At 50.9% G+C, this 1,125,457-nt stretch overlaps 18 protein-coding genes and 2 long non-coding RNA genes across 65 annotated transcripts in view; 13 read left to right on the forward strand and 7 right to left on the reverse strand.

Annotated features, from left to right (window-relative positions):
- Nucleotides 1-583: 583 nt before the first annotated feature.
- On the forward strand, nt 584-65,914 carry LOC129128793 (discoidin domain-containing receptor 2-like). 3 transcript variants are annotated; one of them, XM_077189103.1, is made up of 18 exons: nt 584-697; nt 28,675-28,806; nt 32,909-33,011; nt 35,458-35,686; nt 40,015-40,162; nt 40,764-40,869; nt 42,447-42,633; nt 46,140-46,386; nt 49,122-49,214; nt 49,696-49,853; nt 50,093-50,288; nt 51,890-52,134; nt 55,017-55,138; nt 55,471-55,668; nt 58,811-59,045; nt 61,975-62,124; nt 63,364-63,401; nt 63,740-65,914. In XM_077189103.1, exons 2-18 carry the CDS (start codon nt 28,743-28,745, stop codon nt 63,786-63,788), a joined length of 2,568 nt encoding a protein of 855 aa, XP_077045218.1. In that variant the 5' UTR covers nt 584-697; nt 28,675-28,742; the 3' UTR covers nt 63,789-65,914. The 3 variants fall into 3 exon arrangements, with proteins under 3 accessions (XP_077045218.1, XP_054502301.1, XP_077045217.1); XM_054646326.2 differs by lacking the exon at nt 63,364-63,401; XM_077189102.1 differs by lacking the exons at nt 584-697; nt 63,364-63,401 and adding an exon at nt 16,648-16,799.
- A 3,867-nt stretch (nt 65,915-69,781) lies between these two features.
- CIMIP2A (ciliary microtubule inner protein 2A) lies at nt 69,782-85,283 on the forward strand. The gene is made up of 7 exons (XM_077188927.1): nt 69,782-69,837; nt 73,113-73,282; nt 76,874-77,223; nt 78,848-78,953; nt 80,383-80,477; nt 83,470-83,587; nt 85,195-85,283. The coding sequence occupies exons 1-7, from the start codon at nt 69,782-69,784 to the stop codon at nt 85,281-85,283; spliced, it is 984 nt and encodes a 327-aa protein (XP_077045042.1).
- TUBB4B (tubulin beta 4B class IVb) lies at nt 85,273-87,428 on the reverse strand. The gene is made up of 4 exons (XM_054646256.2): nt 87,271-87,428; nt 87,076-87,184; nt 86,889-86,999; nt 85,273-86,480 (listed from the first exon to the last, which is right to left on the reverse strand). The coding sequence occupies exons 1-4, from the start codon at nt 87,325-87,327 to the stop codon at nt 85,420-85,422; spliced, it is 1,338 nt and encodes a 445-aa protein (XP_054502231.1). The 5' UTR covers nt 87,328-87,428; the 3' UTR covers nt 85,273-85,419.
- Nucleotides 87,429-94,820: 7,392 nt separating this feature from the next.
- Nucleotides 94,821-109,425, reverse strand: LOC129128898 (ectonucleoside triphosphate diphosphohydrolase 2-like). Its single transcript, XM_054646500.2, has 9 exons — nt 109,297-109,425; nt 107,159-107,276; nt 105,510-105,660; nt 104,621-104,780; nt 102,563-102,790; nt 100,572-100,835; nt 98,903-98,998; nt 97,765-97,896; nt 94,821-96,529 (listed from the first exon to the last, which is right to left on the reverse strand). Exons 1-9 carry the CDS (start codon nt 109,408-109,410, stop codon nt 96,302-96,304), a joined length of 1,491 nt encoding a protein of 496 aa, XP_054502475.2. The 5' UTR covers nt 109,411-109,425; the 3' UTR covers nt 94,821-96,301.
- A 1,755-nt stretch (nt 109,426-111,180) lies between these two features.
- On the forward strand, nt 111,181-122,451 carry NELFB (negative elongation factor complex member B). Its single transcript, XM_054646401.2, has 13 exons — nt 111,181-111,397; nt 111,546-111,709; nt 111,881-111,980; nt 113,204-113,434; nt 114,337-114,522; nt 115,535-115,647; nt 116,455-116,557; nt 117,481-117,576; nt 118,805-118,947; nt 119,833-119,939; nt 120,797-120,938; nt 121,680-121,788; nt 122,034-122,451. Exons 1-13 carry the CDS (start codon nt 111,296-111,298, stop codon nt 122,169-122,171), a joined length of 1,734 nt encoding a protein of 577 aa, XP_054502376.2. The 5' UTR covers nt 111,181-111,295; the 3' UTR covers nt 122,172-122,451.
- Nucleotides 122,452-132,666: 10,215 nt separating this feature from the next.
- Nucleotides 132,667-143,647, forward strand: LOC143695571 (uncharacterized). 2 transcript variants are annotated; one of them, XR_013184934.1, is made up of 3 exons: nt 132,667-133,659; nt 134,401-134,735; nt 141,768-143,647. It is a non-coding gene; the product is annotated as an uncharacterized LOC143695571 (long non-coding RNA). The 2 variants fall into 2 exon arrangements; XR_013184933.1 differs by having other exon boundaries at nt 132,796-133,659; nt 134,507-134,735.
- Nucleotides 143,648-145,659: 2,012 nt separating this feature from the next.
- Nucleotides 145,660-171,440, forward strand: LOC129128746 (glutamine synthetase). 2 transcript variants are annotated; one of them, XM_077189229.1, is made up of 7 exons: nt 145,660-145,924; nt 165,186-165,361; nt 165,935-166,096; nt 167,705-167,851; nt 168,693-168,820; nt 169,833-170,032; nt 170,685-171,440. In XM_077189229.1, the coding sequence occupies exons 2-7, from the start codon at nt 165,196-165,198 to the stop codon at nt 171,004-171,006; spliced, it is 1,125 nt and encodes a 374-aa protein (XP_077045344.1). In that variant the 5' UTR covers nt 145,660-145,924; nt 165,186-165,195; the 3' UTR covers nt 171,007-171,440. The 2 variants fall into 2 exon arrangements, with proteins under 2 accessions (XP_077045344.1, XP_054502219.1); XM_054646244.2 differs by lacking the exon at nt 145,660-145,924 and having other exon boundaries at nt 165,157-165,361.
- A 16,719-nt stretch (nt 171,441-188,159) lies between these two features.
- Nucleotides 188,160-226,527, forward strand: ARRDC1 (arrestin domain containing 1). Its single transcript, XM_054646567.2, has 8 exons — nt 188,160-188,374; nt 206,134-206,244; nt 218,884-218,934; nt 219,055-219,209; nt 219,711-219,893; nt 220,220-220,396; nt 220,545-220,956; nt 221,923-226,527. The coding sequence occupies exons 1-8, from the start codon at nt 188,257-188,259 to the stop codon at nt 221,985-221,987; spliced, it is 1,272 nt and encodes a 423-aa protein (XP_054502542.1). The 5' UTR covers nt 188,160-188,256; the 3' UTR covers nt 221,988-226,527.
- A 3,689-nt stretch (nt 226,528-230,216) lies between these two features.
- On the forward strand, nt 230,217-354,999 carry LOC129128747 (histone-lysine N-methyltransferase EHMT1). Of its 14 annotated transcripts, none has more exons than XM_054646245.2 (28): nt 230,217-230,337; nt 288,375-288,462; nt 299,577-300,124; nt 303,006-303,047; nt 309,328-309,505; nt 311,216-311,352; nt 312,177-312,365; nt 313,007-313,087; nt 315,078-315,198; nt 316,919-317,050; nt 319,712-319,857; nt 322,716-322,859; nt 324,591-324,817; nt 325,440-325,604; nt 326,675-326,757; nt 327,973-328,079; nt 329,955-330,077; nt 332,282-332,383; nt 333,013-333,117; nt 335,910-336,064; nt 336,769-336,936; nt 337,275-337,419; nt 338,408-338,485; nt 340,424-340,539; nt 342,748-342,834; nt 349,976-350,054; nt 352,122-352,297; nt 353,076-354,999. In XM_054646245.2, the coding sequence occupies exons 1-28, from the start codon at nt 230,317-230,319 to the stop codon at nt 353,260-353,262; spliced, it is 3,930 nt and encodes a 1,309-aa protein (XP_054502220.1). In that variant the 5' UTR covers nt 230,217-230,316; the 3' UTR covers nt 353,263-354,999. The 14 variants fall into 14 exon arrangements, with proteins under 14 accessions (XP_054502220.1, XP_077045102.1, XP_077045095.1 ...); XM_077188987.1 differs by lacking the exon at nt 230,217-230,337 and adding an exon at nt 237,137-237,160; XM_077188980.1 differs by lacking the exon at nt 230,217-230,337 and adding an exon at nt 250,098-250,194.
- A 28,860-nt stretch (nt 355,000-383,859) lies between these two features.
- CACNA1B (calcium voltage-gated channel subunit alpha1 B) lies at nt 383,860-721,066 on the forward strand. Of its 10 annotated transcripts, none has more exons than XM_077189241.1 (48): nt 383,860-384,623; nt 388,311-388,417; nt 396,002-396,141; nt 505,060-505,151; nt 508,127-508,279; nt 513,697-513,884; nt 541,966-542,069; nt 557,690-557,805; nt 565,689-565,745; nt 566,375-566,449; nt 568,282-568,371; nt 571,914-572,123; nt 585,504-585,616; nt 593,232-593,344; nt 596,146-596,277; nt 597,702-597,774; nt 603,123-603,240; nt 609,557-609,624; nt 618,611-618,717; nt 627,512-627,574; nt 635,222-636,046; nt 638,334-638,560; nt 640,271-640,391; nt 643,951-644,080; nt 645,933-645,992; nt 646,710-646,816; nt 655,295-655,391; nt 658,145-658,305; nt 659,349-659,486; nt 660,290-660,491; nt 662,071-662,235; nt 663,237-663,347; nt 663,508-663,591; nt 673,861-673,977; nt 677,403-677,468; nt 678,057-678,148; nt 679,785-679,935; nt 681,173-681,300; nt 688,704-688,800; nt 697,142-697,250; nt 701,237-701,344; nt 703,082-703,191; nt 704,188-704,315; nt 705,531-705,657; nt 707,269-707,379; nt 712,410-712,617; nt 715,149-715,360; nt 717,029-721,066. In XM_077189241.1, the coding sequence occupies exons 1-48, from the start codon at nt 384,365-384,367 to the stop codon at nt 717,557-717,559; spliced, it is 7,101 nt and encodes a 2,366-aa protein (XP_077045356.1). In that variant the 5' UTR covers nt 383,860-384,364; the 3' UTR covers nt 717,560-721,066. The 10 variants fall into 10 exon arrangements, with proteins under 10 accessions (XP_077045356.1, XP_077045357.1, XP_077045358.1 ...); XM_077189242.1 differs by having other exon boundaries at nt 715,152-715,360; XM_077189243.1 differs by having other exon boundaries at nt 568,282-568,338.
- Nucleotides 721,067-726,205: 5,139 nt separating this feature from the next.
- LOC129129018 (uncharacterized) lies at nt 726,206-825,281 on the forward strand. Of its 9 annotated transcripts, XM_077189337.1 has the most exons (69): nt 726,206-726,354; nt 760,726-760,873; nt 761,854-762,012; nt 763,161-763,356; nt 763,997-764,134; nt 766,001-766,042; nt 777,060-777,309; nt 777,380-777,702; nt 781,573-781,617; nt 782,938-783,057; nt 789,257-789,295; nt 789,416-789,469; nt 790,105-790,158; nt 791,656-791,763; nt 792,889-792,942; nt 793,559-793,612; nt 793,726-793,770; nt 793,991-794,044; nt 794,556-794,600; nt 794,857-794,910; nt 795,007-795,051; nt 796,387-796,440; nt 796,739-796,783; nt 797,256-797,309; nt 798,572-798,616; nt 799,230-799,283; nt 800,359-800,466; nt 801,485-801,538; nt 801,724-801,777; nt 801,964-802,008; nt 802,533-802,586; nt 803,276-803,320; nt 803,876-803,929; nt 804,762-804,815; nt 805,004-805,057; nt 805,220-805,273; nt 805,579-805,632; nt 806,156-806,200; nt 806,955-806,999; nt 807,873-807,980; nt 808,235-808,288; nt 808,489-808,542; nt 808,704-808,757; nt 809,717-809,824; nt 810,171-810,224; nt 810,889-810,996; nt 811,296-811,349; nt 812,280-812,333; nt 812,546-812,599; nt 813,003-813,056; nt 814,169-814,276; nt 814,390-814,443; nt 814,580-814,633; nt 814,938-814,991; nt 815,366-815,419; nt 815,603-815,656; nt 815,885-815,938; nt 816,624-816,677; nt 817,741-817,794; nt 817,870-817,923; nt 818,262-818,315; nt 818,425-818,442; nt 818,587-818,640; nt 818,827-818,889; nt 819,676-819,841; nt 820,073-820,179; nt 821,062-821,142; nt 822,378-822,566; nt 824,427-825,280. In XM_077189337.1, the coding sequence occupies exons 1-69, from the start codon at nt 726,237-726,239 to the stop codon at nt 824,574-824,576; spliced, it is 5,349 nt and encodes a 1,782-aa protein (XP_077045452.1). In that variant the 5' UTR covers nt 726,206-726,236; the 3' UTR covers nt 824,577-825,280. The 9 variants fall into 9 exon arrangements, with proteins under 9 accessions (XP_077045452.1, XP_077045456.1, XP_077045460.1 ...); XM_077189341.1 differs by lacking the exon at nt 812,546-812,599 and having other exon boundaries at nt 824,427-825,281; XM_077189345.1 differs by lacking the exon at nt 822,378-822,566.
- A 650-nt stretch (nt 825,282-825,931) lies between these two features.
- Nucleotides 825,932-832,548, forward strand: SLC31A2 (solute carrier family 31 member 2). The gene is made up of 4 exons (XM_054646554.2): nt 825,932-826,118; nt 828,866-828,932; nt 830,617-830,788; nt 831,681-832,548. The coding sequence occupies exons 1-4, from the start codon at nt 826,113-826,115 to the stop codon at nt 831,847-831,849; spliced, it is 414 nt and encodes a 137-aa protein (XP_054502529.1). The 5' UTR covers nt 825,932-826,112; the 3' UTR covers nt 831,850-832,548.
- Nucleotides 832,518-871,407, reverse strand: NIBAN2 (niban apoptosis regulator 2). 3 transcript variants are annotated; one of them, XM_077189347.1, is made up of 15 exons: nt 870,804-871,407; nt 853,676-853,806; nt 848,529-848,657; nt 848,341-848,446; nt 846,558-846,725; nt 842,027-842,142; nt 841,842-841,946; nt 840,194-840,356; nt 839,199-839,386; nt 838,865-839,020; nt 838,170-838,286; nt 837,217-837,324; nt 836,997-837,108; nt 834,420-835,696; nt 832,518-834,344 (listed from the first exon to the last, which is right to left on the reverse strand). In XM_077189347.1, the coding sequence occupies exons 1-15, from the start codon at nt 870,856-870,858 to the stop codon at nt 834,078-834,080; spliced, it is 3,198 nt and encodes a 1,065-aa protein (XP_077045462.1). In that variant the 5' UTR covers nt 870,859-871,407; the 3' UTR covers nt 832,518-834,077. The 3 variants fall into 3 exon arrangements, with proteins under 3 accessions (XP_077045462.1, XP_077045463.1, XP_077045461.1); XM_077189348.1 differs by having other exon boundaries at nt 832,518-834,992; nt 835,182-835,696; nt 870,804-871,406; XM_077189346.1 differs by having other exon boundaries at nt 832,518-835,696; nt 870,804-871,406.
- Nucleotides 871,408-882,891: 11,484 nt separating this feature from the next.
- STXBP1 (syntaxin binding protein 1) lies at nt 882,892-906,301 on the forward strand. Of its 2 annotated transcripts, XM_077189422.1 has the most exons (20): nt 882,892-883,069; nt 893,362-893,411; nt 893,541-893,622; nt 894,302-894,378; nt 895,307-895,385; nt 895,485-895,588; nt 896,256-896,404; nt 897,219-897,303; nt 897,471-897,601; nt 898,586-898,693; nt 898,809-898,869; nt 899,833-899,898; nt 900,032-900,112; nt 900,205-900,343; nt 900,495-900,604; nt 900,705-900,806; nt 902,164-902,249; nt 903,360-903,514; nt 904,328-904,451; nt 905,504-906,301. In XM_077189422.1, exons 1-19 carry the CDS (start codon nt 883,033-883,035, stop codon nt 904,435-904,437), a joined length of 1,812 nt encoding a protein of 603 aa, XP_077045537.1. In that variant the 5' UTR covers nt 882,892-883,032; the 3' UTR covers nt 904,438-904,451; nt 905,504-906,301. The 2 variants fall into 2 exon arrangements, with proteins under 2 accessions (XP_077045537.1, XP_054502391.1); XM_054646416.2 differs by lacking the exon at nt 904,328-904,451 and having other exon boundaries at nt 882,894-883,069.
- Nucleotides 906,302-907,350: 1,049 nt separating this feature from the next.
- Nucleotides 907,351-924,560, reverse strand: AKNA (AT-hook transcription factor). Of its 3 annotated transcripts, XR_013184970.1 has the most exons (23): nt 924,371-924,560; nt 918,080-918,344; nt 917,026-917,963; nt 916,488-916,562; nt 915,849-916,008; nt 915,361-915,518; nt 914,832-914,891; nt 914,640-914,740; nt 914,357-914,543; nt 914,152-914,279; nt 913,893-914,066; nt 913,517-913,718; nt 913,320-913,429; nt 912,726-912,940; nt 912,365-912,551; nt 911,966-912,139; nt 911,716-911,819; nt 911,426-911,575; nt 911,246-911,347; nt 910,645-910,755; nt 910,262-910,412; nt 907,661-910,014; nt 907,351-907,620 (listed from the first exon to the last, which is right to left on the reverse strand). XR_013184970.1 is itself a non-coding variant. In XM_077189421.1 (22 exons), exons 2-22 carry the CDS (start codon nt 918,246-918,248, stop codon nt 909,756-909,758), a joined length of 3,912 nt encoding a protein of 1,303 aa, XP_077045536.1. In that variant the 5' UTR covers nt 918,249-918,344; nt 924,371-924,560; the 3' UTR covers nt 907,351-909,755. The 3 variants fall into 3 exon arrangements, 2 of the variants coding, with proteins under 2 accessions (XP_077045536.1, XP_077045535.1); XM_077189421.1 differs by having other exon boundaries at nt 907,351-910,014; nt 910,262-910,409; XM_077189420.1 differs by having other exon boundaries at nt 907,351-910,014.
- A 538-nt stretch (nt 924,561-925,098) lies between these two features.
- On the reverse strand, nt 925,099-985,142 carry WHRN (whirlin). Of its 2 annotated transcripts, XM_054646406.2 has the most exons (13): nt 984,336-985,140; nt 967,463-967,678; nt 952,732-952,857; nt 943,826-944,028; nt 942,483-942,519; nt 940,813-941,025; nt 939,724-939,930; nt 937,417-937,449; nt 934,050-934,121; nt 931,375-931,951; nt 927,484-927,662; nt 926,748-926,870; nt 925,099-925,779 (listed from the first exon to the last, which is right to left on the reverse strand). In XM_054646406.2, exons 1-13 carry the CDS (start codon nt 984,933-984,935, stop codon nt 925,597-925,599), a joined length of 2,769 nt encoding a protein of 922 aa, XP_054502381.2. In that variant the 5' UTR covers nt 984,936-985,140; the 3' UTR covers nt 925,099-925,596. The 2 variants fall into 2 exon arrangements, with proteins under 2 accessions (XP_054502381.2, XP_077045464.1); XM_077189349.1 differs by lacking the exon at nt 952,732-952,857 and having other exon boundaries at nt 984,336-985,142.
- Nucleotides 985,143-1,010,967: 25,825 nt separating this feature from the next.
- On the forward strand, nt 1,010,968-1,014,452 carry ATP6V1G1 (ATPase H+ transporting V1 subunit G1). Its single transcript, XM_054646142.2, has 3 exons — nt 1,010,968-1,011,126; nt 1,012,798-1,012,898; nt 1,013,712-1,014,452. The coding sequence occupies exons 1-3, from the start codon at nt 1,011,045-1,011,047 to the stop codon at nt 1,013,883-1,013,885; spliced, it is 357 nt and encodes a 118-aa protein (XP_054502117.1). The 5' UTR covers nt 1,010,968-1,011,044; the 3' UTR covers nt 1,013,886-1,014,452.
- Nucleotides 1,014,453-1,014,473: 21 nt separating this feature from the next.
- TMEM268 (transmembrane protein 268) lies at nt 1,014,474-1,039,476 on the forward strand. Of its 6 annotated transcripts, XM_054646140.2 has the most exons (10): nt 1,014,519-1,014,606; nt 1,019,573-1,020,894; nt 1,023,431-1,023,739; nt 1,025,793-1,025,902; nt 1,029,763-1,029,870; nt 1,031,619-1,031,768; nt 1,033,012-1,033,122; nt 1,035,371-1,035,448; nt 1,036,575-1,036,760; nt 1,039,215-1,039,476. In XM_054646140.2, the coding sequence occupies exons 3-10, from the start codon at nt 1,023,640-1,023,642 to the stop codon at nt 1,039,368-1,039,370; spliced, it is 999 nt and encodes a 332-aa protein (XP_054502115.1). In that variant the 5' UTR covers nt 1,014,519-1,014,606; nt 1,019,573-1,020,894; nt 1,023,431-1,023,639; the 3' UTR covers nt 1,039,371-1,039,476. The 6 variants fall into 6 exon arrangements, with proteins under 6 accessions (XP_077045190.1, XP_077045191.1, XP_054502115.1 ...); XM_077189075.1 differs by lacking the exon at nt 1,039,215-1,039,476 and having other exon boundaries at nt 1,014,474-1,014,606; nt 1,020,042-1,020,894; nt 1,036,575-1,039,068; XM_077189073.1 differs by lacking the exon at nt 1,039,215-1,039,476 and having other exon boundaries at nt 1,036,575-1,039,068.
- Nucleotides 1,039,477-1,041,686: 2,210 nt separating this feature from the next.
- On the reverse strand, nt 1,041,687-1,045,404 carry LOC129128932 (uncharacterized). The gene is made up of 3 exons (XR_008535352.2): nt 1,045,264-1,045,404; nt 1,044,892-1,044,993; nt 1,041,687-1,042,503 (listed from the first exon to the last, which is right to left on the reverse strand). It is a non-coding gene; the product is annotated as an uncharacterized LOC129128932 (long non-coding RNA).
- Nucleotides 1,045,405-1,113,691: 68,287 nt separating this feature from the next.
- TNFSF15 (TNF superfamily member 15) overlaps nt 1,113,692-1,125,457 on the reverse strand; it is a 24,914-nt gene continuing 13,148 nt past the window's right edge. Inside the window, exon 4 of the mRNA XM_054646593.2 lies at nt 1,113,692-1,121,375. Coding sequence (XP_054502568.1) covers nt 1,120,948-1,121,375 — 428 coding nt within the window. The 3' untranslated portion in view covers nt 1,113,692-1,120,947. The remainder of the gene's footprint in view (nt 1,121,376-1,125,457) is intronic.

The raw sequence follows: 1,125,457 nt of genomic DNA on the forward strand, positions 1-1,125,457 counted from the left end.
TCAGCCCTGAGGCACAGGGGATGCAGAGAGGCTGTGAGGCACATGGAGGGGGACATGGAGGAGCTGTGAGGCACATGAGGGGACAGTGAGGCACACGGGGGGGACAGTGAGGCACACGGGGGGACAGCCATCCCACAGGGTGCATGGGGGCGTGAGTGCACAGCCATGATGCACAGGGCACATGGAGGGACTGCGATGCACAAGGGCCACGGATGCACAGCCCCAGTGCTTGGGGGACCTGAAAGGACTCTGGGGCACAGGGGACATGGCTGCGCAGCCCTAGGGCACAGGGACATGGAAGGACTCTGGGACACAGGGGACATGGACGCTCAGTCCTGCAGCACAGGGCACATGGGTGGCAGTGCTGGTAGCTCACAGTCCTGGCACTCGGGGGACATGGAAGGACTCTGATGCACAGGGGAGATGAAAGGACTCTGATGCACAAGGACACACGCGGGTGCCCAGCCCGGCGCTCGGGGCACACGGAAGGGCTCCAAGGCCCAAGGCACCGGCGGGTGCCTGGCCCGGCCCCGCCGCGCTCCCGCCCCGCTGTCCCGTTGCCGTAGCGACGCCTCCCGGCGGCCCCGGCCCGGCGCGGCCGCTTTAAGAGCGCGGCGCCCGCGGCCGCCCCCGCCCGCCCGCCCGCCGGAAGGGGCCGCGAGCCCGCGCCGCCGCCGCCCGGCCTGCCCTGCCCCAGGTAAGCGCCGGGGCCGCCCCGCCCTGCCCGGCTCCCAGCGCGGCTCCCGGCCCGGCTTCCCGCGGGACGGAGCGGGGGCGGCGCGGCCGCTGCGGTCCCGCCGCGGTCGGAGCGCGGGGCCGCCCCCGGGGCGCCGCTCGCTGGAGCCCCGCGGGGCTCCCGGTGTGCCGAGGGTACCGCGGAGCCGCTGCGGGGCTCGGTGGGTGCCGGGGCGGTGCCCCCGCAGGGCCGGGAGGGGCCGGGCCGAGCTCCCCGGGTGCCCCGGGCTGTGGGCGGCCGCGCCGGGCTCGGTCCCCGCGGAGCCCCCGAAGCTGTGGGGGCGCTGCCCGGGACCGCGCGGGGCTCAGGCGGGGATGTGCCCGGGAGCCCCGCGAAGAAAAGCGAGAGCCGGGGCTTTGTTCGGCCTCTCCGCCCCGGCCGGGGGTTCCCGGCGGGGTGCGGGTCCCCCCGGCCCTCTGCGGCCCTTCCCGCCGGTGCTTTCGGGTCCCGCAGCCGGAGCCGCGCCCGGGCCGGTTCCGCTGCCCCGCCGGCGGTGCTGGGGCCGTGCGCGGTGCGATGGAACCGCGGTGCGGGCGGGTTTGTTCGGCTCGGGTCCCGCGATCTGCCTCTTCCTCACAACTTTGAGAGTTGGGCACTCGTGCTGCCTCATGGCTCGTTTGCCTGGGGTTTTGCTCCCTGTGAGAAAAAGAGCTTTCCATTTTTCTATTCCTTAAGCAGACCTCTGTGTGGAAACTTTGGTTTAAAAACTTTATTGTAGCCTTTTGTTGGTTTATGCCACTGCTTGTTCCTTGGTGTGTTTCCCCATCCATTTTTTTTGTGTGGGATGTGCTGCTCCTTTGGCTGCTCTGCCTTCTAAATACTCTTTAATGGAGATGTAAGATGGGGAAAAGATAAAATATGAGAATCCGGGACTGTTTTGTGTCAGCTTCTCTAATTGAAATGTTGTAAGCCAAAGGGGAAAGAAAAGAAAAAGTGATCAAGTGGAGCTCAGGGCACTGTGCTTTGTTGGAGGCAGAGAGGAAAACTTAAGAGGGAATGACTGAGATTTTGTTTCACTTTATTTCTCTTCTTTTGAGGCTGAAAGATAAACAAGCATTTTGAAATGCTTTGGTTTAAAATGCCGAGCTCTTCATTTTCTCTTCAGCTGACTCCATTAAAAAAAAAATCTTTTAAAAAAAAAGTAGAAGCAGCTCTGCAGTTGCAGAGCCAGCAGCAGTGGTGTGTGTGGGCAGAGGCCTTGCTGCTCTTCCATCAGCCGTCCCTGCCTTGTCTCTGTGGACTATAAAATTAGAAAGGCTCCGATGTCCATTCAGTCTGATGTCTGGGTAATGTGGGCTGTGGAAATCAAGAGGAGCTCTCTGTGAATTAACTGCTGTGCTGCTCATGGCTTGCTCAGCCTGTGGGTTCTGGCCTCTGGTGTATAATTAGGAAAGTAATTGTATTTTAAGAAGCCCTAAATCTATTATCCAGGTGTGTGCTTGTCCCCTGGGCAGGTATCAGGTGGTGTGAGCTTTCTTTTGCTGCTGATCTCTATCCTTCTGATGGTCACAAGCTGCAGGCTGACATTTGCAGCATCTTAGAACCACTGAGTTTGAGTTGGAAAGGATCTTTGAAGCTCTTCTAGTCCAACCCTCCTGCAGTGAGTAGGAATATATTCAACAGTCCCAGGTTGCTCCAAGCCCTGTCCAGCCTGGCCTTGGACAATTCCAGGGATGGGGCAGCCACAGCTTCTCTGGGCAACCAGGGCTCCTCCACCCTCATTTCAAAAAACCTGATTTCTCATATCTAGTGTACATTAGAATCTTTACCCCATGTCCCACTTAACTTAAAAACTTCAAAACTTCCAAGAGCGAGACCTGAGGCTCCCTGTGCTTTTCCTCCCCTGGAAATGGCCCAGGTCATCTCCTCTTTCCCCAGAGCTGTCTCCTTGCCTGTCCTAGGAGTTTTTGCCTTTCCAATTCCAGTCACTGTCCGGGAAGGCTTTTATTTGCTGCATCTTTCCTGAATTTGCTTTATGTGCACACTGAGAAGCCTGGCCATGGAGAGCACAGGTCTGTGGTGAGGGATGGAGAGCCAAGAACAACTCCAACTGGCTGTAATTGAAAACTGTCAGCTCTGCAGCAAAGGAGGATGTTCAAAGCATGTGGCTCCTCGGATAACACCGAGTGGGGAATTGGATCTTCAGTTCTAAAGAAAGTCAGAATGCCCAAATCCTGGGGAGTTCTGCTGGGGAGCTCAAAGGTGAGATGTCATAGGGCTCTGGATGGATTTCCTTCAGAGGTGCTCCTGTGGTTGCTGTTCTGGAGATGTCCTAAAGTGACTTAGAATATCCAAGCCATGGTGTCTTGGAGAAGTCTGCTTGTTCCAGGTGTCTTGCCCTTCCTTCCCTTCAGGGTGGCTGTTTCCTGGGGAGGTTGGGTGCAGTGGGGGTCTGTGCCCTGCAGCGGCCAGCAGGAGGTTTTTTGGGGCGGCCAGCAGGAGGTTTTTTGGGGCGGCCAGCAGGAGGTTTTTTGGGGCGGCCAGCGGGAGGTTTTTGGGGCGGCCAGCAGAAGGTTTTTGGGGCGGCCAGCAGGAGGTTTTTTGGGGCGGCCAGCAGGAGGTTTTTTGGGGCGGCCAGCAGGAGGTTTTTTGGGGCGGCCAGCAGGAGGTTTTTGGGGTGGCCAGCAGAAGGTTTTTGGGTCACAGGACAGCAGTGTGCCTGCCCAGGTGTCAGGTGTTTAAGGAAACTCCTGGCTGGGCTGAGGCAGCACAGGGCAGGTGGGGCATAGGGGAGAAGCCAGGAGGAGGTTGGAATTTGGGAGAGAGGCAGTTCTAACAGGGAGCAAACGCTCCCCATGGCAGTAAACAGCACAGAATAGCTGATTCTGCCCAGTGTGGGTGAACTTTGTGCAGTTCCTCCAAGAGCTTGTGGGTGAAATTCCCTGTTTCATCCCCCAGTGTGCTGCCATCCTCCTGGGCTGTTGTATCTGCTGGTGTTTGCCAGACATTGCCTAAACTGCTCTTAAACTGCAGCTGTTTTTGCAGGTTCCCAGTTACTGCACAGTTGTTCTTACTGTGTTTATTTTAGTGGTTATAAACTGATTTTTAAAAAGGACTTGGAACTTGAGCTGGAAAGTCTCCTTTTTCTTCTTCTTTCATGATTTGGTTGAGGAGCTGCACCAGAGGAGCCAGCAGCTGAGCCCTTCAGTATTACCCCCCTCCCTTTATACTTTGCATTTTCTGAGCTGTGTTTTTCTAGGAATTGGGGGCAGTTGTCCTGTACCTTGATTTTAGTAGTGGACATCAGGTTGGGGTTGGGGTGAGGGGAATGTCTGCTCTTAATTTGGTAAAATTAGAAATTTGGCTGGGGAGTAAAAGGCTTGAAGGAGACTTTTTTTCCTCATAACATTTTGTTTAGCCTGAATGTTTGCAGTCAGAGCGATGCATTTCTTAAAGACACAGAAAGCATAAAGCTTTTTCAAAGCAGTTATTTTAAATTGCTGTGAGCTTCACAGTGTCATTTGGAGCTAGAAGGTGCCACCATTGACCAAAAAAGTTGCAGCATCACTGTGATCCTGCATTGTCCAGGGCTAAATCTCTCACCCTGATTTGCACAGCAGCTTCAACAACTACATGCTGAGGTGTTCCTAATTCTTATATACAGTAAATTCTTTGCAGAAGTTACTTTATGTATATAAAGTAGCTTTTGTAAGGATGCAAAGTGAGGGAGAACCCAGTGTGATTAACTTTTCCCTCTGCTCTCATGTTAATAAATATGTGTTGCCTGATCTTTGTTGCCTTCTGTTTGTTTCAGAGCAGTTACTTCTGCAAGTGTAATTGAAAATAGGTGCTGCAAGTGGTGAATAATCATTTCACTTGGAATAATCCCCAGCTGCAAAGAGCCAGGGGCTCAGTGCTTCAGATCTCCTTTGTTAGACACAGGCTGCCTTTCCCCCCTTCCTCCTGTGTTCGTGCTGAACACTAAACAGTGATTTCTATGCAAGAATTTTAAGGAAAGTCTTTCAAAGCACTTGAATGACCAGCGAGGGGCAGCTGGGACAGGGTTGCCTGGGAGATGCTGCTGGGAGCAGCTGAGGCAGGGTGTGACAGCCTGGAAGGAAGTGAAGAAGGCAGGATGCTGCTCTGATCTTCCCTCCCTCCCTGCTGAGTGTGAGAGAGTGCTGGTCCTGCTTCTGGGAGCTCAGGGGATGCAAATGTGACCGAGTGTGTGAGCACAGGACTCATTCTGCTCACCACAGGGCCCTGGAGAGCCAAACTGGGAGTGCAGCTGGGAATCTGATGCTGTGCTTTGTCCTACACTCTGCAGTGCTGCTTCCTCAGGGCTTTCACTGGGCAGGAAAAGGTGTTGCCAGCTGGGCATGTTGTAGCACAGGGAGCATGGAGGGCTCCTGCAGCATCTCCAGAAACTCTGGTAAAATTCTGTTACATCACTTTGAGCAATCTCAGGACAAAGCTGGCATTCCAGGGAGTTTACTGCTTGTTCCTTACTCCTCTGCAGAGCTCACACTGTACTGGTTATTCCTGTCGTCTGGTGCATGTCTTGGGTCCCTGTGAGGACTGTGAGGAAATGCTGAAATACACGTCCAGAAATTCAGAAGATATTCTGGTTTACACATTGAGATGATCACTGTTGCATGTTTAATGAATTGCTTTTCTGGATGCTGCTCAGCTTGCAGCTCTGAGTTTGTCCTTGCACTCTTTCAGTGCCTGCTTGAGATGAGTTTTGCTTGAAAATGTGAGTGTTTTCAGGCTGTGGACAATGCAAATAGGATGCTGCAGTTAGGTGTTGGCTAACTGTCCTGTCTGGAGTTGTGTGGGAGGAGAAATGGTTTCTTGGTTGTCTGACCCCAATGGGGAGAAGAGCAGCTGGGGTTTAACAAAGTGGTTAAAATCATATAGGCCCCCAAATCCTCCAGAGGCTTCTCTCCTTTCCTAGAAGCTTCCTTTAACAAGCTGATTTCTCAGGCTGATTGCTTGCAGATGAGATCATGCAGTGTGTTTTGCAGGGAAAGAATCTGAACTTCGACTGGTGAGCCAGAAAGTTTTAACACGCGAGTCACATGCCCGGTGTCCTCATGGCACACACGGAGCCCCAGAGGCTGTGACAGGGCCAGCTCAGGGTGGCTTTGTGCTGCAACAGGAGCTTTCTGAGCACACACAATACCCAGGGATGCTCCCAAGTGCTGGGGCTTGCTGCTTGGACAGCAACAGGAGATGATGGCAAGGAAGTATTTCATCTTTCCTGAGCTCTGTTTCTCTCTTTAGTGTGTGTGGGGTTGGGATAAGCCCAAGTGAGGGAAGGCTTTCATCTGCCTTAATTCCACAGACGTTTTGCTGCTGGCTTCAGCAAAGGAATTTATGTAGAATTGATGGTGTTTTTTCTGTTAATGCATGAGAACATTCTGAACAGGGAAGACTTGATGGTGGTGTTCTGCTGCAGAGGATCCCAGCAATCTCTGCTCTCACTCTCAGAAGGGATGCTGGTTTCCATTCCTCTTGATGGCAACTGGGTTACTCTTCCAAAATAATCACAGCCATCATTTGAGAGTATTGAAAGTTAAGCTAAGCTGTTCTGAGGTGGTGTTGGGTGGTGTTCCCAGCATAGGGAACTTTTGTTGCCAGTAGCTTTAAAGTACAACCTGTTCTCACAGGCAAGGTAGGAAGGTGCCTTTCTGATGCCAGTGCCTCTTTGTGCCTAAAATAATTTCTTGCCAATCACAAAGGCATTAATTATGCAAAAATGGATTGGGGGTGGGTGGAGTTTTTATTGGCTGCAGAAGTAGGAGCCAAAGAGCCACTTGATCCCAATCTCTAAAAAAAATTAACAATGGAGTCAGACTGGGAGGGGAAAGCTTCAAATCCCAAACTTTAAATCTATCAGCGTTTTATGCAACTTGAAGACAGGAATGCATAAGGCAAGATGCAGTGTTAAAACCTCTTACTACTCCATAGCCATGTTGTGCCTGTAGTCTCCTCTCAGTCACTCCTGTGAGCTTTCTTTTTGAAACAAATAATTGAAAGTAGAATTTACAGATCAGCATAGGCTTCCTGGTATTTTTCCCCCTGTTGCTTAAGCATGTTTGTTCCATAGGAGTTTATCAGGAGCTTCTTCCAATGTTTAATTTCACACAGGTAGAAAGTCAAGCATGTGAAAGTGAAAAACTCCTGTATGTAGATTATCAAACTTCATTTGTCTTACTTGAGAGTGTGTACTAATGCACGTACTACATACACTAAAGATCTGCTTTTTATGAGGTATTATTTTATTCTTTAGCTAAAATAGTTGTGAACACAAGTTGCTTTGGTTCCATGCCCTTACTAGCTACCTTCCTTTTTTTGATGGAAAGGACTGGTAGAACATTTGTTGCTCTGATGGATGGCAGTGAGGTTGTATATTTTTTGTAGCAGCTCAACCATTTCACCCTTCACTCTGCTCCTGGATGGGATCCTGCTGGGTCTGTCCTCCTGCAGCCTGGCTGATGGTCATCCCAGACCTGGCAGGGTACATGTGGGAGGTGATGATCTGTACTCTGAAAAGTGCTGCCTAAACCTTGTTTTGTCCATGAAGCTTCAAGTGTGGAGCTGTTAGAACCCCAGCCCACTCAGAGCTAATGCTTGCAGAATGCATGACCAAGGAATTAAACTGGGTGGAGTCATTCCAAAGTTTGGATTTGGGGCCTGTCTTCTCCTAATGCAGCAGCTTTGGGTGTTTGCTTGGAAGTGCTCCCAGCGTGGATGATGCTCTCCTGACCTGATGTGACTTTTCTTTCTTGATGTTTGGGTGCTCTGCCCAAATCTGTCTGCATAGCTCTGCAGTGCAGAGCTGTGGTGAGCAATGAACCTGGAACAAGTCAGCTCCTGTCAGGAGATGGCACGGGGCTGATCAGCTCCTGTGTGCCCGGGGGGAAGGGGGGAGGAGGGACAGACAAACACAGTAAACAGTTGTGTTTCTTCCCCAGGACTGTCCTGTGTCCCGAGGCTGCCAGCTGCAGTTTGGAGGCCAGAGGAATAGGGCGGGGTATTTTCTTCCAACCAGATGAATTCAGTGCTGTGAAAATGAGGAATTAGTTCAGTTTCTCTGGGAATAGCATTTAAGGTGTTAAAATGTCCCACCCATCAGTAACGAAGAGCTGCTCAAGAACAAGCAAATACAGAGATGGAGCCTGCAGAGCACACTGCCTTTGCAGCTCTTATTTTCCCTTGAAGAATGAGAGTCTGGGCATGATTTTGTTGCAGTTATCGTTTAGTCGTGGTGTCCCTCATTTGTGTTACCCTCCCATGGGGAAGGCTAAAGTAGCAAAGTGTCAGGTTTTGTTGTCCATCTCAATTACTGTTATGTTATTTCACTTGTGCTTGTTTGTTTCTGCCTATCAAAAGGTAAAAAAAAAAAAAATTAAATAATTAAATACTGTAGCAGAAATAGCTGGAGTATCAGTATTCTCCAATAGGAAGATGTCAGCCTATGATGACTCCTTCCACTGAGCTCAGCCTGTTTCTGCTGCTCCTGACAAGCTGTCATCTCTTCATGCTGGGTAATGTGATCTTCCAGGAATGTTTATCTTTCATTTCTGCATTTGTAGTGGAGATGAGCTGGGGGTGCTGGGAATGTGCCTCCAATGCCCTGTTGCTGTTTGTGCTGAGGTGCTGCCCCTGTGCTGCTGAGGGCAACAGATCAGACCAGCAGAGCTGCCATACAGAGCTCCCTCACTTTTCCCTGAGTGAAGGTCCCAATGCTGTGAATTCATCCTGTGGACTTTTTGTTTTTAAGTATTTTAAGTGTTTTGCATTTCTCTGGATTGTGATGGATATTACTCCAATAACTTCACAAAGTGTCCTTCTTCTTTCCATGGGTTTGATGCCTTCTGTCTGCATACTTGGCTAGCAGCAGTCTTATGTTTCTTTTATGTTCTGGGGCAACCTGGACAGGGCTTTTTACATTTAGAAAATGAGCTTTGCTGGCCAGTGTCATGTGTGGATACCATGGGTGAACATCTGGAAGGAGCAGCACTGATGGCAGTTCCTCTGCTGACCAGCAACCCTCTTTCATCTCAGTGCCAGCAGCTGCTTCCCCATCACCCTCCAGACTGCACTTCATGTAGACACTCTGCCTTCTTCCCAAGGACTGAACCCACCCATCAGTGTGGTTCAGCCTCTGCTACGGCATTTTTTGGCCTTCTCCCAGCACTGGAAGGACACCAAATAGCAGCAGTACTGTTGAGACCTCCCTAGAGTAAAGACTTATAGTGGGAAATGAATTTTCTAGTTGTTTCTAATGTCTTGAGAGCTATTGGCTGTCTGGCTTTTAATCTGTATTCCTGGATTATTGCAGACTATTATGTTTCAATGCATGGCTGCAGTTAAATTTCCAAAAAGGCCTCTCTTGTGGTGGATGTTAATTGGTGCAAGGGCAGTGACGCAGTGTGCTGACCCTGTTTGAGACCCATGCAGTACATCAAGGCTCAGATCCTGGCACTCAGTACTCCTGCCAGGACAGAATTAGCCCTCATTGTGTCAGTGCTGACATCTCTGCTAACCAAGCTTTTAATATTATCTAGAAGGATTACTCCAGAGAAACTCGATGCAAGCCTTCCTTGCTGGCAGTAATTACTCTGCCTCTTCTCATTTGCTGCCACAGAATGATGGAAGCACTGGATGAAAGGATATCTGGAGGGCTCTGGCCTGACCTCCTGCTTGAAGTGGGACTGTCTCCAGCATGTGAGTGATCAGCTCAGCCATGGCTTTGTCTGGCCAAGTCTTGAACATGTTGGGGATGGAGCAGGGTATCACACCAGATTAGCTTTTGTTTGCTTTTGCTTGGAAATTATACCTAGTGAACCACCTTGGAGAGTGGGTTATGCATTTAGGTTGGAATGACCTCATCCTGCAGGTTTGAAAACATTTGAGTGAGCTGTGGGAAATGTCCCAGTAGGGTTAATGTAATGTGTAATGGATCTGAATCCTGTTCTGTGCCAACATGGGGAACATGAGCAGACCCTCGTGCTGTTTCTGAGGAAAAGGCAGGGATGCTGTCAGCTGGTTTTCCTGTGTTTGCATGGGGAATTGCAGGTAGAACAGTGCCTGTAGGACATGTCCTGTTGCTGCAATGAGCTCATGGGTGTTTTCCCATTGGAATTCTGTTTGTCAGGAAGCACAGGATGAGCACCCCTGAGCATCCCTTGCCCCAGGGCCGAGTGTGGGATCAATGCTGCCCACACTGAGACCACACATGCACAAGGCACACAGTTGCCTTTTATCCACCCTCCTCAGCCCCTTGCCATTGGAGGGAGAGGATTTTCCCCAGAGTCTGCTGCATTTATTTCAGAAAAGCTCCCATGAGATGAGTGTGTGCACATCTGAGTTACCCATCGTGGTCCTGCCTGTTAAAGGGAGCAGAACAGCTATCTACATCTGAGGAGCAGCATGCCTTCCAACTGGGCACGAGCTTCTGGACACAGTGGGTGTCCAGGGATGGCACATAGGCCAGACCAGGCCTGCTGCTGTGGCTGGGCTGGATTTCTTCAGACAGAACTGTGGATTGCAACACCCGTCGTGCTTGCTCGGGCCAGGAAGCCTTGCTTGGAAGGGAAATGGCTGAGGTGGAAATTGCTGCTGAGGAGGTGGAAGCTTCCCTAGCCAAGGCCTCTTTGTTAGGCTCAGCTCTGGATCCCTGGGCTATGCATCCCCTTTTGCAACAGGAATTATATGAATGCTTCATGGGCACTGAAAAGGAGAGCTCCTGTGGTCTGGTCCTGATGTTGGCACTGCCATCTGCTCTGCAGATTTGTGTTGTGTTCCTGTTGGAGTGCAAACCAGTCCTTGTGTAGGATGAATCTGGTATTGTGAGTGAGCAGCAGTGTCCTTGGGTGGGTTACAAATCCTCACTTGCTATGGGGCCCTTTGGTATCTTGCACGTCTGAACTGCTCCTGTCTTTTGTTTCCATGCCAGAAAGGGCAGCCAGAAAGGCTGGGAGCACGGGCTTGTGCATGCTCTGGTTATTTGAAGATGAGGGTCCTTGCTGAGGAATCACAGACATGTGGGGATCACTGTTGTCAGCTGCTCTCCATGTGCTCACTCTGTCCAAAGTGCAGAGGTCAGGTTTGGGGTTGTGTGGCCAGAGGGTCCTGGAGCAGCAGCTGTAAAGGGCTGCAGGGGGGTCAGTGACAGGCTGATGCTGGCTGGCAGCTCTTTTGTTACCACCAGTTTTTCCATGCACCACTTGTTTTTGCAGAGCTGTGTGTGCTGCAGGGCAGGAGCTGGAGTGGCATTGCTGCCATGAGCTGAGCTCTGCCTGTTCCATGGTTCAGTTGGGTTGGTGTCCCTTGCTGGAAAATCACATGGCTGATGCTGCATCTCTCCCTTCCCTCGTGCTGTTCCTCCTTGATGAAGCTTACAGCCAGTGCTTATGGTTTGCTTTGGTTTTTCTGCTGTTTTCCACGTGTCTGCAATAAAACCTCTGGTGAAGGATGCTGATTAGCTTTTCTCTTGAGCTGGATGTGCAATCACTACTCAGACATTGGCCTCCTCAGATCCCCATAGCTTGTAGTTTTGAGATGTGATATAACAATACAGATTTATCTGGGAAACTTCTGGGAGAGAGATGTGGGGAAGTATCACTGTAAAAGAGACAGCTGGACTTTGTCCCCAGCAGTCCCAGGACCTGTGTAGCTCTGCTTGTCCGAACACCCTACACCATGTCCTTGCTCCAAACTCCTGACAGGGATGATGGGCAGCAAGAGCTGCCTGCTGCCCTGGTGGGGAAGAACATGTGAAGGATAACACTCAGGATGTTAGATACTAGTGCTTCAAGAAGAAAGGCCAGCTTTGAAAGAGGCCATGCTGAATATACCAGCTGCTTCCAGGGATTAGGGGTCAAAACCCCAGAGCTTTTTTATGGGAGTTGAGCCCTTCCTTGGTGTGGCAGTGATCCTCATCTGCTGCAGGACGCCAGAGGGGTTTTGGCTCAACAAGCAGACAAGAGAAAGGCTGGAGATGTCCTGCTTGGGCTGGTCCTGGTGTCCAGGGATAGGGAGGGATGTCTGTTTGCACATAATGGTTTTCTCTGCCCCTTTCCCGTGGTTGCATCAGCGGTGATGGCCAGGGGGTGTTTACAAGTGCTGAGCACTGCTCTGTGCCAGCAGCTCTGTGCTCTGGGTGACGTGTGCTCTGGGCCTTTGTCACTGCAGCAACTGAGGCTGAGCTGAGCTCACTGTCCTGCTTCTGACCTGGGCTTACCCCTCCTCACCCTCACCTTTGGGGCAGCCCATGATGGGGACCCTGTTGTTTAAACAGGGCAAATGGGAGGCTGCTCCTGTTTGGAGCTTTCCTGGTAATGTTGAACTCTGAGAGAGATTTTTGGAGCTGGGGAAGAGTTGTTGTTCCTCTGTTGCCAACTCCCCAGCCCTTCTGGCTCCTGGGAGAGGGAGCTGTGGTGGCATGAGGCCTCTGCTTCTGAGTCCCAGCAGGACAGGCCCTTGCTGAGCAGCTGCCTGTGTGCCCAGAGAGAGAGAGAGAGCTTGGCACAGCTGCAGAACTTCGTCAGCTGGGGACATGGCAAGGTATCTGTCCCATGGCTGGGCCAGAGGTTGTCCTGGTGATTTGGGAAGTGACTGAGAGGTAAAGAAGTTCTGCTCTGGTACTTGCCCTCTTGAGGACCCTGATCATCTCCCTTCAGAGCAAGAAATCTCCCTTGGCATGGGGTGGGTGGAATGTGGTGGAAGGTAAGTGCTCCCCTTGGAGCCCTTGTTTTGCACCCCTTGGGAAGGGTGTGTCCCACATCAGGTGTCTGTAATGTCACCACATGCTCTGTCTTGTCAGCTCTGAGCCTCCTGGTACCCTGCAGAGCAGCTCTAGTCAGCACCTGGTGTGTGGAGGTGGTTTGTCAGTATTTCTTGGAAGATGTCATATCTTAAACTTGCCTTCCTCATCATGCCAAGCTCTGCCCCACTTCTCTCTTTCCCAGGTTTATGGCTGGAAGTGGGTTTCTTTGCAGTGGGAGGATGATTGCAGCAGAGCTGGGCTGAGCAGATATTTCATGGGGTAGTGGGAGTGAACACATTCACTCTGGGTAAAGACAGGACAGGGCTGCAGGGTGTAAACAGAGCACTTTCACAGCAGGCTTCTGTGTTCCATCAAAAGTTCCTGGAAAGGTGAAGGCAGGAGTTGGCTTTCACCACCTCTCACTGAAAGAATAAAAACCTTTAACACTGTGCAGGTCCAGCCTTTGTAGTGGGGCTGTCCTGTGTTCCTCAGCTGTGTCTGTGTTTAGCCCAAGGCCACTTGGGTGCTGTCCTGGTGCTGTGTGACAGGAGCTGTTGGTGCTCACAGCATCACCAGCTCCTGCTGGAGCCCGCCTGGGATAAGGCAGGTGCAGGTCCTGCCACAGCTGGGCTGGGTGGGAGGCAGGGAGTGTAAGGCCCATGGAGCAGAGCCCCTGGGCAGGGACAGGAGGTTTTGTGGACCTGTTGTGCTGCTGCTGCAGGGGAGACCTGCCAGAAGAAGCTCTTGGGTGCTGTTTGACGTTCCTTATTCTTGCTTGGATGTGTGTTCCCATATCACTGTTGGTAACTGGGAAGTTGTCTGGTGCAGGTCTCCTGTGCATCTCCACAGTGGGATTTTGTCCCTTTTCCTCTGCAGGAGCCTTGTGCTGGGAGCAGAGGAGGGATCTCCTCAGGTGTTCAAGGCCATCAGTGTGGCTTGAGCTCTTGGTGTAGCTGCCTTCACCTCAGTGTTAACATAATTACAGGTGGTGGTCACTCATTTCTCCCAGTGCCACCTGACTGGGGGTGGCTGGGGGTCAGCAAAAGGCAACTTCCCCATCCCAATGTGATCAGCTCACCAGTTCATCACCCACAAATTCCTAATTCCTGCTTTGCTGCTCAGCATAGCAGGTTATTTTTAAGCACTGGGAGGAAAAAAAAAAAGGAGGCCCTTTCAAGTCATTATTTCATGTTTTGTCAATTCACCTCTTATCTCTTGGAATGTGTTTGGAATACTTCTGGGATTTATATTATCATATAGATGCCTTAAACCCAACAAATTTGGCCTGCACTGGGATAAACAAGCTTTTGTGTCTAAATTTGTATGTGGAATTTAGTATGTGCTAATGGGTCTTCATCTGTTAATTGGATGGATCTTTTCCAAGGCCAAACAGAATCTGTTGGAGAAACAATCACGATGCCAGCTCTGGCCTGAGCTGAGTCCTGCTCCTTTCTGCTCCCTCACTGTTCAGGAACCTGCTTGTGCTGAGGAAAGCTGTCCTGTGCACAACCAAAACAGGGTCTGCTGATGTTATTCCTGGTCCTTTGAGAAGATGACTTAGTGGTCACATGTGCTGCTATGAGGTCGTTAGGAAGTCTCTCAAATACCCAATTTGAGAAGCAATGATGCTATTGCAGAAATATGCTCCCTCTGCGATGTGAGATGCAAAACTCTCCCAAGCACTTGAGTTTGTAATAGCTCTGAGTGGGATCTGTTATTGTGCATATTTGGGCTCATTCCAGTTAAAAAAAAAAGACTGTTTTCTGCTTTGCTTTATCCCTCGATTGATTAGTGGATGTGTACTGTGGGATCGAGTTACATCTCAGAGGGCATCCAGCAGAGAGCCTTTTTCTGTGCTGAACTGCTCAAGTGAGTCTGACTGCAAGCTCAGCAGTTTTCCAGCAGCGTTTTGTGCCTCCACAGCAATGTCCTTCCCCTGGGAAAGGAGCTCCTCAGATCTGTTTGTGAGTTGAGCCGTTGCTCTTCCCAGCACCACAGGGAAATTGGGAGCTTTTTCTAAGCCCTTGATGTTTGTGTGATATGCATCTGCTTTGATGCTTTTATTGATGCCACTCCTGGACTCCCTGTTTCTGGATGTCCAGCATTTCCTGCTGCCACAATCTGCCCTGTATCCTGCAAAGGGAATTGTTTGGTCCCAGTTTACCCCAGGGGCCTGTATCCAGCTTGGTTCCCATGTCCCACTGTGTCCTCAGGGCAGCCATCCTTGTTTTGGGAGGAGAGTGCCTTGGAGGGCATTATCAGAATGAGTAACACCCCTTTGGAGCAGGCAGAAAGGGATCTGATATCTTCCCACATGCACCCTACTGCTGCTCATGTCCCAGCCATCCAGGAGCCTTAGGGACTGTCCCATCCCTCTGTGCTAATTAACTCACTGATGCATGGAAAAATTACCACGGGGGAAAAGGAAAAGAGTTTTCTGTTCTCAGACCAGAGGTGGGTTGTGTGGTTGGGATGAGCTAGGGAGGAAAATGGGAGCAAGGTGGCACCTGACTGCATCTTCCAGTTGGGACTTAGTGTGGGCACAGTTGTGCTTCATGTCTGCTTCCTTTCTTGCTTTGGGATACCAAAATACCTGCTGCTCTGTTGAGGTCCTTTCTTGCTTTGGGATACCAAAATACCTGCTGCTCTGTTGAGGTCCTTTCTTGCTTTGGGATACCCAAAATACCTGCTGCTCTGTTGAGGTCCTTTCTTGCTTTGGGATACCCAAAATACCTGCTGCTCTGTTGAGGTCCTTTCTTGCTTTGGGATACCCAAAATACCTGCTGCTCTGTTGAGGTCCTTTCTTGCTTTGGGGTACCCAAATACCTGCTGCTCTGTTGAGGCTTTGCTGGGGTTCCTGCTGGAAGCTGACGGAGCCTGTGGGGTCCTGCAGGATGGCTGCTGTCCCCTCTTCACCCTCCTGCTGTGGAGTCCCTGTGAGTGCTGTGCAGTTCTGGCATCACTTCCCAGCCCTGCCCTGCTGGCCCTGGGAGGAGTCCTACCCCTGCCAGGTGTGAGAGAGAGACATTGCAGCCCTTCCCTTGCTGAGCAGCTCCCTCTCTGCAGGCAGGCTGGCACCTGCATTTCCCAGCTGGCAGGGTCAGCACATTCCTGCTGCTCTCTGCTCTCCTGTGCTGCTGTGCTTCCTGCTGGGGTTGTACCCAGTGCCCTCAGAGGTTCCTCTCAAGCCCCAGTGCCCTTCTCAGCCATGTCAGCGTGTCCCCATCCTGCTGTGCCCCCATGGCTCTCCAGTGGCCGGGGCAGTGCCCATGTGGGCAGGGATGGCTGGGGGTGGAAGGGCTGTGCAGCCCAGGAGCAGCTCTGTAGCAGCTCTGTAGCCCCTGTGCTGGGTTTGGGTGGTCTCACAGGGACCTGCTGACCCTGTTTCCAGCTGCAGTCCTGCTTGTCCTGTCACCACAGAACCACCTGCTCATGACAATCCCACTGTCACCCTTAGTAATTATCTCCCCTGAAATGCCACAGCCTGGTTTGAGTTCTTTATTTTGCCTAATTTTCTGTATTTTTAGAGAAGGGGTACTGAATGTGATGTGCTGTTCTCAGACAGCTGCATTGGTGACCTCCACTGCTGTGGGGCCCTGACCTGAGGACAGCAATGGGGTGAGCAGTTGTGATGAGCACAGACAGCCCTGGTGTCACAGCTGGGCTCTCCCTCTTCCAGGAAAGGCTTTGGAAGCAGAAGTCTGAGAAGTGCCTGGGGTTATAATAATTCTGTTGGCTGGACTTGCTAGTAAGTGACTAGTTCTGTCTCTTTTTACCTTTCCTTGTGGATGGCACAGGATGAGGATGAGCAGTGCTGATGTTCCTGCCGGGATCCTCCTGCCCAGCACGGGCAGCTGTGCTTGACCAGAAGGTGCAGGCTGGCTCTGCCCCTGGGACTACACGGGCCCTGCTTCCTGAGCAGGAGAGCTGCTTTATGTTGTGGTTTTACTAAATGAATTCAAAGCTTGGCCTTCCTCCAGGCAAAGTCTGGGCCAGGTGCCAGCGGAGCAGCCCCCAGGGAGAGCACTGGAGCAAGGAGGGGCCAACAGCAGGGAAGAGCAGAGGAATCCAAGAAGGCAGATTTGCCTAGAAAACAGCTCTGTTTCCATCTGCTGGGTCAGGAGTTGCTATAGGAACTGGGATGACAGAGGCAGGGCCATCTCCTGGGCCTGTCTGTGTGTGCAGAGGGAGGGAGGAGGGAGGAGTCACTCAAGTTTGAACATATCATGTGTGTGCTGGTGGAAAGTTGCAAGGAATGTCGAAACTACAGCCTGGCTCAACCTGTGGAGCTCCAAAGAGCCATAGCAGTTGTTCCCTGTGCTCAGCAGGCCCTGGCAGAGGCAGGTAGGGTCCTTGCAGCTTAACCTGGCTCTCAGCTTGGTGTCAGCTCTCTCCCTTCTCTCCCCTCCTGTTTCTGTCCTTGGATAAAGCCTTTGGAGGCTTGCTGGGAGTGGTGGAGGGGGTTTGTGCTGGGAGGTGAAGGCTTTTCTGCCTGGGAGGGAGAGGGTGGCTCTTTGCAGCCTGTTTTCCCTCCCACAGCTCCGGGAGGGTTCCCAAATCATGGCCATTCCCTCGGGGTTGTGCCTGGGCACCCTAGGGCACGCAGGGTGTTCTGTGGGCACAAGGGTGCTGCTGGCCGGGTTCTGGGCACCAGTGGGCTCTGAGGGGGTTCCCAAATCGTGGCCATTCCCTCAGGGATGTGCCTCCACCTCCAGGGCACACAGGGTGTTCTGTGGGCACAAGGGTGCTGCTGGCTGGGTTCTGGGCAGCATTTCTGGGGCTCTGGGGGGTTCCCAAATCGTGGCCATTCCCTCGGGGTTGTGCCTGGGCACCCCAGGGCACGCAGGCTGTTCTGTGGGCACAAAACTGCTGCTGCTGGGTTCTGGGCAGCATTTCTGGGGCTCTGGGGGGTGTGGGCAGTGTGCCAGCTCTGAGGGGTGCCAGGGCTGAGGCTGGGACAGATGTGCAAAGCTGGAGCTGGCAGCGAGTTCTTGTGGGAAAGTGAGGGAATGTGTTCCTGTGCCCTGAGCCCAGCAGCTCCTGTTCTGTGGGGGAGCACTGCTGTGTTCTCGCCTCTTCTCCCACAGAGAGGCAGACCCTGTCCCCTCCTGAAGCACCTACTGCAGTTTTGGTCACTGTTCCCATTTTGGTCACAGGCTCCCATTTACCCTGAAACACAGGAGTATGAATGTGCAGGAAGGTGCTCCTGAGAATCCTCATTGTTAGGGTTAGCCATAGGGCTCTCTGGTAGCAGCCCCTCCAGATAAAATCTTATTTATTTCCTCAGTAAACCCATTTCTTCAGGCGCTGAGAACTTTCCAAAATAGTTGTGTTTCCACTTAGAGTGTTCAGGGTTGCTCACTGCTCCACAGGTATTTCTTTAATAGGTTTGGCTGAAATTTCATCTGTTCTTTTTGTGTCACAGAGGATAATCTCTTTAAAAAAAAAAAAAAAAAGGTGGGTACTGTTGTTTCTCTTTTTGAGAAGCTGCACAATAAGCTGCTGAAAACTGAAATGTGATCTCTATCCAGAGAGGCAGAGCTTGCCAAACTGGCTGGGACCACAGCCCACCTACTCAGGCACCCATCTTATCACAGGCCCAGGAAAGCCCCAGAGCCTGAGTGCAGCCAGCTGTGGAAGAACCTGCCCGTGCAGGAGATAACCCCTGCTCACATCACTAACTGCTTTGCTTATGCCTGGCTAGAGCAAAAATTATCTCCAGTGTGCTCTCTTTCACTCTGTTAATGGAATTGCAGATGTTCTTATTATGGAGATCTACTTCCAATATTTTATTGAATTACTCCCACATTGCTCTGTGGCAATATGTCCCAGAGGCTCAATGCACATGGTATGCTGTGGAATTTCATTTCCTCTGTTTTAATTTGTTGTTTTTTAATTTCAGTTCATTTTCAATATGGAAAAGAGGTAAATGGGGACCTTTTTTTTTGGTTTAGGCATCATTGTTTTACAAATTTCTTTTTTCCTTCTCATCTCTCCTGTTTCTCTTGCCTTTACCTCAAACAATACCATGATTTTCCTACTGCTACCTGCCTTATGCGTAATTGCTAAATCTTATTACATCTCTGTGGGCTTCTGTTTTTTGTTGTCTCGAGAAAATTTAATCAGAATTGGTCATTCTGCCTTGCCAAAGCTGTGAAATGCTGCTCAAGATTTTTTCTGTGTTCTTGGCTTTTCCTTTGTTTATAAGCAGAACATTTGCTTTGGTTGCTTGAAATACATTGTGGTAAGCAAAGATCTTCTCTGAACTGTCTCCAATCATGGCAGATATTTTGCTGGAATGTTTAATTAATGGTACCTTCATCTCTGTGCATGGGAAGTTAAATTTTATCTTGCAGAGCTGTACCAGTAAATAGCAAACCCAGTGCAACGTGGTTGGAGCTGCCTGGAAATCCTCCCTGGAGTCTCCAGGCTTGGTGCTGTGTTTCAGGTGATGTGTGAGTGTTGCCACTCACTGCTCCCATCTCTGCCAGGCACTTCATAAATTAAACTTTAAAACCACTTTGGGTCGTAAACAAAGTTTGCTGAAGCCAAATGCAACAGCTGTGTGTACCCAGACAGGGCTGCCTTGGCTGGAGTTGTGCTCAGCCTCTGGAGGAATGGTGCCCACTGAGGTCACAGCCAGAATTGTCCCCTCTGGCTGCTGGGGTGCTGTGGGGGGCCTGGAGCACTTCCCACTCACTGCATTTTGGTATTTGCAGTTATTGCAGTCTGTGGAATGCAGGGAAGGCTGGTAAGTTATGCTTCTTTCTGATATTGGGAAAGCTTCTTCAAGTCTGGTATCTTCCTGTGGCTGTAGGGCATGGCTCTCCATTTTTATTAACATTTTTTGGTGCCACTGGAGCAAAGCCCACAGTGCTCCTCAGGCAAAGGGCAGGGGCTTTTTGCCAGCTACAGGTGCTCTGAGTTTTGTTTTTACAAATATGAAGAGAAATTGCAAAACTCATAAAATGTAGCTTTTGATAATATCATCAACATTTGTGGTGGTGTGAGGGAGACTGGAAGGGCAGCTCAATTAGTAGATGTTCCAAAATCCTGTTTCTGGTTTGATTTTCATTGAACTGTCTCAGAATTTGGCTTCCACCCTTGCAAAAATCAGCAGTTCTCAGGCACTATGTGCAGCTCTGTGCAAGGGTTTGCTTCTCTTCTGGTTTTGCAAAGAGCTTCCCGCAGTAATCATGTTTTAGCTTTTAAATAGGCTCAACTGTGAGCAATTTGCAAAACAAAGGTTGTAGATAAGGGCCTGTTACTGGTATTTTTGAAGGTAGGCAGTTGATAAGGAAAGCTAAAGATGACTAAAAAGCACAGCAAATATATCATGGCGCAGTGAGAAATATTTTAATATCTGTAAAACAAAATAAATTTCATCAGCCGTGCTTATATTGTTGGGAAAGGTTAAACCCAACTGACTGCTGATAACAATGCAGAGAAGTGAAACATTTCTTTTCCATTTTTGTGGAGAAGCAGGATGATGTTCTCTCAGAATACCTCCCATTGCACTGGTAACCAGGGAGGGTGTTAAACCCAAGATAACATTTCAGAGTATTTTGAAACTTGAGCAACACTGGAACCTGTTTGTTTAAAACAAATTGCCAAAGCAGCTTTCTGAATCCTGGCTGCCAATTTGTAATAAATCTGGGAAGACCAAAGGAGTTCCAGAAGTTTGGGAAAACAAATGTTGTAGCAGTGTTTTAAGATGGAGAAGGGAGCAGGTAACCAGCGGGCAGTGCAGACCAGCCTCTGCCACGCTGAAGAAGGAGCATGCTCAGCAATCCTTGTGCTCTGATGGAAAGCAGATCATGTCCAAAAAAATCAAAAAAACCACCTCAAACTGTGGGTTTAATGAGATTCTTGCACTGGTTGCCAAGAGTAGCTGCATTGGCACCATAAACCTGGATCCTCAGGGATGCAACCCTGCTGTGGAGCAGAGGCTGCTGCTCCCAGGAGGCAGAGGGGGCTTTGCTTTGGGAGCAGGACTGTGTTGGATCCCCTGGGCAGGAACTGATCCCTGGCATGTCCTTCATGCTTTCCTGCTTGCCTCAGCACTGCTGGTGGGCTCTGAGCTGAGAAACACCCACTGGGCATTGTGGGGGGCTCTGATCCTCATCCCAGCCCTGCCCTGTGCCAGGGTGGCAGAGCCTCAGTGTCCCTGTTGCTGGTCAGTGCTGGGTTCAATGAGCTGATTTAGAAAGTGCCACCTGATACCCCTCAAAAATAGTCAGCAGTGGGAATGTGATCCCTGCACTCTGTAAGCAGAGGGTGAGGAGCTGTGCTCTGACACCAGTGTGGGACAAACTCAGCTACTCCCTGGTTTCCCTGTGAACAAGCCAGTGGGAGTCAGGGCAAAATCTGCCTGGAGGGAGCCTCTGTCTCACCAGGGAGAAGCTTGGGAGAAACTATTAAGTAAATTAATACTGAATCTTGGTTCCCTGAGCAAGCTGGTGGAGTCAGGGGGGTTCAGCTGGGACAAGAGGCAGCTCTGCAATACCCAGGAGCAGATTATCAAGGAGTGTGTAGCAGGAGGATTGATTGTCAATGAGATAACAGGAGTTTCTGCTTTGGGATAAAGAGGGATAAAGTTTTCCTTCTTCAGACAGCTGAGCAGTGGGGAGGTTGTCCAGAGAGGTGGGGGGAGCCTCCATCCCTGGGGGATTTTAAGACACAGCTGGACAAAGCCCCATGCAGGCTGCTCTGAAATTGGTGCTAACCCTGCTTGGAGTAGGAGCTGGGATTAGATGCTCTCTTGGGGAATCTCCTCCAGCCCAAATAATTCTGCAGCTCAGCAACCTGATCTCCTTCTGAGTGCAAGTTAGAGCACAGTTAAGTAAAAGGTTATGGTGGAGCCCCCTGAGAACAGGGAGGGAGGAAGGTGGTTTAGATTGAGTGCTCTTAATACCCCATCTGTCATCTCTGTGGTTAACATGTCCTGGGGATGGTTGCTATGTGAGACTTTGCAGTGGAAGATTGCAGGTCTTGAGAGAACTATTGCTGACTTTTAGTTGATGTATTTTAAGGATTGTTAAAAAAAAAAAGAAAAAAGCTGGAGAGAGATGCCAGTGTTCAGGAACATTGAAAAATGTCATTGTGCTGAGTGCTCTTTGGGCCTGTCAGGGTGGGAAGGAAGCTCTGGAAAGGGACAGTAAGGGCCACTGCTGCTTGGGCAGGGACAAGGGAGGTCCTTGGAACTGCTGGATTGTGCCCAATCTTTTTATTCTCCTGCCACTTCTGCGCTACAGAAACAGCGGCACTGGAGCTGGGAACTGGAGCCTCTGCAGTTGAGGGGATGTGTATTTTGGAGGGGGTGCTGGAGGCTCCCCTGCCTCTGCTGCTGGCTGGGGGCTCCTGGGGAATGGCCCTGTCCTGAGCAGGGCCCTGGCTGGGTCATGGGAAGCACTTCCAGGTTCCTTGGTTGAGATGAGCACAGAGTTCCTGCGCCCTGGGTTGGGGGGAAAGCTTTGGTTTTGGTTTAGCTGAGCTAAAACCCACCTTGTGGTGCAGTGAATTTTTAATTTCCTTATCTTTGGCTTTATCTTTCTAATGGTTTCTAATTTTGACTTGTTACTTGGATGGATTAAATTACATTTAAAGCACGTTCATTTATCCCCAAGTCTGGTTGTGTGACAGAAGTGCTCTGGGCAGTTTCACAACCTGAGGACACCCCACTCCTGTAGGACTGGCTGACAGGCAGTGGGAAAAAGCTGGAGGATTTACTGGCCTTGTGCAGAAACAGCAGCATCTCTCTGGGCTGTGGGTGAGGCACTCCCTCATGGCAGTCCCTGGGCTCTTCCCCGTGTCACGTGCTGTGGTGTGGGTGACTGAAATGCTGTTTTTCTCCTAAAATCTAGCAGGAGTGAGGTGCCACTTTCTTCATAACCCCATTAAGATGTTTGGCTACAACGTGGGAAACAAGGCTCAGACTGTCCTCAGCCTCAGGGCAGGCCTGTCTCCACCTCTCCAGAGGGTGTCCATGAGGTACACCCAGTCCTTGGTGTTCCCATTCCTCTGCCACTGCCTCAGACTCAGCTCTGTGGTGTCCCTGTCCCACCCCAAGTGCCACTCCTGAATGTTGTCCTTTTGATCCCACATTTGTGTCTCTTGTGACAGGTCTCCCAATGCCTCCTCAAAGATGATGCTGGAGCCTATTCCTATCTCAATTTCCCTGTTCTGTGGCTTACTTCTCACATGTATTTTGATTAACCCAACCCTTTCCCCTAAAATCTGTTTGCTTTTATCTGTCCAGCCTTGTTGCTGCTCTGGACATGACTTAGAGTTGTCACTATTTCTGCCCAATGTCCCCCACCATGTTCCAAACATTGCAATGGGTTTTTCCTCTTTCTGACCATCTCTTGCTGCCTAAATCCCAAATCTTCTGTTGCAGCCTTGCACTTCATGCCAGGATCTTGCTGGCCCTGCCCAGCTCCCCTGTTATTCTGACACAATGAATTTTGGTGTCACTGTTGGCACTTGGTTTGTCCAGGTGCCATCCACGTGTCACATAGAGACCTCTCCACTGCTGCCTGGTTGATTGAATCCAGAGAGGGAGACACCACTCTGAGCTCACCTGAGGGGAAATTTGTTGCCTGTTTTCACAGGGCTCCTGCACAAGCAGCATGGCTTGCTCCATCCTTCACCCTGCAGCAGCTCTGCTGGAGGGGGTGGCCATGTTCTCTGGCCAGCAGCCCTGCTCTGTTTTGTCAGTCTTGTGCCAGCATTTGAATTGTAAACTAAGCAGAACATTTTAAAAAGTGATCAGAATTCTTTCTGCTAAGCGTTTTCATCACCAAATTCTGTTTGGTCCAAACCAGAGCTGCATGTGCTCCTGGGGAAGGCTGCTGGGGCTGAGGTCTCTCAGATTAACTCTGAGGCAAAGAGAAATGCTCTACCATTGTTTTGGAGCCAGAAAACTGGAAATCATATTTCCCAGCCTCTTATTTCTTCAAGCATCAGATATTGCCCCAATTACTGGCTTTGCTTCTTGCCCATGGAGTTCCTTGAGGAATGCTAGGAGATGCCATCCACTCCTCCTGCTTGTTCCTGGACCTCTCCTGAGGATGCTTTGATTCAGGATAGCCTCTCCTGCTGTACACAGAGCTCTGTGTGTGATACTCTCTGTGTCTTGTGGAGTTTCTTGGTGTGGCTCTGGGCATCTGGAGTGGGATTCCTGCAGCAAACCCTCAGGTCCCACTCCGGGATAATGATCTGCAAAGGAACCAGTTAAAACAAATGCCTGTTTCAGTTGGGATCTAGAGAGGCTTGCAAACATGCCAGACCTCTGTAATGGATCTCTGGAGGGAGAACAGGGCCTGGAGGAGCTCCAAGTCCCACCTTCCTCATGCACATCACTGAAGAACAGCTCCCTCCTGTGCTCGCTGAGCCTTTGCTGTGCCCTGGGTCACAGCCAGCTGCTCCTCTGTGGAGGCATGGACTGGCTTTTCAGGCATGCTAGCTGCTGGGTTTATTGGGGAAAAGTGCCCTCTTTTGCATTTCTTGGTGAGTTTTTCAACAAGTAGATTTTTTTTTCCATTCTCCCAATGATTGTAACAGGATTTTATTCTCCTGCAGCCAGCTGTTAGCAATTAGCAACTTGATCCAGTCGGGCCTGGGAACAGAGTTTAACACTTTCTTGCCTCTCAGAGGATGTTGCTAATCCTGTTTTTACTGGTTTCAGGCTTGTGCTGTAGTTTTGGCACTTGGTGTGTATGTGTGGGCAGGGTGGGAAGATAGGCATGAGTACAGCAAAGGACTAATGGAGCTGAAAGGAAAGTATTGAGCCATTTACACAGGAAAAGTCCTTAGTAAGATGATTCCCAGGCAGTCTGTACAGAGGGTTGTATTTAGTAATAATGCCAGGGTGCCCTAGCTCTGGGAAGTGTGCAACTTGGGAATCCAATCTATTCCTGGATGAGATTGAGACTCAGCACCAAAAAACATCAGTAATTCTTCAAACAGTGATTTCTGCAGCTGGAGCTCCTGAGTGGGGCTGAACCTCCTTCAAAATGTTTCACCTTCTGGAGGGTGAAAACCACTCTTGCTGCCCCTGCTTGGCACTGCAGCAGCTGTGAGCGAGCTGAGAAATGGCAATGTTTGCTCCCTCTGTCCATCAACTCTCCCAGGACTCACTGACAGGCACTTTGGTGATCCAGCACTGGGAACCAAATGTGGTGGGAAACCAAATCCAGCAGAGCCTGAACCAGCTGCTGAGGTGCCTGGGCTGGGCTGTACTGCTGGAAATGTTCACCTCTGCCACACACAAAGGTGAGAATTCATGGTACCAAACTGGGGAAAACAGGACTAGTCCAGACCAGCCTTTTCTTCTGTCAGCAATGGAGACACCTCCAGAGAGGATTCATCCTGCTTGTCTTGGACACCCTTTAGGCAAGGGCCCAATTCAAAGCCAGCTTTTGTAGGCACAGAGCTGCTGACAGGTGAGCTCTGGATCAGCTCTGGAGCTTTCCTTTCCTCTCCTGGAGGCCAGACTGGCCTCTATGGCTGCATATTCCAATTCTGGCTTGCAGTTCCCCCAAGCCATGCTATTTCTGTGGACCTGCAGAGGTCCATGTGCCCATCAAGTCCTGGGAAGCCCCTGGTTCTCAGGTGGCACCTACACCTGTCAGTGCCCCCCAGTTTGTACCTTTTCTCCAGTGCTGGCTGGGTGGCAGGAGCTGAAATGGTGCTTGGGCATTGCTGTGGCACTTCCCTTGTCCCCACACCTCATTCCTTCCTTCCTCCTGATATTTTACATCCTTATTTAACCACCTGAATGTGGTGATGATGAGACTGGCTCTGTGGCAGTACAAAAGGTGTCATAAAACAAATGGGCACTTAGCTTATGGTGCTTGTTCAGGTGAGATAAGGGAGATGTTTGTGGTGTATTTATTCAGTTGCTGTGACACTGGTGTTTGTTGTCATTTTGATAGGACAGGGCTACAGCACAGCTAGTGTTATCAAAGGAGAGTGCTCATGTTAAGTGTCAAGGTGAGCCCCAGCTGGGCTGTGAGGGCTGTGCTGATGCAGAGGGTGGATGATGCCCTGCTCTTGATCCTTCTTTGCTGGGCTTTTGGACCAGATGGGAAATGGAGGCATTTGAACATTTACTGCTGTCTGGGGCTGCTTTCATTTCTTTCTTGTTCCAGCAGTGGGGCTTGGGCCCTCAGCCTAACCACAGTCCCTGTTTCAGTGCTGTCCAGGCATCCTTCCCCTTATTCCTGGACAGGTTAGAGAGAAATCCCTGTGTGCTTTGGTGGAGCTCACACAGTTTGCCAGGCTCTGCAGGGAGGATGGGGGTGTGCAGTCTGTGTGTGGTGTCATTGGCCATTTGAGGGCTCCTTGTTGGGAAATTCTAAATGCAGCTGAGAAGTCACCTGTGACACATCTCCAGGCTGCTCTTCTCCTTCCAGGGCCTCCTCAACAAGCTGCAGCTCTGGTCAGTGGCTGTGGGAAATGAATTTGTAGAAAATTCTTAAAACCTGATAGAAAGTTGACATAGTATGTAGACTTTGAGATAAGAAATATTAATATAAAAATACTATAGACTAAGATACTGTTGAGAGAGAAATGGAACTAGAAACAAGTTTCAAAGGGTGGCTTTGTAAATAAGACTAGATACTTTAGAGAAATAGAATTATGAAAGATATTGTAGGACTCACTAGTAGGGGTAATTTTAGATGGTTGGTTTTAAGGTATTTATAGCATAGTGTGATTAAAACTGATAGGTTAAGAAATGTTTGTAATATACTATAATTACGAAATAATTAACTTCTGATTGTTATAGCGTGACTTATAACATCTGTATTGTATCACCCTTCACATGAGACTAACAACAGAATAAAAGTTTTTAAAACACCTCTCGGTTGCCCCATCTCTAGGTCAAAAAACCCCTTAATCCAGCAAGTGGCTGGTGCAGCTTGGGCACCCAAGGAAGGATCTATGCCAGACTTGACCCCTGGGCTGCAGCTGATGTGGGTCATGGCCAGGGCACCCCCAGACAGGTCTCTGCTGAGCTCCCATCACCTCCTGCACGAAGGTGGCTCAAGCCAAAGCCTTGGTGTTGGTGACAGGTCCCTTTCTCAGGTCCTGCCACAGGACTGTCTCCTCCCCCAGGGCTGAATTCTCTGCAGTTCCCTTGCAGGTCCTGCTTTGGGAGCTCCCAGCACACCTTAGAAAATCACCTGCATAAATTAACACCCACCAAGTCTGTCTTCAAGCTCTGCCCCAAACCTTCTCTACAAAGTCTCCCTCCAGTTGAGTACACAAAGTCTCCTCTCTGTGGGGGTTGCAGTCTGCCCTGGGATAGTAGGAGTCTGTGTTTTCAGCAGCAATCCTTTCTGCTAAGTGTTTTCATCACCAAATTCTGTTTGGTCCAAACCAGAGCTGCATGTGCTCCTGGGGAAGGCTGCTGGGGCTGAGGTCTCTCAGATTAACTCTGAGGCAAAGAGAAATGCTCTACCATTGTTTTGGAGCCAGAAAACTGGAAATCCCATTTCCCAGCCTCTTATTTCTTCAAGCATCAGATATTGCCCCAATTACTGGCTTTGCTTCTTGCCCATGGAATTCCTTGAGGAGTGCTAGGAGATGCCATCCACTCCTCCTGCTTGTTCCTGGACCTCTCCTGAGGATGCTTTGATTCACTTTGATTCACCTCCTTCATTCCAGGAGGAAAGGATGGCCTGGCATGAACAAACAGCTGCAGAGTTTGGTCAAAACCTCATCTGTGGTCACCAGACCCTCCTGCTGGGCTCTGGGCTTGTGCTTTGCTTTTGCAGGCTCACCCACAGGGGATATCAGAGCCCCTTCCCAGCCTGGCCAGGGGGCTTGTGCAGGGAGCCAGCAGGAGGCTGGGGCAGGAGGGACCTGGTGATTTTAAGGAGTTTTTTGGTTGCCTGGCTGGGCACAGCCACCCAGCACGAGCTCCCCCTCCTGCCTGCGTGTTTGGCTCCCTTCCCAAGAGGGCCCTCAGTTGTTTTTCAGGCTCAGAGCCATCTTTTCTGATGGAATCCAGCAGGGACAATGGCCAGTAGCAAATCCTTAGGAAAGAGAATAAAAACAGGGCAAGCTCCAGTGATTCTAACCCCGATTTAGCTTCTGGATGTCCAGCAATCTGCAGCTGGGGGATTTCCCAAGCCAAAGGTTTTACCTTTGGGTTTAAGGAGCTGTGTTCCTTGGGTATCCAGGGCAGCTCAGGGCTATGGCTTGTACAGTTTAATTATGTTGGGTGGAAAAAGAGCCTTTTGTTACCAATCTCTGAGCTAATGGCATCTGATGCTCCTGCATGCATGCATGCACTGCCACAATGGTGGGCCCTTTTATAGCCTCTCCTCCTTCACTAACAAATCCCAACATTCAGTGTTGCCTTTTTACTGAAACTCTGAGGATTCTTGAGCAAACAGCTTTGGGTCCTGGCAACTTTACATTTATTGATTTGTTCTGTTTTCTTTTCTCCTGGCATTCCATTATGAGACAGAGCCTCTAACCTGTCTTCTGTAAAATTATCCTCCAGGATGGAGCCTCCCAAGGCTTTTTGTAGTGAATGTGGGCACAAAGAATTCACAAAACTGCTGATCTGACCTGTTCCTTTAGGTGTCATCATGGCTTTCCAATGAAATTGCCAATTTAGGCCTTTGCTATTTTCCTTGTTTCCAAACAAGAAATGAAGTGTGCTCACCTGTGTGAATGCACATGCACTTTTGGCAGCAGTGTGGATGTGCAGGGAGAGATTATTTTACCCTGCTCTGGACCTTTAAGTTGCATGGCAAGTTCCAAGGTGCCTGCTTGGCTACTTGGTGCCAATGTTTAGGTGGATAAAGCCTGATTGGACTGCCCAGGTTCATTTGTAGCTGCAGTTTCACTGTTTGTTCATTTAGTAAGGGAGGTGAAGTACTGGTGAGGGAGAGATTACTTTGAGGGAGAGATTGCTTTGCACTGGAGTTGTTTAATTGCAGTTAAAAGGGTGCATCCATCCACCCAGGAGCCATGGCAGCTGAGGGCCTGGCAGATGGATTGCACTGGGAGCTTTAGGGGTGGTGTGGACAGTCAAGTGATCATTGGTTCCTCTCTAAGCCTCTGATCTGGTGATGAGCAGAGCAGGGCTGAGGTCAAAGGCACTCTTGAAGGCAGGGAAGATTGCCCAGCCCATCACGAGGCAATGACACAGAGCAGTCCTGTCTCTGGAGGACTCATCCTCTCTCTTTGCTTTGTCTTTCAGAGATGTAGATGGCAGCTGCTGCCCTTGAAGGACTCGTCTGACCCTGTGCAGCACCTCCAGTTGCTACCATGATCTTCTGCATGCTGCTGCTGGCCTCCCTGCCCGAGCCCTCTGGCACCGAAGTCAACCCTGGTAGGAGCTGCCAGGCTGGGAGGGGACTCCCCTCCCACCTTCTGTGTGCTCCTCCTCTCCTTTCTTTGCCTCTCCTGGGGATTGAGTGTGAGGGCTGCATGTAGGCATAATCACTGATGCAGCTCCCAAATATCCTCTGCACTGAGACATTCCTGGGCAGCTGTGCTGGGGTGGGACACTCCTGCCCATCCCTGGAAGGCCCAGGCACATGGACATTGTCCTTTCTCTGCCACCCAGGCCTGTCTTGGGCTCTGAATTTCCCTGCAGCACTTTGGCTGTGTGTCCTGCAGAACAAACCTCACTCCAGAGTGGCTCAGAGGTTCTGTGCTTGCTGTGGAAAACAAATTTCCAAATTTCCAGTTAGCAAAGCATCAGCACCAGCTGTCCAGCCAGCAAGGGGCATTCTGGAGAGACAAGTGTGGAAGGACAGATGTAAAACTTGCCTGGCACAAAGATAGGGTGGAGACAAGGATATGAGCCTGAGTCCCTGTGGAGGGCAGGACCTCTTATCCTACACCAGTTGACAGGATACAGCATGATGGAGATAAGTAAGATAATGGTCTGCAATGTGTTGCAAAAATTCCTGTGATGAGGTGTTTTGAGCTGGAGACAGTCTGTGAAACAAATGAGTTTAATCCTTTTCCAGCTTGGCTGAAGGTGTGGTGAGGCAGCAGGGCTACCCTGAGGGCCTGGGCTGGCCCTGCTGGGGCTGGCTCTGTTTGTCTGGAGCCCTTTGTGGCTGGCTCTGACCCTGCTCTGGCCTGTGGATGTTTGCAGAGGTTTGAGGTTGTGCTGCAAGCAGCCAGAAGTGAAGTGAGGGTTGTGTGGGAGCTCAGCAGCATTCCTGTGCTCCCTGTTGCACAGCATTCCCTGCACCACACACACAGCCCAGCCTGGGCCTGGGGCTGCCATCTGTTTCAAACCTCACAGAGGAGAGGCAGGGCAGCAGGGCCAGCCCTGTGCAGGTTCCTTTGGATGGTGGTTGCTGCAGGAACAGCTCTTCCACACCAGCTCCAGGGAGGTGGCTGGGCTCTGAGCACAGCTCTGTGATTGCTGCAAGAGTCTTCCACCAAGAAATAACCCCTCACCCCTCTCAGCTCTGCCTGTGACATCCTCAGGCAGGCTTTGCTTCCTCAGCTCCCCCAGCTGCTCTGGTGCCTCTGCCTGGGGCTGGCCCTGCTCTTCCCAGACAGATTCCAGCACCTGGCCCAGCTGGTGCTCCTGGCTCTGATGCCACAGGCTCCATGGCTTATCCTGTCCCCTCAGCCTGAAGTTTGTCCTCATTGCCTTTGGGGTTGATTTCAGACCTGTGCAGCAGGGTCCTGCTGAGTCTCTTGTCTTGCTTCCCTGACAGACAGGCTGGGCCCTAAGCTCTCCTGAGTGCCCAGCCAAGGGTCCTGGTGGCACCTGGACAGAACCCAAGGATGGCTTTGCTCAAAACAGGTGCATTTGGTGAGAGCCTCATGCTGCTGGTGTTGGTGAGAGCTGTGGCCACCCTCAGAGTGCATCCCTCAATGGCAAGGACACACTGGGTTCTGCTGCCAGCCCTGGGGTTGTGACCAAATGGGTTTTGTGCAGGGTTGCACAAAGACTCAGTCCCCCAGAGTCCTTCCTAAGCAGCTCTCCATGGCATTGCTGGCCAGTGTGTGTCTGACCTTTAAATAAGGTGTGAGCACACAGGACTGCCTCTGCAGCAGCACAAAAAGCACTTTCTGCTCTCAGATGCTGACCCCACCCTTTTGGAACGTCTCTGTGCATTTACCCACAGCTCAGCAGCAGGTCAGGGTGTGCTGGGCTGTGCTGGGACAGGTGAGATGAAGACAGCCAGGGCTGGTTTGGCTCCCCAGATAACCTGGTTGTGCAGGGTGGGAGCTGTGCCTGGGGCTCCTGGCTGGGTCACAGCAGGCACCATTGTTCTGGATCCCAGCAGGCACCAGTTTCCTGTGGGGAGTTCAGGCCCCCTGACCAAGGCCAGGCTGAATGTTGGTTTGTCCAGGTGCCATCCATGTGTCAGTCACATAGAGAGCTCTCCACTGCTGCCTGGTTGATTGAATCCAAGGAGAGAGACACCACACACTGAGTTCACCTGAGGGGAAGCTGCTATCATATCACTCTGTGGTGGTACCAGGCCCCTCTGGCTCTGGCTGGGCTGGCACACAGCAGAGTTTTACCCCAGGGATCCCCTCAGCTCACTGCAGCCTCCAGAGCCACTGCTTGGGTATTTATTTGCTTGTGGTGGCTGTGAGTTTCTTCAGCTGGTTTGTTGAACTCATGGGAAACTGGCACTGGAGTGTTTAATAGGTTAAGGATTTATATTCTATTTTTGAACTCTCCTACCTCACCTTTTGATGCATCCTGGTTCTGGTGTTCTGAGAGACAGCAACGATATCTGTTGTTCAATGTAAATTATCTTTGTCATATTTCAGTAATCCCTTTTGTAAAGATGAGGCTGCAGGTCTTTCCTTCATCATCTGTGTTGCCTTCTCTGCCTTTTGATGGAAGGAAAGAGCAAGAGCTCTATTCCTTATCTGCCTGGCATCTGACCATGAATAGAGGCAGTGCTGTAATGCTAATTCTAGTTTGTTTTATAGGTATTCCCATGATTAAAAAAAAATTAAATGGATATTAAAGCATTTAAATATACTATTTTTAATATTTACCATTTAACAATATTAAGTATTTAATTTATTAAATAATTATTTAACATTTATTACTATTTAAATATTGAATTTTTAAAATATTGAATATTTTAAATATTAAATAACCTGGTATCATTAGTGAACGTTGTCACCTCACCAGCCATCTCCTTTACCCCATGATTTAGGACTGCTTAGCACATCACACATTCACTGATCTAGTGCCTAACAGCTGCAGGCAAACCCTGTTGAAGCCCCACCCTCTGTTTGCAAACATTTCTACATCAGATCTGTCAGGCCGTGATGCAGCCTGAGGTGCTTTATTCTGTGTAGTGATAACAGCATTCAGGTTTTCATGCCTCTGTCCTGTCTTGTAGCTTCTGAGCCTGCTGAATGGATTTCATGGAATGCCAGAATCTCCTGACTTGGAAGGGACCCAGGAGGACCCTTGAAGTGCAGTTCCTGTTGAGCTGTGTCCAGGCTTGGTTCAAGGGTAGCAGGAGATCATCTCCAGGGTCCCTTCCAACCCAGCCCATCTGGGATTTTGGGAACCCAGGAGGACACCCAGGGCAGTCCTGCCTGAGGGAGAGGCAGCCAGAACTGCTCCTGTGGCTGGCAGTGAATACATTCAGATTTAGAGTTTGCCCAAACATCTCTGATATTCCAGGGCATGTTTAGAGACTGGCAGGAGAGAGAGAACCTTGAGGCCAGCTGGGATTCATCAGCTGCTTCTGCAGGGAACTGTGTGGGGAGCTTTTGGAGATGCATGGCTTGAGCCAGGTGTGTCTGTGCTCCATGGAGGCACCAGGTGTGAGAGCATTCCCAAGTGGGTGAAATGCTGGCTCCAGTTGAGGCAGGAGCAGGCTGGGATGAGGCAGGATGGATGGACAGGGGCCCAGGGTCAGAGGGAGCTGCAGCCTGCAGTGGCAGGACAGAGCAGATGCTTCCATGACTTATCTCTAATAGATGTTTAACTTCTCCCCTGTATCTGAACTGCTGAAGGTAATAACTGTTCCCATCTGAGCACAAGTCAAGCATCCAGTTTGTTCCAGGAGAAGAAAAATCTTGGACAAAAGCTTCCTTTTTATGTCACATCATTATTGATGAATAATTTGCCATTGTAAAATGGGCCTATTCAATAGTAACAATAATATAATTTGGAATTTCATGCTCTTAAAATGTTTCTTTCTAAAGTTTTTGCCTTGCTGAGCTCTGCTGAATGATACTACTAATGATACTCTAATGTATTACTTATAATTTTAATTTGTGATAATTATGATGTATTTAATCAATTTTTTTTTGCATTCTTTTGCATTCAATATTTTTTTTTTTTGCATTTTTCTTGAATTTAGCATGACCATGTTTATTCTCAGGGCATGACAGCCTTTTAATTAAACTTGCCTGGTGGTTTGAAAAGGGATGAGTGCTGACCTTTGTTGTTTGCTTGCCTGTGTTGCCCTTTGCAGCCATCTGTCGTTACCCCCTGGGGATGCACGAGGGCACCATCAGGGATGAGGACATCACTGCTTCCAGCCAGTGGTACGACTCCACAGGGCCCCAGTATGCACGGTGGGTTCACCTCTCACTCCTCATTTCATCCTTTTTTGATATAAGGGTCTCCTTGAGCCAGCTCTTAGAAGCTTTTGGAGATCTATTTCACACCCAAGATAGCTCAGCTGCTTTAGAAGGCTTCAAATTAGCAGGATGGTTTTTGTGGTAGTGTTAGAAACAGAAAGGTTTTAATAAAAGGCAAAATAACAAAACTCTGTAAAGAGAAAAAACTGAGCTAGGTGCAAGAGGTTTTTTTTCCTAGTAAAACACTTCACAAAAGTGATTATTTTTAGTTTTATTGTTCTCTCTTTTTTTTTCCTAGTAAATTGCTCAGGCAAAACTTTTTAGCTCCTGTCTAATTAGCTATCCTGAAGTTTAAAGTGAAGTCCCTTAAGTCCTATGAGGTGTCTTTTTCACTAATTAAAGAAAAAAACTTTTGAGCTTTTTTCCTTTTTAAGAAGACAAAAGATAGTTTTGTCACTCTGTCAACAAAGAGCACATTCTTACACTTTTTTTCCCTTAGGTACCCAATATGTGGTGGAGGAAGAAGATCCCCCACCCTTAAAACCTTGTTTGCTGCTTTTTGTATTCAGACAAAATATCTGGGTAGTGCACAGTGAAAGGCCAGGAGGCCATGGCAACGGTCACAGCTGTGATACAGGAAATTCTGGTTAAATATTAAGAGGAAAAATCCTTCTCCATGAGGATGAAGTGGTGGGAGGAGGACCCAGAGAGGTGGTGGTGTCCCAGTGTTTGGGGACTTGGCTGTACCAGGCCTTGAGGAACACAGGGCAGCCTTGGAGCTGGCTCTGCTGTGAGCAGGGGATGGGACTGCAGGCTCAGGCTTGCCTCTGAGCCCATCTTTCAGTCACTCTGAATAAATCTCCAAAGGATTTGTGACTTACAGGCCAGCCAGGGACAGGGCCCCTGGGATTCTCGTGGAGTGCTTTAAACTAAATCATAGGAAATCCTTTACAAGGATGAACTTTTCAACAGCATCCTATTGAGGAAATGGGCTGTGCTCACTCTGCCTCAAAAACCTTGGAAATGCAGAGTTAAGCAATTGTTAAGCAAGCAGCTAAATTATTTTCTTCACTCTCAAGGAGGCCTACAGTTTTTATCATAAGCTTTGCTTTTAATTTTTTTTGGGTCATTTTATTTCTCTCAAAGCTGTTAACTGATGTTTCATAAAAGAGTTGTAAATGTGAGTTTCCTTGGAATGGCTTGTAGTGGTGATATCAAACACCCTACAGCTTTGGTGCAAGTCAGACTGAAATTTCAGGTTGATTTTGATACATATATTTTTTAATGAATTCAGGCACTCCAAAACCATAAAATTCTCCTAATGCTCAAATATTATTTTTTCTCAGTCTGTGGTAGAGCAGTGATGCTGTGTTTTTAATGGTGTTTGAGCAGGCCTGTGGGTCTGAAGCCTGGGAGATTTTTCCTCTGAGTGTGGCTTATTTCCAGTGCTGCAAACACTTTGGGCACCACTTGCCATCTGTCACCATCTTCTCCTTGCTGGATGTCCACAGGGTGAAGGCATGAAGCTGACCTCGATGTGCTGAGAGGTCAGAGCTGTCCCATGCAGATGTCTGTCCCTGTCACTGCAGTCACCCTTCCTGCCTTTTTTAGAGCTTTACTTGTTATTCCAGTGTAAGAAAGGCTTGCACAAACAGCTGACCAGCCAGAGATTAAAATCTTCTCTGGCCTGAGCCTTGACCCTCTGTGTCTCCTCCTGGGTACCACCTTCCCTGATGCCCTCACTGATCCCATCAGTTGGAGATGGGGTCACTGTCTGAAAGCCAAGGGTGCTTCAAGGGCTTGCTGTTGGCTAAGAAATCCCTGTTGCTAAAAAACCCACCCATTTTTGGTGTGCAGATAAATTTGTCACAACTACAGCTCTCACTATGTTCAGCTTAGGAGCAGAGACCTTCCTGTCACTCTCCTAGCAGCATCCTACACCAGCAGCTCTGATGACTGCAGGAAATGTGAAATATGCATTGAAATTACCCAGAATAATTTCAAACAGATCTTTTCTTTCTAAAATGTATTTTTAGGATGGCTCATCTTTGAGCTTTGTAGAGCTGCAGGAGGTGGTCAAGTTCAGGCCTTACCATGTGGGATTTAGGAGCAGTGAGGATGCACTTGAGCAGCAAGGTACTACAGAGCAGCCAGCAGCTCCCTACCGAGCAGCAGGGTTGTTTCTGATCCATGTGGAAATTCATGTCTGGGGGAAAAATTACTGCAGGTAGTTAATGTAAGGTGTCTGGGACTGAGGAGCTGTTCTGTATAGGGCAAACCTGTAGGATTTGAGTCTCAGCTGACCTCATCCCAAAGGGCAGAGGTATTTGGTAGCCATTGCTGGTTTTGTTGCTTCCTCCCAGTCCTCAAAGTTCCGCGTGTCCCCTCAATTAATAATTGGAAATCTGACTCCTTTGAACACGTGTGATTTTCCCCTCAGGTTACAGAGGGAAGAGGGGGATGGAGCCTGGTGCCCAGCTGGTTTGCTGGAGCCTGAAGATGTGCAGTTCCTGCAGATTGACCTGCACAAGCTGTTCTTCATCACCCTGGTGGGCACCCAGGGCCGGCACGCCCGCGCCACGGGCAAGGAGTTTGCGCGCGCGTACCGGATCGACTACAGCCGCAACGGGGAGCGCTGGATCTCCTGGAGGAACCGCCAGGGAGGGAGGGTGAGTGAGCCTGGGCTGCAGGCACATCCTCCTCATCCTGCTTAACTGGCTGGTTTGGAAAGCCAGCTGTCTGCTAGGGAAGGCAGGAGCCTCCCCTGAAATGGCAAATGTAAACCCCCTCCTTCTGAATTATTATCATTTTGAAATTAAGGGGCTCTCAAGCAAAGGTATGGGAGTAGGAATAACAGTTCTTTACTAGGAAAATTAAAATACAAATGCAGTAATACAAAACAGCAGAAACCTCCCCACTGCCAGAGTCAGAACATGCCCTGACACCCTTTGTCAGGGTTCAGTCCCATCCCATGGGGGCTCAGCCCTCCTGCAGTGCCAGCTGTGGCTCTGCTGGAGCAGGGATCCTGCACAAGGGGGGAGTTTTCCTCTGCAGCTCCAGGGCTGCTGGAGATGGGCCTGGGCTCCCTCTGGCAATGCAGGGCAGCAGAAGCTGCTCCTCTGGCAATGCACTGGGCAAAGGCTGCTGTGCTGTGCCAGGCTCAGATTGGATCCAGGTAGGAATGCTTGGCTCCTGCCCTGGGCAATGCAGCATCTCCCCATGGGATGCTGGAATTGGATCAGCCCTGCAGGGACACTCAGTGGCCATGGACAGCGGAGATCTCCTGGAGGGAGGATTGGCTGGGGGAGAGATCAAGAAAAAACTGCCCATGGACAGCAGAGAACTGCCCCAGCTCTGACAGATGGGGATAGAACACACACCCAGCTACACCTTGTAACCTGGGACATTAGTGCATCCTGCTCCATCCTGGCTCTGCTCAGTTCTGTGCCTGCTGTGCATCATCTGGTCTCATCCAGCAGCACTGCGTTGTTCCTGACGTGGGGAGCACTGGGCTCAGCAGTGGCCAGGACTGGAAACTCCTGCTGGGTTTGTCTCTCACACAGTTTGGGTTTTTTGGCCCTGAGTCAGGGGATGCTCAGGAGCAGCAGCTGCAGGATGTGGAGATGCTACACAAGGTGCATCACCCCCTTTGCTCCTCTCAGAAGATGGGTGGGATTCTCTGCTCTTCTACTGTGGAGCTGGTGCAAGGGTGCTTTTTTTCTGAGGGGTTGTTTGAAGTTTTCTTGCTTTGTCCATGTCCCCTGACCTGATCCCCCAAATCAGGAGAACTGTGGCTCTTCACTACCAGTCTGTACAAGTCCCAGACATCACATGGGTGTCCTTCTCTTAGATACTTGTTTCTAAATTGGCAGCTGCCAAGCAGATGCCTGTTTGGGATTTAAAATTGGAGTGGGTGGCAGGGAATTAAGGAGTTTCTGGGTGTCTGATGGCAGTGTTTGGTGTGTGGATGTTGAGGAGGAAAGAGTTTAGAGAGTAGGAAATGTGCTGAGCCGCACTCAGAGGCTTCCCTGCTCACCACAGTTACCTCATGCTGTCTCCAGACCTGAGCACAGAGCTGGGGCTGTGTTCATAAGCTTTGTTAAACTTCCCCTGGGACTTTCACCTGCAGCTGTCTGACCTGGCCACCCTGCCTCAGGCTGCCTTGTGGAGTCTGAAGACCTAAGCCAGACTAGAGAGGTACTGGGTGTGGTGTTTCCTTGCACTGAGGGTGCTTTGGAAGTCCCATCAGGATCTGCAGTGCAGTATTTGGTGACAGCTTTTATCTTGTTAATGAATTATTTGCTCACCCAGACCTTTGATCAGCTGTTTGCCATTCCCGTTATGTTGCCCATCCCTCACATTTTGGTGCGTGCTACAAAAGCTGTTTGTGGGGTGGGAGGGGAAGTCAAAATAAACAGTGGAGACTTCCCAGGACAATGGTGGCACTGAGGGGAAGGCTGAGGGTCCCTGCCTGTCACTGCACTGCAGCATGGGGTGGGTGAGGTGGTGCTGAACACCTCAGTCCAAGATTGCTCCTGTGCAGCACCGACCACTGCAGCACCTCTGGAACTGTGTTGGCTTGTGGAGAAAGGACATCAGGACCCTCCACCAGGGGATGAGGGCAAGCTCTGCTCCTGTTGCTGGAACCCATGGATCCCTTGAAGGAAGGGCATTCATCCAGTAACTGGAACTATCTCCAACATCCACTCACACCTTCACCCCCAGCTGCCTCTCTCTTCTCCCTCAGTGCTGCCTGGGAGGGTCTGCAGTGGGCAGGAGGTGAAATGGCAGCACCCCTCACACCCCAGCAGCCACAGGAGCAGCAGCAGCTCCCCCCTGCAGATCCCACCTGGCAACTCCCCAGTCCCAAACAAGGGGCCACAGAAGCACCACTCTGCTGCCCAGCACCACAACAAGGGAGTGTGGGAAATGGAAAGATAGAAACTCCCACAGGCACTGAAGGGTTTGATCCGCAGCCTTGGAAGAAGCTTGGATTGATGTAAAAATAAAATACACAGACGTTAAGTAGAGAAATCATAAACTTATGTTTTTATAGTCACAACTACAAAGTTATAGTAAGTAAGAATGTGCCTGAAGTAAGTGAGAAACTATTGATAAGATGGTGAAGGGTTTATAAGGTAGGAAACTGTATTGATAAGATGGTGAAGGGTTTATAAGGTAGGAAACTGTATTGATAAGGTGGTGAAGGGTTTATAAGGTAGGAAACTATTGATAAGGTGGTGAAGGGTTTATAATGTAGGGGTGTAACTGTATAGAGTAAGCTAAGAATTTAGATGTTAGAATAGAAGCATATCTGTCTACATGTGATAATAGCCCACTGGATAAAAGTATCCACAGTCCAGTTGAAGTAAGTAAAGGTGATAGGTTAGAAAAGCAAAATAAACTTTGTGGCAGCTGTCCATTGGATTAGAAAGTTACATATTGTCTTGTAATGAAGAACTTGTGACTACTCTTGAGCTATGGCCAATTGCTTGCTCTTGTGAGTCTCACAGCCTCTGAGACTGAAGTTTATCTGAGCAATAAATCGTTCTTAGCCTGACTGTGGTGCCATCCCTTCAATAATAAAAGGGAGAGGTCTCAAAGTCTCTGGTGTTGAGATGACCCCAAAGTGTTATAAAGTCTCTTTTTCCCAGCCCCACAATTGAAGAAGGAGTCAGAATTCCTCGGCTGTGGTTTTCAAGATTGTTTGTTTTCTGTTATCTATACAGAAAATAAACATAATAAAATAAATATTCTTTTTCTGACCTGCTGAGGTCTGTCTAGCAAGTCAGTCCGTGGCACACTGACCACCTTCAGGGTGGTGTTAGTTTTTTATACTAAGAACTATGTGTACTTTATTTACAATCATTTTCCAATACCTACCACCTATGTTAGACAGTCTGTTTCTACTCTAAACCAATCCAAAAGTGCCACCATCACACAGAAGATGGAGGCTAAGAAAAAGAGAGAGGAAGGACAAGGCACACCCAGATTCCTCCATCTTGGCTTCTGAACCCCCATTCTAAAAACCCCAAAATTCTACTTTTCCATCCTGTGACAAACTGTTACTGGAATAATTACCAATACAGCCAGACAGGATCTGCCTGAGTTTGTCTGGCCCTTGCTGCTTGACCAAAAAGTGGCAACTGTGGTGTTTTCACCCCACAGACACTTTAGGCTGGCTGGGTGTGTGGTGTTTCACCCCACAGACACTTTGGGCTGCCTGGGTGTGTGGTGTTTCACCCCACAGACACTTTTGCCTGGCTGGGTGCTGCAGCTGGGCACTGGAGACAAGTCCAGGCCTGCAGGAGCTCTGGTGGTGGTGGGATGGAGCTTCCCCCCATAACAGGGGCTGCTCCTCAGGTTTCCCTCTGTGGAGAAGCTTTAAGGTGATGGTGAAGGAAAGGAGTCGGTTCTGATGGAGGGTTTGGATCCAGAGCTTTATTCTGGCCCACAGCCTCTGAATGCAGCACCAGCTCCAACAGAACTGCCTGAACTGCGTGGTTCTGTTCCTTTTAACCCCGGGGAGAGAGGAAGGGAAGGAAGATGGGAGACCACCAACCCAGGGGGGGAAGTCTCAAGGGACAGAGGACACCTGGATGGCCCAATGTCCCTCCAGGGTAGAGGGCATCTTTTGAACTCAGCCCAATCACTTGAAGCCCTTCTGGAATTCCAGGATTGACAGACAGTGCTGGGAGGGGTCAGGGTGTGGGAAGGAGAGATGGGGAAGAAATCTTCAGGGAGAAGCCCAGGCTATCTGAGGCAAACCATGACATCACACTGTAACAAACTATCATTCTACTTAAACTCTCCTGGCTTGTAAATCTTCTCACAAAGTTGGTGATTTTCTCCATGGGTTAAAATCCAAGCATTGGTGTCTTTAGCTCTGTGCCAAGGTCTCTGAGCCCACTGACAGGGCCTCGAGCCATCCAGGGCAGCCAGAAGGATGTGCTGGGTTCCAACACAGAGGTTGCAGCTAAGGCTCTGTGTCCTGCAGGTGATAGAAGGGAACACTGACACCTACGACGTGGTGCTGAAGGACCTGCGGCCGCCCATCATCGCGCGCTTCGTGCGCCTCATCCCCGTCACCAAGGCGCCCATGACCGTGTGCATGAGGGTGGAGCTCTATGGCTGCGTCTGGCACGGTGAGCCCCTCCCTGCTGCCACCTTTCTCTCCACAGAGAAAAGCAAGGCACAATTCTTTCCAAGGATTTCTGAGAGTCATATTCTCTGAACCTCGGAGAAAGGGAAAGCACAATTCTTATTGCTTCCTGTGCCTGTGTTGTGTCAAAGTAGAATGAAATATGGAAATTGTTTATCCAAAGTGAAGATGTTTTGTTTCCTTGGCCTGTCAGGGCCAGGTGTGTGCGTGTGTTGGGACTGTGGGGTGACAGCCACGAGATTCAGTGCAGTGTGAGCAGGTGTGTGCAGAGCGAGTGCTTGGCAGATTCAGTTTAGATGAAATGTATATAGTATAGTATAATAAGTAATTAATTAGCTTTCTGATATCCACAGAGTCCTCCTCATCATTTTCTCCCCTTCATCAGAGTTGCCTTTGATTTACAATCCCCTCCCAGCCTGGCACTGCACAGCAGCCCTGCCTGGGGCTCTCCTGCCCCCCGAGGCGTGCGGAGGGGATCCCTGGCATTGCTGCTGTTGGTCTGTGTCACATACAGAAATGTCACACACACACAGATGGGAGGCTGCTGCTGCTGCATTTCTGAGGTGCATGGCCTTCTTTTTCAGATGGTTTGGCATCCTACAGCATCCCTGAAGGAGGGACAATAGCAGCTCCTGGCTTCCCCATTGTTTATCTGAATGACTCGACCTACGATGGCTACCAGGAACGCAGGTGGGAGAAGCTGTCCTGTTCTCTCTCTGCCACAGTGCAAATTGTTTCCTATTCACCCTGTCACTGGTACCTTGTATCCCAAATATTGGAATGAATCATTTGGGACTCCATGTTTTTCATGTTGGAAAAAGCCCATTCTTTATTCACAGAACTCCTTTTTATGCAGTTTTGCAGACCTCGTGTGTGACTCCCATTGGCCAGGAGCTTTCTTGCCAGTTACTCTATTGGTTATTAACAAGTTGTTTTTCTGTATGGATTGGTCACTCAAACCCCTGGTGTGTATGTGCAGGAAAAGTTCTTTGTGAGAGATAGTTTCCATTTTTCTATCTAACAGTGTAAAAACAGTTTATACAGGTGTAAGTTGTTTCTCACCCAGGAATAGATTGTTATGCTAATGAGCTGGTCTCACTAAGATTGCTCTCACATAGGGACTTACAAAGGGCTAGCCTGACAAGGAGTGCAGGTCTGATTTTATGAAGCCTTTCTTTATGGTTTTCCTACCTTATGGCAAGACCCAAACAAACACTTCTTCATGCTTGTAGGACGTTGGAAAATGCTGGTAACAATGTTTTGATATATAAATATCTGTTGGTTTCAAGCTGGGTTGACACAGTAGAGCTTGGATGTTTTTAAAAAAAAGGTTTTTATGTACAGAATAGGTGTTGAATGTTCAGCACTAACTTAGGAACCTGGGCCTGGTGGACAGCTGGTCCCTGGGAGTGTCAGGGAGCTGCAGATGCAAGCACAAAACCCAACCTGCTAAGCCAGGACTCTTTGAAACTACTTTAACCTCTAGTTCATGTGCCTGACTGGTAGGAATGTGCCTCTTCCAGCTGTTAATCCTGGCTTGGAGTTCAAAGGCACCTGTACCTGTGGTCTAGTGACAGGAGGGCTCAGCAGGGGTGGACTTGCAGAGCCAAGGACTTGCAGAGGGGTCAGAATTGTGCCGCACTGGCATCTTCTACTCTGGAACAGTGCTGGGAAACTCTGAGGGGCTCTGCACCCTCACACAGGAGTGGGGTGAGGCAGGGTCCTGGCAAAGAGTCCAGTCAGCCTTGGAAAGATCCAGTAACATTCTTCTCTTAGGAACAATGCCAGAAATGATCTGGTTAGGCCTGGCTGTGGCTCATGAGCTGCCCATGGTGTCACTTCCCACTTTCCTGCCTTTCTGTGCCTGCCTGCAGGATGTTCCCCACAAGTTCCCCCAGCAGAGGATGGAGCAGTGTTCCTGCCATGCCTGGTGAGATGCTGCAGCTCCAGCTCTGTTGGCAGAACACACAGTGTCATTTTCCACAGTGCCTGTTTTTGTTCTCCAAGGCTCTGCCTGTAGCTCAGCTTTGCTGTTGGTCCTTCACAGCAGTGCAAAAACTTCTGCCTTTTCCCAAGCTGGGAATGATGCTACAATCTGAGCCCAAACAACATCCAGGTGCTGCTGCATAAGAACAGTGAGAGAGTTCCTGCCCAGGATGGGTCTAGAGCAGGAAAATGGAAGTTTTGGAAATTCCAGTGGAACCAGTTGAAAGATGCATGTGGTTTCCCACTGGAGCTCTGGCTGACTGTTGGTTCTCCCTGGCCAGGCACCTGTATGGAGGGCTGGGCCAGCTCACAGATGGAGTGCTGGGGCTGGATGACTTCACCCAGAGCCACCAGTACCGCGTGTGGCCGGGCTATGACTACGTGGGCTGGAGGAACGAGAGCTTCAGCACGGGCGCCGTGCAGATGGAGTTCCAGTTTGACCGCCCAAGGAACTTCACCTCCATGAAGGTAACTCAGCCTGCTCCCTCTCCAGGGGACAGCCTGTGGGTCTGGGGGCTCCCAGCTTGCCCCTTTGGAGCATTGAATGGGTTGGAAGGGACTTTGAAGCATCACCCTCTTCCACAGGCAGGGACACCTTTCCCTAGACCAGGTTGCTCCAAGCCCCATCCAACCTGGCCTTGAGAACTCTTCCCAAAGCAGAAGAGGACTTTGAAGCTCCACCCTCTTCCACAGGCAGGGACACCTCCCCCTAGACCAGGTTGCTCCAAGCCCCATCCAACCTGGCCTTGAGAACTCTTCCCTGTATTCTCCTGAATCCAGAATCTGAGCAGGACATATCCCAAGTTTTCCAGTGCAGACAGGTGAAGCAGATGAGCACTTGCTTCTTCAGAGCTCAGGCTCTCCTCCCAGTATTTGGCTTGAAGGAATAAAAAGCAGACACCTGAAAAAGTTTTTAGGCAGCTGGGATGGATTTAGGATGTAGGATTTACTGACCCTTGAGGTAAAGGAACGTGGCTGTGCTTCCATTTTCACCAAACATTTCTCTGGATGCCTCAGCCTGTGCTTGTGCTGTGGGAAATTACTTAAACACACAGGAAAAGCACGAGTTGAACTTTGAGTCTGTAGTAAACAGCAGGATCTTTTAAAAAGGATTGGTGGCTTTTCTTGTAGAGATTTCAAATGAAGGAGAACCCACCACATCCTTAAGTAAATTGTTTTGGTGGTTACTTACTCTGGTTTTATTTTGTCTATTTTTAACTTGCAACCCTTGGCTGTTTGCCTGCTTTTGCTGGCAAAAAAAGAGTCCTGCCTTCTCAGGAACCTTCTGCTTCTAAACCATGATTAAAACACTCTTTTAATCTTTGCTTCAGTAAACTAAGTTGGCAGATTTCTCAGTGCCTTCCTGGTGAGCCCAAGGGTCATTTTTGGAGCAGCCACCCAATCCTTTCTTTCTTTGCTGATTACTCTTTTTGGTACAGAATCTGGATCTGGATGCAGGCTTTCCATCAAATTGCATAAAAGAATGGTACCAATTTCCTGCTTTTGGACGATTCCTCTTTGTTTGTGAATCTTGTGATGATATTAATCCTCCAAGCCAAGACAGAGGGAGCCAGTGGTCATTAAGGCTTTGGGATCATGCTAAAAATCAGTTCCAAGTTATTAGTGTCCAGGATAAAAGTCCAGTGTGGAAAGCATCACTTAGATTTTGTTCCTGAGTTCACTACCCTGACATGAGTCAGTCCTTGAGATTATTTTAGGAAACTCCCTCCCTCCTATTTAGTTTATTTTATTGCTGGTGATTCTGCTGTCTCCCTCAGGCCATTGAAAAAAGCAGCAAATAATGTTGATTTAGGAATGCATTCCTCTTAGAAAAACAGAGAAGAATTTCTGCCTTAAAATTTGTAAGACTTACTAGTTGATAATGTTTAATCAAATTAATATAATACACAAGCCCACACTATGCTAATTGGAGACAGATGCCTTCCAAAAATCTGTCTCATAAACACAACCATCTTTATAAAACAAACACATCAGATCATAAGAACAGCTACTTCATCTACCATCTAATTAAAAAGCTGTTTGATTAGCATAAATTAATCTTCATTATTTATTGAATGTTGCCTCCTTCAGCTTTGCATTTCTTTTGTACAGGCCAAGTGGTCTGTGGATAATTTTTGCATCTTCTTATCTGATAGCTTTATCCCAGTCCTCTGAGCTTTCCTAGTATTCAAGAAACTATTAAAAATTAATGTCAGTAACATTGCAACTGCATTGCATAGGCTTGCAGGCTGTAAAATTGGACTTTAGTAGGAGATGTTTGCAATAGAAAATGTCTCTGTATCAGTCCAGGATGGAAACAGATCCAACTCCTGTCCAAATATGGCACAAATTGTATATTCCAGGCATCAGGCTTTCCTGCCTGCTTATGAATGACTGTTTCTCCTTATTGAATAATGTTGTCTAAGCTTCATCTGGTCTTAATTATATGCAAATACCCTCCTTTTGTCTTTTTGCTACTCATCAGGCCTCTTGTCCTCATTAGTGCTTCACTGCAGGACCTTGCAGAGGCCAAGCAATTAATAGGGTTCAGGGCTGTAGGGGATTTGGGAACTGCTGCTGTCACAGTGGCAAATGCTCCACAGTCACCAGGAAATCATTCCTGGGGTCTCTGGGAGGGGTTGGATCACTGTGGCTGTGGGAATGGAGCAGGCTGAGGGATACTGAAGGCTTTGAGTCACCTTATTTCTTCTGGTTGCTGGTCAGTGGCCACAGTGCTGAGATGTTGTGGCCCTGAGCTTAACAGATCTCAACCTGATGCTGAGCCACTAGGAGAATGGGATAGATGATGATTTCCCTAAAACTGAGACCCTTTAGTTGTCTTCAAGGTGTGCAACCAGAGCAGGGGTGTTTCAGGGGAATATCTGCTTGGGTTTGTCCTGGTTTGTGGCTTTTGGAAGGAATTAACTTAGGCTGCAGCTGCTAAAAGTTTCTAAATGCAAAGAAATTTGGGACACAATTCTCATAATGGCAGAGGTCAATTGTGATAGGTCATACCTTGAGCTGGTATCTCAAAAGAGGGACCAAGGACAAAGAAATGCCTGGGACCCCTCTTGCCAGGAGGGACAGAAGAAGAATCCAAGGGCAGTATCAGGGTCTGGATTCCCCATGCTCTTCTCTGTTTCATTACCAAATGGCTGCTGTGCCATTGTTTGCACACTGGCCTCTCAGACTGGTTTCTGTGGGGAATGTGGTGGGTTCAGTAGTTGATTTTTTTAACATGGTTGTTCCAGTTCACAGACCAGGATCTATGGGCTGTTCACTCCAGCTATTGATCTTTGAGTAATATTTAAGCTGCAGCTTTGTCTATTCTAACTATTATTAATGATCAGATTATTACATGCAAGTTTCACTACAATCCATCTTTACTTTTATTAATGATCAGATTATTAGCTCCAGGGCTCATTCCAATCCATTTTTGACTTGAAGAACAGAGCCATGTAGTTCAAATAAAGTTCAGCTTGTGGCCTAACAATTCCAGCTAGTTATGTCAAGCAATTCAAATGATACCAGCATTTTAACACTGTGTTTTTTCCTTCCCTTAGGTTAAATGTTCAAAGAGAATTGGTCTGCAAGGCTTTAGATTAGTACAATTAATCAACTTTGGGTAACCCTTGATTAAGGGGTGATTGGGTACCCAAGATTGATTATTCATACTAATCTAAAGTTAACCATTGAATAATCACTCAAAGGTTTGCTTGATTGATTTTTATATGGGCCTTTTGAAGAGCCTGCCAGGATCTGACCATTAATGTAGCTTTTGCAGGTAAAATTCAGAGCTGTTTCAGAACAGCTTTTTGCCCAGAGTGCTCATTGCACACTGGAAGAAGTCACTCATTCTGCATTCATACAGGGACATACTGGGAATGGAAAATTTTCCTGAGTGGAACACCCTTGGGGCTTGATTTAGGTGCCAGTAAATCTCCTCTCTGATGGATCCCTGCTCTTCTTCCCAGGTGCACTGCAACAACATGTTCTCCAAGGGGGTGAAGATCTTCCAGAGGGTGGAGTGTCTGTTCAAGCCCAGGCTGATCGCAGACTGGGAGCCCGAGCCCGTGGGGGTGGCCACGGTGCTGGATGACAAAAACCCCAGTGCCAGGTTTGTCACCGTGCCCCTGCAGCAGCGCGTGGGCAAGGCCATCCTGTGCCGCTTCTACTTCGCCGACACCTGGATGATGATGAGCGAGATTTCCTTCCAGTCAGGTGAGAGCTCCCTCAGCCAGGCACTCCTGGAGTGCACAGGGAGCAGAGGAGCTGCTGTGCATGCAGGATGTGTGGGCTTGGTGGGACAGTGGCTGCACAGGGGCAGGAGGAGGTTGTATCCGGGCTCTCTAGCTGCTCAGGGTGACCTCTGAGGGTACTCAGCAGTAGTTAATATTCAGCAATGAGTGTAAACTTGACTTAGCCATAGCAAATCTAGGGTTGGTAAATCCTGTGCCTGACCCAAATTAACCTTATAACAACCTAAAGAGTGGTCACGTTATCCAAGTAGCTAAGATTAAAAAGCAACTGTGCTGTCACAAGCCCAAGATGCCAATAAGGCCTCCCCATCAAAGAAGATCTTAGAACAATGATTAATTGAACTCCCTGAAAGCCAGGGCCCAAACTGGGGTTAGATACCCCACTATGCCTGGCCCTAAATCTTGATGCTTACCCCTACTAAAGCATCTGCCCGAGAAAAGTTAAAAAGTCTCTTTTCCCAGCCTGGTGCTTGAAGAAGGAGTCAGAGCTCTTCAGTTCTTGGTCTCAAGGTTGTTTATTGTTCCTTATCTATAAAATATTTTCTCCTGTCCAGCTGAGGTCCATCCAGCAGGACAGTTCCAGGCACTCTGCCTGCCCCTGGGGTGGTGTTATGTCTTTATATTAAAATCTACATTTACATTGTTTACAATTATTTTCCAATACCTATCACCCATGTTAGAGAGTGAGCTTCTACTCTAAACCAATCTAAAAGTGCCAAGATCACAGCAGAAGATGGAGGCCAAGAAGGAGAAGGAGAAGGGCAGGACATGCCCAGATTCCTCCATCTTGCCCCCTGAACCCCCATTCTAAAACCCCCAAAATCTACTTTTCCACCCCATGATAAATTCACTGTCATTCTACTTAAACTGTTGTGGCTTCTAATCCTTCATATAAAGGTTGGTAATTGTTTTTTCCAAGGGCTAAATCAAAGGCACAGGGGTCTTGGGCTCTGTGCCAAGGTCTCTGAGCCCCCTGACAAGGGTCTCCAGTCCTCCAGGGCAGCCAGAGGAATTTCCTGGGTTCCCACAGTTGTACAGGCACTGAAGGGGCTGAAAGGTGCAATGGGTGCTTTCCAGGCTGATGCTGATGCATGTGAGGAGAAGCACGACCAGGGCAACCAAAACTTGGACTGTAGAGCAGTTGTTTTATTTGAAACAGATCATAGAATCATGTGGAATTTGCAGGTAACTGCAACAAGGGAAGAGATGAGAATCTTGACTCTATGTTTCAAAAGGCTGATTTATTATTTTATGATATATATTGTATTAAAGGAAAATAATATATTAAAGCTATTCTAAAGGAAGAGAAAGGAGACATCAGAAAGCCAGAAAGGAAGGAATAATAAAATCTTGTGACTGCTCACAGCCTCGACACAGCTGGCTGTCACTGGTCATCAAGTAAAAACAATTCACGTGCTGGGTAAACAATTCTCTAAATCACATTCTAAAGTAGCAAAACATGGAGAAGCTGAAGCTTCCCACCTTCTCAGGAGAAAAGATCCTAGCAAAAGGTTTCTTCAGAAAATGTCTGTGACAGAATCAGAGAGTATCCTGAACTGGAAGGGACCCACCAGGATCATCCAGTCCAGGCCCTGTCTCCCATAAACCAGGAAAGGAACAAAGGAAAAGGAAACTGGGCTTGTTCTGTACCTGAGAAATCCATGTGAGCTCCTTTTTATCACCCTGGGGTTTGCAAACTGATTGATTCTGAAAGGCTGCACAGTGAAGCATGAAATGAAATGCCAGGAGAGCACAGAGCTTCTGATTTGAGGAAATATCCACATTTCCAGCTCAGGTTCCTGGGGAGTGGCTGCCTGCACAATTGGCCTGTGCCAGCACCAGTTGCAGCATGGATGATGGATAATCCAGCACATCCCTGGCTGATCTCATGGAATCACAGAATCTCCTGAGCTGGAAGGGACCCACCAGGATCCCCCAGCCCAGCCCCTGTCCCTGCCCAGCCCCTGTCCCAGCAACCCCAGCCTGGGCATCCCTGGCAGCGCTGCCCAAAGGCTCCTGGAGCTCTGGCAGCCTCGGGGCCGTGCCCATTCCCTGGGGAGCCTGGGCAGTGCCAGCACCCTCTGGGGGAAGAACCTTGCCCTGAGCTCAGCCTGAGCTGACACAGCTCCAGCTGTGCCCCTGAGTGCTGTCACTGGTCACCAGAGGGAAGAGACCAGTACCTGCCTCCACTTCCCCAGCTGCCTGCTGGCTATGACATTGATTTTTGCTTCTTTTTACCAAATATTTTGTTAGGAATAATTCAAGTATATCTAGAGATTATGAGACCAAATTTAGCAGATTAAAAAGTTATTTTTAAAAAATTACTATTAAAAAATAGAGGCTGACTTTTTTTTTTCCTTAAGTCTTAACTGTGATGCAGAAGTCAGTGCCATGAGGTGCTTTAAAAGTCTCTGGAGGGAAAAGGACAAAAATTTTGGAGAAAACCACCAGGACTGACAGGGAAAGGTGTGGCTGTAGCTTTCTACTCCTAAGTCTCTAATCAGCTGTAGTGAGGGGACATTCCTGAGGGAGGAATTCCCTGGGTGCTGCTTGTGCTTACCTTGCAGACAGCAGCCCCTCCTGTTCCTGCTCTGCTGCCTGAACACCAGCTCCCTCCTGCTGGGGCTGGGATTGCAGGGGCTGCTGGCAGGAGTTGGGAGGGCTTGTTGGGCTGACACTCTGCCCTTCCTTCCACAGACATGGAGAGTGTGAATCCCAGTTTTGTCACGGCAGCCACAAGCACCACGGAGCTCCTGGAAACAGAGCACAACGCTACTGAGGGCACCTGGGGTAAGGGCTTCTGCCCCTTGGCCATGCCAAGGGCTCTGGTGTTGGGGAATTCCACAGGAGCATCCCAGTTAATTTGGTATTTCCTTCCATTTCTGGAGGTCTGGGGATGGCCTAATCAGTGCCTGGTGCACAGAGCAGCATGTGACAGTCCCCTGAGCCTCAGCTGGCCAGGGCTGCCCCAGAACATGGGCTGGGGACTTGTGTGGAGCCAGTGAAACTCTGAGCACTGTCTGCTCTAGGATGGATCCATTGCAGGAATCTTCTGCTCACAGCAATCTTTGATTGCAGAAGTTCTCTGCACAATTCTTAGCTCTTTGAGCCTCCAAAATGAGAATTTCTGCTAAGAGCAAAATGTGAACACAGCTGGTGTTAATGTTCAGGGAGCTGCCCAGGATCTTTTCTCTACCAGGCTGTAGGGAGTTGCCTGGCACAGAAAACCTCTGGTGCATTAACCCCAGATTCTCCTTCTCTGTGATTGCAGGAACCACATCTTCTGTAACCAGCACCTGGATAGGGGAGAAGGCAGATGACTCCAACACCTCCATCCTCGTGGGCTGCCTTGTGGCTATAATTCTGCTGCTCCTGATGATTATAATCATCATTCTTTGGAAGCAATATGTTCAAAAAAGGTTGGAAAAGGTAATACAATGGGGCTATTTTGTAGACACAAGCTCAGAACTAATCATTAACCCTAATGAGCTCAGAACTATGTGAAAAACACAGCTCCATGGAGTGGCTAAAGCTGCTGTCACAGCAGGGGAGGATGCCAGCCCTGTCCAAGATGTTACTGGAAGTTGCTGTGGTTGCAGCCAAGGCATTACTTAACAGCTGAACATTGCCTCAGTGTTTTGGTTTGGTTTTTCCCCTCTCCTCTGCAGGCCCCACGGCGAATCCTGGAGGAGGATGCCACTGTTCGCCTCTCCTTCTACAGCTACACCATTGCCAACAACCAGACCCAGATCCACCAGTCAAATCCCACCTATGAACGTGCTTTCCCTCTGGATTTGGAATACCACCAGCCAGCTACACTGCTGCAAAAGCTTCCAGAGCTCTCCCAAAGTGCAGAGGATTCAGGTAACATCATCAGTCTCTGAAAGCTGCATGTGTCTTCTTTTATAATTTCTGTCAGATTGTAAAATGTGCCACTTGCCAGTGTCCAAGTTGCCATCTTTGGTTCCTGTGCAGTGCAATAACCCAGGGAGCTCAGGCAGTGCTGTGGAACACTGGCACTTCTTGGCATGGAACTGTGACAGCTGGAGCAGCAGTGGGTCTGGCCTTTTATTGTTTTATTTGAAGACTGTTTATTTATTACCCAGGTCATCTTTGAGCAGCTGGTTTGGGCAGTCAGAGCAATCACACATCATTTGTAGAGATGCTGCCTGCAGCATTCTTGGGAGAAGACCTTTAACACCTTTTCCTGCAGCCAGAGCTCTGAAATTCCTGTAGAAACACCAGAAGGAAATAGAGCAGGGAATTGTCTGTGGTGTCCTGGCTTCCAGCCCTGGGGAGCTTTTGGACCCCCACAGAAGGGAATGTTTCCAACAATGTTTAGTACTCAGTGAATGGAAGGGCAGTGCTGCATTCCTCACACTGACAAGTTGCTAAGATCCAGCATTATTCTACCCAGGGAGACTGATTGGATTGAGCCAGGGTGTGAATTTGAAGCAGAACAAATGTTCTGGGTAATACTGACCTTGCAGGGGTTAATTCTAAAGCATTGCCCCATATTTATGTGAATAAGCTGTAAGAGAAAGGGCAGTTTGCTACCAGGGGTCCTGGGAAATGGAAGCCTCCATCAGTTCTTGTTACAGGAGGGAATCCAGAGCAAGTTTGACATTGCAAACAACATCCCTGCACCAGGTAATGGGAACTGATTGTACTTAGGATAAATCAGAAACAGAAAATCACTTCAGACTCGCCTCCCTGTCTGGGCTGGCTAGAACAGGCTGTGTTGAGCAGGAATTTGCTGGCAGCTTGCAGGTAGTGTTCTTGTAAAACAGAGCAGTGTGTCCCTGTTGGATTAAGCCCTTTTTTGACTAGAGATGGGACAACTGAGAGGTGTTTTAAAAACTCTTATTTTATTTTTAGTTTTATGTGAAGGGTGAGACAATATAGATGCTATAATTATAATTAGAAGGTAACTATTCCCTAACTACAATACATTTTAAGTGTATTTTGTTTATTAGCTTTTGCTATACTATGTTGTAAATGCTTTAAAGCTAATAATTTAAAATTACTCTTGGTGGGTCTTAGTACAATGTATCTTTTTAATTTTTTTAAAGTAACTAGTTTTATTTCTTTATTATATATTTCTTTATTATTTTTATTTCTTTATTATATTTCTTTATTTTTTTTATTTCTTTGTTATATATTTCTTTATTTCTTTAATATATATTCTGAAACTTGTTTCTAGTTCTATTTCTCTTTTAATAATATCTGTTTTATTTTATGGTATTTTTAATTAGTATCTTTTATTTCAAAGTTTGCATACAGATGCATATTATGTGAGTCTTCTGTTAGGATTCTCTACAAATTTATTTCCCACATGTCCCATGTAGGTGTCCCTCAGCACAAGGCAGCAAATTCCCAGAGCTGTGGGGTTGGGAGGAGCGGGAACTGGGCCCCACTGGCTCTGAGGGAGTGGGGTGTGACTCCCCTGTCTCTGCTCCCCTCAGTGTGCAGCGGGGACTACGCTGAGCCCGACCTGACCAAGTCCACTCCTCACCAAGGCTTCCAGAACAACGTGCCCCACTACGCTGAGACCGACATCGTGCACCTGCAGGGGGTCACTGGCAACAACATGTACGCAGTGCCTGCCCTGACCGTGGACTCCCTGACCAAGAAGGACATTTCTGTGGGGGAGTTCCCCCGGCAGCAGCTGCGCCTCAAGGAGAAGCTGGGGGAAGGACAGTTTGGAGAGGTACAGCCACTGTGCTGCTCGTCCTCCTGCAGGGAGGAGGTGCCTGGCACACAGGAGTCTTCTGAGGTGTTGCTCAGTGGGACTTGAGGGTTCTGCATTCCAGTGTTTCAGTTAAAATTATAATGGGTGTTTGCCTGTTGTTGTCTTATTGCAGGGGTTCCATGCTGTTGACTCCTTATTGCAAAAGTTTCACACCTTCTTGGTGTTTCTTGTGGGCAGCCCCTCAGAGCACTGACTCTTTCTTCTTCACAAAGCAGCCACTGACTCCAGCCCCCTTCTCACCCAGCCACCCCACTCTTTTACAGCACTCTTCTTCTCATTGCTTACAGTGTGGCCTGTTAAAGTCAGGCCTATTCCTAATCTTTGATAATTGGCCCAGCTGCAACTCCTTAGGGGTGAGATTACTTTCTACACTATCTTTATTTTCTTATATTCTATCCCCCTACATACAGCCACTCTGCTGCTTGTCCTCCAGCAGGAAGGAGGTGCTTGGCACAGAGGAGTCTTCTGAGGTGTTGCTCAGTGGGACTTGAGGGTTCTGCATTCCAGTGTTTTAGTTAAAATTAAAATGTGTGTTTGCCCTTTTAGTTAAAATTCTAATCACCCTTGGGGAAAGCTGATATCCCCCAGGCCAAGCCACTGAGCACCTGTGAGGCTCTGCTTGATACCACTGGGGTCTTCATCAATAGAGGAACTGCTCTTGCAAACTTTTTCTGTTTGCTATCTATATCTCTGTAAATTCCCACCTAGGGTTGGGAATTCAGACTTTCACATCTTCCATGGACATCTCAAATGTGATGGTTGCCACCCACCTTTAGCCATGTGGGTTTGGAAACTCTCCACAGTCCAGCTAACACTGATCCTGGCTGCTAGAACAGCTCTCCCAGTCACAGATGGAGGTTCTGGGGTGTTCTGCACACTGACCCAAGCAAAGACAGACATTTCCAAGCACTGTGGCACCCTCATATTTTCTGGCATTGCTGCTTGTCAAGCCCAGTTTGTCAGCAGCCTCAGGCAGAATGATGCACACATCTGTCATCTGCCAAACTTTCCCTTGGCTCCTTGAGCTCCTTTCAAGCTGTTAACGTTTTCACCTCGCTTTTTCTTCTCTCTCTGCTTCATTTTCACACCAGCTGTAGCTCCATCCTGAGCAGGTCTTTCCCTCTCCTGCTCTCACTTTTCCACTGTCTTTTTTTCTTTCCAGCTTTTGTTCACTCACAGCCCTAAATTTTGCTTCTCTATTACATTTTGGCAAGCACAGCCCTTCTCTGACTGCTTCCTGCTCTGTGATGTGCCCATCTTTGTGGTTCCTCCATTCTGACTCCCCACCTTCCCTACCCCACCCTCTTTCCTGTCCCCTCAATTCTTCCTGGCTCACTGTTTTCTGGGGAGGTGCTGACATCTTCATCCTCCTCACCTGGTTGTCAGTGCAGCCTTTCTGCTGTTGCCTGCATCCTGCTCTGTGCTCCAAAAGTGGGACAGAGAGGATTTTCTCATTGGTTTGTGTCTGGTTTCTCCTTCCCTCTCACGCTGTCCTTCTAAAAACTGTAATAACTCTCCTCTGTGTTGACTGGACATGGCTCTCCCATTTCCATTTTCCTTGAGGATGGATTCAGAGCTTGTTCCTTTCCATGTATCACAGGCTCTTTTGCAAATGTTCTGCACCACATTTCCCTGTCTCTTCTCCTTATTCTTTCCCAAACTGGCCATCATGTGCTCTGCTCCACTGCTCTGGCTCTGTGTGCTCCTACAAACAGGGCTCACTGCTTTTTTCAGGTCTCCACTTTTCCTTCCTCTCAATCTTTTGTTTTCCCTGCTCCCAAGGTAACAGCACCACCCCTCCCTGGTGACACATCACCTTGGAATTACCTGTGCTTAGTCCTGTGGCTCTGACCTGTCCCAGATCTCATGATTGTGCTTTCCCACAGCAGATTCATTCTCTGTGGGACTGCAGCAGCATCTTTGTACCCTCATTCCTGTTCTGCAGGTTTGTCCCATTTTCTCTGCTGGCTCAGTTTCCCCCTCACCATGCTTGTGACATCAGTTCTTGCTGCTCTCTTCATACAAAATTCATCATGCTCCCATTACATTCCCCTCACTGCTGCAAGTCTCTGACTGACACATCCAGTCTGCTCCTCTTTTCCAATGCTTTTTCCTATCCACACCCTCAGGTCTGTCTGCTTTCCCCACCCAGTTCTCCATTTGGATGCACATTCTGGTAACTTCTTAAGAAAGTGTCTTGTCACCCCTTTTTGTACAACACTGCCAGTAATTTTATATCACTAACCATTAATGTACTGAAAGAAATTTGGAATTGTGTGTAGTCATTGGAGTATTTATCTATTTATCTCTGGGTATACCTACAGGTGAGGTGCTCATATCAGAGACACATATGCACACACTTTTCTCCTTTTTTGTTTTTTTTTCCTCTGGAATTTGAGGATTTTGGATAACTGGCTGTAGTTCTTGGACGCTCCTCAGTGAAGTCTGAGCAATGCCTCAAGCCAGGCCATGGTTTGATGGTTCTGGGGTTGTGTGAGATGCTTTAGTGCAGAGCAGACACATCCAGGCTCAGGAGCCTTCCTGCACATCCCCAGTGGGTGCTGGGTGAGCTGGGCTGGCCCAGGCTGCTGCAGGAATGCAGAAAACCCAGTGTGTGGGGACTCACCTGGTTTGGTCCCTGTGGGCTCCTAGGCCATGGGTGATGCTATGTCAGGATCTAGGGCCAGCCCTTGGGTCATTCCTGATCACAGCTGTGTCACCATCACTGGATCATTCCCTGGTTCATTCTGCCAGCAGTGACCACCAGTGACCTTGCTGTGATGTTGTTTTCCTCTGGTTTTCTGCCTGTGTGTGCTCTTACAGCTGCCTCTGCCCTGCAGGTGCACCTCTGTGAAGCTGATGGCCTGCTGGAGTTCCTGGGAGTCTCATCCTCAGAATTCACTCACCAACCTGTTCTTGTGGCAGTGAAAATGCTGAGATCAGATGTCAACAAAACAGCCAGGTGAGTGCACCTGCAGTGCCAACAGCTGGGGGGGAAACAAACACCCCCCAAGCACAGGGCAACTGCTGTGGGAGGGTGTCTGGGGTGTGTGTTCCATGTGTTCCTGGAGGAGCAGGACACAGAAGGGATGGGGGGTAGGGGAAGCTGCAGTGTCAGCCTGAAATGCTGCATTAATTCTGTTTGCTGAACACGAGCTCAGAACCAGTTTCACAGTCATGCGTGCAGAGTGTAAATCACTCTGAACTCAGAACACAGCCCTTGTGCTGTCCTCAGACAAAGGAGCAGCTTCAGGTGTTTTCAAGGTCATTCAAAGATGTTTTCTGTTTTACAAGGAATGATTTCCTGAAGGAGATCAAGATCATGTCGAGGCTGAAGAACCCCAACATCATCCGGCTGCTGGGCGTGTGCGTGCGGGAGGACCCGCTGTGCATGATCACAGAGTACATGGAGAACGGGGACCTCAACCAGTTCCTGTCCCACAGGGAGATCTACAGCAAGTTTGCCATTTCCAACAACATCCCCTGTGTCACGTAAGAGAAGCTGCTTGGCTTGTTGGGATGAATCAGCAAAACAGAGCTGCCAGTTTTACCTGCTGTGCCTTGCCAGCAGGGACCCTCCTGCAGCCTGGCCCTTGCTGTGGTGTGGGGTTGTTCCTGAGGCCTCTGGAGCTCTGTGTTCCCCTGAAGTGCCCCTGACAGAGCTGTTCTGGTCACAGAGACCACCTTAGATATATTTATTGAGGTGACCATTTCTATGTTAGTGGATATTTCATTGATAGGAAAATCAGTTGCATTACAACAAGAATTTGGGAATGAAAATCAGGAATCTCTCTTAGGTTTTTAAGAAGGTTCATATGTTCTCTGGTGTTCAAAAAATATTGCATGAGAGGAGCTGAGTGTGGAGCTTCAGTAAGGAGAAGATTTCACCAGCCAACAAAAGGAGAATATTTGGCAAAGAAAACCACATTTTGTCAGCAGTGGCACTTGTCTCCCTCCTCAATGGAAGGATTAAATCTGCCATAAAAACATCTCTGCTCTTGCAGAAATGCTTTTCCCAGAGGAGAGTCATGTAGATTAATATATTCTGCTTGATAAGGAGCCCTGCACTGAGCAGGAGCTGCAGCATTGCTGAGCCTTTGGTGTGCTCCTCCCCAAAGGAGGTTCAGGCACAAGGCAGGCACAGCCAGCTCTGATGTGCTGGGCCGGAGCTGGCTGGGTTTTACCCTGGCCAGACAGCACCAGCCTTGCTGCCAGGACCTGTCAGTGGTCCTGTCAGGAGTGTTAACCTGGTGTCCTGCAGGCAGGACATGCAGGAGCTGTAGGAGGAGAGAGGATTTGTGTCTGAGAAGAAATAGATTCTGGCTCTCTCCAGTCTCCTGCTGCTTCTGCCCATCTGAAACCTCATTCACCTTTACATTTGTGGCTTTTTTCCCTGGCCAAAACCTCAGAATGTTCTTTCTTTATCTCCTCTTTGCTTCTCATTTGACTTCAGCACTGTCACCCACATTGCTCTTCCTTGCTTTCCATTACCTGGCTCTACCTCTAGTTTTTCATTGTCTCGCACTGATCCTCCACTCTCCTTTTGTCCCTGCCAGGCAGACAGTGTCACAGACACAGCTCTGAAGGGGTTGTGTCCTGGCAGTGACAGGAATGCCCCTGCCCCACCAGCAGCTTGGCTCTGCTGGTGCTGAGGGCATCTGATGGATGTGACAAGTGCAGCCACCCCAGCCAGCTGCAGACCCAGGGTTTGGTGCATCCCTGGTGGGAGCAGCCCTTTCATGCACAGGGATCACACATTCTTCAGTCCTTATGGCTCTCTGGTACTTGAAATGCATCTCCCTGCTGTCTCTGGCTGGCTGCTCACAGAATCATTTAGGTTAGAAAGATCATTGATGTTCTAAGATCAAGAGATACACTCTAAGGTCATTGATGTTCTCTCAGCACTGCTAAAGCCACCATGTCCCCAAAGTGCCACATCTACATGGCTTCTAAATGGTGAATGCTGAGTCCAGCACTGTCTGGGCAGCCTGTGCTAAGACCTGACAACATTTTGGTGAAGAAATTTACCCCAGTATCCAACCCAAACCTCCCCTGGCCCAGCCTGAGGCCGTTCCCTCTGCTCCTGTCCCTGTTCCCTGGAGCACAGCCTGACCCCCCTGGCTGTCCCCTCCTGTCAGGAGCTGTGCAGAGCCACAAGGGCCCCCCTGAGCCTCCTCTGCTCCAGGCTGAGCCCCCTCAGCTTCTTCTCCATCAGCTTCACTGCTCTTCCAAAGGCAGCTCTGCCCCTCTGCCTCTGGGGTGCTGCCCTGAGGCACCACCATGACTCTGCTGAGGGCTCTGGCCCATCCAGGCCCATCCAGCCCCATCCCCTCCTGGCCCTCTGCTCATGGAGCTGCTTGTGTGGAGCCTTGGGAACTGCAGGAGCCAGGAGGAAGCTGCTGATGGGACCCTGCCAGGGTTCAGGTGGGACAGGGAGGATGGGGAGAGCAGCCCCAGGCAGGGAGGGAGCCACAGCTGAGCAGGGGAAGGGAAAACCTGGGATCTTGGAGGCCATTGCTGTGCCACAGGCCAACAACCAGGTTATCAGGGTACAGGGGAGTGGTTACTGCTCTGCAGCCTATAAAAAGTAGGAAAAAGGACTTTTTTATACAGACAGATAGTTACAGGATAGGGAGAATGGGTTTACAGTGCCAGAGGACAGGGTTAGATTAGATTTTAGGAAGAAAGTCTTTACTCAGAGGATGGTGAGGCCCTGGCACTGGGTGCCCAGAGAAGCTGTGGCTGTCCCAACCCTGAGAGTGTCCAAAGCCAGGCTGGGAAGGTCTTGGAGTAACCTGGAATAGTGGAAGGTGTCCCTGCCCAAAGCAGGGGGTGGAACAAAATGATCTTTAAAGTCCTTTCCAACTCAAACCATTCCATGATTCTGTGATAGTCTCCTTTATCTTTGTATTCTGGTGGCAAAGACCTTTTTTTTCTGACCTTTACTGAAAAATACAAACTGTGAGCAGTTTATCAGATGTGTTCTTGGTCGTGTGAAGCATTTGAGCATCAGCGGTGGGAAACAGGCTGAGAGCAGCACAGAGCAATAGTGTGGGAAGAATGCTGAGAGTCTGATGGTCCAAACTCTGTCTGTGTGTCCTGCAGCTTTATTAATCCTATCTTCATTTAGCTAATGGAGGGATTAAAATTAAATTAGATGGAAAATGCATCTGTTTCTATTTTCAGTAATGCTTAGCATATTTAAAACCAAGTCAACTCTCTTTAATGTGAAGTGACACACTTATGTTAATATAAGCATTCGAGAGTGGTGGTGTTTGAAATACCAGGCTAAGTGGTTTTTAAGATATGAGATTCTGAGCTCAATTTTTCATGTCTCTCTGCAAAAAGTTGGTGCTTTGATGCACAAACTCTTTGAAAATCTTGAGATTAATGTTTGATATTGAAAAAAAAAAAAACAAATCTGAAGGATGTCAGGTTGTGAAGGCCTGAATTTCAGGGAGAGCCTGTCTGTTCCTGCTTACTCAGCTCAGGATCTTGGCTGGAATGAGACAGTTTCGTTCCACTGTTATAGCAGAAAATAAAACAACAGGTCACTAACACATCAAATACAATGAAGTCCTGAGTGTGGGGGAACTCCAGTGATTTTTCTTTGTTGTGTTTCCCTTTGCTGCAGCCACTCCAACCTGCTGTACATGGCCACCCAGATTGCCTCAGGGATGAAGTACCTGGCATCCCTGAACTTTGTGCACAGGGACCTGGCCACTCGCAACTGCCTGGTGGGGAACAACCACACCATCAAGATTGCAGACTTTGGCATGAGCAGGAACCTCTACAGTGGGGATTACTACAGGATCCAGGGCAGAGCTGTGCTGCCCATCCGTTGGATGGCCTGGGAGAGCATCCTGCTGGTAGGCACTGCACAAAGCTCCCTTCCCTTCCCTTCCCTTCCCTTCCCTTCCCTTCCCTTCCCTTCCCTTCCCTTCCCTTCCCTTCCCTTCCCTTCCCTTCCCTTCCCTTCCCTTCCCTTCCCTTCCCTTCCCTTCCCTTCCCTTCCCTTCCCTTCCCTTCCCTTCCCTTCCCTTCCCTTCCCTTCCCTTCCCTTCCCTTCCCTTCCCTTCCCTTCCCTTCCCTTCCCTTCCCTTCCCTTCCCTTCCCTTCCCTTCCCTTCCCTTCCCTTCCCTTCCCTTCCCTTCCCTTCCCTTCCCTTCCCTTCCCTTCCCTTCCCTTCCCTTCCCTTCCCTTCCCTTGTAGTTGGCACAGCTGTGCCAGGCAATCACCAATATCTGGGAATATCAATATCTGTGCTGCCCATGGTGAGGAATCCATAGGGTTGTGTTGGACATAACTCAGATCCTGGGAAAGGAGCCTGGCCTTGGAAATACAGAATGTCATGGAATAGTTTGGGTTGGAAGGAGCTTAAAGCCCATCCAGTGCCAGCCCTGCCATGGCAGGGACACCTCCCACTGTCCCAGGCTGCTCCCAGCCCTGTCCAGCCTGGCCTTGGGCACTGCCAGGGATCCAGGGGCAGCCCCAGCTGCTCTGGGCACCCTGTGCCAGGGCCTGCCCACCCTGCCAGGGAACAATTCCTAATTCCCAATATCCCATCCAGCCCTGCCCTCTGGCACTGGGAGCCATTCCCTGGGTCCTGGCACTCCAGACCCCTGTAAATTGTCTCTCCATGTTTCCTGTCAGCCCCTCCAGGCCCTGCAAGGCCACACTGAGGTCCCCCCAAAGCTTCTCCTGTCCAGGTGAACAATCCCAGCTGTCCCAGCCTCTCCTCCCAGCAGAGCTGCTCCATCCCCTGATCCCCCTGGTGCCTCCTCTGGGTCTCTGCAGCAGCTCCAGCTCCTGCCTGTGCTGGGCCAGGGCTGGGGCAGCTCTGCAGGTGGGGTCTCACCTGAGCACAGGGCACAGGGCACAATCCCCCCTGCCCTGCTGCCCACGCTGGGCTCAGCCCAGGGCAGGGGCTCAGGGCTGGGGCAGCTCCAGCTCTCAGCCCCAGCACCCCCAGCTCCCTCTCAGGGCTGCTCCAGCTGCTCATCCCAGCCTGGATTGGTCCTGGGGGTCCTCCTGACCCAGGGGCAGCTCCAGCACTGCTGGAACCTCCTGAGGTTGCTGTGGGCCACTGCTTGAGCTTGTCCAGAATCTCTCTGGATGGCATCCCATCCCTAAGGCCTCATCTGGGCATGAGTGCCTGACATTCCTGCTGGAATTTTGAGGAAGTTGCCTTGTTCTGCTTATCCCCCCAGCTGGGAAACTGAGAGGGGCAGGGACAAAATTTCCTGGGTTTCAAGTGTCTGGTTTGAGGCTATGGGGTTTTTTCACATCCAAGGGTCCTGCTCTCTCCCCGCAGGAGATTGTTCCACAGCCCAAACACATCCAGTCTGGAGAATATTTAACTTTTTTTTTTCCCTTGTAGTAGTTGCTGAGTTACTTTCTTACAACAGCTACCCAGAAAAATTGTAATTACCTCTGCTCTACAGGCTGCCAGGCCCAAGCTCTCTGAAATCCACCCTCTTTTCCTGCTTATGGCTGCATCTAAACCATAAATCACTCCCACCCCCCCGTGTGAACATCCTCCAAACCTCGACAGACTGCAGGGGTTGCCAGATAAGCCTGGCTGAAGTGGGGCTGGGATGTTTTCTGCCCAGACAGGCCCTCCAGCCCCTCAAGTGTTTTGTGTTATTTTCTGAGCAATCTTCTTTTTACTTCTCCAGAAACACATTGTTCCAAACACAGCCAGTTTGGGCACATTTTTTGAAGACAGAAAACAGGGACAGCAAGAAGATTGTCACTGGCTTCTTACATGTGCAAAAATTAAAATGATCTCAGGCCTTTCTCTAAGAGTCTGTAGTCTGCTCTGGCTCTGCTTTCACCCTGAGGGCTTTGCTTCCCTTTCAAAGGCCTTTCTGTGAGCTCTGCTCTTCTGGGTGGAGGGAGGCAGTGACTGTCCCCCTCCCTCAGTTTATTTTACTCTGCTGCAAACAGACTGTCACAGGAGAGACAGAAATCCCTGTCCTTCTCTGGGACCTGCTCCCTGTTACAGAGCTTTGCCTCTGTGAAAGCTGCACCTCCTTGGGGCTTGTGGGGCCCCCAGGTGCTGCTGCTGCCCTATGAGGAGCCCTGGCATGCCCATGGGTGTGGGTGGGGGCAGCTCAGCTGCTGTGCTGGCTCTGCTTGGAGCATCTCCCCAGGTGCACCCAGGTGTGGGCTGCACAGAGTGCAGGCTGGGAGGGTTTTATAAAATGGGTTTTGCTAGGCTGAGCAGATCCTCTCTGGCCAGCAGGAGCAGGGAGGTCCTTGTGCCCCTGTGCTTGGCACTGGTGAGGGCACACCCTGAGTGCTGTGCCCAGCTCTGGCCCCTCAGCTTGGGAAGGACATTGAGATGAGAGCATCCAGAGGAGGCAATGAGGCTGGAGAGGGGCTGGGAAACACAAACCCTGTGAGGAATGTTTGAAGGAGCTGGGGTTGTTTAGCCTGGAGAAGAGGAGGCTCAGGGGTGCCCTTATTGCTCTCCACACCTTCTGAAGGGAGGCTGAGGACAGGTGGGGTTGGTCTCTTCCACAGGGCAGCACTGACAGAACCAGAGGGCACAGTGTCCAGCTACAGCAGGGAAGGGATAGGCTGGATATTAGGAAGAAATTTTTCACTAAAAGAATAATAAAGGACTGGAATGCTCTTCCCAGGGAGGTGGTAGAATCACCATCTCTGGGTGTGTTTAAAAACAGACTGGCCATGGCACTGGGTGCTACGGTCTGGTTGGGTGTCAGGGCACTGATGGACTTGATGACCTCAGAGGTCTCTTCCAACCTCATGATTCTGTGATTCTGTCCACAGGGCAAGTTCACCACAGCCAGTGACGTGTGGGCCTTTGGGGTGACCCTGTGGGAGATGTTTGTGCTGTGCAAGGAGCAGCCCTACAGCCTCCTGACGGACGAGCAGGTCATCGAGAACACGGGCGAGTTCTTCCGCAGCCAGGGCAGGCAGGTGAGCAGCAAACACAACAAACAGCCCTTCCTTCCTTTCCTTCCTTTCCTTCCTTTCCTTCCTTTCCTTCCTTCCTTCCTTCCTTCCTTCCTTCCTTCCTTCCTTCCTTCCTTCCTTCCTTCCTTCCTTCCTTCCTTCCTTCCTTCCTTCCTTCCTTCCTTCCTTCCTTCCTTCCTTCCTTCCTTCCTTCCTTCCTTCCTTCCTTCCTTCCTTCCTTCCTTCCTTCCTTCCTTCCTTCCTTCCTTCCTTCCTTCCTTCCTCCCTCCCTCCCTCCCTCCCTCCCTCCCTCCCTCCCTCCCTCCCTCCCTCCCTCCCTCCCTCCTTCCCTCCCTCCTTCCTTCCCTCCCTCAGCCTCCCCCTCCCTGCTGCATGTTCCTCCCTGCTGCCCTCACCTCAGCTGCAGCAGTCTCTGCTTCTTCTCTCCTGTGTTCCACTCAGTTTCTCACTTGGGTTCTATTCAGCTTCTCACCTGTGTCCTACTCTGCTTCTCACTTGTGTCCTGTGCTCTACTCTGCTTCTACTCACCAGTGTCCTGTGTTCCACTCAGCTTCTCACTTGTGTCCTACTCAGCTTCTCACCTGTCTTCCCTCTCCTCTCCCCTTTTCTGGGCTCACTGCTCTCCAAGTTTTCCTCTCTTGGAGTCCCACTGGAAGAACCCCTTGGCCCTGTCCTGTTTATTTCCTGTTCTAAACCACTTCACTCTGCCCTGTCTTCAGCTTTTCCAGGCTCTCCCACACAGTCCTGTTGCTCCTTTCCTCTGTCAGCACTCTCCCACCAGCATTGCCTCTGCAAGATGAGGGAGCAGGAGGGATTTGTGGTGGGAAGGAGCAGTTGGTGGTTCCCAGGGATTAGATTCTCCCTGTAGTATCTCCAAGAAGCCTTTGGCCATCTCCAGCTGCTGAAAGGCTATTGTGTCACTTTGTCCCCACTGCTGCTGCCCTCAATAGATACCAGTGATGGTGCAGGACACTCCATCTCCTCAGTACCCAAAGCTGTGGAGAACAGTTCTCCCCAAAATTCACCTTTAGCACCACAGAATTAAGGGAAATAAAGGGAATTAAGCAGAGAATTAAGGGAAATAAAATGATCTGGGGTTTATTCACCATCTCCCAATACTAATGATTAGCCAAGAGCCTACAAGAAGTGAGCCTAAAAAATGAGAGGGAGAAATAAAATGCTTCTGCCAAGCTGTGCTGTAGATAAGCTCTAAAAGGTGTTTTTTCTGTCTCTGCTAACAAGCTGTCACGATGCTTAGAAAGCCTCATGGGCTGTCTACGGTGAGTTGCAAGTGCTTGGATTTTATTGTGGTAAATTTGGGTTTGGTTTGTGTTTTGCTGTCTCTTGGAGGACAAATGCCCCAGAAGCATTCATGTTTTCTGGGGGACAAAGGCCTGTTTTGTGAGCAGCTCATCAGACAAGTTGGCAAAGTGTCCGTGGTGCTGTTTGAGAGGCTCTGTCCAGACTCCACTGCCAGCCTGGAGCTGGAGGGATTCCAAACACTGCATGGTGGCTGTGTCTTGTAACCCTGGAATGAAACTGTCTCTTGGTGTTACTTGAGTAAAGGTTCATTTCCTTTGTGAGAACCCCCCTGAAACATTGTGACTCTTCCTTTCAGATCTATCTGTCCCAGACTCCTCTGTGCCCTAACCCTGTGTTCGACCTGATGCTGAAATGCTGGAGCAGGGATATCAAAGATCGTCCCACTTTTGACATGATCCACCAGTTCCTGCTAGAACAAATGGAATCAAATATTTGAGTCCAGGAAGAGGCAAGCTCGAGCACAGAGTGACTTTGGGTCTCTTTGCCTGTCCCTCTCAGTCAGGCTCCCCTCCCTGACTGTTGCAGTTGGGACGTCCATGGCAGCTGCTCATTCTCTTGGCCATGGTCTGACACACAGGACCAGAGGATCTCATTTGGTTGAAAAATCATCTCCTCTTCTGAATCATTTCCTGGGAATACTGTGAGAGGGGTTTTATTGGATACCCATACAGCTTTGGGCAGAAGGAATGAGTAAAACTTGGAGGGACTTGGAGCTCTCTCCTGGCTGGAAGAGAAGGTGAGAGTGCTGCCACTTGAGAACAAGGCTTCTGGAAGGAAAGGCTGCAGCCTTCCAGAGCTCTTCCATGGAATCTGATGGAAGTCTTGTGCACATGAGCAAGTGTTTCTGTGTGCTCTTGCTACAGACAATGGTGAGAGGCCAGAAACATCTGGAGCTGGGAAATGGTTTAATGGACTTGGGAACTGACGGAGCATTGAGGATCCCTTTGGGAGTGACACTGCCAGGGTCCACAGAAGATGCTGAAACAAGAGTCCAAGATGATGTTCTGTTTTCCTGTGGTTGTTAAGCACTGCTTTGGTTATATATGTGCGTTTTCCCCACACTGGATTTTTTTTTTTGTTTTGTTTTCTAGAAAAAATGATTTTAAAATGAATGTTAAAGGTTATTGGGAGGTCACTGTGTTAGAAGGTCTTCCTCTGACCTACAAATTAAGGTTAGGGTAGGGAGTTTGTATTGAGAAGTAGCTGATACTGTACTACTGTCACTATGTAGAGTTATTAACCTAATGAACTTGTAGCCACAATGGACTGATGTGCAATTAATCCTGTATAATTACCCATCAATATGAGATCTCTAGATCAATGCTGTTACATGTGAGAGGGAACTGAGATGGGCTGGGGGCGGATGGCTGAGAGCAGAGCCCTCTTTGTCACTTGTCACAGCTGCCAGGAGGAGCACACAGCTCCCACCTGTGTGTGCCTGGAGCCAGGGGTTCCTCTCCAGGTGTGCAGCAGTGGTGCCATGGCCAGGCTGTCACTGCCCTGTCACAGGGGCTGGGCTGGCACGTCCCCTGTCCTTTTTCCTCAGTCACTCATTGAACTTGGGGTTGCTTTTCGTGTGTCCTGTCACAAACAGCTCATTCTCTGGAGGGTTTTAGAGGGCTCTGAAATCCATTTGGAGCGAGTTAGAGAGTTTAGTGTGTTTCTACAATAAATCCATTGTGGATTTACCAGGTGCCTGGGGAATACTCTGCTATTCCCTCTCTAATCATTTAGCAAGATACTTAGGACCAAACCAAATATTTCATAAGCTGGGAGAAGATGAAAGCTCAGCACTTGGCTTTTTTTTTTTTTTTTTTTTAAGTAGAATCCAGCATAAAATGTATTTCCAGTAAAGATTATAAAGATAATTTTCATCATAGCATGGATGACAGGCTGGCTGTGCTGTGAGAGGGCACTGCTGAGAGGGGAATGTCTGAGTGGTTACAACACAGGGATGGTTGTGCTAAAAGAGAAACCCTGCTTCTGACTGGGCAGATGCCAGGCTGGAGCGTGGCATGGCTGTGCTGCTCCTTGGGAAGGCTCCAGCCATGCTGGGCTGCCCTGCTGGGGATGTGGCCCCACCCCAGCTGCTCCTCTGAGGAGCCACAGGGCCCAAGTGCTCTCATCTCCCTGAAGGGATTCCTGGAAGCTCACCCCCCTCCATTAGGTTTTCTTTTTTCCCCCTGTGACTGGAGGGGCTTGGAGTGAGCTGCCTTTCCCTGGGTCCCTGCTGGGTGCTGCATTCTGCCAAATCAGCCAGCCAAGGTATCCAAGGTATTTCTGGAGCATTCCTGCCCCAGGAAATGTCCCCAGTGCCCCCCAGCTGGGGGTGTGTGGTCTCCTGTGCTCCCAGGGCAGGGAGAGTCCCTGCATGGGCTCTGTGACATCTGGACATGCTGTTCCTCCATTGACATGGTGACATACAAAGTTTGTCTCATATCAATAAATTCTAATGATAACCTTGACTAAAGTGAATTTCCCCTTCTTTTTCTGTACCCAGGTGTCTGCCCTGAGAGCTGACACTTTGGTGGGGTTGCTCAGTAGCTCTTTGGGGAGGATGTGACCCCTGGGGTTGGAGGGAGCAGCCACAGACCATTAAATGAAGAGAGTTTTGAAGGGAGTTTCTGGAAATGCTGGAAAGGTGCTGGCCCAAATCCCCTTGTGCTGGTGGCACCTCAGTGGGCCTGGGGTTGTTGGTTGGTGCTGCATTTCAATGAACAGCTTCTTCATCTCAGTGTTAAAATCTGATGCTTTAGGCTGGGAGGAGCCTGTAGAGGTCCCTTACCAACCTGATCACTTAAAGCTGAGCTGATTTCAAAGTTCCCTTGGGGTGCTCTGGGCTTTGAAAATTTCCAAGGTTGGAAATGCCATCCCTGACCCTGTCCCAGAGCTGTTCTGTGCCCATGAAGAACTTTTTCCTTGTGCCTGGTGGGCCCTTCCCTTGCATCCTGTGCCTTTGCCTCTGGGTTTGTCACTGCCCCTCTGAGCTGAGCCCTGCAGCCCTGGCCAGAGCTCGGGTATTTGGGCAGAGTCAAATACAGATTAGGCTGACAATAACCAGATCTCTCAGTTTAGGCACCAAGGGCAGGAGTCAAAGCAGCATTTTGATCTTCTCAGACCTAAGTTTGAGGGAAATTAGGCACCTTAACAGGTAAGAACAACCCTCAAATATTCAACAGGTGGCCCAGAGAATCTGTGGATGCCCCATCCCTGGAAGTGTCCCCAAGGCCAGGTTGGATGGGGCTTGGAGCAATCTGGGATGATCTTTAAGGTCACTTCCAACCCAAACCAGTCTGGGATTCTGGGATATTTAATCAATTCCATACAGGAGTTAGATATTCATTGATTTATTCCTGCCTTCACTGGCTGCAAATATTTTTCAAAGAGGAAAGGTCTGGCCAGAAAGAGAAGCTGCTGCTGCTCCACCAGCAATGCAGTCAGAACTGCAGGAGAGCTGAAACATCCACAGCATCCCAGTGACATTTACAGGCTGGAGGCCCTGGGCCAGGCTCTGCCAGTGAAGTGTTGCAAACTTTACACCTCTCAACTTTACACTGGATTTCACCAGGTGCCCTCACCTTCCTCATGATCTTCCTCCCGTAGAACATCACTTTGTCCCTCTTGCGGAACCTGTACTGAGGCACGTGGGGCTGAAGTTGCTCTGGAACAGAAGCATCACATCAGAAACCCCCTGCAGCAGCTGGGAGAACACCTGAGCACAGCTTGGGCACTTTGCTGCCTCCAGAACAGCTCCTGTGGGCAGGGTTTGGGGTTTAAACCACCCTGGGATCCCTCATTGCCCAGCCCTGGCCAAGCCAGACCCAGGCAGGGCTGCCTTGAGGCTCCACCTCAGCCCCAGAGGAGATGAAGGGCTCTCTAAACACACTGAAGGCTTGGGCAGTTTGAATCTCCTCAAGGAAACCTCTAATTCAATCATTTCTCCATCTGTGACAGTGAATTCACAGCTGGTCCTGAGGCTGACACTGCTCACACCCCAAAGAAATGAAACCTGCAGGTGCTGCCTGTGACAGTTCTGGGCTCACATCTGGGGAAGGGAACCAACACAAGTTCTCCATCCTTTAAAGCTGCTGTCCTGCAAGAACCACACCTCTGCAGCAAACAACTACCACTGAAAATTACAAAAAGACTCAAGATTTATGGAAAAATTGGGTTTAAAACTTACATGGTAAGTACTTGATAATTAGTCTCCTTATCCCATACATGACAAACAGAAAAACTACTTCAAGTAGCAGCATGGCTGCAGCTCCAATTGCAATTCCAGTCACCTGGAAGGGAATTTAGGGAGAAAGAAGTTAATGATTTTCAACTTCAGAAGTTACTACATACTTTTTGAAGGGCTGAAGAACACTCAGCTCAGTGAGATGTCTAAAAGTCAAGCACATTCATAAATACTTAATTTTTAATTCAAACATCTCATATGCAAGAAGTTTAAACTGCACCAATGACCAGTCCTAAGATCACATGGAAAATATTCCATGTTTTCCTTCCCAAAGATCTGGGAGCTGATCAACTCAATGTACAGGGGGTGTGTGAGGGCATGGAGGGACAGGAAAAGGGGGAATGGCCTCAAGATGAAGGAGGGCAGGGCTGGATGGGATATTGGGAATTAGGAATTGTTCCCTGTGAGGGTGGGCAGGCCCTGGCACAGGGTGCCCAGAGCAGCTGGGGCTGCCCCTGGATCCCTGGCAGTGCCCAAGGCCAGGCTGGGCAGGGCTGGGAGCACCTGGGACAGTGGGAGGTGTCCCTGCCATGGCAGGGGTGGCACTGGGTGATTTTTAAGGTCCCTTCCAGCCCAAACCACCCCTGGGCTGTTCAGCAAACAGGAGCTCCTGTCCTGGGCCTGCCTCCAGCTGGGCAGGGACAGACCCAGCAAGGCACCAGGGCCATGAGGTGCTGGGAATGGGAACAACCTTCACCCTGCAGGAACCAGCAGGGAATCCTCAAACAGCCAGGGCAGAGGGGAGCAGGCACAGGAGGGGGGGCTGAGCCCCCACTGCAGCCCAGGGAGCCCTGAGCCCCTGCCTCGATGTCCCTGATGGCCTGGGGGAGAGGCAGCCAGGCCCTGGGGGATGTGAGCATGGAGGTGTGTGTGAGCATGGAGCTGTGTGTGAACATGGAGCTGTGAGTGTGAACAGGGAGCTGCGAGTGTGAACAGGGACCTGTGTGTGAACATGGAGCTGTGTGTGAACATGGAGCTGTGAGTGTGAACAGGGACCTGTGAGTGTGAACATGGAGCTGTGAGTGTGACCATGGAGCTGTGAGTGAACATGGAGCTGTGTGTGAACATGGAGCTGTGAGTGTGAACAGGGAGCTGTGAGTGTGAGCATGGAGCTGTGAGTGTGAACATGGAGCTGTGAGTGTGAGCATGGAGCTGTGAGTGAACATGGAGCTGTGAGTGTGAACAGGGACCTGTGAGTGTGAACATGAGCTGTGTGTGAACATGGAGCTGTGAGTGTGAACATGGAGCTGTGAGTGTGAACATGAGCTGTGTGTGAACATGGAGCTGAGTGTGAACATGAGCTGTGTGTGAACAGGGAGCTGTGTGTGAACAGGGAGCTGTGAGTGTGACCATGGAGCTGTGTGTGTGAACATGGAGCTGTGAGTGTGAGCATGGAGCTGTGAGTGTGAACAGGGAGCTGTGAGTGTGAACAGGGACCTGTGTGTGAACATGGAGCTGTGAGTGTGAACAGGGACCTGTGAGTGTGAACATGGAGCTGTCAGTGTGACCATGGAGCTGTGAGTGTGAACATGGAGCTGTGAGTGTGAACAGGGACCTGTGAGTGTGAACAGGGACCTGTGTGTGAACATGAGCTGTGTGTGACCATGGAGCTGTGTGTGAACATGGAGCTGTGAGTGTGAACAGGGAGCTGTGAGTGTGAACATGGAGCTGTGAGTGTGAACAGGGACCTGTGAGTGTGAACATGGAGCTGTGAGTGTGACCATGGAGCTATGAGTGTGAACAGGGTCCTGTGTTTGTTTGTGAACAGAGATCTGTGGGTGTGAACAGGGTCCTGTGTTTGTTTGTGAACAGGGTCCTGTGTTTGTTTGTGAACATGGAGCTGTGTTTGTGCTGGGGCCACTCCCTGGCACTGCTGGGTCCAGGGCTGGGGGCCCTCAGGAATCCTGACAAATGCTGTAAAATTCCTGTGCTCCTCCCAAACGCCCGTGTGGGGAAGGACAGAGCTGTGTCCAGGAGAAGCTGAGGGGTTTTGTGCTGCAGGTGGAACTGTTGGGGCTGACATCACAGAGGCTCCCTGGTGATTGCACTGAGCTGGGTCTCCTCTCCCCCCTGGCCAGCACGAGCTGTAACATCATCATGGCAGGCTCCAGGGGAAAGAGCATCTTCCCTGAAAACCCCTACCACATCCCTGGGTGAGTTCATCCAAAACATCCATTTCCAATGCACATGGCTCTGCTTGGGGTCAGGGAGTGTTTATGACTCAGGATGTTTTGGGGTTTTTTTAAGACACTATTCAATATTCCATGTATCCATGGTCTGAAGGAGACACAGCTCCAGGGGAAGCAGCACCTTACACAGGGGCAGAGCCACAGACCATGCCATGGCACATGGACAGCAAAGCCAACGTGGTTCTTTTCCTCCCTTTCTCCCCATTTCTTTTAAGCTGCCAAATGCCAGCAGTGCCACTGTGCAGGGCTTGGCTTCCAAATTGTCTTAATATTTGCATCAAGGATTTCTGGAAGTCTTCTTTGACTAAGGGGTTGTACAGATGTGACACCCTCTGATCACTGGGCTGGAGCCCTGTCCTGCTGCTGGGTCAGAGACTGGGAAGTTTTGTCATCTCCTCCATAAGTTGGATTTCTTCCCAAAGCTCTTTGTGACACTCTCCTCTAAAGGCTTGGAAGGAAGAAAGCCTGGATATGAGGCAGGGGGAGAAGGCAAGATGTGAATGGCAGGAATTTGGGATTTGCTGGGAATTTGTGTGTGGGGTCCTGTGGTGAGACCTGGGCTGGGATGTGCAAAGGGGGTGGGAAGGGCTGGGTGGCCCCAGGGGAAAAGCAGGTGAAGCCCCTGGGGATAGCCCAGGCTGGGGTGAGCCCTGGCACAGGGAATGCCAGGTGGGTGTGGGGAGGCAGAGCCCGGGCTCAGGGCAGGGTGGAGCACTTTCCTTAGGGCTGCTCCTGCTGGTGACCCAACCAGCCCTTCCCCTTGCAGTGACAGGCAGGAGTTCCATTTCCATCTCTCCACCTTCCCGCTTGCATAAGCTCGGAGCCTGGGGGTTTTGTACTCATTTTTGCATTGCTGTGGCCATCTGATGTGACATTCCCTGTGTGCCATCAGAGCTGTGCTGGGGCACAGACCAGGGACAGCAAGGAGGGAGCTGTGGCTGGAATTGCAGCCCCAAGATCCCCAACTCCTTGCCTTGCTCAGCCCTGCCTGCCTGCAGCTCCATCAGGAGCAGCTCCAAGCCCCGGGATGGACACAGCAGCTGGGGCTGCTCCTCTCTGGAGCTGGAGGAGGAGGAGGAGGAGGCAAACCCTGCTGCTGTTCCTGTTGGTGCTGTGCAGGCTCGGGGCAGCCCCTGAGCCCCCGTGGGTGCTGAGGATGAGGAGGAGCTGCCTGGAGGGCATCCCCAGCAGAGCCTGCACTGGGGTGTCACAGAGGAGCGTTTGTGTCCAGGATGTCCCCGGGTGTCCCATGTGCTGCACCCCCCTGTGCAGCAAAGCTACAACACCCCAAAGAGAGCCCCAGAGCCAGGCAATGGTCCCAGCAGGGGTCTGGAAAGGCACCACGGTGCTCCAGGAGACTGGGAAGCCTAAACCCAGTGAGAGGGATGGCTTGGGAGCGTCTGGGTGGGCAGAGAGGGGTCAGTCCATGAATCCTGGGCACAGCCTGGCTCTGCAGAGCTGGGGAGGTTTGGAGACAAGCGAGGATGGCCCAGGGCCAAGGCTCTGCTTGGCAGGGAGGCAGAGCAGGTTTGGGAGTGGTGATGGAGGAGATAGGGCTGAGCAGGGGGGGGTGAGAGGGCTCAGCCTTGGGCCAGAGGGGTTTCACTGCTCACCAGCCTGAGCCCAAACAGGGTTCCCCAAAAGGGGGTCCCTCATCAGCCCCAGCACAGGGCACAACCAGGGCACAGGATTTACCTGTGACTCCTTCCATGGCAGATCCCCACTGGCTCAGTGACCTCTGTTTAACTGCAGGGGAGCAGAGCCCTTTCTCAGCCCAGCCATTATTTTGTCCAGGATCAAAATCCCTCCAGCCATCCTGTAATTATTTGGGCTGTGTCATTTGTGCCCTTGCTCAGTTTATCATCCGTGTTGCAAAACTCATTGAGAACCCCCGGGGATGAGGCACCAGGAGGAATCCTGCATGCAGAGTGGGGAAACCTGCCCAGAGTAAATGCACAGCTCTGCTGGCTGCTGTTTAAGCTATTTGGAAGGGAAAGGACTTACTCATCATCTTATGATCCTCATGCATCATCTGGCTTTAGCCCCGGATCCACGCTGGGCTCATTGATGGAATATTTCTGTCCATTGCAACTGGCTGCTCTTCCTTCCTTCAGTGCTGGAATAGCATCAGCATTAGGAAATGTGAGACTGGGACAGCTCGAGTGTCTGATGGTGTCCCAGAGCTCCAGCACCTGCCCTGCCCTTGGCCACAAGTCACAGTGTCCATCCCAGGGACTGGGCACTGGAGAGATCCCAAAAACCTGAGCTGTGTTTGTTCCTGGGACTCACCACCCTCCCTGTGCCCCCCTGGGCCTGGGTGGGCTCATCTGCTGTGGGCAGAGAGAGGGGGGTGCAAGAGGGGAATTGTTCTGATTTCTGAGTTTCAATACTGAACAAGAGACACTGGGATTTTCTCAGTTACTCACAGTGTGTCAGAGCAGAGAGGCATTGCAAAGTTTAAACTGGGGCACATTGGACTGGAAATGGTATTTTAACTGTGGGATTGTGGATCTTGGTGCTGCCAAAGCCCAGGCTGGGCTGGGAGTTTTCCCATCCACATCCACAGGTGCTGCTTCCTGACCTCACCCATGTTTCTCCATGAACCAAGGGCCTGTGCCTGTACATGCCTGAGAACTGATGAGCAGTTTGTGCTGCCAGAGGAGAACATGCATGTGAAACACAGACACTCCCTGCTGGCTCCTGTGACCACACCTGTGGTCCCAGTTCTCCCCCTGTGCTGCTCCCCCCGAGCTCATCCCATCCTCCCTTCCCTGGGCTTATCCCATCCTCCCTTCCCTGGGCTCATCCCATCCTCCCTTCCCTGGGCTCATCCCATCCTCCCTTCCCTGGGCTCATCCCATCCTTCCCCTTCCCTGGGCTCTGGACAGGGCCTGCCCAAGGTACAGACACTCTGCAGCAGATCTGCACTGCCAGAGGGCAGGGCTGGATGGGATATTGGGAATTGGGAATTGTTCCCTGTGAGGGTGGGCAGGCCCTGGCACAGGGTGCCCAGAGCAGCTGGGGCTGCCCCTGGATCCCTGGCAGTGCCCAAGGCCAGGCTGGACAGGGCTGGGAGCAGCCTGGGACAGTGGGAGGTGTCCCTGCCATGGCAGGGGTGGCACTGGATGGGATTTAAGGTCACTTCCAGTCCAAACCAGTCTGGGATTCCACAATTAACCCAGCAGTGGACATCCCCCACTGCCATCTCACTGATGGCTCCTTTCTGGTTTCCTCCTCAGCTATGGGGGCTATGTTCCTCAGTTCACCTTCACGTTTGGGGACACCTATGGCAGAACCACCCACGAGCTGCTGACAGATCCCAACGTCAGGAAGAGCCCTCGGTCCCTGCTGGCACCACTGGACCCCAGGGAAAACCTCCTCCAGTACCATTATCACATTGACCACCCAGGTGAGCAAATGGACCCTGCTAATGAGCACTGTGTTAATTACCAGCAGTGGGCTCTGTCCCTGGATGAAATGGGATCTTTTCCTGGGAGCAGTCACAGCTCTGACAGCTGGAGAGCAGCAGAGTGAGGTGCTGCAGCTCTTGGCCTCAGCTGATGAGGATGGGGACTCTGGTGCTGTGGAGAGTTTCAGTTCCCAGGTTATCTTCAGTTTGATGAAGATAAGCCATTTTATGGCATATCATTAATTCACTCCCCAATTCTTCCAGAATTCCTGCTGTGGTTTAAACCTGGCTGGCAACTAAACCCCCTACAGGTGCCTGCTCACAAATCCAAACCATGGCCTGTATTAGCTTCTACAAAGAAAATTACCTCTATCCCAATCAAACCCAGCACATTCCACAGGCTAAAATCCATCTTTCTGGGGAAGGTCTGGTTTCCTAAATCAGATTCTTTTCTGGCTCACCTGCCTGGTGCACAGCTCACTTTGCTCCAGCTCTGACAGCTTGGCCTTGATTCTGCCTCTTGCTGCTCCTCCTCAGCTCAGCAGAAGGGCTCCTGTGCTTTCCCTTTTCCCTCTTTTCCCTTTCCCCCCTCCCCTTTTCCATCATTTTTCCCCCTATTTCCTTTTTTTTTTTTCTCTTTTCCCTTTTCCCCCCCTCTTTCCCCTCTTTTTTCCCCCCCTCCTTTCCCTCTTTTCCCTTTTCACTTTGCTAACAGGCCCCACCTCCTCCATCAAGCACAGACAGGCTCATGTGGATTCCCAACCCTGGGAATTTGCAGGAATTTCTTTCCAAGTCCCAGCCCTTTGTGCAGAGTGCTGTGTCCCTGCTGAGCAGCCCCAGGCAGGCACTCAGGGCTGCCCTGGGCAGGCCCTGGGGATGTGCCACCCTTTGGGGACACATTTGCACATCCCATGGCTGTTTGGATGCCCTGGACAGTGGCAATGAGTTTCCTCCATGCTGAACACAGGGATAATGTGCCCCTGTGGGATCTGGGTCTTTATTTCCCTGGGGATGGCCACACCCCAGTGTTGCTCTCTCAGTTCTCACTGGGAATTTGTGTCGTGCAGCTTCTTGCAAACCTGGGGCCTCTCTGCTGCTCCTGGCCCTGTTCTCCAGGATCCAGGCCTGCACCACACAGGTGGTGTTTACAGGCTTCATTCCTGGAGATCTGAATTTGCATTTCCTTGCTCCAAAATACACCTTGGACAGACCCAACTAACCAGTTGACCGAGTTGCTCTCTCATTATTTTGGTTCCCTCCTGGTTGCCAGTGCTGGTGCTCGTGTTTGCTGCTCCTCAGTGAGGTCCTGAAGAACCAGCCCTGGTTGTGCTGACAAGGTCACCACAGCTCCTGCTGCCCAGCTGGCTCTGAGCAATCCCTTAACCCTGCCCAGGTGCTGCCTGGTGTCCTCCTGGGTGTTTTATGTGATTGTTTTGTGTGATGGTGATCAATGAGCTCGTGGCAGTGTGGGGCCTGTGGCTCCTTTAGCAAACTCAAGATTTTTTCTCAAGGCCTGGCTTTGATAAACTCTCATTGATGGGCACCCAATACTTTGATAGTTTCTATCAGTTGAACCCCATTTGTTTTCTTGCTGGCAGTGCAATCAGGCTCTGCTGTTGGGGATCTCTTCCCTCTGGTGACCAGGGAAGGGTTGGGCCAGGGCAGCTCAGGCTGAGCTCAGGGCAAGGTTCTTCCCCCAGAGGGTGCTGGCACTGCCCAGGCTCCCCAGGGAATGGGCACGGCCCCGAGGCTGCCAGAGCTCCAGGAGCCTTTGGGCAGCGCTGCCAGGGATGCCCAGGCTGGGGTTGCTGGGACAGGGGCTGGGCAGGGACAGGGGCTGGGTTTGATGATCCTTGGGGTCCCTCCCAGCTCAGGACATTCTGTGATTCCATGAGATCAGCCAGGGATGTGCTGAATTATCCATCATCCATGCTGCAACTGGAACCTGAGCTGGAAATGTGGATATTTCCTCAAATCAGAAGCTCTGTGCTCTCCTGGCTTTTCATTTTGTGCTTCACTGTGCAGCCTCTCAGAATCAATCAGTTTGCAAACCCCAGGGTGATAAAAAGGAGCTCACATGGATTTCTGAAGCACAGAACAACCTCAGTTTCCTTTTCCTTTGGTTTGTGGGAGAAAGAGAGTAGATTCAACATTCTTCTTAATAATGAAGTAAAAAATTAAACCTGCTTTAAAATTTGCACATTGGATTGAAAAATCATTTTAATCAAGGATTTTTCTTCATTTTGGTGCCAGCCTGGATACTTGATAATTCATTGCATAGAGCATATTATATATATTTCACAAAGCTGTATACAGAATATATACACATTATTATGTAATTATGGGCAGATTGCACACCTAAATGCCCACCAGAAGTTTATACTCATGCAGAAAAGGGCAGATTGTGCTGATTTCTGCAGATTTACAGAAATCATGGAATCATTCAGCTTGGACAAAACCTCTAAGAGTGAGTCCAGCACTAATCCAGCACTGCAGAGGGATGGGCTGTGTGCAGATGGAGCCTCTGCTGGAAGGGAGCTCCTCATTCCCTGGGCTGATGCAGATGTGCTCTCAAGGGGAGCTCACAGGAAGGCTGTAATGACCTGGGAAAAAATGGCCTGAGAGCACAAAAATGGGAGGAATTTGGTTTGTTTGAAAAAGGCAAGGCTGACACAGTAACAGTTGTCCAAGAAGGAAAAGGTGGATTCTCCTCTGGAACTACAGAGGAGGGGAAAATGGGTTTCACTGCTGGCACAGAGAAAGTGCCTGAGCCAGGGGGGCTGGGGAGCCACGTCAGGGGTGATTTTTAAAGGGAAATAAGAGAAAAGTTGCCAAGCTCAGCTGTCCCTGCAGAATCTCAAATGACAGGGCTCTGTCCCTGGTTCACAGTGGAGATATTTAGCATTTGCTGGATGTGAGATAATGTTTTTCCAGCCAGTGTTACAGCAGATCCTTTCCTCGAGGAGCAGCAATGGTGCCAGAGCAAGAATTCCTTGGAGGGGGCTCTGTTTGGGGTGGGCTGACACAGCCACGTGGAGTTAAGGATTGAGGGTTTTCCCCCCTTTTCTACTTTTTAACTTGGTGATATTTTACTGTTTCAGTGACAGCTGGAATAAATGTTATTTAACTGGGATTTGTGCTGGATTTCTGTGCAGGCTGGATTATTGATGGGGCTGATGAGGATCAGAGGAAAAATGGAAACAAAACTTGTGAAAAAAGAACTCAGCAGGCATAAGTATACTGTTCCCAGGATTTGGAAATTGAAGAACCAAGAGGGCTACAAGGAATAATGATGCATCCTAATCATTGTAGGAATAATATGGAAGCCTGTACAAAGCACAAATTCCATATCTCATTGTTTCCTGCAGTACATTCTTTAGGTATTGCAGCTTCCCTTTGGTTTTAGTTATTTACATTTAATTTAGATAGAGTTCATAGTTCATAGCTATTCTGGGATGTGCATGGAGTGGATCCTTGTGGTCTCTATCAAATTGATCTGTTCTGGTTCTACCCCGCTGACCTCCAGGCTCCATCCCACGGCATGGGGATGACAGGAATGCCTCATCCTCTAACTCAGTGTCTGTCCCTCAGGTTATGTCACCTACCAGAGCATCAGGAGCCCTCCCGAGATCCCCCTGGGGCCGCAGCCTGTGCCCACGGTGCTGGAGGAGCCAGTGCAGGCCCCCGTGGATGGGCAGAGCCCCCCGGCCATGCCCGGAGCCCAGCAGGGCTGGCAGAGCCCCCTGGCCATGCCCGGAGCCCAGCAGGGCTGGCAGAGCCCCCTGGCCATGCCCAGTGCCCAGCAGGGCTGGCAGCCCCCGGGGCTGGCCCCACACCCTGAGGCTGAGCAGCTGCACAGGGAGCTGGCCCTGGCACCCCTGGCACAGCTCCTGGGCAAAGGGACAGGGACCTGCCAGTGCCACTGTGCAGGGACAAAAACGGTGAGTGGGGCTGGGGGGTGAGGGGCAAGGAGGGGATTTCACACGGGTGTGAGTGCCTGTTGGATCATGGCCTTTTCTGACCCACAAAATGCCCTTTTCTGACCCAGAGATAGGGTAACTGAGATGTGCTTAAAACACTTTTATTCTATTTTCAGTCTCCTGTGAAGGGTTAGATAATACAGATGTTATAATTTACGCTGCTACAATTAGAAGCGATTTCTTAATTACAATGCACTATAAGTGTTTTTGGGTTATTAGCTTTAGCCACACTATGCTGTAAATGCTTTAAAGCTTCTGATTTATGCTATTATGATTAGAAGCTAACTATTTCTTAATTACAATACACTATGAGTGTTTTTTGGCTTATTAGCTTTAATAATATTAGCTTTAATTAGCTTTTTACATTATGCTGTAAATGCTTTAAAGCTTCTGATTGTGATGATGTGAATTATAACATCTGTATTGTCTCACCCTTCACATGTGACTGAAAATAGAATAAAAGCTTTTAAAACACCTCTCAGTTGCCCCATGTCTGGGTCAGAGCAGGGCTTAATCCAACAAATGGCAAGGGCACAAAGTTAGGAGTTTGTGTGGAGAAAGATCAGACACACAAATGCTTCCAGCAGCAGCAAATCCACTCCATCTTCAGGAGATGGTTTTGATCATTAATTACACTTTCCAATCAAAAACGCTTAATTTCTCCTTTGGCTGGGTTTGGCTTCAATCCCAGTCCCTAAAGTTGTGTTATGCTGTGCTGGGCAGCCAGGCTTGTGCTCCCTTAGGGTGTCCTTGGAGCCCTGATGCTGCCTTCCTCCTCCTCCTCCTCCTCCTCCCAAAACCAGAGCAGTCCCAGCACCTTTGGTTGGGTTTCTGCCCCTGTATCTGCCCCACCTGAATTTCCCACCATCATTGCCTCTCCTTTGAACACCAGTGCTGGGATTTGCCTGTTGAGCTGGGGGCTGTTGAGCACAGCACAGCCAAATATCCCTCCAGACCAACATGTTTCATGGTGTTCTTTTTGTTTGATTGGGGTTTTTTTGGTTTTTTGGGGGTTTTTTTGGTTGGTTGGGGGTTTTTTGGTTTTTTTTTGGGGGGGTGGGGAGATTTTTTTGGGGTTTTGTTTGTTTGTTTTGGGTTTTTGTTTGTTTTGGTTTTGGGTTTTAAAAAATTATTATGATGTTTATTATTTTTTAATAAAACATATATTTTCTCTGGAGCCAGCAACAGCCTCTGTCACGTTCCTGCAGAAATCCCAGGATTTCTGAAATCCTCTGAAGGCAGAGATTAGAGGTTTGACGTATGGAGTCAAAAGCTGGCTTGGATGTAAATCCCAAGAAGGGGCATTCCTGCTCCTTGCCCTCAGAAACAGATTTACCCAGGAGCTCAGTGCCCAAAGCTCCCCCTGTTCTCCATGGGGGTTTTGCAAAACCCTTCTAGGGCTGCTACTGGCTCATCTCATAATTTGGCTGTCCCAGAAATGGCTGGGGTGGCTCTTGGAGTGAAGCTGGGAAGAACTGGAAATGGCAGCTGCCATTCCCAGTCCTGGCAGTGATCTAAGCAGTGCAGCTGAGGGGAGAAGCAGGTTTTACTGGTGTTTGATTTGATTTCTCTTTTTTGTTTTGAGCAGCTGGAAAGCGGAGGTGTGGCACTGCCAGGAGGGGTTGCAACAGCAGATTCCACATTGCCAGTGCTGCCAGTGCCCAACGCCATCCGACAGAAAGTCACCTTAGGTAAAGCACAGCCAGGGCACCTGCAGCACTCTGAGGAAATGATGTGACCCTTCTGCCCAGGGGAACCTCAGTGGCATTGCCCATGGCTCCACCTTGTTTGGGATGGAAAATATCCCTGCTGCACTCCCTGAAAGGGCATTTATTTGGGATGCTGTCACCCTTTGGGATTGTCCTGGTTAAGGCAAATTTGGGAGAAAACCTCCAAAGGGGGCCCCTCCAGAAAGCAAACCCACACAGCCGCTCCCCCCCAACTGGTTTGGGAAGGATTCCTTGGAGAGAAGTGGAAAGAACCTGTTTATTTAACAGGCACAGCACCCCAGCACACAAAATGAACAATACCAGGTGACACCACTCTGTCACCACTCTGAAAAAGGTGACAAATTCAGAAAGTCTCTCTTGGGGGTGGTCACTCTGCTCTCAGTCCCTCCTGTGCTGGGGCAGCTGCTGCAGCCACAAGGGGCAAACTCTCGGTGTTTCCCAGGTCCCAGCCTGGAGCAGGTTCGAGTAGGTCCAAAAAAGGGAAAGGAGAAACAGTCCAGGAAGAAATTTGGACTGCTTAGCTAAACTAACTAATGAGCAGAAGCAAGAGTGAGAGCAAAAGCAAAAAGCCAAGCAAAAAGCAAAAGCAGCACCATGCACTGCCCTGTCTGTGTGTCCCACCAGCTGTGGGGGAGCAGCTGAGAGCAAAACCAAAACAAAACTTTCACTCTTCAGAGCCAGTCTTGAAGGCACAGAACATGATATCCAGCATAAACAGAACACAGGAATGGGGATACAAACATCATAACATCACCCTAGGACAGGGATGCTGTCACCTTTAAGATGCTCTGTCACCTTTTGGGATGCTGTCACCCCTTAAGATGCTGTCACAGGATCACAGGGATCACAATATCCCAGTTCAAATGAGAAAGTGTCCAGGCTTTAGGGTGCAGAAGACAAATTTCCTTCTCCAAAACATTCCTTTGGAAAGGGGGAGTTTGGCCTCCTTTTAGGTTCTACCTTGCTAGATTTTGTGTAGTTTCAGACTTTATAACATTTCTCTTGTGAGAATTTGTTGGATGGGCAGAGGAGATGAGGAAAAAGGGTTGGACATGCCATTGTTAGCCCTGAATGTGTATTAAATTGGGAGAAAACATGAAAGAGCTGTAGATGTAAAAAAAAAAAAACCAAAAAAAACCCCAAAAAAACCCAACAAAAATCAGTTCAGGCCATTGTGTTCTCCTTGGGAATGATAAGGCAAAAAACCTCTTTCAGAGAAGATACCTCACATATAAGAGTCAATTTTACAATTTAAACAGGTTCATTTTTCCTTCCTATACTTTAAGGTTTTATATTCTTCCCAGTTTCCTCTACTCTTAGAGTGGTTGATCTTTAAATGCTCTCTGTATGTTCTCAAGCAGAAAATGTTCTCTTTTGCCTCCTCCCAAAGGGTACACTGGCTACATCCCCTGCTCCCTGGACAACATTGGCATGACCTACCTGTTGGGTGTGAAGAAGGCCATGAAGGAATTTGACCGTCGCCTGGTAAATTATAGATTATTGAAATGAGAGTGTGCATAATGCTGGTGCTGAAATTTCAGGAGTAGGATTAGAACTGGGGTACAAGTACGAGCAAAATCAAATGCTGTTAACATTGAAAAAAACCAGCAGCAATTAAATTCTGTTTCCTTGAGACATTAAAGGATGGTAAATGAGTTCATAAAAGGATTAAGGAAATATAGTGAGGGCTGGGTCAAGAGTGGCTGTTAAAAACGTTGCTTTGGGTGCAGAAATACAGGATGCAACCATCTGCACTTCCTTTATAGAATACATCTCTGTCTGGTTGGCAGTGCTAGTGACTTCCTGTGATATATCTTTTATTTGGTTGTAAGGTTTTTTCCTTTCCTAACACAATTTATCTTCAAGGGATCTCGACCTCCTTTCTCCTCCTTTTGGGAAGGATGCAGAAATATCCCTCCTGAAAAGCTGTTATCCCCTTGCTGTAAGAACTCCCATACAATGACACAAAAACCTCGGGCACTGAAAACGAGATCCCTCCCGCAGCAGCTGAGAGTTTGCATTCAGAGCCACACGCCCCTCCCTGCCCCCAGCACGGCGTGAGACCCGGGGATGCAGAGAGATCCTTGCATGCAGCGGGATCCCTGGGATGCAGAGTGATTCCTGGGATGCAGAGTGATTCCCGGGATGCAGGGTGATTCCCGGGGTGCAGAGGGATCCCCAGGGTGCAGTGAGATCTCTGGGATGCAGTGTCATTCCCGGGGTGCAGCGGGATCCCCGTGATGCAGTGTCATTCTCTGGGATGCAGTGTGATTTCCGGGATGCAGAGGGATCCCCAGGGTGCAGAGGGATCTCTGGGATGCAGTGTGATCTCTGTGGTGCAGTGTGATTCCTGGGATGCAGGGTGATTCCCAGGGTGCAGAGGGATCTCTGGGATGCAGTGTCATTCCCGGGGTGCAGAGGAATCCCTGGAGTGCAGAAGGATCCTCAGGATGCAGAGGGATCCCCAGGATGCAGAGGGATCTCTGGAGTGCAGTGAGATCCCTGGGATGCAGTGAGATCCCCGTGGTGCAGTGTCATTCCCGGGGTGCAGAGGGATCTCTGGGGTGCAGAGGGATCCCCATGATGCAGTGAGATCCCTGTGGTGCAGAGGGATCCCTGGGATGCAGAGGGATCCCCGGGGTGCAGTGAGATCCCTGGGATGCAGTGTGATTCCCGGGATGCAGGGTGATCCCCAGGGTGCGGAGGGATCTCTGGGATGCAGTGTCATTCCCGGGATGCAGAGGGATCCCCGGGGTGCAGAGGGATCTCTGGGGTGCAGTGAGATCCCTGGGATGCAGTGAGATCCCCGTGGTGCAGTGTCATTCCCGGGGCGCAGAGGGATCTCTGGGGTGCAGAGGGATCCCCATGATACAGTGAGATCCCTGGGATGCAGTGGGATCCCCGGGATGCAGTGAGATCCCTGGGATGCAGTGAGATCCCCGGGATGCAGTGAGATCCCTGGGATGCAGTGAGATCCCCGGGATGCAGTGAGATCCCTGGGATGCAGTGAGATCCCTGGAGTGCAGTGAGATCCCTGGGATGCAGTGTCATTCCCGGGATGCAGAGGGATCCCCAGGATGCAGTGAGATCCCTGGGATGCAGTGAGATCCCTGGGATGCAGTGAGATCCCTGGGATGCAGTGAGATCCCCGGGATGCAGTGAGATCCCCGGGATGCAGTGAGATACCCGGGATGCAGTGAGATCCCTGGGATGCAGTGAGATCCCCGGGATGCAGTGAGATCCCCGGGGTGCAGAGGGATCCAGCAGGATCCCCAGGGTGCCGCAGCCTCTCTGGTCCAGCAGATCAGCGCATTAAGCACAGGCTGAGCCCCCCGGGCCACAGGGCCGTGCCTCCATCCCCGAGCACATGGGGCTGATGTAGGAAAAGCGTCCCCAGCCCAGGGAAATCATCCGGGCAGAACTGAGCGGGGAGCGCCGGGCAGCGCCGAGCTTGGCATGAGCGGCATTTCCCAGCGCCGGCTGCCGTGAAACGGAGCAAACGGAACAGAACCCGGCCATTTATCCCTGAATGTGCTGTGTGTCACCCTTCCCGCCCCGGTGCCCTCGGACACGCCTGCCATGCCCTGGATCAGCCGGGGTGGGTCCGTCCGTCCGTCCGTCCGTCCGTCCGTGCGGGATTCAGCGCTCCGGCTGCGGGGCTCGGCGGACGCGCTGCAGGGACAATCACACCACAGTTCCAGCTAAGATGGCTTCTGACTTCAAGCCACTAATCTGCTGCCCTAAATCTTTGTTGTCCTCGGTTACAGATGTGCCATGGATCGCTGCTCGCTGCCGGCAGCAGGCACGGCAGAAACGCCCTGGAGGAGCCGCAGCCTGGGCTCCATCCCAGCACAAAGGGCTCGGTGTGCTGGGCTCCGTGACCCACATCCCCGCTCCACATCCCAAACACAGCTCCAGGGACACCTTCAGGGCTTCTGTGACACCCATCCTGCTGCCCAGCCTCAGAGGGCAGGAGATGATTTGCACTCTTCCTTCAGTTAATGCTCCCTAAGCCTTCCTGTTCCTCCTGGCCTGGGAATTCCCAGCCATTCCTGCTGGTGGGACTCATGGAAACACAAAGGGGGTGAAGCCCAAACACAGCCACAGCACAGGAACACCAGCTCCAGGAACAGCAGAGCAGGAGCTTTGGGACTTGGGGATGGCCCCCAAGGGAATAAATCTCTGCAGCCTGGATCAGGATGCCAAGGACAGCACCTGAGCCATGCTGTGGGCATGGGGGACGAGCTGGCAGGGACTGCTGCCAGCATCTGCCAGGAGAAAAATTTATGGAGTGGAAAAAGGACAATGCAATGTAGCTCTTAATTAGAAAAAAGCAGGACTGGAAGGAGAATTGCTTTATGTTGGCTTAAATATTTTATATAATGCAGAGTTAAAGCACATGACTTTGGTAAAAATAGTGTGTTTTAAAATAAACCATTCCATGTTGTTGTGGGGTCTTTTTTGTTTTGTTTTCCAGCTTTTGGAGAGAAATCCACCTTACACGTTGGGCAGGAGATTCCCCCTGACACACTGGCCAGACACCAAAATTTACAACCGTGCTGGGCTCATCCCCAACTACATGGGCTTTGTACCACGTAAGTTCATCAGCTGAGCAAAAATGAAAGTCACTAATGCTAATTACTGGGTTAAGTAGTGCTGCTACTGGCTGGAGTGGCATAGCAGTGAACAATCACTGAGGTGTTCCACATGGGTTTTTTCTGTTCTGTGCTGAGGTGCTGGGACTCTGCCTTGCCCTGGCTGCAGGAGAGCCCAGCATTCCCACTGCCAGCCGCTCCCAGGCTTCACATTTCCAGCCACCATCCCCTGCTGAGCTCAGTGACATCCCACCTGCCACGTGCCAGGAAAGGGGTTTGCTCTAAAAAGCTTGAAGTCTGATAAAAAGGAAAAGGTAGATGGTGTGGAGGGGTTGAGAAAGCACAGAAAGTGCAGGGAAATGGTATCTGCCATCAGGACAGGTCCCTGCCTGAGCCCTGTCTTGGGCTGCCTGGAAGGAGAGGTCTGGAGGAATTTTGTGTATAAGTGGAAGGTGTGTCCATGCACCTGAAAGCATTCATGTACCAGGCTAAAAAATCTCAACAAATCAGCAACGAATGCCTTGCTGTGTTTGCTCACAGCTCAGTAATGTGGGTGGGAATCATGGAGCTCAGCTGGGAAGAACTGGACTTGCTGCTCATCCTTGCTGCAGTGCAGAGGGGGAAAATGGGAGAGAAGATATGAAATATGGCAGGATTGACAGCAGAGTGGGAAAACAACTCTCCAGGCAGGGCTGTGGCTGATGGGGAGGCTGAGTCCAGAGAGGAGAATGTTGAGTGCAGGTCTGACACTGGGCCCTGTTCTGCAGACATTCCCACTTCCCTGCCTCTGGAGCCACCAGTCAGCACAGCCTTAACTGCTCCAACCAGTCCGGCTCTGGGTGGAGAAAATTAATTAAGGCAGAAAACCCTTTTAAACAAAAGCAGTTATAATTTAGAACACTGAACAGAATTTTTTTAGCAGGGAAGGAGCCTGCTCCCTCCTGTCCAGCTCCTCAGTGACAGCTTTGTCAGTTGAAGTGACACCAAACATGAATCGGTTCCATTGTAAAAACCTGCTGTTAATACAGGGTTTTCATGAGACAAACCAGTGCCAGACCCTTGTCAGGTGTTCAGCTCACCCAAAGAGCAGAGGCTGCATCAACACCTGATTATCCAAACCTCTGCTGTGATTTCTGAAATCACTGCAGCAGGGCTGTGTGCACGGGACAGCTTTGGTGTCCCTTGTGACAGTGCAGCCAGCACCCTTGGGCCAGCCCAGGCTCCCTGCTGGGTTTGCAGTGCTGAGGAGCTGCAGTGGAGCAGCTCAGCTGCTGCAGGAACACCCAGTGCTGGGTGCAGCTCTGTGGCACCATTTTGTGCCCAGGCAGCTCAAAGCTCCTGTGACCCCTGCTCAGCTCCTGCCAGGCCAGGCTGCACCAGGCTACAGGCAGGTGCCTAAATTTAGACACAGCCTGGAGTTAATTCCACCCTCCCTGTTAAATGTGCCCCCCTCCAGCAGTACCTGAGTGTAAGAGAACACCAGACTGACACCATGGCAGTGACACAGCAGAGGCACCTGGCTGAGGGCAGGGACAGAAGGGGGGTTACCATGGGCAGGGTGACAGTGCTCGTGCTAAGGCCAATGTTTTATTGGTTTTGTGTTGCAGACCTGCAGGACATCTGCGGGCTCACCTATGGGGACGGCACGCGGGAATCGTACCGGTGGGAACAGAGGAGACGGGGACTTGCACTGTGAAAACTGCTTTAATGGTGCCTGTACAGCATTGGGAGTGACTCGGAAACAGCAATAATAACACAACACAAACAGAACTTTTGAATGAGAGAGTTCATACAACTTTAAACAAAATTTACAGGTGTTCAACTGCATAGCTTTACTCTGCCTCCTCCTCAGCCTCCTCCTCGAACTCTCCCTCCTCCTCAGCTGTGGCATCCTGGTACTGCTGGTACTCAGACACCAGGTCGTTCATGTTGCTCTCAGCCTCTGTGAACTCCATCTCGTCCATGCCCTCGCCCGTGTACCAGTGCAGGAAAGCCTTTCTGCGGAACATCGCAGTGAACTGCTCAGAAATGCGTTTGAACAGCTCCTGGATGGCCGTGCTGTTGCCAATGAAGGTGGCAGACATTTTGAGGCCGCGAGGTGGAATGTCACAGACTGCTGTCTTAACGTTATTAGGGATCCATTCAACAAAATAGCTGCTATTTTTGTTCTGAACGTTTAGCATCTGCTCATCCACCTCTTTCATGGACATGCGGCCCCTAAAGACAGCGGCCACCGTCAGATAGCGGCCGTGACGAGGGTCACACGCCGCCATCATGTTCTTGGCATCGAACATCTGCTGGGTGAGCTCTGGCACGGTTAGAGCCCGGTACTGCTGGCTCCCACGGCTGGTGAGCGGGGCAAAACCGGGCATGAAAAAGTGCAGACGTGGGAAGGGAACCATGTTCACTGCCAGCTTCCGCAGGTCAGCGTTGAGCTGGCCCGGGAACCGCAGGCAGGTGGTGACACCGCTCATGGTGGCTGACACGAGGTGGTTCAGATCACCGTAGGTGGGGGTCGTTAACTTCAGTGTTCTGAAGCAAATGTCGTACAGCGCCTCGTTATCGATACAGTACGTCTCGTCCGTGTTCTCCACCAGCTGGTGCACCGACAGCGTGGCGTTGTAGGGCTCTACTACAGTATCTGACACTTTAGGGGAGGGCACCACACTGAAAGTATTCATAATTCGGTCTGGGTACTCCTCACGGATTTTGCTGATGAGAAGGGTACCCATGCCAGAGCCTGTGCCACCACCCAGGGAGTGAGTAAGCTGAAAGCCCTGGAGACAATCACAGCTTTCTGCCTCCTTCCTTACAACATCTAACACTGAATCGACTAATTCAGCACCTTCCGTATAATGGCCCTTTGCCCAGTTGTTTCCTGCTCCGCTCTGACCTGGAAAAGAGCCATTTTCGTATTAGATTACGGTCACTGCTTCCTGCTTATTGCTTGCAAGCAAAGCCTAAGAGCATCAGGCTCCATGAAAGCTTTCATCTTATCGAGCGCAGGGCTGTGGTTTCACACAGGCACCTCTGCAGTGGCTCGCCAGACACAGGCGAACATTAATTATCAATGATACAGCAGCCACTCCATTTCTCCCGGTGGCACGCACGGAGGCGGTAACGAAAAACCGAAAAGCAACGACCTCTGGTGCCACCTCGGAGCTGCTCCCAGCCGCAATCCCGGTATTCCACGCCAGGATTAGCCCCGTCCGGGCTGGTCCCTCAGAGCATGTGCGGCGGGGCAGCCCCGCAGTGCCCTGCCCGCCCCACCCCGCGATTCCTCCCGCCCCCGCGCACTCACCGAACACGAAGTTGTCTGGCCTGAATATCTGCCCAAAAGGCCCGGAGCGCACCGAGTCCATGGTGCCGGGCTCCAGGTCCACCAGCACGGCGCGGGGCACGTACTTGCCGCCTGCAACACAGGGAGAGCCATGACTACCGCGCCGGGGGGGCCGGGGGGAGCACGGCGGGGCGGGTCCGGGCCCTACCTGTGGCCTCATTGTAGTAGACATTGATGCGCTCCAGCTGCAGGTCGCTGTCCCCGTGGTAGGTGCCGGTGGGGTCGATACCATGTTCGTCGCTGATCACCTCCCAGAACTGCCGAAGAGAAGCGCGTCAGCGGCGGCCGCGCCGGACCGGGCGCGCTCCCCTCCCGCCCCCGCGCCCTCTTTCCCCGCCCGGACCTTGGCTCCGATCTGGTTTCCGCATTGCCCGGCCTGCAGGTGCACAATCTCTCTCATGATGGCGGCAGCTCCGAGCGCTCACTACAGCCCCAGATTTTCCCCAACCGACTCTGGCTGCGAGAAGCAACCGCCAGCCCTTATATAGCAGCGGAGTGCGCGCGCAGCCTTCTTCTCCCCGCCCAGGCGGCCCTTCGCAGCAACGATTGGATGCTTATAGCGAGGCTCTAAAAATGACAGAATATAATTGGCTGCGTCGCTGTCACTCAAACTGACGGCTCCCATTCGCCCCGCCCCCCTGTCTGTTGGCTTTACAGTTAGGCAACCGGGAGCCGCGAGTGCCCGCCTCAGCTCGCTCACCGCGTTTCTTATTGGCTCAATTGAATGATTGATGTCGAAGCCGATTGGCTGCCGGCCGTGGGGGATGAGCTAACGCCGTTTGATTGGCGGACAACGAAGTGCCCTGGTAACCGTCGCAGTGACTCCGCAGCGGGCCCTGGGCGGTGGCCGCCGCAGCCGCCCATTCACGGAGCCGAGTGCGCGCTTTGCGCAGCGGAGGCGCGGCTCCTCCTCACTGCGGGACAGGGCGGGTTCCCCGCGGGTCCCTAGCGCTTTCCCCCCGCCCCTCAGCCCCGCTCCTCTAGCCAGGTCTTCCTCCTTTCCCCGGTCGTCCCCCCCGTCCCGCTCCAGCCGCCGCCGCAGCGCCGCGGCGGGTGGGGGAAGGATCCCGCCGCGCACGCGCGGGCTGCAGCGACATTCCAGCACTTTCTGGCGCGCGGCCCTGGCCCGAGGGTGGCGGGGCCGCGCGCGGCCGTTGCCATGGCGACATGGCGCGCGGGTGGCGGGAAGGGCTGGGGCGGGCGGTGTGAGGGCAGGATGAGGCGGGGAGGGGCTCTGAGGGAGCCTGGCTCCTGTGGCGACTCGGGGGACCCTAAAGGCTCAGGGGGTCTGGCAGCTGTGAGAAGACTGGGGGGCTGGAGGATCTGTGAGGGCTTGGGAGCGCTGTAAGGGCTGTGAGGGAATTGTGAGGGCTTGAGGGCTTTGGGGGCATGGGGAGCAGTGAGAGGGCTGTGAGGGCAGTGGGGGGTCTGGCTGCTGTGAGGGGCTTTGAGGGCTTAGAGCTGCTCTGAGCCCTGCAGTGGCAGCTCTGTAGGGGCCCCTGTGATGTGAGGGGATGGCCCCAGTGAGGGCCTCCTTCCTGCGAGGGGATCTGAGGTAGACATTGCTTATTTATCAAGGCCTCCCCACATGGGCGCCTCCATCCTGGGCTATGTGTGGGTGCTGCAGCCCTGTCATGAGGCAGCCAGACACCCCGTGCTGGATAAATACCACCCTCGCCTTTCCTTGTCCCTTATTCTACCTCCCAGCTTTGTGAGCACATTCTTGCCCAGACAGTGCATCCATTGGTCACAGTTTTATTAAGCATATTTGATTATTGTTTCAGCAGAATCTTTTTATGGTTGTGTCTATTCATTGTGATGCCAGCTTGGTCTACAAGTCCCAGCATCTCTTCTTGTTTCATACTGGAATAAAAATTTGGAAGAGGCTCCACTCCAAGGCAGGGAGTCTGGTCCTGCTGCCTTGCCGTGGGGTGGGCTGAGGCAAACGCAGCCATGACCTCGATTCTGCTGACACAGGCCAGCTCTGTGTGACACACAAACGGCTCGTACACATCCTGGAATCCGTGCCTGGATAACAATAATCCAATCCTGTGCCGGGGTCAGGTGAGGAGGAGGTAGCAGGATATAGAAGCCCCGTGAAGGCTTTGGCTGGAGGCTGAATGGCCTCTGGTAGTCGGCTTAATACAAAGATTATGATGGTCGATATTTCTGGCATGTAAACAACATATTCCTGCAGAGGTGCTGGGAGGAGTCCAGGAACAGTTGGAGCAGCCCCAGGGCATCAGGAGTGACCGAGAGGGTCCTGGGAAAGGCCTGTGTCTGCTTCTGAGGTGTCTGTGAGACACACACAGCTCATCCCTCACATCCACAGCCGGAATGCAGGAGGTTCATGCAGCTCCCTTTGCCTCAGATAGCTGAGTAATGCAGAGCCATTAGGGTCCAGATTTATCCTGCTAATTACAGGCATTGATTAAATAGTGTTCACACTGGAATCAGTGGAAAGGGATATCTCAGCTCACTCCAGCTCAGTGGAGTCCTCTGACATCACCTTTCTGTTCTCTGTGATGGTGTTTGAGGTGACCAATTCCAAAAACTGCAGCATCATTTAGGTACTAAAGGCAGCCAGGATGAATCTGGATAAGACTTGCTCAAGGTTTCACACAAGGCTGTGCTAATCAGTCAAGACAGCTTTTTCTGCAGGATGTGATGCCATCTCTTCAGAGTACAAAAAGAATCCTGGCTTCTTTCTGATTAAAACAAGGGAATGTGGAGTGTGCCGCCTGTGTGGTGCTGTCTGGGGAGGCACATTCAGCATCAATTCTCTTCAGGTGTGCTCAGCACAGCGTTCAGAGGCACGTGTGCTTGGGAAACCCTGGAAAACCTGCCCTGAGATGGACTGGGGGAGCCACTGCAGGGCTTGGGGGAGGTTTTCTGCCACAAGTGCTGCTGTATTTAATGCAGGTACAGGTTTGGGGTTTTTTCAGCCAGGGCCAGAAAGCCAAGGCCTGTGCATTAGTGCCATGCATGCCCTCACTGTATGAGCAATCCTGAGCCTTTGTGCTTCCCACAGCCTCTACTCCAGCCTGCACTGCCTTTCATGTTTGGGAAGCTGCTCTGTAATGTGTGCAGTGAGCAATTGTTGCCACCCCCAGCATTCCCAGAGGGAGTGTGAGAGTGGAAATGCTCTGCTTGGTTAAGGCTCCCATACCTGTCTGCAGAACCCAGTGGAGCAGGGCTAGGACCCTATGGAGCAGCTCAGCTTTGCTCTCTGAGCTTCTAGAAGTTTCCCCAGGAGATTCAGCCACCTGAATGTCTAAGGAGGAGGAACTTCAAATTATTTGTGCAATGTTAATTTTTGCTAATTCTAGCCCAGTCAGTGAATATTTTGGTTCTTAGCTACCTGCACATCCACAGGAAAGGACAATTCTATCTTAAATATTTTTCCATTTTTTAAATTAAATTAAAATGCCAGTACTTTTCTCAGAGAAGGAGCACAGTGAGGAATCTCCATGGAGAGCTGCTGGAGCTGCTGACCATGTCAGCCCTGGTATTTCTAAGGCTGTGGCAGGCCAGCATTAATTAGTGTGTGCCAGGGGGTGAGCTGGCAAATGCCACAGCAGCTCTGTGCCAGAACCCTGGCTCACATGGAGCATTCCTCCAGGGTGAACCTCTGCATGGAATACTGAGTGTGAGGCAAATTCTGGGACAAAAAGCAACAAATTCCATGGTCCTGCTTGAGCCAAATGCTGAAGTGCATTTCTTGGTTTAGTGGAGAGGCTGCACTTGCCAGAGTAGGGAATGCTGGAAGGCAGCTGGGAGGGCAGAGAAAGGAGCAGCACTGAGGTGGGATGTTTGTGGCTCCCACGTTGTGTTTTCATTGCAGACATCTGTCTCGGCTGGTATTTGATTACTATGAAAGCTCTCCTCAAACTCTGCTGCAAGTGACAAGCAGGGAGGTGGAGGTTTCACCTCATTTAGGGGCAGATCCCATCTGTAAGTGCTGCATAAATTAATGCTGTAAGAGGGGTCCTAGAAAACAGCAAGGCAGTGTTACATGGTCAGAGACCCTGGGTATAGCCCAAAGAGACACACAGGGAAGTTAAAACAAGTTGGAAATCGCATTTCTGTTTTGCTGAATTAGGTATTAGAGTTTTTAAAAACTTTTTATTGCAATTGTTTTGGTTTTGTAACCACCTGTATTGCCTTTTGCTTGGAAACAGATTTTACTGTAAACACAACTGGTTTGGCCAGAGTGGGGAGGGACTTTCTTTTCTCTTTTGCATATTACCTTCCCCTTCTACTGAACAAGTGTTGTGTGTGTGTGTGTACAGAGCTGATCCCTCCCCTCAGCAGGCAGGCATGTCATCCTCTCTGGGTGCTTAACCAGTGAGATTGCAGCCTTGTCTGAAGCAGGGTCTGAACTGAGCCTCCACCTGGGGCTGGCAGCAGCCCAGACAGGAATCACAGATTCTGTTTCTGTAGGTAAAAACCTGAAGCCCTGAGTTAAGGGAGGGACGCTGGAGGATGAGTGTGGGTGGGAGCTGCCTCCAGAACCAGAGGGTTTTTGGTGTTGGGGTCGTTCCAGGTTTGTGGTAACACTGAAGTGAGACGTGGGTATGTGCAGGTGTTTTCTTATTCTCGTCTGATTGTTACTTCTAAGGATAAACAGTCTTGTTTTCCAGAAGTTACTGCTCCTGTGCTATTGAAGTTATGGAGGTGAGAGGCTGCTTCCAGAGACCAGCGAGTGAGAGGTGCAGCTGTGGGATTTGTGCCAAAGGGAAATCAGAATACCTGAATGGGATCAAGCCACAGACCCACCCAGGCCAGCGTCTTGTCTCTAATGCTCTGCAGCAGTTACCAAAGAGGAACAGGGCAAACAGATATGGATGTGGCAGGTGGTTGGGGCAATTCTTTAGCCACAAGCAAGTAACTTTTTGTTTAATAGCCCCAATGGGTTATTATGAATTTATCCAACCACCTTTTGCAGCTATGTAAACTTATGGCATGAACAGCCTCCTGTCCTGATGAGTCCTGTGGTTTGACTATGATTGGTGTGGAAGAAGAGCTCCTTCCACTTGGTTTGATAATTTCCACTGAGTAACTCCATTCACAGGGCTGTGAGTCTGTCCCTTCAGAGCTTTCACTCTAGGACTGTTTAACATTTTCTGTCATAGTGTGAGACAAGGTAATGCTAAACCAGCTTTTACTTTGTGTAGTGTTCAGCATTAATTGGCCATTTACATCTCCTTCGTGTTTGAAACCTGTGAACTTTGAACATTGTTCCCATGAAGGCTCCACAGCTCTGCTGCTGCTCCCTGTCCAGTGATAAGCCTGATAGCTGTTGCCTTCTTCCACGTGGAGGATCTGTTTCCCCTGAGCCTTTCCACCAAGAAGTGGTGACTAATTCGGTCATGAGGTGCACATATGGTGACACCCCTGCTGTGAACAAAAATAAGCTTTCCTTCACACAAAAGTTGATTTTGTCATTCCTCTGTCTCTCTCAAACCTCCTCTTCATTCTCAGGGCACTTCTCTTCCTGGTAGGGATTATTCTTTCTCCCTCTTGTTTCCAAAACAGCCTTCATCCATATTCCATGCTAGTGCTTGTCTCCCTGCACACAGGACTTCTTCCACTGCCATGACTTCTTAAATCCCTGGTCAGAGTGGCTTTCACATCCCACACAGAGTTCCCATACTGCAGTGGCTTTCCCCTGCATCCCCGAGGTGTTCCCAGAGCAGCCTCCTTGCTAAGTGATGTCATTTGTGGGAGAAGCTGCTGGCTGTGTCAGAGATTTCCTCAGGCTTTTAGGGGTGCTGTGCCAGCCTCCCTCTCGTGCCTGATCCCTGGCATTGCACACCACTGCTGCAGCAGTTCCTGCTCTGTGTCTGTGTGACCTGAACAGGGATCTGGCAGCATCCCACTGCAGGAGGGCTGGGAGTATCTCACATGGGGGGAACCTGGTCACCTCAGTGTGCACTGATGTCTGCACTCAGAAAACACCAAAACACTGGGACTTGCCTGGGTTTGATGGCATTGGGAGAGGACTTTTATATTAAGAAAGCTGTGGCAAAAATTGCAGGTTTTCTGATCCCAGTATTCCTTCAGGCCTGTTTTTCTTCAGTGTGTTCAGAATTAGCTCTTGAAGTAGGAGTGACAGTCCATGAGGTAGGATATAAACATCATATGGCTGCCTGCTTCTCTGGAGAGACACTCAGAGACAGGATCAGAGGCAGGGTAGAAGAACAACATGAAAATTTACTAAATCCAGCCATGAAAGGCATTCCTCTCATCTTCTGCTGGGTTTTCTCCATAAGAGTTGTGGATTCCAAGGCCTCAGCTTGGGTCTCTCCTACCACAGGGAGCCTGGGTATGTCAGAATGGGAAGAAAGAAACAACTCAGGCCCTGTGGGTGCTGCAGAGGGGAACTGCAGGCAACAAATTATTTCCCTCAATATTCATGGGAATTGATTGGGACAACTCAGATGGGATGTACTGGTGAGAATCCATGGTGCTTTGGGATGCCTAAATGAGAGTTAAGCCCTAATAGCCAGGGGCAGATCAGTCACCCTGTTGTGTATCTGAAGCTAAAATAGAGAAAGTGCTTTCTGGTGTCAATTTTTTTTAATCTAATACTTTTATTTCCTTCTTATTGGTATTTGCTGACAGCAGCAGAACTGCAGTTGCCCATGAGCAGACTTTATTATCTACCAGAAGATCTCTGCCATGGTTCAGCCTGAGTGAGAAGTGAGGGCCCTGTATATAAACATAAAGAATTTACAGACAGTTAGAAAATCCTCATTATTTATCATTTCCAAGGTTGAATTGTAACCAAAGGCCTGCAAGCATCTTTGTTTCAAAGTGAGTGAGTTCATCTAGAATCTCCTTTTAAGTAGATTTTGGCTGTCCAGGCAACCTGGAGATTTATTCTGCAAACTTATTGTGGGGCTGACATGAACAAGCTGCTCTACAGAGAGCAGGGAGGAAGGAATATGTTACCAGTATTAATCTCCTTTCTTCTGATGGGTTCCCCATTTTATTATTTTATGCCTTTCTTTATTACCAAAACACCAGTTTAAAAATCCCAATCTATCTTATAATCTAGTAAAAACATCTATAAATGTTTATATCTGTCAGAAAAAGAAGTGGTTGTGGTTTTCTTCATGGCAGACAGTGTTCATTGTCAAGGTGGCTCAAGGGGCAGGGATTTAATTCAGTGGCATGTGCAAGGCAAAAGTGAAGTGTCAGGAGGCCACGCTGAGCTCATTGCCTAATTACTCACTTATTACCTGTGTGGAAGTCCCAAAGCTTCTAAACAAGAGCTTGGGGAAGGTCTGGCTGCCATCCTTTCCTCTTGGACCCTGTGATCTATTCCAATTCAAGAAGGTGCCGTGGCTGACAGGCCAGAGCACCTGGAGTCCAGGAGTTCCTGGCATCTCACTGGCTTCTTTCCATTTCTGACAGTGCTGGGATTCTTCCTTGGCATGTTCCAAATGTGAGCCAGGAATCCCAGAGCTCACCCCTATGCTGTCAGGTCACAGAGGCAGAGCTCTGTTAAAGGATTGCATTTCCAGGTGCAGGATGAGTGAAGTCTCAGGAATTTCCCTGATATTGCTGACTCCATGATAACCTCTTTATTTTTTCTCTGCCACCTTGCCTGGATGCCTCCTACCTTCTTCAGATGGTTTGAGCAAAGAACACATCAAAAGGTGTAGGCATGTCTCTCATCAGCTAAATCCCAGCAGTCAGGTTATCTGAAATCTTTGTCTTTCACTGGAAAGTGCCTTCAGGGGTTCTCATTGTGTACCCCAAAAGTACACAGCAAAACAGCTCTCGAGAAGAGGCAGCAGCAGCACCCCCATCCTGCTCCCTGTTTCACTCTGTGTTCACAGTAACCCCCCTGCTTTGATCTCTTGCCAAGAATAACACAGACAGTCTATTAAAACATCTTTAATGACATGATACATTTAAAAATATCTAACGTGCAACTCAAAGAAATGAATATGAAGCTTAAGTCTGTTTCCACAGCCCTCTAAACTTGACTGGCAGGTTCCAAGCCTTCATTAATTGGCCTGAAAATGCATGAATACCCCAATATTATGGGGTGTGTGTGTCCTATATTATCAGTTGGGAGCACAAGGGACGAATAATCAGATTTGAAAGGATTTAGGTGCCATGGTAGCTTTAAAAATCCTGCAAGGCTCACCACTGCATCTGTGAGCATTTACATTTCTGTTTAAAGTGGTCTGAAAAGCCTTGGAGACACTTGTCCCCGAGGCTCTTAACAGTCTGTGTGTTTTAAGTCTCTGAAGCAGTTGAGAAGAGAGCTCTAAATGCCTTAGTCAAAGGACAGTGCTTGTGAATCGATCCCTTTTCTTCACAGTAACTCAGAATTTGTACAGCACCTCATCTTTCAGACGTGCAGAACAGAGCAGAGGAGCTGGAATGACTGCCAGGTCCCAGGGGAATGCTGATTATTAGATCATAAAGTAACTCTGGTCATGGTGAAATATGAAAGTGACAATTCAGAAAGCTTCTGTTCCTGAGTCTGCTCTGCTCTAAAGGGCAGTGTCAGCTGAGACACTTCCAGAGTCAGCAAGAGAAGCAGGTCAGTGCAAATGAACAAACAGGTGAGCCTCAGCCCAGCAGGAGCCCAGCTTTAGTAAATGTGAAATTAAATGTGTTCATTTGAGTCCTTATTAAAGAGTTTAAATTGGCAATTTTAACCCTGTGTGGCCGTGACTCAGCTGAGAGACAAAAACTCAGCTTTGTGTCTGTGCCCTTTGTTTCTCCTTTGATCCTCTGCACATTTCGTAGAGCCAAGACTAAGAAGGATTGGTTTTGAAGGATTCCTGGTCAGCAAGGAGTGTTCATTGGAAGGGACACATGGCCACCATCACTGACATGGAAGCACAGACAGATCAGACAGAACATACCTGCATTTTCCCTAGAACAGGGAAGCAGTTGGCTCTTATATTCTGACTCTGTTTTAATGCCCCTCCAGTCTTCACTAATGGCAATACTGCAGGTATCATCTCTTGAGAGGCAACAGAAGAGGACAGAGCACATTTTTCAGACACCACCTCTTCTGATTTGACAGGATTATACAGTATTGGCTTCACAGCAGCTCAGGGCCTGCCTGCTCACAGGCAGCATTTCATGTCTGACATGAGTAATCCCAGCTGTAGCCCAAGGAAGAGCCATGCAGGCTGTTCTTGTTTGGAGAATGAGTAGCTTGCCATCCACCAGGAATCACAGACTTCCTGTGGAGCAGGCTCCATTGTCTCAAAGTACAGCAGTGCAAGTACCAGCAAGTTGCTGGGAGCCCTGCAGGAAACTCACTTACATCCTCCAGTGTGATTTCTGTCTGGACCCTGTTAACTGTGCTCTGCCAAGTCCTGAGTCACAGAGAACCCTCAGTCATCGAAAACGCTGCTGTTCCTGTGGCTGGGGCTGCTCTCCTTGGCCATCACTTGGTACGAGATGCGCAGGAAGGAGCCCACGAGCAGCACCACGAAGAGGACCAGGAGCAAGGACCAGACCCCCGGCTCGATGCCCTTGAGGGAGCTGGGGCTGTCCTGGGGGATGCTGCTGGTCAGACTCAGCAGGTAGCCAAGAGTCCAGCCAGATGATCTGTCACCCATCTATTGAAATAAAAAGGAGAGGTCAGAAGAGAAGGAGCATGGCCTGGACCCCAGCTGTGGTTGTGTGCATGGGCCCAAGGCTTTGGATGTATTATCTGAGACTGATGCAAGGATTTGGCTTGCAGAGAGGAGCTCTCCCACTCTGAGTGCCCCTGAGAACACCAACAGGCCTTAATGGTACTTCCACCCACACCTCTGCCCGTGGGCATGGGCACTCCATGTCAGCTCTGGCCTGGGCAGCCCCCTCTCTCCTGAGCTGTGCTGCAGGGAGGGCTGTTCTCTGCTTACTGATGGGTTGTTCTAGTGGATCTCAAGTCTGCATTGTGGATAGTTGTCTCTCTGGCCCTGGGTGAACCTCAGACCTATGGTTTAGGTTGCTTGTTTCTGTCTTTCCAGGCTGGGCTCCCTGGGGATCCTGGACCTACCTCATTACCTGGCCTTTTCTGATGGTCACTACTTGGCCCTGCTCAGTGGGACCATGGCTGTGATTGTCAGTTCTGAAGAGGTCTAGGAACAGGCTTTCTTTTCTTTTGTGAAGGGGATGACCTGAATCTAATTCCCCTGTCCTTAGGGCCTCCAGATCCTGGGGCAATTTCAGATCTTATTACAGATTAGGTTAGATTATTAGATATTAGGAAGAAATTCTTCTCTGGGAGGGTGATGAGGCCCTGGCACAGAGTGCCCAGAGAAGCTGTGGCTGCCCCTGGATCTCTGGAAGTGTCCAAGGCCAGGTTGGATGGGGATTGGAGATAGTGGAAGGTGTCCCTGCCCATGGCAGAGGTGGAATGAGAGGAGCTTTAAGTTTCCTTCCAATCCAAAAGCAGTCTAGGATTCTATGATGATAAGGTATTTATCAACCCTCATGAGTATGAAGATGGTTGCAGAAAGGTAGGGAAGCACCTTTTGGCTCAGGAAATGTTACCAGCAGCTTGTCCTTAGCATTAAGTGGAGGTCAAGCTGTACTTCCTTCCCTGTCAACACAGATTTCTAAAGATAGTGCTGATCCACAGAAGATTTTTGAAATTTTTTTTTAACCCATGTGTTTTTCAGAGAGGACAAGTCTAATCCCTGGCTCTTTGACACTGGTTTTCTTGTTTATCACAGCTGTGAATCCATTTTACAAAAGTGTCCTGCTGGAGAAGCCCAGCTGGTTAGGGCCTGTCTGTGTGGGAGCAGGCTGGCTGTGCTGGGAGCAGCCTCCTGCTCACTGGGAGCACTGTGCTCTAGGGACTGACCTTCTGGAATGCAGTCCAGGCAGGCTGGTCAAAGTCAAGTGTGTATCCTCTTGTACTGAGATGGAAGATGAAGGCAGACACAGTGCAGTAATCAACAAGTGTATCCAGGCTTGCTTGGGACTCCCTAATCAGCTGGTGCCATTTCCAGAACAACAACAACAAAAAAAAGAAGATGGGGGAGAAAAAGAAGAGAAGTAAATAACAGCTGAATTTCAGGCCTGCTACAGCCTCTCCTTTCCTATTGTGAAACTGGCTGTGGGACTGGAGGAGGGGTTTGTGTCCTGTGCAGACTGAAGCCACGTTTCCTGCACTCCCTGGGCTGTGGGCAGAAATCCATGTCATCTGTTACTGTGTTCCCATCTGACTAAGGCAGATCCAAGAGCAGCAGGACTGACAGCCAGGTTGCCTTGCTGGTGACTTGCTTGGTAGGATTGATTCCCTGCTCTCTAATTAGGTTGAGCTGATGCTGCAGCCTTTCTCCCAGCTGGAACATTGGGATCTTTCTCCTCCTTCCAGAAGAGAATGCTTTAGGGGACTGCTTATGGCTCATTAACAAACCTGGAGAAATTGCCCCATTTGAATGTTACTGGGGATGCTCCATCAGTGGAAATGCAAATGAGGGTGACCTCATAACCACCAACTCAGGGAAAGAAGTGACAAACTCCCTCTGGCTTGGGCTCCACGGGCCCAGGTGAAATGGGAGCAACCCTGGAGTCTGAGTGGACGTGTCCCTTGCACTTAAGGACAGAAGGACAACAGAAAGACCAAGGTGATGTGCAGGAGTGAGTAGACAACCTTTCTGTTTACTCCTTAAAATACTGTAAAAGGTATTTGTGGACTTTTCATTGAATTAGGTCTAGGTGTTACCAGCAGCAGCTGGGATTTGAGAGGAAGGAAAATAAGTGGAGCTTGTTTCTTCAAAGTAAAAAAAAAACCAAACCAACCAACCAAACAAACAAAAAAACAAACCCAAAGAAAAGCCCCACAAAAAACCAAAATCCACATAATCCAGACAAATCCAAAATTTTCCCTGAGGGAGCTGGTAAGTTACAGCTCTCAGTCTGAGCCCTGAGGGCTTTTGCAGCAAATTGTTCCTTGCTTCCCTCCCTCCCTGCACACAGAGTTACTCCACAGTTACCTCTTTGACAGACATCCCACACAGCCTCTGGACAGCCTGGCCCAAGTCAGGAGAAGGTGCAGTTCCTCTCATGAAGTCCATGGCCTCAGAAACCACCTACAACAGCAGAAATAATCAATCAGGTGGGACTGTGCCCTGTGTCCTTGCCCTGCACACAAGAAATTGCCCCTAGGCAAGTGAGGGGCAGTGGCTGAGCGTTGCCAGGGTGCCCTTGGTGTGCAGGGTTGGTTCCAGTGCCCTGGAAGGGCTCAAGGGACATGAACAGAGCTGTTGTGTGTGGAGATGGAAACAGATCTGCTCCCAGCATGCATCCTGCAGCCTTCCTGGCCCTGCCTGGATAAGTAGACTGGTCATAGAATCAAAAACTCATATTGGTTGCAGAAGATGTCTAAAATCAAGTTCAGCCATTAACCCAGAACTGCCAAGCCCACCACTAAACAATGTCCCCAAGTGCCACATCCTACACTAAAAAATCCCACCAGGGATGGTGATTCCACCACTGCCCTGGGCAGCCCATGCCAGGGCTTGACAACCCTTGGGTGAAGAAATTTTCCCTAATATCCAGTCTAAACCTCTTCTAGCACAGCTTGAGGCCATTCCCTCTCCTGTCCCTGTTCCCTGGGAGCAGAGCCCGGCCCCCCCTGGCTGTGCCCTCCTGTCAGGAGCTGTGCAGAGCCACAAGGGCCCCCTGAGTCTCCTTTGCTCCAGGCTGAGCCCCTGCCCAGCTCCCTCAGCCTCTCCTGGGGCTCCAGCCCCTTCCCCAGCTCCGTTCCCTTCCCTGGACATGCTCCAGCCCCTCAGTGTCCTTCTTGCCTAAAACTGAGCACAATATTCATGGTGTAACCTCACCAGGGCTGAGGACTAGGAGATGATCCCAATGCTCCTCAGCACCATGTCCATGGCTTCCCTCAGGAGCAGGGAGCTGGGGAAATTTCCATAGTTACCCTCCCTGGAAATGCCCTCAGCTTGTCCTAGGATCTTGAGCTACTCCTGGCTAAACAATCCAATGACTTTGGCCACTAAGCCCAGGTTCTCAGGCAGAAAGGTGCTTGTGGGGCAGCATGACCAGAAGTTGGTAAGAGAGGGGCAGAGGATCTCCAGCTTTACCACAGGCCTGGTGTGGGAAGAGCTGCTCAGCACACAGCTCCTGACTGTCCCATCCCTGCTGGCTCCTGCTCAGCACTCAACTCCTGATTGTCCCATCCCTGCTGGCTCCTGCTCAGCACACAGCTCCTGACTGTCCCATCCCTGCTGGCTCCTGCTCAGCACACAGCTCCTGACTGTCCCATCCCTGCTGGCTCCTGCTCAGCACTCAACTCCTGACTGTCCCATCCCTGCTGGCTCCTGCTCAGCACACAGCTCCTGACTGTCCCATCCCTGCTGGCTCCTGCTCAGCACACAGCTCCTGACTGTCCCATCCTTGCTGGCTCCATGGAGCCCTAGAGCTGGTCTCAGCAGCAACATTGAGGAGACATAGATGAAAAAAGCTCCCCCACAGTCCCTGTGGGAAGCCAGTGGTCCATGTTTGAACAGCTGTGTGGCAGTGAGGGGGAGAGGGAGGAGTGTCATGGTCTGGATGCATTCCCACTGTATTGATTAATGGTCAAACTGGTCCCATTTCATGGGTTCCTCATGCCAGTTGCTTACCCCAGTGTAAATGAGAACTCACCAGAAGCCTGGTCTGAAGGGGCTTGAGACCACTGCTGAAGAAGCTGCAGGAGGAGGAGGAAGAGTTGAGCAGGTTTTGCACGAGGTTCATGCAGGCTGTAGGGTTGCTGGAGCCTGTGATGTTGAAGACCTCCCTGGGGCCAGGGATGTCCCAGGTGTCATCACTGGCAGCACAAGGCCCAGCATGCACCGATTGCCACTGCACCTCCTGGGAGTAGCTGAGGGGCCAGCAGGGATTGGACACGGTTTTAGCACTTCTCTGATCCTGGAGGCAGAGTAAAACAAGGAGCAAGAGAGGACATTGGCATCCCAGGGCTTCACACAGGAAGACAAAATGTAACAAGGTTAGGAACAGCTTTCCCTAAACACCCAGTGCTGAGATTGAGCAGGGAGGCTGTGAAAGCTTTGCCAAATTTTATGGCAAATCTTGAGTCAACCACGAAGCCCAGCCAGGTCCCAGCTGAGCTCAGGGTCAGTGCAGTGACTGGACCTGCTGAGAGGTGATGAGTCCCAGCCCTACCACCCTCCCTTTGAGCACAAATACAATCTCATGCATCCTGTGCTCTTTCTAGTTGCAAGAGGAAGGCTGTTCTGATCTGCCTTCCACATGGTTCAGCCCCACAAGAATCAGTGGTTCTTATCTCTAGCATGGTTCAACCCTGCAAGAATCAGTGGTTTTTATCTCTAGCATGGTTCAACCCTGCAAGAATCAGTGGTTCTTATCTCTAGCAATTTAGCACTATAACTGTGGTGAAATTGGTGTCCAATGTGTGATGGATAAATAAAGACAAGTGGGGTTTATAGGGAAGAAAGTGAAGGGGCAGGGAGCAGTTATTTCCTGAAAAAAATAATATTGATGAGGACTGCGGTGATTCTTGAGTTTGTACCATCCTATACTACTCTTTTCCTCCCCCCCAATCCCCAAGTGAAATAAAGTTTGGAAGCACCAAAACACTGGCATGTTTTCAAAATGAAATATTGCTCTTTTAAAGATGCTTCAGGGTTAAAGTCAGCAAAGGAACTATCCCAAATGGAAGGTCCCAGTTGGTTCCTGGGTGCTCCCATTCTAGGATGGAGGAGCAGTTCCTGGGAGCCAAGGCAAGCCTTGCCTCTCCTCACCCTGAAGGTGATGTTGACACCTCTGAAGAGCAATTTTTGCTTGTGTGTGTTAAGTAGGAGCCAAACAGAACCTGTAAGTAGGAAACCCTTGAATTGGTGCCTGTGTGTCTGCTTTACAAATGCACTGGGTTTTTCTAATGTATGGAAACAGCCTCTACTAAAGAGGGACTGACTTTCCAGTGATCGACACTTGGCTCATTTCCACACCTCGTGCAGCTGCCATTTGGTGGCGTTGTGCCCCTGAGCAGGCACTGGATGAGCACAGAGAGCAGACACTCACACTCACACTCACCTGGATGAGCACAGAGAGAGCAGAGACTCACACTCACCCTCACCCTCCCACTCCCCCTCACCTGCAGGAGCACAGAGAGCAGACACTCACACTCACACTCAGCTGGATGAGCAGAGAGAGCAGACACTCACACTCACACTCACCCTCACCCTCCCACTCCCCCTCACCTGGATGAGCAGAAAGAGCAGACACTCACACTCACACTCAGCTGGATGAGCAGAGAGAGCAGACACACTCACACTCACCTGGATGAGCAGAGAGAGCAGACACTCACACTCACACTCACCTGCAGGAGCACAGAGAGCAGACACTCACCCTCACACTCACCCTCCCACTCTCCCTCACCTGCAGGAGCACAGAGAGCAGACACTCCCACTCCCCCTCACCTGCAGGAGCACAGAGAGCAGACACTCCCCCTCACACTCACACTCCCACTCACCCTCACCTGCAGGAGCACAGACAGCAGACACTCCCCCTCACCCTCACCCTCACACTCACCCTCACACTCACCTGCAGGAGCACAGAGAGCAGACACTCACCCTCACACTCACCCTCACCCTCCCACTCCCCCTCACCCTCACCTGCAGGAGCACAGACACCAGGCTGCTGCGGAGCTGCTCCGTGCCGTGGCAGGGGCAGTGCCGGGTGTGCACCCTGCGTGTCTGCCCGTAGAGCTGCAGCCTCACTGCCTCCTCTGGCGCCTGCTGCTGCTCTTCCAGCTCAGAAGTGAGCAGTGCTGAGGTTCTTCCCACGGCCAGGACTCCTGCCATGCCCTTCCTGGAGGGCACCAACTGCCCTTGCCAGTTGTACTGACCCAAAAAGAACAAGAGAGGTCAATCCTTGAGACTTCTGCATCTCGGTCACAGCCAAGTGGCACCAATAGTGCACAGGGAGGGAAAGCAGCTCCATGGTGCCCACAGCCCAACTCTTTTTTGCCCACAGGACATAAGGATGCTGAAGCAGTGGCTTTGGAGGGAACAGTGCCAGTGTACAGGCACTGCCACCTGCACAGAGCCTTCCCCCAGCCTGTGGGGGCAAACAGGGCTGCCCAGGCTGGATGGCTGCACTGGCAGTGGTCCCAGCAGGCAGGAGAAGGGGACAGTGAGAGGGTGCTGGGGAGTGGCAGGGACATTTCCAAGAGGGCAGATATGGGTTTCAAGTGCTGCCTTGGTACTAAAGTGACCCTTCTGTCAGAGGAACCCTGTGGTATCATCTCCTGGAGTCCTGCAGAACTGACTTTGGCAATGCTGATGTTTGCAGCACAGGCAGGAGAGTCTACATGGGGCAAACACTCTGTGCCTGGCTGGAGGAGGCTGCCAACAGGTCTGACAATCCCCTAACCAGTGAGTGCTTGCTGCTGGTTATCAGAATTACTTTTCACATCCCTGATGAGGAATAACTCAGTCTAACCCACTTTCTCTTGCCCTCTGAGTTATTTTTGAGATCCTTTGGCTTGAGAAGTGATGGGTGAAACAAGGAAACTGAAATTATTTTCTTTTTGTTTAGCAATTGCCTTCTAAATACAGAGCAGGCCTCCCTGGTGTCTCACTGAGAGAGGCTTTTGCTTTGGCAGCAACAGAATCTGCTTCTCTGCCATCCACAAGACTCCCCATGGGCCAGCTGGACTCCAGTGGGAATCCCACAGCACTCCTCAAACACCAGCAACTCCTGTTTGACAGAGGCACTGAGCTACAGCTGCACTGGAGCTCTTGGGGATGCCCCATGGCCAGGCTGTGTAAGGTCACCCACATGAGCATCCTGGATGTGCTGGCCAGGGAGCCCCATGTCTGCTAGGGAACTATCATGGATAGTTCATGGAAGGATGCATGGATAGGTCATGGAAGGATGTGTCCTATGCATGGATAGGTCATGGAAGGATGCATGGATAGGTCATGGAAGGATGCATGGATAGGTCATGGAAGGATGTGTCCTATGCATGGATAGTTCATGGAAGGATGCATGGATAGGTCATGGAAGGATGTGTCCTATGCATGGATAGTTCATGGAAGGATGCATGGATAGGTCATGGAAGGATGTGTCCTATGCATGGATAGTTCATGGGAGGATGCATGGATAGGTCATGGAAGGATGTGTCCTGTGCATGGATAGTTCATGGAAGGATGTGTCCCATGCATGGATAGTTCATGGGAGGATGCATGGATAGTTCATGGGAGGATGCATGGATAGGTCATGGAAGGATGTGTCCTATGCATGGATAGTTCATGGAAGGCCAGAGCAGAGATTTGGTTCTTCAGCCTAGTAATGGCCATGGAACCACAGAATGGTTTGGGTTGGGAGGAATATTAAAGCTCACCTCATTCCAACCCCCTGCCATGGGCAGGGACACCTTCCACTGTCCCAGGCTGCTCCAAGCCCTGTCCAACCTGGCCTTGGGGACTGCCAGGGGTGGGGGGATCCAGGGGCAGCCCCAGCTGCTCTGGGCACCCTGTGCCAGGGCCTCACCTCCTCACCTCAACCAGCTGGTGCTGGATCTAAGCTGTCTCCTCTGAAAGGCAGTGGAAGTTGTGCTGAAGCATTGTTTTAAGTACAGGGGTTTACCCATCCCACCACTTGTGTCTGTCTCTTAACAGGAGCTGCTCAGCCCAGCTCTGTGTGCCCCAGGGAGAATCATCCTTTACCTTGAAGAAGTTCTCCAGGACGTAGTTAACAGCAACCCAATTGAATGCTTCTTCCTCTGGGCTGGACAGGATCTGTGCCCCTTGAAAGCTGAAGGGGGATGACTTCAGGGTGTCAGTCAGAGCTGCAAGGAGACTGGCAGAGAGGATGGGATGGGTGAGGCTAAACACAAAAGAAAAAGAAGGCACATTTGATGTTACAGGACCCTGCCAGGAGCTGCCTGCAGTGGGGCCACACTGCAGGGCTTCTGCTGTGCTCCCTGCTTTGGGAATAGCCCAGAGACACAGTGACAATCCCACTCCTGCTGCTGCTTCCCTCTCCCCTCACATGGCACTGGGGGCAAGAACAGCAGAGGGCTGGTTTGAACAATTGTGCCACTGTTTAAGAATTTAGGACCTCAGTACCCTCTGTCACTGAGGAAATCCTCTGGCCCTATCCCACTGGCCTGCTCCCCTCCAGACCTCACTTTTCCCCAGTGTCTAAAAGGAGATAAAGGTCCCAGTAATGTGGTGACTGAGAAGAGGTCCACAAGAGTGTGTGGGATAAGGGGAACCTTCTCACCACCATTTCCAATGTGCTGACAAGAAGCCCTTGGGCTGTCACACAAACTGAAACCACTTGAGCTTCCACACTGATGGGTGTTTTCCCAAGTACTAATTGTGAAAGTGTCATTGTGAAGGAGACACTGCCAGCCTGGCAGCAGTTGCAGGACTGTCATCTTCATGGCTGCCTGGGGCAGCACATGGAGACACAGCCATGCCATGCTCCTCTCCTCAGGGCCTGGGGAAGCTTTACCTGGCTAGCACATTAGGGGTGGCTCACCCTGCCTGTTACAGAATGATCCCGTGATGTGTGCTGGTCTCTGGGTGTGGGTTTGCAACATTCACTCACTTCAGCTGCCTCATGCTGGCAGTGGCTCCCAGGTACAGGGGGGTTTGGCTGTGCTGCTCTGCTGGGATCTCGTTCTGGGCCCAGTTCAAACATGGCTCCAAGCTCTTCCCAGCTTCCTGAGGAGAATCTGAGTAGCTGGAGACTCCTGGACCTGAGGACCATGGAACAGAATGGAATTTCAAGGGAAGTTATGGGGGAACTGTGAGAGCTGTTACCCCAAAGATTGCTATCCTAGGACATGGTTAAGACAGAACCTGTCACAGGTGGAATGAAGGAGGTCTTCCAGGTATCCATCCTGCTAAAATATGGAACTGGGACCAAAATGTGCATAGAAATCCCAAATTACACTAAGACTACTGTAGCTCTGCAGCTGAGACATCTATACCAGCCACATGACTGCTGCAACAGCTGAGGCTGTCTCAGCCCACAGAGGAAGAAGTGTGGCTTTAGTTGCTATAGAAATAAGCAAAGGACACAGAGGCTGATGTGTCACCTCTGTCCTCCAGCCACTGAGCCCCTGCTGGCAAGCAAGACACCCCTGCCCTGGAGGAAGCCAGTGCTCTGCAGAGGGAAGCTGTGTGCCAGCCTTGACTCATTTTTCCAGCAAGTCATGGGGTCTTAAATGTTGGTTTTGAACTACTACCCAGGAAGAGTCTCCCTTCCCCACCCTCCTGATTCCCTCAGCAGGTGCTTTGCTCTCTGTGGCTGTGCTGCCATGCAGGCAGGGCCACTCACACCTGGGCTCCAGCCCTGCCTGGGCCTCTTGTGCTGCTGCTGGCAGCAAACTGCCTCACAGAGCTGCTGCTTAACCCAGCCTCTGAATGAGGGACATGAACAAGGTTTCAGGGAGCCCTTCTTGCATCTTCTGTGTGTGATTTGTGTTGTTTACAGCCTGCAAGGGCACAAACCCTGTTCCCTGCTTGCTGTGCAGCTGCCCTCCCACAGCACACTGCTGCTGAGGGCTCAGTCCTTCCCAGCATCCCACTACAACCAGGCTTCAACATCAAAGCAAGATTAGGAGATAGGGAAGGAAAACCCCATGCATTAATGCATGAAACCCTCTCAGCTGGCATTGGCAGGGCCAAACTGATTCAAATTTGTGAGGAAAACCCCCAAATTCTCTGAAATTGGACACCTAAAGGCAAGCTGAACTCATGCTTGTGCTGTCAAATGCCATGTAGGGGATTGGAGTCTTTTCAGTTCTGTTGTCCTGGAGCTACCCCACTCACTGCCCATGGCACAGTCAGGAGGAGGCAGAAGACACCAGGAGTCATCCTGCAGTCAGATTTGTCTCCACTGCTGTTCACTGCCTCTCCTGGGTGAGAAGCTCCAGCAGCCTTGGTCCTACCACTGATCCATGTGGACATCAGGACAAGCACATCCCCTCTGCATGCTTCCCTGCCTGCAGCAGCCCCAAAATCCTGACACTGCTACTGCCAAGTGCCTGATGTCCAGCTGTGTGTGGCTAAATCTGCCCAGTGGAGAAGAGCCATGCTGAAAAGAAGCAACTTGTGCTTCACCATTTCTGTGCACAGCTGGGTGGTGCAGGAGCCAAGGAATTTATGGCACTGGTCCATGCACAGGTCTCTGTTTTTCCATCCATCCCATGGCAGTCTCACAGACCACTGAGCAGGAAATGGGCACCTTACCTTGCACAGGACAGGAACTGCATCCTCTGATCACCCCGGTCTCATTTGCCTTGCTGGTTGTCCACTGGTAGATGAAGAGGATGGTGTGGGATGGGCCAGCATCCAGAACAATGCCATACTGGAAAAACCCCAGAACATTCTACTGGAAACCACTACTGAATGCATGCTGATTGATATTGTAGGGTTACCCAGCATATACAGTATTCTGGGTGACCCCTGAGCCTGCACTGCAGTGTTTGAGTTTGCTTGTTACATTCAAAGAGCAGCCAAAGCCAGAAGATGATGAGGATTTGCAGGGAACCATCTGCATTTCTGAATATATATGAGGAACAGCAGGAGTGGAGAAATGCCCAGAAATACATCAGCCCTACAGTGGCATGTGCTGGAGCTGCTCCTGAAACCAGGCAGAGGGCTGATCCTGAGAGCTGAGCCACCTGGAGCTCAGGAAAAACAGGTCCTAAAGCAGTGGGAGATGGCACTGTACGAGTTCTCCACGGATTCTGGGACTCAAACTGCTGCTGATTGGTTTGCTCAGGCTCAAATCCCTGCTCTGGGTTTTGTGCAGGGATTGGAGGGCTGCAGCTCACTTGTCCCAAGGAGCCCTGTGTCTCTTTGATGTCCCACTGCAGTGATGGTGTGACACAGGCTAGGTTTGCCCTGATGTGTGCAGAGCTGTGGGAGCTGCAGCAACCAGCACAGACACTGTACAGCATAGCAGCCCTCAGAGACAGAGATGATGTCTTGGCAGGAAGAGCAGCAGCAGTGGACGTGAGCAGCTCAGCCCCTTGTCCCCTGGCAGCTCTCTGTCTCTTTGTCCCCAGTGTTTGTCTGTTTGCTGCTGACCCAGCCTTGCTGCTCTCGGTATATGATGAGCAAGTGGAGGCCACTGGACTACCCTGCAGCACAGCTCTGGATGTCCCCACATCCAAAATAGCTCCAGAGCTAGCCTGGGGCTCCTCTGCTCCTATTACATGACCCTAGTTTGGGATATCTCCTACCCAGAGAGGAAGGAAACCCATGAGCTGCATGGCAGTGTGTGGTCAAAGCTGGATCTCACACACAAATGGAGCTGTGACTGAGTGGGAGGAGAAACCTCCTGAGAGGTTGATGTTAATGCCACCAGAAGGGTTTCAGCACCAGACTGAGCTGGCTGCAGGCTCTCAGTGAGGCTGGCTGCCTGCTGCCCTCCTGGAGCTCCCAGTTGCACCAGTCCAGGCACCCAGGCCAGGGGCTGGGGCTGGGCTGGAGCAGCAATGCGGAAGGGAAGGAGCTGGAGCTCCCTGCCCGAGCCTGCTGGCACCCTCCCACACCAGTGACAGCTCGGGTTTCTAGCAGGGACATGTTGGCTGCTGCAGAAGAGGAAGAAAGGAATGGCATTGGTGGAGAAATATGGATTTTTTTTTCCTCCTTCAGAAAATTAGAGGCTGCTGCTGGGAGCGCAAGAGAGAAGGGGAGGGATCACCACATTTATGTCCAGCTCAACACCAGGAAAGGACAGAACAAGGAGCAATAAAGGGTTTTTATTGCAGACTTGTTTCTGAGAGGAACATGGAGGAGGGCTGCTATCTCTAAATACACAGGATAGCCTCCTTCTGTTGGGTTACACCATGGTGTGCCACTGAGCTCACCTCAGCAACGGGAGCATCAAGAGACAGAGCAGGTGGGCATTAACCCCCCCAGCCTGACCCAGCTGTGAGGAGCACACTGGCTCTTTGATTGAAATCAAGATAGGACCAAAGAGAAGAAGGCATGAAAGACAATTTGTTTTTAGGACAGAAGCAGCAGTTCAGGGGCACGTTCCTACTGACTTTGGAGCGGGACCTAGCACTTCCCTGCACTGACACCACTGGTTCTTTGTTGCTCTGGGTCAGCTCCTGCCATGGGCTGCCTCCCCTCAGCCTGCCCTGAGCATCTCCACAGATCCATGGACCATATCCAGCCTGTATTCCCTGACCAATCAAAGTGGTGGGTTTGTTTCTGGTTTGAAAACCTACAGCATGTTAAAAGATGCCAACCTGTCCTGACAGTCTTGTCCCAGTTCCCTCCTCGGTTTGTAAGCAGCTCAATAATAAAATAATGTCAAAAGCAACAAATCAGCCCAGCTTAGCTGCCTATCTCCTCCCTTGGAGAGCCCTTACCTTGGTCCTGAGAGGGGCCACAGGCACATCTTTGGTGGAGACACAGAGCAGCACGATGCCCGTCAGCCCCGCCACGATCACCAGCCAGGGGGGCAGCAGCTCTCGCCAGGACATGAAGAGCGCTCTCCTCTCCCCACAGAGGAAGCAGGGCACAGCAACCCGGCTCTTCTACACCCTTTAAAAAGAGCAGAAAGGCGTGGCCGGGGCCAGGCTCTGAGTTCAGCCCAGCCCCAAGCCACAGGGACCACAGGGAGCGTGGGCCTGGCTGTGATGTGTCAGGCTGCTCTGCTTTCCCTTCCATCCCTGCTGCCCAGACATAACAGGAGGGCTCCGTGCCCGTCCCAGGGCGAGCTGTGCAACGGCACCGCTGCAACCTCGAAACTGCCCCAGGCAGCGGGGCTGAGGTAAACACAAACGTGGGCTTAACTCAGCTGGGTAATGAGCAGAAAGCAGCCAAAACTCATCCCTTTGGTATTCCACGTCTGGCAGTGTGAGCTTCCACATTAGAAGCGGGGAAACTGCTTGTCATTGGATTTACTTTATTCCTGAGGGCTTGAGCCCCACTTCCTGACAGCCTCCCTGTGGAAAATAACCAAGGCTCAGGCTTCATGAAATACATGCCTGCTTTCTCCTGACAGTGCCACAAAGTCTCATCTCTGCAAATGGAAATTGTGAAGAAAACTCTGTGGCTGCTCACACTGAGGCATTTGGCTGATTGCTCATGTCCACAGACTGGTCATGGATCTGAAAATCAAATCAGGAATGGAAAAAGGCCACTTCTCTCTTTTTGGTGATGTTTCCTCTTTTCATTGCTGTATGCCCATGATGAGGGAAGCCTCAGACACCCCCAGGAACCCTGAGTTTTGCTGCATAGGAACATGGAATCACAGAATCTCCCAGGTTGGAAGTGACCCACAAGGATTGAGTCCAGCCCCTGGCCCTTCATACGGACATGGAATCACAGAATCTCCCAGGCTGGAAGTGACCCACAAGGACTGAGGCCAACCCCAGGCTGGAAGTGACCCACAAGGACTGAGTCCAACCCCTGGCCCTGCACAGGAACATGGAATCACAGAATCTCTCGGGTTGGAAGTGACCCACAAGGATTGAGTCCAACCCCTGGCCCTGCACAGGAACATGGAATCACAGAATCTCTTGGGTTGGAAGTGACCCACAAGGACCAAGTCCAACCCCTGGCCCTGCATAGGACACCCCACAAGTCCCACCATGTGGAAGCTCCTGGAGCAGGTCCTGCAGAGAGCTGCTGAGTTGGTCAAGGCTCTGGAACATTTCTCTTGTGAGGAAAGGCTGAGGGAGCTGGGCCTGTTCAGCCTGGAGAAGTGACAGCCCAGAGGGGAGCTCATCGATGTGTATGAGTGTCTAAGGGCAGTGTCAGAGCATGGACCAGACTCTGCTGGTGCCCAGCAGTGGACAAGAGGCAGCACTGACACCCAGGGAGTTCCACCCAAACACGGGGAAGAATTTCTTTCCTGTGTGGGTGACCAAGCACTGAACAGACAGCCCAGACAGGGTGTGGAGTCTCCCTCGCCGGAGATATTCCAGAACTGTCTGGACACGATCCTGTGCCCTGTGCTCTGGGATGGCCCTGCTTGGAAAGGAAGGTGGGCCCGGATGACCCTCTGTGGTCCCTTCCAACCCGAACAATTCCATCATTCTGTGATTCCATGTGCCTGACAGCGCTGTCCAAAGGCTCCTTGAGCCCCGTCCGCCCTGCCCGGCGCTCAGCCAGCCGCACCGAGCTCCTCGGGCCGGAGGGAGCCCGGGAACAGCCAGGGCAGCGCCCGCGGAACCTTGGTGCGGCGGAACCTTGGTGCTGCGGCGCGGGGCCCGCGCGCGGCGGGGGCGGGCTGGGGCGGACCGCGCGGAGCCGGGGCGGGAGCTGAGGCGGGACCGGGGCCGGGATCGGGAGCGGGATCTGAGCCGGGATCGGGAGCGGGATCTGAGCCAGGAGCGGCCCCGCGGGCCCGGCCAGGCCGACATGTACGCGGGGCTGCAGGAGCTGGGAGTGGCCAACGGCGAGGATCTCAAGGAGACCCTCACGAACTGCACGGAGCCGCTGAAGGCCATCGAGCAATTCCAGGTGCGTTAGAGGCTGTGTGGGGCCGGGCTGAGCGGAGACAGGGAGCAGGGCACGGCCCCCAGTGCTGTCTGGGCTTTTCCTGGCTTTATTTGCTATCCCGAGTGCCGCTGTCAGTTCCCTCTGTCAGTTCTCTCTGGCTGTGTTGCAGACGGAGAACGGGGTGCTGCTGCCCTCGCTGCAGTATGCCCTGCCCTTCCTGGACCTGCACGGCACCCCCCGGCTCGAGTTCCACCAGTCCGTGTTCGATGAGCTGCGGGAGAAGCTGCTGGAGAGAGTGTCTGCCATCGCTTTGGAGGGGAAGGTCGAGGAGAGGTTTGTCAGCAGCGTCCTTGGTTCCTTGGAGTGAGCTGGGAGTTCTGTGTGAAAGTGCCGTGCATGGGTGACTTCTCTAAAGGTTCCTCAGGGCTCCAGTGGCTTTCAGGTGGCCACTTTGTTCCTTTACTGCTGCATGGTACCTAGTGTGGTGTTTTTCCATGATTTCAGATACAAGAAGCTGGAAGATCTCCTAGAGAAGAGCTTTTCCCTGGTCAAGATGCCCTCGATACAGCCCGTGGTCATGTGTGTCATGAAGCACTTGCCCAAGGTGGGAGCACTGCTCTGCTTGGCCTGGTGTGATGTGGTGTGGCACTGGTGTGACATCTCTGGTGTGCCTCTGGCAGGTGGGCTCTGCTCCCTCTGCACCTTCTGCACATGTGTTGTTCAGTGTCAGGGACTGACTGAGGATTCAGTACATTCTTGTGTCTGCTAATAGCTCAGTGGACTAATTCAAAAAACATTTCACATTTTCATAATCAGACAAGACTATTTCCCTATTTCCTTCAATCCATGCAGCTTCCTAAAAAGCCAAGTTTGCTGATAGGTGAATTTTTCCACTGCTGTTTTACAAATCTCTGACAAGTGGAAGGTAAGACTTGAAGAGTGCAATTAAAAGTAGGCAGGAGGGAGAATCAGATCTGTGAAACAAAAATCTCTAGGAGTGTCCTTACTAAAAGCATCATGTTGCACTCAAGGTAATGGACTCAAAATGCTGCTGGAACTTCAGTAAATTACTGAGTTTGAATATCACCTCAAATCTCAGCACTGGAGATTTAAAGTAGATCTTTTTTTCTTCCTTGAAAGAATTAATGGTTTGTGATTTGGTTGTTGAAGTCTCTTAGGGCTGCTCTACTGCTACACCAGGTGGGTGAATGCCCAGGCTGCCTGAGGTGGGGATCAGGGCATGGAGAGGATTGTCCTGCTCTGCTCTGTGCTGGGGCAGCCTCACCTTGAGTCCTGGGGCTGCTTGGGCACAAGACAAAAAAACATCCAAAGCTATTGGAAAATGCTAAAAGGATGGGGAAGGTCTGGAGGGGCTGTGAGGAGCAGCTGAGGGCTCTGGGGTTGTTCAGCTGGAGCAGAGTGAGGGCAGAGCTCCCCGGGGCTGCAGCTCCTCCCGAGGGGCAGCTCCCATCTCTGCTCTGGGCCAGGGACAGGAGCCAGGGCACGGCTGGGGCTGGGCCAGGGCAGCTCAGGCTGAGCTCAGGGCAAGGTTCTTCCCCCAGAGGGTGCTGGCACTGCCCAGGCTCCCCAGGGAATGGGCACGGCCCCGAGGCTGCCAGAGCTCCAGGAGCCTTTGGGCAGCGCTGCCAGGGATGCCCAGGCTGGGGCTGCTGGGACAGGGGCTGGGCAGGGACAGGGGCTGGGCTGGGGGATCCCTGTGGGTCCCTCCCAGCTCAGGACATTCTGTGATTCCATGGTTTGGATGGTTACATGGGCAGGCAGGCAGGTGAGGTGCTGCTCACTGTGTAACTGCTCTGGGCATTGCAGGTCCCTGAGAAGAAGCTGAAGCTGGTGATGGCTGATAAGGACCTGTACAAGGCCTGTGCTGTGGAGGTGAAGAGACAGATCTGGCAGGACAACCAGGCTCTCTTTGGGGATGAGGTGTCACCCCTGCTGAAGCAATACATCCTGGAGAAGGAGAACATTCTCTTCAGCAATGATATTTCCTTCTTGCAAAATTTCTTCAGTCCATCTCCCAAAACAAGACGTCAAGGAGAGGTAAGGACAAGGAAACCCTGACAGTGTGTGTGAGGGGAATTTATCAGCTTTCAATCAATCATCACATAACCTGGGCTGGTTTCTTCTGCCCACCTTCACTGCTGAAGTTGTTTAGCTGGACAAACTCTTTGCAAGGAACACCAGGCCATTTTCTCCTACACATCTTGATGAAAACAGCAGGAATTATTTTAGTTGTTGTGTAATAAATGATGAGTATTCTAAGCTGTTTATGCACTTCAAAAAAAGAAAGAGCAGATTTTTTTCTCTGTTGGTCAGTCTGGTTTTAATTCACTTCAGCTGTTCTTAAGGCTGAACATCTTTTATCACATCAGTTTGAGTATGCTGATATGTTAAATTTGCTTTCTTGGGAACTTTTTAAGTGGACATAGCTTAACTGAAGTTGCCTTTATTTTTTTTAAGGATGTAGAAAGTTGTAGTTAATTGGCATCCAGAAAAGTTAAATTAAATTAAGGCAGTATAAAGCTTTAATTTCAGAGGGGGCAGCACATCTGTTACATGAGGGGTTGTTTTAGGCCTGTTTTGCTTTCAGAATCATTTGGTGTAGGTGCCCTGGTGCAATTTACTCCAGGTTTGCACTGCAGAGCAGGACACTCAGCACCACACCTCCACTTGGTCACTCCCCTGAGGGATGGGGGGAGAATCAGAAGGGTAGAAAAAAGAAATTAGTTGAGACAAAACCAGGTTGTGGTTGTTGAAGATTTGGTGAATGTCTCAAACAAATGCTCTTGGAAAACTTGGGGTAAACAGTTCCTCTTCAGGACCTCATGTCCCTGCAGATGTTTCAATCTTGGTAAATCACCTTAGATAATGAATTTACATTTGTGTGTGTGTAGAATGAGAGCACCTCGTGGTGCTGAGCCCACGTTTCCCCCTGAGCTCAGGTGGTGCAGAAGCTGACGCAGATGATCGGGAAGAACGTGAAGCTCTATGACATGGTGCTGCAGTTCCTCAGGACGCTGTTCCTGCGCACCAGGAACGTCCACTACTGCACGCTCAGGGCCGAGCTCCTCATGTCCCTGCACGACCTGGAGATCAGTGAGATCTGCACTGTTGATCCCTGCCACAAGGTACCAGTCGTGTGGGGCACATGGGGGTATTTGTGGAGAATTTGCTGGAAAAAGCCCTGAGAAGATGAGTCCTTTCTGTAAAGAGAGTTCAGACCTTGGACATAAATGTCATCTTATATTCCTCAGACCTTTGGGTGAAAACTTCATCTTGGTTAACCAGCAGTTTGCTTTCATTTCATAGTCCATGCATCATTCAAATTTAGGGTACTTTGGCAGTGTTAAAAGCGATGTCTAATCTGACATCTATTCTATGTGGATACTGCAAAAATAATAAAAAACATCAGCTGGCCCCAGGTTCTTACTCCAGGCTTCCCTCCCAGTTGTAGATTTGCTCTGTCTGTCAGTAAACTGTGTGTGTAACAGTAAATACTTTGAATATTAAATGAAAACAGGAAACATGAATGAAAACATGAAAATGAAAGCATGAAACTATTCAAATATTGGGAAGTGACAGATGTGGTAATGTCACAGCAGGATCTTGTTACTGGCCCCTTGTTTGTGGTAGCATCACTCTGACCTGGAACAAGGCCTTTTCTCTGACGTAGTTCTTAAGTTTTACATGTATTCTGCTTAAAATATAGTTCAGTAATACAGCTCTAAAGAAGGAGTACCTCCACTGACAATATTCCTTTATTTAGAGAGTGGGAGTGCTATTGCAATGGCCAAAATAAACCACATTTTTTGTTTCTAAGTAATGCTGCTTCTTTCTCAGTCTCCTGCTTGTGTAAATCTACAGGTGTGCAGGGCACTGGTGGATTTAGTAAATGCCTGCTCCTTAATTGCCAGGGAATGCCTTCCCTGGAAGTGGAGAAAGTGACCCCAGGTTAACTTCCCTGGGCATTCCTAATGTGCTTTTGGGGTGTTTGTCACGAGTGTGGTGCTGTGCCTAGGTGCTCTAATGAAGCATCTCAACTGCAGATATTTTGAGGTCATTCTGAGCCTGTTTTCTCTGACATCATGTGTTCTGTTGCTGGTTGAATGAGTTCATAAAGCTCCCTGCATTTGCTGGCAGTTCACCTGGTGCCTCGATGCCTGCATTCGGGAGAAGTTCGTGGACAACAAGAGAGCTCGGGAATTGCAAGGATTCCTGGATGGGGTGAAGAAAGGACAAGAACAAGTGTTGGGGTAAGGCACTTGGGCTGTTCATTGGGAAAGTGACACTGGCTTCCTGGCACTCACAGCATCTGACAGCTGTTCATTCTTCCCTAAAGCCAGCAAACCTCCACAGCCCCTCTGTGCAGTCACATCCCAAACATCCCTCATGTGCTGGGGCACAGCCAAGCACATCCTGGTGGCAGAGCTTGCACTGCTTCACTTGCCACCCTTGAGTCTCCCCTGTGGCCTCATAACAAAATTCATTAGCCTTTCTTAAGGAGTCAAAATAACTTATGATGAATGACTTCTCTGGCTTTAAACCCAGAGAAAATGGGCTGCTGATGTTTGTCAGTTGAAGTACTTCATTAGCTTCAAATGACAACCCTGCTGTGATCTGGTACACTTACATTTTTGCAAGGTTGCCCTCACAGTATTTTATTTAGCTGGTACTTTCAGATTTTGTCAATTGGTATTTTAAACTATTTAAGAATTCACTTTTACTTGTTGTTTTTCAAAAGCCTCTGAGACCTTTCTGTCCTCAGCACTCTGGAGATGGCTAAAACCTGCCAGCTCAAAGAGCTGGGGCCACCAGAGCTCCACTGTCTGTGGGCTGTCTCCCAGCTGACCTTCAGCTGGCTGTGGGGGATTTTGTGCTTGATCTCAGTGCAGAAGACTTTCAGCAGTTGTTATTTGTGCTCTTTCACATCAAAACCACCATAAGTGTTTTTTCTTTACAAGGCAGGACAAGGTTCTTCAGGTGCACACAGCTGGGTTTGGACCTGTACAACGGGGTTGTTGGTTGTGTATGACAAGTGTTTGCTTTTTACTTCTTCCCAGGGACTTGTCAATGATCCTGTGTGATCCCTTTGCCATTAACACCTTAGCCTTGAGCACCATAAGGCACCTGCAAGACCTGGTTGGGCAGGACACCTTACCCAGGGTAAGCATTGCAGCTTGTGTAGCTAACCTGGGCTGTGCTCTGGGCTGACTGACAGCCCTCAGGGAAGGACTGGCACCATCCAAGTCTCATTAAGTTCTCAAATGTGGCAATTGGAACAAGGGAAACACGACTCCTGTCCATTTGCAGCACCTGCTGCAGAGCTCTGCAGGAGCTCTTTGGACATGGTGGGCATGTTGGAACTCTCCAAACTGACCATGAATTCTTTGCATGGCTCATTCTGGCTGGCAGCTGTGCAAATACAGAATAATGTGTAGAATCTGTGCCTCCCTGCTTTGTCCCTCCATCAGTTTGTCTGACAGCAGCACCTTCCTCCTGCCACAGTGAATGCCATGGGTTTGTTTGCACAGCTCTGGTCTGGTGCCTGAGATAAAACACAGCTCCTGCAAGTGCAGTCTGCAGGAGGTGCTGAAGGGTTAAAGAAGGGCACCCTGACAGGTGTCTGAGCAATGGGAGCCACTTGCTGTTTTATCCCTGAGCTGTTAAATGTTCTTGCATGGAGCAACTTCCTTGTGACAGTTTAAGACTGAAAGTCGTTTGGGTTTCAGGACACAAACAATCCATTCTTACACACCCTTTCTCTCCTTTCTTCTGCTGAGATGACTTGGGTTATCCTCTCACACATTATATTCCAGTGCACTAATTGGCCTGGACACATTTTAAAAAGATATGTTCAAACTTCCTGGTGCATTATAAATTTACAAACCCTCCCCAAACCCTGAGGTGTGGCAGTTATTTGATGCCCATTTGAGGATCAGTTTTCAATTAACTTGAACTGAATGCCTTTAGCAGTCTTGGACAAAGCTGCTAACCCAGAACAGCTTTGAATATAAACCACTTCTTCCAAATAAATATCTCATGTGAAGATCAAAATAGCTGTTGTTCTTCTTCCCTTAAAATTGGAGGAAAGCCCGGATCTGCTGCTGCTCCTTAGGATGCTGTCTCTGGGACAGGGGGCCTGGGACATGATTGACAGCCAAGTCTTCAAGGAACCAAAAATGGTGAGCCCTTTTGATGTTAAGAATTTAACACAATTAATCAAATTTAGACTTGTTTATTATTTTATTGCATTTCTGATTAAACATTTGTTCTCCAAATGTCTCATCAAAGCTTTCTTGGGGAAAAACAGTGGTCACAGAGCAGCTGATCTGGACATGCTGAGAGCTTCCATTACCCACCTTTTTATTTCCATGGGTGCCTGGTCCTTACTGTTGTAAAATCAGCCTGTACCTCTGTTAAATACTCCACTGGTTGCTCGTTGCTCTCTCATTTTTCCTGGAGTCTTGCACTCAACTGATGTGTTTGTAGAACATGTCTTGCACGAGGAAAGCAGGATTTCCAGGACTGGTCTCAAACTCTGGGGGCAGTTCAGAAGCTTTTCATTGACAAGAAGAATGTTTTTTCCCTCCCAGCTCTCTGTTACAGCAGTTTAATGTAATGCCACATTGAGCTGTAATCTTTCCATGCTTTGGAAATCCTTTCCCAGTGTTACAGGAATCCCTGGTGTAGCTCAGCTGAGGGCAGGAGGGCCAACCCTGGTGTTGCACAGCAGGGCTGTTCCTCAGGAGGAATTTGCTGTTTCTGTTCTGAACTATAAAGCAGTAAATGTTTTATAAACATCTAGGGGCACATTTGAGGTCTCTAAAATGCATCCACTTCTGGCTGCTTGGATGTTTAAATTCACCCAGGGAGGGTGTGCATAACACTGGGACTGTAGCAGTGAGAGGGACCAGTAATTCTGAAGGTAGTGCTGTCATTTGTGCTCTCTCATGAACCTATAAGGGAAAATGCTCAGTTTCTTTCCAAAGGGAGTCTCTGAATCAGGCTTTAAAATCTGATTTCTTTGTGGTTGTGTTACCACAAATAAGCCTGGGCCATGCTGGGAGTCAGTGATTGTTGACATCAGCAGTTTGATGTCATCCTGAACACATCCCATGCCTGAGCAATGCTGGGAAGGGCCTCTCAGAAGAAATGGAACACAATTGTCCAAAGAAAGGGTTTGAGCAGGAGTGTTCCTATAGTGAGATGAAGCAGAGTTTTCCTAGTTACCATGGAACATGTTGAAGTGAATTATTCAGGAATTTTGACTGGAACTGGATGTCTGTAAGCTGGTTTTCCTCACAGTAGGATGAGGCTCCTCACACTGCCTTGCACTTCAGGACCATCAGGTGGCATGAAGTAACTGATGATGGCTTTGTTCTCTTCCCTTTGTCCTTCCCTCCCTCGCAGGAAGCCGAGCTGATCACCAGGTTCCTGCCGCTGCTGATGTCCTTTGTGGTGGATGACCACACCTTCACAGTGGATCAGAAGCTGCCCTCGGAGGAGAAGGGACCAATCCCCTACCCCAGCGCCATTCCCGAGGCTTTCACCAAGTACGTGCCTGGCCCCACCCCCTGCAGGGTCTGGCACCGAGGCAGCAGGGAGCCAGCCAGACCCGGCAGGGGAAAACTGCCTGTGCTAAAGGCAGGGCTTCCTGGGATGAGATTCAGTGCTAATTCATCGAGTTTGAACCTGCCCTTTAACAAACCAGCTTTCCCTTGTGCTCCCTCAAATAAAATTTATCTACATGAAGTACTATTTCCTCTAATGGACCATTCTGTCATTGAATATCAGAGTATTTGGTGTTTCTGTTCAGCTTCCCAGGCAGTGGATGCTGAGTTTGGGGGGATATTTGGGTACAGCTGGATGAGTGCTCATGTTGAAGAGCACTATTGGAAATCATAAAGTTTTGGCATTTTTGACACCCACACTCTCTCCGTTGATAACCTGTCACTCCAGGGACATCAGAAAGATAATTAAAACCTCTGTGTGCTCTGCTGTGTTCAGATCTTCCACTGATTTCTAGCACAACTCTTGTCTGTGTGCCAGAATCTGGGATACTGGGTCCTGGTAGTTGTGCTCTCCTCTGTCACAGTGTTATGTTTGACTTTTGGGAGACTAAAACATTGGATTTTGTATAATTTTTGAGTATTTGAGCTTCTTCTAAAGCCCATTTTGAACAGCACTTTAATCAGGAATGCATTATAAATGTTGACAGTTCAACACAGCTGTTTGCTGAATGTTCAGTTTTCCTGGAGTGTGGTAGTGAACACAGGGATGATCCATCTGCTCACTCACTGAGTAGCTGCTCTTCAGTGGGTTTGAGATTAGCCACTGCTGTACCTGCTTGATAACCATCCCAAAAGTACTTTAAACCTCTTAAAAATTAAAAAAAATACTGCTTGATTGAGGAATAAACTTTGCTTGTGCCATAACAGGTTCCTGCAGGAGAACAGAATAGCTTGTGAGATTGGGCTCTATTACATCCTTCACATCACCAAACAGAGGAACAAGAATGCTTTTCTGAGGCTCCTGCCAGCACTTGGTAAGTTTTTGTCTCATTTTCTGTTTGCCTTGTATTGGACACCCAGGAGGCCACTAAACCTGGAGTGACAGGGATGTCACACCAGGGACATGATGTTCTTCTGCCTTTGGTTCTTCTGTGACTTAATTGTGAGTCCTTGCAGGAGTGTTTGGGTTCTGCTGATGTGAGAGTTTAGGGGCAGTGCTGAGATCAGTGGTTCCTTACATCAAGGCCTCCATTAACAATGAGATCATTTGAGAATGAATCTGAAGGATAACAGAGCAGGTGCCCCAATTCTCCTGCTGCCCACAGTGACTGCAGGTGGCCAGAAGTTGCTGGGACTTGCCTTTGTGTGGTGGAAAAACTGGTAACAAAATAAGACTGAACACAGCCTTAATTTTTTCACCAGTATTATCTTGTTCACTGACTCCTCTGGGATGAGTTGCAGGAGAGCTCTGGAGCAATCTGCTCCTAATCTTGTATGTCTGAAGGATCAAAGCCACCTGCCTGGGCTGCCTGTTACCAAAGGAAATAAGAAAAAAATGGCTGAAAGGAAGTAGACTTACATTAGATACTGGGAAGAAATTCTTCCCTGTGAGAATGGTGAGGCCCTGGCACAGGGTGCCCAGAGCAGCTGGGGCTGCCCCTGGATCCCTGGCAGTGCCCAAGGCCAGGCTGGACATGGCTGGGAGCACCTGGGACAGTGGGAGGTGTCCCTGACAATGCCTGGGGGTAGCACTGGATGGGTTTTAAGGTCCTTTCCAACCCAAACCATTCCATGATGAAACCTCACTGCAGGATTTTCAGCATGAACAGGAGCTGTGTGGACAGGTGTTGGCACATCCTTGTCACTCTGTGTCTCTTGCCATGTTTTGTAGTTGAGACATTCAGTGACTTGGCCTTCAGTGACATTTTCCTGCACCTGCTCACTGGTAACCTCACCCTGCTCAGTGATGAATTTGCACTTGAGGAGTTCTGCACCAGTCTCTTTGATGGCTTCTTCCTCACTGCCTGCTCCAGGTAAAGCAGATTTTTCTCACTGGAGAGAGGGAGTTTACAGAATGCCTGACAGAGCTTTTACTGCTCTGAGCAATAGTTTAGTAGTTCATCAAATTCTTCTTCACAGGCAGCAGAAATATCAGCCTGATGCTGTTTTCCTTTAAGGAAAGGTGCATGTTTTGGGATGAAGTTTTTATCAGCCAAATGGATATGTCTTGACTGTGAATTATTATCTGAACTGCTATTCACTATCCCTAAGGTGGAGTTGCAAAGGAGAATATCCTTCAGGCTTTGCAGTAATTCTGGCTATGCAGAGTTAACTTCAGCTCTTTGCAGTATCAGCAGTGTGCAAAAATCTGTTGTTACCTCTGGTCACTCACTCTGGTTTAGCTGGTGGCCTGCAGGCAAGTTCAGCCTCCAGAAAGCTTCCCTAAAAGTGGCTGAAATTCCTGCTGGAGCATAGCAGCATCTGCTGCTGCTTCTGCTGCTCCCTCCACACTCCCTGTGCTTAAAATCTCCCCCTCCCTCCTCATGGTTCTGCAGGTAATCCACTGCTGTTGAACAATTCCTTGAATCCTTGAAGGACTAAGGCAGTGGTAGTGCTTACACTAAGTTAGCCCCTTCCAGAAGCTCCAATTTTCAGGGGTTTTTGGATAATTATAATAAAGTCTGTGGTGGGTTGAATTATTCTGTTGCTCTGGCTTCCTTGTTCTCAAGATGTTTGTTTGTCTTGGTTACTGTGCTTTCAAATGGCTCTTGCAGGAAGGAGAACGTGCACAGACATGTGCTCAGGCTGCTGCTGCATCTGCATCACAAAGTGGCCCCAGCCAAACTGGAGTCTCTGCAGAAAGCTTTGGAGCCCACCAAGCAGGTAGGAAGGGAAGCAGGAGAAGGGGAATTCTGATTGCAAGTGAGAGCAGCTGCCTTGCCAGCACTGTTTAATGGAACACCAGCTCTGCTTTCCAAGGCTACTGAGCTGTGGCCTAATTAATTACCTTGTGGCTTCCTCCTGCTGTGTTGGTTTGTGTTAAACACACAGGGTGAAGCACACTTGGTGCCCTGGCTAGAATGGAGTGTGACTGTCCTGTTTCCCTGTCCCTGATTCTCACCCTGCAGAGTGGGGAAGCTGTGAAGGAGCTTTACAACCAGCTCAGTGAGAAACTGGAGCTGTGCAAGCCCAGCCCAGCTGAAGTGACTGAGACTCCCTCCATGGAGCTGCCCCTGCCCACCGTGCCCACCCCAGCCTCACGCTGAGCTGGGCTGCAGGGCAGGCCTGAGGGGAGAGGAGCTGAGCCTCTGCTGCCTTCTGGGTGTCTGTGCCCACGTGGTGGAGACAAAAACAAAGCCACTGAAGCTCCTTCAGGATTCGCTGCAGTTCACCCAACTCACTGACTCTGGCTGGTTAGAAAACTGTATGCAGTGCATTGCAAGGTTTACTTTTCTTAAAGATAGCTGAGTGTCTTCTTGTAGATCCACTTGAAATCTGACTGTACATTTTTAAAAGAAAAAAAGAAAATGCATATTTTTAAGCTTAGCATCCTGTGTTTTTAACCTCTGCTCAGTGAGTGTGGAGCCCCGTGTGGCTGAGCAGGTGGTGTGGGCTCTTGGGGCTGATCATGGCTTCCTTTGGCCTTGGTCTGCCCCTTGGGGGTCTCTGGACAAGATGCTGAAGAGGAGGAAGACTCAGAGGAGATGAGCTCCACTGAAGCCAGTTCCTGTTTGAGGTTCCAGCTCGTGTGGCACATGGTGAGATGTGCTGCACTCTGAGAGGTGTCCAGTGCTGCCACCAACCTGGGCAGCAGTCAACAGCCTCTTCTCAGATGGATTTCCACAAAGAGAGCCAGAAATTGAACCAGTCTCTCCCCTTTCCTCCCAACTTTTCTCCAAAGGAGTAGCTTGAGGTGAGTCCTGGAGCCAGTTACAAAGAGCAAGGCTGGGATGTTCTCAGTGACAGTAGGGCTTGAGTGTAGGTGCAGTGAGATTCAGTTTGTGAAAAAACAGAATCATAGAAATTTCCTGGGTTGGAAGGGACCTTTCACATCACCCAGTGCCACCCCTGCCATGGCAGGGACACCTCCCACTGTCCCAGGTGCTCCCAGCCCTGTCCAGCCTGGCCTTGGGCACTGCCAGGGATCCAGGGGCAGCCCCAGCTGCTCTGGGCACCCTGTGCCAGGGCCTGCCCACCCTCAGAAGGAACAATTCCTTCCCAATATCCCATCAAGCACTGCTCTCTGGCAGTGGGAGCCATTCCCTGGGTCCTGGCACTCCAGGCCTTGTAAAGAGTCTCTCCACCTTCCTTGAAGGCTCCCTGCAGGCCCTGGAAGGTTGCAGTTGGGTCACCCAGAGCTTCCCTCCTCCAGGCTGGCAGGCCTGTCCTTCAAGGCTCACTTGTGTCACTGTTTCTGTTCCACTTCTGCTTTTGTTTCTGCCTCAGCTGGAGTGTGCAGGGACCTGTTCAGTGCCCAACCACCCTCTGAGGAAAGAACCTTGTCCTGATACCCAGCCTAAACCCTCCTTCCTTCTTTCCCCCCCCATGAGCTCTTGTTTCCTGGGACTCGAGCTCTCTGAGTGCCAAGTCATGCTCAGGAGACTCCTGTGTTTCCTGAAGCTGTGTCCAAAACACCCAAACAAACACAGGAGTTAAGTGGAGGGGTGGAGCTCCCTCCCCAGTGCTGCTCCCTCCTGCTCTGGGTGTTTTTCTTCCTCCTGAGCTCGGAAATGCTGTGTGAGGGCAGTGACACCCTCCCTTCACCACCTTGGTGCTTTATTTCTGCTTTGGTGCAGGAAGGAGATACCCTGTGGGGGAGCAGGAAAGGTGGGAGATGTTTGTGGTTGACACAGGGGCACTGTCCTGTACCCCACATTTCCTGTGTTCCTCTTGTCTCCACTGCAGCTCCCGGGGTCAGAGCTGCCTTTGGGAGCCTCTCAGCAGTTCTGGTACTGGATTTGTTGGAAACAGCACCTGTGGAACAATTTCCTGATACTGGATTTGTTGGAAACAGCACCTGTGGAACAATTTCCTGATACTGGATTTGTTGGAAACCGCACCTGGGTGTAACAATTGGGTCTTTCCTGCAGAGTTTTGGTTTCAAACTGTTTAAACTGTCCTGGTAACTTAGACCAAATAACATCCCACCCTGCTGCCAAACCTTGGCCATGAACCTGCTCAGGCCTGTGCTCTGCTCAGACTTTGAGGTTATTTTAGGATTGTTTTGGGGATTCTCTTGGTCACTTCAGGTTTCCCATATTTCCCATATCCCAAGGCTGATGTGGTGCTCCCTTGCAGCAGGAATTTCTCATCCAGGATGATGATTTTTTTTACTGCTTGGTACAAAGGCCTGTACCTGCAGAACTGTCACACACACAATGGTGATTTTTCCCAGTTTTTTATATCCATGAAGAAATTCAAGCCCAGAATATGAACTGGCCATTCCCAGTGCTGGTGGCAAGTTTGGCTGAGGAGGGGGGAGCTGGGCAGCTGAGAGGGGGTGGCTGCCAGTCCGTGCTCTCCTGGCCTGGTGCTGCTCAAGGAGACACAATTCCAGAAATTTCACATCAAGTGAACATCTCCTCCTGCTTGCACGTTTTGGTAGTGAAAATCTTCCATGTTTTGAGATGAGAAAGGTTTCACTCCTGTGCCAGGAATTACAGAGACCCCTGTTGTGCAGGTAAACCCTGCATGGCAGGAGCTGAGCTGGCTGCACTGGGCTGCAGGGGCTGGGGTGCCAGGGGTACAGGGGTGTGGGGTGCAGGGTCTGGGATTCCAGAGATCCAGGGATATAGGCTGCAGGGGCTGGGATTCCAGGGGTACAGGGGTGTGGGGTGCAGGGTCTGGGATTCCAGGGGTACAGGGATATGGGGTGCAGGATCTGGGATTCCAGGGGTACAGGGGTGTGGGGGGCAGGATCTGGGATTCCAGGGGTACAGGATATGGGGTGCAGGATCTGGGATTCTAGGGGTACAGGATATGGGGTGCAGGATCTGGGATTCCAGGGGTACAGGGGTGTGGGGTGCAGGGGCTGGGATTCCAGGGATACAGGATATGGGGTGCAGGATCTGGGATTCCAGGGATACAGGATATGGGGTGCAGGATCTGGGATTCCAGGGGTACAGGGATATGGGGTGCAGGGGCTGGGATTCCAGGGGTGCAGGATATGGGGTGCAGGGGCTGGGATTCCAGGGGTACAGGGATATGGGGTGCAGGATCTGGGATTCCAGGGGTACAGGGGTGTGGAGTGCAGGATCTGGGATTCCAGGGGTACAGGGGTGTGGGGTGCAGGATCTGGGATTCCAGGGGTACAGGATATGGGGTGCAGGATCTGGGATTCCAGGGATACAGGGATATGGGGTGCAGGATCTGGGATTCCAGGCATCTGGGCTGCTAGGGATCCAGGAGTGTGGGGTGCTGGATGTCCAGAATCTGGAATTTGGGGATACAGGGATGTGGGGGGCAGGATCTGGGATTCTAGGGATCTGGGCTGCCAGGGGTCCTGGAGTCTGGGGTGCTGGATATGTAGGGTCTGGAATTCCAGGGATACAGGTATATGGGTTGCAGGGCCTGGGATTCCAGGGATCTGAGCTGCCAGGATCCAGGAATGTGGGGTGTGAGGTGCAGGGTGCTGGGGTGCCAGGGATGCAGGTTACAGGGATCCCAGGGGTGCAGGCTGCTGGATGTGCAGGGCCTGGGATTCCAGGGATCTGAGGGTGTGGGGTCTGGGATTGCAGGGATCTGGGGTCCCAGGGATCTGGGGTGCAGGGTGTGCACAGTGCTGGGTGCAGGGCAGTGTTTTTTCCCTGTGCCAAGGCCAGGATGCCCCTTGTTCTGCTCTGGGGTTCCCTCTCAGAGCTCTCTCCCTTTGCTCCCAGCTGCTGTTGCAGGGCTGGTGCCAGCCCAGCTCGGGGGAGGCTCAGCCGGGCTGGATTAGGGAATTTTCCCCAGCCTTTCAGCACAGGCACTGCTGTGGGTGTGCACTAGAGGGTGGTGCAGCCTTGCCTGCCCCGAGATCCTCCCGGACTGGCACATGGGGAGCTGGAATCGCTCCCTGCTCACACTTGGAGGTCACAGTTTGTCTTTACAGCACGGGTGGGATCCCTGTGACATGAACAAACCATGAATTCTCTCCAAACCCACTGAGCCTGACTGCAGAGAGAATTTTCACAAAGAATTCAGGTCTGTGAGCTTTCCTGAGGCATCGGAGGAACTCAGTGAGGCTCAGCTGGGCAGTGATTTACAGGATAACAAGAGGTGGACAACTGAACCATTGTCAGGTGTCCTCACACCTCTGAATGCTGCAGAGCATCTGCTCCTGGGCAGAACCCCCTGTCCTGGTGCTGTGGGCACTGCACCCACTGGAAAATGCTTGGGAACAATGAATGGGAATGGTGCAGGTGGCTGGAGGGAAGGTGGACATTGAAAGCAGTGTCTGGTAAAGGAGACAGCAAAGCCTGAATCCTGCAGCAGCTCTGCCAGAAAAGTCCCTTGGAGAGAGGTCACTGTTCTCTGCTGTGCAGGTGCTCTCTCCAAAAGCAGTGAAAACAGTCATCTTTCTCCAAGGGGCTTTTCTGGCAGTGCTGCTGCAGGATTCAGGCTTTGCAGTCTCCTTTAGGTTAATTCTGATGAGTTGTGTGTGGTGGGGAATTTGGTTTGTGACTTCCCCTGTAAAGGAGGAGAAGTTCCCCTTATCCAGCTCCTTGGGATGAATGTCTGTCTTCAGCTTTGGAGGAGTTGCATCTAGCCCAGAAAATGAAGTGACATGAAAAATCTTGTTAAGTCCTGTCCCAGTTTCAGCTGGGAGAGAGGTAATTTTTTCTTAGTTATTTAATTACTTTTTCAGTATAATTCAGCCATTTGAGGGTAGAGAACATCCCTGATTTTGCCTGTAGGTGCATTAAAGGTGTTTCTATCTGCTCTCAATGCTATTTGAGCTCTCCTCAGGCTGGGGCTGTCTCAGGAGGGGTGTTTGGAGGTGCCCAGCAGCAGAGCTCTGTGGGGCAGGGCTGTGCCACACCTGGGCCTGGCTGCTCTGGGTCTCTCTGGAGGCAGAGGCAGAGCACACGGGGCTCTCCAGCCTTTATCTCAGTTTTGGTGGGTGACACACAGGTGTCAGAACTCTATGTTCCCTTTTGGACAGCAGTGAGAAGCCTGTCCTGGCACACAAGTGCCCCTGTTCCTCCAGATGTGTCTGTGCATGGGAGCCTTGCTGGAGCAGCTTTGCAGGAGGATGAAGTATTTCTGCACTTTCTGTCCTTGCAGCTCTGGCAGATCCTTCTGTGACCTCTCTGCTCTCTCCACTTGCCTTTCTCACCTTAATTTGCCCTCCAGGCTGTTTTGTTAACAAGGACCAAGCTCCTTCCCCATGGCTCTGAATCCCAGGCATGCTCTGGGTGTCCTTGCCAGCACTCCCCTTCCACCAGGGCCAGGCTCAGCATTAAAAACAAGGGGCAAATCAGCACCTCAGAGCTTCAGGTGGGTGTAAAACCTGGATTGAGGGCAGCTCCCCCCAGGGCCACTCAGTGCTGAGACACATCACACAGTTCATGGGCATCCTCTGCATTCCCTGCTCTTTCCCAAGTCCCTTCCCTGTTCTTGCCCTCTGTGGTGCAAAAATGACCATCAGCAAATGGAGGAGAGTGCAGCAGCACAGGGAGCCCACAGCAAAGATAACAAGGTCAGTCCAGCTGGAAGGAGAATTCACCAAAGCAGCTGAACTATCTGAGTGGGTGGATTTCAGCCTGCTGGACCTGCCAGGGGAGTTTGAGGAGAAGGACGAGGGTGAACAACTGGAGGCAGTGAAACCTGCTTCCTTTTCTAGCAAAACAATTGCACAAGGGGCAAAGGTGTCTCAGCTGGGCTGCCAGAGCTGCCTTGGGCTGAGTCTGAGCTCTGCTTCTCCTCATCAGCAGGGCCTGGGCCCAGGGAAGGGGAAAAACATCCCTGGGAGATCCTCACATCTCACAGCCTCACATCTGCTGGGCTGGAGAGAGCAGCCCAGGAGTGAGAACTGGGGTCTGTCCTTCAACAGTGAGTGCCATTCTGTGGCAAGAAAGGGAGAAAGAATCAGCAGGGTTTGGGTTAAAAGGGACCTTAAAGCCCATCCAGTGCCACCCCTGCCATGGCAGGGACACCTCCCACTGTCCCAGGTGCTCCCAGCCCTGTCCAGCCTGGCCTTGGGCACTGCCAGGGATCCAGGGGCAGCCCCAGCTGCTCTGGGCACCCTGTGCCAGGGCCTCCCTGCCCTCAAATATTCCTGTAATATTTGTAATTCCTATAACCAGCCCTCCAGCCTGAGCCAGAATAAACCGTGCTGGTTCTTGTGCTATTGTCATAAAAAACCAGTCCAGGACTCAGGAGACAATTGTTATTGTAGTTTTAATATTAATTTTTTCCCCTCAGGCCAGCATCAATTTGCTGTGCCAAAGCTGAGTTGCCTGATGAGGGTTAACAGAACAAAGAAGTGGTGAAATGTGTACAAAATGCTGGTAATGAATCATTACCAATCTGATACAAAGCAAGCCAGTGATTAGGAATGCAGTTTCATATTACCACTTTTTCAGGCACAGTTGTAGGTAGAAGCAAGTAAATACCCTCAGAAGAAATGTGTCTCATAGCATCTGTTCTTTCTTCTGTTAATTATTGACTCATGTGAGCCTGTGGAAGGAGCTGACACATTCTGCAAAGCTCATTGTTCTTTGAAACTCAGAAACTCCATTTTCCTCTCTGCTCTGCAGGCTGAGAGCTGCTCTGGCAGGTTGTGTCCACTCTCCTCTCTGTTCCATGGAAGGAAGGGAGCCCTGGTGTGCTGAGAGAGCAGAGAGAGGGCTGTGCCTGCTGTGCTTTATTCCCCTGAGCTCACACCGTGGTCAAGGTGTCACCAGGGACTTGTGAAACCAAGCCTGGGTGCCAGGAACAACAAAACACCTGCTCCAGTGGGTCACAGGTTTGTTCCCAGCCACCTTCTCCAAACCAGCACCAAGGTCTCTGCTCAGTGTCCACTGAATAATCCCAGAATTCCAGAGGGATTTTTACAGGTTCCTTCCTTGAAGGGCAGCCAAAGGGCAGGGAAGGGAATCAGTTTTCCATCTCACCTACACTCAGCAGGACAACATTCATGGGCTTGGCTATGGAGGTGCAGGAAAGAACCCTGAAAGCAACAGAGCCCTGCTGGGGGATTTGGGGACACCAGGACCTCCATGCACCTTGGCCAGTGCTGTGTCTGAGCAGAGGCACTTGCACTTGCAGGTGTTTGTGGCCTGGCTCTGCCTGGGGGGGGGTCACTGGACCTTTTGGATGCCACAGGGATTTTGGTCTCCTCTTGCAAGAGCTCCTTGCCCTGATGTTTCAGTTTGACCTCTGTGTGGGAGGTTTGGTGACTCCAGAACTTGTCTGCCCTGGTAGCTGCAGGGATCCTGCAGCCTTTGGGCCCCAAAAGGGAAATGCAGATCATTGTCCTTGCAGTGAAACTCAGGAATTCCTTCTAAAGAGCCAAAAATTGCAGCAAGGTTTAGGTCAATCTGATTTGCTGTAATAAACCAGTTCTTGCTGCCTTTTTGTGATGCACCTTGGGGGCTGTGAGAGTTCTGGGGCAATGGTGAGCCTCAGGAGGGTGGGTTTTCCCTTTGTTACTCAGCCACACCACATTCCAGGAGGAAGATTGGGATGCTGGCTGCTGAAGGAATGTGATTGTTGGTGCTGCAGGTGCCCTTGGGGCTGCAATGAATAGAAATATTAACTGGCACCTCCACCTCTGGTTCTTAAAATCTCTTCAGGAATAAAGAGGCTTGGATTGACAGCCAGACTGAGGGAAATGGGCCCTGGGGAGCAGAGGGACTGCTGAAGATTGCAATGCAAGATGTTTTCCATTGCCATCTGTGTGGCAGATTATCTTTGTCCAGTGGGCAGTTTGCCTGATCTCTCTCTTTGAGTGACCACATTCACTCCTCCCTTGGGAGGGGACATCTGCTGATAACAGCCATTGAATGTCCCTGCATGGCTGATAAGAACTACAGCATCCCATTGGGAGATGTGAGCCCAGAGGGAGGAGCCAAGCATTGCTACCCAGATATAATCCAGAGGTTTGGAGACACCAGCACGGCTTCTCCACTGGATTCCCCAGAGGAACAGCAGCTGCCTCTCCTTCCCCTGGATCTTCAGAGGCAGAATCCATCCTTCTCTACAGGATCTCTGCTCCAGCAGAGCCAGCCCTGGCACTGCAGGAGGGCTGAGCCACATTTCCAATGGGACTGTGCCAGCACCCTGACCCACAGGGTGTCAGGCTGGGTTCTGACTCTGGCAGTGTTGTTCTAGTGCACTGCATTGTTTATTTCATCCTTTTTTTCCAGTGCACTGCATTGTTTATTTCATCCTTTTTTTCCTTTTCCCTATTAAAGAACTGTTATTGCCTTCTCCCATATTTTTGCCTGAGAGCCCCTTAATTTAAAATTTATAGCAATTGGGAGGGGTGGGGAGGGTTTACATTCTCCATTTCAGGGGAGGCTCCTGCCTTCCTTAGCACACTCCTGTCTTTCCAAACCAAGACAGGGACACAGTCCTGTTCCTCAGGGCCTTTGTCACAGCAATGCCCAGCCCAAACAGTGGGAATGCTGCAGCAGCTGGGCTTGCAAGGGGTGAAGGGCTGGTGAATTATTCTGGGTTTTAATTCCAGCCCAACCAGCTGAACTGAGCCTTGGACAAAGCAGCTTGGCCTCATGTCCAGCCTGGTTTTACAGAGCAATTTCCAACCTGCCCTTGCTGCTGCTTAGGAATGAGGTGTTGTCATTGCTCAGGGCTCAGCTGCATCCCTTCTGTGCCTGCTTCCAGCTCCTCTGCTTGGCTTTGTGTCCCACCAGAGCTGGGCACTCTGCTTTGTCTCCCCAGGTTTGGTTTCATTCCCTGCTCTCCACAGCCTGCCTGAGTTCCAGCCCCTCTGATGTAGGAATGTGCCCCTTGTTGAGGGAGTGACAAAACTCTCCTTTGTCCCCTTAAAGAGGAAAGAAGCCCAGAAGTTTCTCTCCTCGATTAGGTGAAAATGCCTCATATTTCAAATCTCATAGGACCTGGAAGATTTCACCTCAAACTTAAGGATGGCAAATTGGACAAGAGCCCAAAAGTCCCACCTGGGCAATTTACTAAAAAAAGAAGAGAACAAAGAAACCAATGGCTTTTGTGAGGTGTTTTACCAAAGGCAGGAGGGCCTCTTGCACCTAAATGAGTTTTTCTTGGTAAAGAGTTTGTTATTTTGTCTTTTATTAAAACCTCTTTGTTTCCCACACTGCAACAGAAGCCATCCTGCTGATTTTATGCCTTCTAAAGTAGCTAAACAATCTTAAGTGTAAAATAGACCTCCAAAAGCTTATGAGACCTGGCTCCTATTTCACTCTGACACCAGCCCAGGTCCTGCTTCCCTCTCCTTCAAGCTGGGGAGTTTTCTCCTGTCCCACAGCCTCTCCCAGGGGCTGTCATTGCTGAGGGCTGTGTGAAAGCAGCAGGGACAGGGTGAGGAGTGCTGGCTCTCCATCGGAGCCCTTTGCAGAGCTGGGGAGCAGCTCCAGGCTCTGTTCTGTTTGGTGCCTGTGCTGTGTGATAATGCTGAATACACATTTTATTGCCTTATCTCTGGGTACTGATGATTATCAAACAGGGCAAGAGCCCAGCTGCTAATGGCTCCCAGCCCTGCAGGCACCTGCTGGGCTCTGCTGCCAGTGCTTGGACACATGAAGGGTCCTCACAGGTTCTGCTCCCACCAGACTGCAGGGGAGCACTGAGGCTCTGCCCTTGGGCTGAACTTGTGGAATCACAGAATCCCAGACTGGTTTGGGTTAAAAGGGACCTTAAAGCCCATCCAGTGCCACCCCTGCCATGGCAGGGACACCTCCCACTGTCCCAGGTGCTCCCAGCCCTGTCCAGCCTGGCCTTGGGCACTGCCAGGGATCCAGGGGCAGCCCCAGCTGCTCTGGGCACCCTGTGCCAGGGCCTGCCCACCCTCACAGGGAACAATTCCTAATTCCCAATATCTCATCTAAATCTACCTTCAGGCTGAGGGCAGAGAGGAAACACCAACATGCCAGGGCTCCCCACTGCTGTGAGGGGGGGCCTGTACCCCCTGAACCCCGTGGCCACCACAGGGGTCCCTCAGCAGCACCCTGCCCTGCCAAACTGGGCTTCAATCACTCTAAAATCGAAATATTTTTTACTCATTTGTCACAGAACTTACTGCTCATGGCTAGTCTCAGTTTGGGAATCAGCTGCTGTGCTCTCAGCTCATGAATTGTTGGCTTTTCTACCTTATGTAGTATTAAGTATTATTTTTGTTCAGCTGTTGGAGCATCTCTTACAGAGCTGAGTGAGTTGTTAGGAGTTATTCTGCTGCTCCTGCCCTGGTAATGTCTCTCCCTGTGGGAGAAGCTTCTCTCCCCTGGAACAAAGGAGTCACGTTGGGTTTACTCATCAAAAATTGCACATGTATAAAATATCAGTGTTGTCCTTGGTGTCCCCCCTCCCCACGTCTGACTCTGCCATACACTGGAACCCATCACCCACAGCCTGGCAACTCTCTCTGTTGCCATGGGAGCAGCTCCACTATCCCTTCATGGAGAACCTCAAATATTCCCATTTTCAGAGCTGCTAGGACACCTCCAGTCCTGGCTGCTTTCATTCACTTGCTCACTCCCTCCCTGAGCTCCTCTCCTCCCAGTTTAGAGTTACTCAGCACTTCTGGGCTCCTCAGGAGCTGCCTGAGGGAAAGTCCCACAGCACCTGGAGGTGTTTGTCTGGGGACCCTGGGGTTGATTTCATGTGCAGACCTAGCATGGAATTAGCATTCCCTAATGTGTGTTAAATTGGTACTTAATAGAAAATTATCAGAGCCCTGGCTGCTGCACCCTTGTCTGTGCTTTCACACCCAAGGGTTGAAAGTTTCTGAGGAGCCTCTGGCTCAGGTGGGTGAGGTGAGCTGGGCTGGGTGGGCAGCGCCTTCCCTGAGCTGAGTTTATGGTGGGAGGGTTGTGATGTGTTTGTCACACCTGGACTGCACTGCCCAGCTCTCCCTGTCTGTGCAGGAGCTGTGGGAAGGAGGATCCTGGGGCTCCCTGGGTTTGCCCCTCCTCTGGGTCCCTTTCTGCAGCTCCACAGCTCCATTGGGCACAGGTCTGGTTCTGGATAACCATAAATAGTTATTGAGGGCTTATTGTTTCACTTATGGAAATATTGCACTGGAAGAAGGTGAATTTTGACTAAGATGGTTTTAAAAACAATTATTAGGGGAGCTTTTTTTTTTTTTTGGGCTCATACAAGTGTCATAGCAAGACACTTTGTGTTTTTATCCTGCTAGAAACTCCAGGCACAAGTACTGCATTGTGTCCATGGAGAAAAAAAGGAGAGGCTGAAGGCATCTCAGGGTGTTCAGACCCTGGCACAGGGTGCCCAGAGCAGCTGGGGCTGCCCCTGGATCCCTGGCAGTGCCCAAGGCCAGGCTGGAGCCACCTGGGATGGTGGGAGGTGTCCCTGCCCATGGCAGGGGTGGAATGAGATGAGTTTTAAGGTCTCTTCCAATCCAAACCATTCTGGGATTCTGTGATCTGGTGACACAACCAGATCTCAGCTGGATCCTCCACGCTAAGGGAAGGAGGTCGAGGGGCTGGGAGAGGAGCTGTGCTTTGGGGAGCCCGGATGCTGTGGCCACAGCTTTCCTGCACATCAGGAGCCTGTCAGAGCCTCACACCGGGAAAACAGCAGCTGAACCTTCAGGTAAGGGATAACAGCAAGGAAAACAAAATAAGAGAGTGAGAGAACAACAGGAGAAAAAATTCTCAGCTGCGAAATACTCAGTAACACTCCTGAACAATATCGGCTCGGTGCAGCCCCAAATCCTGAGGCACTGGGAAGAGCCAGCTCGGAGGATCCCCAGGCACTGCCCGGGGTTTGATTTGTTCCTGGCAGCAGCAGCAGCGCTCCGTGCCTGTGCCGCTGCTTGGGCACGGCAGCCCCGGCTCCCCTGCAGCCCCCGAGGGGCAGCTGCTGCTCCTGCGGCTCTGCTCCAGCTCCTGCTCTGCTCCAGCTCCTTCTGCTGCTCTGCTCCTGCTCTGCTCCAGCTCCTGCTCCTTCTCCTGCTCTGCTCCTGCTGCTGCTCCTGCTCTGCTCCTTCTTCTCCTGCTGCTCTGCTCCTTCTCCTTCTCCTGCCCCTGCTCTGCTCCTGCCCCTGCCCCTGTTCTACTCCTGCTCTTGCTTCTGCACCTTCTCCTGCTCCTTCTCCTGCCGCTGCTGCTCCTGCTCTGCCCCTGCCCCTGCTCTGCTCCTCTCCTTCTCCTGCTGCCCCTGCCCCTGCTCTGCTCCTCTCCTTCTCCTGCTGTTGCTGCTCCTGCCCCTGCTCTGCTCCTCTCCTTCTCCTGCTGTTGCTGCCCCTGCTCTGCTCCTCTCCTTCTCCTGCTGCTCCTGCCCCTGCTCTGCTCCTCTCCTTCTCCTGCTGTTGCTGCTCCTCTCCTCCTCCAGCGGAGCGCTGCGGACCCAGCGGGCAGCCAGGGGGGCTCCGGGGGCTGGATGTGACCCAGCGCAGGCACCGGGCTGTGATCCCCGGGGATTTCCTCGCTCCGCACAGAGCCCAGCCCGCTCCCGCATCCCGCGGCTCCCGCAGCAGCGGCCGCTGCCCCCGAGCCGATGCCACCCGTGCCCAATGAAGCAGACCCCGAGGTGCCGCGGATGGATCCCAGGATTCTCATTTTCCTCCTCTACGTGATGATCCTGCACGAGCTGGTGAGCGGCTGGATGGAGTACCAGAAGCAGATGGCCAAGCCCAAGAAGCAGGCGGGTCCCGTGTGGTCCTCCAGGTGAGCCCGTGCTGCTCCCAAGGGGGATGTTTGCATGGGGACATTGTTTTTGTGTGCATCCACCGGTCCCGATGGATGTGTCTGTGTCTGTCTGTGTCTGTCTCATCTGCTGGGCATTATGCACTGAGGGGGATTAAGGTCTGTTAATCCTCTGAGCCTGCATTGTCTGAGCATCCCGTGCATTTGACACACTTGCAGATAAACACCGCGCCTGTCGTTTGCCTGAGGTTTTTCCTGGGATTTTTTTTTTTTAGTGGAAATGTGCTGTAACTCAGCATATTTGCTGTGACTCAGGTTCCCAATCACCAGATCTGGAAGAGAAAAATGTGGGTAGCACAAGGAGCTACACTTCATGCATGATATTCATCAATGAGGCACAAAGCTCCAGAGACTGCAGAGTATTTCATGTTAAACCACTACCGTGCATGTCACTATCTCTCTGTCTCCTCCCACTCCGTGGGCTGTGCCCACTACACCAATCCCTTGTTTTCTGCCTAACAACAACAACAAAAATGAGCTGGAGAAATAAGGGAAATTAATGAAAAATGCTGCATATTTTTAAAATTCAGATCTGCTCCTGAAAACATTGTTTACGTGTTGTTCACATGTAACAGTGTTTGGGGTTGTAGTCAGCTTGGTTGGGGTCAGATATTCCTTATCTTCCACCAGCCCTGGGATTAGGGAATCACACCCCAAAATGCACCTCCTGCCAGATCTCAGGCCATGGCACTCCAACCCCTCAGAGCTTTGGACCTAAAAATGAGCCTGTGACCCAGTTTGCTGCAGGTCTGGCTGCTGCAGCTCGAGTGCACAGAGCTCAGCTCAGTGCTGATCCTAATCCTGTGATGTGCATCATTCCCAGCCCCAGTTCCAGCCCTGCTGTGCCTGTGCTGCACAAACACCCCCAGAGGTGGCTCCATCCATGAAACCCCAGAGAAAGAATGAGGTGAGAAAGAAAGGGTGAGGATGCACCCATGGCTGGCTGGAAATCAGCAGCTCCCAGCCCCTTCATCCACAGTTCAGGAACACCATCCCTGGCTGGATCTCCACAGCTCAGGAACACCATCCCTGGCTGGATCTCCAGACCAGCAGAGCTCAGCTGCACCTTGTGCAAGTGAAATGATCAGCACTGGGAACACTGCCATGGGTGGAGACAGCACAGAAATAGCTTGAAGGGGATGGGGCTGACTGGGTTCTGATCGAGGTCAGAGGCAGATTTCCTCGCTGTCTCCAAGGCAGAGTGCAGGGAGGAACTGGGACACAACTTGCACTGAGCTCAGGGACACCCTGATGCCAGAGAGAAAACCTAAGGGAGTTATTTGGGTTACTCAGAGCCACCAAACAACCTGGACCCAGCAGCCAGAACAATGTGCCAGGACTGGGGGTTTTTAAAGAGAATTAGGTACCCCATCAAAACCAAAAATCCCCAAGAGCTGCCAGCTCACCCAGCCTTGTTTTGGGATGTGGGACCAAGCTGGATGATCTGTGCAGGGCTCCACATCCTGGAGCCACCCCAGCCCTCTCCATCCCAGCTGGGTGTGCAGCCCACCCTGCTGCCACAGCCCTGCCCCCAGCCTGGAAAGCAGAGCCACCAGGCCTGTGTGGATCAAGGGATAATTCACAGGCTGCACCACAGGCAGGTGAAGCTCTGTGACCCAGAGAACTGCAGAGTCACAGGAGGAATTGAGATCCTTTTAGAGGAATTAAGATTGTCCCATGTCAGGCTGTCCTGGCTGGTTCTGGTGTAGCCTGGGCTCACGTTGCAGCTCACTCCTGCTGCAATAATGTGAGGTGCTCTTCACTGATGAGCCCAGAGTTTCCAGTGCCCAGAGAGCACAGCTGGAACCAGATGTTCATCCTTCAGTTTGATCCTGGGCTCAGAGGATGCTCAGAAACAGCTGCCAGCCACATCTCAAGCCTGTCCATGGAGTCCAAGCTGTGGCTCAGCAGTGGGGAAAAGCTTCCTCATGCCTTGCACCAGGCCAGGAGCAGCACAGCACCTGCTCCAGAGAGAGATCAGGGACTGGGACACCCAGCCCAGCCCAGCCCAGCCCTGTGGCAGTGGCAGTGTGTTGTTGTTGTTGGGGCTCTGTGTACAAATCACCATCAGGACAGGACTGCTGGGAAAGGCATCTTGAGCTGTTTGATTTTCCAGCATCTCTCATTACATGGGTATGACAATGGGAAGGTGCCAGCAGCTCACATCCCCAGCAACAGACAAAGAACTCAATGTTAATTCAAGTGTTAATACACAAACCATTATTTTATTTGTCCTTACTTTCTACTTTTTCATATAATATTTTACTAACAAATCTTATAGCTACTGCTTAACTCTAATTACAGTTCTGCTATTTCTAAAGCCTACCTTTTACAACTTTCCTAAAACCCTCTAATTGTAAAGGTTCCCACAGCAGTGCAGCCTCGGCAGGGCTGGTGCCATCTCCAGCCAGGAGCTGCTGTGCTCTGGGACTCGAGGGTTACAGGATTTTAGGAAGGATTTGCAGAGGCAGCCACCCAAAAACCTTCCTGTAAGAGCTTAACCCAGAGGTGAGAGCAAGGCAGAGCTCCCTGCATGAGCTGGGTGTGAGGGCACTGCTTCCCAGCACAGCCTGGAGCTGGGCCAGCGCTGAGGAGCTCAGCCTCCATCTCCTGCCACTGGTAAAGGTAATTAATATCCAAACCAATTAGGAAATTCAGTTCTAAACAGCCAGCTAATTAGGAATTAGGACAGGAGGGTGCTCTGTCTCGACTGTAGCCTCAGCCCAGGCAGATTTCAGGGCTCCCCTCCCTTGGTGGCTGTTGTATAGTAACAGGCTCTGTTGTGAGGCAGCTTCTTCTCACATTCACAGCTTTGCCACAGCTCGGCTTCCTCCGCTCCTGGTGCGGCTGGCGGCTCCCCCGCCCCGCTCCATTCACAGCCCCGGCCCTGAGCTCCCGCTCGCCTTTCCCCGGTGCTGTGGGCAGGGGGAGCCCAGGCCAGAACCCCGCACTGGGAGGGGACAGAAAGACAATTTCACTGCCCCCCCCAGGGTCACTCACTCGTGTCAGGAAAATTAATCCACAAACAGCAGAGCTTTATGTCCAAAAAGGAGACAGAGGAGTCCTTTTGCTTTATTCCAATAAAGGGAGAGGCTATGGGGCATTCCCCTGGGGTCTCTCGAATTTTTGGAGGATGCCCCCTCCTTTTTATCCCAGTTTCCCAGCTACAATTCCCTTCTCTCTTTCCCCACTGGCTCAGGTACTTGAGAGGTTCAGACTTCCCAAAACACCTGATACAAAGATTCCCCTCTAATATATAACCCTCCCTTTGAAGTTTTAATTCTTACAGAATTTAGGGGTTTTCCTTCCCCATTGTTTCTTTCATATCTCAATGTCCAATTTTGTTTATCAGTAAACCTAAAGTTTATTTGTAAAAGCAAATATCTTTTTCCATTCATCAATCAGTGGAATGCTTCCCAATGTTTCTTTTATCTCCCAGTGCTATTTATCTACCAGCAGACCCACAGCTGGTTTGGAAAGACAAATCCACCATTCCTCTCACTTGGACAGGTTTCTCCAAGCCCCAATGTCCAGCCTGGCCTTGGGCACTGCCAGGGATGGAGCAGCCACTGGACATTGAGGTTTTTGCCTGAAGGCCAAAGCACAAAAGTAAAATGCCACATTAAAATGCTGAAATCAGGCAATGTTGGGTCCCTTTTATTTATTATCTGTAGAGGTTTTTTTTGAAAAAGCTTTAGAACACAGAGCTTTTCCTGGGCACTGCCAGGGATCCAGGGGCAGCCCCAGCTGCTCTGGGCACCCTGTGCCAGGGCCTGCCCACCCTCACAGGGAACAATTCCTAATTCCCAATATCCCATCCATCCCTGCCCTCTGGCAGTGGGAGCCATTCCCTGTGTCCTGTCCCTCCATCCCTTGTCCCCAGTCCCTCTCCAGCTCTCCTGGAGCCCCTTTAGGCCCTGCAAGGGCTCTGAGCTCTCCCTGGAGCTTCTCCTCCCCAGGTGAGCACCCCCAGCCCTCCCAGCCTGGCTCCAGCCCTGGAGCAGCTCCATGGCTCCTCTGGACAATGTTTGTTGATGAAGCCACTGGGGATCACAAGACAAGTGACTGAGCAGGATCTAGAAAGGAGAGAGGTCTCTGATCACCAGAGATCGTGTCTCGGTTTGGAAAGACAGGAGCTTGCTAAGGAAGGCAGGAGCTTCCCCTGAAATGGAGAATGTAAACCCTCCCCACCCCTCCCAATTGCTATAAATTTTAAATTAAGGGGCTCTCGGGCAAAAATATGGGAGCAGGAAATAACAGTTCTTTAATAGGGAAAAGAAAAAAAAAAAAAGGATAAAATGAACAATGCAGGGCACTAGAACAACACTACCAGAGTCAGAACCCAGCCTGACACCCTGTGGGTCAGGGTGTTGGCACAGTCCCATTGGAAATGTGGCTCAGCCCTCCTGCAGTGTCAGGGCTGGTTCTGCTGGAGCAGGGATCCTGTAGAGAAGGATGGATTCTGCCTCTGAAGATCCAGGGGAAGGAGAGGCAGCTGCTGTTCCTCTGGGGAATCCAGTGGAGAAGCCGTGCTGGTGTCTCCAAACCTCTGGATTATATCTGGGTAGCAATGCTTGGCTCCTCCCTCTGGGCTCACATCTCCCAATGGGATGCTGTAGTTCTTATCAGCCATGCAGGGACATTCAATGGCTGTTACCAGCAGATGTCCCCTCCCAGGGAGGTGTGAATGTGGTCACTCAAAGAGAGAGATCAGGCAAACTGCCCACTTGACAGAGGTGATCTGCCACACAGATGGCAATGGAAAACATCTTGCATTGCAATCTGGAACAGATCACCATGAAGAGCCCTCTTGGCAGGGATGGGGAGGGGCTGTGCTTCACCCCGAGTGACTGTCACCCCAAATTCCTACAGAGCCTGCTGTGCCCACATCTCCCTCTGCCCTGGCAGCACAAGGTGCATGTTTGCTGTGCCAGCCTTTTGCCAGCTGTGCAAACCCAGTGTGAAAATGGGCCTGAATTAGGCAGGAGGAAGGGGAGAAAAGCCTGGACATGGAGCCCAGGGAGAGGAGAAATGTCCAGGGCAAGTGGGGCTGAGCTGTCCCAGAGGGGCTCCAGGTGAACACAACCCCACTGCTCCTGCAGCTGGGCCAGCTCTGGGGCACTGTCCCCTCTGCATGGGGTGTGCTTGGCCCATGGATCACCCCCAGGATCAGCCCCTGGGGGAACCCGGGGTGGCAAAAATCCCAAAGAAGTGCCAGGAGTGCATTGTGCGGTTTAGTGGTTTGCAGGAAAGCTGCTCAAAGATACTGGAGGCTTTGAAGGGGGCTGCTGTCAGTGGCCCCTGACCAGAGGGGAAGGTCCTGGGGGCTCTGGGGTTTATGGGGTTCTGTTTTATGGAGTTTATGGGGTTCAGTTTAGGGGGGGGTTGGGGGTTCTGTTTTGTGGAGTTTATGGGGTTCATTTTGTGGGGTTTATAGGATTCTATTTTGTGGGTTTTAAGGGGTTCTGTTTAGGGGGTTTATGAGGTTCTGTTTAGAGGGTTTATGTGGATCAGTTTAGGGGGTTTATGGGATTCTGTTTGTGGGGTTTATGGGGTTCTCTTTAGGGAATTCTGAGCTGCTCCTGTAGCTCAGCAGCTCTTTCCAAGCCCTCCAGCAGCTGGGGCAGGGCAGGTTCCCCTCACCCAGCAGGGGCACAGCCCTGGGACAGGCTCAGCCCTGACTCTGCCCCCCTGAGCACCAGGGCAGGATCCAGCTCTGCATCCCTTGGCAGCAGCGGTGCTGAACCAGAATTCCCTGTCTGTAGGAGCATCGGGGGGTAGGATGGTGGGGATGGATGGAGACCAGAGATCTCTGGAGCCAGGGCTGGAACTTGGGGTTTATTGCAAAGGGCCTGGGGGCAGGGCCCTGCTGGGAGCTGCCAGGCACAGCTCAGAGCAGGACTGAGAGAAGAGAGGGGGAGAGAGGATGAGAGGGTGAGAGAGCAAAAGGGGTAAGAGAGTAAAAAGGGGTAAGAGCTTGAAGTTTTTGTTACAATACAATAAATCTGTGTTGAATATTCTAATTCTCACTAACCAATCTAGTACAATACACAAATCCTACAGCATTTCCATACAGCCTATAAGAATCATTCCATTACCATCCTGTGTTACATTTTAAACCCTACAAACTCCTCTTTGGGCCCCTTCTGCCAAGCTGGCAGGGTCTGCTCTGCCCCTTGGGCCTGTCTGCAAGCAGAGGGTGTTGTTCCATCAAAAAGGGATCACCTTCAGCTGGCCACACCATTGTTTTCCAGCTGTTCAGTAACTAAGGGATCTCAAAGCTTCCTTACATTTCAATCTTGCTTATAGCTCTCAAAATCTTTTGCCAGACAATCATATTTATAAGGCTTTCCCATTTCATCTTCCACACACCTGTTCTTTAGGAACCCCACTGGGTGCAGCAGTGCCCCAGGCAGTACCCATGTGTTGTTGCTGTGTTCCTGAGCAGTACCCATGTGTTATTGCTGTGTTCCTGAGCAGTACCCATGTGTTCTGGCTGTGTTCCTGAGCAGTACCCGTGTGTTATTGCTGTGTTCCTGAGCAGTACCCATGTGTTGTTGCTGTGTTCCTGAGCAGTACCCATGTGTTGTTGCTGTGTTCCTGAGCAGTACCCATGTGTTCTTGCTGTGTTCCTGAGCAGTACCCATGCGTTGTTGCTGTGTTCCTGAGCAGTACCCATGTGTTGTTGCTGTGTTCCTGAGCAGTACCCATGTGTTCTGGCTGTGTTCCTCAGCAGTACCCGTGTGTTGTTGCTGTGTTCCTCAGCAGTACCCGTGTGTTCTGGCTGTGTTCCTGAGCAGTACCCATGTGTTCTTGCTGTGTTCCTCAGCAGTACCCATGTGTTCTTGCTGTGTTCCTGAGCAGTACCCGTGTGTTCTTGGCTGTTGTCCTGAGCAGTACCTGTGTGTTGTTGCTGTGTTCCTGAGCAGTACCCATGTGTTATTGCTGTGTTCCTCAGCAGTACTCACGTGTTCTCGCTGTGTTCCCGAGCAGCAGCAGCAGCCCCAGGACAGCCCCGTGCAGTTTCTCCCGGCCCCTGGTGCACTCTGCGCGCCGGGAGCGCTGCCGCGACTGGAGGAAGCCGGGCAGGATCATCCGCAAAGCCTGAGCGGGGTCCGGGGGCCGTGGGGAGGCTGCCGAGCCTCGGAGAGCGCCCTCAGGGGCTGCAGCACCTCCACACGGAGAGCATCCATCCACCCTGCAGGGACCTGCTGAAGGGAAGGAGCCCCTTCCTCAGGGAATCATCGCTGCCTAGGAGGAGCCACCAGGAGCAGGGGATGGCCCCAGGTGGGAGAAGGGTTCTGCCTCCCATCACCACCAAGTGACTTTTCTTTCTTCTTCCCCAAGGGCTGAGTGGATGGAGAGCAGATTTCCCAGGGGAAAAGTGGGATTTGCTCCTGCATGGGCAGCCCTGGGAAGGCTCCCAGTGGTTTCAGGCTCCTCTTCTCCCTCTCAGGACTGTGCAGCATTTCCCAAAGTGGCTGGAAAACCTTCAGTGTCCAGGTTGCCACCACTGCCAGGAGGAGCTGCCTCCCCTGGGACACCCAGAAGTCACAGCCCTGTGGGAATGCTCCCTGCTAGTGTCATGCACTAAGAGCCTGCCTGTTATTCTCTGCTTTTCCTCACCTTTGCTTAATGAGTTGCTCCAGGGAAGAGGAGGGAAAATGTCCTGAACCAGTGACTCAGAGTTATGTCATCAAATGCAATTTACTGCAATGGCCTTGTAATTAGCATTTTTGGAGCCTTCCCAGCAGCTGAGGCAAATAAATGTGAGAGCCACTTTCTAATGAGCAGATAGATAGGGAAGGAATACAATCATGCTCTTTAGACTCTGCTGTTCAGGCATAAAAATCAGATTTTCGAGGCAAAAGTCAGCAGTCCACAGAGCTGGAATCGTGGAGCATGGAGGGATTCTAAGATTCTGACACTGGGCTCCAACAGCAGCTGCCCATGGCAAAACTGCTCCTTATTTGCTGAACATAATGTTTGGCTCAAACACAGCCTGTTTTCCTCGTTGCCAGCCATTTGTGAGCCTGACTCAGGCTCCCAGACACATTATCCAGAAGCAGATAGGAAGGGGAATAGGAATAGATTATACATTCATTATCCAGAAGTAGCCACCAGATACATTTGCACATTTGTCTGCTGCTCAGTTGTTTGCAAATGGCTCCTGGTGGCTGATGCTGTGTTTGTTCAGTCACCCAGGGCTGGGAGTTCCCAATCCTCTCTCCCAGGCAGGCTGGATCAGTGACTTGGATGTAAATCTCTGCTTTCACCTACAGGAGATGAAATTTCCACCTTGAAGATCATGCCTTGTGTTGAGATGGCTTTGAAAAAGAAGGCAGAAATAGCTGTGAACAGTTCCTGCACATTTCAAAGCATAAACTCTGTGAAATTGTGAAATTGCATTAAAACAATTTGTGAAATCCAGCATAAAAACTGAAATTGTGCCTCAGCTCTGGAACACTGGGGCTGTTCCCCTGTCCTGACCCATGCAGGTACAAGTGACAGCAGCACATGGAGATGTCAGGAGGGAAAATGCTCAGGAAATGTTCTGTGTGCTGGGGGAGTTTGCTTTCCTGGAGCTGAGTGTGTTTGGGGAATGTTCTCCCTGCCCCTCTGCCAGAGCCTGGGTGAATTTGGGAGCTCTGGCTGTGGAAAGAGGGTTTGAATGAAATCCTGCAGTGGGACAGGGTAGGGCTGGGACCATGCTGGGCTCCAGCCTCAGCAGGACAGACAGACTGAGCAGAGACAGAGAGATGCACCTTTAAGGAAGGGTGAAGGGCCAGGACTGCCTTGCCCTGATGATCACATGCTGGATTTATCCCTGTAAATATAAGATTATTTACTGCCAATAAACTCTTTTGCATACACAGGACTCAGCCTGTCTCTGTTCCCATTCAGCCCTTGGGTCTCTCTGGTTTTGGTTTTCCCAGCCTGGGACCCAGGGGAGGTGTTGGCTGGAATCTGGGGGTGATCCAGCGTGGATAAAAGCTGCATTTACAGCACAAATGTTCATGTTCTCATCCTTTATGCAGAGGAACTCAGGACTGCCAACCAGAGCCTGGTTTGGGGTGAATGTGGGTTTGGTTTGGGATTTTTAATATTCAGGTCACTCTGCAGCTCTGTGGGAGAAAGTTCTGCCCAAGGAATGTACCCTGGGGTGGGAGCTGCTGATGGTGGAGGGCTCAGGACCCCCAGCCTGCAGTGCTGTGGACCCCAGAGCCCTGGGGAGTGGAACCCAGCCCGGGTGAAGCCCAAAGCTGCTCTAAGGACTCGCCCTGCCCTTGGCACCCGGGCTGAGCAATGCTCCAGGGTGAGGGGACACAGCCAGGGGTGGCCAATGGGCTCCTGTCTGTCCCCTCAGCCCCCCGAGGGCCTGGGCTCTGGCTCTGCACCCTCAGCAGCCCTGGACACACATTTGCCCCTGCAGGGACTCCTCTGCAGGGAGAGGCTGTGCTGTGGAATGCCTCTGGACAGGAATTCCCAAACTCCCCCTCATGGGCTGAAACCAGCAGTGCCTCTGACCCCAAACCAGCACAGCCACTGCACTGAGCTGGGATATTGCTCCAAAATACCCAAAAACCCAAGAACCAGCACCTCCTGGATGTGCAGGTCACGATGTGCAGCTGTCCCTGAGGGGAACAGGGGGGAGTCACCTCCTGTGGCTTCAGCTGGGGCACGAGGCTGTGGGGGCCGTTGGCTCTGCTCAAAATAGAATCTGTGGGCTGCACCCCAAGCCACACTTTTGTCAGAAACTTCCTTTTTACTTTGAATTTCAGTTTGCAGCCCTTTCACACTGAGTCAGTGAAAGCCCTGCTCACCCTGGGGCTGCTTAGGGAGGCTTTAAATCATCAAATCTGGGCCATCCATGGATTAACCTTCCTGCAGGGACTGTTTCCATCAGGATGGAGCATTGGGATTCCACTCTCTGGGCTCTCACCCTCAGCTGTGGATGTGTCCTGCCTTACAGAGCAGAGCTGGGCTCAGTGAAGATGGAGCAGTTTCACAGGCTGGGCTTGGATCTGCTGGAGTCCAGACACTGGAGATCATCTTCTGAACACCTCAGCCAAGCCCTCTCGGGATTTCCTTTGGCCTGGGGAGGCATTTTCAGAAATCTCCATTTTCTGACCCACCACACCTGCTGTTGGGGCATTTGGTGTCACCTGGAGACCCAACCCTGCACCCAGAGCTCATGGTGCCACTACTGCAGCTTGTCCTGGCCAAACTGCATCCACAGCTGCTGGGTTTCAGTGCTGCAGCTGAGGTCAAGCCAGGCAAGCCCCTGTTGGTGTCAGATTCTGCCCTGGAGGGCACAGCTGCTCACATCTGTTGGTGTCTGCAGCACCTGGCAGCCCTGAGTGCCCAGCTCAGCTGCTGTGAGCAGCACACCTGAAGGTGCTTCTGTGGAGGGGGATGGAATATAAGAAAATAAAGATAGTGTAGAAAGTGATCTCACCCCTAAGGAGTTGCAGCTGGGCCAATTAGCAGAGATTAGGAACAGGCCTGACTTTAACAGGCCACACTGTAAGCAATGAGAAGAAGATGCTGTAAAAGAGTGGGGTGGGGGTGAGAAGGGGGCTGGGGTCAGTGGCTGCTTTGTGAAGAAGAAAGAGTCAGTGCTCTGAGGAGCTGCCCACAAGAAACACCAAGAAGCTCTGTGTGTGCTTTATCCACATTCTGCCTTAACAGGAATTATTGCTAAAGGCAAAGCTTTCCATGGTGAAACTTTTGCAATAAGGAGACACCAGCATGGAACCCCTGCAATAAGAGAACAGCAATTCTGCACTTTGGGAAGTGATGTCACACCTGATGTCACCCCAGCATTTTGGGAAGTGATGTCACCCCAGCCCTGCTGAGCTCTGCCCTCCTCTGAGATGTTTCCTCTGTGGCTGGACCCTGCTCTCAGCAGTGCCAAACAACCCCTGCACCTCCATCCTCAGCTCATGGTGTCTCCAAGCCCAGAGGCTCCTGCTTTTGGGGCATTTTGAGCAAAACCCAGCTGCTGCTTTGGCTGCCTGCAGTTTGAGTGCTGAACTCTGCCAGCCACTGCTGAGCCAGGGGCCCCAGAGCCTCCTCCTGCCCATCCCTTCCTGCCTGGGGACTCTGAGGAGCTGCTCTGCCTCAGCCTGGCCCTCCTGGAGCACAGGGTAAGTGTCCCCTGGGGCTCTGTGTGTGCTTTAGCCACATTCTGCCTAAACAGGAATTATTGCTAAAGGCAAAGCTTTCCATGGTGTCACCCCAGCACTGCTGGGGTTTGTAAGGGCTGCAACAGGGGAAGGGATTTTTACATAAAGGGTGGGAAAATCTCTGTCCTGCTCAGAGCTGGAGGGCTGGGTGTGGGTCCTGATGCCTCCCCTTCACACCCAGATCAGCTCTGATTATAAAATCATAGAATTCCTGACTGGTTTGGGTTGGAAAGGACCTTAAAGCTCCTGTTCCACCCCTGCCATGGCAGGGACACCTCCCACTGTCCCAGGTGCTCCCAGCCCTGTCCAGCCTGGCCTGGGGCACTGCCAGGGATCCAGGGGCATTTCTACTGCTGCTCTCCAGGCAAGTTTGTGTCTAATGGTTTGGTGATTCCCCTCCCAGTTAAACAAAAAGTAACTTTTTTTTTTTTTTTTCTGCTTTGCCTTGTTCAGTTAAATCCCATTTCAAATTCTGTGGTAATTCCTCGGTGTTTTCACTTTACCACTCAAGATTTTTCCTCTCACTCAGAGTGCAGATCCTCTGCCCCTGGTATTAATAAATTATTGTATCTATTAAAGGTTGCTGTCTGCAGAGTAGGCATTGAAGCCATGCTATGGCTGTGGGAGGGAATTAAAGCCCATGGGGCTTTATTTGGGGATTTTTGTCCTCCTGAGCTGGTTGCTGTCACGGTTTTGGGTGGAAAAGCAAGGACCCACTTGTTGCCAGCTCTCTGCTGTGGGCTGGGGTTCTGCAGCTTTGTGGATGGTGGTGCCAGAAGGCAGCAACAAAATATTGTGAAAAACCCTTGATTTAGAAAAGTTCATTTCTGGGAAGGGCAGTGAAAGACAGAGGAAAACAAAGGGTTAAAGGCTGCCTGTGTTAGGAGCCACTGTCCTTGGCAATAATAATCAGCATTCCCTGAGCCTCTGGGACCCCAGATTTACCAGAGTGGGGTTAAAGCTGCACTGAGGAGATGCCCCCCTGCTCCAGCCAGGCTGCAGGAGCCCTGCTGGGGACAGAGGGGTCCTCAGCACCTCCTGGGCTGTCCCAGCCACATTCTGTCACCAAAACCAGGAGCACAAGGATGGGCAGGGTCATTTTGGGTACCTCTGGCTGCCCAAACCAGGAGAGAGCAAAGGTGTCTGTGTCTGAAAACACTGAGGGCAATGTGAGATGGCCTCAGGCTGGGAATGTGTCCCTCATCCCTGGGGATGTGCAGGGCAGGCTGAGAGCCCCAGTCCCACAGAACATTTTGGGAGGTGCTGGGATGTGCCACAGTGGGCACAGGGGCCAGGCTGTGAATCCAAGTGCTTAAACACAACCACAATGGGATTTCAGGACCAGCCACAGGTGAAGCTGAGGCTGCCAAGAGGCCAGGGAGGAGTTTCACAGCTGGGCTGAAAATCTGCCCCCCAAAGAGGGGCAGTGGGTCCCTGCCAGCAGTGCCAGCCTCACTCCTCACCCCTGCCCGCTGCCAGCCTGGCACAGCCTGAGTGTCCTCAGTGCAGAGAGAGCCTGGGGGATGCTGAGCCCCCAGCCAGCCCCCCCAGCTGTGGTGCAGACACTTCTGAGCCAAGATCAGCTCCTTGACCTCCTCCCTCAGCAGTGAGTGCCAGGGAGCAGCTCCTGTGCTGCCCTTTCTCCTTCCTTTGTGGCACAATTGTGCTCTGGGCTGGGGCAGCCTCACCTCCAGTGCTGGGGGCGGTTTGGGGCACCAAGAGACAGGAAAGATTTAAAAATGTTGTAAGAAAGATGTAGAACCATCAGAGAGTGCCCAAAGGAGGTGGTGAAGGGCATTGAGGGGAGCTCTGTGAGGAGCAGCTGAGGGCTCTTGAGAGCACTGAAGGGAGACTCAGCACAGTTGGAATTTCCTCATGAGAGGAAGAGGAGGAGCAGCTCCCATCTCTGCTCTGGGCCAGGGCAGCTCAGGCTGAGCTCAGGGCAAGGTTCTTCCCCCAGAGGGTGCTGGCACTGCCCAGGCTCCCCAGGGAATGGGCACGGCCCCGAGGCTGCCAGAGCTCCAGGAGCCTTTGGGCAGCGCTGCCAGGGATGCCCAGGCTGGGGCTGCTGGGACAGGGGCTGGATTTGATGATCCTTGGGGTCCCTCCCAGCTCAGGAGATTCTGTGATTCCATGAGATCAGCCAGGGATGTGCTGAATTATCCATCATCCATGCTGCAACTTGAACCTGAGCTGGAAATGTGGATATTTCCTCAAATCAGAAGCACTGTGCTCTCTTGGCTTTTCATTTTGTGCTTCACTGTGCAGCCTTTCAGAATCAATCAGTTTGCAAACCCCAGGGTGATAAAAAGGAGCTCACATGGATTTCTCAGGTACAGAACAAGCTCAGTTTCCTTTTCCTTTGGTTTGTGGGAGACAGGGCCTGGACTGGATGATCCTGGTGGGTCCCTCCCAGCTCAGGACATTCTGTGCTGCCCAGCTGAGCACAGCAGTTTTGACAGTGACTCCCAGCAGTTGTGTATCTGCACATGAAAAGCAAAATTCAAGATTTGGCCCCTGCAGCTGCCAGGAGTCCTGTGCAAGCTGAACACAGAGTGACCATCTTGGCCCCAGATCCTCAGGATCAGGGGTCTTTGGAAAGATGATGAAAGCATTCCTGGTGCTTCCTCCTGTCTGCTGTGGCCTCCTGCTGTCCTGGGGGTCCTGGGTCATGTCCTGGCCCCTCTGGCATGGATCCATTGCCTTCACCATGAGCAGGGTGCTCGCCCTGGCATTGCCCTCCCTGATCTCTGTGTGTGCTGGTGGCAGCTCTGAGCAGCTCTGCTGGCCCATTTCACACCTGCTGGGCTGTGGGAAAGGCCCAGGAGCAATCCCAGACACTCCTGGGAGATCTCATGGGGCACCTGATGGAGATCCAGACCCCGAGGTTCCTCCTCCTGCCCTGTGCCAGAGCTCCTGGCAGCAGCACTGCAGGACTTTGGGTTTCTCTGCTCCTCCAGGGCCACTGAGGGTGGCTCCTGTGGGCAGGGACTCCCTGGGCTGGAGGGAAGCTCTGAGCAGGCAGCTCTCCTGCCTGTTCTGGAGGCTGGATCTCCCACAGGTGGGACTTCTACACTGCTGAAGACCCAGACCTTGGTGGATGCAAGGGGAGAATTTGCAATTAAAGTCATAAATCATGGGAAAGCCCTGCAAAAATTACCATGGATCTCCTGCCCATGAATATTTTGTGGTTTTTTCTCTTCCCCCAGGATGAGGGTCTCTGAATCCAGCACCCCCCACAAGGGAAAATGCCCCACATTCAGATCCCAGTCTGTCCCTGGGCCACCAGAGCAGCTCAGGCTGTAGGGACCCAGACTGGGAGAGAAGGGGGTGAAATGAGGACTAGAGCAGGAGATGGAGAGAGGAAATGGTCCCCAGGCAAGGCAGCAGCTTGGAGATTGGGGTTGATTTTTAGGATTTGCTGTGAACTCAACCCATGAGCATGACACAGGGTCCACACTTCACTTCTCCACCCCTCAAATCTGTCTGAATGATCCTTCCCCTTCCCACCTTGCCTCTTTAATGGAGAACCTGCAGTTAACAGAGCAGCTGGGATTTGCTTTTTGCACCAGCAGAGCTGGGCATAGAGCCCTGGCTTTGCTCTGGGATTCTGTGGATGCTGTGGTGAGTGAGGGGATGGGAGGAAGCAATTCCACATCTCCCAAGAGGAGCTGGGCAATGTTGGGATTTTCATCAAGGTTTTTGTTCCCAGTGCCCCATTTTGGGTTTGGGGTCTGCTCTAATGTAACCCCACAAATAACCTGATTATCCTGGAGCTGGTGTGGAGGGCAGAAGTGACTGATGGCAGACTTGTTTTCTAACTTGGCTTCTCTGTACTAATTAATTCCTTGATTAATCCCCACCTGCCTGCCTCACTGGGGTTGCTGTGAAGCTGAATTGAATTTGTGTCTCTCATGCACCTGGCAGGCTCAGAGGTGCTGTTCCCTGTTGGATAAATCCTGTCCCCAGCAAGCTGCACCTTGGGTCTGGGCTCTTTCTGAGGTGAGGAAATACTTTTGGATTAGTGATTGATGGATAAATAAAAGGATATTTGTACATATCTGTGGGGAAAGTTTCTGTCCCTGTGGCCCCATTTGCCAAAGTGGCAGCAAACAAATGAAGCCTCAAATTTCAACATTCAGCTGAGCAAGAGATGGGGAGGAACTGAACCAGGATAATCCCTTTTTATTCCACCAGGGAGCATAACTCTAATGATTTTGGTACTAAACACTTCTGCAGGCCAGCAGTCACCATTTGATTCCTAACTGAATGTCCTTTAGGGATTCCCTTGGGCCAGGCAGCTCTGAAACCCAGAATTGCTCCCAGGCATGGCAAAGAACGAGGAATTAAAACAAATCTACAGTCCTGCAAGCAGTGCTAGCTCAGGCTACATTTAAACCCCAAATCTACCCCAAGCACCCTCCAGACCCTGTTGTTTCTCCTCAGCTGGAGCAGTAACTCCAGGAAAATCCTTCCATTCCAGACATGTTTGGTTTAAAGGAGCTTTTGGGAATATGGTCCTTATTAACTTAGAGGAAAATGGTTTTGAGCTTGTAGTATTTTAGGGTGATTTGCTTATGCCTTTCTGAGATGGATTTGTGCTTGTAAGGAGCATGACCAGCCCGTTCCTTGGTTAATCCAGATTCTCAGTGCTGGTGGGGAATTAGGAGCAGATCCCACAGCCAGAGCTCAGGGTTCCAGCAGGAAATTACAGCTGCAAACTCTTCCTCCTGCACATTCCCTGGCTTTCCCAGAACCCTTCCTGCCCAGAATCATCAGCTATTTGCATATTACACCGATAATGAGCCCTGGGAGGCTTTTCATGATGTCAGAGCCCGGCGGGCGCTGCGGGAGGAGGCTCTGGGCTGCTGCCCTGGGGCTGGGGATGCTCGGGGTCGGTCCCAGCCTGGCTGCGGGATGCCAGCGGTGCCAGCCTGGGGTGCGTGGGCAGCCCAGACGCTCCTGCCCAGCAGGAACCGTGGCCATTTACCCTCATTTTTAGGTGGTGACTTAGAGAGGAGCTTCCTGTTGCTGAGCTGGCAGAGGCTCGGCAGAGCAGGGATGGATGTGCCCTGGCCAAACCCACCCAGGGATGGATGTGCCCTGGCCAAAACCCACCCAGGGATGGATGTGCCCTGGCCAAAACCCACCCAGGGATGGATGTGCCCTGGCAAAACCCACCCAGGGATGGATGTGCCCTGGCAAAACCCACCCCAGGCTCTGGGGAATGAATCTGTAGAACATTTTTAAAGTTTGAATGGAGGTTTATATAGTGTGTATCTGTATGTAAACGTTGAGGTAAGAAATACTGACTTAGAAATGCCTCTCAGTTGCCCCATCTCTAGGTCAGAAAAGAGCATAATGTATATATCATTATGTGTATATATAACACCAGGCTGGCTGCACCCTCGGGATGCTGCTCTGCCTGGGGGCTCTTGGGAAAGATTTATTTTATTTTTTCATTTTATTTATTTTGTTTTGGTTTTTTTAAAATTTAATTTTTTTTTTTAAATTTTGTTTTTGTTTTTTTTTAATTTTGTTTTTGTTTTTTTTTTAATTTTGTGGGGTTTTTTAATTTTGTTTTTTTAAATTTTTTAAATTTTTTTTTTAATTTTTAATTTTTTTAATTTTGTTTTTTTAAATTTTGTTTATTTTGGGGTTTTTATTTTTTTATTTTATATTTTCTTTTATTTCTTTTTTTAAATTTTATTTAATTTCATTTTCTTTTTTCTTAATTTTTTTCTTAATTTTTAAATTTATTTTATTTTATTTTTATGCTGCCCTGCCTGGGGGCTCTTGGTAAAGTTTTATTCCTGCTCCACAGAGCTGTGGAGGTGGAAGAGACCTCATGAGGCCACCCAGTGCAAACTCCTGCACAAGCAGGGTCAGCCAGAGAGGATTGTCACGTCCAGGTGGCTTTTGAGCATCTCCAAGGATGGAACATCACCTCCCTCAGCCCCCAGGCAGCACCTGCCAGCTCAGGGTGCCATCATCACCTTTGTTGGTGGCTCATGTTCAGGGCAGTGTCCTCCAGGACCCCCAGGTTCTTTCCTGCCTTTCCCTGGTCCCTCTCTGAAGCAGAACTTTTTATTTCCTCACTGTTGAGCTTTTATAAAATTTCTGCCTCCCCCTTCCCAGCCTGTCCCTCTGGCACATTGCACATCCCTCCCAGTTTGGTGCCAACAGCAGAAAGTGTCAAAAGGGCATTCTGCCCCCTCAACCACACCACTAAACGTTAATGAGGAGTGGAGCCAGGATTCCCAGGATTATCCCTGGGGTACAGAATCAGCCACTGCCAACCAAATTTTGTGCCACCCATCACCACCCAACCACTCCCCAGTTTTCAATCCATTCACTCCCTGCTCCTCCAGCCCCAATAGCTCAGACCTCAAGAGCCAGGGCTCCAGATCACCAAATCAGTTCTGCAGTGTTGGAGGGGATGAGCTGCATTTTCAAAGTCATTTTGCACCCCAACCAGCTGGAAAATTGATGTGGGAAAATCTGCAGGTCAGTCAATCACCATGGATGACCTGCAGGAAGCAGAGGCTGGAAACTGAAAAGGCCACATCCCCTGTGACCTGCCAGCCAGGACCTTGGTGGCTTTTCCTGCTCTGAGCACAAACAAAAGCAATTTTTAAAGCTCCTGTCCTGGCATGAGGCCACTGGAGTCTGCCAGCACCTCCAGGGCAGCTCACTGATGGAACTGGGAGCAGGATAAATATTTACGGATGGATTTCTACGAAAAGGTGTCTTTGGATGCTCCAGGCATGAGTTTCAGTTAAAACCTTCCCTATTCATAGAAATCTGCCCCACTGGGCTGTGTTCAGCTCCATGCTGAGCTGACTTGTGGCCCCTGCTGGGCTCAGTCCCCCCAAAACCAGCAAAAACCATCCCAAATCCATTTCTGCTGGAAATGGGGTGACCAGTGGCTGCTTTGCACCTCAGTTTACCCCCAGAAGGTCACAATGTTCATTTCAGTACCTCCCTGCCCCAAGGGGGCACCGGCCTTTCCAAGCCCAGGAAACTAAAAGATGATGAGCCAAGAAAACCAGTGAGATTGTCACCCAGGGGATGCCAAAGAAACTCCTGCTGTCTCACAGAATCACTGGGTTGGAAGAGACCTTCAAGACCATCGAGTCCAACCCAGCCCCAACCCCTCACCTCAACCCTGGCACCCAGTGCCACATCCAGGCTTTGTTAAACACCCCCAGGGATGGGGACTCCACCACCTCCCTGGGCAGCCATTCCAGAACTTTATCTCTCTTTATCTCCTCCTGCACCTCCTCCAGCTGGCTGGCAAGGGCCCATCCTTGTGCCTCAGTTTCCCCCCAAACCTACCCCAAGCACCCTCCAAACCCTGTTGTTTCTCCTCAGCTGGAGCAGTAACTCCAGGAAAATCCTTCCATTCCAGACATGTTTGGTTTAAAGGAACTTTTGGGAATATGGTCCTTATTAACTTAGAGGAAAATGGTTTTGAGCTTGCAGTGTTTTAGGGTGATTTGCTTATGCCTTTCTGAGATGGATTTGTGCTTGTAAGGAGCATGACCAGCCCGTTCCTTGGTTAATCCAGATTCTCAGTGCTGGTGGGGAATTAGGAGCAGATCCTACAGCCAGAGCTCAGGGTTCCAGCAGGAAATTACAGCTGCAAACTCTTCCTCCTGCACATTCCCTGGCTTTCCCTGTGCCCTCTGCTGAAGCTCATCCCCATCCCGAGCAGGGGCAGCTGCCCTGGGGGTTTCTCCTCTGCTCAGGGCTGGGGGTGCTGATCCCCCCACAGAGGTGACCACAGCTGAGCTGGGAGCAGCCCTGGCAGCCCCAGGGTGCTGCTGGAGCCTTGCTGGGAGCACTGGGACCTGCCTGCTAAGGCCAAACTCGGGGCTGTTTTGCCTTTCTGCAGAGGGGAGTTGTCGGGTACCTGTTGCCCCTGTTGCTGATTTCCCAACTTCCAAGAGTTTGACTAAGCCCTCCCTGCCGGGGGAGACCCTCCTGGAGTGGTTTTGTGTCAGGAAAGAGAGATGCACTGGATCTTTTCAGTCTTCAGGTTCTTGTTTATTGTTATCTTGTCTAGAATTTTGCACGCTGTCCACACCAGGCTCAGCACGCTGGAAAAGCACCACAAAAATGGCCAACAATCTCTTCTTACAAAGTCTTTTAAAACTAAACTATCCAATTAAGAACTGACACCTAGATTATTTCCCTTTTTAACCCCATAACTGATCCCCAAAATCCTGCAATGTGGACTTTTCCACCCAATTACAAAATGCCACCCAAACCCATGAAGAAGAAGAAGAAAGAAGCAGCCCAGGATGACACCCTCTGCCCTCCATCTTGCTTCCATCCACAACATACTAAAAATCCCAAAACCTGAAGGGAGGGATGGGGACAGGGCTCAGCCAGCAGTGCCCCTGGGGACTGGCACTGTCCCAGCAGCAGCTCCAGGGCATTGCTGAGCTCCCCAGGCCCAGCACAGGCACTGCTCCCTGGCTCTGTTATTTCTCCAGATCCACTCCCAGGTGAGGCAGGTGGTGCCACCAGGGGTGGGAGTGGTGTTACAGATGGATAATGAGCTGATTGGTCTCACAATTCAAAGATAACTATTGTGTGAATATTAAGAGAAGCTTTAGTGATGTACAGTTATGTTATTGTAGTTTAGATGTCCTCTGTTCTCCCCACAGTTCCCTTTCCCCCTGTATTGTTGCCATCAGACAGCCTGGGCTGTCCAGGACAGGTACAAAGAAGCTGCACAGGTGTCCCTGGCATGGGGCAGCTGGGAATGGAGAAGCTTGGGGGTGCTCAGGGGCTGGGCATGGCAACACCTGATCTGCAATCCAGTTACAAGAAAGCAGTTTTCACTGATAAATGGCAAAGAAGAGCTGCCTGACAGACTCTGGGAGGGGCCAGGGCTGGCTGATGCAACCCCCAGGGGTATAAAAGACTGAGCATCCATCTTGAAGATGAACCAGCCTCATGGTATCCATGAGGGGCAGTTCCCAGTGCTGCAGCTTTTTCCTTGTGTAGTCCTTTGTTATGTTTTTGTTAAGGTTTAATGAACCTCTTTAAATTTCCAAAGTGAGCAGTGGTTTCTGACAGTATCATTGTAGGGGGCCCCCAGTGCAGGGAATTGTGTGCTCTGAGTCTATGGTTTAGAAAGTTGAACAATTGTTTTATTAAAACTATACTGGATTACACTAATACTGTATTAAAATTATACTAAAGAGATACTCTACTCTACTCTACTCTACCATACAAAAGATACTAAAGAAAAGCTTGTGACTACCTAAGACAACTTGACTTAATTAACTAAAGAAACAAAACAATCTTCACCAGTGCCCAATAACTAAATCACTTTGAATAAACAATCTTATAATGCTTTCCACAAGTGTAAAACAACAAGAGCAATGAATAGAAATAAAAATTGTTTTCTTTTGTTCTCTGAAGTTTCTCAGTACCTTTCCCAGGAAAAATCCTGGAAAGAGAATTTTGTCTCTCTCTGTTCAGAGAATGTGAACACCACAGAGTGGTGGCACCTGGGTGAGGGAGCAGGAGCAGGTTCCTGTCCAGGGCTCCCCTTCTGCCCAGAGGGTTGGGAGAGCCTGGGAACGGCTCCTCCCTGCTGTGCCCAGGTGTGGTGGCACCTGGGGATGGCCAGGGCTGTCCCTTCCCCATCAGGACCCCATGGGCAGTGCCACTGGGGCTGATGGAGGGATGCCATTCCTGCCTGGGGATCCCATGGTGGCACAGCTCAATTCCCTGGGTTCTGGCCCCTTTTCCTGGCCTCTCCCAGGGGGCTGCTCCGGCTCTGCTGCTTCCTGCCCCCATCCCTGTCCCTGCTGCCCAAAGCTGGCTCAGGTGTGAGCCAGGGGCACTGCCCAGAGCAGGCTCCTGCCCTGCCAGGCTGGGATGGGTGGCACAAACCCCAGACTGGGTATGGGGGGCCCAGGAACCTCCTCTGGCTCTGGGTGGGCCCCGAGTGCTGTCCCCTGCCTGCAGGCTGGGTTTGTGGTGTTCTGGGGGCTGAGTGGCCCCAGGGAGCCCATGGCACCTCTCTGTGGGGTGGGGGATGTTGGCTCCTCACCCATCCCCTGGGGCAGCCTCCTCTTCCTCCTGCCTGGCCCTGGGAGGATGAGGAGGGCCTGGGGCTGCACATGGGGCTGCAGTGGGGACCCTCTGTCCCCTCACTGCCACCACCCAGCCTGGTCACTGCAGCCAGGACAGCCTGAGCCCATCTTTACTGATTCAGTGAGGAGCTGTGTCCTTCTCCTGCCATGGGCAGGGCCAGGGGTGCTGGAGCCACCACAGCTGTCCCCAGGCCAAGAGGGACACAGCTGTGCCAGCTGGGGCTGTGTCAGGGCAGGGCTGTCCCCACAGCTGGCTGGGTGTTGGGTTTGGCTGCTGAGCCAGGGTAAACCCACAGGGTCAGTGATGTCCCTGCTCTTGCTGGGCAGCAAAGGAGGGGCAGGTGAGGATGAGGTGAGGATGAGGATGGGGGCCTGCAGCAGCAGCTCACCCCAGTCAGTGCTGGGAGAGCACCCCAGGATTTGGGCAGTGGCAGAAGCTGCATTTGGGGCTCGGTGTTGTCCAGAGGGAATCGTGCTGGGAGCTCAGGATGAGCATCCAGGGGGAGATAATTCTGCAATGGCTGCTGCTGTGGCAGGAAAACAAACCTGGGTCAGCTTAATCTCAGCTGGGAAAGGGATGGGAGCTGCATGGATGGGGATGCCCTGCTGGAGAGTAAAAGGAATTCCTTTTGGACAAATCTACACACAAAAGGAATTAAACAAGGCCAGGATGAAGTGCTTAGAGAGCATTTTCACCCAGAACAAGGGATTTTCTAGGGCTCTGGTTTGGTTTAAATTGACATTAAAGCCCCACCAAGGGGAGATTCTGGTTCTACCTGTGTAGGATCTGGATTGAGTTACAGCCCCTGAGTGCTGAAGCACATCTGGCTGCTTTGCTCTGCAGAAATCTGCCAGAATTTACCTTTGCTTTGGGAAGAGGCCTGTAGTAAGCTGGCAGCAAGGTGGTTTTCCCTAGAAAACAAACATTTTCCTCCCCAAATACCCACCCAGGCCTCAGACAGGGCCCCTCCTCAGGGCAGCCTTGTTCTGTGTAGCAAAGGCCAAACCCTGCAAGCTCTAAAGTTGCCTTAAAAGTGCTTCATTCACTTTTTGACCCTTTAAAAGTCCCAGCTCCTGAAATCATGTGATTGCAAGGAGATGACATTGCTGAGGAAAGCACAGGGTTTGGGTAAACACTGAGAAAACAAAAACCACCAGCGAGGAGCCTCCTCCTGTTTTCTTCAGAAAAATCCCCTCATGACTGGGACAAACACAGTGGGGCTGGCTTGGAGGCCCTGCTGGCAGCAGCCAGGCTCAGTGTGGGCAGGGAGGGAAGTGAAAAAGCTTTGCATTTGTGTAAGGCTGCAAAATGGGGTTGCCAAACAGGATACAGGCTGGGAAACCAGCTGGGCAAGGAGGCTGTGGCTGCCCCGGTGCACCAGTTGCTGATAATTGTATTTACTTTAAAAGGAGTTGATCTTTTTGGTGGCTCACTGCTTGTTTAGACTCTGCTCTGGGCACTCTGCTGCTGTGGGAGCTTTGGTGCACTGAGATTTTTGATATTCAGTTTGGCTGAAATAAATGCTGCTGGTTAAAATTTGCATCCCAGGGTTCTGGCTGGAGCCTGGGGAAGGATGTCACAGGGCAGCAATCACAGAATTATGGAATCATTCAGGCTGGAAAAGACCTTTAAGATCATCAAGTCCAACTGTGAGCTCAGCACCACCACTGCTCACCACTAAGCCTCCAGAGCAGATTCTCACATTTCTGTGGGCACTTCCAGGGATGGGTGACTCCATCAGCTCCTGGGGCAGCCTGTGCCAGTGCTTTCCAAGCTTTTACATTATTTTTTTTCTTGATATCCAACCTCAACCTCCCTTGTGCAACTTTCCTCTCCTTCTGTCTCTTGTCCTCTCCCTGAAGCCCAGAGCTGGGTGGGAGCCCCTGGGACAGAGCTGCTGCTCCCGTGTGGGGAGCTCAGGCTCATGGTTTCTGTCTCTGAAGAGATGGGAAGGAAGGGAGCTCCCCCTGTGAGTCAGAGCCAGCTGGGGCCTCCTCTGCAGAGATCCCAGGGAAATGGGTCCCTTAGGCTGCCCTGGGAGCTTTGTGCCTGCTTTGTGCCCTGCTTTGTGCCCTGCTTTGTGCCTGCTTTGTGCCTGCTTTGTGCCTGCTTTGTGCCCTGCTTTGTGCCTGCTTTGTGCCCTGCTTTGTGCCCTGCTTTGTGCCTGCTTTGTGCCCTGCTTTGTGCCTGCTTTGTGCCCTGCTTTGTGCCCTGCTTTGTGCCTGCTTTGTGCCCTGCTTTGTGCCTGCTTTGTGCCTGCTTTGTGCCTGCTTTGTGCCCTGCTTTGTGCCTGCTTTGTGCCCTGCTTTGTGCCCTGCTTTGTGCCCTGCTTTGTGCCCTGCTTTGTGCCTGCTTTGTGCCTGCTTTGTGCCTGCTTTGTGCCCTGCTTTGTGCCTGCTTTGTGCCCTGCTTTGTGCCCTGCTTGTCCTGCCTGGCTGTGGGTGATCCCGGGGGGATTTTGGGTGAAATTCAGCCCAGCTGCTCACCTACCAGTGGGTTTTGTGTTCCTGTGCTGCTTTTCCTGCTCTGGCAATCAGCTCTTTGGCTGGAGGTTGTCCCTGGCACTTTGGTTTCCTGGGGTCAGGCGTGTGCCACGTGCCCTCTCCTTTCCCCCCAGTTTCTTTTCCTGCAGCCTGAAGTGACTGTCACAGGATTAGAGAGTAAATTCAGATGGAAGCCTGTCAGGGGGAAGCTCTTTGGGGTTTATTCTGTCTGAGGGCAGCTCAGGGCAGCTCTGCTGAGCCCTTTCTGCTGCCTTGAAGCAGAAAAGCCTCACCCTTACAAATGTACACACACCCCCGAAGCTGAAAATAACCCCCAAAATGTTCAGCCTGGAGAAAAGGAGGCTCAGAGTCTTTTCCAACCTCACTGGTTCTGTGAGTCTGTGAAAATGATTTATAAGAGCTTTCTGCAAACGGCCCTAAAGCAGCTCTGTGCTGGAGGGAGCCTGGCCTGCTCTGGAGCTCACACAGACCTGAGGCTGCAGGGCAGGAGGGCTCCAACCCTGCCTGGGTTGAAGGATTTCAGCTTTACAGGGGTGGTGCTGGTGCTGCTTGGGCTGGGACTGTGGCTTTCCCAGGCATATTCAAATATGACATAAACAATGATGTGTATGTGCATATATATATGTATTTATGTGTCATATAGATGTGTATTTATATGCCATATATATGTATTTATACATCATATATATGCGTTTAAATGTCATATATATGTATTTATACATCATATATATATTTATATGTAATGTATATGTATTTGTCTTATGTATATGTATTTATATACCATATATATGTATTTAAATGTCATATATATATGTATTTATACATCATATATATGTATTTATAGGTCATATATATGTATTTATATGTAATGTATATGTATTTGTCATATGTATATGTATTTATATGCCATATATGTATTTATATGTCATATATATATACGTATTTATGTCATATATGTGTACTTATATTCATATATATGTATTTATATGCCATATGTATATGTATTTATACACCATAATATGTATTTAAATGTCATATATATATGTATTTACATGTGTGTGCACAGAAAAAGGTGTAGCAGCACTATTTGAATGAAGGCAAAGCAATTTGGGTGTAACTCTGAGCAGATTTGCTGTTCCCTAAATGTGTATTAATTGTAAAGGAAAACTGTTAGTTCAGCACTTTTGCAGGAAACTGTAGAAGTGGTTGGGTACTGGGGACAGGGGGATACCAGCACAGCCCCCCTGGCATTGGGTGGTCTCTGCTGGACCCCTCTGAGTGGCTCTGACCCACCTTGGCCACCCCCTGGACATTCCCAGACCCTGCCCCATCTGTGCCCCATCTCATCCCTGCCCCATCTGTGCCCCATCTCATCCCTGCCCCATCCCACCTCCTGCCCCGTCCCATCCCATCCCATCCCATCCCATCCCATCCCATCCCATCCCATCCCATCCCACCCCACCCTCTGCTCCATCCCATCCCATCCCATCCCATCCCGTCCCATCCCCTCCCATCCCATCCCATCCCATCCCATCCCATCCCATCCCATCCCATCCCATCCCATCCCATCCCGTCCCGTCCCGTCCCGTCCCGTCCCGTCCCGTCCCGTCCCGTCCCATCCCATCCCATCCCATCCCATCCCATCCCATCCCATCCCATCCCATCCCATCCCATCCCTGCCCCACCCCAGCCCTGCTGGGGCAGCACCTTCCCCCAGCCCCCGGGGTCCCCCAGCTGCAGGAGTCCCCCCCTGTCCCAGCACCGTGCACACAGCAGAATTCCCCCCCAGCCCCTCTAATCCCTTTATGGTGTTTTTGTGCCGGGCTCCTCCTGCCGATGCTGCTCTTTGCCTTCCCTCTAATCTCCCCACGGAGCTGTTTGGCGGGACAAGAACCAGCCCGGGCTGGTCCCACCGATCCCGGGGAGGGGAATGCTCTCCCCGGGGGCTCCAGGGCTCTGGGAGGTGCTGGGGGGGTTCAAGAACCAGGGAGGAATTCCCTCAGTTCTGAGCAGCGTCCTGAACCCTGGAGGGTGATTTAGAGTAAAACCCAAATTCTCCATCTCAAAATCCCTGCTTTGTGCCCAGGGATCTTCTTGGACAAGTGGATGGAGGGATCTGATAGCCAAGACCCAGCCCTCTGCTGCAGCAGCAGGGGAAGGTGTAAAAAGCCAGCCCAGGAAGTAAATTAGTCCGTGTTTAACCCCTTCGTGGTAAAACATATTGTGTTACTGAAGATTTTCAATCTGAGAAATGTCTTAATGATTTACTACTATCCTATCAAGGCAAGAAATATCTTTGGTGCATTTTGGCAAGGCTGGAAAATGCTCAGGCTGATAAAGCTGTACAAGAAGGAAATGTAGGAAGCAACTTCCTTAAAGCATTAGGAGTGCTTTCTGGAGAAAACTGGAAAGCAGGATCTTTGCAAATTTGGTTAAAAACCTACATGTGGTAGGTCAGCAAAATGCTATACAGAAGAGAAGGTTAGGGATAAATCTAGTTTGTTATAAGGCAAGGAGCAGAAAGGATTATGCACCCCTGAGGAAAGGTTCTTTTCAGTTTGATAAATGCAGTGTGAGTATCTCTCGAAGTCACAGAGATAAAAACTGGAGGAAGAATTTAGTGCTTGGCCAGGTCTAACTAGGCTGGATCTCCAGACTGATCCAAAAAAAGACACCGGGAAGGGGATCAGCCCTGCTGCATCCTGCATCCCTATGGGCACAAGGGTGACATTCCAGATGGCACCAGAGGTGATGGTGGATGGTTGGTCCGGGCTGGAGCAGCACAGCAGAATCAGCTTCTCTCCCTGCTGTGCTCCATTGGGGGAACCCCTCTGCTGCAGCTCTGAATGGGCTTCACAAAGTCCTCAGGAGATTTAATCTGTGACCTTTTACTTCTCCAAGGACACCCCTGCTCCCTTTGCTGCCCTGGCTCTGACCTTGGGCCGGTGGCTGATTCTGGGAGCCTGCTGGTGGTTAATATTTACTGTACCTGGCGAGGAGGGGAGCAGGCAGGAGCCCGCTGATTGCAGAGCCGGGGCTTGTTTGGGGGAAATGTCACTGCAGAGCCTCGGGAGCCAGGAGTGAATGGTGCTGCTGTTGTTGGTGTAACAGGGTTGTTGCTATGGAAATGGCTGGAATTAGGCTTGGGGAGATGAGGCTTGATCCCAGGAAAATCTGACTAAGCAGGTGCCCAACCTTACACGGCAGAAATGTTTTTTCCTGCTTGCCAAAATCCTTTTTGGTGTGAAATCATTGTGTATATTTGGTGAGCTGCCTCGGGGGTGGTGTTTGGGCAGGGATGGCACCGTAGCACTTGGGGACCTTGGCAGTGCTGGGTAACAGCTGGGCTCAGTGACCTTTTCCACCCTTAGGAATTCTGTGATTCCACTCCTGTACCCCCACAGGCTGCTGCTGTCCCAAACATCACAAACTCACCGTGTTTGCCCTCTTGGGGCAGGGGGCTCTGACCAGGTGAGGGATTATTGGTGTTTGTTCTGTCTTCCCCTTTTGGGTGTTTTGGTGCTCAGTGATTCCAGCTGCTCACAGAGGAGCTTCCCAATCCAGGTTACTGGGTTAACTCAGCCTGGATTTTGTTCCATTTCTCCCTGGGTTTCTGCCCAGGTGGGCACATCCAGGAGGGAAGCCAGAGGGATAAAATGAGCCTCTCCCCCACCCAGCTGAGTCAGGAAGGTGCAGGGGCTCGGCAGAACCCTCCTATCACACTGAGCACACCCCTGCTGCTCCTGCTGGCTCTGGAGGATGCAGTTCCCGTCCCTCGGTGGGGTTTGCCTTCCTTCCCAAGGGATGCAGATCCATCTCTGAGCTCTCTGCTCAGCATCAGCCGCTGCTTCTCCAGCCCTGAGGCCGGTCCCGGGGGCTCCAGCTCCCCAGGCGGGATGGAGATGGAGATGGAGATGGAGATGGAGGTGGAGATGGAGATGGAGATGGAGATGGAGATGGAGATGGAGATGGAGATGATGGAGGTGGAGATGGGGATGGGACAGGAGCCGAGGACCCGGCGGAGCCGCTGGCTCCTCCCCGGCTCGGTGCTGCTCGTTGTTGCTCGGTGTTGCAACGCCTCCGGGAAAGGGCTGCACAGCCAGGGGTGCATTTCCTCCCGCCCTGGGACGATTTCCAAACAAGAATGAGGAAATGCTGAGCTTTGCAGCCACGTTCGTGGATGTGTCCCTAAAATACCCCGCAGAGGGAGGCGGCTGCTTTCGAGCTGCACCCCAGCTGCAGTTGCAGGGGACCCTAAATGTCACCGGGGCAGCGCCAAGGACACGGGGCAGACCTGCAGGACTCCGGGACCCTGGGCACATGCCCGTGTATCAAAGCTCCTTCCCAGGCGCTCTGCTGGGGCAGCACCCACGAGCTGTGGGGTGGGTGACGTCTGGCCCGCCCGCAGCCCGCTGCCACTGATGTCACCGCCCGGTCACCCAAATTGCTAATTAAGTTTTGCTTCTGCCGCTGCCAATCTCATTTCCTGGTTCTTGTGCAATCCCAAGTGCTTTCAGGTTTCTTCCCGATTCTTTATCTGCCTGCGGGACCAAAACACCTTCAGAAGAAAAACAGAGCTGATGTCTTGGGTCAGTGCCCGGGGAGGAGATGTCCTGTGGGGGGCAATCAACCGTGAAGCAGGTTTTTTTTAGCTGCCCTGGTGTTTTGCAGCAAAAGCATTCCTGGCGGTGAGTCAGGCAGCCACAAACATGAGGCTGTCTTAAGAACCGGGGGAATTAGCAAAAACCCGACTGCTTTAGAGCCCAGTCATGCCTTAAAGCCTGTTCTCCTTTTGTAACATCGGAAAACTGCTTGAAACCCGAGGCTGGGGAGTCGAAGCGCGCTCAGCCCGCCGGGTTTGCTTGGGGGGGTTGTTTGGAATCTTGCCCTCCTCCCAGAAAGAAATCCTGGAGTATTTGAGATAAGCCCCGGAGGCGCCGGCACGGGCTGTGCCCACGTTGGTTGTGCCCACGTTGGTTGTGCCCATGTTGGCTGTGCCCTGGCACGTTTGGGGTCTGTCTGCCCCGACACGTGGGAGCCTCTCACGCAGGATCTATGGAAAACTGGGAAGGCAGCGATGCGTTTAATCCACCTAATTGGATCTGCGTTCGGCTCAATAGCTGGAAATTGCTGCTATATTGAAATAATCGACTCAAATTCACACCTGTTGGCTGAGGATTTTTAGCTGACTGTAAATCACGGCAGAGCCTGTGCTGAGCGTGGATAGTTTGGGGGTTTAAAGAGACTCTGCTACGCTCTGGTGCTTAAAAATTGTGCTTTAACTCGGCGGTTTATAGATGGGAAGGGCTGAAGTAGGAGATTGCGGTGTTTTCCCAGCAGCTCTCAGCCCTTCCTCCCGTCTTTTCCGAGGAATGCCTTGGGGGCAGACCCAGCCCTGCAGCCACGGGGGAGCTGAAGCTGGGTGGGAAGGGGTCGTTCCTGGGGTGGCCAGGGCAGGATGGGGGGAGAGACGTAATGGCAGGGGGAATCTGGCTGTCCCTGTCCCCATGGATTGAGCTGTCCCTGTCCCCATGGATTGAGCTGCCCCTGTGCCGGGAATCTGGCTGTCCCTGTCCCCATGGATTGAGCTGCCCCTGTCCCCATGGATTGGGCTGCCCCTGTGCCGGGAATCTGGCTGTCCCTGTCCCCATGGATTGGGCTGTCCCTGTCCCCATGGACTGAGCTGTCCCTGTCCCCATGGATTGGGCTGTCCCTGTCCCCATGGATTGGGCTGCCCCTGTGCCGGGAATCTGGCTGTCCCTGTCCCCATGGACTGAGCTGTTCCTGTCCCCATGGATTGGGCTGTCCCTGTCCCCATGGATTGGGCTGTCCCTGTCCCGGGAATCTGGCTGTCCCTGTCCCCATGGATTGGGCTGCCCCTGTCCCGGGAATCTGGCTGCCCCTGTCCCAGGGATCTCATTGCCATTGATATCCCCAGGACACCCAGGCACCCAGATCCGTTCCATCACACATCCACATGGTCCCAGCCAGGTTTTGGGGTGCTGGGGGAGCACAACCCAGCAGCCTCCCCAGCTCCCCCCCGGCAGCGATTTAGCAGCGCTGGGAGAAAAACACCTGCACGCGTGTACGAGGGCAACCCTACACAAACAAGGGGCCAAAACGGAAGACACACGCAGAGAGGGAACCGGAGGTGGTGAATAACATTTTCAATGAGTAATACCTGTTTCTTTAAATAAAAAGTTATTTAGCCAATAAGTCACTACTTTAAACAAATAAAGCGATGCTTTAGCCGTGAGATACCTGTTGTTTTTAATAAGTAATATTTTAATAAGAAAAGAAAACGATACTAAACGTCCTCAGTGGGTGTCCCGGAGGTGGGGGCCGGGGCCCGGCGCTGCCGCCCCGGGGCGGAGCCGCCTCCGCGCCGCCCCCGGATCACGGGCGCCTTTAAAGCGCGGGCGGAGCGGGCGCGGGCAGCGCTGGGGCCGGTGAGCGCGGGATCACGGGTTCGAATCCCGCCGGGGGAGGCAGCCGGGGGGAGCCGGGGTGGCTCGCTATGGGCTGGGAGCTTGGTTTGTAACATAGCCCTGGGGAGATGGGCCGGGGGGGATGTGGCACTCACCTGTGCGCCCCCGCAGGGCCGTCGCCATGTCGGTGTCGCACAGCTCCAGGCTGAACAAGCTGGTGCGGGAGCAGTACATGAGGCTGCCCCAGGATGGGAGGGTGCAGGTCACCTACGTCTGGATCGACGGCAGCGGCGAGGGCGTGCGCTGCAAGAGCAGGACCCTCGATAAGGAGCCCAAGAGCATCGAAGGTAACGCGGCTGCTCGTCCCTCGGGTGATGGGTGGTGTGGTGGAGGGCCCTGAACATCACCTGGGAAAAGTTCTGGAGTGCTTGGGGCGGTGGGAGCTGGGACGGGCTCTCCGTGGTCGTATGGCACCAGTGGTACCTGTTGCAGCTGTCTGGTGGGGTTGTACCAGGAGCAGGGTGAATATCCAACCTGTGTCCCTGCGGTTTGCTTAATCCGCTAATCTCTGCTATTAGTGCTGGGTGGGAAGGAGAAGATGAGCTCCTCGCCCCTTTCCTCCTGGCAAACAGGCATGGAGACGTGTCGGCATCTGGATGGGGTTTGGCAGAGATAGGTGGAGTGGCTGGGACTGATCCGGCCCGTGCCTGGTGGTGCTGGGGTGGGCTGAACACGCTGATGCTCAGGGAGCACCGAGGGGCTCCGGGGATGTGCAAGAAAACCTTTGTGGCTGACATCCCATGGAACTCGGCACCCCTTGGGGGCTCCATCCTGGATCTGAGCCACCAGCACTTGGCACAATCCGTATGTGGACCTTTTCCCAACCTCACTCCCACCTCCTTCCCCCTCCTGCCCCGCAGATGTCCCCGAGTGGAATTTCGATGGCTCCAGCACGGCACAGGCAGAGGGCTCCAACAGTGACATGTTCCTGGTGCCTGTCTGCATGTTCAGGGACCCTTTTTGCCTGGACCCCAACAAGCTGGTGCTCTGCGAAGTGCTGAAGTACAACAGGAAACCCGCAGGTGAGCACCCCGAACTCCCGAGGGTCACCCCCTTATTATTTAGGGTGCCACCTCCCCAGGGCCCCTGCTCGGGACCGCCGGCCCTGGGGCACAGCTGAGCGCCGAGCACTTGGCCCGAGGCTCCGAAATCCAAGCGCTGGTGGCGGTGGTTGTTTGCAGGAACCTGTTTTAGTGGCACGGGGCGAGGAGAAGAGCAGCGAGACGTGGAGTTCACCAAAGGCGTCTCCCGCCTCTTGAGCCCGAGCTCGCCCAGCCCCGGGGGGAGCGGGAGCTGCAAGTGCGGGGTTCTGACGTGCCCGGGTTATGGTGGCTCTTCTCGCTGGTGGGAGGCTGCAGAAAAGGAAGGGGAAGATGCTGAGCCGGCGAGTGCTCGCTCACAGTGACCTTTAGCAAACAGAACGGGAGGCTCTCGCGCTTATCGCCGAGGCTGCGCTCGCAGGAGCCTGCGGTCCGTCTTGTCCCTGTGATAAAGCCCCAGACACAGGAAAAGGAGCCTCTTTGCAGGGACGCGCCGAGGGGCTCCCGGAGGGGTTATTTGCCGGCAAACACCGGATATTTGCCACTGAAGCAGGGCTGAGCCCTATGGGTGTGCGGGGGAGGGAGAGGGCATCTGCGGGTGATGCAGCTCTGCCGGGAGAGCAGTGGGCAGGGATGGTGAAAGACGGGGCTGATTCCTCTTCTAGCAGCCTCCAGACAGGGTGGGGGAAGTGTCTTGGTTGAGATTCCTGCCCGGCAGCTCCTCCACTGGAGGAGTTGGTAAAGAGAGCCCCTGATCCTGGGGCTCCCGGGGCACACAGAGCTCAGCCCAGAGCCCCGATGGTGAGAGGGGTGCACCCTCCAGCCCTCCCCGGGCTGGGTTTCCATGGACCTTAAGGGCTCTGTGGGCTCAGGAGAAGAAATTCTCTTAGCCTTGCTCCCCATCTGCCACTGCTTCCCTCCAGCCCCACGCTCTGTTGTAGCTGCTCTGGGTTTTTATTGCAAGTTAGGGCAGAATGTGCAGCCTGGAGCCTGCCTATCCCTGTCACGGCAGTTTTTCAGCCTTTTTTGCTGATGTCTTGGTCCAAGATCTCATTCCCCTTGCCTGGCTCGTTCATGTCTGGACAGTTCTCTGCTATCTGTGTTTTCCTGGCAAAGCCCCAGATGCCTTGAGCACCTCGAAAGGCCAAGGCAGGGCCAGCCAGTCTGGATGCTAACCAAAACCATGGAGCTGCAGAAAGATAAGGATAATTAAGATGAGGCTGGTAGAAAGAGGATGGGGGTGAAGGAGTGATGGAAGCCCCTGTTCCCAGGTCTGCTGAGTGCCTGTAGGATGGGGCTGGGGTAAGGCTCCTTGTCTCTCAGTGAGTAAGAGGAGGAGGATGGACCATCAGCAGTGGTTTGGAGAACAGGATAATTAAACCCTCTTGACCTGTGGCCTGATGCTCCGGTGATGGAGTAACTGTGGGGAGGAATTTGATGAGCAGGAAGGGGGATTCACTCATGATTTCCTTAAGGCTTCTGTGGGAAACCCTTGGCAGTGGTGGAGCCTCAGTCTCAGGGTGGGATGGAGCAGAGAGTGGTGGGTGCTGGGTCACAGCACAGCTCTAATCCAGACCTCTCTGCCCCCAGAGACCAACCTGAGACACACGTGCAAGAAAGTCATGGACCTGGTGAAGGACAGCCGGCCCTGGTTCGGGATGGAGCAGGAGTACACCCTGCTGGGCATCAACGGCCACCCCTACGGCTGGCCCGACAACGGCTTCCCCGGCCCGCAGGGTAAGAGCCAAAAATCCAGCCCCAAATCCCCCTCAGCCCCCACGCTGCTGCTTGTGGGGTGCTGGGAGGGGGCAGTGAGGCCATCCCCAGCCCCGGTGCAGCTCTGCTGGCAGGGGTGACCCCAGGCAGGGGCTGTTTGCCGGGAGCACCTGGTGCCCCGTGGCTCACGTGAGCCGCTCCCGCCGGACCCTGCTTGCACAAACAGCTCAGCTGCACGACTTGTTTGGCAAGGGCTGGAGAACTGGGCTGGAAAAACCTCCTCCCCTTGGCTGTTGAGGAAAGGGCTTGGCATGGTGCGTTGTGCCCTCCTGCAGCAGCGAGCCGGCTCCTCAGCTGCCTCCTGGGACAGAGCCAGAGGTTTCCCAAGCTGATTTTTGTGTGGACCGGCTGCTTGCAACATCTCCCTTCCCCCAGGCGGGAGAAGATATTTGCCTTACCTGCTCGAATGAGGAAGATATCAAACCCCAGCGAATTGGATTTTCTAGCTGTGAACAATGGCAGCTGTTGTCAGAACAATCTCGGAAGCTTGATGTGCTCAGAGGGTGAGGGAGGTGCCCCGGGGCAGACCAAACTTTGCTTATCTCGAGGCCACCTCCCAGCTGATGTGTTACAAGTACTATTGAACTGCCCAGATAAGGCTGAGGTTGCACAGATGAACTGCTCACGCTGCTAATCCTGGAGCTGGGGTCGGTGGCTTGATGTCCTGTGGAGAGAAGCATCATTTTAATTCCCATAAATCCCCTGCCCATGGCAGCAGGTACCTGGGAGAGTGGGATTATGTTACAGAGCTGTTGTGGCTCCCCGAAGTTTTCCTTGGGTGGTGACTCCTTGTTCTTTCCAGGCCCCTATTACTGCGGGGTTGGAGCAGATAAGGTGTATGGGCGTGATATCGTGGAGTCCCACTACAAGGCCTGTCTCTATGCGGGGGTGAAGATCTGTGGCACCAATGCTGAGGTGATGCCCTCCCAGGTAGGTGTGGATGGCCCCAGGCAGCTCATTCCCAGTGATGGATACGATATTCCAGTGAGGCTGGAATAACCCAGCAACTCCCAGCTCCTCTGGAACCCTGAATCCAGGGACTCCTCACACTGGTTTTGCTTAGGGGGGAGCAGTTGCACTGCTGGAATGGAAATGTGCATTTGATTTTCTCCTAACTCACCCCAAGCTCCTTGCACAGCTCAGCCTGAGCTCTGGCTGCCAGAGCAGAGCTGGGAACTCCCCATGGGAGCTGGGATGGGCTGCAGGAGCACCATGTGGAGTGATGGGGTCTGAGCCCTGTTCTGGAACTGGGAACCAGGCAGCTCGGGTGGGACATGGCCTTAGGGAGCAGCTGAGAGGATTTGGGTTTATCTGGGAGTGAGCAGCAGGGAGCCCCTGATTGCATTAGGCAGGTGGCCAGACTGACTGGGACCTGCAGCCACTGACTGTCCTGCTGCTGATGTGGCAGTGATAAGCAGGGGCTTAGCAGCAGTGGAGCCGAGGCAGGACTTTTACCCACCCCACTGTTTGCCCCAAATTCTTCAGGGTCCTTCTTGGCTGCCTTCCACATCCTGGGCTCAGGCTCTTCCACGCCAGCAGCCACAAAGACGTCACTCTGTGCTTAGTAACCGTGGGTGGTGCAACCCTGGCTCCAGCCAGGCAGGGAGCAGCCTGGGAAGGACTAACAGGCTCCTTGCTAATCCTCTGCCCTGTTTGCAGTGTGGGCTGGGGGTCTTGCTCACACAGCTCCAGCCTCAGTCACATGTGGTGTTTATTTATCTCTGTTTTGATTAAAAACCCTTCTGATTTGCTCTACATAGCAATGAACAGTTTCTTCCCATTTTTTTGCATGCCAAAGTTGTCTTGTTGCTTGCCTCAATGCTCCCCATCCTTGTTGCTGATTCCCAAGGGTAACATTTGGCCTCAGTCCAGGCTGAGAGTGGCAGGGATGTGGAGGTGCCCATGTGCCCATCCTTACCTGTTCATCTGCTCCCCCTTGCAGTGGGAATTCCAGGTGGGCCCGTGTGAAGGCATTGAGATGGGGGATCACCTGTGGATGGCTCGGTTCATCCTGCACCGTGTCTGTGAGGACTTTGGGGTTGTGGCCACCCTGGACCCCAAACCGATGACCGGCAACTGGAACGGCGCCGGGTGTCACACCAACTACAGCACCGAGGAGATGCGCAGAGAGGGGGGCCTCAAGTGAGTCCTGGGGGGTCTCTAGGGGAGTCTCAGGACTCAAGAGAGTCCTTGGGGGCTCCCTGGGATGTGCCTGGGTGTGACCGTGTTCACAGGGGTTCGAGGATGAGGGAAGAGACGAGGATCTGACTCCATGTTTCAGAAGGCTAATTTATTATTTTATGATATATATTATATTAAAACTATACTAAAAGAATAGAAGAAAGGATTTCATCAGAAGGCAAGCTAAGACTTGAATAGGAAGGAATCATAACAAAAGCTTCTATCTTGGACAGAGAGTCCGTGATTGGCCATTAATTAGAAACAACCACATGAGGCCAATCCCAGATGCACCTGTTGCATTCCACAGCAGCAGATAACCATTGGTTACATATTGTTCCTGAGGCCTCTCAGCTTCTCAGGAGGAAAAATCCTAAGGAAAGGATTTTTCATAAAAGATGTCTGTGACACCTGGGAGCTTGGGGTTGTCCTGGGCCATATGGAAGCATCTCCCTACCTGTGTGGCTGCACCAGGCAGGGTTGGGGTTATCCCAGCTCATTATTTTAAGAGCAGCTGATTACATGAGGGATCCCCTGGGCTGTCCTTGTCCCTGCACAGGAGGAGGGGGTGACACCCCCCAAATGGACCTGCTGAACCCCCTGTGCTCTCCCACAGGCACATCGAAGCCGCCATCGAGAAGCTGAGCAAGCGGCACGATTACCACATCTGCGTGTACGACCCGCGGGGCGGCAGGGACAACTCCCGGCGCCTCACCGGCCACCACGAGACCTCCAACATCTTCGAGTTCTCAGCCGGCGTGGCCAACCGAGGCGCCAGCATCCGCATCCCGCGCCAGGTCGGCCAGGACGGCTACGGCTACTTCGAGGACCGGCGGCCGGCGGCCAACTGCGACCCCTACGCGGTCACCGAGGCCATCATGAGGACGACGGTGCTCAACGAGACCGGGGTGGAGACCAAGGACTACGCTGAGCACTGAGGCACCGGGGTGGGTGGAGGTTCTCGTGCCTACAGTAGCTTCTCACGTGGGATTTGTGCCTGTGCGGTGTCTTCAGCTGCACGCTCAGACTCTTTAGGAACCTCGCTTCTGGTCTTGTGAAACTTTGCCTTAGAAATATGTATTTTATAGCAAGAGGGAGGGGCCCAACCTATTTTCTCAACTACTTTGTTTGTTCTGGTTCCTGGTGTTAGGTCATGAGGTTTTTTTAAAAAAAACTTGGATTGAATTTTTTTTTTCCCTGATGGACTTTACACTGTGATGTACATAGATTCCAATGTGGATGCTGCAGCTGCTGCTGTTTGCACCTGTGGAGGGTGGGTGCTTTTTTTTTTTCCCATATCTCTGTTGCAAGGAATTGATAATAAATAATTTTCCTGGCTGCGTGGCAGCTGGGTTATGCTGTGGCGAGTGCATTTTCCTGTAGCTCCTAGAGCTCCGTGGAGTTTTTAATTTGGGTGGTGCTGGTGGGTTGCAGCTACTGAGTGCCTGGACAGGAGCAGGAGGAGCGGAGATGCTGGAGGATCCTTGAGGCAGGTGCCTGGAGCTGCCTTGCCTCATTTTCTGGACCAAAGGCCATCTCCTTCCATCGTGATCCCAAAGGCAAACAGAGCAGTGTGGGCTGAGCAAACAGCGGCCGGAGCAGCAGCTGGCGGGCGTTTACACAGGGTGTGTGCTGCTGAGTCAGCACAGCCAGCCCGGCCCAGGCACAGCCAGCACAGCCCTCCCCTCTGGGGACACCTCTGTGTGCAGCAGGGGACCCTGGGGACTTCCCCTCTGCTGCCTTGGTGAGCCACAGGGTCACGGTGCAGCTCCTTGGGTCGGAGTCTCTTCACAAGGTGGAGGATGTAGATTTATTGGTAGAATCACAGGAGGGTTTGGGTTGGAAGGGACCTTAAAGCCCATCCAGCTCCATTCCCTGCCCTGGGCAGGGACACCTCCCACTGTCCCAGGCTGCTCCCAGCCCTGTCCAGCCTGGCCTTGGGCACTGCCAGGGATCCAGGGGCAGCCCCAGCTGCTCTGGGCACCCTGTGCCAGGGCCTGTCCACCCTCACAGGGAAGGATTTCTTCCTAATATCTCATCTAAACCTCCTCTCCTTTAGTTTGAAGCCATTCATCCACACCCTATGAAATTCATGTAGTAAAACCCCCAGGAAGGGCATTTCCATGTAGATGGGATGTTAACAGCATCTCCAGTCCCAGACTCTTTGGTCCCTCTGCAATGCAGCTGTGGGGTGATGGATACAAGCACAGGGGACATCCCCCTAATGCCAGGGACACCTCAGACAGGTCAGGCCACCTGCAGGATGTGACCCAGCTGCAGTCACCAGCAGGGAGTCACTGTAGGTGAGAGGAAGCAGCAACACGGACAGAGGACATCCAGTGCAGTCATGTGGATTTTGAAACTGGATTTATGTTTATCCTTGAATCTGACACAGGTGACAAGCTGGGCTGGAGGGAGGCTCCTGAGTCCCTCCTGCAGGGCACAGTGCTGCCAGTGGCACAGGGAATAAGGGCCATGGGAGATGGTCAAGCCCCAGATCACAAGCAGCCAGGAGCCCTCAGTGCCTCTGAGCTGTTCAAGAATAAATGTAACCCAGTCCCCACCCTAAAAAGGAAGGGTTTTCCTTCCAGAAGTTGTTGTTTGGGATGTTTATCATTTTTCATCAAAACCACAAGCCTGTCTTGTTTTCCTCTCATTTCTATGGTATCTCTAATGGGTAATTTGAGCACTGGGACAATGACTGATGGATGCAGCTGGAAAATCAATAAAGAGCTAAATCTGGAGTGGGGAGACTCCTGTTTGCTTCCCTGGCTGTACCAGTGGCTGAAGTACTTTAGCTTTCATCATGCTGCTGTACAGACACTGTCAAGTTTGGGAATCATGTGAGTTCACATTTCCAGCATGGGAACGTCTGTGGCTGGACACAGCACTGTGGGACATCCAGACATTTGTGTCTCTGGCTCTCACCCTGGGCTTCCCCTGCAACCAAGCACCATCCTCTCCAGGGTGGGCTACTGAGGCTCCAGGGGCCAGCCAGGAGCTCTCCCAAAGCCACTTCTGGGGCTTTTCTCTGAGCTGGGATCAGTCCTGTCCCCACATGCCAGGAGCCACTGTGTGCTTGGAGGCATTCTTGCTATCTTCTGCCAAAACACAGATCTTCTCACTGGTGCTTTTTTGAGGTCAGACTGGGCCAGAAAACACATGTCAGGGTTTTGGTTTTTTCCTAAAGCAGAAGTGATTCCCACCCACAGGGCCCATAGCACAGGGGAAACAAGGACAACAACACATTCCCACAAGAATTTTTCCAGTAGTTTTGCTGTGTTTGCCACTGTTGGAGGTGGATTTTTGGGTTCAGTGAGGTGCTGGGGATGGAGCCAGCTATGGGGCTGTGACTTGAGGCCATGGCAGGGGTTATGGTGTCCCCATCCCCGTCCAAGGGTTGGACAATGCTGGCAGGAGACACAGCCAGCATCACCTGGTGCTCTGTGCTGGACTGCAATGGTGGGAGCAGTGCTGGGATCCCAGCTGGGATCCAGCCTGGAATGGGGCTGCTGAGGCTGGTCACTCTCACCCAGGGCTCCATGAAGGTCTGTCCTGGGTGGGTGGGTCACTGTCACCCAGGGCTCCATGAAGGTCTGTCCTGGGTGGCTGGGTCACTGTCACCCAGGGCTCCATGAAGGTCTGTCCTGGGTGGCTGGGTCACTGTCACCCAGGGCTCCATGAAGGTCTGTCCTGGGTGGGTGGGTCACTGTCACCCAGGGCTCCATGAAGGTCTGTCCCAGGTGGGTGGGTCACTGTCACCCAGGGCTCCATGAAGGTCTGTCCTGGGTGGGTGGGTCACTGTAACCCAGGGCTCTCCTGAAGCAGCATCCTGAAGTGGATAGGTCATTGTCACCCGGAGCATGCCCCAGGAACATCCCAAGGTGGCTAGATTGGTGTCACCAGAGCATTCCCCAGGAGCTTCCTGAGGTGGATGGGTCGGTGTCACCAGAGCATTCCCGAGGAACATCCCGGGATGGACGGGTCGGTGTCACCAGAGCATTCCCCAGACCATCCCAGCTGTCCCCGCTGTGTCACCAGAGCATTCCCCAGGAACATCCCGAGATGGACGGGTCGGTGTCACCCGGAGCTTTCCCCAGAGCATCCCGGGATGGATGGGTCGGTGTCACCAGAGCATTCCCCAGGAACATGCCGGGATGGACGGGTCGGTGTCACCCGGAGCATTCCCCAGAGCATCGCGGCTGTCCCCGCGGTGTCACCGCCCGGCCCGGGGGTGACAGGGACATTTGAGGGGCTGGTGCCCTCTGCAGACGCGGACAGGGATCGCAGGGAGCAGTGCCCGGTTTGTGCGGGGAAAATCCGCCCGGATCACCGAGTCCAGCGTCCCCCGGCACTGCCAAGGCCACCGCTGACCCATGTCCCAGGTCCCCACGTCCCCACATCCATAGGGCTTTAAAAACCCTCCAGGGACGGTGACGCCACCGCTGTCCTGGGCATGGCTGGACAATCCTTTTGGTGAGGGAATTTTCCCTAATATCTCTCCTGTCGTGACTTGAGGCTCTTTCCTGTCGTCCTTGTTATCTGGGAGAGGAGCCCGACCCCTGCGTGGCTCCACCCTCCTTTCAGGCTGTAGAAGGTGCTGTATAAAACATGGATCCCTGCCTCACATATTTTTACTCTAATAAAGATATTTGATAGCCAGAAATCCAGCAGCTGCCACAATGCCAAGAGCAGGGACTATGACTAAAAGACAATCTGATCCCAGATTTGATTTGGCTTTTGCACACCTTGCAGAACTACAGTGAAATACTAGGAGGGGAAGGAAGATAAATCTGCTTAATGCACTCCAAATAATTTCTTGCTGTTGTAAAGCAAAATTCAAGTTAGTCAGATGGGAGGAGATTGCAACAGAACCTTTGTCTGCATCAACCAGAATTGCCAGCAGTACTTTTAGGGGGAAAAGCACCACAGCAAACCAAAACATCAAGCTCCTTTGGTTTAGGCTCTGACCATGCCCACCTGCCCCCAGGACCACCTTCACCCACGGGGCAAAGACAAATCTTCTATTTCCACACAGATAGTGGCAAATAAAAACCCTGTGGGGCTGTACCCATTCCCCATGCTGCTGAGGGACCCCTCAGGAAGGGTTGTCCCCAGGGCTGTGACCCTGCAGGTGGACAAGAGACTCTGAGATGTGGCTCCAGTGGGTGACCAAGCTGGGACACATCCTCATACCCTCATCCAGGCATCCCTGGGGTCCCTTCCTTCACCAAGCACCCCAGGGAGGTGCTGCAGAGAGGCTGCCCAGGCTGGGTGAGCACCGTGGCCACCCCATGACAGGAGTAACAGCCCTGGGGTTTGCACATTTCTCCCCTTTCAAGTCTCTTTTTACCACTATAAATTCCATTACTTTGAATTTAGTGAAAGCCTTCAGGATTTATTTTTTTTCCAAGCCAGTTATAAAAAGGACATTGGAATTACAGTTCCAGTGCTAACAATAGCATTACTCAAAGCTGCTGCCGAGAAGCAGGGAGCTCTGGATAGAATAAAGACCTAAACTAAAATGTCAATAATAACTCCTTTTTTTCTCTCCCTGTCTTCCAGCCCACACAATCTGCTTGGGTCCCTCTATCTTAATGAGCATTAAAATGGTTTCAAATTAGATCTACAGAAAATTGAATTTTTTTCCCCTCAGAAGCTTAGTCTGGCCTTTAAAGGCCACTGATGATATTTTGGTTTTGTGTAAGAGCATCTTTGATCTCCAAGGCTCTCAGCTCACACAGAGACACAGCTCATTACCAGCAATTTGTTGCTGTTGAAGTGTGAGTGCAGGGGGACAAACACCATGGAGAGAGAGACAGGGAGAGGTGTGGCTGGGGGGTCCTTGGTCCCAGACCCCACCAGCCCCGTGTGGCTCTCCTGGACAGGTGGGTGGTCACCAGGCTGCTGCTGGGTTTGCAGCCAGTTGCTCTCAGCTTGGTTTTATCCCCAAAAATGTGGGATTAAAGAGCCCCTGAGCCCTGCCTGAGCTCCAGGTGGGCTGTCTGGGGAGTCCTTGGGGACACCCCAGGTGACAGCAGTGTCTTGTTGAGATGCAGCAACGACCTGGCAATGCACACTGGCTTTTCTTGTATTGCTTGTGCTGAATCCCTCTGCACATCCTTGGTCCCAGGGGCTCTGGGGAAGGGGTCAGGCTGCCTGAGACCTGCTGCTTCCTCACTGCTGGGAAGATGCAGCAATGAGACCTTCCAGGAAAGCCCGTTACCATGGCAGGGCCTGGCTGCTGCTGCTGCAGAAAGAATAAATCTAGATGGTGCAAAGCTGAGCAATCCTGAGCACTGCAGTGCCCTGGGGCAGCACTCACTGTCTGGGGGATGTTTGTAAGGCACAAATGGCCTCAGGGTGAGCAGCCTGGGTTAAGCTGGGGCTTGCACCTGTGTGTAAGAGGAGTGACCAGGCCTGTCCTCCTGCTCCTGGGAGAGAAGGCAGCAGAGGCTGTGACAGTGCAGAGCAGACCAGGCCCTGTCCCTGCTTGGCTCAGTCACTCTGGGATGGGCAGAGTTCCTGTGAGGTCACAGCAGCACTTGGTCATTGGTTTGAGAAAGTTCTGCAAAGAACAGAGCTGCCCCAGGTGTTCCTAGAGCAGCCTCATCAAAGGAGCACTTTCCTGGGGAAGATGAAACAGGAAAGCCTTATAAATATGATTGTCTGGCTAAAGATTTTGAGAATATGGAAACTATAAGTGAGACTGAAATGAAAGCAAGCTTTGAGATCCCTCAGTTACTGAACAACTGGAAAACAATGGTGTGGCCAGCTGAAGGTGATCCCCTTTTGATGGAACAACACCCTCTGCTTGCAGACAGGCCCAAGGGGCAGAGCAGACCCTGCCAGCTTGGCAGAAGGGGCCCAAAGAGGAGTTTGTAGGGTTTAAAATGTAACACAGGATGGTAATGGAATGATTCTTATAGGCTGTATGGAAATGCTATAGGATTTGTACATTGTACTAGATTGGTTAGTGAGAATCAGAATATTCAACACAGAAGAAAATTTATTGTATTGTAACAGGAACCTCTCTCTCTTACCCTTTTACTCTCTTACCCCTTTTATGCTCTTACCTTTTTTACTCCCTTACTCTCTCACTCTCTCATCCTCTCTCCCCTCTCTTCTCTCAGGCCTGCTCTGAGCTGTGCCTGGCAGCTCCCAGCAGGGCCCTGCCCCCAGGCCCTTTGCAATGAACCCCAAGTTCCAGCCCTGGCTGCAGAGATCTCTGGTCTCCGTTCGTTCTGTCCTACCCCCAATGCTCCTACAGCCCTTCATGACCTGCAGCAGCTCCCTCTGCTCACCCCAGCCCCTCCTGAGCCCTCAGTCCTGCTGCTGGGGCAACAGGGCCAGGAAAGCCAGGACAAGCACCCACCAGCTGCAGGCTGAGAGCTGCACGGGGTGTCAGGACCAGCAGGCATTGATGGCTGTGAGCAGCCTCACCTGGATCCCAGCCCATGGGTCCTGAGATGTTCATTTGAGCTCTGCCAGAGCCCTCACTCCCTGCTCCAGCTGAACTGGGAAGTGTGGGTCCCCTGTGTGGGTCCCCTGTGTGGGTCCCCTGTGTTGGCCCCCCAGACCTTCACCCACACACTGCAGATCCCCAGGCTGGCTCTCACCCTGGCTGCCCTCACAAAGCCTCACCCTGACCTGGCCTCATCCTTCTGGCTTCATTTCAGACCTGCCTTGTTGTAGGGCACTTCCCTGATGATCTGGACTCTTCAATGAACAATCCTCCCCTCCTGGATGGGTTCCTTGGGAACAGAGGGACAGGGCTTTGCTGGTGAGCTCTGCCCTGGAGCCGAGGGGTCTTTTCTGGTTTCCTGGACCTCTGGGAGCTCCTGGCCCTTGCTGTGCCCTGATGAGTGGGAGAGGGGGTTGTACAAAGGCCTACAGGAGAAAATCAAGTGTTGGGTGTAGGGAATTAAGTTTCTTCCTCACTCCTTACTTCATGCAGCTGCTGAGGAGCAATGCCAGTGAGGGAATGTGAGAGGATGATGAGATGCAATTGCCATAATGCCTTTCTCTTTTTTTTCTAAGCTTTTTGCAGCTTCTGCAGGTGCTTGGGTTGCAAGGGAGGCCAGCAGTGAAATTATGCCAGCAGAGCTGCCCAACAGAAGGAAGGAGAGGCTCCACACCAGCTGGGCTGTAGCTGCAGCCAGGCAGGTGTCTAGTGGAGAGATGATCCAAACCCAAATGAAGCTTTCTCCTGGTATTTATAGATGAAGCTATTTCTCCTGGTGCTGCTCTAGCCTGGTAACTGTAATAACAGAAATTGAATGCATTTGTTGGCCTTGACTCCCATCAGGGCAGGTGTTTTCAGAGGCTGCAATGTCAATGCAAGGCAGGTTTTAGAAGGACTCTGTACAAATAGCTGTAAGAGGACTGGGATTATGATATTTGCCCAGGGCAGGAGTGTGCAAAGGTGGTGGGTGCTGTTGGGAAGCAGCTGCTAGTAAAAGAATTGGTTTAATTCTAAACTATCTTCAGCTCCCAGCATAAAGGGAGGGTGGGAAAATAGAACTGTGATATTACAGTTCAGGGAAAGTAAAAGTTTGACAGATTTGGCAGCAGCTGATCTATAAGGAAACTCCAACCCTGAGGGATAAAATCAGTCTGGAGAGATGTAGCTGGGGTGATTGTCTTGTCCTGGAGTGAGCTCCATGGAGATGGACCCACGCTGTGCCTGGGATGTTTTCACCTCACCCACATGTTCTCAGGGAGCTGAAGCTGTTAACCGTGATTCTGGCTGTATTAATTCAGCCATACCAAGTTCTTTCTCCTCCTGGTCCTCAGACCAAGATCCCAAGGTTTATTAACCAGCCTTTCATTGCTCAGCACGTGTTTTCTCACTCACTGCCACAAAATTTGGAGAAAGGAGAGGCAGTTTGGGTTGTGTACCTCCCTCACTGCTGCTCTGTCCTCCTTTGCCTTCTGGCTCATGCTGTTGGAACAAGCTGATCTGCTCTTGGCTTTCAGTTTGATGGATGAACCCCTTGGATGTCTGTATGTGATCTGCAAGGCTCTGCCCTCCTGGCTGCACCCACTGGGTGTTTCTCTGCCAGGCTGCACCCTCCTACCTGCCCTGGGGTGATGGAGGCTCTCACTGCTGCCCCTGATGTGCTCCTTTGGGATCTTGTGTCAGGACAGGTCCCTGGGGCAGCCCAGTGACTTTGACTCCCACTTTCCAGTGGGGAAACTGCATGGTGGTGCCTTGGCAGGTTTCCCCAGAGGGGCAGAGTTGGGGGAGTGGACAGGGATGTGTAGAAGCTTATCCTGCCCTGCTCCCACCTGTGTGGGAGGAATGGAGGCTGGCAGAGTACTGGGGATGCCCTGGTGGCTCTTTCCATCACTGTCCCCATGGTGACAGGTGCTGGCTGCCTCCCCAGGGCCAGCCCTGGGCCACACCAAAATCACCTGCACACCAATTGTCACCACCCTGCAGCCCCAATGGACCTGTGGAGGTGGGATCAGCAGTTTTCCTCCATGCAGAGAGCTGGGGTTTGCTGGCAGGAGCAGTGTCCAGGGGCTGCTGCTAGAACCTGTCAGAGCTGCTCCATCCTCTGGGAATAGTGAGTTTGATTTTTGTGACCCTGTTCACAGGGGTCTTAGGATGTGGGAAGAGACTTCATGTTTCAGAAGGTTTATTATTTTATGATTTATTATTTTATGATTTTATATTATATTACAACTATACTAAAAGAATAGAAGAAAGGATTTCCTCAGAAGGCCAGCTAAGAATAGAAAGAATGATAACAAAGGCTTGTGTCTTGGACAGAAAGTCTGAGCCAGCTCACTGTGATTGGCCATTAATTAGAAACATCTAACATGAGCCAATCCCAGATGCACCTGTTGCATTCCACAGCAGCAGATAACCATTGGTTACATTTTGTTCCTGAGGCCTCTCAGCTTCTCAGGAGGAAAAATCCTAAGGAAAGGATCTTTCATAAAAGATGTCTGTGACACATTTTTGGCTATTGGCCCAGTATGAGGGCCACAGAGCAAGTGGCTGCACAGGTGTCATTGCTGCCTGGTCACTGTGTGAGAGCACATTGTAGAGCTCAGCTGGCTGTGCCACGGGCTGGGGGTTCTGGCATAGGCAGGGACTCACCTCATGCAAGCAGCGCTGTGCCAGGCTGTGCCAGGCTGTGCAAGGGGAAGGCATCGCCCCTGTCCTGGCAGTGGAGAGGTTTCAGTGCTGCCCCCTGCCCTGGCCAGGGCGGGTTTGCCAGGTGTGACTCACCTGCCGCGTGACGGCTCCGGCTGGCCCGCGGTGACCTTTGAGTCTGGCTATCAGCTCATGGAAACCCAAATTATGCCTTGGGAAAGGGAAATATCTGGTGAGGGACAATCCCCGGGCAGCCCCGATGAGCAGGGGTAGGAGCAGCAGGGTGTGGTGGGGGGAACACCTCTGCTCTCCCAGCTTTTTTCCCTCAGCATCCTTCCCTGATGCAGCCAGCCAGCAGAATTGGAGAGCATTACAGCACAAAGAGAAATGTGCCGTGGCTGACGGTGCCCTCGGGCAGAGCCACAGCGCTGCTTCAGCATTAACTCCTTCCCCTGCATGCCTGGCTCGGGGTGGTTTTCTGGTGCTTGTGTCAGCACTGCTGAGGTGCCATCCTGTCCCCTAGCCAGGCCCTGGGTGATGGGGAGGGCTCTGCATGTAGCCTAATGCCACAAAGGGGTGGTTTCCTTTGGAAGGGGACTCTTGGCTGTGTCACTGGATGTTGGTTGGGCTGTTCACTCCACTGGAGCCACTCACATCAGCAGGTGGAGGGGGATTAGTGTCACCCTGTGTACTGGGATAGAATATAAGAAAATAAAGATAGTGTAGAAAGTAATCTTACCCCTAAGGAGTTGCAGCTGGGCCAATTATCAAAGATTAGAAATAGGCCTGACTTTAACAGGCCATAGCTGTAAGCAATGAGAAGAAGAGTGCTGTAAAAGAGTGGGGTGGCTGGGTGAGAAGGGGCCTGGAGCCAGTGGCTGCTTTGTGAAGAAGAAAGACTCAGTGCTCTGAGGAGCTGCCTAGGAGCAACACCAAGAAGGTGTGAAACTTCTGTTATAAGGGGACAACGGTATGGAACCCTTGCAATGAGATGACAACAACCCTGAGCCGTGCTCCTCTGGGTGCATCTGCTCCTGCACCAAGCCATGGTTTGGCTCAGATATCCTGCTCCAGGATGTGCCAAGAGAGCTGCTCTCTGGATTCCTGCAGGAGCAGCTGCTGGGACGTGTTTCTCTGTGCTGGGGATTGCTGTATTTTCCTCTGCACATACAGAGTAGCTGGTGAGGAGATGGAAAATGAAGTGTTTTCCTCAACAGTGGGGTGAGGAGACGTCAGCTGAGAGAGGGCGTGGGATTGTCTATGAGCTGTCACAGGCAACCAGGTGTGGGAGAAGAAGAGGGGTGTTTGTGGGGACCCCACATCTCAGCTGTGTCACTTGGTGCACCATCTCCCGTCCCCAGACACCTCCTCCTGGGTTGTGTGGAGAGTTGAGGGATTTCTTGGTGACTTTTGTCCCTGGCATGTGGGTCAGGGGCCATGCCAAAGCTTTTTATCACCTAGAACTGGGACAGCCAGGCTGCTCAAGTGAATTAATCCTAGCAGGGGGCTGCTGAGCCACACAGAGATCCAATCCTCTGGCTGGCAGCAGTGGTGGCCTCGTGTCACCACTGTTGTCACTGGCTCTCTGCCACAGGATTCTCCCCTACAGCCAACAATGTGGGTGTATTCCTTGGCCATTTCTGGGAAGAATTTAGTGGATTTAGGTGAAAGTGCTGCAGGAAGTGTGATTGTGGACCTTGCCTGGGAGTGGCTAATGCGATGTCCCTTCCCTGTTTATGAGTCTGTGGTGGAGAAGTCAGCACCCCACTGGGAGGGATGGGATCAAACATCAGGAGTGTGGGAAGAGCTGTTGGCTGGGGCTGTAGTGGATCACTGCTCTGGGCAGCCATGCTGAGATATTGTTACAGGAGAAAAGGGAAGTAGAAAAACTGGGCAGTGAAGGGGAGGAAGGCATGAGAGCCAGGTCAAATACAGCATCCAAATGACTTGTACCTCAGGTGGTGTCAGTTATCTCATGCTGCTGGACCCTGTGCCTGCCCACGACATCTCTTGGGATGGCAGACAACTAGAGATGGGGCTGCCCTGCTCCCACAGCACAGCGTTTCCCCATGATCCGTTGACCTCAGCCTGCTCCTATGTGTGGAAAAGCAACTGCTGCTTTCCTTGGCCCTCATAAACTTGGTGTCATTCTTGGTGTGGTCCTGTGCAGGGCCAGGAGTTGGACTTTGATAGTCCTTGTAGATCCCTTCCAATTCAGGATATTCCATGAGTCTGTGAAATGTCTTTTTGCAGTGAGGGAGAAATTCAAAATCCTGAGTGGTGCTGGATTACGAGAGTTCAGCCTGTGGTTTCAGTTTTTCTCAGGCAAGGTCCCACTGGGATCACTGAGGTCGAGTGAATCCTCCTATTCCCACACCCTTTAAGTTGTGCAAACCATCTGCCATCCCTGCAGATGCTGAACCCCCCAGGGAAGGGAGGACAAGCATCCCTCCACCCAATCCTTCTCCCCAGGCTCACACTGAGCAACGGGAACTCTTCCAGCAAAGGAGAGCAGAAATCCAGGCAGTGCAATTAGAATTATAATAATAGTAATTAATGCCTTGTCTCTCTCTAAGGATTTGCTGGTGATGCTTGCCAGGTGCTGGCTGGGCATTAAGTGATCAAAGCCACAGCACCCATGTGAAGGGGATGGGTGCCAGCTGTGCCACGGGACCTCAGTGCCTCAGCTGGGGACTCTCTCTCCCTGCCCTCATCTTTCTGCATGGTTTGGAGGGGAAGATTAGGAGGAGCTGCTTTAAGAATCTCAGGGATGAGGGTTAATGGATGGGAGAGAAGAGCAGGTCAGGAGCACCCTGTGTGTTAGCCAGGGGTGCTCACCTGGCCCCAGTGATGTGAGCTGAAGGGCCTGTGTATGTCTCTCTGTGTGCAGGGGCACAAATGAGCTCTACTGCATCGACTCCTGTCTGTGCACGTGTCTGCATGTGGGAGGCTGCTCCTGCACACACGTTTCAGTCGACACACAAATGCCACTCCGTGGGCTTGCACAGACACAAGCCAGCAAATAACATGGGGGCTGAGAAAATGCTTTACAGAGAGAGGCTTGAAGAGCTCAAATTGCTCCGTTTACCACAGACATTGAGAGGTGTGTTTATTCCAGTGTGTAAACACTGCCACAAGGAGAAAGGATGTGGCACCAAAGGACTCTTTAACATCAGAGAGCAGCAGAACAAGAAGCAAGGGATGAAGCTGCAAAAGTTGGCCTGAAGAGCAGGTGTGCATGCTGGCACAAAGGGGATGAGCAGTGGAAACAAACTGCTGGGGGATGGCATGGCAGGGTTTCTCTCTCCTGGTGAAGGGCAGTCCCTCTGGTGGTGTCTCAGCCAAGTTACTCCATCATCAGGCTCTCAGTGTGAGGGTAAGCCAATGTTATTTGTTATGCTCTTAGAGCCACTCATGTTTCAGTCTCTTACTCTTTGGGTGAGGCCTGGGGCACGGTCTCAGGATACAGGTTGGTGAAGCATCTGTGGGATGGAGCCCAAAGCAGCTGCCTGGTCTCCCTGCAGAGCGTGGTGCCTCCTGGCTCTGGGTGCCTCCTGGCTCTGGGTGGTTTCTGGTTGCTTCCTGCTCTTCTCTCATCCTCCCAGGGGTTGGGCTGTGGTGGGCTGGTGGCCCTTGTGTCTGGAAGGCTTGGTGAGACCAATAGGCTGGTGGAGTTCCAGCAGCAGTGGGGAGCTGCTACAGAGTCCCAGGACATTGTGCCAGAGTTGCCCAGAGAAGCTGAGGCTGCCCCATCCCTGGAAGTGTCCAAGGCCAGGTTGAACAGGGTTTGGAGCATCCTGGTGTGGAGGAAAATGTCCCTGCCCGTGGCAAGGGAAGAAATGAGATGGTCTTTAAGGGCCCTCCCAAGCCAAACCTATAATTCTATATATGTTGATAACTCTATCACATGTTTAGCCCAGAGATTTGTACACCACTGCTGGGACATCCAACTCCACCCTTGGGGAAGCTGCCTGGGAGTTGCCTTGCAGATGAACCCACAGAAGGGGGACAGGGGACTTTGGCTGTGGCCTCCTGATGAGCCCACAGAAGGGGGACAGGATCCCTGATGAACCCACGGAAGGGGGACAGAGGATTTTGGCTGTCGCCTCCTGTGAGGAGAGGTTCGCAGGGAGGTGTGGCTGAACGGTACCACCTCTGCCTGAACCTGCTGGAAGGTGTCAGCCTGAGACAAATGAGTAATTGTTGTTGCTGTTGGTATCAGATGACGTAGTTTACCCTCCAGCAAATCAGCTGAGAAGCGGTGAGGCACTGAGTGAAGCAGGGAAATAATTTAGAAAGGTAATAAACCTAAGTGTAATGTAAATATATTAGGGTAATGGATTTTATGTACACAGGAATACAGAATGGCTGTCAGTGGCGTAGGTAGTACAGGGCGCCCTCCATGGCAGTTCACATCTGTGTATTTTAGTTCAAGGGAAAGAAATAAGAAACCTAAAGTTCAACTTCCACAAAGCTCTGCTGCTTTACTCCCCCTTCCATCGCAGCCGCTCGGTGCCTGCCCTAATGGGGTGTGGTGGGCTCCCTCGAGTCACGCCCTCGCCAAACCCAGTAGGAGAAGGGGGAGAGGCTGGAGACGCAAAAGCAAGAGAATTTGAGGGCGGAGAGACAGAGTGGTCTTGTAACAAGGGAGCAGGAGAGGCTCTGGGTGTCCCCGCGGTGCCGGGCAGCACCTGCCAGGCTCGCCCCTCTCCCCTGCAGCCACCGCGGAGCCTCGGGCAGGTGGAGATGACCCCGAGACACGAAGTGCCCCGGGTACCGCGCTGCTGCCTCACCCGCCGCGCTCCCGTGGTTAACACAGCATCAGTCACGGCCCGGCTATGCCCTGGCATTTCCGCTGCTCATTCCCTGAGCAGCGCCAGCGCAGGGGAAACTGAGGCACGGTCAGGTGGGGCTGTGCCTCCTCCGTGTCAGCAGGCACAGCTGGAAACTCCTGGAAAGACAAGAGGGGAACGAATTCAAGTCACAAGCCAATGTCTGTGATGTAATGATGGAGGCTTGTGTGGCTCGCACTTGCAGCCACAGCTGAGCCCTCCGTGGGCACATTTTTCCCACATGTGACACCACTCCCAGCTGCTCTCCCAGCTCCTGTGCTTCAAGCTCGTCTGTGCTGCTGGCAAAGCACAGCTCAGGTGCTCCTGAAGAGGGGTTTATTGATAATTTTTTCCTTTTAATAACTACTATGCTCTTTGTCAGAAAATTTCACGTTCCTTGAAGTTAGGGGAATGTGGTGACATCTGAAAGGAAAATTTTATTCTAGAGCTTGTCTTGACATTTTTCTTCTCTCTTTTAAATTTTCCCTTTTAATAAGGGGAAAAGGAGAAAGGGAGAGCACACAGAATGCAGAGGAAGTGAGATTTCCCACCACAACAACAAAACTCTTCAAAACATTTTTTTTTAAACCAAAACAATAGTCAAAAATATCAGAAAACAAACCGTGGCAGTTTACCAAACATCCTTAGCTTACTTTTTTTTTTTAATGCTCTGAGTTTTAACTCCAGTGACTCCTCACACAAGTAGATAAGAGGAGTGACTCTGGGGTGAGCAGGGAGGCAGGAATGTAAATACACATTTTGACTGCAATGAGTAAAATCCTCCTGAATCTGGCATCACTGGAGGAATGATGGGTGCCCTGGCACTGCAGGCATTGAATACATTGAATTATAGAATCACAGCCCGGTTTGGGAACTTAAAGATCATCTCATTCTACCCCCTGCCAGGGGCAGGGACACCTTCCACTATATCCTAGGATGCTCCAAGCCCTGTCCAGCCTGGCCTTGGACACTTCCAGGGATCCAGGAGCAGCTGCAGCTTCTCTGTGCCAGGGCATCACCTCCCTCTAAGTAAAGCTTTTTCTTCCTAACATCCAATCTAACCCTGCTCTCTGTCAGTTTAAACCACTGTCCCTTGTCTTGTCCCTATTTACCCATATAAAAAGTCCCTCTCTTTCCATTTTAAAGCCTCCTTAAGGTACTAGAAGGCTGTAATGGGGTCTCCCTGAAGCCTCCTCTTCTCCATGCTTCAATTATATCCATGCAGATACATTTTACAGGCTGTTCTGCCCAGTGTAGCTGTGATCCAGGGGATGGGTCAGTGCTGTGGCATCGCTGCTGGCCATGACATGACAAGGGACCCTGTGTATGTCAGCACAAACCCTTGCAGTACTGTAGCTGTGCCTGGCTGCTTTTGTTCAGCTCCTGGTGCAGGAATCCTTTTTACTCACGTCGTGACCTTGGGCGAGCAACTTTGCTGTGCTTAAAATTAACTTCTCTGCAAACAAGGCGCATAAATCTCTGTCAGGAGAAGCTGTGGCGTGGCACGAGGGGCTCAGGTTTGGTGAAGGGTTTTTCCACCCTGAGATGTCACATGTGTGGTGTCCCTCTGGGGCAAGGGTGCCAGTGCTGCCCCAGAGATGGGGTGGCTCCAATTGTGCCTCAAATCACAAACCTTTGGCCACTTTCCATGGGGGAAGAGGGTTCAGTAAAATCTGCTGTAGCTCAGGGTGTTTTCACCCGCCCCTCCCTTCTCCTAATTTGTTTGGTTTTGCTGGCAGAGCTAAATAGGGGCTGCGGAGACTGATGAAAGAGGCTACAGGCTCATCTTACAAAACAAAAAGGCTGGAGCAAATTGGCGTGCTTAGCCTGGGAAAACAGAAGCTAAGGGCAGCACAAGGAGAGCGGTGTGCGGACGGATCCCAGGGTACGCCCTGCGGGAGGAGATGAGCTGCAGAGAGCCTTGGCACAAGGCTGCTGTGTGTCTGTAGCCTGTGACTACACGCAGCCTGGAAACGAGAGGTAGCTCTTAAGCACTGAGGAGGGAGGGCCTGGAAAGGCTTCCCAGCAGGAGCCCTGTGTGCCCGGGGCACACCAACTCCTTTGGTGCCCTGTGAGGGGTTTCAGGCTGCCACAGCCACCATAAAGGAGCACAAAGGGTCCCACAGCCCCACGTGCCCAGGCTGGTGTCACTGCAGGGCTGTGGGAGGATGTCTGTCTGTCCAGCCAGGTCCGGGCTGGGTGTGCTCTGCAGATAAACAGCTCCTTTTACACTTATTCATTCTGCCTGTGTACACAGCCTGCTCGCCAGCGGCCGGGAGGTGCCTTTTCCCGGCGTTGCCTTTGGTGTGGGTTTTACAGATGGTTTTTATTCAATCGGGCAGAGATGAGGGGGGAACATGGCAAATGTATGAAGTGTGCTGGTCACTGCTGGCTTCCTGGGACACCCTGACCTTCACCCACTGATCCACAGAGAGTGTGGGGTCATCACTGACTCCTCAGTCCCAGGTTGCTGCCAGGTCCCTTGTATTTGCCTCTTACAGACACTTAAAGCGACTGGGGTTATAAAAACAGGAGCAGGGAGAGGTGACAGCTGGGCCTGGAGAATTACAGGGAGCAAATGAGATTAGAGGGAGCAAGGATCACCGGGAGGCAAGATGGCCCCATGCTGGGCAGTCAGCTCCTTCCCTCAGAGCCTGACCCCACAACCGCTCCTTTCTCTCAGAGCCTGACCCCACAAGTGGTTCCTTCCCTCACAGCCCGACCCCACAAGTGATTTCTTCCCTCACAACCTGCTCCTTCCCTCAAAGCAGTCAGGGATCCACCAGCTTCTCTTTCCCTCACAGCTCAGCCCCACAATCTGCTCCTTCCCTCCCAGCCTGACCCCACAAGCAATCCCTTCCCTCCTAGCCCAGCCCAAGCCCTGAAGCTGCCCTTTCCTCCCTTCCCTTATAGTAATCAGGGATACACCAGCTTTCCCTTACTTCACCGCCTGACCCTATAGCAGTGAGGGATCCATCAGCTACCCCTTCCCTCACAGCCCAGCCCCACAGCCTGCTCCTTTCCCTCAGCCTGGCCGCACAATTGCCCCTTTCCCTCGGCACTCAGGGACCCACCCGCAGCCCCCGGCCCGGCCGCCTCTGCCTCGGGCCCGCCCCGCTCCCTCAGCGCGGCCGGAGCGAGGCGGGGCGGGGCGGGCGCGGGGCGGTCCCGCCCGCCGGGGCAGGCACAGCGCGGGCCGCAGGTACGAGCGGAGCGGAGCGGAGGAGAGCGGCCGGGCCGGCGCGGCCATGGGGAAGGTGCAGCTCTTCGAGATCCGCCTGGGCGACAGCCGCGTCGTCTACAGCCCCGGCGAGCCGCTGGCCGGCACCGTCACCGTGCGGCTCTCGGGCTCGCTGCAGTACCGAGGTGAGCCCGCGGCCTGCCGTGCCCTGCCGTGCCCGCCGCCCGCGGGGCCGTACGGCGGGGCGGATATCCCGGGGAGGGGTTCACGGGCTGCCTTGGCCCGCAGGGCGCCCCGGGGATGGTGCCGGGGAGCGGCCGGGCTCCCTTCCCCGGCTCTGGGGACCGGCGGCTCCGGGGCTGCCCCATCGCTGCTGCCCCCGCTGCCATGCGGTGGCCGGGAGGGGCCGATGGGAGCAACCTGCTGGATTATTTCCTTCTCCGCTTCCTCCTCTTACTTTTTGCTCCTATCCCATAAATAAGAAAACATCCTCCCAACCCCCTTCCCAAAACAGCCCAGCGCGGGGCTGTGCCACAGCAACCTCCGGAGCTGGCGGGTGCCCAGGGTGGCAGCGGGAGGTGGTGGAGGGGCTCGCCCGTCTCGTTCTGCTCTCCCGGAGTCCTGCGGCTTCCCAGGGCTGCCGGCATCGCCCGAACCCCGAGCCTGGTGCCCCTGGGTCGGACGGAGCCCGAATGTGTTAGGGCAGGGGGATGGGAGGAGGTGGGCGATGCCGTGTCCCGGTGGGCAGCAGCCCTGCCTGGGCAGGAGAGGGGAGATGTGCGATGCTGTGTCCTGGCAGGAGCGGCACCCACCCAGGCTCGCAGGCACCGTCCGCAGCGAGCAGCCGTGTTGTAACATCTCGAATGAACTCGGGCATTTGAGTTGCGGCTCTGCTGGTGTGGGAGATGTCCGCGATGTGTACGAGGTGCTGTGAGTGCCAGGGCAGAGAGTGCCCGCTGGGCAGCAGTGGTCTGGAGCAGGACGTGTTGGGCTAGCGGGTTGTTGTTGCTCCACGCGAGGCTCAGACCGTGCTCGTGGCTGGTGCAGTCCGTCAGGGCAGAGCGATGGGGCTGGACTGCGGGGAAATGAGCGGCTGGGCTCGGATCATCCAAACTGGGAGCTTCCTCCCCCGCCTGAGAGAAGTCATTCGCATTTGCAAGTCAGCTTTGTGCTCAGCGCTGTGGAAATGTGAACCAATTTGCTGTTTTCCCTGAGGTCTTGCTTGCTTCTTGTGTGTGCATGCTGCTTCCTTTGTAACAAATTATTGGAGGGGGAAAAAAAGACCAAGTAATGTAAAATGCGAAGTCTCTGTTCAAGAGCTGTCAGCCTGGATGATGGTGCCTATGCTTGCCTGTGCCTTGCTTTTGAGAGCACCTCTCCCAGTTGTCTGCAATAGCTTTTGGAAGCTTCTTGTGGAAAAAAAAGTACCTAGGACAAGTGTAAACTTGTAGCCTGTTTAACTCCTGTCAGAGCAAAACAGTTGCAGATCCAGCATTTATCTTGGTGGAGAGTACTCCCAGATGCACTTCCAGCAAAGATGTTCTTAATGAAATCTGGCTGACTTCCCTCCTCAGCCCATCCCGTTGACTTCCACCCATTCCTGAAGGTGCTTCTTGGGAGGTACAGGAGTTTGGCCTTGCAGGGTTTGGTGTGCTGGCCCCTTGTGCTGCCAGCTGGCCAAAGCCACTTGCTGCTGCCTCTACAACTCCCATTTGGAGAGGACCTGCCAACAGGTTCTGCTCTACACCAGCTCTCCTCTGCTTCCTGGTGGTGTTGTAGAGAAGGAGAAAGGTGTATCTTCGTTCTAGACATTCTTTCTGCTTCCTTATTGCTTTGATTCTGAGAAGCATCAGGGTCTGCTTCTTGCAGGTCCTGAACTCAGGAGGGGTTTTGCTGTGGGATCTAGTGTTTGGGGCTAGTGCAGGGATTTTGGAAAGAGCTGGGGCAGCTGAGCTCTAGGAAAGCTGTCAGGAGCATTCAGCCAAAATCTGAGGTGGGCTCCATGTGGTTAATGCTTCTATTGTGCTTAGGTCACTGAGCAGCTCTTCTAAGCTGTTTCCTGTACAGTGGCTTCATGAGCTGGGGTAGAAACTTTCCATTACTGGTGTCAGAACTCACCCAGTTAAGTCACGTTTGGATGTGAAACCAACTTCTGCCAAGCACAAGGTGACTCTTTGTTGTGTGTTCTCCCTCCAGCTGTTATCTCATGGTCTCTGCCACACTTGATCTCTTGGGCACCCTCTCCTTCTTTCTGGGTGAAGGAAATGTCTGACCCTCAGAGGAAGAGGCTCATGTAGCTGCTCAAACATCCTTTTGGTGTTACAGCAGATGACTATCTGCTGTAAGAGATCTTAAAGGGACTTGTGAGCCCTGTTGAGCTCTCTGGGCTCAGAAAGCCTGACAGGCTCTGGCTTCCTCTGGGCTGTGGGGAGAGCTGGGTGGCATCAACTCATCTTACATTGTATATCCCCACCCCACACCTTCTGTGGCCAACTGTGACTTTCCAGGCTAATAAACTGCTTCTAGGAGTTTAGTCCTCACCCCTGGCAGGTCTGGCCCACAGCTCTATAACTTGGTGCTTTCCATTTCCTGAGCTGGGCGAGCCCGGCGCGGTGACTCCTCGGTGCTGTGCTGTGTGAGATCACAGCCGGAACCAGCCTGCAGGTGACTCCTCACACGGTGACTCCTGGCTCTTGAAAATTGCACCTCCTGAAAGGTGACAGTGCAAACAAACACAGCTCCTTGTACAGGAGAACTCTCGGGTCGTGGGACAGTGTAGCTGGGGACACACCTTTTGGGATCATTCATGTTCCCACTTAGACTGGCGTCAGTGCCAGCCCTGCTGACTGGCAACGAGGGCTCTTCAGGAGCACATCTTCTCCAGCTGACCTTGCAGCAGCATCACAAACACTGACTGCTCCTGGTGAGCCACGTGGACCTTCTGAGGAGTCACACTTCTTCCTGTGCCTGTGCCAGGGTGAAGGACCTGCCCAGAAAACTTCTGTGCCTCAGGGGAGAGCGCTGATGGAAATGGAGAATTCCTGATCATTGTGCCTGGTTTGCTGGGTAAATCATCAAACATGTGTGTACAAAGAATAATTAATCTTACAGGAAGCTTGTGCAGGGACAGCTGGAGATGGAGTTAATTTGTGGGGAAGGAGGAGGGAAGCCAGTTCATTTGGAGCAGGGCAGGCAGTCCTGGTTGCCGGCAGGAGCATGTGGGAACAAAGGCTTGTGCTGCCTGGAGATGCTGGAGCACTTTCCTCTCAACTCTGTGGCTTCCAGGGGCCATATGGATTATTTTGGTCCCGCCTGCCGTTCAGTGAGGCTTCAGCAAGTGTAATGTTAAAATAACAGCCCTCTCTGCCAGGTCACCAAGAGTAAAGAAACCAGCAAGTGCATTCTGGAACAGATTTCAGCACTTTGCTATTCTCCACTCTGTTATTTGACTGTCCAGGTTTATGCAAGGATGAGTTGACTTTAAAATCACTTCCTTGATCTACAGAGCTATAGACAGAAGTACTCATGTTTGTTCATGCTCTAGAAATACAGATACACAATTCCCATTTCCACAGAGTGGAGAGCCCATGAATCATAATTTTCTTCTCTGATCTTAAATATAGTAAATATTCTCACTTCTCATATGGAGAACAGAGAAAGCTGGTGGTGAAGGGGGATGAAGAGCAGGGCTCTGAAATCTTGGGTCAGGTGTCCAATCTAAAAGGTAACTTTTGTTCCCTAGAAGGGCAGTAGGGAGAAATTTGGGTTTGGTGGTTCTAACGTGTGTGTAACCTGTGCCCTTCCTGAGGGGAAGGGATGACACCAAAGGGCTTTGTTGGCCACAGTTCTCCTACCACTTGACCTCTGGTACAGTGGAAAACATTATTCCTGCAGGAAGGCTGTGGCTTGGGAAAGTGCTAGGGAAAAGGTGGATTCAGTCCCTGCATAGTGGTCTGGCTCTCTCCTGAGTCAGAAGTTTGTCTGTAAAGGAGGATTGGAAATTCCTGTGTGGGCAGCATGGGTCACCTGCTCACCATGGGGGCAGCAGGGACCTCAGGGCTGGTCCTGCTTTGGGGGGCAGTGTGGGGACAGCTGAGCTAGGCCTGGGAGGGCACTGTCCCTGCTGCTCCTGGCAATGTCCCACGAGGTCCTTGAACTGCCTGGTATCCACCAGCAGTGGTGGGTGCCAGGATGAGGCCAGGCTCAGGAATGCTCAGGGATGGCTCTGCAGCATCTCTCCCTCAGGCTGGATGGCTCCTGCTGGAGAGGAGCTGGATTAACTTTCTTTTCTCACTGTGTGAAGCGAGACAGCAGGGAGCTGTGTGGCCAAGTCTGTCTGAGGCTGGGGAACAAAAGAGGGATTTTTGCTCTCCTGGCTGGCTTGCTGTAGAGCTCCAACTCCTCTGGAGTCAATAACTGATCACGAGATGGGTTTGTGTCTCTGTCGCTGCAGTGAGCCGCTCCCCCGCCCGCGCTCCGCGTGTGCTCAGCTGAAAAACTGCTCGCTGCTTTCCTTGGCGAGGAGATGTGCCACGGCCTCCCATCCCTTGTTGAACAAAATGGGAGGACAAGGGCAGTGGAGTTCTGTCTGTCTGATTTGCTTCCAAGTGTGACAAACGGGGTGTGAGTGCTTATCCCTTCCCTGGAGCGGCACAGAGCTGTCAGAGATGCAGCTTGTCTTTCTGGGCTGGAGTCAGGTAGGTGGCAGGGAGGCTCCCTGGCTGGGAGGAAGGAGCCTGTGGGTTTCCATGCCTCTCATCCCAAGGCAGCTCCCTGTCCCTGGCTGTGCTGGGAGAGGAGGAGCAGCCAGGGAGTGCATGGATGGGCGTGCTCCACTCGGAGCGTGTTGTGGAATACTTTGTGCTCTAAGTCATCCCCAGGGAAGAAGTAGGTGTGTAGAAGACACAGAGCTGTCACTTGGCTTGGTGAAATCTTGCTAGAGGCTCTCATGGCCAGTAAGAGGAGGATGGACGTGTGGATCATCCTCTGCTATCCAGAGAGGGGTACTCAGGCCCTTCCAAGAGATGAAGGGAATGGGATGGTTGGGTTGTGCTGCAGAGCTGCTGCAGACCTGACCTGTGCCAGAGCATAGAGAAAGGTGCTCTGCAGGCATTGGGGAAGGTCTTTTCCTTCTCCTGCTCAGGGCAGCTCCTCCTGAAATGGCCTGGCAAACATGTCAGGGGCTGGGCTTTGGTTTGGTGCCTCTTTTCTTGAGGGCTGATTGCTGAGATAGCCAACGTACAGCCTTTAGGCTACTGCTGTGACCTCTGGAGTCTGGCAACAGGAATTGCTGTGGAAGTTAATTGCCTCTTTGTGCTGCTCTTAAAATCTGTCACTCTTCAAATCTCTCGTGCAGAAATGCAAAGTGCTTAGGAGTGGAGAAAATGAGCAAAGGACCAGACTGTTGCCAGTCAGCATGGTTTTGCCTTGTGCACAGTTGTGCCTGCATGTGCTCAGAGTCCCTGGGCTGTGCTCAGGATCCAAAACAGAGGTGAAATGGATCCATACCACAAAGGTGTTCAGGCTTCTGTCAGCTTGTGATGGCTTTTAAACAGCAAATCCCCATTCCCCACTCTCTCTATGGCAGATTAAAAGTAAGTGATGGGGTGCACAAGTCAGCTGGGAGTGAGGTGTTTTGCTGTCCCTAGGTCTGTGGGTAGAGGCCTTTCACCCCAGCGTGGGCACCCATGGCTGGGTGCTGCTCTGTGCAGAGGGGTGGCCAGTGCCATGGGTTTGAGTTGTATGGCTTGAGTAAATTCTCACAGGTGTGTTGGGAACTTGAGATGCTGCATGATGGCAGTGGAGAGGATATGGGGAGTCCTAAGGTAAATCTTGAGCTGCTTTTGACTCCCTTGACAAGAAGAGGGTGGCAAGCTAGTGCCAACCTGGAGTTATTTAGAGGTCTGGTTTAAAAACACCCTGATCTCTGAGCACCTTAAACTTCATTAAAAACCAGAGTTTGTCAGATATCTGTAGCAAAATCTGTTTCCAAGAAGCATGAATCATTTCTGGAGCACTTATGTTTATGACTTCCACTCCTTTGTTCTTGTTGACAGCACTCTGCTCTCTGACAGTCGTTCTGGCTCAGGCAGCTCAGACCAGAGGTAACAATGCTGCAGCAATTCACTGTTCATCCCTCCCCAAAACACCCTCCTGAATCCCAAATATTCCCTGCAATAAGAGTGGGATAAAACCGGCTTGGAAGGTAACAACTCTAGGGAGGAATGCTCAGTGTATGGGTAGAAATTGGAGCCTCCTCAATGGGGGTTATTAGCAGGGGTCTGAATGTCAGGGCCAGAGGTGCAGCTCAGGTCCCAGATGTTCCTTTTCTGTCTGTTTGAATTTCTGAGGAGCCCAGCCTGACCATGAGGACTGTCTTACCAACTTGTAGCACTCCCAGCACAGCAAGGATTTGTTATGTATCTGGTGCTCTGGTGATAACAAGAACATAAGTCATCTTTCCAAACTGATGATCTTGCTATAAATAGAGAATCCAGCTGCTTGTGTTGAATGGCATCAAAGAAAATCATAGGAGCAGCTCTTATGCTTAGTGGATTCTGGCTGTTTGCTCTGAAGATGCTGGGGTTGGGAGATTTCTTGACAACTGAGACGTGCAAAAGCAGTGCAGGAGAGCTCAATGGGGAATCTTCAGCAGGGAGCAGGTGAGGCTGGGATCTCTCATCCTGGGCTGGGATCTCTCATCCCATGCTGGGATCTTCAGCAGGGAGCAGATGGGGCTGGGATCTCTCATCCTGTGCTGGGATCTCTCATCCTGTGCTGGGATCTCTCATCGTGGGCTGGGATCTCTCATCCTGGGCTGGGATCTTCAGCAGGGAGCAGGTGAGGCTGGGATCTCTCATCCTGTGCTGGGATCTTCAGCAGGGAGCAGGTGAGGCTGGGATCTCTCATCCTGTGCTGGGATCTTCAGCAGGGAGCAGGTGAGGCTGGGATCTCTCATCCCCTGCTGTGCCTTCCTGCCTCCCCAGCAAGAACCTGCCTGTGCTGGTATCTGGCCAGGATGAGGAGGCACTAAATGCAAGCTTGCTTTGCTGCTTGTAAATAAGGCTCTTCAGGAAAAAGCCCTTGAAACCTCCCCTTCTAGGAGAAGGGGAGCTGGCTCCTGGCTCGTGCCTGGGAGCTGCAGCAGCACTAAATAATGTGGAGGTGTCTCAGCAGTTCTGTGTGCTGAGCAGTGAGTTCAGTGCCTGGAGTGGCAGCAGGACAGACCCTGATGTGGCTCCACGTGGTTGCCTGACTCCTTGCTCCTGCCTCCTCTCCCTGTAAGTGGGCTCCAACCTCTCCCACCAAAACTGCTGTTCCCAGGCTGGCTGAGCAGTCCTGAGTGTGCTGCTTTAGTCCTTCCCCTGCTGTGGAGGCAGGCTCACTCAGGACACTGGGTTGTGCCAATGTGCTCTGTGCTGAGTCCTTGCAGCCCCAGGGGTGTCCAGCCTGTGACAGACCTCCTGCCCACCAGGTGCTGGGCTGACTTTGCACGTGCTCCTCATCTGGGGAGTGGGTGATGGGGAATCTGTGCCCAGGAGCATCCCTTGAGCCCCAGGAGGGGATGGAGAAGTGTCATCTCTCCTGAACCTTACATCTGCAGGGCTGGCTGTTGCTGAGGCCAGGAGAGCTGTGTCTGGCTGTGTCGTGGGTGGCAGTGAGGGGCTCCCAAAATGAGCATCAGCCAACAGGATTTGTAGCCTTACCTCTTAGAGAAGGGTATCTGAGAGTCTCAGAAGAAAATGAGCGTGACTCAGTCCCACAGCAGAGCCTGGCCCACAGGAGCCCTGCTGCTCTGGAATTACAGTAAGCCTGTTAAGCATGAATTTCCAGAAGTCTTTGAAGCATTTATTTAGAAAGAGTCTGAAAAGGGAGTAGGCTCTGGTGAATCAACCTCTTTGTGGTGAGTAGGGAAACCTGATCAGTCGGCTCTTTATCTTCTGCACCCCGCGTGGAGGGAGATGCTCCCACGGCAGGGGCAGAGGGGCTGTCTGGGCACAGAGCTGCCAAACCTGCTCAGGCTGTGGGGAGAGTGGGGCAGGGCTCTGGGGGTCACAGGCAGAGCTGGTTCCCAGGACAGAGGTGTGTTCCCAGCACATCAGAGAGCTCAGCTGCTCCTTTTCCATGGGAATCACAGTTGTTCTGCCAGCAAGGTGGGGAAAGGTGCCAGGCTTTGCACTTGCTTGAAAGAACAGTTGAGTTTGTTAATGAGTTTAAAGGGGCATTTTCTTACACCAGCATCCAGCACATCCCCCCCAGACCTGCAGGGCTCTGTGGTAGGTTGTGATGGAGTTTCTTGCTCAGTTCTTCCTTTTTTTAGACAGCCAAGTCAATTGTACCAGAATATCTTAACTCCTCTGGCCTAAAGTAGTGTTAAGTGCTGGGTGGAAACCTATTTCACTTTGGGCAAGCTATAAAAAAATGACATTCCTCACTTCTGTTTTAGCACTGCTCAGTCTGAGGAAGGGTGGCTGTGGTCCCTGTCTGGCTGAAGTGCTGAGTGCTGGCAGGTCCTGGCATCCATCAGCATTCCTGTGAGCCAGGGTGAGCTGCTGATTCTGTTCCACTTGTCTGCCTGCATGTTGGGCATCTGGGACTTGCATTCCCTTCCCACGGGGCTGCTCTAGGGGCCAAGTGCTGAAGATTAAGATGCTCTGACTGCTTATGTATGTACAGCCTTATTTCACTTTGAAGAGGATAGCTTACTTAAATTCAGGGCTCACAAAATCCAGCTTATTACCTAGGTCCCCTGAGAAAGATGGAGTAAATTAAATCTACATTAAATTTATTAAAATAAATCTGTCTTGTGCAGGGGATCATGAGTAAAACTTTTCTGGGCCCTGCTGAGATTCTATATATGAGGTATTCCTGCAGCTGCAGGCCCTGCCTGGAGCTTGGTGCCATCCCAGTGCATCCCTGAGAGCAGCAGAGGCTGCTTCCTCATGGATGGCATGAACAGAAAGGAGCCTCAAATGCAGTTCTAGCAGGAGGGCAGGCACTGCAGTCTCAAACAGGTCACAGTTTCCCACTCTGAATTTCTGTCCAGAGTAGCAGAAAGGAAAGAAATCTTTTAAGATAAAAGTTGGCTTCACACCCTGGAGCAGTTGAAGCTCTACATGAAATGTTGCCTCCATCTCTCCTCCAGCCTTCTGCTCCTCTGCAACCTCCCTGCTTTTCCCCTCCAGTACTTGGAGGGATGGATGCTGGGAGAGGAGGAGGAGGCTGTGAGTGCTGGCAGCGTGGCTCAGGTGGGTGGCTGGCATGGAGATATTCCTGGGGAGATGTGAGATCTGCCTCTCTGTGCCAAGTAGTTTCTCACTGCTGTTTGATCTGGCTGTTCCCAGCATGTCAGGGTGCCTGTGGCTGCCAGCCTGGCCTGGGAGGAAGAGGATGGTCCCTCAGCATGCTGGGGTGGGGCACAGCTGCTCTCCTTGCAGGAGTACCCAAGGAATGGCATCGCTGACCTCTGCCCTGCGTGTGGCACTGTGTGGAGCAGCTCTGCTGGACTGTGCCACCTGTTTAGGATGGGATGAGAGTCTGGGCTCCCAAAACTGGTCTGACATGTCCAGACTCTGCCCTGCCTGGCTGTTATGGTACAACCACCTCTGCCACTGTGGACTCTCGAGCAGAACAAGCCCACTTCTCCCCTCCTCTTCGCAGTCTGTGTGCCTCAGCACTGGGGTCTACATCAGTCTGAAGCTTAAAAAAAGTCCCAAATTTGTCCTGGTTTTGCAAGAGGCAGTATTGGAGAAAGGATGACCCCAGCATCCCCTTCTGGAGCATGTTTGGGGAGCAGTGAGGAGGTTGTAGCAGCAGCAGCATGGTGGGATTGGGGTGAGGGGCTGCAAGGGGTGAAGCCCCTCAGTCAGGCCCTGATGCAGGTGCTGTGGTGTTCCATGGCTGTTGCTAAGGAGCTGCCTCTGGCACATCCAAGGCACAGCCTCTGTGGCACGTGTTCATCCCCCTGCCACAGCCTGTGTGGCCTTGTTCACTGGTGAGTTTTCCCCCTGCAGCCCGATGTGTGCAGGGCCAGGCTTGTTAAGTGTGTTCAGCTGAGGATTTCATTCCAGATGTTCGAGATGACCCCCTTCCTCTGAGGGCAGCCAGCATGCTGATAAAACACTGTGATGCTATAAATAAACCTGTCTGCTCCACAAGGGAGAAAAACCTTTGGTTTGAGCAGGAGTTTGTTCTAAACACGAGCCCAAGAGTTGGCTTTTTTGTCTCAGGATTTATGTTGACCCTTGGTTTTGGGGAGGAGCTGGAAAATGTAGGTTTCCCTGCTGCTCTCAGCCTGATGGAAGAAAGTGCTTGCAGTGGGGGGAAGGATTGACCTACCTGGGAAAGGACTTAGAAGATTTGTTCTCCTGGTTTTCTGCAGGTCCACACCTGCCCAGCCTCCCTTTGGAGGCTCCTGCACTGCTGGAATGAGGCCATCCTTGTGTGTCCATACTGCTGCCCCTCCTCGTGCTGGGCTGGACTCTGGCTGAAATAATTCATGCATAGCTGAAATAATGACTGTGGGTCATATTGCCCCTGTGGCAGAGCTGTCACGTCCCTGGGGCTGCTACAGGTGGAGTTTTCCAGGCTGTCTTGGGGAGCTGCCTCAGCCTTCCTACAGTGTGAGGTTCTTTTGGAGGGTCTGGGCTTCCTGCAGGTTGGGTGGGACAGTGGACACATACAGACAGCCCTGTGGCCACAGCCAGGGCACCAGGCACTGCTGGCTCTTGGGATCACATTTGCTGAGCTTGGATTTGCAGGGCTGGCTCTGGTGCCCTGGAAATGAGCACACTGAAAGGTCAGGGAGGGAGGGACTGTCCCTTGCATTGCTGTGAGGGGTTTGGCTGGCCCAGCCCCTGGTAGGTGCAGAGGGCAAGTGCCAGCCTGGGGAAGGAATGGCTGAACAGCAGAGGTTGCTCTTGCTCCTGGGGGCTAAATGATGCTCGAGTTTGTGCCTCTGCAGAGGGGCTGCAGCTGGGCTCGTGTGTGGCAGGAGCATTAGCACAGGGACAGAGAGGGGTCAGACACAGCAACCACTCAGAATTTCACTGGGAGCCTGTCTGAGCCTCTGAGCAGAGAGCTACACTGACTGTGAGCTTGTGATGGCTGTGGGAGGTGGGATGAGCCCCTGGGGCACGGGGAGCAGCAGCCAAGTCCTCCAGGAGCTGCTGGTGCTGTGGGAGATGCTGCTCCCTGTGTGCCAGCTCCAGACAAGTCACCTCCCAGGGCCTGGCTACAGGCTTGGATTTGATTTGAGATGGAAAGCACAGACTACTCTTCTAGACAACTCCTCTCCTTCCACATTAGAGGCCAGATCTCTTTCCTGGCCCTGTGCTGGGTTCTTGTAAGGAAGAAGATAAAAACCTCCCCAGACAATCCTTAACCTTGTGCCAGACCCACTGCTGCCTCCAGCACTTGTTGTAAGCTCTGCTCTTGCCTCACTGGCTTGTGAAATGCTCAAGACTATTTGTGTCTCAAGAACTGACAGGATGGACCCAGAAGGATGGGGACAGCTGAGATTTAATTAGGAGCTGTTGGTTTAATTAGTAGTGTCTCAATATATTCATGCATGAGGGACTTGTGTATCTTGTGAGTTTCCAGCCTTCCTGCTCAGTCCTTTCTGTCTGCAGCTGTATGGGTGTGTTCCTGTGTAAAGGCCATCAGTAGAAAAACCTCATCCTGCCCTTCTTGGTGTCCACTTCTCATGAAACTTTTCTAGGAATTACCCAGTCTCTACAAACTGAGAATAACTTGCTCTGCCTATGGGTCTTGCTCTCTCTCAGGCTTTCCATTTTCCCAGTGCTATCTGCTCCTGCTTTGCTCCCAGGGTGGGAACCTCAAACCCCTCATTTTCACACAGGTGCAGGGTTGGAGGATCTCAGGGTGAATCCAAATTTGTGATCTTTGCTGAACCCAGAGGTGTCACTGCAGGGTGGAGCTGTGGTGCTGTGTGTTGAGGTGACCTCCTGCTGCCCATGCTGTGACAGCCCATCCTTCTGCCAAAACCAGCTCCCTACTACCATGCCTTGGGGAGGGATTTGGGCTCAGGGGGATCCTTCACCTCCTTCTCCCAAGGCTGCTCCTGGTCTCTGGGATGGAAAATGGCTCATTCCCAGCTCATGGATGCTCTGAGTCCCTGCAGCTCTGGAGAGTCCCTGGCAGCTTGAGAGAATCAGTTAAAATGTGGTGATCACTGTCTGCCATGGCTCTGATGGAGAGGGGTGAGGGAAGGGGGCTCTGCCTTCCTGTGGCTGGTTTCCATGAAATGAACACTTCTCTGATGCACACTCACTTGACTCCCACAGCACTTTCTCCTCCTCTGCTCCCTTGTTAGCTGCATCCAGGCATGCAGGAGTTTTCCAGAGGGTATCTCAGTCCCTGGGTGCCCTCTGATTCTGTCACTAAAGCGTGCCCTGGTCCCTTGTGCTGTGTGGGGTCACTGCAGGCACAGGGGCTCTGCCATCCATCTCATCCCACGTGTGCAGGGCTGGGCCCCTCCTTCCCTGCAGCAGGGACAGCTGGAGCCTCTGGGTCCAGCAGACACGGCTGAGGCCACGTGGTGACCTGGGTAAGCTTCAGCTGGCAAAACCCCAGGCTGTTTGTAAGTGCCATTTCAGTGCCATTTCAGAGCTCAGTTGCCAGCTCTTCATCCGTCCTTGCGGGGGAAAGGGAATGACAGGAGGGTCTGTTTGTCCTGCCTGAGCTGGACATCCCCCCTCCAGCTGTGTCAGGTTGTGTCAGGGGCCAGGGCAGCTCAGGCTGGAGCTCAGGGCAAGGTTCTTCCCCCAGAGGGTGCTGGCACTGCCCAGGCTCCCCAGGGAATGGGCACGGCCCCGAGGCTGCCAGAGCTCCAGGAGCCTTTGGGCAGCGCTGCCAGGGATGCCCAGGCTGGGGTTGTTGTGGGGTCTGGGCAGGGACAGGGGCTGCACTGGATGATCCTGGTGTTCCATTCCAGCTCAGGAGATTCTGTGATTCTACAAACTGGTTTTGTTGCTTCCCCTGCCCAGCCTAGAAAATCCAAGCTGACCAAGATGCAACAGCCTCTTCCCTCCCCCTCTGCCCATACCTGTTGTAGCAGGTGTGTGACACAGGTGGGACTTGAAAGTTCACTTGGGACTGGGGCTGAGTGCAGGGTGACCATTGAGCCTCTGCTTGCTCAGCACGTGGCTGGATTTTGGAAGGAGGGATGTGCACACACAGCCTGCCCCTGGCAGAGGAGGGGTTGTGTGTGCTGTCCTTTCCTCATGCCTGAGGTGCCACACCAGCTCCCCCGAGGAGGGCAACTCACTGGGGGAGGAGAAAAAGCAGTTTGAAATCTATGGCTGCTCTCCTTAAATCACCTTGGAAGGAGGCAGACGTGCCCAGCTCCTGGCATCTCTATTTTTACTCTGTGCAGAGATGGATATGGCTGAGCTGTCTCCTTTTATTTCCAGCACTTGGCGCGTGCTGCAGCGCGTTGCTAAAGATGTGTCTGGCTGGATGTGGAGCTGCCCGCTTCCCTGAGTCCCTCAGGGACTCTGGGGTGAAGGGCTCTTGCCTTCTGCATGGCTTCATCATTCATTTCTTCTCTCTGCCTCCCCCTTCCCCTCCCTTTACAGTTTTGGGACTTTGTTTTTTTCCTGTATTTATTCAAATCAGCCTGGGTAAACAGGGAGCAGGAGGGAGGTGACTGGGGCCACTGGTAGCACTGGATTCCAGAGGCATTTTTAATGGGTCTCTAATAACTGGAACTGGCCTATTTTGATGCACAAACTATTTTTATTTCCTCTGTCTGCAGCTTGGCACTTCCAAGATTTCCTTGGAAAGGCTCAGACTGTGCATTTTTCTTCCTGACAGGCAGCCTGACAATCTCTGTGCTCAGGTGGCTCCATTGCAGCAGCTGTGATGGTGCTGGTTTTGCCAGGTCCATCCTGACAATGTCATTTTTGGGTTCCAGCTGCCCCCAGAGCCATGTGCATGAGCTGTGCTTGTCCCACATCCCTGTCCCTCCTCCTGCTTGTGGGCAGGAACCTGTACAAGAGTGAGCCAGGCAAGTCCCCAGTATCTCCCTCTGGCCATGGGATACTCATGGAGAGGCTGATTTTATGGTCCACTGTTCCAAAACCTGGTTAGGAGTGAGATGAATGGTTTGATCTATTGAACCAGGCACCTCTGAAACCTCCCAAATAACCTGGCCCTGTATCTTCCAGTCTTTTCTGCTCTGGCCATGAAACTGGGGGGCTCTCTGGCCGTCCTGGACCTGCTGCCCCCAGCATCACCCACCCTGCAGGGGCCTGGGGACCTGCTGGCTCCTCCAGGAGCCTGGGGGATGAGGTGGGTTATGCAATCCCTGTGTCCAGCCACCCTGGCAGCTGTGGGGCAATAGCTCAGAGCTACTGTCCACCCCATTTTTCCCCAGTGAGGTAAGGGGGTGCTCATGTGTCTGGAGCAGGTTGGAGAAGATGCTGTGTGACAAATCTCTGCCCCCTGAACTGCTCCAAGGCTTGTCCCAAGTGTGGTGACTTGGTGTGCCTGGTGAGGGGACACTGGGGACTTTGGGGAGCACAGAGGGAAGGGGAGAATGAAATTCCTTCAAACTTTTCAGCCTGAAATGCTGCTTTCTGTTGCTTGGGGTTGGAATGGCAACCCCAGGGTGAGTGATGGTCAGGGAATGTGGCTGGAGAGGGCTTGGTGGGGCTGAAGGACTGGAAGCCCTGAGAGCCCCAGAGCAATCCCTCCAGGGACTGTCCCTCCTCTCTAGGCTGGCTGTGACCATGCAGTTTGGGATGTCAGTGGTTAATGGGGAAGCCTTGGAGCTGACAGCTGACACACTCCTCAGCAACTGGAGAGGGAATTTTGGACATGGTCTGACTTTAGCCCTAGTGCTTGACCATGGCAGCAGGGCCCCAGGCAGGGCTGGCTCTGGGTGTCAGACTGCAAACCACTGCCTCTGTCTGCTGTGGGAAGGGAGCTGTGCACAGCCTGTGTTCCTGAGCATCCCCACCCACCTGCCTCCCTGGACCAGGAGAGCCTCCTCACCACAGTGCAGCATCAGCTGCAATCAGAGCCTGTGGGCCCCTTGTCTGGGCATTGAACAGATGGTGGTGATCTATAAACTCCTGCTGTGCAGGGAGGATGAGGAGGAGCCTGCTCAGGGGCTGTTGCTCCTGAAGGATGTGAATGTTCTCCAGTTTTTGGTTGGGTTTTTCTTGCTCACATCTCCTGTGTGAAAATGAGGGAATGGAGTGGGTGAGTCTGGGCTTGATTTGACTGGGTCCATCTGTGTTTTGTGGGCTGATTCAGAGTGGGACAGGCTTGTTGTGAGCACAGAGATGTGGCAGTATGTCCGAGGTGGGAGCTTGGCACCAATGTGCAGATACACAGGACACCACTCTGCTAAAACCCTTCCTGCTCCTGGTGCTGAGGCCCCTCTGTGGCTCTGGCTCTGCCATCTGCCAAAAGAGAGGATTGGATGTCACCTGGGGAGGTGGGGAGGGTTCATTGTGATGTTCCCCTCGGGAGGGCGCCTGGTGTGTGAGGCCACACCTTGAGTGCTGTGTCCAGTTCTGGGCCCCTCAGTTCAGGAGGGACATGGAGAGGCTTGAGCATGTCCAGAGGAGAGCAATGGGGCTGGAGAGGTGCTGGGAACACAAGCCCTGTGAAGAACGACTGAGGGAGCTGGGGGTGCTCAGCCTGGAGAAAAGGAGACTCAGAGCTGACCTTATCACTCTCTGCAACTTCGTGAAGGGTGACTGTGCTGAGGTGGGGTCGGTCTCTTTCTCTGGGCAGCAACAAGAGACAGAACAAGAGGACACAGTCTCAAGCTGCACCAAGGGAGATACAGGCTAGAATTAAGGAGGAAGTTTTTCACAGAAAGAGTGGTCAAATACTGGAATCATCTACCCAGGGAGGTGGTGGAGTCGCCATCCCTCGATGTGTTTACAAAATGATTGGATGTGGCACTTGGTGCCATGATCTAGCTGAGGTGTTAGAACATGGGTTGGACTCGATGATCTTAAAGGTCTCTTCCAACCTAGAAATTCTGTGATTCTGTATCAGCTCAGGTGTGCTCTGTGCTGTGCTGGGGGAGTTCCCATCCCAGGCCATGCTATCCTGATCTTTCCCTGCCTTGCACATCGCACACACAAGGCAGTGATGTGTCAGCCTTGCTGCTCTATTGATGTTTGGATAATGAGAGTTGGCATCTGGAGCTGCTTATCCTTTGTCCTTGAGTGTAGAACAACACTTGGACTGCAAGGGGCTCTTCATCTCACAGTCATGATCAGCTGGGGGGTATGGCAGGAGATCTGAGGGGGGAGGCTGTTCTTCCTTGTGGGATTACAGACTTTAAGCCCTGAGGAGCTCATTCCACCTGTCTGCATGACCCCCTGGCTGGGACTGGGGTATGAGCTATGTGCTGGCCCTGCAGAGAGGGCATTTCCACCCTGTCTCCAGTCAGTCACTTTGGCCAGGCAGGTGCTCTGGAGAGCTGTTTGAGGTGCTTGCAAGCAGCAATAAATGCAGCCCTCAGTGTTTGGGTAGATGGGTGGAGGTGTTGATACCAACAAGGCTGAGGACATCTGAGGAGGGGAGAGCTCCTAAGCCAAGACAAACTGGCCACCTGCTTCCCAGGGAGATGCTTCCTGTGGATGCAGCTGGAATGCAGGGGAGCAGATGGGTCAAACAGACAAAGTGTCTGTCTGGTGGATCCTGTCACCTTTCTGCCAGCAGAACTACTCACCTGGCCACTGGGGTAAGGGAGTTCTGTGGGCTCCAGCTCTTGCAAAACCTGATGGGATTCAGGTGGGAGATGTTCAGGCTGGGACAGCCCTGTAGGCTCTGTTTGTGCCACAATAGGTCTGCCTGTGTGCTCCCTGTGTGGGGGTAGCACTGCAGATCCTCTCTTGCTGTGCAGCAAGGCCAGTCTGTCATGTTTGTCTGTCTGTGCTCCAGTGTCCACATCAGAATCTAATTTCAACCTGCTGAGTATTGGCCAAGACTGACTGAAGATGTCTGTGGGGAGCTCCTCTGAGAGCCAGGCTGCAGGCTGAGCTCTTGGGGTGACTTTCTCCAGGCAAGGCACAAACATAGCTCAAATTACTGTCCTTGCTTTTGGGAGGGTCAGGTGGCACCTCTGATGCTTCCAGACCTTGCTGTGTGGCTTTGCTGAGCATTGTGTCTAACAAAGGAGGAAACCACTCCCTCAGAACTGCTGACTGGCTGGGAAGTGATGTGTGGATGGACATTTTGGAGGTCCTGGTGCAGGACAAGTGTTAATGGCAAAGTGTTTTGCTGCAAGACATTAAAGCTGAGGCTGAGCCCATGAGCAGGGGCTGGGAATGTCCTCTGAGGGTGACAGGGTTGTGAATTCAAGCAGCAGAGCTTGTCCAGGCTGCACTGGGGAGTCCAGCTCTCTGCTGCTGCTTCAGACAGGCTCTTTGAACCCCTTGTTCAGCTGCTGAATGGGCTTGTGCCAAACATGTCTCCCCTCCCAGGGATGGTGGGACACTCAGTGGGATGCCTGGCTCCTCGTGGGGTGGGAGCAGCAGAGTCCTTGGCTGCTCATCCCTGTCTGGACAGTGACACCCAAGGCTCTCAGCCAGAGTGCCAAGGCTGGTGCATGTTTTGGGAGGGAACACTGCTTCATTTGGGACAGAGGTTTGCCTGTCAGGGAGCTACAATCACTGCTGGTAAGGGCTTCCTCAGTGCAAGGAAACCAGCTTGAGGGTTTCAAAGGTGATAGTACCTAGGAATAGCACTGGGGTAGCAGGGAGTGCTCAGTTGTGCTGGGAGTGCTGGAAAACCCAATTTTGGAATGAAAGCATGACCTGATTCCTGTGCTCCATTTCCCCACCCTGTGTGTGTTTCCATGAGCACTGCTCCTGCACAGTACAGTACCTGAGGCAGGTCTGAACCTGAGCTTTTGCTTTCTCCCAGTGCTGATGTGTGTCCTGTCTCTCCACAGCCATCAAGGTGAGCTGCATTGGATCCTGTGGGGTGTCCAACAAGATCAATGACACAGCATGGACTGTGGAGGAGCAGTACTTCAACAGCACACTGTCCCTGGCAGACAAAGGTACAGTCCACAAAGGCCTGGTGCAGATCTGTGCTCAGAGAAGCTTTACAGAAACGTTTCACCAAGACTTCAGCATCCCCTCGATGTGAAATACCCCTCACAGGCTGCCTTGGCCTGTGCACAGAGGATGGGAGCCAGGATTAGAGACTACAAGAGCTTAGCAGGAGCTGTGCAGGGAAGGATCCTGAACAGAACTTGGCAGCCACCCTGCAAACACTGCTGGCATCCTGTGGCCCTGGTCTTTCTGAGGCAGAGCTGTCACAGGGACTGCTCCCTGTCTCAATACTCTGTGAATTCACCCTGCTCTGTTCCCCACGTGTGTTTATGGTGCTCACAAACACTGATCAAAGCTGGTCAGCAGAAGCCAGTGGTTTGCTGTGAAAGGGGGTGTGGATGTGTCACTTGTGCTCCAGTAGAAGCTCTGGGAGCGTGGCAGGATCAGCCTGGGGCAGTTACCCCTGCTCCCAGTGAGATGGACAGAGATAGTGATGGGCTTGGATTGTCCTGTGGGTAAAGTGACACCAGAGCCTCTGGGGGATCTGGGCCTGAATGAATGCTGTCTTTCTGCTGATAAATAGGTCAGCCTTACCACAAATAATTCATGCTGTGCCCTGGCTCCTGTTGAAATCAAGATGTGCCAGTATTCACCTGCTGAAGGCAGTGGCTGTAACAGGAACATGGCAAAAGCCCAGGGTAGCAGGAGCTCAGCCCTCTGATACTGTTTTGTCAAGTAACAGGAAATGGGTAAAACTGAAATGGCAGTTTCTGCTAGCTCAGCAATTTTCCAAGCAGAGCTTTTAGCAGTGAGGGGAGACTGAGCTCATTCTTGCAGCAACTGCTGAGAGGGCTGCTTGCTCTCAGGTCCCTGCCAGGGGAGACAGTTGGCTGGCTGGCTCTTGGCTCCCAGCCTGGGGGCTGCAGTCAGAGATAAACTGCCTGGGAGGGCAATGGGAACCATTCCTGCCTGATTCTGGGTGTGCTGAGCACAGAGAGCCCAGCTGTGGGTGTTGGGGTGGGGGCACAGTCACAGGGGGTCTGTAAGGTGCTGCACCCCATTGGACTTAGATGAGTTGGGAGTTGTAGGCTGCAACTGTGTGGACTTATGGAGAGGTTTAAACCTGCAACTGCACTGAAAAATGCTCCTTCCAACTTTTGTTTCTAATATTTAATGACTGGAGGGAGAGCTGTGATCTTGTGGTCAGATCTGAGTGCTGGGCAAGCTGGGCAGTGGCAAAAGCCAGGCAGGAAGGTGGAGTGGGAAGAGGTGGGTGTGCTGTTTGTTGGGTTTGCAGCCCTGGAAAACTTTGATAGCTGCTTTGGCAGTCAGTTCTTGTGAGGTTGCCCTTGGGAACCATCCCCTTGATAACCAGGACTAGAGTGAACTGGGAAGGATGGAAAGAAAAACCTTGTGCTGAAGTGTGCCCTTTGAAGGCCTGACATCCAAATGTGGCCAAAATTTGGTAGTCCCAGTTCTTGAAGTGTTTGTGGAAAACCCTGATCTTTTGGCTGTTGGTTTTCTGGGACCCAGACTCCTGTACACCTCCCATGGCAGTGCTGCTCTCTGTCACCCACTGGTATCACAGGCTCTGCCACCCTTGAGCAGGTGCCTGGGGCTGGCAGCAGGGCTGGGCTGCTGGCTCTGCACTGGAGCTGCTCACAGAGCCACGAGCCTGGGCTGTGAATGGGATGGAAGGGGCCAGCTGATGTCTCCAGAGCTGCCACAGCTGCAGGCAGGCGAGGCAAGAAACAGCAGTGCATGATTTACCTTAGGTGTAGGGAATTGAAGGGAAAATCTGTCCCTGTGGAGTGGTGTGTTTGGAAACTGAGGTGTGTTTGGAAACTGAGGAGTGTTGTGGTGTTGTTCCTGTCCTCTGCCTTGCAGAGCTGCAGTGAGATTATGAGGAAAGCCCAGCCCAGGTATCAGCAGCTGCTCTGGAGCAGTGTGCTGGGTACTCACAGTCACTCACCTCTGCTCTTCAGCTTTTTGTGTCCAAAACGTGTGGCCCCAACTGCTGGGAGCTCTCAGCCTGATTCCCAGCTGCAGGGAAGCAGAGGGGGCAGTCCCTGTGTGTGGGATTGCAGCCACGGGGGATTTGCCCTTCATGCTCAGGAATTATTGCCCTGGACTTGCAGATTTGTCCCATGTCTGCACTCAGACAGGACAGCTGGGCCCCTGGGAGGATGGAAGGGGAGCAGTGGGATGGAGATGGAACAGTGTCAGTGCTGCCTTTGGACCTGATTCCACCAGCAGAGATGGCTTTGAAGCTGACCCTTGCATTTGCTGTGCTGGCTTGCAGGGATGTGGAACAAAAGCCCTGGGGGCTGGCACTGCTCCAGCCTGCAGCACAGGGACAGAGAGAGCTGTCCCAGCCCTCCCTGTGACATTGATGCGTGTCTGGGCTGCTCCTCCACCTCCCTGCCTCTGTGTCTGCCTGTCTGTCTGTCTGTCTGCCTCCTCTGAGGGGCTGCTGGCAGCAGTGTCCTGGCACAGCTCAGCCCTGCAGGGCTGTGCTGGGGGAGCCCTCCATGGCCTGGTGCAGGCAGAGCCTCAGTGCTGACTCAGCTGTGGCATTTTTAGGCTTTCCAGGAATAGCTCTCAGCTGCCCTGGCCTTTCCTGAAAAAAGCATGAAGGAGCTCCAGACAGATGGAGTGTCCCATGTGGGTGTTCCCTGGGTGCCTCCCTGCAGGGCTCACCCAGATGGGAGGGGAAACTGAGGCAGACTGGGCTGTGGGGTGAGGAGGTCACTGATGGTGATGGCAGGAGCCCAGGGTGAGTTAGGGGAGTTGGAAGCATTTCCAAGCAAGGGCTCCTACAGGAGCTGCTGGCCCACACTGCCAGCACACAGTTCCTGCCCTGGCCAGCACCAGCATCCACCCAGGACAGAGCACCACAAGCAAAGGTTGCTGTGGTGGCATCTGGTGTGGTCCTGCAGAGGAATCAAAACCATGCAAGACCCCCAGGGTGAATCCCTGCCTGTTACTCCAGGTGTGGCTTGGCTGTGCCCACCTTCTCCCACCACAAAGCCAACAGCAGAAGGGAGGGTGGGACTGTGGGAGGCCCTGGTGTCAGGTGGAGGGGCTGCCTTCCTGCCATGCCCCCAGAGGCCTTGTCCACACTGGGGATGTCACTGCTGAAAATGAGTTGAGGAAGGCAGGAATTTGCTTCTGCCTCAGAGGACTCTTCTGCTCCTGCCTTGCCCCCACTACAGAAATGCTGTTACCTCTTCTTTTTGAACAAGTGCATTTAAAAAGAAGGTAAGGAGGAGCAGCATGTCCCTGCTGGGGGGAAACTGGCAGCCAGGCTGTGCCCTGGGGCAGAGGGTGGTTCCAGGCTGTCCTCTGACACATCCCCAGCTCTCTTGAAAGGGGCTCATCCAGTCTGATGGCATTGGCCTGGATTGAAGAAGGATCCCAGGTGTCCCCAAGGCCTTACAGGGAATGGGGCTCTGTCTTGCCCATCCCTGGTGAGTGGCTCAGCCCCAGTGGTGCCACTGCTGTGCTGGCACACAGGAGGTGGTGCAGGGAGGCAGGCTCAGCCTGGCAAACAGCCTGCCTCACTCTATCCCTTCCCACATCCTGAGCAGAAACTTTCACAAACACCGATCTGTGCTCTTTGAGGACACGTGGGGGGAAGGGGAGAGGAGGTTTGCAAAACTGTCGAGGCTCAGATTGCTCTGTAAGCCTCCAAGAGTGACTCGACACTTCTCCTCCCACACACCTCTGCATTGAAATAAGTGAGGGGGCAGCTCGTCCTCTGGCACCAGCTGCTGCTTGTATTACACACTGCTCTGGGGTTTTTTATTGTATGAAAAAGGAGGCAGGCCCTGAAATAACCCAGATGCCCACTTTGGCACTTATTTAAGGCACTTTCCTTTCTCTCCCCACCTTGGAGCAGGCTGTGCAGGACCTGGCTGTGCCACTGGAGCAGGTTGGTGATGAGTGCTGCTGCAGAGGACCCTGCTCCCCTCAGGGCTTGTCCCCACTCAAGCAGGGCATCCTCTGTGCTCTGGGCAAGCCTCTGGTGGGGCTGGGCAGGAGCTGCAGGCAGCTGTGAGGAGCAGGGGATTGTGCTGTAGCCTTGGCAATCCCACACAGGCCAACGGTTTAATGAACTCAGGCTCTTTACATCAAAGCTGCTGGGAAGTGTGGAGTGTGCCAGCTGCTGCAGAGCCTCTCACTGCTCTGTTTGCTGCTGTGCCACAGAGGTCACTCAGCCACCCAGGGCTCCCAGGGGGGGTTGGTTGTTACTTGCCTCCTGGAGGGGAGGCTAAGAGGGTATTTACTTATCCCACTTGGACTTTGATTGCTCACTGGTGTTGATTTTTCCTTTTGCAAAGAAAGGCAAGAGGGGTGGGGGCTGCTGGGTTTCTGTAGGTGTCAGCAGTGCAGGGCATCAAGTGGCAGCGAGCACAGAATGGCACTGCTTGTACCCAGCTCTGGGACACAGAGCTGCTTCTCTTGCTCCAGTATAATGGAGTGATTCACTCTGCAGAGCCTCCTGCTCCTCTCCCCCTCCTGCTGTGCCTCTGCCCTTGTTCAGCCAGAGAGGAGCAGGTCCATCATGTGCCTGTACCCCCATGGGGCTGTTCCCTCCCTGCATCTCCAGCTGCACACACAGTTCTTGCCCTGTGGAAGGGTTGTGCATGCAAAGGTAGATTTTTGGTTTTTTTTCATTCCCTCCTTGTACCTGAGTTGAACTCACGCAGGGAGCTGGCTGTAATTTCCAGCTGACCTTTCTTTTGGCAGCTTGTTAGTTAGCTAGAAGGCACTGCAGGGATTTCCTGGCAGCTCCACATGCTTCCTCTGCTGGCAGATTTCTTGCACAGAGCTAAAAAGGGGCAGCTGTGCATCACCTCTTCCCTAGGGTGGTTCTCTGCCGGCCTGGCACAACACCTTCATGGCCAGCAGTTGGCACAGGGTAACAATCCTGGCTCCCAGCTGAATTTAAAAATCCTGGTGACCTGTCTAAACAGAATTGTGAGACTTGTACAGCTTGTTCTGTGTGAGCAGGAGGTCTCAGAGCAGCAGGTGATGCTCCTGGACAGCCAGGTCAGAGCAGCAGGGTGTCCATGGGCAGTGGTGAGCCACTAAGGATGTTCTGGTGCCAGCTCCTGGCCACACTGTGCTGCTGGGTTCAGAGCAGGAGCTGCAGGTTCAGCCCAGGAAAGCCACACTGAGGGATCTGCAGTTGCCTTGGGTCACAGCAGCTTCCTCAGCACTTCCAAATTTCTTGCCTCAGTAGACCAGTTAATCCTCTGGGGTTTTTGCAGCATTGCCACACTGCCAGATCCTGCTAATTCATTGAGAATGTCTCTGGAAGCTGCTGACACAGAGGTTTGTGAGCAGTGGAGCCCTCACCTCAGTGCTGAGTGCTTTGCTGCACCTCCTGTGTTACAGAGAGGTTGATCTCAGCAGCATTACCCATGGGGGGGTTGTTCCTGCTGTGTGTTTGTGTGTTTGCAGAGCTGGAGCACGAGAGCTGCTGCCTTGAAAGGGAGCGTGGAGCCTGCTGGGGCTGTGCTCCATCACTGCCATCCAGGGCAGGAGAGCTCTCCTTGGAGCTCCACACCGGGGCTTTCCTGGCAGCTGTGCCTGTGCTTGCTGGCAGGTTCCTCTTCTGGCTCTTGGCTGCTCCCTCAGTGGCACCTGTGCCTGCTGATGGCACGAGCAAATGTGTGCATTTCCCTCCTTTGTTGCAGTTTGTAATCCCCTGAGTCGAGTCCTGTGCTAAAGCTGCAGTGGCTCAGCGTCACCTCAAGTGCCCTGGCACAGAATTAATGCTGATAGAGCCTCCTGAGAGCTAAAGAGCTCTGGCCCCTTGCTTATATCTAATATTCAGTGTTCTGGCTGCAAAAGTGGATGAGGAGAGAGGGCAGGACAGGGGTGAGCAGGGTGCTGCCTGCTGGGACTGCAGTGACACTGACATCTCTGCGTGTAGCTGGGGACTGGGGGTCCTGTGGCACAGTGCAGGGCTAGGGCTGCTCATTTCTCCTCCCCAAAGTGGAAAACACAAACCTACTGCTTTCCTGCTCTCTGCCTGGAGAGCCTGGACAGGAGAGGATTCAAGCTGTGCATCAGCAGCACCAGAATCAGTCTAACTCAGCACCTTAGCAGGAGCTTGCCTTCCCCAGGGCTGACTTCAGGCAGCAGGAGGAAAGAGCCACATTGCTGCAAGTGATGGCACAGGGGCCAGCAGGCAGCAGGTACCTTTCTGTACTCCTTGAATTGGCCAACACAGTCAATGCATCACTTGTTAAAGAGCCAGGGAGAAACTGCCATATGGTCTGGCCTGCTGTTCCTCTGCTAGAGGAACCAAAAAATCTGTGTGCTCCAAAGGTGCAGCCTGTTCCCATTCCAGCATCCAGGAGGGAGCAGAGCCTGGCAGGGACTGCTGGGGAGGGACAGGGCTTGGGGACAGGAGCCCCATTTCAGCCACTGCTGTCTCCTCTGCCTGGGGTGTGGGGGCACTTTCCAGGCTCCTAGTGGTGGCTACAGAGCTGATATCATCCTTCTCTTTGGAGGCTAGAGGGAGTGACAAACAGGATTATTCACCTCTTTTGCTGTGGGTAGCTGTGGGTGAAGCCTGGTGAGGCAGAGGTGTGTGCTGTGCCCCACGCCATGGCTCCTGGTCTGCAGCCTGCTGTGTGTCACACATCTGGGCTGGCTGTCCCAGCAGCCCTCAGTGTGAGCCTTCACAGGAGGGGAATGAGCCTCACCCGAGTCTGTTGTGTGACCAAGGCACCTCCTGGTCCCTTCTGCTACCCTGGAGGTCCTGTTTTGTCATGGTGGCTGTGACCGTTGTGCAGAGGTGGCTGTGACCACCTGTGACTTCCAGACAGGGACCCTGGGGCTGGGAGGAGGATTTGGCAAGTGTCCCCACAGTGGCCCTGGCTGGAACGTGCAGCCCAGCAGAGCTGGCCCAGCAGTGCTGTCAGACCGGGCTGTTTGCACAGAAAGCTGCCAGGCAGCCCTGGGAAGGTGGGTGGGACACAGCAGGTAGGGCTGTGGCCTTGTTCCTGTGGGGTTGGCTCCTCCTGAGCCCCAGCCCAGCCCTGCTCTTGTGCCAGGCAGAGGCTGCTGGAGGACATTTCCCAGCCCTTGGCCAGCTGCAGGCAGGGTAGGGTGTGGGCAGGGAGCTTCCCCTCAGTCTGGAGGGATGGTGGCTTTGGGGGCCTGGGGATGTCTCTGGCTGCCACCTCTGCCTGGGCAGCACCAGCCAGGGAGGGGTCACTGCTCAGAGCAGAGCCAGACACTTCCAGCAGCTGTGGAGGAGTGAACTCGACGTGGATCATTTGTTTCACAGTGTAAATACAGACATTGGTCATTTCAGCCCCAGTGGGGATGATGGTGGCAGCTTTCCCATGCAGTGCTGCAGCACTGTGCTGGTTTGCAGGGAGTGCAGGGAAACCTTTGGGTGGGGAGGGACCTTAAAGAGCACCTTATTCCACTCCATGCCATGGCAGGGACACCTCCCACTGTCCCAGGTGCTCCCAGCCCTGTCCAGCCTGGCCTTGGGCACTGCCAGGGATCCAGGGGCAGCCCCAGCTGCTCTGGGCACCCTGTGCCAGGGCCTGCCCACCCTCACAGGGAACAATTCCCAATTCCCAATATCCCATCCAGCCCTGCCCTCTGGCAGTGGGAGCCATTCCCTGTGTCCTGTCCCTCCATCCCTTGTCCCCAGTCCCTCTCCAGCTCTCCTGGAGCCCCTTTAGGCCCTGCAAGGGGCTCTGAGCTCTCCCTGGAGCTTCTCCTCTCCAGGTGAGCACCCCCAGCTCTCCCAGCCTGGCTCCAGCCCTTGGAGCATCCCAGGGGCCTCCTCTGGACTCATCCAGCAGCTCCAGCTCCTTCCTGTGCTGGGCCCCAAGGCTGGGGCAGCTCTGCAGGTGGGGTCTGAGCAGGGCAGAGGGGCTGAGCCCCCCCTTTCCTGCTGCCCACACTGGGATCAGCCCAGGCCAGGGGAGTTTCTGGGGCCAGCACACAGGGCTGGGGCACACTGAGCTTCTCATCCACCACCATTCCCAAGCCCTTCTCCTCAGGGCTTTTCTCCATCCATTCCCTGCCCAGCCTGTGTTTGTGCTGGGGATTGCTCTGACCCAGGACCTTGCACTTGGCCCTGTCAAACTTCCCAAGGTTCCACAGGCCCAGCCCCTTCAGCCTGGCAGGGTCTCTCTGGGTACAGCCCAGTGTCTCCAGGGGATCCAGAAGACTTGGCATCAGCCCTCTGGATCAAGGAATTTCTTTTCTGTGAATGAAATGCTCCAGGACTCCCCCACACCCAGTGGTACAAGTCAACAACCCCAGTCCCAGTGTGGAGCAGCTGAGCCATGAATGAGAGCCACCAGACCTATCTCTGCTGGAGTCAGGGGCATCTCCAAGGTTCTTCTGCACTATGAGTGTGTTGTTACTGCTCCTGCTATCTGCACTGGAGCTTTCTCCAGGCTGTCTGGGGCAGCAGCTTCTTTCCCTCCAGGGATTTTCTGGGAGGAAGTTCCCAAGGCTGTGTGGGGGTGGCCAATCTCTGCTGGTTTGACTCCTGTCAGGGGGACAGGCTGCTGCAGGTATGGCCTCACAGCAGAACCCTGCCAAGCCTGCTGCCTCTGCTGCCTAATGACTTTCTCAAGGTATTTTTAGCTGCACATAAACTTCAGGAAAAGCTTTTTTGCATCCTAGGACACTGTGGCCTTTGTTCTGGCTTCTGGGAATGGGGAGGTGCTGGCTCGGCGTGGCTGCAGTGGCTGGCACAGCCCTGTCCCCTCACAGGGTCTGTGAGCTGCCCCTGTTTGAGGGGTCTCAGTGCCCCCTGGAGCAGTGCTGAGCTCCTGCTGTGCCCTGCCCAGGCTGGGGAATGCTTTGGCAAAGCCTCTGGTGCTGGAGGAGCAGGGAAAGGGCAGCTGTTCCCAGGTGTTGGGATGGCCATGGGCCCCCAGCATGGCTGCAAACCAGCTCACCCCTGCCTGCTGCCAGCAGCAGGCTCTGATGCAAAGTCCACTTGCAGATGGAATTAGCACATGAAATGTCCTGGGTTGTTGCCTGAAGCTCTCTGGGCTGGAGGGACAAGGGGTGATGAGTGGCTCCCCATGGGCTGTGTGTTCCCCTCACTGCTGGGATGCTGGAATTGGACAGGGGATGTTGTGGGATGGCTCTGGACACTCTGCCTGATGCTGCATCTCCCCTGCTGTGATCTGGGGATCTGTTCAAGGTCTGGTGAGACACACATTGCCCTGTGTCACCAGCACAGTGGCTGTGCTGGACTGACACTGCAAGTGTCCCTTGCAGGGAGCTGAGTTTGCTCCTGTTTTCCATGGCAGAAGTACCTGGGTGTTGGTTCAAGGTCAGTCTGTGCCCTGCCCATGCTCACAGGGAAGCTGGGACAAGGGAAATTGCAGATTTCCCCTATTATAGCAAGATCAGTCAGCATTAGGAAATGGAAGCTCAGCCTTTTGGAGCAAAGTTGCCAGCTGGAGAGTTTAGAAGCAGTTGCCACCTCCCTTCCCATTGTAAGGGTGCTTGGTTTGGGATTTGCCAGCTTTCCACCAGGCAGAAGACAGAAATGGTTTTGTAATTCCAAGTTGCAAATGGAGCCTTTGCTGTGCCCATGCTGGAGGAGCCTCTGCCAGGAGAAGCAAGAAGGAGCCCAGATTGCTGCTGAGTATCTGCCTTTCCTCCTGTGCAGTGGGAGGCAGGCAGGACCCAGCTCACCTGTGGGCTCTGCTGCCCTGTCACTCTGCCAGGCACTCTGGATCATGCCTGTGCTTTCACAGGAGGCTCCTATCTCAGTCAGGACCACTGGCTTTTCTTCATCTTAATTTTGTTAACTCTTGTCTGTGAAATAGCCCTGGCACTGAACTCCTTTCTGCACCAGTGGGTGCCTTGGAATGCCCATTCCAGGATACTGAGGATGCCTAAAGATGCTTCTCCCTCTTGGGGGAAGGAGAGAGTGGGCTGGAAGGAGCAGGTCTGCAAACAAGAGTTCTTCTTGGTCACCTGCAGCATGTCCCTGCTCCATGGAGTGGAGAGCAGGGCTCACTGTGCTTCCCTGCTCAGCTCAGGACTGGGTCAGGGCTCTGTGGCCACGAGCCAGGTGCTGCTGTGATGCCCTTGGTCTGTGTGAGCTGTGGCAGGAACAGCTTCAGTCTGGGGTGGCTGCTCTGGGAGCTCCTCTCTGGCTGCAAAGAGCAGGAAGGGCATTTCCAGCCCTCGTGGGCAGCTTGCTACAGGCAGGAGCTGCAGGAGGGACTTGCAGGCTCTTCAGGGGGTCACAGCCAACAGGACATTGGGCATTTGGGCTTGGTCAGGACCGTCAGGCTGGTCTAGGCTGACCTGTGAGCAGTTCCCATCTTGGGCTACCTGTGCAGAAACTGCCTCAGTGCCAGTGAGCCACACAGTGGCTCTGAGAGCCAAACCACCTCCTCTGTGGGTGATGCTGCCCACACATGTTCCTGGGAGAGTTCCTGGCCTTGCTCAGTGATGCTGTGGGAGTTAGAAACTGTGAAAGTGCTCACAGGTTCACTTCCAGCCCAGCTTTCTGTTGGTGCACCTGAGCTGGGCAGGACTTGGACAGAAATGACTTCTTGGATGGTGCTGCCTGTTATAGGCAGTCCCTGTAGAATAGGGACTTTTACTTGGTGGAGTCTGTGAACTCATCCTAAGGGTCCTGGAAAGGCTGTGAACTTTCATGCTCCTAGTAGGAGACTCAGAATTCCTGCCTGCACCTTCATGTGGGGCTCTGCATGTCACACAGCTGGGAATTCTCTTGGTGGAAATCCTCGGTGGAGTTCTCTCAGTGACCACTGCCCTCTGGAGCTCCCACCTCCTCCCTTGTGCAGGGCAGGAACAGCACTTGCTCCCACTCCTTGTCAGGTGCAGAGTCCCTGTACTGCAATGCAGAAGCTGCACAGGACAGTCGATGTATTCCAGTGAGCCATTTGCTTTCTAAAACAGGGATAATGGGTGTAGGATCAATGCTGAGTGGTGCCTGTTAAAAGACAGAAACCCTCAGGGCAGTCATTCACATTAACCAGGCTTTATCCCGGACCCCAGCAGCCAAGGCACCTGCTGCACCTCACCTGGCACCTTTACTGAGCCGGGCTGCGCAGGAGGGAGCAGGAGAGGCTGTCCCGCAGCTGCCTCGGGCCTGCCCAGCTCTGAGCACCAGCCCTGGCAGCGAGGGCAGAGCCTGGCTTGGTGCCTCCACCTGGTGACAGCGCCGGGTGCTGCATTTTAGCCTACATAGCTCCTGTTTGGGGAACAGGAGGGGAATCTGCAGGGAGGTGATGGCAATGGGCAAATGCTGCTCCTCTCTGTGAGGCCACAGAGTACAAATAGCCACCTCTGCTGTTGTCCCTTTGCAGGGAGGTGTTGTCCCTTTGCAGGGATCCACAATGTGCGTGTGTTGGATTGTTTATCCCTCTGTCCCTGCACTGTGGGCAGGACACACTCACTGTGCCTCGTCCCCATGGGGTGGCTGAGTGAGCAGAGAGGCAGAGATCTAGCTTTTCATAGCATGAATGATGCACCAAGTCCTGCCTGGGCTGCTGTGTCAGTGGGGGGATTTACTCCTCTCCTCCCCACCTCCCCCTTGCATGTAATCCACTTAATCCCCTGACGACAGGACTCGATTTCTGTCAGCTCTGCAGAGCCAGCGTTGCTAACGGCCCAGCTGCCTCCCCCTGTCTTGCAACAACAAAAGCACCAGCCAGAGCTGGCCTTTGCTACCTCCAGCAATGATCCTGCAAAGCAGAACAAACACAGCTCGATTTACTGGGCATCCAGGTCTCCCTCTCAGCTCTGCCACTCTAAAAACAAAACCTCTTGTGTATGCATGGATTTAACAAATATGGATAAACCTCAGTGGTTTTCTTACTGAAGGCAACTTTAGGAGCTGCTGGATCACACTGTGGGTTCAGTTCAGCTGTCACACTGCCCTAGAGGGAATCTGGGAGTGTTGGAGGGTGGATGGAGTTGGGGAGTTGGAATCTGTTGTTTTAGCCATGCACTGGATCTTTTCTCTGCCCTGGGCCCTCGAGGCTGTTGCAGAGCAGTGGTTGAAGGAAACAAGTGCCAAGGTTTTAATGTTGCCTGTTGTCTCAGCAGCCAGGCTGAGGTATTGCAGGTCCCTTCTGGGGTCTGAGGGTGGGTGGACCTCTGGCTCCAGCTCCTGAACCCTGTGCAGTCTGTGAAGGGCTTGGTGTGTGGCTGAGGGTGGAGTGGCTTGATGCCCACCAGAACTCCCTACCAGCCTCAGACAGTGCCTGTGATTTCTCAGTTCCCCTATGTCAGGCAGTCAGGGGAAGACTTGAGGAAAAATAAACCCACAGCAGCCCTGCTCTGTGTCCTGTGTCAATAGCCTGGGATAACCACTTGCTGTGGCACTGGGATCACTTAGAGCCTGCCCTAAATGACCTCATTTACAGGGTATCTTCCTACAGAACCTCTCCTGTCCCAAGGAGGGGTGGCTGGCAGCAGGTGCTCCTGTTGGCTCAAGCACTGCCCATGGGATCTGGAGCTGTGCAGGGGCTGTAGGCAGCGGAGCAGGTGGTGTGTGATTCCCTGGTGGTGGCTTCTCTCCCCCACATCACACATTCCAAGGTAAGAGCCTCTCAGCCTGTCCCATGAACACTTCACTCTTGTTTCCACAGGGGTCCTGACAGCTGGAGAGCACAACTTTCCCTTCCAGTTCCTGCTGCCAGGTAAGATGCAGAAAAGTGGCTGAAGGCCCTTCCCTGTAAGCCTTGGATTTTGCATATACTTCCAGTTCAGAAACTGGCCTGGCTCAGCCTTATGACCTCTTCTTTCTCTCTCAACTCCAGCTTCTGCTCCTACATCATTTGAAGGCCCTTTTGGCAAGGTCCTGCATCAGGTGAAAGCTGTGATAGACACACCTCGCTTCTCCAAGGACTACAAATGCAACAAGATCTTCTACGTTCTCTGCCCTCTCAACCTGAATGACATCCCTGACATCGAGGTAAGAACGAGCAGGGGCATGGCTGGAAATGCCAACACTTCAGCACTGTCCTTGTCCTGGTCCTGCTGTCTGAGGAGTCACTCAGTGGCTGGACAGCTCTGACTGCGTGCTGTGACTATGCAAGAGCAGGACAAGGACTCCTCATCTCTCCTGCCTTGCTGTCAGTACCTACTCCAGGTGATTTCTGACCCTTGTGTGTGTTGCTTTGAAAGGTTTATCTGAATTTTCAGCATGCAGAGAGACATGTTGGCCAACAGCTTCAGGTGCTTGGAGACACTTGGGTTTGGAGAACTTGCTTTGGAGGGGAAAGCAACTAATAGGACAGTAGAGCTGTGGGGCTGGAGAAGTGAGACCTGTTGTCTGTGGCATTGCCATGTTGCTGGTTCTTTGCATCCTCTTAGAAGCAAATATTTCTGCTTGCTTGTTTTGAATCTCTTGAGTGTTTTCCCGGAGGCTCTCTGACTCTCTTGAGCCAACACCTCTGCCTGTGCCGTCCTGCAGCAGCCCAACACCATGTCCATCACCAAGAAGTTCAACTACAAGCTTGTGAAAAGTGGCAACATCATCCTGACAGCCACGTCTGACCTGAAGGGCTACATCGTGGGCCAGGCCATCCAGCTGCGCACGGACATTGAGAACAAGTCCGGCCGCGACACCGGCGCTGTGGTGGCCAGTCTGCTCCAGGTGGGTGCCAGTGGGGCCATCCTCTGCCTTGTGCTGCTGCTCCACCCCAGGGAGGCCTCTGTGCAACTGGGGCAGTGAGGAGCCAAATCTCCACCTCTGGTCCTCTCTACCTTCCTGGGGAAAGAGGACCTAGAACTCGTCTTGCTTATCCCCTCTCAGTCTGTCACACAGCAATGGGTATTCCTGCTCTGGAATATGCCCCTTATGTCTGTGCTTGTGCCTATTTGACAAAGCAGTTGGGTGGGGTTGTGTCCTGGTTTACATTTGTGGGAGACAGAAGAGCACCTGCAGCCTCTGAGCCAGCTGTGTTTCTCCTGTCTGTGCAGAAAGTGGCCTACAAATCCAAGCGCTGGATCTACGACCTGAGGACCATCGCCGAGGTGGAAGGCTCAGGGGTGAAAGCCTGGAAACATGCAGAATGGAAGGAGCAGATCCTGGTTCCAGCACTGCCCCAGTCCATTCTGCAGGGCTGCAGCCTCATCCACATTGACTACTACATCCAGGTGAGTTTATTTGGAGTATCCCTGGGCTGGGCCGTGGCTCTGTGCCCCCTCCCAGGCTGAGCAGTGTGGTCTGGGTGGTCCAGGCATCAGGTGAACCTTCCCACTGCCATGTATCATGATGATGCCACTGTTTGCTCTTCTCTTCCAGGTTTCCCTCAAGTCTCCAGAGGTTTCTGTCACTCTCCCCATCTACATTGGAAACATTGCTGTGAACAGGGTCCCGCTGAGCCCCTCCCGCTCCATCCAGCACATCCCATCTGTGGTGGTCCCCAGTGCCCCCCCAGAGGAAGAGGAGGCTGCCAGTGGCTACCACCCCATGGACAATGTCTCCATCCCCACCAAAAGCCATTCCCAGCAGCAGCCCTTTAGCTACGCCCCAGGACTGAGCTTCCAGGAGATTCGGGCGGACTCGGAGCAGACGGGCTCCCCAAACCACCCCACACTCTGCCTGTCCACGGGAGCCACTGTCCCCTACTATGCTGAGGGGAATGTGGTGCCTGTCCCCACAGCCAGCTCGCTCATCCTGCCCCCAGAGTACAGCACGTGGGGATACCCCTATGGTGAGCAGCACTCCTGGGATCTGCAGCTGGGGAGAAACAGCTCCTACCTCAGTCTCTGCTAGCTGTGAACTGCTGGGATTCTGGGGATTCAGTCAGTCTGCTGCAGGGTGCTGTCAGAGGGATTGTGACATCTCTCTGCCTGCTTTAGCCTCTGGAGGAGTCCCCTCTTCCAGCTGTAAAAGCCAGCTGTCCTTCCCACATCCACACCCAGGCCTGCCCTGGGCTCATCGTGAGAGAATCTCCCTGTTCTTAAAAGAGCTCTCAGCCTCCCACTGATGGAAAAACTACTTGGCTTGTGGTGAGGCTGGTGGGAGCATAGCCAGGAAAATGATGTCACTGAAATCTTCTGTCTGACTTGGAGTGGGCCTGCAGCTGGTCTGAAGCTGTGGGGGTGGGAGCTGAGAAAGTGTCCAGGGTGGAGCAGCTCAGGGAAATCCCAGCATGCTGGAATCCTGGAGCTGTGCTGGGGTGACAAGGCCAGCAGTGTGTGCTGGGTTCCTGCAGCCATGCTGGGGTGGCAGGGCCAGCAGTGTGTGCTGGGTTCCTGGAGGTGTGCAGGGGTGACAAGGCCAGCAGTGTGTGTTGGCACAGTTGTACCCAAGTCAGCCCCTCTCTTTGCACTGGGTAACAGAACACTCCGTGTGTTACTTCAGCCCTGGGTTGGGGCACACAGGGCATGAGTGATCTGGAGGTGCTGGAAGACAGGAGGATGCTTAGGAAAGAAAGGGAGGAACAGAACAGGACTGTGAGGTTGTGATTTTTAACCTCCATGGGCATCAAGGCAAGGATGAGACTGACTGGCTGAAATCCTACAAAGCCCCTGTACCTCAGCTGGGCAGGCTGTGGGGCCCTGGCAGGGAGTGTGTGTTGGTGGGTTGCTTCACTCTGCCCTGGGTTACACAGACTGGGGTGAAGGGAATCTCCCAAACCCACCATAACCTCTCTCATTCTTCCTTTCCCCCACAGAGGCACCTCCATCCTACGAGCAGAGCTGCAGCAGTGCCAACTCCAGCATCAGCAATGGCAATTAGCCCTCCCCTGCTCCGACCCCGCTGGCACTGCCCACCCTGGCACCACGGGGCACCTGCCTGTGGCACAGTCTGGTACAGCACAAGGCGTCTTCTTGTCTCTCTGGCTGCTTTTGGGGGGAACTGCCACATCCCAGCCTGGGCTTTTGAAGTCTCTTTCTAGGGAGGGGGTAAAAAAACCAAAAAGGGCAGCCAGAGCAGCCTGCATGCACGTGGGAGAGGTCAGGGAAACTGAACAGTCTCCTGCTGCTGCTGGAGAGCTGGATGTGGCCCTGGAGCTCCCCTTGGAGCTCCTGCAAGTGCTGGAGAGCTGGATGTGGCCCTGGTGCCCTGGGCAGCAGCCTGTTCCAGTACTGTAGTCAACACTAACTGCTTTACTATCAAAGCACCTGCGATGCCTTATCTGAAACGCTCCTGACTTGGCACAGCTCCGCTCTAAGGGAAGGCTGGGCTGTGTGGACTTGCTCTCCTCTTTTAGGGGCTGTGTGCTCTCCACAAATGGTTTTTGACAGCCCTTCCTCCTTGTCCTCAGAGGTCCCAAGGGTAGCAGGAGGTTTCCTGGAGTAAGCAGGTTCGGAAGGTCAGGGACTTTAAAAAAGCCAAAAGCACAAGCCCTGCTGTACCTGAGCTGTGGGGGGAGTGATGGCAGTGTGAGTGGCCATGGGCTCGTGGGGACACCTGCTGATAAGCTGATAAGCCCTGGTGAGCTCTGGGGAAGATCCTGGTGTGGGATGGGGTGTCCTTTTCCCCACAGAGCCCTGTGGGACACAGCCCACCCTTGCTCACTGCTGGGCCCTGGCACACAGGACAGCAGCACTGCTCACTCTGGAGCAGGGGGACCAGCCACACTCCATGTCCCTGCAGGGTGCCCTCTCCTCCCAGGCTGCAGTTAAGTGACCATCAATCACAAAAGTCTGTCTGATGCTACCTCTGAGTCTGCCCAGGGGCCCTGCCCGTGGGATCCCTCCCCTCTCCTTGGGGCTGTCCCTGGGAGTGGCTGTCCCTGTCTGGGCCAGGGGCCTGTGGTGGCACTCGTTTGCTGTGTGTCCCCTGGGCCTGAGCAGAATGTGACAATGAACACAACCCATGTGGGAGCTGCAGCCTCTGCTGCACCTGGCAGCTGGGGGAACAAGCTGGGTTTTCTTGCAATTTTTCTTTTGTGCTTTTTCCCCACACACACCTTGTTTAGCTTGTTTAGCATTGACTGCCCAAGCTGAGGAAACCACAAACCACATCCCTCAGAGCCACAGGTGCCCAGCCAGGCTGGAGTTGTGGCCTCCAGACCTTTGGAACCTCACAGCTGGTCCCCACATGGCCCCAGGCTGGGCAGGCAGTACCTGACAGACCTTTAGGAGCATTTCCAGCTGCTGCCTCCTTGCTCAGCCACCTCTGCACACCCTTCAGGCAGCTGGGACAGGCCCTGCTTTGCACTCTTTCTTTGCAAATGCTTTTTTATTTTATTTTTTTTTAAGCATTGAACTGCTTTAAGGGTAGTGTAGCAAAGGTGCCGTTCTGAGCAGTGCTGGCACAACATGCACCAATGATGATAGTGATTGTCATTGTCCCTGAATATATATAAATATATATATATATATGAGATGAAGTTGTTTTTAATGATTGAATTCAGAAATACAAATTTTAATGCTGTATTTAATAAATTATTCTATGAGAAATGCTGTGCTTTTTCATCCATTTCTGATGCTGATCCATGTGCCTGTTCATGCCAAATCAGGAATGCACCTTGCTGTTTTCTTACAAAATGAAGTTTTTTTGCTCTCACCAGGAAGGGTGGTGAACTCTGCCAAGGCAGCTTGGGGAAAACAAACACAGTGTGGCCTGACCACAGGGCCAGGCTCAAAATTCCTCATGGCTGGAGGGAATTTAGCACCACGTGGGCTTGGCTCTGGAGAGAGCAGCCACTGCAGTGCTGCTTCCCAGGCCCTGTGTCCTGAAGCCAGGATTTGTCCAAGTGGCCCAAGAGTCCTGGGCAGTGCTCACTGCTGGCAGGGGAGGAGGGGGAGAGCAGACTCTGCCTTTAGGAGGATGGAGATGGCATAGCCAAGGTCTGCCTGGAAGGGCTGGAGACCACCAGCCCCAGCTCCTAAGGAGCCATTTGGAATAAACTTACTGAGAGTGGAAGAAGGCTCCTCCCCACAACCCACTTTGGTCATCCCATGTCTGAAGCATGCAGGTGTTGCCTCAATGTTGTCACTGCAGGTAGCCTGGGGTGTGATCTGTGTCTCAGACACAAAGATCCTTACTCATTCTCTTCTCAGCTTATGCTTCTACCCAGTTTCCATGGTTCTCCTTTGTCGGGTGGTCCAGCCTGCCATGAGCAGCATTCTTCATCCACAGTGGGCCAAAGGCAGGTACAGCTCTTCCCCAGTGCTCTTCCTCTTCCTCCCACTTGGCTGAACCTGTCTTGCCTGGCTCAGTCTGCAGCTGCCATGGCCTTCCTTGCTGTTGGCTGTGCAAATCCTTGAACCCAAATCCCTTCCACACCCCTGGAGAAATTCCTATGAGCTGTCAATGCTTCTGGACCTGCTGGGTTGGGCTGCAAGCTCCTGACCCAGGCAGGCTCTGGGAGAGGCAGGAAGGGCTGGGAACAGGCCTGGTCTCCCAGCTCCTTCTCCATCTCTGGGGCTGAGCTGCTGCTGATGTGTCCAGCCCACGTTCCTTGGCTGGAAAATGGGATTGCTCTTTGGTTGCTGTGGCCAGAGCCACTGGGCTGTTTTTCCAGACTCCCAGCCAGCAGCTGTCCTCCTTGTTCCACCTTTGGGAATGTTCCACCTTTGTTTTGGGCATGTCCTTGTTCCACCTTTGTTTTGGGCATGGCCCATCCCTGGTGGAGGCTGTGGAGGAGGGAGCCCCCACCCAGCCCGTGCTGTGCCCTGTGTCTGCAGTGCTCCTGTGCACTCAGCTTGCTCTCCCCAATTTATATTTGCTACAAACTGGTCTTTGGGACCCCCTGCTGTAGCCTTGCAAAGCAGAGAGCAAATGGGGACACTCTTGTCTGGTGAGGAGTGTCCATCACCACCGGCTGCTGTGGGGGGAGCAGGAGGAGCTGGATCTGCACCTCAGGGTGGTCTTCATCCTTGTGGAGGCCAGGGCTGCTCCCCAGCCCAGCTGCTGTGCAGGGGCCCCTCTCAGCCCTGGGAGGTGCCTCTGGCCAGGGTGCAGCAGCCATCAGCCAGGGCTGTCTCTGAGCAGCCTGGTTGTGCAGGAGAATTGACATAACAAGTGACAATCAGTGCTTTGCCACCCTCCTGCCCTGCCTTGGCAGTGCAGGGAAGTGAAGCCTGACCCAAAGAGCCTGGCTGATGTTTTAGGGAGCCCTTTGAAATGGGCCAGGACTGCAGGATGGAGGGGTTGGTCCAGCTCTCCTTGCTCCCCCCTGCAGGGGTGGCCCCAGGGCACTTTCAGCAGGTCCTAGGGGAGGGCTTTGGATGAGCACAGTGAGGCAAACCCAGTATTTGGGTTGGATTTGGAGTTGAGTTTGGACTCGCCCTCTCCAGAGAGGATCAACCCCTCTGTCCTATCCTGTCCACAGCCTCTCTGGCTTCCACCTCTTGGGGAGCTCCTTTAGGCCTTTGATCATCCCTCCCTCCTCTTGCTGAACACTGAAATAAAGAGGAGAAAAGCCCATTTTTCTGATCACAGCTCTGGGGAAAGAACTTCAGCACAAAGGGATTCATTCTAATTCCTGGCTCAGATCTTTGAAGCACTTGTTTTTGAGTTTGTTTGAAATGGGGAGGGGGAGCAGTGGGGCACGAGAGAAGCTTGTGAGTTAATTGTTTCCAACTCAGTGTCCAATGGAAAACACCAAAAATATCATCAGCTCCTTTTTTTTTTTTTTTTTCCCTGCTGCTTTTATGTCCTTCATGGTTTTGTTCTTTTTCTGCTCTCCACATATTCCACCTCCATACCTTTGGCTTTTTCAGTGTTGTTTGTGTCCTAAACTAAACTCTGCTTTGGCATCTGCTGTCCCACTGCCTGCAGGAGATGGGGAAAGGGGAGTTGGGGGATGCAAAGGCTCCTCTTTCTTTTTGACAATGATTCTTTTTTAGCTTTCCACTGAACTTCCAGGAGTTTTGTAAAAATAAATATTTTCTGCTAGGATGTTTTCCTGTTGAGCCAGCACAAGACAGGAGATACAGGTTGTTCTAGGCTCCATTTGGGTTTTATTCTATATTTTAAAATATTTGCAACTATCTGCAACAGGAATGTCCCATCCCTGCTCCCCAAGAGAGACTGGCAGGGTAAAACCCACAAAACCTGTGCCCTTTCTTGTACCACTACTCGTGGCTGTAATTCTTTATTCCTGTGGTTCTCTTTACAGATTTTGGGGTTTTGTACAACTATTTGTGATGGCTCTGTACAACCTAAGACTTCTGTGCAATTTATAACTGGGTTTTGAAATGTAAACTCGCAGTTTTCCATGTTTACCACAGCTTCTGGGGAGTATTTTTGTCCTGGGTTTTAACCCCCCCAAATGTAAAGAACTGGAAAAATGTAAATAAAGATGATCTTTTTTAAGACCAAGGATGTTTTGCTCTGGGTATGTGATGATCATAAATGATATCTCAGCTGAGACCTGACGGTGAGAAGTGGCTCAGGGCTGTCAGTGGAGGATCCCCACTGGAGCTGGGGCTTGGAACCTGGTTTAGAGCTGAGGTTAAAGCAAAGCCACGGCTCCTGCAGCTCGGCAGGGGAAGGGCTGGGGTGGGAAGGCCCTGCTGGGCTGAAGGAGCTCCTGCTCACCCCATGGTGAATCACAGAATCATGGAATATCCTGAGCTGGAACGGACCCACAAAGATCATCCATCCCTGCCCTGCAACCCCAGCCTGGGCATCCCTGGCAGCGCTGCCCAAAGGCTCCTGGAGCTCTGGCAGCCTCGGGGCCGTGCCCATTCCCTGGGGAGCCTGGGCAGTGCCAGCACCCTCTGGGGGAAGAACCTTTCCTGATATCCACCCTAAAATCCCCCCGCCTCAGCTCCGTGGGCAGGTGCCGCTGGAAGGACGCGGCTGCGGCCGGAGGAAGCGCCGGGCGCTGGGGTTGAGCTCTTCCTGCTGCCCGGAATCCCAGGATGTGCAGCTGCGGCTCCGCTCGCCCGGCTCGGGCGGGAGAGGGCGATGTCCGCCCGGCTGGAGCTCGGCGAGGCTGCTCCGGCTGCCCGGCCCTGCCCCGGCCCTGCCCCGAGCCGAGCCCCCAGCCCTGTCCCGGCCCTGCCCTGGCTCCCAGCAGCCGCTCCAGGAACGCAGGGAGCGCTGGCACAGCACAGCCCGGCCTCGCCCCGCTGCCCTTCGCTCAGGATGGGTTTGAGGCTGGTGGTGATGGGCTGCAAAAACTCTGTGTGCTCCTGGTTATTTCGGCTTCTTTTGGGAGCCTCTCCCCTCCCTGATGGCTTGGGGAGGTTTGTCCCAGTGGCCGCTGCGTCCCTATGTCCATCTGGGAAAGACAGAACTGCAGCAAACGCTGGAGAGGAGCCACCAGAGCCCGTCCTGATGTGCGTCCGGCCTCATCCCTGTCCCGGTGCCACCCCGGCAGGCCGGGTCTGGTTTGTAGGAGCAGGGATGAAGGCAGGAGATACCCAACATCCCACGTGGGGCATCCCCACTACAGGATGGGACGATGTTGGCACCCCCAGTACAGGATGGGGCGATGTTGGCACCTCCAGTGCGGGATGGGGCGATGCTGGGTACCCCCAGTACAGGATGAGGCGATGTTGGGCATCCCCAGTACAAGATGGGGCGGTGCTGGGCACCTCCAGTACAGGATGGGGCGATGTTGGGCATCCCCAGTACAAGATGGGGCGGTGCTGGGCACCTCCAGTACAGGATGGGGCGATGTTGGCACCCCCAGTGCGGGGTGGGCGATGCTGGGCACCCCCAGTGCGGGGTGGGCGATGCTGGGCACCCCAGTACAGGATGGGGCGATGCTGGGCACCGCTGGTGCGGGGTGGGCAATGTCCAGGCTGCCCCCGGCCCCTGCCGGGGCAGAGCTTTCCAGAGGTGGCTCTTTGTGCGGGGAGCAGTTTCCCCATGCCGGGGGGATCCCAGGGGAAGGACACCCGCCCCGCCACCACCCTCCTCCTCCTCCTCCTCCTCAGCCCATCTCCCGGCAGCGCTGGGACCCCCGGGGCCCCTCCGTGTCCGCACCGAGCGGAGGCACCGCAGGGGCCGCGCCGGGGGCTCCGCGGGGACGCTGCCACGGCCCTGCCGGTGCGCAGGGGTTCTCCGGGGGTTGGTTGATTAATTAATTAATTAATTATTTAATGAGCTGCTGCTGCCAAACTGAGGGAGAGGCTGCTCGGAGGGGATGGGGCGGGCGGGGGGCGGGTCCCCAGGCCCGGGGACTCTTATTTTGACCGCGGCGCTACCGGGCGGGCGCTGCCGCCGCTGCCGGGCCGCGCTCTGGGGCCGCCGTCTCCTTCCCCCGCCGGGCCGGCAGCGCCCGCGGCGGCCCCGGGGCTGCTCACGGTGTCCTGGGGGCTCCCTGGGACTCTGAGCAGCTTTGGGAGCCTCTTGGGGTCCCTCACACACCCCCAAGTGGCTCCGCTTCCCGGCACCCGCGGGGGCTGAGGGGTCCGGCCCGGGGTGACGGGAGGGACACACAGCCCGGAATGGTCGGGAAGGACACAGAGTTCGGGGTGACCGGAGGGACACTCAGGGTGACCGGGAGGGACACACAGCCCGGGAGGGCCCTGCTGGGGACGCTCCGGTGGCGCTCCGCTGTCCCAGCCTGTCCCACAGCCTGGGGCACCGCGGTGTGAGGGCAGCGGAACCCCCGCCCCGGGACTGTCAGCGCATCGCGACAGCGACAGCCCCGGGGCTGGCACAGCTGTGCCAGGAGTGCCCGGGGGCTGCAGCTGTGGGACAGAGCGGGATAACCCCGGCTGTGCCCAGCGCCCGGCCAGGGCTCCCCGCGGAGCTGCCCCCGCCTGGAGCGCTGCAGGGCGAGAGATTCCCTGTAAACACAGGGAGAGGGGACACACCAGGATCCCCCAGCCCCTGTCCCTGCCCAGCCCCTGTCCCAGCAACCCCAGCCTGGGCATCCCTGGCAGCGCTGCCCAAAGGCTCCTGGAGCTCTGGCAGCCTCGGGGCCGTGCCCATTCCCTGGGGAGCCTGGGCAGTGCCAGCACCCTCTGGGGGAAGAACCTTGCCCTGAGCTCCAGCCTGAGCTGCCCTGGCCCAGCCCCAGCCGTGCCCTGGCTCCTGTCCCTGTCCCAGAGCAGAGATCAGAGCTGCCCCTCGGGAGGAGCTGGAACAGAAATGTCCATTTGCCCACTCAGAGGAGCGAGGTGCCAGCTGGTGCTGCAGGAGAGCGGTCTGAGGACCAAGGGATGGGGTCTGTTCCTCCAGAGAGCAGATAAGAAATGTGTAAATTGACTTCAGGGCACTCAAAGGCTCCTGTTTCCCCCAAGAAACACGGATTGTCCTGTCAAGGAAGCTGGTGCAGCAGTACCTGCCCATCCCTGTGTCTCCCTGGGGCAGGTGTCATTTCCTCAGGGTGGCATCTGATGCAGCTGTGGGGCCAAGGAACCCTTGCAGGCGTTTATCTCTCCCCTTGTGCTATTTTCTGCTTTACTAGAGAGCTGTAAAAGGGATAATTGTTTTACAATCATGGGTTTAGGGCCTGGGCACTGGGAGGGGCCGTGAGGGGTTTGGGAGGGTTGAAGCTGTTGTGGGTACTTGAGGTGTGGGAAAGGCAGTGAGGAGGCTGAAGGGACCCCTCGGTGGGGCAGAGCCAGGGCGAGCTCCTCCCTCTGCCCCATCCCTGTCTTTAGGTGACACCAAAAACCTTGCACAAACTGGCCTGAAATGACCCAAAGGTGGCAGAAGCTAAAAAAGGAGGTGATTTTCGACCTTTTGGCAGGAAAGACAGAGGGACTTTTTGACGCTTTCTGGGGTTTTTGCAGGGATTTTATTTTATGTAGGTTTCTGGGCAAGCTTGCTGCTGAAAGTTTGGGGAGCTCATGATGCGCTCAGCTGGGAACGGGGCCTCTGGGCGTCTGCGGGGCACTCGGGGGTCTGGGCGGGATCAGTGAGGAGCCGTGGTTTGTGGGAGCGGTGCCGGGAGCGCGGGGTCCGTCCCAGCCCAGCGCTGTCCCCGTGTCACCGCAGCGCCATCCCCGCTCCGCCCGTACGGCACTTCCCGGTGGGCGCCGCCATGACACCGTACGGCCAGCAGGGCCCCTGGGGGCCGCCATGCTGCCGCGCGCATGCGCCGTGCCCGGCCGAGAGTCTCCATTGAGAAGAATGAGGGGCAAGGGGCGGAGCCAAGGCGCGAGGAGCCGCCGGGGGGGCGGGGCTGCGCTCCGGGGCTCCGGCCATGGCCACAGTGGATGCCGAGGTGAGTGAGAGCGGCGGCGTCCATCTACCCGGGCGGGGGGAAGGAAGATGGGGGAGCGTGGAGTGGTATCGCCCAGGGCCAGGCGGGTTCTGTCGGAGGCCGGGAGGGGGGCCGTGCCCCCGCCGCCCCATGGTTCAGTCCAACTCCTCTGAGGGGAAGAATGTGGGAGCTGCTGCCATTGTGTGTAGGGGGGCCCGGGACTCTGTATAAGTTACACCCCTCCACGGTGAGTCAGTGGTATGTGCCATACAGATTCCGGGGCTCCCCCCAATGGGAGCGAGTGCGTGTGGCGGAGGCGGGAGGGGGGAGCGGCGGGGCCGCCATCCATGTTCCGGGGCCGCCCCATGCGGCGGGGCGGCGCTGGCGCGGCTCCATCCAGAGTCCGGGGCCCGGCCGGGCGCGGCGGCGGCGGCGGCGGGCGGGCCGGTGCTATGAGCCATGCAGGGTCCGGGGCGGCGGCGGGCGGGAGCCATGCAGGGTCCGGGGCCGCGGGCGGGAGGAGCCCCTGAGGGAGCCGGGGCTGCGCGTCCCGGGGGAGCCCGGCCCGGAGTTGGTGCTGCCGGCGCTGCCGCTGCGGTGACACGGGGACAGAACAGCCCTGCCGTGCCTCCCCGGAGCCGCGCCGAGCCGCCTGGGCGCTCCCGAGCATGTACAATCAGCCATGGAACGGTTCGGGTTGGAAGGGACCCGAGGATCCAGTGGCACCCCTGGCATGGCAGGGACACCTCCCGCTACCCCCGGCTGCTCCAAGCCCGTCCAGCCTGGCCCGGGACACTGCGGGGATCCCGGGGCAGCCGCAGCATCCCTGTGCCAGCCGGGCCGGCCCGGGGTGTCCGCAGAGCCCCCGTCACAGCCGGGCTCGGGGGAACACGGCCCCGCATCCCCGAGAGCGGGCACTGCCGTGGGGTGGCGGCAGCCGGGGCTGTGACCGTGCCCGGCAAGTGAGGGCACACGGGGCTGCAGCACCGCTCAGTGTGCCAGCCCCGGCTGTGCACAGAGGGTAACCTTGGCACAGTCTGTGCCCTCAGGTGAACGCTGCAGAGCGGCTGGGCTGGGCTGGCTGCTGAGCCTTCGTGCACTGGGAGAGCCACCAGGTAATGACACAGGTGTGCATCGTACACGGGCTGTGACACAGGTGTGCAGTTGTACAGAGGCTGTGACACAGGTGTGCATCATACACAGACTGTAATACAGGTGTGTATCATTGTCAGACTGTCATACAGGTGTACACTTGTGTATGGACTGTCATACAGGTGTGCAGCTGTACAGAGACTGGCATACAGGTGTGCTCTGTACATAGACTGTAATACAGGTGTACAGCTGTACAGAGACTGTCATTCAGGTGTGCACTGTGCATAGGTTATAACACAGCTGTACATTTGTACACAGACTATAATACAGGTGTGCATTGTACACAGACTGTGATCCAAGTGTGCATCATTGTCAGACTGTCATACAGGTGGGCACTGTACATAGACTGTCATACAGGTGTACAGCTGTACAGAGACTGTCACACAGGTGTGCATTGTGCACAGACTAATACAGGTGTACACTCATGTATGAACTGCCATACAAGTGTACAGTTGTACACAGGCTGCCATACAGGTGTACAGCTGTACAGAGACTGTCATTCAGGTGTGCATTGTGCACAGGTTATTACACAGCTGTGCATTTGTACACAGACTATAATACAGATGTGCACTGAACACAGTAATACAGGTGTACAGTTGTACATAGGCTGTCATACAGGTGTGCACATATGTGCAGGCTGTCATACAGGTGTGCATCATTGTCAGGCTGTCATACAGGTGTGCAGTGTACACAGACTGTGATCTAGCTGTGCATCATGCACAGACTGTGATCCAGGTGCACACTGGTGTACAGACCCACTGCAGCTTGTGCCCACAGCCAGGTGTGGTCACTGTCTGGGCCCCCCAGGTGTGCCAGGCTGGCTCTGCCTTTCCCAGCTCTCTCTCTGCAGTGCCTTGGTGGCAGGGCTGTGCTCTGGCCTGTGTGGGGTGAGGTCTGTGGGACAGCCACTCAGGTGACACCAGCAGTGCTTGGAAGTGCTGCAGACAGCTTGGATTTATTCTTCAGACAGGATTCCCATCATTGTTGGAAGAATGTCCAATGCTTCCTGTATGTTTTCTGTTCCATCCCAACTGGCCTGATCCTGCTGCCTTTCCCTGCTGCCTTTGCAGAGGATGAGTGTTAATTTTCCCCTGTGACAGAGAAATCAGCCCTTGAGTGCCTCTGTGACTCCATGGTCCAGTTTTGCTTCCAGGAGAGTGGCAGGGCTGTAACTGGGGCAGGAGTTGGCTCATAGCTCATCAACTCCTAAAGCACAGGTCAGTCCTAACCCTGCAGACACACAGGTTTTATTTTGGGAAGCATCTCCAGGGGCCCTGACTGGGTCTGCCCTGTGAGCAGAGCATTGAGAACCACTGCTCTCAGTCAGGCACAGTATCCCCAGATGTTGCTGTGGATTATGGGGAGGGAACAGTGACTCATTTGGAGTTTAATTCCTCCCCTCCCCCATGAACTCAGTTCTGTCTGAGGCCAGATCTTGCTTATACCCCTCTGAGGCCAGAGGGGAGGAAGTTGGTGTAAGTCAGGCTGGAATGTGGGGACTGGAGGAGAAGCTCTTTGCTTCCCTAGTGCTGGTGTGGGAGAGCAAGGAAAAACATCCCACATTCTGCCAAGTGCAAGATGGAATTGTTTCACTTGGTGCAGAGAGGTGCAGAGGTGTGTTTTTGGTGTGTTTTTGGGAGGAGATCCTTGCTCCCAGCAAAGAGCTGGGAGGGAGTGGGCAGGTTGGGAAGGTGATGTCTGTGTGTCTGCAGGGAGTGCCCAACCAACTCTGCTGGCAGCCACTGAACTCCAGACAAAATCTCCCAGTCTAGAACAGCTTCTTGCCAGATCTTAGTGTTGATGGCTGAGGGAGGATCTCTTTGAACACCAAGTTCTTGCTAAGTCCTGTGAACTTCAGTTGTTTTTCTTCTCTGTTACCTCTGTCCCAGGTGATCTCTGTGCTGGGGAATGGCTGTGCTGCAGTCCTTAGGTGCAGTAACCACGAGGCTGCAGAAAAATCTGATTTTGCTGTTGGATTTCTTTAGCAGATGTCTTATATCCAGTCCAGTTTGGGGTTGTTACGTGCTTCAGACCTACTGCACTAAAGTTCAAACTTGAAGGAATTGAGTTTTGAGGAATTGAAGCTCTCTCAGCCAGTATGTATGAGGTGCACGTTGATCAGATTTGATGCTGCTCCTCCAGTTTGCATCAGTTTGCTGGGGAGCTGCCCTTGTGTTTGTGTGCTTCCCAAAATACTCATTTGGTGCAAGTTTGAACTTCAGGCCGTGATGTTTTTCCTGGGGCTCGTGGTGACCTGGGGAGGCTGGTGCAGGAAGTGAGGAGTGTGTGTGTGGCTTTGAGTGAAGTGGTTCCCTTAGAAGTCACGCTGCATTTTTCATCTTTTTTTCCCCTTCTGTCTGTTCGGATCTGTAAAATCTCCTCTTCTGGAGGTGCAGCTTTGATCTCTAAAGTGACGAGCTGGCAGAGCAGGCAGAATTCCTGGCTGGGGATCTGGGATGGGCTCAGCCCCCAGCAGATCCTCACACTGGATCTGGGATTCTGGGATGGGTTCAGCACCCAGCAGCTCCCCAGGCTGGATCTGGGATTCTGGGATGGGCTTAGCACCCAGCAGCTCCTCACACTGGATCTGGGATTCTGGGATGAGTTCAGCACCCAGCAGCTCCCCAGGCTGGATCTGGGATTCTGGGATGGGCTCAGCACCCAGCATCTCCCTGGGCTGGATCTGGGATGGGTTCAGCACCCAGCAGCTCCCCAGGCTGGATCTGGGATTCTGGGATGGGTTCAGCACCCAGCAGCTCCCCAGGCTGGATCTGGGATTCTGGGATGGGCTCAGCACCCAGCAGCTCCCCACACTGGATCTGGGATTCTGGGATGGGCTCAGCACCCAGCAGCTCCCCACACTGGATCTGGGATTCTGGGATGGGCTCAGCACCCAGCATCTCCCCACACTGGATCTGGGATGGGCTCAGCACCCAGCAGCTCCCCAGGCTGGATCTGGGATGGGCTCAGCACCCAGCAGCTCCCCAGGCTGGATCTGGGATTTTGGGATGGGTTCAGCACCCAGCATCTCCCCACACTGGATCTGGGATGGGCTCAGCACCCAGCAGCTCCCCAGGCTGGATCTGGGATTCTGGGATGGGCTCAGCACCCAGCAGCTCCCCAGGCTGGGCTGAGCAGTTCTCAGGTCAGGGTGATGCTGAGGCCTCTCCCTGCCTTTGATTCTGCCTCTCACCCCCTGCAGGCAGTGCTGGGAGCTCCCTGAGCCCAGTGCCAGCTCAGTCACCTCCCCACAGCATCAAGGGCCAGCATTTCCCCAGCTGTGCCTGGAGAGAGGCTCCTGCAGCAGGTGCTGAGTGCAGGAGGGATCCCAGGAGCAGGGAGGGAAGAGCTGCAGACTGGCACTCTGTGTCTGCCAGGTGTCACCATCCAGCTCTGCTTCCAGGCCTTCCCTCCCTCATTCCCTCCTGCCAGCCAGGAGAGGCCTCTGTGCTTTTTAATTCACATTTCAGTCACTCAGCTCAGGAGGACCTGGTGTGTTTTAAACCCCAGCTCTCATCCTCAGAGCTGTGTCCTGCAGGGCAGCTGGATCCCTGAGGTGTGTTCACACCACACCTGTGCTCACTTGTGGTACATTTCTCCAGGGGCACCAGGTTAATGCATTTGAACTCTGTCTTTGGGCAGAAATAGAAGTGGTGTTGTGTTTTGTCTTTTTTTTTTTTTTTTTTTTAATTGTTTTGTTTTGTTTTGTTTTTTCCCTCTCTGATACTCATAAGGAGGTTTTAGAACTTTTCTGAAGTAGGGAGGTTACTCTGTTAACAAGATAATAATTAGACACAGCCCTGGCCCTGGTGAAGTCTTATCCTGTGTCAAATAGGTGCTAACTTTTATTTTTTTCCATGAATTCTCACATGTTGTGGGCTGGCAAAGGCCCGTGGGGAACTCATCCTTTTCTTCCATCTAGAGAAACTTTAAATAATAACAGAATGAGCAAATAGGACTTGTGAAGCTTTAAGAAAGCCTTAGAAGTGCCCTTCAGCTGTGCTAAGCTGATGTGACTGAGCCAATGTGACTGAGGAGAGCATCTGAAGAACATTTTGTCACTCAAGGCAGAATCAAAGGCCTGGGTTATACTTTAAATAAACTCTTCCAATATAATTATGCTGGCTGGAGAAAATGATTTTTCATTTCTTCTTGCTGAAATTGTAATAAAAGTCCTTGCTGTGGATGCAGCTTTATTAGTTTAGAGGTGATCCCCGACCAAGGGGGCTTATTTTTTGCTTTTCAAAGCAGAGCCTTGCTCTCCATTTGAGGAGTTTTGCCCACATAGTTCTCTGTCCATGAACACAAAGGAATTGCTCTCCCACTGCTGTGTCAGCAGAAACCCTGGGAGAGATGCAATTGCCAGCAGAGAGCCCAACAGCAATGGGGAGAAGAAGCAGCTCCTCCATGGGGGGAGCCTCTTGGAGTCTCCCTGCCCTGGGAGCAGCTGAGTGAGGAGGGCACGAGCATCCCTGGGCTGTCCCAGTGCCAGGGTGCACCAGGGCAGCTGCTCAGGGGCTGGTCTGGAGTGCCAGTCTGAGCCTTGCTCTTTCCCACCTTGCCTGGGCTCTGTCCCTTCCCCTCTCCACCCCAGAACTGCTCTTCCCTGTGGGGAATGGATTCATGGAAAATTCTCAAAGCCTGACACAGGGCTCACATAGTATGCAAACCTTAAGATAAGAAGTGCTGAAATTTGCTATAAATCCATTTCCCACACTTCCCCTCTTGCTTTTTCCTGGCAAAGTGCTGGTTTGGGCCACTGCACCCCAGAGAAGGAGGAGGTGAGAGGGGACTGTGTTTTGTGAGGGGTTCAAGGAGTCTGTTTGGGTGCTTCAAGACACATCTTGGAGAGTTCCCTCTTCCTGGCTGTTGAGGCAGCCAAAGGTCCCCACGGAGCTCAGGCAGCTGTGTGTGGAGCAGGAGGAGCAGGGAGCAGCCCTGTGAGTCTGTGCTCCCTTGATGTGGGGCTCTGTGGGCAGGGACATCCCATTGCTGATGGCTGGAGTCTGCTTGAAGTGGTGAAGTGAATCCAAGAGGGAATGAAGAGTTTGGTGTGGCCCTCCTGGCTCTGGAAAGTTCCTAAACCCAGAATAAACCATGCTTGGAAGAGCTCTCAGTGTGGTATTGCTGTGTCTAAAATAGAAAAGCTTCTCAAAGCTTTCCTGCTTTTAAGTAAAACTTTGTAGCATAGAAAGTATCAAGCACATCCAGCACATCCTCTTTTCAAGTAGGAAATGTTGCTCCAAGAGGATTCCTGTTTCCTTAATGCCCAGCACAATCCCCACCATTGTTTTGCCATTTGCTCCTGTCTCAGCCTGGATTTCTATTTGGGATGGTTCAGAGCTGCTGCCTGACTGATGGCCCAGGCAAATCCTGAGCCAGGTGAGCCCACCTGAGTGTCTGGGTGTACTAGGGGCTGGCTTGGGGGTGGGGATGGGCTATTCCATATTAATCCATCCTTTTCAGTGTCTCCTCCTGGCAGGAGAGCTCTCTGAGGCAGTGTCAGTTCAGGACAGGGAGATGCTGAGTGGCAGAGCAGAAAATTCAGGTCCACTTCTGTTTGCATAAGGCTGATCATCCTGCAGAGCCAGCACATGGACAAGGAGGAAATTTGCAGGTGGTGCAGCTGGGGAGGAAGTAAATATAGAGCAAGATAACCAGGCTGACATGGATAAACCCAAAATAAAGCCAGGTAAGTGACTGAGCGTTCCAGGGAAATGTGAAATTCTGTGAACAGGGATAAAAATAATGACAGTGATTATATCCTGGGGTCAGCTGGGCCAGAAACTGCTCCAGAAGCTGCTGTGAGCTCAGTGCAGCATTTGCAGCAGCAGCAGGACTGGGGAGCTGAGCTGGGTGGGGATCAGAGGTGCCCAAAGATGGCACAGATCCATTCCCTGTGCTGTGGGCACAGCCAGCCCAGGAGCCCTGGGAAGCTGCAGCAGCACTGCCTGCTCCTGCTGCCCTTGCTGGTGGCAATCAGAGGAATGAGGAGTTTATTGCTTCTGGGGGCAGCCAGGATGAGCCTGATGGGCTGAGCCATCCCCAGAGAAGGGAACATGAGGCACCTCTGTGCAGTGGGAATGGCACTGCAGGTGTCTGAGCTGCTGCAGGCTGTGCTGGGGCCTTGATTATGGTCAAAGTTGTTCAGAGTGCTGCTTCAGGCTTTTAATTAATGTGGAACTCAAGTGCAGATGTGGACAGAAGGATTTGAGCATGCTGTCCTGCAAAAGGGAGCCCTGATCTCCCCAGGCTCCTGGCCATGACCTGCAGGTGCATTTGAGTACAGCCCTGGGAGCAATGAAATGCATCTTTCCCTCCTTTTTTAATTTTTAAGCATCAGCTCCTGTTTTCTTGAGAATCTGAGCTACCTTCTTCCTCTCCAGTTGCACATTTCCAATCCTTGCAGTTTCAGAGGAAGTTTTAATAGGTAATTTCTCCCACAGGCTCAAAGCCAGAAGGCAAATTACCCCAATGCTTTATCCAGCTTCACTGGGAATTGGGGATGTTTCATACTGCTGACCCAGAGCATTCAGAAGCTCTGCTTCTCTCAAAAATCATAATATTGTTTCAAGAAGTGGGAAATTAAACATGCACATGGTAGAAGACTTAGAAAGGATTAATGGGTTTCAAAATTACATGCTTCATCCAGCTGCTGATTTGGGAATTGAAAGTATGCCTGTTGCAGAATTGGGAGGGAGGTACTGAAACGTGGTGTTCCTCAGCATCCAGTGAATGCAAATATCCCAAATCTGTGATTCCAAAGCCTTACCCAATTGCCAGACTGACTCCACGTTTGATGCTGGGTTGGCTCAGCCCAGGTGGGAGCAGCTGGGTGGAAAAACCCTCAGTACATTTTATTTTGTCTTCCCTGTAGTTTAATTTGTCCTCTCTTGATTAGCTCGAGAGTTAATGAAGAGCTCCTGGGGTGTCACCCAAGGCACATTTTTAGGCTGCTTTGACTGAAGTTCATTCCCTGTGTGTGAGTTTTGCTTGAGGCACATGGAGGGTGCTGGAGGCTCCTCTTGGCTCCTCCTGCCTTGTGAGGGGCATTTGGGATCTGATTTGGGGCAGCACCTCCAGCCTGGAGGTCACTGGGACCTGCACTAAATAGGAGATGGCTGTTGAAGTCACTTGCATTTTTGGGACCTGGGAAATGATCTTCATTTTTTGATGCATTTCATATGTCCACTGAGGCTGGCAGCAAATTTACAGCCTGTCAAGTGTGGGTTTGGAGGTGTAAAGTAGAGAATATTTGTATTTAGGAGATGAAAGCATTAACAATGGGCTGGGAGCTGGTTTGTGTGGTTCCATGTAGGATCCTGCCAGTTTGCACATAAACCTCCAGATTATGAGAATCTGAAACATGAGTCTGAATATTTTATTAATTGAAGAGTATCATTAATATTTCATGGCTTAAATCAACACCCAGAAGGCTCTGCAAAAAGCACCACTGCTGCACTGATAACCAAGACATGAGGTGCTTTTAATTGCAAACTTGTTTGTAATGGCTTTTGTTGGCTCTGTGTTTTAAGTGTTAAGGGTCTGTGAGTCCCATACATTTGAAATCCCTTTGTTCTTTGGATTAGGAAGGGTGTTCTTTAGTTGTGCTGGGCTGGATTCAGATTGGTGCTTTAATGCCTTCTTAATATGCAAAGGTGATTGTTTGTAAGGTGTCCTGTCGGGCCTGGAGGTGACATCTGGAATATTTAATCCTTTTTGCCACACTCTGAGGACAAACAAGGACTGTTCCTTTAAAGATGGCCCTGGGTGAGCTGCAATATTTCCTCTTGCTGTAGTGCCAGCTCCTGTAGCTCCAGGAGCATGTGTGGAGAGGTGAGGTGAAGGTCCTGCCTGTCCTTTAGTGACATCCCCCTGCAGCAGGGAGGTGCCACCAGTGAGCAGACAGACAAACTGCAGCTCTGCCTGCTTTGAATTTGGGAATTCACAGCGCCAGGAGCTGCCGGCGTGCAGCGTTGGGAAAGGCCAGCGAGGGGGGATCATATTCTGTCTTTTATTTCCACTCTGGTTTCTAGGAGCTGCAAGTTGTATTTCTCATGGGTTTTTCTCAAGATTTTTAAAAGATTTCTGCCACACACAGTGAGCTCCATGCCTATCTCGCACTTCTTCTGGGTTTTTATTGTGAGTTTTGTTGTTTCCTTCCCTGTAGAATGTGCCCTTTGTGCTGGTGATCTGGTTATGTTCTTGTGTTTCTAGGAGTTTGCCTTTCATAAGAGCATGTTGGTATTAATCATTTATGGCTTTTATTAAAACCTTACTGGTTTGATGTTTTCTCAGCCTTCCAGACTGCCCTCACAGAGGCTGCTTTATAGACATCATTTATCTCCTGCCCCTGGCTGACAGCAGCCCCAAATTTTCCCTCCTTCTGCAGATGCTGGTGCTTTGTGCAGGGAGGACGTGCACGTTGTGTGGCTGTTGCTGCTGGGATTGTGGCTCATGTGTGGGCTGGAATTGGGGTTTGAGGCTGCATCAGTGACATGGGACACATGGATTGTCCCCATCCCATCCCCATCCCCATCCTCATCCCATCCCATCCCCATCCCATCCCCATCCCCAGTGGCTCAGGTACTGACCCGGTGTGACCCCAGGGCTGTCACAGGAGGAGAGGAGGAGGAGAAGGGCAGGAGGTGATGAGGAATGAGGCTCATCTCTCAGCTCTGGGCCTTGGCCAGTGCTGGCAAGTTTCCCCAGCCAGTTTGCCTTTCTCCACCGGGCCTTTGTTCCCAGCCATGCTTCCCATGAAAGGCAGGAGCTGCTCCATTGGCTGCAGGGAACCTCCTCCCCACACTGCACAGCCCTGCAGGGGATGAGCCCCAGGGCTGCCTGGGGGCTGGGAGCCCCGGGCTGGCACCTGTGGGGCTCCCAGTCTCCTCCTGTGACAGGGAGGAGAACCAGCTGGGAGGGGGGATTTCCATTGTCTGCCTTGGGATGAGCCTCAGCACCCTGTGCCTCTTTAGGGTGGGCAAGCCCTAAGGACACAGCTTGGATATTCCCCAAGAGCAGGAGCTTTGGTCTGGTTCCCCTCACTCGTGACCCAGCAGCTCGAGGCTGGCGTGGGCAGAGCTGCAGAATTTGCAGACGTGGCCAAAGAGCTGCAGGAGGAGGAGGAGGCCCTGTGTCCGTGTGTGTTTATACTCTGCCTGCCCAGGATAGCCAAAACTCTTCTTTAAATGACCAAAGCTCCTCAAGTGGAAGTTGGAGTGGGGCTGCCAAGAGTAACTCCCGATGCAACAGTGTCTGCTCTACAGAGAGATGTGAATGTTCCCTGGTGTGTCCCGGTGACTCAGAGCCCTCCCTGCCCCATGGTGATGCTGATGCAGCTGCTGATCCCTGCCAAAGCAAGCAGTCCCCACAAGGAGATTAGACAGCACTCCCTGCCCCCCTGCTGGGTGCTCGTTAACATTTCCTTGCCCATGTATTATTAATTAAGCTAATTTTTATTGCCCTCTAAGTGTGGAGGATGCTTTGTAAGCTCGGAGTTTGTGTCCCAGGGTTCCTGCAGCGTGGTCCCATGTGTGAAATGAGGCTTGGACTGTGTGGTTGAGTGTTAAGGAAAGGTGAATCTATGGCTTTGGCTTTCTTTTTTCTCTCTTAGCAGCTGCCTGGCTGGTGAGTGTGCTGCTGTCTGAGCAGGGGCCTGAGGAAATGCTGTCTGTGCAGAATTAGTGCAGACAGACAATGGGACTTAAGTGCAAGCAGAATTTGCAGCATTGACCCTCCATAAGACAGAAGATTACCCAGACTGGAATATTATATTAAAAAGAGTTTTGGGACCTGATCCAAACCTACAGAAGTCAGGGAGGGATTTGCCATCAGCTGCAGTGAGAGCAGCCTCCCTGCAGTGTACCAGGCAATGGGGCAGGCAGCAGCTTAAACAAAAGAAGTTAAAGAAGTGTCCAGGCAAGGCTGGTTGAGGTTTTGCTGCCTGTGGTGCTTTTCCCAGCTGTAAAACAGAGGTAATTTTCTCCCCAAAGTTCAAAGGCTTGACTTGGTGTTGGAAGCCTTTAACTGGAATTGTTGAAGAAGTGCTGAATGTTAATTTTTAAATGTAGAGATTATCTTCATTAGGTAAGAGATGGTGAGTTACATAAGGGTCACTATTTTATATGCTCTGGGTTTTGGCTTTATTCCTTGACATCTGGCCAGGCCTGATGAAGGGAATAGAAAACTTCCAGAAGCCCTTTGTAAAGTATGAACTATTTGTGATCAAAGCCAGTGGGACTCTGAAGGTCCAGCTCATCCTCTCTGGACTTGTGCTAGCAGCCATGGATTCACCTTGAAAATGGGACCTGTGATCTTTCATATGTTCTTATTTTGTTCTTAAATTAGGCTAATGCATCCTGTTCCAACTGATGCAATTATTAACAAACCTGGGCAATTATGACATCTATTGTACAGACATTCTGTGCTCCTTGCTAGGAAAAAGACACTTTTAATAAACAAATCCACCTTGACAACCTGTCAAGGACTTTTCTAAAGCAAAATTGAAAGAGTCACCTCGGTGACCTTTCCTTTCAGTTCTGTTGTGTTTGGGTTTTTTACACTTGCAAGGGCACAGCAGCTGCAGCTGGAGGTTCAGGCCTGGTTTCAGAGGGCAGGGAGGTGCAGGAAGCAGGGAGGGAATCCCAAGGGCTGGGTCCCCCCACCAGCATCCCCTGCCCTGCTGTGCCCCAGTGCAGGATCCTCCCAGCCACAGCCTGCATCTGGCCTTGCAGAAACCCTGGGAAAAACTCTGCTCTCTTGGTTAGTTCAGCTGTTTTACTTTTTAATTTTATTTTTTTTTGAATGAGAAAAAGCCCTGAGTTTTTTGGCACAAATTCTCAATGCTTTCTTTTATTCCACATGTGACAAACTGATGTGGTTTCTCAGCCTGGGTAGGATCCACTCCATCGTGGGCTGCCACCAGGAGCTCAAGGCAGATCTTAAATCCTACTTAAACCTCCCTCTCCAGCAGATCAGCTTTGTTTGGCTCTGGGCACAGGAGTGGGAAGGAGTGTGTTATATTCAGTACTAGAAGTGAAATTGCATGGAAGGAAAATCAGCCAGGATTGTTTTCTCACTGCATTATCAGAACTGTGTGAAGGGTTGGCCAATGGAGAGTTGTGCTAACTGGAAATATCCCTGTGTGTCACATCACCCAGGGAGGAAAGGAGGAGGAAAGAGAGGGTTTCCTGCCTCTGCCAGACATTCCCTGCTCCTGGGTGTCCCAACAGATTGTTGTTCCCTTGCTGCCTGGGGACTGAGAGACACAGGCCACCTCTGCAGGGGAATTCCCAGGAAAATGGGCAACCACAGAATCACTGGATCAAGCAGGCTGGAAGGACCACAGTGGCTCATCAGACCCATTTCTTTCTGTGGGAATTCTTGAATCAGAATGTTTGTTAATCTCCATGTGAGTTGAGCAGTGAGTTTTCCCAAGCTGAGTTTCAGAGCTAATCCCCTGTAGCCACTGCCATTATCTGGGTGCTGTGTCCCCTCCCCTGAGCTCCCCAGCTGTGCTGTGGCACTGGGCACATCTGTCCCTCCCCACAGGAGGCTGTATCACCTCCCTGCCTGCTGGGCTGGGCAGCTGCTGGGGGGAGCAGTTAACATCTCTATCTTTTCTAGTGCATGCTCTGAGCTGCTGATGTGACTGCAGCAACTTCTCCAGGGGTATGGTGCCCAAAATCAGATTAGAATCCCTTTCCTTGCCCTGAGAGCCCCCAGGGGTGTGATGAGGGATCTCCCTGGGGCATGGGTTGTTTATATGAACACAGTTCCATGGGGGAATAGCCCATGGTCCAGGGCAGAGCCAAAGCAGCAGGAAGAGGAGCAGGGCAGTGCTGCTGAGGGCTCTGCTCTGGAATTACCCAACAAGGCCAGACTGGGGGGTTTGGGACTTGCAAACATTAATGCATCAGAGCAGTAATTACTAATTATGACAGTAATACTGTTCCAGAGCATTCAGCACTGCAGGGAGAGCTGTTTGTGGTGACACAGGGGCACAGACACTGGAGCAGGCTGCAGGTCCAGGCCCTGGCTGTGTGGGCAGGTGTGAGCCTTGCCTCCATCCAGGAATGCTGTGTGGGTGTCTTGGATGGCTTGAATGTGGCTGCAGCTTTTGCTGGCAAAATTAGCCTTCCTGAGTGAGTGAGCTGCTTCCATGGCATAAAGATCATTTTGGATGGGCTCCTGGGCTCCTCCCAGCCCTCCTCAGCAGAGCAGCAAGAAGCAGATGTGATGTGTTTTCCCCTCAGTTACAGGTTTATCCATTGGATTTGTAGAAATAGTTGACAGGATGATCATGGCAGCTCCTTTGCATGCTGAAAGCAATGACTGTTAATGAAGATTGTGTTTGTATGATGATGATACCCAGGCTGAAGCTCTGTGTGGGGAGTTTTGGGGCACAGCTGTGTGGGTATCAGCACATTCAGGCAGGAGAGCATTTCTGTTGGTCTAACTTTGACCTGTCACAACAGAACTGTCATGTATAGAGGTGCCTTTATCAGGAATGACTAAAAAGATGCCAAAATTGTGGTTGGACCAGTCTTCAGGTCCTTGGATTAATTGACTTCTTTTTTTACATTATACAGTTCCAGCATTTGTCATTCTGCCTGTGGGAATTTTTGTATTTTTCTGTGGTTTTTGTTGTAATGGGTCAAATGGGGAAGAAGCTATTTTGGAATTGGGGAGCTGGGCTGGAGGTGCCAGCTGAGGTGAGGCTGGAGCACATCCCAGTGCTCTGCTCTGTGTGCCATGGGCCAGGTGCATTGCTCAGCAGAGCTCAGAGGGGACAGAGATTCCCCAGAGCTGTGAGCAGGCACAAGGAGGCACCTGAGCATTGGCACTGGGCTGGTTTGGAAGCTCACAGCACAGCCATGGGTAGCAGGGCCTTGGGTCAGGCTGCAGCAAACCCTTCAGGTTTCCTCAGGTGTGGAGGCTCCCTGAGCAACCTTGGCCCTGTGTTCCCAGAACAGGCAGGCTCTGCTGCTGGCATCCTCACAGTTCATGGGACATCTCCACCTCTGAATTTTAATCCAGAGGGGGGAATAAATACTGTTCATCCTCTTTGCTGCTTGGTCTTTAACCTGTGCAGGTGGTCACAAGGAGCTGAGACCAGCTCTGAGCCAGGCTTTGAGCCTCACTTCCCTGGAGCTGGTCCTTCCTTTGCTCATTTTCATAATCCACCCTGAGGATTTTTGTGTCTTCATCAGCTTCACCCATGAAGGATTTGCTTAAGCTTTGAAAAAATTTTTTTTTTTTGCTTTTACTCTTCAAGCCAGACACCTCCAGGACTTCTCCTGCTGCTGCTGCTTAGTTTGTGTGAGTGGTTTGTGCTCTCATGTAGCAAATGTGGCTCCTGCAAGGAGCTCCCTTTCCTCTCAGAGCCTTCTGGAAGCTGTTGGCAGAGCCAGGGTTAAGGCCAGGTAAGAGGAAGACCAGGCACAGAGGGACAGTGTTTGTTACATAACAAAGGTTGCCTTTAAACTGTGTTTTTTATCATGGGCTACACATCAGAGTTAGCCACGTCCTTGTGACCAGTGTGGTGCAAAGGAATCCAAGTGTGTGTGGAGGATCTTCTGAGCTCTTGCAGAGTTCTCCAGGGTTAGGATTGGGCTGCAGACAGCCTGCTGCAGCAGACACAACCCTCCAAGGATGGATTTTGGCAGTGGGTTCCATCACACAGCAGCCTGGTGCTTGCTGTCTGTCCCTGCCCAGCTCCAGGGGTGACAATTCCAGCCAGGACACTCTCCCCACACCCTGTGCTGAACATGCCTGAAGGGACAAAGGGGATCCCTGAACCAGTCTGCTTTGAGGATTATTTCCTAAAGCATCCATGTTCCTTACAGCAAGGGCCCCTCTGCTAAGCCCTGTAAGGTGCAGTGGGATCCCCTGGTCTCAGTGAGCTGCTGGAATGTCACCTAACTTGGATTTGTCCAGTGAGGGTAATTCTGACCACATCTCCTGCTGCAAGGATGACCTGCTGGACATGCAAGCAGGGATTTACTCTGCCTTTACAGAAAAACACATCCCTAATTCCTGCAAAGTCAGCTGGGAATGGCAGCCTTGTGCTGGGCATGAAAGGATGGATATGGAGGGGAGCAGGGCTCTGGTCAGTCATGGGGCTCCTGAGGAGAAGCAGACATGGGGCTGAGCTTCTGGAATTCCTTACTGGGATGATCTACTTGCTAAATTATCATTCTGCCCAGCAGAGGATGGGAGATGGCAGTTCCCTGCTCTGAGGGAGGTCTCCTGGTCCCATTTTACATTGTTACTGTCTCCTTGATCCCATCCTCCGTGGGGCTCTGGAGTCCTTTTGTTCTCTGCTCTACTTTCCAGCATTTTTGTTGCTCTAGCAACACTTGCAGCCCCAAAGCAGCGGGATCCTGGTGCTAACACAATGCTGCATTTGAAAGAAGGAAGCAGAGCACGACAGGTGATCTCCAGCTTTTGTATGGAATGGCTGTGCCTTGAGATGGGAGGATGAATGGCAGGTTGTGATGTCTTATTGTCTTGCAACTGGCATTGCTTTTGTCATAAAAGGTGAGAAAGAGTTTTGTGTTGCTGCCACAGCTGTAGTTGTAAAGTTGCTGTGTTATTTTCCTTGTGTGGGGTAGGTCAGCACTGGTTGGAGAGGGGCTGTGGGAGCCAGGCCCATGGCAGGCAGCTCCTTCCTGAGCAAATAAAAAATGTTTTCCATGCCCAGCAACTCCAGCAGCTTTGCAGGCTCCTCCCCAGAGCTGGGCTGCCACTGGACTGTCCTTACAGCACGGATCCACTGACCTGCTGGCCATCTGCACTTCTGGAGGGGGATGGAAAAGGGTCCATTTTTATATCAGAAAACCTTTCCTGCAGAACTCAGGAGCCTCTGGTGCTCTGCACTGCGGTTTGTGGGATCCTGTCAGCTGCTCTGGCATTTTGTAGCTTCTCTATATATGGTGAGAGTGATACAGGAAGATGCATTTAACACCTTTTTTTTCCTCCTGAGTGCTCTCCCATGCTTTGCCACTGTGCTGCAGACAAGGCTGGCAGTGTAAAAGCCACCTGTAGGTGCTCTGTGGGTAAGAAGAGAAGAAATCTTTTTGAGATTTTGGGCACAGCTTCCCACAGCTTCCTGCTGGCCCAGCCACTGCTGCAAGGACCTGAGTGCACCCTGTGTAGATGGAAGGGAAAACCTCAGTAGGCTCCTCAAGAAGTTCTGTCCCAGCTGCCAAGTAAAGTTGAAATAATCCATTACCTGCTGCCTTTCACCCAACCTTCCCTCCCAGACCACTGAAAAGTGTTGAAGACTGTGATTATTTAGAATGTATCTTCAGACACCTGAATTTTGTGGCAAGTAGAGTGTGAAGAGTGAGTACCAGCTATGGGATTGATTGTGTTTCCATTGGGTCATCCCTTTTTATTTAGATTTTAGGCTCAAAATCTTGTTTTTTCAAGCTGGTATGGTTGTAGATACTCAGTCTGCAAGATTTGGTCATCATTATCAAACACTTCCCTTCCTGGGACCAATGGTAGGATATTCCCAAGTCATTCCTTTTCCTCTCTTGGGTGCTTTGCACTTTTTGGACCCCTGGCAGCCAGCCTAGATGGGATCACTGTGGTGTGGTGGTGGAGCTGCCCCAAATGTGATGAATCTGGGACATTTCTGTAGCACTGGAAGCCTCACAGGCTCCAAGGGGCTTGGATTTCCAGTGCTTGGGCAGCTTTTGGGTGTCTTGGTTACATCCTCCTGTGTCCCTGGTGAACTCCTGATGTGGAGGACAGAGCATCCTGCAGGCCACCACCCTCCTCAGCAGCACCAGCAGGATTATTGAAGTGGTGCTGTTCTTTTGGTCCTTTTGGGCTGTTGCTATGACTTGTGCAAGAACCCATGGACAAACAGGGAAGTTTCTAGAGTCTACAGAGCTAGACAGAAGATTGTGTTTGCCCTTGCAGTGATAGATAGATAGATAGATAGATAGATAGATAGATAGATAGATAGATAGATAGATGATATTGTCATTGCACTGGGCTGGCATTCCAGCTGCATGCTCAATCTTCTGCAAATTAAATGGGCAATTTTTATCTCTTTTCATATAGATGAGCCTGTAAAGGGAGCCTGCACTGAGGGCATGAAATGCCTCCCTGGGTTTTCAGCTGGTTTTCTTTGTTGCACTGTTGGCACTGCTGGGTTGAAAGTGTTGCCTCTGGGTCACACTGAAATGCTCATGAGGAGCCTTTGGCTCCTGTGCTTGTCTCATGTTTAGGCCATGAAAAGGTGAGGAAGTGCATTTCCTGGGATGAAATGATTAATTGTACACCCAGGGTACAGAGGTCACAGCAGGGGGATAAGAGAGGTGTTGTTAATTTGCTCTCTTGGGGGTGTTAAACATGTTTTTGTTGGGGTTTGAGGCTCCTGGTGAGCAGCAAGGTGTGTCCCAGGGACTGGGCAGTGCTTTGGGAAGGCTGCTTTTTCCCTACAAGTCATTGTTTGAAGGAGAAGGGTTTTGCTTCCTCCTCTCCCTCTCATCATCTTCATCCAGCTGCCACTCATGCTACTCCTGAGAGGTGAGGAGTGGCAGGGGTGGATTTCAGCACATCACCTTCTATCTCCTGAGCTGTAAATTAGTGATAGCCACCACACTGTTCTGCAGGAATCCCCCTGACCTGGCTGCTCTTCCAGCCAGTTTGAAGGCTGGGTGGGTTTTTAAATGATGATATTTTAAAATTTGAGAACAGCTTTGATTTATTGACCTGCTGCCTCCACAAATCGAGCTGTCTGGGCTGGCATCTGCAGATAAGAGGCTGTCGAGTAATTGCTTATTATTGACTGATTGCCAGCTTGGGCTGTTTGCTTGCAGAAGAATCAATAGTAGTCAATCTTCAAAGTCTAAACTCTCAGGGAGTATGACTGGTTTCCAAATGAGGAATGACAGGTCAGGATAACTCCATAGCTGCTATCCCACCTTCATGTGTGGGTGTAATCCTGCTGTGGAGGAGGAAGAGCGGGACACGATCTTCCTCCGTCGAGGCTTTTTCACCTCTGCCTTCTCCAAAGTCTGGGGTTTTCTTTGCTGGGGTTTTCAGGGTCAGATCCCACCTGGCTCCAGACCTTCCCTGGAGGAGCTGGGGCAGGCTCAGCAGCACCTGAGATCTGTGGGAGGCGAGGGGAGGATGAAGTGCTGCCATCAGTCATTAAGTCCCTGAAGGATGGAGCAGGGAGGGGTGGCTGAGCAGCCTGTGCTCTGACACATCCAAACCAACCAGTTTGGATACTTTATAAATAAAACAAAGCCTCTATTTTAATGCATGGTAACAGAGATTCCCTTTCTGGGGGTGATTCTATTTAGGTGGCAACAGAGCAAAATATCCAGTGTCACCATAGGTTTTATCATTTCTAGCGGGCACGGTCGCTATGGTGAGCGAGCATTGTCAAACGCAGCCATAGCCCTTCTTTAACACTCTCCTGGCATCCTGCCTTTTTGTGGATTCACTTCTGGGGCTTAAAACATTAAAGGGGCTTCATGGCATCAAAGACACTCAAGACTTTTCGAAAAATAAGTACATGTTTAGGTGGTTGTAATGGCTGGGCTGAAGCCTGGAGCTGGGTCTGGGAAGTGAGCTCAGACCTTGGGCTGCAGCCCCCTCTGGGATTTTTCTCCTTGGGCTCAGGGGTTGTGATTTTCCCTGGACTCAGGGGTTGCAGTCTGGTTTCTGCATGTCCTAGACTCAAGCTGGGTTTAAAACTTGAAATAAGAGCCTTTGGGGGGAGGGGGAGGCTTGGATCTCTTTCAGCTACAAAGAGCAATTAAGCAACAGGACATAAAATAGATAAATGGGAAGGGGAAGGGCAGAACCCTGGAATATGAGAAGATGAAAATGGAAGAAACTATTTCTGCAGTGTATTTGTCCTTAATGTTGGAGCTTTATTTTCACCAGGAAGGCTTTGAATTGAGGGTCATCCTTTGAGGTGAGGGAGAAATATCTCAAATAGAGCAGTTTAATCTATAGTGGTCTAGGAGAGAATGGACAAGATTACTTGAACAGCCTTGTTTAGATACTGGATTTGTTGTCTACCAGCAAATCCTCATTTGCATGGGTCCTTAATCTGTGGAGTTAAATGTGTCTCAGGATCTGTTACCAACTGTGATGCAGAGTTGAGAACTAGATTTTTAAAGCTGTTCCTTTTTATTAGAATGTTTCCCCTCCCCTCCCCCTCCCTGCACCCCAAATTATCTTCCTGATTTTTTCTGAGAAGCGAAGATGAGCCAACAAGTGATGCAAAAGGAAAAATGTGCCAGTGAGAAGAAGCTATTTTTGACTCCAGATTCAGTGGGTGAACTGTCCACCAGGCTGTAGAGAAAAGCCAAGGTCAGACATTTCAAACAGTGTCGCAGGGAAACCACCGCCCCCCTCCTTCCTGAAAGGGGCCATGGACCTGAAATCTTTGAACCTCCTTGGAGCTGGAGGCTTGGGCAGAGCTCCTTTGTGGAGCCCTGGGAAGGGCTTTAGCCCTTGGTTTGTGGGCTGCTCGCTCTGCCTGGAGCCCTGAAATGGCATTTCCTCATGTGTGCAGCAGCCCTCACTCATGAAATGGATGCAAGTGCTGAAAAAGCTCCCGCGTGAGCATGCTCACTGGAAGATTAATCCTTTAGAGGGAGTTGGAGAGTTAAGCTACTGTAATTTCTCTGCAGTTGGCTGCAGTAAACAACTGCTCTAAAGACACGAGGAAAAAAATTGACGGAGGTATATGGCATTAATGTACATATCTTTTTGTGTTTCTCCTTTCAGGTTGAGGGTTTGAGAAAGGTTTTTTCTCTATGAGCCGGGGAAGAGGGAGCTGTGTAATGATTTTATGGGTGACCTTCATGTTGTGGTTTCTTTTTTTCCTCCAGGCCAAAGTAATCCTATTTCCGTGCAAGGCCATCCTGAGGCTCGGGCTGGCTTTCTAGAGCTGGGGTAGAGCACCAGGGTGGCTTGGTGTTGAGTGAAATGATTAGAGGAGGTGAGGCCTTGCTGCTCGTTGAGCTGTGTTGGCAGAAGGGAGCTGCAAACACCTCGTCCTGTTTAGTTGTGAGCAGAACCCAGTGGGACTCGATCTATCATGCTTCTGTTGGGAAGAAAATGTGTGACAGGATTAGCTTTGCCTACAGAAGACTAGGCTTTTGCTTTTGTTTATTACTATTATTTTGCTCCCCCTCCTCCCCATGCCTGAGGAGCTGCAATCCCGTGTCAGATGGGGGAAGGAAAACAATCCTTGAGCTATTTTGGCTTTGCTTTGAAGGCTGATGACTCTCGGCGTGGTGAGGAGGGATGCCTTGGCAGCCAGGTAAGTGTTGCAGGCACAGGGATTGTGTCAAGGTGAAACTGAGCCCCTTCCTCCCCAATCCCTGCTTTGTGGGGACATCCCAGATGAAGGGAAACCTCGGATGGTTCCTAATGAGCGAAGAGTGTTTTCTCTACTCGCCTCCAGAAGCGTGGGTGAAGGAGGATGTGATTTACCATCCCTGGAGCTTTTGTCAGCTTCCTCTGAACGCAGCCCAAGCCATGGAGGGCCAACCTGGGGCTCCCAGGACATCAAGCAGAAATGCCTGGCTGGCTTGATTTCTGTCAGGCTGCTGGAGCTGCTGGAGTCAGTGCTCCCTGACCACGGCTGGTGCCTTTACCTCTTACAAGCATCGCTGTAATCCTTGGGGATGCTGAGGAAATGGAGGTGATGTGTCAGCAAAACCTGCCTGCCGTGGGGGCGGGGGTGGGGCAGGGCATTGTGCTGTTCTGTACCTGGTGAGTGGGAGCTGGAGGGGCTGCAGGTCACCTCTGGGCATCCCCCAGGACTCGTGTGGCTGCAAGGAGGGCACACCCTTCCTCCCTGAGGAGGGGATAATCCCAGGTGCAACTGCAGATCCAGGGATTGCCTGGCTCTGGGAGCACTCCTGGCGTGAAATTTATGTCCAACAGCTTTTATTGGAAAATGGCTTCGTGTTTCCTTGGAGTGGTGTGAAGAAGGGAATAATAATTCAATAATTTAGCAAATGTCAGTGGCTCCCACTAGGTTCGTCCTGAGGTTGCTGTCAGCTTCCATGTGATACCCAGGTGGATTCTAACACTGCTGGATGAGTTCACAAGGGCAGTTCTGTTACAGACTTGGCTGAGCTCGAGATGCTGCAGATTTGAAGAAAATTTTGCCACCCCAACGTTGAGGTTTTTTTGCTTAGTCCCTCCTTTTCCCCTCCTTTCCAGAAGCTCTGGCTAGCACAGACTGTCTGTTCTGTGGATGGTTTTAGGGAACATTGGTGGCTGTGTGCGTAGGGGGAATAATTAGCTACCAAATGCAAATAGATTGTTTCTTGCTGTTTCAAAATCATTGTAATTTCTATTGATGATGGGTTAATTATAACTTCATTTTGATGGGCGTGAGGGAAATGATAGAGATATAGCAATATAAATCTATATAGGGAAGGATGTTGTCAGAATATTGTTTTGGAGATGATTGTGAGAACAAAGACTCGTGTTGTGGAGGACCATGGTTGTGTCAGGATTCAGTGGTGCTGCTTGTTTCTCAGTGGTGGATGAGGATTTTCTCTTTCACATTTTTAACTGATGCCAGTGATGTATCTGTCACCATGACAAGGGGTTTTAGTTCAGAGAAAAATGATCAAGTTTTATTTAAAAGCACGTTTCGTGGAAGAACTGGGAAATAGTTTTTTGGAGAAGCCAAGTTGAAAGCAAGAAAGTTAAAGGAAACTGTAAAAATCTGTGATCAGGGTGTAACAAAAATGCATCTTCAGGCTGAGGTGTGTAGGTGGGAGCTGCTTCACCAGCACAGGGCCCAAGGTCCTGGGACAGCAGGACTGGTCCTTGGTCTGTAACAAGGTGCTGGGCCCGGCTGTCCCCCAGTGCAGGTCATTGCTGTCCTTCCCTTTTCCACAGTGTGATTTTAGGGAGCCTGGATCCATCATCTCATTCTTTATTTCACCCTCACTGGGAAGAGTAATCAGGTTCATCCCTGAAATGGTTTGGACCAGCTTTAAACCTTCTCCTGTTTCCAGTCCCAGAATGGTGGAAAGGCTCAGCAAAGGGACAAAAGTCACACTTTCCTTAGTGCCATGGGTTCTGGCTCCAAGCCAGAGGATAAAGCCCTCCCCCTCTTCTTGCTTTAGGGTAAAATGGGGGAAATGAGCTATTTTCAATGGCTGAGGAGAGTCCCCAGCACAGGGCACTGTTCTTCAGCCTTGCCAAGCCTTTGGTGGCCTGGGGACTTGGTGCCTTTGGATCAGAGCAGCTTTTGGGACACCCTCACCCCACAGCTGCTTCCCTGCTGGGCAGGGCTCCTCTCTTCCAGGGAGACATTCAGCTCCTTTCCAGCAAGCCCTGGAACCGATCACTTGGGAAGGAAAAAAGTAGCTACAACCCAATCTAATTTGAGTTTGTGGGTTTGTTCTTGGGCTCTGCCAGAGGGGTTCTGCAGGTCCCTGCTGGGGGTTCCCATGGAGGGGACGCCTCTCTCTCCCCTTGCAGACCCTGAGCACTCTGGTGTGGCTGAGCTGAGGGAGATCCTCCATCCCATGGAGCTGTGTCCTGTGCAGGCTGTTGGATTTGCAGGGCAGGGACTCCTGGATGCTTTCTTTGAGATGGGTGACTTTGGAGGAGGATTCATTGCTTGAATTTGCACATTCCTGTCTTTAGATTTGTGTGGAAAATTCTGCCTGTGTGGCCAGTTTGTCCCTTTCTCCACCAGCACAGCTTTGTTCAATGGAGGAACAGAAACCTGTGTTTGGGACTTGCTCACCTTTTTGGTATCCTCTCAGGCCAGGACTGTATTCAAACCAGAGAGAACAAGATGGAACTGAATCCTATGGGTGTATCTGAAAAACCCTCATGCAACCTTGGCAATCCCAGGGAGGGGGAGGTAACTGTGCTTGGGTAGACACAGCATGCAGGTTCCAGTCTTTAATAACCAAATGGTGACCACTTCAAAGCCTGGTGACTTCGTTTCTCTCCCTTCTAACTGCTTCAGCCAGCCTGGATTCAACTGGCAATGCCTTTAAGAGCAGATATTATGACAGGAGCCCTGTAATTATTTGCTGTGCTGAATCCTCTCTGTGGTGATGCTGTGTGGGAGGGTTTGCTGTCACGCACAGCATTTCTCCACCTTCAGAGGAGTTTTACCTCCTGCTCTCCTGCCTTCCTGGCCATTTTGAAATCCAATTTATGGCTGAATTTTGGCTTCCTTAACACCCTGGGCTCAGTCCTTGCTGCTGCATCCTTGTTTTGTGTCCTTTGGCAGTGCTGTCCCTGCCCAAAGGCTCCTGAGTGAAGCAGGGAAGGGTCTTGGGCCATCCTGTGCTCCTTGGAGCTGATGGAGCCCTGCATGGAGAGAGCACCTGAGGAAGCCTGATAGCACCAGCTGGCAAAGGGGACTCCTTACCCCCCTTTTCCCTGAGGATTAGTGAGTGAAGTTACAGACACAGGGGGAGGAACTGTGATTTTTAACCCAGATGTGGAATTGTAGAAGAGCTCCCTTCCCATGGTGGATGGGGTTTAATGCATTGACCAGCACAGAGGACATCCAGGGTTCTGAGGGTGAAAGAAACAGTGCAAGGGGTTCATCATGCTGGGAAAAATATGGTTGTGGGAAGGAGAAGATGGAAGGAAAATCCTGCTTTAAGGACCTGTAGAGGAGAGAGCAGAAAGGCAGGAGACAGGGCTATATGGAGAGGGGATGGATGGATGGATGGATGGATGGATGGATGGATGGATGGATGGATGGATGGATGGATGGATGGATGGGGTTTGAAGGTGGTGGTGAAGTGATTTGGTGGCTCCTAAAAACCCAAGAAGGCAGAGAAAGGGAGAGGAAACAAACTGCAGGTGATTCTTCAGGAGCTGTCTGGTCTGTGACCTACTTGGTGCCACAGTGCTCTGCAGCTGGAGGAGAAGCTGAGGAAATGGGAAATGGCTGCTCCCTGTGGGAAGCACAGGCTGCTGGGATGTGGCTGTGCCAGGGCACCAGGAGTTTGTGACTGGAGGAAGGACAGGGAGAGTTTGAGCCATTCCTGCTGGAGGGAGGCAGTGCTGGCTCCTGGAACCAGGCTCAGATCTGTGAGCTGCAGAAACACTCCTGGATGGGCTCCTGCTGCAGGAGATCCTTCCCTTGGGGCTGTGGAGCACTGCAGAACTGCCCTATGTGGGGACATGGCTCACCCACACCCTGGGCTGTGGGGATTATTCATCCCCCATCCTCATAATCCACTGCAAACTGGAAGTGCCTTCTCCTGCTTCTGCTCCTTCAGGAGCCCCCACTAACCTGATCATTCTTAATCTTGTGTTATTTTCCAGATCATCAATTTGATTTCTCAGTATTTCTGCAGTCCTTACTGTTCCTGGGAATCTGTGCCTCCATCTATTATCTCTGTTTCTTTTTGAGGCTGTAGCAACCTTGAACCACAGTTTCCATCCTATTTTTATAACTCCTTCTGCTTATTAGAGGAGTCCTGCAGAAAGAACTCTACAGTTCTTACCAACATACCCCAAATTTTTCTCAGTAAATAACTTCATCTCTTGCTAATATGAACTCGAATGCTCTTCTCTTTCATTTGTTCCCTTCTCCCTCTGGGGTTTGGGAGTGAAATACCTTTAACTTAATTCATATATGTAGGTGTACATGTATGTCACAGGGTGTCAGATCCCCCTTTAACCATATTAATTGTGGTGCTGCCAAAGGCCTGTGTCCAATAGTGGCTGCTTCAGATTTACCTCTGGTCCAAATGAGATTGGGAGGTGGTCTCTGTATCTTTTTAGGGGGCTGTTCTGATTTGCTGTATTAAATAAATATATAAAGTGGCTCTAAGAGTGAAATGCCAGCCTTCCTCCTGCTGAAGGCATGGAGGCAGTGATTTGTGAGTCAGCAGTCCAAGGTTAACTCCAAAACTTCTGCACTTCCCTTGCAACCTCCATTCCAGGAAATCATTTCTCTGGAAAGGAAAATGAAAGAAACCTGTCCTCTGTTTTTCAGAAGTTGTGAATTATGCTCTTGTTTAAGCTGATTATTTTATTTATTCCAATAATCCTATCTTCCAGAATAAAGGAAAATTAATTGTCTTCCTATTTCCATAATGGTTTGCCCTTCAGACAGTTGCCAGGCAAAGTGCTTAAAACTGGAATGAAAAGATGGTGAATGCTTAAAATCATTGAGCTACTGTAAGAACATGTTTGTATTTAATAGGGTGGTATCACACAGTCCCAGAGTGTTATTTGCTCTGGGTTCTGTAGGATTAGGAGGGTTTTTTTCCTTTTTTTTAGCTTCTGCATATGAAAACGGGGTCAAGCCTGCTGTGGTAGATAGTGCAAGTCTTAGGTAGGATTTTGCTAGAGAGATGGACTGCCTGTAGCTGAGACCCTAAAATTATCCAGCATTAATGGGGAGAGTTGTCATTGGGCTTGGTTGTGTTTGTCTGCAGGCACAGTGCCTGGAGATGGGCAAGGACTTCCTTCCTTCCTTCCAGGTGTGATGGGACAGGATTTTCCCTGCTGGAGCTTTTCACTGACACCTACCTGGATCTTGGTTATTTTTAATTCTGTCTGGCTATAAAAAAGTTACCTGATTAATGTGGGAAAGTGCTGGAATGTTTCCTTAAAAGGCTCCACAGTGATGCAATATTCAGTGATGAATCTCAGAGCTAAATGAGTGCCTTGGTGGGTGCATTGGGTGGGGAAGGGAGCTCTGTGTTTTATCACCCAACACATTTATTTTTCATCCAGGGCTGCTCTGGGGAAGGTGGTGTGGGAGCACTGACAGAGCTCCAGCTCCAGGTCAGCATGGGGCAGTGCTGGATCTCCTCTTTGCTTTCCTCTTTTATCCCAGCAAGCTTTGGGAAATAGGCAAAAACCATGAGCTGGGATGGTTGTGCTTCCAGTGGGGTTTACCCTGGGGTGGGTGAGGAGAAATGCCCAATGTGCCAAGCCCAGGGCCTTGTGCAGTGACCAGGGCGTTACCCAGTCCCTCATGTCCCCACAGGCATGTCCAGGTGGGGCTCCCAGGGACAGGGGAGGTGGAGCTCATGCCCTGTGAATCCAGGAGAAGCTGCTGGCACCACCCACACCGGGGCTTGTTGCTCACCTGGCAGCCTGGCTGAGGCACGAGGCGCTTCCAGGCCGGTGTGTCCACACAAGAAACCACCTGGGAATAAATTCCTCCTGTCTCTCCTGTGTTCCCCTCTCCCCTCATGTGACACTGCTGTGGAGGAGCAGAGTGTAATCCATCACAGGAGGGAGAAGGGCAGGAGTTAATTGGTTTTCATGATCTCTCCGTAGCACTTAGTGCAGCTAATGGTGAATTGTCGTGCTTGGCACTGCCTAATCTCATCAGGGACCCTCGGGGGAAGGCTGGGCAGGAAGGACCCGTGGCCCCTGGGCATTGACATTAGCTGAGGAGCACATGAGATCATCTGCTGCATTTCCAGCCACTTCTGAGCTGCCCTCCCAAGCAGGAGAATAGCAGGGGCATCTCAACATCACCCAGCACTGTGGCCCTGAGTGTCCCTGAGCCTCTCCTGCCTAGGGGGAGCTTAGGGAATAGGAAACCAGGTGTGTGAACAACTTCCCCAGGTCTCACCTGCTCTGCCCTGCATGCAGCAATCTTTTGTTTTCCTTTAAACATCCTAAGCCCAGCAGGGGAATTCATTAACACGAGTCCCCACAGACTTTGATTTTGCCAAACATTGATTTCAAATCACTCTCCCTCCTCTTAATAGGTGAGATATCTCTCCTCTCCCCGTTCAGACATCTTGGGAAGGTGTAGGAGTGGGCTGCAGTAGAAACTTGCCCAGATTTGTTCATTCTGTAGCTGATAGGGATTGGTTTTTTTGCTGTTGGTGCCTTTGGCTTGTGCATGGTGTGGAAGGCGTTATCCCAGACAGAAACACCCCTGTGGCCAGCTCCTGTCTGTCAAAAGCTGCTGTTGATTTCAGTATTTTAGGCTCAGTCTCTTCAATCCCAGATGGAGCTGTATTTCCAGCTAGTACACACCCATACAGTTTATTGAGGGAGGTGAAAATGCTCCAACTTACAGCACTCAGGGCCCTGATCCGTGGGCAGTGGCAGCTCCCTGTGCAGACGTGGGGAGGGGAGCCTGGATGGATCAGTCACGCACTGCTGTGAAATAGCTCCAAGCACTCTTGGAAAAGAGCTCCATGCACTCTGTGAAATGGAGAAAAAACTGTATTTTTTAATACAGTTTAATAATTAATAATTAATTTTTAATACAGTTAATAGCTCCATGCACACCTGGAAAAGAGCTCCATGCACTCCTGTGAAATGGAGAAAAAACTGTATTTTTTAATACAGTTTAATAATTAAGAATTAATTTTTAATACAGTTAATAGCTCCATGCACTCCTGTAAAAGAGCTCCATGCACTCCTGTGAAAGAGGTCCATGCACTGCTGGAAAAGAGCTCCATACACTCTGTGAAATAGCTCCATGCACTGCTGTGAAACAGCTCCATGCACTGCTCTGAAATGGAGAAAAACCTGTGTTTTTAATACAGTTTAATAATTAATAATTAATTTTTAATACAGTTAATAGCTCCATGCACTGCTGGAAAATAGCTCTGTGCACTGCTGGAAAAGAGCTCCATGCACTGCTGGAAATAGAGAAAAACCTGTATTTTTTAATACAGTTTAATAATTAATAATTAATTTTTTAATACAGTTAATAGCTCCATGCACTCCTGTGAAATAGCTCCATGCACTCTTGTAAAAGAGCTCCATGCACTGCTGGAAAAGAGCTCCATACACTCTGTGAAATAGCTCCATGCACTCCTGTGAAATAGCTCCATGCACTGCTCTGAAATGGAGAAAAAACTGTGTTTTTAATACAGTTTAATAATTAATAATTAATTTTTAATACAGTTAATAGCTCCATGCACTCCTGGAAAATAGCTCCATGCACTGCTGTGAAATGGAGAAAAAACTGTATTTTTAAAACAGTTTAATAATTAATAATTAATTTTTAATATAGTTAATAGCTCCATGCACTCCTGTGAAATAGCTCCATGCACTGTTGGAAAAGAGCTCCATGCACTCCTGTGAAATGGAGAAAAAACTGTATTTTTTAATACAGTTTAATAATTAATAATTAATCTTTAATACAGTTAATAGCTCCATGCACTCCTGTGAAATAGCTCCGTGCACTGCTGGAAAAGAGCTCCATACACTCTGTGAAATAGCTCCATGCACTGCTGTGAAATGGAGAAAAAACTGTATTTTTTAATACAGTTTAATAATTAATAATTAATTTTTAATACATTTAATAGCTCCTTGCACTGCTGTGAAATAGCTCCATGCTCACTGCTGTGGCTGCCAGAAGACTTTTGAAATGTTAAAGGTTGGGAAATCATGGCAGGAAGCACCAGAGGCCAGAGCTGAGCCAGAGGAGGAGCTGCCCCTTCCTAGGGCATGGCCAGGACTGGAACAGTGAGCACTCATGGCTTTGTGTTTGCAGGAGCCCTTCCTTGTGCTGCAGCCATGCCATGTGCCAGGCAGGCTGCTTTGAAATGCCAGGGGTTTCACAGATGCAGCCTTTGCTCCTGCTCTTGGATGGCTCTGTGCAGCAGGAGCTGTGGCTGGGACCTGGGGGCTGTTTCCCCTCCCAGGAGACAAAACAGCTTTTCAAATTTAATGACATTTTTCTAGTCCCACCACGGTACTGATGATCTTGGCCTTTTGTCTCCTGCTTCTCCCTGAGTGGGTTTTTGCCTTTTCTGGATCTCATCCTGATCCCTTCTTGCAATAATAAAACCTGGACTGGTGCTGAAATATGGTCTGATGTGCTGCACTGTCTGTGGCTGGGCAGGGCAGGGAGGAGCTGCTTCATGTTAAACATTTTGCTTTGGCCAAGGACACCCAGGCTGCCTTTCTGTGTGTCCTGTCCAGCTGAAGGAAGAGAAGCTGATCACATTTGGGCACTGGAAGGGGCTGCCCAGGGGAGTGGTGGAGTCTCCATCCCTGTAAGTGTTCCAAACCCATGTGGATGTGGCACTTGGGGACACGGATTGAACATGGGGGTGCTTGGACTTGATGATCTGGGAGGTGTTTCCCAGCCTTAATGATTCTGTGATTTTCTCTTGGTCCTGTGGTTAGGATTGATTATTGCACAGCATTTCCATCATCCTGTCCCCTCCCAGCACATCAGGGCAGTGTCACATCTGCACAGGAGGAGGAGGGAAGGGACTGATAGATCCCATCCCAGGAGTCTGTGAATGAATGTTCAGCACTGGCAGGATCACTGTGGGCTCTGCTTCCCATCCTCTGCAGCTCATGGATGAGGAAATCAGAGAATCCCTGACTGGTTTGGATTAAAAGGGACCTTAAAGCTCATCCAGTGTCATGGCAGGGACACCTGCCACTGTCCCAGGGTGCTCCAGCCTGGCCTTGGGCACTGCCAGGGATCCAGGGGCAGCCCCAGCTGCTCTGGGCACCCTGTGCCAGGGCCTGCCCACCCTCACAGGGAACAATTCCTAATTCCCAATATCCCATCTAACCCTGCTCTTTTTGGTTTTGAGGCAATTCCCCCTTGTCCTGTCACTAAATAACAAAAATGCTGAGGACCAGGTGTTGGTGGGTGCTCCCTGCTTGTGCAGCTCCCTCAGGAAACCCCTCCCAGTTCTGCCTTTGGGTGGGAGCAGCTTCTCCCCCTGTCCATGCCATGGCCAGCTCTGACTGGGGTTTTTTGGGCTCCTTTGCTGGTATCCCAGGGTGGCAGCTCCATCCTGGGTCTGTGGGGAACTTCAGGAGGAGAGGAATTCACAATCTAGGCTGCATCTGTATTAAAAAATACAGTTTTTTTCCCCAAGTTTTGCAAGATCATCACTGTTGTTTTCTCTGAATGCTGTATTGTGCCTCTTCATGGTTGTGGTTTCCTTGTCTGCTTGCACCTGTAATGTCACAGTGCTGAGCATGAGCTTTAAATATAAAATTTGAACCATCTGGGAGGTCTGGGACTGGGGGTGGGGAGGAAGGGGAGGAGTTATTTCCAAAAATTTGGTTAAAAATCAAACTGCTGGATTTTGAGTTACAGTTTAGTTGTAGCTGCTTCTCTCTGTTTACTTTTCCTTGGGATTTGGAAACTCCCACAGGGCCTGGATTCTGCAGTAGGAGATGAACACCTAAATTTGTGGTGTTGGCTATTGAGTCTTTCTTTAGAGAGAGATAATATATATTTATATACACACATTTTATATCTATTATAATATATATTTTTGTATAGATATATTTATATATACATTTTATACGTCAAATTGACTGAACAAACCCCTCTTACCAAGACACTGCTGCATTTTGAAGCAGGTGGAAGAGTTGCCATGGCTGCAGTGATGGTTACTGGACCTTTTTGAGGTTTCTAGGGCTCAAATAAGGGAAAAAAAAAAAAAAAAGAAAAAAAGATGATTTGGATTTAGGGAAACACCATCAACAAAACCCCCCAAAACAAACAAATCTTTATCACATTTCCAATCTTCCATCTCCCCCCAGTTCCAAATGTGCTGTTTAAAGAGTTACAAATGCTTGTTGGCATAGAAACTGCAGAATGGAAGTGAAGCATGCAAATGTAAAAGGAGCCATTCTGCTGAGCAACATGGCCTGAGCCTCTGCAAAGCTGACTGAAATCTTTTACGAGGCAAAGAAAATTGTCCAGATGTTGCTTGAATTATAATGGCACTAAATATTTCAGTTTTTCAATTTACATAAATCCAAAGAGGCTTGAAATGTAGGGAATGCAGCTCCATTACCAGTGGGCTTTCTTTTCTTATGAAAGAATTTGTAGTCCAAAAATATTGCTAAAATGTGTTTGGCTCCGAGTAGTGCCAAATCCTCATTAAAACATGTGGATATTTCTGTGGTTTAATCTGTTAGAAATGCATTCAGGATCCAGTTATGTTAAATTAAGCAACAATATTGGCCTGGATGTTGTTTGAAATATTAAATGTGGCAGTCGGAACACCAAGCAAAATGTTTGCACATTTTAATCGCTCGATGAACAATTTTTTTTTTTTAATATATTTTATTCCAAGGAATGATCAAGAGTGCTTAAAAACTCTCCTTGCTCTTCTCAAGCTGCTTCCCTGCCAGGTCTGTGGGCACCCTGGCTCCTCCATCCCACCATGGCATGGGGATGGCTTTGTGCTGGGCCAGGAGGATGCTGCTCCCTCTGAGCATCCTCCTCACCCCCTTCCACCTGTGAGCTCATGGACACACCCCTGCAGGCCTCCAAAATCCTTCTTGGGAATGTAAAAACCAGCCTGGCCACAGGGTTTGTCTCCCCACACTTGCCCTAAGAGGTTTTCCCTGCTGCTGCTTTGCTCTGTTGGGATTTCATGAGGATTTCCTAGGACAAAACACCTCTGAACTTGCCTGGCTGTGGTTATTTTATCCCTGTGCTGGTGGCTCTGGCAGGATGGAGCCTCTGTGCTCTAAAAGTGCTGTGGCAGGAGGGCTCCTTCCCAGCAGGGAAGGCCATGGATTGCAAGGACACTGTGGCTTGCTGAGGATTTATGTCCTATTTATTTGATCTATTATTTATTTTTAAATTTAATTACAATTTAATTATGTTTTAATTTTAAATCTTAAATTATTTTTAAATTTAATTATAATTTTATTGATTGATTTATTTATTTCCTATCTACTTCCTATTGATTTTTCCCCCCAGGTTGCTAATTGCCCCATGGTAAGGCAGGTCCTTCTCCCTGCTTTAATGCAGCCCTGCCAAGGAGGGAATTTGCAGTTGGGAATGTGGGAGTGGGTGGCACAGAGAGCCATGGAACTCTGCCTGTGCCCTGGGACACGTCCATAATACATGGGATCTAGAAAATATCCCTGTGGGAGGGTTTCTAATGGGCCAGGAGGAGCTGTTTGATTTGAAACCTGACACATTGCCAAAGCAATTCTACACTGGTGCTTTGTGACCCTCATTTCAAGTTAAAAATGAGGGGACTGGGGTGTATGGGCAGTTTTTTTCTAAAGTCTCTGGTTTTGGGGCTTTTTGAATTGCATGGCAGCTTGTGCTGCATCAACAGGAGCCCAGAGCAGGATGGTTCTGCCTGTACCTGTGTGAGATTTGATAGCATTCACACCTCTTTGTTGTCAGACATCAAAAGGGTAGGAGGTTGGTAGGCTCAAAATTCAACCAGGTTTGACTTTCCCTTTTTAGTATAAAGTTCTTACTTTTCTGTGGGATAGTTTTGCAGCTTTGTTAAAAAAAAAAAACAAACCAAAAAACAAACCAAAACTCCAAAGCCTAAAGTTCAGTGCAATTTTCTTTATTCTTTTAATTTCAAGCATATGCAAAGTTTTATATATATATATAAAATATATATATATATATAAAAGTCAAGCTATATATATATAAAACTATCTGATGATAAATTGGGATGGTTAATGATTCATGATGGAAGAAAGCAAGAGAAAGTAGGAGGCACAGTGGAATGGGGTCATTGCTGAAAATGTCTCTTTCTGCAAAAGCAAATAAATGGGAGCACTGGGGAGTGCAGGCAGAGCTCCAGAGTGGGGAGGGAACCAGCAGCAATCCCAGTTTTGGCTGGGATTTGTGGAATTCACCACTGGAGGGTCCCACCAACACTGAGGGATGGAGCTGGGAAGGGGCTGGAGCCCCAGGAGAGGCTGAGGGAGCTGGGCAGGGGCTCAGCCTGGAGCAGAGGAGGCTCAGGGGGCCCTTGTGGCTCTGCACAGCTCCTGACAGGAGGGGACAGCCAGGGGGGGACAGCCAGGGCTGTGCTCCAGGGAACAGGGACAGGAGCAGAGGGAACGGCCTCAGGCTGGGCCAGGGCAGCTCAGGGTGGACATCAGCAGGAATTTCCTCATGGAAATGTTTCTCCAGGGTTGCCAAGCATTGGAACAGGCTGCCCTAGAAGTGTTCAAAAACTTGTGTCCCCAAAAACTTGGGAATGTGGATTAGTGGTGGCCTTGACTGGGCTGGGGGAATGTTGGGACTTGATGATCTTAAAGGACTTTTCTGACCTTAATGATTCTTTGAACTTTGTGGGGGTTTTTGGAAGCAGTAAAACCTGGGGGCAGCTGGGGCACTCATTGGGCTGTGGGGAGCAAGGGGAGGTGTCAGTGCCACCCCCTGTTTTAGCCACCAGCTTTATTTTTATTGTTTGCTGCAAAGGGATCTTTGTCTTTAAGTTGGGTTCCTGGTTTTGCTGCACTAATACTTGCTTAACAGTTCATTCTCCATGTGGGACAGAGGCAACTGCTTCAAAATTCATTTCCTGACAGGATGCAATATGTGCTTGATAGAGAAGCATCATTAGCTGGGCAGGACATGTTAGGCCAAGCTTGCAGAAAAAATTTAAGTGTGAAATGAAGGCATTTAAGCCTTGTTGCTGCCTGTACCTCAAGGTAAGCAGCAGCAGGGTCCCCATTCTTAAACCTGCCCCGACAGGAGGGTATGAAAGAATTAGAGAGAAGGAAGTGGGATGGAGAGAATAAATTAGAAACAGAAGTGTGAGAAAATACAGGAGTTAAAAATATGGGAAGAGAGTTTTGAAACACAAGAGGAAACTTTGAGGGAATGGGCATCAGTGCAGTGAACAACTGCAAAGAGGCAAAACTTCCCCAAAACCTGTTCAAGGGAGGCACCTGGGGATGGAGGTGACAAGGTGGGAAACAGGTGGGGATGGCAAAGGGCTGGGAGGCAAATGCTGCTGCTTGTGTCTGCAGTGGCTGCAGATTTCCTTTATTTGTCCTCCAGGCCAAGGACTAAAAAGTGATCCAGGGGAGTTCCCTGAGGCCTGGATGGATGGGTGGGAAGGACTGACCCTTCCTTTCTCCCTGGGGAGCATCTCAGAGAGGCTGGGGAGGACAGGGCTCTACCAGGCTGAGAAACCTGGGTTTGAGGGTGTCCCACAAACCCTGAATGGTTAGAGGAGAGGAAATGAAGCTCAAGTGCCTGGATGAAGAACCTGTGTAAGTTGGTGTCCCACACTTGTTTTATGGTTTTGTCACAGCCTTGCACTGTGTCCAGTGCCCCAAGTGTTGTGTACAGGTGGCTATTCCAGCACTGCAGCCCAATGCAGATAAAACAAAGGATGCTTTCACCTTGAGAGCCAATTTGAATTAATTTCCAATTTGATCTTTCCTAGCAAATCAAGGTAATAGCATTTCAACCTTCCTGTAACCCATCTTCAGGTAGCCCTTTCAGCACAGACGTGGCTTTTCAGTGAAGACAGAGCCTCCATTTAATTCTCAATAATGTGTAAGAAAAAAATTAGTTGTGCTTGGGTCAATTATGTATCATGGTAAGTCTGGAAGGCTCCAGCTTGGTGGAATTTGGTTCTTTCCACAGAATTTGGCTTTCACCTCTAGAAAAACACATGACAAAATATTTGATGAAATTTTCAATGAGACACAGGCTGAGTTGACCTTAATTGTGGAGGGATCTTGTTGCAGTGCAGCTGTGCAAATCAGCACAGCTGGATCCACAGGGAAGTAGCTCTTTAAAACAAAATGATGGCAGCAACCTTCCTCCTTCCCAAGAAAACTGACTGAAGGTGAAGTCAACTGCTGAGTGCAAGGCAGCATTGCTGGGATTGAAATGAGGTGTAAGAACCTGGGAAAAACAAATGGATAGGAATCCCTTGAATCACTGCAGTGGCTTCCTTCCCTCCCTGCTGTATGAACACCTGGCAGTTATTTAGGCTGGTGTGTACAGATGATGCTGTTGCAGGAAGATTTGTGTGTACTTGTGGTTTTTTTGCTTGTGCATTGCAGTGGATGCAGCCTCCCAAGTTTGATTTATGATATCCATGTGTTCCCCTTGGGAATGGGGCATGTTTAGATTCACAGAGGGATATGCAGGGCTTTACAGGACCTTCTGCAATGCTTTTTTCTGTGTGGGGAGATGCAGTTTGAGATGACAGGCACTCTGGGCTGCTTTAGAGTTGATCCTTAACTCTGTTCCTTCTAAAAAGGACTTAAGAAAAAAATATTGGTTCTCCAGGCAGGTCACAGAATATTGACCTGTACATATCCAGCCTTGCAGGTTTTCCACGTGTCAGGAAAGGGGAATATCAGAGGTAGAGCAGTGATGGTGGCAGGATCTGATATTCCCTTTATATTCACCTGGCTGATGTTATCATGATCTGAGTGGGGCTTTCCCTCCTCCTTCCTTAAAGGAAAAATGGAAAAATGACACAGAGCAATTCTGCTAGGATGGGAATGTCGTGCTCAAGGCTTAGAAGCATTTGTGTTTGTCCCAGGTGCCTGCTGACAGACCTGACCCAGGAAGGAGGGGACAGGAGGGGACACAAGGGGACAGTAGAGCTGTCCCAGGGCTGGCTGGAGGGTCCCCTCTGTCCCCTTGGGTCTGCCAGTGCCTTGGGGGTGGGAGAAAGGGGCAGGGTGCACGTGGAGGGAAAGGATCATGAAAGATTTGAGTTCCTCAGTAGTTTTTGCCTTGAAACACTGTATCACTGAGCCTAAATGGGGGCATTTCTGTTCGGGGGCTTTCCCATGGGTGGGATTGTTCTGGAGGGGCCTGAGCAGGCCCTGTCCATGCCTGTGGCTCCCAGTGCTCTCCCAGTGCAGAGCACAGCTCCCATGGGGTGTGTGCTGGGAGCTGAGCACGGCAGGGAGGCACTCAAAGCTGAGGGATGTTTGCCAGCAGCTCTGGGCTCCCCTCTGAGTCTGGAGAGGGATCACCCACCCTGCAGGCTGTGCCCGTAGGGAATGAGCTGTGGTGGTCCCATGGAGATCCCCCCTCTGCTCCTGGGGCTGGGCTCTGGATCCCCAGCTGCTCATGGGCAGGGAATCCTGGAGGGATTCTTTGGAGAGCCGTGTTCTGCCCCCCTGGTGGCTTTTCTTGGCTTTTACATGAAAACCCTGCTGCAGCTCCATTGCCCAAGGCAGCAGAGTCATCATGGAAGCTGCCTTGGTGACTGCTCTGGGCCTGGCTCTGAGGTTATGATCCAGCTGCTGAAAAGTTTCATGAGCTTTCAGCCACCAAGTTAATGTCTTAAGAAACTGCTGGAGGAAGGGAAGCTGACTCCAGCAGTCCTTGAGTTTGTTTAACTGGAGCTCAGGAGTGATCAAGGCTGGTGTTTGGCTTCCTGTTGCAGGAGAGAAATAATCAGGATTTATTTTTTATCTTTATTTTATTATTTTATTTTATTGTACTGTATTGTATTGTATTTTATTGTATTGTATTTTATTGTATTGTGTTGTATTGTATTGTATTTTATTGTATTTATTATCACTGAACCAAAACCAATGACTTCTGCTTGTTTTTCCTCTGGGGTGAGGCTGTATGAGAGTGGAGGAGAAACTTCCAAAGGTCCATCATACTTTTGATTCACATTTGAATCCAGCAGATCAGCACTGACAGGGAGAGTCTGGGCCCTGTACAGCCTTTTCCTGTTTCTTGTATAACAAAAACAGTGCAAATGGTCTTTTTCTCAGTGTGCAGAGCTTCTCCCTGGTGGAATCCTACCTTCCCTTGCTTTGCTTCCCAAACAGCTTTTGGTTCCTGTGGCCAAGAGTGGGCAGAGGAGGAGAGGGGATGCTGGGCAGACGTTCTGCAAAGTTCATCTTTCCCAATCTCTGGTTCACAGCTCTGAGGGCTGCTTGTTATTGCAGCATTTTGTGGTTTATTTGGTTTTTTTCTTCCTAGTGTTTCACTGTATTTTGAGTCCTTCGGTTTAAAATGGTAACAAAGTGAAGCTCTGTGCCTCCTTGTGAGGCAAATGAATGGGTTTTATAGAGGGGGTGGGAAGGGGGGAGAATTGGAGGGAAGTTATTTTTGAAATAGTGGTTTAATTTTTGTTGTGAAACCACTGCCTGCTTTTAAAGTGTACTGACCATTTGCCTCTTGCTGTAATGCCTGTCCATGGGGAGGAGATGTTCTTCTAGAAGAATGGTGTGGAGCTGTGTCAGGAGGGGTTCAGGCTGGAGCTCAGGGCAAGGCTCTTCCCCAGAGGGTGCTGGCACTGCCCAGGCTCCCCAGGGAATGGGCCAGGAGTGGGATTGATGATCCCGGTGGGTCCCTTCAACTCAGGATATTCTGTCATTTTAAAAAAGATTTGAAAAAACTTTACCTGAACTGGCCACCCAAAATCAGTGGGTGACTCTTGATTTAAAATTATTTTTTTATTCTACAGAGCTTTCCTGTGGGGAAGCATCATAATGAGCTTGTCAGTCTTAGCCTGGAGCTCCACAGACTGTCCTTGTCTCTGTTCCCCAGAATACAGCAAGGCTGTAGTGTTGTGGCTCTGGGAGCCCAAGCAAATAGGATGGTTTAATGCTTTGGATATTAAAATAAATCCCATGAATGTCACCCCAAATTCAAACCTGAGTTCAGAGGTCTCCAGACACACCTGGGGCTCTCAGCATCCATCAGCTCATTGTCCCTCCCACTCCTGCAATAGTTACATTTGTTAGGAAGTGGTGTCATCTCCTTCTATTTCCACATTTCCTTTTGTGTGGTCCCATCTTTTCACCCAAGCCTTTGCCAGGTGTTTCAGGCATCTGCATTAAAACCCCATAACAGAGCTCATGCCCTTGCCCCAGGGGCTTTGACTTGCAGCCCAGTTATCTGACAAAACATTTCTAAGGAACTTCTCAGAATTTATGGCTCCTGTTGGTTGATTCCAACGTGTCTGACTCCTTTTATGAGTCTGGCCTGTGTCCTGGTGTCACAGATTCACCCACATGGCATCCACCCACTTTCAAACTTGGCAATGGGCATAAAGAGCTCCTTAGTGACTGCATGGTCACTGTTCTGCATAAATATTTCCCCTCCCCTCCAAAAACATGTTGGTTAAGGGAATATCAGAGAGAGGGAGAAAATACTGATGTGTTTGTTACGTCCATTATGTGGTTTGGGGTTTTCTGGTTGCTTTTAAATAATGGAGGGTTTTATTGAAGGGAGCTTGAGGTGCTCAGACTTCAGTGGAATTTAAATTTGACTCAGCTCTCATGGGCTGTCCAAACACATTCCTTACTGGCCCAGCTTGTTCAGTTGAGGTGACTCAGTAAATCAGCAGCTGAGCATGACTTCACATCCAGTTCTCCTGTACCCTGTTCCTCTGCTCCATACATATGTGGAAGGCTGCTCCAGAAATTTTTGGCAGTTAATTCTCCAAACCTTGACTTTCCCATCTGCAAAAGTGGATACATTTGCCTACTATTCCCATCTTTTATTATTAATTGCTTTTTAAAGTCCTAATTATTGTTACAGTATCTCTAAGCAATCACCATGTATCTATCAGGTTCTTTTTTACCTGGTGATGTTTGAAGGTTTTTCAGTATTTGCTCTGCTTTTCATGGTATTCCCCCAGAATTCATTCAACAGCCTCCAAAACTCCTTCAGACTGTGGCACTGGTTGGAATCAAATTTAGCAATTACAGTACTTGGGGAAGGTGCACATTGTTGGCAGTCTGAGGGATTTGTTTCCAGGATTCCTTGACAGCAGCAAGATTGGGACTTTGAGCTGGTGGTGCTGAGAGCTCTCCAAATGAATGTACTGAAAAAAACCTTAATTTTTCAAGCTTAAGGGTGAGACCCTCTGGGAATTCTGCTGGACTTTTGCAGGGTTTAGGGTTTTTATGGGTGCTTTTTGTTTACAGATTGCCCTCCAGGTGATTGGTGCTGCTGTGGGCTTGTTGAAGAGCAGAGCAAAGCTGCTGTGTCAGGAAAGTGGCCTTGCCAAGCTTGGTGCCCCTTTGGAATACCCGGAATGTTGGAGTCCCAGGCCTGAAGTGTGAAGCATCCACAGTTATATCAGATTTAGTGCTGGCCATTGGCTCCAGTAACAACACTGGAAATCTCCAGGGACAGGGGATGGTGAAGCTTTGTCCCTTGAGTGGAGGAAGGAGGCATTTCTTGCTCCTGTCACCTCCTGTTTGTGCAGCTCCCGTGGCTTTTTCTGTGCAGTGATCTGAACAGGAGCAGGAGAAGTTTGGAGCTCTGTTCCCTTGGATGTGAAGGTGACCTTCTCAGACAGAGGTTGTAAAGTGACCCAGGGAATGATCTGGGGATGACCCCTGTGCTGAGCAGGCCTCGGGGAGGGCGTGTTTGAGGAGCCATCATTTTATTTGCTGTTCTCACGTGTCCATTTTTTGTGCTGTGTCTGATGGATTTGTGAGGGTGCTGAGCTCCTGACAGAGGCTCTGGAGGCTGGGCCTCTGACTCCCTTTGTAAATGAGCCTGTGGATAACCCAGCTCTGACACTTTTGCCCTCCCTCCTGTTTCATGCCCTCACAGAGAGGTTGTGTGTCATTGCTTTAGGATTTACTGCCTCCCCTGGGAGGTGGGAGTGGGTCTGGGAGAAGAGTTATGGCTGCACAGAAGGTCTGGCTTCCCAACTTCCCTGCTGCGTGTTTTGGGGAGAAGTTGGGCTTAAAACTGCCAAAACATCTACAAGATGTTATCACTTTTGTTTTTTGTGAAGCTTGTGTTGACTCCTCAGCCTGTGCTGGAGGCAGGTGTGTTTGGGCTGGGTGTCCTTTGGAGTGGTGTGGCAGGAGCAGGACAGGATTTCCTGCTCCTCCACTGGGCCCACCATCCCTAGCCCAGGGTAAGGAAATTACTCTGGGTTTTGCTGTTTTTCTCTACCTGTCCCCAAGGAAACAATATAAATGCTATGCCTCGAGTGTGCATCCATTGAGGGAAAATGGGATTTTTAAATAGTAACATGCTCTGGTTTTCCCTTAGTGCAGCAAACCAATGGTTCATTAGTGAAATACATTAATAATTCTCTTATGAACCCTGTTGGTAGGTGAATCTGCTTTAATTCCTTTGTATCAGCAAGAGCTGCAGGTATGGATGTCTTCGTTACATAAAATAAAAAAAAGGGAAGAAAGCAATGCTTGCAAATTGGTCTTTGTTTCCAAGGAAACAAATTTGACATGCTTGAGCTGTGCGAGATGCAAACACCGCTCGATTCAGCAGACATGCCTCGGGATTTTATAGTCTGAATATTATTTTTAAACTACCTCCAATTTCCAGGCAAGGCAGAGGATGGGAATAGAATTTGTTGGCAGGGTTTATCAATCTGTGCTTAATGAAGGCGCTGGGCGGTGTCTGGGATTGCCCAGTGTGGCGTGGAGGGAATTGATCTGGGCCCCGATGGAGGGGACAGCCTGGGGCCAAATGGCCTTTGGTGACATCCTGCAGCAGGAGGAGAGGTCTGAGCAGAGCTCAGCACACTGAAGTAGTGTGGTTTATCCTGGGTCACTTTACCAAATGTTTTTGCTCTAAAAATATTTCAGTAAAAAGCAGCTCGCCAGCGCTTGGCGTGCCAGGCTGCCTGGCGCTCCCGAGGGCCCAAAGAATTTGCTAAAAAGCTGTGGCTTGGTGTTGAGGACTGGGCTGAATTTATCAGAGAAGGGATGAGGGAACAACATCATGAGTTGTTTGTGTAGTGCATCTGGCACAGATGTGCTGGGGCCTGATGAAAATCTTGGCTTGTGGCGTTGTACAGAGCGGCTGTGGCGTTATTGTGATTCCCTTGGAAGTTCTGTTCGGGAAAAAAGCTGCTTTGGTGCTCAGCTGCCACCCTGGTGTTTCCTGAAATGCTGGGTTGATAAAGTCACTGGTTTTATTTTTGAATTTTCCTGCAACTCCAGCTCTGGAGCAGACAGTGCTCATGTTCCACGGAAGCGAACATCGCTCGGCAGAGCACACACAATTCACGGATTTCAGCATCCAGAGTTGGTTTTGGCCTGGGCCCAACAAGGGGAACAGGATATATATGTTCCAACTTTGTTGGGATTGAATAGCCAATTTTTGCCCTGGCAGAGCTTTACTTTTACCAACTGTCTTTGCTTTCTGGGGTAGTTCAGTGAGCTGGTAGGGATCTGTAGGGGATATGCAAAGAATATGTGGGGAAATGCAAGTTTTTAAGGAATAGTCAAGCTCCATGTGCATATCATTCAGAACATGCAGGGCTTTATTCCCCAAGTGTGCTCCAACAATGTGTGTCTTTCATATTTTGTTGTTTGTAAACCTAGGAAGGATTTAAAAAAAAATCCTCTATTAATTCTTCATTGAAACAAACCTTTCTGCATTGAGGGGACAAGGCAATGATGGAGGAATTTCAGGGCTGATAAGTGAAAAACATACCTCTCTTAAAATTCAGGTCCTTAGGAGAGTGTAGAATGAAGTGTGTTACACTGCAGTCTCTTTCCTTCTCTTTCATCCTGCTGTTTAACTTCCTTGTAAATGGAGTTAAAATAACCTTCAAGGAGTTCAGGGTAGACTGGGGTAGGTTTAGCTTTAAGATGGCTGGGAAGCACTATTTGCATTGCCAGCTAAAAGCCTTGCTTGAAGCCCGTTGAGGGAAAAAATAATATTAATGGTATTTCATGAAAATATTGTAATTTGTGGAAGGCCCAGAGTGACAAATTGGCTGGTTTGAATGTCACTGGGAAATGCTCCTTTTGCACAAGGCTTGCCTGAGACAGGATTTTCCTTGCTTTTGTTCTAAAACGAGATGCTTGCTGCCTAAAAATGCCTGCGATCCTCACAGTGAGAGCTTTGCCTCCTTGACAAGAGGATGGCAAGAGGAAGGTTGGCTGGATCAGGATGAATCCTGCACCTTTTTTTTCCCCCCTTTTTTTTTTTTTTTTTTTTTGCTAATGACACTTCCTTATGCTTACATTTCATTAAAGCTCTGAAATGGCTGAAGATCAGCCCGTACTGAGCATGCTCCGGGGTGGAGGCTGCACCCATGGAGTGAGATGGATTTGTGGCTGGAGGAGGGATAGGCCTGGAGTCAGGACCAGGAGGGACCCGCAGCCAGGATGGAGGTAGGGCAAATCCATGGGTTCCTTGCCGTGCCCCTGGGCTGGGGCAGCCTGGAGACCGGCTGGAGTGCAAACTGTTGGAATTGATTCAAAAGCAGCGCAGTTAAACCACTGACACGAGATGGCTTCAAACGCTTCCTGCGGATCCGCGGGGAGGGGTTTGCAATCCTGACCTTTGCTGGCCGGCGTGGAGAAGGGACCTGTGCAATGTCAGGGTGGTGACATGAGGTGACAGCAGGCAGGGGCTGCAGCCAGGGCTGAGCCTTCATATTGGCAGGCACGTGATTGCGTCTCATCTCATCGCGGGCTCGGGCGCTAATTGTTATTAATGGGGAGCCTCACAGGGCTCAGACCTGCTCCAGATCCCTCTGGGACTGTGGGAGGGTGGAAGAATGTTAAACTCCAACTCCCCTCTTTCAGACTTATTTGCATTCCAGTGATGGCAAACAAGCCTTGCCACATCAGGTCCTCCAAAGTGGCATGGAGAGGAGGGAATATGCACGTTTATTCCTTTGGCTGAGAGATTTTTCTGTGCTTCTTGCAGGGGTTTAATGTGTTGGTGAGTGGGTTTGGGGGAAGGCAGTGTGAGTTGTGCTCGCTTGGGCTCTTGGATTTCACCCGTAGTTGCCAGCTTTTTACAAGGAATGTGTAAGCACCAGCAGGTATGTGCTGCATGAGCCGATTGACTCCAGTTGTTGTACAAGCACGCTGCGTGGTGAGGTGCCAATAAAACATTTACATTGGCTCTGGAGGTTTGTGTTAGAGAGGTGTAGGGGAGCTCTGGATTGGTGTGGAGCAGGGGGACATCAGCTCTCTCTGACTTGTCCCCTCACACATGCGGGGACCCTCCCATGTTCCAGCCTGGCTGTAGGTACAGGTAAGGTGAGGGGTTTGCTCTGTCAGCACTGGGAATCCTTGGGTGGTACAGAGTTATTGTGTTTGACTTTGTGAACAGAAATCTCTGTGATCACAGCTCTGTGCTGTGAGGTAGATCAGCTCTTCCTTCAGGGCACCTCTGGCCATTTTTCACAGCACGATTCAGGGGGTGACTGGCATAGATTTGATTTTATTGCTGTGTCCCAGGTGATGGGCATTCTGCATGATGAGTCACTTCATTACCTAAAGTAATTTGCCTGTTTATTGCCTGGTTCCATCTTTCTTGTGAACCCAACTCTTCCTTGGTGCTTTCTGGGCCTGTTTTGCTACATCAGCCCAGTGCTGAGCTGGTGACCAGCTTGCTTACTGGGCTGGCTTTTATGTTCCCTGCATAAAATCCTGCTGGAGCCCAGCTTGCTGGCCAGGCAGAACTTCTCCTACTCTTTAATGGTCACTGGCTTGTTTATGGCTGGATGAATGCACAAAGAGAAGCGTTTCTGTAAAACAAACAGCATTGTGATTGTACAGCGAGAGGGAAAAGGGGTTGATTTTCTTTGGCTCAGATGGGCGCTGCCTTTATGGCTTTGCAGAATTCACCCCCGTGGCTTTTCCTCCTTGTGTGACTCTGGCAGTGGAGGTGATCTCAGCCCCAAGTTTTCATGTAGGGCCTGCTTCCCTTGATGAGGAAATTTGACTTAATCAGTTTCAGCTGCTGGAAACCCACTGGTGTGCTCGTTCCTATTGTGCTGTGGGAAGGTGTAAGGTAGCCTTAAAGACCCACTGCCACCTTATGGCAGTTGCTGAGAAGCAGCGTCTGTGGAGCCAATTCCGTACACACATCATGCTCGCTCTATTTCTCCGCTCCTCTTAACTGGGGATATTTGCATGGAGGCAGGAGCTTTGTTTTTACAGAGTTCATCTGCTCCTTCTGTTCCTTGCAGAAATTTGATAAAGTCAGCAGGATGGCTGGGAGAGCCGTCAACAGGCGCTGTTCCACAGGAGCTCATGATCTGGGGAGAGACACAAAGGCTTCGTGGAGCACTGATTCTCCTCCAGTGAGGAGCTTGCTTATTTTCATGTCAGTGCCTTAATCCTTAAAAAAAATAGGTGTGAGGTCAAAGAACAGGGCCACGCTGAACACGTGAGGTTGGCTGGCAGGATCTCCAGCTCTTGTTGCAGCAGGAGGAGGATGGAATGTGCACAGCCATTCTCCCAGCCTGCTGCTGGCAGGGCACTGCAGGATGGCTTTGCACTGACAAATGGGGCCACTGTCCCCAAATAAACCAATAAAACATTGGTCTGTGGAGCAGTGAGTGTGCTGGAAGCCTGCTCGCTCTGCTGGGGGTAGAGAATGCTGGATTTAGGACCCTTCTCCAGCAAGGCTGTGTTTGTACTGTAGGAGCTCTTGATATGCCATAGCTGAAGGAAGGGGAGAAATGGTGGATTTAGAGCTCCAAAATAGAAGGAGCCGTGGTTACTGTAAGTTAAAGCTGAAGGAATTTATAATTGGGAGCTGTTAGGAATACAGTATGTTCTAAATTACAGCTGTCTGGCCAATATGCTGCTAAATAAAGTTCTAGGATTGCCCTGTAAATGAAATATTCAACGCATATTCTTATCAAAACAGCACCATCTCCCAGAGAGCTCACATCTCAATTGCTGTCCAAGAGGATCTTTTTTCTTTTCCTTTCTTTTCCTTTTTAGCATGTATGATTTACTCAATGCAGCATCTGAGGGAACATTTATTGTTTCCTATTAAGTAAAAACAGTTTTCAGCTCTGCTGGGGAAAAGGGGGGAGGAAGGGAGACGGCTTGAAAGCTTTAGGGACATAAACCAGGTTTTGAAAGATGAGGAAAGCTCTCATTCCAAAAGATGCATTAATGACTGCCTGTTCTTTCAAAGCTGTTACCTGAGCCTGGAGGTGGACATTGGAGGGTGCTGGGGATGGATACCCAAGGTGTCCTGGGACATTCTGATTAAGAAATGTTGTATATAACAGTTAAAGAGCAGAAGGAATGTTTGAATAGCTTATGGTGGAGCTGGAGAATGGTTTATAGCAGTGCAGAAACAATCAGGATCCCAGCAGAAATGCTCATCTCATACCCAAAGAACCTTCAGCTTTTGGGATCACTTCTGAGGAGGCTGAAAGGGAGCAGCAGATTTGATCAGCTGGAGGGTCTGCAAGAAGAGGAGCCTGATGGAAGAAAGGAAATAAGGAAAACCCTCTGTATTTTGCAGAGCTAAATATTGTTCTTCCTATAAAAAGAAAAACCTCCCTTTGCCTCCCACTTGGGCTTCCCCTGCAAGGGAGCTGTGAAAATGCTGGACTTAATGGTGTCACTAAGCAAGAGCCCTGAGGAACCTGGTGTCCTGTGTGAAGGAAGGTGTTTGTGCTGCTCCCTTCCTCCTGAAAATGTGGGATTTCTGAAAGGGGTGTTTGAGCCTTCAATCAGAGAAGGGTGGCTGGAGAGCTGTGGAGTGAAAATACCCTGTAATCTGTGGGCCCTGGCAGGAATGTTTGGAAAGGGGGGTGTTGGCTGTGGTGGGAAGGCTGCTGGAGGGTACTTGGGTTAAATAAAGGGCACAGCTTCTCGGGGCTTGGGCCTCTTCTCATCCTGCATCATCAGCAAAACCTCTTCTCCAGCCAGCCTGCAAAGAGGACTGTGACTGCTGGTGTGCAGATCCCTGCCAAGGGGGGACAGGGGGGTCCCAGGCAGGAGACACCTGTCCCACTGCCAGTGGCTGTGCCCTGGAAGCTTCCTGCTCCTTTTGGATGGCAGAAGTGTAAGGTTTCAGTGAGTGACAGCCAGGCATCCCCCGTGGCAGAGACGCTGCTACGATCGATCGATGCTTTGCTCAAGTTGGTTGTTGAAGCATCTGCAGTGCCCTGATGAGCTCTGCTTTCTCCTTTTTGTTTCTAAACAGTGTTTAGTGCTTTCAAGGATGGCCATGAGATGTGGAAAGTGTCTCTGGTAGCATCTGCTCTCAGTGTATATTTAACCTCAGCAGTGAAAACATGTCTGGTGTGGAGATGCAGTGAGGAGGCTGAGGCTGTGCCGCCGTTCTCTGGCATTATTTTATCTCAGAAAGGGAATGTTGACTGTGGTGGATCATTGACACTGCCTTTGTTAATATCTTCGTTTCTATTTCTGGGCTTTTAATGAAAGCTTGGTAATTTCATGCTGCAAGGAAGGGCAGCACATCAACTGTTTTAAAGCCATCTTTGGTTTGAAGTACAGTAATCTTTTGATGCGGTGGATAATGCAACTTCTGTCTGTATAGCTGGGGTTTGTTGCTTTTGTTTGGGGATTTTTGAATTTATCTTTAAATGAGTTACCTCTACACCTCTCAGCAACTGAGAGAAAGGCCAGGAAAATCTAATTTTGTGTATATTAAAACTTAAGATTCACATCAAATGAAAACCCGGTGGGTGAAAGAGCGATCCTTTCTTTATACTGTCACCTCAAATACTCCTTGCCTATGAATTTCAATCGTCTCAATTTAGCCTTGTGTGTTTTAACTGTTTAGTAGTGAAACTTCTCCAGAGTGTGGAGAGGAAAACAACATCCCCATAGCCAAGGGAGACCCGTAGCAGCTCTTTGCTGCTTTAATTATTGCAGCTCTGCAAACGTGCCTGGCCACGGTGGTGAAAGAGCTGCTGGGACTGGAGGAAACGTGGCTTGTGGATGTTCCCAGCCTGCAGAGCCATGGCTGCTGTGCTGTGCTGAGGCCTGGACTGGCCTGCTGCTGGGGCAGGGCAAACATCATCCCCAGGCTCCTCCAAAGCTCCCCCAGATTTGGATGGCTTGTTCCTCCCTACAGTGCAGGCTGCTCCCTGTCCTCCCCAGCTCACTGTCACACATTTCACTCCACTCATTTTCACTGTAGTTTCTACTCTTAAAGAGAACTCTCTCTTAAGGAGGACTCTCTCTGGTGCTCTCCTCCTCTGCAAAGCTGTTTTCCCTTTGGCCAGGAGCACTCGGGTGGTGCCACGGGGCCATGTCGGAGTTTCCTCTTCCTTCTGGCCTCTTCCCGAGGTTGCTGGCCGCCCTCCCCCTGCTCGGGGGGAGGTTCTCCAGCCTGACACCGGCTCCAGCAGCCTCCTGCTCCTGCCTCCCATAAATGCCAGTCTTCCTTGAATCCCTTCCAGCCGAGCTCTGCTTACAGATGTTCCTGCGAGCTGCTCTGGCAGTTTTACTGGGAGCCTGAGCAGATATGAAGGTTGCCAAGAGTTTATGCTTAATTGTGAAGTGGAACAGAGACAAACTACTTTTATTTTGAAGCTAAAATTTCTTCTGTTATCTTGCTGGCTGGGGCCAGCAGTATTGGAGGGTTTGACATAGGCAGAGCTTAGAGCTCCTGTGACTCGTAGTGAACTATCCCTTCATTAGGGTGAGGATGAGGATGGATCCATGAGGATGTCCCTTCATTCCATTGCCCCCCTGCTTTTCCACGACTGTGTTTGTGTTACCCTTTCAAAGTCAGTTGTACCAGGTCAGGTTATTAATCCTCAAAGTGAAAATGATCTCCCCTTCAGATCAGCAGTTTGGATCTCGAAGACACTGTCTTGGACACTGCTCACTGTGACAGTTTAACCCATGTGCCTTCATCCCAGCTCTCAGAGGTCGGGCACTTCGTTAAGCACAACAAAATCAGCCTGGGGACATCCCCAAGCCACTCAGATCCCTCCCTGTCCCTCCTGCCTCTCCTTTTCCCACGGGCAAGTGCTACTCTTGAAGGCCACAAGACAGCACTCTGGTTTAAAAAGCTTTCTCTTTTTTTCAGGCGAGTGATCAGTTTTGAGGCCTGGCGCCCTGTCAGAAAGTTGACAGATGATCTGCATTACCGGTGCGTCCCCGGGATGCCCGGGATAATCGCGCTCCAATGGACGCCCTGGAGCCGGCAGGTTCTCTGTGAAATGGCTGCAGTGGAGGGAGCAGTGAAATGGGCTCTTCTGGGCATGCTCACTCTGTAGAGGGAGCTTTATCACATGAGCAGAAACTGAATCACTGCTCATGAGGATCTGGAATATGCAACTCTTGGAGTCTTCACCAGAAGAAGACAACAGCTGCCCGCAGGTACCTCAGGGTCCGTCCACCTCCCGTGCCTGGCGAGGCCCTGGCAGGGCAGGCTGGGGAAGGAGAGGCCTTGGAGAGGACAGGAGAGGAGAGGAGAGGCCGGGGAAGCATGGCCGGGGTTGTTTGTTCATTTCTTTGGATATTCCTGTGCGTGGCTGGCCCGTGCAGGAGGGCTGGCATCACCCATCCTGCCAGGGTGCCCATCCTGCCGGGGTGCCCATCCTGATGGGATGGCTGCTCCATCCTGCCGGGGTGCCCATCCTGATGGGGTGCCCATCCTGCTGGGATGGCTGCTCCATCCTGCTGGGGTGCCCCATCCTGCCAGGGTGCCCATCCTGCTGGGGTGGCTGCTCCAACCTGCTGGGGTGCCCATCCTGCCAGGGTGCCCATCCTGATGGGGTGCCCATCCTGCTGGGATGGCTGCTCCATCCTGCTGGGATGGCTGCTCCATCCTGCTGGGGTGCCCCATCCTGCCAGGGTGCCCATCCTGATGGGGTACCCCATCCTGCTGGGGTGGCTGCTCCATCCTGCTGGGGTGCCCCATCCTGCTGGGGTGCCCCATCCTGCCGGGGTGCCCATCCTGATGGGGTACCCTATCCTGATGGGGTGCCCCATCCTGCTGGGGTGCCCATCCTGCTGGGTGCCCATCCTGCTGGGGTGCTCATCCTGCTGGCATCACCCATCCTGCTGGGATGGCTGCTCCATCCTGCCAGGGTGCCCATCATGCTGGGGTGCCCATCCTGCCAGGATGCCCATCCTGCTGGGGTGGCTGCTCCATCCTGCTGGGGTGCCCCATCCTGCCAGGGTGCCCATCCTGATGGGGTGCCCCATCCTGCTGGGGTGCCCATCCTGCTGGGGTGCCCATCCTGCTGGGGTGCTCATCCTGCTGGCATCACCCATCCTGCTGGGATGGCTGCTCCATCCTGCCAGGGTGCCCATCCTACTGGGTGCCCATCATGCTGGGGTGCCCATCCTGCCAGGGTGCCCATCCTGCTGGCATCACCCATCCTGCCAGGGTGCCCATCCTGCTGGGATGGCTGCTCCATGGGCTCCCAGGGGCCTCGGGCACCGCCAGCAAACCTCGGGCTTTGTTCCCTCATGCCTTTCCTTGGGCTCCTGGGGTGGGGAGGCTTGCTTGGGGTTGGTTTGGTTTTGGGGTTTTTTTTAGGATTTGTGTGTGATTTTTAAGTGTGAAGTTTCTGGAAAATTCTCCAAGGAGCCTTCCCTGCTTGTAGCTCTTAGAAGAAGAAGGTGCAAAGCCTGGGGTGCCCAAGCTGCATGAAGACTGAACTGCTGAAGGGAAAGGAGAGGGCCTGTGGCCACATGGTACCTCCTCACTGGGTCTCTTTTGACAACCTCTGCCTATGGCTCGCTTGGGTGGAGGCCAGAGCCAGCAGTATTTCACCAGGAAGAAGCAATCCTTTTTATTTTGGGGCGACTTCCTCCCCTCTCTCTTCTGCTTCTTTTTTTTTTTTCATAGTAGCAATCCAAGGAAACATCTGAGTAAAAGGAAACATCCCTGGTTGATTTCATAGCAGGAGGTCTGTGCCTGCAACATATTTAAAAACTCAGCCCCCTGGTTCTGCCCTTGGGAATTTTTTTTTTCTCTGTGATTCGTGTTACATGCAAGAACTCTGTTGGCTGCCACAGACCTTGGTGAGATTTGGGATGGACAGAGAAGGTCCCAGAGCCCTGGAAGGCACAGACATCCCTGCAGAACACCCTGGCCTGAGCTTGCTGTGCTCTGGGGAGACCCTCAAAGCTGCAATGCAGACACAATATTGAATTTTCAATCGAGGACCAAGATGTGAAGATGACATTTAAAAGATTAGAGAGCTTACACAGGACAATCTGTGATACCCAATCTAAATATCTATCATGTCTTCACTGGACTCTAAATGTGCTTGTTGTTCATCATCCAGAAGAAAAGGAAAAGGCATCAGAAATCACGAGGAGGGAGCAGAAATTTCTCTTCTCAGTGAAGAGCTGAGGCCTTGAGTTGCTGTCCGAGCAGCTCCACCCAGGGAGAAAATGGGCTTGATGAAGGCTGAGGAGACAACCAAAAACCCTCTGAGGTGTGGCAGATGTGCTCCTGTGTGGTGGTGACCACAGTGACACCGGTGTGGCACCAGCCGAAACGCTCTGTCCCTGCTGGCTGGGGCCCTTGGGAAGCGTCTGCAGACACAGAAAAGCCTGACCTACTTTGGAGGGAAGAGAGCTGCTGAGCTCTGAGCTTGGCACTGCTTCTCAGCAAGGGTTAAGAGCCCAAAGTGGGGCCTTTGGGTCTTGGTTTTGTTCCATTTCATGTATTTACCTGACTGTGCGGTGCCAGCACGAGCTCTCGCCCTTGTCCCAGAACATGTTTGGGTAGAAGTAGGCTCTGTGGCACACATGGGGCATATTCCTGCAGCTCAGCCTCTGTGAGACCCGCCCTGGGCAGGGGCAGAGGCAGCTCCATGACCTGGCTCCCGGGAGCTCTCCCAGGTGATGCCATCTCCTAAGGAAAGAGGATTGTGTGCACCTCATGCAATGGCAGTGAGTTGTTTTATTCAGGTAAAGAAGGAGTTTTAAGGAGCTTCACTCTCCTGGCCAGCTGGTTTGGGGGAGGGCTGGCTTTGTTCCTGCTGCTCCTCTTTGTTTTCCTTTTGCTGCTTTTCCCTGAAGTTTTTCCTTCTCACCTTCCCGCTCCTGGAGCTGAGAGTGGTCGAGGGATGGCCGCAGCGGGAGAGTGACCGTGTGTTGGGGTCAGCCCAAAGGCTCGGGGCACTGATGGCGTGTGCTCCCTGCTTGCAAGCCTTGGAGGACCATATGTTCCTGCAGTGACATGGAATGTCAGTGATTTGGAAACAAATCCCTGAGTTTATAATCCTCAACTCCCATTTTCAGCCAGTTATTTTTTCTGACTCCTCCGAATTCCGAGTTTTGACACCAACCCCTCTTTGCAGACCCTTCTGGCCCCTCATGTTTCCAGTGGGATTTGTCCCTCCTGTGCCCCTGTGAGCTCCTTGGTGTCTTGGGTGGAGGATACGTGTCTGGCTTTGCTGTAGGGTGCTGTTGGTCCTGGAGGGGGGCAGAGGAGGAGGGCAGCCTGCCAGCATTTACAGTAGTCAGGAAAGCAGCAGGAGCGAAGCTCTCAAACTGTACAAGCTAATTGGAAAGCCTCCATTAGAAAAAAAGAAAAAGAAAATATAGAAGAGGAGAAAATGTTGAGCAAGCTTTTACAAAATATCCTGGACTCCAACACAACAACTTGCATCCTCCAAACCAGGTGGTTTATTTGTGTTTTTCCTTCAGTCCCCATCAGGAGGGGGAAGAGGCAGTGGGGGTTAAGAAGGTCTGACGTGCAAGTGTCCTCCCTGCAACACTGCCATACTGTGCCTGAGCAGCACAGTGACTCTTGCAAAGGAAGCTTTTCACAACTTGTCCTTGTTCCAAGGATGAGGAAACCTCCAGCTCTTCTGGCATTTTCTCTCTGTCATAAGTCAGAGCTGCTTTCACCTGTGAAGTATGATCAGCACAGACAGGGAGAGGGCTGGAACGGAGCGGGGCTCTGAGCAACCTTGCAAGGCTTTTCATGGAGTTCTTGGTGTTAAATGAAGAACATTTCCCCTCCTCCTCTCCTCGTTTTCCTGTGTGCCTGCAAAAATACTCTGGTTTGCATTTAAAGGAGAAAACTGTATGTGCTGGGACTAAGCCAACTTGTTTATTTAAGGGAAATACCATATTTCCAACCCCTTCTCTCACAGAGGAAGGCTCGGCAGAGGATGGCAGACTGGGCTGGGGATTATATTTTTAGGTGTCATCGAAGCACAGTTGTGATTCGAAGAAGCTAAAAATCATGGCTGGCATTTTGCATCCAGCCCTGCGAGTTCCTCCTCCCCACAGCCCCCACAGGGGTTAACCTCTCCCTCCAAAGCACGTGGATTTTCACCTAAATCAAGGAGCAAAAAAGGAGAAAAAAGAAACAAAAACCATCAGAAAGAACAACAAACCCATCACCATCACCCCCCAGGCTTCCACTTTCCCATGCTTTCGCCGTTTGCCTGCCCCCAGGGGGGTGTTTGTGGCGGGGGCCGGGGCTCTGGGCAGGGACACGGGCCCTGTGTCCCTGTCAAAAGATGGCAGGTCCGTGTGTCCGTAAACAATGCGGTTATGAAATGGCAGCGCGGCCGCGCTGAGCATGCTCGGGAGCTGCCTGTAGGGGGAGGCGAGCCAGAAAGATGATCTAATTCCGTGCAATTCTTGGGATTGAAGGAAAAGACCAGGCTCCACTCTTAATGACAGAGCAGAAAAACCAGGCCCCACGCCGGGGACGAAGCCCGTAGGCCATGGAGGAGAGGGTGTGAGGATCTCCCACCTCCAGGACTTCGGGTGCTGGGCAGCGCTGTGTCGCTTTCTCGCCCTCCAGCAGAGTAAGGCCTTGGTGAGGTTTTGCTGTAGTTATTAGAGGGACAGGCCCGAGGGTGCAAGTTTTATGATTATGATTATTTTCATTATTATTTTGTCTTTTTTTTTCCCCCCTTCTCCCCGTCCGCTTTCCCGGCTCACAGGCACCGCTGTCTCGCTGCTTGGCCGCTCCATGGCCAGAGGTGACCCAGGTGGAGGTGCTCTGGGCAGCTCAGCCAGGCCCTCGTGGGCCCAGGGGAACCCACGAGGGGTTTTCCCTCCTCTGCTGCCCCATGTGCCCTTTGGCTGGGCACCATGGGCATGGGCAGGGGGACAGGGACCTGCTCCGCTGCCTGCGGTGCTTTGGGGTGGGAGGCAGAGGAGTGTGGAGGCTGAAGAGGTGCCTGAGCCCCGTTGATGGGGGTGAGCTGCCTCCCAGCTCCCCTGCCCTGGACTGCTGGAACCTGCTTGCTCCAGGCTCCTCTTGGTGCTCTGGTTTTGTCCTGGCTCAGCCAGTTCCTGGGGACTGGGTGTTTCTGAAATGGCTGGTTTGCTTTTCTTAGAGATAGTGATGAATCTTGGTCTCCATTTTAGGGTTTTCTTCCCCTCCTCCCCTCCCGGGGGCTAGGAGAAGGCAGGCAGCAGCTGGACTCCTTGCTACCCTCAGCCTGTGGAAGGAGGGGACGCCTTTGTCTGCTCTGGATTTACATTTGCCTGCACACACAAGTTGCACTGGCTTTAACTCTACTGGGATGCGGCTAGATGGGCCTGGAAGCAGTGAGGAAGTGTAAATCGATCTCCCCTTTCCAAGAGGGCACGGGCTCTGCAGACCCCCCTTGCCTGAAGCCTGCACGCCGTCGTGGAATGCCTTGTCTTGGGAGAAGTCGCTTTCAGTCCTGTTGTGTTTCATGCACGTGTCTCCGTGTTCCCAGCTCTTGCATGCAGGGACTTGCACCTCTTTCTGTGCTTCCCCCCTTCTCAGGGAGTGTGTGCTGGAATAGGAGAGAGGACATGGGGGTTGAGAAGGAAATGTTTCTTTTCTATGGAGAATAGTCTGGATGAAAGGATTTCGGAGACAAAAGAATTGCAAAGAATTTGATTTGGGAGCAAACTTCAGGCTGAGGGCAGTGCTTGTTGTGAGCTGCAGATAAAATTCCATGTTCACATGATTGCATGAGGCTTATAAGGAAGTGGCCTTAGCCTGAAAAGAAGGAGCTTTGAGACTGGTGACTGCTTTGTAGGCCAGGTATGCTGGTGGTTGTGTTTCCTTCCTTCTGCAGATCAAATGCTTCTGTTGTTTCTAATGACAGGCCCGTGGTCAGCGTCCCCACGAGCCTTGAGCCCAGGCCTTGCCCAAGCACAGAGCTGAGATCTGAAATGAGCAGCCTCCCCGTGCCTACAAAAGAAACACTGCCTTTCTACAAACATTCTCTTAATCATTACTTCCTATATAATTAACTACAAAATGTTTGTCTTCTCTTCAAGGCAAAGGTTATTATGAGCAGGCTGGCTTGGGTTGTGTTATTTCAATTTATATTTTTTTTAGGAGAAGGAGGGAAAAAATGAGTGAATAAGAATCTGCCTCTGCTGGGGTTGCATCATTTGTTGAGAGATTTGCCTCTGCCTTGCTCCAGCATTGCTGCAGCCCTCATTTTCCTGGCTGGTGGGATCTTTCCCTGGGGCTGTGTCCTGGGTGGGGTCTGGTGTCCCCTTGGAGGGGTTGGTGACCAGCTGGAGGCTGGATCCAGGCAGGATCAGTGCTGTCCATCCCACAGAGGTGTCGGTGCATGCACTGCCCCGCATGGGCACGGGCACTTGGAGGGGTCTCCTGCTCCCAGCCCTCTTCCAGATGGACCTGCTGTGTGTGCACAGCTCTGCTCCCAGCAACGCTGCTGCGAGCCTCGGGTTCCCAGACCGTTGATTTTTAAGACATAAAAAAAAAAAGAAAAAAAAAAAAAAAGACCCTGGTGAAGGTAGACATCTTGGCACCTCAGCCTGCGCTCCTTCCCGGGCTGCCGGGAGAGCAGAGAGCTGGGCTCATGATGTAACTCTGCTCCCTTGGGCTCGGTAAGCTGCAATATGTTGGAGTTTTGCTGTGCATGTGTTGTCTGTGCCTATAAAACCTGTTTGGACCTTTGCGAAGGGCACCCGGATGGCTGATGAAAATACCAAGGAGAGGAGGCTGAGAAAGCTCTTTCTGTGTTTCCCAGCTTTGTTCTTTTTCTTTTCTTTCTTTTCCCTTTTTCTTTTTTTTTTTTTTTTTTGATGGGCTTTTTTTAATTTTTTTGCTTTTTGGGTTTTTGGTTGGTTTTTTTTTTTTTTGGTTTGTTTTAAAGGCACCACTGTAGTTTGTAGTCATCATCTGTTTGGAAATGCTGCAGAGCCTTTCCTTGGCCGGTCTGACCTGTCTTCCATCCCCTCCAAAGACCTCATGGAGGAGAGGAAGCTTGTTTTCTTATAAACAGAGGCAGAGAGGAAAAAACTAAACCAGCAGTAGCTCCTCTGCTTGGCTCCTCATGGCTCTTAAAGCCCTTTCAAAGACCCAATCAGTCTTTCTTCAGATGCACTAATTTTTTCTACCCTTTGAAACCTAAAAATTAAGGGTTGGGGGGGGCAAGAACGCTTCGTGGCTGGTTGTGTGTGCTCTTTATGGAGGTTCTCCAGCCACGGATGGTTAATAATCAGTCTGGGGTGGGCGAGGGAATGGAGGCAGACGGCTGCGGGAAAGGGGGAAAGGAGGAAAAAAATAAATGGAGCGAGTGAGACTTTTATTGTGAAGCAGCGTGTGCTTGGCAGTTGGCTTTGTTGGGACTGCTGCAAGAGCAGACATTTCTCGGCGGGGAGGGTGGGTATAGGATTTCCCTGCCAATCGGGAGCGGACGGATGGGGCATGGGGAGGGTGAGCAGAAAGGGAAGTTTGCTCTGGATTTAAGGGAGGGGAGGGCAAAAAACCCAACACACACACACACACCCACACACACACACACACACACACACACACACACAAAGCTGGAGGTATTGACACTTGCGGTGAAGTTGGTGCTAAGTTGGCTGGGTGGAGCTGGGTGGGATGGATGGTGCTGGGTGCCCCATGGGTGCCCCATGGGTGCCCCTCGGTGCTGGGTGCTGATGGAGCAAGGACGGGAGAGCGCTGGCCTGGGGGGACGAGGCTTCGAGCGCTTTGCAGGGATTTCCTGTAGCTTCCTTCTGATCCAAATGCTTCAAAATTCACAGTTGGCTTTGTATTTTATTTTTATTTTTAATGATTCTTTGATTTTCTACCTTGATGCCGAGTTTTTGTTGGGAGGTTGTAACGTTGTCGCCTCTTAGTGAGGAGTTTGTCTCTGAGGTAGGAAGGAGAGCCTGGGAGATGCCACCTAAGGCAGCCTTGCCTTGGCACCCAGCTTTTGTACTCTCAAAGGACAAAAGTGATGGTTTCTCTCTTGGAGTTGGGAGTTCTGCTTTGAGAGCTGGGCAGGCAGCTCTGAGCTGCTGGTGACTGCAGTGAGCAGGGAGGGTGGTCAAGGTCTCATTGACTCCAGGGTTCCTGCAGTGGCTTTTCCTCATGGGTGAGCAGCAGCAATGCCTCTGTGGAAGGGAGAGCGTGGGCAATGTGTGGAGTGAGGTTACTGCTTAGGAAAGAGAGAAAAAAATCATGCTCAGATGGCAAAGAATGGCCCCTGGAAATCCTGGGGCTTCTTGTATGAGTCAGTGGAGGAGCAGGAATATCAGGACCTCTCCTTGTTGCAACAAAGGTTGGGAAAACAAACTGGTCCCTGTTAGACTGACTGAGGCTCTTTATTTGCTGCTGGTGCCTGTGGCCAGGGCCTGGGTGCCCCTGGCTGTAGTGGGAGCCAGGGGTGCCCTCGAGCACTCTGAGCTCTCTTTGCTCAGGTCTTGCTGCAGGATAATCCATGAGAAAAACTGAGGTTATTCCCAGTTTACAAGAGGTCTGACTAGAAGAGAGGTAGGGTTTACAAGCTCATGTTTGCAGCAAGGATATGAATTACTGGCTCAGCAAATGGATAAATAAAACAGCTGCTCTATGTTCAGAGTTTGGGCTGTGTTTTATGGTCATTTCTCAATGGAAGCTGTTGGCCAGTGTCTGCTGAAGGTAGATTCTGTGTCAGGCTGGGCTGACTGAGCTTTGCAGTGCTCACAGCAGCTTTTTGGTGTGTGACTGGAGATCTGAAGGTGCTGTCCTTGGAGCACAAGTCCCTGGTGCTGAGAGCACTGGGATGTGGCTGAGTTTGTGTCTCATTGTGCTCTGGGCAGGTTGGGGACAGGCAGGGACAGGCAGCCACCCACAGCCTCTGCCCTGTGCTGCAGGAGTCATCCTTGAAGTGCCCTTAGCTCTGGGCCTGGCAGGTGGTGGAGGCTTTCCCAGGAATCTGTCTCCCTCCTTCCTGTGGTGTGTGTCTCTGCCATGGTGGATTTGGGGGCAGGACAGGGCAATCCTGCAGGGATCTGGGGCTGGCTGAGCCCTGCATGGAGCTGGGGGCTGCTCTGCAGCACCTGCCAGCACAGGGCATTGCTGGGAGTCCCCCAGCCTGGCAGGGTGGCTGGTGACAGCAGCACCAGAGCCCATCTCCCCTGGCAGCTCTGGACAATCCCAGCCAGGATGGGAGAGCTGCTGGGAGGGCTGGGAGCTGCCACACCAGGCTCCATGCGTGTCTCATCCCCCTCGCTTGCTCTAAGGGAGGTGGGCAGGTTGTTTTTCTTTCTTTATCACCCAGTGAGCTTTAAACCCTGTGATTTGCATGGCTGCAGGCACCATCTGCTCCCCGTGCTGGCCTACAGCAGTTGGCTTGACCTGGGCTTATTCTCGTGCAGCGGCGCCGGCAGCGTGCGCTGAACCCGGCTCCGACCTCCAGCTCTGCAGGGCACTCCCAGCCCTGCCTCCACTCCAGCTCTCTCCTTAAACACAGCTCTGGCAAAGACCCCTTCTAGTTCATTTCTTTAAAATACCATTTTCCTTCTGGTTTATTTTGGTAGTCGGTTTTTGGTTTTGTTTTTTTGATTCGGTCTTGCTACTTCAAAGTAGAGAATGGGAAGGGATGAAGGCTGCAAACCTGAGCTAACAACGTGGTGCCAGGTGTGTGAAAGGCAGAGGAGATGAGCAGGTGTTCTCTTTTTTTACGTAATTTTTTTTTTTAAAGAGAAGGAAAAAGAAAAATTGCTTTCTATAGAATTAAAAATAGAGCTCATTAACTTTAATAAACATGGATGTTATGAATGAGGAGGTAGCTGTAGCTGACTGATGGTTTGCAATTTTGGATGTTCATTTGAATGAGCTGCAAAAAACCCAACCAAGGCACCAAAAGCACATGGGCTGGAACTGTTGATAAATGAGGTTGTAGTGAGAAGTCTGATAGATCTGCCTCCCCCACCCAAAGGCTAAAAAGTTTTGGGGGAGTCAGAGTCACCTCCTTGAGATGCCTTTCATGCAGATGGACTCAGCTGGATTCCCAGGCACGTTGCACTGGGAAAATCTGTCTGGCTGCATCCAACCCTGAGCTGGGAGGTGCCAGCCCTGGGCACAGCCTGGAGCCCCTGTGCTCCTGGGGCTGTCAGCCTGGGCCAGCCTTGCCGTGTTTTATCTGTGACCTGTGCCTTGGTGGCAGCTTCCTGGCAGCCTTTATTTTGCAGAGGTTTGGCTGTGCTGTAAACAGGATGTGTCCATGATTGTCTCTTCTTTTGAATGCACCGTGTGTCTGAGCACTGAGCTCAACCCTGATATTTCTGTTTTTTCTTCTCCCCCACCATAGCGAGCAGTGCTGAGTAAGGGAGAGCCAAGGAAAGACGGCTGCATGAAGACTGAGCTGCTGAAAGACATCACCAACAACAAAGAGGAAGGTGAGCACCTGCCCTGGCTGAGGGTCAGAGCTGCCTGGAGAGGTGGGCACGTGATGGGAACAAAACTGGGGGCTTGGAGATGTGCTCAGTGCCCCCAGCAGCTCAGGTGTGCTCCCACAAACACAGGCTCCCTTCTCCTGTGTTTGTTCTCGGCAGGGTTCTTCCACTGGAGATGCAGATTTGCTTTTCTGTCCATCCCTCACTGCTCCCCTGAAGAAGGAGATCTAATTTTCACTTCTGCATTGGTGTGAAGCTCACAGGAGTTACTTTGAACTTCCTGGTTTGAGCTGAACTCTGATCCCTCCCCACCATGACCTTTTCCTCCCTCTAGGAATGTTGACTTTCTGTTTTGCTCTGGGTTTCTCTGTTGCTGCAGAGCAGCTCCAAGGCTGGAGGGGTCAGACACCCCACACCTCGTGGCTCCTGTGGGGGTTCTGCAGCTCTTACTGTGCAAGATGCAGCACAGGTTCAATTGACAAAGTCTTTTCCTGCAGGGTTGTCTGTGAGTTACATGCACACAAATCTAAGGGCTTAATAAATGTGTCAGTGGGATTAGGGAAAAAACCCACCACCCTTTATCTTTCCCCCACCTCCCTCCTTTCTTTCCATTTTTTATTATTCCTGGACTAGTTACTTCTCATAGCTCTTCAGGGATTTGGTGTATTTTTGTTCTCCTTTCCATAATAGAGCATTATGAAAGCACTGAACTGGCCCCATCCAAATCCCTGCTCTTATCTAGAAGCAAAATTTTGGACTTAATTCAGTTGTGTGTGAGTACAGCATTACTTTTTCTTTCTTTTCTGTCCAGCACAATGTTTTGTCAAGTTGCTCTAGTTAGAAAGTAAAGCTCAGAACAGGCAGAAACCTGAATTCTGTGTCAGGTGCTTGGATATTAACTGGGAGCACAGGAATTCTGCTGCCAGCAGTGGTGGCACAGGGACCTCTGGTCTGGCAGAGCAGAGACAAAGTCTGAGGTGTCAGGAGGTGTTAATGGGAGGTTGTGTTACTTTGGAGGAACTCAATTTGATCCCTTGCCTTTCTTAGCTCAGGATTATGAAGGTTTTTTGTGTAGATCTTGGTTGATGTTAAGGTGTCAAGAATCTGTGGAGGTAAAAAATCCAAAAGGAGGATGGGAAGAGACATTTCTGTGCCTCTTGACTGACTTGGACTTGGAGCAAATGCTGTGTCAGGAGGAAGCTGAGAGCCCTCCCTGTGCAGGGACAGCCTCGAGGCTTCACAAGGGGCTGAAATTCCAACCACTCCAGTCTCTATTCCCAGGGAGAAGAGGCTCCTGAATGTGAGTTCTTCTGGAATGTTCAGCAGGTGTCCTTGCCTCCCCAGGCACAGCAGGAGTCTCACAGACCGTGGTGTGTGTGCTGCTGTGCTGGGACATTGTCCCTGCTGCCCCTGGCTCCCCAGCTGGGATCCTGGGAGGATCAGCACCACCAGAACCTTGGTTCACAGCCCAAAAGCCTGTTAATAACAGTGTTTAGTGCTGGCACAGAATGCACATTTTTGACTGTTGCATGAACATGAGATCATTCCAGCAGGCTTGCAGGATGGCATGGAATAGTTCCTTTGAGCCCAGTTTCCTGCCTCAGGGATTCAGCTGGGATGTGTGGACTAGAAAAGCACCCTGAAGCCTCAGCTTCCTCTCTTCAGGTTCTCTTGATCAGTCATTTCCCTTTAGTAAGGAGGAGGGTGCTGCTGAGTATCTTTGTCAGTGGCACAGACTGTGTTGGTTTGGGCTGCTCAGGGTGTGTTTGGTGGGAGCCATGGCCTGCAGTGTGTGACTGAGCCTGCTCTGGATCGTGTTCCCTTTGGGAAAACGCCCTGCCAGGTAACCTGTCAATGTTAAACCTGGCAGCTAAACCTCCAAAACTTGAAGCTGCACATCCAAAGGCTGACTAAAGGTGCTGCTTGGGCTAAAAGCTGACTGTGAATTGCTCTGTTTCCCCTCTTTTCACTGCCTCCTGCCTCAGAAAGGTGAGGATGCTGAGGGCAGGTCAGGACCCTGTTGGAATTGTGTTAGCACATCCCCGAGCTCCACTGCTGCCTCTGAATGGCCTTGCACCAGTTCCACCTCTGGACAAACTTGAGCCCTGCCTGAGCCCAAGGCAGGACAGGAAATTCAGGTATCTTGAAGCCTTGGCTGATTTTCAGGGGTCTGACCCCAAGCAAGGCCTGTCAGCTGCAGTGGTGCCTGTGAGCAGTGAAGAACATCATCCTGGTGCAGATCTCCACGAAAATCTCTTGCAGGGAAGGCTCCTGCTCTGCTGGGGCAGTAGCTGAGCTGCCCCAGTTGATAATCACAGAATCACAGACTGCTGTGGGCTGGAGGAGACCTCAAAGCTCACCTCATTCCACCTTGTGCCATGGACCAGGGTGCTCCAAGCCCCATCCAGCCTGGCCCTCCTTGATGTGCTGCTTTGAGGCAGTGGACCTTTCCTGCTGGTCCTCAGCCTTCATTTGGGACATCTCAGCAGCTGGGGTGGGTTCTTGGTGTTTGGGATGGGGTGGGTGCTCTCAGGGAACATCCTGAGGGTGGGAGGCCCTTGTGTGGGCAGTTGTGGTGCTCTGTTCTCTGTTCCTCAGCAGGGAGGTGTTGCAGAAATGCCCTGTGGTTCCCACCTGGGCTGTGCTCTTCTACCTTCATCCTGATAAAGAGAAATGATTGAGCTCTAAATTTAACATGTATTTGTAGGAGCAAGCTCTTTGCGTGTTCCAGCACTTTCATTTCCAGTTCCTGGGGTGAGTCCCAGCCTGTGGAAGTTGTTCACTGGGCTCAGTGTCCCTGTCTGTGTAAAATTGCTCAACACAGATAGAAAAAAGCTGTGGATGAGGCTGTTCTGTGGTCCTTGGGAAATGCTCCAGTTCAGTTTCCCATGTGGGTGTAAGCTTAGGTCCATACTTCCCTTTGACAGGGTGGGGAAGGGGGCAGGGAGATGGGAGATGAGTGGAAAAAAGCTTTTATTAGGCCATATTGTCTTTAGTCTGACTCAGAGAGAAACTATTAAAAAGTGGTTTCTTTGCAAGGATTGCAAGTGAATTCAGCTCCTCGTGTGCTTCACCCCCAGCTCTGCGTCTCCCTTGACCTTTCAAGGCAAACCACTCCTTTTCTGATTGCCCAAGCCCAGGGGTGGAAAGTTCTAGTAAAGCAGCAGCACAAAGGAGCAGGAATGGCTGTTGGGAATGAAATTCTCCATTTGCTCCAGTGTTTGTGAGCCTTCACCCAAGGCAGCTGCTTTACAAGAGCCACAGTGCTGTGTGAGACCTGCACAGTCACTGCTCTCAGATAAACTTCAGCCTGCTTTGAGACACTGTCAGGGGTTTAAACTCCTGGAGGGGCCTTTTTTTTTCCTTTTTTCCCTCTTATTGCAGGTAGGAAGCTGCTGTGAGCCCAGGAAGTGCTGTTTCCATTGAGCAGCTGCAGCCTTTGCATTCCCAGGTGCAGGGATGGCAGCTTGAAAGGAGGGAAGGACTGATCTGCTCTCCTCAGGTACTTGGCACTGGGATCCCTGCTGAGGCTGCCAGCAGGAGGCCAGGCAGAGCAAAGTGATGCTTCAGGATTTTCCATGTTCACCCAGCTGTGCACCAAGGCCTCCCTGGGCTTGGGACCCTTGCTGCAGGCAGGATGTGCCTGGGGCAGCCCTGGAGCAGGAGCTGGGCTGTGACACCAAACCATGGCACAGGGATGAAGGAGTTTCCTGAGGCTGTTATCCTGCTCTGAGTCATTGAACTGTTGAGACAATTTAACTGTTCATGTTCAGACTGTACCCTGAGGGCCAAGGGAAGGCTGGAGGGCATTTTTGGTGTGGCCAGCAGGTCAGGGGGGTTGGTCCTTCCCTTCTACTCAACCACATCTGGAGTTTTGGGTTCAATTCTGGTCTGCACGGTTCAAGTAACACAAGGAGCTGCTGGAGAGGACCAAAGGTGATGAGGGGTCTGGAGCATCTCTCATCTGAGGAGAGACTGCAGGAGCTGGGTCTGGTTAGTCTGGAGCAGAGGGGATCTGATCAGTGCACATAAATATCCCCAAGGGCTGTCAGAGGATGGTGCCAGACTCTGCTCAGTGGTGCCAGTGACAGGACAGGGAGCAATGGCCATAAAGTAAAACACAAGTTCCACCCCAACATGAGGAAGGGGAAAAGAGCCCTGGATCAGGTGCCTGGGGAGGGTGTGGAGTCTCCCTCTCTGGAGACATTCCAAACCCACCTGGACATGTTCCTGTGTCACCTGTTCCAGGTGACCCTGCCTTGGCAGGGACTTGGCCTGGGTGATCTCCAGAAATCCCTTCCAACCCTGTGATTGAGTCCCCAGCAGCATCCCCAGCCCCCTGGGCAATCCCAGTAACCCAACCTGTGGAACCTCAGTGCTGAGCACTCCCAGCAGAAGTTGATTCCTCCTGTTTTCTGGTTTGCTTTTCCTGTTTTGCATCTTGGTGTGCAGGGTCACAGTGCTCCAGGGAGGAGTGACATCTGAGTCTGGACATGCCTGGACACCAATCCATCTCCACAAGGGCTTGGGGGGGAAGAAGAGACCATCAATAACTCACCCCAGAGAGGAACTTGTACCTGAAAACACATTTGTCTGCATTTCTTGGCTTCAAAATGCTCTGCTTTTTGGCTTCACTCCCAGACTGGTTTGAGTTGGAAGGGACCTTAAAGATGATCCAGTTCCACCCCAGTGCCATGGGCAGAGATGCCCTCACTGGCTCAGGTTGCTCAGGTGGCTTCCAGCCTCCATGGATGGAGGGGGTGCTTCCCTTCCCAATGGATTCAGGGTCTCAGCTGCCCCCTCTCCCTCATCTGTGTGGTTTCAGCCCCAACATCTTCAGGCTCTTCTCTGCTTGGCAGTTTTCCTTTTTGTTGGAGTTAGAGGAGGAAGAGGGGAGGGAACTGCTGTAAGACAAAGATTAAAAGCAGGTGATTTTCTCACTTTTATCCAGCAGGACAGTTGGGTATTGAATCAAAGGCTGTGGGATCTGTGGTGTTTTAAGGATGGTTAAGGTAGAACATCTGTGAGATGTGAGTGTGTATAAATACAGCTGTATGCACTTCTTAGTCTGCACTTCCAAATCCTGAGCTTTTCCTTTAAGCTTTGTCTTTGCTTAGTTCATTTAAGCTAAGTTCATTTAAGCCTTGTCTTTGATTAAACATTTCTCTTGCAGCAGCTGAAGCCTCTTGGCTGTGCTGAGGGCTCTGGAAATGCATGGAAAATCCCACAGGCAGGGATTTCTCAGCACCAAGATGCTCAGAAAAATGTGTAAAAGTTCCAGATAAGACAGTAGTACACTTGTGGCAGAATATATTTTTATTTCTTTATTTCTTTATTTCTTTTATTTCTTTATTTTATTTATTTTTATCTTATATTGCTGCTCAATAAATAAATAAATAAATAAATAAATAAAATAAAGAAATAAAATAAAGAAATAAAATAAAATAATAATAAATAAATTTCTTTTCTTTTTCGCTTTCTTTTCCTTCAGACCTGGTGGCTGCTCTTTGGCCTGGAGTACAAGGGCTCATTTGCATAATTTTCTTATTTTATTTCACAGAACAGTGAACTCCAAGCTTTAAAAATACATTTAAGCCTTTGTTTTTTTCAGAGCATTGTCGAGGTAACACTGAGTTTTGAGTGTCAGCTGGTGTCCCTGAGATGGGAAGTTCCTGTGGGTGCCTGTGTCCCCTCAGGCTGTGCCCAGCATGGCTGCTGGGGACACTACCACATCTGTTAGACAGCCTCTGCCCACTGATAAGCTTTGGCAGGCTGGGCCCAGCTCTGGCAAGCTCCAGGGCAGGACTGGAGCCAGGTCTGGCTCTGCTGAAAGGGCTGGAAACCCCAGCAGGCAAAGAGGAACCAATGTCTGGGCTGGGAGAGCAGAGGTGGCTTTAATTTTGCCTAATTTGGAGGGTTTTTTGAAGTTACCATTCTAATTCTGAATTAATCCAGTTAATTTCTGCTTAGACATGGTGGCAGGCAGGTCAGACATGTCCAGGCTGGGGTGAGTTTGTCCCAAGATCACTTTTTAAAGTCAGCCTGTGCTGCTTTTGGGGGCTGTGTGTTGCTTTTTTTGTGGGTTCTCTCTGTTGTTTGCAGCAGTGGCTTAGGGGCCCCCAGTCTGAGATGCCTTTTAGACACCTAAAATTAGATGAGGTGGTCTCACCCTGCCTTAGCTTTTCTCCTTTCATCAGAGTCTGTTTTCTTTGGGAATTCTAATTCCATTTTGAACAACTGTGAGATTCTGAAATGAAAACTTGAGCCTGACCCTTGTGCCTGAGCCTGGGGAGGGCAGGGAGCTCTGCAGAGCTCTCAGGGAATTAATTCAGAGCAGGGATTTAAATTTATTATTGGCTGTTCTTTGCCACGTGGAGTCACAGGGATAGTGGAATAGCCCAACTTCCTGAGTCTTAAATTCCTTGTGTTACTAAAATGTACCCAGCCCCTAAATAATGTATTTTTATGATGTTTGTGCCAACTTGGTATCAAATTCAAATACATCAGTAAATCTCTTGGGTTTTAAATTACCTGGGTTTTAATGAATCCAAGCTCAGATGGGCATTCAGGCAGTGTTGGGGTCCATGGGAGAAGCTTTTCCTGCTGCATCTGACATGGGGGATGCCTAAAGGAGCTTTGAAAAAACTGGAATGCCTCTAATTAATAAGGTTACACTTCATGGATGCAGGGTAGAAATTCCCACCTTTTATTTCTTTTTAATTAAAGAAAGGATGGTTGTAGATTAAAGAGCTGTGAGTGAGTTGGAGAGAAAACTGAATGTGGAGAAAACCTTGTTTTGGCCTACTTAGAAGGGATGAATGCTGTAAAGTCACCAAGTTTGAGAGCAATAAAATCTTTGGGTTTATAATTCCTTTGCACTTGCAGCACAGGAGCAGAAAAGCTGCTGATCAGCATTTTCAAGGGGAGAACTCACTGCCACGAGGTGTATTTGAAATGAGGATTTTAGCAGGTTTTCAGTGAAGCTTTTTTTTTTTGGGAGTGAAAAAGGGAGGATGAAAAGGTCACGTCAGGAAGAAGTGTTTCTTCAGGTGTCTGGAGCTGTGGAAGGGCTCCTGTGGCCTGTTTGCTTCAGTATTGTCACTGGGAGGCTCCTGCTGGCTCTGGTTTGTGCTCCCATCCCTGCCTGTGTCAGAGTTCAGCAAGGCTGGGAAATATTTTGAGTTGTGCCTGTTCAGCAGTGCTGTGCAGGTGCCCTTGGTGAAGCTGGGATGGCAATTCCTGTTTTCCTGTCACCACATTCCTGTCCTGCTTGGGAAAACCCAGCCATACAAATTGTGAGGCAGCTCTTGACATGAACTGATCCTCCAAGGGCAAATCTTCAGTTTGGGTTTGAGGTGGGGGTGATGGGCTGGTGCTGCTTGCAGGAGCCCAGAGCTCAGTGTGCAGGGAACAATGCCATTCCCAACTGCTCATGGCTTTGGTTTGGTGCTGCCAGAAGAGGGAATGGGAGAATGGAGGGGTTTTACCCCAAAGAAAGGGAGGATCCTGGAGGCTGGAGGGAATTGTGGTTTCTCAGTCTCTGCTGTGAAGTTCCACATCTCTGTTTCTTCAAACCTCTGCTCACACAGGTTTGGAAGGCTGGTGCCACTTCCACAGTCAATCAGATTGCATTTCACAGTAAGGGAAATAAGTGTGTGTGTGTGTGTGTGTGTGTGTGTGTGTGTGATTTTAATTCCAGCCTCATGGATTTTTCATAAAGCCTGTGATGCTTTCTGGAGTAATGCAGTTACTTTTTCCCTAGGGCAGTGCTCTAATTCACATTGTTTTGGTTGCTTTCATGGCAGGTAGAGCAATTCTTGCCCTCTGCTTATTCAGTTTATCTCATAGTCAGCCACTGAAGTTACTTGACTGCTCTGGTGGGAGAGCACAGTGTTTAAATCAACAAATCTTGAAGGCTTCATTCAGCCAGGTGCCTAAAGCTGAGCTCTAGAAACCTCCAGCTGTGGTTAGAGAGCTTATTTTTTGTTGCTTTGCATTTTTTTCCTGGCACTGACTTTGCTGCAATAATTGCTTAAATGGCCTTTTAAAGACCCTGAATGCAGAAAGAGAAACAAGAATTGAAAGAATAAAGGCATAGTTGTGGCTCCCTCTGCCCACAGCTTTTCAAATAGTTAAATAAAACAGCGAAAAAAGGAGCACTTTATCTTCTCCCAGAGTTTTTGCTATCAAAAACAAACTTTGTGCCTCTTTCTGTGCTCAGGGAGGTCTGGGTGGTGTGAGAGGGAGCAGGTGGAGGTGATAACTTTGAATCCTGCTTGGGAACCCTCAGTCACTGCTCCTGCAGGTGAGGTTTGTGTCTCTGTGTGCTCCAGAGAGCCCTGGGGAGCAATTTTTGGATGTTGTGGGGCTCTCTCTGGAGGCTGTGAGCCAGCAGAGCCCACGTGGGAGGGAATCCCAGGCTGGGTTTCCTGGAATGAGGGGGATGGATCTCTTAGTGAAGTTTTTCCTCAGCAGGAAAAATGGCCAGAGCTCATCCCCAGGGCAGAGAGAGCACTCAGGGTTTGGAGAGACTTCCAGGTACACCTGCAAAGATGCTTTGTGTCCATCATCTGTGGCTTTCAGCTGGAAATCAGGAGCATCAGAGGGACTGTCCCCCTGTTAACTGATGGGCAGTGTGAGGCTCCAGGAGGCCTTTGAGACCCCCCTGGGCAGAGCCTGCTGTGAGTCCAGCACTGACCAGGTGTCCAGCCAGGGCTTGGATTGGATGCTTCACATGTATTGACCAGGCCTAAAAAGGCTTTCAGTTTGCTGGAAATATCTTTAAATCTCAGGTGAGCACCAAAACAGGAAGTTTAGGGAATAATAAGGTTGTTTGAGATACTGGAATGCATCACTTTTAGAATCTAGAGCTGCCAGTGCTGTTTGGGCTGGAGCTGTACCCAAATCTTTCAGGTCAACACCGTGGGAAGGAGATAACAAATACCAGGAAAGGTTCTTCCCCCAGAGGTGCTGGCACTGCCCAGGCTCCCCAGGGAATGGGCACGGCCCCGAGGCTGCCAGAGCTCCAGGAGCTGCCAGGGATGCCCAGGCTGGGGTTGTTGGAGGATCTGTGCAGGGGCTGGGCTGGATTGATGATCCTGGTGGTTCTTTCCAGCTCAGGATATTCTGTGATTCCATGATTAAGATGAACTAAACAAATGCATTAAAAAAGGGTAGAAAAAGTGGGATATATTTTTATTTTCCTAATGAAAATGGAAAGAGAATTTGGGTGGGTTTTGGGAAGAGCTGTTCTGGTGAGCTGAGTGGTGCTGGGTCTCCTCCCTGCTGGCCTTTGCAGGGAGCTGCCTGTGCTTGGAGCTGCTCCATGCACCCTGGACTTGTCATCCCAGGGTCCTGTGGTCCTTCATGAGTTAGCCTGGCACAGGGTTCTTGCCAGCTCAGAAGAGACATTTGTGAGGCAGCTGAGGGAGCTGGGCAGGGGCTCAGCCTGGAGCAGAGGAGGCTCAGGGGGCCCTTGTGGCTCTGCACAGCTCCTGACAGGAGGGGACAGCCAGGGGGGGACAGCCAGGGCTGTGCTCCAGGGAACAGGGACAGGAGCAGAGGGAACGGCCTCAGAGGGAGGCTCAGGGTGGAATTTCTTCATTGGAAGAGGCTGCTCAGGGAGGTTTGGAGTCCCCATCCCTGGAGGTGTCCAAGGAACACCTGGAGGTGGCCCTCAGGGCTCTGGGCTGGGTGATGAGGTGGGGATCAGGCACAGGTTGGACTTGGTGGTCTTGGGGGTTTTTCCAGTTTTGATTCTGGGATTCAGAATGTTGTTCAGAATGTTGTTCAGAATGTTGTTCAGAATGTTCTCCTTGCCTGTTTGTGCTCTGAGGGCAGTGTGAAATGAAGGGCTGATACCGAGTGGTCTGGCTGTTCCTCCAGTGTGACTCCAGGCTCTTTGGATCCTGTAGGTGAAAATTGCTTTGATGGGAGCTGGTTTGAACCAATCCCCCCTGCTCTGACAGAGCTCTCCCTGTACTTCTTGTGTTGCTTTTCATAACTGTCTGCTCTCTGGAAGGAAAACAAGCCAAGGAATCCCTAACAGCAGGTTGATGTAATCATTGCTCTGAGTGTGCCAGTGAATTGTTATCACTCCTGGTTGCCTGGGGAGCTGCTGGGTTGTCATCTCAGAAACTTTTTCTGCAAGTATGTGACATTCCTAGTTGGGTTTTTCAGCTTGGATTTGAAATCTTTGGTGGGACAAAGTCATTGATGGAGGAGCAGAGAAATGTTTGAAATGTTTATTTTATGTGGGCATTGTTGTGTGTGAGCTTTGTCAGGCTGCAAAAACCTTGCTGCATTTGAATAATGGAATTATTTTAGTCTAAAAATGCTTTACCACGCTTCACTCCTGTGTTTACTGCTGCTGTTACCTCTGAAATGACACCATGAATCCTGGTCCTGTTGTGCTTTGTTGTGCTGAAAGAGCCAATTCCCACTGAAGAACATTCCCAGGAGAGCTGGGCTAGCCGGGGAGTTATTCCTTGTGATGTTCCCTGTAGCAGCAGAGCCCTGATGGGATCTACATTTGGGGATGACATTTGGCTGCTGGGCTGTGTGTGGCCCATAAAAGCTCCCTGGGACAGCTCTACCAGCAAAGCTTTTCCACATCAGACTGGCTTTGGGAAGGGCTTTGCCAGAGATCCGGATGCAAGATGGGGCAGAGTTTTGTTTGCCAGGTGAGGTGTTGACATATGGTGCAATAAATGCAGTTATTGGAAGAGCCAGAGATAATATTTACCTTGAAAAATCCATTGTTGGGAATAAATGGCCACATCTGCAGCTGAGGCAAGTGGGAGTAAGTGCACTGCTGTCACCTGGGCCACCCACCCCAAATGTCACCATGTGAGGAGCCAGGAGGGCTGGGCAGGTGGGTGAGGGAGCAGCCTGGCACTCAGTGCTGAGCTTTAATTGATGTGGTGGTGGTTGATCCGTGGTTGGAGGTCTTTCCCAACCCTAAATATTCTGGGATTCTGTGATTTACATCAGGCAGGGTGCTGGACAGGACAGGGTGGCTCTTCCACTGTGAGCAGCTGTGCTTGGAGCACAGCTTGGGAGTTTCAACCAACACCACTTGTGACCCTTTTCTCCTCTCTTCCTCCCTCTCCCTCCAGGGTTTAATGCCATGGCTGCAGATGAAAGCGCTACAGAAAAGCAAGTGGGGGAACCAAAAATGGCAGTAGATGGTGAAACCAACGGTTCCTGTGAGCACAGCGAGGGTGGGGGCCACCCAAACCCAGCGAAAAACACTCAGGACAACACGAAAGTGAGCCAGCAGGACTCTTCTACTAAATTAAATAGGATAGCAGAAAATGGCATTTCGGACAGCGAGCCTGGGAAGCAAAACCATCTGAAAGCAAATGACTTCACACAGACTTCTGTCACAGGGAGCAATGGATATATCCTAACCAAGCAGATGGCACAGGAGCAGCCTCTAAGGACTACCAGCTTTGCTTCTCTCACTGGCCATGCTGCAAAAACCCTGCCTGGAGGAGCAGGCAAAGGCAGGACTGTGGGGTCCTTTGCCCAGCTCCAAGCCACGATGCCAAGCAAGCTCGGGGAGGGCAGCAAGGACACGGATGCTAAAAAAGGCCCTGCTGCTAATGCTGAAGTCAAGGTGCACAGAGCACGGAAGACAATGCCTAAACCCACCCCCAGCCTGGTAATGTACCTGCCCAGCACAGAGCTGCTGCTGCTGCTGCTGCTGCTGCTGCTGCTGCTGCTGGGCTTGCTCTTGGCTTTCTCTGGGCTCTGGGGGGTACCTGGCTGCATGGCAACATGTGGTGTTCAGAGCTTGCCTGCTGAGTAGATTGGTGGTTTTATTATTTTTGGTTTATTTTAATTTTAATTTTTATTTTTATTTTTACTTTTACATTTTTATTTTTATTTTTATTTTTATTTTTACTTTTACATTTTTATTTTTATTTTTATAAAGATATTTTATCTATATTTTTATATAGCTATATAAATATATATTTATATAGATACTTTTATTTCTATTTTTAATTTCTATATTTTATAAAAAATATATAATATATTTAATATGTATAATTTTATATCATAGATAAAATATAGAATTTTATATTTATATAAATAAATATATTTTATTTATTTATATATTATATATATATAAATCTATATTTATATTGACATTTTATCTATATTTTTATATAGATTTTTTATATCTATATCTATTTATTTATTTAGTTAGTTAGTTATTTTTATTTTATTTTTTCTCTTCCACCAGACATAAATGTTAAAGTAGTTGGTCACATGGCCACCACCAGCTCCCATCCCCAATGCATTTCTAAATATATAATTGATCAATTGCCTTCTCCAACAGATCTGTGTGAGACACTAAATGGCCTTTCTCTCATGGCTCTATTGCTTATCAGCCTCTGTTGACATCCAGAGCTGCTTGTGAAACAAATTAGATTTTTTCTGAGGTCAACCCAAAGGAAATTAAGCATAGAATGTAAACTTGAGGCTCCTCCCAAGCTCAGAAGCTGTCAAGGAGCTGATCTGTGAGGCAGCTTGATTGCTTTGCTGTAGGAATCATTATAAGGCTGAACCAGATGATGTTTTCTCTCCATGTCATTGGGAAGTGTTCTCTCCAGAATCCTTAGGGGTGGATTTACCATCACTTAATAAAGCAGAGCCCTGCTTTTTTTTGGAGGCATAAGGAAATGTCATTTGGTGCATTCATGTCATGGTGGGGAGGACAGAAATGGGCCTCTCTTTGTCGTGGTTATTGACAAGTTTGGTTACTTTTTTTGGTTCCTTGCCAGAGGTAGGGAATAGATCCTGCAACAGGCAGAGCTCCACTATAAGCAGTTGGTTTTCATCCCTGTGATGCTTTATATGACTACAGTGAGCTGGGTGCTCTCACTGTGCTGTGTCTGAGAGTGGAGGGAGTCAAGGGAAGGCTGAGCCATGGGATCATTCCCAGCCATGCATGGAAGGAGCTGCAGCCTTGTCAAGGTCGGTGCAATGCATTGGTGCTGTGATCCTGCAGATCCACAGGGCCCTCAGATGTCCCCTCATCTCAGCACAGCAATGTGAGGTGTGAAAGGCCCAAAGCTGGGAGTCTCTGTGGTCTGGAGGAAGGAAAGAGAGAGAAAAAAGGGAAAAGAGAGGGTGGCACCTTGAGAGCCCCAGCTGGGGGAAGGTGCCGTGGCTGTGGCACCACCTGTGCCTCTGGGAGCAGCTGGGAGTCCAAAGGGCACAGCAGGATCACAAACCTGTGGGCACCAGGCTCAGGAGAGGGGCAGAAGCCACAGCTGCCTGCCAGCATTTCCAGCCAGCCCCCTGAGCCCTCATTTCCCTCTGCCTTGCCCTGGCTGTGCTTGAGTTCTCTGCTCTCACTCTGCCTGTGTTTCCTGGCTTGCACAGGGAAGCCCAGCTGCCATCCAGCTCCCATCTGGGTGTCTGCTACCCAGGGAAGGCTTTGCAGCCTCCAGCCCCCAATTCTGCACTGGAATTAGGCTGGGCAAACCTCCAGACCCTGGTGGAATTTATCAGAGAGGGATCCCATGGGGCTGAGCAATTGAAAGAGGCAATTCCCTCCTAAAGGTGACTGCTGGGTTGGGAGGTTTTTTCCCTCATTCATATTCTATGATACATCAGAAGAATATTTACATTCAACCCCTTGGGCTTCAAGGTTTGTGTCTGGGAAGTGGGGTGTGGTGTTTGGGAGCTCTGGGAGTGCTGGGACACTGGGATGGAGCTGCTGGTCCTTCTTTGCTCACAGGACAAAAACAGCTTCACAAAACCAAAGCCTGCACTTGCTGGGCTGCTCTAGAAAGTACATAGCCTGTCCTCAGCTCCTCTGGGCATTTGCCTTGGGCTTAAAATAGGGAGAGAAGCAACATTCCCAGGAAGGGTGGTGAGAAGAGGCTGTTCCCATGTTCTCTGATCAAGCCTCTGCAGCTGAATGGGAACCCAAGATCTGATCTCAGTTCTGCAAGACAATAAAACATCTGTGTGTTCAGCCTTCCTGATAATTACTACCTCATTTTTCCCCATTGTCTCTGGGATTTACATGCTATTTTCTTTGGAGCAGCAGAGTCCTTGCTAGCTGTCATTTTTCTGTCCCAATTATTTCTTTGTTGAGCTGCTTAGAGGAGGCTCCTCAGCTCAGGAGCTTTTCCTGTACCAACCTTCACACCTTGTCCCCTTCAAAACCTCCATGAAATCAGGTGCTGTATCCCAGGAAATAAATTGTGGAAATCACCCAGGAACTGATATTACAGACCACAGTAGTTTGCTTGTATTTTTAGGGCATTGTTGTTTTCTTGGTGAAACTGTTCTTGCAGAACTGTTCTGCCTGGGAGGAGGAGGGGAGGAAGGTGTTTTGCTGCCTGCAAAGTGTGAACATTTGTTCCCCCTGGCTCCTGCAGAAACCCACTGGGGCCAAGAAATTGTTTTGTGTAATCCAATAGGTGTCAGGGGACCTTGGTAACCTTTTCCTGCACATGTGAATTGGTCTCTGAAAGGAAGAAGAGAATTTTCTCACCAGTTTAACCAGCTTTTTCTCTGTTTAGGAGTTGCTTCCTGAATTGGGATCGAAGCTGAATCTGAAACAGGTGACAATTTTAATTGATGTTGTTGCATGGTGGTTTTTGAGCAGAGAGCATCATTTCTGAACAGAGCAGTAACACAAGCACTGCCCTTTTGGAAGAATCTTTCACTGCTAATGCATTTTACAGCCCTCTTAAGAACCCAAAAGTTTTCAGGGCCAGGCAGCAGACTGAAAGGCAAATGTGATTCTGTCTGTGTGTGTGCTGTGCTTGGAGAAGGCTCCTCCTGCTTGGGAATCAGCTGCTGAGCTGAACTTCAGTCAAACACAAGGGATAAGGGATGAGAAAGGTGGTGAGAGCATCCCAGAGTTACCTTGGAGACAGGAGGAGCAGATGGATGAATTGGGAACCCCAAGTTGTGTCTCCTTTCCTTGGTGACCACAAGGCTGGAGTTTGGGGTGTGTGTCTCTGGTAGTTTTTTTTTTTTTTATGCTGTGCAGAGGACTGGGTCAGGAAATAGTGCAAAAATCCTTTAAATGAGTGTTTTGGCCTGATTCACAGTGTGTCTCCAAAATGCCAGGTGCCAGCTTAACTGGGGGAGAGGAGACAGTGTGGGCAGGGAGGAAGAGCTTGGAGCAGGAGATGCTTTGCTTATGAAGGTCTTAATACCAATATTCATCAAACTATTCCCTTAAGTAGCATTGCCATTAAATACCTGATCCCAGAGCTTTTAAACTGCCTCCTTTGTGGTGCTGCTGTGCTGGCCTGGGCTGGGGCTGCTCTGCAGGAGCCTCTGGCCTGGAGAACACCCTGTGGCCATCTCTTGGGGCAGGCAGGTGGCAGCCAGGGGATTGCAGGGGTCTGGGATTGCTCAGCAAGCCCTGGCCCTCCCATGTGCAGGAAACATAAAGCAAAAGGGCAGGGCCTAATGGGGGTAGTGATAATGGGGATATTGTGTCCTTGGGGAGGACTCAGAAGGTCCATCCAGGACCCAGGATACCAGAGGGGTATCCAGGTGTGCTCCATGGGACTGACAGAGTGAAGTCAGTGTGTGTGAGCTTGGGCAGAGTTAAATATCATGGAATCACAGAATGTCCTGAGCTGGGAGGGACCCCAAGGATCCCCCAGGCCAGCCCTTGTCCCTGCCCAGACCCCCAGCAACCCCAGCCTGGGCATCCCTGGCAGCGCTGCCCAAAGGCTCCTGGAGCTCTGGCAGCCTCGGGGCCGTGCCCATTCCCTGGGGAGCCTGGGCAGTGCCAGCACCCTCTGGGGGAAGAACCTTGCCCTGAGCTCAGCCTGAGCTGCCCTGGCCCAGCCCCAGCCGTGCCCTGGCTCCTGTCCCTGGCCCAGAGCAGAGATGGGAGCTGCCCCTCGGGAGGAGCTGCAGCCCCGGGGAGCTCTGCCCTCACTCTGCTCCAGCTGAACAACCCCAGAGCCCTCAGCTGCTCCTCACAGCCCCTGCAGGCCCTTCCCTGATAGGAAACCTCCTTCAGGAGTGACAGTGCTGCCATTGGGCTCCTTAAACAGAGGGGTTGCTGCAGAGGGAAGTGAGAGTGAGGCTGTTGTGCAGTGCTTTAACCTGATATTAAACTGCTGCTGCTGGCTGGAGGTGCTGCCCCAGCTCTGACCACAGCCCACAGAAATAACGGCCCTGGCCCCAGCAGAGGGGTTTGGTAGGGTCAGGAGCCCTGGTGGCACAGCTGCCCTGGGCTCCTCCCCTCTTTCGTTCTGACTGATGTGTGACACTCCCTTGCCCTGGGGCAGTTTGGTGCAGGAGGGGACAGGGATGAGATCCACACCCTGAGTGCTCTGCTTCAGAAACACCTCGAGTGCAGGTTTGAGGCCACATCTTCACTTCAGCTCAGTCTGCCTAAATCATGTTTTCATGTAGGAATGTGACTGCATTCAGATCAGTGCAATTGTAATCAAGTCACCATGGAATCCCCCCTCTAATGGGCACATATTAATCAGCAGATCATTAATCTGATCTAGACTAAGAGCAAAGCCTTGCAGGCTTGTTGCTCCAAGGTGAGGTTTGATCAGGCTGCTGAAATTCAGCAGTGAAAAACACAATCCTGCAGCAGCAAAGGCAGAGCAGCACCACTACAGCTCCTACAGGCACTATCATCTGCTTGTGATCAATTTTTTATAGCAGACTGATATTTCTTGCTTAACCACCACTCACCAGTTGTTAGAGGCAGATCCCCCTGGGAGCTGCTGCTTTGTGCTCTTCAAAGGCAGTGCCTTGGTACAAATCTCCTGACCCTGTTCCTGATGGATGGGGAGGCAGAGCTGCTCCCTGGCAGCTGCCCTGTGGCAGGGCTGCCCAGCTCACTCCTCCTGCCCTGTTGGCTCTGGTTTGTGTGCTGGGAATGAGAGTCCTGCAAGCACAGAGCTAAGGGAGCCCATCATCTCAGCCTGAGGTGGTTTCAGGCACCAAGAGCCCTTCTGCAGTGCTTAGAGCTGCCCTGCTCCCAGGCAGGACCTGTGCCTGTGTCCTTCCACCAACACTGGTTCTTCTCCCATCTTGCTGGTTTTAGTGATGGGAAGACCCTTTAAATACTGGGCAGTGGGAAAAATGTCCTGTGGAGTTTATAGAGCCAACATGAGGGTCCATTGCTGAGGTTGGTTTGTTCTGTAGTTTTGCTTTCAGGGAAAAGAACAGCTGAGGATATTCTGTCTTTTGCCATTTTAATAACTTCCCCCTGCTTCTGTCGGGGACTTCTGTGCCAATAATAGAAATGTGGTTGATCCCATTAAAATGTAGACAGCACTTGAGTTTAATTTTTGTAAACACATCAAATATCCTGTTCTTGCCCCAATCTAAGCAGTTTTCTTGGCTGTATTTCTCACAGTGAGGTTAGACATAGTGGTGGTCCCATTTTTGCTGTTTCTGGGCACAACCATTGCTAGAAATGTTGGAATATCTGCCCACCTTCTTCACTATTCCCTACACAAAGTTGTGACTTTCCAGTCCTTTGCATAGGATGAGCTGGTACCACATGAAAGGCTGCAAGAAATGAAGATGTTGGTGTTGCAGTTCCTTTTTCTGTCCCATTTATGGCCCTTTCTTGGCTTCCAGTACCTCCCAACATGTGAGCACAGGGAGCTCAAACTGCATCCTGGAGTTTCCTTTGCATGGCATTCTGCTCTCAGTGCCTCTCTCAAACTGTGGGTGAAACCTGTTTAATAAGAATAGCAAAGATGTGACTGTTTTATGTAGCTGAGAACCAGGAAAGGTGGTGAGAAAACTGACCTAAAAATTTGTGCTGATCCTTTTTATTACAATCCTTAGATGTCATATTTTTATAAACACAAGAAACCTCTTCACTCCTTTCTGGGAATTCTTGTTGTTTTCTTTTTTTACCATTGCTGCATATGCCTCCAAGTAAATCTTTAAGTATCTTCAAGCATCTCTCTTCCATGAGACTTAATTTGAGTTAAAAAAACTTTTTCATGGCAGAATTGCCATGAAAAAGCCACATTTAGCAGTTGTCATGCAGCCTGTTGAAGATTTTGTATTTATTTGTGTTGTAATTACAGAGGCAGAGAAAAACCCCAAGCTAATAACATAATACTTTTAAATTTAAAAATTGGATTGTATTCTTCCAAGCAGGCTGGCATGGCCTGAGTGTGAATTCCTGGTGTTTGGGAGTAACAGCACCTTTTGTTAGAGACCAGTTGCAAAAACCTGCACTTAAAGGACACAAAATGCAGCCCTTGTTCACACTTGTGTCAGATCTGCCTGTCCCAAGCTCATTTTTCTGATTTTAAGTTATAAATGGAAAGCATTGGATATATCAGGGGACTTGGGAATTCTCAGAATAATTGTGTAGCCAAGAGTTACTGTTAACCTTTAGATCTATAAACTCAGGACTTTTGAGAGGTATAAATAGTATTGTTGAGACTATTCCTGGCATCCTGTGCCCTGCACTCCTGACGTGCATTTTTTAAGGGGTAGAACAACTGGGAGCAGACTCAGGAGTGATCCAGAAAATGATTCTATGGCAAATTAATTTGCTCATTTTATTACAATTATTGAAGAGAAAGTTTAAAAAGAAAAAAAAAAAGAAGTTGGTCATACTCCATAAGTGTCTCCTGGGAGTGAGAGGTTCTGATGAGACAGGGCTTTTTAATTTAGTTGCAAAAACATAATGCATTTAATTATTTGACAGTGAGAGCAATTAAGCATTGGAACAACATATCAAAGGCTGTGGTGGATTTGTCATCTTTGAAATCCTTAATCCAAGACTTGCTGCCCTTTTAGAAAAGCTGTGGCAATTGAGCCATAAGTTATGGGCTTGATGCAGGAATCATTGGCACTTTGATGGCCTTTTGCTGTGGGTCATTTCTGATTATCATTAGGGCTTTGCTGGGCCTGCCTCTGCCAGCACCACACACGTGGCACAGCCTAATTAGGGGACTCAGCCTCTTCCCTGTTTGTTCCCAAGGTCACATTGCTGGAGAGCAGTGGCTGGGGCTGCCTGGCTCAACCTGAGTGCTTTTATTGCTTCCTGCTTTTTATTCCAGCCTTGCTTCTGCCTGCATTCCTCTTTCTGCTGGGGTTTTTCAGCTCTTGCTTCACAAGTTCTGTAAAGAAGAGTTCTCTGCAAGTGGGGCAGCACTTAAACCTTACACTCATGGAATGGTTTGGGCTGGAAGGGACCTTGAAGCCCACCCAGTGCCACCCCTGCCATGGCCGGGACACCTCCCACTGTCCCAGGTGCTCCCAGCCCTGTCCAGCCTGGCCTTGGGCACTGCCAGGGATCCAGGGGCAGCCCCAGCTGCTCTGGGCACCCTGTGCCAGGGCCTGCCCACCCTCACAGGGAACAATTCCTAATTCCAATATCCCATCCATCCCTGCTCTTTTTCAGTGTGAAGCCATTCCCTTGTCCTGGCACTCTGTGCCCTTGTGAGGAGTCTCTCTCTTTCTTGTAGCTCCTTCAGGTACTGGAAGGCCACAATGGGGTCTCCTCAGAGCCTTCTCTTTTCCAGGCTGAGCAATCCCAATTCTCCCAGTTTTTCCTCGTGTTCTGCTGCTTTTTCTCTTGTTTTGCTGGAGCAGCTCTGCCAGACCTGCTGGATGCAGTGGGATAAATCAGAGGGCAAATCCAGCAGCTGCCACTCCAATGTCTGCTGACCCTGTGGCAGAGAAGGACCAGCAGGGACTTTGTTTCCTGTTCCTCCATGTGTTTCCTTGTCTCACCAGGTACCTCCTTGCTGGGCTGGGACAGGAAAATGTTTCAGTGAGCTGGACTGAGGGGCCTTGCCCTGACCTTGGCTTCCCTTTGCCACACTTGACACAAAAGGCACAGGAATTAAAGCACCAAAGCACCAAGCCATGGCTGTTTAAAGAATAAACACAGATGCAAAAAGGAAACACAAACACAGTCTGGACCTCTCTGTCTGAGGCTTTTAGGGTACATAAAATGGAGTTAGACACACAGGAAGGGGATTGTTTCCTAAATTAGAGGAGGAAAACACTGAAGTAACATCAAAAGCTGAGAAATGGCACTCAGGGACATGGCTGAGTGGTGGACTTGGCACTGCTGGGTTTGTGGTTGGACTTGGTCACCTTAAAGGTCTTGTCCAACCTAAATGATTCTCTGTGGAGCTGTAGGAACCCTTCTTTCATAACCAGAGGTGCAGGATTTGACTTTGTCTTGGGTACAAGCTCACACAGAGCAGGTGTGAGTGGCTGTGGTGCCTGGGAGGAGCTGCAGGAACAACTACAAAATCCCTTTGGTTTGCAGCAGGAGCCTGGAGCCTGCCTGGGGCCTGGAACAGCAGCAGCTGGAGTGGGAGCAGGGGGTTCAGGGAAGCTTGGGCAGCTCTCTGTGGATGCCCCTCAGTGTCACAAGCGCTGCTTTGGCTGTGGTTGGTGTGTGCTGGGCTAGAGGGGGAGCCTTTGCTGAGGCTCAGTGCTGTCCAAAAGGAAAATCCATTTCCTTGGCTGCCTGCTCCTCTAGACCAGCTCTGCAGGAGTGTTGCTGGGCATGTTTGGTGTGACAGGCAATAAGTGCTGTGGTTGAGTTGGTTCCTCTCCTCCAGAGGCACCCAGAGCTGTGTGAACAGAGCCTTGCTCCTTGTCATTCCTTCTGTCACTACCTGTCACCTGCACAGCCTTCAGCCCTGGGGAGCCCCTCAGCCAGGCTGGCAGTGTTTGGGCAAAGCCCCCTGGTCTTTGTGCTCCTGCTGGGAATGTGCTCCTGCTGGGAATGTGCTCCTCCTGCCTTCAGATGAAAGAGATTTTGGTCGAGAGAAAGGAATTCCAATTAATTTCCGAATTTTTTTTTAATTACTTCTTCAATACAAAAACTCAATTTAACTGCCTTTTGTTTTCCAGCATGCAAGTAAAGACCCCAAAGATGGGAGAGACAGCAGAGATCAGAAGGAATCCAAGGAGAAGGAGTTTGAGAACATGCTGGACTTTGTGAAGCCGTTGGCGCTGCCCTCTCTCCCGGGCCTTCACCAGTCACTACCTCAGAACCAGAGCTATGTGGCCACCACCAAGTCACAGACAGGTAAAAAGGGAAGGGCTGGAATCTTGGAGTCCTGAGCAACTCCCAGCTCCCAAACCTGTCTGTGGGGCTGAGAGGGACATGAGGAGGTTAAAAGTCTGCTCGTACCTTTTTGCCACTCAGTCTCCTCCAGGGTTCCCTTCCTTTTTTTCTACTAAAAGCTTTTCTTAGAGGAAAAGCTTTGATCCTTTTTTCCTCTGGGATGTTCTGAGAGGTTTCTATCAGTTCTGTAGGGCTTTGAATATCTCCACAGCTGCTTACCAAGAATTACAGCTTTATAAATAAAATTAATTGGGTTCACAGAATTTTTTAGCGGTCTCTTCATAAATTTTGGTGAAATTTCATTACCGTGGAAGATGAAGAAATGCTTCCAAGGAACAGGCTGTGCAAGTGCAAACAATAACAGTGGTGCTGAAGCTGGCAGTTCCTAAAAGAGCCTGCACCAAGCATCCTTGTGCTGTGCACTCACCTAAGTCAGCAGCAGGCAGGGAGCTGTGATGTCTGGTTTGATTAGAAGGCCAAGAGGGAGACTTAACAAATTAAGACCCAATCAAAGGAGTGAAAGGAATCAAACAGACTTCCATAGTAGGTGTGAAATGAGATTAAATGGCAAACAGCTCTTTATGTAAGGTGCCTTTTCCCCGTGTGTTCTTCAGTTGCTGTCAGATTGCTTCCATTGTCAGTCGGTATTGTTGGCCTTGCAGTCTCAATTTGAGCAATTGGATTCCATTCAGCCTCCTACAACACCAGCAGCACTGCCAAATGCAGGATAATTTAAGGGTTTGATGCTGTGTGTGCTGATGGAGGGGCCAGAAGGAGCGTGCAGAGGGCACTCAGAGCTTGGGCAGGAAGCTGTCTGTGTGTCTGCACATCCGTGTGTCATCTTCTGCTTCACTTGTAAATAAATCTGTTGCACTGGGAAGTGCCCACAGGTGTGATTTCATGGAATCACAGAAGGTTTGGGTTGGAAGGGACCTCAAAGCCCATCCAGTGCTACCCCTGCCATGTCAGGGACACCTCCCACTGTCCCAGGCTGCTCCCAGCCCTGTCCAGCCAGTAGCCCACAACATGTGAGCACAGGGAGCTCAGACTGCATCCTGGAGTTTCCTTTGCATGGCATTCCTCTCTCAAACTGTGGGTGAAACCTGTTTAATAAGAATAGCAAAGATGTGACTGTTTTATGTAGCTGAGAACCAGGAAAGGTGGTGAGAAAACTGACCTAAAAATTTGTGCTGATCCTTTTTATTACAATCCTTAGATGTCATATTTTTATACACATGAGAGATCTTTTCACACCTTTCTGGGAATTCTTGTTTTTTTACCATTGCTGCATATGCCTCTAAATAAATCCTTACTTCACGAGATTTAATTTGATTAAAAAAAAAACTTTTAGCAGAATTGCCATGAAGAACTCACATTTAGCAGTTGTTTTGAAGCCTGTTGAAGATTTTAAATTTATTTCTGGCCTTGGGCACTGCCAGGGATCCAGGGGCAGCCACAGCTGCTCTGGGCACCCTGTGCCAGGGCCTGCCAGGGAACAATTCCTAATTCCCAATATCCCATCCAGCCCTGCCCTCTGGCAGTGGGAGCCATTCCTTGTGTCCTGTCCCTCCAGCCCTTTGTCCAAAGTCCCTCTGCAGTGCAGCCCCTGCTCTCTGTCCCTCCTTTTCATTCCTGAGCAAACTCTGTGTTCCTCCTGCTCCTCTCTTGCAGCTGCTGCAGTATCTCGGAAGAAAAAACGGAGAATGGGAACCTATAGCCTGGTTCCCAAGAAAAAGACCAAAGTGTTAAAACAGAGAACAATGATAGAGATGTTCAAGAGCATAACTCATTCCTCTGTGGGTGCCAAGGTAAGGGCAGCACTGAGCCCCTGCACGTGTTTGTTGTCAGAGGGGACAGTGAATAGTGGGGGTTTGTTGTTGGTTTTGGTTGGATTTTAGTGGGGTGGCTGTGTTACATCTCCCTTTTTTGGGACACCAAACCCATGTGGAGGTGCAGGGATGTCCTGGCTTGTTGGGATCAACATCTTCCCTTCTGAGTCTCCTCTTCCCTCTGGCAGCAGCTTCCTGCCCAGAGCAGCCTTGCTGCTTTGGGAATGACTGTTCCAGAGGGGCTGTTCAGGTGCCAGCTGCTAAACCAACCTTTTCCAATGAATGTTCCCCTTCTGTCCTGTGAATCCTGGGCAACTGCAGAGATTTCAGGCATACCCCTTTTTGCTTTGGTCCTCAAGATCTCATATTGCTGCCTGAGGCTGTACAGAAAAACACTTGGTTACTTATAAAAGTTTAGACATGGACTCACTCCTGATGAAATTCTGCTTTTGCTGTGACCTGTGCCCTGAAGTTTTGGGCTTAGAATTCAAGGAGAACAGTGCTGGGATTTCAAGGCGTGATAGAAAATCCCAATGTGATGTAACTTCCTTTTCCATTCCCTAGAAACCTTCCTGCATCCCTCCATGCTGGAATGGGGCTCTCCTCCCCTAACCATGTGAGTCTGCAATGACTCCTCGTGGTCCCCAGGTCCAACAGGCTGAGGTGACAATGGCAGGAGCTCTGCAGGGACACAGAGCCAGCTTTAGAGCTCCAAGCACAGAGGAGAATCTGGGATGGATGCAGCTGCTCTGTCCCAGGAATTGATGATGTCTTTGTGTCTCGTGTGCTTGGGTGACTTGCAGAGTGACAAGGAGCTGGGGGATGGCAGCCCCCACGTGAACGGGGAAAGCATAGATGTGGACTCTGAGGAGGAGGACTCGGATGATTTGGAAGAGGAAGATGATCATGGAGCAGATCAGGCAGCCATGTTCCCTGGGGATGACAACAGGACCTCCAAGGACAGCGCGTCCGACGCAGACAACGCCAGGAAGGTGATTCCTGTGCCCTGAGTGGGGCTGAGGGGCAGGGGGGGTAGCAGGGACAGGAGGGGCATGGATTGAAGCAATTTCTAGGGTTTTTTTCACCTGCAAGATGACAGAAGGATCAGCAATGGTAGAGAGGCCCTTTGTCACCATTTCCCATTGCACCTGTGAGGGTCTCCCCACCTCCCTCCAGTTCCAGCCCTACACAGTTCTGGGATCCACTCTGCAGAACCCCCACCATGTGTAGTTCTGGGATCCCCTGAACCAATAGGAGACATCTTCCCAATCTTGCTTGGGAAAGCACTAAAATAATCTAATTGCTTTTTTCCCCCCAAATTTTGATATACAGTACAGACATGAGGCTGGTTTGGGATTATCAAAGAAGTTGAAATTTAGTTGGAAGATTTTATTCTGGAGTGGAATTTCTTTTTTCTCTCTCTCTCTATCATCCCCATGGATGTTCCATGATGTGGTTGGAGCTCACTGGGCTCAGTGCATGTGCAGGTTGGGCTGGGGTGCTCTGGTGTGTGTGGGCACAGCAGGATGGTGGGGGATGCTCTGCTGGGATCACCAGGGGTGTGGGGGATGCTCTGTGTTGGGAGACCCGACCTGACTGACCCATTCTGTTCCTGGGCAAATGGTGGCTGCAGATCGATGATGGCGAGTCTGAGGAAGAGCAAGAGTCTGTAGAATCAGGGGAGGAGGAGGAGGATGGAGACGAGTCTGACTTGGTAAGCTGGGCTGCTAAATGTGTTTTTCAGCCCGTGGCCTGTTGATAATAATTTTTCCCCTTTGCACTGCTGCCAGAAAGAGAGAGAGCAAAGCCAAAGCGGTGCAGTTTCAAGTCTCCTTGACAAAACTCATTCTCTGAAACCACCCACACACAGAGTATTGTTTTCCACAAGGTGCTTAACCCTGATCCGTGGCACAATTAATTACATTCTGATGCTAACTAATGGGCTTTTGTTGTTTTCAATGAGGTGTTGACTGCTTTTAATCATTTGAATGTTAGCAGAGGTGTTTAAGGGTGCCTGAGTTCCTCAGATACACACTTGGCACCTGGTAGGAGCCAGCAGAGCTTTCTCACCAACCCCAGCTTCTGCTGGGGTGGGGTTGTTCCCAGATCCACTGGGCCAGCCCCTAAATTCACTGTTCCTGGTGAGCAGCTCTTACCAGGGAGACAAACAGCACTCAGACAGACAGACAGACAGACAGACACTCTCCCTGGGACCTTGGTCGTACAGCACCAGGTCAGGACTTTCAGCAGCTGCTGGGGATTTCTACTTTTTATTTTTAGACGGTTGGTGAAGAGAACCTGGTGATGTTTGAATTTAGATTGTTCGTTGAATGTCTCTGCCTGCCTCCTTCCCCTGTCCTTGAAAACTGTCCTTCCACAGCCTCTCAGGCTGAGGAGCCAACATTTCAGACACCCAACTCTTCAGAAAGAGTTGAGAAAATTCTTGATGTGTTGAGCTGAAGGTGGAATCATGCTCACAAAACCCATCAAGGGAATCCCTGAAGCTCTTCAGGTTCCTCATGTTGTGACCCTGCAGCAGCCCAGGAGGAGCAGGGGCTGGCTGGGCAGCCTGGCTCTGTTTTGGGTGGCTCAGGCCAGTTTGTTGTCCAGGGCTTGGGCTGGGGCTCACACCCAAACTCCCAGGTGGGATCTCCAGCTCCTGGATAGAGGTTGGAGCTCTGCTGAGTCACTGAGCTCCCAGACAGGACTGGCTCACACACAAACCTCTCTCCCATGAGCAGAGTGATGCAGTTGGGGTAAAGCCACGTGCTGGGCCCACACTCAGGGATTTTGGGGAAGCACAGACACCCTGGAGAGCCAGGGCTCAGCTCCACGTGTTCCCTCACTGGGACAGCAGGGCCTGGCACAGCTGCCTGTGGAGGCAGAGCCTGATCCAGCTGCTGGTAATGGTACCAGGAGGTTTTCCAGGGCTTTGCTGGCAGCTGGATAAGCATCAGGAGCTGACAGTTTCAGTCTGAACATGAATTTTATGATTGATGCATTAAACCCTGGCAGGGTTGGGGTGCCTGATTCCTGTTCTGATGTTGATTTTGAAACCCCACCCCAGACTACTGAATTTTTTTGAAAGCAAAACCCAAAGTCTGTTGAGATTTATACGTGTGGCTGAGTATTTGCTGCATGACTGGTCTGTGCTGTGCCTGGCTCAGGGATGGGGCTGCTCTGCTGCTCTGGAGCTCAGCTCCCCTGGGTCCACTCCAGCCCTGCCAGGTGGCCCTTCAAATGCAAAGTGGGTTTTTTGTGGAGAAACATGAATATTTGAGTTTGAAAACACAACTGCCAGAGCTCAAGAAGCGTTGGGACATCCCTCTGAGGCACAGGCTGAGGTGTTTGTGCAGGACCAGGAGCTGGACTTGGTGCTCTTTGTGGCTCCCTTACATCTCAGGATATTCTGTGGTTCTACCATTAATTTTTGGGAGAAGCTGGAAGTGTGCATGGGCCTGCCCACCTGCAGTGCTGCTCATGAGCATGGTGTGAGGGCCTCCATGGAAGAGAAAGTGCAGCCTGGCCTGCTGAACTGACAGGAAATCCACCCCCACGTGTGCATGGGTTTCCTTTTCAGTGCTATAAAGGCATCTTAGCAGCCCTTGGTTTCAGAGTCCTGCTCGAGCTGGGTGAGGGCTGTTCCACAAAGGGACCCTGGTGCCACCATGCCTGACGTGCACGTGGCCTCTCTGCTTCCCCAGAGCTCCGAGTCCAGTGTCAAGAAGAAGCTGCTGAAGAGGAAAGGGAAGACAGACAGTCCATGGCTGAAACCCACCCGCAAGAGGAGGCGGAGGAATAAAAAGAAACAAGGAGGTGTGCTAGGTAATGGATGGGGGTTTGTTCCTAAATTCCACCCCAGGGAGCCTTCCAGGTGCAGGGGGAAGGACCTGGGGCCTGGGCTCACCCTTCCTTCCCAAGGTTGGGCTGTGTGATGAGCCAGGCTGTGGAGTTGCCCCTCACTGGCAGGGGCTGCTGGTGTCACTGTCACAGCAGAACTTGTGGCTTTGTCCTTGGAATGCTGCAGGAGTTTTATTTTGTTCATCAAACCCTTTATTTTAGAGTATCCAAAAAAAGGCCTTGTGGGGCTTACAAAAAGGAGGAAGAGGAATTTTATATGGGGAGATAGTGACAGGACAAGGAGGAATGGCTTCAGACTGAAAGACAGGAGGAATTGTTCCCTGAGAGGGTGCTGAGGCCCTGGCACAGGGTGCCCAGAGCAGCTGGGGCTGCCCCTGGATCCCTGGCAGTGCCCAAGGCCAGGCTGGACAGGGCTGGGAGCACCTGGGACAGTGGGATATGACCCTGCCATGGCAGAGTTTGGAATGGGATGGGCTTTGAAGTCCCTTCCCACCCAAAGCAGTCTGGGATTGTGTGATATGTCCATGTGGACTCCTGTCCCATGAGCTCCAGGGAGGATGTTTAGATGCAGAAGGAAAGAAAGAACCACCCTGGAGTGGTGCTCCATTGCTTTTGTGTGGTGCTTGTGCAGCTGAATGGAATGTGCAGCTTGGCTTTGCTCCTTGTGGAAGAACCACAATGTTTGGAAGGAGCTGCCTCAGGCCCATCCCAAGTGTGGGTGTTGTTCAAGGTCCCTCCTGTTTGTCCTGAGACACTGAGCACCAAAGAAGGTTTCAGTGAGCTCTGTTGAGAGGGGAGAGGTGAGGAGAGGCAGGATGTGATGCTTCTTCCTTGGGAAAGGTAACAACATGGGAGAGATAAGGTGGATGGTGCAGCTGTGCCTTCAGCCTCATTCTAAGGTGTCAGACATCCACTGCCACCAAAAGGTTTATTTTTATTCTTCTGGGTTTGCTAATTCAGGGCAAAAAGGTCATTTTTGTATCAGCAGTTTTTTGGTGCTTCTGAGTGAATTGACCATTTTTCAGCCCTGCTCTGTGCCTGGGCTCTGTCACTCACCTGGCTCCCTCCTCTTCCTCCCAGGATGCCACAGGGACCCTTGATCCCTGTCACAGCAAATACCTAATTCTGCATTTCACATGCAGGCTGGTTTTCTGCCCCTTCAGCTGGTCTGGAAGGGTACCCCAACTCTCTTGGCTAAGCTGGACTGGCAGAAGCCAAGCAGGAGAGAAAGTGAAGCCAAGGGTTCAGTTCCCTCTCCCACAATCCCTTCCCAGCAGCAGCTCTGCTCACTTGGAGGCAGAACTTGACTTTTTTGTGTTTCCTCTCTCACTCAGCTGGATGTCACCTGTCTCATCCTCCTCCTGAGGTGCAGTTGGCTCTGCATGGCCAGTGTGTACCAGGCTGGGGGCAGGAGGATGCTCAAGCCCTGGGTCATCCCTTCCTTGTGCCCTTGCAGGGGCTGACCCATCTCATTTATCCCCTGTTCCTGTTCCCTGCCTGGGTGGAGGCAGCTCAGTGTGAGCAGAGCAGTGCCCAGCCATGCCCAGATGTTGGTGGCACATTCCCTGTGCTCTGCCCTCATGGGTCCCACAGGGAGCCTGCACAGCCTGGGCTTGGGCACGGCCTCACAGCCCTGGGGTGGCTGTTCCTGTGGGGTCTGTGTGAATGCCCTGCTCCCAAACAGGTGCTGAAGCCTATAAAGCCTCGCTGGGCAGCAGGGAGGGCCCCAGCCAGGAGAACAGCATGGAGTACATGGAGGTGTCCCTGGATTCCCTGGACCTCCGGGTGAAGGGGATCCTCTCCTCACCAGCAGGAGGTGAGTACTGGGCTGGGATGGGCTGGGCTTGGGGATGGGTTGGAGGTGGGGATTGGGCTGGGGTCGAGGTTGGGTTTGGGGTTGGGATTGGGGCTGGGTTTGGGGTCAGGGCTGGTTTTATGTCTGGGTTTGGGTTTGGGGTCTGGTTTGAATTTGAATGTGGGACCAAGTTTGGGGATGGAACTGTGTTTGTGGGTCAGGTTTGGGGTCGAGGTTGTGTTTGCAGTCAGGTTTGGGGTGGGGTTTAGATTTGGGGTCGGGTTTGGGGTCGGGTTTGGGGTCCCTTTGTTCCGCGGGTGGCGCCGTTCGGGGCCCCGGCTGCCCCCTGGCGGCCACAGAGCGCGCAGAGCAACGGGAATGGGGCGGGATCGGGATGGGGATGGGGATGGGATCGGCGTTAGGGATCGGCGTTAGGGATCGGGATTAGGGATAGGAGTTAGGGATCGGGATGGGATGGGGGTTAGGGATTGGGATGGGATGGGCATTAGGGATCGGGAAGGGATGGGGGTTAGGGATTGGGCATTAGGGATTGAGATGAGGGGGAGGATGGGGCTGGAATGGGGATGAGTGTTGGGATAGGGATGGGATGTGGATAAGGACGAGGATAGATATGGGGCTGGGTTGGGGATGAGGATGGATATGGGGCTGGGTTGGGAGTGAGGATGGATATGGGGATAGTTTGGGGATAAGGATAGGGATGAGGGTAGATATGGGGCTGGGTTGGGGTGAGGATGGATATGGGGCTGGGTTGGGGATGAGGATGGATATGGAGCTGGGTTGGGGGTGAGGATGAGGGCAGGGATGGGGCTGAGGTAGGAATGCAGCTGGGATCAGAATGAGGAGGAGATGGGAATGGGGCTGGGCTGGGGCTGAGCATGAGGATGGGGATGGGGCTGGGATGGCAATGAGAGTAGGGATGGGGCTGGGATAGAAGTAGGGATGGATTTGAAATGGGGGTGAGGATAGGGAGGGTGCTGGGATGGAATGAGGCTGTAGATGGGATCCCAGTTCCAGTGAGGCACGTTAGCTCAGAACACTCTCACCAAGGGTCCCAGGTACTGCCCCAGCCCTCCTGTCCCACTCAGCAGCTCCCTCCATTCCCTGAAATATGCTGATTCAGCATCCCCCCAGAATTGCTGCCACTGGATTCCCTCAGGAATGGCTCGTTCAGCCCTGGGAAGGAAAGGGGCTGGTGCTGGGCCCTGGGTGCTGAGCCCCAGCTGCTGCTCCCAGTGCTGAACTCTCCTCAGATCCAGCATCCCCTGGCTGGATCTGCCTGTCTGTCCCCACTGCTCCCTCAAAGCTTGTCTGGCTCCTTTGATAGAGGCACATCAAAGAGAGGGTGGGAGCCTTCCCCACCAAGGGAGGGTCAGGAGGGATGAGGGATGCTTTCACCACAGCCTCTGGATGTCAAACAGATTAGGGGAGTGACAGCTCGGAAGGAGGAATGAGCTTTGTGATTTGTGCTCCCACAGAAAACTCTTAAACCTTTAAGATCTTGACAGGATTTTATATGAAAACAGCAAGGACTTTCCCTGGCCTTGTGTGTCTTGAAATATCCCTTTGCTAGGCTTGGGCTTGCAACTTGTTGGCTCAAGGAATTCCTGATGGGATGAAAGGGGCTGGTGCTGGGCTGGCAGGGTCAGAGGCACGGGCAGGGTGCTCTGGGCAGCTGAGGAGGAATCTCCCCCAGGGATGAAGTGAAATCTGCAAAACCTCACAGCAAGAGAGCTCTCCATTCCCCATTCAAAAGCTTGGAAAATAGCAGCAGCAAGCTTCCTTCTCAGTGTGAGTCAATCCATGCAGTGGGCAGGAAAAGCTTGGGATGAAAGCTTGGGATGAAAGCTTCAGGGTGAACCAGCCCCAAGGCCAAAGGATTCCGTGCTGCAAACATTGCAGAGATGGTTTGGTGCTGGACTGGAAGAGGAGGGTAGGACTGGAATCAACCCCTTTGTCACTAGGCCAGTTTGGCAATCCTGGGTGATTTCAATCCAGAGGAACCACAGGAATATTCCCACAGTGACCCCCCTCAAAAGCCCTCATCCACCTTTCCACAGGTTTGTAAATGTTCAACATCTGAGAGGAGATGAGGGAAAGGCAAGAACATTGGAGCATCTTGCTGCTTTCTTTTCCCTGGTTTGTTCTCTTTCCAAAATAAATAATTTGTGGTTGGCTGACACCAAACAGTCCCAGGAATTTTGTTTTCCCATCTGTGTAATAAGCCTTTGCAAATAGGAGTTTGTGCTTTTCTGATCATCTCTATTTATCACTCCACTGCCTATTCAAATTTCCAGCTCTGGGTGGTTTCCTGCAAATTTCCTGGTGCCAGAGCCCAGTGTTGTGGGGAGGGGAGAGAGGCTGATAAAAACCTGCACCTCATTGCTTGGCCTTTTTGAGGTTTTCTCAGAATAAACTGATCTTAACTTATCACTCTTGATTTTAGCACAGTCAGCTGAGTGTGGCTGGACTTGGAAAAGTGCAGGAGGCTTTTGCAAACTCCAGCTGGTGTGAAAGGGTCTCTTTTACAGGGTGCTGCTAAAGCCTGGAGAGCATTTCAGGACATGGAATGGGAAGATGTCACAGGGCATGGCTGCTGTTATGGACTGAATCCTTTCTGCTGGCAGAGAACTGGAGTTAATTCACTGTTTTTCTGTGCCCCAGGTCTCTCCAATGGCCCTGAAGCCATGGAAGTGGATGGTCTGCAGGAGGTGCCCCTGTGTAGCTGTCGAATGGAAACCCCCAAGAGCAGAGAGATCACCACCTTAGCCAACAACCAGTGCATGGCCACAGAGAGCGTGGACAACGAGGTAGGAGCCTGTCCTTTAGCTCCCCACAGCCTTTCCTGCTGAGGACAAGGCCAGAGAGAGTGAGAGGCTGTGCCAGGAGCACGCCTGGGGTCACTCAGGGGCCCTGGGCCTGCTAGACTGGGACCCACTGGTGTGAGGAGTGGCAGGGCCCATGTCCCCCCTCAGCTGAGGGCCCCAGCACTCTGTGTCTGTCCCAGCACTGGGTGAGGCCACTGGGGAGGGAGCAGCTCTGTGGCTGCAATGGGAGAGGCTCTGGGTGGCTCTCCTGGGCTTGTCCTGGCCTGTGAGGCTGGATGTGCTTGAGGTACCATTCACACCTCAGGCCAGATGGGCTCAGGTACAGGAACCTGCAGCAGAGGGAGAAAATCCTCTCAAGGATTGGAGCTGCTTTCCCTTGACTGTGAAGGAACTGTTGCAAACCTTTCTGTGGCCAGGTGTTGAGTTCAGGAGCTTGGCATGGCCTCTGCTGCCCCAGCCTTTCTCTGTCCTCCTCTCTTTCTGTCCCAAAGCTTCCATGTCCTGGCAGCTGTGCAGCCCCAGGTCTGACAGGGATTGCATTCAATGCCTTTGGGGCACAGCCAGGCTGCTTGGGCTCTGCTGCTTCCAGAAGTGTGGAAGGAAGTGGCAGAAGTGACTCCATTCCAAAATCTGGAAGGGGAGAACTGCAGGACAGGAATGCTCTTGATGGATTCTCCTTGTACTGGGTTTCTTTTCAGCTTCAGCCTCACTGCAGCACTCTCACACTCACCAGTGGTAGCACAAGGAGTGAGAATATCCCTAGCTCTCCTCTAGGATCCCAGGAGAAGGGTGGATGGAGGGACAAAGGGATAATCAGGTTTGTAGACCAGCTCTGCTTCTGTATGTGCTGGTATGTGCAGAGAGAGGAATTTCCAAAGAATGGCAAAATTGATTCATTAAAGAGAAAATGTCCTGGGAGACTCATCAGAGAGAGGGGGGACCCCAGGGCTTCTAAACAAACACAAGGTGTTGGAAAGAATTCCTGCTCCTGGCTATGGTGAGTTGACAGTTCTGTCCCTGGATAAATCACAGGGAGGAATAGCAAGGGCCATGCTTTATGTTAGATTCTTTTTGATAATGGGATAAGTGACTCAGAGATGTTAGAGGAATATTATATGTGTGAATAGTGGCTTCTCCAGACTGTCATGTCCTTGGAGAGTGTTATAAATAGTTATGAGCACCCTGCTGCACTCTCTAATGGTTGGAAAATAGCAATTAATCATGTTGAACTTGTTCTAGAGTTTCTAACAAATAATAAAGTGTGACATAACAGCTCAGGGTCTTCCTCACATGGGTAATGCAGCTTTCCACCTGTCAGTGGAATTTCCTCAGCTCAGTAAAATTCCTCCTCAGGAGAAGATCCACGGTCCCCTTGTGCCACCCTGCAGCCCCTGGGCTCGGGCTGGGGACAGGGATCAGTCTGGCCAAGGTGTCCCAGCCACAGAAGTGTTTGCAGCTGGAATTTGGGAAAGCTGAACTGGAGATGCTGGGGTGAATGATGAGCCTAGGTTAAAATCCATTCTCTTTACCCACAGGGGTGTTGTGTCTGCAGGAGTGGAATAAAAAAAAAATCAGAGACAAAGTTTAGTTTTGTTGAGAAAAAGCAGCAAATCCTTGGCTGGAGCAGAGGGACAGTCTGTGGCACTGAGTCCCTGACTGACCCTGTCATGAGCACAATAAATTCTCCACCTTCCCTCCAAGGGACCTTTCCTTGGAGCAGCCTTTCACCTTGATATCCTAGTTTATAAATCTCCTTTGCCAGGTATTTGGGGAAAGCAAGATTATTATCAAGGGGAGCTTGAAACAGACACAAAGAGTGTCCTGTCATGCTGGCAGGTGACAGCTGGGCTGGGACAGTGGTGGCTGCAGGAGGTGCTGCTCCCTCTTGGTGCAGCAGAGCAAGGAACCCTGGCTGGGGACAGGGAACCCCAGTTCTGGAACCTGCTGCCAGTAACAGGACAAGGTGGGGCAGGAGAAGGTGTGGAGTGATAGGAAAAGGGCGATGGCTTCAGGCTGAAGGAGGACAGGTGAAGATTGGGAAGAAATTGTGAGGGTGCTGAGGCTCTGGCACAGGGTGCCCAGAGCAGCTGTGGCTGCCCCTGGATCCCTGGAAGGGTCCAAGGCCAGGCTGGACAGGGCTGGGAGCAGCCTGGGACAGTGGAAGGTGTGGAAGGGGTGGAAGTGGATGAGCTTTAAGGTCCCTTCCAACTCAAACCATTCACAATTCTGTGATCCTCTGATTTTTAAGCCCAGAGCTGTAGATTGGTGAAATCCTTTGGAAAACCCGCTCCAAACATGACTTAGCTGAGCTCTCATGAAAGCCTGGCTCTTCATCCCTGTGGTCTGGGCAGGGGCCAGTGCTGGAACCAGTACAGACAATAACTTCACTGGCAATGAGGAGCAATTATTTTCCCCTCTATCTTCCTGTGCCTGGGAGTTTTGAGCAGTAACAAGATTTAGTGTGTATGGTCTCCTTCTCTTGGTCACTGACACCCGCTCTTCCTGGCAAGAGGAGAGTGTGTGTTGTGTGAGTCAGGCCCCTGGGACTGCCCCTTCTGCTGCTTGGCTGTTGCCTATTTCCAGTTATCATTTTGTTGTTGTTGTTGCAAGGAACAAATGACTCGGGGTGCACATGCATGTTAGTTAGTAAATGATGCATTCCTTCCTGAGAGCAGCTTTCACAGCTTCCTGCTGCACTGCTAATGCTCTCTGGCACACAGCTGAATTCCTGTGAAAAAGCCAGGGCTCCTCGAGGCAGTGTGCAAAATCTTCCTCTGCACAAGCACAGGGAGTGGTGTGGTCTGCAGTAATTTCATTGCCTTTAATTTCTCCTGTTCCAGCTGGGCCGATGCACAAACAGTGTGGTTAAGTATGAACTGATGCGCCCGTCTAACAAAGTCCAGCTTTTGGTGCTGTGTGAGGACCATAGAGGGAGGATGGTGAAACACCAGTGTTGCCCTGGCTGTGGATACTTTTGCACTGCAGTAAGTTCGTGCTCTCAATCTAGGGAAGGGGGTACCTGTTGCAACAGCTGGAAGCTGAAGGTGGAGATGGTCCCTAAAGGGGTGTCCTGACTTCCTGGCATCAGCCCCACCTCGTTCCACAGCACGTCAGGAGGTGTTTTCAATAGGAATGTGTGTGAGGGCAGCTGAAATCGTCACCTTGATCTTCCTGGAGACCCCCAAGGGGTGTTACCAAAGGGATTTCACATGCTGGAAGTCTTGCCTTTGGAATTTCTTTGGAACAAGGGTTTGTTGTTTTTCTTTGTGTACAGATCAATCACATCCAAAAAAAAGTCTTAGGTTGGTTTGTAAATGAAGCTGTGCCCCCACCTCTGTGTCCCCTGAGGATGGGGATCCTGAGTGATGGCACTGCTGGACCAAGGCAGTGTTGGAGATCTCAATTAGGTTAGATATTAGGAAGATTAAATATTAGGCAGGAATTCTCCCTTGTGAGGGTGGGCAGGCCCTGGCACAGGGTGCCCAGAGCAGCTGGGGCTGCCCCTGGATCCCTGGCAGTGCCCAAGGCCAGGCTGGACAGGGCTGGGAGCAGCCTGGGACAGTGGGAGGTGTCCCTGCCATGGCAGGAGGGGTGGAACCAGATGAGATTCAAGGTTCCCTCCAACTCAAACCACTCTGTGATCTCCTGCTGCTTCTTCCACCTGTGCCACCGAGGCTTTTGAGGGACTTGCTGCAGTCCTTTGATGGCCAGTGTCCTGCTTTCCCTGTGCATAAAGCTGAAAGGCACCAACTGAGGCCTCATGGAGTGATGATGTGGCTTAATTGTGTGATGCTGGTATTCTTCAGGATGATTCAAGGAAAGATGCTGCAGTTGTCTCAAGCATTATTGTAGTAAGTGGAGCCATCCTGGGTTTTCTTGCTGAGTCAAAGATCATTTAGAAGATAAAACCCTCAAAACCCTTCAAGGCATTTGCAAAGCTGAAATAGAGTTAATTAGATTGCTTGGGAGGACTGGATTCAGGAGAAGAGGGGGTTTGGCTGGCCTTTCCTTGCACTCTCTTGCATCTCTCAGTGCTGTGTGCTGGTGCACAGAGGTGAACCTGGAGTGTTTGTCTGTGCCACCATCACCAACCCAGAGCACAGCAGGGCTTCAGGCAGCACTGACACCACAGGCAGGGAGCTCTGGGCTCCTGCACAGCAGTTGCAGGGACTTTGGTAGAAAGGGAAATTAATTTTAGGAGGAATTGCCCAGTTTGTTGCATGAGCAGTCAGCTTGTTTGGGTTAATTAGACTGGTCCAGGCAGAAGAGTCACATAATTTGGGTTACAGTTGGATCAATGACAGATTGATGCAGGTTCTTGCATGGTTTGTGTGCAGTTGTGTTTCAGGTAGTTTTAATGCTGGCTCAGCACAGGTCTGAAGGTTTCTTTTCCAGTTTTGGGGCGTCCTTACAGTGCACTGGCACTTCTAGAGACACAAGCGAGAACTTCAAGTGTTAGAGGGAAGAGCTGGAAATTTGGACTTCTTTGTTCTGTTTCCCAAACACAATTCAAAATCTTGCTTTGCAGTCTTTAACCGAGTGAGTTTTTCCCCCTTTACCTTGGTTTTGTTCTCTTCTAAAGAAGTGGCAGTGCTTGCTTTACTGTACTGGACGCAGCAGGGCCGAGAGAGGTGGTGAGGAGTGGCATGGAGCGTGTGAAGGGGCGAGGCACGGGCCCAGCAGGGGCTGAATTTCCTTCTCTGTGGTTTTTTAAGGGCACTTTCATGGAGTGTCAGCCCGAGAGCAGCATCTCCCACCGCTTCCACAAGAGCTGTGCCTCGCAGGTGAACGACACCAGCTACTGCCCTCACTGCGGGGAGGAGGCCTCCAAGGCCAAGGAGGTGACAATAGCCAAGGCTGACACCACCTCCACGGTGTCCCTGAGCTACGAGCAGCAGAAACCTGCGGCTGTGGAGGGCAGGGCCGACACCACCACGGGGAGGTGAGCACGGGGGCACCGGGGGATCTCAAAGCTCTGCCAGGCCAGGCTTTGGTTGGAGTGGTTGGGCTCCTCCTGATGGGCTGGGAGCTGCCTCAGCTGCAGGAATCTGCTGGGGGGTTTTGGGTCACTCGCTGCACCAGAGCTGAGGCTCTGGAGGTTGGGGGGTTCAGGAGTTCAACCATTCCTTCCTGTTATTGTTAGGAATGGAATTATAGTGGAATTCGTTGATATTGTCAGGTTTGCTCAGTGACAGCCATTCCCATCTGCAGCTCCTGACTCGCACCCATGAGAGAGGAAAACACAAATCAAACCAGCCCTGTGTTGAACTCTGCTCTGACTTCCCATCCTATCTGGCCTTGTTTAGGTGGCTTTAAGACTTGCCCCATGTGCCTGGGTCTCCTGTAGCACAGAGTACATCAAGATGTAGTCAGAGGGCAGTGTAATTCCTTTCTGGGGCAAGTTCTTACCGAAAAAGCTGTAAAATTTATTGGTTTTGAGTTTCAATTTCAGTTACACTTATCTGTATTTAAAATGCATTTGCTTTTCTTTTTTGGCATAAGAGAAACCTTGTTGTGTATTTTTAATGGTTATGCTTTGGCTGTCTCTCATTTTTCCTCTTCAGTGGCACTGGGACGAGGTTGTCAGAGGAAGACAAGCCAGAAAGTTCGGCTGCTGAAGGGTTTGACATCCCTGGGTCTTCAGTTTTTCCAAAGCCTACTACTAGCTTGACCCAGGGACCAGTGAAAGAAACTCTGGAAAGTGCCCTGATTGCCCTGGACTCTGAAAAGTAAGAAAAAGACCATTGGGTCACTCCAGTTCCCAGCAAAGTTGCTTAGCCTAGAGAAAAGGAGATTTAGCTTTTCTGGATTTTGGTCCAACTCAGAGCTTTTTTTGTTCACTTCACTCATTAGTCATCCCCAACAGGTTTGGGAGAACTGTAACAGCTCTAAATGTCTTATTGATTTCTCTGGAGGATTTAGTTCTTCACTGGCTCTTCAGCTGCAGCTGGAACTTCTGGGAGCTCCTGTTCACAGTAGTGAGACCCAGAATCTGTTGCTGAGCAGCACTGAACAGATCCAGCCCTCACTGGAACAGGACTGCCTGGGGCTGGAGCTGGAAGTTTTAAAGCCTCATTTTGCAGACTTGTTTTTTTGTATCAGAGAATTACAGAAGGTTTGGGTTGGAAGGGACCTTAAAACTCATCCAGTTCCACCCCTGCCATGGCCGGGACACCTCCCACTGTCCCAGGTGCTCCCAGCCCTGCCCAGCCTGGCCTTGAGCACTGCCAGGGATCCAGGGGCAGCCCCAGCTGCTCTGGGCACCCTGTGCCAGGGCCTGCCCACCCTGCCAGGGAACAATTCCTAATTCCCAATATCCCATCCATGCCTGCCCTCTGGCAGTGGGAGCCATTCCCTGTGTCCTGTCCCTCCATGCCTTGTCCCCAGTCCCTCTCCAGCTCTCCTGGAGCCCCTTTAGGCCCTGGCAGGGGCTCTGAGCTCTCCCTGGAGCTTCTCCTCTCCAGGTGAGCACCCCCAGCCCTCCCAGCCTGGCTCCAGAGCAGAAGAACTCCACCCTTTAGAGCATCTCAGGATCTCCTCTGGATTCACTCCAGAGCTCCAGGTCCTCCTCATGTTGGGGATCCCAGATTTGGAGGCAGCTCTGCAGGTGGAGTCTCATCTGAGCATGGGGGCAGAAGGGCAGAGCTCCCCCTGCCCTGCTGCCCACGCTGGGGGATGAGCCCAGAACTTTGTCAGGCCCAAAGGGGTGGCAGTGAGGAGTGGCAGTGAGTGAGGGGTGACATTCCTGTCCTTCCCTGGGCACTAATTCCTCCTCTCTCTCTCTCTCTCTCTCCTGCAGGCCCAAGAAGCTGCGGTTCCACCCAAAGCAGCTCTACTTCTCTGCCAGGCAAGGGGAGCTGCAGAAGGTGCTGCTGATGTTGGGTAGGTGCCTCCTGCCCAGGCCAGGGCCTGGCTGGCAGCACTCCCAGCCCCTGCCAGGCAGTGCCTGCAGCCACTTCCCAGCAGGGCACCACGTCATCTCCCCAGTGCCCTGGGGAGCAGAGACTCCTGTGGCTGATGTGTCATTGGGAAGGCTTCATCTCTCTGGGAAATGGGCATTGATCCCCACTTGTGTCTGCTTTGAGCATGGTTTATCCATGCTGGTTGTGTCCCCACAATGACCTCCATGTGGTTTTTCCCACCCCCTCTCCATGCCTGGGGTACATATTTGCTTCCAGTAGAGAGGGAATAGATGGAGTCAGTTTAAACCAAGAGCCATCAGCAAGAAAGCAAAAAGGAAGAGCCTTCAATCCATGGGGTTTGTTTTGGGGTACAGAGGTGCCTCTCACTAGATGCCTTTGAGCTGCTGAGCTTGTTTTTAGCATCCAATATTCCCCAGGAATTTCCCCCTCTGAAGGACACAATGTTTCACAAGGATGCTTCCTTTCCACTCCAGTACTTTGCTGTACATTTTTGGATGCTTTCTGTTCTTGCCCTTTATCAGTTCCTTCTTTATTTTTTTTTGCCTAGCAAGTGTTTGCTCCATTGTTCCTGTTTTCAATAGCACAGAAATGTTATTCATTGATATTTAACTACAGCCTCATCATACACAACATGTTATCATGCCCAGACATCTTTGTCTGGCTGTCAGCATCATCTGTCAGTCTCTGCACAGCTGTGAGAATCTCTGGCCAGATCCTGAGCCTGTGTGGACAAATTCCATCCATGTTGCAGTTCTGTATTTGCAGGGGTGCAGAAAGGATCACTAATATGAATTCCAGTTAATAGTGGTGAGACAGAGCCCAGGTGGTACCAACTCTTTGTTGTTCCCAATCTCTGGGTTGCTTTAAACCAAGCAGTGTTTTTTCTTTTTTTATCCTTGTGTGTTGTTTGTTGTTTTTGAGATGAGGCCTCTGGAGAGATAGTAATGCCTTAAAAAGGTATTGAATTCCATGGTGTTTCTAAGCTCTGGGTTTGAGGGCTGTTGCATATTGAATGTGCAGGGGGCTGCCCTGAGAGCTTTCTGGTGAAATGTGCAGTGAGACATGAGCAGGGCTGAGGATGGGCTGGGAATCCATCCTTTAACAGCCTTCAGCTGAGACTGTTACACTTCAGCCTCTGAACTGTGCTTGAAAGTGTCTCTGCTCTGTTTTGCAGTGGATGGGATTGACCCTAATTTTAAAATGGAGCATCAGAGTAAGAGAACCCCTCTCCATGCTGCTGCCGAGTCTGGCCACGTGGACATCTGCCACATGCTCATTCAGGTCTGTCTGCACTTCCAGCCCTCTGCACAAACCATTTCCTGTGGGCTTTGGTCTGCCCCACGTGGAAATCAGCAGGGGAAAATCCCTTCTGTAAAAAACCTCCTCAATCCCAGGGTTTGCTGAGGGAGGAGTGGGGCAGAGTAATGGGAGGGAATTGTCCTGCTGGAATTGTCCTGTTCTCCAGGCAAGGAGCAGGGCAAGATTTGGTGCAGGGCACTGTGGGGTAGGTGGGGATCTGTGCCTAAGCACAGCCAGGGCTGGGCACTGCCAGATGTGCCAGCACAGCCTGGGCACTGCCAGATGTGCTGCCAGGCTGCAGGAGAGCTCCAAACTCTTGGTTTTGATCTCCAAACCAGGTTGCTCTTGGTGATGAGGGCCTGGAAGCTGCCAGGCCCTGCCTTCCCTTCTGTCAAAACCTGAGGAGCTCCATCAGGATTTTCCTCTGCAGCATAAATGTCTCACATGTGGAAAGGAGTGAAGGGAAGATGCAAGTTTGGTTTGTTGGCTGAGATTTGGATTCTAACTGAGGGAAGATGGTCAAAGCTGTAGGGATGTTGTTGAGCCTGCTCCAAAACAATGTGAAGAAGAAAAAGAAGCATTTAAAAAGTTCTAGTTTTTCTGTTTTGTGCTGGTGTACCTGGTCTGGAGTGACTGGAAGTGTGTTTTGTTTATGCTGTGGGATAGGGAAACCTTAAAGGGCTGTTGAGAAGGCAGCAATGACTGGCCCTTGGAAAGATCCTGCTGGGCTGGTGCATTTCAGCACCTGGAACTGGAGGCTTTCAGGTACTGTTTGAAGGCAGCAATGGACCTCCCTGGCTGCTCTGACTGAAATTACTGCATGTGAAGACAGTGGAATGAGGAAAAGGAGCAAAACTTGTGAGATATCACAAACAATTTAATTCTCAGTAGGGTTGGTTTGTTTCCAGAGTGCTTTATCTTGTCTCTCCCTGAGGTCTGGCCTCTGCAGCAGCCCAGTGTTTGGCTGGGAATGGCCCCAGCTTGTTCCACTTGAAATGCTTCTCCTCTGCCCTGGTTTAAATAGCTCTGGCTGGGGAAAAGAGTCAAAACAAAGGAATTCAGTGGGAGGCACCTGAAAACAGCTCCTTGTGCCAGGTGAACCTGAGTCAGCTGCTGTGAACAGGTCTGAGCCTCACACACACCCTGCCAAGAGCTGGGTGGTGTCTGAGACCTCTTGGGGTTGAGTTTTGGGTGGTTCCTGAGCTCAGCCCAAGGGCTGAAGCAGGCAGGATAAGCTGACAGAGCCATGGTTTGGAAGGAGTGAGGTGGTGCTGGAGGCACTCTGGGCTGAGCAGAGCAGATGCTCAGAGACCTCTGTGGAAGTGCCATTGACTTCCACAGGAATATTTAGCCAGTCCCCAGGATATTTTTTCCCAGCTCCTGCCTCTGTTGCCATCAGCAAGATGTTCCTACTGCTTGTGACATTGAGAAGAGCTGGTTGTTGTAGGCTAAATCATAGACCAGGGAAAACAAAGCTGCTGGAAAAAGGAGGAGGCCGACTTCCCCAAATTGTTACACAAACAATATCTAGAAAGTAGGAGTAGAAAATCTGGTAATAACAGGAGTTATTTAATACCAGCTGTTGGCTTCCTTACAGTTCCTTCCTGGCTGGGAAGGCAGGAGAGGGGGCAGGCAGTGTGTGCTGTTTCCAGAGCAGGTGGACTTGCACTGCCTTCTTTCCTCATTCTGTTTCTTCTTTTTTCTTCTTTTTTCTTCTTTTTTCTTCTTTTTTCTTCTTTTCTTTTTTTTTCCCCTGCTTAATATGGCTAAATTTCAGGAGAAGATCTTGTTATTAAATCCCTACTCCCACATCCTTCCCCTGCTGACTGTCCTTGTGCTTGCCCTGCCTCCCAACAGGCTGGTGCTAACATTGACACCTGCTCTGAGGACCAGAGGACTCCACTGATGGAAGCAGCAGAAAACAACCACCTGGAAACTGTGAAATACCTGATCAAGGCTGGAGCACTAGTAGATCCCAAGGTAGGAGTTTATTCCTTCCCTTTTTCTCCTGAGGAAGCCTCTGTCCAACATTTCTTCCTTGAAGTTTTGGGTGGAAGTGCCCAGGCTGAGGAGAAATGAACTGGTTTGTCTTGGAGTGGAGGCTGGAGGTGTCATAATCTCATTTTTCTGCTGGCCATGAGCTGTTTGGGGCAAGTGTTGCCACTTGTCCCTCTAGTTTGTGGCACCAAATGTCAGGGGGGTTTGATTTCATGGGTTTTAGTGTCACAAATCCACTGCAGTGGGGCTGGATTTCAGAGTTCCCTTCTCTGTAGGCTCTAACAATGAGAGTTTTGGGGTGATGTTTTAAAATAGGCTGGTAATTAGGTGCTTGCCAAGCCAGGAAAAATGACAGAGGAAGCTTTCCTTTCCAAAGAACTGATGTGTGGATTCTTGCAGTCATGCTGCAGTGGCAAAATTGAACCCCATCTTTAAACTCTACCCCTTAATTTAAACCAAAACAATAAAATGCAGCTGTCTCTTTGCCTTTAGCATGCTCTGGATGCTTTGCAATCTTGGAAAATACACAGACCATTTATTAGTCCCATAAATCAGATGCTGTTTGGAGCACAGGAACCCTCCCCATGCAAACTTATTGTCACAACCTGCTGCTCTTGGCTGGGTTTGGGAAGGCAGCACTGCACAAGGTATCAGAAATGAACTGGTTTGTCTTGGAGTGGAGGCTGGAGGTGTCATAATCTCATTTTTCTGCTGGCCATGAGCTGGTGCTGCCCAATGCAGGCCCTAAATGGATCCTTGGGAGGGGGACAGGACAGGCACCTGTGGGTTTGTGCTGGCCACTGGCTCAAGTACCTTGGAGCAGCCCAGACATCTCTCACCTGATTCATTCCTGTGGAAGAGAAAAAAGGGGAGTTTGTGTTTCTGAAGGTCAAGGGAAGGAGATAAATTTTGAGCTTGCAAAAGCTAATGAGAAGCCTCAGATCACATCTGAGGTCTAGGCTAGTTGATGATGTTAATTAGTTTCTTAATTAGCTGAGGCTCTGTTTGAAAGCAGAAGCATTGGTTTGGAAGCAGCTCCAGCCCCTACCTGGGGCAGGTGGGACTGCAGGGAGCTGGGTGGGGGCTCCCCAGCCCCCAGGGTGAAGCTCTTGGTCCTGTTTCAGCATGGAAAAGCCCCACTCAAAACATGAAGAAACTCTACAATAAAATCTGCCTGCTCTCCCAGGGCCGGGGAGCTGCCCTTGGTTCTTGCCCATCCAAGGGGAAAGCTGTGGAATTATTCAGCTGGAGCAGGCACATGTGGGGGTGTAGAAACTCTTTCAGTGTCCCAAGGAGCCCTCCTGGTGCAATCCCTGACCTGAGATGTCCCTTCCTTGCTCTGAGAGTTGCTCCCTCAGCCTGCATCACATCAGCTCCATCCCAAAGCTCTCACCTCCAGCACTGCTCCCAGGGATTTAGCTGGAAGGAATCATTTGGTTTTTTCAGTCTTTCATTTCCTCCTCCTGATTTCCTGCTCCCTGGGCCTTGCTCTGTGCTAAGCTCTTGGGATATAAATGCCTGATAAAAGTCAGGCTGCTGCCAGAGAGATCTTTGGTGGGAGGGTGGGAGCATCTCCACCATGACTCACAGCCTGTCCATCTCCTCCAGGCCTTGCATTCCCAGCTCCCAAAGGCATTTTTCCTTTCAACCTTCAGGGCTGTTTTTTATCTCCAGTCTGTGCAGATGCCTGTGGGCAGGATGGGGACCTGGTCTCTCTGGACAGAGACACCACAGCCCTGGACCTGCTGCCAGGTGCTGGGATAAGGCCTTGGGCTAACAAAACCCAGCAAAAAACCTGGAGGAATGGAGCATTTCAACTTGAGACAAAGTGATTTTTTCTGATGTCAAGTGCAAATTTGGACTATGTGAGGGATTTTTGCTTCCCTTTGGCTCTCCAGAACATGGAGAGGAGCAGGAAAGGGGCTGTTGGAGAAGGGAGGGCATCACTGCCAGGGTTTGGGGTTGGTGCCTTCCCCAGGCTTTGCAAAGCCCTTTCCACTCTTAGCTTCCTTCTCTGCAGGGTGGCACCTCTTTGGTGCAAAGCTCCCAAGCTCTGCTTAGAGCTCTGCTTCCTTCTCTCTGCCCTCCTGGCAGTGAGCTGGAGACTTCTGGCATTCCCTTTTCCATCTGGGAGCTCCTCTGCTGTTCTGAGCATGGCTGAGGGTGTGTGCTGTGCTTGTGTGCAGGATGCTGAGGGCTCCACATGTCTGCACCTGGCAGCCAAGAAGGGCCACTATGACGTGGTGCAGTACCTGCTCTCCAATGGGAAGATGGATGTCAACTGCCAGGTGAGGCTTCCCCGGGGCAGGAGCTGCTTAGCCCAGGTCAGAGACACCCTCAGGACCTGAGTGCTCACTCAGGTACAGTCCTGCTGCTGGGGGACACCTCCAGATCACCACAGGGTGACAATTCTGTGCCCCTCCTGTCTGCCAGGGAGGGTGATCCCTCACTCACCTCAGGGAACTCCCCTTGATTTGCAGTTTCTCCTTCAATTTGAAGTGGATCCTGCTGCTCCAGGGTGTCCCTGTGCTTCTCCTAGTGGGGGGATCATGGACAGTGGTGTGGGATGGGCTGAGCCTGGCACTTGTCACTGTGGGGTTTGTCCATTGCCCCTGGGGTTTATGCATTGCTATGGGGTGAGACAGAGGTAATTAACCTGGGGCAAGGGCAGCTTCCCCAGGCTTCTCAGGGAGTTTCTGTAAGATCTTTTACACACCCTGGGGTGCTCCCTGTGCCTTTTGGACAAGCTGGAGGTGCAGTGCCAGCCTGCTGAGCTGGAACAAACTCCAGGCTCAGCTGTGCCTGTGCTGCTCCCCGCCACGCTGGGCTCTGAGGAAGCTGCAGGGGAGGGCAGGGCTGTGTGGGGCCAGCAGGAGGCTGTGGGAGTGCTGTGTGTCACCCTGCTGTCCCCTGCCAGGACGATGGTGGCTGGACACCGATGATCTGGGCCACGGAGTACAAACACATCGAGCTGGTGAAGCTGCTGCTGGCCAAGGGCTCGGACATCAACATCCGTGACAATGTAAGGCTCCCCTGGCACCTCCTGCAGGAATTGCAGTCTCTGCTTAAACCCCAGACACGCCCCAGGTGACAGATTTTGGGCTCAGTCCCACTCAGTGTGAGTGAGAAGTGTCTGGTGAGAGTTTTCCTGAGTTCTGGGCAGAAGTTTGGCAGCCTGTGGGATGTGCTGTCCCTGCAGCTGCTCTGTCAGGATGCTCTGTGGAATCCTCAGCTCTGAGCCTCACTGGTTCCCATCCCTCTGTGCTGCCACTGGACACTGCACCAGGCAGAGCCCCTTCAGTCCAGACTCACCAGCTCCAAAAGTTTGTCCCAGGCCAGGGACTCTGGGTGTGGGTTGGGGCACCCTGTGTGCCTTCTGAGGGGAATGAGCTCCTATTTGTGTTTCTGGATGGGCTGGGCACTCTGCCAGCAGCTGTCAAAGCCTGGGCATCGCTGGCACAAAGCTCTGATGTGTCCAGAGCTGGAGCTGCCCTTCACCTCCCTAAATCCTGCCCCAGTGGGATGCACTCAGTGCTTGAGCCCCTGGGAGCTCCCCCCAGCTCTGCCTGTGGGGCTGTGCCAGCTGCTTTCCCAGGGGTTTCCAGGGAAATAGAGAAGATACAAAGAGATACTGTCAGAGATACTGTCTGCTTTTCCCAGCCTTCTTCAGCACTGCTCCTCTCTTTTCCTTATACTATGTTTCTTATTCTTGGAGTCTCTAAGGATGTTGAAGTGTGGTGTCTCACCCCATCCCTGGAAGCGTCCAGGGCCAGGTTGGACAAGGTTTGGAGCCACCTGGGAATAGTGGAAGGTGTCCCTGTCCATGGCAGGGGGTGGCACTGGATGAGCTTTGAGGTCTCTTCCAAAGCAAAGCAAAGCAAACCCCTCTGTGTTTCTGTGATTGTGTGGTTTAACCCCAGCCAGGCCCCTCACAGCCCCTTGCTCACTCCCCCACCAGTGAGGAGAGAATCAGGAGGGTAAAAGGTAGAAAAAGACTTGTGGACAGTTTAATAGGGACAGTTTAGTGAGATAGAGTTTAATGGAAAAGCCAAAGGCACACACACAAGCAGAACAGAACAGGGAATTCATTCCCTGCTTCCCATGGTTGGGCAGGTGTTCAGCACCTGCAGGAGAGCCCCACCCATGGAACAGTGACCTGGAAAGAGAAAAACCATCACTCCAAACATCCCCTTCTCTCCTCCTTTCCCCACTTTATATCCTGAACTGATGTCAGGTGGTCTGGAATATCCCTTTGGTCAGGGTCACCTGTCCTGCTGTGTCCTCCCAGCTTTCCTTGTCCCCCAGTCTCGTGCCCAGGGAGGCAGCACAGGACAGAGCAGGCTCTGTGTCAGCCCTGCTCAGCAGGTGCTATCTCTGTGTCCCCAGCCCTCTGTTCAGCACAGCCCCACAGCAGCCCCTGGGAGAAACATTAACTCTATCCCAGCCAAACACAGCACACTTAGATGGTTCCCAGTTCTCAGGCAGGTCTGGATCCAGTCCTGTTCCTAAAAACAAAAGTCAAAGTGAGAGGGAGCTTTTTGGGCTGTTACATCTGTTTGCTGACTCTGAACAAAACAGACTCTTTGATCTGTCACAGCTTCAAGATCACACATTAATGATGAACATCAAATCAACTCAGTCAACAATTTACTTGAAAGAAAACTGTGCTCTTAACAGCTGTGTGTGTGACACATCTCTCCTGGACCTGCAGCTGGGGTGTCCTGCTGGTTGTGGTTCAGGACAAATGTCACTCGTGCTGGGAAACCTCCTGCTTTGGGAGAAAGGCTTTGCTTGTGATGATGCTGCTTTTCAGGCAGGAGCAATGCAAGGCAGAGCACCAGTCCAGGGGTCTGTGACCTGTCTGAGCTGCAGCATGTGGGTGCAAGCCACAGGATGGATGTTTTCTGTAGATTGTGTGGGGTTTTTCTAGATGACACTGTAAAGGGAAGCAGGAGCTGGGTAGGAAAGTGTCTCCCTCTCCCTGATGTGTGGCAATAGCTCCCTATTTAAGGCAGGACCTTAAGTTACATGATAACAGCTCAAACACTCCAGCAGCAGCTTTGTTTTTGCTTTAAAAAGAAGAAAAAAAGGGGAATAGCTGGGTGATCATTACTATCATTTCACTGTTGTCATCAGTGTCTTTAGAGCCTGTCATGGGGAAGGGATCGACGTGTGCTGCAAATTGCAGTGTAACAGAAAACAGGATCATCCCTTAAAATATCTCCATCAGAAAGATGAGTGTTCAGCTATTTCCAGTGCTGCTAGTGAGAGATGAGTACATACAGTATTTAAGAGATGCCTGGAGTCAGATTGATTGCTTACCCCATGGCTCCTGGTTCTCTTTTTGGCACCTTCACGTACCCTATGTGCTCTTTTTCTCCTTAATTTCGTGCTGTGCTCTTTTTCTCCTTAATTTTGCAGCCCTGGGAGGCACAGTAGCTTTCCTGGCTCTTGGGGCTGGGCAAACTCAGCATCCAGCCTTTTCCAGCATGTTTGTTCATGTCTGTCACCTCTTTCCTGGATTGATCTAGATTGGTTTGTGGCTCGGAGACTGACGCTGTCTGTGTGTGTGTAGGGAAGGTGATGGATTGCCTTGTGTGCAGCCTCCCCATCCTTGGTGTGCAGAGGTGGATGGAGTGAGAGCTCTCTGTTTGGCTGCTCTGAGGTTTTCCTGTCCACCCTGGCATTCCCAGCCAGCCAGAGCAGGATGGGGATGGCAGCCACACGCTGAACGCTGCAGGTGCAGAGCTGAGGAAGGAACCCCCAAAGCCATGGGGTTTTAAACAACCTCCTCTCTGTTCTCTTTCCCTCCAGGAGGAAAACATTTGTTTGCACTGGGCTGCTTTTTCTGGCTGTGTTGACATAGCTGAGATCCTGCTGGCAGCAAAGTGTGACCTGCACGCCGTGAACATCCACGGGGACTCGCCCCTGCACATCGCAGCACGAGAGAACCGCTACGAGTGTGTGGTGTAAGTGCCCTGCCCAGCCCTCCCTGCCCCCCTGCTGCTGCCTGCCAGCCTCAGGAGAGCCTCTGAGATGCCTTTGCTCTTTACACACAGCCCAGGATTGTGATGGAGGGCTTGTTTTTCTCCTGGGGTGGGGTGTATGAGCTACCAGCTGCTGCCAGAGCTGCTCAGAAAATGTGGCGTGTTTGAGTCTGAGGGGCTGTGCTCAGCCTGGGCTTCCCAGCAGGAAGGTGTCAGGCTTCCTTGATTAAAGCTTTTTTTCCCCCACCACTAGCATGGTAAAAAGGTGCCCTGTTACCTTTGTTCCTTTGCTTCATCCCTGCTCTGAATAAAGCCATCATGTTCTCACCAAAAGCTGGTGAGTATAAACGAGGGCCAAGCCCACCACCAGGTTCCTGTGGGGCTCTTCCATTTCCAGCCTACTCTTCCCACCCCATATCTTTCCCTGCCAGAGAGAGTTTCAAGCCTGTCTGAAGTTAGGCTGGTACCAGCAAGGTACCTGAAGCAAGGCATGGTTTGCCCAGAGCTCTCATGGGTGCCCAGAGCTTCTGTCAGAAGGATTCACTGAACCATGCTTAATAAAGAAAACTCAGGTGATTATTCACTACTACAGTCCCTTAAGGGCTGGCTGGAGGATGTGATTCAGCTTGTTTTCCCCTTGCCTGCTTTCTCCTGGGGAATCCTTATCCTTCCTTGCTGTTTTGCAGTCTCTTTCTTTCCCGTGGCTCGGATGTCACTTTAAAGAACAAGGAGGGTGAGACCCCGCTCCAGTGCTCCAGCCTTAACTCTCAGGTCTGGGTGGCCCTGCAGATGAACAAGACTCTCAAAGAATCATCTTCTGAGAAGCCTGCCCAGATAGAGAAGGTGGTGAGCAGGTGAGAATAGGGCTGGCTTTGCTTGTGGGTCATGATATTGAGCTCTTGCATAGGGAAGGCTGCTTTAAGAAAGAATTGTGTGCCTTCTTAAGCTGGTGTGAAGGTCAGTGTGAGCTTAGCAAGAACTAAGCCCATGCTGATTCAGTCCATGGTTTGCAAATTCATCCTCCAAATGAAAATATAAGCACAAAGAGCCATCTGTAAGGCAGGGTGGGAAAACACGAGCTCTGTTCTAGTCTGAATGGCTTCGAGTGCTCGGTGACTCTGGCCCAGGATGGCATTTGAATGGCCCCTTGTCTGGGGCACTTTCCTCTGTGACAGTTCTTTCTCCACCACAGAGACATTGCCCGGGGCTACGAGCGGATCCCCATCCCCTGTGTCAATTCCGTGGACAGCGAGCCCTGCCCCAGCAATTACAAATACGTGTCACAGAACTGTGTCACCTCCCCGATGGACATTGACAGGAACATCACTCATTTACAGGTGAGGGATCCTGCTTTCTTCCTCTTCTGGGCTCTGCAGTGCTCCTCAGAACAGATTTGGCATTCCACATGGGAATGTTGAGTCCTGATACTGCCATCAAATTCCAGCTAAGGCTGAGTGCCTCACCTCCAGTTCTTGTTGTAGGAGATGGGATTTTGATTTTCTTCAGTTTTGAGGCTTAAGCTGAGCTCGGTGTTCAGCTGTAGCATTGGAGCTGTAGGAGATGGGATTTTGTTGTAGGAGATGGGATTTTGATTTTCTTCAGTTTTGAGGCTTTAGCTGAGCTCTGTGTTCAGCTGTAGCATTGGCCATCTGGTGCTGGCTGATGTGGCTCCCATTTATCCTTGTCCTCTCTTCTGAGGCTGCAGAGTCAGGGATTTGTTGGGAGACCTTCTCCATGCTGCCTTCCCATGGACTGCAGCAGCCAGGCTGAGGTCTTGGCTGTGATGCTGCAGCCCTGGAAGGGCTGGGAGGGGAAAGCAGAGATGGGGAGGTTCAGGGTGAGGGTGAGACCTTGCTGGGCACAGCTCTGAGGTGGCTGAAGTGACCTTCCCAGGGCCAGTCCCTGTTGTGCAGCAGCCTGGTGGCAGGGCTGTGCTGGCTTGGGGATGCTGGGGAAGCAGCAGAGGAGGACTGAGACAGCACAGCTGCATCATCTCCCAGCTCTGGTCCCTCCTTGGAGCTTTCCTTGTCCTCAGGTGTGGAGAACAGCTCACAGGGCATGGGGGAGGGTTACAACAGGGGAACATCCTCTCCTGAGCAGTGAGACTGGCTCAGAATGAGATCCTTCCTTGCAAGGCAGAGTCCTTTGGTGCTCATTGCACACAGAAATGACCAATGGAGTAGAACTGCCACTGACTGGTGAAGCTGGTGATGCCTCTGGTGAGGAGCTGCAGCAAGAGGAGGAGATGTGGTTTCCTGACCCAGCCTCCAGCTGCAGCCTCAGGGGTGTGAGTGGTGTGGAATTAACCCTTTGCTTCTCTTGCAGTATTGTGTCTGTATAGACGACTGCTCCTCCAGTAACTGCATGTGTGGCCAGCTCAGCATGCGCTGCTGGTACGACAAGGTGAGGACACACAGCCCCCTCCTGGCTCACACCAGGGCCTGGCAACTGAATTCTGCCTCATTCAGTTCCTTGCACAGCTCAAAGCCAGGTTGGACAGGGCTTGGAGCAACCCTGTTCTAGTGGGAGATGTCCATGCCCATGAAAGGGGTTGGGATGAGCTGAGTTTGAGGCCCCTTCCACCCCAAACCATTCCCTGCTTCTGTGATTCCAACTCCTTTCTTCTTGATTTAAAATGCCTCAAGTTATAGTCTCAGCTCTGAGACATGTGATAATCCAAACTGCCTGCTCAGGGCAGCTTTTCTTGTGTTATTTATTGTGCTCCTCTTGTGCCAACTGAGCCATTAATTACACTCATGTGATAGGGAGCATTTAACAATCCAAGTGTGAAATCAGCTTCCATTTCAGAGCAACGTGGAAAGTGCTGTAAGATGTAAACAAAGGGAGAGAATGTAAACAAAGAAAGAGAATTTTTTAAAATCTGCTTTTATTTGTTGTGATTCTCCTGGATGAAGACAGAGTAAAGATGTTTTCACTGCCACATTGCCAGAAGTCAGGTTTGTTTTGGGTAAATGCTTCAACCCTCCAGGGAGGTTTTGAGATTCATCTTTGGGCAGGTGCTACAAAGATCAGAAGTTCTGTGAATCTCTGCAGGTTTCTCCCAGAGGGAGTGTTGGCATCTTTCTTGGCTTTGTAGCCCTTTTATTTACACATTAATAGGTGATTACATCTCTCAAGGCTTAAAAGCCAAATTTGTTAAATATGAAAAATTACATCCATCACTTCCTTAATCCTGTATGTTGGTAAATAATTAATTGTAGGTTTTTTTGGGAGTGTTATTTGGGAATGTAGTGTGATTCACAGAACTTGGGTGTACTGGCCTTGGACTCTGCAAGTTCAGGCTTTATTCCAGAGGCAGACTAAGCATCCATTTCTCCCCTCCAGCACAGCAAATGGCAATAATGATGATGATGCACACCAGTTTTCTGCACAGCACTGGGAGGGTTTTTTTTTAATGCTGTGTAGGGTGATAGCAGGCAGCAAAAATCTAAATTCTCTGGCTGTTTGTCAGCTGTGGGTGACAGTGGTGACTGTGCTGCTGTCAGGGTAGAGCAAAACCATTTTGGTGATTTATTAGAAATATGGATATTGATCTAGTACCAATATCCAACTGTGTTGGACAAAAACTCTCTAACACTTTAAAGTTATAAAGTGTATGTTTATTGTGGGATAGCTCCCAAATACAAACTGCAATTTACAGGTGATTACAGAGTCCTTTTATCTGTACAAATATTGAATACCCAGAATACAAATGCATATTCATAACTCTGGTACATCCCATTCCTGGCTTCCCATGGTAATTAGTTCAAAAGCCATTAAACATGTGCAGTTTGTTCCTTGAAATGGGTCTGTGGTCCCTTTCATGGGGAGGGGCCCCAAAAGGAGGAAGTAAATGAAGTCTTCCTTGTTCTGTCCTTTCTACCTTTTCAATGCAAATATGACAAATGAACCCATTGGTAGAACTCCCATTCCCCACCTTTAATTGGTTTTAGAACAGAGGAGGCTACAATTGTCTTATGTTACCTAAAAGCCATTTATCAGTTTCTATATTTTTCATTATAAACCCAGCTAATCAAACATTGTGTTCACAAGCAATCAATTATTAGTTAACTACTAACTCTTAACTTCATCAAGGCCTACCCATTTATTTTGATTAACTCTAATAAAGCTTATCTCTAACTAAAACCTCAGCTCCTCTAAAATCCCCAAATTCTTTAAAGTTTATGTCTCAGCAGAACCTGAGCTCTGACGCTGGGTTTGGGCACAACTTTACCATGGGGTTCTCTGGCCTGTTTTTACCCTGGGGGGAATATGTGCCAGTGGTTTTGGGGATGCCAGGAGCAGACAAATAACCCAGTCTGGGGTGGTTCTCTCCTTCAGGATGGCCGACTCCTGCCTGAGTTCAACATGGCTGAGCCCCCCCTGATCTTTGAGTGCAACCACGCGTGCTCGTGCTGGAGAACCTGCAGGAACCGGGTGGTTCAGAACGGCCTCAGGTGGGCAGGAGGGGCAAACACAGCTGCTCTGGGCAGGACCAGCCCCAAACCCATCAGCCTTGTGGCTCTCAGCTCCCCCATAATCCCACAAAACCCAGCAGGGAAGCTGGGGGTGGTGGGATGGAAGTGGGATCCTGCGTGCTGCCAGTGGGAGTGGAGCAGCAGTGGGTTGATGAGCTCAATTAACATCTCAGTTAATATTTGCACCCTGCTCTTGGCACCATCAGGTGGGAACTGCAGTGTTCTTTCATCAGCTGACCATAAAACATACAAATGGCTTGTGGGTTAGCATGCACAGCCCAAGTGTGGTGTCTCAGGGGGAGAGCTGAGAAGGACATGACAGCAACAGAGCTGCAGAGTCTGAATTCAGATCTTGTAAGCCAGCAGTCTAGATTAGAAATACAGGCCAGCATGCCCAGACTTGGCTGCTTAAAATTTACAAGTTCTTGGCATGATTCCCCCTGAACTGGATACCTGAATGCCTGTTGGCCTCTCTGCTCCAGGTTAGACTGCTGGGACTTTGGTGCCTGGCTAAAAATGTCAATGTTTTGGTTTGGACCTATGCTATGGAGGAGTTTGCCACTGCACTAAGTTCAAAGGCATCCCATTGGAAAAAAATCCCAACTTTTTAGAATTTCTTTGTAGTGCTGACAACACTCTTTTTGCAAGCTTTGTAGTTTCAATGACATTTTGCACTGTTAAAAATAAGCAAGGAAGGAACTCGATGTGTTTCCTCAGAACTTTACCTCTCTCTGGTTTTCCCTGCCAAGCTCCGGTGCCTCCGTGGGTGTTTCTTCAGGAGCTCTACAGCTAGAGCTGTTGCTTTTGCATTTTTTTGCCTTGCTGAAGTGTTTTTTTCTGAAAGATGGGAAGGGTTGGGAACCCCACACAAGCCAGGGAAAGCAGCTCTGCTGGGAAGGAGGGTCAGGTGCTGGGCAGAGCTCACAGTCCCTGCAGAGGCAGTGGGGAAGGCTCCTGCCTTGGGGCTGCAGCTGACCCAGGGGTGCTGCTGCTCTGTTTTCAGTGCTTCCTTTATCAGATTGGCTCCAAATTAGCTCTGCCTGGCAGAGCACACGTATCCAGCTGGCAGCCTGGCCCAGCTCAGCTGGCAGCCTCAGCTCAGAGCCACGGCCCCGCTGCCGCCGGCTCCAGAGCAGAGCCCAGAGCTGAGCTGAGCTCTGCTCTGCTCTGATGGACAAGCCAAAAGCTGGGGGAGCTTCCCCAAACTCCAAACCCAGTGTTAGACCCTGCTTCTCTGAGAGCAATGACTCCCCTGAGGTCATGGTTTGTCCTGGTGAAGCAGTGGCAGACAGGATGAAGTTCACATCCCCTGGTTCGAGCTGACAGTGCAGGAGGGAGTGGGTGGGGGAAGAGAAGTACTGGGAAAAGCAACAGGGGGAAGTTAAGGTGAGCATCAGATTTCACTTAATTCCGATAACAGTGTTGCTGAGAGTGGGTTTTGGTTCCCTCAGGGATAGAGCAAGCTTTTCCTAGCCCTGGAGACTGTTCATCCTGCACTTAACTCAGGCTCTGGCTGAGCAGGAGGCAGAATGACTTACAGGATTGTTTCTCTGCCTATAAACCCCATCAGTAAAATTCCACAGAGCAGCTATTACACCAAGAAGTCTCAAGTTGCAGCTTTTCTTTCTTGTCTTTCAGCCAGGCAGCTGGATATGATGGAATTGCTGAATGCCCTGGCTTTGGCAGAGGGCAGAGGGGTCAGAGCACTTAGCTCCAGGTGTTCTTTAGTCCCTGGGAGATTCCTGCCTTCCCCCTCAGCACCACTCCACTGCTGTAAATCCCCTTCCACCTTCCCTGCCTCCCCCAGGGCTGCGTGGAGGGGAAGGAAATGCTGCTGGTGGGGTTCTGTAAATCATCTGTATCCTCTGTAAATCACCATCACATGGAGCATCCAGCCCTGTCTCCTCTTCTCCAGCCCCTTGGTGTGCACCTGGGCAGGCAGAAGGGGCTGCCTGGCACCAGTCCCTTGTCCTTGGGCTGTTTCCATGCCAGCATCTGCCCACAGCTGGGAGCTGTGGGAGTGGAGCATCCCTGCAGGGTGAGAACGGGAGGGTGAATATTAAAATCCTCTGGGAGTGTGTGCTGATGGAAGGTGCTGGCTTTTTGCTCATCTCTCCATGAAAATTCATCCTTTCCATGGAGTGCTGCCATCAGTGTGGCTCCATTTCCTCCTTTCCTCTTTTCCAGGACTCGGTTGCAGCTTTACCGGACACAAAAGATGGGCTGGGGAGTGCGGACGATGCAGGACATTCCTCTGGGAACCTTCGTGTGCGAGTGAGTTGTGCAGCTTTCACCATCCCCAAACCCCAGCACTGCCCAAATCCAGCACTGAGTGAGGTGTGCAGCTTTCACCATCCCCAAACCCCAGCACTGCCCAAATCCAGCACTGAGTGACTTGTGCAGCTTTCAGCATCCCCAAACCCCAGCACTGCCCAAATCCAGCACTGAGTTGTGCAGCTTTCACCATCCCCAAACCCCAGCACTGCCCAAATCCACCACTGAGTGACTTGTGCAGCTTTCACCATCCCCAAACCCCAGCACTGCCCAAATCCAGCACTGAGTGACTTGTGCAGCTTTCAGCAGCCCAAAAACCCCAACACTGCCAAAATCCAGCACTGAGTTGTGCAGCTTTCACCATCCCCAAACCCCAGCACTGCCCCAATCCAGCACTGAGTTGTGCAGCTTTCACCATCCCCAAACCCCAGCACTGCCCAAATCCAGCACTGAGTGAGGTGTGCAGCTTTCACCATCCCAAAAACCCCAGCACTGAATGAGTTCTGCAGCTTTCACCATCCCTAAAACCCCAGCCTTGCCCAAATTCAGTACTGAATGAGTTGTGCAGCTTTCACCATCCCAAAAACCCCAGCACTGCCCAAATCCATCACTGAGTGAGTTGTGCAGCTTTCACCATCCCCAAACCCCAGCACTGTCCAAATCCAGCACTGAGTGAGTTGTGCAGCTTTCACCATCCCAAAAACCCCAGCACTGCCCAAATCCAGCACTGAGTGAATTCTGCAGCTTTCAGCAGCCCAAAAACCCTAGCACTGCCCAAATCCAGCACTGAGTGACTTGTGCAGCTTTCACCATCCCCAAAACCCCAGCACTGCCCAAATCCAGCACTGAGTTGTGCAGCTTCCACCATCCATTCCCAAATCCAGGAGTAAGGTGTGCAGCTTTCACCAGCCCAAAAACCCCAGTACTTCCCAATCCAGCACTGAGTGAGTTGTGCAGCTTCCATCATCCATTCCCAAATCCAGGAGTAACTTGTGCAGCTTTCACCAGGCCAGCACTTCCCAATCCAGCACTGAGTGACTTGTGCAGCTTTCACCATCCCAAAATCCCCAGCACTACCCAAATCCAGCACTGAGTTGTGCAGCTTCCATCATCCATTTCCCAAATCCAGGACTGAGTTGTGCAGCTTTCACCATTCTAGCACCCCAGCACTTCCCAAATCCAGCACTGAGTTGTGCAGCCCAGCAAATCCCATCCATTCCCAAATCCAGGAGTAAGATGTTCAGCTTTCACCATCCCAAAAACCCCAGCCTTGCCCAAATTCAGTACTGAATGAGTTGTGCAGCTTTCACCATCCCTGCAGCCCCAGCACTGTCCAAATCCAGCACTGAGTGAGTTGTGCAGCTTTCACCATTCCCAAACCCCAGCACTGCCCAAATCCAGCACTGAGTGAGGTGTGCAGCTTTCACCATCCCCAAACCCCAGCACTGCCCAAATCCAGCACTGAGTGAGGTGTGCAGCTTTCACCATCCCCAAAACCCCAGCACTGCCAAAATCCAGCACTGAGTTGTGCAGCTTTCACCATCCCCAAACCCCAGCACTGCCCAAATCCAGCACTGAGTGAGTTGTGCAGCTTTCACCATCCCAAAAACCCCAGCACTGCCCAAATCCAGCACTGAGTGAGTTGTGCAGCTTTCACCATCCCAAAAACCCCCTCAATGCCCAAATCCAGCACTGAGTGAGGTGTGCAGCTTTCACCATCCCCAAACCCCAGCACTGCCCAAATCCAGCACTGAGTGAGTTGTGCAGCTTTCACCATCCCAAAAACCCCAGCACTGCCTAAATCCAGCACTGAGTGAGTTGTGCAGCTTTCAGCAGCCCAAAAACCCCAGCACTGCCCAAATCGAGCACTGAGTTGTGCAGCTTCCACCATCCATTCCCAAATCCAGGAGTAAGGTGTGCAGCTTTCACCATCCTAGCAGCCCCAGCACTTCCCAAATCCAGCACTGAGTTGTGCAGCCCAGCAAATCCCATCCGTTCCCAAATCCAGGAGTAAGATGTTCAGCTTTCACCATCCCAAAACCCCCAGCACTGCCCAAATCCAGCACTGAGTTGTGCAGCTTTCACCATCCCAAAAACCCCAGCACTGCCCAAATCCAGCACTGAGTGACTTGTGCAGCTTCCATCATCCATTCCCAAATCCAGGAGTAAGGTGTGCAGCTTTCAGCAACCCAGCACTTCCCAAATCCAGCACTGAGTTGTGCAGCCCAGAAAATCCCATCCAGTCCAAATCCAGGAGTAAGATGTTCAGCTTTCACCATCCCAAAAACCCCAGCACTTCCCAAATCCAGGAGTAAGTTGTGCAGCTTCCAGCAGCCCCAGCAGTTCCCCAGGGCACACATGGTTTGCTCCCCTTCAAGGAGAGGTTTTCATGCAGATCAAGCTGGCATTGAGCCCAGCTGCCTGCCCTCACCAGAGGTTTCCTGACTCCATTCCCTGCCCTGTCTGTCCTGCTTCTCATAGTGTGGAGCTTTCTCTGCTTCCCTCTGTCTTGCTGGGATCTGTGCTCAGCTCTTCTGCCTTTGAGACACAAACTATGGGGGAAAAGCACATTTGGGTTGTGCTGCAAGATGTGCTCAACTCCTGTGTTTGCCCAGATATGGGGGACTGCAGGTCAGGGCAGTGGGGAACAATTTTCTCTGCTTCAGTCCTGACTTCTCCAGAGGTTTTCCAGTGGCACAGCTCTGGCTTAGTCTGATTCAGCAAAGCAAGGAGGCACTTGGGGTTAAGCACATGTTTTGGCCCTGACTCAATAAAGTACTTAGGCACAGAAATGTTCAGATTTATGTCAAGTGGAAAACTTGCCATCAGACCCCACAGTTTGAGGCTTTAAAGTGGTATATGTACTTTATTAAATAGTTTGGAAAGTGTTTCCTTCATTGCAATACTACAGTGACTGAGGATCTTCTAAATAAGGCTGGACTCATGTCCACTGTGGAAATAGTTGCTGGTTGTTTTTAGAACTAGTTATTGATGTGTTATGGAATTGGGTGAGGGATTGAGGAAGATTATTGCAGTATTCAAAAGAAAAAGTAAAGGAAAAGATAATTCTGCAGTGAATTGGCCAAGTATTTCTTCTGGGTCAGGAGCTGCCAGCTGCTAAAATATTTTTTTAGAGATAAAGCCAAAAGCTGCTGTTTGTGGGGAGTGTCTCAGGCCTGTCCTTGTGCAGGGCTGTCCATAAGTACCAAAGGTCCCAGGGTTGTGGTGCAGTGCCCAGAACAGACCAGAACCTGTGAGGAAACTGCTGCAAGGACAAAAGGCAGAGACTTGAGCAAACCCTGCTGGAATGGCAGCACACAGGAGGAGCAGGCAGAGAGGGGACAGCCAGGGAGGGGTGATGAACACAGACATTGAGAGCACTGGGGCTGATGGGTGCAGATCCCCCAGCCTGACTGCCCCCAGCCCATGCCAGCAGCTGCTGGCACTGTTCCACTGCTGGGTACTATCTTCATTAGCTAAATGAGCTGCTTACTCAACAGCTGAGCTAATTCATGTTGTGCCCATGCACATTCCTCCTGTGGCACACACTCATTTTCTCACTCACCAAATCCAAGCCCTTGGCTCCATGAGTCCTTCCTGTGATTCTTTATGAGCATCCCATAAACCTGGTTCCTGCTTTTCCTCCTCTCTGCAAAGCAGCCCCAGTGCTGGCAGTGCTCAGGGCTGCCAGGACACAGCAGATCCCAGGAGCAGCTCCTCCAGAAGAGCATTTTGTGTTAAACATCTGCATTGGAGCCCTGGGTGGGCAGCTGCTCTGTCCAGTGGTTATTGCTCTGCTTTGGAAGGATGATTGTATTGGTGTGACCTTTATTGGTGTGACCTTTATCCTGGAACTCTGCACAGGCACCAGGAGAGGCTGGGGGAGCTGGGAAGGGGCTCAGCCTGGAGCAAAGGAGGCTCAGGAGGGACCCTGTGGCTCTGCACAGCTCCTGACAGGAGGGGACAGCCAGGGGGGGTCAGGCTCTGCTCCCAGGGAATCAGTGAAAGGAAAAATGGCCTCAAGTTTCACCAGGGGAGCTTCAGATCAGAGCTATGGAAATGGCTTTTTGCTGAAGGAGTGGTCAGGCATTGGAATGAGTCACCCAGGGAGGTGTTGGAGTCACCACCTCTGGAAGTGTTCAAAAGGCATCTGGATGTGGCAGCTGGGGACGTGGTCTGGGTGATGGTGCTGCTGGGTTCATGACTGGGCTCTGTGGTCCTGAAGGTCTCTCCCAACCCTGATGATTCTGTGAGTCTGTAACTGCCTCCTGTCCCTTGTGCACAGCCCTGGAAGCAGCAGCTTGGCAAGGGTGATGCCTCAGGTTCAGCTTTTCTATTTTTCCCATTCTGTGCTGCTTTAGTGGGTGGGTCTGGGCTTCACATCAGGGGATGCTGAGCTCTGTGCACAGAGCAGGGAGACAAAACAATTCCTGCTCCAGCTGGGCACCAAGGACAAATGATCCAAATCTCAGCCCAAGAGCACAAACCCCGTGGGCTGGAGAGAGAAAAACAAGCAGGGTGGGACTGCAGGGGCTAAAGCTGGAATGGGACAATGAACTGCAAGATGCAAATGGAGCAGAACAGATCCCAGGGAGAGACCCCGTGCCCGGCCGTGCATTTTGGGGCCATTTTGGTTCATCTTGGGTGCAGCCCTGGCTGGGCTCTTGTGCTGCCCAAGCTGGATCCATGGAGGAGATCCTTTGAATAAATCCCTGCTTTATTCTTTAGCTCTGTCCAGCCTCTGCTCTAGGGCAGCCTGCACAGGGCACCAAGGGGACGTGTGGCAGTGTCACCCTCCTGTCCCACAGGGCTCCATGGAGCCTGCAGGCTCTGCAGCCCCTCAGGGCTGTGCTCATGGGCAGCTTTCTCCCTGGCCTTGGAATTTGGTGCTGTTCAGAAGCTGCTGTTGCTCGCTCTGTGCTGCTGCTGTGGGTTGGGTTGGATCTGCTCTGTTCATGCTTGCTTGGTAGGTGGTGGAGCTGCTCCTTTTGGAAACAGCACAGCTGCTGCTGCCTTTTGTTGGAGAGGCTGGGAGTTAGTGGGATGCAGAAACCAGAGGATCTGGTCTGTTCCTTTTCCATCCATTTATGGCTTTTGAATATTTGCTTTCTGTTCAGTGGTGCTTTAGGAAGGTTCCAGCTGCATCAAGGCAGGTGTTTCAGCCACACCTCCAGGCAGAGAAGCTCCAGCCAGGCCTCCTGTCTCCCACATCCTGTGGAAAACCCTGGAGCCTGTGCTAGGGACTGCTCATTGCTCTTGGTTTTTGCATGGAGTTCCCTCTGATCACAGAATCATTGAGGTTGGAAAAGACCTCCAAGATCATCTGTTCCAAGCTCACTCATGCCCAGGCTGTTTGAGCAGTGATGAGAGGCCCTGGGAAGCTCAGGGATGGAGTTATTTGCCATCAGTGTGCTGAACATCTGCTGGCTAGAAAGGCACTGCCTTGGCCACAGGAGTTCTTAAATGAAGGGGCTCCTGCTGGGTTTTGGGAGGAACATGCACCCCTTGCACATCCTTCCCTAACTCAGGGCCTGGAAAATCAGGGACCTGTTAATATCTTTGAACAGCCCTGGAAAGGAAATGAGTTACAGGAATTGGCTTTAAAGGAGCATTAAACCAATGATTTTTAATTTGGTGGTGGTATTTTATTTCATAAACCTGCAGTGGCTCTCCCTGGGCACGGGGCCTCTCTGAGCAGAATTATTCAGCTGTTCTCAGCTGCTGCTGCCTGCTGGGCCTTTCCACAGCAATTTCTCTCCCTCTCTGGCCACCTTTCTATGCTTTAGGCCTCCAAGGAGTGGGTGATTTCCAGTAGTGGAGCAGTGAGGGCAAACAGGAGGCTCCCAGTTGGGAACTACAGCCAAAAATCCCTGGTCACAGAGCTCAGGGATCCTCTCCAGGTTCATGTTTCCTGGCTCTCCTCCTCCCCAGCCTGGCAGTTCAATGCTGCATTGAGCCCTGGGGGATTGGAGGCAGTTGTTTAACACTTGGAATGTGCCTGAGGGCTGCAGGAATGCTGCTAGAGCATGGCCATGGAAATTCTGTTGATGCTGCAAAGAATATTTATTCATGTGGTGAATCCTTTCCTTGAAATAATCCCTGTTTCATTGCAGGCTGGGAACACTTGCATACCAAAATCACAGAAACACAGACTGGGGTGGTTGGGAGGGACCTTAAATCCCATCTCTGCCATGGGCAGGGACGCCTTCCACTACCCCAGGTTGCTCCAAACCCTGGCCTTGGGTTGAAAAGCTGCTGTGCTGCTGCTTCTTCCTCACACCCTCCCTCAGTCCCTCCACTCTGAGTCTCTTACTTTGACTGAAGCAGCTCAGGGCAGGAAGTGTTGAATCTCAACAGTCCAAAACTGTTGAAAATGGAGATGAGGAGACAGAGGTGGGAACACCAGTGCTGTGGGGACTCCTGCCACAAGGGGGTTTGCATCAAAGCCAGACCTCTCTGGCTGTGTGGTTCTTCTCAGCAAGCCCAGGCCAAGCAGCACCTGCTTCATTCTCCTTGGAGAACCTGCCCATCACCTGCTTTACAACAGGGTGGCTGTAGCTGGCACCACAGCTCACATTTATCCTGGTTCAGGAGGGATTGAGAAGGGATCCAGGGATCCTGCCACGTTAGGTTAGACTTTTAAACCAAACCTAAGACTTTTAAACCAAAACTTTCGAAGTTGTGTAGCCTGTAATTGCTCAAAATATCCTGGGAAATACATGAGGGGCAGACAGAAGTGTTTTGTTTTGGGGTGTGAGCAGCACAAGCACTGCAGCTGTTGTGGGACAGCCTGAGTCTGACCAGGAGCTTCAGGAGACTTGGATTCATGCGTTGGTCTTGGCCAACAGAGAGATTTGCAAAAGGAAACTTAGTTCTCAGGAAAAATGGATTTATTTTTATATTAAAGTGGTTTTAATATCATGAATGTAATTTATAATATTATTTAAGTGTTGCTCTGAAGAGGTGGAGCCAGATTTTCCCTGCTGGGGATTAACAGAGCTCGGTTTGGTGGCTTGGAGCTGGCCAGCACTGTGGCTGTGGTTGCCCATCTGTGGCTGGGCTGCTGTTTGGGGCATTTCTCTCTCCCAAAAACAGGGGTTTGGGCCTGTGATCTCACTCCTGCCTGTCCCTGTGCCCACAGGTACGTTGGGGAGCTGATCTCCGACTCCGAGGCCGATGTCCGTGAGGAGGACTCCTACCTCTTCGACCTGGACAACAAGGTACTGGGTCTGCAGGGTGCCACAACAAACCCCAGCTCCTGACTCCTCAAAAGAGCCCAGACAATCATTGTCTCCATCTTGATGTGCAGGGAAATCCTGCAGAGAGTACAATTGGTGTGCTTTAGGGGAAAGGTGGTTGAGGTGAGAGTTAGGGCTGGTTAAAAGGGCAGCAGAACCAACGTGTGCTGCCCACACCACTTTTGGGCAAGATGCTCTTCTGCCAAACCCCTTGGAGCATCCTGAGCTCAATTGTCCAGGTTTTGGTGCTCCTAACCTGGCACCTGTGGGATTGGCAGCTCTGTCAGTTCTTCATGAAGTGATGATTAGCTGAAAGAGTAAAAAAAACCCCACAAACCCTGTTCACTCAGAAAGGATCCACCCTGGCAGGGGCTTCTGCTGCTGTTTGTTCCCCTGCACTGCTTTGTGGGGGCTCTCAGGGCAGAAATTTTGATTTGCAAAGTGCAATCTAAAAGTTTTAAGCAAGGCCATGACTTCAGACTCCCCCTGGGAAAGGAGAAGTGAGAAAAGTGAGCTGGGGACTGACAGGAGTGGGGAGGCTTCCAAGGAAGGCTGTAAAACACTCTGTGCCTTGTTTCTGTCATTAGCTTGTGACAAAGAAGCTTTGCTTTATTATTTTTTTTTCTCATTTCTTTAAAGCAACACACATTTCAAGGGCTGAGAAAAGATAAATAATGAGTCTGGTGTGCAAACAGGGGGTCAGACTGTAATTAAGAAGTTGAAAAGGGCTTAGCCTGGTTTATGAGCCAGAGCCCAGCTGGGCCCTGCCTCTTACTTAGCCCTGAGGGAGAACCTCTCTGCTGGCTCCTGGGAATGCTTCAGGGAAGCAGGAAGGGACAGCAAGGTGGAACATGTGGAGAAAAGCAGGCACCAAATCATTGGGGGATGGCTAAAGCTGCCCATCAGGCTGGGCACAGAAGGGCAGGGCAGAGCCAGCAGGTTTTGTGTCCTCCAGAGTGATGGGGCATTGCCAGGGTGTGAATCCCAGCCCTGGGGGCCCTCAAGGTCCTGTGTAAATCAAAGGAAGGGCTGGAATGGTGACAGTGGTTGGGCTGTCATTTCTGTTATCTGGATTGTCATTTCTGTTACCTGGGCTGTCATTTCTGTTTGTCTGGGTTTTGGTTTCTGTTGTCCCTGTCCCTTGAGCTGTTGCTCAGAGCCCTGTGTGAGGTGATCCTGGAGTGTCCCATGTCCTGCTGTGGATGTGGATGTGGCATCCTGCCCCACCATGGCATTTCTGTGGATGAAATTGAGGGAGTGAAATCACTGATTGATGAAATCAGAGCTGGTGACACTGTGTGTGCTCCAGGCCTGCTGGGGTGATGCTTCCCCCAGTTCTGGGGATGTTTTCCTGGGCTCCTGAACCCCGAGTGTGACGTGGCACAGCTCATCCATTAATGATCTGAGGTGCTTGTCCAAAAGGGACTTGGAGCACCACTAATGGATCCTTTTGCTTTTGGCCTCTTTGCAACTGAAATTAGCTTCTGTAATTAAAGCCTCTGCTTTGCACAGTCATTCTCTGCTGGAATAAAAAGCCCTGAGGGGGGTTCTTTTATTTTCAAGGAAAACAAAGTATTACAGCTCTCTGGGCTCTCTGGAAAGGGAATTTTTGTGTTCTCACTTTCACTCTTATCTGCACAACCCTGTGTTTTCTCAAGGCTCTGCCTTGTGTTTCCAAGCTGTCATGCTCAATTAGAGGACAGAACAGATGCCTGTTCCCCTGTCCAGGGGCTGCTACCCGTAAGGTGTCTGCACTGAGCATCAATCCCATTGTGCCAAACTGGTGCTTGGACTGGGAGAACTGGTGTGCCAGGGTGTTCAAAACCAGCTCTTGGGGTGTGTGGGGTGTGCAGTAAGCTCTGGTTTCAGGCTACTGTTGAGTATAAAAGTCTGTGTGTGTGTGTTTCCAGTCCATTCAAACCCACACGAGTGCCCTGCCTGGCTGCTCCTGGAGCTGTGTGCAGCATTCATGCAGAGCCTGCTCGTTTATTAAAGCCAATAACCCCCAGGCCAGCGTGCCCTGACGAGCCCTGCCCCGTTTCTCCCCAGGATGGAGAGGTTTACTGCATCGACGCCCGTTTCTATGGCAACATCAGCCGCTTCATCAACCACCTGTGCGAGCCCAACCTCATCCCCGTGCGGGTGTTCATGTCCCACCAGGACCTGCGCTTCCCCCGCATCGCCTTCTTCAGCACCCGGCACATAGAGGCTGGAGAGGAGATCGGGTACGTGCCAGCCCTGCCACTGTGGGACTCTGAGGGCTCTGCTGCTCCCCAGCTGCCTCCCTCCATCCCTGTGATCCAAGGGTTTGGGCCCTCGGGATCCTCCTGAAGTTTGCAAAGCTCCAGGATGACCTGGATGTGTCCACTCATAGCCCTGAGCCCAGCGTGGGCAGCAGGGAAGGGGGAATCTGCCCCTGTGCTCAACCCCACCTGCAGAGCTGCCCCAGCCCAGGGAGGAGCTGGAGCTGCTGGAGAGAGCCCAGAGGAGGCCATGGAGCTGCTCCAGGGCTGGAGCCAGGCTGGGAGAGCTGGGGGTGCTCACCTGGAGAGGAGAAGCTCCAGGGAGAGCTCAGAGCCCCTTGCAGGGTCTGAAGGGGCCCCAGGAGAGCTGGAGAGGGACTGGGGACAAGGGATGGAGGGACAGGACCCAGGGAATGGCTCCCACTGCCAGAGGGCAGGGCTGGATTGTGTTAGATAAAGGAAGAAGTCTGTCGGGTTGTGGCCTCCCTGGTCACTGTAGCCACACGTTGCTGAGGTCTTCCACAATGAGGGAGGGCAGGGAGGCCCTGGCACAGGGTGCCCGGAGAAGCTGGGGCTGCCCCTGGGTCCCTGGAGCTGTCCAAGGCCAGGCTGGATGGAGCTCTAAGGGAAGGTGTCCCTGCCCATGGAACAGGCCGATCTCTGAGGCTGCTCCAACCCAACCCACCCCAGGTTCTCTTCAGCTGCGGCAGCACCAATGTCCCGCTCACTGAGCCCTCCTGTCTCTCTCTCTCTCTTGCAGCTTCGACTACGGGGACAGGTTCTGGGACATCAAAGGCAAATTCTTCAGCTGTCAGTGCGGTTCACCCAAGTGCAAACACTCGAGCTCGGCGCTGGCCCAGCGGCAGGCGAGCACCTCTGCCCAGGACACGCAGGAGAACGGGCTGCCCGACACCAGCTCCGCCGCCACCGCCGCCGGCCCCTTCTGACACCCGCGCCTCCCGCCCCACACATTCACATACCCTCGCGATTTCCATTTAAACAGAAAGAAGAGAGAGAGAGAGAAAAGAAAAGACACAAAACCACACGGAAAATTAAAAAAAAAAAACAAAAAAAAGGAAAAAGGAAAAAAAAGAAAAAAAAAAAGATAAAAAACCCCGCTCAAGGAAAGCCAAGGGTTTGTGACACTTAGGGCTGTGCCACCGACTGTTACTTGAGGAAGGAGTGAAAGCAAATCCCACCTCCGTGATGATGTTCTCCCCTCCCTGCTCCTGGAAAGCTGCTGGGTTTCACAGCTCTGTGTGCAGGGGTGGCTGTTGCATTTTGTTTTTTTGGCCACCCGAGCTGTCCTGGCCTCCCCTGTGAAGGCGCTGAGTGCTGTCAGAGGCAGGGGAGCCGCCCGTCCTCGGAATGTCGCTGTGTCCTGGAGCCCTCCCGCCCTCACCTCCAGCTCAGCCACAACAAACTCTGGATACTTGATGGGACTTGGTTCCTGGGAGGGAGCTGCCTCTGGGTTTGCATGGCACAGCCCCGGGGCAGGTTGTGCTGGTTGGTTTTTTGTTGGTTTGGTTGGTTTTTTGGTTGGTTGGTTGGTTTTTTGTTTGTTGGTTTTTTGTTTGTTTTTTTTTTTTTTTTAATATATGAATGAATAATTCCTCCCCCATCTCGCAGGACATTGTGGTGGGGCCCTACAAAATACCCTCAATTCTCTCCAAACCCCACGGCTTTTTTCTCATCTGATGAGAAGAATCCCAGAATCTTTCCCTGTGATCCCTGGCTCTCTCCCTCCTGGATTTTCTCCGTTCAGACCAGCTCTGCTCCACGCCCTGCTCCTGTCTCAGTGTTGGGTTCCTCCGTGAAGGAATTCCCCTCACCCCATCCCACCAGTGGTTTTAGAGAGAGAAGGCTGAAGAGGATTTTACAAGACACTAATTCCTAAAGAAAACCAGTTTTCCCTCCCCTTTTTTTAAAGATAAAGTGAATGATATATATATTATAGAGGACCTGGACTGGCTGGGGTGGACAGACGTGTCAGGGTGAGAAGATCCCAGCTGCCACCAGCTCGTCTGTTCCCATCCCTTTGCTCCACGCTGGGCACCTTGGATTGATTTTTAAGCCACATGCTATGAGGTTTCAATAAACTGATTTATTTTTTACCATTATTGAAACATCGGGGACAAGCATTAAAAACATGGAAGAAAAAAAAGAAAAAAAAAAAGCTTAAAAAAAAAAACCCACAAAAAACAACAAAACCCACAAAAAAACCAAAAAAACCAAAATGACAACAAAAAGAAACCACAAAACAAAACGGTGCTGATTCTGGTGTGATTTTTGCTCACCACGTGAATATAAACTTATCAATTGTATAAAAAGAACAAAGTGATTTTAGTATAAAAATGCAGGAAAAAAACAAAACTTTTTTTAAATTGTTAGTATTGTAGTGTGAATAAATTTGCCATCACCTTTTGTGTGGTGGCTGGGCAGGTCATTATCTTAATTTTTTTTTGCATATATCTTTAAATACTGTAATTAGTGCAGTAACAAGTTTTTTTTTTTTTTGTTCATCTCTTCTAGAACATTCATAATGCCATCATGTTTATTATTATTATTTTTTTCTGTTAATGTTTTTGACAGTTTTAAAGGGGCAGCCTTTTGGCTCTGATCATTTTCTTGTTCTGTTTTCAATGAAATCAATAAAAAAAAAGAAAAAAAGTGCTTTAAAAGGAGTTTGGCTTTTTTTGTCTGCTTTGGGGGAGGGATGGCCCATGGTGGGGCTGAACTGCTTCTTGTTCAGGCTTAAGATGAAGAAAGCAACAACAAAAAAACCCCATTCCTGCAGAGAAAAGTAGCCTGAGTGACTGTTTGCTGTTTATTCTGGGGGTTTGGGGTTGGTTTTTTTTTACGTTTTGTCATTAAAAGTTTGGGAGCTTGAATTCCAGTCCTAGATGGGCAGCACTGAGTTTTGGGGATTTTTTTATTTCCCCCCCCCTGCCAGGGGGGAAAATAAAATAAAATTAAATCAAAAATAGTGAGGAAGGAGGTGAGGGGGAGAATCTGCCTGGAGCAATCCCTGGGGGTGTTCCCAGCATGGAGCTCTGGGGGGATTGGCTGGGCCAGGGCTGGGTTTGGGGGTGCTGGGACTGAGCAGAGCCCTCCCTCCCTGGCACCAGGGACACAACAGCTCTGAGGCACTGCCAGCCTAAATCCCATAAAAACATTCCTAAAGGAAATTCCTAAAGGGTTGTAAATATTCCTAAGGGTTAAAATATTCCTAAGGGTTAAGATATTCCTAAAAGGTTAAGATAATCTTAAAGGGTTAAGATACTCCTAAAAGGTTAAAATATTCCTAAAGGGTTAAGATATTCCTGAAGGGTTAAAATATTCCTAAAGGGTTAAGATAGTCCTAAAGGTTTTTAAATATTCCTGAAGGGTTAAAATATTCCTAGAGAGTTAAGATATTCCTAAAGGGTTAAGATATTCTTAAAGGGTTAAAATATTCCTAAAAGGTTTATAATATTCCTAAAAGTTTTTAAGTATTCCTAAAGGGTTAAGATATTTCTAAAGGGTTTTTAATATTCCTAAAGGATTGAAATATTCCTGAAGGGTTTTAAATATTCCTAAAGGATTTCAAATATTCCTAAAGAGTTAAGATAGTCCTAAAGGGTTAAGATATTCCTAAAGGGTTTTAAATGTTCCGAAAGGTTTAAAATATTCCCAAAGGCCTGGCCTGGTGCCAGCTGGGATTTGGGGACATGGAGGGACCTTGATGGGGGGACATGGAGGGACCTCGTCCCCCTCCCAAACTGGGCAGGTGGTGAATAAATTGTGGTGTCTGTGGGTTGGGTTGGGTTGGTTGGGTTGGTTGGGTGAGAAATGATGGAATTTGCTGCTGGAATTGTGGAAGATTTCCCCCCCCAGAGCTGTGGGGACATGAGGGCCCCCAAAGGCACCCGAGGGCCCCCAAAGGCACCCGAGGGTCCCCAAAGGCACCCCCGGCCCCTCACAGCCCCAACCCGTTTAACCACGGGTTAATTACAATAATCCAGCTCAATATTGCATAATTAAACATTGCCATTAAAAGAATGTGCTTGAACTGAAGGGGAGAAGTGAAAAACCCCCAGAGAAATCTGATTTCTGGGCCTGACTCGCCCAAAGTCAGCATTTCCCTGAGGTGGAGGGTGGGAAGGTTTTGGGGTCACAGGGATCCTGGTAAAAGTCAAACACAGCCCCAGTGACCCCCAGCACTTTTGGGGGATTCCTTCACTTTTCTGTGCAAATAATTGCAAATAATTAAATAAACACAATTTGTATCCCAGCACTTTTCCAGCATTAAGGATGAGCTGGCAAGGGGGGGGTTAATTTGCACAGGCATTTTTGCAATGCCAGCAAGCCCCAGCTCAGGGACAGGGGAGGCCAAAAGCCCCCCCAAAAACTGCTGTGGGTTTGAGGGGTCAGGAGCCAGGAAATGTGGGCAAAGCCACCTCAGCCACTCTGCTGACCCCACTCACTGGTGGCAGTGGCTCCTTGGGACACCTCATTTGAAGGAGGCGCCAATTTTAATGTGAATATTTTACCCTGAAGCAAAATTAATTTAACGTGAATATTTTGCCCTGACTGCTCTGCACTCGGCCTGGCTGCAGCCCCAATTTTACTTTTGTTTGAAGGAGATTTCTTCCCTTTTAACACATTGGCAGCTCCTACTGCAGGCTCTGGGGCAGCAGGGCCCCCTTTGCTTGTGGTTCCAGACTTTGCTTTTCCTTTGAGCCACCTCCCCTTGGCTCTGCTGAAGATGCAAAGATCCTTCCATCCCTCCTTGGCTTTTTCCTGGGGATTTTGGCATCTTTGGGGTGTCCCAGGGAGTGGCACCATGGTTGGATGCTGGATCTGGGCAGGGTGTGGGGAGTCCCACAGCATCCCCCACTCATCCCTGTGGCTGCAGGGAGGGTTCCAGGGCAAAGCCCTCATTCCAGAGGGCTGGAGGAGAAGCCACTCTCCTTCCATGCATGGAGCATCCCTGCTCCCTTCTCTGTGGGACATCCCTGCTCCTTTCCTTCTCCATGGGATGTCCTTCCTCCTTTCCTTCTCCATAGACATCCCTGCTCCTTTCTTTCTCTGTGGGACATCCCTGTTCCTTTCCTTCTCCAAGGGATATCTCTGCTCCCTTCCTACTCCCTGGGCATCCCTGCTCCTCTTCCTTCCCCATGAAACATCCCTGCTCCCTTCTCTGTGGGACATCCCTGCTCTCCTTCCATGCATGGAACATCCCTGCTCCCTTCCTTCTCCATGGGACATTCCTGCTCCTTTCCTTCTCCATGAAATATCCCTGCTCCTTTCTTTCTCTGTGGGACATCCCTGCTCTTTTCCTTCCCCATGGAGCATCCCTGCTCCTTTCCTTCTTCATGGGACATCCTTGCTCCCCTTCCTGCTCTGTGGAACATCCCTGCTCCCCTTCCTTCCCCTGCTCCTTTCCTTCTCTGTGGGATATCCCTGCTCCCCTTCCATGCATGGAGCATCCCTGCTCCTTTCCTTCTCCATAGGACATCCCTGCTCTCCTTCCTTCTCCATAAAACATCCCTGCTCCTTGCCTTCCCTGTGGAACATCCCTGCTCTTTTCCTTCTCTATAAAACATCCCTGCTCCCTTCTCCATGGGACATCCCTGCTCCTTTCCTTCCCCATGGAGCATCCTTGTTCCTTTCCTTCTCTGTGGGACATCCCTGCTCCCCTTCCATGCATGGAATATCCCTGCTCCCCTTCCTTCTCCATAGGACATCCCTGCTCTCCTTTCTTCTCCCTGGGACATCCCTGTTCCCTTTCCTTCTCCATAAAACATCCCTGCTCTTTTCCTTCTCCATAAAACATCCCTGCTCCTTGCCTTCCCTGTGGAACATCCCTGCTCTTTTCCTTTTCCATAAAACATCCCTGCTCCCCTTCCTTCCCCTGCTCCCTTCCTTCTCCCACCAGCTCCCCCAGTGAAGGTCAGGGACCCCCAGCCCAAGGCAGGGCCCCCGTGGGTTTGCTCTGAGCTGCAGGATGGGGTGTGAGGGCCCTTTTTGGGGTTCTGCCCCCGCTCACAGCTCGGGGGGCACTGGGGATGGGGTCCCTCAGTGCAGGAGAGGCAGCTGATGGTTTGGGGGGCCTTGCTGGGGTCAGGCTCCCTCCCCCTGCACCCCCAGGTGTCCCTGCTCCTGAGGGTCTCCTGCTCCAGGGCTCCCAGGGATGGGCCCTGGAGGGCTCAGATGCAGCTCTGGGGTCCCAGGGCACTGCAAACCCTCTGCACACTGAGCTGAGGAGCTGTCCTGGCTCATGCTGCACAGGGGGTGTTGGAAAAGCACCCAAAGGCAGCACCCATCGCCCTGGGCTGACCTGGGTGAGCAAAGCCACAAAATTATCCTGGATACTGGAGCTAATCTGGCTTCTCTTTATAGACTCCTTCCCTCTCTTTGTGCTGCTGTGACCTCCTCTGAGGAGGAAATATGAGCGAGGCTGATGGTTATCCTGCAGCCCAGGTAAGAGTTATAAAATCCCTATAAATGTGGAATTTCACCCCATGTCTCATTTCTGAGCCTTTGCCAGAGCTGGAAGAAATATTACTTTATCTCCCTGCTAGCACAGAATATTCCCTTGTCTGCTGAAGGAGCTCCCTTATCACCCTTTTAATTTCCTTTCTGCTGCTCCAAGCTGGATGAAAAGCCTCTGCTGCTGTCACTGGAGGAAGGGCAAGGCCTCCATGTCCTGGCTGGGAGAGACAGAACCAGCCTGAGGCTCAAGTTTAAGGCTGCAGGAGGGATGGCAGTGATGAGGGGACAGGAGCTGGTGCCAGAGGAGGTCAGGTTCAGCCTCCCTGTCCCTTCCTCAGGCCAGAAATGGCCTGAATGCCCAGAAAAAGCAAATATTGCTGGGTGCTGCCTGTGGGGAAAGTGTGCCTCACCTGGGGAGGGGAGGTTGCACAGGCTCAGCCCCACACTGGAGTTTCTGCTCCTCTCTGCCTTTAATCTCTATTTAACCACTGTGAGAGTCATTAAAGAGGGCTCAGCCCCTCAGGACTGGGTTAGGGATCTACTGGGGCTCCCCCTTTGCTGGTGGCACTGGGGACACACACAGGCTCTTGCTGGAGGTCCCTGTGTGCCACAGGAGGGGACAGCACCCGGCCAGGGAGTGGCACCTGGGTCACCTCTCAGCATCAGAGGGAGCCTCTGGTGTTCACAGGGGTCCCAGGATGAGGGAAGAGATGAGAATCTTGACTCTGTTTCAGAAGGATGGTTTATTATTTTATGATATATATTATATTAAAAGAGAATGATATATTAAAATTATGCTAAAAAGAATAGAAGAAAGAAATTCATCAGAAGGCTTGAAAGGAAAGAAGTGGAATGGAATGATAATAAAATCTTGTGACTGACCAGACAGTCTGAGCCAGCTGACTGTGATTGGCCATTAATTAGAAACAACCACATGAGCCCAATCCCAGATGCACCTGTTGCATTCCACAGCAGCAGATAACCATTGGTTACATTTTGTTCCTGAGGCCTCTCAGCTTCTCAGGAGAAAAAAATCCTAAGGAAAGGATTTTTCATAAAATGAGTCTGTGACAGGACCCAGCAGCCCCCTGGGATGGGTGGGAGGAAGGAAGCTCAGGCACGAGGGTGTCCCCAGCATTTTACACCCAATCAGCACCAGCAAAGGTGGGGTTTGTGCAGCAGCTCCTCTCCCTCCTTGCTCCTGGAGAGATCAAGGTCCCAGACCTGCCCTGGGGATTGCCAGTGTGTTGGGAAGGATGAAAGTTTGACAAGAAAGTCTCACAGATATGGGTGCTTAGCAGAAAGATGTTCAAATGTAGAGTCTGATGAAGGAATAGAGATGGAAGCAAGTTTTGATACAGAAGAAAAGAATTTCTGGGCCAGTCTCACTGGATAACCAAGGAGGCAAAGGCTGTGTTAGTTAGAAGGGGTTTTATGGCTTAGAGCAAAGGATAAACCCACCCCAAACAAGATGTTTTTACCAAGCAGAAAGAGAGCACAGGCAAACAAGGCAGCAAAGTTACAAGTAGAAAAAGGTCTCAGAATTTTCCACTGCAAGAAAACTGAAAAACAACTCCTAGCTTAAACTGTAATGTGCTAACTTTGAGTGATTGGAGAACAGTAACATGAATATGGTAATTATAGTAGTTATGATAGGCTGTAGATAATAGTTAAGGTATAGATTGGTTCTGCTGTATGAAGATGCTCAGCAAAGAAAAGTATAGAATGCATTGTAACCAAAAGAAAAGTCTAGAATGCATTGTGACCAAAAGAAAAGTATAGAATGCATTGTAACCAAAAGAAAAGTCTATAATGCATTGTAACCAAACCCAAAGGGTCTCCAGGCCTGCCTGCAGCTGGAGCTGACAGCTGTGGGCACAGCTCTGTCACCCATGACCCTGGACTGCTGTGACACCTTGGATACAATAAACTGCATTTTGGATACAATAAACTGCATTTTGTATACAATAAACTGCATTTTGGAGAGCCCCTGGAATCCTGCATCCCTCATTTTGGCTCTTACACCAGTGAAGCCACCTGAGCCTGGTGTTGAGCTGGGATTAAATTCCCCATTACAAAGTGTCCCAGCTGCCCTGCTGGGAGCAGGGCCTTGGCAAAGCCAGGCTTTGTGTAAACCCTTGGAGCTCTGCACTCTGCCAAGGGTGACAGGAGATGGCATTAGGAAGGGCTGCTGTGGCACATTTGCCATTTGCTGCTGCAGGTCTGTGACTCTGCAGGGACAGACAGGGCTGCACATGGATCCTCCCTGCCCCTCCCTCGGGGGTTGGCAGAAGCCACAGAATTCCTGAGAGCCCAGCAGAGCCTTTGGGATGAGTCAATGTCCAGGAGGTGCAGGGAGCTGTGGGCATGGCAAAGGCTGCATTCTGCATTTGGGATGCTTTTCCCAAAGGGAAAGGGGGGCAGGGGAAGTGTCACCCCCTGGTCCTCTTTTCAGGCCAATTTACTGTCACTACATTCAGGCCAATTCACTTGATTTTTTAAGATTTTCTAAGCCTTCTGATGTTTACATTCTTGTAATGAACTTCCTCACACACTTTCTGTAAATAACTCATTGTTTTGCATTCTTTTATGGAGGAGGAGAAATTTGATGGACTGTTGGTTTGTCCAGGGCCATTGGAGAGGTGGCACTGTCACCCTCCAATCCACTGTCACTTTTGGGAATCTATAAATGTTAGAGTCAGAAATTAAAAAGTCTATTTTTACCTAGAAAGAGCAGTGTGTCCACATTGTGTTATTTTGTGTCCTACAGTGACAATTTACCCCATTTCCAGCCCCCCTTCCAGGCCATAACCCCCAGTGCTGGGGGCTGGGGCCTGACCTGGGCTCTGCTGTGTGCACAAAGCCCTGGGGAGATGCTCTGTAACCCAATAAGCTGGAGCAGAGGTAAAATGAGGATTTTTGGTGTTGATCAGATAGAAAACAAAACCATTTGGGGGCTGGAATTTTTGCCTTCTGTGGGTTTGCTTTTTGCTCTGTGCTCATCCCTTGGGAGCCAGGGAATGTGGAGCCCACTGAGAGGAGGATGGAAAGCACCTGGATATGGAGAGCTTCCCCTCTGGAGGAGCCTCCATCTGTGTGCTCAGAATGAGGCTGATTTAAATGGTGATTTATTTGTCTGCAACGTGCAATAAGCTCGGCAAAAAAAACCCCTCAGCAATCCTGGTTTGAAAAGCAAGAAATCATTGAGGTTTTTCTCCCTCCTTTCAGAAGATACAGAGGCAATGAAACAGCAGTGATGGGTGAATAATAAAACCCCTCTGTGCAGCTCACTCGTGCTAGATAAAGTATGAAGCCCCACTGATGCAGGGCTCAGGGTGAGCAGAAAATATTCTACCTGAGCAGCAGCAATTAGTGCACTTGGCTTTGCCTTTGTTGTGCTCTGTAAATACAATTCTGAGCAGCAAATAAGCAGATAAGCTTTACCCAGACATAATAAGACAAATATCCTTTTCTCCTGCCTCTGCTGGGAAGAGAATTTCTCTCTGGTTGTGCAGCTGTTGGGGGAAAATAGCTGGAATAAATTGCTTGGGAGTTGGTGAGCAGCAAACACGGCCTGCACCATTAGCAAAGTGACTTTATAAATGAATAAAAGGGGAATGGGGAGGATATTCTCATTTAGATTGTGAAAATCCCTTTGACACAGGCTTGAGCTGGAAGAAGTTGAGGAACTTCTGCAGCGTTTTGTTCTCCTGATGCCCGAGTTTCCCTCCTGCTGCAGGGAGCTGCTTTTCTGCCCTGGTATTGAGAGGATTGAGGGATTTGTCTTTCCAAACAAGCTGTGGGGCTGCTGGTAGATAAAACCAGCACTGAGAGATAAAAGAGACAATGGGAAGGATTCCACTGACTGATGAATGGAAAAAGATATTTGCTTTTACAAATAAACTTTAGGTTTGCTGATAAATTAAATTGGACATTGAGAGATGAAAGAAAGAATGGGGGAAAACCCTAAATTCTGTAAGAATTAAAAATGAAAAGGGAGGGTTATACATTAGAGGGAAACCTTTGGTATCAGGTGTTCTGGGAAGTCTGAACCTCTCAAGAAATGGGGAAAGAGAGAAGGGAAATGTGGCTGGGAAATTGGGATAAAAAGGGAGGCTGTGTCCTCCAAAAATTCGAGAGACCCCAGGGGAATGCCCATGGCCTCTCCCTTTATTGGAATAAAGTCAAAGGACTCCTCTGTCTCCTTTTTGGACATAACCCTCAGGTGTTCGTGGATTGATTTTCCTACCAGTGCAAACCCCCGGAGCTCTGTGGGGAGCAGGAGGGGTCAGGAGCCCGCAGGGATTTGATGTCAGCGCCAGAGCCCAGAGTGTGCCCAGGGACCGGGGGGGAAAAGCCAAAATGATGGATTTTAGTGGGAGGCAAAAGCGAATTCGGGCAGCTTGGTGCTGATGCAGGCTGTGCCTGAGCTCTCCCCGCCCTTCATTTGGGTGTAAATGCTCAGCCTGGACTCACCTGGTGTTAAATTGGGAGACCCGGGTGCGCCCTGACCCTCCCTGCCCCGGGGCTGCTGGGGCCGGGGCTGGATCTGCAATTCCCTCCCTGGCTCCTCACTCACCCCCAGGAAGGTTTGGGATGTTTCAGGTGTTCTTGGAGAGCTCTAATTCGTGCTCTGAATCCTCCTGGGCACCCTCCACACAGCAAACCTCAGTGGCTGGGAGATCTCTCTGTCTCAGTTTCACTAGAGAAATGATATAACTATAACTGTAACTATAATTATAACTATAACTATTACTCAGTTATAACTATAACTATAACTAACTATAACTAACTATAACTATAACTAACTATAACTATAACTTAGTTATAACTAACTATAACTATAACTATAACTATATAACTATAACTATATAACTATAACTATAACTAACTATAAATAACTATAACTATAACTATAACTATAACTAACTATAACTATAACTAAGTATAACTATAACTATATATAACTATAACTAACTATAGCTATAACTATACTTAGTTATAACTAACTATAACTATAACTATAACTATAACAGTCATAACGATAACTAGCTATAACTATATAACTATAACTAACTATAACTATAACTTAGTTATAACTAACTATAACTATAACTATAACTATAACTATAACTATAACTATATAACTATAACTATAACTTAGTTATAACTATAACTAACTATAACTAATTATAACTAACGATAATTATAACTACTATAAAAACTATAACTAACTACAACAATTAATATAAATAGATAAATATAAATATCTAAAATATAAACATATGTAAATACCTAATTCTAAATCTACATCTAAATCTAGATATTAAATCTAAATCTAAATATAATTTCCCCACGGGTTGTGTGGTGCTTTGGGCTTCTGGGTTTGATACCCTCACCAAATCATTAACAGTTAATGAGGTGCTGGGTCCTGGACATGCTCAGGAGAGGAGAACTTCCCTACCAGACATGGAGACAGTAGAAAATCAGGGATTTGGGAGGAAAACTTGGAAAGATACGAGGGGAGATAAAGAGCAAATCTGGTTTAGTATCAGTTTGTGAGAGGACCAAGCTGCTGCTGTAAAACTACCTTGGAAAACATCCTCAATTGTTTCAAGATATTTATTCTCAGTTGATATTTTTTATGGAAGTGCTGTTGTAATGAGGGAAAAGAGCACCAGATTAGCTGGGACCTTCCATCCTGATGTCTCTGTGCAGTGAATCTGCTGCTGAAGGGGCTGTAAAACCCAGGGGCTGGCTGGGCTTCGGGGCTCTGGGTGGACCTGGATGGACCTGGGATGGACCTGGGTGTAAATGGGATAGACTGGAATGGAACTGGGATAGACTGGGATGGACCTTGGATGGACCTGAGATGGACCTGGGTGTAAATGGGATGGACCTGGGATGGACCTGGGTGGACCTGGGATGGACCTGGATAGACCTGGATGAACCTGGGATGACTTGGATGGACCTTGGATGGACCTGGCATAGATCTGGGATGGACCTGGGTGTACCTGGGATGCTCAATGCCCTCCCAGCTGCTGTGCTGGGCCCTCCTGCATCACAGGGCCCCCAGAAGTGCTGTCAGAGGTGAGCCATCTCCTCAAACAGCATCCTCTGCCTTGGGGGCTGATGTTTTCAGGGTTTCTCTGTGCAAAGCTTTGCCTTTAAGCCTCTGGAGCACCTCACAATGAGGTTGTGTCCACACCCCTGGGAGGTGACAGCCCCTGTGGCTGGCATTGCACCTCTGCTCTTTGCCAGCCCTGTGCTGTGCAGGAAGGGGCTGTTTGCTGTCTCTGTGTTTGTCCTTTGAGTGGAAACTTCCCCTGAGGAAAAAATCTGCCGTGGTTTGGGTGGTGTCTGGAGCTCAAGGTCTACTGGCCTAAGGAAAATCAGCTTTTCCCAGTTATTTGCAAGGCTTCCATAATTCTTCACAAATTATGGGCCACACAAGGGCTGTGGGGGTTGGTTAAGCTTTGGGAGGCTCAGGCTGAGCTCAGGGCAAGGTTCTTCCCCCAGAGGGTGCTGGCACTGCCCAGGCTCCCCAGGGAATGGGCACGGCCCCGAGGCTGCCAGAGCTCCAGGAGCCTTTGGGCAGCGCTGCCAGGGATGCCCAGGCTGGGCTTGCTGGGACAGGGGCTGGGCAGGGACAGGGGCTGGCCTGGGGGATCCTGGTGTTGCCACATTTCCCTTCCCAGAGAAAAGCAAGGCACGAGTTCCCAAGAGTATTTCAGAGAATGTGAATCTCAGAAATATTCTTGGGAAGTCTTGCTTTTCTCTGTGAAGCCTCTCTATGAAGAGAAATGTGGCTACATCCTGGTGGGTCCCTCCCAGCTCAGGGTGTTCTGTGGTTCTGCCAGCTCAGATGTTCCTGGATGTGCAGTGGGAAGGGAGGTGCAGTGTTGGGGAAGATGAAACAGGAAAGCCTTATAAATGTGATTGACTGGCAAAAGATTTTGAGAATATAGAAACTATAAGTGAGATTGAAATGAAAGCAAGCTCTGAGATCCCTCAGTTACTGAAGAACTGGAAAACAATGGTGTGGCCAGCTGAAGGTGATCCCCTTTTGATGGAACAACACCCTCTGCTTGCAGACAGGCCCAAGGGGCAGAGCAGACCCTGCCAGCTTGGCAGAAGGGGCCCAAAGAGGAGTTTGTAGGGTTTAAAATGTAACACAGGATGGTCATGTAATGATTCTTATAGGCTGTATGGAAATGCTGTAGGATTTGTGTATTGTACTGGATTGGTTAGTGAGAATCAGAATATTCAACACAGAAGAAGATTTATTGTATTGTAACGGGAACCTCGCTCTCTTACCCTTTTACTCTCTCTCTCTCTCATCCTCTCTCCCCTCTCTTCTCTCAGGCCTGCTCTGAGCTGTGCCTGGCAGCTCCCAGCAGGGCCCTGCCCCCAGGCCCTTTGCAATGAACCCCAAGTTCCAGCCCTGGCTCCAGAGATCTCTCATCTCCATCCATCCCCACCATCCTACCCCCCGACCCTCTGACAGTGCAGGTCCCAGGGGGCTCCTGGTGCTGATCCTGCCCCAGCTGGGTTCTCACCCCACAGCCCTGCACTGAAGGAATCTCCCCTTGCCATTCCTGGTGCTGGCAGAGCAGGGGGACACAAAAGGGGTCCCTGGGAGCCCCCCTGCCACCCCCCAACTGAAACATTTCTCTGGACCAACAGTTTTGCTGCATATTGGAGTCTGTTAAAGGAATTCAATTTGGAGAACACCACACCAGGCAGAGGAGGAGGAGATGGGCAAAACATTATGGCTAAATAATTCCAATTAACCATTCCAGACCTTTCTGGCTAATTCAGTTGGAGTAAGTGTTGCCTGGTGTAGGGATCTGCAGGGCTGAGATCCTCCCACAGCTCCAGGGAATGTCTGGGATGCTGAGGGCTGGACTGGACCTGAGGAGAGCCTGGTTTGATGTGATTGAGCTTTACTTCTTGAAACAGAACAGAGAAGGAAGAATCTGGACTGTGAAGCAGAGCTTGGGTACCTCTCCTGCAGCCACTTCCCTTGGCACATAAAATGATTTCCAGGCTAATTCCTAAATCAGTGTAAACATCAAAGCAGTGCCTGGAATGGGGCAAATGATCCAGCTCAGCTCTGCTGTGGAAAAACAACCCAGATCCCAAAGTGAAGCTTAACCAGAAGGCTGGAGATCAGCCCCGTGCTTTAAAGCCAGACATTTGTGGTAGAGAAACTTAATTTCACTCTTCAGGTTATTGATTATTCTTCTTTGACTCTCCAAGTAGCTGCCCCTGCTATTGAGACCAACAAGTGCCAGGCTCTTTGCTTTCTCCAGCTGCATTTCAGGGCCATGCCCAGATTTGGATCTCAGGAATATTTACTCATCACTGAGTGCTAAAAATTCCTGAGATTTCAGCTCAAAATCAAAGGAAGCTCAAGCACGTGGAGGTTTGGGAAGTGCTTTGCAGCTCTGTCTGGGTTTTATCCTCCCCAAATCTCTGCCAGAATCACAGAATGTCCTGAGCTGGGAGGGACCCACAAGGATCACCAAAGTCCAGCTCCTGGCCCTGCACAGAGCAGCCCCACAAATCCATCCCTGTTCCTGCAGGGAACATCTTCCCTGAGCTTCCAAACCATTCTCATTCCTTCAGTCCCCTCCTGTGACATCCCGAAAAAGTGACAATAAAGATTCAAAAATTGTTGTGGGTTGGTTTTTTTCCCTCTCCTCCAAATGTTTTAATAGCTTCCCATGCCTCTTGTCTGAAAACATCTTCCCTCTTGTTTTCCTTCTTGGTTGAAAATCTTGATTTTGATTATGAATTCCTTGGGTCACAGCCTGTGTCTGTGTAAGTTCATGAGGTTTATGGTCACTGATTCAAAAACCTCTGGGAGAAAACTCCCAAATCTTTTGGTGCCTTTGTTTTTGAGCATAATGGAAAACTCTGGTTTTCTGCTTGATCTATCATCTTCTCCTCTTTTCCATGTTTCTGTGTTTTTGTTCTCTAATTTGATATTTCTCTCTCCCTTCTCCCTTCGAGGCTTCTCCCCTCTCTGTGTCTGTGGGGGGGAACACAAAAATCCTGGATTTTCTCTGAGCAGCAAAGGCAGCTCCCACCCAGGGTGACCCAGCCCAGAGCTACTCAGGCTCTGCTGGGGCTCAGGGCTTAAAACCAAATTGTTGCTGCTGCTTAACAGCAAAAAAAGATCCTCAAGTGCCATTAGCTGGGGGGTTTTGCTGTTCTGAGACCTCCACCTCCCCACATGTGAAGGAACCCAGAATTGGGTTTTTTAGGGGTTCTGCAGAGGCTTTTCCCCTTCCTTCTCTTTGCAAAGTAGCTGGGCTCTTGATCTTGGTTCATGAATCTTCGCTCTGCTGGAGAGATGCAGGTCTGGAAGCTGTCAAGGAGCCTCTTTTATGAGCACTTGAAAGCAAAAAAAAATATAAAGAAATGGGTGCTTGAAGAGTAGATGGGACTAATGAAGCTTTTTTATCTTGGCAATTTGTGTCTACACAGAGTGGGGGCAAGGGGAATCCTACAGAGTGTTGCAAACCCATGTAGGGCAAGGCAGTTAATAGGATGAAAATGAAATCAATATCCAGGGCTTAATTAAGCAGCTGTTTTTATTCACAGCCCAGGAAAATTCCCCCCCACTCCCCAGATCTGAGGTGCCAAACACTTGCTGGATTGCAGCCTCACAGGGGCTGTGTCCTGCAAGTCCCTGACAGCCCAAGGGGCCTGGCAAAGGTTATTTCTGGCTGTTCCTTCAGGAAATAACAAGAGGAGAGGGCAACAAGGGAAGAAATGAGGATACAGCCCAATGGCTTCTAACTGAAAAGAGTAAATTCAGCTGGATATGAGAAAAAATCATTCTAGGAGGGTGGGCAGGCCCTGGCACAGGTGCCCAGAGCAGCTGGGGCTGCCCCTGGATCCCTGGCAGTGCCCAAGGCCAGGCTGGACAGGGCTGGGAGCACCTGGGACAGAGGGAGGTGTCCCTGCCATGGCATGGGATGGGATGGGATGAATTTTTAGGTCCCTTCCATCCCAAAGCACTGTGACATTCTATGATCCCATGATATTTGGGATCAGTCCCAAACCCCAATCACTTCCTGAGCAGGGCCTTGTAGAGCCAAGGTGGGATGAGAGGGAGCAGCCCCTGGGAAGGTCTGAGCTCTTTTGCTTTTGTGCCTCTTGCAGAGCCAGCCTGATGTGTTTATTTCTCAGTGAAGTGAGAAATGCAGCTGTTCCCAAGAACTAATCCTTTCATAAACTTCTGAAATAGGAACAGTACAGACCCACTAAAGAGAAATATTCTAAACAGTGACTGGGCTGCTCAGATACTGGGTGTTACTGAATGCTTCAGGACTAGAGCAAGCAACCAATTTCTGATTACAACACTGATGTGTTGTTGTTGTTATTGCTGTTCTGGTCACCTATAAAATGAACAAGGCCCTTGGAAATGTTCAGAACTGGAGGGAGGAGGACCACAGGCAGTGTGAGCATGGGCTGGACCTGCTGTTTGCAGGGGAGGCTGCTGGAGCTGGGTGTAAATGGAAGAGCAGAAATGTTCCCAAATATCCTGCAGGGCTGTCCCCCATCCCAGCAGGGGTTGACACCTCAGTGTGGGCAAAATGGTCACATTCCTCTCAGATTTCCTCTTCCCAGGCAGGGTGAATCAGTCTCAGGGATGTTTGCTGGTTTATGTGGGATTGGTTTCACAGGTGACTGCCCCAGTCTGAGCCCTTTGCTGCTGCTGGGATTCAATTCTTGCTGCTCCCAGCTCTTCCAGCTTTTGGGAACACCTTTCCTGTGAGGTGAGCTGCTCCCTGGACAGCAGAATCAGCTTGTGTGGCTCTGGCTGCCTGTTCCATGCTGTGCTCCCTTTTCCTGCCCTGCTTGTGCCGTGCTCAGTGGGGCTCACCTGGGCTGTGTCCCCCCCAAATCCTGCCTGAGGGGCTCTTTGGGAGCAGGGAGTGATCCTGGCAGCTTTGGGAGCACAAGGATGGTCCCTTCCCCTTTGTCCCCTCTCAGCTCAGCCCCCCAAACCAATGGGGACTTGTCAGGGGTGTTTTGAGGTCACTGCCACAACCTTGCTGCCTGTGCAGGAGGTGCCACCACCTTTGCCCAGCTCCCCAAGTCCTGCTCCAGCAGGAGCTGCCAGGGCTCTGAACTCTGTCCTTGCTGCTCTAAATTGTAAAGAACTCACTCTGTTCCCACCAAACCCTTCTGGTGATCCACTGACCCCTGCTCCTGGTGGTTTTGGCCTCATTTCTCACTGGACAAATGACCCATGGGGTGGTGGCAGTGCAGGGAGCTGAGCAATTCTCATTTCCAGTCCATCCCTCTAATTCTCCCATTCCAGGAGAGGATGTCAAGTGCATTCTGAAATCCCCGTTCCCTGGCAGGGAAGCTGTCCCTCCCCTGAAGAATTGGGAGCTGTAATTACAGTGTTTAACTGGCAGAGATGCCAGGGCTGCAAATCCTGGCTGTACATCTGGATTTCTCCAAGGAACAGCAAACACCATCACTCAACACGAGGGAGAGGCAAAAATCCAGCCTGGGGAGAGGAGCAGCCCTGGCTGCATCCAAAGCTCACTGAAGGAATATTTGATCTGAGGATCACAGAGGTTTCTTGGATCTTCAAGAAAACTGGGCTTGAAAAGCAGAGAGAAAGTGCCTGTGCTGGATGGGCTCCTGCCCAGGTGGGCCAGCAGCACCAGCTCTCCTTGGATTTTCCAGCTTTCTTCCTCCAGGAAAAGTCCAAGTCCAGCAGATTGAGATGGGGAAAGTGCCAAGGAGAGAGACAGAGGCTGTGGGTGTAGCATTTACATTCTCTGAACAGACATAATTCTCTCTCTCAAGTTTTTTCCTAGAGAAGCACAGAGAGAAAACAATTTTTATCTCTGCTTGCTGCTCCTAGTGTTTTACACATGTAAAATGTGTTAAAAAAATTGTTTACCTAAAAAGACTTAGTAATTAAATTCTAGTAGAAATTATTTATGTTAATTAAACTAACAAGTCCAAACTGTGTAGACTGTCAGTCTACAGTCACAAGATTTTTAGTTAGTAGCAAATATAATATATGATATTATATGATATGATATATGATATATGATATATGATATATGATATATGATATATGATATATAATATATAATATATAATATATAATATATAATATATATAATATAATATAATATAATATAATATAATATAATATAATATAAATCTCTCTTTAATATAGTTATAATGTAATATAGTATTGTTTTAATAAAATGAGTGTTCAATATTCTAAATCAAAAGAATCAGAGGCAATCATTTCCCAGATGTTGGGATTCACTTGTTTTTCAATTTGTGGGGTTTGGAATTTTTTAGTTTAGACCATAATAGAGTTTTTTTGTTATTTTACGACCGTGGAGAATTTCTGCAATTGCAGAAAACCAAGAGATGGCACAGGAGAAATAATCTAATGGAATTTGCTTTGCAATGAAAATAATAATGCAAGCATGGGCTTGAACTGAACCTTTAAAAATGCATGTGACCTCCCTTTGGAATCCCACAGCTTTTCTGAATTACATTCATTTTTGTCCTGCAGAAACTGCGGTGAGATGTAAGAAGCCTTGGAGCTCCAGGACTTGGGTGCCTCTTGCTGAGGTGGTTGTGGAAATCCCACAGGGCTGCAACCACTTCCTAAAGCTTTGCCTGAGTTTTTAAGGATGGAAATGCTTTAGGGCCCTTGAGAGTGTGTTTGTGTTCCAGAAGCTGGCAGTGGGTTTAGTGAAAAGCTGCCAGATCCCTTCAAGGCCCCTCTCTGACCACTGGGCTCCACTTGCTGCCAAAGCTGAGACAAGAAAATGGCCCTCCTGGTCCTAAATCTGCTTCCCTTCACTTTATTTATTGTTTTTAACCCCTGTTCTTGCCAGTTCTTGTGCTGTGAAATTGTCAGCTGTGGTTTCTTCCTATCATGTCCCATTTTCTGGCATTGCTGGGCCTCTCCTGCAGCACTCCCTGCAAAAAGCTTGCTCAGCTCTGCTGCATTTGGGCAGTTTTTCCCTCCTTTTGGGGCCAGCCTGTGCAGTTGAGGCACAGGCAGCTGTACCCAGCGAGGTTGGAAACATCAACTCTTCAGCCATCTGAAGAAATAAATGTTTGGTGGTGGCAGTGTGCTCTGTTTGCTGATTAAAATGATTTTCTCAGCAATAGGAGCTCTCAGTGTCTCCTCTGATGTGAGGAGGAATAATTAAGCCCTCTCAGTAATGCAGATAAATGATGCCTTTGGAGAGTCCTGAGTGCAGCAGAAATCAGCAGCCGTGCTCCTGAGGTGCCACCTCCCCGTGTCCCCGTGCTGGGGGTGGCAGCAGGCCCTGCTCACCTGCTGGCCCCAGTGCCACCTGTGATGGCCCTGCCTGAGGGCTCTGCTGCTGCCCCAGTGTCCCCAGGGCCTGCCTGGCACCCAGCAGGGTTTTATGGAAGCTGCTCAAGGGGATTTGGGGCTGTCCCTCCTCCAAACAGCCCTGCCATGGGGAGTGCTGCCAGCCCCCTGTCAGCTCTGAGGGGAAACCTGGCCTGGCCTGGCAGAATCCAGGCTATGAACACATAAATACACATCTACATATATATAGTGTATATATGTAATATATATATACTATAGTTGTATAATATATAGCATAGATATGTATTATATTATACATTATAGATGTATAATATATAATATATGTAATATATAAATAAATATATAGATAAATATATATTCATATAATATATAATACATAATAATATATAACATATATTATATATATTACATTATATTATATATAATAATATATAATATAAGATATTATATTATCTATTACATATTATATATTATCATCTATTATATACTATATATTATATATTGTATATTATATATTATATATAATGTATTATATATTCTATATTATCTATTATCTATTATATATTATATGTCATATATATAAATAAATATTATTTATTTATTATACATATTAACATGTGTAATATTATATATTTTATATACGTGTATGTGTAAATAGCAACATTTCAGGTTTTTTCTTTAGTTTTCTTGTTGTTTGAACTTTGGGAGCCCAGTCTGAGCATGTACTGGGTATAAAGGAAGAGATAAGTGTCTAACAAAGAGATTATCTGGGGAAAACTGAGGGAAATATGAAGAAAGGTGAAACTTTACCACCCAGCAGGGCATGGCTGTGCACTCTGAACTGTTCCTATCGTGCTTATTTATTGAATCTTAATTTATTTGCTCTCTGCTCGAGGTTGTTCTCAGGTTTTCTGGGTCAGAGGAGCTGGTGGTGCCTCTGTTTCAGAGCATCAGGAGCTCCTGGCAGGGTGCACCTGGTGGAAGGGAAATGCCTCATGAGCCCTGAGTGTCCCTGGCTGAGGCTGTGACCGATTCTCCTGGCCTGGGGAAGGCTGGGGGCATCCAGGCATCAACAGAGGAGGGGGCTAGAGATGGAGGGAAAGTTTCTGTTGGAAACTTGGTGTACAGATTTGGGTGGAGATGCTCAGATGTTCTCCCTGCACAGCTGCTCTCAAGACTTGAAGGCACAAAGCTTCCACCAGAAGTTTCCCTCCAGGAGGAGGAGCTCAGGGTGGGCAGTGGGGGCCCTGCTCCTGCTCCTGCCTGTCCCAGGGCTGGGGAGAATGGGCAGAAAGGGAGCAAATCCCCCTGTGAACACCCAGGGGAGCCGTGTGTGGCCATGCCCAGGGTGGCAGAGCTGGCAACTCCTCCCTCCAGCGCCACTCCTGGGGCCGTGTCCTGTAGGAGCATCGGGGGGTAGGATGGTGGGGATGGACAGAGACCAGAGATCTCTGGAGCCAGGGCTGGAACTTGGGGTTTATTGCAAAGGGCCTGGGTGCAGGGCCCTGCTGGGAGCTGCCAGGCACAGCTCAGAGCAGGACTGAGAGAAGAGAGGGGGAGAGAGGATGAGAGGGTAAAAGGGTAAGAGAGCAGAAGCATAAGAGAGTAAAAGGGTAAGAGAGAGAGGTTCCTGTTACAATATCATAAATCTTTTTCTGTGTTGAATACTCTGATTCTCACTAACCAATCCAGTACAAGATACAAATCCTACAGCATTTCCATACAGCCTATCAGAATCATTCCATTACCATCCTGTGTTACATTTTAAACCCTACAAACTCCTCTTTGGGCCCCTTCTGCCAAGCTGGCAGGGTCTGCTCTGCCCCTTGGGCCTGTCTGCAAGCAGAGGGTGTTGTTCCATCAAAAGGGGATCACCTTCAGCTGGCCACACCATTGTTTTCCAGTTGTTCAGTAACTGAGGGATCTCAAAGCTTGCTTTCATTTCAATCTCGCTTACAGTTTCTATATTCTCAAAATCCTTTGCCAGACAATCCTATTTATAAGGCTTTCCTGTTTCACCTTCCCCAACAGTGTCCTGCTCCCGATGGAGCCAGAGTCGTGCTGGCAGCAGAGATGCCCCGGGTGCCCCTGTCCCCGCCTGGGGGGACACCTCCACTGGAGATTTCCCTTGCAAATAATTGTGCTTTCAAAGTCTGACACAGAAACCCTCCTCCTTGACGAGGCCGCCCTGCTGGGTGCCAGGGTGAGCGGGGCAGAGCCGCAGGTGACATTCAAGGGGGCACCGAGGGAAGCCACCCCCGGCCGCGGCTGTGGGAGGGTGGCACCTCCAGCCCCTGCCCCACTGCCCGGGTGGGGTGAGCAGAGTTTCAGTTCTGCCCGTGCCGGAGCAGAGGGCGCTGGAGCCCCAGAAAACTCCCGAGGATGCGGCTCCAGAGCGGCTCCAGAGCCAGCGGGTCCCGCCGTTCCCAGGGCTGCGGGGAGGATGCTGCGGGATGCAGGCGCTCCTTGAGCTTGGGCAGGGATGGGCAGCGCTCCCCCCGGGCAGGGCTGGCGCTCAGAGCGGTCCCTGTCCCAGGGGTGCCCGTCTCGGCGGGCGGAGGTTGGGGGTGATGAATTCCGAGGATTTTCCCGTCCGCTCCCAGCAGCTCCGCGCAGTCCGAGGAGCCGCAGCCTCGCTGGGTTTCTGTCCCTCGGCCACCAGCTCAGGGCAGGGTGGGCTCCCGGCCCTCCACGGGATCTCTTGGGCTTCCAGAATCTTTTCCTTGGCATCCTGAAAGGGAAAAGCGCCTTAAAATGCCGGTGATCACCTGCTTATGTATTTGGGATGGACACTAATTAGCACCCTCTTAGCCCCTCCCGGCTGGCTCTCTAACTCGTATAAATTCCTCACATTGTTAATTTAACACTTTAATGCGGTGATCTTGGCCCATGGGCAGTTTCCCCCCCAGTTCCGGCACCCTGGGAGCTGATTTTGGGGCTTTCCCACATTCGTGTTTTGTTGTGCTCTGCTTCCCGCCGGTATCTTGGTGAGACAGTAGGAAATGGTCCCAGGCTGCTCCAGGGGAAGTTTAGGTTGGATATGAGGGAAAATTGCTTCTCTCGAAGGGTGTCAAGGACTGGAATAGGCTGCCCAGGGAGGTGGTGAAGGCACCATCCCCGGAGGATTTCAAAGTCCTGTGGATGTGGCACCTGGGGACATGGTGGCCGTGGCAGCGCTGGGTGAGTGGTTGGACTCGGTGACTTTAGAGGCATTTTCCAACCTAAAATTTCCGTGATTCTATTTCCTGAAGAGCTCTGACTCTTTCACACGCTCCCGTTGGCAGCGAGTGAAATCGTGGCTCCTGCCTGAGCCCCGGGCCGCAGCTGGAGCTGGTTCGGTGGCACTGCCGGGGGTGGCACTGCCGGGGGTGGCACTGCCGCGGGTGGCACTGCCAGGGTCGCACTCCTCGGGTGTCCCTGGGGCTGCAGCTGCCGGACACAGCCTGGCAGGCTGCGGGCAGGGGGGCCTGGGGCAGGTCCCTCGTTCCCTGCCGCAGCCCCGGGGCTGTGCCCTGTGCCCGGCCGGGTGTGACACGGCCCCCGGGCACCCTGAGCGGTTTCACTGCCTCGGAATCCCGATCTTCTGCCATCAGCGAGACAGAGCAGCTCCCCTTCCCCCTTTCCTTCCCGCCTGTGCAGTGGGATCAGCTTAAGGGATTAACTCCTCCTGTTCCTCAGCCTCTCCTCCCGTGCCGTGTGAGCCAACAGAGAGAGCGATAGAGACTCTGTGTGACCACAAGAGATTAATTAAACAGTAAGCCCTAATTACTGAGGCTAAGGCTGACCGACTTACTGTGTCTGTAAAATAGCTGAATACTTAATTTAGACGGGAGTGTGGACATAACTTTCACCATTAGCTGAACAAACAAGGAGCACCCGAGCTAAACGGAGCTGCTGCTGATGGATGTGGGGCTTCCACCGGAGCAGCCTTGGGCTCCCTCCGCCTCCTTCTGCCTGGTTTTGGGTAAGGGGAGCCGCTTTCTAAAGCACGAACCTGCCCCAAGGGATTCCCTGCCTGTCAATGTTATTCAGATTTCAGGCTGCTCCTCAAAGTCGTTGTCGTTTGCATTTCACTGCAGGTTTGGAAAAAACAAATGGGGGAGAGACTGAAAAGCGTAAAAGCAAACCCAAACCCCAACTCCCAGTGCAAGGCAGTGGAAGTAGGGCAGCCAGCTCCTATCCCCGCCTCTCAGTGTCTTCCTTTACAACAATAACAGATTCTAGGAAGTGAGGGTTAATCTGTAACTGCAGAGCTTTTTATTGTGTTTCTCCCTTTCCGTGTGCATTAACCTTTCAGATTTAGAAGGCTGTGCAGTGGGCATTGCTTTTTTTTAAAAAAGATTCCTATTATCCGTGCGTGCTGCATGGCTCCTGAGCCAGTCCCAGACAGAGTGACAGCATTCCCCCATTAACTGCAGCTCATTGAGCACTTCATCAGACCTTGAATTGGTGTCTTAGGTGGACTGGAGGTCCTGAGAGGGTTTGAAGCCTGCCTGAGCAGAGCACTCTGCAGAGGAGGAGAGGACATGGCAGGATCATGGAGCAGCTGAAACAGGGAAAACACGAGCAAAGGAATCTTGATGCCTGTTTTGAGATGGGGAAATGGTGATTTAAAGGCTGGAGGTGTGGCTGTGTGCCCTGGGGAGTTAAAATGCTCATCACAAAGCCTTGGGGATCCCCAAATGTCCTGGCCCTGGTTTCAGCACTTGGCCAGCAAACCTCAGCTCTGTAAGAGCACAAACAGCAACACACTGGCCACAACAACTCCTGCTCCTGCAGAAAAGGGCAGAAGTCACCACTGCCCTGGCTTTGCTTCTGTGGATGTCACATATGAGTGAAGGTATCTGCAACCTCATCCAGGAAAAGTTAATTAAATACCCAATTTTTAAGGCATCTTGCCCACATTTTTGCATGTGTGATCCATTTTGGTTGTGCCATAATGAACTGAAGACCCCATATGGGAAACTGATCCTTGTTTTCTGCCATCTAACCAGGTGGCACTAAACCCCATTCCCTTTCTTGGTTAAAAAGGGCCCAAACCAACTTGAGAATGGGAATATTTGGGATGGTTTCAAAGCTAGTCCTGGGAACATTTCCCTGTGGTGTTTTCCTGCAGAGCTGGTGCTGTGTGAGGTGGGTGCCACACCCTGGCTCGAGCTGCTCCGGTGCTTCCAAAGGATGAAGGTGAACTCTCACTGACTGCAGCTGCAGAAATCACTGCTGTCACTGCTCCAGCTTGTTCCTGCTCCATGGTGATGCCTTCTAAGCTGGGCTTGCCCAGCCATCTGGTTTCAGCAGCTCCACAGCAAAGGCTCTTTTTTTTAGTACAAGAAAACACCGTAGAGGTTCTCTGTTCCCCCTCCGTGCCCTCACTCAGCTGTGTGGTATAAGCCAGAGCCTGACCACTGATGCTGCAAACACATTTTGGCCACATTTTTGCAGCTGTTGGATGCAGAAACCTGCATGGCAGCTGCAGGGCTCTATTTTCTCCCTCAATTCCACAGCAACAGCTGTCCTCCAGCTGAGGAAGGAGAAGGCTTTGAAATGTGATGCTCTCCTTGTGTAGTCTTCAGTCCCCAGGTCCTTCAAACCTTTGGAGACCTTTGGGAATCTGGGCTCTCCTGCACTTTGGGCATTTCATCCCAAAACGTGGCAGCTGTGAGCATGGAGCTGTTTCCCTGGCTGTTCATTTATCTTCTTTGCCTGAAAAGTTTCTCTTGCCCATCACTGAGAGGACGAAAATCTCTCAGTGTTTAATTAATGATAACGCTGAAAATAACCCGGGCAGGGTGTGACTCCTGCTGCAGTGGGATTTGACACCTCATGCACTGGGAGCTCTGTCCAGCAAACTCCTGTGGGGACAAGCACAGAGGGGCTGGGTTTTTATCTTCAGCTTGCTTTAACCTTTGGCCAAGTGACTGGTGAAATTCCCAAATTTCTCCATTTTTTTTTGCCCATCTGGCTCCAGATCTGTATTGTAAATTCATGGCAAGCCCCATGGCAGGGAAGAATGATGCATCTGACTCCATGTTCTCACAAGGCTAATTTATTATTTTATGATACCATATTATATTAAAGAATACTATACTATACCAAAGAATACAGAAAGGATACTTACTGAATGCTAAAAAGATAATAATGAAAACTCCTGGCTCTTTCCAGAGTCCTGACACAGCTTGGCCCTGATTGGCCAAAGAGTGAAAACAACTCCCAGCAGAATGCAATGGAACAATCACCTGTGGGTGAACAATCTCCAAACACATTCCACATGAGCACAGCACAGGAGAAGCAAATGAGATCAGAATTGTTTTCCTTTTCTCAGAGGCTTCTCACCTTCCCAGGAGAAAAACCCTGGGTGAAGGAATCACATTCAGGGAATGTGAATGCCATGGATCTGGACCTGGTGCTCTGTCAGTTCTTAGGATGCTTCTGCCTCTTGGATTCCCAGAGTGAAGCTCATGCAGAGCTGAGCCTGTACACGACTCAAGCTCAGATAAAGTCAGATTTGAAAAGCTGTTTTGACATCGAGATGCTGAGAAGCATCCAGGCAAATGTTCAGAAGAGCCTAAGGAGAGGAGAGACCTGAATCTTAAGGAGGATTAGATGTCTAATCATTTACCACAGACAGATATGTACTGAAAGACAGGCAAAGACTCCCCAAATCTCCCTCTCCTGGTGATCAAGCCCTCAGTTAATTTGAGGTCCAAATAATGGAAGAGAAGGTTGTGAAGTTGTCTTTCCCTGCTGGCTGGTCTTGGAGACCAATGGGGTAGAAATGATCTTAGAAATGCTGTGGAAAATAAAAGTATGAGGCCTGATAAACTTTTTAGTCCCTTTTATCTCTCATCCTCTCACAGTTCCCTGCCACAGGCACTGTCTGTGTGCAATCACATTGTTTCCCCACAGATCAAACCCTGTTCTGATGGTACTGGAGCTCAGAAGGGAACTCTGAGCACCACTGAGGTGTCTTGTCCCTCTTCAATCCATGGGCAGCTTTGTGTCCCTGTGTCTTGTCATTTCCTGCTTATTTCCTGTGACTTTTCCTGCATGGTGCTGTTCAGATATTGGTCCTGCTTGCTGAAGTATTTTCTGAGCTGAAACCCCCATTTTTGAGCTACCTGGGACTGAACTCAGCTGGCTCCTGCCACAGCCAGCAGCTGCCTTTGGAGTCGTGATCCACCTACAAAGGAGCTCAGCAGCCCCTGCTCCCCTGGGGCTCCCCAGGGAACGTGGGGAAGGTGCTGAGCAGGGACTGCCGGCCCCTGCTGTCTCTCCCTGCCCTGCTCTGGGCTCCAAGCACTCTGCCTCCATTCCCCTCTCCTCAAATCCATCTCAGCGGATCCTTTAAACGCTGCCCTTGGTCTGAGGTGGGCTGGCAGAGCTGTGTGGTGCTGTGGGATGGGGGTGGTTCCAGCCTGGGGGGTCTGTGCAACCCCTCATGCTGAGCTGGGATTGCTGTGCCCCCACCCCAAGCAATGAGCTCAGGGTCTCTCTTGCTCCATGTTTGTGCAGCAGCTGAGGGTAATTGGAATTGTATTTGTGGGGTGCCCCAATGAAGGCAGGAATGATGAATCTGATGTTCTCAGAAGATTAATTTATTATTTTATGATACTATATTATATTAAAGAATACTATACTAACTAACTAAAGAACACAGAAAGGATACTTACAGAATGCTAAAAAGATAATAATGAAAACTGATAAAAAGATAATAATGAAAACTCGTGACTGTTTCCAGAGCTCTGACACAGCTTGGCCCTGACTGGCCAAAGAGTGAAAACAACTCCCAGCAGAATGCAATGGAACAATCACCTGTGGGTGAACAATCTCCAAACACATTCCACATGAGCACAGCACAGGAGAAGCAAATGAGATGAGAATTGTTTTCCTTTTCTCTTTTCTCTGTTTTCCACCTCTGAGGCTTCTCAGCTTCCCAGGAGAAAAATCCTGGGTGAAGGGATTTTTCAGAGAATGTGAATGCCACAAATTGGCCCTGGGGGTTTGGGACACTAAACAATGCCATGATCAGGACTTGCATGGGAGGAGCTGTATCTTCAAAAGGCCTCTTTTCCCTTTGTTCACTCTCTTATTCTCAAGAAAAAGTATCAGAGCATCTTCCTCATGGATTTTATATAAAACCATTCTACACCCTCTGGCAGACCTGAGTGCCAGCTTTAACAATTTCCTCTGCCTGCATGGCAGCAGGATTTTCCTCCAGCACAGCTGGCGCAAAATGGGAGTGAGGAGAGCAGGAATCCCTGGCCAGGAGCACCTTGGGAAGCTGCTTTTCTTGGCCTGAAGCTCTGAACCTTCCTGTGGGCTGGAAGGAGATGTGCAGTCTGTGTTTGTTTATTTTTAAAGGAAATGTGCTCCTGGGAGCTGCTCTGCTTGGCAATACCCTGGATCCAGAGCCTCAAGATGGGATTGAAAATGCTCCTCTGTTCCTCAGCCTTGCAAATTCTGAGTAAATAACAGCCTACCTGCAGTTCCCCAAGCTCACCTGGACAAAAGCTGTGCTGGGGAGCTTTGACCTTCCCTCCCAGCTACTCCAGGTGCAGGGCAGGATCCAGGGAAGTCAGGGCATGGTGGGAGTCCTTTCCTCTCTTGAAGGAAGAAATATTCTTTCCTGCTGCTGTTTTTGCAAATGTCCCCCCTCTGTCCTGCTCAGAGGGGGATGTTTGGGCTGTGTCTCTAAATTTTAGCCACTGTTCCTCATGCTGGAAGCATCTGGAGCACAGCAAGCTGGGAATCCACTTTGTGATTTCCCCAGAAACCCCTCCAGAGGTGGATGCAGAGATGGATCCAGACTGTCCCAGCAGCTCCTGGGAGCTGTTCTGATGGGGCAAACAAACACACCAGGGGTGCCTGCCACGGCCCCAGTGTCCCAGGCACCTGGCCAGAGCATGCTGCCCCTCTGGGCCATTTTCTCTGCCCTGACTGTGCCTTGGCAGATGGAAGTGCTGCTCCATTAAGCCCAGTCACCTGCCCCAGGCTTGGGCTGGAAGTGGAAGTCCAGGGGAACGCTTGGTTGCCTGGCAAAGCTGCTCAGGGAGGAGGAAGGCTCCTTGCTAAGCTGTGCTGGAGAGCAGAGTGATTTACTCACCTCTGTCTTCAGGGCTTGTGAGGAGGAGTCACTCATGACCGAGTCCACTTTTAGAATTTTCCATGGAATGCTCTTTGCCCTCCTGTAATGGGAGATTATGGATGTCTGACCTGTTTCAGTGCTCCAAATTTTTTGCTTTCTCTTAACTCCCCTGCTTTTCTCCTAATCTTAAAAAGCCCAACTAAATCCTGGCGCTTCCCCTCTCAAAGCCAAATAATCCTTGCAATTGCAATCTCCTTCTCTTCTTTAAGGCTTTCAATGCTTAAGGTCTGCGTGATCTTCCTTAGGGTGTGAAAAAAAACAATCCAGGAAAAAAGCCCTGAGCATGCAGATTGAGGAAAGGGCAAAGTGGTTTAACAGAGCATCCTCACGACACGCTCACATCATTTTCTCACTGTCACGAACACCCCCACTGCCCTGGCTGCTGATTTCACTGCAGTGCTGTGGTGGAGAGCTTGTTCTGGGAGAGGCAGAGTGGTTTGGTGGCTGTAGGAGGAGAGAAGGGGATGTGGAGGTCAGGATTTTCCCTGATCCTCAATTAGACCTGATGCAAAAACCAGCTTTTTTTTTTTTCTTTTTATTTTTTTTCCCCCTTTTTAGAGCTGTTGTGTCATCCATCCCCCTGATTCTGTAAGCATGGGAGGATGAAGATTTTGGAAACCAATGTATTTTTTTTCTCCATGTACTGATTTCCATCTGGAGAGGTGAGGGGTTATTGAAAATGGCGTTTCCTCTTCTAGTAGTCACTGAGAAAAAGTCAGGTTTTTCCACTGAAAAAGGGTATAGGAGATGTAGTAGCCAGAAGCACAAAAGTGAAATATTAAACCACTAAGTAAGTAAATAAGTTTAATAAAAATGAAACCAGTAAATAAGTCAGCTGGGGGAAACATGATTTTCAGATGAAAGATAAATCCATCATAGGATACAATGCAGCGAGGATCAAAGTGTTTTTTAGGGGAAAATTTTAAAGAAAGAAGAGCTCCCTGCACCCTCCTTCTCCATCCCCAAAATAAGGGAACTTTCCCATTTGTGTGGATCATCTCAGCAGTGCTCAGGGATGGAGATCCTTGCAGGAAACTCTCGTTTGAATCTCTGCCCAGGGTCTGTCTGAGTGGAACAGGGATGCTGAACCACTCCAGCATCTGTCTCCGGGCAAAGTTTTTCCCAAAGACTCCTGCACTCAGCTGAATCTGTGAATTACCCAGACCTGGGGAGGGGGAAAGATCTTTTATTGCATTGCCAGCAGGTGCAGGTGAAGGCAACCTCCAGACCGGAGCTGCTCTGGCTGCCCCGCTCGGCAGAGCTCTCAGACCCCTGTGGGTGTCGGGGGCTGCCGGTTCCTGCTGCGTGCGACCCTGGAGGCAGCAGGATGTGATTCACCTCCTTCCCTCGCTGCTTTCCGTGCCTCAGAGCCGCTCCTGGCTCCCCTCGGCTGCCGGTGCCGCCTCCGGGAGCGTCTCCTGCCTGTGCTGCAGTGTGCGAGAGCCCTTCAGACACCGAGCCCCGGCGTAAGGAGCCGGTTCCTTCCGGAGAGTCACCCTTTGCGTCTTGCCAGACCTCATTTGTGTCACTTGTGGCTGCTGCCAGCCCTCTGACTGGCTCCTGAAGCCAGCAGATGTTATTGCTCCAGGCTTGCCTGGTCGGTGGGCTGGTTTTGCACTGAGCTTGGATGACTAAGGCAAAAAACACATTAGCGGCAGAGTCCAGGCTTTCCTTGCTGTGGAGGAAGTGAAAATGTCCCCCTGTTGACAGCCCTGACTTCTCCGAGGGGTCTTTTCTCAAAGTTAATAGTTTCTACCCCAAATTTAGCCTAAAATGCAAAAGCATTTCCTCGCCAGCTACTGCAGTGTCTGTTGCCGTGCGGCGCTCCAGGAACAAGGAGGAGTTATCTCTCTGACTTGTGCTGGAGGGGAGCAACAGAGGGTGTTGGAATAAACAGGATTAAAGGATTTCATCCATAAATACAGGATTAAAGGTATCCAGCGCTCTGCAGGAGTCATTCAAACCAAGGAGAAACAAAGTAAGTTGTGCACAAGGGCGCAGCTCTGCTCGCAGCCAGCCCGTGCCGCACATCCCCGCCCGTGCCCGGCGCCGGGAGCGCTGCGGGCACCGCATCCCCCGCCCCGCACCCGCCCGTGCCCGGCCCCGGGCCCCCGGGGGCTGCCGGCTGAGCCCCCCCCGAGCCCCGAACCCCATTTTTTACTGTGACTCCCCCGCTATCCTCGGGGTTCTGGGGGCACCGAGGTGACGGGAGCTGCCCTGCCCAGCGCTGCCCGCACCGCGCCTCGGGGCACCCGTGGGGGCAGCAGCTGGGCAGCGCACATCTGGGCAGCGCACATCTGGGCAGAGCACATCTGGGCAGAGCACATCTGGGCGGCGGCGCGCAGGCGCGGGGGCTGCCTCGCCTGTGCCCCCCACCCATCGGAGCAGCAGCACCCCCGGCCGGGGCTCTGCGCGCCCGCGGAGCGCAGCGCAGGGGCGGGGGATCGAACCCTCCTTCCCCGGGGAGTGGCCGCGGCTCCGCCGTATTTACCGGGGTGGGCGGCGGCGGCCGGGCCGGGCCGGCTCCATCCTCCCTCCTCTCTCCCCGCCCGCCCCCCGGTGCCGGTGACTGGAGCGGGCGGAGCCGCGGCGGCCGATTGGCTCCGGGCATCACATGCGGCGGGGCCGGGCCGTGCCGGAGCCGTGCCGGGCTGGGCTGGGCACGGCGGAGCGCTCCCGCGGCGGGCACGGCAGCAGCGCAGCCCCTTCCCAGCCCAGCGCCCCGTGGCCGAAGGGACCGCGGCCACCGCGGCCACCCCGCGCCGCCCCGGCCATGAGGTCGGGCCGGAGAGACGCCACCTGTGCGGGGAGGTGAGCGGAGCCCCGGAGCCTTCCTCCTACCCCCGGGCAGCCACAGCGGCGGGGAAGCGCAGGGGGTGGAGGAAGGAAAAGGGATATTTTTTGTTTTATTATATATCGATCTATTTTTGCCGCGATTGATCCCGATCCCGCAACTGAAGCCCCCGGAGGGAGAAGTGCTGCGCGCTGTGATGCGTCTTCCTCTCGCCTCGGCTGCCAGTTTGGATTGTAGCGCCCGGCTCCGTGCACTGCGAGGATGGCTCGGTTTGGGGATGATCTGCCAACCCGCTATGGAGGTGGAGGGCCGGCCGGGGCTGGAAGAGGGAGCAGCCGGCAAGGTGGCCCCCAAGCCGGCCAAAGGATGTATAAACAGACGATGGCTCAGAGAGCCAGGACTATGGCTCTCTACAACCCCATCCCTGTCAAACAGAACTGCTTCACAGTCAACAGATCCCTCTTCATCTTCAGTGAAGATAATGTTATACGGAAATACGCCAAGCGAATAACAGAGTGGCCATATCCTTTCAGGGAGGCTGTGTGGGCACGGGGGGAAGGTGGGGAGGGGGAGAGGGAGGCTGAGGGGCAGAGACCCCTCCAGGCAGCGCAGGGAGAGTGTCTGCTGCTGCTGCAGACGGTGGGATCGGGCTGTGCCATGGGTGTGTGTGCCGGCAGCCGGGTGCCCGACATGATGCACGGCTGTGGCAGTGGGAATATGGGAATAATCAGGGAATCAGGGAATTGCTTCTGTGGGAGCACCGAGGGTCCTTTTGGTGTGCTTGATGCCGGGGTGTGTGTAAGCCATGTCAGGGTGTCTCTAGGGGTGAGATGTACAGGTGCATGGATTGACATTTCCTACAATTCAAGTCAGGTTCTGTGAGATTCGTGCCCGTGAATCCTGATTTTTATTTCCATCTTGGAGCCTTTCAACTCTTCTGTCTTCCTGTGAATAGAAGAAGGAATGTGGGATAAAAATGGTGACACCTTAGCACTGAAGCTGCATTGATAGTAGGGGACGTTGAGAGCCCAGGTAAATCCCAGGAATGCAATCATTGCAGCTCGGTTTTAGCACATCCCCTCCGGAATCCATTTGAATCAACATGAATCATGGCACTTCGATTAGGTGCATAGCCTAAGCTTAGGCTGCACGAAAAAAAAAATTAAAATTAGCAAAGCCTTGTGGCAGAAGGAGGCAGTAAGTGGGGAGAGGGATCATCTGCTGTATTGTGAAAGGGGCAGATGCTTTCTGTCTGAGACCCAGCTCCCAGGCCAAGTGAGCTGCAGTGAGAAGGGGGCTTTGCTTGGAACCATGGTTGTAAGCTGGGAGCAGAGGGGAGCAGGCTGAGGCTCCCAGGGAGCAGATTTTGTGTGTGTGTACAGGAGTGCTTTACACTGGGGGTCTCAGGGGAGCCGGTTGTTTTCTTTTCATTTCATATCACACCCCTATTAATCCTCAGCTAACAGCAGCACGGCCTCCTCCCAGCCTCCTAGCAACACTTTCAGTTGCCACACAGGCCAGCTCCTGCTTAGACTTCCCCAGTTTTCACTTCCTGAGGGGCTAACAGGAAAAATACACCAGTGGAGCCAATGCACTTCCCTTCTCTCTGAACACACACAAACACGTATTGATCTCGGTCCATATTATACAATCCCAGCTATTGCTGCATTTCCTCATCCAGTTCTCCTTCCCTGCATTTAAGTCTGGATAAACAAGCCCCAAACCCCCGGTGGCAGGCAGAGCATCGCCTTGACTGTGCGGGTAGACTCAGGCTTCCCCTCCCCTGCCTCTTGCGCGATTCGGCTGCATCTTTCCGGGGGATGTGGGGAGGGGACCCCCAGTGCTGCGGAGCCGGCGGGACCGGCGGAGGCACCGGCGCTTCCCCGCGCCGGAGCGGCGGGGCCGGGCGGGGCCGGGCGCTGTCCGCGGGGTCGGCTTGAGCTGACCACGGTGCTGAAACCGGGCTGAAACCGGGCTGGCCACGGTGCTGAAACCAGGCTGAAACCGGGCTGGCCACGGGGCTGAAACCAGGCTGAAACCGGGCTGGCCACGGGGCTGAAACCGGGCTGAAACCGGGCTGGCCACGGGGATGAAACCAGGCTGAAACCGGGCTGGCCACGGGGCTGAAACCGGGCTGGCCACGGTGCTGAAACCAGGCTGAAACCGGGCTGGCCACGGTGCTGAAACCGGGCTGACCACGGTGCTGAAACCGGGCTGACCACGGTGCTGAAACCAGACTAGGCACGGTGCTGAAACCAGGCTGAAACCGGGCTGGCCATGGGGCTGAAACTGGGCTGACCATGGTGCTGAAACCAGGCTGGCCACGGTGCTCGGCCGAGCTGACCACGGTTCTGTATTTGGGCTGACCATAGTGCTTGAGCTGAGCTGATGGTGGTGCTGAGCTGAGCACAGTGTTGGGATGAGATTATCACCGTGTTGAGCTGAGCTGACCACGGTTCTGAAGCCAGACTGGCCACAGTGCTGAGCTGAGCTGAGCTGAGCTGACCACGGTGCTGGGATGAGCTTATCGCGGTGTTGAGCTGTGCTGACCACGGTTCTGAAGCCAGGCTGGCCACAGTGCTGAGCCGAGCTGACCGCGGTGCTGAGCTGAGCTCATTGTGGTGCTAAGCCAGGCTGATGGTGGTGCTGAGCCAGGCTGACCACGGTGCTGAGCTGAGGTCCCCGCGATGCTGAACCAATCTCTCCATGCTGCCAAATCGAGCTCTTCGGGCGCTGAGCGGAGCCCTCCAGGGTGTTGTGTCTGCGGCGCGGCTCGGCGCTGTCCCTGGTGCTGAGCCGAGCTCTCTGCTGCGCTCAGAGGAGCTCCCCATGGTGCTGAGCTGAGCTCTCCGTGGTGCTGGGTCCATCTCCCCACATCGTTGGGTCTATCTCCCCGCAGTGCTGATCCCATCTCTCCATGGTGCTGAGTCCATCTCTCCATGGTCCTGAGCCCAGCTTTCCACAGTCCTGGGTCCATCTCCCCATGGTGCTGATCCCATCTCTCCATGGTCCTTGGTCCATCTCTCCACAGTCCTGAGTCCATCTCCCCACGGTGCTGAGCCCAGCTCTCCATGGTGCTGGTTCCATTTACTCCCCATGGTGCTGGGTCCATCTCTCCATGGTGCTAGGTCCATCTCTCCATGGTGCTGGTTCCATCTCCCTCATGACCTGGGTCCATCTCTCCATGGTGCTGAGCCCAGCTTTCCATGATCTGGGTCCATTTCCCCGTGGTGCTGGTTCCATCTCCCCGTGGTGCTGGTTCCATCTCCCCGTGGTGCTGGTTCCATCTCCCTGTGATGCTGGTTCCATTCTCTCCATGCTCTGGGTCCATCTCCCTGCAGTGCTGAGCCCATCTCTCCATCTCCCCACAGTGCTGGGTCCATCTCCCCATGCTCTGGTTCCATCTCCCCGTGGTGCTGGTTCCATCTCCCCATGCTCTGGTTCCATCTCCCCATGGTCTGGGTCCATCTCCCCATGCTCTGGGTCCATCTCCCCATGCCCTGGTTCCATCTCCCCTCAGTGCTGATCGGAGCCATCTCCTGCCCTCAGCCCCGCTGCCGCCCGTGGCACGGCTCCACCCTGGGAGAGCTGGGGCTTGGCACAGCTCAGGGTGGGAGATGGTGGCTAAAAACAAGGGGGACCTGGTGCTGGATTTGGATTCTTTTCCCTCCCCACTTCCCTCCTACATCCCAAAAGGGCGCTGAGGGTTTTTTCCTCACTGAGAGCGGGCATTGCAATTGAGCAGTAATTCATGTTTTAGACCTGGGTAGGTACTCTGAATTGAACTTTTTGTGCCCATCACTTATTTGCACCATGTGCTGAAGTTAAATGTTTCTGAAGAAAAATTCAGCAGATGGTGTTTAGTTGTATAATCTATTTGGAGACAATTTAGTTTATCAATCTCTTTGAAAATCAATACATATTAATAGTTTTTTATTTCCTTTGGACCTTTTGCTTTCTTGCTCCCGGATTCCTTGAGCAGCTCAGCTTGTGTGAGTCTCTGACTCTTACAGAAGAGAAGTGCCAATTTCCTTCTTCTCTTCCAAACACACCCCAGAAAGAACCGAGGAAGTCAAGGAGACCAAATGGCTTAAAAAAATATGAGAAACCTTAAAATGCTCAATTAATGCAACTCTGTGGGTACAAACAGGATTTGGATGGGGTTCTTCTCATATTGTCCAGTGTCTTCTTTAACTTCTGGTCCCCACTCCATTTGAATACATGATTTTAGCTACAATCATAGCCAATTGTATTGTGCTGGCTCTGGAACAACATTTGCCGGATGGAGACAAGACACCGATGTCAGAGAGACTGGTGAGTTGCATTCATTCATTTTCTTTTTTTATTTTCCTGGTCTAATACAAAAAAGCAGTCGGCCACTGGGTGTTGGAAGTGTCTGGATCTAGTGTTTGGATCTATTTTAAAGATCCACACGTAAACAGACAGGCACTGATCTGACAATCAGAAAAAATCAGTCACAGCAAGGATAATTGTCCCCTCCCAATCCCATCTGCACAAGAATGCTTCATCACTCCAGCCAGCCCTGCCCAGCCACGGGAGAGAGCTGGACCTTGTCTTATGATCAGAAGGGCTTCAAACTTAGGTTGCCTCTAAACCAGGACAGGAAGGAGCTGAGGAATGCTTAGAATTATCTTTGGAATCAAATGAACTTCTGTGTAATTTTAATTTTCCCAGGGAGTGGTAGAACAGAGTAACCTTTTAGGATTTGTGTGTCTCTTCCTGCCATAGCACAGATCCTTCAAAGAAAACTTTGTGTTCAGATGATTACACTTCCTTTCCAAAAAAAATGCAACCAGCTTACAGAGAAAAATAATTTACCCGCAGGCTTTATGGTAATGAGTCCAATTACCTTATTTCAAAAGAAAATAGAAGAATAGCTTCAAAATAATTCTCCCATTTATCATCACTGGAGGAAAACTGTGTAATTCTTGGTTTGATTTTTCTCCTTTTACTCTCCTCTACTTTTAATGATCTGGAACGTCTTGCATGCCTAAATGCATTCATCCTGCATGTTCAAAGGATGGGGAAATAGGGATCCATATGTGTTTTCCATGTAGATGCTATATTATGCAAACAAAGATAACATTAGGCTTGCTGCCAGAAACGAGAGCCTCTGAATAGTGCTTGCTGCAGTTCCCAAGGATGGCCCATGCCAGTGGGCAACTCTCAGAATCTCATTCTCCAGAAGCAGGAAAAAGTGTGTTAGTGAGGAATCTGGAGAGTCAGAGTCAGAGTTTGGTGCTGGTTTGGAAATGGATCCACCCCTGCTGCCTGCCCTCCTGCACCATGCTTGCTTTCTCTCTCTATTGGAATTATTTTTAATTAAGAAGACACGAGGATAAAATCAATCAGTGATTGTATGTAGATCTTTCTGCCATTAAACCTGTCTTTGTGTGCTTTGGGGTTGGTTGGCAAGGCCAGCCTGGGGGTGTGACCAAAGCACAGGTTCAGAGCCAGGACTGAGCTGGGGAAGTGCTTTCCATGGCTATAAACAAAAGGAAAAACAGTTTCAGGGACGTTCTGGCTTGGCAATCCTTTGGTTCATGTTGGTTTTATGTCTCTCTGTATCCCTCGATTTATAAGGGCATCCTAGAGGCATTTTATTGTCCTTTTCCCAGTGTATTAATTCCATTTTACAGCACACACATCTTCAGATCCTGCCTAAATCATTCCAAAGGGGGGCACTGGCATTGCCACCGAGCAGTGTGAGAGAGCTGAGTGAGTTAAATGCACAATCTCTGCCCTGTTGGCTCTGCCTCAGACAGGAAGGAAGAATTAAGCCCTCATTTTTGTCCCAAGCACCCTTATGTTTGATCCAGATATCCTGAAGCCATTTTAACTACAGCAGATTTGGAACTCTGAAGTACAAAGTGATTTTTCATAGAGTAACACTGAGAATCTTTACAAGTCATGAAATACTTTTTATTTTCAACATAAGCTGGAAAGAATAAGCATTGTGAGCAAGAAAAACTGTCTTCTAGTTTTCAAAGTGAAACCTCTTCAGAATTCCCCTGTTATTTCTATAAACTGGAAGTTGTTTCATCGAAAATGCTACAAATCTGTGTTAAACCACAGTGGGGAAATGTTCCCATATATTTCCTATACATTTTCAGGTTTGTTCAGCCAAATTCCAAGTCCATGCAGAACAGCAGGTGCTTTATTGCTGTCTTTAGCAATAAGGAATGGAATTGGTCTTTTTTTGGGCAATGGTTCATGGATATGGCTTTTATTTTTTTTCTCCTGGTTTCATTAAAATCTCCAAATTGGAGATCATCAGTGAAGAGTTACTCAGATATTAAGGATATGAGGAACACATTGCAAGCCTTTTGTGACTGGGACATGTTGGCAGAGTTGTTGAAGGAAAACTGAAGTTGCCCAGATAATTTGTTCCACAGAAACAAAGAAAACAAAAAATTATTGGTTTGTTAAAGCTGAGGAAAAATGGGGAGGAGCCCATGCAAACATTTTAATTATTTTTGTCTTTTAATCAAAATTTTCCTCTATTTCTCTCCCCCAGACCCAGGATATAATCCTGCAGTGCAATCTCACTGGGCTCTTTTCTGTGCTCCTGTAATTGTCAGACAGGATAACTGAGCACACGTGCAGTATTCCAAGATTGGGAGTGTCTGGCTTAGGAGAACTCTCAGAATGCACAGAAAAGCATTATTTGGCTCTGGGCTGGAAATTCTGGTCAAAATCAGGGCTCTGAGAAAGCCCCAGTCTGGTGATCAGAGCATTTAGTGGTGAACTGGGGGACTGGCTCAGGTCCTTGATCATCAAACGAGGAACAAACTCATTCTCCTACCAGCAGCAGACTGACCTACCCCGAGGCTCTTTCCTGCTCTGAGCTGGAAGTCTCACATGCTCTGGATGCTGGGAATGTTTCCCTCCCACCAGGAATTGTCCAGTGGAGCAGCTTTGCCCCTGTCCATCTCCACCAGGAATTGTCCAGTGGAGCAGCTTTGTCCCTGTCCATCTCCACCAGGAATTGTCCAGTGGAACAGGTCTGCCCCTGTCCATCTCCACCAGGAATTGTCCAGTGGAACAGGTCTGCCCCTGTCCATCTCCACCAGGAATTGTCCAGTGGAGCAGCTTTGCCCCTGTCCATCTCCACCAGGAATTGTCCAGTGGAGCAGCTTTGTCCCTGTCCATCTCCACCAGGAATTGTCCAGTGGAGCAGCTTTGTCCCTGTCCATCTCCACCCAGTCAGCCTCCCTCTGCCCCAAAGAATATTGCATTGTCTGTACATACAGGGGTGATGCAGCTGCAGAGATGCTGAGGGAGCTGTTCTGAGCAGCCCAGAGCCTGGTGGTGAGAGCTCCAAATGTGGGAATGGGAACTTCCCATCCCAGCCCCCAGTGGCCTCGTGGGTACCTTGCTCATGAGGCTCTTGCCTGTCCACACCAAGACCTCCTTCCCTCCCTGTCTCCTTCCTGATTGCTCAGTTTCCCAGGAGGAGCTCAGGAGACCTTTCTCACAAGGACAGTGATGATTCCAGAACTTGCAGGACAGGAAATCTCTTTTCTGCCCTGCCCTTCCCTGGGGCAGGCCCTGTTGGGAGGCACCAGAGTGTCATAGTTGAGATGGAGACAACACAAAGCAACATACTCCATTTTCAAACTGTTTTTATTCTAGCATGCATGATTTTTATACATGCTTACAAAACTCATCAGTTTACACTTTACTCATTGGTCAGGAAAGACAAACAAAGTGCTCACTGGAACAGGCAGTTGCAGGTTTCTCTTATTTCTCCTTCTTTCTTTCTTGGTTTCTGTGTCAACGACATTGGTAGAAAATTCTTCCAGGGTGAACGTGGCTCCTCTTATCAAACTTCTCTCTGGCTCTCAGAAATTGCTGTAAAACCTCTCCCACACCAGAGGGGCTGTGGGATATTCACTGCAGGCTCTTCGTGTTTGGCTCCCCTGGGTGTTTTGGAGGTGAGGACAGAACATCACTTTTCCCACATTTTCAGCTCTGTGACAGCTCTGGCAATTTACTAATGGATTGAATGCTTTCCCCCATCCACAGGCACTTAGAGCAGTAATGTGTGAGCTGCTCATATTAACCTTTGCATGAACAAGGCCTTTCACACCCAAACCTCTCCAGGCTGTCACATCTGAAGGCCAAGGAAAGACACTAGGACGTGAAGTAGGGATGGTAATGACTTTCCAGACTCAGAAGTTGTTTCTGATCAGAAACATATTGATTAAATGTGTGTTTGGCCCAGCCTCAAGCTCTGCTGTGTCCACAGCAAACAACTTGCTGGCACAGCTCTGGCTGCTGCCCAGATCCTCTGCCCTCCTTCCAAGTACGCGCAGGGATCCTCATCATCACCTGCTCTGCCCCTCTGGAACCCGAGCAGGGCCACAGCCTTGGGTCTGAAGGGGTTTCAGGGTGTCCCAGCAGGGACTCTGAGCTGAGGCAGGGCCATTTCAGTGCTGCACAGGGCATTCAGCCATGTCCTTCCCTCCTTCCATCACACACAGTCAGACAAATCCTTTTTTTTTTTTTGTCAGCTGCAGGACCTCTCCCTGTAGGAGGACACAGTATGGGTAAATGAAGGTAATGTAGAATGTAATCTTATCCCCCAACGAGTTGCAGCTGGTCCCTATTACTGAAGATTAGGAGCAGGCCTGATGATAACAGGCAACACCTGTAGCCAATAAGAACAAGTGGCATAAAAGGAGTCAGAGAAGTCAGATGGCTGCTGCAAGGACCAAGAACAGTCAGTGCTTAAAGGAGCTGCATACAGGAAACATTGAGGAGGTATGAAACTCTGGTGCTATGGAATCCTTGCACTCTTGATATATAAGGCAACCTAAGACAACAGAACTCTTGATATATAAGACAACCTATAATGCTAATAGAACTTTTGTAATATATAAGACAACATCTCCCTAGAAGGGCATAAATTTTATTTTTCATCTTGTTGTCACTGCCCTGATTCTTGGGCTGAGTCAGTGTAAATTTAGGCAGGCTTTAGAAAAGACCTTCTTTCTTTTGCCTCTTATTTCCCCAGCTACTCCCTGCCAACCCTACAGATGAGAGTTCTTCTTTGTAATAAATACCCAAATCCATCTACAAGGCTTCCTGCTTCCCTAGAAGCTGACAAAAACTCCTGACCCACTTCCTAAGAGCTCTGTGTAGCCCTAGCTTTGGGAAGAGCACATCCCATCAAACCCTGGAGTACCTGGAGCCTGGCTCTTTAAAGCTGGGAGCTGTAATCACCAGGCACCTGACCTAGATTGAGCAGAGCCTGGAGTAGATACCAGGCTTCAAGGAAGTGAGGGAGTAATGTGGAGGAGTGGATGTGGGTAAAGGTAGCTTTTTTTGTGTGTCTTAGAAGAGCTATTTTTAGAGGCACATGAGTAGTTGTGGGATGGGGATTTGGGATGGGCTGGGAGGCCTTTGTGTGCAGACATTACCTGGAGCTGTTGAGGAACAGGTGGATTGGGCTGTCAGAGGGCTCCTGTATCCACGAGGAGTTGTAAGGAACTTCTCCTTGAATCAGGATGATTTTTGCCCCCTTTCTGACCCCTTCTTCCTTATTCCCTCTTTTCTGTGCTGGGTTGGAACCCTGGGATGCCTCCAGCTCTCACTGTGGAGCAGCTGCTGGAAGAAGATGTGTATTGTAGGATTTCTGTTGAAGGTCACAAAAGGTCTGGTGGCCTTTGTTCCTGATTCTCTGTGGGTAAACAGCTCTGAGAGGGGCAGCTGGAGGTCGGGCAGGGGTGGCTCCGGTGTCCTGTGAGCAGCATTAGTGAGGGACAGAGGGCTTGGAGATGCTGCTGCTTGTGCAAAGCCCTCCTTGGCTGGAGAGGAAGGCAGTTTGGAGGCTGGGTTTTCATTTTCTGCTCTCCATTTCAGCCAGGGGCCCAGTGCCCCTTAACAGGCCCCTGCTGTGTTTTGCTGCCTGGCCAGGCAGCACCTGTGAGTGTCTCTGCAGGTGACTGTCACCTCACCACTGGGACAGGGCAGGTGGACCTGCTGGGGCTGTGAGCTCAGAAAGGTGCAGGGGAATAGAGGTAACAGGGGGTGAAAGGTGGAATGGTGCAAGAGCTGTTCCCATTGAGGTGTGTAGGGACATGGGGAAGGGAACTCGGACAGCAGCTGATGGAAAACCTCTCCAGGGGTTGTTTTCCAGCAGCTTGGAGGCATCCTCAGAGATTGGAGCTCTCTGCTGGACTTGCTGAGCTGGGTCATGTCCAGCCAAGCCTCCTTGGGAGGGCTCTGCTGCCACATTACAGATCCCAGGAGGGGTCAGCTGGAGGGGACCACAGTGGGGTCATGGTGCCACCTCCCTGCTCCAGCAGGGCCACCCCAGGGCACGGGGCTGATGGTTCTGGAATGTTCCTGGTCAGGGAGACCCCAGAGCCTCCCTGGGCTCTGCTCAGGGCTGGGCACTGCCCAGGGCAGCAGTTCTGCCTCCTGGGCAGGGGAATTGCTGAGCTCAGGCCCTGCCTGTGGCTCTGGGGCCATTGCTGGGCCTGGGGCAGAGCCTGGGCCTGCTCTGACCTCTGCACACAGGGACGGACACAGGGACACAGAGGGACACCCAGGGCTGAGGGCCCCTCTCAGCATCACCTCTCAAGACTGAACAGACCCAACTTTTGGGGGTGAAAATCTCAATTTTTGGACCAAGTGCTGTCCTGAAGTGTGGGTCTGTGCCAGAGTTGGGCAGGAGTTGCTGGGCTTGTGTCAAACCTGCTTCTTCCCTGGTTCTGGGGCCACAAGCCTTGACATTCCTGCTCTTTTTCCATCAGAGAACAAACAATCCCCTATTGTCATTGGGAGAATTGCAAAATAGAAACAACGACGCCTCAGCTCTTTGGTTCTGGTGGCCAGAAATGCCAAAGCCACTGGAAAAGACATTTCTAATCTCTCAGTGTGGAAGTTTGCTTCTTATTTGGGTAGGGCTGCTCTACTTCCACTGAAGTCAACTGCAAACCAGGATCTAAGGCACATTTGGAAATTGGTTATTGGTGCCAAAGCTGATGAACAAGTTCTTGAAAGTGATGCCCATTGCTTTTACATCTTGCTTTGTTCTCATTTCTTGCCCAAATCTTCCTTCCAAATGTGAATGCTCCCATTTGGCACTGAATTTGTGTTGAAACTCCAGTCTATAAAGTCTAATCCTGAGAGATCTGGTGCAGAGATGGAATGAAAGGTTTAGTAAAACTGTAGAGACTGAGCTTGTTTTTCAGTGTAGTGAGCAAGGACACGAATCTGCAATCCCAAGGGAAATGTTAGTCTGCACCATGGACCCCAGACACAAATCTTGCTGCTCCTGCTGTTCATGGGAGGGGATGGGGATTTCTCCCTGAACCACATCCCCAGTGAAAGGAAAACAAATGAGGCTGCAGCTGTGAAAATTGATAAAATGGAGGAGAAGGAGCAAAGAAAGAACTGATAGAATAAATGATAAATAAATAATTTCCTGTCAGTGCAGTCAGGCTTGCTGTGGCTGACTGTTGCTCCCCAAGACACCCTCTTGTTTCAGGCTCCTGGATGAGTTGTGGAACATTTTCCATGCCAATAACTCCAGAAACCTGTCATCTCTAATTTCAATATACCCTTAGAGCAAAATTTCCACATCAAAATTCCCTCCAGAACATTCCGTAAAGGTGGAAAGTGTGGTGTGAAACCATCAGGATGAAGGCCAATAGGATTGCCAATTTGTAAAGAAAATTCATTTCAGAGAAACAATAATGAAATTCCTCTGTGATCTTACTCCCAACAAATTTAAACCTTTAATTTCAGCTCTCTTCAAAGAATGGAAAAGGTGTGAAGTTGCTGCCTGTAGCTGTTTAGAGGACTGCTTATCACAGCAGGAACATGGATATCTCCTTGACTCCTTTCATTTCCCTTCTTTTCCAGGATGACACTGAGCCGTACTTTATTGGAATATTTTGTTTTGAAGCTGGTATCAAAATCATCGCTCTGGGCTTTGTTTTTCACAAAGGCTCTTACCTGCGCAACGGCTGGAACGTGATGGATTTTGTCGTGGTCCTCACAGGGTAGGTGACCTCCTCTCCCCCTGAGCTTAACGGGGCTCTCACCCTCATTTGTGGTGTTTGTTTGCTCTGGGTTGGGCTGGGATTGACTGGAGTGGAGTAGCACTAAAATCCTGCATTTCTGGCTGTAGTGAATCCAAAGAATGGCTCTTGTGCTGAATGAGTCACTTGCCAAGCATTTGAACCAACTCAAAAGTGGTTTTGAGGATATTTCTTTGTAGATATTCCAGTGTGTGTCTGATCCAGACACCTCCTGACATTTCTGTGACTTTGCAGGTTCTAATTGCCACTGGTACTTGAACCTGATTTAAATCAATTTATTTTCGGACGTTACAGGATGACTTTAGAAGTCAACATGGAGAGTGCTAACAAATTAAATGCATCCTGGTTTTAAGCTGTTACAACTCTTAAATCAGCCAAGTTTCTGCAGGAATGAATTCATTCCCTTATAAAATAACTTTTCTCAAAAGAATTCAAAGGTGTTTGAAAATAATTCAAAATGTCTTATTAAGGATGGAGGTGAAAAGGTTACGTGTGCATTTTGTACCCTGCTTTGAGATGATATCACTGATCTCTCCCTTGGAAATGCTGACAATATTTTACATTATGCATTGCAGCAGTTTCTGTCTATTTATATAAATAGAGGGTGATGCTGGTGGATAATGAAAACATAAACATGAACACTTCTAGTCTACAAATTGGGCTTTAAAGCTTCAGAGGAAACGATCCAAAGGTCTGCGTGAGGTCCTGAGCTTGCAGCCTTCGTCTTGGAAGGATTTCAGTTCATTTCTCCCCAGAAACTGCAGCCTGGCTCCTGCTATTGATATGCTTCCCATCTCCATCCTTTCCCACACCTTGCCTGCCTGTGTGTGTGGATATTCTCTGCTCCTGGTGGTGGTGTGGAGTAGGGAAGTGCTTGCATACATATACAAATGTATTCATTAGCTACATGATCACTGTAATTCCATTTGCATTCATGGCACCCTGTGATACAGCACTTGAGAGGCCAAAGGGAATTCTTGATGTATTAAGAGGAAGAGAATAAATATTCAGGGCTTGATTCTCCTGCTGCTGGGGCTGGGTATTTAATCAATAGAAACTTCAGTGGAAGCACAAGGAGAATCAGATTTCCATACTTAGAAGCAGGGGGTACCAGGATGAAAAGAGAATTAGCACAGATGCTGCAATTATTCTCACTGACGCTCTGTTCTGATTCCTAGTTAGCTCCACATCATTGTTTGTGTTTAAAAAAATATAAAATCAAGGCCCTGATTCTGGAAAGGACTTTGGCTTTGGCTGACTTTATCCTACAGCAAAGCATTCCACTATATGCTGGAATTCAGCTGACTCCAGTGGTTCTCTACCTAAAGTCCAGGCTCCACAGAAAAGCTTTTCTGAATCCCAGCCATATTGTCTAGGCACGGCTTGAATTTCCTTTTATTATTATTATTATTTTTATTTTTTTTTTCCTCCATAAACACAAGACTCCAGAGTTTGTTGGTTTTATTTTACAACTGACACATTCCAAGCGTCGCAGCCGAAGCGGCCGCGGGATCCCCCTGGAACGAGCGGCGTCTCCCCAGTGCCATGGGAGCTGCTGCTTGCAGCACTGTTTGATCCTGGAAAATAATTGTGGGATATCAGCTTGATGAGACAGCTGGAACAAGGACCCCCGGTGCCATCTGCAGCCCCGCGGGTTCCTTTGAAGTGCCATCCTGTTAACGTCACCGCTGCTGTTTCCAATGGTGACACCAACTGGGCCCTGCTGAAATTGTCTCGTACAAGGGCTTCCCACCAGGCAGCAGTGCAGGGGTGGCAAAGGCTCAGCTCATCAGCTTCAAGCCCAAGAGTCATCTCCACTGAGGAAATCCAGACCTCTAATCCTTCTAATTCGAGGGCTGCATTTAACAAGGCACTTGAGCTTGTGCCCGATTTTTGGCATTAGGGGGAAGGTACTGAAAATAACAGAGTTACTCATGCTTGGTTTGTTGCTTTCCTGAATATTTCTAGTCCAGGTGGAGGGAGCACTGAAAGCTCTGCAGCTTCACACAGGGCATTGAATTAGTGTTTTCTCTGTAGCCTGGTGTGTTTTGCTCTGCACTGCCCAGATCATGATTAAGTTCTCAGCTCATGCCTGTGCTGCCATGGGGCTGTGTTGGAAATCTGGAGTTCCTCTTCCTTGGGTTTCCTTCAGGGGCCAGAACACTTTAATGTGCCCACTGCCTGCACGAGCTCAGGTGAGAGGGGAAACCTGTGCAGGGCTGTTTATTTGAAACAAAATCCTCCTTGCTTCTGCATCAAGACTTCAAAGTCAGCTTGATGAGTGAGAAATTTCCTGCTGACAGACCCTCCAGGGGTGGGCTGTGAGGTGGTGACACAAGTGGGACCTTCATTCTCATTTCCATGGAAGGCAGACTTGGATCCGTGTGTTTCAAAAAATGATCAAGCTGTAATTTATTAGGGAATAATAAAAAAGGACAGTGCTAAGCCAGTACTTAATGTGTTCTTATAAATATAGATAGGTAGGACATCAGTTTTTGAAATATCATTTTGCTACTCTATCAAAAGCTTTCCTTTGCCATATGTGCAAGATTTCTACTTGAAAATGTTACTTCATGTTTCCCAGGCAGTGCTCAGCTCCCAAGCTCAGTTTTACATTGATCTTCTATATTATGGAGGAATTTTGAGTCCTCTTCTTTTATTTTTTTTTTTTATTTCTGTGTAAGCTTGAAAGATCATGAAAACGTTCTGTGATACCCCACACAGAGTTGTGTACCTGCTAATCCTCTTGTTTTTATTAAGGTAAATGGTGAATGCCAGAAAACCTGATCTCATTTTCAGCTTTTAGCTAAGCACCAGAAAAGCAAAGAGCAGCTCTGCTCTCATTCTCTGTTTCCATAGGAAAAAGGCCAGCCAGAGTCTGGGTGTGCTTTGGAGGAGGCTGTGGGGGAAGGCTCTGCATTGATTGAACTTAGCCTTGTGTAAATATTCCAGTGATCATGCAGCAATCCTTCCCACCTGCTTTTTCCAACCCTTTTTTTTTTTTTTTTTTTTTTTGGTTACTCAATGCCTGCACCCTGGAATTATTGATAAATATATTTTTTATCTACCTGCAATGAGGGAGATTTTGTTTGTCAAAAGCAGGCAGCAGAACTTGTTAATCAGGAAATACATCAAGGCTGTGTTCCATGCAGCCAGGATCAATATCTTATTGAGCTAAACTCGAGTCTAACAGATAGTGGCCCAAAATGGCTTTGGTTTGTTGTTCCAGAAAACACTCCCTTGCTTTCTTTTCCCAGCAATGCTGTGGTGCCTATTTCTCATTTGCTTCCAAGGAAACCTGTGGATCTGCTGTTAACAAAGGCCTGGGAAAAGAACAGGTTGCTCTCCTTGAGAGATATTGTTACCTCTGTGATTTATGTGGTGATTTCTTGTGATCTCCATCAGTTGTAGACGAGTCTCAATGAAAGCTGCCCCTGCTGGGATGGGCCTGTTGCTGTTGGGGAGAAAAACACACATTTTATGGCTCCTGCTCATTTTATTTCCATGTTTCTGTGGGATTGCACTGGCTCCAGTGGTGACATCACCCATTAGCAGCTCTAAATCACACAAAAATGCAGTTTCTCAGTTGGCCTGGGATTGGATGATCTTAATGCACTTTTTCCAAGGTGGAGGCAAAGGGATTTTTTAATTCTGTTGCTGCTATGTGTTTTGGGTTGAAAATTTTAGAAATCCACAGTTGTTTTGGGAACAAATTTGTGCTGTCCCCTCAGCTGGAGCCATGAGCCTGGATTCAGGGCCTGGAGGGTTCAGACCTTTTCCTTTTGGAGTTCATGAGAGATTTTCTCCTGGGTTTTGGATGCAAAGCCTGAAGAATTTCTGGGTTTGCATAGAGCTGGTGTCAAGGGCTGTGTGCTGAGGGCAAGAATGGGGAACATGACATGGACAGAATGATACTGATCTTTGAGTCCCAAAATTTGGATGTCTAGGCATTTTTCAGAGGGAAAAAAGGGGCTTTTAAACTGTGATGTCCAAGGGGTCTGCCCTCAGTTGTGTTTTGGAACTTGTTTATACTTTTGGTTTCCATATCATGGGTGATGGGCTTTAGGGTCTGCCCTCAGTTGTGTTTTGGAGCTTGTTTATACTTTTGGTTTCCATATAATGGATAATGGGCTGTAAGGTTTAACTCCACACCCCAAGAAAGGAGCTGCTTGTCCCTTTTTCATCACCAGCTACCTGAGATTCCCCTTGGTGCCTTCTAGTAATGTTTGAAGAAGAATTCCTTTTTCTGCATGCCTATGGTTTTAGGAAATGCCAGCTTTTCCCCGGTCAGAGATTTATGCTGCCCAACCTCCCTTGACCTGAGGGCTTTTCTGTGCACCACAGGCCTTTGCTGCTGCTCTGGTCCTTCCCCAGTTCTGCCACATCCTCATGGAGTGACCACAACCCCGTGGTGTTTGTCCAACACCAAGAGTGGCTGAAGGCCGCTATGAAATAATGGAGTGCTTGACAGGATGGTGCTCTGCCCTTTATGAGCAGAATTAATTTCTTTTGGCTCCCAATCAGCCTGGATTAAACACTCTCGAAGAGTCCTGGTGGCTTCTTGAGCCAGTTGGATCAGCTGCCTGCATCTCTGGGTGGGACTGGCAGAGACAGCGTGTGCCAGCCCCGGAGCTGCCAAACGATGTGCACAAAGTCTCTGCGCGGGTACGGATGTCTCAGCCTGTCTGGAACAAATTACAAAAGCCAGAATTATCTTGATTGTCTGAGAAATGTGCTCCCAGCTCCTGATGCTGCTAATAATTTGGAAGGCAACTCATTTAGTAACAGCATAAAGGCCTGCTCATGCTCGATGTGAGCGTTGCTGGTTACCAGGATCATCCTGCTATGTGGGCAGTGGGAGCTGCTATTCCTGGTGCTGTGTTTGAGGAGCAGCAGCCTTGGGTGCAGGGATGAGTGACAGAGTGGGAGGCACAGGAACCACCCAGCCTTGGCTGTGCAGCAGGTTTGGACCTCGGATCTGCTCCTTTCAGGTGGATGTACCTCCCAGACAGGGTGTGGGGGGAGATGTGACCAGGGAAGTGTTGGAGAAGGAAACACCTTGGTGAGGGCTGGGATTCTTAAAGCTGTCAAATACTTATGGAAGCTTTGGCTCCATAATTTCTTTCTCTCCATGTGCATTTTCCTGTTCTTCAGAGGCCCTCAAATGAGGATATCTGAGCTATGGGACTGGCTCTGGTGTACTTTGTGTACAAGGGTAACGAGATGAAATGGCTTCAAACACAAGGGAGGTTTAGATGAGATATTAAGAAAAAAAAATCCTTCCCTGTGATGGTGAGCAGGCCTTGTCAGAGGTTGCCCAGAGCAGCTGGGGCTGCCCCTGGATCCCTGGCAGTGCCCAAGGCCAGGCTGGATGGGGTTGGAGCAGCCTGGGACAGTGGGAGGTGTCCCTGCCATGGCAGGGGTGGCACTGGGTGGGCTTTAAGGTCCAACCCAAACCTTTCTGTGATCCTTTGATTCTATATTCCACCTGCAAATAACCACAGAACTAATTAGAAAAATGAAATTCAAATGAAATCAGCCCCCTTGGCTGCCCTGCAGCACCCCTTTAGGTGGTTGCTCAATGTTTTGTTTATCAGCTCTGGGACTGGAGATGCAGGGAAGTGCAGATCTTCCTCTGCTTTCCCAATGTGGAAATTTTGGCACTTGTGTGCTAGAAAGCAAAGCAGAGCAACAACAGGAGTTGGGAAAAGGGACACTTTGAGGAGGAACAGGCTCAGTCCTGTTTGGCTGTCACAAAGAAAAGGAGCTGTTTGCTCGGGGTGGTGATGGACTCGGGGCGAGTGCTGTCAGCACCCTGCATGAGTCATGAAAGGAGCAAAGCTTTTATGGATTTGAATGCAGCTGATCCTTGTGTTCAATTTTTTTTTTATGCTCCAGTGATGGATGGACACTCGCTGGCTCAGAAGAGCAAAGGCCCCCTTCTGAAATTAAATCAGATACAGGTGGACAAGATGCAGGGAATTTATCTGTAAGGTGTTACCTGGTGCTCTGGCTGGTGGGTGAGGGCAGAAAGGGAGGATGCCAAGACACCAAATTTTCATTTTTGAAACAGAGAGCGTTTGTAACTGGGAGGGAGGAGAGTGTTTGAGGTCTCAGGTTGAACAGAAATTGTTCTATCCTCTGCCCCTTGGTTGTCTGGGTTCCTGGGGAGCTGCAGGAGCCATTCCCTTCAGAGAAGACTGGGCAGGGACGAAGGGTTTGAGGGCTCTAAACCCATCTGGCAAATGTCCCCATTTCCTTTCTTGCCCAGTGGGCAGCAGCTTCCTTGGGACTGGAGCATGTTTTCTCTCTGGGCTTGTTTCTCTGAGCAAAGGGGGCCCCAGGCCGTGCTGAGCCTCTTGCTGTGTTAATCAGGGCTCGTGTCTTTTTTTGTTGCTTGTAGTGGCTTTTCTACATCGATTTTGGTGGGGGTGGCTGGAGGCAGGTTGAGAGAAGCGGGTGGGTGAGTAATTGTGTGGCTGGCTGCTAAATCAGGAGACTTTCCTGGGCAGAGGAGGACTCTGGGCTGTGCTTAGAGGAAGGCTGCAGATGGTCCCAGCCCCTCAGAGGAGCTGCAGGTGGGGACAGCCCTTCCCTGGCAGAAATTATCCTGCTCTGGCTCTGCTCTGGTGGTGGCAAACCAAACGTTTCAGGTCAGGGAACCTCTCAAGGGCAAACAGATAATGAGATTAATGTGCTGCTCTCTTACTTTATTAAAAGGGACTGCGAGGTATCGAATACCTGGGATGAGAAGGGATAATGATGGAACAGCACAAGGAGCCTGGAAGTCGAGGCACAAACAACCCCCTTTCTATTAAAGAGAGAGGAAACAAAACCATCCAGGTTTCCATTTTGTATCCATTTCCAGATTTTGTGCCTCTTTGTGCTTCCTGGTAGCTTTGTGCTCACAAAGAGGGGCTGCCAGACAATATTTATGGGTGTTTACCTCTCTCTGAAGCTGGGCTGCTGTCAAGTGGAAGTGACCATCCCAAATGAAAGCAAGGGTTGCTCCTCATGGCAGCCAGGGCTTTATCAAAGGCAGGCAGGATCATTAGTCCAGAGTCCAGACAGTATTTTTAGCTTTTTATGGCTCTCAAAGGCAGGTGGGTGGCAGGGAAATATTGTCTCTTGTGAGGGAAGCAGCTGCACAGGCAATTGTGGAGTCTGCAGGTGGAAAGAGGACTCTGGACCTGGGGATCTGCTCCTAATGTGTGATCCTGCCCTGGTAACCATGTCCTGTGAGCACCTAGACGTGGAAACCTTTGGTAGCTGGGTGTGGATACTGGGAATTTAACCCCAAACCAGTGAATCAAACTGCAGCCCCAAAGGGCTTTAATTTCTTATTTTTAATGCTTCCTTGTTTAAAAACAAACAAGCAAAAAAATCACCAAGCCCAAAATACCCAAGTGCTGTGTGTGGTGTTGAGTGCTGTCCCATAATTAGATGAGGAGGAGGGTGCAGGTTACCTCAGACTCCTGCTTCTCAAATGGTGCTTCTGCTGCTGTGTCCCAGTTCCAAGGGAGCAGCTTTGGATGGCAAAGTGCCTGCTCATCTCAGGGGAGAAGAACCTGCCTGTGACTGTGGCAAAGGCTGAGGATTTGGAAAACCAGCCTGGTTTTAGTTGTGATCTAAGCCTGAGTGCCAACAGTGAGTCTGCACACCTGTCCTTGGATGCACATCTCACCCCAAAGGCTTTGGGGGCTCTCAGACCATTCCCTTCCTTGGGGCTCCCTGAAAACATCAAGAAAACTTGGATTTGTAAACTGATTTTCCATTCTTTTCTTGCTGAACCACCCAAGAGCTGTGTAGGATGTTCTGGCCAGGGCCAGGCTCCCATGCTGGAAGCTGGAGACACAGGATGTGTGAATTCCAGGTCAAGCCAAGCCCAGGACCAGCACCTGGAGATGCTTTTCCACACAATTCCACATGATTTTTTGCTTAACTTCAGCTGTCTTGCATCTTCTCTGTGCTGAAGGGTCTGATGGGGTTGGGACAGAGGAAGGGATCCCACATGAGTGAGGCCAGGCTGCAGGATGACTCCTCTGGATGAACTCCTGACTGTGGGAAGGTTCCTCTTCTACCCTGGGCAAGCCCAGCAGCTCAGGCTGAGGAAGTCCTGCCTCCTGTGGCACACACCAAACCTGTGGGGTGAGCTTAGAGCCTTTGGAGAACTCCCTGATCCTCACAAAGGCCGCCTAAACAATACACAGGAGAAACCTTTCCCTCTTGGCATGGTCAGCATCAGTTAAATCCACGTCTGACACAATTGTGTCTCCTCCCTCCTCCATCTCCCCATATTTTGGAGGCCAAAAAAGTCCCCTGTCATGAGTTTTGGATTGATAAATGCAAGAAACTCATTTGCTCAGTGATGTCAGGGTGGAGCATTCAGGAAACAGGTCAGGCTTTTCTGGTGGATATTCTTATTCTGTCAGTGCTGGAGTTGTCTTGGTTTCCGAGCTGGCTGCAGGGCTGGGTGTGTTTGTGTAGGTGATTCTCGTGATCAGCTGCAGCATTTTAAAAGCCTCCCTCTGGAGCAAGAAGTTCAGGTCACTTCTGAGTTAAACCCAATTTTAGACAATAATGGGTTTAGCTGTTGGCTCAGTTCAAGTCAGTTCAGGCTGGGCTGGGTGAGATTTAAGTAAAGAAAGGCTCAGAAGCAGAGACTGGAGCAGTGCTGGGCTTCCCTGGGAATAGAAATTGTTCCTGGGGCTCTCCAAAGAGGCGAGGGCTGCTCTCAGCCAGGGATCTGTGAGCAGAGGGTTGTTCCTTAAGGAAGTTTCTGCAGAGGGGTTAAGGCTGACTCCCCTCCTCTGCCTCATTACACAAATTCCCTGTAGGGCTCTGCACAACTGGAAGGTCGCAGAGTCAGACTGAGGCTTTAGGAGCACGTGATGGTCCATGGGGTGATGTAGAAGTGCAGAAGTGAAGGACAAAATTGAGCTGCTTGGAGAAGACTGAGACTTTTTCAGCTACAAAATGTTTCTGTGCTGAAGAACTCTGATAATCAGAAATACTTGGTTGGATGTAGCTTGTTTCTGGTTCAAAAAGGACTTAATAGAACTTGAATTGGGGCTGTCAGCTTATTTTCCAATTAAAAAGAACTAAAAAAGGAGGACAGTTCAGTCTTTCAGCCTTTTGGCTCACTTTCCCCCTCTCAAACACCCTGAACCAGCATCCTTAAATAAAGTTTGGGCATGGGAGCTTAGGATGAAGGCTGTGAAAATGATTAAAGTGTTGAAGAAATGTCCATTTAAGGAGAAGTGAAAAGGCTGAGAGACTTGAAATTAAGAGCAAAGTCTCATAAGGGTGACATAGATAAAGAAAAGCAGAGAGAAAATCATGTTTCCCTATCTATTTTGGTAGGACTCAAAAAACATCAGTGATGAAAATGAAGTTTTAGAACTTCTTCACTAATGGAAATGTAATTAACTCATGGAAATCATCACAAGCATTTGCTGCTTTGGGTTTGGAGACCAAAGAAGCCTTGAGATCATCTTCAGATCCACCAGAAGGGAAATGGTTTTTTTTTGAAGGGGGATGATTAGGCCTTTCCCTGGTGCTCCCTGGAATAAGTTTGGTGGAAACGTGAACAGGCTGTTTCATAATTGTCCTTTCCTTTATCTTGTAATTTTTTCTGAATCCTGTGGAGCCACAGCTCGGGAGCAGGATCCGGCCTGTTCCAGCCTGACCTGGTAATACAACTTTGTCAGTTTAGACACAGAACAACATCAGTAGGAGTGCTGCTGTTTCATCCCTTCGTGTCTGATTTAAAGATCAAACATCTTCCTGCTGCAGCTCCGAGAAAACTTCAGTGCTCCAGAGCTGAGTGTGCCCTCCAACCCCGTGAGCCTCAGCTGTGGGAAAAGATCTGGGGTTGAAAATTGGCACTCATTTGAAATGAATCTCAGGTGGTTTCTGGTAATGTGGATACCACTGTGATAAAGGGGGTTTGGTTGTGGTGAGGAGGGAGGTCTGGCAGGCTCAGACCTGGTTCTGCAGGGGTGTCACTGCTCCCTTTGCATGGTGGAACATCCCCTTGACCTTGCTTTGGGAGGATCTCAGCCGTGGCCTCCCGACTTCGCAGGATCTGGAACACAGGAGAAGATTCTGGCAGGTGAAATGATCAGGGGGTGGCCCTGTCCTCAATGAGGCTTCAGTCAGAGCTGAGAGCTCGTCCAGCTGCCACCAGTCAGGCATGAAAGCTCTCCTGCTGGGGAGGAGCATTAGCAAACCTCCTCCCAGTGCCAAAGACAAATCTCTGCTGCTTCTCTGGCCTCCAGCGCTGGGAGAGGGGCGGCAGCCAAAGGCTGTGGGAGGTTGCAGGGAGTTATTTCCACATTGAAGGGATCTGCATTCCTGACAGCTGGGAGGTGGGTAAGGCCTTTCCTGAGGGTCATTAGAAACAGGCCTGGAGAAAAGATGAGGTGAAGTCTCAGCTTGATAAAGACATGGACTGCTGGATCCAGAGTCAACTCCAGAAAACTCCTCACATTTCTTTTTAATCCCATTATTTTCAGAAGTTCATGTCCATGTGCTCCAAGTAAGTGATGCTGTATCTGTTCAAAACCATTTAGCTGATAACATGAATAACCTCATCACAGATCTCTGCAGCTTATCTCTGCTCTGAGAAATGTGCTGAAATGAAAAATGTTACCTTTCTTTCTTGTCTTCTGATGCCAAATCTCAGCCTTATTTACCCACTTCCTGGGCAGAAGCATTCCAGATTCCTGAAGTTCTGTGGCCCAAATTACCTCCTGGACTGGCTGGATGAATCATGAGCTTCTTTGCATTTCTTGTTCTGTAATAATAAAGTACTAAAATTGGATAGGTACAATGAAAGAGGACTTGGAGATGCTTGACTTGGTTACCAGTTGTACAGGCAGGACCACCCCAAGCCTATTTTTAAAAAATGCCCAATTTTTTTCACTCTCTGGTTACAGCTTTAAAGCCAGTTATAACAGATACAAAATGATGGTAACCCCTGCCTTTCACAAAGGGTGAAAAGAAGAAAGGAAACTTGGCATGATCCAATTTCTGGTTTTAATTTGAAGCATGAAAGAACAGGAGAGTATGGGAGTAGTTAATGCTGCCTGAGGCAGATCCAGGATAATGCAGCTCTGGTTCTCTTCTGGAGCACACTGGGCAGTGCATGGGATTTTGAGGGTCCTGTTTTTCTCTGCTGCTGATATCTTTGGCTAATAAGGGATTTTAGGCTGTTTCTTTTCCCTTTGTTTCCACATTCCCAACTCTTTAAAAATGAAGGCAGTGCTGGTTCCTGACTCTGTAACGTACTGGGAAGGAGGCTGCCTGTCAGCCCTGAAAAGTAGTGAGTTTCAAATGTCTCAAAAGAAGTAAAAATAAGCCTTTAAAAATGTTGAAATGAAGTGTGGGGAACTTGAATCAGAAGTAAAAGAGATGGTAACAGCATCATCTTCTAGAAATCATCAGCTAGAACTCTTGTAGCTGCTCAGTCACAGTGAGTGGGAGACTCTTGCAGGGAGCTCAGCGCTCGTGTTCCACGGGGAATGTGTTAAATCCACGGCGTGGCACACACAGAGCTGCAGCTGTGGGTGTCTGGCAGAGCTCAGCCCCAGGCAGGGTGGGACCTTTGGGGGAGGTGGCATGCTCTGAGTCAAAGTGTCCACGAGTATTGTCACCAACTTGTGTGAAAACGAGGGGCTCCACATTGCATGGAGAGAGGGGAATGTCCTCCGTGGCACAGTCACTGCTCAGGATGGTGTCCTGGCTTTGAAATGCTGGAATCATGGGTTGGTTTTCAAAAGGTGTGGTTCATGAACGGCAGGGAGAAGTTGGGAGTGTTTTGCTGGTACCTCTTTCCACAGAAGGATGGGGCTGTAAAGGTTTCCTGCAGCAAAAGCCTCCCCAGGGTTCCAGCAGTGCTGAAGCCACAATTGTGACCTGGGGCCAGGTTCAGGTCTTTGGGTTTCAGAGGCCACATCTGAGCAATCAGCTGAGGCCTGGTTGCCATGAAGGTGCCCAGGGGACAAAAGAAAACAAAATTTGTATTTATTTTTCCTTTTTGAAACTTGACAGTCCTCCAGCTCATCAAACACCATTTCTGCTTCTGATCCCTCTAGGGCTGCCCTTTGATCTGGCTTGTGTGGGAAGGATGAGAAACCCTTTCCTTGTAACAACAAACCTCTGGTGTCCCTCTGTGAGGGCTGGAAAATGCAGAATTAGTGTTCCTTTTCCTCAAAACAACCTTCTTATCCATTAGCAGGAATGGAATAGCCCCCCTGCATCTTTGGAAACCTTTGTTCCACAGGAGGAAGGTTTGGGTGAGGCTTAATTTCCATCTAATAGCCTGTTAAAATCTTCACATGGTTTCTTGGAGAATGCCATTAAAAATCAATTACATTAATGGGGCTCAGTTGGAGCTGTGCTGAAATATGGATGGGATCAAGGAAAGTGACTTTGCAAAACAGGGTCCTTGGTGCTGCAGCCATTTATTCCTCTTCATCTCCCCAGGTTTCTGTGTGGACCAAACCTGCTCTTGGATGTCAGCTCTGCAGAAGCTGAGCTTGTTCAGGGACGAGGGCTCAGTGTCATGAACTGTGGTGCAAAGCCACTGCCAGGGGGGTTAGGAGGGAGTAATTGCCTCGCCCTGGTGGAGATGGTGTTGGACTGCTCAGTTAAAACCACCTGGCAGCACCAGGAGATCCTCCAGGCCTTGTTCATCCAACTGCAGAGCCTGATCTGACACCTTAGAGGTGTCTGGGACTGTGCTGCTGACACTGCAGAGTGTCCACGAGCTTATCATGTGACAAAGGGCCTGGAGAGATGAGAGGATGGAGAGAAAGAACTTTCTGTCCGTGGCTGCTGGGTTGTTAAACTGATTATAGAGTGGGCTGTGAAAGAGGATCCTTAGCCATGGAAGGAAGATGGTGACAGAGAGAAGCTGCATGTCCTTGCAGGAGAGGTGCATGGAAAGATGAGTCCTGTTGTGACACTGCTCAGGACCTTGTATAAGGTGGGACTGAGAGGTCCCTGTCCACTGCCCCTTGCCTGGGGTGGGATTTAATGAGTGCCCCACTGCTCACAGCTGGTGTTGGGCAGTGGTGGCACTGCTTTGGTCTTGCTGCTGGTGTAGGAAGCATGACTGGAGCTGGGGTTGCAGTGAATGTGCTGGGAAAGCTCCAGCTGAGCCCTTGTGGATTGGGATTCAGGATTCAGGTGGGGTTGGGAAGGAGCCTGTAGTGACCACAGTGATTCTGGGTGAAGAAAGCTCAAGAGAGGGACAGAGACAAGGCCTTGGTGTTGTCTGTTGTGTACTTTCCATTGTACTTTGAGCCTCTTGGATGATTTTTTTTTGCAGGAATGTTTGTAGAAAGGGCTGTGTGGAAACCAGCTGCCTTGTGGCTATGTGGGCAGCTCAGCTGCAGGTGAGTGGCCTGAGGGACTGAGCTGTGAGGGAGAGCCCTGTGGTGTTTGCATCCACATGCCAGGCAGTGCATGGGTGTCTGTGAGGTGCAGGGAAAGCCACAAGTGTTGGGTGTTGCCTCTTGTCCATGAGAAATTTGTGATTTACAAGAGCTCATCTGTTGCAATGTATGTGCAAGGGTTAGGCCATAGTGTGCAGCCAGCCTGCTTCTGAGTTTGTTATCAAAGCCTCAGGAATTCATCAAGGCTACTGGAACATTAATTGTGCTGAATTAAGAAAGAAGAGGCTGAAAAACTGACTACCAAGACAGCAAGAACTGGATACCAGAGGGCTGTGAAACGCCTGGACTGTAACCAATCACATACCCTGAGAAATGCAGGCAGAAAATGAGTGAACAGGACAACAGCACCAATGAAGAAGTGTGCACTTAGTAGTTTGTAGAATCTATAAATATGTGTGTAATGTAAACTATAAACAACTTCTGCTTGATCATATTGGTCAGTTGTCCAGGAATCCTGGATTTCCTCCAACAGTCATCATCCCCAGACTTGTGAGCTCATACCTAGATTTGTTTTCCTCTTTACAAATGAGGGAATCAAGTAAAACCAAAACAAACAAAATCTTTAAAAGATTTCAAGTAGAAGTGGGGTGAGCATCGCCCTGGTTTCCCTGGGTGCCGTGGCTGAAGGCCTCGAGCAGCAGCTGAGGAATCCCCACTGCCGGAGCTGCGGCACTGCCACAGGGGACAGGTTCCAACCTGCTGAGCTGGCACCCTCCAGCAGAGCTGCACCCCAGCCAAGGGCTCCACTCGGTGTCTGATCGCCCTGAGCAGCCCAGGACTGGCACTGGAGCTCCTGGGGCTGCCCACCCTGCCGGGCAGCCAGGGCTGGGGGCACGCCTGGAGCTGCAGACCCCGCCAAGGTGACTCCATGGAAATGACTCTGGGGATGCTCAGTCTGTGTTTGGAGTTGGAGGCTGCAGAGCTGTGCCTTTCCCAGAGCTCATCTGTTAGGGAACCAGCTCCTGTGTGCAACCTGTGCCCAGTGCAGAGCCTGTCCCCCCGAGCTCTCATTAAATCCAGCAGAACCAAACCTGTCACCATGATATTTTCTGAAAAATCATTTTGCCAGGATTTCTTCTCCTGGGAAGCTTCAGCTTCTTCCCATTTTGCTGCTTTGGAATGTGATCTGGAGATTGTTTATCCAGCATGTGAATTGTTTTTACTTAATGACCAATCCCAGCCACAGCTGTGTCAGGACTCTGAGTCTGTCACGGGTTTTTATTATACATTCTTGTGAAGCCTTCTGATGTCTCCTTTCTCTTTAGTATAGTGTTGGGGAAGATGAAACAGGAAAGCCTTATAAATAGGATTGCCTGGCAAAAGATTTTGAGACTATGGAAACTATAAGGGAGATTGAAATGAAAGCAAGCTTTGAGATCCCTCAGTTACTGAACAACTGGAAAACAATGGTGTGGCCAGCTGAAGGTGATCCCCTTTTGATGGAACAACACCCTCTGCCTGCAGACAGGCCCAAGGCTCAGAGCAGACCCTGCCAGCTTGGCAGAAGGGGCCCAAAGAGGAGTTTGTAGGGTTTAAAATGTAACACAGGATGGTAATGGAATGATTCTTATAGGCTGTATGGAAATGCTCTAGGATTTGTATCTTGTACTAGATTGGTTAGTGAGAATCAGAATATTCAACACAGAAAAAGATTTATGGTACTGTAATGGGAAACTTGCTCTCTTACCCTCTCACCCTCTCTCTCTCTCTCATCCTCTCTCCCCTCTCTTCTCTCAGGCCTGCTCTGAGCTGTGCCTGGCAGCTCCCAGCAGGGCCCTGCCCCCAGGCCCTTTGCAATGAACCCCAAGTTCCAGCCCTGGCTCCAGAGATCTCTGGTCTCTGTCTGTCCCAACCATCCTACCCCTGATGCTCCTACAGTATAGTTTTACTATAGCATTTTTAATATAATATAATAAAAGAATAAATCAGCCTTCTGAGAACATGGACTCAAATTCTCACCTCGTCCTGGGGACCCTCACAAATACCACACAAACCCATCTCTTGCCACTTCCCACCTCACCCAGGCCGAGCTGTGCGTGTGGGGAGGATCTGTAAATCCCTGAGCTCAGGCTTGGAGTAACCTTGGAGCAGAGTGATGGGAAGGGCGTTGCTGGAGACCAGCCCCAGCCAGACTTTGCAGTGCCTTGTTCTTGGAAACGAGCTGTGTTTCAGGCAAATATCCGGGAGCTGGGGATTTTTTTAGCCTGTCTCTTGCTGTTCATTTTCTCTCTGGCACTGGGACTGCAATTCCAGGAACCCTGGCTATACTTGAAAGCGCCTCTCAGACAGGGATAAAAGTAATTAAACCTCTCAGCTTTCTCTTTTTTTTTTTTTTTAATTTATTGTAGTTTTTCAAACGTGGCTTTAAGATGGGGACAAAATGTTCGGGCGGAGATCTGCCAGCCTGTTCCAGCATGGAGCAGGTGAATGGGAAGATGAGGAGGCTCCTCCCTGAAAGCTCCAGAGCTGCTCCTGGAGGAAGCAGAGATGGTTGGCTGCTGCCAGGTGCAGCCTTTCTTACACTTCCCCTCTCCTCCTCACGTAATTAACTCGTTAAATTTAGCTGTCTGAGAGGTATGGAAATGCTTGTGGTGCAACTGCTTCCGCTGTGCAAATAACCCTGATTTCAGCTTCCGTGAAAAATCAAGGGAATTGTTTCATGCCATGCAGAAGCACTGAAAGAACTGAGTTTCATAGGAAAAGCAGATTAAAAAGGCAAGAAAATGAGGAGTAATGTTTTTGTCTAATCTGGATTATGATGATTTCGAGCTTTTAATGTTCTCAATTTTAATTTTTTAACTTCAATTTTATTTGGGAAATTAAACTGTGACATCCTTTTAAGTAGAAAAGACCAGACTCTAAAGGTTTTGATTTAACAATGTTGGCACACAAAACGTTCTCCATGCTGCTTTTCTTCAAGGAAAGGTTCTGGCAAACTTGGCTTGAGTTCCTGAAGTGTTGTGGTTGACCAAAATCCAGAGGGAATGTGTGTGGGGGAATTCAATAAATACTATTCAGCAAAAAGTTTCTCTCCTGCTGTTGTGCTGCTCAATCTCTGGGCAGATGGAGCCAGCTGAGAGAGCATCCTTAAAAATGCACTTTTTGGATGAAATGTTTTCTCTGTTAATAGCTGTTCCTGATTGCTTTGTGCTTACCCATGTGGAGGGATGGCCCAGCCTGCAGAAACTGCAACTGAACTTACCTAGGTTAATTTTAGGGTTGCATCCCAAAGTTGTGGTCACTGGAGTTTTTTTTTTGGATCTATCACAGAGTAATTTAGGTTGGAAAACACCTGTGAGATCATCGGATCCAGCCTGTGAATGACCTCCACCTGCTTGTCACCCAGTGAGTGCCACCTCCAGGTGTTCCTTGGACACCTCCAGGGATGGGGACCCCACCACCTCCCTGGACAGCCCTGTCCAATGTTTAATCATCGTTTATGTGGAGAAATTCCTGCTGATGTCCACCCTGAGCTGCCCTGGCCCAGCCTGAGGCCGTTCCCTCTGCTCCTGTCCCTGTTCCCTGGAGCACAGCCCAACCCCCCCGGCTGTGCCCTCCTGTCAGGAGCTGTGCAGAGCCACAAGGGCCCCCTGAGCCTCCTTTGCTCCAGGCTGAGCCCCTGCCCAGCTCCCTCAGCCTCTCCTGGGGCTCCAGCCCCTTCCCTGGATGTGTTCCAGCCCCTCCATGTCCTTCTCGCAGTGAGGAACCCCAAACTGGACACAGCACCCCAGTGCTGAGTCCAGGTGGATTTTTATGGGTTTGCACCTGCTGAGGAGCTGGGCTGCTCTGCCCTGCCCATCCCTGATGGAAAATCCTTGGTTGTGCTCATTGTGGGGTGGGTGAGGGGCTGTGATGGAGCACAGGGAGCAGCTGAGGTCAGCTCAGGAAGCATGGGTCTGGTTCATCTGTGCTCCGGGGTGCTCGTGGTCTCCTCAGGCTGTCAAACATTAACCTGCCCCTCCACACACAGCTGTCCCTGAGCCTTCACCACCTGTGCATGCAGCACACACCTGATGGGTCCTGTCCCAGCTCTGTTTGCTCTCAGGGCTCAGCTCCTGTGGGGTACAGCACATGCGGAGGAAGGCTCCAGGTCTGCCTCATCCTGAGCATGGATGGGAGAAGATGACCTTCCTGGGAGCACAGAAATGCTCAGTGGGGATAGTCCTGGAGCAGGGACACCCCACCAGGCACCTGCTCCATCCTCAGAGTGTTTTTTCCAGGTGCAAACCCATTTTCTGCTCAGCAGTTTGTTGGCAGTGGGGCAATGTTGGCATTAACCTGCCTGGCTCTCTTTGGTCACCTCCACATTCTCCATGGGGCTCCAGCTTTGTTTGAAGTGGCAGAAGGGATTGTTCTAATCTCATTTTCCATCTTTATTGTTCAGTGCACAGCCCTAACTTTTATTTACAGGCTTATTCAAACCGTGGGCTGAACATGGGAATCTTCATTTCCTTCCAGGCCTCTTTTTTATGGACCTCATTGCCACAGTCTGAGAGCTTCACACCAACATTAACTCAATTTCACAACACCCCTGTGAGACAGACTTTGATGTTTCCTATTTTATGGTGCACAGGGAGGTATAGGAATATCAAAGACAAAAGTAACCATTAATTTTCACTTAATACCCTCAAAACCTGTTTTTTGGAACAGCAATGGGCTCGTTTCTCCTGCATGGGCTCATTCCCTGACAAGTTTTAGGGCACCAATCCAAATGGAAAGATTTCTAAGGCTTCTCATGAACTCAAACCAGAGTTTTCTTATGGTTTTCCTTGATTTAGGGCTCAGACAGCAGCAAGAAAACTCCACCTGAAGGTAGAAAGCTATAAACAATAAAAAGAGGGGGGAGTGTGTGGCTTTAAGCCTGTTGGTAACTTCCTGTGTTTCTCGTCTCATGATGCACACAGGAAATAAAAATCCTGCAGGTGATGGTGGCAAAGAACATCCTAGTGGACATTTTAGCTTAAAGCTGGCAGTTTATGCAACTTGTACTGAATGTGGAACCATCCCCACCCATCCCATCACTGAGCCCTCTTTGCCATCTGTTAGTCCAAAGTGGTTTCTGAAGTTGCTGCTGGTGGAGCTGTGCTGTGGAGGAACAAACTTTGTGGCATTATTTCTTCCCTTGGTATATCTGTGCTTTAGGAGGAAAATGTCCAAGAATAATTGAGATGAATCAGGTTTCTATATGTGGCTTTTTTGAATATTTAACATCTTAGATCTTGTGAAGCAAAAGGGGCAAGGAACAAACGCTGTCTATTTTTAGGGCTGGGGAGTGGATGAAGCTGCTGGCCTAGATCCTGAACTCCTTCCAGGAGGAGCAGGGCAAAAAACAACCATAAACTGAGCCAGTCTTCGTGTGTTGGGCAGGATTTCTTGTGTTTATTTTTATTAATTAATTTAATTATTATTTAAGTATTTATTAAAACCAACCAAAAAAGTTGGTTTTCTTGTTGAGTTGTTTGAGTTGTGGAAGGAAAAAGTAAAAAAGGGATCAGGAGAACTTTGAATGAAACATCTTCCCTCTCTGGTTTTATTTCAGTTGTCCAAACTGAGAATTGTCTAAATAGTTGAAAAGGATGAAAGTCAATAAAGTAAGGGAAGTCTTTCTCCCTGTCTCCACATCTCCCCCCATTCAACACTGGGGTTATAACTTGCTCAGGAGTTATTGCAGTTTTGCTTTTCCAAGCTGCCACAATATGGGAATCTTAGGAGTTTTGAGGGCTCTTCCTCTTTCCCTCCTCTTCCCTGTGCCATTCCTGATACTTTGCACTGGTTCCAGTGAGAATTCACCCTAACTACTGACCTGCTCTCAGAAATTCAGCTGGGTTTAAACAGCCCCCAGATAAACCTCAAGTTACAGGCTGGGGAAAGATCTGTGTTTGCAGTGCATTCCTTACTGGGAGATATTGCTGTTACTTTAAAATTAAAAATAAGAGCAAGATATACTGAAAAAAATAGAAATAAGTGGGGTGAAAAACTGTTCTTCAGCTGAGACTGAGAATGGAAAATTTCTACCCAAAAGAAGAATATTTCTGGAAATGACAACTCAATGGAAACATAGTTCTCTAATGCATTCACTGTTAAGTGAACATTATTTATATTGCAGGAGAGAAACACAATGTGGCAGAAGTTATTTGGTTGAAAAAAAAATAGAAAATCCATGAGCAGACATTCATCGTTTGCAAGTAGGGAGCCTGGGATACAGATGAGCTAAAGGATGAAGACTCCAGACTCTTGCTCTTGTAATTTGCATTTTGTTGGTATATATAAAATGAAATGAGGTTTATATTTGTTTCAAGCAGAAGTGCTTAGCAGGCATAGGAAAAGCTGTCTGCAACGTTAAGCATATATTCCAAGTTTTCTTGGAACGAGATCATTAGGAAGAAATAGCTCCTCTTTTTCTATTCTTGCTGAGGTAGGATCATGTTCTCTACATTGTTTAATAGCAAGTCTAATGCTACTTTTGAGACTCTTTTGTGGAGAGGCAGCACATTCTCAGCCGTGTGATCCTGCAGTCTGCAGTTGTTTTGGGGTAGGACTTGGATTGCTCCAAGGGGGAGATGCAAATCCCACCTGACTTGGGCTGACTTGTGGGACTGACAGGGGAATTAAATTCTGGGACAAATCTACACAGGGGGTTCATTCTTCCTGCTCTTTATCCTCCCCTCTGGGGCTGCTGGGGTGGTTGGGGCCCTGCAGTGGGGTGGTGCTGCTGCTCCTCAGGCTCTGGGTGGGTTCCTGGCACCCACAGCTCCGAGGATTTTGGTGTGCCAAATTCTGCATGGAGAGTGTGATGGGAAGGTGAGGGAGCTCCCAGTGCTCCTCCTCTTCTCCATCTCAGTAATGTCCTGGTGTGCAAGGGAAGTTTTCTGATACATCCATCCATCCTGCACTCTCTGGGATGATAATCTGGCCAAGCTCCTGCTCAGCTGCTTTTTCAGGTTCACCACCTTTGGAAAGAGCTTTTCCTTTTGCCAGTGGGAAGGGCAGAGGTTTAGGGTTTATATTTTAGCAGTTTGCTGTGAGGTGGCAGATCCTGAACCCTCTTATTGCTGATTTCAGTGGGTTTCAGATCAGTTCCAAAAATCCTTTGGCCATGTTGCAGGACAGATTTCCCAGCTCAGAGCTCCTGTATCCCATAGAATTACTCCCTCAGCAATAAAGACAGCCAGATTGACAGCTAAAATATTTTTTCTCTTTGTAATGACTTTTTAACATTCAAAATTTATGGATCTCTTTATGCCCATAAAACACAGCAAGTCTATCCTCTGTCCCATTCCAGCATCTCTTGCCTAAATTTGAATCCATCACTTTGAAATGATTTCATTGCAGATGGGGTGCATGATGAATAATGGAATATCTTGAACCCTACTAACTTCAAATTAATGCCCTTTACTGCCAAGTAATTACTGTCCCATAAAGGAATCCTTTGTACCTCTGGATGAGGCTTTTTAGTCTCTCATGCCCCAAAGTCCTTTAAACTGTCCCTTTCAAGCTGGTCTGAACCAAAAATATACAAGGACTGTGGGTCCTGATAAGTTTTTAGCCCTTTAATTGGTTTTGTAGAACTGTTGGAGGCTGGGAGTGTGGCTGGAGCACATCTCTGGACGACTTTGTCCTGGACACCAGAGTGATTAGCAAGAGCCCTGTTGCTTTTTAAGGCTCAGCCTGGCAAAATCAGCTCATTCTTGACCCTCCTGGAGCAAAAACCAGATTGTTGTGGTCATCTTTTTTTGCAAATATGTTCTACCTTGTCCTTATGGCTGGGAGTGGGTGCTTCAGGAACATCTCAGGACAGGAATTTTGCTGCTGGAGGGAGAGGAAGAACTCCAGCTCTGGGCTAATGGAACTCCTGTCCTTCTGCCTGCCAGGTTCACCTTTGTTTCTCTGGGCACAAGGATGGAAAATGTGACCCCACCTGTTTAATCAGGGATTTTCAATCTGCTCTCTTCCAGAAAAGCCTTTTCTTCCACTTCACCAGTGCTCTGTGCTTGATCTTGCTGAATTCTAAAATTGCTCTCCTGGCCATAGATGAGGAACTAACTCTGGTGTCCAAGAGAAGCCTAACCAACATGAGTATCTCCCCAGTTTCTGGGATGCTCACTCTGTCTAACAATCAGACTTTTCCCTGTTTTTCCTTTTGTGGTTCTCACCATTAGATTTTCAATTTGTTAATTTTTACAGTGCTGTTCAACCTATTCTGTACAAATCTGAGCTCTGTGATGGGGCTTTTTACACCTTCTTATGGTTTGATACAGAAAGATGATGAGGAGAAAGTCACATAGACAAGTTCCCTTTATCCCACCAGGGCATCTGAGGATGCAGAGGGATGGACAAGTTCTGTGGGGTGACCTGAACCTGTTTGTGGGCTAATGAATCTTCTCCATCATTACCTCATGTTGTAATGACTTCTTGGTGCCAGAATCCTCAAGAAAAATCCACCCCAACCTGAAGGACCATCAGTCTGTGTCATTAAACGGGCCCTGACCCAATCAGCCAGAGCTATTTAAAATTTAAATATAATCTCTCGGGTGTCTGTCTCCTCATGAGTCTCTGGAGGCTGCAAATCTGCCTTAGTTCTTCTGACAGAAGATTTCAAAAAGCTTTAACTCCTTTCTCTCATGCTTAGGATCACGAGTGAGATGGCCCTGACCATCTAAATAAATAAATGTGCTGCTGTTGGGTTATTTCATCTTCATAAGGGCCATTTAACCCCCTTCTGCTTTTTCTGCTGGAGCAAGGGAGCCCTTCAAAGGAAAGGGTCAAGGAACAGGATGCAGAAAATTGATGTCATCCTCAGAGTTGTCCTTGCCAGCCCCCAGCTTGAAATATCTCGGGTGACACTGAAAGACTCCCTGCAGGCTCTGAGGACCAGGATGAATGAGGATCCTTGGATTAGATGATGATGAAGTGCCTGATGAAATGGGATGAATGAGGTGCTGCAGGCAAAACCTGCTCCATTATCACAGCTGACCCCAGGCCAAATTTCCTCCATGTCCCCATCTGTAAAAATGGAAATTTATTGCGTCATGAGTTAAGGGTGAAGTTGTGTCTTAGAAACCTTCTTGCTCTGGAGAGCAGAGAGCACCTTTCTGTTCACAGCTCCTGCCCAAGTAATCATGGGATCATGGGTTGGAAGAAGCCTTAAAACCATCTGGTTCCATCCCCTGCCATGGCAGGGACACCTCCCACTGTCCCAGGTGCTCCCAGCCCTGTCCAGCCTGGCCTTGGGCACTGCCAGGGATCCAGGGGCAGCCCCAGCTGCTCTGGGCACCCTGTGCCAGTGTTTTATCCCCCTCATGATAAAAAACTTCTCCCCAGTATCCCCTTTTAACCTACTCTCTGTCAGTGGGGAGCCATTCCCTCACATCCTGTCACTCCAGGATTTTGGAAACAGTTCCTCTCCATCTTCTGGGCTCCCTTCAGCCGCTGCAAGGCCACACTGAGGTCACCCCAAAGCTTCTCCTCTCCAGGTGAACAATCCCAGCTGCTCTGAAGGCTCAAAATGGTTGGGCCCAGGTGATTTCCTCAATGCTGTGGAACCTGGTTCATCCAGAGGGGCTGGAAAGTGGATTTGGGGATTGTTTTTGATGTCAGGTTATTCAGCTGGGCCTGGTGGCTGGAGATGTCTCTAGTGAGAAGTGACAGGAGCTCTGGTTGTGGGCAGCTGGGTCCAGTGGTGCCAGGCAAGGCTGAGCTTCCTCAGATCAGGCATCTTCTAAAGACAGGGCTCATCTGGGGAAAGATAATATTGTCTTTGCCATTTTAAGGAAAATTTAACTTGAAACCAGCTGGATTTGCAGGTGCTGGTGTTTCACAGGTTTGGGAGTTTGACACCAGGTTGCTCTAAGGCTGTGGGGTCTGGCCAGGCAGAGGCAGCAAAGCTTTCTCAGCTGGGCTGTGACCTTCTCCAGGGGCTGGGCCACCCCAGGTCTCTTTCATCCTCATTTTCTAAACTCTGATGTGTTCATTAAGAGCTGTTTGCTACTTGTTCCAGCCCTTTTTGCTGAACAAAGGGCTCTCCTGAAGGCCAAAGAGCCCATTAAGAGCATACACAGGGAAAAAAGTAACACCATGAAGAAAACATGAGATTTCTTTTTGAATCTCTTAATCCATTTGGTGAAATATGGATGTTTCAAGCCAAAAATGGAGAAGGAAGAAAATTGAAAGTGTTTCATTTTGAAATATATTGCTTTTATGTACTTGAAATGCTTCTTTTGACTTTATGCTTGGAAATAGCACTGATCTAAACCGTAAATAAAAATTAATTAAGTGAGTCAGACACCATAAATCTGTTATCTTCAGGTCAAATGAAATATTTGGTTGGCGTGAGGTGGCTTTTCTCGGATGCTTTTTCCTTGGGAAAGCACAATGTCTGCAAATGGGCTTTCACTGGGGTCCCTGCCCATGGGGCTGGAATAAAATGGACTTTAAGGTCCCTCCCAACCCAAACCATTCTGTGATTCCATAAAATGATTTTCTCCAGTCCATTTGGATCATCCAACTGAAAAGTTTGTTTGCATCATCCAGCTGAAAAGTTCCCTTCTCCAGCTGCAGGTGGCAATGATTATTTTTTTCCTGTTGTTTCTGCACTCAGAGATATGGTTTCCCATCAGGAAAATGTCAGCAATTGGGATTTTCCTTTGCCAGTCTCCTCTGAAACTCATTCCTCCTGGATTAGAAGGGATCTGCCTTGGGAAGATCTTAGACCTGACAGGGAAACACAGCAAAGTTAACAGAGAATCAGGAAATTGAGATTATTTGTAACTGAGATGATTTGAATCCCTGAAAGGGATTCTGGGGAAAAGAAAAGCATGATGTAAAAAAGAAGAAGCTTTTATTCTGCTTATCTGGGCTGTTTTGAAACCTTTTTTTGGGAAGGATGTTGATAGGATGGATGTTGTTTTATGCAAAGCTTTGTTGTGTCTGTGGCCTGTAATTCCAGCAGAAATGCCTGGAATAAGCCCAATTCCTCAGTGCAGCATTTGGGCATTGCTGGTGGCAGGTCCTGGCTGTTAAATTCAGCTGAAAACATCTGAAGGGGCCACTGAAAGAGTTCAGGCCTTAGAAGGAGACAAGAAAGGGATGCTGGAAGGTTATGGATCTCCTGCCAGCATTTTCCTGGAAAACACAGAGCACTACAGGCAGGATTTGTGCAACAAAGACAAGCTTGAGCAGCTTCAAACACAGGAAATCACAAAGGGCTGCAGCCAAGGAGAGGGTGAACCCAAGGCAGACAAGAGTCAGGAAGATGCATCTCCAAGCAAAATTCCCAGGGCTTTGAAGCACAGGTGGCTCTTGCCTCACAGACACCTTTTATTTTCTCTTTTTTCTCATGAAAATGTGTGAAAAAAACCTGACTCTACACTTGCTCTCCACCTGGATGGTGAGACATCCAGGTGGAGAGCATGTAGGAAATGAACTGATTATCTCAAGTTTAAGATGTAGGTGCCCTCATCACCTGCACAGCTCCTGAAAGGTGCCTGTGCTCAGCTGGGGCTGGGCTCTTTCTCCAGCAGCACTGACACAACCAGAGCACACAGCCTCAAGCTGTGCCAAGGGAAATTCAGGTTGGATATCAGGAAAAAGTTTTTTACAGAAGGAGAGATAAAGTTCTGGAATGGCTGCCCAGGGAGGTGGTGGAGTCCCCATGCCTGGGTGTGTTTAACAAAGCCTGGATGTGGCACTGGGTGCCAGGGTTGAGTTGAGGGGTTGGGGCTGGGTTGGACTCGATGATCTTGAAGGTCTCTTCCAACCCAGTGATTCTGTGAATTCTGTTAATTGAATATTGTTAGAAATTTGAGATTTTTTCCACTTTCTTTTTTTTTCTTCCCCCCACAGGCTTTAATCAGTTGTATTCCCCATCCAAGAGTTTCTTGCATTTCACATTGGATATTCCAAAGAGGAGCCATTTCTAGAGCTGTTAAGGTGGCAAAGTGTTTTTTTTATATAGAGAATCATAGATGCTTTGGGTTGGACTTGTTCCACCCCTCCTGCCATGGCAGGGACACCTCCCAGTGTCCCAGGTGCTCCCAGCCCTGTCCAGCCTGGCCTTGGGCACTGCCAGGGATCCAGGGGCAGCCCCAGCTGCTCTGGGCACACACAGTCCCCCTTCCCCTGCACACACCACTGCCTTTGAATGCTTTCTTCCAGTGTTCCTAAATTCATAGCATCTGAAAAGGGCTTTGAATTGAAGTGAATTTCTTGTTACAGTTCTTCAGCAGAAGCAGGGCTCTGTACTGGGTAATCTCACCTTCCATCATCACATCCACAATATTTTAATTTAAGAAATTATTACCTAACATTTCATTTTATGAACCTATTTATCCCCATTTGTAAAGAGCCCTCAGATGATCCAGGCCTGTATTTTACTTGGTCCTATACAAACAGGAATTGGATCTGAAACTAATTAGAGGCTCAATTTCAACCTGTGGGACAGTTATTCATCTCTGGTTTGCCAGACAATCTAACTCCTTTCTCCAGCACAATGACCTCACATCTCGATTTTGGGAATAGGATTCAGAAGAAATTAATCTTTCATGTAAGGCTGTAATTGTTGCATCTCCTCTGGCAGGAAACATTGATTAGCACTGATGGACAATGTGTTAATGGCCTGGAAAAGTGGCTGTGAAGATGCAAGGGTCAAAATCTCATGGAATTAGTGAGCTTAGCCAAGAATTTCGGGAGGTGGGGACCAAACAGACAGGATGGGAACAGGAGGAATCAGTTTTGACAGCCATGGAAAGACAGCTCATGCTATGGAGGGGATAATTTGAGTTTCTGGATGATAAATGCACCCTAAGGGAGTGGTAACTGTGGGGAGAGGGTGAGACATCCAGGTGGAGAGCAAGTAGGAAATGTCCTCAATTCCTGGAAATAGTGAAAATAGTAATAAAATAAGTGAAATTACATTACATTGGGATAAAAAAAGGTCAATATATCAGCAAAAGATCCTTTCCTGAGCTACTCACTGATCCCTGGATCTAATGGAGTTCATGGAAGAGCAATGGAAGTTGTCAGGATGAGGACCAGTAGCACTGGAGCAATATTAATGAAAAATTGAGGGTCAGTTAATGTAAAAGATGCCTAAAAGGGAACATGAGAGATGTAAAAAATAAGAGACAATGGGCCAGTGGATCAGCAGCTCCTTTTCTTTCTTGGGAAGCATGAGGAGAAATATCAGATAATTCTTGAAAAAAAGGAATGAGAAAGCAACCCCACATGGGAAGAAGTGGAATGTTTCAACTCTCAGAGGAGCCAAGGACTTCTCCTGAGTCCTGAGGGTGATTGGAGAGTGGAGCACCTTCCCTGTGAGGAAAGGCTGGGAGAACTTGGGGTTCTTCAGCCTGGAGAAGAGAAACTTCATGGAGACCCAACTGTGGCCTTCCAGTGCCTGAAGGAGCCAACAGGAAAGGTGGAGAGAGACAACAAGGGATGGAGGGACAGGACACAGGGAATGGCTCCCATGCCAGAGGGCAGGGCTGGGTGGGATATTGGAATTAGGAATTGTTCCCTGTGAGGGTGGGCAGGCCCTGGCACAGGTGCCCAGAGCAGCTGGGGCTGCCCCTGGATCCCTGGCAGTGCCCAAGGCCAGGCTGGACAGGGCTGGGAGCACCTGGGACAGTGGGAGGTGTCCCTGCCATGGCAGGGGTGGGATGAGGTGATTTTTAAGGTCCCTTCCAGCCCAGAACATTCCATGGTTCCAGGGTTCCATGGCACTGGCACAACCCAGGGTCTCTGTCTCAGGGTCCCATCAAGGCTGAGGTGTCTGTGATGTCTCCTCAGCCCAGCATCACTGGTGCTGGCATGGCTGTGTCCCACAGCACCTGCAGGCCTGAAAGGGATGAATGTGACACTCTCTGGGATTTCCTGCCTTTACTCCAAGGAATTTGGGCAGGACCACAGCTGAGGATGGATTTCCTCAGACATCTCTCTCTCCAGAAAGTGCCTTGTCACACACAAAATTGACTCCAGAGTGGGGATGGGTTTCAATTTGTGCTAGAGGTGGTGGAAGGTCCAGGGGCTCTGTGGTCTCATCCCAGGCTGGTTATGCCCTTCCTCCTCTGAAGGAATGAGGAGGAAAAGGTGTTCAGTGCTGTCACCATGACATTTTATGGAAAACCCCTTCGCCAGGATTTTTCTCCTGAGAAGCCTCAGAAAAGAAATGTAAACAATAATTATCTGATTGCTTGGATCGTGGCCTGAAGGTTGCTTACCAACAGGTGCATCTTTGATTGGTTCCATGTGAATTGTTTTTAATTAATGACCAATCCCAGTCCAGCTGTGTCAGACTCTCTGGTTAGTCATGGGTTTTTGTAATCATTGATGATTACAATGATGTTGCCACCTTTCTCTCCACAGAGAAAAGCAAGGCACAATTCTTTCCAAGGATTTCTGAGCTTCACATTCTCTGAACCTCAGAGAAAGGGAAAACACAATTCTTATCACTTCCTGTGCCTGTGTTGTGCCAAAGCAAATTGCAATGTGGAGATTGTTTACCCAAAGTGAGGATGTTTTGTTTCCTTGGCCTATCAGGGCCAGGTGTGTGTGTTGGGACTGTTGGGTGACAGCCACGAGATTCAGTGCAGTGTGAGCAGGTGTGTGCAGAGTGAGTGCTTGGCAGATTCAGTTTAGATGAAATGTATATAGTATAGTATAATAAAGTGATTTATTAGCCTTCTGATGATGGAGTCAGATGCATCATTCTCTCTCCCTCACCAATGTCCGAGTCGCCTTTGATTTACAATATCCTGATGTCTCCTTTCTCTTTCTTTAGTATAGTTTTAAGATAGCATTTTCTTTTAATAGAATATCATAAAATAATAAATCAGCCTTCTGAGAACTTGGAGTCAATCCTCATCTCTCCCCTTGTCCTGGGGACCCTCCCAACACCACAACACGGAGCCTGTGGGTGCCTGCTGGGGCTATGCAGGGCCAGGCAGCACCACGGGGATGCTTCCAGAGAGGGCTGGTGGTGGCTGGGGTGGAACCTGCCTGAGGCCACAAACACAGCCCAGGGGGAGTGGGGAATGTCCCCAGCAGGGCAGAGCTGCTCTGGGAGTGCCCCTCTCCCACCTGGCCCAGAGGGGCTGGGCTCTGCTCGCTGTCACGTTGGAAGGAACTGGGAGAGCCGCTTCCCCCAGTTCCCTGCCTGGTTTCTATGGTGATGTTGCACTCAGCTGTGCTCAGCAGGTCTGGGTTTATTTCCCTGCAGATGAAACAGCCTGTGCTGATACACTGCAATCCCTGGGCTCTGGGACCTGGCAACAAGTCAGCCCTGGTGCCACTGAGCTGGAAGGGCTCTGGGGGGAAGGTTTTTCATGCTGGATTTGGCAATGGGTGGGATTAGCTGCTAAAATAATATTTGGATTGTTGGTTGGGGCTGTTTGCTGCCCTGAGGCTGGAAGGCTGGGGTGCACATGGAAATGTGCATTCTCCTGCTCCTCCTCCAGGCTCCCTGGTGCAGAAAGCTCAGGGACAGCCAGCTCGGGCTTGGCTGGGATGCAGTGCCTGGTGTGGGAGGGAAACGTGTGAGAGAAGGTGCTGGAAGCCGTGGGAAAGGGGCTGTGCTGGGGGTGTTCAGGCTGGAGCTGTGTGCACTCCAGGTGAGTAATTCACACCCGCTCCCTCCACGAAGGAGCTGCTGCAGTTCCCATCCCCTCTGCACCTCGGGGGTCTCTGGAAGCAGCCCCAGCTGAGTTCTCCTCCTTTCTCCAAGGCCTGATGGCTCTGGGTGCTGCTGAGGGAAGGAGATGCAGGTGATGGATGGCTCCTCATGTGCATGGGGGATGTGGAGTCGCTTCTTGCTGCTCCTGGGGCTGGACACCTTCCCTTCTGTTGGCTCACATGGCTACAGCTCATCCCTGCCCAGGAGCTGCCAGCCAGGGGCATCCCTGAGGGTCCTGTCCATCACTCAGGCCCCAGAGAGCAAGGCTCAGTCCCACTGCTGGGCTGTGCAGCAGCTCAGCTCTCACTGGGGTCTTATCTGGGGACAGAGATGTTTTCTTTAGCTTTCTCCAAAGAAAACAAGGTTCCAAACCTGGCTTTTGCTGTGACAGGAGGGGTCTCTTCCTTTTGCTGTGTGCAGAGCTTTGATCCTGCCACACTCCAAGATGTGTTTGCTGAGGTTCCCCCACCTGAGTTGTGCTTGTGTATTTACTGCAGAGGGAAAAGAAATAAACCCGGGGAGAAAATGGGACCCCCCAACCCAGCAAACCAGGCTGTGGCCTTTGAAAGGACCTGAACAGTGAGTTATTTTAATGATTTAGCATATTTTTCTGCAGCTGGGGGACCTGGGGGCAAGAGATGGACTGGGAATATTGCAGTAGAAATCATTGCAAAGAGTGATGCTGCTCCTCTGAGCAGGAGAAATGGGGCAGGCAGTCCCAAATGCTGGGGCTGTGTCCTGGGAACCCTGCAATCCCAAATGCTGGGGCTGTGTGTGTCCTGTGTGTATCCTGGGAACCCTGCAGTCCCAAATGCTGGGGCTGTGTGTGTCCTGTGTGTGTCCTGGGGACCCTGCAGTCCCAAATGCTGGTGTCCTGCAGTGCCTGCTGGAGCTGGCAGTGCCAACAGCCCCTGAGCCACCCCACCCTGGTGATTCTTGTGCTCCCAGCTCAGTCGGTGTCACTGTCACCTCTCCCACCATGCTCCAGGGCTGGGTTCCCGTCCTGGGCAGCCTTGGGGACCCTGGGGGTGCTGCCTGTGTGAGGAAGAGGAGGGTGCTGTGTGTGAGGAAGAGGAGGGTGCTGTGAGTGAGGAAGGGCAAAGTGCTGTGAGAGAGGAAGAGGGAGATGCTGCCTGTATGTGAGGAAGAGGAGGGTGCTGTGTGTGAGGAAGGGCACGGTGCTGTGAGTGAGGAAGAGGAGAGTGCTGTGAGTGAGGAAGGGCAGAGTGCTGTGAGAGAGGAAGAGGAGGGTGCTGTGAGTGAGGAAGAGGAGGGTGCTGTGAGTGAGGAAGGGCAGAGTGCTGTGAGTGAGGAAGAGGAGGGTGCTGTGAGTGAGGAAGGGCAGAGTGCTGTGAGAGAGGAAGGGCAGAGTGCTGTGAGTGAGGAAGGGCAGAGTGCTGTGAGTGAGGAAGAGGAGGGTGCTGTGAGTGAGGAAGAGGAGGGTGCTGTGAGAGAGGAAGAGGAGGGTGCTGTGAGTGAGGAAGAGGAGGGTGCTGTGAGTGAGGAAGGGCAGAGTGCTGTGAGAGAGGAAGGGCAGAGTGCTGTGAGTGAGGAAGGGCAGAGTGCTGTGTGTGAGGAAGGGCAGAGTGCTGTGAGTGAGGAAGAGGAGGGTGCTGTGAGTGAGGAAGGGCAGAGTGCTGTGAGTGAGGAAGGGCAGAGTGCTGTGTGTGAGGAAGAGGAGGGTGCTGTGAGAGAGGAAGGGCAGAGTGCTGTGAGAGAGGAAGAGGAGGGTGCTGTGAGTGAGGAAGAGGAGGGTGCTGTGAGAGAGGAAGAGGAGGGTGCTGTGAGTGAGGAAGGGCAGAGTGCTGTGAGTGAGGAAGAGGAGGGTGCTGTGAGAGAGGAAGAGGAGGGTGCTGTGAGAGAGGAAGAGGAGGGTGCTGTGAGTGAGGAAGGGCAGAGTGCTGTGAGAGAGGAAGAGGCTGCTCTGAGGCTCCCACAGCCCCTGTGCCTGCGCAGGCAGCGGGCGGCTCCCGCAGGCTCCCGCACGGTGACGGTGACGCAGGTCCTTGGCTGCCTCCCTGCCTCACTTCACACCTCTCCCAGGCACGGCTGAGCTCAGCAGTGGCATTTGAACATCCCCAGCATTGCCACAGCTCCGGGCTGACGCTTCCAGCACATTCCATTCCCTCGCAAAGGGCCGCGGGTTGGAGCAGACCTGTGAAAGCAAGGCAGGGTTTCACTTGGGAAGCTGCAAATTTAAGCTCATCCCAGAGCCCTCCTGGAGCTGCTGCCCACATCCCACACTCTGAGGGTGGAGCATCGTCTCCAAAGCAAGGGCTCAGCCACCTGTGATCAACCCTCAGCTCCTTGGCCAGGTTGGCAGCAGGGACCTGGTGCCAGAGAGGTGACAGTGACACCGACTGAGCTGGGAGCACAAGAATCACCAGGGTGGGGTGGCTCAGGGGCTGTTGGCACTGCCAGCTCCAGCAGGCACTGCAGGGCCCCAGCATTTGGGACTGCAGGGTCTCCAGGGCACAGCCCCAGCATTTGGGACTGCAGGGTCTCCAGGGCACAACCCCAGCATTTGAGATTGCAGAGTTCCCAGTCCCCAGGGCACTCACAGCCCCAGCATTTGGGATTCCAGGGTCCCCAGGCCACAGATTCACCATTTGGGATTGCAGGGCCCCAGGGCCCAGCCCCAGCATTTGGGATTGAAGGGTCCCTGATCCTCCAGGCTGGAGAAGGGATTGAGGAAAAACCACCCCTGTTTCTGCAGGGCTCAGAGCCAGCTTGGAATGAATATTAAGGAGAAAGCACAGCACATCTTGAGGAAGCTCCTGAACCAGGGCAGCTCCCTGAATGTCTGGGTTCCATATGGGCAGGATGAGGGTGGGCAGGCCCTGGCACAGGGTGCCCAGAGCAGCTGGAGCTGCCCCTGGATCCCTGGCAGTGCCCAAGGCCAGGCTGGACAGGGCTGGAAGCACCTGGGACAGTGGGAGGTGTCCCTGCCATGGCAGGGCTGGGATGGGAAGAGTTTTAAGGTCCCTTTCAACACAAACCATTCTGTGATTCCATTGATCTTGTTCCTCTATGTTTTCAAGACAAAAACACTGTCTTGGAGCCAAGCTGAGGATATTGATGTAGCAGGGGGTGCTGGCCAGTTCATGAAACCTCCTCACTTTAGTGCAGGTCTCCAGGACCCCGAGCACTGCCCACCTCCACATTTCCAGAGGAAAGTTCAGCAGGGTTATGGTTATAGCCAGTAAGAACTCCAGACAAGTGACCTGTGCTGCAGCTAATTGTGCAGCTTTGGTTTATTTTTGTCCACCCCAGACTAACAGCTTGTATGTCTGACAGAAGCTTGCTTTTTCCTTTTCCCTTCCAGTGAAGGATTATTAATAGATGAGGCTTCAACAAAGCAAAGACCATTTGAGAAATAAGATGGGACACTTGCTCTACAGTGGAAAGGAAAAAAAACAACAGCACACACCCACATGAAACATTCTTTTCTTTTTAAAGCACATTGACAATGAAGGCCTCTCTCCTTTGGGAGGCATTTGTATTCCCCAGAGTTCATGATTCAGCCAGCATTCCTGCCCTCTTCAAATAGATACAAATCTCAAGGACTTTTTTCCCCCCCTTATTGTGCTTGAATGATTTTAACTCAGGTCAGATTCTGACTTGCAAAAGACTGGGCTTGAGCATCATCTCCTTTTATTGCTCCTATCTGAGACTTTGTGGTCTCTCTTCAGGCTCAAAATAAAATGGGACTAAACATAATAAAATCTCATGCTGCAGGGCAAAATATAATTACCTGAAGGGAGCAGGGAGAAATTGTTTTTCTTTTGTGAATAGCTCTGATTAATACAAAGTGGGCTGATGAGGGTATTTCTGACAAGCAGTTATGGGCCATCACTGGAAATGGACTCTGTGTGCCAAAGGTCTTTGCTGCTGATACACTGAAGGCTCATTTCAGGGGGCTTGGGAGGTGGATTGGGAGAAATAAAGGAACTTTAGGCTCTGGGAGGCTTTTGGATGCAGAGCTGGAGGAGCACTTTTCAGCAGTGCAGCACAAAGTGTGAGTGGAGAAGGAAAGGAGAAGCTCAAAGTGTCTGTGGAGAGGGAAGGTGCTGCCTCCACCCAGGTGCTGAGCCATGCCCAGGGTGCCACCACCCATGGGATGCTGCTTCCTGGTCACACATCCTGCCTGGCCACCTGTGGGACCCAAGGGATGTCTTTGTCCTCAAATCATTCCCCTGTGGTGTTTTAACAGCCCTTCCTTCAGCTCAACAATCAGTCTGCAAATCAGGGCAGAATTTATTTTGTCCATGCAGCACCTGCCTATTTCCTCAGGGATCCTGGTGAAAGATCCCTGAAAATGGAAAATGTCTGAGAGTGTGGGGAGCACTGATGGAGAAGTGAGACATGACTGAGTTCAGCAGGAGGGGTTGTGTTTGAAAGCCTTGAGACACCTTTGGCTCAGCTATCAGGTGAGGAATGGCCTGGAGCTGATCTTCTCCAGGTGGCTCAAACCTCCCTGGAATCCTGGGACCAGGGTGGTGGGGGATAGAATGTAAGAAAATAAAGATAGTGCAGAAGGTAATCCCACACCTGAGGAGTTGCAGCTGTACTAATCCCCAAAGAGTAGGAACAGGCCTGCTCTTAACAGGCCACAGCTGTGTCCAATGAGAAGAAGAGTGCTACAAAAGAGTAGGTTAGCTGGGTGAGGAGAGAGTTGGAGTTTGTTGGTTGTGCTGTGAGGAGCTGCCCATGAGAAACCACCAAGAAGGTATGGAACATTTGCAATAAGATGATAACATCAGGAGAGGGAGGGGAAGGTTGAAAGAGGCAGAGGAGGAGCAGCTTCTGCCCTGATTCCAAAGACAGAGCTGATGCTGGTTGAGCTGGGCACAAAGGGTGAGACCTGGCATCACCTCTGAGGCTGGAGATGTGTTTGCTCCTGAATTCTCCTCCCTGAGAAAAGCAGGGACCAGCAGCTATCTGCTTGAAGTCTTTCACTGTTGTGTCTATTGAGAATGGAGGTTTTTAGGGGTTTTTTACATGTCCTTTGCATTGAAAAGTCTGCTTGGGTGGGGTGTGGGCCATGGGGAGTGTGCTGTGTGTGCTGTGGGAGGTGCCCAGTTTTTAACTCAGATGATGCTGTAGCACCCCTTTGAGACTGGCTCTTGTTTTCCCACAGATGGGATTGCTGGATTGACAGGGAAAGCTGATGAGGCTTCTTTGGAAAAAGAAAAAAAAAGGCTCTGCTGTTATCCTTAAAGGTGGGCTGTGAAATCCATGTGCTCCAGGATGCAGGGAAGGCAGCCAGGTCTTTCTGCTGAGTTTGAGCCTTTTAAAGACCTTTCCTCCTGAGTTAAACCAAACAAGAACTTTATTTCCTTGGAGAACCAGAGTTTCACTTGTAATTTAGGAGTGTGTCTTGGAGAGATTCAACCCCACATCAAGTCCTTCTTGCTTTGCTCTGTAGCTGCATCTTTAATGATAATTTAGTGAGCCAGCCCTAATTTTCCTGTTTGTGTGGTGCAAGTGAAAATCAAATTGCCACAAGAGCAGGTTTATATAACCCCCTCTGGCCTGCTGGGCTCTATCCTGTTGGCTGCAGGTAATTGGTGGCTCTGTTGCCATTAAAATGTTAAAAAGCCTCGAATAAAGTGATAGAAACTGTTACAGTTTTGGAACTCAGCTCTGAAATGCACAGCAAATAAGAAATATAACCTCTCCAAAAGTCCTGTTAGCTCTCCATGTGAAATATGGAGATCTGCTGAGATTCCAACTGTTTTGCCAGAAATATGGCACCAAAACTAAAAACCTGTGGGCTATATGAGGACATGCACAAACAAGAAAGGTATGGAGCAGGGACCATGTGATTCATAACTTGGCCAAGTTGGTTTTTTTTCTTGGAGTTAAATCCTTAATCTTATTAAAATTTTATTTATAAAGTACCTTCTTGGAGGCACTTAAGGTGTTGCACAAGCTATAAAAATGCACTAATAAAGAAAATAGCCCCATAAAAAAGCACAGAAATGAAAGGTATTAAAATGGTGCTATCATACAGACAGCAGCTATTACAAGTCATATATTGATGTCAAAATTGTCCCTCCTTATGTTGTAAAGATTAATAATTTGCCACTGGGAGCTCAGGTACCATGGTGACAGGGCCAGGGTTAGACTCTGAGGAGAACAGAAGAGATGGAAAAGTTGAAGGCAAAGCAGAGGATGCTTTGTTGGCCTTGGGAAGTGGGGAATGCCAGCCTGGATCAGAGCAGGGCCTGGGGGACAGGAGGAGAATTGGTTCCCCCTGGGCTTTAGCCTGGAGTTTTAACAACCAGAGCAACCTGGGAGAGTGGAAGGTGTCCCTGCTCATGGCAGGGGGTGGAAGGAGAGGATTTTTAATGTCCCTTCCAACCCAAACCATTCTGGGATTCTGTGCACACAAAATCCTGTCCAGTGAATGCAGAGAAATCATCTTGGTGTTTGTCTTCAACTGGGCTCTCGTGGCTTTGTGCTTATTTAGAGGTAGACAATCTGCATCCCCCACTCATCTTTTGCTGTTCCTGTCTGTTCCCATCCTGCAGAGTTTCTGGGCCAGGGCGTTCCCAACCTGTGGCTCCTCAGGTTGGGATAAAGCAGCCCTGAGTGGTGGCAGGGACGTGCTGGGTGTAGGAGGTTAAAGACTGCACGAAAAGTGACTGATCCAGCTCCCTCTGCTGAGCCTGGAGACAGCCCCCACTATTGTTCAACACTGGTGCTCAGCAAATCGTGCCTTTTGTAAGAAAAGTGGGTTTTTTAATCAGTGGCAATTGCTATGTGAGCTCTCAGAAAGAGGAGCAAAACATACCCCCGCTTCCCTCCCCACCCCCGCTCGCAGCCCCCAGTTTATTCTGCCTGCTCTATTTTTGCCTTCCCAGAGTTACTGGGAGATACAAGATTAGCAACTGATCATTTATGCTGATTTTCCAAGCGCTGAGATGTCTTTCATTAAAACTGTCATTCAAGGGAAAACGTTCAATCGCGCGCTCGCGCTACAACTCCGCGCCGGGGTGGGGACATCTGGGTGCTGCTGCCTGGCAATTTGCTTTGTCTTGGGAGAAAGGGATGGGCCTGGGCTCCAAGCTGTGTTTGATTCCATCCCTGGTGCTCCCAGAGAAGCTGAGGTGTGGCTGCAGGAGCTGGGTTTTGTGTGATCCTTGCTTTTATCCAGCCCCAGGTGAAGGTTCAATCGCGCGCTCGCGCTACAACTCCGTGTGCCGCCCCTACCCACGGGGTGGGGACATCTGGGTGCTGCTGCCTGGAAATTTGCTTTGTCTTGGAAGAAAGATATTGTGGGAATCCACAAAATCAGAGGGTTTTGGGAAAGCTGCAAAAGGCAGGCTCTGGAGGCAGTAGAACTGTGATTAGAGCTAAGCAGCAGCCATGAGATTGGTCAGCAGAAAAATTATTTAAACTGTGGGAAAGCAAGGACAAATAGAACAATGATCTGTGTATTAATGCTTGTCTAGAGTAACTCTAAGCTACAGAAAAGTTTATCTAGCAAGATATTAGGAAGGTTGAAACTTAATGGAGCTCTGTGTGTTGTGTTTTAAGGCTCACAAGCAGGTATACTCAAAATAAGCAAGCATTGTTTAACCAAAGGTACCTGTGCTTATAGTGGTTGGAGAGAACTACTGTCAATGTGCTTTTGCTTTGTGTGATTGGTCAAAAAATTTACTTTTTAAGTTGTAACATTAAATTCTTGGTCTGCTGCCTGGGATGTGAGCTGCTGGCATCTTCTTATTGTCGCAATCATGTAATGAGACTGATGCTGAAAAATAAAACAGCTCAAGGCACGTTCCACAGTGGTCCCATCTCATTCATGATTTGCAAATGGCCCTCTGCCAGCATCAGATATGGGCCTGGGGTCCAAGCTGTGTTTGATTCCATCCCTGGTGCTCCCTGGAAAGCTGAGGTGAGGCTGGGTTTTGTGTGTTCCTTGCTTTCATCCAGCCCTAGTGAAGGTGCTCGCGTGGCCTCAGGAGAGCAAGGCCTTGTTTATCAGCTGCATCTGCCTCCTAAGGCTGTGGAAAAGCTTCCCAGCCTCTGAATTAGAGGCACTTATGGTCTGAGGCTGGGGGTGAGCCTGTCTCCAGGATGGAGGTGGGCTGGAGATGTGCCAGCTCTGGAAAAGCTTTCAGGGCTCCCCCGGGGCACTGCAGCAGCTGGGGATGGGAGGCTGGGAAGGATCTGCCTCCAGCTGCTCCGTGCCAGGCCAGGAATTCTGCTCCTGCTCCCTGGCACCTGGATTTGCTGAAGGTGTTTCTGTGCATGCCTTTGATATCTCATGGCTCTGATACCCCAGCAGGCTCCCAGCCAGCTCCCCCTGCCCTTCCAGGCTCCAACACTGGGCTTGGACATGGGATAATTGGGCCCAGCCTGTGATCACCTCTGTTATTATTCCCTTTGTCACCACAGGCAGCATCCAGCGTGCAGAGGCTGCTGCCTTTCCCCACCCCACCACCCATTGCTTCTCTCCACCAGCTCCATTTTGATCCAGGGCACTCCTGGCACTTGTAGCATTACCTACCCAGGCTTTGATGTGCAGAGACTGAAGTATGTTAGAGGCAGCATAAAAATTGCATGTAATTATCCTTGGTCTGGTTCTATGGGAACAGGGAAACATCAATATTGATGGGTGAGAGCATTTATGTTTTATGTGTGAGCATATATCTCCTCTCCTCCATATTCAGCAGGCAGTTTTTGATCCCTGCCAGTGTGCTGCACCATTAGAGCTGCTCTTGTGCTGGTTCCTGTCCCCCTGGGGCTGGGCACCGAGTGCTGAGGTTCCTGCAGAGCTCATTACAGTGGCTGGAGCCCAGCCCTGGGGGATCTGCAGCTGGGAGCAGGGTGACAGCTCCCCAAAGTGTCTCTGAGTTCCTCCCTGGCTCTACTTCTGCACCACTGCTGCCACACATGAATAATTCAGGCTGGGAGATGGAAGGGGGAGGATGAGTGCTCTCAGGGCTGGGAGCAGGGCAGTGGTGACAGCCCTGTTGTACATGGGCTGGGCCAGGCTCTGGGGTGAGTTTGGGGTTTGTCCCCTGGTGCACAGAGGGCAGGGCTGTCCTGGAGAAACCTGAATTCTTTCCTCCCCCCTGAGAATGGAGGGGTCTTGGAATCTCTGCTGGTCAGGATGACCCCAAGATGGGTTAAAAAGTCTCTTTTCCCAGCCCAGTGCTCAAAGAAGGAGTCAGAGCTCTTCATTTCTCAGTCTCAAGGTTGTTTATTGTTCCTTATCTATAAAATATTTTCTCCTGTCCAGCTGAGGTCCACTCAGCAGGACAGTTCCAGGCACTCTGCCTGCCCCTGGGGTGGTGTTATGTCTTTATACTAAAAACTACATTTACATTATTTACAATTATTTTCCAATACCCATCACCTGTGTTAGACAGTGAGCTTCTGCTGTAAACCAATCTAAAAGTGCCAACATCATAGCAGAAGATGGAGGCCAAGAAGAAGAAGGAGAAAGGCTGGACACACCCAGTTCCCTCCATCTTACCCCCTGAATCCCCATTCTAAAACCCCCAAAATCTACTTTTCCACCCCATGATAAATTCACTGTCATTCTACTTAAACTGTTGTGGCTTGTAATCCTTCATATAAAGGTTGGTAATTGTTTTTTCCAAGGGCTAAATCAAAGGCACAGGGGTCTTGGGCTCTGTGCCAGGGTCTCTGAGCCCCCTGGGCAGGGTCTCCAGCCCTCCAGGGCAGCCAGAGGAATTTCCTGGGTTCCCACAGAGGGGATGTGCTGCAGCAGGAGGGTGGGTGGTGCAGGGAGGGGATGGTGATGCTCAGCAGTGTTTGGGCACACAACACCCACATGGGAGAGAATTCTCCTCCACTCTGGTCCTCCCTGACTTGACCTAAAATCCCAGCCAGGACCAGGAATTTCCCTCCTCAATTTCCCTTCTGCACCCAATTCCTGCTCCTGCTCTGGGTTTTCTTTCCCATGGGGATTGTGTTTGGACCATGTTGCTTACCAGGCAGTAGCACTTGAGGAATTTGTGCCCTGGATGTCTTTAAGGGGCTGTTCCTTAAGAGGAGTGTGCTGGGAAAACCCAGGGGAAGCATTTGGCCAGGAATGGGGTTATTGGGTGAGATGCTGCAGCACTCTGGGTCACCCCCAGTTTCTGATGTGACCCTTGGGGTGTGTGTGCAGGGCCAGGGGTTGGACAGGGTGACCCTGGTGGGTCCCTTCCAGCTCAGGGCACTGTGTGGGGACAGGCCAGGGGCAGCAGCCGTGGTGTGGGCTGTGCAGGGTGGGACCTTTCCATGCCCAGTGGGGTTTGCTCTGAACCAGAGCTCAGGAATGAGCCCAGACAAGGCTTTTGAGGGGGTTAAATGGCAAAGAGCCACACAGCAGAGGGACACTGTGGGACAGTGGTGTCATCCCCTTTGGGACAGAGCAGCAGGGGCAGTGGGATCTGTCTGTCTGCTCCCAGCCCTGCCCCAAAGCAGGGCACCCTCAGGCCTCCAAAGCCCCAAACTTCTGCAGCTTCCACAAACCTGGATCCTGAATCCTGTGTGCATTGCTGAAATCCATCCAGCACATGGAAAACAGACTAGGGCTTCTGGATGGGGCAGGAGAGAGACAAACTGGTGATGCTACAGGATCTGAGGATGGAGCATCAGAGGCTCTGAGGCTGTGGGATGGTTTTTGGGGTGTCAGTTTAGGGACTGTGTTCCTGTTGGTGTTTTCTGGTGCTTTGGGATAAAGAAAACATTCCAGCTGTGCTGTGAAGACATCTATGTCCCCCCAGAGGTCGTGCCTAGCCCATGTTTCTGGTCCTGGGGTATCAGTGCTGATGATTCCAGGTGTGCCCAAGGCTCCAGTGCCTGTTGTGCTCAGCCCTGGGAGCAGAGCCCTGCAGCTGCCTCCTCCTGCCCCTCCCAGGAGTGGCTGGCTGGGCAATGTCACTGCCCTGCTGTTTGTAGCTGTGAATGGCTTCTCCCAAGGGGAGCTGCCTTTTTGCTCATCCTGCATCAAAATGGGTTTCCTGCCCAGAGATGGAGGAAACCAGAGCACCAGCAAGCCAGAGAAACACTCCCTCCTAGTCACTGTGGGAAGTATAATCCTCCTTATGTATGGGGAAAAAATGACATTTTCCTGCTGCTTTGTTCCTGTGGTCACTTAAGAAACCATCCTTTGGATGAGATACCTGCACAATTTTGGTCCCTGTAGTAAATCCTGTGCAGTACAGAATCACAGGATGCTCAGAGTGGGAAGGGACCCACAGGGACCATCCAGTCCCACCCCCAGCCCAGCAATCCCACCCTGTGCATCCCTGAGAGTGCTGTCACAACACTCCTGGAGCTCTGGCAGCCTTGGGAGTGCCAACAGTAGATTCTGTCATAGTACCTAATACCTAAATACTCATATTATAGTATCTATTAAGTAGTGTGTATATATAGAATATTTTATACAGCATCTACAGAACATGGTACTCATCAGGCTGTCAGTGTCAGCTCTTTTTTAGTTTTAATTTTCTCCCAATTACAACCAAGAAACCCTTTTTTAGCAGTTTGTTCCCTTGGTTGAAATGAGCTGCTTTGATGAGGAGACTCCATTCTGCTTCAAAGTGAGGTTGGGTTGTTGTAAATTGAGTTCCTGGGGGCTGCTCACAGTGAGTGAGAGTTGAGGATGGAAGTTTTACTCTCCAGGTAAACACTGGATCTTCACTGGCCACTGTGACATCTCTCCTGGAGTGTGTTGGTTCACAGTGACATTTCCAAGCAAAATCAACTCCATCAATTTCACTGCTGTTTCAAAAGTACAAAATTTTTAATGTTGGACTTTGTGTGTTGAGTGTGCTCCCCCTGTTTCATGGGAAGATGGTGGACACTTGGGTGAGTGCCCTCCAGAGCTTCTCTCTGCTATCCCTGCTTTGATGGAGTCCTGTACTCCCCAGTCCAATCTAATTACAAACAGGCTGGTCTTGAATAAATATTATTTTTGATTTTTAAAACAGCCTTTCTTTGCCCAAATGCATTGTTTTAAAGAATATTACAGCTGGTATTTTTCTGAGTTGTTAGAATCTCTAAAGAATTTTTTTTTTTTTTGCTTTAAAAGCAAGAGCCAGCTACCCACAGCTTTTATTTCCAGCATATTGTAGCTTCTCAGTGCAATTAGAAGCAGTCTCTGTTGCAATGCACTCATTTAGACTCTGACCTAGGGCTGAGATTAAACAACTCCTTTGCAAGTTTGTCCCTGTGTTGGCACATTTGATGCATTGCTGATCCAATTAAGTTTTCACACAATGGCTGTATTGTTACTGCAGGACTTCTTTGTTTATTAACCTTTCTTGGGGAGAAATTCCTTCCCTAACCTTCAGCAGACTGGACATATGTTAATGTCCCACAACGGGGAAGGAGCAGAGTCAGGAGGAGGGGAGGTGACACAGCTCTACAGGGCTCAGGTGAGGGGAGTCAGCACTTTGTGGGCTGGAGCAAAATTAAGGGTTCCAGCTGGTAATAGAAATATCTTTTACCCATCTGTTCTTCCATTGAAGCTTTCTGTGTCGGGTGGTTTCTGCAACCTCGAATCCCCTGTGTTTTTGTGGAAATGGATTTTGCTCTCTGGGCTGTCCCTGCTGGCATTTCACCCCAGCTGTGTTTGGGCTCTGCTACTGCAGCCTGATGGAAGCACAGAGAGGTTTGGGTGGAAATAGAACTTAAAATGTCCCCAGTCCCACCCCTGCCATGGGCAGGGACACCTTCCACCATCCCAGGTGGCTCCAGCCTGGCCTTGGGCACTGCCAGGGATCCAGGGGCAGCCCCAGCTGCTCTGGGCACCCTGTGCCAGGGCCTGCCCACCCTCACAGCAATTAATGCCTCTTAATCACTTGTAATGCTCTTTCTGCTCCTTCACTGACTCATGTCTGATGTGTAGTGCCAGGATTTTGGCTATGGGAAGTTTGTAGGATCACTCTCTGTGAGTTCTTTTAGTATCCAGCAACACAATTACAATGAGCCCTCCAAGTGCAGGCACAAAATCCTCTGATTTTTGTTTCCTGACACTGCTTTTCCCATGCAAATTGTGGCAGAGTAAGAAGTAAACCTGTTGTAGAATATTAGTGAAGCAAAGCCTCCTCTTTCAGTGCCACAGGAACAGCAGCAGGAAGGGATTTCAGGTAACTCAAGCATCTCTTTATTGTAATTCCTGTGCTCTGGGTCTCTGCTCTAAGTCCAACGCATCAGCTTGACTGTCCCTACCAGTGAAACATTAATGACACATTCAAGCCAGGATTTATTCCTGGGTTACAATGCATGCTTGCCTTGGATGCTTGGATCAGGCCCTGCACAAACATGAACAGTAAAATTTTGCTTTCCATGAGTTTAAACAAACCCCAGACTCATTTCCTCTTGGTTCTGTCCTGCAGCCCAAGTTCTCTGACCCTTTTCTTTTGTCCTACTATGTCATAGTTGAGATGGTCACAACACAAAGCAACACACTTCATTTTCAGAAGGCTTCAAACTGCTTTCATTCTAGCCTGCATGCTTTTTATACATCCTTACAAACTCATCAGTTTGCACTTTACTCATTGGTCACAGAGACAAACAAAGTGCTCATTGGAACAGGCAGTTGCAGGTTTCTCTTATTTCTCCTTCTTTCTTTCTTGGTTTCTGTGTCAATGACCTTGGTAGAAAATTCTTCCAGAGGTGAATGTGGATCCTCTTATCAAACTTCTCTCTGGCTCTAAGAAATTGCTGTAAAACCTCTCCCACACTACTCCATCAGCTGGAGCAGCTGGGGACACCTCAGGCTGTGCAGCTGATTTCCTTGCTCAGGTGTTTGCAACCCTGCCTCAACCCCTTCAGGAGGTCAGGATGTGAGGAGCAGCCTGGCTCAGAGCAAGCTGTGGTGAAGGGTGTTTGACTCTCAGGGAGCTGCCCCTGACAAGGAACAAAAGCAAATGGCTGCTTTAGGCTTTACCCCAGTGCTTGCTGTGCTTTGGCTGCTCTCCTTTGGAATTGGCACCTGGTGTGTCCACAGCACTCTTGGAGAGCAGGCAGAGCTCCCTCAGAGATGAAAAACCTTGGAAGGGGCTGGAAAAGAGCAAGGCCTGCTCCTAAACTCAACACCTGGTTCTGTTCCATCATTTAAAGGGAATTTTCTTTCCTCTAGTGACCTGTTAAAGTATTGATTATTCATTCCAGCATCCTAGCTCCACTGGCCATCTGTTGGGCAGCTGAGGAAGAGGAGATATCTTCAAACAGCTTGGGCACCCTTGGCAATCCAACAGCTCCAACAGCAGACAGGCAGCAGCATCCCATTCCCTTCCTTTGGATGTTCAGCAGCCACAGCTCTTCCACAACATCCCAAGAGCACAGCCAACCCCACCTGGAGGGGTTCTGTGCCTCTTGAGGACCTCCAGTTCTCCCAGCACTGCCCTATATTTTTTTAATGCCTTAGATATTTTTAGCTGTTGAGCGACAAATTTAGTTAATGCATTCAGCTCTGACGTCAAAGGCAGAGCCAGTGGGTAGCTGGAATAGCTAACATTTTATTTAATCATCTTGCTAAGCAAATTTTTTCCCTTCCTTTCCTTTTCTAGAGGATCTAGAAAGGCAGTTCAAGCTGGGCCAGACTGTGACTACATGGGAAGTTGGTTTGTTTTGGTCTCCATGAGAAGCCTCATTCCCCACCTTGTTGCTCTTCAGGCAATGGGTTTTGTTGGAAGAGTGAGGCTGAGATGCTTTGCTGTGGGTCTGACATCATCAAAAGGTCGTTGTTGATAACTGGCCCAGTTGTGTTTGTTCCTTTTTGGGCCTGGTCCGTGGGGGAGGTGAATTACAGAGCAATTACTGAGTTCTTATTTTGCTCCCTGGTTCATTTGTCCCTTCCTGAATCAGCCAGTGCTGGGTTGAACCATCAACTGTGTCCTGTCCCAGGACATGAGACTTGTGGAGAGCTGGTGTGGGAATTAATCCAAGGAATAACTGTACAAAACCCACCCTTCATGAGCACCAAAATATCATTATCTTTATTAGATCTGCAGGCAGAGGTTCTGCCTGAACTCACATTCTTGTGAAAAGAGGTGAAGGAACAGAATAAAGATCTCCACTCATAGAGCTCCAGTGAGAGTTCAGGCACATAAACTTAATCTTGGGAAATTTTGAGTACATCTCTTTTTAAATGAGTTTTTCCTGCTCAACTCTCTCTTGGGAGGGAGTTTTTGGAGGAGCTGCGTGTTTGGTTCCACACTTCCACAGGGAAGGAAACCAGGGAAAGGCTTTCGCCCTTGGCACTGCTGTTGCTGTGGCAAAGTGCTTGATTTCCCTTTCCTACCATATCCCCTGAGGATGGAAATGGAAAATGTAAGCCCCCTCCCTCCAAATTATTATAATTTTGAAATTAAGGGGCTCTCAGGCAAAGATATGGGAATGGGAATAGCAGTTCTTTACTAGGAAAATTAAAATACAAATGTAATAGTACAAATAAAGAAAACAAGCCACTGCCAGAGTCAGAGCAGTCCCTGTCCCCTGTGTGTCAGGGGGTGGCACAGCCCCATCCCATGGGGGCTCAGCCCTCCTGCAGTGCCAGCTGTGGCTCTGCTGGAGCAGGGATCCTGCACAAGGGGGGAGTTTTCCTCTGCAGCTCCAGGGCTGCTGGAGATGGGCCTGGGCTCCCTCTGGCCATGCAGGGCAGCAGAAGCTGCTCCTCTGGCAATGCCCTGGGCAAAGGCTGCTGTGCTGTGCCAGGCTCACATTGGATCCAGGTAGGAATGCTTGGCTCCTGCCCTGGGCAATGCAGCATCTCCCCATGGGATGCTGGAATTGGATCAGCCCTGCAGGGACACTCAGTGGCCATGGACAGCAGAGATCTCCTGCAGGGAGGATTGGCTGGGGCAGAGATCAAGAAAAAACTGCCCATGGACAGCAGAGAACTGCCCCAGCTCTGACAGATGGCAATAGAACACACACATATCTTCCAACCCAGGACAGCTGAGCTGTGCTGCTGAGGTGGGTGGTGCTCGCAGAGGATTAAACCCCGAGTTCCACCCTTTTAGCTCTTAAGAGCCAGCTAAAATCTGTGAGCATCTTCCCACTGAGTTAACTCTCAAGGGCAATGCAGAGGAGATGTTCTCCAGGTAGCTTCAGAGCTGGGGAATTGCTCCCCTAAAAGCAGCCCCAGGACTTGCTGAAGCCTTGGCTGTACCAAGTGTTTCAGCCCCTGAGCTTGCTGTGAGTTGTGTGATGCTGAGGGGACAATGCCCATGGGGATCCCAGTGGCAGCTCTTCCCAGCGATCCAGATGGGGACAGAAACTCTCTGCTGGCTCCAGGTGACAGTTTGGGCCCAGCTAGTCCTGATTCTCTGTGGTCCCTGCTCAGCCTTGCCTCTCTTGTGCTGTGAGCTTGTTCTGCTTGAGGTTTCACCTTCTGTGCCAGAGAAGCAAAAATCTTCTTTTGGGGCACCCACAGGCTCAATGTGAGGAACACCTCAAATCCTCCTGGGAGCTGCACCTGGTTTCCCTGTTCCCTTGACTTTGCTGCTGCAGGCAGAGCTGAGACAGTCAACAGCAAAGCAGAGCCCTCCAAGTCCTCTCATTTGCAGAGGATTTTGGTACAAGTGACTCCAGGGCCCCTCACAAGCAGCTTCTGCCTGTGCCTGAGCCTGTGTTTTCCTTCTGTGATCCATCCAGTGTTCCCTCTCATCATTCCAGCTCTTCCTCTAGGCTCATTCTCCAGGTAACAATGTTCTTTCTCTGCAACAGTAAACCCAAACACTTTTCTCAGCAGACAGGTCTCTGTGCTATTATGTGATTTTATATCTTTTTGTCTTCCTAAATGAATGCTGCTGCAATCTGCATTACAGGAGATTTTTAGGGGGTCTCACAGGAATTAAAGGACTGGTCACTGTTATATGGAGTATGTTGATGAAGAAATGAGGTGGTTTTGTGATTTTATGTGCAGCTCAGCCTAGCTTTGGGCCCTGACCAGCACTGCTTCAGCCACAGAGCAATGACTTTGTCCCCTAAACTGATTCCTGTGAAGGGTTCTGCTGGGATTCCTCCTTTCTCTCTGCCTAGTGAGCACATCAGGCAGGTGAGCTCAGCTGGAGCTTGCCAAATATTTTAATTCTGCCCTGCTCTGGCTGTTGCAGAGCTCAGCACGTTTATACTGAAGTGAAGGTCAGCATCAACTTTCTTCAGCCCAGCTTAGACCTCGAATATTTGAGGAAGGACTTTGAGTGTTGTGTTTTCATCCAGGATCTTCCAAGCAGAGTTTATAGCTAAATTCTCAGGACTGGGCTGCCTGCAGGTATCACTGTGGTATAAATACAACAATTTTCCCATTTTCCAGGGGAAGGAATTGGGTTTGTTCATAGTTTTCCTGCTCTTTATGGGGCAGAAGATCCAGGCAAAGCTCAGCACAGCTCTGAGGTTTCAGCCAAGAGCTGTACATGGTAATGAAGCTGCATCTGTGGCTCTGAGCACGCCATGAAGTCAATGCCTCCAGTTCCTCTGCAGACACCCCCTGCCATGGTATTTATAGAGTACCTGCTGGTGGGTGGTGTGATTCTTTCTTGTATTGCCTTTTCTTTTTTTTTTTTAAATTTTTTAAAAATTTTCATTCATGAAGGCTGAGGCTGCGCCGCCCACTCGGGAGCGGTGCCGTATCCTGAGCTCTGCAGGAGCAGGGCTCCCATCCCTCCCTCAGGGAGCTGCTGAGGATTTCAGCTGGCCATGGACAAATTCCCACTGCCCTGAGTTTTCTGGGTGCCTCATGGGACTGTGATCCTCACCCAGGCTGAGCTGCTTTGGATTTTTGGCCCCCCCCTCTGCTCCGTGCTTGCCACTCCTCTGCTGCTCTCAGATGGGCAGACCAGGATTTTTCTGTTTATTTGCCACATTTTCCCTTCTCCAAATCAGGGCTGCTTTACCAAAGTCTCAGATTTTACACCCAGAATCCCTTTTTGCCTGTTTTTTTTCCCCCTCCCATCACTCCACCCCTTCAGCAGCTTCCCCAGCATCTCCAGCCCCCAGCCCTGCTCGCTGCAGTCCTTCCTCGCCCCCTTCTCCCTGACAGCTTCTCTGTGTTCCTGATGAACCCTGATGCCTTCCTGGGAGCCTCAGGCCTACGCCACCCTCTTGGTTGCTTTTCCATGCTTTTCTAGGCCTTCCTGGGGAAAAAAAGCATCTTCCCTTTGCTTAAGGAAAAGGAAAACCTCACTGCTTGAGAGCCCCTCCAGCACCGCCCCGAGCCAAGCGAGGGAAGGGAACTGGGATGACTTTGGGGCTCTGTGCTGCTCCCCTTGGAGCTGGAGCATGGAAAAGGGATAAAGGTGCAGCCCCCAAAGGGCAGGATGAGCTTTCTTTGAGGTGCCAGACTTGGAGCACGGTGTCTGAGCACGGGGCAGGGGCCGTGAGGTGCCAGCAGACCTCAGAGGACCCCGTCCCGCTCGTGCCTGGCACCCTCCCAGCCCAGTCCTGGCAGGCAGCAGCTCTGAGACACATGGATACCTGCCTGCCAGGACCTGGATCAATCCCACTGGCTTCCCACAAGGCCCCAGGAGCCATCAGATGGTGGTTGAGCATTCCTGCTGCGCTGGGCTGGACTGGGACCAGCAGCTCGTGGGCTGGGCACGTGCTGGCCGGGCTGGGCAGCGTGTGCTGCGTGTGGGGCCGCCCAGCACGGCCACTGCCATGTGGCATTGTGGCATTTTTGGCCTTGTCCTTCCTCAAGGGTAGGGAATGGCAATCCCAGCAGGTTCACTGAAGGTGGGATGAGGTATCCTTGGAGGATGGAGTTATTTTGTTGGGTTTTAGAGAGCTGCTGAGCACCCGAGTGCACTTTGGAGTGAAGCTGGGATGCAAAGGAGAAAAAGGAATTGCCATTAATTGGAGAAAAAATCTGGATTCATCACAGGTAACTTTAAAACTTGAATAATGCAGCTGACCCCAGTGGACAGAATTCTTTGAAGGAATAAACTCATTGCTTGTACCACAAGACCTTTAAGTCAGCAAATCCAGGGATCAGTCTTTTTACTTTTGCTTGTGTAACTTCACAGGAGTTTTTTTTCCTCTTCTGAAATCTAATAACAGAAAACATTTTGAAGAAATTAAGTCAATTTAAGCAGTGAACTGTAGAGAGAATGCTTCCTCCAGCTCCCAATCCATCTCCATCCCTACCAGGGTGATGCCTTGTGCAGGCTGCCCTAGAACAGAGACTGGATAGAGTTAAAGAATAAAGTAGGGATTTATTAAAAGGATCTCCTCAATGGATCCAGCTTGGGCAGCACAAGAGCCCAGCCAGGGCTGCACCCAAGATGAACCAAAATGGCCCCAAAATGCAGGGCCGGGCACGGGGTCTCTCCCTGGGATCAGTTCTGCTCCATTTGCATCTTGCAGTTCATTGTCCCATTCCAGCTTTAGCCCCTGCAGTCCCACCCTGCTTGTTTTTCTCTCTCCAGCCCACGGGGTTTGTGCTCTTGGGCTGAGATTTGGGTCATTTGTCCTTGGTGCCCAGCTGGAGCAGGAATTGTTTTGTCTCCCTGCTCTGTGCACAGAGCTCAGCATCCCCTGATGTGAAGCCCAGACCCACCCACTAAAGCAGCACAGAATGTGAAAAATAGAAAAGCCAAAACCTGAGGCATCAAGGGGAAAGCTGAATTGGAACTTCAGGGAGGCAAAGGGACAGCAGGGCTGGAGTCCTGCTCAGGGGGTCTCTGGGGCTGCCCCCATGCCAGGGCACAGGGGGTACCTGGGTCTGAGCCCTGTCATGCTCTGCAATGTGGAATTGCTCACACCTGGGGACAAGTCTGAGCTGTTCCTCTTCCAGGGACACTCTGTGGTCCTGCTCCATTCCAGGAGGAACCCTTTGTCCTGCAGGGATGAATTTCTGTACCAACAACCCCTGAGCACAAGGGATAAGGACGGGAATGGATGCAAGGAGTGGAGGTGGAGCTGAGGCAGGAGGGCTGAAGGGAAACTGTGATTGAGCAGTTACAAAGGCCCTGAGAAAGGTTTTTTGGGCAAAAGATTTGAGGAATTGAGGACAAATCCTCCCAAATTTAGGAGAACTCAAGCCAAACCAGGTGGTTTTACCTGAACTTATGGCACTTACCAGGTCAAGGCAGATACTTTTGACCTTTCTGAGATCCTGGCCCCCCAGACAGGAGGTGCAGTTTGGAATGTCCATCATGAACTTGGGGTTTGCAGCTCTTGTAGCCCCCCCAGGGATAAACCAGAGACATTTTTGCCAGGTTTTTGGCAAGGAGGGGACAGTGGGAAGGGTGGGACACGTGGCAGTGCTGGGAACACAAACACTTCAGGGCTGTCCCCAGCCTCTCTGTCCCTGGGACACCTGGAGTGACAGGTTTGTGTGTCACTAAAGAAAACTAAGCAGGATTTGGCTGATTTTCCCAGGTGCAAAGGCAGAGGGAGGAGCTGGGCAGGGTCAGGAGAGGGGCTGAGAAAGGAGAGTTGTGGGGAGGGAGGGGCTGCTGCTCTGAGCTGTTCTGGGGGTCTGAGGGCTCTGGATAATGATCCCAAACCTCTTCAGGGTGGGCTCTGCTTCTCTCTGCTCACTGCTGCAGCACTGCCAGCTCCTGTAACCATGAGGGCTAAAACTTTCTGTTGTTTTCTGCTGTTTTTTCTGGGCCATTCTCATAAGAGTTGGGCTTTGATGATCCTCGTGGGTCTCTTGAACTCAGGATATTCTTTTATTCCACGCTGCCCATGAGTTTTTTTTTTTTTTTTGGTATTCTTTGCTTTTAAAATAAGTGTTTCCTCTCTATCAGTGCTCTTGGCTGCAGAGCAGAGTTTCAAACCAGGACTGCACCAGCTTCAAATGTACAAGAAGAAACCTGATGGGAGCTCCTGAAAACCCCTCCATGTTCCCCAGGCTGGCTGCAGCCTGGTGGGTGTGGGATTCACATTCTCTGGAAAAATCCCTTCACCCAGGGTTTTTCTCCTGGGAAGCTGAGAGGCCTCAGAGAAAAGGAAAACAATTCTCATCTCATTGGCTTCTCCTGTGCTGTGCTCATGTGGAATGTGTTTGGAGATTGTTCACCCACAGGTGATTGTTCCATTGCATTCTGCTGGGAGTTGTTTTCACTCTTTGGCCAATCAGGGCCAAGCTGTGTCAGGACTCTGGAGAGAGTCAGGAATTTTCATTATTCTCTTTTTAGCATTCAGTAAAGCATCTTTTCTGTATTCTTTAGTATAGTATTCTTTAATATAATATAGATTAATAAAGTAATAAATCAGCCCTGTGAGAACAGGGAGTCGGATGCATCATTCCTGCCTTTGTTGGGGCATTCCCTGCAAATCCAGTAGTGGGGAGGCTGTGCTGAGCTGTGAGCACATGGCAATGTCACCAGGGTCACAGGGACACAGCCCAGCCACTGAATTTCACTTCAGGTTTGCTGTTGCAAACATGAGCTGTGAATTGCTGCCTGGAAGTGGCAGCCTGTCCTCCCGTGTCGATGGCACTCCGAGCTGGTATCGCCAATCCCACGCTGGCAAACCTGATTAGGAGGGAGACAATAAACAGAGCAGCCATCACTGATGCCACAGAGCCATTCTGCCCTTCCAATATCAATTTTTCCATTTCCTTTTCTAATTTCTAGTAATTGAGCTCAATGAGCCTGCTTGGAGCTGATTTCTCGATCTAGTTTTCTTTACATCTATTTCTGATTTTTGGCCTCGCTCCAGCTGCTTGCTTGATGGTGCATTTTATTTCAGCTTCTTAATTTGCTGTTAGAGTTGTCAACACCACGGGGCCCCCTTGCTGCTCTGCTCTGCTTAAGTGGAGTGGATATATTCCTTGGATTTGTTAACCTCTTGCTTGCTGCTGGTGCCACCAGCCTGCAGGTGAGTTCAAACAGCCAGGGTGGGGCTGTGCTGCTGGGTGAGCTGGGAGAGGGAACGAGCCACAGAGGTGGGGATGAATTTACCAGGCCTTTGGGATTTTGGTGATGTCCTGATACAACCCTCAGTTGCCCACCCTCAAAGGGACAAAGGGAGAGGGGCTGTTCCCTCTTTCCCCATCCCTGTCCAGGTCATGGAAGATATGTTGGGCTTGCAAATTGAGCTGCTGCAGGTACAGATCAGCCAGCAGGGGTGCAGGGAGGTGAAATCCCCTGGCTCCAGGCAGTTGGAGCAGTGCTGCAGAGCAGCTCTGCCCCAGCACTGCTCGGAGCTGGCTCGCTGCCCGTGCAGTTCTTTCATGCTGCTTTTTGTTGATGCAACAGAAAGCATTTCCATCTTCTCTTTATCCAAGGAACAGACAGGATCCAATCAGCCTTGTGATGAGGCAAAACAAAAATATGAGGCATAAAGCAGAAGCACAAATGCTTGCCTTCATGATTTCTTTCATCCCCTCAGTGGCTCAGGGTTTTATGGCTTCACAGAACTTCTCCCAGCACATTTTTCTTGCAGTACCCATTTAAATTTTTCAGGGCTTGGTTATGCAGGCAGAAAGGAGATGTTTTGCAGGTGTCCTGCTACATTTTCACTTTTCCAGAAGATCTCTTTTGACACAGCATGTTCTCCTAGGCACTGCCACGCCAGTTGAAATGTCCCAGCTGGTTTGTGTTCGCTGCTGCCTGGATGGAAAAAACTGCTGCTGGAATGTGTGATCCCCTATGGGCTGGTTTCCTTTTGAATTTTTTTTTTTTTAACTTTGGTTTCAGCCCTTTGGGTTGCTGGTGTGGGGAGCTCTGGACACTGGGGCTGTGCTGTTGCCTGGTGGCTGTTTGAGACATCTTGTTCCATTGCTCACGGGGGAATCGTCACTGGGAGAATAAAGCCCATGCTTGGAGCCTGTTACTCAAATGCTGCTCTGCTGCTTTGGCTGAATCATCACCCCCATGCACATAATCACTGTTTATTGTTTACCTTGCTCCCGAATTAATCAGCCACTTTGGAGAGGAGGAAGGAAGAAGCAATTGTTTAACCTTGCTGGTGGCAAAATCTCTTTGGGCTCCTTAATCCTGCAGAGTCACTTTTGCATCTCGGGCAAAACAACTTTCCTTGTGTTTCATCCATGGGGCTCATGGTCTGGCACACTGTTGGGATTATTCTGTGCTGGAAAATGTCTCACTGGGCTTTGTTTTGGGTAGGAATTAGGGAAAATAAGCTTGATGTCACTGTGTTGTGTGATATAGTGAGCAATGGGGAAGAGCAACAATCTCTGCCATCATTATCTGGGTTTTGGGGACAAAAGGGATGAGCAAGAGAGGTGTGGTTGTGCTTGGGGTAGGGTTCAGAGGGGGCTGTAAAACTAAAGGTACAAACCAGCCCCTCTCAGGCAATCCTGTCAGTGCCACAGCTCCTTTGGCAGCAAAGACCCAACTGCAATTCCTTGCTCTTAATGAGCCATGGGAGGATTTCAGTGCTGCTGTGTTTTCTCCCCTCAAACACAGACATCTGCAGGAGATGTACAGCAGCCCACTTGTAGCTTGAATAAAGAGTGTTTAGAGCTTGATGGTGATGGAAAAAACCCAGTGATGGTTAATTCTTTCTAGCTTTAATTCTCTGCTGGATACTTGTATTGGCAAAGGCTGTCCACCCTTGGAGGCAAGTGGGTGGTGATTTGCACAGAAAGAAAGACACAAGATGATGTTGGGATGTAAAGTAGAAAAAGAAATTGCCATTAATTGGAGAAAAACCTGCATTCATCCCAATTAGCTTTAAGTTCTTGAGTGATGTACCTGCATTGCAAGATTAGGAATCAGAGAGGTGTCTCCACATGGGGTGGAATTGCCTCAGGGGCCACCTCTGTGAATTGAGGAGGGAGAAATTTGGGAAATTGCACAAGGGCAGCTGCTGGGCTGCTCTGCCTGAGGTGTCCTTGTGCAAACCCTCCGAGGCCCTTTGTGCTTCCCTTTTCCCCAGCTCTTCAAGTGAGGAAATAAAACTGGATGTGAGAATAGAGGGAGAGACCTGGGTGAGATGGGATCACAAACCCAGCAGAAGGAATCCTTGGAAACAGCCTTGGCTCCTTTGGGTGGCTTTTGCAGTTTGCAGTGCAGCCAAGGATCCTCCAGAGAGCTGCAGATTTATGGGGCTGGGGCTGATTCCCATCCCTGCACTTCTCCAGCCTGGATTCTGGGATGTGAGGACGGCAGGGTGGCACGGTGCCACGCAGCACGTGAGCCCAGGGTGGCTTTCCATTCCTTATGCAGAGCACACCAACTCCAGCTTTTACAGCCTGAGGTAAAACTTTAATAGTTGTTTGATGGTAAATTTCCATGTCAGCTGCTCTGGAATTTGGCTGCAGGGCCGAGCCAGAAGCAGCATATTGCAGCAGGGGGATCCCTGGTTATGTGAGAGCCACAAATGTGACCCGGCAAGGCAGAGATCCAAGCGAGGAATGCAAAGTTTGACTGATAACTGTTGCCTCATTCCAAGATGCAAATGAAACACCAAATGTTCAAGTTCCAGCTGGGGTGGCAGCTTTTTTTTTTCCCTCCCCTCTTGAAGGATCTGGCCACCCCCAGACTGGGTCTGATGCAGTTTCTTTCTTGAACATATTGAAGGCAGAATTCATCATCTTGGTAACTTTTTCCATATGGCTGTTATTCCTCCTGGAAATAGTTCTGTGTTTGGCTTCCTGTTCCCTGGTCCTCCCTTCTCATGTCTGATTTCTTCTTTTTCCTCTCTTTTTTTTTTTTATTTTTTTTTATTGCCTGCTTGAGTGTGATTGTGGGTCCTTTGCAATTCATGAGGTGGAAATGAGGCAGGGTTTGGGAGGAGGGCTGAGCGGGAGCTGCTGGGGACGCGCTGCTGTCGTGGTGCTCACGTCTCCAGCCCACTTGCTCAGACGTACTCCTCATCCACATGGATACAGGCTCAGTCATCCCAGCCTGCCTGCACACACTCATTCCCCTCCTTTGCCAAGTCCTCAGCTCCCTCTTGGAGTCCAAAAGCAGGAGAATTAAATCCCCATAACTTTTGTGCTGCTCTATTTCATGTCAGAGCTGCTTTGTGGGGCTGTGTGGTCACTGGTCAGCTGCTGGAAGGGAGAGAGGTTCTTGGGGCTCTGCTTCTCAATAGAATCAAACCTGCAGTGTGTTTTGTGCTCCTGTATTAGAGCAGAGCTTCCACCTTTGGGTGCTGGGCAGGGAATTGGGATTCAGGTCCTCTTCTTTGCAGTGAATCCTTGTGGGACCCCAGGACATCCCTCTGGCTGTCCAGGATGGCCAGGACCCCTGCCAGGGGGCTCAGAGACCCTGGCACAGAGCCCAAACCACCTGTGGGTTTCATTGTGACCCATGGAGCAAATCACCAACCTTAGATGAAGATCAGCAAGCCACAACAGTTTAGGTAGAATAATAGTGAAGTTATCACGGGGTGAAAAAATCGATTTTGGGGTTTCTGGTATGGGGGTTCAGGGGCAAGATGGAGGGAACTGGGTGTGCCCAGCCTTTCTCCTTCTTCTTCTTCTTGGCCTCCATCTTCTGCTGTGATGGTGGCACTTTTAGACTGGTTTAGAGTAGAAGCTCAGTGTCTAACAATGATGGGTGATGGGTATTGGAAAGTAATTGCAAACATTGTATTTGTAGTTTTTAGTATAAAGACATAACCCTGCCCTGGGGGCAGGCAGAGTGCCTGGAACTGTCCTGCTGGATGGACCTTGGCAGGGCAGGAGAAAATATTTTATAGATAAGAAACAATAAACAACCTTGAGACCAAGAACTGAAGAGCCCTGACTCCTTCAAACACCAGGCTGGGAAAAAGAGACTTTCCAACTTTTTCGGGGTCACTCTGAGCAGCCAAAGATCCCAACAAATAATGGCTGGGATCCTACAGGTGGAGCTCAAGCAGGAGAGGATTTGTTGACAGTGGTGCCTCCCAAGCCTCTCCTTTCCCCTCTGTCCCGTGACTCACACCTGATGCTGGAGCAGCTTTTGCTGGAACAACCTTGAGGTGTTCTCTGCTGCTGAAATCCCTGCACGAGTGCCAAGGCCTGACTCTCCCAGGGAGCTGCTCAGGGCTGAGAGCTGTGGGCTCTGCTCAGCCTGGAGGATTGCAAAGGGACATTTGGCAGCATAAATTGGCTTTCCATGGAGGTGAGGAGCTGCTCCCAGCTCCTGAGAGAGAGGAGGGGAATTTCAGCCACCCTCACACATGGATCTGCCCAGCACCCGTGTGGCACAGGAGGGATTCATGTTGGAATGCTTGCTGGGCAGGCTGGGGAGATCCATCTGAGAGCTCTGAGGCTCCTTTGATCTGTCTCCAGCAGTGCCAGGCAGTGGCAGCGCCCTGCTGGTGCCAAGCACTGAGCTCATGGGGACGTCTGGCACAGCACAGGTCAAGCTCTCAGTGTCCAGATGGCAGCAAATTGCCCATTAGGTGAATAATTGTGTTTTCTGGAAGGGAACAGGCCCTGGGGCTGACCTGTGTTCCCAGGAGATGCTGCTTGGTAACCTCAGATGTTGTCCTGGAGCCTTTGGGGAACACAGAGTGCTCCTGGTTCTGCTGGGTGAGGGTGGTACCCTCTGTGCATGTGCAATTCATGGCAGAAAAGGCACTAAAGGATCTTTATTTTTATATTGGGTGACATTAGAAGGGACATGGAGTCCAAGGAAAGCTTCACTGTTGGACCTGAAGCTTTCCTGAGCTCCTGGCTGGGGGAGCCCTGAGGTTCAGAGGGGTTCTTGTGTATTTTGTATGGGGACCTCATGAGCTCCATTTAGTAAATGGAGTGGGCAGGAAGGGACCAAAGCCCCTAAATGAGAAGGGAAGAATCCCAAACTGAGCTGTCTTGGCCAGGAGCTGGTTCATGTGGCAGATGCCAGGCAGGAGGGACTGTAAGAAACACCCAAATTATTGGCACAGGTTTCTTGGCAGATGTTCCCCCAGAGCCCCCAGGAATGGGCTGCCATGGACACACCAGGACTGTACAGAAACCACCAGGCTGGCCTAGTAAAGCTGGGCTTGGGGGGTTTCTGAAGGAGCCCCTCTTTAACATCTAACAGGAATCAAAGCTTCAGAGATTGGGGGAACTGTTGTGTCCTCACCCAGAGCAGGAGATCTCTAGGAGAACAAAAGAGAAATTGTTTATTTTGCTTTTTCTCTTGCTCCTTGGCAGTGTGCTCCCCCTGCAACCATGAGATAACGAGTTAACCATGAGTTAACCATGAGATAACCATGAGTTAACCATGAGATAACCATGAGTTAACCATGAGATAAACATGAGTTAACCATGAGATAGCGATGAGATAACCACGAGATAACCATGAGTTAACCACAAGATAACCATGAGTTAACCACAAGATAACCATGAGTTAACCACAAGATAACCATGAGTTAACCATGAGATAAACATGAGTTAACCATGAGATAAACATGAGTTAACCACGAGTTAACCACCAGATAACGATGAGATAACCAGAAGATAATCCATGAGATAACCACAAGATAACCATGACTTAACCATGAGATAACCACAAGATAACATGAGATAACCAAGAGTTAACCACAAGATAACCACATGCTCTCAGCAGAGCTTTGCCCAGGCAGTGCAGCCCCTGTGTTGGGGCCAGCTCTGCCTCCCCAGCTGGGATGTGAAACACCTGAGCAAGACTGGGGAGAAGGGGTAAGGGAGGGATGGATGGTAATGGATGATGGATGGAAGGAAGGAAGAAGCCTTTCCTGGCTCTTCCAGCTGACTTGTGCCCAGCCTTCCGTGATGGAAGTGGCAAAAATGGTTTCCTTCCCTTCCACGTGTTTTTAATCCACAGCAGGATGACTCTGGGGCTGTGGCAATCTCGATATTTCTTCTTGGAGCAACTCAGGGCATTGCTGAGGCGGCAGCTGCACTGCCAGTATCTTAGGCTTGGCATTACCCTTGATATTCAGCACTGTTCTATTAATTTTTCCCATTAAAAGCTGCTGTCCTTGTGTAGGAAGGAGGAGCGAGGACAGACACTGGCAGTGCCGCTTTGCTGTGACCCTCCTGCCACCAGGGAGGCACAGACAGGGACAAGGACAGCTCTTAGGACACTGCAGACACATGGTAAATGTGTGCAAGGGGTAATTGAACAGTGCCAAGTGCTTTTAACTTCCCTTATGGAGCAGCTGAAGAAATGAACTCAGCTGTGCACGAATCCCTGGAAGCTGGGAGGCTGCTGCTGCTAATCTCAGTTCGTGCCTGTGGGGAAATCAGGCAGCCACTGTGTGAAAGGAGCCTGAGCAAGGAGCCCCTGGGCCTAAATCACCGAAATGCTCTCAGATTCCTTTCCTTTCCTTTCCTTTCCTTTCCTTTCCTTTCCTTTCCTTTCCTTTCCTTTCCTTTCCTTTCCTTTCCTTTCCTTTCCTTTCCTTTCCTTTCCTTTCCTTTCCTTTCCTTTCCTTTCCTTTCCTTTCCTTTCCTTTCCTTTCCTTTCCTTTCCTTTCCTTTCCTTTCCTTTCCTCCCCAATAATTCCAGGTTGTCCCTTGGTGTCACCCCCATTTCAGGACTGATGCCATTGCTGTAATGGAGCCTGAAGCAATGGACTGTCAAATATTCAGATCTGACCTGGGACTCTGCGTGTGTTTACAGGATCCTCATTTTCTTTTCAGCCTCTGCCTGGTACATCAGGGCTTTCCCTGGCCCTGTCATTGCCATTAGGAGCCTTTGTCTCCAGAAATGTTTTGCTCACACCCAGGTTTTGTTAAAAGCAATGTTGCAAGAACTTGCTAAGATCCTGTGTTCCTCCCTGAAGTGTCAGTCTCAGCCATCTGTGCCCTTCCCACACCAGAGCTGCAGCTCTGCTTTTGTTTTCTTTGACTCTCCCACCCCAAGGCTGGGGTAAAACCATCCAGGTTCCAGCCAGGCCCCTGCAGTGGGATCCCACTTTGTGTATGGACAATTCCCAGGGCTCTCTTAGAGCCCATTGCACTCCCCACCCTGAGTGCAGGTTTACTCTGGGGATGTACCACTGGGGCTGAGTTACTACAGGTTTACTCAGAGGATGTGCACTGGGAGTGATTTACTACAGGTTTCCTATATGGATGTGCAGTGTGGGACTGTTTTAGTACAGGTTTCCTCTGGGGATATCCCACTGGGGCTAGTTTAGTACAGGTTTCCTATAGGAAAGTGCATTAGGGCTGGTTTACTACAGGTTTCCTATACGGATTTGCACTGGGGCTGGTTTACTACAGGTTTCCTATGTGGATGTGCAGTGTGGAGCTGGTTTAGTACAGGTTTCCTATAAGGATGTGCAGTGTGGAGCTGGTTTAGTACAGGTTTCCTATAGGAAAGTGCATTAGGGCTGGTTTACTACAGGTTTCCTATATGGATGTGCATTGGGGCTGGTTTACTACAGGTGTCCTCTGGGGATATACCACTGGGCCTGGTTCACTACAGATTTACTCAGAGGATGTGCTTTGGGGCTAGTTTAGTACAGATTTCTGATAAGGATGTGCAGTGTGGAGCTGGTTTACTACAGGTTCCCTACATGGATGTTCATTGGGGCTCATTTACTACAGATTTCCTCTGTGGATGTGCAGTGTGGAGCTGGTTTACTACAGGTTTCCTGTATGGCTATCCCTCTGGGGCTGGTCACTACAGATTTACTCTGGGGATGTACCACTGGGGCTGGTTTGCTACATGTTTCCTATATGAATGTGCAGTGTGGGGCTGGTTTACTACAGGTTTACTCTGAGGATGTACATTGGGGCTCTGAGGCAGTCTGGCAAACCCCAAACTGCTGTTGCCTCTGGGCAGCCCCAAAGCCCAGCCTGAGGTGGCTCCACCACTCCTTGGCCTCCAGCAAGGACCAGGAGCTGCTCCCCCTGCCCCAGTCACCCCTGGCAGGTGAGTTTAGGAGGAGCAGTGTTCACTGCTGGTTCCAGTTCAACCTGGGGCAGCCCCTCCGTGCCCAGAGTTGTTTGTTTGACCCTGTGCCCCAGGCTGGCTGGTGCCAGGGGCTGTGCCAGGGAGCCCGTGGGGTTTCTGTGGCTGTGCCCGTGGTGAGCAGCAGCAGCAGCAGCAGAGCACATTTCCCCTTTGACCAGGCTGAGGATGGGGGGGCATCGGGGCTCTGGGTTCAGCTGGGGGGGCTGGGAGAGCTGCCCAAGGCATGGAGAGGGGCTGGATGGATGGATGGATGATGGAGGGATAGGGCTGGATGGATGGATGGATGGATGGATGGATGGATGGATGGATGGATGGAGGGATGGATGGATGGATGGATGGATGGATGGATGGATGGATGGATGGATGGCTGGATGGATAGGGCTGGATGGATGGATGAGGGATGGATGGATGGATGGATGGATGGATGGATGGATGATGGATGGATGGATGGATGGATGGGGGATGGAGGGATGGATGGATGGATGGATGGAGGGATGGATGGATGGAGGGATGGATGGATGGATGATGGATGGATGGATGGGGGATGGATGGATGGAGGGATGGATGGATGGATGGATGGATAGGGCTGGATGGATAGGGATGGATGGATGGATGGATGGATGGATGGATGGGGGATGGATGGATGGATGGATGGATGGATGGATGGATGGATGGATGGATGGATGATGGATGGACAGGGATGGATGGATGGATGGACGGATGGATGGACGGATGGATGGACGGATGGATGGACGGATGGATGGACGGATGGATGGACAGGGATGGATGGATGGATGGACGGATGGATGGACAGGGATGGATGGATGGATGGATGGAGGGATGGATGGATGGATGGATGGATGGATGGATGGATGGATGGATGGATGGATGGATGGACAGACAGGGGCTGGAGGGACAGATGGACAGGGCTGGAGGGATTGATGGACACAAAGTGGCTGTTTTAGTCCCAAAAGGGGCTGGAGGATTGGATGGAGAGGGGCTAAAGGGATGGATGGACAGGGCTGCAGGGTTTGAGTGTGGGGATGCAGAAGTGGGAGGGAGCCCAAGGTGGCAGGGTGGGAGCCCCATGACTGCACTTGTGGCTGGGGACAGGGCTGGATGGATGGATGGATGGACAGGGATGCCCCATGAGTGCACTTGTGTGACAGCCTGCAAGGGCAAGGTGTGGCTGCCACTGGTGGGGACCATTCTGCCCAGGGATGATAATCTGGGTGTCACTGGTAGGAATTCTGCCCAGTCACCACAGTCGGGGTGTCCCCAGCAGGGACACTCTGCTCAGGGACCACAGTGTGGCTGTCACCCCTGTCAGGTTCTCCTGCTCCCAGCAGAGGTGGCAGGTGCAGGCAAAGGGCTGATGGAGTTTTTGGATATTAAGGTGTGGCACTGCCAAGGAAGTGGTGCTCAGCCCCAGCAGGCAGAGCTGCCCTCTCACTATCCCACCCCACTGGATGCTCCAGGGTGCTGGGGGAGAAATTCAGCCAGGGCCGGGTCTGGGAGCCCAATTCCCTGTGTCCCTGCAGGTGTGGGAGCTGTGCTGGGAAAGGCTGGATCCTCCCTGGGTGAAACCCCAAACCCTGCTCTGTTTGTGCCGAAGAATCCCTGAGTGATGTGCCTTGATTGTCCCCTCTGGCTCAAAGGTTGTGATTGTCACAGGATGACCTCCTGTGGCATCTGAATTTAGAGTTTTAAGCAGTTTCTCTAATGTTAATATTGAGGATGATGAATAAATAACAAGGCAGGTTGCTGGGGTGATGGAGGTGCCCAGAAAATCCCCAGGTCTTGTTGAATTATCCCTAAAAACAGAACAGCCCATTGTGTTTAGCAAGTTCTGCTCCATGGTTAAGTGTCCCTGACTCTTTAACTCAGCTCTGGCTGGGAATTTATCTGTGGAGATTTAAATATTTTTCTTTGGTGGCTTTACTTGAATCCCTTGTGCTTGGGCAAGGTGGCAGATGCTGTGGGAAGGAAAAGCATTCCCACTTTGCTGCTCACCCTCACAGCCCTGCAGTTTGATCCCATCCCTGTGGGAAGCTCCCAAGAATTGGACTGAGGGATGTGAGGAAGGGCTCATTGTTTAGGGCTGTATTAGATTTGGGGTTTGGTTATAAAATCACAGATTTTCAGTTTTGAGGGCTCCCACAAGCATGAGATTTATAGGATTTTGCAGTTCAATGTGCCTTTCTTACTCTTGCTGTGAAGAGAACTCTGAATTCCTAAAATATCCCGTGCCCTTATCCTAAAAGATGAGGATTAAATTCCCATTGATGGCTCCTTTGCTGTTATTACCAGCTGAGATGGGAGGCAGGCAAAGCATTCTTTAGGAGGCTAAATTTGCTTGGGGAAGATAAGGAGAAGAAAGGGGATATTCATTAATTTGGCTGCATCATGGTCACCCCCTGACATCTGCCTCCTGTGGATATTGCAGGTGGCCAAAGAGGCTCTTTTGGTCCTAAAGTGGCTGTTTTGGTCCCAAAAGCAGGGACAGCACCTTGAGGGCCAAAGTCCTGCTTGCAGCAGCAGCCCCTGCCCTGCTCCCCCACCATGGATGAGGGGACACTGGGGTGTCCCCAGGCCTGGCACTGACACCAGAGAGCAGAAGGTGTTGCCATTCCCACCGACACAGAAGCCTCCAAACCACCCCATTTCCTGCCTTTTTTCCCTTGCATTCTAGCTCCTTCCCAGCTGAGGGAAAGCTGGATGCTCTATTTTGCTTTTCCAGGCCCAGTTTGTGTCAGCAGAGGGATGTCCTGTGCTTGAGTTCCCCCACTGTTGTCCCCATGGATGTGCTGGATGGGGACCCCTGCCCTGCATGGGAGATCTTGTGGCCCCTGCAGCTCCTTGTGGGGCTGGGCCAGGGGACAAACCTGGCTCTGGAGTGTCACTGTCATATTTTTTAAAAAATCCCTTTGCCCAGGATTTCTTCTCCTGGGAAGCTGAGAAGCCTCAGAGAAAAATAAAAATAATAATAATCTGATTGCTTCTCCTGTGTTTTGCTGCTTTGGAATGTGGTTAGAGATTGTTTAGCCAACAGGTGGTTGTTTGATTGGTTTCATGTGAATTGTTTTGACTTAATGACCAATCACTGTTCAGCTGTGTCAGGACTCTGAAAACAGTCACAAATTTTCATTATCATTTTTTGTAACCTTCTGCCTGTATCCTTTCTCTATTCTTTAGTATAGTTTTGGTATAGCATTCTTTAATATAATATAAGTCCATAAAATAATAAATCAGCCTTCTAAGAACATGGAGTCAGATTCTCAGTTCCTCCTTTGTCCTGGAGACCCAGCAAACACCACACTGGAGCACTTGCATAACGAGCAGAGCATCTCAGTGGGCTCTGCTGAGCTGCAGCAGGGCTCAAATGCTGCCTCTCCTCTATAAATAGAGTGAGTAGGCCAGTTTGCCTTGAGACAAGAATGCTCCCTCCCCCGAGAGCATCCTAAACTTCCCTGCCTGATGGAGCCAGAGCTGCTGAAGAAACGAATTCCTACCTATTAAGTGCCCCCTGGTCTTCCCTTCCTTTGTCTGGGGTTTTGAGGGCAGCAGCAGGTGGGGTGCTCCTGAGCCATCAGCTCTGTCCAGGGAAGATCAGGATGCTGTGGGATGGATATTGGAGTGTTTGTTTGATGGTGGATATTGGAGGACACTTCCACAGGTTGTTTCCTAGGGAAGAGGAGAGTCTGGGGCTCACTTAAAGAACAGTTTTGCAGAGTAGCTGTGGGAGGTTTCCTTCTGATAAAGGCAGACACCATGAAGGGCAAGTGATGAAGGCCTGGCAGGGCTGGAGAACTGCTGGAAGCGTTTCCAAAATGAACCTGAGCTGCCAGGTGCAAACCCCACGGGAGCAGCCCTGAGGGGAGGGCTGTGCTGTGCTTGGCTGTGCTGTCCCTCACTGTCACAGTCCCTCTGGGTCTGGGGTTTAGTGTCTCTGACCCCCAATGTCAGCACCCAGGACATCCCTCTGGCTGTCCTGAGCAGCCCAGACCCCTGCCAGGGGGCTCAGAGACCCTGGCACAGAGCCCAAGACACACCTATGCCTTTGATTATGACCCATGGAAAAAATTACCAACCTTAGATGAAGATCTGCAAGCCATGACAGATTAAGTAGAATGATAGTGAATTTATCACAAGGTGAAAAAGTAGATTTTGGGGTTTTTGGTATGGGGGTTCAGGAGGCAAGATGGAGGGAACTGGGTGTGTCCAGCCTTTCTCCTTCTTCTTCTTGGCCTCCATCTTCTGCTGTGATGGTGGCACTTTTAGACTGGTTTAGAGTAGAAGCTCAGTGTCTAACACAGGTGATGGGTATTGGGAAGGAATTGTAAACATTGTACAGGTAGTTTTTAGTATAAAGACATAACCCTGCCCTGGGGGCAGGCAGAGTGCCTGGAACTGGATGGACCTCGGCAGGGTAGGAGAAAATATTTTATAGATAAGGAACAATAAACAACCTTGAGACCGAGAACTGAAGAGCCCTGACTCCTTCTTCAAGACTGGGCTGGGAAAAGAGACTTTTTGACTTTTTGACTTTCTGACTTTTCTCAGGGTTACTCTGAGCAGCCAAAGATCCTGACACCCCAAGGGCTGAGTGAGCCTGGCACAGCCCTTGCTTGGCACTGCTCCCTGTCCCATCTCCAGCCCTGCTGTGGCCTCGTGGGGTGTTTGTCACAGCCCCCCTGCACTGCCCATTGCTGGAACCCAAACTGAGCTCAGCCTTAAATAAGTTCCCATAAATTCTCTTGCTTGCATGTTCCAAGTTCAACCTTTCTTATTTTTGAATTTATTTCATTTTTACTGCTCTGTTAACCCAGCCCCTGAGAACTTGGCAGAAATTTAGAGCAACACCCCTCTTCCCTCTTCCCAGCTTGAAAATATCGCAGTGTTAAAGCCTCTGAGTCTCTGGTTAAATACCAATTCATTTCCAGTCATTCCTGCTGAAAGGGATAATGCTGAGGAGCTAATTATTTGGGGATGTTTTAGACCATTTCTGCAGCCAGGTGTTCTGGTTCTCATTTCTCCCTTGGCCCTGGCTCTGCCTCCTGCCAGCTCTTCCCAGCAGTGCTGTGTTCTCATGGACCTGGAAATGGTTTGGATTATCCCAGCCAGGCTGCCCTGCTGGCCCTGATAAAGCTGAGCTGGGGGCTCAGCTCCTGTCTGCATTTCCCCAGCAGAACCTCCCCTGCCTTTCTGACAACCATGCTGTGACCTCAAATCTCTGTTTTCTTTAGTAAATGATTCCCTTTAGGGATTTTTTATAGGATTTAAGGGAGGGGGATGCCTTTGCAGATGAAGCGCTGCCTGTGTGCAGCTCGGCTCTTGCTGAGCTTCCTGTGTGTGCTGGGGAGAGAAATAAAAATAATAAACTGCCTGGTTTGCCCAGGAGCTGAATAAAAATATGTAAAAAATGGTGTGTCTGTGATATATATATATAGATATAAAATTTATCCATATATATATGCACACATGCATATAAAATCTGATGAACTGCAAATGTGCCTCTTGAACTTAAAAACAATTTTCTTCCTTCCCATCCTTGGAAGGGCTCAGGGCTGGGTTGATGGAGTTCTCAGCAGCCTGGGACAGTGGAAGGTGTCCTTGCCCATGGCAGGGGTGAATGAGGTGACCTTTAAGGTCCCTTCTACCCCAAACCAGTCTGTGATCCCGTTATTCCTCTCTTTTCTCTTTGGCATGGATGTGTGGCCCTGCCAAGGTTTGTTTTGTCCCTCAGGTGGCTGTGGGAGGACAGGGGTGAGTGTGTCCCTTGTCACCACTGCAGGGGGCTGCCCCTGTTGGGGACAGGTTTAGGCAGAGGTGGTGACAACCCCTGGCCTTTCCTTCCCATGTGCCATGAGATGTTTCATGTGTTCATCGTTCCTGCCCTGGGGGTGGGCACAGAAAAGCACCACAAATGCTGGTGTGGGCATTTTTAGGGCAGGGAACCTCTCCAGGTGTGGGGATGTTGGACACTGGAGCATGGAGGTGGATCCAGCAATCCTCAGGCTCTGGCAGAGCAGCCTCTCTCACTTGGGCCAACTGGAAAGAAAGTCCCAGTCAAGGAAAACCATTCTTATTTTTCCCCTTTATAAATGCCATGCCACGTGTTTGTGTTTGTTTAACTTGTCCTGCTGCTCCCTTGCTTTCATCCTTATTCCTTATCAGTCTGGGAAGCAGGTCTGGCTGCCCTTTAGGAGTTATTGCTTTGAGTTTGCAGCACAGTTCTCTGTGTCCTCCAGACAGAGTATTTAGGGATTAGAGGGTATCTGTATTTATTTCGTGCTGCTTTCTCTCTGGCTTACTGACTTTACACCTTTCAATCCCACTGAAACATGTTCCTTGTCCCCAGATTTGGAATGGATTCTGCTTCCTCCTTTTTTGGTGGCTTTCCTCGCTGGCTCATAAATTCCCCCAATAAATTTATGGGTGGCAGCTTTAACGTTGTCAGCTGAAAACAGATTTAAAAAAAAAAATTAAAAAAATCTCTGCATAAGGAGCCAGCTCGTCCTTAGCTGTGATTCTGATACCTCAATCCTGAAATTATGGCTTTTTCAGTGGGGGGGAGAAAAAATAGAAGTGACAAGATTGGTTTGCTGCTAGTTTTGCTCTGTCATCCCAAGGTGGATCTGCAGCAGTTACCAGAAAAATCCTCGGGAGATGGAGATGAATCATTCCCCAGTCGAGGCGGTGCTGGTGGAGCTGGGGGAAGCCTTGTGCTGTCTTTAGGCTCTTCAATAATAGGAACCTGTGCCTCCCTTTTGGGCCACTTCCCATGTGGAGACAGCTGCAGCCCACTGGGAACACAAAGGCTCCAAGGAAACATGGCTTTTGTGGTGTTGTGAGGTCTAAATTCATGTCCATTCATGTGTTTATTGCCTTTTTTTGGTCAAAGGATAATCTCTCTTTCAAAAAAAAAAAAAGTTGCTAAAAGTATGACAAAATATTTCTTCCAAGAAGAAAAATATTGGCAAATTAATAGGCCTTAAGTGGTGCATAAAGGGAACATAACTTCTCTGTGACCCCACATGCAAACTTCCTTTCAAAAGAGATAAAGGCTGCAAATGCCCATAACTAAAATATTGAGCTGTATTTCTCTACTTTCAGCATATATATATAAAAATACATTCTTCTCTCAGCTCAGATGAAGAGATTCATCCATAATGAAGGATTCAGAACGAGGTGAGAGATGAGAATTTGACTCCATGTTCTCAGAAGGCTGATTTATTATTTTTTGATATTATATTAAAATTATATACTAAAACTATACTAAACTGTAGAGAAAGGATACAGACTGAAAGCTAGAAAAGAAACCTGGGACTAACCAGAGAGTCGGACACAGCTGGACTGGGATTGGTCATTAATTAAAAACAATTCACATGCTGGGTAAACAATTCTCCAAATCACATTCCAAAGCAGCAAAACACGGAGAAGCTGAAGCTTCCCAGCTTCCCAGGAGGAGAAATCCTGGTGAAGGGATTTTTATAAAATATAATAGTGACAGGCTTTGTTGACACTGCCTGATGAGGTCTCTGGTGTGGAGATGACCCCGAGGTGTAAGAAAGTCTCTTTTTCCCAGCCCCAAGACTGGGGACAAGACTGAAGAAGAAGAAGACAGAATTCCTTGGCTCTCATTTTCATGGTTTTTTATTTGCTCTTATCTAATACATTGTCCTTCTGACCCGCTGAGATCTGTCCAGCAGGTCAGGCTGAGGCACACTGACTGCCTTGGGGCAGTGTTATCTTTTGATACTAAGAACTATCTGTACTTTATTTACAATAATTTTCCAATACCCATCACCTATGTTAGACTGTCTGTCTCTAATCTAAACCAACCCAAAAGTGCCACCATCACAGCAGAAGATGGAGGACAAGAAGGAGAAGAAGGACAGGACACACCCAGATTCCTCCATCTTGCCTCCTGAGCCCCCATTCTAAATCCCCAAAATTCTACTTTTTCACCTGGTGATAAATTCACTATCATTCTACTCAAACCCTTGTGGCTTGTAACTCCTCACACACAGTTGGGAATTGTTTCCATGGGCTAAAATCAAAGGCCCAGGTGTCTTTGACTCTGTGCCAAGGTCTCTGAGCCCCCTGCCAGGGTCTGGAGTCCTCCAGGGCAGCCAGAGGAATGTCCTGGGTTCCAACACTGCCCACCCCAATTATTGATCCCTCATTGCCCCTGTAGGTTGCTGTCTTTGGCCACCCCTGTGCCCTCAGGTCATTGGTCACTGACCCCACACTTAAGCCTGTGCACACCACATGGTTTTATCTTTGTCCCTGACCCCTTTGCTGTGCTTTGGAATAAACCTTGCTGGAATACATCATGCAAAGACCCTTCCTGTCCCTCCTGCTGAGCTATCCATGGTGTGTGTGTGTGCATGGACTGGAAATGGCTGCTCTGGTGGCCTCACTCTGAGCAGCTCCTGAAGGAGGCACTTTGAAGAGGCTTGCAGCATTTCTACCTCCCTGCCACCCTGCAACAAGCAGGGGTATTGGAACAAGCAGGAGCTGGAGTGTGAGAGCTCCCAGGCTCCCCAGTGCTCCCTGCCAGCACTGTCCTCCATCTCCTGCTCATTCTGGAAGCTGTGGCTCTTGAACAAGACCTTGAGAACCTCCCTGTTAAACCCTGGAGCCCAAGCTCAGCTCTGAGCACAGGTTTAAGTGTTTTGCAGAGCAGAGCTCCTGTCCCAAACCCCTCCTGGGGCACCTGTGGCACTGTGACCCACTGGGAAACACATGGAAGGAACCAAGTGGGCTCTTTCTCCCAGGTTTCCAGTGGCTTTTTCCATGAACCTGCACAAGGCAATTCATGTCTCCAGCTTTGCCTGGCTGGGGGAGAGGAGCTGAGCCTGATCCACTGGCAGGGATGCCAAGGCTGGGGGAGCTGCTGGTGAAACCCCAGCCTCATACTGGGCTCACAAGGGGCTGCCCCCAGGCCTGGGCAGCCTCTGCTGCTCTCCCCCAGCCTGTTTGAGCAGCAGATGATCCTGGCTTATTTCTAATGATGGAAGGTGGTGGTTGAGCCCTCAAACCTTGCACTGGGTGTTTGGTGTGGCAGAGGGGAAGGATGGATCAGAGGGATGGCTCAGTGCCATGCTGAGCCTGATGAAAAGCTTTCCTTTCAAAGAGCTCCCCCAGATTGTTCCCAGCTCGTGTGTTTTGGGAGCTCCTTTGTTGTTTTTCTCTGTTAATCACTGCTGGTAGTTCTCAGTCTAATGATTTTGGGGCTTGTTTTCTTTTGGTCGGGTGTTTTTTTCACTTTAGGATAAAAGCTAAAATAGGCCCTAAATCCCACAGAACCTGTAAAGCTGCTGGGGTAAGCGAGGGCCAGAGGGGCTGTGCAGTTTCTGTGTGTGACTGCACACACAGGGGAGACACCAGTGCTGAGCAATCCTCACGGGAAAAGCTGCCTGGATTGTGGTGTGGATTACACTGGAGCTGTCTGCTCCTCCTCACACCCTGCTCCCCTCACTGTGCAATTCCTGCTCAGCAATGGGGAGCAAAGCCAGGAGGGCTCTGTGGGATCCATGTGGGGCAGCTGCCCCTGCCCAGAGCATGAACTGCTCGTGGTGTTTGGGGCACAGAATCACAGAATGTCCTGAGCTGGAAGGGACCACAAGGATCATTCAGTGCCACCCCTGTCCCTGCCCAGAGCCCCAACAACCCCACCCTGGTGTCCCAGTTCTGGCAGGGAGGAACAGGAGCACAGCCTGGGGTTCAATCACTGCCTGTGGGGGACAGGGGCTGCCCTTGCTGAAAAGGGATGGGAAACTCAACTGGTGCTGCATGGACTGAGGGAATCAGAGCAGCACAGAATGTCCTGAGCTGGGAGGGACTGAAGGGATCCCCCAGGCCAGCCCCTGTCCCTGCCCAGCCCCTGTCCCAGCAACCCCAGCCTGGGCATCCCTGGCAGCGCTGCCCAAAGGCTCCTGGAGCTCTGGCAGCCTCGGGGCCGTGCCCATTCCCTGGGGAGCCTGGGCAGTGCCAGCACCCTCTGGGGGAAGAACCTTGCCCTGAGCTCAGCCTGAGCTGCCCTGGCCCAGCCCCAGGCCATGCTCAGGATGTGTTTGTTGTGCAAGAAGGGCTGGGATGCTGAGGCTGCCCTGGGTGCAGGGGGCTGTGCTGTGCAAAGTGCTGCAGATCCTGCTCCCTCTAGGAAGTGATGTTACAGAAAATCATGGGAAAATGCTCGTCCTCTGTAAGGGGCAAACATAGAATGGTTTGTGTTGAAAGGGACCTTAAAACTCTTCCCATCCCAGCCCTGCCATGGCAGGGACACCTCCCACTGTCCAGGTGCTCCCAGCCCTGTCCAGCCTGGCCTTGGGCACTGCCAGGGATCCAGGGGCAGCCCCAGCTGCTCTGGGCACCCTGTGCCAGGGCCTGCCCACCCTCCAGGGAATAGGAGAAGGTAAAATCAGGTCACCCAAGCCCAGATCTAAAGCTGGCTCCTGGCACACTGCAGGCGAAGTGGAGCAGCTTGGCTTAGTTCTGTCTCAATGTTACTTGAGCTGAGCTGCATTAGGAGCCACATCCCTGAGGGGGGAAGGTGCCTCCAACCAGGACAGGAATTTCCTGCCTTGTCCAGAGAGATCTGCAGGAATGGGGGTCTGTTCTGAGGAGATGAGGTGGTGGCTCTGCTTCACCTGCTGGAGGTGTGGGTGCACAGAGGCCCCTCTGCTCTGACTGCCCCTGGCTCCACCTTTAGAAGAAAGATCTAAAGCTGATGGAGAGTTAAGAAAAGGATGAAGGGTCTGGAGGGGCCACACAAGGAGCAGCTGAGCAGAGTGAGGGCAGAGCTCCCCGGGGCTGCAGCTCCTCCCGAGGGGCAGCTCCCATCTCTGCTCTGGGCCAGGGACAGGAGCCAGGGCACGGCTGGGGCTGGGCCAGGGCAGCTCAGGCTGAGCTCAGGGCAAGGTTCTTCCCCCAGAGGGTGCTGGCACTGCCCAGGCTCCCCAGGGAATGGGCACGGCCCCGAGGCTGCCAGAGCTCCAGGAGCCTTTGGGCAGCGCTGCCAGGGATGCCCAGGCTGGGCTTGCTGGGACAGGGGCTGGGCAGGGACAGGGGCTGGCCTGGGGGATCCCTTCAGTCCCTCCCAGCTCAGGACATTCTGTGCTGCTCTGATTCCCTCAGTCCATGCAGCACCAGTTGAGTTTCCCATCCCTTTTCAGCAAGGGCAGCCCCTGTCCCCCACAGGCAGTGATTGAACCCCAGGCTGTGCTCCTGTTCCTCCCTGCCAGAACTGGGGCACCAGGGTGGGGTTGTTGGGGTGTCTGGGCAGGTGCAGGGGTGGCCCTGGGTGATCCTTGGGGTCCCTTCCAGCTCAGGATATTCTGTGATTCCATGATTTTGTATCAGCCACACCACAGTGTTAAAAATCCAGGGCAGGCTCCAGCACTGGTGTCCAGCTCTGGATTCCAGGGAGCAGCAGGAGCAGCAGGGTTTGCACCTGGAGCTGGGTCCTCTGCATTCAGCTTTGAACTCGGAGCGTGGTTAATGCAGGGGGGATTGGAGAGGCAGCTGCTTCCCCCTTTCTCCTCATTGCCTCTGAAGAACAGGCGTGTAACGAGATCAGGCTGGGGTTTGTTCAGTGCAGCTGAGGCTCATTTCACGTGCTGAAGGCACCAGAATTCAAAAGAAATGCTTTTAATGTCTGCAAAAATGGAAATGAAATGAAATGCCTTCAGAGTACCAGAGGGAACAAGGCAAAGGCGCTGGTGAATGAAATCAAGTGTGTGATGACAGGGGAGAGGAGAAAACCAGGGAAAAGAACAGAGAAATAATTTCTGCAGCCTGCATCCATGAAAGGTTGGGCTCCTGGATACTTTGAAATCAGGAGGAGTTAGAACATAAACACTGCTGTGGATCTGGTGCTCAGATTTTTGGCCTAATTCTGGTTGCTATTCCCACTGCAGGTTTTTGCTCTGTTTTGGCAAGATCAGGAAGAACGAGCCCCCAATGCTCCCATGGGGGGTTCCAGGCTGGAAAAATCGGGGATGTCACTGCCACCCATCCATGGGGACAGGTCACATTCTGCATCCCAGCTGGCTCTGCTGCAATGGAGGGATTTTTTCTTGGACCAGGACCTTGATTTGTAGCCAATAACTTAAATAACTCCACCCAAAAAGAAAAAAAAACAAAAAACCAAAAAAACCCCAAAACTACCAAACAAAATAATATTTCCACAAAAGCACCCCAAAGACTCCCTCAGCCTCCCCCATCCTCATTAAGAGGTGTGATTACAACTGATGTCAGTTTAAAAATTAAAGCAATTATTGCAAATATTCTATATAATTTATTCATCCTATTAACCTTCTTGGGCAAAGGGTACAGGTTCAAAGCCAGGGCAGAACCTGGAGTTTCCACCATGCCAAAAATATTTTGCAGTGTCAAAATCCCTCTTTGGAAAGCTGAAGTCAGAATTTTCCAAGGAGAAGGGCTTGTTTAGGTGGGGATAAAAATATTTTAATTTTGTTTTTAGAATTTATTTCTGGCATGAATCTTGACAAAATGAAAATAAACATGTTTTCAAAACAAGAACAAGTGTGTTTAACCCAATCAGACAGATTGTGACTGTTTTCCTAAATGAGCTTTTGCTAAGTTTGACCCCTTCCAGCAGGAGGTTTTGATATGATCAAATTGTCATTTTCTGTCAGAAAACCATTCTTCCAGAAAATCTGCAGCCACTTCCAATCAATATTTTTCCTTTCTTGTGCTCTGAGCAACCTTGGGAATGGATGTCCTGTGGTGCTTCATGGTGATGTTTTCCCAGAGCCTAAAGGGGCTCCAGGAGAGCTGGGGAGTGACTGGGGACAAGGCATGGAGGGACAGGACACAGGGAATGGCTCCCAGTGCCAGAGGGCAGGGATGGATGGGATATTGGAATTAGGAACTGTTCCCTGTGAGGGTGGGCAGGCCCTGGCACAGGGTGCCCAGAGCAGCTGGGGCTGCCCCTGCATCCCTGGCAGTGCCCAAGGCCAGGCTGGACAGGGCTTGGAGCACCTGGGACAGTGGGAGGTGTCCCTGCCATGGCAGGGGTGGGATGGTGTCACCATGATATTTTCTGAAAAATCCTCTTTGCCCAGATTTTCTCCTGGGAAGCTGAGAAGCCTCAGAGAGGAATGAAAACAATAATTATCTGATTGCTGCTCCTGTGTTTGCTGCTTTGGAATGTGGCTTGGAGGTTGTTTACCAACAGGTGAATGTTTGATTGGTTCCATGTGATTTGTTTTTAATTAATGACCAATCACAGCCAATTGTGTCAGACTCTGAGTCAGTCACGAGTTTATATTATTCATTCTTGTTAATCTTTCTGCCTGTATCTTTCTCTTTTTATAATATAGTTTTAGTATAGCATGATATGATATAATATAATATAATATAATATAATATAATATAATATAATATAATATAATATAATATAATATAATATAATATAATATAATATAATATAATATAATATAATATAATATAATATAATATATCAGCCTTCTGAGAACTTGGAGTCAGATTCTTATCTCTTGCCTCCTCCTGGGGACCCTCACAAACACCACAGGATGGGATGAGCTCTAAGATCTCTTCCAGCCCAAACCATCCCTGTAGTCCCTGTGCTGCCTGTTGGGGTGATGGGAACCTGAGGAAAGGGGAGCAGGAGGTCTGTGGGGAGCAGCAGAGCTCCCTCCATCCTCCCTCTGCCCAGGGATGCTCTGAGGAGCTGCAGCTGGGCTCAGGAGCAGAGGATCCAGGTGGGAGCCAGGTTTGGGTCCCTGCACATGGAAGCAGTTGCTGGCTCAGTGGGAGCTCCTGTGCTTGCTGAATTCCCTTCCTGTCCTTGATCCTGAATTGCAGGATGTGGGAATCCAGAACATCCCTGTGGCTGTCCAGGATGGCCAGGGGACCTGGCCAGGGGGCACAGAGACCCTGGCACAGAGCCCAAACCACCTGTGGGTTTGATTGTGACCCATGGAGCAAATCACCAACCTTAGATGAAGATCAGCAAGCCACAACAGTTTAGGTAGAATAATAGTGAAGTTATCATGGGGTGGAAAAGTAGATTTTGGGGGTTTTAGAATGGGGGTTCAGGGGGCAAGATGGAGGGATCTGGGTGTGTCCAGCCTTTCTCCTTCTTCTTCTTGGCCTCATCTTCTGCTGTGATGGTGGCACTTTTAGATTGGTTTAGAGTAGAAGCTCAGTGTCTAACACAGGTGATGGGTATTGGGAAGGAATTGTAAACATTGTACAGGTAGTTTTTAGTATAAAGACATAACCCTGCCCTGGGGGCAGGCAGAGTGCCTGGAACTGGATGGACCTTGGCAGGGCAGTGTGGGAATCCACAAAATTAGAGGGTTTTGGGAAAGCTGCAAAAGGCAGGCCTCAGAGGCAGTAGAAAATTTTTTATAGATAAGGAACAATAAACAACCTTGAGACCGAGAAATGAAGAGTCCTGACTTCTTCTTCAAGCACTGGGCTGGGAAAAGAGACTTTTAACATTCTTGGGGTCACTGTGAGCAGCTAAAGATCCCCACAGCAGAAGGGTTTTTACTGCTGGCCTGGCTGTGTGCACACCCTGGCCCAGTTACAGCCAGCTGGAGCCCAGCTCTGCCTGTGCCCTGCTGGGAGCCAGGCTGGGACATCCCAGCAGGAGCTGCAGAGCCCAGGGGTGACAGCTGTTGGGAAGGATGAAAGTTTGACAAGAAAGTCTCACAGGTATATCTGTGCTTAGCAGAAAGATTTTTAAATGTAGAGTCTGATGAAGGAATAGAGATGGAAGTAAGTTTTGATCTAGAAGAAAAGAATTGCTGAGCCAGTCTCACTGGATAACCAAGGAGGCAAAGGCTGTGTTAGTTAGAAGGGGTTTTATGGCTTAGAGTAAAGGATAAACCCACCCCAAACAAGAAGATGTTTTTACCAAGCAGAAAGAGAGCACAGGCAAACAAGGCAGCAAACGTTGCAAGTAGAAAAAGGTCTCAGAATTTTCCACTGCAAGAAAACTGAAAAACAACTTCTAGCTTAAACTGTAATGTACTGACTTTTAGTGATTGGAGAACAGTAACATGAATATGGTAATTATAGTAGTTATGATAGGCTGTAGATAATAGTTAAGGTATAGATTGATTCTACTGTATTAAGATGCTCAGCAAAGAAAAGTCTAGAATGCATTGTAACCAAAAGAAAAGTCTATAATGCATTGTAACCAAAAGAAAAGTATAGAATGCATTGTAACCAAACCCAAAGGGTCTCCAGGTCTGCCTGCAGCTGGAGCTGACAGCTGTGGGCACAGCTCTGTCACCCATGACCCTGGGCTGCTGGAACCTATTGGATACAATAAACAGCATTTTGGATACATTAAACTGCATTTTGGATACAATAAACTGAATTTTGTATACAACAAACTGCATTTTGGATACAATAAACTGCATTTTGGATACAATAAACTGCATTTTGGAGAGCCCCTGGAGTCCCACATCCCTCATTCAGGCTCTTACAGGCTGGGAAATGTCAGCAGGAGCTGCACAGCCCAGGGGTGACAGCACTGCCTCCCTGCCCCTGTCCTCCCTGGGGATGTCCTGGATGTGCTGGAGCCCCACAGGTGGCAGGGCCAGGCAGGCTGTCCCCTCCCCTCGAAGCCATCGCAATCCCAGCTCCTTCCTCAGGGAACAAAGTCCCCTGAGCATCCAAGCAATGTTTGGATGTCTCTGGAAATCCAGAGCCAGGTGGGGATCAGGCTCTTCTCCCAGGTAACGGTGACGGGGTGAGAGGAAATGTTCTCAGTGTGCACCAGGGGAGCTTTGGGTTGGTACCAGGGAAAGGGAGAGCTCATCCAGCCCTGGCACAGCTGCCCAGGGCAGTGGTGGAGTCCCCATCCCTGGAGGGATTTAACAAATGTGTGGATGTGGCACTTGGGGACATGGGCAGCGGTGGCCTTGGCAATGCTGTGGCAGCAGGACTTGGTCTTAGAGGGTTTCTCCAACGTTAGGGATTCATGGAATATGTCCCCAGTGTTCTCTGCCTCCCTGGAGTGCTGAAGTGGTGATGGGATGTAAAGTGATCTGGAAAGGGGATGAGCTTTGAGGGATTCTTATTTGATCTTTAATAATCCTGTTTTGATTAAGGATAAAATACTTCTTTCTATCCTGTTTTGCCTGAAATACAAAACCCAAGCCTGGCAACCTCCTGAGCCAAGAGCAGGAATTTCCAAGGCTGGAGCAGAGCAGTGGGGGCTGTTTAAGCAGTGCTTTGGGAGGGGTACAACAAATGATATAACTGCAAGGAAACACATAAGATTTTTATTTTTTTTTTCCTTTTACCTGCAAGCAATCACCAAATGGCAAATGAATTCCTGAAAGCTGCTTTGTTTTCTCAGAGGGCCTCACAGGAAACATTCCCTCTCCCAGCATCACTGCTGCTCCTGCCCACTGCCACCAGGAGCTCAGGAATTGTTCCACAACATGAAAACCACGGGAGTTTGATGGTTTAACCATGGCCTTAACAGAGGCCTGAGCTCCTGTGCAGGCACTGAGGGGGTTAAAACACTCCATGGAGAGTTCTGGGTGCACCAGGGGGAACTGGAGTGCCAAGGGCAGCACAGTCAGAGGCAGAGCCTTTCACAGGACACTGCAGTCCCAAAGCAGCACCCCCAAGGTGGAGATCATCCCCTAGGGGGGCACATTGTCTGGGTTTGAACAGACAGGTGTCTGCTAAGGAAGGCAGGAGCCTCCCCTGAAATGGAAAATGTGAACCCCCTCCCTCCAAATTATTATAGTTTTGAAATTAAGGGGCTCTCAGGTAAAGATATGGGAATGGGAATAGCAGTTCTTTACTAGGAAAATTAAAATGCAAATGTAATAGTACAAAAAAAAGAAAACAAGCCACTGAATCTGACCTGCCCCCCTGTGTGTCAGGGGGTGGCACAGCCCCATCCCATGGGGGCTCAGCCCTCCTGCAGTGCCAGCTGTGGCTCTGCTGGAGCAGGGATCCTGCACAAGGGGGGAGTTTTCCTCTGCAGCTCCAGGGCTGCTGCAGATGGGCCTGGGCTCCCTCTGGCCATGCAGGGCAGCAGAAGCTGCTCCTCTGGCAATGCACTGGGCAAAGGCTGCTGGGCTGTGCCAGGCTCACATTGGATCCAGGTAGGAATGCTTGGCTCCTGCCCTGGGCAATGCAGCATCTCCCCATGGGATGCTGGAATTGGATCAGCCCTGCAGGGACACTCAGTGGCCATGGACAGCAGAGATCTCCTGCAGGGAGGATTGGCTGGGGCAGAGATCAAGAAAAAACTGCCCCATGGACAGCAGAGAACTGCCCCAGCTCTGACAGATGGGGACAGAACACACAGCCCCATTTCCAACCCACATGATCACAGCTGTGCTATCTTCATTCCCCTGGGATAACAGGGATCCCAGTGCAGGTGTTCAGGCACCAGTTTGTAACTGGGAATTGTTGGAGTGTTCCACTCATGTGCTGCAGCACTTTCTGACTGTCTCCAGGGTTACCCAATTATCCCACTGGGGTCACACCAGGAACCACCTGGTTCCCTTCTGGTTTTCCTTCTGCTCCTGGTGGGTTTTTTGCCACCTTCTTTTAACTTCTCCTGGTTTTAGAGCGGCCATTGCATTTTTTTAATGTTGTGGTAAATCTCAGGGCTGGTCCCAGTTGGTGGCTGCAGCAGAGGCTGCTGGAGGATTTTAATGTGATTTTTGGGGTCACTTTTCCCAGTCAGTGGGCACAGAGGAGGTTTCATTGCTCTGTTCCTGGGGACTCCAGAACTGAACCAACCAGGAAAACTTGATCCTGGTTTTGGCTCTGGGAGCTGCAGGGTGAGCAGGGGCTGCAGGGTGTCCTTCACCCTGTCCCAAATGCCAGGTGTACTCACACCAGGGTTGACTGGAAATGCTGGGAATTACTTAGAGGGACATGGGAACCCCTCAAAACACTGACCTGGTCCAAAAAGTGATGATGGAGCAGAACAATCTTCACCCAGTCTGGGAGATTCATTCCTGGTTTGGGTGGCCAGATTGGAGAGCTGAGGGATTTTTCTTGCAGGAACAAGATGAGAACATCTTGTTCTGTTTGAAGCCTCTTCCTGGCCTGGTTTGGTGTTTAACCAGCCTGGAGTGGGGGTGTCCTGCTGCAGGGCTGAGGCTGTAACTGCTTTGATAACCCCCTGATGGTTTGAGGGGATTTATGTCAGAGGGAACAGCTCCAGGGGAAGGGGCACAACTTCCCCAGGAGCTTCCTGCAGCTCGTGCTCAGAGCTTTTGGAGTCAGGAGAGCAAACTTCAGAGCTGAGCTCTGCTGGATTTTAGGGCAGTGCTGCATTTTTAAAGAGGATCTGCTCATCAGCTGCTGGGAGCTTTGAATCCTTCTGGGGGAGCAGCTCTACTCTCCCTCTCCCTCTCCCTCTCCCTCTCCCTCTCCCTCTCCCTCTCCCTCTCCTCCACAATTTCATCTTGTCAGGAAAATTCATCCAAAAAACACTGGAGATTTATGTCCAAAAAGGAGGCAGAGGAGCCCTGTAACTTTATTTAAATAAAGGAAGAGGCCATGGGGCATTTCCCATGGGATCTCTGAAACTGTTAGAGGATGCAGCCTCCTTTTTATCCTCATTTCCTGGCCACATTTCCCGCTCTCTTTCCCCACTGCCTGAGATACTTGAGAGGTTCAGACTTCCCAAATCACCGAATACAGACCCCCTTTTTAATATGCACCCCACTTTCCTTTTTCCTTGTGTCTCTGTTCTTTTTTTTCTCCATATCCAGGAATTTAGCACAGGGTTTTTTCCCTCACCCTGTCTCTTTGGGTGAGCAACATTCTGTGTCAATCAGTGGGATTCTTCAGGAATTTCTGGTTCCTTCCATTGCTTCTTTCATCTCTCTGTATTTGGATTTATCTACCAGCAGACCCAGTTTGTGTGTGAAGATGCCTCCCTCTCATTCCTTTCCCTCTGCACCCCCTGAAGCCCTTTCAGGAGCAGAGCCCTTCTCCCTGCTCCCCTGGCCCAGCACAAGGAGCCCATTTTGGCAGCAGTGAGCCCAGCTGTGCTCCCCAGGGTGGGAGCTGTGCCAGAATGCCATGCTGGAGATGCTGGAAAACAAGGAGGGCATCAGTGCTTGCCCTCCTCTGGATTTAGCCCCTCTCATCCCAACCCAAAATATCAGAGCAAACACAGGGAGGTTCTTAGGGGTGCATTCCTCTGGGGAAGGTGTTCCAAAGCATCAGCTGCAGCCTTGCTCTGAACACATTTTCCCACCAAACCAAGCTCCTGATGAGCTGAAAACTGAGAGGAACCAGCTCTGTGTAGAATCAGTGAAAAGGGAGAGGTGAGAGCTGCCTGGGAGTGCCTGGAACAGCTTCTGCACTTCTCAGAGTGTCCCAGAGCTTCCCAGGGCTTCCCTGGGAAGAGCAGAAGCAGCAGGAGGGACATGGGGCAGCCCTGGGCTTTGGGAGGGATGGGAGCAGCGTTGGCAGCCCTGGTGCAGGATGCAGGGATGGATTGCAGCCTGGGGGAGCAGCTCCTCTCCTTGGGCAGGAATTGTTCCCTGAGAGGGTGGGCAGGCCCTGGCACAGGGTGCCCAGAGCAGCTGGGGCTGCCCCTGGATCCCTGGCAGTGCCCAAGGCCAGGCTGGACAGGGCTGGGAGCACCTGGGACAGTGGGAGGTGTCCCTGCCATGGCATGGGTGGGACAAAGAGGGGCAGAAGCAGCAGGAGGGACCCGGGGCAGCCCTGGCTTTGGGAGGGATGGGAGCAGCGCTGGTGCAGGGCTGGGATTGCAGCTCCCAGTCCAGGATTTCCATCCAAGAGAGCCCCAGGGCTGGGCTGAGCACTCCAGGCATCCCTCTGATCCTGCTTTTTAGAGCTTGGCCTGATATTTTCCACTTCTTCTGAACAACTTGAGGAGAATCAGCTCAGCATGCTCGGTGCACCCAGGTACTTCTCTCATTACTTTTTCTCACAAGGTGTGAAAATCAGCTGTTGCTCCATTTTTCTGCCTTTTATATATAAATTTAAAAGCTCATTTGTGCTGACTCATGGGGAATTAGCCAAGTTAAAGCACCATTTTCAACCACCTAATTGAGCAAACAGTGAAAGGAAATGTTTGATTACTCCTTCAGATCCTCATTTTTCCTGGCTGAGGCCATTTACTGCATTCAGCTCAAATTAACCAGCGCTTTTGGTTTCACTCCACATGCATTTTCCTTTGAGAAAGTATTTTCCAAAAGGAGTTTGCTCAGCTTTCTTCCATTCCTAGTGTTTAGAATGAGAATAAAAATCAGATTTCTCATCCTCCCAGGGTGTTGAATGGGAATCTTGTGTTATTTAGGCTGCACACCAGTGCTTTTGTAAGGGCTATTCTGTGTGTGGAGGGAAGATGCTGTAAAATATTATAAAGAGATTTTAGTTTCCTCAAGTTCACACACAAGCTGGGAATTTGCATGTGTGTGTGCTGGCAGCTCATTTTTATGAGTGCCCTGAATGATTTTTTATATAAATGAGACCTGTCTGGACATCTGGATGTTATTGGGAGCTGACTCTTAAATTTCTTTCTCCAGAAGATGAGTTTCCTGTGTTGCAAATCTTGAGGCTAAACCTTACTGAGTTGGTTTTATGTGTGTTTAAATTTTAATGGAGATAATTACTGGGGAATAATTGAGAGTCTTGCTCTGGTTTGACCTGTATCAATTAATTTGTTTTTCACCTCAGTGGAAGAGGATGGGGCTCTCCACCATCTGAGGTAGAGAGTTTAAAAATAATTTTCCTGCTCCTTCTGACCTGCTGCTGTGATTTCCATGGGAAGAGAGGCCCTGTCTCTTTGTGATGGCTTTAATTGAAATCCACTCAGCACAGAAATGCTGCAGATCTCCAAAGATGCTGCACTTACTGCACTGGGCAGGTTTTGTATTGATCAACTGGTTTGGGTTGGGAGGAGCTTAAAAGTCACCTTGTTCCACCCCTGTCATGGCCAGGGACACCTCCCACATCCAGCCTGGCCTTGGGCACTGCCAGGGATCCAGGGGCAGCCCCAGCTGCTCTGGGCACCTGTGCCAGGGCTTGCCCACCCTCACAGGGAACAATTCCCAATTCCCAATATCCCACCCATCCCTGCCCTCTGGCAGTGGGAGCCATTCCCTGTGTCCTGTCCCTCCATCCCTTGTCCCCAGTCCCTCTCCAGCTCTCCTGGAGCCCCTTCAGGCCTGGCAGGGGCTCTGAGATCTCTTCTCCTTCTCCTTCTCTTCTTCTTCCCTTCCTCCTCTCCCATCCTGGCTCCAGAGCAGAGGGGCTCCAGCCCTGGGGGCATCTCAGGGGCCTCCTCTGTGCTCTCTCCAGCAGCCCCAGCTCCTTCCTGTGCCAGGAATTGTCCCCTTTGTGTCCCCAGCCCTGGCAGTGCTTTCTGCCCCAGGTGCTGCCCTCATCCCCCAGGCTGTGCCACAGCCCTGGCCATTCCCTGGCTCCCTCCCACAGCCTCTGGAGCTGCTCTGTGGGTCAGGAACAGACCCAGAGTGAATCCAGCTGCTCCCAGCTGCTGGCATTGATAAACTTTGACCCTATCCATGAAAATGCACTACCTACCTCTAGACAACAGATAGTGTAATGGTTGCTGGAGATGTAAATTATTTTATCATTTACTAGGAACTAATATTTAAATCCCATTTTACGCCTTCATTTTTTTTATCTTGACATTTTAATTTTTTTTTATTAAATAATTAAACCAAATATTCCTACATTATCCAAATCATTTGTCATCAATACACTTTCAATTAACCTTCCTCCATATTTCCTAGTGTCAAAAACAATAACCAACTGTCATCATCACTCCATAACCACCCCCAAACAAACATAGAATTAACCCCAGAACTAACCCCTCCCAATAAAAAACCAAACAAAAATACAAACCATGATCATAAATTATCAACCAATCACCCATCTGTGACCATGTTCACAGGGATCTGAGGATGAGGGAAGAGATGAGGATCTGACTCCATGTTTCAGAAGGCTGATTTATTATTTTATCATCTATATTACATTAAAACTATACTAAAAGAATAGAAGAAATGATTTCATCAGAAGGCTGGCTAAGGATAGAATAGGAAGGAATGATAACAAAGGCTTCTGTCTCGGACTCTCTGCCTGAGCCAGCTGACTGTGATTGGCCATTAATGAGAAACAACCACATGAGCCCAATCCCAGATGCACCTGTTGCATTCCACTGCAGCAGATAACCATTGGTTACATTTTGTTCCTGAGGCCTCTCAGCTTCTCAGGAGGAAAAATCCTGAGGAAAGGATTTTTCATAAAAGATGTCTGTGACACCCACCAAATTTTACGTTCTTATAGCTTATAAAAAGCACAACACTGAAGGTGCCAAGATGGCTGCCACACACACCCAAGGACAAAAGACTTAGTCCTAACCTTACTGTTAGTTTTTGCTGGGTATATACATGCAAATATCCATGCTCCAGTGTGGACTCACAGAGATAACAAATAGACTGCACAGGATAGCAAATGCCAGAGGGGTTTCAGCAGTGCTGAGCTGCTCTGCAAGCCCAGGAGCTGGAGTTCTCATTAGCCCCTTTAGATCTGGGTGTGCTGCACATGGATTTCTGCCTTTTGTTGTCTTTTATGCCTTTTAAAGATGAAAAAGCTCCCTGAGATCCCAGCAGCTGTTTGCCAGCCTGCTGGGAGGGGAAGTGTGTGATGTCCTGAGCTGGTGTGTGCAGGGTTTGAGGCCATGTCCCCAAAGCCTTTCCCCTGCTGCCTCTGCAAGGGCTCTCTCTCCCTGTTTTGGGGGGTCAGGAGGGGCTGGGCAGTGCTGGGATGTGTGTGAAGCTGGGCTGTGTGGGGACAAAAAGGGCTTTTTTAAGGGCTTCTCCCAGATGAAGCAGAAAAATGGAATTTTTAAGGCAATATTAAAATGCCACAGACTGAACTAGAAATGGCATCACCCCTCTGCCTCTCCTCCTCCCTGCCTTGTCCTGACCCCCCAGCTGATTGCTGAGACATGGGGTCACATTTCTATGCCCTCAACCTCCTCGTGGTGGCCAGGAGAGAGGGGGGAGGCAGGGAGGGAGCCCTGGTTCCTCCTGGAGAGCAGGACCCTGCCAAAGCCAGAGCCCTTTGGGAAGTGAAACAGGAGCAGGCACCAGCAGCTCCTCGTGAAATGTCATTTATAGCTGGGGCTGCAAGCTTTGGAGCAAAGGAAACTGCTGAAATGGGGGGAATAGGATTTCTAAGGGAATTTGGCACTTAGGGTTTGGAGGGGGCTCCTGGTGGAAATGCCGTGGAGGTCACCTCACACAGCCCCTTCCATGATCATTCACACCCTCACCTTTCCTGGGTGCTCCTCCTCTCCTAGGGGGGTGTACATGGAGGGAGCCTGAAGGATTAACTGGAATGTTGTTTAAAAAAATCCTTTTTGTTAAAAAATCCTAAAAATTTTTTGTCAAAATCCTCAGCTTTGAGCGTCTTTGAGGCTGGACTGAATGCTGTGCCCAGGCAGGGACAGTCCCTGCCCTGAGGAGCCCTGGTTCAGGGCTGCCTCTGAGCTCAGCTTGTTTCTTGTGTCTGAGGCTCTTAAAATCCTGGAACAGTTATTGGTGTCTCTCTGGATCCACTCCAGGGCAAAGCAGGTCCATTGGGGCCAGCACAGAGTTTCTGCAATTCACTGGAGTAAGAGAGGAGGTGGCTGTGGCCACCATGGTCCTGGGCTGACCTGTAAATATCAATATCATTTACCCAGGGATGGATGGACTCAATCTGAGAGGCCTTTTCCAACCTAAATGATTCTGGGATTCTGTATTTGAAGGTTTATACTGTGTTTAATTATTAATTTTTGTGTTGTCACAGGGGATCACCACAGGCCCTGGTTACCAGGGGTTAATCTCACTAAAGAACAGATGTTAGGCTCAGTTTATTTATTCCAGTGGTGTCAGAATAGTACAGAAATGGCAGCTTGGGATGTCAGGATTGCAAGATAGAATGGAGACACCTGATGTGGAGGCTGGGAGTGTGGAAAGCAATCCTTATCTTACCCAGGCAGGGATGGGAGATGTGCAGTGGGAGGAAGTTTGGATGATGGCTTTTGTCACCATGACTGTGGTTTTTTGGGGAATGTGGGGCCGGGTGCCAGGCTGGGATGTGCAGAGTCTGAGGGCAGTGGGAACTGGAATTTAGAGCTGGTTCTGCTGCCTTAGGGCCTGTGGCTCTGAGGATTCAAACAGCAGCTTGGAAGGGTGAAAAGCTCTGTCCCAAGGGATCTTTCATCCCAATTTAAAAGATCCCTTGGGACAGAATTCCTGCTGGTCACTGTGCAGGTGTAGGACAGGGTTTGGATGAATTTTTTGTGGCCATGAGCATTTTTTGGGAGGGGGGAATGTGGTGCCTGGTGCCAGGCTGGGGTGTGCAGAGTGGTCTGTGAGTAATTGAGAGCTGGTTCTGCTGCCATGGGGCCTGTGGGTCTGAGGATTCAAACAGCAGCTTGGAAGGTGAGAGGCTTTGGGGCAGCCAAAAGATCCCTTGGGACAGAATTGCTGCTGGTCACTGTGCAGGGATGGTGTGCAGGTTTGGATGGAGTTTTTGTGGCCATGAGCATTTTTTGGGGGGGAATGTGGTACCTGGTGTCAGTCTGAGGGCAGTGGGAATTGGAATTTAGAGCTGGTTCTGCTGCCTTAGGGCCTGTGGGTCTGAGCTACTGCCAACAGTAGCTTGGAGAGGTGAAAAGCTTTGGGGCACCCAGAGATCCCTTGGGACAGAATTCCTGCTCGTCACTGTGCTGAGATGGTGTGTAGGTGTGGAAGGGGGTTTGGATGGATTTTTTGTGACCATGAGCATTTTTTTGGGTGGGAATCTGGTGCCTGGTGCCAGTCTGAGGGCAGTGGGAATTGGAATTTAGAGCTGGCTCTGCTGCCATAGGGCCTGTGGGTCTGAGGATTCAAACATCCACTTGGAGGGGTGAAAAGCTTTGGGCCAGCCAAAGATCCCTTGGGACAGAACTGCTGCTGGTCACTGTGCAGGTGTGGTGTGCAGGTTTGGATGGGTTTTTTGTGGCCATGAGCATTTTTTGGCGGGAATATGGTGCCTGGTGCCAGGCTGGTGGGAAGGCCTTAGATCCAATTCAGGGAACTTCTGGAGGAATGCCCTGGGAGAATCTGCCACAGGTTTAGAGAATGCCTCATGCTTGGGGTGAGAAAAAGGGGCTTCAGCCATGGTGCTCTGCAGTGCTGTTAATCTGTGCCAGGGTCTGAGGGCAGTGGGAACTGGAACTGAGAGCTGCTTCTGCTGCCTTAGGGCCTGTGGCTCTGAGGATTCAAACAGCAGCTTGGAAGGTGAGAGGCTTTGGGGCAGCCAAAAACGACCCCTTGGTACAGAATTGCTGCTGGTCCCTGTGCTGGGATGGTGTGCAGGTGTCAGAGGGGGTTTGGATGGATTTTTTGTGGCCATGAGCATTTTTTGGAGAGTAATGTGGTGCCTGGTGCCAGAGTCTGAGGGGACTGTGAGTAATTGAGAGCTGGCTCTGCTGCCTTAGGGCCTGTGTGTCTGAGGATCCAAACAGCAGCTTGGAAGGTGAGAGACTTTGGGGCACCCAAAGATCCCTTGGGACAGAACTGCTGCTGGTCACTGTGCAGGTTTGGATGGATTTTTTGTGGCCATGAGTATTTTTTGGAGAGGAATGTGGTGCCTGGTGCCAGAGTCTGAGGGGACTGTGAGTAATTGAGAGCTGGCTCTGGTGCCGTAGGGCCTGTGTATCTGAGGATTGGAACAGCAGCTTGGAGGGGTGAAAAAGCTCTGGGCCAGCCAAAAGAGATCCTTTGGGACAGAATTGCTGCTGGTCCCTGCTGTGTTGCTGTCCCTGGAGCCAGCCCTGCCTCCCTGGCTGACCCCAAGGCTCATCCTCAGGGGTTTCTGCCTGCCAGGGCCACAGGGGAAGGACAGGGCACAGCTCTGGCTATATTTATATCAGCTCTGACAGATATTTCATGCTCCTAATTGCTGACACAGGCTGGCCAGGGGGTGTTTGCCTCTCTCCTTTCCTGTTGGAATAAATAAGTAAAAGCAGGTGAAAGGCTGCTGGTGTTCCAGAGCAGTGTGTGACACATGAGAGGGGCCATGGCCAGGACAGCTCAGGCCTGATTCCAGAGCTGCACAGCCCAGGGTGAGGCTGGGAGGGATTTATTGACTGGCAAGGGTGGCACAAGGTGGCTGGAATTTGGGAGGTGGAATTTGACTTGATCTTCCCAGTGCAGGGAGGAGATGACAGCCACACATGGGTCAATAGTCTGGGCTGCAGGAGAGCACAGACAGGGCCAGGGAGGAGCAGCTGCTGGCCTTGAGCTCTATGGAGGGGCTGGATATTGTGGTGGAAGATAATCAGTCATTGAGGTGGGGAAAAGGGGCTCCAGAGAGAGCTCAGAGCCCCTTGCAGAGCCTAAAGGGGCTCCAGGAGAGCTGGAGAGGGACTGGGGACAAGGGATGGAGGGACAGGACACAGGGAATGGCTCCCACTGCCAGAGGGCAGGGCTGGATGGGATATTGGGAATTGGGAATTGTTCCCTGTGAGGATGGGCAGGCCCTGGCACAGGGTGCCCAGAGCAGCTGGGGCTGCCCCTGGATCCCTGGCAGTGCCCAAGGCCAGGCTGGACAGGGCTGGGAGCACCTGGGACAGTGGGAGGTGTCCCGGCCATGGCAGGGGTGGGACTGGGTGAGATTTAATTCCCTTCCATCCAAGCCATTCCAGGCTTCTCTGGTGGGCTGGGCACTCTCTTTCCTGCATTATTCAGCAGCATCAAAAGGCAAAATGATGTTTTTATTTTAACATCCCCTCAGGTTTTTATTTTCACATCCCCTCAGCCCTCCTGATGGTTTGGGAAGAGCCCAGAAGCTTGGGATCCAGGGGGCAGGTGCCTTGACACAGATATGAATTTGGGTGTGTGCTGCTGTGCTTTGGGCTGAATCCTGAGCCTGGCTCTGGGGTGGGACACAGGCACCAGCAGCTGCCAGGAGCTCAGATTTCCTCTCCCCTTCCTTCCTCCCCCTCTCAGCCTGGCTCTGCTGGCTCTGCCCCCAGAGCAGACAATTCCCTCTTGTGTTTCTAGCAAGGCTCTGGTGCTCCTGTGGCTGCAAACACGAGCTGCAAACTGCATTATATGAAGACAGCCCAAAGTCAGGTGGCAGAAGAGATAATTACCTTTCTAATATAATAATGCCAGGGCTGGTGAGCCTTTTATCTCACTCTGTGTTCCTCTGTACAATCACAGGCCGGGATTAAAATTTCCTGGGTTATTGCTCGCCTGTGGCAGCCAGGGCTGTTTTCTCTGTTTGCTTGGAGGGGATTTCAGGTTAAAGAGAAAGAGGAGGATTGGGCAAGAGGAAGTAGCAGGGGGAGAAGCCCTTTGTATTTTTAAGCAGCTGGGAGGGAGATGCAGCAGCCTGTGAGCAGGATGGGTTTTGTAGTGGTGCCATCCGATGGGAATGGGGCAGCAAAAGAGGAGGAAAACAGAAGGCAGAGCTGCAGGAGGAAGCTGGGGTTGGGATTGGGTCTTGGCTGGGCTTGGTGGTTCTGTTCAGGACTTCAGTGCCTCTCCATTTCCCAAAAGGAATCTGTTCTCTGTGCTGTGGGAAGAGCTGACAGCCCCCTCCCCTTTAGCAGCACTGAAGTGTTTCCCATTGCTTTCATCCCCTTTGAAGCACAAAACTCCATCCCTGGGAGCTTCCTGGGGTGCTGTGCCCTCGTTTTCCCCACCCTGGTCCCACCTGGGCAGGGTCTGCTGAGAGCCTCCTGCATCCAGCCCTTGGTTATTCCCAGTATTCCCTCTTGGCTGACCCCTGCAAATGCTGATGGTGTGGGAGGCATCTCCTCGTTCTTCTCCCACCAGGAAAATCCCATGGCTGGTTTCCTCTGAGCAACAAGGTGCTTTTCCTGGCTGTCCCCTGTCCCTGGGGAGGGAAGGGGTTTGGACAGCTGCTGGAATTACAGAGCACTGCAAAGGTCAGAGCAGTCCTGTTTGCTCTGAGCTTTTGCAGAACATTAAAGCCGTTAAAATTCTGCTGCCTCATTCGTGTAACAAGGGAGACAAGAGGAGAGAGAGGCAAATGAAAGGGAAAAAACTCTTTCCTCCTGCAACTGGGACAGGGAAAAGCTGCAGGTTTAACTCCTGCACTCAGCTGTGGCTGGCAGGGGTTTGATGTAGCTGTGTGTGCAGATTCAGCCTCTCCTTTCTGTGCAAAGCAGTTACAAATCCTGCCCCAGGGCACTCATTACTTTAATGAGTTTGGTGCCTTCAGTTTTCTCCTCAGTTTGGCTTCCTCAGCTTTGTCTTTGCAGAGCTTGTGCTCAGAATCCAGGAGGTGCTGGGGATGGGGAGACATCCATGCTGGCAGGTCCATTTGAGAGATTTTAGCTGGAATAAGGGCATGGGAGGATGAGCTGCTGGCTCAGGGGAGGTGCTGAGGGCTGGGGCAGCAAAGTCCAGGATATTCCAGGATTCATCATCCCTTGTGAAAGGGGGGATAGGGTGGGACAGCAGTGATGGGACCCCTGACTGGGTGTCCCACTGCCAGGAAACTGCAGCTGGGTTAAAGGAAAGGGGGGAGATGTGTCCCTCAAAACCTGCTCTTTTCATCTGAGCAACTCCAGAGCAGGTTTGGGGAACTTCCAGGCTAAAATGCTCTTTTTATTTTGTTTTCCCTGAAGAAAGGCCATCTCTGAGATAAAATCCAAATTCTGGCTCTATCCCAGCCTGTAACTTTTGTCACCTGCAAACCCCAGGTGTCAGCTTTGTCCCTCCAGCTCTTGGCAAAGCCGTGGCATTGATGGTGCTTGGCACCCTCCAGCCTCCCTCCTCTCTGCTCCTCCTTTTCTCCCTCTCCCAGAGCCTGACCTTCCTCCTTTGCTGGAGCTCTGCATCCTGCACATCCCCAGGACCTGCTCCAGGAGAAGGATGTGTCTTGCCAAGTCCCTCTGGGATGGATCCTGCTTGATCCCATTGATTCATTCCCCACCTGCCCTTGATCCAACCCCCTGGAGCCTCTTCCCTTTCTCAGTGTTTGTATCTGGCTGAGCTTCTCCTTCTCCTTCTCCTTCTCCTTCTCCTTCCCTTTCTCCTTTTCCTTTCTCCTTTCCCTTCCATGCCAGGCTCTGGGGGAATGTGACAAGGGAAGGGCCACCATAAATCCATCACTTTCCCACGAGCTGAAGGAGTTCCCTCTCCTGCCAAAAGTCTGATGTGCTGGAGGCTGCTGTGACAAGCAGTAAATATCACAGTGCCATCAGTCATGGAGCTGTCACAGCTGAAAGGTGAGTGGGATTCCCTGAGCCAGGAGAAAGGGAGTGGCAGTGGTGGCTGGGGACTCCTCAGGAGGGTCCTGCTGTCCCCACCTCTCCCTGTGGCTCTGAAGGTGAGCTGGAAGCACCAAACTGTCGCCATCCCAAACTCTCAACCCCACCCCAATGGGAAGGGGTGATGGGACAGCTTAGGGTGACAGTTTTTCCCTCCAGTTTTGCGGGATGGTCACCCAGAAATCCACGTTTTTCCTTACTGAGAAATAGTGGAGGAATAATCCTCATTCCAAAAATTTTTGGTTTAGAAAGTAGAGATCCCCCCAGGGAGGTTGCAGCCTGATTTTAAGTGGAAATGCTGCTTTCAGCCTGCTTTACAATATTGCTGCAGTTAAAAGCAACCAAATAAAAATAAAATCCAAAGTCATATTTGAACTTGAAGTGAAACCAAAATGTTTTGTTATTTCCCACTGGAAAACTGAAATTGATGTTTCCCTGAAAACAAACATTTTTGGTGGGGGGAAAAAAGGCTTTCTCCAGCTTGCTTTGAGTGCTTTTTCTAAGAACAGGCAACACTTCTTAGTTTGCTGGAATTATTGCCATAGAGATGCCACTTACCTGAGTGACCTGAAAGGTGTTCCTGCCCTTGGGAAGGGATTGGAATGAGATGAGCTTTAACCCATAGCAATCTATGAAAGAGAGGAAATTTAGGTGGGATATTGGGAATTAGGAATTGTTCCCTGGGAGGGTGGGCAGGCCCTGGCACAGGGTGCCCAGAGCAGCTGGGGCTGCCCCTGGATCCCTGGCAGTGCCCAAGGCCAGGCTGGACAGGGCTGGGAGCAGCCTGGGACAGTGGGAGGTGTCCCTGCCATGGAATGAGCTGGACTTTAACATTCCATCCAACCCAAACCCTTCTGGAATTCAGTGTTTCCTTCTGCATTTTGCCAGAACAACTCCCCATGCTGGAATGGAGGCTGCAGTGTTCTGTCCCTGCTTGCTGCTGCTCCCCTCAGAGCCTGGGCACGGTGGCAGTGTCCCTGTGCTGGCACTGGGCACGGTGGCAGTGTCCCTGTGCTGGCACTGGACACTGCAGAGGTGTCTGGCCTGAGCTCTGAGCTGCTCCAGGGAATCTGGGCAAACAATCACACAGGCTCAAGGCACAATGAGTTGTGAAGGCCTCCCAAAAAGCTGCAGGGAAGGAGTGGAATTTTTGTAGGACTTGGCTGTTTTTAGGTGCTGGTGTCTCCCCAGCCCTCCCTCCTCATCCCAGCCCCCTGCCCTGCAGCTGGATGCAGGATTTACCAGTTGTGCAATCTGATCTTCCTTCCACCTGCACTGACATCTTTATTGTGCTCTGCAAGGCAGCAGTTCAGGGAGCCCCCTGAGCTCACAAAAACCCCTCTCCAACCCCTCCTTTGGGCCAGGGATTGATGGGGTCTCTGGTGTTGAGATGACCCTGAGGTGTTACAAAGTCTCTTTTTCTCAGCCCCGAGACCAAAGAAGAATTCAGGATGCATCAGCTCTGCTTCTCAAGGTTGTTTATTTTTTCTTATCTGTTACATTCCTTCTCTGACCTGCTGAGGTCTGTCCAGCACGTTGGGTTGTGGCACACTGACCACCCTCAGGGTGGTGTTATCTTTTTATACTAAGAACTACCTGTACTTTATTTACAATCATTTTCCAATACCTATCACCTATGTTAGACACTCTGTTTCTACTCCAAACCAATCCAGAAGTGTCACCTGTGGTGGTGTTCACAGAGGTTTCAGGATGAGAATTTTGACTCTATGTTTCAGAAGGCTGATTTATTATTTTATGATATATATATTATATTAAAACTATATTTTATGATATATATTATATTAAAACTAAAATAATAGAAGAAAGGATTTCATCAGAAGGCTTGAAAGGAATGGAATGATACGAAAATCTTGAAAATACCAAAGTCTTGTGACTGACCAGACAGTCTGAGCCAGCTGACTGTGATTGGCCATTAATTAGAAACAACCACATGAGCCCAATCCCAGATGCACCTGTTGCATTCCACAGCAGCAGATAACCATTGGTTACATTTTGTTCCTGAGGCCTCTCAGCTTCTCAGGAGAAAAGATCCTAAGGAAAAGATTTTTCATAAAAGATGTCTGTGACAGTCACCATCACAGCAGAGGATGGAGGACAAGAAGGAGAAGAGAAAGACAGAACATGCCCAGATTCTTCCATCTTGCCTCTTGAACCCCCATTCTAAATCCCCAAAATTCTACTTTTTCACCTGTTGACAAATTCACTATCATTCTACTCAAACCCTTGTGGCCTGTAACTCCTCACACACAGTTGGGAATTGTTTCCATGGGCTAAAATCAAAGGCCCAGGTGCTTTTGACTCTGTGCCAAGGTCTCTGAGCCCCCTCAGAGCAATGTCCTGGGTTCTGACAGGGATTTACCCCACACAACATTCCCAAGAATTTCCCAGCTAAGTTTCCCTCGCTGGCCAAGGAGGGCACAAAGCCGGTGCCCCGGTGCCCCTGGCAGGCGCAGGGCACACCTGGAGCTGCTCCATCCTCCCGCCGCTGTTTCCAGGGCTACGGGCAGAGGGAAACGCTCCGGATCCCGGCCTGGGGGAAGGCGATGACTCTGCAAATGTCAGAATCGCTTACTCTGGAAAGCAGCCTGAGCCCTCCCGCCCCTTCCCGGCTCGGAGCTCAGCGCTGTCTGGACGGTGTGCAAAGCCCAATTATCATCAAGACTGGAAAAGCGCTCCCGGCTCCTTCCCTGCGGCCCCTCTGGGGCAGCTCTGTGCTCGGAGAGCAGAATCGGCTGGGTTTGAGGAGGTGGGGCACAGGCTGGAGCTGGGCACTGCCACCCACCTGAGATGTAAACCCAGGCAAACACCAAGCGGCTCCTCCCTAAAAAGCCCAGTTTAAGTAAGACCAGTGTGTTTCAGAGTGGAGAATGCAGTGTGTTTTAATTTTAGAGTGGAAAATGCAGTGTATTTTAATTTTAGAAAGGAAAATACAGTGTATTTGAATAGTATTTGAATTTTAGAGTGGAAAATGCAGTGTATTTTAATTTTAGAAAGGAAAATGCAGTGTATTTGCATAGTATTTGAATTTTAGAGTGGAAAATACAGTGTATTTTAATTTTAGAAAGGAAAATACATTGTATTTGAATAGTATTTGAATTTTAGAGTGGAAAATGCAGTGTATTTTAATTTTAGAAAGGAAAATACAGTGTATTTGAATAGTATTTTCATTTTAGAGTGGAAAATGCAGTGTATTTTAATGGTATTTGAATTTTAGAAAGGAAAATGCAGTGTATTTTATTAGTATTTTAATTTTAGAGTGGAAAATGCAGTGTATTTGAATAGTATTAATTTTAGAGTGGAAAATGCAGTGTGTTTTAATTTTAGAGTAGAAAATGCAGTGTATTTTATTAGTATTTGAATTTTAGAAAGGAAAATGCAGTGTATTTTATTAGTATTTGAATTTTAGAGTGGGAAATGAAGTGTATTTGAATGGTGTTTGAATTTTAGAGTGGAAAATGCAGTGTGTTTTAATTTTAGAGTGGAAAATGCAGTGTATTTTATTAGTATTTTAATTTTAGAGTGCAGAATGCAGTGTATTTTATTAGTATTTTAATTTTAGAGTGGAAAATACAGTCTGTTTTAATTCTAGAGTGGAAAATGCAGTGTATTTTAGAGAGGAAACAGCAGCACAGAGTGGAACAGTGACTTGTCTCACAGACAATTAAACTGAGATTTAAATCTAGTTAAACACGAAGTGTCTCCTCCCCAAAAATCCCAGTTTAAGCAAGACCAGTGTATTTTAGAGTGGAGAATGCAGTGTATTTGGATAGTATTTTAATTTTAGAGTACAGAATGCAGTGTATTTTATTAGTATTTTAATTTTAGAGCGGAGAATGCAGTGTATTTTATTAGTATTTTAATTTTAGAGTGGAAAATGCAGTGTATTTGAATAGTATTTTAATTTTAGAGCACAAAATGCAGTGTGTTTTAATTTCAGAGTGGAAAATGCAGTGTATTTTAGAGAGGAAACATCAGCATGGAGTGGAACAGTGACTTGTCTCACAGACAATTAAACTGAGATTTAAATCTAGTTAAACATGAAGTGTCTCCTCCCTAAAAAGCCCAGTTTAAGCAAAACCAGTGTGATTTAGAGTAGAAAACACAGTGTATTTGAATAGTATTTTAATTTTAGAGTAGAAAATGCAGTGTGTTTTAACTTTAGAGTGGAAAATGCATTGTATTTTATTAGTATTTTAATTTTAGAGCACAAAATGCAGTGTATTTGAATAGTATTTTAATTTCAGAGTGGAAAATGCAGTGTATTTGAATAATGTTTGAATAGTATTTTAATTTTAGAGTGGAAAATGCAGTGTATTTTAGAGAGGAAACAGCAGCACAGAGTGGAACAGTGACTTTTCTCACAGACAATTAAACTCATCAGTTCTTACAGCCCTCCTTGCTGAACCCAGCCTGCCCATTTAGGACCCCAGGGACTGCCTGCACTATTCTGGGTTTCTTTTCCCTGCCTGTGCTCTCCTCTGTTGGCTGTGGAGCTAAGCCTGGGCTGATTTAGCTCTGAACACAACACTTAACTCGGCTGCAGAAGAGCTGGGGGGGTTTTCTGGACCATTTCACAGCAATGGGCTGCATCAACAGCGAGCATCTGATGCTGTTGGCCGGCATCCCAAAGCCCTCAGTGTGATGTTCTCCTCGTCACAAAGCTCTGTGGGCTATGGGCTGCTCCTCTCCTGCAGCTGCCTGAGAAATCCCCCATGGATCTCTCTCCTGCTCCATAAATTCAGGTTTGAATTTGTGATGAGAGGAGAAGTGGCTGCATGCAGCACAGCAGCAGCAGCAGCTCCACACCTGGGGTTATCCCTGCTGTGTTCCTGTGTTTCAGGAGGCTGCAGCACTTGGAAAAACCTCCCTGCCTGGGCTTTGAAACCTTGGAAAACTGCAGCTTCCATCTCTGCCCCATGGGACTGCTCTGGAGATTTGGAAAATACAAACATTGGCTGCTGCACTGGGAGCTGGGATGGCAGATTTCTGCCCACAGCTTGGATTTTTTTAAGGGCTGGGATGTACAGCCCAGAAATGTGGAGTTTATGATGAAAATGCTGCCAGACTTTTATCTGCAGCAATTCCAGGCTTGGTAACAGCCCAGTGGAGAGCAGGAGCCTCTGTTATCTGAGCAGCCAATTAATTGAACACATTCCCCTCTCCTGCTATAAAGATGTCACTTCCCTGTGCCAGTGGCATCGCTCTGAGGTGCCACCTGCCCATTGCATTGTCCCTTCCATTCCCTGGAACAGGAGCTCAGGGAGGTTTGGAGCCCCTTCCCTGGAGGTATCCAAACCCCATCCAGACACAGTCCTGGGTGACAGCTCCAGGGACCCTGCTGGGCAGGGAGGTGGGACTGGAATAGGGAATGTTACAGGTTGGAAGGGACCTGAAAGCTCATCCAGTGCCACCCCTGCCATGGCAGGGACACCTCCCACTGTCCCAGGCTGCTCCCAGCCCTGTCCAGCCTGGCCTTGGGCACTGCCAGGGATCCAGGGGCAGCCCCAGCTGCTCTGGGCACCTGTGCCAGGGCCTGCCCACCCTGCCAGGGAACAATTCCCAATTCCCAATATCCCATCCATCCCTGCCCTCATTTACCTTAAGGCCAGTCCCCCTTGTCTCATCACTGCCCATCCTCATGAAAATCTCTTCCCAACCTACTCCCAAGTCCTCTCAAGCACTGGAAGGAGCTCTAAGATCTGCCCAGAGCCTTCTCTTCTCCCAGAGGAATGGGAGACTGCCCCTGCTGTGGGCAGGGACACCTCCCACTGTCCCAGGGTGCTCCAGCCTGGCCTTGGGCACTGCCAGGGATCCAGGGCAGCCCCAGCTGCTCTGGGCACCCTGTGCCAGGGCCTGCCCACCCTCCCAGGGAACAATTCCTTCCTGATCTGTCTCTAAATTTCCCCTCTTTCAGATTTTGTTTGATGACCTCCAGTGGTCCCTTCCAGCTTGAGCCACTTTGTCATTCTATGGTTGCTGCCCAGGGAGGGTCTGTGAGCCCCTGCTGGCTTTGGGAAGGGGATGATGCTGCTCTGCTGGGGGAGAAGGGATGGGGAAGGTGGAGAAAAATGGGGTGGAAAGGGAGGAAAGCAGGAGAGGCAAACCAATGCCCAGGGAGAGGGTGACCATGGGTGTGTGCTGTGTTGGTGCTGAGGTGACCCTTGGAGTCATTGCAGATTGCCTTGGGACACATAGAAGCTGTGCTGGCATCTCTGAATATCTGGGTCCTGGCCCATGTTCACCTGGGAGCATTGAGCTCTTTAGATTTCCTTGATTTCCTAGATTTCTCCTCCCATTCTCTTTATCCAAAGCCTTTTGTGGTTTTGGAATCCTGTGCAAAGTAGTGGAGCATTACTGCTGCCCTACAGATGCTTTGTCACGTCCCAAAGGTTATAAATTCACCCCAACACCCTCCTCTTGCTGCACATCTGGCAGCCTGGGCCTGTAAGCACAGCTGGATCACTCTCCCCCAGCTTTGCCAGGGGGAGTGGTGTGGTGGCTCTGTTTGGCTGTGGGAGCTCCACTCCACTCCAAATGGGCGAGAACATTAAAATGTTTAATGCAAAAGCATTAAAAATACCAAAATAAAATTTGTTTTAGCTGTTGAATGGGTGCAGGCTCTGTTTGAGTAGGGGTGGGGAGAGAATTCACCTCATCACCCATCTGGACCATGGTGGGCTGGTGCAGGAGCAGGAGTTGGACAGGATGATCCTTGTGCCCTCCTTGCAGCTCAGGATATTCTGGGATTTTAGGGTCCTATGAACTCCCCAGCCACAGAGCACCTGTGGCTTCCTGTGCCATTCACATTCTCTGTAAAATCCCTTAACCCAGGATTTTTCTCCTGGGAAGCTGAGAGGCCTCAGAGAAAAGGAAAACAATTCTCATCTCATTTGCTTCTCCTGTGCTGTGCTCATGTGGAATGTGTTTGGAGATTGTTCACCCACAGGTGATTGTTCCATTGCATTCTGCTGGGAGTTGTTTTCACTCTTTGGCCAATCAGGGCCAAGCTGTGTCAGGACTCTGGAAAGAGTCAGGAGTTTTCATTATTATCTTTTTAGCATTCTGTAAGTATCCTTTCTGTATTCTTTAGTTTAGTATAGTGTAGTATTCTTTAATATAATATAGTATAATAAAGTAATAAATGAGCCTTGTGGGAACATGGAGTCAGATCCCTTTGTTGGGGCATTCCCTGCAAATACAACAGCTGCCCTGGATCCCTCCAAGGCCAGGCTGGACAGGGCTGGGAGCAGCCTGGGACAGTGGGAGGTGTCTCTGCCATGGCAGGGGTGGCACTGAATGAGTTTTAAGGTCCCTTTGAGCCTTGCAGGCTGTGGTTCTTGCAGCTTAGTGCAGCCAGAAGAGACTTTTTAAATTAAATAATGAAATTTTCTGGGCTGGTGATCCCCAGCAGGGCCTGTGGGGGTGTGAAGGATCTCACGTGGTGGTGGCAGACCCAGCTCCTGGAGGCAGCACCCACCTGCAACTGCCCTGACCTTCTCAGCTGCAGAACTCAACTTTTATCTACAAAAAACAGGGGGAAAAAAAGGGATTTATTTGCCACATTCATGAAATACAGCTCCCCAGGCACCCAGCATGGGAGCTGTCATGGCTAAATTATCCTAAAAAACAGAACGGGGGGAGTTACAATTTCTGGTTTTGATGCTGAAGGAATAAATTCTGACTTTTCCCTGTCCACAGCCCAGCTTGCAACAGGTTTAAAGCACGGTACAGATGGCTATGAAATTATTGCCAACAGCTACTCATTATATTAGATAAGGCCCTGGGTTTATTTAGGAGAAGCAGATGGAGGGAATACACAATATTTTAGATGTCTTGGCAAACTGTGTTTTCCTTAGAACAACACTGCATGTTTGGTGTGAGAGTTCTGGCCAAAAATAAAACAACAAAACAGGGAAAGAGGAATAATTATATCCCTTGAGGGGCAATAAGGTATGTATTAAAAAAAGAAATATTACAGTGCAAGTCAGATTAGGAGATTTGAGGCCTTATTTTAATCCTTGTGGCAAGAGGAGAATTTCTGATTTTACTTGAAAATCTGTATTTTTGTGGCTTGTGGAGAAAGATTGAAACCCTGACCCTAGCTGCCTCCAAAAGCAAAGAGAGAGTTTAATTTATTTTTTTTAAAGGATTTCTTGAGTTTTAGTCCAGCCTTGTTGATTTAGGGGCTGCCTCCCTGTGTGAGCACTGGCACCCCAGGATGGCTGAGCGAGGGGCAGGTGGAAAAATCCTGGGATTTGGGATCTTTGGGGCAGCAGGTTGGGACAGGAGGTGTTGGAGGAATATCAAACCTGTGCCTGCTCAGGGCACTCATTGGGAAGGCTCCTCAGAGACATCTCCCTGTGGAGACAAAGGGTCCTGGCTCAGAAGCAGCTCCCTCCCCAGGGCAAACACGTGGAGAGGTGCCTGGTGCCATCCCAGGCTTTGCTTTCTCCAGGAATTGCTCTGTTAGAGGAGTTTCCTTTGGGGACCCTGCCAGGAATGGGTGCAGAGCTCTCTTCTCTTGTGGAACCCCACTGCAGCTCCCCTCCCTTGCTCCCGGCTGTCCTGGGAAGGCCCAGGGGCAGCTGGAGGGAGGTGTTGGTGATGCCCTCAGGGTGGTTCCTCAGAGCCCCTGGGGAGCAATTGGAGCCACTCAGCATCCACAGGGGGACAGCAACAAACCCTGCTCCTGCCCCGGCCCCTCTGAGCCTGGTGTTGGTTTCTATCCATGGTTTGAGTTATCCCTGGGTGTTCCATGTCCCTCCTTAGGTGTCCCATGTTCCTCCTTGGGCGTTCCACATTCCTCCCTGGCTGTCCCACATCCCTCCTTGGATGTCACACATCCCTTCCTGGGTGTCTCTCATCCCTTCCTGGGTGTCCCTCATCCCTTCCTGGGTGTTCCAGGTCACTCCTTGGATGTCCTACTGATTTTACTTGAAAATCTGTAGGCATTCCTTGGATGTCCCACATCCCTCCCTCGATGTCACACATCCCTTCCTGGGTGTCCCACAGCACTCTCTGCATGTCCCATGTCCTTCTCTGTGTGTCCCATGTCCCTCCCCTAGGTGTCCCATGTCCTTCCTTGGATCTCCCATGTCCCTCTCTGGATGTCCCCTGTCACTCCTTGTCTGTCCCACAGCACTCCCTGGATGTCCCATGTCCCTCCTTGGGCATTCCACATCCCTCCTTGGATGTCACACATTTCCTGGGTGTCCCATGTCCTGCTTTGGGTGTCCCACATCCCTCTCTGGATGTCCCATGTCCCCCCCGGGTGTTCCATGTCACTCCTTGGGTGTCCTACAGCATTTCTTGGGTATCCCACATCTTCTGGTGTCCCACTCTGGATGTCCCATGTCCTTTCTTGGATGTCCCATGTTCCTCCCTGGCTGTCTCATCTCATTCCTTGTCTGTCCCATGTTCCTCCTTGGACGTCACAGATGTCCTGGATGTCCCATGTCCCTCCTTGGGGTCCCATGTCCCTCCTTGGGGTCCCATGTCCCTCCTGGATGTCCCATGTCATTCCTCGTTTGTCCCACATCACTCCTTGGATGTCACACATCTCCTGGGTGTCCCATGTGTCCCCACAGGCCCATGCAGGCTGAGCACCCCGAGTGCAGGCAGGAGCAGAGGTGCTGGGGTGCTGATGGCACCAGGGACCCCTGGTTTGCTGATGTTCTGTGATATTGCAGGAAAGCAAGGCCAGGAATGTTTGACATCCTGCTGAAGTTCTCCACCTTGGCTGAGTCCTGGTGGGTCTGGGGCTCTCACTGATGAAGGGCACAGGTGTGCCCTGATGATCCATTTTGCTGATGGATGCTGATGATCCATTTGGCTGTGCCCTGAGGCTGGGGAGAGAGCAGCAAACAGTGCAAATGTGGCAGCAGGAATCACCTCCATGGCCCCCTCTGCTTTCCCATTCCTTTTATGGATGTTTTTGGCTCTCACTCTGCACGAGTGTTGATCTTTTCTCATTATCTGCCCACCCCAGCAGTATCTGGGGTGGGGGGAGCTGCACTGGGACAGCCCCCAGCCCTCCAGAGTCCAGTGCTTGCTTCAGCTGTGGCAAGGTGGGGAAACCCCCTCAGTGCAGTGTGGCAGCAGCTCTCTGGCCACAGAGGGAAACACAACTTTCCCAGGCCCTTCTGTGAGAAGATCAAAGAGAAGAATGAGAAACAATTCTTGTCTTAACCTGCTGCACCTGTTGTTGTGCACATGTGGAATGTGTTATGGAGATTTGTTCATCAAAGGGTGGTTTCTTAATTGGCCAATGGTGATGGTGTTTGGATTGAAGGAGCAATCAAACACCATCCTGTCCACCTGTATCATAACTGTCTATAAAAGAGCAATGGGTTCCTTCATAAAGATTATTAATCACCTTCTGGGAAATACATGGAGTCTATGCTAATTATTACCCAGACAGGGCTGCTTGCTGTGATGGTGCAGGGCCCAGAAAGAGTCAGGGACCACGAGGTGTCCTTCCCCTCCTGGCTGATGTTCCCAGCACTGCCAGATGTTTCCATTCCCTCTCTGGCTGATGTGCCCAGCACTGCCAGGTATTTCCTTTCTCTCCTGGCTCATGTGCCCAGCACTGCCAGATGTTTCCTTCCCCTCCTGATTGATGTTCCCAGCACTGCCAGGTGTTTCCATTCCCTCTCTGGCTGATGTGCTCAGCACTGTCAGGTGTTTCCATTCCCTCTCTGGCTGATGTTCCCAGCACTGCCAGGTGTTTCCATTCCCTCTCTGGCTGATGTGCCCAGCACTGCCAGGTGTTTCCTTCCCCTCTCTGGCTGATGTGCCCAGCACTGCCAGATGTTTCCTTTCTCTCCTGGGCTGATGTGCCCAGCACTGCCAGGTGTTTTCCTTCCCCTCCTGGCTGCTGCTCCCCTCCCTCTCCTGGCACCAGGGGGAAGGCTGAGCTCTTCTTCCCACCCATTTTGTTTTGCTTTTCCAGCACTGATGGGATGTGATAGTGCTGAATTTCCTGGCCAGCTCAGAGGCAGCTCCTCCTGGGGGCTGGCCAGGTGCAGAGGGTGAGGTGGCTGTGCCTCCAAATAACACAGCCCTTGTCACAGCTCCCAGGGCAGCCTGGCAAGGAGCTTCTCCTCTGTGCTCCTGGAGGAAGGAGGGTTGGGATGTGTTCTGGTGACTCAGAGCTCTCTCCTCCTGCAGTCTGTGCTGCCCTGTTAGCCCACCTGGCAGGAAAATCCATCCCCCATCCACCCACCAGCTGGCCTGTGCCCTTTGCTTTGTGCTTGCAGCTCGTGGAGAGCACAGCCCTACCCCTCCAGCATTCCTGGCACAGCTCTGAAGGGCAGGGTTTGGTTTGGGTGACGTTTTTCACTCACACAGGGCTCAGGAGTTTGTATTTTTTTGGGAAAATGGCAGCATTAAATCAAGGCAAAACTATTTGCAGGCTTGACAAGAATTGCTTCCACTAAAAAGGAAAATGTATTTAAAGCTGGGAATGCTTCATTTTAGAACTTGACAAATGAAACAATCCCCAAATGTTGTTCTGTTGCTCTCTCATTTACATCCCCTAAAGTAAAAATACTTGAAACATTTTGCTGATCCTGAAATTCCCCTTGAAGAATCTTGTCTGCTACTGAGACAAAACCCTTCATGTCTTGACCATGGGGTGGGTGGCACCAGAACTCTCTGGGAAATGCTTTCTGCTCCCAACTCCTGCCCTTGGGACCTCTGCAATGACATTCTGGGATGGCCATTCCCAAGGACAGCCAGCAGCACCCCTCCTCTGTGCTGTGAGTGGGTGAGGCTCAAGGTGTGACCTACTTTCTGATCCCCAGTGAAGTGCAGGGTGCTTTTAACTCCTCTGCACTCTGTTTTCCCAGCGTGAGCTCCCTGGGATGGTTTTGGCTGTGTGCATTTCCCTGCCAGCTGTCAGTGCTGATTGCAAACGAGCCTCCTTTGCCACTCTGCAGTGCTGCATGTCCCTGTCTCTCCTGCTTAGCAGCAACAAGGACTTTGAGCAGCTGCCTCATCATCAGAACATCTTCCTTCATCCTGGGCACAATCCAAGCCCTGCAAATCCTCCTTTGGTGGATTTGAGTGGCCCTCCCTGCCTGGCTGTAGCAGAGGAGGGGCTGGCTCCAGACACTCTCCCTCCCTGGCTTCTCCCTGGAGCTTGGCTCAGGAATTACACTCCCAAAAGTGAGTTTCAGGTGCTCTGGGGAGAGGATTCTGCTCCTGTTTTGCTCTGTCTCCTCCCAAAACTTGAGAGCATTTCTACCATGCGGAGGAGGAGGAGGAGGAGGAGGAGGGAGTTTGTGTTCACATCTGGGCTCTGCTGGAGGCTGGTGGTGAATGTAATGCTGGCTCAGAAATGCATCTGTTTGGGGTGAGCCCAGGGAATCACAGAATCCCAGAACAGCTGGGGTTGGAAGGGACCTCTGGAGATCATCCAGGCCAAGCCCTACCAAGGCAGGGTCACCTGGAACAGGTGACACAGGGATGTGTCCAGAGAGGGAGACTCCACCTCATCCCTGGGCAGCTGTTCCAGGGCTCTGCCACCCCCAGGGAAAGAATTCCTTCCTCATGTTGATGTGGAACTTGTTGTGGTTTTCTTCATGGCCATTGCTCCTCATCCTGTCACTGAACAGAGTCTGCCACCATCCTCTGACACCCTTTGGAGGTATTTTATGGATTGATGGGTTCCCCTCTGAATCTCCTTCCCTGGTTAGGCTGTTTGTGCCTCTGAAGCCCTTTGCTGCCAAATATTGTTATTTCCTGGGTGTATTTCACTTTGCCCTCTGTTCCCTTCATGTTAGAGCTAAGGAGAGGTTTATCCCTTGATGGATAGAATCCATTTGGGAACAAACACGTTTGTGTGAGCGTGGGGATATCTTGGTTTGGAAAGACAGGTGTCTGCTAAGGAAGGCAGGAGCTTCCCCTGAGATGGAAAGAATGTGAACCCCCTCCCTCCAAATTGCTATAAATTTTAAATTAAGGGGCTCTCTGGCAAAAACATGGGAGCAGGAATAACAGGTTTTTTTATTAGGGAAGAAAATAAAAAGATAAAATAAACAATGCAGTGAACCAAAACAACACTGCCAGAGTCAGAACCCAGCCTGACACCCTGTGGGTCAGGGTGTTGGTGGCAGTCCCATTGGAATTGTGGCTCAGCCCTCCTGCAGTGTCAGGACTGGTTCTGCTGGAGCAGAGATCCTGGAGAAAGGTGCAGTCTCTGCGTCTGAAGATCCAGGGCAAGAAGAGGCAGCTGCTGTTCCTCTGGGGAACAGAAGTGCAGAAGCTGTGCTGGTGTTCCAGAATCTCCAGATTATATCTGGGTAGGAATGCTTGGCTCCTCCCTCTGGGCTCACATCTCCCATGGGATGCTGTAGTTCTTATCAGCCATGCAGGGACATTCAATAGCTGTTATCAGCAGATGTCTTGCCTGAGAGAGGATTGGTTGTGGAAGAGATAAGGAAAACTGCCCACTAAACAGAAGACAAGTGCCATACAGATGATGAATCGAGTACAATTTGCTTGGCAATCCAGGACAGGGGATCAGCCTGAGGGGCCCCGCTGGGAGGAAAGGGTGGGATCTGTCCCTTGTGCTGTCCATGTGGAGGTCAGGAGCAGGATCAGATGCAATATGCAGGGTGTGTTGGGAGGCTGAGGCCTGCTGTTGGTGATCCAAAGGAGAGGCAGAGACCTGCCAAGCTGGGCCCTTTGTGTGGCAGGGACAGGACAGCTGGAGGGGAGTCACCAGCGCCGAGTGACAGAGCCACCAGCTGAACCTGGCACTGCCATAAATTAAACGCTGCAATTAGCACCTCCCATTGACTTATCAGCCCAGGCCTGGGCTCCCCTCTGTGCCTTTGGTAGTCAAGATGAAGCTCACAGCTGTGAAATCAAACTTAGTGCAAAAGGGCACCTTTCCAACCGCTCTGACACTGCGTGTCCCCGCTCGGGCTGTGGCACTGCCAGCGCTGCCACAGCAGGCCTGGCACCTGTCACAGCCACATCCCTGGGCATGGCCACGGGCACACCTTGGCTGGGTGCCCATGCTGCCCTCAGGTCCTGGCTGGGGCGATCTGCCAGGCCACATCCCACAGTGACACCGAGCAGGGTCCCCAGGCTGCGTGCGGGTGGCACAAGGGTGACAATGGCTGCTGCTGCTGTGCCCTGCAGTGGTGCCTTGAGAGGCTGCCCTAGAACAGAGGCTGGACAGAGCTAAAGAATAAAGCAGGGAAATAAGTTGGATAAAGCATTGGGGTACTTTGCCTTCTGGCTTTGAGCCTGTGGGAGAAATTACCTATTAAAATTTCCTCTGAAACTGCAAGGACTGGAAATGTGCAACTGGAGAGAAAGAAGGTAGCTCAGATTCTCAAGAAAACAGGGATTTATTAAAAGCCTCCATGGATCCACCTCGGGCAGCACAAGAGCCCAGCCTGGGCTGCACCCAAGATGAACCAAAATGGTCCCAAAATGCACGGCCGGGCACGGGGTCTCTCCCTTGGATCAGTTCTGCTCCATTTGCATCTTGCAGTTCATTGTCCCATTCCAGCTTTAGCCCCTGCAGTCCCACCCTGCTTGTTTTTCTCTCTCCAGCCCACGGTGTTTGTGCTCCTGGGCTGAGATTTGGATCATTTGTCCTTGGTGCCCAGCTGGAGCAGGAATTGTTTTGTCTCCCTGCTCTGTGCACAGAGCTCAGCATCCCCTGATGTGAAGCTCAGACCCACACACTAAAGCAGCACAGAATGTGAAAAATAGAAAAGCCAAGACCTGAGGCATGAGCAGCTGAGGGGCTCTGAGCAGACAGACCCCCAGGACCCTCCCTGCGCCTCCTGCAGCCCTCCCTGGGTGCACCTGGGGGTTTCTCCCTTGGCCATGGGCTTCATCCTCCCCAAACCTTTGTGATCCACTGGGAGCCTTGAGGGAAACGGGGCTGGGGTGCCCTGGTGGCACAAAGGGCCAGAATTTGTGGCACCTCCAGGTGCTGCCTGTCTGCTGGAATTCAGGGCCAGAATGGTGCAGTGTTTCTGTTCCCAATTCCTTCTCCAGCCTCTGGGTAGTGGAGGAGACATTGGGAAGGACAGAGGTGACAGTCAGCCTGCAGGGGACCCACAGATGGGCAAACACCTTAAACTACTCAGCCAATCTTCATGAAGTTAGTTATTTTGGGTTTCCCACTGGATTCCATTCCCAGGGGTCACTGGAGCTTGTTAACCATGGCTGCTCAGTGGGGTTGAGGGAATAGGGGTGCTTAAAGTCAGGTTTAGGGAATAGGGGTGCTCCAAGTCAGGTATAGGGAATGAGGGAGCTCAAAGTCAGGTTTAGGGAATAGGGATAATTTCCTGGAGTTTTTTCTCTCTCCGAGGTTTTGGGGTTCTTTCCAAGACTAGAATTTATAAAACTTAGCAAGGTTACATTTAAATACCCACAAGTTATTGCAGTGATTCCTGCTCAGCAGTGGCACCAGTGTTATCCAGTGGTGAGATCCCATGGGAGGCATTCACGGCTCTCAGACAAGGTGGGGGTGATCCTGAGGAACAGCATTTGCTTTTCCCCACTCCAACCTCAGGATTTGGAGCACTGGGGCTAAACCTGAAGGAATTCTAAGGTATTTTCCTTGCTCAGGGCTTCACTGAGGATGTTCATGGCAGCCAGGGTCTTGCTGAACCAGAACAAATCAATCCTGAGCTCCCAGCCCCTTACAGGAAGGGATTGCTAATTATTTATGGTATCAGAACGTTCAGGGAAGGAACTTTCCCTTCATTCTTTGCTTTCTTTTATACCCAGAGGAACAAGCTGCTTTCATAATTTATTCCAGGCGTTGCTGGAATAAAAGTTATCAAGCATTTATCCCACAGCTGGGCTGTCTCTGGGAAGAGCTGTCAGTCAGGGCTCCTTACTGGAGGAGAGAGAGAGAAAAGCAGCATTTAACCAAGTGATGGTGAAACTGGGGAGTGAGTTCCACGGTCCTGAGCCCCCAGGGATGGCAGGGTGGGTGCCCAGCTCCTCCTCAGCAGCACAAAAATAAGAAAGGTTTGGTGTTTGGCCGTCACAAAAAAGACAACTTTCACATAGGAATTGATTTTGTTGCACTTAAACCCTTGGAAGTGCAATCCAAGGCAGCATCCCAAACATATCCAATCTTTGTGTTTCTGTGCAACCCACTGAGCCACAGAAATGGCAGCAGATCGAGCCATTTATCACCTAAAATCTGATTTTTGAATCTTGTTTTTGCTTTCCCCAACCGATTTCCTCTTCTGGCACTGGGTCCCCACCACCTCTGCTTTGTTCTCAGCTGCTGGCTGTGCAGCCAGGGATTCTCCAGCAGGAGTTTGGGATGTGCCTGTCAGCTGGCTCCTTTGATCTCTCCATTCCTCTTCTTTTAAAGGATGATTTCCCACTCCTCCTGACCTAACTTGCAGTGGCTGTTATGAGCTTTCAGAGGGATAAAGTAAAACAAAGGTGGCACTTTGGCAAATGCCCCAGATGATGTTAATTAAAGTCTCCTCCTCACTGAGATGTGTTCCCAGGCACTTTAGGAATCCTGTAAATGAGCTTTGGTTCTGTAGGGGCAAAGGCACCATCCCCACGCTGGCACAGTTCCCCTCCTGAGCTGCTTTGTTGTGCTCCAGCTGCTGCCCCCGGGTCCTTCCTGGCATCCTGAGGGCTCCTGCCAGGGATTCTGACACCTCAACACTTTTTGAAAGCCTCAGGGCCCCCTGTGCCCTGGTTCCAGTGCTGGCACAGCCTGGCTGGGGGTGGGCATGGGATGCCAGGGGGCTGCAGGATGCAGTTCAGTGCTGGATGCCCAGCCTGGGCTTTGCCAGCCTCTGCCTCATTCACCTGCTCGTGTGGAATGTGTTTGGAGATTGTTCACCCACAGGTGATTGTTCCATTGCATTCTGCTGGGAGTTGTTTTCACTCTTTGGCCAATCAGGGCCAAGCTGTGTCAGGACTCTGGAGAGAGTCAGGAGTTTTCATTATTCTCTTTTTAGCATTCAATAAGAATCCTTTTTTTCTTTAGTATAGTATAATATTCTTTAATATCATATAGTATAATAAAGTAATAAATTAGCTTTCTGAGAACATGGAGTCAGATTCATCATTCCTGCCTTTGTTGGAGCATTCCCTGCAAATACAATTCTCTGTCCCAGGATTTTCCTGGGGAAGGCAGTGAGAAGCTCAGAAAAGAAGAGAAAACAATTCTTATCTCTACTTGCTGCTCCTGTTGTTTGGCACATGTGGAATGTGTTATGGAGATTGTTTACCCAAAGTGATTTGTTAATTGGGCACTGGTGAAGGTTGCTTTGATTCCTTGGCCAATTGGATCAAAGCTGTGTCCTGGCTCTCTCAGACAGTCACGGGGTTTTTCTTTAGTATCTCTTTAGTATAGTCATAGTGTAGCATTAGTGTAATATAATATAGCTTAATAAAGCAATTGTTCAACATTCTAAATCATGGAGTCAGAGCACATTATTCCCGTGTTGGGGGCTCCCAGAAACTATCCATCCTAAACATTTCTTATTCCCAGAATCTATCCATCCTATACATTTCTTATTCCCAGAATCTATCCATCCTCTACATTTCTTATTCCCAGAATCTATCCATCCTGGCTCAGCTCACACTGACTGTGCTGTTGGGAGCCTCCTCCAGGGTGGAGATTCAGGATTATTTCCTCTCTTGGTTCTTCCCACACTGCACAGGTCCATAAGTGAGCAATTAAGCTGTGAGGATGGAGGAAGGGAGCAGAGGATGAAATCACTGGCCTGGGTGCAGAAGATTGGATTAAAGGCTCTGCATGTGCTGGTTCTTGGTTTAAATTGTCTCCTGTTGCTCGTGCTCCAACTGCATCTGTGGAGCTGATGTCATGGGAATTTTAAGGTCGTGAAAATGTGGGAACAGGTGTCCTATAGAATAAATACTCAGCTCCTCAGGTCCTGGCTGGCTTCTGCCTCCTGCCATCCAAGATCCCAGCAGGTTTTTTTCCTGATCTCCAGCACCTCCTGCTGCTGGAGTCTGGCCCTTTCCGCCCAGCAATGCTGAGCCTGCTCTTCCCTGGGCCAGGCTCAGGCAGTCCCTGAGGTAAGGACAGGGATTTATTCTGGGAGTGCTCCCTGCACTGCCATGGCCACATCCTGCTCAGCTCTGAGTGCAATTGTGCAGCTGCCTCAGAAAACTCTGCTTTTCCTTGGGCTGGTTCATGGTGGCCGATTGCTGCTGAATGCTCTGCAGCCTGCTGTCAAGAAACTGCAGAAAAAGGGCTCCTGTTATCAGGAGACTGAGGGAAAATGGCTCCTGATAGCAAGAAACTGAGGAAAAAGGGCTCCTGTTATCAGGAAACTGAGGGAAAAGGGCTCCTGATAGCAAGAAACTGAAGGAAAAGGGGATCTTGTTATCAGGAAACTCAGGAAAAAGGGCTCCTGATAGCAAGAAACTGAAGGAAAAGGGCTCCTGTTATCAGGAAAGTGAGGATAAAGGCCTCTTGTTAGCAAGAAACTGAAGGAAAAGGGCTCCTGTTATGAAGAAACTGAGGGAAAAGGGTTCCTGATATCAAGAAACTCAGGAAAAGGGGCTCTTGTTATCAGGAAACTCAGAAAAAAAGGGCTCCTGTTATCAGGAAACTGAGGAAAAAGGGCTCCTGCTATTGGGAAATTGAGGAGAAAGGGCTCCTGTTATAATAACACTGAGGAAAAAGGGCTTGGGGTGTCAAGAAACTGAGGAAAAAAGGCTCCTGTTATCAGGAAACTGAGGAAAGGGGGCTCTTGTTAGCAAGAAAATGGGAAGAAAAGAGTTCCTGGTGTCAAGAAAATGGGAAAAAAGGGCTCCTGTTATCAGGAAATGGAGGGAAGAGGCTCCTGTTATCAGGGAAGTGAGGGAAAAGGGCCAGATTCTCACGGTCACTGGCAGTGGTGCAGAGGATGGAGGCTGGTGGGAGGGTTTGGCCTTGGCTTGTGTTACAATCAGAATTGTTTAGGCTGGAAAGCCCCCCAGGATCATGAAACCCCACCTTTGGATGAGCACAGGCCCAAATAGGGGAGGTTTTTTGCTGGAACGTCCCAGAAGTGCTGCAGGAATTGGTGAAGGTGGCTGTGCTGTGGGGCAGAGCTGGCCTTGTGACTTCTCATCATTGTCACTTGTGGACACTGGGACAATATTCCTCTCCTTGCTGTGCCCTAAACCAGGGAATCCATTTCATTTTCTGTGCAGAGCAGCACATTTGTAAGACCCCTTCTGCTTTGGGGGCTGGATTTCATGGTGTGTCAGACCCACACCCTGCTCTCTGCATGTTCTCCTGTGAGCAAAAATTATTTTGCACACAGAGAAGAAACTCTGAGCAGAAACTGCTTCAGGTGTTGGGAAACACCAGACATCAAACTGAGAGATTTGTGGATTTATCACAGGAAGTTCTGGAAGGTAATTTCCAGCATAACTGAGGGATCCAGCTCCCTCTTTCTGTCTCCTCTTTGTGCTTTCCTGGGGCACAGGGTGCAGCTCTTTAGTGCCTGATGATGTCCAGTGGCCTCATAAACAGGCAGAGATTGGGGATTTTCCTACAGCAGCCCTGGAGTTTGTGGGAATTAATTCCTTCCAGTGAACACAATCCACAATGTGATCACAGAGTTTAAAGCAGCTCCAATATTTGCCACCACTCTTAGCCATGCTTTGGAAAGAGGAATTTGCACTTAATCTGTATTTGTTTTTTAAAGCAGCTCCAATATTTGCTGGTTTTACACCACACTTGGCTGTGCTTTGGAAAGAGGAATTTGCATTTAATCTGGATTTCTTGTTTAAAGCAGCTCCAATACTTGCTGGTTCTGCACCACACTCAGCCATGCATTGGAAAGAGGAACTTGAATTTAATCTAATTTTTTTTTTAAAGCAGCTCCAATATTTGCTGATTTTACACCAAACTTAGCCATGCTTTGGAAAGAGGAATTTGCATTTAATCTGGATTTTTTGTTTAAAGCAGCTCCAATATTTGCTGGTTTTACACCTGTGGGATTCATATTCTCTGAACCTGAGAGAAGCAGAGAAAAGAATGATCAAAACAATTCTTATCTCAATTGCCTCTCTCACTACTTCTCTCAGGTTCAGAAAAAATGTGAATCCCCCAACATCACACTTAGCCATGCTTTGGAAAGAGGAATTTGCATGTAATCTGGATTTATTTTTTTTAAAGCAGCTCCAATATTTGGTGGTTCTACACCACTCCTAGCCATACTTTGGAAAGAGGAATTTGCATTTAATCTGGAATGGTTTTTTAAAGCAGCTCCAATATTTGCTGGTTTTACACCAAACTTAGCCATGCTTTGGAAAGAGGAATTTGCATTTAATCTGGATTTCTTTTTTTTAAAGCAGCTCCAATATTTGCTGGTTCTACACCATTCCTAACCATAGTTTGGAAAGAGGAATTTGCATTTAATCTGGAATTGTTTCTTAGAACAGCTCCAATATTTGCTGGTTTTACACCAAACTTAGCCATGCTTTGGAAAGAGGAATTTGCATTTAATCTGGAATTGTTTTTTAAAGCAGCTCCAATATTTGCTGGTTTTACACCAAACTTAGCCATGCTTTGGAAAGAGGAATTTGCATTTAATCTGGATTGTTTTTCCTGTTTCCCTGCAGGATTCTGGCCACTGCTGGGACTGATTTTGACCTGCGGACCCTGCGAGCCGTGCGGGTGCTGCGGCCCCTGAAACTCGTGTCAGGAATCCCAAGTGAGTGTCCTGCCCTCCTTGTGTCCCAGCCCAGGGGCTCTGTAGAATTTGGGTGTTACTGCTTTTCTCAGCAATATTTTCTCCCCCTGCATCTTTGGGGTCTGTGCCTCCTGCCCTCAGCAGGGTCTGGTTGTCTCTCATTCCATTTTGTGCTGATTTCAGCTCTGTGCTCCCAAAGCTGCAGGAGAGGGGCAGGGATTTGTCCAAGGATCCTTTTGCCTTTGGGGGTGAAGGAATTCTCTGGGAGAGCAGACCTGAGAGCTGAATTTTGCAGCTTTCAGGCTTTTCAGCTTGGATCTTCTGATGGTTTTGATCAGCTGAGCATCCTGTGCTGGGGATTTGACCCTTTTAGTAAGGGGGAGATGTGGTCACCATTTGTGGTATTTTTGGGGTCCCCTGGATGGAGGAGGAATTGAGAATCTGACTCCATGTTCTTAGAAGGATAATTTATTATTTTATGTTACTATATTATATAAAAGAATGCTATACTAAAACTATACTAAAGAATAGAGAAAGGATACAGGCAGAAGGCTTAACAAGATTCTAATGAAAAACCTGTGACTCCTTCGAGAGTCCTGACACTGCCTGACTGTGATTGGTCATTAAGTTAAAACAATTCACATGTTGGAGAAACAATCTCCAACCACATTCCAAAGCAGCAAAACACAGGAGAAGCAAATGAGATAATATTGTTTTCCTTTTTCTCTGAGGCTTCTCAGCTTCCCAGGAGAAGAAATCCTGGCAAAGGGATTTTTCCAGAAAATATGACAGTGACAGGGAGAAAATAAAGGGAAAGAGCAGGTGGGATCTGGCCTTGCCTACTCAATTTGTGCATTTAAAGTGTGAACCTGAAGGGTCTGAACGCTGAGTGAGGAGCTGCATCATGCCCTGAAACCATCCCAGTGCCCACACCGTGGCTTTCTGCCTTTTTCTGTCACAGCCAGAGCTTTTCTGCCCCCAGCAGGGATCACTTCCAGAAGCTCTTTCATTCCTGGATGTGGAATAGAGAGGTTTGTACCTGCCAGCAGGAGCTGCTGGAAGGAGCTACAACACTGTGGGATGCTGGATTCACCTGAGGGCAAGACAGCACCAACAATTCCTGAAATCAGCTTCCATTCATGTGCAGGGCTTCAATCTGAATTCCCAGCCAGGACAGATTCTTGGAAAGGTGGCATTTTTTAGCAGGATCTCCAACAAGGAGATGGTGCTGGATGTTTTTCCCTGGACCTTTTGCCTGTGCAAGGTGTGGCAATGACAGCCTGAGGTTGTCACAGAAGTGAGGTGGCCCCTCAGAGTTGTCCCTGTCCTGCTGTGGGACACATGTTCCACCTGGGGATGTGTCCTGGACCAGCACAACACCTCCCCACAATAATTGCTCTCAGGTTTTTAGTGATGTGGTGAAACCTGAGTATTTTATAGGGTTTTTTTTTTCCCTGTAATAAATGCATAACCTTGATGTGCAACCACCCACAAACACAGAATATTCTTCCCTTTTATTCCCTCGATGTTTTTCCTGTCAAAGAGACCTTGCTGCTTTTTAAAATGTCTGTGCCCATCTCCATCTCACTGGTGTTCTCCAAGGTGGCAAGACAAGGATGATCCTTCAGCCCCCAGCCCTCAGGACAGGCCACCAGGGCAGCTGCAGGGTTTTGTGTGCAGGTTTTTGTGTGAATGAAAACAATAATTATCTGATTGCTGCTCCTGTGTTTGCTGCTTTGGAATGTGGCTCGGACATTGTTTACCAACAGGTGAATGTTTGATTGGTTCCATGTGAATTGTTTTTAATTAATGACCAATCACAGCCAGCTGTGTCAGACTCTGAGGAGTCAGCCCTGAGTTTTTCATTATCATTGTTGTTAAGCCTTCTGTCTGTATCCTTTCTGTATTCTTTAGTATAGTTTTAGTTTTAGCAGGATATTATCAGCCACCTCCATCTCCAGCCTGCTCTCCTTATCTCCCTGCCTTTAATTGAAGCGAGTGTCAGGGCTGGTGACAAAGCTGTGGATGGGCAGCCCTGGGTTTGTTTCTGCAGAGCAGGGTGTGACAGGGACTGCAGTGTCCCTTGTGGGCTGTGGGGGGAGAGGAGCTCCTGAGCAGCCCCCAGTGCCTGGCACAGGGATCACATCCACCCACGGGGCTTTGCTTCCCTCCTTCACTTCCAAACTCAGTGACAAGATCAGGTGCTGGACATTCTCTCTTTGGCCTCACTCTGAGCTCCTCAGGACAGGTTTCCACTGCAGTCCAGACCCTGCCTGATCTCTCCAAGCACCACCATAATCTCCTTCCAGGGAAATGCTTCAGCCTCGTGTCTATAGACACAAATTGGAATTTATTTTGGCAAATATCTTCAGGAGACCCTGGTGCAGCTAAATAATTGTATTAGCTGAGGTTTAATCTCCTGCTCTGGTCTCACTTCCATTTCAGTGCAGTCAGATAATAACAGTAATAACAATTCAGCACCGATTTCTTAATTACCACTGAGTCCAGCCATGGTGTGAATTTGGTGGGATAAAGCTGACACTTCCAGCTTGTCTGGAAGCTTCCATGTCTGGACACTTCCAGCTGTCCAAAGCTGACATGTCCAGCATGTGGAGAAGAGGGAATAATTTTTTGTCCCCCTGCTATACACCAGACTGCCTTGCTTGGCCCCAAGGTGGAGTTCAAAGCTGCACCACAACTGCCCCAAGGACCTGGCTCAGCTCCAGGCTGAGTCTCAGGACTCCAGCAGCTTCAGGAACAACCCTGTGAGTTCCTCTGAAGTCTAACAAACCAGTGGATCTGTCACCTGAAGAAAAGACACCACAAAAGGAGAGCCCCCAGCTGTCTCTCCTGCTCTCATGGCAGGAAATTGTTTCATAGAGCAGCATTGCTTGGTATTGCCAATCCACAGCTGGACAGCCCCTCTCTCCCACCTTCTCTCCACTCCCAAGGCCCCATTTTGCTTCCCTCCCTGAGGTGTTTTTGTGTCCCCACAGGCCTGCAGGTTGTCCTCAAGTCCATCATGAAGGCCATGGTGCCCTTGCTGCAGATTGGGCTGCTCCTGTTCTTCGCCATTGTGATGTTTGCCATCATCGGGCTGGAGTTTTACATGGGCAAGTTCCACAAAACCTGCTTTTCCAACGAGACAGGTGAGCTCTGCCCTTTGGACCTTCCCCTCCTGCTTCTGTGCTGCTTTTCCTTTTGCCTCATCCCCTGCACTCTCTCCCTCTTTACCCACATATTCTGAGAATTACACAGAATTTTGTGCCCACCCTACACAGACTGGCACAGATTCTCCTCTGTCTGATGCCACTGTGCTGCTCCCAGTCTGCCCAGGAGTGAGATGAAAGTCCTTAGGGCCTCCTGTCCCAAAAGAATTTTCTCATAGCAGAAGCACAGAACCAAATCCCTGTTGTTTCTTATTAATTAATGGTGTCTGTCTAATTTTCCTTGGGTTTTGCTTCATGCACATTGAGTTTCCTGGGGAGCTTTCTGGGGAAACATGGTGTGGAATAGTAAAAGATTGAAAAGTCTGGGAGCAACCAAAAAATAAAAGGGCAATAGATGGAAGGCAAGGAGTCCTTTGATGGAGAAAGGATAAAAATGACCTTCAGGGAAGGGAAATTGGGCACTGAAGAGTAAATGATGTGTCTGCCTGGGAGTGAGTGATAGGGCCCAGAAGATGGAGGTGGAGAAGGTTGATCCCAGAGATTCTTAGCTGGGAACAGCTGTGTCAAATCATGGAATCATGGACTGCTTTGGGCTGGGAGGGACCTTAAAGATCATCTTGTTCCACCTCATTCCTTTATAGTGGTGTTAATAGATGTTTATTATCTGATAACACACATTAAAATGTTGTTCTTGTCTCCAAACCATTGCATTTTAAGGTGCAATCGACTTTCTTTAAAACACAGCCTTGTATTTTCAGTCATTATCACTAATAGGTCTTAATATTGATTTATTTCCCTGCAATCCAATGGTAATAAAAGAACCCTGCCAAATCTCTGGGCATCCCTCATGGTGCTTTCTGATGGGAGCACTTTAATACACTCAGTGTACACAGAGATTTGCAAAGGGAATTCTTGCTCATGTTCCTGTGGAATGCTGGAATAACATAAAGCAGGTTGCGAAGGAGTTGTGACTTGTGAGAAAATCCTGGCAGTTCCTGGAGGAAAGGAGGTTTTGGGCTGGATTTGTAGGAGGGAGAAGTCCCTTTGTGGGTAGTGTGGCAGTGGGGACAGGGACAGCAGTGACAGGATGGGTGTGGAGGCAGCAGCAGAGGTGTAGGGGAGGATGAATCCTGAGCAGGTTGGGGTTTGCCAGGAGCATTTTTGGGTCTGTTAATCTGCAAACAAGGCAGGGGATGTTTGTGCATCCCTTGTGAGCAGGAGGCAGCTGCAGGCAGAGCCCGAGGCTCTCCCTCATGGCTGACACCTGATGAGGGAGGATTTTCATGAGGGAGGATTTTCTGCCCTCCCCAGAGCAGTGCAAAAGGCCAACATCCCCCCAGAGCTGTGTGTGCTCCCTGCACGCTCATCTCTGCCATCAGCACTGACCAAGAGAGTCTGGGCCAGGTTTGGGGACCCAGGAGAGGTTTTTGTCATGGCTAATGTTATGTGCAAGCTCCTCTTGCTGCCTGGGTGCATTCCAGATGGAATCGGGAGCATGGCTGGAGCTCTGCTGCCCGTGCTGCATTTCAGCTCTGCTGGCTCACTGTGAGCTGTGGTTTGTTGAGTTGAGATGATCACAATACAAAGCAATGCATTCCATTTTCAGAAGGCTTCAAACTGTTTTTATTATAGCATGGATGCTTTTTATACATTCTTACAAAACTCATCAGTTTACACTTTACTCATTGGTCAGGAAAGACAAACAAAGTGCTCATTGGAACAGGCAGTTGCAGGTTTCTCTTATTTCTCCTTCTTTCTTTCTTGGTTTCTGTGTCAATGACCTTGGTAGAAAATTCTTCCAGAGTTAAACATGGATCCTCTCATCAAACTCCTCTCTGTAAAACCTCTTGCACTGTGGCAACAACAACATGTCCCTTTAAAAACCCTTTAATGCTTTCCCAATCCCAGCTCTCTAAACAGGGACATTGCTTGGGATATTTGCTTACTGTATTTGTGGGGTTCCCAGACAAAGGAAGGAATGATGAATCTGACACCATGTTCTCACAAGGCTAATTTACTACTTTATAATACTATATTCTGTTAAAGAATACCATACTAAACTATACTAAAGCCCCTCTGTAGGGAGAGGAAGGGGCTCTGGGGGTGCTGAGCTGGCTTTGGGTGAGTTCTGAGCATCCCTTCCAGCTGCCAGGCAGGAAATGGTGTTTCTGGAAAGGAGAGGGGGGTGAGGTTTCCTGGCACTGCATCCCCTGGGAGCAGAGCAGCAGAACAACCCACAAAGCTTTTGCAAACCTAAGTGCTCCTCATCTCACAGAGGTGCATTAAGGAGCCTGGGCAGAGACCACGGGCTCCAAACCGGCCTGAGGGTGGAAATGTGAACTCATTAAAGAGCTGCCTCTGGTAGGGGGTGGAAAATGGAGGAGGGGAAGCTGCTCGTGCTTCTTTCTGTTCCAAATCCCCAAAGTGAGCAAACCCCTGAGATTTTTCCTGGAATCATGAGCCAGAGGGACCAACTGTGCATCATGAGGGGAACCAAGCAGAGGTGTCAACAGCGAGTGTTGCTCTGCTGAGCCAATAGCCTGGGGAGGCCAGTGATGAACTGCAGGACAAAGGGGTGCTGGGCACCAAAATATGGCCAAAGGGTTATTCAAGGCCTTTTCCCTTCAGCCTGACTGTTCTGGCTGGAAACATGGCATTATTGTAATAAAAATGGATAAAACTCAGTGGCAGTTTTGCTCCAGTCTTGTTTCCCTCTCCCTGCACCCTCCCTGCTGTCCTGCTCTGCTGACACAGGATTATTTTTAAGCACCTGACCCAGCCTAAATGCCCCAAAGGTAGAGAAGGGCACCATATTTATTTCCCATTTTTCCTTGAATTTCCCCCTTACTCTGTCTTCTGCAGCCATGAGGAGTAAGGGCCAGTTCTGGTCACTGTTTTAAAAAGGAACAAATCCCCCACCCAGCCCTTTGTGGTAGATGTGCACTGCATTTTCAGAGAATTCCCTGGCAGCAAAAGGCCAAACTGACATGAAACTGGAGCCTCTTTTAATGCACACTCACAAACGGTCAGCAGGAGCCAGCTTTGGCATTTTCTCCTCTCACCAAGCCCTTGTGAGAGCCTGTGGTGACCCATCTGGGAGCTGGAGGTTTGCCCTGCTCTGAGGTGTTGAGTCAACAGGAAAGTGTCACATATATATTTATATATATCTACACGCACTTCTGTCCTGCTCCACTGTGACAATTTTGCTTTCCTCCTGCAGGCTTTGCTCTGTGGAATGATTATTCCTAATTTTTGTTAGTGCTGCTCCTGCTTTTTCCCCCGGTGAAATTGGATTTTGTGCTGTTTGCTGCTCGTTACCATAACATGTCCCTTTAAAAACCCTTTAATGCTTCCCCAATCCCAGCTCTCTGAACAGGGATATTGCTTGGGATATTTGCTTATTGTATTTGTGGGGTTCCCAGATGAAGGAAGGGATGATGCATCTGACTCCATGTTCTTAGAAGGCTAATTTATTACTTTATAATACTATATTATATTAAAGAATACTATACTAAACTATACTAAAGAATACAGAAAGGTTACTTACAGAAGGCTAAAAAGATAATAATGAAAACTCATTACTTTTTCCAGAGTCTCAACACAGCTTGACCTTGATTGGCTAATAAGTCAAAACAATTCACATGAAATAATGAAACAATCACCTGTTGGGTAAACAATCTCGAAACACAAATTCTGAACAGCCAATCTCCAGCCAAATTCCAAATAATTCCAAAGCAGCAAAACACAGGAGAAGCAAATGAGATCAGAATTGTTTTCCTTTTTCTCTGAGGCTTCTCAGCTTCCCAGAAGAAGACTCCTGAGTAAAGGACTTTTTCCAGAAGATGACTGTGACATTTGCTTGCTCTGAAAAGCCAGCACTGGAGTTTTCCAGCCTGCAGCACTTCCCAGCTGAGCCTGGAAGGTGCTGGGATGGTCCTGGCCATTCCTGGTGCTCCTTCCCTGGCAGATTTGTCCACCTTGGCCTCCTCTGGGTCTGCAGTGAAACTCAGCAGAGAAGCACCATCCCACATGGATCCTTTCCCTCTGTTTGGAGCAGAAATGTGGAGCTTCTGGAGGAGCTGGAGTCCTTCAGTGCTGCCTTGGGGTGACACCGGGGGCTCCTCATGCAGCTGTGCTCAAACATCTGTACCAGGGCAATTCTGGGGCAGTGCACACCCCCAAATTGGCATTAGTGCAGAAGGTGCCCTTTTGCTTTAATGCTACAGAGCAACTATTTAGCACTTTGAGGGTGTTTGAAGTGTATGTTGTTCCCAAAGCCCCACTTTTACCACGCTGTTGGTTTTAATTTTTGTGGTGTTGCTTTATTTTGTGGTGTTTTTGGGGTTTTTTTTGGTGTGTGTGTGTGTTTTTCATGCTGCTCTTACATAGTTTCCAGGCCTCTCATATGTACTGGGCTGTCACAAGCCAGAAATTATTTGCAGTTTGGAAGCCTCTTCTGCCAGGTAACAAGTGGCAGAACGAGAGGAAATGGCCTCAAGTTCTCCAGGAGAGGTTTAAACTGGAGATCAGGGGGAATTTCCTCACTGAAGGGGTGGTCAGACATTGGAAGGGGCTCCCAAGGGTGGAGTCCCCATCCCTGGAAGTGTCCAAAAATGTGTGGATGTGGCCCTTGGGGACACGGGTTAATGCTGCTGGGTTAATGGTTGCACTTGGTGATCTTAGAGGTCTTTTCCAACCTAAAGAGTTCCACCAGGGGAGATGGCAAAATATGAATTTTGGCACTGCAGGGATGGCTCTGCTCCACCCCCACTGACCCATCTCCCACAGCCCAGCAGTGTGGAAATGATCACAGGGGTACGACGACTTTTCCATATTCATAGCAGCACAAAGAAACCCAAAATGTGAATTTAATCCTTGCACTGGTGCCAGGAGGATGCAGCAGCACCAGACAGGAACTTCTAAGGATGGTTTCAGTCAGGAATTTCTCAGGATGGTTCCAAGCAGGAACTTTTCAGTATGGTTTCAGTCAGGAACTCTTCAGGATGGTTCCAACAAACAGGAACTTTTTAGGATGGTTCCAAGGAGGAACTTTTCAGGACAGTTCCAATCAGGAACTTTTTAGAATGGTTCCAATCAGGAACTTTTCAGGATGGTTCCAACAAGCAGGAACTTTTTAGGATGGTTCCAAGGAGGAACTTTTTAGAATGGTTCAAAGCAGGCACTTCTCAGGATGGTTCCAACAAGCAGGAACTTCTCAGGTTGGTTTCAATCAGGAACTTCTCAGGTTGGTTCCAGCAAGCAGGAACTCTTTAGGATGGTTCCAAGTAGGAACTTCTCAGGATGGTTCCAACAAGCAGGAACTTCTCAGCATGGTTCCAACAAGCAGGAACTCCTCAGGGTAGTTCCAGTCAGTAACTTCTCTTCCCTCTCTGCAGGTGAGGAGGTGGGGGATTTTCCCTGTGGAGAGGAGCCTCCTGCCAGGCAGTGTGAGAGCGGGACCACGTGCAGGGAGTACTGGCAGGGCCCCAACTATGGCATCACCAACTTTGACAACATCCTCTTCGCCGTGCTCACTGTCTTCCAGTGCATCACCATGGAGGGCTGGACTGACATCCTCTACAATGTGAGTGCTCTGCTGGGGCTGGGGAGGTTGGGTGGGAAGAGATGGTTCTGGGAAGAAAAAAGTGATTTAATTTGTGTGGTTTTCACCTCCTGAACCCCTGCTTTTGAGGAGGATTGTTCCTGTTTTCCTGAGGGACTGTTTCTGGTTGCGTCTGTGGTGCTTTGAGGGTGCAGAGATGCTCAGCTATGGGATGAGTAGGAGCAGGAGGATGCAGCAGCACCAGACAGGAACTTCTCAGGATGGTTTCAATCAGGAACTTCTCAGGATGGCTCCAATCCAGAACTCTTCAGGGTGGTTTCAGTCAGAAATTTCTCAAGATGGTTTCAGTCAGAAAACTGAAACCTGGGTGGTGGCAGTGCAGGAGCTGGTGTCACCCCAAGGTGCTCCTGTGCTCTGCTGGGTGAGTAGGAGCAGGTTCTCACAATGCCCCACAGAAATTCCAAATTGTACAAAATTGGGTGGCAAAAGCAGAAACTCCTTCATGTTTTGTACCTGGAGGTTTCCTCTCCTGACTGCATGATCAAACTTGTAACACTGAGCTCCAGGACTGGTTTTGTTTAGTCCAGTGCAGTTTCACAAAGCCCTATCACTCACCTTCACCCCTGGCATGACTCTGTGGGCTGCAGAGAAGATGGGCCAGGCTGAATTCCTGCCTCCTGCCAGGCAGGACCATGACTGGCACAACCTCTTGGCTGTTCAGTTTTGCTCTTCCCAATTTTACAAAGAGCAGGATGATTTCCCCCAGCCTCTGCTGGCTTCCAGGCAGTGCAAGGCTCTCATTTGAGGGTGTAGTTTATGTGGAAAAATCCCTAAGCTGGGCACTACTGATGCCCTCAGCCCATTTCTCTGGCTGGAGGGATGATGCTGTGCTCAGTTTTCTTCATCACAGACTCCAGAGCCCTGCTGGGCCCTTTCAGTCCTTCCTGGGAGGGTTTTTGTAGCAACAGGAAAGGATTATCCTCAGCCACAGTGAATTGCCAGGTACAATTCTGCTGTGTTTGGAGCCAATAAATGTGATTTATTCCCTTCCTTGCTCAGTTCCTCCATTTATTCCCAGTCTCTGACCACTTAAAGCCATCTCAAGAAGATTTCTCCCCTCACCCTAAAGCTTCACCACACCACCAGTTTCTCCCCTTCTCATTCAGCATTTCTGCTCCTTCCTCCTGGTGCCAAGTGTTGTAAGAAAAGCCCATTAGCATCCTGGCTGCAATTGATTAATCAATATGTGGTGCATGAGATCATCTTCTCCCAACCTGCCTCTCGTACCACATGCAAAACCCTGAGCTTACTATGGGGGCATTGATTTTGGGGGCAGATTGAAGCTGTTTAGTTTCATTCTGGATCCCCATGAATTGGGATCAGGTGCTTGGACTGTGACAGTCCTGCTGCAGAGTTGGATTTGTTGTGTCTGAGACCCCAGCTCAGGGTTTGATGCTTGGGTCTGGCAGATCTGAGGGGCTCTGGATGTCCTCACTGAGGGGAGGCCGAGTGCTTTGTGCTGTGCCATGGGACACTCAGCAGAAGTCAATGGTGCCAAAAGCCACCCCTGCAACCTGTCCCTTGTCCCCAAGGGCTGTCAGCCCCTCCCTGTGCTGCTCTGCTTGCTGAGGACCTGGCTGTGCTATTGCAGGTTGGAAACAGAGAAGCTGAGGGTGAGGAAGATCCTCTCAGTGCAGCCCTCAGCCTTCTCACAGCTTCACTCATGTGCTGCTTTCTGGCCAATTGTTTCTTGGTTTGGTGTCTTCTGTGCCTACTCCAAGTCCATCAAATTGAAAATAGGAGACAAAAGCCCAGATTATGCTGCAGCAGTGACTGGAAATCCTCCATGGGGTGTTTGTGGATGCTCTGTCAGGCTGTGCACAGGTAACAGCAGTGAAGCCATACAATTATGGATTGGTCTGGGTGGGAAGGGATAATCCCATTCCAACCCCTGCCATGGCAGGGACACCTCCCACTGTCCCAGGTGCTCCCAGCCCTGTCCAGCCTGGCCTTGGGCACTGCCAGGGATCCAGGGGCAGCCCCAGCTGCTCTGGGCACCCTGTGCCAGGGCCTGCCCACCCTCCCAGGGAACAATTCCCAATTCCCAATATCCCATCTAACCCTGCTCTCTCTCAGTTTGAAATCATTGCCCCTTGTTCTGTCACACTGCCCATATATAAAGTCCCTCTCCCTCCTTTTCAGAAGTTCCTTCAGGCCCTGCCAGGGGCTCTGAGCTCTCCCTGGAGCATCCCCAGCTCTCCCAGCCTGGCTCCAGCCCTGGAGCAGCTCCATGGTCCCCTCTAGACTGGTTCCAGCAGCTCCAGGTCCTCCTGATGTTGAGGACCCCAGACCTGGACACAGAACCCCAAGTGGGGTCCCACAAGGGCAGAGTAGAGGGGGGAATCACCTCCCTCATCTTGGCCACTCCTCTGTAGGTGAAATCCACCCATCCTGCTCCAGGCAGTGCAGAAACTGCCCAGGGATGCTGCTGGAACCCTACTGGACCCAGGCTGGGAAGAATCTGGAAGATGTTTCCCCTTGAATCCAGAACTGGTAGAGTAAGTGAACCCCTTGACAAAGGGGGAATGTCCGAGGTTATTCCTTGTTCAGGGAGCTCTGATTCACCAACACAGTTCTCCACTCCTGAGGAAAATGGTTTTTTGTTAGGAAAATTTTATCAGGAGAAGTTTCCTTGTCAGCCCCAGGCTCTGGTGTCCTCAAGGAGAGCAGCATTCCCCTGATGCAGGATAGTCATCAGAACTGAGCTGTGCACCTACTTTTAATCTTTTCCTTAATTAAGATTTGCAAAAGGCTGTGGGACCATGGGAGGCAAGATGTGCTCTGTGTAAACTGTGATTAAGCATTAGTAAGAATAAAGGAGCTTTTTCTCCTGCTAACTCATGAAAGCAGGGGAAAACACACAGTTCTGGTGCCCCAAACATAATGAGGACATGGAACTGTGGGAGCAAATCCAGAGGAGGCGACAAAGTTGGGAATAGAGAACCTCCCCCATGGACACAGAAGGGGTTGTGTGGAGAGCTCAGAGCCCCTTGCAGGGCCTGAAGGGGCTCCAGGAGAGCTGGAGAGGGACTGGGGACAAGGCATGGAGGGACAGGACACAGGGAATGGCTCCCACTGCCAGAGGGCAGGGATGGATGGGATATTGGGAACTGGGAATTGTTCCCTGGCAGGGTGGGCAGGCCCTGGCACAGGTGCCCAGAGCAGCTGGGGCTGCCCCTGGATCCCTGGCAGTGCCCAAGGCCAGGCTGGACAGGGCTGGGAGCACCTGGGACAGTGGCAGGTGTCCCTGCCATGGCAGAGGTGGGATGGGATGGGATTTAAGGTGCCTTCAACCCAAATCTGTGATTCTCTAAAAGCTGCTAATCCTCAGGCTTAGCTGAACCCTTCCTTCACCCCTCCCTCCCGTGAGTGCCACCACCACAGGCTGGCCCAGGTTGGGGTAGATTTGTTCCCCTGCTTGTACAAACCCCTCCCTTGGTGCTGCTGGAGCAGCCAGCCCTGCTGGGACTGAAATCCCTGTGCTGCCAGGCAGTCTGGGACTGAGACCCATTAGGGGAAGGCTGAGGTTACAACTTCTGCCTTAATGGCCCATTCATTTCCTGCTGCAAAACGTCAGGATTGATTGTCCTGCATCAGCAGGGCTCTGTTCTCACTCCCCTCCTCCTGCTGCTCTGTGGCTGGGGCTGCTCAGGGCAGCCAGGGCTTTACTGGGATGTCAGGGTATTGTATTTGCAGGGACCCCCGTGGCAGGAAGGAATGATGAATCTGACTCCATGTTCCCATAAGGCTGATTTATTATTTTATGATACATATTATATTAAAGAATACTACACTAACTATACTAAAGAATACAGAAAGGATACTTACAGAAGGCTAAAAAGATAATAATGAAAACTCCTGACTCTTTCCAGAGTCCTGACACAGCTTGGCCCTGATGGGCCAAAGAGTGAAAACAACTCCCAGCAGAATGCAATGGAACAATCACCTGTGGGTGAACAATCTCCAAACACATTCCACATGAGCACAGCACAGGAGAAGCAAATGAGATGAGAATTGTTTTCCTTTTCTCTGAGGCTTCTCAGCTTCCCAGGAGAGGAATCCTGGGTGAAGGGATTTTTCCAGAGAATGTGAATGTGAAATCAGGGAGCAGTCACTGGGTGGGATGTGCTTCACCAGTTCAGCACTCATTGAAATCTGGGAGGGTTTGCTCTGTCCTCAAAGCAGATTGGAAGCTGAGAAAGTTGGGCTGTGATGGCTCCAGGCAAACTGAGGATTTTGGTGTCAAGGCTGTTCAGGAGAGGGGACTGGGGTTTGATGGCTTGGCTCAGGTCTGTCAAAGTGAGGGGTTTGTTGTGAAGGATTATTCAGTCATTCCCAAAGGATTGAGGTGACTTTAGAGGTGGTCCAGATCCAGCTTTCCTACAGATTAAGAAAGTCACAGCATCAAAGGCTTCAGCCCAGCCTTGCAGTTGGAAACCTACCTTGTAAATATTCACTCCTTGTCCTGTGATAAATTGAGGAATTAGGAGAGCAAGAAGAAAGCAAGTTCACAAATCCCAGCCCATTTTTACCATGCTGATCCGCTATTTATACTTCCACAGACTTTTCCTTTTAATTGGGGCTCATGAAAGCTTTCTAGCAAGGCTTTATCTGGGAGGTGATTTATGCTTGAAGCAAAGAGGCTGAATCATCAGTAGGGTGAAACACTTCAATAATAAGCTGGGCAAAAGAACTTCCTGCCTCAGCAGCACAAAAGCATTGGAACAATGACTCCAACCAAGCTCCTCTGAGAGCTGCAGGTTTGTCTCAGCTGTGGCTTGTTTGTGCTCAAAAGAGTCCAAGGACTAACAGGTGGTTTAGGAAAGCTGGTGATGGGGAAAAACATTTTTTACCAGCAAGTGGAGCACCTCCTGCTAATTCCAAGCTTCAGCATCATCTGGGAATGTATTAAAATAGAGCAACCCAAGAGTTTTCCTTAGGGGGGGAGCCCAGTGCAGACAGGTCAGAGACTCCTCAAGCATAGGCAGAGCATTTTCTGGACCATGAAATTGGGGAAGAATCTGCTACAGCAGCAGCTCACTATGGGGGACAATGCAGCTCTGGGGCCACATGGCCCAGACCTGACTTTGTGCAGCTGGCCCCAGCCCAGTGCCAGGCTGGGCTGGGGGCAGGAGCTGGGTCTCTCTCTCTCTCTGCAGCGTGGATGCAGCAATAATTGGGTGGATGCAGCTGTTCTGCATCTGGTGTGCTGGTGCTGGGGCAGTGTCTGCTCTGGGCTCTCTGGTTCTGGGTGGCCCTTGGAGCTGGTGGTGCTCACCTGGAGCATCCCACTGGCCTTGGGGTGACACAGGACACCACAGGTTGCTGCTGAGGCTGGCTGGGTTTGAACAGACAGGTGTGTGCTAAGGAAGGCAGGAGCCTCCCTTGGAAGGGAAAATGTAAACCCCTCCCTTGGAATTATTGTGATTTTGAAATTAAGGGGCTCTCAGGCAAAGATATGGGAGCAGGAATAACAGTTCTTTACTAGGAAAATTAAAACACAAATGCAATGGTACCAACAAACAACAAAACAACACTGCCAGAGTGAGAGCAGTCCCTGTCCCCTGTGTGTCAGGGGGTGGCACAGCCCCATCCCATGGGGGCTCAGCCCTCCTGCAGTGCCAGCTGTGGCTCTGCTGGAGCAGGGATCCTGCACAAGGGGGGAGTTTTCCTCTGCAGCTCCAGGGCTGCTGCAGATGGGCCTGGGCTCCCTCTGGCCATGCAGGGCAGCAGAAGCTGCTCCTCTGGCAATGCACTGGGCAAAGGCTGCTGGGCTGTGCCAGGCTCACATTGGATCCAGGTAGGAATGCTTGGCTCCTGCCCTGGGCAATGCAGCATCTCCCCATGGGATGCTGGAATTGGATCAGCCCTGCAGGGACACTCAGTGGCCATGGACAGCAGAGATCTCCTGCAGGGAGGATTGGCTGGGGGAGAGATCAAGAAAAAACTGCCCATGGACAGCAGAGAACTGCCCCAGCTCTGACAGATACACAAACTCCCAGAACAGAATACACACCCCCCATGTTGTGTGAGTTTGTTCATTATCCCATGAAGTGTCTGGATGTGCTGCATTTGTTATCAAGCTTTGATCAGGGCTCTGGCAGTACCCAGGGGCTGCTGGAGCTGGGGGATGTTGGTGCTGCTGAGGGAGAATATTTCCAGTGATGCACTCCAAGGGCAGAGTCCGGGTGCAGAAATGACTGTGCTGGGTTGCGAGGAAACAATGGCACAGCAAGAGAAGCTGTGATGCTCTGGGATCTGAGTCCTCCTGAGCCCTGTTTTCCCTCCAGGTCTAGTTTTCAAATCAAGATCATTTCTGGATCAGTTTAGATCCTCTTGTTTACGTGCTTGGTGTTTGTGAATGACAGTGATTCATCTGTTGCTAATATGGGCTCTGTGGAGGTGGAAAACCTTTTCAAGAGGCAATAGTACAACTCTGCTTTCCTTTGCTGAGCAGTAATTCCCAGTTTTGCCCATGCAAGAATATTGCAATGCTGTGATGGGCTTGATGAGGGGAGAGAATGATGGATCTGACTCCATGGATATCAATTAATTACTTTCTTTTACTATATTATTCTATACATCTAAAACTGAATCTGCCAAGCACTCAACCCTGCACACACTGCACAGAATCTTGTGACTGTCACCCAACAGTCCTGACACACACACACACACACACACCTGGTAGGCCTGATAGGCCAAGGAAACAAAACACCAACACTTTGGGTAAACAATCTCCATACTGCATTCTACTTTTGCACAAAAACAGGCACAGCAAATGATAAGAATTGTGTTTCTTTCTCTGAGTTTCAGAGAATGTGAATCCCAGAAATATTCTTGAGAAGAATTGTGCCTTGCTTCTCTCTGTGAAGAGAAATGTGGCTACACAAGAACCTCATTGTCCATCATCAAACCCTCCTCTGGTTGCCATGGGAAGTTCCCCTTCTTTTGCAAAGTGAGAAAAGCCTGAAAGCTTCAGGGCCTGCCCATGAGTTCCTCAATCAAAATAATTCTTTTGCTAGGCTGAGCCTAAGCATTCCTTACAGAGAGGAGCCAGCTGGGAGCCTTCCTGAGGGAGCTGCTGTGGAGCTGGCAGTGAGTTTGGAGCTCAGAGCTTTCTGTGGGATCCCCAGGGCATTGGGAAGGGCTTGGGGCTCCTCTCTGTCCTTCAGAGCCAGCAGGGTTTGCTCTGCTCTGTTCCCTCTGTGAGGTGCCTTTGATGTGCACCAGGAACTTCCAAAGAATTGAGAATTGTGTTTGTGGACCCAGAAAATCAGGGGTCAAACGTGCTCCATCTGGAGCTGTCAGAAAGCTCAGTGCTGACTTTCAGTGAGCTGGGCTTTCACCTTTCATCTTTCCAGGAGTTCAAAACTCCACAGTGGAATTTGCTTTGCAAAGCAGGGGCTCCTTGCAGGAGAGCAGAAATGTCAAAGTGCACCCTTGCTCTCGTTTGATCTTAATGGCAAGAGATTTTCATGTTTCTTCCATTTCCTACTGACAAATATTAGTGTCCAGTGGGTCTTCCAAGACTGTGGACTGGGCCTAACTCAATATGCTTGTGAGTAGGGATGAACAGTTCAAACAAGATATAAATCTACCTTAAATTGGATCCCAACTGGAACTTTACCCTCTCTGCATTAAAATAGCTTATGATTCACTTGGTATTTTTCATTCCTTTTTGTGTCTTTGAATTTCTTTATTCTTAAGATACAGAAATGAAAGGCTGGAATGTAATTGTTGTTCCATTTGCAGCCCAACCCAGAGATGGTTTTGTTGGTGGGCTGTCACCATGATATTTTCTGAAAAATCCTCTTTGCCCAGATTTTCTCCTGGGGAGCTGAGAAGCCTCAGAGAGGAATGAAAACAATAATTATCTGATTGCTGCTCCTGTGTTTGCTGCTTTGGAATGTGGCTTGGACATGGTTTACCAACAGGTGAATGTTTGATTGGCTCCATGTGAATTGTTTTTAATTAATGACCAATCACAGCCAGCTGTGTCAGACTCTGAGGAGTCAGTCACAGTTTTTCATTGTCATTGTTGTTAAGCCTTCTGTCCGTATCCTTTCTGTATTCCTTAGTATAGTTTTAGTATAGCATAATATAATATAATATAATATAATATAATATAATATAATATAATATAATATAATATAATATAATATAATATAATATAATATAATATAAATCAGCCTTCTGAGAACATGGAGTCAGATTCTCATCTCTCACCTTGTCCTGGGGACCCCACAAACTCAACATCTTTGCATTTCTTTATTCCTTAGAAGATACAGAAATGAAAGGCTGTGATGTAATTGTTGTTCCATGTCCAGCCCAACCCAGAGATGGTTTTGTTGCTGGGGTGGTGTTGGGGCTGTAGGGGCAGAAGAGATTCTGCTGCCCCAGTTTGGAGAGCTCACATGTGTCTTTTTGGGGTGTTTATAGAATCATGGAATGGTTGGGACCTTAAAACTCACCTCATCCCACCTCCACCATGGGCAGGGACACCTCCCACTGTTCCAGGCTGCTCCCAGCCCTGTCCAGCCTGGCCTGGGGCACTGCCAGGGATGCAGGGGCAGCCCCAGCTGCTCTGGGCACCCTGTGCCAGTGAAAGGTTTATTTGTGAAGATCAAACCTGTGACTCTTGGTCTCCATCACTCCCAAGTGTGAGCTGGGGGATCCAAGGTGATGTTCCTCAGGAGGAGTTTGGATGTGACCAGCACTGGTTGCCTGGACCATGAGGTGATTTCCTGAGCAAACCCCCCCTGAGGTGGTGTGAGGGTGCAGCTTGGATGTGCTACAGAAAACAGAAGGGAAATAAATAACACAGAGCAGATCCCCTCATCTCAGACATGGATGAAGGCTCCTCTTTGCTCCCTGGCTGAGATTCCTCAGGGCTCAAGAACCTCCACACTCTAAGCACCTCTGAAACCTGCCACTCAAGGCTCACAGGTGACTCAAGTGTCCTTTTGCTGGCCTTTTGCTCAGACTGTGGCTTCCTGGGGCAGTTTGCACTTGGCTTTGCTCATGGGGAACTGTCACAGCTGATTTGGTGGCACAGTGACTGCTCCAGCAGAGCCTGTGGGACTCTGCAGGTGGCACTGGGACTGCTCTGTGTCACTGGTGGGACTGCTCTGTGTCCTTGGTGGCACTGGGATTGCTCTGTGTCCTTGGTGGCACTGGCATTGCTCCCTGTCCCTGGTGGGACTGCTCTGTGTCACTGGTGATACTGGCATTGCTCTGTGTCACTGGTGTCCCTGTGTCACTGGCGTCCCTGTGTCACTGGTGGCACTGGAATTGCTCTCCTCTCCTGGTACAATGATGAGCAGTTTTTCTCTCTGTTAGAAGTGACCTGAAGCCAATCCACTGAATCCCAGACCCACAATTGCTAAATATTGAGAGGAGAGAGAAGAAATGGTGTTTGCAGTGGTGTCTGTGTGTCCTGGGGCTGGCAGCAGCATTGTCTGTGTGTCCTGGGGCTGGCAGCCATGGTGTCTGTGTGTCCTGGGGCTGGCAGCAGGAGTGTGAGGAGGTTCAGGGTGGGTTCAGACTCCTGTGAGCACTCTCTGTGCATGATCAGCTCTCCTTATGAATAAATATTGAGAAGCAAAGCTGTTTAACCAGCAGAAGTGTGAGCAGGCAGCCAAAGGAAAAGCTGCTGAAGGGTTTTCCTCACATTAACTGGGAGAATAAGGACAAGGAGAGGCTTTGTTTTGCCACTCTGAACCCCACAGCACATTTCTGACATGGTTCCTTTGTTGCACTGCATTCCCTGTCGTGTCCAAGGGTCAAGTTTTGCTCCAGGTGAATGTGTCAGAATCCAGGGCTGGAAGGGACCAGCACTGGGAAAGCAGAGCAGGGGCTGGGCCAGGCTTGGCATTGAGAGCTGCACCAGAGCAGGCTGAGAACAAGAAGGGTGCTCTGCTTCCCCTGGCACCCAGCTCAGGATTCAGCTGGGTCTTTGAAATGTGGAGATCAGGGAATCACAGCTGAAAGGATGACCAGGGCTGCCCAGGACACCCCAACAATCCCACCCTGGGATCCCTGGGAGTGTTTTCCAAATGCTCTGGCAGCCTCTGGGCTGTGCCCATTCCCTGGGGAGCCTGGGCAGTGCCCAGCACCTCTGGGGGAATCCTAAAACAGAACACAGGTGGGAAGGGAGGAGCCAACAGATGAAAAATGAATGCTGCAACATGCAAAGCCCACAGGTGTGTGAAGAAACAGCACCATGGCTTTGTCTGCAGCAGAGCCTGTTCTGATCTCTCAGCTTTTTGGAGCACACAGCATCTGCCTCACAGCTGGGCCACAGATTTGGTGTAAAATCCCCTCCAGCCCTGACCTGGGGAGAGCTTACCCTTGGGATTTGATGCTCACCAGTGCTGAACTTCTCTTGTCACTGTGCATTTGCTCCTGGAGATGCCCAGGGACCTGCTGGGGACAAAGCCAGCAGGGCACGTGTCACATGCTGGTGTTGTGCAGCTGTGATGGAGATGGGAGCTGAGCTCCTGAGCTGTGCCACGAGGTAATTGTGCTCTCTCTTTCTCCCTGCATCTTCATGAAGAAGAGAAAAATCTCCTAATGCTGTTAGTGCTCAATTGCACTCGCTATTGAGTTAGGAGGATTTGAATTTGCTAATAAGAACCAGCCACCTTCAGCGAGCACATAAATGATAATTCCCAGCCTGGAGCTGTGGGGTTAATGTTGATTTTGTTGATTTTGTGGCTCAGTATCACCAATCATCAGCAGGAAAGTAGGGCAGTGATGGCAGAGTTTGGAGCAGGCAGCCAAGAGCCTGGCAGCAGCTCCGAGTGCAGGGCTGGATGGAAGGGAGGGAAAAACCTCTCTGTGCATGGGGCTTTTGTAGAAGGGGAACTGGAAGGCAGAGACACACTTAGGGGTGACCAAACCCTTGCACAAAAACCCCAAACCAGCTCAGCCCAACTATTGACTTGGGCACAAAACCACAATGGGAGTTCTGGATGTGTGGAACCCATCCCAACAGAGAGAGCCTGTTCTATTTGCAGGGTGCCCCAGCAAAGGCAGGAATGATGAATCTGACTCCATGTTCTCACAAGGCTGATTTATTATTTTATGATACTATATTATATTAAAGAATACTATACTATACTAAAGAATACAGAAAGGATTCTTACAGAAGGCTAAAAAGATAACAATGAAAACTCCTGACTCTCTCCAGAGCCCTGACACAGCTTGGCCCTGATTGGCCAAAGAGTGAAAACAACTCCCAGCAGAATGCAATGGAACAATCACCTGTGGGTGAACAATCTCCAAACACATTCCACATGAGCACAGCACAGGAGAAGCAAATGAGATGAGAATTGTTTTCCTTTTCTCTGAGGCTTCTCAGCTTCCCAGGAGAAAAACCCTGGGTGAAGGAATTTTTTCAGAATGTGAATGCCACAAGAGCCCACACCGTGGCCTGTGTGCCCCCCATGACCCACTTTCACCCCTGCTGTTGGCACACAGACATTTTGCCAGTTGAGATGTGCATTTCATCCATGTTTCCTGCTGGATTTAAGCTCCCTCCCTTCCATTATGTTGTTACAACCTGTGGTTTTTTTGAGTATCAGACAGATTTATTATTATGTAGAAAAATCAGTCTTTTAGGTCACCCTCCATTCTCTTAGCTGATCACTGGTGTGTGACAGACATCTCAGCATCTCAAATTTCAGAAATTCTTGTGTAAACAGACTCACCTACCACCCATGTCTGTAAAAATATCCAAATTTCTCTGTGCCTTAAACCCCTCCCTGGAGCTCTGCTCCAACCTCCCCTGAGCAGCAGATGGAGTGGGTTTTTCAACTCCCTTTTCCCTAGGGAGAAGCCTCACTCCAGGCTTTGGAGTAACAAACTTGCTACTAATGAGACCTGGTGGGGTGTAGCAGTCCAGGAGTGCAATAAATTGCTGTGAGCATCCATGGATTTGTAGGAAAAATCCCTCATGGAGCACTGAACAAGCAGCACAAGCTTCTGTGAGGGGAAAGCACGTGGTAAAAGGAGGAACCTGCACAGCTGATGGATCCTGTGTGAGCTGTCAGCACAAGAACCCTACACCAGCCCCGATTCTGCCCATTATTGCTGCTTTCCTCCTGGGTTTTGGGGGGCTGCAGGCCCTGTTTGAATTCCCAGCTCTTGTAAGGGATGCAGGCTTTGCCTGCTTCCTCCTCTAAAAGGTTTGCAGAAACCCAAAGATGCTGGAATAGGAAATGTGTGGAGCAAGCCTAAGGCTGAAATGGCTTTGGAATATTTAAATGCCAGGAGTGGTGCACATTTGTGCCCACGCCTGGGTCTCCATCCATCTGGGAACACAGCCTGGCTGACCCCGTGCCCACGTGGGCATTCCCTCCAAGCTGTGGGAATCCACAAAATCAGAGGGTTTTGGGAAAGCTGCAAAAGGCAGCCTCAGAGACAGCAGAACTGTGATTAGAGCTAAGCAGTAGCCATGAGATTGGTCAGCAGAAAATATATGTAAAATGTAGAAAAGCAAGGACAAATAGAACAATGGTCTGTGTATTAACACTTGTCTAGAATAACTCCCTAAGCTACAGAAAAGTTTATCTAGTGGGATATTAGGAAGTTTGAGGCTTAATAATGGAGCTCTGTGCATTGTGTTTTAAGGCTTACAAGTAGGTATTGTATTTGAAATAAGCAAGCATTGTTTAACCAAAGGTACCTGTGCTTATAGTGGTTGGATAGAACTACTGTCAATGTGCTTTTGCTTTGGGTGATTGGTGAAAAACTTTTAAAGTAATTTGTAACATTAAGTTCTTTGTCTGCTGCCTGGGATGTGAGCTGGTGGCATCTTCCCATTGTCATAACCATGGAATGAGGCTGATGCTGGAAAATAAACCAGCTCAAGGCACGTTCCCAGCAGTCCTGTCCTGATTGTGATTTGTACACAGACCCCAGCCAGTGATACAAGCCTGAGAGGATTGAGCCATCTCAGCCCTGCTCCAGCAAACCACCCTGCTCAGAACAGCCCCTGAGCAACTGTGTGAGGCTGAGCAGGAGCTGAGGCACCTCCCTGAATCTTCTGGGGTTTATTTAATGTCTCAGGGAAGATTTATCCCAAATGACTGCGGGGTGGCCACCTCCAGGTTTAATAGGAGACGTTTCAGATATACAGCAGGAGAGTGACATATATCAGACAAACTTCAAGAGTCTCTTCAAGGCAGCAGTTGCTCTCTGAAAAGCAGTGAAACCTCTCCAAACAGCAGCATAACCATGGGGGCTTGCCAAGAAAAAACCTCCAGCTGAAGAAATCCACTTGCAGCTCAACAGGATGAAAGCAGTGAGGGTACAAACAGCCCTGAACATGCCTGGCAATTGCTTTCCTGCCCAGGATGAAAAAGGCAGCTGGGTGCTTTCAGATTGTGCCAGTGCTCTGCCATCCCTGCTGCATCAGGCGCTGCAGTGACACAGAGTGACAGAATGGGTCTGAGAAAACCCAGAGTGGAGGTTTCACTTGGTTTTGTAGTTGTCCTGGTTTGGAAAGCCAGGTGTCTGCTAAGGAAGGCAGGAGCCTCCACTGAAATGGAAAATGTAAACCCCCTCCCTCGGAATTATTGTAATTTTGAAATTAAGGGGCTCTCAGGCAAAGATATGGGAATAGGAATAACAGTTCTTTACTAGGAAAATTAAAAATACAAATGTAATAGTACAAAAAAAACCCAGCACTCCCTGCCCCCTGTGTGTCAGGGGGGTGGCACAGCCCCATCCCATGGGGGCTCAGCCCTCCTGCAGTGCCAGCTGTGGCTCTGCTGGAGCAGGGATCCTGCACAAGGGGGGAGTTTTCCTCTGCAGCTCCAGGGCTGCTGGAGATGGGCCTGGGCTCCCTCTGGCCATGCAGGGCAGCAGAAGCTGCTCCTCTGGCAATGCACTGGGCAAAGGCTGCTGGGCTGTGCCAGGCTCACATTGGATCCAGGTAGGAATGCTTGGCTCCTGCCCTGGGCAATGCAGCATCTCCCCATGGGATGCTGGAATTGGATCAGCCCTGCAGGGACACTCAGTGGCCATGGACAGCAGAGATCTCCTGCAGGGAGGATTGGCTGGGGCAGAGATCAAGAAAAAACTGCCCATGGACAGCAGAGAACTGCCCCAGCTCTGACAGGTGGCCCCAAACACATCTTTGAACCTAAGACACCCTGCCATGGGCAGGGACACCTTCCACCATCCCAGGTTGCTCCAACCTGACCTTGGACACTGCCAGGGATGGTGTGTGAAAACACAAGAAATAATAAAAGTGTTGCTGTAATAAAGAAATGGGTTAAAAAATTCCTTTTAAGAGCTCTGCTTTGCCAGGAACTTGATCTTTTGGAGGAAAATCAACAGATTGCCTGAGAGGTGGTGGCTGCCCCATCGCTGGGAGTGTCCAAGTCCAGGTTGGATGGGGTTTGGAGCAGCCTGGGATGGTGAAAGGTGTCCCTGCCCATGGCAGGGGGAGGGATGAGATGGGTTTTAAGGTCCCTTCCAACCCAAAATGTTCTATGACTCTAAAATCCAGCCCTTGCAGGGAAGGAAAATCATCCAGCAGCTGTGGGAAGCAGCTCATCCCAAAAAAAACCCTGGGTGTTCTGTGGTTGGTTTGTTTTACTGCTCTGTGGCAAAACCTTTGCTGTTCCTCCCTGCTCCCAGGTTGTTTCCTCCTCCTGGAATTCAGGGAGGAGCAGCTTTGAGCTGGGCTCATAATTTTTTACAGGCTTAATGAATATACACTATAGTAAATATTTTCACACTTCAATTTGGAATTTCACAGGCAGCTCTCATTCAAATTTGGAACAACTTGGCAAGGCTTTTGGTTAGGAAAAACCCTTTTCTTTCCTAGAACAGAGTCCTTTTTATTTAAAATGTCTTCAGAAAACCTTATTAAATGTCTTTAGATGGAGCTGAGAGGATCATGCCCAACTGATTTTTTGTTCTGTTTTGTCTGAAGCAGGGAAATGGGAGGGATAAAAGACCTTTGGAATCTTGTTCTGAGTAGGAATTGAATTGACAAAGGGCTCTTGGGCCTGGGGGCTTTGCTGTGCTCTCAGTTCTGTGGGACTGAGCTCTCAGCTCCAGCTCCTGAGCTGTAGATTTATTTACAAGGATATTTTTTGCTCATAATTAAGGAAAAGCTGAACTGCTGGAGGTGTCTCATTAGAAGATAAGAATGAGAAGGTGGTGTAACCTAAATAAATCGATACTCTGCTCATTGCCAGTCCTCTGCTGGAGAATGCAGGTGTGCAACAGCCCTTGGTTATGATTTTATACCATGGAATCAAGGTTTTAATTCATCCAACCAATTTTCTTCTACTGGAAACTTCTTGGGAATATTTTGCTGGTGATGTTTAGAGGGAAAATAGGAAGAGTCTGGATCTGCATCAGGATGATGAGGAGGCCTGTGCATTATCCTTAGGGCTGTTGTTATTTGCAATGATTTTGGGCCTTGCCCCACAGTTTCCTCTGCTCAAAGCCAGGAAATGCTGGAGGATTGGATTGCTCTGGGAATTGCTCTGTGTCTCTGCTGACCAAGGGGCTGCAGGGCCCAGGGACTGCTGAGTGGCAGGAAAAGTTTATTCTGCATCTACTCACTAGACCAGCAAATCTCTGCGTGGGTCTGGATGCAGACACAGAAAATCTCCTGTGTCCCTGAGCAGCCAGAGTGAGCAGGGCTCTAAATCTGTATCTGTGTTTATACATTTATACCCAGGGATATTTCTCCCTTCTCATGACTTTCAGAGCACATTTGGGGACAGCTTTGGCTCTTCAGGCACCTGAAGCCTTTGCAGATAAGAACACCATGTCCAGGGAGTGCTGAATTTCCTCCAAGTGCAGCTTGACTCACGCAGGAGTTCTCTCAATGAATGATTTGTGCTTGATAAGAACTCCAAGCTCAGCAGCAGAATTTGTTTTTCAAGGTGCTCCCTCCAACTGCAGCACCCAAGCCCAAGAGCTCCTGTGCTCTCCTTGTGCCCCTTCCCAGAAAATGCCAGCCCTGTGTGCTCAGGGAGCCCTGCAGATGGGGGCTGAGGCACTGCTGGTGGGAATCAGAATATTTGGAGTTTTGCTGGCTGATCCTGCTGCCCCTGCAGCACCTCAGTGCATTGAGTCCCATTTTGTGAAATGCTGGAATTACTTGGTCTCATGAGCTCTGTGGCTTTTGGGTGTGTGGTCAAATGTGTGAAATGCATCCTCAGAGAATCACAGAATGGTTTGGGTTGGAAGGGACCTTAGAGATCATCTGGTTCCAGTGTCCCTGCTGAGGACAGGGACAGCTTCCACCAGACCAGGCTGCTCCAAACCTCATCTAACCTGGCCTGAAATCCTCCTTATCTTCCAGATAAGCACCCCATGGGGCTCAGAGAGGGGCTGGACAGGTGTTTGCTGGGGTAAAACTTCCTCTGGAGAGCTCCATGCAGAGGCTGCCCTTCCTCACCCTGAATGTGCCTCACCTGTCCCCACCAGGAGCAGTCTGCACCAAGTTTCCATCCATAATTCAAGCTCACAGCTGTTTAAAAATAAAAGAAAGGGAGGAGAGGCTACAAAATCAAAATAAAAACATTAAAAAGTGGTAGAGTCCCTTGGCCAGCCTGTTATTTTTGACAGTGGCAGAGCTTTCCCAGTGCCAGGCAGGCTCATGAATAAAGCAGCTGAGTGAGTTCATGCTAGCTGGGGAAAGAATGAATTTTTTATCAAGAAACCCTGTTAGCATATTTATGTATTGATATATTGGTGCCATAAGCCTTTGGATCAAGGCATAAAACAGCAGTGGTTTTGCTTTTTCAGCCTCCCCAGCTCTGCAGAAGGGGAGAAACAAAGGGGAGGATTTGCTTCTATTTAAACTTGGCTGAATTAACATTAATATTGCTTGCAACAACTACAGTTAAAACATGCTTCTACAGCTACTGCTATTGTGCAAAATTAAAATGCTGCCAGCTTTGAGGATTTTACCCAGAGTCTTCTCATATTTGTCTTGAATTTATGCATTTGGATGCTTTCAGAGGAAAGCCCAGCTCTGGATTGGTGTATTTGAGGGAATTATATCTCCCTTCACTCTTCTTCGGCACTTTCTGGGTCCTGTCAGAGGAAATGAAAGGTGGGAAATGAGAATCCTAAAGGGGGAGGTGATCAAGGTGTGTGTGAAGGTGAAAAGGAGGAGTGGAGTAGCTCAAAGACCTCAAAGAGAGAGGATCCTCTCAGGAGCATGGATCTGAGTGTGAATTTGCAGGGGTTTGGGGTCTCCTCCCAGAGCTCAGGCTTTGTCAGGGCTTTGGTGTGAGGGGAGGGCAGAGGCCATGGGGGACTCTCTGAGGGCTTATCCTGCAACTGCTGACCCCATCCCAAAGGGCTCCAGGAAATGCTTCCTCTGCCATGGGATCTTCCCTGGTGTCCAAATTCCCATAAAGGCACAGCAATAATGTGCTCTCAGAGGAGATCAAATTCAAATCCCAAAGGGCTCCCAGGAAACACTTCCTCTGCCATGGGGTCTTTCTTGGTGTTCAACCCCCCAAAGGCACAGGTATAATGTGCTCTAGGAGGAGATCAGATCCCAGGAAACACTTCCTCTGCCATGGGGTCTTTCCTGGTATGCAAATCTCCACAAAGGCACAGTTATGATGTGCTCTCAGAGGAGGTCAGATCAGAGAACCCCAGATTTGGGTTGGAAAAGGGTTTGGACCCTTTGGACTTGATGATCTCAACCAATGACCTAACACCACCTTGTCAACGAAACCATGGCCCTGAGTGTCACATCCAGTGTTTTATAAACACCTCCAGGGACAGTGACTCCATTCCACTGCTCAATCCCTTTTTCAGTGAAGAATTTTTTCCTAATTCCAAGCCTAAACTTTCCCTGCTGCAGCTTAAGGCTGTATCTCCAGTCTCAAATTGTTGTCTGGACCTTGCATGAAGTTTAGAGGCTCCTGAAATCCTGTCCATCCCACTTCCAGCCATGGAAACCTCCAGCTGAGGGGTTTCCCCTCACAGAAGACATAAGCAGGTTAAAATCCTAAGAAGTGGTGTTTGTTTGAGCTTGGCTCCCAGTCCCCTACAGCTTTCTGAGGGCTCTCCCACTTTAATTCCCTCCCTCTCTGAACAGTGGCACCTGATCCCACTGACCCCAGGTGGGGGAAGCTCAGAACCCCAACCCAACCCCATCTTGCTGTACTCAGAGCAGCATTTGGACCAAACACTAATTTCATTAATGCCTGTCTGAGTTTGACAAGACAGGTTATAGTAGAGGAAATGTATTGTATTTAAATATCTGTATAGAGGCTTTGCCCCAGAGGTCCCAGTTGCCCTTGATGGGCTGCAGCTGTGACCAATGAAGAGAACTGGGATAAAAGGGGGCAGGTTAGCCAGTCAGGGAGAGCCTTGGAGGAGTTCTGATCTGGGAGAGAACAGCATGCAGAAGAAGGAGTCAGTGATGATCAGCAGCCATAAGAACACATCAAAGAGGTATGGACTTTAGAAGTCTGAGAATATCATTATGGGACTCTAGAGAAATAGAAGAACAACACCAACAACAGGTGTCTGCCAAGGAAGGCAGGAGCCTCCACTGAAATGGAAAATGTAAACCCCCTCCCTCAGAATTTTAATTTTAAAATTAAGGGGCTCTCAGGCAAAGATATGGGAATGGGAATAGCAGTTCTTTACTAGGGAAATTAAAAATACAACTCCAATAGTACAAAACACCCAAAACACTGCCAGAGTCAGAGCAGTCCCTGTCCCCTGTGTGTCAGGGGGTGGCACAGCCCCATCCCATGGGGGCTCAGCCCTCCTGCAGTGCCAGCTGTGGCTCTGCTGGAGCAGGGATCCTGCACAAGGGGGGAGTTTTCCTCTGCAGCTCCAGGGCTGCTGCAGATGGGCCTGGGCTCCCTCTGGCCATGCAGGGCAGCAGAAGCTGCTCCTCTGGCAATGCACTGGGCAAAGGCTGCTGGGCTGTGCCAGGCTCACATTGGATCCAGGTAGGAATGCTTGGCTCCTGCCCTGGGCAATGCAGCATCTCCCCATGGGATGCTGGAATTGGATCAGCCCTGCAGGGACACTCAGTGGCCATGGACAGCAGAGATCTCCTGCAGGGAGGATTGGCTGGGGCAGAGATCAAGAAAAAACTGCCCATGGACAGCAGAGAACTGCCCCAGCTCTGACTGATGGCAAATAGAACACACACCCAGCTACACCTGAGACAAGCCCATTCCAGTTTTATCCTTCCCACAGAGCAGCCCAGGCTCTGCCATGTCCCTCCCATGGGGTGGCACAGCCCTGGGGTGTCCATGGGGATGTTCCTGTGCCAGCTCAATTTGGCTCTGGAGGGTCAGTGGGCAGCAGCCCCTGCTGCTGAGCCCCTGCAGAGCTGAGCACCAGATGCTCCCAGAAATGGTCTGGAACATGTGAGAGTCAGAAACCAGAGAAACTGGGCTGGATTTGAGCCCAGCTGGCATTTCAGTGGGGTGAGGAAAGGCTTTCTGCAGATCCTGGTGCTCTGTTTGGAGCAGCACGTGGGGTCAGTGTCACTGTTGTATTGAGGATGGGTGAATAAAGTGGCACAGAGGTTCCAAGGTCTCAGAAGGCTAAATGCAATTGTATTAAAAACCACACACTTTTTCTAGACAGTTCTGATACAGGTGGACCTGATTGGTCCTCAATCAATAGCCCCCACACCATTGGCTAATTAGCCTCTCACCTTTGGCTAATTAGGCATAACACCCTCTTGTAAATATCTTAGGAGAAAACAATACCAGCTGCAAAGATCAAGAATTGCTTTAATTCCTTCTCTGAGCTTTCACAAAACTTCACAGAGCATGCCTGGGAAAGTTTATCTGACTTTTGTCCCTGACCAGCTCTCAGCATCCACAGGTCAGCACTTGAGAATTAGGATTTCTCTCACTGCTCTGCTGGGGTATGGTGGAGCAGCTCACCTTTCACCTGGCTGTGACCCCATTTCACCTCCTGGGAGGGTGGGGATTGCAGCAGAGACCTCCTCAGTGCAGGGCTCAGTGGTGTTTCTGAGTCAGAAAGATTTAAAAGATGAAAGCCTTTTTTAAAAAAATTTTTTTTTTCTTCTGCTTTCATCATAAGGCAGGTTCCAGGTGCTCTTGTACATGCTTGAAATATTTTTGGTTTTATTCTTAGTAATTTCTGTGTTCATTTAAGTGTAAGAATAGGAGCAGATAGAAATAAATCACCCATAAATAGCTTTGCTAATTATCAGAAATGGTGAGGAAGAGAGTTGTGAAAAATCAGACAGAGGGTGAAGAGAGTTCATCTCTCCAAGACAGCTGAGAGTTCTCAATGCAAAAACACTTAACTAAGGGAATATTTGCCTTTAATTGCCCTGGATAAGTCAGGCTGTGCCATTGATTAGATTCAGTGAGTAAATCTAGGTGTGCTCTATTTTGTATTTTGATTGGAAACATGCTAAAAACAAATGGTCTGTGGTGTTTGGCTGTATCTGTCCAATTAAATCCCATTATTGACCCTCACTCAGGAAACATTTACGTGGCAGCCCCTTAATTGTTTGTCTTTGACATTAAAGGTTATTTTATGTGGTGTTCCTTCCCCTCCCAAAGCAGCTCCTGCTCCCTTTGATGGAGCCAGCAGTGGGAGCTGGGGATGATCTGTGAGCCCTGAGGCTCCCTGAGGATGGGGAATGAGGGCCAAAAGCAGGCAGAGACCCTGGGGGGCCAGGGAGGGGATGGGGATGGGAGAAGGATGCTGGAGCAGGCCTGGCTTTTTTGGCACTTCCTGCTGATGGGATGGGGCTGGAACAGAGAGAAGCAACAAGAATGAGAATCCCAGATTGGTTTGGGCTGGAAAAGACCTTAAAGCTCACCTCCTTCCACCTCCACCATGGGCAGAGCCATCTCCCACCATCCCAGGTTGCTCCAAGCCCCATCCAAGCTGGCCTTGGGCACTTCCAGGGATGAGGAAAGGCCCCTTGGAGCAGCCCTGGGGAGGTGGGCGATGGCCAGGGCTGCAGGAAAGGAGATGAGAGGGGATAAAAGGGCATTTCTGGGCTCTGCAGCACAGTGCAAGCAGCAGTTGGCTGCTTTCAAGTCGATTGTTTCAAAGGGTGTCTTGGAATGAATTAATAACCAGACACAGTGTTAACAGGGGGAGCGGGGCCTGAGCAGCTCTGTGGGCCTGAGGCACAGAGTGAGGATTAACCCTGGCCCTGCTCTGCTCTTGGACACCTCACAAAGGCCTGGTGCTGGCAAGTGCTGGAGAATGCCCTGTTCTGCAGCTCAGGGCTTTAATCCCCTGCAGGACAGCAGCCTTTGGCTTCTGAGCCTGCTACAGCTGCCAAAATTCCCCCCCAGATCCCTGCAGCCCGAGGGGTGGCTGTGCTGTCACTGCCTGGGGACACCAGCACTGTGCACAGAGGGAGGACAGAGCCCCTGGGTGCTCAGGGCCAATAAAGTGATCCCTCAGGATTTGAGCTTTTATATTTTCCATATACTTGTAATCCTGCAGTTCTTTAGTGTGTAACTCCAAACTCCACACACAGTGGGAGCTGCTGCTGCTTTCCCATTTGGGGCAGACACAACAATTCCTCTCCAGGCCTGGCAATCAAGGACCCCTCACTGCCTCAGGGCCCAGAGCTAGAAACAAAAGGGAGTTTTGGGGGGAGCAAACCTGGGATAAATGACTTCATTAGCTGAAGCTGTAATTGGCAGATTAACCCCCAATATGCAAATGGACCAAACTTATAAAAGTGTGAAACCTGTGACCCCTCATCCATTTTGGGTGTAGGCCCTGGGGGGCTTTGCCTGCCTGAAATGTACCTGAAGGCCTTCAATAAATAGAAATGCTTTTTATTGCCTTAATTTCATCTAGCCTCTGTTTTTAGATATCCCAAAAAGGCAGCACCAGGGAGAGAACAGAGAAAGGCTGTCCTGTGACACCCAGCTGTGGACAGGGACAGCAGCTCCGGGGGGCTGATGGAGCAGAGTCACCTGAAACAGCCTAGAGAGATGCTCTGGGGGTTTAGGAATTGGGTGATGCCTCAGGTTTCAGCTTTTCTATTTTTCAGATTCTGTGCTGCTTTAGTGTGTGGGTCTGAGCTTCACATCAGGGGATGGTGAGCTCTGGGCACAGAGCAGGGACACAAAACAATTCCTGCTCCAGCTGGGCACCAAGGACAAATGACCCAAATCTCAGCCCAGGAGCACAAACCCCGTGGGCTGGAGAGAGAAAAACAAGCAGGGTGGGACTGCAGGGGCTAAAGCTGGAATGGGACAATGAACTGCAAGATGCAAATGGAGCAGAACTGATCCCAGGGAGAGACCCCGTGCCCGGCCGTGCATTTTGGGGCCATTTTGGTTCATCTTGGGTGCAGCCCTGGCTGGGCTCTTGTGCTGCCCAAGGTGGATCCATTGGGGCTTTTAATAAATCCCTGCTTTATTCTTTAGCTCTGTCCAGCCTCTGCTCTAGGGCAGCCTTCACAAGGTATTAAGGATATTTGGGTATTTTACCATGCTGGGTGTGTCCTGCTCCAAGTGCCAGGTCAGGGGTGGGAGCAGCTGGGGCTGAGCAGAGCTCAGAATTTTAGTGAGAGCACTCCAGGGGTGCAGAGTTTGTGTGGGCTTTAGATGTTTGAGATGAGATCACTGTGGCCCTGAAAGTGCCCCTGAGCTGCCTCAGTTTCCCTCTGTGCAGCTGTGGGAGCCTTGTGCTGTCACATTTAGGGGATGTGGATCTTTCCATGCCCAGGGCATTCCTGGGGCTGGGTGTGGGCACTGCTCAGGGGTGCTTGTGAAGAGCCCCATGGCTGTTTTTAACCAGAAGGCTGAGGAGCAGTGTGAGAGCCCTCTGTGAGCACCTCCTGAATTTCTGGCTGTAATTCTGGCACGTTGTGTTGAGTATTTCATTTCTCTTGCCCTCCTGTTACATCTCTGTGGGCACAAGTGGCACTGACAGACTGCCAGACGTTACAGCAGTGAAATGTTGTAGCTGAAACATAAAAATTGATTTGATCTCTTGGCTCCTCCTGCTTAATGAGTGAGCCTGGAGCTCAGTGGCTCTGTGGATGAAGGGCTCAGGGCAGACAGAGCTGCCTGTGAGACTCTGGGGGCTTTCCCTGGGGGAAGGAGTTTGGTTTTCCTGGCAGCAAACAGGTTTTGAGTGGTTAAAGCCTCTCCCTGTGGCAGAGCAGGGGCTGTACCCTGTGCTTGGGTTCCAGCTCGCTTGTGTGAGAAATGAGAGTCACTTCCAACACATTTAAAAGGTTTATTAAAACCTTATCAAAAAATACAACAGAAGACTGAATAGAGACAATATTACAGCGTGGGGAGCAGAGGATTTTTCCCACCATGTGCTCACCCACACAATGGAGGCTTCACCTTTTAACCCTTTAGCCCCCCCAAAGTTCTGTCCATCGACTCCTTCTTCACTCTCCAGTGGTGGAATTCACTTCCTGACATCTTTTTTGGAGGTCAGCTGTGGCCATAGCAGCAAGCCAGCCCTCCCAAATGTCCCAAACCCAGGGCACCCCTGATAACAACACAAGGGGGGTAAAACATAACTGTAAATCTACAAAACTTCTCCTAACCTATATACATGATATTTACCTTTTAATTGTGATAAAACATAAGTCCATAAAACAAAACCTATAAATCCATAAAACAAAAACTATAAATGTATAAAACTTCTCTTAACATATATACATATTTGCCTTTTAATTGTTATAAAACATAACTATAAATCTATAAAACTTCTCCTTACATATATACAGGATATTTGCCTTTTAATTGTGAGAGTCAACCATGACATTACTCATCTGTCACACTTGGGAGCCCTGGGAAAGGTGCTGCACATCCAAGGAGGCTGTGCTTTCTCAGGAGCACTTTGTCACCATTTTTGCCTGGTGTTTGTCACCATATCCAAAGGGGAGTTTGTCCTGGATCCTCGTGAGTGAGGCAGAGCAAACAGAGCCAGCCCCTGCCCTGCCCTGAGCAGGAGGTAACCCAGCAGATGCTCAGGGCAGGGTGGGTAATTGGTTGTATTTCAACACATTTCGTTTTTAAGGGCTTTGATTATGGCATGGAATTGTGGATCTGTCGCCAAGTTTGGGCTTCAAATGGAGAAATAAATGATGAATGATCATTTGTCAGCAGTGAACCCACTGCACTCCCTTTGCATGTTTCTGTGCTTTTCCCTTCTCCCATCTGTTCCCTCCTGCAGCCCCCCTTGGCTGCTGACAGCATTCCCAGCCTCACAGAACCATGGAATGTCCTGAGCTGCAAGGGAACATCGAGCCCTCACTGGATGGGATCTGCTTGCTGCAAGCAGAGATGTTTGATTGACCAGATCAGAGCTGAAGAAAATATAAAACCCTAAATATAAAATTGCCCCAGACACTTCGCCACTCCTCCTTTTTCTCTGTTTCCAGACAAATGATGCCACAGGCAACCCCTGGAATTGGCTTTACTTCATCCCTCTCATCATCACTGGCTCCTTTATCCCTCATGTTGGGAAGGAAGCACTGAGGATGAGTTTCCCTGTTCCCTCTGAGCCCATCTGCAGAGATGCAGGGCAGAACAGGGCAAGGAGAGAGCTGAAAGCAAAGAGAGAGAAGAATGGAAAGCCAAACCAGGGAATGAAGAATTGGGGTGGGATGTCAGCTATTCCAAAGGCCTTCAAAACCCTAATTGGGCAGCTCAGAGCCATCCCTGTGTTTCTGCTCTGGGCTGTTTCTCCTCAGATCCATTTGTCCCTCACCTTGAGCAGGGGGATTGTGGTGAAGTTGCTGAGTGCCCATTCCTCTCCTCTGAGTCACTGATCAACTGACACAGCCATTCCTGAGAGGTGTTTGCTATTTGGGGAGATGCTGGTCTCGTGTTTGATCCTGGAGGAAGGATTTGTGCAGATATGCACCCTATTAACAAACCTCAGGGGCATTTACTTGTGTCAGAGTTATAAATGTTCTATATAAATTGTGGTATTCACATACTCTTTCAACACAGAGAGACATAATTCTCTCTTCCTGGATTTTTCCTGAGGAAGGCCGTGAGAAAGCTCAGAAAGAGAAAATTCTTATCTCTATTTGCTGCTCCTCTTGTTTGGCACATGTGGAATGTGTTATGGAGATTGTTTAGTGAAGAGAGTTTGTTAATTGGACTCTGCTGATGGTTGTTTGGACTGATTGAGCAGTTGGGTCAAAGCTGTGTTGTGACTGTGTGGAAAGGGTCATGGGTTTTTCTTTAGTGTAGTTTTGTAGTATAGTATTGAGTAGAGTATAGTATGTAGTGTAATATAATTAGCTTAATAAATAATTGTTCAGCCTTCTGAATCATGGAGCCAGCACACATTATTCCCTGGCTGGGGGCTCCCTGCATTGATATATAAATGTTATAAATGTTATCACCTGTGAGAAATACTCTGACAGTTTGGGGGTTGCTGTTCATTGGGTGAACAGCAATGAGGAAGGCAGTGAGAAAGCTCAGAGACTGAAGAGAAAACAATTCTTATCTCTGTTTGCTGCTCCTCTTGTTTGGCACATGTGGAATGTGTTATGGAGATTGTTTAGTGAAGAGAGTTTGTTAATTGGACTCTGCTGATGGTTGTTTGGACTGATTGAGCAGTTGGGTCAAAGCTGTGTTGTGACTGTGTGGAAAGGGTCATGGGTTTTTCTTTAGTGTAGTTTAGTAGTATAGTAGAGGATAGAGTATAGTATGTAGTGTAATATAATCTAGCTTAATAAAGCAATTGTTCAGCCTTCTGAATCATGGAGTCAGAACACATTATTCCCTGGCTGGGGGCTCCCTGCATTGATATATAAATGTTATAAATCACCTGTGAGAAATACTCTGACAGTTTGGGGTTTGCTCTTCATTGGGTGACTTCTCATACAGAGACTTTTGAGGTGGCAGCAGGTACATGCACAGCTGAGGTAAAACACATTGAAAGTGCTTCCTTTTCTGAGTCCTGCAAGCAAAATTATTCTTGAAAATATGATTGGGAACACTGGCCAAAAGCAGCACAGATAATAAGTTAAAGGCACCAATATCAATTAGAATGAACACAGTCTTTGCCAGTTGGTGTTTGAAAGCAGTTTTTGGGGAGGGAGCTGAGCTCAGGGTTCCTGGGTTTTTTTACCCTCTGCAAAAGGACAAGGAGAATGCAAGAATTTACTTGTGTCAGTGCAATAAATGTTATCACCTGTCAGAAATGCTGTGATGTAGGTTTTGCCTGTTTATTGGGTGACTTCTTACACAGAGACTTTTCAGGTGGCACCAGGTACATGCATGGCTGAGGTAAAGCAAATTTAAAGCATTTCCTTCTGTGAATCCTGCAAGCAAAATTACTCTTGGGAATGTGATTGGGAAGAGTGACCAGAAAGCATCAGAAAGATAATAAGTCATAATAAGATAAGATATAAGATATATATAAGATAATAAGTTAAAGCACCAATATCAGAATTAATGCTGTTTTTGCCAGGTGGTGTTTGAGCTCTTCTCTGTAGGCTCTGCCTTTGGGCAGGGAGGTGAGCCCAGGGCTCCTGGTGTTTTCTACCCTCTGCAGGAGGAGGGAGAAGGATGAGAAGAATGTGTTTAGGTCTATACTTTCCTTTTTGCTCCCCTTCTCCTTTTCCTTCCACCCAACATCAGATCTTCAGATTGCTGCATTCTTCCCGCACAAGAGAGGAATTTGCATTTTCCTCAGCACTGGGATTCTGTCAATGGCCATGTGGCATTCTCCTGTTCAGCACTTCCCCAAAGAGCTCCCTCATGGCTGATGAATGCAGAAACTTTGTCACAAACTGCACCACCCTCCCCTCCTGTTCATCTGCCACTGCTGCCTGCTCAGGGTGGGTTTGGCTGGCAGGAGCCCGAGGTGCTGAGTGAGCAGATGTGGAATTCCAGCATTCCAGAGATCCTGGGTTTCTTGCAGACTCCTTGTCTGGGTGTGAGCAGATCCTGGGCTGAACTGCAGCCTGGCTTTAGGGAAGGCTGTGGTTCCCTGCTGGAGTGGCCCCATTCAGATGGAAATGTGGAGCTGGGGAGGGAGGAGCAGGGAGCCTGCACAGGGTTAGGCCACCTAAAAATGGGGTTTGGTCCTGCAGCAGGGTCAGCCTGGACTGAGGAATTGTTTTAGGTTGGAAAAGGCCTTTAAAGTCATCATTCCCCCAGCACTGCTTTTAAACTCACCATGTCCCCTACACTGCTTTTAAATCCCTTCAGGGATGGGACTCCACCACTGCTCTGGGCAGCATTTCCATGAAGGAATTTTCCCTAATGTCCAATCTAAACCTCCCCTGGCCCAGCCTGAGGCCGTTCCCTCTGCTCCTGTCCCTGTTCCCTGGAGCACAGCCCGACCCCCCTGGCTGTCCCCTCCTGTCAGGAGCTGTGCAGAGCCACAAGGGCCCCCTGAGCCTCCTCTGCTCCAGGCTGAGCCCCTGCCCAGCTCCCTCAGCCTCTCCTGGGGCTCCAGCCCCTTCCCTGGACAAGCTCCAGCCCCTCAAGGTCCTTCTTGAGGAGCCCAGGACTGGAGACAGGATTTGAGGTGCCCCAGCACAGGGGTGGTCACTGCTCTGGTCCTGCTGGACACAGCATGGCTGGGACAGCCCAGGTGCCATTGGCCTCTTGCCCACCTGGGCTCATGTCCAGCCACTGTTACAGCACCCCATGGCCTTTCCCAGCTTTCCAGCCCCAGCCTGGAGCTGTGACCCAAGGACAGGACCCTTGCTGACCCTCAGGCCATGGTGTGACCCCATGGTGTGACCCTGGGCAGGGCCTGCTGCCCTCCAGCACATGCACATCCCACCCAGCCTGGTGTCACCTGTGAACTCCATCCCCCCATCAGAGACAGCAGAGGGCTCTCCCCACTGGAGCTGAGGAAAACCCATGGTGTGGATGTTGGGACAATCAGTTCTTTGGCTGGAATTGCAGCTGCTGAACACAGCAGGACTGACCAGGACATCAGTGCTGGGCACTCCTGTGGAATGCCAAGGGGAATCTCCTCTGCCCTGCAGGTTCTGGGTGGTGTTTTCTCTCCAAGGGAAATAACTCTTGTGTTTGTCTCTCCCTTCTCCCTCTGTTTCCAGACGAACGACGCTGCAGGAAACACCTGGAATTGGCTTTACTTCATCCCTCTCATCATCATTGGCTCTTTCTTCATGCTCAACTTGGTGCTGGGCGTCCTATCAGGGTAAGGCACTCTGAATTGCTGTCCCCACTGGATATTAAAAGGGAAGAAGTGTTGATTTTAGGGGGATATTACTGAGAGAGATGGGTGACACATCCTGCTGTGTCCCCTTCCCACGTATCCCACCCTGTCCTCTCCCTGCAGGGGAATATTTCTGTACAGCCCTAGGGTGGGGGGACAGGCTGGTGGAAAACCCTGCACTGAGATGATTCTGAACCCACATTTGTGGAATTAGGCTGATTTGGGTCAGTACAGCCAACACTTCTGTGCTGCCTTGAAATGCCACCAGGAACCTGCTGGTGCCAATAAAATGCTGGAGTGGGACATGGAAATGTGGATAATGCCACTGATGCAGCCTGGGGAAAGGGGAAGCTCAAACTCAAGGTAATTAAAAGATCTCCGGTTTGGGATTTTTTTTTTGGTGTTTTTTTGTTTTCTTGCACTGATTTTTTTGTTGACTTGTTTTGTTTGTTTGATCTCTGCTTGCTTGAGCCAATATCTGGATTTTGGGGACATGCTGGTCCCTTGATGTTCAAAACCAGGGGTCAGCCAGGAATTTGGACTTTGTTGCAACTGAGGTTTGGGTTTGGGCCTTTGCAGGAATCAAGGTGCCAAGTCTGAAGCTGGAGCATTCCCAGCATCTGGGGAGATGTGATCTGGAATTAACTCACCCCAGGACTATAAAGCTCTCAGACTTTGGCACCTCATTCTGCACTGAGTTTCTTCTTAGATCATGCAGGTGATTGAGATCATAGAAATGTGTTAAAATCTGGATTTTTTTTCCTGCCTCTTGGCAGCAGAGGAAATAAAAATGAGTTGTTGCTGATGTGTGGTAAAAGCCCTTCAGTGCTGCACCTTTCCTCTTCTTTTTTTGTGTGGCTGGAGAAAGGAAAGTGTTTTCCAAAGAACATATCAATGCTGATTTGTATTATTTTGTTACTATTTTCCTTCTCAAAGCACAGGCTGTGGGCTGCAGAGCAGTGGTGTCTGAGGAGGGGAGAGGGCTGTGGGTGAGGTTGTGTCACACCCTTCAGGGCAGGAATAATCATCACAATCAGTAGCTGATCAAAGCCATTTATAACTGATCAATAACTGGTCAAATCCATTTATAACTGATCAATAACTGGCCAAATCCATTTGTAACTGATCAATAACTGACCAAAGCCATAAATAATTGATCAAATACATTTATAGGGCATCTTGGTGTATCAGAGGCTCTGTCTGATGGCTGATTTTCAGGGCTCACCCCAGCAGGGCTGAGTGTGGTTCATTAGGTGCCTCATTTCCCTTGTTCCACAGTGAGATTGAAACCAACCCAAAATCCTGCAGGCTCCTGCTCCTTTGTGCTGGAATCAAAGGGGTTTGGTGAGCAGGAGCTGGAGACCTCTGTCTGACTCTCCTGAAAGCCTCTTGTTGCTTGGGGCAAAATATGAATATTATATAAATGTGTATCTCCTCCTAAAAACAGCTCTGGGCAGGATTCCCTTTGTTAGTGGTGAGGATGAGAAAATCTTCCTCACAGAAGGGAGCCTTTCATTTCTGTTTCACAGAGTGGTTTGACGTCCTTGCCTGGAATAATTCCTGGGGAGAGGCTGAGGAAATAAACATCACAGCACAGGTGTGGAGCACAGGGCTCCTGGTGGGCTTGGAGCTGCTGAGCAGGGAAGGAAAAAATAATATAAAATGGATAAAGATCCTTCCCAGTGAGGGTGGGGAGGCCCAGAGCAGCTGGGGCAGTGCCCAAGGCCAGGCTGGACAGGGCTGGGAGCACCTGGGACAGTGGGAGGTGTCCCTGCCATGGCAGGGGTGGAACTGGATGGGCTTTAAAGTCCTTTGAAACCCAGACCATTCCATGATTCTATATCCAAGTGGAGGAGTGATAGAAGACACCAGAAAAAAGGAAAACCCTTTTCAGTCAGAAAGCAGAGACTGTTGGCAATGTGCTCTGCAGCCAAAAGCCCAGACAGCACCATGGGAAAAAAAAGGAAAAAAAAAAGAGAAATTTAATTTGGAGTTATTGTTTGCCTGGGTTTCTTCATGGAGAAAGACATGGAGAAGTTAACTTCCATAGGACAGAGCTTCACTCAAGGACCTGAAGCCACCACATCCCAGGGACAGCATCAGCTCCAGTTCCTGCTCCAAGCCTGTCCAACCCTGCCTAAATCAAAAATTACAACAAATTATTCAGCTTCTTCTTAAATTGTGAGAGTTTTGCCATAAATCTTGATGGAATTTTCTGCTTTTCTGGAATTATTTGTGGATCCATATCAACACTGAGCAGATACCAGTTATGAGTGGGTTTGGCTCCTGGGTTTGCCTGTTTGAGGAAATCTTGGAAAACTGACCCTGTTGGGATGCCCAGAATCACCTGCTCCCAAAATGTGCAACAAGAGATGAAACCTGTGTTGAAATAAAGAGCAAAGAACCTTCCCTCTCTGCTGATTCTTCTGGAATTATGAGACAGGATCAGAGGAAATGGCCTCAAGTTATGCCAGGGGAGGCTTAGGTTGGATATAAGAAGAGTTTTTTCATGGAAAGGCTTGGGGAGCATTGGAATGGGCTGCCCAGGGTGTCAGCATCCCTGGAAATGTTCAAAAAATGTGTGGAAATGGCACTTGAGGCCATGGCTGATGGTTGGATTTGCTGATTTTAGAGGCCTTTTCCAACCTGAAGGATTCCATGATTCTGTAGCACAGCAAAGGCAGGGAAGTGATGGGAGATGTGGAAGTTTGGAAAAGACAGAATATAGAAATGAGCCCCAGTCTTGGGCCCCAGCTGATTCCTGGTGGGTGCTGGGCTGGACCTGCTCACCCCAGTGCCAAAGGTGGGGCTCTGACTGGGGAAACTGGGATCAGCTCCTCCTTGCCAGGCTGGAGAGCACTGGAAAATAAAGGAAGTGTATCACAGAAATACAGGAAATGCAGGGAATTCTGTGTTGTATTCAGGGGCAGTGAGAGTTCCTGGAGTGGTGCAGTGGTCAAGGGAGCTGTGATTGAAGCAGCTCCTGAAATCCAGGGAATTTGGTTGGTTTTTCTGGAATATCTGGGGCTCTCCAGCAGGACTCAGCATCCACTGGAGCAGTGGTTTTGTGTCCCTTGTGGGGGATTTTCCTCCCTGCTCCTCACTTTGTACTCCTCCCCTTTCTATTTTCCTTCCCTGGTGCTTGGTTGTTCTGTGAACCAAGGAAACTCAGCAGCCCTGCAGAACCCAATAGAGCAGAAAAATACAGATTATTTCCTTCTGCAGAGCTTTTGCTGAGTGTCACAACTGATTTGGGAGCTCAGGACTGCACAGGGCCAGGAGAGCAGGAGGAGAAATTCCTCTCCCTTTTGATCCCAAGAACATCCAGGAGCTCATTTCCTTCTGCTTGTGGAATTCTGGAATTCAGAGCATGGCTGTGTTCTGCCCATCCATGTGCTGGGAATTGTGCTGGGGTGACTCCCCAGTCACAGACACACACAAAAAAGGGGGAAATATAAATGATAAAAGTAAATAATTGAAAACTAGGTGGAATTAGAAGATTTGACACCTGCTTCAAGTTTTGCTTGCCCATCCCTCCAGGCCATCATTGGGTGATGCTATCCCTGTTTCAAAAGCTGGGGCACCTTACTTCCCAAAAATTGAGGTGGCATTTTCTAAGAGTGGAACAACTGCAGTGGTGAAAATATTTAGGAATTTGTGTCCATAACGTATTTCCCATGGAACATCTTTCTGTGCTGACTGCAGTGGGAGGTTAATTTTATTAAATCATTTGTAAACTCTTTGTTTGTGATCTAGGGAGCAATACAGGGGAATACAACTTTTCCACCAAAAAAAAAAAATAGAAAAAAAACAAGCAAAAAACCCCCAAAACAACAACAACAACAAAAGATTGGCTGCCTCTGGTGGCACCACAAGATTGTTCTGACTGCAAACCATGGCAGGAGGTGCTGACCCCAGCTGCCCTCCTGCATCCCTCAAACACAGGCTCATTTGCTGCTTAGGATGTCACAGCTTCCCTTCTGGCCACAAAACACCCTGGGATGATTCCCATGAATTTTTTATTGAACTCTGCCCATGGCTTGCAGCAAGGAGGGAAAGACCCCCACATGTGCCTGAGAAGCGCTGCCCCACAGTGAAGCTTTTTCTGATTTAGTTCTGGGTTTATTGCCCTATGTCCCCAAGGGCTGGGCACCTCATCCTCAACCCCATCCCCATCCCATCCCCTGGGGCAGCAGCTCTCTGGCCACTGAGAGAGAAACACAACTTTCCCAGGCCTTTCTGGGGAAGGCTGTGAGAAGATCAGAGAAAAGAATGAGAAACAATTCTCATCTTAACCTGCTGCACCTGTTGTTGTGCACATGTGGAATGTGTTATGGAGATTTGTTTACCCAAGGGTGGTTTCTTAATTGGCCAATGGTGATGGTGTTTTAAGTAAAGGACCAATTAAGTCCACCTGTAACAAACTAGGTTATAAAAGTATGGGTTTCTTAAAAGAGATTATTAGTAGCCTTCTGAAATGCATTAAATCTATGTCAATTATTACCTGGCCAGGGACCCACTGCCCTGACATTCCCCATCCCATCCCATCCCAACTTTGTCTTCCCAGTGTTCCCTCCCTCAGTAGCCCCTTCAATGCTGGTTTTCTCCTCCTGCTGCTGTTCCCCTGCCAGCTCCCAGCATTTCCCACAGCCTGCTGGGATTATGGGGTTTCCTACAGCTTGGGTATTAATTTTGCCTGCTAATGAGCTGCATGATGCCACACAATACATTGCTGAACTGTTTTGATGCTTTGGATTACACAATGCAAAGAGGATAAACGTTATCCTGGGATGCTGGGAGGAAGATGATTGAACTTATTTCAAGGCTAAGTGCTTTTTGGCACGGATCCAGGCAGGGGGAGCGCTGAGGGTGGTGAGACAGCCGGAATTCTGGCCAGAGAGGCCACGCTCCCAGAGTGATGCATTGGGATCCTGGGAGTCTGCGCCTCTGGAGTGTGAAAAATGTTGCTTGTCATGTCCTCAAATATTTATGGTGAAGCCTGAGGTATTTCCAGCCCAGGCAGTGCAGAGTGATGGTTGCTGCCAGGGTTTACTCATCTGGCTGAGCTGGAGACAATGTGCTGTCCTTAGAACTGCTCTGTCCTGGGTGTGCCACACCTCTGTTTTGTGTGATCACCTGGGGCAGGTAATGCCTTTTTCAGGCTACGTAAAAACAGAGGCCAGAAAAAAAATAAGGCAATAAAAAGCAGGTATATTTATTGAAGGCCTTCAGGTACATTTCAGGCAGGCAAAGCCCCCCAGGGACTACACCCAAAATGGACAATGGTTTCACAGGTTTTCACTTTTATAAGTTTGGTCCATTTGCATATTGGGGGTTCATCTGCTAATTACAGCTTCAGGTAATGAAGTCATTTATCCCAGGTTTGCTCTCCCCCAAACTCCCTTTTGTTTCCATCTCTGGGGCCTGAGGCAGTGAGGCGTCCTTGATTGCCAGGCCTGGAGAGGAATTGTTGTGTCTGCCCCACATGGGAAAGCAGCAGCAGCTCCCACTGTGTGTGGAGTTTGGAGTTACACACTAAAGAATTGCAGGATTACAAGTATATGGAAAATATAAAAGCTCAAATCCTAAGGGATCACAGGGACTCTGGGGAGATGTTTGGAATGGGTGCAGTAGCTCTGTGCAAGTGAGAGCCTGGCAGGGGACACAGCTCCACCTGTGCTGGCACCTCGAGGGGACAAGGGGCAAGGGAAAAAGGGCTTTAATTCTTTTTCTCACCCTTTTCTGAGCAGTCTGGAGCCTGGGTGCTTGATCCCACCAAACACCCTCCCCGTGCTGTGCTCCAGGCTCCCTGGGGGATCTCTGTGTCTCTGCTGTCCCAGGGTCACCCAGGTTTTTGTGGTGTTGGAGCAGCTCCTCAGGAGGCAGCACAGCCCCATCCCCACCTCCCTGACCCCAGCTGCCTGCCCTGCTGAACTTCATGACAGGTTTTCCCATCCTGAGGGCTTTTGCCCGATTGAGATCATAAAACCTCTGCCTGCAAGACGTGCAGAGGCTGGAGGAGAGTGGTGCTGATGAATTTGTCACAATGGCAAAGTGTTCTTGTGTCCTCCTTCCCCTCATTACACAGACAATCCTTCATTTGTTCCCAGTGCCCTGGTACCTGCTGTGATCTGACTTTGCCTGGTGTTAATTATTTGCAGCAGAAGAGCTGCATCATGGAAAGAGATGAGATTCTGGCTTCCTCCTTGCTTTTAGTCTGTTCTAAGACTGTGCTTAAAAGGGAGGGGAAAGAGAAGAAAAAAAGCAGAATTCTTTTTTCCCTTTTTCTTTGCTCATCACCCTTTTTAACAAAGCCATCATTGCAAACGTGAAATGAGGGAGAAATTTTTCTTTCCTGGTTTCTTGCTGGAGGGGGCAGTGACTGATCCTACTGAATGTGGGTCCTTTGCTCCTTCTGTGATTTTGGTTAGTCCAGGAGAGCTGCACTTCCTTTATTTGCCCTTCTCTTGGGCCACAATGGAAATCAAAGCCCAGAATACAAAAATGATACAGAGGAGACCTAAATTTGAATTTCATGGGGCCTCTGCTTTGTCCTGGGAGTGGAAACTTGAACAGAACCAGAGGTTCATCCTGCAATTGCAGCAGGCTGAGGCAAGGAGATAAATGGGGCTTTTGAACTCCTTTTTCTCCCTTTGTCAGTGCCTCCTTCCAGCCAGGTTTGCCCAGCTGTGGCACTTGCAGTTCTCAAATCAGATTTTGGGGAATCAAAATCAAATTGGCACAAGCTGAATGGACAGACAAAGGAAAGGAGGGAGGAAGATGGATTGAAGGCTTCACCTCTGTGCTGTTCCCTTCTCTCCCCAGAAATACAGAACATTTTCCATCTTTGGCCTGCATTTGAAGCTCTTGTTGCAGTGATTAAAGTGACTCTGAAGCCTGACTGGGTGCTCAGAGATGATTCTCTGTGAGATACTCCCATCCCTTATCAGCTGCTGGAGGAGAGATGAGATTTCCCCTCTTTAGAGCAATGAGGAGGGAGCAGGAGCAGCTCTCCCTGTGCAGGATTGATGGATCCAGTGCTTATTCCTCAGCACTGGACAGTGGGATGGGTTAAGCAGCTCTTTGGGCTCAGTCTGGACCTTTTCCAGGGGGTTCCTGGCTGGCTGCAGCTCCAGGTGAAATGGAAACAAAAATGTGTTTCTTGGGGTGGCTGAGGAGCCACAGAGCTGGGCTTTCCTTCTTTAATAAACTCAGACTTTTCAGCAAACTGCAGTAAAACTTATCTTAGAGGTGCTGTCACCAGCACAAAGGAATTCTAAAAACATTCTGGCTTTTCAGGTGAATCCATTGTTTGGTTTCCTCTCATTCCAGCAGTTTTCAGTGTGCTCTCCCTGTGCCCCATGGGTGGGTTTCCTTTCACCTCCCTCAGGTTTTTCCTTGCCCAAATGAGGTGCATTTCCATGCTTTTCCTTCTTGTTTCATGGGGCCTTTCCAATCAAGATGCTTTCCCTGTGTTCAGTGGTGACCTGGTCCTGATTTTTAGAGCTATTTGAAACCAGTGATTTAACAATACACCACGTTCATCTCTATTCATGTTTTCAGAGCAGTAAGTCAGAGGCATCAAATTATTTTTAGTTTTGCCTGCAGATTTCTGAGGATTTTGTCTGTGGATGAGAATAATCAAAGTCAGCTCATCCTGAACTTTTCCTGATCCTTGCTGTGGTAAAGGACTGATTCTATGGGGAAGAAATCCATGGTTTTACTGCTCTCCTGTCATTCTGTTTGCGGCCCGTGTGGGTGCAAAGGGCCAGCTAAGATTTGTCCTCTTGGGTTTGCATCTTCCTAGCTCTGGGTCATGTCCAGGCAGCTGGAAATGGCACTGCTTTTCTATTCAGATTCTTCTTCCCCAAGCCAGGTTTCTAACTTCTAACAGTGTATTTCTAACTCACCAACATCCTCCCAGCTTTGTGTGCCACAGGGAATAAGTCCCTCCTTCCTTTCCCCCATCCCTTCCCTCCTGCTGCTGCTGTGGCTCCTTCAGCCTCTGCTGTGGTTGCCTTTCCTCCTCTCCTTCAAGAGTTTCAGGGAGAAAATCCAAAGGTTGTTGCCTTTGGGGTGCCTGATCCCTGATCTGATGCCCAGGGCTGCATTCCTCCAGGCAGGACTGGCTGTCCCTGTGTCTGCTGAGGTGTCACTGTCATCCATTGCTTTATCAACCCTTGTTATTCCAGGCAGGACTGGCTGTCCCCATGGCTCCTTGTGGTCACCAATTGTTGTGGTGTTGTGAGGGTCCCCAGGATGAGGTGAAAGATGAGAATTGACTCCCAGTTCTCAGAAGGCTGATATATGATATGATATGATAATGATATACTAAAACTATATTAAAGAGTCATCAGAAGGCTAGACAAGAATGAATAATAAAAACCTGTGACTCAGAGAGTCCCAACACAGCTGGACTGGGATTGGCCATTAATTAAAAACAATCCACATGGAACAATCAAAGATGCACCTGTTGGTAAGCAACCTCTAAACCACATTCCAAGCAATCAGATAATTATTGTTTGCATTTCTTTTCTGAGGCTTCTCAGCTTCTCAGGAGAAAAATCTTGGTGAAGGAATTTTTCATAAAATATCATGGTGACAGCTCCTGAGGTGCCACCTGCCATCCACTGCTTTATGGAATCCCTTATGGAATCCTTGTCCCTCCAGGCAGACCTGGCTGTCCCCATGGCTCCTGAGGTGCCATTTGCCATCCATTGCTTTAGCAATCCTTGTTTCTCCAGGTGTTTCAGTGTATTTGCAAGGGTTAGGCCATAGTGTGCAGCCAGCCTGCTTCTGAGTTTGTTATCAAAGCCTCAGGAATTCATCAAGGCTACTGGAACATAAATTGTGCTGAATTAAGAAAGAAGAGGCTGAAAAACTGACTACCAAGACAGCAAGAACTGGATACCAGAGGGCTGTGAAACACCCGGACTGTAACCAATCACATACCCTGAGAAATGCAGGCAGAAAATGAGTGAACAGGACAAAGGCACCAGTCAAGAAGTGTGTACTTGGTAGTTTGTAGAATCTACAAAAATGTGTGTAAGGTAAACAATAAATGGCTTCTGCTTTTGGTCAGTTGTCCAGGAGTCCTGGATTTCCCACTTCCAGGCAGGACTGGCTGTCCCCATGGCTCCTGAGGTGTCATTTGCCATCCAGGCCCAACTTTATGCAATTCTTGGATGTACTTGGGCTGGAAACCAAGCCAGTTCTAAAACTCACTGGATTTTTTTTTTTATGTTAATTTGAAGACTTGAAATTCCAAAAGTTCTTCTCAGCTTCTTTCCAGGAGTGGCAGGCTGAGTCCTTCCAAGATCTGCTGCTTTCTCAGCAGCACTTCATCTCCGGGGATGGCGGCTGCTCTGCTGTGTAGAGTCTGAGATTTCCTGAGATCTGAACGTGGGATCTTTCTCAATGAGGAGCTAATTACCTGTGCTGTAATTACAAGTCGCTAATCACCAGCACTATTAGCACAAGGATGACAGCGGTGCTGTCTCATCTCTCTCTGCCTCTTCCCCGCCTGTGGGAAGCGTTTCTGGCTGATTTCTGAGCAGCAAACCCGAATTGCAGAGGTTTGAGGATGCCATCAGTCTTGCACTGCCGCTGCCCTGGGCGTGTGCCATGCAAGCCAGAGCAGGAGGAGAATTTAGGATGCTCCATCCCAGCTCTCTGCTGTCACACAGGACAGTTAATCACACACTCAGGGGATGAAGATTGTGGGTTGTTGATTTTTATCCCTCTTTGGCGTGACAGGATTTTTAATTTAAGGCCAACGTGGATCAAGCAGTTACAAGAATTTCATTAGTTTATTAAGTTTACTGACCCTGGTGGTTATTGAGGAGCTGAGTCTGTCTCTTGTGTGGCTCGGGGGGCTCTGGAATTGCCCTGGAGTGGCTGTCTCAGCACATATTTCACAGCGAGATTGATTTCCCTCCTCCACCCACCAAGGTGGAAAGCAGCCACCATCCATTTCCTGGTGACACTAAGCACCAGCCACTCTCCAGGAGAAAAATGTGACACGAGGAGCCTGACTGGATGTGGTTTCCATGATGGATGCACTGCCTTGGAATCCTGCTTGTTCCTGCTTTCTCTGTGCAATCAGCTACAACCCGGGCAGGGGCACCTTCCACCATCCCAGGCTGCTCCCAGCCCATCCTGGCCTTGGCACTGCCAGGGATCCAGGGCAGCCACAGCTGCTCTGTGCCAAGACCTCTCCACCCTCACAGAAAAACATCATTACACATTCCAGAACTGGCCAAAGGGTGGAAAACCAGCTCTGAAAAAATCCTGGAGGTAAAACTGGGCAGGAAGCAGCAAATTCCTGCTCAGGTTTTTCCTTTCTGGTGATTTGGGAGATTTTTGCAAGTCAATGCCATAAATGGGAATTATGCTGAATAAAAGAGGAAACCTATTTACTGCTCCCAAGCCTTCCCATGGGGCTCTCTGTGTTTTCATTTGGAGCTGGCAGGGAAACTTCAGTTGAAATATTTTTAGATGAAATAAGGCATTTTGATATCATTCCCCCCTTTTCTTTGAATCTGTTCTGAAATCTCTTGAAGAGCTCTCAAAGGGAAATTCTGGGAGTTTTCTAGTTGCAGCAAATGGGGAATATTTCAGTTCTTGAATGGTGATGGACATAGTGGAAGAGACACACATAATTATTATTTCATTTCACATTGAAAACCCTCTTTTTAACAAGTCCCAGCTTCACCAAACCTCTCTGCCATCTCCTTAAAAGAGAAAGAACAAGTGGAGCTCCTCTCACCAGGAAGATCCTAAATCAAGACCCTCCAGTCTTGAACCTGCTTGTGCAGCAGCTCTGGAGCATTCAGGAGGAATTTGATGGGCAGGGACCCAAGGAATTGCCTTCTCCTGGATGTTACATTCCCAAATTCTACAGCAGTGCCTGGACAAGGCTGTGGCCCACAGGAACCTCAGGAGGTTCCAGCAGTGCTGGAGCTGCCCCTGGGTCAGGAGGACCCCCAGGACCAATCCAGGCTGGGGTGAGCAGCTGGAGCAGCCCTGAGAGGGAGCTGGGGGTGCTGGGGGTGAGAGCTGGAGCTGCCCCAGCCCTGAGCCCCTGCCCTGGGCTGAGCCCAGCGTGGGCAGCAGGGCAGGGGGGATTGTGCCCTGTGCCCTGTGCTCAGGTGAGACCCCACCTGCAGAGCTGCCCCAGCCCTGGCCCAGCACAGGCAGGAGCTGGAGCTGCTGCAGAGACCCAGAGGAGGCACCAGGGGGATCAGGGGATGGAGCAGCTCTGCTGGGAGGAGAGGCTGGGACAGCTGGGATTGTTCACCTGCACAGGAGAAGCTTTGGGGGGACCTCAGTGTGGCCTTGCAGGGCCTGGAGGGGCTGACAGGGAAGATGGAGAGAGACAGGGGATAAGGGATGGAGGGACAGGACAATAAGGAATGGCTTCCCACTGTCGGATTGCAGGGTCAGATGGGAGATTGGGAATTAGGAATTGTTCCCTGTGAGGGTGGGCAGGCCCTGGCACAGGGTGCCCAGAGCAGCTGGGGCTGCCCCTGGATCCCTGGCAGTGCCCAAGGCTAGGCTGGACAGGGCTGGGAGCAGCCTGGGACAGTGGGAGGTGTCCCTGCCCATGGCAGGGGTGGCACTGGATGGGCTTTGAGGTCCCTTCCAACCCAAACAATTCTGGGATTCTGTGGTGGCCAAAGCTGCCAGTTCCAGGGAGCAGGAGGGCACAGGTGGCTTTAACCTCACAATGTCCCTCACTGGTACCTTGGGAGATCTGTGTTTACCTATACAGAAACTGCTGAAGGTTTGCAACTTCCAGCAGTTTCTCCCTCATTTTCTTCCACTTTTAAAGTACAGACTTTCCACTTGAGATTCTGGACTCTGATCCTTGTGGGTCTTTTCTGTTTTGTGACTCTGCAATAGAAAGCTGTGATAAAAGAGACAAGTCCTGGGTAACTTTTACTGTCCTCAGGCCAGACAGGACCTGGCAGAAGATGAAAAGCTCTGCAAGGAGAGCTCTCCCTTTGCTGCTCCTGAGGGGTGAGGGAGCAGTGCCATGGCTCATCTGCTGTCCTTCCTGCCCACGGGGGTCCTCCAGGAAACTTCCCACTGCTGCTGTCTCCTCCTTTGGGAAGCTGTGCTGACGCCAGCCCCCAACGCCACGCCTGGAAAATGAAATGCTCATTGTCACCTTGTGCTGATCTCATTCCTCTGGCTCCAGTGTCTTGGTTTGGAAAGACAGGAGTCTGCTAAGGAAGGCAGGAGCCTCCCCTGAAATGGAGAATGTAAACCCTTCCCACCCCTCCCAATTGCTATAAATTTTAAATTAAGGGGCTCTCAGGCAAAAATATGGGAGCAGAAAATAACAGTTCTTTAATAGGGAAGAAAAAATAAAAGGATAAAATCAACAATGCAGTACACTAGAACAACACTGCCAGAGTCAGAACCCAGCCTGACACCCTGTGGGTCAGGGTGCTGGCACAGTCCCATTGGAAATGTGGCTCAGCCCTCCTGCAGTGTCAGGGCTGGTTCTGCTGGAGCAGGGGTCCTGTAGAGAAGGATGGATTCTGCCTCTGAAGATCCAGTGGAAGGAGAGGCAGCTGCTGTTCCTCTGGGGAATCCAGTGGAGAAGCCGTGCTGGTGTCTCCAAACCTCTGGATTATATCTGGGTAGCAATGCTTGGCTCCTCCCTCTGGGCTCACATCTCCCAGTGGGATGCTGTAGTTCTTATCAGCCATGCAGGGACATTCAATGGCTGTTATCAGCAGATGTCCCCTCTCAGGGAGGAGTGAATGTGGTCACTCAAAGAGAGAGATAAGGCAAACTGCCCACTTGACAAAGATGGTAATAGAAAACATCTTGCATTGCAATTTTTCAGCATCCAGACACAAATCCAGACTGAGGGAAGCTCCATGGCCCCAGGCAACAGGGCAAGGAGCAGGAATGAGAGCATGAAAAGGGAGGAGGGGTGACACAGCTGACACTGCAGGATGTGGGATCACCCCGGGGATGTGCTGAGTGCCAGGGAGGAGCTGCTTGGTCATATTGGAATAATTACCAATACAGCAGGATGGGATGTGCCTGAGCTTGTCTGGGCCTTGGTGCTGAACCAAACAGCAGCACTGTGGTGTTTCACCCCACAGACATTTTGGCCGGCTGGGTGTGTGGTGTTTCACCCCACAGACACTTTTGGCAGGCTGGGTGTGTGGTGTTTCACCCCACAGACACTTTTGGCAGGCTGGGTGTGTGGTGTTTCACCCCACAGACACTTTTGGCAGGCTGGGTGTGTGGTGTTTCACCCCACAGACACTTTTGGCTGCCTGGGTGTGTGGTGTTTCACCCCACAGACACTTTTGCCTGCCTGGGTGCTGCTGCTGAGCACTGCAGACAAGTCCAGGCCTGCAGGAGCTCTGGTGCTGCTGGGATGGAGCTTCCCCCCATAACAGGGGCTGCCCCTCAGGTTTCCCTCTGTGGAGAAGCTTTAAGGCGATGGTGAAGGAAAGGAGTCGGTTCTGATGGAGGGTTTGGATCCAGAGCTTTATTCTGGCCCTCAGGCCTCTGAATGCAGCACCAGCTCCAACAGAACTCCCTGAGCCCGTGGCTGCTGCTCCTTTAACCCCGGGGAGAGGGCAGGGAAGGGGCAGGGAGGCACCAAGCAGGGACAGGAGGGGAGGGACAAAGGGACAAAGGACACCTGGATGGCCCAGTGCCCCCCAGGGGTAGAGGGCATCCTTTGGATCTGCCAATCACTCAGTGCCCTTCTGGAATGCCAGGAGTGACAGACAGTGCTGGGAGGGGAAAGGAGAGGTGACTGACACACCTGGGAGGGAATTATCCTGAGGGACCCGAGGTTCTGGGGTAAAACCTGAAATCACAACACAACAGGCTCAGAGCTGTGTTTGGACTCCAAGAATGGGGCCAGGGGCTGTCCTGGCAGGTGGGGACAGGAGAGGGGAGTCAGGAGCCTGGGATGTGCTCAAAATGAAGATTCCAGCTCAGCTCTCCCATCAGTGCTGAATCCCCCCTCAGTCCTTTCTGCGTGGGTCACATCCCTGCCAAACAAAGCACAAGTGGCACCTTTGAAGGAGCAGCTGCAGATTGGGAATGCAAAGCTGCCCCTGGCAGTTGGAGATCCTTTTTCCAATTTTTCCCCCCATTCTTCCACCCTTCTCGCAGTTCCTGTTCCTTGTTGGCTTTTGATAAGCATGTATGGGTGGGATTTTAGTAAAAATCATTAGTTAGCTGATTAATTATTAGTAAACTGAGGGTATGAAGGACCAGAAGAGTTAAGATGTGCTGGGGGACTGAAGCCTCTTGATCCCACATTTAACCACACAAAGCTCTTGTGGGAGACACTCCAGTATGAGCTTAAATAGGGATTGCAGGGGCTGGTCAGAGCTCCATAAATGGCAGCTGGACACCTTTATTTGTCCAGAAAATCAGAACATTCCAGAGGTGCCAGGAATTACCTTGAGGAAAGCCCCAGTGTGGGTTGTCAGGCTGGTGGCTGCATTTTTTTCTCACCTTCATTTCAAGCTAGACCAGCAGGATGTACCTGGACGTGATTTCTGTGATGGTTGGGTGACCTTTCCTTTCTGCCTGCCCTGTTCCAGTGATGACATCCAGACTCTTGCTTTCCATGGGATTTTAGCAAACAGCAGGAACATTTTTATCCTCAGCCCAGGACATCTGGGAGATTTCACCTCAACCCATCCCCACTGAGTTCTCATTTGACCTGTGCTTGTCACAATCACCAAAGCCTGGGAAAGCTTGAAGAAAGACTGACAGGGAAGAGCAGATCCCTTTAGAAAAATTCTGATGTCTGTGACAATCTTGGCTTCTAGAGGAGATTGTGCTGTGGAGAGAGCTGGAGGATGGTTTTTAGCATTGAGGATGATAATTTGTGTTTCATGAATGGCTGTGGTGTATGCACATGGAATTCTTCAGGTCTTTTTCAGGATCAGAGAGGCAGCTGAGGAATAATTTGTTGGACTGATGCCTCAGGTTTTAGCTTTTCTATTTTTCACATTCTGTGCTGCTTTAGTGTGTGGGTCTGGGCTTCACATCAGGGCATGCTGAGCTCTGTGCACAGAGCAGGGAGACAAAACAATTCCTGCTCCAGCTGGGCACCAAGGACAAATGACCCAAATCTCAGCCCAAGAGCACAAACCCCGTGGGCTGGAGAGAGAAAAACAAGGATGGGACTGCAGGGGCTAAAGCTGGGATGGGACAATGAACTGCAAGATGCAAATGGAGCAGAACTGATCCCAGGGAGAGACCCCGTGCCTGGTTGTGCATTTTGGGGCCATTTTGGTTCATCCTGGGTGCAGCCCTGGCTGGGCTCTTGTGCTGCCCAAGCTGGATCCATGGAGACTTTTAATACCCAAAAATCCCAAATTTAAACCCAAATCCCTGCTTTATTCTTTAGCTCTGTCCAGCCTCTGTTCTAGGTCAGCCTGCACAAGGCACCAGGAAAACAACGAGTCCCTTGCTGTGCTTTCTACTCCCTCCTCCCATCCTGGACTCCACAGGCTCCCTGAGCTCCTCTGGAAGGCTGGGGGAGGGCTGTGTGCCTGCCCTGGCTGCCTGTGATGGGTTTTCCCTCTCTTGTGTGCCCGCAGTGAATTTGCCAAGGAGCGGGAGCGGGTGGAGAACCGCCGGGCGTTCCTGAAGCTCCGCAGGCAGCAGCAGATCGAGCGCGAGCTCAACGGCTACCTGGAGTGGATCTTCAAAGCAGGTAAGGCTGGCATCTCCCAGGCTGGCCTGGATGTGGCAAGGGGCAAGGGAGCTCTGGTGATGTGTGGGAATCCACAAAATCAGAGGGTTTTGGGAAAGCTGCAAAAGGCAGGCTCTAGAGGCAGCAGAACTGTGATTACAGCTAAGCAGTAGCCATGAGATTGGTCAGCAGAAAATATATGTAAAATGTAGAAAAGCAAAGACAAATAGAACAATGGTCTGTGTATTAATGCTTGTCTAGAATAACTCCCTAAACTACAGAAAAGTTTATCTAGCAAGATATTAGGAAGGTTGAAGCTTAATAATGGAGCTCTGTGCATTGTGTTTTAAGGCTCACAAGCAGGTATTGTATTTGAAATAAGCAAACATTGTTTAACCAAAGGTAGTGGTTGGATGGAACTACTGTCAATGTGCTTTTGCTTTGTGGTGAAAAAACTTTTAAAGTAAGTTGTAACATGAAGTTCTTTGCTGCCTGGGATGTGAGCTGGTGGCATCTTCCCATTGCCATCACCATGTAACGAGACTGATGCTGGAAAATAAACCAGCTCAAGGCACGTTCCCAGCAGTCCTGTCCTGATTGTGATTTGTACACAGACCCCAGCTGGCCACAGTGATGGGCTCCAGAATGAGTCCTTGGTGTGGCCAAGCCTGGGAGGGCCTGGCCAGCACTCATTGGTTTTGTTGGAATTATTTCTGAGTGTTCGCACCAAAGTTATTGCAAAAATATCTTGGTTTGGTTTAAGCAAAACTAAAGAGCTGAGCCAGCTTTATTGCTGAGATCAAAGCAATTGTCCTAATACAGGATAATATAAAAAGTGATCTGTGGATGCAACAGCTTGGTCAGAAAGAGAGAAAATGAGCTTTGCTTTCTCACTTTTTGGTCAGGCTGTTGCACCCACAGTGATGGAGTGCCCAAAGCCTGCACAGGGAGGAACTGTTCCCTTCCATGAGTAATTTCTGTTTTATTTACTCCCTGCCCCAGCTGGTTTATCAGCCTTTCTTTCTGTGCTGATAAAACCCACCCAAGTGGCATTTTATGAGCTACAAAGATCACTTGTATGAAGCTCCCCCCAGCCCATATTAACATTGATTTATAACCACTGGAACTGAACATTGCTCTTTATTGCAAGGCGTGAGCAACTTTAACCAGGACCCAGACACATCAATTTAACAGAAAATAGCATTTTTATCAGACTGCAACGATTACCAATAACCTTCCTGCTTTATGGAGGAGCTGATATTTATATATTGACATAACCACAGTCAATTCTTTCATGCAGCACCAAGAAAATGGGGGTTAATTCCCTCCTTGCTTGCTTTTCAACATCTGAGCCAAGTGAAAAGGCCTTTTAAAACAATGATGGGGAGGAAAAGAAGTGCTGGTTTCTCAAATGGATTCCTGGGTGCCATTTTAGACAGATGAGTTTAATCTTTGCTCTTTACAACTGAAATGTAAAATAGAAATATCAGCACTTTATGTGGTGCTTTAAACCCATTATTTCTTGTGGCACTGCACTGGGTGACAATTGAGGGCCACTTGTGTTGTCAGACTTTTATTCACTGTGACTGTTTGGCAGCAACTCAGGCAGCCACCCTTCATTCTGTGCTTCTGGAGAAATCAGAAAATGAAGAATTCCCTTTCTTTTCCATTGAGAATTTGTCTTCTCATTAGTTTACAGCTTCTGTGCAGCCTCTAACTCAGATTAATTCCTGCCTTGCCCAGTGGCTGGAGCAGGGTTCTCTGGGCTTCTCCCTTTCTCATTCTGTCTTGCTTTTAAGGCTCTTGGTGATTTTTGGTCTCTTAATCCTGATCTCCATCACTAAAACAGAGATGAGAATTCCCCTGCAGGGTTGAGGGTGGCTCTGTGTCACTCTGGGGCCTGCTCTGCCCATCACCAGCTGAACTTGTGAGAAACTTGGGATGGAGAAATTATAAAATGTACAGTAAACCTCTGCTCCAGTTCCCATCCCTGTGGGAATTCCTGGCTCTTCCATTTCTATGTTGCCAGGGCTGAATAAATGCCACACCAATGTCAAGTGAAACTGCTGGAAAATGCACATTTTTCAGCCCAATAACACACAAGTCAGAAGGCTTTGTGGAACAGGGAAGTGCATGCAAAAGAGCTGAATCAGGGAATGTTAAAAATACTCTGGAAAGGCATTGTTGAGAATACAATAGGAATATAAAAGAGCCTCCTAGTACAGCTGAATAATAACAGTAATTAAAATCAGCTTAGCAGTGTTAATAAAATCTTAGAATGAAAATGCAGCGTGAAGGCAAAGCAGAGCAGAGAATCCAGGCTCCAGTAAACTGGGACTGTGCCGTCCACGGGGACTTCCCACATCTGGTTTGGGGATTTCAGCCCTGAAATGATCTGGAATTCCTTCTCCAGGACTGGAGGGGGGAGATCCAGCCAGGGAGGACAGACAGAAGGGGACAGAAATCTTGCAGCAGCCCCAGGCAAGAGCTGTGTGCACAAAGGGAAAGCAAAAGCTCCTGGGATTCTGCTCTAATGGAACTCTGGAGGATTTGGTCATTATTCCTGGGAATATTGAATTGTTTTTAAATCCTTCTGCCAGCCTTGACCTCACTGACTCTGGGAGCAAAGAGTGCCATGTGTTAAACCCAGTTTGATTTTAAAAACCAAACAACTCCACGGAGCTGTGTCCTGCCCTCACTTTCAATCCGTTGCCTTTCTGCAGCAAGAGGAAGAATCCAGGAGTTCTTTTAATTACTTTTCTTTCTCTAATCTCCCTCTACCTTGTTTCATCTTATTTTTTCCTGCTCCAGAGCACCCAGAACCAATCATGCCCAATCCTCTCTCTTCCCCTGGAAGCCTCATCAGGTTTCCAATATTTCTAATATCCTCCCTGAACATTTGGTTTGTTCGATTTTTTCCCCCTCGTTTATTTTTGATGCAAGGCAGGAAGAGTGGAAAGCTGTATTCCAGTGCTTCATAAAATGAGGTCTTAATCCTTAGATGGTTTTTACTCTGTAGTTTTTCACATATTCTGTGTAGTTGCTGGAGCTGGACAGGAGGTGCCCTTGTCCTTTGTAGTGCTCAGGTTTTTACCTCAAGTGTTGTTTTAGGACCAAGGGAAGTATGAGTGACTAAAATCACTCCTTTCCCTGTGCCCTACCACCCCTCAGTCAACAATCATTTTAATTTAACACTGTGGTTATTGCTCATGGACCACTGTGAAGTGACTTTAATGTTTCTCATTAATGTCACTAATTTGAATTATCACAGAATCCCAGACTGGTTTGGGGTGGAAGCCCTGTCCAGCCAAGCCCCATCCAGCCTGGCCTTGGGCACTGCCAGGGATGCAGGGGCAGCCCCAGCTGCTCTGGGCACCCTGTGCCAGGGCCTGCCCACCCTCACAGGGAAGGATTCCTTCCCAAAATTCCACCTAAACCTCCCCTCCTTCACTTTGGAGGCAGTTGTCCTTTCCAGAGGAATTAAAAAGTGCCAAGTGATGCAATCCATGCAAATGATTTTGCTCCTGCTGTTTTCTCCACTGAACTCCTCAGAACTGCAGGAACTCCAAGGCTGGAATTTTTGAAGAACAGGGAACTACAAGTTCTCCACATAGAGTAAAGAGTTTATAAGCCCACAAATATTCTTTTGAAGATGTTTCTCTTATCTTACAAGGACATGAATCATTTGGAAAACACTTTGCTCAGAGACTCTAAAATCTTCCTGTTCAGGGCTAATCAAGTTTCACATCTTTTGCATTTTAATTCTTTCCAAATCCACCTTTTTCACACCAAACTGGAGTGCTTCTGTTCTGGAGTGCCAGGATTTGGGAATGGTTTCACCTCTCTCTGCCAGCCCTCTGTAATTTCAAGGCCATTCCTTGGCACAGCAGAGCTTTCTGAACTTCAGGTTTCAGCTTTCTTTAGAAGAACAGAGCCCTGAGCCCCTGAGAGAGATGGGAACAGACACCTCCAGCAACGAACCCTGTGTGTGTCACTGTCACGTTTTCTAGAAAAATCCCTTGCCCAGAATTTTCTTCTGGGAAGCTGAGAAGCCTCAGAGAAAATGAAAACAATATTATCTCATCTGCTTCTCCTGTGTTTTGCTGCTTTGGAATGTGGTTGGAGACTGTTTCTCCAACATGTGAATTGTTTTAACTTAATGACCAATCACAGTCAGGCTGTGTCAGGACTCTGGAAGGAGTCAGGAGTTTTTCATTAGTATCTTGTTAAGCCTTCTGTCTATATCCTTTCTCTATTCTTTAATATAGTTTAGTATAGCATTCTTTAATATAATATAGTAACATAAAATTATAAATTAGCCTTCTAAGAACATGGAGTCAGATTCATCCTTCCTCCCCACGACAGGGGACCCCAAAAATACCACACATGTGAGATGCCAAGACAGGGTAATTCCCACAAAGACAAAGCAGAACTCCTTGGGAGAGCATGGCAGCCACTTCTGAGGGCTGCGTTTTTATCAACTGTTTCTATTTACCCAGCCAGAAATTAAACTAATTTAGTCTTTGTTATTTCCAGTCATCTGCTGCTCCTTTGAGCCCCCAGTGTCCTCTTTCCTCACACCAAAGAGGAGGAGAAGGGGCACCACTTTCTCAGCTGCTTTGCCTTTATTTCCAACCCAGCACTTAATGACCAAAAATTCCTCTTGCTGCTGAGACACCCCTGCCTCTGACACCCTGGCAAAGCCCCTGAGCTTTTGTTTGGAGGCTCAGAATTGCTGATCTGGTCCCATCTCTCTGCTGAACATTGCTCCTCATGCAGAAGCACCATTTTTAGGGGGGTTTTCAGGTGCCCAATGATCTCCTTCCAGGCTCTGTTAGGGATGACTAAAGGCAGAGCAGCTCCTGAGCCTCTGTTCAGGATGCTGGCTGGTGAAAACCCCTCCTGGCAGTGCTCAGTGACCTGCTGAGCTCTGTTTTTAGCCTTAAAAACCTCCTGGGGTAGCTGTGGTCCTTTGGATTCCCAGAGGACACGAGGCAGACAGGAATAATGATCAAGGGAGAGAACCTGGGAACGCTGCAGGAGGAGAGTGAGGCTTGAGGGGATTTCAGAGGTGAAAAAAGGTTGGGTTATTTTAAAGGAACAGCAAAACTGAGCCCAGCTGTGTTTATGGATGGAAGTTTGTTTGAGCACCAATTCAGGATGCTGAATTTGGGGCAAAGGTTTGCAGAATTGTCTTGTAAGAGTAATTTGTAGGTGGAAATCACCTACAAATATAGCACAGCTATAGCACAGCTTTTGGGAAGGATCTTCCACCCCTTCCTCGTGTTTCAGGGCAGTCAGACTGGGAATTGCCATTTCAGTCCTCCCATATTTTCATCCCCAAACATCAGTACAGCTTTCCCTAGTGGGGGGACTTGAGAAGAACCTTTGGTCTGAGGTGCTGGCAGGTCAGAGAAGTCTCTTGAACTGCCTAAAAAAGCCCATTTCACTCTTCTGACCTGTCTTAAGAAGACTTGAAAACCACCTGAATTGGAGGTATATTTGAGAACCAATTCAGGACCCTGAATTTGGGGCAAAGGTTTGCAGAATTGTCTTGTAAGAGTAATTTGTAGGTGGAAATCAGTATAGCACAGCCTTTGGGAAGGGTCTCCCATCCCTTCCTCGTGTTTCAGGGCAGTCAGACTGGGAATTGCCATTTCAGTCCTCCCATATTTTCATCCCCAAACATCAGTACAGCTTTCCCTGGGAGGGACTTGAGAAGAACCTTTTGGTCTGAGGTGCTGGCTGGTCAGAGAAGTCTCTTGAACTGCCTGAAAAAGCCCATTTCACTCTTCTGACCTGTCTTAAGAAGACTTAAAAACCACCTGAATTGTAGGTGGGGATTGCAGGCACAACTTGTGGGTTTTTGGAAGGACTTTACACCTTTTCAAGTGCAGCTTTGAGCTCATCTGACATTTTTACCCCTCTCAGCTCTCCTTTCTTTCACATCTCTGGTGCATTACTTTGCACTTCTGTATTTCCTTTCCCTCTGCTTAATTTTCCAGCTTTCCTCAGCCCTTGGTATTATTTTTCAGCCTTCTCAATTTGCTGTCTTATTAAAGTATCATTCCCTCTCTCTCCCAGATGATTAATAAAGAGATTATATAAGGCTTGTGTGGCTTATATAGACTTATATAAGGCTGATCCCTCTGGTATCCTTCTAGACAGCTCTCAGCTACACACTTTGATGTTTGGCCTCTGGTTTGTTTGTATTTATTTTTCTGAAGTTGCTCTTCCATCTAGACTGGCTTAAATGGACTTTAAAGCAAAATTTGGTTGGAATATCATGTCAGATGTTTTAGTAAGAGCTCACATTGATGGAATTACAGGCGTGTGAATTTGCCATTTATGAGAATAGAAGGAAGTGTGGAGTTTACCAGCTGCCAACTCAATGTTTTGTTTGCTTTGGGTTGTCCTTTAGCAGAACCCCACAGCACAGTTTCCAGCAGCAAACCCAAAATCTGTGGTTCTGAGTGCAGTCCCAAGTATTGGCACAGTGCTGCAAACTGGCCAGGGGGGTGGCAGTGCCCTGGAAAACCTCAGGAAATTGGGTTGTCTTTCACACAGATCAAAATTATTCCATTTTGGGAGGTTGGTTTTTAGTGTTTCCCGTTTATTTTTTTTTAATTTAGGACAGTGCAAGGTATATTTTGGAGATGAGTTGCAGAGGAATGGAAGGGTGGTGTTGCAATCACTGTGCCAGGCAGAGTTCCCCCATGGAAAACTTGCTGTGGATTTTCTTTGGACAAAGATTTGATGTGATGGCCCTGTGGTGACAGTGACTCTCCTGCCATGTGGCCCTGCTGCTCCCACCCTGTGCCACCACTCTGCTCCCCATGGCTGAATCCTGATTTTTGGAGACAAAAGAGCAGTGATGGGTGTGGAGCATCTTCCCCAAACTGTCTCCAGCATGGATGAGCATGAGGGACCTTCCTGGGGCTTGTGGGATTTGTGGTGCTGCCTGGTCTGGAGGAAAGTCCTTGGTCTCCAGAGGTGCCTTGGGGATGAGAGCTGGTGAAGAACCCAGTGTGGGAGGTGGTGTGGGTGGTTGTGAGGAGGGATCTCATAGAGGAAATAGTTGGTTTGGAATCCTCCCCCTGTGTGAGAGGGACAGGGGCTGAGAATGGCTCCTGGCCTGGGTCAGGAATGCTGTGGCCAGCAGGAGCAGGGAGGTCCTTGTGCCCCTGTGCTCGGCACTGGTGAGGGCACACCCTGAGTGCTGTGCCCAGCTCTGGCCCCTCAGCTTGGGGAGGAAGTTGAGATGAGAGCATCCAGAGGGGGCAGCGAGGCTGGAGAGGGGCTGGGAGCACAAACCCTGTGAGGAAGCCCTGAGGGAGCTGGAGGTGCTCAGCCTGGAGCAAAGGAGACTCAGGGGTGCCCCCATCACTCTCACAGCTCCTGAAAGGTGCCTGTGCTCAGCTGGGGCTGGGCTCTTTCTCCAGCAGCACTGACACAACCAGAGCACACAGCCTCAAGCTGTGCCAAGGGAAATTCAGGTTGGATAGCAGGAAAAAGTTTTTCACAGAAGGAGTGATAAAGTTCTGGAATGGCTGCCCGGGGAGGTGGTGGGGTCGCCATCCCTGGGGGTGTTTAACAAAGCCTGGATGTGGCACTGGGTGCCAGGGTTGAGTTGAGGCGTTGAGGCTGGGTTGGACTCGATGATCTTCAAGGTCTTTTCCAACCTGGTGATTCGTGAATTCTGTGAATTCAGTGAGAAACACAGCCCTGAGCCATGAATTGCTCTGCAGACTGTGTCAGGGACGGGCTGGTGGCACCGGGGTGGGCTGTGTGGCACCACGATGGGCTGGGTGGCACCGGGATAGGCTCCTGCTGCCCCACCAGCCGCCGTCGGGGCAGTGCTCTGAGGAATCTGAGGCTGACCCTGGCTGGTTTTCCTTTTCCAGAGGAGGTGATGCTGGCCGAGGAGGACAAGAACGCCGAAGAGAAGTCCCCTCTGGACGGTAGGTGCCTTTGCTGGGCATTTTCCTCCTGTGCCACGGGAGAGGTTCCACTGCTGTCACTGCCACGCCTTCCTCCCGAGCAGGAGGATCCTCCCGCATGCACCCGGCACAAATCCGGCCACAGAGCCCCTTGCGCAGGCTGCAGGTGGCTGAGGAGCGGTTATGGGACACCGCACACCGGCCCGGGATGGGGATGTGCCCTCGGGGTCGGTGCCCACGCCCTGCCGAGGGTGGCTGGCTGTGTGTGCAGGGGGTAGAGGCTGCCAGGAGGATGGAGAAGAGCGAATGCGCTGACCTGAGAGAAAGGCAGGGCTCCGAACGGATTTGACCAAGGGACTGAGCCCCCTGTTAGCTGTAAGCAGTAAGACATAACAGGGTGTGGTGATCCTTCCTTCCGACGTGCGAGCCCGGCGTGGCAGGACGGCCGGAGGAGCCGAGCAGCGAGGCCACGGGGATGCTCCCCCTGGGCCTCCAGCCCCGACAGCTCTTAGGATGCGCCAGCCGCTCAAAGCTCAGTTAAAGACTCTTCCCTCTCCCTTTTCTGACCATCTTTCGTCCTCCCATGTCTCCTCCTTTCCCCTCCCCTCCCTCCCCCCCCTCTTTTTTTTTCTCCTCCCATTCACTGTCAGGGAGGGCCGCCTCGGAAGGGCCGATTCCTCAAGGCACGGCGCCGGCAGAGACTGGCAGCGGCAGCAGCTACAACAGTGAGTGGATTGCAAATCACCAGGGGCTTAGGTGGCACCCAGGGGCAGCTTTCCCCCCGCAGCCCCGTGCCCAGGTCACCGGTGACATGCCCAGGTGGTTTTTCGGCCTGGCTCCCTCCCAGGCGTGCAGCGCTGCAGGTGCTGCTGCAGCCTCGGCCGGCCCGGTGACCTGCGCTGGGGACGATCTGGGGCTGGAGCAGGTCAGGGCTGAGGTGTGCGTGCCAGTCCTGCTGTGTGTGCTGGGGGTGTGTGTGAGCTGGGGAAGCCTGGCTGGCACCTGGGCACAGCCGGGCCTCGCTGGAGTTTGTGTGTGAGGAGCAGTGTGCAAGGCCGAGTGCTGTGAGAAACTCGAGGTGGGTGCAAGGCATGGAGTAAAGACCCAGAGATACTCAGGTTCCTCTTATCCTAAAGTGAAAGGAGCCCGAGAATGTTCCCAGCCTGGAGCAGCCCACAGTCTATGGTGATAAATTCCGAGTCCCCAAAACACAGGGACGTGCCTGGAGAGATGGCACAACCTCACTGCCAAACACACCGAGGAGTTTTCTGGGGCAGAAGATAAAAAGCTGCTCAGTTCATGCCAGGGAGTGTTGGAAATATTTAATCCCAGTGCTGGTCGTGCTCCAGTGCTGAGGATGGCCCTGGACATGCTGGAGTGAACTGGGACAGACCCAGCCTGAGGGACCCCCGAGCTGGCATTGCTGGGACTGAGGATTCAGCAGAGCTGGGTGGGGCAGCAAGGAGCACAAACAATGGATCCAGACCACAGGTTCAGAGCATCCTCCCCTCTGCTCTGGGTGTTCCCCTGTAGTGACTCAAGCACAGCCCGTAGGAGCAGGAAGCGCATCCACGTCTCTGTCAGGGCAGGGCAATCCGTGCAGTGTGGGAAAGGAATTTGTAGACAATTAGGGTGAGGGGATGTTGTGGAGGAGCCTCCCCGGGGCAGTCTCTGCAGCGTGAGTGGCTTTGCTGTGTGTGCCCACGGACCAGTCTGTATCACCACACCGTGGGGTGTCTTACTGCTGATAGAAAGTGCTGCTTTAGTTACTGTCTGTCTCGAAGCTGTCACCAAACTGTACCAACGTGATTTTTTTTTTCTGCCACTTCTCAAGGTTCTGCAGGTAGGTGGTCCTGGGAGCAGCGTCCTCAGTGCTCCTGCCTCACCCCCCTGTGCTCTGGGTGGACAGTGCAGAGCTCTCAGTTGGAGTAAATGTAGTGATGTTTGCCCTCCCCACTAAAAGCTGCTTTTGGAGGGGAAAAAAAAGTGTTTTCAAAGAATTCTGACATCCCCAGAGGGCAGGGATTGAACACCGGGTGCTGCTGAGAGGCTGCTCACTGATGTGTGGCCGCTTTTTCCACGCAGCATTTCTGCTCCTTGAGGCATGGCTGGGTGGTAAACCGAGCTCTGTAAACTCTGACTCCCTCACAGTGCCTGCTGCAAACAGCACTGGTGGTTCCAGGGGTGGCAGCACTCATCTCCCAGCCCCGTGGGGCTCAGGAAGCTCCAGTGTCCCTGCCCAGCCTTTGTGCTGTGCTGAAAGTGCAGCTGCAGTGACCCCCCCACCCTCCTGCATCTGCTGCATGAAGTGGAACGTGCAGAGCTGTGCCTGGCAAACCTTCAAGAGCTGGAAGGGCAAAGGAGTGAAGCACCCTGGCACTGAGGCGTGCAGAGGCCCTGCAAGGTTGTGGGTTGTCCTGTTTGCTCCAGGGTACCCTGGTGGGAGAGCTTTGAGCTGGCATTGGGAAGGAAATGCTGGCCCTGGAGAGTGAAGGGAGGGGGAGAGAGAATCCACTCTGCATCCTCACGGGGCATTTTCTCTTTAATTTGCACGCAGTGTTGAAAAGAGCCGCAATAAAGAAGAGCAAAAATGACCTGATTCATGCAGAAGAAGGTGAGGACCATTTCACAGACATTTGCTCCGTTGGTGAGTACTGGCTTCGCATCTCCCGAGGTTTCGATCTCCACCTCAACCTGTCCATGCCATGTTTCCTCCTCTGGAGAGGCTCCTTTGCTCCAGAAGCTGCAGTTTCCTGAAGGAGAATGAATTTCCACTGCTGCAGCAGCAGCAGCACTCGACTTCCCAAAGCAAAAAGCTCCGTGCCTTCACCCTCTCCCTGCGCTGCCTGCCTCAGCTCTTGCATGCTGCACCCTTGGGAGAGCCCTGCAAAGCCTTGGCATAGTCCCTGCTGGGCTGGCCATCCTGGGATTCTGCTTGGAACGTGCTCATCCATGCTAATGAACCCCAAATCTGCCAAACAACACTGTTGGAAGGAGGAGAGGAAGTGGCCACAGTCCTGTGGTTCACTAATGCCCAGCTGAGGTGTCCCAGCCTTTGCTGTGGGAGTGGTCACTGGGAGGTGCTGGGCAGTGGCCTCAATTCTCTCATTCTTGTCTTAGAGGAAGATCTTGAAGCGATTTTAAAGCCAGATGTGGAGATCCAGTGCAGAGCAGGGCATCCTGCACTGTGGGGCATTGCTGGGGTGAATAGGCTGAGGAGGTGCTGCCCATTCTGCAGCTCCCAGCGCTGATTCCCTGCTGAGATCTGCCCAGGTGGGGAGGCAGAGGCAGCTCTGGGCTGCCAGGGGAGGCTCTGGGTGCCCAGAACCCACCTCAGGGAGCTGCTGGAGCCAAACCCCTCTGAGCTGTGGGAGAGCCTCTCCTGCTGCTCTGCAGTCGGGCACTCTGCTCATCCTGTGCCTGTTGTTGGAGGCTGTTTTGCTGCTGAAGCAGCAGATGTTCTCATTATCTTCCAAAGAAATGTCTTGGCAGCCCAGTCCCCATGAAGCAGCAAATCCTGGATGCACAGAAGGAGCAGCACAAACAGCACATTTGAGAATCCGTGTCCGTGGCTGTTGCACAGCATGAGTGCCTCAGTTGCCCTTTGGAAAGTTGGCCTTGATGTTTTCAGGGATCACAGCTGCTGCTGGAATTTATTTTTCCCCCCCTTTAAAGGAAGAGTTGGTTGCAGAAAATGAGCGTGGCTTGGCATGTTCCTGACACCAGCACTGAGCTGCCACAGTCCCCTGGCCTGCAGGGTTTGTGGTGAAACTGCTGCCACTTCCAGGAGAGGTTTGGTGCTGAAAAAGGGCAAAAATGCAGCAGCCTGTGTGCATTTTTGGTTTGGTTTGTTGTTTTTTCTTGGATCCCTGCATGGATATGACAAGGAATGGTCGTTTTTGGAATATTTGCTCACGGTTGCAATAATTATGAGATCTTTGCCTCCAAATCCAAGTCCCTCCAGGCTCTGGGCAGCCAGAGCCACACCAACAGATCTTGGAGTTCAGCATTTCAGGTGGCAACGGATGATGGAGCATCTGGGCTCGGGAATAATCCGAGGCAGAGCTGGGAACTGTCTCAGGAGCATATGGCAGGGAAAATAACAGCAGTGCTTTCCACCTTCTGTGAGTGCTTCACCCACTTGGGAAAAGTGGCTTTAATTTTGATTCATGGAACGAGGCAGAAAAGAAGGAATGGGTTAAGCAGCTACTTCTGCAGGCTTGTGAAGAGGCTGGAATGCAGAGCATAAACAATCAGATCACGTGGGCAATTATGCATAAAGGATCTGTTTTGGAGAAAAGGGGTTTTTGGATGGTTTTCTGTAGTGTGTTCATATGGGAGCAGAAGGAGTGTGGAAGAACTAACAAATGATCCCTGAGTGCCACGTGAAGATGCAGCTCAGGGTGGGGAGACTTTGCCAGGTCTCTCTCTGGCCATTGGCTGAAAATGTTGCACTTTAATTCAAGCACAAGCACCTCGATGAGCTTTATAGCTGCAGTATAAAGCTCTGTAGTGGTAAACACTTCCCAGGGTGTTCTCTGCAGTTCTTCTTAGCTTTTATTCTTTTCTTTCTACTCCCACTGGCTTCACACCCTCTGTGCTGTACCAGGCACGGGGCACTGCGTTGATTCCCAGACACCAAAGCCTGGAGAAGGAATGTTTTCCATGTTGGAGCAGTTTAAATATCACTGCTTTGCATTTCTGGAAGATCAGCAGACAGGAATGAGAGGGCAGCACTGTTCCTTTGCCAGTCTGGCAGTACAGAGGGGCTTGGCTATCTGAGAGCTCTGTACCTGCTAAGCAGTGCTGTGATATGAAGCAGCCTAAATCCCAAACTTTGGCTCTTCTTGTTGTCTTAAAGCAGAGCAGAGGAGGAGCACTGTGATTTCTTCTCTTCCAAACTGCCAAAGGCAGGATTTTCAAACCAACAGAAGAACACACTGATTTTTTCGGCATGGAATTTGTTCAAAGCCTGGCCAAGGCCAGCTCTGCTTTTGGAGTGCTGGTGGATGGCCAGAAATGTGAAATGGAGCAGAGAGCTCACTTTCCATGGGGGAACATCACACTTGTGTGGGGCTGTGAGGCTTGGAGAACCCGCTGCTGTCACATCTGGATGCCTCATCCTTTCTCTGGCTGCTGTGGTGGATGTGGCAGGACGAGGCTGGGTGAGATTCCCACCCATTCCAAGTGTTGACATGGAGGTGATCACACTCCAGGATTTGGCTGCTGAAGCCAGAACTCTCTGTTCATGTCACTGAGCCCAGGAGAGCTCCAGGACATGTCCTGCTCATCCTGCTGGGATGCTCCATCCCAAGGTGGGGAAGGGCAGCAATGATATCTTGTCCCAAACCACTGGCACAGGCAGTGGCCAGCCTGGCACCATCACCATCTCCCCTGCTTGCAGCAGCTTCCCTGGCTGCTGCAGAGGAGCCCCAAGGGGTCCGTGTGTTTCTTCCCTTATTCCTGATTTCTCCTGCCTCGGCATCAGCTGGAGATTACCTTTTCATCTGAGCAGTGCCTCTACCCCAGGGGGAGAGCTGGCATCAGGAATCATTTCTTCCATCAGCTCCCTATTGTTGAAACCCTTGACTCTTTGCCAGGGTTTCAGCCCAGAGTGGAAATGGAGCTGATAGAGGCAGAATTGAGACAAATGAATGGCTGAGCCCAAAATCTGATGCACGGAGGAAGGTTGAGCCCTCTGCTAAAGAAATAGCTGAGGCTGGAGAGTAAATTAAGGAGAATTCACTCAATTCCCTAGTAACTGGTCCTTGGAGCAGGAAAAAACAGGGACAAAACAGTCCTTGGAGCAGGAGAATCATCTTTCCTGTTGCACCTACCCAGCTCCACGAGGACGTGCTCCACACCGTGGGCAGAAATATCCTGTGCCTGCTGCTCTCTGTCCCTGTCAACCAGGAAAAAGTGATGAGTTTTACTGTGACAATCAGGATTGCTGCAAAGGTTTGGAAGCCCAGTTTAGATGGTGGAGCTAGGCATTGGCCCATGAAGTTTTAAAAGCCCAGCCTTCATCCCTCATTACAAGCGAGACGCCCTTGCTCAGCCCATTCTCAACATCCCCAGCTTCCTGCTGAGCTGTTCTGGTGGTGCTTGGAGAGGCTCTGTGTGCCCAGGAACCCCCTGCAGCCTTTTCCCTGCTGGGATGGGCTGTGGTGACTCTTCTTTCTGTCCCAGGGTCTCCCTTTGCCCGTGCCAGTTTGAAGAGTGGCAAGAACGAGAGCTCGTCCTACTTCAGGAGGAAGGAGAAGATGTTCCGCTTCTTCATCCGCCGCATGGTGAAGGCCCAGAGCTTCTACTGGGTGGTGCTCTGCGTGGTGGCCCTCAACACCCTCTGTGTGGCCATGGTGCACTATGACCAGCCTGAGAAGCTGACCACTGCTCTCTGTGAGTACTGCAGGGAGCTGGGAGTGCTTATCCTGGAGAAAAGGAGACTCAGGGGTGGCCTTACCAGTCTCTACAGCTCCCCTCACTGCTGGCTTTTGGCTCCTTTTTTCTACCTCTGTCAAGAGGGATTGAAACTCTTGAGACAATATTTCCTCTTCAGGCTTAGGTGTTTATTATTTCTTATCTAGATTATAAGTAGTGAATTTTACAGCATTCTACCAACAAGGAAGGGCTTTGGGACACTGCAGTGTGTCCAGAGGGGGCAGCGAGGCTGGAGAGGGGCTGGGAACACAAATCCTGAGAGGAACCCCTGAGGGAGCTGGGGGTGCTCAGCCTGGAGAAAAAGAGACTCAGGGCCTTATCAGTCTCTGCAGCTCCCCTCACTGCTGGTTTTTGGCTCCTTTTTTCTACCTCTGTCAAGAGGGATGGAAACTCTCCAGACAATATTTCCTGTTCAGGCTTAGGTGTGGTGGTGTTTGCAGGGGTCCCAGGATGAGGGAAGAGATGAGAATTTTGACTCCATGTTTCAGAAAGCTGATTTATTATTTTATGATATATATTATATTAAAATAAAATGATATATTAAAAACAATACTAAAAGAATAGAAGAAAGAATTTCATCAGAAGGCTTGAAAGGAATAGAAAGGAATGGAATGATAATAAAATCCTGTGACTGACCAGAGACTCTGAGACAGCTGGACTGTGATTGACCATTAATTAAAAACAATCACATGAGACCAATCCCAGATGCACCTGTTGCATTCCACAGCAGCAGATAACCATTGGTTACATTTTGTTTCTGAGGCCTCTCAGCTTCTCAGGAGAAAAGATCCTAAGGAAAGGATTTTTCATAAAATGTGTCTGTGACACTCAGGTGTTTATTATTTCTTATCTATATTACAAGAGGGGAGCTCTACAGCATTCTACCAACAAGGAAGGGCTTTGGGACACTGCAGCGTGTCCAGAGGGGGCAGCGAGGCTGGAGAGGGGCTGGGAACACAAACCCTGTGAGGAAGCCCTGAGGGAGCTGGGGGTGCTCAGCCTGGAGCAAAGGAGACTCAGGGCTGCCCCCATCACTCTCACAGCTCCTGAAAGGTGCCTGTGCTCAGCTGGGGCTGGGCTCTTTCTCCAGCAGCACTGACACAACCAGAGCACACAGCCTCAAGCTGCACCAAGGGAAATTCAGGTTGGATATCAGGAAAAAGTTTTTTACAGAAGGAGTGATAAAGTTCTGGAATGGCTGCCCAGGGAGGTGGTGGAGTCCCCATCCCTGGGTGTGTTTAACAAAGCCTGGATGTGGCACTGGGTGCCAGGGTTGAGTTGAAGTGGGCTTGTCACTATAGGACACGAAACAACACGAGCACACACTGCTGTTCTCAAGGTGGAAAAAGGGAAGTTTATTTTCTGGCTCTAACATTCATAGATTCCCAAAAGTGACAGTGGATTGGAGGGTGACAGTGCCACCTCTCCAATGACACTGGACAAACCAACAGTCCATCAAATTTCTCCTCCTCCATAAAAGAATGCAAAACAATGAGTTATTTACAGAAAGTGTGTGAGAAAGTTTGTTACAAGAATGTAAACATCAGAAAGCTTAGAAAATCTTAAAAAATCAGAGCAACAGGGGCTGGGTTGGACTCGATGATCTTTAAGGTCTCTTCCACCCTGGTGATTCTGTGAATTCTGTGAGTACTGGCCACTCCTGTTCCCTCTGGTGTTTCTGATCCCACTGTGCTGTGGTCATGCCCCAGCTCTCAGCGTCCCTCAAGGCTTGGTTCTTCTCACTCACCACTCGTGGAATCACTGAATGGTTTGGGTGGGAAGGGAGCTGAAAGCTCAGCTTATTCTACCCCCTGTGCAGGGATACCTTCCACTAGACCTTGTCTAGCCTGGCCTTGGACTCTTCCAGGGATCTAGGGGCAGCCACAGCTGCTCTGGGAATTCCATCCCAATCCCTATACTCACAGGGAAGAGTTCCTTCCCAATATCCCATCTATCCCTGCCCTCTGGCAGTGGGAAACCATCCCCCTTGTCCTGGCACTCCAGGCCCTGGTAAATTGTCTCTCTTTACCTTTCCTGTCAGCCCCTTCATGTCCTGGAAGGCCACATTTAGATCATCTCAAAGCTTCCCTTCTCCAGACTGAACAATCTCAATTCTCTTTCAAATCCTACTTCAAATTATTGAATCACACAATTCAGAAAAAAATCCACCAGGGTGTTAGTTTGAGAGAGGAATGTTATCCTAAAGGTTATTGCAAAGTTGAGATTCAATCAGGGGTAAAGGCTGGAACAGGGCAGGAGGAATTGTCCTGGGATGGGGCAGGAGGAATTGTCCTGGAATTGGGCAAGAGGAGGAATTGTCCTGGGATGGGGCAGGAGGAATTGTCCTGGGATGGGGCAAGAGGAGGAATTGTCCTGGGATGGGGCAGGAGGAGGAATTGTCCTGGGATGGGGCAGGAGGAATTGTTCTGGAACAGGGCAGGAGGAATTGTCCTGGAATGGGACAGGAGAAGGAATTGTCCTGGGATGGGGCAGGAGGAGGAATTGTCCTGGGATGGGGCAAGAGGAGGAATTGTCCTGGAATGGAGCAAGAGGAGGAATTGTCCTGGGATGGGGCAGCAGGAATTGTCCTGGAATGGGGCAAGAGGAGGAATTGTCCTGGGATGGGGCAGGAGGAATTGTCCTGGGATGGGGCAGGAGGAGGAATTGTCCTGGAATGGGGCAAGAGGAGGAATTGTCCTGGAATGGGGCAGGAGGAATTGTCCTGGGATGGGGCAGCAGGAATTGTCCTGGGATGGGGCAGGAGGAGGAATTGTCCTGGAATGGGGCAAGAGGAGGAATTGTCCTGGAATGGGGCAAGAGGAAGAATTGTCCTGGGATGGGGCAGGAGGAGGAATTGTCCTGGAATGGGGCAGGAGGAATTGTTCTGGGATGGGGCAAGAGGAGGAATTGTCCTGGAGCAGGATGCACACAAGGAAGGGAAATTATGCCTGGCAAAAGCAGGGTTCTCTGGCTAACCGGTGTCCAGAGAATACAAATTTGTGTCACTTTGCAGCTGATGTGCACCCATGGGTGATTCCTGTTGGGGACACACTCAGAGCTCTGCCAGCTCTGACATTCCTGGGATAGCAGCAGCTGGAATGGCCTGGGAGATAAAAATCCTGCCAGTGTTTATGGAATCAGGCACTAAGCCCTCACATGTGCTGTGATTCCTGCCAGAGCCTTTAAAAGGTTTAAACTTTACAGCTCTTTTCTGGTTCCATGCCCTCCCTGATGGGGTGTGATGACATGGGATGGGTGTCACGGTGCCCTCCTGTGACATTAAGTGACAGAAATAATCCCAGAGGGAAGATTATCCTGTATTTGTGAAAAGATTGTATTTAGCTGGTTCCTGTGCTCACCTGGTTTAGCTCAGAGAGTCTAGAAGTGCTTTTGAAGTATGAGGTTTGGGTTTTTAAATTGCTCTGATGAATGAGAAATGGTGTCTCCCTGAGGTCACAGACTCGCTGGCAAAGCTTGGTTTAAAAAAAATATGGAAGGTGAGGGAAGGAGTTTTTCTGTTTATTTTAATGAAGTTTGGAGGCTGGGACTCCTAGAGCTGGAAAACTCCTAGAAATTCCTCATGCTGATAATGCAAATTTTTCCCATCAAGGGATGGAATGAGGTTTGTTCCTGGAAGACAAAGCCATTCATGACCCTATAAAATGGCCAGGAGCAAATCTGTTATTCAGCACTTGACCAGATGAAAATTTAAATAAAACTTCTGAAAAAACCAAAGAGAAGACTGGAAAAAAACCTCAAATATTTCCAACAGTCTAACAGTGTTGGCTTAGATCTCTAAAGATCCTTATCTACCTAATTTGCCTTGATTTCTCTCTAAATTAGATACTTAAATATTTCTTGCCTCAGATCCTCAGGTCTTACCTTATTACAAGGAAGGCAAACTTTTGAAGTTTTTTTTTACTAGACCTAAGAGGTCAGGAATACTGACTGCTCTGACATCAAAAGCTCCTTATTAATATTTGTTGAAATATTTAATGCCACCTGGTAATGGAGCTTTAATGAGAGATGTATAATAAGGACAGAAATTTCTTTCAAGTCCTTTTTTTTTGGCAAGATTTCAACTGAAAAGAGAGACAGACCATACAGAGAAGTCACTCTTGCTTATTCATTCCCTCAATTTACCAGAGGAAATAATAAGCTAGATTGGCAGAGTAAGTAAAAGTTTGAGGATTAGGATTTCCTCTGGAATTAGGACTAAATGTTAAGGAAACAAAACCCACACTTGGAGTCTTTCAACTACAAAAAGGTCACAGATTTACAAAACTCAGTTTTGGGACTACCTTTTGCAGTGACTTTTCCTTGGGAACACGAAGAAATCCATGAGCCAGAAACTCCTCAATGTTGCAGTGAGGGCTGGAGGGGCTGCTGGGAATTGTTCACCTCCAGCTGGGAAACTTAACCTGAGACAGAGGCCACAAATTAGGCTTCCAATCTATCCCTGCTGAAGACAAAAAATAGGGAATAGGTTGGAATTAGGGATGGATCCATGTTTCAGGAACTCTGCATTTGTCCATAACACCCAGTAATGTCAATTAGTGTCAGGAGCACTTGGGCAGCAAATTTGGATTTCTTGGTGTAGAGTCCCACTGAGCTGGGAGTGGGGGTCTCACTGCCTGACATGTAATGGAAGAGGCAGAAAACCACCAAAAATTGGGGATTAAATTCTCAGCATCCTCCCAGCCACTGCCCTTTACCCTGAGGGCCCTTTGTCAATGGGGAAACACCTGGGCAGGCCCTCCACAACCCATCCCTGAAAGGGATCCCAGAATGAGGCAGAAAAGGGACCTGAGAGGGTCACCTGGAGCTCCCTGCTCCAGCAGGGCCATCCCAGAGCACAGAGCACAGCATTGTCCCTGGAACATCCCAGGGAGGAGACCCAGCCTCCTGAGCTGCTTGTTCACCTCACAGGGAAGAAGTTCTTCCTGATGTCCAGGTGGAACTTCCTGGGATCAGTTCCTGCCTGTCCTGCTGTCCCATGGCTGGAGCAGAGCCTGGGCCCTGCTCTGAGCCCTCCCTGTGGGTGTTTGGATGAGATTCCTCTCAATCATCTCCTTTGGAGGCTGAGCAGCCCCAGCTCTCTCAGCCTTGTCCTCACAAGAGAGATCCCCTCAGCATCTCTGTCACCCTTCATCCAGGAGCTCTGAGTATTTCTGGGATGTTAAACCCTGCTGGAAACTCCCCTGGCATTGGGGAGGGGCAGCCCAGCCTGGGTCACAGAAAAAAACAGATTATTGAAAAGCAGAGAAAGGTTTTGTGGATACTCACACTGGGATTTTAGACATGGTGGTACAAGATTGGTCACTGTGACAATGAGAATAAAAACCAGAGATCCCAGAATTGTTTGGGTTGGAAAGGACCTTAAATCCCATCCCATCCCAGCCCTGCCATGGCAGGGACACCTCCCACTGTGCCAGGTGCTCCCAGCCCTGTCCAGCCTGGCCTTGGGCACTGCCAGGGATCCAGGGGCAGCCCCAGCTGCTCTGGGCACCCTGTGCCAGGGCCTGCCCACCCTCACAGGGAACAATTCCTAATTCCCAATTTCCCAACTAAATCTCTCCATGAATGGTCATAAGGGAAATTCTAAAGTACACCAGACACTTTTGGGGGTTTTTATTTGCTTGTTTTGGGGTTTGTTTTAATTTTTAAGATGGTTTTCTCCAAGAGAAGAAGCAGAGGCTCTGTGGGCTCATTTTGGGGATGATTGTCTCTACTCCAGGCAGAAACCTATTTTAGTGTGATTTTTGAACAAGGAACTTTGGAGAATTGTCCTGAAAAGCCGTACAAGTTCAACCTCTTAAATTCCAGGTATCCCATACCTCCAAACCCTCCTGAATTCCAGGCTGAGGAGCTGTGGGACTGCATTCACACCTGGCTGTGCACTGGGGATGACCCAAACCTTCCTACCCCTTTCCTGGGGGGTGGCAGAGTTTCCAGAGCCTCAGATTTCCACAAATCCCTATTTGAATACTGAGTGCAAGGAATGTTTAGTGCCTTAAGGATTTTGCTGGTTGTTTTGGGGTCACAGTGATGGCCAGACTGTTGTGGTGTTGTGAGGGTCACCAGGATGAGGTGAGAAATGAGGATTTGACTCCAAGCTCTCAGAAAGCTGATATTATATTATATTATATTATATTATATTATATTATATTATATTATATTATATTATATTATATTATATTATATTATATTATATTATATTATATTATATTATATTATATCATATCATATCATATCATATCATATCATATCATATCATATCATATTACATTATATAATACTACATTATATTATATAATACTACATTATATTCTATTATATAATACTACATTATATTATATTATATTCTAAAACTATACTAAAGAAAGAGAAAGGAGACATCAGAAGGCTAAAACAAGAATGATAATAAAAACCTGTGACAGACTCAGAGAGCCTGACACAGCTGGACTGGGATTGGCCATTAATTAAAAACAATTCACATGGAACCTGTTGGTGAGCAACCTCCAGACCACATTCCAAGCAATCAGATAATTATTGTTTGCATTTATTTTCTGAGGCTTCTCAGGAGAAACATCCTGGGGAAGGGATTTGTCAGCAAATCTCATGGTGACAGCCAGACTGGATGTGCCCCCTCACTCCTGCCTGGATAACTCACAGCACAAACACCTGGGGAGGAGCCCAGCTGGGGCTGAGCCCTCCAGGAATGCTCCTGGAAATCCCCATTCTGCCCAAGGCTTGTGCAAAAATCCATTAGATAGAGGCAGAACAAGGGGATTTGAAACAGCTCCTGGAAATACTTGGCAAAATCCTTTAAATGGGAGAGTGGCAGAGTTTAAAAATGGCTTAGAAGTTAATCCATGATGAGGGAACATCGCTATAGAGGAGCAGGGCCTGGCTGGTGGGATGCAGAGCAAGAGAGAAATCAAAAATTCCAGAGATGCTGTTTCAGGGAAGGTGCTCAGGAATGGACTGAGGAGGCTTTTTGTGAACTGCAGCAGCAGGAGAGGTCTAAATGCAAATCTGTAAACAAATAAAAATGAAAGGTTTCATCTTTTTTTTTCCAGAAGGTGCTAAAAGCACTACTCAAAGACCAAACACTCCCAAACAGACTCAAACACTACACAAGATCAGGACTTTCTGCTCTATTTTAATTTGTGCAGTTACTTTTCTCTTAGTCTGGTAAATCAGAAAATTCCACATAATCCTTATGAGCATCTATAGAAATATCAAAGTACCTATAGCCTTTGCCTAGGAAGGAAGATGTGAGCAATTAGAAAGGAGCTGCTAAACCCTGCAACTCTACCCAGGCACCTCTAATTCAATTATACCTGTCCCTCTGGGGAGAAGTTTAATTACATTACAAATTAATTTTACTTAAAGAACAATTGGTAAAAGCCTACGGCTCTGCATTGATTTATTTCTCCCTTGGTCTTTTCTTTTAACTTTTCTGTTTTGAATTGTTCTGATTAGCTTTCTCTGCTTGATGCTCCATATCTCTACAACTGCTTTGGAAAAAGGACTGCAGGAGCTTTGGAGAGAGGCTTGGGATTTCTTTAGCCTTATTGAAAGCACTGATGAGGAATTCTTTGAATTCTTGTGGTATGATTAATAACAGGCCATACTTCATGCCCCTGTAATTATCCTCAAATTCAATCAGAGATTCTCCTTCTCTGTGTGGAAAGGACTCCAGGGCCAAATAGGATTTCTCTCATGCTGCAGATGGACACTGCTCACTGAAGCACAGAACTCTGGTTAAATAAGCTGCAGTTACCTATAAAAGAATATATTTCATGCATCTATTTCCTGATTTTATTACCATCTCTTCACGCTCCTTTCCACCACTGCCAATATTCTGAAAAAGAGGAGATTTCTGTCAGAAACCAACTCTGCAATGGCAGCACTGAGGTCTGGTAGCAGCAGAGATGAATTTTCAACTGAGGGCCCCTCAAAATCCATGCTGGGGACACCAGGAGTGACCAGGGCTGTGCCTTTGGGAAGGGCAGTCCCTGAGCAAAACTGCAGTGACCCAGTGCTGAAACCTCCTCCCCACAGTCCCTAAAACCCATCCCACAGTGCCAAAACCCATCCCACAGTGCCAAAAACCCATCCCACAGTCCCTGAAACCCATCCCACAGTGCCAAAAACCCATCCCACAGTGCCAAAAACTCATCCCACAGTACCTGAAACCCATCCCACAGTCCCTAAAACCCATCCCACAGTGCCAAAATCCATCCCACAGTCCCTGAAACCCATCCCACAGTGCCAAAAACCCATCCCACAGTGCCAAAAACTCATCCCGCAGTGCCAAAATCCATCCCACAGTGCCAAAATCCATCCCACAGTACCTGAAACCCATCCCACAGTACCTGAAACCCATCCCACAGTGCCAAAATCCATCCCACAGTGCCAAAAACCCGTCCCACAGTACCTGAAACCCATCCCACAGTCCCTAAAACCCATCCCACAGTCCCTAAAACCCCATCCCACAGACCCTAAATCCCATCCTGTGGGAGCAGCTGCAGGAATTGCTGCAGGGCAGGAGGCCCCAGGGATGGGGCTGGACTGAGCTCCTCTTCCTCTGCCTAAAGCTGTGGGATGAAGGTGGGACCAGAGCTCTCTGGCTCTGTGGGATGGGTTTTTGAGACTGTGGGATGGTTTTAGGGTCTGTGGGATGGGGTTTTGGGACTGTGGGATGGGGTTTTGGGACTGTGGGATGGGTTTTAGAGACTGTGGGATGGATTTAAGGGATTTGGATGGTTTTAGGCACTATGGGATGGTTTAGGGTCTGTGGGATGATTTTAGGGACTGTGGGGAGGAGGTTTCAGCACTGGGTCACTGCAGTTTCACTCAGGGGCTGCCCTTCCCAAAGCTCTCTTCTTTCTCCAGCACATCCTGCAGGGATCCTTCCTGGCTTCTTAATCTGTGTAGGTCTGAGCCCCAAATACACAGTGTTTCCTTTTGATAAATCCAGTGTTTGAGCACAGCATTTGAGCCATTTTGGCCTGTTCCCTGCCCAGTGCTGAGCCTCATGTTTGGGGCAATTTGGCCTTTTTTTGGTGCTGTTGTTGCCTTTGAAGCCAAGCCCCAGCTCCCTCTGGATACCAATATGCAGGATCTGCCAGGAAAAGGCTTTCTGGAACATATTTATTTCTGTCTGCTGAGCATTTCACATCTGCTTGGGCAAAAAGGGGAAAGTTTTGCCCTGCTGAAGTTCTTTTAATGTGAGAGAAGAGTGAGGAGAGGGAAGTGTCAGGCTCAGCACCTGCTTCTGATGCCATTGGACTTGGAGATGGGGCAGAAATGGAATTAATCCAGAAATGATTGACAGAAAGGAGCTGTTAACTCTAATTAGGAGCCTAATTCAAAGGTGTGGGGTGAAGGGATGCTTGCATGGCCTTTGCCAACAGCACAGCTTGGAAATGAAATAAGAGTGTTTGTATCAAACCTTTCCTCCTTAAATCACATCACAAAATGCTTTGGAGTAAGGCAAATGAAATTAGGTGAGGTTTGAATACCAGGAGGCCCAAACAACAAAATTGCATTTTCAATTATTTAGGCAGGGCCTTCTCAGAAGAAATCACGTGTTGGATGCAGCAGCCTCTCCATGGAGCCAATTCCTTCTGCCTGAGGAGTTCAGGGTCTGAATTCCACTTCCCTCCATCCCAGCCTCACTGGGCTCTGATTTGGAGCATCTGGTACCTGCTGGGACACAGCTCTTGCTGCCAGGTCTGGGCTCTGCTCTGGAATTCATCAGCTGGGAAAGGCCAAGGGTGGCTCTTGCAAGAGCAGCAGAAGGAAGTTGGTTTTTAGATGCTCTGAGTTTTAAACATTTCCTGGCTTTTTATATATTTTTTTAAAATATATAATCAAATATTTCTTGATTCTCTTTTGCCATTTTCTAGCTTTTTTCTAGGGTGATATTCTGGATTTGCAGGATGTGGCAGCCTGATGGTGACACTTTGCACTTGTGATGCCCAGGGTGTGTTCAGCCTCTGCTGGGGCAGTGACTGAACATTAGTCCTTGGTCTTTCCTACTTTTGTGCTCCTTTGGGATGGTGGTAATTGTCTTGGCAAAGTGTCCTGAGGTCTGTTGGTACAAATTTGCAGTTAAAAATCACTGCTGAGAATTTTTGTTGTTCTTTGGAGAATCTGGGGCGCACCTGAGCTGTGACTCAGCACAGGTGAGGCTGGGGCAGAGATAAGGGGATGAGAATCTCCCTGCCAGAGATATGGGGCTGTGCATTGCTTCCTGCAGGACCCACAACCCCTCCCTGTGATTTTATCAGCTGATTTAAGAAGGTTTCACAGCATTGGCTGGATATCAACCTTTGGCATAGGGACCCTGCACCTGGAAATTGTCCCAGTCAGCACCACCAGCTGAGTGTGACACCAGAGTCCCTCTCCAGCTCTCCTGGAGCCCCTTCAGGCCCTGGCAGGGGCTCTGGGCTCTCCCTGGAGCTTCTCCTCTCCAGGTGAGCACCCCCAGCTCTCCCAGCCTGGCTTCAGAGCCCCAGAGCAGCTCCAGGTTTTCTCTGGACTCAGGGCTGCCCTCATCACTCTGCACAGCTCCTGAAAGGTGCCTGTGCTCAGCTGGGGCTGGGCTCTTTCTCCAGCAGCACTGACACAACCAGAGCACACAGCCTCAAGCTGTGCCAAGGGAAATTCAGGTTGGATAGCAGGAAAAAGTTTTTACAGAAGGAGTGATAAAGTTCTGGAATGGCTGCCCAGGGAGGTGGTGGAGTCCCCATCCCTGGGGGTGTTTAACAAAGCCTGGATGTGGCACTGGGTGCCAGGGTTGAGTGGAGGGGTTGGGGCTGGGTTGGACTCGATGATCTTGGAGGTCTCTTCCAACCCAGTGATTCTGTGGATTCTGTGAATTCTGTGACTCCTTCCAGCAGCTCCAGGTCCTCCTGCTTGTCCCAGAGCTGCAGGCAGCCCTGAGCAGCTGGAAGGGCCCCACCAGAGCAGATGGAAGGTCAGATGGATTCCCAGCACAGTTATGGATATCTCCTTACTCTGGGATCCTTGGTGCTGGACACTGAGTTTCCTCACTGAGTCCTTGCACCTCCTGTGAGAAAGGAGAGAAAAGTTGCAGCTTGATCAGGTGTGAAGAGGCTTCTCCTCAAAAGCTCCAAGCTCAAGGAGAGAGGAAGTTGTGCTGCTCGTGTGCCCTGAGACCCAGAGGGAGGATCTGCCTCTTCCTGGGAAAAAGGCTGTAGGTCTCAGATTTTGTTATCTTATTCCTCAGCTGGGAACACGTTGCCCTTGGAGTCTCCTTGGATGATCTTGCTGCTGTTTTCAAGGAGAGCAGGTCACGTGGGATAATTAATACTCCTGACATTTCCTCCCCTTTTGCAAATGTTGGCACAGGTGTCCTTGCAGGCTCCTCACTAAGGTGTTAATAAAGCCTCTTTCGTCTCATTGTTGCTTCCTGGATTTCAGGGAACTTTATGCCCATGGTGTTCCATGACTGGCTTTCATTTAAAATTTCAAATTTGAAACCCCTTTTTTATTTTGAGTAATTGAAGCTGCGTTTTTCAAGGCATTTCCAAAGACACCCAGGATGGCCCTGGGCCAGCTCTGCTCACTCCTCTGGATGTGCAAGGCTGGGAATGGAAATCCAAGGCAGAATGGAAATCTCTCCCCACACTCAGCTGAAGCTGCAGATTGCAGGAGGTCAGAGAATGGTGGAATCATGGAACCTCCTGAGCTGGAAGGGAGCACAGGGATCATCAAATCCAGCCCCTGTCCCTGCCCAGCCCCTGTCCCAGCAACCCCAGCCTGGGCATCCCTGGCAGCGCTGCCCAAAGGCTCCTGGAGCTCTGGCAGCCTCGGGGCCGTGCCCATTCCCTGGGGAGCCTGGGCAGTGCCAGCACCCTCTGGGGGAAGAACCTTGCCCTGAGCTCACAGAATTCCCAGAATCACAGGGTTGGAAGAGACCTTCAAGATCATCGAGTCCAACCCAGCCCCAACCCCTCCACTCAACCCTGGCACCCAGTGCCACATCCAGGCTTTGTTAAACACCCCCAGGGATGGGGACTCCACCACCTCCCTGGGCAGCCATTCCAGAGCTTTATCACTCCTTCTGTAAGAAACTTCTTCCTGATATCCAACCTGAATTTCCCTTGGCACAGCTTGAGGCTGTGTGCTCTGGTTCTCCAGCCTGAGCTGCCCTGGCCCAGCCCCAGCCTTTCCCTGGCTCCTGTCCCTGTCCCAGAGCAGAGATTGGAGCTGTCCCAGAGTGTAAAGCACCTGGAATCCAGGATCATCCTGCTGAAATTTTCCTTTTATCTGTTGCCTCTCTTCTGTCTCTGTGTACTTCTGTATAAAGTTTGGCACCATCTCCTTTTTATCATTCCTGGAATCATAAAATTGAAATTACAGGAGACTTTCTTGTAGCATCTGTTCTGCTGCAGCCTCTGAGAACCTCCTGTGCTGCACTAAACAAGGTGATTAATCCCCACCTTTTGAGGTTTGATTCTTTTCCTCATCTTTTCTCCAGAGAGGCAGCTTTGCCTTCTGCTGTTTGGTTTTTCTTGGAAGTGTAGGTGGTTTTTGCCTTTTTTTTGGTGCTTTTTTTTTGTTTTGTTTTTAACATTTCACTCTTGCTGTTGCTTATTGGCCTCCAGATCCAAACTTAAAATGCCAAAGGCAGTGTTTGCTGTAGCTTCAAGTTCTTAAAACTTGATGTGGAAATTGAAGCCTCCAGCTCTGTTCCTTCTGCCCTTTGTTTCATCATAGGTGATAAATTTTCCCATCAAAAGTTTCCCAGCCTGTGATATGTGAAGGAAAAAGGAAACAGAAGGGGCTCTTCCATAATTACAGGGCTATAAAGGCATAATAAAAATAAATGTGGTAACAGGAGACACAACACCTCTGAATGTGAGCCCTCAGAGTCAGCACTTCTGTTGGGTAGGAAGGTATTTTTATCATCAGAGGATGGTACAGAAACTTACACCCCACACCCAAAAGTTTCCATCTCTTGAAAGTACAGAAGTCCCAAAACATCTCTGCAATTAAATTTGACCTTTAAAAATATTAGATCCAGGGCTTATTACTTTGAAATTCCTTTACAGAGACAATGAGCGTATGATTTAATGCTCCTTTTCTCACCCAAGGATACAGGTGAGCATTGCCTTCACACAGCTCATGGACATACACAGAGAAAATTGTGCCAAATTGTGCCTGGCCCCTGTTTGCCATTTCACAGGGATTTCCTTCCACCAGCAGGCCCTTTGTGCTGTGAAAAAGGAACAAAAATTCCCTGCATGAAGAGCTCTGCCCAGCAAGGATTAATTTAATCTCTTCTCCTGTTCCCAGATTTCGCAGAGTTTGTTTTCCTGGGGCTGTTCCTCACTGAGATGTCTCTGAAGATGTATGGGCTGGGGCCAAGGAATTACTTCCACTCTTCATTCAACTGCTTTGACTTTGGGGTGAGTAATGTCCAGCAGGGCTGTGATGGTGTTCCCAGGGATCCCAGGATGAGGGAAGAGATGAGAATCTTGACTCCATGTTTCAGAAGGCTGGTTTATTATTTTATGATATATATTATATTAAAAGAAAATGATATAACTATACTAAAAGAATAGAAGAAAGGATTTCATCAGAAGGCTTGAAAGGAAAGGAATGGAATGATAATAAAATTTCGTGTTTGACCAGAGAGCCTGAGCCAGCTGGGCTGTGATTGGCCATTAATTAGAAACAACCACATGAGACCAATCCCAGATGCACCTGTTGCATTCCACAGCAGCAGATAACCATTGGTTACATTTTGTTCCTGAGGCCTCTCAGCTTCTCAGGAGAAAATATCTTAAGGAAAGGATTTTTCATAAAATGTGTCTGTGACACAGGGTGGATAAATCATGGGGTGGTTTGGGGTGGGAGGGGCCTTAAAATCATCTAATTCTAACCCCCTGCCATGGGCAGGGACACCTCCCACTGCCCCAGGTTACCCCAACCCTGTCCAACCTGGCCTTGGGCACTGCCAGGGATCCAGGAGCAGCCATTCCATTGGGAATTCCATTCCAACCCCTCCCCACCCTCACAGGGAAGAATTCCTAATTCCCAATATCCCATCCAATCCTGTCCCTCCATGTCCTTGAAAGCCCTCCCTGTGACGAGCAGGTGTCTCTCCTGTCATTCAGGTGCTGGGTGTTTGAGGATGAGTATGGAAATGCACGGGAAGTGCTCCTGGGGGGAGCAGTCCCTGTATAAATTAGCAGTGAAATGCATTAAGCTTCCCTCGTTATCCTCCTTTTGGAAGGGAAGTGACAGCCGGGGGATTTCATTTCCTGCAGCCCCGGGCTGTTGGCAGCATCAGCACCCCAGAGTGCTCTGATTGCTGGCAGATTCTGTCCCTCCCATTGCAATGAGCTGATTGAAAGACAAAAAAAAAAACAAACCCACACATCTTCCTGCTCGTGTCACCCACTGAGCAGCCTTCACCTGGAGTCACACGGGCAGAGCTTTGCAGACATCACCAGGAGCAGCAGAGTGAACACCTGATGAGGTGACAGCAAGGCGATAATTCAAATTCTTTCAGTGCAGAAGTCCAGGCTCAGACTGCAGCTCTGGTGTGAATAGCAGGGCTGGGTTTGGCTCCACCTGTCAGAGAGCCTGGAGTGTGGATGTTAATTTATTCATTAAAAGCTATTAGCTGTAATCTGTGCTCAGAGGAGAACTCCCCTCTCTTATCTGCAGTGGGCTGAGCAGGACTGGGGCTGTTGCAACAACCCAGATATGGAGCTTTAGATCCAGCCACGGGCTCAGGGAGAGGGGCTCAGTATTGGTACTACCAATACAGCAGGACAGGACCTGCCTTGGCTTGTCTGGCCCCTGTGCTGAACCAAACAGCAGCACTGTGGTGTTTCACCCCACAGAGACTTTAGGCTGGCTGGGTGTTGGTGTTTCACCCCACAGACACTTTTGCCTGGCTGGGTGTGTGGTGTTTCACCCACAGACACTTTGGGCTGCTGGGTGTGTGGTGTTTCACCCACAGACACTTTTGGCTGCTGGGTGTGTGGTGTTTCACCCCACAGACACTTTTGGCTGCTGGCTGTGTGGTGTTTCACCCCACAGACACTTTTGGCTGCCTGGGTGTGTGGTGTTTCACCCCACAGACACTTTGGGCTGCCTGGCTGTGTGGTGTTTCACCCCACAGACACTTTTGCCTGGCTGAGTGCTGCAGCTGGGCACTGCAGACAAGTCCAGGCCTGCAGGAGCTCTGGTGGTGCTGGGATGGAGCTTCCCCCATAACAGGGGCTGCTCCTCAGGTTTTACCTCTGTGGAGAAGCTTTAAGGCAATGGTGAAGGAAAGGAGTCGGTTCTGATGGAGGGTTTGCATCCAGAGCTTTATTCTGGCCCTCAGGCCTCTGAATGCAGCACCAGCTCCAACAGAACTCCCTGAGCCCGTGGCTGCTGCTCCTTTGAACCCCCGGGAGAGGGGCAGGGAAGGGGCAGGGAGGCACCAAGCAGGGACAGGAGGGGAGGGACAAAGGGACAAAGGACACCTGGATGGCCCAGGGCCCCCAGGGGTAGAGGGCATCCTTTGGATCTGCCAATCACTCAGTGCCCTTCTGGAATGCCAGGACTGACAGACAGTGCTGGGAGGGGAAAGGAGAGGTGACTGACACACCTGGGAGAGAAACCTGGGGCTCTTTAGTAAACCCTGAAATCATATTGCAACAGCTCAGGTCACTGCCCTCCTCAGCCAGCCCTGCTCTGACATTCAGGCTGCTCCTTCTGGCTTTTATCTGCCAAAATGCTGGGAGTGACTCTTCTTCCATGAAGCCAAATTCCCCTGCTCCCACAAGGGAGGAGGAGCTGTTGTCACCTTCAGCGAGTGACCCTCCTAAATCCAAGGCTCTGAGTAGAGCCAATTTATTCTCTTTGTGGCCAGGACAGCAGCAAAGCTCAGAGTAAATAGAATTTGAGATTCAATCACCCACCCGTGTCCAGCAGCCCCAGGTGTTGCACGAGGCTGTCCCAGGTGTGGGGCTCTGGTTTTGGGGTGTCCTGGCAGCTGGGGTTGTTCAGGAACACATAATCACAGAATGATTACATGCAGGTGATTTTATTGAAGAGGTCTGGGTGTCAGGGGTACAGAACCAAATCTGACTCCCACATGGGTTCAGGATTGTGAAAAACGCCAATCACTTGTTTTTAAAATTTTAAAAGTTTAATAGTAATAAAATGGTTATTAAAATAATAATATAATTAGAGTAATAAAAATCTGGACAATTTGGATTAGGACAATATGAGACAATGGAAACAAAGAGTTATGGACTGTCTGGGTACCTTTTTCTGGGCAAAATAAGCCCAAAAAAGGACCCACGTTAACAGAGGATTAACCCTTAAAAGCAACAGCCTGTTACATATTCATACACCTCATCCATGATGCATAAATTCCATTCAAACCCAGGATTCTGTCTGGTCAGTGTCAGCTTCTTCCTCTGAATCCTGACGGCTCTTCAGGGCAGAGCAAGGCAGGAAGAAGTTCATTTCTCCTGATAATGGAGCCATAAATTCTCTTTCTCTGAAAGATTCAGGTGTCCTGTGGCTGCTATCTCACTGCGAGTCCTTTCTCTAAAAAAAGTATCCTACATAGCATAGTTTCTATTTTAACATTGTTATAACCTAAAACTATATTTAACACACTACTTGAAAAAATTAAGACAGCATAACTTTCTAACATAACACGTACAATGTTCATTTTAATATTTGCGAAAAGCCAATCATAAAATACGCATTTTTCACAGGATGAACACGTTTTTATACCCTTATTGTTATATAACTACATATTAATTATTAAACTGATATTGTTCTATTATATACATTGATTTCATCCAAGCATGGATTTTGTAATTTCCATCAAACCCCCCAAACATCGTTTCTCATTATTCTCGTTATGATTAAACAATAATTATATCCAATCACCAAACAATCATTGCATTTAACAATCAGATCATTTATCATAGCCATTAAATGATTATACAGGTGCAGTTTTGCATGATGCAGTAAAGCCTAACATTTTCCCAGGGCCTACCAGGCCTGACTTTTCTTTCCAACCCCTCCTGAATATCCCATGATTTTAGAAACATTTTATCCCTATACTATCATGGTGGCTCAGAGGGTTGGGATGATCTGTGGTATTTTTGGGGTCCTCGTCGTTGGGAGGAAATGATGAATCTGACTCCATGTTCTTAGAAGGCTAATTTATTATTTTATGTTACTATATTATATTAAAGAATGCTATACTAAACTATACTAAAGAATAGAGGAAAGATCCAGACAGAAGGCTTAACAAGATACTAATGAAAAACTCCTGACTCCTTCCAGACCCGACACAGCCTGACTGTGATTGGTCATTAAGTAAAAACAATTCACATGTTGGATAAACAATCTCCAACCACATTCCAAAGCAGCAAAATACAGGAGAAGCAAATGAGATCATATTGTTTTCCTTTTTCTCTGAGGCTTCTCAGCTTCCCAGGAGAAGAATCCTGGGCAAGGGGATTTTTCTGAAAATGTGACAGTGACAGGATGGGTTGTCCTGCACAGCACAAAGGCCAGTGACACTCCAGACCCAGACTGTCCATAAATTGTCCTTTAGGGGTGTCACTGATGCCTTGTGAAGGCTGCCCTAGAACAGAGACTGGAGAGAGATAAAGTAGGGATTTATTAAAAGCCTCAGTGGATCCACCTTGGGCAGCACAAGGGTCGATGTCCTGCACTGGGTGGGCTCTGAGCTGCCCCCCAGGCTGGCTGCCAATTTCCTTGGATACCCAAATCCAGGATGCTCCTTCCACAACAGAAGCTTGTCAGGGACAGGTGATTTAGGAGCTTGCACAAGGCAAAAGCTGCTGTGCTTAGGAGGTGTCTGAGCTTTGTGGGCTGTGCAGCCCTGGCAGGGAGCTCTGCCGAGGGTTTCCCAGGAGAGAAAGCTGTTGATCTGTTGCTAATTCCTCCTCCTTCAGAGAATCCATAGGGATCCTCCTTCTGTCTGTGTTTTTCCCTCCCTCACCCACCTTCCAGCCCCCAGAACGAGTTCAGCACTGGAACATCACAGAGCTCTGTACCCAGTTTTGTCTGACAAACCATTGAGATGGAACCATGCGAGCTCAAAGGGTGAAACAACAAACCAGAGCAACATCTGCCTGGGGAGCAGCAGTCCAGTGGGAACCAGGCTCCCAGGAGGGGCTGCTAAGGAAAATTAATTATCAGTGCCATGTACAGGGGCTGAGGAAAGGTTTTTGCTGATTCATGAGTGCCTGGGTTTGAAAAGACAGGTGTCTGCTAAGGAAGGCAGCAGCCTCCTGTAAAATGGAAAATGTAATTATTTACATTTTACTCCAAATTATTATGAAATTAAGGAGCTCTCAGGCAAAGATATGGGAATAGGAATAACAGATCTTTACTAGGAAAATTAAAAAATACAAATGCAATAGTACAAAACAACCCAAAACACTGCCAGAGTGAGAGCAGGCCCTGTCCCCTGTGTGTCAGGGGGTGGCACAGCCCCATCCCATGGGGGCTCAGCCCTCCTGCAGTGCCAGCTGTGGCTCTGCTGGAGCAGGGATCCTGCACAAGGGGGGAGTTTTCCTCTGCAGCTCCAGGGCTGCTGCAGATGGGCCTGGGCTCCCTCTGGCCATGCAGGGCAGCAGAAGCTGCTCCTCTGGCAATGCACTGGGCAAAGGCTGCTGGGCTGTGCCAGGCTCACATTGGATCCAGGTAGGAATGCTTGGCTCCTGCCCTGGGCAATGCAGCATCTCCCCATGGGATGCTGGAATTGGATCAGCCCTGCAGGGACACTCAGTGGCCATGGACAGCAGAGATCTCCTGCAGGGAGGATTGGCTGGGGGAGAGATCAAGAAAAAACTGCCCCATGGACAGCAGAGAACTGCCCCAGCTCTGACAGATGGGGATAGAACACACACCCAGCTACACCTGAGACAATGAGGGATTCCCAGTGGTGGGAGAGAAGTTTTAGTTCCTTCTTCTTCAGGTAGCAGACACTGGAATTATCAACTGTTGTGGATCTCCCTTTCCCTGTGTATTTTCTGGAAGCTCAGGGCACAGTGTGTGTTGCAGGACACTTCAGCAGTGACGGAATTTTCAGAGACATCCAAGTTTTTGTCATGAAAGGGTGGGAAAAGGAACTGTTGGCATTTGCAGTTGAGCCAGCATTAAAAAGTTCTAATTAAAAATTAGTGTCCTTCAAAAAAAGATGTTTTAAGGTAGTTTAATTGCTAGAGAAGAAAGCAGCAAGCTCCTTTCAGTGTATAAATCACTGCGTGTTCTCCTCCTGGCTATGGAGAAAGCTGGGGTGAAGTTTTCCAGTTCTCCTGGCTAATTTAGGGTTCTCCTGAACTTTTTGTAACAAAGGGGTTCCCAGTGCTGCTGCCCCCGTTAATCCTCCCTCCCACAGCACAAACCAGCTGGGCTCTGGTGAGAACCAGTTCTGAACTGGTGTTTATGGTGTGCTCTGCCCAGCTGGGGCCCACGGGCAGTGGAAGCTCAGAAATGTTGGGTTAATGTGAATTATGCCAGCAATTGGCAGGGAAATGCCTGTTTGATCCTATTAACTCTGCAGAAACCTGTGTGGGTTTAATTGTCCTTCCCAGCTGTGCTGAACCCATCACTGTTTGTCCTTTTCCTAATGAAGGATTTCTGAGAAGATTTTTCCCTTCCTTGAGGTGAATTCTCTGCCATCCTTAAACCAACCAGAAAACCAAAATTTGAAAAGCCCCCCTTGATTTGGGACAATTCTTTCAGCACCCCCAGGCTGAAGGCCAGGCAGATGATGGGATGGCTGTGCCAGAGGCTTTGCAGGATCTCATAATAATTATTGCTTTAATTGCTCTCCTAAAGACTCTCAGCTGCCAGGAGTTTCTGGTAGATGTTGCTCAGATCTGCTGTTCTGCTGTGGATGAGGAGTTTTAGTCTTTCTGATGGCAAGGGGAGGATGGGGCAGTGCCCTCCTGCACCTCTGCAGGTTGTGTGGGGTGGGGAAAGGAATGACAGTGGGCTGACAGAAGAATGTCCTTTTTTGCTTTGGTTTTAAGCTTGTTTAAAGCAGAAATCTCAGGTTATCACTTGTATTTTGTAGTAAAAACTCCAAATTTTATTTTCTGAGTCCCATCAGCTGCTGGCATTTGTAGTTGAGCCAGCATTAAAAAATGTAATTTAAAATCACAGTGTCCTTCAAAAAAAAGAATGGCATTTTAAGGTAGTTTGATTGCTAGAGAAGAAAGCAACAATTTTCACTCTGTGTATAAATCACAGGCTGTTCTCCTCCTGGCTATGGAGAAAGCTGGGATGAGGTTTTCCAATTCTCCTGGCTAATTTAGGGCTCTCCTGAACAGCCTGAACTCTGGTTCCTGAGCACCCCAGGGAGCTCAGCAGCAGCTGTGCCCTTGTTGGAACCCAGGACATTGCTCTGGCTGCCCTGGAGCACTCCAGACCCTGGCAGGGGGCTCAGAGACCTTGGCATGGAGTCAAAACCACCTGGGCCTTTGATTTTAGCCCATGGAAACCATTCCCAACTGTGTGTGAGGAGTTACAAGCCACAAGAGTTTGAGTAGAATGATAGTGGATTTATCACCGGGTGAAAATGTAGAATTTTGGGGATTTAGAATGGGGGTTCAAGAGGAAAGATGGAGGAATCTGGGTGTGTTTTGTCCTCTTTATTCTTGTTCTTGGCCTCCATCTTCTGCTGTGATGGTGGCACTTTTGGATTGGTTTAGAGTAGAGACAGACTGTCTAACATAGGTGATGGGTATTGGAAAATTATTGTAAATAAAGTACAGGTAGTTCTTAGTATAAAAAGTTAACACCACCCCAAGGGCAGGGACTGTGCCACAACCCGACCTGCTGGACAGACCTCAGCAGGTCAAATATAATAGATAAGGAAAAATAAACAACCTTGAGAAGCAGAACCGATGAATCTTGACTTCTTGGGTCTTGGGGCTGGGAAAAAAGAGACTTTCTGATACCTTTTCAAGCCCAGAAAACCCGAGATGCCCTCTCTGAGGTGGTCTGTCCCTGCAGGTGATCGTGGGCAGCATCTTTGAGGTCATCTGGGCTGCAGTGAAGCCGGGCACCTCCTTTGGCATCAGCGTCCTGCGCGCCCTGCGGCTGCTGAGGATCTTCAAAGTCACCAAGTAAGTGCAGCTCCCTTGGCACTCTGAGCAGCCCAGGAAATCCCTGTGCCCAGCCCCAGGGCCAGGAGGAGTGCTTTCCACATTTATCAACAATAAAATAATAATTAAATCGCTAAAAAGTTTAAAATTATCCAAAAAAAACCAATGCCCCAACTCCCTGGGGCAGCTGGCACAAAATCCCTGCCTGCCCCAGCCTCCAAGGTCTGCACTGGGTGGGGGAGACAGGAGCAGATTGAATCTGCAGATGCAGAATTCCCCTTTCTTTGGCTGGGCAATTGGAAATTTTGGGAATTCCTGAGCCTGGATTTACACCCAGAAGGGATTCTAAGAGCCCTTTCTCTCCTCAGCCTCACGTCCAGGTTTGTCCGCCCTTGGTTCTCAGTGGGCTGACAGCAGAATGTTCTTTGCTTTATCTTTAGGCTTGTTTAAAACAAAAATATTGTGTTATCACTTGTATTTTATAAAAATCCCATGGTTTTTATATTTTTATAAAAATATCAATTGGTAAAAATCCCGAGTTTTATTTTCTTTTTACATCCTATCAACTTCCCACTGATCCAGTGACAGTTCCTTCAGTTTTTCTTTCTTCATCAACTTAGAATGTCCAACTTTGCTTTATCTTTAGGCTTGTTTTAAAAAGAATATTGTGTTGTCACTCATATTTTGTGGTAAAAACCCCAAGTTTTATTTTCTTTTTAAGTCCTATCAAGTTCCCACTGATCTGATGACAATTCCTTAAGTATCCAGGCTCTGGAAAAGCAGCTTCCCTGGGGATTGCTGGGTGCTAATCCCAGGGCTGAGCTGCTGTGCTGACACAAATCTGAAATGTGTTCCTGCTGCCTGGGCTGGGAATGTTGGAGTTTTTCAGCCTGGAGACTCTGAGGTGGAATTTTCACTCAGGTTCCCACAGCTTTTCTGTTGTTTTTGTGCTCCTGCCTTGAGTTAATGTGTGCTGGCATTAGCAAACAGCTCCTGTGCCATCTCCAAACCCATCCAGAGCCGTTTCTGCAGGATTGCTGTGGAAATTGATGACAAATTTAGGTGCTCCTGCTGTTGTTTTCCACCTTATTTTTTACACCATTACCTCTTCAGTGCTCCCTTGATTCCATCACTCCCTGAATTCTTTGTAGCTTGAAGTAACAGGAGCAGGGACAGCCCCTCCCTCCAAAAATAACCCAACCACCTTAAATAGATAAAGAAAATCTGAGCAAAACAGTCATTTGAAGCAAGCAGGAATGAGTTTTGTAGCTCTCTGGGGCTGATTTGTACCTGCTCATTGTTTATTTCTAATTATTATTATTCAGACCCCAGGTTTGTGTGTGGTACTGGGTCATTTGTTGTCCTCTGGGAAAAACAGAGTGGAAACTTTTAAGTTCTGTAAATGTTCAGCAAGAAAGGTGGGCACCTGCACCAAAAATATCGCTGTGCTTTACCTTTGCACTGATTTATGTGTGGGGAACTCCTGGGTTTGCAGCAAATGCAGAGCAATTTTCAGCAGTTCATTTTATCCAGAGCTGCTGAGATCTGCTCTTGCTGATTGGGTGCAATACTTTGTAAATATTTTGGATGTTTTTGCAAGTTTCAATTTTATTTTTGTGAGTTCTGACCACTGATTGCAGTCAGCATGATAAAGGGATGAAAGATGGAATTATTTAGGTTGGAAAAAACCTTCAAGGCCATTGGGTCCAACCAGTCTTTCCAAGGCCACCACTCACCCATGTCCCCAGGTGCCACATTAGCAGGGACAGTGGGACCCCACCACTGCCTGGGCAGCCTGGCCAGGGCTTGACAAACATTTTAATGAAGAAATTTTTCCCAATACCCAACCTAAACCTGTGTGGGGCCATTTGAGGCCATTCCCTCTTGTTATTGCTCATTCCTTGGGAAAAGAGATTTAACCTCACAAACCAAGCTGAGGGCTCTGCCCCTTCTCAGGACAGCAAGTGACACTCTCAAGCCACTGATGCTGAAGTTCCTCTGCCTTAATTAAGTGGATTTTTCATCCCACATGACAGAATTGAGTTCATTGCGTGACCAGAGCCAGGTCCCTGCAGCTCCCAGGGGGAATCCTGCATTATCCCAGTGCCTGAGTGAAAATCCAGGTGTCTGCTAAGGAGGGCAGGAGCTTCCCTTGAAATGGAAAATGTAAACCCCCTCCCTCCGAATTATTATTATTTGGAAATTAAGGGGCTCTCAGGCAAAGATATGGGAATAGGAATAACAGTTCTTTTCTAGGAAAATTAAAATACAAATGCAATAGTGCAAATAAAGAAAACAAACCACTGCCAGAGTCAGAGCAGTCCCTGTCCCCTGTGTGTCAGGGTGGTGGCACAGCCCCATCCCATGGGGGCTCAGCCCTCCTGCAGTGCCAGCTGTGGCTCTGCTGGAGCAGGGATCCTGCACAAGGGGGGAGTTTTCCTTTGAAAATCCAGTGGAAAAGGCAGCTGTTCCTCTGGGAATGCAGTGGAAAGGCTGTGTATGGTGTCCCAAACCTCAGATTGGATCCAGGTAGGAATGCTTGGCTCCTGCCCTGGGCAATGCAGCATCTCCCCATGGGATGCTGGAATTGGATCAGCCCTGCAGGGACACTCAGTGGCCATGGACAGCAGAGATCTCCTGCAGGGAGGATTGGCTGGGGGAGAGATCAAGAAAAAACTGCCCATGGACAGCAGAGAACTGCCCCAGCTCTGACAGATGGGGATAGAACACACACCCAGCTACACCTGAGACACATGGAAAACAAATTCCTATTCATAAATTTCTCCACTCATGTTCTCCCCTGCTGTTCTGATCCAACACAGGTACTGGAATTCCCTGAGGAATCTGGTGGTCTCCTTGCTGAACTCCATGAAGTCCATCATCAGTTTGCTTTTCCTGCTGTTCCTGTTCATTGTGGTCTTTGCTCTGCTGGGGATGCAGCTCTTTGGAGGCCAGTAAGTTGTTGATTTTTTTTTTCTTTTCTTTCTTAAAGCCAGGATTAAATTGTGAAACTGCATTTTTTTGTTTGTACTTAGATGTTTATTCATTTTTATTTATGCCATAGTTTTTTAAGTTGTGAGTTATATAGTACTTTTCTTTAACAAACTAAAAAATGGAGTTGTATCTTTTTTTACAAGGTCTTTTGAGGAAAAACTGTCTAATTAAGAAATGACAGTTAAATCATTTTTATTTTTAACTCAATAACTATTTGTGTCTTGTAATGTGGATTATTTATTTAATGACATAATACTAAGACTTATGAAGTAGGAGGTGAAAAAGGAGGACTAGCTTCTGTCTTAAAACCTTTATTTTGTTTTATATAACATATATATTCTAAAACTTTAAACTCTTAAGTTTTTTAGTTTGTGATATTACACACTTTTATTTAAACTACACACTCATAATCTTACTTTTAATTTTTAAGGAAAGATATTATAATGCAAGGTTTTTTTACAGCTTTAGGTCAAATGTAGTGTTCTATTGGGGGTTAGTGTCTGTTACTACAGAAAATTAAAAATTTCTAGTAACTAGGGTTCTAACAGTGAGTCTGAGGAATCTTTGTTCTGCCTGCAAGATTCACATCCCTGATTTCAGGGCTGGGGATAGGGAAATAATTCCCATTCTGGTGTTTTCCCTGGAGCTGGATTCTTTCCTAAGGGAGAAAGTCCCCAGTTCAAAGCTCCCTCATCATCCCCTGGTGCCCAGGACACCCAGAGCTGAACCAGGACTGGGGGCAGCACCTTCTGTACTGTCCCTTCCCTGCTAACCAGAGTGCCATTGTATTATCCACTATAAAATATAATATCCAAATATAAAACATAATGGCACTCTGGAATATTTTCCTGCTGGAAAACACAGTTTGGTTGGATCTGATTATTCTCATTAGAAATGCCAGCAATGGTGAATTTTGCAGTAAGAACCATCACAGTGTTACCATTTAACTCCAGCCTCACTTCTGAACTGAAATAATGAAATGGTTTTGTTTGGTCTTTTATTTTCCCAGTCAATACCTATTTTATCTTTAAAATGGTAAAAAGAAATTATCTGCTAAGAGACTCATTTCAATTTGAGCTTTTATACTTGAGGAATGAAAACTTCTTGGAATGGCTCATTCTGCAAAATCATTGCAGATTTTGATTGTTCATTTTAATTGGGGATGAAAATGAATTTCAAAGCATTGGCATTTTCTCTGGGAATGAAATTGAGTTTGTTAATCACCTTCTGAGATGTTCCTCACCGAGCTTGCCTGGGGTGTTCCAGCCAGGTGGAACAAATGTTGCTCCCTGACTTGGTTTATGGGGTGTTAGAGGGTGTTCCAGGGCTGCCTGGAGCTGCCTGTCCCTCCCCACTCTGGTTTTTATTTCTCCCTTCTCTCCAGGTTCAATTTCCAGGATGAAACTCCAACCACGAATTTCGATACCTTCCCTGCTGCCATCCTCACAGTCTTCCAGGTAAAGCCATTCCTTGTCCTGGTCAGTGCTGGAATTGAAATTCCTGGGTGTTTCTTCCTGCTTAGGGAGGGCAAACAAGCCCCCAAAAACCTGTGGAATTTAGGAAAGGGAGAGTCCTTCCTTCTCAGGTGTTTTACTTTGCTGACCAATATATGCATCACTAAAAATCAAATTAAAAACCAATGCTGTGGTATTAAGGAAAACTAGAACAAAAGATTTATTGCTAGGGGGTAAAAATGCTGATAAGACAGATATTTCTGTGAATTAAAATCTGTGTGCGCCCAGGCTGTGCCACATCTGGGTGTGCCCTTTGTGTTCTCCAGCCCCTGCCCACAGAGTTGCAGCTCTGGCACATGCAATGCTTGGATTTAAAGCTGAATTTTGCAGCTGTTTTCTACCTGCGTTTTTTAAAAACAATAATTTAAAATTGTTTAAAATAATTAGAAAAGAATGTTTTCAGGTGTTTCCCAACTCAGGAGAGTTGGGGCTGCTCCAGCTGCAGGTGACCCTCACAGATTTCATTTCCAGCCTTGTCCTGCACAGTGTGGGCTCCCCCTGATCCAGAATTCCCCAGATCTCAGCAAGGCCTGGCTGATGTATTTCAGTGTTATGACCCCAAAAGGAGATAAAAAGGAAGGGAAGGGGGATGATGACAATTTCTGGATTAAGACAGAAAAAGAATCTCAAGGGAAGCCTGTCCTGAGAGCTCTGCAGGATCAACTGCCCAGATGTGAGGCAGGTTCAGTGCTCACCTCACAGGATATTGCCCATCATGGGGGATTAAGAATTGCATAAAATTTGCATAAGATTTTCCTGCTCATCAAAGGAAGGGCTCAGAGACAGGTATTGCCAGGGAGCAGCTCCGGATATGAGCCCTGGGAATGTTGGTTTTGCTTTGCTTTGGGACTGGAGCTGCCTGTGGAATACTCAGCTGGAATATTTCCTGTTAGTCCTGCAGTGTGGGGGGAAGGAAAGCATGTGGATATAAGATATTTGTCTGGAATGTCAGGGGTAGGAGCTAAACCCAGCAAAAGCCATCAGCCCTGGATTAACTGTGGTCTCCCAGAGGCTCTTTGGTACCCCCTGCTCTCCCTCCATCCCACTCCTTCCCTGAACTGCAAACTCCAGCTCAGTGTTTCTTCACTCTGGGGTTGGGATCCCTTTCCAAGCTTTTCTTCCATAATTCAGCCAGGCTGAGCAGAGCAGAATCAGTCAGAGGCAGCATTCAGTGTGCTGAATAAATAAAGTTAGATACACCCTGCCTACCCCTGTACCTTTGGAGATTCCCTGTGTAAGTTTCTCAAGCAAACCCTTCTGCCCTCTGCTTTAGCCCATTTTTATCCCAGCAGCCCTGGCTGGGTCGTGGTCCTGTCCCTGGACACCCAGGATGGGTTTTGTCCACCTGGCAGCTGGCTGAGCTCAGCCTAAGTTCCCTCAGAGGAGCATCAACCTTCATCTCCAGCTCCTGAGGAAGTCCTGTGAGCTGAATGCCCAGCTGGGAATAATCCAAATACACACACAAACAACATCCATGACACAGAGCCTCTGGAAAGCAGAGTTCTGTGTTAGGTACCAGGCCCTGCTCCCTGATTTCTTCTGGAAATCCTCCCAGGCTGCTGAGGCAGAGCAGAGCAGTGGGGACAGCTGGAAATGAGGGGTGGCAGTGGCAGGATGGGGACACAGCTCTGCCTGCCCATGACACACAGAATCACTGGGTTGGAAGAGACCTTCAAGATCATCGAGTCCAACCCAGCCCCAACCCCTCCACTCAACCCTGGCACCCAGTGCCACATCCAGGCTTTGTTAAACACACCCAGGGATGGGGACTCCACCACCTCCCTGGGCAGCCATTCCAGAACTTTATCACTCCTTCTGTAAAAAACTTTTTCCTGCTATCCAACCTGAATTTCCCTTGGTGCAGCTTGAGGCTGTGTGCTCTGGTTGTGTCAGTGCTGCTGGAGAAAGAGCCCAGCCCCAGCTGAGCACAGGCACCTTTCAGGAGCTGTGCAGTGATGGGGGCAGCCCTGAGTCTCCTTTTCTCCAGGCTGAGCACCCCCAGCTCCCTCAGGGCTTCCTCACAGGGTTTGTGTTCCCAGCCCCTCCCCAGCCTCGCTGCCCCCTCTGGATGTGCTCCAGCTCCTCAATGTCCTTCCCAAGCTGAGGGCCCAGAGCTGGGCCCAGCACTCAGGGTTTGGCCTCAGCAGTGCCAGTGTGTGCCCGTGGGTCAGTGCAGAGCACCCTGGAACTGCTGGCACTCAGCCTTCCCTCAGGCACCTCCCTTGCACTGCAGCCCCTGGAAGCAGCACAATCCTGTTCCTGCTCCTCTCTCACCCTTATCCTGCTCATTATTCCATTAACATTTCACAACAGCTCTTGACAGCTGCTTTATTCCATCACCTGCTGGCCCCTCAGTATTAAACAGGGAGATGCACTCCAAATGGTTATTTGGGACAGCTGAGGGCAGTTTGGAGCCTGGGGAATAACAAAAACAATCAAAATACACACACAAACATCATCCCCGAGCACAAAGCCTCTGGAAAGCAGAGTTCTGTGTTAGGTACCTGTGCCTTGCTCCCAAGCCCTCATTGCCTGTGCCTCTCCCTCTGCAGTGCTGTCCTTCCCTCTCCTCAGCAAAAATTCCTTGCAGCATCCCTAAAGAGACCTGAGAGAGCAGAAGGAATTTCATTAACTGCTTGAGGACAGAGCCAGCAGATCCTGGATCCTTCAGGCTGCTCCCTAATTACTTTAGTAATTCCTGCAGCTGATGGGTGACAGTGGGAAGGACACCAGCTCCTCCTTCCAGGGCCTCAGGGAGCATCCTCAGCTTCTCCAGGCAGGCTGCTCAGTTTAGATTATTTATCTCTCTGCAAAAGCCCCATAAAACATCTCTTTTTTTTAAACTTGATCTTTTTGTTCCACTCTTCCACTCCTAAATAATCCAAAAGTTGGATTTTGAACCCAGACCCTGCTGCACTCAGTCATACCTGCAAATCCTGGTCTTCTGCTTGGAAATAGAAGAGTTCCCAGTGGTTGCCCTTTCCATGAATATTTGTGTGATCAGAAATCACTTTATGGCTATTCCCAAAAAGCAGGAGCAGCTGTGAATTCATGGAAATTCTGTGAATGCACATTTGTGGACAATACTCTGCATAATTGAGTGGCAGATTGGAAAGCCCAAAGCCCTGTTTCATATTCTGTGGTGCAAATCCAGAGTAGCTCCAGCACTGTTGGGTCTGAATCCTGATTTTGGAATTATTTGAGGCTGAATTGTGCATGTGGGAGAGGAGTTGGTGTCTGCACTGGGTGTCCTTGTGTCTGGAGTCACTTGCCCAGTGCTGTCATCAGCACCATCCCTGCAGCCAGAAATTTCCTCTCTCTCAGCAGCTGCCAGCCAGGCTGGAGTTTGAAGCTTGGAATTTGCAGTCATTCCAAGCATCCTGCACATGGAACTCTATTACTAGAGCATACTTATGGCTTAGCACTTTTTATCTTCTTTTTGTTTGTTTTTTTTTTTTTCGTTGTGTTTTTGTTTGTTTTGGGGTTTTTTTGTGGTTTTTATTTTGATTTTTTCTTTTTTTTTTTTTGTTTGTTTTGTTTTGTTTTGTTTTTTGTGTTTTGGTTTTGGGTGTTTTGTAATTGTATTAACAAGAAGAAAAGTTAAGTTGTTAAAAGAATAGTAACCAGGAGCCAGTTATTTATTTTTAGTCAATTTAATACTACATGTTTTGGTTTTAAATTATAAATTCAAGTCAAAATTAAAAGAAAATTAGGAACTGTTTATTATGAAATGAATTTATTTGTTTTATACATTTAACTCCTGGATACTATGAAAGATCAAGTCCTTTTAAGTTTATTGCTTTTAGACTGTTCAGAGCCAATTTTTTTAAGTTAACTGTCAGAATAATTGACCCCCCAAAGCAGCTTTCAGTTTAGGAAAAATTTCAATTAGTTTTTTTTTTGTAATCAGTTACCTAGAAATGCTGTTTTGAATGATTTACCCAGCAGTTATCAAAATTGGACACATTTAAATAACTTGTTCCTTTTTCAATAGTTTTAATTTTTTTTACTTGTTTGTATGCTATGTTGTGAAGTATTTACCTTTTGCAAGTCCATTTAAACTTTGACACTTTTTCCCTTGCTTTTGTAAAAAAAAAAGGCAGGTTTTTTTCCCTTTCACCTACTAAACCCAAAGACAACTTCCTGTTTAGCAACTGGATTTTCACATCCCAGTGTTTAATGCACTAAAAGTGGTCATTGTTTGGCTCTGCCAGGGCAGGCAGAGGGTGTGCTGATGTGCCCAGAATTCCAGATTTTGGTGAAGAAAGGAACACCAGACAATTCAGACTGGTGCAAAATGAGTATTTAGCAGTAGTATTGAGGGTTCAGGGTTTGTATTAGTATTCAGGGTTGTATGAGTATTCAGGGTTTGTGTTCCCAGCCCCTCCCCAGCCTTGCTGCCCCCTCTGGATGTGCTCCAGCTCCTCAATGTCCTTCCCAAGCTGAGGGCCCAGAGCTGGGCCCAGCACTCAGGGTTTGGCCTCAGCAGTGCCAGTGTGTGCCCCTGGGTCAGTGCAGAGCACCCTGCTGTGGGTGCCACCTCTCAGGAGCTGGGGATGAGGTGACCCTTCCTGTGAGTGACCTTTCCTTTCTGTGAGTGACCCTTCCTGTGAGTGACCCTTCCTTTCTGTGAGTGCCCCTTCCTGTGAGTGACCCTTCCTTCCTGTGAGTGACCCTTCCTTCCTGTGAGTGACCCTTCCTTTCTGTGAGTGACCCTTTCTGTGAGTGACCCTTCCTGTGAGTGACCCTTCCTGTGAGTGACCCTTCCTTCCTGTGAGTGACCCTTTCTGTGAGTGACCCTTCCTGTGAGTGACCCTTCCTGTGAGTGCCCTTTCTGTGAGTGACCTTCCTGTGAGTGACCTTCCTGTGAGTGACCCTTCCTGTGAGTTCCCTTCCTGTGAGTGACCCTTCCTGTGAGTGACCCTTCCTGTGAGTGACCCTTCCTGTGAGTGCCCTTCCTGTGAGTGACCCTCTCTGTGAGTGACCCTTCCCGTGAGTGACCCTTTCTGTGAGTGACCCTGTCTGTGAGTGACCCTGTGAGTGACCCTTCCTGTGAGTGACCCTTCCTGTGAGTGCCCTTTCTGTGAGTGACCCTTCCTGTGAGTGACCCTTCCTGTGAGTGACCCTTTCTGTGAGTGACCCTTCCTGTGAGTGACCCTTTCTGTGAGTGCCCTTCCTGTGAGTGAACCTGTCTGTGAGTGACCCTTCCTGTGAGTGCCCTTCCTGTGAGTGCCCTTCCTGTGAGTGACCCTTCCTGTGAGTGACCTCTGTGTCCCCCCTGCCCTGTGCAGATCCTGACAGGCGAGGACTGGAATGCTGTGATGTACCACGGGATAGAGTCTCAGGGCGGCGTCCATTCCGGAATGTTCTCCTCCATCTACTTCATCGTGCTCACCCTGTTTGGGAACTGTATCCTTCCATCCTTGGTGCCACAGTCCTGCCCACTGTCATGCTAAGGCAAGTGAGTTGTGATGGTTCATTTCCAGATCCCAAAAGTGCACAAGACAAACAGCAGGGGACTGGCAGTTTAATCAGAACAAATGCACCTTTATTGAGGGCCAACAGCAAATGCCATTGATTGCAAGGGATCAGAAAAAGGAAATAAAAGATAGAAAGAAAAAGGGGGGGAAGGGGAATATAGCTACCAACTATGGGAATATTACCAATATAACCCCATGGGACGTGCCTGAGCTTGTCTGGCCCTTGAACCAAATAGCAGAACTGTGGTGTTTCACCCCAGAGACACTTTAGGCTGCTGGATGTGTGGTGTTTCACCCACAGACACTTTTGGCTGCTGGATGTGTGGTGTTTCACCCCACAGACACTTCTGGCTGCCTGGGTGCTGCAGCTGGGCAACTTGGAGACAAGTCCAGGCCTGCAGGAGCTCTGGTGGTGCTCAGGTTTCCCTCTGTGGAGAAGCTTTAAGGTGATGGTGAAGGAAAGGAGTCGGTTCTGATGGAGGGTTTGCATCCAGAGCTTTATTCTGGCCCACAGCCTCTGAATGCAGCACCAGCTCCAACAGAACTCCCTGAGCCCGTGGCTGCTGCTCCTTTGAACCCCGGGGAGAGGGGCAGGGAAGGGGCAGGGAGGAACCAAGCAGGGACAGGAGGGGAGGGACAAAGGGACAAAGGACACCTGGATGGCCCAATGCCCCCCAGGGGTAGAGGGCATCCTTTGGATCTGCCAATCACTCAGTGCCCTTCTGGAATGCCAGGAGTGACAGACAGTGCTGGGAGGGGAAAGGAGAGGTGACTGACACACCTGGGAGGGAATTATCAGGGGAGGGACCCGAGGTTCTGTAGTAAACCCTGACATCACAACACAACAACCAACGAAACAGAATCCTCATGGTCCAGGCACAGATTCGCTGTTGTCCGTGGGGTTCACCAAAGTCCTCTCAACAGTTGCAGTTTACAGTCTCCATCCAAAGGAGTTGGCATCTGGCCAAAAGGTGGGGAAGATCCATGGGCCATTGTGTTGAGAGCCCTCGGTCTGTGGGGCAGCTGTGAGTGTGCAAGGACAAGGCACCATTATCAGAACCTGTGGGGCAGCTGTGAGTGTGCAAGGACAAGGCACCATTTATCAGACCCTGTGGGGCAGGTGTGAGTGTGCAAGGACAAGGCACCATTTATCAGACCCTGTGGGGCAGGTGTGAGTGTGCAAGGATGAGCCACCATTTATCAGAACCTGTTCAAAGCAGTGCTCTGTGAAGGCACAGCGAGCACACCTGCAAACAATCACAAAACATCCAGAAAACGTCCACCTCAGCCAGGCCAGAGCTCCTGTTGGGGTCTTCAGGGTCCTTGTGATGATCATGAGGCAAATGAAGGAAATTCTGGACTGTCTCTTAGACCCACACTGCTGGAAATCCCCATTTTTCCCTCAGTTCTCACAGCTTCATCCTTTAAAAGCCAAATTATTGCCATGGCTTTGCTCCTGACAGCACTGGAGGTGAGTTGTCCAACTTGGTGTCGCTTTTCTTATGGCAACGTCAGAATTTTTCATTTAATTTAAAGGAATTTCATTTTAATTGTTGTGTTTTGCCTTGAAAATGTTCTATTAAGAGTTAATTTAGCTTGTAGGAGAAGTAATTGAGGGCAGGTCAGAGCAGGACCTTGAATATCTTCACAAACAGTTTGTTTTTAGCCAGGGGAGGATTGAGATGGGTTTGGTGGACGTGAGCAGATGATGGTGGAGATGAAGCTCCATTCTCTTGGTGCCTTTGTCTAGGGCACCTTAACCAGCTGGGCTGTCCCAAATGCTCAGAATTATCTCATTTCCACATTTAATTTAATTCTGGATCTTGGGTTTCAGCTTCTGGGAGTGTTCAGTGCTCCAAGCCTCGGCACATGAAGTGTCTGGTTTGTTCTTCTGAGAGATGGAAATCTCTCGAGGGTAACAAGAAACTGGCAGCTTTCATCCCCCAGTGTCCCAGGGTGTCTGCTGGGGAAGGGGTGGTGTGTCCCAGAGGTGCAGGGTGGCAGGGACAGAGTGACACCAGGATGGGATTTGGGAAAGGAGGCTGTATTTGATATACATTTTATATTTTATACACAAACAAGCAAAGCAGCTCCCTGATGGAGCAGCTGGGTGTGAGGAGGAGAGCCAGGAGGGCAGAGGGGCTGTGGTGGCCCTGTCCCTGTGCCAGTGGTGGCCAATGCTCTGTGCCAGTGCCAGCACCAGGCAGCCACAGCGTCACTGGTGTGAGGACACAGCCCTGAGCTGCACCAGGGAGGGTTAGGCTGGATCTCAGGGAGAAGTTCTTCCCAGAAAGAGTGGTGGGCAGTGAAGGGGCTGCCCAGGGGGGTTTGGAGTCCCCATCCCTGGAGTTTAAGGAAAGATTGGATGTGGCTCTGGGTGACAAGGTGGTGTCAGGTCTAGGTTGGACTTGATCTCAAAGGGCTTTTCCAGCCTGGTTAATTCTGTGATTGTTTGATTGATTCAGTGACTGATCCTGTGATTGTGTGATTGATTCTGTGATTGATCCTGTAATCCTGTGGGTCTCTGATTCTGTGACTGATTCCATGACTGATTCTGTGATTCTATGATTGATTCTGTGATTGATCCTGTAATCCCATGATTCTGTGATTGATTCTGTGATTGATTCAATGACTGATTCTGTGATTGATTCTGTGATCTGTGGCTGCAGCCACAAGCTGTGTGGATCCAGAGGGAGCATCCCTAAAACAGGAAACCCAGGAATTGTGGCTGAGCTGAGGCAGCCCTGGCTGCTTTGTTTTTTCTGCCAAGTGGGATGAGAATGACCCAAAGTGGGATGGGAATGTCCCAAAGTAGGATGGGAATGTCCCAAAGTGGGATGGGAAATGTCCCAGAGTGGGATGAGAAATGTCCCAAAGTGGGATGAGAACGTCCCAGAGTGGGATGAGAAATGTCCCAAAGTGGGATGGGAACGTCCCAGAGTGGGATGGGAACGTCCCAGAGTGGGATGGGAACGTCCCAAAGTGGGATGGGAACATCCCAGAGTGGGATGAGAGCTCCCAGTGCTGCTGCTCCAGCCAGGAGCTCCCATGAGGATTTCCTGGCCTTCTCACTGGTTACAGTCCCAGCATTCCTCTTTTCCTTGGAGTCTTGTTTGTGCTGGAGATGCAGGAGAAGGGGAGGGGTGAACTGGGGGAAATGCTGGGGCTCAGGACAGAGTTCCTGCAGAAATGGGCTGCTCCAGCTGGAGTGGAGGGGACAGAAGATGCCATCGGTGACATTGGTGCCCATGGGTGGCACAGCAGTGCTCCAGCCCTTTGCCTTGGCTGGAATTCTGTCCTGCAGGATGAGGAGCAGGGACAGGACGAGCAGAGCAGGCAGTGGGAGCTGTGCCTGTCACATGAGTGTCCCCAAGGATTTACCCCATTCCTGTGGCAGTGATGCTCAGACATCTCCTCACAGCAGCCAGCACAGCCCTTCCAGAAACACCAGGCTCTGCAAAACTGGGTCAGAGGAGAGCAGGGAGGGAGGGAGAGCTCGAAATCCTCTGGGCTTGGCGTTTGGAAATGAGATTAAGCAGTAATCAGGCTCGACAGCACAGCTGAGGGAGGGACTTTGCACCTCCGAGCTGCTGAGCTCCAGCGTTCCTGAGGAACGGGGCACGAATTCCCTTCCTCACCTTGAATTCAGAGGGGACCTCTCCCTGCTCCTTCGGCTTCCAGTGCCAGGGAAAGAGCAGGGCATGGTCAAGAGGAGGGGATCTGCTGCCCCTGCCGTGGATTTGGGATTTGGAGAGTGGGAACCTCACCCACCTTCTCCCTAAATCTCATCAGGTGCAGCTCTCTTGTGTTCCCTTCTGCTGCTGAGGGGATCCAGGGCTGTTTTTCCTGAGTTCCTCCAGACATCTCCAGTGCCTCTTCCATGCTGGTGGCTCCTTGAGCTCCTTGAGACATCACTGGGTGTTGAGGAAGGAAGGAGGATGTGCCAGGTGGGGTTCTTTGATCCTCCCTGAGTCCTTCATGTTGGGATGAGTTTGCTGCAGGTGAGGTTCTGTGGGCACAGAGAGGGAGAAATTTTCTTTTTCATGGCAAGGAAAAGTTTGTTTTTCTAAGTGGGAAGTGTCTCATGTTAGGTTTCCATTTCCAGAGAGTCTGTGTGGAACCAGAGATGGTTTAATGAAAGTTTTATGATTAAAGTAACAACAGGATTTGGCCCATTTTCCAGGAAATTACACCATGCCTGGGCTCACTGTTATTCACTTAATTGATAAATTGAGGCATCTGTTGAGACAATAAAAAAGAAGGAAAAAAAAAAAAAAACTCCAAGAAAAACTGCAGAGGAGCCTGAGAAGAAAAGCAGGAACTGCCTGGAGGATGCTGCCCTTCCCTGGCCCTCAGGTGCCAGGCAGGAGATGGTTCCTGGCTCCAGGCTCATCCAGGTTACACAGCCTGAGGCAGAGCCTGCAGTTTGGCAGAAATTCGGGAATCCCCCAGGCCTGCAGAGAGGACTGAGGGACCTTTTTGGGGGCAGAAACACCCGAGTCTGCCAGACTGTGTCTGCTTGGAAATGGATCAGGCCAGGCTGATCTGATAAAAAGAAATTAATTCTATTTCCAGGGGTTGCCTTTGTTACATGAGCCACTTCCAGAGGGTGTGGGAGGCAGGGGGAGGGAGGCAGTTGTCCTGCTGAGACATTTATTCCCTGATAGGAGGCTTGGAAGTGTTTCCAGACTGTTGGAAGCACCCCAGAGGACAAAAACCCAAACACCCAGCACAGCCCAGGGGTGCCCTCAGCCCCCCACCCTCAAAGGAGATGGGGAATTGATGTCTTGGTAAAGGAGAAATGTGGCTCATGTGTGCTGCCCTCCCAGGAGGGGTTTCTGCCTTCCCCCCTCACCAGCCTCAGCCCAGGCCTGCCCTTGCCCTCCCACCCCACAGCTCAAGGCAGGGAACAGCAAATCCCAGGATGGTTTGGGTTGGAGGGGAGCTCAGAGATCACCCAGCCATGGCAGGGACACCTCCCACTGTCCCAGGCTGCCCCCAGCCCTGTCCAGCCTGGCCTTGGGCACTGCCAGGGATCCAGGGGCAGCCCCAGCTGCTCTGGGCACCCTGTGCCAGGGCCTGCCCACCCTCACAGGGAACAATTCCCAATTCCCAATATCCCATCCATCCCTGCCCTCTGGCACTGGGAGCCATTCCCTGGGTCCTGTCCCTCCATCCCTTGTCCCCAGTCCCTCTCCAGCTCTCCTGGAGCCTCCTGCAAACACCTGGCTTAGTTTCCTAAAGCTCCTGCAGTCCTTTCAGTGGGTTTATGAACCATTCCCCTGCACATTCCTACCTGGAGGAGCAAACAGAGCTCTGCAGTGAGTGACTCTCTGTCCCCAGGTGATGTGCAAGAGCCAAACACATTTTCTCCTCTCCTTTGGGACAGTGGTTTTGCTGTGTTTTGCTCTGCTTGCCCTCCTTCCCTGTGCAAAGGCAGCTGATTTATGGCTACTCTGGGGCTGTTTTGCAGCCACAAGGCTGGAATAACAACAATAAACTCAGCAAAAGCTCAAATCATTAAGTGGAAAAATGAAAGTAAAAGAGGAATAAATAATTCCAGGCCAGTGTTCTGTCTCAGGGATGGGATGCAGAGCTCTGCTGAGAGGCCTGGGCTGGTGTGGGCACTGCCCTGGCTTAGCTGGGCTCTGGGCTGGGCTTAGGGGCTGCTGAGCTCTGTGTGGGGCTCAGCATGGCTGGGGTGCCCCAGTGCCAGCCTGACTCCAGTGAGATAAGCCAGGATGGTTTCCTCCCAGCAGCAATGACCTGAGATTCACTTTTCCATGCTCTCCGTGGTGCTTTATACAGCTCTGTGTGTATAAAAATGTAAATGTTGGCTTAAAATGACCCATTTCCTGCAGCTCCACTGGTTGTCCTTTTAAACAAGAGGGGGAAATGAGGCTGAAATCTGCATGAGGGGAAAATGAGGCTGAAATCTGCATTTCTGGGCTGGAGGGGTGGAAAACCAGGGGCTGTGGTGCCTCTGGGGGCAGCAGGAGGTCCCACCCTTCCCCTCTGATGGGGTGACACCCCTCAGGTCCTGTCCCCTCTGCAGAGGGTGCTGGGGACACAAATGTCTGTCCAGCCCTGCAGGGCCAGCTCTGGGCAGGGTGGGTGAGCTGGGAATGGTGGCAAAGCTTCCAGAGATCAATCCATAAAGCACAAAATGGGGAAAGAGGGGGCAGCAGGGAGGGAATGATTGCTCCTGTGCCATGTGAAGAGCTTTTCCTTAGCTGCTCCCACAGATACTCTCCTGAACGTCTTCTTGGCCATCGCTGTGGACAACCTGGCCAACGCCCAGGAGCTGACCAAGGTAGGTGGGACATTGCATTTTATTCTCAATTCCAAAGCAGGGGTGACACCCTGAGCTGTCCCCTGGAGCCCTGGGGTGCCTGAAGGAGCTGGGACAGAGGCCAGATGGAGTGAAAGGGAATAAAGAGGAGATTTATTGAAGGACCTTCAAAGGCCACACCCTGGCAGCACCCAGATGGCTCCAAGATGGGAGGAAAAGGGAGCTTGGTCATGAGATCTCACATTTTTATCAGTTCTGCTCCATTTGCATCTTGCAGTTCATTGTCCCATTCCAGCTTTAGCCCCTGCAGTCCCACCCTGCTTGTTTTTCTCTCTCCAGCCCACGGGGTTTGTGCTCTTGGGCTGAGATTTGGGTCATTTGTCCTTGGTGCCCAGCTGGAGCAGGAATTGTTTTGTCTCCCTGCTCTGTGCACAGAGCTCAGCATCCCCTGATGTGAAGCTCAGACCCACCCACTAAAGCAGCACAGGATGTGGAAAATAGAAAATCTAAAACCTGAGGCATCACCTGCTGCCCCTCAGGTGACCAGTTTGCACTGCAGAGAGGTTTATTCCCCTTCAGCTTGCTTTATTTTTGGTTGCAGTGAATATTTTGTATTTGCTTTATCCCAGGGTGGGCATTGCTCATCTCACATTTTCTGTTTCCAAGAGCAGAGGAGAAGCAATTAACAGTTTTTTTGGCTGATTGGAAGCTCAGACAGGAGCAAATTCAGGCTCTGTGGTGCTGCTTTTTCCCCTCTGGTGACCAGCTTGCACTGCAGAGATGTTTATTCCCGTGCAGGTTTCTTTATTTCAACTTGCAGGGAATATTTTGTGTTTAGTTTGGTCTCACACTTTGTGTCCTTTACCTTGCTGAGGTTGGTGATGGATTAAAGAATTAAAATTTTCCAATCAGCTCCAGGCAAAACAATTTGCAGAGGCTGTTGTGAGCACTCAGGGGAGATGTTGGGAGATTCCTGCCTCTCCCCAGGTGTAAGAGAAGTCAGAGGCACAAAGCCAGGTCCTGGCAGGGGATGGCAGTGACAGGATGGCAGTGACACTGCCAGGATGTGGACACAGATTTCTGTTGGAAAATGTTTACACTGAGAACAGCTCAGCCAGGGTTGTGCAGGAGGATTGTGACTGTTACCCTTGGTATTTGGGTTATTACACAATTTTGATTTCTTGGCATATCTGGTGGATTTATGAGGAGATTTGAAGGGATTTTTGCACATTTTTAGCTTTTCTCACCCATTCCTGTGCTGCTGCCATCAGCAGCAAGTCACAGTGACCTGCTGGGGCACAGGCAGCAGTGTCCCCATTGGGGTGGTTGTGTTTTAAAACTTTAATTTCTTTCCTCCTGCCAGTGGCTGAGCTCTCTGCCCACGTGCTGAGGCAGCAGCAGGCACAGGTGGTTTTTATTTTTAAGGAAAGGAAGGAGCTGGAGCAGCCTGGGACAGTGGGAGGTGTCCTGGATGGGTTTGAGGTCCTTGCACCCCAAACCATCCCATGGAATTGTTCAAAAGCCACACAGATGTGGTGCTGAGCTCTGGGGGTGGATCTGGCACTGCTGCACTCGAGCTTTCCCAGCATTTTTGGCTCTTTGGGTCCCCAGTGCAGCTCCACACTTGAGGGACACGGAGATTTCCCCATTTCCCACCCTCCTCCAGCTGCTGCAGAGCAAACCAGCCAAAGGTTCCCCTCAAAAACCACATCCCTGCTGTGGCTGAGCTGCTCTCTCATCTCCCCTTTTCCTGCAGGAATGGCGCCAGCTTTTCTGGAGCTTTCTCCCAACAAACCCTCCAAACAGCCTGGTGGCTCCTGGGTGAAAAAAATAAATTATTATTATAAATATATAATAATAAATATTTTAATAATAATATTAAATAATAATGAATTATTATTTAATATTATTTATAATGTAATATTATTTATAATTTCATAATATAATTTTAATAATATTTAATAATTATTATTTAATAAATAATAATAAATAATATATAAAATAAATATTTTATTATAAATAATTTTAATTTAAAAATTATTATAAATATTTTAATTTTAAAATTATTTATAAATAATTTTAATTTTAAAATAATATTTTATTATTATAAATAATCTTATTATAAAAATTTTAATTGTAATAAAAAATTTCATTACAAGTACTTTTAATAAATAATTTTATTATTATGAATAGATTTATTATGAATATTTTGTTATAAATAATTTTATCATAAGTAATTTTTATTATTAGAAATAATTTTTATTATTATAAAGAAAATTTTATAATTTTTTATTATTTTATTTTTTGTCCCAATTCTGTGCTCTGCATCCCTTAAAATGCTGCTCATGGCTGTCTTTATTGGCTCTCTGTTGTTTTGGGAGTTTTTCCTTTTATTATTATTTTTTTTTAATGGGAATTTTCCCCCTTTCAGCAGCTCAGCTGTTTCTGTGCTCACAGAAATCTTCAGCCTGGAGGCAAAGATCCTCCCAGATTTATGGGCATCCCTTGCACGTGCTAAGAGGGGAGATGAGGCCCAGCACAATTCTTGGATAATGAAGCTCATCCTCCTTCTTTTTTAATCCTTTAAGTGCTTTCTTGTGAATATTTCAGCAGCTGACAGGGAGGGTTAGAAACCTGACTTTGGGGATGTTTATAAAGTCTAATTAAACATTGATGGATTCAACAGCATTGCCAAATCATAAAGCTTCTCCAAAAACTCTCTTGGGGATTTTTTTTTTTTGTTTAATTTTATTTATGATCCCCTCCCCCAAATCACTGGGGCTTTCAAAAGAAGAGGAAAAAGCTAAAATTCAATTAGACACATACCTGGAGAATGAGGGATTTCCTGCTGAGTAAATATGATCATGCAAGCCCCAAAAATGGCCCAGAGATACAAGGAAGTTACTCAGGAGTCAGTTGGTCCCAGGAGACTCTCCTGACATTTATTCTGTGAAATTAATTGAGATCAGTGCTGAATTTAATGTGGGAGAACCAGAAGCAATTGAAATCGCCTCTGTTTAGGGAAGGCAGAAAACTTCTCTGCCTCAGGACTGGAACATCTTAACTTTCCCCACTTCTGGATGCTAATTTGGGTTTCTTGATGTGGCATTTGGGCCATTTCTGGGCTCTGTGACCTGTAAGAGGAGCTCTCAGAGCTGGGGCTATATTTAACTGCAGCTTGATCATCCTGTGGCTGCTACAGAACTCACCAGTGCTTAGGAATGACTCATTTTGGGGGGGAAAAAAGAAATAATCACCACCTTTGCTTTCAATCTATAAAAAATCTGCTCCCAGCTCCCTCTCCTGCTCTTCCTGTTCTGGTCTTGCCCTGACTCAAACTCTGCCACCTGATTTTTAATGATTCCTGAGAACTCTCCTCAATCCCTTTGGATTCCCTCACCTTTAGGGGTTTCTTTTCTATATTGACAGGTTTTTCTTCCTGTTCACTTATTCAGAGCAGAATTTACAATTGTGCCCAGAATTTGCTTTTCGGATCTCTCTGCTGGTCATGCAGAATGTCTCTGGTGACATCCAGCAGCTCACTCAACTGGAGGGTAAACCCACTACAACTGAGGCTTTATTTTCATAAATATCTTCAAGCAAAAAGTGTTTTCTCATCTCTGTGCACTGCCAGTGATCCCTGAAAAAAGCAGGATATAAACATATATGAAGGATGTGGGAATTTGATATAAATTTGTATAAAATTCTTGAGGGATGCCCAGAAATTCTGGACTGAAGGGAGTGGCCAAACCCAGAGCTGAGCATCCATAAATCCCCCTCCTTCCTCTGCAAAAGGCTTTAACTGGCTGGATATATTCAAGAAAATTCACTTTTAATGATGCACATCATGATGGGTAGCCCCAAAAATGGGTTTTACTCTGTGAGAAATTGATTTAAATGAAAATTTAAACCTCTAGAAAACAGAAAGGACATGAACCAGGGATGTCCTTATGGGCAAGAGCTTTATCTCTGAAATGGGGGTGACAGTTTGAGCTGGAATTTGAAATATCAGGTAAAAAATCAACGAATTTTTGGAGTCATCTGCAATATCTGCATGGCAGGAGGCACAGAGATATTACAAAGCAAACATCTGCTGAGGGCTGGGCTCGTTGTGAGGGAGGAACAGCTGCGTTTGCTGCTCCTTCAGGATGGAAATCCAGCAGAATTACAGAGGCACCCGGGAGAATGGAGCAGAAACCACACATTTCAAAGAGGTTTTAAAACCTGCACCTGGTGCTTTAGGGGCAGAGAAAGAAAAATCAGCAGCCTTTGGTTTTTAAGGCTGCTGGAGATCCCTCAAAGGAAGAAATAATTTGAATTTACCTGGAGGATGAAAGGAAAACCTGAAAGATTTTTTAATTGGGGTGTTATTCCTTATAAAATTTGTGTCCTGAGGATAACATTTCTGCTGCATTGGTGATGGGCACAGTTAATTTTATTTTTTTTTTTTAATTAAAAAAACAAACCAGGAGCTGCTGTGGGATTTGTGTGGGAAAGAGAATTTGTGTTGGAACCACTCTGGGATGTTTTGTTCTTGCTGAGCAGCGACCCCACAGAGTCCAGGGGGAAAAACTGGGGGGCACAGGGACCTGGGGACACACAGCTGGGACAGGGTGACAACATCTGTCTGTCCCAGTCCTGCTCCATGGAGGGAGCTCTGCTGCCCTGGGGATGGCAAAACCCAGGGTGGGAAATGTGGAATTCATTCCTTTCTCTTTTTCCTCCCCAAATCCACTGAATTGATCCCAATCCATGGGTGCTTTGCTGCTTTCCCACCCCAGCAGGGGGAAAGGACAGGGGGGTGTCAGCTGGGGCTGAGCTGGGGGCCAGGATTAAACCAAACACCCTTGGTTGGCAACGAGCTCCCAGAGCTTTGATAAATTGGAATTTGGCATAAAATAAAAATAAAATACTGGAAATTATGGGGGAAAAATCCATAAAATACTGGAATTTGGCAGCTGAGAAATATTGACTTTGTATAATTGCTCAGCAGGTCTTTTATGCAGGCCTGGTTATAGACTTGCAAATATTTGCAAAGGGAAAAAAAGAAAAAAAAAAAAAAGGAAGAAATTTATATGGTAACGATTTTTAAATCAATTTTCCATAATTTTTTTTCCTTCTGAAGGAGAAAAATAAAACAGTTTCCAAATGAGTTCAGTGGAAGCAAATAGCACCAAAGGCAGAGCGAGGAGCTGTTTATGCAGATGGAATTCAGGGTGGATAAATCTCTATAATTTCCTATTCCAAAGCTGGAGATCTGTCTGCTCTCATTATTTTAATCCTGACTGCTTGCAGCAGCAGCCTGGAGAGCAGAGGCAGACCTGAGCATTCCATGGAGTTTGACAGAAGAACCTGTGGCTCTCTCAGTGTGGTTTTCTCTGGATTTGTGAGATGCTGGTGATGCTACCAGAACTCTATGCTTACCCTGCCATGATTTGACTTTATTTTGGTTAGAAAATTCCAGCAAAGTGACTTTGGTGACCACTGAAGGGGAGCCAGGTTGTTTCCTTGGGTTTTGCTGTTGCCTCAATGTTTAAGATCCTTAAATTTTAAATTTTTGAAATTAATTTTTGTGATTTTTTTAAAATTAAGATCCTTAATTTTGTGTTTTAGTGGAGCTTTTCATGTTGGGTAGGAAGAGAGAAATCCCAGGTACAATTTTCAGAGGTTAAAAATCCTCATGAGCCAGGGATATGCAGGAAGCAGGAGCAGAACCCTTTGCTCCACAAACTACATTTAATAGGGTTCTTTTTTTGTTTTCTGAGTCCTCAGGGATCTGAGGTGGGTGTGAATAACTGATGGGAGCAGGACCATCCCAAATCCATCCTTTTTTATTATTGTTTCAGAAAAGTCCCCTTGGCAGGGGGTCAGGGAGGATTTAGGAGCCCGTGCAGGTGTTCCAGCAGGACATTGGCTTTAGAGGTTGTTCCACACACAGCTCTGGGAAAAATGGGGAATTCCACCTGGAATTGTCCCATCCCTGCTCCCTCAGAGTCTCCTTCACCAGTGCCATGTTCTGAGAGGAGACCCAGCAGAGCCAAGAACGTTTGTGAGGGTAAAAAACCCTCTTGGCCAAACCTTGCCATTCTCACCTCAACCTGCACCAGGCTGGGGGCTCCTTGCAAGAAAATCTGCCCTCAATTGAAATCCCTGTGTTTTAGAAGCCCTCAATTGAAATTCCTGTGTTTTAGAAGCCCTAAATTGAAATTCCTGTGTCCTTGCAGCCCTAATTTGAAATTCCTGTGTTTTAGAAGCCCTAAATTGAAATCCCTGTGTCCTTCCAGCCCTAAATTGAAATCCCTGTGTTTTAGAAGCCCTAAATTGAAATTCCTGTGTCCTTCCAGCCCTAAATTGAAACTCCTGTGTCCTTGCTGCCCTGAATTGAAATTCCTGTGTTTTAGAAGCCCTAAATTGAAATTCCTGTGTCCTTGCAGCCCTAAATTGAAACTCCTGTGTTTTAGAAGCCCTAAATTGAAATCCCTGTGTCCTTCCAGCCCTCAATTGAAACTCCTGTGTCCTTGCAGCCCTAAATTGAAATCCCTGTGTTTTAGAAGCCCTCAATTGAAATCCCTGTGTCCTTGCTGCCCTCAATTGAAATTCCTGTGTTTTAGAAGCCCTAAATTAAAATCCCTGTGTCCTTGCAGCCCTGAATTGAAATTCCTGTGTCCTTGCAGCCCTAAATTGAAATTCCTTGCAGCCCTAAATTGAAATCCCTGTGTCCTTCCAGGCCTAAATTGAAATTCCTTGCTGCCCTAAATTGAAATTCCTGTGTTTTAGAAGCCCTAAATTGAAATTCCTGTGTCCTTCCAGCCCTAAATTCAAATCCCTGTGTCCTTGCAGCCCTAAATTGAAATTCCTGTGTTTTAGAAGCCCTAAGTTGAAATTCCTTGCAGGCCTAAATTGAAATTCCTGTGTTTTAGAAGCCCTAAATTGAAATTTCTGTGTTTTAGAAACCCTAAATTAAAATCCCTGTGTCCTTGCTGCCCTAAATTGAAATTCCTGTGTTTTAGAAGCCCTAAATTGAAATTCCTGTCTCCTTCCAGCCCTCAATTGAAATTCCTCTGTCCTTGCAGCCCTAAATTGAAATCCCTGTGTCCTTGTAGCCCTGAATTGAAATTCCTGTGTCCTTGCAGCCCTAAATTGAAATCCCTGTGTTTTAGAAGCCCTAAATTGAAATTCCTGTGTTTTAGAAACCCTAAATTAAAATCCCTGTGTCCTTGCAGCCCTAAATTGAAATTCCTTGCAGCCCTAAATTGAAATTCCTGTGTCCTTGCAGCCCTAAATTGAAATTCCTGTGTCCTTGCTGCCCTGAATTGAAACTCCTGTGTCCTTGCAGCCCTAAATTGAAATCCCTGTGTTTTAGAAGCCCTAAATTGAAATTCCTGTGTTTTAGAAACCCTAAATTAAAATCCCTGTGTCCTTGCAGCCCTGAATTGAAACTCCTGTGTCCTTGCAGCCCTAAATTGAAATTCTTTGCAGCCCTAAATTGAAATTCCTGTGTCCTTGCAGCCCTAAATTGAAATTCCTGTGTTTTAGAAGCCCTAAATTGAAATCCCTGTGTCCTTGCAGCCCTCAATTGAAACTCCTGTGTCCTTCCAGCCCTAAATTGAAATCCCTGTGTCCTTGCAGCCCTAAATTGAAATTCCTGTGTTTTAGAAGCCCTAAATTGAAATCCCTGTGTCCTTGCTGCCCTAAATTGAAATCCCTGTGTTTTAGAAGCCCTAAATTGAAATTCCTGTGTTTTAGAAACCCTAAATTAAAATCCCTGTGTCCTTGCAGCCCTGAATTGAAATTCCTGTGTCCTTGCAGCCCTAAATTGAAATTCCTGTGTCCTTCCAGCCCTAAATTGAAACTCCTGTGTTTTAGAAGCCCTAAATTGAAACTCCTGTGTCCTTGCAGCCCTAAATTGAAATTCCTGTGTCCCTGCAGCCCTAAATTGAAATTCCTGTGTCCTTCCAGCCCTAAATTGAAATTCCTGTGTCCTTCCAGCCCTAAATTGAAATTCCTGTGTTTTAGAAGCCCTAAATTGAAATTCCTGTGTCCTTGCTGCACTAAATTGAAATCCCTGTGTCCTTCCAGCCCTAAATTGAAATTCCTGTGTCCTTGCTGCACTAAATTGAAATTCCTGTGTTTCAGAAGCCCTAAATTGAAATTCCTGTGTCCTTGCTGCCCTAAATTGAAATTCCTGTGTCCTTCCAGCCCTAAATTGAAATTCCTGTGTTTTAGAAGCCCTCAATTGAAATTTAGGGCTAAATTTAGCCCTAAATTGAAATCCTTGCTGCCCTAAATTGATATTCCTGTGTCCTTGCAGCCCTAAATTGAAATTCCTGTGCTTTAGAAGCCCTAAATTGAAAACCCTGTGTCCTTGCAGCCCTAAATTGAAATCCCTGTGTCCTTGCTGCACTAAATTGAAATTCCTGTGTTTCAGAAGCCCTAAATTGAAATCCCTGTGTCCTTCCAGCCCTAAATTGAAATTCCTTGCAGCCCTAAATTGAAATTCCTGTGTTTTAGAAGCCCTAAATTGAAATCCCTGTGTCCTTGCTGCCCTGAATTGAAATTCCTGTGTTTTAGAAGCCCTAAATTGAAATTCCTGTGTCCTTGCAGCCCTGAATTGAAATCCCTGTGTTTTAGAAGCCCTAAATTGAAATTCCTGTGTTTTAGAAGCCCTAAATTGAAATCCCTGTGTCCTTGCAACCCTAAATTGAAATTCCTGTGTCCTTGCTGCACTAAATTGAAACTCCTGTGTTTTAGAAGCCCTAAATTGAAATCCCTGTGTCCTTCCAGCCCTAAATTGAAATTCCTGTGTTTTAGAAGCCCTAAATTGAAATTCCTGTGTCCTTGCTGCCCTAAATTCAAATCCCTGTGTCCTTGCAGCCCTAAATTAAATAGGGAGTCCTTGAACAGGGAGTCCTTGCAGCCCACCAGTGGCAGAACCACGCTCCAGAGGAGCTCTGCTCGTTGTTATTCCATGATTTATTCCCTGTCTTCTCTTGTTTTTGTGCCCCAGGACGAGGAGGAGATGGAGGAAGCCACCAACCAGAAGCTGGCCCTGCAGAAGGCCAAGGAGGTGGCAGAAGTGAGCCCCATGTCAGCAGCCAACATCTCCATAGCTGCGTAAGCACCTTTGATTCCTTGGGAGAGCATTTCCCTTCTGCATTTCACTGTCTGTCTGTCCGTCCAGCTGGAGCATCCCATGGTCTGGGAGCCCTCCTGCACCACCTCTGGCCAAATATTTCAGTGCTAAGCACTTAATTAGGAGTTTAATGAAGGATTTCTTTCAGTTTGGTGCTCTTTGTAAGGCCTCAGCTTTGAATAATTGTGTTTTAGGAGGAGTTTTGGTTTTTTTAAGGTAGATTTCACCAGGTGAAGTGTTAACATCCCACTTTGGATTTTTAATGAGGAGATGAGTTTAATGATTTTTAATGAGTTATTTCTGTGTGTGTGCACAGAAATCAATATTTTTATAATAATCTTGAGAATTGAAGTGCAAAGGCATTCTCTTAAATAGCTGAAAAATGGGCTTGAATTCCATTTCCTTGCTGTTTGAAAGAGCTGGGTGGAATAAAATGCTCTGGTTTGGAGGCAGGAACATCCATTTGGGATTCCCAGATGCCTGGATGAGGACAAGCACAGGCTCTGTGATACCAACACCCTTTGAGGAGAGCTTTGCCTTGGGCCCAATTTTTCCTGGCTCCTGGAGGTGCAGAAATGAGGTGTAGGTGGGAATATTTGAGGTCCAGGTTCCTGTGTTTGAGACATCCCTGGAAATATCCAAGTGTTGGATGGACTCAGAGCAGCCTGGGGGGGTGGAGGGTGTCCCTGCAGAGGCTGGGATGGGATTTAAGGTCCTTCCAACCCAAACCATTCCATGACTCTGTTCTGGGATTCCTCACGAGGATTTGCTGAAAAGGTTCCTTGAACTCTTCTGGAATTTCAGCAGCAACACCAAAAAGTTTGGTCCTGCATTTTACTGGGAGCTGCTGATGTTTTCCAGACCCCTTTTACAGAGGGGACCTCCAAGGCTGGAGAAGCTCAAGCACAAAAAAAAAAGAAATTTCCTGCTCAATTTACTGGAAAAATCCTGAACTGCAGCCGGATTCCTTTGGTGGAAATCTCTTTTTACTGGGACTTTAATCCACTTTAGCTAAGACAAAAGGCCAAGTGGAGCCAGTTTATTACATGTGAAGGAAAAGAATATTATTAATTTGCCTATTTTATTCTTCTTACCATTTTATTTTGTCATTACTGCAGTAATCAGTTCCTATTTATGCTCTGGCTGTTTGATAGTTTTAAATACCATTTTTTCCTTACAATTATTTTCTGGCCAGCCTTGAAAAGAAGTCAAATGAGGATAATTGCTCCTGCTCTTTGATGAATTTCTTGGTTCTGGTATTTGAAAATGCAAGATGATGATGGTGCTTATTTGCTTCTGTGTTTTGCATGGGAAGATTTCTTAGAAATTAGGAGAAAAAAACCAACTCACTTCCATGGACCTAAGATTGAAATTGCTTAAAATCACCTTTTCCCATGATTTTTCACCAGGTTTTCAAAAGCACGAGGAGATTTTTGTGACAGCAGTTCAAAGTGAGGACAAAATTGTGGATTTTTGCTTATTTTGCCTCAAACTGAATCTGCCCTGCCCCAAGTGTGTGAAAATTCACAGGAGCACAGTGGAAGGGATGGTTTGCACATCTCCTGACCTTGTGACACCCTGTGACATCTCCTCACCCTGCTCCACAGCCACTCACAGAGCTCTGCTTTGGGGGAAAAAAGCAACATTTAGGTCCAGGGGTTGATGCCCAAAGAGATGAGGCCCTGGAGGAACAGGCAAGGGAGGAATCAGATTTTGGGAGATGGGAAGAGGGGCTGGATGGATTGGTGGCTTGTGACCCATGAGATTTAATAAATCCAACTCAAGGCAATTTTATACAGAAATCCCAGAATATTCTGAGTTTGGAGAGATCCACAAGGGTCACATCCAGCTCTCAAATGAAGAGCCCATAGAGGGGTGGAATGTCCATCCTCAGGGAGCTCCAGAGGGGCTTGGCAGCCCCTAAATCTTGCAGGGGGTGCTCTGCAAGTTGCAAGCCCCTAAATATTGTATAAGGGGTGGTTTGCAGCCCTAAATAGTGCAGGGGATGCTTTTCAGCCCCTAAATCTTGCAGGGGGTGCTTTGCAGTCCCTAAATATTGCATAGGGGATGGTTTGCAGTCCCTAAATCTTGTATAGGGGGTGGTTTGCAGCCTCTAAGTATTGTATAGGGGGGTGCTTTGCTGCCCCTAAATCTTGGACAGGGGGTGCTTTGCAGCCCCTAAATCTTGTATAGGGGGTGCTTTGCAGCCCCTAAATCTCTCAGGGGGTGCTTTGCAGCCCCTAAATCTTGTATAGGGGGTGGTTTGCAGCCTCTAAATATTGTATAGGGGGGTGGTTTGTAGTCCCTAAATCTTGTATAGGGGATGGTTTGCAGCCCCTAAATCTTGCAGGGGGTGCTTTGCAGTCCCTAAATATTGCATAGGGGATGGTTTGCAGTCCCTAAAAATTGTATAGGGGGGTGGTTTGTAGTCCCTAAATCTTGGACAGGGGGTGCTATGCAGCCCCTAAATCTTGCAGCCCCTAAATCTTGCTTTGCAGCCCCTAAATATTGTACAGGGAGATGGTTTTCAGCCTCTAAATCTTGTATAGGGGATGGTTTGCAGTCCCTAAATATTGTATAGGGGGGTGGTTTGTAGTCCCTAAATCTTGGACAGGGGGTGCTTTGCTGCCCCTAAATATTGCAGGGAGTGGTTTGCAGCCCCTAAATCTTGTATAGGGGGTGGTTTGCAGCCTCTAAATATTGTATAGGGGGTGCTTTGCAGTCCCTAAATCTTGGACAGGGGGTGCTTTGCAGCCCCTAAGTCTTGGATAGAGGGCGGTTTGCAGCCCCTAAATCTTGCAGGGTGTGGTTTGTATTCCCTAAATCTTGGACAGGGGTGCTTTGCAGCCCCTAAATGTTGGGCAGGGGGTGGCTTGCTGCCCCTAAAGCTTGCAGGGGGTGCTCTGCAGCCTCTAATTCTTGGATAGGGGGTGCTTTGCTGTGCCTAAGTCCTGGCTAGGGCTGGTCTGCAGCCTCCAAATCTTGCAGGGGGTGCTTTGCAGCCCCTAAATCATGGACAGGAGGTGGTTTGTGGCCACCATCCCTTGGATTCCTCTCTCCAGAACTGTAGGGCTGATTTAGGGACCTTCTGGCACCCAAATCCACCCCAACATTTCATTTCTCCTGCTCTTATTCCCCACAGTGCTCTGAGGGTGGAGCAGATGTTGTGCCCATGGCAAGCCCTGGCAGATCAGATCCAGAGCTGGACATGCCAAAAGTGCTGGGTGTTCTTAAAAATGGGATTTTTGGGAAATGGAAAGATCACCAGAACCCAAAACTTGGGTACAAAGAATCCAATCCCTGTAGGATTCAGTGAGCAAGGCCTGGGAAAACTGGGATTGAGCTCCTGCAAAGGTGGCTCTACCCAATCAATTTATATTTGTACTTTCCCCTAAGGAATATTTTTTTTTTTAGTTTTCTAGTTTAACATGATTTTCCCAACCTGTGGAAATGGATTTCTGTAACAGCAGGCATCGATGGCACGGATGGATGTTCTGAAAACATTGATATTTTATATTTTCCCTGCCTGCATCAGTCCAAACAGGTGGTGGCAGAGAACACCATGACTTGGATTTTCTTGATCACGATGTTCACGTTCCCAGTGTCCCCACAGAGGTGACAAAGCTGTCCCTGGGCTGAGCCTGCTCAGGACTCACGTTGGCTGTGCTGTCTCAGGGCTCAGGTGCTGTTTTCCTCCCTGCCCTTGCCAGTCCTGCTCCCAGCACTGCCTGTGGCTCCCCTAAAGCTCCTTCCAGCCCTTCCCACGGGGTTGGATCTTCCACCTCTGGCATTTTTCCCCTGCCAATACAGGGTCAGCTGTGCCTGAAGAAGAATTGTTTTGTACTCTGTGACTTAGAAGGATTGGGGTTTTTTTAATTCCATGAGGTAATGGATTACAGTTGCAGCCAGATCTGAGGGAATCATTTAATCACCTGCCCCAGCCTCCCCTCCTAAGCAAACTCCATCAAATTTGCACATCCAGTGCCTTGGAATTGTCCCCTTGTCCCCCTCCTCCTCTCTGAGCTCTATTTATTGTGTTGGTCACTGAACATCATTTCCTAAGCATCAGGAACAGGTTGTTATCCGGTGTTCCCCAGGCTCTGAAGAGGCACCTTCACCTTCCCACCTGGAGCTGGATGCTGTGGGAGCTGGGAATTGCTTTGTGATTGATGGACACCAGGGATCTCCTTTAATAACAGGCTGATCATTGCAGTGCTGGGGAGGGATCGTTCATCATCTGCCTCACAACATCCTGCATTGCTTTGGAGCTCCCAGAAATGTCCTCTCTTGTACTCAGGGCACCCTGACAAAGGCAAGGAAAGATCAATCTGACTCCATGTTCTTAGAAGGCTAATTTATTATTTTATCCCTATACTATCATGGGGGCTCAGAGGGTTGGGATGATCTGTGGTATTTTCAGGGTCCCCTGTCGTTGGGAGGAAATGATGAATCTGACTCCATGTTCTCAGAAGGCTAATTTATTATTATATTATATTATTTATTGTATTAAAGAATACTATAGTAAACTATACTAAAGAATAGAGAAAGGATACAGACAGAAGGTTAAAAGATAATAATGAAAAACTCCTGACTCCTTCTGGAGTCCCAACACAGCCTGACTGTGATTGGTCATTAAGTAAAAACAATTCACATGAAACCAATGAAACAATGACCAGTTGGTAAACAATGTCCAAACACATTCCAAAGCAGCAAAACACAGGAGAAGCAAATCAGATAATGATTGGTTTCTTTTTTTCTCTGAGGCTTCTCAGCTTCCCAGGAGCAAAATCCGGGGCAAAGAGATTTTTCCAGAAAATCTAACAGTGACAGTCCTCCTCCACCAAAGGGATTCACCTGAGCAGATTTGTCTGGCCACAGGTCCTTTTTCACCTGGTGAACTCTGTCCTGCAGGATTCATTTTGTGGTTTCTCTGGATGAAAAGTGACGCTGGTGTGGAGCTGCTGCTTCATCCAGCCCCCAGCATTTCTCTGCTCCAGCAAAGGGATTCCCCTGAGCAGATTTGTCTGGCCACAATTCCTTTTTCATTTGGTGGACTCTAGTCTGAAGGCTTTATTTAGGATGAAAAAGTGAGGCTGGTGTGGAGCTGCTGCTTCATCCAGCCCCCAGCATTTCTCTGCTCCAGCAAAGGGATTCACCTGAGCAGATTTGTCTGGCCACAGCTCCTTTTTCACCTGGTGAACTCTACCCTGAAGGATTTATTTTGTGGTTTCTCTGGAAGAAAAGTGTGGAGCTGATGCTTTGTGCAGCCCCCAGCATTTCTCTGCTCCACCAGAGAGCAGATTTGGCTGACCACAGTTGATTTTTCACCTGGTGAACTCTAGCCTGCAGGATTTATTTAGGATGAAAAGCAAGGGTTGTGTGTTGGTTCTGTCACTGTTTGGCTGAACTGTTTTGCAATGTTTGGCTGAACACAGGAGGTGTGTTTGATTCGAGCCCATTGTTTCACTCTTCTTTTTTTGTGATTATTTTTTGTTTGTTTGTTTTCCATGTAGCATTTTCCTTGCTTTGTTGTTTCTGGAGGTGAGTTCTGGGTTTGTTCAGCCCCTCTGTGTCGTTTGCCCTGCTCAGCCTCTGCACCTGAGGGACTTCACAGAGCCAGGGGTCCTTAGGGCAAACCATTGGTGCAGCTTCCTTGGCAGCCAGACTGGAGGACAGGGGGACAAGGGGACAATTCCAAGGCAGTGGATGTCCAAAGCACTTTTTGGTGCCACTGCCAGTGGAAGAAAGAGCCCTCAGGCTCCTCCCTGTGGGTCACACAAAGACCCCAAAGCAAAGTTGGTTTTTTTTTCCTGCTTTTGCCTGGCCTGATGCCTGAACTCCCCATGTCTGAGTTCCTCCTCTGCCTTCCCTGTCCCAGCCAGAGCTGCACCAATGGCCCGTACAAAAGGGGCTGCCACGAGCTCACCCTGCCCCAGGCAGGGCACACCTGGGGCTCACCTGGCACCCACAGCATTCCCCAGTGCCCTCTCCTCACCTTGCTTGGGGAAAGCCTTAAAATAGCCATTTTTCATCACCCCTAAATTTGTAGGAGCCTGCCAGGTGGTCAGCAACACTTGGAGGAACTTTTTGCACTCTGTGATTTACGAGGTTTGGGGTTTTATTAATTCCATGAGGTAATGGATTAGAGTTGTAGCCAGATCCAAGGGAACAATTTAATCACAGGTGTGAGGGGTGAGTTTTGGGTGGGAGGAGAACTGGGTGGTGGATGAAACGTGGTGGGCAGTGGCAGAGACAGCTCCTGGATGTGGGCACCAGACCTAAGCACAGTTTGTCACATTGCCCACTGCTGTTCCAGAGTTATCTGTGCTTCCCAGAACAACTTCCCAGCCTCCAAGGACCTCCTGCTGTCTCCAGGACTGGTTTCTGCTGGTCCCACTGGTGTTGTTCACAGAACTGGTGCTGTAATTGTAGTCCTACAGGGCTACAGTGCCTGTCAGTGTGAGCAAGGCAGAAAAGCCACCAGAGGTGGCACCTCAGTCACTTCACCCTGACCCTTGTGGCCCTTTTGTACAGGTCTGGGGATGCAGGGAGGGGGGAACTGCTCTGTTTCTCCAGGTTTTCCATCTCGGAGGTTCCATGTTTTCCTTCTGTCTTGGGAGTGCCGTGGCTGATTTCCACATCTCTGTTGGGCTGTGGGGACCCAACAGGAGCCAGCAAGAAGCTGCCTGAACACCCAGCCCGTGCCCTGTGCTCTGCTGGGGGGTGTAAATTAGAAGAGGTGTTCTTTTCCTCTTGCTGGTTGTGATTCCTTCCCTCTGCTCCTCCCCTGGCGTGTGTCAGTGTGTGAGGTTCTCATTCCTCCCGTGGGTTTTCCTCTCTGTCCTCACCGTCGGTGTCACCCACAGCCACTCTCTGGGCTCTGGCCCTCCTTTCTGGTAAGTAGCATCTGGTGAAAATCAACTCCTGCTGTCGTTTTGCCCTGGAAAAGGAGGCTGGGCTGGCTCTGTGGTTTCACACACGACAGTTCCAGGCAAGTTTATGGTTTGAAAAAGGCAGATCGAGCCTCAGGAGCAGAGCAGTGAGCCTGGAGCGCTGCAGGACTTGTGTCACATTCCCTGCACAGGTGACAAGGACAGAGCGTGGCCTTCATCCTGCCCAGCACCAAACGAGGCAGGGACACACACAGAGGTTCATCCCAGCCTCCCACTGAGGGATGTTCATCTGCTTTCCACAATTTTCAACAATTAGACCCAAAATCTCCACACGTACTGCACGGTGCTGAGTCCCAGGTGAATCAGGGCAGCATTCTCCTCCATCCCAAGTTTTCCCAAAGGAATTTCTTGGCTATGCCCTGCACTCAGGGGCTTGTTCTCTGCAGGATTTTGTTGCCAAAGAGTAAAAGGTCTCCAGATTGAACAACCTGGAAATTATAATTTCCTTGGCCAGCACGCAGGACCTGCCACCCCCACTCTGCCTCTGCTCCTGTTTCATTTGATTTGGCACCAGACAAATACAGAAATCCTGGGGTTTAGGTAAAATACTTCACCTGGCTGCTCAGCAGATTGTTTGCTTCAAGCAAAACTTTTATGATGTCTTCCATAATTTTTCTTATATTCACTCCAGGCTTCTGAAACTCTGGATTTTGTGTTATATGCAGTATCTGAGCCAACATTTCTGTTTAGAACAATCCATTAATTTTAATAAATGTATATTTAAACCTCTACTTCTATGATACCCAGAGAATATTAGATTTTAACTGGGCCTTCTGATTGGCTAGAATTGATTGTTAACAGATTTAAATGCTTGTGAAAGCAGGAGGAAAAATGCTGCAACTGAAAAGACAAATCAGGAGGTGAAGGGATTTTATTTTCAGTCTTGGGGAGGGTTTTTGGAATGCTGTAGATTTATAAAAATAATCATTAGAGCTAGGAAAAAATTAATGCCTCAAGCCAGGATCAATCAGGATATTTAGAATCTTGGTTTTCTGTGGATTCCCTGCATTTTCTGTGTGGTTCAGTGATTTCCATATTTAGAACTCCCCCACATAAATCTGTGGAGGAGATGGAGGAGAATCTAGAAAATTCCTTGAGCTGCAGGAAGCGCCTTTCACCCCTGGGCCCTGCCCCACTGGAGCTGCAGCAGAGCTGAGGTTTTTAGGCCCAGTGACCCAGTTTGGGGCAGTCTGAGCCAGGCCCATCCCAATCCCTGTCCGAGGAGAGAGGTAGGTGCCTCCAAAGAGCCCATCCGAGGCAGGGACTGAGGAGAAGTTGTGTGGCACCAGCTGCTGGAGCTCAGGTGGATTTTGGAGCCTGGAGTCCTCTCTCCAGCCCTTGCTCCGTGCTAAAGCTTCCTCCTGGTGCCAGGAGCAGGAATTAGCAAATGGAATCCTCTTGGAAAGGAGGATTTGCAGCACAATCCCCCCGTGGCTGCAGCCAGGCCTCCCCAGGGTGGCCAAGGTGGCTCCTGCAGGACGTTGGCGGTGTGAGTACCAGGGGGCCCCGTGCTGATCGTGTGCCTCTGGGTCACCTCTTCCTTTTGGCTCCCTTTTGGCTCCATTTTGGACTCTTTGGTTGTGTCCTGTTCTCCAGAGGGTGGTGTGTCCATGGTTTCCACAATCCTGCAGCTTGCCCGGTCTCCTCCCGTCTGCACCCGACAGGACGCGGCCTGTACGAGTCTCCTCCCGATGTCTTTTATGGTTTCTCTGCCCGTTTGGTTTGGTTTGATTTTCTTTTTGGTTTAGTTTTTTTGGTTTTTTGGCTTTTTCTTTTCTCACTTTTTGTTTTCTTTGTTTGTTTTGTTTTTTTGCATGTGCAGTTTTGTAAAGCAAACTCGAGGTACTGTATCTCGCAGCTCGTCAGTCTCCAGCGTAAATTCACCGTGAGTTGCTCTCTGTTACGATATTCACTAAGTGGATTTCTCATTCAGAGCTCTGTCAACCTTCCCCTTCTCCTGGTGCCTTCACTCTCCCTGTGTTCTTTTTCCCCAAAAAATCATTCCCATCATTGTGGAAAGCCTCCAGACCAACATCCAGGGAAAGGACTGGAAGGTGTCATTGTCATTTGATGCTTGTGATTTGTGAGCAACTCTTGTGTTCCATACATTGACTGTGACTTTTCCCCCTCTTCCTTCCTCCATTTTTCTCCCTTAATTCCTTTCCATCATTTCTCCTGAACTATTCTCCTCTCTTCTCCTGTCTCCCCTCATTTGATGGTTTGTCTTGTTCTCACTTGTATTTCTTTCTGTTCTCTGTGTTTATTCTGTGCTGGGCTGTTGGCTTTGATGTTCCACCAGTGTTTGCACTCTGGGTTCCGTGGGAGAACCAGGAGAGCTCTCTTGGAGGGAAAACTGGAGGAGGACTTCAAAAGAATTCTGGAAATGGGGTCCAAGTGAGACTAAATTGGAAAACTCTTGAAAAGCTGGTTATGTCTTTGTCTTTGCTCTCTGACCTTCTCGAGCTGGAGCCTAAAGCGACAGATTTTGTCCTGATGAGGCTCTTGGCAACTCCTCTGGAGCTGGAGTTGAGCAAACACAGTGGAAAACTCTCTCTCACTCCATGTGCTTCCTCCCAATCCAATCCTGCTGGCTGTGCTGTGGGTCAGGGTGTGCTTTGACACCAACAGGTTGGTAAAAACATCATTACTGCTGCTGACTAACCCCAAAAACTCCTCATCAGCTCCAGTCCCACCCCCACGAGTGTCCTTTGGGTTATCCTTTAACTGTGTGACCTTGTCTTTCTTCTTTAATGCTTTTGGAGACTCAAGTAAGTGCAATTCCAGCCTGGGGCTGTGTCCTGGCCCCACAGCAGGCACCAAGGTACTGTGGAGCCAAGGAGCTTTTCCAGCAGCTTTTCCAGCAGCTTTTCCTCCCTGATATTTCCCTGGGTGTTTGGGGGCTCCTTGTGCACTGGTGGGTCTTGGACAAGTTGGGATTTAAAATGTGTTGATGCTTTATCTGAGTTTAGCTTCTGTGACCAAGACTGAGCTTTTGTGACTGCCTGAAGTAGGTGTGACCTGTCTGTGCCCAGGTCTGATGGTTCACAGGGAAAATTAGGGGAATAAATGAGATTTAGTAATCTTTTGGATCATTTCTTCCAATGTATTTCCTGGCTGCTGGGAGTTTTAACAGGCAGAAAGGTGCAGAGAGGGCTCAGCTGCACTTTGGGTGCCTCCCACCCTACAGGGGGGACAGCATGGAGAAAGGGAAGTGCTGGGAGCTGCCTTCAACCCAAAATTTCAGTTTCCCCCAGCAGAAGTTACCTCAAACTTCTCCCAATCAATGTTTTCCCAACTAGCCTTTAAAAAAACAGATTTTTGTCTTCTTTTCCAAATTTCCAGAGGCAGAATTGTCTTTTATAAAAGGATGAAATCAAAGTGCAGGTACCAAAATCCTTTTGGAGGGAGGATCTGGCCACATTTTGAGGCATTTTTCATCGGCGTTTGTTGTTAACTCCCCACCAGAACAGAGACCCTGGAATTTAACTGCTGTGACCAAGGCTGAGCTTTTGTGATGGCCCAAAGTAGGTGTGACCTGTCTGTGCCCAGGTCTGATAGCCCACAGGGAAAATTAGGGCAATAAATGAGATTAACTCATATTTTGGATCATTTCTTCCAATGTATTTCCTGGGAGTTTTGACAGGCAGAAAGGTGCAGAGATGGATGAGCTGAATGTGCTTTTTTCCCCCTCAGTGACTATTAAGGAACATTTCCCCAAAAACCTCCAGAGAGATAAAACACTGGGCTTTGTGCACACCAGCCCCAAAGTGAAATATCCCATTGTGTTTTCCAAGTGGAAAATGGAAATGGAAAATGGAGTTTATGAACCCTGAGTTCATGAACAGAAAACAGGATTTGAGTGGAAAGGTTTTGTTGTATTTTAACAACAAATTTCCTTTTATCTGAAACACAGAATTTCACTGCCAGTGTGTAATGTGTGGTTATTTTTAACACTGAGTTATTATCTTTCCATAGGCTGCTTTCATTCATTATTTACTGCAGCAAAATGTTAAGGATTTCCATGAAGTGCAGCAGTGATTTCAAAGGTTATGGGAACAAAATCTTGAATCATTAAGGAGCACCCTAAGATTAGAATCTGACTAAAAATAACTTCCCTTTCTTAAACAAACCACACAGTGCTTGCAGGTTTTATTTATACCAATATTAGTCATTGATTCATTAATATGAATTTTATTTGATTCTCCAGGAATTGCAGGGTTTTCTTTCCAGCCATAGGCAGGAGTTGTTTGTTGGTGTCTTAACCCAAGGAAAACCAGTGGAGCTGGTACCAGCAGTGGTATTACAACATTCCCAGCCTGGAGGGTCTGGGGATGGAGCAGAGCCTTCAAAGAGTTCCAGATATTCCTGAAAATAGGGATGGGGAGTAAAGCAGTGAATTACCAGCAGTGTTTGTAGGATGTTGGCAAGGCAGGAGTGATTTACAGGACAATTTCCTTAATGGCTTCAGGAGTGTTTTAAGCAGCCAGCAGTGAGCAGGGTTCAGATAAGCAGTTGGCTTTATGTTTTTTTGTGGAATTTTATGGGTTTTTGTGGATGATTTTTTTTGTGAAGTAAATATTTGTTATCATGAATCCTCTTTTTGATCAGTTTAGACAAGCCCTGCCCTGCTCGTGCTGTAGCTGGGCTGTGCCTGCCCTGATTTGTGCAGAATTCACTGCCCCAAATGAGGGGGAAGCAGTGGAATTCATTTTTGAAGCAGTGCCATTCATCATATTGATGTTTTTCCATCTCCTCCAAACCCCTCCTGTTGCTGCATCTCCTCCTGGGCAGGCAGCTGGGCTGAAGCCCTGCTTTTGCTTTAAGGGGTGCCATAAATCAGCTCCCAGGTTGTCCCCATGCCCAGGGAGCACCAGGAGAGGAGGAGCTGCCACAAATCCTGAGCTCATTGGCTGTGGGGACCCAGAGAGAGCCAGGGCTGGATAAATCCAGCTGGACAAGCAGCTGCCACTTCCTGATGCTGCTCTGGCTCTGCAATTCCCAGCACTGTCCCCACAGAGCCCATGTGCTCAGGTGCTCTGCCCCCATTGCCACAGCAGCTCCTGTGCCCTGGCTCTGGCTCCTGGGTGGTGTTTTTGGGATGACAGGATTTGGGATGACAGGGTTTGAGATGCTCCTCACTGCTCTAGTGTGGTGCTGTTCCCAGGGGTCCCAGGATGAGGGAAGAGATGAGAATCTTGACTCCATGTTTCAGAAGGCTGATTTATTATTTTATTGTATATATTATATTAAAAGAAAATGATATATTAAAACTATATTAAAAGAATAGAAGAAAGGATTTCATCAGAAGGCTGGAAAGAATAGAATAGGAAAGAATGATAACAAAGGCTCTGTCTCGGACTGAAAGTCTGAGCCAGCTGACTGTGATTGGCCATTAATTAGAAACAACCACATGAGCCCAATCCTAGATGCACCTGTTGCATTCCACAGCAGCAGATAACCATTGGTTACATTTCATTTCTGAAGCCTCTCAGCTTCTCAGGAGAAAAGATCCTAAGGAAAGGATTTTTCATCAAATACATCCGTGACACTCTGGAGATGGAATTGAGCTCCCAGGTGTTACATTTTCCTGATTGGGTTTTTACCACTCTTTGTAAATATCCTGATTTGCCTTTTAAAAAAAATTTTGGAGTGTTTTCCTTGTGGAAAGAGGAATGGCTGTGCAGGCATTGCCTGTGCAGCTCCTGCTCTGGAGCTGTTGGTGCCCAGAGCCAGCGGGTGGCTTTGTGCTGGAGGCTTTGGCACTCGCCTCCGGGACTTGTGTCAGGGTTAAGGATGCAGCTCATTTCCAGGTGCTGGGAAATTCCAGCTTGGAATGTCAGTGCCTGATTTACCCAGGGATCTGAGCTGGGTTGATGTGTGCACTGCCAGCATCCTGCAGGTTCTCAGGAGTGCACTTCCCTGGCAGCACCTCTCACTTAGCCCTGAGTGATGGGCAGTGGGAACAGCTCAGAGATCATTGAAAAGCTGATTTATGTCCTTGGTGGAATTGAAACACAAGTGCAAAACCCCTCCTGCAGTGGCACAGCTCATGTTGGAGCTGGGCTGAGGATCAGCCCTGAATCCCAATCTTCTTCCTCCCCACCTCCAACCTGATTGAGGGGATTTTCTTTCCTTCTTCTGGTGGCTTGGTTTGAACAGACAGGTGTCTGCAAAGGAAGGCAGGAGCCTCTGTTGAAATGGAAAATGTAAATCCCTCCCTCTGAATTATTATGATTTTGAAATTAAGAGCCTCTCAGGCAAAGATATGGGAGTAGGAATAACAGCTCTTTACTAGGAAAATTAAAATACAAATGCAATAGTACAAATAAAGAAAACAAGCCACCGCCAGAGTCAGAGCAGTCCCTGTCCCCTGTGTGTCAGGGGGTGGCACAGCCCCATCCCATGGGGGCTCAGCCCTCCTGCAGTGCCAGCTGTGGCTCTGCTGGAGCAGGGATCCTGCACAAGGGGGGAGTTTTCCTTTGAAAATCCAGTGGAAAAGGCAGCTGTTCCTCTGGGAATGCAGTGGAAAGGCTGTGTATGGTGTCCCAAACCTCAGATTGGATCCAGGTAGGAATGCTTGGCTCCTGCCCTGGGCAATGCAGCATCTCCCCATGGGATGCTGGAATTGGATCAGCCCTGCAGGGACACTCAGTGGCCATGGACAGCAGAGATCTCCTGCAGGGAGGATTGGCTGGGGCAGAGATCAAGAAAAAACTGCCCCATGGACAGCAGAGAACTGCCCCAGCTCTGACAGGTGGGGACAGAACACACAGCCCCAGCCACATCTTGCATTTCCAACACTGGGATGGGCTCAGCACAGGCAGCAGGCACAGGCTGTGTCCATGGCCATGGGAGCTGCCTGATGATTTTCTCCCTGTTTTTCTTTGGGAGTTACTGCAGGGACCCTGAGGCTTTGTGTCCCAGCCCTGCTGGTTCCTGTCCCATGGCACTGGAGCACAGGGTGGAGCAGGGGGTGCTTGTGCTCCTCCCTCTGCTCTTGGGTTTTAGGTAAACTGGAAGTTTCAGCACAAAGTCACTTTTCTAATGAATCTTTAAGGCTGATTATCACCTGAGGGCTGCCCAAAGCACAGGACAGAGGCTGGTCCCCAGCCCAGGACTTTCACTATGGAGTGAGGAATATTCCCTAAGAGCAGAGGTGTTTGTGGCAGCATTCAGGGAGCTCAGCCAGGCACAGAAAATCCCTGAGCTTTCCCTGAGCCTGGCTTTGAAGAGATTTGTAGCCCAGTTGGGTTTAGCAGGGCTAAAACCCCGGGATGCCCATCCCAGGCAGCTCCATCTCTGAGAGCTCTGCAGAGCTTTTCTTGTGCCTTCCCACGGGAAATCCTTGGACAGGGCAGCAGGGCTGGGCAGTCAGAGGCTCTGCACATTCCTCATTCCTTCCCAAACCAAGGAAAGCTGCTGATGAGTGAGAATCTTTTAATTTTTCATAATTTTGAACTAAAGAAAGTTGTGAGTGTCCACTGGGGCTGTTCATCCTTGTTCCAGCTTGGAGGGGGCTCTGCCTCAGTAGGAGCCTGTCCCCCCCTGAGTGTGGGGTTTGGGGTGAGCAGGGCTCTAAGCCATGTCTCCAGGACCTTCTGGTATTATTTACATTTAAACTGTGATTTTTATCACTTGTTTTCCTGCTGTTGTGCAAACTGGGGACTCAGCTGCTGGAAAATGCATCCAGAACTTGGCAACAGGGTGTAGATATTTAATTTTGGTGATCAGCTCTGATTTTGGGACTAAATGAGGTTTTTCACATCTGCCTGCGTGCTCTCATGAGGGCTTTTAGTGATTTTTTTTCCTCTTTAGCAGCACCAGGCAGCAGCAACCTCAGTAAAGAAACGATTCCCCAGCAGAGCCCAGAGACACAAAACCCTTCTGACAGCTCCCACTGTGCCACATGAGCGTGGCTGGACGTCACCTCCCCGGGGTCTGTGCACGGTGACAGAGCCAGACAGTCCCAATCAGCACCAGAACACGCAAAAGCTGCTTTTTCCCACTACCAGGGGAGCCCAAAAATGCGTAAGGAAGTTGTGTTTGCCTCCCATGTGGGCTCTGCTCCCTCCAGCTGCACAGCTCAGCCTGAGGTATGGGAATGGAGGTGTCACAGCAGGCTGGGAGGAGGAAAATGCCTTTCCTGGTTTTGCTAGAAAAAGTTTCATTAAAGAAAAATGGGTGCTGAGTCTCCATAAGGTTAAATCCAGAACTCACCTGGTAGCCAGTGGAATGCAGAGTTTGGCTTAAGGTTTTTAGGAGGAAAAGAAAAAATTTGTCCCTTCACAGACTTCAGACCCTGGTTGGGTTTGTGGTCACTTTGAGAAGTGGTGAGAACCCAAAAGCTGTGCTGAAAAATCAAAGCATTCAGGCCATGCCAGAGGAGGTGCCCTGGTCACAAGAGGTGGCAGAGATGAGCAGGTGTCTCCAGGTGTTCCCTTCTCATCTTCATCTTGGGCTGTTGAGATGGTGAAGGGTTAGAAGGGCCACACAAGGAGGGGCTGAGGGCTCTGGTGTTGTTCAGCTGGAGCAGAGTGAGGGCAGAGCTCCCCGGGGCTGCAGCTCCTCCCGAGGGGCAGCTCCCATCTCTGCTCTGGGCCAGGGACAGGAGCCAGGGCACGGCTGGGGCTGGGCCAGGGCAGCTCAGGCTGAGCTCAGGGCAAGGTTCTTCCCCCAGAGGGTGCTGGCACTGCCCAGGCTCCCCAGGGAATGGGCACGGCCCCGAGGCTGCCAGAGCTCCAGGAGCCTTTGGGCAGCGCTGCCAGGGATGCCCAGGCTGGGCTTGCTGGGACAGGGGCTGGGCAGGGACAGGGGCTGGCCTGGGGGATCCCTTCAGTCCCTCCCAGCTCAGGATCTTTGATGGATCTGTGTGTGACTCTCCCACTCTCTGGGCTCTTTTCCTGGTGCACAGGACAGTTTTCCTTTCCTACTTGTACTTTCCCATTCTCCAGTGATGTGTGGGCTGGCTGGTCCATGCTCACCTGGAAGGATGCTGTGGATTTAGAGCAGTTTTAAACCTGTTCCATGAGCCAGCAGGGCAGCACAGCTGGAAAACAAGCCCTGGGGCTGGCTGGAAGGGGAAGGGGCTGATGGATCCTCAGGGACAGGTTTGATTTTCCCTGCTCTTCCTGCTGATCTAACTTCTCTTGCTCACTACTAATTTCCTCATCCAGATATTTCCAGGTGGGGAGAAAAATGCTGCTAATTTTGGGAAGCTTTGCAGGCTGTTCCAAAGCTCTGGCTGGCGTGTGTGATTTTTGTGTGCTGACATTTTAATCCTTCAGACTGTTCCCTCTGAGGCTTCCACATTTCCGAAATGCAGAATAACTCCTTTCCAGAGGGCTGATCTCATAGTGTGTGGGCAAACTAACACGGATGATCCTGCTGGCTTTCCCTGCTTATGTTCTCTCTCCATCCCTGTTACTCCTTTGCTTTGACCCTCTAATTCCCCACCTCAGCTGAAAATTCCCTCTTTTTTTAGGCAATTGGCGCAAAGTCGGGTGCTGACTTCTCACCTTTCTCCCGCCCTTAGCAAGCAGCAGAATTCCTCCAAATCCAAGTCGGTTTGGGAGCAGAGGACGAGCCAGATCCGGATGCACAACTTCCGAGCCAGCTGCGAGGCGCTGTACAACGAGCTGGACCCCGAGGAGCGGGTCCGCTACGCCACCACCCTGCACATCCGGCCCGACATGAAAACCCACCTGGACCGGCCGCTGGTCGTGGAGCCCCGCGGCGAAGGCAGGAACAACCTCAGCAAGCTGAGCCCCGTGGATGTCCAGGAGGTGGTGGAGCACCCCAAACCCACCTCTGCAGATGGGGCAGAAGCGCCAAGGAAGCACCACCGGCATCGGGAGAAGGAGAAGCTGGGAGAGCAGGAGAAGGGAGATGTGACCAAGGAGGAGAGCGGCGAAGCCGGGGCCGGCACCAAGGAGGAGCGGCACCGGCAGCACCGGAGCCGCAGCAAGGAGGTGGAAGGGGGCAGCAAGGAAGGGAAAAGCGACCGTAGCAGGGGGCAGGAAGGGGGCAAGAGGCACCACCGGCGGGGCTCGGTGGAGGAAGGGGGTGAGAAGGAGCACCGCAGGCACCGCAGCCACCGGCACTCCTCCGACCGGCCGGGCAAGGAGGGCAACGGCACCGCCAACGGCGCCCGCGGCGAGCGGCGCTCCCGGCACCGCGGAGGGTCCCGCTCTGGGAACAGGGATGGAGAGCCCGGGGCCAAGGGGGACAGCGGAGAGGAGCCCCACCGGCGGCACCGGCTCAGGAACAGGGCCCTGTCCACCTACGAGTCCGTGGAGAAGGACAGCGGGGAGAAGGAGGGGGAGGCTGGCGAGAAAGAGCACCGGAATCACCAGCCCAAGTGAGTGAGCGCTGCCAGACCCTGCCTGGGTCAGCTCAGGGGTCACAAAACCCCAGATGTGTTCCAGAAAATCCCTTCTGGCCCTCCCCATGTCATTCCCTGCTGTCCCTGTGCCCGCACCAGCTCCCACCACAACCTGCAGTGTGGGAGTGTCAGGGGTAGGATGGTGGGGATGGATGGAGATGAGAGATCTCTGGAGCCAGGGCTGGAACTTGGGGTTTATTGCAAAGGGCCTGGGGACAGGGCCCTGCTGGGAGCTGCCAGGCACAGCTCAGAGCAGGCCTGAGAGAAGAGAGGGGGAGAGAGGATGAGAGGGTGAGAGAGCAAAAGGGTAAGAGAGCGAGGTTCCCCTTACAATACCATAAATCTTCTTCTGTGTTGAATATTCTGATTCTCACTAACCAATCTAGTCCAAGATACAAATCCTACAGCATTTCCATACAGCCTATAAGAATCATTACATGACCATCCTGTGTTACATTTTAAACCCTACAAACTCCTCTTTGGGCCCTTCTGCCAAGCTGGCAGGGTCTGCTCTGCCCCTTGGGCCTGTCTGCAAGCAGAGGGTGTTGTTCCATCAAAAGGGGATCACCTTCAGCAGCCACACCATTGTTTTCCAGTTGTTCAGTAACTGAGGGATCTCAAAGCTTGCTTTCATTTCAATCTCGCTTATAGTTTCTATATTCTCAAAATCCTTTGCCAGGCAATCATATTGATAAGGCTTTCCTGTTTCATCTTCCCCAACACTGCAGGTCTGTTTTGCCTCAGTCAGCAGTGACAGAGGCTCCCAAAGATGATTTTGGTTCATAAAACAGCTCAGGTTTAAGGCACAAAATATCCTTGCTGTAAACACCAACAGACCCTGTAGGACACCAAGTGGAGCAGAGAATTTCCCAGCTTCTGAAGGGAAATTTCCTTCCTTCTGAAGGAAGCTCCTGAGGGACATCTATTTAAATTTCAGCCAGCCTTGCTTACAGCCCTTTGATTTTCATTTTTAATGGGGAGCCTTCAGCTGCACCACCAGTTGTTCCAGCACATGGCCTCTTCCATTAAGAGCAACGATGGCCCCCATTTGCTTTAATTCTTATGTAAGTCAAGTGAGAAAAGCAGCCCTGGTGAAGCATTTGGAGTAGTTAATAAAGAAGGATAGATTGCCTTTTCAGCTTTATTAGTCTGATGGAAAAGAAATTGCACTGGGATTCTTTAGAATAGAGTTCATGTCACCGTGGAGAGCCGTGAGTGGCACTGAGATAATAATTTTCCTGTCTAAATTATCTTCCTTTCAGCTGAATTTCCAAACACTCTGCCTGCTGTTCAGCGTGCTCATGTGCATGGGCTCACTTTCCTCCTCACTGGAGCAGAGCTGCTGCTGCTGCTGCTGCAGAGGAGAGCAGGAGCCATTTAGCTGTGATTGCCACGTTCCAGAAGGGTTCCAAAACCATTCTAAAAACTGGAAAAGAGAATCAGTACATTTAAATAAGGCCTGGGGAGATCCTTAGGGAGCAGCGTGTCAGGATTCATCCAGCAGCTGCTCTGGGGAGTGGCTCATGGTCCTGGCTTGGGAGCATCATTGAAGTGACCCCAGGGATGTCCAGTCCCCTCCTAATGTTGGGATTGGGGAGTGGCTCATGGTCCTGGCTTGGGAGCATCATTGAAGTGACCCCAGGGATGTCCAGTCCCCTCCTAATGTTGGGATTGGGTTTTTGCTTGGGAGGTCTCAGAGAAAAAGATCCCAAATTTTGCTGTCAGAGGTTGTCCTGTATCGATGCAGGGAGCCCCCAGCCAGGGAATAATGTGCTCTGGCTCCAGGATTCAGAAGGCTGAATAATTGCTTTATTAAGCTGTACTATATTGCATACTAAAGAGATACTTTACTGTACTAAAAGGATACTACAAAGATACTAAAGAAAAACCCCATGACTGTCAGAGACAGCCAGGACACAGCTTTGACCCAATTGGCCAAGGAATCCAAACAACCTTCACCAGTGCCCAATTAACAAATCACTTCGGGTAAACAATCTCCATAACACATTCCACATGTGCCAAACAACAGGAGCAGCAAATAGAGATAAGAATTGTTTTCTCTTCTTCTCTGAGCTTCTCACTGCCTTCCCCAGGACAAATCCTGGGAGAGGAAATTATGTCTCTCTGTGTTCAGAGAAAGTGAACCCCACAGCCCTGCAAAGGATTTCCATGGAGGAAACAAGCTGAGCACGAGGTGCAGCATCAGGGATGTGTTCTCTGAACTTTTCCCAGGCCATATTGAACAAATCCTGCTTTTTCCTAGGGAGAACCAGTGTGAGCTGGAGGCCAGTGGCAGTGGCAGTGGCCCTGGCAGTGTCCCTGTGCACACCCTGCCCAGCACTTACCTGCAGAAGGTGCCTGAGCAGCCAGAGGATGCTGACAACCAGAAGAACGTGACCAGGATGATTCAGCCCCCCCTGGACAAAACCACCACTGTGAACATCCCTGTCACCATCACTGCCCCTCCAGGGGAAACCACTGTCATTCCAAGTGAGTGCCTTTGTCCCCTGCTTTTCCTGCTGTAGGAGTGCCAGGAAATCCAAATCTCCAAGGAGGGAGGGGGGGCTCTCCTGGGTGCTGCCATCCTTGAGAGAGGCAGCCAGGGAATTTGGTGATAGAGGAGCTGTAATTGCTACACAGGGTGCAGGAACTCAGCAAGGGTTCCTGTGGCTCTGGAAAACACCTGAGATCCCCTGGAGATGGCTCACCCAGGCCACACCCTGTGTGTAAGGGAGAGGGGAGGGCAGGGAGAGCAACATCCATGTGTGACCCTGCTGCTGGGTCCTGTGACGTTCCAGAGCTTTTTACAATGCTCTGCATCACACCTGGAGCAGATCCACCCTCCCTGTCCTTCTCCAGAGCTCTCTGCTTTGGGTCTGTCAGCACAGATTTACAGAGGGTCCCAAGATCCTTGTGCCCAGCCACCACCAGGCTGTTCCCACCACCTTGGTGCTGATCCCTGGCAGGGTGGGAGCAGCCTGGAGAAGTCTGGAGAGCTCAGGAGAATCCCAGAGGGAAATCCAAGAGGTCCACATTAAACTTCAGGCTGTCAGAACTCTGCTTTCCAAGAGGCACAGCCAAGATCTGGCAGGGTCTCTGTGGTTTTTCACTCTGTTGTCAGCTGCAATATTTATCTTTTATTTTTTTATTATTTTTCCTTCTTCTTTCTCCTTTTTTCCCCCTCTTCAGTGGTAATTTTCCTATATTGCAATGCTGCATTCCTGTCAATCTCAATTTATCAGCCTCTCCCTTTCTTGGCCATTTCCTCTGGATCTGACTGGAGATCCAATAAGGAGTTTATTGAACATGTCACTCAAACACAAAGAAATGTCATTTGCTTGCAAAATAAAATAAAAAGTAATAACAGCCCTGCACTGAATGCATTCCAAAGGGTGGGATTGTTGGACTTTAGGTCCTGGGAATTAATGGAAGAGCCTTTATACGTGTCTAAGAAGAGAATTTGCAGCATGAAATGTTACCCAGCTCATAGATGGGAAATTATCTTCAGTAAACTATCCCATGAACCCCCTGCAAGTGAAGTCAGGGTGAGAACTGGAGAATTTCCAACCTTTGGGAGGGAGGTTGGGAACAATTTCAGAGAAGGAGATCCCAAAACCTGCTGCAGGATGGAGCTGCTCACCTTTGCACGTGGGGAACTTTGCCCAAACCAAGGTGCACGATGCAGGCACAGCTCTGGGGGGTCCAAGAAGTCCTTTCCACGTTTCTTTTCCTATTTCTGGGAAGTTCAGCAGTCTCAGCCTCCAGATTATTAAACCTCATCCACGAATCTGCTCTTTTATGTGTTCCAAAGCCACTTGTGCTCCTGCTCCATGGGAGAAAACACCGAATTACAAGGCTGGTCAGACTTCCTTTTGATTTCATTCAAGGATCCCGAGCTGATCCCTCTCCCTGAGAATTCGTGCTCCTTGGGATGGGTTTTCCAGCCCCAGTTTGGCAGCTCTGGGATAAATCAGCTCATGGTTCCATTTCCTGGCTGTTCTGCTGGGTGGCTCAGCAGCAGTGGAGGGGCAGGGGGTGATAACGATCCGATGATTGTTCATCCCATTTAATCAGCACTTCCCAAGGCTCTTTGCTCTCCCAGCTGCACTGCTGCCATTTCCAGCTGTTCCAGGCAGCAGGAAGGCTGCAGATCCATTTTTAACCCTCTCCTTTGTGTTCTCCCTGAATTCCCATTTCCAGTGAACAACGTGGAGTTTGAAAGCAAAACAGAGGAGAAGAAAGATGTCGATGACCTGACCAAAAATGGGCCTAAACCAATCCTGCCTTACAGCTCCATGTTCATCCTCAGCCCCACAAACCCGTAAGTTCCTTTAACACCAATCATGGGCTCCAGGTGCCTCAAAGCAATAACAGGAGTGGGGTTTTCATATCTGAAAACACATTGGGACATGAAATAAAAGCCCATTTCTGTGGGTCAGATGCTGTTCTGTTCGTTTTCCTGGAAGGATAAATCATCAGGATAGGGAAAAGAAAATGCTTTGGGCAGACCCTGCTGGTTTAGATCCCAAAAAGTGGGAGCACAGGTACTGTTGGGAAAAGAATTTATCAGGAATAACAGGTTGAGGGATATTGCCTCACTGTTGGGAAAAGAACTTATCAGGAATAACAGGTTGGGGAATATTCCCTCACTGTTGGGAAAAGATTTTATCAGGAATAACAGGTTGAGGACTATTTGGATACCAGCAAATTCCTGCAGGTTCCTCAGCTGGAATTCCTGTTCTTTCCATAAAGTGGCTTTGCATCACTGCAAACTTGGAACTTCTGGGAAAACCTGGATGTTTTTTGTTTGTCAAGGCTGGCAGTGGGATCTGCTGGGTTTGGGGCATTTCTTCTCCTTCAGGCAGTGCTGCCTCCTGGGGAGCTTTGGACTCCAAGCCTGGGAATTCTGAATCTGTTCCCCTACAGGGCTGTGGGACCAATGAGAGGGTTTGGAATTATTGTGACATGAAGGGCTGTGAGTCAGTTTGAGCATTTTAAGGGAGGGTGTTTGGGACTTCTGGAGATCCCCTCAGAGCAGAGGTTTCTCTCTGGCTCATTGTACTTGGAATTTCTCTGTGCCCAGATCCCAAAGGGGAGCTCAGGCCCTTCTTTGGCAGCTGGATGTAAGAGGAGGATGAGTTCTCCTCCTGCTGCTGGGGGCTGTGACATCCTGTGCCGTCCTGGAACAAAACAGGCTCTGAGTTCTCAGATTGGACATCCAAAAAGCCCCTCTGGTACCCCTGGACCCTGGGCAGGCTGAACACCATGCTAGAATCTCCTGACTGAGCTGGGAGAGACCCACCAGGATCATTGATCCGGCTCCTGGCCCTGCACAGACACCCCAACAATCCCATCCTGGCCATCCCAGATTGTCCAAACGCTCCCGGAGCTCTGGCAGCCCTGGGACCATCACCTGGGGAGCCAAATTGGGATTATGGAGTTTGGCCTCTGTCTGGATGGAGAAGGAAATGGTATTTCCCTAATATTTGGTCTTTTTGCTGTGAAGTGACCACCAAAAATGAGCTGGGAAAGAGGTGCCAAGGCAGCAGGGCTGGCTGGGGAGTGAGAGGTGCTGGGCCCAGGGCTCTGAGCTGAGGGCTGGGCTGGGCAGTCAGAGAAGCAGCAAAATTCCCTTCTTTCCTGTGGCTGCTTCTTTTCTCTCCCATCATCCCAGTTAGGACCTTCTGAGCCTCAGAGTCCAGGATCTCAGGGTTCTTTCAGTTGCTTTGTTGTTTCAGCTTCCTCCAGCTTTCACTTCCCCCCAGAAAAAACAAAACAACCAAACAACTGTGCTGAAAGGCCATTGGAAAAATAAAGTTCATTGGCAGAAAAAATGTGTTACAAGCAAGCCAAGGGGGAATACCACGACAAAGCCCAAACCCCAGGAATGTCAGCAGCTTGTTTGTCCTCTGGGCAAGGTGCAGAGCCAGCTGCATCCCCCCAGGGTTTCTGGCTGCTGGGACCAGAGCTGAGAGCTCTTTCTGGGGTCAGAAGCTTTTCCCCACTCCAGTGCTGCCACCTCCCTTCCAAACCCTGCTGGGATCCATGACCCAGGTGCTGCCAGAGGGGAAAACAGCTCAGGGAAGCAGAAATAAATTCCTTTTCCCCAAGTGGCACCACCCTCTTAGAGCACCCAGGGCTGTGAAGTGATTTCTCAAGCCCCACTGGCAGTTCACAAATGCTCCCACATCTCACTGCTGGTTATGAACAGTGAGGGGCTAAAAATAGGGGCTGGTTATTGCTTTGATGAATTGAGTTTGATGCAGGAATTATGGCTACAAATGGTATTGGAAATGTTGCCTTTCACTTCCGTGGCTTCTTGGGGCATGCAGATGATCATCTTCCCCTGGCAGATTGAAAACTACAGTTAAGGGGTCCACAAAAGCACTTTTCTCCAGGTTATTTTCTATCACATTTGCTTCCCTGGTATTTGGAACTCTTTTCCACTCAGAATCCATTAGCAAGCCAAAGAAAAGGAGTATGTAAGTAGATGTGAAAAATAGACTTTAATTCTCACTGCTCAGATATTTGCTTAGAGAAAATGGGATAGAGGAGCTGAAATACATTCTCAGATAACAAAGTTGTTGGCAAGTTAAATCTATAATTTGATTCTCGGGCTAAGTCCTTTATTCAGCTGACAAATATGGTGCAAACGCAGAGCTCTGTGTGCAATTAAGGATTTGGGAATTGTGGTCAGAAGGAATTATTAGCTGCAATTTGTGAAGACTTTTGGATTGCTTAGAAATAGGAGCATTTACCATTTTCCTCGGACACAATTTGTGAATAAAAAGATTAGGTGGAAGCAATCAAATCTATTCCTGTAAAGTATTTGTGCTGTAAAGTGAGAGTTGGAGTAAAGTGCAGGCAGAGAGAAATTGGTGGGAGGAACACTCAGAGCCACAAAGGCAGATTCAGCTGAGTGTCAACATTTTAAAGGGATTAGTTGACACTAAAAGGATTTCAAACCTTGTTTTGAGCTCACAGGGCGTTAACCTGGCAGTTCAGAGGGAGAAGGACGGGGGAGTGCCATAAACATAATTTGCAGAATTGAGTGTGGATGCTTGAAAGCTCTCAGTGCTCTTTTGACAGATGGGTAGAGAGATAAATAGATAGAGAAATAACTAGATAGGGAGATAAATAGATAAAGAGATAAGGAGATGAATGGATGTTGCTGCCTTGCAGAGGGAGCAGAGATCAGTGCAAAGACATTGAACTCCCTCGTTTATCTCTCACCACAGATCTGCTGCAAACTGGAATTTCAAGCCTGTTTTTTAATTTCCTTCCCATTGTTAGGAAAATTAATCCACAAACACCAGAGGTTTATGTCCAAAAAGGAGACAGAGGAGTCCATTTACTTTATTTGAATAAAGGGAGAGGCCATGGGGCATTCCCCTGGAGTCTCTCGAATTTTTGGAGGACACATCCTCCTTTTTATCCCAATTTCCCAGCCACATTTCCCTTCTCTCTTTCCCCATTGGCTGAGGTACCTGAGAGGTTCAGACTTCCCAGAGTGCCTGATACCAAAGATTCCCCTCTAATGTACAACCCTCCCTTTTCATTTTTAATTCTTACAGAATTCAGGGGTTTTTCTTCCCCATTGTTTCTTTCATCTCTCAATGTCTAATTTCATTTACCAGCAAACCTAAAGTTTATTTGTAAAAGCAAATATCTTTTCCCATTCAATCAGTGGAATCCTCCCCATTGTTTCTTTTCTCTCCCAGTGCTGGTTTTATCTCCCAGCAGCCCCACAGCTGGTTTGGAAAGACAAATCCACCATTCCTCTCCTCATTATCACAGCAGGAATCCCAGAGGTGCTGCCCCTGCTGGGTTTGTGGCATTGTCCCCTCTCTGTGACCCCTGGTGTGCTCGTGTCCCTGCAGGATCCGCCGCCTGTTCCACTACATCGTCAACCTGCGCTACTTCGAGATGGTGATCCTGATCGTCATCGCCCTCAGCAGCATCGCCCTGGCTGCAGAGGACCCTGTGCAGGCCGAGTCTCCCAGGAACGATGTGAGTGCCCCCCAAAATGCACAGAATTCAGGTGCTTTTCTCCTCCCAAAATGCCCGGAATCCAGGTGCTTTTCTCCTCCCAAAATGCCCGAAATCCAGGTGCTTTTCTCCTCCCAAAATTCCCGGAATCCAGGTGCTTTTCTCCTCCCAGAATTCAGGTGCTTTTCTCCTCCCAAAATGCCCGAAATCCAGGTGCTTTTCTCCTCCCAAAATGCCCAGAATCCAGGTGCTTTTCTCCTCCCCAAATGCCCAGAGTTCAGGTGCTGTTCTCCTCCCAGAATCCAGGTGCTTTTCTCCTCCCAAAATTCCCGGAATGCAGGTGCTTTTCTCCTCCCAGAATTCAGGTGCTTCTCTCCTCCCAAAATCCTCAGAATTCAGGTGCTTTTCTCCTCTCAAGGTGCCCAGAATCCAGGTGCTTTTCTCCTCCCAAAATTCCCAGAATGCAGGTGCTGTTCTCCTTTCAGAATTCAGGAGATTTTCTCCTCCCAGAATGCCCCGAATCCAGATGCTTTTCTCCTCCCAAAATGCCCAGAATTCAGGAGCTTTTCTCCTCTCAAGGTGCCCAGAATTTAGGTGCTGTTCTCCTACAAGAATTCAGGTGCTTTTCTCCTCCCAAAATGCCCAGAATTCAGGTACTTTTCTCCTCAAGGAATTCAGGTGCTTCTCTCCTCCCAAAATCCTCAGAATTCAGGTGCTTTTCTCCTATCAAGGTGCCAAGAATCCAGGTGCTTTTCTCCTCCCAAAATTCCCAGAATGCAGGTGCTGTTCTCTGCTCAGAATTCAGGTGCTTTTCTCCTCCCAGAATGCCCAGAATTCAGGAGCTTCTCTCCTCCAAAATGCCCAGAATCCAGATGCTTTTCTCCTCCCCAAATGCCCAGAGTTCAGGTGCTTTTCTGCTCCCCAAATGCCCAGAATTCAGGTGCTTTTCTCCTCTCAAGGTGCCCAGAATCCAGGTGCTGTTCTCCTCCCAAAATTCCCAGAAATCGGATACTGTTCTCCTCTCAGAATTCAGGTCCCTTCCTCCTCCCAAAATTCAGGTGCTTTCCTCCTCCCAAAATGCCCAGAATCCAGGTGCTTTCCTCCTCCCAAAATTCCCAGAATTCAGGTGCTTTCCTCCTCCCAAAATGCCCAGAATCCAGGTGCTTCTCTCCTCCAAAATTGCCCAGAATTCAGGTGCTTTCCTCCTCCCAAAATGCCCAGAATCCAGGTGCTTTCCTCCTCCCAAAATTCCCAGCATTCAGGTGCTTTTTCTCCTCCCAAAATTCCCAGAATTCAGGTGCTTTTCTCCTCCCAGCTCCCAGCTTTTCCCATCTCCGCAGGTGCTAGCCATGCAGAATTAGAGCTGCCTTTGGGGACACATTCCAATTATCTTTGTTTCACTGTCAAAATTCTCAAATTCCTGTCCCTTTCTGCTGCTTCAGCCACATCTGAGCATGAGAACTTGGAAATCAGGGCTTGTGTGGCTGATGTGTGGCTGGCACCCCATTCCACACTGGGAAAGGCTGGATCCTAAGGACCTTGAACATCCTTAGGAAAGGTTCTTAAGGACCTTGAACGTCCTTAGGAAAGGATGTTCAAACATTTCATTTGGAAATACCCCCTTTGCCTTGGTAAACCTGCCAGAAATGCAGGTGCACTGTAGCCAGCCTTGGGTGCAGTATGGCAAGGTCTGGGAAAATGCTGCTTTAAATCAGATTATTCAGGTTTGTGCCTAAATTATCTGCAACCCTCCCACCAGATGATTTTTGTCTATCAGACAGACCATCGTTGGATTAGATATTTTACTCCTTGCTCATGTGCAGGTTATTTCAGTTGTGGCCTTCCCTAACACACATTTTCCCTTCCCACTTAGGCTCTGAAATACCTGGATTATATATTTACAGGAGTCTTCACCTTTGAGATGGTGATCAAGGTAAGAACTTCTCCAAGCAGGAATATTCACCTCCTCTTTCAGATTTATTTGTGAGAAGCTGGAGCAGGACAGAAGTGGGGAGGATGGAGAGCTTGAAGTTGGGAACAGCTCTCACAGTCAGATGCAGCAGCTCTCCTGGCTGCAATCTCACATTTTATGGAGGAAAATCAGGATATCTTGAGGATAAGAACTGGGAAGAACCAGGAGCTGACAGACCTTGATGAGACACTCCTGATTCTTCCCTTTGGAAGGAATATTAATAATAACTGATTCTTGGTTTGTCATGTTTCAAAAAGCTGAGAATTTATCTTTTTGCTCAGTAGGGTGACAGGTTTTGCCAGGACTGTGGGCAGTAACTTCCCAGAGAGCACAATTCCATAAAACCAGGGTTCAGTGCTGGGGTAAGGCAAGAGTTGGGTTTTCCTGTCAGAGCAATATGCAAAAGAGATGCAGAATAAAACCAGGATGAATGCATGTGTGTGGAAAAAATCCTGGGGAGCAGGGAGAGCTCTCATTTCTACAGCTTTTGCTTGTGGTTTGTTAATTTGAGCTTCATTTTTGGGAGAGTTTTCCTGCCTGTTAGAGAGGAGCAGCTTGGCTGAGTATCTCAGCAATTTGTGAAGGGTGCTTTGATCCAGAACCTTCTCCTGCCCCTTGGCAGGGTGGATTTGGGCCATGTTTTATTAAAGCTCTTCCTTTGCTGGGTTTTCTCTGCAGATGATTGACTTGGGGCTGCTGCTCCACCCTGGCTCCTACTTCCGTGACCTGTGGAACATCCTGGACTTCATTGTGGTCAGTGGGGCCCTGGTGGCTTTTGCCTTCTCGTAAGTTCATTTTCCTCCAAATTCCCAAGTTCCAGGGCTAAGTGACAGAGGGGGCAGGAGCTGGCACAGGGACAGTGGCTGTGTGATGTTTGTGGCTCCATTTCTCAGTGAAATGTTCAGTTCCTGCTCTTTTTCCAGGGGGTGGGAAGAAAAGAATAAACCCAGCTAAATTTGTGTTGTGGAATCTGGAGAAAATCCTCCCAGCTTCAGCCTGAGTCCATTCACTGCTCATTCAAACACCAAGCCAAGATTTTTGTGATTCTTTGGCCAGTTCTTTTCAGGAACTCACTGTAACACTTGTGGCAGTCCAGTGTCTCCAGTCAGTGATTGTGAGAATCTTGAAGTGTTTTGAGAAAACAGTTTAAGAAATCAGCTGATAACTCTGGGAACTCTTGGCAAACCCTTTTTTCCAGAGTTGTGGATATTTATTCTGGCTCACAAACCTTTGCTTTTCTCTCCTTTTCTCTCTCCTCTCTCTGTACTTCCACTGAGTTTCACTCCCTCCCTCAAACCCAGCTCTGTATTTTTGCCTTTAAATAACACCCCACGTTCTTCTTTCATATCATGGAGGGTTCTGAGCAACAAACAGAGAGAAATAACTCCTTAAAAAATAAGATTAACTTCTCATCCAAGCCTTTTTCCTTGGAAACAACCAGAGGAAGAGCAATGCAGCTCCTTCCATCCTTCAGGAGCCGAGCTGGAGAATGGGAGGAAATTTTCCACTCGGATTGTTGTTTGCAAATCCTTTGCTGAGAAACAATGGGAGAGACCTGGAAGCAGGCAGCGGGACTTGACCAGTTTAATCTTCTGCTAAATTAGCCCCGAGCAATTAGGGGAATGTGCAGCAGCCCCGCACTGCCCGGTTTGTGACACGATGATTAGAGGAGAGGAAATTGTTTCACTTGCTAAAGAGAATTAGCAGCTAATGAGAAAAGCATCCACCTTTGTCAGGGAGCCACGGAGCGTGCCTGGGCTGCTTTAGACTGGCAGAAATTTTTAAAGCAGAGCCAAATCCCCGCTCCTCTCTCAGCTCTGCACAAAATAATGCACAAAACCTCAGCAAGTTTTTGTTTTCTGAGCTGTCACAATTGCTGTCGCATCCAGGCTGTGAGATTGGTGGTTTAGATCTGCTTTTCTTCAGTGCAAATACAAATAAACACAAATACAAATAAACCCTCTAAGTTAAATTGACCAAAAAATGGATGCACAGAATTGATATTTTAGGTGTGATTTTTGGGGATATTGAAAGCTGGGCTGTGCCTGATCCTTCACCAAATTAGCCAGTTCTTGGAGAAAATCATATCCAACATAATGTTTTCAAAGGGGTGCTGCCCTCCTCTCTTTAAACATTTTGTCCCTCATTAAAATCTGATTTTTTGAGGAGCTGACTGCTCTGTCCTAAGCAAAATTATCTTGGTGAATGTCCTGCTCACCTAAAATTTAATATCCAAAACCAAGCTGCTTTTTAAGCTTGACTGGACACGTGTGGGGTTTTATTTCCCTGCACATGAAATATATCTGTGGAACATCTTTCACAACTAGACTGACTTAACCCAGACCGAGTTAATCAAAAATTTAACTTTAAAAAGCTATGTAGCAACATTAGAATTTAACAAAGCTCCTCTGAGTTGAAGAGAGGTAGAGAAGTAAAATAATCACATAAAACAGCACAACCCAGAGTCTGGGGTTCCATGAGAATTTCCCTTTTCCATCAGGAATTCCAACTTCCAAGGCTGATGGGAGAAGGAGCATTTTGGGAGCCCTTCAGAGCAGCTCCCTGTGCTGTGAGAGCAAACCTCAGGCTCTGCCTTTAAAACACCTTCTCTTTGAACACCATCTTCTTTGGAGGGAGATTTTCCTTGCTTGAGTTACGGATTAAAATGAATAATTTTTAATCTTTCCGAGGCTTTTCATGCTCAGGTTTTCTTCTGTTGCTGATGTTGGGCCATGAATATCTAACAGCACCTCAGCAACCTCCAAATAAATTACTTCTACATCCCCTGCCTGTGCTTTATAATAGGTGCCCCAAGCTGCTTTTATTTTCCACTGTGAGTGAGTCTTGAGCAGGGTTTTACAGCAGGGACTGCATAAACCCTGCCTAGTTACTGTCTCCCAGATTAAAGTCAGACAAGCTTATTTGTGAGACTCGGGAAAATTTGAATTTCTTCTGTGATTTTTCTGCTTTCTGTAAGCCCTGCTCCTCATCCCTTTTCCAGTAGGCAACATCCAATCCAGGGAATGCCTGCAGCCTCTCTGCTGCAGCCCAAAAGCTGGAAAATCAGTCATTCCTAGGAAATGATTTTTGCCTGTTCCAGTTCTGAGTCCTGACAGGGTAGAGAGCCAGGGTTTAGGCCCAGCTCCTGGTTTGGTTAAACCAGATGGACACACAGAGCCAGCTGAATGTTGATAATCCCAAAAAGGAGCTCCTGGAGTCTCTTTGTTGTTCAATCAGTTGGGTTTTTCCAGCAAATCCTGTCACCCTCCTCCTTTAGTGTCACTAAAAAGGGGATTTAATGTGGCTGTCACCACTTTGTTTGCAAAACCCACAACTGCCATGTGCAGGGTGGGATTTAATTCATGTTTTTGGCTCTTGCTGTCCACTGAATGTGATGTGAACCAACTTCTCACTGAACTAACCCATCCCTAAAAACCTGGGAATAGCAGAGCTCCCTGGAACACTCCCATCTGCAATATTGCAGCAGCCTCTGTTAATTTAAGCATTTGAGATGGTATCAGTCACTGGTACAAGATTGATAAAATCCAGCTCTCAAAGCAGCTGTGGGTTTTCTTTCTGCCTGCAGCTCTTTAGAAGCAGCTCTGTGGTTAGAAAAATAAAAAATAAATTTCAAACAACACCCCCAGAGTGATGCTGGAAACAACAGTATGATGCTGATAATAATAAACTAATGTTTTCCATTCAGCAAAGCATTTCAAAGAGAAATCCCTTTCTTTTTCTGGAGATAAACATGCCACAAACACCCAGACACATTTGAGTCCTTAGGGAAATGGAAGCAAACAAAAAACTCTCTCAGCCCCAGGTGCAGAATGTACTTGGGAGGAACAGCTGAGGGAGAGAAGGAAAGATTTGGCCTGGAAAAAATTGGAACAGAAATGCCCAGAATTTTGGGATGCTCTTGGAAAAAAAACAAATAATTGAGGTTTTCACTCCCAAAGTGGGAGAGAAGAGATGTGGAGGTGTTTTTCCCAGTGGAAGGGCTAATCCAGCAGGGAATGTTTTATTGTATTTGCAGGGACAGGGAGGAATGATGAATTTGACTCCATGTTCTCACAAGGCTAATTGATTATTTTATGATACTATATTACATTAAAGAATACTATACTATGCTAAAGAATACAGAAAGGATACTTACAGAAAGCTAAAAAGATAATAATGAAAACTCCTGACTCTCTCCAGAGTCCTGACACAGCTTGGCCCTGATTGGCCAAAGAGTGAAAACAACTCCCAGCAGAATGCAATGGAACAATCACCTGTGGGTGAACAATCTCCAAACACATTCCACATGAGCACAGCACAGGAGAAGCAAATGAGATGAGAATTGTTTTCCTTTTCTCTGAGGCCTCTCAGCTTCCCAGGAGAAGAATCCTGGGTGAAGGGATTTTTCCAGAGAATGTGAATGTGACAAATGTGGGGTTTCTGTGCAGAGCCCCCCCTTCCCACTGGTTTATCCTGTGGGCTTGGTGGGAGTGGGCCAGGGGCTGGGGGATCTCTCTGATGTTTCTGTTTGTCATTGACTCTGCTCTTTCTTTGTCTTCTCCTCGCTGGAATCTCTCTCTAGGAGTTTCATGGGGTAATATGTTCTTCCTGTCTCTTGCTGCTCTGTTTTGCCTGTCCAACCCGTGTCCACACACTTTGCCACTGTGGAGACAACCCAGCCATGTTCCACCCATCCCATCGACCCCTCTGTCCCTTTATTGCTCATTATCCAGTGAAATGTATTATTTTATCTCATCCATCCTGATTTTCCTTCAGCAGAGATAGGAACAGATTAGAAATCCAAGCCAGAGAGTCAAAACAAAAACCCACATGGAGATATCTCTGTACCAAAAAGATTTGATGGGCTGACTCAGTGGGCACTGAGGGGTGAGGTACAATTAATGAAAATCTTAATAACCAGGTTTAAAGAAGAATTTTGAGTGTCTTTGAGAGGATTTCACCTCCAAACAGCCAAGCTGGAAGCTCCCGGGCCGATTTAGTGCAGTGTGGGCGCTGTGACCCAGCTGGGATCCAGGCTCTGATACTGGGGAAAGTCTCTGCCATGAAAACAGAGCTCAGGGAGCTTTTTGCAGGGCTGATTTGTGAAGAAGGAGGTTCAAAAGAATTGTATTTAACCCAGTGCAAGTGGCAGTTTTGCTGTCAGTGCAGAGCTGTGTCCTCTGTCCCCACATTCCAGGAGCTCCAGGGGATCCTCCACAGCGAGGAGAAGGATGCCAAGAAAAGCCTTTGATGGGGTCCAGGACATCTGGCACTTGGTTCTTTCTTCTCTCGAGGAAAGCAGAGGATTTAGGGCAGAAAGAGGGTGGCTTTGTGCTTGGGCAGGGTGGGGTGACCTCATTTACTCTTCCAGGGAAGAATTTACTCTGCCAGGAGGATTCCAGGCAATCACAGAAGGCAGAGGCTCCACCTCACCCTGAATTTTTGATGCCCTGACTCTGAGGGGTCCATGTCACCTGAAATCAGAGATGCTGGCAGCAGCAACAGGAACAAGCAGCTTCCATTTGAAAGAACCACTGAATTTTTAAAGGCTCTTTTATTTATTAAAGGGAGAAAAGGTGCTGCAAAGCTCTTTTAAAAAAATCTTAACGTTTTAAATAAACATGCAGCAAACTGACACAGAAAACAACAACAAAACATCACTGGCCTAATGCACCCAAAAATGATCTAATGCAATTTTTTTGGTATTCTCTTTTTTTTTCCTTTTTTTTCTTTTTTTGCTGTCTGCCTTTATCCTATGCTCCTCTTTAGCTCTTATTCAAGATTCAGCTGTCCTGAATGTTGCAGTTGTTATTCTGCAGTCAATTAAAACCTCATCCTTCCATGGCAATTTATTTTTGTTGTGAGGAATATTCAGGTCAGATGTGTGCTTGGATACACCTTTTGACTGAGTCCCAGCTCCATCTGGACCTTTTATTTTCTGGGACATCTGGCTTTGTATGAAAGCAGGGAAAAAAACCCCAATATTGGCAGAGAGGGTTTTAAAAACACCCAAACCCAACCCTGAGGGTTTTATTTGACAGAAGAGTTGCAGAGGATCCTTTTAATTAAAATGCAATTTGCATCACTCTGGGTCAGAGCACCAGGAAAAGCTTTTCCTATAGCAGGGACCTTACTGTGACAAGAAATGGGATTTTTTTTTTTTCCTCAGGATTCTCTATATGGCTCAGAGCATAAATCCCATTAAGATTTAATTGGCTCACGCTCTTTATTTGCTTAAGTGCCTGAATGGAAAAAAATCAGTCAGCCCTTCTTAGTGTCCTCTGCTGAGGCAGAAGGAATTCTGTGTGACTGGAGCTGTCTGCCCTCCACCTCTGAGCTCACTCATCCGTGCCTCTCCCATTCCAGGGAAAAGCAGGAGCCAGGATTTGCTCTGCCCCATATTTCTTTAACTTTCCTGGAAATATTAAACCCACAGAAATTCTTGCTTCAGGTGTAGAGCCTGCCCTGGGAGAGCAGAGCAGGGAAATGTCTCTGTTCAGGTTTGCACGAGGCCTCATTAGTGCAGTTGTTAATTGGCACAATAGCAGCGTGGTAATTGGGGTCTCCTGGGGTCAGGAAAAAGCAACACCTGGGAATGTTCTGGGGTTCTGAGTGAGCCCAGGAGAGCAGAGCTGAGCTTTGCAGGGTGGGCACTGTGACCCAGCTGGGATCCAAGCTCTGGTGGTGGGGAAAGTCTCTGCCATGGGAACAGAGCTCAGGGAGCTTTTTGCAAGGGTGATTTGTGGAGAAGGAAGTTCCAAACATTGCATTTAACCCTGTGCAAGTGGCAGTTTTGCTGTCAGTGCAGAGCTGTGTCCTCTGTCCCCACATCCCAGGGGATTCTCCACAGTGAGGAGAAGGATGCCAAGAAAAGCCTTTGATGGGGTCCAGGACATTTGGCACTTGGTTCTTTCTTCTCTCAAGGAAAGCAGAGGTTTCTCTTCTCTCTAGGAAAGCTGGAGGTGCTGATGGGCCCAGCAGAAGTGTGGCTGTGCCTGGTGGGGATGGAGCAGAGCTCTGGGTCGCTGTCCCCATGTCCCACCCCTTCCCTTCCTGCTGCCCCAAGATGGCCCTAAAGGGTCTCCCCTTCACTCCTCCCTCAGCCCTGCCCTCCTCATCTCCCACCTCCCCTGGCTGTCCCCAGGAGCAGGGCAGGATTGGCCTGGCCTGGCAGAGGGGACAGCCCAGGGCATGGGGTGGGATCTGGGGACAGGTGGGATCTGCTGGGGCATCTCCTTGGCCATGACCCCTTTCCCCTTTTGCTTCCCTGCTGCCATTCCCATCCTCCTGGAGAGGCTGAACAAACTGTTCTGCAGCCAGGGCACTGCTGAGAGTCACACCAGGGAGCTGCAGGTCAGCTGGTGGCTCTGGTGACACCAAGGTGACCATGGCAGGGACACTGAGCTGAAAGCAAATCTGCAAAGCCAAGCCTAGGCCAGACCTTCAGCTCTGCTAAAACCTGACAAGAAAGGCAGAAAAAACTCTGCTGGCAGTGCCTGTTTCATCTAGGGCAGATAAAAGATGTCTAATGAGAATAAAAAATTACATTTTTTAAATATTTAATAGTTATTTTGTGGCTTTGAATCAGTCCTGTAGCTCTGGGAGTAAATCCAATGCCTGGGTTTAGAGCCATGTCATGCTCAGGGTCCAGCTGTGATGGATTAAAATGGCCCTAAAAGAGCCCTGAAGGGTGAGAGAGGGAGAAGATAGGGATCTGTCCATGCCATTCCCCCTCTCCTCCACTTCTACTAAACCTTATGGACAGGAAATTTCTCCTCAAGTTACACATGCTGGGATACAGCCCACAGCCTTCCAAAAATTCCTGTGTGTCCCTCTTACTGCATTTCCAGACACCTGCAATGCCTGGGAATGGGGCAAAGGGACTGGAGCTGAGGCAGGGCTGTGGGGTTGGGCTGGAGGTTCTGGTCCAGCCTTACTGTTGAGTAGTATGGGGTTAGCAGGGAGTTCTTCATCCTTTGGAAGTGGATGGATTTCCAAAAATTCCCTTTCCAGGGCTGAGCAGGCTCAGCCAGCCACAAAACTGGGTGGTTTCCTCCACTCTTGGTGCTCCTCCCTCAGCACGGGATGTGGGGCAGGCTGGGGGAAGCTTTGCAGTCCTCCCCAAACCTTCGTGGGTCTCTCGTGCCTCTCGTACTTCCATTATTTCCCTCTTGGAGAAGAGGAATGTCCAGAATAGGTGTGTCAGCATCTGTCCCACACGTTCTTCATTCCCACCTGTGTTCCCCCAGCACAGTCCCAGACCCAAATCTCCAGCCATGAATAAAACTCTGTTCCAGATTTCCATCCCATTTTCCACTCCATATGAAGCAAAGGGAATGTCGTTGTTTTGCCGTGGGGTTGGAAGAAGATGTTCCTGTTGTCTTCTTGTGTTTCTCTATTTTGGAAGTGCACGAGGAAAGGGGCTCTGTCCTTGCCCTAAAACCCCTCTTGATGTTAACAAGAGGAATGTTCTTGACCTTGCACTTGGTTTTAACAAAACCTAAACCCCAAAAGTGGGGGGCTGACAGCACCTGCATGCCTGAGTGGGGAGTTGCCCCAGCACTGTTCCAGGCATGTAATATATTGCCATATTACATGTTCCTGCATGGGATTGGTGGCATGTCCTCCACGGGAGACTCAGGGATGAGGGAACAGGCTCTGATGCCCAGGAGAGCTCTGTCCCTCATCAGGAAGGCTCCCAGACCCTCTTGGCACAATGTTCCTGCCAGAGAAGTGCACGGAGAAACACCCCCTGCCTCATCCAGAAACACCCCTGGCCTCATCCAGAAACACCCCTGGCCTCATCCAGAAACACCCCTGGCCTCATCCAGCTGGGAGGGAAGAGCCTTGTGTGGCTTTGTCCCTTCTCCTGCTGGGAATGGGATGGAGGAGCTGAGCCTCCTGTCCCGGTGCTGCTGCCCTGGCTTGGGAGCGTTGTCCAGGTGTGGAGTTGGGGCAGGAAGGGCCCGAGGTCCTGGTGAGTGGCTGGGAGGTGACAAAACCTGGCCAGCACATGTGGCTGAGCCCTGCCAGGACCCTGTCCACCCCAGCCTTCTCCTCTGTGCTGCTGGAGACACCCCAGGTGAGGTTGGGTTATCCTGCCTGCAGCGCTGGTGAGGATGGACACGAAACCCATCAAAACATCCCCAAACCCAACCAGTTCCACCACCAAAGCCACCCTGGATGCCCACAAATATCCCAGTGAGTGGCCTGGGGAGCAAACAATTCCCTCTGTTGTTCTTGTGCCTTTCTCTCCCTTGCAGAGGAACCAAAGGCAAGGACATCAACACCATCAAGTCCCTGCGGGTCCTGCGTGTGCTCAGGCCTCTGAAGACCATAAAACGTCTGCCAAAGCTAAAGGTTAGAAAATAACCCAAATTTTTCCTTCTCTGGAGGTTTCTGGCTGGTCTGAGGGGAAGTTGGTGGACTCCACTTGGAATCCAAGTTGTTTCTGTTGCTTTTATTTCATTGCAATGAATATTTTAGCCAGATGAGCACAAAGAGCTGGGCAGATGTGGAGCAAATGTCAAGCACTTGGGTGCTTTTGACAACATCGTGGATAATGTTGGGGATTTTTGTGAATCCACATGAAAATAATACCTCTACAAATAGAAAAAAAAAGAATGCAAATAAATTAAATTACAGTTCATAAGTGGGATGGTCTTCAATGTGATAAAGGAGAAAATGGGGTTGGAAGGGTTTGGCTTTCCCTAGAGAATTTAACATGAATATTGCAAGGTTTTCCACAGGCTGTCCAAAGAGATTTGTCATTGCTATAGGAGAAGCTTTAATTTATTCATCTTTCTATTAAAGAATCCATAGTTCAGGCGTTTATCCCTAGAGCACTGATCTAAAAAATAAAATAAATTTAATTGCCTGGGATTACTCATCCAGCACCAACAATTTGAGGAACAGCCAGGCCCTGCAAAGAGAGAATGGAAGGAGTTAACAAAACTCAATAATTTCTGAGGTTTAGGGATTCTTCAATACCTTTTGTGGGCTGTTTTCTGTGAGAGCTGGGGAAAAAGCAATGAATGATTTGGAAGGGGGAAAATGTGTTTGACAATTTCTGTCAAAATACACAAAATAAGGGTCAGCTGTTCTGTAGATTTGCTTTTGTCTGAGCCCACTATTCATGCTTAAATAATTTTAATTTTATGCTCACTAAATTTATCTAAAAAGGAACATTAACGTGGAACCATGTAGAAATTTCATGTAGGATTTCTGGGCTGCTCAGAGGGATTTCCATCAGGATTTTGGGGCCCATCAGAGGGATTTCCATCAGGATTTCTGGGTTGATTGGAGGGATTTCCATCAGGATTTTGGGGCCAATCAGAGGGATTTCCATCAGGATTTCTGGGTTGATTGGAGGGATTTCCATCAGGATTTTGGGGCCAATCAGAGGGATTTCCATCAGGATTTCTGGGTTGATCAGAGGGATTTCCATCAGGATTTCTGGGTTGATTGGAGGGATTTCCATCAGGATTTCTGGGTTGATCAGAGGGCTTTCCATCAGGATTCCTAGGTTGCTGTCTTGGTTTGAAAAGCCAGGTATCTGCTAAGGAAGGCAGGAGCCTCCCCTGAAATGGAAAATGTAAACCCCCTCCCTCTGAATTGTTATACTTTTGAAATTAAGGGGCTCTCAGGTAAAGATATAGGAGTAAGAATGATAGTTCGTTAGTAGGAAAATTAAAATTAAACTGCAGTAATTGAAAACAACAACAAAACAACAACAACACTAAGTCAGAGTCAGAGCAGTCCCTGTCCCCTGTGTGTCAGGGTGGTGGCACAGCCCCATCCCATGGGGGCTCAGCCCTCCTGCAGTGCCAGCTGTGGCTCTGCTGGAGCAGGGATCCTGCACAAGGGGGGAGTTTTCCTTTGAAAATCCAGTGGAAAAGGCAGCTGTTCCTCTGGGAATGCAGTGGAAAGGCTGTGTATGGTGTCCCAAACCTCAGATTGGATCCAGGTAGGAATGCTTGGCTCCTGCCCTGGGCAATGCAGCATCTCCCCATGGGATGCTGGAATTGGATCAGCCCTGCAGGGACACTCAGTGGCCATGGACAACAGATTCCTCCCCTCCCTCCTGGAGGGGGAATGGGTCCTGGAAGAGATAAAGTGCCCCACCTGGTTTTTCAGGGCTGACCCATTAGCAGAAAATAACGATAGAATTGACACCTCCTGCCAGGTCTCACATTTGCAAGCTAAGACAGGTGCATCAGGAGTAATTCTGTGAAAGATTCACTTCCATTCAGAGGAACAGAAGCAGGATTGTACAAACCCTGTGCTCGGGCAGGGACTGCTCAATTTCTGGTATTATGACAAACTTCTGTCTAAAATGAAAGTGCAAATTACTTGTAATGAATCAGGGCCTCATACCCACGTAGGAAATGGATTTGAGGAGTTCTTTGCAGGGAACTTGGGAGTGCACATGCTGACTACATTAGTCACACCTCATTTTGAAAGACAGCTCTTTATAAAAATATTTATTCAAAGCATTTGGTTGTTCTGTTTCTGGTATTTTTTCCTTATTATTCCAATAGTTTTTATCCAACCACTGGAATTAAAATCCAAACCAGTGCAATTTTCATTTTATAATGAAATATTTGCTCAGGACTAATATTGTCTTGACAAGCTGTGATTGTCTTTATAAATGTTATGAGCAGCATCAGAAGATTCAGTGGCACAGCCAAAGTTGTGGATAAAGCAGGAGATGAAGGAAGCTGGAGTTATTTCTCGCAGCTTTGGGAAGTGTTTGGGAAGCAAAAATCCATTGAAGCATCCTTGGGTGGTGGGATGGGTAATGAGTCCCAAATGAGAGAGATTTAGGTGGGATATTGGGAAGGAATTGTTCCCTGTGAGGGTGGGGAGGCCCTGGCACAGGGTGCTCAGAGAAGCTGTGGCTGCCCCTGGATCCCTGGAAGTGTCTAAGGCCAGGCTGGATGGGGCTTGGAGCAGGCTGGGACAGTGGGAGGTGGGAATGAGATGATCTTCAAGATTCCTTCCAGCCCAAACCCTTCTGTGATTCCCTGAGTGTGATTAAATGGTGGTGCCAAGATTTTGGATGAACTCTTCCTTCCTTCCCACCCCTTGACCTTGTCCCCCTGCACCCCCAGGCTGTCTTTGACTGCGTGGTGAACTCCCTGAAGAACGTCCTCAACATCCTCATTGTTTACATGCTCTTCATGTTCATCTTCGCCGTCATCGCCGTGCAGCTCTTCAAGGGCCGCTTCTTCTACTGCACGGACGAGTCCAAGGAGCTGGAGAAGGACTGCAGGTACAGCTGGGAGCAGGGAATGGCAGGGAGCAGCTCCCTCCAGCTCCCCAGGCTGGCCCAAAGGCAGGCATTTGCTCAGTGGGAAGAGTCTCCTGTAAATAAGAGCAATGATTCAGCTCAGGTACCCTGGAAGTGAATTTTCCCTTCTTTTTCTTTAGCAGCTCTGTCATTCCTGCCTCTGATCTTCAGGATAGAGGGGAGGCAGCTTCCTTTCTGGGAAAGCTGAGTGTGATGTTTGAGAAGGGATTGTGATAGTGTGACTCCTCTTTCCACCTGTTGCCTCCATTCTTAGAGCTCTTATGAATTAGAAAAACACACTGAATAAATAATCAGAAGCGTGGGATGTTAAAGAGCTACTAATTAGCAAGGACAGGGACAGGATGTGAATATCTTAAAAGCCCTGTCATGCTTTGTTCTTCCCAGCAGGCTGGCAAGGTGTGTTGTGCATCTCATTAGCTTTTTTCTTGGCACCCAGAGCACCTCCTCAGCATTGTCCTGCTCTGCCCATCCTTCTCCTGCTGCCTGGCACCTGCAGGGCTCGTCCCTGGTGGGGTCCCAGGGACTGTCAGTGCAGTTCTTCCTTGGAAAAATGCAGCTAAATTACAGAAAGGGATGTGAAATTACAGACTAGGGTAGATTGGAGAGGGTTCTCCACATGCCAGGCCCCTCAGAGTGGGATACATTTAGGAATTAGATCCGACCCTCGAGTAGGAGGCAGAAATGTTTCCCCATTAAGCAGAAGTTTCCTGTGGGGTCAGACAGTTGAGAGGCAGGCATGGTGTTAATGGCTGGCTTTGTCTAATGAATGAATGAATGCCCTGATTAAAATCTCTTTCATTTTCAGACCTCAGGTCCAGTTCCCATGGCTAGAACTGGCTCAAAAATTGGCTTTAACTTCTGTCATGGACTTTGAGGGAGTCCCTTTGTTTTTTACCCACAGCACAGTCCAGACTGCACTGCTGGGGCTTTCCAACACTCCTGAGTGCTAAGAAATGCCTGATCTGCTTTAATTCTCTCATTGGCTCCAAATCTCTTTTTCCTAGGGGTCAGTACCTCGATTATGAAAAAAATGAGGTGGAGGCACAGCCGAGGGAATGGAAAAAATACGAGTTCCACTATGACAACGTGCTCTGGGCTCTGCTCACGCTCTTCACCGTGTCCACAGGGGAAGGGTGGCCAACGTGAGTACATGGCAGTGGCAGGGGCTGATGGTGCAGGTAAAGCAGGTCCCCAAAGCTCTGAGGGACAGCAGGTGACCTGAGAAATGAGAAAAGTCTTTTATCAGCTAAGTTTTGTGTGATTATTGGGTGAACCAGCAGGCAGAGCTCTGCATTTTCTCAGAAAGTTTTCAGTTCTTGCTTCAGGCTTTTGGACTCACACATCTTTGTCAGGGGTAAAACTGATAATGGAAATGGCAGAAAATGAAGGGGAAAAAGTGTTGTGAGCTCTGCTGAAAGTCTGCTGGGTGTGACAGGCCCCAAATGACTTTTCCTGTTCAGCACATGACTTTATTTTGGGACACGTGGAGTGCAGTGTGTGGCCAGGGCTTCCCCGCCTCCACGTTCAACTCTTTCATAAAATAAAGACTAAAACAGCATCAGCCTCCCTTTTCCAGTCCCTCACTGTGTTCCCCTATTTGGATGTCATCAACACCTCTCTTTTCCCACTCTTACTCCATCCCTGTTGACCAGAGAAGAGAAGCCAGATCCAGCTGGATCCTTTCCCCTTTGGGAGGTCAGGGGGGATCAGTGGATCTGGGCACAGCAAATCTCCACCATTCTGCAGAATGGTGAGAACAAAGGGTTTCCCTAAAAATATCCTCAAGGAAAACTTCTTCCCAGCCTCGTGGGTGGGAGCAAGCTTTTCCTGAGCATATGTGGAAAACCCTGCACGTGAGTGAAGGCCAGGGAGTGATTCTCAGGGGGTCCTTGGTGCTTCCCAGGGATTGTGTTGACCTTTCCTCTCTCTTTGCATTTGCTTGCAGTGTGCTGAAGCACTCGGTGGATGCCACCTACGAGGAACAGGGGCCCAGCCCTGGCTACAGGATGGAAATGTCCATCTTTTACGTGGTGTATTTTGTTGTCTTCCCTTTTTTCTTTGTCAACATCTTTGTGGCGTTAATCATCATCACCTTCCAGGAGCAAGGAGATAAAGTGATGTCAGAGTGCAGCCTCGAGAAAAACGAGGTACCCACCTCTTGTGACTCCAGAGTTGGTGTTCCAGGGGCTTCAGAGCCCCTGGGTGCTGGTGGAAATCCACCCCCTGTTCCCCTTGTGCTGGGGGATTGGAGAGCAGTGGTTATTGGAGGGTGTGTGGTGTAGAGACCAAAGAAATGAGTGGCTGTTTCAGCTTCTGCATAAAAAAAACCCCAGGGAGAGCCCCCAAGTGCTTCCTGTTGGGAACCACTGTCACACATCCCCCTGGACCACACCACAGTGAGGATGGGGAGGCCCTGGCAGAAGCTGTCCCATCCCTGGCAGTGCCCAAGGCCCGGCTGGATGGGGCTTGGAGCAGCCTGGGACAGTGGAAGGTGTCCCTGCCATGGCAGGGATGGCAGTGGATGGGCCTTAAGGTCCTTTCCAGCCCAAACCATTCCATGATTTTATGTTTGCTCGAGTGTGGAGGGGTAGAAGGAGGCAAACCTTGAGGGCAGACCTCAGAAACCAAACTGAGGTTCAACTACTGTGAAAACTCTTCTCTCCAGGTTAATTTTGTGCCTGGCTGGGATTTTTCCTCCTGGCAACAGCCAAAAGGAGATGACTTGAGAAGAGTATAAGACTAGGGCAGAAGAAGCTGTGAGGCTTTTCTTTAAAACCCCCCAAAATACCATTGTTTTCCACTCAGGGACCTCCTGAGCTGGTTTTTCTTTAGTTACTGGCATCTGTGTATCTTCCTGCCATGGGTGTATCCAGTTTCCTTCGCAATCCATGCAGATTTTTAGCATCTGCAGCATCCTTCCTCCAGGGTCCCACAGCCTCAATGACCTCTTTTGGGAAGAACCATCTCTTTTCATATATTTTGAAACTGGAGCCTGATTTTTGATGAAAAGAGATGAATTTTTAAGTGATTTTTAATTAGTTCCTTGTTTGTCTAAATGAACAAAAAGTCCAAAATAAAGCAGAATGTTTAGAGAGCTTTACCCATGTTATTTTCCAACTGAACAGAAAGTGATTTCAGACTTGCAATTTTTATGTAAATTCAAGTTGAGAAAACGCTCCAGAATCAAAACCTCTTGTAGAAAGCAATTTTTATCACAGTTTTATATTCATAATAAAGTGAACAGAAATAGCCAGTGAAGGGGATCTCTGAGAGTTCCCCCAAGTGCTTTTGGTGGATAATTTATTGGTAAATTCAGTTCTCATTTTATGAAACATTCTGAGCTCTTCGGGTGTTGCCATGTGTGAGGACACACCCAAGTTCCACAATACTTTTTAAAAACCACAAATAACATCTTTACCAATCCTCTGGTTCCTATAATCACCCATCAGGAGGAATTGGAAATGTTTTTGGAAGTGTGAAGGGATCAGGACCTAGGAGAAGCTGGGCTCTAATAGAATGTGGTAGGACTGCAGGAGACATAGGAAAGTTATAGGGTAAATATTCCAGGAGAATGGATGAGGATCTGGGGATCCTCTGCTGCATTTTACAGGAACAGCCAGTACTCACTTGGTGTTAATGCTCTGCTCACTCTCCCAGCCATATCCTGATGGATAAAGACTTCCAGCCCTTTTTGTGGCACCTTTTCATCCCCTTTTTGTTTTGTAGAGGGCCTGCATAGACTTTGCCATAAGTGCCAAGCCCCTGACCCGCTACATGCCTCAGAACAAGCAATCCTTCCAGTACAAGATGTGGAAATTCGTGGTGTCCCCTCCCTTTGAGTACTTTATCATGGTCATGATTGCTCTCAACACCATCGTCCTCATGATGAAGGTGAGTGGGATCTCCCTGAATCTTGGAATTTTGGGCTGTTGGCTGGAGAGACTCTCACCTTGAAAGCTGGGGGGGCTCAGCAGAGCAGCCACCACCCCCTGTGTGCCTGGTGGGATTCCTTTGGCCCCTGAGGGAGGTGGATTAGCTGGGATGAGATCCCACCATGGGGTTTCCTGCAGAGTGGTGGTTGGGCTCAGCCCCTTTGAGTGTGTGACCATGGGATGGGAACTGGGATCTGCAGGTCCTGATCTCCAGCCCAGCCTGAGCTTTCTCCTACAGAGCAGGGTCTTGGGGCTGCTCAAAGTCCAGTCAGGCCATGGGAATTCAAACTGAAACAGAGTAGGTTTAGATGGGATATTGGGAAGGAATTCTCCCTTGGGAGGGTGGGCAGGCCCTGGCACAGGGTGCCCAGAGCAGCTGGGGCTGCCCCTGGATCCCTGGCAGTGCCCAAGGCCAGGCTGGGCAGGGCTGGGAGCACCTGGGACAGTGGGAGGTGTCCCTGCCATGGCAGGGCTGGCACTGGATGATGTTTAAGGTCCCTTCCAACCCAAGACATTCTATTATTCTGTGAAATTACTCAATTTTGGAACAGCATCAGGCTCCTGGGATGTGATCCAGAGTGGGGGAAGAGACACAGGTAGATGATGTCCCCTCCTATCCCTTGCCTGTCTTAGAGTATCTTCACAATCAAGGAGGCCCCATATTAGTGGAAGAAACAGTTCTGCACTTGTCCTCTGGGTTGGAAAATGCCCTTCCTCCCTCCTGGTCCGTGTGTGCTCATAGGGGGATGTCCCTCAGCAACAGTCTCAAATGCTGGGGATATTCCAGCTGCCCCCTCAGTACAGGATGGAGCAAGAGAGACTGGAATAATTGTGTTGTAACCCCAAATCCTGCTCAAATTGAGCACAGAATCCTGACTAAAATGAGCAGGAATCAGCTGGGCAAGGTTTTACTCTTGTCAGTGATCTTCCAGTAACAGCCCTTCTTCCATCCTGCTTTAGTTCTATGATGCTCCAGAAGCATACGAAGAAATGCTGAAATGCCTGAATATTGTGTTTACATCCATGTTTTCCATGGAATGTGTGCTGAAGATCATTGCCTTTGGTGTGCTGGTAGGTGCCCTCCTTCTTCCCTTCCACCTCTTTCCCCTCTTGAAATGTTCACATTTCGTGATGCACATTTAAAAACAAACAAAAAAATCCCTGACCTGTGCTGGCAAAAAAAATAATAACCCCTGGATCCCTCTATTTCCCTTGTGTTCTCATTTGGCAGAATTATTTCCGAGATGCCTGGAATGTCTTTGATTTTGTAACAGTGTTGGGAAGTATTACTGATATTTTAGTAACAGAGATTGCGGTAAGTACAGTTTGCTCAATTTATTTCATTTATAAACAAAGCTGTGCCCTGTCAAGACACTGAACCTTCTCCCTACCAGCCTTATTCCCTGGAGCTGCCTCTGGGAGTCATGATGGCCTTGGCTGACCCTGTTCCATGAGCTCAGCTGAGCACAGCTGTCTGCCCCAAAGAGGGAAGGCTCTCATGAGAAGCACAGTGCTCGTGACTCTGCCAGGAAGCAGCTCCCTCTCTCCTGCAGCAAACTACTCCATCCCCAGGCCTTTTCTGCCTGTTCATGGAAAAATCCTGCTGAATTTAGAGAGGGAAAAGACCAAAGGGATTCTGCTGTGTTAATGTGGGAGGTTTTTTGCAGGGCATGTGTCTGGCCCTTGGGGTTCCTGCCCAGTGTGGGTCACAGGGCAGGGTGAGGGTGAAGGGAAGTGACAGGGACACAGGGAAAGGAAGAGGTGAAGAGTCTGGACTGGGGGAATGTTCTTGTCACAAAAGCTCTGTAGGGCAATGAATAAACAAACAGCTTTCACATAGGATTTCTGGCCAGCCCTACAAGGGCTGCTGTCTCCCTGCTAACAAGCCTTGTACATCTCACAAAGTGCCCAGACTCATCATTAAATTCTGAAGGATTTTTCCTTAAGGGCAGCCAATGTCTGTCTCAATCCCTGACAGTCTGATATTACCTGATGTATAAATTGCTCCTCTCCTCTCCCAGTGCATGCTGTAGCTGATGATGTATCAGAGTGTGATGAATTTGAACTTGACCATAACTTTTTTCCTCAGTCCCAGGGGTTTGCCTGTAGATCTGTTTTGTGTGTGCTCAGAACTGTGCTCCTCACATTCCTTTACAGGTGGTGGTGAAGACCATGTGACTGTTTCTAACAAAATGCATTTTTATTTAACCTCCTTGGTACAAAATAATGCACAACCCCCCAGGTTTTCTTCCCCATACAAATGATGTTCATTTATCTGCTGGTGAATCCTATGTTGTAGACTTTGGATTTTGTTTTCAGTGCAGCCAGGCTGAAGTTTCTCAGCTCACCCTCTCTGAGTGCTGTGGGAAGGCACAGGGTGCTTGTCCCCACTCCCTCTGCCATGGGATGTGTTTTCTTGCCAAGGGGCACCCAAACTTTTGCCATGGTTTGAAAATTTGTGAAAATATTTGCAAGTCAGCCACAAACAGACTGAAGCTTTTCCTGCCCCACTTTGGCCACGTTTCCTGGGAGGAAGCAGCACTGACAGCTCACACAGGGTAAGGGAGCCTCTGGTTGCTCCCAGACTGGTGTCTTCTCCTTCAGGAAGGTTTCTACTTCTCGACACCAAGCCCACATGCTGCTAAAATCCTCATTTTTGGAGCTATTTCACAGGCAAGGAGCAGCCACGGTGTTGCCCTTCCCTGCTCAGTTCAGGGGACATTGCCTCTCCCTCCAGCTCCCACAGCACGGCCCAGCCAGGGAACTGGATCAGGCTGGGCTCTGAGACATTTCAGCATCAAAACCTTTACAGAGTTGTGGGAATTACCCCTAAAACTCCAACAGGGCTAAGCTCCCAGGGGCCCATGTGCCTTTCCCTTCTCCCCCCGGGTGGGAAAGAAGAGGTTCTTTGGTTTATGAGCAACTGGATCCATTCAGTACTAAAAGAGGATTTTCTGAAGGAAGTCACCAGATTCCCTTGGCAGTATCCAACATGGAGCTGATCATGAATATCTCTCATATAAAAGCCAGATGTCCCCAGGACCACTGCAGCCCTGAGCTCTCAGTCCTTTATGTCTCTGCTCTCTCTAAATTCTCTCCCTTCTGCAGCACCCAGGAGGGGTTGATCTCTTCTCCCAAGTAAAAAGCAGCAAGGGGAAACAGCCTCAGGTAGCTCCAGAGGAAGTTCAGGGTAGATATTAGGAATAATTGCTTCATGGAAGGGGTGGTCAGGCACTGGAACAGGTGGAGTCCCCATCCCTGGAGGGATTTGAAAGCTGTGTGCATGTGGCACTTGGGGACACTGTTTAATGGTGGCCTTGGCAGTGCTGGGGGAATCTCAATGATTTCAGAGCTCTTTTCCAATGTGAACAATTCCCTGATTTCTGTGTAGCCACCAGATCTCCTTCTCTGCTTTTCCATTCAGACAGAGATAGCCCATGGGTCGTCATTCCCTGCCACTTTTCCTTCTAAACTTGGTTTTCAGCACTTCTTTGATGCAGCTCCTGCCTGATCTCTCTCCAGCAGCTCTCCATCTCCAGGGGACAGCCACCAGCACACACTTCCCCAACCACACATATCCATGCCAGCCTCCCACAGGGATCAGAGGGATCTACACAGTGCCCTGAGCAGCTCAGCTTGCTTGCAGAGGACACTGATGGCCAGGCCTGGACACCCCTGCTTTGTTCTGGCACTGGGTGTTGGCAGTGGTGCCCTGAAGATGACACTGATAATAGGATTGATAATGGGATTGATAACAGGATTGGTAATGGCAGCTGGCAGGATGCCCCAATGGAATTCATTGCACTTCAGCCAGTGGAATGTGGTGGATGTGGTCTTGTACCAGGCTCTCCACTGCCACTAAAACCTTCCTGCCCTCAAGGCCAGGCTGGACAGGGCTTGGAGCAACCTGGGACAGTGGAAGGTCCCTGCCCATGGCAGGTGGGGGAAGAAGATGGGGCTTTAATGTCCCTTCCAACCCAAACCATTCCAAGATTTTATGGTTCTCCCCTTCCAGTCCTGAGGACGGAAAAGCAGCAGAAGGATGCAGCCCTCTGTTCCTACCCCATGTGACCAGCTTTGGGATATTTGTTGAACTGCAATTTCACCTGATTTAAATACTTCTGGTATTGAGAACCTGTCACTGCAGGCCCCCAGCTGGGTAATAAATAGCATTGACTCTGTGATTCTCAGAAGGCTGATCAATCACTTTTTTATACTAATTAAGAAACCCATCACCCTTACAAACAGTCACAACACAGGTGGACCCAATTGCTCCTCCAATCCAAACACCATCACCAGTGGCCAATTAAGAAACCACCCTTTGGTAAACAAATCTCCATAACACATTCCACATGTGCACAACAACAGGTGCAGCAAGTGAAGATTAGAATTGTTTCTCATTCTTTTCTCTGATCTTCTCACAGCCTTCCCCAGAAAGGCCTGGGAAAGTTGTGTTTCTCTCTGTGGCCAGAGAGCTGCTGCCACAAGAACCAATGTAGAAAAATGAACCAACAGAACCAGTCTGATCCAATTTTGTACCAATAGTTCCAAAATAGAACCAAGTTTAGAAAAATGAAGGAAAAAAGGGCTGAAAGAGCTGATGCAGAGATGTGAATGTGCAGGGATGGAGGTGAGGAGCAGGAGGTGCCTCTCTCACAAAGCCCAGCCCAGGTGTGGCCTCTGCCCAGCCTCTTTCCCTTTGCAATTCCACGTAAGGCAGAGCAGGAAATAAAGGCTGGGGATGAGCATCCACTCAGCTGCTGCTGAACCAAGCCCACCTCACCTTCCTCACCTCAGGGCACTCTCCTGGAGCAGGGAAAGAGCAGAGAGGAGAAGAGCTCTTGGATCAGTCCCACAGCTGTGTCCTCAGCAGGGAATGGCCCTTTCTCCATGTGCCTTCCTCAGCTCCAGCCTCCCCTGCTCAGCTGGGCAGAGCTTGGGGCAGCCCCTTCAGCCCCTCCAACCCTCCTGGCAGCCATTCCCACGGAGTTTCCTCAGCTGGGAAGTCCAGGTGACAGCCACAAGGTGACCCTGACTGCCAGCCTGCAGCTGTCCCTGTCCCAGCACCCTCCAGGTTCCCATGGAGATGTTTCCTAGGTGTGACACTGAGCTCAGGCTCACAAATTGTTGCCACAGCACTGTTTTCCTCCATATTTTCCAGCTAGAAGTGTTCTCCAAAGGTAAATAATCCTGGGTGGCCTCACCTTGAGAGACTTGGCTTCCACCAGCCTTGTTTGGTACCTTTAACCCTCTGAGAAGTAAAGACAAAAGGAAAAGAAATGTGTGGATTAATTGCTTTGTTTTAATTTTCCTGGTCATGTCACATGTAATTTACTTTGTGATTGTAGTGGAATATCTATTTTTTTTTTATTTCCTCAGGCAAAAGCATGAATGTCAGTTTTTTTACCCTCAGGAAATGAGGGAAAAGAGGTGGGATTAAGGAGAAGGTGTCCTTGTGGACACAGTCGGCCTTGGGAGGCTGAGTGGGTGTTTAGCAAACTGACATCTATTTCTATGCCTGGAAATATAAAAAGCCATCCTGAGAAGTGTTTTGTGAATTGTCTCCAAATTTGCATTACAAACTGAAATGCAAATAACAACTGCCCTGTCTGTGTTACCTCAAGGATCTCCGAATCTCTTTTGGTTCAAAGCATTTTTTATTTCTGGAGTTCCCATAAAATAACACCTCCCCCGATAGCCCAACGTTTTTTTTCCAGTGAAATTTTTCAGAGTTTCCTTTTTGCTTGTCCTGATTACTCATTTTCTCTTTTGTTTCCTGTTTTTGTTCCTTATTTTCCTTATCTACCTGCTGAATCACGCCATCCAATCAACATACAATGCGAAAACCATGTCTCCGTCTGTATGTTGTGCACCTGCTGCTCAAAAAAAAATATAAAACTTTGTAAATAATCTTGCAAATATCCATCCATGACAACATCACATATAGGACACGGTTGGTTTCATTGAATTTAAACAATTCTTTAAATTCTCTGCTTTGATTTTCTCTCGTTTTTCTTTGATTTGATATGGTTTTGGTTTGGTTTATTTTGGTTTTTTTTTTGATGAGAGTTCTGATTGCACTGGTGGAAAAGCCTCACTGCAGCGTGCCCCAAAGTGGCTTCTGCCCTGCACCTCCCTCCCTGGGCTCATTGGTGACCTGAGCAGTTGCCAATAGCCCGTCCCTGCTCCCTGTGCCACCCCTGTGCCCAAGGGGACACTGCCACTTGCTTTATTTCTATGGGAAATGGGAGGAGATGGTGAGGGAAGGATGTTCTGCACCTGGAAACGCTGGGTTTGGAGGTGGTGGTACCAAATTCAGCTCTCTGTAAGTGGGTTTGGCTTCTTTTTGGATGAGAGGATGGAGCTTTCTGCTGAAGGAAGCACCTGACAGCCTTACAGGGGTTTTAACCTATGCATTGTAAGGCAGAAATATTATTGGGGTGATGGCAGACTCGCTTCCCTCAAATCAAAAATGATGGGAAAGAAAGATCTTAAATTGGAAAATTCTCTGTGACACCTACCCAAAGAAGAACCCATCTTGCCACCACAGTGGACACAGAGTATGGGATGCAAACCCAAAAGCCCAAGTAAAATGAATAAATCATGTTATGACCAGAGCTGAAAAGTACCAGGAACCAGATCCCACTGGGAATTCAGTGCCAAAGTGCAAATTTATTCCAAAAATGCCTTTGGAAATATTGAAATTTATCTTTGAAAATCACCAATTAAACAAAAGCGAATCCATAAAGGAAAATGCAATCAAAAATATATCTATATTTCTATTCTTAATTATTTTGGCTATAGTTGATGACACAAATGAGACCAAAAACTTCTCAAAAATCCTTGCTCAGCCACCTAACACCAGCTCTTGGATCTGTGAACATCCATGTTTCCTGTTGCACAGTTGCTGTTAAGAAAGAAATCAGGGTGAATTTTTATTTCCAGGTTGCACAGAAACTCCATGCATGTTCATGGAGGGTCCTGAGGGGACTTTTCTGCTGGCATGCAGCAGAGAAAAAGACAATGTGTAAGCTCAGTGCAAGCCAAGAAGGGAATCCTCCATGGTGCTGGATCCCTTCCAGATGTGTGGGAGCACTCAGGGTAAATTTGGAGACTTTGCTGCACACTTGGCCCAGGCAGCACAGAAAAGGGCTCTGGCATTAGCTGTGAACATAAAAATATTTTAGGGAAAAATCAGTTTGCTAAATTTTGGCAGCTGTCCCTGTTACTGGTCAAAGATTGAAAAGCTCATCCTGCACTTTGTTAGGATTGGGGTTATTCCATAGAGACAGATCCAGGCTCCTTTGACCACTTGGCATCCAGGTGAGGACTTTGGAGCACCTCATTGTCCTCTGGAGCTGCTGCAGTGACCCAGCAGGAGCAGCAAAGCTGAGAGGAATCCTGGAGAGGAGGAGCGAGGGCAGAGCTCCCATCTCTGCTCTGGGCCAGGGACAGGAGCCAGGGCATGGCTGGGGCTGGGCCAGGGCAGCTCAGGCTGGAGCTCAGGGCAAGGTTCTTCCCCCAGAGGGTGCTGGCACTGCCCAGGCTCCCCAGGGAATGGGCACGGCCCCGAGGCTGCCAGAGCTCCAGGAGCCTTTGGGCAGCGCTGCCAGGGATGCCCAGGCTGGGGTTGCTGGGACAGGGGCTGGGCAGGGACAGGACCTGGATTGATGATCCTGGTGGTCCCTTCCTGCTCAGGATATTCTGTGATTCTGTCAAGCAGGGAATAAGGAGAGTTCTGGGCATCACACACAAAATAATTGTTCCAGCATTCCTGACTCAGGATGGAAGGACTGATAGGAAGTCCCTCCAAAGGCACCGTCCTCGAGACACAGACAAGGGTGGCAAAAATCTTCAGCCTCTTAAAATCAGCAGTGGATTCCCCAAGCTCCAGATGAAGCCAAGACACTGTGCAACATTCAGGAAAACTTCAGTGCTGGCAATACCACGGACAGTACCATGGGAACTCAGCCACTTCCTTATCAGTAATTCCTTAATTAATTTATTAATAAGGTGATTCTTGTTGATGCCAGATGAAGAGAAGTCCCAAAGCTTCCTGAGTGATCCCATTCTTGCTTGGTCAGCTGCCACTTCCTGCTGCTCCTTCTGCATCCCTGTGGACAGAGGGAGCAGCTCCTGTGCTGGGCAGGAAACCACTCCACTGCTGAGGGCACTGGGACACAGATCCAGGCAGTGCCTGTGCCCTGCTCTTTGTGGCTTTCCTGATTTTCAGCATGGAAAACTCTGGAGCTCCCAAAAGAAGCAGGACATGGAGATCCTGGAGTGCAGAGGAGGTCATGGAGCTGCTCCAAGGGCTGGAGGAAGCTCTGGAGCCAGGCTGGGAGAGGAGAAGCTCCAGGGAGAGCTCAGAGCCCCTAAAGGGCTTAAAGGGGCTCCAGGAGAGCTGGAGAGGGACTGGGAACAAGGATGGAGGGACAGGACCCAGGGAATGGCTCCCACTGCCAGAGGGCAGGGCTGGATGGGATATTGGGAATTAGGAATTGTTCCCTGTGAGGGTGGGCAGGCCCTGGCACAGGGTGCTCAGAGCAGCTGGGGCTGCCCCTGGATCCCTGGCAGTGCCCAAGGCCAGGCTGGACAGGGCTGGGAGCACCTGGGACAGTGGGAGGTGTCCCTGCCATGGCAGGGCTGGCACTGGATGGGATTTAAGGTCTCTTCCAACCCAAACCATTCTGGGATTCTATGAAAACAACCTAAGAAAGGGTAACAGAGCAGGCTCCCATGGTGGGGCAGCCTTCAAGGGCAGCTCTTTATCAGTGGTGTTTATTCTCCCTGCTTCCCACTCTCCCCAGTTTTCTTCAGGGATGCATGGCCCATCTCCTGTTGTGGGAAGTGGTGGCAGTGCCTGGCCATGCCCAGACCCCCAGGCTCCCTTCAGTGCCAGCCCTTCCTTTTTCAGGAAAATACTGACAGGCCAGGGGGAAATGATTTTCCAAACCTAATTTATTATTCCTCAGATGGGTGATAAAATCCTAAAGCTCTGGTGCCTGTTGTGAGCACTGTGAGCATCTGTGCAACAGGAAAGCAAAAAAAAACCAACCTGGAAAAGATGACTTTGATAACCCAGACATCAGATATGTGCATGGCACAGAGGTGGCTCAGTGGGAGAAGAACTGATGCCAAAAACTGTTTTACCTGAGAAATACAGCAAAGTGGAGTTTCCCCTTTGGCTGCATGCCATCCCAATTGCTGCCTGGAGAGTTGAGGTGTGGGAGGATGGGTTTGGTCTGTGGGGTGCTGAGGGTGCCACACACACACGTGGAGCCCCTGCAGCCCCCAGCAGTGTGGGGAACTGGCCTCTCTCTCCGGGCAGTGCTGAGAACGGCCCTTCCAACATCCCAGGGTGGTGGGAGGGGGATTTTCCTGGGTTGGGAGTGGCTCCACATGGAGCCAAGGCTTTCACTGCTCTTTAGGAAGTGTCAATGCCAGAGTTAAATAGGGAATGTGGGGCAAAAAAGAAATCTATGGACTGTTTGTCCATCTGAATCCCAGGGAATGAGGGGATCACAGACATAACTGCACAGTCTTGAGCCCTTTTCACATTTCTATCCTTTTTCCATGGTAGCACTGGGGTAGTTCAGATTGCAAGGAGCCCAGCCCAAAGCAGGTTTTAAACATCCTGGCAGCTGGGCTGATGAGGTTTTAGCAAAGCCTGAGCAGGAGAATGTTCCTGCTGCTGGGCTGCAGTTATGTGAGAGGAGGGAGATCCTACAGGATCCTGCAGAGATGGATCCTGTGCCCCTGCTCCTCCTTGGAGCCTAAGGATTGTGCACAGCAAAGATCTGGCTTGAGCATTGCTCTGAAATTAAAATCAGACTTTCAGGCCTAAGTGCTGCCAGCATTACACATGAGGGCTGATCTAGTTCCCACTGCTGGGGAGATGTTCCTGATTAAAAGGGCTCATGGTTAAACCTCTGCCCTGCCCTGGGCCCGGCTCACAGTGGGAAGAAGAACCCCATTAGTGATGGTCCCCATTACCCAGCTGGGCCCCAGCTCTGCCCCAGGGCCCCTCTCTGGCCCTGCCCTGCTCAGGTGAGTGCAGCTGGACTGTTGTGAAGGGAAGGTAAGCGCTGTGAAAACAAACCTGGAGCTGATGCTGGGACAAACTGGACATTTTCAGTGCCTGTTGTACTGCCCAACCCAGGGGAATCCTCGCTCGTGCTTTGCCTGCCAGAGATGGCTTCTGTTGCTGGCTTGAATGAGCTCAGTGTTGTCTGCTCCTTCATTGAACATTCCTGTGCTTTTCTCTTTTCTCTTTATTTGAAGATCGAGTCTGATTTTCGGTCTGTGCCTAACTCTTGAGCTGCTTGTGTTTTTAACCTGAGAGAAACCGAGTGCATGCTTGAGACTTGAGTTCTGGAACTCTTTGATGGGATTGGTGGAATGCAATGCTAATGGCCCCAAAACTGAGCTGGCATTGAAAGAATCCATAGATCCAACAAGCCCCCCAATTTCAGCATGAGCTCTGTAGCCAAATGAGCAAGAAATGTGGGTCAGTTCAAAGTGACTTCTGGTAAAACAATAATCCAAGGGAAATTTTTGCTCATCTTTACCAAGCAGAGCTCCTTATGATTATATTTGCTGCTTCACTGCTCAATAGTTTAAAGTGGGATATTTTCTCTCTTTAGCTCACTCAGTCAAATAAGTGGCTGTGATCAGAGAGCCACAAAAAAGTGAATTATGGAAACAGGGAATATTTTTTCATCTCCTTAAAATAGGAGGGCAAGAGGGATCTGGCTTTTGCATGTTTTGTTTTGGAAAGAACCCTCTCTAGATTAGCTCATTGGGGCAAGAATCCTCTTTTCCCCGAAGGAAAGAAAAAAAAATGGGGTGAGGGGTGGGGAGAATCCTAGAAAACAAAATCAGAACCTGCCTCCAGCAGTTCTTTGATCCACTTGTGCAGACACATTTAACGAGAATTTGGAAAACCAGCAGGTTCCTAAGGCATCTTCCTGCTGGTGAAAGCTCCACCTCCCCTATTGACTCGCTGCCCTTGATCCATCTTCCAAACAATCTTCTGGTGCCGTTTCTCCTTGGCAAACCTGTCCAGTTCCATGCTGTACAAACACTGGAAACCTCCAGGTTGGAAAACATCCTCATTCTTCCAAGGATGTTTGAATCTTCACTGGACAGTGCCTTTCTTTGTCCCTTGCCAGTGTCTTGGCTTAAGTTCAATTCCCTGTCAAAACTGAGCTGACCAAGACTTTCAGCCAACCTCATTCCTTTTCAAAATGAAAATCTGGCACCATCCCCCTCTCCCTGAGTCTTGAGGGGGAGAAAATCTGCCTTGCTCTAAGCAAATCAGCCCTCCAAGGACAGCATGACAGGGCCTTTTCCTTTTCTCTCATTGAGCCAGTAGCAGAGGGGAGGGCTCTTGTGGAGAGGGGTTTTCTCATTCTTGCTGCATGTGGAGTGATCTGCACTGACGAATGTTTCTTTTGGAAGGTTTTCTGGTGGCCGATTTGCTGCTTAGATCGTGAAGCTGGTAATTTTAATTTCTTTTTTGCGGGCTGTGGTTTCGGATCGCGGTCGTTTCTGAAGGACACAAAACCTTTACTTTCCACAGGACAACTTCATCAACCTCAGCTTCCTGCGGCTCTTCCGGGCAGCCAGGCTCATCAAGCTCCTCCGCCAGGGCTACACCATCCGCATCCTGCTCTGGACATTCGTGCAGTCCTTCAAGGTGAGCCTTGGCAGTGTGGGGAGAGGTTCTGGGGAGAGGGTCGTGCTTGGTGCACGTGGAGCATCTTCCAGTGAGGATCCAAGAGCTTCCCTGGTCTTGGAACGGCCTCTCTGCACCTCTACAGAGCGATTACAGGAATTCAGAATTCAGGAATTCTTCAGGAAAGAGGATTGGTGAGCACTGCTCAACCACAGGAATATTAATTCTGCAGAAAATCAAACTGGTTAGCACCAAGAATATTAATTGTTAATTCAACTGGTTGGCATAACAAGGGATATTAATTCTGCTGAAAGTGAACTGGTTTGCACTGACCATTCCTAGGAATATTAATTCTGCTAATAATGAGCTGGTGATCACTGCCCAGCCACAGGAATATTAATTCTGCAGAAAATCAAACTGGTTAGCACCAAGAATATTAATTGTTAATTCAACTGGTTCGCAAAACAAGGGATATTAATTCTACTGAAAGGGAACTGGCTCACACTGACCACTCCTAGGAATATTAATTCTGCTAAAAATGAGCTGTTGAGCACTGCCCAGCTGCAGGAATATTAATTTTCTACAGAAAAGAGAGCAGGTTAGCACTGACCATCCCCTGAAGGCTGCATTGTGGAGGATGAGGCTGAAGGGCTGCTTGCTCATGCAGATTCCAGCAAGTGTTCAACAGTCAGGTTGCCCTTGAAACTACCCCAAAATCCCTCTGACAAAGTCTGGATGCTCAGGAATTTGCATAAAGAAGCAGTGGCCTGACTGATGAGTGCCTTGTTTTTCACCTGCAGTGAGTGTAAGGTTAAATTACCTGCCCCAGGAATTGGGTGTGGTGGGATCTGACAGAGGTGAAACCCAGCCCCTGGAGCTTTGGTAACACAAACTGTGAAGCTGTAGAGCCACAGGCCCGGGTTTGATGATTGGAGGATTAAAATAATGAGGGTTTTTTGAGGTTTTGTTGTGAAATTGAGGCAGTTGCTTTGCCTTGTTTCCTTTACCTCTGCCCTTCCTCCTGCCAATCCTCAGCACATTGAATTAGCTGTTTTCTAGATCTAGAAAAGCCCATATGCCCCAAAGCTGGTTATTTTTACAGCTCTCAGCTGGTTTGCAGCCCATTTTTCATTGTTTGATGCTTTAACTCTGGTCCTGGAGCTTGCTCAGGTTCTGCAGAGCAGGGAGGAGAACACAGCATGAGCAGCCAGGATTTGTGGCAGTGATCCTGGGCTCTGACACACCAGTACTCATGGGCTGGGAGCTGTGGGTGCAGAGCCCCAGCCCCTCTGTGGGGTCTGCAGGTGTGAGGTGTTCCCAGTCAGGAGAGAGTGGATGGATGTTGGGAAAATGGGCTCAGCCTTTTCCAGCACAATCTCAACTCTTCTCAAATCCTGTGTCCAGAGTTTGGCCCTGACACGCAGCCAGGACATTCCTGGGCTTCATGAGGAGCTGTTTGTCTGTCTCTGCCCCCAGCTCAGAGCTCTCAGGCCATGTCCCTCGTGCAGAGGTGTCCAGCAGAGGTGTTCAGCAGTCCCTTTTTCCCAGCTTTCCTCCAGGTTTTGTCCCAGGGGTGCCTCAGGCCCAGCGATGGCAGCCAAGCCAGAGATGGGATTGTCCCGCCCTGCTCTGGGCTGGGCCTCACCTCCAGTGCTGGGGGAGCTTTGGGCACCTCAGTAAGAAAAATCTGTGTGAGAGTGTCCAAAGGAAGGGCACAGAGATGGAGAAGGGTCTGGAGGGGCTGTGAGGAGCAGCTGAGGGCTCTGGGGTTGTTCAGCTGGAGCAGAGTGAGGGCAGAGCTCCCCGGGGCTGCAGCTCCTCCCGAGGGGCAGCTCCCATCTCTGCTCTGGGCCAGGGACAGGAGCCAGGGCACGGCTGGGGCTGGGCCAGGGCAGCTCAGGCTGAGCTCAGGGCAAGGTTCTTCCCCCAGAGGGTGCTGGCACTGCCCAGGCTCCCCAGGGAATGGGCACGGCCCCGAGGCTGCCAGAGCTCCAGGAGCCTTTGGGCAGCGCTGCCAGGGATGCCCAGGCTGGGGTTGCTGGGGGTCTGGGCAGGGACAGGAGTGGCACTCGATCCTTGGGTGTCTTTTCCAACTCAGGATATTTCATTATTCTACAATTCCTGCTCCCTTGGCCTGCAGAACTCCTGCCCCAGGCACCACAGGGGCTGGCCTGAGGGCAAGACATCTCAATTTTTGAGTTATTACTAATTAAGAGGCATTAATTACCCATTCATTTAGTCCAAGTGGGAAATAGCTGTCACTCTCAGCCTGGGTGACATAATTACATTGCAGCCTTCACTGATTTCTTGCTAAAACTCAGAATCTTTTTGTCCTCCTGGGATCCCAAACTGGGCCTGTTTCAGAGCAGGAACTCATTTCTGGGATGGAAATTTTTTTGGTTTTTTGCTCAGACTTGAATTTCCAGCAAGGTCATTAACAATTAATGTTCATACAGTGATGCACACAAAATGTTCACTGCTGAGCCTCGGATTGTGTTTTCCCTGCTTGCTGCTTCCAAGGATACAGAGAGAGAAGGGCTTGGAAAGCCCTGCCTGTTGTGTGATCCATGAACACCTGGCTCCAGGGGTTTGTCTCCTGAGGACTGCCAGAATTCTTCATATCCTCTTCCCAGTTCCTACACCTGAAGGACTGTCTTGGTTTGAACAGACAGGTGTCTGCCAAGGAAGTCAGAAGCCTCCCTTGAAATGGAAAATGTAAACCCCCTCCCTTCAAATTGTTATGATTTTGAAATTAAGGGGCTCTCAGGCAAAGATATGGGAATAGGAATAACAGTTCTCTACTAGGAAAATTAAAATTACAAATACAATAGTGCAAAAAAACCAAAACAAACAAACAAAAAACCCAACACTGGCAGAGTCAGAATCCAACCTGCCCCCTGTGTGTCAGGGGGGTGGCACAGCCCCATCCCATGGGGGCTCAGCCCTCCTGCAGTGCCAGCTGTGGCTCTGCTGGAGCAGGGATCCTGCACAAGGGGGGAGTTTTCCTCTGCAGCTCCAGGGCTGCTGCAGATGGGCCTGGGCTCCCTCTGGCCATGCAGGGCAGCAGAAGCTGCTCCTCTGGCAATGCACTGGGCAAAGGCTGCTGGGCTGTGCCAGGCTCACATTGGATCCAGGTAGGAATGCTTGGCTCCTGCCCTGGGCAATGCAGCATCTCCCCATGGGATGCTGGAATTGGATCAGCCCTGCAGGGACACTCAGTGGCCATGGACAGCAGAGATCTCCTGCAGGGAGGATTGGCTGGGGCAGAGATCAAGAAAAAACTGCCCATGGACAGCAGAGAACTGCCCCAGCTCTGACAGATGGGGATAGGATACACAGCCCCATTTCCAACCTAAGACAAGGGCAAATGCCACAAAAGTCAGTCCTGCCAGGGAATTCAATGTTTGCATTTGCTGTCATTAATCCCCCTTTTTCCTTTCCCACAGGCCTTGCCTTATGTGTGTCTCCTCATTGCAATGCTCTTCTTCATCTATGCCATTATTGGCATGCAGGTAAAATATTTCATTCTTTCATTCTGCCCATAAGCAGCCTGGGTTTGTTCAGGGTGCAGTTGGTTGTTGCATCCACAGCAGGAGCAGCACTGATTTGGGGTGAGGCAAAATCTCTTCTTGTCTGGTGTCAGGTAAATTAAAAATGAAAAAAAAAGACCTCTTTTTCTACTTTAATTGTCAGTTTTTATGTTAAGTGTCCCCAGTGAGCTGGACAAGCCAGCTGTGGGCATGAGCCTGGATCGCATTTCAGCACTGGACATCTGTGAATCCCACAGGAAAAGACCTTTCCCCTGGCTATGGACACATCAAGAGGCTGAGAGGAGGGAGCAGCCCAGGCACTGCACCTTCCTGAGAAGAAATAATAAACTTTTCTTGGCCTGGGATGGAGCTGAACTGCTGGAAAAGACCTTTGTGAATACAAAGCACATTAATCTTGTATTTGATCTCCACTACACATTTTTATCTCCCTTTTCAGCACAGAAATTATTCCAGCTTTTGAGAGCCTTTAAACGAGGACAAATTTTTTCCCTGCCTTATTTTCCAGCTCCACTTGATGTGCTGGCTGAATCCCTTCTGTTTTCCTGGCAGGTATTTGGGAACATTGCCTTAGATGATGAGACCTCCATTAATCGGCACAACAACTTCCGCACCTTCCTCCAAGCCCTGATGCTCCTGTTCAGGTAAGGAAAGGATAAAACACCCTCTGCTTTGTGGGGGAACAGCAAAAATATCTTTGTGCAGGTGCCAGTTGAGCTGCTCAGACTTGGGCATCCTTTAAAACAGGGGTTTGTGTAAATTATCCATTCCTGCTTCCTTCTCCTCAGCAGATTGGATTCAGCCCCTCCACAAAGTGAAACCCAGAGCTGTGACCCCCCATGGCAACTCAGGCAGAAGCTGAACACAGATCAGAACCCCATTGGTTCAACTGATTGATGGGTTTCCTCTCCTGAAACTTTTTTAGTGAGAATTTCTTTAACTGGCAATTTTTTGCATAACCAGAGGTCACCAGCTCCTACACCAACCTCACCTCTGCTTCAGAATTCAGGTGTTTCCCTCTGGCTTCATGCTGCCTGCAAATGAAGCATTTTCAAGTTGAAAACCAATCAATTAAAGAACAGATTTTCATTTTAAGACCTGGCAAAGCAGGCCCTGCTCCAGCTCAGGGCACTTTGGAGGAGATGTTCCTCATCCAGCTGTGGAGACCCCCAGTGAACAGCAGCCCCTCCCAGCCCTGCCAAGGCTCAGCTCCAAGGATTCTGTAGTGCTTGGTGCTGGATCCTTGCCTGGGAGTTTCTGTGAAGACAGACAGAAATGGAATTAGCCCTCTCTAGCTGAGAATAATCCCTGGGCTCAGAACTCTGAGTTTTAATAAACTGGGTCATTATTCAGCCTTGTGTTCCCTCAGCAGCCCCAGGACAGTGGGAGTGAGGAGCAGAGGCAGCAGGATTGGGATGGGAGCTGGTTTCTGCACAATTCCTCACAAAGGGGATGGGCCTTTAGCACCCAGGCACTAGGGGGGAAATCTGCTGTAATTCAGAGTAGCCTAGAAATTATTCCAGGTTAGATGGAGCACTGAGTTTTCCCAAAGTTTGTGTGCTGGCTGTGGGGATAAAAGGCAAAATTCCTTTTTTTCCCTCAATGTTGAGGGAAAGAAAAGGAATTTTGGGAAGCAAAAAATTGAGTGAAGCAGGAATTCAGAGTAAGTGCATATGGAGAATCCCTGACTTCCAAACCAAGGGTGCACTTCACAGGAACTGCTTTATTTTGAGGACAAACTCACTGGGACTCCAAAGTTTTTCCTTTTGGCTCTTTTCTCTCAATAGTAGAAGTCAGAGAGGGAGGAGGGAACAGGTGAAGGACACCCAGGAGACTGTGATGAAAAAGAGACCCAATTCCAACCAGCCCATGCTGGAATTTATCTGCCTGACAAAGGAAATAAGAGATTCCAGTGGAAAAGCCTGGTTTCATTTCCCACCCTCTGCACTGGCTTTAGAGCCAGCACTAGGTTCAAAAGGCAACAATCTAAACTCTGTTTACTCAGATTTGTTTAAATCAATCTGGTTATATTCTCCACAGAAGCAATAAAGCTTTTAGCCTACCTGAGCCTGTCTGGTTTCTTTTACCCCCCTGTAACAGAGGGAAATGTTCCTTCTCCTTTCTTTTTCATGAGTTGTTCCAACTCCCAGTGTAAATACAGTCTGTGCTCCTGGGCACAACCTTCCCCCTCATTAATTTGGTTAATTGGGTGCAGTATTATTGCAGGGTGGCTGTCATGGGGAGGGGTGGATAAACTCAGCCTCTGCTCTGGTGTTGCAGGAGCGCTACAGGGGAAGCCTGGCACGAGATCATGTTGTCCTGCTTGAGCAACAGAGCCTGTGACCCCCTCTCTGGCCTCACCAAAAAGGAATGTGGCAGTGATTTTGCCTATTTCTACTTTGTGTCGTTCATTTTCCTCTGCTCCTTCCTGGTAAGTCAGTCCTGAGCCCCAAAAGTGGGGGTGCTGCTGTGGATCCCCCAAACCTTCCCCTCCCCACCCCTGTGCCTCCTCCTCATCCCTAATTATAATTTAGACACCACCAGGCCAGCTTTGCTAAACCCCATTTATCATCCTGCTGATAAAATCCCCAAAGAGATCATTTAGTCATTAAAGGGAAAGGGTTTATCTTTCTTCTCACAGGGGGTCTAAATTTGGAATTAAGCATTCACGGGGTTTGTCTTGATTTATACCATCCCTTTGAAGAAGGGCAGTGGGACAATGTCTGAGTTCAGCAGCCTTTCCTGGGAGCATCACACTCATTTCACAGAACCCCAGGATGTGCTGAGATGGGATCTGGGCTGGATCAAGCTGGAGGCAGCACCAGTGATGGGGATGTGGAAAAATGGGCAGGAGAGGAGGAGACAGTGGTGGCATTCCCAGGGATCCAGGACTCTGTCCCAAGAGTTTCTCCCTGGGGTGAGGCTGCTCCTTGTAGGAACATCCAGTTATGGGAATCATGCATGCTTCTCTACCAGGTTTTCATTTTTAAAATTCTCTTTTCATTCCCATTCCCCTTCCTCTTTACCTTCCATTCTTTCCTTCCCATTCCTTCTTCCCTTCCCATTTTTCTTCCCTTCCCATTTTCCTTCTCCTTTCCCCTTTTCTCCCTTCCCCTGTCTCCTTTCCCTTCTTTCTCCCTTCTCTCTTCTCCTTTCTCCCTTTCCTTCTCTGTTTCCCTCTCTTCTCCTTTCCCCCTTCCTTTCTCCTGTCCCCTTTCCTCTCTTCCCCCTCTCATTTCTTTTCTCTTTTCTCTGCTCCCTTCTCTGTTCCACTCTCTCTTCTCCTTTTCCTTCCTTTCTCCTTTCCCTTTTTCTCCCTCCTCCTTTCTCCTTTCCCTGCTCTTCTCCTTTCCCTTTTTCTCCCTTCCTCTTTCTCCTTTCCCTTCTCCTTTCTCCCTTCCCTTCTCTGCTCCCGTTTCCCTTCTTTCCATTTTCCTCTTTCCCATCCCTTCTCCTTTCCCTTCCTTTCTCCTTTCCCTTTTCCTCTCTTCCTCCTTTATCCTTTCCCTTCTCCTTTCTCCCTTCCCTTCTCTGTTCCCTTCTGTCTCTTTTCCCTTCCTTTCTCCTTTCCCTTTTTCTCCCTTCCCCTTTCCCTTCTCCTTTCTCCCTTCCCTTCTCTGCCACTCTCTCCCTTCTCCTCTCCCTCTCCTCCCCTCCCATCCCCGCAGATGCTGAACCTGTTCGTGGCAGTGATCATGGACAATTTCGAGTACCTGACCCGGGACTCCTCCATCCTCGGCCCGCACCACCTGGACGAGTTCGTGCGGGTGTGGGCGGAGTACGACCCGGCAGCCTGGTACGTGCGGGGACAGAGGGACAGCAGGGCGGGACAGGGGGACAGGGACAGGGGGACAGCAGGGCAGGGACAGAGGGACAGGGACAGGGACAGAGGGACAGCAGGGCGGGACAGGGGGACAGCGGGACAGGGACAGAGGGACAGCAGGGCGGGACAGGGGGACAGGGACAGGGGGACAGCAGGGCAGGGACAGAGGGACAGGGACAGGGACAGAGGGACAGCAGGGCGGGACAGGGGGACAGCGGGACAGGGACAGGGGGACAGCAGGGCAGGGACAGGGGGACACCAGGATACGGACAGAGGGGACACTGGGGTAGGGACAGAGGGGACACCGGGCTGGGACAGAAGGACACCAGGATAAGGACAGAGGGACACCGTGCTGGGACAGAGGGACAGGACAGCAGGATAGGGACAGAGGGACACTGCAGCTGTAATGCTGCACCTGAGCAGGCTCAGAGCCCGTTTAGCAGCCCCAGGATTTGGGGCATCACCTCTGTTAAATGCTGCAGTTCCCTGAGCGCTGGACAGGAACAGACCTGGTGTCACTGCAAGGGCGTTTCCTTCCCGCACAGCCAAGCCCCGAAAGCAAAGCCCAGCCAAAAATGAACAGATGAAAGCCTCAGTTCCACTGAGCCCGCCTAAATGGCCCTGGAGAAAAGCGATTTAGCACTTCCAAAAGGAGCTTTTGGTTCCTGCATCCCATCCGGAGACGCAAATCCGCAAATCTCTGGCTGTAGGCAGCACTTGAGGGAGTGGGAGAGGTTCACACCTCATTTGTGCAGCGTTGTTTTAATTGAGATCCACCTTGGTGGTTTCCCCAACGCTGTGCAGACACCTCAGGCTGCATCTGAGTCAGGTCCTGCAGGCTCTGCTCCATCCTCCCACCCGCTCCCACAGGGAATGATGTGATGCTCCTCTGCCTTAGGGCGGTTCCCTGGAAAAATGGGATTTTTTCAAACAGCCTTTCCTCATTAAACACAACATTTTCCTCCTGGAAGCCTCCTTGTAGTGACATCAAACTCTACGTGGGAATTTTGGCCTTTTGAGTAATATTTAGCTCTGGAGTTGCAGTTGAGGTTCTAAGATGTGCAAAAAGATCAGGATAAAATGAAATGGGCCAAAGTTTGGAAGTGTTTAATTCTTATATTTAATTCTCTGATAAAATATTCCTGATTTATGAGTGGGTTAAAGGAGGGGATGGTTTTCTCACACTGAACAATGTTTATTTTAGAAGTTTATTTTTAAATTTAATTTTTTTTTCCAAGACACAGGGAACATGGACACTGGGCTTAGGCAGTGGAGCAGTAGCACAGACCCCAAATTAAGGAATTTTTTCTTAAATTGAGGGAATGGCCCTGCCCAATGACCACTTCTAGAGCAGGACTGATTTAATAAATTGCTTTTCTGTATTGCTGCACCACAGCCCTGGTGATGGGGTTATTCTCATTTCTGGATGCTCTGTCCCAGGTCCCAATAATTCCTTGTTATTCTATTTGGGAATTTGCCTGTTGGGAGACTCTTTTTTCATTTAAAGCTCTGCTAATTTTGGATCCCTTTTTTCCTCCCTGTGAGTTCCTGTGCCATGAATCTCCTCTGGATTTGTGATGCCCCCAGCTCTTCCAATCTTTCCTTTCTTTTTTGTTTCCCTTCAGCAGAGACAGAGACAGGGAGTGTTTGGATAATCAGCATCTCAAACTCCCTGCTAGGATGCAATTAAACTGCTTTCAAATCTCACTTCAAATGATTTAGCCTAACTTGAAATGGAAACTTGTTCCAAAAACCTGCATTTCTCTGGACTGTGGGGGATTTGAACTGCTCCAAGCCACCCCTACTACCAACCTGAATATTTACTCCACACTTACTACCAGCTTGTAATCTCCAGGCAGATTTTCATCCCCACAAGGTCTGTGACACAGCAAATCCTTTGTGGGGATTCAGCAGGCACAAATAGCTTTTCTTTTTCCCTTTTTCCAATCCAATCCTGTCTCTTCCCACTGGAAAATCTCAATGAGGCTGAAAACTTGGGGTTGCTCCTTAGCAAAACAGCCTTGGCTCTACATCCCTGGGAGGAGGAATACACCTGCAAGGGGGAGAATGGGATCAATGTGGATTTTTAATGTTTTTATTCGGGAACTTTCCACCCAGAAGAGGCACCAGCACTGAGTTTACAGGAAGATTTCTCGCTCTATTAACTCTGAGTCACTCAGGGGCCAAACCTTCCACTCCCAGAGCTGCTAATGCTGAAAATGTCACATACTAAGATGCTAATTCTGGATTTTTGTTTTTATTTTTTTTTTCTCTAACCCTGTTCCCTTTCCACCCTGGTGGAAGTTATTGAGTGTGAACAGTTCCACTGAAATCACATTTTCAGAAGTGGGACTAAAATCTCCACAAATCTGAAATCTTTTCACACTTTAAGCAAGAACTGAGCTTTCAAGCATTTTGATTTAAGACCTTTCTGATCTTCCAGGTCTTTTTCAACCCAACTGATTTAATGATTGGATTATTCCATGATTTGAGCTGAATGTGGTCACTAGCTGATCACTTCTCCCAAGGTCTCTTCCTTGATTATCCCAAGGAAAATGGAATTACAGTGTTTATCCATTTTTCTTAGCTTGAGACCCCAAATGAAAGATACTCCACAATTGTTATATTTCATTATATAGATAATATTTTAAACACAACCTAATGAGTATTTTACCCCTATTTCTGATATTACCATTGGTTTTGTTACAAAATCCAACTCCCTGGAAACTTTTCTAGGAAAAAACTGTTGAAATTGAAGTTAAAAAAGGCAGTTAGGAGCTGTTATTCCAGCTGTGCCACCTTCCCTAGGGGTGAGTAACTGGGAAACTGTTACTGGGGAAAACTGCTGGATTTAGGGGTGACAAAAAGCCTTGAGCTCACAAAAAGAAAAAGAGAGACTGAGAGAAATGGGGAGCACAGGGTGGTTTGTTGGGAGTTAATTAAGAAAGTAAGGAAAACAGGATTTAAGGATGAACAGGGAAAGAACACAAAATTGGATTTCTAGGAGCTTTTATTTGTTCAACATATAAAAAGTGAGGTCTTTCTCTGTTTTGTTCCTCTCCCAGTGCCCACCCTGTGGAAACAGTGGTGATGTTGCTCTGGCCATCCCATTGCCATCAGCTGTTCCCTCAGGAGGAGCTGCAGGTGTTCCCAAAGGAGCTCTGGGCTCTCTGGGATAATGGGATGCTGAGGAAAATCAGATTTAAAGAAAAGGTGGTGCTGCTCCATCCCTGGAAGCGTCCAAGGCCAGGCTGGAGGGTGGAAGGTGTCCCTGCCCATGGGAGGGGGTGGGATGGGATGGACTTTAAGGTCCTTCCACCCCAAATCATTGTGGAATTCTCTGAATCTGGAAAAGGGTCCCTGTTTGTCCAGATTTTGTGCCATGATCTCCCAATGCAAAGCATCTGTTGGTTTTCCAGCCTTCCACAGACTCTTAGAGAGCCAATGGAAGTGTTCAGCCATGTTTTCCACACCCTGATTTTCCAGAATCCTTCTAAAATTGTAAGGAAAGTGTAAACCCAAACCTCTTTAGACCCACTATTAGGCCTGGAGCCAAGACTTGCATGGTTCCATTTGCTCTCAAATTCATAGTTTGGACTCGACTGGGGAAAGCTTTGAATAGACCTTAATTCTTCACATCCCAAAAAGCAGCAACACTGAAGGAGTTCTCCCAAAACATTCCAGCCTTCTTAAGAGAATGCACCAAAATAAATACAGGGAGGCCACATGACTTGGTTTGAAAAGCCAGGTGTCTGCTAAGGAAGGCAAGAGCCTTCCTTGAAATGGAAAATGTAAACTCCCTCACTCTGAATTATTATGATTTGGAAATTAAGGGGCTCTCAGGCAAAGATATGGGAACAGGAATTACAGTTCATTAATAGGAAAATTCAAAATAAAAAAAGAAGTAATACAAAATACTTGGCCAGAGTGAGAGCAGTCCCTGTCCCCTGTGTGTCAGGGGGTGGCACAGCCCCATCCCATGGGGGCTCAGCCCTCCTGCAGTGCCAGCTGTGGCTCTGCTGGAGCAGGGATCCTGCACAAGGGGGGAGTTTTCCTCTGCAGCTCCAGGGCTGCTGCAGATGGGCCTGGGCTCCCTCTGGCCATGCAGGGCAGCAGAAGCTGCTCCTCTGGCAATGCACTGGGCAAAGGCTGCTGTGCTGTGCCAGGCTCACATTGGATCCAGGTAGGAATGCTTGGCTCCTGCCCTGGGCAATGCAGCATCTCCCCATGGGATGCTGGAATTGGATCAGCCCTGCAGGGACACTCAGTGGCCATGGACAGCAGAGATCTCCTGCAGGGAGGATTGGCTGGGGGAGAGATCAAGAAAAAACTGCCCCATGGACAGCAGAGAACTGCCCCAGCTCTGACAAACAGGAACAGAACACACAGCCCCATTTCTACCCTAAGGCACCAAATCATTCCAGTTTTCTTCAGAGGTAGTTTTGAAGTTTGGCTCTTCCCACCTAGGGGTTGGTTATACAAAAAAGTTTGAGAAATATAGTCCTGCTGTTTAATTAGCTGAAATTATTGTGGGAAGTTAATGAGACTGACCATAAAGCTCCCAGGAGGTGTCTGGTTTCTCCTTCTGGTATTGAAACTGGGATTTTCCCAGTGCCAGTGCCCAACAGGCTCTGGAGGTGACACTTTCTGCTCTCCCAGCAAATTCCTCATTGCCCAGGAATGGCCCTGCTGGGGTTATGTAGGAGGTGACAGTGGCAGGGAAAGATTCCCAAGGTTTTAAAGCAGCTAATTTGAATCCTGGCAATAATTCATTGATGAGCTGTAATAAAATACCAGGTATAATCCATTAAAGAGGCTCTTTGTGGCCTGCAGGCTCTGGGTGTTGGGCAGCAGAGTCTGGAGGCTGATGCTCATGACAGAGAATTAAAACATGAGTGGGAAAGGAAACCAAATGTTTGGGAAGCCTTCCACACAGCACTGAAGGCTTCCCAGAGGAAAATCCAAAGCTATAAGGTTGAGTGAGCAGCTGGAAGTTCTCTCTGTGTGTTAAAGTGGCTCCTTCCTTTCCAGACTAACCTTTCTTTTCAGCTTGTTTTGCCCTTTCAACTTGTCCTGTTTGCCTGTGGAAAAGCTGATTTTTCCCTGTTTGCCTGTGGAAAAGCTGATTCTTCCCTGTTTGCCTGTGGAAAAGCTGATTCCAGTTGGATTTTGCTGTCATAACCTCTGGTGTTTCCTTTCCAGTTGCCGCATTCATTATAAGGATATGTACAATTTGTTACGTGTAATTGCTCCACCCCTGGGCTTAGGAAAGAAGTGCCCTCATAGGGTGGCCTACAAGGTTTGGAATTTCAGAGATCCCTCCAGCATCTCTAGTCCTGGTTCTGTTTCTTTTTATCCCCTCTTCCCTCTCCCGAGTGCCAATGCAACCAGTAGAGAAAAGAAAGTGCAACGTAACCAATGCCCTGCCTGAAAAAAGGAATGATTGACTGACTGCCTCCTTTTTCCTCCATGCATCCCTTCCCTGTCTCCTCCCACACCCCAGCTGGCTGGGGACAGGCAGTTTTATGGGACAGGGAACCCTCCAGCTTCCATCCTGCCAGCTCCAGCTGGGAAATCCTGGGGAAAATTTTCCCAGCACTTCAATATATTCCAGAGAGAAATGGCATCCCAGGGTTTCCAGGGAGCAGCAACTTTGCTTTGGCTTTGTAGCATTGTTGAGTGATCAACTTCCTGAGCTGGAAAAGCATTGGATCTGGGCAGAGATAAGGGACGAGGGATGAGTTTTCCATGGTGCCACAGCCAGAGATGGCCTGGGGGTTAAACGATGTCTCTAAGCTGTGATGGACACCAGGGAAAGCTCCTGCTCATGGCACAGGGAGAGCTCCCTGTGCTTGGGAGCCCAGGTGGAGGATTTGGGACAGATCTTGCTGAGAAGTCAGCGTGGGATGGGCATCAGTGGGGACCCAGTTCCAGGCAGGGAATTTCTTGGAAAACAGAGGATGAAGGAGAAGCCCAGAGCTTCCTTTTCCTCTCCACTCCAGCCCAGGTGTTTCCCACACCTGAGTGAGGATTAAGAGCTCAGAAGCTCTGCAGAGGAAGAGGAGACCCCACACCCCAGCCCAGGAGCAGGAAGGAACCAAGGGAGGACATGGGCTCCAGTTTCCATTTTGTGTTTCTCAGCAGCCTCCAAATCAGCTCTGGGCTGGGAGAGCTGGCTGGGATTTTATCTGCACAGTTACCAGGGACAGGAATAGATGTTTTGGGCTGGGTGAGTTCTCTCCTCCTCCTCCATCAAAGCTTTACATAGGAACTGAGATCTGTGTCAGGGCACTGGGCTGGTGGGAAGGTTCCTGCTCAGAAAAGAGGGGTTTAAATGGGTGCTTGGGTTTTCTTTGTTGGTATAGAGATGAGGACATTATCCTGCTTTTCCAGGGGTTAAACTTTAATTAATAACATCCCTGGGTCTCCTCAGATGGGGAAAACAAAAGGAGATTGGCACAGTTCTGCTCCTAATTCCAACAGGCACAAAAAAGGTGAAGCAGGAATTTCTTGCTGTTTTGCTCCCCTTGTTTTACAGGCCAAGATTTATCCACCACCACCATCGAGGGCTGAAGGGAGATGCCCTCAGCAAAGGGCTGCTCTGAAGGACTTTTCCCAAACCTCTGCAATTCCCAGTTGAGGCTGGCTTGGTGAAAAACAAACCTCACCAAAAGTGAGGGAGGAGCAGGTTTTCCTCCCACTTCCTGCCAGGGCTGGGCTCTGCTTTTGCTGGAGCAGGGATTTGCAGAATCCCAGCCTCAGCTGGGAATGGGAGCAGTCCCAGTACATCCCTCAGCAAAACCCCATGTTTGACTTCTCCCTTGTCCCATCACCCAAGCCCAAAGTGCTGCTTCCTGGCAGGAAAGCTGGGCTGTGTTCCCCAGCCCTGTCCCATAACTCTGCCCCCCAGCTCTCCCTGGCATGGGGACCTGGCTGCTCTGGGGGGTGACGGGGGAGCCTTCATCCCCCACCCACCAACAGCCAGCCCAACCCAGCCCTGCCACCCCTTCTTCCCCAGGGGACATCAAGCATTCCCCAGGGGCATCAAGCATTCCCCAGGGGCATCAGTCCTTCCCAGGGGACATCAATCATTCCCAGGGCCACCCCTGCAGGAGGAGGAGACGTTGGGCGCCGAAACAGCAACGGAAGCAGAGCCTCCTTTCTCCTGCCCCACCTCTTGAGTTTGGTTTTGTTTCCCGGAGAAATCTGATTAACCAGATCTCTGTTTTCTTGTCTGCTTTCCCTTCTCTCTCTCTCCCTCTTTTCATTTGCTCCATTGTGTTGCCTTTTCCCCCACCCCTTCCCTGGTTTTCCCCGCCTCAATCTGATGGGATTTCTGTGTCCTGGTGCTTTTGCCTCCATCCCTGTGGTGCCAGCGGGCGCATCAGTTACACAGACATGTATGAGATGCTGAGACACATGTCCCCACCTCTAGGCCTTGGGAAGAAATGCCCAGCTCGTGTTGCCTATAAGGTAGAAAACCCTGCCAGGAATTCCTGCCCAACCACCAGCTTTCTGTGCCGTGGCTCAAGTGGGGTTTCTGTGGCATTGGTGTTGTTCTTCTGGACTTTTCTGGTGCTTTCTCTGCTTTCCAAGCAAGATTTTGGATCTTCTGATTTTTTTCTTTTTAATTTTTATATATTTATATATATCATTTTTTGGGGGGTATCTTTTTTTCTGGTCTTTGAAACTCTGGCGCATCAGTATGTCTCTCTAAGTATGTCTCTGCTCTCTTTCTGTCAGTGTTTCTCTCTCTTTTCTCTCATTCTCCTCCCCTTTAGGTTAATTTGGGGAGGGACAATGCTAATGAGCAAATTACCCCCCATTAGATCCCCATTTTTCTTCCTGAGGCTCTTTGTCTCACTAACCCTTCAGTAGAATGTTGTTTTTTCCTCCTCTTAATTAGATTGGAGTCATTAGAGTAGGCAGTACTGTAGGAGTGAGCAAGCAATTAAACAGAGACAACACCAGAAGGGCTCCTTAAACACCCTCGTGGAAGAAATGACTTTAACAGAAAACATTTAGGACAGGGAGATGGAGAAATCACTCCAGCTTATTGCTGATTTGACAAAACTTTTTAATTGGGCCACCAGAATGAATTCTATCCCAAAGGCTGCTGCCTGGCTGGAAATTTGGATGGAAATGGAGCAGACCCAGTAAAGGCCTCCCAACAACTCTCAGGGTGCTTGGAGACTTCCATTTCCAGGCTGGTTCCTTGGAAGTTTCACCACTGAAGCTCAGTTTAGAGGGAGAGGTTGCTCAGAGCCATTTATCACTGGTGTGGTTGAGGATCCATCAAACCCAACAGGATTTTTTGGCTGCTGCTGTCACTCCAGCCACCCTCAAACCCCAAAACTCAATCCAAAGGATCCACACCACAACAGCCCTTCCTGTACTGAGGGATTTTTCACTGAGACCAAATAAACCCAAGATTTTTGGAAAGAGGCTCAAGCCAGAGCCAAACCTGGGGCTGATTTATTCAGGCAGGAAGAAATTCAGATAAATCTTCCTACAAGATCTTTTTTGGATTTAAATAAAGGATTTAAAATAAAATGAAAATGAAACATAACCTTAAATCTCTCCAGTGAGGTGGCTTTGCTGTATTTGATTTGTTTCTGGCCACCATAACTGAGCTTGAGGAAACCCAACTAGAGCAAAATTCCAGGTCTCAGCTATTTTAGACACCAATTATCCACAGAAATCCAAGGATTTGCCACCTGTGAGTTTCCATTGGTTTAGGAGAGCTGTGTCCTGCTGAAAGGAGGTGTTTGCAGATGGGCAACCAGATCTGCTCTGGGGCTGTACCAGAGGGATAAAACTCTTTCTTTTTTCCCTAAATCTTGTAGAATTCAAAAAGGAAGAAAACAAAAGGGGATAAAGAGATCATGTGTTAAAACTGGCATTTAAAATAAGATTTGGGCTGGTTTTCATAGCAGACTTTTTGCCCAGAGGCATTTCTTCAGCCTGAGAATTTCCTGATATCTCCTTTAATTTGTCTGTGCCTACAGAACAAACCCACAGAACCTGGGTACATAGGAATGGCTTCTTTTTATAACCCAGACTCCTGATTCTTTAAAGACATCGTTAATTTTTCCCCATCTCAGAAGAATCCTCTGGATTGTGTCTGTGTCACAAGCACAGGCAGAGATGGGTTCAAAGAGCTCCAGTCTGGGCGAACATTGGATTTCTCTGGGTTTGGAGATGATCACATTCATTTCCCCCTTATCAAAGAGCCCTGAACTCCAAAATACAGATTTAAGACAAGATCAGGATTTCCCCCATGGATTAAAGCTGCACTTTGGGCTGATCTCTCACCCAGTTATTGCTGATAAAATTAACCCCTCATGGGTTAGGACTGGTTTTGCTCCTTCCCTCCTCCACTTCTTTGTGAGCACATCCCTGGGTTGGTGCTGGGCACCTTCCCCCATGCCTGTGGTGGGATGTGGCACCCCCTGCCCTGCTCCTGCCAGGTGTCCCCTGTGGTGTCCCTCATGTGAAATCTGCTCCCAAGTGGATGAGAGGCTCAGGAGGGCACTGAAATCCCCCTGAGAGACTCAGGAGGGCATTGAAATCCTCCTGGGAGACTCAGGAGGGCACTGAAATCCCCCTGGGCACTGACCCCTCCCCAGAGCCTGCAGAGGGACATCACCCCCTGCTCCTGTAGGTGCAGCTCAGTCAGTGCCAACAGCAGCCAGGGCTTTGTCTCTGCCCTGTTTTCATCCTCTCCCTCTGGTTTTTAAACCCCTGACTGTTCTGTCCAGCAAAAGCTCTTGTGCCCCACATATCCCCCCTTTTTCTTTCCATGTCTACTTTCCCCAGTCTTTGTCAGAGGTTTTGTGTGTTTTCCCCACGTCTTTGTTGCCTTCTCAGCACGTCCACACTGGTTTTTGTTTGGATTTTCCGCTCTTTGCAGCCTCCTTGGCTGCTGTCCTTCCTTTCTGCTGTTTTCTGGTTCCCTTTTCTCAACTGTTCTCCTTGGTCAGCCTGACCAGCCTCTGCAGTTCCGTGTGGCTTTGCTGCTTGCCCGAGGTGCACCAGGGAGCTCTATCCTGCACTGGGCTGGGGGAGGAGGCTGGAAAATCCCAAATTCCTGTGCTCACTTCTAGGCCACCCACACTGAGAAGGGCATTGAGGGGCTGGAAGGGGCTGGAGCCCCAGGAGAGGCTGAGGGAGCTGGGCAGGGGCTCAGCCTGGAGCAAAGGAGGCTCAGGGGGCCCTTGTGGCTCTGCACAGCTCCTGACAGGAGGGGACAGCCAGGGGGGTCGGGCTGTGCTCCAGGGAACAGGGACAGGAGCAGAGGGAACGGCCTCAGGCTGGGCTAGGAGAGGTTTACATTGGACATCAGGAGGAATTTTGTCACAGAAAGAGTTTTCAAGCCCTGGAAGAGGCTGCCTTGGCCAGTGGTGCAATCACCACTGCTGGAGGGATTTAAAACCATACAGATGTGGATGTGGTACTGGGGGATACAGGTCAGTGGTGGCTGGATCAGTGTTTGTACTCAATCTTGGAGGTCTTCTCCATCCTAAATGATTCTGTGATTCCATCAATTTCAGTCTTTTCTATCCCATCAGATGAAAAGGGGGAAGAAAACCTCTTTGACATCACCCTGCTGTATCAGGATTTGCTCACTGTTCCTGCCCATGGCAGAGGGTGGAACTGGACGAGCTTTGAGGTCCCTTCCAACCCAAACCATCCCGGGATTCTGTCATTCCTGGGATGATCTGAGAGGGATGAAAGCTGTGGAGAGCCTCTCCAAAGCCAGCAGAATTAAACCAGAGTAGAATCATTCCAACTAGGTCGGGGTGAATTATTCATAGCAAATAATTTATTCACCAAACTCGACCTCATTTCCCACAGCAGCGCTCCACTGTCCCGAATTTATTCCTGTCTGGGGATCATTTCCAGAGCAGTTCCTGTCCCAGAGGCTGATGGGGTGCTCTTAATAATTCAAATCTGTCGGGGTGCCAGTAGTTTTCCAGGCACTGTGTGCTCCTGTTCCTGCTGTCTCTGGGTAAATGTGCCAGGTTTTAGGGTGCAGTCACTTTTCTGGGTCAGGCTGGAATCCAGCAAGGCACCTTTGATCCAGGGATAAATTTCCCCCCTATTCCTCCAACCCTGTCCCTGCCTTTTGGGCCACTGTCCAGGCAGTTCCTGAGCAAAGCTGGAAGGGAATTTATTGCTGTCACAGAGATTCGGTTCCTCATTAGCGCTGACTCTGTTAATTACCAATTAAACAGCGCCGGGGCCGCCTCCTGACCCCGCGCACCGAGCGCTGCCTCCCGACCCCGCCTCTAATCAGCCCCTCGTTATCACCAGCGTTAATTACGAGACTCCGGAGACATCGGCACGGCTGCTGCCCCTGGGGCCTCTCCTGCAGGAGCTTTAACGAGCTCCAAATCCGCCTAATGAAAGGCGGGGGCTGCAGGAGGGCTCCCACAGCGGAGCGGGGACTCCACCTGCTGCCGGCTGCGCTCCTCCCCGGGGCTGGGGATCCCTTCCCTGCAGCCCAGGGCTCCTGGGAAGCATTTCCACCTTTTTCTCCTTCCCGTTTCCCGTCATTAATTCACCCGAGCGCCCCTGGATCATCCCAGCAATCAGAGAATGCCAGGATGGTTTGGGTTGGAAGGGACCTCAACGCTCGCCCAATTCCATGGGCAGGAACAGTGAGCAAATCCTGATACAGCAGGGTGATGTCAAAGAGGTTTTCTTCCCCCTTTTCATCTGATGGGATAGAAAAGACTTAAATTGATGGGATCACAGAATCATTTAGGATGGAGAAGACCTCCAAGGTCATCGAGTCCAAACACTGATCCAGCCCCTGGGCTGTGGCTGGTGATTCCCAAGTTCTTTATCAGTGTAGGGAAGGAGCAGCAGGCTCCCAAAATTTCCTTCTGGGCTCCAGAAAGATGGGAAATTATCCAAATTAGAGTTGGGGGTTTTTTTCTGTTTGTTTTGGTTGTTATTTTTGTTGTTATTGGGATTTTTTTGGTTTGTTGTTGTTTTTTCCTTTTTTTTTTTTTGTTCCCCCCTTTTCCTTTTTCCCCCCCTTTTCCTTTCCCCCCCCCTTTTCCTTTTTCCCCCCCTTTTCCTTTTTCCCCCCCCTTTTCCTTTTTCCCCCCCCTTTTCCTTTTTCCCCCCCCTTTTCCTTTTTCCCCCCCTTTTCCTTTTTCCCCCCCCTTTTCCTTTTTCCCCCCCCTTTTCCTTTTTCCCCCCCTTTTCCTTTTTCCCCCCCCTTTTCCTTTTTCCCCCCCCTTTTCCTTTTTCCCCCCCTTTTCCTTTTTCCCCCCCCTTTTCCTTTTTCCCCCCCCTTTTCCTTTCCCCCCCCTTTTCCTTTCCCCCCCCTTTTCCTTTCCCCCCCCCTTTTCCTTTTCCCCCCCCTTTTCCTTTTTTCCCCCCCTTTTCCTTTTTTCCCTTCATTCCCTTTCCCTCTCAAATTTTTTCATCCTGTTTCAATCCATGAGCTACAGCTCTGACAGTCTTGAAGCACAAAGTCAGGCAGAAGAAACAGAAAAAAATGGGGGGGAAGTTAATTTTTGTTTTAATTGAGTACACTCTAAACAACTTTTTCAATTTTTTTTTTTTACCTATGTTCTTGTCCATAATCTTTGAGAAAACTTGTGGTTTTCTCTTCTAGCCTGGTGCAGGATGAAAACCAAAAGTTCATGACTGAATTTTTCAAGAAGAAATTTTGGGTCAAGCAGAATATTTTGAGTTTGACAAATGTTACCAATTTCAATTGGATTCCCTTTAAATGGATCCTCTAGAAATGGAGAGGAATTAAATACAGATAAAATTAGAAAATAACCTGGAAAGGCTTGAAATTTCAAGTTCTGCACCAGGAGATATTTTTATGTATAAGGTCATTTTGTAATATTGAAAGGAGGAAAAAAAACCTAGTATAACTTTTGTTTGCAGTTTCAGCCTTTTTGCTGCATTTCTGGCATTGGGAAAACACCCCTGATAATGCTCAAGGATCAAATCCCTCCTGGCTGAGCCAGTGTCTGGCTGATTCCTGGCTCTGGGTGCCCATGGGGATTTGGGACATTGATTTGGGGTGTGGGGTGAGCAATGCCTCACCCACCCCTGCCTCACCCACCCCTCCCTCACCCCCCCAGCCGTGGTGGCAAAGCTATTTTGGATCCAAGGTGAATCAACTCTTTTCTTCCAGCTGCTCCACCCTCAGCAGGAGCTCTCAGACATGCCAATATTCATTTAAAGAACAGATTTTTCTCAAGCCAGGGGCTTCCAAGACAGGAATTTTCCCTGTTTTTGGGAGGATCTCAGGTGGCTTTAGCTGAGGCTTGTTGGCTTTGGATGCTGCAGGTTCTGAGACATTTCTCTCTTATTTTTTGGCTTTTTTTTGGGCAATAAATGGGCAGCTGGAAGATGCAACCTGCAGCTCACCTTGGCAGGGCAGGAACTCCTCAAGTGCTGTCCAGAGGGAGGTGAATCCCAGCCTGGCACCTGAGGGGACACAGGGACTCATCCCATCACAGCTCCCCTCTCCTGAGCACCTCAACCCCCCCTTCTGCTCCCTGCTGGGCTCTCACATTGGGAATTCCAGTGGGCTGGAGGTGTCTGAGTTACCAGTTTGGATACTGGGATGGAGAAAATGGCAGTGCAGAGGGGAATGCAGGGAGCAGGGCAAGGAGGTGGGGTAGGGAGAGCCTCTTCCAGGTGCCTGTTTGCAGCAAAATGTGGGTTTTGCTCAACCAAGCTTCCAAAAGTGGGAATCCCCTTGGAAAATCTTCCCCTAAATCCTCTGTCCTGGCTCAGATTGAGGAGAGAGCACTGCTCAGTGCAGCTGTGGGTGGCCTGTGTTGTGCATCTGTATCCTTTGGGAAGTCAGCTGGGAACACCTGAGATGTGCCCAAGTGGTTTTGGGGTGATTTCTGTGAGGATAGAGCTCTCCTGTGGGGAATTGCTCCTCATTTGCCTGTTCTTCACTTGCATGCATCTTCTTTCTCTCTGCATCCCTTCCCTCTCTCCCACTCCAGTGGGATTCTGGGACTCTGTGATTGCTGACTGTGAGCTCTCATTGATGGTTTTTTGGGGTTTTTTTTTGGTAACTTTTTGTGTGCTGAGGGCAGAATTGGAATTAAAGCCTGTTTCATTTGACATGAGTGAACAAAAAAAAAAACCCCATGGTGTTGCCAGCACTTGGTACTGTCACTGACTGAGAGGCTGAACTTTGATTTCCCTGTCTCTGAGGCTGGGCAGACACAGAATAACCTCTGGGCATGCTGTGAGGGAGAGCACAAGGGCTTGTCCCAGACTTCAGGTGACAGGGATGTTGTTACAGCGGTCTCTGGTCCCTGCAGGATGAAATGAGAGCTGAAAATGCGTAAATGGGTGAATAAGGAGATTTCAGCTCTCCTGAGCAGATTTTACACTGGACCAGCACTTTGTGCCCTTTGTCTGCTCATGCCAACACCACCAAGTGTCCCCCTGAGGGTGAATTGTCTCCAGAAGGCGCCAGGGTTGGGGTCTGCCCCCTCTGAGGGCATGGAAGTGTCCAGGGCCAGGCTGGACAGAGCTTGGAGCAACCTGGGCTGGGAAAGGTCCCTGCCCATGGCAGGGGGTGGGATGAGATCTTTAAGGTGTTTCCCAACTCAAACCAGTCTGGGATTCTAAGGCAGCTCAGTCCATACATCAGGGAAGCAGAATTGGAAGTGAAACCTGGAAGACTGGCAAAGCAGGGAGGTTATCCCAGAGATGGAACACCTGGCCCAGTGTTCATGCCCCAGCCAGGGCTTGGTTTGGGGAGAACACAGAGCAGCAATCAGGGTTCCCACTGAGCCTCTCCCCTTGCCTGAGGCTCCAGCAGCTCCCTGCTCTCACCTGCACCACCTTCCCTTCCCCAGCAGGACAATTCCCATCAGCTGAGGAGTTTCTGCTGCTGATTCTGCCCAGGGCAGCAAAGAGGCTGCAGCAAAATCTGCATCTCTGCAAACAGTGCCAGGCTTGTGCCCACTTTGCAGCACCCAGAGCCTCGGGGGGAGTGCAGCTGGCATCTCCAGCAGCCTTTAGGGGCTGTTGTTAGGCAAAGAGGAGGTTTCTGGGCAGACAGAGGGGTGTAAATAACAGCCCAAGCAGCTTTCAGGTGGGGATGAAATTCTCTCCCCTGCAAAGGGCCAGGCCAAGCTGCCACTGGTTTTGAGGCTGTGCTCAGGCAGATCAACACCCAGGGACTTCCTTGGACTTTGCTGACTTTTTTATACAATACTGCTTAAACCTATGAAGAAGAAGGTGAATAAGAAGGACTAGCCTCTGCCCTAAAACCTCCATCTTCATATATATATATATATCACTATATCCTAAAACTTTAATAAGTTTCCGACCCTGTGGTATTACACACTTCTATTCAAACTCCACACCCACAATCCCAGTCCTGCCATTCCATTCTGGAAGCTTCTCCACAGCCTCAGGTCAATGCAGTGTTCTCCTGGGGTCAGTGGCTGTCAGCACAGAAATCTGAAATTCTCAGCAACCAGGGTTCCAACATCTGGATGGTGCAGACACCACTGGAGACAGTCAGGAAATGGGATGAGAGCCTCCCCACCTGGCTTCCTTTTGGGAGAGCTCTGTAGGATTGCAGTGCAGTGCTGGCAAATCACTCTTGAACCCACTGAAGTTCTACCCCAAAGCCACTCCTGGACAGGAGCTGCTATCCATGTGCAGAAGAATTTCAGCTCAGCACACAAACAGTTCCTTCCTGTTCATGTTTTGGGTATTTTGGGGGTTCAGAGAGGGGCAGGTGAGGGTGGGGGGAGGACTCCTGGCCCCCCTCACAGCCAGCCCTGTCTGTCTCCAGCGCCTGGTGAGGATGAACATGCCCATCTCTCCTGAGGATTTAACTGTGCACTTCACCTCCACGCTGATGGCCCTGATCCGCACAGCCCTGGAGATCAAACTGGCCTCAGGTGAGAGGGTGGGCATGGCTGGGTCACCTGGAGATCAAACTGGCCTCAGGTGAGAGGGATGGGGTGGCTGGGTCACCTGGAGTTCAAACTGGCTTCAGGTGAGAGGGATGGGGTGGCTGGAGTTCAAACTGGCCTCAGGTGAGAGGGTGGGGATGGCTGGGTCACCTGGAGATCAAACTGGCTTCAGGTGACAGGGATGGGGTGGCTGGGTCACCTGGAGATCAAACTGGCCTCAGGGTCACCTGGAGATCAATCAGGCCACAGGGATGGGGTGGCTGAGGGGTGGCTGGGTCACCTGGAGGATGCAGCAAAGACACCAAGGGCAGCTGAGCTCCTTGGAATGCTCTGTGCCCATGGCACACAGGGATTAGGGAACTGAAGCTCCTCTAGGTGTGGATTTTGTTATGCTGCAGGTTTCCTGTGCATGGAAAAAAACCCAAAACAGCACCAGTAAGAGACCAGTGCCTTGCCTGGCCTCTTCCAGAGCTTTCCCCCAGCTTTGTCAGCCTCCAGCCTTTGCCTTGCAGGATGGGAGAGCATTTTCTGCCATCTGAGCTCCAGAAAACCAAAGAAAATTGGAGTTTTCTGAGAGCTCAGTGGCTCACAGCCCAGCTCCTGACCACAAGATGGGCTTGGTTGGTCCCAGCAAGGTGCCAGGAACACCAAGGGTACAGATTTATCCCTGGATGGTCCATTCACTGAAGAGTTTGACTTAATCCTTGTGGGTCCCATCCAGCTCAGAGTATTCAGTGAAATCTGTGGGCTTGGTGTCCTCCCAAAACCATGGAAATTCTGCCCCAGGTGGGATTCCTATCTTCCCATGCCAACACTCGAGGACAGGGGTGTAGTAAATCAAGGCAGCTCCTAAGTCTGGAGAGAAAATGAGGAGGACTCCATTGATATCAGAAGGCTAATTAATTACTTTATATTATATATTTACACATATATATAATTATATATATTAATTATCTTATATTACACTACATCTAAACTGAATCTGCACAAGTACTCCACTGCACAGAATTTTGTGACTGTCAGCCAACAGTCCTGACACACACACACACACCTGGATTCAATTGGTCAGTGAATCAAAAACACTCACACCAGAATCCAATTAAGCAAATTCCTTCAGGTAAACAATCTTCCTCAATGCGTTCCACTTGTTCCAAAACACAGGAGCAGTAAATGAGATAAGAATTGTTTTTATTTTCTCTGAGGTTCAGAGAATGTGAATCCCAGAAAATCCTTGGGACGTTGTGCCTTGCCCACAAAGGGGAGCTTGGGGAGAGGCCAGAGAGGTCCTGAGCATCCCTGTGCCTTTGGGGTGGCAGTGAAATGTGGGAATCCTTGCCCATCCCAGCTGGGAAGCCCAGGACGTGTCCTCCTTACCCTGAATCAGAAATGAGTTTCCACACCAGTTCTGAACTATTCCAGCCCTTCCATGCTGGCAGCAAGGCAGGAACTGCAAGTGCCCTGGAGCACATTCCACCTTGAGATCCAGTGTGATTATTGGAGTGGTTAATCAGGCGTTTACTGGCTCCCAATTAAACCTTGCAGTGTAACAAAACGCACCGGCCTTTTCTCTGGGTCGTTACCCCATCTCATCAGCCTGCCTGGGGTCACAGTCGAGGCATGCCTGGCCTAAGCACTCTTACACCTCATTTAAAAGGTAACAGGAGGGAACCAGGCTCCTGGGAGCAGGGGCAAGGCAGGGTTAGGCCTAAACTAAGCAGTTTTAGGCCAGTGCAAATATTTGAGTTAATCTCCTCCCTCCTGTGCTGCTTAAACTTTGCCTGTGATGCTTTGGGGAGGCATTGCTGGAAAAGGACAAAATTTTGAGGTGCCTGGGGCTCCCCAAAGGAGTGGGATCAAGACAAGGATCAGACACTCATTTCTACAGATGCTTTTAGGATTTCCTGTGACTTTAGGAGCCAGCATCTTATTTCAGGAATAGCTCCTAGATAAGGATGCTGAGAGTTTGTTTAATTTTCAGTTTCTGGTTACCTGTCAGCCTTTTTCAATTGGAAAAGCTCCCCCACCCTTTTGAAAGCTGGAAGGGAGCCAGAGAGGAGAACTCAGCTGATAGCCTGGATTATTTCTGTGGTTTAGCCCTGCTCCAGGGTGTGAGGTTCTGACCTGTTTTGTTGTTACGAGCTCCCTTTGAATAGGTTTCATGTGCTACATTTAATTGAGTCTTTAGTGGGTTTAACAGGCCCTTAATAAACCTCCCTAATGAGTTCCCGTGTGGGAGTTCAAGCCACGGTGTAACAGAGTACCCAGAGCCTCCTCCCTTACTCTGCTCTTAGAAAAATAATCCCTGTCATTCAGATGAAGTCCTTAATTACCTGCTGCGAGGGGAATTCAGCTGGGAGCTGGCCTGGGGCTCCCCCAGCCTTTAATCACTTTCCACGTGTGCATTTAGGCCTGGCTTTGGCCCTTGGACAGAGCTGCTGGGTTTGGCTCTGCTCTACCCTCAATTTGTGCCATTGCCAGGGGTTTTGGGAAGAGCTGGTGGGTTTGAAGAGGGTTTGTAATCAATTCATCAGGACACTGCTCAGTGCAGGGTGAACCTGGCCATGGCAGAGCCTTGGGTTAGAGGATCTTTAAGGTCTTTTCCAACCCAAACCAGTCTGAGGTTATAGGATTTTGTGATTTGTAGCCATGATATTTTATGAAAAATCCTTTCCTTAGGATTTTTTTCTCCTGAGAAGCTGAAAGGCCTCAGGAACAACATGTAACCAATGGTTATCTGCTGCTGTGGAATGCAACAGGTGCATCTGGGATTGGCCTCATGTGGTTGTTTCTAATTAATGGCCAATCACAGTCAGCTGGCTCGGACTCTCTGTCCCAGCCACAAACCTTTGTTATCATTCCATTCTTTTTCTATTCTTATCCAGCCTTTTGATGAAATCCTTTCTTCTATTCTTTTAGTATAGTTTTAATATAATATATATCATAAAATAATAAATCAGCCTTCTGAAACATGGAGTCAGATCCTCATCTCTTCCCTCATCCTGGGACCCCTGTGAACACCATCACAGCAATTCATGTCTGAGTCCTTTCCATCCCACCTGGGAGGTGCTGCTGCCTCCACAGACACTCCCCAATGGAAGAGGCACTTGCAGTTTAAGCATGGAATAAGTTTGAGCTCAAATTTACGTCCCAGGTCAGTGCTCACTGTGAAAAATGCCAATCACTTGTTTTTAAAATTTTAAAAGTTTAATAGTAATAAAATGGTTATAAAAAATAGTAATACAATTAGAGTAATAATAATTTGGACAATTTGAATTAGGACAATATGAGACAATAGAAACAAAGAGTTAAAGATGTCTGGGTACCTTTTTCTGGGCAGCACGAGCCCAAAAAAGGACCCACGTTAACAAAGGATTAACCCTTAAAAACAACAGCCTGTTGCATATTCATACACCTCATCCATGATGCATAAATTCCATTCAAACACAGGATTCTGTCTGGTCATCGTCAACTTCTTCCTCTGAATCCTAACAGTGCCTTTGAGGCAGGAAGAAGTTCATTTCTCCTGCTGGTGGGGCAATAAATTCTCTTTCTCTGAAAGGTTCAGGTGTCCTGTGGCTGCTATATTGCTGTGAGTCCTTTCTTTAAAAAAGTATCCTACATAGCATAGTTTCTATTTTGACATTTTTTATAACCTAAAACTATATTTAACACACTACTTAAGAGAATTAATACAGCATTACTTTCTAATCCAACACATCTAATATTAATTTTAATATTTGCAAAAAGCCAATCATAAAATACATGCATTTTTCACACTCAGGGTGCCCAGGGTGAGGCAAGGCTGCTCCTGCTGGGTTCCTGCACTTCTTTCATGGAGAATTCACAGATTGCCTGGGCAGGGAAGGGCTGTGCTGGCTCACCCTTCCCTAGGAACAGGAAAGGGGGATGCAAACAGTGGGATGTGCTCCAGGGCAGGGCTTCACTGCTCTCCTCTCCCTCCCTGGCTGCAGGAGGTGTGAAGCAGCACCAGTGTGATGCTGAGCTGAGGAAGGAGATCTCGCTGGTCTGGCCCAACCTGTCCCAGAAGACTCTGGATTTGCTGGTGCCTCCTCACAAACGTAAGTGCTTCAAGCACTGGGTCCATCCCAGACACCCAGGAACCCCAGATTGGGTTTTTCCCTCCTTGCCTGCTCTGTACAACCCCAGATTGGGTTTTTCCCTCTCCATCTGCTCTATCCAACCCCAGATTGGGTTTTTCCCTCCTTGCCTGCTCTATCCAACCCCAGATTAGGTTCTTCCCTCCTCATTTGCCCTATCCAACCCTAGATTAGACTTCTCCTTCCTTGTCTGCTTTATCCAACCCTAGATTAGGTTTTTCCCTCTTCATCTTCTCTATCCAACCCCAGATTAGGTTTCTTCCTCCTTGTCTGCTCTATCCAACCCCAGATCAGGTTTTTTCTTCCTTATCTGCTCTATCCAACCCCAGATTAGGTTCTTCCCTCCTCATCTGCTCTATCCAACCCCAGATTAGGTTCTTCCCTCCTCACATGCTCTATCCAACTCCAGATTAGGTTTCTCCTTCCTCATCTGCTCTATCCAACCCCAAAAGAGGTTCTTCCCTCCTCACCTGCTCTGTCCCAAGCCCTGTCTGTGTCACCTGGAGGATGCAGCAGGGACACCCAGGGCAGCTGAGCTCCTTGGTCTGCCCTGGCTCTGTCACACAGGGACTGGGGGAGCTGAGCTCACCTCCAGGCAGGGACTTCATTGTGCTGCAGGAAATTTCCTGTGCACAGAAAAACCCAAATCCCAAACAGTGCCCAGAAGAGACCAATGCCCTGTGTGGCCTCTTCCAGAGCTCCTCCCCATTTCTGGCAGCCTCCAATCTGTGCCTTGCAGGGTGGGAGAGCAATTTCTGCCATTTGAGCTCCAGAAAAACAGGGAGAAGGAAAGCTAAAGCTTGCTGAGGACTTGGGGAATCGGATGTGAGGTGTTTGGGGGTTAAAGGCCTTTGTGTTATTTGGTGATGTCCTGGGCAAAAGTGCTGAGAAAATGGGGAGTTTGCTGTTCTCTTGATTAGCTCTGGGTTCCTGATTAATGAGAAGCAGTGTGGAATAATAAAGGCATTGTTAATTAGGAAAAATGAGGGAGTGAGGAGGTGCAGATCAGTGGGTAGTGACTGCTGAAGTCTTTCCCTCCCCTCCTCTCTTGATTCCTCTATCTCTGCTGCTCCAGTTTTTTCCATGGTGAGTGCTCCAGTGCTGGGCAGGGAATGGCTGTCCCATGGCTCTGAGGGTGAAAAATCCATCTGGAAAAATGAAATATTCCTTAAATGTATATCAGCCCATTATACTCCACTCACTGTAATTCAGAGAAGCAGGGGTAAGGCTGCTGTATTGATAAAGGCTGGCTGGGGGTCTGGGGTGAATTTAGGAATTCTCTCAGCAATGCTGACAATGCCACTGAGTTTTCCTGCCTGGTTTTTCCTACACAATCCCTGTGTTTGCCACAGAGAGCTCCAAACCAAGGCAAGGCAGCAACAGGCAAAGAGTTGAAGAATCTGTTGTAACATTTTCTTTTTTTTTTTCCTTTCCCCTACTTTTCTGTGTCTGTTTTACCTCATTATTCTCATAAAATTTTATTTTATTCATAAAATAATTTATCATCATCATTATTATTTCTTATTCATAAAAATAATTTATTATTAATAATTATAATTTATTTTATTAATAAATATGTTTTTCTCAAAATTTTTATGTTGCTTCCTCCTTCTCCCTGTTTTTCACCATTTGCTGGTTTTTTTCTTATTCCTTTCTTCTCTTCATCCTTGGAATGGCTCTGCTGTGTTGCTCTGGCAGCTGATGAAATGACTGTGGGGAAGGTCTACGCAGCCCTGATGATATTTGACTTCTACAAGCAGAATAAGAACAGCAGGGAGCAAGTCCAGCCCCCCGGGGGCCTGTGTCAGGTACAAAAAGGGGTTTTTCTATCCTCCCTCTTGGGCAGCTTTAACAAAAATCACCAGCAGGATTCATCCAGAAGGCCTGGCTGCTCTTCCAGGCAGAGTTTCAAAATGCTGGCTCAAAAATGGAAATCTCTACTGAAAGTCTCTGTAAAAAAATACTTTCAAAAATTGTTGCAGTTGCCTTTTCCAGTAAAGAAAGATCTTTTCAAAAAAATGACAACTGATCTTTGAAATTCTAAATGCTGTGTTAAAAAGTGGCCTAGGGCACAACAAAAGATTTCCTTGGGAGACCAAAGAACTATTGAAAGCTGCTGTAGCTATAGAAGGCTTAAGTTATTTTTGAAAATAGGAATTATTCCAAGTCATTTTGGCTCTAATTTTTACAAATTCTAGAAAATATTTTCACACAACTGGCATTGAAAGCCCAATCACTTCCAGAAGGACAAATACCTGTTGTTTTTAGGATGAGCATCCAGCTGATCTCCAGCACAGGGTGGAGATCTGTCCCACACCTGGATGGTTCCACCAGCTCCATCCAGAGCCATTGAAACTGTGCTGCCTCTCTGGCCACATCCAGGGGGAATTCCCTGCTGTGCTCTGGTGATGAGGAGAGCATTTGGAGGGAAAGGGGATTGCAAAAGGACTGGGGAGAACATTTAGGGGGAAAGAGGATTGCAGCAGGACTGGGGAGAACATTCAGAGGGAAGGGAAGAGCATTCAGAGGGAGGGGGGATTGCAGCAGGGCTTGGGAGAGCATTTGGAAGGATGGGGAGAACTCAGAAGGAAGGGGGATTGCAGTAGGGCTGGGGAGAGCATTTGGAAGGAGGGGGGATTGCAGCAGGGCTTGACTTGTACCAGGGGTCCCTCAGAGCCCCTCCCTGCTGTGGCCAGGCTGGCATGGCTTTCTGCTGTCCCAGGGTGGCAAAGTGGACTTTTCACAGAGTAGGGAAAGCCCTGCAGGCCAGGCCAGCTCTGACACCCCTCCCTTGTGCTTGGCAGCCCGGGCCGGTGTCCCTGTTCCACCCCTTGAAGGCCACCCTGGAGCAGACGCAGCCCGCGGCCTTCAGCAACGCCAAGGCCTTCCTGCGCCAGAAGAGCTCGGCCTCCCTCAACAACGGGGGAGCCCTGTGAGTATCCCTGAGCCCTCCAGAGCCACCCTTGGGGTCACCCCTGAGCTACCCCTGAGCCACCACACCTCAGAGTCACCCCTGAGCCCCTCCAGAGCCACCTTTGGGGTCACCCCTGAGCTACCCCACCTCAGAGTCACCCCTGAGCCCCTCCAGGGCCACCACACCTTGGGGTCACCCCTGAGCCCCCTCCAGAGCCACCCTCGGGGTCACCCCTGAGCTACCCCACCTCGGGGTCACCCCTGAGCCCCTCCAGAGCCACCAAACCTCGGGCTCACCCCTGAGCCCCTCCAGAGCCACCAAACCTTGGGCTCACCCCAGAGCCACCCACACCTCAGGGTCACCCCATCCACCACTGCTGCTCTGGTGACATCAAAGCCAGCAGCCCCTTCTCACCATGGCTGGGATAATTCCCATGGTGGCTCTGCTCCTGCTGTGGTTATCCCAGTGCTGGTGGCATTGGGATCTTTGTGTTTCCTTCATGAATCCTCACTGGAAGCTGCCCAGGGTGAGTTTGCTCACAGGAATTTGGGACCATTGCAAAACAACCAAACAAACCCCAGCAATGAGGTTTTGAGAGGCCAGAGATCCTTGGGAATAAATTCAGTCCTTGAGCTTGTGGCACTGGGCAGCAGCAAGTGCTTGCCACAGCACAATTTGTCTCTTTGGGGAAATGATCCCTTCATGGAGAGCTTTCCAAACACTCCTGGTGACAGTGATCCCTTATCAATTCTCCATTTCCTGCTCTGCAGGTGATTTTCCTCTGGATCATGAGTGCTGTGGAGTTTTAGTGACAGACAGCTGAGGTTTAAACATCCCAAATAATCCTGATGGGGAAACCAACACCAGACTGGACAGCTGAAGGGACTTCAGTATGGTTGAGGTGTTTGACCAATGTCCAGCTGGCTCTGCACACAAAATCAGCCTGAATTCCCAAATTCTTCATTGTCCATCAGGATTTAAGTGGCAGAAGTTGTTTTCCTTAATTATTGAAAAAAAAAAATCATGGTTGGTTTGATTTCCTTGTTCTCATGGGATCTTCAGGCTCTACAGGAGAAAAACCCAGGGCACCTTAGAGCTTCACCAGCCATTGTGCCCATCCTGCAACTGATTTTCACACGTGAAACCCCAAAGGGCGCTCGAGTTTGGTTTGCCAAATTTAGCAAAATCTCTTTGCAAAAGGATGAATCTTTTTCCCTCTTTTTCTTTGGACAGGCCACCCCCAGAGGGAGGGATCAGAGAGTCCAGTTCTTGGGGGACCCAGCGCACCCAGGATGTGTTTTATGAAACCAGGAGCCCAGCTTTTGAGCGAGGCCACTCCGAGGAGATCCCCATTGAGAGGGTGAGCAGATGGGGGAAAGGGGGAGGAGCAGGTTTTAGAGCTGTGGTGGAATTCAAGAAAATTTAGAAAATGTTTAGAAAAAACAGGTGAAGACAGGGTGAGATGCAGGAGATTTTAGAGCTGTGGTAGAATATAAGAAATTGTAGAAAATGTTTAGAAAAAGCAGGTGAAGACAGGGTGAGATGCAGGAGATTTTAGAGCTGTGGTAGAATATAAGAAAATTTAGAAAATGTTTAGAAAAAGCAGGTGAAGACAGGGTGAGATGCAGGAGATTTTAGAGGTGTGGTAGAATATAAGAAATTGTAGAAAATGTTTAGAAAAAGCAGGTGAAGACAGGGTGAGATGCAGGAGTTTTAGAGGTGTGGTAGAATTTAAGAAAATTTAGAAAATGTTTAGAAAAAGCAGGTGAAGACAGGGTGAGATGCAGGAGATTTTAGAGGTGTGGTAGAACTCCAGAAATTTAAGAAAATGTTTAGAATGTACGAACTCCAGAATTTAAGAAAATGTTTAGTTGAAGATTGGATGAGATGCAGGAAATTTTAGAACTGTGGTAGAATTTAAGAAATTTTAGAAAATACTTAGGAAAAGCAGGTGAAGACAGGGTGAGGTGCAGGAGATTTTAGAGCCGTGGTGGATTTTTAGAAGTTTTGGAAAGTGTTTAGAAAAAACAGGTGAAGGCAGGGGGACCTGCATTTAGCAGGAGATCTGTCCCTTGAGGGAAGCATTTTTGTGTCTCTTGTTTGCTTTTTTTTCTCCATTGTGGAGAAATCCCAAACCTGGCAGGTCCCACAGCCAATCTGGACGTGCTTTTCCTGGGATTCTGTCTTGCTGCCATAGGTTACCTCAGGCTTTCTCCTCCCATTTCCCAATCCCATTGTCCCAGCTCAGGTGAGGGGTTTGAATGCTCAGAATGACCTGAGGGGTTTCCAGGGTCACAGCTGGGGTTCCTGGCTGGTGGAACAGCTCATCCCACTGCTTGTGGGATGTCCTTGCTGAGGACAGAGTAACCTGGGCACTCCACTATGGGAATAAATCACATGGGACTCCATTTTCTTCATGGTGGGGAAAAAACACCCCTTCTTTATTCACAGAACTCCTTTTTATACAGTTTTGCAGACCTCATGTGTGACTCCTATTGGTCAGGAGCTTTCTTGCCAATCAATTTATTGGTTATTAACAAGTTGTTATTCTGTATGGATTGGTCACTCCAATCCTTGATGTGTGTGTGCAGGAAAAGTTCTTTGTACAGATAGTTTTCATTTTTCTATCTAACAGTGTAAAAACTGTTATAGAACTGTATAAAAACAGTTTTAACCCAGGAACAGATTGTTATGCTAATGAACTGCTCACACCAGGATTGCTTTCACATGGGAACTTGCACAGTGCTGGCTTGACTTAGAAGAAGTGACAGGCCAGCCAGAGCAGATGTGATTTTATATGGCTTTTCTTTAGAATTTTTCTACCTTACTGCAACACTCCACAGCTCTTCAGTTGCTCTCTTTGCCACACCAGCATCTCTTCCCAGTCAAATCAAACTTCCAAGAAGCTGCTGGTGGCTTCAAAGCTGACAGTCCTGTTCTTGCTACTGAACCCATTCCATGTTTTGATCAGGTGGTAGAAATGAAGGAGATCAGCCCCACAGTTGCCAATGGAGAGCCCCAGCCAGGCCTGGAGAGCCAGGGCCGTGCAGCCTCCATGCCACGCCTGGCTGCTGAAACCCAGGTGAGAGGTGGGGATGTGATGGTGGGAGACTGGGAGCAGGCCAAGATCTCAGCATCTTCTCTCTGCTTGCCATGGGCTGGAGCTGGCTTGGGAATATTGGTGTTAAAAGATGTGGAAACAGGAATCCAGGCCTTGTGCTGGGATGGCAGGGGGGTTCCCTGCAGGGTGTGGCCAGGGGTTCCCTGCAGGGTGTGGCAGTGATTCCCTGCAGGGTGTGGCTGGGATTCCCTGCAGGGTGTGGCCGGGATTCCCTGCAGTGATTCCCTGCAGAGTGTGGCCAGGGGTTCCCTGCAGGGTGTGGCAGTGATTCCCTGCAGGGTGTGGCTGGGATTTCCTGCAGTGATTCCCTGCAGGATGTGGCAGTGATTCCCTGCAGTGATTCCCTGCAGGATGTGGCAGTGATTCCCTGCAGGGTGTGGCTGGGATTCCCTGCAGTGATTCCCTGCAGGGTGTGGCAGTGATTTCCTGCAGTGATTCCCTGCAGGGTGTGGCTGGGATTCCCTGCAGTGATTCCCTGCAGGATGTGGCAGGGATTCCCTGCAGTGATTCCCTGCAGGGTGTGGCTGGGATTCCCTGCAGTGATTCCCTGCAGGGTGTGGCTGGGATTCCCTGCAGTGATTCCCTGCAGGGTGTGGCAGCTATCCTGTGCAGTCACAGCACTGTCCCCAGTTTTACCCCTCCTTGCTAGCAGCACAAAGCAGCCCAGGATGATCCTGCTGGCTGGGCCACCCAAGAGTGTCAGGGTCACTATTTGGGGACAAGGCCATTTGCAGGCTGTGTTCCTGGAAGGCACATGTCCCATTACCTGTGTGTTGTCTATCCAGCCAGCCAAGCTGTGTTCCTGTGCCCCATCCTTACAAAAAGCTGCAGATGTGCTGTGACACACACAGGTGGATGCAGCAGGCACAGGGACTACCAGGGAGCTGCACTGGGACACTGACTGTGCTCCCTGTGTTTTCCTGTACTGTGACCTTGGCCACTAATTTGGTTTTGAGGATTTCCCTTGTTGATTTATTGAACTTATTTTTCAAAGAAATCTCCTCACTGGGGTTGACTTTCACAGCAGCTTGTGGGCACTGCTTAGTGTGTAGGATGTCACAGATCATTTCTGGCCATTTCACATGTTTGTTGCTGTTTGTCCCCAATGCTGCCCAGCCACCATCCTGTCTTCTCTGTCACAACATCTCACCACTCGTGTCCTGCCTCATTCCCAGGGCCTGATTCACACAGCCAGGAGGGAGCAGCCTGGCCTTGTATTGCCAGCCAGGGCTCTGTGTACAAATCACAAACAGGACAGGACTGCTGTGGAAGGTGCCTTGAGCTGGTTTATTTTCCAGCATCACTCTCATTCCATGGTTATGACAATGGGAAGATGCCAGCAGCTCACATCTCAGGCAGCAGACTAAGAACTTCATGTTACAACTTACTTTATAAAATTTTTGACCAATCACACAAAGCAAAAGCACATTGACAGTAGTTCCATCCAACCACCATAAGCACAGGTACCTTTGGTTAAACAATGCTTGCTTATTTCAAATACAATACCTGCTTGTGAGCCTTAAAACACAATGCACAGAGCTCCATTATCAAGCTTCAAACTTCCTAATATCTTCCTATTGGGAAGAAAAACTTTTCTGTAGCTTAGGGAGTTATTTGTGTTAATATATATTAAGTGTTAATACACAGACCTTTGTTCTATTTGTTCTTGCTTTTCTACTTTTTAAATAATTTTTCTGCTGACCTATCTCATGGCTACTGCTTAGCTCTAATCACAGTTTTGCTGTCTCTGAGGCTGCCTTTTGCAGCTTTCCCAAAACCCTCTGATTTTGTGGATTCCCGCACCTTGGGCTGTTTCTGTGGCTCTCCCTGGGGAGCAGAATGTGAAGGATTTGCTGCGCCCTAAAGTGAAACCCTGTGTTGTGCACACACAGCAATAGCTCCAACAGATGGAATTGTTGTGCCAACATGCTGGAGGTGCCCCTTGCCAGCCAGAGGATTTCCCACTTGGCTCCTGGCCTTTGTGGGAGCCCTGGGATTCTGAGAATTATCAGGAGCACTCCTCACTGTGCTCAATAAAAGCAACAGCTCACAAAGCAAAGCTTTCCCCTTCCCAGAAATTGTCCTTTATCCTAGACCACAGGTGGCCTCCTCCTTCCTTGGCAGTGCAGCTGGCAGAGCCTTCCCTTGGGAAGCTCCTCTCCATGGCAGTCAGAGTGTCCCTGACAGAAGCATGCCTTGTGTCCCCAGGGTGCCACTGCCCCTCGTGCCACCCCTGGGTGTGAATCAGGCCTGGAATATCAGATCTAACCTCATTTATAATACAATGTTCAGTGGTTGTAGCTTGGGTGAATAACTGATGTCCTTTCTGTGTGTGTCTCCCCCTCCATGCCCCCCACCTTCCCTCTCACATGCTGCTCTGCCCCTCCCCAAACTTTTGAGTTCTTTCTAACTCTTATTTGCAACGCTTTCTGTTCCTGGATGCCTCCCTTTCTGTTTGCCTCTCTCTTTTTATGTTCCACTTATTTAACAAAACCCTTCCTCCTGTGTTTCCACCCTCCCTCTTTGCTGTCCTGCCCTCATCACCTCCCTCCCTGGTCGTCATGGTGTCTGCTGCACATCTGATGTCTGACACTGGCTGTACTGTGGGGCTGCTTCCAATAATGTCCCTCACCTTGTCCGAATTGTTTGCAGAGGAGCAAAGCACGGTCACCTGGGAGTTACCTGGCAGTATGTAGTTTGCACTAAATTGTATCCTATTAAATTCACCTTAAGAATTAATTAACCTTCCTTTAACCCTTGACTTTTCTCCCCTCTCATCTGGAGTCGCTCAGGCACAGCTGCTCTCTCTCTCTCTCTCCTCACTTTTCCCTCTGTCCTGGTCGCACGCTGCTCGTTCTGCTAGCAGGGCTTGGCTGGGTGGTTTGCTTTTTGGTTTTTGTATTTGTTTGTTTTCATGCCTCATTGCTCAGGAATTTAGGCAGTGAAAATAGTCGGGTTGGTAATGAAGAAGCAATTAGGAGCTCTCTGCAGGGGTGCATGCAGTCTCCCGAGGCTTTTTGGGAGCCTGTGCCTCCCATAACAAGAGCCTTGCCAGGATTTATGGAAAAAGGATTGATTGCTTTGCCACTGATTCGTGTCAGTGAGAATTCTGTCCTTGGAATAAGTGTGGAAGCAGGACCAAAGCCCAAAAAGAGGTGTTCGTTTCTATGTGGGGTTTTTTGGTGGTGGGTTTTTTTTTTTTTTTTTTGGTTTTGGTTTTTTTGGGTTTTTTGTTTGTTTGTTTTGGGTTTTGGTTTTGGTTTTTTTTTTTTTTTTTTTTTTGGCTTTGGTTTTGTTTGTTTTTCTGTTGCTTTCTTTCTGGCAGCCCTGTATGGATTTTGAAAATCTGGATGTGTTTTTTAGTGGGAAATATTTCACTTCTCACATTTTTGCCCATCAGACTGTTGAGTTTACAGTCCCCTGCTTTCCCCCAGCTGCAGGCTCAGCACTAAACAAGGACAGACACGAAGCTCCTGAGTATAATTTCTTGTCCACACAAATGAAGGCCACAAGAGGTGACACTAAAGCAGCACAGCGTGGTCCTGCTGATGGAATTGGTGCTTCCAGGGCCCCACCAAAAGCTGTGCTGGACTCCCTCATCCCAGCCTTGTGCCTCTGATAAACCTTCCAGCACCAGGATCCCAACTGCCCTTCAGTGGGAAGCACCAAGATGTGGGTAACTGCCCAGTGGTGCCTTTACAGCCAGGATAATCTGCCCTCAAGGGGAGGAAGAGTGGTTTTTCCACTCAAAATAACGAGCAGAGCTATGAAACAATTGGCTTTGCCTTGGGTAAATATCACAAGGGAAGCAGAGATCTGGATTTTGGGATAAGCAAACAAAAGAGAGCAGACAGGAAGAATAATACAGAGCTCTTAGGAAAGGTTACAGTGAGCAGAGTAAATGTTCCCTTAGAACTGGTGTTGGAGGGAGTTATTGGATTGGGAATTCAAGCAAGTGTAAGGCTGAGGGACTGGGGAACATTCTGAATTTTACTGTCAAGCTGGAGCACTGTGCTCTGAGATCTCTCCTCTGGCACATGGCTGGGGTGCAGTGACAGACCCAGGGAAGCATCCAGAGAATGGATGAGCTGTTGTCTCCACACAGAGCCAGCCAAAGGGCAGCAGAGAAGGAAATGTGGGAATTGTCCCTGTTTTCTGAGCTTTATCCCAGAGCAGAGGCTGTGAGAGGAGCTGTCCTGCAGGACACTTGTCTGGGGCTCTGCAAAACCTTTGTAAGGTTTTGTACCCAAAGGGAAGGGAGCAGGGTCTGGAGCTGCCCCTGGCACAGAGGGGGTGTCCAGCAATGCTGTTGCAGCTCTCAGTGCCCAGATGTTTGGACACAAATGTTTTAAAAACAGCAATAGCAAACACAGGTATTCCTTTCTGGAGATGTCATGGTAGGATTGCAGGATGTACCCACTATCCTTGCCCCAGGCACAGGGTTCAGGGAGTGATGGTGGGACAAGAGAGGTTTGAATGTTTGATGGGAGTTGTGTTCACTGCAGGGAGATAGAAGGAATCTCCTGGTGGCTTGGCCTGTACCTCCCCTGATTCCTGATTTTTCTCCCCCTCTGTGTGGTGGTGCTCAGCAATGCTACCTGCTTTCCTCTTTGGAGCTGCTTTGGGATGCAGGCCCTGGAGCAGCTGTGGGTGCCCCTGGTGTTGGAGAATTCCCCTTGTGAGGTGCTTGGCTGCTGCTCTGCCCCGTGTCCCTGCTGAGCTCTCTGCTGGGTGTGCTGTGCAGTGCTGCCTGTGTGTGATCCCCATGGATTGGCACTGGGAGCTCCCATTCCCTCCCCAAATTTCACACTCAGTCCACATCCCACAAACCCTCCTGCCCGCTCCGTTTGTCTCCAATTAACCATTTCTCTCCTCGCCCTCCTTGCCCCTTTCTCTGGCTGTTTAACCCCCTCCATGCTGGGAAGCAGGCGGCCGAGCGGGGCGCGGCGCCTTCCCTCACCCCGCTCCGTGTCCCTCCGTGTTCCCCGCAGCCCATCCCGGACACGAGCCCCATGAAGCGCTCGGTCTCCACGCTGGCCCCGCAGCGCCCTCACGCCATGCACCTCTACGAGTACTCCCTGGAGCGCATGCCACCAGAGCAGGGCCACCACCACCACCACCACCGCTGCCACCGCCGCAAAGACAAGAAGCAGAAGTCCTTGGATAGGGCCGCCCATCGCATGGCTGATGGACAAGCTGGTGAGTGCTTTGCTGTCGCCCTGATTTTTTAAGATTTTTCTAAGCCTTCTGATGTTTACGTTCTTGTAGCAAACTGTCTTGGTTTGGAAAGATGGGTGTCTGCTAAGGAAGGTGGGAGCCTCCCCTGAAATGGAGAATGTAAACCCTCCCCACCCCTCCCAATTGCTATAAATTTTAAATTAAGGGGCTCTCAGGAAAAAATATGGGAGCAGGAAATAACAGTTCTTTAATAGGGAAGAAAAAAAAAAAAGGATAAAATAAACAATGCAGTGCACTAGAACAACACTGCCAGAGTCAGAACCCAACCTGACACCCTGTGGGTCAGGGTGTTGGTGGCAGTCCCATTGGAATTGTGGCTCAGCCCTCCTGCAGTGTCAGGGGTGGTTCTGTTGGAGCAGAGATCCTGTAGAAAGGTGCAGTCTCTTCCTCTGAAGATCCAGTGGAAGGAGAGGCAGCTGCTGTTCCTCTGGGGAATCCCGTGGAGAAGCCGTGCTGGTGTCTCCAAACCTCTGGATTATATCTGGGTAGCAATGCTTGGCTCCTCCCTCTGGGCTCACATCTCCCAATGGGATGTTATTGTTCTTATCAGCCATGCAGGGACATTCCATAGCTGTTATCAGCAATGTCCCCTCCCAGGGAGGTGTGATTGTGGTCACTCAAAGAGAGAGATAAGGCAAACTGCCCACTTGACAAAAGATAATCTGCCTTACAGATGACAATTGAAAACATCTTGCATTGCAATCGGGAACACAAACTTTCTTGTTGAGAAGGATGAAAGTTTGACAAGAAAGTCTCACAGATATGTGTGCTTAGCAGAAAGATTTTTAAATGTAGAGTCTGATGAAGGAATAGAGATGGAAGCAAGTTTTGATCTAGAGGAAAAGAATTGCTGAGCCAGTCTCACTGGATAACCAAGGAGGCAAAGGGTGTGTTAGTTAGAAGGGGTTTTATGGCTTAGAGCAAAGGATAAACCCACCCCAAACAAGAAGATGTTTTTACCAAGCAGAAAGAGAGCACAGGCAAACAAGGCAGCAAAGTTGCAAGTAGAAAAAGGGTCTCAGAATTTTCCACTGCAAGAAAACTGAAAAACAACTTCTAGCTTAAACTGTAATGTACTGACTTTGAGTGATTGGAGAACAGTAACATGAATATGGTAATTATAGTAGTTATGATAGGCTGTAGATAATAGTTAAGGTATAGATTGGTTCTGCTGTATGAAGATGCTCAGCAAAGAAAAGTATAGAATGCATTGTAACCAAAAGAAAAGTATAGAATGCATTGGAACCAAAAGAAAAGTCTATAATGCATTGTAACCAAACCCAAAGGGTCTCCAGGCCTGCCTGCAGCTGGAGCTGACAGCTGTGGGCACAGCTCTGTCACCCATGACCCTGGGCTGCTGTGACACCTTGGATGGAATAAACTGCATTTTGAAGAGCTGTCTGGAGTCCTGCAATCTCTCATTTCAGCTCTTACACTTTCTCACACACTTTCTGTAAATAACTCATTGTTTTGCATTCTTTTATGGAGGAGGAGAAATTTAATGGACTGTTGGTTTGTCCAGTGTCATTGGAGAGATGATACTTTCTCCCTCCAATCCACTGTCACTTTTGGAAATCTATAAATGTTGGAGTCAGAAAATAAACTTCCCTTTTCTTCACCTTGAGAGCAGCGGTGTGTGCGCTCGTGTTGTTTTGTGTCCTATAGTGACACTTTGCCAACAAGGATTTGTCCCTGGGAGGTCAGCAAGGAGATGTGCATCCCCTGTCTCCCTCCTTTCTGGTGGGATTTGGGGTCCTGATTGTGTGGAAGAACCTCCCCACCCCACACACTGATTTATTAAAAAAATATGGATATTGATCTAGTACCAATATCCAACTGTGACGGACAAAAACTCTAACAATTTAGAGTTAGAAAGTGTATGTTTATTGTGGGATAGCTCCCAAATACACACTTCAATTTACAGGTGATAACAGAGTCCTTTTATCTGTGCAAGTATTGAATACCCAGAATACAAATGCATATTCATAACTCTGGTACATCCCATTCCTGGCTTCCCATGGTAATTAGTTCAAAAGCCATTAAGCATGTGCAGTTTGTTCCTTGAAATGGGTCTGTGGTCCCTTTCATGGGGAGGGGCCCCAAAAGGAGGAAGTAAATGAAGTCTTCCTCGTTCTGTCCTTTCTACCTTTTCAATGCAAATATGACAAATGAACCCTTGGTAGAACTCCCATTCCCCATCTTTAATTGGTTTCAAAACAGAGGCAGCTACAATTGTCTTACGTTCCCTAAAAGCCATTTATCAGTTTCTACATTCTTCATTATAAACCCAGCTAATCAAACATTGTATTGACAAGCAATGAATTATTAGTTAACTACTTACTCTTAACTTCATCAAGGCCTACCCATTTATTTTAATTAACTCCAATAAAACTTATCTGTAACTAAAATCTTAGCTCCTCTAAAATTTCTAAATTCCTTAAAGTTTATGTCTCAACATGCTGGTGACCCCCTACCCAACATTCTCCTTTCAGTAGCCCAGTCTGGAGAGTCTTCTTCCAAGGACAAGAAGCAGGAGCGTGGTCGCTCCCAGGAGAGGAAGCAGCACTCCTCCTCCTCCTCCGAAAAGCAGCGCTTCTACTCCTGCGACCGCTACGGCAGCCGGGACCGTGCCCAGCCCAAATCTGCTGACCAGAGCAGGCCCACCTCGCCCAACGGGGGCCCAGAGCACGGCCCACACAGACAGGTGAGGAGAGGCAGGGTGGGGAAACAGCCCTGAGCTCTGCCAGGGCTTTGTGCACCTTTTCCATGTTTTGTTTAAATTAGAGGAGGTGGAAAGGGCAAGGGAAGTCAGGCAGTTGCAGATAAGGCCATTGAGGTCCTGCTTGGGGCCTCATACCAAGGTTGGAAAAATCCTCCAAGTCCAAGCTGTGCCCAATCCCACCTTGTCACCGGCCCACAGTGGTGGGCTGTCCAGGCCTTCCTTGGACACCTCTGGGGCTGGGGACTCCAAACCTCCCTGGGCAGCCCCTTCCAATGCCTGTCCACCCGTTCCAGGAAGAAATTCCTCCTGATGTCCAACCTGAACCTCCCCTGGCACAACTTGAAGCTGTTTGCTCTTGTCCTGTTTCCTCTTACATGGGAGCAGAGCCTGACCCCCCACCTGGCTCCATGCTTCTGTCAGGGAGTTGGAGAAAACAAAAGGATCCTCCCTGAGCTTCCTTTTCTCCAGGCTAAATTTAGTTCTCCTTTCTTTTGTAATTGTGAGGTGCTCAGGTCCTTGGGAGAAGCTGAGCAGCTTCCCCTGGATGCTGGAATATTCCTGGTCACTGGGAGAGCCAGGCAGGGCAGAACAAGCAGTGACTGACAGCCTGATGAGTTGATAGGAAGGAAAAAGTGCTCTTTAAAAATTAAAGGTCTGGTCTCAAAATGTTAGGTTGGGAAAGGCTGAGGAATTGTTCAATGCACTCATGTCCTGCCTTGGGAGAATGTAAACAGAAATGGGAAGATAGGCCCTTTCCTTTCACTCGTGGCATTTGTGTAAATTACTGCAGCTTAGTTCACTCTCACAAGGCATTATTAGTAACCCAGGAAGCTGCCAGACCCTTCTACCACTCCAAAATCAAATGTGTAATATTTAAGAGGAGAATGTGAATGCATTTCTGTTAAAGGGACTTGTTAAATCCTGTCCAAAAAGCTTTTGGTTATTTTTTCAGAAATTGGCTATTTAATCCAAAGGCATTTCATTTCCAACCTGCAAAAAACAGTCACCCAGATCCTCCTTCCATGCAGAATCCTAATAATAATAATAACAACCCATAATCCACTTCTGGCAACAGAAATAGATTAATGGGGTCCTAAAATGGTTTGATTTGGAGGGGACCTTAAAGCTCATCTCTTTCCAACCCCCTCCTGTGGGCAGGGTCATCTCCCAAAAACCCAAAATGCACAATTGTAGGGTGAAGTTCTGCACAAACCCACCCCAAAGCAAAACTGTAAAAAAATCAACAATAATTCCTAAAAATCCCCAATAACTCAGGTTTTTGAGCTGCTCCCAGGCCAGGTAAGGCGCATGTCAAGCCCTGTATGCTGTGGGTGCCTCCCCTGGGCAGTGTCCCCTCTGTTGGAGCCGTGTGCCAGTTTGCGTCCTACCGATGCTCTGCCCCTCTCTGTTCCTACTGCTCCCAGACTTGAACTCTCCAGCTCTTCACATCTCGTGTTGAATTATCTCTCGAGAACCTCCCGCCCCGACTGTGCTTGTCTAAACTCTCTCTTTTTTTGCTTTTCTTTCCTCTTGTGACTCGTCTCCGCCTTCTGTTGCTTCTCCTTCTGTTTGATACCTGCCTGCCTTTGTGTTTGTCCGGTGTTTCCCTTTTTTTATTTTTTGATTTGCTCTGTTCCAATTTTGATGTAGGGCAGTGGTTCAGTTAATGGGAGCCCCTTGCTGTCGACATCTGGTGCTAGTACCCCCTGCCGGGGTCGGAGGCAGCTCCCACAGACTCCACTGACCCCACGCCCCAGCATCACTTACAAGACCGCTAACTCCTCGCCCGTGCACTTCACCACTTTCCAAACCCCCACGTTCTCCCCGGGCCGCCTGAGCCGCGGGCTGTCCGAGCACAACGCGCTGCTGCGGGGGGAGCAGCAGCCGCCCCCGCCCGCCGTGGCCCGCATCGGCTCCGACCCCTACCTGGGCCACCGCGACGATGCCGCCGCCGACAGCCCGCAGCGCGCCGCGCCGGAGGACACGCTCACCTTCGAGGAGGCCGTGGCCACCAACTCGGGCCGCTCCTCAAGGACTTCCTACGTCTCCTCCCTGACCTCGCAGTCACACCAAATCCGCCGGGTGCCCAACGGGTACCACTACACGCTGGGGCTCAACACGGGTCCCGGCGCCAGAGGACGCAGTTACTACCACGAAGCCGATGAGGATGACTGGTGCTAGCGGCTCGGCGGAACCCTGCGAGGTGTGCGTGCTTAATAAGGATGAGTTTTATCATCTGGAGGGCTGGGAGCTCCCGTGGGGGCCCGGGGCCAGAGGCGGCCGGCGGGGCAGCCCTGAGGACTGCTCAGCGCCCGGGGCCGGAGATGCCCCTGCAGCCTCTCTCTCCTCTGTTGTTCTTTGTTTTTTTCCTTTTTGATTTGTTTTTGTTTTGCACTAGACAGATGGAGGAAGAAGGCTCCCTCCTTCTGGGGAAGGCAGCGGGAGGAGCACATCCCTCACTGCCCCCTCCCCACTGCCTTGTCTAGTCCCGAGACACGCACCAGGCGCCAACCCGGCCACGGAAGTGACGAGCCGGGAGAAGAGCGATCCTCACCTTCCACGGTGGAAAAGCAGAACTGTGGGTCCTTCTCATGATTGGCGCAGTTTTGTTGGGCTATTTCTTAATTAATTTACCATCATAATTCCCCCCTGCCAGGGTGGGAGCCGGGGGTCACAAAGGGACTCGCGCGAACAACGCTCGCCCCCCGCGTCTTGTCTCGTTGAGCGCTGAGAAGGAAGAGATGCACCCAAGAAACTGGGAGAGGAGAAACACAGCCCAGAACAAAGGACAGTCCTTTGGGACTTGATGTTCAGCCACTGCAATCCTTTAGGGCAGAGCTGGTGCCACCCCCGAGCTGACCCTGCTGTGACACCACTGCCCTGGGGGTCTCTAACGTCACTCACCACATTGGGTCCTTCACACTGACACACGGTAAAGCCACAAGAGAGCTCCTTTGTAAGGACTGTTTCCTTGCTGCTGAGACTTTTCAATCCATCCCTCTCTCCTGTTGACTGCAACACACCCTCACTGTTTTGTCTTGTTTACAATATAAGCTTGATTTAGCAAAAAACAACTTAAAAAAAAAAAGTCCACAAAAAAAAAAAGAACAACCCAAACAAAAAGAGGAAAAAAAAAAGCGTAGGGTTGAGAAGAAGAAATGTTATTGGTTTTATATCAAGCTATTAGATAGAACTTTAACTTTTCATTGTGTGCATTTTTGTAAATTGTACAGTAAAAAAAAACCAAAAAAAAAAAAAAAGAAAAAAATTTCCTCTTTCTGTAGAGAATTAGTCCAATTGTCATTCCAGGTCCCACCGTTTCTACCGAATGCTCCAGTTGTTCACTACTAAGTGCCTAACCTTTGAAATCTTTCACAGTGACGATGCAACCTCTTGCTTCGAGGCATCAGAGCTTGGGCGAGCGTGGGGAGGGCAGAGGGTGTGGGGCCGAGCAGCCGGAGCCTGGAGGGGCCCTGGGGTCACTGTGCCCCAGGCTGGGAGCTTCCAGTGGGGAAGGCAAATGTGCTTTGGGCTTGGTTTGGGTTTGGTTGGCCTTTTATTTTATTTTATTTTATTTTTGGTTAGAATATATAAATAGAAATATATATGTATAGATATACTTTTATGGGTGAGAGGGGAGTGATTGCAGCAAACAAAGCCGGCCTTGTCTCATTGCCCAGTGGAGGAAATGCAGGTGGGAAAGGGCAGCATCTGCAGGGGTGTTCCTGCAGGAGGAGCAGCATCTCCCACAGGCCAGCTGAGAGAGCTCTGGCCGTGCATCACTGGTGTGGAGGGCAGTTGGAGTGAGTTGTTTTTATTGCCTGATAGGAGAAGGTTAAAAAAAAGTGATAATAATAATAATAATAATAATAATCCAAACCTCTAACTCTGATTCTCAGGGATGAGATTTCTGCGTTCTTGCAACGACTCTTGTGTTGGCTGGTTTCTTTCTTTTGTGCCCGTGTGGATTCCTGCACTGTGAGCCTGGGAAAAGGGCAAACCTGTTGTGCTGGCGGGGAGGGAGGCTGGGGGCAAAGCCTGGCCAGGACCTCCTGCCCAGGGCTCTGCTGAGCCCTTGTAGGGCTGGTTCGGGGCACAGGGCAGCCAGAGGACGTGGAGAGGTTAAAAGGTGAAAGGAGGAAGGGTGGGAGGTGCTGGGCACATCCCTAAAGACGCCGCTAGGAAAGAGGATAGGGTTGGAGAGGTGAATTTTTTCAGAGGATCTACCAAGCCCCAGACCTGTGGAACTTCTCCAGATGCAGTGGTCGTGTGGGGTGGGTGGAAATCCCACTGGCCCTGGTGATCTGTTCTGTCCCTGGGTTGCTTGGAGGGGATCAGATGCCACCAAAACGCTCAGGAGGTCTCTCATGCTCTCAGCAAAGTCTGTCAGCCTCAGGCAGGAGCAGTCTGCTCTAGGGTGGTTCTTCACATCTCCTGTAGCTCTTCTCTTGAGGAAACTCAACCCGGTTTTGTTCCCTCCGGTGTTTTGTTTTAATTTCGTTCTGTTCAGTAGCAATCTCTGGCCGATCTCATCCCTGGATTCTGCTAAAGGATAACTCCTGTCTGTATCTCTGTCTCTGTACTCGTGTGCACTCGGAATAAAGGCAGTGTGGTAGCCAGAGGTCACGGCTGGCATTCCTGGCATTCCCAAACGGAGGGCTATGCAACCAGATGACACGTCCGGACACACACCCACCCCGCCACCACTCCAAGACCTTCATCCATCTGTAGCTTTAGCTGCTGGATTTTCCTGTTTCAGGCTTCAGCACGATTGTGACCAAATGTTTTATACATTTTCCTGAAATGAAGGCACAAACACTTTATTTGAAATTTTCCAAGGGAACGTTCCTATTTTACTCCAGGAAGTTGAGGGGAAGGGACAACACCATCTCTCTGCCCGTGCATGCAAACACTGTACCCACACTGGAAAGCAACAGAGATGTCTTTCTGTACGGAATAATTCTGTCTTTTCCCCCTTTTCCTCTCCCATTTTCCATCCCCAACCCCACAGCCCTGCACTAACACAGCTTTGGGTCATCCCAATTCATAGGCAGAACACGAAGAAGAATCTCAAGTTGTCCAAATCCTCCACCCGCCTTGTAGGGGTCGATGACAGTGACAGACAAGCCTGACCACAATTATCCATAACCCTTTCCTGACATTTTTTTACAGCCTCTCTGCTGTCTCTCCATCTTTCCAAGAATCCTCATAGTGAGTTGCCAAACTTGAATTGCACCGATCAGTTTTCTGCATCCAGAACCAGTCTCGTAGTGGCTGTACTTTGAATAAGTAATGTTTGCATGTAATATATATACATATATACATATCTATAAAAAGTATGTGCATGGAAAATGTTTATCTTCGTACTTTTTTGATACAATGTATTCATCAGTTGTTAATTTTTAATTATATTTGATATAAATTTGGGGGTTTGTTGCAAAACTTTATATTTAAAAAACAGTGTGAAAAACGATCAAAGTTCCAACCATGCAACACAAGTGGAACTTTACCCAAAAAAAATAAGGGAGAAAAAAATTGAGAAAAAAAAAAAGGTTCTGTGATTGCCTAGTTTGCTGCCTGAGTAATATTTATCAGCCAAACTTTGAATTCTGCAGTTGTTTCTACAATTCCATTTTGTATGAAGCAAAGTCCTTGAATTAAAATAAAAACTTAGCAAAAAAAAACCAACCTGAGCAATTCCCAGACGGTGTGTGCGGTGTGCCTGCTGAGCGGGAGGCGCCGAGGGCCGGCTCCGAGGGCCTGCCCACCTCCAGGAGTGACAGCCCGGGAGAAACTGCATCCCAAACTGGGATTTTGCAAGGAATTGACCACGTCTGTGGGGTTTTTTTTGTCCATAGAGGCTTCACAGATGCTTGGTTTGAGTAGGAAGCTGTTTGGAAATTTGTGGTGTGGATCCAGCATGGAGATGGCAGTTCCTGGAGTCCAACAGGCAGCAGAACTGTAAAGTTGAGGGTTAAAATCCCCAGCTGTAAAGTTGAGGGTTAAAATCCCCCAGCAGTGATTGATTCCTGCCAGGTTTTTAACAGAGGGATGTTTCTCCTGTAAAATGCTGGCACAGGCTGCCCAGAGAAGCTGTGGATGCCCCATCCCTGGAAACCTTCCAGGTCAGGTTGGAAGTGGCTCTGGACAAGCTGAAGGTGCCCCTGCTCATCCCAGAAGGGTTGGACTCAAGGATCTTTAAAGGGTCTAACCCTAAACCCACCCCAGACTATTCAATGTGCTGGGTGTGTGGCTTCCTTTGGCTCTAGCCCTGACTGAACCCTGGCCCCACTCCCTGCAGGTGTTCCTGGGGCTCCCTCAGCAATCAGCAGCCTGAGGGCTTGGATTGGTGTCAGAGTCTGTCATGTGCCCAGGCCCTGCCCTAGCACCTGGAGAAAACAGAGTTAATCTTACTCATACTTGTGGAACTAATTGGAAGTTGGTACTTCCAAGGCTTGCACTGAGCAGAAAAACCCAAGGGCTGTTGGGACAGAAGGAAAGAACTTCTCATTTCTCTGGATAACTGGAGAGTCCCCCTCATTCCTTTCCAGGGGCAGAAATCCACTGTGTTCCTCCTTCATGGGGTCTTCTGGTGTCACACAACACCAAGGACTCTCCAGAAATTCTTGGATGCTGTAGAGCACTTTTTAGAGCACAAGGTCTTGAGTCTTCTTCTCTCTTGTTGCAACTTTTCTGTGATGAAACCACCCAAGGTCCCGCCTGAGATTTGGTGTGGAATGAAAGGAGAAGGTCCTCAAGCCCCTGATCTCCTGGTCAGGCTGGAGCTTGGGAAGGAGATGTTTGGTTTGAGGTCACAGTTCATGGTTAGCAAGGTTTGGGGCAGGAGAACTTTCCATGGCTTGCAGCCTGGTCTGTGCAGGGTTTGGGGTTCTTGGCTGGATGACACTGAAGAGTAGGATTTTTATTAAGTTTTTGAAATATCCCAAATAAACTTGAAATGGAGATTTCTGAGCAGGGTCCAAGGGAAGGTTTGAAGTGGAGGATTTGGGAATCAGTGTGGATCAGTGTCCACCCCAACCACTGAGGATACCCTGCAGGATTTGCCTCACCACAACCACCTGGGGAGCTGGAATCTGCTGGGGAGCAGCTGAGCAACCTCTCCCCTTCACACCTGGATCACAGAGACCTCCAAACCCACTTTACAACCCCATATGAGTTTTTAAATCCTAAAAGCCTTTTGGTGACTCTCTGCCCTTTTAAAGTATTTCCTTTCCTTTCTTTCTCCTTATTCCACTTGTGTTCTTTGGGTGCAAGGCAGCAATGAACCCATCAGCTTCTCCAGGGCCTGCTTGGGCCCTGGGCTGAGGAGCTGGAGCAGGCAGGATCCCTGATCCCACACTCCCACACCTGAGATGCTGGAGGTGGAACCTCTGGGTTTGAGTTCAGCTGAATCCCAAAAATGGCTTTATTTTTGTTTCTCATCCCACTCCTGGTGGAACATTTTGCTGTCAGGGTGTTTGCCCCCCCAGGGGCACATCTTTCTAGCAGAGACCACACGATTTCCATTCCCTTCATTCCCTGTGGATAAAAACCTGGATCAGCTTTTCTGAGGCCAGCACCCCACACCCGGTTGTGCCATTAGGGGGTAGCATTTTCAGGCTTTTTCTACTATCTAGGGAAATAGAAAAAAATTAAAAAACACTGATTCAAAAGGCTTGAGAGTCATTCCCTGGAATATTTGTCTTGGGATGCAGAAAATTCAGGCACACCTGAGTTCAAGGTGCTCAGGGAATTTGGCTTTTTTTATTCCCTGGAGCATGAAAAGCTGGGATCATCTACAGATTCCTCATTCCAGCCATATTTCAGACAGCACCCACAGACTCCTACATCCCCTCCAAGGTGACAGATTACTCATCCCAGTGTATTCATCCCTCTTTATCAAGCCTAAGCAGATCTCCTGATATTTTCCAGGCTGTGAAAACACCGTTTTCAGAAAGTGCCTGATGGTGATAACAAACCTCCACTCAACGCTGTCACTCAGCACATTGCAAAATATTTTGCAGAAGAGGCAAATTTTGCATTTTTATGTGATTTAAAGAAAAAGTCACTTGAGACCCTTGAAAGGGACTAAATTGCCCAGGGTCACCCAGCAAGTGAGGACAAGGTTAAGGTTGTTCTGTGTCTTCCTTCATGCTTGGAGTCCCTGGGGTGTGCAGGATTTTTTTTACATCCACAGGTTTTGGTAGGATCCCAGTGAGGGTGGGGGGGTCGCTGGGAATTTGGCATCTTCTTGGAGGGAATTAACTCGGGGAGAATTTAAAGGGGAGAGCAGTAAGAGAAATGCTGGAAGGTTTGGGGACTGAGGGATTGCAGCAAAAGGTGCCCTGGGGCTCTGAGAAGGGTGTGCAGATATTTGGGGGTGAAGTGTGGGGTGGGTGAGTCAGCAGAGAACAGAGATCTGAGCAAACCAACCCTGAGAGAAGGGATGGAAATCCAGAATGGAGCCCCTCCACCCAAGGAGGGAGGCAGGAACAAGCTGGTGGAGCAGAGCTGCTAATTCAAAGCATAACAGTATCAATAACTGCAGTTTATTCATTTTAGCCTCACTTCCACTTTCTGTCATTACTCTGAAACAGAATATCCCAGCCCTGGCTTTTTCTGTGTCTATTTGTATTATTTCCCAGGTTCTGGTATCCTTTTTTTCTGCCCAGCACACCCAGAGGAGGAACAGGAGGAGAAGGAGGAGGAGGTGTGTTCCTTGTCCAGCTACTCCTGCACAAAAGGCTGGCACACCCACAGGGGTGGAAACCTGAATTTTCTCTCCAAGGGCTGAGGAGGGCGTGGATGTGGTTGTGTCACTGGATACAGCAGATGAGAGGGTGGTTAAAAAGAGGATGCTGAGCCGAGAGACAGGACTGTGGCACAGGAATCCTGGGAATTTGACAAGGGGATTTTCCTCCTTGTGGAGTGTTGGAAAGACCTGGTTCTGCAGGGGATCCACCAAAACCAGACCTGGTTCTGCAGGGGATCCTCTGAAACCAGACCTGGCTCTGCAGGGGATCCATCTAAACCAGACCTGGTTCTGCAGGGGATCCATCTAAACCAGACCTAGTTCTGCAGGGGATCCACCTAAACCAGACCTGGTTCTGCAGGGGATCCATCTAAACCAGACCTGGTTCTGCAGGGGATCCATCTAAACCAGACCTGGTTCTGCAGGGGATCCACCTAAACCAGACCTGGATCCACCAAAACCAGACCTGGTTCTGCAGGGGATCCACCTAAACCAGACCTGGATCCACCAAAACCAGACCTGGTTCTGCAGGTGATCCACCTAAACCAGACCTGGATCCACCAAAACCAGATCTGGTTCTGCATGGGATCCTCTGAAACCAGACCTGGTTCTGCAGGGGATGCACCAAAACCAGACCTGGTTCTGCATGGGATCCTCTGAAACCAGACCTGGTTCTGCAGGGGATCCTCTGAAACCAGACCTGGTTCTGCAGGGGATCCACCTAAACCAGACCTGGTTCTGCAGGTGATCCACCAAAACCAGACCTGGTTCTGCAGGGGATCCACCTAAACCAGACCTGGATCCACCTAAACCAGCCCTGGTGGGATGTGCAAGGAGCAGAGGGCAGAGTCCCACGGGTCCCCAGCAGGGGTGGGGTGCCAAGGGATGGGACATGTGCTGCTGGGACAGACGGTCACACCCAAGGGAATCAATCAGCGAGGTTCTGGAGGGAAAGGCAAACCTGTGTCACGTGTTCTTGACAAATAAAATCCTCTCCATGGCAAAGCAAAGGCTCCTGGAGTATCTCTGACCTTCATTTGCTCAGCAAGCCGAGCCAGTGTGGCAGGGGAAGCCCCTGGGAAGGGGCACAGAGGTGGCACAGCAGGTTTTGCACTGAGCTTGGCTCATGTCTCAAGCAGGATTTCAGGTGGGGATTCCAGAATCTCTTTCCCAATGCCACGGTGGGGCATTCACCAGCAAAATGACAGCTGGGTGTCCCTCCTGAGCATCTCCTGCTCCCTGGCAGGGATGTCCAGCTGGAGTTTGGTTGCCTGTCTCTTGCTGAAGGTTCCCAAGTCTTTTGTGTCTCTGCATGATTGCTGCAGGGAAAATATTATCGTGGGTTGGGAATGAGCCTCCCTCCCCATGGGCCTGAGCCAAAATCCCCCAGGGGATCTGTGAGCACCCAGGGCTTTGTCACTGTACACATGGGGTTCAGTGGGACACTGCAGAGCTGAGCAGGTGGGGTGTGCTGTGGGGTCTGCAGTGGGACTGGGGCTACTCCCTTTTGGGATGAGCTGCAAACACCTCCCTTGGGAGCGTGGGGTGGCTGGGGAGGACCTGGCCTGGCTCAGATTTATCCCCCATGGCCAGTAAGGGGCTGGACTGGCCCAGACCCTGAGGACAGAGGGGTTATCCCGAGTCCAGCTCTCACTGGAGAGCTGGGGAGCCTCCCTCACCCCACAGTGCCCGGGCAGGAGCTGCTGTGTGCTCCCCCTGCAGGAGCAGGGCCGGTATCCCCAGGGGGAGCCGGGCACCCCGAGAAACGCTCGCAGCGAGGTTTGGGCATGGGAGGATGTGGGATGGCTCCTTTACCTGCGGAGGGCGAACCAGCACGGGAGGGGGTGTCAGCAACCCCTGCGGACCCCGCGTGTGCGTGTCTGGGGTGTGTCTGTCTGTCTGTCCGTCTGTCACCCGCCGAGCCCGCACGGGCTGGGGAGGGGGGGATAGGAGAACCCCGCACCCCAAACTCCTCATCCCCGGCGCGGCTGATTTTGGGGAGGGGGTGCAGTGGGAGCCGGGCGGTGCGGGGCAGGGCGGGGGCCGGGCCGGGGCCGGGGGCGGGGGCCGGGGCCGTGCCTGTCCCGGCGGCGGGGCCGGGCCGGGATGCGGCGGGGCCGGGATGCGGCGGGCGCGATGCGCGGCGGGGCGCTGGGGCTGGCGCTGCTCTGCGCCCTCTCCCTGGGCCGGGCAGCCCCCGAGCCGGGCTCCGGGCTGGACTCAGGTAGGACCGGCGGCCGGGGGGGTCTCTGGGGGCTCAGCGGGGCCGGCGGGGACATCGCGGGGAGGGATGCGGGCGGTCCCCAAGGGATGCGCTGGGAGCCGGGCACGGCCGAGGGGGGAACGGGGAAAGGGAGGGGGGGCTCGGCCGGGACCCCCGGGGATGAGGGGATGCGGCGGCGGCTCCCGGCGGTGCGGGTGAAGGGGACTCCCCAGGTGCTCCTCCCGGCCATGGGGCAGCTAAAAATGTTATGGGACAAAAAGGTTCTGCCCACGGCGAGCGGCGTCCCCGTGAGCTGCTGGTGGCGCTGGGGGCGGGCAGGGACGGAGCTTTGCGGGGTCCCTGTGTCACAGGGGGGCCTGGAGGGGTCCCCCCGCGGGACAGAGCAGGGGGATTGCTGGGATTTGTGTGTGGCTTCTTGGCTGGCTCACATAATAGAATCATGGAATCCCAAACTGGTTTGGGGTGGAAGAGACCTTAAAGCTCAACTTGGTTCTCCCCTGCATGGGCAGGGACACCTCCCACTGTCCCAGGCTGCTCCAGCCTGGCCTTGGGCACTGCCAGGGATCCAGGGGCAGCCCCAGCTGCTCTGGGCACCTGTGCCAGGGCCTGCCCACCCTCACCTTTGAGCATCATCCAGCTGTGGCTTTGCCCTTTGGTCGCTGCTGCCCGGGCTGGGAAGGTCCTAAGCTCGGGAAGGTTCTCAGGTTTTATTGTAGATCTGACTGGTGCAATCCTCCAAACGTGGGGTTTTCCTGGGCTTTGGTCTAAACCAAGACACTTTGGGCTGGAGGCTCTCGTTCCCAGGCAGTCCCTGCTGATGGAGCAGGCAAGGCTGTGTGGTGGCTCAGCTCCAGGAAACTCCCTCGAGGAGCAGGAGGGGAGTGAGGGGCAGCTGGGCTGGGCTGGGCTGGGCTTGGTGCCTCTGGAGCTGGGCTTGGCTGTGGGAGCTGGAGCAGTGACCCCCATGGGTGCTGCTGTGCCTGGCTGGGTGCCCTGGGTGCTGATCCTGAGGCAGGTGGGGAATCACTGACGTGTGCAGAGAGTGCCAGAGGAGAGCAGCTCATGGCTGGAGCTGGGATTTGGTGTTCAGACCTGTGAGACCTTGTGAGGTTCTGTGTCCCCTGGGCTCCAGCAGTGGCAGGGAAGAGGGCACAGCACGTGGCAGCTGTGACACCTTAGGGAGGAAATTGGGATCATTTCTTAGGAAAGAAGGATCCCTGTGTTCTTTCCTCCCCCCAGCTCAGTCAGGACAGGGTGATTTGTTGCTCCTGGTTCTCTGGGTGGGCAGGAAGCTGTTGGTGTTCCTGGTGTTCTGTCCCCTGTGACCACAGCTCACCCATGTCCTTCAGCACTTACCAAATCCATCCCATGAACTCTAAACTGTGTCAGCTGGAGCTGACACAGATTGGATCTATTGGATCTATTTTTGGATCTATTTGATCTATTGAATCTATTTTTCGTGGTTTCATAGAATTCCAGAAGGTTTTGGGTTGGAAAGGACCTTAAAGCCCACCCAGTGCCACCCCTGCCATGGCAGGGACACCTCCCACTGTCCCAGGTGCTCCCAGCCCTGTCCAGCCTGGCCTTGGGCACTGCCAGGGATCCAGGGGCAGCCCCAGCTGCTCTGGGCACCCTGTGCCAGGGCCTGCCCACCCTCACAGGGAACAATTCCCAATTCCCAATATCCCATCCAGCCCTGCCCTCTGGCAGTGGGAGCCATTCCCTGGGTCCTGTCCCTCCATGCCTTGTCCCCAGTCCCTCTCCAGCTCTCCTGGAGCCCCCTCAGGCCCTGCCAGGGGCTCTGAGCTCTCCCTGGAGCTTCTCCTCTCCAGGTGAGCACCCCCAGCTCTCCCAGCCTGGCTCCAGCCCTGGAGCAGCTCCATGGCCTCCTCTGATTCTTTTTATTGAAATGCCCAAGAATTTCCCTGCAGTGCTATGGATCTGGCACGGGGCTGGCACTGGCAGGGATTTTTGCATTTGGGATGTGTGGGGTGGGATGAGCCCCAGCTGCCCCCCTGTCCTCACAGCCTGGGGCTCTCCAAGGTTTGCTGGGCTCCCCCCACCATTCCTGGCTGCTCTGGTTCAGGAGGAGGAGAAAGTGAGGAGCTCCTTGGTTCAGTGGGAGCCCAGCAGCCCCTGAGCCACTTTTCCCTCAGGAAATGCCATAAATGGTAATTGCAACCCCACTCTGTAAAGCACAAAACTCCCCAAAATCAACCCAGAAAATCCCATCTGGGAATGAGATCCAAAAAGGAAAGTGCACAAACAATTTGCCATTAATTAAAGCTGGAGTCAGCCAATTAAAACCTGCTTAATTAAGGGATGCATCCGAAAATGCAGGGCTTGGCTCCTGCAGATGGCATTTCTTGCTTGAGGTTTTGGGAAAAGTAGGTTTTCAGGAAATTATCCTGCTGGAGGCCTGAGATTCCAAAATGTCAGATCCAGCATTGGGCAAGGTGCTCAAATCTGGGGTCTTTTGGGAATGTGCACATGGACTTGGTAAAGGAGACATTGAACCTGATGAAAATATGGAAAATTAGACATAAATTGTGTTGTATCAGTGCTGTCTGTGTACAGTTGCATGTGTTTTATACGTATTTTTATATATAAATATATTTATTTTTATTAAATCATGTTTGTTTGTGATGCTGACGCTGATAATCTTAACTAGTTCCAAGTCCAGCTTCTTAAAATCCAGAAATCCCAGATTTGTACTCTTTGTGCCATTTCCATTTGACCCTCCATGCTATGGAGTGGCAGGACGTCCTTAATTAGGCAATTACATGGAATTACCAATTTTTTTCCCCTTGACAAGACCCTAAATTGTGCATTTAAAGTGGAATCAACACAGGGGTCACTGCCTGTGCCCCCAGCACCGAGAGCAGCTGGGAGCCTTCCCCTGAGGCTCTAAGAACCAAACCCTGGGTGCTCTCAGGAGTGCTGGGCAGCCCAGGCAGAGCCCACCAGGATATTTTTACAACCCAGCTTTTATCCCTGAGCTCCTTTGTGGGCTCCTCTTTGTGCTCCAGAGGGAGGAGGAAAAAACCTGCCTGGGTTTGTGATTCATTTGAAGGATTTACTTATGTGAGCTCTGCGTTTGCTGAGCATCATTTTCCAGCATTTTCTGCTGGATGCAAGAGCCTCTTCCCTAAAATCCTTTTATCTGGGAATAGGGAGGAGGTGAGTTCCTGCTCTCTCTCAAACACCTTCTCTTGATCCCCTGGGGCTGTGTGGTTGTACCTTCCTTGCACTGACCTGGGTACACCCAGGTGCCTCTGGCTTGGCTGCTTTGGGAATTCCAGCCTGGAAATGGCCCCAATTTCCTTGGACACAGGGAACAAGAACAGCACTAGTTATCCTGAAGTTAAGTCTCAAATCCCTGTTGCCAACCAGAAAGATGCTATAATAGAATTTATTCATCTTCAATTGAGGGTAAAATCGGGATCTGATGGTGTGGGAAGAGCTTGGGAGATGACTGTGGGTTTTTACCAGCAGTTTTGGAAGTGAGCAGTTGTTGTTTCAGGTGGCAGTGCCATTGGTGGCCAGCTGCCCAAAGCACCCATGTAGGAGCCCCCAAAGGATGATTTTCCTTCTCTGGAGCAGAAGGTGCTGACCCAGGGCCTGCCCTGCATTCGGGATGTGGCACATGGGGGACGTTGTCCTGCTGTCCCAGCTGTCCCAGCCTCCTTCCCAAGGTGACAGGAGACACAACCCTGATGGCAAAGCCCTGGGGATGGGATTTGGGGTGCAGGGACACTGAGGGGTGCGTGTACATCCATCCTGGGCTGCCAGACCCAGCTGCTGGGATGGTGCTTTTTGCTCTCTTTAACTTTGGAGCTGTTTGGATTGGGTTGGAAAGGACCTTAAATCCCACCCAGTGCCACCCCTGCCATGGCAGGGACACCTCCCACTGTCCCAGGCTGCTCCCAGCCTGCCCAGCCTGGCCTTGGGCACTGCCAGGGATCCAGGGGCAGCCCCAGCTGCTCTGGGCACCCTGTGCCAGGGCCTGCCCACCCTCACAGGGAACAATTCCCAATTCCCAATCTCCCATCCAGCCCTGCCCTCTGGCACTGGGAGCCATTCCCTGGGTCCTGTCCCTCCATCCAGTCCCTCTCCAGCTCTCCTGGAGCCCCTTTAGGCCCAGCAAGGGGCTCTGAGCTCTCCCTGGAGCTTGGATTGAGAAGTCTCTCTCTGTTTTAAGTCTGTCTCATGCTGGATTATTTGAAAACTTCCAGCCCAAGCTTCCCAGCTGTTCCCAGGATCCCTGTCTTCAAAATGTTTTGGTATTCCTGGAAGCTTGGAGTGCAGAGCTGGTATTTGGCTGCATCCCCATGAGATCCCTCCAGACAGACCAAGTTAAAAACCCAAAACTTCTCCACAAGCCTCATTTCCTAAAGCCTCTTTCCCTCCAGATCCAGGCCCAGCTCTGAGCTGGCTCTGGCACTCACAGCCCATGGCCCCTGTGCCACCACAGGGCACAGAAGATGCCAGAGCTGCTTTCACCTCTATTTTCTGCACACTTTAGTAGGTGGGAATCATTCCATATCATCCCATATAAACTCTGGGGTGGGGTGCTGGGAAAGGGTTGCAAGTGCTGTTCCTTGGGGCAGGATTTTTCCAGAGAGGTGTAACAGATCATCCTACAGCCTTGGGATCAGACCAGCTACCCAGGAGCTGAGCTGGAGCATACAAACATCATTCCCATGGGAAGGGGGGCAGTCTGGGCTGAGTTTCACACCTCAACCTTGTCCAAACCCTCCAGCTCCCGGTGTCGAACCCAAACTGAGCCAGGCTTAGGTGGGAGATTTTGGGGGCAGACACAGAGTTTGGTGTGAGAAGCAGCTCAGAGAGGCTGCCCACACCTCCTTCCTCTGGGCAGGCTCCCAAAAAGCTCCTAATTCCTTGCAGGAGGAGCAGCCATCTGCTCCTGGTTGAGGTCCTGGCCGAGGGGTGACGTAACGTCGGTGCCTCCCTGGCTGAGGCAGCTGGAGCTCGTTGTGTACGTTCAGGGTGTGCTGTAGATGAATTTCTGTGTTTATTTACACGTGACATGGCTCTCACAGCCAGCCCAGGGCTGGCACTGCCTGTGTGCCCCAGGAATTCTGGCTGTGGTGCCCTGGCAGGGGCTGGGAATGGTTTTAGAGCTCAGCTCTGAGGAGGGGCTGTTCCCTGGACACTGCAGGTTGTGGGGTCTGGTGCTCCTCAGGGGGTTTGGGTGTCTGGGGCTGGGCTGAGAGGGAAAGCTGGGGGATAGCAATGGATCCTGGGTGCTGGGATGGGTCCTCGTGGCCCTCTGGGTGCAGGGTCAGGGCTAGGTTCTGCTGGGAGGGAGGGAGGGAGGATCACAGAAAAACAGAATCAATCACAGAACCACAGAACCAGAGAACCACAGAATCAGTCACAAAATCTATCAGAGTCAGAGAATCAATCACAGAATCAACCACATAGTCATGGAGTCACAGAATCACAGAATCAATCACAGAATCAACCACAGAATCAAACACACAGCCACAGAGTCACTGAATCAATCACAAAATCACAGATTCAATCACAGGATGAAGCACAGAATCAATCATTGAATCAACCAGAGAGTCACAGAATCCATCATGGAATCACAGAATCAACCATGGAATGCATCATGGAATCACAGAATCACAGAACCAGTCCCAGAATCACAGAGTCAGTCACAGATTCAGTCACAGAGTCACAGATTCAGTCACAGAATCAGCCACAGAATCACAGAATCAATCACAAAATCACAGAATCAATCAGAGAGTCACAGATTCAGTCACAGAATCACAGAATCTGCTGAGCTGGAGACACCCACAAGGCTCCCTCCTCCCTGGGAAGCTCTGGGCTGTGTCAGGGGCTGTGCTGGTGCTGCAGCTCTTTCCAGGCTGCTGCACACAGGGGCTCTGCCTGCTCCTGCCGGCCCTGGCAGAGCATTGGGGCACAGATTTGGGCACAGAAACCCCATTTCCTTCCCCTAAAGAGAGGCTGCTCACCCAACCCACCACCCCACTACAGGCTTAGTGGGGTTCTTGGTGCTTTGCTCCCTGGTTTTAGACAAACTCAGCTATTGTATTTGTGGGGTGCCCTGACGAAGGCAGGAATGATGAATCTGACTCCATGTTCTCACAAGGCTCATTTATTACTTTATGATACTATATTATATTAAATAATACTAAACTATACTAAAGAATACAGAAAGGATACTTACAGAAGGCTAAAAAGACAATAATGAAAACTCCTGACTCTCTCCAGAGTCCTGACACAGCTTGGCCCTGATTGGCCAAAGAGTGAAAACAACTCCCAGCAGAATGCAATGGAACAATCACCTGTGGGTGAACAATCTCCAAACACATTCCACATGAGCACAGCACAGGAGAAGCAAATGAGATAAGAATTGTTTTCCTTTTCTCTGAGGCTTCTCAGCTTCCCAGGAGAAAAACCCTGGGTGAAGGGATTTTTCCAGAGAATGTGAATGTGACACAGCTGCCAAGGCTGGCTGTGTCCCTGTCACTGGCTGGGGTCTGTGTACAAATCACAATCAGGACAGGACTCCTGGGAATGTGCCTTGAGCTGGTTTATTTTCCAGCATCACTCTCGTTACATGGTGATGACAATGGGAAGATTCCACCAGCTCACATCCCAGGCAGCAGACAAAGAATTTAATGTTACAAATTACTTTAAAAGATTTTTGAGCAATCACACAAAGCAAAAGCACATTGACAGTAGTTCTATCCAACCACTATAAGCACAGGTACCTTTGGTTAAAACAATGCTTGCTTATTTCAAATACAATACCTGCTTGTGAGCCTTCAAACACAATGCACAGAGCTCCATTATTAAGCTTAGAACTTCCTAATACCTCACTAGATAAACTTTTCTGTAGCTTAGGGAGTTATTCTAGACAAGCATTAATACACAGACCATTGTTCTATTTGCCCTTGCTTTCTAATTCTCATATCATTTTTCTGCTGACCTATCTCATGGCTGCTGCTTAGCTCCAGTCACAGTTGTGCTGTCTCTGAGGCTGCCTTTTGCAGCTTTCCCAAAACCCTCTGATTTGGTGCATTCCCACGTGTCCCTTGCCATAGCCCAGGGTTCTCTGTGAGCATCCCCGGCCCTGTGGGATCTCGGCCCGGGGGCACCTGGGGACACTGGCACAGGGAAACGCTTCCTGCCTGGGGCACAGGGATTCCGTGTCCCGCTGCTCCTGCATTGTGCTCAGGCTGCATTCACGCTCCGATGGAAAGCTTTGCTCTCTTGGGGTCATCAATTAAGGGGAAAAAGCCTCCCCAGGATTTAAGCACCCTCCTCCCGTGCCTTTGCCGCTGCAGGAACTCGAGAGAGCAACAAAATGACAAAAATCAGCTTCTGTTTAGCGCACCTCAACCCTGACAGGGCGTTCCTGAGCCACAATGAGGGCAATTAGTGCAGCGCTAATTGCCGGCGCTGCCGGCAGTGTCATCCCCGCGGGGCGAGAGGGCAGCTCAGGACACAGAGCCCTGATCCCGGGGCTGATGGGGACAGGGGGACACGGCGCGTGCCGAGGGGACATGGGGGGACAGAGGGACATGGGGGGACAGAGGGACATGGGGGGATGGAGGGACAGTGAGACATGGTAGGACAGAGGGACATGGAGGGATGGAGGGACATGGAGGGACGGAGGGACATGGAGGGACATGGAGGGACGGAGGGACATGGAGGGATGGAGGAACATGGAGGGACAGAGGGACATGGCAGGACAGAGGACATGACAGGACAGAGGGACACGGCAGGACAGAGGGATATGGAGGGATGGAGGGACACAATAGGACAGATGAACACGGCAGGACAGAGGGACATGGAGGGACAGAAGGACATGGACAGGACAACAAGAGAGACACAACAGGACAGAGGGACATGGAGGGACGGAGGGACATGGCAGGACAGAAGGACATGGAGAGGCAGAGACACATGGCAGGACAGAGGGACATGGTAGGACAGAGGGACTTGGAGGGGACAACAAGACAGACACAACAGGACAGAGGGACATGGAGGGATGGAGGGACATGGCAGGACAGAAGGATGTGTTGGGACAGAGGGACACTGGGTTGAAGGGAGACAATAGGACAAAGGGACATGGCAGGACAGAGGGGCATGGGAAGGAATTGTTCCCTGTGAGGGTGGGCAGGCCCTGGCACAGGGTGCCCAGAGCAGCTGGGGCTGCCCCTGGATCCCTGGCAGTGCCCAAGGCCAGGCTGGACAGGGCTGGGAGCACCTGGGACAGTGGGAGGTGTCCCTGCCATGGCAGGGCTGGGATGGGATGAGCTTTAACTTCCCACCCAAACCATTCCATCATCCTCTGATTTCCTCTCCAAACAATGAAATGTGTTTATACTGAAGATTAGGAGTACATGACACAGGTAATTTCTGCTCACAGTGCAAGAGATACATGTTATTTATTACTTTCTCTGCTTTCCTGCTGCTGAACCTTCATTTCAAAGCCACATTTTCCACAGCAGCTCCCGCAGGGAGTGGGAAATGCTTGATGAAAGAGGCAGGTTAAACAAGCTGCCATCCAAGGCAGGCACAGCAGCCAGGAGTGGAACCTTTCATTTGGCAGAGCTGAGTTATTAATACTTGTTTGAAGTCCTGGAATGGATCAGTGAAACAGCTGGGCTTTGCCTGTGCAAATGCTGGGCTCTGTTCTGGCAGGGCTGAGGGAGATGTTCTGTAATGAGAGCTATTAAAAGGTCGTTGGAGATGCAGAGGAGTTTTGAAGTCAGATCTCAGTTTCTGGCAGCGATTTTTGTGTGAGCAGATTTTTAATCAACTCCTGCTTTGCTTTTTTTTTTTTTTTTTTTTTTTCATTCCTAGAGCTTTTGCATAGTTTTGGAAGTTTCAATTGGATGTTTCAATTTTGAGGATGGCAAATGAGAGATGGGGTGGGATTCGTGTCAGGAGACAGGACATGGTGCCATTGTGCCACGTGGTCTCTCTTGGCCTGCTGGTGACATTTTGAGGAGTTTGAGGTTAAAGTGAGCTGCAAAGCAAAGGGACAAAGAGAGAAAACCAGAGGGTTCACACTCTGCATGTGGGGTGAAAAAGAGGGTGCTGGCACTGCCCAGGCTCCCCAGGGAATGGGCACGGCCCCGAGGCTGCCAGAGCTCCAGGAGCCTTTGGGCAGCGCTGCCAGGGATGCCCAGGCTGGGGTTGCTGGGACAGGGGCTGGGCAGGGACAGGGTTGGGTGACCTTTGTCACATTCACATTCTCTGGAAAAATCCCTTCACCCAGGGTTTTTCTCCTGGGAAGCTGAGAAGCCTCAGAGAAAAGGAAAACAATTCTCATCTCATTGGCTTCTCCTGTGCTGTGCTCATGTGGAATGTGTTTGGAGATTGTTCACCCACAGGTGATTGTTCCATTGCATTCTGCTGGGAGTTGTTTGCACTCTTTGGCCAATCAGGGCCAAGCTGTGTTGGGACTCTGGAGAAAGTCAGGAGTTTTCATTATTATCTTTTTACATTCTGTAAGTATCCTTTCTGTATTCTTTAGTATAGTTTAGTTTAGTATTCTTTAATATAATATAGTATCATAAAGTAATAAATGAGCCTTGTGAGAACATGGAGTCAGATTCATCATTCCTGCCTTCATTGTGGGGAAAGTACCCCACAAATCCAATAGTCTCTTCCAACTCAGGATATTCTGTGATTCCACAGCTGCTCTGGGCACCTGTGCCAGGGCCTGCCCACCCTCACAGGGAACAATTCCCAATTCCCAATATCCCATCCATCCCTGCCCTCTGGCACTGGGAGCCATTCCCTGGGTCCTGTCCCTCCATCCCTTGTCCCCTTGCCCCTGTGGGGAGCAGAAGCCACCTTGCTCCCCCTGGCAGGTCCTGGAAGATCACAGACCCCACAGAGGCCTGTGGTGGTTCCCTTTTTATCAGAGAAAACCTTTAAGCTGTTAAAAAGGCTCTGAGCAAAGCCTTCTGTTAGGAAGAATGAGAGTTTGACAAGAAAGTCTCACAGGTGTGTGTGTGCTTGGCAGAAAGATTTTTGGATGTAGGATCTGATGAAGGAATAGAGATGGGAGCAAATTTTGATATAGAAGAAAAGAATTGCTGAGCCAGTCTCACTGGATAACCAAGGAGGCAAAGGCTGTGTTAGTTAGAAGGGGTTTTATGGCTTAGAGCAAAGGATAAACCCACCCCAAACAAGAAGATGTTTTTACCAAGCAGGAAGAGAGCACAGACAAACAAGGCAGCAAAGCTGCAAGTAGAAAAAAGGTCTCAGAATTTTCCACTGCAAGAAAACTGAAAAACAACTTCTAGCTTAAACTGTAATGTACTGACTTTGAGTGATTGGAGAACAGTAACATGAATATGGTAATTATAGTAGTTATGATAGGCTATGGATAATAGTTAAGGTATAGATTGGTTCTGCTGTATTAAGATACTCAGCAAAGAAAAGTCTAGAATGCATTGTAACCAAAAGAAAAGTCCAGAATGCATTGTGACCAAAAGAAAAGTATAGAATGCATTGTAACCAAAACCAAAGGGTCTCCAGGCCTGCCTGCAGCTGGAGCTGGCAGCTGTGGGCACAGCTCTGTCACCCATGACCCTGGGCTGCTGTAACCTCTTGGATGGAATAAACTGCATTTTGGATACAATAAAATGCATTTTGGATACAATAAACTGCATTTTGGAGAGCCCCTGGAGTCCCACATCCCTCATTTCAGCTCTTACAGCCTCCCTCAGTGGCTCTTCCCAAAGCAGAGCTCAGGCTCCTGCCTGGGGCACACAGAGCTCTGGATCCACATGAATCCATCCTGTAATGCCTCACTTGTGGTTTTCCTCTCCCTTTGAGGAGACTTTGGGGAATCCTGCAAACCCAACACCTCCTGCAGTAAAAGTGCTGGTAATTTTCTCCCCCAGCTCTGCTGGTTTTAATTGTGACTCCCAGGCCAGCTCCAACAACCCACATGTTTCATGTATTTATTATTTCATTTGCTCCTGGCCTGCCCCAAGGCTGGCTTGTGGTAGTTTCAGCTGCTGGCAAGGCTTTAAATCCAGATGAGATGTTTTTCCTAAAGGGAAGGATGTTTTTATATATTCAGCCACAACTGTTGGACTTAATGCAGGAATTAAGCTGGAGATTTCCTTTGGCCTGTTCTCTGTAGGACAGCAGAGCACAGAATCATGGAATTGCAGAGTGGTGTGGGTTAAAAGGGACCTTAAAGCTCATCCAGGGCCATTCCTGCCATGGCAGGGACACCTCCCACTGTCCCAGGCTGCTCCAACCCCATCCAGCCTGGCCTTGGGCACTGCCAGGGATCCAGGGGCAGCCCCAGCTGCTCTGGGCCAGATTTCAGTGGGGTTTTTATCCCTGCATGAATAGGGGCAGATCCCACACTCAGTGACCACTCTATCACCATTTTTTGAGTGCTGACTGAGAAAAAGGGACCCAAAATGAAACTAAAGCAGGAAAAATGCTGTGCCTCACTGCTACAGCTATAGGAGGCAGTGCTTAGGTGTCATATTTGTCTTTGTTGTCATTTAGTGATCCAGATTTTACATTTTTCTGTCCTAAATGTACCAGGTGGTCGTGGCTCTTGGTGGGCAGGGTGTGATGGTGCTCCAGAAGCACCAGCTGGTGTTACTGGTGTAGCTCCTGCTGGTCTCTGGAAGAGCTGGGCTGCTAAAAAATCCAGTTTATGGCTGTTGGGACATTGCAAGTGTGTTTGTGCAGTGGCAGGAGGGGTAGGAGGTGTTTTAGGGACGTTTTCAGGGCATAATTCACCTTGGAAGAGACTTCTGGAGATGGTGCAGCTGCTCTGGGCAGCTCCATCCTGATCCAGGGACCTGGGCCTGGCTCCACTGTTTGCTGTGGGTCAGGATTAAATCTTTAAAAAAGCATTTTGTGTTCAGACTCAAATGTTTATTAGTTCTTATTTATATTACACTCATAAGTTGTGAGTTTTACAGCACCTCACTTACAAACTACAAAAGAGAGCTGCATATGTCTCTGCAAAGTCTTTTAAGCATGAACTAATTACTTAAATATGTTAATAAATATTTAAGTAAATAATAAATATTTAAGTAAATAATAAAAAAATTACTTAAATTATTTTTACTTTTAACTTAATAATCAATTACTCATATAATACTTTTGACTTAATAATCAATCACTTAATAATCAATCTACTCACAGTGTAGACTTTTTAATTGCACAGTACTACCTAAGCCTATAAAGAAGAAAATAAAGAAAAAAGAGTAGTTACTACTCTGAAACCTCCATTTTACCTTATATATATTACTGTATTCTAAAACTCTAAACTCCAAGGTTTCTGTTATGTGATATTACATACTTCTATTTAAAATACACACCTATAATCTTAGATCTATCATTCAATTTTAGAAGTTTTCTCTACAGCCTCAAGCCAAATGGAGTCTTCTTTTAAGAACCAGTACCTATCAGCACAGAAATTTTAAAATTATCAGCAGCCAGGGTTCCAACATGTGGGGACAGGAGTGGCAATTCCAGAGCTGTTCTGTGGCATTTACATTTTCTCTGAAATTTTTTTTTTTTGCTCAAGATTTTTCTCCTGGGAAGCTGAGAGACTTCAGAGAAAAGGAAAACAATTCTGATCTCATTTGCTTCTCCTGTGCTGTGCTCATGTGGAATGTGTTTGGGGATTGTTCACCCACAGGTGATTGTTCCATTGCATTCTGCTGGGAGTTGTTTTCACTCTTTGGCCAATCAGGGCCAAGCTGTGTCGGGACTTTGGAAAGAGTTTTCATTATTATCTTTTTAGCATTCTTTAAGTATCCTTTCTGTATTCTTTAGTATAGTTTAGTTTAGTATTCTTTAATATATTATAGTGTTATAAATGAGCCTTGTGAGAACATGGAGTCAGATTCATCATCCCTGCCTTCCTCAGGACATTCCCCACAAATACAATACTGTTCCTTTGTGTCTGGGCTCTTGTTCCTGAGATTTGCAGAGTCTGGTTTTGTTTAACTTGGTCTCAAGCCTTGGGGAGAAGGGGCTGGGGTTACATCAGAGGCTGCAGCTTCCTCCTGTCGAGGGCAAGGAGCCAACTGATACCAGAATGGGCAAAGCAGGCAGGGCTGACACACTCCAGCAGCTCCCAGGGCATGGAGACAGCTCCAGATTTGTCCAATTTGTGGGAATTGCAATTGTGGGAATTGAGAAAGAAGGGAAGGAGCGGGGGGGGAGGAGGCTGAGCCCAAAGCAGCTCCCCAGGGCACGACAGGGATGCAGGAAGGAGCATCCCAGGCTGTCCCAGCGTGTGGGGCTGCTCTGCCTCCTCCCCTCAGCCCAGGGACCCCCATCCCGTGCAGCTTCCTGCCTCTCCTCAGCCAGACATGTGCAAACGTGACCGGGAATCCACCCGGGATGCCGCTCCCTCCCCCGGGCTGGTATTTCCTCCTCCCGGCTGCCTCCCCCTGCACGGCCCCTGCTCCAGGAACCCGGGCAGGCATCGCTGGTGACCCCGAGCTCCCCGAGCTCCCCTCCTGCTCACCGGGGAGCATCTGGCAGGCACGTGCTGCCCAGACCCTGCTGCCAGGCTCCTTTCTGGGATGTGCTCCCTCGCCAGCCCTGGGGGGACACCCCTCAAAGGGACCCCCCCAAGCACAGGGGTGGCCCCAGCACCCCTGCTCCTCTCATTGTTCAGGAATAGGAATAGCAGAAGGGTTTGGGGGCTGTGCTGGAAGTTTGAGTGTCACAGGGTGAGGAGCGGGCCTGGATGGCTCCAACCTGATCCCCTCTTGGCTGCTGTGCACTCCTGGCTTCCAGGAATGCATTTCAGGGGATATTTTGAAGAGGAAACCCTTCTGGTTCTGGTGAATCCCCCCCTGATGCCTGCAGCAGCTGGGATGTTCCCTGGGCTGGGCTGCAGACCAGCAGGAGGACACCCCATGCCTCATGGCCTTGTCTTCTCCTGACCATGCAGGAAGGGAAAACAGCCTTTTCCTCCTTTTCCTCCTTTTCCTGGGGTGACCCTGAGTGTCAGGGAGGATTCCTCCATCCAGAGAGCCAAGAGGTCCCTGAGATGTTTTATTGTATTTGTGGGATGCCCTGACAACAGCAGGAATGATGAATCTGACTCCATGTTCCCATAAGGCTGATTTATTACTTTATGATACTATATTATATTAAAGAATACTATACTATACTAAAGAATACAGAAAGGATACTTACAGAAGGCTAAAAAGATAATAATGAAAACTCCTGACTCTCTCCAGAGTCCTGACACAGCTTGGCCCTGATTGGCCAAAGAGTGAAAACAACTCCCAGCAGAATGCAATGGAACAATCACCTGTGGGTGAACAATCTCCAAACACATTCCACATGAGCACAGCACAGGAGAAGCAAATGAGATGAGAATTGTTTTCCTTTTCTCTGAGGCCTCTCAGCTTCCCAGGAGAAAAACCCTGGGTGAAGGGATTTTTCAGAGAACATTCATGCCACAATGTTTGGCATGGCCAGGAGGGCTTTGGGCAGGGGAGGATGGATCACGACCTCAGTGAGCTGGGAATGCTCTCCCTGGGGCTGTTCCTGGCCCAGAGCCCCTCTGGAGGTGTCTCTGTGGAGGAAGGGCAGGAGTTTCTCTCCAGGCTGGGGCACTGCAGGGGTGAATTCCCCACCTGGCATTGGTGGGGCCATCCCTGAGCCCGGTGCTGCAGCCAGGGAGGGGTTTGGGGTGGGCAGGAGTGGGACAGGCGTGGCCACAGCCTGGTCACAGAATTAATGAGGAGGTGGAAGCTTTCATCAGGGCTAGGGTGTGGTGGATGGACATTGGCATCCTGCTGAGCATGGAGAGGGGCTGGATGCTTTTCCAGATGGGATCATAAGGCCCTGGCTTAAAAAAAACCCTAAAAAATCCCCCAAAGCCAACCAACCAACCAACCAAAAGAACAACAACAACAACAAAAAACCCCCAACCAAACAAAAACAACCAAAAAACCCCACAAAAAACAAACCCCAAACAAACAAAAAACCAAGCCAACAACAACAAAAAAGCAAACAAAAACCCCAAAAAACATCAAAAAAACCCACAAAAAACCAACCAAACAAAAAAATGGAAGGAAAAAACCCCAACAACAACAACAACAAAAACCCCAAACCCCAACAAAAACAAACACAAAACCTCAAAAATCCCCCAAAAAACTCCCACCCCAAAAAGCCCCCCAGAAAAAAAAAAAAACCAAAGAAAAAATTTTGAAAGACTAAATAATAAAAAATTCCCTCTGAACTTTTTGTGTCCAGTTTTTGTGCTTGAACCATGAGCAGTCAGGTTTCCCATGCTTTTCTCCAAGGCTGTGAGGCTCAGGAAGTTTAATTAACAGGAGGTTCAGGGCTGTTAATGAGCCCAGCAGCTGGAGCATTCAGCATTTGTGTGCTCAGCAAGTGGGGAGTGCTCCCAAAGCAGCTCCAAGGCCCTGGGCCCACTCTGAGGGCTCCCTGGTTCTTATCCTGAACTGGGCTTGGGTTTCCAGCCCAGAGGATCCTGCCCATGTTGGAGAAAATCTGAAATTAAATCTCCTCCCCAGGAAGGTGTGAGCAGCAGGACAGGGAGAGGGCATGGCTGGGAACTCACCCTGGAGTGACCTCCTGGTGCTAATTAAAACAACTCCTGTGCTGTTGGTTTTAATTTGCTGTGTTTATTTTCCCCCTTGCAGAGCAGGTTGTGAACATGGCTCTGCTGCAGCTTGGGAGGGATTGGATCCATGTTGACCCAAGGAAGGTTTTTTCATGGAATCCTGGAATGGTTTGGGTGGGAAGGGACCTTAAAGCCCATCCAGTGCCACCCCTGCCATGGCAGGGACACCTCCCACATCCAGCCTGGCCTTGGGCACTGCCAGGGATCCAGGGGCAGCCCCAGCTGCTCTGGGCACCCTGTGCCAGGGCCTGCCCACCCTGCCAGGGAACAATTCCTAATTCCCAATATCCCGTCCATCCCTGCCCTCTGGCAATGGGAGCCATTCCCTGGGTCCTGTCCCTCCATCCCTTGTCCCCAGTCCCTCTCCAGCTCTCCTGGAGCCCCTTCAGGCCCTGCCAGGGGCTCTGAGCTCTCCCTGGAGCTTCTCCTGTCCAGGTGAGCACCCCCAGCTCTCCCAGCCTGGCTCCAGCCCTGGAGCAGCTCCATGGCCCCCTCTGGATTCAATCCAGCAGCTCCAGCTCCTCCCTGTGCTGGGGACACCAGAGGGGACCCCCTGTAATGGATGGGGTCTATGAGAGGGGCCCAATCACCTCCCTTGCTGCTCTGCCTGCTCTGCTGGTGATTTTTGGTTTATTTATCCTTCCAGCCCTGGTCTCTGGAGGCAGTGGGACCCATGGGGCTGCACCCCTCACTCACCCCTTGGCAGTGCCTTTCCTGTGCCCAGCTGATTCCCAAGGAGCTGCTCACCATCCCAATTCACATTTGCTCCCCACTGGGGACCCTTTACTGGCCCTGGGCTCCCTCCCAGCTGGGGCTGTGCCTCAGGAGTGGGGACAGAGCTGCTGTGGCCTGGAGGAGCCCTGGGCAGAGCAGCACCTGTGGAACACACAGAGAGCTCCCAGAGGAGAACAATTCCCAAACCTGGCTCTGGGGCACACACAGAGCTCCCTGAGCAGGAGAACAATTCCTGCACCCAAACCTGGCTGTGGGAAACTCACAGAGCTCCCTGAGGAGAATAATTCCTGCACCTAAATTCCTGCAAATTCCCAAATTTGGCTGTGGGTAGGGCACACAGAACTCCCTGAGCTGGGGAACAATTCCTACATCCAAACCGGGTTGTGGGGAGCTCACACAGAGCTCCCTGAGGAGAAAATTCCCAAACCTGGCTGTGAGGAGCCAAAATGGAGCTCCCTGAGCAAGGGAACAATTCCTGCACCCAAATCTGGCTGTGGGGAGCCCACACAGGATTCCCTGAGCAGGGGAACAGTTCCTGCACCCAATTCCCAAATCTGGCTGTGGGGAGCCCACACAGATCTCCTTGAGCAGGAGAACAATTCCTGCACCCAAACCTGGCTGTGGGGCACGTACAGGATTCCCTGAGCAGGGGAACAATTCCCACACCTGGCTGTGGGGTGCCCCTTCCCCAGGCTCAAGCCCCCAGCTCTGCACCCAGCAGATGTGAGCACATGAACCCTGCTCCTTTCCACAGCACACAGTTAGTTGCCTTTCCCCATTTAATCTCCCTGAATGTGTTTTTGTTTCATTTTTCTACTCTTTCCAGGCTTTTACTGGAATTCCCACAGGCCTGAGCGGGTCGGGGATGCTGATTGGAAACAGAATAGGGCTGGAAGTAGCTGAGATAAATGGGCTGATAAAGCAGCCAGAGCCTGGCTGGTGTGGGACTGTCCTCACCCCTTCTCCCTGCTCCAAGCCAGGACTGCCCCACTGCTGGGAATCGCTGCTTCTCAAGGAAGGGAACAGAGCTGGAGCCCCAGGAGAGGCTGAGGGAGCTGGGCAGGGGCTGGAGCCCCAGGAGAGGCTGAGGGAGCTGGGCAGGGGCTGGAGCCCCAGGAGAGGCTGAGGGAGCTGGGAAGGGTCTGGAGCCCCAGGAGGGGCTGAGGGAGCTGGGCAGGGGCTCAGCCTGGAGCAAAGGAGGCTCAGGGGGCCCTTGTGGCTCTGCACAGCTCCTGACAGGAGGGGACAGCTGGGGGGGCCGGGCTGTGCTCCAGGGAACAGGGACAGGAGCAGAGGGAACGGCCTCAGGCTGGGCCAGGGCAGCTCAGGGTGGGCACAGCAGGAATTTCCCCATGGGAAGTGTTGTTAAACATCAAATGGGGCTGTCCAGGGAGCTTTGGAGTCCCCATCCCTGCAGGTGTCCCAGGAAGGGCTGGAGGTGGCCCTGAGTGCTCTGGGCTGGGGACAAGGTGGGGATTGGTCACAGCTTGGACTCCATGAGCGTGGAAACCTTTTCCAGCCTAAATGATCCTGATTCTAAACTGGCTGCTGTTTATTCATGGCAGCCACAAAACCAGAGTGTGTTTTCCCTCTCCTGGCTGATTCCCTAATCCACAGATCTGGCTCAGCTGAGCCAGAGAGGCTCAGATCAACCTCCAGATGAGCCAGAGACATCCTGATCCCATCCCTGCCATCCCTGCTCTGCTCCCAGGAACAGGGACAGGAGCAGAGGGAACGGCCTCAGGCTGGGCTCAGGATGGGCATCAGCAGGAATTTCCTCATGGAAAGGGTGATGAAACATTGGCAGGGGCTGCCCAGGGAGGTCTGGAGTCCCCACCCCTGGATGTGGCATTTGGGGACATGGTCAGTGGTGGCCTTGGCAGAGCTGGGAGATGGTGGGACTCAGGAGGGCTGGGACAGCTCTTGAAATGCAGGAATCAAATATTTTATGGAGGTGTTTGAGCCTCCCCACCTCCTGCAGCAGTGCCGTGGCTGTGGCAGAGAGGGGACAGCCCCATGGCTTTGCAGGTGTGTGATTTAACCTTGTTCTGTCAGTGAATTCAAACAATTCAAGATTTGGGGCTGAGCTGATCCCTTAGAGTCTTTTTTTTTACTGCAGGTTTGATGGCAATGGTACAGCAGTTCATGCCAGCTCCACTTTTCACATTACTTTTCTTTGTTTGCTTCACTTCCAAACCAGGAAAATAAAGCAGCAAAGCCATTCCTTCTCATGATCCTGCTGCTCCCAGGGCACTGGAGTGTGCTGGGAAGGCTGGAACGCTGCTCCAGCCCAGCAGGAGAGCTGCTGCAGCAATCTCCAGGACATTTAATCTGATGACTGCCAAACAAAAGCAGCCCGGTGGCTTTGGAGGAGCCCTGCTCGCTGCTGGCTGGATAAATCCTGCAGGAATTGCTGCAGTTGGACAGGAAAGTGAGGGTTTGTGCCCTCAGGAAATGCAGGTGTGGAGCAGGAGCAGCCATCCCGTGCTGTCTGCAGCACTGCAGGCTCTGGGGGAGCTTTGGAGAGTGATTCATTTTTCAGGGATGTTTTTGGGATATTTTTAGGGATGTTTTTCTCCAAAAGGAGAAGGGGAGAAGCTCTCTCCTTCTCTGAGGAGCAGAGCTGTGCAGCAGCAGGGGCTTGTCCACATCCAAGAGCTCCCAGGTGAGATGTGCAAAGGGATTTTGGAGATTTATGTGCAAAGGGATTTTGGAGATTCACATCCACTGGGATTTCAGTTCTTCCACCCTCTCCTCCCATGGGGCCACACTCACTACAAAGTCACTGTTGTCACCTGCTCTGGTGTTTGTGGCTGCACCTCACACCTGTCCTGGGGACATCTGGGCTTCCCTGGCGTGTGGTGGGAAGAATGGCGGAGCCCAAGGTTAGGTCTCAGGTTTTGTGTTGCTGAAATGGCTCCTGAGGTATTAAAGAGTCCTTTTCCCCAGCCCCACAACAGAAGAAGAAGTTGATTCCTCAGTTCTGCTTCTCAAGGTTGTTTATATTTTTATTATCTATTCCATTCTTTCTCTGACCTGCTGAGATCTGTCCAGCAGGTTGGGTTGTGGCACAGTGACTGCCCTTGGGGTGGTGTTAACTTTTTATACTAAGAACTAAGTGTGCTTTATTTACAATAATTTCCCAATACCCATCACCTATGTTAGACAGTCTGTCTCTACTCTAAACCAATCCAAAAGTGCCACATCACAGCAGAAGATGGAGAACAAGAAGAAGGAGAAGAAGGACAGGACATGCTCAGATTCCTCCATCTTGCCTCTTGAACCCCCATTCTAAATCCCCAACATTCTACATTTTCACCCAGTGATAAATCCACTATCATTCTACTCAAACCCTTGTGGCTTGTAACTCCTCACACACAGTTGGGAATTGTTTCCATGGGCTAAAATCAAAGGTCCAGGTGCTTTTGACTCTGTGCCAAGGTCTCTGAGCCCCCTGCCAGGGTCTGGAGTGCTCCAGGGCAGCCAGAGCAATGTCCTGGGTTCTGACAGGGAATAGGGGGTGCCTTCCCAGGCTGTGGATCCTGCACATTGACACCAGTTCTCCCTGGGGCATGTCCCCTGGTCCCACAGGGATGCTGGGGGGCCCTGGAGGTGTCACCTCCCCTGCAGCTCCCCCAGAGCTGATGGTTCCAGCAGATTGCCCTGCCCTGGGCAGGGACAGGAGCCAGGGAACAGCTGGGGCAGTTTTGGGCACCACAATATAAAAAATGACATTGAGCTGTTAGAGAGTGTTCAGAGGAGCAAGGGAAGGGTCTGCAGGGGCTGTGAGGGGCAGCTGAGGGCTCTGGGGTTGTTCAGCTGGAGCAGAGTGAGGGCAGAGCTCCCCGGGGCTGCAGCTCCTCCCGAGGGGCAGCTCCCATCTCTGCTCTGGGCCAGGGACAGGAGCCAGGGCACGGCTGGGGCTGGGCCAGGGCAGCTCAGGCTGAGCTCAGGGCAAGGTTCTTCCCCCAGAGGGTGCTGGCACTGCCCAGGCTCCCCAGGGAATGGGCACGGCCCCGAGGCTGCCAGAGCTCCAGGAGCCTTTGGGCAGCGCTGCCAGGGATGCCCAGGGATGCCCAGGGATGCCCAGGGATGCCCAGGGATGCTCACCCAAGGCTGGGCAGCTCACAGAGCCCTTGGCACACCCAGGATCCATGGAAAACCCCCCTGACCTCCCCATGGCATGGCTCTCTCCCTTCCTGGCACTGAGAGGCAAAGCCAGGTGCCCAGGATTGCTTTTCACCAGCTGGGAATGTTTTAATGTCTTGGAAAGAGAAACCTTGAAACCTCCCAGCAGGAGGAGGATTTCTCCCACCACGGTACTGGATACAAAATACAGCTTAAAAAATAATTCCTGGCACTGTGGGGGGACAATTGAAATATTGTTTTAGTTTAGGAAATCCTATTTTTCCACTCAGGATTCATGGATTTAGGTTTTCTTCTTTATTTTAAGCATTCCAGGGTGGGTTATAGGTGATGTCCTGGTTTTCTAACCCATGTGTGTCCATAAAGCTGGGAATTCCAGGGGTCCTCCTCACTGCACCACAGTTTTTTGTTCTGCAGGTGGCTTGAAAATGAGGTGGAATGGAGATGCAGCAAAATATTGGCTGCATTGCCAGACATGAGAGAATCCAGAGGATTCTGAGGCACTGGAACAGAAGATGTGGAATAGAAGAATATAGAGGAATTAGAGAAAATAGAAGAATATAGAGGAATTAGAGAAAATAGAAGAATATAGAGGAATTACAGAAAATAGAAGATTATAGAGGAATTAGAGAAAATAGAAGACTATAGAGGAATTAGAGAAAATAGAAGAATATAGAGGAATTAGAGAAAATAGAAGAATATAGAGGCATTCTCTGCTTGGGGGTGCTCCTCAGGCTGGTTCCTTCCAGCTAAAGGAACAGGGAATTGAGGGAGGGTGGGCTCAGGAGTCTGGAGCTTGGTGGAAGCTGAAGCAGAGCTGGAGAAACTGGGTCTGAGCAGGTGGAAAATTTCCAATCAGGAAGTGGGAGTGGAACTCCAGCCTGGTAGAACTGTTGGGTTTCCTGGGGTTTTGTGAAAAGAAAAAAAAGTAAATTAAAAAACCCCAAAAGTGGTTTACTGGGGAAGGGAGGAAATGTCCTGTCATCTCCAGGGGTTAAAAATAACACTGAATTTTCACTTTCAAACAGTTTCAGTTCATTAAAGTGAACTTGCACTGAAAGAAAGAGAACAAGAAAGAGGCATCTCATCCACAGAGGTGAAACCTTTCATTTCTGGGCTGACTCAAACTGACTCATTTTCCTTTTTTTTATTTTTACTCTAATATAGGGAAAGTTTTCTGTTTGACACATGATTTCTCTCCAGCTATTCCCTTTAACCCTGAGAGCTCCCCCACATCCCAAATCCATCCTTTCCTCAGTCTGGGCTGCTCAGGGAAGTGATGAATCACTAACAAATGTTTTCCTCTGCTCAAAGGCAGAGGGAGGAATGAAGAGCAGATTTTATATATATATATATTTTTTTTTTTTGCAAGGCAGAGACATCTCTGCTGTTCAAACAAGACTTGTCTGGGGCTCTCCCCAAATCCACCCAAATCCCTGCAGAGGCAGTGGGATGGGGGAGTCTGTCTGACCTGGGCTCTTCTTAGCTTCACTTGTGATAAATAATCCTCAAAAACTGCAGTTTTGAGGGGGAAAAAATAGATTTTCCTCTGGGTTCTACTGCATAAAAAAAACCCTCTGGGAAATTCTTTGGGTTAGTGAAGAAATAGAGAGAAAGGGAGATTGGTTTGAGCTGGGAAATCATTATTGCTGCTGGGATGCTGTGATGCAGCCTTTGAAGCAGAAAATACAGGAATGGGCAGGAGCCAGGCCTTGGATAGGAAGGTTTTCAGGGGGAGCAGGAGGATTTTGAACCCTGGAGAGGAAAAGGGGATGGAGGAGCCCACACCCAGCAAGGGGATTTTGCATAAAGGTTGGCCCATGCCCTCTGAGCGTGTCCTCTGCAGGATCTCATCTGTGCTGAAGTTGTGGAAGCTTCTCCAGCCCCATCCATGCTCATCCTCACCCCAGGTTTCCAGCTGTGGAGCCTGCCCAGCCCAGGATGTGCCCCAGGGAGCTCCAGAGGGTTCAGCCCCTCCTGGGCTTTGGCAAAGAGGTGCCTCCAGCACCATTTTTGGGGTTTGGCAGCTTCTCTGCACATGAATAAAACCCTGGTTGATGTTTGTTTATTTGCCCACAGGCTCCTGAGCTCTGGTTCCAGCACTGTGGGCTCGACCTGAGCTGGTGAAAGGAGTTTACAAGAGGAAATCTCTTGGCTGGGGCTCTCAGAGACTCCCCCAGCTGGGGAAGCAGCAGCTCCTCGGGGGAGCTGAAGGCTCCCAGGCACCCAGAGATAATTTGGGTGTAAAAATACCAGTGGTGGGGGAGAGGTGGGAGGTGATGAGCTCTGTCAGAGGAGCCTGGAGGAGCGTTTGGGAGCGGAGTCAAGGTTGAAACCACAACAATTCAATCATTTGTACAGAAACCTGGCAGCCGCCGGCGTGCAGTGAATCACAAATGTGCACATGTTTTGCCTGGGGTGAAAATCTGAGCTCTGCTTGGCTGTGAAATGGCAGCTTGTTAGGCTGGGAAACACTCATTTTTAATGTATTTTTTTATTCTTGGGAGCTGTGTTGAAGGGAGCGGGAGGGGAAGGCCGGGGCTGGTGCTGCTGCCCTGCTCTGCTGCTCTGCCTCTTTCTTGGTTTCTTTTATTCATTGCTCTGCCCCAGGCTGTGCTGGGGTCTTGGTTGGAAAAGCCAGGTGTCTGCTAAGGAAGGCAGGAACCTCCTCTGAAATGGAAAATGTAAACCCCCTCCTTCTGAATTGTTATAATTTTGAGATTAAGGGGCTCTCAGGCAAAGATATGGGAGTAGGAATAACAGTTCTGTACTAGGGAAACTGAAAAAAAATAGAAATGTAATGGTATATGTGACAGTGATTAGAAATGTAATAGTATATGTGACAGTGTTCACAGGGGTCTCAGGTTGAGGGAAGAGACAAGGATTTGGCTCCATGTTTCAGAAGGCTGATTTATTATTTTATGATATATATTACATTAAAACTATACTAAAAGAATAGAAGAAAGGATTTCATCAGAAGGCTGGCTAAGAATAGAAAAAGAAAGAATGATAACAAAGGTTTGTGGCTGGGACAGAGAGTCCGAGCCAGCTGACTGTGATTGGTCATTAATTAGAAACAACCACATGAGCCAATCCCAGATGCACCTGTTGCATTCCACAGCAGCAGATAACCATTGGTTACATTTTGTTCCTGAGGCCTCTCAGCTTCTCAGGAGGAAAAATCCTAAGGAAAGGATTTTCCATAAAAGATGTCTGTGACAAGTATAAACAACAAAAACAACAAAACAACCCTGCCAGAGTCAGAGCAGTCCCTGTCCCCCTGTGTGTCAGGGGGTGGCACAGCCCCATCCCATGGGGGCTCAGCCCTCCTGCAGTGCCAGCTGTGGCTCTGCTGGAGCAGGGATCCTGCACAAGGGGGGAGTTTTCCTCTGCAGCTCCAGGGCTGCTGGAGATGGGCCTGGGCTCCCTCTGGCCATGCAGGGCAGCAGAAGCTGCTCCTCTGGCAATGCACTGGGCAAAGGCTGCTGGGCTGTGCCAGGCTCACATTGGATCCAGGTAGGAATGCTTGGCTCCTGCCCTGGGTGGGGAGGATGATGTATTTGACTCTATTTTATCAGAGGGTTAATTTATTACTTTATTATGTTATATATTATATTAAAGAATATTATATATGTATATTATATTAAAGAATACTGATCCAAAGGCAAAGTTTGTGTTCATAGCCCTCAGCAAGAGCTGGAGATCAAGTCCTTCCTGTCCTGGGAAGCTCTGGAGGATATTCCTGCAAGGAATCCCTGGGCACACAGAGCTTCCATTCTCCTCCTCTTGAGCTTTCTGATGTTTTGTGGAGTCTTAAACTCCTCCTAAGGCAGGCTGGGGTGTGTTTGTACAGCCTGAGCTGTGTGTTGAGGATCAGAACAAGGAGCTGTAGCCCCTCTGCCCATCAGCTGTGGGAAAGGAAGCAGCTGGAAGGGCTTGATTTAACTCCTAACTCCACTTTGTTCACCCAAACCCAGCAGGATCAGCAAAACCAACACCAGAAACTATGAAAGGTAGAGGTGAGTGAAGCAGAAAGATTTCTTCCAGCAGGAAATGCAGTGTCAGGATTCTGGAATTAAGCTACAAATTGATGGGAAATACTGACTTTTGGGCTGCCCTGGTCCCCCTCTTCTCCATTCCAAGCTGATCTCCATGAGTGTTTCTCCATTGTCTCAGAGAAGTTGTTTTAAAGCCTGGCAGAGGCTCAGTCTGGGTTATTTCAGCAGTGCTGAAAGTGTCCTGAGTGAGCAGGGAAATGCTGGGCTTGGTGTTATCTGCTGCTGCAGACACATGTCTGGGAGAGATTACAGCCTGAGAAAATCCAAATAAATACATCCAGGGAGCCCATCCTGGGAATTCCTCTCATTTGAGCAAATGCAGATGGGCTGCACCCCAACCCCTCCTGCTCTGCTCCTTCTTCTGGTGCTGAGTGGGTTCCCTTTGGCAGGGTGTGTCAGAGGAGGCTGCAGATGAACCTGGAGCTGTGCCAGGCAGGTGTGACTCAGGGCTGGAGGGCAGCCAGGGAGGGTGGCACCTGTGCCAGGAGCCATCTGTCACCTGAGCACGGGCACAGCTTGGCTCAGCATCGCTGCTCCTCCCCTGGGCCTGGCCTCAGCACACAGCTCAGGCTGTGCAAACACACCCCAGCCTGCCTCAGGAGGAGTTTGAGGCTCCACAAAACATCAGAAAGTGCAATGGAAGCTCTGTGTGCCCAGGGATTCCTGGCAGGAATATCCTCCAGTGCTTCCCAGGACAGGAGGGATTTGAGCTCCACTTCCTGACAATGCAAACTTTGCCTTTGGATCAGCAAATCCTCAGCCTGCAGGAGCTGGGAGGAACCAGCAGGAAAGATGCCCTCTGTTGTCACTCTGATTTTTAAAGATTTTCTAAGCCTTCTGATGTTTACATTCTTGTAACAAACTTTCTCACACACTTTCTGTAAATAACTCATTGTTTTGCATTCTTTTATGGAGGAGGAGAAATTTGATGGGCTGTTGGTTTGTCCAGGGCCTTTGGAGAGGTGGCACTGTCACCCTCCAATCCACTGTCACTTTTGGAAATCTATAAATATTAGAGTCAGAAATTTAAAAAGTCTCTTTTTACCCTTGAGAGAGCAGCATGTTCACATTGAGTTATTTCATGTCCTACAGTGTCATTCTGTTCCTGCTCTTCTCCTCTCCTGCCCTCAGAGCCAGGGCTGGGGGCTGGAGGCACCTCCTGGTGCTCCTTGCCAGAGGGTCAGGGGTAGGACAGTGGGGATGGATGGAGATGAGAGATCTCTGCAGCCAGGGCTGGAACTTGGGGTTCATTGCAAAGGGCCTGGGGGCAGGGCCCTGCTGGGAGCTGCCAGGCACAGCTCAGAGCAGGCCTGAGAGAAGAGAAGGGCAGAGAGGATGGGAGGGTGAGAGAGCAAAAGGGGCAAGAGAGTGAGGTTCCCGTTCCAATACCATAAATCTTCTTCTGTGTTGAATATTCTGATTCTCACTAACCAATCTAGTACAATACACAAATCCTACAGCATTTCCATACAGCCTATAAGAATCATTCCATTACCATGCTGTGTTACATTTTAAACCCTACAAACTCCTCTTTGGGCCCTTCTGCCAAGCTGGCAGGGTCTGCTCTGCCCCTTGGGCCTGTCTGCAAGCAGAGGGTGTTGTTCCATCCAAAGGGGATCACCTTCAGCTGGCCACACCATTGTTTTCCAGGTGTTCAGTAACTGAGGGATCTCAAAGCTTGCTTTCATTTCAATCTCACTTATAGTTTCTATATTCTCAAAATCTTTTGCCAGGCAATCACATTTATAAGGCTTTCCTGTTTCATCTTCCCCAACAGTCCTGACCTTGGAATCTTTCAAATCCAGACAATTCCTGGGAGTTTTTGGGATGTTTGCACTCCAACATCCACGTGCTCCCCAGGAGGAGAGGGAACAGCCTCAGGCTGGGCCAGGGCAGCTCAGGGTGGACATCAGCAGGGATTTCTCCATGGAAAACATGGTCAAACATCAGCAGGGGCTGCCCAGGCAGGTTTGGAGTGCCCATCCCTGGAGGTGTCCCAGGAAGGGCTGGAGGTGGCACTGAGTGCCCTGGGCTGGGGACAAGGTGAGGATGGGGCACAGCTTGGATTTGATGGTCCTGGAAGTCTTTTCCAACCGAAATGATTCTGGTATTCAGTGATCAGAATGAGAAGATGCTGAAAATCAGGGCTACAAACCCTGGCTGGGTGCTCTTCCCAGCCTGGGCTGTCCAACCCACCCAGAGCAGCTTTTTGGGATCATCCCTGCATAGCTCTGGTGTTTATTTCTGTTTGTCTTCCAAGCGTATAAAACATGGGGTTGTGTTTTATAAAACCATAGAGAGGGAGGCTCTTGGAAAGCTGGTGCTGGAAACAAGTCCCTGGAGTGGGAGAGACTGGAGAATTTGCTGTTAATTACTTTGACAATGGAGTAATAAAGAGAAATTTATTTATGAGCTGCAGCGAGGGCCAATGTTTATGGCACTTGTCCCCACTCAGTGTCACACAGATTTTATTGGGATGTTTTTATTTTTTTTAAGGAATCCCACAGAATCTGCTGGATAGGCATTGTGCACCAATTCCAATGCTGACTCCCTGTAATTCAGTAATTAATTTAATTGCTCTGAGGCCAACTTGAACAGGTTGAGGAGCAGTTGTGTGGGGATTTAAATGAAAACCATGTAAAAATGCCCCTCCAGCTAAAGCTTTTAAGCCCTGAATGTGAATAAAACATCATTTCCATGGTGTTTGACTTAAGTGGGGGTTTGAGCTCAGCCCAGGAGCTGTCAGTGCTCCAGGAGGGGCAGGAGGTGAATGCACAGGGCAGGGGAAGGAGGGCCTGGAGGGGAAATGAGAGCAGGGGATGGAAGATGCACCAAGGTGTGAGTGTGGCCTGGGGGGTGAGGGCTGGGCAAGGCTGGGGCGACACCAGAGCCCCTCCCCAGGGACCAGGAGCTCTGGGTGGGGTTAACTCTTGGAGCTGTCAGGAAGGAGATGGTGAGGAGCTCTGGGGGGTTGGACGAGGTGACCTTTAAAGGTCTCTTCCAACCCAACTATGCCATGATTCTGTGACCCCTCAGCACATCTTGGAAAGGTTGGAAATGGCTTCTTTTTAAATTTCCTATTAAAAAACCCCAAATCAAGCGAGGCCACCAAACCCTGCAGAGCAGCTGGTCCTTGTGGGCTCCCCCCAGCCCTTCCCTCCTTCAGAGGGGTCTCCTTGCTCAGCTTCCAGGAGATCAATTTGCTCCGTGTCCCAAACCCTCCCCATGGCCCCACAAGGGCCTCTCCCACACCTCTCCCCCTCAGTTAATGGGATGAGATTTCCATGCTGGCTTGGAGAGCTGGGATTTGCCCTGAGCAGGATGAAGCTGAAGGCTGAGCTGCCCCTTCCACACTCCAGTGTTGGGGAATATGAAACAGGAAAGCCTTATAAATATGATTGTCTGGCAAAAGATTTTGAGAATATGGAAACTATAAGTGAGATTGAAATGAAAGCAAGCTTTGAGATCCCTCAGTTACTGAACAACTGGAAAACAATGGTGTGGCCAGCTGAAGGTGATCCCCTTTGATGGAACAACACCCTCTGCTTGCAGACAGGCCCAAGGGGCAGAGCAGACCCTGCCAGCTTGGCAGAAGGGGCCCAAAGAGGAGTTTGTAGGGTTTAAAATGTAACACAGGATGGTGATGTAGTGATTCTTATAGGCTGTATGGAAATGCTGTAGGATTTGTATCTTGGACTAGATTGGTGAGTGAGAATCAGAATATTCAACACAGAAGAAGATTTATGGTATTGTAATGGGAACCTCGCTCTCTTACCCCTTTTACTCTCTCACCCTCTCATCCTCTCTCCCCTCTCTTCTCTCAGGCCTGCTCTGAGCTGTGCCTGGCAGCTCCCAGCAGGGCCCTGCACCCAGGCCCTTTGCAATAAACCCCAAATTCCAGACCTGGCTCCAGAGATCTCTGGTCTCCATCCATCCCCACCATCCTACCCCCCGATGCTCCCACACTCCTGTGCCCACCCTGTGCCTTCAGCAGCTCTGAAACTCTCCCCTGCTCCCAAAGCTCCCCTCCTTTCCTGCCACTTGCCCTACTTTTCCCAGCTTATCCTTACTGGGGGTCATCCCTCCTTGCAGCAGCCCTTCCTCCAGCCTTTGTCCCCAGAAGCCCCATCCCCTCCCTGCAGAGCCCCCCGTGCTGGGCAGGCACAAAGGAGGGGCAGCACAGCTGCAGCTGTGGGTAATGAGCTCCAGGAGAACCTGTGCTCCCTTTTCCTGCCCAGACAGTGCGTGCAGCCGAGCTCTTTCTTCCCAGAAGGTTTCTCTCCCCTGGAATTCGCTGTCCTCTCTGTGGGTGGGTGCCTGCATTCACTCTTCCATAATGGCTCTGGTGTCCTCTGTGGGAAATGCCCTTGTTCCTTTTCTTCCTGCCTTGGCTCTGTCCCCTCTGGACTCGCAGCCACGGGGTCAGACCCAAATTATCCCTGCTCTGCGGAGCAGGGAGGAGGAGGTTCAAATCCTGTTGCATAACCAGCCCTGGGAGCTGTGAGTCCTGAAGCTCAAAGCTCACCTTAGGTGCCTTCTGGAGTGCCCTCGGAAAGGGATGCTTGGATGGGGAGGGAAATGGGAGCAGCAGGGAGTGGATGTGGCACTGGCAGTTACTGAATTTGTTGGGAATGCCCCAACAAAGGCAGGAATGATGAATCTGACTCCATGTTCTCAGAAGGCAAATTTATTACTTTATGATACTGTATTATATTAAAGAACATAATACTTTATAATACTATATTACATAAATATAATATATTTATAATATATTATAATACTATATTATATTAAAGAATACTATATTATACTAAAGAATACTATACTAAGGAATACAGAAAGGATACTTCAGAATGCTAAAAAGATCATCATGAAAACTCCTGACTCTCTCCAGAGTCCTGACACAGCTTGGCCCTGATTGGCCAAAGAGTGAAAACAACTCCCAGCAGAATGCAATGGAACAATCACCTGTGGGTGAACAATCTCCAAACACATTCCACATGAGCACAACACAGGAGAAGCCAATGAGATAAGAATTGTTTTCCTTTTCTCTGAAGCCTCTCAGCTTCCCAGGAGAAGAATCCTGGGTAAAGGGATTTTTCCAGGGGATGTGAATGCTACAGGCAGTGCTGGCTGCTGTGGGCATTGTCACGAGAAATTCTGGATGGAAGGAGAAGCAGGAAGAGCTGCCTGCAAAAAACTCCATGTCAAGTGTGGTGGCAGCTCTCTGGTCAGAGGGAGAGGAAAGCTAGATAAGCTGCACCAAGGGAAATTCAGGTTGGATATCAGGAAAAAGTTTTTTACAGAAGGAGTGATAAAGTTCTGGAATGGCTGCCCAGGGAGGTGGTGGAGTCCCCATCCCTGAGTGTATTTAACAAAGCCTGGATGTGGCACTGGGTGCCAGGGTTGAGCTGAGGGGTTGGGGCTGGGTTGGACTCAATGATCTTGAAGGTCTCTTCCAACCTGCTCATTCTGTGATTCTGTTTTCCCAGAATCAGCCTGGGAAGCTTCAGGGAGGTGGAGATAAACAGTGATAGCCAATTATTAATAATAACCTGCAGGTGGTGTTTTTTAATAGCTGTTTTCCTGCTATTCTCATAAGATTGTTTACAAATGGGTGTCTTGTTAATTAGCCAATTAGGTGAAATGTATTGATTAAATGACCAATCAGGTCCACCTGTAGCAAACTAAGCTATAAAAGAAGAGAGGATGAAATAAATGGGGCTCTTTTGCTAATTAGCCTTCTGAATGCCTTGGGAGTCTGTGTCATTCATGACTCAACAGACACAGCCAAGGTGTCCTTGAGCTTGTCCAGCCAACGTGCAGAGCCACCAGGGAGTTCCAAACAAGTGGGAAGTTGCCTTTTTTTTTCCAGAGAAAGTCAGGCACAGCCTTGAAATGGGGATCTCCTCAAGCCAGGTCTCATAAGCTTTTGGAGATCTATTTCACACCCAAGATAGCTCAGCTACTTTAGAAGGCATAAAATCAGCAGGATGGCTTCTGTGGTAGTGCTGGAAACAAAAAGGTTTCAATAAAAGGCAAAATAACAAAATTCTTTATAGAGAAAAACTGATCTAGGTGCAAAAGTTTCTTGCTCTTGGTAAAACACCTCACAAAAGCAATTAGTTTCTTTGTTCTCTTCTTTTTCTAGTAAATTGCTCAGGTGGGACTTTTTGGCTCTTTACCCATTAGCTATCCTTAAGTGTGAGGTGAAGTCCCCAGGTCCTGTGAGATGGCTTTTTACCCAGCTGAGGAGAGAAACTTCTGGGCTCTTTTCCTTTTTGAGGAGAAAAAGGAGAGTTTTGTCACTCTGTTAACAGGGGATACATTCCTACACAGCCTCCAGCATCTTCCCATGACCATGGGAGGTCAGGGGAGGTGGAGCAGGTGGGCTGGGCTGGTTTGGATGCCTGGTGCTGGTGTCACTGGTGTCAGGCCCAGCATGGAGCCCTGGTTTTCCATCACCTAATGCAGGGAACCTTCCTGGTTAAATCTGGAGCTGTGATGTCCCAGGCTCTCTGATGCAGAGTTTGGAGTGATCCTAAGCAGAGTCCTGGCAGGACATTTCCATCAGGCAATCAGGAGTTAGAGGGGGGGAAAGGCCCATTAGGTCATAGGCTCCATTCCCCAGCCAGGCTGTCCCCTGGGCTTGGCCAGCCCTGTTATTTCAGGTTCCAACCAGTGCCACATCCAGGGGAAATGACTCAGCCTGACAGACCCTGCTAGGAGCTCTCCAAGGCCCCAGTTTTTGGCTGTTTAATATAATTTTCCCTCTTTTGGGGAGAAAGTAAAGCTCAGTGGAAATTTCACACATTGAAACGAGCCAAAGGAGAATATGGGTGGTCACTTTTCTGTGTCTGCAGCTGGGGGTGCCCCTCAGGGAACGCCTTGGGTTGGGATGGGATGGTGGAGAGTCACTATTAAAACCCATCTGATTCCTGACAGCACTAATGGGCCTTAATGACCCCGAGCAGCCTCAGCTGGGACCCCCAGCTCATCCCAGCAGCCCCATTTAAGCTCAGCCCTGTGCCCTCAGCCCTGGCCTGAGCTCTCGTGGGGGTCTTTGCCTCTTGGATGGGCTGTGGGCCTTCTCTGGATGAAATTTCTCTCCTTGTCCTTTTGCTCTCTGTCCATCTCTGTCCTTGGATGGACTCCACACCTGATTGCAGCCTGGTTTCCACACCAGCTTCTGCCTGTGCTTCCCTTTTCCTACTGACTGTGCTCCAGGAGGGACCTGCACCTGATCCCTCATTTCCTGGGGCTGCTTGTGGAACATCTCCCATGGGGCTGGGCTGTTCCCCCTTGGAATCTGTGCCTGTTCACAAGCCCTGCCTGTCCTGTGGTGCTCCAGCTCCCCACAGCAGCTCCTGGGACCAGCTGCTTTATTCCTTAGCTCTGTCCAGCCTCTGTTCTGGGCCAGCCTGCACAAGGCATCGGTTCCAGCTGCAGCAGGTGTGGGAATCACATCCCTGGCAGGACCCAGTGAGCTCTCAGTGCCTGTGATCTCCAGGGCCCTGGTGGGGGCTGCAGCCCCTGGGGATGGAATTGTGCAGGTCTTGGCACTTCCATTGATGCCAGCAGTGAGGGAATCACTCCCAAGAATGCTTGGGGCTGAGAGGGATGAACGTTCCTGATATATTCCCCTCTGTGAGCTCTTTGCTCTTGGATTAATTCCTGTGCTGTGCTGATAAACTCTGCTGGCTCTGCCTCTGGGGGTTTTGGCTGCTCAGGGCTCCCAGGGGCTCAACCCTGCACCCTCTGTCTTGGTCCCAGTTTTTTTTGCGTTCTTGCTGCTAAAAGCTGCTGCACCTTCATTTTGCAGGGCTTTAGAAGTTGCCTGGAATCCAGTGGATGCTGTGCCCATGTGGGGAACTGGGAAAATCCCAGATGAAGTCACAGCTCCCCACAAACAGCCCCATCTCCTCCATCCCTTCCCCTCTTTGCCATCACAGAGCTCTTTCCCATGCAGAATCTTCCAAGGAGGTGGTGTCAGGAGTGACACAAGAGTGTCTGAAGCAGATCAAAGCTGTTTTCTGCTTGATTGATTTGTTATTTTGCCTCTCTGGCTGTGGATATCTCCTGGCAGGTCGCAGCGTGCCCGGGGCTGTTTGTCTGCCCTCAAATCAATCTCACACCTCAGCCACAGCGGGAATTCCAGGGAGTGAAGGGGCTGGATGCTTCCCAAGCCATGGCAGATGCTCATGCAGATGGTGCTGGCACAATTCCCACTGACAAATCATCGAGTGGGATTGTCCAGACCCTCCCAGGAAAGGGACTGTGGGGTCTGGAGTGATCCTGCAGGGCTGGGACAGGGCTGTTGATCTGAGCCTGCCCCTTGTCCCCATTTGTTGGGAAGGATGAAAGTTTGACAAGAAAGTCTCACAGGTATGTGTGTGCTTGGCAGAAAGATTTTTGGATGTAGAGTCTGATGAAGGAATAGAGGTGGGAGCAAGTTTTGATCTAGAAGAAAAGAATTGCTGAGCCAGTCTCACTGGATAACCAAGGAGGCAAAGGCTGTGTTAGTTAGAAAGGGGTTTTATGGCTTAGAGCAAAGGATAAACCCACCCCAAACAAGAAGATGTTTTTACCAAGCAGAAAGAGAGCACAGGCAAACAAGGCAGCAAAGTTGCAAGTAGAAAAAGGTCTCAGAATTTTGCACTGCAAGAAAACTGAAAAACAACTTCTAGCTTAAACTGTAATGTACTGACTTTGAGTGATTGGAGAACAGTAACAGGAATATGGTAATTATAGGAGTTATGATAGGCTGTAGATAATAGTTAAGGTATAGATTGGTTCTACTGTATGAAGATGCTCAGCAAAGAAAAGTCTAGAATGCATTGTGACCAAAAGAAAAGTATAGAATGCATTGGAACCAAACCCAAAGGGTCTCCAGGCCTGCCTGCAGTTGGGGCTGACAGCTGTGGGCACAGCTCTGTCACCCACGACCCTGGGCTGCTGTAACCTCTTGGATGGAATAAACTGCATTTTGTATACAATAAACTGCATTTTGGATACAATAAACTGCATTTTGGAGAGCCCCTGGAGCCCCACATCCCTCATTCAGGCTCTTACACCCACTCCTTGTTGGTGGCAGGGTTGTTGCCACACTGGAGGGATCTGGTTTTCAATGTCTGAGGTCTGCAAGTCTTTTTGCTAATGGGGAGGTAAAGGAAACCTTGAGGTTTTAAACCACATTTTTCCTCAGGTATTTCTGTAGCTCTAAGATTCTTTAGTTGAAGGTGAACTTGGGAAGAGAAAGTCTGTTCACCAGGGAGCGAAAAGCTTCTCATGGTGAGAATTCTTTCTCCAATTCTTTATTTACAGCATCCACAGGGAAGTCTGGGAAAGGATGAGCAAGATTCCTGTACCCAGCTGCTCCAGGTCTTGTGGTTTGGGGCATTTCTGTCCCAGGCTCTGCTTTACAGTCCTGAGCATCCCAATTCTGTGGTTGAGGTACCACCACAGCTGGGGAAGGAATGGCCCTTCCTACCTTCGGGACAGTGGCCTCCAAACTCACATTGTGATTCAAAAATCTCACCTGGCTGTTTGTGAAGCTGTCTGAATGGCTTTTGTGGTCTGAGTCTGCTGAATTTGTGCACTGAATTTTAATTTTCCCAAACTGACACTCTTCTCCCTGCAGGTTTTGTCTGTTGTCCAATTTGTCTGTTGTTCTCTTGCTGGAGAATAAACAGAGCAGAGCCCTGAAGTGGAGGTTCCTGAGCCTACTGAGCATCTGTCTCTTCTCCCCCAATGCAGATGAGGTGAACCTGCTGGACAAAATCACTCTCCATGCCCAGGACCTCAGCAATGTTTCCTTTGGCTACGACCACAGCAAGTGCAGGATCCTGGAGATTGGGCAGTATGCAACCCTCAACATCCCCACCAGGGAGGCCTTTGGGGACAGGTAACCTCCCTCCAGGGGCTGGGAATGGGGTGCTGGGGCTCAAAAACCATCTAAGGCATGGCTGTTGGTTTGAGGAGTTCCTTGGAGAGCGCATCCCATGGTGATGTGGAGATAACTCAGCCACTCTGTGCTCTGAGCTCAGGGCTTCCTGCATTTCTTACATTTTGGAACATTTGGAACATTTTGGAACAGTTTGTCCTGTCCCCAGAAATGCCTCAAGCCAGGTTGGATGGGGCATAGAGCAGCCTGGGACAGTGGGAGGTGTCCCTGCCATGGCAGGGGATGGGATGAGATGAGCTTGATTCCATGGTGACATGGAGATAACTCAGCCACTCCTCTGATTTCAGAGCTTCCTTCATTTCTTACATTTAGGAGCAGTTTGTCCTGTCCCCAGAAATGCCCCAAGGCCAGGTTAAATAGGGCTTGGAGCAGCTCAAAAACCATCTAAGGTGTGGCTGTTGGTTTGAGGAGTTCCTTGGAGAGCCCATTCCATGGTGACATGGAGATAACTCAGCCCCTCTGTGCCCTGAGCTCAGGGCTTCCTTCATTTCTTACATTTTGGAACAGTTTTTCCTGTCCCCAGAAGTGTCCAAGGCCAGATTGAACGGGGCTTGGAGCAGCCTGGGCAGTGGAAGGTGTCCCTGCCATGGCAGTGGGTGGGATGAGATGAGCTTGAAGGTTTCCTCCAACCTAAATCATTCTGGGGTTCTTTGATCGTTCTCGGCTGGGTGCAGGAAGGACACCTTGGCATGGCCCCATCACCCCATGCTGAGGTTGTGTGGGCAGTGCTAATTTAGGCCTGGCTGCTTCTCTTTGAACCTCTCAACTGGAACAATTGTTGGCTCTTTTCTCCCTTTATTTTTCCTTCTCATTCGTTCATCTGTGCTGTGACTCAGATTTTTTTATCCCAAGGGCTCAGTTGATGGTGACACAGCAGCAGCAGCCACTGCACAATGGCACGTGTCCCCTCTTCCCACCAGGTTTGCAGACGAGCTGAGTGTGCTGCTGAAGCTCAGGTACTCCCTGAAGGAGGACACCAGCCTGGTGACCATCCTCAGCCACCGCAGCCGCGTGCTCTTCCAGATCAGGGTTAGCCCCTATGCCCTGGTCTTTGTCACCACGAGGAGAAGACACTATGAGTAAGTCCCAGCCCAGGGGGTGGTTTTTTTTCCTTCCTTCCTTCCTTCCCTTCCGCCCTTCTCCCTCGGCCCAGGGTCAGGCTTTCCCTCTCTGGTGGGCTTTGGGCAGTGCTGAGCTCACCTCAGCTGAAGGAAGGTGATGTCCCTCAGACCTGGTGCAGGCTGTCACTGCCAAACTCCACTCTGCCAAAATGATGCAGCTCTGGGAAACTGCCTTGGTTTGGAAAGACAGGAGTCTGCTAAGGGAGGCAGGAGCCTCCCCTGAAATGGAGAATGTAAACCCTTCCCACCCCTCCCAATTGCTATAAATTTTAAATTAAGGGGCTGTCAGGCCAAAATATGGGAGAAGGAAATAACAGTTCTTTAATAGGGAAGAAAAAATAAAAGGATAAAATGAACAATGCAGTGCACTAGAACAACACTGCCAGAGTCAGAACCCAGCCTGACACCCTGTGGGTCAGGGTGTTGGCACAGTCCCATTGGAATTGTGGCTGCAGCCCTCCTGCAGTGTCAGGGGTGGCTCTGCTGGAGCAGGGATCCTGTAGAGAAGGATGGATTCTGACTCTGAAGATCCAGGGGAAGGAGAGGCAGCTGCTGTTCCTCTGGGGAATCCCGTGGAGAAGCCGTGCTGGTGTCTCCAAACCTCTGGATTATATCTGGGTAGCAATGCTTGGCTCCTCCCTCTGGGCTCACATCTCCCAATGGGATGCTGTAGTTCTTATCAGCCATGCAGGGACATTCAATGGCTGTTATCAGCAGATGTCCCCTCCCAGGGAGGTGTGAATGTGGTCACTCAAAGAGAGAGATAAGGCAAACTGCCCACTTGACAAAAGATAATCTGCCATACAGATGGCAATGGAAAACATCTTGCATTGCAGTCTGGAACAGAAACAAAACAAAGAACAAAAGGTTCAGATCCCTGGGGATAAATCAAGACACAAACCCCACTCATTTCTCAGATGCCTTGAGTGGTTTTAGACATCCCCAAATCCATGGGAAACAAGTGATGGTGTTGTAACAATTCTCGGATTGTTCCTCATGTCTGCACTGAGGATGGACACCTGGGGGCCCTGGAGCTGCTGAGGGGTGAAGCCTGCTCCTGGACCAGGTGTGGCATGAAGTTATTGTGTCTCCTCCCTCCCCCTCAGGTTCCCAGTGTCCTCCCTGGGCGATGGGCACTGGCACCAGGTGGCTCTCAGCATCTCCCTGGAGAGGCTGGAGCTGCACGTGGACTGTCGGCTGGTGGACAGAGTCAGCTGGTCCAACCATTTTGGGATGGGCGTGAACACTGAGGGGCTGATCATCATTGGAGGCCTCATCGAGTCCTTCGAGATCCCCTTTAAGGTGAGAGCTGGGCAGGGTCTGCTCTACCTGTGTGAAAGAGGCTGCAAGTTCCCTCTGATGGAATCCATTTCCATCGCCTTCTCTTCCCAAAACAACATTTATTTCCATGCTTGGGCAGGATGAACTTAGGAAAGGCTTGGAGTTGTGCAGAGGGCTTGGGTTTGGGTCAGGGCAGCACAAGGGGCAGCAGTCAGGTCACCTCTGGGCTTGATTTCCACTCATCCTCTGGTGCTGGCCATGACTTGGACCATGAGGAGAAGTCTCTGTGTGGTCAGGATGGAAAGAGCTGGTTGGGGAAGTGTGTCCAATGGCTTCAGACTTCCAAAGGGTGGGGTTGGATGGGATATTGGGAATTGGGAATTGTTCCCTGTGAGGGTGGGCAGGCCCTGGCACAGGGTGCCCAGAGCAGCTGGGGCAGCCCCTGGATCCCTGGCAGTGCCCAAGGCCAGGCTGGAACACCCTGGGACATTTTGCATGCAACTCCTGAAGCTGCAGAGGGAACATTCATTGCCCAAACCATCCCATAAAGAAATCCCTGGCTATGAGAAGCTGGAGATGACCTCCCCTGCAGGCCCTGCCAGACCTTTCCCTCTGCTCTGGAAGAAGCAGGAACATAAACTCTGGTTTCTGTCTCTTCCAGGGCGCTCTCCAACAGCTCACCTTCGTGATGGGGGACCCAGCAGCAGCTGCTGAGCAGTGCCACAGCTACAACTCGACCTGCCCAGGCTCCTTCAGCCTCCACAGGGCCCCGTGGGAGCTCCCAGCAGCCTGGCCACAGGTGTGCCTGGGGACAGCTGACACATTTAGGGACTGCTGGGCCAAGCTTTTCCTCAGTGTCACACCATCCCAAGGAAAGGCCCAACCCAGGGCGTTGTCTGGAACTGCTGGGATCTCCAGTTTGGGATGGGGTAGGAGGAGGTTGGGTGGTTCTTTTCCATCCCTTCAAGTCACAGATGGGCTTGGTGCCTAGGAAAGTGAGTTAAAGGGAGAGTTTGGGATCCAGGGAAAGCCTGGGGGTGGCTGTGACTGGATGTGCTCCTGTGGGTGGCTTTGAGTAATGCTGCAGCTGGAGCTGTGCTTCTGAGAAGAGGTAAAGCTGTCCTGGGAATTGGACACCACTCTGGAATTCCTGCCCACTCCCAGCAGCATTGCACCCTTAGGTACATCATCCTTCCTGAAGCTGTCCCTCTGTCCAGCCAGCATTGCTGGAAAATGGAAATTTGGGGGACTTTGCTTTCGTTGCGGCGTTCAACAAATTTCCAACAACCATATCTGTGTCAAAAAGCCCAGATCACATCATAAATCCCCTAAAACTTGAAGCACCCAGGCTTTCCTCAGGAGCTGGAGCTGGCCCAGGGAAATTCCTCACATCTTAGGCCAGCTACCTTCATAGGAAGTGCTTCATAGGAGCCTGGAAAAAGCTGGAGGGAGGGGAGTGCTGGATGTCAGTGCCTGGCACGAGCCTGCCCGTGGTGTGTAACCCATGTCTGTGGGCTGGGGAGGAGCTGGGACAGCTGCTGGGACAGGGCAGTGCCAAGGGAGGGAACATGGGGCACTGCCCTGCCTGGCTGTTGCCCAGGGATTCCTTTGGGATGCTGGAGCCAGCACCTCCAGGCAGGGAACAGGGAGTGGTGGCACCTGGGACAGCCCTACATGGGCTGTGTTGGGTTGTGTTGGTGATTTGAAGAGGAGGGTTTGTGGGCAAGCCCTGCTGATGAGGGATTGAGGAGCTGGCTGAGTGTGACACAGAGCTGCTCACCTCCTGCTCTGGGGGACAGAGGAGTGGCCAGGGTAACCCCGAGGGGCCAGTGCAACCCCTGGTCACCCCAAAATGAAACCTCTGTTGTCCTGAGCTCTGGAGCTCTTCCATGAATGCCTCTGGGGTCTCACCCCAGAAAAAAGCAGAAAACTTCACTTTAAGCATCAGTAAATTTCCTGCAGGTGGGACCCCCCAGTTCCCATCCCTTGCTGGCCCTTGTTGTGTTTTCTGGGACCCCCATCGTTGGAAGGAATGATGAACCTGACTCCGTGTTCTTAGAAGGCTAATTTATTATTTTATGTTACTATATTATATTAAAGAATACTAAACTATGCTAAAGAATACAGAAAGGATACTTACAGAAGGCTAAAAAGATAATAATGAAAACTCATGACTCTTTCCAGTCCTGACACAGCTTGGCTGTGTATGGTCATTAAGTCAAAACAATTCACACCAGAATCCAATCAAACAATCACCTGTGGGTAAACAATATTTAAACACATTCCAAAACAGCAAAACACAAGAAAAGCAAGTCAAATAATTATTGTTTTCATTTTTCTCTAAAACTTCTCAGCTTCCCAGGAAAAAAATCCTGGGCAAAAAGATTTTTCAAAAAATGTAACAGTAACAGGCCCTCGTCAGGATTGAAGAGTTTCCAAATCAACAGAAACTGCAAAAAACCCACCCAGACTCTTGAGAGGTTTGATCAGAAGCCATTCCCTGCTGTTGCTGGGGAGGATTGGCTCTCACTGAGCATTCCCTGGATGTTTCCTGGGCCAGCAGAGGCAGTTCCTCAGTCCTGGAGCCAGCAATAAACACGTGCTGAAGGCATTGCTGGTCCTTGGGCAGTGATGTTTTCCCTCTTCTCTCTCTCCAACTCTCCAGGTGCCAAAAGAAACCAATGAAATCCAGGATTCATCTACTCAGGTATGGCTCCTGCACTGCCCTTCCTGTGTCCCTGTGCTGTCACCCCCAGGCTGTCTCTAATAAGCAACAAGACAAAGCCAAAATACCCAGACAATGCCACTAATGATGATTTTCTTGGCTGTTGGTGTTATTTTCTTTAGTGCAAGCTCTGTCTTTAGTGGTTTGAAGGTTCCTTGTCATGTCCCAGAGCTGGTGGAGGTCATGGTGAGGGCTCAGCTCACCTTCCTGAGCGTTTGCACAGAGCCAGAGGGGCGGTGGTGGGGCAGGGAATGAGGTGGATCAGACCAATGCCTGCCCAGGGGATTTGTGGATGTGCCTGGGAGCTGAGCCAGGCTGGATTATCCCACAGGGAAGGAGGTGAGGTCAGCAGGATTTGGAATAAAGCAGGATGCCCAGTGCTCCTGCCCACAGTGGGATCAGCACCCCCAGCACCTCCCTGCTGTCACTGGGGAGCTGGGAAGGGCTGCAGCTCTCTGTGGGAGGGGTGGTTGTGCTTTGGGGGCCCTCCTTGGTGTGGCTTCCTGGGATCTGGTGCTGGGAGAGGGGTGGCTGCCCCCCAGTCCACTGGAGCTCCTGGTGCTGAGCTCCTTGCTGGAGCTGCTGTCCCCCAGCTGGAGCCTGGAGCGTGTCCCCAGCTCTTGTGCATGTGCTGGGGACGTGAGGCAGTGCTCTGACTGAGGCTGGCCTTATGTTCCTGCTTTATTTGGGGTTTTTAGCCAAGCTTTGTCGTTCAAGTCCACGCAAACACATCCTGAGGGTGTCACAGACATCTTTTATGGAAAATCCTTTTCCTTAGGATTTTTCCTCCTGAGAAGCTGAGAGGCCCCAGGAACAAAATGTAACCAATGGTTATCTGCTGCTGTGGAATGCAACAGGTGCATCTGGGATTGGGCTCATGTGGTTGTTTCTAATTAATGGCCAATCACAGTCAGCTAGCTTGGACAGAGAGTCCAAGCCACAAACCTTTGTTATCATTCTTTCCTATCCTATTCTTAGCCAGCCTTCTGATGAAATCCTTTCTTCTATTCTTTTAGTATAGTTTTAATATAATATATATCATAAAATAATAAATCAGCCTTCTGAAACATGGAGTCAGATCCTCAGACCCCTGTGAACACTGAGGTCACACTGAGGGGAAAACCCAAATGCAAATTGAGATTTTTGTGTGTGTGTGCCTGAACAGTTGGAATTCTTCATTCCCCTCACCCTCCTGGTGCCTGGTAACTCTTTGGGGACAGTCTCTCTTCTCTCAGCTGGCTTCTACTGCCTGGCTACCCCTGGATAATTCCAAACTGGAAGTGGCTCAGTGGCCTTTGGCAGCCAGGTCCATCCCTCTGCTCTGGGCTCAGCAGCTCAGGGGGATGTGCTGTGGGTTTGTAATGAACTGAAGTGGCAAAATTACCTTTCCTGGGCACTTCAGGAAGGGCTCTGCCATCCTCTGGATCCTCTTTGGGATGTGATTCCCACCTGTGGGTTCTTCCAGACCCTGGCAAGATGTTGCCATAACAAGGAAAGTGCTGAAATTCATAGGTCTGCAGGGGAAAACGAACAATATTCTGGATTTGGGACAAGTTTATTTTTCAAGCACTTAATAAGGAGCAGAGGCGCCTTGGAATCTTTGGCATTGAGATTTATTAGGAATAAAAAAGGAGTTTGGGAGTAATGAGGAGCAGCCCAGCTCTGCTGCAGGCACAGGCCACAGCTCTGCTTTCTAATTCCTTTGTTCATTTTGAAGTAAATTAGTACATTGGTGGATTCCTTAATTGTTAATTAGAGCTAAATAATTATGGAGGCTCAGGGTGATGGCAGAGGAAGATGTAATGGGGGGAGGCAATAGATGAGTTTGTCACTGGCAGTGATACCTGAATTGCAGCCCACTTCTTTTGGCAGGTTTTTTTGAGGAATAAATTGCCATTTCTGAGCAATCTTTGGGACGTGGATGGTGTTGAGCCACTTCTGCTGCATTTTGTTTTCTCTTAGACTGCCTGTCCTAAAGGAGAGCAGGAGGGTTCGTGAACTGAGTGGCTTTTCCAAGGCAGCTTAACCTGGGATCCTAAAGCCATTCACCAAACAGTCAAAGCTGAAATCCCACAGAGACAAAACTTCACTGGTATAATTCTTGGGCAGTCCAGACTAGCTGGGAAATACCTGCTTGATTTAAAAATGCTGTGAAAGCTCTGTGGAAACGCTTGGTTGGGTCATGGCGCTTCTGTTCTCTCAGGCTTGGGTTTGTCAGTGAGCACAGCTGGTGTGGGAATCACTCCTTCAGGCTCACTCAGTCCTAAAATTCCATCCTTCCTGCCCAGTCAGAGCAGCCTGCAGCCTGTGGAAGTCAGGACTTGCACATACTCCTGGTGCTGGGCTTTAAAACCCATCACAAAAGGCTTGGGCTTGGCCCATCCTCGCTATCAAAGACAAGCCCTCATGGGGAAACTTCCTCCTCCACCTTCAGTTTCCCTGGATTCTGGGGCTGCTGGTTCCTTGGATAAGCTGGGATAACACCAAATATCCCTGTGGGGATGTGACTGGCAGCTGGAGCCCAGCTCTGTCTCCCTGCTCTCAGGCCTTGAGGTGTTGTTCCTGATAGCTCTGATATCTCAGCCCCTGCAGAACTCAGATATTGATGCAGGGTTCCCCCAGCCAGGGAATAATGTGCTCTGACTCCATGATTCAGAAGCCTGAACAATTGCTTTATTGAGCTATAGTGTATTGCACTAATGCTATACTAAATTACGTACTAAAAAGATACCATACTAAAAATATTAAAGAAAAAGAAAAGAAAAAACCATGAAAAAAGAAAAAAAAACATTAAAAGAAAAACCCATGACTGTCTGAGGACACAGCTTTGACCCAATTGGCCAAGGAATCCAAACAACCTTCACTGGTGTCCAATTAACAAATCACTTTGGGTAAACAATCTCCATAACACATTCCACAAGTGCCAAACAACAGGAGCAGCAAATAGAGATAAGAATTGTTTTCTCTTCTTCTCTGAGCTTCTCACTGCCTTTCCCAGGAAAAATCCTGGGAGAAGTTGTGCCTGCTGCTCTCTGTGAAGAGAGCTGGGCCACACTCAGGATCCAGTTTCCCCAGTAGGATGAGATCTGTGGGTAATTGATTGTCTCACAAGCCCACTGTGGGATAAATGCAATGACAAGAGCCCATTGAGCTGAACCCTAGAGGTTTTTAATCCCAAACCCAAGTGCTGTTCCACCCAACCCAAGCCCTCTGCACAATTCCAAACCTTTGCTGAGTTTATCCTGCCCAGTCATGAAAATAAATGTTGTTTTGGGAAGAGAAGTGCTGTGAGGAGCCTCTGGTGGGAGTTATTGCTGAGGGCAGTAATTTTATGAGCTGGGGGCAGCTTTTGTGCCTTGCTGACTTTTAGAGCTTGTCACATGCCAGGAGTGTGGCAGCGAGGCTTTGGTTGCTCATCAGCTTTTCCAGAAGATTCCCAGGGTGTTGTTCTTCCCACCAGTGTCTCGTGTCCTGCTGTGTAGGAGCAGGGGGGTGGGACAGTGGGGATGGATGGAGATGAGAGATCTCTGCAGCCAGGGCTGGAACTTGGGGTTTATTGCAAAGGGCCTGGGGACAGGGCCCTGCTGGGAGCTGCCAGGCACAGCTCAGAGCAGGCCTGAGAGAAGAGAGGGGAGAGAGGATGAGAGGGTGAGAGAGAGAGAGTAAAAGGGTAAGAGAGCAAAGTTCCCATTACAATACCATAAATCTTCTGTGTTGAATATTCTAATTCTCACTGACCAATCCAGTACAAGATACAAATCCTACAGCATTTCCATACAGCCTATAAGAATCATTCCATTACCATCCTGTGTTACATTTTAAACCCTACAAACTCCTCTTTGGGCCCCTTCTGCCAAGCTGGCAGGGTCTGCTCTGCCCCTTGGGCCTGTCTGCAGGCAGAGGGTGTTGTTCCATCAAAAGGGAATCACCTTCAGCTGGCCACACCATTGTTTTCCAGCTGTTCAGTAACTGAGGGATCTCAAAGCTTGCTTTCATTTCAATCTCCCTTATAGTTTCCATATTCTCAAAATCTTTTGCCAGGCAATCATATTGATAAGGCTTTCCTGTTTCATCTTCCCCAGCACTGCTGCAGCTCCATGGCCCTTTCCCTGGGCAGCCACATCCCTGGGAAGGGCCAGCAGGGCCTTCCTTCCCAGCTGAGGACCCTGAGGGATGGGGTTGCTCCTGCCTTTCCTTTGGGAAGGTGAGGCACCAGTGCTGGGAGCACAGGGAACCCTCCTGGCCCTGCCATGGGGGCTTGCAGGGATGCTCAGGATTTTGGGCTGCTTTAATGTGAGCCTGGGCAGGACATCAGGGAGCCCCAAACATCCCCCTGGGAAATGGGGCATTGCTGAGGGGTCACAGGGATCCCCAAATAAAAACCATCCTGTTCCCATGGGACACCTCCCACTGTCCCCAGCTGCTCCCAGCCCTGTCCAGCCTGGCCTGGGACATCTCCAGGGATCCAGGGGCAGCCACAGCCTCTCTGGGAATTCCATCCCACCCCTCCCCACCTCCACAGGCAAGAATTTATTCCCAATATCCCATCTAAACCTCTTCCAGTTTAAACTGTTCTTCCTTGTCCTATCATTCCATGCCCTTGTAAAATATCCCCCCCTTCCAAACTTCTTGGAGCCCATTTAGGATCTGGCACTACAAATAATTTAGCTTACTTATTTTATAAAAATAATCGAAAATTTTTAATTTATTATTTTTAATTTATTGTTTATTTATTTTATTTTATTTATTATTTTAGTGTATTCCCTCCCCAAATCCAGCACCCAGGTGTGGTATGGGTGAGCAGTCATTTCAGCCCCTGTGGGCTGGGGGATCCCTGTGCTGAGCTGCTCCTGTTTCCATGGAGCAAACGGCTCCTGCCTCTCTGGTGTGGAGCAGCTGCAGGAGGAGGGGGCCATGCCCAGGGCTGAGGGCACAGCACAGGGGCTGTGCTGAGCTCCAGGAGGGGTTTATCCCCTCCAGAGCCTGCTGTGGCTGCTGCAGCTCCTCAGGTACAGCTGGCACCTGACCTGGGATCCCCTTCCACCACAGCCCATGGCATTTCCTGGCACTTATTGCTCCTTTAAATCAGTCCAACCTTGATTTTTGATTTTTTTTCTTTTCTATGATGCAGCCTCTTCTAGGGGTTTGATGCTAAAAAGTGCTAGAAAAAAAATACTTTAAAATTGTCTATCTCTGATCTTGAGCTTGAGTGAATCATGTTGTACCTTTGGCTGTTGGATGGAAAAGGCTTCTATTAAAAAAATCTGTTTCCTGGGAGAAGACCCTGAGCTTTGAACTCTGTTTTGCCCAGCCTGACCCAGCTGAAAATTAGGGCAAAATGTTGTGCTGGTTGTCTGGGCTGCTGAAAACAGGGATGCTCCAAGCTGGGCTTTAACCCCTTTGCCCCTGAGGAGCTTTTGGAGCGTGGCTCCAGCTGCAAAGGCCTCCAGAGGTGCAGCAGCATTGTTATCTTTGTCAATAAAACACTCCTAGGCTCCTCAGGCAAGATACCAAGTTAGAAACCCTTTCCAAAACCATGGCATTAATTGCATATCTGTGGTTTCTTTATTAATGAGCCCCATATCAGTTGTTCTGTTATTTTGCTTGGGCTCAGCTTGAGGGAAGAGGTCTGTAATTACTCAAAGCTTCCCGTTTGCCTTTTTTATGCCTTTCTTTTTTTAAATTCCATATTGGCACAACACAAAGCCTTTTCCCAGTCAGTCCCCTGGAGCTTCCCCAGCTCTCTGAGCCAAACTGAGAATTCAGTGCTCATCCTGGGGAGAGCCTGAGGTTTTAATGCTTTTGGGGTGGAATTCTGGGGCTGGGATTGAGAAACCTCTGGAATGGAAAGTATTTCCTTGTCATTTGGTTATGTCATCTGGATTTTCTAAGTGTGGACAGGGCTGGGGCTCTCCAGCTCTTCCCAGGTGGTGGCTGTGGTTGTGTCAGTGCCACGTGACAGGTGACAATGGGGACCCAACACGTGGCTGGGGCAGACACTTCTCCTGCCTTTATCTTCCTTCTTTAATCCAATTTTCTGCAAATCACAGACCCTGCCTTGCTTGCCACGTGCCAATTCCTTCTTTTTTCCCTTCTGTTTTGTCATCCCTAATGGCTGCTTCCAATCTGGGCTCCTTCCCCACCTCCCAGCTGGAATTTCTGGGATTCACACCCACATGCCTCACTCGACTCTCACGCTTTTGGGCAGCTTCAGAGCTGTTCCCAATTTGTCCCTCTCAGCTGGTTCTCCTCTAAATTTGGCCACTTTGGAGGAGCAAGGATGGATTCTATTGATTTTGGCTTTTAGTTGTGTTTACACAAACCAATATAATTCAGCCTTGTGCCTCAGTAATTTCTCCTTAGAGCCCCTTTTCCCCTGAGCCTTGCCAGATGGGAGTTTCCAGAGTGGACCTTTCCCATGTCAAGTGTTGAAGTTGAATTAAAACCCCTTTTTTTTCTTTACTGTGTGGGAATTCTGGGCTCCCAGTGCCAGCTGCCAGGCCTGGATGTGGCTTCCCACTGGGGTTCCCAGGCTGGCACATCCTGTGGGGCTGCTCTGCACCAGCATCACCTCTTGGGAACCTGAGCTCTCCAGCTCCTGCAGCTCCTCTCAGCTCCTGCCTAATTAGATTCAGGAATTCTCACCACACTTTTCCTCTCCTGCTGGTCACGTTGCATGGAGATCTGAGCAACCTGGCCCATTGAAGGTGTCCTGTCAGGATCTCTAGCTGGTCAAAGTGAGCCCAAGGAAAGTTGGAAAGTCTCTTTTCCCAGACCATTGCTTGAAGAAGGAGTCAGAGCTCTTCAGTTCTTGGTCTCAAGGTTGTTTATTGTTCCTTATCTATAAAATTCTTTCTCCTGTCCAGCTGAGGTCTGCTCAGTAAGACAGTCAGAGGCACTCTGCCTGCCCCCAGGGCAATGTTATCTTTTTATACTAAAAACTACCTGTACAATATTTACAATTCCTTCCCAATACCCATCACCTGTGTTAGACACTGAGCTTCTACTCTAAACCAATCCCAAAGTGCCACCATCACAGCAGAAGATGGAGGCCAAGAAGAAGAAGGAGAAAGGCTGGACACACCCAGTTCCCTCCATCTTGCCCCCTGAATCCCCATTCTAAAACCCCAAAATCTACTTTTTCACCTTGTGATAAATTCACTGTCATTCTACTTAATTTGTCATGGCTTGCAGATCTTCATCTAAGGTTGGTAATTTGCTCCATGAGTCATAATCAAAAACCACAGGGGCATCTTGGGCTCTGTGCCAGGGTCTCTGAGCCCCCTGGCAGGGGTCTGGGCTGCTCAGGACAGCCAGAGGGATGTCCTGGGTCCTGACAGTGTCCCTGCCCTTTTCAGGGGTGGAATGAGATGGGATTTGAGGTCTTTTCCAACCCAAACCATTCCCTGACACCATCTGCCAGCTGTTATCCACAGGTAGCTGTTCTTTGAGGAGCTGGTTTTTAAATTTCTGGCTGTTGTTGCCCCTGGGGTTGATCTGGCAGCCCTATGGAGCAGAGAGGTGCTGCTGTCTTCCATTCATTTTCCACTTCAAGGTGTACAAAATGGGGCACCAAGTTGCTGTAGCTGGAACTTTCCAGTCCTGGGGATTGCAAAATGTGTTGTAAGGAAATTACCACTTTGGATTAAAACTAGAAAAATTGGTTGGAGGGAGAAATACAGATCAAGTTGGGAAGCTGAAATACATTGATTTATTTTTTTTTCACCATTAAAGGTGTGTTTCAAGACCTGCTTTTAATCAGAAACCCCCCAAAGCACCAAAAATGTAACATCAAAACCGCGCTGCTTCATGGTTTAATTTCTGAAAGAAAAATTCTTTATTTCAACTCTTTTTTCAGCTCCCCACTTCAGGTGTTTACAAAAGAATCTCTTCAAACCTAAAAGCTGAACACTTAAAAGTGAAAATTTCCCTTTTCTCCTGCATTTGGGATGGGAAGAGCTGGGAAATCTCCAATGTGATGGCAGCAGAGTCAAAGCTCCAGCAGCTCCTGCTGCCTTTGGAGCTCCTCTGCCTCCTGGGGTCACCCCAGATGGGGCTTGGCCTGTTGGGTTCTCACCTGAAGGATCATCCCCTTCTGGCTGGGAAATTGTTGCTTTCCCTGCTTGGTGCTCCCAAGGCAATGGAGCAGGACAGAATGGTGTCAGAGTTGAGATGGTCACAACACAAAGCAACACACTCCATTTTCAGCAGGCTTCAAACTGCTTTCATTCTAGCCTGCATGCTTTTTATACATCCTTACAAACTCATCAGTTTACACTTTACTCATTGGTCACAGACAAAGTTCTCATTGGAACAGGCAGTTGCAGGTTTCTCTTATTTCTCCTTCTTTCTTTCTTGGTTTCTGTGTCAATGACCTTGGTAGGAAATTCTTCCAGGGGTGAACGTGGATCCTCTGATCAAACTTCTCTCTGGCTCTCAGCATTCCCTGTGAAACCTCTTGGAGCTCAGGTGAAGGGCTCAGCCCATGGAATGTGGGAAGAAGGATGGGAAGGACTCTCCAGGTCCTCCCTCCGACCCTGCAAGGCAAGCGTGGGGCTGCATCTCCCTCTAGTGACTCCTCTCAGCTGCTTCCTCAGGCAGCTCCTCCACCAGGAGCCACCAGGCAGGGCTGGTGCCACCGGCTCCAGGTGCCACACGCTGTCCCTGTCCCCATGGAGGCAAAGGGAGCAGGCTCCAGGCAGGGCTGGTGCCACCGGCTCCAGGTGCCACACGCTGTCCCTGTCCCCATGGAGCCTGGTGGGAGCCCAGAGCAGCTCCAGGCAGGGCTGGTGGCCATGGGGGCTGCTGGAAATGTTGCAGCTCCTCCAGGAGAGCAGCTCCAGGAGCTCCACACCCACCAGCCCAGCCTGAGGGGCTTTCAGTGGTGCTGGGTGGAAAAGTGGTGGGATTTTGAAATGCAGGAACTCTGCAGTTTCATTCCTTTTCCAGTCAGTGTCTGGGTGTTGAGTGTGGACATTTCTCCCAGCGTTGCAGTTTTCCCCCATCCAAGGGCAGTGCCTGGGCCCTGCTGGAGGTTGCAGGGCTGACAGAGCCCTTGGGACCTGCAGGGACCATTCAAGGTGACAGCAGAGGTCAGAGAGAGCCCTGGGCAAATCACTTGTGACCGTGTTCACAGGGGTCCCAGGATGAGGGAAGAGATGAGGATCTGACTCCATGTTTCAGAAGGCTGATTTATTATTTTATGAGATATATTACATTAAAACTATACTAAAAGAATAGAAGAAAGGATTTCATCAGAAGGCTGGCTAAGAATAGAAAAAGAAAGAATGATAACAAAGGTTTGTGGCTTGGACTCTCTGTCCAAGCCAGCTGGGCTGTGATTGGCCATTAATTAGAAACAACCACATGAGCCCAATCCCAGATGCACCTGTTGCATTCCACAGCAGCAGATAACCATTGGTTACATTTTGTTCCTGAGGCCTCTCAGCTTCTCAGGAGGAAAAATCCCAAGGAAAGGATTTTCCATAAAAGATGTCTGTGACAGTCACTGCCTTAAATTAAATTGGTGCAAGCATCCAGGAGGCTCCTCCTGGCCTTGTGCTGTCTCCCCCTCCCAGCCCTTGGAGATTTGCAGCTGCTCCAGGGGGGAGTTGTGTGGTGGGGGCTCTGAGCCCCTCTGACCTGCTGGCACCACTGCCCCAGGAGAGCACCAGGAGCCTTGGGATGTGCAGGAACAGCAGAATCCAGAGGATGAAGGGACACATTGATCCCTGCTGCCACTTTATACATCCGCTGGAACTCTTGAGTGATTGCTCTCCAGATTGGATTTCTGTTGTTGGGCTGTGGGATCCAGGGAGAGCTCAGAGCCCCTTCCAGAGCCTACAGGAGCTCCAGGAGAGCTGGAGAGGGACTGGGGACAAGGGATGGAGGGACAGGACCCAGGGAATGGCTCCCAGTGCCAGAGGGCAGGGCTGGATGGGATATTGGGAATTGGGAATTGTTCCCTGTGAGGGTGGGCAGGCCCTGGCACAGGGTGCCCAGAGCAGCTGGGGCTGCCCCTGGATCCCTGGCAGTGCCCAAGGCCAGGCTGGACAGGGCTGGGAGCACCTGGGACAGTGGGAGGTGTCCCTGCCATGGCAGGGGTGGCACTGGATGGGATTTAAGGTCTCTTCCAACCCAAACCATTCTGGGATTCTATGAAAACAACCTAACAAAGGGTAACAGAGCAGGCTCCCATGGTGGGGTAGCCTTCAAGGGCAGCTCCTTATCAGTGGTGTTTATTCTCCCTGCTTCCCACTCTCCCCAGTTTTCTTCAGGGATGCATGGCCCATCTCCTGTTGTGGGAAGTGGTGGCAGTGCCTGGCCATGCCCAGACCCCCAGGCTCCCTTCAGTGCCAGCCTTTCCTTTTTCAGGAAAATACTGACAGGCCAGGGGGAAATGATTTTCCAAACCTAATTTATTATTCCTCAGATGGGTGATAAAATCCTAAAGCTCTGGTGCCTGTTGTGAGCACCGTGAGCATCTGTGCAACAGGAAAGCAAAAAAAAAACAACCTGGAAAAGATGACTTTGATAACCCAGACATCAGATATGTGCATGGCACAGGGGTGGCTCAGTGGGAGAACTGATGCCAAAAACTGGGAGGGGGGCAGGCCCTGCCCAGGTGTCCCTGATGGAAGGTGAGTTTTGGTTTGCAGCTGGGTGCAGTGTCTGTTTGTTCTGGATGAGCTGTCCCAGAATTTGAGGGCTCCTGCCCGGTGCTCACAAGCTGTGCCCTGCATTGTTCCCCCAGCAGCATTCCTGCATGTGGGAAATGAGGAATTATAGAATCATCAAGGTTGGAAATGATCTCCAAGGCCATTGAGTCCAGCCTGTGACCGATCCCCACCGTGTCACCCAGAGCAGAGCACTCAGTGCCACATCCACTCATTCCATGGACACTCCCAGGGCTGGTGACTCCACCACCTCTCTGGGCAGGAAAGAGGGGAAAAAATAAGTGAACCCTTCAAACTTCATTTTTTCCCTTCTCCTTTTTCAGGACTCCAGACTGACCAGTTCAGATTTGGCCCCGGGGCCACCTTGGCCGTGGGAGGACACCCAGGGGACCCTCAACCTCCAGCCTGATGACAGTGCCCTGGCTTCCCTCTATGCTCACGAGATGCCATCAGCTGAGGAGGAGGAGGAGGATGAGGGCAGCCATTCCATCGAGGATGAAGGCTTTGAGCTGCTGAACTCCACCTACAATAAAATCACCAGCCCTGGCAGGCCAGCGCTCGGGAGAAGCTCGGGTGAGTCCACGATTTTCCTCCTTTTCTCCATCACAATTGCTGGGAATCTGACAGTGCTTCCTCCACCCAGGAGCCTCCATCAAGCCTCCTCGAGCAGCCAAGAAGGAGCGTGGCTCAGAGCCCCAGGAGGAGAACATCACCACGGAGAAGCTGTCGGGGGACGCGGGCACGCGGCGGCTCCTGCCCGGCAAACCCTTCCCCAAGGAGTCCCCCCCTGCTCATCCGGGGGCTGCTCCCAAGGGAAACGTCCCCAGAGGTCCCCTGAGGGCAGGGACAGGGCTGGGTGGCCAGGAGACGCCTCTTGGAGCGGGACAGCCTGGACTGGGGGTGGCACAGCGGGGCTGTGTGGTGAAACCGGGGCCGCCGGGGCTGCCGGGACCGCCGGGGCTGCCGGTGAGTGCAGGGAGAGGGAGGGGAGCGGTGGGGAAGGGCTGCTGGGATGGGGACACTGCACAGGGAAGGCTTCCCCAGGGCAGGGAAACTTCCACAGGGTGGGGAACCTTTTCTAGGGTGGGGAAACTTCCTCAGGATGGGAAACTTCTCCAGGATGGAGAAACTCCTCCAGAGTGGGAAATCTCCAGGGTGGGGAAACTTCCCCAGGGTGGGAAACCTTCCTTGGAATGGGGAACCTTCTCCAGGGTGGAAAACGTTCTCCAGGGTGGGGAAATGTTCCCCAGGATTGGGAAACATGCCCCAGGATGGAGAAACTTCCCCAGGGCAGGAAACCTTCTCCAGGGTGCGAAACGTTCCCCAGGATGGAGAAACTTCTCCAAGATGGGGAACCTTCCCCAGGATGGGAAATGTTCTCTAGAATGGGGAAACTTCCCTAGGGTGAGAAACCTTCTCCAAGGTGGGAAATGTTCTCCAGGATGGAGAAACTTCTCCAGGATGGGGAACCTTCCCCAGGATGGGAAATGTTCTCTAGGATGGGGAAGGTTTCCCAGGATGGGGAAACTTCCCCAGGGTGAGAAACCTTCTCCAAGGTGGGAAATGTTCTTCAGGGTGGGGAACCTCCAGGATGGGGAAAGTTCTCCAGGATAGGGAAACTTCCCCAGGATAGGAAACCTTCCCCAGGGTGGAGAAACTTCCTTAGGATGGGGAACCTTCTCCAGAATGGGAAACTTCTCTGGAGTGGAGAACCTTCCCCAGGATGAGAAATGTTCCCCAGGATGGAGAACCTTCCACAGGGTGGGAAACTTTCCCCAGGATGGGAAACCTTCCCCAGGATGGGAAACCTTCCCCAGGGTGGAGAAACTTCCCCAGGGTGAGAAACCTTCTCTAGGATGGAAAATGTTCCCCAGGATGGAGAACCTTCCACAGGGTGGGAAACAGTCCCCAGGATGGAGAAATTTCCCCAGGATGGGAAACCTCCAGGATGGGGAAACTTCTCTGGGGTGGGAAATGTTCCCCAGGATGGAGAAACTTTCCCAGGGTGGGGAACTTTCTCCAGAATCGGAAACGTTCTCCAGGGTGGGGGAGCTTTTCTAGGATGGGAAATATTCCCCAGAATGGGAAACCTTCTCCAGGGTGGGGAACCCTCTCCGTGCAGGCACAGTGGGGCTGTGCATTGATCTTTTGAAAAGGTTTTTGATATTCCTGGAGAAACTTCACTGGAGAGGAGATGATTGCCTTGTCCTCCTTGCTCTAGGGATGGTCTCAAATCATTTAATCACACTGTGGGTTTTTATTTCACACTGTCCAGCCCAGAATTAGGCTGAGGGGATCAGAGGGGACCAAGCCATCTCCTGCAGTCCCCACACAAACCCCTGCACCCACCCATGGACCCAGCTGGCGTCGTTGGTTTGGGCTTCTTCACCCCCAGACTGATGCCAGGTTCAAAGCAGAGCACTGAATTAATCTTTTAATAAGTTCTGACTGTTTTGCAAGTCATTCAGTCATTGTAGAGGATGAAAAAAGGGAAATTTAGAAAAAAAAAGGTAAATTTAGACCAGGGAAATGTTTAGAGGAGTCACGTCTTCATTGAGGATGGAAAAAAGGAAAATTGTAAAAAGAATGTAAACTTGAAATAGAAAAAGCTTTAGAGGAGTCTTGTCTTCATTGAGGAGTAGCTGAAAAATGGTTTTAAATATTTTTCCATGTTTGTTTATCCTGCCAAAATTATTCCCCTCATTTGGTTCCATTTTCTTAAAATTTCTTTAGAAAATTTTATTTTATTTATAGAAAAATAGAAATAGAAAAAGCTTTAGAGGAGTCTTCTCTTCATTGAGGAGTAGGTGGAAAATGGTTTTAAATATTTTTCCATGTTTGTTTATCCTGCCAAAATTATTCCCCTCATTTGGTTCCATTTTCTCAACAATTTCTTTAGAAAATTTTATTTTATTTCCCCATCAAAGTGACCCTGGGCACCCTCTCTTCCCCTTTCCTTCATCCCTGTGGAAGCTGTGGGCTCTGCCTGGGCCTGGGGGGTCCTGCAGGGCTGTTTCCATGGCTGTGCTTGAGGGACCTGGCACTAAATCCATCATCCCTGAGCCAGGCTTGGTTTAAATTTAGGCCTGCTAACTTCCCCCTCAAGCCATCTCTCTTGCCTACAAAAATAGCAGAAAATGGCAAAAGGAACAGATGCTGGAGGCTGAAAAAATCCCAGAAGCAAAGGAAACGTCACGAGGTGTGACAGCCCTGCTGTCAGCCTGCAGGAGGGACCCAGCCAGGGGAACTGGGACTGTGCTCACAGGGGTCTGAGGATGAGGGAAGAGACGAGGATCTGACTCCATGTTTCATTTATTTTATTATTTTATTATCTCTATTTATTATTTTATTATTTTATGATATCTATTATATTAAAACTATATTAAAAGAATAGAAGAAAGGATTTCATCAGAAGGCTAGTGTCACTGACATTTTTTATGAAAAATCCTTTCCTTAGGATCTTTTCTCCTGAGAAGCTGAGAGGCCTCAGGAACAAAATGTAACCAATGGTTATCTGCTGCTGTGGAATGCAACAGGTGCATCTGGGATTGGGCTCATGTGGTTGTTTCTAATTAATGGCCAATCACAGTCAGCTGGCTCAGACAGAGAGTACCAGCCACAAACCTTTGTTATCATTCTTTCCTATTCTATTCTTAGCCAGCCTTCTGATGAAATCCTTTCTTCTATTCTTTTAGTATAGTTTTAATGTAATATAGATCATAAAATACTAAATCAGCCTTCTGAAACATGGAGTCAGATCCTTGTCCCTTCCCTCATCCAAGAACCCCTGTGAACACGGTCACAGGCCAGCTAAGAATAGAAAAAGAAAGAATGATAACAAAGGCTTGTGGCTTGGCTCTCTGTCTGAGCCAGCTGACTGTGATTGGCCATTAATTAGAAACAACCCCATGAGCCCAATCCCAGATGCACCTGTTGCATTCCACAGCAGCAGATAACCATTGGTTACATTTTGTTCCTGAGGCCTCTCAGCTTCTCAGGAGGAAAAATCCTAAGGAAAGGACTTTTCATAAAAGATGTCTGTGACAGGGAACTGCTTTCCTCTGCTGCAGAAAGGCTGGAGATGGCATTTGTGTCCTTGCTCCTGAGTGTCCTGGATGAACACACTGGTCCCAGAGCTCCAGCCCAGCTTTGGGAGTTGGGGAGCTGACAGGAAAGATGGGAAAGGGCTCTTGAGGGCATGGAGAGGCTGGAGAAGGGGAGTGGGGAAAGGGCAGGAAAAGAGCTTGGCAAACAGCATGGGAAAAGAGCAGGTTTAGGTGGGATATTAGGAAAAAATCTTTTCTCTGAAGGTGGGCAGGCCCTGGCACAGGGTGCCCAGAGCAGCTGGGGCTGCCCCTGGATCCCTGGCAGTGCCCAAGGCCAGGCTGGACAGGGCTGGGAGCAGCCTGGGACAGTGGGAGGTGTCCCTGCCATGGCAGGGGTGGGATGGGATGGGATTTAAGGTCCCCTCCAGCCCAAACCAGGCTGGGATTCTGGACTGGAGCTCAGTGGTGGCACTGAGAGCCATAAGATGTGTCCCCAGCCTGGCAGCCTTCCCTTGTCCTGTTGCTGCTCCTGAGGATGGAGAGCAGGGGGGCTCTGGGGCCCCCAGGGAGAGGGAGCTGAGCCCTGGAGCTCTGTGGGCTCAGACCTGGTGACCTCCAGGCTCAGAACAGAGCTGGGGTCTGGAACTGAGGCTGCCAGAGCTGCAGCAGGAATTGCTGTCACCCCCAAAGGCCAGGATCTCCCACCTGCCTGGTTCTGCATTGAGGTGGGGTCACTCAGTCACTGTGGGATCTCCCTTTGGGGTCACAGCTCTGCTCCTTTGCCTTTCAGGGCTGTCCTGGCCGACGGGGACTGGCGGGACCCAAAGGAGACAAAGTGAGCACCCACAAAAACGGGGGTGGAGGGTGTGGGGCAAACACCACCGATGGTTTGGGTTGGTTTTTGGGGATTTTTTTGGGTTGGTTTGGGGGTTTTTCATCCAGGGGGCAGTGGGAGCTCCTGAAGCTACAGGGTGTGATGGTGTTCACAGGGGTCCCAGGATGAGGGAAGAGATGAGGATCTGACTCCATGTTTCAGAAGGCTGATTTATTATTTTATGAGATATATTAAAACTATACTAAAAGAATAGAAGAAAGGATTCCATCAGAAGGCTGGCTAAGAATAGAATAGAAAAGAATGATAACAAAGGCTTGTGGCTGGGACAAAGAGTCTGAGCCAGCTGGGCTGTGATTGGCCATTAATTAGAAACAACCACATGAGACCAATCCCAGATGCACCTGTTGCATTCCACAGCAGCAGATAACCATTGGTTACATTTTGTACCTGAGGCTTCTCAGGAAGAAAAATCCTAAAGAAAGTATTTTTCATAAAACATGTCTGTGACAGCAGGGTGGTGGCCCTGTCTGTGAGTTTGGAAGAGGAAGGAGCTGGGTTTAGTTGCTACTTTAAGCCCAGGCTCAGGATTAAGCCAGGTTTGAGTTCTGGGGCAGTTTTGGGCACCACAATATTAAAAATGACATTGAGTTATTAGAGAGTGTTCAGAGGAACAAGGGAAGGGTCTGGAGGGGCTGTGAGGGGCAGCTGAGGGCTCTGGGGTTGTTCAGCTGGAGCAGAGTGAGGGCAGAGCTCCCCGGGGCTGCAGCTCCTCCCGAGGGGCAGCTCCCATCTCTGCTCTGGGCCAGGGACAGGAGCCAGGGCACGGCTGGGGCTGGGCCAGGGCAGCTCAGGCTGAGCTCAGGGCAAGGTTCTTCCCCCAGAGGGTGCTGGCACTGCCCAGGCTCCCCAGGGAATGGGCACGGCCCCGAGGCTGCCAGAGCTCCAGGAGCCTTTGGGCAGCGCTGCCAGGGATGCCCAGGCTGGGGTTGCTGGGACAGGGGCTGGGCAGGGACAGGGGCTGGGTTTGATGATCCTTGGGGTCCCTCCAGCTCAGGATATTTTCTGATTCTGTGACTGGGCTGCCTGCACCAGCTGCTCTCTTCCCTTTGAGCTCTCAGTGGGCGATGGAGCAGCTTCAGCTCAGGTCACCTGCAGGGGGGACCCTGCTGTGTCCCACAGCCCAGCCCCAGTCCATATCCATGGATTCACCTCAGGGACTTTTGTCCTGCAGCCCTGCAGCCCCTGGCTCAGTGTCCAGCCTGTGCTGGGGCCCAAATCCCTGCTGGTTTTAAGGAGCTGCCTTTGTCCTTGTCCCTGCAGGGCTACCCAGGGGCCATGGGCAGGATGGGCCCCCCCGGTGACCCCGGCCCTGCTGGCACCCCCGGTGTCCCCAGCATCGTCCTCTGGAGGAACTCCAGGGAGGACTGGCAGTCATTCATGGTGAGTTACAGCCACAGTGGGCAGTGCTGCACTCACAGCAGCTCCCTGCATCCCTGGGATGGGATTGGGATGGGATCTGGGATAGGAGGGGAGGGGATGGGATCTGGGATGGGATGGGATCCATGGGATGGGATCTGGGATGGGATGGAACCTGGGATGGGATGGGATCCATGGGATGGGATCTGGGATGGGATCCATGAGATGGGATGGGATGGGATCTGGGATGGGATGGGATCCATGGGATGGGATCTGGGATAGGAGGGGAGGGGATGGAATCTGGGATCTGGGATGGGATCTGGGATGGGATGGGATGGGATCCATGGGATGGGATGGGATGGAACCTGGGATGGGATGGGATGGGATGAAACCTGGGATCTGGGATGGGATGGGATCCATGGGATGGGATCTGGGATAGGAGGGGAGGGGATGGGATCTGGGATGGGATGGAACCTGGGATCTGGGATGGGATCCATGGGATGGGATGGGATGGGATGGGATCCATGGGATGGGATCTGGGATAAGAGGGGAGGGGATGGGATCTGGGATGGGATGGGATGGGATCCATGAGATGGGATGGGATGGCATGAAGGGTTTGCTGTGGCTGAGATTCCTCATTGTTGGGTGGCAGGTGGGGGCAGAGGGGCCATGCCAAGGAGGGAGGTGCAGCTCACTGGGGGTGGCTCTGTGGGTGGAATGGGATCAGTGTGTGCCCTGTCCTTCTGTCCCCTGTGACTCACCAGGACATCTTGGCCCCCCATGGTCCATCCATCACCTCCCTGGGATGGTTCAGCAGGACAGGGCCCTGGGAAGGTCCGAGCCAAGCACAGGCAGCCCTTCTCCTGCTCTGTGTTGCTGATGGCAAAGCCCCTGTCCTGTGTCCCCCCTGTCCCAGCTCCCTGCTGTGCTCCAGCCTTTGGCTCTCAGGGTTTTGTGCCCGTCCAGCTCTCCCTGAGGTGTTTCCTCACCTCACCCGCTGGAGCAGGGTCTGTGGGGAGGCAGGAGTGCCTCAGGCACTGCACAGCTGGATGCAAAACTCCAGGGCATGACTCCAAAACTCACTGAACAGCCCAGCCAGGCTCATCAAGAATTCCCAACTCCTCACAGCACAGCCACTGCTGTCATTAAGCTTAATTTTAAACTCCCTGTGGAGCCTGGCCTGGGCAGGGCAGCAGTTGAAGGCATTGGGTTTCTAAGTGCCCCAGGCTTTTCCTGAGGCTGGGAATGCTCTTTGCTTTATCCTTGCATGGCTCTGTTGTCCCTGTGGCCCTGCAGGGGCAGAGCAATGGGCTGGTGAGAGCTCCACCACACTCCAGCTCTCCACAATAGCCCTGGGCAGGATATTTGAGATATGTGAGTTCTCCACAGCTCATTCACTGGGAAGAGCCATCACTGCATCCTCTGCTCTGGGGCAAATGCCTGGGATGCTGGGGAGAGGATGCAGCAGGAGGATCTCTGCTCTGCCAGCACAGCACACCCGGGCTGGGGATGGTCCTGGAGGAGGAGGAGGAGGAGGAGGAGGATGGTGCTCTGCTGGTCTGGATCTGAGCTTGGATTGACCTGCTGGGAGTCCTTGGGCCAGACCTTTGTGGTTTGGGGCTGGACTGGATCACAGCAGAGATCAGATTCCTGCAGGGAAGCACAGGAGGGTTGATCATCTGCTGAAGTTTTGGTTGACCTGGAGAACCTCCTTGTTCTCGCCTCCTCCTGCTGCCCCAGGACAGCAGCTGTGCAGATCCATCACAGGCACACGGTGTGTGCAGGAATGAGCAGGGACAGGACAGTGGCAGCTGGATGTCTCCATGCCAGGGATCCCCTTCCAGCAGGGCAGAGCCCTCCCTATCAACTCCTGCACCTTGGCAGAGCTGCTCCCCTCCTTTGCTCTGCACTCAGAATTCCCTTTATTTCCCCTTGCTTGTGTGTGCAGAGACCTCAGGCTTTGCCCTCCTGCAGGCACAAACAGTCACACCTGTGGATGTTGCTGGCAACTCCTCGGTGTCCCCACTTTGGAATGCTGCAGGGAACATGTCCTGTCTGTGCTTGGGAAGCCAGAGCTGGAGAGATGCTGGATCCTGGCCCCTGGGCCCTGGTGCTGTCCCTTGTGCTCTGTGCTGTCCCCTGGGCCCTGGTGCTGTCCCCTGGCTCTGTGCTATCCCTTATCCCTTGTGTTCTGTGCTGTCCCCTGGCTCTGTGCTGGCCCTTGTGCTCTGTGCTGTCCCTTGTGCTCTGTGCTGTCCCTTGTGTTCTGTGCTGTCCCCTGGGCTCTGTGCTGTCCCCTGGCTCTGTGCTGTCCCTGGGCTCTGTGCTGTCCCCTGGCTCTGTGCTGTCCCTGGGCTCTGTGCTGTCCCTTGTGTTCTGTGCTGTCCCCTGGCTCTGTGCTGGCCCTGTCCCCACAGGGCTGGCCCCGTGCCCATCTCAGGGGAGGGCAGTGTCTGCTGAGGGGGCCCTGGGCCACCCCAAAGCCACCCAGGCCATTGTGTCTGTGCCCCATTGTGTCTGTGCCCCTGTGACCCCGGCGGTGCTGCAGGAAAACGCAGAGCCCCGGGCTGGGATTTGCTGATGTCAGCTGAGATAAGGCTGGGCTGGAACTGGCGGCTCTGGGGATGGGGCTGGCAGCCCCCACAGCTCTGTGGTTTGGGGTGGTGCAGTTCCCATGGAGCAGATAGATCCCTGTGGTTTGGGGTCATACTGTTCCCATGGAGCAGATCCCTGTGGTTTGGGGCAGTTCTGTTCCCATGGAGCAGATAGATCCCTGTGGTTTGGGGTCATACTGTTCCCAAGGAGCAGATCCCTGTGGTTTGGGGACCATGGAGCAGATCCCTGTCGTTTGGGGTCATACTGTTCCCATGGAGCAGATCCCTGTGGTTTGGGGCAGTTCTGTTCCCATCATGGAGCAGATCCCTGTGGTTTGGGGTCATACTGTTCCCATGGAGCAGATCCCTATGGTTTGGGGTGATGCCCCCAAGGGAGCAGATCCCTGTGGTTTGGGACAGTTCTGCCCCCATGGAGCAGATCCCTGTGGTTTGGGGCACTTCTGTTCCCATGGAGCAGATCCCAGTGGTTTGGGGCAGTTCTGTTCCCATGGAGCAGATCCCAGTGGTTTGGGGCAGTTCTGCCCCCATGGAGCAGATCCCTGTGGTTTGGGACAGTTCTGCCCCCATGGAGCAGATCCCTGTGGTTTGGGGCAGTTCTGTTCCCATGGAGCAGATCCCTGTGGTTTGGGGCAGTTCTGCCCCCATGGAGCAGATCCCTGTGGTTTGGGGCAGTTCTGCCCCCATGGAGCAGATCCCCGTTTGGGTTTGGGGGATTTGGGGTATGCTGGGGTTTGTGTTGGCTCAGCCCATGGGAATGCAGGGCAGGGGAGGTGCCCTTCAGGCTCAGGGACACTGCAGGAGGGTGGGCAGGGAAAGAGGGGCTGTGGTGGCTGTCCCAGAGCTGCTGTGGCTGCTGTGCTGCTCCCAGCCTCTCCCTTCCCTTTGTTGTGAACAGGAATGAAGGAAAAGCAGCTCAAGGCCGCTGTGGTTCCAGCCCCAGCCCCTGTGCTGTGTTTGTGTTCCCCATGTGCTGACAGATGTGGGCTTTGCCAAGAAGTTGTCTCGGACTGGCTGGAGGGCAGGAACTGCTGCTGGCTGGTTCTGGAGCTGGCTCCAGCACTGGGGCAGTGCCAGAGTGCTGGGAGGGAGAGCTGGGGCTCCCACAGTTGTTGGAGAGCTTAATCTGCTGCACCAGACAGCTTTGGTTTGGTCCTTTAAAAACAGGAGGGCAGGCTGGGCAGTGGGGCCTGGGAAGCTCAGGGGGAAAGGAAAAACTCGTCCTTGAGAAAAAGAGGGAATTGTTAGGGATGTGCTGCTACTGCAGGGTTGGCATCTGCCATGCTGGGGGTGGCATGGGTGGGGATGGCCATGGGGTGACTGCAGAGGGTGGCACAGGGTGAGGATGGGGTGACTGCAGAGAGTGGCACAGGGTGAGGATGGGGTGACTGTAGAGGTACAGGGTGACAGTGATTGCAGAGGATGGCACAGGGTGAGGATGGCCATGGGGTGACTGCAGAGGGTGGCACAGGTGAGGATGGCAATGGGGTGACTACAGAGAGTGGCACAGGGTGAGAGTGGGGTAGTGTAGAGTCACAGGATGAGAGTGACTGCAGAGGGTGGCACAGGGTGGGGATGGCAATGGGGTGACTGCAGAGAGTGGGACAGGGTGGCCGTAGCCATGGGGTGACTGCAGAGGTGGCACAGGGTGAGAGTGGCCATGGGGTGACTGCAGAGAGTGGCACAGGATGGCCATGGGGTGACTGCAGAGAGTGGCACAGGATGGCCATGGGGTGACTGCAGAGAGTGGCACAGGATGGCCATGGGGTGACTGCAGAGGGTGGCACAGGGTGGGCACCCAAAACTGCCCTGCCAGGCCTGAGCTGCTCCCCCCAGGGCTGCTGAAGGATTCCTGTGCCATGAAGGGCTCCCTTGCCCTGAAGGGCTCCCCTGCCCTGAAGGATTCCTGTGCCATGAAGGATTCCTGTGCCCTGAAGGGCTCCCCTGCCCTGAAGGATTCCTGTGCCCTGAAGGATTCCTGTGCCCTGAAGGGCTCCCCTGCCCTGAAGGATTCCTGTGCCATGGAGGGCTCCCCTGCCCTGAAGGATTCCTGTGCCATGGAGGGCTCCCCTGCCCTGAGGGGCTCCCCTGCCCTGAAGGGCTCCCCTGCTCTGCTCCCAGGCTGGAGCTCTCCAGGAGCACAGATCCCCGTGGCTGCTGCTCCCCACCCTGCCCTGCCCTTGTGCTGCTCCCAGAGCTGCAGCAGCAGCAGCAGAGCTCTGACAGTCCCTGCTGGAATTGCAGAGCCCATTTACTGCTCTGCCCCTCCCTGGCATCTGCTGCTCTGAAACCCGAGTCTCATGTGGGATTTTGTCTCCCCTCTTTCCCAAAGGTTGGATGAAATAATATCCTGTCCTGAGTTCACTGATTGCTGAGACAAGGCAAAAGCGTTGGCCATGCTCCAACCTCCTCCAGAGAGATTTTAGGAGTGGATTTTGAGGGAAATGAGAACTTGGCAGGACAGGAGGAACATGGTCCTGCCAGGGGCTGCACCCCTTCCTTCACCCAGGGAAATCAGTTTGGGATCAGCCTGGAAGGAGCAGGGATGCCCCCCTCATCTGCCCACTGCTAGGAATATTCCCAGCTGTTCAAAGCTCTGTGTTTATTTCCCTTCATGAGTTCCTCGGGTTTTCCCCTCTCTCCCCACTGCTGGTGGGGGACAGACCCTGGGGCAGGGCACAGGAGGGGTTTCCCAGTGCCCTCGAGGTTGAAATTGGGGAGAACAGAGGAATGCTGTCCCTCCAGCTGCCTGGGATTGGGATGATGGACAAGCAAAGGGAATTTTTAGCCATTGATGTGAGCCAGGATTTGGAGGAGATGCCTGGACTGCAAGTCTGGGCTCACTGTGGGAAGGAGGAGGAGGAAAGATGGGTTTTGCCTTCCTGTGCTGCTGGTAGCTGGAGATGGAAATTTTATTTCCTGGACACCTCCCAAAATTTGGGAAAACCTGGTTTGGAAGTGTGCAGAGAGGAGGCTGCACCAGGTGGTCTCAGGATCTTTTTGCTGGTTTGGAAATATGATGGGATTGCATGGTTGGGATGGGATTAATCCACCCTGGGCCTTTCAGGTGCCTTTTCCCCTCTCTGTGGTCATCTTTGGAAAAATTGGAAGTGCATCCAGGATTTGGCTGCTGGGAGCAGCAAGAGGAGAAAACCTTCTTGGCATCTGCTCCTCTGGCTTTTCCAGAGCCTGGAGGAGCTTCCCCACCTGGAGTAACCTGCAGGGTCAAAGCAGATGATTTCATTTAAAACCTGGCAGTCCCTGTGCTCACCACCACCACCACGTTTCTGACCTTTCCATATCCCAAACATTTCTGGTGTCCCAGGGCTGCAGGGCACCCATGGAGGAGCTGAATTTCACCAAACCCAGGAGAAGTGAGCTCTCTGCCTAATTTTCTACTGAAGCAGTTCCTTATTCCCTACAGGTTATCCTCAGCTTGTCCTTCCTCCCATGCCTTGCATGCACAGAGTCTGAAATAAATTAATTTATTAAAGGAGTGGTTCATTGCTGCATCTTCCCAAGACAAGGAGAACATCCTTGAAGCAAACAAAAAGGGATTTGGGATTATTTTTTTTTAACATTTTGCTTTTTCCCCCTCATTTTTCTTCCAGCAATCATCATTTTACCAACTCCTGCACGCGGGCTGGCCGGTGAGTGCTGCTTTGGTCACTTTGAGTTTGGATTTTTCCTTGTTGGCAGCTGAGTTCTCCTTGCTCCAAGCACTTGATGGTTTTACCAATGTTTGTTGTTCTATATTTTTTTAAATCCAGAGAAAACCTGGAGCTCCTGGGCCCCCAGGACATCCTGGGAAAACAGGAGCCCCTGTAAGTACAAAAGCCCTGCTGTCCCTTTGGTGGCCTTGCTGCCACCCTGGCTGCCCTGGGGACACTTTCAGGGTGGGTGTCCCCAAGCACTCAGGCTGTAATTAGGGGCTTTGGGATTGGGTTTCAAAGCAGCCTAATGGATTTGTCTGCTTCCCCCTGAAACCCAGGATGTTTGATATCCAACTCCCAGGGAGCCCCTCAGCTCTGCCAGCTGAGCAGGGCTGGCTGCTTTTCCTGGGGCATCAGGTTCCAGCCCTTGTTTTTGGGGAAGGGACCACCTGGATCCCTCCCAGAGGCACAGAAACAAGGCAGGGAAGGGCTGGGGGGGTCTCAGCCCCATCCCACATCAGCCCTGGCATTGCTGTGTGATGCTTCCCCCACATCTGGCCATGAGGCAAAGGAAAAGGGCAAAATTCCCAGTCCTGAAATCCCATCAGGAACCAAAGCAGTGGGAAAATGGATCAGCTGCTGACCCCAAACCTGCTGGGCATGGTGGGGGTGCCAGGGATGTCAATTGTCCCACTGTGCCCTTCCCAAGGTCCCCTCTGGGCATTGCTGCTTGTCCTGCCAGCCTCCTCAGGGCTCAGGGCAGGCTGGGGGGACACCCTGGGGACCCAGTCCCTGTTTGTGCACAGGGACCCTGCGGAGCACCAGGAGAGCCGGGGGACAAAGGCCAGCGGGGGTACCCGGTGAGTGAGGGCTCTGGGGACACCTGGCACACCCTCAGCACCCCTGCCTCTCCTGGATCAGGGGGAGGGAGGGTTGTGATGGGCTTGGGGACAGTTTGGGAATGCTGTGCTTGGTCTGGAGTGATGGGATCAATGTCCCGGTCCCCTCCCTGCTGTGCTCCAAGTCATTGTCCTGCTGCTCCTCTTGTGCTGCATGGCTCAGTCACAGCTCAGCACAGCCCCTTTGGGGGCTGCACACCTCCAGGTGATGCCATCCCAAAGCCCTTTTGTCACCCTCAAGAACCCCCCAGCTCTGCATGGTGTGGGTGAGCTCTGCCTGTGCCCCTTCATGGGCGTTCATCTCCCCTGTGGGTACAAGGGAGGAGAGCAATGTCCCCTGTCCCACATCACTGCAGCTTTGTTCCACACTGCCCTCCAGCCTGCCTGAACTCAGGACTGCAGTGAGCTCAGGGGTGAAGGGGAAGCTTTAGCTGGAGATGGATCCTTGGGGGGATCTGCTCTGACCCCTGCACATGGGACAGAACCAGGAATGGCTCAGGGGTGAAGGGGAAGCTTTAGCAGGTGCTGGATCCTTGGGGGATCTGCTCTGACCCCTGCACATGGGACAGAACCAGGAATGGCTCAGGGGTGAAGGGGAAGCTTTAGCTGGAGATGGATCCTGGGGTGGATCTGCTCTGACCCCTGCATGTGGGACAGAACCAGGAATGGCTCAGGGGTGAAGGGGAAGCTTTAGCAGGTGCTGGATCCCTGGGGGATCTGCTCTGACCCCTGCACATGGGACAGGATCAGGAATGGCTCAGGGGTGAAGGGGAAGCTTTAGCTGGAGATGGATCCTTGGGGGATCTGCTCTGACCCCTGCACGTGGGACAGGATCAGGAATGGCTCAGGGGTGAAGGGGAAGCTTTAGCTGGAGATGGATCCTTGGGGGGATCTGCTCTGACCCCTGCATGTGGGACAGGACCAGGAATGGCTCAGGGGTGAAGGGGAAGCTTTAGCTGGAGATGGATCCTTGGGGGATCTGCTCTTACCCCTGCACGTGGGACAGGACCAGGAATGGCTCAGGGGTGAAGGGGAAGCTTTAGCTGGAGATGGATCCTTGGGGGATCTCCTCTAACCCCTGCACATGGGACAGGATCAGGAATGGCTCAGGGGTGAAGGGGAAGCTTTAGCTGGAGATGGATCCTTGGGGGATCTGCTCTGACCCCTGCACGTGGGACAGAACCAGGGATGGCTTTGAGGCAGGAGCTGATGCAGGAGCCTTCACTCCACCTTCTCTCACTGCATTTCTTCTTCCCTGCCCTCTGTGTTGCTTCCTGCTGTACAACCCCTGGCTCCAGCTATCCCAGGGATTTGGTGGAGAACCTGGAAAGATCCACCTGCCCCTGGATGCACACAGAGCTTTGGCCCAGCTCCAGAGCCAGGCAGAGCTCAGAGTTTCCTTTACTGCTTTCATAATGTGGATATTTTAATTTTCCATGCTTGGATTTCTCTCCCCAGGGGGAACCCGGGCTGCAGGGCTTGCCAGGACGTGTGGGATACCCTGGCTCTGATGGCTTCCCTGGCTTGGATGGCAAACCTGGGCCCTGGGGGCTGCCAGGGGAGCAGGTGAGCCATGGGCAGGCAGGGCCAGGGGAGGCTCAGGGTCAGGGGGAAGCTGGAGCTCCAAACCCTGAGCTGGAGACAGAGTTCCTAAAGCTGCTCTTCCTTCTCTTGCCTCCTTCAGGATTCTCCTCAGCCCCCAAACCAGGCAGGCCTGGATTAGTGCCTCGAGGTTTAGGTTTGACAGGAATAAAAGGGTTGTGGGGCATCCCACACGGGCATTAAGGGCTGGGATGTGCAGAGCTGCAGCTCCTGGGTGTGGTGGGTCTGAGCAGCAGGGCTGGGCTGCTGCACCTGGAGCTCCTCGTGGGAAATAACTGCAAATCCTGGAATGGCTTGGGTGGGAAGGGACCTTAAAAATCATCTCATTCTACCCCATGCCATGGGCAGGGTCACCTTCAACTATCCCAGGGTGCTCCGAGCCCTTGAGGGCTCAAAACTGGGATGGTGACCAGGAAATGAGAGTAATTCCAGAATGCCTGGATAGTGTCCAATCCAGGAATCCGGTTCCTTGGTCCCTGCCCTTGTCCAGACCCCTGGCAGCAATCCCTGGGGAACACAGGCAATGCCCCTGGGCTTGGCAGCTTGCTCAGGGGGTTTAGAGGGCAGGGACTGGAGGGTGCTGGGGCTCTCAGGTATTGGATTTGCAGGGAATGCCCTGACAAAGGCAGGAGTGATGAATCTGACTCCATGTTCTCACAAGGCTGATTTATTACTTTATGATACTATATTATATTAAAGAATACTATATTACACTAAAGAATACAGCAAGGATACTCACTAAATGCTAAAAAGATAATAATGAAAACTCCTGACTCTCTCCAGAGTCCTGACACAGCTTGGCCTTGATTGGCCAAAGAGTGAAAACAACTCCCAGCAGAATGCAATGGAACAATCACCTGTGGGTGAACAATCTCCAAACACATTCCACATGAGCACAGCACAGGAGAAGCAAATGAGATCAGAATTGTTTTCCTTTTCTCTGAGGCTTCTCAGCTTCCCAGGAGAAAAACCCTGGGTGAAGGGATTTTATCAGAGAATGTGAATGTGACACTCAGCAGGGTGGGGAGCAGGGTGGGCATGGGTGGCAGCCCCTCAGTGCCTGCCCTGCTCCTTCCTCCCTCTTCCCAGGGCCTCCAGGGCTTCCAGGGTGACCGAGGGCTGGCAGGGGACAAGGGAGAAGAGGTGAGTTGGCTCTGGCTTGCACAGCCATGGGCACCATGAGGTGCCAGCCCCAGCAGTGCCAGCCCCAGCACCTTCCATACTGGTTCCACTGGGACCAGCACTGCTCCTGCAGCTCCTCCCCAGGCTCTTCCAGGGCTTTGGCAGCCAGGATGGAAAATGTCCATAGAACAGAGAATGCTGGTGGTTTGTCACCCTTTAGTTTTTTTAATTTTCCCATCACTGGGTCCTCTTCAGGCCAGCATTTTTGGAGCTGCCCAGGAGATTTTTGGGCTCCTCCAAGGTCTGATCATCCTGGTGGATTTGAGACCTAATTTCTTTTTGGACCAGCAGTCCCACATGGGTTATCAGACCCCTGTTCTGGGCCACCCTTTGTGCCCTCCTGCCTGTGCAGAGCCCTGTGCCAGCCCTGTGCCACTGCTGTGGGTGACACCAGGAGCTGCAGGGAGGTGTCACCATGCTGGGCACCAGCAGCCAGGCTTTGCCCCATGTAGCACAACCTTGAGGGTCCCCATCCTCGTGTCCCACCCTGAGTGTGTCCTTTGAGGCACAGCAGCCACGTGCTGTGGCTCCAGCTGGGGCCCATCCTTGTTCCCATTTCATCCCTGTTCTATTTCAGGGTTTCTTGGGAGACCCTGGACCAGCTGGGGACAAAGGAGAGAAGGGAGTGAAGGTGAGGGTGGCTGTCCCTGCCCCTCACAGCCCTGCCAGGGTGGGCAGGGCTCTCTCCTTCCCTGCCCCAGGTCCTGCTCTCCTCCATCACTCAGCTGCTCTTGGCTTTTCCAGGGGGTGAAGGGAGAGAATGGGCTGCCAGGTCCTGCAGGGCTCCAGGTGAGTTACCTGGACAGCTGGAGTTGTCCACACCCTTCCCTCCATCCCCTTGTGCTGACCCTTGTCCCTCTCTGTGATGTCCCCAAGCTCCAGCCCACGCTCTCCTGCCTTTCACAAAGCCTTTGTGGTCTCTGTGGTGTCCCTGCCCCTCCTGTGAGGGATGGGACAAAGGCAGTGTCACCTCAGGGTGCTGACACCTCACTGCTGGCTTCTCTCCCAGGGGCTGGTGGGGCTGAAGGGTGCCATGGGCTTGCAGGGCCCTGCAGGGCCAGAGGTGAGTGCTGTTCCCTTCTCTGTGCCACCCAAAGGGCTGCAGGAGCCGGGGATTCCCCCTGGGAAGAGGGGTCTGAGCAGGGATTTGCATCCAGGCACGTTGGGGCATTTCCTCCAGCATTTCCCATCCCTGTTCTGGCTGGGAATGAGGAGAAATGAAGAGAAATGAGCTTTTTCAGAGCACTGGGATTTATTTTAAGTGGCCACCTCCAGCTGAGATGAATCCCAGGCTGGCAGCACCTGGTTTTTCCAGGCTCTCTCAGCAGATGGACAGCTCAGTGCTCCCACACATCTGGGGGACATCCTGCCCAGAAAAAGGCTGGAAAAGGATTTGAAAGGAAAACTGAAGTGGTTTGGTGGTGAATGGATGGATTCTCCAGCAGGAAAGGGAGCTGGGGTTGCTCAGCAAATGTCCGAGGAGGCCTCAAGCAGCTGATGTGAAGGAAAAGGGGGATTTGGGCTGAAGGAGAGAATCAAAGCAAAAAATGGCATTTTTTTCTCTCCTGCTGCAGGGAGAAGGTGGCTCAGTGGGTGCCCCAGGCCCTGCTGGTCCCATGGTGAGTCTCAGGGTTTGATACAGATGGAATTTCAGGCAGTGGAGCTGCTGCTGCCCAGAGTGCCACTGTGTTCATCCCTTGTTCTATTTACACCTAAAAATGCTGCATTTGGTTAAAACCATCCCTGCTAGCAGGGGGAGGATTCCAAAAGGACCCAGGGCATTAAAGCTCACCAATAACCCCCCCAGCATCCCTGGGATGCTCAGGAATCCCTGTCCCACCTCCCCTGAGGGGCTGAGCAGGTCTTGCCTTGCAGGGAGAGCCCGGCCAGCCCGGACCCGTGGGGTGCAGAGGCATCAATGGCTCTCAGGTGGGTGTGCCCCAGTGCCCACCCTTGGTTATTGGGGGTTTTGGGGTCGCTGCTCTCACCCCACACCTGCCCTGCCCTGCTCTGCTCTCTCCACAGGGGGAACTGGGCCCTCCTGGGATGGCCGGGCCCCGTGGCCCCAAGGTAGGGGATCCCTGGGGTGGGGTGTCCCAGGATGGGAGGGGATGGGATCCATGGGATGGGATGGGACAGGATGGGATGGGATGGGATCCATGGGATAGGATCCATGGGATGGGATCCATGGGATGGGATGGGATGGGATCCATGGGATGGGAGGGGATGGGATCCATGGGAGGGGATGGGATCCATGGGATCCATGGGATGGGAGGGGATGGGATGGGATGGGATGGGATGGGGTGGGGTGTCCCATGGTGGGTGTCCTGGGATAGGTGTCTCGGGGTGTCCTGGGGATGGGGTGTTCTGAGATGAGATGGAGTGGAGTGTCCCAGGGTGGGGTGCCCCAAGATGGGATGTCCCAGGATGGTTCCCATGGTGGGGGTGTCCTAGGGCGGAGGTGCCCCAGGATGGGTGTTCCAGGATAGGATGGGGTGGTGTGTCCCAGGATGGGGTGTCCTGGGATGGGGTGTCCCTGGGGTGGTGTCTCCCAGGGTGGGTGTCCCAGGATGGGATGGGATGGGGTGTCCCTGGGATGGGTGCCCCAGGATGGGGTGTCCTGGGACGGGGTGTCCTGGGATGGGTGTCCCAGGATGGGATGGGATGGGGTGTCCCTGGGATGGGTGTCCTGGGATGGGTGCCCCAGGATGGGGTGTCCTGGGACGGGGTGTCCTGGGATGGGTGTCCCAGGGTGGGATGGGATGGGGTGTCCCTGGGATGGGTGTCCTGGGATGGGTGCCCCAGGATGGGGTGTCCTGGGATGGGGTGTCCTGGGATGGGTGTCCCAGGGTGGGATGGGATGGGGTGTCCCTGGGATGGGGTGTCCTGGGATGGGTGCCCCAGGATGGGGTGTCCTGGGATGGGGTGTCCCTGGGGTGGTGTGTCCCAGGATGGGATGGGATGGGGTGTCCCTGAGATGGGGTGTCCTGGGATGGATGTCCTAGGGTGGGATGGGATGGGTTGTCCCTGGGGTGGTGTGTCCCTGGGATGGGTGTCCCAGGATGGGATGGAATGGGATGGAGTGTCCCTGGGATGGGGTAGAGTGTTCCAGGATGGGGTGTCCCAGGATGGGGTGTCCCAGGATGGGGTGTCCCTGGGATGGGGTGTCCTGGGATGGGTGTCCCAGGGTGGGAGGCTGTCCCAGGCTCACCCAGCCTGGAGTGATCTTCTCCAGCTGGGATGTGATCCCAAGCCACCCCAAAAGCTGCAGGGGCTGGCTCAGGGGTGGGAATCCTTTCTGTAGCCCTTCGTGTGCCATAAGTGGGAACTCTGGAGCTCCTCAGAGGCTGGGAATTCCCAGCAGAGGTTTGATCCTAATGGCAGCTCCCTGTTCCCCCTGTGCAGGGACCCCAGGGCTTGCAGGGCAGGCGTGGCCCCCCCGGCCCCAGGGGCTCTCAGGTGAGTGGGGCTGTCCTGGGCTGGGTGCATCCCCCCAGTTCTCTTCCAGGAGCTGCTGGGAATTGTCCCCCATGCATTTGGGAAGTGGATGGGAAATCCTTCACCTTGTGGGTTCTTGAGGCCCCCAGAAGTGGATGGGTGGGGAGGGCTGTGCCCCCTGGGTGAGGACATTGTCCCTGAGGTGTGAGGCAGCTCCTGGGCAGGTTCCTGTGGGCTGGGGTCTCATCCACAGAGCAGAACAGGACAGAGCAGCCACATCCCTCTTCTCCCAACATCCCCCTGCCTTTGCTTTTCCCAGGGTCCAGCAGGGCTGGAGGGATCCTCTGGTCCCAAAGGAGACACAGTAAGAGAGTTTTTTGTGACCTTGGTGGGGATGAAGCCCAGGTTGGAGGGATTTCCCTGGAAGGACCTGACATGTGGGGTTGAGGGGGTCCCTGTCCCTGTTTTTGGAGGGGAGAGGGGGCAGCACTTCCAGAATGCCACCTGGTCACGCTGGGGAGGGGACATGGAGGGGCTGGGGGCTGGAATGAGACCCCTGTGCACTCTGGGACAGGGACAGGAGCCAGGGCACGGCTGGGGCTGGGCCAGGGCAGCTCAGGCTGAGCTCAGGGCAAGGTTCTTCCCCCAGAGGGTGCTGGCACTGCCCAGGCTCCCCAGGGAATGGGCACGGCCCCGAGGCTGCCAGAGCTCCAGGAGCCTTTGGGCAGCGCTGCCAGGGATGCCCAGGCTGGGGTTGCTGGGACAGGGGCTGGATTTGATGATCTTTGGGGTCCTTCCAGCTCAGGACATTCTGTGATTCCAGATTCCTCTTGCAGGGTACAGCTGGTGCCCCTGGGGTGAGGGGACAGCTGGGACAGCAGGGCCCTGGGGTGAGTGCAGGGGAAGGGGGTGGCTGGATGTGGGGTGCTCTCATCTGTAGTGGAAACAGGAGATCCCCCAGCCAGGGAATAATGTGCTCTGACTCCATGATTCAGAAGGCTGAACAATTGGTTTATTAAACTATTATAATACATTAATACTGTATTAAACTATACTACAGAAAACCCGTGGCTGTCTGAGACAGCCAGGACACAGCTCTGAGTGATTCAAAGCTGATCACTCAAAACAACTTTCATTGGTGCCCAATTAACAAATCACTTTCAGTAAACAATCTCCATAACACATTCCACATGTGCAAAAACAGGAGCACTGAATAGAGATAAGAATTGTTTTCTCTTCTTGTCTCTGTACTTCTCACTGCCTTCACAAGGAAAAATCCTTGGGAAGTTGTGCCTGCTGCTCTCTGTGAGGAGAGCTGTGGCCACACTCATCCTCCCCCTGACAGCCCCACAGAATCCTGCAGGGAATGCTCAAGTTCCCCAGCTTCCCACAGGGCTGCTGGAGATGCCTCATCCCCAAAGCTCCTCTGCCCCTCCTGCTTTCAGGCACCTCCATTTTTGTTCTTTCCCTGTGGATTTGTCAGCAGAGATGGCCCAGCCCTGCTGATCCCTTCCCTGGGACACCCTTTTCCCAAGGGGTTTGGGTGCTCCAGAGGCTTGGGACACCCTGACCTTCCTCCTGCCTGGCCCAGGTGTCCCCTTCTGTGTCCTGGGACCCCAACCCACAGAGCTGAGAACTGGGGCTTGAATGGGATGAGGGATGAGGGCTGGAATGTGGGGGTGCATTTTGGAGTCGAACAAGGACCTCACCCTCATCTTAGGGGCAGCCTTGGGAGGGTTTGTGGCTCTTCTGGTCCCTTTTTGGGAACAAATCCCACTGGGGAAGGGAGGGTTTGTGACTCTTCTGGTCCCTTTTTGGGGAACAAATCCCACTGGGGAAGGGAGGGTTTGTGACTCTCCTGGTCCCTTTTTGGGAACAAATCGCACTGGGGAAGGGAGGGTTTGTGACTCTTCTGGTCCCTTTTTGGGGAACAAATCCCACTGGGGAAGGGAGGGTTTGTGACTTTTCTGGTCCCTTTTTGGGGAACAAATCCCACTGGGACATCTCAGCAGCAGCCCTGCAGAGCCAAAGTGGTGCCCCCATTTCCCAGCCCATGCCATCCCTGTGCTCTGGGTGGGTTGTCACCTCCAGCAGCACATGCAATACTTCTCTTTGTGTTTTTCTTTTTTAACTTCTCTCTCCCTCTCTGAAGGGTTTTCTTGGCCTGCCAGGTGCAAAAGGCACCCAAGGAGAGCAGGTGAGTGATGACATCCATGGGATCCTGCTTTGGAAGCAGGAGAGCTGTGGCAGAGCAGCCCAAAGCTGCAGCTCTGTGTTCTTTATGTGTGCCTGGACTTGATGCTCGAGTAGGTGCCAGCTGGGGCTGTCTGGGGAGGCAGAGCTGAGCTTGGGCTCCTTTTGCTGGAATTTTCAGCCTTGGGAGTGTCCTGAGGGCTCACACTCATCCTCCCCCTGACAGCCCCACAGAATCCTGCAGGGAATGCCCTGGTTCCCCAGCTTCCCACAGGGCTGCTGGAGATGCAGGGAAGTGGGACTGCTTTGTCCTGAGTTCAGGGACACAGCAGTGAGGATAAAACGCTTGGCATTGTTTTGGTGGTGCCAGAGGTGCCACCGCCAGCTGGGAGCTGGCACTGGCACTGGCATGGACTGCTGGGCTGGGTTTGGTGGGCATGGAACCCAAAAGCTCTGGAGCCAGATCCAGCAGGTCCCTGCTCCCAGCTCAGAGGGGCCCATCCAGAGGAAAGCCCTGACTGGAGCAGGGCAAAATTCCCTTTCTTTGGAGGCAGGATCAGATCCCAGCTTACACCAGGGGTTTCTCACTGTAACCCCCACTGCTGCTGCTCTTGCAGGGCTGCCGAGGTCCAGGTGGAGCCAAGGGAGATTTGGGAGCCAAAGGAGGCAAGGTACTCATTCCCAAGGCTGTGGTGCCTCCAAATGCCACCTGGAGGTCCCTGGTCACGCTGGGGAGGGGACATGGAGGGGCTGGGTGCTGGAATGAGACCCCTCTGCACTCTGGGCCAGGGACAGGAGCCAGGGCACGGCTGGGGCTGGGCCAGGGCAGCTGAGGCTGAGCTCAGGGCAAGGTTCTTCCCCCAGAGGGTGCTGGCACTGCCCAGGCTCCCCAGGGAATGGGCACAGCTCCTGGAGCTGCTCCCTCTGTGCTTTACCCAGCTGTGGGTGGCTGGGGCTGCCAAGGACTCTGGACCCTGTTGAATTTGCAGGCAATCCCAACAAGGGAAGAGATGAGAATCTTGACTCCATGTTTCAGAGGGCTGATTTATTATTTTATGATATATATTTTATTAAAAGATAATGATATACTAAAACTCTACTAACAGAATAGAAGAAAGGATTTCATCAGAAGGCTAGAAAAGAATAAATACATTATAATAATAAATTATAATATATATATAAATGAGAATATATAAATAATTATATATAAAATGATAATAATAAAATATCATTTATATATATAAAAATAATAATATGATATATTTATATAAAAATAATTAATGATAATAAAATCTTGTGACTAACCTGAGAGTCCAAGCCAGCTGACTGTGATTGGCCATTAATTAGAAACAACCACATGAGCCCAATCCCAGATGCACCTGTTGCATCCCACAGCAGCAGATAACCATTGGTTACATTTTGTTCCTGAGGCCTCCCAGTTTCTCAGGAGAAAAGGATCCTAATGAGAGGATTTTTCAGAAAATGTGTCTGTGACAGGGTTGTGGGGTCTGTGACAGCCAGGCAGCTCATTCTGTGCTGATCCCACCACCTGATCCATCCTTCCCTGCTCCACCTCCTTTGGCTGTTTCAACAATGAATTTCCCCATTCTGGTGGCCCAGGGATTCTGGGGGAGGAGGGTTTGGGGTGCTCCCCATGTCAGTGATGGCTTCTCCAGGGAATTCCTGCCTGTGGATCAGGGTGTGGCTGTCCCTGCTTTGTGACATTCTGTGTTTTGTTCCTCCAAGGGCCCACGAGGAGCACAAGGAGCCAAAGGCCCTGCAGGAGCCCGGGGCCAGGGGGGCTTGCAGGGCTTCCCCGGCCCCCGAGGGGCTGCAGGGCCACGGGGACCAGACGTGAGTGCCACTGCTGGAAAGGAGAGTCATGAGGGACAACACACGTGTGTCACCTGTGTCACAGCTTGGGGACAGCCCTGAGAGGGCCACCAGTGCTGATTGATGGGATCTCTCCTAAGGGATGCCTTGAACAGCATTGAGGAGCTTGGCCCTGAGCCCCCAGCAAACCAAGCTGTGCCCTGCCTGCTCCACACCTCGTCACCCCAAAATTCTCTGCTGGGTTCACTGATGCCAGAGCAGCCTCAGGCACAGCATTGCCAGCCCTCCCCAGCTGCCTCAGCCCAGCAGCTCTGCAGGATCCTGCTCTGGGTCAGCTCCTTTGCAGCTTTTGGGAGCAGAGGGTTCATGGATTGCTCATTTTGTGCCCCTCTCTGGCTCCTGCCAGGCTCCTGGAGCCTGTGCTGGCAGCCTGAAGGGCTTTGGGGATGCTTTTTCCTGCAGTGTGTGCTCTGAGGGACCTGTCTGGGAGACTGAAGCCACCTCCAGCCCCGTGTTTGAGGCTGGCTGCTGGTCCCTAGTGATTCCCAGCTTCTCAGGAAAAAGAGGATTATTTTCCCACCCACCTTTGCAGTCTGTAGGGGCTGCCCTCCCACTCCCAGGGCTTTTGGGATACCTTCCTGGACCTGCTCTTTGGCTCTCCAGGATGAGGAACAGCTCTTCCCACCTCTCAGGAGCTGGGGATGCAGCAGGAGTCCTCTCCTGCCTTGTCCCCCCTCCCAGGCAGTGCTTCTGGGCTGCAGCAGGGAGCAACCTTGGCACAGCACTCCTTGGAATTGCCTTTAATTTGTCCACCAGGAAACAAAAACATTCAACCATGTCATTTTGGGCCACACCAAACTGCTGAGATTTTTCTGTCTGCCTGGTTTTTTAACCCTGGAGCACGGGGGAAATCCCCATTCCCACCAGAGCTCCATTATTGATGTCACCTCTGGTCACACTCACAGTGGTTTTCCCTACACCAGCAGCAGGATCTGGGGCTGTGTTTTCCCTGGCTGATTCCTCCCCTCTCTCCTGGCAGGGGGAAGAAGGTCAGATTGGCCCTGCAGGGCTAAACAGCAGCGAGGGCCCCAAGGTCAGTGCCAGAATTTGCTGCTTTCCCAGGGGCTGCCCCCTGCCTTGCATGGCAAGCAGGGATGTGGCCGCCCTGCCAGGCTCTCAGGGGCACCATCCTGGGGGGGGCTCCAGCCTCTTGGCCCCCTCCCCTGCCCTGCTCCTGTAGCTTTGCAATCTCTGTGTTTTCCTTTGTGTGGATTTTAGGGATGCCAAGGACCCGACGGCCCCAAGGGAACCCCAGGACCACGGGGAGCCCGGGTAATTAAAGGGGTGCTGGGATTTGGGTCTTGGAGCAGCTTTGGCTGTGGGGGATTGAAACAAGCCTGGATTGAAACATCCCTCCCTTGGCTTGGGATGTGCTGGGACAGAGCACATCCTTCAGGCATAAGATTTTCCTCCAAATCTGCAGCTGGGGATGGTTTGGTGATTCCTGGTGTTTTGCAGGGCCGTGTGGGGCAGCGTGGGCTGGTTGGAGTGCCTGGACTGCCTGTAAGTAGAGGATATCCCACATCCCTGGGCTGCCATGGGGAGCTGCTGGCTCTGGGACATGGGAGCAGCATCCTGGGACGTGGCCAGACCAAAGGGTCAGGAATTTGAGCAGGAAAAGTTGGGGATGAGCAGCTCAGGCTGTGGCACGTTGTTGCATTTTGACAAACCACCTGCTCAACACCACAGCTTCCTCCAGAACGCTGAGCACAGAAAATTCCAGGAAAGAACTTTATAAGGAAGCTCTGTTATTCAGAGCTGAGGCTGGTGAAGAAGCCAGGAATAAATAGCTGGGGCAGGAGGAGGGAAAACCCAGCTGAGGTGTTCCTGGTGGGAACAGCTCCCCTCCCACGTGGATGTTATTTCCCATCCCAAGGTGGGATGGAGCAGGGAGGAGCTGCTGGAACTGTGGGATGAGCTGTGCACCGAGGAATTCAGAGCTGATGTCCCCCATTGTCACCCTGAGGGGAGGCTCTGGGGCTGCAGGAGCCCTTGTGGGGCCACCCTGAGGCAAACTCTCCCTGCAGGGCTCGCGGGGCGCGCCGGGAGCGGAGGGCGCAGAAGGAAAGCCTGGTACACAGGTTCCCATCCTACATCTGTACTTGCCTGGGGACAGGGTGCTGGCAAGGGTGACAGGGGCAGCTGAGCCCATGGGGACACCCCCAACCTCCCATCCCTGTGGCTGTGTGGGACAAGACTTTGATACCATCAGTGGGGTCAATTCCCAACCTCCCATCCCTGTGAATGTGTGGGACAAGACCTGATGCCATCAATGGGGTCACTGCCCAGCCTCCCATCCCTGTGAAAGTGTGGAACAAGACCTTGATGCCATCAATGGGGTCAATTCCCAACCTCCATCCTTGTGGCTGTGTGGGACAAGACCTTGATGCCATCAATGGGGTCACTGCCCAACCTCCCATCCTTGTGGCCATGTGGGACAAGACCTTGATGCCATCAATGGGGTCAATTCCCAACCTCCATCCTTGTGGTTGTGTGGGACAAGACTTTGATACCATCAGTGGGGTCAATTCCCAACCTCCCACCCCTGTGAATGTGTGGGACAAGACCTGATGCCATCAATGGGGTCACTTCCCAACCTCCCACCCCATGGCCATGTGGGACAAGACTTTGATACCATTAGTGGGGTCACTTCCCATCCTCCCTGGGGCTTTTTGTGGTTGTGTGGGACAAGACCTTGATACCATGGACTTTGCCATGATGGGGACTGGGAGATGCTGTTCTCCATCCTCATCCTCATCTTCTCGTGCAGGGCCACCCAGGGATCATGGGCAGCCCAGGCAGGAGGGGACCACTGGTGAGTAGAGCTGATTTCTGCCCTCCATCCCTCTGCTGAGCTTTATCCCTTTGGGAATGTGCCTCCAAAGCATGTCCATGGGCAGCTGGAGGGTGCTCCTCTGGGAATCCTGCTGGGGGGGAAGGATTGGGAACAGGGCAGGGGCATTTCCCACCCCTGGCACTGCTAGCTGAACAGATCCAGCAGCAAGACCAGGGCTGGCAGCAGGTTTGCCCTTCTGCAGGATATCATATATTTATCTTTGCTCTGAAATGTAAAAAAAAATAAGAAATAAAAATCTGGTGCTTCCCTCAAAAGAGTGGATGAAAAGTGGGTCAGAGACACACCTGAGTGCTGCCAGCATCACACAGAGTGTCTGGGGGCACGAGTGGGTGTTTGTCTGTGTAGTGATTCCAGAGGAATCCAGGAGCTGGATTTTAAGGAAAAGCCTCAGGGCTGCCTTGACCAGGCTGGGCCCTTCCCCTGTGCTTTGGGTGGGGCTCAAACCTGGGGCTGAGTCTCTCCATCCTCCTCTCTGCCCTCCCTCCATGGTTCCTCTGCTGCCCTTCCCTCCAGGGATTTGCTGGTTTGCCAGGGGGCCGTGGGCACGCTGGAACTCCTGGATCCATAGTAAGGAAAAAAGAAAATGTTCCTCTGCATGAAGTGTGTGTTTTCCTAGGTGGGATGTCAGTGGGGCTGGTGCTGCTGGTGGGGAATGTGGGAATTTCCTTGGGAATCAGGGCATCTGTAGGACCTGATCTCAGCTGCTTGATAAAAGACATTAAAAAGCCTCAATGGTGGAAATAACTGGGGCTAGGGAAGAGCAGAATCACTCCCCCAAGGAATCAGCCTGCTCCAGGAACTGTGCAGCCTTCCTGAGCCTGGCAGGTTGTCCATGGGGAATGGCTGCTCATGGAAACCCTCCATGGCTGAGCAGGAGCTGGCTCTGGGTCCTGGGAGGAGATCCCAGTGGCAGAGGGTGGCACAGGTTCAGGGGGAGGGTGCTGGCACTGCCCAGGCTCCCCAGGGAATGGGCACGGCCCCGAGGCTGCCAGAGCTCCAGGAGCCTTTGGCCAGCGCTGCCAGGGATGCCCAGGCTGGGGTTGCTGGGACAGGGGCTGGGCTGGGACAGGGGCTGGACTCAATCCTGGTGGGTCCCTCCCAGCTCAGTGCCCTGGGATGGAGACCTGGAACAGTTCCTGCAGCTGGAACAGGAGCTTGAGAGAGCTTGCACTCAGCTGGGCTTGGTGGTGATGTTGAGAGCAAGGATTGTCACCTGCCCTGGTGACAGCCCTGCCAGCCATGGGGGCTGGCATGCAGGAGCCACCAGGACCAGGCACAATGGCTGAGTTTGCCCCCTGTGACCCTGTTGGCCCCACGAGCTCAGGGGCAGCAGTGGGGGCTTAGGGGGGCTCAGCTCCTCTCTCCTCTGACTGACACCTCCTCCCAAATAACCCCAAAGGGATCTCCAGGAAAGCCTGGACCTGATGGAGACCCGGGCTGCTTGGGCCCAAAGGTGAGAGCTGGGGTTTGGGGGGTGGTTGGGGCAGTGATGGGGCTGCACAGCCCCCAGAGGCTCTGGGCTGCTCTGGGGGGCTCCCATGGAGTCAGCCCAGGGGATCCTGTGGGATCACTGAGCAAGGGAGGGGGCCTGGCTGCATCCCAGGAGTGGGGCTTTGCTGATTCCCTTGTTTTGCCTGCCAGGGGCTGCCTGGGAAGCCGGGCTTGGAGGGGCCACAAGGACCTGTGGGCGCCTATGTAAGTGACAGAGGGGACACAGCAGGGGCTGGACTGGGAGGAGGCTGCAGCAGCCTCCAGCTGGGCACTCACCACCCTCCCAGGGCTCCTCCTTTCCCTTCTCCCAAAAATACAGAGACACCAGGCAGCTCCAGCTGGCTCTTAACCCCAAGCTCTTCCCAGGGCTATCCAGGACCTGCTGGAGACCGCGGGAGGTTGGGACGCAGGGGAGACAAGGTAGGGATGGGACACCCCCTCCAGCACTGGCAGCATTGGAAGCGTTGCTGGGATGAGTTTTGAAGCCAGTGGGTGGGTTTGGAGGTGGCCACAGTCTCCAGCAGCCATGGTGGGAGGAGAACAGCTGGATCTGCCTCCCACAGCAGGTGAACCATTGGCACTCCAGCACCTCCTCTGCCCAAACACCTCTGGATTGTTCTAAGAGCTGCTTTCCATTTGTTTTGTTGAGCTTTTTTAAATTTCAAAAAATAATTTTTTGCATTAAAACGTACAGAGGAAAGGAAATCTTTCTTGCCTCCTAACAGGGAGAAAGAGGAGCTCAAGGTCCACCAGGATTTCCAGGAAAAGCTGGTCCAAAGGTAAGCACTGTTTGCTGCTGTTCTGGGCAGCTCCAGCCCCTGGAAAGCCCCAGGCAAGTTGTCTGTGCTGGGCTGGGAATGGGGAAAATGGGAAAGCTTTGCCATAGGGTGTGCAGACCCTGAGAGGCATTCTCTGGCTTAGGGAGACACAAGAAGCTTCCCTCAAAGGCTGTTTGACCCCATTGGCCCCTTCCCCTTGTTCCTATTTCCCTCAGCCACTCCCTCCCTATTCCCCCTCTGGCCCTCATCCTTGCACTGCCCCCATTGCACTGATCAGCCCCTACCTCTGGGGACACAAAGCCCTGGGCTCCCCCCTGAGTGCTGCCTTTGGACCCTGACATCTCACTGTGCAGCTGAATTAAACATCTGGGGATACAATGCAAAGCCCCTTTTTGCTTCCTTCCCCTGGGTGTTATTAGCAGCTTTTTCACCTGCTGCAATAGGGAACTTTTGCCAGTCTTGCAGTTAAATTGGCAGGGGGCTCAGCCAGGGCTGTGTCACCCATGGTGCTCTTGTCCCCCAGGCCCTGCCAGGTCCCCCTGGTCCTCGTGGTGCTCCTGGCTCCCAGGTAGGGCTCTCCTTGCTCCCTGCACTCCTGGTTGCTCCAATCCCTCTGCATGGGTGTGTGAGCTGCAGCATGGATCCATCCCACAGCCCTTGCTGGGGGCAGGCAGGACCCTGGTCCCACTCCCTGCTGGCTGGGCTCTGTCCTGAGGCAGCACAGACACTGCTCAGATGGTCCCATATTGTATTTGCAGGAACCCCTGTGGCAGGGAGGAATGATGAATCTGACTCCATGTGCTCAGAAGGCTTAATTTATTACTTTATAATACTAAAATATATTTAAGATATATATATAAAATATAAGTATTATAGTATACTAATATAAATATATTAGTATACTATAATACTATACTAAACTATACAAAAGAATACAGAAGGGATACTTACAGAAGACTAAAAAGATAATAATGAAAACTCCTGACTCTCTCCAGAGCCCTGACACAGCTTGGCCCTGATTGGCCAAAGAGTGAAAACAACTCCCAGCAGAATGCAATGGAACAATCACCTGTGGGTGAACAATCTCCAAACACATTCCACATGAGCACAACACAGGAGAAGCCAATGAGATGAGAATTGTTTTCCTTTTCTCTGAGGCTGCTCAGCTTCCCAGGAGAAAAACCCTGGGTGAAGGGATTTTTCAGAGAATGTGAATGTGAATTGTGAATGCCACAGTCCCAAGCCAAGGGGATTTCTCTGAGCAAAGCCTCCCCCTGGTCCCAGTTCCATGGACACACTGCTGAACATCTTTCTTTCCCCAGGGCAGAACAGGTGACCCAGGTCCTCGAGGGCTCCCAGGGCTGCCTGTAAGTGCAGAGCTGCACCTTGCTGGGCTGGGGGGTGTCCCACAGGGTGGGAATCTGTTGGAACCCTGGCTGCTGAGAATTTCAGATTTCTGTGCTGACAGACACTGACCCCAAGAGAACACTGCATTTGACCTGAGGCCGTGGAGAAGGCTTCCAAAATGGAATGATAGAACTGGGATTGTGGGTGTGGAGTTTGAATAGAAGTGTGTGATATCACAGGGTGAAAAACTTAAATAAGTTTTAGGATATAGTGCTATATATATATATATACATACATACATATATATATATATATATAGCAAGGTGGAGGTTTTAGGGCAGAGGCTGGTCCTTCTTTTTCACTTTTTTCTTCATAGGTTTAAGTAGTATTGTGTAATTAGATAAAAAATTCCACGTTGCAGGCCACAGGTGGTTTGTTATTGGGTGAAAAGTAAAAATAATTTAAGTGTCATTTCTTAATTAGACAGTTTATCTTTAAAATACCTCATAGAAAGAGGAATACAGTTCCATTTTTAATTTGTTAGAGTGAAGTACTGTAGAACTCACAGTTTGTGAGACTGTAATATAAAACATCTGAGTCCAAACAAGAAATACTGACGCACATTTAACCCTGACCCTAGAGCAAAAAAACCCCAAAAACTCAACAGACATTGGTGCCCACTCCAGGGCATTTTCATCCCTGGGGTGGTTGTGGGGCAGGGAACACCCCAAACCCTGTGTGTGTGGGTGTGGGGACAGCAGTGTCCTGCACCTGGAGCAGATGGCACCTTTCAACCCTGAGGTGACCCAAGTGCATCAGCCACGGGGCTTTCTCTGGCTTAGCCCTCCCAGAGCTGTGTTTTGGGGGGCCTGAGGGGCTTTCTGGCCTTGCAGGGTGTTCCTGGCACAAGAGGGCAGGATGGCATGCCCGGGAAGGCTGGTGCAGGTGGAGAAAGGGGCGCTCCTGGAGCAGCTGGGGCTGCTGGCCCGCCTGGCTACCCGGTGAGTGCTGCTGGGAGCCCTGCCCTGAGCCTCTCAGGAGGACAGGGATTGGGGCTTTTCCTGCAGCTGCACCTGTGGGGAGCTCCCTGAAGCACCTGCAGGAAGGGAAGGAAAGGGGAAATGTTGCAGGGAGCATGGATTCCCTTCCCACACTATGCGTGGTGTGTCAGGACATCCCAGACCCCCCTCAGGAGCTGCAAAGGCTCCTGAGCTCGGGCCAAGTCCCTCTGCTGATGTGGGGTGTTTGTTCTCAGGGCCAGGAAGGTCCAAATGGACGTGAAGGACCTGCAGGGATGAGAGGAGACAAGGTGAGCACAAAGGAGAGGATTTGGTTTCCCTGGGAGCTGCCCAGAGCCTCGGGCTCGCCCCACTGACCTCCCTGGGGCTGGGGGGGCCAGCACTGCTCCCAGCTTGGCCCCATTGCTGTGGGATGGGGATTTGCATCTCGGGGAGCTGCAGGGATAGAGATCCACCACAGCTGCTTGTCCTGCCTTTGTGTCCTCTGCAGGGTGAGGTGGGAGATCCCGGGGCAGCCGGAGTCCGCGGGCTGGATGGGGAGCAGGTACAGCAGCTGGGACCTGTGTGCCCACCCCAGTGGGGCTGCTCCAGCCTCCCCCTCCCCAGCTCCCTGCTCCAAGGATGGCAGCAGGCTGCTGATCCTCAAACAAGCCAGAAGGTTAAAGCTGGGAGCTGTGCTAGGGCTGGGCTTTGTTTCCTCCACAGGGACCACCAGGACCACCAGGAGCAGAGGGTCAGCTGGGGCCCAAGGGTGAGCAGGTGGGTGCTGGGGGTGATGCTGGGTCACACCTGAGTCCATGGCACGTGTTTGAAACCCCTCCCCAGCATCCTCATGCCTGGGGATTGACGTTGCTGGGCATGGTAGGGGGGGTCCTATAAGAAAACTGGGGTTTTTCCCAGTGTGGTGGTGTTTGTGGGTCACAGGACAAGGGAAGGGATGAGAATCTTGACTCCATGTTTCAGAAGGCTGGTATCATATTTTTATATTATATAATATATAATATAAAAATATGATAGATGAGATATAAAATATGATTGATGAGATATGAGATCGTAATATCATATATATAATATAATATAAAAATATTATATTACATTATATTATATTTATTATAATATATAATATAATAAAATATATATTGTATAATATAATACATTATATATATTACATTATATTTATTATAATACTATATATAATAAATATAATATAATATAGTATTGCTTATATTATATATATTATATGATATTACAATCTCATATCTCATCAATAATATTTTATATCTCATCTATCATATCTATATATTATATATTATATATTATATATTATATATTATATATTATATATTATATATATTATATATGCTATACTAAAACTATACTAAAGAAAGAGAAAGGAGACATCAGAAGGCTAGCAAGGAAGGGAATGGAATCATAATAAAACCTTGTGTCTGCTCACAGCCTTGATACAGGTGGCTGTCATTGGTCATCAAGTAAAAACAATTCACATGCTGGGTAAACAATTCTCTAAATCACATTCCAAAGCAGCAAAACATGGAGAAGCTGAAGCTTCCCAGCTTCTCAGGAGAAAAAATCCTGGCAAAAGGATTTTTCAGAAAATACATCTGTGACATTCCAATATGGGAAATGATGGTGGGCAGAGCCAGGCTCAGCTGGAATAGGCAGCCAGGAATCATCCTGGTCATCTCCATCCTGTCCAGGGAGAGGCAGGAACCCGTGGAGCTCCAGGCATCAGAGGGAGCCCTGGGGAGCCGGGGGACGCGGGGACAGAGGGGCCACCAGGACGGCCTGGGAAGCAAGGCAAGGAGGTACGGGAATGGGAAAGGGAATGGGAAAGGGATTGGGAAAGGTGCTGCCTCTAGACCCTGCCCCTGCCGTGGCTTTGCCCCACAGAGCCTGGATACTCTCTGGGGGTTGATGATTTGGGGTCCCCATGCTGGGCAAGGTGTGCTCAGCATTTTGTCCCCTCTCACTTTTGGGGTACCAGGGTGATCTCCCAGCACAGGAGGTGAGGCTGTGCCTTACCCAGCATCAAAATCCTGGCCAGGGGAGGGTGGAAAAGCCCATGGAAGTCAAAGCCCAGCTTTTAACCCACCCTGGGATGGGGCTGGGGAGCAGCTGCTGTGTCTGATGTGGGCATTTCCCCCTGGGCAGGGTGACACTGGTGACACTGGGGACCCGGGCGAGCCAGGACTGCAGGGACGGAAGGTGAGGGGTGTCTCTAACCCTGTCCCTCTTTGCAGCACCTCAGGAACACCCTTGGCCTGCTCAGCCTCTGAGACCATGTTCACAGGGGTCTTAGGATGAGGGAAGAGATGAGGATCTGACTCCATGTTTCAGAAGTTTTATTTTATGTTATTATTATATTCAGAAATTATTATTTTATGATCTATATTACATTAAAACTATACTAAAAGAATAGAAGAAAGGATTTCATCAGAAGGCTGGCTAAGAATACAAAAAGAAAGAATGATAACAAAGGCTTGTGGCTTGGACAGAGAGTCTGAGCCAGCTGACTGTGATTGGCCATTAATGAGAAACAACCACATGAGCCCAATCCCAGATGCACCTGTTGCATTCCACAGCAGCAGATAACCATTGGTTACATTTTGTTCCTGAGGCCTCTCAGCTTCTCAGGAGGAAAAATCCTAAGGAAAGGATTTTCCATAAAAGATGTCTGTGACAAACCTCTGCTGCTCCATGGTGGGGACAGAGCAGGACAGGGGTGTCCCCATGGCTGAGGAGCAGCCCAGGGTGACCTGCTCTCTGTGGCACCTGGCCAGAGGGTGACACAGCTCTCCTCCATGCAGAAGCTCATTTATTGCTGTTCCTTTTCCCTCTTTGTGGTGACACTTTCTCTATCCCTGAGCAGGGCAATGCTGGCCCCAGGGGCCCTCCTGGAATTCCTGGTCCAGGAGCTGCCACAGGTGAAATTGGAGGCAAAGGGCAGAAGGGAGAGAAGGGCCGAGAAGGTTTGCTGGCAAGTACAGCTGGGGCTGGGCTCCCTCACCCTCCAGTGTCCCCAAGGCTGGCTGAGGGCTGCCAAGGGGGGCACCCACCCCTGCTGGGAAACCTTGGGCTCTGGGAGCTGCAGAAAACCCTAGGAACTGTTAAATCTCCATAATTAGGGAGTTTCATGTCTCACAGGCATGACACCAAAATTGGATCTTGCTGGCACAAAAGGGTGGTTTGGGTTTGTGGGGCACTTTGGGGACAATGCTTCCTCCAGGCAAACTCCAGCCCTGCCAGGCTGGGAACATGTCTGCCTCTGTGTGCCAGGGCCAGGGTGGTGTCACCGGAGCTGCAGGACCTGCTGGAGCCAGAGGATGGTTTGTAAGTCAGATCATGTCCCCTGTCCCTTTCCAACCTGTCTCACACATGGTGAGGGGACATTTGTGTGACTGGGAGCACTGGGAGGGCCCATTTCTGTCCCAGACCTGGTGAGGGGACATTTGTGTGACTGGGAGCGCTCAGAGGGGACATTTGTGTGACTGGGAGCACTGGCAGGGACCCATTTCTGTCCCAGACCTGGTGAGGGAACATTTGTGTGACTGGGAGCGCTCAGAGGGGACATTTGTGTGACTGGGAGCACTGGCAGGGACCCATTTCTGTCCCAGACCTGGTGAGGGAACATTTGTGTGACTGGGAGCGCTCAGAGGGGACATTTGTGTGACTGGGAGCACTGGCAGGGACCCATTTCTGTCCCAGACCTGACAGGGGACATTTGTGTGACTGGAAGCACTGGGCAGGGCCCATGTCTGTCATGGGTCTGGTGAGGGGACATTTGTATATGACTGGGAGCACTGGGAGGGGACATTTGTGTGACTGGAAGCACTGGGCAAGGCCCATCTCTGTCACAAGCCTGCCAGGGGACATTTGCGTGACTGGGAGCACTGGAAAAGCCCATCTCTGTCCCAGACCTGGTGAGAGGACATTTGTGTGACTGGGAGCACTGGGCAGGGCCCACATCTGTCATGGGTCTGGTGAGGGGACATTTGTATATGACTGGGGGCACTGGGAGGGGACATTTGTGTGACTGGGAGCACTGGGAGGGGATATTTGTGTGACTGGGAGCACTGGGCAAGGCCCATCTCTGTCACAGGCCTGCCAGGGGACATTTGTGTGACTGGGAGCACTGGGAGGGGACATTTGTGTGACTGGGAGCACTGGGAGGGCCCTGCCTCTGTCACAGGCCTGCCAGGGGACATTTGTGTGACTGGCAGGGCTGGGTGACCCGGGCTCCTCTGCTTGTGCCCTGAACAGGGGGGGACAGGACTCCGAGGTCCTCCTGGGCTCGACGGTCCCGAGGGAGAGAAGGTACAGAGAGATGATGGCTCCAACCCTTCACCTCTGGGTGAAACTCCCTTTTCTGGCCTCTTCCCAAGCTCTCCCAGTGGGAATGTGCTGGCACTGGGTGTCCTGGGCAGGCTGGTGACAGGGGGACCTGCCATGGGACACCCCTGAGATGCAGAACCAGCAAGGCAGGGAAGGGTTTTCCATGGACAGAGCTGTTTCCCCTCCTTCCCCAGGGAGATCCAGGGCCACGGGGCATGGATGGACCTGCTGGGGCTGCAGGATTTGAGGTACTGATGCCTGGAATGTTGCAGAGCTGGGAATTGCCAAAGGCTTCCCCAGCTCTTCCCTATTTCCAGTACAACCCAAAGGATTTATTGCCCCTTCGCTGGCCAGGTCAGGGGGCTCAGAAATGAGGAGGGGGTTTAACACCTCATACCTCAGCACTGACTCCCAAAACCCTAAAACCCCAAACTCCCAGCACCTAAACCCCCAAAATCAGACTCTTTCCAGCACCCAGTGGTGCCTCATGGAAAACCTGTTCCTGCTGCTGAATCCTGTTCACTCCCACGTGGTTCCCAGGGCTGTCTTGGCCAGTCAGAGCATGGGATATGGGACAAGGTGCTCCAGGTCCCCTCAGAGGTGAAGGACACGGTGCTGAGGGGCTTTTTCTGAACCCCCATGTCCCCACAGGGACAGGCTGGAGATGATGGAGCGAAGGGAGATGGTGGCAAGCCTGGCCCGGTGGTGAGTACCAGCTCTGCCCCCAAAAATTCCCTTGGGAAAGAAGTTTGGTGGCATTTTGGGATGTGTCTCACCCTGGGGGTGGCTGCAAGGTGAGCTCTGCCAGCCTGGCCATGGTTCCCAGCTCTGGGACTGAGTCACTGCTTCCTTGGATTTCCCACAGCAGAAGCTCCCAAAAGGAATGTTAATAGAGCTGTTAAGAAAGGAATTTTAATAGAGCTGTTAAAAGCCATGCCAAAGTGCCAGGGCTGTTGCACAGGTAACGCTGGGCTGCTGCAATCTGCCTGAGGCAGCTCCAGGGCTCTGCATTTCCCCTCCTTGGAGCAGACCCACAGGTGTCCCTGTGGCTCCAGGAGCTGCCCAGTGCCCCAGGATGGGCATTCTGGGCATGGCAGAGAGCCCCAGATGTGTTATGGATGCCCCAAGCTCAGCTGAAGGATAAATCCCACCTGCATCCCAGTTTTCCCATCTTGCAGTGCCACTCTGCCCAGGCAAGACGTGCCCTGATGGAATCCCAGAATTGGGTTGGAAGGGACCTCAAAGCTCTTTGGATTCCATCCCCTGCCATGGGCAGGGACACTTTCCACAGGTTGCTCCAAGCCTTTAGCTTGGGTGATTTGCTGGGAGAGGTCAGGCTCTGGAGTAAACTCTGGGTGGATTTGCTGTGGAATAAACTGCAGGGAGATTTGCTGTGGAATAAAGTGCAGGGGGATTTGCTGTGGAATAAATTCCAGGGGGATTTGCTGTGGAATAAACTCTGGGCAGATTTGCTGTGGAATGAACCCCAGGGTTTATTCCCCAGGGGGGTTTGCTGTGGAATAAACCCCAGGGGTGTTTCCTCTGGAATAAACTTCAGGGGGTTTGCTGTGGAATGAATTCCAGGGGGTTTGCTGTGGAATGAATTGCAGGGGGGCTGCTATGGAATAAACTCTGGGGAGTTTGCTGTGGAATGAATCCCAGGGGGTTTGCTGTGGAATAAATTCCAGGGGGTTTGCTGTGAAACAAACTGCAGGGGAATTTGCAAAGCTCAGTGCAGCTGAAGTCCCTCGAGGGGCAGCTGCTCAGGCCCTGCTGAAGACAGGGGTGAGCAGTGTCCCCCTCTCTGTGCCCTGCAGGGCTCACAGGGGGCTCAGGGCCTGGCAGGTGCCCCAGGGCTCCGGGGCTTCACCGGGCACGAGGGCGCCAGAGGAGTGGTGGGCACCAAGGGCCAGCCAGGCCAGCAGGTAACACCTGTGCTCCATGGGGGACACCCATGGCACAGCTCTCCCTGGGGACAAGAGCCCCAGCTGTGCCTTCCCTGCTGCCAGCCTCATGTTTTGTCCCCAAATGAACTCAGGGGACTCTCGGGCCACCGGGTGAAGCTGGAGCCACCGGGCTGAGTGGCACTGAGGTGAGTGGGCTCCTCTCTGCCCCATTCCCTGCCCCAGCTTTTCCAGCCTCCCCCATCTGTGTCCCTCACAGAATAACCCAAATATCTGAATAACCCAAAGGTTTGGATTTGCTTTGAATTCTGTTTTTCTTCTTAGGGCCTGGTGGGTGCAAAAGGGGAGCCAGGAGAGCCAGGAAAACCAGGACAAATGGTGAGGAGTGGGATGGAGCCAGTGGAATGGACAAATGGTGGGAGTGCTGGTTCTCCCTGACAGAGGCTGGGGATGCTGGCATCTCCTGGAGGTGTAAAAGTCCAATGCAGGCACCATCTCCTGTTCCTGCTGAACAGCCCCCTTCTGCCCAGCCTGCTCCAGAGAGAGGGAAAATCACAAAGGGAAGATTCCAGCTTAGAGCATCCTCCTGAGCACACTGGGGCAAGGCAGGGAGGGAAGCCAGGAGGGGCATCCCTGGCACAGCATCCTCACAGAGGGGTTTCCTTCTCCTTTGGGATTTTAGGGGGCTCCTGGACAAGCTGGTCCTAAAGGACAGAAGGGCTGCAAAGGAGAGAAGGTACCCCCAAAGTCCTGCCCTGGGGATGGCACCTGAGGGGACTGCCCAGTGGGCATGGGGTGGGCAAGCCTAAACTGGTCAGACCCATGGGGGACCATGGAGAGCAAACAGTGGGAATTGCCCAGGAGGAGCTGGTTTTCCCCACCTGGCAAGCACAGGCTGCTCCTGGGCTGGTTTTGGGGTGAGGGGCTGGCAGCTCCTGCCTCCAGCCTGGCTCAGGTGGCCCTGGGGGGCACAGGGGCCTCCCCAGCTCTTGGTGCCCATCTCCAGAATCCCCCAGTGCCTGCTGGGCTCTGTCCCCATCTCCTCCTGCCCAGTCCTGGCATGTGGCTGAGCTGTTGGAGACCCACATGCCCCCTCTCCTCTTCCCCCAGGGCGATGCTGGGCAGGAAGGGGACAAAGGTGTCCCAGGAGAAGCTGGCAGACGGGTAAATGGCACTGCTGTCCCCACCAGGGTGGCAGGGAGCTGCTCCTTGGAGCCCCTGCAGGGCTCTGCAGGGTGGTCCCAGTTTTCTGGGGGCTCAGAATCCCTGGAGAGGGGATCCTGGAGGGACAAGGGGTGGCTGGATCAGTTTGGAACTACCTGTGAGTTTTTCACCTGTGGTCCCCAGGGCAAGCGAGGCAAGATGGGCCAGCAGCCCCCACGGGGTCCCTGGGGACACAAGGTAGGTGCCTTTGTCAGGCTGCCTTGCCCCCCCTGGCAGTTTGGGGGTGCTCCCACCTGCCTGAGCCCCGGGTTAGAAATGAATAAACCAGGATAACTGAGGGCTCTGCACCCCCAGAGCCTCCCAGCCCAACAGGGGCACCTCCCACACCACAGCCCCCATGGGCTGCTCTCCCTGCCCTGGAGCATCACCCTGGGCACAGCCAGGGCTTCTCCCTTTGCATTTCAGGGCCACCCAGGTGACAAAGGACTTCCAGGACCCCAAGGCCCCCAGGGACCCTACGTGAGTATCAGTGTGGGCTTTTGGGGTGCTGGCTGCTCCCTGTTTGACCCCACTGTGTGACCCAGCTCTGCAGGGACCTGTTTAAAATGAGGGAGTTTTTAAATGGTTCATCCATCTCCTCCTGTCTTCTCCTCCCAAATGAACATCCCAGGAGGGTGTGTGCAGTCAGACAAATCACTTCATTCCCAAAATTTGGTTCTAGGAGCCAAATCCTTCTTTTAGGTATGTGTCTGATGCCAGGTAGTGCTGAGCACTGGTGGGATTGTGCCCACATGCCCAGAGAGCTGTCATGGAGGGACAAACTGCAGCCAGCAAAAAGGACACAAATATTTATTTTATTACTAGAAATTGCTTTTTTTTAATGCTTAAAATAAAAAGCTCAACTTTGGCAACTTCACAAAAAAAAAAAAAAAACAAACCAAAAAAACAAACCAAAAAAAAAAAACCAAAAAAAAACCAAGCTGGATATTCTCAGCCAGCCAAGGCACCTCCAGTGCATTTTTAATGGGCTTTGCTGAGGGATCCTCCTGAAAGCAAAAATCAAAGAAACAAAGGGAAAATGCCTCAGAGCTTCTAAAACTGCCTGAAATCCTCAGAATCCTCAGGTGTGGGGAGGGCTCTCCTTGCCAGGGGCTGACAGGAGCAGCTCAGCCCAGGGTGAGGCAGTTCCATGTTTCTCTCTTAGGGCATCCCGGGGCTGAAGGGCATCAAAGGAGACCCTGGACCAAAAGGACACAAGGTAGGGGACAGGTGCCAGGCACAGCAGGGATGCTGGGCACAGGGTGGCATTTAATTTGCTGAATGCCATCCCTTATTCCCCTCTTTTTGAACCCTGATGGCTGCACCATCTTTCTCTGGGGGTTGGCTGCCATGTCCCTGAGTGCTGGGAGATGGAACCTTTAGATTTTCTCCCAAATCCAGTCCTTTTGCACCTTTCCATCCTCCTGGAATTGCAAGCAGCAGTGTGGAGCCTTTAAATCCCTGCTCTCAGCAGTGATGCTGATGCACCATGAGCTGAACCTCCCTTGTGCCATTCCTGATGGATCCTTGGCTGGAGAAACCAAGCACAACCCATCCCATGGGTCCCATCCCATTGATTCCATGGGTCCCATCCCATTGATTCCATGGGTCCCATCCCATTGATCCCATCCCATCCTATCCCATTGATCCCATCCCATCCCATCCCATGCATCCCATTCCATTGATCCCATGGGTCCCATCCCCTGGATCCCATCCCATGTATCCCATCCCATGTATCCCATCCCATTGATCCCATGGGTCCCATCCCATCCCATCCCATCCCATCCCATCCCACCCCATCCCATCCCATCCCATCCCATCCCATCCCATTGATCCCATCCCAGATCCCATCCCTGGCAATGGGAAGCTGCTCAGAGCCTTCAGGAAAATGAAACTTTGGGAATCATTAAAACTTTAAATTGATTGTCAGCTCAGTGAGCAGCTCCTGGGAGAGCAGCCAGAGGGGAGGCTGTGCTGGGATTTTTCCCTGCTTCTGGTTTCAGCACACCAAGAATCTTCTTTATTCTCTCCAAGTGCTTCCTTGCAATTTCCAAGGTTTTCCTGAGAGATGTTTTAGTCTGGGATGATCCTTTCATCCCTGCTGCTGCCTCTGTCCCAGCAATGTGGGTGCAGTGAATTCTCTGGAACAATTCTCTGGTGTTTGGGGGTTTTTGCTCCAGAAATGTTGCAGCCAGCCATGACTGGGAATTTCCCCACCCACCCTGGTCTCCTGGGGGTTCTGTCCTTCCCTTTGCCCACAGCTCTCCCTGACTCTCTCCTAGGGCGAGAAGGGCAGCAAAGGTGACCTGGGCCAGCAAGGGGATGATGGCTTCAAGGTGTGTGACAGGTTTTGCTCTTTTCCTTTCCCCTGGTCCCTTGTCACCCTGTCTGACATCCTGCCACGTTTCCAGGGCAAGCCAGGACCCCACGGTGTCCCTGGGAGACCAGGACCCAAGGGAAGGCAGGTAAGGGCAGGGTGGAGAGGGATGTCAGGGACCAAAATGAGTATTTGGGGTGAATTTCTTGTTTTTCCATATAAAATCCACTTGGGGAAGGGGCTGGCTGGGTTGTAGAAGTATGGGGCTGGGTTGTAGAAGGATGTGGGGCTGGGTTGTAGAAGGATGTGGGGCTGGGTTGTAGAAGGGTGTGGGGCTGGGTTGTAGAAGGATGCGGGGCTGGGTTGTAGAAGGATGTGGGGCTGGGTTGTAGGAGGATGTGGGGCTGGGTTGTAGAAGGATGCAGGGCTGGGTTGTAGAAGGATGCAGGGCTGGGGGATGTCCTGAGCTCTCTGTTGTCCTTGCAGGGTGACACTGGCCCCCCTGGCCCACAGGGACACCCTGGAATTCCTGGGACACTGGTGAGTCCTTCCCCCTCCCGCAGGTTTGGGGTTCACTCCTCACCCCACAGGGATGCAGCTTTGATCCCACCTGCCTCCCTCTTATCCTGCTCCTGTCCTTTCCTTCCAGGGCTTGTCTGGACCCAAAGTAAGTAGTGAGGAGCAGCTGGAGTGGGATCAGTGGGATCCCCCCCCTCTTTCCCACTCCAGGGCTGCAGGGTGGAGGTGCAGCTCAGCACAGCAGCATCTCCCCCCTTGCTTTCCTTCCCTTCTGCACCTCCTCCTTTGGCAGGGGCTGAGAGGCTTCCCAGGCCTGCCAGGCCCCAGGGGCACACCAGGAATGCCGGTAAGCAGAGCCACAAACTCCCCCCAGCCCAAAATTTGGGTCACCCGCTCCCCTAAACCTGGCAGTGAGGCCCTGCCATGCCATCCTGTCACTCCATGGGGTGTGCAGCTGCTGGCACTGGTGGAGGAGCTGCTGAGGGGCTCGTGGGCAGCAGCCAGTGCCACCAGCACTGTCATTGTCCCTCAGGGTCTGGCTGGGCCCCCTGGTCCCAGAGGGCCTGCAGTGATGCTGTCCCAGGAGGAGCTGCAGGTGAGTGACCCTGGCCCAGGAGGGAAGGTGTGGTGGTGTTTGCAGGGGTCTTAGGATGAGGGAAGAGATGAGAATCTTGACTTCATGTTTTAGAAGGTTGATTTATTACTATATTATATTATATTATATTATATTATATTATATTATATTATATTATATTTATTGTAATTATTATATTTATTATATTATATTGTATTTATTATATTTATTATAATTATTATATATATTATATTATATTATATTATATTATATTATATTATATTATATTATATTATATTATATTATATTATATTATATTATATGAAAATGCTTTATTAAAACTACACTAAAAATAGAAAAAATATTTCATCAGAAAGCTAGCAAAGAAAAAGAATAAAATAATAATAATAAAATCTTGTGACTGATAAGAGAGTCTGAGACAGCTAAACTGTAATTAGTTATTAATTAAAAACAACGACAAAACCAATCAAAGATGCACCTGTTGCATTCCACAGCAACAGATAATTATTGCTGGGTTTTTTTCTTCTGAGGCTTCTCAGCTTCTCAGGAGAAAAGATCTTAATGAAAAGATTTTTCAGAGAATATGTCTGTGACAGGAAGGGGCTGCCAGGGATGCTGTCCCATGTCCTGTTCCTTCTGAGGTCCCCTGTGCACCAGGACCAAGAAAATCCAGCTACTCCCTCTCCCTCCTGCTTGTCCTTGTCCCCTGCATGTGCCATCCCTGATGATGCTCCTGGTGGGGGGATCTATGGTCAGTTTGGTAATATCCCCTCCTTTTTCTTCCAGCACCTCATTTATTCCTCCAACCACCTGAATTACAGCCTGGTCTGGGCTCTGCTGGACACCCTGAGCCGGGAGCTCCAAGCCCTCGTGGAGCATCCCAATGGCACCAAAACCAACCCGGCCACCACCTGCAAGGAGCTGCTGCTGGCTCACCCCGACCTGCCTGATGGTACCAGGGGCATGGGGGGCACTCCTGGGCCTGTCCTGGCCTAGGAAGGGACAGGCAGCTCTCTGAAATGAAGAGGGAATAAGGATTTTGAGGAATGAGGTCAGATGGGCTTCATGGGCATCCCTGGAGAAACAGGCTGGCAGCCCGGCCACCAGCTGGGGTGGGATGGCACTGTGTGGCACCTTCCCTGTGCCAAAGCTGGGTGCCAGGGCTGTCCTCTCCTCCCTCCAGGGCAATACTACATCGACCCCAACCAGGGCAGCCCCCAGGATGCACTGAGAGCCTTCTGCAACTTCACAGCTGGGGGAGAGACCTGCATTGCCCCCGTGCACAACCAGGTACGGGGTGGCTTTTATGGGGCAGCTGCAGCCCCGAGGGACCCCTCAGAGTGGGTGGGGACAAGGGCTGGTGGGGCTGGAGAGGGACAGGGTGACCAATCCCTGGCTGTGGTGACAGTCCCCGGCTGTGGTGCCCAATCCCTGGCTGTGGTGCCCAATCCTGGCTGTGGTGCCCAGTCCCTGGCTGTGGTGCCCCATCCCTGGCTGTGGTGACAGTCCCTGGCTGTGATGCCCCATCCCTGGCTGTGGTGACAGTCCCTGGCTGCGATGCCCCATCCCTGGCTGTGGTGCCCAGTCCCTGTCTGTGGTGCCCAATCCCTGGCTGTGGTGACAGTCCCCTGCTGTGGTGCCCGGTCCCTGGCTGTGGTGCCCCATCCCTGGCTGTGGTGACAGTCCCTGGCTGTGGTGCCCAATCCCTGGCTGTGGTGACAGTCCCCTGCTGTGGTGCCCTGTCCCTGGCTGTGGTGACAGTCCCCTGCTGTGGTGACAGTCCCCTGCTGTGGTGCCCAGTCCCTGGCTGTGGTGCCCAATCCCTGGCTGTGGTGCCCAGTCCCTGGCTGTGGTGACAGTCCCCTGATGTGGTGACAGTCCCTGGCTGTGGTGCCCCATCCCTGGCTGTGGTGCCCAGTCCCTGGCTGTGGTGCCCAATCCCTGGCTGTGGTGCCCAGTCCCTGGCTGTGGTGACAGTCCCCTGATGTGGTGACAGTCCCTGGCTGTGGTGCCCACTGCCCTGGCAGGGAGTGAGGAGTGAGGCTCCTGGTCACGGTGTGTGCCAGGCTGCAGGGACACACCGGAGTTCTGTGCTGGCTCCTTGTCCTGTCAGTGCCACCATCCCCTGTTGGTGGCACTTGTGTTGATGACAATTGTCCCTGCTCCCCTCAGGTCCCCATCAAGGCTTGGCTGAGCACCTACAGCTCTGAGAACACCTTTGAGTGGTTCAGCACCCTGCCCGGGGGCTTCCTGGTGAGTGCCCGGCTGGAACAGCCAAGGGAACACAGGGCTGGGTTGGGGTCTCCAAGTGCCACCCTGCAGTGCTGGGACAGTGTGGGAATTTGCAGGGGTCCCAGGATGAGGGAAGAGATGAGAATCTTGACTTCCATGTTTTGGAAGGCTGATTTATTATTTTATGATATATATGTTACATTAAATGAAAATTATATAACTATACTAAAAGAATAGAAGAAAGGATTTCATCAGAAGGCTTGAAAAGAAAGGAAAAGAATAACAAAATCTTCTGACTGACCAGACAGTCTGAGACAGCTGGACTGTGATTGGGCATTAATTAAAAACAGCCACATGAGACCAATAAAAGATGCACCTGTTGCATTCCACAGCAGCAGATAATCATTTTTACATTTTGTTTCTGAGGCCTCTCAGCTTCTCAGGAGAAAAAATCCTGGCAAAGGGATTTTTCAGGAGATATCATGGCTACAGGACAGCACCCAGGTCCTCTGGCTGTGCACAGAGGGATGTGACATTCCTTCTGTGAGGAACTCCAGTGCTGAACAGGCAGCTGGACCCTGACAGGGTTTAGCCTTGGGGGAGCACAGCCCCCACATGCTGGATGTGAGAAATGCCATCACTTGGTTTTAAAATTTTAAAAGTTTAATAGTAATAAAATGGTTATAAAAATAGTAATATGATTAGAGTAATAATAATTTGGACAATTTGGATTAGGACAATATGAGACAATAGAAACAAAGAGTTATGGACAGTTCAGGTATCTTTTCTGGGCAAAATAAGCCCGAAAAAGGCCCCACATTAACAGAGGATTAACCCTTAAAAACAACAGCCTGTTGCATATTCATACAACTCATCCATGATGCATAAATTCCATTCAAACCAAGGATCCTGTCTGGGCAGTGTCACCTTCTTCCTCTGAATCCTGACGGCTCTACATGGCAGAGCAAGGCAGGAAGAAGTTCGTTTCTCCTGATAATGGAGCCATAAATTCTCTTTCTCTGAAAGATTCAGGTGTCCTGTGGCTATCTCACTGCGAGTCCTTTCTTTAAAAAAAGTATCCTACATAGCATAGTTTCTATTTTAACATTATATTACAACCTAAAACGATATTTAACACCCTACTTAAGAAAATGAATCCAGCATAACTTTCTAACCTAACGCATACAATATTCATGTGAACATTTGCCAAAAGCCAATGATAAACCAGGCATTTTTCCCACCGGATTTCCCTGCAGCTGGAATACGCGGGGGCCAGCCCGGTGCAGCTGCGCTTCCTGCGCCTGCACAGCCACCGCGCCGCCCAGAAGGTCTCGTACTCGTGCAGGGCGGCCCCGCAGCGCCGCCGGCCCCAGCCCCGCAAGGAAATTCGCTTCCTGAGCGACTCCCGGCAGCACAGCTACAGCGCCAGCCTGCACGGCTGCCTGGTGAGACCCGCCCGCGCAGCCCCTGCGTTATAAATGAGTGCTCCAATTGAATAATGAGGGGAGGATTTGTTAAATTAAATCAATCAAGAAATTAGAAATAATAATAATAATAATAATAATAATAATAATAATAATAATAATAATAATAATAATAATAATAATAATAATAATAATAATAATAATATCTTTAAAATAATTAATAATTATAATAAATAATAATATTATATTATTAGATATTGTTATTCATTATTATTATAAGTATAATAATAATAATAACTATAATCAATAAATAATTAATTATTTATTTATAATTAATATAATTAATATTTATAATATATATTAAATATAATTATATATAATATAATATATAATATTATATATAACATATATAAAATATATAATATTATATAAATAGGATATATAATATATACTTAATATAATTATTATTTATAATTAATGAATAAAAATGAATAAATTATAATTATTTATTCATAATTATTTAATTGGTAATTATTAATTGTAATTTTTTATTAAAGATAAATAACTATAATTATATTTATATTATGTAATTATATAATTATATAATATATAAAAAATTAGATAATATATAATATAATATATAAAATAATATACAATATATAATATATAATATATAATAATATATAATAATGTAATATATAATAGATATTAATATATAAATTATAGTTATATACTATATAATATATAAATTATAGTTATATACTATATGATGACAATTATTCAATTGAAAATGATTCATTTTTAATAAATAATTATAATCAATAATTATTAATTATAATAATTTCTTAGAAATAAGTAATTCTAAATTAAAGAATTAATATTTGTTTTATGACATTTTAATTTTAAATTATTTTTAATTTAATTTATAATTTTAATTATTTATATATTTTATAGATAGATAATATTATTTATATATAAATATATACCGTTTGTATAATATACATTTATATATCTTATATATTATATATTTATATAGGATCTATTATATATAATTTTAATATTTTATTTATATATATTTAATATTTATTAAATGTAATACTTTATTACATTCTCAAAGTATACATTTGCAAAAATCCACAAGCAATTTCGACTCTGAGCCAGGCGATTAAGGTCAGGGAGACTCAGGATTTGTCCTCTATTGCACCAAAGTCCCTGTGGGTCTCCAGATGTCATTCCTGAGGGGTCTGTTTTATACAGTCTTTTGGGCTCTGAAAGGGGCTTTTCTTTAGCATATTTTAGCATATTATTGCAGTTTTTCTTTTTTGCTGCCACGTTTCTCGGAATCAGTGGATAATTGCTGGAGTCCTGTGAGGTGAAAACTTTCTGGAATAAACTTCTGATGATGCCTATCAAATGCCTTCTGCTGGGGTCTTGTCAGCTAAAAACATCCCTTGAAATATCCATCCCTGGAGGCAGTCACCTGATGACACTTGAATCTCCATTTTTATCCCATAGCCTATTACTGCTTGTTGCCCCACACTGGCTTTGTACACAAAATGCTGTGGCTTTCATTTCCTTTAGCACAAATTATTTTCTAACATATACACATCTGCAAAAGGCTCCCAACCTTTGGAGAGCCCTTTGGGAGACTGTTTGAAGCCCTGCAGTTTGGGATGGAGCGGGGGATGAGGCTGCACAGGGTGCGATGGGGATGGAGAACGTCCATTCCTTTGGCCCAAGGGGCTTCCTGGTCTGGGGCTATGGCAAGGGGGAAGAACCAGCCTGGAAAAGCCAGGAGGGGCTGGGGATGGAGCCAAGGGAGCTCCAGGCCCTCAGCTGAGGGCTTTGGTGGCACTCAGCTGTCCCTGGTGGTCATTTCAGCTGGACAACGAGTCCTCCATCAGCGACACCATCTTCCAGTTCAGCACGGAGGAGCTGTGGCTGCTGCCCCTGCGGGACCTGGCTGTGTTCCACAACGGCGACGCCTCGCACCAGTTTGGTTTCACAGTCGGACCAGTTTGCTTCAGCTGAAAGTGGTGCCACCCAAACCGAGCCAGCCAGTTCTGTCCCCACCCAAGAGCCATCCCAGTGGGGACAAGTGGAGCTGGAGGTGGCACAGGGCTCCCAGCTGCTCCTCAGAGCTGCTGTGTTTGGAGCTGTGTTATGCCCCGGACTCCATTTCCTTCTGGAGTAGAGGAATATTGTTTACAGAAGTCATTTCTCTATAAATTATATATATATTATATATGTATATATTATATATGAGAAGGTGCTGATTTAATGACTGCTTGGGGGAAGTTTGAGAATTATAATTGCTGGGAACTGTCTGTAAGAAAAAAAAAATAAAAAACAGAAGCAAAACTAGTGCCAGCTTGGGAAAAGGGGAAGGAAAGGAGCTTTTCTTTGCCAGGATCAAGTGCACAAATGGTTGGAGCACTGATAGCCCAGGACTGGGCTGGGAAGTGGCCCTGGTGAGCCTGGGAGAGCCCAGTGTGCAGCTGCTCCAGCATCTCCCTCCCAGCCCAGCACCAAGTGCTGCAAAGGGGTGAAAATGTTAATCCCCCCAAATCCTGCCTTGCTTTTGAGTCTCTATCTCACTGAGAGGGATTTTTGTGGTGTAGAGCCAGGCACTGCAGCACTGGGTGCCTTTGTGGGCATCTGCACCTGCTGGCACTTGGGGAAACTGAGGCAGAGCCAGCTCAGCACTCTCTGTTCCCAGGTGTAACGGGGATGGTTGGATTGTCCCAGCATGGAGCAAAAATCTGTATGCTTCTACTCACGGCTGGAAGGAAAATTCCCCTTTGTCCTGCCTGTCTGTAGGAAAAATAAAATCACAGAATCCTAAATGGTTTGGGTTGGAATAGAACTTAAGAGACCATCCAATGGCAGGGACACCTCCCACTGTCCCAGGCTGCTCCCAGCCCTGTCCAGCCTGGCCTTGGGCACTGCCAGGGATCCAGGGGCAGCCCCAGCTGCTCTGGGCACCCTGTGCCAGGGCCTGCCCACCCTCACAGGGAACAATTCCCAGTTCCCAATATCCCATCCAGCCCTGCCCTCTGGCAGTGGGAGCCATTCCCTGTGTCCTGTCCCTCCATCCTTGTCCCCAGTCCCTCTCCAGCTCTCCTGGAGCCTCTTTAGGGGCTCTGAGCTCTCCCTGGAGCTTCTCCTCTCCAGGCTGCACACCCCCAAAAATCTCTCAGCGTTTTCAGGGTGCCGGGGGTGACCAGCAGAAAACCCCCTGGGATCCTTAGCTCAGCCCCGGGGCCGGGATGGAGCCGGGAGCGAAGGGAAAGCGAAGCCGCGTTGAGCGCAGGGGCCGGGCCCGGCCGTACCCAGAGCGCTGGGCCCGGCAGGGCCGCGGGGAGGAGGGGACGGGCCTGGGCCCGCCCCGCACTACGGCTCCCGGAGAGCCCCGCGCTGAGACACGGCACAGCGACAGCGCCGCCACATCCCCGTGACAGGCCGGGACAGCGCCGCGACAGCGCCGCGACATCGCTGGGACAGCGCCGGGACAGCGGCCCCGGGGGGAACGGGCCGGGCCCCGCGCCCGCTGCCGCCGCCGCCACCATGCAGGTGAGCCCCGGGACGGGACGGGCACGGCACTGCCGGTACCGGGAGACCTTCCTGGAACCCCGGAAATCCCCCCGGAACCCCCAGATTCCAACCCGGAACCCCGAGAATCCCCCCTGGAACTCTGGAAATCCCCCCTGGAACCCTGTGGTTGCCCCTTGGAACCCTGTGAATTCCCTTGGATCCCATTAAATCCCCTCTGCAACCCCGTGATTCCCCCCTGGAACCCCAGAAATCCCCCTGGATTCCCCTATTCCACCCTGGAACCCCGTGATTTCACCCCGGAACCCCTTAAATCCGCCTGGAACCCTGTGATTTCACTCTGGATCCCCTTAAATCTCTCCTGGAACCCCGTGAATCCCCTTGGATCTCCTTAAATCCCTTCTGTAACCCCATGATTCCACACCGGAATCCCATTAATTCCTGCCTGGAACCCCTTAAATCCCCCCTGGAACCCCATGATTCCACCCTGGACCACCTTAAGTCTTTGGAGCCCCATGATTCCACCCTGGAACCCTGGAAATCCCCCCTGGAACCCCGTGATTCCCCCCAGGAACCCCTTAAATATTCCTGGAAGCCCGTGATCCCCCCTAGGACCACATGAATCCCCACCTGGAACCCCATGAATTCCCCTGGATCCCCTTAAATCCCCTCTGGAGCCCTGAGAATCTACTCTGTATCCCCTTAAATCTCTCTGGAACCCCCTGGATCCCCCCCTGGAACCCCATGAATCCCCCCAGAACCCCTTAAATCTCCCTGTAAGTGTCCAGGGTCAGGTTGGACAGGGCTTGGAGCAGCCTGGGATAGTGAAAGGTGTCCCTGCCCATGGCAAGACTGGGACAAAATGGGCTTTAGGATCCCTTAGAACCCAAACCATTTCATGGTTCTGTTTGATGTTTAGGGCTCCCAGCCCCCTGAAGCAGCAAGGCCTGGGGGTGACACAGTCCTGAGGAGGATCCCAGTTTGGGGACACCCTCATAACCAGTGTGTCCCCAGTGTGGGCTGTAGCTGGGACTGTCCAGAGGGGGGTCAGGGTGCTGCAGCTTTATCCCAAAGTGTGGGATCAGACATCCCAGTTAGGCTGGAGCAGCAGGCTGGGATGCAGCCTGGCACTGCTCTGTGCAGGCACCACTGGTTTTGCTAGAATAACCCCAAAAGTGCAGCAGATCCAGCCCTAAATGCACCTTGAGCACAGGAGATTTCCCAACAAGTTTTTGTTCCCGGTGTGAATTCCTGCGGGGGAGGAGCTGGGTGCAGCCTCACCTGGGAGCCTGCTCAATCCAATCCCAATCCACCCTCTGAACAACATCCCTCAACACCCTGGGACATCTCCCTGGTGGGGGTGGCTCTTCCCTGTTGGGAAGAATGCAGGGATTTTTAGGATTTTGGCCTCTTGACCTTCACCCACCAAGAAATCTCTCTGTGGCATCGCTGTTGGCCCAAGAAGCATCATTTTGGTGTCACACCCATGCTGGGCACCCCAAAAACATGTGGCTCCACCCCAGGCTGGGGTGGCAAAGGGATCTTCTGGATCTCTGGAACAGGCTGCCCAGGGAAAGGGTGGAATCACCATGCCTGGAATTGTTCAAAAAACACAGAGGGGTGGCACTTGGGGACAGGGTTTAGTGGAGGCCTTGGCATGCTGGGGTAATGTTTGGATTTCATGATCTTAGAGAGTTTTTCAAAAGTTAATGACTGATTCTGCCCATCACTTCTATCCCCCATCCCTAAAACAGTCACCTGCTCCTTCCACCACTTGTGGGTGAAGCCTATGAAGGAGAAATAGCTTCATTTAAAGACTAATTATCATTAACCTGTGGCCGAAGGAGGCTTAAAAGGGTGAGGCAATTACATGTGCTAATGTGCTGTGGCCAAGGAGGGCCGAGGGCTGTAATTGGAGCCGGGCTGTGGCCTGAACACCCACGGGGTGTTGGATGGTATTTCTGGCTGAGGCTGGTCCTGCTCCTGTCAGTCACCTCTGCTGGTGTTGGAAAAGGCAGGAAAGAGCAGCCAAGCACGGATCTGTGCAGGAGAGGAGCAGCTGTGAGCTCCACAAACACCTCCTAGGGAGCTTCACCAAAGGGAGCATGAAAAACCCAGCAAAATTCCACCTTTTGAGCAAGATGGGGCAGCTGGGCATGAGCTCTGCAGCTGATGTTACACAAGAGCAATTCCTGCTCCTCCTGTTCCAGCAGGGTGAAGAAGGAGGGGTGCTGCCTTTGCAGGTCCTGGCAGTGTTGGGATTGATGCTCCTGTGCCAGGGAGGCACCCCTGGACCTGGTCCCCATTGTTGGGTAGTCACACTTGTGGCTCTGGGTGCCTTGGTGGTTGAGTTTTTGGGTGTCCTGGCAGTGCAGGAGGTTTCTCTGCCCTGGGAGAGAGGCAGAGGGGAGCAGAGGATCTGCCCACCAGCTTCCCCTCAGCCTCCCCCTGTCCCCAGGGACCTTCTCTCCTCAAGAGAAGTCCTGGATTCGTCTCTCTTTGTCACAGTGGTAAACTGGCTTTTTGTCCCAGCCCAGACATGGGGATGGAAATGTCCTGCTGGAGCTGACAGGGAGAGTTCAGCCCAGTCAGTGTGACTGTGATTGTCTGTGCAAGTTCCTCTTCCTGTTTCAGACCTGGAGAGAAACTTGCACCATTTGGTGAATCCCCAGATGAGCATGCCAGGGTGGGGGTGCAGGGCTGCTGCAGTGTGGGCACCCATCACCCCGAGGGGCTCCTGCACTGCCCTTCCCTGGCCTCTTTTCCAGATGACCTTCTACTTCTCGGACACAGTAGTGCTGCTCTTCGACTTCTGGAGTGTCCACAGCCCCACAGGTAGGCTGCCAGCACTGGGACATCCATCCATCCATCCATCCATCCATCCATCCATCCCTATCCATCCATCCATCCATCCGTCCCTATCCCTCCCTCCCTCCATCCATCCCTGTCCAACCCCATCCATCTGTCCCTATCCATCCATCCATCCATCCATCTATCCATCCCTATCCAACCCCATCCATCCATCCCTCCATCTATCCATCCATCCATCTATTCATCCCTATCCAACCCCATCCATCCCTCCATCTATCCATCCATCCCTCCATCCATCCCTCCATCCGTCCCTATCCCTCCCTCCCTCCATCCATCCCTGTCCAACCCCATCCATCCATCCATCCATCCATCCATCCATCCATCCATCCATTCCTGTCCATCCCTCTATCCATCCTTCCATCCCTGTTCTTTCATCCATCCATCCATTCATCCATCCATCCCTCCATTTCTCCATCCCTGTCCCATCCATCCATCCATCCATCCATCCATCCATCCATCCATCCATCCCTCCATTTCTCCATTCCTGTCCCTCCATTTCTCCATCCCTGTCCCATCCATCCATCCCTCCATCCATCCGTCCCTATCCATCCATCCATCCCTCCATCCCTCCATCTGTCCATCCGTCCCTATCCATCCCTCCCTCCCTCCATCCATCCCTGTCCAACCCCATCCATCCATCCATCCATTCCTGTCCATCCTTCCATCCCTGTTCCTCCATCCATCCATCCATGCTTCCATCCATCCTTCCATCCCTGTTCCTTTATCCTTCCATCCATCCCTGTCCATCCCTCCATCCATCCATCTCTCCATCCCTGTCCATCCCTTCATCTTTCCATCCATCCCTCCATGCCTCCATCCCTGTCCCTCAACCCCTGTCCATCCCTCCATCTCTCCATCCCTATCCCATCCATCCATCCATCCATCCATCCATCCATCCATCCATCCATCCCTCCCTCCATCCCCTCACTGCAGAGCCGTGTGGGCTCCTGGAGCAGTTTTTGGCAGGACCTGCCCCTCCCTGCTGATGTGTGCTGTGCCCTGGGCATGCCCCAGGCCGGGGTTGATCCTCCCAAGCCAAGAGCAGCAGGCAGGGAGCTGTGTGAAGCCCCCAGAGCACTCAGGAATGGCTCAGCTTCCCACTTTCACTCTTTGTTCTGGTTTTGTTTATTCTCCCAAGATCATATTTTAACTCCCATGTTTGTTTTGGAGTCAATGCAAAGCTGTATATTTGTTTCACAGCAGCTCTCTAGGACAAGAGGGCACAGCCTTAAGCTGAGCCAGGAGAAGTTTAGGCTTAGTTTATTCTTCCATTTTCCTACATTAAGAATTTAGGAAAAAATTCTTCATTGGAAGAGGCTGCCCAGGGAGGAGTCACTGTCCCTGGAGTGGTTTGAGGAGGGACTGGATGGGACATTCAGTGCCATGGTCTGGGTGACAAGGTGCTGTTGGGTGAGGTCACAGGTTGGCCTTGATGGCCTCAGAGAGCTTTCCCAACCTAATTCTGTGAGTTAAAAAACTAAGCTCACAATTTCCTGCCATTTAACAACCCTGCTGCCCAGCCCAGTGCCAGGACCCCCCCTCCATCACTCATGGCTATTCCCAACCCCCTGTGCCGGGCCCTGCCGTGTCCCTGTCACCCCCAGAGGCTCTCCCCGTGCATGGCAGTGTTGGGCTGTCTCTCCTGCAGGGATGGTGCTCTCAGTGCTGGTGATCCTGCTGCTCTCTGTGCTCTATGAGGCCGTGAAGATGGGCAAGGCCGTGCTGCTGCGGCGGGCGCTGCTGGCGCTGCCCCGCAGCCTCAGCCACGAGGCCCTGACCGAGCCCCAGGAGGAGGAACAGAGCGACCCCGCGCAGGGCAGGTACCCCAGGGACCCCAGACACCCACCCTGGGGCTCAGGGATGGATCTGGGGCCATGGCCAGCACAGAGGGGACAAGGGCTGTGAGCTCCTCCCAGGGATGAGGGGTGTGTACAGCCCCTGGCACCCACCCCAGGGCTCAGGGATGGATCTGTAGGGCCATGGCCAGCACAGAGGGGACAAGGGCTGTGAGCTCCTCCCAGGGATGAGGGGCGTGTACAGCCTGGGGCAGCCCAGCCCCTCCAGACCCTGTGCAGGGCAGGGACCCCTGGCACCCCCCTGGCAGGTCAGGGATGGCTCTGTGGGGCCATGGCTGTGAAGAGGAGCTGTGAGCTCCCACAGAAGAGGGGCGTGTACAGCCCCTGGCACCCACCCCGGGGTTCAGGGATGGATCTGGGGCCATGGCCAGCACAGAGGGGACAAGGGCTGTGAGGAGGAGCTGTGGGCTCCCAGGGAAGGGGGGGTACATACAGCCTGGGGAGGGGGCTCCAGGGGCAGCCCAGCCCCTCCAGATCCTCTGGGAGGTGTCCAGGGTGGTGGCCAGAAGCTCAGGTTCCCCTCCAGGAGTGGTTGTGCAGGGTGCAGGATGGTCCTGCTGGTTTGGGGATGGGCACAAGCAGCAGCTCAGTCCCCACAAGCCTGGCCCTGGCAGTTCTTCCTTTGGAGCCAAGCCCTGGGTTTTTCCTCTTGTATTTAATCCCAGATCATTCCTGAGGCTGCTCTTACTGCCAGCCCCATTGATTTTGGAGCAGGATTTCCCCCTGAGCTGCTGTTTGTAGCCCCCACCCCACTCCCTGCTGCCCAAACCCCCTCTGGCCTCTCCAGGCTCCTGGTGGGAGGTGATTCCAGCTGTCCCAGCCCCACATTGATGGCATTTCCCCTCTCCTTCCCCAGGTGGTTCTGGTTCCACGTGGGCCAGACTCTGTTCCACGTGCTGCAGGTGGTGCTGGGCTATATGGTGATGCTGGCAGTCATGTCCTACAATGCCTGGATCTTCCTGGGGGCCATTGCAGGCTCCACCCTGGGCTACTTCATGGTGTATCCCCTGCTGGGCCGGGGCTAGAGCCCCCCGAGGTGGTGGCACACGTGTCCCACCTCCTGCTCCTTTGTCTGGAATAGCTGCTGTCACTTCTGCTGGGGCTCTCTCTGTCCCTGTGCTCTGTGGGACACAGAACCCCAAGGACTTGCTGGGGCCCCTCAGGGCTGGCCCCGCTCTGGGGACAGGGAGCCCCATGGCCAGCACTGGCCTTGGCTGGTGGCTGTCCCCCGGCTCTCAGGGACCTTTGTCCGGGTGGTGACAGCAGGGGGGGGGTGCTGGCATTTCCTCCCCTCCCTGCTTTTCAAGGAGGTTCCTCCTGGCTGGAACAGGAGTGACCCAGTGACTTGCTGGGGACAGGGACCCTCCTGCCCAGAGCTGCCCCCTCTTCACACAGTGCCTTTGGGGACACTGGGGGGCCCTGCCACCCCCACCCCGCTCCTGTGCTTCAGGGATGGGGCTGGAGCAGCCCCTGAGCTGCTGGTGTGGCTGTGCCAGGGGGGAAATGCTGCTCCTGGTGCCTCTTGCTGCTTCCTCAGGACACCCCTTTGAATAAAATCATCTCAGCTCCACTCCTGGTTTGTATCACTGCTGGGTGGGCTCAGGATGTGACACCCCTGGGTCTCACAGTGGGACTGGGGGTCCCAGGCCCTATCCAGGGAGGTGCTTCAGCAATAAGGAGAGTCTCCTCTGGCTTTAAATAAAGCTTTTCCATTTTATTAATTATTATAAGCATATCTTTAAACATTTGTATAACTTTCTTAATAAAATATCCTGAAAGAGACAGGTTTGAAGTTCACAGAGAAAGGCACTTTGAGGGGGGCCTCCCAAGGCACTTTGGGGGCTCCCCTGAGTGGGTTAGGCTGGGCACCCCCCTTCTGAGGCAGCAATGGTGGCACCTAGACACAGGTGGGTGTTGGGGTGCTGGTCCCTGCTCCAGGTGTCCCATCCAGGGGTCCTGCAGACCCCCAGCACCTCCAGGGCTTTTGGCATCACTGTGTGGGGCTGCAGCACTCCTGTCCCCATGACACACAGAGGGGTCAGTAACTCCTGCTCTTTGCTCAGCCAGCACAGCAGATGCCAAAATCTGCAAAGCTGGAGAAGCCATCCATGGAAGGTGCTGAGGAGATCTGGGATCTCTCCACTGCACAGCAAGCTGAGCCTGGAATTATCCCAGTCCTGCCAGGCACAGCTGGGACACGGCCTGAGTGCCACCTTTCCTGTCCTGCCAGGCACAGGTGGCCTGAGTGCCACCTTCCCCAGAGACTGAACTCTGAACTTAAAATAGCTCCTAGAATAGCTCCTAGGGGTGAGGGTGGCTGGGGGTGGGCACTGGGTGCTGTGTGCCCAGTCTGGGTATCAGGAGCCCGGCCTGGATGCTGTGAGCCCGGCCTGGATGCTGTGAGCCCAGTCTGGATGCTGTGAGCCCGGTCTGGATGCTGTGAGCCCAGTCTGGAGGCTGTGAGCCCAGTCTGGATGCTGTGAGCCCAGTCTGGAGGCTGTGAGCCCGGCCTGGAGGCTGTGAGCCCGGCCTGGAGGCTGTGAGCCCAGTCTGGATGCTGTGTGCCCAGTCTGGATGCTGTGAGCCTGGCCTGGATGCTGTGTGCCCAGTCTGGATGCTGTGTGCCCAGTCTGGATGCTGTAAGCCCGACCTGGATGCTGTGAGCCCGGCCTAGAAGCTGTGAGCCCAGCCTGGGCACCAGCAACCCACAGCTGTCCTAGTGCTCTCCCCTCAGCAGTGGCTCAAGCCCCCCAGTGTTGCTGTCCCTGTTGTGTCCCCATTTGCCATCCTGTTTGTCATCTGCAGCCCCTGCTCCCACTGGCACTCCTGGAGCTGGCAGTGGGGTTGGCAGTGGGCAGGCTCCCAGGAAGTGCTCCAGATTGGGGCAGGGACAGCCGTGGGGACAGCCAGGAGCGTCCCACACACCCACCCTCAGCAGGGCTAGTGCCAGCCCCCCCAGCAGCCCTAGGCACTGGTGTGGGGGGCAGATAAAGCTCTTCAGTAAAGCATCTCCTCAGTAGGAAAGAAAATAAGGCAGAAGAAGGACAGAGCAGAGCGCAGGGGATGCCCCAAGCCAGGCTGGGGCCACCCCAGTCGGACCCAGTGGGGCTGTGGCAGTGGGACCCCCTTAGGCAGTAAGGTCTGGGTGTCCCCATCCCCTCCCTCTCCCGCAGTGCTGCTCTCCATCCCGGGGCTCCTGTCCCCCTCCCCCAGCCCCAGTGTCACCGGGGCCAGTCCATGGCAGGGGCTGGGGCTAGAACTCAGTCTGCACCCCCTCACTGCTCTCTGCGGTGGCCCTGGGCTCGCCTGGCTCCTTGTCTCCACGCTGGTGACACGCTGCTGATGGGCTCTGCCCTCCGGGTGGTGCTGCTGTGACACGGGGCACCTCGGCCTCTGCTGGGACATCGGCTCGGGGGCTGGCCGGGGCTGCCGTGCCCTGCGGCACGCTGGGCACTGATGGGACATCAGCTCTGGGCACGGGGGACGCTGGCACGGATGACCTTGGTGTGACATGGGGCACCTCAGCCTCTGATGGGACATCAGCTGCAGACACGGGGGAAGCTGGCACGGATGATCTTGGTGTGACATGGGGCACCTCAGCCTCTGATGGGACATCAGCTCTGGGCACAGGTGATGCTGGTGCAGGATGTTGTCTCCCAGTCCCTGATGGGACCTCAGCTCCAGGGACAGGTGACAGTGCTGGTGTGGCACACTGCCCCCCTGCTGACACCTCAGCTCTAGGCACAGGCGGTGCTGGTGCAGCCCGGCGTGTCCCAGCTCCTGATGGGACCTCAGCTCCAGGGACAGGTGAGGATGCTGGTGTGACATGTTCTCTTCCTGTTCCTGATGACACCTCAGCTCCAGACACAGGTGAGGATGCTGGTGTGACATGTTCTCTTCCTGTTCCTGATGACACCTCAGCTCCAGACACAGGTGAGGATGCTGGTGTGACATGTTCTCTCCCTGTTCCTGATGGGATCTCAGCTCCAGACACAGGTGAAGATGCTGGTGTGACATGTTCTCTGCCCATTCCTGATGACACCTCAGCTCCAGACACAGGTGAGGATGCTGGTGTGACACGTTCTCTCCCTGTTCCTGATGACCCCTCAGCTCCAGACACAGGTGAGGATGCTGGTGTGACACATTCTCTGCCCGTTCCTGATGACACCTCAGCTCCAGACACAGGTGAGGATGCTGGTGTGACGCGTTCTCTCCCTGTTCCTGATGACACCTCAGCTCCAGACACAGGTGAGGATGCTGGTGTGACGCGTTCTCTGCCCATTCCTGATGGGATCTCAGCTCCAGACACAGGTGAGGATGCTGGTGTGACGCGTTCTCTGCCTGTTCCTGATGGGACCTCAGCTCCAGGTGCCGGTGCTGCCGCTGTGGCACAGCACACCCCGTCCCCATGCCGGGCTGGGCCCTGCTGTGTGGCAGCCCCTGGGGCAGCCCCTGCCAGCAGCACGCCCTCCTGGCTGGCCCCGCTGCCCTCGGTGCCGTTCATCAGCCGCTCCTCCAGCCTGGCACCGTCCCCCAGGCTCTCCTGTGCCAGCGCCTCCCGGATCTCCTGCACCGCATCCGGGGGGCTCGGGGGCACCCCGGGCTGTGCCTGCTCTGCCTGCCCTGCCTCGGGGGAGCCGGGCTGCAGCAGGGCCTCAGCCCCATAGGGCAGGGCCCCCTCGTCGTCCTGGATGACCGACACCACCTGCTTGGCCCTGCGGCGCCGCTCGGCCGCGGGCTCCTCGCTGTACTCCTCGCTCCAGTCGATGGGCAGGCCCTCTCCCAGCAGGTGCAGGTTGGGATCGCTGTTGTGCATCACCATGCTGTCCCTGTACAGGTTGTGCTTCCTCTGCACGGCCGCCTCCTTCACAGCTGGGGACAGGGAGGGACAGCTCAGGGGGGCTGTGGGCGCTGCCAGGCTGGGGCACCTCGCCCAGTCCTCCCCGGGGGTGGTGGGAGAGGTGGCTGGAGCTGGGCAGGGGGGGCAGCATCCCACCCACTGCTCAGCCCTGCCAGGGGGGCAGCCAGGTGGGAAAGCTGCTTCTGAGGCAGCCCCCAGCACCCTGTATGGGGTCACCCTCCTTACAGAGTCCCCAGCATCCTGTATGGAGCCACCTCTCCTTATAGAGTCCCCAGCACCATGTATGGGGTCAGCCCTCCTTACAGAGTCCCCAGCACCCTGTATGGGGTCACCCTCCTTATAGAGTCCCCAGCACCATGTATGGGGCCAGCCCTCCTTACAGAGTCCCCAACATCCTGTATGGGGCCACCTCTCCTTATAGAGTCCCCAACACCCTGTATGGGGTCACCCTCCTTACAGAGTCCCCAACACCCTGTATGGGGTCACCCCTCCTTACAGAGTCCCCAGCACCCTGTATGGGGTCACCCCTCCTTACAGAGTCCCCAACACCCTGTATGGGGTCACCTCTCCTTATAGAGTCCCCAGCATCCTGTATGGGGTCACCTCTCCTTATAGAGTCCCCAGCACCCTGCACAGGGTCACCCCTCCTTATAGAGTCTGCAGCACCCTGTATAGTGTCACCACTCCTTACAGAGTCCCCAACACCCTGTATGGGGTCACCCCTCCTTACAGAGTCCCCAACACCCTGTATGGGGTCACCCCTCCTTACAGAGTCCCCAACACCCTGTATGGGGTCACCCCTCCTTACAGAGTCCCCAACACCTTGTATGGGGTCACCTCTCCTTATAGAGTCCCCAGCACCCTGCTTGGGGTCACCCCACCTCATACAGCCCTGAGCTGATCCCCTGAATGGAATTACCCCTCCTCAGAGACCCCCCAGCACCCTGCAGAGGGTCACCCCTTCTTCATACAGCCCCCAGCATCCCACATGTGGTCACCCCTCCTTATACACCCCCAGCATGGACTCACCCCTCCTCATACAGCCCCCAGCTGGCTCTGCATGGGAACACTCCTCCTTATCCAGCCCCTATCATAGGCTGTCCCCAAAATCCTGTACAACCCCCAAAATCCCGCAGAGGGTCACCCCCTCCTCACAGAGCCCCCAGCACCCTGCAGCAGGTCACATAGAGGGTCACATAGAGGGTCCCTCATTCAGCTCCCACCACCCTACATGGGGTCACCCCCTCCTCACACAGCCCCCAGCACCCTGCAGGGGTCACCCCCTCCTCTCCAGGTGCCACAGGAGCCTACCTTGCATGATGTCTTTCATCACTGACTGCAGCACCACCTCCTCGTAGGTGTTCTCCACCAGGATGAAGCTGGCAAAGTCCTCGAAGATCAGCTCCTGAAACTTGGCTAATTCCTGCCAGAGGAGAGGTGGCTCAGCCCAGCAGGTTGGGGGGAATGGATGCTCCAGCCCCTCCATGGGAGTGGACAGTCCTTCCCTGCACCCCAAACCTTCCCTTCTTACCCCCTTGCAGGTGGGTGCCAGCTTTTTCAACAGGAAGGGGATGGTGATCTGCAGCAGGGCCTCCCTGAAGAACTTCTTCCTCACGGTGCTGCTGTCATAGTCGAATTTCTGCAGGGTGAGAGGGTGTCCCAGGTCACCCAGGGCTGTGTGCTGGCTGCCCCTCTCCACAGGCACAAACCCCTGAGATTTGCCCCCCAGTCCATTCACACAGACCCCTCTGGCCTCACATCCCTCTCTGCAGCTGTTTCCCAGTGTTTCTGAGCCTGGGTAGGAGCCAACTCTTGCACTGCTGGCTGCAGGAGGGTTTGGGGGCCAGTCTGAACCCTGGGGAGCTTTTACAGATATGCTCAGAGGGGACCTGGCTCCTCCAGCAAAATCCATGAAACCCCCAAAAGACTTGAAATGGATAACATCACTGCTAGCCTCTTCCCTGGCCCTGGAACAAGGCCACCAAAGGCCACCAAAGGCCACCAAAGGCCACCAAAGGCCTGACCCCCTGGCTCAATGTAGGAATGTGCCCCTTGTTGACAGAGTGACAAAACTCTCCTTTGTCCCCTTAAAAAGGAAAGAAGCCCAGAAGTTTCTCTCCTCGATTAGGTGAAAAAGGCATCTCACAGGCCTGGGGGACTTCACCTCACACTTAAGGATGGCCAATTGGACAGGAGCCAAAAAGTCCCACCTGAGCAATTTATTAGAAAAAGAAGAGAACAAAAAACCTAATGGCTTTTGTGAGGTGTTTTACCAAGAGCAAGAACCTCTTGCACCTAGATCGGTTTTTCTCTATAAAGAGTTTGCTATTTTGCCTTTTATTTAAACCTTTTTGTTTTCAACACTGCAACAGAAGCCATCCTGCTCATTTTATGCCTCCAACGGTAGCTGAGCTATCTTGGGTGTGAAATAGACCTCCAAAAGCTTGTAAGACCTGGCTCAGAAGAGCTCCTCTTTCAGCTCACCTTGAGCACCCTCTCGAGGATGCGCTGGATGGATTTGCAGAGCTCATCCTTGCCCTGCAGCTTGCCCAGCTCCTGGTGCAGCAGGCTCTCGAAGGTGTACACAGCATCGTCCATTTGCTGTGGCCAGAGACACATGGTCAGCGTGGGGGGCACCCAAAGAGTGGGCAGGGACCCTAAAATCCCATCCAGTGCCACCCCTGCCATGGCAGGGACACCTCCCACTGTCCCAGGCTGCTCCCAGCCCTGTCCAGCCTGGCCTTGGGCACTGCCAGGGATCCAGGGGAGGCCACAGCTGCTCTGGGCACCCTGTGCCAGGGAAGAATTCCTTCCCAATACCCAACAGGCAATGAGCCTTCACTCTGCACAAATCCCTGACCTCCCAGCCTGGCATCCACAGCCCTCACCCCCAGGATCAAGGCACTGGGAGAGGAGGTTGCTCAGAGCTGGTGTTGCACCCCCTCATCCCCTACACTCCACATCAGTTTAGGCTGGATCAGACCCCAGAATTGGCTCACTGGCCTTGCTGGTGCCAGTGGCCTCTTTGGCAAAGGGGCAGCTGTGCTGGGATGCCCAAGCCCACCATGGGCTGCAGACCAAAGAGACAGCACAGACATCCCAGCCTGGACCAGCTTGGGCTCCCCAAAGCTCTGTTCCCAGCCCAGGGGAACTGGGGAGGACCCTGGTCCCCATCCCACCTGTCTCATGTAGATCTGGGCCCTCTGCTTGAAGACAGACGTGCTGGAGACATCGAATCGCTGCTGCAGACCCTCCAGTTTCAGCTGCTCCATCTTCTCATAGCACGACTGCATCTTCACGGGGTGGAAGGCCAGGTGGGAGAGCTTCTCCATGTACTGGGGACAAAGCCAAGCTCAGCCTCTCCACGTACTCAGGACAGGGACATTCCACCCCACATGGGTGGACTCTCCTCAGCCTGGGCTCTCCCAGTGCTGTCCACACTGGGGTGGAAGCAGGACTGGCCCTGTCAGCCCTGAGCTGGCAAGGAGCACCCCCAGCACCACCAGGTCTCACCTCCACCAGCTTCTCCAGGCCGCCCTCGTTGACAACGTTCATGTTCATGTCGGTGACCTCCTTGAAGAACACCTCCCGTGCCTCAGCAAAGCCCTGGCTCGTGGGGGTCATCAGGGCCTCCAGGATGGAGGAGATGTAGGGCTGGACGTGGTTACGGACACAGACCTCTGCCTTGGGCAGGACAAAGGCTGGGAAAGAGCAGGGATGGGGATGGTGAGGCCGCTCTGTCCTTCCAGCCCTTCACATCACATCCTAAACCCACCCCAGCAACGAGGAGGAGCTGCCTCTGCTTCCAAACCCTTCCAGGAGGAGTCTCCCCTTTCACAACAACACAAGGAACTCCTGCAGGGTGCCCCTGGTCTGTCCTGAACCATCCACTGCCATGCCAGGGGGTTGTGGCATTCACATTCTCTGAACAGAGATATAATTCTCTCTCTCAGGTTTTTTCCTGGAGAAGTACAGAGAGAAAACAACTTTTATCTCTGCTTGCTGCTCCTACTGTTTTGCACACGTAGAACGTGGTGGGAAGATTGTTTACCTGAAGGAATTTGGTAATTAGATTCTGGTGGAGATTATGTTAATTAGCATATCAAGTCCAAGCTGTGTGGACTGTCAGTCTGCAGACAGTCATGAGTTTTTCAGTTAGTAGTATGATTATAATATAATGTAATGTAATGTAATATAATATAATATAATGTAATTCAATATAATATAATGTAATGTAATGTAATGTAATCTCTCTTTAATGTAGTTATAATGTAATATAATATAGTTTAAATAAAGTGAATGTTCAGCATTCTGAATCAATAGAGTCAGATGCCACTCATTCCCTGCCCCAGGGGTCACCTTGTTTCACTATAGGGGTGACTGCCCACCTTGTCCCCCAATCCCCTGGGACGTGCACCCCCCTAAGGGTGCCAGGGGCTGTGCTGCACCCCAGGGACAGCCCCCCAGGAGCCATGGGCACACCCACACGTGCCAGGGCATCCCTGTACCTCGGATCTTGCTGGCCAGGTGCTCCTTGGAGGTGATGATCTGGTCCATGTCCGTGCGGATGGTGCTCTCCAGCTGCGGCCGCTCCTGCTCACACCTGGCCACAGCTGCATCGTACTGCACCTTGGCCAGCTCATAGACCATCCTATAGACAGCATCTGACACCTGGGGGCACAGGGGGGGTCAGAGACCCTCCAGCTGCACCCCAAACAGTGCCTGCAGTTCCAGCATCTCCTGTGCCCTGACAGGACCCTTTCCCTCAGCCTGCCAGGGGCTGCCACACCAGGGACCCCCCAGCAGGGTGAGATGGAGCTCCTGCAGTGCAGAAATTGCTTCCAGGTGGTGCTGGAGGGGCAGAGAGGTGAGCACTGCCTCAATCAGGCAACCTGCCCCAGGTAGGGCTAGGGATGCTGCAGGTTTGGGAATGCTGCAGCTCTGGAAATGCTGCAGGTCTGGGGATGCTGCAGGTCTGGGGATGCTGCAGGTCTGGGGATACTGCAGCTCTGGAAATGCTGCAGCTCTGGGGATGCTGCAGGTTTGGGAATGCTGCAGCTCTGGGGATACTGCAGCTCTGGAAATGCTGCAGCTCTGGGGATGCTGCAGCTCTGGGGATGCTGCAGCTCTGGGGATGCTGCATGTCTGGAAATGCTGCAGCTCTGGGGATGCTGGTGTTCCAGGGACAGTGGTGGTCCAAGCAGGAGAGCCCCAGCCCACCCTGAAATCTGTTCCCTGCCCTGTTCACCCTCCCTGGGCTCCCAGAGCCAACCTCCTGAGCAGGATGGAGCCGCTCGCTGAGGCTTCACGCTCACTTTGAGCCAAAGGCTGGGATTTTGAGGCTGGCAGGATGCAGAGCCCTCCCCTCCTCCCTCCTTCCCAGCCACAGCAGCTATTGGAAAAGCAGCGTTTGTGTGTTTTCAGGCCGCTCAAGTGGCCCATTACGAGCCTGGTGGTAATTATCGGGGTTTAAGGTTTTAACAGGCAGCTCTGAAGAGCCCTCAGTCTTTCGCAAGGGTTTGGGCTGGATTTAGCCCGCGCTGTTCTAAAAATGGCTCGCTAAATTTAGCCGGGACAGGCTTCGCTCCGGGGCTGGGCTTCCTCCTGTTTGCTCGGCTGGCCCCAGGCGGGGCTGGGCAGGGCTGGGCAGGGGCACTCAAGGAGCTTGAAAAATCCACTCTGGAGAAAGCACGGATTCTTTGGAAGGGGCCGGGAGAAGGGGGCAGCGAAGCCGGTGGGCACCGAGCCCAGCGGGGAAGGGAGGTGGGCACAGAACCCAGCGGGGAAGGGAGGTGGGCACAGAACCAGTGGGGAAGGGAAATGGGCACAGAACCCAGCGGGGAAGGGAGGTGGGCACAGAACCCTGTGGGGAAGGGAGGTGGGCACAGAACCCTGTGGGGAAGGGAGGTGGGCACAGAACCCAGCAGGGAAGGGAGGTGGGCACAGAACCCAGCGAGGAAGGAAGATGGGCACAGAACCCTGTGGGGAAGGGAAATGGGCACAGAACCCTGTGGGGAAGGGAGGTGGGCATCGAATCCAGTGGGGCAAGGGAGGTGGGTATCGAGCCCATGGGTGAAAGGAGGCTCCCCAAGCCGGCTCTGCGGGCAGGGGAGGGCAGGGACGCTGGGGACCCCCCCGGCAGCCCCAGCCCCACACCTGGATCCAGGTCCGCTGGCGCTCTGGGGCTTTGCCCTTCAGCCGGGGGCCGATGGTGCTCCTCAGCTCGGGGAGCAGCTCCTCCATCACCAGGTTGCTCAGGACCTGTGGAGGCAGGAGGTTTTTGGGGAGCCTGCTGAGCCCCCCCCAGCTCTCTGAGCCCGGTTTGGGGGTGCGGGGCTCACCTGGGTCTCGTTCCCGCAGAGCATGTCCCAGGTGCCGTACTGCTCCTTGGACTGCCGGTACATGCGGATGGCGTCCGTGAAGGCGGGAGCCTCCACTCTGGAGTCCTCCGAGATCCCTGCGGACGGGACACGGCTCAGCAGCCTGGAATTGGGAGTGAGGGGCAGCCCGGCGCCCCCAGCCCACCTCTGTGTGCTTCCCCACAGCCCCGGACCCGTGCAAGCCCCCAGGGCTGTCACCAGGACTGGGGATGCTGGCCCAAGGCACTGCCCCTGACAGGGTGGGGGACTCCTGATACATCCAGAGTGATCCCTCCAGAGCCACCCTGAGGGCAGGGAGCCTGGGTAGGATGGGGGCTCAGTGATCCCAAATGGTGCACAGGGAAATGGGGGCACAGTGACCCCAAATTCTGCATGGGAAAATGGGGGCTCAGTGACCCCAAATGGTGCACGGGGAAATGGAGGCTCAGTGACCCCAAGTGGTGCACAGGGACTTGGGGGCACAGTGACCCCAAATTCTGCATGGGGAAAAGGGAGCTCAGTGACCCCAAATTCTGCATGGGGAAATGGGGGCTCAGTGACCCCAAGTGGTGCACAGGGAAATGGGGGCTCAGTGACCCCAAATTCTGCATGGGGACTTGGGGGCACAGTGACCCTTGATGGTGCACAGGGAAATGGGGACTCAGTGACCCCAAGTGGTGCACAGGGAAATGGGAGCTCAGTGACCCCAAATGGTGCATGGGGAAATGGGGGCACAGTGACCCCAAATGGTGCATGGGGAAATGGAGGCTCAGTGACCCCAAATGGTGCATGGGGAAATGGGGGCTCAGTGACCCCAAATTCTGCATGGGGACTTGGGGGCTCAGTGATCTCCAAAGGCACAGCAGGAACAGGGGCTCACCAGGATGGGAGGTTCAGTGACCCCCAACCCCACAGAGCACCCAGTGAGCCCCCAGCACTGCGGGATGGGCAGCTGGGGGGGCTGGAGGAAGAGGGGCCCTGTAGGGAGCAGTGAGGCTTGGGAGGAAGAGGAAAGTGGCCAAGAGGCCTCAGAAGTGAGTCAGGGCCAGGCTGTCCCCAGGTTGAGTCACTGCAGCACGAGGGGGGCTCGGGTGCCACACCCCCCCAGCAGGAGGGGCAGGGCTGGGGACAGCGAGGAGATGGGGACAGCAGGCAGGCAGCACAGCCCAGGAGCTGTGCCACATGTCCCCTGCCTTGTCCCAGCCTGTCAGGGCCCTGCAGGTCCCTGCCAGACAGGGAAACATCCCTGGGAGAGAGCCCTCCAGCCCAGCTCCCCTCCCCATGCCCCGAGGAGGGGATCAGGAGGGGATCTGAGCCTGCTGGGAGCCTCCAGGGGATCATCCCTGCACTGCTGACATATCCACAGCACCTGGCAGGGCTGGGGACACTGCTGACACCTGTCCCACAGCACCTGGCAGGGCTGGGGACACTGCTGACACCTGTCCCACAGCACCTGGCAGGGCTGGGGACACTGCTGACACCTGTCCCACAGCACCTGGCAGGGCTGGGGACACTGCTGACATGTCCCACAGCACCTGGCAGGGCTGGGGACACTGGTGACACATCCACAGCACCTGGCAGGGCTGGGGACACTGCTGACACCTTCCACAGCAGCTGGCAGGGCTGGGGACACTGCTGACACATCCACAGCACCTGGCAGGGCTGGGGACACTGCTGACATGTCCCACATCACCTGGCAGGGCTGGGGACATGTCCAGGTGTCCAGGAGGGACAGCCCAGGGCAGTGAGCAGATCTTTCCCAGTGCATACAGACTTTTCTAAGGGGATTACAATTAACTCCAAGCCTAAGCAGCTTTTGCTAAGGGGCAGCTTAATAATCAGGGGAAAAAACCACTGAGAAAGTAAAATCTGCTCTTTTCTCAGTCTTTGGTGGGAGCCAGAGCTGGGCTGAGCTTCCAGGGGTTGGAGCTGCTCCATCCATGGAGCTCAGATCTCCTCCCAGGTGGGACAATCCTCACCTCCTGTCCCTGCCAGGCCTGGGGCAGGATTTGCCTCCCAGGAGCCTTCCCAAGGTCACTCACTCCAGGCTGAGCCTGGGGACATCCCTGAGTCTGTCCCCAGCCCTGTGCCTGTCCAGGCAGGGCTGGTGCAAGAAGCCCCTGTGCCACTTCCCAGGGCAAATTTAATGAGTTTCCTTCATTAATGTGAGGTTAAGGACCTGGAGGGACAGGACACAGGGAATGACTCCCAGTGCCAGAGGGCAGGGATGGATGGGATATTGGATTAGGAATTGTTCCCTGTGAGGGTGGGCAGGCCCTGGCACAGGGTGCCCAGAGCAGCTGGGGCTGCCCCTGGATCCCTGGCAGTGCCCAAGGCCAGGCTGGACAGGGCTGGGAGCACCTGGCACAGTGGGAGGTGTCCCTGCCATGGCAGGGGTGGAACTGGATGGGATTTAAGGTCCCTTTAAATTCAAACCATCCTGGAACAAGGGGCAGGAGCCCTTGGGTGGGCACTGCCCAGCCCCAGGTGGCACCAGACTGGCCAAGGGACAGTTTTGAGCAGCCAGGGGCTCCAGGGACACCAGGCTGACCCCGTCTGTGTGAGGAACAGAGCTGCACATCCCCAGTCCCCACAGAGGAGCTGCTGTTCCACAAACACAGCCTGAGACAGGGAGCTGAAAATTCCCACACCAATCACAACCAGAGGCAGAAACAGAGCCTCTAATTTAGGGGAGGAAAAAAAAAAAAACCAACAAGCTAAAGTGCTTTCCAACAACAAAAGAGCCTTCATGGAATATGAAACAGGATCCTGGAGCTCCCAGGAGCGGAGAGAGGCAGGAAGAACAAAGTCACAGACAAATCCAGGCTGGAGGAATGCAGCACTGAGCCCTCCCTGGCCACTGCCCACTTGGGAAGGCTTTTCCATCACATGCTGAGGACAAGGAGAGGGAGGAGAGGATTTTCTGGCTGGCAGAGGGGGTGGTGGAGGGGCTCACACCTCCCCTGTGTCCCTCAGCAGCACCCAGCAGGTGGGAGGGGAGTTAGAGATGAAAATTGGAGGTTTGTTAGCAGGAGATCAATTCCTCTTTTATCCAGAGCTGGTTTTGCTCACAGCTGCTGCTCCAGCCAGCACAGAGAGTTCTGGGGTGCTGAGCTCACCCAGAAATGAGGTGGAATTGAGGGGTCACAGCACCCAGCCCACATAAAGGAGGGGGCACATTCAGCCCAACGAGCTCAGACACCCCCAGCACAAAATAAAAATAAAAAGAGCAGTTTTTCAGGAAATTTAATCCAATATGGGGGGGTGGGAACCCTCAGTGAAACCCAGGCTCCAGATCTCACCCTATTACAGCAGCTCTGGCAAAACTGAGGCAAAATTGAGGCTCCCCAGAGTTCCCAGGAGTGAAAGAAGCATTTAGAAATTGGGCAGAGTCTAAAATGCCCACTAAAACACCTGATTTCGAGCAGGTTTCAGCTCTGGCACCGCCTTCCTCAGGAAATTTCTCACCATCCCAAGCATGGCCAGGACTTGGGGCTCAGCCCAGGAATGCCCAGGCCACAGCCAAGCAGGAAAATCGTGTTTTCCTGCCAGAGTATCACTGATGTGGGAGGCAGGTCCTGCCTCCACCCAGCTGCACAGCACTGCACCCCTGCCCAGAGCCCTGCACCCCCTGCCCACAGCCCTGGCAGCCCCTGGGGGGAGTTTTGGGGTTTGGTGATTTTAATTAACAAATATTTTCTCCCTCAGGGTGGGAAATAGGCATGAGGGCAGCTCTGGAGCCAGGCTCTGTGCAGGCTCTGGGTAATAGTTCCTCATGGGCAGAGGATGGAGCTGGGCACAGGGATGCTCCAGGGAGCTGGGGGTGATGCTGGCCTTGATGAGATGCTCAGTCATGGAATCTCAGACTGGTTTGGGTTAAAAGGAACCTTAAAATCATCCTTAAAACCCCTGCTGTGGGCAGGGGCATGTCCCACTATCCCAGGGTGCTTCCAGCCTGGCCTTGGACACTCACAGGGATCCAGGGGCAGCCCCAGCTGCTCTGTGCCAGGGTCTCACACCCTCACAGGGAACAATTCCTAATTCCCAGTATCCACCCATCCCTGCCCTCTGGCACTGGAGGCCATTCCCTGGGTCCTGTCCCTCCATCCCTTGTCCAAAATCCCTCTCCAGCTCTCCTGGAGCCCCTCCAGGCACTGGAAGGCCCTCCCTGGATCCTTCCCTGTAGCCACATTTCTCTTCACAAAGAGAAGAGAAAGGCACAATTCTTCTCAAGAATATTTCTGGGTTTTTCCTTTCTCTGAGAAAGAAAACCCAGAGAATGTGGAGTTCACAGAGAATGCAAAACCCAGAAATATTCTTGGGAAGAATCATGCCTTGCTTTTCTCTGTAAAGAGAAACGTGGCTACACTTCCCTTCTCCAAAGTCCCTCAACAACTCCCACCCAACTCCTCACGAGCTGCAAAGCATCCCCTCTCCCCAGAGCCCCAGGCTGGCCTCTGCAGGTGCCTGTGTGGAGCAGGAGGTGGCTGCAGTGTCCCCAGGTGTCACCCACCGTTGTTGCAGTGCCGCACGCAGTCCTGGAACACCGCCCGCCACTTCTCCTGCTCCTTGCCCGTCATCACACAGAAATAGTAGTGCCTGGCATAGGGGTGCCACAGCACCAGGGGGAAATCCGTGGGGCACTTCAGGATGGGAGAGTGCCCAGATTTCGGTGTCACACCTGCGGAAAAGCGGGGGTGGATTCAGAGGGAGAGGGGGACGGGCAGGGATGGGGAAGCTGCAGGATTCACACAGACCCTGCAGCTCCTTCCCAGGCCTTTCCTGGGAGCTGTTCTAAAAAAAATGCACAAAGAGCTTCATTTTTCCAAAAAGGAGATCAGGATGAAAATTGAAAATTAAAGTTAAAAGTAATTAAAAATCATGTGGTTGACACAGTCATGGACACATTTTACTTCCTATTATTTTCCTTCCTATTATTTTCTTTCATATTTTCCTGTTTCCTTCCTTCCTTCCTTCCTTCCTTCCTTCCTTCCTTCCTTCCTTCCTTCCTTCCTTCCTTCCTTCCTTCCTTCCTTCCTTCCTTCCTTCCTTCCTTCCTTCCTTCCTTCCTTCCTTCCTTCCTTCCTTCCTTCCTTCCTTCCTTCCTTCCTTCCTTCCTTCCTTCCTTCCTTCCTTCCTTCCTCTCTTTCCTTCCTTCCTCCCTCCCTCCATCCTTTCCTTCCTCCCTCCCTCCCTCCCTCCCTCCCTGGTGGCTGTGACAGGACCTGAGCAAATCCCACACCCCACTGTGGGGTCAGGGCTGTTCTCTTTCCCTACAACCCCACTCACTGCCCAGAAAAAAACCCAAAAACCAACAAAAAATTATCCCCAAAAACCCCATCCCTGAAGGTCTTCAAGGATGCTACACCCAAACCCCACTTTTTCCAGCAGCCCCTCAGGGATTCTACACCCTCAAATGATCCCTTCCAGCATCCCTGGGATGCTGCACCCTAAAACAGCCTCTTCCTAAAGGTCCCCAGGAATGCCACACCCAAACCTACCCCTTCCAGAGGTTCTTCAAGGGTACATCCCAACATCCCCCCTTTCCAAAAGGTCCTCAGGGATGCTACCACCCCAAATCAGCCTTTTCTGAAGGTCCTTAGGGATGCTACATCCTAAAACTACCCCTTCTAGAAGGTCTTTAAGGATGCTCCAGCCTAAGCCCACCTTTTCTGGAAGGTTTCCAGTGATATAACACCCCAAACTCACCCTTTCCAGTAGGTTCCCAGGGATGCTACACCTCAAATCTGCCATATCTAGAAGGTCTTTAAGGATGCCACACCCTAAACCCACCTTTTCTAGAAGGTTCCAAGGGATGTAACACCACAAAATCACCTTTTAGTGAAGGTCCTCAGGGATCTTATGCCCCAAACCCCTTCCAGAAGGTCTTTAAGGATGCTACACCCCAAACCCACCTTTTTGGAAGGTTCCAGGGATATAACACCCCAAAATCACCCTTTTCTGAAGGTCCTCAGGAATGCTACACCCCACAATTTCCAGTAGGTTCCTAGTGATGCTACACCCCAAATCTGCCCATTCTAGAAGGTCTTTAAGGATGCTACACCCCAAACCTTTTCTAAAAGATCCTCAGGGATCCTATACTCCAAACCCACCTTTTCTAGAAGGTCCTGAGGAATGCTACCCCTCAAACTCACACTTGCCACTAAGTTCCCAGGAATGCTACACCCCACAATCACCCTTTTCTGAAGGTTCCCGAGGATACAACACCCCACAATCATTCTTCTCTGAAGTCCCTCAGGGATCACACCCCCAAACCCACACAAAGGTCCCCTCACCAGGCAGGCTGTTGTTGACCAGCTCCAGGTACTGCTCCACGGAGGTGAGGACCTTGTAGCCAGCGCTGTTGACCAACACCCGGGGCTGCTGCTCCCGCTCATAGGCCTGAGCAGGAGAAATGGTCATGGGTGGGGTGTCCCCTGGGGAATGACCCCTCTGGAGGGGATGAACGGGGGGCTGTCCTCACCAGTTTGTTCTCGTAGAGGACCAGCCCGTAGTTGTGGGGCACCACGCAGAAGCGATTCCTCCACTTCTTGTTCTCCTCGATGTACTGGAAGATGTTGCCTGAGTAGATGACGTGGTCCTCCAGTGGAACCTGCAGGGAGGGGACAGCACAGGTGTCCCAGACTGCCAAGCAATGTGTGTCCTGTCACCACTGTCAGAGCTGGGGCAGTTCTCTGCTGTCCTTGGGGCAGTTTTTTCTTGATCTCTCCCCCAGCCAATCCTCCCTGCAGGAGATCTCTGCTGTCCATGGCCACTGAGTGTCCCTGCAGGGCTGATCCAATTCCAGCATCCCATGGGGAGATGCTGCATTGCCCAGGGCAGGAGCCAAGCATTCCTACCTGGATCCAATGTGAGCCTGGCACAGCACAGCAGCCTTTGCCCAGTGCATTGCCAGAGGAGCAGCTTCTGCTGCCCTGCATGGCCAGAGGGAGCCCAGGCCCATCTGCAGCAGCCCTGGAGCTGCAGAGGAAAACTCCCCCCTTGTGCAGGATCCCTGCTCCAGCAGAGCCACAGCTGGCACTGCAGGAGGGCTGAGCCCCCATGGGATGGGGCTGTGCCACCCCCTGACACACAGGGGGCAGGGCATGGTCTGACTCTGGCAATGGTTTGGGGTTTTTTTGTGCTATTTCATTTGTATTTTAATTTTCCTAGTAAAGAACTGTTACTCCTGCTCCCATATCTTTGCCTGAGAGCCCCTTAATTTCAAATTTATAATAATTCAGAAGGAGAGAGTTTACATTTTCCAGTTCATGGGAGGCTCCTGCCCTCTTTAGCAGACACCTGGCTTTTCAAACTGAGACAACAGGGGATCAGGGAGGGCACAGCTCTGCCCTGGGCAGCTCAGTGAGGTCCATCCATGGTGGCCTGGGTGGTTGTTTCTTCTCCAAGGCCGTGCTGAGGATCTCCACTGCATCACCTCCCACAGCAGCACAAATTTTGGTGCCTGAATTGGTGCATTTGGGAGATGCTTTGAGGGGCACCACAGGCACAGCCCTAGAAAAGCTTTGAGGGGTGGCTCATCCAGCACGTGATGACACCTCTGGTCAGTGTGGTGACACCTCTGTCCCTGGCATCTCCCCCAGGGACACACTGAGCTCAGCTGACCCCTCCAGCTCCCCTGGCTGAGGGGAAGGTGGGAGCTGAGCTCTCCAGCAGCTCTTCCCAGCCCCAGCTGGAATTTCCCTGCCTTGGGGCAGGGGGAGGCTGTGTGCCACTGCTGCCAGAAGGTCCTGCCAGGGGCATCTGCAGGTGGCAGGAACCAAACCCTGCCCAGCAGGGTCTTCTGATGGGACAGGACAGTGGAAAAGCAAGAAGCCACCACAGAGAGCCCAGCACCAGATGATGTTTAGATGTTCTGGACCTCAATAGGACCAGTGACAGCTTTTTTAAACTAGGAGAGATTTTTAGTGGATTTTGGGAAGGAATTGTTCCCTGTGAGGGTGGGCAGGCCCTGGCACAGGGTGCCCAGAGCAGCTGGGGCTGCCCCTGGATCCCTGGCAGTGCCCAAGGCCAGGCTGGACAGGGCTGGGAGCACCTGGGACAGTGGGAGGTGTCCCTGCCATGGCAGGGGTGGGATGGGATGGGCTTTAATGTCCCTTCCAACCCAAACATTCCATGATTCCATGCCAGGATTCCATGCCAGGACCAGGCCAAGGACACCCTGTGCCCCCCATGCTGTGCAGCCCCTCCCCAGCTCTCCAGCACCTTTTGGCCAGCAGTTGGAGCTGGCCAACCATCCCAAACACAGCCTGCCTGAGGGAGCCAACAATTTGTCCCAGGAATTTTTATGATCCCAGGAACATAAACAAGAGCTGAGAGCTCTCGTGAGGGCTGGAGCGTGCAGCAGCCACCTCCTCTGCTGAGGCCACCCACCCTCCACCATGGTGGCCTCCAGGAGGGACCAGCCAGGGCTTGGATCCCACTCTGCCCCAGCAGGCACTGCCAGGACCCTGGGACAGGCTGGGCAGCACATGGGACATCCCAGTGGCACTGCCAGGACCCTGGGACAGGCTGGGCAGCACATGAGGCATCCCAGTGGCACTGCCAGGACCCTGGGACAGGTTGGGCAGCACATGAGGCATCCCAGTGGCACTGCCAGGACCCTGGGACAGGCTGGGCAGCACATGGGACATGTCCCAGTGGCACTGCCAGGACCCTGGGACAGGCTGGGCAGCACATGGGACATCCCAGTGGTACTGCCAGGACCCTGGGAGGAGCTGGGCAGTACATGGGACATGTCCCAGTGGCACTGCCAGGACCCTGGGACAGGCTGGGCAGCACATAAGGCATCCCAGTGGCACTGCCAGGACCTTGGAAGGGGGTGGGCAGCACATGAGGCATCCCAGTGGCACTGCCAGGACCCTGTGACAGGCTGGGCAGCACATGGGACATGTTCCAGTGGCACTGCCAGGACCCTGGGAGGGGCTGGGCAGCACATGAGGCATCCCAGTGGCACTGCCAGGACCCTGTGACAGGCTGGGCAGCAGACAGGACACTGAGCAGGAGGAATTCCTATTTCTACACGGGGTTTTTCCAAGACTTGCTGTGTCCCTGACCTCCTGACCCTGCTGCTGTCCCTCAGACATTCCTGGGCTGCTTGCTGGAGCTTTTGGATGAAGCAACCAACCTGGGGATGGAGGCACCTCCCGGGGGGGGCTGAAGGCATCTGAGGCACCCAAGGGTGCTGAGGACACCAGGAACCTCCACTCCTTTGTTTTTTCTAACACACCCAGGCCCAGGCAGGTCCCTGAAGAGATGGGACGTGTCCCGGTGCCTGGACAAGGTGTCACCTCCATGGGTGGGTCAGGGACACGGCCTCTGTGAGCAGCCAGGGCTGGAGGCTGAGCTCAGGGAGGCATTGCCCAGATTCCTGAGCAGAGCCACCCCTTTAAGGCCCAGACAAAAGCAGCAGCCCGTGGCCATGGGCAATCACATCTCTTGCTGCTTTCAAGGACAGCAGCTCCACCAACCTGGCCAGGCAGGACCCCAAGAAAACCAGCCCAGGGAGCTCCCCAAGCCATGTCAGCTTGTGAGCAGCCCCAGCTGAGCTGATCTGCCTTGGGGAAGAGGGGAAGGCAGGATCCCACAGAGCCACAGCACCAATCCCATCCCTTTAGCCAGGCAGGAGACACGTGGCAGACCAGCTGCTGATGGAATAAAACCCAGGCTGAGCCCTGACACGGCTCTGGGGACCCTGGGGAGCCACCAGCACCCTGGGAGCCCCAGCACAGCTGTCCCCTCCTCACACACCCTCCCCACCCCAGGGAGGCACCCAGGGGGCTCCTCCCAGCCCCAGGAAATATTTGGGACAGGCAGGTGTGGGCCAGGCTGTGGGAGCCCCTGGGGTGCCCAAATCCCTGTCAGAGGACCAGGGGCAGAGGGTGTCAGGGAGGATTTTTCAGGAGCTCTGGATTATTGGAGAGGCCAGAAGCAGATGTGTTTATTCCATATTCTCATTGCTGTTTTATCTTGTTGGTCTTTCAGATGGCTGCTGCAGATCAGACCCAGAGCCACCTCTGGGATCACCTGCCAGGGGCTTCCTGCTCCTCCCTAGGGATGTGCCCAGGTGGGAGCAGCACTCACACCCAGGAGCAGGGGGACACTGCCTGGCACATCTGCTCAGGGGGGCACTGAGGGGTCCCTGCAGCCCTGGCATGGAGCACAGACTGGCATGCACACAGCTGACCCTGCTGTGTGCCCCTCCATGGCGTGGGACAAACCAGGGAGCCCTGGAGTGGCCCCAGGACGGGCTGGGCCAGCAGCACAGGAGCGAGGAGAACCTGAGCCCCAGGGCCAGCAGCAGGGAGAGGGACAGACAGGAGGTGCCAGCTCTGGGGAGTCCCCAGCAGTGACTCACCCAAGGGGAATGAGCCCCCCTAAAGTGACTCCAGAATCAGTTACCAGGGCTGTGGGAAGGACAGGGAGCTGGGGATGGAGATGGAGGCTTTACCTTGTGGTGGGAAGGACAGGGAGCTGGGATGGAGATGGAGGCCTTACCTTGCTGTGGGAAGGACAGGGAGCTGGGGAGGGAGCCCTCACCCTGTTGTGGGAGGGACAGGGAGCTGGGGATGGAGATGGAGCCTTTACCTTGTGGTGGGAAGGACAGGGAGCTGGGATGGAGCCCTCACCCGGTTGTGGGAGGGACAGGGAGCTGGGGAGGCAGCCCTTACCTTGTCAAGGCTGTGGGAAGGACGGGGAGCTGGGGATGGAGGCCTGGAGCCCTTACCTTTCTGTGGGAAGGACTGGGAGCCCTTACCCTGCTATGGGAAGGACAGGGAGCTGGGGATGGAGGCCTTATGCTGCTGAGGGTTCTGTCCTTGCAGTGGGAAGGACAGGGAGGCCTTGCCTTGCAGTGGGAAGCACAGGGAGCTGGGATGAGCCCTCACCTTGCTGTGGTGAGCACAGGTAGCTGGGGATGGAGCCCTTACCCTGCTGTGGAAGCACAGGGAGCTGGGATGGAGCCCTCACCCTGCTGTGGAAGCACAGGGAGCTGGGGAGGGACAGGGACAGGGATCTGGGATGGAGGCCTCACCCTGCTGTGGAAGCACAGGGAGCTGGGGATGGAGATGGAGCCCTCACCTTGCAGTGGGAAGCACAGGGAGCTGGGATGAGCCCTCACCTTGCTGGGGAAGCACAGGGAGCTGGGGATGGAGCCCTTACCCTGCTGGGGAAGCACAGGGAGCTGGGGAGGGAAAGGGACAGGGACAGGGAGCTGGGATGAGCCCTCACCTTGCTGTGGTGAGCACAGGGAGCTGGGGAGGGACAGGGACAGGGACAGGGACAGGGACAGGGACAGGGATGAGCCCTCACCTTGCTGTGGAAGCACAGGGAGCTGGGGACGGAGCCCTTACCCTGCTGTGGTGAGGACAGGGAGCTGGGGAGGGACAGGGACAGGGACAGGGACAGGGACAGGGAGGAGCCCTCACCTTGCTGTGGTGAGCACAGGGAGCTGGGGAGGGACAGGGACAGGGACAGGGACAGGGACAGGGACAGGGACAGGGACAGGGACGAGCCCTCACCTTGCTGGGGAAGCACAGGGAGCTGGGGATGGACAGGGACAGGGACAGGGACAGGGACAGGACAGGGACAGGGACAGGGAGGAGCCCTCACCTTGCGGTGCAGCAGCTGGGCCTGCGGGCCCCCAGCGCCCTCGATCTCATAGCGGACGCTGTTGAAGAGAGCAACCCCAAACTGCTCCTTGTAGCAGCGGCAGAACTCGCCCAGCACCTTCCCTGTCCTCTCTGTGGGAAAAACGACAAAAAAATTTTAAAATTTTAAAAGTTTAATAGTAATAAAATGGTTATAAAAATAGTAATATAATTAGAGTAATAAAAATTTGAGTAGAGTGATAATTAGAGTAATAATTTAGAGTAATAAAAATTGAGATTAGGACAATATGAAACAATAAAAACAAAGAGTTATGGACAGTCCAGGTACCTCTTTCTGGGCAAAATAAGCCCAAAAAAGGACCCACATTAACAGAGGATTAACCCTTAAAAGCAATAGCCTGTTGCATATTCATACACCTCATCCATGATGCATACATTCCATTCAAACACAGGATTCTGTCTGGGCAGAGCCAACTTCTTCCTCTGAATCCTGATGGGTCTACATGGCAGAGCAAGGTCGGAAGAAGTTCGTTTCTCCTGATAATGGAGCCATAAATTCTCTTTCTCTGAAAGATTCAGGTGTCCTGTGGCTGCTATCTCAGTGTGAGTACCTCATTCCTTTCTTTAAAAAAATATCCCACATACGTAGTTTCTATTTTAACCACAAAAGTTACATTTGAACTACAAAACTACATTTACCATACTACTAAAATGTTAATACAACACTACTAATCAATAGAACATAATACATATAGTAAATATCTGCATAGGGCCATATAATAGGCACTTTTCACATCTGCAATGGCACAGCACAGCCATGTCAGGCAGGGGCTGGGTTTGGGCTCTGAGCCCCTCAGAGCCCAACCAGACTCCTCCCCAGCCACCCTCCTGCCTGCTGGAATATAAAAATATATCTGAACAGCTTAAGCCTCAGTGTGCACCAGCCACACTGTCTGTAACTGTTCTTAGAATTTTCTCAAAGCACCCTAAAATTCATCAAAGTTACTGAAACATCAACTGTACTAAAATAAGAAAAAAGAAGCTGAGAGACTGCATACCAAGATCACAAGAACTAAATAACAGAAGACTGTAGAACACCTACACAGTAACCAATCACAAACACTAAAAAATGAAGGCAGAAAACAAAAGAACAGAATGAAAACACCAATCAAGAAGTGTAGATTTATAAAATCTGTAAAAGTGTATGTAATATAAAAGTGTATGTAATATAAACAATAAACAACTTCTACTTAATCATATTAATCAATTATTCAAGAGTCCTGGTTTACCCACAATGCTGCAACAGCCTTTGGTGCAGGGACCAAGGCAGAACTCGCTGCCTCCTGCCCTCCCTGAGCAGCCCAGAGCCTGATTCAGGGTCAGGATGATCTCTTTTTTTGGCCTTTCACATTAATTTCATGGATTCCTCTCCCCAGCAGGAAATTCCTGACATTGAGCTGATTCCGGCCGTGCCGGGGGCTTCCTGTGCCTTGTGCAGCTCCTGGCCCTGCTCTGGCCACCTCAGCTGGCTGGGGTTGGGGTGAGCCCCCCCATTCCCCAGCCCAAACATCACTGACACCCCCTGACCCCACTGTGCCCCACAAGGGCCATCCCACAAAGCAGGGCTGGGACTGGGGTTGGGCTGAGGGGAAAGGACAGCCTGGACCTCCCATACTCACCCACCTGAGGCAGGGACCCCCATCAGGACCCCAAACTCCAATCTGGGATGAGTCCAAGGTGCTGGGAGAACCTGAGCTGCCAGGCATCCCCCTGCACCCCACACTGGAGGAGATCCCCTCCATCCCACAGGCAGCCCCTGGATGCAGCCCCTGGATGCAGGGGGTGGGGGCACACTGCAAACCCACCCCCCACAGCAGGGATGGGGCTTTGCCAGCCCCAATGTGGCCAGAGGAGCCCCTTGGGCACCCTGAGCCCCCCAGCACCTCCCCACCCCTGCCCCAACCCCACACGGGGGTCCCACACCAAACCCCATCCTGAAGCATCCCAAGGCTGCAGAAACAACTCCCCCCCGAGCTGCTTTTGGCACACAGAGCCTCGACTTTGAACTCCCCAGTCAACTTTGCCCCAGAGCCTGTGAAAAATGAAGAATTTGAGTCTCCTCCAACAATTTCTGACAGCTCAGGCTTGGCCGGAGCGCTGGCGATGGGCGCGGGGAGGATGGATCCTGGCCCTGCATCCCAGTGCTGGAGCCAGCACGAGGCTGGGGGCACAAACCCAGACAAAACAGACAAAACAGCCCCCACACCGGCTTGGCACAGCCTGGCAGCAGCCAAAACCTCCAAGAGGAGCCAAAACCTCCAGCAGCTGCCAAAATCTGCAGCAGGAGCCAAAATCTGCAGCAGGAGCCAGCCCGGAGCTGTGCTGGCAGCCAAGGCAGCACAAGGAGCAGCTTTGCTGCAGGGTGCTGCAAATCCCCATGGGATGAGCAGCTCCAGAGGAAAATGCTGCCCAGGGAGGGATAAACCCATCCCTGAGGAGATGCCAGCACTGCCAGCCACAGGAGCAAACCACAGACCAGCAGCATGCTGGGCCAGGGTGAAACCCCCAAAATGGGACAAATCACAGCAAAGGATGAGACACCCCAGCTCATCCCAGCACAGAATTCCTCAGCCTGGGTTTTGGCCTCTCCTCCTGGCCTCCACACAGCACCTCTGTTGCAATTCCTGTCTCCCAGGCTGTGTGATTCTGGCCAGGGCTCTGGGCAGCCATGCAGAGAGCTGAGATTGAAAAGGACATTCTGAGGTTTCATTTCCTTTCAGTCCATGGGAAAAAAAGGAGCCCCCGGTCCCCGGGCAGGCGAGACAGCTTAGTCACTCATTCTTCCCTGATTAACAGCAGGGCCAATTAGGAGGGTTTAAGCACATGGAAAAGCAAAAGTCAATTATTTGCAGAGGTTGGAACAAGACTTGCAGTCAAACATCCGAGGTGACTAAATCTCCCCAGGCTCAGCAGGATGCTCCAGGGTGCTGGGGGATGCTGGGGGCCACTGGTGCTCCCTGCCTCATAGCCCTGGTGGCAAACCCAGGGAGGGCAAGAGGGACATGGACCCCTGGGGGTGACATAAGAGTGGAGGGCTGTGCCTGAGCAGAGGGGGGTGCCCATGCTGCCCATGCCAGAGGGTGGCCTGACCCCTCACATCTGGCAGGGCTGATGTGTCACCCTCAGGAAGTGCCTCAGCCGCCCCCTGGCTCCTTCATCAGGCTGAGCAAAGCCTCCCCGAAGAGCTGGGGGCTGTGCAGAGCATTCCCTGCCAGCACAAGGGAGCACTGAGGGCTGTACAGAGCATTCTGTGCTCCAGCTCTGTGACCAAAGCCACCCACGAGTGGCTGTCCCTCCATGAGCAGCTTTGGCTGGACATCCAGCCAAGAGCTGGAGGGATCTGGGGACAGGGGACACAGCCCCCTTGACTGGCACCTGTCATGGCAGAGGAGGGGAACCCCTGCAGCCAACACCACCTGGCTGTGGGCTCAGACACCCACGAAGCCCTTTGGGAAACAGGAGCACCCACAGGGAGCTCCCAGGGCAGGGTGTCCCCAGCCACCCACCCACCCCAGTGCTTTCCCAACACCCCTGTTTGCTCTGGGACCAGCCCCACACCCTGCCCCTGGCACCAGCCCGTCCCTGGCACACCCAGAGGGGCGGCTGGGCTGGCACAGGTCCTGGCACGTCCCTGGGCTGGCTCCTGGCAGGGGGAAGCCACTGTGGGGTTCCAAGAGCAGTGGCAGCACCAACGCCTGGCTGGGCAGGATCCCTGTGTCAGCACCTCTGGTGACAGAGCTGCTCTGTCCCCAGCCCCCAGCTCCCCTCCTGCCTCTCTGTGACTCAGGCACACGTGGTGGCTCCAGCAGGGGGGACATGAAGGGGCTGCACAGCCCAGAGGGCACACAGAGGGCACCCAAACCCCAAACCAGGCTGGGTACAGGGTGGGATGGCAAGGACACAGCAAGGACAGGATTCAGCCAGGCCACAGCAGCTCCAGAGGGCACACAGAGGGCTCTGGGCACCCAAACCCCACACTGAGCTGGGTACAGGGCTGGGTGGGATGCTGGCAGCAAGGACAGGGCTCAGCCAGGCCACAGCAGCTCCCAGCCACACTCCAGCCCTCCCTGCCAGGTCCCCAGGGCCCCCACACCGTGCTGGCATCGCCCAGGCAAGCTGTGCTGTGGGCACAGCAGGGCACAGGGACAGAGCAGGGCAGCACAGGTGTGTCCTTGTCCCAGGTCAGCCCGAGGCTCCTGTGGCTGAAAACAGGACAGGAGGCTGCTCCCCTGCCCAGCCCCTGAGCAGTGCTGCCACCAGAGCTGTCACCCAGGGCAGGGTGACAGGCAGGGCACAGCCCTGGAGCAGTGGGTGCCCCAAGGGCAGGCACAGCCCTGGTGTGCTCAGAGGTCACAGCCAGGGCAGCCCTGGCTGGCTCCTGCTCCCTCTGAGCCAGGGCAGGAGGTGGATTCTGCCTTCAGGATTCCAAAGGCAAACTGTCCAAGCTGGTCCAGCAGCCTGCACTGGCTGTGTCCTGCCCTTGGAAGCATCTCCAGCCCCATAATCAGCCCCACACACGGAATCATGGATTGCTCTGGGCTGGAAGGGACCTTGGAGGTCATTTCCTTGCACCCCTGCCATGGCAGGGACACCTCCCACTGTCCCAGGCTGCTCCCAGCCCTGTCCAGCCTGGCCTTGGGCACTGCCAGGGATGCAGGGTGGGCACCCTGTGCCAGGGCCCGCCCACCTTCATAGAGAAAAATTCCTTCCCTAAACCCGACCTAACCCCACTGTCTGTCAGACTGAAGCCATTCCCTGTGTCCTGTCCCTCCATCCCTTGTCCCCAGTCCCTCTCCAGCTCTCCTGGAGCCCCTTCAGGCCCTGCCAGGGGCTCTGAGCTCTCCCTGGAGCTTCTCCTCTCCAGGTGAGCACCCCCAGCTCTCCCAGCCCTGGAGCAGCTCCATGGCCCCCTCTGGACTCTGTCCAGCACAGACACATCCCGAGGCAGCAGCCAGCTCTGATCCTGGCCTGTGCTCTGGGGAAAAGCCACCCAGGAGTGCCCCAGAGCCCTGATCTCCTGCAGCCCAACCCTGACCTTGCCCTGATCCCTCCTGCTGCTGCCCTTGCTGCCTGTAGGCTTCTTCACCAGGGTGGGGAGAGCAGAGCTCCAGGAACCCCCCCACAGCCCCAGGCTCACACAGAGCCCTCCCAGCACCAGAGCTGGTGTGTCCAGAGCTCGTTTTCCTCATTGCCCTTGAGATCATGTGAAAATGGGAGTGCTGCTGGAAACAGCCCAGGCCCTGGGCAGCCCAGTCAGCAGCTCCAGCCAGGGGAAGGTCAGTCCTGAACAGGTTTGCTCCAAATTTTCCTTGTCCTTCCTCCTCCTCCTCATTCTTGCTCAGCTCAGCACCGACAGGGGTATCTGTGTGTCCCTGGTGGGACAGAGCCTGATGGGGACAGGGACGTGGCTCAGCCCAGGTGTGTCCCCAGGGCTGGGCAGCCGCTCCCAAAGGCAGTGGGAGCAGAGCTCTGGGGCTGAGGGGCTGCAGCAGCACAGGCACACCCAGCAGTGGAAATCAGGGAATGGTTTGGGCTGGAAGGACCTTACAGCTCATCCAGTGCCATCTCCAGCCACACCTCCCACTGTCCCAGGTGCTCCCAGCCCTGTCCAGCCTGGCCTTGGGCACTGCCAGGGATCCAGGGGCAGCCCCAGCTGCTCTGGGCACCCTGTGCCAGGGCCTGCCCACCTCACAGGGAAGGATTTCTTCCCTGTATTACACCTAATTTCCCTTCTTTCAGGTCGCAGCCATTCCCCCTTGTCCTGTCACTACAATTCCTGATGAAAATCCCTCTCTGGCTCCTTGTGGCCCCTTCAGAGGTGCTGTGGAGACCTCCCAGGCCCTTCTGTTCTCCAACACACCCACCCACCCCTGTGTGTTCACACAGCCCCCACAGGGGCTGCAGCAGCAGCTGCCAAAGCCCAGGGGCAACTTCTGCATCCTCCTCCAAGGCCACATCCCATTGTGCCAATGGTGCAATAAAACAATTCACTGCTTTAAGATTTCCACCTGCTGCTGCTTGGAACTGAATTCCTATTTTTTTCCTGTCAAGTCCATCTAGAATCACTGAGTTACTCCCACTGCTGTATCAAGCTAAGCAAATCTGCCTCTGTGTGCCATGGCACAACCACCAGTGAGACACCAAAAGAATTTTTCATCTCAATTAATGTTGCTGCTGATATGCTTGGAATGGCCCAGCACCCACAGCCCTCAGGTGTCCCCTGAGGGGACTGAGGGGGGGCTGAGGTGCCTTTGGAAGTCCAGCCCTTGAAAAAGGCCCCTGGGATGTTGTAAAATCATGGAATAACAAATTGGTTTGGGTTGGAAGGGACCTCAAAGGTCATCCTATTCCAACACCTTCCACTGTCCCAGGAGTGGAGTGACAGCAGGGGATGGAGCAGGGTGCCCAAAGCCCTGTGGATGGATGCCACAGGGATGCCTCACCCCAGGCAGGGAATTTTCCTCCTGGTCCAGAAAAAATTAAGAGAAACAAAAAGACCAAAGCAGCTCATTGAAGCAGAACCCCTGGGCAGGGAGGGCAGGGCCCCAGCCCCGTGGGACAGCCAGGCTCAGGCCAGCTCCCCTGGCCCTGTGCAGTGTCCCCTGTGTCCCTGCCAGGGGGGACAGGGATGTGTCCGAGGGCAGGGGGGGTCACAGCCTCTGTCCCTGTGCTGGGGCTCCCTGCCCTGGGGACAGTCCCCTGTGCCATGCTGGGGGTGGCCTGTGACGTGGTGGCACAGGTGACCCCTGGGCAGTGTGTGCTGGCCTGGCCAGTTTGCCCGGGCTGCTGGGGGAGGAGTTAATTACTAATTTAGCCCGTAAATGATTAGTGAGCAGGGACAGGCTGCTGGAGGGGAGCACAGGCTCCAGAGCAGTGGCACTGACAGGGACAAGCACCACGGTGGCACTGACAGGGCCAGTGATGGCCTGGGTGGCTCTTCCAGCAAGGGAAACAGAGGCACTGCAGGGAGGCTGAGGCCACTGCTTGTCCCCAGGTCACCCCTGGCTGTTCCCCCTGTCCCTTGGCCATCCCCCTGTCCCAAATCCTGCCATTATGCAGACAGGGTGTGGGGGCATCCCCCTGAGGGCACTGCACGGTGAGGATGGGGTGCACACATGGAGGGGGGCACAGGATGCCATGGATGAGGTGCCCAGGGCACCCCAGAAGCCCTGAGCAGCACCCAGACAGGAGGACCCATGGCCAGGGGCTGTCCTGGCTCATCCCAGGCTCATCCCAGCAGGAATTTGGCAAAGACTGACAGCAGGAGGTGGCTCCAGCAGCAGCACAAGGGACAGTGCCACTGGGGATGGGGCACAGGAATCCTGCAGAGCCAGCAGGGTACCAAAGGGTTAAGCCCCAGCCGGCAGTTTAGGGTTTCGGGAATTTGGATGTGAGCTCATTTCCACCCAGAAACACAAACTCCCTCACAGGGGCCTGACTCAGCCCGGCTGAGCATCCCGAGGAGGTGCCAGCACTGGGGGAAGTTGGGCACCAGTTCCTCCTCACCCGGGGGCACTGGGACAGAGCAGGGCCTGGGGGAGGTTTTGGAGGTTTTGTTCCTGAGCACGGCCAAACCAGGGGCTGAGCCAGCAACTCTCTGTATTTCCCCCTCTCATACACACCAGGAGAGGCTGGAATAAGGAAAGCAAAGTGGGAAGAGCAAAAACTGGGAGAGTTTCCCCTCTGACATCCTTGAACCCAAATTCACCCTTCACCCAAACACACCCAAACCCACCCCAACCCACTCAAACCCACCCCAAATCCACCCCAACCCACTCAAACCCACTCCAAACCCACCCCAACCCACTCAAACCCATCCCAAATCCACCCAAACCCACCCCAAGCCACTCAAACCCACCCCAAACCCACCCCAACCCACTCAAACCCATCCCAAATCCACCCAAACCCACCCCAACCCACTCAAACCCACCCCAAACCCACTCAAACCCACACCAAATCCACCCCAACCCACTCAAACCGACCCCAAACCCACCCCAACCCACTCAAACCCACTCAAACCCATCCCAAATCCACCCAAACCCAGCCCGGGTGTTCCTGCTCTGGGCTGCTGTCGGGACTGGCACTGAGCTTGGCTGACACAAGTGGGGAGCAGAGACTGCTCTGTGCCAGGCACTGTTCAGCACCAGGCAGGACAGGGGCACTGCCAGGCTCCAGCAGCACCCCAAAATCCATTGGGAATATTTTCAGAACTGAGAACATTGCCCGAGAGGAGCTCAGCAGGGCGGTGGGGGAGGGAAGGGAGCCCACGGTGCCTCCGCAGGCAGCAGCTCGGGCTGCCCTGTGACTCAGCCGAGCTGGGAAGGGTGGGCTGAGCAGCAGGAAGGGATGAGGCAGTGGAGCCTCGCTGGAGAAACCAGCTGGGGCCGGGCCTGAACCGGTTGAGCCTCTCTGGCCGTGCCCGAGCCGAGCCGGGCTCTGCCCCCGGATGAGTCAGAAGCGCCCGTGGTGCCAGCGCAGGGCTGAGGCACCCGCCAGGGACACGGCTCTGCCACCCCATCCCTGCTGTGTCCCCCCGCCAGCTGGCACCCCCAGGGCTCTGTGCCCACCCTGCAGTGCCCAGCTGTTGGGGAAGATGAAACAGGAAAGCCTTATAAATGTGATTGTCTGGCAAAAGATTTTGAGAATATGGAAACTATAAGCGAGATTGAAATGAAAGCAAGCTTTGAGATCCCTCAGTTACTGAACAACTGGAAAACAATGGTGTGGCCAGCTGAAGGTGATCCCCTTTTGATGGAACAACACCCTCTGCTTGCAGACAGGCCCAAGGGTCAGAGCAGACCCTGCCAGCTTGGCAGAAGGGCCCAAAGAGGAGTTTGTAGGGTTTAAAATGTAACACAGGATGGTAATGGAATGATTCTTATAGGCTGTATGGAAATGCTGTAGGATTTGTATCTTGTACTGGATTGGTTAGTGAGAATCAGAATATTCAACACAGAAGATGATTTATTGTATTGTAACGGGAACTTCGCTCTCTTACCCCTTTTACTCTCTTACCCCTTTTACTCTCTTATGCTTTTACTCTCTTATGCTTTTACTCTCTCACCCTCTCATCCTCTCTCCCCTCTCTTCTCTCAGGCCTGCTCTGAGCTGTGCCTGGCAGCTCCCAGCAGGGCCCTGCCGCCAAGCCCCTTGCAATGAACCCCAAGTTCAGCCCTGGCTGCAGAGATCTCTGGTCTCCGTCCATCCCCACCATCCTACCTACCCCTGACACTCCTACACCCATCCCCAGCACCCTCCCTGCCCACCCCACCTGCCAGCACACACCACGCTCCCCTGCCTGGCCCTGCACGGCCCCGGAGCCAAGCACGGCGCTGCAAATGAAGCAGCAAATTCTGCAGCAGCTCCCCAACCTCTGGACAGCTAAAAAACACTGACAAAACCACTCTGGGGCAAGGTTTGCACACTTTCTGCTGCTCCTGCTCCCCAGTCCCCAAACCCTGCCCCTAAGCCCTTCCCAGGGTCGAGGCACACCCAGGGTTAGAGGCCGGGAGTTTTCCGTGCCCTGGATGCCGGTGTCCCGCTGCTCCTGGGAACAAGGCAGCGTGTGGCTGCCTTGGTTTAAAGAAAAAGAGGGGAAAAAAAGAAAGGGCTCTCACAAGGGACTTAAAAAAAAAGTATTCTGCTTTAGAAGCCTGAAGCCAATGTTGTAAAGCTTAGAGTTACACATCTTTTTTCCTCAAGTGTGAGGCTGATGCTCATTAGGGAAAGTTCCTAATGTTTCCTCAAGTGTGAGGCTGATGCTCATTTCCTAAAATGGCAAAATAATAAAAACATTTATAGGTAATAAAAAAATCAAATTATCCAATCCCTAAGTGTAGATTTTAATAGGAGGTGCCTACTAAGGAAAATTTTACCTGAGCATATATGTCTAAGAAATAAAAGCCACAGAAACAATTATTTCCATGACATGAGTACTCAAACGTACTCAAATGTGTGTGCGAGGAATGTGCCCGTGGATAAGAAATAAGAAATAAGAAATAAGAAATAAGAAATAAGAAATAAGAAGTAAGAAATAACAAATAACAAATAACAAGTAACACATAAATAACAAATAAAAACCAACAAACAGCAGTATGGGTCCCAGTGCCTCTCGGGGCTGCACTGAGGACCTGCCCTGAGCCTCCCTGCCCAAACACATCCCCACAAGGGATGGGGCAGGAGATCCCTGTCCCCAGGAGGAGATCCCTGTCCCCAGGAGGAGATCCCTGTCCCCATCCAGCCTGCCAGCCCCCTTTGCCCTTGGAGCAGCCTTTGGGGCAGAGCTCCAAAGCCGTGGGGCACAGGTGGCCTCAGGTGTGCCAGCCCAGAGTGCCACCAGCAGAGGTGACAGCACTCCCAGGAGTGCCAGGATGTGTCCCATGGACAGGCAGGTGGCTGTGGGAGGATGGAGCATCCCTGGCTTGGCTCAAGCTGAACCCCAAAGCCTGAGCTAGACCAGCAGCCCTGCCCTCATCCTGGCTGCAGCCACATCACCCCACGTGTCCCTTGTCCCCCTGGGTGCCACCAGCACCTGGGCAGGGTGGAGAAGAGCTGCCACCCCTCTGGCTGTCCCCACAGCAGGGTGGGACCCAGCACCACCCCAGATAAGGCTCGGCTCATCCCCCAGCACCGGCTGGGCTGCATTGCATCCATCCCTCGGGATGGCGCAATCCCGCCGAGCCCAGCCCAGCTGAGCCCAGCCCAGCCGAGCCCAGCCCAGCCAAGCCGAGCTGAGCCAGGTGTGCACCAGCATCCACACCCTCCTGCCAGCCCCTGCCAGCTGGGGACAGGGAGCTGAGGTCCCCACGGCAAAGGGGACACGGCAAACTTGGCATCTCCTGCAGCTGGGGCGGGCTGTCCTTGCTCTGGGATGTCCCAGGAGCTGTGTCCCTCGTGTCCCCTCGTGCCCAGCCCCAGGAGAGGAGCTGAGCCTGGCACACTGTGCCCAGCTGGCCAGTGCCAGTGGGAAACCCAATCCAGCCCCAGGGGAGGAGACCAAACAAAGATTTTTATGTGCATCTAAAAAAACAACCCAACCAAGAGGGATTTGAAGAAAACAGACCTGAACCTGTCCTGGAGCTGTCCTGGAGCTCCCTCCCTGCTGCTGGGCAGGGTTCTGTGTCCAGCTCCTCTGTATCCATCTCATAAAATGCTGAGCCACCACAATTTTGGGGTCTGGGTGCTGGCCTACCCCAGATTTGGGCAGAAAGACCTCTCAAGGGGCTGAGCAGAGCTGGCAGGAGGAGAAAGGAAGCCAGGACAAGTGTCCTGTGCTCCAGGAGCCACCAGCACAGCAGGAGATAGGTGAGATCCTGCCCCAGGTCTCTGTCACCTCCAGGGCAGTGTCCCATCCATCCTGAATGTCCCATTTGGGGACCCCTTTAGTGAAGGGGTCTGAGCTCCCAAGAGGAATTCCCCAGAGAGATCCCTGCCAGGGAGGGGCAGAAGGGGATGGAGAAGGGCAGGAGGGCATGGCAAAGGGCAGGGAGGCAGGGAGAAGGGCACTGTGCTCTGCCAGAGCTGGGACCTGTGTCAAATGTCGCTGCTCTTTCCCTTTGAAAAGGGGGAAAAGGTGGAGTTTTATTCCTTCCTCCCCTGCCGGTCCAGGAGACTGGGAGGAAGCAGGGACTGCTCTGCTCTGCCCCTTCCTCCCCTGCTGGCCCCAGCACGGGGCTCTCCATGGAGCCACTGCAGGCACAGCCAGGCAGGGGACAGGGCTCCAAGGCCAGCCAGGAGCTGGGGAGGTGTAGATGCCATGGGACAGAGGGACAGAAACAGCAAGAGTTTCTCACAGCAGCTTCTGAGAGATTTTAAAGAGTTAGAAAGATGTGATTATTTGTTAAGCATAAACAATTTGCAGGTAGTGTTTTTCTACTTCATCTTTCTGTTCCTCTCAAAGACAGTGAGTGAGGAAGATGTTTTTGTTAGTTAGCCAATGGAATAGAACCTATCATACCCCTCTGTAAAAACCGTGTGGTTCCTTTAAATAAAGCCTTCTTTGCCTTTTCTACAATCCTGCCTCTCGCCTGTCCCTGCCTCAGAGTGACAGGGAGGGGCACAGCCCCTGCTTGGGGACCCCAGGAGGAGGTGACATCGCCCCCAAACTGGGGGGTGGGAGCAGAGCTGGGTCCTGCAGGGGCAGAGCAGGAGAGCTGCTCCTCAGCTGCCTCCACCCTCTGCCCCACAAAGCGCCTGTGGATGAGCATCCCTGCATCCCTGCATCCCTCCAGCCTTGCTTCCTGGCACAGGAGCCTGGCAGTGCCAGGAGGGTGGGCTGGGGCTGGCAGGGGCTGTGCCAAGGGGACCTCTGAGCTCTGAGCCAGTCTCTGCAGAGATCTGGGGAGGAGGGGAGGCAAAGGCTTGGGAAATGCCAGCTCCTGGCTGTGTCCCTGGGTGGGAAATGAATTTGTAGAGAATTTGTAAAGCTTTAAGGCATTTACAGCATGGTGTGGCTAAAGCTGATAGGCCAATAAAGATTTATAATATACTGTAATTAGGAAATAGTTGGCTTCTGATTGTGATGCCGTGAATTATAACATCTGTATTGTCTCACCCTTTCCATGGGACTGAAAATAGAATAAAAGTTTTTAAAACACCTCTCAGCTGCCCCATGTCTGGGGCAGAAAAGCGCATAATATGGATCAGAAAAGGGCATAATCTGGGGCAGAAAAGGGTTTAATCTGGATAAGAAAAGGGCTTAATCTGGGTAAGAAAAGGGTTTAATCTGGATAAGAAAAGGGCTTAAACTGGGTCAGAGAAGGGCTTAAACTGGGTCAGAGAAGGGTTTAATCGGACATTCCTGCCATGGGTTTTGGGGTGTCTGACACTGCTGTGGAGGTGTCCTGCTCTGGGGGTACATTTGTCTCCCCCCGGGCTGGCCCAAGGACAGCTCTGAGCTGTCCCCGGCTCTGTCCCTCCTGTGCACAGCCCCTGCAGCGCTCCCCTCCCTGCGTGCCCCGGCTCGCTCCAGCCCAGCCCTGGGGCTAAACCCGCCCGGGGGCAGGCAGGGGAAGCCCCCCCCGAGGGGAGGCAGGGGGGCACGGCCGGGAGGGCTCCCACCCACCCGGGGAGGCCACCGGAGCCGTGTCCCCTGCCCCGACACGCTGCGCTGGGAGCGAGCCCCGTGCCCCGACACGACGGCTGCAGGTAAAGCCCCGGCGTGCCAGAACCAGCCCTGGCCGCTGGCACGGAGCCCTGACGTGCCAGGGGAGTTATTTATTTGGCGATGAAAGACACGCGTTTCGTTGGGAGAAACCACGGCACGGCTGCAGCGCCCTCGGAGCCTCCCTGCACGGCTGCCCCCGGGGCAGGGCGAGGGCTGCAGCCTCAAAACCAACCCCAGAGCCCGGCAGCCTCCGCCTCCCACGCCGGCTGGAGCTGAGCTGCGGCAGAGGCTGGGAAATGAGTGTCACGCTTAGGGAAGCCACGGAGAGCCTCGTCCCGCTGCCAGCAGCCTCCACCCCCGGGGCACGCCACAGCCTGGTGCCTTCTGGCGTTTGCCAGGCACCTCTGGAGCCGGCCCTGCAGCCCAGCTCATCCCATCACACCCCATATCCCATCCCATCCCATCCCATATCCCATCACACCCCATATCCCATCCCATCCCATCCCAGATCCCATCCCAGCGTCCTATCCTTGCTGGGATCAGGGATATTACGCACACACCGATGCCCCACAAGGCTCCCGGGAGCAGGGAGGCTGCAGGTCCCGCCCCAGGGACGAGGCTCGGTGTCACCTCTGCCACCTCCGCGTGGGCTGCTGCCTGTGGAAGTTCCTAGCCCGAAATTAGCAGCTGCTTCACTCCGTAATTAACGGGCTGGTGACTCCCCGGAGATGCCAGAGCAAGGTGTGAGCTCCCAGGGACCCTCCCTGTGCTGCCACCCACCCCCACATCCCTCTGGCATGGACACATCCAGAGGCTCCTGCTGCATCCCTGGGCTCTGCCATCCACCCAGGGGCTCCTGCTGCATCCCTGGGCTCTGCCACTCACCCAGGATGGCACCCAGGAGCTCCTGCTGAACCCTGGGCTCTGCCACCCACCCAGGAGCTCCTGCTGCATCCCTGGGCTCTGCCACTCATCAGGGATTGCACCCAGGGGCTCCTGCTGCATCCCTGGGTGCTGGCACCCCTGGGCTCAGGACCAGCAGCTCCAGCCAGAGCTCCTGCCAGCCACGCTTCAACTGAGCCCCCAGGAGAAGGGGTCCATGAGAGGCTCCAGGGAAGCATCAGGATCCCAGCATGAGGGAAGAGCTCATCCTGTCCCATGCTGAGAGCACCCACTGCCCTGGGCATGAGAGACACTGTGCAAAACTCCACCCAGTGACATCCTGGCTTCCCAGGACACCTCATCCCTGCCACCCTGGTGATGGTGCCCACGCTGGGCATCCTTGCACAAGGAGGGTGAGCCAGTCCTGCTCCAGCCCACAGAGCAGCTTGGAAACAACTCCCAGCCCACATCTGGGAGGAAGAGGAGGAGGAGGAGGAGGAGGAGAGCAGCTGAAGGGTGTTGACAAACAAACTGGCTGAGTCAGGCAGGAAGATGTCCAAAGCAGGGGGGCAGGAGGAAGCACCGGTCAGAGAGACCTTGGAGAAGGGAATGCAGAATCACACCTGTGCATCACACCTGGCTGCCCTGGCACCCCAAAGCTGGCAGGGACCTGCCTCTGTGACTGCCTGGGGCCCTCCAGCCCCAGCTGGGAAGAAGGACCCTGCTCCTGAGCCACCCAAGTGACACCTGTGTGCCTCGTGGCTTCTGGGAGACACTGGCATGAGCCTCACAGAGCCCCCACCAAACGGGCTGGGACAGGGCATGGCTGTCCCTGCACAGCACTGTGGGCATGGCAGGGCTTCTCCCACCTCCCTCCTGCCTTTACCCCATTCCCAGGAGGGGCACAGCTCTGGGCCAGGCTCTCCCCAGCAGCTCTGCTGGTCTAAGGAGCTGCAAGCTCAGGAAACACTGCCAAGCCCAAAGAGCTCCTGTCCCTGCAGCAAGCAGGGCTCATGGGGGCCTGGGCAGCAAATCCAAACCCCCCAAATTTGGGAAGACAACTGGGAAAAGCTGCTTGGAGAAGGGCAGGATCCCTCCTGGGGCAGCAGCAGTGGAGAACAGGCCGAGCTAGGCAGGAAAACCCGGAGCTTTCCCCGCCACGTTGCTTTGCATGCCTGACAGCAAGTCGTGCCTTGCCTGTTGGGCTCCAGCCCCTCCCAGCTCCGGGGGCTCCTCAGCCAGCCAGGAGCCCTGGCAGGAGCAGAGAGGTGCTCCAGGAACCCCGTTTGTCCCAGTGTCTCCCAGGGAGTGTCCCAGTATAGGTGTGTGTCCCCCCTGCCCACCCCAGCATGGCACGGGACATGTCCCAGCCCAGGCTCCATAATCCTATTCCACACAAATCTTTTTTTTTCCCCTCATGAAATCTTTTTTTCTCATTAAAAGCTCTCTGCAGTTCCCAAGCATGGGTTAAATCCCACCCTGGGGTAGCAGCTCAGCCCCTGCCAGGGTGCAGCCATCCAGCCTGGCCTTGCAAACACCCAATCCCTGCCCCAGCAGAGACAGATTCCTGCCCAGGAAACCCAGCCAGGCTTCTCCTTGTTATTCTTCAGGATTAGGATCACAGGGGCTTGCACGGGGAGCTATCTGTGCACAGACAATCTCAGCAAGCTCCAGAGAAATTCAGGATGTGCTTTGGATCCAAACACGCCACAGGCAGCCCCGAGCCGGTGCTCAGCCGGGCTGGAACTTTAACTAATGCAAGATGAAAACCCCAGAGCGAGTTCCAAGCTCTCCTTCAAAGCTCAGAAACCTGCTGGCGTCCTGCTGAGCCGCATACCACGTAAGCATTCCTGCCAGGATGGGGCCTGGCAGGGCGGATGGGCTGCACGGCGAGACAGCCGTGCCTGTGCCAGCCCCACGGCAGCTCTTCCCCCGGAGCCCTTGGGGACAAAAGGACTTCAGAGCCACTCCCGTGGCTTTATGGCCGCGACAGAGCAGCGATACGGCGGAGCCACCTCCAAAACATGGGCGCTCCCCAGCCCTTGAGCTGCCGGCCAGACGCACAAGGTCCGGCTCGAAGCCACCCTGGGCTGTGACACCGCTCAGGTGCGGGGGTGGCTTCAGCCACTGGAGCCGAGGGGGTTTTCTGCCAGCCTGGGGAGCTGAAACCAAAGCTGGGACATGAAAGGGCTCGGAGGTCACGTCCTGCCCGCTCCGAAGCCCCGAGGAGCCCAGTGCCAGCATCACGAGTGACGCAAAGGGGCTTGGGCACGGCGACAGGGGGGTGACCCCACTTACAGGGGTCAGGAGTGTCACCACAGACCCCGGTTAGCAGCGCTGAGCCCCCCAGGCACGGCTTCACACGATCCGTGCTCTGCAGAGCCGTCACCCCGCGGCTCCCGGGCAGCTCCGGACAGACAGACAGACAGACAGACAGACATCCTCAGCCGGGGACACACGGCTCTCAATGACCGCATTGTCACCCTGCCCGTCGCACGGAGCGGGCGGGGGCAGTGCCGTGTCCTGCCTGGAGCCAGCCTGGGGTGCAGGCAGCCCAGAACCTCTGAGGGGGGTTCCTAAGATCCTTTCCTAAGGATCTCCCAGCACTGTGAAGGGGGATGAGGCTCATGTACCAGCTAGGGCCAGCATTATTTTTGCATAAATATATATGTAATTATATATATTATATATAATATTATATTATTATTATTATATATAATATATAATATTAGTGCCCGATGACAGCGGTGTCCCTGCGCTTCCAGCATCCCCCCGAGCCCAACTCCCCTCTCCCCTCCATACAGCCCGAGGGGTCCCCGAGCCCCGCCGCCAACACAAACACCCCGGCACAACGCAGCCTTTCATTGGGGAGGCACCAGGGGTACCTGCCGAGCTGTGCCGAGGCAAAACCGCGGGGAAAGTAAAAATTAAAAACTTTCAAGGGCGAGAGAGAGGCGAAGAGCAGAGTGGGGGTCCCGGTAAGACCGAGCGGGGGGGGTTCCCAAAGGGATGGAAGGCAGGATGGGGAGATGCCGGGGATCCCCCCGGGGTGAGCGGAGCGGGGGGCGCGCCGGGGGCTCACCCGCGATGTGCTGGCGGCGACCCTCGTCCAGGTGCGTGGAGACCACATCTCCCATGGCGAGCGGAGCCGGGCCGGGCCGGGCGGCGGGAGGAGCGGCTGGAGGAGGAGGGAAGAGGGAGGAGGAGGAGGAGGAGGAGGAGGAGGAAGAAGCAGAGCTCGGGGCGGCCCGGCAGCACGGCGCCCCACGGCTCCCCCCGGCCACTCCTCCCGCACCGCCCCCGGTCCCGGGGAGAGGCGGCGAGTGTCCCCCGCCGGTAATTAGCGCGGCTAATTACCCAGAGAGGGGAGGATGGGCAGGATGGAGCAGGGGGCCGTGCCCCCAGCCGGGGCTGGGCAGTGCCCGGTGTCCCCCGCAGTGCCACCGGGAGAACCGGCTCCGTGCTGGCATTGCCACCGCCGGGCTCCCATCTACCTGCGCCCAGCAGCCTGACCTTGGTGCCAAACCGGAGAGGGGCGGCACAGCCAGGGGCCCCTCGGCGAGAACGGGATGGGAACGCTCGGGGTGATTTAAAACCCGCCCCGGCCGCGGGAGCTGCCCCGGGATGGGGCTGGCATCACCCGGGGAGCAGGGGGGGCACGCTCCGAGCGCGACACTGGAATGTGTGTGTCTGTGTTTCCCAGCGATCGTGCGAAGTCTCCTCGGAGCCAGCCGGGGAGGAAGGAGCCGGAGGAAGCGCTGGAAAAGCTCCTCCTTCCTCTGGCTGCTGCTGCGGCTCCGTTCCCAAGCGCAACAGGCGGAAACAGCCCGCAGGATCCCGCGGCGCTGCCCGGGCACATCCACGGGGAGGGGAGGGAAGGAAAGGAAAGGAAAGGCCCCGCCGCCCTCATTCCCAGAGCCCGGGCACCGCCAGCAGCTCGGGGTGTGACCGAGGGAGGAAGAGGAGGAGGAGGAGGAAGGAGGACGTGCTGGCGTGCCCAGAAAGTTCAAGCCGTTCCCAGCTGCGGGGAGGCTCCGGGGAGTCGCTGCCGAGGGGGATGCACGCCTTGGGATGGCTCGGGGTCCCTGGATGCTCCCAGAGCTCAGCTTGGCTCGGTGTGGGGCAGCCAGAGTGGAAACGGCTCCAGGAGGCTTTTCCTGGGCTGGCCTTGTTTACCCGGCAGCGGTGGCAGGGAGGGAGGGAGGGAGGGCTGGAAGTGGCCGGGCTGGGAGCGAGGCATCCTGTTTATCCTCCTGAAATAGCTGCCCTCGGCGGGGCTGGGCAGGGGGCGGCAGGATGGGCACAGCCCTCGCTCCCCGCCCGCTGCCACCGCCAGCCCTGCCCTGCAGCGCTGCCACCACCCGGGGGACACCAGCGGGTCCTCGCCGTGCCCGGGGGATGCCACCCACCCTGGAGCCCAAAATGCTCCTTTTGGGCGCGGCGTGCCCGTGCCAAGCTCTGCCCGAGCCGGACACTCCCCACGTGGCCAAAAAACATCAGCGCATCGAGTGGCACCCAGATGCCACCTGCATTTGTCGCAGCTCCCTCTCCCCGCAGGGATGGCCACTGTGCGCCAGCCCTTTGCATCCTAACACTGTTCTCACCCCTCCGACTCATTCCAATAGGAAAATAATCCCAAAGCTGGAATATTTCCTTTTTTATGTCCTTTTCTATCCCTTTTTTCCCCCCTGAGATGCTCCATAAGAAGGTTTTGCCTTTTCATAGGGCTTGTTTGCAGTTTGTTTGCCTGGCCCGAATGCTGCTGGTACCAAGGGATTCTCGTGGGAAATTTATCTGCAGAAAAATCTCATTTCCAACAGAAAATTGTTCCACTGGAGGCTTTTAAACACTTTCCCCAGTGCTGATCCCCGAGGAGTCTGGCTGTGAATTAATTTGAAATTCTGTCTTAGTGGGCTGATGGTATTTAAGAGGCGATGAAAATGCATCCACCCTCTTCAAATTGAAAAGAAATGGGAATATCTATCCATGTAAATAACTTCATTATTAGAAACCAAGCTTCATCCCTTCCAAAAAAGCAATGTATGGAATACGATTTAGGCAGGGCACACAGAATTCTGCTAAATAAACCAAGTAAGTGGTTAAAAAGCCTTATTTTTGAAAAATTAATCCACACAGGCACAGGAGCACTTGAGTCATCACTGCCTCTTTTTCCTACTGGTGTGTTTCTTAAATAAATAAATAAAACCTGAATGAAGAGGTAAAAAATAGACAGCATTGATCTTGTTGATTTGCAAACAGGAAGGGAATGTTTGTGGCACACAGAAATAGCCTGGAGCTGTCCCACAGACACACAGGCTGCTTTTGGGGCTCCAAAAACCACCTGAGGGTGGGCACCATGTCCTGGCCCCACCAGGCAGTGCCACGTGGGGACACAGCAGGGAGCTTTTGGCACAGGCTGCCCGGTGCCAGAGACAGGCTCAGCTGCCAAAGCTTGGGCCAGGAAAGTAAAGAAGTTGTCTGAAGGGTTTTGTTTGGACTGGAGACATTTGGGAGCTCAAATCTCAGCAGGTGAGCACATTTTGGTTTATTCCTACAGGGTCATGTGCACAGGGGATTGTCCCCAACGTGCTCCTGGTCAGGGTTTCCTTCATCCCTGCCACTCTGATGGGTGCCCGAGGATGATGAGGATGGGAACAGGGATGGGGATGGTTTATCCTTCCTCTACAGCACATTTTGGTTTATTCCCACATGGCTACATGCCATTTGGTTTATTATTTGGTTTATATGCACATGGTCATGTGCACAGGGGATTGTCCCCAACGTGCTCCTGGTCAGGGTTTCCTTCATCCCCACTGCCCCAGTGGCTGCCCCAGGAGGATGAGGATGATGATGGCGATGGGGATGGGAATGGTTTGTCCTTCCTCTCTGGCACATTTTGGTTTATTCCCACATGGCTACATGCAGAGGGCATTGTCCTCAATGTGCTCCTGGTCAGGATTTCCTTCATCCCTGCCACCCTGCTGGGTGCCCGGGGAGGATGGGATGAGGATGGGGATGGGGATGGGGACAGGGATGGAGTTGGGGATGGGGATGGTTTGTCCTTCCTCTCCAGCACATTTTGGTTTATTCCCCCATAGTTATGTGCACAGGGGATTGTCCCCAACATGCTCCTGGTCAGGATTTCCTTCATTCCTGCCACCCTGAGGGGTGTCTGAGGAGGATGGGGAGGGGAATGGTTTGTCCTTCCTCTCCAGCTGCAGCTTCTGGGAGCCCAGCCTGGCCCTGCTCGGGCACTGAGCCCATCCTGCTGAGCACAAAAGGTGCACACACAGCCCCCCAGTGCCCTCCTGTCTCCCTCCTGCCTCCATCCTTCCCAAGGATGTCGTTAAATCCATCCCCCTTTGCAGGCTCAGCTCCCAGCTCCCTGCTCTGACTCCCCACATCCTCTGCAAAGGCTCCAGGTAAAGCAGGATCCAGGAGGACAAACCAGCAGTGCCAGCAGCACAAGTGATGCCCAAATGGCTTTGTCACACCCTGTCCTGGGCCTGTCCCACGTGCTGGGGCTCCGAGGGACCTGGCACAGACGTCCCTCCCATCAGAGGCTGTGCAGTGTTGGGAGTTGTACAGAATTGCAGGCTAATAAAGTGTAATCATGCCAGCTAATTACGTCTCACTGAAGAGATGGAAATAATGCTTATCTGCCTAGAGCTGATGAATTATCTATCCCAGCTTGGAAATGAAGGATTTCCCTGTGAATACAGCCGAGGAGAATAAACACTCCTGTGATTTGAGGCAGCTCCTGGGATGGTGGAGATGGCAGCAGTGAGGTGAGGTAGTTCCCACATTATTAAAGCCTTCAAAGCCTTCAGTGCATTAGTCCATCATGATGAGCAAAGTGTTCCCTGCCTGTCCTTCCCCCTCCCTGGACTTTTGGATGCTTCTGATGCCACAATCCATGGCTGTGACAAAGCTTTTTTTTTTTTTTTTTTTTAAGTTGATTATGTGGGGTATTTCTTCTGCTCACAGCAGTCAAACCAAGCCTGACAGGGGCTGTGTGCTCAGCTCCCTGCCCTCCTGCCCCTCAGCTGGTCCCTCTGGATTCAGTGCCTCTGAGGGGGGATCATCCCACCTTGTTCCCGTTGGATTTCCCACGAGCATGGTGTAGAACTGAGCTCTCGGCAGCAGAGGTGCTGGAGGCACCTGCAGAGAGCCCAGAACGGGCTGTTCCCAAGCTCTCTCCTCCTCCAGAATCCTGCTGGATTCCCTCAGCCGCTGAGCACTGCAGGACAAATCTCCAGCCCGGTAAATGTTTATTTCCCCCTCACCCACACCAGGAGCAATCAGTGGAGTTTTCCTTCCACTCTCAGTGACCCTGGCACAGGGATCTGTTTCCACCTCACCAGATCACCGGGAAACCCGATCGCCGTGGAGGTGGGGGGGTTTGAGGGCAGGAGCCGCAGCCGAGGGAAGGTCGGGGTGTCCCTCAGAGCTGGGCTCAGGTCCCCATCCACAGGGTGCGGGTGGAAACCCACCTGGGGTCACCCCTGAGGCCCCGGGGGTGTCCTTGTTAAGGGACCCGCTGTGCCCTGGGGTCCGAGCAGCCCAGGCTGGGCAGGAGGGAGAAGCAGCGGCGGAGAAGGGGGTGGAGGTGCCCTCCTGCTCTCGGTGCAATTAACAGCAGCGTGATTGCAGCAATAAAACTTTGCAATGCTGATAAAGGCGAGGGCAGCCGTGCCCAGCCCCGCGAGGTGATGCCGTGCCCGCAGGCTGCTGCACCCTCCGTCCCGCTGCTGACTCCAGCGCTGCGCTCCCGATAACAGCGTCATTAACCTCTGCTGAATCAGGCCTGCCTCCAGCGGCTTCTGCTGAATCAGGGCTGCATCCGTCAGCTCCCGTCTGAACACGGAGCTCTGAGCGGGATCCGTCAGCTCCAGCCTGAACACGGAGCTCTGAGCGGGATCCGTCAGCTCCAGCCTGAACACGGAGCTCTGAGCGGGATCCATCGGCTCCAGCCTGAACACGGAGCTCTGAGCAGGGTCCATCAGCTCCAAATCCCAGCTCCAGCCCGGGCACGGAGCTCTGAGCGGGATCCATCAGCTCCAGCTCCAGCCCAGGCACGGAGTTCTGAGCGGGATCCATCAGCTCCAGCCCGGGCACGAAGCTCTGAGCGGGATCCATCAGCTCCAAATCCCAGCTCCAGCCTGAACACGGAGCTCTGAGCGGGATCCGTCAGCTCCAAATCCCAGCTACAGCCAGGGCACGGAGTTCTGAGCGGGATCCATCAGCTCCAGCCCGGGCACGGAGCTCTGAGCGGGATCCATCAGCTCCAGCCCCAGCTCCAGCCCAGGCACGGAGCTCTGAGCGGGATCCATCAGCTCCAGCCCAGGCACGGAGCTCTGAGCGGGGTTCATCAGCTCCAAATCCCAGCTCCAGGCCGGGCACGGAGCTCTGAGCGGGATCCATCAGCTCCAGCCGCAGCTCCAGCCGCAGCTCCAGCCGCAGCTCCAGCCCCAGCTCCAGCCCGGGCACGGAGCTCTGAGCAGAGGGGTGGCACTGACTGAGGAACACCTGGGGATCCCCAAACCCCCCAAGGCGGTGCCAGGGGGACGGGCAGCACAGGGCGGGGGTGCCACCCCAGCCTCACCCCCGGTGGGGGAGCACCCAGCGCCCACCAGCGCCCCAGGGCAGAGAGCGGCCGGTGTGGCCGGGTGAGCGCAGCCCGCGGGGCGGAGGGCACGGGGGGCAGGAGGAAGAGGAGGGAGGCTCCTGCGGACCAGCATTCCCCTCTGCTGGTCGGCACTGGGATAACTGGTGGCCGCCAGCCAGGCTTTGGCAGGGAGCTGAGACCGGCTCGGTGCAGCCTGCGGAGGGTGCGACAGACTGGCCACATTGGCACCGGCGTGGCACGGGGTGCGGGCACCGGCGTGGGCACTGGGCTGAGCACAGGGAATGGGCACGGGGACAGGCACCGGCATGGCATGGGACATGGAACATGCACTGACATGGCATGGGACATGGGATAGGCTCTGACATGGCACATGGGATATGGGACACGGGGCATGGGACAGGCACTGACATGGGATATGGGACAGGCACTGACATGGCATGGGACATGGGATGTGAGACATGGGACATACACTGGTATGGCATGGGACATGGGACACAGGACATGGGACACGGGACAGGCACTGACATGGCACAGGACATGGGACAGGCACTGACATGGGATATGGGACACGGGACTGGCATGGGACATAGGGCATGGGACACGGGATATAGGACATGGGACAGGCACTGGCATGGCATGGGATATGTGACATGGAGCATGGAGCATGGAACAGGAACTAGCATGGCATGGGACATAGGGCATGGGACAGGCACTGACATGGGACATGGGACATGGGAGAGGAACTAGCATGGCATGGGACATGGGACAGACACTGACATGGCATGGGACATGGGATAAGCTCTGATATGGGATATGGGACATGGGACACAGGACACGGGACAGACGCTGACATGGCATGGGACAGGCACAGGCAGGACAGCCTGGGCACTGGGATGAGCGCAGGGAACGGGCATGGGCACTGCCATGGCATGGATGTGGCCCTGGCTCTGCTCCTTGCTCTGGGATAATGGCAGGAGTGGTTTTCTGCCCCACTCCCAAACCCTGGGCAAGTGCAGGCGCTGGTGCTGGGTCACAGCTCTGCCATTTGCACCAGGGAAAGGAAAAATCCCATGTCTGAGCAATGCTGAACAGCTGGAAACAGGGAAAAAAACCCAGAGCACCAGAGTGGGCCCTGCCTGCACCTCAGCAGGGTCTGCCCAGCCATCACTGCCCCAGCACAAACACCAGCTCCTGGGATGATTTAACCCCCAGCAGCAGCACCCCAAGCAGCTTATGGGGACACAGCCAAAGGGTGACACTGAATTGTATTTGCTGGGAATGCCTTGACAAAGGCAGGAATGATACATCTGACTCCATGTTCTCAGAAGGCTAATTTATTACTTTATAAAAATAATATATTTATAAATATATTTATATATTATATTTAAAATGTATGTATTATATTATAAATATATTTGTACATTATATTTGTAATTATAAATATATTTATATTATATTAATATTATGTTTATAATTTATTACTTTATATTACTATATTATATTAAAGAAAACTATTCTAACTATACTAAAGAATACAGAAAGGATACTCACTAAATGTTAAAAAGATAATAATGGAAACTCCTGACTCTGGAAAGAGTCCTGACACAGCTTGGCCCTGATTGGCCAAAGAGTGAAAACAACTCCCAGCAGAATGCAATGGAACAATCACCTGTGTTCTCCAAACACATTCCACATGAGCACAGCACAGGAGAAGCAAATGAGATCAGAATTGTTTTCCTTTTCTCTGAGGCTTCTCAGCTTCCCAGGAGAATCCTGGGTGAAGAGATATTTTCAGAGACTGTGAATGCCACAACATTGTGCCCTCCCTGTCCCTACCAGCCCCTTCCCCTGGGACACATTCCCAGGACCAGGCATTGAAGAGCCAGCATTGCCTCTGCCTGCACTCAGGGGGTGGAAATGCCTCCCCATCCCAGATCCCAGACCATGAATGCACTCCCCAGTGGATGCTGGATACTCTCACACCCTCCCAGAGTGTCCTAAAATCCCAAATATTCCGGGGGAGCCCCTAGGGAGGATGGTCAGAACACCAGCAGGAGCTGCCAGTGTCTCTCCCTTCAGCCCCAGGACTCAGAAGATTGTGGGGCACCCCCATTTCTGCCAGTTAAACACATGTCCAGCGTCTTAACAGCTTCTAACTGAATTTTTGGGGGAGAAAAAGCCCAGAGCGAGGCCTCCTGGCCTAGACTCCTAAGGAGAGAACCAGGAAGGAGGGATCAGGATGTGGCCCCAAGGCTGCTGGGGGGGCATCTCTGACATCAACTTCCCCTTGGTACCACAGACATCCTTGCACTTGTCTGTCAGGAAAACCACGCTGAGCCAGCTCTGGCCCCAAGGCCAGTCCCCTCTCTGGCCTCCCAGATCCCTGCTACTTCCCTGAGCTCCATCCCACACCAACAGCCACTGGTGCAGGGCCCAGTTGCCAGACCTGGCCATCCCAATTTCCATGATTTGGACCAAAACAGCACAGGATGGAGTGAGGGGAGCAGCCACCACTTCTCCCCATCCACTCTGATGCTCCTTCCCAGCTCTGTGTGGAAAGGGGGCTGAGGAAAAGCCCTTGCCCTTTCCCTTTCCCTTCCCAGCTGTTGGAAGGAGCTGTTGGACAGCCCCAGCTCCTCACCCACATTCCCCAAGCAGGGAAAGGCTTCTGGGGGTCCCAGAGCAGCCCACAGTCCCTGCTTGGAGGGAGTTCTGGGGCATTTTGCACTCCAGCAGGTCCTGGGTGCCAGGATGGGGCCTGCCCATGCTGGAGCTGTGTTGGCAGGAAGGGTCTCCAAACCCCTCCATGTTCCCATCCCTGCTGTGCCCCCCAAAGCCTCCATGCCCAGGCTGACACCTTCCCCAGGCAGCTGTGGAGCGGGTAGCTTGGTTCCCAGCTTGGTTCCCAGCTTGGTTCCCAGTTTTTCCAGTGAGACAAATGCCACTCTTGTAGCAATGTACCTGAACAACTCACCAGCCACACTGCTTGTAACTGTTCTTATCAGAATTTTATCAAAATACTGTACAAAGTTACTAAAACATTGACTGTACTAAAATAAGAACGAAGAGGCTGAGAAACTGAATACCAAGATCACAAGAACTAAATAACAGAAGACCATGAAACACCTAAACTGTAACCAATCACAGACACTAAGAAATTGAAACAGAAAACGAGAGAGCAAGACAAAAAAACCAATCAAGAAGTGTATAATTAGTAGTTTGTAAAATCTATAGAAGTGTGTGTAATATAAACAACAAACAGCTTCTGCTTAGTCAGTTATTCAAAAGTCCCAGACTCCCCACACACTCTTTCCTTATTTATATTTTCTACCAGGTGTGATGGATGCAAGAGAGCTGCCAGGGAGCTGACTGTCCCCAGGTGTCACCATGATATTTTATGAAAAATCCCTTTGCTAGGATTTTTCTCCTGAGAAGCTGAGAAGCCTCAGAAAAGAAATGCAAACAATAATTATCTGATTGCTTGGAATGGGGTCTGGAGGTTGCTTACCAAGAGGTGAATCTTTGATTTTTCCATGTGAATTGTTTTTAATTAATGACCAATCCCAGTCCAGCTGTGTCAGGACTCTGGTCAGTCACAGGTTTTTATTCATTCTTTTCCAGCCTTCTGCCTGTGTCCTTTCTCTATATAAACTATATATATATATATATATATAGTTTATATACTATATATAGTCTATATACTAAAGTATATAAACTATAGTATAGTTTTAGTATATAATATAATAGTATATAATAGATATAGTATATTTTTAGAATAATATAATATAATATAATAATATTATTTATTATATTTATAGAATATATTTATATTTTATAATATAGCATTTTACTATTATTATTATATTGTACTATAATTATAGTAATGTAATAAACCAGCCTTCTGGGAACTGGGAGTCAGATTCTCATCTCTCACCTTGTCCTGAGGACCCTCACAACACCACAACACCCAAGGGCAAGGGGACACATCCTGGGGACGTTGGGGACCCCCTCTGGCAGGGTCCAGCTCTCCTGCAGCTCCCTGGGGCTTTTCCTGCAGCCCAGCACTGCTCAGCCTCCGTGGGCAGCCTGGCAGGGAGATGGAGCAGCAGTATAAATACCTCACTCCTAAATAGCCTCTGGTATTTATAGCCTGCCTTGGCACCGAGTGCAGGCTCTGACAGACTCATCTTGGGATTATTTTTAAGGAAGTGTGGAGGAGAGCAGGTTTTGGAGTGAAGGATTGGGGCTGGGGGCTGCCTGACCTGGGGCTGCTGGGGCTGGATGCAGCCAGGCTGTTGTCACTCTGTGCAGGGCTGTCAGGGGTAGGACAGTGGGGATGGATGGAGATGAGAGATCTCTGGAGCCAGGGCTGGAACTTGGGGTTTATTGCAAAGGGCCTGGGGGCAGGGCCCTGCTGGGAGCTGCCAGGCACAGCTCAGAGCAGGCCTGAGAGAAGAGAGGGGGAGAGAGGATGAGAGGGTGAGAGAGTGAAAGGGTAAGAGAGCGAGGTTCCCATTACAATACAATAAATCTTCTGTGTTGAATATTCTGATTCTCACTAACCAATCCAGTACAAGATACAAATCCTACAGCATTTCCATACAGCCTATAAGAATCATTACATTACTATCCTGTGTTACATTTTAAACCCTACAAACTCCTCTTTGGGCCCCTTCTGCCAAGCTGGCAGGGTCTGCTCTGCCCCTTGGGCCTGTCTGCAAGCAGAGGGTGTTGTTCCATCAAAAGGGGATCACCTTCAGCTGGCCACACCATTGTTTTCCAGTTGTTCAGTAACTGAGGGATCTCAAAGCTTGCTTTCATTTCAATCTCACTTATAGTTTCCATATTCTCAAAATCTTTAGCCAGACAATCACATTTATAAGGCTTTCCTGTTTCATCTTCCCCAACAACTCTGCTGTCCCTCTGGGTGCTCCTTTGCTGTCCTGTGTCCCCAGGCAGTGGGTGACAGGGTGAACCTCTCTGTGGCCACCCTCAGACATGTAAATGTGTGCACACACCTGTGGGCACAGCCTGCTCTGCATGGCTGCCATTGCTCCAGCTCTGTGCCAGCACCGAGCCATTCCCCTCCTCCTCTCCCATTTCCCCCTTCACACTCAGAAGGAGAAGTGCAGAAGCGCCCAAATCCCCTGGGCACAGCCTGGGAGTGAGACCCAGAGCCTGGCAGCCAGCCCAAGGGAAAGCTCATCCTGCAGTGCTGGGTGCAGGGTGAACACACAGCCTTTGCCCCCAGATTTACAGCCCTGCCGTGCCCAGCCTGGAGGAGTGACTGATCCCCTGGGTGTGATGAGATTTCACTGGGAAATAAAACGGATTTGATTTCACTGGAAATAAACCTGACTGACCCCAGGGACCCACCCCTCCCCAGTGCAGCCCCAGGGGTGTGACGGGCACGTTCCCTCCAGGGTCACCGTGGGCAGGGGGCAATGCTTGGCCTTGGCAGAGCTTTGGTGGCACCGCTGAGCCCTGGGGTGCAGAAGGGTGGGGTGCAGGGGGTGCTGGGGGCGGGGGGACACCGGGTGCATGTCTGGGGGGGATGCTGGGGGTGCGTGGGGGATTCCGGGGGTGTGTCTGTGTTAATTCTGGTTATGGGGGGGTCTGTCTGTGTGTCCGTGGGTGACTCTGGTTGTGGAGGGTCTGTTCGTGTCCCCCTGTCCATTCGTGTCCCCGTATCTGTTCGTGTCCCTGTGTCCGTGTGTGTCCCCCCGTCCGTTCGTGTGTGTCCCCGTGTCCGTTCGTGTCCCCCTGTCCGTCTGTGTCCCCCTGTCCGTTCATGTGTCCTCCTGTCCATGTGTGTCCCCGTGTCCATTCGTGTCCCCCTGTCCGTCCGTGTACCCCTGTTCGTTCATGCCCCGTGTCCGTGTATGTCCCCCTGTCTGTTTGTGTCCCCCTGTCCGTCTGTGTACCCCTGTTCGTTCATGCGCCGTGTCCGTGTATGTCCCCCTGTCCGTTCGTGTCCTCCTGTCCGTGCGTGTCCCCCTGTCCGTCCGTGTCCCCCTGTCCGTGTGTGTCCCCCCTGTCCGTCTGTGTCCCCCTGTCCGTTCATGTGTCCTCCTGTCCATGTGTGTCCCCGTGTCCGTTCGTGTCCCCCTGTCCGTCCGTGTACCCCTGTTCGTTCATGCGCCGTGTCCGTGTATGTCCCCCTGTCCGTTCGTGTCCTCCTGTCCGTGCGTGTCCCCCTGTCCGTCCGTGTCCCCCTGTCCGTCCGTGTCCCCCCTGTCTGTTTGTGTCCCCCTGTCCGTTCGTGTCCCCCTGTCCGTCCGTGTACCCCTGTTCGTTCATGCCCCGTGTCCGTGTATGTCCCCCTGTCTGTTTGTGTCCCCCCTGTCCGTTCGTGTCCCCCTGTCCGCGCACAGCTGCCACCTCTGCAGTACCAGCTCCCGCCTGCCAGGGGGCGCTGCCGGCGGGCGCTGCGCTGCGGCGCGGGGCGTGGCCCGGACAGGGCGTGGCCGGGGCGTGGCCGATGACGCAGCTCCCAAGCCCCGCCCCGGTCAGCTGAGCGCGCCGCACCGCCCCCCCCGCGCCCCCCCGACCCCCCCACCACCATCCTCCTCCTCCTCCTCCTCCTCCTCCCTCCGCCCTCCGCATCCCCGCGCCGCCACCCGCAGCCTCGCCCGGCCGTGCGCGCCCCTGGGTGCCCCCCGAACCCCCCCGGCACCGAGACATGGCCCCCATCGGACTCAAGGCTGTGGTGGGAGAGAGTAAGATCCGCGCCCCCCGCGGGGTTCGGGGCTGGGGGGCAGCGCGGGGAAGCGGCGGGGGCGGGGGGGCTGCCCCGGCCGGGGTGGGGTGGGGGGGATGCTGCGGATGCGCAATACGGACCCTCGGGGATGGGGGGGGACACACGGGACACCCCCGTGGGGACACGCGGGCGTCGTGGGCTGGGGGGGCCGGGGGTGCTGTCACCTTCCGGGGTGTGTTTGTTGAATTTTTGCGGGTGTTTGGGGTTTTTCTGCAGTGCTGGGGGAGGGGGGGGATTGGTGACGGGGCGGCGGTGGAGAAGCGGGGGGGGGACAAGGAAGCCGGAGACGTTCGAACCCCCCTCGGTTTTATTCCCCCCTCGGTTTTATCCCCTCCTCGCCCCCCGTGGCCCCCAATCCCCCGAAGGGCCTGGAGGCTGAGCCCCGAGGGGGGGGACACAGAAGGGTGCAGACCCCCCCAAACCCTCCCCCAGCGCAGTGCCAGGCCGGGCCCTCCCGCTTTGTCTGCAGCAAATCCCGCTCAAACGCTGGCCTTTATTGCATTATTATTATTTTTATTCCTCTTATTATTATCATTATTATTTTCGCGGGTGTGCCTTTGCTCTCGCAGCCCGGGGGTGCCCCTGTGTGTGTCCCCCCTCCCCGGGCATCCCTTGCCGGGGGGGTCCCGCTCCCTTCCCGGCCGGAATCTCGCCGGGAGCCGCGGGGGTGGCACGGCCCCATCGTCCCCGGCTCCGCTTCCTCCTTCCCGGCTGTGCAAGGCGATATTTTCCCGGGGGGAAACGAAGCGGGGGGGAGGTTGTTCTCCAAAAACACCCGAGGCTGGACCAGGAAGGAGGGGCGCTCCTTTCCCCGGGGCGAAATTAAGGCGAAAAAACTCCGCATTATAGAGAAAAAAAAAAAAAAAAAAAAAGAAGAAAATGAAAGGGCAGGAACCGGTGGGAACTTCCCCCCGCAGCCATGAGCCTTCCTCCTCCTCCTCCTCCTCCTCCCCGCCTCTCGCAGGGTTTATTTCCGTGGCACCGTGGCCGGCCGCGGCCGGATCTGGGTGTTTTTTGGGGTTTTTCGCTGGTTTTGGGGCTGTTTTTGGCGTGCCAGCCGTGCCCGTGGCCGTCCCCCCGCCCTCCCGCGGGCGCTGCAGATGGCGCGGCCGGGCCGGTGGTGTGATCGGGTGGGTGGCGATGGCCAGGGGGGGACACGGGGGGGATCCCCGTGGCTGCGTGGCCCTGCCACCCTGCCGGTGTCGCCTGCCGGTGTCACCCGCCGCGGGGACGGGGCTGCGAGCCCAAAATGGACGGGAGAGGCAGGGCAGTGTCCCGGTGTGGCTGTGCTGCAGGAGCAGCGATGGGGACGGGGGCTTTGCTGGGCTCTATCAAGAGGGGACAGGGCTGTCCCCAGCCCGGGGGGATGCGGGAAGAGGGGGTCAGACCCCTGGCAGGGCCCGAGAGGGGACAGACACCAGCGGCACTGCGTGTCCCCTATCCCCATTCATTGTCTCTGCGCTGGGAGACGGCACAGACACACACACAGACACAGAGAGAGGTTCCAGGCAGCATCAGGGAAATCTGACTTAATCCTCCCCTTCAGGGTTTAGTGACAAACCGCTCCGTTCTCTCCCTGCAAAACATCATTCCCGGCTGGCGATGAGAATGTGGAGCCGGGCAGCAGCGCCGGAGCCGGGCTGGCGGGGACGCGTGGGTGGCTGCGAGGGGGGAGCCGCCGCTGTGCATCAGAATGCTGCAGAGCAGCGAGGGTGGCACCGGGGGGGCACCCTGGGGTCCCCACAGGGGTCTGGGTGCTCCTCAGCCCGCCATGGGGAGCTCCTGGGCTCGGTGCATCAGGCTGACTTGGGGGCTGGATGCTGGAAATGCTCCCCAGAGTTGGAGCAGGGTCCCCGGAGCTCTGTCCCTGGGCACTGGCACGAGATTTCCTGGGCTGCGCCAGCCTGGCACTCCCTGGAGGTTTTCCTGCAGGAGATGTTTGCTCCCGAGGAGCAGGAGAGCCAAGCCTGGGGCTGACCCTGAGGCAGGACATCTCCTGTGGGCTGCTTTTCCTGCAGGAAAAGGGAGGGATGGATGGGGAGGATGGAGGGGTGGATGGGGAGGATGGAGGGATGCAGGGAGGGATGGATGGGGAGGATGGAGGGGTGGATGGGGAGGATGGAGGGGTGGATGGGGAGGATGGAGGGATGCATGGGGAGGATGGAGGGGTGGATGGAGGGATGCATGGGGAGGATGGAGGGGTGGATGGAGGGATGCATGGGGAGGATGGGGTGGATGGAGGGATGCATGGGGAGGATGCTGCCGCGTTGCCATGGCTCGCTCCTCCAGCCCCCCCCTCCCGAGCTGCATTCTGCCCTGGCTTCCCTCCAGACCCGGATTATTCCTCTGACCAGCTGGTGCCATAACAGGACGGGGTTTGGAGGCCTCTGATGAGGTTGGAGGCGGCAGGCAGGGGGAGAGGTGGGCCAGGGCTGCAGGAGGAGAAGGGCAGAAGCAGATTGTCACCCCCAGAGGTGTGGGCTGTGTGCTGGGGGTGTCCCTGCACCTTCCCGAGGTGTCCGGCCGCGGTGACTGCGTCCTCCTGCACTGGCTGTTGCCTGCACAGGCTGGGAGCTGAGTGTGCTTGTCCCCAGAGGTGATGCCTGAGCACCAGGTCCTCCTGCTGTGTTGCTGTCCCCTCCCAGGGAGAGCTGACCCCTCTGCCCTGGTGCTGGTTGGCAAAAATCTCACCTGAGAGTGGCAGCTCTGAGGACACCCACCCCCAAATCTGCATCTGACCCCCAGCTGTAGGGACATCATCCCCAAATGTTCACTGACCCCCAACTGCATAAAGATCATCCCCAAATCTTCATCTGACCCCCAACTGCAGGGACATCATCCCCAAATCTTCATCTGACCCCCAACTGCAGGGACATCATCCCCAAATCTTCACCTCTCTCACTGATGCACATCTCTCCAAACCTCTCGTGCCCCCTTGGATCTTCTCAGGGCCACCTTCTCCTGCAGCAGCCTGCAGTGAGGAGGAGGAGGAGGCTGGTTTTACTTCACTGAAGTGTCAGCAGCCAGGAGAGACAGGCCCTGCTGCAGGGGTGACACTTGTGCAGCACCTGCCACTGCTCTGGGCTGGCACAGGACACCAGGACACACAGCTGGATGTGATTCCATGGTGGATCCAAACCCCTGCAGCCCTTCAGCCTCCCCAGAGGCTCCTTTGGCTGCTGGTGCTGTCCCGGGCAGGAGGAGCCCTGGGATAAGGAAGCACTTTGCAGAGGCAGCAAGAAAACACCTTTCCCCCAGGGCACCAGGTGATCCTCCCACGGGGCAGCCTCACCTGCCCAGCCTCCCCCAGAGCTGCCCTGTGCCTCCTGCCAGGGCCATGGCCACGGGCAGATCCAGCCTGGACACTGCCCAGTATCACTGCATGTCCCCAGCTGGGCCTCTCCAGGGTCCAGCCCTGCCTGGGGATGACTCAGGGACTCAGGCTTGGGTTGTGCTGCACCTGCATGGGCAGGGCTGGGGCTGCTGCCAGCCTGGGTGCCTGCTGGTACCTGAGCCAGCCTGGCTGTTTGGGGCACCTTAGGGCTGCCACCAGCCCCTGCTGGGCACAGGGAGCCAGGAGGGTCAGGTGCTGCTCATGGAGGATTTGAGCCTGTCTCAGTGCCCAGGGGATCCAGGAGGGTCAGATGCTGCTTGTGGAGGATGTTCTGAGCCTGTCTCAGTGCCCTGGGATCCAGGAGGGTCAGATGCTGCTCATGGAGGATGTTCTGAGCCTGTCTCAGTGCCCAGGACACGTGGCTGCTGTGCTGCCCGTGCCAGGCCGAGAGGAAGAGGAGGCAGCGAAGGGCCCAGGGGCCATTGGAGGGGTGCCCATGGCATCCTCTTGCCTGCACAGGGCACAGCTGTGACCCCAGAGGGTGGGGAGGAGCAGGAGGTGTCTGCACCCTGTCCCCACCACGGTGGGAGCAGACCCTGAATCCAGTGGCTCCCTGAGCAGCCCATCCTCCCAATTCCCACATTCCAGGGTCCCTGTGGTGCCAGCCTGGTGTGTGGGTACAGGAGTGGGCACAGCTGGGGCTGTAGCTTTGTCACCAGGCTCTGTCTCACCTCTGGTGTTGGCTTGAAGTTGGAAAAGCTTGAAAAAATCGTTGTAAAATTCAGTGTTCACCATCTCAGGCATTGCAGAACAATTTCAGTCTCCATTCTGAACCAGGAGCTGAGAAACTCCTGCCCATATGTGCCCGTGGAAGGTGACCAAGAGTGACAAACCTGAGTTTGGCAGGACTGTATCCACCCACCATGTGCAGGAAGGTTCAGAAAGCCACCAATGGAGAGGATTTAGACTCTTTCCTTTTAGAAAGAAAAAAAGCAGTAAGGTTTGTGTGTGATTGCTCTGCACCTCCAGGAGAAGGTGGCCCAGGAAGAGAGATCCCTTCCTTCTTCCCACAGAATGAACACTTTGCAGAGCAGAATCATCACCATCACAAGGCTCTGGTCTCACGCTGAGGAGCAGATGCTGCTCCCTCCAACTCACAGTGCGGGGAAGGAGCTTGGCTCTGGAGAGTGCAAAAATAGAGCAGGGCTGAAGGTGCTGGGATCTGTGGGCTCCCACATCCCCCAGGATGGGAGAGAACGTTGGCAATGTGCACACACCTGTGGGCACCTGTGCTCGGAGGGGCTTTTGTGGAGCCCATCAGATGGATCAGGGAGCAGCAAGGAGCACTCAGCCACATGCCCTCCAGCCTGTCCTGCTGTCCCTGAGGGACAGGAGAGCAGCCCAGCCTGGATTCCCACCAAAGAACCACGATTTGTTGGTGTTTTCCTCCGTTTTGGTTCAAGGCAGAGAGAAGAACGAGCTCACAAAGTCGTGGCCACACGTAGGGATGTGGGGGTCACCTCCCCTCAGGGACACTGTGACACCTCTGGGCACTGAAGCACCACAGCCAGGACAGCATCTGCTGGGGATGGAAACATCTGGAGCAAGAGGGCACGTGTTGGTCAAGGGTGGTGCCTTCAGCAGGGACCTGAAGGGCTGGGGCTCATTGATTGTACCCAAACAGGGAAACTCTGCTCAGCTCCCAGATCCTTGTGCAGGCCCAAGGAAATTGTCTGGAGTTGCCACAGAATATCCTGAGCTGGAAGGGACCCACAAGGATCAGCACAGTTCAGCCCTGCAGGTCACCCCTGCCATCGCCCTGTGCCTGATCCTGCAGTGCAAACCTCGTGAATTTTCCTCTGTTCCTGCAGGGCACTCAGAGGCCTCATGGGTGTGATTGTGCATTTCATTTCCCTTTTTCACTTCTGGCTGTGTTACTCAACTTCTACAGAGTTCAAGAGCTCCAGGTCTCCATCCTCCTCCTCCTCCCTGGGCTGTGCAGCTCTCCCAAGGCTTTGCCCAGCAGGGATGAATGTGGGCACCCTTCATGAGGCAGTGCAAACAGGAAAAGGAGGAGTTAAACACATGGCTGGGACTAATCCCTGGGTTCCTGGGTGAGAAATGTGTCCTCCAGGAAGGCTGAGGGCTTCCAGGCATAATCCAATGGGAAAAATGGATGTTCAGGACTTGGGCTGCTGCAGGGGAGGTTGTTTGAGACTTGTTTGGCTTCTGGGGACAGCAGTGGCCAGACTCAGGTCATCCCTGGATGGTTCTTAGCCATGCTGAGGGACATCAGCTGGGCTTTGTCTCCTCTCAGTGATTCCCTTGTGCTGGGTGGTGCTGGTGGCTGTGTAGGGCCGTCCCTGCCACCCTGGGCTCCCTGCTGCCTGTTTTATTTGGGGGGGCACCTGCAGAGCCCCAGCTGGGGCTGTTTGGAGCTGGGGACGTGCTCCACTCCGTGCTGGGATCAGTGCAGCATTCACACTGGCTTGAGCAATGAGTTAATGAAGCAGCACAAATGCAGTTGCCAGGCCAACCCAAAGCCAAACGTGTGTCTGGAGATGCAGGCTGACAGCTTTTGAGGAGAAGTGGCACCCCAGCAAACCTCACCCTCATTCCATGGGTTCATGGATTTCCATGATCCAGCTCTCCAGAGCTGCCCTGGGATTTGGGATCCCTCTCGGCTTTCTGTGGTTGAGATGACTTTGGAGGTATTAGAAAGTTGTTTTTATTTTAGTTTTGCGACTGAAGAAGAAGTTGAGATGTGTTGGTTTTGCTTCTCAAGGTTGTTTATTTTTTCTTATCTATTCCATTCTTTCTCTGACCTGCTGAGATCCAGCAGCTCAGGTTGTGGCACAGTCCCTGCCCTTGGGGTGGTGTTAACTTTTGATACTAAGAACTATGTGTGCTTTATTTACAATAATTTTCTAATACTTACCACTTATGTTAGACTTTGACTTGTGGAAGGCTATAAAGACTTTAAATGTCTTTAAACCAATCAAAAAGTGTCACCATCACAGCAGAAGATGGAGGACAAGAAGGAGAAGAAGGACAGAACACACCCAGATTGTTCCATCTTGCTTCTTGAACCTCCATTCTAAAACTCTAAAATTCTACTTTTTCACCTTGTGATAAATTCACTATCATTCTACTCAAGCCCTTGTGGCTTGTAACTCCTCACACACAGTTGGGAATTGTTTGCATGGGCTAAAATCAAAGGCCCAGGTGTCTTTGACTCTGTGCCAAGGTCCTGAGCCCCCTGCCAGGGTCTGGAGTGCTCCAGGGCAGCCAGGGGAATGTCCTGGGTTCTGACAGATCCTGAGACACAGCAGAGGGAAAAGCCTGGTTTTATCTCCAAGATGAAAAACTTGGCTGTGAGCATCACCAAATGATGTTAGATCCTAGAAACCCTCTCTGGCCAGATGTTTGAGGACATGGACAGCAACATCTGGCCTGCTGATGTGGAGGGAGAGCAGCACTTCTGGGAGGGCACTGAGCATGGCTTGAGACCCTTGGGGAGGATCTCCCATTTCCCCTGGGAGTGCAGAGCACTCTCCCTGAGCTGGGCTTTAGTGGCTGCTGCAGGAACACCAGGAGGGGAATGTCATGGCCACATCTCCCTAAATGTGACACCAGTCTCCAGCTTTTGCTCAAGTTTGTGCCCTTTGGCAGGACCCTGGAGCTCTTTGGAGGATGCTCTGTGGATCTGCCTCTTTCCTGACCCTGCCTGGGCTCTGAGGTGGCTCTGGCCGGCTCAGAAGAGCCAAAATTTTGTGGAAGAGCCAAAATTTGGAGTCAGATCTGACCCAGGGCAGGAGAGGACATCAGTGTAGGTAATGAGTGTGCCCAAGGACCAGGGATTTAGGGGCTGACCCCCTAAACCTACCAAGCTCATAGAAATTACCCTTTGAGGTGCCCAGCTCCTGCCCTGAGAGGCCCATCCTGGTTCCAGGGTGGGGCTGGGGATGTGGCAGCACTGTGTGCAGCCAGGCAGGTGCTCCCCCCTCAAACATCCTCCATCCATCCAGCCCATCCCTGTGCAGCAGGGACAGGGTGTCCCACACAGCCACAGTGTCCCTGCAGCTGCTGCCCCTGCCAGGACACGCTGGGAGGCTGAGGCAGCACTTTGGGAGCCTTTTTTGGGATCTCCTGTCCTTGGGCCCTCTTCTCCCACGGGAACACCATCCCCTGGGCCACAGGATGCTCCTCCCAGCCTCCTTCTGTCCTTCCTTCCCTGTCCTTCTTGCCCAGCTGGAATTTCATTGCAGGGAGGGGCAGGAATTCTTCCTGGCTGCTGCTTTCTGCTGACCCCTTCCATGGTGCACCAGCAGGGCTTTACTGGGCTTTACTGGGATGGAACTGGGGGATGGGATGGGGTGAAGATGGAGCCTGTGGGGTGGGGTGATGGAGCTGATGGGATGAGGATGGAGCTGATGGGATGGGATGAGGATGGAGCTGATGGGGTGGGGTGAGGATGGAGCTGATGGGATAGGATGAGGATGGAGCTGTGGGATGGGATGAAGATGGAGCTGATGGGATGGGATGAGGATGGAGCTGATGGGGTGGGGTGAGGATGGAGCTGATGGGATAGGATGAGGATGGAGCTGTGGGATGGGATGAAGATGGAGCTGATGGGGTGGGGTGAGGATGGAGCTGATGGAGTGGGGTGAGGATGGAGCTGATGGGGTGGGGTGAGGATGGAGCTGTGGGATGGGATGAAGATGGAGTTGATGGGGTGGGGTGATGATGGAGCTGATGAGATGGGTTGAGGATGGAGCCTGTGGGATAGGATGAGGATGGAGCTGTGGGATGGGATGGGATGAGGATGGAGCTGTGGGATGGGATAAGATGAGGATGGAGCTGTGGGATAGGATGAGGATGGAGCTGTGGGATGGGATAGGATGAGGATGGAGCTGTGGGATGGGATAGGATGAGGATGGAGCTGTGGGATGGGATGGGATGAGGATGGAGCTGTGGGATGGGATGAAGATGGAGCTGTGGGATGGGATAGGATAAGGATGGAGCTGTGGGGTGGGATGAAGATGGAGCTGTGGGATGGGATAGGATGAGGATGGAGCTGTGGGATGGGATAGGATGAGGATGGAGCTGTGGATGGGATGAAGATGGAGCTGTGGGATGGGATGAAGATGGAGCTGTGGGATGGGATGAAGATGGAGCTGTGGGATGGGATAGGATGAGGATGGAGCTGTGGGATGGGATGAAGATGGAGCTGTGGGATGGGATAGGATGAGGATGGAGCTGTGGAATGGGATGAAGATGGAGCTGATGGGGTGGGTGAAGATGGAGCCTGTGGGATGGGATGAAGATGGAGCTGATGGGATGGGGTGAGGATGGAGCTGTGGGATGGGATGAAGATGGAGCTGTGGGATGGGATAGGATGAGGATGGAGCTGTGGGATGGGATGAAGATAGATGGAGCCTCGGTGCTGCCCTGCAGACAGTGCTGTTGTTGCTGGATCCTCGCTCTGGGGCAGGAGCCAAGTGAGTGATGGCAGGAGGAGCAGGGATGTGCTGGCACAGCTCCTTCCCAGCTGTGCCCTGCTCTCAGGGTGCAGGGAGCAGCACTGGGGGGCACAGGCAGCCCTCACTGCCCACACAGGACCATTCCTGCTGCATTTGGTGGGTGCAGGTGGGCAGCACACGTGGGCACAGTTCAGGTACCCAGGCACCCTCCCTCCCCCCTCCCAGCCTGGAGCTGCCCTGCACCTCCTGTCCCCATGGGGAGGCCAAAGGATGTGACCAAGGGCAAGGCCAGTGTCCTCCTGGGGCTCCCTGCAGGCAGATTCATTTGTTTATTTATTTATGTATTAAGGGCACCTTTAGGCAGGGAAAGTGATGGATGTGCATTCCTACCTTGCAGTGGTAGGAATGGCTGTTTTCTGCAGGTTTTGCAGCAGGACAGACAGACAGCAGCACTCAGAGGCTCCTATGTTATCCCTGTTGGCACCGGTGCCAGCTCTGGACCCTGCTGGGCTTTGCCCAGGGAAGCAGCAGCAGCCTTGGGGTGACCCACAGGGAAGCTCCCAGGGCTGAGGCTGGCAGGGTGACACCCTCACACCTCTGTTTTCTAGCTCAGAGATGTTCCTTAACTGGCTTTGTATTGGGCATTTCCATCCCTGTCCCTGGGAGCAGGGCCTCAGAGCAAAACCCTGCAGGGATGAAATCCAGGGGAAATGCTGTGTGAGGACTTGGCACTGACTCCTTTCCTCAGGCCCAGCTCTGTGAGGGACAGAGCTTCACACACCTGGGTCACAGGGGACCTGCAGGGTTTGGGGGGCACCTCTCTCCCCCAAACCTGATGTTTGGGCAGCACTGGCAGCAGGGCAAGGCTTGAACCCCCCCTTCCTGCAGCCCAACCCCAAAGGTTGTCCCACTGCCACCTGCACAGTCCCTGAATGTCCCTGGGAGCTGCCTGGGGCAGGAGCAGGGGAATTTGGGGTGGGTGCTCCTGGGGTGCTGCTGTCCTGCCTGGTTGCATAAGCCCAGCAGCCACGGGAGGTGAAATGGGATTGTGAGGGATTACAAGGAACAGGCTCAGGCCGCTTGATTCTTGTTTCTAAAAGGAGCTCTTAAGCTGCTGTTGTTTTCCCAGCACTTTGGATTAGGGCTGAACCTTGTGGGGCTGTCCCCAGGCTCCCCAGAGGGACCCCCCAGCCAGCCTGGGGGCTGTCTGTGAGTGCCAGGCACGAGAGAAAACAGGGGATGGGGGTGACCACCCCTGCCTGGGCACCCCAACAGCACCCCCATCCCCTCCTCCATCCCCAGTCAGGGCACAGTGTGAGTGGCACAGGGTGACCCTGCACGGGGGTGGGGGTTTGGTGCCCCCCCTGCAGGCCCTGGGGTGCTGTGGGGGGGGACACTGGGGTCTCACCATTGCCCACATCCCCTTTCTTGCAGAGATTATGCACGATGTGATCCGGAAAGTGAAGAAGAAGGGGGAATGGAAGGTGAGCACTGAACCCAGGGAGGGCCTGGAGGGGAGGAAGCAGGGAAGGGGCAGGGTGGGGAGGGTCCTGCTGTAGCCCCAGCTCACAGGGTGCTCACAGGGTGCTCACAGGGTGCTCTCCTGTCCCCAGGTGCTGGTGGTGGACCAGCTGAGCATGCGCATGCTCTCGTCCTGCTGCAAGATGACCGACATTATGACAGAGGGCATAACCAGTGAGTTCCCCCTCCCTGCCTCCACATTCCCTGTGGGAAAGGCCAAATCTCCCTGGGCACCAGGACACCCACAAATGCATCTCCAGGCTGGCACAGGGAGGTTGGCACAGCCCCCACCCAGCCCTATCCCACTTGGGATGGAGCCACTCCAGCTCCCATGGCCTGGGGACGGCTCCTGGTGCCAGGCTGGGGTTCCACAGGTGCCTCCTTGCCTGCTGGGGCTGGAGCAGCCAGAACACCTTGTCTCCTGGCAGCCCTTCAGTTCCAGGAGGGGACCAGGTGTTGGTTTTCATCAGCCTGATAATGAAATAGCTCCCTGCAACACCTGGGAAGGAGAAGGAAATGCCAGCCTGGATCCTGGGAGGTGCTGGGGATGGTGGGGTTTTGCCTGGGACAGCAGAGCTCAGGTGAAGGGGGATGTGAGGATAAACTAAGGGAACAGGAGCACAGACAGATCCCCTGGGACCTGGGCAGCTGCCCACACCCACAGCTCCAGCAGGGCTGGGATGGGTGGGCAGGGATGAGTGGCTGGGGGTGTTTGGCTGTGGAGGGGCTGCCATAGGGAATCCAATGGCTGTGGGATATCCAGGCACCACGGGGTGTCCAGCAGCCCTGTGTGGCTGAGAGCCCTGCCCACAGCCCCCCTGCCCTGATCCCTGGTCCCTGTTCTCCCCCCAAGTTGTAGAAGACATCAACAAGCGCCGGGAGCCGCTGCCCAGCCTGGAGGCCGTGTACCTCATCACCCCCTCTGAGAAGGTGAGTGCATGCAGGGCACAGGGACAGGTGAGGTCTGGCAGGGGCAGCTGTGCCCATGGGGAGCATCCTGGCTCCAGTTTCTCGGGTTTTTGGTTGTTAATTGCTGTCCTGAGATGTGCAGGGTGTCTCTGTTTCGGCCCACACGGCTGAAGAACGAGCCTGGACTCTTCAGTTTTCAGTCTTGAAGTTGTTTATTAATTCTTATCTATAAAATTTTCTTTCTGCCCAGCTGAGATCTGCTCAGCAGGGCAGCCACAGGCACTCTGACCACCCCCGAGGTGGTGTTGTCCTTTTATACTACAAACTACATAGAACATATTGACACTTAATTCCCCATACCTATCACCCATGTTAGACAGTGAACTTCTACTCTAAATATAGCATATTTACAATTACTTTCCAGTACCCATCACCTGTGTTAGACAGTGCACTTCTACTCTAAACCAATCCCAAAGTGCCAGCATCACCGCAGAAAATGGAGACCAAGAAGAAGAAGAAGAAAGGCTGGACACGCCCAAGTTCCTCCATCTTGTCCCCAAAAGCCCCATACCAAAAATCCTAAAATCTACATTTTCACCCTGTGATCATTTTATTATTACACCATTCAAACTTCTGTGACTTTCATGTCCTCATACAAAACCAGTAACTTGCTCCAGGGGTCACAATCCAATCCCCAGGTGCTCTGGGCTGTGTGCCAGGGTCTCTGAGCCCCCCAGCAGGGTCCTCAGCAACTCTGGGCACCCAGAGGGATGCACTGAGCTCTGACACCCAGAGGGATGCACTGAGCTCCAACACCCAGAGGGATGCACTGAGCTCTGACACAGTGGTGCCAGCAGGGTGATGGGATGGAGGTGCAGAGCCTGCCCTGAGCAGGAGGGAGGCTCTCAGTGCCATCCTGCCCAGCCCAGCTGCTCCCTCTCTCTTGCAGTCCATCCACTCCCTCATCAACGACTTCAAGGATCCTCCCACCTCCAAGTACAGAGCTGCCCACGTCTTCTTCACTGACTGTGAGTACCCAGAGGGGTGGGGAGTGGTGAGGGGTGAGGGATGGAGAGATGCTGAGCACCACCCTCCTCCTCCTCCTCCTCCTCCTCCTCCCCTCACAGCCTGTCCTGACGCCCTCTTCAATGAGCTGGTGAAATCCCGCGCCGCCAAGGTCATCAAAACCCTGACTGAGATCAACATTGCCTTCCTCCCCTCCGAGTCCCAGGTGAGCCTGGGCTGGGCTGGGGGGTGGCCAGGAGGGGCTGCAGGTCCCTCTGCAGCCCACAGGGTTTGTGTAACAGCCCTGCACCCCCAGCTGGCTCCTTGCTCCCTCCCTGTCTCCTCAGATGCCTTCCTGGGCTGATCCCATGGGGGATTTAGCAGGTGCTGTGCCTTGGCCCCGTGCCCACAGCTGTGCTGGCCAGCTCTGCCACCAGCCAAGGGCACCAGGGAGCTGGCCCTGGGCCATCTGCCCCTGCTGGGGACAAAGGGACCCGGGGGCAGACCTGCTGGGTGCCATTAACCCTTCCATGCTCAGCATTCCTAGGGAGTGACCCTTGGCACCTTCAGGTGGTTTTTACTGGGGGCACAGCTGGGGAGCTGTGTGTTTCTGCTTGGTCTCTGTTTCCCTGCCTGGGAGCAGGTGACTGCTGAGGGCAGGGGTCTTCTGCCTGCTCTGCTCAGCTGGGAGGGACACATGGATAGGGATCCTACCATGGAGCTGGAGCTGGGAATTCTGAGGGATGCCCTGAGCATCTCTGAGCTCCAGCTGCCTGGTCCCAGGCTCAGCTGGGTCCATCTGGGCATGAATCTGGTTTCCAAACCCAGCTGGGGTAGGGCAGCTCTCCTGCAGACACCCCTCCCCTCTGACCTCCCTGCCTCTGCACCCCCAGGTTTATTCTCTGGATTCAGCTGACTCCTTCCAAAGCTTTTACAGCCCACACAAGGCCCAGATGAAGAACCCGATCCTGGAGCGCCTGGCAGAGCAGATTGCCACGCTCTGTGCCACCCTGAAGGAGTACCCAGCCGTGCGGTACCGCGGGTGAGGCCAGCGGGGCACCCCGGGGCAGGGATGGGGCAGGTGGGGGCATCCAGGGGCAGGGATGGGGCAGGTGGGGGCATCCAGGGGCAGGGATGGGATCAGTGTGGGCATCCAGGGGCAGGGATGGGATCAGTGTGGGCATCCAGGGGTATGGATGGGGCAGCTGTGGGCATCCAGGGGCAGGGATGGGATCAGTGTGGGCATCCAGGGGCAGGGATGGGATCAGTGTGGGCATCCAGGGGCAGGGATGGGGCCAGGATGGGGATCCAGGGGCATGGATGGGATCAGTGTGGGCATCCAGGGGTATGGATGGGATCAGTGTGGGCATCCAGGGGCACGATGGGATCAATGTGGGCATCCAGGGGCAGGGATGGCGCCAGGATGGGGATCCAGGGGCAGGGATGGGATCAGTGTGGGCATCCAGGGGTATGGATGGGATCAGTGTGGGCATCCAGGGCCATGGATGGGATCAGTGTGGGCATCCAGGGGTAGGGATGGGACCAGTGTGGGCATCCAGGGGCATGGAAGGGGCTGCTGTGCCCAGTGCTGGTCAGAGCATGGGGTGGCACGGACAGACAGACAGCCATGCTCAGTGTAAACAGGCTCAGAGTTGATCTGGGCAGCTGGGGGGGTTGGCTCCCTGCAATCTGAGTGGCACCAAGGCAGAGTGGAGCTCGTTGAGGAGAGCTGGGAGTGCACAACAAAACCTGCTGGGCTCCCTGCTCTCCCATGAGCCAAGGATGTTGCACGGGGCAGCCAACATCTCCTCCCCATGCTGTCCCCTGTGGGGCTGACCTGTCCCCTGCCTCCCCAGGGATTACAAGGACAATGCCATGCTGGCACAGCTCATCCAGGACAAGCTGGATGCCTACAAGGCTGATGACCCCACCATGGGTGAGGTGAGCGCTGCTGGCAGCAGGGAGGTGATGCTTCACTCCTGCAGTCCCGCTCCAGCTCTGCCCTGTGGCAGCCACAGGCCCTGAGTGGGGAGCCCAGAGCAGCCCCAGAGCAGCTGTGGGGCTGAGGGAGCCCCTGGGCGGTGCTGATGGCTCTGCTGTGTCCACAGGGTCCAGACAAGGCTCGCTCCCAGCTGCTCATCCTGGACCGCGGCTTTGACCCCGCGTCGCCGGTGCTGCACGAGCTGACCTTCCAGGCCATGAGCTACGACCTGCTGCCCATCGAGAACGACGTCTACAAGTGAGTGCAGGGACCCCAGCCCGCTGTGACACCCCTGAGGCCACTCCTAGGGCAGCAGCTGGGAGCTCAGCATCCGTGCATCCACTGGGTCCTGCATCCACTGGGTCCTGCATCCACTGGGTCCTGCATCCACTGGGTTCTCCATCCATTGGATTCTCTATCCACTGGGTTCTCCATCCACTGGGTTCTCCATCCACTGGGTTCTCCATCCATTGGATTTCTCATCCATTGGGTTCTCCGTCCACTGGGTTCTCCATCCATTGGGTCCTGCATCCACTGGGTTCTCCTTCCGTTGGGTTTTCCATCCACTGGGTCCTGCATCCCTTGAGTCCTGCATCCACTGGGTTCTCCATCCACTGGATTCTCCATCCATTGGATTCCTCATCCCCTGGGTCCTGCATCCCCTGGGTCCTGCATCCCCTGGGTCCTGCATCCCCTGGGTCCTGCATCCCTTGGGTCCTGCATCCACTGGCTTCTCCATCCATTGGGTTCTCTATCCACTGGGTTCTCCATCCACTGGGTTCTCCATCCACTGGGTTCTCCATCCACTGGGTTCTCCATCCATTGGGTTCTCCATCCATTGAGTTCTCCATCCATTGGGTCCTGCATCCACTGGGTTCTCCATCCATTGGGTTCCTCATCCACTGGGTCCCCCACCAATCAAGTTCCTCATCCACTGGGTTCTCCGTCCATTGCCATCCTCCACAAGGCCTCCATTGGGGACACCAGTGCTGCACTCTGGCAGCCCTGGTGGGCAGGACAGGCACTAAAAGGGCTTCCCACCCTTCAGCCCTCAGCCCCTTCCCAACATTTAGAAGTTGAAGGGGTCCAAGAGGGGAAGAGGTCAATGCCAGTTGAAATCACTTTGCTGCTGGCACAGCCAGGAAGAACCCTCACGTCCCCCATCTCCCCAAACCCAGCAGTGAGGGGGCTGTGTGTGCCCTCAGCCCTGTCCCCTGTGTGACACCCCTCTCTTCACCCCAGGTACGAGACCAGTGGCATTGGTGAGGCCCGCATCAAGGAGGTTCTCCTGGATGAGGATGACGACCTGTGGGTCACCCTGCGCCACAAACACATCGCCGAGGTGTCCCAGTGAGTGGCCCTGGGGCTGGTTTGCTGCCTGGCTGGGACACTGGCCTGGCATTGTCACCCAGCCCTCTGTGAGGGACCCTCTCCAGTCACAGCTCTGCTCTCCTCCTCTCTCCAGGGAGGTGACCCGGTCCCTGAAGGAGTTTTCTTCCAGCAAGAGGATGAACACGGGTGACAAGGTGACCTGGTGCAGCCACCCAGCTGGGGACAGGCTCAGCCACGGGCTGGCAGGTGGTGGGGTCTCCTGGGGACACTGTGCCAAGGAAGAAGGGTGGTCAGGTTCCTGGTGGGGGGAGATGGCTGTGGGGTGCCAGCCCTACACGTGGGGCTGGGAAATGGGGTGCTGTGGGAGAGCTCTGCACCCAGGGATCAGTGTGCTGGGAAATGGGGTGCTGTGGGAGAGCTCTGCACCCAGAGATCAGTTTGATGGCAAATGGGGTGCTTGGGAGAGCTCTGCACCCAGAGATCAGTTTGATGGGAAATGGGGAGCTTGGGAGAGCTCTGCACCCAGAGATCAGTTTGATGGCAAATGGGGTGCTGTGGGAGAGCTCTGCACCCAAAGATGAGTTTGATGGCAAATGGGGTGCTGTGGGTGGGCTCTGCACCCAGGGATCAGTGTGCTGGGAAATGAGGTGCTTGGGAGAGCTCTGCACCCAGGGATCAGTGTGCTGGGAAATGGGGTGCTTGGGAGAGCTCTGCACCCAGGGATCAGTGTGCTGGGAAATGGGGTGCTGTGGGAGAGCTCTGCACCCAGAGATCAGTTTGGCCCAGCACAGGGTCTGTGCACCTCCCTCAGCAGCTGCTCTGTCCCCGTTCCCTGAGTTGGTGGCAGTGAGGGGACCCTGGTGGCAGTAAGCTGTAAAGGTGGCCCGGAGCTGAAGGGACCATCTGAGCCCCAGCCAGGCACACGAGGCTCCCAGAAGATCCTCAGGAGGTTTCTCCCCACCACAGCCCAGTCTGCAGAGCTGCACACCCCTCCTGCCTCAGCTTCAGGGGAGGAGACCTGGCAGTGACACATCAGGTGTCACCAAACCCCCATGGGGGGCTCACATGGGGACAGAAGTCCTTGGCAGGGTCACCCCCTCCCTGCTGGTGGCCCCCAGGTCCCTGAGGGTGAGTGACCATGTCCCCTTCCCTCACAGACCACCATGAGGGACCTGTCCCAGATGCTGAAGAAGATGCCACAGTACCAGAAGGAGCTGAGCAAGGTAAGGGGAGGGGACAATGTGTGTTCAGTGACTGAGGGAGAGGAGGTGGCAGCTCTCCCCTGGCCACGGGTGGTGGCACAGGGACCCTGAGCTGCTGCCAGCCCTGCAGGGGTGACCACTCTTGTGTCCCCAGTACTCCACCCACCTGCACCTGGCTGAGGACTGCATGAAGCACTACCAGGGCACTGTGGACAAGCTGTGCCGAGTTGAGCAGGTACCAAACATCTCCCCACATTGCCATGGAACCATGGGGGTGCAGCTCCACCCTCCCAGCATGGGGTGGTGCTGAGCACGTGTTCCCTGCAGGACCTGGCCATGGGCACCGATGCTGAAGGTGAGAAGATCAAGGACCCCATGAGGGCCATTGTCCCCATCCTGCTGGATGGCAATGTCAGCACCTATGACAAGATCCGCATCATCTTGCTCTACATCTTCCTGAAGAACGGTGAGGACGTGTGGGCAGGCACATCCAGGTTTGGCCAGGACAATCCAGCTCTGCCTCCCTGACTGGGCTGAGTGTCCTAAGGTGGCAGCAGAGGGGCTCTGTCCCCTCAGTGAGACATTCCTGAGGAGAACACCCCCTGTTGCATTGCCAGGAATCACCGAGGAGAACCTGAACAAGCTGATCCAGCATGCTCAGATCCCGGCAGAGGACAGCGAGATCATCACCAACATGGCCCACCTCGGGGTGCCCATCATCACAGACGTGAGTGTGCTCCTCCCCTGCCCCTGCCCCTGTGCTCTGTCCCCCTGGGGCTGTCCCTGGGGCTGCTGTGGCTCAGGGTGTCCCTGTGCTCTGTGCCCAGTCCACGCTGCGCCGCCGGAGCAAGCCAGAGCGCAAGGAGCGCATCAGCGAGCAGACCTACCAGCTGTCCCGGTGGACCCCGGTGATCAAGGACATCATGGAGGTGAGCCAGCAGCCAGGACAGGCCTGGGGACAGGGCAGGGGGCCACAGAGCCACCCAGGAATGGACCAGCACAGAGCAGGGTGCTCCCAGCCCAGATCCTGACGCCTCTCTGGACGTGTGTCCTCCAGGCTGCTCCTGCCTGGGGGTGCAGCACAGTTGGGATGTTTTGGGAGGCTTTCCTGGCCCCAGGTAGGGTGCACAGAATCACAGTTGGAAGGGATACCAAGGAATATCAAATCCAACTCTTGGCCCTGCACAGACACCCCAACAACCCCACCCTGGTGCCCCAGTTCTGGCAGGGAGGAACAGGAGCACAGCCTGGGGTTCAATCACTGCCTGTGGGGGACAGGGGCTGCCCTTGCTGAAAAGGGATGGGAAACTCAGCTGGTGCTGCATGGACTGAGGGAATCAGAGCAGCACAGAATGTCCTGAGCTGGGAGGGACTGAAGGGATCCCCCAGGCCAGCCCCTGTCCCTGCCCAGCCCCTGTCCCAGCAAGCCCAGCCTGGGCATCCCTGGCAGCGCTGCCCAAAGGCTCCTGGAGCTCTGGCAGCCTCGGGGCCGTGCCCATTCCCTGGGGAGCCTGGGCAGTGCCAGCACCCTCTGGGGGAAGAACCTTGCCCTGAGCTCCAGCCTGAGCTGCCCTGGCCCAGCCCCAGCCGTGCCCTGGCTCCTGTCCCTGGCCCAGAGCAGAGATCAGTGCCTGCCCCATCTCTTTCCCTCCTGAGGAAGTTTCAGACTGCACTGAGGTCTCCCCTCAGTGTTCATGGCCCTAAGCAGGCTTGCCAGCATCCCTGGATTACAATTGCAGTAACAATTTGGCTGGTTGTGTGTGTGCCACCGTGGCCACCAAGGTTGGGTGGCCTTGTCAAAGCCTTGTCCACGTCCCAGCAGAGCCAGGGGACAGGCATGGCTCTGTACAGTTGTGTCTGTGTGTCCTCAGGAGCTGTGCCAGGAGCTCTGCACTGGGATAGCCCTGGCTCAGACCAGCAGAGCCACAGCTCCCTCGGGTCCCAAAAGCACAGAGCTCATGTTCTCCTCTGCCACAACCCCCCCACAGGGTGGCTTCACCCCCAGGACAGAGGGGCCTGCCCAGGGCAGCAGCACCTCAGCAAGGTGTCCCAGGTGACAGTGACACTGGGTGACACTGGGTGACACTGGGTGACACTGGGTGACACTGACACTGGCAGCGGGTGCCTCGTGCTGGAGGGGGATCCCAAGCTTGGAGCCTCCAGCTCTGCACCTGCTCCTGAGCGTCTCAAGAAGGGAATCCTGGGCACAGCCTCCAGAGGGGCTGTGGGGCCTGGGGCTGTGCCTGGCTCCTGGCTGACCCCGAGCCTGTGGCTCTCTGTCCCCAGGATGCCATCGATGACAAGCTGGACACCAAGCACTACCCGTACATCTCCACCCGCTCCTCCGCCTCCTTCAGCACCACTGCCGTCAGGTGGGTGCCCCCCTGCCCTGTCTGTGCCCCCCTGGTCACTGTCACCATCCATCCCACACAGCCCCAGGGGCTGCAGCCAGCAGCAGCTCTGGGAGCTGCTTGGAGGCCTTGTGCCTCAGTTTCCCCTCAGGCACTTCATGTCTGCATTGCTTTGAGGCACCCTGGGTCTGTTTCCCTCCAGGCAGCCAGTGCCTCTGTATCCCTTTAAGAATCCCTTGTCTCAGTGTCCTTCGGGCATCCTGTGCCTCAGTTTCCCTTCAGGCACCCTGTACCTCCATTTTTCCTTAGGCATCCTGTGCTCCAGTTTCCCTACAGATATCCTGTGTCTGTGTTTCCCTTTGGGAATCCTGTGCCTCCATTTCCCTTCAGGCATCCCATTCCTCAGTTTCCCTCGGGGTATCCCATTCCTCAGTTTCCCTCCAGGCATCCTGTGCCTCAGTTTCCCTTTAGGAATCCCATGCCTCAGTTTCCCTTTGCCTCACTTTCCCTTCATGCAGCCCATGCCTCTGTTTCCCCCATGGCTTCCTGTGCCTCAGTGTCCCTCCAGACATCCCGTGCTTCTGTTCCTTTGTAGGAATCCCATTCCTCGTTTTCCCTTTGCCCACAACATGCCTTAGCTTCCCTCCAGGCATCTCGTGCCTCAGTTTCCCTGTGGGAATCCCATGCCTCAGTTTCCCTTTAGGAATCCCGTTCCTCATTTTCCCTTTGGACACCTGGTGCCTCAGTTTCCCTCCAGCCATCCTGTGCCTCAATTTCCCTCCAGGCATCCCATGCTTCTGTTCCTTTGTAGGAATCCCATGCTTCAGTTTCCCTTTAGGAATCCCATTCCTCATTTTCCCTTGGACACAACATGCCTCAGTTTCCCTCCAGACATCCCGTGCCTCAGTTTCCCTTTAGGAATCCCATTCCTCGTTTTCCCTGTGGACACCTGGTGCCACAGTTTCCCTCCAGCCATCCCGTGCCTCAGTTTCCCTCCCTGTAACAGCGAGCAGCACTCGTGGCTGGAACACTGTACACTGGAACATTGACTTGCCCTGCTGTAACAGCAACGTCTGTGTGATTTAACCGAGATGTGGTGCCCGTCCTTCACCCTCCTCTTCCTCTCTTCAGTGCCCGCTACGGCCACTGGCACAAGAACAAGGCCCCCGGCGAGTACCGGAGCGGGCCCCGCCTCATCATCTTCATCCTGGGCGGGGTGAGCATGAACGAGATGCGCTGCGCCTACGAGGTGACACAAGCCAGCGGCAAGTGGGAGGTGCTAATAGGTGAGTGTGGCCCGGGGCTGGCCCCTCCTGCTGGCTGCTCATCCCACTCCATCCCGCAAATCCCCGGCTCCAGAGCCCGCGGGAGCTGGAACTCTGCGGAAGGGTTTTCTCCGGACATCTCTTGTCACCCCCTGTGTGTCCCCTCTTTCCCCATCTGGGTTGTGTCACTCCAAACATCCTCATTTTTGCTTCCATTTTTTCACGTCTCCTGGCTGGTGTTGTCTGAGCAGGGCTGGCTGAGAGGGGAGGAGGTTTGGCAGCTTGGATTGCTCCTCGGTTTTGGGGTCGTTACAGGAAGAAAAGTGCAAAATGAAGAGAGGTGCAAACAGGAACCAGGTTTTTCAGGGTCGGGGCCAGCTCCCATCTCTGCTCCCAGGGGAGCTGTGGGTCAGGCACACAGGACACAGTGGATGCTCTACCAGCAAGGAGCTCTTAGGTGCCTAAAATTCCTGTGGGAAGCACAGCTTGGATTCACACACCCTGTAGGGCACAGGCAGGCGTCCTTTACCATCGGATCTGATGCCTGGTGGAGCCCATGCCCGGCATCTCTCCTGCTCCTTGGGAGCAGCATCCCAGTCTCCATCCCCTCCTGCTGCCCCAGCTGTGTCCCTGTCACCGGACACCCATCCCACCTCCATCCTGCCTGTCACCATCTCACCCCGCCTCTCTCCAGGGTCCATCCCCTGCATGCGCCTCCAAGCTCCGGGCTCCGCCTGCCTCCTTCCTCTTCCTCCCCCCAGAGGCAGCTGCTGCTGGTGGTGGTGGTGGGGGGAGCCTCGGCGCAGCCGTCAGCCCCGCTCTGTTCTCCTGCAGGTTCTACTCACATTCTCACTCCCACCAAATTTCTCATGGACCTGAGGCACCCCGACTTCAGGGACTCCACTAGGGTATCATTTGAGGATCAGGCTCCAGCAATGGAGTGAGCCAAAGAAACCAAGTAAAGGCAGCTTACTAATGAAAAAGAAACTCTTCCTCCCCGAAGGGTTTTCTTTGATTTTTTCCATTCCTCTTTTTTTTAATTGTCGTTTTGGGGTCTCTTGGGTTCTCGGATTAGAAAATGCTTGCGGTTCCTCCGACCAGGTGGAAAAGCATCCATCACCCCTCAGCCATGTCCCCTGGCCAGCTCCTTCATGCCATGAGCTCCCCCTTACCAGGGCTGGAGGGGTCAGGGTCCTGCCTGCCCCACGGAGGGGGGGACAGAGCTCCCAAATGCTGCCCTGGGAGCGGGGCTGGAGCAGGGCTGGGGGAGAGGGGCAGCAGGGCAGACCCCAGCACCCATCCTGGGCTGGGCACTGCTGGGACCCCCAGCTCTGGGGTGCCCTGGGGCTGGAGTCCCACTCAGCTCAGGTTTGCTCTTGGATAGGCAGGAGCCTCGTGGCATTGCAGACCCTCAAACCCTGCTCTGGGGTTCAGCTCCCGCTGGTTTCAGCAGTGAGTGCCACCCCAGCATGCCCTGTGTGCTGGTCCCTGCGGTGCCAGGGTGGCTGTGGGGCTGAGCCAGCGTGGGCAGCACGGTGGGACCCCCACTGGCACCGTGCTGGGGGACCCCCGAGCACGGGAGGTTTTCCTTATTTTCCTTGTCCTGTCCCACCCCTGCTGGCCACCTGTCTGTCCCCAGGATGCTCCGTGCAGGTTGGAGGGCCTGGGGAAGGTCCCTCCATGCCAACTGTTCCCTGCATCTCCCCCCCTGCACCCAGCAGTGCCTCCTGCAGTGACCCCAGTGCCACAGCCCCCCTGCACCGGCTCCTCCCGGCCCCTGCCTCATCCCGCCAGCTCCATCCCTCACCTCCATTCCTCCTCTTGGTCCTTTTCCCGTTCTCCATGCCCCCAGAGCCCACACCCCCTCCCCACAGACTGCATTTCCTCGCAAGCATTTCCAGCGGCGCGGGGCCGGCGCCGCCAGGTAAGGGGGACCCGGGGCAGCGGGGACGGGCCGGGCTCCCAAACCATCACTGATCCCCTTGCACCCCTTCTCCTCTGCTCCCACAGGGTCCACGCACATCCTCACCCCACAGAAACTGCTGGACACGCTGAAGAAACTCAATAAAACAGATGAAGAGAGCAGCAGTTAAAAGGAAACGCTGTCACCACTCGATGCCGACCCACGTCCCCGCCGGGCGCCCGGCCCCGGGTGCCACCCTGCACCCAGTGGGCCCCAGCTTCTCTCTTGTTCTTGTGTTGATCCCCCCTCTCCCCTCCCAGCGCCTCCCCCATCTCATTTTATCCACAGGGAGGGGATAACAGCCAAAAAAAAAAATAATATATATATATATATATTAAGAAAATGGATGCATTGTGTTTAAGAGAAAAAGGAAAAAAAAAATCTATATATTTGTAGCTGCAGCTGTGGGAAGCGCCCAGGAGCTCATTGCTGAGTAACCATCTGCCCATTGCTAGTGAATATGGTGGGGAAAATGACAGAAAAACACTTTTTTTTTTGGGGAATGCTCCTGACTGGGGTCTTGTGTGGATGGGAGGACAGATGGACGGACACCCCACACCGCTCCAGCCGCTGCTCAGGCAGGCACCAGGCTGGCACCACCATCTGTCCCATGGCTTTTGGGGCGATGGCTGCTCCTGCCAGATGTGCACGCCAACATCTGGGTGGGACTTTGGGAAGGGGGTGGTGTGGGAGTGCAGCCAGGATGCTTCACACCGTGGTAATTCCCATGTGAAAAGGGACCAAACCGGTCAAAACTGGGAGCTGGGGCCCGCCCGCTTGCACAGCCCTGCTGCAGCCCTGCCTCCCTCTCTGGGAATTCCTTCAAAAATATATATATATATATATATATAAAATAAAAAGCTATTTTATATATATATATATATCTGAGCTATCTCTCCATGGATACCTCTCTCCATCCATTTATCCCCACGGGAGCTCGGTGCCCGTGCCCAGCTCCGCTCGTGTCGTCCCGTGGTGAAGCGTTTCTGAGCGTGCCGTCACCCTGAGACCCCCAAAACCCCTCTGGGCCCTCCCCAAAACCCCTCTGGGGCCCCCCAAACCCCCCAGCCCCCCCCCAAACCCTCTGGACTCTGTGTATATTAATGACTGTGTCTTGTGACGTTCTTACGAGCTTGGTGTATAGTGATTTCCCCCAACCTCTGATTTTAGTTGGGTTTTTATTTGACGCCCCTGGATTGCCCCCCTTGTCCCTCGCCTTTAGATGCACTGCAATATTTTGGGGTCTATGGTTTTGTTCTCTTCCCCCTGAAGGCTGTGAGCCCCCTTTTCCTACCCTAAAATTGCTCTTTCTTGCCTTGTTGGTGGTTAGCCCCCCCTTTCCCTTCCCTTCCCGTCTGCTCCTTGCCCATAAAGTTAAATATATATTTTTAGGGCAAAGGCTGTATCATTGCACTGATATTTGTTGGTTCCCCTTTGGTCTCCCAGCCCGTTTCTGTTCCTCTTTGGTTTAGCAATGCAAATGCTTCAGGATCTTGTATGTTGGACATTATTATTATTATTATTTTTTCTGTTACAGTTATTTATATAAAAAATAATTTATCAAAAAGGAAAACTTTAAAAAAAAATAATCTAGTCTGTCTTGGAACTTGTTTACCTTGAAATTACTGGAATCTAAATGTTTGAAAGTGTTGAAGCACAAACATGTATCATCTCTGTATATCTGTTCTTCTGTACTAAAGCACTCGAGTGACTAAATAAAAGCGATCTCCATCCCTAGTGCAACTGGGGCTGTGCTCTGCTGCTCCCTCAGGGCCAGGAAAACAGGGAAAAGGCATGGGAAAATATTCCCTCTAACCCCAAGGGAGGGCTTCTGGTGTGGTGATATCAAACCTCCCCCTAGGAGTGGCTTTGGGAAGGAAAATCAGCACACGAGTCATCCAACTGCATTTATTTCCTTCAAAAATAGGTGATTTCTTCGTACAAAATACCAGCCCAGTGGCTCTGCTGGGTGTTAAAAAATAGGGGATAAGGGAAAACAAACAGCATTTGGTCCTGGCTACTGCATTTGGAATAATTAACCACACTTTCCACATCTTCCTATCATGCCCTGCCTGGGCTGGGGGAGTCACAGCTTCCAGCTTGGGGCACAGGCATGAGCAGAGGCAACCAGAGACAAATAAAACCTCTTTTAAACTCCCCAAACCTCTTTAAAATCCCCCAAACCTCTTTTAAGGTCCCCAAACCTCTTTAAAATCCCCCAAACCTCTTTAAAATCCCCCAAACCCAGCCCTCTTGGCCCAAAAAAGGGGGAAGGGACAGCCCGATTCCCAACGCCTCATCTCAGGATCAGGCTCAGGAGGAGCTTGGAAGCTCCAGACCCGAGTCCCTCACTGATCCCTCCCTCCAAATGTGGGTATTTGTACAACAAATAAAAGATAAATAAATACATTTGACACTGGCACTTCAGGTAGGTCCTACAGATAAACACAGGCTGAGGTGCTGGGGGTGGAGCAGGGGGTTTGGCTGGACCCATACCAGGAAAAGCTGCCCCAACCACATCCTTTTCCCTAAAAAATAGGAATGAACTCCTCAGAAACCCAGCTGGGAGGAACAGGGGCTCCACAGCCCCACACCTGCTTTGGTTCTCTTCAACCAGCCCAGCTTCCCTGAGGATCCCAGGGGGAAAACCTCAAATCCTTCATTTTATTTTCTGCCTGGATGATGCTGTGGGTGGCCACATCCAGGGATGACCAGAAAAAACCTCACAAATGCCCTAAGGGTTGTGCTGGAAATGCAAACCAGAGTATTTATATATATGTATCTGTAGAAAGATATATCTATAGAATCAGATACAGATCTGGACATACACAGATCTATTTATATCTGTCTCTCTAGATATAGACAGAAAACTAAATATAGATATGCCTATCTAGATATATCCATTTATAGATACACATATATCACACACACACATTATAGATCATCAATCAACACTCCAAAGAGTGATTTAGCTGCTCATTAGCTAAAAAATTCACATAAAAACCAACAAAAAAATAAATTTCCCCAGGGAGGATCCTGCTGGCTTCAAGTCCAAGGGCAGAGGGCAGAGCCCCCTGAGGAGGCCTGGAAAGGGTGGAATAGGGAATGCCAGGGAATGCCAGGGAATTCTGCCCACACAGGCACAGAGGTAAACACAGCTGCCAAGGGGGCTGGACCCACACGAGGTCAGAGCACCCCAGAAGTGCTCAGGGTGGGGTGGCCATGGCCCTAGTGGGACACCCTGCTGCTCCCAAGGGATGGTGCTGCAGAATGCTGGACACTCCTGCCCTCACCTTCCCCCCTCCTGCAGCTTGGGGGCTCCTGGAGATGGACAGACAGATGGACAGGCCATGCAGGGACTGCAGGGAGGGCAGGAAGGGGGTGGCAGCCAGGGCAGGAACCCCTGAGGTACCTGCAGCCCTGCTGGCCCCAGGTTTGGCAGGGAGCACACAGTGCAGGGACAATGAGGGCTCCATTCCCCTTTCCTGGTGGCACAGAGGGCCTGGAGGCACCTTCAGCCCTGCTGGCCCCAGGTTTGGCAAGAGGCACACAGGACAGGGACACTGAAGGGCCCATCCTCCTCTCCTGGTGGCACAGAGGGTCTGGAAGTACCTCTGGCACTGCATGCCCAGGTTTGGCAGGGGGCATGCAGTGAGGGACACTGAGGGGCCCATCCCACTCTCCTGGTGGCATGGAGGGCCTGGAGGTACCTCCAGCCCTTGTGGCCCAGGTTTGGCAGGGGGCACCTAGTGCAGGGACACTGAAGGGCCCATTCTCCTCTCCTGGTGGCATGGAGACTCTGGAGGTGCCTCTAGCCCTGCTGCCCCAGGTTTGGCAGGGAGCACACAGTGCAGGGACACTGAAGGGCCCATTCTCCTCTCCTGCTAGCACAGAAGGTCTGGAGGTACCTCTGGCCCTGCAGGATTGGCAGGGAGCACACAGTGCAGGGACTCTGAGGGGCCCATTCTCCTCTCCTGGTGGCACAGGGACTCTGGAGGCGCCTCTGGCCCTACTGGTCCCAGGTTTGGCAGGGAGCACACAGTGCAGGGACACTGAGGGGCCCATCCTCCTCTCCTGGTGGCATGGAGGGTCTGGAGGCACCTCTGGCCCTGCTGCCCTAGGTTTCGCTGGGGGCATGCAGTGAGGGACACTGAGGGGCCCATCCTCCTCTCCGGGCGGCACGGAGGGGCTGGAGGCACCGCTGCCCCCATGTTGGACAGGGAGCACACAGTGAGGGACACTGAGGGCTCCATCCCCCTCTCGTGTGTCACGGAGGCCCTGGAGGTGCCAGCAGGGCCCTCAGAAGAGGCAGGAGCCCCGTGGCCGGCCCAGCTCTGCGGCCAGGGCCCGGCTGATGCGGCTGGAGCTCAGCCTGGCGCTCTGGGCAGCCTCCACAGCCCGGCCCAGGCACCAGTTCAGCTCCTCCAGCTCCTCCAGCTCCAGGCTCAGGCGGCGCTGGTGGCCCTGGGGCCGGGGGGGACGCTCTGCCCGCCGGGGGACACCGAGGGGGACCCCGGCCAGGGCTGGGGCTGAGGTAGGAACTGCTGGGGAGCAGTAGCTGGGAAGAAGAAGGAACCTGGGCTCAGTGATGGGGTCTGTGCCACCACCCCACCTTGTGTCCATCCCTCTTCCCCATCTCCTCCAGGCCCACCCCACAGCACCACCCCCTGAGCACAGAGGAGCCAGTGGCAGTGTCACCCCACAGTGGATCCCTGGGGTGGGGACAGCCCCTCCTGGGTTCCCCCTCCACCCCTGGGGGATGCTGACCCCCCCTGAACCCCCTCCCAGCCCCAGGGCATCCTTACAGCATGGAGGGCACGTAAGGCACGAGGGGGACGGGTGCCAGGCAGACGGTGGCAGCAGGGGTGGCTGCCAAGTACCAAATTCCAGGTTGCTCCAGCTTCTGGGCTCCAGCCTGGGGACCTGGGGGACAGGAGCCACCAGGGACATGCTCTGCTGAGGGAGGAAGGGGGTTAGATGTCCCCATGGGGGTGCAGTGTCCCCATGGGGGTTTGGTGTCCCCAGGGGTGCCCATGGAGTGTCAGCCCCAGTGCCATCACCCCCTGTGCCACACGGGGTGGGCACAGTCCCCTGCCATCATCAGGGGGCTGAGGTTGTCCCTTGTCCCAGCAGCCAGCCCCCACATGGTGAGGAGCTGTTCCAGGCATGTGTCACCCTTGTCACCCACCATGTGTGGCTGTGTCCCTGCTGCCCGTGGGTGCCCGGCAGGTGGGGCAGGACGTTCTCCTGGGGGTGCTGTGCTGGGGGTGCCTGGGAGTGTCACCTCCCCCAAATGCAGCTGTGGAGAGAGGACATCAGGAATGGCCCCTGCACGGCCAGCCAGGGATGGTTGGGAAGAGCTGAGTGGTTTGGGGGGATGGTGAGATGCGGAGGGGGCTTTCCCTGCAGGAAAAGGGGGGGTCTGCAAAGGTGGGCTCTGCACTGGCACCTGGGACAGGGCTGGGGACAGGTGACAGTGCTGCCAGTGACACCTGGAAACCCAGGGAATCCCAGCAATCCCAGGGAATCCCAGCAATCCCAGGGAATGCCAGCTATTTCTGCCCATACAGGCACAAATGCCAAGGGGGGCTTGACCCATGCAGGATCCCCACGAGGTCAGGGCATTGCCCTTGGGGACAATGGGGTCTGGCCAAGGGACAGTGAGGAGAGCCTCAGGCCATGAGGAATGGGTTTGTCTGTCCCCTCCCTAAGCCTCTCCAGTTAATTAATTAGGGTCATTAGCAGCTGTTAGCGGTGGTAGGGAAGGGCAGGGGCTGAGCACCACTCACCTGATGCCGTCCTGCCCCTGTGACATCGGGGACAGCCCGAGGTGCCCGGCTCTTCCCGGGGTGCCGGGGTGGCACGTGGTGTCCCTGCCTGGTACCGTGTCCCTGCCAAACCCCAGCGTGAGCATGGCCAGGGTCCCCAGGGCGGGGGCAGCCCCACCACCGACCGCCACCAGCACCCACCTGCGTGCTGTCCCCGGAATGTCACCGGCCCCGGGGCCTTCCCAAGGTGCTTCCGCAGGGCGGGGGGTGCCCGGGGCCCGGGCTCTGACTCGGAGGCTGCGGTGGAGGACAGGGAAGGGGGGTGGCATCCGCCGGGACCCAGCTGCAGACCTGCAGGACCCACCCCAGGCTGAGCACTGCGGGCTCCGTGGGACCACCAGGACCCCAGGGTCCTGCAGCCCCACAGCATTATGGGGAGGGCAAGTGGCACGCAGGGAGGAGCGGGTCCCCTCTGTCCCCACCCCACTTACCGAGGTCCAGCTCGGGCTTGCTCCGTGGCAGCGATGCCGACCTTCCCCTCCGCATGGGTGTGACCCTGGGGGCCGCCCTGCCCCGCACAGGGGGGCTCGGCTCCCTGCGCAGGGGACAGAAATGCTGTCACCACCTCCACTGTCAGCACCTCCACCCACCAGGCTGGCAGTCCCCTCAAGCCAAACCCCTCCCTGCTTACAGCAGAGATGGGGACAGGCTGAGGCTGGGGGTGTCCCCCCTGCCACCTACCCCGAGGGTGTCGCGTCCTGCGGGGCCGATGCTCCGCTGGCCACCGGCTGCCTCCGGGCCGGGGTGACACCGGGAGTGCCTTTTCCCTCGGGGTAGCTGCGGGAGTGGCACAGGCTCTCCTCCAGCCTCCGCCGCAGCCGCCACACCTCGTCCTGCAGCGCCCGGATGGCCTGGCTGCCCCAGGACACATGTCCCAGTGAGGGGGGGCAGCCAGCAGGGACCCCAGCGGTGCTGGTGGCCCTTGGGGAGCATCAGCACCTCCCTCCCAGATCCCTCTGGGACCCCCCGCCAAAACCAAGCCTGGGCTGGCATCCAGTGCCCTGTGGGTGCCTTTGGGGGGTCCCTGTGTCACCCACGGGGGTCTGGCCTGGTTTGGGGTGCTGGGACACAGCCACTCACTCGCGCTCCAGACGGGAGCCCAGCAGGTCACAGTGAGCCGGGTCGAGGGACGGCAGGTCGGGGGACAGGAGGGTGGGGGATGGCGTTTGTGGGGAGGGCAGGGGGCTGGTGGGGCTCCTGGCCATGGCTGGGGGGTGGCCACCGGCGCTGGCACAGATCCTGGCTGCCACCTCTGAGTCCGTGTGAGCTGGGGAAGCAAGGGGAGCACAGTGAGCTGGGACCGTCGAGCAGAGACTGGAACACACCTCCCTCCAGGGAGGGTGACATCAGCACCACGAGGAGGGCTGGGAACCCCAACAACCAGAGCCACAGAGCCAGGGCCCCCCAGATCTCTCACCCTCGCCGAGTCCTGTGTACTCACTGCCATCACCGTCGGGGTCTGGCCCCACCTCGCTGCCCTCAGCCCAGCGAGGGGGGGAGCTGCTCTGAGAGGGGCTGCTGGGGGGCCCCCCTGTGCCCTCTGGGAGGTAGATGCCCATCAGTGCCGTCTCCGAGGGAAGCGGGGTCATCTCTCTCTCCCGTGGGGAACGGAGCCTGCTGGGGATGGGGACGGAGGGTCCCAGAGAGCCCGGAGCCCTGCGGAAGGGATGGGTCATGTGGGCAGCCCCAGGGCTCCCCCTGGCCACGGGAGCTTGTCTTTTTTAAAAGAGCTACTCTTTTTAAACTATCTTCTTTTTATATCCCAAGAGCATCATCATGGCAACACATTGTGAGGAAGAGTACGCTTACTGCAGTGTGAGTTGAAGAAAGTGTTGCTAGCTCAGGTATCAGGAAACTGATTCCAAAAGATGATTCTCAGCAAAGCTGATAGAATCATTGAATTGCAGGACAGCAGCTTGGGTTGGAAGGAACTGAAAGATCATCTGCACATCTCCAACCCTGCTCCCCACACCCTCGGTGCCTCTCTGCCATCCCTGCTCCTCAAATCCCCCAAATCCCGTGGGCAGAGCCATACCTGGGGCCAGGGGGATGGTGCTCAGGGGTGTGCACGGGGGGTGACACCCTGCTGGCCTCCGAGCCCACGAAGCCACTGTCGGTCTCTGGGGACACGATGCGCTGCTGCTCCTGCAGAGGGACAGCAGGGTGGGTGCCCAGCAGCCCGGGGGGCTCTGGGGGGGTCCCAGGCAGGGATCCACAGTCCCAGGGACTCACCTTGCGGGGCCCGGGCTGGGTGGCACCGCTGCCTGTCCCACCGAGGGACAGGGACACCCGTGGTGGCCCAGGGACCCCCAGGGGGGGCTTGGCAGAGGCTGGTGGCTCCTCAGCAGTGGCAGGGGAGGGGTGGCCCAGTGTCTCCTCCAGGTTTGGGAGTTCTCTGGGGGGAAGGGTCGCAGCTCTTCTCTGTGGCAGGCGCCTGTGGGGAGGGGATGGAGAGGGAATGATGGGGCAGAGAAACCCCAGACACGGGGAAATGTCCTGGTCCAGCTCTGCCATGGAGGAGGCCCCATGGTAAAACTGTTAACCCCAAGGTAAATAAAACTGGAGATCTGACATCAAACCTGCTCACCCCTGCCTCCACAGCACTTACAAGGCCAAGGGCTCGAGGTTGGGCTCCTCCTCGAGTGACCGTGTCCTGCAGGGGACCTTGCTGGGGCCACTGTCCCCTGCCGTGGGTGCATCCACCTCCTCCTGGGACTGGCTCCCCACCAGGCTCAGCCGCTCCAGGCTCAGCGACTCCGGCAAGGACTTGAAGTGCTTGTACCTGGGGGACCCACGGGCAGGAGCAGGTGGCTTTGGGGACATGCCCTGTGGCCGTGCCCCCCCTGCCCCGCTGTGAGGGCACTCACTGCTCCAGCAGGTCCCCAAAATCCTCCTCCACTTGGCGCTGCTTGTGCCAGAGGGGCCAGGGCAGCCCCCCTGCCACCCCCTCGCTGTCCTCTGCTGTCCCCTGAGGATCCTCCACCAGCGCAGGGCTCTGTGGGCACAAGGGGGTGAGAGGGGCAACCCCCCATGAATGCAGTGGGGTGGGGAACCTTTGCACCCCCAGCTCACCTTGGGGCATGGGGAGTGGGCGGCCGGTGGTGGGGACGAGGCTGGGGGGCAGGGGGGCTGCAGAGGGTGCTGAGGGGGGGGCTGAGGGAGGGGCTGAGGGTGGGGCTGCCGCCTGGCCCCCGGCTCCAGCCGCTCCTTCAGCCCCTCCAGGCGCAGCCCCAGGCGGTAAATCTCCCCTTCCACTGCCCTGCAAGACACCAGCCATCAGTGCGGGGGGGACAGCGACCCCCGGGGACTCTCCGGGGCCTCTGGGGAGGGGGTGTCAGGGGGATGGAGCCTGTACCGGTCAGGATCAAAGCCCCCCGCAGTCGCTGGGAGCTGCTGCCGGCCCCGCAGGTATTCCCGCTCCAGGGCATCCTGCGCGTCCTTCAGCATCCTCATCCTCTGCGGCACAAGAGCGGTGTCTGAGCATGTCCAATGGGCCCCGGGCATGCCCCATGCCCCCAGGCTGGGGTCGGGGAAGGGGCTGACGCACCTGGAGCTGTTCCGAGGGTGTGGGGGTCCCTGCACGCACCCAGCTTTCGAAGGATTCCACCTGGCCGGAGTTGTATGGGCTGAGCATGGCCCTGCTGTGCCCCCTCTGCACGTCCTAGACCCCCCATATGAAGCATCCCCAGGGACTGCTCCAGTGCAATCCCCCACTGCAGCCCTCGCCCTCTCCCTTTCCTTTCCTTTCCCCTTTCCTTTCCTTTCCTTTCCTTTCCTTTCCTTTCCTTTCCTTTCCTTTCCTTTCCCTTTCTCCCTCCCCAGCACCCCACAACACTCCCCCTCCCCACAGCATCTCCCCCAACCCCTCTGATCTAGATCCCCTCCACAGCTGCCCCCCTGCAGCGCCTCCCCCGCTTATCCCCATAGTCCCCCCTCAAAACTCTCCCCAAATCCCCTCCCTGCAGCCAGCACTCCCCAAAACCCCTATTCCACGCAGCCCCTCAGCACCCCCCTCTACAGCTCCCAATTCCCACACCTCTCCACACCCAGCCCCCCAGCAGCCCCCCAGTCCCTACCTGTGCCTGCAGCCTGCGGCTCTGCCCTGCCAGGGCCCGGGTGAGCCGGGGGCCGGGGCAGCAGCACGGCCCGGGGCAGGTGGGGCAGCACCCCCCGGGCAGAGGAGGGGACCGAGGCTGGGGTGAACCCCCCTGCTCTGATGGTCCTGGGGCTGCAGCTGTGAGAAAACACGAGGACAATGACACTGCAGCAGTGGTGACACCAGCATGGGGAAGGGGCTGTGGGGGACAATCCTCCCAGAAGCAGAGCAGGAGGGCCGTGAGCAGGACAGGGGACATGGATCAACACACCTGTGAGATGTGGGGCTCTGGGATGTGGATCAACACACCTGTGAGGTGTGGGGCTCTGGGATGTGGGATGTGGATCAACACACCTGTGAGGTGTGGGGCTGTGGGATGTGGATCAACACACCAGCGAGGTGTGGGGCTCTGGGATGTGGATCAACACACCTGTGAGGTGTGGGGCTGTGGGATGTGGACCAACACACCTGCAGCTGGCGAGGCCGGGGCTGTGGCCGGGGCTGTGGCCATGCCCAGAGCCGCTGTCCGTGCCTGTGGGATGCTCAGGGTCATCACTCGGCTCCCGGTGGCCACGGTGCCCATGGCGAGGCTGCGGCTGGGCTGGGGCGGGTCGGAGAACAGGCTCACCTGGGCAGGGAGAGCGGGTTTGGGCAGCCAGCCCGCACCCCGACCCACCCACCGTGCCCCGGGGCACCCTGAAGCACCCCATGGGCACAGCAGTGGGTGCGGTGAAGGTGGGGACACGCGTGCGGGGGGGCGGCTGGCACAGCCCTGCCTCAGTTTCCCCACCCACGCGGTGGCAGAGGTGACACGGGGACGCGCTTCCTGCCATCTCAGAGACGTGTCCCGCCATTCCGGGGACAATCGGGCTGAGCCACCGCCCTGGCACGGAGGGGACCGTGCCAGACGAGGGGGGCGCCATGCTCCCCGGGCTGCTGTGGGCTCTGCGGTGGCCTCAACCCCGTCCCTGGGCTGGGACCGCTCAACCGCAGCTCCCCAGGAGGAGGAAGAGGAGGGGGGCCGGGGGAGGAAGGCACAACTCATAACTTCAGGGAGGGGGGAGCAGAGAGGGGAACCCCCCCAGGCGTCCTGAAGCCCCCACCCACCCTGGCGCCCAGGCGCAGCTGGTCGATGGTGTTCTCAGCCTCGGCATACTTGGTCAGCAGCTTGTGGTAATCGTCCTGCAGGGAGGGGACACCAGTGGGGGACAGCACCCGGCACGGGGGATGCCCGAGGGGTGGGTGCTAAAGGGGGGAGGCAGCCCTGTGTGGGGACAGCACGGAGGGGGAGTCCCATGCGTGGGCTGTAGGAACCCCCTCCCCGAAACACCCAACCCCTCTGTGCAGATGTGACCCCCTTTTCTCCGCGTGGGGAGAGCCCCCTGTCCTCCCAGGAGGACAAACATCCTGAGGGTCACAAGCTCTGCGGGGGTGACCACCATCCCGGGGGGACACGAGCATCCTGTCCCCAGGCTGAGCACTGCCCACATCCCTGCTCCTTCCCTCCTCGCCAGCTCCATGCAGGAACCGGGAAAGGGTGACCAGCACCACACCCCCATGGATGCCCCAGAGGCAGTGACACCCCCATGTTCCCCCACCCTGCAGACCCTCCCAGTACGGCTGAACGGGGGGAGCCGGGCGTTACCTGGAGCTGCTGCACCAGCGCCGTGGCTTGTCTGGGGGACCTGAACTCCTGCGGCAGCCCGGCCGTGCTGGGGGGCTGCGGGGACGCCCCCTCGCCGCTGCTCAGCAGCACCTCCCGGACGATCTCGGCCGGGGATTTGAAGCCGATGGGGCCGCGGGGGCGGGCGGGCAGCACCCGGCCCCGGGGCGGGCGGTAGCTCTGGTCGAACTTCACCCGCGCCTCCACCTTGGACAGGTCGGGCAGGGGGTGGTTGAGGCGCCCTCGGCCGTACTGGGTGCCCTCGGTGCCCGTTCCCGAGGGATCCTTTGTCCCCTTGGCACCCGTTCGCCTCCGGGGGCTCAGGGACCGCGACTGCCGGGCGGGTTTGGGGGGCACCACGGCGGGCGCTGCTTTCTTGGGCACCCGGGATCTGCCGTGCCCTTGGGGTGCCGGGGCATTCCCGGCGCCCTGGGGCTGCCCGGTGGGTGCCGAGCCAGCAGGCGCCATCCCTGTGCCAGCTCTCTGGGGCTCGGGCACACGCTCGGGGCTGGGGCCATCGGGGGAGAGCTGCGGGGGGAGGCTCCGTCTCGGGCTCCACTCCTGCCTGTGCCCCCCGATGGTGTCCCCGGCCGTGCCCCAGCCCCGGTGCTGGCGGGACGGGGGGCCAGGGCCAGGGCTGGCGTCCGAGAGCCCTGAGGTGTCACCCCCGTCCGTGCTGCAGCCCCGGGGCCGGCACAGAGCCCGGCCGGCCCTCACGGCCTCGGGGCTGCCGCTGGAGCCCGAGCCCCAGCAGCCCCCAGAGGACAGCTCGGGGTCGGGGTCCCCATCGCTCTCCGCCCCCCAGGGCCCCTCGTCCGCCCCGGAGCTGCCCCGCTCCTCATCCTCCTCGGCCGGCTCCTGCCGCGGGTGCCACGGCCCCTCCTGCGCCGGGGACCCCTCCTCCAGCTCCTCACTGCCACCTGCAAAACAGCGGCACCGCGGGGCTGTGGCCACCCACGCCCAGCCCGTGTCCCCGGCCCCCCCTCTCCAGCAGCTCCGGCGACATTTGGGACCACCCCTTGTGGGCAGGACTCACCCCACGGGGGGCTCCTGGCACCCTCCCCCAGGCCGATGACCCCATCCTCGTCCATCCGCCTTTCAAAGTCGTCTTCTTCCTCCTCCTCCTCCTCCTCCTCCTCCTCCTCGCCGTGCCAGCGCGTCAGCTCTGTTTGTGTCCAGCGCAGCCATGGTGCCGGGCTGGCCATGGCCCCTCACTTGTGTCGCTTCATGGCCCGGCGGCGGTGGCGGCGGGCTGGGGACCTCCTTGTCGCGAATGTAGGTCACAGCATCGCCGCCGCGTCCTGGGGGCGCCGGGGGAGAGGGAGGCATGCTCAGCGGGACATGGTGCGCTCTGTTTGATGTGTCTTCCCTGTCCCCCAAATCCCGGGGACAACAACAACCCCCGATGATGGTGGGGACACCCTCGGATCAGACCCCCCCACCTCTGCATCCCACCCTGAAGCTGGAGCTGCCACATCTCTGCCAGGTCCTCGTGGGGAAGGAGCCCCTCAGGGCCACCCCAAAAGGTTTGTCCCCCACCCCGGGAACACCCAGGCCATGCTGGCACCCTGTGGATGTCACCCCAGCTGGGCAGCCACACCCTGGGGACCACCAGCAGTGCTGGGGGGGCAGGAGCACCCCAAAGAGCCCTCTGGATGTGGGGTCACAGCAGAGACCTGATACAAAAATTCCCATGATGATCCCAAAGCATGAGCTCCCCCCTCACCCCCGCACGGGGTTTCCACCAGCAGCCGGATACCAAAACCCCAAATGTGGAGTGTGGCAAGAAAGGCCACGGGGTTCCCAACCCCTCTGCTGGATTGGAGCCCCATAAGCCCAAATTTTGGCTTGGGGGGTCAAACCAGGCACCTCCAGCCCCATGCAGGGACACTCACCCTGTACCAGCAGCCTCAGGACATCCCCATCACTGTGACCCCATGAAAACCGAGCACCCCGAAACCTTCCTGTGCCTGTGGGGCAGCCCAGCTTTTGCAGAAGGAGGAAATGATGTTTCCTGCAAGTTTGCAGGTGGCCACAAAAGTTTTAACCCCATCCGGCCCTGCGCAGTGGGGGCTGAACTCTCCTCCTGCAGCATTTTCTATCAAAACCTTTATTTTTTAATCCATTTCAGAGCAAAATGCCGTAGGAAGAGAGGGGAGGGAGATCCCTGGGACCATCAGCAATTAGCCCATAAAACATCAGCACAAAGATTTTCCAGGAGACTTGAATTAAGCTTTAAAGCCCCAAAATTCAGCCATCCTTAGAAATTCCCCCAGATTTCCACAGGGAGGGTCCAGCTGGCCCCAGCCTGGGATGCTGCTCACACTCCCAGGGGTGCTGTGGCTGCACCCAGGCACTGTGGCCTGTCTTGGCACATTCACAGGCAGCCAATTAAGCCAGCTCGTTAATGTGTAATTAGTGGCACGCAGAGGACAGCTTGATGAGCTAATGAAACCACAGCATGATGCCTGGGGTGGCTGCTCTTAGCCAGAGGGTGCTGTGGTGATTTTGGGGTGCTGTGGTGATTTTGGGGTGCTGCTGGCTGGGGGATGGGGGTGATGAGGAGTAAACCTATCCACAGCACCCACATGCTCTGGGAAAAGTCCTCTGATCCTCTCCCAAGCCTCAGTTCTGCAAATTCCTTGGGTGTTTGTGAGGTTTGAGGTTATTTTCCAGCCCTGCCTGGCGTCAAGGGCATCATCCTTGCACCAGCCTTGCTCCCAGCCCTGCCTGCATCCTTGGGGATTTCAAGCAGGAGCAAACCCCAAAGCATCCCTTAGGGTCTTGCAAACCTCCTGGGGGGTTTGCATGAGGTTTTCTCCCCCACACTGAGTGGATAACTCCATTCCCTACACCTGGAGATGCTCCACAGCTTCTCATGCCACCGGGGCTGCCCACAGGATTCTTCAGACTCGGAGCTACTGAAACCAAAGAGGGATTTTGGCTTTAGCTCCTCCCTGGGCTGGGATGTTTCCAGCCCCAAGTCCTTACACACATCCCAGAGATCCCCACCAAGTGCCTCCCATCCCACCTGGAGCTCTGCAGGATCCCAGAGCCATGAGGAGCCCCAAACACCATGCTCAGGATTCCCACAGGAGAGTGCTGGGTGAAAGGAGCCTGGGTGTAGGATTGTGTTTGCTATTGACAGAGTGACCAAATTATTCTTTGTCTACTTAAAAAGGCAAAAAAAGCCCAAAAGTTTCTCTCCTCAATTGGGTAAAAAGATACCTCACAAGACCTTTAGGACTTCACCTCAAACCTGGGGCTGCCCAATTAAGCAAAGGCCAAAAACTCCCACCTAAGTAATTCACTAAAAAAAGAAGAGAACAAAGGAAATAATTGCTTTTGTGGAGTGTCTTAACAAAAAACAAAAACCTCTTACCCCTAACTCAGTTTTTCTCTACAAGAGCTTTATTATTTTGCCTTTTATTAAATTTTTTCTGTTTCCAACACTACCTAAAAAACCATCCTACTAATTTTATATCATTAAAAGTAACTAAGCTATCTCAAGTGTAATAAATTCTCTAAGAGCTCCTAAGACCTAACTCAAAAAAACTCCATCACCTGGGGGTCCTGTTCTCTTGGGATAAAGGCAGTTAAAACATTCCCAACCCATTTCTGGTGTTTTTTTAACCCCATCCCAGGCAAGGGATGGGGATTTTGCATCTCTTGAAGGAGGCCATGCCTAACCCACATTTTGTCACCCCATTTCTGAGCAGTGATTCCCACATGCACAGCCCACAGCAGCTGCAGTCCAAACCCAGCCACAGTTATTGCTTTCCCAGAAAATCCCTCTGCTGATGGGCATGGTGGCAAGAGCAAAAATACTCAGATTCTTTTCCCCCCTCTAAGTGATTTTCTCCCTGTTATGGGAGCACAGAAAAGCTTGAAAAATGATGTGGCTTCGTGCTCAGCAGCCACAAATCAAACAAAAACAATCCCAAATGTGTGTGCAGAAATGTATCCATATATTTTAATTTTCCTCTTTGAAAGCCAGGATTTTTTGCAACAGGCAACTGGGAAAAAAGCTAAAAAGAAATTTAAAAGCCTCAGCTAAAAACCCCTGAACTCTGCTCTGCACCAGCCCCTCCAGGCCTCCCCTGCCCTACAAATCCCAGCCAGGGCTGTCCCAAATTGTGGCTCAGGGCAGAGGGGCTCAGCTGAGGGGGGGATGCTGCCAGCAGTGCTGGGTGCTGCCAGGTCTGTCTGTCCCTCCTGAATCCTTTCTGCAGGCAGCAATCCCATCCCTGTCCCATTCCCTGCCCTGATCCCATCCCTGATCCCATCCCTGATCCACTCCCTGCCCCGATCCCATCCCTGTCCCACTCCCTGCCTGGATCCCATCCCAGATCCCATCCCTGTCCCGATCCCATCCCTGCCCCACTCCCTGTCCTGATCCCATCCCTGCCCCACTCCCTGTCCTGATCCCATCCCTGACCCACTCCCTGCCCTGATCCCATCCCTGCCCCACTCCCTGCCCCACTCCCTGTCCTGATCCCATCCCTGATCCACTCCCTGCCCTGATCCCATCTCATCCCTGTCCCACTCCCTGCCTGGATCCCATCCCAGATCCCATCCCTGTCCCGATCCCATCCCTGCCCCACTCCCTGCCCCACTCCCTGTCCTGATCCCATCCCTGTCCCACTCCCTGCCCTGATCCCATCCCATCCCTGATCCACTCCCTGCCCTGATCCCATCCCTGCCCCATCCCATTCCATCCCTGATGCACTCCCTGCCCTGATCCCATCCCTGTCCCACTCCCTGTCCTGATCCCATCCCTGCCCCACTCCCTGCCTGGATCCCATCCCTGCCCCACTCCCTGTCCCATCCCATCCCTGATCCCATCCTTGTCCCACTCCCTGCCCCATAATATCCCTGATCCCATCCCTGTCCCATCCCTGTCCCAATCCCATCCCTGTCTCACTCCCTGTCCCATCCCTGCCCTGGTCCCATCCCATCCCATCCCTGCCCCGATCCCTGCCCCGATCCCATCCCATCCCATCCCATCCCATCCCATCCCATCCCATCCCATCCCATCCCATCCCATCCCTGCCCCGATCCCATCCCATCCCATCCCATCCCATCCCATCCCATCCCATCCCATCCCTGCCCTGATCCCATCCCTGTCCCACTCCCTGCCCCATCCCTGTCCCATCCCTGTCCCATCCCTGCCCCGATCCCATCCCTGTCTCACTCCCTGCCCCGGGCAAAGACCGAGGTGTGAGGCTGATCCCGCCCAGCTCATCCTGCGTGGGCAGGGAAGCAGCAGCCATCCAGGCCAGCACGGAGCCATCGTGGCTCCTGGCTTTATCAGTGCTGACAGCAGAGGAGACAGGAGCATCCTCCGCCCCAGGGCTCGCTCGGTGACAGGGAAGGGGGGGTCAGGGCTGCTGTCACTCTGCCTTCACTGCCTTGTCAGCCCCGGGAAGAGCAGGGGGGATTGGGGGGCTCTAAACCCCGCAGCTCCATCTCCACATTCTCTGGGTGATGTGGAATTACCCTCCTGCCCAGTGTCCCAAAATTCCTTTGCCTGGGATGGGTTAAAGCCCCTCCTGCACATCCGTGCCCATCTGGGATGCAGGGGGGGCTAAACCCCCATCCCAGGCCCTTGCATGGATGTTTTGCATCTCTTTTAGAGAGGTTTGAAGGAGGCCAGAACGGCCTCGGGCTGAAACTTGGCAAGGCATGTCTGCGCTCCAGGAGGGAGAAATTCCTGGTGTATAAATCCTTTTTTAAAGCCCACAGAGCCCCGTTTTAATAGCCATGAAAGAGGGCAGAGAAGCGGAAACGCTGCGTTCTCAGTTTGCATTATTTCCTACTAGAACAAGGGAGGGACCATCACAGCGAGGAAGAGCCTGACAAACCTCACTGGTCCTCTGAAAGCACACGCCTGTCACCATCACTGCAAAGCCCACGTGTCACCCCAATTCCAGCAGCTCCAGGGGCCACGTCCCCCCCAGTCCCCCCATACTGCCACACCCCCACGGAGAGGCACCAAAACACCATGGAAATGTCATTTTTCCATCACTTGCACCGAAGCAAAGCCCGACAAGACAGAGAACTCTTCTTTCCTCCATCCTCCCTGGCACACGGACCCTCCTGTCCTGGCTGGGGTGCATCCCCGGGCTGCGGGGCTGGGGGCGGATGGCTGTTATGCCCTGAAGGACAGACAGCCTTAATGCCCTGAAGGACAGACAGCCTTAATCCCCGTCTGGAGAGCGCTGCCGCTGTCCCCGGCACAGCCGCTGCCACGGAGATCCCTTCTTAGCACCGGGCAGAGAGGGAGCAGGGACAAGGCCGGGGAGATTGTGCTGAGCTGAACCAGCCCCGGCTTCCCTGTGCCACGGCCTCAACCTCCCACAGCAAAGAATTCATCCCCAATATCCCATCCAGCCCTGCTCTTTGTCAGTTTGAAGCCATTCCCCGTGTCCTGTCCCTCCATCCCTTGTCCCTCCCCGGCTCTCCCGGAGCCCCTTTAGGCACTGGGAGCGGCTCTGAGCTCTCCCTGGAGCTTTTTCATCCCCATCACTCCTGCCCTGCCGCGCTCCCCGCCTGCCCTTGAACTTTAAGAAGCGATTTCAGCCCTGTCCGGAAGGCACCGAGCGGCTGCGGCCGAGCACGGGACACCCGCGACACCCTCGGGCACCGGCGGCTGCCATGAACACGGCTGCCCTTTAAATAAAACACGGAACTGAAGCTGAACCGGCCCCGCCGACTCACCCGGAGGAGCCGGCGGCAGCTCCCGGCCCCGCAGCCTCCGAGAGCCCCGGCCGAGCCTCCGAGCCGCCTCCGCAGCCCCTGACGAAACTCTGCCGGAATCCTCCGGCCCCGGCGGGGAGGAGGCACTGTCAGAAGCAAAGTTCTGACAAGTTTCCTCGGGGCCACGGAGGCTGCGATGGCGCGGGGAGGACACGCCTCGGTCAGGAGCGGCGTGTCCCGCATCCTCCCGCCGTGTCCCGCACCCTCCCGCCGTGTCCCGTGTCCTCGGCCGCAGGGACCCTGCCAGGGCTCGGGGTGCCCTCTCTCCGCCCAGGGACCCCAGCAGCTCCCGGCTGCGAGCCAGCCCTGCCCGAGCCGGGCTCAGCAAAGCCGGGCTCAGCAGAGCCGGGAGCTCTGGATGCGGCCCCGGGATGGGGCCCGCGGGCTGCGCCTCCAGCTGTGCCTCCAGCTGTGGCTCCGGCGGAGCCCCGGGGGCTCTCTCCTTCCTTCCAGCTGCAGCAGGGGCTGCAGGGAGCAGCCCAGCCGTTCCCAGCCCCCCCGGGCACAGCTGGGGCACATCTGGCCCGCGGGCACCGCTGGAGCGGCGCCTTCACCCCGCGCTGCCCACCTGTAGGGAGAGCCCGGCCGGCGCCTCCTCGGCCGGCGCTGGGCGGCTCCGGTCCCGATCCCGGTTCTGATCCCGATCTCGGTCCTGATCCCGGTCTCAGTCCCGATCCAGCCCGGCCCGGCCCCGCCGGACAAAAGCGCGGCCCGCGGCGCCAGGGGGCGTGGCCTCCCCTTATTAGCATACCCGCCGCACTCCGCCAATCCGCGCGCGGAGCGAGAGGTCGTCAGCATAAACCCCGCCCATCTTTTTATTTGCATATCCCGCCGCTGGCGGCCAATCAGAACCACGGCTGAGGGAACCTCATTGGCATAATTTATGCAGCGCGGGCACCCCCTGGCGGGGCGCTGCCCATTCCCGGAATTGGGATTGGGACGGGATGGGATGGGATCCATGGGATGGCCGATCCCAGAGATCCTTGGCAGTGATTGAGATGAGAACGGGGAAGGGATGGGGTGGGAATGAGGAGCAACTGAGATGGGAAAGAATGAGGTGGGATGGAATGAAATGGGGATAGGACTGGGCATGGGATAGGATGGGAATAAGGACTGGATGGGTCAAGGATGGGATGGGATGGGGCTGACATTGAGCATCCCCTCACCACCACCCCCACTTCACTCCCACCCACCCTGCCAACCCTGGGAAGGTCCCAGGATATTAAGGAAAATATCCTATCACCCCTTCCCCTTCCTAGCCCTCATCCCAGCCCCAAAGCACCCCCCAAGCACAGCCTTTTTTCTACCCTGATAGATTTATTGAAAAATTAAAAGCACAAGCTCTGTATATATAAATACAACGACATTGCCAGCGATTTACAAGGCCTCCGGTTGCTCTCTCTGCATCCCCACCCGTGGCTGGCACCACCCACCTGGGCACCTTGGGGACCGCCCAAAGGAGCAGCAACCCCCCAAAACTCCCTGCAGCCTGAGCCACGGGCCCACCCTGCTCTGTGTGTGGCACTCAAATGACAGCGGGGACACCCAGACCGAGCCGTCCTCCTGCCCCGCTCCCAGCCTGGCCGAGGGGGAGACGCCATTCCCTACCCCAGAGAGGACAGGGATGGAAACTTTGAGGGATGTGCCCGTTCTCAGCCTGCCCTAGGCAGGCAGCGAGCCTGGGGACATTTGGGGACAAGCCGGGGGTGCGTGCGCGTGCGGGGCCGTGGGACGCTGCTGTCCCACCTCGCTGCCATCCTCCATCCCCATCTCAGCGCTGCCCAAAGCCTGCCCCTAAAGGGCCACGTTGAACTCTGTGACCAAGAAATCGATGTAGTCCTTCTCCTTCAGCTTGAAGGCCTCGGCGATGATGCGGGCGGCCTCGCGGTGCTCCTTGCCCCGCAGCCCCGTGCCGTTCACCTCCAGGATGACGTGTCCCACCTTCAGCTTGCCACAGTTGTGTGCCGAGCCACCCCGCTGTGGGACAGAGAGGGGTGAGATCACACATCAAACAGGGGGGAAAAACTGCATCCCACCTTTCCCAGGGGGGAAAAACTGCATCCCGCCTTTCCCAGGGGGGAAAAATGACGTGTCCCACCTTCAGCTTCCCGCAGTTGTGTGTGCCGAGCCACCCCGCTGCGGGACAGAGAGAGGTCAGATCATGCTCCCACCACTCCCTGCATCAAGCAGGGGGAATAAATTGGAAGATATTTCATATCTGACAGGATGGATGTGAAATATTTCACTTTTTGGAGAGAGAGGATGAATTTGGCTTCCCCCCTGCTTGCTCCTCGAGCGTGATGCCAGCTGGGATGGCCAAGAATAACCAAGGCAGAGTCGGCTCTGCTTTTTTTTTGCTGTAAATAACTTGAATTTTGCCCCAAGTAAACAGCAAGCAGGGAGACAGATCCAGAGGGCTCAGTCTCCTGGCTCCCATCCACCATTCCCCCTCCTCAATCCTCTGTCTGGCAGTTTCCAGACATCTAGAGACAGCAGCCAAGCTTTCAGGGCTGCCCTGATTCCCTCGGAGATGTCTGGAGCACACAGCTGGCTCCCAGGAGGTGTGTTCTGGGATGGGATCATCCACGGGACACAGACACCATCCTCAGCTTGGCAGAACGGTGCCTGGGGAGCTGCACTGCTGTGGGGGGGCACAAACCCCCAAAATCCCCCTGGCCACAGCTCCAGGGCTTTCCCCAGCCTGCCCAGGGAGGAGAGGGGTGGGATGGGATGGGATGGGATCTGGGATGGGATTGGGATGGGATGGGATTGGGCAGGGATGGGATGGGATGGGATCTGAATGGGATTGGGATGGGATGGGACTCATGGGATGAGATGGAATTCATGGGATGAGATGGAATTCATAGGATGGGATGGGCTGGGATCTGGGATGTGCTGGGATGTGCTGGGATGTGCACGGAGCTGTCCCGTCCCAGCTGCCCTACCTGGATGGTGACGATGCGGGGCAGCGGCTGCCGCGTGTTGGCGCCGCCCTCGATGGCGATGCCCAAGGTGGGAGCGCTCTTGGACACCCGGATCAGACACGACGTGGGCTCCAGGAGCCCTGGCTGTGGGGACAGATGGCAGCACTGCCAAGGGGGCCTGGACACCGTGTGCCAGCCGCGCTCCCTCGGCCAGGGCCCCACAGCAGACAGGGACACGCTGGCTGCCACCACAGAGGGACAGACAGAGCCCTGCAGTTGCTTTCTGACTCCTGATCTAAAATCCCAACTCTGGGCAGCTCTGGAAGGGTTTGGGAAGGAGCAGAGCAGCTTTCTGTCTGCCTGCCCATGTCCCTCAGCCTCACCACCACCAGAAACCCTCTGAGTTATGTCTGATATCCGCTGCTACCTTCTCCTTTGGGCGACAGGTGACTTCACTCATGTGTCTCTTTAGAGCCAGGAATTCTCCCATGCTCCAGGTACCTGCTGGCTGGAGCTGGGAGGGATGGGATTTACCCAGGACAGAGTGAATCAGCCCTACAGTGCCCCTCTCAGCCACTCCTGAGCCCTTTCCCCACAGCTCAGCCCCCAGAGAACTGACTGCCTGCAGCAGAGAGGAGCAATACCCCAGCTCAGCACGGACCAGCGGCTGCTGCCTGTGGGCAGAGGGAGTGGAACGGGCTGGCCAAGGCAGTGGTGCCCCCTCCCACACAGAGCAGCACCCCAGGCCCCCCCTCACCGGCTTGGAGGCCCCTTCTGCCGCCCCCTCGCTCCTGGTGGCCTCCTTGGGGCTGCGGCTCTTCCCGGGGCCTGGCTGCCGGCTCCTGTCCTTGCCGCTCGTCTCCAGCTCCCCGATGTCCACCCCGCTGTCCTCGCTGAGGGTCTGCCCGCTGTCCGACAGCTGGGAGAGCGTGGAGGCTGGGGAGAGACTGCTGTGAGTGGGGGCAGCGCCAGGGCCAGGCCAGGGGCGAGGGCAGCTCCTGCTCCCAGGGCAGGGCAGCTCCCCTGGGATTCACACCGGGGCTGCAGAGCAAGGAGCCCAGCCCTGCAGACCCATGGAATTGCTTAGGTGGGAAAAGAACTCTCAGCTCATCGATCATGGCACTTCAAAGCCATGTCCCCAAGTGCCACATCTACATGGCTTTTATGTTGCAGTGTGATGCTGTTTCCTGTTTCACCTATCCCAGCCCCCCAGGTGTGCCAACCTCTCCTTTCCCCTCCCTGTGTCCCCGGGCTTAAAAGGAGACAGGACCATGCAGGCTGGGTTCTGTTGGGAGCTGTTACAAGATTCAGAGGTCTGTCATCCTGGAATAAACCCTGGATTAAAACTCTATGGCAGAATCCTCTCCTTTTTCTCTTCACCATCACCTGAACCTTTTCCACCAGAGGTAAACTGAGTTCCTACCATGCCTGGATTTGTTCTGGGTGCCCAGCTGCAGCACCCAAAGGTGTCTCTGAGGTGAAAACACCACAGCTGCCGCCTTTGGCCCAGCAGCAAGGGCCAGACGAGGCCAGGCACGTCCCACCCGGAAATATTTGGATTAATATTCCATACTTTTAGGTTCTTTCAGGGATAGGATCTCCACCACTGCCCTGGGCAGCCTCTCCCCAGTGCCTGACTGCTCTTTCAGTGAAGGGATTTTCCCAATATCCAACGTGCAGCTCCCCTGGCACAGCTTGAGGCCATTCCCTCTTGTCCTGTCCCTGTTTTCTGGGAGAAGAGACTGACCCCAATCCCACTGCACCCCCCTGTCAGAAGAGCAGAGCTGTGCACAGGCAACATCTAGAGATAAGTGGCCCCAAACTCTGGTCTGGAATCCAACCCAGATCCCAAACTCGGATGAAGGGAGAGAGTGATGAATTCAGGGACCCTGCTGGAGGCCAGTTTATGCAGCCCATGCTCCACAACAGGGGCTGGGAGGAGACAGGGACCAAACCAAGTGAAGAGGTGCTGCCATGTAGGAGCTTTCTGCCCTTCGAGGATGAAGACCAAGTGTAGATGGAGACTGGAAATGCCAGGAGCAGCGGCAGAGCTGCATTTAATGCACCCGCATCACCCTGCGGGCAAGGGGCCGCCTGCAGTGACGGCGCTGCGCCACACGAGGGCGACATTGCCACTGGTGTCGCCGCCACAGCGCGGGGGGGCGGGAACGCTCCGGGACCGCCGGGATTGCCCTGGACAGCTTCCCTCTCCATCCCTGAGAACCCCTGGATGATCCCCCTTCCCTCTCCATCCCTGAGAACCCCTGGATGATCCCCCTTCCCTCTCCATCCCTGAGAACCCCTGGATGATCCCCCTTCCCTCTCCATCCCTGAGAACCCCTGGATGATCCCCCTTCCCTCTCCATCCCTGAGAACCCCTGGATGATCCCCCTTCCCTCTCCATCCCTGAGAACCCCTGGATCATCCCCCTTCCCTCTCCATCCCTGAGAACCCCTGGATGATCCCCCTTCCCCCTCCTTCTCCAGGAACCCCCCTGCGTCCCCCTTCCCTCTCCATGTCCGAGAGATCCTCTGGATCCCCCTTCCCTCTCCATCCCTGAGAACCGCTGGGTCCCCCTTCCCTCTCCATCCCTGAGAACCCCTGGGTCCCCCTTCCCTCTCCTTCTCCAGGAACCCCCCTACGTCCCCCTTCCCTCTCCATGTCTGAGAGGCCCCCTGGGTCCCCCTTCCCTCTCCATCTCCAAGACCCCCCCTGGATCCTCCTTTTCTCCCTATCTCTGAGAGCTCCCAGGACCCCCTGGGACCCCTCTCCACCTCCAAGTGACCCCTGGGGCCCTGCACACACTCCATCACCTCCACTTTTTCCTGGGATAAATGTGATTCCCAAGCTGAGTGTGGGCGAAATTAGATTATTTTTCCTCCTCAAAATGCACAGTTAATGGGAAAAGGCCAGAATTTTTTCTGTGAGGTCACAGAATGGCCTGGGTTGGGAATCATCTTAAAGCTCTTCCCATCCTACCCCTGCCATGGCAGGGACACCTCCCACTGTCCCAGGTGCTCCCAGCCCTGTCCAGCCTGGCCTTGGGCACTGCCAGGGATCCAGGGGCAGCCCCAGCTGCTCTGGGCACCCTGGGCCAGGGCCTGCCCACCCTCACAGGGAACAATTCCCAATTCCCAATATCCCATCCATCCCTGCCCTCTGGCAGTGGGAGCCATTCCCTGGGTCCTGTCCCTCCATCCCTTGTCCCCAGTCCCTCTCCAGCTCTCCTGGAGCCTCTTTAGGCCTGGCAGGGGCTCTGAGCTCTCCCTGGAGCCTTTTCCAGGTGAGCATCTCCAGCACCCTCACTCTCCATAGGACAGATGCTCCAACCTTTGAATCACGAGATCCATCACAAGACCTGAAGCTTTGAGATCTGTGTCCTGTTCTGTTGCAGTGTAATTTCAGGGTTTACCCCAGAACCTCGGGTCCCTCCCCTGATAATTCCCTCCCAGGTGTGTCAGTCTCCTCTCCTTTCCCCTCCCAGCACTGTCTGTCACTCCTGGCATTCCAGAAGGGCACTGAGTGATTGGCAGATCCAAAGGATGCCCTCTACCCCCGGGGGCATTGGGCCATCCAGGTGTCCTTTGTCCCTTTGTCCCTCCCCTCCTGTCCCTGCTTGGTGCCTCCCTGCCCCTTCCCTGCCCCTCTCCCCGGGGTTAAAGGAGCAGCAGCCACGGGCTCAGGGAGTTCTGTGGGAGCTGGTGCTGCATTCAGAGGCCCAAGGGCCAGAATAAAGCTCTGGATCCAAACTCTCCATCAGAACCGACTCCTTTCCTTCACCATCACCTTAAAGCTTCTCCACAGAGGGAAACCTGAGGAACAGCCCCTCCATGGGAGGCAGCTCCATCCTGCAGCCACCAGAGCTCCTGCAGGCCTGGACTTGTCTGCAGTGCCCAGCTGCAGCACCCAGGCAGCCAAAAGTGTCTGTGGGGTGAAACACCACACACCCAGCCAGCCCAAAGTGTCTGTGGGGTGAAACACCACACACCCAGGGAGCCCAAAGTGTCTGTGGGGTGAAACACCACACACCCAGGCAGGCAAAAGTGTCTGTGGGGTGAAACACCACACACCCAGGCAGGCAAAAGTGTCTGTGGGGTGAAACAGCACAGCTGCCGCTGTTTGGTTCAGCACCAAGGGCCAGACAAGCTCAGGCACGTCCCATCCTGCTGTATTGGTAATTTGTCACAGACATCTTTTATGGAAAATCCTTTCCTTAGGATTCTTCCTCCTGAGAAGCTGAGAGGCCTCAGGAACAAAATGTAACCAATGGTTATCTGCTGCTGTGGAATGCAACAGGTGCATCTGGGATTGGGCTCATGGGGTTGTTTCTAATTAATGGCCAATCACAGCCCAGCTGGCTCAGACTCTCTGTCCCAGCCACAAGCCTTTGTTATTCATTCTTTCTTTTTCTATTCTTAGCCAGCCTTCTGATGAAACCTTTTCTTCTATTCTTTTAGTATAGTTTTAATATAATATATATCATAAAATAATAAATCAATCCTTCTGAAACATGGAGTCAGATCCTCATCTCTTCCCTCATCCTGGCACCCCTGTGAACAGGGTCACAGTGATTATTCCAATCCTGCCCCATTTATCTCCCTCCCAGCACCCCAGGGATGGTTTTCCCAGCTGCTGGGCTGACACCCACCTCTGGCCTGGGGCAGGGGCCTCACTTCGTTGACGTCAGGCTCGCTGTTGGGCTGGTGCACCTCCACCATGATGAAATGCTGGTTGCCCACGGCCGGGGGGCTGCCCTTGTCTGGGGGAGGGGGCGCGGGGTGAGGGGGCGGAGGAGGAGGGGACGGGGCCGGGGGGCTCTGAGGCCTCTCTGGGGATGGGCTCTTCATCCTGCTGGGGGACTGCACCCTGGGGAAGGGCCCGATGGGGCGCTGGCTGAGCAGGGAGAGCGGGCTGTCCTTGGGCTGGCTGCGAGGGGACAGGGGGGAGATGGTGGCGTAGATGGCGCTGGGGGAGGAGTCCTCGGTGGCCGTGGAGGTGACACTGAGCGTGTCCTTCTCGGGAGGGTTGGGAGGGGGAGAGGGGTTCCGGGGCGCCACGAAGAAAAGGCCGGACTGGGAGGACTCGGAGGAGGGGCGCTGGGGCTTGTCCTTCCCCTGGACACGGGGCTGGGCTGAGGAGGGGGCCAGGGCCTGGGGGGCTGAGGGAGGAGGAGGAGGAGGAGGCTTGAAGTTGGGCGGTTCCTCAGGGAAGGAGGAGAGATCGTCCTGCCAAAGCAAGCACAGATTGCTGGGCACCATGTCCAGGCTCAGTGCACGTTCATCTCCTCACACTGACCGTGACTGAAGAGATGGTTACAGAAACACCCTCCGGAGCTGACAGTGTCACACACACACCTTCCTGACCCTACAGTGTCACACAAGCACCTTCCTGACCCTACAGTGTCACACACACACCTTCCTGACCCTAAATGTGTTACACAAACACCTTCCTGACCCTAAATGTGTCACACAAACACCTTCCTGACCCTACAGTGCTACACCAACACCTTCCTGACCCTAAATGTGTCACACAAACACCTTCCTGACCTTACAGTGTCGCACAAACACCTTCCTGACCCTACAGTGTCACACAAACACCTTCCTGACCCTAGAGTGTCACACAAACACCTTCCTGACCCTACAGTGTCACACAAACACCTTCCTGACCCTAAATGTGTTACACAAACACCTTCCGGAGCTGACAGTGTCACACACACACCTTCCTGACCCTAAATGTGTTACACAAACACCTTCCTGACCCTACAGTGTCACACAAACACCTTCCTGACCGTACAGTGTCACACACACACCTTCCTGACCCTAAATGTGTTACACAAACACCTTCCTGACCCTACAGTGTCACACAAACACCTTCCTGACCCTAAATGTGTTACACAAACACCCTCCTGACCCTACAGTGCTACACAAACACCCTCCTGACCCTACAGTGTCACACAAACACCTTCCTGACCCTACAGTGTCACACACACACCTTCCTGACCTGACAGTGTTACACAAACACCTTCCTGACCCTACAGTGTCACACAAACACCTTCCTGACCCTACAGTGTCACACACACACCTTCCTGACCTGACAGTGTTACACAAACACCTTCCTGACCCTAAATGTGTTACACAAACACCTTCCTGACCCTACAGTGTCACACAAACACCTTCCTGACCCTACAGTGTCACACAAACACCCTCCTGACCCTAAATGTGTTACACAAACACCCTCCTGACCCTACAGTGCTACACCAACACCTTCCTGACCCTACAGTGTCACACAAACACCTTCCTGACCCTACAGTGCTACACAAACACCTTCCTGACCCTACAGTGCTACACAAACACCTTCCTGACCCTAAAAGTGCTACACAAACACCTTCCTGACCCTACAGTGTCACACAAACACCTTCCTGACCCTACAGTGTCACACAAACACCTTCCTGACCCTACAGTGCTACACCAACACCTTCCTGACCCTACAGTGTTACACAAACACCTTCCTGACCCTCTGACAATGAGAATTCAATTCACAAATGAGCACAGCTGCAGAACACCTGGCAGGCCAAGAAATGCTTATAACATATTGCAATTAGGAAATAATTGCCTTCTGATTGTGATGGCGTGAATTATAACATCTGTATTGTCTCACCTTTCTCATTGGACTAAAAATGGAATAAAAGTTTTTAAACTTTTCTATTTTATTGAAAATAATAAAATATATAAATATAGATATGAAATATATAAAAATTAATATAAACATATATAATATCAATATAAATATATAAAATATATAAAAGATATAAAATAAAAAAGTAAAAACTATAAATATATATAATATAAAATATAATATATATAATATATATATAAATATATATAGTATATATACAATATATAATATAAAATATATATATCATATGTAAATATATAATATATATAATATATATAATATATAATATGTAAATATATAATATATATAATAATAGATATAAATATAAATATATATATACTATATATATAGTATCTATATATAAATATAAAAATATAAATATATATAAAAATATCTATAAATAAAATCTATTTTATTTTAATTTATTCTCAGTTGCCCCATGTCTGAGTCAGAAAAGGGCCTAATCCAACACAGCACAACCCACCCAAGCTTTTCTTTGGTTTCTGCTGCTCTCCAGCCAGGCAGAATCCCTTTCCTGACCCACCTGAAGGGCTGTGCTCAGTGACTCCCCTGGCCCAGCTGCTGCACTGAGGCACAACCCAGCACCCCCAGTTTGCCTCTGCTCCCCCCAGTTGCGTGCAGCCTTACCAGGGACACATCTGGCAGGGTGTTGATGCTGCTCTGGTGGCAGTCCCCAGCTCCCTCCAGCTCTGACGTGTTCTGGGAGGGCACACAAGAACAGAGAGCCATGGCACAGCAGCAGGAGAACCAGCACCGTGCCAGGGCACGGGCACAGGGATGCTCCAAAGCCCTCCCCATGCAGGGCCAGCCTTACCCAGGGCTTTTGTGTCTCCTTGGGGTGCCTTGGGTGGGACACAGCCTGTCCCAAGCTAAGGGATGTGCTCAGAACATGCTGTGGACCTGACACCTTGGGGTGAGCTCCTCTAGGCCCAAATCAGCTGCTCCTGCTCAATTTGGAAGGGACCAGCCCTGAGGGCTGCAGTTCAATACCTGTTGGTTTTTTGTTATCCCCAGAGGAAGGACAATAGAAATTTAAAACTCTCCTCCCCTGCAACCCAGAGCAGTGTGTCATAGACATCTTTTATGGAAAATCCTTTCCTTAGGATTCTTCCTCCTGAGAAGCTGAGAGGCCTCAGGAACAAAATGTAACCAATGGTTATCTGCTGCTGTGGAATGCAACAGGTGCATCTGGGATTGGGCTCATGGGGTTGTTTCTAATTAATGGCCAATCACAGTCAGCTGGCTCAGACTCCGTCCAAGCCACAAACCTTTGTTATCATTCTTTCTTTTTTTCTATTCTTAGCCAGCCTTCTGATGAAACCTTTTCTTCTATTCTTTTAGTATAGTCTTAATATAATATATATGATAAAATAATAAATCAGCCTTCTGAAACATGGAGTCAGATCCTCATCTCTTCCCTCATCCTGGGACCCCTGTGAACACGGTCACAGCACTGGGTCTCAGATGCAGAGAGAAGCTGCTGCCACTGCTTTATGGGCCCAGAAATGTCACCAGGAAATGCCACACCACAGTGTTGAGGACATCACAGCTCCAGGAATCCAGAAGGGATTTCCTGTGGGAATCTCTCAGTAGGGATGGGCCCAGGGAGAGGCCATGGGTGCAGCCAAGCAGAGCAAAGCTGGTGAATTCAGGGGTGGCAGAGTGGGGACACAGCAGAGCTGGGAATCCTCTGCCAGGGGGGACCATCCCCAGCTCCCCTGGTGGCAAACCCAGCCTCAGCCCCCTCTCCCTCAGTATCTGCAGCTCAGGGAGGCTGAGCTCAGCTCCTGTCAGGCTGGCAGGGCTGTTTGGATGGGGCAGGGCACAGTTTGTGTTGAAGTGCCTGCTATTTATTGCAGGGTAAACAGCTGATTAGCTGAAACTCTGGTGCTTCTGCATCTCCCCCAGCTGCTGGAGGCTGCTGCTGTGCCTGGGAGATGTTCGAGTCCCAAAATAGACACGGGAGGCAATTAAGACCATTAGAGGAGCAGCAAAAACATTGTTGTAAAGTGCTTTTATCCCTGTGGCTTCTGAAGGAGCCCTGGAGAACGAGAACACAAAGAAACAGCTTGTTCAGGGAGTGACAGGTAAAGGACTGGCTTGGGAAACCTTCCTGTGCCACGGGGTGGTTCCATCCTCCATTATTCCAACATAAGGGCAGGGGATTTTAAGAGAATGACAGAAGGATTTGGTTTGGAAAGGACTTTAAAGATCATCCAGTGCCACCCCTGCTATGGCAGGGACACCTCCCACTGTCCCAGGCTGCTCCCAGCCCTGTCCAGCCTGGCCTTGTGTCACAGACATCTTTTAGGAAAAATCCTTTTCTTAGGATTTTTCCTCCTGAGAAGCTGAGAGGCCTCAGGAACAAAATGTAACCAATGGTTATCTGCTGCTGTGGAATGCAACAGGTGCATCTAGGATTGGACTCATGTGGTTGTTTCTGATTAATGGCCAATCACAGTCAGCTGGCTCGGGCAGAGAGTCCGAGCCACAAACCTTTGTTATCATTCCTTCTTTTTCTATTCTTAGCCAGCCTTCTGATGAAATCCTTTCTTCTATTCTTTTAGTATAGTTTTAATATAATATATATCATAAAATAATAAATCAGCCTTCTGAACCATGGAGTCAGATCCTCATCTCTTCCCTCATCCTGGGACCCCTGTGAACACGGTCACAGCCTTGGGCACTGCCAGGGATCAGGGCAGCCACAGCTGCTCTGGGGAGTTTGACAGGCAGCAGCCAAACTGTCCCAGCTGTGTCACTATTAAAATGGGAATAATCTTCCTGATGCCCCCTAAAACCTGCCAGGGCCATCTCCCCCAGCCCTGTGCCCACCTCAGGCCCTGTCCCAGCTCTGGGCTCTCAGCAAGGACCAGTCTGTCCCAGGCTCTGGGTGGGCACAGCACTGTCCCTGTGCCCCCAGTGCCACTGCCAGCTCTGTCCCCCCCAGCCAGGGACTCTGATGCTGCTGCTGCTCCTCAGGGCACCTCTGCCTGCAGGAGATTTGCTTCTCCTCACTCCTTCATGGGGCCAAAGCAATTAAACAGTGATTGCTCTGGGCCATAAACCATGATGACTTTTAAGCACATTTGCTTTCAGGAATTGGCTGTTTCGAGGCTGTGCCTTCCTGGATTTCCCTTGAAAGACTCACAGAAACCACTGCCCTGAAAAATGAGTGTTGAGAAGGCTGCTCCCTCCTGCTCCTCTTCTCCATCTATTTTCCAGTTCCTCAGGGTAACTAGGGCCAGGTGAGGCCCTTCCAGCCCCTCCTCAGGGCAGCTGGGAAATGTTTGTCCTTCTTATCCTAAAAAGAGTGCCCAGCAGGAGTGATGGAGCTGCAGAGCATCTTTCAGACACTTTTCATTTGCAGATTAAAGAGTGGAGAAATTGCCACCTCCCTGGGGAGCACAACCCAACCTTTAATTAACCTCTCAGCTCCAAACCTGTCCCCTAATTTCCAGTTCCTACTAACGAGAGCTTTGCTGAGCTCCTCAGCCTGAGTCCTGCAGGGTGGCAGCTTTGAAGAACTGGGATAAACCCAGCTTCCCTCCTCTCTTCCCTTCCTTCTCCCACTCTGGAATGCAGCAACAGGGATGGAGGAGCCACGAGCCCCTGCTGCAGATTTTAGGGGCTCTAAGCATGCAAAATGACCTCCACATGTGGTTTCACTCTGTCCTTATCCTCCTCCTCTGAGAGGAGCGTTCCCAGCACGTGGGAATGCTCCACATGGGAGCTGGAGCTGATTCACCTCTGGAAGCAGCTGGAGCAAGGCAGCACCTCTGGAAGCACCACCTCCCTCCAGCCCTGGGAGGAGAAGGCACCTCTGGCTGGCAGCAGCTGTGCTAGGAGGTGATGGAGAGGAAAACCAAACCCCCTCAGCTGCAGAGGCACGGAGGAGCAGCAGGGCTGGGTGACACCAGGTGGCCCTGCAGGAGCTGCCACACCCTGGGACAGCCCATCCATCCCTCCCCTGCCCCAGGCACTGCAGCCCTACCTCCATCAGGTCTATGAGCCACAGGAGCCGCTCCTGGGGTGCGCCAGGGGGAGAGCAGAGGAAAACAAGCACAAAAGGGAAAATGTGCCATCAGGGAGGGTGCAGAACGAAGGAGAGAGCTGAGCAAACCCTGGCACGGTGCTGCCGCTGTCCCCAAACCCACCCCAGCCCCAGAACCCAGCCCAGAACCCACATCCAGAACTTACACCCAGAACCCAGCCCCAGAACCCACACCTGGAACCCAGCCCCAGAACCCACACCCAGAACCCAGCCCAGAACCCACACCCAGAACCCAGCCCCAGAACCCACACCCAGAACCCACACCCAGCTGCAGCCAGGCAGGGCTGGAGGGTGGAGGGAGCCCCTCCTGCCAGGGTGCTGGGAAGGGAACAGCAGCAGGGGCTGAGGGGTCACTTTGGGAGCCCTGCCCACATCTCTCCTGCTATCCAAGCCCCCATCCACCACGAGCTGGTGCTCTTTGCTTGGCAGCTGTTCCAGCAAGTGGGCACAGCCATGCTCAGTGGCAGCATTCCCATCCCCCTGGGTGGATCATCTCCATTCCCTGGAGCAGGGTGTGCTCTCCCACCCCTGGGGACAGGTGCCACACGGCCAGGGAGGGCACAGGGGACATGTGCTCTTGATGGAAGCTCTTAGAGCAGTGGTGCCCACTCCCCTCCCTGTGCCACAGCAGCACCCTGGTGTCCCTCCCTGAGCTCTGGGCTCGTGTGCCAGGTGGGGCTGGGCCCTTGGTCACACACTGGCCCAGGTAGGCGCGTTTGGCACGGGTTGTGCAGCACCAGGCACACCTGGAGCACGTGGCACAGCCCCAGGCATGGGCACAGCATGAGAGCAGGGTGTTACACTCAGCACACAACCCTGGCAGACCTGTGCCAGCCCTCAGAAGAATTTTCCCAGCAGCTCCTTGGAGAGCAGAGCAAAACTCACTTTGTTTATGCAGATCCAGAAAGGATCTCACTGAAATCCCTCCTGACCTGAGCAGGTGGCTTTCCTGTGGGCACTTGTGGATTTAACAGGACAAAAGCACAGCTCTGATGCTCTGACACTCTCTGAGGCCTCTCACAGGCAGGCAGAGCCCCAGGAAAGCCCCCTCCCCTCTCCCCCATGGGCTGTGCTGGGTGGACCCTCCCCAGCCGTACCCACCACCGTGGGCTGCTTTGCTCGTTGAGCACAGAGCCCATTGTTCCCCCTTCTCTCCATGAAGGGTTTAATTTCCAAGGTTACTAATGCATTTATCATGAAAGGCATTTTATGGCGAGGAAATTAGTTTGGGGGCTGTGTGCCTGCACAGTCTGAGGTGATTACAGTAACTTAATTAGACAGTGCGTGCGACAGGGGCCTGGCAGAGACGTGGGAGTGCTGCTGCTGCTGCTGAGTGCTGAGAGTGGGTGGCAATGGGATGCAGCTGCCCAGCCACTGGGGCTCCCACTGGGATGGGGAGCAGGCAGCCAGCATCCTTAAGAGGTGATTTAGGAGCTGGTGAACAGCAGCAGGCAGGGCTGGGATTCCTGTGGGGATGCAGCTCCAGTGGATTTCTGGGAGCAAGGCAGGTTCTGTCCCTCACTGGGATGAAGGTGATGCCTCAGGTTTCAGCTTTTCTATTTTTCACATTCTGTGCTGCTTTAGTGGGTGGGTCTGGGCTTCACATCAGGGGATGCTGAGCTCTGTGCACAGAGCAGGGAGACAAAACAATTCCTGCTCCAGCTGGGCACCAAGGACAAATGACCCAAATCTCAGCCCAAGAGCACAAACCCCGTGGGCTGGAGAGAGAAAAACAAGCAGGGTGGGACTGCAGGGGCTAAAGCTGGGATGGGACAATGAACTGCAAGATGCAAATGGAGCAGAACTGACCCAAGGGAGAGACCCCGTGCCCGGCCGTGCATTTTGGGCCCATTTTGGTTCATCTTGGGTGCAGCCCTGGCTGGGCTCTTGTGCTGCCCAAGCTGGATCCATGGAGGAGATCCTTTGAATAAATCCCTGCTTTATTCTTTAGCTCCGTCCAGCCTCTGCTCTAGGGCAGCCTGCACAGGGCATCAAAGGGAACCTCAGCCCTCAAGCAGGGCACAGCAGCACCTCAGTGTCAGGGGCACAGAGACACCCAGGACCTCATGGCATCACCTACAACCCACCCAGAGTGCACAGAAAAATAACAGCCTTGGGGAACCCCTGGGGGAAGCTGGAAGGGCTCCCTGTGGGTGAAATGGCCTTGCAGCACTCAGGGAGAGCAGCTTGCTGTGGCACTGCCAGGAGGAGCTGCTGGAAGGAAGGGATGGGGCAGGAGGGACCTACCCTGGCCGAGCTGACGGTGGTGGCAGTGAAGTGGCTGCTGGAGGACGAGACGGTGTCGCTGTAGGACATCATGGAGTAGGAGTCGGGGCTGGGCCCCGCGGGCTGCCGGGCCTTCATGGACTCGATCTCCCTCTTGAGCACCAGGTTGTCAAAGCGGTCCAGGTCTTGTGGGGAGATCACCCCCCTCACCTCGGAGAGCAGCGAGAACTGGCCAGGCACACACAGAGCCACAGCCAGGTTGGAGCAGAGTCACATTCCTGGGGAGCTGGGGGTCTCCCTCCCACCATGGTCAGCAGTGGCACTGGCAGGTGATGGAGGAGGTTTGGTCCTAAACGTTACCAGAAGCTCCTCTGCCACTGAACAGCAGCCTGCATCCCCACAGGGTGCCCAGAGAAGCTGGGGCTGCCCCTGCATCCCTGGCAGTGCCCAAGGCCAGGGCTTGGAGCAGCCTGGGCTAGTGCAAGGTGTCCCTGCCATGGCAGGCATGGAACGAGGGGATTTTTATGGTCCCTTCCAACCCAGACCAGGGTGGAATTCTGTGCTGGTTCCACGATTGTCACAGACATCTTTTATGAAAAATCCTTTCCTTAGGATTTTTCCTCCTGAGAAGCTGAGAGGCCTCAAGAACAAAATGTAACCAATGGTTATCTGCTGCTGTGGAATGCAACAGGTGCATCCGGGATTGGGCTCATGTGGTTGTTTCTAATTAATGGCCAATCACAGTCAGCTGGCTCAGACAGAGTCCAAGACACAAGTCTTTGTTATCATTCTTTCCTATTCTATTCTTAGCCAGCCTTCTGATGAAATCCTTTCTTCTATTCTTTTAGTATAGTTTTAATATAATATATATGATAAAATAATAAATCAGCCTTCTGAAACATGGAGTCAGATCCTCATCCCTTCCCTCATCCTGGAAGGAACACTATCACACACAATAATGTGGATTTATCTGCCATACCCTCCCCTTTTCCCAGAGCAGATCACCTTGGAGGCACAGGCCCACACGGTGACAATGCCCCACAGCAGGGCAGTGACTCTGCTCAGCCCACCAGCCCCCAGCAGCTGTCCCTGCCCTGGGGAGGGCCTCACCTTGGCGTGTGTGTTGAGCAGCTCGAAGAGGGCCATGACCAGAGCATCCACGGAGATGTTGCCCTCCTTGTACTCGTCCAGGTAGTAGCCCATGGTGGCCCTCTCCTGTTCGTTGAGCAGGTGCCGGGCCTGCTCCTCCAGCATCACCCGGCTCTGGTTCACCATGGTGCTCAGGGTCACCTGCGAGCCGGCCAGGCCCCGGTAGAACACGGGCTGCAGGGCACAGGGGACAGCCTTGGGCCAGTGGCAAGGAGGGCAGAGCTCTGCTGAGCCAGCTGGGCCAAGCAGGGCCCCTGCTCTGGGCTCTGCCACCAGCCCTCCCTGCCAGCACTGCCTGCAGGGCAGCTGGGAGCCAGACTGCAGGGAGGATTTTGGGGAGGACAGGAGGAAGGTACCCCCAGGTACCCCCCATCAGCCTTTCAGTGTCACCACTTGTTTGGGAAAGTCCAGAGCCAAGATCAGAGGAGCTGAGCTTTGCTCTCTGGGCCAGGGACAGGAGCCAGGGCACGGCTGGGGCTGGGCCAGGGCAGCTCAGGCTGAGCTCAGGGCAAGGCTCTTCCCCCAGAGGGTGCTGGCACTGCCCAGGCTCCCCAGGGAATGGGCACGGCCCCGAGGCTGCCAGAGCTCCAGGAGCCTTTGGGCAGCGCTGCCAGGGATGCCCAGGCTGGGCTTGCTGGGACAGGGGCTGGGCAGGGACAGGGGCTGGGCTGGGGGATCCCTTCAGTCCCTCCCAGCTCAGGACATTCTGTGCTGCTCTGATTCCCTCAGTCCATGCAGCACCAGCTGAGTTTCCCATCCCTTTTCAGCAAGGGCAGCCCCTGTCCCCCACAGGCAGTGATTGAACCCCAGGCTGTGCTCCTGTTCCTCCCTGCCAGAACTGGGGAAACTGGGGCCACAGAAGACAGGCCAGCTCCCCATCCTGTGGAAAAGGCACATTTGCCCCCACTGCCAGCTTGAAGCAGACCCTAGTGGAGAAAGAGCCACTGGCAACCAAAGGAGCCCCAGGGAGAGACAAGCCTGGCTGCAGATGAAAGAGTTTTTCCCTTTGAGAGGGATTTCTGAGGGGAGGTCCTTAGTGTTTCCTCCCAGGCAGAGCTGGCACAGGGATTTGGAACCAGACAAGACCCTGACTATCCCAGAGACAGAGAGGAGTTGAGGCTGGGGAAGATGTTTTGCCAGCAAAGAGTACAAAGCTGTTATCAGTGAGAGCCACCTGTGAAACCTCCCTGCTTAATTTCCATTTAAAAGCAATGTGCTTTGCAAGGAGGTGTCGAGGAGATGCTGGCACAGAGCTGCAGGCACAGCACGGGGTGAGTCCCTGTGCCTGGTGAGCTGGGGAGGGCTGGGACAGAGCCCTGCAGCTCCCAAGGCCCACAGACAGCCACCATGAGGCCAGTCATGGTCACCTCTGCAGGGTGGAGGGGTCCCCACAGTCCTTGTCCATGGGTGATCATTGCCCCTTGCCCATGAAGGCTGGAGGGCACCAGATGTGTCCTCCAGAAGTGGCACAGGAGAGGGGACACCACTGTGTCACTGTAGAACACAGCATGGGGAGGAGAAAAGCCCATTACAATCCCAAACCAGCATCCTTACTGTAAGAATGGCCCTCCCTCCCATGGAAATAAACCACAAAAGCAGTGATAATTTCCCAAGGATCAGGAGTGTCTTACCCTGGCTGCCACGTCCATGGCATGGTCACCCACTGCCCTGCGAGGAGGGAGAAGATCAGTTAGCCCTGAGTGCTGGCACTGCTCTCCTCTCTGGAGAGCCACAAGCTTCTGGCAGGGACAAGGGGAAGGGACTGTGGATGTGACAAGTTGGTCAGAGAGTGAAACAGATAACTGTGTCAGCCATTGTTCAGGGAAAAGCTGTGGGAAGCTCAGAGATAAGAATTAAAACAATTCTTATGTTAAGTCTCTGCAGCTGGTGTTTGTGAACATGTGGAACGAGTTCTACGTGATATTTATGGAAAGATGGTGTTGCTCCTAATTAACCAAATGGGTGACAGGTGTTATTAGAACCTGTCAGGTTGTGGGTGAATGATGTTGCTTATAAAAATGTGAAGTTTTGAAATAAAGGAGCTTTTATGCCTTCTGAAAATGCATGGAGTTGTGTCACCTTCATTCCTGTTCCTGACTCAGCGGTGACATCAGACAGCACAACGTTGTCCACACCTGCTGCACCCAACAGGCCAGAGATGCTTCCCTGACACAGGAGCAGACCCCAGAATGGGAGCTCCATGGACAGCCTGGGGGTCCCCATCCTCCCAGGGGCTCTGAGCTGACAGACCCCCCAAAAAGCCCTGGTCTTAGATTGAAAATGGGGCTGTGTATTTAATTCCTATCTGTCAGAGCTGGGGCAGTTCTCTGCTGTCCATGGGCAGTTTTTTCTTGATCTCTCCCCCAGCCAATCCTCCCTGCAGGAGATCTCTGCTGTCCATGGCCACTGAGTGTCCCTGCAGGGCTGATCCAATTCCAGCATCCCATGGGGAGATGCTGCATTGCCCAGGGCAGGAGCCAAGCATTCCTACCTGGATCCAATGTGAGCCTGGCACAGCCCAGCAGCCTTTGCCCAGTGCATTGCCAGAGGAGCAGCTTCTGCTGCCCTGCATGGCCAGAGGGAGCCCAGGCCCATCTGCAGCAGCCCTGGAGCTGCAGAGGAAAACTCCCCCCTTGTGCAGGATCCCTGCTCCAGCAGAGCCACAGCTGGCACTGCAGGAGGGCTGAGCCCCCATGGGATGGGGCTGTGCCACCCCCTGACACACAGGGGACAGGGACTGCTCTGACTCTGGCAGTGGTTTTTTGTTGTTGTTTGTGCTATTACATTTGTATTTTTAATTTTCCTAGTACAGAACTGTTATTCCTATTCCCATATCTTTGCCCGAGAACATCTTAATTTCAAAATTATAATAATTTGAAGGAAGAGGGTCTCCATTTCCCATTTCAGGGGAGGTTCCTGCCCTCCTTGGCAGACACCTGCCTGTTCAATCCCACTCAGCCCCCCAGGCCCTTACCCTGCAGAGCTGAGCAGGGTCTCCCCGAGCTGGGAGCTGCTGATCCAGCGGGTCTCATCCACGGTGGTGCGGGCGTGGGGCAGGCGCCCGATGTCCTTCACCGTCATCATCAGGTGCCGCGAGGACTTGAGCAGCTTCACGGCCTCGTCGTGGGGGATGCTCAGGAAGCTCCGGCCGTTCACCTCCAGGATCTGGTCTCCCACCTGTGGAATGAGGATGGACTGAGCCTGGCAAGTCCCTGGAGCTCTCCTGTTGGGAATAACTTTCCTGTCCCAGCAGGGAGGTGCTGCCCAGTCTAGGCCAGCTCCAAAGTGGGATGCAGCAGCTGGAGGGACCAGGGACAATGCTGGTGGGTGGAGATCATTGTCACTGTCACATTTTCTGAAAAATCCTCTTTGCCCAGGAGTTCTCTCCTGGGAAGCTGAGAAGCCTCAGAGAAAAAGGAAAACAATATTATCTCATTTGCTTCTCCTGTGTTTTGCTGCTTTGGAATGTGTTTGGAGATTGTTTATCCAGCCTGTGAATTGTTTTGACTCAATGACCAATCACAGTCAGGCAGTGTCAGGACTCTGGAAGGAGTTCACATTCTCTGGAAAAATCCCTTCACCCAGGATTCTTCTCCTGGGAAGCTGAGAAGCCTCAGAGAAAAGGAAAACAATTCTCATCTCATTGGCTTCTCCTGTGCTGTGCTCATGTGGAATGTGTTTGGAGATTGTTCACCCACAGGTGATTGTTCCATTGCATTCTGCTGGGAGTTGTTTTCACTCTTTGGCCAATCAGGGCCAAGCTGTGTCAGGACTCTTTCCAGAGTCAGGAGTTTTCATTATTTTCTTGTTAAGCCTTCTGTCTGGATCCTTCCTCTATTCTTTAGTATAGTTTAGTATAGCATTCTTTAATATAATATAGAACATAAAATAATAAATTAGCCTTCTAAGAACATGGAGTCAGATTCATCATTTCCTTCCTGCCATGGGGAACCCTGAAAATACCACAGATCATCCCTCAAGCTGGCAGCCAGTGAGGCTGGAGGGGCCTGTTGAGGATCCCAGCTCAGACTGATCTGCCCGGTCTCCTCCACCAACCAGACCAACCCCAAAGAACATCAAGGCCTCCAGCCCAGTCCCTGCTGCTGCTCTGGGATGTCAGGAACCATCTGTGGAGGCCCCAGCCCTCAGATCTCTGCATGCAGCAGGGAGGGGCTCACCATAGCCTCCATCACAAACTGCAGCATCTGGCACAGCTGCATTCCATCTCTCCTCTGCTGTTTCCTCCCCTAAGAGATTTCATTCTGTGGGCAAGGCCTTTGCTGGAATCAGGAGCTGCCCTGACAGCCTGGCCTTGTTTGAGACACAGCACCCATCTGGTGTTTTACCCTTCATCCCAGGTCCTCTTCCTCTGTGCTCCCAGGGCATCCAGGGCTGCTCCTCCTCACTCCTGTATCACAATTCATCCTATTCCTGATAAACCACATTTTTGAAACTGCTCTTTCCTATCTTTGCTTAACCACAGGCCTCAGCTCAGCTCTACCAAAACACAGCATGGATTTTCTCCTTGCCTGGCCAGCAAGGAGACACAGGGAGAGAAAAGTTGCAGAGAAGTGAAACAAATGATCAGTGGCAGATGAAGGTGCCTGTGAAAGGACAGATGGAAGAGATTAGGCCTGTTAAATTTAGAGAGGAGATCATGTGGGGGGCTGGAAGGAGCTATACAAAATAATGCTGGCAGTAATGAGAAGCCAGGGAAGGGCTCCTGTTTACCCTTTCCTCTGCTCAAAGGACAGAGGAGGCTCAGGGAGGATGCTCAGAGTGGTGCTGAGAGGAAAAAGGACCTGCAGCAGGAGCATCATGGAGTCATTTGGGTTGAAAAAGGCCTTTAGGATCATTGAGTCCAGAAGCAGAGAGCTCAGCTCCATGTTCAGCTCCATCCAGGGACCCTGAGTGGATTTGCCTCATTCTTCACCATTAAGTTCCATGGTTTGTGTTGGAAGTGACCTAAAACATCCCAGAAGTGTGAAGGGAGGGATCCCAGGGGAAGGCAAATGACAAAAATGACCCCAACCATGGGGCTCCACAAATATCTCTGTTTCCCTTTGAGCTCTGTCAGCTTTAAATCCACTGTCAGAAAATTCTTTGCTTCTTTTCTGCCAGGGTCAGGATTAAACCACAAGATGATATTTCTTGTTGAGACTCAGATGTTTATCAGTTCTTATCCATGTCACAGTCTCACAAACCCTGAGTTCTACAGCACTTCACTCTAACAAACTAAAAATGGAGCCCCATCTCTCTCTCTCTACAAGGCCTTTTAAGGATAAACTGTCCAATTAAGAAATGACCCCTAAATTCTTTTTACTTTTAACTCAATAACCAACCACTCGTGGCCTGCAATGTGGACTTTTTTATCCAATTACACAAAACCACCAAAACCCATGGAGAAGAAGGTGAAGGAGGAGAAGGAGAAGAAAGTGAAGAAGAAGGACCAGCCTCTTCTCTAAAACCTCCATCTTGCATTACATATATTACTATATTTTAAACCCTTAAACTCTAAGTTTCCTACCCTGTGATATCACACACTTCTATTCAAACTCCACACCCACAATCCCAGTCCTGCCATTCCATTCTGGAAGCTTCTCCACAGCCTCAGGTCAATGCAGTGTTCTCCTGGGGGTCAGTGGCTGTCAGCACAGAAATCTGAAATTCTCAGTAACCAGGGTTCCAAGAGCTACCAGTGTAACAGGGGAGAGGAATTATGCCAGGGGCTGAAATGCCAAGGGAAAGCCCCACTCAGGTGCACAAATATCATCTCCCAGGCCTTTCTGATCCATCAGGAGTGCCCTGGAGTGGATTTTGCTGCTCAAACAAGGAGCACAGAGTTCACTGCAGCACCAAAACAATAAAAATCCAAATTTGATTAGGCAGTTTTATTGCAATTATGAATCTTTAATGGTTTTCCATAGCAGGGATTAAATTTGCATGGTTTTTTTGGTTCAGGACAGTTACACGGGTTTAATAATCTTTAATTTCTCCTTTTAAGAGTGAACCAAGAGGAGCCTGGCACGCTCTTGTAACATCAGGGAGACCAGAGGGGCCCTGGATTTTTTGCTAATTAACATAGATAATTATAGTTTTCCCCCAAAGTCAAGTGGGAAAGTAACAAAAAATCTGCAGAGAAGCAAAAGAACCATCGACTACAACAAAAGCTGACCCTGAGAAATGATTTGCTGTATTCACAGCTCCAAACTGGCACAGAATAAAAGAAATAATAATAAGACACACACACACACACACAAAAGTTATAATAAAACACAGGAAAATTATTGCCCTGGATATTTCAGGAACTACTTTTCAGTTGTGCTCAGCTAATGGTGGGTGGATACCCAGGATGTGCTGAATGCTTGAACACCTCTGAAAATGTGGATTACTCTCATTTCCCAGGGAAAATTGTAGCCTGAAATGCAGGGGCTGAACACGACACGCAGAAGGTGACACACCATGAGAAAAAGAGAGTTTGGAAATTACACCTCAATGACAGCCCTGGCTCCTGCTCCTTCTGGAGACAGTGGGGAAGGGGAGGTGCAGTCAAGAGAAATGTGATGGGCTTCAGACAAGGGTTCTGAGCAGCAGAAATAAGCAGAATTTGCTTGGAAAAAATCTCTTTAATCAGAGTTTGCTCTGAAAAATTCTCTTTAAAATAATCAGAATTTGCTCTGGGAGAAATTCAATCATACAGACAGAAGAACAGGTAAGAGATTTTAAATGTGAGTTAAGGTTAAAAGACAGCAAAGTGAGCTGGGAATAACAGGGCCAAGGGGATGATGCCAAATGGGTTGGCACTGGCAGCAGTCCTGTTTAATGCCACTAAAGTGCCAGCAGAGAGGCTAAATGACACTGGACATAGCATTAAAGTAGAAGGAACCTCTCTGCAGCACAAATAATTACCAAAAGCCCTTAAGAAATTAAAGATACGGGCAGGAAAATGTATGGATCAATTTAGAATTGACCAAATGAAGGCTCCCAGTAAAGAAGGGAGTGCTCAGCTTCTCCAGGAGGGAAATGGCTCAGGGCAGATGATCCATGTGGGAAGGGTTCAGGACAGACCTGTGCCATTCACATTCTCTGGAAAAATCCCTTCACCCAGGGTTTTTCTCCTGGGAAGCTGAGGAGCCTCAGAGAAAAGGAAAACAATTCTCATCTCATTTGCTTCTCCTGTGTTTTGCTCATGTGGAATGTATTTGGAGATTGTTCACCCACAGGTGATTGTTCCATTGCATTCTGCTGGGAGTTGTTTTCACTCTTTGGCCAATCAGGGCCAAGCTGTGTCAGGACTCTTTCCAGAGTCAGGAGTTTTCATTATTCTCTTTTTAGCCTTCTGTCTGGATCCTTCCTCTATTCTTTAGTATAGTTTAGTATAGAATTCTTTAACATAATATAGTATCATAAAGTAATAAATGAGCCTTGTGAGAACATGGAGTCAGATGCATCATTCCTGCCTTCACTGGGGCATTTTCCTGCAAATCCAACACAGGTCAGGGAATGAGGGGGCCATGGCTGGCTCAAAATGGGTCCTTCCCTCAAGCACTGCAGCCCAAAGAGGGGAGATGAGAGCCTAGGGAGGGAAGGGGCTCTCTGGGCTGGCAGTGCTCGTGTGTGGCTGCATTTCTCTCCACAGAGAATAGCAAGGCACAACTTCCCAAGGATGTTTTCTGGGAATCATAACGAGGAATCTCAGAGAAAGAACAGACAGTTCTTGTCTCAATTGCTGCTCCTCTTGTTGAACTCATGTGGAATGCATTCTGGGGATTGTTTACCCAAGGTGACCAATTGCATCCACGTGTGTTTGTCAGGACTGTCAGCAGACAATCACATTTGGTGGAGTTGGGTACTTGTGCAGTTTCAGTTTAGATGTAGTGTAATATAGTATAGAATAATCTAGTATAATAAAGTAATTAATTGGCCTTCTGATATCAATAGAGTCAGATGCATCATTCTTCCCTTCCATGGGGGTTGCTTGCTTTTCCAATAGTTGTGGCACGCCTGGGGGGAGGTTTTTGATGGCCTCCCAGGAGAGGAGATTTCTGTCCCCATCTAGGTGACACCACTGAAAGGACCAGGAGAAATGTCTCATCTTGGGTACCACAACCTCCTGAGTGACTTTGTCACTTTGCAGCTCATTCCCAAACTCTGAGGAGCCACAAGGTTTTTACTCCATCTCCTCTTTTTCTAGGAGATTTGTCTGTGTTCAGACCTCAAAGCTCACTGCAGCTTTCAAGGGGTGGCTTTGGGATGAGTTTGCAGATGACACCAAATGTGTCCAGGGAAGGGAATGGAGCTGGGAAAGGGTCTGGAGCCCCAGGGGAGGCTGAGGGAGCTGGGAAGGGGCTCAGCCTGGAGGCTCAGGGGGGCCCTTGTGGCTCTGCACAGCTCCTGCCAGGAGGGCACAGCCAGGGAACAGGGACAGGAGCAGAGGGAATGGCCTCAGGCTGGGCCAGGGGGGCTCAGGGGGGATATTTAAGAAAAAATCTTCACCAAAAGGGTCGAAAGGACTCCAAAGTCCCCATCCCTTGAAGGATTTAAAGCCATGTGGATGTGGCACCTGGGGACATGGGGCAGCGGTGGCCTTGCAGTGCTGGAGGAATGGTTGGACACGATGGTCTTGGAGATCTTCAGCCTAAATTACTCTTTGTTCTATGACAGCCAGTGCTGAGGTAAAATCATTCAGCTCTTCCTATTTACAGTCTTCCTGTCCCTCTCCTCTCATATCTGGATAAATATGGATCATGATTTCCACCCCAGCCCTCGTTCTGGGAACTCAATATTGAGTTGTTTGCTCAGAGCGAGCTCCCTGGAATCTGCTATTTCTGATCTAAAGGTCAAGCAGAGCAAACAAAAATGGCTTAAGGACAAAAAAGAACCCCAATCCTGACAAAACACAGCACCAGGAAAAATGAGCAAAGAAGAAATGAGGGCCAGCAGGGCCAGGAACAGCATCAGGAGCTCAGCTCGTGCCAGCACCACTGGGGACAGCAGGAAGGAGGCAGGAAGGGCAGGAGCTGAAAGCAAACGAGGCTGAGTCACCCCCCTCCTCTAACCCCCACTTCTTCACTCTCAGAACTTCCTTGGAGGCAGCAGATTTTCAACCATGCCCCAAGAACACATTGTCAGAAGTTTCATGAATGAATAAACATCAAGAAGGCCAAGGGCAAGCCTATGAATATTGAGTTATTGACTGAGTGCAGAGCTCCAGCCTGGTTTTGGCTGCAGTTCTGCCTGCTGAGGGAGCAGGACAGCAGCACCTGAACCAGCACCAGCAGGGCTGCAGCTCCTCTGGGACCCTCATCTCAGGGTCTTGGTCCTTGTTCCTGGAGCTGGGAAAAGTTTCTGAGCCTCAGAGAAACTTCTCTGGTTTTGCCTGGCTTTCAGTAGCTTTTGTTTGTCCTTCCATCAAAATTTAAGGGAAGTGTAAAACATTAATTATTTATTTTTGTTATTATTTGAAGAGTCTGAAATTCTGATTTGGTGCGATAGATACAAGGAGGTAAAAATGAAATGTCTGACAAAATTACAGATTGGTTTGGGTTAAAAGGGACCTCAAAGCCCATCCAGAGCCATTCCTGCCATGGCAGGGACGCCTCCCATTGTCCCAGGCTGCTCCAAGCCCTGTCCAGCCTGGCCTTGGGCACTGCCAGGGGTCCAGGGCCTGCCCACCCTCCCAGGGAAGGATTTCTGCCTTTTCTCTCATCTAAACATCACCTCAGAATCAGCTTCCCATCAACCCAGCCAGGCTGTGTTGAGCCCACATTGAGCAATCCCACAATATTTCCATTTCAGAGAGCAACAAATTACCTGGAAATCACATTTATCCACCAGTTCTTGCTTCCTTGTGCCATCACATCCCTTCCACCACCACCTGGAGCAGCAATCTACACCCCACCATGTCTAACAGCAGGACCTAAAAGGCCTTTTTTACCTCCAAACCTCCAGGCAGCACTGAATTTACAGCCTGTAGCATACACAAATCAGGAGGGGAAGCAGCTGTGAGCATCTGAAATCCCACCAAGGCTGGCATCCAGCACAGCACGAGCCTGCTGGGCACACAAATCACTGCCTGGAGAGCACAGCAGCAGGGGGGGATCTCCAGAATCAACCAGCAGAGGCTCAGGTGTGCAAACAACAGTGCCAGGACCTGGGGGGACAGGGCAGGGAACTGGCACTGCTCTGGCTGCTGAGTGTGGGTGTTTGCTGGAATTCCAAGCAGGCAGGGAGGGATTCAGGCAGGAGTTCTACTGTTGGGACTGTCCCTGTGACATCTCCTCACTGCCAGGGGATGCAAAAGGAATAAAAGCAGAGATTTTCCCTGTGCAGCAAACCCAGGGAAGAGAAAAAACACCAAGGAAAACAATGCAGCTTCTTCTTTCTCATGCTGCATTTAAACTTTCAGGCTTCTGGGGTTTAGGGGATGGATCCTGACCCTGGCACAGGGACAAACACCCCAGGCAGCTCCAGGCAGTCCCTCCCCTTCCACCTCTACAAACAAATTGTCCTGTGCCTCTTCTTGTCCCTGCCTCAAAATCCTGTGCCCCACAGCACTGCCCCTCTTGCTGATGAGGCCACCAACATCCCTGGGACACAGCTGGGGCCCAGCCAGGGCTGTGGGCAGAGGTGCCAGCCTGACCTCTGGGGATCTGCAGGGAGCTGGCAGCAGCATTGCTGCAGCCTGGAGAGCACTGTGCCATCCCCAGCATGCCCTGGAGAGCACTCTGCCATCCCCAGGATGCCCTGGAGAACACTCTGCCATCCCCAGCATGCCCTGGAGAGCACTGTGCCATCCCCAGGATGCCCTGGAGAGCACTGTGCCATCCCCAGCATGCCCTGGAGAGCACTGTGCCATCCCCAGCATGCCCTGGAGAGCACTGTGCCATCCCCAGGATGCCCTGGAGAACACTCTGCCATCCCCAGCATGCCCTGGAGAGCACTGTGCCATCCCCAGGATGCCCTGGAGAGCACTGTGCCATCCCCAGGATGCCATGGAGAGCACTCTGCCATCCCTAGGATGCTCTGGAGAGCACTGTGCCATCCCCAGGATGCCATGGAGAGCACTCTGCCATCCCTAGGATGCTCTGGAGAGCACTGTGCCATCCCCAGGATGCCCTGGAGAGCACTGTGCCATCCCCAGCATGCTCTGGAGAGCACTGTGCCATCCCCAGGATGCCCTGGAGAGCACTGTGCCATCCCCAGCATGCCCTGGAGAGCACTGTGCCATCCCCAGGATGCCATGGAGAGCACTGTGCCATCCCCAGGATACCCTGGAGAGCACTGTGCCATCCCCAGGATGCCATGGAGAGCACTGTGCCATCCCCAGGATACCCTGGAGAGCACTGTGCCATCCCCAGCATGCTCTGGAGAGCACTGTGCCATCCCCAGCATGCCCTGGAGAGCACTCTGCCATCCCCAGGATGCCCTGGAGAGCACTCTGCCATCCCTACCATGCCCTGGAGAGCACTCTGCCATCCCCAGGATGCTCTGGACAGCACTGTGCCATCCCCAGGATACCCTGGAGAGCACTGTGCCATCCCTAGGATGCTCTGGAGAGCACTGTGCCATCCCCAGGATGCCATGGAGAGCACTGTGCCATCCCCAGGATGCCCTGGAGAGCACTGTGCCATCCCTACCATGCCCTGGAGAGCACTGTGCCATCCCCAGGATGCCCTGGAGAGCACTGTGCCATCCCCAGGATGCCCTGGAGAGCACTGTGCCATCCCCAGCATGCCCTGGAGAGCACTGTGCCATCCCCAGGATGCCCTGGAGAGCACTCTGCCATCCCCAGCTGCCCAGGGATGAGGTGGAGTCTCATCCCAACCCCACCTGGACACATTCCTGGTCACCTGCCACCCTCTCTGGGATCACTCTCACCTTCAAGCCAGTGCTCTCTGCCTCGGAGCCCTTGTCCACACCCGTGATGTAGATGCCCAGGGAATATTCTGCCCCTCCTCGGATCATGAGGCCCAGGGATTTCCCTTCGTTCAGGACCAGGTTCACCTGCAGGGGAACAGGGAGAGACATTGATGTGGTGTCCAAAGCAGGGGTGGGACACAGCCACAGAGCTGGGCTGGACAGCGGCTCCTGTGGGATTGAGGAGGCAGTGGGAACCAGGAGGAAAAGCTCTGGGGGCTGAGAGGTTCAGCTACATGAGGGGCAGCACATGGGGGTGGATTGTCAGGCAGGATCTTTAATGGAAAACTCTTTCCCCCAACCCAGGGAGGTGTGATGTCTTGGAGTGGCTACCTAGAACAGAGGCTAGAGCAGATAAAGACAATAGAAGTATTTATTAAAGGCCAGCAAATCAGCTGGTGCACAGTAGTTTTCCACTCTCTCCTCTTACAGGTTGTCTGGAGTTTCCTTCATTTGCCTCACAATCATCACAAGGACCCTGAAGACCCCAACAGGAGCTCTGGCCTGGCTGAGGTGGACGTTTTCTGGATGTTTGGTGATTGTTTGCAGGTGTGCTCGCTGTGCCTTCACAGAGCACTGCTTTGAACAGGTTCTGATAAATGGTGGCTCATCCTTGCACACTCACACCTGCCCCACAGGGTCTGATAAATGGTGCCTTGTCCTTGCACACTCACACCTGCCCCACAGGGTCTGATAAATGGTGCCTTGTCCTTGCACACTCACACCTGTCCCACAGGGTCTGATAATGGTGCCTTGTCCTTGCACACTCACAGCTGCCCCACAGGTTCTGATAATGGTGCCTTGTCCTTGCACACTCACACCTGCCCACAGGGTCTGATAATGGTGCCTTGTCCTTGCACACTCACACCTGCCCACAGGGTCTGATAAATGGTGCCTTGTCCTTGCACACTCACACCTGCCCCACAGGTTCTGATAATGGTGCCTTGTCCTTGCACACTCACACCTGCCCCACAGGTTCTGATAATGGTGCCTTGTCCTTGCACACTCACAGCTGCCCCACAGGGTCTGATAAATGGTGCCTTGTCCTTGCACACTCACACCTGCCCCACAGACCGAGGGCTCTCTACACAAGGGCCCATGGATCTCCCCACCTTTTGGCCAGATGCCAACTCCTTTGGATGGAGACTCTGTAAACTGGAGCTGTTGAGAGACTTTGGTGAACCCCACGGACAACAGCGAATCTGTGCCTGGACCATGAGGATTCCGTTTCGTTGGTAGCTATATTCCCCTTCCCCTCTTTGTCTTTCTATCTTTTATTTTCTTTTCTGATCCCTCTATTGCATTTGCTGTTGGCCCTCCATAAAGGTGCATTTGTTGTGATTAAACTGCCAGTCCCCTGCTGTTTTTCTTGTGCACTTTTGGGATCTGGAAAGGAACCATCAGGACCCTGCTTGCCCTAGTGGATGGTGACACAGGTGCACCCCTGGGGCAGAGACCTGAGAACAACCCCCAAAACCCCAGGAGCAGCAGTGGGGTGGTGCCAGGCAGCACTGGCTGTGAATTCCCCCTCTGGCATTGCTGCCTGAGCAAACAGAGCCATGATCCCCTATTGGATTTGCAGGGAATGTCCCAACAAAGGCAGGAATGATGAATCTGGCTCCATGTTCTCACAAGGCTAATTTATTACCTTATTATACTATATTATATTAAAGAATACTATACTATACTAAAGAATACAGAAAGGATACTTACAGAATGCTAAAAAGATAATAATGAAAACTCCTGACTCTCTCCAGAGCCCTGACACAGCTTGGCCCTGATTGGCCAGAGAGTGAAAACAACTCCCAGCAGAATGCAATGGAACAATCACCTGTGGGTGAACAATCTCCAAACACATTCCACATGAGCACAGCACAGGAGAAGCAAATGAGATGAGAATTGTTTTCCTTTTCTCTGAGGCCTCTCAGCTTCCCAGGAGAAAACCCTGGGTGAAGGGATTTTTCCAGAGAATGTGAATGGCACAATCCCCTCCACCCAGCCTGGCATGAGCCCAGCTCCAGCCCTCTGCCCTTCCCTGGGCAGAGCTGACTGTGCAGGGCCACTCCAGGCACTCCCCACAGGACAAACCCCACAGGGATAATCATGTGCCTCATTATCTCCAATTAACAATGCCAGGACAACCCTTTCCATAGATCCAGCACATCCTGCAGCAGCCATTTCATACTTCCCACAACCTGCCAGCAGCACCTGGCCAGATGTTCTCCCCACCAAATGCTGATTGCAAACCCAACTTCCATCTGCCTTCATCCACCCTCTCTTCCTCACAGGGCCTGACAATATCTGGGTGTTCAGGTGGGAATTTGGAGAGCAGAGCAATCCTGTGCTCAGCCCCCTCAAGGACTCTCCATTTAAATTGGCCTTTGTTCACTCTCTGCATGACACTTTTAAAATGAGTAATTCCAGGGTTATTTTTTTGCTTTGCTCCCAAGTTTTGAGTCACTTCTGGATAAAAGCAGACAGCAGGAATAAAAACAAATGAGAAAAGCCAAAATGTGTTTCACACTGATAGAAACAGCCAGAAACAAGCTGTTTGTGAAGGGCTTTTATATTTAAACCCTTTTACTGCAGTCAAACCAAAATCTTGAACATTTACCTGGATGGAAAAATAATTCCCAGCTTCAGGTCAGTAATTAATCCATCTTTCTAGAGGACACAGCATCACAGAGGGAATTCAGGCCAGCCTTAGAATGGCTGGTATTGAAAACCCATTTTCTGTCTTGGTGACAGAAACACAGAAATCAGCAGCAGGACACAAATCCACTTCAGGCTCCAAATTCTGGATTTAGAGAAATGGATGCAAAGCTGGAATAAGAATTGTAAAACATCAACTACCTGCACCAGCATCCTTCTCTGAAAAACCTGATGTTCCCTGGGTTTCCTTTCGCTGCTTTAAAGGGCAGAAAGTGCTGGAAACAATTTCAGCATGGAAGGATTATAAAGGAATTACAGAGACCTTCATGCTCCAGGCTGGGGAGATGAGCTGGGCACTGAACCCACCCAAAGGAGCAGCTGCCTGTCACATCCAAGGGCACTTTGGTTTTCTCTTCACAGGGAAACCTTGCTCTGGACCACAGAACACTTGGCTGAGTGCTTTTGAAAATTAGGAAAAGATTCAACTTTACTGAAATGCTGTTACAGGGAAATTTAGGATTTCCCTGCTGTAAGTTTTTCACCCCATCGTGGCTGTGCCTCTCAAAAAATCCCCCAGTTTGGGAAAAAATTTCAAGTAGGAGAAATGCAGCAAGGTGCCTGGAATCACAGATCACACCAGAATAGGCTGGGAATGGCAAAATTCCCTCTGTAAGTGCCCAAATGACATTTCTGTGTGCTGGGGGTAGCTCCAGGAGGGCAGCTCTGCAGGCAGACATTTCCATTTCCCTCTAACACTATCCTGGTAAGCTGAGAAGCTGCTCCCCCCAGCTGGGGACAGCATCAGATGGAGTAAGAGATACCCCCTGTCCCTCTGCTCCTCAGGGGCTGCCACGTGAGCTGCTCTGTTTGGCCTGGCCAAAATGTGGAGACAATTAATTAACACTTTATATGGAGTTTATAGAGTTATACCAATGCAGAACAGGGCTTGAAAAATATGAAGGCTAAAATCTGAAGGCATCAGTTGAGAGGTTCTTTTTGATGAGGAGGCTATGGGAGAAGAGAAGACTGAGAGGGGATCCCACCAATGCATATGAACACCTCCAAGGGTGTCAGAGGATGGTTTGCCCTGCACTGAGCAAACCTGTGCTTCCAGAGGCAGGAAAAGCACAGATCCAGAAATCCTGGAGCCACAAAAACCAGCAAACCCGAGCTGTGTGTGCAAACCTGCACTTCCAGAGGCAGGAAAATCCCAGATCCAGAAATCCTGGAGCCACAAAAACCAGCAAACCCAAGCTGTGTGTGCAAACCTGTGCTTCCAGAGGCAGGAAGAGCATGGATATGGAAAACTTGGAGCCAAAACCAGAAATCTTGGAGCCACAAAAACCAGGAAACCTGAGCTGTGTGTGCAAACCAGTGCCACAAAAACCAGCAAACCCAAGCTGTGTGTGCAAACCTGCACTTCCAGAGGCAGGAAGGACAGATACAGATATCCTGGAGCCACAAACAGAAATCCTGGAGCCACAAAAATCAGCAAACCTGAGCTGTGTGTGCAAACCTGTGCTTCCAGAGGCAGGAAGAGCATGGATATAGAAAACTTGGAGCCACAAACAGAAATCTTGGAGCCACAAAAACCAGCAAATCCAAGCTGTGTGTGCAAACCTGCACTTCCAGAGGCAGGAAGGGCACAGATACAGAAATCCTGGAGCCACAAAAACCAGAAAACCCGAGCTGTGTGTGCAAACCTGCACTTCCAGAGGCAGGAAGAGCATGGATATAGAAAACTTGGAGCCACAAACAGAAATCTTGGAGCCACAAAAATCAGCAAACCTGAGCTGTGTGTGCAAACCTGTGCTTCCAGAGGCCTGAAAGGCATGGATACAGAAATCCTGGAGCCACCAAAACCAGCAAACCCGAGCTGTGTGTGCAAACCTGTGCTTCCAGAGGCAGGAAGAGCATGGATATAGAAAACTTGGAGCCACAAACAGAAATCCTGGAGCCACAAAAATCAGCAAACCTGAGCTGTGCATGCAAACCTGCACTTCCAGAGGCAGGAAGAGCATGGATATAGAAAACAAGAGCATGGATATAGAAAACTTGGAGCCACAAACAGAAATCTTGGAGCCACAAAAATCAGCAAATCCAAGCTGTGTGTGCAAACCTGTGCTTCCAGAGGCCTGAAAGGCATGGATACAGAAATCCTGGAGCCACCAAAACCAGCAAACCCGAGCTGTGTGTGCAAACCTGTGCTTCCAGAGGCAGGAAGAGCATGGATATAGAAAACTTGGAGCCACAAACAGAAATCTTGGAGCCACAAAAACCAGCAAATCCAAGCTGTGTGTGCAAATCTGCACTTCCAGAGGCAGGAAGGGCACAGATACAGAAATCCTGGAGCCACAAAAATCAGCAAACCCAAGCTGTGTGTGCAAACCTGTGCCACAAAAACCAGAAAACCCGAGCTGTGTGTGCAAACCTGTGCTTCTAGAGGCAGGAAAGGCAAGGAAACAGAAATCTTGGAGCCACAAACAGAAATCCTGGAGCCACAAAAATCAGCAAACCCAAGCTGTGCATGCAAACCTGCACTTCCAGAGGCAGGAAGGTCATGGATACAGAAATCCTGGAGCCACCAAAACCAGAATACCTGAGTTGTGTGTGCAAACCTGCACTTCCAGAGGCAGGAAGAGCATGGATATAGAAAACTTGGAGCCACAAAAACCAGCAAATCCAAGCTGTGTGTGCAAACCTGCATTTTCAGAGGCAGGGAAGGCATGGATACAGAAATCCTGGAGCCACAAACAGAAATCCTGGAGCCACCAAAACCAGAAAACCTGAGTTGTGTGTGCAAACCTGCGCTTCCAGAGGCAGGAAAGGCAAAGAAACTGAAATCTTGGAGCCACAAAAACCAGCAAAGCCAAGCTGTGTGTGCAAACCTGCTGGCAGCCCAGAAAGTTGGGTAGCTCAGGGCTTAATTGCATCTCTTAATCAGCTAAGAGCTGCAGCTCCCTGGATGGACCCTGCAGCAGGGGCTGCCAGGAACAGCGTGGCAGAGCAGGAGCAGCCAGCTCAGGGACTCACTGCAGAGTTTGGGAATGGCTGGGGAAGGGAGAGTGCTGGGTCAGCCTGGGGAGGGAAGGTGAGGACTTTTGGGCTACCTAAAAACGCAGGCCAGACAGAATTAAGGCAATAAAAAGCATTTCTATTTATGGAAGAGCCTTCAGGTACATTTCAGGCAGGCAAAGCCCCCCAGGGCCTACACCCAAAATGGATGAGGGGTCACAGGTTTCACACTTTTATAAGTTTGGTCCATTTGCATATTGGGGTTAATCTGCCAACTACAGCTTCAGCTAATGCAGTCATTTATCCCAAGTTTGCTGCCCCCAAAACTCCCTTTTGTTTCCATCTCTGGGCCCTGAGGCAGTGAGGTGTCCTTGATTGCCAGGCCTGGAGAGGAATTGTTGTGTCTGCCCCAAATGGGAAAGCAGCAGCAGCTCCCACTGTGTGTGGAGTTTGGAGTTACACACTAAAGAGCTGCAGGGTTACAAATGTATGGAAAATATAAAAGCTCAAATCTTAAGAGATCAAAGGAGCAATGCAGGGATAGGCTGATTGCCAGGATGAAGCAAAGGCTGAGCCACTCCATGCCAAGGGCTTGGGGACCACAGGGGACAATTTGCACTCTCCTTCCCAAGGGTCTGCAGTGATGGCACAGTTGGGGTGGTGGCAGGAGGGTGGCCCTGCCTGCTGGCTGTCCCATTGTCACCCTCCTGCCAGCCTGGCCCACAGCCCACACACAGCTCTGAGCACAAGCCCAGCTGTGCCCAAGGAGGGAGCTCAACCTGAGACCAGGCTGATGCTCCCAGATGTTCCCAGTGGTGATCCAGGGTCCCTCTGGGAGCCTCAACACAGCATTCCCTGGGCCAAGCCCCTGTGCCTGGGCTCTTCCCCTCAGGGTGGCCCCCATGTGATTGGCACTCCAGTGCCAAGGCTGGGCCCAGAGAGGGCATTTTGGTGCCATTTCCACTTCATGCTTCCACTCTCCCCCCCTGGCTGAAGCTCCCTCAGGGAGAGCTGGGATCACTCTGAGCTCCTAAATCCAGGCTGTCCTGACACCATCCTAAACCAGGCAGCAAACATGGACAGGGGAAAACTGTTCTGTGGGGGAAACTGAGGACATCTCAGATAAAATAATGGGTTAGGCTGGAAGGGACCTTAAAGCTCATCCAGTGCCACCCCTGCCATGGCAGGGACACCTCCCACTGTCCCAGGCTGCTCCCAGCCCTGTCCAGCCTGGCCTTGGGCACTGCCAGGGATCCAGGGGCAGCCCCAGCTGCTCTGGGCACCCTGTGCCAGGGCCTGCCCACCCTCACAGGGAAGGATTTATTCCCAATACCCCATCTACCCCTGCCCTCATTTACCTTAAGGCCAGTCCCCCTTGTCTCATCACTGCCCATCCTCATGAAAATCTCTTCCCAACCTTCTCCCAAGTCCTCTCAAGCAGTGGAAGGAGCTCTAAGATCTCCCCAGAGCCTTCTCCCAGAGGAATGGGAGACTGCCCCTGGTGTGGGCAGGGACACCTCCCACTGTCCCAGGGTGCCCCAGCCTGGCCTTGGGCACTGCCAGGGATCCAGGGCCTGCCCACCGTGCCAGGGAAGGATTTCTCCCCACTATCCCATCTAACTCCATCATCCTTCAGCTTGAAGCTGTTCCCTGTGTCCTGCCATTCCATGTCCTTGCCCCAGTCCCTCTGCAGCTCTCCTGGAGCCGCTTTAGGTCCTGGGGCACAGTAACACCCAGGTAAGGTCACCCCCACCCTCTGCCAGGCATTCCACAGCAGATCAGTGCCCAGTGCCCACCTCCTTCCCTGTGCCAGCCCCAGGTGACTCCTGCATGCATCACACAGAACCATTAGGAAGTCCAAGGTCACAGTTTTAATTTCTGTTTCAAGGCTGAAACATCTGCCATCTCCTGTAGCAGGAAATGAAGGGGAATAAAAATAAAAATGCCATCATCAGTGAGGGACTTGCTCTGAGCTGATTCCTGCACAGGATTGCTGCTGTCTGGCTTTATGGAATTACCTGTTGACAGATTCCAATTTGCCATTAGAAAAAGGCCTTTCAGGCAGGAATTAGCCTGCCCCAGTAGGGCTCAGCACGTAGCTGGGTGGCTGAGGAGGTTCCAGCCATGCTGGCAGCTGTTTCCAGGCCATTGCTGCTGCCACACAACACAAACAACACCTGGGGAGGCTGGCAGGGCTCATCCTCCTCCTGCTTCCCAAGGAAACCCCACAGTTTGTGTCTAGACATCAAAGTGTGGGGAGGCAGGGCTGCCTCACAGCCTTTAGCTGTGACACTGGGCAGAGTGGTCCCTGAGTCCTGGGGGTGCCAGGGCCACCAGAGCTGTGCCACTGTCACCCCTGCCCAGGGCAGCACCCTAAGGCAGGGGGATAGAACATAAGTAAATAAAAGTAGTATAGAAAGTAATCTCACCCCCTAAAGAGTTGCAGCTGAGCCAATTATTAAGGATTAGGAGCAGGCCTGATGTTAACAGGCCACAGCTGTAGCCAATAAGAACAGTGTTATAAAAGAGGGGATTGGTTGGTTAAGGAGACTGGAGTCAGTTGGTTGCTGTGAGGACAAGGAAGAGTCAATGCCTGGAGGAGCTGCCTGTGAGAAACATCAAGGAGGTATAAAACTCTAGCAATATGGAATCCTTGCAATGTGATGATAATAGGCCTCTTGCTCTATAATGACAACACCCTAGGGCCACACCAGGACTTGGGCTGCCACCCAATGTCCAGCACTGGGGACAGGGAGCAGCTCCCAGGGCTGGGAGGTGACCCAGAGCACAGGGACAGGGACCAGACCAGGTCTGTGCCCACCCAGCTCCATTTCCTGCTGAGCCAGTGCTGCCTCCCCACAGGGCAGGGCTTGGTAAGCACCAACATCAATTCTGGGTGCTGCTTCTTCCTAAAATGATGTCTCAGGTTCAGCTTTTCTATTTTTCACATTCTGTGCTGCTTTAGTGTGTGGGTCTGGGCTTCACATCAGGGGATGCTGAGCTCTGTGCACAGAGCAGGGAGACAAAACAATTCCTGCTCCAGCTGGGCACCAAGGACAAATGACCCAAATCTCAGCCCAAGAGCACAAACCCCGTGGGCTGGAGAGAGAAAAACAAGCAGGGTGGGACTGCAGGGGCTAAAGCTGGAATGGGACAATGAACTGCAAGATGCAAATGGAGCAGAACTGATCCAAGGGAGAGACCCCGTGCCCGGCCGTGCATTTTGGGGCCATTTTGGTTCATCTTGGGTGCAGCCCTGGCTGGGCTCTTGTGCTGTCCAAGGTGGATCCATGGAGGAGATCCTTTGAATAAATCCCTGCTTTATTCTTTAGCTCTGTCCAGTCTCTGTTTTAGCTCAGCCTGCACAAGTGCCTGAAATAACCAAGAGGTGGAAGTGCTGCCCTCAGCGTGGGCTGGGGTGTGACACAAAGGACATTTTTGGGGTGAATCTGCTGGGACACAGGTACAGAATGCCTGAGGCAGAAGGGTGACTCCTGGAAACATGGAGGGGCAGGCTGGATGTGGCTCAGGACAACCTGATGGAGCTGAAGATGCCCCTACTCACTGCAGGGGGGTGGATTAGATGGGATTTCAAGGTCCTTTCTCACCCAAACCCCTCCCTGCCCTTAATCCCCAGGACACTCTGCACCAGTGGCTCCCATCCCGTATTCCAGTCCCACAGGGAACTCAACCAGCCCCCCACCAGCCTGGATATCCCTCAGGCTGTAAACAAAACCAAACCCCAGCAAGGTCAGAGCAAGCAAACAGTGAGAGACGTGGGGAGCTGGATCATTCCCAGAGCAAATGTCATTACAGACTAATAGAGAGAAATCCTTCCTTCCCTCTCCTGCATCTCTTATCCTTCATGCTCAAGTAGGCACCAGCAGTGTCTCAAACATTCAAGCCACGCATTATTAGCACTGATATTTTATTTTTTTTTTTAATAATAATTACTGCTACTTTTGGCTCCAGAAGTGCCTGAAGCTGAGGAGATGCTCACACTCCCTTTATTATGTTTTCTTTCTTCTGCTGCACCAAAAGCTTGCAGGAATAAGCAGCTCCCCTGGCAATAAGCACATTAAGGCACCAATTGAGCTGATGGAATGGTGCTTCTCAGAGAACTCCCAGCACTGCCAGAGTGCTCTGCACACTTCATCTTCCTCCCAGCTCAGCAGCACCTCTGAGTTTGCACTGTCTGAGGGCTTCCAAAGTGCTTTTAATGAAATAAGCTGTCAATCCCACAAGTCCATCAATGACAATTCACAGCACAAATGGCTCTTGCTGCTGCTGTGACAAATCCAGAGGACCCTAAGCCTGGACAGACAATAAAAATCCAAGTGCTCTGGAGCAGAAGGTGAGCATGGGAAGCAGGTCCCAGCTTTCCAGCAGGCTGTGACATCCTGGGGTGGGCTGGGGGCTGTCACCTGCTGCTCTGTCTGGCCTGGCTCCAGCAGCATTTCCCAGAGCTCTGCACTATTGCAAACCCTTCCTTTCACACTTCCTGACCACTGGTGACTCCCTCTGGGGCACAGGACTCTGAGGAGACACTGAACTGAACAATCACAACAGGAAAATGCAAAATTTGGGTAATCCAGCACCTGCCGCACACAGCACAGCCATGGAGAACAAGGATCTCTAACACCTTGGCAACCACAGGCTGAACCTGCCAGCAGCTCCTTCAGCCCAACATTCCCTTCATCCTCACCTCCCTTCTCCAGTGCTAGGTCAGGTCTACACAAAAAACCTGGCCCAGATCTCAGCACCCCCTCTGCTCCCCCAGAACAGCCCCTGGCCCCAGCTCGGGGCAGCCTGGATTGTGCCTGGAAGGGGATGGGGAGAACCAATCCCAATCCCCAAATCCCTTTGAGGGGGATTCTCCCACAGCTGGACTAGAGGAACCCCAGTGCCCACAGCAAAAAGGTGGCTGGGAATGCTGGGGGCTGGAGCACCCTGCACAAAGGGAGGCAGAGCCCAACCACCCTGTGCCACAGCTGAGCCCAGCAGGGCTCAGTCACAGCATCCCACACCTGATCCCACCAGGGCGAGCACACAGAGCCTGCAGGGCTCAGTCACAGCATCACACAGAGCCTGCAGGGCTCAGTTCCACCATCACACTCCTCATCCCATCAGGATGATCCCACAGATCCCTGGAAGGCTCAGTCACACCATCACACTCCTCACAGTGCTGCTTTCCATTTCAGGCCTTTGGGTAATAATCCTTCAGCCTTGGGATAACCAACCCTCAACCCCTGTGACAAACCCTCCTTCCAGGCATGCAGATGGGCTGGAGGGAGGCAGCCAGACAGGGATATTCCAGTGCCTGAAGAATGTTGTAAATGCAGGCCAAGGGGAGAGAATGATGGATCTGACTCCATGTTCTCACAAGGCTCATTTATTACTTTATGATACTATATTATATTAAAGAATACTATACTATACTAAAGAATACAGAAAGGATACTTACAGAACGCTAAAAAGACAATAATGAAAACTCCTGACTCTCTCCAGAGTCCTGACACAGCTTGGCCCTGATTGGCCAAAGAGTGAAAACAACTCCCAGCAGAATGCAATGGAACAATCACCTGTGGGTGAACAATCTCCAAACACATTCCACATGAGCACAACACAGGAGAAGCAAATGAGATGAGAATTGTTTTCCTTTTCTCTGAGGCCTCTCAGCTTCCCAGGAGAAAAACCCTGGGTGAAGGGATTTTTCCAGAGAATCTTATTGGGTTAAAAGGGAAAATAATCCAGGTGTCAGCTCTTAATTGGATAGTTTAGACTTAAAAGACCTTGTACCAAGAGATTGTTGCCCATTTTGTGTCTTCTAATGAAAAGCTGCTGAACTCACAGCAGTGAGACTGTTTTACTGATAAGAAATAACAAACACCTGAGTCCCAACATGAACTATCATCTCAAGTGCCTTTAATCCAGACCCAGAAAAACCAATGACTGGGGCTCCCACAGGCAGGGGACACCCAGCTCCAGTGTCTGAGCCTTTCACACCCACACCCAGCCAGGACTGAAGGAAGGCTGTGCACAGGAACAGCTCCCCACAGCTGCCCAGAGCTGCTGCTGCTCTGCCAAGGTGACACTGGGTGGCAGGGGGTGGGGACAGAGCCAGCAGAGCCTGCTTTCCTCCTCTCCTTAAAATAAAAATAATAGGCCCTTCTCCCTTGTGGCCCACATGAATATTTCATCAGCAAACTGCCTCACCCTGTATTAGAATTTTCTCTCCCTCTGGCTAAGATGGGAAGCTCACAGACCCTTGCAGGAGCTGAGGACATTTTGGGCACAGACAGAGTGATATCAGGACAAAAGGATGGAAATAGCCAAGGCTCCAAGCAATTCTGTGTCTCTGGAAAGGCACTGCTGACTCCTGATATTCCATGGGGGGCAAGGAGGGAACATTATTGGAAACATATTGCATGTGGTGGAAACAGCACATCCTGCTTGTACAGGATGAGGTTCCCTGTCCCTCTGTCCCTCCCTGCAGGGGCACCTGAGCACTGTGACTCTGCAGTGACACCTCTGCAGGCCTGGCTGGCCATGGGAAGCGTGGCAGAGGAGACATCAAATCCCTGAGATCAAATATTGCAGCTCAAACAGCCTGGGCTGGCTTCCCTTACACCAAGGGCTGCTAAAGGAGGGCAGCTCTCAGCCAGGGAGCAGGGCTGGAAATTTGATGTGCTGATGGTTTCCTTCTGTCAGAGGCCCAGCACTGGCCACAATGCCCTGGTGTCCCTACTGAAGCCATTTCCTTCCCTGCTCCTTTTCCCCTCACTAGGGTTTTCACTCAGGCTGCCTTACCCCAAAAAAGAAAAGGAAAATAATCTGGTTTATTTCAGAGTGTTTGCAGAAGAGAAGAATTGGGGAGGGGTATTTTTTTTTTTACTAAGACAGAACTGTCAAGAGACCCTCTAGAGACAGAACTCTCCAAGAGACCCAGGAAAGCCTCACAAGAACACCTGAGGAAAGATTGAACTGCAGGAGGAAGGGCAGGAATGCACTCTGAGCTCCAGCCCTCCACATCCACAGGTGACACAGATTAGAAGAGACCTTAAAGCCCATCCAGTGCCACCCTTGCCATGGCAGGGACACCTCCCACTGTCCCAGGTGCTCCCAGCCCTGTCCAGCCTGGCCTTGGGCACTGCCAGGGATCCAGGGGCAGCCCCAGCTGCTCTGGGCACCCTGTGCCAGGGCCTGCCCACCCTCCCAGGGAACAATTCCCAATTCCCAATATCCCATCCAGCCCTGCCCTCTGGCACTGGGAGCCATTCCCTGTGTCCTGTCCCTCCATCCCTTGTCCCTAGTCCCTCTCCAGCTCTCCTGGAGCCCCTTTAGGCCCTGCAAGGGCTCTGAGCTCTCCCTGGAGCTTCTCCTCTCCAGGCTGGGCATGGATGTCAGTCCCTCAATGTCCAGCCAAACAACCTGTTGGGGAAAACCCAAACCTTAAAACCCACTGGTGCCTTGGTGGCTGCTCCTGGCAGGACCTTCCCAGGCAGCCCAGACTGGACAATCCCCCCCCCCTCCAGCCCAGCTTCTCCCTGTGCCAAACAGCAACAAACCCAGCCCATCCCATCCTCCAGGGCTCCTAGGGGCAAAGCTACAGCCAAGGGAGAAAACCAAGAGGACACAGTCTCCAGCTATGGCAGGGAAGGGATAGGTTGGATATTAGGAAAAAGTTTTTCACTGAAAGAATAATAAAGGAATTGGAATGCTGGAATTGCTCTGGAATGCTCTTCCCAGGGAGGGGGTGGAATCACCATCTCTGGATGTGTTTGAAACAAGACTGGCCATGGCACTGGGTGCTATAGTCTGGGTGAGGTGTTAGGGCACAGGTTGGACTTGATGACCTTGGAGGTCTCTTCCAACCTCATTATTCTGTGATTCTGTGATACAGAAGAGCCAGCCCAGTGGAGAATGACACAGGTGACAATCCCTGTGGTGTTCACATGGCCTCTGAACAGAGAGAAGCTGTGTGACAAGCAGAGAAGAAGGAAAACACAATTCTTATCTTGCTTGCTGTGCCTGTGTTGTGCCAAAGCACAATGCAATATGGAGATTGTTTACCCAAGGTGAGGATGTTTTGTTCCTTGGCCTGTCAGGGCCAGGTGTGTGTGTTGGACTGTCATAGGACAGTGAGGAGAGGATCAGAGATGATGAGTGCAGTGTGAGCAGTTGTGAGCAAGAGTGAGTGCAGGGCAGATTCAGTTTAGATGGAATGTATATAGTATAGTATAATAAAGTAATTCATTAGCTTTCTGATATCCATGGGGTCAGATGCATCATTCTCTCTCCCCTTTGTGGGACCCCAGAACATCCCTCTGGCTGTCCAGGATGGCCAGGACCCTGCCAGGGGGCTCAGAGACCCTGGCACAGAGCCCAAACCACCTGTGGGTTTGATTATGACCCGTGGAGCAAATCACCAACCTTAGATGAAGATCAGCAAGCCACAACAGTTTAGGTAGGATAATAGTGAAGTTTTCATGGGGTGGAAAAGTAGATTTTGGGGTTTTTAGAATGGGGATTGAGGGGGCCAAGATGGAGGGATCTGGGTGTGTCCAGCCTTTCTCCTTCTTCTTCTTGGCCTCCATCTTCTGCTGTGATGTTGGCACTTTGGGATTGGTTTAGAGTAGAAGCTCACTGTCTAACATGGGTGATAGGTGTTGGAAAGTAATTGTAAACATTGTACAGGTAGTTTTTAGTGTAAAGACATAACCTGGCCCTGGGGGCAGGCAGAGTGCCTGGAACTGTCCTGCTGGATGGACCTTGGCAGGGCAGGAGAAAATTTTTATAGATAAGAAACAATAAACAACCTTGAGACCGAGAAATGAAGAGCTCTGACTCCTTTGAGCACTGGCTGGGAAAAGAGACTTTTAACATTCTCGGGGTCACAGTGACCCAAAAAGATCCCAAGACCCCTTCATCAGAGTCACCTTTGATTGACAATACAGGGGGACAAAGAGTGCTGGCACCTGCATGGGAAGAGCCCCCCAGGGCTGTCTGACCCCCCTTTGCTCACCTTCTTCTCATCCCCCTCCTGCAGGAGCTGCAGGTGGCTCCTCTTCTCGCTGTCCCTGCGCAGGGAGCTGTTCTGGTGGTGGGGCAGCCCCGAGGGGGGGGACACGCTGCGGCCCTGGGGGTCCACCCAGGTGTAGATGTGGTTGGTGACATAGCCCCCAGGGATGCGCCCCACCGAGTGCACCGACAGGTTCAGCTTCTTGCAGCCCTTCAGCACCTGCAAGGCAAGCCAAGGACAAGGGCTTAGTGTGTCACCATGAGATCTTCTGAAAAATCCCTTCCCCAGGATGGTTCTCCTCAGAAGCCTCAGAAAAGAAATGTCAGCAATAATTGTCTGATTGCTTGGATTGTGGTCTGGAGGTTGCTCACCAATAGGTGCATCTTTGGTTTCATGTGAATTGTTTTCAATTAATGGCCAATCCCAGTCCTGCTGTGTCAAGCCAAGGACAAGGGGTTATGGTGTTACCATGATATGGTCTGGAGGTTGCTCACCAACAGGTGCATCTTTGGTTTCATGTGAATTGTTTTTAATTAATGGCCAATCCCAGTCCAGCTGTGTCAAGCCAAGGACAAATCTGAACTGCAGGAGGAAGGCAGGAATGCACTCTGGGGTTAATGTGGGTTAAAGGAGTTAGTGTGTCACCATGATATCTTCTGAAAAATCCCTTCCCCAGGATGTTTCTCCTGAGAAGCCTCAGAAAAGAATGGAAACAATAATTATCTGATTGCCTGGAATGTGGTCTGGAGGTTGCTCACCAACAGGTGCATCTTTGATTGGTTCCATGTAAATTGTTTTTCATTAATGGCCAATCCTAGTCCTGCTGTGTCAAGCCAAGGACAAGGGGTTAGTGTGTCACCATGATATGGTCTGGAGGTTGCTCACCAACAGGTGCATCTTTGATTGGTTCCATGTGAATTGTTTTTAATTAATGGCCAATCCCAGTCCAACTGTGTCAAGCCAAGGACAAGGGGTTAATGTGTCACCATGAGATCTTCTGAAAAATCCCTTCCCCAGGACTTCTCTCCTGAGAAGCCTCAGAAAAGAAATTAAACAATAATTATCTGATTGCTTGATCTGGTTGCTTATCAACAGGTGCATCTTTGATTGATTTCATGTGAATTGTTTTTAATTAATGACCAATCCCAGTCCAGCTGTGTCAAGCCAAGGACAAGGGGTTATGGTGTCACCATGATATTTTCTAAAAAATCCCTTCCCCAGATGTTTCTCCTGCATAAAAAGCTGGGATTTCTCTGTTCTCTCCTGGCTGCAGCAGAGTGAAGGCAAAGCTGCTGCTGAGGAAACACAGAGAAAAGCTTTCCCATCAGCCAGGAAAGAGCAGAGTGGAGCAGAGTGGGGAGGTGAGGTGGGCAGAGCCATGGCCAGGATGGGCTGCACCTGGGACTGAGCAGCTCAGGAGAGGATTCAGAGCAGGACAGGGGGCAGTGCTGGGGCAGAGCAGCACTCACCCTTGTCCCAAGTCCTCTCCAGCCCCCTCACTTCATCTTCCCCTAATAAAGGAGCCCCTTTAGGCTCTGGAAAGTGCCCCAAGGTCTCCCTGGAGGCTTCCCCCTTGCAGACTGGACATGGATCTCAGCCTCTCAGTGACTGTGCTGGCAGCAGACAAAACCAGTGTGGGGAAAGGCTCAGCTCAGCCCCAGCTCTGCCCCCACAGCTCCAGCCTGGAAAAGCTCCTGCTGCCTGCAGGGAACATGGACAGCACTCCCAGAAATTCAGCCACTGAGTTACCAGCTGCCTGCCCCAGCACAAGCAGTCAATTAATGACAGGAATAATCACTCAATACATCCTCACACTTAAAAACCAGCATGCACAGAGAAGACCTTGGGGGCCAGAGGAGGTGATTAACTCCTCTGCCCCTCCAGCTTCCACTGTGAGAAGCTGACACAGAAACTTCAATTAACACAGAGGAGTTCTCCCTGGGGACAGCTGTAAGTGCTGATCCCTCCAGAGGCCTCAGGGACACCAGCACTGCAGATCTGCTCTCAGAAAGGAGGTGTTTGGGTTTTCTCCCATTTTGATGAGCTGCCCTGCAAGCTCTGCTGTCCCCACTGAGCAGAGAAGCTGCTGAGCAAAGCTTGTGCCTGGGAAGGACTAAAAGCAGCAGCTCCTCAGGAAAGGGTAAATGGTCAGGAATAGTGGGCTGGCTGCATCCCAGCCCTGAGCTGGCAGCACTGCTGCTCCTCCCTGCCAGAGCACAGAGAATCCAGCTCAGAGCCCAGCTCAGCATCTCCATCCCACACAGCAAACCTGGCTGCAGACCTGTCCCAGGCTCCAAGGTCACCATGTGCCTGGGGGCTGCCAAACCAGTGGGGACAGCCACAGAGCATTTAGCCCCTGGCTGCTCCCCTGCCCCAGCCCCTGCTCCTGCAGCTCCCCAGGCCCTCAAACACATCCCTGCTGGGATCTCCTCCCTCCCTGGGCACTCAGAGCCCACCTGGGCTGCTCCCCATGCTCCTCCTGCCCAGGTCTCTCTGGGGTGATGGAGCAGGTTCTGAACCCTCTGCCCACTCCAGGGGACCCCTCTCCCATGGGCACCGTGGCTGTGCCAGGCTTCAGGGCACAGAGCACCTTCCTGAGCCAAAGCTGCCCTACAGCCAGGCTCAGCATGGGCTGAACTCCACTGAAATCAGTGAGCTGGGGGTGGCAGGGACCCTTCTCACCTACCAGGGCAAGGGATCCCTGTCAGATGGGGTGCAGGACCCCCTGAAATGCTCTTTGTTCATCCAAACTGGAGCCATCTCTATAAAACCTCTTTGGAGTCTGCAGAACATCACTGTACCCTGTGCCTGTGTGCAGTTCTGGGCCCCTCAAAGGAAGAACTGGAACAATTCCAGGGAAGGGAACGGAGCTGGGAAGGGGCTGGAGCCCCAGGAGAGGCTGAGGGAGCTGGGCAGGGGCTCAGCCTGGAGCAGAGGAGGCTCAGGGGGCCCTTGTGGCTCTGCACAGCTCCTGACAGGAGGGGACAGCCAGGGGGGTCGGGCTGTGCTCCAGGGAACAGGGACAGGAGCAGAGGGAACGGCCTCAGGCTGGGGCAGGGAGGGTCAGGGTGGGCACAGCAGGAATTTCCCCATGGAAAGGGTGATTAAACATTGGCAGGGGCTGCCCAGGCAGCTTTGGAGTGCCCATCCCTGCAGGTGTTTAGGGAAGGGCTGGAGGTGGCACAGGGATCCCCTTCCCTCCCTTGCCCAGAGAATCCATCCTGGCAGGAAGGAGAAGGAGCAGAGGAAACCTCTGGGTCTGCACCACACAGGAGAGACTGGGCACAGGAGAGGGGACAGGAAAAGGGACAGGGCACAGGAGAAAGGACTGGGCACAGGAGAAAGGACTGGGCACAGGAGGAGGGCACAGGAAAAGGGATCAGGCACAGGAGAAAGGACTGGGCACAGGAGGAGGGACAGCACAAGAGAGGGGACAGGGCACAGAAGGGACTTGGCACAGGAGGAGAGACAGGGCACAGGAGAAGGGATCAGGCACAGGAGAAATGACAGGGCACAGGAGGAGGGACAGGGCACAAGAGAAGAGATGGGCACAGGAGAGGGGACAGGAAAAGGGACAGGGCACAGGAGAAAGGACAGGGCACAGACACAGGAAGAGAGACCAGGCACAGGAGAAGGGACAGGGCACAGAAGGGACTGGGCACAGGAGAAGGGATCAGGCACAGGAGAAGGGATCAGGCACAGGAGAAGGGATCAGGCACAGGAGGAGGGACTGGGCACAGGTGGGTCCACCCTGGGCACCCTGGAGTGTCACATCTGCCCCAGGGACAGGGCAGGGGTGGCTGCTGGAGCCTGGCAGAGCCATTCAGCCTGAGCCAAATGTCAGCCCCTGGCAGGGCAGGCACAGCAGCAGAGCTGCTCTCTGGAGGCACAGGGGAATTAGCAGGGATGAGAGGCCAGAGATTTACACGAGGATTTTTATGTCCCCCTGCAGCTGCCTTGACAGGGCCACCAGGAGCAGGGATCTGGGCTCAGGGAGATGTTTTATGCATGAAGGTGACAGCAGGGAGCCCGAGGGGAGGGGAGCAGCTGCACAGAGCCAGGGCTCCAGGGCAGCCTCCATCCAAGAGGGGGCACAGGAGTGAACAGAGCTGGGAGAGCCATCAGGACACTGCTGGTGACAGTGTCTGCCAGAGAGGCAGTGCTGCAGCAGGCTGGGGACACTGCAGAGTCCTTCATACACTTACTGAGGTCCCTCCCGTACTCAGTGAGAAGCAGTTTTGTCACCATTATATTTTCTGAAAAATCCCTTTGCCAGGATTTCTTCTCCTGGGAAGCTGAGAAGCCTCAGAGGAAAATGAAAGTAAGAATTACCTGATTGCTTCTCCTGTGTTTTGCTGCTTTGGAATGTGTTTGGACACTGTTTACCCACAGGTCATTGTTTGATTGGTTTCATGTGAATTGTTTTTACTTAATGACCAATCAGGGCCAAGCTGTGTCAGGACTCTGGAGAGTCACAAGTTTTTAATTATTATCTTGTTAAGCCTTCTGTCTGTATCCTTTCTCTGTTCTTTAGTATAGTTTAGTATAGCATTCTTTTATACAATATAGTAATGTAAAATAATAAATTGGCCAGGACATGCTCCAGTCCCTCAAGGTCCCTCCCAAACTGAGGGGCCCAGAACTGAACAGAGCATTTGAGGTGGCCCCAGCAGTGCCCAGCACAAGGGGACATCACAAGGGCCAGGCTCTGCGTGGGAATTCTACAAGGGAAAACTTTTTCCCCCCAGACACACAAATTGTCCTGTGTGCACTGACTGCAGAGATACCCCCAAAGCCACAGCAGAACTCATCCTGTGAGATTTTTTGGGACATAAGGGGCACACTGAACCTCACCCAGCCACCCCTAAATAACCAATTCCACCTCCTCAATGCCCTGTGCACAATCAGGCAGTGCAGGCTGCATCTCCATCTCCTTTCTCAAGCCACTGTAGGGATTTGCAGCTTTGGATAAGAGTTGGCTTTGCCTCATCTCTGATGTGTTTGAGGACCATGGGGTGGGAGGTTTAGGGCACAGTGTGCAAGCTCACCTACCAGCAGCCCAGCTTACAGCAATCATTGATGTGAATCTGGGAATTAGTGCCAAAACCTGCAGCAGGGAAACAGTCACCAACTGCCCAGAAATGTCAGCAGAAGCAGCAAGTGCCAGAGAGCAGGGCAGGTTGATTCCATGAGGCCACTGATCCCCGAACAACACTCCATTTAATTATCAAGCCCTCTGAGAGGGAAGGAGATCATTTAAACTGATCAAAATAGGAAACACACGTCTCATGTGCCACAATTACCTTCAAAAACCCATAAAACCCAAACAGCTCCCAGCACATCATGTTCTTCCCTGGGATCCAGAGGGGCAGCTGCCACCCTTCAGGTGGCTTTATAGGTTTTATATCAAGAGGTTTTATAGAGATGACTCCAAACCCTGCAGGAGTCACATCACTGAGGGCTTTCCTCTCCCAACTTCACCATTTCCCCCCCTCTTATTCCCCACTTCCCAACGGCCCTGAGAGGTAAAAACACCTCCAAAAACCCCCCCAGAAGGAGCACAGCTGCAGAAAGGAAGGGCAATGAATCACCAGGATGCTCCTGGCAGCCTGCCCCAACCTGCCTGGGGCAGGGACAGCCCCCTCCCTTCACCTTCCCCAGTACAGGAGCAGCCCAGAGTGGGAAGATCCCAGTTGGGTACTGGGAGCATTAACCATGAGCCATCCTCCTCCTCAGCACAGCCTCCAGCTGCTTCTCCTCCACCAGGAACAGCCTCCTGGAGCTTCTTGTATTTGCTGGGAATGTCCTGATAAAAGCAGGAATGATGAATCTGACTCCATGTTCTCACAAGGCTCATTTATTACTTTATGATACTATATTATATTAAAGAATACTATATTAAAGAATACTATACTAAAGAATACAGCAAGGATACTTACAGAATGCTAAAAAGATAATAATGAAAACTCCTGACTCTCTCCAGAGTCCTGACACAGCTTGGCCCTGATTGGCCAACGAGTGAAAACAACTCCCAGCAGAATGCAATGGAACAATCACCTGTGGGTGAACAATCTCCAAACACATTCCACACGAGCACAGCACAGGAGAAGCAAATGAGATGAGAATTGTTTTCCTTTTCTCTGAGGCTTCTCAGCTTCCCAGGAGAAAAACCCTGGGTGAAGGGATTTTTCCAGAGAATGTGAATGGCACAGGAGCTGGTTTGGCTCTGGGATAACGGGCATGGAATAATGGGTATGGGATAATGGACAAGGGATAATGGGCATAGTTCTGCTGTCAAGCTCCAAAGGTCAGTGCTGAGGTTATCAGCCTGCAGTGCATCAGGAATTTGGCAGCACGACCCCAAAAAGTAAGGCCCAGGTTTAGAAATAAACTGCAAAAGGAAAGAAATGCTGAGATACTGATGCCTAATGTTTCAGCTTTTCTATTTTTCACATTCTGTGCTGCTTTAGTGGGTGGGTCTGAGCTTCACATCAGGGGATGCTGAGCTCTGTGCACAGAGCAGGGAGACAAAACAATTCCTGCTCCAGCTGGGCACCAAGGACAAATGATCCAAATCTCAGCCCAAGAGCACAAACCCCGTGGGCTGGAGAGAGAAAAACAAGCAGGGTGGGACTGCAGGGGCTAAAGCTGGGATGGGACAATGAACTGCAAGATGCAAATGGAGCAGAACTGATCCCAGGGAGAGACCCCGTGCCCGGCCGTGCATTTTGGGGCCATTTTGGTTCATCTTGGGTGCAGCCCTGGCTGGGCTCTTGTGCTGCCCAAGGTGGATCCATTGATGATTTTAATAAATCCCTGCTTTATTCTTGATCTCTGCCCAGTTTCTGCTCTGGCTCAGCCCTCACAAGGCATCAGTTCCACAGGAGGGAGGCAGGGGGAGCTTTTACAGCGCGTTCCGGCTCCGTGCCGGAGCGATGGCAGAACTTTGTCCGGCCGCTATTTCCTGCTCCATGCCAGGGTCTCCTGCTGGACTCAGGGAGGGTTTGAAGCCTGTGGGATCAGATGGACTGAGCAGAACAATGCTGCTGCCAGGGGGAATGAAGCAGCTCCCTGTGGCTGCTGGGGAGGGGAGCAGGAGCTTTTACAGGAGAGGGATTGAGCTACAGCAGCTGAGAGGCTCGGGTGCCGACACAGGACAGCAGGCACAGGATTTTTGGCTCCCAGAATGTGTGCTCCAGGGATCAGCTGCAGGCAGGATGGATAAAAGGCTATTGCAGCTCCCCCTGCACGCCTGGTTAAGGCCAAATTTGCCGGGTGAAGCAAGGAGAGACTGTCCCCTGCCCCAGAGTGCAGAGACAGATTTGGAACAAGCAGCCCAGAGCAGCTGGGGCTGCCCCTGGATCCCTGGGATGTCCAAGGCCAGGCTGGACAGGGCTTGGAGCAGCCTGGAACAGTGGGAGGTGTCCCTGCCTATGGATCTGGATGAGCTTTAAGGTCCCTCCAACCCAAACCAGTCTGGGATTCCATGATTTTAAGTTCTATCCCTGCCCTGTGTTGCCTGACAAAGCACAGGGAGCTGGATGTGAGCAGGGAGCCTGGGAGGAACAGGGAGAAGGGGAATGAGGAGAAGGTGCCCCAGAGGCAGGAGGGCAGAGCAGGACACAGGAGGAGGCTGAGGAAGCACAGATGGAGGGACAGCAACGGTGCCAGGGTCCAGGGGACACAGGGGGGACACAGGGATGGCACCAGGGATGCAGGGGTGACACTGGGGTGACACAGCCTCCCTGCAGGAGGACAAACAGGAGTTGCAGGAGGCACAGTCCAACCTCTCCCCCTCTCCCAAGGCAAAGGACAGCAGTTGGGCTTTCAAGTAGAGGCACTTATGCAAATCAATGCAAATCGATGTATAATTATGGTGATTGCACACATTTAGCCCCAAGGCATCGGGAAGCCCATGTCCCTTTCACGGCAAAGGTCAAGTGAAATCGAAGCTCCAGCACCTTCTCCCCAAGCTCCCCATCCCCACTCTGCAACCTCCCACCCTTCCAAGCCGGTCCCTGCTCAGTGCAGCCCTCAGGCAAGCCCGGGATGGTTCTAAAACCAGCAGAAAACTCCACGTAATTGTGGAAAGAAAGCAAAACCAAAGCTGTTTGGGTGCTTTCAGGGCAGGGGGGAGGCATAAGGGAAACGCAGATTGAAGCACTGCCTCCTGCTTCCTCAGGTCTTCTCTCTCTGCTCCACTCCAAGCAGTGCTGGAAGGAGTGATGTGAAGCAGCATATTGGCTAAAAATGACAATGCCATCAGATAAAGCCATACTGTCTGAACAGGGTTAATGCCTGGGTGGGAAACTCTGGAAGAATCAATGTGGGGAAGTGAGGAAGATGCTGGATTGTAGGAGCATTGGGGGTAGGATGGTGGGGATGGATGGAGATGAGAGATCTCTGGAACCAGGGCTGGAACTTGGGATTTATTGCAAAGGGCCTGGGGGCAGGGCCCTGCTGGGAGCTGCCAGGCACAGCTCAGAGCAGGACTGAGAGAAGAGAGGGGAGAGAGGATGAGAGAGGATGAGAAGGTGAGAGGGTAAGAGAGCGAAGTTCCCGTTACAATGCAATAAATCTTCTGTGTTGAATATTCTGATTCTCACCAACCAATCTGGTACAAGATACAAATCCTACAGCATTTCCATACAGCCTATAAGAATCATTCCATTACCATCCTGTGTTACATTTTAAACCCTACAAACTCCTCTTTGGGCCCCTTCTGCCAAGCTGGCAGGGTCTGCTCTGCCCCTTGGGCCTGTCTGCAAGCAGAGGGTGTTGTTCCATCAAAAGGGGATCACCTTCAGCTGGCCACACCATTGTTTTCCAGTTGTTCAGTAACTGAGGGATCTCAAAGCTTGCTTTCATTTCCATCTCACTTACAGTTTCTATATTCTCAAAATCTTTTGCCAGGCAATCACATTGATAAGGCTTTCCTGTTTCATCTTCCCCAGCACTGGATGAAGCACCGAGGGCATCCAGGCAGAGCCTGCACAGAGCAGAGCCCCCTCCAGCCTCTCCCAGCCCCAGGGGCTCCAAGGCCATCCCTGGGGCACCTGGCAGGACCAGAGCTCCTCCAGGGCTCTGCTTCACCTGTACTCAGCCAGCACCTGGTGCTCCTGGTGGGGAGAACTCAGAGCATCCAGTCCAAAGAACCCAAGGTAAATCACATCAGCAGGTGCTTTGTCACTTTAACTGAGGGCATTTCGAGCTGAATAATTCTCCGTGGCATTGAGGAAAGTGTCAAGAAAATCCATCCTCATCCCTGAGGACAGGGGAACTGGGTAAAGGATATTTTAATTCACCAGTTCTGACGCTTTTGTTTTCTTCCAACGGCCACTAGAAGGAAATAAGCTTTTATCCTCCAGGTTATCTTATCAATTTCTCTGCTGAGCCAAAACTGTTTATTTACAAGGAGCCCACTAAATAACATAGATGCTGCAAGAACTCCAGGATGCCCTGACAATGCTAAACTAACCCTGATGAACAAGCCAGTCCTGGTGCCAAGTCCTATCATGCCTGCATTAAGAGGAGAGGAGAGATTAAGGCCCTCATTCCAATCTTTTGCATCAGTATAAAGTCATTTGATTTCATTAGGGCTGATTGTGATTTGCTGGTGAAATGAAGGGAAACAGATGACTAAGGAACTTGCCCACTGAGGGAAACCAGTGGCAGAGCAGCAAATACAACCAACTCCTAAGCCAGGTGGAGCAGCCAAACCCACGTTCCCACAGCCCCTGGTTGGGTGTGCAGCTTCACTCCAGCCCAAGGCACACCAGGAATTCACCTGGAGCTCCCAGTGACAGGGGAGCAGCTCCAGGTGAGCTCCAGTGCTCAAACCACAGCTCCAGATCTGCCCTGGAACCAGAGCAGCTCTTCCACATCCGTGCTCTGCCACTGCCATCAGCCCTCCTCCTCAAGGAGCTTTAAAAGTCATTTTAAATGCAGATACCCCCAAGCTCCAGAGTGACCATTTTCCCTCCTCCTTTTCCCCAGAGGGAGATCCTGGTGCCTTTACACTTCCCACCCTCTCTGTCCAAGTCCAGCTGAGCACAGGAGCTGACATGGAAACTGTTTGCAGGACAGAAGGGCACAGCAGGAGCCCCTGGCATCACACAGCGCCTGCCTTTTAAACTGTGCTCTTTATTTTGGTGCAGTTCTGGGGTTTTTGTTTCTAAGCAGATGCAGAGATGCAGGAAGGGATTACCACTCCAACTATTGGGGTGGATGCTAGTCACATCCTCCTTTTCCATGCTCCAGCTCCCCCAGCTCCCTGGGGAAAGGGAGAAGTTTCAAGCCTCTTTCTTTAATGCCTTCTAAAAACACAGAGCCTCGATAAGCATGCAGCAGTTAAAGGAACAGGGCTGAAATCTTCTTCATAGAATCAAAGGAACAGGGCTGAAATCTTGACAGAATCAAAGGAACAGGGCTGAAATCTTCTTCACAGAATCAGGGATCAAAGGAACAGGGCTGAAATCTTGACAGAATCAGGGATCAAAGGAACAGGGCTGAAATCTTCACAGAATCAGGGATCAAAGGAATAGGGCTGAAATCTTGACAGAATCAGGGATCAAAGGAACAGGGCTGAAATCTTGACAGAATCAGGGATCAAAGGAACAGGGCTGAAATCTTCACAGAATCAGGGATCAAAGGAACAGGGCTGGAATCTTCACAGAATCAGGGATCACTGCATTGCCTGCACCCCTCAGCCATCCCAGCCCTGCTCTGGCTGATCAGCCACAGCTCCAAGCACTTTGAAGGGTCAAAACTCAACCAAACCAAGCTGCACTCACTGCTCTGAGCCGGGCCCCAGTGCTGGGGTGATTAAATCAGCAGTGTCAGGTCATGGTGATCAATTAATTTGGCATCACATGAAACAGTGAGATGAAATTTGCTTTACTGGAAGCTGGCTGGAAAGAAAAATGGCTCTAGATATGTTTGAGGCTCAGGGCTGCACATCTCTGCTGTCATTTCTGAGAGATCTTTTAGAAATCCCACACCTGGGGTCCTTTCTTATGAAATATTACAATCTCTGAAGAGATCACCTTGTTTGCCAGCAGGAAAACCCACAGTAAAAGGACATAAAAGGAATTTTAATCTCCTTTTAATTATTTTTAAATGCCCACTTGGCACTTCCATCAGAGCAGGAGATGGAAGGGATGGGGGAGTGAAGAGCTCGGCTGGAGCAGAGATGGTGGTGGCTGGGGATGAGCTCCCCCTCCATGCCAGGCTGGGGTGTGAGGTGCTACCCCCTGATGCAATCCCCTTCCCTCACAGGTCAGGGAGGGGAGGAGGCCCCTGGCTGTTCCCCCTCCCTCCCCAGGCAGGGTTGTCACAGGGACACAGGACAGGCTGGCAGTGCCACAGACCCCTCTGCCTTGTCAGCCTCATCCCAAGCCTTCCCCAGCCCCTCCAGCCTCTCTCCACAGGTGAAGAACCCAAGCCAGGGCACCTGAACTGCTCCAATTCCTCCAGAATAAACTCAGTTCCAGCCCAGTGACTTTGGCAAAGCCATCTCAGATTTACACCAACACCAAAGAACCAAACTCCCCAGCCCAGCACATCCAAATTAGTGGAGTTGTGGTGACTTTGCTCCAGCTGATCCAGATCTGCCAGAAATAGCTGGGCCAATGGTGGGACCAGTGCAGCTCTTTGGGGCTGGTGTAGCTCATTGAGCCAAATTCTAAATCAGGAATTTTTCCACTTTTCACTTTATTTTGTCCCCTCCCTCCCTAAATGTCTTTTTATTCAAAGGACTAAAAACCTTCAGCAAAGCAAGAAAGGTAAAGAGTGGGGGAGAAAGGAGTGTGAATTTAATGCCAACCCCAGAGCATTGGGGAAACACCTCCCTGGGTAAATTTTTGATGGTCTAAAGCCACAAACACCTTGATTTTAAGTCGTCTGGATAAAATATGACAGCTTATCAATACAAACCTTCAGCATAACTGCTAAAATATATATGCAGTATATGCTCAAATATAGCAGCATATACACCATAAATAGTAAAATAAATATATATATTGTAAACATAATATAATGTCCTAAATAGCAAGGCTGATAAAAACCAAGCCAGCTCTAAAAATATGGCAGACAAGAATAACTTCTCCACTTACCCCATAATTCAAATGCTGGTGATCTTTTGCTAAAGTGCACTCATGAATGCTGCAATGATGGAGCTGTAATTGTAATGGAGTCATTTAATTTGGATTTGGATGGCACAGCCGAGCTCAGAGCAGACAAGGCATAAAACTCCCATGCTCACGTAAAGGTTAAGGAGCTGGTCATTAAGGGAATTGATTTGGAGTGCTGAGGTAATCTTGTGGTTGAAGGCAGAATGCCACTTTTTATCTCATTTACGCTGGAAACATCTGCAAACACCAGTCAGTGGTGACAGGCCAGCAGTGAGTTCTGAGCTGGGACATCACAGGGGTCACTTAGCCAGGTGTGGCAGCTCTCATCTTGATTGACTTTGGGTGCAGCACTGAGCGACACCTGAAAATTCCAGGAGTGAACAGAAATTGCTGCTATCCTGTGGAAGGGGCTAACAGCAGCCTGTTAGCTAAAGGAGGGACCAGGAGCTGAGAAGCAAGAAGAAGCTGATTAGGAGCCATCTCCAAGGCTGTAACCAAGGAGTCCAAGAGAAGTGAGGGATTGAAGAAAGATAAGAAGAGAACTTTGCAGCTGGACATCACAGACATGTTTTATGAAAAAACCTTTCCTTAGGATTTTTTTCTCCTGAGAAGCTGAGAGGCCTCAGAAACAAAATGTAAGCAATGATTATCTGCTGCTGTGGAATGCAACAGGTGCATCTGGGATTGGTCTCATGTGGTTGTTTCTAATTAATGGCCAATCACAGTCATCTGGCTCAGACTGTCTCCGTCAGTCACAAGCCTTTGTTACCATTCTTTTTCTATTCTTAGCCAGCCATTCATTTCTGATGAAATCCTTTCTTCTATTCTTTTAGTATAGTTTTAATGTAATATATATCATAAAATAATAAATCAGCCTTCTGGAACATGGAGTCAGATCCTTGTCCCTTCCCTCTTCCTGGGACCCCTGCGAACACTGCCAGAGGACGAAGTATTTTTAGAAAGTCAGTTGAAGTCACTCTAACTTTTCACCAAGGGTATTATGTTGATTTATTGTGGCCAACACTTAAGGTAGAAGAAGTATAAACAATTGCAAAGTGTATAAAAGGTCAGCCATGTTTGATAATAAAGAGCTGCCATCTGAGACTGCTTGTGGTCCCTGCTTTGTGTTGTGACTGCCTCGACAGCTGTAAGAGCCGAAATGATGTGGGACTCCAGGCAGCTCTCCAAAATGCAGTTTAGTGTATCCAAGGTGCTTCAGCAGTTCAGGGTGGTGGGTGACAGAGCTCTGCCCACAGCTGTCAGCTCCAGCTGCAGACAGGCCTGGAGACCCTTTGGTTTTGGTTACAATGCATTCTAGACTTTTCTTTTGGTTACAATGCATTCTAGACTTTTCTTTGCTCACCATCTTAATACAGTAGAACCAATCTATACCTTAACTATTATCTACAGCCTATCATAACTACTATAATTACCATATTCATGTTACTGTTCTCCAATCACTCAAAGTCAGTACATTACAGTTTCAGCTAGAAGTTGTTTTTCCGTTTTCTTGCAGTGCAAAATTCTGAGACCTTTTTCTACTTGCAACTTTGCTGCCTTGTTTGCCTGTGCTCTCTTTCTGCTTGGTACTAACATCTTCTTGTTTGGGGTGGGTTTATCCTTTGCTCTGAGTTATAAAACCCCTTCTAACTCACACACCCTTTGCCTCCTTGGTTATCCAGTGAGACTGGCCCAGAAATTCTTTTCTTCTAGATCAAAACTTGCTTCCATCTCTATTCCTTCATCAGACTCTACATTTAAAAATCTTTCTGCTAAGCACCCATATCTGTGAGACTTTCTTGTCAAACTTTCATCCTTCCCAACAGACAGTGACACAAGCCCACAGCAGAGCCTCTCTCCTCCTGGAGAGGAGGGGTAAAAGCAGCTGGGCTGCTCCTGCACTGCCAGACGCGCACGGAAAGGCAACAGAACCACCACGATCTGATAAAGGAACGCAGTGGCTGCCGTGGGAAGGCTCACCCGAGGCTGCACAACCAAATGCAGACATTGCATTTATTCCCTGCTCTGCCCGAGCAGCTGGCACAGCCCCAGCCGGGCACCCCGAGCACCCCGGCGGGCACCGGGCACCCGCGGCTCGGGGAGTTTGTCACGCTCAGCCCGGAGCCTTCCGGAGCCCTGCACCGGCCCCAGGAACGAGCTCTGACAACTTCTGTCAGCACAGCACGCCGTGCCTGTGATGGACAGCAGGGCTCCCTGCCCAGACAGCTGCTGGCTGCAGGACAGCGGGGAAAGAGGAGCTGGAGCATGGCAGGGACCGAGCTGAGCTCCCATCAGCCACGGTCTGCCCGGGGCAGCTCACACAGCCCCTCCTCTGGAGCTCAGAGTGTCTGAGAGATCAGCCACACAGCCAGGGGCTCGTGTTAACCCAGTCTCTCTCCTCAGCTTTCTCTGTCTCTGTTACAGCGTGTGCACGAATTCCAGGACCAAGCCAGCTCTGGTTTATCACAGAATATTCTGAGTTGGAAAGCATCACAAAGGTCACCGAGTCCAACTCTTAAGTGGACAGCCAAGAAAGGGATCAGATCCCCAATCTGGGGTTATGAGCACCAAGCTCTGAGCAGTGGAGCTGATTTTGGCCATCCAACACTGCCCCACTGCAGGGCAGACCAAGAGCCCCCAGTGAGGAGGGCAGGACACAGCGAGGGGGGCTCTGCCTGAGGAGAAGAGCCCACAGCCAGGGGCCTTGGCAGAGCTGTCAGTGCACCCACCTGAGCTCCAGAGCCCAGCTTTCAAGGGAAAGCAGAGCACAAAATGAATCCACTCATCACCCCCACTTGTCCCTGCAGCTCTGCCACTCTGAATGACACCCAAAACATCGGGCTGAGCTACTTGTACCTTAAACCTTCCAATGCTGCCCTTGAGCATCGCTGAAGGCCATCTCTTCATTTCCCCCTCCCAAATGCAGCATCTAAGGGCAAATTAACACTTGGTTCATTTTAGAAGCTCCCAAGGATTTATTAGAGCTGTACTGTGAATCACTCTGCCACTCTTCCCAAGCAAAATGTTCCCACCACCACGATGTGGGTCATAAAAACCCTTCCCAGATGTGAAAAGAACCTCAAGAAGGTGCCAGCACAGGCTAAGTGATGAATTTGTTGTTGAAAGAAGTTCAGCACACAAGGAGACAATTTCTAAGCTGCTTTTTCCTATCAGGATCATATTAACAAAATATAGCTCTTGGCAAGCCACGTCCTCCAGGAATTATTTCTGTGCAGGAAGCACTTAGTTTCACTCAAAATTAATAATGTCTAAAAGGCATCAATTACATTATATTAGAGAACAAACAGAAAGTGATGTGAATTACCCAGCAGAGTGGGATGAATTGGAGATGAAGTCATGGAGTAGAGCATTCCTGACACCTAGTTCCTCTCCATCCAATGCCATAACCAAAATACGTGGGGGTTGCAATCTCCAAGCCACAAAATTGCAGACTAACAACTGAAAGCTTACCCTGCTGTTCTCCTATCATTAGGAACAAGAGGAAAGTAATTCCTACAAACCTTTCCTCTGCTGTCAGGATTACCAGGGAGTCATTTCCAGCCTGGAAGTCGTGCCCTTGCCCGGGGCACTGATTTAAAGCCGGGGCAGGGAACACACAGGTCGGCAGGGAAGAAGTGTTCAAAGCTGTGCAAGATTAATGCGCTGTCAGAGGAAGGCTCCACATGGAACAGGCTCCCAACAGAACCACTTTAGCTTCTTATGGAAAAATTAAAGCACAAACAGCTGGAGAACAGCCTTGTCACGCCAGATCCCAGCTCTCCATACGCTGCCTACAAATTGCAGCTCTAAAAGTCGATTCTGCAGCTCGATAGGTTTGTGCCTCGGGAACATTCCGAGCGGAGCCCACCAGCCACGAGAACAGCTCTGGGAACGGTTTGGGACACTCAGACCTGGATTTTCATCAGAACCCCGCGTTTCAGGCGAAAATCCCACCGTTTATGGAGTTCTCCCCCCACATTAAAGCTTTTATCGATAGCCCCCATGCTGTTACGGGCTACAACAGGTCCCCAGGGCATGTGGAGCCGTGCTGGGAGAGCAGGAGCCCTCAGTTCAGTTGTGTAACCGTTCTCCTTCTCCCCCTGGAACATTCAAAGGGGAATCGGGGATCTGCTCCTGCCTTGGGCAGCCTTTTGGGGGGGGTCTGTTCTGCTTCTCCATGCCTCAGTTTCCCCATCTTTGCTAGGAGAAACCCACTAAAGCGGCTGAAGTACATCCCTCAAAACCCGTCTCACGCAGATTTCCAGCTTCCACGAGCTTCCCAGGCTGCCGGCGAGCCACGAGCAGGCACCGCTGCGTTTCACAGGCACGACAAAAGCGCAGGACGAGCCTGCCGTGCCCGGAGCCAGCCCGGCAGCGCGGTCCCTGCCGTGGGTTTTAGGCACCGCTATCGCCACCGCAAACTTTCCTGCCGGGCTCCGAGCACGGCTGGCCCCGCACGATGTCGCCGGTGCGATGCAAACCCGGAGCGGCTCCGCTCCGCCGAGGGCTGCGAGCTCCGAGCCGTGTCCCGGGGAGCGGCACCGGGGGCTCCGGACGCACCGGCTGATGGGGATGGAGCTGGGGAGGGACGCGGATGGACGGGGATAAGAGCCAGGGAGGGAAGGGAGGAGCGGGGGGACACGGACACGCACCGGAGAGGCAGAGCGGGACGGGGCGCGCAGCGGAGCTCCGGACAAGGCGGGATGGAGAGAAAACACCCACCGGACCAGCGTGAGCCGCCTTACCTTGACCGCCTCAGCGTGGGTCACCCTGTCCAGGGACTTGCCGTTGACCCCTAGGATCTGATCGCCGACCCGCAGCCCCTCCCGCTCGGCCAGAGAGCCGGGTTCCACCAGCGACACGTAGATGCCCACGCCGTGCTCGGCACCGCCGCGGATGCTGAAGCCCAGACCCTCGTGGGCTTTGCTCCGGCGCAGCGTCACCTGCCGCAGCTCGCCCGGGAGCACCGGCGGCGGGGCGGGGGGCGGCGGGGGGCGGCCGGGCGGCGGCAGGTAGGGCCCCTCGGCCGTATACTGGTCGAAGAGGAGCTGGTCGGAGCGCGGCAGGACGAGGCGCAGCAGCGGCAGCAGCTGCCGGCGGCGGGGCCCGTCGAGGAGGGCGCGCAGGGAGCGCACCAGGTCGCAGACGTTGCGGCGGCCGTGGTAGGCGTTGAGGCAGAGGATGAAGCGCTCCCGCTCCGCCTCGCTCAGCAGCGCCGTGAGCGCCTGGTGCAGCCGCCGCACGTTCGCCGAGAGCGGCCGCGGCGCCGGCCCCGCCGCCGAGCCCAGCGAGCCCGACGAGGAGGAGGAGGAGTGCACGGACACGCCGTCCAGCTCCGCGCTCATCGCCGCGGCACCGGCAGCGCACCAGGGGACGGAGGGGATGGAGCGGCCGGAGCCGGGCGCGCCGGGCAGGAGCGCACCCAAAGCGGGCAGGAGCGGAGCCGGGCGGGGCAGAGCGGAGTCCCCCGAGCAGCACCGGCCCCGCCGCTCCACCTGTCCGTGCGCTCGCCCGCGGCTCCCCAGGAAGTGACGCGGCCCCGTTGCCGGGAGACCGGTTATACAGAGCGGCCCCGGCGGCGGGACCGGACCCCCCCGCCCGCCCCGCCCCAGCGCCCGCCCCCGCGGGACCCGCAATTAGCGCCCGCTCATTAGCGCTCATCAGCGCAGCCAGCCCTGCCCGCGCTCAGCCCACCGCGGGCACCGCGCAGGTGGGAAAGTCCTGGCAGCCGTCCCCAGCCCTCCCGGGATGGATCGCGTCCATCCCGGAGCTCCCGCAGCTTCCCTCCATCCCAGCATGGCATGGCGAGCGCACTCGGGGTGGAGGACGCACGGCAGAGGACACCGGGCAGGGATCGGTTTACAGCCGAGAACAGCCTGGCCCGGCACACGGAGCCGTTACCTGACCCGCGGGGATGTTTTTCCATTGCCCGGCGTGCCAGGTGCGGGATTGTTGTTATCTCAGAGTGCTGGGCACGGTAACTGCTGAGTTACGGTGCTGGGGATTCACCCGTTCAGCTCAGCACAGGCTTTGTTTTAATCACTCCTGAACGGAATTCAGACACATTCGCTACTGACAGGGTGTTGAAGGAATCTATGATTGGGGGAGCAGGTTTTAAAAAGGAGAAATTTAGATCAGATCTTGGAAAGAAATTGTTCTTAAAAATTGAGTGAGGATGGTGAGGCCCTGGCACAGGGTGCCCAGAGCAGCTGTGGCCGCCCCTGGATCCCTGGCAGTGCCCAAGGCCAGGCTGGGCAGGGCTGGGAGCACCTGGGACAGTGGGAGGTGTCCCTGCCATGGCAGGGGTGGGATGGGATAATCTGTAAGGTCCCTTCCAACCCAAACCACTCTGTGATGTTGGGTTTGGAGTCCACCCCAAACTCCCAGCAATTAACTCCTCCACATTTAACAAACATAGCCAGGACAGAGAAGCCCTTCCTGTGAGGGATCCTGGTGGTCCAGATCCGATGCTCAAGAAGCTGGCAGGGCCTCAGGCACACAGTACTGCAGACCTGGATAGGTGGGATTCAGGGAATCACATTCCCACCTGGGATGCTCCTGCACAGGTAGCCACCCTCTTCTCTGCCTCCACACCCATAACTTGTGACCTCAGACCCAAAAGAGAAGCATTAGGATCAGGAATGAGTGCAGAAATCCAGGGACTGCTTTTCTGGTTGCTGGATGAATTATTTCTTACTATGTGAGGTTTGAGTCTCTTCTATGTCTGTGGAACACCTGAGCAAGGACCATTTTCCATCTCAGTCATTTGAAATCTTTCTGTCTTTATTGAAGTGCCTTCCATCTGCTACAGTAGAGGAGGATTAAACCTAATTCATCAGATGAATCTTGATAGCAGTAGAATTCATTTTGTTCATGCATATGATGGAAGAGCTTAAACAGCTGCATTACAAGTAGCTTTATGTATTAAAGCTTTGTTGGAGCTCTCAATGCCTTGTTTAAAACAAAACTAAACAAAGCAGATTGCTAATTGAAATTCGCGTTCAAACTGGGGCTGATAAATAAGCAGATGGAGCAGTCAACATTACTGGAAAGAAAAGGGACAATATAGGACAGAGAAGCGAGTAAAAACAAAAATACGCCTACATCAGCCAAACAAAGTGAGAGAAGGGCAACCAAGGTACTGCAAGTCTTTGAATTGCACCCAGGCACGATGGTAGTGCTCAGTCCCGCTCAGGCTCTATTTAAAGCACTGCTGCTCCCACCAGTGCAGTGGCTGAGCTCCTCCAGCCTCTTTTAATCCTACACCAAGACTCCCAATGTGTGAACATGAGCAGATGCAGTGAGAGCTGTCCCTGCTCCAGCCTGGAGCAGCACATCCATCCCTTCCCTCTGCAGCAGAGCCTGGCAGTGCCCAGGGCAGAGCCACCAGGGCTGCTCCATGGCCAGGGCTGCCCAGTGGTGCCACTTGGTCCCTGAGCTTTTGACCTCTACTCCAGAACGTCACAAAGTCACTTTCCCAGTGCCAGCATGTGATGGTGTTCATAGGGGTCTGAGGATGAGGATCTGACTCCATGTTTCAGAAGGCTTGATTTATTATTTTATGATATATATTATATTAAAATTACACTAAAAGAATAGAAGAAAGGATTTCATCAGAAGGCTAACAAGGATTATAAAGAAATGGAATGGTAATAAATCTTGTGACTGACCAGAGAGTCCAAGCCAGCTGACTGTGATTGGCCATGAATTAGAAACAACCACATGAGGCCAATCCCAGATGCACCTGTTGCATTCCACAGCAGCAGATAACCATTGGTTACATTTTGTTCCTGAGGCCTCTCAGCTTCTCAGGAGGAAAAATCCTAAGGAAAGGATTTTTCAGAAAATATCATGGCTACACCAGCACAACTCCAATCCAGTGCTACCCAGCAGAAACACACAGAGCAGCTGTCACTATAGGACACAAAACAACACGAGCGCACACACCGCTGTTCTCAAGGTGGAAAAAGGGAAGTTTATTTTCTGATTCTAACATTTATAGATTCCCAAAAGTGACAGTGGATTGGAGGGTGACAGTGCCACCTCTCCAATGACACTGGACAAACCAACAGTCCATCAAATTTCTCCTCCTCCATAAAAGAATGCAAAACAATGAGTTATTTACAGAAAGTGTGTGAGAAAGTTTGTTACAAGAATGTAAACATCAGAAGGCTTAGAAAATCTTAAAAAATCAGGGCAACAGAGCAGCTATATGGGAATGATTCTGTTTTCTTGCTGTCACTACAGCCCTGCTCATCCTTGGGGTGCCCCATCCACTTGCTGCTGCCATGGACAGCTCTGAGCCTTCCCTTTGGATGTGACCCCTGGTTTAGTTTCTCCTCAGAGAAGTTTTACATTTAGATTGTTCACAGATTGTCAAATTGGTTCATTTCCATACATCCCAGACAGGGGCACCCACTGCTTTACCTTGGAGAGAAAAGGATTGAGGTCTTCTCATGGAGCCTCAGCTTTGAAGTGAATCTGATGGATTTCTGGGGGCTTTATCCTTTCCACTGCTGTAAACACTAAAGCCAGGCAGTTGAGAGGGAGCAACACATGGCCTTGGGCCTGAGCAGCTTTCCAGAACCAGAATCATTCCCAAATGCAGAACTAGAGGTTCATGCAGGTCTTGGGCTCAGGAGTGTTCCCACACCTGAGCAAAACCTCTCCAACCTTCCTCAGCCCAGGGGATGCTGCTGAATAAATGCCCCCATCAGGGTGCAATTCCTGTGCAGGCTGCAGGGCTCCAAGACCAGAGTCTCACCATGCCAAAGTGCTCCTTCAGGACTGCCTAGGATGAAATGGTTCCCTTTAAAGGTGGGGAGGCCCTGGCACAGGGTGTCCAGAGAAGCTGTGGCTGTCCCATCCCTGCAAGTGTTTGAGATCAGCTTGGACAGGGCTTGGAGCAACCTGGTATGATGGAAGGTGTCCCAGCTCATGGCAGGGTGGTAGGACAGGGTGATCTTTATGGACCTCCTAACCCAAACCATTGGTGGTGAAGCCCCATCCCTGGAGGTGTCCAAGGAAGGCCTGGATGTGGCTCTCAGTGCTCTGGGCTGGTGACAAGGTGGGGATCAGTCAAAGGTTGCACTTGATGACCTTGGAGGTCTTTTCCAACCTCAGTGATTCTGTGATGGTTTGGAAAGGGAGCTCAGCCGGGGGGGAGCTGGCAGCGAGTGCTCAGGGCAGAGGATCAATGCCAGGTACAGACAGCATCACCTACAAACATCCTCTGGAGACAAGATTCACGGACACTGAGTGTCCACAATAATTCCTGGGACAGCTCCTGGCTGAACTGAACCTTTGATAACTGTGAGGACCTGACAGACACCAGCAAAGGGACCTCAGCACAGTGGAGAGCTCCAGAGCAGCCAGGCACTGCTCATTCCCAGCTTGCAGCTGCACCACCTGCCTTGCCAGCAGAGTCCCTCAAGGCCAGCAGGAGCCCACAAGATGTTATTCTTATGAGTTTTTAAATCATCCTTGCAGCACCAAATAATCCGATGCGTTTGCTAAGTGCCACCTGAATAAATTGCCCAACCTTTCCGCTTTAATCCGCTGTAATCACTTTCCAGAGGCACTCTTTGAAAAGTGAGCTCCGTGTTTCCAGAGCAGCTGTGCTCCTAATTAAAAGGCACTGTAGCAAGAAGCCAACAAAACCTAATTCTGGTTGGAAATGCCTTGCTGCAGTTGGAGGACTGAGGTGAACTGTGAGGAGGGCCAGGGAGGAAGCAGCAGCTGCCTGTGCTGCTTAAGAGAGTATTAGGAGAGGGCTGGCACTCGGGGCTGCCTCTTGGCTAAATCCCTGTTTAGCAGATTGGCTCCCAATCCTCTGTCCCTGGCCAGGCTGCTTTGCACAGCTTGGACATGTGTAGGAATCAGCTGAGTGCTGCAGCTGAGTGCTCCCAGGAGGAGCCAGTGCAGAGGGAGAAGCATGCAGAGGGTTTTCCAGCAGAATTCCTGAGTGCCTTGGCTTCCAGCACCATTCCTCCTGCAGCAAAGCTGAATCCAGCACAGTGCAGGCTCACAAGTTCCCCACGGTGCAGGGAGCAGGCTCAGGCTCCATCTCAGCTCCAGACAGAACAGGCAGAAGTTGGATTTGAAGGAAAGCTGTAGGAGCAGTGAGAAATCATCATTTCAAGGGAGGTTTTTTGAGCTCTGCATTATGAGCATAAACCACTCACAACAGGGGTGTTTCCAATGAATGGAGCTTGCTGTGCTTCATCAGACCAAGTTTAGTTTGACACATCCCAGCTGGGTCCAAGCAGGCAGAGGGGGTAGGAAACTCTGACACTCATTAAATCCATCTGTATCTGCATATTTACAAATCTCCTAAAGCTCAATGTACACTCAGACTGTACCTAAGCAAAGCCAGCCCCAAACAGCTTCATTTGAGTGGGAATTTGGTGGTTTCCATTGTGCAAGAGAACATCAAAGATGAGAATTTTAGCACCAAATGTTTCCATGGGGTGGACAGCACAGGGTTAGAGTTTATCAGTCATTTAGATAGCGTGGATTAAAAACTCAAATCAAACAGACAGCAATAGCTTCACCTGTATTCCCAGCCATATTTTCATTTCAAGGCATTGGAATGCTGTAACACTTACTAAAAGCCTAAGTCAAAGCAATTCACATTCAAACAAAGCTCCATTTGCTCCATTTTCTGATGAAAAAGCCTGTTCAAGGAGCAGAAGCTCCCCCCGATTTGCCTGCAGTGATCTCTCCACACTGCCAACACCACTGAGTGTAACCCTGCATGGCAGAGGCAGATGATTTAAGAGCTGCAATCCTCCTCCCCTCTCCAGCAATTTCTTGCACTTATGCACTCTCCAGTCCTGCTTGAAATGCCTGAAAGAAAAAGCCACTTGCGTCATCAGCTTCTTTTTTTTTCCTTTAATGCCCAGCACAAATCATGGCTCAGTCACGATGTGGGCCTGGGTGTCAGGGACAGGCAGAGCTGCCACTGGCACAGGATCACGTCAGTGCCACTCTGATTTGGGCACCTGGGCTGTTCAGTTTGGTCACAAAGGCCACAGAGGCTGTTCCTGAGGGCTGCCTGTCCTTGGTTGGGACAGGGGAGTTTAGGGACCCTGGTGGGCGGGAGGTTTCCCTGCCCTTAAAGCTGGAGGAGCTTTAAGGTCCCTTCCAAGCCAAACCATTCTGTGATTCCACCATTCTGAGGCCATTTTAGGACTGGGGAGCTGTCCCTGTGATATTTTCTGAAAAATCCCTTTGCCAGCATTTCTTCTCCTGGGAAGCTTCAGCTTCTCCCTGTTTTGCAGCTTTGGAATGTGATTTGGAGAATTGTTTATCCAGCATGTGAATTGTTTGAATTTAATGACCAATCACAGCCACAGCTGTGTCAGACTCTCTGGTCAGTCATGGGTTTTTATTATTCATTCTTTTCCAGCCTTCTGATGTATCCTTTCTCTTTCTTTAGTATAGTTTTAGAATATGATATGATATGATATGATATGATATGATATGATATGATATAATATAATATAATATAATATAATATAATATAATATAATATAATATAATAATATAATATATCAGCCTTCTGAGAACTATGGAGTCAAATTCTCATCTCTCACCTCGTCCTGGGGACCCAACACCACAGGGAGCTGTGCCATAGGGAGCACCTGCAGAAGGAGGCAGCCCTGGGGCTGTGGATAATTTACTGCACAGGACTGGGTTTATTCACTCTGTAGAACAAGTCCAACATTCCCACAGATGAGCTGATTGCAGAGGACTGGTTGGGAAGTTGCAGCATGGAGGGGGAGCACAGACTCTTTGTCCTCAGTGGTGCCTTCCTGCATGATTTGGGGTTGACCTTGTGCACAGGGGTTCACAAGGTGCCAATTGATGCCTCCAACCCTGAATTCTCCTCCTGCTGGGTCCATCATTGCCCCAGCCCAGTCTCCACCCTTCAGGCAGGGACTTTACCCTGCTGGAGGTCTTGGCTGCTCTTGGAGTGCAGCACCTCACACTCATGGGGATGCTTTACTGATAGAACCATGGAGTGGGTTGGGTTGACCTTAAAGCCCATCCAGTGCCACCCCTGCCATGGCAGGGACACCTCCCACTGTCCCAGGTGCTCCCAGCCCTGTCCAGCCTGGTCTTGGGCACTGCCAGGGATCCAGGGGCAGCCCCAGCTGCTCTGGGCACCCTGTGCCAGGGCCTGCCCACCCTCACAGGGAACAATTCCCAATTCCCAATATCCCATCCAGCCCTGCCCTCTGGCAGTGGGAGCCATTCCCTGGGTCCTGTCCCTCCATGCCTTGTCCCCAGTCCCTCTCCAGCTCTCCTGGAGCCTCTTTAGGCCTTTAGGGGCTCTGAGCTCTCCCTGGAGCCTTCTCTTGTCCAGGCTGAGCAACTCCAGCTCTCTCAATCTCCAGAACACCTTCACAGTCCTCTCTGGACTCACTTCAGCAGCTCCACATCCTTCTTATGTCAGGGGCTGGCTGGGGAGTACCAAATGAGTACAGTCCCTTTCTGAAGAGCTCTGTTAATATATCCAACAATTTCACATCAGACCTGAGCATTGCAGAGCTCATTTGCACAAGTTCAGCCTCCCAGCAGGTGGGAAAATCAGGGGCTTCACTCACACTGGGAATTGACAAACTCACACAGAGCTAATCTAATTGGAAGGTATTTATCTCATTTGAAAACATTTACCTAATTCAAATAAATTTATCAGTCTGGTTGTGAAAGCCTGTCAGTCTGGCAGGATTTATGGGCCAGCTTCCCAAGCATTTCTGCAGTGGTGGAAGTGACTGCAGTGGTACAAACTATCCCTGCAGTTTGCATCAGGAGCACAAGTCAGCCCTGCCAGCAGGAAAACTTAGCTGCAAGGTCTGATTGCACAGATTTGGGGAGGACAAACTCCAGGACAGAAAAGGGGGTGCTCCTTACAGCTTCTCACTGAGACTATTCCTTTCCCTGTGCATCTATCTGTGCCCCAGGGGAAAGTGCAACACCAAAAATTCCCCAGGGAGCAGCTCACTCCTGCTGTGACAGCCCTGGAATGCTGCCAGAACACCGGGAAACTCATCCTCAATTCCCACTCCCACTGCTGGGAGTTCTGCTCCCTGTTCAACCACTGCCACAGGAGCACAGGATTGGCATCTTGGAGGCCTGAACAATGAGCATCCCTCCTGGTGGAGATGATTTACACTGAGATTCCTGCACTCACTCAGAGGATAATGGGGCTGCAGGGTCACACTCTTTATCCAAAGCTTTGCTCTCATCTCCTCCAGTCTGCAAACCCATCCCTGCCAGGCTGGAGAGGGATGCAGAGCTCTGGGCTCCCTTATTACAACACTGCAGGAAGACAATCAAAAGAAAAAGTTAATGAGGTACTAATCATTATAGATTTGTAGTATATAATGCCATAAATACCCGCTGCCATCGATTAAATGTAGTGGGGCAAAGACATCTAATCCATCATATCGGCCATTTGATTCTTCAAAATTCATTTCCTACTATCAGGGAGATGCCAGAGGCCCAATCTCCTGCTCAGGAAACTGGCACCATTCCCTCCCTGCACCCATCACACTGTGGCCAGCCCAGAGCTCCCAGATAGGGCTCTGTGAGTTTCCACTGAAATTCCCACCATGAGGAATTGGGAGCTTGGAGAGATAGGAAAAATAGGCAGGACAAGCTTTAATCCTGTATCCTTTTTTTCTGCAGGTTTTTATTTGTTTGTTTCCAGCCCAACCCCTCTGGTTTTCTCGCAGAGATGAGGCTTTTGGGAGAACAAATATTAGTTTTACTAAACAAACAAACAAAACTACAACAAAAAAAGAAAAATCTGTTCTTGATATTAAAATCTGTTCTGAATGCCTGAAGTTCTCCTAAAGTGACAAATGACCAAAAGAAAACAGATCAAAAACCCTCTCAGAGATGCCATCACAGTTCTGAATCTTGCCAGAAGGCAGGAGAAAGCGCTCTGGCATCCCTTAGGGAGACAAAGGTGATAAACCCCAGCTACAACCAGGTGTAGGTGATGGGCAGTGCTGTGGTAAAGCCTGAGTAACTCCAGAGCAGCGGGCAGGCAAAGTGGCTGCGCTGGCAGCCGAGGATGAGACTAATGAGGGCTGCGATCCCTGGCCCACAGGCGCTAATGCCCTGGATAGATCGCTAATGCTCTCAATTCTTGCTCATTAGCACCGGCAGCGAAGACAAGACAAGCGTGTTATGTCATCGTTTAAATCCTGTCACATTTCCCCAATGACTCTGATTACGTTTGGAAATATTCATTCTCCTCCCCCGAGGCAGGACTGCCGTGCCCGTGAGCTCCAGATCCCGGGGCTTTGCTCGGAGCAAAGCCCTCACAGCCGGGCTGGGCCCCGGGCTGGGCCCCGGGCTGGGCCCCGGCCCTTCCCCGGGTGCTCGGGAAAGGGGAAGCCCCTGGTGGGAGCATTCAAGGCATCAGCTTACGCTGCCCTAATTCTCCCCATGATTTTACACCTCTGAGTATTTTCCAGTCACCTTTGCACGAGGAGGGAGTTTGGGGCCGTGTATCCCTGGATGAGCAGGCACACTCCAGTTCAGTAAGCACAAAACACCTCGGCAGCACGAGGAGGTCGAGGGTTCTTGAGTCAACTGGTAGGAGTGAAAAGAATAAATATTTACAGACACACTGATCTGTGCCAGCTGGATTTATAGCAGCTCTCACTCAAAGGGGGTTTCAGCCCTCTGCCCTCAGTGCCCAGTGACCTGTTGGGGGGGTTGGAAGGGCTGGAACTCCTTCCACAGGGACCCTGACCAGGGAATAGGCAGGAACAGTCAGCACAGAGAGCAGCAGGGGTGGGAGGGCTGTGAAATCGGCTCTCATGCCTTGAAACCCAGGGCAGGGCACATGGAAATGGTCACAAACACACCCTGTGCAGGGGGAGGGAACATCTCCTCCTGACTTCAGCACAGGCTGCATCAGGCCCATTCACTCTTCCCTGCAGCAAACCATTTCCACAACCATTTTACAGATGCCACAGAGGGAGAAGACCTGTTCAGGGACACATGGGACAGCCCAGAGCAGCTGTGCCATCCCCCATCCCATCCCATCCCATCCCATCCCATCCCATCCCATCCCATCCCATCCCATCCCATCCCAGCCCTGCTTGGTTTCCCCAGGGCTGAGGAATTGGTGTTGCTGTAGGATCTCTCTCCTTCCCTTTAGCACTGCAGACAGCACCAGGAGGACTTGGTGAGCTTTTTGCTGCAGAATCTCCTGGGAAAAGGCTGAATTGCTTTTGTTCCAGCAGCTGAGGGTTTCAGAGCCTGCTTATGAAAGCGGGGAAAGGAAGAAATAACAGAGAGAAGTGGATGGAGTCAGATGTGCTTTAAGAGGAAGGGTTTACACTAGATGGCACCTGATCTCACCACTTTGGATGCAGAAGGTAAAGCCAGCAGGATTACTGTAGGGAAGGATGTTATTCCTTCCCCAGGAGCTGCCTTTGTGGCCCTCCCTGAGCTCCCAGCCATGCAGGAGGAGCTAGGGGGTGGAATGAGATGGTTTTTAAAGTCTCTCCCAACCCAAACCAGTCTGTGATTGTACAGCCTGAGCTAGAGCTGCCCACCCCGCCATCCACTTTCTGCCCCTAAGTACCATCAATGAGATTCCCATTAAAAAAAAAGCTGGTAAATAAATAAAATCTAAATGGTGAGTGAAGAGATGATTTCTCTACAGAAGCAGAACCAGCAACAAGTCCCAGCCCTCTCCTGAATTATTTTGCCTCCTCTTGGATCCCCCCTGGACTGGGGAAGGGATTACTGTAGGGAAGGATGTTATTCCTTCCCCAGGAGCTGCCTTTGTGGCCCTCCCTGAGCTCCCAGCCATGCAGGAGGAGCAGCTCACCCTGCAGCCAGCACTGCTGTGCATGTTAAACACCCTTTGCATAACCCCACTCAGAATCTCTTTCCAGGTGCTGGAGTTCCCTGCTTTGCTCAGCCCGAGCTGCTTCCAGAGCCACTTCCAGAGGCTCAACATGCCCAGCCTGTTTCCAGGCAGGTTTCTCTCACTGGAAGCACAAGCTCCCTCCGGGGAGGCAGAGGGAGTAAGAAAGGCTCTGTCCCTCAGGGACTTAACTCTGAGGCAGCAAAGCCACTGCAGGCAGGGCTGTGACGTGATAATCCAGCAGATCCACCCTGAGCACTGCACAGCGGTCACTTGGGCATGTGGGGACACTCCAGCTCTGCCACAGGGCTGTGACCGTGCTCACAGGGGTCCCAGGATGAGGGAAGAGACAAGGATCTGACTCCATGTTTCAGAAGGCTGATTTATTAGTTTATGATATATATAACACTAAAACTATACTAAAGGAATAGAAGAAAGGATTTCATCAGAAGGCTGGCTAAGAATACAAAAAGAAAGAATGATAACAAAGGTTTGTGGCTTGGACTCTCTGTCCGAGCCAGCTGGGCTGTGATTGGTCATTAATTAGAAACAACCCCATGAGCCCAATCCCAGATGCCCCTGTTGCATTCCACAGCAGCAGATAACCATTGGTTACATTTTGTTCCTGAGGCCTCTCAGCTTCTCAGGAGAAAAAAATCCTAAGGAAAGGATTTTCCATAAAAGATGTCTGTGACACAGGGGTGGCACAGAGACACCAGAGCCCAGGCCCTGCTCTCACACACTCCCTGAGAGGATATGGAAGGTGCTGAATGTCGCCACATTTCTCTTCACAGAGAAAAGCAAGGCACAATTCTTCTCAAGAATATTTCTGGGTTTAACATTCTCTGAACATCAGAGAAAGAAAACACAATTCTTATTTGCTGTGCCTGTGTTTGTGCAAAAGTAGAATGCAATATGGAGATTGTTTACCCAAAGTGTTGGTGTTTTGTTTCCTTGGCCTGTCAGGGCCAGGTGTGTGTGTGTGTGTGTGTCAGGACTGTTGGGTGACAGTCATGAGATTCAGTGCAGTGTGTGCAGGGTTGAGTGCTTGGCAGATTCAGTTTTAGATGTACAGAATAATATAGTATAATAGTCATTAATTAGCCTTCTGATATCAGTGGAGTCCTCCTCATCATTCCTCCTTCTTTGGGGCCTTCTCAGCACAGCTATAGCTGAAGACAAAATAATGGTTTCAGCTGAAGACAAAATGCCATGGTTTCAGCAGCCCACAGAGGATGAAGGGTTTGCAGGAACCCCTGCTCCACACACATCCACACACCCATGGAATGAGTCAGGGAATTGCTGTGGGAGAAGAGGGAAGAGCTGCCAGCTGGGAAGAGGAGAAGAGGGGCTGAGCCTCAGGCTGCTCTGGTGCAGCACATCCTTTCTCCTGCTGCCATCAGGAGTCAGACCCTGGAGGAGAGAGCTGGCCTCAGTCTATGGGGACAGTGGCCATTCCTGAATTACCAGCCTGGACCTGGATCTAGGCTGGATGGATGGGCCTTGGAGCAAGCTGGTCTAGGGGAAGGTGTCTCTTGGGGGTGGAATGAGATGGTTTTTAAAGTCTCTTCCAACCCAAACCAGTCTGTGATTGTACAGCCTGAGCTAGAGCTGCCCACCCCATCATCCACTTTCTGCCCCTAAGTACCATCAATGAGATTCCCATTAAAAAAAGCTGGTAAATAAATAAAATCTAAGTGGTGAGTGAGGAGATGATTTCTCTACAGAGGCAGAACCAGCAACAAGTCCCAGCCCTCTCCTGAATTATTTTGCCTCCTCTTGGATCCCCCCTGGACTGGGGAAGGGATTTCTGCTCCTGGCAGCTCCACAGCACCTGTGTCACATGTGTCAGAGTGTAAGGTCACAGTCGTGCTGCTCTGAAGACATTTGCAGGGAAATTGCCTCTCCCAAGCCCAGACACTCATTGCTTCAGCAGGAGGCAGCGAGCAGATTACATGAGATAATTTAGTAGCTGACATTAAAAACACCTCATTTAGCCTGGAATAAAAATATCTTCATTCAACCTAAACTATATTAAGATAACTGAATTCATAGGTTTTGAGTAGCTGCTCACCTGGGCAGCTGAATGAAGACTCCAAATCAACATCTCCCTGTCACTGTGTCCCTGCTGGAAAGCAGCAATGCCAGCAGGGACTGTGGGAGCAGAAGGATCCTCATGGGGCCTAAACCTCCCTCCCTGCCACAGCAGATTGAATTTCCCAGCTTTCCTGGATGAATTGCTTTTTACCTTCTCCCTGGTGTGGGCCAAGGCCTCCAGTTAAGAGAGCAGAGAGATGAATTTTGCTGCATCTCAAGCAGCTGTTGCTCTGCTTGGTTTAATGCTGTGCTGTGAGCAGAGCCATGGCTACAGAGAGAGAGTTAATAATATCCTGAATGAGACAAGAGACAGGGAGAGGAGATGGAATGGGATGCAGGGAGGAGGGATACTTTAAACACTGGTTTATCTGACAAATTCTGCAGTTATACATCCTCCACTCTGCTTTCCAGCAGACAGATGGAAACAATTTTTACATGGCTTAAGCAGAGAAGAAGCAAATGAACTCTTGCTCCCAATGCAAGACTCAACAGCACAGGTACCACCTCTGTAACCTTTGGAGACCTCCATAATGAAGGAATTACCAAAAAAAAAGGAAGATAAAGTCCTTGTCTGACCCCATTTTGGGGGCAGCAGGTGCTCTGAGGTGTTTGGGATGCACTCAGGCACCAGTTCAGGAGAATCTTCCCCCAGCAGCTCCAAGATCCTGCCTTTCAGCAGCAGCTCCCAGAGCTCTTTGTGCATGGGTGTTACCACCCCTGCTTCCCAGCAGCTCCAAAAAGCACCACTGGCAATGCCCAGAGTGCTCTAATTTGGGATTCTCCATCTCAGTACCTCTTTTTCTATTATCCAGAAGAGTCAGAATTTGCCATCCCCCTGCCACGTAGGCTGCCAGCAGTTCCAGGTGCTGGTGCTCCCTGCAGCTGCCCAGGTAGGGAGGACTCCCTGGAGGTACAGAGGTGCCTCATCAGCACAGCACTTTTCATAGAAAAACAATCAAATCAAAGCCCTATGGCACCCTGATCCCTTGGATCCCTTCCAGAGGTGCCCCAATCTCTTCAGGCCCTCTGGGTGCCCAGCTCATAGCTGGGGGTGCTCCAGTTCCCACCTGTTGGGGAAGATGAAACAGGAAAGCCTTATAAATATGATTGCCTGGCAAAAGATTTTGAGAATATAGAAACTATAAGTGAGATTGAAATGAAAGCAAGCTTTGAGATCCCTCAGTTACTGAACACCTGGAAAACAATGGTGTGGCCAGCTGAAGGTGATCCCCTTTTGATGGAACAACACCCTCTGCTTGCAGACAGGCCCAAGGGTCAGAGCAGACTCTGCCAGCTCGGCAGAAGGGGCCCAAAGAGGAGTTTGTAGGGTTTAAAATGTAACACAGGATGGTAATGGAATGATTCTTATAGGCTGTATGGAAATGCTATAGGATTTGTATCTTATACTAGATTGGTTAGTGAGAATTAGAATATTCAACACAGAAGATTTATGGTGTTGTAATGGGAACCTTGCTCTCTTACCCTTTTACTCTCTCACCCTCTCATCCTCTCATCCTCTCTGCCCCTCTCTTCTCTCAGCCTGCTCTGAGCTGTGCCTGGCAGCTCCCAGCAGGGCCCTGCCCCCAGGCCCTTTGCAATAAACCCCAAGTTCCAGCCCTGGCTGCAGAGATCTCTCATCTCCATCCATCCCCACCGTGCTACCCCCAATGCTCCCACACCCACCCTCTCTCTGAACACAACACAACATCTGCCACAGGGATTTGGTCTGAGCTGACACTTTTTGGGCCAGATGCTCCTGAAAGTGATGGACAGAGGGAGTTCCAGCCATGAGGAATTGCAGGACAAACTCACCTAGTAGCAGTTGCAGCAGCACCTTTGGCTGCAACAGAGATGCCTGATTTAAAATCTTAGGGTATCCTGAGCTGGAAGGAACCCACAAGAATCATCAAAGTTCAACTCCTGGCCCTGCATAGGGCAACCCAAACAATCCCACCCTGTGCCTGAGGGCATTGTCCAAAATGCTTCTTGAACCCTTGAGGACCAGACCCCAAAGAATCCCTTCAGAGACTGCATGGATGTGCTTGGAGCATGGAACCAATCTCTGCCTGTCCATGGACTGCAGGAAATGCTGCTAAACCAGAGGAGATGTCACTGTCCTTCTGGATTTGCTCCCTGGAGCTCTGTCAGAGAAGTCAGAAGGCATTTGGCATGTGCAGCTGAATATCAGACTTACAATGAGGACGTCTGGGCTTGTTTCCCAGCTTTGAGACTGACACACTTTGCAAGCTCAGTCAGTTCTCCTTCCTCCCCAGGCCGGATTTCATCCCACTCTGCACCTTCCCCAGTCATTTTGTACCTGCACAAAGCATTAACCCAGCCAGAACATTTTGCTCACTTAGATGGGTGTCACATCTAACACCAAGAGGGGAGTGCTTTCAGCATCACTTAATGAGGCTTTGCTGCTTTGCATAAAAACTTGGCAATGAGCTGGGCAGGATGATAAAGGAGGAGGAGAGCTGCCAGCTGCCAGGCAGGAGAGACAGACAGCTCCTGTCACCCTCCTCCTCCTCCTTGGACACAAGCAGGGTGGGCTGGGAAGGCAGCCAGGCTGCTGTTGGGGGCTCCAGCAGGATCTGTGTTCACAGCCCAGCCCACAGGGGCTGTGTTAACCTCTCATCCCTGCTCTCCCAGCAGTGTGCCTGTCCCAGATCCCAGCGTTTCCCCACTGCTTTCTGAAGTTATTACTCTATTATTGCTCCCTGCAAACCTCCAGCTCTTCCAATGCACTCAACCCAAGGCTGGTGCAGCCAAATTCTCCTCCCTGAGCTCTGCCAGGAGCACTGACTCCTCCCTTCCCCTCTCACAGCCTCCAGTCCCCTTTCTCCTGCCACCAATAAACACTCCCAGGGTTTCAAGTTTTCCTCATCCAGGTTCCTTCTTGCATTCCCCTGCAGGGGGAAGATGCAGCTGGGTGACCCCTGCTCTGTTGCTTGATGGAAATGGTTCTTTTTTCCTTTTTCCCTTTTTCCCTTTGCTCCCTTAGCACAGAGAGGCTCTCAGAGCTGCAGAGGAACCTCTCAGGCTGGGTGGGTCCCATCTGCAGCTCCCTCTGGGCTATTGGGGACACCAAAGGGTAGAGTCCCCAATGCCACCTCAGCTTCCTACCCCTCCTGCTGTTTCCTTGCACTCCCCACAGCCTTTCTGGCTCAGAATGAGCCTTTCCTTCCCCCCCAAAAAAGGGAGATTTTTAGTTTCAAAGGAGTTTCTGGTGACAGGACATTTGCTGAGTTGTGACACAAGTTATGACTGTTGGAATTAATTTGTGTCTGTGAGTGGTCAGTGCTGGGGCTGAGGCTGCAGCTCTGTTTGCACCACCCAGGCTGTTCCTGCAGCTCCTGAGCTGTTCTCCCTGCAGGATGAGCCCTGTTCCACAGCATTTTAGCAGAGTTTATTAGGAGACACTGCTCAGTGTTTGATCTTGGAAGCTTTTCTCCCCCTGGTACAACCCAGAGCATTTAAGTGGTAAATTAGATGCATTTGGGATATGTATAAAAATGCAGAGCCATAGGCCAGGAGGCTGCTGGCATTGTTAACCTTGGGAATTCTGAATTACCCTTTTGGCAGGGGACTTGGCAGGGATTTTAACAAGAAATGCTGGAAAAAGCAAGGCTTGTTCTCTCATGGGTGACTATGCAGCCTGTAGCAAATTGTAAAGGAATTTTTTTTTTTTTTTTTTGCAAAAACCACTGATCTTCCTATCTTCCTTTGGCTTTCTAAGAACCAAATAATTTCCCTGATTTGGAGCATAGGGACAGACACATCCTCCAAAACCAGCTCTGTCTGTAGTGATGCACATTTAAATATCAACCTGCTACACCAAAGATCCTCATTCCCCAGGCACCAGACTCTGGTCACCTCCTTCTCCTGAAGGCACAGAAAAACCCAAATTTTAATGGGCTGAGTGCTTGCTGTTGCTATAAACAGCAACACAGAGCAGACAGGAGCTCAAGTCTAAGTGTCACATCAGGACATTACAAAAATCCCCAGCACTGGGAGGGTTGTGGCACCAGAACAGCAACTGAGACCTTTTATTTGATAAATAGCACAGGATTCTTTAGAACAGCTTGGAGAGAGAAAACCCTTAAAGCCCAGATTTAAGTGGAAAATAGCATGAAAGCCAATGTGGCTAATGATCTGACAAGGAACACTCCAGGCTAATTTAGGACTTCTTTAAGTAGAATGCTTGACTGGGGACCAGAAAAGCATTAAATCATGTAGGTGCTCCTTGGGAAAAGCATCTGTCATGAGGCTGTGGTGGGAAAGTTTTAATGTGGTTGGGGAACACAGAGATGAAGAGAATAGAGGTGGTTAAAGGAGAGATGGCAGCAGCCACTGACACTGCTGATTGCAAGGAACACAGGGAGGACAGTACCACAGACAGGGGAGGCACTTCATCTGCACAACCTACCCTTTTGCCAGAGTAATTTAGGAGTTCTTAAGCAAAATCAGTCCTTAAAGGAACTCCATCCATGTGTTCCACCTGGCTCTGGTTGCCCTGGGCAGCCCCACCCAGGCTGTCACCCCTGGCTCTCACTGGAGGGCTCAGGAGAGAATTTCAGCTCAGCCCTTGGCTCAGGCTGGGCTGTGTCATGGGTGGGTTTGTGCCTTGGGTTCCTGACTGCTTTCCTGGGGACCTATCTGGAAATGAGAGTTCTGGATGTCTGGAAATGATTCCTGACCAACCTAGAGCTCCTCTCCTTCTCACACAGGTGCTGTGCTCTCCTTTGTGAGTGTCTCAGGTTGGAAATGGGGCTGTGTGTTCTGTCCCCATCTGTCAGAGCTGGGGCAGTTCTCTGCTGTCCATGGGCAGTTTTTTCTTGATCTCTGCCCCAGCCAATCCTCCCTGCAGGAGATCTCTGCTGTCCATGGCCACTGAGTGTCCCTGCAGGGCTGATCCAATTCCAGCATCCCATGGGGAGATGCTGCATTGCCCAGGGCAGGAGCCAAGCATTCCTACCTGGATCCAATGTGAGCCTGGCACAGCACAGCAGCCTTTGCCCAGTGCATTGCCAGAGGAGCAGCTTCTGCTGCCCTGCATGGCCAGAGGGAGCCCAGGCCCATCTCCAGCAGCCCTGGAGCTGCAGAGGAAAACTCCCCCCTTGTGCAGGATCCCTGCTCCAGCAGAGCCACAGCTGGCACTGCAGGAGGGCTGAGCCCCCATGGGATGGGGCTGTGCCACCCCCTGACACACAGGGGACAGGGCATGGTCTGACTCTGGCAGTGTTGTTTTGTATTACTGCATTGTTCATTTTATTTTTATTTTCTTCCCTAATAACAAACTGTTATTCCTGCTCCCATATCTTTGCCTGAGAGCCCCATCATTTCAAAATTATAACAATTCAGAGGGAGGGGATTTCCATTTTCCATTTCAGGGGAGGTTCCTGCCCTCCTTAGCAGACACCTGGCTTTTCAAACCACAACAGTGAGGATGCTCCCTTTTGCTCCCTGTTCACTCTCCCTGGAACAACAACTCCTTTCTGCTGCTCTCAGCAGGGATCTCATGCCCTGAGGAGCTGTGATGCTGTGCCCAGGATGTAGGGTGGTGTATGCCATGTGATATGGCCAAAAAAGGGTGAGGAGTGATCATTGATCAGTTGTGTTGTCACATTCCAGTTCCAGAGCCTGGGCAGCAGCAGTCCCTGGATGAGAAGAGGCAAGTTAAAAAGGCCATGAAAATGAGGTGTTTGCCAGCAGCCCGGTTCAGCTTTGAAGAACAAACTCCTGACCTCTGATTTAGATGAGAGGCTGCCCAACCTGCTGGCTGCTATTTTTGCTTGGCTGTGCAGGCACCTGAAGCCAGGGGCTGCCTCCCCTCTTGTTTCTGGTGGCGAGATGTTTTGTGGGAGGTGTGGGGCTTGGCTTTTCCTGCTCTGCCTTTTGCCAGGAGAGGTCAGGAGCCAGTCCTGCCTGGAGCATCCCCACCACTGCCCTCTGCAGTCATGGGATGGTGACAAAGCCCTCCCACAGCAGCGTTTGCTCTTCTTTGATGCCATTTGAGCAGTTTTGGGTGCTCCTTTTGAATAGCCAACAGCTGATGAATAACCTGGTGCTTCACACGTGATGATGGTCGTCACAGTCTGGATCAATAAATACAATAAGCTTGAACAGGCTGGTTTTGTGAGCTCTTTAAAACCATATCCTCTATTAGAGACAGCAATCGATGGTGCTTGTTCCAGTTTAGCAGTGATTATGTGCTGGTTACTGCAAAAAGCCACCTGCAACCCAAAGTGGGGACTGTAACTTCCTGCTGGTGTACAGCACACCTGTCCTGCTCTAGAAATATAAGTTTTTAATTAAAGTGGATAAAGTGCTTCAGAAAATGCGATGTTCTTGTTTAAATACCAACCATCAGTCATGGCCAAGGGATTTAAACAGGGAAGTTTGGGTTTTTGCAAATAAATGTGAAGCTGGTGTCTCTTTTAGCTCAGTGCAATCCATCCTGAGTGTCAGCCCTGAATTCCATGTGCTCTCTAAACGAGGGAGTGAGGAGGAAAGGGATGTTCTATGGGTATGTACAAGGATTCTGCCCCAATGCAAGGAATAATTCAGCTCCCTGGGTGGGAGCAGGGCCCTTCCTGGGGCTCACTCAATGTTTCCTGTCTGGATCAGGAGCTGGGAGCAGATGACTCAGCCCACGTGCAGGAGTTATTCACTTGTGCCTGCATGGAAATGACAGTTCACATTCCAGCTGTGGATTTTGTGGGGTGGATTTGGGTATCTGGTGCTTCAGTGTCCTTCAAACATTGCAGCTTTGTTGGGTCCCTGTTCCTGTGGGGAAGGCAGCTGGACCCAGTGGGTTGAGTCTTTAGCAGTGGCCCTTCTGCATTCCAGGAGTTGTGTATGGAAAACTGCAGGAGCAAATCCAGAGAGCTCAGGGCTCTGGGATGCAGGGGGAGCAGGCCATCACTCAGCTGCTGGATGCTGAAGTAGCCACATTCCTTCCCATGTCCTTCATGCCCAGAAAAGCCACGTCTTGTCCTGGCTCCAGGCCCTGCAAAGTCATTCCCAAAGTCTGGAAAGAACTGGTCAGCAGGTAGAGGTGGGGAGGGGCAGAAAAAGAAGTCACATTACTTGTGTCTGTATCTTAGAGCTGTAAAATCCAGAAGCCTTCTCCTCCTTTGCCTTCTGCATTCCCAAAATAGTTTAATCATATTTTGGTTGGATTTTTCCTAGGTATTGCTCTGTTCTGGGGGATTTACAGTCCTGTAGAGAAACTCATGGCTTTGCAGTGCAAAAAACCCCCAGGCTACTAGCATGTGTGAGATGATTTATTGTTCTTGATAATCAATTTTTTACTGCAGCTGTTTCAGGTTAATCCCGCTATTAATATCCTGAAACCACTGAAGTGCAATCCCATTACACAGAGCCCAAACTCTGCTCCTGAGCCCGTGGCACAGTCAGGAAGATCATTGCAGCCCCTGCTCCAGCAGCTCTGAAACTCGGTGACCAAATGGCCCTGGGCTGCTTTGGTGGTGGCCACTTGCTGGGGAACTCATCCTGCCAGTGTGAGGCTCGATGCTGGGCAGAGCATGAAGCTGCTGGATGAGGGAGTGGAAAAATAGATTGATTTTATTTTTCCCTGCAGCTGAGAGCTGTCTGGCAAATCACAATGGAAATCAAGCAGGATGGAGCAGGGGTTTGATCTGGAGAGGGGAGAGAAGTGGGAGAACCAGGGGGTAATTCAGGTAAACTGAGTGGACTTGATTTTGCAATGAGCTGGGTAATTAAGAGTCCAAACTGGGCAGGAGCCTTTGGGTTGGTTTTGTCAAAATCAGAACCACGGGAGGGTCGTGCTGGCTGTGGGTTTATTTTTGGCTTTTTCCCATAGTCCTGCAGCAGTGGATGGGGACAGTGAGCACAGGGATGTAGAGCTTGGATTTTCAAAGGCATTAAGGCTAAATATAGACGTTGGTTATTAAGATTTTTCCGTGAATGTTGTAAACAAATTAGTTCCACTAGGTAGCTATCTGCATGCCTAGGTGCTTATGTACCTCTGAAAAACCTTCCTGGAGGAGCTATTTGTTGTCTGGCTTCAGTCTCCAAACTTTCTGAGCTGGGAGAGAGGGAAGTTCACCTTCCTGGGGTAATTCCAAGCATTTGGTTGAACTTGTGCAGTGAAAGAGTCTATCGCTCCACTGCCTTTATGGAGAAAAATCTGCTTCATTTAGCAGGCAGGAGCCCTGCAGCTGAGTGATGTGAGCAGTCCCACGAGGAAGCTGCACACCAGCAGCTCTTGTTCTACATCTCCTCAGGCCCCAGAGGCTGCAGGGATATTTGCTGGAGCTCCAGACATTGTCAGATCCCAGCATCACTTTTGTTTGAATAAGTGGTGGAGAAGGATCCTCCAGCACCCGCAGCTCCATCCCTCGTGGCCTAGAAATTCATCAGCTGCTCCAGGCTGCTTGGCATCACTGCTGCAGTGTTTTGTTATTGTCACACATTTCCATTTCTCCCGAGCTTATGATAAGCATCCAAATTAAACTGCGGCCTCCGATGTTTTTGATATTTCCAGGCAATATTGATAATGAAGCTTGTGCTGTGCTGTGTCATTTACTCAAAGAGCTGCGAGCACCAAACAATCTCTGTACACAGGGATTGTCTCATCCATCACTGCAAGTCAGTGTGACTGTACAACAGTGCACAATGACATTACTCAGTGATTTGGGGCAGAGAAAGTGGAACTGAGAAACCAAAAGATCTTTTATGTTGGGGAAAAAACCAATATTTTCTGTGTGTTTCTTCCCATGGAGTGGGAGTAATGCTCTAGTGAAGAACTGGAAGTTGCCTTCAGCAGGCACAACGTTGGTGCTGCCCGTTACAGGATGTGGTGGTGTTTGAGGGTCCCCAGGATGAGGGAAGAGATGAGAATCTTGACTCCATGTTTCAGAAGGCTGATTTATTATTTTATTATATATCTTATATTAAAAGAAAATTATATACTAAAACTATACCAAAGAAAGAGAAAGAAGACATCAGAAGGCTAGAAAAGAGTGAGTAATAAAACCTGGTGACTGACCAGAGAGTCTGACACAGCTGGACTGGGATTGGTCATTAAGTAAAAACAATTCATATGGAACCAATCAAAGATTTACCTCTTGGTAAGCAACCTCCAGACCACATTCCACAGCAATCAGAAAATTATTGTTTACATTTCTTTTCTGAGGCTTCTCAGCTTCTCAGGAGAAAAATCCTGGAAAAGGGATTTTCATAAAATATGTCAGTGACAACAGGAGATGCTGTTTATTGCTGTATTTACTCCAGAAGCTTTTTTGCTTTGCTGTCACATCCAAAACTCCTGGTGCAGACCAGGATTCATGAGGGCCCTCCCAGGATGTTCCCTGATGGAGGAATCCCAGTGGATGGGACACACGGACGCCCCATGGGGAACACTCAGTCTTGTGTCCATTTATCTTCCCAGCCACGTCCTTTGCAAAGGCCACCTGACCTCTGATTGAGCATGGAGGCCAGGAGATGTCAGGGAAACAGGAATGGAGATTTCCTGTGGTTGACAAGGAATTAATAAGCTCTGCTGACACTTGATCCCACAAAAGAACATATAAACAGAGCTCCCATGCTGGCTCTTACAAAATATCCTGATTTATGTGAAACTGAGCCTGGTGGGTGATGTAAGGCACTGGCACAGCTAAGCATCACCCCAAAGCAGCTCTCTTATCCTGAAGGAGGAGAACAGGGGCTGACACAGAAATATGGCTTCTTAAACTGCTTTTAAAAAAATCAATTCTTACAATATCAATATAAGTCCATTCTGGTGTAATTCCATCACTGCAATCAGGTTACTCCGGGCTTTAAATTGTCCTTGATCACAGAGCAACTCCAGATGATAAATGGAGCTTTCTTTCTCATTTTGGGATATTTGGGCCAAATTCTTGGCACAGGTCAGGTACAGATAAGTGGCACCAATTTGTGCATTTCAGGGTTTAATTGATTTTTCTATGTAAATTCTATTGTTATGATGTACTTTTATTTTTAATACTCTGTTAATAAATGAAAAAAATTCATCCAAAATATGAATGCTAGTTAATAATTATTCACTGACCATATTTTAATAATCAACCAATGATGTTTTATCAACATCCAGCAGCTGCATCACCTCAGTGCATTTCTGTGAATGAATTAAACCTCAGAAGAGAGAGATCAGCTCAGTTCCCAGGGGCGAACACAAAACCTCTTTGAAAGAGCAGACAATTGCACAGAATAACAGTTTAACTTGGGGAATGGAGAATAATAACGGATCCAATTGAAAGTGCAAGGGAATTTAGAGAGGAAAAAATGTAATTACCTGCTCTGGAAAGGAGCCACAAACTGTTTAAAATCTCGTTCTTCCCAAATATGTCTGGGAATCCTTAATGACAGCAGGATCATGAGACATGGCATGTGTTGCAAAAAAGAAAAGCAAAAACAAGCTGTATTTTTTCCCCTTGGTTCTAGAAATATAGAAAGCCCTATAATCTAGAAATATCTGCTTGTATTTCAGGAACCTGTGTGACACAAGCTTGGAGTTGTGACCCAGTGTAGAACAAAAGAAGAGCGAGGAGAGATGCAGCTCCAAAATGAATATAAGTATTTAATGCTTGCAGGAAAATAAAAAAGCTTTTGGAAAAAGAATGAAAATTAAGTAAGTGATGTGTTTAATTTAATTTTCATTATTGTGGTCCGTGAAAACAGCTAAAAGAAAAAGAAAATCCTTTCATTTGTTTATTTTAATAATTTGTTTTCCCATCCTAGAGAGCAGGACCAGCCTCAGCCTCCTATAAATATCCTTCCTTCAGTCTCTGTTGAATGTGAGGTGCATGAAATTTAGGATTGGTGAGGTTTATCATCTTCTGATGTCTTTTGCCCAGTGCTGGACAAATAAAGGGATGCCAATGTCAGTGTCAGCAAGAGCTGCCTCTCTAATAGCAAGTGACAAGCTCATGTTCCCTGAGTCTGAGGGAATAAAAGCCAAGCTCAGAAGCACTCCTGATGCTAATTAATTCTCAACCAATTTCTGGTAAAATTCAAGTGGTTCCAGCAGCTTTTATTTATACCTGTGCAAGTCTGAGGATTGGAAATGATGGGTTTTGGTTTGTTTTTGTTTTTGCAGCCAGCAAGAAGTGATTTTTTTCAAACGTTAAGTGAATGGGGAAGTTGTTCCAACAGCTTTTGGATTCACATGTGTTTCATGTGACACACACCATGAAGTTTCAATTAGCTTTTAGGCAATTGTAAATTAGAAAGCAACACAACCAAGCCAAAGATTGTTTTAAATACGAACTGTTATTGTCTCATTTGTTAACTGTCAAAATGAAGTAGCTAAAAACTCATCACGTGCTTTTTTTAAAGCAACCTAGAGCTGAAATTTGGAGGGATTTTTGTCTGAAAATTTAGTGTGATCAGCTCCAATGTGTTTCAGGGGGCAGAAAAGGGCAGTGTTCTCATTATCACCTTACAGACAGAAGCTGTGAGTCTGAAAATCACCATCACCCAGGAGAAAAACAACACCCCAGTGCTGCCTGTGGCTTCAGGACAGAGCCAGACCCCTTTGGACCCCTTTGCTCCAAACCCTGTTTGATCCCTGGTATCCCCTTCAGAGCATCCTGCTCTGGGGTCATCTCTGGGTTCAGCTCAAGGGATTTAATTAACAAGGAACATTCCTGAAAACACGGGAACAGCTAATGAGCATGGTGGGTTTTGGATGGGATGGGGCTCAGGGGCATGGTCTGAGGGCCGTGGGGGTCAGAGGGAGAGTTTAATGATTTTGTGGCCTTGGTGTGAGGTGAGAGGAGGGCAGGGGCTCCTGGGGCTTGGGGTCAGATGGGAAGAATCTCATTTCTGGGTTGTTGCTGCTGTAAAGAAGCCTGGGTCTGCCCCAGCTGACCTCACCAGGTTTTTTTGGCTGCAACATATTTTGGAATAGAGACAGCATGTCAGGGTGGCTTGGAAGTAAAGGAGGCCCCTTCCAGCCCAAACCATTCTATGATTTCCTGTGACAACCTGAGCGTGTCCCCTTGCTGGAGCTGCCCCATCTGTGACAGATGATGTAGGACCAGATTTGCTGGGTTTTCCTTCTGCCAGCACAGCCTGGCTGTGATGCCACAGCTCCCAGTGCCCCATCCCAGCACCTGAGCCTTCCTTCAAACCCCAGAATGATGGCCTGAGCTCTTCTCCCCATCTTTCCTTTTATCTTTCACCGAAGCAAATATTCCCTGAATGGATGGGCACGCTAAGCCCATTCACTTAACGGCTGGGCCCAGCTGAAGGTCACCCTGAAAACACTCATAATTCCTATTCAGCACTATAAATATGCATTTGATTCATTGTCTCCTGTCCCTTTCATCACGGGGGATGGAGGAGGCGGACCAGCAGCCCCCCTCTGCCTCTCCCGGCAGCGATGAGTCACTGTCCTGGCTCTGAGGCTTCATCAGAGCGATATTATTTGACAATAATTGTAATTTATGCTCTGAAAGTGCTGGGGGAGCTGCGTTCAGGGCTTTCAATGGCCCCTGGGATGTGATGGGTGAGGGTTGGGTGGGATGGGGGTGTTTGGAGGACACTTGGGAGCCCCTGGCAAAGGATTTCCAGGATGGTTTTAAAGCCCTCAGAGCACCAGTGGCTCTGTGCTGGAGGTGACACCAGGATGGGGGTGTTCAGGGGACACTTGGGAGTCCCTGGCAAAGGATGTCCAGGATGACTTTAAGACCATAAGAGCACCAGTGGCTCTGTGCTGGGGGTGACACTGGTATGAGATGACACCTCAGGGGACACTTGGCTCTCTGGGAGCCCCTGGCCAAGGATGTCCAGGATGGTTGTAAAGCCCTCAGAGCACCAGTGGCTCTGTGCTGGAGAGGACACCTTGGGGGACACTTGGTTCTCTGAGAGCCCCTGGCAAAGGATGCCCAGGATGATTGCAAAGCCCTCAGAGCACCAGTGGCTCTGGTGTCACACAGGTGGGTGACACCAGCAGTGGGGAGGAGATGCCACAGCCCAGGAAGGACCAAAGCATCCCTGGTGCCCTTGTCACTGCTCATCCGGGGGTTGCTGCAGTTTCAGCGATTAGAAAACGCGAAAGAAACAAAACCAAGCCGCAGCAGCGCCTTCCTGCAGGGGTTTAAGTGGATTTGGGGCACCGAAAGGGCTCAGGAGCGGGGGGCGGGGAGGCCCAAAATGGCTTCGGCCGGGGGCTCCCCTCAAAAACCATGGGGCGTGGCCTGGCGCTATGGAGGCGTGGCCAAGCAGCACAGGGGCGTGGCTAATCTAATGGAGTGTCTTGATAGGCGTGGCCTAACAGCGGGGTGGAGTTGTGGGCGGGACTTACAGCTCGCTGTATGGACTATCGCTCTGAGGGGGCGTGGTGGAGGGCGTGGCCGGCGCGGTGTGGGCGTGGCCCGCGTGACGCAGTGACGCTGCCGCGGCCCGGCCGGACGGAGTGGCCGCCATGGCGAGCCAGTCGCAGGGCATCCAGCAGCTGCTGCAGGCCGAGAAACGCGCTGCGGAGAAGGTGGCCGAGGCCCGCAAGAGTGAGTACGGCATGGCATTGCCCGGCCCAGCCGCGGGGGGTGTGGTGGCGGGAGAGCCCGGCTCGGCCCGGCCCGGCCCGGTCTGGCCTGGTCTGGCCTGGCCTGGCCTGGCCTGGTGCGGCCGCCTCAGGCCTTGCGGCCCGGCGCTGAGGGCGGGGGGTAGCGGGGATCCCCCAGCCCGGGTGTGCTCGGATATCCCCCAGCCCTGCCCCGGGGTGCTCGGAGATCCGTGGGGCCCCCAGGAGAGCAGCGCTGGAGGCTCCCCAAGAAGGCTCAGTGCGGTGTGAGGGGTCGGAGCCGCACCGGGGCCCTCCTGGCAGAGCCCAGCTCGGGGGCTCCTGGCTCTCTGCAGGACATGGTCACCATAACCTGGCCTTGGCTTGGGGCATGGCTGTGCCTCTCTCTGTCCTTCCTGCCTTCAGCTGGTGAAAACAGTGTGTTTCCAAATCAGTAATTAATAGAACTGTTCATTCCTAATAGATCCAAGTTAGGTTCTCCTGTTATGCAAGAGAAATTCGGGTTGCAAAGACCCCCAAGTTAGCAAATCTTTTCTGCTTTAAACAAATACGTATGTATATCTCTATTTATATACCTGCCCTGGTTTGCAGTTCAACCCCCTGACAGTGTGGCAAGAGGCAGATTTTTGTAGTTCACTCCAGTGGTGATAGTCTTGGAGGGGAGAATGTGGTGGGAAGTCCCTGAGGGGAAGTTGAGGCAATGGCCTGGACTGCTCTTGGTTTCACAGCTGGTCTGGCAAAACTAAGGTTTAATGCTCTTTCTGTTGAGCTTTTTTGGGGATCTCACAGAAGCTGCACACTCACGTGGGTTGGAGTAATCCTAAACACAGGTACACACTTGAGAACTTACTGGGAGAAGGCCTGCAAAGAGGACCTTGGAGGTTCTGGTGGGTGAGGGGCTGGACATGAGCCTGCAGTGCATTCACAGCCTTTAGGGCCAAACACATCCTGGGCTGAGCCCAGCGTGGGCAGCAGGGCAGGGGGGATTGTGCCCCTGTGCCCAGGTGAGACCCCACCTGCAGAGCTGCCCCAGCCCTGGCCCAGCACAGGCAGGAGCTGGAGCTGCTGCAGAGATCCAGAGGAGGCCATGGAGCTGCTCCAAGGGCTGGAGCCAGGCTGGGAGAGCTGGGGGTGCTCACCTGGAGAAAAGAGAAGGCTCCAGGGAGGGCTCAGGGCCCCTTCCAGGGCCTTAAATATGCTTTTGAAAAGGAGAGAAAGGGACTTTTTATATGGAAAGTGACAGAGGGCAGAGCTAGGTGGGATACTGGGAGGGAATTCTCCTCTGTGAGGGTGGGCAGGCCCTGGGTCCCTGGCAGTGCCCAAGGCCAGGCTGGACAGGGCTGGGAGCAGCCTGGGACAGTGGGAGGTGTCCCTGCCATGGCAAGGGTGGGATGGGATGGGATTTAAGGTTCCTTCAGCCCAAACCAGGCTGTGAATAAGCCAGACCTGATGTTGCCTGGTGCATCCCCCTGCTCTCAATTCTCCGTGGTGGGAGCTCCTGGCTCAGTGACATCGGCCATGGTTTGCTGGGCTCCTCCTGAGTTCAGCACACTCCTGCAGAGGGAGCAAACACTGTGGTGATGGCTGTGCATGAGGAAAACACACTCTCAGTGCTTTCTCCTCTTTCTTTGCCTTGGTTTGTGCTGTGGAGCAGGGAAGAACCGGAGGCTGAAGCAGGCCAAGGAGGAGGCCCAGGCAGAGATCGAGCAGTACCGCCTGCAGCGGGAGAAGGAGTTCAAGGCCAAGGAGGCAGCGGTTGGTGTTCTCCATCACTCTCTTATTTCCAGCCCATTTGCCTTGTCCTGGGGCTGCCTTGCCCTGGCAGCACCCTCAGGGTGGAGTGAGTTGCAGCAGGAGCACTTCCCCAAGTGCCTTCCTGTGAGGCACAGCCACGTGTCCCAGAAAAACCCGTGGAAGTGGCTCAGGACACAGGGTGTGTTGCATCTCAACTGTCAGGGAAAGAGTTTAATGAGCTCCTGAGTGACAGCCTCCCAGAAGCTGCTGTGTGTAGCAGTGTCCAGAAGAGACTGAGCTCATTGCTCCTGTCACAGGCTCGTTTCCTATGGTGCTGACACAGCAGAGACCACTTGCTCTGTCACTGGTTGCCAGAAGGGAGGGGTGAGATTTTTATAAAGATTCTCCAAGGGTAGGAGCAATGGGATGGTGGGAATTGTGCTTAAAGTGACTCCTGGGTGTTACTTTTCTTGCACTCTCTAGTGCAGTTGTGCCCAGGGGTTCCAGCTGTCTATAGAGCAGAACCTGTATTTTGGGCACTCCTTAGAAACTCATGCTCTGAACTGGTGGATAATGGATAAATTGCAGGCAGTTGGAACAAGATGATCTTTAAGGTCCCTTCCAACCCAAATAATTTGATGATTCAGTAAAAGGCAGAGGCTGAGGATGAAATATGTGGACAAGTTTAAGGTGAAATCTGAGCAAAAAACGTAGCAGTACTTTTTTTAATATTTATATTAATATTCTCTCAACAAAGATTAATGTCTGAGGTGGTCCAGAATAACAAAACACAGAGCTTGGCATGGTGATTGCTCTTTTCTTTGCTGTTTGTAGGCCCTTGGCTCCCATGGCAGCTGCACCACTGAAGTGGAGAAGGAGACTCAGGAAAAGATGAGTGTAATCCAGCAGAACTTCCAGAAGAACCGGGAGGTGGTGATGTCCCAGCTGCTGTCCCTGGTGTGTGACATCAAGCCCGAGATCCACGTGAATTACCGCATCAATGGCTAGTGCTGGGAGCTGGGAGCAGAGTCCTGGCAGTGCTGGGAGGAAAGTCTGAGCTTCAGCTGGAATGTACAGCTCTTAGCCATACCTTACCTGTCCTCCTTGTCCATGTGTTAAATTATTTCAGTGAGCCCTTGGAGTTCTCTTAGTTTCTCTTTTGACACGGATTCAGAGCTTATTCGAACATGAAGTGGCCATGTCTCAGATGTGTGCTAAGTTATTAACTAGATATTTTCCAGCTGGCACAGGAATGCTCCCTTTCCATGGTGACAGTATGCAGTGAGAGGCTTCCCTCTGTGAAATAGAAAAGGGAGAGAGCTGCTGGCCTGTGTCAGTAATTGCTAAACCTGTGTACCTGTATTCCTGTTGACCAAATTGCATTTCTCAGTGTGTTGTTAAACCTCTGCACAGGGTTTAAACCCTGTAAGAAGAATTCTCTGGCTGTGCAAGTCCTGGCTGATCATTTTCAGGTGCTTGAGTTTCTCTGTATTGAATCCTCTGTATATTCTGCTGTTAGCTTGAGGTACAAGTCTGGCATTATGACACCTGAAAGTAAAAACACTTCACTCCAAAGCCTCTGCTCAGTCTGGTTCTTCCTGCTGACTTGGTCTGGGAATGCTGGCAGGTCTTGCTGGGCACCTTGGAAGTCTGGACTCTGCAGAGTGACCATCAAGTATTGATAAAAGAAAGTTTGAGAGAGACAGCCAATATGTGAAGGTCACAGCAGGTAAGTTAAAACTCATTACAGAGCTCCTCCTCTTGGCTCCAGTCTGATGCTTTACCTGCCAGATCATTCTGAAAACCTTCAGGAACAAATGTTCTTGTGACCATTAGGGGAAATAAAATGGTGCCAGTTCATTGGAATAGTTTGATAGCCAGGTGCTGCACAGTAATTACCCTTCCCTGGGTCCAGTGCTGGTCACTGCGTGTTTATACCAAGGTCATCCTGAATCCTGCAGCATCCTGTGCCTGGGGACAGAGGGAAAGAAGAGTTCTAGGGCTGTCTGCCTTGCTTCCCAGCTCTTTATTCAAAGATACACACAAATAATCAAGAGGTTTCATGTCTCAGTGGCTTCTTCCTCTTACCAGCAGAATATTAAATGCAGCTTTGCTTTTTTGTTGAGTTCAAATTCCAGGCTTTTTGTGGAAAAGGGACCTCAGCATGTCCCTGATCTGGCCCAGGAGTTGTGCAGGTTGGGATCTTTGCAAGGAGCCTCATGGATGCTGTTGTGTTCCTCAGACAGAACATCTTGATTTCCACAGCTCCTCAGTGAGGCATTGCAAAGCCTCTTGGACCTCTGGAATTGTGATAGGGAGGGAAAAAAGCAGGGTGGATGTAGATGTGAGTCCTGCAGGCAGGAGCAGACAGCTCTGGGGTCCCCTCTTGTCATATTTTATGGTAGTGCACTGTACTCCTGGAAAGATCTCTTCAGGAATTGAAGCTATTAAACGGGTTGTAAAATTGAAACAAAAGCTTCTTGCAAAGTCAAATGTGCCAGGCTGGGGGAGAAGCCAGGTGGGTGCAAGCAGAACAGGATCAAAGCAGTTTTAATCCATGTGCTGTTATGTGGAGAGGTGTTATGGCCTCATAAAAAGGTTGCAGCCATGGTAATTTCACTGTGTCCTTTGGAGATGAGACATTTCTCCCTGTTGAGAGCAGGTGCTCAGGCTCCAGCAGGACACTCCTCAAAGCCCTCCTTGCTCCAGGCTGTAATTAGCAATTTCATTCCCTCTCTTATCAGTAGCAGACTGAGACTCTGTCCAGAAAAAATGAAGTGTGTGCTCCACTTTTTCATATTGGTTCATAAGTTTCCCTTGGTTAATGAGGACTTTTATCCTTCTTTAGAACAGAAGTAGGAGAAAAAGGGGAAAAAATCCTCCATGATTATATCTCCTTGGCAAATGTGCTGTGAAGAAGCTCCCTTTAGAACATGCAGGAGTGTTAATGTCTTACAAGAATAATAATTTTCTGTAATACTTCCCTGAAATTTAACTGTTGAGAGTGACTCCAACTTTGTACTGAAGGAAGCATTTCCAATTATTGCTCTCCAGGAAGGCTGCCTTGGTTTGTGCAGTGCAGAGATTTTATTTCCATTTGAAATTCCTTCATCTTGCCCTGTGATGCTCTGTGTGCCCAAGCCAGGCTGTGCCAGGGAAATGCTCTGCAGGAACAGTCCTGACAGGGGTTTGGAGTGGGACATGCTGCTTCTTGCCCCTGAAATCTGATTTTTGGGGCATTTTGCAGGAAGTTGGAGGAGTAGGAGTGAAGCCCACAGCAGCTGTTAGAACAGATCTGTATCTGAACTCTTCCTGCTGCTCCTCTCCCCAGGGAAGTGTGGCTGCTCCATCCCTGAAGTGTGCAGGGCCAGGCTGGACGGGGCTTGGAGCAGCCTGGGATAGTGGGAGGAGTCCCTGCAGGCAGAGAGAAGAGAGGGTGATCTCTGGAGGTTCCTTCCAACCCAAACCACTCTGGGGGTCTGTGACAATCCCTCAGGACTGAGCCACAGCCTGCTCATGTACCACAGAAAGAGCAGAAGCTGCTTTGGGCCCACACACCACTGTGAGATTGCCTTGATTTGGGCTCCCATCCCTGGAAATACCACCTGGCTCCTGCTCCTGGGGGCACTGCAGTGTGAGAGAGCATCCAAAGGAGGGGCACAGGGATGGGGAAGGGTCTGCAGGGGCTGTGAGGAGCAGCTGAGGGCTCTGGGGTTGTTCAGCTGGAGCAGAGTGAGGGCAGAGCTCCCCGGGGCTGCAGCTCCTCCCGAGGGGCAGCTCCCATCTCTGCTCTGGGCCAGGGACAGGAGCCAGGGCACGGCTGGGGCTGGGCCAGGGCAGCTCAGGCTGAGCTCAGGGCAAGGTTCTTCCCCCAGAGGGTGCTGGCACTGCCCAGGCTCCCCAGGGAATGGGCACGGCCCCGAGGCTGCCAGAGCTCCAGGAGCCTTTGGGCAGCGCTGCCAGGGATGCCCAGGCTGGGGTTGCTGGGACAGGGGCTGGGCAGGGACAGGACCTGGATTTGATGATCTTTGGGGTCCCTTCCAGCACAGGATATTCTGTGATATTGGGATCCTATGAAATAAAGGAAGGAAATCACCTCTAATCCCAGATCTGCAGTCCAGAGAGCTCTCATCAGTGGGGCAGCAATTCTGGCTGGCAGTGCTTTAGCAGGGGCTCCCCTGGCAGCTGCATTTGGGCACTTTCAGAAGCAGGGGAGGACCCTACATTTTCCTGCTCTGAAGGTCCAGGAGCCCTTCCCCTCTCTGCCTGGAGCTGCCAGGCTGGATGTGCTGGATGGCAACATCAGGGTATTCCAGGGGGCAAGTCCACATTTGGCAACCTTAAATTTCTCATTTTTCTGCTTTTGTGAGGTCAGTGCACAGTTCCTGATGATCTTTATTCAATCTGGAGCTGTTTTAATGGCAGATCCAGCCCAGTGAGCTGCTGGCAGTCTCTCCATCCCTTTCCTGCCATCCCCAGCTTTGGGCTCCTGCTGTTTTCTGCCACCCTGGAGCCCAGCTGACCCCAGAGCAGGCAGAATTTGGTAACTGCAGCAGTTCCTGGTCTGTGGGGCAGCTCGAGGGAGGTGTGAGCAGCAGGATGGGCTATCCCAGGGCTGTCCTGCTGCTGTGGGGCAGGACCACCCTGCAGGTTCTCCTGGAGGTGACAGGTGACTGTGTAAACATAATGCAGCTCCTCTCCCTTCTCTCTGCCCACATTAAACCTGCTCTGTTTCCCCTCTTTGCCTCTGTTTTCCTCCTCTGGAATCTCTTCTCCCTTTATCTCTCTTGGCTAGCTCTTGCATTAATGCATAATGGGAGAGACAAGGCAAGAACCTGCTGGTCCCAGCTGAGGTCTTGGCTTTAAAGTCTTAAAAAAAAATAACATTGAGAACCCTCCAGATCAATGTTCTGCTGAAAAAGTTTTCCCAAAGTAATCCAAGGAAGGAGAACAGTGTAATGTTTCTTTGAGGTTGAAAGGAGAAAGTGCTAATTTCATGCAGAAAAGATTGTATCTTGGACTAGCATAGGAATAGAAAATAAATTGGTATTAAATTACATTCGTCTGCCTCAAAATAATCTAATAAAGCATCTTCTGGATCAATAGCTGAATCATTATCCCAGGCACATAGCAAGCTTTGCCTCTTTTAATTTGAGATTCAAGAAAAGAGGTTTTTGCATTACCATAGTAAAAAGAATAATACTTTAAGTCTTCATAAGAAGAAGGCAGAAGTAGGAAAAAAAAAAGATAAGAACCACACTCAGTGCCTTAAGCAAGTGTCATTCTTCATTTGAAACTTGTAATTTATGGGTAGTGTGAAATAAATTTTTATATTTAATGACTGTCAATCTGTCAGCTTTGCTGACAAAAAAATTCAACGAGGCAGAGTGAAAGGACTTTGTGTGCAGGAAGGGAGGAGAAGGGCAAGACAAGGCTTTCAACAACTTTGTTCTCCTAATTAAGGCTCACTAGGGAAAAAAAAATAGGAAAAAGATGGCACAGTTCTGCCCTGAAAATGCAGTTTCATCAAAAGAAAATGAGATGTGCCAGTGTTGGCTGCAGTGTGCACAGTCCAAACAAGGCTGACGTGGAGAAAAACTGCAACCACATGCAGATTGTGGTCAAAAAAGCTGGAATCACAGGATGTGGATTCCAAACACTGCAAAGGAGCTCAGTTTATCAAAGTATGGAGTAAATACAGAGAGAACATGGTCAGAATAGGCAAAAGCAGACTAAATGTGTGTGTCTGGTTATTTAAAGCAGTGAGACACCAAATTGGTGCTGGAGAGTGACCTCAGAAATGACATGAAGGATGTGATGAAGGGTGAGGTTATTCCTGAGGCTGGGAGGGTGGGTGGGCACTGTCAGCCTGGGACAGTCCTCAAATTTCTATCTTAAAAAAGCAGATTTTTTCATTTCCCTGCAATCAGTCTCCCTGTAATATATTCATTAATGCAGCAGGTGGAACAGGGAGTACAATGTAAGTCCAGGGCACCAAGCTGGGAAGAGATACAAACTGTACAGAGCACTGAATCACAACTCCAAATGATCTTGATGGGTGGGAGAAATGATCTGAAACCAATAGCCTGAGCCTCCCTGCAGGGAGGAGTAACTGAGAAAGGTGAAATCAAATACATCAGCTGGGAGCAATCCATGAGCAGCTGCACCACAGCACTGCAGGAATTTGGGAAAATGGCCTGGGGGGACCCCCAGAGGCAGCAGATGTGGTAAAGGGAGGGCAAGGCCAGGCTGGGAGCAGCCTGGGCTGGTGGAAGGGTGGAATCAGATGGGATTTAAGGTCCTTCCAACCCAAACCAGGCTGGCATTCCAGCCTCTGATGATCCCAGCACTCCTCTGGAGTGAGCAGGAGTTTGCTGCTGGAGGTGCTGATGCTGAGACCTTTTGTGTCTTGCCAAACAAAGACACAAAAGGTGTTGGCATCAGCACCTTGCAGTGCTGTGCACAGAGCAGGGGCTGTGCCCATCCTGTGTGCACACACTCCCTGCTTGGATCCCTGAAGTTTTCAGGGATGCTTTAAGTTCAGATCCTTTAGGATCCTTTAAGTTTCAGCTTTTTAAGGGAGTTTTCAGCCCTTTTGGGTTTTTTTCCCCTGTATTTCCATGTGCTGATGTGAGGGGCACAGGGGCTGTTCTGCAGGTCATTATCCTCAGTGCTTTCAAGTTATTGTCCCACAGGGATTTGCCTGGAGCCTTTTCCTGCAGAGAGCTGGCAGTGCTCGTGCTTCTGGTGTTCCCTGTCAGCATCTCTGTGTGGGTGAGGAGCAAACAGAGCCAAAACTTTTGATGAGGAGCGTTTGCAAAAGAACTCAAAGCTTCCCATGGCCCTGTCTTGGGTGGGGATTGGAGCTGGGCCTTGAGCTGGTGACAGATTTATGGGATTTTTCCCAGTGCCTGGATGGTGTTGGTAGTTTCCAGTGGAACAGGATCCCACGAGGGTGAGTGGCTTTGGAGTTGTTGCCTGTGGAGCCACGTGATGGGATGAACTCACAGCTCTGGAGCAGGCAGGGCTGCAGAACCCATCCCTCCAGAAGAGCAGCCTTTTCTCCAGGAAGTGCACACAGACACTGCAAGAGCTGATTTTTCCTTTTCTTTCAACCATCCACCCCTGGATTTGCTTTGTTCCAACCCTCCATGGATCCTGCAGCTTTTGGGCAGCTCTGACACCACAATTCCCAGGCTGAGGAGTTTGGTTTTCGTGGTGTCTCAGCATTGTCAAGCAAACAACTCCAGCATGTGCAACACTGTGGAGGATCTATCTGACTGTGCCTGAGCCTCCTGCTTTTCTTCTGGAGCTGCTGGAGGGGAAACTTGCTCCACATCAGCACAGCCTGGTTTGGGGAGGGCTACAGCTCCTGCCCTGCTGTCATCCCTGTTCCTGAGTGCTTTCCATGACCCTTTGATGAACAGACAGCCTTGAGATCTGTGTTTGCCTCTTCTGATGTCTCCAGCCTTGTCTTGAAGCATTCACAGGAACTGATGTGGTGTAACTGTGGGATTTGTAGTTCCTGAATCCTGCCTGGCTGATCGAGGAGGAGGAGGAGGAGGAGGAGGAAGGGGGGAGCCTCCTGTCTGTGCCACTCTTCAGCTCCTCACCTTCCTCAGGCTTCAGCTTCAGCTCTGGACCCCCACTCTGCTGAAGGTGAGGAGGAGAAGCTCCCCCTGTGGCTGTGCCTTCGGCGTGGGAACACTTCTGAGGAAGCACAGAGGGTTAAACCCACATCTCTGAACCAGCCCAGGGGCAGTCACATGCACCAGGGAGATTTTGCAAGTCCCTGCGTGCAGCTCAGGGTGAGGAGAGGGAGCCAGGGGCACAGGCCTGGGTAATCCCTGCTCCAGGAGGCACAGGGGACACAGGGGCCTCATCCAGCACAGGCTGGCACCTTCCTGCTTGGGGGTGGCACCGTGTGGCACCTGTGCACTGCAGAGTGGGACAGTGGCACCTAAAGGACAGGGAGGAGGAGGAGGAGGAGGAGGCTGAGCTGCACTCCCAGCACCAGGTAAGGCTCTGCTGGCTGCTCTGGGGATGAGGCAGAAGGACCTGCTGGGTGTTTCTCTGCTGTTTAGTGAGGGCTTGGAAGTGTCCAAAAAAGAAGGAAGTGAATTGACCAGAGGGATGTTGACATTGCATAAAGAAAAAGAAGAAATGTAGAGAACACAGAGCCTGGGAGTGCAGGAGAGGAGAGGCCACCCTCGAGGTGCCTCAGGAGGGATCAGAGGCAGCTTTGGGGGGACCCAATTCCCAAATGGGCTGTTCTGCAGGGAAAGGCAATAGAGCCAAACTGTGCTGCACTGAGAGGCCAAAGCAAAGCTGCTTTGGCTGAGGAGCTCCCAGCATTTCCCTCCTGGGCACGGCTGGGCTGCTGCACCTTCACTGTCACCTCCTGGGGACTGTCCTCCAGAGGCCCCAAATTCTCATCATCTGAGCCAGAGAGCCTGAGAGCCTCTCTCTCCATCTCCAAATAGATGTGCCAGCAGCATCAAAGGGGTGGTTGGTTCTAATCAGGTTTTTCTTCAGTTTTTAATTAGTTTTTCTTTAGTGTCCTCTTTGCTTCTCTCTTCTGTGGGCTTTTCGGTCTTGATTTTACACTCCCTTCTGCTGGATGGCAAAAGAAGGAAAGGAGTGAGAAAACCCAGTCTGAATGCACCTTTTGGTGCTGGGATGTGCCCTGTGACACGTGGTGCCCACGATCCCCATGGCAGAACTGTGCCCAGGGAACCTCCCTCACCTGTGCAGGTGAAGAGCAGGGGCTGTGCCCATCCTGTGTGCACACACTCCCTGCCTGGATCCTTGAAGTTTTCAGGGATGCTTTAAGTTCAGATCCTTTAGGATCCTTTAAGTTTCAGCTTTTTAAGGGAGTTTTCAGCTCTTTTGGGTTTTTTTCCCTTGTATTTCCATGTATTTTTCCCCTGTGTTTCCATGTTTTCCTCCTGTATTTCCATGTGTTTTTTTCCCCTGTGTTTCCATGTTTTTTTCCCTTATGTTTCCATGTGTTTTTCCCCTGTGTTTCCATGTGTTTTTCCCCTGTGTTTCCGTGGGGTTTTTCCCTATATTTCCATGTTTTTCCCCGTGTTTCCATGTGTTTTCCCCCTGTGTTTCCATGTGTTTTCCCCTGTGTTTCCATGTTTTTTTTCCCTGTGTTTCCATGTTTTTCCCCTGTGTTTCCATGTTTTTCCCCTGTATTTTCATGTTTTTTCCCCTGTGTTTCCATGTTTTTCCCCTGTGTTTCCATGTGTTTTTTCCCTGTGTTTCCATGTGTTTTTCTCCTGTGTTTCCATGCGTTTTTTCCCCTGTATTTCCATGTTTTTTCCCCTGTGTTTCCATGTTTTCCCCCTGTGTTTCCATGGTTTTTTTTCCATGTTGTTTCTCTTGCCTCTGTTTCCTTTCTGACATTCTTCAACCAGAGACTGTGCTGACTTTGTGCAAGGGAGTAAATACAGCCACAACCAACAGAAAAAAAGGTCAGAAACAAAACAATCCCCTTTGGAAGGAGAGTGGGTGAGATCTGTGAGGGATCCTCCCAATCCTCCTGCTACCAGGAGACAGCAACAGGCTCCTGGTTTGAGCAGAGGTTAAAAAGTAAGTGGTGGTTTTGGAGAGCTGGAGTGGAAGGTAATTGAAAAGTAAACTCCAGAGTCTTCCAAGCATTTAACAGCCACCCACAGGTGCTGGCAGGAGGTTAGAGAGCTGTGTCAGCAGGGAAAATACACCTGGAAAACCTTGGGCACTGTGCCTGCTGCTGGGAGAATTTCCCTGAGGAGAGGAGAGGGGAAAGGAAAGTAGAGGAGAGGAGAAAGAGGGGAGAGGGGAAGGGAAAGCAGAGGTGAAGGACAAGAAAAAGAGAGGAGAAGGAAAAGGAAAAGAGAGGAGAGCAGAGGAAAAGGGAAGGAAAAGCAGAGGAGAAAGGAAGGGAAAGCAGAGGTGAAGGACAAGGAAAAGAGAGGAGAGGGAAAAGACAGGAGAGGGAAAAGGAAAAGAGATGAGAAGGGAAGGGAAAGAAGAGATGAAGAACAAAGAAAAGAGAGGAGAGAGAAAAGAGAGGAGATGGGCAAGGAAAGCAGAGGAGAAGGGAAAGCAGAGACCCTCAAAGGCTTCCCTGCTGTGGGTGGGAGCTCCTGCTTGTCTCTGCCTTCAGCAGATGCATTTTTCTGCCTCATCTGCACTTCTCCCATCCTGTGGTGAGGATCTGTCCCCGTGTCACTGAGCAGAAATGTCACTTCCAGGGAGGGGCATTTCCACCAGCTCCAGCTCATTCTGGAGGTGATGGCAAAGAGGTTTGGCAAGGAGAAACCCTGACTGTTCCTTGCTAATTGCTTGCAAAATGTGAATGCTGATGGATGTCAGGATAATTTAAGGAATATTTAAGGATAACTTTTCCACCTCTTAACAAAAACCAACCATAAAAAGTGAGGCAGTGTGTACTGAGCTCACACTGGCCAACACCAGGTGCTGACATCCCCCAGGAGCAGACTCTCTGTTGTTATCCTTTATTTGCTGTCTCTGCAAGATTTGGGATGTTCTTTTTCTCTTTTCAGGGCTAAAAAATGCCTCGTGGCTCATGGGAAGCAGGATGGCCAGGAAGGCAGCAGTGGGAGTGAGGGTTTCACAGTCTGCTCCCCACTCAGCTGCTGTGGGGCTGCTTGGTGTTTCCCAGCAGGGAGAGACAGAAATGCTGAATTAGAGAGAGAAATGCTGAATTTCTGACCAGAAAACACAGAATCCTTCAAGGAGACACACCTTCAGCATGGCCCAGAAAAGCCAGACTGGTGGAAATGAGAAAAATAGATCCTCCCTCCTGTACAGCAAGAGTGATCTCAAAGAAGGAGCCCTGCAGTGGGTGCCAGGTAAGGGAGCAGCTCATTGCTAAAGGGAGAGGCAGATCTGAGCTCAGTGTCCTTAAAATAACCACTGACAGATTTTACCAAAGATGCTCTTTAACAGCATCTCACTTGTGAAGGTACCAAAACACTGTGGATGTTTCAGCACTTTGGGAAGGGGATGGAGATACTTTGGGGTGTTTTTTTTAATGCCTGATATGCAGGAATGAACAAATCAACCTATAGAAAAACAGCCCCTGCAAGGCCTCTCCTCTTGGCCTCTGAAGCTGAGAAACCTTTGGGAAACTTGACCTGTGCTGAGGCAAGCAGGGCAGGGGGGATTGTGCCCTGTGCCCTGTGCTCAGGTGAGACCCCACCTGCAGAGCTGCCCCAGCCCTGGCCCAGCACAGGCAGGAGCTGGAGCTGCTGCAGAGATCCAGAGGAGGCACCAGGGGGATCAGGGGATGGAGCAGCTCTGCTGGGAGGAGAGGCTGGCACAGCTGGGATTGTTCACCTGCACAGGAGAAGCTTTGGGGGCACCTCAGTGTGGCCTTGCAGGGCCTGACAGGAAAGATGGAGAGAGACTGTCCAAGGGCCTGGAGTGCCAGGACACAGGGAATGGCTTCAAACTGAAAAGATTGGAGATTAGGAAGGACATTTCCCCTGTGAGGGTGGGCAGGCCCTGGCACAGGGTGCCCAGAGCAGCTGGGGCTGCCCCTGGATCCCTGGCAGTGCCCAAGGCCAGGCTGGACAGGGTTTGGAGCCCTCAGGCAGAGCCATGGATGTTTGGTCACTCACAGCCCCCACACCCTCCAGCAGGGCCAATTTTTGCTCTAAATGACCCCAGGAGCAGCCCAGGGACACATGGCTGACCCTGGAGCTGCAAAGGGGAAGGAAATTTCAGTGAAACCTTTCAGTGAAGCAGGATCTCAGCTGAACCAGCCACTTCCTTAGGCCCAAACTCTTCCTGTCTCTGTAGCACAGCTTGTGTAAGCTCTAGGTGGGTGCCAGATGGGCTGCCTGGAGATCACAGCTCTCCTGTGCTGCTCCTCAAATCTAGGACAGGCTGTCCTCACACTCTTTAGGCTCCTGACTTGAGTCTGGGATCCATCTGTGATCCTGGCCCGAGCTGACACTGGAAGAGCCTTGAGCAGAGCCACGCTCCTGGAGGGTCTGGGGTGCTCCAGGGCAGCCCTGCCACATTCCCAAGCAAAGGGATTGCTGGAAAACACTTGAATTCATGGCTCAAATTGGTTTTTATGGTGGTGGGGGTCTCCAAGAGAGCAGTGAGCCTCAGCACCACCAAGCAGCCTGAGCCCACTGTCCTTCCATGTGGTGGTGAAACAGCAGGCCAAAGTTCTATGGACCAAATCCTGACTTGAGCCAACAGAAGCCATCAGAAAGCCAAAACTGGTTTTTGAGAAAGCCAAAACTGGTTTTTCTACAGCTCCAAGGGCTTCCAGATGGCCATGGTGAGGGCACCACAGGCTGCCCAGCCTGGCACTGGGTTCTTGTGCCTGGGGGGAGAGCAGGGCACAATTCCTGGTTCTAACACAATTTCTGGTGGGTTCTCTTGGCAATTCCAGCTCACAAAACAACTCGTTTTCCCCGAGAAAGAGCTCTAAGACTGTGGAAAACAAGTTGCTTGAGTCAGGATTTGGTTGGTAGGCCTTTGGCCTGCTGTTTCACCTCCACACTTCCAGTCAGGACATGGTTGTGCTGCAGATCAGAGCATCTGTTATCTCATTATATCTCTGGCTGCTCACTCCTGTTTCCTTCCAGGGGGTCTCAGGCTGCTTGCAGAGCTCCTTAGCAATGGCCAAGGAGGAGATTTTAGATCAGTTTAAGCCACACCAGGGTGGTTTGTGTTCTCAGGCTCCCCTTTGCCAGGTGCTGCCTGGCTTTGGGATAAAACCCCAGCAGTGCTGTGCTCATGGCTCTTGCAGAACCCCTCTTGCAGTGCTGTGCTCATGGCTCTTCTGGGCTCTTACAGAACCCCCCCAGTGCTGTGCTCATGGCTCTTTTGGGCTCTTGCAGAACCCCCCAGTGCTGTGCTCATGGCTCTTTTGGGCTCTTGCAGAACCCCATCAAGGCCAGGTGCTGCTGGTGCTCAGCATGGACAACACCTGCCCCAGCTCCTCCTTTGACATGGACCTTTGTGCTGACAAACTGCAGTCCCTTGGCATCCAGGTGAGCACCCCTGGGAGTTAATTCCAGCTGGATTTGCATAATTTGCATTTACACCCACAGCCCAGATGGCTTTGGGGTTTTTTTTGGTTTGAAAGTTGCTTGTTTCAGCCCAACTTCACTCAATTCCCCGTGGGCTGGAGTCAACTGGGATGAACTTGGCTTAAATCTCCGTGAAGAAACTCTTTGAAGGTAGTTTGGAGTGAATTTTGCTTAAAATTCACTCTGATGGGGCAGAACATCCCTGGGACATCTGACTTGTCTTGTCCTTCATCACAAAAAGGCATTTTCCTCCCTTGTGACTGTCCCTACTCTTCCCAGGCAGGTTTTACTCACTGCAGCTGAGGCAGGAACACAATTTTGGGTCTGTGGCAGCTCTGTGGGTGGGATTGGAGGTGCTCCCTGTGGGAGGCAGCTCTGGGACACACATTTGGGTTGCAGTGCCCCAGGAGGAGTTGTAGAGAAATGTGAGAAATGAATTTGTAGAAAAATTTAGACACAGAATTTATACTATGGGTTGCAGTGTGCATTATGTAAACCTTCTATAAAACTTAAAAAATTTTCTATAAATTCATTTCTCACAGTGAAACAGCAGGCCCAAGGCCTACAAACCAAATCCTGACTTGAGCCAACAAGCCATGAGAAAGCTGACAGCTCTTGGTGAGAACAGAGTCCTGCAGCAGTGAAAAACAACTTGTTTTCCCTAAGAAAGAGCTCTAGGACTGTGGAAAACAACCTGCTTTCCCTGAGAAAGAGCTCTAGGGCTGTGATAAACGTTAGCCACATGTATAAACTGTGTTTACTCTGTTAGATAGAAAAATGAAAACTATCTCTCACAAAGAACTTTTCCTGCACGTAGACACCGAGGGTTGGAGTGACCAACCCACACAGAATAACAACTTGTTACTGACCAATTGGGGGTAGACAGGGGATGTTCCTAAAAAACCCTATAAAAGGGGATGTGAGGAATAAACTGGGATGGATCCTTTTTTTTTTTTTTTTTTTTTGCACCATAAAATGTGTTCTGCATTGTTGGGAAAGATGAAAGTTTGACAAGAAAATTTCACAGCTATGTGTGCTTGGCAGAAAGATCTCTGAATGTAGAACCTGAGAGCAGAATAGAGATGGGAGCAAGTTTTGATATAGAAGAATAACAGATGTCTAAATTGAGGATTGCTGAGCCAGTCTTAGTGATCAACTAAAAAAAGCAAAGGTTAAGTTGAGCTGGAAGGAGGTTTTATGACTAGACCAAAGGATATGTTGACCACAAACAAAAAAGATGTTTTTTCCAAGCAGAAATAGGTCTTAGGAAAAGCAGAGGATACCACAGGCAAACAAACATGCTGATGTGGCAGGTAGAAAAATGTCATTACAGTGCCCCCCAGCTGGGTAATAATTAGCATTGATGCCATGATTCACAGCAGGCTGATCAATCTCTTTATTATATATATCATTATTAAGAAACCATTGCTTTTATAGACAGGTATGATACACCTGGACCCAATTGCTCCTCCAATCCAAACACCATCACCAGTGGCCAATTAAGAAACCACCCTTGGGTAAACAAATCTCCATAACACATTCCACATGTGCACAACAACAGGTGCAGCAGGTTAAGATGAGAATTGTTTCTCATTCTTTTCTCTGATCTTCTCACAGCCTTCCCCAGAAAGGCCTGGGAAAGTTGTGTTTCTCTCTGTGGCCAGAGGGCTGCTGCCACAGAAAAAAGGTTTAAGAATTTTCCACTGCAGGAAAACAGAAAAACAACTTTAAGCTTAAACTGTACCATACTAACTCATGTGGTTGGATAGTAATGACTGCAATATGGTCATGATAGTTGTGATAGGCTATAGGCAATAGTAAAGGTGTTGTATATGATGATGATTGGTTATTATGTATTAAGATGCTCAGCAAAGAAAAATATTTATCATTTTCTTTATATAATATATATCTTTTTCTAATATATAATTTTCTTTATATTAAAGTATAAATAAATATAATATAAATATAACATATAATATAAAATGTGATTTTAATTCAGAACTAAAGGGGCTTCAGGTTTTCCTATAGCTGTAGCTGGCAGCTTTAGGCGTGGCTCTGTTACCCACCACCCATGGCTGCTGTAACATCTTCTGTACAATAAACAGCATTTTGAAGGCTGTAATATACAGTAAACAGCATTTTGAAGAGCTGTAATATACAGTAAGCAGCATTTTGTATATAGTAAACAGCCTTTTGAACAGCTGTAATATACAATAAGCAGCATTTTGAAGAGTTGTAATATACAACAAACAGCATTTTGTATATAATAAACAGCTTCTTGGAAAGCTGTAATATACAGTAAACAGCATTTTGTATACAATAAATGGCATTTTGTATACAATAAACAGCATTTTGAAGAGCTGTAATATACAATAAACAGCATTTTGTATATAGTAAACAGCCCTTTGAACAGCTGTAATATACAATAAGCAGCATTTTGAAGAGTTGTAATATACAATAAACACCATTCTGTATATAATAAACAGCCTCTTGGAAAGCTGTAATATACAGTAAACAGCATTTTGTATACAATAAGCAGCATTTTGAAGAGCTGTAATATACAATAAACAGCATTTTGTATATAATAAACAGCTTCTTGGAAAGCTGTAATATACAATAAACAACATTTTGTATACAATAAACAGCACTTTGTATACAATAAGCAGCATTTTGAAGAGCTGTAATATACAATAAGCAGCATTTTGTATACAATAAGCAGCATTTTGAAGAGCTGTAATATACAATAAGCAGCATTTTGTATATAATAAGCAGCATTTTGAAGAGCTGTAATATACAATAAACAGCATTTTGTATACAATAAATGGCATTTTGTATACAATAAACAGCATTTTGAAGAGCTGTGATATACAATAAACAGCATTCTGTATACAATAAACAGCATTTTGTATACAATAAGCAGCATTTTGAAGAGCTGTAAAATACAATAAGCAGCATTTTGAAGAGCTGTAATATACAATAAACAACATTTTGTATACAATAAACAGCATTTTGCAGAGCTGTAATATACAATAAACAGCATTTTGTATACAATAAACAGCATTTTGTATACAATAAACAGCATTTTGAAGAGCTGTAATATACAATAAACAGCATTTTGTATACCATAAACAGCATTTTGAAGAGCTGTAATATACAATAAACAGCATTTTGTATACAATAAACAGCATTTTGAAGAGCTGTAATATACAATAAACAGCATTTTGTATACAATAAACAGCATTTTGTATACAATAAACAGCATTTTGAAGAGCTGTAATATACAATAAACAGCATTTTGAAGAGCTGTAATATACAGTAAGCAGCATTTTGAAGAGTTGTAATATACAATAAACAGCATTTTGTATATAATAAACAGCTTCTTGGAAAGCTGTAATACACAGTAAACAGCATTTTGTATACAATAAATGGCATTTTGTATACAATAAGCAGAATTTTGAAGAGCTGTAATATACAATAAACAGCATTTTGTATACAATAAACAGCATTTTGAAGAGCTGTAATATACAATAAACAGCATTTTGTATACAATAAACAGCACTTTGTATACAATAAGCAGCATTTTGAAGAGCTGTAATATAATAAACAGCATTTTGTATACAATAAACAGCATTTTGAAGAGCTGTAAAATACAATAAGCAGCATTTTGAAGAGCTGCCTGATGTCCCCCATCCCTCATCTCAGGCTCTTGCACAACATCCTCCTTTATTGAGCCACAGCACCCACGAGCTTTGCCCAGCTGGCTCTGCTGGGGCTGGAGCCCAGGCTGGAGGCTGGCTGTGGTTCTGTGTTTGTTCCTGCAGGTGCCCATTGATCCATGGAGGAGGCTGATCCAGGAGGGTGTGCTGAGCCCCCAAGGGAGGCGGTACCTGTTCTACAGCTCCAGGGGCTGCCAGATTGCCATGGCCATGGTGAGGGCACTGCACCCTGCCCAGCCTGGCACCAGGGTTCTTGTGCCCAGGGAGGGAGCGGGGCTGGGCTGGGCTGGGCAACAAATCCCAGTTCTGACACATTCCTGGTGGGTTCTCTTGGCAATTCCAATCTCGGGACTTCTGCTGGTCAGGATGACCCCAAGATGCATTAGAAATTCTCTTTTCCCAGCCCAGCAGTCGAAGGAGGAGTCAGAACTCCTCTATTCTCATTCTCAAGGTTGTTTATTGTTTCTTATCTATAAAATTCTTTCTCTGGCCTGTCGAGGTCCATTCAGCAGGACAGTCCAGGCACTCTGCCTGCCCCCAGGGTAGTGTTATCTTTTTATACTACAACCTACGTGTACATTATTTACAATAACTTCCCAATACCTATCACCTGTGTTAGACAGTGAGCTTCTGCCTTAAACCAATTCAAAAGTGCCACCATCACAGCAGAAGGTGGAGGCCAAGAAGAAGAAGGAGAAAGGCTGGACATGCCCAGATCCCCCCATCTTGCCTCCTGAACCCCCATTCTAAAAACCCCCAAAAATCAATTTTTCACCCTGCAACAAACTAACTATTATTCTACTTAAACTGTTGTGGCTTGCAGATCCTCATATAAGGTTGGTAATTTTTTCCATGGGTCATAATCAAAGGCACAGGTGTGACTTGGGCTCTGTGCCAGGGTCTCTGAGCCCCCTGGCAGGGGCTGGAGCAATGCAGGACAGGCAGAGGGATGTCCTGAATTCTGACATTCCAGCTCACAGAATTGCTGCAGATGGAGGGCAGGGCTCTCTCTCCACCCTGTTGGTGGAGTCCCACCAAAGTCTCGTGTCTTGTCTCTACCCAGGCTGTCCATGGGTGACCAGCACTTGCTGAGGTGACAGCACGTACAGCAGGTTTGGTTTAGAACTTGATTTTAAAGATCTGAAGGCATTCTGGTCCTCATGCTAATTTAGACCAATGAATCAGTCAACTTTTGGTTTTATCTTCTTCTGGTGAAAGAAACTTCTCCAGAGACCCAACCATGAGCATCTGCTGTGAGGCTGGTGCATTGCAGTGTGCTGAGGGTGTGATCAAATCCAAATATTTAATTCCTTTTTTTAAATTTTTTGAATAGCCATTATGCAAACCTTCTCCTTTCACTGATACTGTGAATGTTCAGTGATCAGTTTTGAGGGGTTTGGTGCACCTGAGTTTTGTCATTATGAGATGAGGCCGTGCCCTATATGTCAGACCTGCTCCTAGGCAATCTCCTGCCCAAATCCATGCTCTATGAGGTGAAGGAATCCAGTTTGCCCTGCCTTTAACCCACCCCTTTAGCCCTGTGTCAGTGCCCCCTGGTTGAGCATTACTGTAATGGAGTGGTCTCTGCACCACCTTGAAATAGGAACTTTCTAAATCCAGGCACTCTGAGAATTATTATCAATATGCCTCAGTGAGTGCATTCCTCATCTAAATGGAAGAACTCAGTTGAAATCCTTCCTAGGGATGAATCATCATAAATAATTCACTCTTTGTCTTTGGTGAGTGGTGATTTTTTAAAATAAACTAGGGCTCACTCAGTCCTTCCAATCCTTTCTTTCCTCTATTTATTATTGGAAAGAACTTTTGTCCTTTCTCACCCTGTGAAAAAATCTCGTGGGACCTAATTTATAAGGGAGAAGGGACTGTTATTTCCTTCTTCCTGTGACTTTTCTCACTTTCATGGGTTTGTGACTCTCACCAGCCTCTCTGTTTTTCCCCAGGTATTCTACATCTCTCTCTGGACAAACCTTTACTCCACCCTCCAGCTGTGTTCCCTGGGCCACTCCTGGGGGGCTGGCGTGCTGGTGACACTGGTGGCCCTGGCTCTCACTGTCCTGGTGATCCTGGTCATTGATGGGCACCAGAGGAAGGTGAGAGGAGGCTCCAGGAGAGGGAATGTGGAGAGAGGGGAGCAGGATTCTTCCTGCTGGGGCATTCCCTGGCTGCAGGCAGAGAAAACAATGATCCAGGGAAGAGGGAATGATTTTACAGCACTCAGGGAAGGCAAGGGATGTTCTGCAGCCAAGGGAGGGGATGGAATGCTTGAAAGGGAAGTGTTGGAGCTGCTCAGGCTGGCTCAGAGCTCCTGCTGCTGGAGATCAGAGGGTTAGAGAGTCCCAGCCTGGTTTGGGTTAAAAGGCACCTTAAAGCCCATCCAGTGCCACCCCAGCCATGGCAGGGACACCTCCCACTGTCCCAGGTGCTCCCAGCCCTGTCCAGCCTGGCCTTGGGCACTGCCAGGGATCCAGGGGCAGCCCCAGCTGCTCTGGGCACCTGTGCCAGGGCCTGCCCACCCTCACAGGGAACAATTCCTAATTCCCAATATCCCATCCAGCCCTGCCCTCTGGCAGTGGGAGCCATTCCCTGGGTCCTGTCCCTCCATCCCTTGTCCCCAGTCCCTCTCCAGCTCTCCTGGAGCCCCTTTAGGCCCTGCAAGGGCTCTGAGCTCTCCCTGGAGCTTTTCTTTCCTGTCTCCAGGCTGGGCATGGATGTCAGTCCCTCAATGTCCAGCCAAACAACCTGTTGGGAAAACCCAAACCTTAAAACCCACTCGTGCCTTGGTGGCTGCTCCTGGCAGGACCTTCCCAGGCAGCCCAGACTGGACAATCCCTCCCCTCCAGCCCAGCTTCTCCTTGTGCCAAACAGCAACAAAGCCATCCCTTGTCCCCAGTCCCTCTCCAGCTCTCCTGGAGCTTCTTTGAGCACTGAGAAGCCACAGCAGGGTCACCCTGCAGACCAACCCTTGCAGAGGGTGGATTGTGCTCCCACAGCAGCTCTGGCTCCTGCCCTGCTCCTGATGATTCCTCCTGGCATTCCCTGCTGCCTCTGGCATCACTGGCACCATTTATTTGGTTGAAGAATAATATTGGAAAGTCTTGATTCAAAATCCAGAGGGGGATTTGGAGCAAATGATTCTTCCTAGAGGAAACCAGGCAAATGTGGGGGTTCACAGATGTTCAGGAAAGGAGATTGCTGGGGGATGGAAGGGAGAACATGACACTGGAAATCAATCCCACTGTTCTCCTTTCAGAATTGCAGTATTTTGGATTATCCAGCTGCACTTTGTAGACTTTTGCTGTGGATTGTGTTATTTTTCCTTGCATTCTTTAACAGCTAAACGTGAACACAGATGTGAGGCTGGCAGCTGTCAATGAAATCTTTCTCAAACACAGCATAATCCTGGGGATAACAGATGTCCTGGACGGGCCACACAACATCCTACAAGTATCCTTGGTGGGAATTGGTCAGGAGGGATAATTGGTCAGATCCCTCTTGCTGGAGACATTTATCAATTGTATCAATGATCTGTATCAATTTATCACAACATCAATTATTGTTGATGCTGTGATCCAGAGGGTGGCATTCCTAGGATCTTCTTTGTCTCCTATGGGAGAGGAATTGGGATGTTTTTATTTCTCCTGTAAGTAGGGATTGAGATGTGCCCAAAGGTGATTGGAAATAATGAGTCTAAATGATTGAAGTGGGATTCATTAGGGCAGACAATTATTCCTAAAAATGTGTTATAATGATGTGACACTGATGGTTCTGCCTATAGGCAGAGGGATAGCAAAGTTCCTATGGCAAAAAAAAACCCCAAACCAAAACAAAACAAAACACAAAAACCCAAAAAAACCCAAACAAAAACTGCTAAAAAAAACAAGAGGGAGAAAACCAAACAGTCTCCCAAAAACTCTTAACATGGAGAAAAACAAAATCCCCATCCTTGGGCTCATTTGCTCCTTTTCAGAGATTATTTTTCTTCACTAGACAGGGATTTAGGGGAATGAAGAGAGTTTTAAGGCTCCATGAAGGTGTTAAAGGAAGGTGAGAGAGACACAGAGAGAGGCTTGAAATACAAATGGAGAGAGAAGCCAGGGTGAAGCAGGGAAGGGGACTGGGAACACTGCAGGAGGGCACAGTCATTCAGGAGGAGAGGAAACCCTGAAAAACCTGAATTCCACATTTGTAAACCTGAATTCCACATTTATAAACCTGAATTCCACATTTGCAAACCTGAATTCTACATTTGCAAACCTGAATCCCACATTTGTAAACTTGAATCCCACATTTGCAAACCTGAATCCTACATTTGTAAACCTGAATCCCACATTTGTAACCTGAATCCCACATTTGTAAACCTGAATCCCACATTTGTAAACCTGAATCCTACATTTGCAAACCTGAATCCCACATTTGTAAACCCGAATCCCACATTTTTTCAGGCCATCATAGTCCATTAGAGGACTAATCCAGGGAGCCTTCACCTTGACCTACCTGTCCCAAAACTGCCTGAGAGCAGCAAATAACCCAGAGATTTACAATGGCTCTGTCTGCTCCAATGTCAGATCCATTTTAAACCTCTGGATTTTATATTTTTCCTGCATCCCTGTGCTGCTGGCAGATGCACAAGCACAGAGCTCTGGCTGCCTCAGAGCTGGCAGGACTCACATCCCCAACACCCTGCTCTTGGAAAACTCTTCTCAGAAGTGTCCTCAGAGCAGCACTGAGAATGGGCAATTTTGTAAAAAATCAGTGGAGTGAATCCCTAGAAACAAAGTGAGGCAGCAGGAAGGGGTTTAGGGCAGCTGAGGGTGTGGGGCCACTGAGATGAGTGATGGGAAATGACCCTGGCTCATCCCAGGCTGCAGGGGCTGAGGGAGGAGCACTGGCTGCTCTCTGCTTCCCCTTTAGCTTGGGCTTTTAGCCCACACCCTGCTGGCTTCAAACCAGCCACTGCTTTAAAACGTGGAATTCAGGTTTACAAGTGTGGAATTCAGGTTTTTCAGGGTTTCCTCTTCCTCATGGCTTCAAACCAGCCACTGGTTTTAAACCAGCCATTGGTTTAAATGTGGAATTCAGGTTTACAAGTGTGGAATTCAGGTTTTTCAGGGTTTTCTCTCCTCATGGCTTCAAACCAACCGCTGGTTGTAAACCTGGCTTCAAACCAGCCACTGGTTTTAAACCAGCCATTGGTTTAAAATGTGGAATTCAGGTTCACAAATGTGGAATTCAAGTTTACAAGTGTGGAATTCAGAATCTTCAGGGTTTACTCCTCCTCCTGTCCTCAAACCAGCCACTGGTTTTAAACCAGCCACTGGTTTAAAATGTGGAATTCAGGTTTACAAATATAGAATTCAGGTTTTTCAGGGTTTTCTCTCCTCATGGCTTCAAACCAGCCACTGGTTGCAAACCAGCCATTGGTTTAAAATGTGGAATTCAGGTTCACAAATGTGGAATTCAAGTTTACAAATGTGGAATTCAGAATTTTCAGGGTTTCCTCCTCCTCCTGTCCTCAAACCAGCCACCGGTTTGAAACTGGCTTCAAACCAGGCACTGCTATTTGGTCCTGGCTGTCCTGAGCACCCTGAGGGCATCACCTGCCTCAGCTCTGCTCCCTGGGAGCCCATGCCAGCATCCTCAGGGATGGCAGGGGAGGCATGGAGAGATTCCTTCCTTAAGCAGCCCCTCCCAGCTGTGCTTTGTGCACTTCAGCCCCCAGCACTGCCTCCAGGCCCTGGCAGCCCACATCACTCACCTGCAGGGGACACAGGTAAGGGACACTGGGGACACCTGGGCACACGGGCAGCTCCTGCCCCGAGCCCTGGGTTTGCTGGGGTGGAGGTGGGCAAGGACAGAGACCTGGCCCAGGTCCCCTTGTGGCCACAGTGCTGGCACTCTGTCCCCACAGGGGTGACACCAAGCTGGCCTGCAGGTGGCCCTGGGGACCTGCCCACTCTGTCCCTGCCTCCTCGGGCTTGTTTTGGCCTGGGATGGAGCTGGGCAAGGACAAAGGAGTGTTGGAGTGCCCTGCTGTGCACTGGGAGCTGGGCAGACTGGAAGGTGAATAAGGTGCACCTGTCCCTGCCCAGTTCAGCAGGAATTTGTCCAGACCCTGTGGAATATGTGTGTCTGGGTAATTAACAGTGCAGCTTTAATGATGGAAAGTCATCAGGAATGAAAGGCAAATTTTGGAAGCACGTGGCACACCTTTGAACAGCTGCCACCTTGAGCTGTCCTCCTGGAAAAAGTGGGATAGCCTGGAGGAGCAGGAATTGCTGCATTCAGTTAATTATATAAACATTTTGTCCTCTTGGCCTTCAGAAAATGTTTTGCTCTCTGTGGGTGTGTAAATATCCACTGAACTGCTTTTGTATGGTGAGGGGTGAGAGCCCTCTGAAATCTCCAGGCTGCTCATCTCCCTGAAAGCTGCAGCTCAGGGGTGGGCAGCAGTTCCTGGATTCACACAGGGGATGAGAGAACTCTGGTTTTAAAGACAGGATTCTCCATGCCAGGCTGTGTCTGTGGTGCTGAGAGCAGCCACTGGCAGCTGAGGGCAGCCAGGCCATGCCAGGGACACCCAGCTCCAAGTGCTGGGCACAGCCCATGGCATGGGAAACCCCAGGAGTGAAAAATGTGCAAAACAAAGAGAAATTTGTACCTTTTAAACTCTGTCCTCAAGACACCATTGCTGCCTGGGGTGGGAAATCCTAGGATTTAAATCCATGCACGGAAAAATGGTGCCCTGTAAAGGCTGTGCTCAGGACACCACTGCTGCCTGGGGTGGGAAAATCCAGGAATAAAAACCATGCAAGGACAAATGGTGCCCTGTAAAGGCTCTCCACAGGACAGCACTGCTGCCTGCCTTTGGAGAGCCCCAAAATCTCCTTCTCTTCCAGGCAGGCTTGAGGCACAGGCTGAACAAGCTCTGTGTGGTCATGGATGTGGCAGCTCAGCCCGAGCTGGGGGTGGAGGAGGAGGCTCCATGTGAAGAATCCCCTCTTTTATCCAGAGGGGTGACCCTGAATAAGGATCCTGTGACCTGCAGTGAGCTCCTGCACCTCATCCCCGAGGGTCCACCCCAGGTAAGGAGAAATATCCCTTTTATAGAGGCACCAAATCACCCCCGAGGCATCTCAGCTCCAAAACTCATCCCAGCCATGGGGGACCTCACCTTTTTCTCCAGCAGAAGCACCTGGAAGCCCACACAGACCTTCTCCAGTCCTGGTGCTGCCAGGAGGAGGAGGAGGAAACCCTTAAGAACCTGAATTCCATGTTTGTAAACCTGAATGCAAAGCTGTCTGAGCAGCTGGGGATAATCCTTGAGGAATTCATGGATTGGGCTTTTCCTTGCTGCTCCCAAAGGTCCTGTTTGGAAGAAAACCTCTCCCCAGGGACCTGATGCCCCTGCCCAGGCTGAGCTGAGCCATGGATGAGCCCAGCCTTTGTCTCCTCCATGGAAAGTGCCTTCAAAGCCTTGTGCCACTCTGAGCAACAAATGTGCCCTGATTCCTGCTCAGCACGGAGCTACCAAAGGGATGATTTGGATTTATTTTGCAGTTTTCCTGTCGCTGTCTCTAAGTGAATTCAGTACAGGTGACATCCCTGCAGGATGAGGCTCTCTGGCTGTCTACAGGCCAAAACAAGCCCGAGGAGGCAGGGACAGAGTGGGCAGGTCCCCAGGGCCACCTGCAGGCCAGCTTGGTGTCACCCCTGTGGGGACAGAGTGCCAGCACTGTGGCCACAAGGGGACCTGGGCCAGGTCTCTGTCCTTGCCCACCTCCACCCCAGCAAACCCAGGGCTCGGGGCAGGAGCTGCCCGTGTGCCCAGGTGTCCCCAGTGTCCCTTACCTGTGTCCCCTGCAGGTGAGTGATGTGGGCTGCCAGGGCCTGGAGGCAGTGCTGGGGGCTGAAGTGCACAAAGCACAGCTGGGAGGGGCTGCTTAAGGAAGGAATCTCTCCATGCCTCCCCTGCCATCCCTGAGGATGCTGGCATGGGCTCCCAGGGAGCAGAGCTGAGGCAGGTGATGCCCTCAGGGTGCTCAGGACAGCCCGGACCAAATAGAACAGCCCAGTGCCTGGTTTGAAGCCAGTTTCAAACCGGTGGCTGGTTTGAGGACAGGAGGAGGAGGAAACCCTGAAAATTCTGAATTCCACACTTGTAAACTTGAATTCCACATTTGTGAACCTGAATTCCACATTTTAAACCAATGGCTGGTTTAAAACCAGTGGCTGGTTTGAAGCCAGGTTTACAACCAGCGGTTGGTTTGAAGCCATGAGGAGAGAAAACCCTGAAAAACCTGAATTCCATATTTTAAACCAATGGCTGGTTTAAAACCAGTGACAAGTTTGAAGCCATGAGGAGGAAACCCTGAAAAACCTGAATTCCATATTTATAAACCTGAATTCCACGTTTTAAACCATGGCTGGTTTAAAACCAGTGGCTGGTTTGAAGCCAGGAGGAGGAGGAAACCCTGAAAAACCTGAATTCCACATTTGTAAACCTGAATTCCACATTTTAAACCAGTGGCTGGTTTGAACCCAGAAGGAGGAGGGAACCCTGAAAAACCTGAATTCCACATTTTAAACCATGGCTGGTTTGAAACCAGTGACAGGTTTGAAGCCAGGAGGAGGAGGAAACCCTGAAAATTCTGAATTCCACACTTGTAAACTTGAACGCCACACTTGTAAACCTGAATTCAACATTGTAAACCAATGGCTGGTTTAAAACCAGTGGCTGATTTGAAGCCAGGTTTACAACCAGTGGTTGGTTTGAAGCCATGAGGAGGAGGAAACCCTGAAAAACCTGAATTCCACATTTATAAACCTGAATTCCACATTTTAAACCAGTGGCTGGTTTAAAACCAGTGACAAGTTTGAAGCCAGGAGGAGGAAACCCTGAAAAACCTGAATTCCATATTTATAAACGTGAATTCCACATTTTAAACCATGGTTGGTTTAAAACCAGTGGCTGGTTTGAAGCCAGTTTCAAACCAGTGGCTGGTTTGAAGCCAGGAGGAGGAGGGAACCCTGAAAATTCTGAATTCCATATTTGTAAACTTGAATTCCACACTTGTAAACCTGAATTCCACGTTTTAAACCAGTGGCTGGTTTGAAGCCAGGTTTACAACCAGTGGTTGGTTTGAAGCCATGAGGAGGAGGGAACCCTGAAAAACCTGAATTCCACATTTTTAAACCTGAGTTCCACGTTTTAAACCAGTGGCTGGTTTGAAGCCAGGTTTACAACCAGTGGTTGGTTTGAAGCCATGAGGAGGAGGGAACCCTAAAAACCTGAATTCCACACTTATAAACCTGAATTCCACGTTTTAAAGCAGTGGCTGGTTTGAAGCCAGCAGGGTCTGGGCTAAGACAAAAGCCCAAGCTAAAGGGGAAGCAGAGAGCAGCCAGTGCTCCTCCCTGAGCCCCTGCAGCCTGGGATGAGCCAGGGTCATTTCCCATCGCTCATCTCAGTTACCCCACACCAAATCACCTGTGGGGCATGGTTAACAGTGCTCTGGCAGCTCCCTTGCTCCCTGCAGGCCATGGCCCAGCAGCTCCTGGTGATCTTCAGCGCGTGCTACGTGCGGCTCCTGGTGACAGGCCGGCTGCCTCGGGCCAGCCCCGGGGGACACCTGGGCCACAGCAGCGTCCCCTGCCTCTGCCAGTTCATCCAGAGCACCCTGCTCTGCTCCTGAGTCGGGAATTGTCACCAGTGTCTTCTCTGAAAAATCCCTGCGCCAGGATTTCTTCTCCTGGTAAGCTGGAAAGCCTTGGAAAAGAATTAAAACAATAATTATCTGATTGCTTCTCCTGTGTTTGGCTGCTTTGGAATGTGGTCATTATTTGATTGGTTTCATGTGAATTGGTTTTGTTTAATGATCAATCCCAGTCCAGCTGTGTCCAGACTCTGGTCAGTCATGGGTTTTTATTATTCATTCTTGTTTTAGCCTTCTGATGTCTCCTTTCTCTTTCTTTAGTATAGTTTTAGTATATAATTTCTTTTAATATAATATCATATCATATCGTAAAATAATAAATCAGCCTTCTAAGAGGCTGATCTCTCATCTCTCACCTCATCCTGGGGACCCTCACCAATTCCTCGACAAGGAATGACACATGTCACCCTAGTCTTCTAAGCCTTCTGATGTTTACTTTTTTGTACTGGAGTTTCTCATGCACTTTTATGTCAATAATGATTTTTTTGGTATTCTTTTCTAGCAAAGGAGAAGTTTGATAGACTGTTAGTTTAACCAGTGTTGTTAGAGAAGTAACAACTTCATCCTCCAATCCAGGGTCACTTTTGAAATTCTATCTATATCAAAGTCGAGAAATAAACCTTCTTCTTTTTACCATAGAAGTTTCAGCATGTGTGTCATTCATTTCGTGTCCTGATACAACAGACCCCAGGTCAGAAGGCTGAGAGGCCAGAAGCCCTGACTTTATTGGAACCCCTTCTTTTATACCCTGGTTGGATACAGGGGGACCTGATTGGCCATTTAATCAATGCATTTCATGATAGGCTAATTAAGAAGACACCCTTTGGTAAAACATCTTGGGAGGAAAACAACTTGTTGAAAACACCACCTGCAGATGGTTTGCCATTTGTTTACCTTTCTTTTTCTCTGCCTCCCTAAAACTTCCCAGACCAATTCATGGGAAAGCTTCTCTGGCTTTCTCTCTCACTGACCAGACTGTTGTCTCCACAGTGCTCCACACCCACCAGAGCTGGGCCAGAGGGGGCTGGAAAACCCCAAAACAGAGCTGTCCCCACACTCCAGTGTGGAGGAGCTGTGGGGCAGAGAAGGGAGCTCTAATTCCTTGTCCTGGATGAACAAGGAGGACTCTAATAATAAAGACACAGGAAAGCTGCTCACCTTGGAGAGCTCCTGCCCAGCTTGGAGAGCTCCTGCCCAGCAGCTCAGTGAGGAGGAGCTGCCCCAGGGGTCAGGAACAATCCAGGGATGGCCTGGAACTCGTTTGTGTCCAAACCCCCCTGCCAGCAACCATCCCCCCTCACAGAACCCCGTACCAGCAAAGGCCAGAGGTTTGCTGGGGTGGCAGCAGGAGGCTGAGCCCTGGAGCACCAGGACTTGGCACTTGCCATGGTGCAGGATGACTCTGCTCCTTCTCCTGTTGTTTCTGTCAGCAGGAATGGTGACATGAGATCCATCTCCCCCTGCTGAGGCCCCAGCACCATCCCCTCAGCAGCCAGCCCCTAACACATGATCACCTTATCAGTGATGTCCACAAAGGATCCCCTTATCAGTGACCCACCCCAACAAAGGATCTCTGATCAGAGACCCCCCCAACACACCATCCCCTTAGCAGTGACCCCCCCAAGACACCATCCCCTTATCAGTGACCCCCCCCAGAAAAGGATCCCCTTATCAGTGACCCCCCCCAAACACCATCCCCTTATCAGTGACCTCCAACAAAGTCTCCCCTTATCAGTGAGCCCTCCACATGATCCTCTTATCAGTGAACCCCCCAAAAATCCTCTCAGCAGTGACCTCCCAACAAAGGATCCTCTTATAAGTGACCCCCACAAAGGATCTCCTTATCAGTGACCCCCAACAAAGGGTTATCAGTGAGCCACTCCAACAAAGGATCCCCTTATCAGTGACACCTCCACAAAGGATCCCCTTATCAGTCCCTTATCAGCGACCCCCGCCTCACAACACAGGATCCCCTTATCAGTGACCCCCCCTACAAAGGAACCCCTTATCAGTGACCCCCCCACAACAAAGGATCCCCTTATCAGTCCCTTATCAGTGACCCACCCCAACAAAGGATCCCCTTATTAGTGACCCCCCCCCCCACAAAGGATCCCCTTATCAGTGACGCCCCCAATACACCATCCCCTATCAGTGACCCCCCGAACACAGATAATCCCCTTATCAGTGCCCCCCCAATGTGATCCCCTTGTCCCCCTTGCTGCCAGTGCAGGATCCCAAGCACTGCAGTGACACCAAACTCATTCCAGGAGAAAAAGCCCCACACTCCCAGCCAGCTGATTTCATCCACCTTTACTGTGCCAGCTGCCACAGGAGGGGTCAGGCAGGGTCCCCTCCACAGCTGTGGGGTTTGGGGCTCTGCTGTCATTGCTCTGTGGCAGGGCAGGGTTGGGGGCACATCCCTGCAGCCTCTGCTCTGGGGGTGCTGCACAGGCATGGGGAGAGGGATTCCCACACACCCGAGCTCCAAAACTCCTTATTCCATCCCAGCAACTGATTTGGAAATTGTCTGAATTGGTACCAACATCACTGGCAGCATAATTTGGTTTCACAGTATAAAAATCGATTTTCCTGCTAGGATGCAATGGCTCCTGCTCTTCCCCTGGTGCTCCATGGCCACAGGTGCCAGGAGCATCTGTGGCCATGGGAATCTTTGGGAATCTTCTGATACACTTTGGGAATCTCCTGATATGCATTGGGAATCTTCTGACACACACTGGGAATCTTCTGACACACACTGGGAATCTTCTGATACACATTGGGAATTTTCTGATACACGTTGGGGATCTTCTGATACACATTGGGAATCTTCTTTTTTTCCCCCTGCCAACTGGAAAATTCTGGTCATGAGACTCTGATCAGGACATTTTCTATCAATGTGCTTCTGTGCTGAGAGCAGATCCAGCAGGGATTTGCTGATATTTTCCAATCCCTGGGATACAGGATATCCAGCAAAAATCAATGGGAAGGGATCTGATGGCCTTCATGGGAGGACCATGAGGGATTTATTGTCAGGACCTGCACTGGATGGGTTTGGTGTTGCTGGGGAGTGAGGCTGGTGCTTCAGGGGGTGCTGGTAGCTCTGGTTTTACATCTGCAAATGAAAAACAAGGAGAAAAGAGAGGGATTTGGGATTAGCCAAGGGGAAAGGTTCTGGAAGGGACAGTAAGGTCCTCTGAAAACCTCAGCTATCCTGATTGCAATTAAACACCCAGCAATTAACTGCAGAAAGGAGTTGAACAGCTTTGCTCAAAGGAGGAGTTTGATTCCTCTCCCTGATACATGCAAGTGATGTATCATTGATCTTCCCTGATCTTCCTGGAACCTCTGCAAATTCCTGGCTCCCACTGCAGGATGGCAGCTGCTCCTTCCTTCTGCTTCTCCTTCACACACCCTTAATCAAGGCAGCAGGGAAGGGACACATCCCCTTTCCCTTCCCTGATCAGGAGCCAGCTGGTACTTTAGGGGCAGGTGAAATTCTGGCCATGTTTTAGGACCCCCTGTGCACACAATTCCCTGTCCTCCCCTCCCACACAGCTCATGGGGCAGTGGGAAGGGAATAGCTCAGCCCTGAGCCTTCCCTGGAGTCTCCAGGGACAGCTCCAAGCTCCTGGCAGAGGCAGGAGGTGACCCTGGGGCAGCTGCCTGGGAATGTTTGCTCAGGAGTGACTCAGCCAAACCAGAGCAACCAGTACGGGTGGGGCACACCCCTGCCGTGCTGAGAGCCCTCTGCCTGCTGCTCAGAGCTGAGTTCACTTTCACAGCGAGTTTGGCACCTGAGCAGTGCAGTCAGGTGATGCTGGAGAGCTTCCCATGCCTTGGCTGGGGCAGGGAGAGGAGCCAGGATGGTTTTGCTGTATCCACCATGTGAAACTGGGGCTGTGCTTTATCTGCAGAGCCATTGTGGTTCAGATGTTTGCTTTAAAAGGGCCAGGGAAGGAAGACTGGATGGTCCTTGCTGTACCCACTGTGCCAAACTGGGGCTGTGCTTTATCTGCAAAACCATTGTGGTTCAGATATGGGCTTTAAATGGGCCAGGGAAGGAAGACTGGATGGTCCTTGCTGTATCCACTGTGCCAAACTGGGGCAGGGCTTTATCTGCAAAGCCACTGTGCTTCAGATGTTTGCTTTAAATGGGCCAGAGAGGGAAGACTGGATGGTCCTTGCTGTACCCACTGTGCCAAACTGGGGCTGTGCTTTATCTGCAAAGCCATTGTGGTTCAGATATGGGCTTTAAAAGGGCCAGGGAGAGGAGCCAGGGTAGTCCTTGCTGTACCCACCATGTCAAACTGGGGCTGTGCTTTATCTGCAAAGCCACTGTGGTTTGGATGTGGCTTTAAATGGGCCAGGGAGGGAAGATTGGGAGCAAGGACAGGGGTCTCTCGTTGCCAGCTTGGTGTATGGTGCCGAGTTTGGCAGGTTCTGGGTTACAAACAGTGTCCCAGGGACACAGAGCTCTGTGGGAGCAGGTGACATCCGCTTGTCCCCCTAATCCCACCCCACAGCCCGTCTGTCCCCTTTTCCAAAGGCTGCTGTTTGCTCCTCTGCCAGGGGCTGCAATGACATTTAACAACACAACCAGCCAGGAGAAACAAAGCAGGGGAGAACAGAAACTTTTTCAGCTTGGTCCTGGGAGCACAGATGGGCAGTGTGGAGGTACCCTCACCCCTGGCTGAGCCCAGGCGAGCCCTGCCCACCTGTCCCAGCAGGTTTGGGATGAGGTGTGTGGATGTCCCTGTCCCCAAAGAGCCTGCACCTACCCTAGTGCTGGCTTTGGGACATGTGGATGTCCCTGTCCCCAAAGAGCCCACACTTTGGTGGTGGCTTTGGGACATGTGGATGTCCCCATGAGTCCCCCTTAGCCTGATGCTGGTGCTTTGGGACATGTGGATGTCCCTGTCCCTATGAGCCCACACTTACTCTAGCAGTGGCTTTGGGACATGTGGATGTCCCTGTCCCCAAAGAGCCCACACTTACCCGGTGCTGCCTTTGGGACATGTCCCTGTCCCCAGGAGCCCACACTTACCACGGTGATGCCTTTGGGACATGTCCCTGTCCCCAAAGAGCCCACAGTTACCCCGGTGCTGCCTTTGGGACATGTCCCTGTCCCCAGGAGCCCACACTCACCCCGGTGATGCCTTTGGGACATGTCCCTGTCCCCAAAGAGCCCACAGTTACCCCGGTGCTGCCTTTGGGACATGTCCCTGTCCCCAGGAGCCCACACTCACCCCGGTGCTGCCTTTGGGACATGTCCCTGTCCCCAAAGAGCCCACACTCACCCCGGTGCTGCCTTTGGGACATGTCCCTGTCCCCAGAGAGCCCACACTCACCCCGGTGCTGCCTTTGGGACATGTCCCTGTCCCCAAAGAGCCCACACTCACCCCGGTGCTGCCTTTGGGACATGTCCCTGTCCCCAGGAGCCCACACTCACCCCGGTGCTGCCTTTGGGACATGTCCCTGTCCCCAAAGAGCCCACACTTACCCCGGTGCTGCCTTTGGGGCGCTGCCTGTGCCGGGCAGGGCGGTGGCTCCCGGGGCTCCCGGCTGCACAGGCTCCTCATCTTCCCGGCCACATAGCGGCAGGCTGAGGGGACAGGGGACACCTTTGTGGCACTGGGAATCAGCATCCCCCCAAAGCAGCCTCCCCAGCCAGCCCAGGACCCCAGCGCAGGGAGGGAGGGAGGAACTGGATTTCCGGGGATAAGGAGGGCCTGGATTTCCCGGGATAAACGGGACTTATTTCTGTGCCTGCTGTCCTGGCTGTGTTCCAAATCCCTCCAGCACCAGCCCAGGCCGTGCAATATGCGGAGTATTTCCCCTGTCAGCTCTCTCCCCAAAGCAGAGGTTTCCTTACCGTTGATTATTACTCAAACCATTTCCCCGTGGCTCAGCAGATCTGTCCTTTGCAGCTGTGCCTCTCTCTGCCCTCGCAGGCTGCTCTGCAGCGTTGACTCAACAGCTCGGCCTCCTCCTTCCCCCCTCCCTCCCTGCCTGCCTGGCTCCCTGCCTGCCTGGCTCCGTGCCCCGCGGATGCTGCTCCCGGAACGCCCGGGCAGGGAGGGCTCAGCCTGGCACTGCCCCGCGATCCCTCCCCGGTGTCAGGAAAATCAATCCACAAACACCAGAGGGTTATGTGCAAAAAGGAGACAGAGGAGTCCTTTGACTTTATTCCAATCAAGGCAGAGGCCATGGGGTATTCCCCTGCGGTCTCTCAAATTTTTGGAGGACACAGCCTCCTTTTTATCCCAATTTCCCAGCCACATTTCCCTTCTCTCTTTCCCCATTTCTGAGGTGCTTGAGAGGTACAGACTTCCCAACACACCTGATACCAGAGATTTCCCTCTAATGTATAACCCTCCTTTTAATTTTTAATTCTTATGGAATTTAGGGGTTTTTCTTCCCCATTGTTTCTTTCATCTCTCAATGTCTAATTTCATTTACCAGCAAACCTAAAGTTTATTTGTAAAAGCAAATATCTTTTTCCATTCATCAATCAGTGGAATCCTCCCCATTGTTTCTTCTATCTCCTAGTGCTAGTTTTATCTACCAGCAGCCCCACAGCTTGTTTGGAAAGACAAATCCACCATTCCTCTTACTGGGAATTCACAGAGTTCACAAAATCATTGGGGTGGAAGAGACCTCTAAGACCATCGAGTCCAACCCAGCCCCAACCCCTCATCTAAACCATGGCACCCAGTGCCACATCCAGTTGTTAAAAATAGGTTAGAAACTGTTGTAAAATAGTTGTTAGATCGTTAAGTTCAGGGGTTGCTGGTAGCTCTGGTTTTACATCTGCAAATGACAAGCATGGAGAAAAGAGAGGGATTTAGGATTAACCAAGGGGAAAGGTTCTGGAAGGGACAATACTGTTACTGTCCCTGTACTGTTAGTTTGGTTATTGTACTGTGAAAGGGGTTAAAGGGTAGTTATAAGAAATCTGATACTCAAGGTACCATAGCACAGCTCAGTAAATTGCACCACGAGCCAGCCTGGACAGAACTGTAATGGCCAATCGAGCACCTTCAGCCTTCATGCAAATGAAGGATCCAAACAGAAACCAATCCAGAGGGACAAAAAACAGGATAAAAAGGAGCTCCTGACCCACTGAATCTGTGCTGCTCCACCAGGGCCATCGCTGCTGAGAGCCCCAGCCCTGGCGCTGCTCCATCCTCGACGGGAACACTCCTGCTCAGCCCAGGCCCTCTTGCTTTAGGCCTTTCTTTTTCTTATAATAAACACTGAAATCACTTTAGTATTGGGAGTCTGGTCCCGTTTTTAACACAGTCTTGTTTTAAACACATCCAGGGATGGTGACTCCCACCACCTCCCTGGGCAGCCATTCCAGAACTTTATCACCCTTTCTGTGAAAAACTTTTTCCTAATATCCAATCTTTATTTCCCTTGGTGCAGCTGGAGACTGTGTCCTCTGGTTCTGTCAGTGCTGCCTGGAGAAAGAGCCCACGTCCTGCCCCTCCCAGGAAGGAGAAAGCACTCAGAGCTGGCTCAGAGCAGCTGCTCCAGGGTTTGGGTGAGGGAAAATGAAAGGTGACCTGGCCATGCCTGGAGGGGTTGCTGGTGTTGCTTTGTGGCCATTGGAGGAGCTGGGTTTGGGGTATGGGAGGTGAACCTTGTGCTGTGATCCCAAACTGAGCTGGAGATGGTCCCTGCAGTGGGCACTGAGCTTGTGTGGGGCAGGGGTGAGGAAAGGAACCTTCCCTCTCCTCTGCTGCTGCTCTCAACACTGCAGGGACAGCTTTAGGATTGCAGGATGGTTTGGCTTGGAAGGGATGTTAAAGATCATCCAGTTTCAACCCCTCTTCCACTGTCCTTCTGTCCCCATGTCAGACCTTCAAACCCCTGATACCCATTGTATGAGGGGTATCATACAATGGGTATCAGGTGACAATCCCTAACAGGCAAAATATAGGCAGAGGATTGTCCTTGGTTTTTCCAGGGTCTTTACCCCATTCCACCTCCAGAGCACTGATTCAGTCCTGACTAAAGCCAGCTACTGAAGAAATGCAGCTTTTGTGCATCCTTGCTGCTGTTTGTGCTTCTCTCTGCTCGTTAATCCCAGCCAGATGAATTCTGAAAGCTCTTGCTTCGCCCTCTGGCCAGGGCAAAGTGCTTCCCTTCCTATCTCTGCACCAAGAACACACTGATCTGGGCTGGTTGGACTTTGGTTTCCTCAGCCTTGCACTTGGTGGTTTGTGTCAGGGTGCTCAAGCCCATAGTTTCTGTGGGGCAGCACCCAGAGCTCCAGGATTTTGGAAAAAGCAGAGCAGTTCTCCCAGTGCTGATGTGAAACCACAATTTTACTGACAAAGAGACTCCTCAGCCTCTTGATTCTACTCCAGATGTGCAAGCATCCCTAAAAAATGAGTTGTCACATGAATCCATGTGCTGCAAACAGCCTGTCATCCCCCCAATTCCTACTGCTCCTGTGTGAGGCTGGTTGGAGATGGGGCTGGAGTGCAGGAATGGAATATTCCCAGTCAGGGAGACCCCAGAGCCTCCCTGGGCTCTGCTCAGGGCTGGGCACTGCCCAGGGCAGCAGCTCTGCCTCCTGGGCAGGGGAATTGCTGAGCTCAGGCCCTGCCCGTGGCTCTGGGGCCATTGCTGGGCCTGGAGCAGAGCCTGGGGCTGCTCTGACCTCTGCACACAGGGACAGACACAGGGACAGACAGACAGGGACAGACTGGGACAGCCAGGGATGGACAGGGATACATAGGGATGGACAGGGAGACGTGGGGACAGACTGGGACACACAGGGACAAACAGGACAGACAGGGACAGATAGGGGGACACAGGGACAGACAGGGATGAACAGGGACACCCAGGGACAGCCAGGGCTGAGGGCCCCTATCAGCTGGGGCTCCTCTCCAGGCTGAGCAGCCCCAGCTCCCTCAGCCTTTCCTGGGCATGGAGATACTCCAGGCCCTTCCTCCTCTCTGCAGCCTCTGCTGGTCCCGTTCCAGGAGCTCCCTGACCCTGCTGAGGAGCCCAAGTGGACACAGCACTCCAGATGTGGCCTCTGCTGAAACCTGCAAGATCTGTATGTGATGCAAGATCTGTAGGTGTTCAAAATATCAAGGAGAAACCCCCAAACCCTGAGCAAGACCCTCCAGACCACCCCTGTGACCATATTCACAGGGGTCTGAGGATGAGGGAAGAGATGAGAATGTTGACTCCATGTTTCAGAAGGTTTGATTTATTATTTTATGATATATATTATATTAAAACTATACTAAAAGAATAGAAGAAAGGATTTCCTCAGAAGGCTAGCTAAGAATAGAAAAAGAAAGAATGATAACAAAGGCTTGTGGCTGGGACAGAGAGTCTGAGCCAGTTGGGCTGTGATTGGCCATGAATTAGAAACAACCACATGAGCCCAATCCCAGATGCACCTGTTGCATTCCACAGCAGCAGATAACCATTGTTTGCATTTTGTTCCTGAGGCCTCTCAGCTTCTCAGGAGGAAAAATCCCAAGGAAAGGATTTTCCATAAAAGATGTCTGTGACACACCCCCATGAACCTCCCAACCTCCAGTCCCTCTGGAGGACCCATTGTTCCAGTTCCAGATGAGCTCAGCAGGACAGGGGGGATGGCTGAACCTTGTGAAGGTGCCTGGAGGGCTGCACTGCTGCTCTGAGCTTTGGCTTCCCCAGGCTCCACACCCCGTGTGTGGGTGTTCTCCTCCCGGGTGTGCAGACACGTCCCTCTAGATGGTGCTAAGATAAAGAGAAAAGGTGGGTGGTGAGAGGCCTGGGAGCACAGGCTGCCCCTCTGGGCACTGCTGAGCTCTCCTGGCTGAGGGCATCATCTCCCTCTCCATTCTCCAGCACTCCTGCAGCTGCTCCTTGTGTCTATTGGCAGCAAACACATCCCAGATTCTTCTTCCACTTCCGATTTCCTTTTCTGGTGTGTGAGACTCCACAAATCCATCGTGACTTTAATCAGTGCATCTGCTCCTATCCATGCACGAGACCAGACAAGTGGGTTTTTAATGGCAAAAATCCATCTTGGCTGTTTTTCCCTCTTCAAAGCAGTTTTTACTGAGCAGCACAACTCATCAGCCGAGTCCTCTTCTATCTCATGCATCATTAACCAGAATCTTCACCAAATTCAAGCATAGATAATCTATGATTTATTGATGTGGGCAATCAAGAGAGAAGCCAGCCTGGCTGCCAGAGAACAGCAAGGATTGTTGAGGATTAGTGTGAAGGGAAGTATTTTAGATCCATGGCTGAGCAGATTTCACTGTAGAGTCCCACATGGGCAGTAAATGAGCTGTTGAAAGAGAGCTGCTGTTAGAAGAGACTGTAAAAAGAAATAGCCCTGTTCAGGTCTGCTTCTTTTATTTTATTTATTTATTTATTTTTGTACCTTTAATATTTAATTTTAATATTATTTATTTAATATTTAATGTTTATTTTATAGTTTAATATGATATTTATATATTTAATATGATATTTATATATTTATATAATTTTTAGAATTTATGTTATTTTTATAATTTATATTATTTTTATAATTTATATTATTTTTATATTTATTTTATTTTATTTGCTTCTTTATTTATCCATCATTTTTTTATTAAATATAAAATGTGGAGAATGACTCTATGAAGCTCTGAAGCAGGAGAGCTGAGCTCCTCTCCCCGTGCCTGTGCAGAGGGAGGTGATTTCCTGCACCCTGATGGCCCCAGGGCTCAGCCTGCAGGGGTGGAAATGGCTGTGGCACCTGGGCAGGGCTGGAATTGAGGAGCCTCCAGCTGCCCTCCAGTTGTGTGAGCACAGCCCAGCCTCCAGCTGGGTTTTGGTGTCACTCCTGTTGCTGTCCCTCAGCCCTGGCAGCTGCCCTGCTGTCTCCCCTTCCCTTACCCACAGACAGAGGCTGTGACATGTTTTAATCACTCCCCCATCTAGATGGGTTGGCCTGAGCTTTGTATGTGGTTTTTAGTGGAGAAAGATTCCTCTGGCCAAGTTTTCTTTCCAAGAATGGCTCAGGTCCATTTGTGATGAACCCATAAACTGGATTAAGAGCTCAGTTAGAGATTTTCTAGCGTTTGAAACCCATAATCTGGGCTGGGTTTCCAGAACAGCTCAGTCCCCTTGTAAGCAGCAAATTACAGCCAGAAGTGCTCAGCACTTTGTGTCAGGCAGCTTTAGCCCATGGTTTCTGTGGCACAGCATCCAGAGCTCCAGGATTTTGGAAAAAGCAGGGCAGTTCTCCCAGTGCTGATGTGAAGCCACAATTTTACTGACAAAGAGACTCCTCAGCCTCTTGATTCTACTCCAGATGTGCAAAAATCTCTAAAAAATGAGTTGCCACATGAATCCATGTGCTGCAAACAGCCTGTCATCCATCCCAATTCCTACTGCCTATGAGCACAGAATTTCACCTGAGGGTCCTGAGGGACCCCATCTCCAGCCACCAACCAGCCTGATGCCATTTCAGATCCTCTCCATGACCTGTGGGCTCTGCACAGGCTTGAATTAATCCACAGCTGTTCCAAGGAGAGTTGTGGAGCTAAATCATAGACTTTCAGTTTTGGGTTGGAAGGAACCTTAAATCCCACCCAGTGCCACCCCTGCCATGGCAGGGACACCTCCCACTGTCCCAGGTGCTCCCAGCCCTGTCCAGCCTGGCCTTGGGCACTGCCAGGGATCCAGGGGCAGCCCCAGCTGCTCTGGGCACCCTGTGCCAGGGCCTGCCCACCCTCACAGGGAAGAATTTAATTCTAAAATCCAACCTAGCCCTGCTCGCTGTCATTTTAAAACCATTTTCCCTTGTTCCATCATTCCAGACCCCCATCCAAAGCCCCTCAACAGCTCCCTCAGAGCCCTTTTAGAGAAATGCCCCAAATTTTCCCACTTTGTGGATTTTACCCTCAGCCCTGCTACACCTGCCCTTCTCCCAGAACTCCAGCTTAGCTCTGTGGTGACGCCTTTCATGGAACACCAGCTTGTTTGGAAGGGAATAAAGCAGGGAAAGTGCATTTAGGGATCTGATCCTGTGCAGAGGAAAGCCCAGTGTCCCCACAGGGCTTCCTGCAGAAGCCTGGCATGAGGGGCAGAGTGCCCAGAAGACCCTTGCAATGGCAATCCATGGCTGTGGATGACAAGACATGGAAAAGGAATGTTTTGGGAGCCAAAGCTGGTGCTGTGCTTCTCCAGATGCTCTGTTCTTGGCATGGATGGTGGGGAATTCCTGTTGTATCAAACATTCTTCAGCTGCTTGTGGCTCTTGACACCTCGGTGGCCTCTTTGTGCCACCAGCCCAGCCTGGCTCTTCCTCTCCAGTCCTTGGAAACAGGATATTTTTGAGTAATCTATCCCAACATTGGTAAATTGAGGAGAGATCAAGATGACTCCAAGCTTTTTATGGCAAAATCCCCAAAATCCTTTCCCTTCCCCAGCCCTTGGCAAGGTGACGTCCTTGCTGAGAGGGAAGAGAGACACCCACCCAGCTCAGAAGAGCCAGCCATGACATGGAAAATGCCCAGCCCAGTGAGGTTTCAGGAGGAGGGGCAGACGTGGCAGAGCCCTGGGCTGCATCAGCAGAGTGGTTTGTCCCCTGTGGGGCACGGGCAGGCGTTGGCAGTGATGCCAGCTGGGTTTGGCACATGCCCAGGCACCAGCGCCAAGGCAGGAGCTCCCTCAGGGTGTATTCCATCCCTGCTGTCTGTCAATCATTCCAATGGTGTGGGAGCCAATCACTCCAACGGTGTGTGAGCCAATCATTCCAACGGTGTGGGAGCCAATCATTCCAATGGTGTGGGAGCCAATCAATCATTCAAATGTTGTGTAAGCCAATCATTCCATTGATGTGTAAGCCAATCATTCCATTGATGTGGGAGCCAATCACTCCAACGTTGTGTGAGCCAATCAATCATTCCAATGGTGTGGGAGCCAATCACTCCAACCTTGTGTGAGCCAATCATTCCAATGGTGTGGGAGCCAATCACTCCAACATTGTGTGAGCCAATCAATCATTCCAATGGTGTGGGAGCCAATCACTCCAACGTTGTGTAAGCCAATCATTCCAATGCTGTGTGAACCAATCATTCCAACATTGTGTAAGCCAATCATTCCAACGTTGTGTGAACCAATCATTCCAACGTTGTGTGAACCAATCATTCCATTGGTGTGTGAACCAATTCCATTGGTGTGGGAGCCAATCATTCCAACGTTGTGTGAACCAATCCAACAGTGTGTGAACCATCATTCCAATGATGTGTGCACCAATCATTCCATTGGTGTGTGAGCCATCTCCCTGCCCAGCCTCCCTGCTGCTGCCATCCTTGGCAGGGCACCTCCAGCCACTACTGGCACCATCGGAAGGAAGAGTATTTTGGGATAATTTGCCTGCAGAACTCCAGATAAAAATTCCATGCAGCTCCTCTGGAGGGACCTCCTCTCCTCCCAGAAATGAAGGAACAAACAGCTCAGAGCTTCAAGGACTTGTGTGTGTGCTCTTCAGCAGCCTGTGCCATATAGGGTGGCCATAAAAACCCGGGCAAACCAGGCCTTACATGGAAAACCCAGGTGTACATGGAAAACAGTGCCCAAAACCCTGATAAATTGGGATATTTCACCTTCCGTCTTATCCCCACAGCCAGATGGGTGTCAGAAAGATTTTGATGTGGCACAGTTTAGTCTTGACTAAAGAATAAATGTCATTTAGGTCATTGGGGTGTCCCCTGCCATTGCACCATCTGAGGGCTCATGCACAGAGTGTTCTTTGGATGTTCCTGACCATCCCTGCTCCACTTCCCTCAGGGTGACCAGCTCATCACTGCCCTTCCTCTGGACCGCCTTGCACTGTCTGCAAGGAGGTTTTGGGGTGCCTGGTAGCCCTTGGAGCCTTTTACTCTTTAAATACCAAAGTATTCAATACCAGAGTATTTGATGCTTTTAAAAAGAAATAGATAAATAAATGAAGGACTGTATTACAGACAACCTTTATTTTTAGTTTATTCCTTCCTTGTTGTTGGGCACATGGGGAGAATGAAGCGTGGGTTTTCTCTCAGAAAACTGAAACAAGAAGGGTGTTTAATACTGTGGCTTTCCCTTGTTTGCTTTTCTTCTCTTAGTTCAGAAGAATGCAGAACCCCTTTTTTTGGCATCTCTCTTACCCCTTTTATTTACATTTATTTATCTCATTAACATCTTAACATTTATCACTAAATCCTCATGCCACTCTCAGGTGGCATTTACCCTGATATCCTCATTTCTAGGTGTTGTAATTCTCATTCTGATTTTCTGAATGTCTTCTTTTGCCACTCTGCTGGGTCTTCCTAACACTTTCTATTTTTCTGAATGGGGAGGTTTTGCTGCTGAGCCTTTCTTTTCTCTTACAAGCTGCCCACTCTTCTGCTTCTCTCTGATTTCTTTCTGGTTTCAGGTTTCAGGCTGTTCACGTACTGAACAGAAACTAAAATCTGTTTTCAGGATCTGAAACAATTCAAAAGCCCAAATTTGCCTTGTCTGTAAAAGCTGTGCTAGTGTGGGCACCAGTGCAATCACACCAGTACAAACCAGTGCCCAGGCTGGGTTTAGTGGGACATGGACAGAGAGGCAGCTGGCAAGGAACTCCCTCTGGCTCAGGCTGTTCTGTTTAAATAGTTATTAATTACATGAAATGGTAATAGTTATTAAATAGTTATTAATTACATGAAATTGTGTTTAAGTCCTCCTCCTCACCTCAGTGAAACCATTGCTTTGGGATTGGTTTGGGATGTGGTTAATCAGGGAAATTTTAAGGTTTGAGCTGCGCCTTGCTGAGCCCAGCTTGTCTGGAGCCACAGGGAAATCTGTGCCAAAGGATTTATTAGGGGCAGGATGGACCAGGGCTGTGCTTGGCTGCTGCTACCTTTGTTTCAGGAAAAAAGGTCTTTCCTTAAATTAATTAAAAAATTAATATTTCCTGATGCACCCCTTGTTTTGGGCATAGCTCAATGACTGATGCATCAGCTTCAGGGTGTGTTTTACTTTAAGTTCTTCCTCATGGCGGGAGATTTCTAGAAAGCCTCAAAAATAATTTCTTGAAGGAGAAAATAACCCACTAGTTTTCCTACTGCTGGGGAATTTTTCTCTAGGTGAAATTTAGGTGAAAATTTGAAGGAGAAGTTGTAGCACATGGTAGTTTCCATTCAGATTTTCTCCTGTGCCTTGAAAAGGGATGGAGCAAGAGGTTGTTCCTCAGCCAGGGCAGTGTTTATACCCCTGTTAGAGACAGAAATAAATGTGATTAACTCCAGGGGAGCTACATCAGCGTGCAGCCACTGCTGCTGTGCTCTGGCAGCCTTGGGAGCAAATTAAATCACAACTCTTGCTGCTAACTTAGGTGGGGCTGAGGGTTTTAAAGCAGGCCAGGGATTTAGCTGTTAATATTAATGGAACATTTATAGAGAAATTTCTCTGAGCTGCTTTGTAAAGCAGCCTAGGGTGGCCTCGGGCCAGGCTGTTGGCTGCACACACCTGAGGTGACTTTTACTCATGGTGGTTTTAAGTCTCTGGCATCAGCTGCCCTGAGTTTAATATGGTTAGCCTGGATTTACAGCATTGTAAGTGGGCCTGAAATCAAGTTTGCTGTGCCTGTTAGAGGGTGAAATTGATGTCTTTGCAAAGAGCCCAGGCAGCCAAAACTTCTGCGATGCTGAAGCCTCAGCGTGGGGTTTGAGAACCACCCCGGCAGATTGGCAGTGGGACTTCACCACCCTCTGTGGTGTGGGTTGTGGAGCTTGGAAAACCCCAACCAGAGGCCTGAGCCACCCCTCTGAGACAAACTGATTTCATCAGCCTCAGCACAGGCAGGGCAGGTCACAGAATCCAGAGCAGTCTGAGGTGTGTGACCGTGTTCACAGGGGTCCCAGGATGAGGGAAGGGATGAGGATCTGACTCCATGTTTCAGAAGGCTGATTGATTATTTTATGAGATATATTACATTAAAACTATACTAAAAGAATAGAAGAAAGGATTTCATCAGAAGGCTGGCTAAGAATAGAATAGGAAAGAATGAATAACAAAGGTTTGTGTTTCAGACAGAGAGTCAGAGCCAGCTGACTGTGATTGGCCATTAATGAGAAACAACCACATGAGGCCAATCCCAGATGCACCTGTTGCATTCCACAGCAGCAGATAACCATTGGTTACATTTTGTTCCTGAGGCCTCTCAGCTTCTCAGGAGGAAAAATCCTAAGGAAAGGATTTTCCATAAAAGATGTCTGTGACATGAGGTGGAAGGGTGGCCAGAAGCAGGGAGTGCAGGAGTCACCCCTGGAAGGGGCAGGGGATGCCTCCCCCTGTGCCCTGGGCAGCTGCTGATGCACAGTGCCCCTGGGGCCCTCCTGCATCTCCCTGGAGCCAGGGAGCCTCCTGAGGGTCCCTCCCTGTCAGTGCTCACTGTTCCCTGGCCAATGGCTGGCATGTGCAGTTTTTGGGATGTTTCCATAGCAGGACCAGGCTGGGTGCCCAGGGGGAGCAGGGGGCACCAGCTCTGCTCCAGGCTCTGCTCTCCTGTACTTTCATTCCTCATTTTTCCACCTCCTGCTCAAGCCCAGGCATTTTCCTCCCATTTCAGGGACAGCCCCTTGTGCTGTTTGTTGCCTCCTGCAGGGATCAGAGCCACATCCATGGCCCAGACCTCTGAAACCTGGCCCAGCAAGATCCCCCTTATTAAACTATTTTTAACTATTATTATGATTTATTATTAACTACTACTGATTTATTGTTAAATATTTTATTGTTAAATATTTTTTAAATTATTTTTATTTTATATATTGTTAAATATTTTATTTTGAATATTTTATATTGTTATATATTTTAAATATAACAATATTGTATATTGTTAAATATGTTTATATTTTATTGTTAAATATTTTTATATTTTTATATTGTTAAATATTTTTAACAATATATATTGTTAACTATTTTAAAAATATTATAAATATTTTTTTATATTTTTTACCCTATTTTAAACAGGGTAAAAAATGACAAAGTATGAGGGAGATTAAATGTTGTCCTGATGAAATTTGCCAGAGCTGTTATTTTCCTGGAGAATGGTTTGGAATTCATTTCCTCTGATAGGCTGTGAGTTAAAGGGAGGTTTATAAATTAGCATTCATCCATATTTCTGGTGGCAAAAGCTCTGTCCCTAATCCATCCCAGCAGCTCCGTGGTGCCACATCCATTGTCACTGCAGCAGCAGCTCCTGCAGAGGATGGAAAATCTGTGTTAGAAATTACTGTGGCAAAATCTGCTGCTGGGGAACTCAGTCCTGGGCAGGTTGGGATGAGCTGGGCTTTATCCCAGGCTTCCCCTGGATTGGGAGCCAGCCCTTCTCAAAACCCTTCCCCTGTTTTAGGGCTCTGAATCCCCCCACAAAGCATTTGAGGCAAAGATCCCCCTTTTTGAACTATTTTAAACTATTAGCTTTATTATGGTTTATTATTAACTACTACTGATTTATTGTTAACTATTTTTATCCAGAATTCTCTGTGCAGCCCCTTCCCTAAAGCTGATTGTGCTGGGCTGGGAGATGCCAGTTCAAAGAAGGATCAGGGAGAGGCTGCTCCTTGGGAAGCTCTGGGATTGGTTTGGGATGTGGATAATCAGGGAAATTTTAAACTTTGAGCTGTGCCTTGCTGAGCCTGGCTTGCCTGGAGCCACAGGGAAATCTAAGATTAAAAAAAAGACAATTTGTGCAGAAGGAGTAAAACCAATCCAGCTCTGGACAATCCTGCAGGATCAGAGCCACATCCACGGCCCTGACCTCTGAAACCTGGCAGAGCAACAGGGGGTGACCCAGGAGCTGCTGTTGGATCCAAACCCACCCCAAAGCCCCTTTTGGGGCAGGGGGAGCTCTGGGGCAGAGCTGGTCCAGATGTGCTGGCAGCTGGCAGGGAGGCCTGTGAGGTGTGGAGGTTTCCCAGATGTGCAGCTGCTTTGGAGGATGCTGTGGCTGAATGAATCCCTGTGCAGATTTCTCCTCGGCTGCCAGCTGGCAGCACCTTTGTTTACTCTGGTTGGGAAAAGGGAAACAAATCCTCTGAGCAGCCCCTGTTGTGGAATAGCCAGGCTTTGGGAAAATGCTGGAATTTGGTGATTCTCTTGTACCCATCGACCTGATCTATATCTATCTATATCTATATCTATATCTATATCTATATCTATATCTATATCTATATCTAATCTATCTTTCTATCTATATACATAATATGAAATATATTATGAGAAAAGGCTGGGAGAGCTGGGGGTGCTCACCTGGAGAAGAGAAGTTCCAGGAAGAGCTGAGAGCTCCTTGCAGTGCCTAAAGGGGCTCCAGGGGAGCTGGAGAGGGACTGGGGACAAGGGATGGAGGGACAGGACCCAGGGAATGGCTCCCAGTGCCAGAGGGCAGGGATGGATGGGATATTGGGAATTGGGAATTGTTCCCTGTGAGGGTGGGCAGGCCCTGGCACAGGGTGCCCAGAGCAGCTGGGGCTGCCCCTGGATCCCTGGCAGTGCCCAAGGCCAGGCTGGACAGGGCTGGGAGCAGCCTGGGACAGTGGGAGGTGTCCCTGCCATGGCAGGGCTGGGATGGGATTTAAGGTCTCTTCCAACCTAAACCTGTGAGTCTATGATTAAGCTCCACAACACTCCTTGGAACAGGATTCTAGGATTATATTTGTATAGGATTACATATTATATTTTTAATGTAATATATATAATACTATATATTTTCTTCCCCATGCTTGGCACTACCTTTTGGATTTTATCTCCTCCCACCATCCTTTTCCCTGTGTATCCCTGGCCAGGGAATTCACCCCATTTTACCACCCAGAGGTGCCCATTCCCTCAGTGGCATACTGGGAGCCAAAGAAGCTTGGAGCAGCAACAGAGCAGACTTTGCTGTAAGCACCATCCTTCTCTTCCCACAGTGGGTGCCAAGCTGTGTGTGGGATGAGCTCCCAGGCCTCTTTTTGTCCGGGGTAAGACATTTTTGACATTTTTTCCTTACAAAGAGGTGACCTCATCTCTGTTGTGTGAGCAGGGCCAAGGCTGCTCATGTTCCTGGTGACGTCTGGGTCCTTCCTCCCCTGTCTGGCTGCCAGGAGCAAGGGCTGCAGGAGATAACTGTGACCAGGCCTGGATTAATTTCTATTTATATCCCACATCCAGCACTGGGCTAGCATGGAAATTCAGCTGTGTTGAATAAAACAAGAGACTTAAAAATAGCCTGGGTTACCGGATCTGAGCTCCCTGCTCTGGAACAGCTCATTCAAGGGCTTTACATTTCCAGATAAGCACCTTACTGCTCAAACAGCTGCTTCCACTTGGCAGGCTGGGAAATGAGGGTTATTTACAGGGTGGAAAAACAAACCAGCCTGGGTTTGTGCAGCTCTTGATCTGCAGTGGGAATTCCCAGGCTAACAATGGAGCCAGGGGAAAGGCTGGAGGAAAACACAGAGCAGCAACTTGGAAAGGATCTGGGGGTGCTGGATTGGTCAGCTGGATCTGAGTCAGCAGTGCCCTGGAGCCAGGAGGGACGTCCCTGTCCTGGGGCCATCAGGGACAGCGTCAGTGCTCAGGCCAGGGAGGGATTGTCCTGCTCTGGGCTGGGCCAGCCTCAAGTGCTGGGGGAGTTTTGGGCACTGCAATGAGGATCTAAAGGTGTGAGAGTGTCCAAAGGAGGGGCACAGGGATGGGGAAGGGTCTGGAGGGGCTGTGAGGAGCAGCTGAGGGCTCTGGGGTTGTTCAGCTGGAGCAGAGTGAGGGCAGAGCTCCCCGGGGCTGCAGCTCCTCCCGAGGGGCAGCTCCCATCTCTGCTCTGGGCCAGGGACAGGAGCCAGGGCACGGCTGGGGCTGGGCCAGGGCAGCTCAGGCTGAGCTCAGGGCAAGGTTCTTCCCCCAGAGGGTGCTGGCACTGCCCAGGCTCCCCAGGGAATGGGCACGGCCCCGAGGCTGCCAGAGCTCCAGGAGCCTTTGGGCAGCGCTGCCAGGGATGCCCAGGCTGGGCTTGCTGGGACAGGGGCTGGGCAGGGACAGGGGCTGGATTTGATGATCCTTGGGGTCCCTCCCAGCTCAGGGGCTGGATTTGATGATCTTTGGGGTCCCTTCCAGCTCAGGGGCTGGATTTGATGATCCTTGGGGTCCCTCCCAGCTCAGGATTTCCCATGCTCAGCTCTGTACCAGCACCTGCCTGCCCTGCATCAACCACGAGGCACTTTGCACACACCAAGCCATCCTTTGGAATGTTCTTTTCCCTGGCTCTGGGGAGTGATGACTGGAACAATGTGTGTCCCCGGGGATTGGTGACACTTCCCTGGGTGCTGTAAAAGAGAGAGTTATTTACGAGCTGCAGTCACTGCTCAAACAGGGCAGCACACACTCAGTGATGGGTGAGGCTCCAGTGCAGGCTGGCTTTATCTGTGTCCCAGCTCCTTATCGGTAGGAAATGGGTGATAATGGGTGATGATAAAAAAGGCATCCCGGGGTGTGTGCAGCCCGGGAGGGCTCTGTGACAGCCTTATCACCGAGCAGGGAGCAGCGCTGACACCCCGTGCTCCGCCGTGTCACACCGGGTGCTGATAAAGCTGCTCAAAGCCCTTCCCTGGCTGAGCTCCAGGGCTTGATGGAGGAGCTGGGTTTGCAGAAAATCCTGGAATCATCTTCAAATCATAGAGTGCCCCATCCCTGTAAGCCCCAAGGCCAGGTCTGAGCAACCTGGTGTAGTGGAAGGTGTCCCTGCCCATGGCAGGAGGCGGGGTGAGATGGTTTTTAAGGTCATTTCCAACCCCCCAGAAAAGTAAAATACAAAAAGAGGACGCCTTTTTGTTAGGTACAGCTGCTGGGATGGACTCCAGGCATAGAAAAGCTTTGGGCCTGAAGGGTCTGCCACATCTCCAGGCCTTCAGGAGATGACCCTGATGGGTCCCCTGGTCCTGCTTGGGCTGATAACATTCCCATTTCCACCACCCTGAGCCCCTAGGACTAACAGGAGACAGCACAGCAACCTTGTTCCCCAGTGCTGGTGACAACCCCAGGGAGCTGTGGTGTTTGTGAGGGTCCCCAGGACGGGGTGAGAGATGAGAATCTGACTCCATGTTCTCAGAAGGCGGATATATTATATTATATTATATTATATTATATTATATTATATTATATTATATTATATTATATTATATTATATTATATTATATTATATTATATTATATTATATTATATTATATTATATTATATTATATTATATTATATTATAATCTATACTAAACTATGCTAAAGAAAGGATCAGAAGGCTTCACAAGACTGAATAATAAAACCCCTTGACTCCTCAGAGCCTTGACACAGCTGGCTGTGATTGGTCATTAAGTTAAAACAATTCACATGGAACCAATCAAACACTCACCTGTTGGTAAACAACCTCCAAGCCACATTCCAAAGCAGCAAACAGAGGAGCAGCAATCAGATAATTATTGTTTTCATTCCTCTCTGGGGGCTTCTCAGCTTCCCAGGAGAAAATCCTGGGCAGAGAGGATTTTTTATCACAGTGACACTGTAGGGACCGTGGGCAGGGCTGATGAGTCCCCAGTGCCCTGTCAGCTCCTTGCTGTGATTCACCTCCTGTGAATCACCCAAGTGACAGAACTTGGTGGGCACAGGCAGGACACAGGGTGCCAGATGTGATGTGGTTTGTGCTCACAGGGGAAGTTGGTGATGAGGGCAGCAGTGAGGGCCTGGCCCACAGGAAGCTGCAGGATTTTTGAGCATCTCATTTCCAACAGCAGCTTTCCAGTTGTTTATGGGTGTTTGAGTGGATTCTGCTTGACATGGCAGCACCTGGGGATGGGGAAAAGCCCAGAGTGGGAAGGGCAGACATGAAGTTTCTCCAAACTTGCAACGGATGCAGAACAATAAAGGTGAATGGGTGAACAAGTTTTCTTGGGTGGAATCATCAGGTTAAAAATCAGGGTTAAGAACTCTGCTTGAGTTCATGCTGGATGAGTGATCCTGCCCCTCAGCATGTTAGACAAGTCACATTCACACCTAGAGCTCATTATACCAACAGGAGAGTTATTTATCAATGTGATCAGCATAATTGATCTGCTGATGGATAGAGCTGCCACTGTCAGGCAGCAGAGCACACAGGTGTGATTTATACCTGAGATCAGGAGTTGTTGGTGTATCCACCTCTCAGGTGTCTGCTGTGCAAACATCCAGACTCCTCTGGCTCCTGTCAAAGTGGTGGGGGAGTAGAGAGTCTGAGCCAGCACTGACAGCCAAATAAAAAGGTCTATCAAGTCTCTTGGGGTGGTTCCAAATCTCAGCAAAATTAGGAAAATCTTGTGGGTGATGAGGCAAATTGGCAGGATCATCCTGATCAGCCCTTCTGCTTGCGAAACTGCCTGGCTGTGTGCAAAAGAGGGGGGAGACACAAAGTTTCTGTGGCTCTGTGGGGTTTCAGGGCACAGATTTGGTGCAGGTCCCTCCCTGGGCTATGAGAGATGCTTGGAGAAGTCAGGATTCAAGGCATGTTTGATTTGTTTGGTGCAGGCTGGTGGGACGTGATGGGATATTGGTGCCAGAGGGGCATGACAGGGACCTGGCATGGAGCTGAAATACACACAGGGAAATAGGAATCAGCCCCTGGGGGGGATGAATTCCCCATCCTGCCCAGGGGTGGGGCAGGAGCCTCCTCCAGGCAGCCCTGTGCAGGCAGGGCAGGGTGGAGGGCAGGTGGGGAGGGCTCTGCAGAGCTCCTCAGGGAATGGGATCCCCCAGAGATGCTGCTTGGGGAGACAGCAAATCTCTGCTGGGCTCAGCACTGAACTCACACATTTCCTTTAAGAGCTTAAAGCTTGAGTGAGAGGAAACTTCTGGGCTGCAGGACTGCAGAGTTGGCTCAGGGCAGCATGAATTCATTATGGCTTTGTGCACAACCTTGCCAGGAGGTTACCATGGGGCACCTGTGGGAGCACAACCCTTTGGCTGCATCTCCAAAAATGCTTTTCAGCCTCTCTGAAAGCCTTCCAGCAGGAGAGTCAGTCATGGCACAGCAGTGACAGGAGGGAAAACAAGAACCCAAAGAGAAGGTCAGGGCCTGATGGTTTGGAAGGGATAATGAATGTAATGGAGCCATCGTGGCTGGTTGATTGGAAACCACTGCCCACCTTCCTGGAAAAAAGGGGCCTGCTGGAAATGAAACAGTGGGGAAGGGATGGGAGGTGTCAGGGCCAGCAGAGCACTGAGGATTCCAGAGCAAGGACAGCACTGGGGCTCCCAAGGAGAGGCACTCAGTGACTGCAGGCTCCTTGGTCAAGCAGGAGAAGCTCTGGGGCTCACAGTGGTGTGAGAGGAACATCCATCAAATCCCCAGTGTTGGGAAGGATGAAAGTTTGACAAGAAAGTCTCACAGGTATGTGGGCTTAGCAGAAAGATTTTTAAATGTAGAGTCTGATGAAGGAATAGAGATGGAAGCAAGTTTTGATCTAGAAGAAAAGAATTGCTGAGCCAGTCTCACTGGATAACCAAGGAGGCAAAGGCTGTGTTAGTTAGAAGGGGTTTTATGGCTTAGAGCAAAGGATAAACCCACCCCAAACAAGAAGATGTTTTTACCAAGCAGAAAGAGAGCACAGGCAAACAAGGCAGCAAAGCTGCAAGTAGAAAAAAGGTCTCAGAATTTTCCACTGCAAGAAAACTGAAAAACAACTCCTAGCTTAAACTGTAATGTACAAACTTTGAGTGATTGGAGAACAGTAACAGGAATATGGTAATTATAGCAGTTATGATAGGCTGTAGATAATAGTTAAGGTATAGATTGGTTCTGCTGTATTAAGATGCTGAGCAAAGAAAAGTATAGAATGCATTGTAACCAAAAGAAAAGTATAGAATGCATTGTAACCAAACCCAAAGGGTCTCCAGGCCTGCCTGCAGCTGGAGCTGACAGCTGTGGGCACAGCTCTGTCACCCACAACCCTGGGCTGCTGTAACCTCTTGGATGGAATAAACTGCATTTTAGATACAATAAAATGCATTTTGAAGAGCTCCTGGAGTCCCACATCTCTCATTTCAGCTCTTATACCCCAGATGTGCTCAACAGCTGGCAGCTCACTCAGACTGTGGCAGGGGAATTCCCCACAGTGTCCTGCTGGGTCCCAGGCAAGGTCCATGGAGTGGTTTGGGGTCAGTGCCAAGGATGGGTTGGGATGTCTGATGAAAGGCTCATTTCTGCTCTTCCACCCCATTCCCCATCCCCCAAGCCCTGGCCTTCCTTCTCCATGCCAGAGGGACTCACATGTCACAGAGGTGCAGAAGAGACAAAATTTACTGGCAGTTATTGCAGGGCCTGTGGGTGGATTCCTCGGATCAGGTGGATTTTTGGCAAAGGATAAATGCTAAGAATTGTTAAGGACAGCCAAGAAAACAAAACATCTTTACAAAAATCCCCCAGATGAGCCAACACAGACCAGTTTGATTGTCCTGCAAATGAGAGATGCTTGGAGGAAGTCAGGATTCAAGGCAGGTGCGATTTTTTTGGTGCAGGCTGGTGGGATGTGATGGAACATTGGGTTTAGGGAGTTTTGGGCTCAACCCCTGTCCTCTCTGCCTGCTGGCCCCTGTAGGAGCATCAGAGGGTAGGATGGTGGGGATGGATGGAGACCAGAGATCTCTGCAGCCAGGGCTGGAACTTGGGGTTTATTGCAAAGGGCCTGGGGGCAGGGCCCTGCTGGGAGCTGCCAGGCACAGCTCAGAGCAGGCCTGAGAGAAGAGAGGGGGAGAGAGGATGAGAGGGTGAGAGAGTAAAAGGGTAAGAGAGCGAGGTTCCCATTACAATACCATAAATCTTCTTCTGTGTTGAATATTCTGATTCTCACTAACCAATCTAGTACAAGATACAAATCCTACAGCATTTCCATACAGCCTATAGGAATCATTCCATTACCATCCTGTGTTACATTTTAAACCCTACAAACTCCTCTTTGGGCCCCTTCTGCCAAGCTGGCAGGGTCTGCTCTGCCCCTTGGGCCTGTCTGCAAGCAGAGGGTGTTGTTCCATCAAAAGGGGATCACCTTCAGCTGGCCACACCATTGTTTTCCAGTTGTTCAGTAACTGAGGGATCTCAAAGCTTGCTTTCATTTCAATCTCACTTATCGTTTCCATATTCTCAAAATCTTTTGCCAGGCAATCATATTTGTAAGGCTTTCCTGTTTCACTTTCCCCAACAGTCCCCTTTGGCAGGAGCAGCTGGTGATGAAGGCACAGACCCAGAGGTGCCTCCCAGTACCTGGCAGGGAGAAGGAGAGCAGAGAAAGCAGCAGGAGGGACAAAGTGAGTGAGTAATGGTGGCAGCTGAGTCAGCAGTCAGTCATTGACAGCCCTTTCTCATGTGGTTGGAGTTCACATCACACCGTCAGCACAGGCTCAGGGAGGTGTTCCCGACCTCAGCACAACCAGCAGCCCTGCTTTGTTGAATTTCCCTCCCACCCAATATTCTGTTTCCTGATTGAGATTTGTCCCCTGTACCTGTTCTCTGTGAACTTTAACTGAGAGAGGCCAGGAGGGGCCAGGGGACTTTTAGGGGACCGCAGACGCTCTAAGCCATTGCAGTTTGCTTTTGTTTCAGCCCAAAAGGTGTTTGTCAATGTGTATCTGACTGAATGGAAAGATGGAGTGGATTTTTTCGTTGTTGTTGCTAAATATTTCCATGCATTTTCTGAGCTGATTTAAGAGGTGGCTGCTGAAGTCATTTGTGGTAACTGAGTAAGTGGAGTCAGGGTCAGAAACTCAAGGTCCCAACTTTGTTGTTTTGGATGTATAAATGAAGTGTCCTTGAGCTTAATTATTTTTTCCCCCCTCCCCGGCTCAGAACTGTTTAAAAAAACGAGAAAAGGTTGGAAAAACTTCAGGATCTGCACGACAATCTAACTTTATCCACTCTTTCCTTTCCCAGTGATCTACACATCCTGCCCCAAGGGAATGCTCAGCTCCACGTTCTCCCTGTCACAGATACCATAAGATACTGGAGAATCTTTTTTAGTCATCTGAGGTATGAAATATAATTACTGTTGCTAGACATTGCAAGGGTTTTAAATGATCAATTTTTATGAAATCTCTGCAGTGGGAGCTGAGCCTTATCTCCTTCCAGCCTGTGACAACACAGCCCATGGAGCCTTGTTCCTGTTTAGTGAAGGAATTTTCCTGTCACCTCAGTGCCTCAGTTCTCACCCTCCTGTCACACAGTGCAGAGCAATTACCTCTCACTGAAATGCTCATTAGAGAGTGATAATCCAGTCCTGTTCAGGCACATCCCTCTTGTTTGATCTGCACTTACAGCAGTAGGTCCACACCCAAACCAGACACCGGGGTAAGCTCAGGTTTGTGGTGCTGCTCTGCTCTCTGAGCTTGGCTGTGGCACCAGAATAACCATTAAACCTCTTGGCTGAAGCTCTGAGCTCCAACGCCAGAATTTTGGTGGTTTCACCTTTTTTTAAATGCAAAAGGAAAGTAGATGCCTGCTCCAAGCCAGGTAAGATTTAGCCTGCAGTTATTAACAGCAATAGGTTCTGCTGTGTTAGAAACTGCCCCCAGCTGATTCCTTTTGCTCATCTGAGACATTTCCATGGCCCTGGGAATGGCTCAGCAGGAAACCTCCAGGAATGCAGCCAGATCCACCCCTGACTGCCTGAGCCACCCCCTCAGGTGGCCCTGGGTAGATCAAGGCTGATCTGGAGCAGGGGGAAAAGGGAGCCCCAAACCTTCTCCTCTTGGCTGAACCACCCCTCACCTGGCAGGAGGTGGAGAGGTTTGTGTTCAGAGCAGGCTGGAGTGGTGCTGTGCAGGCACAGGTTTCTGTTTTGCAATGCTCAGGGATGTGTCTGTGAGCTTGGCAGTGGCTGTGGAGGAAGCTGTGGATGTCAAATGATGCTGAGTGTGACTTTTCCATGGGAGCAGCTTCTCCTGCGTGTGGCAGGAGCACGAGGGCTCTGAAAGGTCTGTTTTGAAGTGACTCTGCCGGGTTTTGTGTTTGAGTGTAGCCCTCTGGCACCCTGGATGTACAGACACATCCCTGAAGGGTGGGAGGCAGCATGGGGGAGGTGGGAAGTTCACAGGGTCCAAAGGAAGAGTCATGTCCTGGCTCAGGGCCTCACACAAACACTTCCTCAAAGGCACTTGAGACTTGCTGGTTTCTAAACCCCAGAACAGGCCCTGTTCCCTCCTCCCCTCGCAGCAGTGATGCAGCCACCTCTGGGCACAGCCCAGACTCTCTCAGGAGGCACCTAAGGTCACCCTGTGGCTTCTGCAACATCCTCAGCTGCTGTGTGGGACAGCCAGCCCTGCCCTGTGCTGCTCAGTTCCTGTTCCCAGCAGAGCTCAGGACAGCCAGAGCTGATGTCACCTTCCTATCACTGTCTGTGGACCTGTGACTTCCTCGTGAGAGGATGAGAGGGACAGACACAGATCTGTGACACAGACAAGTGACAGGCACTGTGAGGGAACAGCTGGGGCTGGGCCAGGGCAGCTCAGGCTGGAGCTCAGGGCAAGGTTCTTCCCCCAGAGGGTGCTGGCACTGCCCAGGCTCCCCAGGGAATGGGCACGGCCCCGAGGCTGCCAGAGCTCCAGGAGCCTTTGGGCAGCGCTGCCAGGGATGCCCAGGCTGGGCTTGCTGGGACAGGGGCTGGGCAGGGACAGGGGCTGGCCTGGGGGATCCCTTCAGTCCCTCCCAGCTCAGGACATTCTGTGCTGCTCTGATTCCCTCAGTCCATGCAGCACCAGCTGAGTTTCCCATCCCTTTTCAGCAAGGGCAGCCCCTGTCCCCCACAGGCAGTGATTGAACCCCAGGCTGTGCTCCTGTTCCTCCCTGCCAGAACTGGGGCACCAGGGTGGGGTTGTTGGGGCTCTGGGCAGGGACAGGGGCTGGGAAATCCTTGGGGTCCCTTCCAGCTCAGGGTATTCTGTGACTTGCTGCAGCAAAATGTCCCCTGGTGCTGGGACATCTCCCTGGGTCCTGAAGGCACAGGGAGCCCTTCAGGACTGGCTCTCTGTTCTGCAGTCACCCCTCTGCCACCTCACCTCCCTTTCTGCAGCTGGTTCCTCAGAGGTTTCTCCACTTTCCCCTCCAGGCTGCTGCTCCAGCAGAGCTGTGTTCTCCTGGGCTGTCCCAGCAGCTCCTCCTCCATTGGGATGAAGGCAGCTTTGTCCCTCCCCTGAGCTCAGCTGGGGGCTGATGCTGGGATGGGCATTCAGGTGCAAAGGTACCCCTGTGTGGGAGCTGGGTGTGCTGGAATGGGGAAACACCTGGAATGGGGAGAGGGTGTCCAGGCAGAAGCTCAGTGTCTTGGCTGTGTCCCATATTCCTGTCTCCTAGCACCCCACTGGGATGTCAGCAGTTCCATGAACAGCCCTCACTCGGTCCCAGTGCAGCTGTGACCCTGCTGGGGTGGGAGCACAGGCCATTTGTCCATCAGGCTGGGCAATGCTCCTTCTCACCCTTCATGAAATAACAAATTGTCTTCCTTGCTCTTCATGGGACTTCCAGGAGAAATGCATCCTCTACAGGCAAACAAAACCAAAATTAGATGCCAATTTTGTAAAGATGGGGAAGAGCAAGGCCATAAGAGCTTCAAACCTCCTTCAGGTGCAGCCAGCCCCTGCCTAAACACAAAGCCTGGACTTTCCAGGAATGGGACTGAGCTGGGTCTTGCCCCAGTTCCCTCCAGCTAAAAGCTGCCCTACAGACACCTTGTTGGTGCTGAGCAGGAGAAGGTGAGGTGGATTTTGGGGAGCTGCTGGTGTGAGGAGCCCAGGGGAGCAGTGCTGGGCTGCCTCACCCACCACTGGTTTCCATTTCCCTGCTCTGGCTGTGACTGGAAGTTGCACTGCTGAAAAACAACATGGTAAAGGCCCATCCTCACCCCCAATAACTCTGCTCAGACAGATGTGGTTGCAGCAGAAATGAGCCTGGCACAAGGGCTTTATTTTATTTTTAGCCTGACTGGAAGGAGAAAGATAGAAATTTTGTCATTGAGCAATTTCCAGCCTGGTTTTGCAAACTCCAGAAGATTTTGGTGCTCAGGTAAGTACTCAAAGTGCTCAGAGCTTTGCAGCTCTTCATCATCCCCATCACCTCTGCCAACCTTCATGCACAGCAAACAGAGCTGGAAGGGCTTGGGATGGAGTGAAAAGAAGCAGTTTCCTGCAGTGCCTCCATCCCTTGGTGGCCCGGCCCTGATGGAGCTGCAGGGTTGGCACTCAGGGAGAGGCAGGTGTGAAATGCCAGCTGTAAAACCTGGTCTGGCACAGCAAATTGGAGCCCTGATGGTGAGCACGAGGCTGTGGCTTGACAGTAAAGCTGACACACTGAGAAATCATCTTCCCAGTTACGTCAGAGCCAGGAAACTCAGAGAGGGAAATGTCCTTTCCACTACAAGATGCACCCACTGTTCACTTGACTCAGAAGTCTCCCCATCCAAGTGGCAATGCAGATCTCCCTGAGGGAAGGTTTAGTTTGGGAGCAGAGCTGTCCTGAGGCTGTGAATGTCACTGGGAGGCTGTTTGGAGCAGCAAGGTTCAATCTGGGACTGGGTGTTTGCTGCCTCAGGGAGATCCCCAGCAGCCATTGCTGCTTTTGCTGTGCTGCTCCAGGTGGTACCACTGCTGCTTTTGCATTTGAGCTTTTATATATTCCATATATTTGTAACCCTGCAGCTCTTTAGTGTGTAACTCCAAACTCCACACACAGTGGGAGCTGCTGCTGCTTTCCCATTTGGGGCAGACACAACAATTCCTCTCCAGGCCTGGCAATCAAGGACCCCTCACTGCCTCAGGCCCCAGAGATGGAAACAAAAGGGAGTTTTGGGGGGAGCAAACTTGGGGTAAATGACTTCATTAGCTGAAGCTGTAATTGGCAGATGAACCCCCAGTATGCAAATGGACCAAACTTATGAAAGCGTGAAACCTTTTTTGGTTTCCATTTTGGATGTAGCCCCTGGAGGGCTTAAATGCCCTAAATGTACCTGAAGGCCTTCAATAAATATACCTGCTTTTTATTGCCTTTATTTTGTCTGGCCTCTGTTTTTAGGTAGTCCCAAAAGGCATCACTATGGAGCAGGATGCAAGGAAAAAAAGCCCATCCTAATAAAGCTCAAAACTTAATTAGTTCTGTCTCATTGTTTCTGCTAGCTGGCTGCTCTGTCTCTCTAGAATATAATGAAAAATATCTTCCAGTTTTCTTCTGAAGGAAAGAGAACCCCTCAAACAGCACTGCAGAGCTCCCACTTGGCCATGCCCAGGCTCCAGAACAGGAGGGTGGGAGGAAATTTGTTTAAAATGCACTTTTCCACAGAGAATAACACAAAGTGAATTTTTGGGGGGGCACACCAGCCTCCTCTCCATGCCTAGAAACAGCATGGAATAATCCTGATCTGCACAAACTCCACCTGCCCTGACCCAGAGGGAATCACCCATTTCCTGTGGTGGCATTCTGGGAGCTCCTGTGGACTGGAAATGCTTTACAAATATTAGCACAAGGAGCTGTTTCAGAGCATTTTTCTTATGTGCTTCAGTCTTTTCTTCAGGGAGAAAAAGCACTTGCTCACCCAGCCCTCCACACCACACAAAGCACAAGCCCTAGACAGGTTTGCAGGTGAGTTTTGAACCCCAGAGGGAAAACTAAACCTGATTTCAGCCCTTTGCCTATCTGCCCTGTGTAAGAGCCTGAAATGAGAGATGTGGGACATCAGGTGGCTCTTTAAAATGCTGTTTATTGTATACAAAATGCTGCTTATTGTATATTACAGCTCTTCAAAATGCTGTTTATTGTATAGAAAATGTTGTAGCAGTCTTGGGTCATGGGTAACAGAGCCACACCTAAAGCTGCCAGCTACAGCTATAGAGAAGCCTGAAGCCCCTTTAGTTATGGTTACAATGCATTTTATATTTTGCTTTGCTGAGGATCTTAATACATAACACCCAATCAGCATCATGTACAACACCTTTACTATCACCTACACCCTATCATAACTGTCATTACCATATTATGGTCAACCACATGAGTTAGTTTGGTACAGTTAAAGCTTAAAGTTGTTTTTCAGTTTTCTTGCAGTGGAAAATTCTTAGACCCTTTTTCTACCTGCCACATCAGCGTGTTTGTTTGCCTGTGGTATCTTCTGCTTTTCCTAAGACCTGTTTCTACTTGGACAAAACATACTTTTGTTCATGGTCAACATATCCTTTGCTGTAGTCATAAAATCTCTTTCCAACTGAATTAACCTTTGCTTTTTTAGTTGTCCACTAAGACTCAGCAATCCTCAATTTACACATCCATTTTTCTTCTATATCAAAACTTGCTTCCATCTCTATTGTGCTCTCAGGTTCTACATTCAGAGATCTTTCTGCCAAGCACACATAGCTGTGAGACTTTCTTGTCAAACTTTCATCCTTCCCAACAGCCCTGGCTGGTTCTGGCAGGCAGTGAGTGCAGAACACTCCCACCAGTGGAAGTGCTCCCCTGCTTGGGTCTCACACTGCTTTTGCACAGGTGCATTTTTCCCAAAGGTGTTTTCAGCCTCAAAGAGTGGCAGAAGTCTGACTTCCACTAATCCAGCAGTTAATTCCCCCAGCCAGGGAATAATGTGCTCTGACTCCATGATTTCAGAATGCTGAACAATTGCTTTGTTAAGCTATATTATATTCCACTAATGCTATACTATAACTATACTAAAGAGATACTAAATAAAACCTCATGAATGTCTCAGACAGCCAGGACACAGCTTTGACCCAATTGGCCAAGGAATCAAAACAACCCTCACTTGTCAGGATCTCTAGCTTGTCAGAGTGACCCCAAGAAAAGTTGGAAAGTCTCTTTTCCCATCCCAGTGCTTGAAGAAGGAGTCAGGGCTCTTCATTTCTTGGTCTCAAGGTTGTTTATTGTGTCTTATCTATAAAATTCTTTCTCCTGCCCTGCCCAGGTCCATCCAGCAGGACAGTTCCAGGCACTCTGCCTGCCCCCAGGGCAGTGTTATGTCTTTATACTAAAAACTACCTGTACAATGTTTACAATTACTTTCCAATACCTATCACCTGTGTTAGACACTGAGCTTCTACTCTAAACCAATCCCAAAGTGCCACCATCACAGCAGAAGATGGAGGCCAAGAAGAAGAAGGAGAAAGGCTGGGCACACCCAGATCCCTCCATCTTGCCCCGTGAACCTCCATTCTAGAAACCCCAAAATCTACTTTTCCACCCTGTGATAACTTCACTATTATTCTACCTAAACTGTTGTGGCTTGCTGATCTTCATCTAAGGTTGGTGATTTGCTCCATGGGTCACAATCAAACCCACAGGTGGTTTGGGCTCTGTGCCAGAGTCTCTGAGCCCCTGGCAGGGGTCCTGGCCATCCTGGACAGCCAGAGGGATGTCCTGGGGTCCTGACACTCACTGGTGTCCAATTAACAAATCACTTTGGGTAAACAATCTCCATAACACATTCCACATGTGCCAAACAACAGGAGCAGCAAGTAGAGATAAGAATTGTTTTCTCTTCTTCTCTCTGTGCTCTTCCAGGAGAAATCCTTGGAGAAGCTGTTCCTGCTGCTCTCTGTGAAGAGAGCACAGTGTCCTCCCAGTGTCCCCTGGTGCTGTGCAGGCACAGGGAGCCCTTCAGGACTGGCTCTCTGTTCTGCAGTCATCCCTCTGCCACCTCACCTCCCTTTCTGCAGCTGGTTCCTCAGAGGTTTCTCCACTTTCCCCTCCAGGCTGCTGCTCCAGCAGAGCTGTGCTCCCCTGGGCTCCTCCTCCATCGGGATGAAGGCAGCAGGAAATCCAGAGAGGCTCAGCTGGGTCAGGAGCTCTGCACAGAGGATTTTGCTCTGTGCTGGGGCACAAGCTCCCAAAGCCACTGCAGGGAACCGGGCAGCAGCTCTGCTTTCCCTTCCCACCCACAGAAACGAGTGTGAGAGCCAATTCTCTCACTCTGAAGTGTCTGGCTTTGTCAGCTGGAACAAAACCCAGGCGTGAAGCAGATTTTCCCTGCTTGAGACTGACCTGAGTCAGCATTTCAGGTGTTCTGTGCCCACAGGCTGGACTTTGCACCCAAAATTCTGGCTTCCTTTTCCATTTTTACTGTTTAAAATGCACTGCAAGCCTTGCTGGTTTGATTGTTTAAGCAGAAAAAGTTTGTTTGTTTTTTTTTCCCCCACCAGGGAATGGGAGGGCTGAGCTGGATTTATTCTTTTTAACAAAAGAATATATAAAAATATATAAATATATAAAAATAAAATAAATTTTGAGGTGGGTGTGTGAGGGGTGTGTGCCCACCTCTCTGGGAAGATCATGTTAGAATTGGCAAGACTAAAGAGGTTCCATTTCTAGTAAGATATGGAAGTTTTAATCATCAAGACCAAGGATTTATTCTCCTGGCATTACATGCCAATTAGCTGAGGTAATTTTCCTTTATGTCATTACCTATTTAATTTCCATTACAAATAAATCCAAAGCTAAATTGCCCAAAGGTCATTCAGGGAAACACTTTGCCATGGCTGGCTGGCATGGAGAGCTGGGGGTTTCCTTCCCTTGGCACATCCCTGCACAGGAACATGCCTGACATGTTTGAGGAGTGAAAACTCAGGAATATTTCACCTGAACAGCTCCCTCATGTCTGCACACATCTCCTCAGTGTGGATGGGATGGGTCCATGCATCTCCTGGCATTTGAGGAATGAAAGGAAACATCTCCAGGACTGCCTGTTTCATTCCCAGGCATCCCCAGCCTTTTTTCCTGGAGGAAATCCAGCCTGGCTCGTGGCCCATCTGTTCCCAGATGTGCTGGGATAAGGATCAGCCTTTGATCTCTCACAGGAGGCTGAGCAGATGCAGAGGTTGGAGGGCTCCTGTTGCTGCAGGAGGGGTTGGGAGCAGCCTGGATGAGCCATGGAGGGACTTTTGGGACTGGCACGGGGCTGAGCTGAATCCCTTCCCCTCCCTCAAGGCTGGAGCAAGCAGCATCACAGAGCACTGTGGGGATTAAGAGCCCCATGTGCTAATTTATGTCCAGATGAATTAGTTTATAGAGAGGATGGACCCAGAGAGCTTTGCTTTAACAAAGAAAAACTCCTCATTGTCTCTGGGGATGATCCCAAGGTTGTCCTGCCCATCCAGGAGGGTTTCTCTCAGGAGTTGGTGCTGCCTTCTCTCAATGCCCCCCTTGGTGAGTTTGTTTTACATCCCCCCTGAAGTGAATTTGTTTTAATTAGTCAAGTTCATTAAGCAGCCCTCACAGCCATCCTTACAGGTGTAAATATATGAATCTATGAACTCTGAGTACTTCCAGACAGTTGCCATTTTTCAGCAGAGTCAGCTCCCCACCCCTGTGTCTATGGCTTGCTTGGGTTTCACTGATTCACAGAATTCACAGAATTCACAGAATCACCAGGTTGGAAGAGACCTTGAAGACCATTGAGTCCAACCCAGCCCCAACCCCTCAGCTCAACCCTGGCCCCCAGTGCCACATCCAGGCTTTGTTAAACACCCCCAGGGATGGGGACTCCACCACCTCCCTGGGCAGCCATTCCAGAACTTTATCACTCCTTCTGTAAAAAACTTTTTCCTGATATCCAACCTGAATTTCCCTTGGCACAGCTCGAGGCTGTGTGCTCTGGTTGTGTCAGTGCTGCTGGAGAAAGAGCCCAGCCCCAGCTGAGCACAGGCACCTTTCAGGAGCTGTGCAGTGATGAGGGCACCCCTGAGTCTCCTTTGCTCCAGGCTGAGCACCCCCAGCTCCCTCAGGGCTTCCTCACAGGGTTTGTGTTCCCAGCCCCTCTCCAGCCTCGTTGCCCCCTCTGGATGCTCTCATCTCAACTTCCTTCCCAACCTGAGGGGCCAGAGCTGGGCACAGCACTCAGGGTGTGCCCTCACCAGTTGAGGTTTAACTAAATTTACCTAAATTAAGTGACACAAGACTGATTAAATTCAAAGAGTGTACATGAGCACACACTGGGTGTTGTGAGCTGACAACCAGTGCTCCTTGTCCAGGGGCTCTGCTCTCACCCCTCCCTCTGTGGGAAAACAGGAACAGCCTCTGGATGTGTGTCCTTCCTTGTGTCTTCATCAAGTCTGGTCAACTGTGCTGCTGCAGCCTTTTCTCTTACTCTGGGAATGCAGAAAATGATGGAGAATTATGGAAACTGCAACATCCTGGCAAGGAGACTGGAGAGTTTTTTGCACTTGGGGTTATCTCACTCTTACATTTTATTCAGACCATAGTGATGGCCCCTGGCTGATGGTGATGGTATTAATTAGAACTGGACAAAATATTTTTATCAACAGTTTATCCACTAAAATTTCAAATTGAGGACAGCCAAGATAATCTGTCAAATTTTGCACTGATTTTCAATTTTTTGTTTTGAAGCCCAGAGTACAGCATTTCAGCATTTTTCAGTACGGAATGTTTCAATGTTACATTTCAAAATGAGGCCTCGGTGTTAAATTTAGATACCTTTTGATTAAAAAAGGAAAAAAAAAGTTTAATCTCCATGAGAAGATTTAATTTGACACAATGACCTTCCCCTGCCAATTTTTTACTCTATGTTCAGGAAGAAAAAAAAAGTTTTTAATGGCTTTGACCTTAATTTTATGATGGATGGGAAACAGAAATTTATTCAGTGAGTGACAAATGCAGTTGTTTCTCAGTGCCACCATCTAGGGCTGAAAAATGAAGGTGTAAATCCTGAGGTTTCTTGTGGATTTTTATAATTCTGGGTAAACCAGAGGGGCAGGGAAAGGAGGGGACCCTGTCTCAGTCCTGGCAGGGACAGGAGTGACCCTGTGCTCCTGCTGCCAGCAGGGATGGGAGGGAAGGGGCTGATTTTGGAGCAGGGGAAGTGGATCCAGTCTATGGTCAGAGACAGAGGGATAGATAAAGGGCCCAGGATTTCTGTGATCCAGGCTGGAGGAGGAGGTGAAGGTGCTGGAGCCTGGATGCAGTGCCCAGCCTTGCAGGGCAGGGAGCAGAGCAATGGTCGGGTGCCCAAAGTGGCTTTGCCAGGGAGGAAAATAGGGAAGAGCAAATGGATCCTCCAATCCTTGGTCTGAGAAACCTCAGAGCCAGCCTGAGAGAAATTTTCCTGCCCAAACACCAGTTCCAGCACTCCCCAGGATGTTTTCCAATGCCCAGCTCACAGCTCCCTGTTGGAGTTTAACCCTGTTATCCCCTGGTTCATCCCAGGGTGTAGCCATGATATTTTCTGAAAAATCCTTTCCTTAGGATTTTTTCTCCTGAGAAGCTGAGAGGCCTCAGGAACAAAATGTAACCAATGGTTATCTGCTGCTGTGGAATGCAACAGGTGCATCTGGGATTGGTCTCGTGGTTGTTTCTCATTGATGGCCAATCACAGCCCAGCTGTCTGGACTGTCTCAGTCAGTCACAAGCCTTTGTTATTCATTCTTTCTTTTTCTATTCTTAGCTGGCCTTCTGATGAAATCCTTTCTTCTATTCTTTTAGTATAGTTTTAATGTAATATATATCATAAAATAATAAACCAGCCTTCTGAAACATGGAGTCAACATTCTCATCTCTTCCCTCATCCTAAGACCCCTGTGAACACCATCACACCAGGGAGAGGGGATGAGCAAGGCCTGGGTGCCACAGGACAGGTTTTCACTCGTTGTTAATTGGCAAAACTCCCAGGAGCAGCAGCAAAAACCATCCAGGGAGGCAGCAGAGCAGGGGAATCACAAGAGGAGTGAGAGCTAAGTCATCTCCTGTGCTGGATGCACAAATATAGGTATGAAAGCCAGGATTGCACAGCTTGGCTGGGTTTGCTCTTTCCAAAAGGGCAGGAACATCTCTGAGTGTGGGTCTCAGCATGGTCCTTGTCTTGGTTTGGAAAGACAGGAGTCTGCTAAGGAAGGCAGGAGCCTCCCCTGAAATGGAGAATGTAAACCCTCCCCACCCCTCTGAATTGCTATAAATTTTAAATTAAGGGGCTCTCAGGCAAAAATATGGGAGCAGGAAATAATAGTTCTTTAATAGGGAAGAAAAAAAAAAAAGGATAAAATGAACAATGCAGGGCACTAGAACAACACTGCCAGAGTCAGAACCCAGCCTGACACCCTGTGGGTCAGGGTGTTGGCACAGTGCCATTGGAAATGTGGCTCAGCCCTCCTGCAGTGTCAGGGCTGGTTCTGCTGGAGCAGGGATCCTGTAGAGAAGGATGGATTCTGCCTCTGCAGATCCAGTGGAAGGAGAGGCAGCTGCTGTTCCTCTGGGCAATCCTGTGGAGAAGCCGTGCTGGTGTCTCCAAACCTCTGGATTATATCTGGGTAGGAATGCTTGGCTCCTCCCTCTGGGCTCACATCTCCCAATGGGATGTTACAGTTCTTATCAGCCATGCAGGGACATTCAATGGCTGTTATCAGCAGATGTCCCCTCCCAGGGAGGTGTGAATGTGGTCACTCAAAGAGAGAGATAAGGAAACTGCCCACTTGACAAAGGTGATCTGCCATACAGATGGCAATGGAAAACATCTTGCATTGCAATCTTCAACATCCCTCACTGCTGCTGGGATGGCCCTGGCCCTACTGACCCAAACAGGGGCTGATTTTCAAGCCTTGGCAGCTGCTTTTATTATCTGAGTCCCTTTTCAGGTGCCTGAGGAAGGGTGATCCCCAGAATCCCCACAAAATTCTTCCCTTGAACATTATTTTCCCCTCCCTTCCTCCCCTTTCTCTTCATTTCTCCTACAGACCCATGGAGCTTCACTTCCAGCCTCTCCACCTCCTTCCCCACTCCTGACTCCACCTTCCCTTGCAGGATTCTGCTGGCCCAGTTTCTATCAATATTAATTCATAATGCCTCAGGGCTCCTTTTTCTCAGGCCTGGAACTTTGCTTTTACCACCAAAATTTATCTTCATCAGAAATATTGACATCAGGAGCTTCATCCAGGCACCTCTGGTGATTGTTTTTCCCTTTTTGCTCAGTGGCAGGCTTAAGCAAAACTCAGTTCACTGCTTAGAACAGCAGTGCTGAGATCAATGGCAGAGCTTTATTTTTGTTTCTTTTTTATAACTGAAATATTATTGCAGCCAATTTATGAGCAGGAATTGCAGCAGCCCCTGTTTTTCTCTGGCTACCTGAGTTGTTTCAGAGGTTTGTAAAAAGGTTTTTAAATCAGGGAAGAGATGAAATAAAGTATTGCACCAACTGTGAGGGATGTGCCCCACGCTGAGCTGGGAGTTGGCTGGAGCATCACAAATGTCTGGGATGAGGGAGGGGGGAATAAAGGGCTCCAGGGTTTATAGGATCCAGAGAGGGATAGATAAAGGATGCCAGAATTTAAATGGTCCAGAGAAAAAACAGATGTAAAAGGTTCCAGGTTTTATATGGTCCAGAGAGGGAGTAAATAGGATTTATAGGATCCAGAGAGGGATAGATATAGGGCTCCAGGATTTATATGATTGATCCAGAGAGGGATAGATAAAGGATGCCAGGATTTATATGATCCAGAGAAAAAACAGATGTAAAAGGTTCCAGGTTTTATATGATCCAGAGAGGGAGTAAATAAAGGGCTTCAGGATTTATAGGATCCAGAGAAGGGATAGATAAAGGATGCCAGAATTTATATGGTCCAGAGAAAAAAAGAGATATTAAAGGTTCCAGGATTTATAGGATCCAGAGAGAGATAGATAAAGGATGCCAGGATTTATATGATTGATCCAGAGAGGAATAGATAAAGGATGCCAGGATTTATATGATTGATCCAGAGAGGAATAGGTAAAGGATGCCAGGATTTATATGGTCCAGAGAAAAATAGATGTAAAAGGTTCCAGGATTTATAGGCTCCAGAGAGGGAGGGATATAAAAGGCTCCAGGATTTATATGATCAATCCAGGAAGGAAGTAGATAAAGGGCTCCAGGATTTATAGGATCCAGAGAGGGAGTAAATAAAAGCCTCTAGGATTTAAAGGATCCAGAGGAAAAGAGAGAGATAAAAGGCTCCAGGATTTATATGAACCAGAGAGGAATAGGGAAAAGGCTCCAGGATTTCTTATAGGATCCAGAGAGGGAGGGATCCTATAAAAGGTTCCAGGATTTCCATGGTCCAGAGTGCTTCACTGTGGCTCTCCCTGCAGTTTTTGCCTGGAGATCCCCTCAGGAGGGTCCCTGTGCTCTGTCACCTGCCCGAGGTGTGACAACAGAGAGAGCCCTGAGCAGCACCTGTTGGAATCCTGGGTGCTGAGAATTTTAAACTTTCTGTGCTGAAAAGCACAGACCCACAAGAGAACACTGCATTTGACCTAAGGCTGTAGAGAAAGCTTCCAAATTTAATTAATAACACTAAGATTACGAGTGTGTAGTGTGTAATATCACAGAGTAGAAGTGTAATATCACAGTTAGAAGTGTGTAATGTCACAGAGTAGAAAACTTAAAATTTGAGATTTTAGAATATAAAAATAAACACAAAGCAAAATAGAAGTTTCAAGGCAGAAGCAAATTGTTCTTCTTCACCTTCTTCTTTCTTCTTCTTCATGGGTTTGGGTGATATTTTGTAATTAGACAGAAAAGTCTGCGTTGCAGACTTTGAAAAATCAGATATTGGGTTAAAAGGGAAAATAATTTAAGTGTCATTTTTTAATTGGATAGTTTAGTCTTTAAAGACCTTGTAACAAAAAATAGTGAACCACTTTGTACCTTACTAATGAAAGGCTGATGAACTCATAGTTCATTAAAAATTAGTAATAGTTCAATAAAAATTAATAAACACCTAAATCCAAACACAAATTACTATCCAAATACCTTCAATCCAAACCTCAAGAAACCATTGAGCACCCGTGCCATCAACATTCCCAACATTCCTCAGCTAAGCTGAAAGCCACAGCCTGGAAATGCCTGACCCAGGGCTGGTTTTACTCAGCCTTTTCCTGGCACATTCCTCTTGCTAGCAGCTCCTCCCAGGTCAGACCAGCACTGCTGGAACCTCCAGCCTGTCCTACTAACTCAGGAAGTCATTTGACATATAAAAAGATGACTTAATTTAGCTTTGCCTTGGCTGCAGAGCATCCAGCTCCATCAGCTTCCTGAGCCCTGGAGCTCCAGCCAAGCCTCTCTCTCTGCAGTGACTCCTTTGCTGTGGGTGACTGTGAGGGCACCACATTTTCCACATTTCCATCACGTGTTGGACCAGTCCAGTAAAACTCAGCCCAGTCCTGGCTGGCCTAACCCTCTCCCTGGCTGCAAGCTCTTCCAGCTCTGCTGTTTTTCCTCTGGTCAGGAAAATCAATCCACAAACACCAGAGGGTTATGTCCAAAAAGGAGACAGAGGAGTCCTTTGACTTTATTCCAATCAAGGGAGAGGCCATGGGGCATCCCCTGGGGTCTCTCACATTTTTGGAGGACGCAGCCTCCATTTTATCCCAATTTCCCAGCCACATTTCCCTTCTCTCTTTCCCCATTGGCTCAGGTACTTGAGAGGTTCAGACTTCCCAATACACCTGATACCAAAGATTTCCCTCTTGTATAACCCTCCTTTTAATTTTTAATTCTTACAGAATTAAGGGGCTTTTCTTCCCCATTGTTTCTTTCATCTTTCAATGCCTAATTTCATTTACCAGCAAACCTAAAGTTTATTTGTAAAAGCAAATATCTTCTTCCATTCATCAATCAGTGGAATCCTCCCCATTGTTTCTTTTCTCTCCCTAGAGAGTGTGTTTTATCTCCCAGATATTTTATTTTGTGTTTTTTATTTTTTTATTTATTTCTATTAATTATTCATTTTTATTATTTATTTATTTTTATTATTTATTTTTATTCCTTTTTTTATTTTTATTTTCTCCCAGATATTTTGCGTTTTTTATTTTTATTTATTTTTATTATTCATTTTTTATTATTTATTTTCATTATTTATTTATTTTTATTATGTATTTATTTTTATTATTTATTTATTTTTATTGTTTATTTTTATTCCTTTTTTATTTTTTATTTTCTCCCAGCTCTTTTGTTTGTAAAAAATAAAATTTTTTTATTTTTATTTATTTTTTATTATTTATTTTTATTTTCTCCCAGCTCTTTTGTTTGTAAAAAATAAAATTTTTTTATTTTTATTTATTTTTTATTATTTATTTTTATTTTCTCCCAGCTCTTTTGTTTGTAAAAAATAAAAAATTTTTATTTTTATTTATTTCTTATTATTTATTTATTTATTTACATTATTTATTTATTTATTTTTATTATTTATTTATTTTTATTATTTATTTATTTTTATTATTTATTTATTTTTATTGTTTATTTTTATTCCTTTATTTATTTTTTATTTTCTCCCAGATATTTTATTTTGTGCTTTAAATTTTCATTTTGTGTTTTATTAGAGAGTGCTGGTTTTATCTCCCAGCAGCCCCACAGCTTATTTGTAAAGACAAATCCACTATTCCTCTCATTGCCCAGGAGCAGGACACTGGCAGTAAGGGTGGCTGTGGCCCAGCCTCACCTCCTCCCCCTCTTTGGGGCATTTCTGTGTTTGCCAGGTTCCTGCTGTCCCCAGGTTCCCCTTTCTGTGCCAGCTGCCTGGGGGATGCATTTGGGAAAGGAGCAGTTCCCCTTCAGGGGTTTTGCAACCCTGCTGCTCCTTCCTGCAGGCAGGGACAAGGTGCAGCTGCTGGGGCAGCGCTGGCCTGGCCCCAGCCCTGTCTGGAGCCTTTATTGACACTGCAGCTCCCAGCCACCAACCCTTCCTGGCCCTGGGCTGCAGCTCTCAGGTTTCTGTGCTTGAGATCACCCCTGAGGTGATAGAAAATCTCTTTTTTCCCAGCCCTGAGACTGAAGAAGTTGATTAATCAGTTCTGCTTCTCAAGGTTGTTTATTTTTTATTATCTATTCCATTCTTTCTCTGACCTGCTGAGGTCTGTCCAGCAGGTCAGGTTGTGGCACAGTTCCTGCCCTTGGGGTGGTGTTAACTTTTTATACTAAAAACTACCTGTACTTTATTTACAATAATTTTCCAATACCCATCACCTATGTTAGACACTCTGTCTCTAAACCAATCCAGAAGTGCCACCATCACAGCAGAAGATGGAGAACAAGAAGAAGGAAAAGAAGGACAGAACACATCCAGATTCCTCCATCTTGCCTCCTGAACCCCCATTCTAAATCCCCAAAATTCTACTTTTTCACCTTGTGATAAATCCACTATCATTCTAGTCAAACTCTTGTGGCTTGTAACTCCTCACACACAGTTGGGAATTGTTTCCATGGGCTAAAATCAAAGGCCCAGGTGGTTTTGATTCTGTGCCAAGGTCTCTGAGCCCCTTGCCAGTGTCTGGAGTGCTCCAGGGCAGCCAGAGCAATGTCCTGGGTTCCAACATGCAGGGACCTTCTCTGGAAGGGTGTAAAAGTGGTGCTGCAGAGGGTTAAACGCAGTGAAACTCCCTGGGATGGTGCTGATGGGCCAGGGGGAGCCATGGCTGAGCAGTGACAGTGGGGTCCAGCCCAAAGAGAACAGATTGAGGTGGAGAAAAAGGGAACAAAGCATCCCTGCCATGTCCTGGTGGTGCCTGTGACAAGGCAGTGCCATTGTCACCTCTCACTTGTGTGCTGCCTGAGCAGGTCTGTGAAATCCCTGCCCACAGCAATCTGTGGGCTGGACCAACACCAGTTATTGCACAAATCTGATGGCTGTGAAACATGCTCAAATTTACTCATTTGGAGATGATTTCCTAGCATGGCTGCGGCTGCCTGGATTTGCCTCACCTCCCAGCTTCAGGACGCTTCTGAATCACTTGATCTGGCATTTCCAAGGCAAGGCAACATCCCCATGCTGGGAATGAATCACACCAAAGGCTGGGAACCTCTCCAGCCTCTGCTTTCCATCCCCATGAGGGTTAGGGTTAGGTGAGAGTCACTTGCCCTGGCAGCTGTGTCAGACAGGAGCAACTCATCCCTTGTAACTGCAGGGTGCTGGGAGCTGGATCCCAGGCTGGGATCCCTCGTTCTGAGGGAGAACTGAGGCTGTTCTGAGGCTGTGGCCAGTCCTGTATCATCCATGCTGTGGCATTCACATTCTCTGAAAAAATCCCTTCACCCAGGATTCCTCTCCTGGGAAGCTGAGAGGCCTCAGAGAAAAGGAAAACAATTCTGATCTCATTTGCTTCTCCTGTGCTGTGCTCATGTGGAATGTGTTTGGAGATTGTTCACCCACAGGTGATTGTTCCATTGCATTCTGCTGGGAGTTGTTTTCACTCTTTGGCCAATCAGGGCCAAGCTGTGTCAGGGCTCTGGAGAGAGTCAGGAGTTTTCATTATTATCTTTTTAGCATTCTGTAAGTATCCTTGCTGTATTCTTTAGATAATATAATACAATACAATACAATACAATACAATATAATATAATATAATATAAGCCTTCTAAGAACATGGAGTCAGAGTCATCATTTCTGCCTTTGTTGGGACATTTCCCAGCAAGTGCAATACTCACACCTCTTCCCAGATGTCAGGGCACAAGCCCAGAGCATGCACAGCTCCTGGCAAAGCCCACACTCTGCCTTCCTCCTTCAGCCAGGACTAAAGGTTAAGGACCAGCTGGGTTGTTTTGTAATCTCATTACAATAATGACCCCTCCACCAGATATATCCCTCCTGTCTTGCTGTGCTTCCTCCTTTCCTGAGGTCCTGCAGGAGCAGCTCTGTTGTGTCTGGATGCTCTGTCTGGAACACACAAAATTAGCCCTTTATTACTCAGAGCCATTACAGCAGCTGGATGCCCATAAAAGTCTTCCCAGCTCAGCTCCAGGGGCAGCCCATGGCCAGGAGGGTTCATGGCAGAGCAGACAGGAGCTGCATCAGAGACTCCAGCACTCCAAATCCCTGTGCCAAGAGCACAGCTGGGTTTCCCAGCACTGTTTTTCCTGGGACACCTGAGAGGTCTCTTATCAGTGTGGGAAATGGATTTGTAGAGAATTCTCAAAGTCTGACAGAAGGCCCACACTGTGTGCATCTGTATGTAAACTTTGAAATAAGAAATGCTGGCTTAGAAATGCCATGGAATGGGACAGACATTCTTGAGAGAGAAAAAAAGAGAGAAGGAAGTTCCAAAGGATGGCCTTGGAAGTAAGACTGGATACTTTGGAGAAATAGAACTATGAAAGTTGCACTGTAGTAGGACCCATGAGGGGTAATTTTAGATGATTGGCTTTAAGGCATCTACAGCATGGTGTGGCTAAAGCTGATAGGCCAAGAGACACTTATAATATATTGTAATTAGGAAATAGTTGGCTTCTGATTGTGATGGCGTGAATTATAACATCTGTATTGTCTCATCCTTCACATGGGACTGAAAATGGAATAAAAGCTTTTGAAACACCTCTCAGCTGCCCCATGTCTGGGTCACAAAGGGCTTTGTCCCACACACCTCTATGTTCTTCTGCCACCAATTGCTAACTCAAAAGGCCAGAGACCACCCAGTTATTTGGGGTGAAAAGGAAGGAAAATTTAATTTATTTTAACTTATTTAAAAGTTACATAAGTTAAAATTTAACTTATTTTTAGCTTATTTGGGAAGTGCTGATTCCTTACATTTCCTGGAAGCTTCCTGATGGCTGTTTCCTTCAAGCATGACCTGATACTTCACAGTGGGCAGCTCAGGAGCCTTTGCTGGCTCAGGGCATGGCTGAGGTTTGGGATACACCCCTGGGAAAGGAGCAGCAGGGTGGTGACCCCACTGCTGAGGGAAGCTGGGGTCACCCACCAGCGGAAGGAAAGGCTTGGGAGGATTCAGGGATGAGGTGGGGCTGACAGCTTGGACTTGAATTATAACATCTGTATTGTCTCACCCTTATATTATAACATCTGTATTGTCTCACCCTTATATTATAACATCTGTATTGTCTCACCCTTCACATGGGACTGAAAATGGAATAAAAGCTTTTGAAACACCTCTCAGCTGCCCCATCTCTGGGTCACAAAGGGCTTTGTCCCACACACCCCTATGTTCTTCTGCCACCAATTGCTAACTCAGCTCAGAGACCACCCAGTTATTTGGGGTGAAAAGGAAGGAAAATGTGACTTTTTTTGGGAAGTGCTGATTCCTTACATTTCCTGGAAGCTCCCTGGTGGCTGTTTCCCTCAAGCATGACCTGGTTGGGGTGGTGACCCCACTGCTGAGGGAAGCTGGTGTCACCCACCAGCAGAAGGAAAGGCTTGGGAGGATTCAGGGATGAGGTGGGGCTGACAGCTTGGGCTTGCTGAAGGATCTACAGGAGTCACTTCAGGACTCACAGGCTGGGAGAGGTCCTTGATCTCCCCATTTCCCATGGATTATTCATGGAGCTCTGTGGTAATTTTGGACCCTTTGGACCTCTGTGAGCTGGGGCAGGAGGGGCTGGCTGTGGCTGAGGGGGTCACACCCAGCCAACTCCTCCCATCTCCACCAAAATCAGGGTGGAAAGGGTGGTTGTAGAGAGGGGCTGTGACTCTGGCCCAGCATCACCCTGTCAGTGATCTCTGTGCTTTGAACACACCAATTTTGCATCCTCTCAGTGCCTTCCTATCTCTGCATCACCTTCAATAACGGGCCCTGACTCCACATGGCAGCAAACAGAGGGTGTCCCCCTGAAAAGCACAATTTCCTCATCACACAAGGAACAAACCACGTCATTTCTGCCTTGCATCATGTGAAAATAATTCAAATAGCACACTAGACAGCCACCTCATTTCAAAGGTATCGTTTTCCTTCCAATCTTCCCCTGCTTTTACTGTCTGAGAGTCTCCAAATATTTGTCTCTGCATATCCTCTTTATCACTCAGTGCTTAGGGCAGGCTTATCTGCTTCCCACCCTGCTTCCCTAAACAAGTCTGTTTTCTTCCTTGTGGGCGAGAAACTCAGATTTTCCATGAGCTTTCTCCTGCAGACTCAAGCCTGGGGATGAAAATCCCAGCTTGGTCTGTGAGGAGCATGGAAATCACACCACAGGATGTCCCTGTGGCAAGGTGAAGGACAAAGCAGATTTTAGATGACAGCATCAGCAGCTCTGGTTCTGGGCACCCTTTGAGTGTTTCTCTCCTCCCTGGACCCATCTCCCCTTCATTCTGTGGGTTCTGGGAAGGAGAATCTGATTTCTCTCAGCCCAAAGTCAAATATTCCTCCTCCTTTCCTCCATTTCTCTGCTGGGGAAGAGCCACTGAACTCCCTCTGCCATGGGGATTCCCAGCACTGCTGAGCTCCTGCCCAAATTCCTCCCAGAAGGAGCTGTTTACCAAAGGGACCTGCAGGAAGGTTTGCACTGGCATCTGTTGCCATTTGTGAGGCATTTAGAGAACAAAATCTGAGTGCAGCTTGGCTTCCTTTTCACTCCAGGACTGAAACAGGAACATCTGTCAATGCCAAAGGAACAGATACGAGACACATGTTTGGTTATTTAGTGCTGCCTTTCATTTAATTATGGAAAAGTCCCCTGAGGAGGGTGAGAAATGTGATTTTTCACACTTATGCTAAAGCAGAACTGAGCTCAAGCTTTTATCCAGCACAGGGGGAACATTCCCAGGGACTGGAGTCCATGAGCCAGGGGTTGTGTGCCTGCTCCAGCCTGGGCTGGGTGTGGGACCCTTCTGGAGTGAATTCTGCAAACAGAATTCTCCTTGTTAAAGAAAATCACGGGTTACATGCAGATATGAACAGGAAAAGCAAAGTTATTTGGGATTCTCCAGCAGGATGGAGTCAGTAGCTGCAGGATTTATGGAATCACAGGATCGTGGAATGGTTTGGGATGGAGCAGCCTGGGACAGTGGGAGGTGTCCCTGCCATGGCAGGGGTGGGATGGGATGAGATTTAAGGTCCCTTCCAACCTAAACCTGTGACTCTATGATTTAGCTCCATAGCACTCCTTGGAACAGGATTCTGGGATTATATTTGTATATAAATATAATAATTTTATATTTATATTATAGATACATGTAAAATTATAAAAATATATTTATAAGTATATAAATATATAAAAAATATAATATATATAAATATATAAAAATATACAAATATATATATAAATATATAAATATAATATAATTATATTTTTAATGTACCATATAAAATATTATATATTTCTTCCCTGTCCCACCCCTGCCATGGCAGGGACACCTCCCACTGTCCCAGGTGCTCCCAGCCCTGTCCAGCCTGGCCTTGGGCACTGCCAGGGATCCAGGGGCAGCCCCAGCTGCTCTGGGCACCCTGTGCCAGGGCCTGCCCACCCTCCCAGGGAACAATTCCCAATTCCCAATATCCCCCCTAAACCTCCTCTGCTTCAGTTTGAACCCATTCCCCCTTGTCTTATCACTGCAGTTCCTGATGAGCACCAAACACTGAACAAAGAAAACAACATTAAATGAACATTTAATCCATGGGATATTCACAGCTGAATAACATTTTAGGAGAGGATAGAATGATTTCAGTTCCTGCATCTGCCATGGGAAATCTTTCCCAGTTTCAAAGCCCAGTGCAGGTCTTTAGTGATGTGGGAAAATTAAGGATGTGTATTTTAGTTGCTCATTTGTTGAAGTCCATCATCATTGTAGGATGTTTTAAATCTGTGCAATCGAGCTGAACAGCTTTATGAAAACAAAATGTGCCTTTGGCACTGAATTTAAAACAAAATGTGTCCCACAGAGTATCAGATGGGAGACCACTGGTAGAAAGGCTCTGCTGCCATAACTGACATCCTTTTTTTGGTGTGTGAAAAAATGTGTGAAAAAACCTTGGTTTTGGTGATGTAGTTAAAGAAACCACAAAACCTCTCAGTCTGGGGTTGTCAACTGCATTTAGTGATGTTCTGAGACATCCTTCCCCAGAGTGGGATGAGTGGGGCAGTGCTGCAGGGCTCTGCTGGGATCCCTGAGCTCAGCTCCTGGCAGGACCTTGTGCAGCCAGGAATGGATGGAAATCCTGATCAGCTCCCATCAGTGCTGCTGAAATTTCTCTCAGAGCCTGATACTCCCAAAGAGAAGTCTTCATCACTTCCAAATGAGCTTCCTTTGGAGTGTTCTAGAGAAGGACACAAGGAATTTTCCACACTCCTTGGAAATATATTCAAGTTCATCAAGAGTTCCTTTAGCCCATCTTCCTCTCTAAGTTTCAGTGCAGAACTTCAAGTCCCTGCAGGTATAATAAAGACTAAATCCTTTGCTTCAGAGCTGATAGAGGTTTCATTATCCACAGCTTTATATAATTTCACTTGGAAGTGATTCAAGCTGTTGCCTCATGAATAATTGCAGCAATGCCAGAGCCAGGCCAAAGCAAGGGGAAATTCTCATTTTATTCAGTTAATGCTGGGGATGAGCAGACACAAACTTACTTTGAGAACTTCTTGCTTGTACAAGGCAGCTTTAAAATTTCCCACCACTCTGGGAAATTAAAAGTGCCACCAGAAAGAATTTTCATCGTGGTAGATCCTGATTTAGGTTATGGATGGGAGCAGAACTTTGGGTGCCTGAGCTGAATCCCTGTTTCTGTTTGGTGCCTTTGATTCTTTGTCATGGGTGAATCATTGGTGAAGTTTCACTGAGAACAGCACTCAAATTTCTTTCTCACCTTTAATTTTGTTCACAGCAGCTCTGAATCTGATTGCAGCCATGCAGTTGTTGTCACCTGATCCCAAAGGAAAAGCCCCACGTGTTTTCTTCCAGTGCCATCAATTTGGAGGCTTTTATGGGAATTTAACTGGCTCCAAAATGTTGGGAACATCCAGCTCGTGTGAGGCTGAGGGAAAAATCAGTGAGGGACAAATATGTTCATCTGTACAAGCACCTTGATTGCTTTAACAGAACAACATTTGGGTCCAGGCCTGGTCTAGATCTCAGTTCCTGGTTTGATTCTGCAGATAAAAGTGGGTTTTTTGGTTAATACTGTGTTGAAAATCAGGTGGCTCCATCAACTGCTGATTAATTTCATTAATCCTCCCTTTTGCTGGATTGTGTTTCCCTCTTTTTCTGCACCTTGCTAGGATGCAAGTAAAACTCTAGTTTTGCATCAGAAGAAAAGAAAATAGGTGGTGAATTTACACCCTTTTCATTGTAGATGTGGCATTTTTGAAACAATTTTTGGCCTGGCCTGCTCTGTAGCTGAGAAGCTCCAAGTGCAGCTCCTGGGCAAGCACCAGGACAGTGCTGCTGCTCCAGAGCTGTTTTGCCACTTCTCTCCTGGCAAGTTCATATCCAAAATGGACAGGGAGGCCAGAAAAATGTCTTATTTAATAGGGGAGTTCTCAGAAAGGAGACTTTGTGCTAAAAAAAGGAATGTGAGTTCCACCAGTGATCTGATTTTGTCGTGCATTTTTTTCCGGTTTTATTTTTTGTATTCTTACTCCTAAATGCTGAAAACCATTGCTAAACTCCAGAGAATGGGAGAACAAATCAAACTTGCCATCACAGCAAAAGAGAGCTAATAAATTTGTTCAGCTGTGCCCTGATCAGCTGTCCTGCTTGGGCTGGGGTGAGGTTTGCACTCAGCCAGTGCCAGCTGTGCTCCTCCTCTCCAGGGGATTTGATTTGGCCCAGAGTGGGGCAGTGAAAGTGCTGGGAGCTGCCAATCAAAAGTCTGCTCACCTGGGAGGTGATGAGTTCAGGCTTGAAGAGAGCTCCTGGGAAGATGACTCAGGCAGGGTCGAGTTCCCTGCTCTGCAGGAGATGGGAGAGGTGCCAAGCGCTCTAAAATCGGTCGTGCTATTCCTGAGGAATGATTAATCCCTATGTGGGATGCTGTTTGCACAGGAAGGGAGAGGCTGGGCAGCCTTTTGACTGCAGATGTTGTGCCCTCGGATGGGGAAAGGTTTCATTTCAAGGTTTCTGGGTGTAATTGCCCTGGAATCGTTTGTACTGTTGAGGAAATGGGAGGGCCCCCGGGGCAAGGTGTGCTTGGGGCTCTTCACACCTCAGGATTTAGAGAGGGGCCATGGAAATAATTCATAAAGGATGGTGAAATCCCTGTTTGTGAAGTCATGGAGGTTGACTCTCCAGAGGAACAGACTCATGGAATCACTGAGGTTGGAAAAGACCTCCAGGATCACTGAGTCCAAGCTGTGAGCAATCCTCACCTTGTCACCACCCTGGAGCACTGAGTGCCACATCCAGGAGTTCCTTGGACACCTCCAGGGATGGGGACTCCAAACCTCCCTGGGCAGCCCCTGCCAATGTTTAATCATCCTTTCCATGGGGAAATTCCTGCTGATGTCCAACCTGAGCCTGCCCCGGCCCAGCCTGAGGTGCTCCCTCTCCTCCTGTAAACTCAGCACCTGGCAGTGGCATTTTGGACTTGGATGAGACCTTTGACTCAAAAGGAAAACCCACTGATTTTCCTGGCATTTAAACTGGAAATTAAATTCGATTTCTTAATTATTACAACATTGGGTCACCTTCTCCCATCCAGCTCTAACAGGAACACTGGAGAGAAACCCAGTCTGTTCCTGGAACTGGTGAGGGAGAACTGGGCATCACCCACCTGAGAGAAGAATGACTCTGCTGATCACTTGGGAATGTCTGTGAGAGAAGAGCAACTCTGCTGATCACTTGGGAATGTCTGTGAGAGAAGAACAACTCTGCTGATCACTTGGGAACATCTGTGAGCCATGAAAGGCCATTTTCTGTCCAGGAAGTGTCACAGAAACATTTTATGAAAAATCCTTTCCTTAGGATTTTTTCCCCTGAGAAGCTGAGACGCCTCAGGAACAAAATGTAACCAATGGTTATCTGCTGCTGTGGGATGCAACAGGTGCATCTGGGATTGGTCTCATGTGGTTGTTTCTAATTAATGGCCAATCACAGCCCAGCTGGCTCAGACTCTCTGTCTGAGACAAAGCCTTTGTTATCATTCTTTCTTATTCTATTCTTAGCCAGCCTTCTGATGAAATCCTTTCTTCTATTCCTTTAGTATAGTTTTAATATAATATATATAATAAAATAATAAATCAGCCTTCTGAAACATGGAGTCAGATCCTCATCTCTTCCCTCATCCTGGGACCCCTGTGAACAGGGTCACACAAGAAGGGTTTTCTCCCTGTGCCACAGGCAATCTCAGCTCTTTGGGGTTGTTTCCTCACAAACTGAACACCCCCAGGCAGAAAATTCAACCCAATCCTTGAATTGGGTGGCACTGAGCACATATTCAGTTCTTTGCAGACCTTGTTCTGTGCTTTTTTCCTCTCAGGGTCATTTCCCACTGCCTTTGGGGCTGTCCCCAGAGCAGCCAGGGGCTCTGCAGGGCACAGGGAGGTTCTGGCACTGCTGTCCTGCAGCAGCCCAGCTCTGTGATGTTATTTCATGACTCAGCTCCAAGGCACAGTGATGTTATTTCATGTTTTCATGACTCAGCTTTGTTCTGAGAAGGTTTTTCGCTTGAAATTGGCACCCAAAAGAGACAGGAGGGAGGGAGCCCTCTCTTTGTTCACTCATTTGCATCACAGAGTTACAAACTCTTCTGGAAGGGCTGCTGAGAGCTGCTTTGGCCTCTCCTAGCAAAGAAAACATTTCTTTGCTTCCTCCCCTGCTGAGGGAGAGCCAGCGCTTTTGTGTGCTCTCATATTTCCGTGTGTGGTTTCCTTATTCCCTGATTCCACGCTCTAGGCCAAAGTTAGTCACATTTTGCAACATTCCTGAAGCTGCTCAAAACCTCAGAACTTCTCATCCTGCCCTGTCTCTTTCAAGTCTTCCTGGGAGCTTTTTGCGGTTTCTTCACGGCATCAGCTGCAGGAAGTTCATCCTCACTGCTGGGAAGGGGGGGTCAGGACCAGCTGCAGAAAGGCAGGAAAAAGGGATATCTTAAAAAGAGATATTTTAAAAAAAAGCGATATTTTAAAAAGAGATATTTTAAAAAGAGATATTTTAAAAAGGGATCTTTTAAAAAGGGATATTTTAAAAAGGGATATTTTAAAAAGGGATATTTTAAAAAAAGGATATTTTAAAAAAAGATATTTAAAAAAGGGATATTTTAAAAAGGGATCTTTTAAAAAGAGATATTTTAAAAAGGGATCTTTTAAAAAAAGGATATTTTAAAAAGGGAAGAACTGGACAGTGGCACAGGAAATTGAACCTGTAAATCACAAGCTCTCACTGCTGATGCCTTGTGCAGGCTGCCCTAGAACAGAGGCTGGACAAAGCTAAAGGATAAAGCAGGGATTTGTTAAAAGCCTCAATGGATCCACCTCGGGCAGCACAAGAGCCCAGCCAGGCCCAGCACCCAAGATGAACCAAAATGGTCCCAAAATGCACGGCCAAGCTCTCTTTTGCTTCATCTGGAGCCATCTGGGTGCTGTCAGGCTGTGGCCTTTGAAGGCTCTTCAATAAATTTCCTTTTTATTCCCCTTAACTCCCTCTAGCCTTTGTTCCAGCTCCTTAAGGCATCACCTGGGCTCAGCACAGGGAGATTTTCACTCTCTATTCATGAACAGCTCATTTTCCCTGGCTCTGGTGCCACTGGAGCTCTGTGTCCCTGCCTGAAGGTGCCAAAGCCAAACTGAGGGTGTGCCCAGGGTGTCTCTGTGCCACAGCTCCATCCTGCCAGGGAGGGGACAGCAGGGCAGGGGACACTTGGCCTTGGCAGGACTCAGGTCCTGAGTGCCTCAATCTTTGGTGTGATGGACAGAGGAGAAAAAGATAAAATAATAGTAATAGTAGTAATAATAGTAGTAGTAGTAGTAGTAATAGTAATAGTAAGTATAAAAGTAATAGTAATAGTAAGTAAAAGTAATAGTAATAATAATAGTAGTAATAGTAGTAGTAACAACAACAACAACAACAACAACAATAATAATAATAGTAATATCCCGATAGTAATAAAATTTAATAAGAAAAAGAATAAACATAACACAACTCATAAACATAAACATAATAATAATAATGTCCCAATAATAAAAATATAATAAGAAAATAATTAAAAGTAATAATAAATTAATAAAATAATAATAATAAATAATAATAGTATAATAATATAATAGTATAGTAATAATAATATAGTATAATATATTATAATTATAAATAGTAATATAGAATAATAATAATAATAATAATAATAATAATAATAATAATAATAATAATAATAATAATAATAATAATAATAAAGCAGCTTCATGTCTCCCCTGTGACCCAAATTTGTAACCTCAGGGGATTTTTTTCACTGAAACTCCTCTGTTCAAGCCCTGCTCTGTGGTGACTCTGTCTCCTGGTGACCCCACTTCTGCATTTCAGCATGCCCCAAAATTTGGCTGCTGCTGCTGCTGCAGGACTTCCCTGGAGTGTTCTGGCAGGGTGTGACACCAAGGGCTCTGCCAGGCTCCCCTGTCCCCTGATGGAACCATCTGAGGGATGTGCTCTGGTCTCCACTCATAAAAGCACCATAACTGCACCTCCTGCTCCAGCTCATCGATGAGATAAGAGGAGGAGAAGAGTAAATAGCAGAAAACCCCCAAATTTCCCAGCTTTTCCCTCAGGTCCTGTCACCTCCAGCAATCTTTCCACAGAAACATCTCATGGAAGGAAAAACCCCTCAGCCAGGAGTCATGGAATCAGCACGGTGTCCTCTGCGAGCCAAAGGCAATTAGGGATGGAAAATGCAACGTGAGACAGGGAGTTATTTATGCTCCTGTCAAGGCTTCAATCCAGGGAGCAGCTCTGCCTCACAGCCTTCAAAAGAACCCCCCAAAAAAGGAATAAAATAAATTTGCTGGTGGCACTGGGTGGTCCCTGCAGGTTGGGAGGCTGCTGGAGGTGTTTTCTGGTAAAGGTCAAAGTAAACATTAATTTTGCTGTTCAAAAAGTGGGAGGAAAAGCTCCTGACTTCACAGGCAGTGTCAATAATTTGCTGTGCTTGGAATCAATCCAGTTGTCACTGTTTGCAAGTCTTGGCCTGGTTTGCCTCATTTTTTAAACCCAAATTTCACACTGTGGAACGTTTTCAGCTGTGAGTTGTGATGTTGCTTCATGCAAATCAAGCAGAAAGACAAAACAAACAATTTTGTGGATGACTTTCCCTTCTGCCCATTCACCTTTCCAAAGTTTTTTTCTGCCTTTTTTTGGACCTTTTTAATGACCTAAAAGTTATTCTGGGGGAAACCACCTTGTAAAATTTGGAGGGTTTTCTGAGTTTTTAATTTATTTCTTTGCTTGTTGCTACATTTCCCAATTCTCTCTCGTTCTCTCATTTCATATTTCATGTGTTCAAGGGCTCCCAGCTGCGAATTTTCTCCTCTGACAAATTCTCTGAGTAAATTTTTTGGCTTCCTGTCAGTGGCAAAAATATGTGCAAAGCTCACAAATATTTCCTGCACGATGCAATGCCTTTGCCTTCGAGGGTTGTCGTGCTCATTCCTTGTCCTTTCACTGTGGTACTAAAACAAAACCACATTATCAGGGGATCAAAATAATCCTAATTCTAGATTTTCTCCCTCTGTTGTGTGTTAGGTGCTTCTGTGCAGAGGTTTGAAAATATTTATTAAAAGAAAGCCATTAATTAGGCTTCAGGATCTGCTGTTGAACTGGAGCCTGGATAAAACTTTTTTACTTAATAATTCAATGAATGATAGACTGATTGGGTATTTTTAATGGGAATTGGGATTTTTTATTGGGAATTGGGTATTTTTAATGGGAGCTTTATGTTATAGAGGAAAATGTCATTTAGAGAGAGGGAAATATTAGCAGGGGAGGCATTTTCAGGCATTGGAGAGGAAATACATTTCTTTAGAAATTACAAAAGTTTTTGTTTCACCTTTTTCCCCAGAAAAAAAAAAATTGGTGTCTTTATGCAGCAAATTTCTGTATTTCTGGTTTTTATCTCACTTTAAAGTAAAGAAAACCCAATCCAAATGTCAGAAATTGCCCTGGGGTGCAAGTTCTGTTTTCGGCTGTGATAGATCAGGACTTTAAAGCCACAAATCTCTCCATGTTCCCATCATCAAACTTGCTTAGGGAAAATCCTTAAACTTTGTGAGAAATCAACAACATTTCATTCCCTCCCCGCTTAAAGAGCTTTGTGTGTTCCAAGATTAAAGGTTCCAAAGATTTTTACCTGAGGAGTAAATACAGAAAAATTGGGTTAATTTTGTTTTTTGGTTTTGGGTTTTTGTTTGTGTTTGGTTTTAGTTTTGGTTTTGGGGTTTTTTTCGTTTGATTTTTTTGGGGTTTTGGTGGGGGGGGATTGGGTTTTTTTTGTTTGTTTGTTTGTTTTCTTTTGGTTTTTTGGGGTTTTTTTTTGTATTTTTTGTATTTCTCAGAGTTGGGTTTGGAAGAGGAGCAGCAAACTCGGGGAGCTCCAGGTGGAGATTGCAGAGAACTTTTGCAGGTGATGAAGGATGTGGGATTCCTGAACTCAGCATGGTCAGATTCTCACTCTATTCATGAAAAGCACATTTTCCTAACCTCAACATCTGACATGTCAGGTTTGGACTAAAAACAGCTCTGAGCATGGCAGGGATATTCAGAGGTGACTTCCTGGGAGAAAAAGCTGTTCTGGAGCTCTGGCTACAGAACTGACCAGGTCCAGCTGTTTGTGCCTCCAGGGATGGAAATTCAGGTTCCAGCCACACTGCCCTGCTCAAGAGGGGACTCAGCCACAAAAGGATCCCAAAATCTGCCTCCCCACAGGTTTCCAGAGGCTTTGGCTGATAAGAAACCTCAGGATCTGGGCTTTCCAGCAGCTCAGGGACCTGAGGAGTGTCACAGGTGGCTGCTGCCTTTGGGGGTGTAATTGTTCTGATGGAATTCTCACCACGTGTTTGGAGCTGGGTGAGGTTGCTCATCTCGAAGAACCACCAGAAAATCCCCAACAAACCCCAAAATAATCACAGCTTGCTCAGGGACACTGGTCTGGAAGGAAGAGCATGAACTCAGATTCAACTTTTGGTTTTGCTTTGTGTTTGTTTTGTGGAGCAGAAGCAGTTTCAATCTCCAGCTCTCAGGTCCTGCCCCAGTTCTGCTTTTCCTCCCATTTCCACGTTTCTGTGCTGGGCTCATCTTGTCTCTCCTCCTCCTTTGCTTGTTTTGACCTCAAATTTCACCAACAACTCCTTAATTTTGCTCTAGAGAAGGAGCAGCCTTCAAAAGGACACAATGGGGTCCCAGGGGAGAGGTTCTGGAGTGTTCAATCCTTGGAATAACTGCAGAGAATCTGTCTGTCTGTCTGTCTGTCAGAGTTTTCATGACCTTGGCTTTTTGGGGTGTCCTCCACACAATTTGTTTATTTAGTGGCTGAGTTAAAAGTCAAACATCCTAGGAATGAATGCCTGGAGATGTTTTATCCCTTAAAAAAACACATTTGAGGACAAAACTGAGAGGAAGGAGCTGCTCCAGAAGGGATCTTATATAACAGGAGGAGGCTTCAAGGAGATTTTTTTGTGGCTTGAAAGGGGATTTGTAAGAAAGAGGGGGACAGACTTTAGAGAGGACAAGGGGTGATGGGTTTAGCTTTTAAACTAAAATAGGAACAATTTAGATTAGATATAAGGGGTTTTTTACAGTGAGGGTGGGCAGGTCCTGGCACAGGTGCCCAGAGCAGCTGGGGCTGCCCCTGGATCCCTGGCAGTGCCCAAGGCCAGGCTGGACAGGGCTGGGAGCACCTGGGACAGTGGGAGGTGTCCCTGCCATGGCTGGGGTGGGATGAGGATAATTTAAAAAATCCCTTCCAACCCAAATAATTCCATAGTCTATGACCTTCTCTGAGTGAACTCTTGGGGAGTTTAGGCTAAATCCAGGCGGAAAACAGGAATTCTCCCCTCATCCTCACCTCTCCTACAGCACCAGCAGTGCCCTGCTGAGCCAGTCCATCACTTGGCAGCTTTTGTACATCATTTTTACCCTGGGGGCTCAGCAATGCTCTCTTTAGAGCAATATTCACTGGCTGGACCTTCTCTTGGTACATTTTGCATCTCCCCCAGCATCAGGGCAGATGCTGCTGGTTTTTTGGGGTGTTTTTGGATGGTCCAGGACCATCAGCTGGGCTGTCCCACCCCCCCAGCCCTCCTGCAGCCATCCAGGCTTCACTCCCTGCACACCAACCACAGTCTGGTGCCTGTGCAATCTGTGGGAGAGGCTTCACAGGGAATGCTGAGAGACAGAGAGAAGTTTGATCAGAGGATCCACGTTCACCCCTGGAAGAATTTCCTGCCAAGGTCATTGACACAGAAACCAAGAAAGAAAGAAGGAGAAATAAGAGAAACCTGCAACTGCCTGTTCCAATGAGCACTTTGTTTGTGACCAATGAGTAAAGTGCAAACTGATGAGTTTGTAAGAATGTATAAAAAGCATGCAGGCTAGAATAAAACCAGTTTGAAGCCTTCTGAAAATGGAGTGTGTGTCACTGTGATATTTTCTGAAAAATCCCTTCCCCAGGATTTCTTCTCCTGGGAAGCTGTGAAGCTTCAGCTTCTCCCTGTTTTGCTGCTTTGGATGTGATTTGGAGAATTGTTTATCCAGCATGTGAATTGTTTTTACTTAATGACCAATCACAGCCAGCTGTGTCAGGACTCTGGTCAGTCACAGGTTTTTATTACCATTCTTTTCTAGTCTTTGGTCTGTATACTTTCTCTTTTCGTTAGTATAGTAATAATATAATATAATATAATATATACAATAAATATAATATAATATAATATAATATAATATAATATAATATAATATAATATAATATAATATAATATAATATAATATAATATATTCTAAAACTATACTAAAATATTATATTATATTAGTATAAAGACATAACCCTGCCCTGGGGCAGGCAGAGTGCCTGGAACTGTCCTGCTGGATGGACCTTGGCAGGGCAGGAGAAAGAATTTTATAGATAAGAAACAATAAACAACCTTGAGAATGAGAAATGAAGAGTTCTGACTCCTTTTTCAAGCACTGGGCTTGATATAATAATATAATTATAATATAATTATAATATAATTATAATATAATAGCCTTCTGAGAACATGGAGTCAAATTCTCATCTCTCACCTCGTCCTGGGGACCTCACAGCACCACAGAGTGTGTTGTTTTGTATTGTGACTGTCTGAATTCTGACACAAATCTTGGCCAATATAGAGCTTCAGCCCAACATCCCAAACTCCCAAAAGCCTTAACACCATTCTGAATACCTGCAGGATTTATGGCTTTGTCAGGTCATGTTCAGGTAGTTTCTGTTTTAAGGGAGGTTGGGTAAATAAAGGAAAATCAACAAAAAAAAAATCTTTTGGACACTTAATCCTGAGGCTTCCTATGAAAAAACAAATCACTTGGAAATTCAGAGCACAGTCTGTATAAAAGTCCCAGGAGGCAGGAGATGAGTCTGTCCTGCATAAGCTCAGCCCTGAAGTCAGGCTCTGTGCAGTGATTTTCCCTCTCCTGCTCCTGATGGTGCTTGGAGAAGGCAAATTCTCCTCCTGGCCGTGGTGAATCAGCAGCAGAGTGGCTGCAGGGGCTGCTCTCCTGGCAGAGTTTATTACAACATCATGGAATGGTTTGGCTTGGAAGGGACCTTCAAATGACCTCGTTCCAAGCCCTCTTTGTGAGCAGAAGCAGCCAAACATGGATTTTCCTGCTCGGTTTAGCAGGCTGCAGGATCTGGGTGCTCAGTCAGCACCTCTCCTTGCGTGCAGAGATCACCAAACCTGCCCTTGCCTCAAAGCCTCCCAGCAGCTGACCTTTTGCCACATGACAGCATTTCCTGGCCCATCAGCTTTCTCTAATTAATGGCTGTAAGGGTGTAACCGAGTCACTCCTTGAGATCATCCCCAGCTGAGTCCAGCCAGCAATAAACACTCCTGGGGTCTGATCAAAAGCTTCCCTCCATGGGTGTTGTAGTGTGTTTCTATGTTTTATAATGGTTTTGTATCCCCTTATTTTCCCCAAATGGTTTACCCCAGACTGTGTCCCTTCCCTCTATGCTGGGATCTCTCGCTGCTCACAGTGACCCCGAGAATGTTCAAAGTCTCTTTTCCCAACCTGGGGCTTGAAGAAGGAGTCAGGGCTCTTCAGTTCTCGGTCTCAAGGTTGTTCATTGTGTCTTATCTCCTGCACCTTTTTCCCAAAGGTGTTTTCAGCCTCAGAGAGTGGCAGAAGTCTGACTTCCACTAATCCAGTAGTTAATTCCCCCAGCCAGGGAATAATGTGCTCTGACTCCATGATTTCAGAATGCTGAACAATTGCTTTATTAAGCTATATTATATTCCACTAATGCTATACTAGAACTATACTAAAGAGATACTAAATAAAACCTCATGACTGTCTGAGACAGCCAGGACACAGCTTTGACCCAATTGGCCAAGGAATCAAAACAACCCTCACTTGTCAGGATCTCTAGCTTGTCAGAGTGACCCCAAGAAAAGTTGGAAAGTCTCTTTTCCCAGCCCAGTGCTTGAAGGAGTCAGAGCTCTTAATTTCTCGCTCTCAAGGTTGTTTATTGTGTCTTATCTATAAAATTCTTTCTCCTGCCCTGCCCAGGTCCATCCAGCAGGACAGTTCCAGGCACTCTGCCTGCCCCCAGGGCAGGGTTATGTCTTTATACTAAAAACTACCTGTACAATGTTTACAATTCCTTCCCAATACCCATCACCTGTGTTAGACACTGAGCTTCTACTCTAAACCAATCCCAAAGTGCCACCATCACAGCAGAAGATGGAGGCCAAGAAGGAGAAGGAGAAAGGCTGGACACACCCAGTTCCCTCCATCTTGCCCCCTCAACCCCCATACCAAAAACCCCAAAATCGACTTTTTCACCCCATGATAACTTCACTATTATTCTACCTAAACTGTTCTGTCTTGCTGATCTTCATCTAAGGTTGGTGATTTGCTCCATGGGTCATAATCAAACCCACAGGTGGTTTGGGCTCTGTGCCAGGGTCTCTGAGCCCCCTGGCAGGGTCCTGGCCATCCTGGACAGCCAGAGGGATGTCCTAGGCCCTGACACTCACTGGTGTCCAATTAACAAATCACTGGTCTGGGGTCTCACATCTCTACCTGTGTAATCCCTTTCCTTTGCTGAGATCATCCCCAGATCCCCACCCCGGCTCTCTGTCAATCACCATCCCATCCCCTCCATCTAGAACTTTCTGTCCAGGACAATGAGTGATCAGCCAGAGGTCAGGGGTCAACCCCCCAAGTGTTACCCCATACTCTGTCCTAAATGTCCATTCCCCAGTATCCATCCCTTAATTTTTCTTATTGGTTAGTAAAATGTTATCTACTTTATGTTTCCACCTCCTTCTCAATGTAACCTTGGCACATCTCTGTCACAGACATCTTTTATGGAAAATCCTTTCCTTGAGATTTTTTTCTCCTGTGAAGCTGAGAGACCTCAGGAACAAAATGTAACCAATGGTTATCTGCTGCTGTGGAATGCAACAGGTGCATCTGGGATTGGGCTCATGGGGTTGTTTCCAGTTAATGGCCAATCACAGTCCAGCTGTTTCAGACTCGCTGGTCAGTCACAGGATTTTGTTAACATTCCATTCTTTTTCCTTTGGTTGCCAGCCTTCTGATGGAATCCTTTCTTCTATTCTTTTAGTATAGTTTTAATATAATATATATCATAAAATAATAAATCAGCCTTCTGAAACATGGAGTCAGATCCTCGTCTCTTCCCTCATCCTGGGACCCTTGCAAACACCACCACACATCTCCAGGCCCTCAGCAGGACCCCCCTGATGTTTATGGGGCTCCCCAGAGCTCCTGAAATAAACCTTGGATTAAGCCCTGCTAAGAGTTGACCCCTTCACGTGGGGACATGGGCAAACAGCAGCACCACTGGGGCTTGAGTCTGCCAGGGGAGGGGAAATGTGGGATGTCACCAGGTGTGGGGGACACCAGTGGATCCTGTGAGGTCTGGGAGGGCATCTGGGTTTCTCTGCACCATCTGTGGGCTCTGGCAGTCCTCTGGGTGAGGGTGGAACTCAGAATTCTCATGGGAATGACATTTTGGGGACTTCACTTGGCTTTCTTGAACAGCCCCTGGTGTTCATCCACTGGCACCCATCTCTCCTACTTGTTACAAGGGGTTGGAGGTGGTTCCCACCAGGGACTTTCTCCTTGGAGGCCCTGCCATGGCTCACCAACCTGGCCTGGTGTCTCCTGCTGAGGGAAATTCAGGTTGGATATTAGGAAGAAGTTTTTTACAGAAGGAGTGATAAAGTTCTGGAATGGCTGCCCAGGGAGGTGGTGGAGTCCCCATCCCTGGGTGTGTTTAACAAAGCCTGGATGTGGCACTGGGTGCCAGGGTTGAGTTCAGGGGTTGGGGCTGGGTTGGACTCGATGATCTTGGAGGTCTCTTCCAACCCAGTGATTCTGTGAATTCTGTGAATTCTGTGGATTCCTGGCTCTGTTCTGCTCCCACGTGTCCCCTGTGGCCAGCCCTGGATAACCAGGAGAGGATGTGGGTTCCCAAAAGCAAATCCAAGCCACTTTGCTAGACAATAAACACTTCCCAAAACTCCCTCCCATCACAAGCAGAGTCAGCCCTGGGACAGATATTAATTACTAAGAAAGTGCAGGTGGGATTTGTTGACTGAGTAACCACTAACCACTGACTCCATGGGTTTGCAGGAGCCTCTGGGGAAGTGCTGGGGAAGGCCTGACCCAGGGAAGGCTCTGGAAGCTGCCTGGCCCCACAGGTCTGTCCACCTGCAGCCTCCCAAGCACTGCCAGCTGGCATCTGGTGGCATCTTCCTGATGGGTCTCTGGAGTAAGAGCATAAATTAGAGACTTTCACTCTGTGTGGATGATAACAAGCCCAAGAACAAAGACAGATAACAGTAATCAAGGGCTGGATCAATAACTTTAATCCTAGGACACAGACAGGCCCTATTAATTCAAAGTAAAACCCTCCAGACTGGGAATTTAGTGGTTAGAAACAACATGGTTTTGAAAACTCATTTGTTTTCTTTTTTTCCCCATCCCTTCTCTAATTCAGGAGAGGCAGCAGGGGGTGGATTTCTTCCTCCAAGGAGGAACATTGCCAGCCTTGTCTCCAGTTTCCCTCTGGAGACAGCCAACAGAACAGGCAGGAGAGTGGGGAGAGGCAGGCCAGCTTTGCTGAGCTCAGAGCATTCTCCCTGCAGAGCCTTTTCCATGGACACCAGACAATTCCAGGATTTCTGGCCTAGGGGCTGTGCATGCTGCAGAGCCAGCTGGTCCCAGCCCCATCCTGCTGCCTGGGGCTGGGCTGGAGGTTTCCCTGTCCCAGGGAAATGTTCCATATCCTTCAAACATAGTTTTTAAGAAACTACCCATGAATTTTCGTAATTTTATCCTACCAATTAGATGTGCGCCTGTTTTCCCTTAAATATTTCAATTTCTCTCTGAATTTAGAGCTACAGAAGTTGTTCTTAATGCTTGCAACTCTGCAGATACTAAAAAATTAAATCAATTGGCAGGATCACTTGTTCCAAAAATGCAACCAAGATTCTTTTTCTCTAATCTCATGCTATCTCATTATCCATTCCCCATCCCTTCTCTAATGCAAGAGATGCAGCAGGGGGTGGATTTCTTCCTCCAAGGAGGAACATTGGCAGCCTTGAGAACAGGCAGGAGAGTGGGGAGAGGCAGGCCAGCTTTGCTGAGCTCAGAGCATTCTCCCTGCAGAGCCTTTTCCATGGACACCAGAACATGGAACAATTCCAGGATTTCTGGCCTAGGGGCTGTGCATGCTGCAGAGCCAGCTGGTCCCAGCCCCATCCTGCTGCCTGGGGGCTGCCCTGGAGGTTTCCCTGTCCCAGGGAAATGTTCCATATCCTGCTGGCTGGGAGGGACCCCAAGGGACAGCCCAGGCTCTGTGATGACCCCATAAGAGACTGGGGTTGCCTTTCCTGGGCTCCTTCCCCTCCTGCTCTGTGTGCTGTCAGGGGATGCTGTTGGTGGCCAGAGGAGGTGGACGGGCAGCCAGGGCAGGGTGACAGCAGTGACAGCAGTGACAGCAGTGTCCTGACCCTCTGGAGGAGGGGGAGTTCCACAGAGGAATTCCACAGAGGGGGCTCTCACTGTGCCCTGACCAACAACCCACGGCAGGGGATGGGAGACAGGTCAGGGGACGAGGGGGGACCTTGGAAGATGTCTCTGGTTCCCTTTTCTTTGGCCACCACAAGTTTCCTCTGTGACTCCAGCCAGTCATTTAATGTCTCCAAGCTTCCCCATTTGCAGAAGTGGACTTTCCCACTCTCCCAGGAATGTTACAGGGATAAATACACCAAGGAGCCCTGAGCACTCTTTTGATGTAGCCTGCCTGAGGCTGGTTCAAGCAGGACCTCCCCAAAGCAAACAGACAGGAAAGCTCCTGATTTTCTGGGAACACATCCTGGTTTTCTATGAAAACCAGGAACACATCTGTTATTTCTATGAAAACCAGGAACACATCTGTTATTTCTTTGAAAACAAGACACAGGAGTATCTTGTGTGGCTGCGTCAAAGCACACAGGGATGTTTGGAATTGTTCTTGATAAATAATGCAATTTGTCATGGGCAAGACCTTGGGAGTAAAGGCTGCTGCTCTAGGTCTTTGAATAGCTAAAGGGAAGGCTGGAAAGGAAGAGAAAATGAGGAGTAAAGTCCAAAATATTCTCAGTGTAAGCAGGAAATATTCCTGGTGAGATCACTTGAGCAGGGAGAGCCTTTTGCCATCCGTGGATGGGATCAGGGCGTTGCTCCCAAGGAGGAGCAGAGGTCTGGCAATAGCAGAGGTCTCTCCCTCTTCTTCACCTCACCCAAAGCAGAGCCAGCATGGGGGCAGAAAAGCAATGAAGGTGATGCCTCAGGTTTCAGCTTTTCTATTTTTCCCATTCTGTGCTGCTTTAGTGTGTGGGTCTGGGCTTCACATCAGGGGATGCTGAGCTCTGTGCACAGAGCAGGGAGACAAAACAATTCCTGCTCCAGCTGGGCACCAAGGACAAATGCCCCAAATCTCAGCCCAAGAGCACAAACCCCATGGGCTGGAGAGAGAAAAACAAGCAGGGTGGGACTGCAGGGGCTAAAGCTGGGATGGGACAATGAACTGCAAGATGCAAATGGAGCAGAACTGATCCCAGGGAGAGACCCCGTGCCCGGCCGTGCATTTTGGGGCCATTTTGGTTCATCTTGGGTGCAGCCCTGGCTGGGCTCTTGTGCTGCCCAAGCTGGATCCATGGAGGCTTTGAATAAATCCCTGCTTTATTCTTTAGCTCTGTCCAGCCTCTGCTCTAGGGCAGCCTGCACAGGGCAGAAAGGGAACAGGAGCTGCCTGGTGTGGCCTGGAATGTGCCCCTGGTGAGGGAGAGCAACCCTGGGTGCTCAGCAGGACACAGAAAGGCCAAGGCTGTGTCTGAGCCTTTCCCTGGGGGTTTGCCATTGCTGGATTTTCCTGAAGAGGAGGGTGCAGAGCAGAGATTTGGGGAAATCCTGCCAGGGCAGGGACACACCCCAGGGGCTGACAGGGGGTGAGAGCTGCTCTAGTCAAGGAGGTGTTAATGAAGGATAATTGAGCCCATTAATGAGAGCTAATTGAGCTCACTGGCCCTGCCCTGCTCCTGCAGGTGTAATGGAGAAGAATAAGAAGGGGAGAGTGGGTTGGGGTGTTGGAGTCCAGGAGATGTTTTGGGGTGGTTCTGGGTGTGCTGATCCCTGAAGTTATAGAGGGAAACTGAGGCAGAACACCTCAGTCTGTGAGAGTTGGGAGTGTTCATCTGGAGAGAAGCTCCAGGGAGAGCTCAGAGCCCCTGCCAGGGCCTAAAGGGGCCCCAGGAGAGCTGGAGAGGGACTGGGGACAAGGGATGGAGGGACAGGACACAGGGAATGGCTCCCAGTGCCAGAGGGCAGGGCTGGATGGGATATTGGGAATTGGGAATTGTTCCCTGTGAGGGTGGGCAGGCCCTGGCACAGGGTGCCCAGAGCAGCTGGGGCTGCCCCTGGATCCCTGGCAGTGCCCAAGGCCAGGCTGGACAGGGCTGGGAGCACCTGGGACAGTGGGAGGTGTCCCTGCCATGGCAGGGGTGGGATGGGGTGGGATTTAAGATCCCATCCAACCCAAACCAATGTGTGTTAATGTCCTCTTTGGGGTGGTTGTGAGGAAAGCTGAGGGAGTCTGACTTGTTGTGTTCATCTATTTTTAATTTTTTTTTTAACAGCTCAGTAAATTCTGACTCCTTCAAATACCCAGACAAAACCCAGTCAGCCACACAACAGTTCAGGCTCATGACTGGGATATTTCCTGTCTCCTGTGCCTCTGAATGGACTGAGGGCTTTGCTGCTGCAGCCAAAGTATTTCCCTGGTCCCTTTCCAGTTAAATCTCACTGGGTGAGGAGTTGTGGCTCTGTTCTTTGAGCCAGCTGCTGGCACTGCTGCAGTTCCTTGTAAATCCCTGCTGTGGGGAGCTGGGCTGGGAGCAGCTCCTGCCACGCTCCTCCCTAATCCTTGGAGCTGGCTCCACAAAAACTGGGCCTGTGAATGGGAAAAAGGGAAATTGAGTAAGGAACATTGATTTCTGCTGCAGAGCCAGCTGGGGAAGCCACCAAAGGGGGAAAGAGTGATGGGGCAGCAACGTCCTGGATGCTCTCTCTTTTCTCACAGAGCACAGATCAATGATATCACAATGGGGGGATGGCAGGGTGAGAGGAAATATCTCATCCAGGGACATTTCTCAGAGTCTGGAAATGGCTGTGCTGTCCCTTACTCATCCCCAAGTCCAAGGGTGTTCCTTTGTCCCAGGGCTGCTCAGGCAGTGCAGGGAGCCAGCTCTGAGGGAAACTGCCTGATTCCCATGGCCAAAAAGACAAACAGGGTGTGTGACTGTGTTCACAGGGGTCCCAGGATGAGGGAAGAGATGAGGATCTGACTCCATGTTTCAGAAGGATTGATTTATTATTTTATGATATATATTACATTAAAACTATACTAAAAGAATAGAAGAAAGGATTTCATCAGAAGGCTGGCTAGGAATAGAAAAGAATGGAATGATAACAAAGGCTTGTGACTGGGACAGAGAGTCCGAGCCAGCTGACTGTGATTGGCCATGAATTAGAAACAACCACATGAGACCAATCCCAGATGCACCTGTTGCATTCCACAGCAGCAGATAACCATTGGTTACATTTTGTTCCTGAGGCCTCTCAGCTTCTCAGGAGGAAAAATCCTAAGGAAAGGATTTTCCATAAAAGATGTCAGTGACATAGGGTGGCCCCTGTGTGTGCATGGGAGGCAGAGAAGATTCCTTGTGCCTCTGCTGAGGTTTCTTGCACGTGGCCCAGGCTGCTGAGTGATGAGCAGCTGGGAACATGGGTGCTGGCACTCAGCTTGGTGCTCCAGAGCTCCAGCCAAGAGGGAGAACCTGCCCCAGACTGATCCCAAGAGCTCCAGGTGAGGGCTGCAGCTGCAGGGCTCTTCCCACCTTCAGGCTGGAACAGGTGAGAGCGTTCTGATGCAGTGCGCAAAGAATTTAAGGAATCTGTTACAGGAAGCTGGAGGAACAAATAATGCCAGCTTGGTTAGAAAGTGCTGAGGTTAATTGTGAGTTTAATACAGAGGGATGGGCGTGGATGCACCCCTGGAATCATTGCTGGGGCAGCAGGACAGGAGGGAAAGGAGGCAAGCAGCCCTCAGCCCCTCCTTAAACAGCATCTCCCACCACTGCTGTTCAAGTCCTGCCTCCATGCTCCCCTGGCCTGGTGTTTTAGGATGCTCCCCGTGTCTGTAAGGGTCTCCAGTTCCTGATTCCCTGGGGGAATGCTCAGCTGGCAGCCTGGCTTGTGTCAGTCCAGCAGGGCTGCCTGGCAAAGGGCACCCAGGGCCCCTTGTGCCACAGCAACCAGCTCTGGGATCCTCCTCTCAGGAATGGTGAAAACAAACCTTGGTTTAGGGCAGAAAAACACTTCCCAGGAAAGATTTATCCATGAGGTCTGCTCTCTCCTCACACCAGCCTGTGGTTTTGCCCAGGTGGTGTCTTTGGAGGGGAACCCTGAGCTGAGTGTGTCTCGGGTTTGTTGTTGCTGAAATGGCTCCCATGGTATTAAAGTCTTTTTTCCCAGCCCTGTGCTTGAGGAAGAAGTTGAGATTCCTCAGCTCTGGTTTTCAAGGCTGTTTATTTTCTCTTATCCAATACATTCTCTTTTGGACCTGCTGAGGTCTGTCCAAAACACATTGACCACCCTTGGGGTGGTGTTGACTTTTTATACTAAGAACTACCTGTACTTTATTTACAATAATTTTCCAATACCTGTCACCTATGTTAGACACTCTGTCTCTACTCTGAACCAATCCAAAAGTGTCACTATCACAGCAGAAGATGGAGGGCAAGAAGAAGAAGGACAGGATATGCTCAGATTCCTCCATCTTGCCTCTTGAATCCCCATTCTAAAACCCCAAAATTCTACATTTTCACCCTGTGATAAATTCACTATCATTCTACTCAAACCCTTGTGGCCTGTAACTCCTCACACACAGTTGGGAATTGTTTCCATGGGCTAAAATCAAAGGCCCAGGTGGTTTTGACTCTGTGCCAAGGTCTCTGAGCCCCCTGCCAGGGTCTGGAGTGCTCCAGGGCAGCCACAGCAATGTCCTGGATTCTGACAAGTGTGCTCCCCACTGCCAGGACTGCACTTGTAGCAGATTAAAATATTCCTGGAGGTTTTTTTGGCTCTGAGTGGCAGAAAGTTGCTTGCTCCCAAACTGGGAGAAGCCACAGGAGGTGGAATATTCCCAGATGCTGGGTGGTGACTCCTGAGGCTGAGAAGGGCTCTCCTCACCAGAGAGGACTGGCGTGTTCAGTGAAGCTTCAGCTGAAGTTGTTAATCCTCTCCTGATTTCCAAGCTGTGTAAAAATCAACCTCAATGAATGAGACTTGATTTGTTTCCACCAACTCTGACATCAGACAGGCCCCAATGTAAGATGAAGATAAAATAATCTCATTTTTATCATCTACTGCAAGGAAAAGGTGTCCTGTGTGGGAGCAGAGGGACACCTGGGGATGCAGTTCCTCCTGTAAGGATAGCAGAGGAAGAATTGAGAAGAGATTATCCTGAGGAGCCACAGGGCCAGCACAGGAATTATTGGTGTTATCCTACCAGAGGATGGGTGTCACTGTGATATTTTATGAAAATCCCTTCCCCAGGATTTCTTCTCCTGGGAAGCTTCAGCTTCTCCCTCTTTTGCTGCTCTGGAATGCGATTTGGAGAATTGTTTACTCAGCATATGAATTGTTTTTGCTTAATGACCAATCACAGCCAGCTGTGTCAGACTCTCTGGTCAGCCAGGGGTTTTTTTACTCATTCTTTTCCAGCCTTCTGATGTATCCTTTCTCTACAGTTTAGTACAGTTATAGTATATAATTTTCTTTAATATAATATATAATACAATAAATCAGCCTTCTGAGAACATGGAGTCAAATTCTCATCTCTCACCTCATCCTGGGGACCTCACAACACCACAGATGGGCATGAACGCATTAATTATGAAATCAAGACACTGAGCTTTAGCATTTGGAGCTTTGCTTTGATGCCTGGAGCGAGCTTACCTAGAAACAGAGACCAGAAAAAGATAAAAGTGGATATATTTAATAAAGGACTTTCAGATACATTAAGGGCAGATGAGGCCTCCTGAGGGGCTACACCCAGGATGAGCCATGGCCATGAGTTTTTCAGACAATTATAAGTTTGGTCCATTTACATATCATTCAATTACTGCTTCAGGTAATAAAGTCATTTACCTCCAGTTTGCTCCCACTAAATTCCCTTTTGTTTATAATTATAATTTTGTTTATAATTCAATTTTTGCTTATAATTTTTGGGGTCTGAGGTAGAGGGTGTCCTTGGTTCTCAGGCTTAGAAGGATTGTTTTGTCTGGCCAAAATGTGAAGGGAGCTTAGTAACACTGTATAGAGTTCAGAGTTATGCACTAATGCACTTCAGGATCTGAAAAATAAAAAAGCTCAGATCTTAAGGACCGGCTGGTACCTGCTTAAAGGGCAGGAGGAGAAGTTCAGCTCAGAACTGCTTGGGATGGCCCAGGAGCCTTCCTGGTGTCTCCTTCCTGTAGAAGCATCAGGAGGGAAGGACGGTAAGGATGGAGATGAGAGATCTCTGGGGCCAGGGCTGGAACTTGGGGTTTATTGCAAAGGGCCTGGGGGCAGGGCCCTGCTGGGAGCTGCCAGGCACAGCTCAGAGCAGGCCTGAGAGAAGAGAGGGGCAGAGAGGATGAGAGGGTGAGAGAGTAAAAGGGGTAAGAGAGTAAAAGAGAGGATCAGAGAGCGAGGTTCCCGTTACAATACCATAAATCTTCTTCTGTGTTGAATATTCTGATTCTCACTAACCAATCTAGTACAAGATACAAATCCTACAGCATTTCCATACAGCCTATAAGAATCATTCCATTACCATCCTGTGTTACATTTTAAACCCTACAAACTCCTCTTTGGGCCCCTTCTGCCAAGCTGTAGGGTCTGCTCTGCCCCTTGGGCCTGTCTGCAAGCAGAGGGTGTTGTTCCATCAAAAGGGGATCACCTTCAGCTGGCCACACCATTGTTTTCCAGTTGTTCAGTAACTGAGGGATCTCAAAGCTTGCTTTCATTTCAATCTCACTTATAGTTTCCATATTCTCAAAATCTTTTGCCAGACAATCATATTTATGAGGCTTTCCTGTTTCATCTTCCCCAACACTTCCCTTGGCTGTGGGTGGGCAGAGGAGTGCCCTGGGCTATGGGAAGGGAGGAAGGGGAGCAGCTGGAGCAGTCCCTGCTGGCCCTGCTGCCATGGCCAGGTTCAGCCCAGAGTCTTCCTCTGGGGTTTTCCAGGATGAGCAGGGCAGGAGCTGGTGTGGCAGGACAGTCTGCCTCGTGCCTCGGGAGATCCACCCAGTGATGCTGTCAGAGCTCTCTGGGAAGGAAGGAAGGATATGGAAATTCCCTGTTGCAAGGGTGAGAGCAGCTCTTCTTTACCCAACAGCTTTCCTCAAAATAGCGAAGCTTTGCTCAGGTACACCTTGGGAACGTGCCAGAGGCACAAATAAAGTCAGAGCTCCTTGAAAAACTGTGGTGTCATTGCTACAGTTCCAGCCAAAAAGCATGATCCCACTGAGGCAGGAAAATCATCCCAGAGTAAGCTGTGCTTGCCAAACAAATGGTTTGTGGTTGCACACATGGCTTTGGGTGGGTGTGTAAATGTCTTCTGGAAACTGGGATTGGGATTTAGAAACTGGGCAAGGAGTAACAGATTTGCTCAACAGAATCTGCCCAATGAATGAATATTGAACTGTGGTTGATGGCCATGGAGGGTCAGGAATCCCAGAATTGTTAATGTTGGAAAAGATCTCCAAGATCATAAAATCCCAGCTGTGCCCAATCCCCACCTTGTTACCAGCACTGAATGCCATGTTCAGGAATTCCTTGGACACTTCCAAGGATGGGAACTCCAAATCTCCCTAGGCAGCCCCTTCCAATCCCTGACCCCCCTTTTCCACGTGGAAATTCCTGCTCCTGTCCACCTTGAGCCTCCCCGGCCCAGCCTGAGGCCGTTCCCTCTGCTCCTGTCCCTGTTCCTGGGAGCAGAGCAGGGATGGCAGGGATGGCAGGGATGGCAGGGATGGGATCAGGATGTCTCTGGCTCATCTGGAGGTTGATCTGAGCCTCTCTGGCCCAGCTGAGCCAGATCTGTGGATTAGGGAATCAGCCAGGAGAGGGAAAACACACTCTGGTTTTGTGGCTGCCATGAATAAACAGCAGCCAGTTTAGAATCAGGATCATTTAGGCTGGAAAAGGTTTCCACACTCATGGAGTCCAAGCTGTGATCAATCCCCACCTTGTCCCCAGCCCAGAGCACTCAGGGCCACCTCCAGCCCTTCCTGGGACACCTGCAGGGATGGGGACTCCAAAGCTCCCTGGACAGCCCCATTTGATGTTTAACAACACTTCCCATGGGGAAATTCCTGCTGTGCCCACCCTGAGCTGCCCTGGCCCAGCCTGAGGCCGTTCCCTCTGCTCCTGTCCCTGTTCCCTGGAGCACAGCCCGGCCCCCCTGGCTGTCCCCTCCTGTCAGGAGCTGTGCAGAGCCACAAGGGCCCCCTGAGCCTCCTTTGCTCCAGGCTGAGCCCCTGCCCAGCTCCCTCAGCCTCTCCTGGGGCTCCAGCCCCTGCCCAGTTCCCTCAGCCTCTCCTGGGGCTCCAGCCCCTCAGGGTCCCCTTTGCCAGGAGGGCCCAGGGCTGGAGGCAGCACCTGAGGTGTCCCAGCAGTGCCCAGGAAGGGGACAGTGACTCTCCTGGTCCTGCTGGCCACTCTGCTCTTGATACAGGCCAGGAGAGGATTGACCAAGTGGGACACACCGATGGCTCCAAAGCTTTTAACTTATGTGAGAATTGGCTGCAGGCAATGGGTGAATCCATCCTCCTTAGCCCATCTCCTCTATTAAAGAGTTATAAAAGAAAAAATCTGAAGTGAAACCAATGAGCTGCCCCCATGTGTGAGGTAGTGAGAGCTCCAGGGACTGTGGTTCCAGATCTGCACACAGATACTGGAGTTTTGCCCATGCTGTGACACCTTTTCTACTTTCTCACTAGACAATCTGGCAGCAGACAGGAACAGCCCCGCTTCTAGAACAAAAGGCTGTTTCATATCTCCTTGTTTTTGCTCTAGAGATTCCCCTGATTACCATACAGATGCCCCACTTCCTTTTCTTCACCCAGTGAAGTCATCTTGCTGAAGGGCCACGAGCGGTGCCCCTGTGGGAGGATTTCAGTGCTGGGAGAAGGGAAGCAGCTCTGGGCTGTGTGATTCCCCACCTGGCAGAGGTGCTGGATCCTTCCCCTGCAGGCAGGAATTTGTGCCTCCCCATCCTGTCTGCAGGATGAACCCAGCCCTGGTGAGATGGTGCTGTGAGCCCCCAGCACGGGATGCTGGGCCCCTGCCCTTCCTGGCAGTGCTCCAACACTGAATTAATGAGTTTATTCTCATCAGAATTAATGAGTTTATTCTCATCAGATGGGGAGGAGTGTTACTGTGTTCATAGAGGTCTGAGGATGAGGGAAGAGATGAGGATCTGACTCCATGTTTCAGAAGGCTATTTATTATTTTATGATATATATTATATTAAAACTATACTAAAAGAATAGAAGAAAGGATTTCATCAGAAGGCTAGCTAAGAATAGAATAGGAAAGAATGATAACAAAGGCTTGTGGCTCGGGCCCTGCGTCTGAGCCAGCTGACTGTGATTGGCCATGAATTAGAAACAACCACATGAGACCAATCCCAGATGCACCTGTTGCATTCCACAGCAGCAGATAACCATTGGTTACATGTTGTTCCTGAGGCCTCTCAGCTTCTCAGGAGGAGAAGGAAATAAATCCTAAGGAAAGAATTTTTCATAAAAGATGTGTGTCTCAGAGGAGTTTTGTGCCAGCTGTTGAAAGGGGACAGCCCTGAGGGCAGGAGCCAAGCTCAGGTTCTGCTTCTGGGAAATTGTCCTGGTTTAAGGCAAATTTGGGAGAAAACCCCAAAAGGGGCCCCCTCCAGAAAGCAAATCCACACAGCCCCTTGCCCCAGCCAGTTCAGGAAGGATTCCTTGGAGAGAAGTGGAAAGAACCTGTTTATTTAACAGGCACAGCACCCCCAGCACACAAAATGAACAATGCCAGGTGACACCACTCTGTCACCACTCTGAAATGATGACAAATTCAGAAAGTCTCTCTTGGGGGTGGTCACTCTGCTCTCAGTCCCTCCTGTGCTGGGGCAGCTGCTGCAGCCACAAGGGGCAAACTCTCGGTGTTTCCCAGGTCCCAGCCCAGAGCAGGTTCCAGTGGTTCCAAAAAAGGGAAAGGAGAAACAGTCCAGGAAAATTCAGATGCTCAGCTAAACTAACTAATGAGCAGGAGCAAAAAGCAGTAGTGTCACTGACATCTTTTATGAAAAATCCTTAGGATTTTTCCTCCTGAGAAGCTGAGAGGCCTCAGGAACAAAATGCAAACAATGGTTATCTGCTGCTGTGGAATGCAACAGGTGCATCTGGGATTGGGCTCATGTGGTTGTTTCTCATTAATGGCCAATCACAGTCAGCTGGCTCAGACTCTCTGAAACACAAACCTTTGTTATTCATTCTTTCCTATTCTATTCTTAGCCAGCCTTCTGATGAAATCCTGTCTTCTATTCTTTTAGTATAGTTTTAATATAATATATATCATAAAGTAATAAATCAGCCTTCTGAAACATGGAGTCAGATCCTCATCCCTTCCCTCATCCTCTGACCCCTGTGAACACGGTCACACCAGAGCAAAGCAGGAGCAAGAGCAAAGCAAAAAGCAAAAGCAGCACCATGTTCTGCCCTGTCTGTGTGTCCCACCAGCTGTGGGGCAGCAGGCTGATAACAAAAGCAAACTTTCACTCTTCAGAGCCAGGCTTGAAGGCACAGAACGTGATATCCAGCATAAACAGAACACACAAATGGGGATAAGTCACCCTAGGACAGAAATGCTACAAACATCTTCCATGCCCAGCAGGGTCTGGTTCAGCTCAGGAATGAAGCCAGGGTGGGATTCCTGCCTCTGAGCCCTCTGCAATCAGCTGAGGGAGGGAGATGGTCCTGGCAGAGCCAGCCCAGCACTGGCAGGCCCTGGGAGAAGCCATGCTGACACCCAAATTCCAGACTGCAGCCAGCAGCCAGCCCTGCTCCTTCAGCTGGCACCCATCAGCCAAACCAGCTACTGCAGAAAACAGAGTTCATTTTTCCCTTTCTTATTTTTTTGTTTCTGTTTACAGAAATAGCAATTGATGGTCTCTGTCCAATGGGGCCTATTGTGAGAATTAGCAATTTGGTTAATCCCCATAAAGGCCTCTTTTGTGAATCATAAATCCTGTTCTGTTCCAGTGTTCTGAAATTGTAAAGAGATCCCAAAACAAAGCAAGGTTTTACTAAATAATCTCCTTATTGTTGTGTAAAAAGCAGTTGAATGGGAAAATAATTTTTTCACTCCAAAGCCTTACTTATCTTTGGGAGTTGTTTTGTCTTTTTGAGGGAGTACCCTTAGAAATGTAGGTCAGATTCAGTTGTGTCTAGAAACTAAAAAAGGAACCTGTGGAATTTGAAAATTACTCAGATGAGACTGGAACAAAATTCTCTAAAACCCTTAAAGGCTCAGGGAAATGTCTGAACCTTGTCCTCGCATGAATAGGGTTTAATTTCACTGCTCTGGAAATGCCAGGATTACTCATTTCTGTGTGTATTCTGAATGCAATTCATAGTTTATATAAAAACCCCAACCCTACACATTTATAACACACCATAAACTTTGACATGGGGAAATGTCTGCCCTTCCCATCTGTGAATGGAGCACTTGGTGGGTGCTTATTAGAATAAAATAACACTCAGGAATAAATATGAATCCAATTAATTTTATTTTTTGCTTTAAGACATAAAGAACATTTTAAAGAACTATCTGTGAACTTAATTTCCCAAAGAAATAGCATCAAGTATAACAGATCTAAACTTTATACCATGAATATTACAATTTCTCTTCCATAAAATTAAGACATCTCTATGTACAGTACCAATAAATATGCAGCAAACATTTTCAGTGCCTTTTTTTGACGTTTTAATATAAAACTCTACAATCAATGGCAGAACATAAGGAGATTTGTGCAAGACTGAGAGCAGCTGGAAAGCTATTTTAGTTCATAATTCAGCAAAAAACCTGAACACTGCTGAGTTATGTTGCTTAATAAACTGGTTTATGATCTCCCAGGCAATGATTTTCATGTTGTTCCAAGGGATTTAACGATCAGGAAACGGGAATTTGGAAGTGTCACTGCAGAGTTCACCCTCTGGGAGAGAATTGCAGCCAGTGCTGGCACCAGGGCTCACCAAGAAATAAAAGTGGAGCTCTGGTTTCCTTTGGGAGCCTGTCTGGATGCTGAGAGGGGTGGGAAACACATCCCTGCCCATCAGCTGGGATTTTTATAGGCTTGGACCTTCCTGGGAGGGAAAATCACTTCCAGTTTGTCCCAGCTCGTGCTGCATCCTCCATGGGGATAAAGCCTTGCCAGAGGAAGGCCCAGAGCTGGATGTGCTCCCTGGGATCTTGTCCCCAGCTGGGAGAAGGGGGACAGGGTGAGAGGGATCAACCCAGCTGTGGTTGGGTCCTGGAGAGCTGGGAATGCCCAGCTCCTGTGGGCAGGGTCCTGCCTGCAGCATGGATTTCCTGCAGTGGCTTTCCAGCATCAGAAAAGTCGCCCTCCCCTCAGGATTGGTGCTCAGCTCTGTGTTTATTAATCCCACAGAGATTTATCCACCCACCCCACAGTGGGAGCAGTGGGGTTTTCCCTTTCACCAGCTGCTTGGGTCATCTTTACCCAGAAGAACAGCACAAAAATCCCTCTCCAGCCTGGGAGAGAAGCACTTCAGTGATCCCCACCTTCCCCAGGATGTGCAGCCTTCCAGGGATGTGCCTCTGTCCCCCTCCACTCTCGAGAGGGAGCCTGGATTTACTGAGAGCACACACCTTTGATATGATTAAAGGAAGCCAAAATGCAGCACAATGCTCACTCTCAGTGTGTTTAGACCACAACGAATCTCAAGTTATTACCCTAAATGTGCAAAGCATGGAGTAGAATGGCAGTGAAATTGAATTCTGCTCTGCTCAAGTTAAAATAGAAAATAATAATAATAAAATTCTGTTTTGCCTTTGCTAAATGTGAGGTAGTTATTGGATTAAAAAGAAAAAAAAAACACCCAGCATAACAGCAAGTAACATCTTTTTGGTGTCACAGGGGAAAGCAGCCTGATTCCCACTGTCTAATCAACTCCTGGCTGATCTACAGAGGCTGTTAACAAAACCTCTCAGGGATCTGCACGTGGGTGGAAAGCAGGGGAAACAAATGTCCTCCACCAGAGTATTCAGTGAAAACCTTCCAGGAGGCAGAGCACAGAGCCCTTCCCCAGAAACCTCTTCTGAAGCAATTGAGATGTGACGCTCTGAGTTCAAGCCAGGAAAACAAAACAAATTTTGAGAATAAGAAATAATCTGGCAAATGGGAGAATGTCCCTCAGTGCTGCTGGTGGAAAGAAAGGAATTTGCATTCTTGGCAGCAGAGGAATTGCAGATAGCAGCAGCCAGGATGAGGAATGAACACCCAGGGGATGCTGCTGCTCTGCTGGGAGGGTAAGGACAGCCAGGCTGGAACTGGAATGGGTTTAGGGGTGCCCAGGGCTCTGCTGCCTTCATTTGGACTCTCATTTGGCCAGAATTTCCTGGTTGGGCTGTGCCTGTCAGCCAGGAGCTGAGCAGTTGGGAATATAGGGTTCCCAAATTGCTGAGGTGTTTTTGTGTATGGTTTTTGCCTTATGAAGTGCAAGTGTCTCTAAATTCCCAGGGGAAAGTCTGGACCTGATTTCACCCTGCTGAGGGACCTCTAACTGCATGAAATAATGATTATTCACACATTTCCACACAATCAAACTGGTTTCTTATACATCAGCATCAGCTGGTCACTCTTAATTGTGATTAGTGTTTTGGGAAGGGACTGGGATCAAAAGTGGTCACATTTGTTAAGTTGCATTTTTATTATCATAAAACTTGGGAAAATATAAAGAAGTTAAGTCAGTTCTTATGGTAAAGATACATCTCAGTGCTGAGGCACAAGACAAAAGACAATCCCTTTTAGAAAATCCCTTACAATAGCAAAATGCTATTACTGGTGTGTAACACCCACATCGGGGCAAAGATCCTTGACATTTTCTGATTCTTCTAAAGAATGAATTCTCTCCTCATTTCTCATCTGAAATGATGGGCCACTCACAAGACAAATAAAGCAAAGGACAGGGTGGTCAGTTGTGCCATAGGGGGGTGAAAAACCAAGATTCCTTCAAAATTCTGGAATATTGTGTTGAAATTTTCGAGCGAATTCCAAAATCTGTTGGGCTTGGTTGGGGACCCCCTTGGTAGAGAGGTTTGCTCATCACATTCCCTGCCAAAAATCATCTCAGCAGCACCTTTTTGGGTCCATCCTTTGGACTCTGATCCTGCCAACACCCCTGTGCTGGACAGTCCCTGCAGTCACTCCTTGATTTGGAAGATTGCTCCAAACCATGATGGAGCTGAGGATAAACACAATCAAAACTTTCTCTGACTTTTTAATTTGAGGCATGCAGCTTTTACTCCTCCCCTCCACCAAACAGGAGCTGGTTTTTACCATGATCCCCTTCAGCCACGTGCTCAGGGCTGTGCTCAGCACAAATAAATGTTGGCAGGACTGGAGCTGCTTTCTTTATACCTTGATTAAAAGTTAATAAATTTATTTCTGTGTGTGCATGGAGAGAAAGTTAATGCTTATTTATCAATATTCAGTTTTTAAGGGGAAAGGAAGTGGTAGGAACTCTGATGAATTTGGGTTGTGCTTAGTGTTAGTTTTTTGGGGGATGAAAAGGATTAGGGAAGAAGCCAACTCTAAGATCTAGAATATTTTGAGCAGTTGTTAAATAATAATTTGATACTTCTTCTTTCAGTGGTTTTGTTCTGAAAAGTGCTTTTGGGTTCTTTTTCCTAAGAAATGGAAGGGTCAAAACTAAACCATATGTTTAACCTCATTTAGCCAAAGCTGCCTATTTCACATTTTTTTCTCCAGATTCCATTTTTTTTTTTCCTGATAATAGTTTTAGTTTCACAGCCCCTCCCAAAACAAAGCACATGTTCAGCTTGACCACAGACTTTAAGGTCACTACTTCCCATGACCAGATCTCACCAGCTTCTCATTTAATTGAAAATGCTGATGCCTGGGCATTTTCAAATCTCCAGAAACACTTTATATTTTCTAGCTCAACAAACACAAGTTTCTGAGAATAATTGTGTCCTTTTGTAACTTAAAAAAAAAGTTAAAAATCTAAGAATCCACAGTTTAGGTTCAGTCTGTTGGAGATATTTTCCTCTAAGCTTGACTTTGGTCTCACTGAAGTGCTTTATTCTGACTTCATGCCTTTGACTTCTGTGGAGGAATATCTAATACAAAACAGGGCCAAAATCAACCCCTGAACACTTATTTTATGTGCTGGTCACTGTTACAGTAACATTATTAGCACTGAAAAGGGGGGAAAAAGGGAATATAGGGAATTTCCATGAGGATGCATGTGGGGATCAATATGCCTGCACCACTTTAAAACAAGTAATGCCACATATATTGTTTTATGTCCTATAAAATGTGTGCTAAATGTGCTCCTAGCTGGTGTGGGTAATGGGGTGCAAAAGCTCTAACTGGACTAAAATAAATATTTCTATGGATTATGGAGAATCACACCTGGAATGGAGCTGCAGCAGGCAACAGTGGACAAAATTCTGTGCTAGAAAAGGCTCATTATTGCCAAAGGAACTTCTGGGGACTTCTATGGAATATCCACCAAAAAAAAAAAAAAAAAAAAAAAAGAAAAGGGTGTGTGTATATCCCACATTCTGGTTCTTTGCATGCCAGGTGTTGCATTCCCCACTGCTCTGCCCCAGCCCTCACAATTCCCATCGTTCAGCACACCAGGATTGAGTGATGATGCCTTGGGATACAGCTTCTCTGGAATCTGCTGTCCCAGCCTGTCAGGATTGCCTTGTGCCCTCAGAATGATCAGCTCATTTGTAGAAAAGAGAAGCTTTCTGAATTGCTGTAATTATCCCAGAAGAGAGAGAGAGAATTTCCCTTCCAATTTCCTCCAAGGATAAACCAAATTCACATTATTTTGTCCTTTGCAGGAGCTCTCCTGCCTAATTACTGGGAATTACCAGTCTTGAAAAAATGATTTCAAATCTTCCTTGATGAGACTGACCATGTTGTTTCGTGTGCTGGTCACCTAAAGTGCTCTACATGTTCCAAAAGCTGCAGATTTTGTGTTTTCATGAGTTCAGACCCTGCTTTGGGCACACAACCAAGGGATCAAAGACTCAACATGAGGTGTTCGGGGAACACTTCACAAAATTTGAGCTATGGAAAGTCTCAGGGTTTCACTGGGAATAATTTTGTTTAGAATTGCCAAGAGTGGGGGATTTCACCAGATTTTACCCTGGTGGGAGGGATGTGAGCAGGAAGAAGAGCCCTGAGAAGGAGCTGGATCACCAGAACAAGGTTGTGTTAATGGGATAATTGGGGAATAACTGCTCCAAACATAGCTAAAAAAACTAGCCTGGGCAGGTGGAGATAAAATAGGAATAAGGGCTCAAAGATGGAAGTGATCTGGGTCATAAAGACATGAGAGGATCCCCTTGACTCTGAGTGTTTCCATCTTCCTGCAGGATAATTAAATTTACTTTCTCCAATCCAAACCTATTTTGAGATGTCACTTTTCTTTGTGGGCTGGAGAAATTGAGTGTAAAAAATGGCATTTGGACAAAGAAGTGTCCTTGCACCTAATGGACAGGGCCAGGAAGGCAGGAGGGAGCAAGAGGACAGCTGAGATGTGGGGAGGGTGAAGGATGAGTCAAAGAAAGGATGGGAAGCCAAACTGGGATGAGGTTTTGGTGCAGGGAATTTGTCAAGCTCCCCAAATAGGCAGAGTTGTGCCAGGGGCCAACCCTCAGTGATGAGACTCAAGGAAAATCTGGAAGCAGGAAAGGAGGGCAGGGCAGGGTGGCAAAGTCCCGGCTGTTGTGATGTGCCTAAAACAGGGAAGGACAGAAACTGTGGGATCCATGAATTGCAGATGGGGAAGAATGGGCAAAAATCCTCCACTTTGAGATGATTTACCACAAAAGTTTTCATGTCAGCTGGAAGGTCCTCACACCAAGACATGAAGAGATCCTGGTCTTGCCTGGACTTTCCTTCCTCCTGCTCCTCTCCTCCCTTCCCAATCTCCTTGGCCTCTCTCCCTGCTCCAGCTGCTCCACTGTCTTCTTTTCAGCTCAAGCAGATCTTCCCAGAGCAACAAAAGGTCTCCAGGTGGGAAGGGCTTTGCCATGGACAAAGCTGCAGGGTCTCACATGGGCTTGTCCCCAGCACAAAGCCTGTGCCCAGTTCATCTCTGCAGACACAGCCCCTCATCCCCACCCCTGCCGTTCCCCACCCCTGATGGGGGCACTTGGGGCTCCACCAGGCTTTGGGTGGAAGCATCAGCTCAGGGACAAAGCTTTGCTGTCATTTCTGGGCAAGAAGTGGAGGAAATCCAAGGAGGTGAGGCAGGGGAGAGCTGCAGAGGGGGAGCCTGGTGGGTGCTTGGCTGTGAGACCTCAGGGTCCAGACCCATGGGGGTCCTGAGGCACTGCTGGAGATGCGTTTGCTGCAGGAGGGGAGGGGAAAAGGGAATTTCCCTGAGAGGCAGAAAGCTCTGTGGAAATGGGTAAGGGCAAGGGGGGAAGTTAAACAGCCCTGAGCTCCACCAGGGTGGTGTCTTTGGATCTTTTCACCTCATGTGGGTACAACTGGTGGCCAAACCTCACCCAGGGCAAGGCTGGGGAGTCCCTTGGGGCCACCATCAGCTGTGGCTGGACCCCAAGCAGTGATTTCTTCAGTTGCATTTGCCTTGCATTAAATATAATGGAAAGCAAAACATTGCAGGGGTTTTCTCCCAAAATTTCGGTGGCTGATTTAAAAGTGTGCAAAATTTTGCTCTGTGTTTCTCTCTCTACCTTGTTTTTTCGCTTTTTTTTTTCTTTTTTCTTTTTTTTTTTTTCTGTTATCCTAAAGTTAGGACCTGGAGGGGACATTCCACTTTCATGCTGAAGCAGAAAGTGTTTTGTGTGTTTCCTAGATCTTTTCCAGAATATTTTGAGGCTGTAGATGGATTTAGAGAACTGTAAATAATTTTTTTTTTGGAAAAACCAAAAATCTCAAGTAGCTGCTGCAAAGCACATGATATAATTTTAATCTACTTTACAGGGAAGTTGGAAGGGATTAATTAAGCAGTTAATAATTAACCTGAGATTTATGTTAGTGCAAAGTACTGAGTAAATGTATTCATAAGGAAATTATGAGAAGTAATTACTTTTTAGAAAGGAGAATCTGAAGAAGGGTCATGCAAAACTATATTGGAAGTGCTGGAGAAAGCTCAAGAACTTTTTTTTTTTGGAGTTGAGGAAATTGTACATTGAAGGTGGAATTAGGGCATAGCCTCAATATTCAAGAAGAAACTTCCTATCCACATGTACCAAACGTTCCTCCTTAGCTTACAAAGTTTTGAAGAATTTTCAACTTTTGCTTTCAAAAATACATTTTCCCCCCTCCAATATGACTTTCATTTTTTCTAAATTGGCGTTTCTTTGTTTGTTTGGTTTGGGGTTTTTTGAGTGTGGTTTTTGGTTTTTGTTGTTTTTTGTTTGTTTGTTTGTTTTGGGTTTTTTGTTGTTGTTTTGGTTTTTTGTTTGTTTTTTGGTTTTTTTTTGGTTTTGGTTGTTTTTTTGAGTTCGTTTTTGTTTGGTTTTTGTTGTGTTTTTTTGGGGGGTTATTTCACTCCAACCTGCAGCTTCACCTTTCCCTACCCATTAAATTAAGGCTCTAGTGAGCTGCAGGGGAGTGATGGCACAGAAGAAGAAGAAGAAGAAGAAGAAGGAGGAGAAGGCAAACAGCAGAGATCTCACCCCAACACGCACCCACAAAGCCAAAACCCAACAAAACCCCCCCGATGACCCTGGAGGGATCCCCCACCATCTGCTGCAGGCCAGAGCCCTACAGCAGAAAGGCCCCAAAGAAAGTTTTGTGCTCCTTGGTGTAATCCACCAGCTTGATGTCACTCACGTTGACCATCAGCTTGTCTCCCACCTCCAAGGAGACCACAGCGCCCAGGTAGATGGGCTGGAACCAACCATTGCCGTTCTCACTGAGGGTCTTGGTGCCCATCAGCAGCTGGGTGGGCTCGGGGTAGCTGTCAGTGACCTTGGTGATGATCTCAGTGACAGAGCTGGCCTTGTGGCTGCTCTCCACGGGCCCGCGGAAGGTGACCTGGGCGTACACGTAGTAATCTCCGGACACGGGGATCACCAGGGCGTTGCTGGAGTAGTTCAGGTTGTTCTTGGTGAAGGCCAGGCCTCGCTTGTCCTCCCACTGCAGGATGGGCATGTGGCTCCCCACGGCGCTGGCCAGGTCCTGCCTCTTCACTGCAGCGGGGAGAGAGAGGGAGAGGAGTGGGTGAGGGTGGCACAGGGTGGGTGGGACATGAAATCTCTGCTCTGAGGGGAGAGGGGTTTAAACAGGGTGAGCAAAAAAGCTGGGGCAGAAATGTTCTTATTTCACAGTGAGCTGAATGGGCTGCAGGACTGTGGGGAATGGATTTGGAGAGAGTTCTTAGGGTTTGATAGAAAGAAACCCTAAACCTTTCTATCAAACCCTTAGGGTTTTGTTGTGGGTTTTTTTGGGATTATTTCACTCCAACCTGCAGCTTCACCTTTCCCTACCCATTGAATTAAGATCCCCTAGGGTTCGATAGAACCTCCTCCTTCTTCTTCTCCTTCTTCTCCTTCTCCTTCTTCTTCTCCTTCTTCTCCTTCTCCTTCTTCTTCTTCTTCTTCTCCCTCTTCTTCTTCTTCTTCTTCTTCTTCTTCTTCTTCTTCTTCTTCTTCTTCTTCGTCTTCTTCTTCGTCTTCTTCGTCTTCTTCTTCTCCTTCTTCTTCTCCTTCTTCTTCTTCTTCTTCTTCTTCTTCTTCTTCTTCTTCTATTTCTTCTTCTTCTCCTTCTTCTTCTTCTCCTTCTTCTTCTTCTTTTTCTTCTCCTTCTGTGCCATCACTCCCCTGCAGCTCGCTAGAGCCTTAATTTAATGGGTAGGGAAAGGTGAAGCTGCAGGTTGGAGTGAAATAACCCCCAAAAAACAACCCTTAGGGTTTGATAGAAGGAAATACACCCTTAGGATTTGATAGAAGGAAACCCTAAAAACTCTCTACAAGTCCATTTCCCACACAGGACAACTGTCCAGGGGTGTTCTCCAGAGTGCCCACAGGGTGTCCAGGTCTGAGCTGCCGGGTCTGAAAGCCAAGGGTGCTCTGGGAAGATCTTGACAGTGTAAGCTGTGCCTGGGGGTCCTGGTTGTGGGTCAGACCCCAAAGGATGAGCTGTCCATCCTCAAGGCTGAGTCTCCTGGCACTGGGAGGATGGAGATGGCTTTCCCTTCCCATCTCACCCATTTCAGAGTGAAAACCTTGTCCTCAGGTGACACCAGCACTGGGACAGTTGTACCATGCTTGTGCCTAAGGGCTGGCCATTGGATGCCACTGGCCATCCCCTGTGCCACAGGCTGGTGACAAGAAGGAGCAGGCACTGCCCTGAATCCTGACCTAAGGGTTAGGGACAGGAAGAGGACATTCTAAACCATCTTTTCCTTCAGGAGGGGTGGGTTGCAATTCTGTTTCTTAGAAAGACGCTGCTGAGCTTGCAGAATGCCCACACTGGTCACCACCATGTGTCACCACTTGGACTTCTCTTCCTGCTTCTTCTTAAGGAGGCTGGGGCTCCTCAGCCCTTCTCCTCCTCTGTGCTCTCAAGGACATCTCTTGTAGAATTGCTTTTGCTCTACCAAGGTCACTGGACTTTAGCAAAAAACCCCAAAGACCCCACTGTGCTTCAAGAGCTCCAATTCCAAAACAACGCATTCTATTTTAAATCGTTTTTATCCCTCTCTTCCCCTTTTTTCTTTCTTTAATGCCTATTTGGAACAAAATACTGCATTTGGAGTCAGCCTCAACATTCCTCCAGGCTTTTTTGCTCCCAATCTTTTGGTGAGCAGACTGAGCTCCAGTCCTGACCCCAGCATCAGTTGGATCCAAGCTGAGGATGCTTCCCAGCCTGCAGGGGAAAAATGAGGGAATTGCTGCCCTTTTGCCTTCCCAACTTTGATTTCTCACACACAACAGAGAGGGCAATAAACCTCAGCCCTCGCATGGTTTTCTGCAGGGAATCAAGAGTTGTCTCTGCTCTCTACTGCCTGCCACATGGAATTGTTGTGCTAAAACAGCAGCAGTGGGAAGAAGAGGACAAAAACCATGAAGATAATCTCAGATATTGAAATGAACCTGGAAAATGAATGATGAATGCTTAGAAAAGATTGAGGGAACAGAGTTCCAGGAACTGAGGCCTTTTTAATGAGCTTGTGTTCATGTTTAAAGATGATTTTTATTCAGTGTTTGGGGAAGAGGGTGTGTGCATGGGAAGGGGGACAAATGGAATGCAGGTGAGGGAAGGCTTTGGAATTCCCTTGGCAATAACCAGTAGGTCCATCCTGGGTGAAATGAGCAAAAGGAATGTGCTCATGTCCCAGTGGCATCTGTTTCCCTCTTTTCCAACAACAAATAATCTATGAGGAGACAGGAAGCTGTTAGGAGTGCAATTCCTTTTATATTCTCTGAGTAGCACAACAAAATAATGGCCTTTTTTTTTTCTTTTTTTTTTCTTTTTTTTTTGGTGCTGCTGAAGTATCAAATCCTTCTGATCTTTTCCCAGGAGGCAAAGTGGATGGGAAAAATATTTCAGGGAAGAGGAAGACAGACTGGGATTGTGGCAGCAAGGAAAGCAAAATTATAGAAATATTCTAAAGGTCAGAGACAATGGAGCTTTGACACAGAGAGGGGAATGAAAGAAAGTGCTCCTGGTCTGCCTTCATCTGCATCCACCTCAATGCACCATCCCTCAATTCAGGGACTTTCTGAATCCTGGGAAAAGCTCAGCTAGCTTTGGATCACTCTGAGCTTTGCAAGAGCTCAGAGCAATCAATTCATCTCAGAGAACAGAGGGAATCTTGTTTGAGGTGGGAAGGGTGAGGAAAGATCAGAATATTTCCAGAAAATGTCCTGGGCTCTATTCCATCTCTGGAATTTCGGGGGAATTTGAAGAGAAGCTGCCTGTGAAATATTCTTTCCTCATAGAATGATGCATTTAAAATGTCAATGACACTCAATTCCACAATGAATTTTTATATTAGTTATAAAATAGATTTTATTAGTTATAGAATATGATAAGATCTCAAATGAACTACATGACTTCCTGACTTCCAGAATTAGTCAGGTTTCACAGCTTTAACCTCCCTTTTAGGATGAATCTCTCTCTATTGATGCTCTCTATTTTCAAGTTAATTAGTTTTTCCCATGCTTTCAGTAACAGGAGAATAAAATGAACATTCAAGTGCTTTTGAATACAGCACAGCTCCTTTCCTAGCAGCAGCTGTACTTTGTACTTGTCATTTATTCATTTATTTCCTAAATTCTGGAGCTCCTCTTCCTGCAAATATACCTATGATACTAATTCTTGAAGGAATCTGCTTTTAATAAGAGATTAAAATCTGCTTTTAATAAGAGATTCATTGCCACAGTTCCTTCTATTTTCTCACACACTATAAATTTCTGGTATCCCTTAATTCTCCTGGTCCCCAAATCCCTTTTGGTTCAGTCCCTTGCTGGAGAATCCCTGTTGCCTGTCAGATTTAGGATCTATTTTGTGCTGAATTTGTGGGGTTTCTGCAGTTCTTAGCACCAATGGGAGAGATTAATCCACAACTCTGAGTCTGAGCAAGAAACTGGAGCCTGTGAAACCCTTGTGGTGCAAGGTCCTGTGTCCTGTGCTGCTGCAGTTCATGCCCTGAGGATTTAATGAAGGTGATTTGGAGGCATAAATGAGGCTTTGCCCACGTTTAGAGGTGGGTTTGGGAGCACAGGAGGAGGAGCACGAGGCAGGTGCCAGGTTTGGGACCAGTGCAGCACCAGGAGCACGAGGTGCTGCAGCATTGGCCATCCCCTGTGCCACAGGCTGGTGACAAGAAGGAGCAGGCACTGCCCTGAATCCTGAGCCCAAACCCAACCGAGTCAGTGGGGAGGGGATGATGGCAAGGCAAGGAGAAGCCCCAAATGAACATTAATGCACAGGAGGAAATGGGCTTGGAGGCAGCTCTGAGCTGGGTTTTGGCACATCTCAGTGGGTAAAGCCAGCAGGCAGGGCAGATCTGGATTCCAGCCTGGGTGAATAAAAATTCTCAGTGTGAGTTAAAAAGGCCCAGAGCAGCTGGAAGATTTATCATAAAGGAACAGACACCAAAACATGGAGCTGTTCTGCTACTGCCAATTAATCAGAGCATTCCCAAAGAGCTCCATCCAATTCTCATTCCTCTCACTCCTCTGTTCTCACCTTCACAACAGATGTGCCTAAAACTAGAAAAAGACAGAATAAAGGTGTGGAAGAGATTTCCTACAGTTTAGGATTT

The sequence above is a fragment of the Agelaius phoeniceus genome, chromosome 21, assembly GCF_051311805.1.
Source record: "Agelaius phoeniceus isolate bAgePho1 chromosome 21, bAgePho1.hap1, whole genome shotgun sequence".
NCBI classification, from domain to species: domain Eukaryota; kingdom Metazoa; phylum Chordata; class Aves; order Passeriformes; family Icteridae; genus Agelaius; species Agelaius phoeniceus.

Coding starts and splice junctions, on each gene's coding strand:
- LOC129128793 (XM_054646326.2), top strand. CDS start 28,743: ATGATCTTCTGCATGCTGCTGCTGGCCTCCCTGCCCGAGCCCTCTGGC. Junction 49,215..49,695: donor CGCTACTGAGGGCACCTGGG/GTAAGGGCTTCT, acceptor CTGTGATTGCAG/GAACCACATCTTCTGTAACC. Junction 50,289..51,889: donor CCAAAGTGCAGAGGATTCAG/GTAACATCATCA, acceptor TGCTCCCCTCAG/TGTGCAGCGGGGACTACGCT.
- CIMIP2A (XM_077188927.1), top strand. CDS start 69,782: ATGGCAGGCTCCAGGGGAAAGAGCATCTTCCCTGAAAACCCCTACCAC. Junction 77,224..78,847: donor ACTGTGCAGGGACAAAAACG/GTGAGTGGGGCT, acceptor TTTTGTTTTGAG/CAGCTGGAAAGCGGAGGTGT. Junction 83,588..85,194: donor CTACATGGGCTTTGTACCAC/GTAAGTTCATCA, acceptor TTTGTGTTGCAG/ACCTGCAGGACATCTGCGGG.
- TUBB4B (XM_054646256.2), bottom strand. CDS start 87,327: ATGAGAGAGATTGTGCACCTGCAGGCCGGGCAATGCGGAAACCAGATC. Junction 87,185..87,270: donor GAAACCAGATCGGAGCCAAG/GTCCGGGCGGGG, acceptor TCTCTTCGGCAG/TTCTGGGAGGTGATCAGCGA. Junction 86,481..86,888: donor GCCAGACAACTTCGTGTTCG/GTGAGTGCGCGG, acceptor GCTCTTTTCCAG/GTCAGAGCGGAGCAGGAAAC.
- LOC129128898 (XM_054646500.2), bottom strand. CDS start 109,410: ATGTCCTGGCGAGAGCTGCTGCCCCCCTGGCTGGTGATCGTGGCGGGG. Junction 97,897..98,902: donor GTGGGATGTCTGTCAAAGAG/GTAACTGTGGAG, acceptor AAATGGCACCAG/CTGATTAGGGAGTCCCAAGC. Junction 96,530..97,764: donor CCTGGACTGCATTCCAGAAG/GTCAGTCCCTAG, acceptor TTATTTCAATAG/ATGGGTGACAGATCATCTGG.
- NELFB (XM_054646401.2), top strand. CDS start 111,296: ATGTACGCGGGGCTGCAGGAGCTGGGAGTGGCCAACGGCGAGGATCTC. Junction 111,981..113,203: donor TCATGAAGCACTTGCCCAAG/GTGGGAGCACTG, acceptor TGGGCATTGCAG/GTCCCTGAGAAGAAGCTGAA. Junction 119,940..120,796: donor GAGGCTCCTGCCAGCACTTG/GTAAGTTTTTGT, acceptor CATGTTTTGTAG/TTGAGACATTCAGTGACTTG.
- LOC129128746 (XM_054646244.2), top strand. CDS start 165,157: ATGTGGCACTCACCTGTGCGCCCCCGCAGGGCCGTCGCCATGTCGGTG. Junction 165,362..165,934: donor GGAGCCCAAGAGCATCGAAG/GTAACGCGGCTG, acceptor CCTGCCCCGCAG/ATGTCCCCGAGTGGAATTTC. Junction 168,821..169,832: donor CTGAGGTGATGCCCTCCCAG/GTAGGTGTGGAT, acceptor TCCCCCTTGCAG/TGGGAATTCCAGGTGGGCCC.
- ARRDC1 (XM_054646567.2), top strand. CDS start 188,257: ATGGGGAAGGTGCAGCTCTTCGAGATCCGCCTGGGCGACAGCCGCGTC. Junction 188,375..206,133: donor GGGCTCGCTGCAGTACCGAG/GTGAGCCCGCGG, acceptor GTCTCTCCACAG/CCATCAAGGTGAGCTGCATT. Junction 219,210..219,710: donor ATGACATCCCTGACATCGAG/GTAAGAACGAGC, acceptor GCCGTCCTGCAG/CAGCCCAACACCATGTCCAT.
- LOC129128747 (XM_077188976.1), top strand. CDS start 250,685: ATGGGGGAAGGAAAACAATCCTTGAGCTATTTTGGCTTTGCTTTGAAG. Junction 309,506..311,215: donor CACCACCAAGTCACAGACAG/GTAAAAAGGGAA, acceptor CCTCTCTTGCAG/CTGCTGCAGTATCTCGGAAG. Junction 311,353..312,176: donor ATTCCTCTGTGGGTGCCAAG/GTAAGGGCAGCA, acceptor GGTGACTTGCAG/AGTGACAAGGAGCTGGGGGA.
- CACNA1B (XM_077189241.1), top strand. CDS start 384,365: ATGGCTCGGTTTGGGGATGATCTGCCAACCCGCTATGGAGGTGGAGGG. Junction 585,617..593,231: donor TCAACTGCTTTGACTTTGGG/GTGAGTAATGTC, acceptor CTGTCCCTGCAG/GTGATCGTGGGCAGCATCTT. Junction 712,618..715,148: donor CATGGCTGATGGACAAGCTG/GTGAGTGCTTTG, acceptor TTCTCCTTTCAG/TAGCCCAGTCTGGAGAGTCT.
- LOC129129018 (XM_077189337.1), top strand. CDS start 726,237: ATGCGGCGGGGCCGGGATGCGGCGGGCGCGATGCGCGGCGGGGCGCTG. Junction 791,764..792,888: donor GGGGGCTGCCAGGGGAGCAG/GTGAGCCATGGG, acceptor CCCTCTTCCCAG/GGCCTCCAGGGCTTCCAGGG. Junction 808,289..808,488: donor CAGGGATGAGAGGAGACAAG/GTGAGCACAAAG, acceptor TGTCCTCTGCAG/GGTGAGGTGGGAGATCCCGG.
- SLC31A2 (XM_054646554.2), top strand. Junction 828,933..830,616: donor GAGTGTCCACAGCCCCACAG/GTAGGCTGCCAG, acceptor TCTCTCCTGCAG/GGATGGTGCTCTCAGTGCTG. Junction 830,789..831,680: donor AGCGACCCCGCGCAGGGCAG/GTACCCCAGGGA, acceptor CTCCTTCCCCAG/GTGGTTCTGGTTCCACGTGG.
- NIBAN2 (XM_077189346.1), bottom strand. CDS start 870,858: ATGGGAGATGTGGTCTCCACGCACCTGGACGAGGGTCGCCGCCAGCAC. Junction 839,387..840,193: donor CCTGGCCAGCAAGATCCGAG/GTACAGGGATGC, acceptor GCTCTTTCCCAG/CCTTTGTCCTGCCCAAGGCA. Junction 835,697..836,996: donor GATGAAAGACATCATGCAAG/GTAGGCTCCTGT, acceptor CCCTGTCCCCAG/CTGTGAAGGAGGCGGCCGTG.
- STXBP1 (XM_077189422.1), top strand. CDS start 883,033: ATGGCCCCCATCGGACTCAAGGCTGTGGTGGGAGAGA. Junction 895,589..896,255: donor TCCTCCCCTCCGAGTCCCAG/GTGAGCCTGGGC, acceptor CTGCACCCCCAG/GTTTATTCTCTGGATTCAGC. Junction 900,344..900,494: donor CTACATCTTCCTGAAGAACG/GTGAGGACGTGT, acceptor TTGCATTGCCAG/GAATCACCGAGGAGAACCTG.
- AKNA (XM_077189420.1), bottom strand. CDS start 918,248: ATGGCCAGCCCGGCACCATGGCTGCGCTGGACACAAACAGAGCTGACG. Junction 912,552..912,725: donor AGACCCCGACGGTGATGGCA/GTGAGTACACAG, acceptor TTGCTTCCCCAG/CTCACACGGACTCAGAGGTG. Junction 910,756..911,245: donor CAGGGGCAGGACGGCATCAG/GTGAGTGGTGCT, acceptor CTCTCTCCACAG/CTGCATTTGGGGGAGGTGAC.
- WHRN (XM_054646406.2), bottom strand. CDS start 984,935: ATGAGCGCGGAGCTGGACGGCGTGTCCGTGCACTCCTCCTCCTCCTCG. Junction 937,450..939,723: donor CCACCGTCAGCTCGGCCAGG/GTAGGTCCCTCC, acceptor GGCGCACCCCAG/GAGCGGCTCCTGTGGCTCAT. Junction 926,871..927,483: donor CAGAAGGGGCCTCCAAGCCG/GTGAGGGGGGGC, acceptor CTGTCCCCACAG/CCAGGGCTCCTGGAGCCCAC.
- ATP6V1G1 (XM_054646142.2), top strand. CDS start 1,011,045: ATGGCGAGCCAGTCGCAGGGCATCCAGCAGCTGCTGCAGGCCGAGAAA. Junction 1,011,127..1,012,797: donor GGTGGCCGAGGCCCGCAAGA/GTGAGTACGGCA, acceptor GCTGTGGAGCAG/GGAAGAACCGGAGGCTGAAG. Junction 1,012,899..1,013,711: donor TCAAGGCCAAGGAGGCAGCG/GTTGGTGTTCTC, acceptor TGCTGTTTGTAG/GCCCTTGGCTCCCATGGCAG.
- TMEM268 (XM_077189075.1), top strand. CDS start 1,023,640: ATGGCCCAGAAAAGCCAGACTGGTGGAAATGAGAAAAATAGATCCTCC. Junction 1,029,871..1,031,618: donor GCCAGATTGCCATGGCCATG/GTGAGGGCACTG, acceptor GTTTTTCCCCAG/GTATTCTACATCTCTCTCTG. Junction 1,033,123..1,035,370: donor GGCCACACAACATCCTACAA/GTATCCTTGGTG, acceptor AGCCCCTCCCAG/CTGTGCTTTGTGCACTTCAG.